Genomic DNA, 913261 nt, shown 5'->3' with positions numbered 1-913261 from the left:
AGTAGGACCATAGTAAACCAAGTACCGTTTTTCTTCAGGTGCAAATTTTGACGTCGATTTTGAAGACGATATGAAAAAAAAACGAAATGGTTCAAAATTTCTCCATGCAACACTCATCCAGGTGCCGTTAACAATACAATACGTAATAACAATAAAACAAAGGAGGGATATCTTGCAAGGACTTGTCCTTACACCAGTCACTGCGCCTTCCTAGAAAACAATCTGTCTTTGGAAGGCAAGACGTCTTCGGATGAGAGATGCGATTTTAATAGATAGGATTCTATCGAAGCCGGTAGGATTGCTCCCAAAATTGATGGATCCAAGGTTTTGGACATAAAATCCTATACCTGATACCCTTCCGGTTTCTGCAAATGATATCGTGCTCTACAAGTGAAATCATCAGATATCCTCAGGGTATGAAGAAGCAGCTAAATCGACCTTGTCTTGATACGGGTCTCATCACCCTTCTCAACTATGTTCTAGTGAGTTTAAGCCGAGAAAAATCGAATGACCTAGATTTGGTTATACATATTTCGGTCTGTTGCATGCCCCGCGCTATTGTGCAAGTAATCAAAATGGACTTGTAAAAATCATTAATTTTCTAAAGATTTTATTTTTCACAAATATAAAAACGTTGCTTGGATCACTATGATTCTACCGTTCCAGTTTTAGTTGTTGTCGATGGTGACAATATTCGTAGTAACAAGGAGTAGTAACAACGGTGAAATACAAAATGTCTCTAGTGAAAAGTGTATATAAATGGATTTGTAAATGAGCAATGGGCATATCCATCTATCTATATACAGTATTTGCTAGTACGCTCAAATCTATACAAAATTGAGCTCATTAGCAAAACTTCCGATTTTGGTTCGTTGCTTTGAGTTGACCGTTGCTTTGTGTTTAGTGTGGTTTGTCATTTCGTAATGAATAGACTCCCGTCAGAGCGACGCTTGCAAATTATTTGAGATGTATTATTTATTATGTAGGTTAAAATTCCCGTAATTGGCCTGTTAATTGACCTCTAAGATCATGCAATCTAGTTTCTTGTTTATTCTGAGAAATCAGAGACGGTTGAACATATTGAAATTGAAATACGACATTCGGCAAGTTATTGGCGAAATTTGACCAGAATTACTGCGAAAAGTGTGTGAAAAATTGGACATCCAGATTGATGCTGCGGCAGCCAAATAATCGAAATCTTATTCCAACTTTAATGGCATAAAACTATCTTTAAAATAAAGCATACCAAACAAGACAACCATGAAAAAAACAGAATGGAGTTTTAATCAATGAAAGTATCACTAATTGCAATCAAATTTTCAATTTGAATGAATCTTATCTTCTATTTATTTACTCTTTTTTTAAGAAATTTGTTCCCTGGGGCATATGTCACCCAGTTTGACTAGTGTTATTTTTCTGGCCATCGCTAATACTTGAGCAAATGTCAAAAGTAATTATTTTTTCCGCTTTGATTAGGCTTAGGATTAGCTTACGATGGTATTAATAGTTTCATAATTCGATTCTTGCTAGCAATGTGTTTTGGATAATGGTATTTTCGAAACGTTTTCTTTCCAACTCAGGACAGTTCGTTTCTTTGAGCAGTAGCGTATATAGGTACGTATACTATCGCGGTGGTATATTATACACGCTCTAATCTGCATCGTCTGCGCTTTCTTTCCCTTGTAACTAACTACATGAAAATACAGATGTATCTATATTCATATTACAACCGTTTTGGGTAGGACAAAAAAAGTGGACCTTTTCAATAATTTCTAAATACACTTTTTGAAGATTCCAACCGTTAGAATGTATTGACCGAATCGATTCGTCTTGTTTCCATTGCCGGAAAGAAACTTCTTTGGTGCGTTGCGGCAGCTAAGCTAAAGAGCAGCTACATATCTCTTTGATAATAATGTTTCTTATCATTACCATAGCGAGAAAGCTAATCAGTTGTCACTTGAACCTTTTCTTTCCCTTGATTTGCTTGTCTAAGTAAGTGTTTATGCCAAAATGTTGTATACATTATGAATTTTTGTTGCGAAAATTTCTAATTTACCCCCATGCTTCTAACCCGTGGAAAAATTACAGGAGAAAGATACTGTAGAGTAACTAGGAAGACTATATAGGTATGAGTAATTCCATGCTCGATCAACAAAGGGATAATATCGGGCCAAGAAAATAAGAAAGACGTATACTTTTCTCCCCAAAGAGATGAAGGATTCACCTATTTTTTATCAGAAACCATAATCTTGTGGCTTCCCGGGTAACGACAATATTATTGAAGACTTTTATAAGACAGTTGATGAGTTCAAGTTTTGTTAAAATATCTCCAGAACCCTTAACGGCATTTTATACTACACGCCTGTAAATTTTCCGTATTAATTCACTTTTCTTCTGCATCGTCATATGATGATAGCATAAACCCATGAATTTTTTTAGGTGAATTCCCTTTCTTCAATTTCTCTCCGTTTTTTTTTTTTTTTTTAAATTTTTTTATCACCTATTATTATGTTCTTGCGGATTGCTAGGCGGGTACGGAATGGGAGAAAAATGTATTACATTATATAGATATGTACCTATGTGTGTTGATAGTCTCATGAAGATTTTTCAAATCTTTTATAATTACAATTTTGCCCTATAGTTGATGTTTTACAAAAATGCTTCTTGTTTTACATTTAACAACAGAAGGCCACTACACTTATGAGTATTCGCACTTGCATCGGGCATAGCAATGAACGGGCTAATGACGGAAACACTTTTATCCACCGATTTCGTCAGTAAAAATGCTTCGGTTTTGTGTTTTTCTTGAGCTTATAGATAACATTACGAAGTTGGGACAATTCAAAAAGTTGCAGCCATTATATACTTCGTAAAGCTTACGGATGTATGAGCATGACAACAATGTTTGATTTAAAGGCTCAAAATTTGTTTGTAGGTAGTCTTTTACTCAAAGAATATGTGGTTAAAATTTCAGCTTAGGTATCCGTGCAAATTTTTAAGAAAAAAGTCATTAAAAATCGATATAAAATACATTGGCTCTTATGGAGGAATCTCAAAAAACGACATATTTTGGAAGTTTTTGATAATTTTCATTTGGAATGAATGAAAACAAATTAAAAAAAAACTTTTTATAGAAAGTAAACATATTAGCAATGAATTAGAAAAGAAAAAACTAAGTGTCACCGTCCATATAAGGGATGTAAGAGCAGGGTAGATTAAGGGTTGAAATTATTTTTATCTTATTTTCATTTTTGATGATGAATTTTGTTATAACTTCATGAATGTAGACGAAAAATAATAATAAAATTTTTCGATATGTGTCTTGGTTTTCGAAATATCGAAAGCTAAATAATTAAACAAAATTTTCAATTTTCGATATTTTGAAAATTAAGCCAGATATCGAAAAATTTTATTCTTACTTTTCGTCTTATATCGTCAAGTAATAATATAAATTTATCATCAAAATTGAAAATATCTATTTTTAAATTTGTGCCCCCACTACCATGCTCATACATCCTTAAAGAGAGTGGAATGAGTATATATTGTAGGTTCACGCATGAAAATCGAAAAAAAGATATCCTGTCTTCGTACCTGCATAGAGTTAGGATAATTACCCAAATTTTTAATTATTCTAGGACAAGAAAGTGCGATTAAACAGCAGTTTTCTACGGTGTCAATTGAAAAAAGCGCTGTGCTAAGAATTAACTCGTCGCAAATCGTATCATAATAAAATGAAGATGTTCAGTAAATATTGTCAAAGGCGTCGTGTAAAAATAGTTAAATACATAGACAAAAACATTTTGTTAAAACCATGTCTATAGCTCCTATTTTTTTCACAATGCAACACGTATTATTAGAAAAAATTAACATTTGATTAGAGTTTTAAAAAGAGAGTAACGTTGTAATACTAATGACGTAAGCACATTGGGGACATTAACATACGATATGGTTCAGGAATGATTCGTTTTGTTAAGGTCGTCGTATATACAGCATGTTTTTTAACTTGAAATTTGTAAAAATAAAAATAAAGTGCCAAAAATATAAAGAAATTGTCAATAATTTTGTAATTATATTTCTTGAATTTTTTTTAAAAACAATAGTTTTTGCATAAGAAATCAATGGAAATATTTGTTATTTTTTTCTCAAACCACAAAAAATATGCATTGTTTTTCAAATAAAATTATTTCTTTTCTTAAAAATATTTTTACCCTTATTACCTACGAATCTTCTTCACAATATAGAGGGTCCCATTTGAGAAAATTAGGATGACCACCATTCAACCTGGAACCGATTCCCCTTAAAGTGAACCTGCGGTCAAGATTGTAGACTTTCAAATGATCAAAATTTTGTTTTAAATAATTTTTTGTATTTGATTTACATGATTTATTTTTTTGCAAATGTCAAGTTGAAAAAAAAAAAACACCCGGTATATATTACCTGTATGAAATTTCCAGAGAAAAAATCTCGTGTTGATTACATAGCCACAATATTAAATTGATGCTTATTAATTTTCCACGCCAATTAAATTTCATTGTACTACATGCTACCATATATACAAATTACCATTTTCATTTTAACCTTCAAGTGGTCGCATAATCATTTATAACCTAGACCAAGATGTTCCTTTAAGATCTTTTGGAATTTTTTTGGGAGATTACTGAAGCTTGTTTGTTGTTGTAAAAAAAAATTATTTTAAAATAAAAATGCATCCTTCTTTTGACTTTACTTATCCGCATATGAAACATTTTAAATTTTATTCTCTTAAGCTCGTTAAAAAATAGGTTTTTCTCTTGAGAAAACAAATTTTATTTGGCTAATTATTTTTTTTGTACTTTTGTAGTAGTTTTAAAAATCAAATTTGCAAAAACTCTGAATTTAATTAAAAGTATAACTTGAATTTTTTTTTATTTCGTTGTTTTGTTTTTTAAATTAAATTTTATTCTACACCTACTCACAAAAAAAGGTAAAGCCTTATGCGATCAAGGAAAGAAAATTGAAAAAATAACATTAATAAAAAAAGGGAAAAATATTCTATTATATAAAAAAAGTGTTTATCAACCTATTTATACTGTATGCATTCTTAATATACAGCGTGTGCAAGGAATTATGTTTCTTTCTATTGTTTTATCCTATAGGGAAAGAAGAGGTTTTAGGCTCCTAAACGTCGTTATAAATACCCCTATTAGAACAGTTTTTTTAAACAGTGTGTCGCATTTAAGATGAAGACACTCTCATATTTTTGTTATTTTTGGGAATATCGATTTGAAATTTTGCACAGTCATACAGAGTGATTGTTCACATTAGTTAAGACAATTAACCGAAATCTGAACTTTAAACTCAGTCTACTACAAATTGACAAATAAAGCCTATTCGTAATATTTTGCCTCATCAAAGATGGTTAGAAATATCGAACAAAATTATTAGAAAAAGTTGCTTAGAATATTTTTTTATACCCATATTTTCAATTTTATTATTATTTTGGTCCTTACTCACAATTATTTCAAGCTTATTGAAATAATTGAATACATAACACTATTAAATTATCAATTTGTCCAGTTTTTACATACCATAGAACGCTAGTTATGAAAGTTTATTTTTTAATTTTACGGAAGAGTATACTTCTTTCTGTCTTTCGGTTCCACAACTACGTTCTTCTCTCCATTTAATATTCACTTTTCTAAGGATTGTTTGCTGTTCTCAAAACGTACACCTAAATTTTCAAAGAGTTGATTGTCTTTGCAAATCTTTCTAATGATCCAGTACCCCATCATCGTAGAACATTGATTAAGGAATTTAACGTTGCCTTAGGCTCCAAAAGTAAATCAATATCCATACTCGTTCGTGTAAAAATCTCATTTATTCAGATAACTCGATAACAAACATCTCGTGGTAAAGTAACTTCGGTTGAACTTAGTTACATAGCTTTTATCCCTACTAATCAAATTCTTTGCACATACTGTATATTAAAATACACTTTGATATTTTTCTTTGCATTGTATTTTCTCAACTTTAATATTTTACTTCCATATAAACAACTTATATTGTCAACAGAGCAATAAAATTATTATGATTTGAAATTGCCTGATGGTTACAGTTTACGATGCCATATTTTATCGGTTCTAGCTCAAACAATACTGAAAATATATTCCATGTTGGTTTAAGTGAGCGGAAACGGCGAATTTATCTCACTACTATTTCTATTAACACTTGGTAGAAAGTTTTAAAACACAAAAAATTTACTCGCATCTTTACAAAGACCTGTTATCATTTTAGCCTTTGTGTCTGTGCTATTGGCACAAAAGATGTAAAACTTATTTCTCGATATGTTATTTGGATTCACTTTAGTCATCACTGAAATCTTTTATAAGTGAATATTTCACAGTCGAAAGCAATGGTTCCTCAGTTGTTGTATACATATAGGGGTCGCGTGAGTAATAGAATCCATTTTTGATTATATCAAATAAAATAAAAGTACCTAGACGTAATATATTTTCCATATTTTAGCTATTGATAATAATAATGTCAATTTATATTTTAAGTAACTTTATAAAATATGTAAATAAAAAATGATAATACATTTTTTTTTTATAAAATTGAGGGTGCAGCATTCAGTCAGAGACTTTAAACGTTTAACGTAAGATAAACACTAAGAAAATCTTCTAACGGAAGCTACAAATGTTTGTTTTACCTTTCAACGGATGTTGAAGAGTTTATTTCATCAAATATGGGAGTAAGCTTATTAAATTCGGTGGTAGGCAATATTTTAGGAGGTTTCCTTCAAATTTATTAAGCTTATGGAAAAATGTTTCGAACAAAAGTTGTTAATTATTTTATTTAAAAAAAAACATATAAAGTTTCATCTTACTTACATTAGTAACAATCATATACTTTTTTAGCCGCCTTCGCCCTGGTTACGCGATGTATTCCTTATTCCTTTATCAAATGCCATGATTGAGCCTTCATTTTGACGATACTCGTACTGGCTAATGAAGGCATATCTAAACTTACGGTCTAAAAATGTAACGCTCAGCAAAAACAGACTACAGAAATGATATTAACATTTGATGTCGGTCGTTTATTATGTAATTTGTATATCAAATCTGTAATGACATTGCCTATAAACAAAAAGAAAGTAAATTACCATTGATATTTTGTATCATTTATATATTATTTATCGAAGCTGTTTTAAGCACTGAATTTCGCTAGAATCGAGCTAGTTCAATGAATGACAGTCGGGTACAATTTTTGAAGAAAGAAAGAAGAAAGCTGTTAAGAAAGAAAGGATCAAACAATGTTTCATGAATGAAATTTTTAAATTTTTTCCTCCAATTCCCTAGATGCATTTTGTATTATATAAATGCGTATTACGACTACCATGTAGCCATCATCGGTCTGCATCTTCACTTAATTAACAACGAGTAACATACACTATTTATAATAATTTCATGATCAAAACTAATTAAAAAAAAAATTTATTATGCCCTTTTAATAAAATTATTTAGAATTTGTTTTTTTATGGGTAATTTTTAAAGTTTTCTGATATCAACAATTCGCATGAACCAATCATGGAAATTAATTTATATCAACAAAAAATTAATTTCCGAATACGATAATTTTATTAAAAACATATTACATTATTAAAATTTTTCCACAAAAGGTCTTCAGTTATAAATTTTCAACGAAAAGTTTGATATGGGTTCATTTACGAATACATTTTTACAATTTACAGGTTGAATTTTTAAGTACTGAGTTTAGACATCATCCATTACATTAGGAAAGTTATTTTTTTTGGAATAAGCCCTTAAATGTTCGCCTGTTTGATCTAAAAATAGTTTGAAAACAGGGAGAATATAAGGATAAGTTTTCATGGGGAAGAATATGTTTAATGGTTATTATTTTCGTGGTTTTTATTTAAAAATGCATCCATTGCACACAAAAGTATATACATAGTTCGAAAAATTACAGCCTGTATAATATAAAATTACAAATTACACCAGTTGTGTGTTATCTTTAGGTTGGCAACAAATATTATATACAAATGTTGTGTAGGAATTTTATTTTTTTTAATATATGTGAAACGGGGGTACCAACGGAATTATTTGGCACACTTTTATAAACCACTTTTCGAGTTGCTTATCGCAGTTTGTGTGTTTATACTCTTTGTGTTATTATATAAATATTTTTTCGTTAAAAGTATAATAATATTAGATATAATTTTTTTTTCTGCTTTAAAATACAGGCAATTATGAAATTTTATGGGAAGAATTAAATATGTTCTACGTCATGTAAACCATTATTCCTTATTCGAATGCGGCTTTTCTATTCCTAGATCATTATACCATGTATATATGAAATATACATAGTACATTAACTTTAGTCCCAAGTTTGTAACGCTTAAAAATAATGATGAAAAAAAATTTTGTCATAGGTGTTCATAAAATCACCTAATTAGTCCATTTTCGGTTGTCCGTCCGCCTGTGGACACGATAAATAAAAAACGTAAAGGCTCAGGACGTAAAAAGTGAGATCAAGTTCGTAAATGAGCATCATAGGTCAATTGGGTCTTGGGTCCGTAGGACCCATCTTGTAAACCGTTAGAGATAGAACAAAAGTTTAAATGTAAAAAAAGTTTCTTATCAAAAATTTAGCAACTTTTGTTTGAAACATTTTTTCGTAAACATCACTGTTTACCCGTGAGGGCGCCAATTAGGCGGAAATTTTCTAATATGTACTATACTTGATTATCAGTTATGTATGTGTCACATGTTTGTATGTGTAATGTGATAAAGAAATCAACACTGACTATGCATGGTATTTCAACAATTAACTCAGTCAATTGTTTGTTTTCACTTGTTTTTTTTAAAATTTCATCAAACGCATAACCCCAGCGATCTTATATTAAACTGCCTCCCTGATTTTTGTTACTAATTGAAATACAATTCCAATTTTTGTAGCGCTTGTGAATAGTTTCATAGATAATATTAATTGAGAATCAAAAATTTTGGCCTAAAAATAATTTTCGGTTCGGTTTTGCTGAATTTCATTTATTCATAACTAGCTTCATTTTGAAATGGCAATCGAAACTAAACCCAAAAAAACCGCTTGTTGTCAAATCGTTTATCAAACAAAAACGTGTTGCCAACTCAAAGATGTAAAATAAATAAAATTATATGAAAGCAAAAAAGTTGCAACTCTATTCTTTTCAAAAATTTTTTGTACTTTTTTAAATTCATATTTTATTAAAAGTGTGTTTAGTTAATTTTTTCATTCATTTGCATAAATTCTTCAAAAAGCTGTCTTTCCCACGTTTTTAAAGTAACACCCTATACACTTAACCAATTCGTTCTTTCATATATACGACCACTTTAAACAAACAATATGCATAATTTACATGTACATTATGAGATTTTGCGGTTTGTATATAGTACGATGGGGTGTTTTACTGCACCCCAATTTTTTATAAAAATGATTAAATTGATGATGAAATTTATTTAGATAACGTTTAAAAAAAAAAAATTTAATCCATAATTAATTGTTTTTATTTAGCAACTGAAAGTCTGTCTTTGTTTGTTTAGACGCGCAAGTGGAATGAATCAGGCTAGAATGGTGTTATAACAGAAGGACTTCTCAAATGTTTGATAAGGTTAAAATATAGACAATTTCTCAATATACTTTTAGCTGGGAAAGCAAATCATTCTTTTCTAGAAATTTGTTAAAATACTGACAATTTCTTAATACATTTCGATCCGGAAAAGCGTCCTTTAAAAGGAATTTTTTGTCTTAAAATATTAGAAAAGAAGGATATTATTATGAATATAAAAAAACGGTTGTTTAGAAAAGTCCGAAATTTAATTATTTTTGGTAAAAACTCTTCATAATATAAGACTGATATATAACAAAAACCAGCGGTAGAGGTACAGGTGTGCCATCAACCTGTTTCAAGAAAAAAACTTCTAGCGCCTATTTCTTTACTGCTAATACACTAGCATGTGCCAAATTTTCAATTTTTCTAAACAGCCGTTTTCGATATCATATTCACAATATCATCTAAAATTTTAACACACTGTATCTCGAAGGAGACCTTTTTCCGAATATAAGTGCATTAGCCCACCTGCAGTCCGTTAAGAGCATTTTGCTCACACTCGATTTAAAACATAAATAACTTTTACTTTTCGAACGGGCCACGTGGTTGAAACTTTTATCTTCATATAATTTTATCTATTTTCAAATTATCCATTTTCTGATTTTTTTCAAGCTAATTACAGTATTAAAAAATACCCCTAAAAAAATTACGAAAATGCCCTCACCGCGAGAGTAAAAGTGTAAGAAAAAAAAAAATACTTCAGAAATTTTCGGACCTGCTCGTGTACATCCGTTAGTTTAATATAAGTCGTACTAAGTAAATTAAAAAAAACTTGTGATTGATATTAGTTAAAATGAATTTAATCCTTTAGATTATTTCTCTTCTCTAAGTTGTTTACAATCAAGTAATCAAAACTATTTTTAATTAACAAGAACATTAAAAAATAAATGTATATAAAATTATGTAGAGGCTATGATTTACTAACTTAAAGAATATTAACACTCGAAATATTGGACGCAAGTGCAATATGAGTGAGCAAATCTATCATTACGCGACTAAATATAACCGAGAACGCTTAACGCAAGGACTGACAGGTTAATATATTGCATTCACGGAGCCACTTTCTAAAAAAAATTGTCATTATTGAAACGTTATCGTACCCTTTTAATGAAGATCTGTTGTTGTTAGAACCTGATCCACTCTGTACCTATACAACATGAATAATATGTAATATGATGTAATAATTATACATTCAAATAATTACATAAAGCCATTTGATTGTTGTCACATATGTAGAAGCTGCCAGAAACAATTATAACCAATTCCAAATATTTAGTTGTTATATAAAAATATAAAATTACATATAATATAAATTAAACAAATATATATATTTTAACAATTCATTCTATACGAATTATTTATTATTTATGCTAACTGAACTATATATTGTTTGTAATTCTGTAAATTGAAAAAACACAAAAAAAAATATACTGGAACTTAGGGGTAGGTGTAGTACCTATAATGAAAATTTGCATTTATATACTTTTAAAATTTCACAAAGGAAATTATCTCTTTTTATATATCTGTTTTTTATCAAAACTAACAATAACAAGTGAGAACAAACAATTGACTGAGTTAATTGTTGAAATACCATGCATAGTCAGTGTTGATTTCTGTATCACATTACACATACAAACATGTGACACATACATAACTGATAATCAAGTATAGTACATATTATAAAATTTCCGCCTAATTGGCGCCCTCACGGGTAAACAGTGATGTTTACGAAAAAATGTTTCAAACAAAAGTTGTTTAATTTTTGATAAGGAACATTTTTTATTCTATTTTTTGTTTTATTTCTAACTTTTGTTCTATCTCTAACGGTTTACAAGATGGGTCCTACGTCCCCTAGGTCAAGACCCAATTCACCTTTGTTGCTCTTTTACGAACTTGACCTGACTTTTTACGTTCTGAGTACGCTGTAAAAATTTCAGCTCGATATCTTTTTTCGTTTTTGAGTTATCGTGTCCACAGACGGACGGACAGCCGGAAATGGACTAATTAGGTGATTTTATGATCACCTATGATAAAATTTTTTTCCTAGCATCATTATTTTTAAGCGTTACAAACTTGGGACTAAACTTAATATACTATGTATATTTCATATATGCATGGTATAAAAAGGTGTTATCCATGGTAGATGAAAAGTAATTTAGAATTCAATACCATACCTTGGGTCATACTTTAGTGTACCTAGAATCATACCCATCGATTGTACGTGATTCGATTCTTTATTATATAATCTTAACACTTTACTCTAAAGCAAGTAACGAAACGGGTCCTATACGAGCGAAAATTTTGTTACTAATATCTTCTAGTCCTTAATTGGCAAAATTAGTCATGATTAAAAAAAAAGAAAGTAGTTACACTTATTTTCGTGAAAAATAAAGCTTTTTTGATAAAAAATTGATATAAACAATCCAAATTTTGGAAATAAAATTAAACACTTTTTTTCAGACAAATTTTAGATATTTGGGGCTAGTTTCAGAAATTTTCCAGAAGTTATACAAAGCTTTAAGTTTATAGGCTAAACAGTTTTTGCAGATTCGTGGAAACGAAACGTTTCGTAAAACCATATTTCAAGTGATACGCGTTTAAAGTTTATGTAATTTCAATATATTTACCTATCATGAATTAGCGATTCCTGGACCACGTAATAAACCAAATTATTCCTCATTAAGTTCTTTCTCTTCCATAATTTGCTGACAAATGACACTCTAAATATTGGTAATTTTTAATTTTATTCTAATACACTTATGTAAAATTATGCTTTACAATTTTTTCAGTGTATTTGGTAACCTATATAAAAAAGAAAACAATTTTTAAACTTAGAGTGTATCTATTGTCATGTTTTCGTGGTAAAAGAAGTTGCTTGGTCCGAGGAATATCAAGGATTGTTCAAACCTTACCTGCTATTTAACGTTATGTTTAAAAATGGAAATATCACATAAAAACATTCCGTACAATTGTCCACTTGAAATAAATGAATACTTAAAGCACAATTTTGTTATTGGCACTTAACTTAACCCTGTAATAAAAAATTTAAAAATAAAACACAAAAAGTTACTAAAATGTTGAAGGTGCATTTATCGACGTATAAAATTAAGTAAAGAAACATTAATGTTTGATTTACAAATAGATTTTTGAAATTAAAACATATCCCCAGTACTTGTTTTTTTTATAATTTTTTTTTCAATTGCCCTGTTTTCTCCTTTTAATTATGATTTGTAAATTAGGATCAGTGACTTCCTTGCCTCCAATGCATTCTGAGTTAAAATTCTTCTTCTCCAAGAGCTCTATAAACTAAAATTGTTACATATGCCGGTAAGAATTTTTAAGTAACGGATTTGGAAATCGTTTGCTATAATCTTTAATAATAATTTATTTGATCAATTTTTTACAAACCCTCTGTAGGTAATAAAAAAATTTTACAATATGTAAACATGTTATTTTCAATTTCATATGAATTCATTCTTTCAAACCAATTTACAAAAATTAATATGAAAAACTTTATTACGAAAATTAAATTAAATGCTTGCAAATATTTCTATTCACAATATTATAAAATTCACGTCAATTGTGACGGACGAAATCTGTTAGGAAATTTAAAACTTTCATTGTAATCTAGATAGCCTTTCATCCAATTTTATTGACATAATATAAGGGAAAAGTCGTGTCAGTGCTTTGAGTAGAGATTTTATCCATTTTTATCGAAATACACTGTTACATTTGAAGCTACGTTCCTTACCGAAATATTTGTAACTTCTTTTTTTTTTAAATTCTACTTCTGATTCTGATCTTTGGTAGCTTCTAATTACTATCCATAGATGGCTTTTTGACACGATTAAGTTTAAAATTTTTTTATATTTTTAAGATAATAAATAAATAATAATAAAATGTCAATTTTCATAAATGGAAAAAAATTACTAAATACAACTTTATTACCATTCTCTAACTGTACTTGTAACTCAATAATACATAATTTATAAAAAAAAGAAACATAGTTCCTACCGGTGGCCAAAGAAACCACTAACTTTTGATTTTATGACAATTAAATGGAAATTCGGTCAAATTTTACCGGAAAAGATAGTTTTTAAAAAAATTACTCAAAATAATGTTAGCCGTTAGGATGATAGCGCGTGTACCGTTTGGAAAAATAATTTACCTTACGTAAACCAGTGCTTAAACTGGGTTTCAGCAGGCGTTGAATGGATAGAAAATTTTTAATAAACCATAACCACTTAAGGTAGTACCAGCATGAAATCACTTTTCGACAGATTTGGCCGATTTTTTTTTCTCGGGCTTATAATAGCTTTATTTATGAATTCCTAAAATTTCATAATTTTTGACCGTTTAGATCGCGAGATATTTAAAGACAAAGTTCGCGATTTTGAGGGTCATGTCCCATTTAAAGCATGTAAAATGTCCGGTCTCTCCAACTATTTTTTATGATATTATTATATATTGAAGAAAAAGTAGAAAAAAATGTTTATACAATACAATTCTAAAAAAAAAATTTAGAAATTAATTTTCACTTTCGAGATATTAATTTTGACGTAAATTGATCGAAATTGGGACGTTGGCATAATTATTTCCCATTTTAAACGGTCAAAATTTCTGAAACTTTGGGAATTAATAGTAAGCATTATTAAATTCTTAAATTTAATTTTTCGTTAAATTCTGTCGAAAAAAAAATTGTACCATTGCTTTAACATAGAAACTGCAAATACCATGCTGGAACATCGTTAAAACAATACTGTTCAAATGTATGAATAAACTGTCCAATAAAAAACAGCCCAATCTTTAAATGACCATTGCAAAGGCCACTGCTGTTTTTTCAGATTAACGATCTACCTAAAGGTAGGTCGTCTGCATTTCCTTTTACCCGAAGTTCCATAAAAATGAATAAATAAAATAAACAACTGGTGACTTAAATAAATTTAACCCATATTTATTTGATATCATATAAAGTTTTTTTTTCCAACATGAAAAAATAAAAAGTTGTTGTATTATGTCAATGGTTGAATAACTATATAGATAGCTGAAGCAAGTCAAGAACATTCTAAGAGCCCACCAGCGTAAACTATATACATATACATCGTTGTGTAGTTCTTCAAGAACACAAAGTATTTCAAAAGAATAGAAAAGGTATTGGGGTATGTTTGAGACAGTTGGAGAGATGTTCCGTGTTCTTATGCTGCTTGTGATGACGATGATGAAATAGCAATGTTATCTTTATTCATTGTCTAAACCTACTGTCAGATTCCGAAATTCGAAAGAAATAACGCATTCAATTTTAAGCCATTGACTTGAATGCCCTGATAATTTATTTTCCGGAAGAATTTTTCTACAGTTTTTCGTTAGAGAGATGTTTTATGGTTGGTCTTTTTTGCAATTTTTTTGAGGATTACTCTTAGTGATTTTCTGGTAATAGTGTCTAAAGAAAAATATTTGTCATTTTTGGTTTTCGTTTCGGGAAAATCACTAGTGACACCAAGCAGTCAATATGGCAGTCATAATCAAGTACCTATAATCGGAAAAGAAGCAGGCCCAGGACTAACTAGACTGTTAATGTAGTGGACTTTTTTTTATAAAACAATTCATTCATACATTTTAGCAGTGTTGTTATAAATAACTATGGTTTCTTAATATCCTTTTCAATCAAGTTTGAGCTTATTATCGTAGTTCTTCTATTAAGCTAGTTCTATTACTAGCTCGATCGGTGCGAAATTCCGCTCCCATGGCTACACGTGCATACCCTATACCCGCCCGTGTCTTAAAAAACAATAAATTTCGTAGAAAAGTGGTGAAAAAATCAGAAATTCTTTAATAAGGAGTTATTAAAATTTGAAATTCATACCGAAATTCATGATTATTAAAGGTCGTGCAAATGATATATTATAGAAGTGACCCTAGATGAAAAACTTGAAATGGGATCTACTCTAGAAAAAAAGACTGAGGTCGTGGGACCCCCGTTTGGAACGAATGTTCTTACGAAACCTGTACAAAAACAAATGTAAAAAACGTTAAATAAATACTAATATACAATTATATTAGCTTTACTTTCCAAATCTGCATTATACATACCTGTTTTTGATTGATCACCTAAATAAAGATTTAAACTAATTAGTTATAATAATTTATTAAATAATTAACTTGAGACTTATTAAATAATAAATAGTCGTTCATTTGACAAATAACAGAATAGTAATGAATTATATTAGTGTCAATTAGGTGAACATGCAGTGGTTTCCATGGATATGGCCTACACACACACACACACACAGTATATCTTACATGCTTACGTGACGATTTCTACCAGTTTTCTCACCATTGCAAGCCGTGTAAATGAACCTCGTTCCAAAAATTCAAAAATTAAAATTTACTGTTATTCGGACTTTGATCAGTTTTCTCTTCCAACTGACGAAGTCTGACGACTGAATGCCACTTGAACATTTTATTTGTTTTATACAGATCTTTTATCTTTATCGTTGTATTCATACGATCTTTGTATATAAAATAATACACTTAAAGCGAAGAATGACAAAGAAAACCAACCATCTCTCTATACCATCTTCTGGGCCCATACCCTATTGGCACATCACAAACTATAAGACGATATAGAAAGGCTCCACTGTACACACAACACAGCCACTTGTATGTTTGAAATCTTCTCACTATTTATAAAATACTAGAGTGATACCCACCCGCTTCGCTGGGTTTAAAAGTAAATATTTCTCTCGCTTATCCCCTTTCTATAACACTTGAAATAATGGTAAGGATTGTTTTACACAGGTAAAATATATGTATGGTTTTCAATTTTTTTAAATGTATAATAGTCGTAACTATTCATTGAGTATATCAGACAAGATGGCCGTGAAATATTTTTTATTGACTATTTTTACAGAAATCTGTAATTTATGGTTATGTCAAATTAAATTTTTTTTTATTTTTTTATTAATATATTTTTATAAATTATATCTTATGTGTTATTCTGAAGTATGAGCTATATTGCTGTACAGTTTCATTAAAAACTATTCGCTAGTTTTAACGTGAAAGCGTAACAAACAAACATGGTTACTTTCGCATTTATAATATATAGAGAAGTATAAAATGCATTTTAAATCATAAAGATAAATTCTTCTAGCTTCTCGTACTTTTTCAAACGTATTTGTTTGAAAAAATCCACTTCATTCAATTTAACATCGTTCATTTTTTTTCTAAATACGTAATTTAAATACGATTCTGTTGAAGAGTTTTTGTTTTTTTTTTTTGTTCTCAAAAATTATAACTCGCCTAGTAAGAAAATAGAGTATTACTTTCATACCTACTCGAATTTAAATGTTATATTTAATTTGTCTCTTGTTTTTCTCTTCAAAAGAATTTAATTAAGAGTCTTAGAATTTCTTTAACGTTCATTCCAGAAGAACTTCTTTTACGACGTGCGATATTACGAAGAAGTTTTCAAAATATCTCCATAATTACTTTTAAATATCTACTTTGGAAGAAGGCATCCCAGGAAAAGGTTAATAGAAGATATAAAATCTATGGCAAGAAATTGATTCCGTTCAATTGAAAACTTTTACATTTAATAAAAATGCATGTAGTAATTATTTTTAGATTTGAAATAAATGGTCTTTATTATTATTATTATTAATATCTACTTTTTTACTCGATATTTTAAAGACTCAATCATTAAATGACCCGGGTTTCAACAACTTTTATTTTATTGCCTGGAATTTTTTAATCTGGAAAATTATTTTGTTGTCAACTTGCATGAAACAAAATGGCCCAAAAAAAATCTTACACGTTAGACGAATAGTTGAATAGTTTCTAAAATCTCAGCAAAAATCGTATACGAAAAGAGATAGTCCGGAGCAATTTTTGCCAGTATCACTTAAAATTCTCCTTTTAGCCCAAAAATCGTAAAAATCTATTCCTTTGCATGATAAAAATTGACATTTGTTTAGTTTTCAAAAATTTCGAAAAAAATTGGTTCAACCAATAGTTAAAGCTACCTGCAAATTTACAATGCTCTCTCCTTTATAGTTTTCGAGAAAATAACACCAAAGATTTGTTCTTTTGTACGCCCTCGCGAGTAAACAGTGATTTTAAATAAAAAATATTACGAAAAAAAGTTGTTTATTTTGTTATAAGGAAAATATTTTTATAATTAAGCTTTAGTTTTACCTCTAACGATTTAAAGAGAAGGGTACTACGAACCCAAGACCTTATTTTTTAAAGTTGCGCATTTAGGAACTCAAACTCACTTTTTACGGCGTGAGCACCCTATAAAAATTTCAGCTTGATATTTTCGTTTTTGAGTTATCGTGTCGATGGACGGACGGGAAGCTTGCGGATAATCAATCACACAAATTACTTATGTGTTTTATGGACACCAAAATTTTGCGACTATAGCTAGAACTAATTGGCTTGATATATATTTCATATACAGGGTATAGGAACTATTAAAAACTGAAAAATGATGCTCCAAAAAAAATTCCAAAAAATTTTGATAGATTTGCAATTGTATTTCTTCAAAGGAAACGAATTTACATTGTTATGAATTGAATTCTTTTCAATAATACGACATTTTTTTTCTTTATTTCGTTTAAAACTAAATTAAATTTAATAGAAAAAAATAACTTCAAAGACTAATTCAAAAACTTTAATAATTTAGTTCATAAAAATTACAATAAAAATATACAACAAAAAAAAGCCATGTTTCGTTTCTAGATTCTTTCTCCGTGTGAAATCTTTTTTCTTTTTTTTCAACAAGAACTAAACTTTCACAAAAGTATAATTAATTTAATTACTAATAATGTGCTACTTCAGTGATTCTTGTTTGGTACAATCATTTATTTATATTATTGTATAGAAGTAGGTAGAAGTCGAGTTATAATAAGTTCCAGAAAGGCAGAAAACATTCATTTACTAAATGCCAGTAAAATAGTATGAGTCGTTCTAGAAAGAAAATATTTAAATAAGTCTATAAATAGAATGTCTCAACATTCAACATCATCATTAAAACAAAAAAAAAAATTTACAAAAACCGACGTATATTAGGAATTATATCAGGTTGTCTTCTTTCGATTCTCCCCAAACTAAAAGGTCTTCGAGTACAGTAAGTACAGTTAACTAGAGGATTAAACCTCTAAATTCGTTCCTATAGCTCCGATTGACTTGGAAAATTGACGATAAGTAGATCAAATTCCAAGAAACAAAAGTTGACAACGAGAATCAAAACAGAGATAAATTCTGAGCAAAAGTGTCGGTCAATTGTATTATGAAACTCGGAGTATTTTACGTCAAATAACTGAAGAATTTGACGTTCTTTGAAAAAATATATCGTACACTTTTTGAAGTACTATGAAAAAACCTTGAAAATGAAAAAATTTCAAGTCATGTGCATCAAAATTTACGAAGTTATAACGAAAAGAAAGTTGCTCGTATCCTTTTTTTATGTTTATTTAGCACAAAACTGATTTCTCGCTAGCTACAGGAAAATTCTTAGCCAAAGGTTGTCAAGGTTGTAAATTTACATGAACATTTGCCTGTGTCCATGACCTGAAATTCAAGTTTCAAGATTATTTGACCTTGATCTTCAAATAATTAAAAAATTTAACTGGACCCAAAAGTTATTAAAACAAAAGCTTGGCCTTTATTTTTCTTGATAACTTATGTCAAAATTTTTTTTTTCAATACATGCCATATTAATATAAGTTTAAGTCGCATTTCCTCCAAAAACTAACGACTTTCGAAAAAAGGTTTTAGATAAAGAAATGTAAGTTTTTTTATATGCATCAACTTTCTTATATTAAGTATTATTCTATCTCTGAATTGACTATTTAAGCAATCCGGAGAACTCTCCCCCCCCCCCATTACACTATGCAACTTTTGTTGAAGTTATTTTTTGATTGGCTAACTACAAAATGGGCTATTAGTCATAATATATTAAACTGGTCCACGCTGTATATAATCGGAACCTCCGTGAATTGAACTTTCTCTTGATATAATATGTCGTGTAAGGAAAGGCCTAAAAAAATTTAATCGTTTGAAAAATTGTCCACGCTAATAGTTGGGAAGAACAATTCATTGCTGATGAGTTTCATCTTAGTTAGTTTTATACTTTTATAAAAAATATTTGAAGAAACATTCATAATGAAATAGTATACGTTTTGTATGTAAATTTTTCTTCCATATTTGTAAACCATAACCTTATTTCATTTTTTTATTTCTTTGCGTCTGTTTTTAACCCCCAAATTAAAAAAGGGGTGTTATAAGTTTGACCGCTATGTGTGTTTGTCTGTCTGTGGCATCATAGCAACTAAACGGTTGAACCAATTTTAATTTTTTTGTTTCATTTGAAAGGTAATTTAACGGGAAGTGTTCTTAGCTATGTTCAAGTGCGGGCTTAGAGTTCCTTTTATGAAAAAAAATTAAAAAATTGGCGATGATCTTCAAAATCGATTTAGTTTGGAAAAGGCATGACGTATAATTTTAACATATAAATAATTACTATGGAATTGAATGGTCAAATAAAACATTTTGAAAAATGAAATGGTAAAATAATTATTTAAGTTAAAAGAACAAACTCAACTCAAATATTACAATTTCAATAAAAATACTTGTCCCAAAAAATGATAGCTCTCTAAGTATCCTTTTCATCTCATATGTCCTTGACCATCACTTTGATATTGATTAAAGAAGAACTGTTTTAAGTTTAAAGTGTTTAGCTGTACGTCTGTGTGTTTCTCAGTGGCATCGTAGCACCTAAAGGTTCGAACCGCCTTGATTGAGAACATTTCATAGCTAAGTTTCCAAAAATCGGTTTTCAAGGAATAAATCGCATTTGTCGGGGGTTTTTTAAATTTTGTAAATTTCACTTGTTCACTCATAAACTTGTTATATGAAATTAATATATACTCGCAAATTAAATTAAAAAGTTTCAAGCGGACAACCAAAAATTCCCACTCCTTTATTCTCGCACTATAAACGTCGATAGTGTGTAATTTACACAATTCATATATCGCACATTGATAACTGAAATATGATACATTCAAATTTTTGGTACAAATAAATTTGCATATAATTTTGAGAATATTAGAAAAGGGTGATTTTTTTTTTGAAATGGTAATCATGATAATCTTAATAATGCTTGTTTAATAAGTCAAAGGGATGTTAATTATCTAGAAAGGGTAGAAATAATGTTCATTAAAATTGATGCAATCAGAAGTTATTATGAAAATTGAAAGATTTATGGTTTATATTTTATTTTGATGAGAGAATGAAATTGGATACAAATTTTTAGATTCGTAACGAGCGTGTTGATATCCCGTAGGCATAAAACCCCCGGGATATGTACTTCAAAAAGTTTCCTTGGTATATATTGACAGTGGCTAGTTGGATCAAATTATTCCCACGGCAAAAAATCCTCCTAAATTTTTGTACATTATTGTACATTTGCTAAAGGATTGTACCACTTCTAATATGTGTTTAAGATACTTTTCTCAGAAACTGCATCGAGGCTTTGTAACAAAGCACCCGCGTATTGTAAAGTGGTTTTAAAAAATAACAAATGGGATATATGAACTGAAACAGGAACAGTTCAAGTGAAACTGAATAACCCTGTTTGGTTGTGGGAACTTAATTTTCAATTCGCGTCTATATGTAGCCATTTCCGTCTCATTTATTCTATAATAATTCGTATTAATTTATAAACTTGATAAATCAGTAAATTGATGAAAAATGTTTCCCATTTTCATTTTTTTATTCAATTAATCTTCTTTTATTCGAAATACTTAGTGAAATGAAATAATCAAATATGTCCTTGTTTAGGTTATACGATTTTGACAAAATTCAGAGGGATCTGAAGTGATTTTTAAAAAGATACATTTTCAAGTAAAAATGAAGTGAATTATAAACTGTAACAAGTGAAATTTACAAAATTTAAGAAACCTCCGACAAATTTTTCGGCTACGGAAGCCTTAACTCGCATTTGAAACAAATCTAAGAACACTCTTCATTAAGTTGACTTTTTCCTTTAAACCTTTTCCAAACTTAGCCGATTTGGATGATCGCCAAATTTTTTGGGGTGCGAAATTCTTAATTCGCACTTGAATTATAACTAAGAACCCTCTCCATTAAATTATCTTTCAAACAAAACCAAAAAAAATCAAAATCGGTTTACCCGTTTAAGGGCTATGATGCCACAGGCAGACAGACACACACACATAGTAGTCAAACTTATAACACCCCTTTTTTTAGTTCGTCGGTTAAAAATCTACTTTGTCGATCTGAGCCCAAAAATTGAATGGAGCGCATTCTTTCAAAAGATCAAGTAATTAATTCATCATATTGTGCAAGTTTTGAACGGCCTAGCGTCAGTTTCTTTTTTTCGAATGCTTTAACTGTTTACCTTTTTCTGGTACAGCTTCTCTCTCAGGTACTCTTTTTTTTATAAACTGGCAAGATAAACTCGAAAGTTGCTATATCCAAATAATTTTTAAGTTAATTAATTTAGTTAAAAATATAATTTACAATTAACTTACAAATACAATTAACATATTTTTCTTAAATACTTTTTATATATTTTAAGATCGAAAAAAAAAAATAAAGAAACCTTAGGGCTTTTTGTTTTACCCTGTAAGGTGGAATATCGGAAGTTTGATACCATTTTTAACAAAACTCATACAATTTTCATCCACTTTTAAAGCAAAAAATTTGGATACTCTGGGTCGGTGTTCTTAAAATCTTGTTAATTAAAAATTATATTCAACAAGTGAAAACAAACAATTGACTGAGTTAATTGTTGAAATACTATGCATAGTCAGTGTTGATTTCTTTATCACATTACACATACAAACATGTGACACATACATAACTGATAATCAAGTACAGTACATATTATAAAATTTCCGCCTAATTAGCGCCCTCACGGGTAAACAGTGATGTTTACGAAAAAATGTTTCAAACAAAAGTTGTTTAATTTTTGATAAGTTTACTTTTAAACTTTTGTTCTATCTCTAACGGTTTACAAGATGGGTCCTACGGACTCAAGACCCAATTGACCTATGATGCTCATTTACGAACTGGACCTCACTTTTTACGTCCTGAGTACGCTGTAAAAATTTCAGCTCGATATCTTTTTTCGTTTTTGAGTTGTCGTGTCCACAGACGGACGGATGGACGGATGGACGGACGAACGGACGGACGGACAACCGGAAATGGACTAATTAGGTGATTTTACGAACACCTATGACAAAATTTTTTTCTTGGCATCAATATTTTTAAGCGTTACAAACTTGGGACTAAACTTAATATACTTTGTATATTTCATATATACATGGTATAAAAATCAAACTTTTAATAAATCTGCTGATTTTAGATTTACATTAATTGGACTACAATACGTAATAGCATATAAAAAAGCAATAATAATGTAGGTATATTTGTTAATAATTTAATGAACATACAATGTACAACGGTGGTACTACAATGTGTAACGTAAAAACTAGATAATTATAAAAAATTTATTTTTAACAAAAGGCTAAGTCTACAAAAGCAGCTATAAACCAATAGCTTGCTATGTACTTCTTACTCATTTATTCCAATTTATCTTAATAACACTTGAAACGCTATTTAACTGTATAAATTCAAATGAAATACACTAGATTATTGTATATTGTACAGTGTGTTTCAGTTAAAACAAATTGCCAATTTTTTAATAGTATGATGAATAATGTTATCATAATCAGAGGACATCATGTTCTGATATCAGATTGTACCTAGATCTTCGGGTTTCTTTAATAGCCAATTTAGATCCTTAACGGTAAGAGATAGAATAACACTTTAAGTTTGAAAGTTGATCCCCATAAATAAACTTACCATTTTTGTACAAATCATTTTTTCGAAAAATATAAGGTTTTGGAGCAAATATGACTTAAAAATATGTCATTATTGCATTTAATCGAGAAAAAAAAATACGCTAACTACGGAAAAATGCTTTAGCCAAAAGTTTTCAGTGGCAACAGAGGACATTTGCTTGTGTCCATCTGTGTCCATGACTTTGACTTACAATTATTGATAAACTCTAAGCGTATTTTCTATCGACTAAATGCATTTATGACATATTTTAAGTCGCATTTCCTCCGAAAGCAAACGTTTTTCGAAAAAATGTTTTGAACAAAAATTGTTAGTCTTTTTATAAGGATCAACTAATAAGTGTTACTCTATCTCTTACCGTTTAGAATCTCTAAAATGACTATTAAAGCAACCCTGAAGAAATAGGTCCAATCTGATTTCAGACCATGATGTCCCCCATCAAACTCTACAATTTCTGTTTCCGTTATTTTTTGATTGGTTAACTGCAAAACGAGCTGTTAGCCATTATTAAATAATATGACCAACCCGTTATACTAAACTAATAAAAGCGTGTTAAAAAGTAAATGTTTTTTATGGGCTCTATAAATATTTTCTAATAATCTGAGTTGTTGTCCAGAAACGTTGCCAAATCACTGGTGGACAACGGTTACTCTTGAGAGCAACTCAGCCCTGCAGTTAGAAGCAGACTCTTAAGGAGTATCATCTATCGCACTTCGTCATATACATACAGTACATCACCCAGCTAATTTCGGAACATACCTCTCCTGCTCTCAGAGCACAAAAAAGTCAAAGTCTGCCCATCAGTGAGTCCAATAGGCTACTGTTTTTTTTTTTTTTTTACAATTTGTTGTTGAACACTCTGCATCGCTAATATTTTATTGCAATATGAAATAAAATACAGTTTATTTGTATTAACCTAACCCCCACCCCTCCCCCCAAAGCCCTCTATGCCAGTGTATTTGCACTCATTCTTCAATAATATTTGTTACGTATTATATAATCACTATTATATAATACACTAGTACCCAACTCCATATACCTCCACAAATACAATAGTATACAATTTATTTTTTATCGATGTTGTTGATAATAATCCTGTAATCTTGTTAATGTACTCTTGTGTTTCTCATTCATTTGTAGCATTCGAACTCTGTATATATAGACCCCCGCATATCTATAACATATTTGTGGTACGTTTTCACTTTGGGTGATTATGCTTAGGTTAGGTTAAGGTGTGATGAATGCCCGGTTGGGAAACGCTTGTGGATACCCTAAAAATGGTTGATTAGTCTAAAACCACTTCTCTATTAATAATTTCAAGCTGTATAAAGCCTTGAATAAAAACTAGAAGCAAGTCTTGAAAGATTTTATACATCGTATTGTTAAACTCTGCAAAAATTAAGATGCACTTGTATTGACTCAAATGTTTGCTTCCTAGCCTGGGCTCTGGTTTAACTGCAATGAGATCGCTTATAGAGATTGTTTTAAAGGAGATAATGTCTTTAGAACGCCTCAATTATACGTTAACGTATCAGTCTTTTTCTTTGCTGCAAGTAGTCAACTACAGTTCTCATTCTACTTTATATGAACCTTTTTTAAAAACTTGCACAGTTCCAAAAAAGTGAATTTAAGTTGAGAACCACGTGAGTAGTTCTCGTAATATTTACGAGAGACTGTTCAAAGTTTTATACTTCTAAAGGAACTTTGAGCAATATCCGAAGCCTTCTCTACACTCGCGAAAAAGCACGAAAGTTGGCGAGGAACGACAATGTGGAGGTAATACTTGCGGTGTCACGCCTTGCCTTCTCCAACTTTAAAAAAAAAAAAAAAAAAAAAACATTTACGTGAGTACATTCACTTTAATGTCAGCTACGGCAATAAAATACTTGCATAGATAGACGAGAGTGTATTGATGATTGCTTCACTTCGGCTTACTTTAGCGCGTATGCTTTACGAGGCGTTAGAGCATAGATGGAGAGTAATTAGCTAGTTGCCTCGTTTGTCAGTAAGCCAGACAGCGTTTATCAAACTCCAAAACAACAAAGTTTTGACGGGAAAGAAGAGAAAATGTCAATAATTTTAAGTTTTGATAAAGCCCAATATTTTTGGTAATCGAAATCAAAAAATACCAAATGTGCTTTTCTTTATTGACGTAGTTTGTCGAATACTACTTAAAATAGCATTCAAATCAAATTCAAATATCTTGGAAATCAGTCTTAAAAAGTAAAAATAAACTGGAATAATGTGATTCTTGGGTCCAATTTTCCCTTTAAGACTCGATACAAATAAACTTTTTGAATTCTAAGAACTCATTATTTAGGGCATTAAATATATCAAAAAAACAAATAAATTCAAAGCAATAAAAATTAAAAACTCGAAAAGAAATCTTCCCCCGTGATTCACACCAAATTTTTAAATAAAGCTTAAAACTGAATTCAATTTCTAAACCAAGTGAAAACAAACTTGATGAATCGTTATGAATGAATTCATACCCTCTGTGCGTCACCCCCTTTTTATATTAAAACGCATTCCTCTAAATATATTTCTATAGATATAGATATACTACATACATAATATTTAGTACTTAGTACATTTTCATTATGTATATTCCACCAAAACACCCTTGAATACAAATAATATCCAATATTATTTTGTATAAACCGCGTTACGATTAAAATGTGAATATTATTTGTGGTTATATAATAAATTTATTTTAGGGTGTTTTATGGTTTATAACATTGCTATGGTAGTAAGTACTAATATACAGATTGGGAATTTTTTTTTTGTCGAGATGATTGGTTTGAGAGCCAGACATGTAAATAAATGTATATAATGAACACAAGTGAAATTTAAAATACCACCGATATAAATTTTCGGGTATGGAACTCTTGAAGACGTAAAGCAACCATGAAGATGCAAATTCGTTATGTATTAATCGAACTATTCTTTTTGTGTAAAGTCTGATGAAGATTGTTTTTGGCTTTTTTTTGTCTATGTCAAAATTCCTAATTTTCTATGAAAATCGACCATGGATAATCAATTTAAAGACAGTATGGAAGACTTTATGGTTATCAAGGAAAATTTTAATTTAAGTTTGGTTGCGAATTATTTAGGTCGTTTTATTTTTTACAACCTCCAGTCCGAAATATGAAAGGGAAAATTGTTCTAATCATCACTCATTTCAATTTTTGGAATTCAATCAGTGATTCTAGACCTTCCACGGTAATTTTTTGCACTTTTATCTCGAGATACTTAAGATTCTTAAAATAGAATGGTTTTGTATATAAATGACGCATGCATTTTGCCTTGAATTTATTTTATGGACTTGAATAAGGGCTGGAAGTTGGATCTACTCTATTTTTAACAGCCTTAACCCTGCTAAAAATTTTAGATTTCAGTTTTCAATCAATCTTGGTCGTTAAATGGCAAGAGTAATTTTTGAAAGAAATGTGAATAAAAATCATTGGATGAAACTGATTAGTGTTACAATTCATTTTTTGCACTTAATATCATTGTAGTGAGTATTTTGTATACCTGGCTCTTGGATTAACAATGGATATAAAGATATTTTTATAGAGCATTTCAAATTATCTTAAATATTTGTTTAAATGTCTTTTTATAAATATTTAAATGGCATATTTCGACAATAAATTGATATTAAAATATATAATAATATATTTATCAATGCCACATTTTTTATCTTTTATCAACGGAAATTGTAAATTTTTAAACAAAATCACTAGTCTATGTATTAGTATATGTCTGGTTGAAACTTATTTTCCAAAATTTTTCATTAAATATTTCGATGAATTCATGTACATGAAGAAAAATAAACAATAATCATTTGTGTAAATACTCTGTATGTAAAATATCATTCTTAGTTTAAGTCACAGTACTCAAGAAAACATCTCATACCTGGCAATAAAATACAAAAATATTGTTTTGCTTCCCAATTTTCTTCTATCACGTTATTATTCGATTCTCTCTATCTTTGCCCAGTTCTTACCATTATAAACTTATAATTAAACCTGCTTTGCTGAGTGAAGTGGAACCGATTCTACATAAAAGCTGATCTAATTGGGGTTTCATTCATTACTTAATTTTTTTTAAACACACAAAATGTAATACATATTAAATTTATATTTTTATTAATCCAATCATGAGTAAGTATGCTCTATTTATCGCTGGATCTTTTGTGGTAGTTTATTCGTTCGAGATAATTTTCTATGACTTTCCGCAAATTGGGTAGGGGTTATTTTGAAGGTGGGGAGATTATAATTTGAATATTCATGGTATATTGAACTTGCTGCTTTTAATTAAAGAATTTATTGATGAAGATCAGGCCAAATTTATCCACTATTAATTGGTTCGCTACCATAGATATTTTTGGAATTATGAAAAATCTATGAAATCAAAAAATAGATAAATTAAAGACAATTGGTAATTTAGCCGATGTTCTGCGAAAATAATTCTATTTTGAATAATGCTACAACATATTTTAAAGGACATTAAAAATTATATTATCTTTAAAATACAAAAATGAATTAAAACAACTAGTTAGATATTTTTGCTAACATTTTTAATATTTTTAAAAGTTAATTAAATTAAACATGGTTTGATGATTATAATGCACAGGATATGAACGTTGAATGTGATGATATGTTTTTACATTATTTATAAAACATAAAATAAATATTTAAAAAAATCTGTGTATGTAATCTTTATATAAATATTATATTATTTATTTATTTTAGTGAAATATATATTTGCATATATTTATATTTACACGTTGTTCCAAAAGTATAGACACATTGTGTTCATCTAGCATTTCTTCCAGGGAAAACGTGACACCATCATTTTATCGAAAAGCTTTCGTGGATTGAAAAAACTTATCCTAACGTAACTAGTATATAAAAAAATTTACCTAGTTCCATCCCGTGATGAAAAGGTTTCTCTCAACCTCCTCCTCTACGTAAATCACCCCTACTTCTTCATAGGCGAGAATAGTCTTCACTACTCTCACCATCTCCTTTATCGTCACCTCATTTGCCCATCCACCAAACCACTTCAGTCGCCAATAGTTTGATATATACAAATGCTCCCTCGCTTCTCCATTCACATATACCAACACTTCCTTGATTTTGTAATTTAAAATGATCAATTTCAAGGAAATTTTCACCATTTTTAAATTTTACAAATAAATCTTGAGAAAAAATTTTAACTTTAGTTAAAGATGGATATGTTGTAAAAGTATTCAAGCTTATATACCGAGCCTATTCGAGAATGAATACATTTTTTCACAAATAAAAAATCTTTAATTTATTCTATTCTTTTTTCAATAGATTGATAAACTTTCCACCTAAAAAAAATATTAGATGTGAATATCATTGTGAAAATCACTCATAGACTAATTAAAAGAAAAAGAAAAAATGAACAAATTTGAGAAAAAAAAATATTTTAAAACACTTACATTTTTCGTTCCATAGACCATTGTTAATCTTCGTTCACCTTTAGACTTGTGCTAAGTAAAATATAAAAACAAAATGATTTTTATGGCTTTATATACCCAAAAAATTTTTGATTATAGCTAAATATTCGTATTTGAAAAACTAGTTTTTATTTTTAATTACCCTGATGAACTTTAAATAATAAAACCAGTATAAATAAGGTACATATTATTATCATTAAGAAATAAACAAAACAAGTGAAAACAAACAATTGACTGAGTTAATTGTTGAAATACCATGCATAGTCAGTGTTGATTTCTTTATCACATAACACATACAAACAGCTCGATATCTTTTTTCGTTTTTGAGTTATCGTGTCCACAGACGGACGGACGGACAACCGGAAATGGATTTATTAGGTGATTCTATGAACACCTATGACAAAATTTTTTTCCTAGTATCATTATTTTTAAGCGTTACAAACTTGGGACTAAACTTAATATACCATGTATATTTCATATATACATGGTATAAAATGTGATAAAAATATATCTTCCTATTAAAAAAAAATAACTATGTAAATTAAAAATTTTTTTCAATAACCTTCACATTTAATATTTTATATGAAGAGTTTATCAACCTATTAAAAATATATATATATTTTTAATATATATATATATATATATATATATATATATATATATATATATATATATATATATATATATATATATATATATATATACATATTTATATACATATATATATAAGATTTTTTTAAAATGAGCTTAACATCAAATATTTTTTTTAGGTTGTAGAACTTTTAAGGATGTCTAGTTTAGAGAAGTATTTGCATGATGGATTAATTACTGCTATACAGTATGGACGTGTTAAAGCATTGGAATGTCTTATTAATGTATGTAAAACGAGAAATATAAAATTGAAATTTCATCCATTTTCGAAAAATCTTGAGACTTGGAAATGAGCAATTGATATTAAATATTATACAGTGAAATAAATTTGTATACTATTAAAAATAAAATATCTATATAAATTAAAAGATTTTTTTCACAATGATATTCTCATCTAATATTTTTTTTGGGTGGAAAGTTTATCAATCTATTGAATTAATGCACTAGCTGTGAACTACCCGCTTTGCTGGGCAACATCCCCACTTGAACCCCTCCCTCCACATTTCCTTGCGTGGGATAACAGTTTTGTAATGTACACGTCATGCTCTTTTATTTGATACCCCACTTAGGTTTATTTGTAAATATTCGATAATTCCTTCCCACTTTCTCGCAACACCTTTCTACCCTCCGAAGGTTAAAAGTAGATAAAAACAATAGATCTTTTAAGCTGATTGTATATCGTGTCAATATTTGAGCTTAATCGATGCACAACTTTTTTAGTTTTTGAAGCATATCCTTTTCAACCCCTATTTCAACCCCTTACTCTACTATAATATGGATGTATTATTATACATAAAAACCTTCCTTTTGAATCACTCTATCTAATAAAAAAAACCGCATTAAAATCCGTTGCGTAGTTTCAAAGATTTAAGCATACAAAGGGGCATAGGGACAGAGAAAGCGACTTTGTTTTATACTATGTATTGATGTAAAGCAAGAAATATAAACTTAAAATTTTATCCATTTTCAAAAAATTTAGATACTTGGAGGTGGTTGATGAAGAAAATTAAGTCTCCTACAAATAATAATGGTGAATTTATACAAATAGATCAAACTGGAGAAGATGTTTGCGAGATTGAAAATTGGTCAGCAGGCAATAATATTAGTGATTATCTAAAAATAAAGGAAATGTTATTGAATTTGATTAATATTAGACAGTAAAATAAACATTTTTATACTCTGTAAAAAATATTAACATATGCTTTTTCAATATCACAATAAGATGTTTGAATATTAATTATGTAACGAAAGAAATATTTTTTTATCAAACAGGTTTTTTTATTTCATGGTATATCCTATTTTCAGGTTAACATATTATATGTTATTAATATCATGATGATGACTTTTTTTTCAACTATACAATTATTTTGTATCTATCATAAGAATGATTTGAAAAAATAAACGTAAATATTTACATAATAAGTATTTTTTTTTAAAAACCTGCTTTGAATAGTAATATGTAAATTTGTTAATATTAGCATTTCAAAATTTTTCCATTATCCCACTGCTATCTTTTGTTTTTTTTAAAAAAGTATATTTCTATACCAGCATCTTCACTTCATACTTCAATTTATTGGACAGCGACTACCGAGTGAGATGGTTCTCATTGTGGAAGTACATCCATTGTTGAAACAATACGTCATCAGAGTTGCAGTTCAATGATCTCAAAATTGCATTCCTAAAAGTGCATCTCCCAAAAAAAATGCATTCAAAAAAGTACATCCCAAAAAAAAAATGCATTCCCAGAAAGTGCATCCAAAAGTAGGTTAATGACCTCTCTCTTACCAGACATTCACCAGACAATGCAGTTCAATGACCTGAAAGTCGTTCATTTCTAGGTCATATAAGAAAACTACGTCACAGTCCAAAGTCCAAAATGTTTTTGAAACCGCAATTTACCCCTACTCATGGAGATGTAAAGTTTATGTCTGAATAATAGCAAATTAAAAATTTAAAGAAATCCTTGACATAAAATCAAATCTGGTCGATTCGTTTGTGGAATTGTAATTTGAATTTGTGAAAGGTAATTTAATCGAGAATGTTGATTGAAGATAATCGTTTCTGATCCAGTTTGTTCAGGTACACACCCTCAACTCGTCCTAAGCATAGCTAAGAGCACTGTCGATCAAATTACTTTTCTAAAAAACAAATGAACTAAATCACTTCATCGTCTAAATCAAAGCTACGATGCCACAGAGTACTGAAATATACAGGCACGGTAACCTTATAACACTTCTCTTTTGAGTCGGGGGTTATTTTTCACAAAAATTGTACGTGAAAAAAGTTGCATCTGGTATTATTCTGTGATTCAATTTGAATCTTGTTTTTGGAATACTCTGAATAAAATAATAATTATTTATTTGTAACATTATATCTAAATATTTTGTTTACAGACAAATACAAGTTATCATTTTAATTATATGTGATGAGTTTGATGAATATGTATTTGTATGAATAAATAGCGGAAAGCTGCACAACTGTCACCAAATAAAAAAGTGGACAAAGATTGCAAGAAATTGATGAATAGACAATGCAGAAATTACTTTAAAATTGTCAAGAAAAGTCGTTCGAATTATTATGCGTACTCGAAATGAGAATTAATTTTAAACAAATAAGGGAAACAACAAATTTTTCCCAGTTCATGTAGGATATATGAATGTACTCTTTTTGATATATCATTATCGATGCGACAAATTGTTGACTTACGTTCGTCAAATACACATAAGTATATTTCATTCAGTGGATAATTTGTTATTTACCGTTGCTGGAATTAAAAAAAAATTATATAAAATTATGTAGAGGTCATGATTTATTTGCAAAGTTAAAGAATATTTAACGGGTGAAATATTCGACGCATATGCAGAACTCGTTAGTAAATCTCTCATTACGCGATCATCGAACGATTTACACAAGTGTTGACGGGTTAACATTTTTTACAAGGCTATTTGGAAAGTATACATAAATTTTTTTGTATATATTGTTTTATTTGGACATTTACGAAATTGGAATTAATCGATGAAGAAGAATAATCCAAATTTGATATAACATGATCATTTAAATTTATAATTCATCAAAAATTCAATTACTTCCGTCTTGGGAACAGTATTTTTTTTAAATAAGTCTTTATATCAATTCATCATTATTAAAAACGAAATATTGTTTTATGAGGTACTAGCGACCCGCCCCCGCTTCGCACGGGTGCAATGCTGATACTAAATACACTACAGAAAAAATGTGAACGTTGTATATAAAAACATAGCGGCCCGCTCTGGCTTCGCACGGGTATAAAATATATAGCCTATGTGATTAAAATCGATCCAGTAGTTTTGATTTATTCATTACTGCCCGTGGCCCGCACGCGTTAAATTTGGAGTAAAACAATCCCCCTTTCCCTATACCATGAAGATTTCCTGCTATCTTTGGAATATCTAAATTCATACACTACATTTTTACTTATTTACTTTTTACATTTTTAACTATTAACCTCAAAAATAGCAGTACTTCTCCACTATTTAATGGATGTTATTATACATATAAACCTTCCTCTTGAATCACTCTATCTATTAAAAAAACCGCATCAAAATCCGTTACGTAGTTTCAAAGATTTAAACATACAAAGGGACATAGGGACATAGGGAAAGAGAAAGCGACTTTGTTTTATACTATGTAGTGAAGATGTATAGTGTATTATTTAGGAATGTTTTTTTTGTACCTTAAGAACGATTAAAAAAAATCCAAGGCCTAATAGAATCAATCCTCAAAATTTGAAACGTAAGTTTCAAATATTTTCATACACTATTGTTTTTTTTTTAGTATCATCTTTAATGTATCCATTATCTAAAATGAGTGTAAGTAGCCTTGTATAACCTCGTTATACCGTAATATCAGCATCTTTAATAGAGTTATGTACCTGAATGATAACCCACAGAACCCTGTTACTAGATTCCGCTATCTGTTTTTCTGGCAACGGGCTATATCTCATAAACCTCAATAGTTAAATATCTAAAATTTCGAGTAAGCATTACTTTTGCTGTTATAACAAAAAACAAGTGAAAACAAACAATTGACTGGGTTAATTGTTGAAATACCATGTATAGTCGGTGTTGATTTCTTTATCACATAACACATACAAACATGTGACACATACATAACTGATAATCAAGTATAGTACATATTATAAAATTTCCGCCTAATTAGCGCCCTCACGGGTAAAGAGTGATGTTTACGAAAAAATGTTTCAAACAAAAGTTGTTTAATTTTTGATAAGGAACATTTTTTACATTTAAACTTTTGTTCTATCTCTAACGGTTTACAAGATGGGTCCTACGGACCCAAGACCCAATTGACCCATGATGCTCATTTACGAACTTGACCTCACTTTACGTCCTGAGTACGCTGTAAAAATTTCAGCTCGATATCTTTTTTCGTTTTTGAGTTATCGTGTCCACAGACGGACGGACGGACAACCGGAAATGGACTAATTAGGTGATTTTATGAACACCTATGAAAAAATTTTTTTTCTAGCATCATTATTTTTAAGCGTTACAAACTTGGGACTAAACTTAATATACTATGTATATTTCATATATACATGGTATAATAATAAAATTCAAGAAGACGTCTTCCTAAATGGCCGCCATGCAAATTAAAATAAAAAAAATTTGGATTTTGCTGGTATTGAGCATGCTGGATCAGTCTTCTATAGTAATGCCTTGCACAATGATACGAAACCTTTCGTGTGCGAGTCCAAATTACTCTTTGTCGGTTTTATTTATCTACACTTAGTGTACTACACTTAACCAAAAGAACCAACTAGTATAAATTAAATCCTTATGGGTAAACCTACCATAAATCTATTATCCGTATTCAACAACGTATTGTGATGTACTTCAGTTTGGGTGTGTTCCAATAAAAAAAGAAAACTTCTTATTTTTTTGTGTTCAATAAAAATACAATCTTTTTTTGCTTCTTCTTAGCTTTGCTGATAAATGTAACCAATTTATGTTATTAAAACTTTTTGTAGAACTTAATCGTTCGATAAAAATTTGTTATTATTTGACTTTAATATAACATTGTATAGATATAGAATAATATGTAGTAACGTGTGTACAGTATTGAGCCTAGTATATCATGGTTGATATAATTGTGTTGAATGTACGATGTTTGAATATGTAGGTTCACTTTTGAAATGTTAAGCCTAAGATTTCTTAAGTTTTTGCTAAAGTTGCAAAAATCGTGCAGAAAGCTTTTAGAGTTCTAGAAAACCTAAAAAATCTATGGAAATTCAAATTATTTCTAGAATCAGATTTATGTTGCATTTACTAACAAAAAGGAGTTTTATAAACATAAAATGGCTGAGTATCTTTGTATCTGTGCGTCCGACTATGACATCGTAGCTCCTAAATGGATAAATCTATTTTAATTTTTGATCGAGACTGTTCTAAGCTATAGTTCGAGTGTTCTTAGCTATAGTTTCGTACCAGATTTCAACTAGAAAAGAGGTAATTATAGCTACAAACACTCTTGACCAAATTATTAAAAAAAAAAATCAAAATCCTTTCATCCGTTTGGGAGCAACGATGCCACAAATTAATTGATCAGATTTGACTTTATGGAAGGCTTTCTTTTTTTTTTTTATTTGTAATGTTGAAATTGAATTTATATTAGGTTTTTGGTAGTAAGTTTTGGTAGAATAATAAATAATTAAAATAAACAAAAATTTTATTATTAGTGTATGACTACAAGTTTTATTTTTCGCACTTTCATTCGAGCGTTCATTCTCAAGAGATTCAATTTAATTTTATCTTGCTTTTATTGTTAGGTTTTTATAAACAAATCTGAGGTGCACCACTTAAATTTTTTGTACTATGCGCACTGGTCAAAATTGATTCATAGATAGTCCAATCGGATATTTATGAGAGAATCCGAAAAAACGCATTAGAACTTTCGAGAAGGGAGACGTAAAATTAAATGTTATTCAACAGCCAAGAGTTTTTTAGTTATACGAGTTAAAAATTCTTTTAGTATAAAAATTTTGTGATTTTTCAGAAAATTAAAAATTAAAAATTTTCATACAACTGAAAAGAGTAAGCTTTTAATTTTCAAATGAGCATGGAACAGGAATTGATTATGGAGTCCGCCAGAAGAACAAAGTTATATTCGATGCTTCATCTCTTCTTTAAACCTAAAATTTTTGTTTTACGTTTTTTTGAGATTGTGGATTTCCTTGTTAAGAAATGAAATTTTATTGTTTTTACAACTTTTGACTTCGTTTCCTATTATACACTCATGTTGATTTACTTAACAAGACAATGATTTCCGTTGTGTTTACAACAGGTCTTCTGTCATATAAGTTCATATTATTATTATTATTATTATGTGAATTTCAACTTATTGTGTTGGTTGGCTTTATTCAAGATAGGAAGGTTTCAAGGTAGAAGGTAAGCATAAGTTTTGGTTTGGTATGGATTTAGGAATAAAAGAATTGTCAACTCCATACATAATTTAAAAGTTTTCATACTTCACTGATATAAATAGAAACCAATTTTTTCCTTATATCAAATTTACAAGAACTAAATTTGATTTGGATCGTTATGAAATGTTATTTTAACCTCCAAACTGAAAAAAGGAGTTTTATAAGTTTGATAGCGCTATGTTTGTGTGTCTGTCTGTGACATCGATTTTGATTTTTTTTTTGTTTCGTTTGGAAGGCAATTTAATGAAGAGTGTTCTTAGCTATGTTTCAAGTGCGAGTTTAGGGTTCTTTATCTGAAAAATTTGTCAGGCTTTTTTTAAATTTCGTAATTTTCACTTATTATTACTATAAGAAACAGTATTACTATAAGAAACTCTTTCTGATACGTCTAAATCCAGGCGCAATATTTGATGATCACTGAAAGTTTGAGCGACAAGAAAACAACTGATAGTTCATTCGAGAACATAAATTACAATAAAAATTACAAAAGCTTTATTTTGACACTAAATGTACATTTATTACAAACTTTGTGAACTTTATATAAATCAAAGTCCCTCATACATGATTTTTTTAAATAGCTTTTACCAAATTAACACATTATAACATCGATTCGGGCCTATTGTGTCCGGCTGTGTCCGACATTTACGCCTGAAACGAAATTTTCGTTTTGCCTTCAGTTACTAAAATTGTACATACATTTTATATTAAATTAATCAAATATTTTTTCACTTATGTCAATAAATATTATGACATTCCAACCACTTCCGCTTTAAATTAAAAATTTTTCGATTGCCCACTATATAATAAAATTTATTAAAATACTAAAAAGAATATTATATTCTTCAATAGAAATTGATTGTTTGTGAAGTTAAGAAAAGAGTATTTAAAAAAAAAAAAAGAAATATCTACTTCCCCGATAAAAAACTATATTTTTTAAAAAGTCCTCAATTTTATAATATAATAAATTTATTTGAGGTAGACCATTGTACTAATATATAAATTCTTTACGATTATTATTATAAAATATATTATTTCTATGATATTAATAATTCAATTTTAATAATAAAACACATCAAATAATAATAATCATTTTATAATTTAATTAAAAACTTTTATTAATTTTGTTATTATTATTATTATTATTATTATTTTTTTTTTGGTGTAGAATATTCAATTAAAATTACAAATCATTGTGTATGCGACCTTTAGGTGTACTATTAATAAGTTTTTAACCCCCGAACCGAAAAAAGGGTTGTTATAAGTTTGACAGCTATGTGTGTGTGTTTGTCTGTCTGCCTGTCTGTGGCATCGTAGCGCTTAAACGTATGAACCGATTTTTTTTATTTTTATTTCGTTTGAAAGAAGTTTTAACATCTTTTGGAGTAGAAACCTTATCATCTGCAAAAAATTGCATACTGACTGGATACTTGTATAGATAATCACCTGTTCCAAACATTTTTAGCCGACTTCAAACAAAAACGGAGGAGGTTATCAATTCGACTGTATTTTTTTTTTTATGTTTCTTACCTCAGAACTTTTGACTGGGTGAACCGATTTTGATGATTCTTTATCTGTTTGAAAGCTAGTGCTTCCCATTTGGTCTCATTTCATTTTGGTCCAGTTCTGACAACGGCATACATGAGAAAATCATAAAAGTCTTAAATTTGCATTAAGTATGCCCGACAAGAGGACGAATAACTCAATATCACTTCGATGATTCTTTTTTTAGTTAATGTACTTCAGATTCACTAAAAATCACTAAATAAAAAAAACTTTTAACAAAAAGAAAACCGGCTTCAAAAGAAAACCTTTTCCAAAATAAATTAAAATGCACTAAAAAGTAAAAAAATAACGATAATATAATGTAGTTAAAATTATATTATCGTTATTTTTTACTTTTTTAGTGCATATTAATTTATTTTGGAAAAGTTTTTCTTTTGAAATCGGTTTTCTTTTTGTTAAAAGTTTTTTTATCGTGATTTTTAGTGAATCTGAACTACACTAACTAATTCGTCACTAAAAAAAGAATAATCGAAATCGGTTGGCTTGATATTGAGTTATTCGTCCTCTTGTCGTGCATACTTAGTGCAAATAGTGTCAGGAAACAACTCTGACAGAACAATTTTCTACATTAGCTTGGCTGACACCGCCTCCAAAAATAACAATAATTTTAACTACATTATATTATCGTTATTTTTTTACTTTTTAGTGCATTTTAATATATTTTGGAAAGGTTTTCCCTTTGAAGTCGGTTTTCTTTTTGTTAAAAGTTTTTTTTATAAAACAGTGTAGATACTTCATAATTTAAAGCTATTTGTGTTTTGATTTTGGAGAGTGAAAATAACATCTTTCGTTCAGAATTTTAATTATAAAACCAACCATTGATGATGATCATCATAGTTTCAATTATTATTGTTATAACAATTCATATTATTATATAAATGTGTCTATTGGGTATAATACTAACAAATTATATTTTATTGTTAATTCAAACTCTTTCTCCCAACTTTCCCACATACAAAATTCAAATAAATTGATAATTTAAAAAAATTTTATAATAGTAGACATTTTTTGAGACTGTTGTAATACCGTGTGAATACGCAATATACATGGTATATCAGAAAAAATGTGCCACTTTTAAAACCTAAATTATATCAAAGAATATGAAGTTTAGTCTCAAGCTTGTAACGCTTAGAAAGATCGATGTTACAAACAAAATTTTGATGTATGTGATCATAAAAACACCTATAATTAGTCCATTTCCGTTTCTCCTATTGTCGTCTGACTGTAAGCAACATAACTAATAAACGAAATGAGATATTAGGCTGAATTTTTTGTACTCAAGACGTTAAAAGTGAGTTTGAGCTAAATAAGCCATATTGGTCAATTTGGTGATGTAAACCGTAATAAATTAACAAAATATTCAAAGTAAAGAATATTTCTTATGTATTCCTTATGAAAAAATATACAACTGTGTCCAAATTAGGACGAAATTTAAGTTTCCATTTTCTCAAAAACTATAAAAGACAGACTGTTTGAAAATTTGTAAGTAGTTCAAATAATGAGTCCATTTGATGTTAATTTCATATTAAATCTAAATTTTGCAAGAATCTTTTTGTTTTTGTGAGATTTATTTATTTTTACCTTTCTTATGCTGGGCCTCTTCCAAATTACAATCTTTTGATGTGGCTATAATTTCAAATTATTTATTTTAATTTCTGGTAGTAAAAATTTTAAGTCCATAAAAACGAAGTGGGTTTTTAATAAGTTTGGGAAAATCTTGATATCAAGATGATTTCATTTATTGTTTTATCGCAAATTTTTTCCGAAGTATTATATCATGGAAACAAGCCATATAACATGACTCTTACATACCGCTATTTTCATGGGTTCTTTAATGAAGTGTTTCACAAACTTTAGGAATATCTCCTGAAGCTTTGATTTTAAATCAATGACTACTGAAAGTGCTACGCATTGAGAATGCTTCAGAGAATGGTTTTGTTCGGATTCAAATAGAAGAATCACAATGTATTCTTTTAAGCTTACCAACTATTGTCACCATTCTACGCTGAAGCACATTTTTACTTATTCTATTACACTTAAAAGAAAACAATTGAATATACGCCACACAGACTTTCCGATACTTTTAAAATAATAAAGAAAAATTCCCCAACTTAATTTCTCCTTTCATTTGATTACATTTCGATTTTATTACTAATGGATTTTTTGTTGTTATTTAAGTCAGACAGACACTCAGACCAAGCGTCGTCAGCCTTTACACTCCTTATTCCTTATTGTGCATTGTGCATTGGTTGATATAACCTTTAAAAGTATAAAGTGATCGCCTATTTAATACAATATGTACGTACTATATTTTATTAGTTAATTGCCTTAGGCAATTGTATAGTCATTTTCATTTAATAATATAAAAGGGCTTATATTAGCGAATTTCTGTCTCGAAAAAAATGAGCAATTCTATTAGTACTATATTGCAGAAATTATTATTATTTTTATAGTGATGCTATCTTTGGTGAAGAAAAACTAATTTCGTTTACGGGAAAAATTGAAGCGTATACATGAGATTCGGAGAGAAGTTAAAACGCAATTTTTTTCTATTTTCCGACTAACATGTAATTTTCAGTTTACAAACATGTTCGTAGAACATAAAGTGGGAAAATGAAAAAGCACTCTTTTAAGTTTGAAATAGTGAAAATAGTGAATAGTCACTACAAAATAGTGATTTTTTTATACTTTTCACTATTTAGTTTTTAGAGAGCAAACCGAAAAGCAAGCTCCAAGGAAAAAGCAAGCTGATTGGCATTGGGACTATGGCTTTTTAAGGAGGTTCTATATTGTCAACAAATTTTGGATTAAATTATTCTATATCACGATAGGGTATATTAGCTTGTAGTGAAATGAGGTATAATTTTTGTTTTACGATACCAACGGAGGTTTCACAGACACAATACTCAGCGTGTGATTAGTTGTTTACAATACTCTACTATAGTTGTTTCTCTTCAATCATGAAATTGTTAAACTTTGCGTGTGTATATCTCAATAATGAAAAGATCAATAATTTTTTTTAGTTTTTTTTTTTTTTTTTTTTTTTTTTTTTTTTTTTTTTTTTTTTTATTATTTTATTTAAGGTCGCTTTTAACGTCTAGGTCATTAGCGACCGCAGAGACTTATACATTATTTACATGTGTTATTATTAATACAAAATGGGTTCATATAATTAAGTCTTTGTCCTTAATAAACTTGAAGAGACTCGGGAAATATTTGGGATCATTGAGGATATCCTTGGCTTCCGAGGGTAATCCATTTTTATTTCTTTGATGCTGGTATCCCTGACATTGTGAAAGACCGTGATTCACCGATATTATTGCGTTGCAGTGTTGGCATCGGTTTGGGTTACTCTTGGTTATGAGATGAATGTGGCTCATGTTCGTGTGTCCAATCCGTAATCTAATGATTGTACAATATTTTTGGCGGTCAAGGGTTGGTAGCTTGTCGAAAATATTATCGCGTATTGCATGGAGCTTAGTCGGTAAAAGTTGTAGCCATTTTTGGTTCCAGTGTTGCATTATTACATTTTTTATGTGTTTCTTAGCTTCACAATGTGTTACTGTTGTATTTGTGATACCTTCATTTCGTGTGGCTTCCTTAGCTGATTGGTCGGCTAATTCGTTGCCTTGTATTCCTTGGTGTGCTGAAATCCATGCTAGTACAACACTGGAACCTTGATTTGTTGTTTCGTCTATGACTTGCTGAGCTATATGTACTAGTGAATGGGTACTATTCTGATTGCTGATAGCTTTCAGTGCGGGGTTTTTTAGTTTTATAACCTTCAGAAAATGTGAATATTTTTTTCATCACGAGAGTAAACTTGTAAGCAAAAAATATTAACTTTGGAAATTTTCGGGTCTGTTTGTGTACTTTTCGTTAGTTTATTGTAAGTCATACTCAGTAAATAAAAAAATATTGTGATAAAAATATGGTGAAATTAATAAACATGAATTTAATTATTTAGATTATTTCTCTGCTCTAATATTTTAACTATCAAAAGCATAATTGCGCAATCAAACTATTTTTAAAAATTCTGATGCTAGTTTTTTCTCTTGTTTTAAAAAACTTGTTAAAAAAATAACATTCTCCAATGTTTTCCCTGTTAATCATGAGAACTTCAGTTTGTTTCAAGTTAGAGACGGTCAATCGATTTCAAATTTTTAATACCATCAAATTGAGAAATTTTTGATACTATGCCCATATTTATAACGGGTTTTCCTTTCTCGTTTTTTTGAATCTTATATAGCCAGTTATAAAAACTAATTTTGAAGAGATTTTAAACAAGTGAAAACAAACAATAGACTGAATTGTTTGTTGAAATACCATGCATAGTCAGTGTTGATTTTTTTATCACATAACACATTCATACATGTGACACATACATAACTGATATTCAAGTATGGTACATACTATAAAATTTCCGCCTAATTGGCGCCCTCAAGGGTAAACAGTGATGTTTACGAGAAAATGTTTCAAGCAAAAGTTGTTTATTTTTTGATAAGAAACATTTTTTACATTTAAACTTTTATTCTATCTCTAACGGTTTACAAGATGGATCCTACGGACCCAAAACCCAATTGACCTATGATGCTCATTTACGAACTTGACCTCACTTTTTACATCCTATAAAAAGTACCCTATAAAAATTTCAGCTCGATATCTTTTTTCATTTTTGAGTTATTGTGTCCACAGACGGACGGACGGACGGACAACTGGAAATGGACTAATTAGGTGATTCTATGAACACCTATAGCAAAATTTTGTGCGTGGCATCAATATTTTTAAGCGTTACAAACTTGGGACTAAACTTAGCATAGCTTGCATATTACATATATGCATGGTATAAAAAGGGAATTCAACGAGCTTACGCAGTTTCTGAATTGATGAATTTTATATATATATATATATATATATATATATATATATATATATATATATTATGATGGCTTTTACAATGTATCAATTTATATACATATTATCTTATTGTTTCTATTGTTATAACAAACGTCATTCGATTCACAATCCCCTATTGATTGTTCCATATCCATATACCCATGATGATGGTTTAGTTTATGTGATTGAAGTTAAGAAAGTCTATACCTACCAATCTATACCACTACTACTATTAATAACTAATAATAATACGGTTGCCATTTAATCAATTGAAATCGTCTACAAAGTTATATTAGTTACGATTTTCATTCAATAATATTACTTACCTATATTAATATTATTATTAGTTGTTGAAACTCGTTAAAAAGTCAATGATACAATCAAACTAGAATAAAACATTACTTTTAATTTCCGAAGCAGATATCGTCTACAAAGTTATTGGCTTTTATATGGGTGTCGGACCGGCACAGTATCCAAGCGAGTTAAGATCTTTTTAATTGCTTTGACTACTAGCTAGGATGTTGCGGATAGGAAGCCGAAAAGTACAATCGGATTCATTTAATGACTGGGCGATTATGTTTTGAGTGAATATTGCAATATCTCAGAAGCTATGTATCCTATCGTCAAATAAACCCGATTTTAAAATCTTTGGGTTCAAATGACCCTATTAACTAAGTTTTATCAAATTCTAAAACAAATTATTTTACCCAATTTTTTCTAAGAGGTACGTACCCCTTAAAAAAATTGCAAAAAATCGGGTAAAATAATTTGTTTTCGATTTCGATAAAACTTACTTTATAAGGCAATTTTGACCTAAAAAGTTTAAAAATTGGGTTCATTTGATAACTGGACCCTTAGATTTTGAGATATCGACCCGAAATCGCCCCGGATATTGCAATATTTCAGAAGATATGTATCCAATTGGCAAGTGATTTTTGTAATCTTTGGGTTCAAATGACCCTATAAACTAAGTTTTACCCCTTAGAAAAAATGATGATCCATAAGAGAATTGTGATCCAAACAGACTAAAAACCAGGTTTATTTGATGAATGGGCGATTAAATTTTGAGATTTCGACCAAAGTCACCCCGGATAATGTTTCAGGTATAGGTAGCTCTAAATGCATGCTTGTAACGGAACATGACTTATAAAAAACGATTTAAAGTACATGACTACAAAAATCTTTTTAACCATTTTTAACTACTTGTACCATCATTGTTATAATAATAATAATAATATGTTGGGACTACATGGATGGAGCAGGATAAAAATGTTAAACGGAAGAAAGAAAAAAACATATGAAGAGGTTAAATCACCATGTTTCCTTCCTCTAGCAGCCAGCCACAATCTACATGCATTCATACAAGAATGTTGTCAAGGGCGGCCATACTATTTTAACTAGAGAGAATTGAGAAAATCCAATCTTGTGGTTCATAAGGTCTGAGAAAAAGGTGTATTTTCTAAATATTGCAAATAGATTAATCTGTGAAAAGAAATAAAAGACATTCAAAGTTCCTTAATTACAAATTGAATGTATTATGCTAATGGTAGACGAGAGCTGGCAAAGATTTCGAGAGTTTAAAACCCTTAATGAGTTTGGATAGAGTTGGAAGTCTTGTACTGATAGCGGTTGGATTAAAGAACGAGGCAAATGTGTTTTAAAACAACCTAATTTTTGTCTTGCAATTTGAAATTGCATTCATTGATTATGCAATTAAATAACATTAAAATTACAGCTCACTTAATTAAAATGAAGTAGAACTAAAAAATAATTCGAAAATTCACAGAATCAACTAGAGACAAAAATCTTTCAACCACATACACCGTTTGAAAAATAAAATTCGCTGCTTTTTCCGGAATTGAGTGCTAATGAACGTCTGACACCGCTCTCATGTGCCAGGCGTACTTCTTGGAAAAGAAATGTCCCAAGTACAGCCTTCTTAAAATCAACCGTTTTCTGGACGGTGTATCTCTTATTTTATAAGACAGAATGAAAAAGAAATCTGTATAAAGAAAAAGTTAATGTCCTTAAGAAAAAAACAAATTTCGTATTTGTTTTAAAAACTTAACAATAACGTATCTAGACAGAAAGCTGTCCTAGACAACTCTCCCCTATATGTAGGCTTAAAAATAATATGTTTTCATATTATTATTATTCATAATATGATTCATTCAAACAACTTAATATACCAACATTAAAAAAAAAACTGTTATTTATAGAATGGTTTAAAAATAATTCTATTAATGCAAATTACTTTACACGTTTTTCACAGCAAATTTTTATACTACATAGATATTAACGTAAGCTTTCGAAAATGTTGGGGATAGGTTTCGATTTATCACATCGAATAAGACTGAGGGTCCTTGAGTACAATCGACGATAGAGCTTTGATGTTAGCTAGATTTTAAATCTTTGATACAGAAATATAAAATTTTTGAAAATATAATATTTTCATACAGTTTATATGTCTGTATCGGGAAAATCATTTTGTCATGCGATAGAACAGCGATAACAAGCTTAAACTGGGTTTCAGCAGGCGTTGAGTAAATAGACGGGTATTAAGAAACCAAAGTAACTTATAACAATACTGTTAAACAAAAATAAGCCACTATTTTAATATTCGATAGTAATTTCATAGACAGTAGTTTTTTAAAAATTTAAGCCTGCTTATGACTAGCATATTGACTATTTGACATCATTTGTGATTTCCCAAATAAAAGGGTAATTGATGAAAAGGTTTTTTTCCCATAACATTCACTGTTATTGAATAATTTAAGCGCTCTGCTTTCACAAATTTTTGACATATTGCAAATAATTAAAGAGAACTGAAAAACTATATTCATATCAGGAGTTAAACCCGGGTCTTTGGGATTAGGCTAAGCGCATTAATCAACGAGGCCATGTGTGCTCTAAGCAAAATTTTGTAATTTTTTCAACGATTAAATCAACGATTTTTTATTTGTTTTATTAGTATAAATTTATTATTTTTTTGTACTTACTAAATTTTGTATACAAATTTAAACTTCAAAGTCTTTCGATTAATATTGATGTTTTATATGGCGCAATACCGTAACTATAAAAACTTGTCGTCGAGCCACTCCTAATTATTACAAAATTAATTGAAAATAGTTTAAAAAGTGCGTCTGAACAATAAAATGCAAGTCAAATCCAATAAAATTATCCGAAAATGTGGGTCGAATATTAATAATAAAAAAACCCTTAAGGCAAGGCTTGTTGATCCGATCTATAATATAATATAATAAAACTCATAATCGACTTGGAACGATAAACTCTTCATACGTGCGTTTTTTTTATTCGAATACATATTTTAACGCCAAAAATAACATTCTTACAATATAAACAAGTGAAAACAAACATTTGACTGAGTTAATTTTTGAAGTACCATGCATAGTCAGTGTTGATTTCTTTATCACATTACACATACAAACATGTGACACATACATAACTGATAATCAAGTATAGTACATATTATAAAATTCCCGCCTAATTGGCGCCCTCACGGGTAAACAGTGATGTTTACGAAAAAATGTTTCAAACAAAAGTTGTTTAATTTTTGGTAAGGAACATTTTTTACATTTAACGGACCCTACGGACCCAACACCCAGTTGACCTTTGATGCTCATTTACGAACTCGGCCTCACTTTTTACGTCCTGAGTACGCTGTAAAAATTTCATCTCGATATCTTTTTGCGTTTTTGAGTTATCGTGTCCACAGACGGGCGGCCGGACGGACGGACGGACAACCGGAAATGGACTAATTAGGTGATTTTATGAACACCTATGACAAAATTTCATAGCATATTTCCTAGCAACATTACTTTTAACCGTTACAAACCTGGGACTAAACTTAATATACTATGCATATTTCATATATACATGGTATAAAAACAACTCAATTGAGTTCGTTTTTAGTATTACTTTTCACAGCACACTAGTATTTTTTACCTACATATAGAAAGGGATTTTACTACCAAAAGAAAAATGTGCAAAATCCCTAAGGCATACATATTTCTTACTTTAATTTCTTTTATTACCTACCTAAAGTTGGTTGGTTGTGTGTTGTATACGTAACACTGATAGTACTTATTATTATACGTTAGGCAACCAACATAGCATTGTAGGGCATATTTTCATATTATCGGATAAATTAAAACAGGTTATAAGAAACCAAAACAGATACTTATAGTAACCGAATACTCCAGTTATTTGGAACAAAAAATTGATAATATTGTAACACGTATGGAATCTATCGTGGCGAAAAGAAGGACCGAAAAGTCTAGGATCTAGGATCTAAGATGGCCGTGCAAATAACAAAAATAATTCTTAGCAGAAAAAACAAATTAGTCGATATGGAGCGCTCAGTATGAACAGTCTATGTCAAGCATTCTCTACGGTCAGTGTATCAAACAATAAAGTATACCAAAGTTTTCAAAGAATTCATTTAGTGGTGTTTTTTGTATGAAATTTACGAACTTTGCAATATCGGTGTCATAATTTGTGCATTCTTGTTTTCTGATAACATCAAGTACTCTCAGTTTTTAGAAATAAGATAATTACCATTTTAATTGTCTACGATTAAAAATTTGTACAGTTCCTAAATTGAAAATAGTATATTACGATGCCCAGAAGAAGAGAGAAGTGAAATTTTTTGGACTTCAACCCACGTCCGGAATGTGAGATTTAAATCCACAAAAGTCACTCTTCCCTCTTTTGGCTAGGGAATAATTACAAATTGAATAAAATCCACGGCAAACGTTATTTGTTCTTTTTCTGGATGCCTTGTTTATTTGACATTATAGCAGGTGATTTTTAGTTCAGTTCTATCTGATACGATTTTGCCTGAGGAAAAGGGGCTTAGAGGGAGTGTTGATAAAAATTATTACCATTATATCAACATTTTTTCTATGCTTAAGAATTGATTCAATAACAGGTAAATTCAGAAAATATGGCAGAAGTGTTTCGAAAAATCGACGAAAAAACGAAAATTATTTGATTTTTTGGCCACACGGAAATTTTCCTTTCTTACAGCTAAAACCGATACTTATTTCAGCCTTCAGGGGCAACAGGGAGAAGGGAACATTACCGTACGGAATACTTACTAATCTTAGTATTCATATTTTCCATGCGAAAATCCCGTATTTTGACTGGCCTAAAAATCAAAGCTTTATATAAAGATATGCATTTTTCCTACATTAGACACAATATTTAGATATGAATTATAGGTAGCAGAAGAAGGAAATTAAAACTAAACATTAAACCTTTGTCGTAACAAAGTAACATAACCAGGAAAAAAGTTGTTAGATTTATATCTTAGAAAATAATAATATTGCATTAAGTTTGCGTTGGTTTGTCTTCTTGTTAAAGTAAAAAAAAAAAAAAACGATCATATCATTTTTAATAAATTCATTATATTAGATTTTTTTTCTTGTAATATAGTTTTTAGCTTGTTTGTTAAAAGTATACATATTGTTTTTTATACAGAGTGTTCAACGGGTCTTTGCCGATTTTATTCGCTTTTTTGTATCATTTAATGTGCTTAGAATACACTGCTAAAATTATAAAATAAATTTTGAATTATTTTTGAAGTTATAAATAATATAAGTTAATAAGTAAATAAAAAAACAAGTAAATTTTTAGCTTCATATTTAACCCGCGTAATCCTTATTCTAAACTAATAGTTAAAAAAAGCTTAGGAGGTATTATTTGGCTTTTTATATGGTCCGGAAATCAATGACTAACAAGAGTTTAGTATATTGATAATGTATTTTGAAAAAAAGCTTTAATATGTTTTCCTCGAAATATGGTTTTACAAAACGCTTTCTAAGATTGTTAACAAGTAAAATTTACAAAATTTAAAACAGGCCCGATACATTTTTCGGGTACGGAAAACTCTTTTAAATTAGCTTTCTCCTTAAAGCGCTCTCCTTGCTGAACCCATTTTAAATATCATCGACTATTTTTTAGTTGTTTCGAATACGGAACCGTAAACTATCGCTTGAAACATAGCTAAGAACACTCCCTATTAAATTACCTATCAAACGAAACAAAATCGGTTCATTCGCTTTGGCGCTCCGATGCCACAGATAGACAGACGGACACACTGATACACATAACGGTTAAACTTATAACACACCACCTTTTTGGTACGGGGGTTAACAATAGTTAAAACCAGTTCTGAATTGCCATTTTTTTATCAATTTTTGCCCAAATTTTTTTTTTTTTGAATTTTCACAAATCTTTTTCAAGCAATTTCTTTTATTTTTCTTTTAAATTTTAACATAGTTTGAAATTTAAGGACTAGAGTGCGATATTATTAACAAAATTTTGTTTTTTGTTCTTGTTTCCGACCACTGAAAGTGGTGCTAGTGTGAGAACTTATTTACAATCTCTTTCCAAAACTATCAACGCCAGCCCCTTGTAAGCATTACCATAATCAAGTTTCTAAAACAGAAATCCAAAAAAATACAAAGTTTACCTCAATTCACCACAAGCTCATATACACTTACCATGCATATAGTCCATTACTTTTTGACAATATTATAGCGGCGCGCCGCTATAATATTGTGGCGTAACATTCTTAATTGGATTGTTAGATAGAGAAACACAAGGTATATAGTTTAATAAACATTTTTTCATCATAAATTTATACTAACAGGGTTTTTTATATCACATAATATTTAAATATCATATTACACAACAATTTATACAACAATATGTGTTGGTTTTATATGGTTGCAATGGAAGAAGTCATTCATACAGAACTGTTTAGTGCTGCTATGTTACTGATAACTAGAAAAAGAGAACAGTAACCGGTATTAAGCATGTAAAGGCACTGCGAACAGAAATTTTTATTTTGTTGCTTTAGGATGATGTACGAGGGCCAGAAAAACTATGTAAAAAAGGCTTGATTTTATTATATAAACATGGACTCAGTCTAAATTAATTCTAAAACTTGGGGGAGGAGGTGGTTGGTCTTATAGAAAAACGATAGATAGAAAGACAGAAGATCTGTAGAAATCGAAATCATAACCTCTCTATCACAGGACAACTGTTGTAGAGGAAATTATTCTCTTAGTAACCAAATTCAATTTTGGTGCCGTTCTATTTTATTATTAATTCTACCTGATAAGAACATTAGCCAAGAAAAATAGATTTGATTCCGTGTCAACAGCCATGATGTTCTCTTTGCCCCACCGGTTTTCGAATACTCTATACCGATTAGCATCATGCCTTCTACGTGTATTTGTTAGAGCAATAATGATGTTGCTCTTGTTATTGTTGTTGTTCGTTATTATTTATCTCTCTTCTTCTTTTTTATTATTATAAATTTAATGTGACAGATTTGTCAAGATTAGAACGTGAAAACAATTTACGATAATTATTTCGTAGACGATAAAAACATATGTCACAGTTAAATAAATGTTAGAATTATGCAAAATCTGACACCGAAATTAATGGAATATACAAAAATTTGGCCAGTAACATTGCTTGAAACTTTTTTTTTATAAATCAGAAATAAATGAAAGTATGCATATGAAAAAAAACAACTTCGTTCAAGATTAGATCTGATAATCGTGCAGATTTGGTAAAACATTATAAGTATTCCTAGTGTTATTACAAAGTTTGTGTATATTTTAGTGCAACTCACTGTTATCTCCGAATACTTATAAAATTATCAGTTTTTTGCTTTTAAGATCTCAAAGATAAATTTTTAAAATATAGAAAATTTCGCTTTTTTTTAAATGTAAATCATATAAATTGTCCCCAAACAATAGGAGTACGCAAAGGACACTGCTTCTTTTCCCTTTGTTCTTAGTCGTTGTTGGGCTGTTTCAGAAACAAATAAGGATCATAGCCTTCATAAACATTATCCTTATATCTAATTTTTCCAGCATGTTTTTTTCTCTCCATACCATATTTTCATGCTTATAATAATACTGGCTTTTGGCGAAAAGTAGGTTCATTGAAAAAAGGCCAAACAATAATAATTTAAACGCGAAAGTATATTTAAATAAGTGTATTAGGCAAACATGTTTCGAATGTAACAGTTTTTATAGATACTCTCCTTATACTGAAGACATATCATAAAGGAAACTGTAGAGATATTTCAAATTAAACCATTTATTATCATGTTCTCCTAATACTAATTTAAGCTAACATTTGAGTTTTTTCACCACTTTTCTTCGAAAAATGTTTGTTGTTGATCTTAGCTACGGGTATAAACACATAAATTTAAAATTTAAACAAATACCCGACACAAAATCGAGTCTGATCGATTTATCGGGGCATCGTATAGCTCCCAAACGGATGAACTGATTTTGATTTCTGCTCAACCTGAGAAAATTCATTCAGCCGTTTGAAGATCATTAACTCTTTTTTAGTTGCTTCGGGTACGGAATCCCCTGTCGATCAAATTTCCTTGATCAAGATCGATAGAGACAACGAGTACGTTATATGTGTTGTGACATATAGCGTTTTTTAGTATATTGATATTCTTTTCTCTTCACCGAATGATCCAAATAAGTGATTTGCCATAATAAACTAATTTCACTATACCACATAAAATGTTTTTATAAATGTGAATTTTTCAAATAAGTTTTCTTAATGTTTTTTACAAAGCTCCAACTAACGCTTTTTATCATATGAAATGTTTTTATTGTTTTTAATGCAACACAAACATATATATAACGAACGCTTAGCTTGTCTCTCTCATTAATGAAATGATTAAAAACATTTTCCTAAACTATTTCTACACAGTTTTAGTTTAGTTTAGCTTGACATGATAAAAAACTTTGATATATGACGTTTTATAATCATATTGTTTAATGCGCATAGTAAGTTTTAAATGATAAATGATTTAAAATAATTATATGTCTATTTGGAAAATGTTCCCTATTTGCATATGATTTTTAACAAGCCTTTTTCCATTCTGATTGTTTCCACTTGCTTTTCTAATAAACTTTTAATCGATTTTTTTTGACATATTTTATTACATCAAGTTGAAATTTTTCCCAATGTCTTTTAACCACAGTAAAATAAACTACCATTTGTAAAGAATAGGTTTTTGTTTGAAGAAAATATGTTTTAAACATGGAAGCAAGTAGATATGCCCGTTTTTCAAATACGGAAATTGGTTGTTTCCGGAAATCAGTTACTTCTAGTAGTTCTAATTTTTTACGTAGCCATTACTATACCTTTATTCTTAAGGACGTTTAAAAAAATGATTGTATGGAAATATTTAATATTTTACTTTTAAATTTTGAGAGGGAATCCTCAAAGTGTGGACTTTGAAAGGGGACTAAGACGAAAACTAAGAGTAAAATTGTTCGATATTTACCATATTCTTGAAATTTTGCTGCCTACAGATTTAGAGAAAATCACTTCCAGAAGAAATTAAAAATAATTTTATATCGAAACTGAACCATATATTTTGCACATTTTAGTCCATTTTATTAGAGCTGATGACACAATTAAAGCAATAATTTCATTGCTTGATCAAGTCAAAGTAAATTGACGAAACTTCTCAAACTCGATGACTATCGATAATGGATGTTTACAATTAAAACATATATGTTTTAATTGTAAACATCCATTATCGATTTTTCCGGGATCAAATTCCTAATGTTTTGTTTAAGTAATTAGCTCCTGACTAACACAGAGGGTTGTTTTAAGTATAAGGCGTCTTTGCATCTATGTATCCGTTTGTTTGTCTGTGACATCGTAGCTTCTAAACTGATGAACCAATTTTGATTTATTATTTATTTGAAAGGTAATTTAATCGATATTGTTCTTGGTTTGTTTCAAATTCAAGCTTGAGGTTCCATCCTCGATAACAACTAGAAAACAGGTGACGATCTTTAACAGGCTGAGCATTTCCTTGAAAGATAGCTAAGAACATTTTTGATCAAATTACCTTTCAAAAAAATAATAAACTCGGCGTTTAGGAGCTATGATGCCATAAACGAATAAATCATACCTGCTTTTGTGTCGGGGTTTTGTTTTTAAATTTTTTAATTAATATTGTAACTTATATATTTCTACGTATTCTAGTTTCTTCATATATTTATTGTATTACAGTTTCTTTCTAAGAATTACTATAATTATTTGCAGTAAATTAAATTCTAACATAATATCTTTTTAGAATTTCCATGTAATTGATCAATTTGTTGCATTTTTATAATGCACTAAAATAAAAATAATAAAAAAACTTAATAATATAAAAAGTTGTCAAACTTTTTTATTCGTGCATTTTCTTGGTATCTTGATAAAAAAAACCATTCGGTTTTCACATTGGTGTTTCCACTGTACAATATTCAATCCATTTATCAATTGTTTTATTAATATTGTTCAGTGGAGCATACTATTTAACAAGGACTATTATTATTATTACTTATTATCACAGTTTATTTTACTTATTTTATACTTCAGGACTGTGTGTTTCAGGATTTTTGTGAATGAAGAGAAGGAGAAATCCATAACCAATTTTGACTGTACTTGTAAAGAGGCGATGCTGGAATATGTTTATTTAAATGAATATTTGTTATTTGATCATAAAATTTCAGACAATATCTTTAAAAAGGTTCGATAAGGATGTTTATGCAAGTTACAAATTCAAGTTATATTCTACACATAAATGACGTCGTTTATTCGTCTTGAATAAAATTGATTTTAATTGTGTTATTTTTTACTCATTGCCACGTGTTTGCGAACATTAATCAGAGCGCGACGATGTCACTGACCCAAGTTAAGGTATCTGTTATAATCATAGAATAATATAGCCTGTGATAACATAATTTCTTTCGATAACTTGTTACAACAACGTAATATCTACAATTTTTATCAGAATGGAGACTGGATTAATAAAAGTAATGATAGTACCGAGTTTTTTTGCTAGAAACTGGGATTTTTGTGCGGCGGAGCCTAGAAAGGTAAATCATAAATCATTTTAAGTACCCATAATTTTACTTGTAGTAAATGTTTTATCACAAAATTCACATGGAAAAGAATTTTTTCTATACTATGAGTTTTTTTTGGTTGAAATAAACTACTTCTGCCGGTTTAGTCATAAATATCACATGAAAATAATTCTTTTCCAATATGAAATCGTTTATTTTGAATTAGAGTGATTTTCCAAGTAACTGTTTTATCAACTCTTGCAATTTTATTGAAGGTGTGATTGTGGCACTATTAACTTTCTATAATTGAAACCTAGTACTTCTTTTTCCGAACATTCTGTATATCGGAACCAAATACATTTTATAACAATAAATATAATGATCAATGTATTTTAAGTATTATATTATATGTAATACAATTTTTACCACTACCCCTATTTCCCCTATTATTTTTTCTATATTGCTACAAAAAAAAAAGACAAAAAGTTTCGATGATGGTCTTTTGCAATCAAACTTCAATACGAGGGTGACTCCACTATTTGCCATAATGCAATGTTAGTATAACCATTGCACAATAATACTGTCATCATTTCTTTTTTTCCACCATTTTTATTGCACTGATGATGTACTTAAATATAATTGGGGTAAGGGGAGTAAATATTTACCTAATAGTTGTAATAAAATAAATACAGTAGGGTAAAAAAGATAAAGAGTACTTGAAATAATTTCAAATGTGACTATTTCGAATACAATATAAATATTAGATATACTTTACTTCAGTTGCACAATTAAAGGACGTTCCAAAAAGAAGGATTCTGTTAGAACTTGGCAAAATAAAGAATAGAATTTTTCGAAATATATCATCGTTTCTGAAATATTGATGTTATCATAGTTCGGCAGAAATTGAATGTAAATGTTTTTTTACTCCTAAATAATGTAAAATAACAGCAATTCCATTCCCGATTTGCTCGAGTGTGTTTTGAAACGTATATTTTTTGTGTCCTAATGAAAAACATATCTTTTTTCTGTAAAATTTTTGTTTTAAAAATGATAATTTATTCCATAAAAAATAATAAATTTACAATTTACAATTTACATATGGAAATGTTATAAAAAAAAATGAAGAAAATTAAAGTAAACTCAGCGGTACGCACAGAAACAGGTTGGTGTTATTACTATTCCCACAGGTATGTAAATTTTTAAAAAATGTTCTTGTTAACGCCACAAAACTTCTATGTTCTGGTTAAAATAACTCCAATATTATCTTACATTTGATTTTTAAATGGGCTAGACCTAAAAAATTCTCTAGTTAAGGAAAAATTTTAGCTTTACATTTTCTGAAGTTTTAGCGAATTGCGGAAGAAAATAGAGCTATTGCTTTTGTACTGATGTTGAAACTTTGAAAAAATTTCATCAAATGTTCATCGATCCTACCCAATAGATGTCGAAAATGACTATCGTAAAAATTTATATATATATATACATATGTATCTTTACATTTACATGTGTGTACCTTCTCTAGCGGTCGCAATTTAAGCCCGATTTGTTAAAAGCCCTAATAAAAGTTCATATCACGAAGGGTTTTGGTATTTGAAAGGTCAGGTTCGTTAATTAGAAAGATAAACAAGAGGTGGGGAGGTGTGAAAGCACCAAATTTTAAATTTTTTCAAAATTAAATTGTAATTGATCTTTTTTTATCATTTTTAAGCAAAAAAGTACTTTTGTGATTTTTTCTCTAGACGCTTAGTTTTTGAAATAAAATTCTTAAAAAACTAAACATGTAATAATATTCGATTTTAAAAAAAATTTTTTTTTCAATGTTCGAGGGAATTTACTAAGCTAACGCTGCTCCTACGCTACGAATTTTTTTGAATGAAAAAATTTTTTATATGAATCCTTAAATTCCTGATAAAGAAAAGCAGTTAAAGTCATCATCTTGGAGTGTTTTTTGCCTACAATTCAACATTTTTGAAATACATTTAATTTCTGCCCATTCGAAAAGTGGATCAGATTTTCCCTACTAGACTGTAGTTCGTTTTTAGCTATCGAAAATACCTTTAGAATTTATTGCATCGCTTACCTGATACGAAATTCATGACTTTGAATTATTAAATTTACTTGAGAAATATCTAAAATCATTTATCCTTGAATAGAGAAGTTCACGTAAATTTTTTAAGTGTCTTGAAACACTTATAAGGTTACGTTATCGGATGAACTAAAAAATTTTTCCTTTTTGCTTCTTTTTTGCTGTGTTCGTTTCAGAGCTTTCTTTTTGTCTAAACATGGGCGTAAAAATATACATATTATAAACAGCCATACCAATGTAAATATAAATTTTTTTTATATATCAATAACCACGAATTTTGAATGCTAAAAAAAAAAATACATATTTACACATAAATACATAATTTGTATAAAAAATAAAATCTATTTTTGTTCGTAACGTGTGGGTTAAAAAAAATTTAATTTATTCAGAAAAACAGAAATAAATTTCCCAGAACAGAAAATATATTCTCAGCTAAGAAGATGTTTACAAGTAAATATACAGAATTGAAGCTGACAATTCTGTATGAAGGTCAAGGAAAACTCCTACAGAAATCTGTCTTGACTGACAATAACGAAATTATGAAAAGAAAATGATACAAATATGTAGTTCAAATATTATTTTAACCGGCTTATATTTTTTTTGCTAAAAATGTGTAAAAAAAAATTGCCCTTATTTAAAATGTTTCGAACAAAAAATGTTACTTTTTTAATCAATTACAACTTTCTTATTTAAAGTCTTCATCAATCGATTAGCAGTTATGGAGTAGAGCGAGCTTTCCATTGAGATTGAAAACCTAGGGAAAGTTTATTGGCTAGGTCTAGGCGTAAAATATGCGCCTACAAACCCAATATTTTTTCTTTAACATTTCTATGGATAAAACTTATTTTTCGACGTTCAAGCAAATGTCAACTTAAAAAAGCATCCTGTTTGTATAAAAATGTATGATTTTTAGGGGCCCTGAGAGTACAGGAACCGAAAATACTTAAAAAAAACTAAAAATCTACAACTTTATGTAGAGAAGCTCTTCGTTTCAGAATTAAAGTAACCAAATGTCTTATTTGCTGTGCAAATTATGGAAAAAAGTCTCAAAATATCTTTTGAGAATACAAAATATATTTTTCACCTTTCCTGTAAAGTCTGAGAATTGTAAATAGTAAACATAATATTTATAACATAACAATACAATTACTAAAATCACTTTTATGTCTGCAGGAAAATGCCAAATGAAAATTATCCAACAGTATTAACATATACATATCTCTTTCTTTTCAATATATCATCATTCTTACTTTCATACTTATTATACACGGAGAAATTTTTCTTGTACCTTGTACGATATGTATCTAAAAAGAATCCAATAACTACTGGTATTGATGAACCAAAAAATTAGGAACATATTGTAAAGATAACAACAACAAGTGAAAACAAACAATTGACTGAATTAATGGTTGAAATACCATGCATAGTCAGTGTTGTTTTCTTTATCACATTACACATACATACATGTCACACATACATAACTGATATTCAAGTATGGTATATATATTCTATAAAATTTCCGCCTAATTGGCGCCCTCACGGGTAAACAGTGATGTTTACGAAAAAATGTTTCAAGCAAAAGTTGTTTATTTTTTGATAAGGAACATTTTTTACAATTAAACTTTTGTTCTATCTTTAACGGTTTACAAGATGGATTCTACGGACCGAAGACCCAATTGACCTATGATGTTCTTTTTTTACGTCCCTTACTTTTTACGTCCTAAGTACGCTGTAAGAATTTCAGCTAGATATCTTTTTTCGTTTTTGAGTTATCGTGTCCACAGACGGACGGACAACCGGAAATGGACTAATTAGGTGATTCTATGAACACCTATAGCAAAATTTTGTGCGTGGCATCAATATTTTTAAGCGTTACAAACTTGGGGCTAAACTTAGTATACCTTGCATATTACATATATGCATGGTATAAAACACAGGAATTTGCCAGCATTTTCAATTTTATGCAAAATCTTGTATATAAAGTAAAATGATTTATGGTCAGTTCTTTTGTGAAATTGAAATTGATGCTTCTAATAAAACACATGAGGAACCGTGTAGACGGGTGCAATTCTAAACTCCTTTGCCGTTCTTAGATTCGATGTATCATTTCTAGTCAGTTCCCACCGCTCCTCTTGAAACACATGGTATGTCCTCCATCCATTTTTTCTATCTTGGGCCAGGTTTTTATCTTTATTACATGATTTTCCTGTTTCTTCCAGTTCTTTTTCAGTTATCACCTTTCCGCTTTTCTTGAACCGTTCTCTCTTCCTCATCCCTCAAGGATTGCAGTCTAGTACAGATTTTTTTTAGTTCTTGTCTAGCTTTGTTAGTGTATGGCTGATCCATCTGTTCTCTCTTTCTTTCATATCTGCTTTTACGGTAAATTGTTCGGTTCTCTCCTATAGGCGATCATTTTTGATACCTTCTTTGCAGCAAAGGCATCGATTAACAAAAATATGTACCTGGTTTTCTATCTGTGTATTCCTTTCATTTTTCTTACCCTTTTTTATGACATATTCTGTACAATATTTGTATTGTTTAAAAAAATCAATAAATGATTGAATTTTCAATGTTTCACAACCGTATATTAGGACCGCTTGGATGTTTTTGTTACTCCAGATCTATGTCCAATATTGTTAATGATCAAAACAACTCAAAGGGTCAATTTGCTCTCCTTTTTATACCATGTATATATGAAATATACATAGTATATTAAGTTTAGTCCCAAGTTTGTAACGCTTAAAAATAATGATGCTAGGAAAAAAATTTTGTCATAGGTGTTCACTAAATCACCTAATTAGTCCATTTCCGGTTGTCCGTCCGTCCGTCCGTCCGTCTGTGGACACGATAACTCAAAAACGAAAAAATGAAATTTTTACAGCGTACTCAGGACGTAAAAAGTGAGGTTAAGTCCGTAAATGAGCATCATAGGTCAATTGGGTCTTGGGCCCGTAGGACCCATCTTGTAAACCGTTAGAGATAGAACAAAAGTTTAAATATAAAAAATGTTCCTCATCAAAAATTAAAACATTTTTTCGTAAACATCACTGTTTACCCGTGAGGGCGCTAACTAGGCGGAAACTTTATAATATGTACTATACTTGATTATCAGTTATGTATATGTCACATGTTTGTATGTGTAATGTGATAAAGAAATCAACACTGACTATGCATGGTATTTCAACAATTAACTCAGTCAATTGTTTGTTTTCACTTGTTATATAGTAAGAAGGTTTTCTAGTAAAAATGCACCGTGTATAGTAATAATAATAATAATAATAATAATATGTACAATTATTAGGGAAATGATATATCTTTAACATCCGTATGGAAAATATCACTCAGTATAGTCATCAAGTATGGTAGTTGAACATATGATATCAACCATAGTACAGAGTTTCCTTTCTTGGACCATCTTAGAACGAACTTGCATTATTTTATTCTCAATTTTTGCAATTCATAACTCACTTTCATTGTTTCTCTCTGATATGACAATTAAATCTATCGCAGAGCTATTCCATTATGAAATTTGAGATATTTTGAAAATTGCGCCAGATATCAAAAAAATTATATTTTTACTTTTCGTCTTATCTTGTCAAGTTATAACATAATTCACTATCAAAATTTAAAAAAAATTATATTTTTTTATTTGCTTACCTGAAATTACTTGATCATAGAGGCTCATACATCCTTAAGCTGTTTTTAAACAAAATTTGTAAAAAAGCTCTTAATATTTGACTCAAAAAGATTCAGTTTAAGTTTTTTTTTTTTTTTTTGGTTTCCTAATATTCTATTATCAGTTCCTAAAGGAACTATAAATAGGTCTGATGAATAGATAACATGAACGGCAACTACCCAGTGATAGTCACCTAATAGAGTTTATAGTATGTGAACTATAATTAAAACTATTTACGTAAATCTAAATCTTAAATCTAGAACACTTTGTCTATTTAGCCTATTTACTCTTTCACTATTGTCTAAGAGATTGATTACTTCAACATTGGGGTGCCTTTCAAGGCGAGTCAAGTAACTTTCACTGAACCGCGTAATTTCTTCGCGCACTGTGGGCACTTCAAGACTACGGTGAATGTCGTCATTACGCACGTACTAGGGAGCTTCACTAATTGTTCGTAACACTTTTGATTGAAACCGTTGAATAATTTCGATGTTACTGTTGCTAGCAGTTCCCCATACTTGAATCCCATAAGTCCACGCAGGTTTTAAAATTGTTTTATACACTAGCACTTTATTATCTAATGATAACTTAGATTTATGACCTAACAGCCAGTAAAGTTTCGAAAATTTTAAATTTAATTGTTTTCTCTTGGACCAGATGTGTTTGCGCCAAGTTAGCCTTCTGTCTAAGTGAATTCCCAAGTATTTCACTTCGTTTGCCTGTGGAAAACTGACATTGTTCATTTTTACAGCTGGACAAGTTTCCCTTCTTAAAGAGAATGTTACTTGAACTGATTTTTGTTCATTTAATTGAATACGCCACTTTTGTAACCAGTTTTGTATTTTATTTATACTATTTTGTAGTCTTTGTGAAGCTACATTTGGGTCCACGTCTGTGGATAATATTGCAGTATCATCTGCAAAAGTAGCTATGGTATTTTTTCCGTCGGCTGGTAAGTCCGCGGTATATATCAAGTAGAGAGTTGGGCCCAGAACGCTGCCCTGTGGTACGCCAGATTTAATAGGAAACAAGCCAGATAACTCTTCTTGAACTTTGACCTGAAAATGCCGATCTTCTAGATAAGATTTCAAAATACAATAATATGTACTCGGAAGATGTTGTTTTAATTTGTAAAGTAAGCCAGGGTGCCATACTTTATCGAACGCCTTGCTGACGTCAAGAAGTGAAGCTGTACAATATTTTTTTTCTTGAAAGCTTTTGTTTATTGTGTTAACTATTCGATGCACTCAGTTTAAGTCAACGGGTACATTTAACCCATATTCAAGTTTGATCGCGAATATCTAATTTCATTTAAGGGTAAACATATCTTAATGGGGCGATTTTTCTAAATATCTACTGAAAATTATATTCAATTCTGTGAAAAAAGTGGGTACGGACATTCTATCTTAAATAACCACTTTGTAAGTATATAATTGTTAAGAGTACCACAACAAAACATATATTTTACTTAGAGTACCAACTTGTATTACAAATGATATCTATACAACAATACACAACCTTTAAAATTTAACATTAAATTATTTACATTATTATTGTTATTATTATTAAGTATAACGAAGGGTGAACAAAAACATTTTATTTATGAGCCAAGTAGTAAGCAAGTGTACTGAAGTCTGACTCTTTATATAAAAGCCTTCAATTTTAAACATTTATTTCATGTAAATAATACAATTTTTTTATTGTATGTACAGAAAAATTAAAATGGTATTTCTTTCTTAATAAAAAAAATATCTTAAAAAGAATTGTAAAATAATTTTTTGTCTAATTATTTATTTATAAAAAAAAATATGTACAGAATGATTTTGAACAAGCTTTTATTAGCTTCACTTGTAACTAACTTACAAGGTAAGAAAATCTTAGAAGTCAATTTTAGCCTACTTGTAATTGTCTGATTAAGAATGAAAAAACAATAATTTATTAACTTTATCCCAGTACCCTGTGTAGGATCACCGGAATAAACGATCGATAATCTAATAATATGACCTTGAAATACTAAGAGTAATCTCATCAATTATGTGGTGTAGCGGCTAAAGTACCCGCTTTTGATGTGAATGGTTGCGAAGACGAAACCAACTCACGTTATTCGAATGTTATTGTTATAACTTATTTCTCAAAAAGTATACAAACTTTAACTTAGCGACCATTCATGAGACTTGAGTATGATAAGACAAAAGCTCAAATGATTTTGAATGATTTCAGAAAGAAAAAAATATAGTGCTAACAATTCATTTCGTTGGATTTTAAGTTTAGCTAGTGAAAACAAACCATTGACTGCGTTAATTGTTGAAATACCATTTATAGACAGTGTTGATTCCATAATCGTTCGTTTTTTTACGTCATGTAAGTAAACAAACATAGTCACTCTTAAATAGTCTGTGGTGTCACACACACATAACTGATATTCCCATATGGTACGTATTAATGTTATAACCTAATTTTTACCTTCACAGTAAACAGTGATGTTTACGAAAATGGAACAAAAGGATGTTTACGTTAAGGAACATTTTTTGGAATTAAACTCTTGTTCTATCTTTAACGGTTTACAAGATGGTTCTTACATATTCGAGACCCAGTAAATTTATATAGCTCATTTACGAAGTCAGCCTCATTTTATACGTCCCGATAACGCTATAAGTATTTCGATTTTTTGTTCGATTTCTTTTTGTTTTTCATTTATCGTGTTTACGGATGAACAGACGGACAACAGGAATACCAACATTTTGTTCGTAACATCAATATTTTTAAGAATTTCAAACTTGGGATTAAACTTAGTATACCTTGATATATTTCATATATACATGGCATAAAAAATGGCAAGAGTCAAGGTTATAAATGGGACTAACCCCTCAATATAAATCGATATTTCTCAAAAATAACTTCATCAACTATACTTGACAAAAGTTAAAAATTATTGATGTAAATTATTTAAAACTAGCTGTGAACTACCCGCTTTGCTGGGCAACATCCCCACTTGCACCCCTCCCTACACATTTCCTTGCGTGGGATAACAGTTTTGTAATGTACACGTCATGCTCTTTTATTTGATACCCCACTTAGGTATATTTGTAAATATTCGATAATTCCTTCCCACTTTCTCGCTACACCTTTCTACCCTTCGAAGGTTAAAAGTAGATAAAAACAATAGATCTTTGAAGCTGGTTGTATATCGTGTCAATATTTTAGCTTAATCGATGCACAACTTTTTTAGTTTTTGAAGCATATCCCTTTCAACCCCTATTTCAACCCCTTACTCTACTATAATATGGATGTATTATACATAAAAACCTTTCTCTTGAATCACTCTATCTATTTAAAAAAAACCGCATCAAAATCCGTTGCGTAGTTTCAAAGATTTAAGCGTACATAGGGACATAGGAACAGAAAAAGCGACTTTGTTTTATAATATGTAGTGATTTACAAACTGTTACCTGATGAACGCACATAGCACAACAGGCTGGTAAAAGAACGTTCTCAAGTCCAATCTCATAGTTTTTAGGCTCTAAGCAAAAATTTTCATTAATAAGTTTATACAATATAGTTTTTGTTATCCAACATCAAACAATAATTGATAAAATAAATTTTTCGAAACTAAACAATTGTTTAACAAAATTATAATTTATTTCTCAATATCTCAATAATACAACTTATGTGTTGTATGTTATATAGTATGAAACTTAACCAACCGTAACAAGTTATATTGTTGTTCTGAAACTTGTTGGTTATGAAACAGAGTACCAACATATCAGTTCAAATTAACCATAGTCACTACACTGTTCTTTATATATTATCATGTGATCAACCATACTGATTTTCATTTGATCAAAGATAATCTAGAATTTCAAAACTCGTAAAAAAATTAGAATAAAATTGTAAAATTTAATGCATACATACATGTAACAATATTACCATGGTATAGTAAGTTGTTAGATTCAAGGTACATCACGTATAATTGAAACGTTGCCTCCTCAAAGTTAACCTAGTCTACCAGCATAAAATACAATCAATATAAAATCATATCAATATCAATGCGGCATTGTCCAATTATCCGATCAACCTTAACCTATAAGCACTCGCCACCAACCGTACGGTAATCTTTTGTCCCATGATTATTACTCACTTCTTAATTATTCTTTAATTCACTGAGTTCAAATGAATAAGTTAATAGTTTCAAGAACAAAAATCGACACAATCATAATCATATTCATTAATTATTCTGTCAATATTTAGAAAGGACGATTTTATATAGAAAATAAATATACTTAGCTTATATACCAGTAAGAATGCTTTCAATAAAAATTATACTTTTAGCCGAGTGCAATTTGTCATTATAAATAAAAAATGACAGAACCCAGTTATAGTGAATGGATATTGATTTTTCTGGTTTTTTTGATTTTTTTATAGTAATAAAGTGAAATGTTTACCTATTGAAACCTTCGACTGCCGTATTTATACCCTGTGTATATGATATATTTATCAAGGTATACAAATTTTAATGACAAGTTCGTACCACGTACCAGAAATATTGATGATACGATACTTTGTTAAAGGTGTTCACAGAATCACCCATTAAGCCAATTTTCGGTTGCCCGTCTGTCCGTCTACCAGTCTGTCTGTCGGTTATCACGATAATTCAGAAACGAATGGAGATATCAAGAGCGAATTTTTATAGTGTGCTCAGGACGTAAAAAGTGAATTTGAGGTCGTAAATGAGAAACATAGGTCAATTAGGTCTTGGGTCTACAGGACCCATCTTGTAAACCGATAGACATAGAACAAAAGTTCTATCTCTATCCACAACCGCATATACTATTTTGAAAATGAAAATTATTTATGTTTTAAATCGAGCATGATCAAAATGCTGATAACGGGAGTGCTGGCGGGTTAATGTGTATAAAAACTCTCCTAGCAAAAGACTAAGACAGTTATATTTAACAAACATTGTTACACAAATATGGTTAATTATATGTTAGAGATACATAAAATAAGTTTGATAAAATTTTATAGTAAAAAGGATATTTTCCATTACAGAATTAAAATTTTCTAATATGATCCGTATATAAAAGTGTCTTTATTAAATAAATAATTTTGTATACACTATGATTAATAATGTATGAGTTATCACATCTTGTCTTCATACATATACATATTATTATTAATAAAGGCTTTATTATACTTCGACATTATATTATCCTTTGTAAAACAATATTGTTTTGAACAAAACAACAGTTTTGTACTTGAGTACTTTATCCTAGTTACTATCCTTCCTAGTAGTTCTAGCACTTACTATCTAAAGTTATACTTGCTAGTAATACATATTGCAATAACGCTTGCTTCTATTTTGTTAAACATGTCAATAAATTACTATATTTAGTTTTTGGAATTATTGATATTATAAATATTCATACTTCAATAAGTGCTGAAGAAAAAGTAAATTTGAGTGGAATGATTTCGGATAAAAAAATGACCTTAGTTGTGAATAATATTAAATTAAAAATTTTAAGAAATTGCAGCTCCTAGACAGATGAACCGATTTTGATTTTTTTATTTTAAAGGTTATTTGATTGAGAGTGTTCTTAACTATAATGGCTTATTATAAAGTTGTTTTGGATTTGGAACCCTAAACAAACACTTGAAACATATCTAAGAACACTTTCGATCAAATTGCCTTTCAAACAAACAAAAATCAAAATCCGTTAATTCGTGTAGAAGCTACGATGCTACAGGCAGACACACAGACGCACAGATACACAGATATATAGATTAACTAACACGTTAAATTTATATCATCCCTCTTTTTTCTCTAACCCCCTCTTTTAGGTGGTAAAGTGTAAGATTTTTCTGTAGTAAATATTTTCATATTAGACTTCAGAAGTGAAACTTCACTCATTTCAAATTATAAATTTTTATGATTGATTATGCAGAAAGTCAATACTTGCCATCTCTGAATGGTAAATAGAACTATTGTTAAATTTTCGTACACGAGCGCCATCTATCAATGGAATATAGAAATATTATTAATTTTAGTATATGAGCGCCATTTTTGAATGGGATTGAGGAGATATTTCTCCTGTGTTTTTTACTGATTCGCTGTGTTTGTGAGTTTAGTAGAAGAGTACTTCAGTTACGACACCGAGAACGGTTTCAAAAAAAATCAAAATTGATGTTTGCGTTGAGTTTTCAACGAATTCATCTCCGAATTTTTCCACTTTGTACAAGGAAGAGGAAACAAAAAATTACAAAACAGTGAACAAATTTCCTTTTTTTATCATTTCTATTTCAATATACCGAATAAATTTGTGGAAGTGCGAAAGACGAAGATATTATGGTTTTTAATTCTGAATGTTTATGGATGTGGTATATGTGCAAAAGAAGAACAATGTATTTTTGCGCCTTATTTTATATGATGTGTTTATCATCAAATATTCATAAAGCTGTATTAACTTCCACCATTGTATTCCCTTTTTATATTTTCAGGTACAGGTTGAATGCCGAATCATCCATAACTATACTTACATAATATTTACAGGAATCACATGTATCCTCGATGAAAATCGATTATTTTTAAAAACCGAAATGTCAAACTTCATAAATGAAGGTTATTGTTTCATCCAGAAGTGTAAAAATGAAAAGTATAAAATAGTTTTCACACGCTTTTATAACCAGCTGAACTAAAACGTAGAAAATATTTTCTATAAGTTAAACAGTTAAAGAACCAAATAAGATTGAAATCTTTTCTCTCATTTTAATCAAGTCTTTAATACTTCAGTAAATGTAAGTATGTGAAGCACCTAAATCTTTCAATATTTTACGGTATATCGGTATACGGTATATACTATTAAGACAATTTATTAACTCATTCCTTTGACTATACCCCATGATTTATTTCACATCCTGTAAAAAAATATTATAGAATCTCTTTGTAGTGTTAGATAAATGTTTTTTTGAATCTTCATTTTTTGATAATGTGTTTTTTTTTTTGTTCTGTTCGGTTCAAGAACACTTTTAAAAAGTTAATGTTATTTTAAGTAAGAATGTTGATGATAATTTCTTATTTATATGTTCAAATACGTTCATTTTTAAGATTATTAAAGATGGTGTTTACAGTAATCCTCGGTCCTTTGCTTAATTTTAAATAGTTATTATATAATTTTAAATAGTATTCGCTATGTTTTTTCAAAAACTTAAAATATGTTTGTATCTCTGGAAATAATAAATAAAATCTACCTCAATTATTATGATCAGAATCCATTTACATCTCCATCTCTTATATTATAAATGCGAAAGTAAGCATGTTTGTTTGTTTGTTACGCTTTCACGCTAAAACTAGCGAATGGTTTTTTAATGAAACTGTAGAGTAATATAGCTGATATATCAGAATAACACTTGAGATATAATTTATAAAGATATATTAATAAAAAAATTAAAAAAATTGAAAAATTATTTAAATTTGACATTACCATAAATTACAGATTTTTGTAAAAGTAGTCATTTGACATTAATATAAATTACAGATTTCTGTAAAAATAGTCAATATAAAATATTTCACGGCCATCTACTCTGGTATACTCAATGAATAATTACTATTATACATTTAAAAAAATAGAAAACCATACATATATTTTACCTGTGTAAAACAATCCTTACCATTATTTCAAGTGTTATAGAAAGGAGATAAGCGAGAGCAATCTTTATCAATCTTTACTTTTAAACCCAGCGAAGCTGCAGGTGGGTATCACTCTAGTTTAGGATATATCTCTGATTTTTTCGAAGATTGTCCATCATTTGTAATTTTTTTTCAATGCATTTTTATTTGTGTATTTTTCAGCAACTGATTTGCTCAAATCAAAAATACTAAAAATTTGGCCACTCAATGTAATTGAGGATAGAGTGAAGTTATAAATGCTTTTACAATAACACGTTTATATCGGATCTACGAATCTATTTTCTACAGGTTTATCTTGCTATAATATCAATTAAATTAATTTTATATTTATATAATATATAACTTATATAGCTTTCGAGTACATAAATAAATAAAATAAATAAATCAGACTTGAGATAGAAAGTCTTTTCCAGGCTTTTCTGATAGTAATAGTAATAATGTATAGAAGTATAGACATATAATTGAAAATTTAATATATAAGTGAAATCCAATTGAATACGACCTTCAAAATCCATAGATTATCTTGTTCGAAACTAATATCATTATTTCTAGTTAAATAGTTACTATACCTAGAATGAGTTACTGCTAGACAAAATTATATAATTCAGGTCTGTTTTTCATTATTCAAAAATCTTTCAAATTTTAATTAAGAGAAACTTCGGTGTGCGAATTGTGTAAGTTTGATTCACATACTTTTCCAAATAAAATCTGTAACTCCGAAAGAGAATGTTTTTGGTATCTTTGTATGTTTCTTGGATAAAATATCTTTTAAATATTGTTAATGAATGTTTCCAAATAAAAAAACAGTTTCAGACTGAATGTAAAAAATTATTAAATTTTTAGATTGTGCAATTTTAAAATCTCCTAAGCTCTTTATTGTTTTATAGCCTGTATATATGTAACATATATCAAGGTATACTAAGTTTAGTTCCAAGTTTATAGCTCTAAAAAGTATTGATGCTACGAACAAAATTTTGGTACAGATGTTCCTAAAATCACCTAAAGAGTCCATTTTCGGTTGTCTGTTTGTGGACACCATAGCTCAAAAACAAAAAGAGATATCACGCTGAAATATTTATAGCGTGTTCAGGACGTAAAACTTGAGGGATTTCTTAAATGAGCAACATAGATTAATTGGGTCGTGGGTCCGTAGACCCATCTTGTAAACCTAAAGACACAGACCAATAGTTTAAAATGTTATATAAATAAACAATTTTTGACTGAAATATTTTTTCGTAATTATCACTGCGTAGGGAGAGTAGAGTTTCTCCAAAACTACCAAATAAATGGCGGCCGAAAAGCCATAAGTAGGTTGGTTTTGTTAACTCTTGAAATTTATAAAAATAATACAAGCACTGATTTCCAACAATTTCTATACCAGGTGTTTCTACAATTAATTTCGTCAATTATAGTACTTGATCATTGAAATTTTGTATCAACTTTTAATGAACCTCATAAACGCTAAGGCGAGGCATGATATAGTTAACTTGTCGATTTAATTAATTGCTTCTAAGCTTTTTTCGATTTTTAAACATCAACAGAAATATTTTTCTGAAATAAAATAAAAAAATGATTAACGTTTTCGTATTTAAAAAGTCATTTATTTGAAAAAGGGATCACATGAAAATGTCTTAGGAAATTGTAAAAAGCTGTTAAAAATGCAAAAATGTTTACCAAAACTTGCAAAACACAATTTGTTTACAGAATGGAATTATATTTTTAGTAGGTAGATGTTAAGAATAACCGCTTCCTTGAAAATTGCTAAATTCATAATTGTTTACCCGTCAATTGAAATAGATATTCGCTACTAAAGTCGGAATTTTGTTCACAGGTTGAACGTATCAAGTAACTAAAACTGACTCATTTTCATTCATTAATCTTAAAAATTTTTTCTACAGATCTTGTTTAGCTCGTATTGGTATAAAGGTAACTACAAAAATATATTATAAATATACTGTTATGTGTGTATAATTTGTATATGTTTACATACGATGTATAAGTATTAAGTACAATAACACTTCTCATGTGACAAATAGTGAGCATATTTTTATGGAATTGAACGCAAGTCACGTTACGTATTAGGAATGGGTATTTAAATATCAACTTTAAAGTCACATAACACTTTAAAAAAGTAAAAACATACCTAATTTAAAATTCTGTATAATATTATTATACCACTAACAATATAATATCCATTGATTGTCTGTTTGTCTGTCTACATCGCTTCGCTTGGATAAAGAATCTGACTACTGTCTGTATGTCTGTGTACCTCAGTCTCTACCATGTAACCACCATATCATACATACAATGTAACATAAACTAATATATCTAGATATATCGTATTGTATTACTAGGATAATATCACAAGTATATCACTTCAATTTGTAGTATTGAATTAACAAACAAATGATTTCTATTGATTTAATTATTAATATACATACAAATATAATTCATGTTATAATACAATAATATTGATTTATTTAAATTAATAATCCAATTTCATTCATTATTTGTATGTCTTATAATTACTTTAATATTAATTTGATCATCTATATATATAAAAAGAGAGTGTTTGTTTGTATGTCCCCGATTTTCCCTAAAACTAACCATTGACCTTCGGTAGGGGATTATGTCATTGGGTAGCCCTTAGGCTCCCATTGTGAATAAGGGAGTTTGGTGGGGGTGCATTGTGAATAAGGGAGTTTGGTGGGGGTGGAATTAAAAATGATCTAGGAATTCATAGAAAATAGATTAAAAAAATACTTCTAATAATTTTCAATAGATGGCGCCACTGCCAATAGTACAATTTTCACTAGATGGCGCTACTGGCGCAAATGTCTTTCGATTTTTTAGTTCTAATAATTTTCAATAGATGGCGCCACTGTCAATAGTACAATTTTCACTAGATGGCGCAAGTGTCTTTTTTCTCGAAAATTCTGGAATGTTCCATGGATTTCTATCGAATTTTCTAGAATTTTCTCGAACATTCTGGAATGTTCTATGGATTTCTATCGAATTTTCTAGAACTTTCTCGAATATTCTCGAATGTTGTATGGATTTTTATTGAATTTTATCAAACTTTCTTGAACAATCTGGAATGTTCCATGGGTTTCTGACGAATTTTCTAGAATTTTCTCGAACATTCTGGAATGTTCTATGGATTTCTATCGAATTTTCTAGAATTTTCTCGAACATTCTGGAATGTTCTATGGATTTCTATCGAATTTTCTAGAACTTTCTCGAATATTCTGGAATGTTCCATGGGTTTCTATCGATCTTTCCCTTACTTTTCCGTACACACAGAGAGTGTAGACATAATATTGGGATCGGCCAAAAAAATCTTACTGTTCCGTACACACAGAGAGAATTAAAAAAAAAAGTTTAATTTAAATGTGCAAAAACAACCCAGCGAAGCGGGTTTAACAGCTAGTATTATAAAAATATGGAATACTAGGTCGACCCGTGCGGAATTTTGCAGTTTGGTGACTAGGCAACAGGATAGAGAAATAATTTAATATAACAAGTGAAAACAAACAACTGACTGAGTATATTGTATATATTCCCATATAATACGAACCATATAATTTACTCCCTCAATGGTAAACAGTCAGGCTTACAAAATTTCGAACAAAAGATTTTTGAACTTTGGTTCTAGCTCAAACAGTTTACAAGCCGGGTCCTACGGACCCAAGGCCCACTTGACTGACCTAGGCTGCTCATTTGCGAACTCTACCTCACTTTTTATGTCCTGAGCACGCTATAAAAATCCAGCTGGATATGCCATTTCGTTTTTGAGTTATCGTGCTAACAGACAGACATACAATCGGAAATGGACCCATTTAGGTGATTTTATGAACACCCATACCAAAATTTTGTTGGTAGCATCAATATTATTAAGCGTTAAAACTTTCGACAAAACTTAGATATACTTCAAATTTACATGGTATAATAGCTATTTAATTATTATTTATAGTCAATTTTATTACAGATATGACATACAAATTACATAATGAACAAAATTAAATCATAATATTATTTCTGCAGCATATTTTTTCCTTAGCTATACATTTTTGACCGTAAGAGTTTTCGTCATTAGCCAGCACTATAAGCTTTAAAATGAGGTAATTTGATTAAGGAATATGGAAATTATCGTGTACCCAGGAAAAATTAGACTAGAGAAATTCATCAGATAAAGGAAAAAAAATGAAAATTTCGTACTACACTTTAATTCGGAAAAGTATGTTTCACTAGATGTCGAGGTATTGAAATTTTAGATTAAAAAAAAAATTAATATCAAAAATACTTTTTAAGGAGCAAACTTTTATTTTACTAAAATGTAAAAAATAATTTTTTCTAAGAGTCACATACTTTTAAAATTGGAGGTGCTTTATTTAAAATATCAAGGACGATACAAAGTATAACCTCAAGGAAAACGATGTTGCCAAAATATTCACTGGCATAAATAGTACTTACATGTAATTATAAATGTGGGTACAAAAGAAACCATTTGCACACCCACAATTATCTTTTTATATTTCTTCATTTATATCAAAGAAAATTTTCATTTTCTTATTTTTGTAGCGTTTATTAAATTTATCCTTTAAAGAAGTTTATTTTCTTATATTTTTTTTTTGCTTCCTATTCTTAGATATTACAAATAATACATTTTCTTATTCTTTTCACTGGATTTTAAATATATGGAGCAGAAAATCTCTTAAGAAATTGAAATATGATTGAATAATATAATTTTCATACATATGCTACATACAAATAATATATATTGGAATAAAAGATAAATATTGTTAAGGTAGTTAAGGTAGCTATTCGAACAATACTGCTATTGATATTTACAGAGAAATTTGCATTCAAAATTATAAAAAATAAAGTTTTTTTCTCTTTTTAAATATTAAAAGATGAAGCTTTAATATATTCATTTAAATACCACGGTTATCATAAATGAATCTTATCTATATGTTGTTCATAAATATGGGCTGACTGACCAGCCCTGTTCTTACGTTTAACTGCCAGATTGTTATAACTATTATCTATATACAAAATACAGCTGTAAAATAATTTTCAGCTTTAATTAATTCATTTAAATACCACTAAAATCATATATCAATTTTATTTATTGATTGTTCATAAAAAAGGTCCGACTGACCAGCCCTGTTCTAACATTTAACTGACTGACAATCATAACTGTTATTTATATGCAATATACAATCTGTATTACAATTTTCAGCTTTAGTAAATTCATCTTAGTACCACGTAAAATTTAACCATTTCGATAGCATTTATCTGGCCCCCATTGCAGCGTTTGCTGATTGACCGCAGTATGTTTGTGTACACAACTACTATAATCAAACCTCAAATGGTTTAGTAAATACAACAATTTTTTTTTTGATCTCGCTCTTCCATTATTGGTGAGACAAGTAAACGTTTGGTAAAAGAAATACAGGTGTTTAATCGAAGATGGATAGTTGATATTTGTGACATCCTGACGCTGAAACTACCTAAATAAAACATACACAAGTGAATGTATACGTTTACTAGTGTATACAATATATTAGATATTTATTATTTATATGTAAACATTGACTATATGTTTCTACCTAATAAAATATTGTAAATCATCATTTTTACCTATAATATGATTAGACATCTTTATAAAGGTAAACATACTGTGTATACATACATTACCTACATCATTTTGTATACCAACTAGCTGTTACACGCCCGCTTCACTGGACAATTCAAAGTTTATTGATTATCGCCACAAATTATTCCCATTTGCCACCTTGAAAATAGTTTGGTACTCTCTCGCTTTATCTTTAACTTTGCGCTGACTATTTTCTTTCACATCACTGGAAGTCATTTCACTCTCAATAAAGAAACCATAGATTTTTTCTTTAGTGAACAAATAGCTTCCAGAGATCGCAATATGTTTATAATTGTATGTATGAATATTGCGACTACACCTTTCGGGCTTTCGTACCGAAATCATGATCAAACAGACTCTAAAGCACACTAATAAATTGTCTTTAAGCTTTAATTTGGCCTTAACCTTCAGTGTTAGAGCTTTCTTCCTCGAAAATTAAGGTAATATTGAGGGGTAAACAAAGTAACAAAGACTGACCTGACACTTCGTCACGAAACAAGAAAATTCATTATAAGAATTTAGTTTTGTTGGGGCAAGTGTTACAGAAGTCATACGATCACATACAAACGCACCAATGTAATGGTTTTATACGTAATGGATAAATTTTTAAAGTGTATTTATTCAATTTTACAAATAAAAAAATAATGTATTTATTTTAATAAATGTATTTATGTATACAGTGTGTACAATTAAGTTGGTCTTATATGGAAAACTTTTCTATTATTTGTTTTATGTAAAAAAGTTATTCTTGATAAAAAGCAAGGCCTTTGCCTTGGTCTAGTCGAAAAATGTAGATTTTACACAAGAATAAGATATCCAATATTATCCATCTACCATGACGAATCAGATTTAATTATTTTTAATAACTCCTTTAAATTAGAATTTTAATGTATGCTGAAAATTAGAATTTTAATGTATGCTGACGACATAGTGTTGATCTCAAACTCAATTGGGGGAATGCGAAATGCGTTAAAAGGAATGGAAAACTACTGCAATAAATGGGAATTAACTGTTAATGTGGAGAAAACAAAAATGCTTATCGTGAGTAATGGATGCAAAAAGCATAAAAATGAAAAATGGAGCATGGGTGGAAAAGAGATTGAATGCGTTAAAGACTTCAAATACCTGGGAGTTTACATTACTCATAATGGTAGCTGGAAAATGCACCAAGAGAATATGATTCGAAAGGCGAAAGGTGTTTGGGCGAACATTCGACTAAGCCTATGTAAGCATCCAAATTTTCCTGTTGAAGTTATTAAAAAAATGATCAAAGCTTTAGTTATGCCAATCTTGACATATGGTGCACAAATATGGGGAATGGAAAAAATAGATAAAAATGTAAAGTCTTTTGTGTGCAGTATGTGGAAAGACGTATTGGGTGTGGCTAAAGCAGCTTCGAGCGATGCAGCACTGATAGAGTTAGGAGAAGTTCCCATAGACGCGTATATAGTGCAGCACTGTTTGACATACTTTTGCAGAGTTAAGATGGGAGAAAATGAAAAAAAGCTTCAACAGGATTGTTTCGATCATGGATTTAAAGACAGAATCTTAGAAATTGTTCAAGAGTTCGGACTTGATATTAATGAATTAATAGATACTAATAAATCATATAATAGTAAAAAAAATTATATAAAAGAACTCTTACATGTGTGGCACAGAAAAAACATGTTTGAAAATATAAAAGATATGCCGTCTTTGGACATTTTCAATAAAATTGGCCACTTTGTATACGGGGCACCTTACCTAGCAGTAGCGCAGAAGAGCACGAGGAGAGTTCTGGCTAACTTCCGATTGGGACGATACATGTGGGAAAACAAAAATAAATTAAATAATCAAAGAATATGTCCACTATGTGGTGGAGGTGAATCTGGCTACCATCTAATCTTTGACTGTCCAGGAGTCAATGAGGGTAAAAGACTTGATTTGATGAGAGGTGGGTTATCGTGCTTAGAAAGTGTTTTGAATGTTAGAGATGAAGAAACTGTCTTGAAAGTGGGCAACTTTTTGAAAGAAATACTGAACAACAGAGCAGCAAGATTAACGGGGAAAATAATTTATGATTAATAAAACGGGGAAATAACTTGACACTCTTTCCCCAACGTTTCATTTCATTTAGTTTAATATAAATCCGAAATCCATTGTTTAGATATTTATAGTAGTGTTTATTAATTAATTGGTTCAAGAATTTGAAGTTTTCTTTTTTGTGATGTAAATATACTTTTTTATTGTTTTACCAGAGCTTATGTACTTATGTATGGATTGATTAGCCCAATAGGGCATATCAAATAAATAAATTAAAAAAAAAATAACTCCTACTCTTCTCTGTATTATCGTTGATAATTTATGTCTACAGATCGATATTTAATCTGGGATGTACTGACAAATTCTATGTCATATGAATTTGTCTACATCTACCAATATGTGAAAAAATAATAAAATATGTTTTGTGATGAAAGATGAATAATAATATTCGATATTTAACTGTAGTTTTCAATTAGAATCAACTTTTCCCAATAAATAATACTCTCAATATTGTAAAAAATAGATACTTAACTTTTGGGCAATATTTACAATTTTCAACACATGCAAAAAACACAAAAAATTGATATCTGGTTATTTCTTATTGCGTTCTAATCTTTGCAGGGCTCTAATAAATAACTTTTTTCATAAAAAAAAATAATAAAGTTTTTCATATGATGCCGAGATAATTGACATACTGTATATATCATATTGGTTGAAAAACTTCGATACAGTTGTATACATGTCAGAAACAAGGTTAAAGAATATGGTGGAAGCGCAAATAAGAACATGTAACATAGTAAGAATTGATATACTCTTTATTTAATTGCGTTTCCACCATTTATTTACTCTATTCATACAATATATTTTTATTTGTAAATTTTTATCAAACTTTGAAGAAATGATAAATTGACAATACTAACTCGCGGAAAGTTCATTTTTTAAATTTTTTCACTCACAATGAATATGAAAAAAAACTTGAGCCATAAACATCAACTAATAAAAAAAAAAACTAAATTAATTGAGACGAAAAGTACATAGCGAGTTATCATTTATGTTGACGCCAAATGAAATCCTGAAAAATGTTCACCTCTGGCCTGGCCTGGCTTGTAAGCTACGTCAAATATAAAACCTATTTTGTACAGAATTTTTAAAATTATGTTTATCTCCATAAAAAATGCATATTAAAAAAAGTGTTGAATTTAAATTTTGTATGCATTAACGATTTAGTGACAAAATTTCAAAATGAATGCACATAATTGAAATGAAAAATAAACATGCTTGCAGCAGTATTCACGTGTTTTTTGTTATTGGATGATAATTAAAAAAATTTCCACCATTCTTAACATAATACAATATTTTCTCTAGTGCCAATGAATGAAATCATTCATCACGTTAATATAGTTTTATTCCATTTATGAAATAATGTCAAATTAATAGTTTCTTAGTTTTGAGTTTGCCATTTCATAAAGAACAGACTCGCGCCAGAGCAACACTTGTGAATTGTTGAGATTTTTATTGGAATTTTGTTCCATATCGCACGTTATTGTTCTGAATGGTTTTCGGGTTGGAAGGTAAAATCAAGAAAAGTGTGACGTAATAATCGACACCAAAACTCGATCATTTCCAATTGGGTCACCTAGGAAACTAAAACTTTTTCGATCGTTTCATTTAAAAAAATGAGTTGTGAAAATATCAGAACACATTGAGATGACGAAATCTGAATAATGTTTTTTTAAACTAATTTTACAATTAATTCATAAAGTAAAAAGTAAAAACTAAAAAAACTTTATTTCTTTAAAGAATAAAACAAGTATTAGTTATCTAAAATGACTATTTTAAATTTTCATAAAATTATCGTGTAAATAAAAAAGTAAGCGCTGCATTGATAATGTACGAAGGTACCAAAGGTACATAGTTCCTACCGGATACCCACGACACCTAAGCTTTTTTAAATGTAATTTTTTAAAATTTTAACCATTGTGCCTGTTAGTTGAATTCCTAGTTAGTTGAAAATGCTTTCCTTCGTTATGCAGTAATTTTAAATTTTGTCCGGTTCTTGAATGAGGATGTAAGATTATCGATCGCTTTCGTACAAGCTTTACGTTTAATTTACTTGTAAATGAAATGACAAAACGTTACAATCAAGCTCATATTATCATCGTTCTATTATCAACACAATATGGTTAATAAAATTCAGTGAACTGTATGTTATTTTAGTAAAGTAGATATCCGGTAATCAACTGTGCTGTATATACATGTATGTATGTAGGTCCTTAACATTGTACATGTATTTGTTTAATGTTTACTTTTATAGAGGGTTGTTAAATTTTAACGTCCAAATTATGTTTCCACAAACCTTTGCTGCGCAAAACATACTCTAATGCTAGGTAAAGAGAATTGAAAAATATACTCGAAACAGGAGAACCCGTTGATATTGAATTCCTGCCAAGCGCTTTAGTCAATACGACCATATGAGGTCTAGCCACTGAGTATTTTTTGACCTCATTGATTATTTCCCTTTGTTTATTTGCCAAAATTAACTTATTTATTTATTGTCTTTGTTTTGCTTACTAACCTTACTGTACATATCTATAGACCAAATACATGCTTTATATTCAAATAAGGTGTTATTTTGAGCCTTATACCACGCAGCTATATACAATATATTGTGTGCAAGTGCTGCTTATAAATTTGATAATATAGATATCTCTCTTCAACCATAAATACTCTAACTATAGTCGTCTCTGTTCATAAAATGATGAATCTTCAATGAACTACTATTTAATCTATAATTAAATTAAAATTTTGTTTTTAAATCATAGACAATCTTATATTTTTATGATATTATTATAAACTACAAGATTGTCTAAAAATTCTAGATATTTTTTTTATCACACTCTCTAGATTTTTTGATATAGAAATATCCACTTTTAAAGTATGATCTATATGATTCTTCATTTTTTCAACCAACCTTGAACAATAAAATAATAATAAAAAGCCCGATGACCTGGTAATTTTTTATGATTTTTGTAAACTTTGGTATTCAAAAAATGTATTTATAAAATTTTATTGGAATCCCAAGTATTATTCAATCCTTGCATCTCTCCTTATTGATGTGCAACATTTTACTTATTCGCTCCGTGCGTGAGTTTCGTTTCCATGGTAACGAAACACTATTTTTTTTTTCTTCTAAATATGATACTGCGTGTTTAACTACTATGGTCATATACGCAATACACTACTTTAATTATAGAATTGTATGGATGCATATATAATTGTATGGATTGAATTTAAGACTTACATTGAAAATTTAATATTATTGTCTCACAAATTTAAATAAATAATTATGATAATTTATATTTGAAAAATAATATTTGTTCAATTTGATTTCTTATTTCACAATTTTTAATGCATTAAGTTTAATTAATTAGTGTTTTACAATAATTTTAATTTGACATTTCTATAACATTAACATGTAAAGAACTGCAAATTAGTAATTACAGCCCCCTTTAACGCCTAAATTTTTCACTGGAAGCGCTGGCATCAATTTTATTGTCCCTACCATGACTACGCACACAACGAATAGGATACAAGGCATCTATTGTTCGAAACTGGCAATGATTTGACGGATACAGCAAACTATAAATTTATTTTAAAGGTTATTATTGTGAATCATTAATATTAAAAAATTATATTCATATATAGCGAAGTGAGTTAATTTCAATCGTTTTTAGTAATATTTTATTGATATTTCACAAACTCTTCGTAATAGTGTTATGATAGTAAGATATATTCTCATATTATTCTAAGGTAACAAGAATAACATTCAATGTATTGTTATTGTGTTTATTTAAATATTAACACTGAGATTGTGTTTACCAACGAATAAACAACGACTACAACAATCTGGATACTCTGTAATATAAGATATAAGGTATATGATAATGCATTACTGGGAAGGAAATGTAACAGGTGTTACAAGGTAAATTACAGTCCGAATATTATATTTTAGATATCTAGAAAACTTTAAAACAAAATGAAATAAAGTAAAATATTTTTAAAATCAATAAAAATGACTTCAATAGTAAGCTAATTTTATGCCCTTCATATTTGAATATCGGTCATGTGGCCGCTTTAACCCAAAGAAAATAATTCAATGGAGCTCGTATAGTATGATTTTGAAGATCAAATAACGGGTTCATTAATATACATAGGAAACATAAATAGGAAACAAGTGCAAACAAACAATTGACTGAGTTAATTGTTGAAATACCATGCATAAATAGTGTTGATCACATTGCACATACATATACAATTTATATAATACATACTATACAATTTACGCCTAATTTTGCGCCCTCACGGGTAAACAGTGATGTTTACGATAAAATGTTTCAAGCAAAAGTTGTTTATTTTTTTATAAGGAACATTTTTTTTAATTAAGCTTTTGTTCTATCTCTAACGGTTTACAAGATGGGTCCTACTGATCCATAGGTCAAGACCCAATTGACCTATGTTGCTCATTTACGAACTCGACCTCACTTTTTACGTCCTGAGTATGCTGTAAAAATTTCAGCTTGATATCTTTTTTCGTTATTGAGTTATCGTGCTCACAAACGGACGGACGGGCAACCGGAAATGGACTAATTAGGTGATTTTATGAACACCTATACCAAAATTTTGTTGGTAGCATCAATATTTTAAAGCGTTACAAACTTGGGACTAAACTTAGTATACCTTGCATATTACATGTATGCATGGTATAATAAATAGTATGTTTATAAATATTATTTTTGTTATACCCGCGTTATTAATTTCAATTTCAAAATTAGGAAATTGTAATTATTCATACTATAATTACTGCAAAAATTAATAAAAACACAGTTTTTCCAAAGAAAATTTCTTACGAATAGTAGTTTGATTTAATAAATTTCTTGGCACATTCTGTGCATACCAGTAAATTTGTACTTGCTATAGAAATTGTTTAAGTTCTCAATATATTTACTTAAATATAAGTAGTGTATAAACGTATTGTGTGTTTACTGTCAGTAACGATAATAAATATATATCAAGTGTTATAATGTATGACAATGAATTTGATATAGTTTTGGTGTATTAGTTTGATTTGAATCTATAGGGGTTGAAAATTAATGGACATGATACAATAATTATATAATTTTATAACCAACCATATACACGGTGTTAAAAAAGTATCATTGGCTATAAACAATTCGAAATTTTACATATTTTTATGGTACCAACTTCGAAGTATCTTCGCTACCAACTTGATCGCTATCAATTTAATGATCAAATAAAATTTTCCAAAATATTAAAATTGCAGGCGTTATACATAAATGAATTTAGCTGAATCTTGATTACAACAGTTCGTGAATTCTTCAAGTCTCCAATTCTTTGTTACTGACTTTCTGTCAAAAATACGACACACTTTGTGAGGATCATTTATTTCCGGAAATTTTACGTTTCTTAAATTAATTACCTGTAATTTTGTTCATATTTAGTATATATTTTGGAGATATTTTGAGGTACTTGAATTTTAGGTCATATTTAATCACAGCTTACATTAAATTGCTTATCATTATTACCTAGTAAGTTCAGCTCGATATCACCTGTATGCTTACGTGTATAATTCATAGTGATCTCGAATGCTTACTTGAGAGAAACTTTTCACATTTAATTAATAACTAGGAAAACAAGAAATTAACAACTGGTAACTTAAAATTAAGGTTGAAATTAACTCCTGTTTTCAGATCATAAGAATGTATCGTATTCTAACAATTATTACAAAGGCCGATATTTTAAATCCCGCTTTTTTTTCTTCTCAAAAACTCTCCCTGTGGCATGCTTTTTGAACACAGTGTACTACATATACAGTTAGTTATGTCTAATTGATTATTATAATTATTACCCATCATGTGATAACTGTAGGCAGTCCATCCCTATATAATTGCTATTAGCCATATATATATTTATCAAAGTATTAATTTATATGGCAATTATCTTTTTCCTTCCTTTTCCAATTCATTCAATAAACCTATTTTGATACTTTATTTCTTTCAATTGCTTTTAGATTCGTTTTCAAGTGTTGGACAAATAATGAAATAATTTAAGTGGCTTGATTGCTTTTATTTAAAATTTTGTCAATTATCTGAAAAAGTTCTCCAGGACAACGTTGTTACAATATTTTTTTTCTTGCAGCCCAATTGAAGAAGTAAATAAAGACATAAAAAACTTTTAATAAAAAATACTTTTTTAGGGACAAGCTTTTATTTCTACTAAAAATTAGAAAATAATTTTATCTATAAGTCACTCATACACGACTATTTGTAAAAGCTTGAGGCGGTTAATTTAAAATATAAAAAATGAATCGGAACGCTAATCTACTCCACATGCCTAGTTACTTTTCGATTCATCCTTGATATAAGTGCCTCAAGCTTTAACAAACAGTCGTGTATGAGTGACTTATAGATAAAATTATTTTCTACTTTTTGATACAGTAAAAGCTTGTCCCTTAAAAAGTATTTTTTATTAAAATTTTTAATTTAACACTAAAAAAATGTATTTATGTAAAATATGGTGGAAGTGATGGGAAAATCAGACTGGCGCAACGTTAACATGCATTGTTATCCAAACTAAATGTGCATGCAAAATTTCAGCTCAATCGGTTGAAGATATCTACTTCAAAATTGAGTTCAAAGAATCCACCGTAACATACATACATACATTGCAAGTTAAATAAAAGCTTTTAAAAACAAAGGCATATCAATAAATGTAAATAAATTCCAATAAAAGATTAATTTTGGTATCTTATTATGGACCTAATTATAACAAAATTATTTAAATCAGATCTAATTATAACAAATACAAAGCAAATAAAAGCATATACAAAAATATAGTTCAAAGAACGCTTTATTGCACTAAAACGTTGATAATAATTTTAATTGTAATGTAAAATTCAAAGCCTGAGGTGCTCTCTACTTTCGTTTTTTAAATTAGCTGATTGGAGAAATAGTAAGCATCCTACACTTTGAAGCAATAAACCGTTTTTTAAACTATACTTTTCTCTGTTGTTTTTTTGCTTCATTAAGTGTTTGTGTTTTTATGCATTTTTCCTAATGCGAATTTTAATTCGAATAACTTATGGTAAAACTATGAAGCTACATATTGTTTTCAAAGTATAACGTCCAATTTTTGCAAACCAACGATAAATTTCACAGATTATTAACTTAAAAATATTTGATCTAATAAAAAATTGAAACAAATTTTATCCAGAAAAATTTTATATTAAATTCGAAATGAAACACTAAACCCTACATATTATATGTGGTATACGTATCGATATGATCTGTCTTCGAATACATATATATACATTTCTAAGTCTTGAACATGTTCATTTTCTATGCAGATATTATTCTGTATGAATGTAGGTAGGTATATATTTTTTATTATTTTTGTTGTTATTTGATATATACAGAACATATAGAAATATGTTAAAATATTATAAATCATGAAGTTATCCATGAGCTTCTAGTTGTTTTTCTTTACTTGTTTTGTTTTAAAAATTTTCCTTCGAAGTCAATGCATACCGAGCGTAACAGAAAACTGAAGAAAAAAATACAATTACTAAAGTCTTATTTCCCCCTCATTTAATATTTCTAACACTTTTTTTAAACAGTAATAAGTAACCATCCACAAAAACAACATCCGTGACACCGACTCTGTAATTGTATGTTCATTCCAATTTTTTTTTTAATCTCTGAGGGAATTCGCTTAGCTAACACAGCTCCTGCGCTACGAATTCTTTTTAATACTGAAAAGTCCTTTATATAATTTTTTATTGTATTAAAAAGAAGAAAATATTTGTTTCTATGAGTCACCCATCATACTATTTGTTAAAGCCGGAAATGCTCATTTTAAAATATCTAGAATTTTACAAACACAGCAGGAAACTTTCTAGCTTAAGATCGTAATATACTATTTCATAGTAATAACCAACGTAATATACTTGTTTCTTTCGTGCTCCATCCTTTTTGTTACACTCTGTATATGTGCTATATGGTATGATTTTTCTACTATAACTTTCAATAAATCATCATAGACTTGACGCCGTATATTCCTATATACATATCTACTGCACTACTATAGTATTCAATTCAACCATAAACCATGATATTAAATTTAAGGATATATAAAGTTTTCAACCACATATTTATATATTTTAGGAGGAAGAAAAAACCTAAAGCGTAAAAAAAACGAGCATGTCTTAGAAAAACTTGTCAACACATCTTATTTAAATTTAAATTTTTTAAATCATTTATCAAAATATACTTGTTAAAAGGTTTTTTTTTATTTGAAACCTGGAAAAGTTATAGCTTCACTATGAGACGTCTATGCTGTGGAGGAACTTGAAATGTGGAAACCATAAATGGGTAAATTTAGGTTTGATTGGCTTTCCTGGAGTGAGACGACACCTTCAAAATGTTAAGTGGGTTGGCCTATCTCCGCCTACTGCTTCCTGAACCATTGAGAGCTGTATAAAAACAACAAGAGTCGCCAACGAACTTCGACGAAAACGAGAATTAGTTCATCTCCTAATGACAAGACCTGGGTAAAAAACAGTGAAGAGTAGAAATCCTAAAACGGTTTGCTTTCGTTCTCTTAAAGTCAGATAATTTAAGAGATTGCTCGATTATTGACATAAATAAATGACTTTAAAAGTACGCATGTTTAACATTGGTTTTCTGGTAAAACGGTAGATAAGCGATATGTTTTCATAGATTTCTCCAAAAGTCTTAAAATGATAAAAAAGTCGGGGAAACTAAAAGTAAAAACTTTAATAAATTATTGAAAACATAAAAAAATTCGTTGTGTCCGACTTATTAAGGATTTATGAGCACGATAGTGGGGGTACAAAATTAAAACAATATACATTTTGAAAACCAAGGCAGATACCGATAAATTTTATGCATATTTTTCGTCTACATTCATGAATTTATAACAAAATTCATAATAATTCAAAATTCAATAATTTCAACAATAAATCTATACTTGGCTTGGTATTCGTACTACCTGAAAAAGAGCATCCAAAATGATAGTTTTGGCTTCGGTTGGGCTTATTTTCCTTGTTTGTGTTCGTTCAGGTGTATACTTTTGAATATTACCCTTAAATTATATGTTCCAGTAAAGAAATACCTTTGTATTGTGCCTTCGCCGTAGGCAGCAAAGACGACAATATTCATTCTGTATATTTTCTAAGAATATTATGTGCATATATTCTTTTAGCTTGGTAGCATTATAAAGGTTTGCTTGCAATGTCTTGCATCAGTAAATATTCTACATGAGAGGTGCAAAGACTACAACTCTACATTTTTTTTATAAGAAGAGAAAAACTTTTTTAAAATAGCTTACAATGTTCTTACTCGAGTGAAACCATATTTGAAAAGGATCTGAATTACATTTGAATAAATCTGGAGCACTTACAGATTGGCATCCAGATCACAGACTTAACCCACTTTTCAGATTAAATACCAGTTTATAATAGTTTTCAAGATTATGCAAATCAAAGTTGCAATCAATTTTTCAATTCTTACATTTGGATTTGATATGATTTGTACCTTATTTTCAACTTTGATGATGAATTTTGTTACTTCATGAATGTGGATGAAAAAAAAAGTAAAATTTTTCGAAATCTGCCTTGGTTTTTGAAATATCGAAAGCTATATAATTAAAAAGTAATTTCAATTTTCGAGATTTGGAAAATTACTCCAGATATCGGAAAAGTTTTATTGGCACTTTTCGTCTTGAATTGTCAAGTTATAACATAATTCACCATCAAAATTGAATATATATACATATTTTTTAACTTGTGTCCCACTACCGTGCCCTTAAACCCTTAATTATTCGGGCACAATGAGTTTATTTCGTTTTCAATAATTTATTAAGGTTTAAACTTTAATTTGAATATTTTTTTTTTTAAAACTAGGAGAAATCTATGAAAACATATCTTCTTTCTATCATTTTACCATAAAACCAGTGTTTAATTTGCTTACTTTTGAAGGCAAATAAAAAATCAAGCTTTTTATTTACAGAAAGCTTCGTGCATTGCTTTATTTTCCGGTCAAACTTAATGTTTGAAATGATTATTTTATTAAGAAATCCAGACTTAAATTGTATTTTTTAGGAAGTATTTCCGCTCGCCTACATTGTACTATACGGTACATAATACGATAGTTGTAGACACCTATATGACTAGTTGCCTTTGTAAGTAATTTTTATTCTTGCACATTTATTATGTAGAAAAAAAAAACAAACAACGTCGAATATGGGTGGATTGTTACATAGATTTTCTCTATTTTCTTTCGACATTCCTTACACTAGAAATACAGAAAACATTTCTAGAAATAATATTCAGCATTTTTATTGTACTTTTTAATTATTTTGCGTTTGTATTCTTCAACATCGTAGAATTGGAACTCTCTCAAAACTTCTTTAAGATTTTTTGTCGAATGAAAAAATATAGAAAACTAAAAAAAAAAAAGTTATACGGGTACCAAATGACTTCCTTTACAACTGCAAGCTCAGATACAGAAAGAGGGGCAATTGGAGTTTTATCACTCCTCAGAATATTGAAGTCGATAGCTACTCTATCAGCAAGTTGCTCGCAAAACCTAGCCATTATGCATATTAATTTCTGACTCATACATAAGAAAAAATTTGAAGGGCGTATGTAAAAAGCAAAAAACTTTTATAAATTTAATCTCGTGGAATTTTTTTTATATTTGACGAAGAATTATGTAAATATTTTCATTAAAATAAAGATCAGAATGTAGTATAAAATTGAAAGCAACCGATCCACCTTAAATGAAATTCTGAAACATATTTTTTGGAAATATTCCCAAGTTTTTAGCAAATTGGGAAAACCAAGAATAAAGTTTTTCTCGAATATATTTTAGTTGAACTTTTTTGTTTATTTTAAGCAAGAAAACACACACTTTAAATAATACTGTGCAGTTTTCAAACATCCTTTATACGGGTAATTTTAAAATCAGCAACTCCAAAAGTATGATAATTTTTAATACCCGACGCGACAAAAAAGACTGGCTGGTTCGTTTTATGTTATTTTTTTTTTTTTGTCAATTTTAGTAGTTAGTTTAAAAAAAAAAAATTGCTACGTTAGAAAGTATTAGCAAAATGAAAAAAATTTTTATATATTATAAACCAAAGTTATAAATAATAATAATTTAGAGAGTATTTGGTCACTAATTCAAAACCAGATATAAAAAAAAAAAAAAAAAAACGTAGCCAACCAGCCTCGGTAATATGAATTTATTTGTTACCCTTTTTAAAAAATATGTTTGGTTGTCCAGAGAGCATCAGGTAATACACAAACGTAACAACATGTCTAATATGAAAATAAAATGTTGAAAACTATGGAAAAAAATAACTAATCGGAAAGTGATGAGATAGTTCCGTATCACTAAAGGGTTCATAGCCGGGATACATGTATAATTAAAAAAATGTTTTAGGATATAACAGGGAGAAAACATCTATTTTGTTAATAAAACTTGGAACAATTTTCATTCCAATGACAAAAATTAAACGAAGCCTCCATTGTGCTGAATGGCGGCCAATTGATTTTTTTCCATTAATTACTGGTAAAACATAAAGGATAATTTATATTAGATTGCAATTTCTTATAATAGAACAAATAATTTTATTTTGAACCTTTTTTTTAACCCCCGGGGCAGAAAGCGGGGTAAAATTTTGACCTCTGTATGTATGTGCGTCTTTCTGTCTGCCTGTCTGTGTGTGGCATTGTACCTGTGGATGAACCGCTTTTGATTTTTATATCAAAACTAATTTAATGAAAAGTGTTCTTAGCTATGTTTCAAGAAAATCAGATCAGTTTAGAGATAGTTACATGGAAAAACCGGTTTTTTGTCGGTTTTTTACAATTTTGTAGATTTCACTTGGTTATAAACCTAATAACATCGGCAATTTCAAACGTATAGAGAAAAAATGATGATCTTACAAGGAATATTGCAGATTTTGTAATTGTGAACCATGGGGCTGTCAAGTTTCTAGGCAGTATCTGTATCCAAACTGACGAAAGATGAGGGATTGTACTCTAAAGATTGGAGTTCGCAGAGCCCGTCGATCCTTGAAAATTATGCACATTTCTATGTACTTATTTTTCTAAGCATGTTTTGGTTAAGCGACAGACACGCTGAACATCTGGGCCTACAGTATATCATGATTATTCCATATGAGCTGCCACGGTGAAAAGGAGGAGACGATATTCCATTTTGTCTGCCATTGTCCAGCCATGAGGTTGAGTCCAAAGAATTCCTGGTGTGCTGAAATAGCTCTAAATGGTTCCTCATGTACTGACAGAGGATGGGCCAACACTCATTCCTTATCACAATGGACCCAATGGTCTACTTCTTCTTACCTCATGACAGCCACTCTTACCTAAGCTTCCTGTACTTCATGTGTTTACTCCGATAAATCAAATTTCTATGTTTATTCCCAGAAATCACATTACTATATCTATTCCGAGAAAAGTATTTTGTAAATACATTTCATACGGTATCCTTTATATATATCAGTTATTTCGAGTACAATCTCGTTGACTATTATGTATAGCATCATCACAGAACTGCATGGTTACAGAGTAGATGTTACGTACGTACCCACTCATTGACTGAATGATGCTATAATACAGATTGGTCCACTGATTTTTCTATGGTCGATCCACCTGAAACTATTATTTGTTTTAAATTTTTTGCAATAGCTTCAAGATCACGAAAGTTCAATCTCATCAGATACAATTTATTTCATTGCAACCTTTTGGTTGTTTAATATGGTATGAGAGCTGGCAACGATTCGAGAGTAGTTTTAAGACCACTGAATCGAATATTTGTTTCTTTATTGAATTCGATAAGGATGAAATACGTCTTCCCCAGAAAGTGATGCGCTTTAACTTACGTTAAAGTTAAAGTACTAAAATCTGCCTTTGTTTTCGAAACATCGAAAGCTAAATAAACAAAATTTTCAATTTTCGCTATTTTGAAAATTACACCAGGCATCGTAAAATTGTATTCTTATTTTTTGTCTTATATTGTCAAGTTATAATTCGATATAATAATTGAAAAGATATATTTTTTTTAATTTATGCCCTCTCGCCCGTGCTCATACATCCTCAATTAGTCGGGCACAACAATTTTTGTCTTGTTTTCAATAATTTATGAAGGTTTTTATTTAAAATAGTTTTTTTTTTTTAATTTCCACCGGCTAGTTTTGGAGAAATCTATGAAAACATATCATACATCTACCGTTTTCCCATAAGGTTTAATATGCTTACTTTTGAAGATATTTATTTATTTAATAAATCAGGCACCCCTCTCCCTTAAGTTTTCAGAATTGATTTAGCCTTAGTCCAACTTTATATAAAAAAAATCAAGTCTTTAATTGACCTAGCACTCGTACATCCTTAAATGGAAAATATAATAAAAACCCATGAAATACACTGTTCCATGTTGTTAGAGTATTAAGGTAGTTCCTCCGCGACAGTCCAGTCAAAAAGTTTTGGACTAATACTATCATTCAGTGCATTAACTGTGCTATGACTATTATACATATACCATATATTATTTTCACAAGACTGTAGTTACACACTAATTTATCTCCTATACGTATACAGACACACACTATGATATATACGTTTACCATTAGTTTCTATATCCTCTCTACAAAAAAACATCGCTAAAACGAGTTATTTATTTAAGTTTTTTATCGAAACTATATGGTAAATAATTTTTATTTTTTTTTATATATTTTCTAAATATAGTATTCTACATTATATTAGTTTTTCATAGAGATGGTGAACGTCATTCATTGATAAATAAATATAATATTTGTAAATTTGTGTATTTTTATACGCTTCTCCCATGTACACGTACAAATTGCGTCACTTTTAATTGCTAATATCTCATGTATGGCATGGTAAATCATCTTCTAATTTTAACAGCATGTGTATTATGAATTAAATATTTTGTATTCTGAGTTTTGAGAAATTCTTGAAATATCACTTTCGTGTAGGTACTACCTTAAATAGCCACCCTATATACAAGTATAATATAGATGCTATTACTTCACTGTTGTACAGTGCAAATAGTACTCTACTACACCCATCAACATCAACAATATTTTGATGATTATCTCTCATCTCTCATCTCTCGTATAAGTGGGTAATATCTCTTCATACAAACATATAATATTACCCATCTCTTTCTACTTACAGAGGTACACTTATAGCACCATACAGGCTGACAAAAAATTTAAGCACACACTTCTCTTTTTATCGCAATAAGATGCAAGATACCATCAGATAATAATCAGGACAACTTTCTCAAGCTCTTGCTCATTTTTCCAAATATTGAGTATTCTACGCCTTACCAAATTTTTCACTTGTTTCAAATAAGTCAAAGATTTGCACGCTAGCCTTTACTAAGCATTTTTTTCCTTATTGTTTCATATGATTTGTTCTAAGTTGCTGTAAAACACTGGGTATGTACGCAGGTGTTTCAAAATTGCCCATCATCATTGTTGTTGTTAGCCTACCCAAGAACTACGACCCTAAAATGTTTGAGACGTTGAACCTGTGGCCAAAAATTCACGCAAGCTTATACCCAAGTAAAAAAACAATGCTGTATAGTCTAAAATTCAGTAATGTAATGTTAGATTAGAGGGGCTGTCCTGGGATGGAAAACACTTTGTCCTTAGGATCCACGGTGATACCGAAAAGAGGGTTACCCTCTCCTTAGCAACTAGTCTAGGCAATATTTAGAGCTATTTAAGAACTTCAAGAGTGATTTGATGTCAAGGACTTGAGTGGTCGTCAAAAAAGACTGACTCAATTCGGTCCATCTTCTTTTGGCAAGAGCTGGACATTAACTGAAAAGATGAGGTAGCATTTCCTCGACCTTGCCACCGTGATAGATTCTACAATAGTAGACCTAGTTTTTCAGCGTGTCTGCCATCTAGCAAGTGCCGTTTGACAGCCGCAAAGAAGCCTTTTGAAGCGATTATGGAAGCTTTTTGAAGTGATATAAGATCATCGAAACGTTTATGATTGTACTCCGATCATATCTATTTTGTAGTACCAGAAATTTTTCAACCATTCCTATAATAAGAACTTGATGACGTCAAAATATTTGAAAAAATTGGTTTGAAGGAAAGTTATTCTAATTTTTAACATGTTGAAAATTTTGCATCACCTTGTAATATACTATATAAAATAGTACGTTTTTGTATATATTTTTATTGTAATATTCCGTCATAAAATTTATTTATAATTAAAAACAATTTTAATTATATTGAAAAACACAAAATACAAAATACAAAAACATAAAAACACAAAACTGAAAATAAAAAACTGAAAAACTCATTGAACACTCTTGAAAAATAATTATAATTAAAAATGGTATCTATCTACTCTCTATAAATAAATGAATGTTATTATTTTATTATTATCATTTTATTAATTGTTTAGAAAATTGTTTTGAAATTTATATTTTTATTTTAGTTTAATTTAAATTTTAATCTTATTAAAATACAATGATCTTTTGAAGTTTGATGTCTTTCTAGTGAGATTTTTAACCCTCGGTTAACAAAATAGGGATATTGTAATTTTAATGTGTTTGTGTACTTATCTGTGTGTTTATGTCTGGCATCGTAGCTCCTGAACGGATTTTGATTCTTTTTTTGCAAGGTAATATGATGGAAATGGTTTCTAGCTATGTTTCCACTTTGAGTTTATGGCTCCGACAAATAGGGATATTGTAACTTTAATGTATCTGTGTACCTATCTGTGTGTTTATGTCTGGCATCGTAGCTCCTATACGGATGAACCGATTTTGATGTTTTTTTTTGCAAGATAATATAATGGAAAACGTTTCTAGCTATGTTTCCATTTTGAGTTTATAGCTACGTATCCGTTACAACTAGAAAAGAGGAGATGACCTTCAAACGACTATAACATAGCTAAAAACTTTGTCTTGAAACATATATTCTAGGATATGGCACGTAAAAAAATTCATGAACCCTAATTTTCTGTCACGTGGAAAAGAAGCATCTGAGTCAATGTGGAGCATTTTCTCTCATAGAACATATAAATGATAGAGCGGTCATATTCGAAATAAAGGGGAAAGGGAAACGAAATTAGTAGAAATTTTCGACACTGTCGGCCCCCTTCTTACACTTGTCAACCGTTTTTAGTTTTTAAGCCTTTATTGCAATTCATATTTGATTCTTGACCAACATTTGAGCCACTTTGAACATTTTTAGTCCAGATTAAACATAATTGAGCATAAAATTGCCTATTTAAAAAAAAAAAATGTATATTTGCTTTCACAGTTTTAAGTAACCAAATGTTTCATTTACTTTAACTACTCCGTTTGTTCTATAAATACGCCAGAAAAATCTCTTTTTGGTTAAAGACTGCTTTATTTGGAATCCTGAGGGATATAAAACTACATTTTGCAAGCAAAACAAAGTTGTGCTACCTCCGTAATAGGTTAAAAACTGGAAAAAGTGCGACAATCTGGAGCACAACTTTTTTTTGCTTGCAAAATGTAGTTTCCCATTCTCTAATTCCAAACAAAATGAAGGAAGTTATAAATCGAGTTTTGAGATTTTAATATAGAATTATTTTTAATGTTAGAATTACTTTTGACTGGCGTAAAAAGTATTTTTTTTTAATACGGAAAGTAGAATTTTTCAAAATGAACTTTATAAAACCATACGTGTGTACACAGTAACTAGCATTAATAATACTCTTTTAAAAAAATTTTTACAAGTATTTACATGTCCGTGTTCGCCAACAACATATATTGATACTGGTAAAAAACATATCGAAAAAAACAAGAAGATACATTCAAACAACATACAACAGCCAACAAAAAAACAGGTCAAATTCTATATTTATATTTGCACAGAGGTCTGAATATATGTATTGGTTGTATTCTAAAATAAAAAGGGCGAAGTAATTACCGGTCCCCAGATTTTAGAAATTATTTGCCCAAAAAATGCAGTTATTTGTCCCAGAAAATTATGTCCAGCAAAAGAAAGGCTCGATTTTTTAATGAATCGAAGCTTTCCAATAGTTTTTGTATGCGTGTTTTAAAGTTTTTCTGCTTCTCGTGAAATAAAAATAATTTTTTTTTTACTTTCAGGGAAGAAGAAAAATGTTGATTGTGTTTCTCTCCCAAAAATTTACTCGTAAATTACTCAAAATTTCTCTACCAACAGTTTTTACTCACGATTTTTACTTTATGCATGTTCGTGCTTAAATTGTTCCATTCACGTTGTAAAATTTTAAAAATCTAAGAAATAGATAAAAAACCACAAAGAATATGTTTAAAGACTTGTTGTAAAGTTTCATTAAAATCGGTTCAATAGTTTTTTCGTGAAAGCGTTGCAAACAAACAAGGATACACACTTTCACATTTATAATATATTAGGAAAGGGTATGTGCATTCGAATTGAAGTCACCTATTTGCATAAAATCTGCTGCAAAATCCTTTTTTTTAACACTCAATACAAAAAATAAAAATTCTATATTGTCGAGTAGGTACATATAATGAACTTTTTTCGTTGTACAATAGTCTTTTATTCACTAATTTTGAAACGCTTGATATTAAATTTTCAAGGAAATGAACACAGTCATATAGTCAATATAAAATTTTTAAAAATCGATTTTTTTATTATTTAAAAAAAATGCAATTAAACAATGCATTAACTATGAGAGCACACGGCTACCCAATACCTCACAGGAAATCTTTCTGTGAATTTAACACCCGATATGAACTTTATCTGTAACAAAAAGGCAATCAATCAATATGTGGGCTAGATATACAAAGTTCTAAATCTTTAGAGAAATCGTTTGTTTCTAAAAAATAGTGGTGTGTTTTCTAATCTTGACAATAGTTTTAAAAAACCGCTTTCGAATTCTTCATCCCTGCCCCATTTCAATAAGAAAAAAAAAATGGCAACAAAAATATGAAATAATTAAAGTAAACTTTTCGTGACATGGTTAGCTCCAACATGGTTGTTCAAAAATGCAATATTTAATGAACTGTATCCGTCCGTTTTTTAAGAATGTAATCATTAATATATTCTGTTTTTTTTTTTTTTTTTTTTTTAAATTAGGTCTTCGTTTCCATTTTCGCCGTCTTCACTCATAAAATGAATAATAAATGAATAAGAACAAACGCACTTTAAATCAAAATTCAATTAAGTTAATGAAACTAATTTAAAATTACAATCAATTAATAAAAAAATATATATATATATAAAAAAACAACAACAAAAAAAAAAAAACAAGATGTTTATTCTCTTCATCGGCATAAAGTACTCGGTTTTTTTTAACCGACTTCAAAACTGGAATATCTATTTAAATATTATAAGTGAAATTTTCAAATTTTAAAAAACCCCGACAAATTTTTACGCAACCCTAAACTTGCACTTGAAACATATCTAAGAATTCTCTCCATTAAATTACCTTTTTCCTAACTGAGCCGAGAATAATGGCCAATTTTTTAGTTTATTCGGGTACAGAACTCTAAACTCGCACTTAAAGCTTAGCACTAGAACAGACTCCATTAAATTACTTTTCATACGAACCCAAAAAAATCAAAATCGGTTAAATTCAAAACCATCCGTTTAGGAGCTACGATTCCACAAACAGACAGGTAGACAGACAGGCATACAGACACATAGCGGTCAAACTTATAACACCCCTTTCTTTAGTTCGTGGGTTATAAAATATACACTTCATTCTAACAATAACGATTTAGTGCTCTTATAGTAACTGGGATCCAAAAACAATTAGCATCAAGCAATTTTTCTATGTTTCGAGTCAAAATTACATTAAAGAATAAGTTTCGACAAATTTCGAAACAAATTTTTTGTGGTTTTTCCGATTTTTATAAGGAGTAAAAAAGTTAGGAAAATCAATAAAAATACTTTGTTCTATTTGGGGATAGATTATTTTCTAGAGTAATTTTGACACAAATAATACCAAAATCGGTTCCCTCTGATAATTGGTCGATATTTTGATATCTCCAAAACTATAAAAGATAGGTAGTTAAAAATTTGCAGGTAGCTTCAACGAACTAGTGGTCTTGTAAAATTTTCAAACGACGATATAAAATTTTAGTAAATACGACAAATAAATGACGACCGAAAGGTAGCCATAATTGTGTTGGTTTTTTAAATTCTTCTAATTTATTAAAAAAAAAATTATGCTCAACACTTTCTATACAGGGTGTTTTAACAGTTAACTCAGTCGTTTGTTTCTTTTCACTTGAAAGTTTTTAATTAAGGACAAGCTTTTTTTGTTCTAAAGAGTATAGAAAATAATTATTTATATGAATGACTCATAAATGACAATTTGTAAAAGCTTGAGGAAGTCGAAGCGAATCATCCTTGATATTTTACATTGAGCGCTTCAAGCTTTTACCTGTGATGTATGAGTGACTCCTAGAAAAAATTATTTGTTACTTTTTAGTTCCTTTAAAATATATTTTTATGAAAAATTTTTGAATCCGTTTCTATTTTCTACATTTTTTCTTTACATTTTTGTAATAAATAAATATTAAACGCTTGTTTTAATTTGTATCGTGTTGTTTTTTTTTTAAATTTTATTTTATGCAGCATAAATTTTGTGTTTTATTTTAACGAGTACAAGTAAGGGCTTTAAAATGACTGTAAGGCGTATGGATAGCTCTAGCTATACGTTAAAATATATATATATATATATATATATATATATATATATATATATATATATATATATATATATATATATATATATATATATATACATACATTCTTTATGGTAATAATTTAGGTATCTGGTGGATACTTGTGTTTTATTAGATTTTTATTTAAAACAGACAATGAAGATGAATATACGAAACAGAAAAATATCTACCACCTAACGATTACGATTATATGCAGATGGGGCACTATAGACAAAAAACGTTCACCATCGAAAACTTCAGCTTTTTGAAAGTGTTCAAAAGTACAAACAATATCATAAAAGATAGCAATATCTTGTAACTTCATTCAAAATCGTTTCGTAAAAATCAAAAATTGAAATTTTAACAAATTGTGAATACCAAATGTTTACGAAAGGCATACATTTTTGATAATGTTGCTCTAAATCTTGTAGATTAAAAAGTAAAAAAATCTTCTACTTTTAAAAATTAAATCTCCATTTCGGTAAATTACATCTCCTAAATATCTTAATTTAAACAATTGAAAACAAACAATTGACTGAGTTCATTGTTGAAATACCATGCATAGTCAGTGTTGATTTCTTTATCACATAACACATACAAACATGTGACACATACATAACTGATATCAAGTATAGTACATATTATAAAATTTCCGACTAATTGGCGCCCTCACGGGTAAACAGTGATGTTTACGAAAAAATGTTTCAAACAAAAGTTGTTTAATTTTTGATAAGGAACATTTTTTACATTTAAACTTTTGTTCTATCTCTAACGGTTTACAAGATGGGTCCTACGGACACAAGACCCAATTGACCTATGATGCTCATTTACGAACTTGACCTCACTTTTTACGTCCTGAGTACGCTGTAAAAATTTCAGCTAGATATCTTTTTTCGTTTTTGAGTTATCGTGTCCACAGACGAACGGACGGACGGACGGACAACCGGAAATGGACTAATTAGGTGGTTTAGTGAACACCTATGACAAAATTTTTTTCCTAGCATCATTATTTTTAAGCGTTACAAACTTGGGACTAAACTTAATATACTATGTATATTTCATATATACATGGTATAAAAATGGGTTAGATAACTAAACGGTGGCTTAAAAAAAGTTATGAAATTCCTCAGGCATGAGACATTGATATTCATCACCTAAGCGTTAAATTATAAGAGATACTTAGCTCATACTATCATCTTTTCAAGTTTTCTGGACATATATTTTGTCAATATTCACAATACACCGTTTTTCTACCGAAATTTCTACACCATGTATCCAGAAAAAGCCTTTTCCGATATTTAGTTTCAGTGATTATTTTAACATTATCTTCTGTTTGATATGAAGTCGTGTATTTTAACTTGGACCACCCTGTATAGATGTTTAAAATTGTATCTTCACAACTAAATTCTAAACGATATGATACACGTTCATACTTTATCAAGAACGTTTTTCTGTTAATGTTTTTAAAGACATTACGATAATTTTTATTACTGTTTTACGCTAGTGAATTATGTCACGCCATTAAAGTTTTTTTTTTTATATTTTAAATGACTCAGGCGTTTCTTCTTGTATCATCATCATTATATTTAAATATTTTTTTACAATAATTATTTTCCGTCTACAACAAAACAAAAGGCATTTATTTAATTTGTGTGATAATTAATGTTAAATTGATTTTTTATTTACTAAAACTACCTCCTGATTTTATTAGGTACATACTTTAAGAATTGGGTAATGATGTTTTGTCATATTTATTGTTTTCACGGTAGTTATATGATGTTTTTAACCTGTATTAATTTATTTTTACTTCCGTGTGCATAATAAAGTTAGTGCAGATACAAATAAATTTCGAGTTTTGAGAACTGTTCCTCTCTTGCACGAATGCATTAAAAATCCTCGATTTTTAGAATGGAATAAAAATATATGACTACCATCGATTTCAATAATAATATAGAAGAGACCCTCAACATAAAATCAGGTACCATACCTCCTAAACAGGCGAACCGATTTTTACTTGTTTATTTGTTTGAAAGATTATTTCATCAAAAGTGTTTCTAGGTATTTTTTTGTGAAAATCTGCTTATCCGTTAGAAGATAAATACCTCGTTTTTAGTTTTAATTGGGTACGTAGCCCTAAACTTGCACTTGAGACATAGGTAAAAACACTTTCGGTAAAATTACGTTTCCAGCAAAAAAATACTTTCCTAGGTCAAAAGACAGCTACGCCCCTGAATAACTCCTTTTTTCAAATCTCAAAAGAAAGATATTTTTAATTATAATTAAATTAGAGCGTTTCTTCATCTAGAGATGTAGAAGTTATTTGATGTTTTGTGAATTTTTTGTTAGCAATGGTAGTCATATGATGTTTTAAAACAAAACCTACATTAATTTGTTATTTATATTTTACACAATTATTTGTGTACATATATGTATACGAATTTTTGGTTTTTGGTCGGTTTTTACCTTAAAGGTGTTATATTAATATTTACATATTAAAATGTATAATAATTCGATTTTTTTTTTAATCCAATGTTGTCAACAATTTACATGCAAATTAGATTTGTAACGCTATATAGCAGAATATTCTCTTTATAGGTATGGAATGGTTTGTAAAAAAAAAGGATTACGAATAGGAAAAGTAATTCATAAAAAAAAAAATATCCCTTCATGAAAATCAAATTTCATATTAAATTCATTGCGAAAAATAAAATTTTTTCTAAAATTTTCAAACAATCTTCGTTTGAAAAGCATTTTGTGCCATGTATTTTCTTCCCTTAAATTTTCAGAATTTATTTAGACTTTGTCAAATTTCATATAAACAAAATCCAGCCTTTTATCCAAAATGGCCCTGGAGCTCGTATTTCATTAACCAAAATACTACTTTTTTTAAGTTATAAAAGATTAAAGGAAAGATTTTTTTTTTTAATTCCTAATTTTCTATTATCAGTTCTTAAAAGAACTATAAATAGATCTAGTGACTAAAAGGTTAACTTGAACGGTAATCTACCCACTGGTGATCACCTTAATATGCTTAAACTAAGTATATGAAGAATAGCCTTAATCTAGTGATAATGTTAAATAAAACTAAATTTTAAATCTAGCACATTTTGACTGTTTAGTCTGTTCACAATGACTGTTAAAACCTAAATTTTAAATCTAGCACGTTTTGTCTCTTTAGTCTGTTCACACTGTCACACTTGTCCAAGAGTTTGATCACTTCAGAGTTTGGATGCTGCTCAATGCGTGTCAGGTATCTATCACTGAAACGCGCAATTTCTTCACGCACTGTGGTCACTTCGAGACTTCGGTGAATATCGTCATTACGTACATACCACGGGGAATCACTAATTGTTCGTAACACTTTTGATTGAAATCTTTGCAGGATTTCGATATTACTATTGCTAGCACATCCCCATAGCTGAATGCCATAGGTCCACATAGGTTTAAGTATTGTTTTATACACTAACACTTTATTGTTCAATGATAGCTTAGAATTTTGACCCAAGAGCCAGTACAAATTAGAAAATTTCAAGTTTAGCTGTTTTCTTTTCGACCAGATGTGTTTACGCCAAGTAAGTCTTCTATCAAGGTGTATACCTAGATATTTGACTTCATTTGACTGTGGAAAACAGACACCGTTCATTATAACAGCTGGACACGTTCCTTTCCTCAAAGTGAACGTTACTTGAACGGATTTCATCTCATTAACTTGAATACGCCACTTATTCAACCAATGTTGTATTTTATCGATACTTGTCTGCAGTTTTTGAGTAGCTGAATTTGAATCTACATCAATCGATAGGAAAGGAAAGATGAAAACAAATTTTTCGTTTTAGTCATCAACATTAATTTGAAACTTCTTTCAACCTTTGGTAAGGGAAATTCAATTTCATATGAAAGCTATGCATGTTTTGAAGACCTACATGATAGTTAAAGGGGTAATGTTTATTAAAATTTACCTCAATATAAAAGAAGTGTCTAACTAAGCCGTATTGAAACGATAAGCATTTTTATAAATTAGAATTAGGTTTTATAGAATTGCATATTTTATTTGTATCCATATAAGTATATGATTATGTAAATACGTATTCTATAATATGATATGATTTTACTAATTATTATATAAAAATATAGATTATTCTAATAACAATTTAAATATAATTATTATACAATGCACTGCACTTGTATAAAATAATAATATTAAACTTTATTTTTAACTATCTTTTAGAAAATGATTGATCTTTCAACCTGAAAAACGAAATAAAAAATTTTTTAGCTCGCGCTGAAATTGGCTAGGCTAACAAAAAATTGGGCTGTATAGGAATCGTATATCAAGAAAGTTACAAAACCTATTTTGTCAATATTCGCTTAAATAATTAATATAGTGACACACTTGGATGCTTTATTTTTTCGCTCTCTTCTTGGAAAGGTCAGAAATGTCTTTTACGATTATGTGAAAAAATTTTCGGCAGAAAGGTTAATAGTAGGTAAAATGCTAGTCGATAAAAGAAAAATCGAAGATGGTTAATGACCAATTCGATAAAATTCAATTTTTTTTTTACTTGTAAATTTTGTTTTACCTTTCGTGAGGTTTCTTTTGCCATTCGTAGACAGGGCATATTTTTATCTGAGTATCACGGCTCGAACTTGCATTTTCTCACGTTTCAGATTTTCTGTGTGTCCTTACAAAATCGTAGTTGCCTCAAAAAGTGGAAATCGAATTTTCCTTTATTCACAATGAAACTTTCCAATGCGGCACATTTGCGGGAAACCAGGTAAAGACATCTTCACCTGTCTAACGGTATATGATAGGATAATCTCAAACTTCCTCCACACTCCCGCGATATAACATAAGATTGGGAAAGGCTCAGAATGTGGATGTGATACTTGTGTGTCATCGCCTTGCTTTACTTTGCTTAAAAGTAGGTTATTTATATCCTAGTCAAGGACAACCCGAGGAACCCAGACGAGTACAGGAGAGCTGCATCTCCGTATTCGCGTGATTATTTGTGCAGTTTAGTTCAAAAGTTTGATTATAGCAGCATATGCCACTCCAATGTCAGCCATTGCAATGCGATTTTTGCGAAGTAAGACGAGTGAGGTAGTTGGTGGTGCACGTTAGCTTATTTAGGAGAATATATATTTGGAGGGAAGCTGTGCAAGAGTATGGATTAGAGGTTATGATATATTTAGGTGTATGTTTCTAGCATTTTTGAATCTTTGCAATCAATACCATAGTTTTTCTGGAAAAATTGGTCTGACTCGTAAAGATGGTATTCACTACAGCTTTGTAATAATATGAATATCCTATGTATATATAAAATAAAACATTATTTAAACTATTAGTTTTATTAAACCATTAACTTTGAATATATCCAGATGTGTTCTGTATATATTCCGTTGGATATATTCAAGTTAACTTAGAACTGGAATGAATTTACTACAGACTTACAGTTCAATAACTCTTACTAACCAACCACAACATACATATACAAGTTAAAAAGGTGTACGAGTTTTATAATAACAACTAGTCATGTTTATATTAGGTAGAATTTTTATTATAATTACAATTTTAAAATAGTACTGGAAAAACTGTTTTTCAAGTTACCTCTGTGTAGTGGATACAGTGAAAAATCTATCTCTTGTGGTAACGCAGCGAGAAACAATTTAATAAACCAAGGGTGGTCACATTGAATGTTGACGATAGGATTATGTTTTTCTGCAAATTCCTTATGCCCCTATGGCTTCCCATGGAGTAGCAAAAAGGTGAGTGAGCAACGAGAATGTTGAGTTCATACCTATGGTCTTTCGTCTGTTTTCGCCCCGCCTTGTCCAGCCTCGCTAAAAATGCGGTTTTTGTACTCGAGTCAGACGCAATACGAGGAGTACATGCGAGTTCAGACGAGTATCATCTCCCCTTTCCCGTGATGACTTTTGTATGTCAGTAGCTATTTGGCTTGTATACCCTTATTGAGAGTATATATGTCCTTGTATGAATGTATGCTCAGAGAGCTACCGTACCTGTTGTCGCCGCTTTGATATCAGTCTGAGTAATGAAATACTTGCAAAGTAAGACGATAGAATGATGGAACGTGCTTCTCTTCGATTTTGTCATGGCAAAAGAACGACTGAATCAGAGATTGAGTCAGGCAGGAGAGATTGCAATCAATCAGACTATGAAGTTTATTTCCGTGCGAACGCTTAATTCTCAAGAACCGAACCTCTGATCTTTTGTAGGCTACAGTTTATATCTATTTATAAATTTTAAACTATACTCAGAGGTTATGTGGAGTTTGTATCAGATTTTTCATTTTGACTTTAAAAATATTCTTTATGAAAAATTACTATTACAAAAATAACATAAACTTTCTTCTTTCGCAATCTAAAACGTTTAGATAAGTAAATTTTTATGAAAGAAAATAAAGGTATTTTCTCTCTTGAGAGTTTTAAATATATTCTACAAAACGTTACTTAAGTTTAATAATACTCACTAATTGTTCTCACAAATTTACTGCAATTTTCATAAATATCTCGAAATTATTTGTAAAAGACAATATACAATTTTTCCAAAAACTTTAATGTGTATAAGAAATTTAAATGTTAAATAAAACTTACTAAGAAATAATCAACTTTTGTCATAACTATGGATCTTACGCTAATATTTTATTACGAGTATTTTCAGACACTTTAAGAGACTCTGTCTCTATACCATACTAGCATTGTAATAAGCGCCATTCATTACTTTTTTACTTAAAATGAATGCATATAAGGAAACCATAGTAATTTACAACAATGTTGTTCAAATACATGAGTGAACTTAGTTATCGTTCATTAATTTTTCAATCATTAAATTATTCATGAAATAACGCGATGTAGAAGAATTCATAAACTCGTCATGTCATAATTCTTCATTTTAAGATTTTGAGATGGACGATACTTATCATTATTAGAAAGTTTCACCGAAAGGGTGCTTTATAAAATGCTTGGCTCATACTAGCAACTTCGTGAGTAGCTTCCTTCTTGCGAGACTACCAAACTTCTCTCTACGACTTCCTTCGGGAGTTTTCAAATGAACATGATAACGGCATATTTAAGCTATAGCCCTGAAAAAACGGAACAAGGAATTTGTCGGACACTATGACCAAAAATACTACAGGACGGCATGTTTGAGGTGGTAGGCAAGCCTATCTGTGCAGTATTTTTACCAGACAAATTATTTTATTTTTTAATAACTTTTAATGTTATCAGGTGGTTATAGTGTCCGACAAATTCCCTGCGTTTTTCAGATCGATAGCTTAAATATGACGTCATCATGCCCATTTAAAAAAAACTCAGCACTTTCGAAAAAAGTCATACAGATTAGTTCGGTAGACTTGGAAAAAGGAAACCACTAACGAAGTCTGAAGCATGTATTAATCATTTAACAAAGCATCCTTTTTGTCCCATGGCCATGGTCTCATCATGATTCTAAGTGCTCATAATCAGTCTATCATCAATTTAGCTGAAACTTATATCTTCGAAAATTCAATTCGACTATGAAAAGAAAATTGTCAAGGAAGTATCGAAATTCTAATATGAGTAATTGACTTTTCATTATAACTTTTTGATCGACTATTGATGAACATATAAACACTTGATTTAGCGAATAATAAATTATCTTAATTATTTTTGTTTTAAACAAAAACTGCATGTTATTTCAATTTATTTATTCAACGAGAGTCGATACGCATATAATCAATGATAAACATTAAATTTAAAAGATAAAAAGTAAACTTTTAAGCCCCCGTTTGTCTTCTATTTTTCATATTTTTGTGTAAATATATTTACATTCGCTAAGATTATGAACTTTTTGATAAAACAGAAGGGGTGGTTTATTACATAGATAATATGTACCCTTATATAAAATCTATTCATCCATATTTATTTACATAGATAACGGTTGAATAAAATACATATAGTATTCTTTTTTTTTTCTACTTTGATCATTTAATTCTCATGACAATATCTGGTATAAAAATTTATCTGTGTATAAAATTGTATTTTTATATTGTCTTGTATATTCCCTGATGGCTGTCCTGGGGTGTCTGGCATTCTGGTAGCCACAGGACGACAATAATGGTGAGAAATTTTATGTGGATATGACTATGTTAGTATCAGTGTGGACGCCATACTGATTTGACCATTGAGGTTACAGTAACATTGGCAATAGGTATGGCGGGTGAGTTAACCAGTATGGGTGACTGGCCCATATTGGTTGATATCACAATACTTCTGGTGGATAGCCGTATTCAATACAGTTATATTTTTTAACTAGAATATATGTAACAACTAAAACCAATTAGAAATACTTTCTGCTTAGGCTTAAGAAACAACAATAAATGAAGATTACTTTTCGTAATCGAATATTTAATCTAATCCAGAAGTAAATTGTACAACCGGCAACGTTGAACAATGTACTACTGTAATGTGGCCTTGTACTGATTACTATGCCGTATCAGCAGATGGGATGCATCGTAGCGTTGTCAAATTTACTGCACTAATACAACTACTATTTGGATAACTCTATTTTCTCTCTTTCTTCTCAGGTATCACGTTCGCTCTCACTCAAATAGAAATATCTTAAAATAAAAGGGTACGATTATGGTTACTCTCTGCTGTCTTCCTAAAATTTAAAAAGATGTGCGTAAAACGAAAACGTCAAGTAGTTTTCGAAACGTTCTCATATTAATTCAATAGAGGATAATCCTGATGTCAAATTTGCCATATTACCCATAAAAATGTAAAACTAGACTTGATACCATGACAAAATTTGAAAGTGAAATGAAAAATGGTTAAAAACGAAGAAACTATAAGCATTTAAAGATTGCATTTGAAGGTTGCCCATCTCACTTTAGCAAAAAAAAGTTTTATATGTAATCTCTATGGCAATACCCACGTATAACGTCACTAGTGGGAAGATTCTTACCTTGTTTAATTAGGAATTTTAAACGTTCATATGTTGCATACATATAATTATAGTTATTAATGCTACATGTGGGATAAGTAGCAAATAATCTGACAGTCGTGGTGTTGCGGCGTGAGCGTAAGGTTATGGGACATTCTTATGAAGACGAGTGTGGTAGATGTCGCTACGAGCCGTAGGCGAATTGCGACATCCACACGAATCTTCATAAGAATGTCTCATAACCTTAGAGCGAATGCCGTAATCACGACTGTCATATTTGCTACTTATTCCGCAAGTAGCATTCAATACTTTTTACAACAATCGCTCGGGAAGTTGACTTTGAGAGAAATTTATCAATTTGAGAAATGATTTATTTACTTATTTTAAATGTAAATTATGTTAAAATATTAACATAAATTATTTAGTATATTATGATTTTCATGTTATTATCGCGGCGTCAGATGGCGTGTCAGTAGTTTCTAGTAAAGTGAGAAACGTAATACAGACAGTATCCGTGAGGTTATATTTTATAGTAGTATAGTGTATTAGGAATCTGTGCAGTTATGTAGTCTATAACCGAACATGTGCGTTTATGAAACACATATAGTTAAGTATGCGATTATTGTGTATTTTGAAGGTGACATACAGCGCTCGAAAAGTCTACTTCTCGAGCGGGCGTTGTAAAAAAGATTTTTAAAATACAATTTAATTTGTATGCACGTCCAGTTAGAATTCTTTTCCTGAAGTGATACAAAAAATGTAGTCCGATCTCCTACTATATTGAGAGAAGTACCATTGAACCGTCAATACACCTGTTCTTTTTCAACGTGTTTCAGCAAGAACACACACGTAACAGATTGGAATATATAGAAAATAGATATGTAAAATAAAAAGTATATAAAGACACAAAACAAAAAACAACACAATATCAAATAAAAGCCATTAAACTGATAAAAATCTATTAACCAAATATTAAATTTCGGTATATATCAAACATAGAATAGTTATGCAATAAATATAGATTCACTTCATTCTGTGATACAGTGATACAGTGATAGATAGCTTTATTGATATTTATATAACTTTTTTTTATTTTATATAATATGTGTATGTATGTATTATTTACCAGCAAATAATAGGAAAAAGACTGTATGTACTATAATAATGATAAAACTTTTTGTTTAAGAGGGTGGGGTTGAATTGATATGGTACTTTGAATTTAACAAATAATACGCTATTAAGCGAAAACCTGTTGAAAACTGAAACCAATGTGCATTTTCTGAAACAAAATGATCCGAACAAAAATGAAATTATGGAAGAAAATGATACAAATATGAAATTCAAGTATTGTTATAACCACAAAATACCATTAAAACCCTCAAGTCTTTTAAATCCTTATTGCAGTTTTTACTTTTTTTCCCTTAAAAATTTGAGCAATTAAAATTTTTTTAGACTATATTTAACATATTTTTGTAAAAAATTGTCAATATTTTTCAATTTATAGGCTTTATTGATGGTTTTACTGGCATTTTGTGATTAAATAATTGAATGAAATATTTATATTATTTTCTGTCCACAATTTTATTTTTGTATTCGATATTTTCAATATAAACAACAAAATACTTTAAAAATCAGCAAAAATCGATACATATGTGTATATATAGGAATTATAATATACTGGGTGGTCCATTTTAATCAATATTCCTAAATATCTCGTTTTGTAGATAACCAATCAAATGTAACTTAAACAAAAGTTGCACAGTTTGATGGGGGACATAATGTTCTGACATCGGATTGGACCCAGTTCTTCGGGTATCTTTAATAGTCAATTTACATACTAAACGATTAGATATAAAATAGTTCTTTAGATTAAAAAATTGATCTTCATAAAAAACTGCCAATTTTTGTTTAAAATATTTTGCGAAAAACGTTAAAAATATATTATTATTGCATTTATTCGAAAGAAAATACACTTAAAGTTTATTGATAATTGTAGGTCAAAGACATGGACACACGCAAATGTCCCCTATTGCTCTTAACAACTTTTGACGAGTGTGTTTTCTTTGGCAATAACAATTTTTCTAGACAGAAAAGGCACAAAGTTTTGAATTAATCCTCATGTCAGGGATGTATAATCTGTTTTTATTGGATAATACTCAACCAACTCTACATAACATATTACTTAAAAGTTTACTTGGTTTATAAAAAATTAGATGTTGGTGGAATAATCTGAATAAAACACTTTGATCAAAAGGTCATAAGATATCAAAATTCGAATCGACTTTAGCGCATAAGTCATATATCAATGAAACCAGCAAAAATTGGAAAATTTTCCAAAACGTTCACACACCTTATATTTTGCAACAGTAAACTAAACATTGATTGAGAAGTTCCTTCGATTACAGACTCTAATAGACATCCATCACCCACAAAAAGTAGTACATATTAATTTTCAGCCTAAAAATTGGGATAGAAATTTAAAAGAGAGATTACACAACGGATATTCAATAAAATGATGTACATATGATATATACATTGAGAAGTATTTAGTGACACAGATGTCACAAAGTATATAATACGAATATACCTACAATCCACTTCGACATCTGTTTTCATCTCTATACGTTGTTGCGTTATATAAATGAGATAGGGATAGGGTGGCTTCTTCTTTCATATAAGTTTTTGATTATTCCAACATGGGAATACCGGGATAAAATTAGGAAATTTAAAAAGTTGTTTTGTTTTAGATATTGTTATTACCGATGATTCATATTTTCAATAACATTCTGTGTTCTTTGTTACCACAAATTTATATCCATTGTTTTTGTTCACATTTTACCGGACAGTAAATTATTTTAAAAAAATACTTCCTAAGCAGCAGAAAATAATTTTTTTAAATATCAATCATAATTCAGAGACTCTCAGGCTTTAACAAATATTCATGTATAAGTAATTCATAAGAAAAATTATTTTCTTCATTTTAATAAAATTTAGTGGGTTTCAAAAAAAAATCCAATAAGATCGCACCAAATTTGCCTGTGTTATCAAAAAATCCAATTTTTGAACTTTACGACGTCATCAGAATCCAAAAATTTTTAATTCTGCTCTATCACATCCAAATTTTATCCAATTTTGAAAAACTAAGTATGTAATCCTACTAAATTTGGACCATACTTTTCAATCTAGTGATCAAAATTAACCTAGCTTAAGCCGGTTTTGATAATGTGAAGTCCTGGTCCTGGAATAAAGCATATTAGTGATAACTAGCTAAAAACTGACATCATAGCTGAAAAGAATGACCCAAAATTAGTGGGTTTCAAAAAAAAATCCAATAAAATCGCAACAAATTTGCCTGTGTTATCAAAAAAATCCAATTTTTTAACTTTATGACGTCATGAGAATCCAAAAATTTTTAATTCTGCTCTATCACATCCAAATTTTATCCAATTTTGAAAAACTAAGTATGTAATCCTACTAAATTTGGACCATACTTTTCAATTATGTGATCAAAATTAACCTAGCTTAAGCTGGTTTTGATAATGTGAAGTCCTGGTCCTGGAATAAAGCATATTAGTGATAACTAGCTAAAAACTGACATCATAGCTGAAAAGAATGACCCAAAATTAGTGGGTTTCAAAAAAAAATCCAATAAAATCGCAACAAATTTGCCTGTAATATCAAAAAAATCCAATTTTTTAACTTTATGACGTCATGAGAATCCAAAAATTTTTAATTCTGCTCTATCACATCCAAATTTTATCCAATTTTGAAAAACTAAGTATGTAATCCTACTAAATTTGGACCATACTTTTCAATTTTGTGATCAAAATTAACCTAGCTTAAGTCGGTTTTGATAATGCGAAGTCCTGGTCCTGGAAGAAAGCATATTAGTGATAACTAGCTAAAAACTGAAAACAATGGCCCAAAATTAGTGGGTTTCAAAAAAAATTCCAATAAGATCGGATCAAATTTGCCTGTGTTATCAAAACAAATAATTGTAAATTGTTCCAGGAAGATCTTTGCCCGAAGGAGATTCTGTATTTGATTTATATAATAATGCATATGGGTGGATTATCTTACACCCATACTGAAGTTGTTAAATCAAAGTAATTTATTTCAGTGAAGATAATATCCTTACGGCTATTTCGATTTGTTGTTAATTGATTTTCCAGCCAAATGCTGTAACATTTTTTTTTTAATTTCCAAATTATTTTTACAATTGAGTCTTATTAATATCATTAAATCGAATCTAAATTAATTTTGGAGTATTTCGTAAAGTAAACTAGTTCGTTTCGCGTTATTGAAACGACCGTTATTGAGTCGACCAAAAATGAATACAAATGATTCTCACATAAAAATTTATTTTGTTAAAAATGAAGCATTCCCGAAAATTGAAACTTCCATTTTTTTCAATATACGTTTTTCTAAAAAATTATATTTTTCTGAGCTTAAAAATTCGCATATAACACTTCAATGCATGTTCAAGGTATACAAACAATTAACTATTCTAGTTGTTAAATATCTTGTTATTTAACAAGTATATTCTATATCGTGTCGTAGTTCGGGACAAGGCCGGAAAAATTCCGCCGCATAGTAATGACTATATGTGAATCCTGTGCCGGATATTTCTTGTATTAAGTTTTCACTTTATTTGAAAGTAAAATATGAGCTAATGTATTTTATTATAAAACAATAAATGACAGGGAAATGGTAAAGAAAAGTGGTGGAGAGACGGACGGGACGATATAGGAACAATTCAGGATTTGGAATGGGATATATACAATATTTCTGACACTATACCACTGTATACAGTTTACAGAGAGTCGCAAAAATAGATTGTAGATTTTCTACATTTTGAACAATACAGGAAATTTCTAAAAGGAGTCTTTCTCAAAGGAGTCTAAAGGTAGCGGAAAAAAGGAATGATAATTATTTACATTCAAAATTTCTATGTTTTAAAAGTTTGGAAAAGTTTAATTTTATTTTTTACGAAATTTAAACTAATAAAAATTGGCTTGGTAACGCTATGTTTTTTTTTCCCAGGCATTTAAAAGAAATTTTGGGTCACGGTCAATACAACAATTTTCGATATTGTCGTATTTGTCTTTATCAGCCTATTTTGCGGGAAGCAAAAGGTATCGATTGTCAAATGTATCGAGTCTGTAGTTTAACTTTGAGGATAGAATCGGTACCTGTTCTTCAGTACTGCAAATGTCATAAAATGGAAATCTATTTTTATTATAAGTATTACAGGTAAATAAATTATAGTTTAAGAAAACTAAAACAACACGCTTTATTGCACTAAAAAGTACATAGTAATTTCAATTATAATGTAAAATTTAAAGCGTGGGGTGGTCATTATCCGTCAAATCAGTTCTTTTAAAGAATAGCTGTCCAGAGAATCTCACGCTTTGCATTTAACATTACAATTAAAATAACAATTCACTTTTAAGCGCAATGAAGTTGGTTTTTTTAGTCTTTGCGCTAAATTGAAGATTGTGTACTCTTTGAGTACAAAAAAGATAGAATTTGAGTAGAATAAAATAAAATTCTAACAACGTGAATGAGTTTCGATCTGATGACTTTCCGCATGAAGAGCGGGCAACGTAGCCATTAAACCATCTCATTGTTGAGATTAATAGTAATATTTCCAGGTAATATTATGAAAGTAATAATGATAAGTCTGTCTACAGTTTATTCTGGTAATTTTCGTCGTGATAAAACGATAAACTTATTTATTGTATTGTCATATTGACACCTTGATGAGGCTTCAAATTTTCAAGTTAATCGGATAATTATAAGTAGATTAAAATTAAGCTCTAAGAGTTAATACAGCTTGAAAGTGTAGATTTAGATAATTTAGTGAGACCGCAGTTTTCTTTTTGCTCACACTTTGTATCTTTTATACATGCAAAAATAATATTCTAGCTGTTAGGATATATCTTTTCAACTACAGGATAACAGTGAACCTGGTCTCCTCCACAACACCTTATTGCTGTTAGGTATGTATGTACGTCGTCGCATTGAATATTATATTGTTAGGCAGGTAAAAACGGAAATATCACATTTTCTTTATAACAATGTTTTCTTCATTATTAATACACAGCGTGTTTCAAAGTAGAAAAAAGTTTTTTTTTTTGAGGTTCACATCTTTAAGTTGGCAACACTTTTTTGTTTGATGTCTGATTTGACAACAGGCAATTACTAATAATCGCATGCTAAATTGCTGAAAATTTTTCTTTTATAGAATATTTCCATAAAAATGTATGCATTTTTTTTCTTAATGGACCTAATGGTCTGTAATTAGCCTCCAAGATGCAACCCTTATATTCTTTGGGAATATAAGGGTTCTCCGCGTCGATAAATCAAAGACGGTTAAACATTTGCAATGCACATTTGGTGTGCTATTGGCGAAATACAATCGCAATTTCTGCGAAAACAGTTTGTACCATCTACGGACCAGCCTTAAGCCGAAATCTTAAAATTATCTTTCCAATATTTCATTGATATTAAAAATATTTTTCCTTCTGACACGTTTCTTCTAATTGAGGCGATGAGGCAATGCACATCTCTAAAAGCTGCAAATGGAAACACAAATAATTTCCAATATAAGAAGATGCAAGAAATTCTATAAAGATATACTTACAGTTCCCTGAATAGGGATTGTTTGGGGTAGGTACTGTTTCCAAAAATTCATTCAGCCTGCTAAAGAAAACCGATTATTCAAGTAGTATCTGCTATATGTATAAGGTTGAACATATATGCCAATCTTTTCCCGATTACCGTACGACTTAAAAGACCATAGGAAATTTTTTCATAAGGAATAAGTCTGAAAGCCATTTTCTGAAAAGTCAGGCTTTCAAGGGCAAAGAAGGGCACGGCACTTGTAAAAGAGCCTTGAATACTGTTATAGAAAATTTCTGATGCTCAAAAAAATAATGACATGTTCTCTGATGTATTAAAAATTTTGAAGTAGCCACACAGGCTGGTTATAGTAAAGGGATCCTTTAAAACTGTGCAAATATCGTCCGTGGACACTTGGATTAAAGAAAAGTCTGCCTCAGTTAACTTTAAAGTCTCTCAAAGGTAGCACAGGAACCTTTCAGGGAATTGTGAAGTCGGGGACCTCGCTAGAAAAGGCACAACGTTGTCAAGCACAAGCATCATTAAACATCCGTGAGCTCCCTTTGCGAAGTGCAAGTTCCTTTTGAATGAGGAAACCTTCAAAAAGGTAAATCTAAGATGGAGGGAGATACGAACTTCTGGTAGAAGAACAAGATAAAGTTGGAGTACAATTATAAACTTTTCAAAAATATTATCTCACTTCACTCTATAAGCAGAATTGTTCGAGCTTTTACAAGAAATTGGCTAGGCGGCAGGCACACTAAAGAATGAGCCTTACAGTGCATCATGGCTCTAGCAAGAGCTGCCGTAGAAGGGAGGAGGAGGAAATGATGTTGCATCTTCTCTATCAATGTCTAAGTTTTATCATAAGGGCATGGTCTCTTTTGTATCAGGCTTTCTTTGGTGACCGCTCCAATCTCAAGGCCGTTGACACCAAAACACTCCTGCTGTACTTAAACCTAACCTAAGCTAGCTTTGAAATGGTAAAGTATTCAACTGAAATTCTTCATTTGGGAAATACAACACCAGGATAACTTTTAAGTAAACGCCTGGTTTATATTTTAATATGAAAAATTCTTTCATTACTATTTAGTCTCGTAAGAATAGTTTTGTTCACAATGACAGACAGGTGAGTCACTGATTTCCATTGTATTTTCAACGTATTCATTAATTGAAAAAAAAAATTTCCTATTCAATTTTCATTTTAATTTTAAATTCTCAATACAATGTATTTAATGGATAACATCGCAATATACACTTTCGAGAGAAAAAAAAGTATTTGCAATCTTTGATGAAGAAAATTTTTATGTCAAGGATGTACGGAATTTAATTATCGATGTCAAACATGGATGTCTGTTAAAAAGAAATCAAAGATGAGAACAACGTGTGTGCAATTTTGAAAAGGCTGTTAAAAGAAATCTTGTTAATTTTCCCGTATTAGATTTTACAACACATAGCAAATTGTAAAATACATTAAAAAAATAAAAGATAAAATTGCTCTACGATTGCAATATGGAAAGTTTACAAATTTTAATCAATTAAGGAGATATGCAAGGATTGAATAATAGTAGGGATTTCAATAAAACTTTATAAATACATTTTTTGATTAACAAGTTTACAAAAATCACAAAAAGTTCCTAGGTCTTCGGGCTTTATTATTATTATTATTTTATCGTTCAAAGTTGGCTGAAAAAATGATGAATCATATACGTTATCCTTTTCAATTGGATATTTCTATATCAAAAAATCTAGAGAGTGATATAAGAAACCTATCTCAAACATTTAGACAATCTTGTAGTTTATAATAATACCATAAAAATATAAGGTTGTCGATGAAATAAAAACAAAATTTTAATCGAGTTCATCGAAGATCCATTATTTGATGGAGACGACTAAAGTTAGAGTATTGATGATTGAAAATAGGTATCCCCATTCTTAAATATATAAGCAGAACTTGCACACAATATATTATATATTTTTGTAGTTGCGTGGTATTGTAAAGCTAAAAATAACACATACAAAGCATGTATTTGGTTTATATGTATGGACCGTGCAATAATCCAAAACTTTTTTACAATATTGTAGAGAAGCAATCAATCTTTTCTAATCTACCTTTTATTTGAAAGATTAACAATTTATGACCACAAATCGGATATTGTTGTGGAATGTCTTTTCTGCGAATTTTTTAATGAGAAAATATTAATGAAATAGTTTTACAAAAGAAGTACTAGGAAAATTCTCACAAAGCAAATTCTAATGAATGGTTTCTATATTAAACTCGAAAAAGTTGCTTTAAGTTGTGTTTATTCAATCATTCTGACTAAATGAACTAAATATTTTATAAAAAGCAGATACATCAATTAATTACTTAGAATTTTAATGAATATATGATTGTTGACTTTTAAATCTATTCCAATAGTATGGAGCTTCCACGATAAGCTTCAGCTTTTTTGTGCCGATGAAATTGATTTATATAGAAAGTTTTATTTCTAGAGAAAATCGATTGACGAAAGAGGAAAAACAACATGAACGAGTACTGTTAATAAACTTTTCTTCATTATTAACAAAATTTAATATTAAGAGTGAAATAAAAGTAAAGAAGGAAACCAGGTATGAAATTGAGAAAATTTGTGGTATGAGATCTTGTACACATACAAGAGTAGAAAAAGGTCAGTATACGCTTGTGTAAAGTTGTTATCATTAAGCTCAGCATGTAGAAAATATATCATACCAGGAGCACTTTGTTTTATACGAACGTTCATATTATCAAAAAATATGTACAGGATGTTTTTTGAAAAATACAGAATGGGGCAGTACAAGTGTACAATTTTGGAAACGCTATAAAACAAAAATACTTCAAATTTTCCCTCATTATTTTGTCTATCTAAAAATACAAATAACGTTGTTGCCAGTAACTTTTTTTATGATTTATGAATATTATAATTTTTATTGTAAGCATTCTGACTGGTACATAACCTATAAGTAAATTTATTTTCTATATAAAATAGTCATTTCTAATATTCAAGAAATCAGTTCAATAAAATGAAAGAAAATTTAACGCGTGAATAAATCTCATCATCGCGTGAATGATTGCCAAATGATTTTTTTGTGTGATTTCCTTCAATAACTTCTTATGTAATTTAAGACGAAACATATCCAGAGGTGTCATGGGATACCCGGTAGGAAGAATGTTCTTTTCGTACATGGAAAATTTAAAGTATTAATTTTAGAAGTCAAATACTCGTTTGATTCTCGTTCGAGAATTTAATTTAATAGCTACTTCTAGTTTTAACTGAATGAAATAATTGTAATATTATTTTAAAAAAGACATACCTATGAATTAGTAGTCAATCCAATATGTGAGTACATCACGTTTGGTTTGATCAGGATATTTATTATGACGTAACATAAAAATTGCATTGTACTTACTTTAAATTATCTCTGATTTCTTTAACTTTTGATAACTTTCCCTAATCAATTTTTCTATTTATATTTTAATAAAACTTTGACAAAAAGTACAAATTGACAGTTGTAAAAAGATATTTCATTTTCTAAAAATTCATGGAAACGGAAATCGATTGAAAAAGTTTTAGTTTCCTAGGTAATAATTTTTTTCTAATATTTGGGAAAATTTATGGATGTTTGTTTTACAATGTTCTTAAAATCGTACTTCTTTTTTATTCCACCCTGTATGCCATATTTAATATAAACACTATATATACAAAAATATACAATAATTTGTAACACAGAGAAAATTAGTTTAGTGATGGTGTCTCAGGTCTAGACTACACCAGTGGACGACTTAGAACAGCTTGAAAAAGCTTTCTATATTAGTTATATGTAAAACGGTATATGTTGTTTTTGATATGAACGTATTGCCTTGTTGTAGTAATAGTTACACACGTTACACGTTATACGTTCCGTGTAGCCTAGTGTAAAGTATGTTAGTACCTACGTTAGTTTGTAAGCAAAAATAACAGTGAACAGCTGGTGTTTTGTTGTTTTTCCTGTTCCTCTCTCTTTACATCGTCACACATATTGTGGATTAAAATCTACGTTTGTGTTTGCATTGAGTTTGCCTTGCTTGTGCTATGTCATATTCGTTTGTGGTGAATATTTTAGATTTTCATAATTAGATATTCTTTTCATATTTCATAAAGTCACGATCTTTTATGTTAAGTTTTTGAGTTGAGAAAGGAAGTTCAGGTTTTTCCATGGAACTGTAGCTCGAAATGTGTACTTCTAGAACGATTCACACCGAAATAACTATAAAACATGATGCTATAGCATTATTTTGTAAAAACCAGGCTCATGCAGTGCTTCTCATTAAAAGCTATTGCTATTTTGTAAAGGGAAGCTCCAAGATTGCTTCAAGATTTTATTCCAAGCCTCTCATTCGTTCGAATAGGCACGACCCATATTCTAAAATAATAGCAGTTTTTATAGGCTAACGATAAAGGCACAAAGCAATCACATAACTGCTGATAATATTTTAAAACGATGCGGAACATTCGAAATGCAAATCGAATTTAGCTTTTAGAAAATTTCTTAGATTTAATAACTACCTGGCTCTTTGAGATTTGAATGATTTATAAGAAGGGAAGGCTTTCTTTTGCTCTCTATTTCAATATCTCAAATAAATTATTAGTCAGATTTCAAATAAAAGCTCAAAAATGGCCCGATAATCGACAAAGACATATTAGTGAAGAATTTTCGATGAACCTGTTGTTTTGCTGGAAGTGCTTTTAAAGCAGGAGGACGGACTTGTGGTGGTAGACGCTTAGCTTTACAATCTAGAAGTATATTTTCAAACGAAATTTGATAATCGACCATTACACTATTAAACAAACACAGTTTGGAAAATGGATCCCCAAATTACAGGTTTAACAAAATATAATTTTGTTTGTTCCGTAATTATTTTTTCTTGCATTGAATAATAAAAATATCGTAATAAAATTACAAATAAATATGTCAGAACAGTAAAAAACTGTTCAAGAATAAGACAAAAGGTGAAAAAAATACTTAGAAAAAAGTTATTAAAACCTTATCCGATTCATTCGAATGAAAGTTTTTATAATACATTCTTCAAAATTGTAAAGCAAATTAAATATTCTATAACCGGTACGCGCTTATATAATAAAAGTACCTATGATGTACAATGTGTTCGTATATTATTTGTGTTATATAACCGTGACAAAAAATTATCCTTTTATCCGACAATTTTTGGTTTCAATTACTCTTATCATTTAATTGATTCTTAAAAACAAGTGAAAGGAAGCGAAATCAAAATTATATGATAAACCTCTTAAGGTAATTTTGACCCAAAAAGTACAAAAATCGGGTGCATTTGATGACTGGTCGAATAGTTTTTGAGATACGGACTAAAATCGATTCAAATATTGTGATATCTCAGAATATCTGCATCCAATCATTAAATAAACGTGATTTTTGGATCAAAATTACTCCATCTACCGAGTTTTATCAAATTCCAAAACAAAATTTTTTTCCGATTTTCTCAATTTTTTCAAAAGTGTACACCTAAAAAAAAATGGCCTCTCCAATTTCGATAAAACTCAATATATAAGGTAATTTTGACCCAAAGCGTACAAAAATCGGGTGCATTTTATGACTAGTCGAATAGTTTCTGATATACGGACTAAAATAGATCAAAATATTGCGATATCTCAGAAACTCTGCATCCAATCATTTGAATACTTTGGCATTATAAGCTTCAATATATTTTATTAAAGTCTGTCTATATTATATTTAATTCATTTTCAGTGTAGAAACTAATATATGTAAATTCAGTTTTATTCCAAACATCATACTAAAGATAAGACGAAAGCAAAATGTTATGATGTTTGTTGAACAAATTTTCCAAAAAAGAAAGAAAAAAAAAAAAACAAAAGAAACACAAAAACAAAAAAAGAAAGTACATAGCGAGAAGTTTTCTAACATTTTACAAACAGAGTAAGTAGGTTGTGTAGGTTTTAGTATAAAACAAAGCAATACTTGTATATGCATTTGTACTTGTACTTATTATTATGATTATATGATAAGCAAATAAAAATAATAAGGAATAAAAAAAACAAGTAAAATAATAAAGAATAAAAACAATGAAAATAAATAAATATGAATAATAAAAAATGAATACAAAAAAAAAAAAAAAACTGCTTGTATTTACTTTTAAGTAAAAGGAAATAATAACAAGTGAAAACAATGGGTTGAGTTAATTGTTGAAATACCCTGTATAGACAGTATTGATTACGGAATCGTTTTTTTTTTACGTCATGTAAGTTGATAGCCTGTTAGAACTGATATTCCCATATAATACATACCATATAATTTGCAGATGATTTGCGCCCCAAAGGGTAAAGAGTGATGTTTAAGAAAAAATGTTTCAAACAAAAGTTGTTAATTTTTTTATAAGGAACTTTTTTTATATTTAAATTTTGTTCTATCTCAAACGGTTTACAAGATGTGTAAACAAATTTCAGCTTGATACCTTCTTTCGCTTTTGAGTTATCGTGTTGACAAACAGACAAGACAGACGGACAGACAACCGAAAATGGACCAATTAGATGATATGGTGAACACCTATACCAAAATTTTGTTCGTAGCATCAATATTTTTAGGCGTTATAAACTTGGGACTAAACTTAGTATATATATAAATGGTATAAAAATCATAAAGGAAGAACCATCAGATTCTTGATAGACATTATTTTAAAATTTTACTTAAAATTATGGTAAAATCTTTGTTTTTGCCGAAGATCACATTGCTTAATAGTTACCAATGGTTCTTGGAGTTTTAGCAGTAGTGGTCTACGTAAAGACCATTAAATGCTTAATTATTTATTATAAAGCATAACATTCATACATTTAAGCAATATTGTTCTAAATTACTATGACTGCTTAATATAAATCTATATATTTTTAACGCCTGCTGAGTCCCTATATAATTTAGGCCTCTTATCGCTGTCCAAATAAAAATAATAACGAAAAAAAGATCAAATTTGAAAGGTATTGTCCACTCTATCCTTATGCAAAATGGTTATTTTTTCATGTTTTTGTAAGGTAACAGGATGTTTTCTTACGAAGAAAATTAATCAAACAAATTGATTATGGCATTTAAACAATATTATCTTATTAAATAAATATAGAAATATCCAAGTATAAAGAAATACGAAAAATGGCTTTGATTGGCTTAATATTTACTACCAACACAAACCCAGAGCTTAAGCATGTTATCAATCGGTGTCGTAAGAATAATCAATACACGTAACTTTGAAAAAAAAACTGATCGATAGCGACAGGTATTAATATATCATCTTATACAATAATATTTTATCCGGTTCTGGTAAGATAACAGAATATTGCCTTTCCAAGAAAAATAATCAAACAAACTTATAATAACATTTAAATAATGTTGTTTTATTAAATAAATATTGAAATGTCTAAATCCAAAGAAATAAATTTGTCAGGTAGTTCGACAAATAAAATCTTTAACTTCAGACAGTATCAAGTAACCGGAGAAAGATTGAGCTCGGGCAATGTTTATACTGACACTGCTTTGCTGGACAATTTCTCCTTTAAAAACAAAGACTGATCCTCCCTTTTGTTCACAATTTTATGGATTTTATGGATCTCAGAAACTCTGCATCCTATCATTAAACTAACCGGATTTTTATACTTTTTGGATCAAAATTACCCCCCCCCCCCCATCCACCGAGTTTTATTAAATTCCAAAACAAAAATTTTTTGCGATTTTCTCGATTTTTTCAAAGAGATAACCCCTAAAAGAAATTGCAAAAAATCGAGAAATTTTGTTTATCTCCAATTTCGATGAAACTCAGTATATAAAATAATTTAAACCCAAAAAGTACAAAAATCGGGTGCATTTGATGACTGATCGAATAGTTTTTGAGATACGGACTAAAATCGATCAAAATATTGCGATATCTCAGCAACTCTACATCCAGTCATTAAGCTAACCGGATTTTTATATTTTTTTTATCAAAATTACCCCATCCACCGAGTTTTATCCAAAACAATTCCAAAACAAAAAATTTTTTGCGATTTGCTCGATTTTTTCAAAGGGCTACGTACCCCTTAAAAAAAGTATAAGGTGTTTTTGCCTGCCCGATTCCATCGTAAACAGAAACCTACGATCCAAAAAATTATTTTTATTTCGAAGGACAATTTTTAATTTCGATAGAAAGAAAGAAAGTGCAACTTTGCAGCTTTTTTTCAGATATTACATATTAAAACGGATTTTCATCTTTATTGCTTGACAAAGGTAAGTTCATTGCACATTATTATGATTCTTGTTGGAAAAACTTTTTATTCAATGTATTTTTATATTTTTTATTACCTACTTCTCTACTTTTATACTATATCTATCTCTGTCTGGTAATAATATTATTACTTATAAAAATGTATTGTATAATACTTTTTTCTGTCTTTATACAAAACATAAGTATTATTTTTATTATTATTATTATTATTATTATTAGAATCGTAGAACAAAGTTTTATGAAATGTATAAAAATTATAAACTACATAGGTACAAGATGTTGTTTATAACACACTTACATAGAGTTTAAAAAATAAAAAAAGTAGAAGATCGAAGATAATGAGACCAATTTGGCCAATTGACTTAAATCTTCTAAAACTTGTAGTAAATAGCTAAAACCAATTCCCAAATATTCAAAATCTGTCAAATGATTCAGTCAATATAGACGAAAAAAAGGCCGGACCTGGAAAAAATTACAATAGTGACTCTGAGATTATAGATCGTTAGGGGGGCATGTAAATAACTTTAAAAAATTTTTTCTTAATGAAAACCGTGGAAAACCTTTTTTTTGATACTTTAAAATTATAATTATTATTTTTTAAAATTCTCTTAATTTTTTTTAAAGTTATTTACATGCCCCCCTAACGATCTATAACCTCAGAGTCACTATTGTAATTTTTTCCAGTCAAAATGCCAGATTTACTGTACCAAAATAAATAAATAACTTTTTTTATTGCTGCTTTTATATCAATTTTTGACCCAAAAATTCTTTTTTCTGTTTTGTTTATTTGTTTCTGCTTACCGAAAGATACGCGTTCTAATTTGTAACCTATCACCGTTATAGTTTTTTGGCCATAAATAATAAACTTTCTTAAAAAAAAAAAATAAATAAATAAATAAAGAAAATAAATGAAAACTTCCTTCATTTTTAATAAAATAAAAAAGCTTAAGAAAATTATACAAATGGCGACCTTTCGGGAGTCATTTGCATGATCACTAGTTGAAGCTACAAATTTTCCTCCCAAACTCCAAACTCCCTATCTTTTACAGGATTGGAGAAAATGGACACCAAACCTTTTGTTCTAATTTGTACTGTCATGGATAAACAATGAGGATTACGAAAAAAAGTTTCAAAAGAAAGTTGTTTATTTTTTTTAATAAGAAAACATTTTTAATTTAAAGTTTTGTTTTATCTCTAACGGTTTACAAGATGACCCAATTGACCAATGTTTCTCATTTACGAACTCAAACTCACTTTTTACTTCCTGAGTACGCTTTAAAAAATTCAGCTTGATATGTCTTTTCGCTTTTGAATTATCGTGTTCACAGACAGACGGACAGCTGAAAATGGACTTCTTACCGCTACAATCTTGGGACTAAAATTTGTATACCTTGGTTTATATTTCACAAATACAAAGTACAAAAATATGAAAAATGCCAGTCTAAAAAATTCCTGTCTAAAATACTGAAAACACTCTTTATTTGTAACATCAGGCATGTAATAAATGGCTACTGTTGATGGTAACATGGTGTATATGAAATCAATAAATCTTACATGAACTATATTGATGCATCTGGTAAATGCATTCTCTAATAATGTATGAAGAAAGATTCTTCTTGCATTGATTTTCGATAAGCTTTCTGTCAGTTTACCTATATACTCTATATTTGATAAAATACATACACATTTATCAACCGGGTGTTCAATTATTCTTGGCCTTCAACGCACTTGAAGGCCAAGATTTCAAAGACAAAATTTTGAAGAAATCGAAAAGATCAAATTTTGCAGAAATATCAGTTTCAAAACAGTAATTTCAACGTAAACCGTTTTTTTTTTACTGATTTCTTTTCTAAAATAAATCCCTAATATTAATTCTGCGTCTATGGGCGAAAAGACACGCAGCAATTTTCTATCGGTGCAACATTTTGCGAGAAATATCACCATCTTTATGGAAAAACTGATATTTACTAGAATTATATTTTCAGAATAAATCTAAGAAAATTGAATTTTTTTTTCACCACATAGGTACAATGAAAAGTAAAAATAATAACACATTTGGACAATAATTTTCAGTGGAGGGGATACGGAAATAATAATGTAGGCAACTACTTAAAGAACACGTTTGAAGTTCATTTTCCAACGATCTTATTGTTAAATTAAGCGTCACTCATTTTGAACCTTATGACTTTCTGACCATTGACCTTATAACTTTCTCACCATTTTTTGTTTGACAATTTGGCGAAATATTACGATCTGTTATCTAATATCGTAGGGGATAGATAACAATGGCACAACCGGTGTAAATACAAAATACACTGACTGACATATGAATACAATAAAATCTGATATTCATCCGATTTCTCAATAAGCATAGCAGTTGATTGAACATATTGAGAACACTAATCATGCAAATACTATAAATTCAAAGTCGTAATTTTAGCACGATTAGGTATATCACAAAAGAAATCTTTTAATAAATCCATGTTATTTATTAACTATGAAGTTTTTAACATAACTTTTTTTCACTAATATGTTAATGTACCTTATTTTCAACTTTGATGATGAATTTTATTATAACTTCATGAATGTAGACGAAAAATAATAATAAAAGGTAGTAAGGTTTTAACTTCAATTTTTTCTATTTTCACCGACTAGTTTTCGAGAAACCTGTGAAAACACATCATCCATTAAAAAACGAGCTTAAAAAACACTATTGGAGGTTTTATTGGCACTTCGTGGTTAAAATATTACTTCAACTGCATATTCGTATCATTTTCTTTCTATAATTTCATTTTTGTAACCGTTATTTAAGATATATAATTTTCAAAATCCCAAAAGAAAGCAAAATTATATTTTTTTTTTTGTAAATTAAGATAATAAATTCCGAGAATCTTTTTTATAAATTAAAAATCTACTTGACTCGTTTCAGAAAAAGTAGATTTACTCGAATATTTTTTGTATGAATATCGGTAAAAATAAAATAACTACATAACATTACCGACAACAAATGCGATTTAAACCTACTTTTCTGGGAAAACAAGTAAATATCTTCGAACACAACTCGAGAGGAATAACACGAAAATCTAATGGATTTATGATAATATTTTATCGTGTATGTTCTTCTGTGTATGTTTTCTACAGAAAACTTTTACCTTAGAACAGAAAAAAATTAATGGTTGTATTTTATAATATTTCAGATGTAAACTTTCATGTCATTAATGTTTGAATGTAATTTTGATAATGTGGCAATCGTGGCTGGACGTGTAGATGGCGCATTTTGGATACTAAAAGCCCGAGAAAAATTGCCATCCAAGTGTTTAAGTGTCTCTAGTTTATCGGCGTAGACCAGTACTGACTTTACATGTTTCCAAAGAAAATAATCTAATAGGGTTAGATCGCACGATCTTGGAGGTCTTTTAACAGATCCATTACGTCAAATTAACAAAAAAATTCATTCAATTTGCAAGATTATGATGAAATTATAGCTAAACTAAAAATACAAAGCAACAGTCTGCTGTCAAATGAGTAAACAAACGAAAGTTTGTTGCAAACTCAAAGATGTGAGCCTCGAAAAACACACACTTTATAATATCTTGTTGAAATTTTATAGTTGTCGCTTACAAATATGCTCATATCGCGAAAACAAGAAATAAACGGCACACATCAAATTGGAGCTAGAAAATGGGGATTTTCAAGGACGCCAAAACAAAAATTGAACCTATTTTTCCTTTTATAAACGGCCTTTTGCATTGCGGTGACAACACTTCAAGTTTTAAGGTATACTGGAATAGGTATATATTTTAAAGCTTACTTTATGATTGCAAATACCGTATTTTTAATTTTTTTTTTTTTAAAACTCCTTTTTTTTAAAGTATAGCTTTGACTTCATTGTCTTCTATATTGAGAAAAGTTCACGGCATCTCAAAAAAATAAAAAATAAAAAACTTGGATTGAGCGGACCTACCTAGAAAAAATTTTCGCCAATTCACGATAACATGACGTATTTATCAAATGCTTCTTCTGTGAACTTATGTTATTTAACACACAAAGTTTATCTTACAACACAAAACATTCTAATGGCTATATTTAATAAATACACAGATGTAAAATTTTCACCAGAATTGCCAACAAGAATATACATTTACTTTTTTTTTATAAAGATATGTATTTCAAGGAAGGTGGAACCTTTATGTCGGTAAATTAGGGTACTATATACGTACATAACCATACATAATATACATTTGTAATTAAAAGTAGGATTATATTACATTACATGATAGTTTCCACGCTTATCTAAAATTATTATGTTAATAAATATATTTTAAAGAATAATAGTCGAGTGATTATCTACGATTAAATAATTTAGGATGGTAATATTTGGGTTAAATATTTTTGGTTTTTCATATCTCCTTATTATCTTTAAGGAGATATGCAAGGGTTGAATAATTTTAGGGTTTTCAATAAAATTTTATAAATACATTTTTTGATTGACAAAGTTTCCAAAAATCACAAAATATTCCTAGGTCATCGGGCTTTTTATTATTATTTTATCGTTCAAAGTTGGCTGAAATAATCACATAGGTTATGCTTTTCAATTGGATATTTCTATATCAAAAAATCTAGAGAGTGTGATAAAAAACTATCTAAAACATTAAGGCATTCTTGTAGATTATAATAATACCATAGAAATAAATGGTTGTCGATAATATAAAAACAAAATTTTAATTTAATTGTGAGTCGAAGATCCATCATTTAATGAACAGAGACGACGATAGTTAAAGTATTGATGATCGAAGAGCGATATCTATATTATCAAATGTATATGCAGCACTTACACACAATATATTACATATTTTTGTAGTTGCGTGGTAAGCTAAAAATAATTCATTATGTTTATATACCGTGCAATAAATCAAAACTTTTTTACAATACAAAGGTTTACAATCACCTGTATTCAAACAAATTCGAAAAAAAAAAATTTTCTTGACCAGATATTTGTGACATTAGGCTCTAAAATCGTAATTGTAAAACCAAATACAGTGTATCAATTTGAAGATAATTATATTTTTAATGAGAAGAATGTGAAGAAAACTTACACGTTATTTTCAAAACAAGCCACTCGACTATATTATATGTTTGTGGAAATGCATGGAAGACTAATTTTCTTATTTAAATTTTCTCATTTAATACTTGTAGATAGAGAAATAGCGCTAGGAAGTTGTTGCGTAAGATGGTTTATTGTTTCTTTTGCCTCTTTTAATAACAAGGAATAATTACCAAATTAAATTCGGTCTCTAGATAGTCGTTACTTTTATTATTCGTTCGATATAAGAAAGGTATAATGTTTTTAATTTCAACATCATGTTTTTATGTTAAAAGATATCTATCTACAGGTAAATTAATTTTTAGTCGTAAAATATTGAAGATTGAATTTATACAGACCTTCTAGCCGTTCTAAACGTTACCATGTAAAAAAATTTTTCTTCATATTAAACTAGTACTAGTATGGTACATATAGGATGGTTGTACAAAAAATTTTCACTCATGATATTAGAGTAGAAAATTTTTCAATTGTTATGGTTAAAAGCTAGAGGCAAGATACTTCATGTTTTGCGACGTTGGAACGTTTTTTTTTGTCAACTCAATACCATTGAATTAGTTCGTTTTTCTTTATTATCAATCTATGTCCAATTTTCCGAATTTTTGATTATCCGAATCGACCTTCGTCCCAATTAAATCGGATAACCGGCGTTATACTGTAATCAAATAATTAATAGAGAATTCTTTCACCTGCCCGTCGCATGTTTTTAAGAGATATCTTTTAAACAATGTTCGCATTCAAAAGTTCGGACTCTTTCGAATAAATAAATATATGTTTATACCAAAAATATATAACAAAATATATTTAAAAAAAAAAAAGAGTTGAAAAGTTGAATGATATCTTTATTTGTGTAACATATCTACTATCTTAGAGTTTATATCACATCAATATTTATCATAGAAAACCTTTTTTTTAAACATGCAAAAACACCTCCCTACTTACACGACTGGCACACCCACACAGAGATCGGTTAAGATTAGTTATGACAGATAAAAATATATACACGTTTGAATATTTTATTCTTAAATTATAATTTTTTATAATATTAAGAATAAGGGATGTTTGGAAACTGGGCAGTTGAATATCTGAGTTTAAAATTTGTTTGATGAGAATTATTCGAACGAAATTTTCATGAAATATTACAAAAACTACTCCCGTAATTATAAAATCAACCCATTTTTATAATTTCCGAGCTGTGGCCCAAAATCACAAGAATAGGATTCGACTGACGATTAGATTCTTAGATCCTGAGATATCGATGAAAATCCTATACAATGGTATCAATTTCTTGATATAATACCCCAGAAACTGTAGTAGAATTACAAAATTGGTCGAATTTTAAGACCCTAAAACTAAGAAGATCTATCTTGCTCGGAGATAAAATGAGTATTGTGATGAGCTATCTCCAGAATTTTTCAGAAATAATAGCTTTTTGTACAGAATTTTGGACGAAATTGAAAAACAATTCCTCCAAGTGAACCCGATTTTTGTACTTAATTTGTGAAAATTACCCTAAATCAAGTTTCATCAAATTCTTATACAAAAAATGTTCCTGGTTTTCTTTTTTTTCAAAGGGGTACTACCCCTTCAGAAAATTGCAAAAATCGAGAAAATTTTTTTGTATCCGATTTGACTAAAAAAAATTTCCTCTAATTTCGTATATGAAGGGTTCTGAAGCAATTCAGTCGATATTGCAGAGATTTGTCGCCCGATCACAAAGACAACACAATTTGTTTGTTTAAGAAGGTTTAGGTCCAAAAGACTAGTGTCAGAAATCACAATAGACTTTGCTTTAACCCATCAGCACTTACGTTATGAAAATTTTACTAACGCTTGATTTTAAACATAACAAGTGAAAACAAACAATTGACTGAGTTAATTGTTGAAATACCATGCATAGTCAGTGTTGATTTCTTTATCACATAACACATACAAACATGTGACACATACATAACTAATAAAGTATAGTACATATGTAAATTTCCGCCTAATTGGCGCCCTCACGGGTAAACAGTGATGTTTACGAAAAAATGTTTCAAACAAAAGTTGTTTAATTTTTGATAAGGAACATTTTTTACATTTAAACTTTTGTTCTATCTCTAACGGTTTATAAGATGGGTCCTACGGACCCAAGACCCAATTGACCTATGATGCTCGTTTACGAACTTGACCTCACTTTTTACGTCCTGAGTACGCTGTAAAAATTTCAGCTCGATATCTTTTTTCGTTTTTGAGTTATCGTGACCACAGACGGACGGACGGACGGACGGACAACCGGAAATGGACTAATTAGGTGATTCTATAAACACCTATGACAAAATTTTTTTCCTAGAGTCATTATTTTTAAGCGTTACAAACTTGGGACTAAACTTAATATACTATGTATATTTCATATATGCATGGTATAAAAACCTTCCAAATGGTATTTGTGGTTGAAACTTTTTCTATCTTCAAATAATTTTATCGATTTCCGAATTACGAATTTAGATTTTTCAACTCATCTACAGTTGTACAGTAAAGTCTCGCAGCTCCATTAACCACTAAAAATTATTGCCCACATTCGAAATTCCCCTTTTATTGAGTCAGTAGGTTTTTCTTACATACATTTTCTATATTTGAATGTATTTTTGTATTCTTGTGTATAGTTTTATTTTTTTTAATGTTTATAAATTGAAGATCATGATAACATATATAATACACAATTGAGCAATAAATTTATGGTGTTTTATTTAGACTTTATACACAACTATATATGTATGTATGCATGTTTGTATGTATGTAGTAAGTGTTTTGGTATTATATGTATACGAAAATATTATTTGCCCATATATAGATTCTCAAAACCAGAATCGATCTCTTGGGAATCTTGAATGATTCGAACGAAACGTATGTGTTTGGTTTAGATATTTACCTATATATACCTTTTGGTTGCCTATTTTATTGAGTGTTTCAGGATATTTAATAGATATTAGAATTGCTTCAAACATGGTGCCAAAATTATTCCAGTTTAATGGTTATATTAAAATTCAACACGCTCTTATGCCAATTTTTTTTTCATTATTTTGATTTTACTGATATTCACCGTGCCTTGGCTTTAAATTTATTTCGTCGTTTACCTGACCACAGCCGTGATTGCACAGGATTAGTTTATGAAATCGCTCTATTTGGCTCGTTTTTTTTTCAGTCCCCAAAGTGACCCGATTTTTTTAATTTTTTTAATCAATCAGTATAGAAGAACAATCACTTTCTTAGAACACTCAGTACACATTATGCTGTGGTTGCTATAATACAACGTTTATTCTAGTCTGGGGTACTTCAAACTCAGTAGGTACTACCGGTAGAATGTGGTTCTATTCCTGTATATATAAAATCTATAATTGTATTTATACTTTGTTCTTTTAGTCTCGGTGTATAAGTGTTCGTAGAAAAGAATGACACCATTTCAATGGATACGGACTTACTCTGCGGGCATGGTTAGACCAATCATTGATCACGGTCTTCTAAACTGATGGATATAAACTAAAAGTGGATTATGGCGTCAATTCTAAAAATCAAAATCTTAGCTTATCGTGTATCCAGCAAAAGTGATAGCTATTAACGAAGTGTATGATTAGTTGAATAATGAATATGAATAGCGATTCTCAACGGTGAAAAAATCTTTGAACTTCGTTTACCTATGCTATTCTCAAAGTTAGAATTCGACTGCCGAACTATCGACAAATGACAATGTATATCCGATATGAGTACCGGACCAGAGGGACATTCCAGAGAATCTTGATCATCCGATGAAATTGACAGGAATAAAAACAAACAAAATACAAACTACTCCCCATTGAAAACATCTTTAGTAAGGCTTATATGAAGTGAGTGGAGGAACGTACTGGTGATACCTACTACAATAAGTATATGGTCAGAGTAAAAACGGAGGTGTCCTGAAGATAGTTTCTCACTTTCAAAGTTTCAATAAGCAAATCCGTTCCAGGTTTCACTGGGCACAGGGCTCGTAAGACGACACGTGAGAAGAAAGAAGAGACGACTCCCACCTTCTTTATCACTGTTTCGCTCTGGCCATATGAAGATGACGTCACTTGGGTTGGCCTTTCTTCGGCTATCTACCGATTCCAAGTTCACTGACATCAAAACACCTTCACTTTTCTTACCTACTGATTATCACAGCGGACCCTATGATCGTAGTGTTTTGCAGCCTGAGACAGTTATCACTTACGTTACACTTACTTTACCTTACACTTAGTGTAAATAGTGCATACACTGTGATATAAAAAGAACATAATTATTTATGTTTGTATATCTATCAGCCAGAGAGAATTATAAGAGTCAGTCGGTAGACTAGGCCGACCAGTTAGGGAATCCAGGTAGGCACATCATTTTATTTCCATGTGGTATTAATGTAACTGTTATGTGGTTTTAGTATTGTATAGTTTGTATTGTGGATTTGTGGTTTACCGCATATTGAATACACTTTTGGATAATCTTTCATTTGTTTTGGTATTTATTATTGTAGGATTCAAACATAGAAATATTTATATAGCTTTGCTTCAAACAGCAATGCCGCCAGAGAGAAGAGAAACAAGACGATACGAGAAAGCAGCTAAGAGAGACGAAACGATAATAAGAATCCTTATTCGATAATTATTGGATAGACAGACTACAAATATTCGAGAGGTAGACTATATATTTTTCCATCTATCTTAGAAAATGTACAAGAATAGGGGATGGGACTAAATTTTTTTTATCACTTCAAATGAAGAATTTCCACTTCACGAATAGAAAAGTGAAGTTGGTTTTTAAAATATTTACTAGTGTGCAAGATATAAACGATTAAAATTCTTTATTAAACAAAGAGAAAGACACCAACTAGTGACGTCACACGTGGATATTGCCGTAGAGTTTACACATAAAACTTTGTTTTGCTAGAAGAAGATGGACAACCTTTGAATGCAATCCTTGAATGCTTTTAACTTTTTCGTTTATTAATCAATTTTAATTTCACTTTCAAATTTTGTCATGATATCAAGTCTAGTTTTACATTTCAATGGGTAATATTGCTAATTTGACAGGATTATCCTCTATTGTATCAGAAACCGAGAAACTTTTTCTGAATCTTAAAGCTCCAAAAGATTGATTTCAGTTATTAGTTATAATTATTTTTATTTGAAAATACCAAAAAGACGAGAATGATAGAAGTGAAACAAGGTGTTAGAAAACTTGAACAAGCCGAGAAAATACAAGAGACGTGCTAATCACGTCTTGCCTCGTCTCGCGGCAACACTAGCTTCAACAAAGGTTTTGTTATAGTTATATAATGCTTTAATTTATCACTTCATATTGAACGCGGAATTGAAACGGGGAACAGGGAGAAGCTAACTCTTGTGTTCACTCACTTTGCATTTTAAATTATTATATCAAAATTCAATTTATACCTTTATTCCGATCAGAAGTTTTTATTCTTATATATGTTATGCTATAAAGACGGTAGTAAATTTTATAAGCTACCTAGAAATGTCGATTATTATATTTCTTTAACCTTTTTATTTCATGTGGGATATGTTAAAAAGAGATCAGGAAAATGTTCTGTAAAAAAGTCTTCAAATGTTTTTATTATGTTAAACAAAACGAAAATTTAACCCTTAATTACATAGATAAATTTTTTTTCCTCCCAGACGACCAGTCTAATCGGCCCAGAAGTAGGTCTTACATAGTTCTTTTTGTATGAAGTTTTTGTTCTTCACTAAAAACTAATTTTTTTTGGTATCGTGGATGGTTGTGAAGGCCGTTTCTGGAAGAAAACAATTAAGTATGACTTCTAAGTGGCGAATAACATAAATAGTACATGATTTCTAAGGAAACGACTTATATGTAAAAGTGTAGTAATGGATACAGTAAAATAACAAGTTAGTCGATATGAAGATTTCTCTACGGACAGTCATGGTGGATAGCTGAAACAGCAGTACAATGTGAACGGTGGTTTTTGAATTATTGTTAAATATATTGATTCCAAATTGATTTTGTTTGGAAGAATTAATATATTTCTGTGTTAAACATTAAAGGATAGCAAAATTTTCAAAAAATTCACCTATTGTTGTTTTATTGTATTGAACCTATGTAGGGTTTCAACAATTCAATATTTTACGCAAACGACGTTTTTGCTGTAACACAAGAGAGTCGGATAAAGTAACAGAATACACGATAAAACAAAGTACAATGGTCCATATTATTAACATTCATTTTTTTAGTTTGAACAAAGAATAAGAGAATAATAAGACTGATATTAGAAAGAAATTTAACCAGTTATATACAATTAGGCGATATCCAATTGTAATTAAGTGACTTTTAAAGTTAGTGAAATATTCTGAAACAATGTTGTATACAGAATTTTCTTAAGCAATTATAATACGGTAGGTATAAATTGATATTTGTAATCAGATTTTGCATTGGGAACTTAAAACCCTTCTGTGATTAATACCTGCGGTGAAAAGTTGAAAAATAGTGTCCATCATCATCATCTTTTACAACAACTTTATGGTGGTATTAATAGCAGACAGACACTAGCTTATAAAAAATTAAAGACATGTGCCGCTTTCTTAATACCCTTATGAAAATAGTCCTTGAGCAAATTTTATTTTAAATCGTAACATTAGTTTTTACATTTTCTTGTAGTTTGATATAATATTGAAAAAAAACAAGATTGATTTGAGAGTACTAATAAAAGACCAAAAAGATTTTCCATGTAGAACCAGACAGTCTAATTATAATATGGTCTACTGATTCGTACACTTCATACTTGAGTACCTGGGTTTCATTGAAAGTAAAATAGTTATATTGTATAGTGATATTTTTATTTTGTTATATGAAATGTAGGTTCAAGGTTGTGTTATAGCTATATAATGCTTGAATTTATTACTTTATATTAACAGCGGGGTGGAAGGGAGGAACAGGGAGAAACTAACTCCCATTGTTTATCCTATCAGGGTATATTAAATTGAATCTCAAGTTTGTAACGCTTGGAAATATTGATGCTACAAACAAAATTTTGGTATTCGTTGTGTGCGTAGTCATGGTAGGGACAATAAAATCGATGCCAGCGCTTTAAGTGAAAAATTTTGGAGTTAAGGGGGGCTGTTATGACTAATTTGCAATTCTTTACATGTTAATGTTATAGAAATGTCAAATTTAAATTATCGAAAAACATGAATTAATTAAACTTAATGCATTAAAAATTGTGAAAATAAGAAATCAAATTGCACAAATATTATTTTTAAAAAGTAAATTATCATAATTATTTATTTAAATTTGTGAGACAAAAATATTAAATTTTCAATGTAAATCGTACATGCACTCCATACAATTATATATGCATCCATACAATTCTATAATTAAAGTAGTGTATCGTTACCATGGAAACGAAACTCACGCACGGAGCGAATTACTATATAATGCTTGAATTTATTACTTTATATTAACAGCGGGGTGGAAGCGAGGAACAGGGAGAAGCTAACTCCCATTGTTTATCCTATCAGATTATATTCAATTGAATCCCAAGTTAGTAACGCTTGGAAATATTGATGCTACAAACAAAATTTTGGTATAGCATTTCATAAAATCGCATTTTCATAGAAACGAAATCTCAAATCAACAGTAGCTCAACTGGGTTTTCCGTAGAACCCATCTTGTAAACCGTAACAGGTAAAAAGTTGAAAATGTTTACGTATTCAAATATTAAGTCTACTTTCATATTAAACTCATCCGATAATAGGAAGTATAGGGATCAATATTAGAAGAAAATTTGTTCTGTTTAAAAAATCCTATCAAAGCTTGTAGATTCCACAAAACATAATAAGAATCCTAGAATAGTTTTCGACATGAATATTTATGTTTGTTTAAACTTATTTCTAAAATAATTCAAGCCTGAGTCTATACATTTACTCGATGCAAATACAAAACTGCATATTTATAAATTTTTTGTTTGTTTATTTTTTCAAAAAAATCGATAAAAATAAATTTATCATTTCTAAATTTACTTAATTTTTTGTTTAATTAGTTTTCATTTTCATCGTTCCATGTTAATTATGTACATTTTAATTATTAAGTATCTCGTTTCACAATTGATTGAAATATTTAATAAAATTTCTAAGTAATGTAGATTTACGGTCAAACTACCTGAAATGAATTTTACCTGACTTGTTTGAGATAACAAAGATTAGGACTGTAACAAAATAGTTTGGATAGAAATATAATTTGAACTTTAAACTTATTTAGAATACTTACATGCTCTAAAATATGGAAGATTATCAATGAATAATATTTCCATAAAATCACTTCTATTATTTAAAATATGTTTTTCTAAGTATATAAAATATTCGCAAATCCTTACCCACATTTATATGATCATGAATTACCAGCGTATAAAATTGTAATTCCCTAAAAAATAATGTATGTAATATTTTGAGTATGCAAATTAATCTTATGTCAATAATAATTCTATTAATAAAATATGTTATTATCTTTGCATAACATTTATATTAGACCCGGTACCTATCAGCATATATTATTATTTATAGACTGGTATGTAGCCCGAAAAATGGGCCACGACTCGCATTAATTGTTTAGGTCCCTCAAAAAAAAAAAAAAAAAAAAACATTTATTGCCTTCTACGACCATTCTCAATCATGTTTTCTTTGAAATACAATGATTGAAAGATTGTTTTTTGAAATGAAATTAATACAGATAGTGAATCGGGAACAAAACGTTACGTTATCATCTAGGAATATTACGAAACATGTGCCAAGTTATATGGGATAACTATAGAATTATAAACAAATCGAATTGAAGAGGTACGGCTTATGAAATCTCGAACGCTTTAATTAAAATGGCAGGGATTTATACGGCTCACATACATTACCATTCTTGTGAGATTAATACACGTGTTATCCGTCCATTAAAATATTGTAAATGAAAATTTATCAATATGACTGGTAGAGGATAAGTTGGAAAAGGCCTTGGAAAATGAGGTGCAAAATTTCATTCTACATAGGAAAGATTAGGTTAGAGTGGCATTTCTGGGGTGGAACACACTTAAACCATGGGGTCCGTTGTGATACCGAAAAGTGTTGGTCCATCCCCGACCACTACTCCATGAACCATTTTCAGCTTTTTAAGAACAGCAGGTGTACTTTGACGTCAATGGACTTTAGCTCAGAGAGTTCGTCAAAGAGAGGCTGGCTCAAATAAGTAGTTGTCCTCAAGGCAAGAGCTGGATAGTGACAGAGAATATGAGACATCATCTCCTTCTCGTCCACCTTGTGGCAGCTCCTGCAATAGCCGTGTTTGAGTGGTGCGCGTAAATATGTTCCACTTCGAAAAAAAGTAGCAGTAAAGACAATGTTTTCTGATTGGTATCCAGACTATATACCCTATACATTATACATTAATATGCGTCTAATATTATCTTTCTAATGTTTGTATAGGAAGAAAAAGCATTCCTAATATCTGGTAAAAACATTGTTATAAATATTATCTCCAAAAATAGATATTCGTATAAATAAATCTATTTCTATTTCTTCATAAACTGTAAATTTATGTATATAATTTTTATCCCTATATATAAGGTGTCAAAAAATGAACGCACACTAATGATACAGTATTCATGAATAACACTCTAATTTTAAGCAATATTCTAAAGCGTGTTATCGTGAAATCGCATAATTAACAAGATTTCCCTGTCTATGAATTATAGAACGTATTTTCGATCCAAAAACATATGGATTCAGCTAACTTGATGATCAGATGAGTATTTTGATTAAAAAAGATCCAACCAACCAACACTTTATTATTTTCAAATATTGTTCGTATTCTCAATGAATAGTATTCCGACCCTCATGCGGAAGTTCGGCAGGTCGAACTACAAATAGTTTTTTTTTTTTAATTAAAACATTTTTCAAATTGAAAAAACATAAATTGTAGCGAAATGACCATACTTCCCACCGGGTGTCCACGACATTTCTAGCTCTTTTAGGAAATATTTTAAAACTATAGACCCACCCAAGTAGCTAAAACTATACAATAATTCTTGGACACTTTCGAAACAAATTTTGACCCAAAATTAAGGAAATCGGAAACTCTTTGAGGACTGTACCGGTAGTTAGTAATAATAAAGAAAATAAATTCAAAAACCCCGATTGCGTTAAATAAACACTGAAAAGAGACAAAATAGGGCCAGTAGTTTATATAGCGACTTTAAAAATCGGGACGCGCACTTGCAATGATGTGATCCATTCTACATTTTAATGGATCCCCACTGATAAAGTCGCTATGTAAACTACTGGATTTGTTTTTTCTTTCTTTTCAGTTTTAATTAAACGTAGTCGTGTTTTCTGACATTCATGTTTTCATTTTAGACTTTTGGTTAAGACTTTCAAATATCTACTGCGTACTCACATCGACTGTGTAAGAATCAAAATCAGCCAACACGTCTGTTCTCGAAAGTGCTGCAAAGGAGCAAACATACCTATGTTTACATTGACTGATCAGTACATAACCACTTATTTGCGTCGTGCAGTCGGGTAAAAATTCAGTTCATTTGACGATTACATAGGAGCCACTCTATAAATTTGGTTACAATAAGGCTCTGTGACACGGAAGTGTGTCTTTATATTATACTGATATACTAAACCTAAATATGTTTTTTCAGTTATATAATTTTACGGTATGACAATTTTATTATTTATGTCAGTGACACTTGCGTATGAATATTTATAATATCAAAAAATTATATTTTGTAAATTTATAACAATCGAACCAAAAAAAAAAGGATTTCTATCCTTTAAAACGAAAACATTGAGATATCCCAATTTTTTTCTCTTTTTAACAAACATTAACAGTAAATAACAATATTTCAACAAAAACGTTAACCTAAAACAAATTAAAAATTTACAAATTTATTTTTCATTTTGACGTTGCACAAAAAAGCCTCAATCAAAGAAAAAGGTTGACTTTTTGTAAGGAAAGCAACACAATCCTGGGAGACTCGTGATTTTCCTACGAAATGTACTCGATATGCTTTCTGAAATTGTTAAGCACAAGCGATCAGCTTCGGGAAAATTCAGCAAATAATCAAATGTGATGAAAAGGTACGGTTAATTTACTATTAGGATGAGAAATTTACGACAGACGGAACGCAATTCATCTCGATAAACCTTAAATTACGAATAATTTTTGGATAATGCAGCCAAATTTTCAATTTTTCTATGCAACTATTTTGGCTAAAATAATACCTAGTTTTCTTCAAAAGCCTGTATCTTGAAAATGACACTTTCCTGGCTAAGGGTGCAGATATTCAGAAGTTGTGATTATTTTAACGTTTTCTACCATTTGGTGCAGTTCTGCTATTGCAACTTGGATCATCCTGTATAACAAGTTTGCATAATTTTCTGAAGTACCTACATGATTTTTATGGCTAGCGCTTGCCAGACATACGTTAAAGTATAAAAGCTGAAATTTTTTTTGCGTTCTGAAATGCGTTTGAGCTGAAATTTTTTTAACGGTTCCTTCGGTAGGTAGCAGGTAATCAGGGCGCAGTACCCAAGCTCTCTCACGTTAAAGTATAAAAGCTGAAATTCACACAGAGTGTCCAAAAGACCATTTTAAGTCAATATTGAAAAAGACAGACCAATCTGAAGGGGCTAACACTCCCCCAGACGTGGTAGAAGGTCAAATGCAAAAATACACATTTATTTATTTATTTATATTTTATCATTTTTATCTACATTTTCTTCCATGATTATGAACTTATTTCACTGCAAGAGTTATTTTATTATTTAAATATGTTCAGTATCACGTACTGAATGTAAAAGCACAAAATCCTTACAAAAATAAGCGAGGGAAGTGCGTCCATTTTAAGGAAAACCGTTTTAGGCTATATCTCCATAACCGTGTGCTTTAGACCAAAAATGGTAATAACTTTTATTGTAGATAATTAAATTACCTACTTTTTTGTAAACTAATTTTTTTTTTATCCTTAACCGTTTATGACTTATACAACTATGACGATTTACTTATTGAATATTTGACCGATATGTCTTCTAATGTTAGTTGGATGGATTGATATGTCTTTTTCAATATTGACTTAAAATGGTCATTTGAACACTCTGTGTGAATTTCAGCTTTTATACTTTAACGTGAGACAGCTCGGGTACTGCGCCCCTGATTACCTGCTACCTACCGAAGGAACCGTTAGTCAAGGTTTGTAGCCCCCTAAGATTGGTCCCTACACCAGTGAGAATACGCAAAAAAAATTTCAGCTTTTATACTTTAACGTATGTCTGGCAGGCGCTGGCTCTTACTCTATTAAGAAAACAACAACATCTCAAGTTCTTGGTACTCTTTATACAATCTTAAGCTCAAGTATTCAGCAAAATGAATACATTTTTGTATTTTATTCCTTTCATAAATATTATACTTTTTCCATTAAGTAACATTCATTATATACCTGCGTAATTATTGGACGACAAGAATACTTATAGGTATGTGGACGTTATCTATAAAACAAAAACTAATTAAAATGTAATTAAGAAAATAATAATTTAATTTTAATATAAAAGCGATGGTAGTGTGTACACCATGTTGTTCTATTTATGTGGTGTTTGTTTGACTATTGTTTATGTTATATTAATAAATAAAGACAATCATACATTATACATAGTAAAAAACAAGTGAAAACAAACAATTGACTGAGTTAATTGTTGAAATACCATGCATAGTCAGTGTTGATTTGTTTATCACATTACACATACAAACATGTGACACATACATAACTGATAATCAAGTATAGTACATATTATAATATTTCCGCCTAATTGGCGCCCTCACGGGTAAACAGTGATGTTAACAAAAAAATGTTTCAAACAAAAGTTGTTTAATTTTTGATAAGGAACATTTTTTGCATTTAAACTTTTGTTCTATCTCTAACGTTTTACAAGATGGGTCCTACGGACCCAAGACCCAATTGACCTATGATGCTCATTTACGAACTTGACCTCACTTTTTACGTCCTGAGTACGCTGTAAAAATTTCAACTCGATATCTTTTTTCGTTTTTTAGTTATCGTGTCCACAGACGGGCGGACGGACAACCGGAAACGGACTAATTAGGTGATTTAGTGAACACCTATGACAAAAATTTTTTCCTAGCATCATTATATTTGAGCGTTACAAACTTGGGACTAAACTTAATATACTATGTATATTTCATATATGCATGGTATAAAAAAAGTAAAAAATAATGAAATTAATAAAACTTTTTTAGGGGCAAGCTTTATTTTATGAAAAAGTAGAAAATATGTATTTCAATGAGACACCTCGGGGAGTTAATAATCATGTATGAGTGATTACAAGAATCTATTATTTTCTACTTTTTAATGCAATAAAAGCTTTTGCTTTTTAAAAATTTAAATAAAAAATATTTTTTATTCAAATTTTTTATTTAGAACTAAAAAAGTATGCATATCAAATATCGTGGAAGCGATAGGAAAATCAGGTCATGCTTACCATTTCATTGTTTATCAAGATAAGATTTTCGATCGTTTATCCTGGTGATCCTGATCAAGATACAAAAATAAATTGTTCCAACAAGGATTGTATTGTCATTAGGGCTTAATACGTATGCAAATTTTCTAGTTAATCGAATAATTAAAAGTGCTACTGGTAAACAGAAAGGACTCCGCACACAATACATTGATGTTTAGTTTCGTGTCATTTTTTTAAAACTGTGAATTAAGGTAGTTTTGATCATGCTGATCAAAAGTTCTTATGGATTCAACCCTCAAAAACCCTTTCCTTCCGAGCAACGACCCTTCGAGTATTATGTCTACATTGCATATTGATTTTTGGTTTTGGCTAAAATTTTAGATTAGGGTAGTCTTAACCATGCAAACTATCGATTAGGGTAGTTCGAAACCCTCGAAACCTTCCCTTTCCGAGCTACCTTAATCCACAGTTTTCTTAAAATTTTAACCAAAACTATAAATAAATATATTGTTTGCCGGATCCTTTATAAATAATCATTAAAGGTCTAAAAGCTTACCGGATTAATATCGTGATCTGGGATATGCATGGGAAAAAAACTGTCCAAAATGGCTCAATCGAGATTTTGATTCCGGTCATAAACATTGATCAGAGAGAAGCTTTAAACCTTGAAATTAAAATAATTTCGATAATACCTTTTCGATAAGGCTTCATGGTTAAACATTAACAGAAAAGTACCGATGGATACATCTGCGGCCTTGCACCCAAGTTTGTCCTCCTATCTTCGATCGGAAGAAAAATTTGTCCAAAGTTTACCAAAAAATAATTAGTTTTTTAAGGTAAATGCATGAAGTTTTGTGACAAAAGTTGCATATAGATTCATCGATTAGTTGTTGTCCATGTTTTGTGAGGCCTTTTTGAAAAAGCCTCTCCAAGTTTTTTTAAGGTTTTTTAATCTCCCCACTAATTGAGGCTAGGGCATGTGATTATAGGGACTCTACTATATGTCATACGTTTTTTTTTTATTAAAATTAATATAATAATAAATTTAATGAATTTTTAAATTCAAATTAAATTATGAATATACAACAGTGAATAAAAATCTTTTTTTTATGCATATTTAGGTATTTTATTATTTTATTTATAAATGTTATTAAACTAAATAAAATAGTAATTTTATTACATTATTATTTAATAATAATTACATAATATAATATAAAATTATTAAATATTTATAATATTATATAAATATAATATAATATATTCTATATAAAGTATAATTTGAAAATAATTGTTAATAAATTTATTTTAAATATCGTTTTACCTACGGTAATAAATTTATTAGTTTTATGTAAAAAAGTGTGTAGTTATGTTATCAGTAAGGTATAATTATAGCCAATTAATTTCTCACCTTCTTAGTTACAGTTTAACCAATTGTAAAATTTGTTGTCTAGTTCCTAAAATATTTGTTCACCCGAAAAACTATTCCACTACACAATTTTTCTAATTAAACAGAACTAATTTTAAATAGTTAGTTCTACGTTTAAATATTTCGAATTGAATATGTTTTTACTTTTTAATTATACTTTATTGAGATATGCTAGGATTGCATAATACTAGGGATTTCAATAAAACTTTATAAATACATCTTTGATTAACAAAGTTTCCAAAAATCACAAAAAATTCCTACGTCAACAGCTTTTTATTATATTTTTAATATATTATATATCAAAATTAGTCGAAAACACCATGATGTAAATATTGTGTGCATTATTAAAATGTAAACAACAATAATAAGTAATAATAATAAATAAATAAGTGGATAAACAAATTAAAAAATTCATTGAGTTGAAAAAATTGCATTCGTGTCTAGAACTCGAATAGCCTAATTGGTAGGGCACTTGACATGAATCCAAGAGGTCCGGGTTCGAGTCCTGGTTCGAGTGTATTTTTTTCAATTCGCTTTAACTAAGATTACTAGGCAAGATATTTGTCAATTTAGTTTACGAATGTGTAACATATTATATATCAAAATTAGTCGAAAAGACCATGATGTAAATATTGTGTGCATGATTAAAATGTAAACAACAATAATAAGTAATAATAATATTTTATCGTTCAAAGTTGGATGAAAAAATTATGAATCATATAGGTTATCTTTTTCAATTGGATATTTCTATATCAAAAAAACTAGAGAGTGTGATAAAAAACTATTTAAAATATTTAGATAATCTTGTAGTTTATAATAATACCATAAAAATATAAGGTTGTCAAATCATATAAAAAAAAAAATTTTAATTTAATTATGAGTTCATCGACGATCCATCATTTGATGAACAGAGACGGCTATAGTTAGAGTAGGTATTGATGATTGAATAGCGATACCTATATTATCAAATTTATAAGCCTCATTTGCACACAATATATTATAAATTTTTGTAGTTGCATGGTATTGTAAAGCTAAAAATAACTCATTACTTGACTACAAAGCAGTTATATGTATGTACCGTGCAATAAACCAAAACTTTTTTACAACACTGTAGGTTAGGTTTAAAATCACCTTAAAAGACCATACTATGGAAAAATCTGCAAATCTTTTTCGTTCTATATTGTTCAATTGTTTTCTATTTTTCTACGTCAAAATTCATTAAAGTTTACTTTTAGGTATTTCTACTTTTAAAGATTTATGCTTTTACACAGTTCTACCTTCAAAGGACAATACTCTTGTCAAATTGGATTCGACAATGTGTCACCAAAGAAAAATAAAAATAGATTTATAAAAACAGCCTTATTTTTTTATATTTTTTTTTTTAAATATTATACTGCGTGTTTAACTACTATGGTCATATACGCAGGGTCAGTAGGTAATATATTGTCAAATTATATTTATTGTTATTATTGATATAGTTTTCTTAAGATCTATAGCTGTAAATTTTCCATTTGCTGTTGAGAAGTGGGTAAGTTTGCCAGTGTTCAAGAGAGTTTGCGATGCCAGAGGAGTGGAGATGTTTGTTTGGTGGTATATATATATATATTACGTAAGCCATTTAAATTTCGTTGAAGGGTCGAAATATTATTTTGAATTGGATTATTTTTGGTGTTCATTGTTTTTCTTTTTGGTTTATTTAAGTTAATCAGTTGTGATTTCGGAGTTCGTGGAGACTGTTTCTGCTTCTAATTTGTGCATTAAATTGGTTAATTGCGTTTTTGCAATTCTGCCTGAGGACATGGAGTGGATAGTTTGTATCATTTCTGATAGATGATCTGGCTGGGTTGAATATTTGGTTAGTAGATGTGAAATCTTTGCATTTCCTTTTGAGTCCGAAATGAAATTTTGTAGTTGATCAAAGCTTAGTGGGTAACTATCTGGATCATTTTCAATATATATTCTTAGAGGCTCAATTAATTCGTTAAGGCTCTTCTTAGTATTTCCCACTTTTGTTTTTTTGGTTTTAAGAGAAGTAGTTTTGATGGTGGTTTTTTGGTGCTGGTTCTATGGTTATTGACTGGGATGGTATAATTTTATCGTGAGTGACTTGTTGAGTTTTTTTTTTTGAACTGGGGAAGGATCAGAGTCGGCTTCTTGAGAACTAGCTGATAATTGACTTTTTTGTTTAGAGTTTGCAATTGAAGTTGTTAAATCCATTTCTAATGATATTAATGAAGCGTCGTTTGTATTGGTTTGTTTTGAAGGAATAGTTTCTTCTGATTCATTAATGTTGCTTGCTTTGAATATTGGGTTTGAGAGAGGTGTTGGAATCTGAGCTGTGGTATCAGTCAGAACAGCCTTATTTAATAGTAGATATATTTTGGAGTAAAAAAATATTAAAGAAAGTTTTTGTTTAGTTGTTTTATTTAGGAGTAGGAATTTAATTAAAAAGTAGACATATATTGAAATAAAATTTTTCCAATCGTCCCGTTTGTGTTATCATGTCTTTGTTGTCTAGACCCTTTTCACCATGTATTTTAGGTTGAGGTTCGTTGTGATACAGATCAATGATATAATAATTGTATAGTTTTTATTTGAACCCATAACTTCCAATTAAAATTCCATATGCGTATAATATTAAATATCTAATTGTACAAATGTTCAAATAGTCTATAAATTTTAACATTTATAGGAGATTTTAATTAAAGTATTTTAATAAAATTATTATAATACGAGATTATAATACGAAAACACTTTGAAAAACCACAGGTAAGTTTTTAGATTAGGTACCTTAAGGGCTTCGACTTTTGTGTGTGTGTAAAAAAACTAAAAAACATCAACTTGGAGAATAAGAAGATGCTTATGAGGAATTGTGCTTGGCTTATTATATGAAAATATTGATAATATTAAAAAATAAAAAATTTTACACGCGTATTCCTCGAAAAAAAAAATAAACTGAAAAAAGTCTCAAAACATTAACCACTTTGTTTCCTTAAGAAAATAATTATGAATAAACCGTCTTTACTACGAATAGAAATAAAAAAAACATATCTTGTGTTCATTTCATACCCGAGCCGCTTTTAGGGTAAATTTCAAAGGTGTGGTCATTTACAGTCATTTTGCGTAGTGAACATCGGACGTCGGATATATATCGAAATTATTTATAAATGGCTTTCAGTTATTTGATAATTTGTGTTACAAAATGTTTTTAGACAAATTATAAAATACGACGAGAATAATTCAGAGTTATAGTTTTTATACTGTTTTTGTTTTGAGGGTAAAATTTACAAAATAATTTAATGATTACTATTTTACCTTAAAACTAAATTATTTTCTATTTTTTAGTACAATTTTTAGTAAAATAAAAGCTTGTCCTCCGAACCGCATTCTTTATAAAAAATTTTAATTTAAAGCCAAAAAAATATATATGCTCATCAAATATGGTAAAAGCGATGGGAAAATAGGTCATACTTACCATAAACAGGCATTGTCTTCCGATATACATATGCTATTCGAATTTTTTTTGCGGAAAACTCTTTCATTTGACACCCATATCATGTGAGTGCATAAATAATAACTAGTCTATCATTTTATGCGCTAGTTTAGTTTTTATATAGAGTTTTCAATAGCATTTCCCAATGTTTGTATATATTATAGCATGAAAATGAATTGGCTAGCTCTGAAACCAACGAATAAATTGGACGCAGAACAAGCTAGGATTTTCATCACCCACATACTGGTTATGTAGTTCCTGTATAGCTATAACCTTCTGCAATCCACATGTATATGGGCGTAATACAAAAAAGGAAAATTAGAAAAGTATTTCATGTATGAAATAGGTAAAAAGGTTATAAATAAATATTTGTTTTATTACCAAAAAGATTTCCCTTCATTTACTACTCACTGTTTCAACATTACATTCGTACATTTTCTTTATTTAATACGTATTTGTATAAACAGTATGATTCAGAAGTCTTTAGCCAACATTTATTAAGAAACTTGCAAGACAAACTTAGATACATAACAAATATATGAAACAAAAGCTGGGTCAAAAATGAAATAACTCAACAATGCCTACCCTAAACTTCAAGGTCAACCAGAGTTCGTAACTGCTAAGAGATAGACGACTACATTAAATATGAAAGTTGTTCCTTATAAAATAATTAATTTGTGTTTTTATTTGAATTATTTTTTTAAAATATGTCTCATAACCTTATAAAAAAATTATATATGAAAAAAATTGATTTTTTGCTCGAAAATTGATGTAAAAATAGCAATTAAAAAATTTAGTTTTTTTTTTTTTTTTGGACAAATTTTGGACATTTGGAAACTGGTTTAAACTATTTTCAAGAAGTTGCACAAAGGTTTTAGTTAAGTAAGCTCGAATAGTATCTTTCGAATAATATCATTGTTAGCGTTATCTGGACCATATAATAAGCCAAATAGTTTCTTAAAAGCTTCTACCTGATCCCGAATTTGCTGTTTTAAAGATTTAAGTGTTTTAGAAGTGCTAAAAATTGATATTTTTTGTATCAAATAATTTTATTTTATTTATAACTAAAAATTATACGAATGATTTTGCGAATTTTTCAGTATAATTTTTGAAGTTTATTTTAAATACAATAAATAATACAAAAAGTAAAAGAGAGAAGACCCATTTAAAGAACCTACAATATAACTTCTTCCCATTATAGGTGGTTAAGAACTTCTGGAATACACTGTATATATAGTTTTATATGTTTAAAAATAGAATCAGAAACTTAATGTTGACTTAAGATAAACAAGAATAAAAACTTTGGGTAAAGTAAAGTAAACCTATTTTGCAAAGTAAAGTAAGTCAGTTGTTGTATCTTAAAACTTTATTATTATTGTATTGAAACAAATGGTTGTTATGTTAAAAACTTTCCAATTTTATACAGGTTGTACTTTTTGCAAGCGTAACTACACGTTTAAAAAGATCGGATGTGTGTAAATATCGCGTAGCGTACACAGGGTCAAGTGTACAAAGGGCCGCTGGCAGTCATTTAGTTTGCGATTTATATATATATAGGTATGGGCTGTAACAATTTTAATGAAAATTCGTATACTGATAGAATAAGATCGGATCAAATTTGCTTGTGTTATAAAAAAAACTGAATTTTTTAACTTTATGACGTCATCAGAATCCAAAACTTTAATTTTGATCTATCACATATAAATTTTATCCCATTTTGATAAACCAAGTATGTAATTCTACTAAATTTGGGTAATATTTTTGAACAAAATTAACCTAGCTCTATTAGATTTCAAGAATGTGGAGGGCTGGTCCCGAAATTAATCACAAAAGTGTTAGCTAATGAAAAACTGACACTAACTCACAGCTGATAAGAATGTCCCAAAATTAGTGGGTTTCAAAAAAAATTCCAATTAGATCGGATAAAAATAGCCTGATTTATCAAAAAAGTCGAATTTTTGAACTTTATGACGTCATCAAAATCCAAAAAATTTAATTTTGCTCAATCATATCCAAATTATATCCATTTTTGATGAACCAAGTATGTAATTCTACTAAATTTCGGTCAAATTTTTCAGATTTTTGAACAAAATTAACCTAGCTCTATTAGATTTCAAGAATGTGGAGGCCTGGTCCCGGAATTGAGCACAAAAGTGATAGCTAACGAAAAACTGACCTCACAGCCGAAACGAATGACCCAAAATTAGTGGGTTTCAAAAAAATTCAAATAAGATCGGATAAAAATAGCCTGATTTATCACAAAAGTCGAATTTTCTAACTTTATGACGTCATCAAAACCCAAAAAATTTAATTTTGCTCTATCATATCCAAATTATATCCAATTTTGATGAACCAAGTATGTAATTCTTCTAAGTTTGGGTCATATTTTTCAAATTTTTGAACCAAATTCTAGCTCTATTAGATTTCAAGAATGTGGTGGCCTGATCCCGGAAATAAACACATTAGTGGTACCAAACGAAAAGCTGACACCACAGAATGCCTTAAAAGTAGTAGATTTGGACCCAAACCCAATTTACCTTTGTTGCTCATTTACGAACTAAAACTGGCTTTTTACGTCCAAACACGCTTTAGGAATTTAAGTTTGATATCTCTTTTCGTATTACAGTTATCGTATTCGCGAACGGACGTACAACAGAAAATGGACTATTTAAATGTTTTTATGAACACCTATACCAATTTTGTCCGTACAATCAATATTTTTAAGCGTTACAAACTTGGGACTAAAATTAGTAAACCTTCATTTATACAGGGTATTAAAATAGCTCTTATTTCAAGTTTCGCCTCTATTTCCTACTTTGGCTTCTAAGTTCAGAGAAAAGTTGTAACACTTCGGAAAACTAAAGCATTTATAAAATATCTATCCACTACTTAAAAATACAACCTGAATTAATATGTCCATTCTTTGCTACATCAAATCGATATTTATTTATATTGAATAAGAATAGAAGATTGTTGTTGTTTGGAGAATATTTGATTTGTAATCAATTGTTAGTTGTATTGTTACTTTTTAACTTTAAGCCTCTTTAAATTGCTAAATCTTTTTGCAATACTTATTTAATTGTATAGAAAAATAAATGATTTTTTTTTCTTTACTTTTTCTTCATTTTCTTCATAGTTGCTTTAATTATTCCTGACTTTAAGAGAATTTATTTTCAACATTTAATCATTAAAACGGAGAAAAAAAAGATTTAACACTTACCTGCTTTTAACGAAATGAGAAATTACATTCTTAAAGTTGACTTTTTTGTTGGAACTCTTCAAAATTAGTATTTAATTACACCTGTTTTTATAGGAATAATAATAATACTATATCATTAATGTAGGAATTTCGATGACATCTCGGAAATTTCATGTCCAATCGTCAACTGGTCCAATTTTTGTCTTTTATGAAAATGTCAAAATGACTAAAAAATAATTTTTAACTATATCAAAAAGAAACAAATTTTCACAATTTTTAAAAAAGACGAAAAAAATTTTAATAATTAGTGGTAAAAACTTGGTATTTTGAATAAGTTAGAAAAAAAAAATGGTGATGTGTCGTGAGACACAGGGTAGGAACTATATTTCGTTCGTACCTTGATACATTCAAATGTAGCGCTTACTTTATTTATTTACAAGATATTTTATAGCTACTTTTAGTTTTCACGGTATGAAATAATTGTAGTATTAGTTTAAAAACAACATACTTTTGATTTAGTAGTCAACCCAATATATGAGTACATAACGTTTGGTTTGATCAGGATATTTATTATGTCATAACATAAAAATTGCATTGTACTTACTTTGATTTATCTCTGTTTTCTTTAACTTCTGATAACTTTCACAACTCAATTTTTTTTAAATGATAAAACATAAAGTTTTGACAAAAAATACAAATTGACAGATAAGAAAAGATTTTTGCATTTTCTCAAAATTCATGGCGACCTGAATCGATTTTAAAAGTTTTAGTTTCCTAGGTAAAACAAGATGCCAGTTTTTGGTGTTTGTTGCAGTTTTTGTAGTTTTAACTTCCAACCAGCAAACAAATATCGTGCGATAAGGAACATAGTTCCAAAAAATGAAAAATCGAAATGCTTTAACGACTGGATGTGTTGTCTTTGAAGTACCATCTAAAATACTGTAAGGAAAGCATTCATTTTGGAGCGATTTTGTAGATATTTAGAAAATAATTAAGCTAATCTTCAAAGAAGGTGGATTGTTTGCAATCGGCGAAGGTAAGATTTGAAGTAAATAAATAAAAACACAAATTATTTTTTTATTAAATATACGACAATTTTTTTATTTAATTAAATATTATTTTTAAATACATAATAAGTTTTAATAGTCTTAGTTAATGAGTAAAATAGTACACAAATTACATTTAGACTTTTGATTTTCTTTTTTCTTTTTTACTTAAAATATTTATGTATTTACCCTTAAAAAAATAATATAATAATATATGGTAACTGTCAAATATCATAGACCTTTTCATTTTAAAAAGTGATTACCTTTTGTTTCGGATAGTTTGTTAAAAAACTAATATGATAAAATGAATAACAAATATCTTGTATCTTTGCCCAACTTATTACTGTCTGTTCGAAACAATAATGACTCTTAATTGAAATGAAAAGGTCTAGTAAGAATATTGAGAAGTGTCAAATGGGTGAATGACATCTGGTTTTAAATTCTTTATTCTGTCTTTTTACTTTCGTAGAAAATAAATGAAAAGAAATGAAATTATACAAATATTATTTGCTTAAAATTTTAAATATCGATATAAATAAATTGTATTTGTCAAACACTGAAATGTATTGAGTTATTGAATTAATAATATTATAAAAATATGGTTTTTCGTCTACAAAGCGAGAAAAAAAAAGGAATATCATTGATTATGTGAATCATAGTAGAGTAAGACAAGCTATGCTCTTCCGACAGTAGGAGTAGGATTGAACCACTCTCTCACTTTCGGTAATCTCTCTCCAACAGTACCCAATCACCGGCGAATTAGTTATTTGCTTACGTTCGAGCTTTCAAATTGGTTAAAAACATTTTTTACAATACTTGAATCAGGAAGTGGGAACAAGCTGAGATGTCGTCGACTGGGTACGTGCGCGAACTGAACCAAAACTCATTCTCCATCGAACATACTTTGTCTAAGTCTACTATGATGTGAAAAAAAATTTCCCTTGTTTTTTAAGTTCCACCCATTTGACATAACTCAATAATTTTAAGAGAATAATCTTGTGTAGCCATAGAACCTATAATAAATGAAATGGGAAAAAGAGATTTTTTTCGGAACGTAAGAGTTTCATTTTTCCAAGTTACAATTTACGATACAAAAATTAAAGTTAAGTGAATTGAATTCCTAGATATATTTATTAACTATCAATTATATATAGTCTCGGTTCAAACGCGATAATTTCCAAAATTTCAACTCTGAAAATAGTAGTTGTGTATTTAGGAGAAAAAGCAATATATTTCCTTAAGACTATAGACGACTTTGACAGCAAACATAGCAGCCCGGAAATGTATTTTTCCTACGAAATGCACACGATATTTCTTCTGAAATTCAGATAAATAATCAAATATGGTGAAGCCTTACGAAAAATTTTGTGTTTTCCTTTTGCACACTTATTACAAGTTCAATGTGTTACACATAATATTTTCCATTTTGGTGTAAGGTTAGAGTTCGTTCTTTTTTAGGTTGAAACAAAACAAATAACGTATGATGTTTGATGTTTGAATATTAAGCTACGGCCAAACCCGAAGGTGAACTCTAAACAATAACGGAAATAGGCCAGTACCAAACAGTACATAAACATCACAAAGTGGATTTCTCATTTAAATACTCACATATTTTCCTTCTTGTTTAGTGTTCACCTTTGCGGCGCCTGGTCGAAGCAATTTAGGGTTAAATTCATTTTCACTAAATTTTTTTTTAGATTATATTAAGTACAAAAAAAACAAAAGAAAGGGAAATAATGTTCTTGAATTTTTCTATCTCAATTATATCTCATTATTTAACTATTTTCACTATTTTGTTTTTAATACCATACTTTGCTCATTATTATTCGATATAGAAATGTGTACAAAAGATATAGAAAGAAATTATATTGAAATGTCTATATAGATGTTTGAAATATGTGTGTGGGTACAGGGTCTACCAGAGAAATTATCGTAATCTTGAGTTTAGACGGTTATTATCATCATGTTTAATGAAAATTTATTCGACATCTGGCAAAGATTTCGAGATTTTTTTTTTCAAGAGGGCTGAATTTCGGATATATCTTTTCTAACCGAAATTTAGTAGGAATTGAGCTAGAAAATTACCTTCTTTATTTAACAAAATAAATTATATTTAAATAACGGGCCCACTAAAGGAATTTGAATCAATTTTTTTTTAATTAATAGAACATTTAGAGATGAAAGCAACGCCAAAACGTTCCGTCATAAAAAATTTATAAAAAAATTTTGATAATTACCTTAAAATGATTTTCATGTGCCAAATATGCTTTTTCCCTGTCTGATATCAAAAGAAGCAGATTAAAAAAACTTTGCTTTTTCGTGAAGATACCAGCATTTGTGCCATAATTCATAGATTTTTCTGGTATTCCTTATACACATTCCATTTCATTTCAACTAATTGAGAAAGACAGAGTGAAGTATGGTATATCTATTTTTTTCCAAAGTATAATATGTATATTTATGAGGACAAAACAGTGTATGGCTGACTATAGAAATAAAAAAGATAAAAAGATAAAAATGAAAAAAGAATTGAATTCATTCTCCTAATATATAAAAAGTTTTATCGTTATTATAAAAAAAAACAAACGGACTTTTATTTTAAGACGCTGCACACAATGTTAGGCAACAGCACACACAAGTTTTTATGGACCAGCAGCTAATTTTACTCAAAAATACAAACTAATGTCTGCAATTAAGGTTGATCGGACATTAGGCAATATAAAAATAAAAATGTAAAATTTTGGTTGCTAATGTATAAAATATATTTTGAAAAAAATCTGACGACGTATTTTGACATGTTTTGAAATTCAAACATTCAGGATGTATGAGCATGACAACAATGTTTGATTTAAAGGCTCAAAATTTGTTTGTAGGTAGTCTTTTACTCAAAGAATATGTGGTTAAAATTTCTGCATAGGTAACCGGGCAAATTTTTAAGAAAAAAGTCATTAAAAATCGATATAAAATACATTGCTCTTATGGAGGAATCTCAAATAAACGACATATTTTGGAAGTTTTTGATAATTTTCATTTGGAATGAATGAAAACAAATTAAAAAAAAACTTTTTAATAGAAAGTAAACATATTAGCAATGAATTAGAAAAGAAAAAAACTAAGTGTCACCGTCCATATAAGGGATGTAAGAGCAGGGTAGATTAAGGGTTGAAATTATTTTTATCTTATTTTCAACTTTGATGATGAATTTTGTTATAACTTCATGAATGTAGACGAAAAATAAGAATAAAATTTTTCGATATGTGTCTTGGTTTTCGAAATATCGAAAGCTAAAATAATTAAACAAAATTTTCAATTTTCGATATTTTGAAAATTAAGCCAGATATCGAAAAATTTTATTCTTACTTTTCGTCGTATATCGTCAAGTAATAATATAAATTTATCATCAAAATTGAAAATATCTATTTTTAAATTTTTATCCCCACGCCCTCGCTCATACATCCTTAAAGAAATGCATACATTTTAGATAATGTCCCTCCATCTTTTATATATTAAAAAGTAAAGAACTTCTACTTTTATAAATTATTTTATATAATTTTTTTAATATATTAATTAAAAGAATGAAAAATTCACGAAAATTTTCATCCGCCAAGACGGACAGAGTCAAAAGTTTTATTATTTTTAGAAAAAAAATAATTACATACATTTGATTAGCAGATGTTAGATGCTACCTAGGTTAGGTTATGGTTAGGTTATGTTATATTGGCTGTCCACGAAGGACACACTTAGGCTATAGAGCCCATTTCAATGCTTCCTTTTCAACAATTAATTATAGATTAGAACTTTTAAGTCCTATAAAAAAATTTAGAGTGGACTATAAAATTGCAGTGCACTGTCCAATCTACCTTAATAAAATGTCAATAACTTGTGTCCAAGGCAAACATTAGTTTATAAAGTATTATAAGCTGCCGGTCTACTTACAGAATATACAAGTTTTTGCGTTATTGAAATTAATATTTTAGGTGAAAAAAAAAAGTTTTGTAATAAATTATAATAATTTTTTTTTCTGTGCGCCATTCATTTAAAAGAATAATTTTTTTTTCGAGCTAGTGTCAAATACACTTTAAAATTCGAACTAAATGAAAAAAAAAGAAAATTTAATTAACTTCTTATATCGTTTGCCAAGCTCGTTTGGGTGGTATTTGCTCTATAAAAACAGAACTGGATTAATCAATTAGGACCATCTTCTTGTAAGGATTCGAAGCTTAAAATGGAAAATATTTCTTTTGAGAAAAGAAATTCCGTAGGATCATCAAACAGTAAAAAAAGTTACTGAGTTGAAGTGAAGATTTCTGGAGTCAAAGATTGCAATACTTAATTCAAGAAAATAACTAAAATACTTACTGCCTACATGAAAATATTTACTTGCCACGAAACGAGTTGAATAAAACATAGCAAATTTTAGCCTGTATTTCAAATAATACGGATTTTACGACTTAATGAAAAGTTTTATGAGATTGAAGGATACAAAAACTTTTCTTTCCATTCGCAAAATGAGCTAAATTTTTTTGGTGACTCTTATTGACAAAGAAGATGAATTGTATTCAAATTAAAGCCACATAACGGATTGAAAAATATTTGATACAATTTTTCTAAAATCTAAATAGAAAATTTTTATATACCTACTATCTTTTGGTTTTCGCCATTTTCTTCACCCATTTGACTGATAAACTACGAAAGTCAAACTAACCTGACGACTAGAAATAAAAGCAAAAAATAAATTTATTTATATTTACTTCTTAGTTTTAGAGATTGGCCTAATCAGAAACCAAATCCAGTCCTGTTTTTAATGGTAGAATAACAGTCTTTCAGCGTCGTTATATATTTTTTTTAAATAAAGATATTTTTCTTTGGTCATCAATTATTAAAAATTGTTTGTGTTTTTTTATTCTCTTTATACATATAAATTTTTTTTGACGACATTTATATTTAAATTATTTTAGTTTAACTGTGGAAAATGTCAAAGCTATTTTTTTTTATTTGTGCGAAAATTTTTTAAGATGATGAAAACAACTCGTATTTAAATTATAAGAATTTTTATTTTTTTTTGTATTAATTAAGTAGTATACGCTTTAGGTAATTTATGTCAAACTAATATGCGATTATGCCACATGTTATGAAACGTGCCGCAAGACGCCGTACTTTTGAAATCTCTAGACAAAATTTTTACACTTTGGTAATATTAATCTTTGCGTATTAGTTTTCGCGCTTTTTGGAACTAAAGTTACAATTATTTCGGCTTTACCGTAGAATCAATGCCTTCGATTTTTTGGGATGTTAGAACATTAAAATTTGTTCGTTGATTTCATTTTATTTTCAATTAATTTGGACAATTGTTCCATATTAGCTTGGCATAAAGATCTAAATATCTAAATCAATAGGCTACGACAAACTATTTTTGTTGGAAAATCAAATTCGTAGAATGTTTTAAATTCAAAAATAATCTGTCGTTTTTATATTTTTCGGAAAAGATACAAGGTGATCCAGTGAATATGATACAAAATATGGACAAATGGTCGTTAGAAAAATCATCATTCACAGTATCTCAATACTTTTCCATTTTTATTTGGGTGATCCCACCAAAAAAAGTTTTCTTTTTATCGGAAAAAAAAAAGAGAATTTAACCTTTTTTGAAACTTAATACTCCCTGCTCTATTCATTGAGTACAGAGCCATTTTTAACGCCGCTTGTGGAATATAGAAAATTCTACATCGTGTTTAATTAATTTGAGTTTTCACGCAAATATTTTATCAATTATGTAATTATATTGCCTATTTCTTTGAATAAATGAAGTTATTTAATAATAAAAAAAACTTTTAACCGACAACGAAAACCGACCTCAAAAGAAAACTTTTCCAAAACAAATTAATATGCACTAAAAGTTAAAAAAATAACGATAATATAATGTTTTCAAAATAATTGTTATTTTTGGAGTCGGTGTAATTATTGTTATTTTTGAAATCGGTTGGCGTGATATTGAGTTATTCGTCCTCTTGTCGTCCATACTTAATTCAAATTTTAGACTTTTATGGTTTTTTCATGGATTCCGTTGCCAGAATGATCAAAATGAAATGGAACCACACGGGAAGTACCAGCTTTCAAATAGATAAATCGGAATCATCAAAATCGGTTCACCCAGCCGAAAATTCTAAGGTAGCAGATATAAAAAAAATACAGTCGAATTGATAACCTCTTCTTTTTTTGTTTGAAGTCGTTTAAAAATACCAGCAATATAATTACATTAAGGACAAAAAATAATGGATTAAAACTCAAATTAATAATATAATAGTTATTGGATATAGAACTTATAAATATTTTAGCGGCACTTAATTCAATTCTACACGCAACGAATTATATTTTGTATAATGGTCAACTTCTCGTATTAAAAACGAATACAAGAGATTTTCATTAAAAGACAGAGGACCTCGCAAACAGAAATTTTTTGAATTAATAATAGTAGTTTATTTATTTTTCCATAAATTTTACACTAAATTCGTTAAAAATTTTTGGTGGGACACCCTACTCAAAAATCACTAAATTCTAAATCTAAACTTAGCACTCTAAAAATATGTACAATAAACTTAAAAATTAGACAAAAGAAAACAAAGCGAAAAATTGAAACAAATTTACAAGAAAATTTCAAAATCATATTACGAAATCACATCTCAATCCAAAAACAAAAAATGATGTCTTTTTATATTAAAATGTTTTCAAAAATCTTTTTTTTTTAACTATTTCTTTTCCACGCCGCGCAGTAATTATAAATTTTTGTTTAAAACACTTTTTTTTCAATTTTTTATTTTATTTTATTTTAAATATGTGCACTGTTTTAATTATTTCCATTTTTTTTTATAAAGTAATTTTTTTTTTTTAATATATATTATTATTTTAAATGTTCTTTTTATTTACAAGGTGTGACAGAATCATCATAAAAAAGAGTTACCTAGTAATTACTTGATTAATAAAACACAAGAATGGAAATAAAATCAATACAATATATTGATTGATATTAATTTTTAATGTGGTCACTGCAGCATTTGTATTTGCACGCGCTATTAATTCCATATCAGCAAGTTCTGGTTCGGAGCCGCGGGTGAAGAATTGATGTAAATCGCTTACCTCATTCCAGCCATAACGATTTTTTGCTTGTACGACAGCTTCAAACACAGCGGCAGGTTGTAAGCCGCGTATTGTGTATGACATTGTATGTGTGGATCCATCAATTGAACCACCCGGTGGTAACATAACATCATGCCAATTGCCAGGGGTTTGATGTGTATCGTTGATCTGTAAAAGACAAAAAATAATTATAATAGCCTAAAAATTATCAAGGCCTAAACATTTCAAAATATCCTATTCACAAATTGCTACTGATTTCTCGAAAATCGCTATTCAAATATCCAAAAATTGAATTTTTCAACTTTTTTAACCTAATAAATACATTATTTTGAAGAAATTTTGGAGCCGTCTAAAATTTTTGCATAATTCGCTTACGTCGTGGAAAACAGGGTGGACCATTTTAATTTATTAAGAGCTCGTTTTACAGCCAACCAATCAAAAAATATATTGAAAAAAAATTGCAGAGTTAGATGGGGGGAAGGCGAGGAGGATCATGTTCTAACATCAGAAGGACCCAGTTCTCCCCGTTGCTTGAGTAGTCAGTTAAGGAACTAAAAAGGTAAGAGATAGAATAACACTTTAAACTAGAAACTTGATCCGCATAAAAAAAACATCATAAATTTTTCAAAAATCGAAAGCTTTCGGAAAATTATGTCAATGTTGCATTTAATCAAAATAAAGCATGCTAGAGTTATAGAAAAATGCTTAATCCAAAAAATGCTAAGGACAATCAATAGAGAACATTCCCCAGTGCCTATGAAATTCTAGTTTGAAGGTCATTTGACCTTGATCTTCAAATGATTTTGAAAATTTATCTGGCCTTAAAAGTTATTAAGACAGAACGAATTTTAACCGATATTTCGAACGTATTAAAATTTAGTATTTCAACAAATATTTTTTTCATGATTTTATACCATGTATATGAAATATACCAAGGTATACTAAGTTTAGTCCCAAGTTTGTAACGCTCAAAAATATTGATGCTATGAACAAAATTTTGGTATAGGTGGTCATAAAATCACCTAATTAGTCCATTTCCGGTTGTCTGTCTGTCTGTCGTCTGTCGTCTGTCCGTCTGTCCGTCTGTCATCACGATAATTCAAAAAAGAAAAGAGATATCAAGCTGAAATTTGTATAGCGTGCTTAGGACGTAAAAAGTGAGATCAAGTTCGTAAGTGAGCAACATAGGTCAATTGAGTATTGGGTAGGATCCAAGTAGGACCCATCTTGTAAACCAATAGGGATGTTCCTTATAAAAAAACAAACAACTTTTGTTTGAAACATTTTTTCGTAAACATCATTGTTTACCCGTGAGAGCGCAAATTATGCGCAATCCGTATAGTATGTATTATATGGGAATATCAGTTATGTATGTGTGACATGTATGTAAGTATAATTTGATCGAGTAATCAACACTGTCTATATGCATGGTATTTTAACAATTAACTCAGTCAATTCTTTTGTTTCAAATTATATTTTCGTATTTTACGGATTCAATTAATATTGTCTAGTAAGTTTGACTTTCAAAAATATTCCCCAGGCATCAATATTCTTTTATTATTGTCTGTAAATTTTAAATCAAGTTGAAATAGTTTCAATTATATCTCTAACAAAACAATATTTTTAATTTAAATTTGAATAAAAGAACCGAAAATTAATCAAATTTTTCATTATCTTCCATATTTTTTCTCTACATATAAAGCAAATAAAATATTCTCGAAATGTTTGCTTGAGTAATTTTGTGTTTATTTTTACATAAATTATTTTTTAGTTTTTAATAACAATAATAATATTTATAATACAAATGAAAATATACTTGTGAACAATGAAAATGAGTCAATCAACCAAGCCAATAATTAAAAATTACAAAAGATTGAACTTAAATGAATTTCAAATAACTAACTTTTAATTAAAATAACTCAAAAAAGAACTAATCACTTAGATAGCTCCTTAGAGATAATTGGGCCTATCTTTTCCAATTTTTATAATAGATTCTATATCATTAATACATGAGTTAACACGATATATAATAAATTTTAAAATGTTACATTCTGTTGTTAAATTAGAAGGTACTTTGCCCATTCGAAAATTTATCTCCTCAAAATTAAGTTTAAACTGATTATTATTACGCGATAGTAAGGATATCTAATTGGCCATATTACCCATAAAAATGTAAAACGGCTTAATACCTTGACCAAATTTGAAAGTTAAATCAAAATTGATTAAAAAAAGAAGGTAGAGGCAATCAAAGTAATCTCTATGGCGATATCCACGTATGACGTCACAAGTGGGTATCTTCCTCTTTGTATAATTAGGAATTTTGAACCTTCATATCTTACCTACTAGTAAAGATTTTTAAAAACCAGCTTCACTTTTCTATTCGTGGAGTGAGAATTCTTCATCTGAAGTGAAAAATTTAGTTCGATCCCCTATTTATAATACAACATGCAATGGTCAGCTTGTAAACTTTTACTCAGACTTTTTCAACAGAATTTTTGTTTATTTGAAAGCGAAACTATATTGACAACCAATCTTCAGCCTACCTGAATTCTAATAAAAAAACTATTCCATAAAAATTGTGTCCTGTTAATACGAGTATTTGCCGTGAAACTACAGAATGATTGCCTTACTCTATAAAAAATATCTACTATTACTAACGCTACTCTATAAAATATCGAATTCATATTATTTTTCGTGACCCGACTTCTTTGCCCACATATGTCTGATGATGATTATTCTTTGACTTTTATCGAAATATTATTTTCATTTATATTATTTATAAGTACAGTGTGTCCAGTTAAGTCGGCACCTTATTCAAAACTTTATATTTATTATTTGTTTTAGGAGAAAAAGTAATTGGTGATAAAAAGTTCTGCAGTAAGTACCTTTATATTTTAAAATTTCGATAATTTTGATTGAGAATAGTTGATTCTAAATGAAAATTACGATCAGATATCCAATATTATCTATTATCTATCATGACAAAACAGATTTTGTTATTTTTACTTACTCTTCGCTGTATTACGCTTGATAATTTATGTCTAGTTTTGTCAATGCATGTTAGATTAAATTTCAATCTTTAGACATCAATTATCAATGCTAATGCAGAGAAGGGTTAGCAAAAATAATAAAATCTTTTCTGATGGATAATATTGACAACAAAAGTATTTTACTCCTGAGCAAAATTGACATGTTTCGACCAATCTCGTATACGAACACAAAAAATTGACATATGTTTATTTCAGTTTCCGTTCGAAGGCATGTAGAATTTTTTTATCAGGAACGCTTTTTTTTCATAAAACAAATAATAAAAAACATTTCCATATGGTACCGACTTAACTGGACACACTGTATATAATAATATAGGGGTTACAGATAGAAAACTATTAAATTTATAAGCTTCACAATAATATAGAAATATAGAACAAAATATAAACTGCCTTTGGCAATTCAATGTATTATGATTATTATGATTATTATCACATAAAATATTTTATCAAACATAAGTATGAACCAACATAAAACATCAAATACAAAATTTTGTCTTTTACCACCATAATCTACCAAGTGTTTAAGAGCAGCTGTACAAGCTCACTAAAATCCAAAATATGGCGTTGAATATATAGCAATATAAATTTTTGTAATTTTGGGTTTTTTGTAATCCTCGTTTCAAAATGAAGGATGTATAAGTTTAACATATCTGTGTCTGTGTGTCCGCCTGTGGCGTTGTAGCGAGTAAAATGATAAACTTTTGTAAATTTTTTATTTTCGGACCTGTTCGTGTACTTTCGTTTGTACGCTAAGTCGTACTCAGTAAATTAAGTCGTTCTCAGTAAATTAAAAAAAACTTGTGATAGAAATATGTTAAAACTAGTTAAAATAAATTTAATTATTTAGATTATTTCTCTGCTCTAATATTTTCAGTCTCAAACATCATTAAATAAAAACTATGTAGAGGTTATGATTTACAAAGTTAAAGAATATTCAACGCGCGAAATATTTGACGCATTTGTAGAACGTTTGAGCCAATCTCTTATCACACAACTTAAGATTGCCGAACATTTGACTGGTTAAAAGTGACCAACAGTTTAATTTAAAGCATTCTTCTATCTATTTCCAAGTTTAGGACGAAATCGGAATTTACTACGAGAATTTGAAAATATGTTCATGACATGCGGATTGGTTGATTTATTTTCATTACCCCTTGACTTCAAGTTCCACATTCAACGACATTTTTTTTATTTTAAAAGTGAGTGTATGGTTGGTTTAAACACCCGGTATAACATAATATAAAATTATTTTAATCTTATCCTTTTCACAACAAGCGTAGCATTATTATTGTGAAAATCATAAGATTTCTTTGATGTTTATTTCGTAATTAATAATTTATTATGATTTGTTTGATAACTATAACGAAACTTTTTGGTTGGGAATTAGGATCAAAAATATGTTCTTTTCTATAGTGTTGAACGTAACACTAACTCCAAAAAGGTTTGATATCATGCTCGCTTAATGATAATTAACAAATATTAAGTTTGAATAAACAGTAACAATTTTATTTGTCTAAATGTGGGACTTCAATATGAACTGTGCCTTTTTGGATGTAAATTAAGTTGTTTGATGACAATTTTATTTGACGTCTCTAAATTTTATAGCTGTATTTCTTCGAGAACGGGTTTCTAGATCTAAGGATCCTGTTTCTGGTTTATTATTTCCCTGATAGCAGATTCAATTAATAGATATTGTTATAAGATCTTGGGAAACTCTAATATTGCGTTGGGTCAATCAAAACATCCACCATTGGCTAGAGACGAACCCTCGTTAATCTTAACTGGTCATAATTTATAAGGCCCAGTCACGAAATCTGGATTATTTCATGCCCTTAATTTGTTTCAGATCCCCGTACATGACCTGAAAGTGGGATTTTCTGCGATCGTTAAATTTTGGAAGGTACACTGAAATTGGCAATGTCCGGGCAAAAATATACTATCCACTTTGTTTTCACTCTTACTATTTGGCGAATCTTGATAATTAAGACAAACTCGCTACTTTCTCAATTGAACCATCGCGGAAGATCTTAGTTTGAATATCACGAGCAAGAACATTTTTAAGCTAGCAAAGTTCAGCATCCGAATCAATTTTATAGTTGTCATAGTGTAAACATTGCTTTACAATTTGTCATAGTGTAAACATTGCTTTACAATACAACTGACAAGTGAACACAGAAATAACTCTACTGATCAAGTTCTAGAATTGGTAACAAAAAAGCAATCTGTATCAGAGTTTTGAATAAATGGCTTTAATTAACATCATGTATAATTTTATTTAAACCGTTTATGCCTAAACGATTACATGGCGCAGTCGAAAAAACGAAAAGTAGAAAATTGGTGTTCGTCGCACAAATAATAACACAAAGTGTGTAAAGTGTAAAAAACAAAAATTTTAAAACAAAATAAAACTGTTAACACGTGGTTGAGAAAACTAACCAAAAACAGTGCAGTGAAAATGGATTCATTATTGCAACAACCAAAACCACTCCAACATGAGGGTGATATGGCTTCCAACTGGAAAAAATTTAGAAAATCATTCAGTATATATATGATTGCCTCAAATGCAGAAAATCTCACAGCATCCAGAAAGGTTAACTTGCTTTTACATATCATTGGTGAGGAAGCTCAAGATTTATTTGAAAACCTTGGCTTAACAAACGATGAAATGACAAATGTAGAGACTGTACTGGACAAGTTTGAAAATTATTATGTTCCGAAAACAAATGTAAGTGTTGAACGTCACAAATTCAACTCACGTGTGCAACAACAAGGTGAAACATTTGATTCATTTTACGCTGACTTAGTTAAATTGGCAGCGTCCTGCAATTATGGTGATATTAAGGATGATTTGATCAAAGACAGAATTATTTGTGGACTGAGTGACAAAACAGTAAAAAACAGACTACTTCTGGAAGAAAATTTAACGTTGGAAAGAACTATAAAAGTGTGTCGTGCAGCAGTAGAAGCACAAGGTCAATTAAAAGAACTAAACATGGACCTACCAACAACCTCAAGTAGCGTCGCACTAGTTAAACAAAAACCAAGAGACAAGAATAATTACAAGTCAAACAAACAAGGAAACAAAAATTACAGCTGTTTTAAATGTGGATACTCGCACAATTTTGGAAGATGTCCAGCGTCGGGTAAAGTATGCAAGAAATGTGGTAAACAAAATCATTTTTCGCAAGTTTGTCGTTCTGGGAAAGCATCCATCAAAGAAGTTACGGAAACAAGTGATTACGAAGAGGACCAAGATGATGTTCAGGAATTCCGGGTAAATTCAATGACATTCAACCAAACTCGAAACACATGGACCAAGGACTTATATGTAAGAAACCTTAATAAAATAATTAAATTTAAAATAGATTCAGGCGCGCAAAAGAATGTAATTCCGTTACACTACCTTGGTAAAAATACCCAAATTAATAAAACTAGGGTCAAGCTTTTGAATTATTCGGGCCAAACAATAAAAGTACAGGGATCGATTAGTTTTGATATTGATTATATGAACAAAGTACATAAACTCGAATTCATAGTTGTAAATGAAGCAAAGGCTTGTCCGATTCTAGGCTTAGATGCTTCCATAGGATTGCAAATAATTGCACGTATAGACACTATAAATAACGATATGATAAAGGCATACGCGCACTTGTTCAGGGGTATTGGCGAAATAAAAAATATTAGATATAAAATCAAACTAAAAAAGGACTATGAGCCAGCCATTGCGACATGTAGAAAGGTTCCTTTCCATTTAATGCCCAAATTAAAAGCAGAATTAGAAAAACTTAAAAAGCTGGGAATCATAGAAGCGGTGAACGAACCAACAGAATTTGTAAATCCTATTGTCCTCGTAAAAAAACCTAACAACGAAATACGAATCTGTTTGGATCCAGCTAAATTAAATGATGCTTGTGTCTTAGATAAAAATCACATTCCTACATTTGATGAACTAACGAACGATATCGCGGGGGCAACTCACTTCAGCACTTTAGATGCAAATAGAGGGTTTTGGCAAATAAAATTAGATAAAGAAAGCTCCTTACTTACGACATTCATAACCCCTTTGGGTAAATTCAAATTTAATCGTTTATGTTTCGGTTTGGCAATAGCACCAGAAGTCTTCCAAAACGTGTTCAATGCTATATTCGGTGACATACCTAATGTTAAAATTTATATTGACGATATTCTCATACACGCGAAAAGTCAAATAGAACATGACGAAATTCTACTCAAAGTGCTAGAAAGAGCCGAGCGTTACGGAGTGCGATTTAACAAAGAAAAATGTAAAATTAATACGAAAGAAATAAGATACGTGGGTCACATCATATCTTCAGACGGGGTTCGGATTGATCCATTACGAATTAAGGCAATTAGTGAAATAAACCCTCCAAAAAATGTAAAAGAACTAAGCAGATTCTTAGGTATGATCAATTTTGTCAACAAATACATTCCGAATATGGCTAGTCAAACCGCAAATCTAAGACAACTATTAAAAAAAGACACACATTTCGTTTGGTCGGAACATCACCAAATAGAATTTAATAACCTAAAGTTATTACTCGTAAATTCACCGATATTAAAACATTTTAACGAAAAAGAGATGCTGACGCTTTCGGTAGACAGCTCCAAGGACGGGTTAGGAGCCGTAATCTTACAGGGAAACAGACCAATAGCGTACGGGTCTAAAACCCTAACGCAATCCCAACAAAACTATGCGCAGATAGAAAAAGAAATGCTGGCGATAGTTTTTGGGTGCCAGAAATTCCATCAGTATCTCTATGCGAAGCGTTTTTTAGTCGAAACGGACCATAAGCCTCTTGTTGCAATTTTTAAAAACCCACTGGATAAATGTCCACTTCGGATACAACGTCTCAAAATTACGCTTGAAAATTACGATTTTGAAGTTTATTACAAACCGGGTAAAAAACTGTTTTTCGCTGATACTCTCTCAAGAGCGAGTCTGCCGGACACTGAGTTCAAAATTAATGAACAAGATTTAAATGCTCATATCAGCATAATCTCTGACATATCAGAACTTAGTAAAGATAAATTAACCGAAATTAAAGACGCATCCAAGACTGACAAAACACTTATAGAGCTAGGGAAAACGGTTCGGAATGGATGGCCAGAGTTAAAAAAAAATCTTAAACTTGAACTCACTGCGTATTGGCCATTCCGTGACGAAATTGTATTTATGAATGACTTATTATACAAAGGTAATCAAATTATTATACCTACAGCTTTACGCAAAGAAACCTTAAAACAGTTACACTATCCACACTTAGGCGTTGATAAGACTGTTTGGAGAGCCAGAGATTTAGTTTTCTGGCCAAATATATATAACGATATCAAAAACACTTGCAACACATGCGAAACATGTCTTAAATTTAGTAAAGCGAACACAAGAGAACCATTCCTTACAACAGAGACACCGGAAGGTCCATGGCAGCTATTAGCCTGCGATCTGTTTAGCTTAAATGGTAAAGAGTATCTTCTACTGGCTGATAAATACTCTAAATATATTGAAATCGCTTCCTTAAATAATTCCACTAATAGCAAAACAGTAATTGAAAAACTCAAATGCTGGTTTTCAAAATTTGGCAAGCCACTAAAACTGTACACCGATAATGGCCCACAATTCGATTGTTGGGAATTTAATAATTTTATGAAAGACTGGGACATTCGACATGTTACATCATCTCCTCGATACCCCCAGTCAAACGGATTCATAGAAAGACAAGTGCAAATTGCTAAAAAACTACTTAAAAAATCAATTGATGACAATCAAGATATATACATGATGCTATTAGATTACAGATCTACTCCCATTGGCAGAGACATGCCCTCTCCTGCTGAAATAATGTTTGGCAGGAAAATCCGAGCCAGTATTCCAATTAGTGTAGAAAAACTAAAGCCCTGTTATAACACAAAAAAGTTAGACAGCTTTTTATCCACAAACAAAAATAAACAAATGAATTATTATAACAAAAAAGCCCATGAGAAATGCGAACTCAAAGTCGGAAATGAAGTTATGTTAAACGAATGTGGTAAATGGCACAGAGGCTATATTGTAGGAATTTCCCCTGTCAGACCTAGGTCTTACGTTGTGAAGCTTGGTAATGGTTCGGAACTAGTAAGAAATAGAAAATTTATTAAACAAATTTCAATAAATAAGTCCATGAAGGAACAGCATGATCAGTTGTATGAAAAACTGCTTGATGAATTAATTCCCAAAAATACGGAAACCTCTGTTAGGCCCAAACCTATTGAAAATAAAGTAATAGAAAACCCACAAAACAATGTTATAACTTTACAAAATAATGAACCGAGGGAAAGACCTCAAAATAGTGGGGTAACATTACAAAATAATGAACCGGGCGGAAGACCTCAACGCCAAAAAAGAATACCGTCTTATCTAAAAGATTATCTGAGATGAGTAGGAAAATTCAATTAGATTTCACATTGCTACTTTGTGAGAAAGGTAGTATTAAAAGTGTTCGCAGAATTGCGAGTTTTGTTTATAGAATTTTTATTTATTTAATTAGTGATATTTCAAATAAAATTAATTTTAAAATTGTAAGAGTATTAAGTAATTTAAATGTAAACAACTTTAGAGCTTGAAAAGGGAGATGTCATAGTGTAAACATTGCTTTACAATTTGTCATAGTGTAAACATTGCTTTACAATACAACTGACAAGTGAACACAGAAATAACTCTACTGATCAAGTTCTAGAATTGGTAACAAAAAAGCAATCTGTATCAGAGTTTTGAATAAATGGCTTTAATTAACATCATGTATAATTTTATTTAAACCGTTTATGCCTAAACGATTACAATAGTATGCATCGTCTCTACCGAACGCTTCTGGTTTTCAAAGAATTTGTAAGATACTTACATTAATTTTACGGTATAATAGGCGTACTTCTTCCAATGGTAAATAACTATGAACAATCCATGTTAAATTGTATGAATCGCGTGCTCGACTGTACGGCTCACTACGAAATTCCGCTGGTCCAGGTCTTCCGGATAATTCAATATATTTTTTAGCACGTCCTAATGAATTATCTGCTACACAGCTGTAAAAAAAATAATTATTTTAATATATAAAAATTTAAAAAAATTAATTTGTTTTATTACCTATAATTTCCAAAATCTGAACTTTGTAAATTTTTGATTGTTAATGTATGTCGGTTTCCACGATTTTCCATTATACGACGTTCGGATGGATCTAACGGGAAGGAGTCTTGGTGCCAATCCACCTAAACAATAAAAAGAAAATTGTATAATAAATAAATTGTATTTTTGTTTAATGGTTTATAATTACAAAATGTTTCAGGTATATGGGGCAAAAAACTTTTGGTAATAATTTTTCACCTTCAAACTACATGATGTGATTTTCGTCTTTATTTATGAAATTTTTTAAAACTACTAATTTTTTTAAATACACAATTATCAAAGATAAGCGAGCGACTACCTTCATGAAATAAAATTTCAAATTCGCCCTCATATAGGAACAAATTTGTTATAACCAATATGTGGATAATGGATTTTTGTACGTACCATGTTCTAGAAATCTAGAATAATAACAGTTATACATTTTTAAATTGGAATAAAAACAAAACGGTATGAGTTAAACAAAACATAATACCAATTTGAACATTATAAATTTTATTAGCTTACTAACTTTATTTTGGAACTTATAAACTCATATTATGTCAACCAATTGTGTTTGAAATTAGTCAGCAATGACGATTTACATGTACGCATATGGACATACTTTCACTTTAATATAAAAATGGTCATATCGCTTATAACGATTATCGGTTATAACGTGCACAATTGCTGATCCCTTGAATGTCGTTATAAACGATTTTGACTATATATTGATATATTATCCCAAATTGCTGTTATTTTAAATTAAAAATGTACAAACCTAATTAAATTATCCTTTAGAATGCAAATCGATTAAGTGTGAGTATCCTTCATAATCTTAGGGTTCCGTAGCGTAATATGTAATTTCAAGATGGTTGTTTTTTCAGATCTTTTTACTACTTTTTTAACTGTCTTGAACACTATGTACTATAAACCAAAACTATATGTTTTATGTTTGTAGATATATGTATGTTTATATATAAAATATACTAATAAAACATATTTATGGGTCAATTGGATTTTACCATTTTATATATGCAATAATATTATATATATATATATATATACTATAGAACAATATTTTTTGTTTGTATTCCGTATGTATATATGTGTTTGTTGTATTTGTTTTTGAATATTAGATGTGCGTTTTATGTAAATGAGTAGATTGAAAATGTAAATTTTATCAGTTATTTTGAATATATCACACATACATACCAACCAACCATGTATTTATTAACATACACTAAAAGTTCGTAAAATATTAAAAAGATTGGAATTCATAAGTAAAACTTGCTAAAGGAGCATGATCCTTCAAGGTAAAATAAACCCTAGTTGTTTTAAGTGATCCATTATCTATTATATTTATCGATAGGTGGCTTTCACAACTTAACCGTAAAAGCTATTTGGTTTTTTACCGAAAAATATTAATTTTACTACTTTTAATCAATAGTAAGAAAATTTCAACGTAAAAAATGTCGTTACGGGGTACATGATCCCCTTTATATTAGTTAAAATGATCCCAATTCTGTCTGTAAAATTATAATGGAAAAAATAGTCCTTCATGTGGCGGGTTTTTTTTTTTCATTTTTGAAATTAAAATTTTTTTTTTCTTTGCTACGTATGCAAAGTTGATTTTTTCTTTTACGGTAAAAGTAAACACTTTCGTCGCAAATCATTTCACCCTCAAAAATCGATTAATTTGGTTTTTGATTTGGTATTTATTTGCGTTTTTAAACTTCAAAGACTACTTTTTCCTGTGATGTGCGACTAAGGCCATCGGTAAAGATCATGTTTACGTATATTTGCAAGCATCTTTCCGGGGGCGAAGGTCATCTTCCTTATTGTCCAAGGTATAGAAGTAAATCTGGTTTTAAGAGTGCAGGCTGGAGCAACTCAAGTACAAATCATACAAAAGTACAAAGTACAAAAATAGATTTTATTTAAAATAACTTACTAATTTTAAGTTATAATTTTTATTCTCTATATATTAAAGTACTTGGATGTCATAATTGCGCAAACTCTCTGTACCTATATCCCATGTTTACATGTGGAAGAGTATTGTTTGTAGTAATATAAATGGTATTTTACAACACCAGTTATAGAGTTACAAGCAACTATGGACTGATTGTACAACGGGATTCCGACTGGACTATATCAAAATATATTTATTTACATGGCGTAATATATTTGATATGATTGTAAATTAATTAATTCCACAAAAGTTAAAATACACGTACCTACATGTAGATATCGAATTTTGGGGGAAACCATACACAAAAAAAACACCTTTAGTAACGGAGATTGCATACACACAAGTATTATTGTTGTTTTCCATAATTAACATGTTACTTTTATAGACTTGGAGACAGTGACACAAAATTTACAAACCTTTTTTATCTTTAGCATGAACCGGTTGGAGCCGGCTTATATTATATTTATCTATATATTATATTTATCTATAGCATGATGTGGACGAGTGATCAAAGGTGCATTCACTAATTCTTACTATGGGCGTTCTTATGTATAAAACAAAGAAAACAACACAGTAGTGTTGTGCAGCAATCACATAGCCAGGCAAGTTTTATGTTTCTATTGACAGCGATCATACCATATAGGAGATAGTGCGTAGAATAAAACATGATCACTGTCAATAGACACACCGAATCTGCTTGGCTATGTGCTAGTTATACAACATTACTGTGTTCTTTTCTTTGATTTATGCATAAGAACATAAAAACTCTTATTAACTCCATATACTATAAATGGCTTACAAGACGGCTGCTAAATTGTATAAGTGATAAATATCAACAGTACATATTTTACTTTCTTTTTATCTACAGGCAATTTTATTACAGATATGTTATACAAATTACATAGTGAACAAAATTGAATGTAAATATTATTTCTTTTGCCTATTTTTTTAAATTGATAATCTCTCGATGAATAACTATATAATTTGATAAATTACTTTTCTTTCCATAACTATATAATTTTTATATATTTACGATAATAAATATGGTTCGAAAATTTTTGTCAGTATCCCCATGTTTAGTTTTCTCATATCATGATTTTTGTAGAGCAAAGTACTACATAACAAATTTCAATTTTAATAGACCCCCAGCGGTTACATTTGAAAACAATCATAATTTATTTGATTTCATAGATTAAGAAACAAGCACGAATAAAATTTTAATTTAATCCTGGTCAATATAGTTTAATTTAGGTCTAGAGTTTAAAGGGCTTAAATGTTTGACTTATAGTGCCCACGTAAATGTAGTCAACTTTTATCGAAATTTTCAACAATAACCTTTAACAAATTCGAGAAAACTTCATGTTATTCCAAAATAAGATATATTAAAACCCGTAAAATAAACTACTATGCATGGAAACGTAAATTTATCTACAAAAATACCAGTCAAATGCGTAGGTTTCCGAACCATCGTATAACAATGCACCGTACACTTTTATAAAAAAAAAAAAAAAAAGTATGCTACACTTCGTATGAGAGTCCTCTGAGATATACACATCCTTGGTTTCTTCTTTGCTGTTATAGCGGTAATAGAAATACAAACTCTTTTAGTTTAATACAAAATTTCAGCTGTTTCGGAGTCTTAGGTTCCCGTGGGTAACCCTTCGTGTACGGAAACTTAAGAACTTAAAAAATTTGGCATGTTAAAGCAATCGTTTTACAGTTACAAAATACAAAAACATTTCAAACAAGTGAAAACAAACAATTGACTGAGTTAATTGTTGAAATACCATGTATAGACAGTGTTGATGCGCAATCGTTTGTTTTTTTGACGTCACGTAAATAACAAAAGATATTCACTTTTAAATAGACACACACACAACTGATATTCCTATATTAATACATACTATAAAATTTGCACCTAATTAACGCCCTCGTGGGTAAACAGTGATGTTTACAAAAAAATGTTTCAAACAAAAGTTTTTTATTCTTTTATAAGGAACATTTTTTACATTTAAACTTTTGTTCTATCTCTAACGGTTTACAAGACCCAATTGACCTATGATGCCCATTTACGAACTTGACCTCACTTTTTACGTCCTGAGTACGCTGTAAAAATTTCAGCTCGATATCTTTTTTCCTTTTTGAGTTATCGTTTCCACAGACGGACGGACGGACGGACGGACGGACAGCCGGAAATGGATTAATTAGGTGATTCTATGAACACCTATACCAAAATTTTTTTCGTAGCATCATTATTTTTAAGCGTTACAAACTTGGGACGAAACTTAATATACTATGTATATTTCATATATACATGGTATAAAAAGAAATAGTATATTTATACAGTGACTTATTGGCAACAAAATAATTAACTTGTATAAACATGAAATTTGTTTTTTACACATTCCAATGAACAAATATTTTTAATGATAAAAAACGCCTAAGACTGGCTATACTGAAAAACACTTTGTAGCACAATGTTTTTATGAGTTAGACTAAAACGGACATTATACCTTAAGTGTATAGTCTGTGTTTACTTTAGTTGCTCTGTAAGTATTAACTAGAGCAACAAGTTCAATCCCTCCCACGATCAAAATTTGGCAAGCTTTGCTTTAAATAGATAAAGCTTTGTTATCAATACTCATAATTTTCTACTATTTATGTATAAATCCATTTATTGTTTACATATATAGATAACAACAATAGTGATATCATCCAAAACAAAACAATATTTTAGTAATCCATATTTTATTGTTGTCTCTTTACGTTTAAAATTATTATCATTGGTGTTATCAATACAAATGATAATGCTTAGATATGGTTGTATTATTATTACAATGGGAAATACCGATATTAAAAATATGTATTTACGAATTTACTATCGAATTATCAATTTGTGTTCCTTATTGTTTTTTAAATCTTCTATGTACAGACTGTTACTATTAAAGTTAGCCATTCATCGTATACAGTTCATGAACTTCAGATTTTGAGCTCATAGATATCTCAAAATATTAAAAAGTTATGTCAAAATATGCTGTCACGTTGAGCTGTTTAAAAAAAAAATTGGTTAAGGGAAATTAAAATAAAAAAGTCGATTTTACAATTTGAAAGCACATAGGTGAAGATTGAACAAATGAGTTGTTGAACAAATTTGGATCAAAATTATCCCATCCACTCAGTTTCATCAAATTGGAAAACAAAAATTTTTTATTGCTATTTTTTCCAAGGGGTAGTACCCCTTAAAAAGATGCAAAAAAACAGAGAATTTTTTTTAATTTCCAATTTCGATAAAACACAGTATATAAGGTAAGTTTGACCCAAAAAATCGATCCAAATATTGCGATATCTCAGAAACTCTCCATTCAATCATTAAATTAACCTGACCTTTATACTTTTTGGATCAAAATAACCCCATCCACCGAGTTTCATCAAATTCCAAAACAAAATTTTTTTTTCGATTTTCTCGATTTTTTTAAAGGGGTACGTACCCCTTAAAAAAATTGGAAAAAATCGAGAATTTTTTTTACCTCCAATTTCAATAAAACTCAGTATATAAAGTAATTTTGAACCAAAAAATACAAAAATCGGGTTCATTTGATGGCTGGTCGAATAGTTTTTGAGATACGGACTAAAATCGATCCAAATATTGCGATATCTCAGAAACTCTGCTTCCAACCATTAAATTAACCTGATTTTCATACTTTTTGGATCAATATTACCACATCCATCAAATATCATCAAATTTTAAAACAAAAATTTTTTTTTTTTCGATGTTTTCAAAAATGATTTTTTTTTATTCAAAAAAAAAAATTTAGACCATGTGCACATAAAAATCTACATTTTTGATATAATATTAATTAATAAATGTTATTTTGCATTCTTTTTAAATACTTATAAACGAATTTTCAGAAAGTTCCAAAATTTTTTGATCTTAAAATTTGCATTGCTTGTACATACTGAAAAAGGTGTGTTATTCACACCGTACTTTTTATGCTTCCAGAGATCTTATATGGATGACATCTTTAAAACAATAAGGGACGTATTAGGTAAATAATAAAATGTTTATAATTCTTATTAGAATAACAATTTTGAACCATTTTATATAAATGAATGTGTTATATTATTAAAAAAAAAAAAAAAACAGTGCGACGGCTTTTTTTAGTGTAATCAATAAAAACACTATGAAATATTAAATATTTTTGATATTTTGATACACATAATTTATATGGCTAAAATTTTATAAAATATATACCTTCATTATTTATTTGTGTAAAATAATGTAGGTAGCGATAGATACCGAATGTTTCAAAAAGTCTGAAGTCATAGAATGTTTATGAGAATGGCTATGCTCATACTTTTTCAACCTGTTTCTGATAAAACTTTTTAAATTTATTTCTTTTATGATTTTAGGTAAGAATAATGTATTCCTCATAAAAATTTGTTTCACTTAAGCCAAGATTTTGAAAATCTTTCGAATTTCACCCTCGTCTAAAATGATACTTACTGATTTTTTCGGAAAATGGAGAAATATACTAAAATCAGAAGAGTACATACTGGCAGAACATTTTCCACTGAACAACTTATGAATTTTCTTTAAAAAAAATGATTTTTGAAAAATTCGTTGATTTCGAGAACTAGGGTTTTAAGTTTTCAAAAATCCATCCTGAGTCCTCACTAACAGGAGGAATATCAGTTATTCTTTTATATTTATGTAGATTGATATTTAATTTATATAAACAAGTGAAAAGAAACAATTGACTGAGGTAATTGTTGAAATACCATGCATAGTCAGTGTTGATTTCTTTATCACATTACACATACAAAAATGTATAGACAGTGTTGATGCGCAATCGTTTGTTTTTTTGACGTTACGTAAATAACAAAAGATATTCACTTTTAAATAGACACACACACAACTGATATTCCTATATTAATACATACTATAAAATTTGCTCCTAATTAACGCCCTCGTGGGTAAACAGTGATGTTTACAAAAAAATGTTTCAAACAAAAGTTTTTTATTTTTTTATAAGGAAGATATTTCATTTAAACTTTTGTTCTATCTCTAACGGTTTACAAGATGGGTCCTACGGACCCAAGACCCAATTGACCTATGATGCTCATTTACGAACTTGACCTGACTTTTTACGTCCTGAGTACGCTGTAAAAATTTCAGCTGGATATCTTTTTTCGTTTTTGAGTTATCGTGTCCACGGACGGACGGACGGACAACCGGAAATAGACTAATTAGGTGATTTTATAAACAGCTATGACAAAATTTTTTTCCTAGCATCATTATTTTTAAGCGTTACAAACTTGTGACTAAACTTAATATACTATGTATATTTCATATATGCATGGTATAAAAACATACTAAATATGCCAATATTCTCGAAAACTTCAAATTATTCAAAATTCATTTTCAAAACTATTATAGGAGACCAACTTCAGAACATATTAATTTTGTTTTTTGTTTTTAACCATTTTCAAAAAATGTTATATTATTATTGAGTTGTTTTCGACACAAAAAAGTGCCAAAAAGTAAGTTTATTGAGGATTAAAATTGAAAATATTTTTTCGAAAATATACGAATACTAGCTGTTAAACCCGCTTCGCTGGGTTGTTTTTGCACATTTAAATATCAAAATTGTTAAATGAAAGACTTTTTTTTTAATTCTCTCTGTGTGTACGGAACAGTAAGATTTTTTTGGCCGATCCCAATATTATGTCTACACTCTCTGTGTGTACGGAAAAGTAAGGGAAAGATCGATAGAAACCCATGGAACATTCCAGAATTTTCGAGAAAGTTGTAGAAAATTCGATAGAAATCCATAGAACATTCCAGAATGTTCGAGAAAATTCTAGAAAATTCGATAGAAATCCATAGAACATTCCAGAATGTTCGAGAAAATTCTAGAAAATTCGACAGAAACCCATGGAACATTCCAGATTGTTCGAGAAAGTTTGATAAAATTCAATAAAAATCCATACAATATTCGAGAATATTCGAGAAAGTTCTAGAAAATTCGATAGAAATCCATAGAACATTCCAGAATGTTCGAGAAAAATTCGATAGAAATCCATGGAACATTCCAGAATTTTCGAGAAAAATCGAAAGACATTTGCGCCAGTAGCGCCATCTAGTGAAAATTGTACTATTGACAGTGGGGCCTATTGTACTATTAGAACTATTTTTTTAATCTATTTTCTATGAATTCCTAGAAGAATCATTTTTAATTCCACCCCCACCAAACTCCCTTATTCACAATGGGAGCCAAAGGGCTACCCAATGACATAATCCCCTACCGAAGGTCAATGGTTAGTTTTAGGGAAAATCGGGGACATACAAACAAACACTCTCTTTTTATATATATAGATTCTTGCAAAGGCTGGCGAAAAGAAAAATTTTGCATCATACGAGAAAAATGTGTACACGACAAGAAATGTATACTACTGCCTTCACTAAAATGCTGGTATGGTATTGGGACGTATTCTTTAATATCTAAGTTGGTATAAGTAATATTGAAGTATTGAATATAGCTATTCAATTGTGGGCAAATAGTATGAACTTGACGCCCACACATAGCATTGACTCGCCCGCCATAACTATTGCTAATGTTACTTTTTCTCAAAGGTCAAATCACTGTAGAGATTACACCGATACAGGCATAGTGATATCCACAAAAAATTTCTTACCGTGTAATGAGTGGGGAACTTCTGTCTGTGTTACAATTAAAACATATTTTGTTTTTTTTAACCAATTTTACTTTATCTTGAAATTGAAAATAATATTTAGAGAATTTTAATTAAATGATAATACGCTCTGAAATCTCAATTTGGTGGAAGCGAGGCGAAAATTTATAGCAAAACATATTTTAGAGTTTATTTCAATAACAACACGTTAAAATTTTTGTTTTATACCAACTATTAAATATTTTTTTTGTATGTGTGTTGGTTTAATGTCAATAATATATCATATGCTCGTTATTTAAGTGCAAAAACCGGTTGATGTTATTAATTATTTACAAAAAAATAATCATAAATATTGAAACAATTTTTTTTTGGAACATAATTGAAAATTATTAATTAATATGCTTTTATAAAAAGTCTGTTTTGTGTATGTTATAGTAAAATAATGTAAATATTGGATACAATTTTTAATATTTTCTACAAAAAATAAATTGATTTATTTTTTGTATAAAGGTCTTTTAATTAACTAAAACAATAGTTTTTTACAGCCTGTATAGACATAGAATGTGTGTAAAGATATTGGACGTTAAATCCAGAATTTTTAGCCGTTAGAAATAGCAATCATAGGAATATCAACGGAAAGATAAGTTTCTTAAAAAAACAATAGTTCTCGTACAAGAAATCAATGAAAATATCTGTTATTTTCAAATAAACTTGCATTTGGATTTGATCGAGACTTTCAAATGATAAAACTTTTGTTTGAAACAATTTTTTAAATTTGATTGATTTCTTTTTTTATTATTTTTGTGCAAGTTTCCTTAAATATAGGCAATTTTTTACACATATATATGAATGATAGCATAAAAATATATAGTAGCGTGGTCAGAACGTAATAAACATTTTATTTATATTCATATAATTTTAAAATAAAATAAAATATCTTAATTATTTTCTTAATATATACAAATTTAACTAAACATTAATTTTATTTGTTCAATTTACAAATATGGATGAAAATAAAACATACATTACATACTATTACATGCAAAAATGTATTTTGTTCTTTTTGTACCCAAGTGTATAGTACACTACGGAGTCTATGTAATGTAGAAGAAGCATATCTTATTAACCTTTAACAGCAGTAGCTTTTTCTAATTAGATTAGGTGTACTACACTGGCTTAAGGTAGTTAGATCACGTATGAAAAATCTTCAAAATTTTAAGTAAAGTTATTAAAAGCCTGTTACACACGCTGTTCAAATATGAAAACAATTTACCACGCTTAACATGAGTCACTTCTAATTGAAAATGACTTTTTTCACGCGTGTCATGGGAGAAACATGGCAATCTTTTTAATTTTTACAATTTACCACCTTTCTTATGATCAAAAGCTACATGTTTTTCCGAAATTTCAACTCAATTCCTTCATTTTTTTTCTAAAGCTATTTCTGCTCGTTTCTTCATTCTATTTGAACAAAAAGGTATTTATAGAAAACTAAACCAATTTAATTGGAAAATTCTTTTCGAAAAGAAAGTTTCATTCAGCTGGAAAACCTAGGTGAAGTTTTATGTCTGCGTAAGATGTACGTCTATACACCCAATATTTTTTGCATTTATTTTCAAGCATATGTAAACTTAAAAATCACGCCATATATAGGTATAGCATGGGTCATAAGCCAACAATGTTTGTTAGGACTGCAAGGATAGCACTACCTTAAATAGAACAAACTTGCAAATAACTTCTGTGTGTATGTGTACTAGATATAGGGTCACTTCTGGTTTTATATGTTTCTACTTTTCTGTTAATGAGAGATTTAGTATATTTATAGAGTGGATAATAATTGAAGTTTTTATCAGAACACTCTAGATTACTCGTTACAAGTTTAAAAAATGAAAAAATCTCAAATAGACATTTGTCTCTATCTCTTACCAGAAAAACTCAGCGACGAAATCAGCTAATTTTTACACCCTAAATAACTTCGGATATAAGATCGTAGTTGAATCAATCAGAGATTACAAAAAAATTCCCGAAAGGAGATATCCAGAAAAATGTTTTGAAATACGAAATACTTAAAAATGCGCTAAAAAGTTTCTTGTAAAAAAAATTCCGATAAAAAGGAAGATCCCTGCGAAAATATTTTGTATTTTATCTTAATTTATTAACAAAGATACTGTGGGAACTACGAGTTTTTTAAAGGATAATTACATACTTCATACTTTGGTACAGGTTTTCTTTTGACGAGTCTACCAAACTTTACTCCACTAATTTTTCGAAAAGGCTTCGTTCTCAAATAAGCATGATAACATCATATTTAAGTTATAGCGTTCTGAAAAACGCAGCAAGGTATTTTTCGGACCCAATGAACACTTGATAACATTAATAATTATTAAACAATACTTGTATACCTCCTCAAACATCCCGTACTTAAGTGTTTTTGTTTTGATTACGTACACGATTCTATTTTGCTGAATTGCTTAGTAATTATAAATGTCATGGTATCAGACAAATTTCCAGCTGCGTTTTTTCAAACCTATAACTCAAATATAACGTCAACATACTCATTTGAAAACTCAGCGTTTTCGAAAAAAAAATGTAGAGGAAAAATTGGTAGACTTGTCAAAAGGAAGCCACTCACAAGTCCTTTGGTCTAAAAGCTAACATGGTCACATATAAATGTAGGCAGTGTTATGCGAATTTGGAAGTTTGCCTGTCTAGTTTTTATTAAACTCAAACTTTTCTTTAAACTCTAGTTCATTTAAGTTTTGACCTTGGGACCTCTTTATCAGAATGTTTTCCAGGAATCTGTATCATTCACCCTGTATATTTCTTGACATAGAAACCACATTTCTACATTCATACTACCTTATAGTAAAATAAGTTCCAACCATTTTCATACATTGTAGATATATTATAACATAGTTTAAAGGATGTTGCCATACAAAAGTAGACCATGGAGAGGTTAACGACAGACTAACCACGAAGGTTATTTAATATAAATTAAAACATAAAAGATGTATTTATTACAAAATTTGTCCCATCGTATTATAAATTATTGTTGGATAAATTTTAATCAAAATTGTGGAATCATTTGGTGTATAGACTTCTTGGATTTTGTGGCCTATTTAAGAAATTATCAATCATCATCAAGATTTATCTCTTCTTCTACATCTCTTGTAAATCGATCAGACCTGATTTTATGTATTACAATTTTTATCTCATATTATCTGATATAATATATTTATTCGTGAAAGTTTGTGAGGATGTCTGGCTTTCTGAATGTCTCTTACTCTTTCATGCAAAAACTACTGAACGGATTGGGATGAAACTTGAAACAAAGCAAATCTTGATTTTTTCGGATTTTTGTTTGTAATGTTTTGGCTCATAATCAGGTTTTCAAAAAATATCGTACGCACTATACGAAAGTTAATAAAAAAAACCTGGGTAAACTGTACGAACTGTTTTAATTTTTCAAAAAAATTCGTTTTCTCAAAATTGAAGTTTAGTATCGAGCTAAAATTTACCACACTTTTTTATGATTAAAGGCTAAATCTTTTTCCAAAATTTTAACTCAATTCCTTCTGTTTTTGTCAAGTTATCAGAGAAAGTTAAAAATGTGAAGTTACAGCGGTTTTCTTGAGATTTTGAGGTTATTTTGCTATATTCGTTGTTCAATAGCAAACAAAGTCGATGCAGAAATTCTTAAAAAGCAATTCTTTTTTTTTTGTTCATCTCAATCCGATGTATTAAAGAAGAAATGTTCAAGAAAACGTCACCAAAGAAAACAATGTAGATATAAAAGATAAAAATCGCGTGCAAAAGGTCCCACCAAAAACTAATTTTCTGTAATTTTTCTAATTTTTTTCCAAAATCTGGAAGGTTACGCCAACTAATTCAGCAAATATATTCTCATACTTTCATAGGGAATTGATTTTATTAAAAAAATTGACATGACCTTGAAGTGGCCTTCATCGTCAAAGTTAAGGTGTAATCCAAGGCCATCATTAAATTATACGATTTGCTCGATTTATTTTCAGATTTAAATAGAATTATACATTTTCTCTTTTCCTCGGACAATTACAATATATACAATTGAATCTCTTTTAGGACCTATTTTTATACAATCAAAATTTGAAACAAGGCACAGTTTTTTTACTACATTCTGTATAAAAAGAACTATGAAAAATTGTAATATATTATTTTGAGAACGGATGTAGTAAATTTAAAAATTTCTCCTGTAGGATTTTAAGATATAATCTACTCCATATAACATATCTGTTATCCTATGAGAGGAGAGTAAGTGTATCACACGGTTTTTTACTGGAATTACGAACCATATAATTCTACAATGAAGTGTGTATATATTGTGTGTGTATATATAATCAAGTCGCCCATAGACCATTGGTGGTATGTCGAGTGGACACAAAATTATATAAAAATGAAAAATATAAATCTTTTATAATGAAATTAACCCTTTTTACCCTATTTGTGTAGATGTATGTAGTATGTTAACTGGTAAAAGAGCTGGTATCATCAAGAAAAAATTAATTTTAAAGACAGCTTGATTTGAGATATTTCGGTTTTTTTTTTTTTTGAAACTAGGTAGAGATAACGTACGTCTGGCCCTTGGTTACGTTAACTGCGTTTGCTAGTTTGCTGCGAAAATACTTTTTACTCGTTCGCACACCCCCATATTTATAAATTGTTTTTTGCGTTTATATTTTTAACAAGACAAACCTGATCGCTATATTGATACCAAAAAATTCGTCATAAATTAAGAACTTATTTAGTTGTTTTCGAACAAAATCAAAGTTTTTAAGATTTGATTTAGAATGTGACAGTTTTAGTCAACCGGTTCATTAAACTCATGCAGAAATTTCCTAATTTGATAGCGGATATCTTTTTTAATTGATAGGCAAAAATTCTGAATTCAACAACTCTCTAAGGAGCGGTTATTTTTAACAACTACTCAAAATCTGATTTCATTCTCTAAAAAAATGGGTTTACGGACCTACTAGAATGTAATTTTAATATGGCAGCCAGAAATTTGATTACTTTCTAGTGTACATTCTGCGTTAATTCTTAAATCAACTCTCGAAAACGTTGCCATCTCTAGTACCAAACAATTTTGGATTCAATATTATATAAAAATATTTTTATTTTATACATTTCTTTATGCTATATTTTTTTTTATATTCATGTAAATGTTAAAATTAAATTGTCATTATTACTTCCAATATAATCTATACACTTCTTTTAACTTCACAAGTGAATCACAAACTATCAAAGTGTATCGTAAAGATCCTACTTATATATTTTATTCGAATTCTTCTCAGAAAATCATTTTATTTGATACCAATATCATGGGAGTAAATAAAAATTACAAGTTCGCCATCTTGACGTGAATAACGTGACTATGCTAACCACGCATTGTCATCCAAACAAACCTTGTGTGCAAAATTTCAGCTCAATTGGTTGATGATAACTGATACATACATACAAACATTGCAAGTTAAATCGAAGATTGTAAAAAGAAAAGTAGGGGCAACATAAATCTTTTGAAAGAAATTTTCTTTCTCAAATCTCGATTAAAAGCTCCAATTCTTCAACATATGATAAATTTCGAATATCAGAAGTATTTTACGACGAAGTGAAAATATTTTTGTAGCCATATTTTCATATACATATTGTGTTTAAACATTATTCAAAGAATTAATAATATTTTTAATTTGTTTCTAGTATAAATAAATATATATATTTTTTTTGTTAATTATAAATAAATTTTCCCAAAAAAGCCCGATATACATATCCGTCCCATAAATAAATTAAAAAAGTATTAAAAATAAAAAATGTATATTTCACTACATAAAATATGTATAATGTATTAAAATGCGCAAAATGCGAACACTACTTCATTCACAGTGTGTACTAATAATACTAGTCGATAACTTCAATAAGATACATTTTTTTGTTACATCTTGTACTTCTTGATCTGTTGATTCGTTTTCCTTTTAAGAAATTGGAACGAAAAAGACTATTTAAGTTTGAGAGCTATAAAATCACGTGCATAATCATACAGTGAGTCACTTTTATGGTTTGACTCATACTATTGTAATCCAGGCTAAAATTCTACATAAAAATCACAAAATTGAAAATATTTCTTCATATTTGCATTGATTTAACCAAATTAAAAATTATTTAGACAATACTACTGCAAGTCAAAGCAAATATTCGCAAGTCACCTCCATTGGCAGAATCTTCCTCTGAAGTATTTACTAACCATGGATCGATAAACGTTCTGCTAGGTTTGATTATAGCGACTGTTCAGATAAAAACACAGGTAAACCATAGTCGCGTTACGATTACTGAAATCATGACATGAAATGATCGCCCCACAAATATTTGATGCTTTTTTAGAACAACAGGTTTGAAATGAGATTTGAAGTTAAAAATTAAGTGTGTCAGTCTTTTTTAATCAAGAGCTGAGTGGAAATCAAGGAGATGACTCATGGCCAGACGTTTTTTTTCGTTATAGTAAAAATTTGTTTGTCCATTATAAATGTAAATGTTGTTCTGTAATAATATATGCTAAGCGTTCCTTTTTGTACAACTTGTATTTTATGGTAATATTAAAATATTTTTATGTAATTTAGGGATTTGCTTATCTAAATATATAAAAATACAATACTTTTTTTTTGCCAATAAAATATTGGAAACACTGACGGCCATTGATTGGTGGCAAAAAATTGACTTTGTGTAATTTAATTTGTGGATCATATAGCCACTTTGAAACAAATTGAACCGTAACCGTTTAAATTTTCATCGTTATTTAGTTGAAATATTTAAAAAAGCAGGAAAATACTTATGGGAAGAAATATGATCACGTAGTCCTCTGACCAATTATTATGTAGACCCAAGAAATTGAAATCAAATCGTTGTGTATTTTGAGAAAAAAAGGTATATTAAACAAAGAAAAAAAAACAAATTAAAATTGTATTATATAGAAATCTTCCAATCTCGTTTGGGTTACGCAAAATTATGTTTAAAAGTTTTTTTGTGTGTTAATAAACATTGGAAAACTTCCATTATTCAATATTAATTCTCATAGTTTTCGATCTTTGGAGTTTTGATTGATGATCATTCCGTAAACAATATACAAAATATTTTAAGTTTTCTTTCAAATTTTGAGGAGGGAATTCTAACGTTCCCTATGATAAGCATGGTTAGATTTTAACCAGCAAGCATCAAAAAGTCTGGATTCCGGGACCAACTTTAGTTTTTTACTGTGTTTTGTTAGCTTCCAAAGTCAAATTTGAGCTCCTCCCGTCAATAAAAGTCGAGGTATGTCATTTTATCGAGGTATGTCGATAGAACATAAGTCGAGTAACATATGTCAGAAAGACTTAAAAATAGATTTGAAAGTAAGCCTAACTCAAATAAAAATAACAAGTGAAATTCACAAAATTTTTAACTACGGAACACCTCGCATTTAAGAAAAACATCTAAGAATAACTGTGACGATTTTAACGATTATGGCCAAGTTTTTAGTTTTTTGCAGATACAAAACCCAAGACCCATACTTGAAACACTTTTCATTAAATTACCTTTCAAACGAAGAAAAAAAATCAAAATCGGTTCATCCGTTTAGGCGTTATGATGCCACAGATAGACACACACACATATCAGTCATACTTATAACACCTCTTTTTTTGTTCGAGGGTTAAAAGCAGAGAAATTGCAACAGCTGACACATATCACTTGTTTTGGAGCGGTGGAAACCTCTGTGCTATAATGCAAGTTTAAAGTATGTTGTGATCTATAATCTCGCCACCTGTGAGTGAATTCAATGAAGATTTCAGAAATCTTACTTAGTTGGTAAAGTAAGTAAAAATAAATGATAATGCATGGTTTATTCACATTTATAAATAAATGTGTATATGAAATAAATATTTTTGTGTTTGAGTGTTTTCTTAATTTTTTAACTTTATTACATTCATTTTCGGTAACCAAACGCAAGAAGATTTTTTCCTCTTAAGCAGTTTTATTAAATAAAAATCTATCATTATTTAAAATGTGTAGTGTTAATATTTGGCTTGGTCTGAAATCCTCATGAACGACAAACAGTAAATATTTTCTAATATCAACGAAGTAACAACAACAAAAGATAGTAAAATACCGATAAGCTTTCGTCTATTGACTTAATCTACTTTAAATTACTTCTCAAGAATGAATAGAATATAAGTGTGGTCAATCAATGGTTGGACAGTAAAACGTGTCTTGTAACGATTATCTTATCTCATAGCAACAACAACAAAAAAAGACAAGGATTACTTTTAAAGTGATTAAAACTTGAACATACCGACAACATGTGACAAAAAAAAAGTAAACCAATAACTCGAACCACTCTCAATTATTATAACAACTAAGATAATGGAAGTATAAAAGGGATATTAAATCTATATACTACTACATTTAGAGTTTAGTTTTGTTATCGATGAAAGATTGGATACAGTATTGGAAAAACAGTTCAATATCGATTGTAAATAAGTAAATATCTTTCTATTCTAACAATTTTCCCTATTGCATGCACACAATACCTCTTAACGCAAGACAGGATGTTACGAAAACAGTGAATCATAGCTTAAAGGTAGGCAATACATTCCTGAATGCCCCAAAAGAGTTTTTCTCATAATAATCAAGATAATATACTAAAAGTACATGAGTTAGCGCTGGGACTGCAACCAAAGACCAACAGCCACACGAAAAAGAATCAATTCGACTTAAACTAACCTGAGGTTTCCTCGGGTCTTATGTAATATAAAGAAGTTATATCCTTAGAAATTTTAGCACAATATATATTGCGGACAATTGTCCTATTTTGAGACAGTCCAGTTATATACTTAGAAATTATCCATTTATACAATTTTCCTATTTGTCTTTAAAAATTGTGAAGAAAAATAGAAATTTGAATGTAAAAAATTAGGATTAATCACCATCTCAATCACGGTTTCAGTAAACAAAGATGTAAAAACTAATCCGGGAAGATATTCCAAGCTTTCTGCGAACCTCTAACTGATTTTTTTTTCGTTAACTTCAAAGTTTTTTAAGAAGCTGGGATTAGACATTACTCCAATCGTTTGTTGGACACCCAGGGCTGTGCATTTTACTACGCATCTCTCTTCACAGTCATTTCAGAAAAACACAAAAAATAACATCCCTGGATGGTTATGCTGTATTTGCATTCAGATGAACTGTCAAGGTTAGAAGCATCGTAATTTTCGATAACGCTGAAAGATTTGTGTTAATTCGGACCTTTCATCTATAGACCGTAGGACAGAAATGGTAATTTATAACATGATTAACGCATACTTGAAACTTCGTGAGTGGCTTCATTTTGGAGAATCTACCTAACTTCTCTCTATGAATGTTTTAGTCGTAGTCGTTTAGTCACGAAGTCGCAATGAGTAGTTTGGTAGACTCGCCAAAAGGAAGCCACTCACGAAGTTTCAAGTATGTATCAATCGTTTAACAAAGCCCCTTTTCTGTCCCTGGTTCGACGACTGAAAAGAGTTCAGGAAAGAAAATTAAAAAACAATATTATTTCCTTAAAAAGCAAACTTTTTTCCAGACCAGATTTGACTAAAAAGTCTTAGAAATTTAAGCTGAAGAATTCAAAATAGGCGATCAGCCTAACTCGCTAGAGACTTTTAGTATTTTATCCCAGGGAATATCCGAAATAAGGATAGGATCCCAAGGAACAACACCTCAACTGTATATTTTGCAAAGATGCTCAGGGAATCACAAAACAAGGGCCGATCCCTGACAAAAAAGAGGATCAAATGCCAGGTCTGCAACATTTGAGCGTATTAGCTACAAGTATCACTTTGACCTTCATCAGATACAGCAAACAATTTAGTATCTTTGCTTGTGACACATAGTTGATAGATATATAAAATAAGATATCTACATGAAATCCCTTTGGGTTTTTCTCCCAACAAACATAGAAAGATATGTATGTATACAGCCAGAAGGTAGCCATAACCATTGATAAATATAACAGTATTGAAGTATGAGAGAAGATAGTTTCTTATTGTACGGTTGGGTAGCTCAGGCAATAGCTCTCTATAGCTTGTAGTAGTAGATGTTGTTGCTGTTGGATATTATGTTGTTGGCTTGGCTAGCTTGGGTACTTGGTAGGTAACTACAGTTAGTGGACAAACTGAATAATTAAGTTTCTTGGGAATTCATTCATGCTTATATTAAACTTCATATGTATACTTTATACAGAATGATTCATCAATCGTAAGTCAGTCAATAAATGATCAATGTTATACCGAAATATTCTATGTGTCCTGATTATTAATATCTGTGTATCTGTAAGGAAAGTAGCCTGTCGCATACCAATGCTTAAATCATACCATGCGGTTTTCTTATATATGGTGATTTGAAAATTTGACAATTAATTCATTAGTAAAATAATAAATCGATAATGTAGACAAAAAATTATATAATGTTGCGGGCGTGCCTCAAGGCAAGCTTAGATTTGTGGTTGAAATTATTTGTATGTTATTTTCAACTTTGATGGTGGACTTATATAGACGAAAAATAACAAAAAAATTTGTCGTATCTGCCTTGGTTTTCGAAATATCGAAAGCTAAATAATAACACAAAATTTGCAACTTTCAATAATTTGAAAATTACTTCAGTTATAGAAAAATTTTATTCTTACTTTTCATCTGATATTTTCTCAACTAATTCACCATCAAAATTTAAAATATAGGTATATTTTTTTAACCCAATTTTTATATTTTGTTTCGAATTTTTGTGTACTTTATAACGTGTAAGTTTAAGTTAATCAAAAATGATACTTTTCATAGCTTTCGTCATCTAAGCACCATAACATATGAAGGCATTGTCTGTGTTTCACACGCGGTTTCTATGCAATTTTTATTTCTTGTTTAAATGAAAATTAGTCTACGGTAATCCATGTGGTAAAAGATCTATTTTTAACTTCAATAAATAACTATTATGATCAATTTTAAATCATCCAGTAACATGTAAAATTGAGTATACATAGTTGGGTTTTGATATAACTTGGAATCGATTCTTATCGTCTTGTTGATATTAACTTGGTGTAAAATGTATATTAAGAAGTTTGTTTGTAATTCATGAATAAATGAGGTTCAACTTTACATGTAGTATCTAAAACGTGTATGTATGTAACATACCTATGTATGTAAAATTATACATCAAGAGCCAAGTCTGTCAAATTTTAATTGTGTAGAAGACCTTGTAAAAGCTTAAAAGCTTCTACGAAGAAAACTTTTTACCGACAAATACTCAAAATAAGAATTTGTATACTCTGTCTAAATGATATATATAACAAGGCATATTAAGTTTAGTCGCAAGTTTGAAAGACTTAAAAATATTAATGCTACGAACAAAATTTTTGTATAGGTTTCATAAAATCACGAAAGCTCAAAAATGAAAAGAGATTTCAAGCTGAAATGTTTATAGCGTGCTCAGGACGTAAAAAGTGAGGCAAAGTAAATAAATGAGCAACATAGGTCAACTAGATCTTGTAAACCGTAAGAGATAGAACAAAATTTTAAGTGTTAAAAATGTCCCTTTAAAAAAATAAACAACTTTTGTTTGAAGTATTTTTTCATGAACGTCACTGTTTTACCTGTGAAGGCCCAAATTAGGACAAAATTTTGTGTTAAGACAAATTAAGACGAAAAAAATTCTAGAAAATACTTAAAGTTCTAGAAAACCAATTCAGTGTTGGTCTTTTAAACTCTATTAATTTATAAAAAAAATACTGCAAGCACTGTCTTCTTCAACCGTTTCTATACAGGGTATTTCAATAATTAACTCAGTCAATTGTTTACTTTCACTTTTTTTTTTATAGATTTTAATTTTTTATCAAAAATTTTTTTTTGTATACTATTTTGCGTACGAAAAAATGAAATCTAGCAAAAAAGTTCCTTTTCCCTACGGCAAGAAGAAGTAATTGACACGTATTTAACCGCGAAGATGTCCACGTACAAGAAAACTTGATACTATGTTTTCAATTCCCTTAAAAATGATATGTGTATTTGGGTTTTCTGATTCTCCAGTTCGTATTCGAAAGATTAAAAAAATTTTATTAATTCAAAAACTTCTTATACCTTCGATGTATCGCTGGTCATTTCCTTCCACTCTAATTTTCCTCTAGAAATGGCCTAGCTCCTGGTGTCTCTATATATGTTTCTTAGACATATTTTGTAAAGGTATTATGTTTAGTTATATTTTTCGTCTGTCTGTATCTACCCCTAAAATTCGATTCAATTATATTCGTACATAACTTTTTTGATATCGTAAATATTATCGCTATATACATGAATGTTGTATATCCCTTTTTAATATGTGACATTTTAATTTCAAGAGACATAATGTTGTTAGAGATACGAACAATTATTATTATTTGTAAGGGCGAAGAAGAAAAAACACATCGTAATATGTTGCTTCGTTTTAAGTTATTTACGATAAACTTTTTTATGTTTTTTACGAATGTCTTTACCTCTGTACTCAGAAAAAAATTGAAAACAATATATTTGATCTTAGAACCAACATTGTTAATTGATTAAGCACTCCATGTATTAATATATTTAAGAACTTCCAGGGGAGAAGTTCATGGAATCGGTCCGAAAATCGACATCTAAATTTTCGCCATATCTTTACGTTTGCATATTTTGGCTAAGTAATAACATCTCTTTCAAATTTTTGCCTGTGTTTACGCATATGTGTGTATTCGTTTATCCGCTTATTGGTTACAATTTCTGAATGAAAAGTGATAACGATAAGTTATTTGCACCAATTGTTACTTAATAATATCAAGACAGGGAAGAAAATCAAACTTATTTTCCCGCAAATATTAAGATATTGGAAATTTTGTTAATATGGGATCGGATTAAATTTATTTTTAACACTTCAGATGAAAAATTCTCACTTCACGATAAGAAAATTGAAGTTTTTAAAAATCTTTACTACTATGCAAGATGAACGTTTAAAATTCCTAATTAAACAAAGAGTAAGTTATTCACTAGTTACTACAGTAAATAAGCCGGAAAATACCATCAAATGTGGAAAAGTGGTGGAACAGCTCCGATTTCAAAAATTTTTTGTGTACTTGTTCCTTAGACCTCTAGGAACATTCAGCCGCACTAAGCTTGGCATTGGAAAAACTGAAAACTGAGACAGTTAGGGTAGTTTTCCCATCCCCAAATAGTAACAGTGAAAACAAATCAATATTTCACCTCAAAAATCTTCCGAGGGTTTTCGAGGTCACTGATCATGAATTCAAGGTTTAAAAACAACTGAAAATGGTTGCAACTCCATTAAAACTACCCCTAGAAGTGTCAATATTTAAAAAATTTTGAAAATTTTGAATTTGACCTCAGAAATTGTCTTTCTGCGGTTTTTGAAGTCGTTGATAATGAATTTGAGGGTAAGAAGCAACTGAATGTAGTTCCAAGCCACCCCTAAAAGCCACCCCTAGAAGAAACAGAGATAAAGTTTTAAATTTTTTATCGAATATCGTCTTTCGGGGGATTTTTGGCATCGCTGATCACGAATTCAAGGTCAAAAAGTAACTTGGATGGTTGCAACCCTATTAAAACTACCCCTAGAAGTGTAAATGATTAAAAAAATTTGAAAACTTTGAATTTTATTTTAGAAATTGTCTTTCTGTGGTCTTTGAAGTCGTTGATAATGAATCTGATGGCAAGAAGCAACTGAATGTAGTTCCAAGCCACCCCTAAAAGCCACCCCTAGAAGTAACAGAGTAAATATTTAAAATTTTTCCTCGAATATCGTCTTTCGGTTGGTTTTTGGCGTCGCTGAATCACGAATCCAAAGTCAAAAAGTAACTTGGATGGTTGCAACCCCATAAAACAACCCGATGAAGTGTCAATGATAAACAAGTTTAGAAAATTCTGAATTTCACCTCAGAAATGGCCTCTTTGTGGTTTTCGTAGTCGCTGATCATGAATTTGAGTCAAAAAGCTACCGAATGTCGCTCCATCCCCATTAAAACCACCCCTATAAGTGAAAGAAAAAAAAAATTAAATTTAAAATTTCTCTTCGGTTATCGTTTTTTGAGGGATTTTTGGCGTCGCTGATCACGAATTCGGGGATAAAAAGTAATTGAAGAGGGTTGCAACTTCATTGAGACCAACCCTAGAAGCGACAATGAATTTATTTTAGAAAATTCTAAATTTCATCTCGAAAATCGTGTCTTGCTGGTTTTCGGGGCCGTTGAATCAAAACACTACATTGAATCAAAAAATCTCACGCAAATCATATTGGACGTTGAAATTTTTCTAATTATACCCCGGATTCGTGATCAGCGACCCCGAAAACCCTCAAGAGACGCTTTTCAAGGCGAAATTTTAAATTTTTTTAAATGTTTAACATTTTCACATCTGGGGGTAGTTTTTTGGGGTTGCAACCCTCTTCAGCTACTTTTTGACCTTGGATTCGTAATCAGCGCCCCCAAAATTACCCGAAAGTCGATATTCGAGGAGAGAATTCAAATTTAAAATTTTATCTCTGTCACTTCTAGGGGAGGTTTTAATAAGGATGCTGTGACATTCAGTTACTTTTTGACCTCAAATTCATGATCAGCGACTCTTAAAACCGCAGAGAGGCAATTTCTGTGGTGAAATTCAGTATTTTCAAAATTTATTTATCATTGACATTTCTAGGGGTAGTAATTAATGGGGTTGCAACCATCCAAGTTACTTCTTGACCTTGGATTCGCGATCAGCGGCCCCAAAAACCCCCCGAAAGACGATATTCGGGGAACAATTTTAAATTTTTTCTCTGTCACTTCTAGGGATGGCCTTTAGGGGTGGCTTGGGACTACATTCAGTTGCTTCTTGCCCTCAAATTCATTATCAATGACTTCTAAAACCAGAGAGAGACAATTTCTGAGGTGAAATTCAGAATTTTCAATTTTTTTTTATCATTGACACTTCTAAGGGTACTTTTGATGGGGTTGAAACAATCCTCAATTGCTTTTTGACCTTAAATTTTTGAACACCTTACCTAAAAACTCCACGAGACACGATTTCTGAGGCAAAATTTTGTATTTAATAAAGTTTTTGTCTCTATCACTTTAAGGGTAATTTTAATGGGGTTGAAACCATATTCAGTTGCTTTTTAACCTTGAATTCATGATCAACGACCTCAAAAACCCTCGGAAGACGATTTTTGAGTTAAAATATTGATTTGTTTTCACTGCTACTATTTAGAGAGTTTTGGGGATGGGAAAACTACCCTAACTTTCTCAGTTTTTTTTCCAATGCCAAGGTTAGTGCGGCTGAATGTTCCTAGAGGTCTAAGGAATACGTACACAAAAAATTTTTGAAATCGGAGCTGTTCCACCACTTTTCCACATTTTCCGGCTTATTTATTGCACTAAGTGACATCATATGGGTATCGGCATAGAGATTACATATAAAACTTTGTTTTACTAAAAGGAGATGGGCAACCTTGGAATGCAATCCTTGATTGCTTTTAACTTCTTTGTTTTTTAAACAATTTTAATTACACTTTCAAATTTGGTCGTTGGCCAATTCGACATCAGAATTATGGCCATTATCCAACGGAGGTTGAATTCAGATCGACTTTCAGAGTTTAGTTTCGACCGTCACGAAGCTAAGTTCTTTTTCCCCATTCTAAGATTTTCCCACGCACTTCAAAAAGTTTTCACTTCAAAAAAGGAAATTGACATTGGGAACCAAAAGAGTCGCATTCACATGAACCACCATGTTTGAACCGTAGTGACTGCAGGCAAGAATGCGTCTTTTTTTACCTTTTTAACTTAATATTATTTCCGTGTTTATTTGAAGAAAAATTTGAGAGTGATTTGCGTGGTAAGCATACGTTTTCTTGAATATCAAGGGCGTTTACATATACAAATAAATAAAAAAACTTTTAACAAAAAGGAAACCGACTTCAAAAGAAAAACTTTTCCAAAACATATTAATATGCACTAAAAAGTAAAAAATGACGATAATATAATGTAGTTAAAATTTTTGTTATTTTTGGAGCCGGTGTCAGCCAAGCTAATGTAGCAAAATGTTCTGTCAGAGTTGTTTCCTTGGCTGAAACCGACTCCAAAAATAACAATAATTTTAACCACATTATATTATCGTTATTTTTTACTTTTTAGTGCATATTCATTTATTTTGAAAAAGTTTTTCTTTTGAAGTCGGTTTCCTTTTTGTTAAAAGTTTTTTTATTTTGTGATTTTTAGTGAATCTGAAGTACACTAACTAATTCGTCATTAAAAAAAGAATCAACGAAATCGGTTGGCGTGTTATTGAGTTATTCGTCCTCTTGTCGTGCATACTTGCTGCAAATTTAAGACTTTTATGGTTTTTTCATAGATGTCGCTGTCAGAACTGGACCAAAATGAAATGGGACCACACGGGAAATACCAGTTTTCAAATAGTTAAAGAATTATAAAAATCGGTTCACCCAGTCAAAAGTTCTGAGGTAACAAACATAAAAATAAAAAAAAATTAAAAAATAAAAAATATACAGTCGAATTGATAACTTACTCCTTTTTTGTTTGAAGCCGGTTAACAAATTGTTAACAGAATGATCTCCATTCAAATGAAAATTGAAATATGTTTTACCTTCATCCGTGGCAGAATAGAACTCTCTTGATAGGGAATAACCTAGGGAAGGGGAATTTTAATAGTGGAAATCGGAAAATTGTAGAGGTGGTCAGAGAAACGTTAAATGGCAAACAATGAATTTAAAAATCGATTAGAAAAATAAAGGTGACCTTCAAAAAGTTATAGGGATGGTTTGAGAAATGTAAGAGACGGTAAACAAAGAAATAGGTAATACGATTAGAAAAATAGAAAAGGTCAAATTATTAATTGTATATAGAGGTCGTTTGAGGATCAGACACAACGTAACGTTGCATATTATAAGCAATTCGAATTGTAATAAAAAAAATTAAGTTATGTATTTCAATTATGTATGAAGCAAAAAGTATGCCTATATACCTAAAGTATTCTCCTTGGATAATATTTTTTTGGTATATTTGTCCACAAGGATCTATTTGGTGTATACGTGAGAGAATTAATTTTGTGACAAGCAATTCAAAATAAGGTAATTTATTGTTAGGATATAAAAACTATTATCGTAAATATGGTTTTTCTTTTCTTCGAATATATTTTTCGGAAAAAGGGAATGACGATTAATAGAAGTAATTTTAGTTTAATGACTATTTGTACTGATTATGTTTCGATTTTTTACTGCCAGTTATCTGTTCACATACCTTTGGTTGAAGTACGGAATAACTTTCAACTATTAATTTAGATGAGGAAAAATTGCATAGTTTCTGTTGTGGATAAATGGATAATAGATCGAAAAGTATGCTACTCTAAAGCAAGATCATTCGCGGATCAAATGACCTTTTCTGTGGTCCTAATGGCTTTTATGCTTTCCTTGATCAGAAATTTTTTAAACGTAGGAAAGCCAGATGACGATTATGTTTCCTTCTCAAAATAGATTCTTATTTTAAATTTTTTGTCATTTGTAGTGCTTAAACTTTCTGTTTTTTTGATGCTCCAGGTTCAAAGACCTCATTCATTAAATATAACAGTGCTCTAGAAATCGGATCTATCTCCAAAAAGTCAAAATTGAAGTAATTTTTGAGCCATTCCGAAACAGAAACCTAATTACAATATTAAGATGTCCATCATCCAATCCTATTCTGTCCAAGTCACTGTGACTCCTTTGATTTAACCACAACTACTTAACAATTTAGCGTGAGATTTTAAAGCTTTTCAATGACGCCAAAGATTTAAAAGGTCTAAAATACGTTTGATTGCTAGGTTGTTGACAAGTATAGTTGTATGAACTTTATGGTGATACTAAAGTCCTTTGTTTATGGCTACAATAATGTATTTTTCAAGCTTTTAACCCGTGATTCCTCCCTGTATGTTTTCAAATAATATTTTTAATTTACATTTCTATTTTAGATTGTATTGTTTACTTAATATAATACACGAAAACTATTTTGATACAAAACAATGCTATATATTTCACTTTTTTTCGCAAACTATACAGGTTGATTCATTAGTTTGGTGCAAAAATTTCGCCGTTACAGAATGTTATGTTAATGATTTAATCACAAAGAATATTTTATAGTTCTTATAATCATGATTTACACAATATTTCTTTGGATAAAAAGCTATCTCAAGTCATTACTTGGTTTAACCTATGAAAAAATATGTTTGTATTCCAAATAACTTATCCATCATTTTCAAATGTGATGATTCTGATCCTGAAATCACTCACATCACGCATTATTTGAATTCTTTAAAACACCATTTCTGGTCAAGCCCAACAGTTGATGTGAGTGAGGTTGGTATCCAAATACCGACCTATTTTTAACATGCTTTTATTAGCTTCACCTATATGTATGTAGCTCTCTAACATCATACCCATGCATGGACATTATCAGTTATATATATTTATTTTACTAACGATAACCATACTATACATATATACTTAGAACAAGCAACAAGCATGTTTTTATACCATGTATATATGAAATATACATAGTATATTAAGTTTAGTCCCAAGTTTGTAACGCTTAAAAATATTGATGCTACGAAAAAAATTTTGGTATAGGTGTTCATAGAATCACCTAATTAATCCATTTCCGGTTGTCCGTCCGTCTGTGGACACGATAACTCAAAAACGAAAAAAGATATCGAACTGAAATTTTTACAGCGTACTCAGGACGTAAAAAGTGAGGTCAAGTTCGTAAATGAGCATCATAGGTCAATTGTGTCTTGGGTCCGTAGGACCCATCTTGTAAACCGTTAGAGATAGAACAAAAGTTTAAAAGTAAAAAATGTTCCTTATCAAAAATAAAACAACTTTTGTTTGAACATTTTTTTGTAAACATCACTGTTTACCCACGAGGGCGTTAAATAGGTGCAAATTTTATAGTATGTATTAATATAGGAATATCAGTTGTGTGTGTGTTGTGTATTTAAAAGTGAATATCTTTTGTTATTTACGTGACGTCAAAAAAACAAACGATTGCGCATCAACACTGTCTATACGATTGCGCATCAACACTGTCTATACATGGTATTTCAACAATTAACTCAGTCAATTGTTTGTTTTCACTTGTTTAGTTTTTAAAATCTATTTATTATTCTGAGTTAATGTAGATATGTAAGTTTCGAAGATGACAAATCACTTTGTATTCTAAGAATAAACATATTATTCTAAAAAAACTAAGCAGTTTATTGTTTTAATGTTTGCTTATTATATGTTTAACTAAATAAAGTTTGATTTTGAATTTAGATTTCTAACTAAAGCTATATGTATTTTTTCAGAGAAGGTATATGTTTTACAATAATAATAAATAAACACAGTTTTGGATTTATATTTAGATTTCTATTGCTGATGTTTGCGTCAAATTTATGGATAATTTTTTTTAGAGAAAATAATATCTTGAATAAAAAAAGGACATAATATCTGTTTATTCATCTTCATATCATATTTATAAATTTATTTTTGTTTTTGTTTACAGTAGATATGTTGACTTTATTTTCTAAAATAAACTATGGGTTAGGTAACTTATTTTTTGTTTACATTATAAAGATAAGCTTTAGTCTATTTATAATCACGTTTTTAATAAGACGCATTCTTGCCTGTTTATCACACTTTACAATCTCAGCACACTTACATTTTCAATCTCTACGATCTGATATTTCGAAAACAGGGATTTTGAATTAAGATTTTATCCACAAAATTTCCAAATATTAACACCATCATTAGACTTGTTTTTGTTTACAAAATTTTATGCTTTTTGCCAAGTAAATCAATTTTAAAACTTTTTGATTCTCGCAAAAACGCTGCTATTCATTGTGGTGTCGTAATATTGGTAAACACAACAATCGTCTATGTAATTATTATCTTTACAAATGAAATTAATGGTAACATAACCTAAAATTACTCTGAAAGCCATAACAAATTAGTAGTTTATACATATTATTTTTGCCTATATGGTGTCACATCATGGCGGTTCGTGTTTTTGGTCATGTGATATAGAGATTAAATATTACGACTTTTAATTTTAATATAATAAAACGATAATGTGCTTTTATGATTTAAAATCAGATTATTTAAGTATATTTATTTCTACATAAATTTTAATTTCTATAAAATTTTATGATTAAGTTTTAGTCAACAAAAGTTTCCTTTTATTTGAAAAATATTTAGAAAAAAATAAAAATTAAATTTTGATTTCCTTGGAACAAAAAATAACCAATATTATAAATTAATCACGAAGTGTTAAATAAATTACGGATGTGTATTGATTTTTTTGTGAGGATGAAGTTTTTTATCGACGATGTGGATTTTTATTTTAAAAAGGACGATATGGATATCTCTAAGCTGGAAAACTCAGTACAAAGAATATTTTGCTTAAGTAGATATATTATCATAAATTCACTTTTTAAATTACCGTTAATTTTCGCCCTGTGGATGTTGTGAATTGTCATTTTATGTAGTTCGATATCTAATATAATTTGGTTAAACATGGAGAAATAAATGTTTCAATACATTTTGTATTGACAATTAATCAATCATATGCTCCATTAATCCTCAATATACAAATTGCTAGACTATATGTTAAACAAATCAAGCGTTAAAAAAAATATACGTTTTAAACGTAAAGTGTAGAAAACTAATTTATTAAATTATGATTGAACTTGAAAATAAACTTTTTTTTGAACTTCCATTATACCTACAATAAAAATATTTATCATGATTTTGGAAATATAATCTATATTAAGTATTAGAAGAAAATAATCAAAATCATACGATTTTTGTGTCATGCTTCGTTCGTAAATTTGACAATAAATAGGAAAGTTTATAAATTCCAGAAATATGAGTCGTTTTTCCATTAATCAATACACAAGGTTGCAGAGGATACCCTAGCATTGCCCCTAAATGTGATAAATTAAAATAATATTGAAGCAACGTAAGAGTGGAACCGACTAGATGTATATTTAATTCAATTAAGAAAGCTGCGGGAGATGGTCAATATCTTCGAGCCTCACCGATAAAAATATCTACGTCGAGACTAAGGCATCTACGTGGAATTGACTGAATTGACTTACCACGTTATATTAACAAAATTTAAAAAGCCCCCGCCAAAATTTTGGGAAACAGATCTAAGAACACTCTTGATTACATTGCTTTTTTTTAAAAACCTTATCCAAACTGAACCGATTTTGAAGATTATCGCCAATTTTTTAGTTTTTCGGGTTCAGTAATCTAATCTCGCATTTGAAACTTAGCTAAGAACACTTTTCATTAAATTACCTTCCACCCGTTTAGGCGCTACGATGCCACAGGCTGACGTATAGCACCTCTATTTTGAGTTCGTTTAATTGCTCATTTTTTATGTAGGTCAAAACTTAATTCTGTATAATTAGTCTATTCGAATAGAATAGAAATTTTTTTCCTACAATTTAAGTTATTTGACAAATATATTGGCATCATTTTTGGGAGTTAATAATACAGCAGAAAATAATATAATCACATTTTGGACCCCATGCAATTTTGTTGTAGTGGCAATAGAAGTTATGTGATTTAATTGACATAACTATTTTAATAATGAAAGTACATACATACATGCATACATACATACATGGTGTACCGACGACTGTAATGTTTATTTTATGGCGTACAAACATGTAAAAACATATTTACGCTTTATGAACACACAAATGAAAAGGGAATATTTGTAGTAATATTATATACAGGATGAACGTTAAGTCTATATATCGCAAATGACAAGGTGAGTCATAGATAGAAAAGTAAGAGTTGTGCGATTTTGAAATAGCTGTTAATCGAAATCCCATCAATTTTTCAAATTTAATTCAACTAAAAACAACAATAAGAATACAGCTATAAGTAAATAAACAAATTAATGATGCAGAAGCTAAAAAAAAAGATAGTTAGTCATAGGGACTGTCGACGGAAGTGAAAACTTATAACTTAGAAATAACTGGACTTTGCCCTGGCCTGCGGTAATGGAGTTTGCTCGCTCGCATATAGCTGTAATAATTACCGATTCAAAACACTTGAATAATAATAAATAATACTTCAATACTATTCAAATAGGTGTTCACAATTATTCTAGATAAATATAGTCGAAGCGCAAATAAATACATTTGAATAGTAAGATGTATTGTAATATATTATTTACTAGCTGTTTCCCGCCCGCTTTGCGTGGCGTAAAATGTACCCGCTTTTCTGGGCAACATCCCCACTTGCACCCCTCCCTCCACATTTCCTTGCGTTGGATAACAGTTTTGTAATGTACACGTCATGCTCTTTTATTTGATACCCCACTTAGGTATATTTGTAAATATTCGATATTTCCTTCCCACTTTCTCGCTACACATTTCTACCCTCCGAAGGTTAAAAAAATTTCTAAATGTAATTTAAAACATTCTGACCAAGTTTTGAACTATTAAAAGCCATAATTTAAAAATATGAATTTTTTATTCATGAACACCCCCGCAACCCCTCTTGTGGGTGGAATTTCGTAAAATCCGCTGACCTCTACTTGGCAAAAGGAATATTCCCGCCAAATTTCAAGTCTCTAGGTCTTATAGTTCCAGAGATATCGTGATGAGTGACTATCTATATAGATCTATAGAAAGTCTCCTATATATATATAGATATACGCTTCCACCACTTATTTCATTAGTTTTAAAGTTGCGGAACCCTTATTAGCATTTCGAAATAGATCGAATTACGAATCTAAACCATCCTCGCATCCACTTGAAAACACACAAATATTTCATCAAAATAGGTCCATCCGTTAAGGACGAGTTAAAAACACGCCAGGACACGAGATTTTTGTTCACCCAAAAAAATGTTTAACGTGCCAAAGAAAGTTTGCACTTCAACAAAGAGTGTATCGTGATGAATACTTAGTCTAATCGAGAAATTTATTGCACGCTAACGCTGTACAATTTAATTCTGTGCTGTGGCCATGTGCTGAATACGATTGCGTGTGCACAGAGGAGCAATATATGAGAGTGTACTTTGCAACTTTGCCAGATTTACTACCTTGATACAACTACCATTTTGAGAACCAGAATTATCTCTTTTTGTAAGTACCTTCGATAAAAATATCTCCAAAAGAAAACTTTTTCACGACTCAGCTTTTTAAATGATTTTCATGTAGTTTAAGATGGTAAAAGGATAATTTGAAAAAATTGATGTGATTTCTTATTTTCAACGATTTCACTTCACCTGTGTCTGATTTGAAAAAAAGAGCAGAAAAGAAAAAAGCATTCTTAAAAGGAAAATTTCCCGAAATATTTCAAAGTTGCTTGGCACTAAGCACACTCTGTATATCCATGACTATCGATCATATTATATGTATGAAAGCTACCATATTCTATGCAGACATTGGAAAAACTCAAAGGAATAATAACTCCTTTTTTTTTCTTTTTTAATAAAATTATATTTTGTCAACAATAATACAAATATACCTAGCAGAGACTAACTAAATTAAATGTGTTTAGAGAGGCGAAACATCATATGGGACAACTTACATAAATATTCTACCCTAATTTATTGCTGTGAATTTAGTGTATATTGAAGGTAGACACAAATCAAATACACCAAGTTCGGGATATCTTCTACTAGACTAACATTATGGGCGAGGAGCCACCAATCCTGAAAGCTCCGTGACACGGATTCTAATATTTTTAATAAAAAATAAAAGTTAACGTTTACACGAACAAGATTTGCTTGGTCGGCGTGGATTTGATTGGCCGGAAATATTTTAATTAAATTATTTATTATTAAATTTCCATAATTTTTTCCGTCATCACGGATTTTGATCAATCTTATATAGAATTTTGTGTAAATTTAAGTTCAACAAGAAAAAATCTGGCCGACCAATGATTTTTAGCCGGAAAGGTCACGCATATCTATTTGAATGGTGTGATAAGGGGTAAAATTTATCCATTATCACGGAAACCTTTTGTTTTTTTTTTAATTCACGCGTTTTAATGTCACATTTATAATTATCTTGGTATGCGTGCTTACAAACTGCCGAAAGCAAATCTTGTTCGTGTAAACGTTAACTTTTATTTTTTATTAAAAATATTAGAATCCGTGATCACGAAGCTTTCAGGATTGGTGGCTCCTGGACTATTATAATAATGTAAGGAGTAGCACCCACACATCAATGTAAAAGATATTTATTGAAATAAATACCACGATACTCGAAATAAAATTTTATTATATTTATAGAATTTTATTTCGAGTATCGAGGTATTTATTTCAATAACTATATCTCAACTCGAAGTCAACAAAAATTCCACCTTAAATGTAAAAGATGTTTTTTTAAAGGTTCCCATCTTTGAGTTGGCAACACTTGACAGCAGGGAGTGATAATTTTGCGAAAAACATTGCAAACGACATATCAAAAAAACAAAAATGTCTGATTTGATGCAAGGTTCAATGTTTAATTTGATTGGCCTATGTAAATTGGAAATTAATTTAGAAACTAATAATACAAATTAATAATTTTCAATATTTGCAATATTTTTGGTGTTAAAAATATATTTTGATAAAACTGCTTTATGATGTTTAATCAAACAAATTCGATAAAAATAATGTACCTGACCTGACGAAAAAAATTCACAAACAAAAAACATTATGGGGCTGACATATTAATTCAAAAACCTAATATCATTATGTAAATTTTTTATTTAAAAATTCCAACGTATGATCAAAATTAGGCACGAAGGATTATTCCAACCTTTGCTGTTTTTTAAACATTCAATAGATCAGCTTTTAATTTGATTGAAAGTTTTTTTCTTTAATTTGTTATTGAACTATTCAACTTTCTATGCAAATAATGAAACTTTTTTATTGTCGAATTTTAAAAGATTTATTTTTTGCTTTTTATTATGAATTATTGACAGATAGTCAATAAATTTATCTGGCATTTGTACCTTAGTACATAGTAGGTGTAATAATAATTAAACCGCCGGTACAAAATTTTCGAGGTAGAAATACACATTCTGAAATAGTTTGTGCATGGTCGTCTTCATACAGTAACCATCAGAAACAAACATTTGTAAAGCATTTGACAGACCTTTGCTTATTTATTCGAAACTCAGTCTTGAAAGTCAAATATTATTCCATGTAAACGACTTCAGATTATTATGTTTCTAATTGTCATGCCGACTCGTTCCGGAAGGGTATCTTGGTAGTTCTTTACAATTAATGTTTCAGTTGCTTTTTTAACAACCGATTTTTGGGCTAAGTCGCCTATTTTTCATAAACGTTAGGGCTATCTAAAAATAATTAATGTAGTCGGTTGCAAAGTTGTTTAAAAAAATTAAATCGTTATCCAAATTTTATTCAATTCTGGAATAAGCTTTTGCTCAATATAAAGTTACAGGTTTTTAATATATGCAATTTTCTTACACAAATATGTTATATGTGGTATAAAAATATCTAAAAATGATCAAAGTTGCACACATTTTTAGCAAACATAATCTGCAATAAGGATTTGAAAATCCTTGTTGAGCGATTTTATGTGACCTTTCTATGGGTGTTAAAAATGAAAGTATGGTAAATTTTCAGCTGATTTATTTTCCGAGGTTCTACGTTTTGACTTTTTTAATCACCGCCCGACTAACAAAAAGGGGTGTTATAAGTTTAACGTGTATGTGTTTCTGTGTTTTTCGGTGGCAACGTGCAAGAAAGGTGAACCGATATTGATTTTTGTTTTGGTTTGAAAGATTATTTGATCGTGAGTGTTCTTTGTTATGTTTCAAGCTAAGAACAGGACAACTAAGGGTTCCGTACTTCATAATAACTATAATAGGGTGATGATCTTGAAACACAGCTGAGATCATTCTTGATCAAATAACCACTCAATGAAACAAAAGTTAAAAATGGTTCATCAGGAGCTACGATGTCGAAACATATATCATTTCTTATTTAATATTATTTACCTATTGTATAGAAAACCATTATTTTCTTTTAGCACTATAAGAGAAAAACTTTTTAAAGCATGAAAAAAATGAATACCCCAATTGTATAACTTTCTTTCGCAGATAATTTCCCATGATTTTTCATAGCTTCCAAATGAAAAGTTGCATACACGTTTTTGACATATTCAAATGCCAATAATATAAAACCCTTATTATATTTAGTATAACATCAAAGTATAAGTAATTTAATTAATTTTTTAGCCCCTCATCACACACAAACAAATTAAATAAACTCATCCCTTTATTGTAAACTTAATATTAAAAAACAATACAACCACACGTGCTGTCACGTGCTTAAAACATAATACATCATTACATAATTTAATTTTGTAATGTTTGTTAAAATGTTATTGTCTGTAAAAAAAAAAGGAACTTACCTCTGGTGGTGGATCACCATATACAATACACACTAAATGGCCTTCAAAACCTTCACCAGAATGTACCCATGATCTTTCAACACTTATTTCGGGTGGATCTGTAACAAAACAATAAAATTATATAATTTATAAACAAAATTATAAATAATTTAATTTGGAAAACCACAAAAATATATTTATTTCCATTTTATTTTATAGAAAAAGGTATAAAATTTTAAAAAGAGTCCGTTATTAGTTATCCTTTATTTTCTTTGTAGTGTACCTATATGTCTACTACTTTTGCATTATCATAATTTGGGAGCCGAACTAATGATCCATGGCGACCTTAGGTTTATTTTTATTTTTTTCCCGACTAAACAAAAAATGAGGGCTCAGTGTTAATATCAAAACTGATACCAATAAGAATAAAGGACTTATGGCAATTAATTTAATACCCTTATTCAGAATAAGTAATATTAGTAAAATGGATATGTCAGTTTCATATGCAAAGTTACAGAAAATATGTTGTAACGTTCTTGCTCCCGTAGATTCGATTCAATAAAACATCACCAGGTGAATTCTTTGAAAACTTTGATATATTTTAATCAAATCAATACAAAGTTAAATTAATTTTTCCTAATAAAATCAAATTAAAAACTTGATTTCAAAAAATAATCACAACCAATGTTTTTACAATATTTTCATAACTACTATTAGCATTATACTGTTCTGTCATCCATCCACAATGGCTGTCCGTAGAGAACTATTCAAATAGACGATTCATACGGAACTCGCCATCAAATGGCATGTTATTTTACAGTACTCAAAGCTGTCGGGTCTACAAATGGCCAATTAAATGTCTAAGCCCGAAATATGCAATTGATTTTTCGATAGATATTCCAAATCAGTTTACAATACTACCAGCCCTTGTTAAGGATAGAAGCAAGAAAATGAGCTTCCCCATATAACTTTTTGGAACTATGTTCCTTATCGCGCTTTCGGCGGATGAAGTGTAAAAATTGCCCTACGACGACCATAATAATAATAACCATAAAAATACATAAATTATGGCTTTAAAGAACATAGTTCCTTCCGGGTATCCTACGACACATTTTTTTATATTTTTAAATTATAATGATAATTATCAAAACCTACTCAGGTAAAAAAGTGACTGGATTGAAGTAAGAGCGTTTATACTTGGCTGTTGATGTTCTTATAACAAGTAAATATCTCTTGAGTCAACGATCCCAATACTTAATTCAAGAAAAAAGTATTTGACTACTCAAAAATTTCGAAAACCAAGAAAATACCTTCTTATCATTTTTTCTTACAACAAGTACTTTTTTTTACAGTGTAGCATTCTTATAAGACATTGAAATTGGAAAATTAATGCGTCTACAATCGTCTTGACAGACTTATTCAGTTATCCAGGAAATAATTTGTCAAACATTTCATCGTTATTGAACTATAAATCGCATGTAATTTGCAAAACATACAGATAAAAAAAATTATTTTGATTAAATTTAGTCAATTGACCAAACATTTTATCAATCTCTGCCACACGCACAAAAAATTGAAAACAATTTGTATCAATATTATTCAATAGATAGATACAAGCATACACGTTTTGTAAACGCTTTGAATTTAATCAATGAAAAAAGAGGGTGAAAAAAACGTAGAACATACTAATGTAGGGTTCATTTGAATCAAACCAACCATGAATAATATCACTTTACAACCAGACAACCAGATTCAATGAATCTTATCTAATGAAATTTACAATACATTTTAAATCTAATTATTTTTATATCCCTTTCTCTGTGCTTTATAAAATTTAATCTAATTGAAAAGTTTGTCTCTGCTCAGAAATATTAATTTTGAAAAAATTAAACTTTTGACAACATGTCAAAAATGAGGTTTATGTAGAATTGAGAATTCGATTTGATATTAGTGAAATCTGTCTGTTTAGACAAAAAAAAAAAAGAACTAAAATTATGAGAAGTCATACATAGGAGTTTCGTGATTTTTATATCATGTATATGAAATATACCAAAGTATACTAGGTTTAGTCCCAAGTTTGTAACGCTTAAAACTATTGATGCTATTAACAAAATTTTGGTAAAGGTGATCATAAAATCACCTAAATAGTTCATTACCGGTTGTCTGTCTGTCTATCGTCTGTCTGTTGTCTCTCGTCTGTCTGTCTGTCATCACGATAACTTAAAAACGAAAAGAGATATCCAGCAATTTGTATAGCGTGCAGAGGACGTAAAAAGTGAGGTCGAGTTCGTAAATGAGCCACATAGGTCAATTGGGTCTTGGGTCCGTAGGACCCATCTTGAACACTGTTAGAGATAGAACAAAAGATTAAATATAAAAAATGTTTCTTACAAAAAAATAAACAACTTTCGCTTGAAACATTTTTTAGTAAATATCACTGTTTACCCGTGAGAGCGCAAATTATGAGCAAATTTTATAGTATGTAATAGAGTAATCAACACTGTCTATATCTACATGGTATTTCAACAATTAACTCAGTCAATCGTTTGTTTTCGCTTGTAAATATTGTTATTTTTGAAATCGGTGTCAGCCAAGTTAATGTAGCAAACTATTTTGTCACAGTTGTTTCCATGGCTGACACCGACTCCAAAAATAAAAATAATTATTAACTACATTATATTATCGTTATTTTTTTACTTTTTACAGAAAAACTATGGCCCAAAAAATTTTTTATTTTCTACGTTTTAGACAGAGCTATAATAAAACACGACCATCAAAACTCTATACACAAAGAGAAACTAAAAAAAATAATATGTTAATTATTTCTTAAAATTATTCATTGAACATAAAACATTGAACAAAAACAAAAGTTTTTGTTTTTTATAGTGACGCGCCAACAAGGCACTAATAGAACAATAAATTACTACATCTCTAAAATATCTTAAGACAATTTTTTCTGTTAAGAATTATGGCATAATCAGAATAAGGAAAACAAAAAAACAGAACACCATATATATCTAGGGGAAATTTCCATTGAGCCAAAAATAATAATTCTCTCATATCTCACAAATTCAAAAACAGAAATCATGTATATATAATCTTGTTAAATGTTCCTTGTACAATATAAAATGTGTATAAGTATCGCAAAAAAAGATATTTGAAAGTTTTATAACGATCAATCTCACTATCTTAAAGAGGCCATAGATTTGTTTTTAATGGCCAAATTATATAAAAGCAAAGTATGGTTTTTTAGGAAGATATAGAGAATTTCGTAGTTTTTTGCTATTTTCGTATTTTGTAAATGTAGCATTTCAAGCTCAAGCCTTCAATCGATGAAAATATCAGTTGCGGTCATGCAAGACTGACCAAGAGTTCTACTAAGGTTTCGCTTTCATAGTCAGTGGACTATCGCTCTTGGACGTGGTTTTGTTGAATTTTTTTTCTATCTGGCTTAGCATAAAATTTTAAAAGTGTTGTCCAATTTAGATTATAATTTTTGTTAAAGTTGGCAACATTTAAATTTGAAAAAAAAATCCGCTCCTAGGGGCAGAAAAATATGGATTAATTCATGGCTCACCCACTGAATTTTTGACTGTCATTCAATTTTTATGTATGTTTACCAATTTCTCCACCAATTATGAACTGATTTTGAAAATTTCTTGTTTAAATGGACATACCCTGCATGGGTTTCGTAATTTCATCAAAATATTTTCAGTATTTTTTAAGATGGGGACTGTTACACGTAATTTTGTTAATTACATAAGAAGGTTAATGTCCTTAATTCTCTGAAAAGTACAAAATAACAACTTTTTTTTAAAAATAGAACCGACGAAAATGCAAAAACAAATAATAAGAAATAACTTTACCAACTCCAATCAATAATTATTTTGTGAGGAATTACGCTTTCAATTCGACGCTTACAATGTCCTTAGCTACAAAAGGATTCACTAAAATTCTTTCAGCACCTGCGTTAATCTGCATTGTGCATCTTTAATTTCGTACTTTATTAGTGTTTTCGTATGAGTAAGCATACCCAAATTGTTGACTTTTCAACGGGTTATGTGTGTACATATCTCACATAAAAAGCACATTGAATAAATAATAAATTTGAATATTCAAAGCCCCTCTAACAACATCATAACATATCATATTATTATAAAATAACAAATTATTACACTAATCTGATTAAGAAGAATAAAGGCGACATGTGTAAGTAACAAAATACATATACTACAAATTTTACATTTGCATCCCCACACACACACAAAACCATTCCATTTTTGTCGTATAGCTTCTAGAAATATATAACTTAAGTGAGTCATATTTGTAAGAGGTTATTACCAACTTAATTCACAAGTTTTTGTTTTTTTTTACTTGTTCTTCGTCTTCTGTTCTGATATACATTATTATTATTATTATGTTAATAAAAGTTGGAACATAGTATTATAGCAGCGTACACACAAAAAATATTCTTTATAATATTTCGAAGTCTAGAAAATGTGAACTGAACCATATCGTTTAAATAGTTTGTGTTTTATGTAAAGTTTAAAAGTTGTATGTGTACAGATTGTGTATTGAAATGGTTTCCATATATATCTTTAATAGCTTTGATTCAAATTACTATTCATACAGACAGCCTTTTACCAAGATAGGTACCATGCTATTCGTTGTGTGCGTAGTCATGGTAGGGACAATAAAATCGATGCCAGCGCTTTAAGTGAAAAATTTTGGAGTTAAAGGGGGCTGTTATGACTAATTTGCAATTTTTTACATGTTAATGTAATAGAAATGTCAAATTAAAATTATTGAAAAACACGAATTAATTAAACTTAATGCATTAAAAATTGTGAAAATAAGAAATTAAATTGAACAAATATTCTTTTTCAAATATAAATTATCATAATTATTTATTTAAATTTATGAGACAAGAATATTAAATTTTAAATGTAAGTCTTAAATGCAACCCATACAATTATATATGCATCCATACATTTCTATAATTAGAGTAGTGTATCGTTACCATGGAAACGAAACTCACGCACGGAGCGAATAGGCACGGCGGAGAAAAATATTATTCTGTTTTTGAAGCGCATATAATCAAAAACGTAGTCAATATTGAAGTGGCAATTTTTCCGATTTTTTACCCTCGAATCAAAAAAAAGAGCTTTATAAGTTTGACCGCTATGTGTGTCTGTCTACTTGTCTGTCTGTGGCAGCGTAGCGCCTAAAAACGATTTTTTTTGAAAGGTAATTTAATTAATAATGTTCTTAGCTATGTTTCAAGTGTGAATTTAGGGTTCCGTACCCGAAAAAACTAAAAATTGGCGAAGATCTTCCAAATCGGCTCAGTTTGGAAAAACCCTTGAGGTAATAGGCAATTTAATGGAGAGTGTTCTTAGATATATTTCAAATGCGAGTCTAGGTTTCCGATTTGTCAGGGGTTTTTTAAATTTTGTAAATTTCACTTGTTTATTTATTATTGAAAAGAGATATTAAACCTTGTCAAAAAAATATTCGATTTCACAAAGTGTAAACAAATGTAATAATAATAATGCAAAATTATGTAATTTTAGAAAGACAAGGATAAAGAAATGCAAAAAAGAGATGTATAATATTTAAAATATGAATGAAAATATACAGTTTTCCGGTTTTCGTTCTAGATTTACCACCTAAGTTGCGAAGCATGAAGTGAATGATATTTCGTTTTATCATTCATTTTATATAGAAAGCCAGTCTTTCAATATAGGCCGGAGACTAAGAAAAAGTTTTGGATTCAATATTATATTTTTGCTCCATTTTCTGTTTTATGCATCTTCAAAATCAATAGTTAGCAGAAGAAAATCGCAGGTGCATTGCCAAAGACCGGCCCTGCTCGTGTACTTTCGTTAGTTTAATATAAGTCATACTCAGTAAATTAAAAAAAAAAACTTGTGTAATAGAAATATAATGAAATTAGTTAAAATGAATTTAATTATTTATATTATTTATACATAATCAAACAATTTTTAATTAGCTAGCGCATTGAAAAATCATTTTATATAAAATTATGTAGAGATTATGATTTACAAAGTAAAAGAACATTTACTCACTCGCGTTAGTAAATCTCTCGTCACACGACCAAAGATTACCGAACGCTTGGCGCGAGTGCTGATTAGCAAAAAAAAAAATCGAAAATGTAAAGTAGTCTATTTTTCATGAGTAAAAATAATAATAGTTGAAATATCGTTCATTGACACACGCTAGTTATATAAAAGTTTTAACAAAGTTTTCTATTTTTGTTTTTCACTTCATAAAAAGAAAATTCACTAAGAATATATAACCATTATGTGACGAATTTTTTCATTTCCTGTATAGACTGAAGTAATTATTTTTTGAAGACGATAAAAAAACATCTTGTAAATCTTATTGAAAAAGACCCTCTCTCTAAACACAGATTACATAAGCTAACACTCTCTCTACTTTATAAGTTACTATTCGTATAGTAAATGTAGTAAAACTACCCTTTTCAATTCATAATTTCTATCATAACATTTAGGGGAGAACGGTGGGGGCGACATGGTGTTTTTGAAAATGTTTTGATAATGAGAATATTATAACCATATAGAATAGAATCATAGTATATATCCAACTGTTTAATTATCCAAAAGTTATTTAGCTGTAGTAACATTTAGTATAGTAATTTAAAACAAGTTATCATTGGCCATATAGCCTTCATGAATCAGACCAATAGTTTTCAGAAAACAAATTATAATATGTATTTTACACATCAATAATAATAATGGGGTTTAACCTCCGTTTCTCCGACATATACGCCTAACAGAGGCCACCCACATCATTATTTGTTAATCTTTATTTATTTAATTACAAACATATTTTACAATTACATTTTGATGTGGGTGGAGTCGGTTACTTCGTTCTTATCCAAGCGACGACAATGTGATCATTTCTGCACTCCACTTAATTATAAATTGTTCACACTGCCGCTGCCTGGATTCGAACCCGCAACCGAAGTCTAAATGGACAAACAGTCAAAGACAAACGCCTTAGACCGCTCGGACATTTTGGCTCAAACCATCAACACTCACGTTATGAACATTTTGTTCTAGCAAGTGTTTTTTCTGCCTTACCCTTATCTTCTTTATTCCTTCATCAAATTCTATGATTCACATCTCATTTAACTCAAGGTAAAATGATTCCTCGTTGTTTTAAGTGAACCATTAAAGCCATCTTTTATGTTTTTCAATAGATGACTTCCGCGTGATCCAATTAATCGTTCAAGAAAAACCTATGGCTATGTATAAGCTAATTTGTGTTTTATACCAAAATTCTAAATTTTTCTGCTTACGATCAATATGGTAAGAGAAATTTCAACGTAAAATTTATTTTTTGTGTTAGTTTTTGCCGGCTGGTTATTTTACTGTTGGCTTCTGTTGACTTTAAATAATATTATAACACATTTTGATAAACGTATTTTATGACGATACTCAAATATGTCGTTACCGGTAAAATGATCCCCTTTATATAAGTTAAAATGATCCCTATTTAGTGTGTAAAATTACTATAGATAAACTAATCCCCCATGATGTTGCGGGTTTTGAATGTGTTAATTTAGATGATTTTACCAGTGATTTTTGTTTTCATACTCTTCGTTGATGCAATGTAAAAGAACAGTTAATATTTTATATGAACTGTTTAGTAAAAAATGCAATGGGATCATTTTACCCACAATTCTCTTACATACAGAACGCTTTAGCAAATCCCTCATCACGCGGCTAAAGATTACAGACCATTAGACGCGATTGCTGAGGAGTTAAAAATTTGCAATTCTCTTCATTTAATTATAATTTATACATTTGACTCATCGATGCGAAACTAATAAACTTTCTAACAGAAAACTAATATAACAAGTCGTTTCGTATATGTTACTTGTTTTAATTCAATAATAATAATTTTCATAATTCATAATTCCCCTATGTGTATGTGTGAGTATACAAAAATATTTGTGTTATTATTTATTTATTTAATAATGGGTAACAAATGATGATTTAGCAGCAATGCGCCACACACATAAGTTCTATGCCACGTGTTATATTATTAAACAGTGGCGTTGCGCGTACTTCACGGTTCGTAAACACGATTTAAAATTTTTAATATACATTGTAGCTATTATAATAGATTTTTTGTATGAAAAATAGTTCTTGAATGTGGAGAAAGAAACGAAAAAGTTTCAAAGGGGTTGAGACTTTAATCCAGGTTGTTTGGCGTAGTATTCATATAATTTTATCTTTTTTCGAATTATATTGTTTATGAATTAATTGTAATATTACTTTAAAAAAGACATACTTCTGATTTAGTATTCAACCCAATATGTGGGTGCATTACCCACAATTTAATTGATCAGGATATTTAGTATGACATAACATAACATTTTATTATCTCTATTAGATTTTAATTTCTGATAACTCACAACTCATTTTTTTGAATGAAAAAACATAAATTTTAGACAAAAAATACATTGACAGAATGAAATTGATTTTGCATATTCTCAAAATTCATGGCAAGCTGAATCGATTAAAAATGTTTCAGTTTCCTAGGTAACCGACACGTCGGTTTCTGGTGTCATCTTGCACATTTGTTTTTGATTTACCTCTCACAACCAGAAAACAAATCAAAACATGCGATAAGGCTTTAAGGTTAAGGCGTTTTCACCTAGAAAATTACCCTCAAGATCAAATCCTTGGCATCACTGATATATATAGAGACTGGGACGCTCACTGCCTCTAGCGCCCAACGAGCGGTAAACGAGGACGGTGCAGCATGATTCGGCCGGGTATACGTGTTTCTTTCTAACTCTTCTGCTCATACTCATCTGTCACATATCTGTACAATCATACAACTTTATAGTCAGGCACTTTCAAACCAGACTGTTTTACAAGAAAGACATGTATACCCGTCATTTTCTTTTGCTGTCTCTTCGCTGCCAGGAGGCTAGAGAGTGCTTCAGTCTCTCTATATTTCAGTGCTTGGCATCCTTGTTATGAATTACAATATCCACGACTATCTATAAAAATCATTTTCCGATTATGTTGACAATTTTATCAGCTACATCTATTACTACACGATACCCTGTAAAATAATCATTATACCATGTATATGAAATATACCAAGGTATACTAAGTTTAGTCCTGAGTTTTTAAAGCTTAAAAATATTGATGCTATGAATCAAATTGTGGTATAGGTGGTCATCAAATCACCTAATTAGTCCATTACCGGTTGTCTGTCTGTTTGTCTGTCGTCTGTCGTCTGCCATCACGATAACTCAAAAACGAAAAGATATATAAAGCTGAAATTTTTATAGCGTGCTAAGGACGTAAAAAGTGAGGTCAAGTTCGTAAATGAGCAACATAGGTTAATTGGGTCTTGGGTCCGTAGAACCCATCTTGAAAACCGTTAGAGATAGAACCAAAGAATGATATAAAAAAATAAACAAGTTTTGTTTGAAACATTTTTTCTTGAACATCACTGTTTACCCGTGAGACCGCAAATCGTGTAGTATGTATTATATGGGAATATCAGTTATGTTTGTGTGACATGTATGAGTATATGTGTAATGTGACAGAGTAATCAACACTTTCTATGCATGGTATTTCTACAACTAACTCAGTCAATTGTTTGTTTTCACTTGGCATAAAGGTTGGTTTATATTCTTCCCGTACACTGTTTATAGTTAATATAGCCTTTATATAAATAATAATATCGTATCGTATTTATGTATGTATGTTAAGTCTGTCCTTTATTAACGGTTCTTTTATGTTATAATTAAAATTCCTTTGCTTTCATTTCATTTTGAAATTGATTAAGAAAGATGTTCTCTCATTTATTTCTATAACAATTTTATATATTTTATGATATTCACTGTTTATTATTAAAGCATGATTTTTACCGGATGATTTTATATCAACGACAGTATTTAATATCCATTTCATGTACTTGTATTGCTTTTTACCCGACTGCACGACAAAAAAGACTGATAATGTGTTTATGTATGAATGTATTTATTTAGATGTGTTCTTTTGTAACACTATACAGATAACGCTTGGGACAGTTTTAGAGATCATATCTCAACTGAGGAAATTCCTGTAATTAAAATTTAATATCGCGACAATTCGACGTCATATTGTGAAATGATAAAAATTGAATGTCAGCGGAACTATGTTAATTGCGGTTTCATGAAACAAGTATTTTAAAATCCTTACTAAAATGAGTAAACAGAAAAATCTAAATGAAGAAAATCAGCAAACCCGATTGCAACTAAAAGAAAAAAACCACTGTTCTAGTCTACCTTGTGGGATGATACCGATGCAGTGTAGAGTGGCATAACTCTAAATATAGGTTGTTTCAAAAATGCAAAAAAGTAAAATCTTTTGCATCTATTTTCCTTATTGCACATTATTGTTCTGATTTGTTTGCTGATTGGAAGGTAAAACAACACCAAAAACTGACTATTTTTACCTAGGTTACCAAGGAAACCAAAATTTTTTTCAATCGATTCAGCTTGCCATGAATTTTGAAAAAGGTAAAAAATATTATTATAACTGTCAATTTGTATTTTTTTTAAATTTCATGTTTAATCATTTAAAAAAAATTGAGTTTTGAAAGTTATCAGAAGTTAAAGATAACAGAGATAATTTAAAGTAAAACAAAAAAATTTTTAATGTATGACATAATTTTTTATTCTGTAAAAGTGGAAAAATTTGAAGTGACTGCCAAAAAATCAAGCCTCCTCCACAATATCGCGAAGTAGCATAGAGTTGGCCACGGTCTGAGAATGTGGATGTAATACTTGAGGTGTCTCGCCTGCCCTTGTCTCGCTGGTTTGACAAAAACAATACGAAGAAAATTTTGAACAGTCTCCTAAAGGCTTTTTAAACCACGAATAAAAATTTATATGAACTTTTTTGTTTATTTTATGCCTTTGAGCACGCACCTAAAATTGTACCCTTAAACTTGGAACACCGTATTTATACCATCAAGATAATAGCATAGGGATGTATAGACAAACAAAACGCACTAAGTGAATTCCTGACCACAGTGAGATAGGTAGAAAAACACAGAAATTGTATATGCACCTATTTTATTTGTCTTTATCTGCCTCTTTACAACTATACGCTACTACTATATTTGGTCTCTCTCTACTGCGATCAATCATTTGGCAGCAACCTTTCAGCTCTATGATTTTATCTCGATGATTTATACAGTATAATCCATTTTAGATAATATGAATTAAATCAACTAGTACAAATTTAATCGGTGATCGTGTTTAATGAAGTACAAATTTCATATTTTATTAATTATAAAACTCTCTCTTTCTCTCTCTCAAAAAGATCATTCACAAATAAGTTTGAGAGTTGAGATGTTTCATGTTATTTTCAAAATTGTTAGTTATTAAATGTTATGTTATTATGTTACACACATTTCAATGGACAATTATTATTTAAAATTGGATGTTTTAATGTTCAAATTAAAATTTTCTAAATTAATTTTAGAATTTAAGGCCGTGTTTATAGTTTTATATTGGTCTGTTTATTGTTTATATAAATACCCTAAAAATGAAATACTAATAAATGTGTTAAGTGGTAAATACTTTATCGGTAAATGGGTCTTTTTTTAAGTTAACAAATGCTTGAATAAATAAATTTAATCGAGAAAAATGCTTCAAACGAAAAATGTTGGATTCAAAGGCACACATCTTATACAGGCATCAAATTCGATCTAATTTTTTTGGTTCAAATAAAACCTCATTCTGAAAAATGAAGTGGATGAGGTTATTTTGATCCAAAAAGTCTAAAATCAGGTTAATTTAATGATTGGATGCAGAGTGTTTGAGATATAGCAATATTTGGATCGATTTTACCCGTATCTCAAAAACTATTCGACCAGTCATCAAATGCACCCGATTTTTGTCCTTTTTGGGTCAAAATTACCTTATAAACTGAGTTTTATCGAAATTGGGGATTAAAAACAATTCTCGATTTTTTGCAATTTTTTAAGGGGTATCCCTTTAAAAAAATCGAGAAAATTGCAAAGAAATTTGTGTTTTGGGATTTGATGAAAGTTGGTGGATGGGGTAATTTGATCCAAAAAGTATAAAAATCAGGGTAATTTAATGATTGGAGGCTGAGTGCCTGAGATATCGCAATATTTGGATCGATTTTAGGCCGTATCTCAAAAACTATTCGACCAGTCATTAAACACACCCGATTTTTGAACTTTTTGGGTCAAAATTACCTTATATACTGAGTTTTATCGAAATTGGAGATTAAAAAAATTTCTCGATTTTTTGAAATTTTTTTAAGGGGGTACGTACCCTTTAAAAAAATCGAGAAAATCGGAAAAAAATTTTGTTTTGGAATTTGATGAAACTCGGTGGATGGGGTAATTTTGATCCATAAAGTACAAAAATCATATCATGGGCAAAACTTCATTTTCAAAAAAATAAAATTCCATAAAATTGTGAACAAAAGGGAGTATAAGTGAGGGCTATAACGTGATATTCTTTGTTTTTAAAGGAGAAATTGAGCGGGCATCTGCCAGTTACATATCTAACAGGGTATAAAAAGTAATCGATCGTTTATGAAAACGAATGAAATATATTATTTATACAAAAGTAATTATCGCTTAAACACGTTTTTGTTCACCTAGATAAACTGTTTGGTGCCTCTACGTAAGAAGTATTTTGTCTTTCGTCCTCTATAACTAGATGTAGATAAATGTATTGAACGTGTAGTTCATATCGTCACAGAGAGTTCATATTGCTTCTAGCTATTTGACACGAACAGCCAACCAGCTTGTTGGAAGGTGTAATTGACGGAAAAAAAATAGATATAAGAAAATGATTTTGGCATCACATTATATTTTGATTCGAATCACAAAATCCATAAATAAATAAAATTCATCACGTAGAAGTATCGTAAACTAAACAAATTTCGTTCTTAGGGAAAAAAAAAGATTAGTTGAGAAATTACACCTCAGGGTGATCGCACAATTGAGCAATGTATAGCTAAAAATTTGTATTTTTAATATGTTACTAGCAGCCAAACCCGGCGTTGCTCGGGTTAAAAATACATCACATGTTTAGTGGTATAAATAATATTTAAGGATCCATTTTTAACGTAAACATTATTGATTTCTATCTTAGATATTGCGAGACTTATTCGACCATTAAATACTCTAGAATATTCAAATAGTTTGTTATTTTTCACTTGTCAAAATCACTTGAATTTGTTTCATTAATGTTCACTCCTAATTTCAATTAATCTTCGCTCGACTGTAAACAAGATCAGACTGACGGAAAGTCACTGGATTTTACACATATTTTTATTTTCGGGCAATTTCCAGTCATTATCAACAAGGGTTACGAGTAAATTAAATATTTAATAAATTTTTAACAGATATTTTTGCTATTAGTTAAATAGTATTTTCTCATATTTTTTAATCTAAAATACTTGTAGCCTAAAAATATCATCACGAACTTATTTAGATAGAGTAATCGAGATTAATCGAATTTTCCTTTTTTTTTTTTTTGCTACAATTTCAATAAGCCCATATGAAAAAATAATCAATGGTTTTTTTTTCGCCCAATATTTTCATCAATTATAAAAACTAAGCCTGTGGTTATGTATGTCGGTATAAAAGATAGTGTATATGGATAATATTTCGAATGAAATAGTTATATCATGCAAATAAATTAACTAAATCTCTACGGATACTTTATACATATGTGTCACACGTAAATGCTGTAAAACAGGAGCGTAACTTAGATTTTTCTACTGAAAAAAATATTTTTTTTCTCTTTAGGATGTATGAGCATGACAACAGTATTTGATTTAAAAGCTCAAAATTTTTGTATTCGTTGTGTGCGTAGTCATGGTAAGGACAATAAGATCGATGATAGCGCTTCCAGTGAAAAATTTTGGTGTTAAAGGACACTGTTATGGCTAATTTGCAATTCTTTACATGTTAATGTTATAGAAAATGTCAAATTAAAATTATTGAAAAACACTAATTAATTAAACTTAATGCATTAAAAATTGTGAAAATAAGAAATCAAATTGCACAAATATTATTTTTCAAATGTAAATTATCATAATTATTTATTAAAATTTGTGAGACAATAATATTAAATTTTCAATGTAAGTCATAAATACAATCCATACAATTATATATGCATCCATACAATTCTATAATTAAAGTAGTGTATCGTTACCATGGAAACGCCTTCAAAAAACTCACGCACGGTGCGAATAGATAAACTTTTACTTAAAGAATATGGGGTTAAAATTTCAACTTGGGTATCCATTGAATTGCTTATTTCTCGGTGGCTGGTACATTCTGTTTTTTTTTTTTTTTTTTTTTAAGAAAAGTTAGAATTATTCACAAAATAATGCACTTCAATCCTTTAAAAGATAGAATAATGCTAGCCCCCCCCCCTCATGATCTATTGTAACCACGATTCTGATTCCATATATTCCATCATCGAAAAGTATACAAACATAGTAACAATAATCATATTAAAAATATGAATATTTAAAAAAAAAAAAAATGAACACTTTACTGATAGGTATCGATGAAAGCCAATAATTTTTAATTAAATTATTGAAATTTTTTTTAAAGGATATACTTGTCCACGGATATTTTAAAAAATATGAACTATAATAGTTATTCATTGTGCATGTGTACCCCAATTTAATTTTATGCCTTGGAGGGCTGCAAGCTAAACAAACTCATGATTGATCAGAGTATTAAAATTTTTTTGAGATATTTCGTTTACAACTGGTTGACTATAAAAATATATCATAAAATAAGACTAATGACACATAAATGTTAAAAATATCTATATTTATTTTTGTATTCGGCTTAAGGTAGTACGACCGCTAAGGCAAGTTTAGACTTGTGGTTGAAAATATTTGTACCTTATTTCTACTTTAATGATGAATTTTGATATAAATTTATGAATGTAGACGAAAAATGTGAATAAAATTTTTTGATATCTGCCTTGATTTTCAAAATATTGAAAGCTAAATAATTAAACAATATTTTCAATTCTCGATATTTTGAAAATTACTCCAGATATCGAAAATTTTTACTCTTACTTTTCGTCTCATATTGTCAAGTAAGAACATAATTCACCATCAAAATTGAAAATATATTTGATTTTTTAATTTGTGTCCCACTACCGTGATCATACATCCTTAATTAGTCGGGCACAACGGGATTTTTAGTTTTAATAATTTATTACGCTTTTAACTTTAATTTAAATAGTTTTTTTTTCAATTTCCATAGACTAGTTTTGGAGAAATCTATGAAAACATATCATCCATCTACTGTTTTCCCATCATACCAATGTTCAATATTCCTACTTTTGAAGACATTTATTTATTTAAACTTAATCCAACTTCATATACAAAAAATTAATCCTTTTATCCAAAATTGCCCTGGTTTTCGTACATCCTTAATAAATGATTGAAGAATTTTCGACTTTTTGTTCGAGTCAGACTACTCGATTAGGTAATTTAAGGAAAGTGAATTATTTTACGAGCTATTGAAAAGGTTGTAAGTGAGCTTTTAAAAGTGTTTGCAGAAGAACCTTATTACTATGCATGTCTGGGAAATGTATTTAAAAAATGTGATGTAGTCCCTTGATAAAATATTTTCACTTTACATTTATAAGTTTGTCTAACGGGAACATCATTTAATATTTAGTTAGACAATGTCGACGACATCAAGGTAGAAAAATGCAATATCCCCTAGTACCTCCATATAAAGCGATTTTAAGTATGAATGGCTTTTTAAACGTATAAAAAAATTGTTGTTTAAAATATCTGAAGCATGAATAGTTCTGAAAATCTTTAATGGAGATTTATTTTTGAGATATCGAATTTGCATTCAATTGGGCTATAAGTAGGTACACTAAATAAAATTACCGATTTACTGGTAGTCAAATCAGAGCTCGGACTTTCTAACTAAATACTCTATGGTTTTCTAAGAATGTTCCCATTAAAAATGTTCCAAATATAGATCGCTATCGGAGATTAATTTGTAAGTCTAGGAGACTGCCTATCAGCCGAATCTGTTCTAATATGCAGACAAAAAAAAATTTGGCGAGTTCACACCATAAGACGATTTTAAGTTAAAATCTGCAGCTTTTAAGTCCTGCCTCTTTATTCGTAGCTTTCTCATCTCACTTGTTATAGATCTTCAAGGGAGAAAGTGCTAAAATATTTTTCGAGAAAAGTCAATGTGATCTTTTTCATGCCTGTTTCAAGTGAAAAACAAGAAAGCAATTTTTCGAACTTTCATTTTTCGAGATATCGACGAATAGAAATGAATATTTTTCTGAATTTTAAAAATTACTTCGGCTGTTTAATTGTCACGCATTATATATTCTTAAGAGTTTTCAATTTTTTCAATTGCAAGCTAACAATTTTTTAACTAAAATCTTCCACTACCACTGTCGTACTGTATGATTAATAATTTGTGAGTTTAATAAAAAATTAACTTCTATAGGTGTTTTCTCAAAGAGTTCCTAGTCAGCCCGATCACGTTGTTAATAGAGATGCTTCAGACGAAATGTTGTCACAAGTCGTCACAAATAGGCAAATACTCCATTTTATTACATGTAGGTTAAAAAAATGTATACTAATATAGAATGTGCATTTTTATAAATAATAAATTGTGTTACCCGATGCACTATTATATAATACAACTTGAATAATACATTTTATATAAAAACAACAATAACACTATTATAGCGATACAACAACAAACAAAAATAACAACAACAATAATCACAAAATGTCCATTTGTTAAGTTTATCCACACCATACAGGGTGTCCCAAAAGTAGAGAATCATACAAGAAATCATATAATCAACTATTAGTTAGTATAATAATAAAAAAAAAGACCTGTATAAAAGTTCTTGTGAATATTATAACCCCTGATCCAAAGAGTATACGATAGAGGAGAAGGTTCCATTACTGGCAATGTCTTAAAAAATATACGAGTTTCAACGCCTCCAGTGAATGTGTCCAATCATAAAAATGTAAAACGCGCCGAATAATCCATTAAATTGAATCTAGGCGGAGGAACCCTAAGACTAAAACATGGAAGTTCACTATCAGAGTCCTTTTCAAAATGACAAGCAAGTAAATTTTTTTTTTTGATGTGGAAATTGCTTTTAATACCAGATATATTTCCTTTTGTTAAAAATTTAAAAACAAAAGTGCAATAAAAGATTAAAAGAAAATAAATATTAAAAAAATTTATATGCATATCAAATCCAGGATCTTGCTATTCCCTATAATATTCACGACCACTTTAAAGCGTGAAACGGGAGCTTGCAACGTTTACCATGTTAGTTTATTTTATGATGGCTAAATTTCGGATAAATATTTCCTTATTGAAATTGAACAATAATTATTCTTTAATTGTAAAACAAAATCGAATTAATGTGAAAGCTGTCTTGCTTTTCTTAAACAGCTCTAAATGGGTCATGAAATAGTGATCAGCGATTGGTCAACCCTCTTTTCGCTTTAACAACGGATCTTATGGTCTGGTAGTGTATCCCTATCCAGAAGAGCCTATCTTATCCTAGGGCAAACGGGCAAAACTATCTGGCTGCTATTACTACAAGGGCATAAAAAATGATTGGATTATTTTAAAATCATCAATTTTCATATCGTTATTTCCACAAAATCATTATCTTATTTCATCAAGAAAGGACATATTCAAACTCCAAGCCAATTTTTGTGACCTTACTAGCTATTATACCAACAGATTGACAACCTAACAAGTTGTTTAACTGTATCCACACTTCTAGCCTCCCTGTATTTGCCTGTCAGTCTATCTAACTATATAATGTTGACGACAACATGTCATCGTTACCAACATAACACATGAAGGTAACTAACAATGTCAAACTAACTCCCTCTAGCTCTTACATATTACGTAAGTATAATGTAGATGGATGCATGAGACAACCAAAAAACAATGATATCGTTTATACGTTCAGTTTTAGTTTTAGTCTGTCTGTGTGTCTGTCTGTCTGTCAGCGCAATCGTCGGTCTATGTTGTATGTCGTATCAAGAACGTGGACGACAAATAATGCTAATGGCTTTAGTAACAAACTCAAATGCTAAATGTGAATTACTGATTGTAGAGTATTTACTTTTGATTAGGGTAAATATGGTATTTAATAAACAGTTTTCTTACATATGAACATGTTGAGGACCGAAATCATGTCTAGGATTTAGGTCAGTGAATTCAAATATCACCCCTCTGGTGTGAACTGATATGTAGGCCTTACTATTAATTGCTAAAACTTGCTACATATTGCTGAGATCAGACAAACTACAATGATTTGTAAATATAGCATCCCTATTGGCCTACAATAATGGATTTCTTCTTGATTGCCAGTTTATCGAAAACAGGTATGCAATTTCCCCCAACATCTTAAGGTGTTTCGATACCAAAACGGAAGTGTTACCAAAATACTGAAATTTTGAGTCAATTCATGAGTATTTAATACGCCTCCTGTCTAAATTTCAAGTCGATTGTCTGTACGGTTTACGATAAATTATTTATTAAAAATAGCTCTTTTTTGATGGTGCTATTCGAAGAATTCGTAATAAATGTTGGTTTCGTACCCATATTAAGAACTGTGAATTAAAATGAAAAACTTTCTTGGCAAAAACATTGACATTGAAATTTCTCCTAAGCCGTAGAGAGAATCGATATTAATTTTTCAGAAAAGACGTATAAAAGGATGATTAATTGATTTTTAATATTATGTAACATTTTTAAGTAACGGTATCGAAATACCTTACAGACTTGAAATGAAAATGATAACAACTAATTGAAAATTTTATTTATCAACTAGCTGTTACCCGCCCGCTTTGCTGGGCAACATCCCCACTTGCACCCCTCCCTCCACATTTCCTTGCGTTGGATAACAGTTTTGTAATGTACACGTCATGCTCTTTTATTTGATACCCCACTTAGGTATATTTGTAAATATTCGATATTTCCTTCCCACTTTCTCGCTACACCTTTCGACCCTCCGAAGGTTAAAAAAATTTCTAAATGTAATTTAAAACATTCTGACCAAGTTTTGAACTATTAAAAGCCATAATTGAAAAATATGAATTTTTTATTCATGAACACCCCCGCAACCCCCCTTGTGGGTGGAATTTCGTAAAATCCGTTCTTAGCTGACCTCTACTTGGCAAAAGGAATATTCCTCCCAAATTTCAAGTCTCTAGGTCTTATAGTTCCAGAGATATCGTGATGAGTGACTATCTATCTATCTATCTATCTATCTATATCTATAGAAAGTCTCCTATATATTTATAGATTAATCATCCTTGTATCATCAGGTCATCGATTCTCTGTACGGTTTATGAAAACTGTACCTTTTTGGTAAAAAAAGCTGACTTTGATAGTTGATTTCTCATAAACCTTTCAGAGAATCGAAATCTTAACTTACTGCGAAAGTCAAGGAATTCCTAACGCTTAACTTTCGATCTTAGAGCTTAATCAGTAGTCCAAATGTTCTTGTTCGTTGATATCCGAAGAAGTATTCTTATGGAAATTTAAAAAATCAATCGAAAAAATCTAAGGGCCTTATTCGAACCTAATTAAAAACATTCTCAGTACTCGTATACTTAAAGTCAAAATTTTAAACCTTCGTCCAATCAACTCTTAATGCTGAATAACAAGTATAACCCAAAATACCATCGGTACCCATATTAATACACAAATGTAGGAATGGGAGAGTATATAATGTTGACGGTGGGGTTTCATGTATTTATTATTTTTTTAAACATTATCTCTAGACAACATTTTGTTTATTTAAACATATAGTTTTTATTTCCTTATTCCTTTGTTTAAAATTTTTAGACTGACTGATATCAAATTCTCCTAGATCATTAAATGTCTGCGTTTAAGGAAGTTTCCAGAGAAATAATTGTATGAAAATACATGAAACATACGCTTAAAATTGTTAGGATGGATTCTGTTAGAACTTGGAAAAATTAGGCGAAAATTAAGAGTCACAATTTATCGATATATACGAAAGTTTTTGAAATGTTGATGAATTGAACAAATATCTATTTTCTGAACACAAATGCCATTCATATCAATACTTTAAATATTTTATGGAAAATCGAGTGCCACTTGCTGTAATTTTCTTTCTAGGAAAATATTTGTCATGCTTTTTAGCTAACTCGTATCATTTTTTCAAATTTATTTTATGAAAATTAGTCTTGTTAGAAATCCACAAAATTGTAGTACCATAAGGGGTGTTAAACCAATTACCTACTTATAAAGGCCATGAATGAGAATGGATGTACACGATTTAAAAATGAATATAAGGAAACGTGATTTTTTGGAAATGTCCTTAAGCAAGTGTTAGTTCGCATAGGAAGTATCAAAATATCCATTGGAAGTACCATACCCCTTGAAAAATTAGTTACTATTACAAATAATTTGAACCATTAAATGTTTTAATTCAGTTTGATGAAATTTAGTTAATGTATTCTTTACGATTTTTGATAAAATGTTCGTTTTTTTTATGAGGATCAATATTTTTAATTAAAGTGCTATTCTATCTCTTGCTTTTTAGAATCTAAATTGAATATTAAAGCAATCCGGCGAACTAGGTCCAATCTGCTGTCAGAATATGTTGTGCCCATCAAATTCTGAAACTTGTTTTATTTTTACATTTTAAAGTTATTTTTTGAGTGGTTAATTACAAAAAGAGCTATTAGCCATGTGACTGTGATTTAAGTGATATTTGGAATACCCAAGAACAAAACAATCTGCGAAATACTATGCCTCAGCTATTAGAAGATTACAGCCAAGCATTGATACAACGGGATTTACACAAAATATATAATGTCCACAGTTGCCCCCTATACAAACTAATAATTGCAGACAACATATCTGAAGTAATATTCAATAGCAACACAGCCATGGACAGACAAAGGGTAATATTCCAATTAAGGGCAGCGTCTGTAACCAAATCGACCATTTATAGCAACAAATTAAAAATAACTTTAAATCCAGCCAGCGTCTGTCCAATCTGTAACACTGGTAGACCAGGCGATTTATTCCACACGTTTTTTGAATGTCCACTATATACGGGAATACGAAACCGCTTCATTACTAACTATATTAAGGGACTGAATCATACTGATTTCTTCTTACTTTTCATTATCAATAGTAAAGATCAATTGAATAATATATATTTCTTTCTTCGAGAAGCATCAAAAATTAAAAATTTTATACTTAAACAATTAAAACGAATATTTATGTGAAACTTTTATGTTTATGTACATGAACCTTTGTAAAATTCTTTGAATTGAAACAAATAAATTATTATTATTATTATTATTAGCCATAATATAACATTTTAAAGTTATTTTTTGACTGGTTAACTACAAAAAGAGCTATTAGCCATAATATATTTTCATTCTCGATGAGGTGCTTGCCTAGAGCGATCTCGTCATTGAACTCGCCTCTGGTACATATCAAAAGCTTTGAGTTAGTATAGGTTATTTTTATCATGTTTATTTTTTCAGAACAATCAAAACAGAATATCATTTAAATTTTAACGAGTTGAAACTAGAACATAAATAATTATGCCAATAATAATTATTTATATACAATATCATTACATAACCAAATTTACATTTAAATCCGTTTATTATAGAATAAATAATTATTATTCATTCAGTGAAAGAGATAAGACAGGTATGGAAAATTTTAGATAAATTTTAACACAGAGTGATGAGATTTTGTTGAAAATTTTATATATTTACTTTAATTTCCGTTGAAATAATTCTCTTATAAGAAAACTGTCAGGGAAGTGTTCCCATTCATTGGACCCAGAGTATTTTCATATCTCCCAACAGCTTCAAATTGATGGATATCCGTTTTTTTTGGTTACTCTAGCAAGAAGATAATCCCAAATAGTAGATTAAACAATCATTTCATTCGAAGTCTACAAAACGGGTTATTCCTTGATCGACATTATAAAATTAAATGTTTTTAAGGAGAGAACTCAATTTGAAAAATACTTTTAACCGACTTCAAACAAAAACGGAGGAGGTTATCAATTCGACTATATTTTGTTTTTTTTTTTTTTTTTAATGTTTGTTACCTCAGAACTTTTGACTGGGTGAACCGATTTTGATGATTCTTTATCTGTTTGAAAGCTGGTGCTTCCCGTTTGGTCCCATTTCATTTTGGTCTAGTTCTGACAACGGCATTCATGAGAAAATCATAAAAGTCTTAAATTTGCATTACAAGAGGACTAATAACTCAATATCACTTCGATGATTCTTTTTTTAGTGAAAAATTAGTTAGTGTACTTCAGATTCACTAAAAGAAATTAAAATGCACTAAAAAGTCAACAAATAATGATAATATAATGGAGTTAAAATTATTGTTATTTTTGGAGTCGGTGGCAGCCAAGGAAACAACTCTGACAGAACAGTTTGTTACATTAGCTTGGCTGACACCGACTTCAAAAATAACAATAACTTTTGCACTATACAATAAAATGTACAAACAATGCAGGAAAGTAAATTTTGTCTTCTTAATTCGCATTATATGCTTTTTATAGCGTTGCTAATTTCGGTGAATAATAAATGCCGCAAGTATCTTATAAAATTTCGTTAATTATAACTTGGGACATCCTATATAAAGAGGTTGAGTAATAAAATTGTATTTTGTGGGAACATTTGGAATATCTTTGTGTGTGGTTTATTGATAAAAATATTTGATATTACTCATAAATTTGGAAATGACGCACAATTCTCAAAAAAAAAGGATATTTGAATATCAAATTATGCGGTAAGGAAAAACCAATTTGTTTAATTTCTTGTTCACATCAAAGTACCTACTTCAAACTACAGAGGGAAGTGCCGCCTTTTTTAGAAAAATCGTTACTGCCTATAGCACCGTAACCGTGCGTTTTGAGTCAATTTTTTTTTTAAATCTTAAAAAAAAAATTTGAAGGGTGATCGCTGCTTTTGCAGTTAAGAAGGCAGATTATTTATTGCTAATTATGTCACCGCCATCAACATTTTTTTATATTTTTATTGAATTTTTATCTATTACGCTATGTATACTTCTTTTTTTTATTAATCTTGCACTCGGTGGTCGCAGCATTAAACGCGTTATAACATCATAAATATTAATTTTAGAAAATAAAGTTTAAAGTAAAAGTATTAGGAAATTTGAAGATTTAAAAGTTAAGTTATTATCATTTTCTTGTTTAAACAAATATTAGAAGAGATATCGGTCACATAGCCAATAAGTAAATTGTCATTATCGTATATAAGTCGTAAACGGTTAGTGATACAAAAAAAATTGTTTTACAAAAAAAGGTAGGTAATTTAATTATCATCACTACATATTATAAAACAAAGTCGCTTTTTCTGTCCCTATGTCCCTATGTCCTTATGTACGCTTAAATCTTTGAAATCCATATTATAGTAGAGTAAGGGGTTGAAATAGGGGTTGAAAGGGATATGCTTCAAAAACTAAAAAAGTTGTGCATCGATTAAGCTCAAATATTGACACAATATACAACCAACTTCAAAGATCTATTGTTTTTATCTACTTTTAACCGTCGGAGGGTAAAAAGGTGAAGCGAGAAAGAGGGAAGGAATTATCGAATATTTACAAATATACCTAAGTGGGGTATCAAATAAAAGAGCATGACGTGTACATTACAAAAATGTTATCCCACGCAAGGAAATGTGGAGGGAGGGGTGCAAGTGGGGATGTTGCCCAGTAAAGCGGGTAGTTCACAGCTAGTCTACAATAAAAGTTTTAATGCAGAAAAATATTCTCTATATTCTGAAGTATTTGACAGTGAATAACCTAGCCAAAAAAGCTCGTACGAGGTTGAATTGCAACGAGTTTTAAAGAGGAAGAAACAAGCTTTTGAGTGAATTTATTGAAAAAACTTTTATGGCCCCATGCACCCGCTCAAAGTTTATTAGAAAACAATTACAAAAATGTCTTCCCAATTGATCCCCGATACAAAGCGATAATGGATTATATAAATTTTTTAGTTTCTGTTTCAAAAACAGAAAGATTTCAGTTTTGTCCGATTTCAATTGCAATATCTATTTTGACATACTTTAAAGTCACTTTAAGTACAGTTTAGATGTCTTAATTTTACAAGGAAGTGATGCAAGTATCATATTTTTTGATTATCAATTGTTGTGGTGCAGAATAATTTGATAAATATTTAATCATTTTAGAATATTTAAAATTAATATTTATTTGGTTTTGAGCTACTAAACAACTCAAAGGGATTGAAATTTAAACTTAATTTCAGTTAAAGTGATTCAAATAGAAAATATACTTAAATTGAAGTGATTGAATTTTAAAATGTAAGTTTTAATTAAATTAAACTTCTTTCCTTGAACTATTATTTTTGTTGTTTGTCAGTTTATCTAAATAAATTTTTATACCATGTGTATGTAATATACAAGGTATACTAAGTTTAGTCCCAAGTTTGTAACACTTAAAAATATTGATGCTACGAACAAAATTTTAGTATAGGAGTTCATAAAATCACCTAAGTAGTCCATTTTCGGATGTCCGTGCGTCCGTCTGTGAATATGATAACTCAAAAACGAAAAAACATATCAAGCTGAAATTTTACCACAAATTTTAAACATAGGTCAATTGGGTCTTCGGGCCGTAGGACCCATCTTGTTAACCGTTAGAGAAGGAACAAAAATTTACATGTAAAAAATGTTCCTTATAAAAAAATAAACATAAACTTTTGTTTGAAACATTTTTTCGTAAACATCAGTGTTTACCCGTGAGGGTGCAAATTAGGCGCAGATTGTATAGTATGTATTATATGGAATATCAGTTATCTATATGTAACATGTATGTATGTGTAATGTGATAGAGTCATCAACACTGTCTATACATGGTATTTTAACAATTAACTCAGTCAATTTTCACTTGTTTACAGTGTAAATTAACTGAAAGAAATCTGTGATTGTACGAGATTAAATTTTCTTTCTGAAATATAAAATTATTAAAAATGAGTGATCTAAAAGTCGTACGTAAACAAAATGATTTACAAAGACTTATTAACATGTTTACACAAATTAGTGAGTTAAAAGTGGACGCATCGCACACTCAGTTAATACAAATATTAATAAATATTGGTGAGCAATCTGGAGGAATCTCCTTCAATAACCACGACTCTGAATGCATAAGAAACAAATATGGATACGAGCAGAGAATCCAAGTCGAAGGAACAACTGGAACAAAATTGAAAATAAATAATGATGGTATAGATTTCAAAAAATTATATTACTTGAAACAAACATTACCAACAATAAATGATGGCGAGAAGGAATTAATTTTTATTGAAAGTGATAAAAAACAAATACTGATAACTGAACTATTTCATTTGCAAATGAAAATAGCTCAAGTGATCTGGGAAGAAAATGCTATACCATCAGATTTTGATTTAGAAACTCAAATAAAATCATTGAAATCAGAATATGATCCAAATTAACTTCATAAAGTTTTAAATATTTTCCAATTGTCTGGTGATCTTTATAAACAAATGGCGTTAAAGAAAATTCATGAAGAATTTTCGTCTTTCGATAATGTTGATTTATCCAGTAGTGATGATTTATATTACTTGGGAAGAATTTTTACAATAACTGGTGAGTTAATTCATGAGATTAGAGATGAAAAATCAATTGATAAGAATAAAGATTTGAAGAGTGCGTTTAAGAATTTAAATAACACTAGGGATTTATTAATCCATCACCACAGGCCAGTGGAAGATTACGAAGAATATAAACAAGAAATGGAAGAATGTATTTCTAACATAAAAATAAATTTATTAAAAATTATTAAAATTGATGACAACAGAATTTTTTATATAAGTAATGAGGGCTTGGAACACACAACGTTATTGAAACTTTATTCGGAAAAATTAAATGAAATTATTGGAAATAAATCTATTTTTTCTAAATCAACTGTTGCAAAAGTTATCAAAACTAAAAATTGTATTATTAAAACCATAAAACTTCTAATAAATAAATTAAAATATGTTAATTCTGAAGATCGCGATAAATTATGGAAAACATTAAGTATAAATTATCAAAAAATTATAAACCTATCAGTTATAGAGCCTGAACCTTATTCTCAAGAAAATGTGGGAAAATTAATAGAAGGACTTAAAACTTATTTTAATGAAAGTGAGAAAAAATTAATTAAAGAAAGAGAAAATAATAATGATGTAACCTTAGCAAAACTGGCAACTTTAGTAATACCATTGGCAAATACGTTAAAATCGCATAACTTTCAAGATTCTGATTTATTAAAAATAAGTATTAAGAATGATGAAGATAATAATTTGATTTTCATGAATAATGAATATGGAGATGAATTCACATTTAAAATTTATACCAGACATTTGAATCAAATTCATAAAAGTAAATCTATAGTCAGTGAAGGCATTACCAAATCAATAAAGATTTTAATTAACTTAATAATATTTCTGGCAAACACTTTAAAATCTGAAAATTCTCAAGTTGGAGGTGAAAAAACATGGAAATTATTGAGTTTAAATTTCCAGAAAATAAATAATCCATCAGTTAAGAAGCCAGAGCCATATTCTGAAAAAAATATGGAGAAATTAATTAAAGGCTTAGAAACTTATTATGAAGAAATTGAAAAAAAATTAATTCATGAACAAGAAAATATTGATGAAGATTATTTACAAAAATTAATGACAGAACTAAAAAGTTTAGATTTTGTTAAAACTTTGTCAAAGAATGATAAAGAAACAATAATTAAATTGGGTGATGATTTGAAAACAAAACGAGAACAAGAAGCTTCTGATAGAAAAATAAAAATTGATGAAGAAACGAAGAATCGAGAAATAAAAAAAATACGTTCTAAAATAAATGATCTTTTAAATAAAATTAATTATGAAATGGAATATCTAAAAGAATTTGAACAACAAGAAGTTATGAATAAAAAGCAAGAATACGTAACGTATCATATTATTGCAGTCATTGGTCAACACCAAAGGGATATAGATGAAGGTTATCATAAATTATTGAATCTTGGAGATGATTTCATTTCACCAAGATCCACACATATTACTTATAAAGCCAGTTGTTCATCGAAAAGAGCAAGATCTTCAGAATTAGTTCACGATGTGTTTAATTTCAATCGAAAATCTTTATCACAAAGAATTAAAAATGATATATTACCTTCGTGGATACATTTTGAGTCAATATCTAATATATATAGTTATAAGTGTCATTATTTTAATTTCATTATGACTAATTATGTATTAGGATTCAGTTGTTTTAAATTAAAAATGTATCATGAAGGTGTAAAGTACTTTGAACGATGTTTGAAACTTATTAAGCAGAATCAAAATGATTTTAATTTATTTAATTATTTAATTTGTAAAAATGATCAAATTAATTGTATTCATTTTAATACAAAAACTAATTTGAATGAAAAAAATAATATAAATGATTTATATTTACGATTAATATATTTGTTATCATCATCTTATTTTCATATTAATGAAAATGAGAAATTTTATAAATTGATAAAATCAATTTATAAACAATTTGAATCAATACGAATAAATGATATTAATAATTTATGTAAATATTGTTATGAATTTATTCATTATAAATGTTATTTTATTATAAAATATTTCAATAATAAACAAGATAATGATTGTAAAGAAGCTTTAAAATTATTTGAAAAGATAATAAAAATTCATGTAGATGATTTTAAAGATACTGATAAAGTACTTGATTTAATTGAAATTTATATTGAATTAAAAAAATTTAATGAAGCAAAAGACTTAATTTTTATGTTAAATGATTCAAATTTAGATTTTAATCAAAAGGTAAAAGTTTCATATTTTAAATATAAAACAATAAAAATGTTATCAAATGATGATTTTGAAATTGTGAATGAATTAAAGGAAATTATAGCAGAATTAAATTATTTAAAAGAAAATGAATATTTATTAGAACAATCAGATCTTGATCAGTATATATTCCTTGATTTTCATTTTAATGTTGAATTAATCTATAAATGTATTAAATCAAAAGAAAAACAGCTCAATTGTGAAATAAATATAAAATCAATTTTAATTGAAATAGAAAATCAAATGAATCAATTAATTAATTCTTATAAATTAAAAATAATAATACATTACATGAATATTGTATTATTTGATATGGTAAATGTTTATTATTGTATTATTATTGAAAGTAAAATAATTCATTGTGAAAATGATTTTATAGAATTATTTAAAAAAATGAATTATTATTTAAATAAAATTAATAATAATGATTTATTAACATATGATGGTGCATTAATGTTATTGAGTGCTTGTGTGTTTTTTGCTAATAATTATGTATCAGATAATGAACATGAAATATCAATAAAATATTTAAAACAAGCACTAAATTTAAGAAACCAATACAAATTAAATATAAATGATATTAATTTTAAGAAATTGAACTTACATTTAGAGCATTTTAATATTGGTTTTAATTTTATATTTATATTATTAGCTGATCGATATTTCCTTTTATATCAAAAAAAAGAATCTATAGAATATTTTAATGAATCAATAAATTATTTAAATGATTCTAATAATATAGAAATTAATCATAAACATCAATTTTACAAATGCTTAGCTGATTGTTATACAAAAAAAGCACTTTTAGAACAAGATTTAAAATTAATACAAGAAGCATTATTTTATTTAAATATATCTATAGAATTAATAAACATACAAATACAAGAATTAAATAATAATGATGAAATTAAAAAATTAGAAAAACAAAAAGAAGAAAATGAAATTTGTAAAGAAGAATGGCGACGATTACAATTACGTGATACTTTAGAATTTGAATATGAATCATTTTTAATCGAATATTATATTAAATACAATAAATTTAAAGAAGCAAACAATTTAATTGAAATTATTTTAATGAATTCCAATAAATCATTAATTATATATCGTACTTATAAGTTATTAATAAAAACAAATAAATATTCAAATATAATTAATATTCTTCATGAAATGTTAATAAAATTAAATAATTTAAAAGAAAGTAAATTAAAAATTAAAAATATGAATGATAAAGGTTTTATTTTCATTAATTTATTTATTATTCAATTAAAACTTAATTTGTTTCATAACAATATAGAAGTAATTATTAATACTGGCAATAAAATGAATTGTAATGTAAAGAAATTAAAATTTGAATTAATTGAAATTGAAAATGAATTTAATAAAATTAATTACGTAAGAATTATCAAAGATTTACAAAATAATATTTATGAAAGTTTTACTATTTGCTATTCTTTGATAGCTACATTTATAAATTGTGAAAATGATTTTATAGAATTAATTAAAAAAGCAAACAATTATTTAAATAAAATAAATAATGGTTTAGATAAACATAAATGTGTATATTGGTTAGCATATGCTTTTTTGGATTATGCCACAAAGCACGAATCAGAAAATGGACCAGAAAAATCAATTAAATATTTAAAACAAGGATTAGATTTAATAAAACAATACAAATTAAATTTAAACGATACTATTAATAAGGACTTAAATTTTGATATTTTAAAAAATTTAGGTGTGGCACATACTCAATTAGGTAATAAATATTTTTTTCTTAAAAAGATAAAAGAAGCTTTAGAATTTTATAATGAATCAATAAATTATTTTAAACAAATTGAATTAAATGATTCAAATTTAGAATTTATTAAAAAAAGTCAACTCTACATGACTTTAGGTGATTGTTATAAAATTAAAGGATTTTTAATACTAGATTTAGATTTACTGCAAAAAGCATTACTTTACTTTAAGAAAATGAATGAATTAATAAACATACAAATAAATGAATTAAATAAAGATATAAATAAAGATAATGAAATAAAAAAATTAGAAGAACAAAAAATAGATAATGAATTTCGTGAAAAAAATTGTTTACAAATTTTGATAAAAATTGTAAAAAAATCTGTAGATCATTGGTTTTTTTTACGAAAACTTGTTATTCACAAGTAAAATTTACAAAATTAAAAACAAAAACCCGACCAACTTTTCGGGTATGGAACTCTAAATTCGCATTTGAAACATATCTAAGAACACTTTCTATTAAACAAAACCTTTCAAACAAAACCAAAAAAAATCAAGATCGGTAGATCCATTTATGCGCTATGACAACGGTCAAACTTAAAACATCCTTTTTTTTAAGTTGGGGAGTTAAAAATATGTAAACCGAACTATTGGTATGAACTCCTCATAAAAATAAATTTTTTTGAGTTTTAGATAGATTTCAACTTTTGATTGCATTTGTCGATTACAGTCTAGCCATGGAATAAAAAGTATCAACAAGCGAGATTAAATTTTTGGGACAAGAAGGTTTATTATCCCTATTATAAACGAAAACATAAACGTATTTTTGGCAAAAAACGAAAATATATAATATTCTTGGGGCGTACCCCAAAAATATAAATGGAATCGATTAATGGAAATTTGTTGTAAATTAACATTTATTATTACTATACAGGTCAGACCATTAAAATTAACCTACAGATTTGGGAGAGACAATGGGTGAAGTTTGGATCTACTTTGAAAAAGCCTAAAGCAGCGGTGGCAAGGAAGATCCTAGATTGGAATCCATAGGAGCCAGAAGAAAATGAAGACAATTGAGCGAGAAATGAACAAGACTTGGGGCGAGCTGAAGGCGCTGGAGCTGAAGGCAGAGACTGGTACGGGTGGAGAGCTTTTCTGGATGCCTTATGCTCCCGCAGGAGATAAAAGAAATAAATCAAGTTTTCGTTTAAAATTCGAAAGTAAAATTTTCAAATTTTCTGTTTAAGAATGTTCAAACTCAAACACATTCGTAGCCATTTAATTAGACAAAAAAAATATAGCCAATCATTGGGATTGTCAATCGAAGTTAAAAACATAAAACTATGGAATTGGAAATTTTTTTAAGGTAGTACGAGCGCCAAGACAAGTGTAGACTTGTGGTCGAAATTATTTGTACCATATTTTCAACTTTGATGATGAATTTTGTTATAACTTCATGAATGTAGACGACAAAAAATAGAATTTATTTATTTGAATAATCGGGCAACCCCCCCCCCATCTAAAATTTTCAGAATTGATTTGAACTTGGTCCAACTTCATATAAAAAAAAAACAAGTCTTTTGTCCTGGCGATCAACCTTAACTAATTAGATTTAATAAGATTATTTTAAAAATAATTATTATAATAATTTTGCAATATTTGTTGAATCATTGTAAGCACATCACATAACATGACTATAAATAAATCAATATTATATGCCATACCAATAAAATAATGACATTAGTTTTATTTTAATTTAATTCAACAAATTCTGTTCTCTCAGCATGAATTACAATTTCAATATAATTTTTCTATTTACAGTCAGCTACAAAAATTATATAAAAAAATTTAATTAAAAATTTGTTTTCAAAAGATCACGCGCAAAGCTTCACTGAAAAAACAAATTCTTAATACCAACCGATATGAGGCTGTCTCAACCTCATCACGAGATCAAATATGACGAATGGTGCTACGAATGTGATACAACTAGCGTATGGGGTTGAGTGGTGAAGTTGACACAAACGCATGAGGTGTTTATATGAAAGTAATATACTGTATAAAAATTACAAATAGTTTTGTTTTGAAATGCAACATAGTTTTAAACAAACATTTGTGATTGTCACAACTACATGATAAGGTAAAAAAATATATTACTACCCAAAACATATTAATATGCACTAAAAAGTAAAAAAATAACGATAATATAATGTAGTTAAAATTATTGTTATTTTTGGAGTCGGTGTCAGCCAAGGGAACAACTCTGATAGGACAGTTTGCTGCATTAGCTTGGCTGACACCGACTCCAAAAATACCAATAATTTTAACTACATTATATTATCATTATGTTTTTACTTTTTAGTGCATATTAATTTGTTTTGGAAAAATTTTCCTTTTGAAGTCGGTTTTCTCTTTTTAGAAGTTTTTTTTTATTTAAGTTGACATATGCTTGAAACTCGATAAATAAATTAAATATCGAGAAAGATGCTTCAAACGAAAAATGTTAGTTTCAAAGGTACACATTTAAAATCTTCCTGTGATTCATAACTGACAAACATTAAATGAACGCTTTAAATTAGAAAGTTGTGCTTTATAAATACGTTAATTTTTTTTGTAAACCGAATAGTTTAGACAGTAATTTATTGCAAGCGTATAGCCTTTTGTGCATTTGTTCACTCAATTTGAACAAATATTGTCTTTATAATAAAACAAACCACTTTTAAAAGATATTGGAAAAAGGTTTTAGAAGAGTGCTTAAATTTCGCAGAAACAATTATACGAAATAACAATTTTGAAAAGAAAAATAATTTTGGGTAGTCCGTTTTTGCCTAAACTGTACGGTTTGCGAAAAAATGTTTCGAACAAAAGTTGTTACTTTTTTAATCAATTTTCAACTTTCTAATTTAAAGTGTTCATCTATCGATAACCAGTTATTGAGTAGAGTGAGCTTTTCATTGAGCTAGAAAAACTAAGCCATGCCCACCCAAAATTTTTCGCTTGAAGCATTTTTGCATATAAAAAAAACAAATAATAAACAATAGTGTGTTATGGTTGAACTTTGTTATAGAAATTAACCTATTAAATTATAGAAAAAATATTATTTTGAAGCCTTTTTATTTTCTTATTATCTTATCTCTATCAAAACGCAAATATGTCAAATAACTTTTTATTTCAATTTTCGGTTAGAAAACATAACTTTCTATTATAAAGTTAATAAATTTTATTTCTGTGAATATGAATAGATACAGCCTGGTATAAAGCTTTGGTTAGAAAACGATTGAATAAAAACAAAAATAAAAGTTAATAAAAAAAATTTAAAAATATTTAATACAACAGATTTAAAAAAAACTTTTAACAAAACGAAACCCGACTTCAAAAGAAAAATTGTTCCAAAACAAATTAAAATGCACTAAAAAGTAAACAAATAATGATAATATAATGGAGTTAAAATTATTGTTATTTTTGGAGTCGGTGGCAGCCAAGCTAATGTAGCAAACTATTCTGTCAGAGTTGTTTCCTTGGCTGCCACCGACTCCAAAAATAACAATAATTTTAACTCCATTATATTATCATTATTTGTTTACTTTTTAGTGCATTTTAATTTGTTTTGGAAAAATTTTTCTTTTGAAGTCGGATTTCGTTTTGTTAAAAGTTTTTTTATATAATAAAGATGGCTTCATATTAAAAAAAAAAAAAAAAAACCTACTTCAAAAGAAAATCTTTTCCAAAACATAAAATAAATTTGAACTAAAAACGAAAAAAATTATTCGATAATAGAATGTAGTTAAAATTATTGTTATTTTTGGAGTCGGTTTCAGCCTAGGAAACAACTCAAGTTTGCTACATTAGCTTGACTGACACCGACTCCAAAAATAACAATTATTTTAACTACATTATATTATCGTTATTTTTTTATTATTAGTGCATATTAATTTGTCTTTTTGTTAGAAGTTCTTTTGTGATTTTTAGTGAATCTGAAGAACACTATCTAATTTGTCACTAAAAAAAGAATCATCGAAATCTGTTGGCGTGATATTGAGTTATTCGTCCTCTTGTCGTGCATACTTAATGCAAAATCCACTTTTGTGGTTTTCTCATGGATGGTTCACCCAGTCGAAAGTTCTGAGGCAACACACACATAAAAAAAACAAAAAAAAAACAGTCGAATTGATAACCTCCTCCATTTTTGTTTGAAGTCGGTTAAAAATTGAATTAACTGTCAGCTATTATTTTGTAATAAAGTAACCTTGGTTTTGTTTAAATATGTTTATTATGCCGATGCCTACATTCCAATAAAAACCATTACAAATACTAGCTTGATACCCGCCCGCTTCGCTGGGTTGAAAAGTAAAGACTGGTAAAATCCACCGCATTCTAGCCTCCGTCTCCCTTACTCTCTTTTATGCCCCTTCCGTAACGCTTGAAATAGGTATAGGGATTGTTTTACACAGGTAAAATATATATACAGTTTTCAACATTTTAAAGTAAAATGGTCATAATTCATTGAATATATAAGAAAAGATAGACATGAATTGTATTTAGTTTCTATTTTTACAGAAATCTTTAATTTTTGGTCCAAATTGAGGGTACAGTAAAATGCCAGTTTAAATTTAATTTTTTTTAATGTATACTTTTAAATTATTCTTCATGTATTATAGTGATGTATGGCCTTTATTATTGTAGAGTTTCAATCAAATCCATTCAGTAGTTTTTACGTACAAGCGTAACAAGCAAGCAAACAGTCTTTCTTTTACATTTATAATATTATATAGCAATGAATATCTGTGTCAATATAATACTGAGAATTTTCTACATACATTTTGTTCATGATATACTGAAAAAATTTTTCTGTTAATCATATTTTTGAGAAAATATTTTATTAGCGCGAAAATAATTTATATACATTTATTTATTTAATTATTGGAAATGAGGATTTGATCCCGTTTACTTGGAATCGAAACCAGCAAAACGATATAATTGGCGTCAATTTCAAAAGGTGATTTACTTACAATGAATTAATTGACTCAGGTCCTAGTTCAGATCCCAGTTTTCAAACTACAGTTTCAGGTTGGGATTGTGCATTTGCATAGTTTTAGGGAGCACATTATTTAAGTGAAAAGTTTTATGTAAATTTTTGGGTGAAACAATTAAATTTGTTACAGCCTTCGGGGGAAAAATCTCATAGAACATACTTGGGGAATTAATGTAATTGAAGTCTGGTTACTTTGTTATTTTTTGCATGCAGAACCGTTTTAACGCCGCTCAAATAAATAACTCCCACATTGTTTCTTTACCGTATCAATTTGAGTTTTCACACAATATCTGTATCACTCATGTAATAATTTTGCCTAAACCTGCAAATAAATAATTATTTAAAAACATAGGCAATATTATGACACTAATAATTCAAACATTGTGTAAATTGAAAATATAATAAAACGATTTATATAAGTTACAAATATTTTCACAATTGGCGTTGATTCTAATCTACAAGCATCGAAAAGAGATAAAATTATCCTTGCTTTGTAAACGAGATAACAAACCTACAATAATACAGAACGCAAGAAAGAGCTTCGCATCCTTTTGATGCCCGCAAGAGTCAAAACCTTAAAACTAAATATTTTTTACGTATTAGTAAAACAAAATTAATACAAATAGTCAAGCATTATAAATTAACTATTAGATAGTTTAAATCAACCTGTAACTATATTTTACATATTTATTCCAAACAAATACACAAATTCGTAGTATGAGAGTGTATGAAATCGAATCTTCTCAGAGATTCGAACGTTATCATTATTGTTATTATTATTTATTTCGATGATGGTTAAAGGTTGCTATGAGTGTTTGGGATACCTTCAAGGGTTGCATATATTTCTATGGTCGGTCCATTATTATAATATTTTAGTATGTGTGGTATTTTGTTATATAACAATTTTGTACTACAAATAAGAAATGAAATAAATGGACTATTAGTTGTAAATTAACCAGAAGAAATTTAGGGTATACAGGATGCTAACCAACTCTTTTTAAGGAATAAATTATTTAGTGAGTATTCAATACAATTTTGCGAATTACGTGATCCACCATTAGTAAACAAAGACTCCTTATTTTATAGTCATAAGGGTTTAAACTTTTAAAAAATTCAAGGTCAATACCATGTAAGATCTGGCTCCATGAATTACTTGTCACTTGTCTGGTGTGCAAACCCTGATGGTTTCGTCTATAGGTTGAGTCCCATTATGGCATTTTAAGTAAAATTCTCTGCTCTTTAACTAAAATATTTCCCAACCTTAGAGAAAAAACCCTTCAATTGTATGCCAGGGTGTTTGCTTCGATTCAAAACAAAAAAACAGAAAGGGTTGGAAACAATTAAATATTTAAGGTACTTGTAAAGCTGCAGTATCGAATTTTGAAAGGCCAGAATAGAAAATATATACGACTATTTTTAGCATTTCTTAATAAAATATGAAATTAGCAAAATATTTTACGGAAGCAAAAGAAAAAAAAAACGATATTCCCTATTGAAACAGCAAGAAAAATTCATTGTACGCTACGAATTTCTTTCGGTTAAAAAATGAAGCTGCAACAATTTGAATTTTGGACCACCAGAATTGAAATTTAAAGAAAAATTCCAAGAAACGCTGTCAGCCCTATTGAAAAGTGTTAAAAAATAATTCAACTACTTTCTAATCTCCAGTTCTAAGTACTTATAAACTTTAGTAGCTTAATTAACTTAAGAAATATTAAATTAAAAATCAAGATTCGTATAATACCATTTTTTGTATAAACTTTTACAACTGGTATTATGAAAACTGCATACAAAACCCGTATAGTAAAGTATCTAATTTTATATTCTAGTCATTAATAAAAGGGTTTAACTAATAACTACGATATTAAGAAGAAATTTTTATATATATTGGTGATTTAAAAGTACTTTAGCACTTTTTTTTATTGAAAAGTGCTGAGAAAGAAAATTTGATAAACAATTAATTTCGTTAATAGGGAATATTGATGAATTTTTGTTTTTGCTTTAGTAAAGCTCCTTCATGTAGGTTAGGTTAGGTTATATTGGCTGTCCACGAAGGACACATTTATTCTATATGCCCATTGTGATACCATATATGTGTTTTATCACATTTCCGCTGATAATTTCATTTATCAGCTCTTCAATTTCAGAGACTGAGTGCACCTCCTTCATGCATATACCATGTACTAGACCAGCCCATCACTACTATTAATTAAATTAATTTTGTTTCGACGGCGGGAATTACGCCTTAACCAACTGAACTAATAGGGCGACATAAGCAGCCGAAAAAAATTATTTTTCGAAAAAATATCAAAACAACCAAATTAAAGCCATGAAGGAATCTCTTTCTAGCAAAACAAAATTTATAAACCGCATTTCTTGGCAGACTCTTTTTGTCATTTCTTGTAAGGTAGAAAATCCTTATTGATTTATAAGCGTATAAAGAAATAATTTGGTGTCCACAACTCAACTTCATAAAAATGATAGATGTTGTTTTTTCCCACAGCCTATTTAGCTTGTACAAAATACCAAAGTAGCGCTTTTTTAAAAAAAGCTATCTATATAAATAAAATAAAATAAAAACAGAATAATACATTGACTTGAAAAATAGTAAAACAAGCAAAGAGAAATGCACATTTAAATCGCACAAAACAACATTTGGGATTAGATGAGAATTGTTTTATCTAAAATGTTTTTTTATTATATTCTATATCCTTTTCTATATGTTCCCTGTTTGTGTGTTTTTTTTACTCCTTTTTTAGAGATTTTCTATTTATTATTTTTTTAAAGCTGTTATATGTTGTGTAGTTTTTTCTCGAAATATTCCCTTTTGTTTTTTCTTTTTTTTTTCGCTTATTTTTCGGAATTTATTCTTTTAATATATTTTTTTTATTAGGATTCGACAAAGGAAAGTAGTTGAAATAATATAATATTTATAGAAATTTACCGAACACATTTGATCAGAGAAAATTCAAACGAAACACCTACATTAATTACTTGTTTCTTGGAATTGATTTTTTTTACCTGAAGTGATACTACTGACTTGTGGGCACTGATTACTGTTTTTACTCAGTAAGCTCTCAGGTATTTTTTGTATCCTCCAATGAGAGTAAGTAAGAGAGGTTTTTTCTGAGGTGAGACTCAGGTGTAAATATAGAGTATCCTACCATTAATTTTTTTTATCTGGGAAAAAATATACTAATGTAATATAAATTTAATTATTTTTATAGATTGAAAAGCAATGGCCTTTTCCATTATTAAAATCACTTACAAAAAAAAAATTACTTTTTCAATTCAAAGTAGGTAAGGTTTGGCTATAGAGCCCATTGTGACACCATATATGTTTGAACCACCTTTCAGCTGATAATTTCAATTATCAGCTCTTCAATGTCAGAGGCTGAGTGCTCTTCCATCATGCATATACCATACACTACACCACCCCATCACAACCATTAATTAAATTAATTTTGTTGCGGCGGCGGGAATCGAACCTGCTACCCTAAGCAAACCGCGGACGGAATTGGTTACGCTTTAACCAACTGAGCTTAACCAATAGGGCGAACCTTCGAAGAAATTCAGAGATGAATAAATAACCAAACAAAACTATCCCAACCCCAAATCTTATCATTGACATGTGTATAGTAAATTAAAATTCCTCTTGTAATCTTTTTAACAATAGTAAATTACTTTTTGTTTAGTTTATAAACAGGTAGACACTCTGTATTTAAACTATTTTTAACACTTCGGAACATACCTATCTTCTTAAAAGTCATAAAGAGTAAACCAGCCCAGCTTTGAATTACAGAGGTAATATATCCATCTTTTGGGATAGATTTTATAACCTGTTGCTTTAATTTGAAGGGCCTTTTTAAAGGTTTTATTAAACTTGCAATGTTTGTATGATTGTATGTATGTATGCTCATCTATTAATGCATGTAATGCAGTTATCATTTTTCGGACTTAATAACTGTCTTAAGCGATACAGAAAATAAAATAAAGTGCATACTGTTTTTTCATTCTAAAACACTCTTCGTAATTTCTTTTTCGTCTTTTGTTCAAATGGGAAAAAATTTCCAACTAAACAGCAAAAATAAATAAAAATAAAAACGCGAAAAAACTAAAAATCGTTTGGTTGTTCCTAAATACATTTTGTTTATAAACAACAGGCAAGCAAGCAAGTAAACTGTTCGTACATAAAAACACAATTTATATAAAATGTATGTAGAGAGTATGTTTTAAACTACCTACAAAACATGTATATGTGTATTATCTGTAGGGTAAAGTGTAGTGTCCTGGTGTTATGAAATTTTTGTTAGCTGAACAAACAAAAAGTTCATACCCAATCTTGTTATTGGAACAGACCTAAATATGTTATATATTTTTAGTTACTGACCAGTGGCGTTGTAATCGCCCTAGCTATGGTCATGTTTGTGGTATAGATACGTAATCCTTCTAACGTTAGTGCTTATACAGTTAAGTCACTTATTAACTGGACAAACACATCGAGCATACATACTGAATGGAAAAAACATACTTCACTGAGAAATATATATTTTAAATTAGATTCACTGAAATCGTCGTGACAATATTGTGTTACCATTAATCCGGTGAGCTATAATTTATTTGTTTAATATAATTAATCTAACATTTTGGTTTATTCGTAACCTCAAAATGTTCGCACGTGTTATTCTAAAGCCAATCATACTTTAATTATTTTTGGTTATAATTTTTGTAACTATCACTAGTAGTAAGATTATTATTTGGTTTGAAAGATTTTTACATATTTGTAAATTGTTTTTCTGATTTGTATATAGATGTATATAGAAACCTTTATAGAAATTGTAAATACTTTTCTATAGAATCGAAACCTTTGGTTTGGTAATAAGTTTTGTATATACCTTTTTCTTATTTATAAATTGTACATACTTAACTTTGGTTGATAAATAAATTATCTCTTGTACATAGTAAAACAATCTTTCATTAATATTTCTTACAGCGCCAAAACAGAGTATGGGATTTCGGTGAAGCCGATTCCTATTTTCACACGGCTACGTCCGCATACCATGTGGAAGTTCTACTTTCCTCTGGGGGTATGTGTTAACTCCGATTAGCACATGCCTTATGGGCCCACACACACTTTTTATTGACAATTTTATCTTACAATATAGATATCTAAATCTTTGGAAATTTTGATTACAATCAAAATTTCATTTTTAGCAGATTTAACCCCAATAAGGGTTAGTTTTTTTTTCTGCTACACTGGATGCAATATACCTTGGATCATCCTGTAGTTTCTATACAGGTTTTGATATTTAGTGGAATTTTGGAAGAATGTTCCTTATCACAAAATCAAAAAAAAACTGCAACAGTCATCAAAAACAGACATCTAGGTCTTTTTGTCGAAATTTTTTGTTTTATCGTCCAAAAAGATTGAGCTTTGAAAGTAATCAGAAGTTAAAGAAAACAAAGATAATTTAAAGTAAGTACAATGCAATTTTTATGTTATGAAGAAGTATATCTATAAAATTAAATTCTTTAAAGCTATAGTATAAAATTCAAGTCTAGCTATATAATTAAATTCTTTAAAGAATCGAACAATTTGACTTCTAAAATTACTACCTTAAATTTTCAGAAAAAATATCTTGTAAATAAAAAAAGTAAGCGCTACATTTATAATACAAAAGAATATAGTTCTTACCGAGTGTCCCACGACATTTCTCAATCTTTTTTATGATGCTATTTCTTTGATTGAAGTGTAAAGTGACCATGGGTCACACAATACTAATATCAAGCTTTCATCGTTATCAATTTAAAGTTCAAATTCTCAAAAACATGTTTCGTGTGTGAAGATAAAAGTGCTACTAACAGAGACTGTTCAAATTGTCCTACTTCAAAGAGCGTCTGAAGAGCACATTTTGATGGTAAATTTGGTCCTGGGTACTTGACTTTTCCCCGACTATAAAGGAATGAACAGACGGTACGAAGGAAGATGGACGTAGTCTACTTAGAATCAGTTGTATATATTAGTCCAGCTTAAAGTACATTCATATATGTATAGAAGCTTTTATACCGACATATATCTCAGCCAACGAAACTAGAAACGTATATAATTGAAGTTACTTTATACAGTATGAGCCAAGAACTTTGTAATATATTTATAAAATACAGAGACAACTACCCTAACTCGTCCACGTTGTGAGCATTCGGCTTACGCTCGATTTAAAACATAAACCTGATATCTGATATATATTATAATCGTGAAAGTTTGGATGGATGGATGCGGGGCTGAATGGATGAATGGATCGCGCCAGAACGGCAGAGCGGATCGGGATAAATTTGGCTCAGAAATAGATTATAGTCTGAAAAAACACATAGGTATTTATTTCGGTAAAATGTACGATTCCCTTGGGATAACCTTGTTTTTCATAGAGCAAAGAATAGACATGATTTTTTGCATTGGGGTCAGAAAATGACAAAGTCTTATTTTTATACGGAAAAATGCACGTTTCCAAGGGGATAGCTTAATTGATAGATTTTAATTGCATTTTTCTCTCTTGGAAGCTTGATTAATTTACGCAGTAACGATAAAACCTCACAAAATTAATTTTAATCGCGGGTAACACCACTGTGTTTTAATTGCGGGTAACACCGCAGGGCGCAGCTAGTAACTTTTGGTTTTCAAATGGTATATATGTGGTTGAAACCTTTTCCATTTTCATATAATTTTATCTATTTTCGAAGTATGAATTTTTCAGTTTTTTTCCACCTATCTACTGTTTTATTAAAATATACCTTTTGAAGTCGCGTGAGAAATTGTGAGAATTTCTCTCATCAAGAGAGTAAAGGTGTTAACAAAAAACTTTCTGGGCCTGTTCGCGTACTTAAGTTAGTTTAATCTAAGTCATACTCAGTTAATTAAAATAACTTGTCATAGTAATATGGTGAAATTACCGGAAATGAATTCTAAGGGTGTTGAGGGTTAAGATATTGTTTTGAAATTTAAAAAACATTAATTTAATTACATATGTCCTGTCACATTCTGTAAAAGACATTTATGAGTTTTGGTAATACAACATTTAGTTTAGATGGAATGGTTTTGGTGTACAGAATAAAGTATTCAAATAGGGTGAATGTAGATTATCACAACTATCTGGAACAATTAAGGACACATATTTACTAATAATATAAACTTATACATATACATACAAACATACACCAATATAGTGCTTTACTTGTGCTTTAATATCAAAATCATTTATACAGAGTCAAACAAAACAAAGTGAGATCACGTACTACTTTTTAAGATTTTTTTTTTAAACAAAATTGAAGCACAAATTGAAAAAAAATAAGTTCAAATTCCTATTTCTTTGGTCGATAGTTGGTATGCATATAACTTTTCGTAGTTAATTAAAAAAGCAAGCAAATATGAGGTCAGAAAAATTAAAAAAAAAAAATCTCTTAAAGTCATGAAAATTAACGAAAAATTACTTTGAAAGACAAACTAGTTGCTTGAACTTCTTGTAACCGGGCACTTTTCCATCGGATACTTTCCTTCCTGCCCTCAAACATTTTATTCTTTTCATCCGTTGTTCCATTCTACCGATTAAGTAAGTGCCTACACGATTTAATGACACATTATGCTAATACTAAGATCAAATAAGGATCACCGCGTTATAGCATCCGCCTGTCTTGCTCTCGATTAACCCTCTTCCATGACACTCGAAGTAGAGGTAGGGATTGTTTTACGCAGGTAAAATATATGTGCATATTTCAATTTCAATTTTTTTTTTAACTGACTGAATTCAATTTTTATACCATGCATATATGTAATATGCAAGGTATACTAAGTTTAGTCCCAAGTTTGTAACGCTTAAAAATATTGATGCTAAGCAAAAATTTTGCTATTGGTGTTCATAGAGTCACCTAATTAGTCCATTTCCGGTTGTCCGTCCGTCTGTGGACATAATAACTCAAAAACGAAAAAAGATATCGAGCTGAAATTTTTACAGCGTACTCAGGACGTAAAAAGTGAGGTCGAGATCGTAAATGAGCGTCATAGGTCAATTAAGTCTTGGGTCCGTAGGATCCATCTTGTAAACCGTTAGAGATAGAACAAAAGTTTAAATGTAAAAAATATTCCTTATCAAAAAATAAAAACATTTTTTCGTAAATGTACCATACCTGAATATCAGTTATGTATGTGTCACATGTATGTTTGTGTTGTGATAAAGAAATCAACACTGACTATGGATGGTATTTCAACAATTAATTCAGGCAATTGTTTGTTTTCACTTGTTTTTAAAATATATATTTGTAAATTATAGCTTAAGTGTTACTCTGAGCTATATTATTGTAAAGTTTTATTCAAATCCATCATTAGTTTTTGCGTGAGAGCGTAACAAACAAACAAACAAACATCCTTCGTTTCACATTTATAATATACAGACATTTTGTATTTTGTGACAGAAAAATGAAGTTTTTTTAATAAACTCTGACACAAAAATTGAGCCTGCCTTTTTTCTCTATGTCAGTAATTACGTGAAAAAGGCATAGAAAATTGGTACGTTCTTGATATAGCTGTTAAAATAAGTTTTAAAAAAAAAATGGTTCCGTGACATTTAAGTGCACAGGACCTCCAAAAGATTCAGGACGACCCAGCTAGTAAATGTATCATTCTCAAAAATTTGACAATTATATTTTTAAACTTCACACTATTATCTAAAACAGATCCTTGTTAATTTTTTCTCTAGAAATTAACCATAATCGTCTAGAGCCAACGGTCTAAATAGGTCTAGTAGTTTAATAATAATTAATAATAATAATAATAATAATTCTTTATTAATTCTCTTTTTTTACAATAGTCATTGTACAGAATAAGTCAAAAATAATAGGATGGGGCATGTGTAAGGAATGGGAAGGTTGTGCAGCTATGGCTGACTAAGTTAGGAACTATCCCAGTATTCACCTATGTGCAAGCCAATGGAAAACCATAGAAAACCATTGGCAAGGATAGCCGGCATCCGATAAACAAATGCCTACCGAATATCATAAGTGATTCGGTTGAGGATAAGGAGTACAATTATACTCTGATGGAGTACGCATACAATAAAAAATGAAATAATAAAAAAAAAAAAAAATCTGCAAAATTACAGACGTCAACGAATTATATTCCCAGCTGAATAGATACAAGATCAAAGAGCAAAAATTCATTTAATAATAAATGAAACCAGCTCAATATCAATTAAGAAACTAATGTAATACTACGATGAATATAAAACTAAGTATCATTCAACTGAGATGTCAAATCCGTAGGAAAAGAAAAAAAATTCCCACAGATTGTTTACAATATAAATATAAATGAGATAAATACAATCTGTTTATAGAATGTAAGTCACAAATAATACGTGCTTACTAACGGATACCGTGCTCCAGGCTCAGGAAAAAAAAACCTCATCCATAGAGTATGGACAGCTGTTCAACAAATACTTTTTTACTGCAGTCGATCCATCTTTTACCATTATATTATTAATGATTTTACAATTCATGAACTTATTGTAGATTTTTATGGCCTGATTACGCGGCCCAAAATCGACACATTTGTAACCACAGTATGGAGGTAAATAGCCATGCTTTTGCCTTGTAGGACGATTTGAAATTACTCTATTTTCGAGTAAGTAGTTTTTATTTTTAATTATAAATTTGATCATTTCAAGTACATACAGACCATGAAATGTCAGGATTTTTTTGTTTTTAAAAATAGGTTTACAACTATCTACTTTCTTCAGACCAAAAATAATTTTAAGTACTTTTTTTTTGTAAAATAAGGACTTTTTTAGCATAGCAATTTGACCCCCATATTATAATCCCAAACGACATGATCGAGCAAAAGTTTGTATAATATATAAGTAATAAGGAATTTACATCAACTCGTTTTTTCATTACTCTAAGTTGATAGCATACTTTGTTTAATTTTGCACACAACAAGTCTATGTGAGCTTTCCATTTAACATTATAATCAAAAGTGATTCCCAAAAACTTTACTGACTTAGTAAGACCTGGAATAACATCCAGCTCACTCTTGTTATTAATTTTAAATTTTTGAACTTTGGTTTTACTTAAATTTAATGACAAACCATTAGCTCTACACCAATCATTTACTGAGCTAAGAGCATACTCAACCATGTCGCCTAGTACCATTTCATCCAAATCATGAACAATCAAAGTGATATCATCCGCATAAAGGAAGACATCACACTTAAGATTTATAAAGTTCATGATGAAAGCCGGCAGATCGTTTATGAAGAGTTGAAACAGTTTTGGGCCTAAAATACTACCTTGCGGCACACCCTTTGTTATTTTATTCCAATCGGAATTATAAAAATGTCCATTACTACTCATTTCAACTCTTTGAAATCTATTATTTAAGTAGTCTGACAAGAGGTCGCTCGCACCACCTCTAAAGCCAATTTTATAGAGTTTTCGAAGTAGCAAAGAGTTTAGGTCAATAAGAAAATAAATTAAGGCACTAATTGTTTTACGACTTCCTGTATGTCGCATACTTATTAACTGTACTCTATGATAGTGGACAACATTACTCCAAGCTTTTAAATATAATGTCTATTTTAACTATTTCTCATGAATATGCTGGTACTTGCTTAGTGCTTCTACTGATTACTATACTGAAACTTAACTCGTTTATATGTTGTTAAACCTTATTTACGAAATATTATAAAATTTTTATGTTCTGCCATTTAATTAGTACGATATTGTCATAATAAGCGTAAAAAAGATTCGTCGTTGCATATATTTGCAATTCAAAAATGACATTTACAAAAATTTGTTTTTTAATTTAATATCTATCCTTAATGAAATTGTCCTTGAGTACCGCATTTTCGGTGCCTAATTCAGAAAGACTGAATGATTCAGATTATGAATTTAAGTTTCCACACAATGATTTCATAATTTCTATATTTTTGCCTATATTTATTAGTAAATAATACCATTATTTAAAAATATAGGCAATATAATAACATTCATGATACAAACATAGTGTGGAACCTCAAGGTAATAATATAATTAAATGATATAGTAATAAATAAACATTTTTTGCCAACTGAAGTCCCGTTTTTTAATGAAGTACTACAAAAAATTCAGTTTATAGCCAAGATTTCGTAATTTGAATAACTGGAAAAAAAATTTCTCCACAATTAAATCACAAAATTTTTTGCTGTTCAAAACATCCTAATTTAGCTTTCATATCGGGCTTATTGTCTCAATAAGAAGAGTACACGGTAAGAAATGCATGGAGTTTACTACAATGCTGGTATGGTACGGAGACATATAGGTACATATAGTATCTATGTAAGCAAAAGTATTTTTTGCAATAGAGCTATCCACCAGAAGTATTGCAGGTATCACCAACCAGTATAGGCCTGGCGTCCATACTGGATTGACTCGTCCGTCATAACTTTTGGTTGTGTTACTTTTGGCTCAAAATAGTACACAGTATAGCGTTCACTTAGTGATATCCACAAAAAATTTCTTACTGTGTAAAAATGCTAAATATGGGAAAATTTTGAAGCACGTCTAGACTGTAATAACAATACAATTTAAAGCTCCTTATTAGTTAAAACTAAACAATAATATTCATGAAGTTACTTACTACCATGTGTGTTTGTACCATCTAGGCATATACATATCTGTAGTATGACAGAATACATCCGTTTAGTAATGCATCTAAGCGAAAGGTATTATATACATGTGTTGTAAGACTACATATACGATACGACAGATCTTCTGTTGTATGCATGCAGAGAGTGGGAGTTTTGTTGCATACTTACTAGTTATCTGTAACTAAAAAACTCCCACTCTCCAAGCGTCTTCCAACTAATGTTCAATACATGTATATAATACCTCTCGCTTAGATGCATTACTAAACGGATGTATTTTGCCATACTACAGATATGTATATGCCTAGATGGTACAAACACACATGGTATATGCAAAAAGTAAATACTGTAGTAACTTTATTATTAGGATCACATTTTCATACGCTTAAAACTATCCTTTTTAAATAGAAGGTTATTATCCTTACTGGCACAATAACTATAACTAAATATTCATGAGTATTCGTGCGTGTTTGGATAACTTTAATTTAAACTATATATACAGAAAACTATACTTTCAAACATATACGGGATGTATTTCTTTGAATTGAATATATAAACACTTCATTAAAAGCAACCAAATGTGTAATATTGCTATGTTCTCCGATTGATCATATTCAACTAAGACCATAAGATTAAGATATTTGTTCTCAGGTGGACCTGAAAGGTTTTTCAGTGTTCCATATAGAGAATTGAAAAAAATATACACATACCCAGAGTCTAGACTATTAGCGCTCTAGAGGCCAAGTGTAGCTTTTTCAATTCAACGAATTTTATTTTTATTTTTTTGTCAACATTGACTTATTTTTTTATTACCGGCTGATCCGACAGACGTTGTTCTGTCTAAACTATGCATATTGAATTCGGTATCGATACCTCTAGATGATCCGCTGAACTTCGTTTGACCTGATATTTATTTAATTTTAACTATTGATCAGCGATTATTAGTCTTCATTAAGCGGTAGCTCCAATGCATTAATATCTATACTATGCTTAGCCCATCCGCTGAGTCCGTAAAGCCCAGCTGCCTCTGCTTAGTCCCCTGCTAAACATAAGTTTCTTATTATCACTTGGGCAGGCCTATAGCTCTCATAAATACCTATTCCCAATATCTGAACAATAATAAATAAAACCTTATTACTGTTCAAATACCCGTTCACAATTCTAAATAAATATGGTGGGAGCTAATAAGTACATAATAAGGAAATATAATAAATGATTTGATGAACAGAAGTAATAGTTCAGATGAACAGAGTTCATTTTTGTCTATATACTGGAGTAAATCTAAGCAAAAAAAGGCTGTTATATGGATTAAAAGTTCGAGCAGCGAAACTTTGGGGTTTTTCGTTTCACATCAAAATAAGTATTTTTTGAAATTTTTTACTTTCCCGGAGTGGTGCAACATGTTTAAAAAACAAAATGGCGTCAAAAATGAAATTTTTTTCAGAAATTTTATCATTTTTATTTTATATTCGCAAAAGGAGACATCGGTGCATATCCAAATTTGGTAGGTTTTTAGTCCATGTTAAGAACTACTCCTCATAATTTTTTGGTGGGGTTTCGTCCCTTCCCCTTCCAGTTATATATATATGTATACATTCATATGGTAAAACAGTTCATTTGACTATAACTTGAAAAACATTCGATTGATTTTAATGAAACTAATATCAATAGTAGGTTTTATTACTTACAACTTTCGGTTAAAATTTTAGCAAAATCCGTTAAATAGTTCGGCCAAAATTTCCAATTTAGGGAATTGTTTAAAATGGCTGCCATTTTATGCCATTTTGTCCTACGAGGTTAAATTTTTTTTTTAAATTGTAGCATTTTTTATTATCTTTCGATTTTATAATAAGTGACTTACCCGTAAAATGACTCCTTGATCCATATTTTTGCGAAAAACGGAAAATTTAGCATTTTCTGGAAATAATTGTTTGGGGGGTGCATGGACTGGCTTTGGGGGGTGTTTTTTGCTTTGGCATGAGAAAACTATTTTTAAAAGAGGTCTATATGGTTTAAAGCTAAATTTTTAAGATTTAACCCCCGCGCTGTAAGGGGGAAGGGGTGTATGAAATAAATGTATCTTAAAAGATTTTAAAAAGAGGTCAAAATAGTTTAAAATGCTAAAGTAACCCAAAATTTTAGATGCTCTTTTTAATATAGCACTTTTAACAACATCCACCCCTTCCCCTCCCGCTTTCATATATTTTGCAAATTCAAAATTTTTATGACGTATAAAGGGGTTTTGGGGGTCGCTGATCTCGAACTTTTGGCCCAAATAAGTAAACCACCTAAAAATATTACAATTGTTTTTGATAATCTATTGCAAAATTCGAGATCAGCGACCCCAAAAACCCCTTTATACGTCATAAAAATTTTGAATTTGCAAAATATATGAAAGCGGGAGGGGAAGGGGTGGATGTTGTTAAAAGTGCTATATTAAAAAGAGCATCTAAAATTTTGGGTTACTTTAGCATTTTAAACTATTTTGACCTCTTTTTAAAATCTTTTAAGATACATTTATTTCATACACCCCTTCCCCCTTACAGCGCGGGGGTTAAATCTTAAAAATTTAGCTTTAAACCATATAGACCTCTTTTAAAAATAGTTTTCTCATGCCAAAGCAAAAAACACCCCCCAAAGCCAGTCCATGCACCCCCCAAACAATTATTTCCAGAAAATGCTAAATTTTCCGTTTTTCGCAAAAATATGGATCAAGGAGTCATTTTACGGGTAAGTCACTTATTATAAAATCGAAAGATAATAAAAAATGCTACAATTTAAAAAAAAAATTTAACCTCGTAGGACAAAATGGCATAAAATGGCAGCCATTTTAAACAATTCCCTAAATTGGAAATTTTGGCCGAACTATTTAACGGATTTTGCTAAAATTTTAACCGAAAGTTGTAAGTAATAAAACCTACTATTGATATTAGTTTCATTAAAATCAATCGAATATTTTTCAAGTTATAGTCAAATGAACTGTTTTACCATATGAATGTATACATATATATATAACTGGAAGGGGAAGGGACGAAACCCCACCAAAAAATTATGAGGAGTAGTTCTTAACATGGACTACAAACCTACCAAATTTGGATATGCACCGATGTCTCCTTTTGCGAATATAAAATAAAAATGATAAAATTTCTGAAAAAAATTTCATTTTTGACGCCATTTTGTTTTTTAAACATGTTGCACCACTCCGGGAAAGTAAAAAATTTCAAAAAATACTTATTTTGATGTGAAAAGAAAAACCCCAAAGTTTCACTGCTCGAACTTTTAATCCATACACAAGGCGTAATTTCACTCTACTAATATAGATTTATATTTGTTTAATAAATTTTGTAAACTTTAAATGCCAAAGTCTTTCGATTATTATTGACAGGATGAAAAATTACACATTGTGCTTAGAGCACATATTTCCCAGTGGGAAAAGCGCGTGTATTATTCAATTATCTTTTATTTAGTTTTTTAATTAACTCGACAAATGATTTGTCTTTAAGGTTTATAATAATAAAAAAACTACGTTTAAATTTCTAATAAATTTAGTAAACAAGCATAAAAATAAATATTCTAGTTTGGACTAAAATGTCAAGAAATTTTTTTATGAATCATTACCAAACTTTATTTCAATAATTTTTGTGAACCACTTTTATGCTAGTCATTGTTAGACACTTTTTCAAAGGCAGAAAATTCCTATTCTTGCCTCCTGAAAATATAATTCTTATTTAAACTTTTTGCCTTCTGTTTTCCGACTGTCAAACGAAAAATGAATTTTGCGATATATTAGCTCCACAGAGACAAAATCGTGAAAGTATCTTACTTTTGAATATCTTTATAGTTTCACAAATAATTGTAAAACGTATTCATAGTTATAAAAAATACAGGCTTGTTTTCAAAACTATAACACTAACACATGTACAATTCACTTGGACTGTATGTATGAGTTGGCCTATCCATGTATGCGGATAAAGAATCATTTAATATGGTTTAGATAAATGTAGTTGAAAATGGTTTTGTTAAATGTAAAAACCTTATTATACTTAATCTTATTTATTTATTATAGTCGCACTTTATTTTTATATAAAGTTTGGAAAAAAAGAAAATATATACCCGTTGCTTAAATAACGACCCACTTACACTCAATCTACAAAAAAAGTACACTTAAATTCATAAAAAAGACAAAATAAGTTGGTTAGAGTGTTTTCCCAGAGTAATAATGTTTGACCGAATTTAAGGAAGTTTTCGTGCTACAATATCGTCAAAAAGTTTTGGATTATATGCGCTTTAACAGTATATGAGCTTGTAGTGAAATGTGCCATAACGTTTGTCATGGACTATACAAATGGAGGCTCAACACAACCTTGCCAATTTTCTTTGTGTTAATGATCTGATCTTTAGTTAAGTTTATCTCGAGTAAGAGACAGTTAATCGACTTGAAATTTTGATTTAATTGTATGATAATATCTTGAATAAACAAAGATTTAGAATTTTCTAAAGCAATGCCTATTGCAAGACAATTATCTAAAAAACTACGAGACTCTTAATAATTGTCAAATAAATAAGCACAGTCATATCTGTCGATTTGTGCTTGATCTGGAAATCATTTACTAGCAACGAATACGTAGACGTAATCGTAATATTAATTATAATAGCTGGGTTTCACCTCCGTTTCTCTGACATATACGTCTAAAACAGAGGCCATCCATTATTATTTTGTAACCTTTATTAATTAAGCTAAAACCGTATAAAATTGAATTTATTATGTGGGTGGAGTCGCTTATTTCGTTTTCATCCAAGCGATGTCAGTGTGATCAATATCCATTGTTCACACTGTCGCTGCCTATATTCGAATCTACAATCTAAGACAAAAACAAACGGTTAAACGGCTAAAGAAAATAAACGATTAAATTAGATTGCAATCATACCCGCTCGGCTATTTAGCCTCTAGGTAGGCGTAATCATATAATTTTACATGCTGGCATGCCTCTAAGATGATTTTTTATGTGAATTATCAATTATCCAGAATGTACAATGAATTACAGGGCTACATTTGCTGACTATTATGGTAAAAAGTAGAGAGTAGCCTTATTATTAGGATGGAAATATGAACACATATTTTATATTACTGCACAGTTCCTAAAATAGTTGATCAACTTTTTATATTTTGTAAAATATCTGCATGTAAAATATATAATAACATTAAATGTTTATATTATAGTTTTATATCAGGAAAACTACAAGTGGTCACATTTCCTCTATATACACAATCTCTTGATGTTATCTTTATAAAGCGTGTCTCGAAAAATAAGTTTTATTCATAGGATGCACCAACACAATTATGACACCTCGTTGAAGTCACCTGCAAATTTTCAAGGACTTTTCTTTTATAGTTTGGGAGAAAATGGACACTAAATGTTTGCCCTAATAAGCAAATTGACGGGTAAGCCATGACTTACCGAAAAAATAGTTTCTTACCTAAAATGTTTTTTTTTTTTTTAAATAGAACATTTTTTTATTTGTATACTTTTGTTCTACCTGCAATGATTTACAAGATGGATCCTACGGACCCAAGATCCAATTGACTATGTTGCTCATTTGCGATCTTAAACTCACTCTTTACGTCCTCAGCATGCTTTCAAATTATCAACTTGATATCGGTTTTCGTAATCGTGTTGACGGATGGACAAACGGAAATTAACCAAAAAAGGTGATTTTATGAACACCTATACCCGAATTTTTCTCGTACCATCAATATTCATAAGCCTTACAAACTTGAGACTAGTATAAGTGTACCTTGATATATATTTCATATACACTGCCACCTCGATATAAGAATACTAATGGGGTTTAACCTCCGTTTCTCTGACATATACGCCTATAACAGAGGCCATCCACACCATTATTTGTTAATCTTTATTTATTTAATTACAAACATATTTACAATTACATTTTGATGTGGGTGAAGTCGGTTATTTCGTTCTTATCCAAGCGACGACAATGTGATCAATTCTGCAATCCCATTAATTATAAATTGTTCACACTGCCGCTGCCTATATTCGAACCCGCAACCTAAGTCTTAGACCGCTCGGCCATTTAGGCTCTACCTCGATATAACAAATCAGAAGGGAACAAGTAAATATTCGTTATATCAAGTGATTTTTTAAACTGAAGTTTGTTATATTCAGGTTAGGTTTGTCTAAAATTTATTATAAAGAGGTAATTATTGATGTTTCGCTTTTCTCCGACTGATAAGTAACATAACGTTCCTGAGCCATGACGAGCAGCAGTTTACATAAATTTCCATCAAACAACAATGATTGTTTTACGAAAGAAACTTATGGGAACCTGCCGCGACGTGAATCACTATGAGATTGAGGTCATACATTGGTGGGAACGTTATATAAAGGTTTTGGGTTGACAAAATTCGATAATTAGAGGTATTTGCACTTTTCATAGAAGAAATTCGTTATAAAGAGGTTGTACGCAAAAAATTATCGCAATGATAAAGTATATTTTACAATGACTCTTATTCAAGGATATAACGAATAATTTGTAAAATCGAGGAAATCGTTATATTGATGTAAGTTATATTAAGGTTGCACTGTATACAGGTTTAAGAATTTGATGATTAACTATCAAAATGCACCATGACGTGAGAAGGGAAAAGAAACTATCGACATCTCTAACTCATATTTTGTTTACTTCTTAGAAATGAAAGCTTTATTTTTTTATTTATATAATCTAGACAGCCTCTGAAGCCTAACCTGTGTATAGAGGTAAAAATGTAACGGGTATAGTTTTTCACATAATTATTAAAAAAAGTTCATTTAATGTACTCTTTACTAAGCATAGAGCAGTTACTGAGTTTTATATAATTTTAGTTAATGCATCTCGCATGTTATCTCAATATTATCTGAAATAATGTAATAATTTTTAGTTTAATGTTGTTGGTTTTCGTTAGTTAGTTTATAAATTGAAGTTTTTGATTTCATAATTTCATAATATTAAATAATTTGATGTTTTTATATATAAAATAACAAAATATGTCTGCAAAGTTATTCTTGTAATTACAAAATTAAAGTCATTATTTTTTAAATAAAATGTAAAAATTGAATTAATAACTTCATAATTAAGAAAATTGTTTACAGTATTGGTTTAAAATATACAGAGTGGTCCAAGTAATAATAGCAAACAATATCATCAGTAAAATAATGACAATTATTGGTCAACACGCTTAACACCGGAAAAGTGTGTGATTTCTTCTATATATAGGGTATAAAGTATATTTCTGCTTATACAAGCTTGAGGCACCCCGAATCATTCTTTATATTTTAAATTGAGAGCCTCCAAAATTTTACATGAGTCATGTATGAATGACAAATAGAATTATTTAAATGCGTTTCCACCATTTATTTCATTAATTTAATTTTTTGGTGCGGAACCCTCAAATACATTTTGTAGTGCACTCAAGTGAACCCAAAACATCCTCGCATTCATTAGAACAAACACAAAAACTGTGATCAAAATTGGTCCATCCGCTTAGGAGGGATTCAATTACAAACACGCGCGGTAACGATGACGGTGACGCTGACGCGAGTTCCATGACTTTTGTTCACACCAAAAGTGGTCAACGTGCCAAAAGAAGTTTTCACTTCAGTAATTTTCTACCTTTAGTACAATTAATGCTTATACAAAGGTTTTTTTTGTGTCTTGAATGGTGATAATTTTACCTTTTTATACCATGTATATATGAAATATACATAGTATATTAAGTTTAGTCCCAAGTTTGTAACGCTTAAAAATATTGATGCCATGCACAAAATTTTGCTATAGGTGTTCATAGAATCACCTATAATTAGTCCATTTCCGGTTGCCCGTCCGTCCGCCCGTCCGTCTGTGGACACGATAGCTCAAAAACGAAAAAAGATATCGAGCTGAAATTTTTACAGCGTACTCAGGACGTAAAAAGTGAGGTCGAATTCGTAAGTGAGCATCATAGGTCAATTGGGTCTTGGGTCCGTAGGACCCATCTTGTAAACCGTTGGAGATAGAACAAAAGTTTAAATGTAAAAAATGTTCCTTATCAAAAATTAAATAAACTTTTGTTTGAAACATTTTTTCATAAACATCACTGTTTACCCGTGAGGGTGCCAATTAGGCGGAAATTTTATAATATGTACTATACTTGATTATCAGTTATGTATGTGTCACATGTTTGTATGTGTTATGTGATAAAAAAGTCAACACTGACTATGCATGGTATTTCAACAATTAACTCAGTCAATTGTTTGTTTTCACTTGTTATTTTTTTATTAACACTATTCTATGCACATTTTTCATTGATCTGAAATCATTCTTTGATTGGCGTGAAACTTTATAATTTTTTAAGAATCTTCTTAAATATTAATTGGTGGAAAAAAATTATGAAGAAGAGCAATTTTCCAGATAAGAATGGTTAAAGTTACACTTGAATTTTAAGCACTACGATTATACTTTTATTCTGGGTCGATTCTACCTGCTGTGGCTGTTTTTATTTTTCGAAAAACCTGTAAATTTTAACAATTTCCATTGTTTAAACCTAAGTATTTTTTCGTTATTCGACTGTACCTGGTTTTAAACAATGAACATTTGAAAATTAACAGAATTATCGAAAAATAAAAGCACCCAGGTCGGGTAGAATATGAATACCTATAACATATCAAAATTTCAAATCGATAGAGTAAAGGGTATAATCGTAGTGATTTAAATTCTGCTTTTATTTTTAAATTTCTCTTTCCACCAATGAATATTTCAGAGAATTTTTAAAAAAAACTATAAAGTTTCACGCCAACCAAAGCATGATTTTACGCCAATGAAAAATGTGTATAAAATAGCCTTAAATCTTTGTCAAAGGAGCATAATTACTTTTAAAACTCTCTTATTCAAAGATATTTATTAAAATCTGTTTGACTACTACTTTTTCATTTACTTTGTGATTGCACATCAGTAGTAATAATCGTTCCAGATATTATATATTATATATTATATATATATATATGTAATAATAATAACATCATTAATAATAATATTGCATTCATGTCTGTGTGTATTCACTATAAACTAACCACAACATATTATGACCCAGTTATTAAACTTTGTCGTTAATGCAATGTGGTACTACCCTACCATATACCGTGGTACTATACCAGCTATACCAGCTATACCAGGCTAGGCCAGCTTTGCAACTATATTTTGGACATATACAATACATATAATATTTAGATGCTTCAATGCTCTTTAATACACAGAATGTTTCTTATAAATGATCAAAGATTTTCGTAGCCAGTAAAATTGTTCATTTACGAATTCAAATTCTATTTTGTTATTATTGTATAATTACAAATAGTAATATTTGCACTCATGAGCCATATCCATCTTATAACAAAAACTAATCCAAACCGATGCCCACACTGCAACTCAATAATGTCGGTGAATCACGTACTTTAATAATGTCAAGGATACCAACATCAAAGAAATAAAATGGTCTACCCTCAGAAGCCAAAGATATTTGAACTACTAACTCATGCCTTTCTTATGATATTTGACACCTAAGAAACGCATTCCATGAGGTTTTAGCAAAATGTATGCGAATTCTTTCATTATCCTTTATTAGCCGATTTTTGTAACATCTGTTCTTGTGTTAATAATAACATTGGTTTATTGTATATCTATCTATCTATTCTTATCTTCTATATATATATAGGAGACTTTCTATAGATCTATATAGATAGTCACTCATCACGATATCTCTGGAACTATAAGACCTAGAGACTTGAAATTTGGCAGGAATATTCCTTTTGCCAAGTAGAGGTCAGCTAAGAACGGATTTTACGAAATTCCACCCACAAGGGGGGTTGCGGGGGTGTTCATGAATAAAAAATTCATATTTTTAAATTATGGCTTTTAATAGTTCAAAACTTGGTCAGAATGTTTTAAATTACATTTAGAAATTTTTTTAACCTTCGGAGGGTAGAAAGGTGTAGCGAGAAAGTGGGAAGGAAATATCGAATATTTACAAATATACCTAAGTGGGGTATCAAATAAAAGAGCATGACGTGTACATTACAAAAATGTTATCCAACGTGAGGAAATGTGGAGGGAGGGGTGCAAGTGGGGATGTTGCCCAGCAAAGCGGGTAGTTCCCAGCTAGTTCTTAATAAAAAAGAAACATTTTTAGAAAACAACGCCCACTAAAAAACTTAAAATATTCAATTAAAAATTGTATAAAGTTCATGATCAATTTGATTCTTTACTTATAATTATTTAAAAGTTTTTTGTTGGGCATTATTTAATAGAATTTTTTATGAGTAACATAAAAGCAAATAGTTACTATTAAAGTTACTATAAGTCAGCAGGTCGTTTTAAATGCACTTCTAATAAAATGCAGATAATGATAGACTTACGTGCCTCATTGACATGCCTTCTTTATCCTCTGAAAAGTAGCCTCGCCTTGCCTAACTTCGAATTTAGTACCCGTAAGCGGTTTTTTTAGGACCTAAGTCACGGGCGGCACGAAGCATACATTTCAATGTAAGCCATTAAAATGAAATTCTTGCGAATCGATACTCATCGATTCGAGGATACTCCCAGAGAGTGTTTGAATGGCAGGTACTACCGTGAAGGAAAGCGAACAGTTATTATAGTTTGACTAAAATGAAAGAATATTTGAAAGTAATTGTTTTAATAGTATAAAGAGATATTGGTTTTCCATTTTTTGGGGCCGTAATCTTACTTGGCCACACACAGAGTATATTTTGGTGGTTCCCTAAAAAAAGCAGATCGTTACTCAACGTTGTACTTATATAGCTCTTATACATGTATTTTCCAAGCTAGGTTTTATTACAGGACCAAAATAAAATCGATATCGAATAGAAAAATGTGGCTATTGTTAAGGTTTCCACGCTGAAAGCTGGAAATTGCCGCTTTCTGCACATTTTCAGCAGGAGTAAGAAGATGAGAAACTTTAATCTGCCATCATCTTACAGTTTAAATTAACCGTTCAAAACCCTTTCAGAAACTCCCGGTTACAAACATACTACTATACCATACATATTATATATACGTACATGGTAACGTAATATATTATATATTAATATTTCGTCATAGTTGGAAATATCCTCGGTCATCATAATCGTTATACAAAACCATTCACCTATTCATGTTTACTCCCTTACACACCCACATCCAAGCTCCAACATGCTCTTTTATTCTTACTCCTTTTTTTTTGTGAACATATTAATTATTAAACAAATATAAACCCGTGAACCAATTTTCATAATTTTGTTTTGTCAACCTTTTTGGGAATTTATGAACGTAAGTTTGGTTTAAATGTATTGGTAGGTTTAATCGTAACTCGTGTTTCTTTTTTCAGTGATAGAAATGGAATATTTCAATTTTCATGTTTCTACGATTGTTTGTTTTTCTAGATGTGCTTGAAAATGGCAGACAGTTTACCACTGCCGAAAGGGTTGAAAAACTGACAAATATTCGTCAGTTGCAAACTGTCAGGCCTTTTTTCACAATTCAATTCAATTCAATTTTTTATTGATACTTTTATTTAACAACACATACATCATAGTACAGAACATGTTATAAAATTGGATAGGGCAAGTGAAGCAAAAGGGAAAATTATGTTGTACGACTTTTTTATAAATATAAACCATCATTAGACAATTAGTTAAACGTTGTGGCTCAGTTGGTTTAAGCGTAATCAATGGCCTACGCAGCATGCCCATTGTAGCGGGTTCGATTCCCACCGTCACAAATAATTAGTGTAATTAATAGCTGTGATGGGTTGGTGTAGGAGGTGTACTCAGCCGTTTAAAATATATGGTATCACATAACCTACGCTAACAAAAAAAAAAAATTGTTGATAAATATGACTAACAAAAATTGTTCAAAAACTTAAGAATAATGGCAATTTTCCTTTGTAATAGGCTTACGGTCCAATAGAAACATTACGTATACAACATTAACTGTTATGCTAAATTATTAATTATCAACAGAGAAAAAAAAGTTTATTTTTTAGCGAAAAAAAAAAACTTTTTTTTCTCTCCACTCTCAATTACTTATTAAAATTGTACTTACAAACTCATTATGTATTTCATTTACTACTGCCAGTTTGCCGCTTTTCGTTTCGTATAATTTAATAAAAAATTGAATTTACTTGCTTATTATATTTTATATCAAATAACTTCCACAATTATATTTTTGATATTTTTATTATGACACAAAATTTACATTTTTTTTAAATTTTTGTGTACTCTATATGAGTCAAAGTCTTTCATAAATGATATATTTAATAACTTTTTCCATATTAAAATATTATACCACTTAACATACTGTTTGTAAACCATGCCATTATATAGTCGTTAGCCATTATATTATTTGATGTAAGAAGAGTTCTTACGGACGTTCTTATGTATAAAACAAAGAGGGATTTTACATATGTACCCATGAACCCATCCGGTGAGACTCATCACTTGAAATTGTGCACAGACAATACCAATCAAAAACAGGAAGCCATTACCCTAATACACCCTACAAACAGTACATATGCTCTCTTTGTTTTATACGTAAGAACGACCAAATAAACTCGTCTTACTTCACATATATTTTATATGGCTAACGAGATAGCTTACAATCGGTATAAGGGCGCAACACTGTATACACTTCGATGGATGAACGCACATTACGTGTTTTATTTAAAAAAAAAGAAAGAAACGAACCGCGAAATCTGCGTATCATTTTTGGTGAAATGATTTTTTCGGTTTTGTACCAATGAAAGGTTTTTCCAAACGCGAATCGGACTCTCTATGGTGGTATTTAAACTAGATTAATTTCCTCAGAGTTTACATTTGTTACTTTTGATGTCGAAAGTTAAGCGGTAGATTCTTCTGGTTGTTAGTTATTACTTAGTTATTCTAAAGGAATTATCTTCAAAAATCTCTCCAAAATATGGAGATGCGTCAAATATTATTATTATTATTATTAGGTAATACACATATTTTTAACCCCCGAACTAACCAAAAAGGGGTTTTATAAGTTTGACCGATATGTGTGTGTGTCTGTCTGTGTGTTTTTCTGTCTGTCTGTTTGTGACATTGTAGCGTCTAAACGGATGAACCGATTTTGATTATTTTTGTTTCGTTTGAAAGATACTTTAATGGAGAGTGTTCTTAGCTATATTCAAGCGCAAATTAAAGGTTCCGTACCCGAAAAAACTAAAATTGGCAATGATCTTCCAAATCGGCTCAGTTTAGAAAAGGCGAAAAAGGCAATTTATTGAAGGAATTTCTTAGATATGTTTCAAATGCGAGTTTAGGGTTCCGAAAAATTTTTCAGGGGATATTAAATTTTGTAAATTTCACTTGTATTACTTATTTACGCAATCGCTATCATGGAAGTCACATTGTAAGTATATATGCTTAGGGGAGAAAAAGTTTTACATTTTTTCTTTTTTTTTTTTTAAGAAAGTTCTTTGAATTTTTCTTAGTACATTTTTATACAATATTTACCGACAAGCCTTTTGCGTATAGTAATTTTATGTTAAAATACTGAAAAATTAGTTATTAATAAAAAGGAGGGTAATAAAAGAACGTATTTTGTTTTATATTATTATTTTTTTCCCCGTTTTTCTATTCAATTTGATGGGATTTGATGTTTTAAGAATTAAATCAAAGAGACATGTTTCCTTGTTAAAAATATTTTTTATTTTTAATGTGATATAAATAATAAGAATATAAAATTCGAAGAAGTGATTAAAATTTTATCCAGAAATTTGTTTTGATTTCTAAGGTAAATTAAGGTAATGTGTAGGGAAATTCCATAAGTGACTGACACTACATTAAACCCAAAATGCGTTTTATTTTACGTCATATTATAAATACCATTATGTTAAACGTTTCAGTCTAGTTTTTATGGTTGATTCTACTGCTGTAGTAAAGAATATGATCATAAAACTTTATGATTGATATAAGATTTATTTAACAAAATACAAATGTGACTGACACTATATGCCATAAAAAGTCGTGTTCGAGAGTGTTTTTAAACTTCGAATATGTTGCTCAAAGCAGGATTTATGATTTCAAATTGTATCTGGGGCTCAATTACCTTAAACAAGTTATTAGAAAATAGTACAATAAAGAACCTTTGTATTTAAGAATCAAATTTATTAGCAAAAAAATAATTGTGACTGACACTACAGAACAAAACGTATCTGATACTTCTTTGGATTGCAAAATAGTTGTTTTTTCAGTTGTATTTTAAAAGAATCTTAGAAAGTGTAATTACAGGACACAATCTAGGACCTTCAAAACTATTTTAAAGTATAAAAATGTACCATAAGGCTATTTTTGAGTACCAATAATAAGAACGAAAAAGTCACTAATAATGTAAAACAATTGGAATTTTCAAACCGCTCCCAAAATGTTCGTCGGATTGTTCTGACCAGAAGTTCTCACGCCACAAAATTTTTTTGGGTAGTTTTCGAGCTACGGGCTATGTAGCTATAATGTATATATAGACTATATATAGGCTCTGATCGCCCGTGAGAACTTTTGATCAGAATGACCTGAAAATCATTTTAATCATTTGTGGTGGTTTGAAAAAGTTTCACGGAAAGCCATTTTCCCAGTCATATAGGTACTATACTTAAATATATTACATGCGGCTTTGAACGCCTGTAGCTCGAAAACTATTCGTTAAAAAGATTTGTGGCCGTGAGAGATTTTTGATCAGAAGAATCTGAAGAATATTTGGGGGGTGGTTTGAAAAAGTTTGACAGAAAGCCATTTTCCTAGTCATATACTAAAACTAAAATATATTTCGTATTTTGATCACCCGTAGCTCGAAAACTACTCGCCAAAAATTTTTGTGTTCGTGAGAACTTTTGATCAGAATGATGCAAATAATATTTTAGGGTGGATTAGATATTTTTTCACAGTAAGCCATTCTCCAATCTAATCTTACGGAGTCCTTTATTTATATATATATATAACATAATTTATAATACTTATTTCCACATAATGGGAGTAATTATATTCTAATTTATACTTTAAATAAAAAAATTTAAAAAAAAAAATAACTGGAAAAGACGAAAACTTAAGGGATACAGTTAAAATTATAATTATTTTCATATTTTTTCTCATCATCGTCTAACACCACCACCACCCGTATCCAACAACCCCAAAACGTTATTATTTGTTGAATAAACAATTTTTTCACAAATAATTTATTTTATAAATTGTAGAAAAAACACAAATTTTTTTTTTTTTTTATTCATAAAAAAAAAACGAGAGACCATTTATTTTAGAAACTTTTGTTGTAGATTTTTATTTTTAAATTAAAAATATACTCAAATACATAGAGACAAATATAAAAAAAATAACGGTCTGAACACTCCACAACCTCTAAATACATAGCATTTTATATAATGGTGATTGTAAACGTACAGTATTGTAAAAATGTTTTGGTTTATTACATAGTACATACATATAAACCAAATACATACAAAGTAATGAGTTATTTTTAGCTTTACAATACCATGCAACTACAAAAATATATAATATATTTTGTATTAGTGGTGCTTAAATAAATTTCATAATATAGATATCGCTCTTCAATCATCAATACTTTAACTATAGTCGTCTCTGTTTATCAAATGATGGATCTTCGATGGACTCATAATTAAATAAAAATATTGAGTTTATATCATCGACAAACTTATATTTTGATGGTATTTTTATGAACTACAAGATTGTCTAAATATTCTAAATAGTTTTTAATCACACTTTCTAAATTTTTTTGATATTGAAATATCCAATTGAAAAGGATAACCTATATGATTCATCATTATCAACGATAAAATAATAATAAAAAGCCCGATGATCTAGAAATTTTTTGTGATTTTTGGAAACTTTGTTAATCAAAAAATGTATTTATAAAGTTTTATTGAAATCCCTGGCATTATTGAATCAGTGCAATCCTTGGACTTGTTAAAATCTTACTACTCGTAAAATTGTTGATTTTGGGTCAAAATTAATATCAATTCAAAATTTTATTTGTCGATTTTTAATTTTTTAAAAGTGGGCATGTCAAGAAAATAAAAGGAAATTTTCATGCCTGAATTAAGGATTTGAAACGAAATTTCCTGCATAATATTTGAAGAAAAAGCAAAAGCGAGCAAAAACTACTCCACGATATACAAAAACAAACACGGCTGCTTTTTTGGAATTAGCAACACGTTCATAAAATCGGTGTAGAAGACTCATAGCATTCCGTTAAAGCTTGAACATAGAGGTTAAATTCACGGACACACACTCACAGACATTAGCATTAACAAAAAAAAAAAAAAAAATTATAAATTAAACATTAAAATAAAAAAATAAATAATAAAAGTTTTCGGTGAAAACAGATGTAACAAATTATCATCAACTGTGGAGAAAATATATAAAAAAAGGAGCACAAAACACTTTTACCCACTTTATACAATAATAATGTAGAGTAGTGATGCAGAGGAGAGTAAAATGATAATTGAAATATAAACACAATTAACATAATTTTAATGATTTGTATATGGTTTGTCTTTGGGTTATGTACATACTTCTGTAACATTGGTCCGTACGTTAAAAATAAGTACCTTCAATATCACTTAATATTATAAATGTGAAAGTAAGGAGGTTTGTTTGTTTGTTTGTTTGTTTGTTAATTATGCTTTCACCCAAAAACTACCGAATGGATATGAATGAAATTGTACAACAATATACCTCTTACATCAGAATAACACATGAGCTATAATTTATAAAGATATACTTTAAAAAACAAAATTTAAAATTAATCTCACATTTTACTGCTCTATCTATTATCACTATTTAAACCATAAATTAAAGATTTCTGTAAAAATTTAAAATAGTAAATGTAAAACAAAACAATAATTCATGGCCATCTATTCTGATATACTCAAGAAATTACGACTTTTTTATACTTAAAAAAAATTGAAAACTGTACATATATTTTATGCCTTCTAGTCTTATGGAAGTGGGATAAGTGAGATAAAGAGAGGTGGAGGCAAACAAGCGGTGGTTTTTACTCCAAAGCTCCGTGAAGCGAGCAGATATCAAGGTAGTTTGAAATTATAAATTTGAAAGTGTGCTTGTATGTCTGTTAGTCACTTTATTATATGAAAACGAAGAAAATCATTAACTTTTTTTATCACAAATCAAATCCTATACAATTTTCTCACCCAATTTCTGAGTAAAAATGGGGTAAATTTAACTATAGGAACTTTGGAAATAAATCGATGCCGTGTATAATATAAATCCATTCTTCCGAAAACCTTACCCTAAGAGATTTCCCATGTTGAACCAACCTCATTATATTCCTGTGTTTGCAACTTTTGCTTAGAAGACCTTGTCTCAAAATACTAAAGCATTGGTTTTAAAGAGTGATGCATCGAATTGGTAAATGATCTACTGTCTCTTCCTCTTGCATTATGTCCAGTATTGGTCACTGAAAATCTAATTATATCATAAAGTTTTCTTTTGAGTACTACTGTGCTACTTAGGAGATAATCGTCTTGACACGTCATCTTTTCTACCATTAAACATTTTTTTATTTTGTGATTACTATTTTTGACAGATTAAAAATCAATATTCTTTGCAGAGACGTTTTTAGCACGACTTACGGAAATTATCTTATTTTTAGCTTTTACACACTGATTTCAACATTTATGCAATAAATAGTGCCCATATCTATTAACAAATAATGTAATTATTTAAAAAATACAGGCAATGTTATTACATTAATGATAAAAACGTTGCATGAAAGTTCAAATTAATAATATAATTAAACGAAATAGAAGTTGTATTTTCGCTAGTGGCGCTAAACTAGGTTTTTTCACAAATTTCACAAAGCTAGCTTTAGAACATATATTTTGGTTTTTTCGATTTTATTTTATGAAAGATTATTTGTTAACAATTATTATATTTTTGTATGTGAAATCAACAGTTGTATCAATCTATCAATAGCAACAAAAACAGAAATAACAAAACTTCTGAGTTTGATAGTTAAATATAAAATCAGATAAAAATAATAATTCTTCAATGAAATTATTTTACCCTTTATCGATACATCCGTAAAATTATTAACAATGAGTTTATAAATTGTTTTTTATTTTTATTTTTTATATTGTAGAGTTTTTTTTGTAACGACAAGAAGGAAACTGAAGAAATATTTCCTGGTTGTTAGTCAACATGAGTAATCAATAAATTTATTAAATTTACACAGTAAAAAGGTATTTACATATCCAAGATAATGCTAAGGATATATTGGATATTAAATATTCCCGAAAATTATACACCCCAGCCTCGAAACAAATGACCGTCGCTGAAGTATAATTTTCCTTTAATTATTGTTTACTTCGAAAAATAATAAATTGAATAAGATTTGTCATAAAAAATGCATTATCATTTAACAAAAAAAAATACAGGAAAACAGTCATTACTATCAGTCATTGATACATTGACATCATTACTAAAATAAATTATACCTACATCGACATTTTGTACAGGGAGTCACTCAACGACGAAAAATAAATAGGTAAACCTTCAAATAAAGGCTGATTTCAATTGAGTTTCCTAAATTTCATTTTCTATTAAGCACACAAAATGTTATTTTATGTTAGTTATATTTTTATTAACCGAATATAAAGTATACTGTGCAGCATTTATTCCGAAAAAGGATATCAGCCAAACGGTCACTCCTAGCTCTTAATAGCTTTTTTGTTTGAGGTAATTTTCAAGGAGTTTCCACAAGTTTTGTGGAGAGATTTCGGCTATAACTTGGTGGATATGAGCTTTTTGGTGCTTCAACGTTGCAGGTTTGCTGTAATAGACGCAAATCTTACGAAAACCCTCACAAAAAGAAATCCAATGACGTATTCTTGGCTGAACGGTCGCTAAGATAACATACGCACCTTCGCCTATCTCGAATGCTAACAGCTTTCCTGGAACTTTTGCAAAAGTAATGAAAATCGTTCACTCATTAGTACGATTGAATTGGTCATAGTCTTTCCGTAAAAGTTTATACACAGTTCTTATAGAATTGTTATTTTTCTAGAACAAGAGAACAATTTGAGTTTTAAGCGTCATTTAAACGATCCATACCGTAAATGAAATGTTTCTAATATTTGACGTTTGAAACAAGTAAAAGTATGCACTGCATTTTAATTTAGAGAGTTCCAAACATGGGGAACTAAAATTGAATAACCTTTTACTAATCAAATACCATACAATTTAACTTAGCTTTTTTTTTTGGTTCAACTATTACCATTAACCTCATACTTTTCACAAGATTTGAAAAAAAAAGAAAAATCGGTTACAAAAGAATTTCTCTGTCTTCTAATCTAGTTCACATGTACGATTTTTTCTAACTTTTTTGTATATTCTCCGAAAATTACGAAACAGGTGTAATTCGATTCGTAATTTTATGTAGAAAGTTTACTGAAAAATCGGCGCTGAAAAAAATTGCAAAAGTTATAAACAATAAAGTGAAAAATGAAATAGAGGGCTCAGTTTTTTTTGAATAACTCAAAAAATATTGAAAATTTTCAAAATTTGAAAAAAGATCCAAAAAGATGAAGACATTTTCTAAAATAAAGTTCCGACTGCCAAAATTGTATCTCTAATATTTATAATTTTTACAGAGCCTTGAAAATAGCGCAAAATACGGCAAGTCTGGCTCTCGCGCGCGTTCTGTCTCTGAGACCTACTAACAAAAAAATTATTTAAACCTATAAAATATGAATATTAATAAATAAAAAAATTAATGTAGTTTTGAGATAAAATTTAAAAAAACGGTAATTTATTTGTAAGCCTAATAAGAATAACTTCACGGAGGGAAAAAAATTCTGGGGTTTTAATTTAATAATTATCGGAGATTTTATGTTAACATTCTATATAGAAAAAATTGTTAGTTAACAATTACATAACTAATGGAAAAATTGGGAAAAAAATTTTTAAACCACGGATTATTGTTTATTCATGTATCTCCAAACTACATTAATTTTTTTATTTATTAATATTCATATTTTATAGGTTTAAATAATTTTTTTGTTAGTAGGTCTCAGAGACAGAACGCGCGCGAGAGCCAGATTTGCCGTATTTTGCGCTATTTTCAAGGCTCTGTAAAAATTATAAATATTAGAGATACAATTTTGGCAGTCGGAACTTTATTTTAGAAAATGTCTTCATCTTTTTGGATCTTTTTTCAAATTTTGAAAATTTTCAATATTTTTTGAGTTATTCAAAAAAACTGAGCCCCCTATTTTATTTTTCACTTAATTGTTTTTAACTTTTGCAATTTTTTTCAGCGCCATTTCGGATTTTTCAGTAAACTTTCTACATAAAATTACGAATCGAATGACACCTGTTTCGTAATTTTCGGAGAATATACAAAAAAGTTAGAAAAAATCGTACATGTGAACTAGACTATTCATGATGACACCAACATTGCATAGTTTATAAAAAATGCCCAATCTTCAATGCTGGTATAGTGCAACCTGTATATAAGATGGCCATTTTGAATTTTTGGATAATTTTGATTACAAATTAAATATTAAGAAAATTTTTGAATCCTTAAAGTATTGTTATCATGACTTCTTTAAGAATTTTGAAAGGGCAGGTTTCTTGAATCGTTTAACGGATACTAAAACAAATGAATTGTATGTACAAAATTTTTAAAACAATAAAATAAATGGTTTTTTTACCTCGAAATTTATACACCTTAAAAAAAAAGTAATTTTCTGACCAAGAATATATAAATGAAAATCTTTCAGAAAAAAAATTATCTCCAAACACGCAATTCCATTAAAATCTCGATCAAATTTTAAAGGTTTTCCATTCTAATAATAATTTATAAATATATTCCAGTTTTATGATCGAAAATATTTGTATAATAAAAAACAATATTCTTCGAACAAATAAAAAAAAACCTTTTTAAAAAAAAAATTATTATCTTTATATCGTTGTGTCGGTAAGTTAGATAGCACATAAAAATTATTATTATTTTCTTCGACACAACACAGGAAAAAATTTCTTTTTGAAAAAACAACACGACAGTGGTACAGCAAGTTAATTACGATGCTGTTAAAAATCATGAGTCAGTCAAGAAGCGAAATTTCTATGGTTTTTTTTTTTCTCCGATATTTGATGGCTGTGCGAATAAAAAAAATTGTACATGGTTTCCGATATACATGAAGTTACGAGTGCTGTCCATGGAGAAGACAATTCTCCATGGACAGTCATTGTGAACGGATGCTATTACAGTTACAGTTTGGAATAAATAATGTACCTTGGCAATAAACATATCAAAGTGTTCAAAGAATTCACCAAGTGATGTTTTATCGAATCAATTCAATTTGTCTCCTTGTTTTATTTAAAATCTTTCTTTCAGTGTCGTTGTAATGAATTCTTGACTCCAAACACAAGGTTCAAAATTAAATTGACATTCTATATACTGGCACATATTTTTTTTTTTTGGAAAGTGTTCTTTATATTTTTTAATGAAAAATCCATTTTTATGTCTTTTGTGTTATAATATAAATATACATATGATTATAGTTTTATTGGCATTTCAAATATTTTATATTATCTTCTGTTTTGGATTATTCATAAAAGATGTTTTTATAAAATCGAGATAATATAAAAAGTACCCGTTGAAAGATCCATAATACAAAGAGATGTAGCCCTACAAGTACTTTTTCTTGACCCAAATAGTATATGAAGTAGATTTTTGGTTAGGCATTTGTATGAATTTCCTATTCTTATATGTAGTTCTAATCAACTTCGTGATAAAAGCCGGTAAAAGTTGAGTATTTCTCGAAATACCGAAGAAAATCTCCCCAAATTTTAATGATTTATATCGGATATCAGGCGACATATTTTTTATTCTTTAGGTATAGGATTTTCTCTTTATACAAACATTTATCAAATTCTAAATTTTATTAAAATATTAAAAGAGATTTTCTGACCCCCATAGGAGGAGATGCTTTCATTCATGAATGGAGAGATGACCTCAATAGTATATTACTTACAACTCTAAACTAGTAAGTTGGATATAAAGATCTAAGCGAAGTCGAACCATTATATAACATACGTCAGGCTATAAAATTATGGCCATGGGTTGAATCCTTTTTTTCTTGCTCTTTTCGCTACAGCTACGGTTTTCGGTCGAATTTTTCTTTGGAAAGAGCGACTTGATAGTGTGTCACTATGCTACCGAGCCATAAAAATTTACGCGACAAAAATCACTCTTCCTGAAATTGAATGTATCCGGAATGTTCCTTCTTCCAGCTAGAGGATTAAGAAAAAGGTTTCGTTGTCCAAAACTATTTATTTTACCCAAATAATTCAAATTCCAAATATTTAAAAAACAAAAATATCATCCACTTACATAAAACATGTAACTGCATGTCAACGGTAACCGGTTGACCCACACCATTATCAGCTGTACACTGATAAACACCAGCTTGATGACGATCAACATGATCTAATGTGATACTAAACCCATCACGAACACGTTGTCCACCAGAACCGATCGGTGCACCATCCTAAAAAAAACAAACAAACGAAAAGATATGATGTTTGTGTTTATTCCATTTCTATTTTAAATGACAACACATATTATTTTGGATAAAAATCATTCACACTTTTTCATGCCACCCACCACATCATTTTAAACATCATTTAATAAGCCTGAATGTCAAATACGCCGGAATCCCTGCTCATAGTTCAACTTCTATTGGATTAAAACTCCGTCTTGGATTACTCTTGGGTTACTGTTTTCACTAAGTGCACTTTACCACTGGCTAGACGGCAGGGACGTTGAACGATTGGGCCTACTAGGGTATCATGATTATTGCAAGAACTGTATCCTTGAGGATAAGGAGAAAACTATGTCACATCTTGTCTATCACTCTCCAGATCTTGTCATTGGCTCATTTAAGTCAGCCTTTCTTTGGCAACCTTTTGCTGACGTTAAAGTGCTTTTGCTGTTTTTGAACAGCTACAGATGGTTCATAGAATAGTGTTCAGGAATACGCCAAATCACTCTTTTCGGTATCACAATCAATCCTATGATCTTAGGGTGTCATATCTTAGGACAGCCAATCTAACCTCACCTAATTTGGTCACTTTTGAGTAAAAATAGCTTAGTAAAAGTAGTTTTTCTATAAGTGTGAATTTTTTTACGCCTTCTCCCAGACCATGTTACTAATGATAAGGCAATTTATAGACAAAAATTTAAGGAAACCATTTCTATTGGTTATATTATTAGAGTCAAAGAGCGAGGCTGGTAGAATACTAGTTTCTCAGGAGAGTTTTTACGAGAAGCAAAAAGTGTTTTTTGACTGTTGCATTGTTCTGTCATCTATCCAATTGGACAATCAGACAAAGATTTCATGTGTGCGTAATCTACGAAGGGTGAACAATGATCCAATCATCTAGGAAGAAGTACCGCCAAAAAAAATTGAGTATTGAAGCCACGAAACAATAACTTGTCATTAGTGACTATTTCTTGAGTACAATTACGGCACTACCCATTTTATTTTGGAAAATCATTTTTCCCTGCGAACATCACAACTTTATTTCTACACATATTTTCAAATTCTACTCAGAAAAAATAAATTATTCTTGCTCTATGAAAATTTTTGTTTTCTATTCAAAAAATACAAAACATGGAAATTTCTTGGGTCAAGATATTTCATTTTTTGTGTTTAGACGGTCGACATAATTACAAAGTTGTTTTTTAATTGGAACCCATCGACATTTTGATTAAAATAAGAAGCGCATTGGAAAACGTTGATTTGATAGTTTATTATAGAAACCTTTCAACGTGTTTCGCATTTTTATTTGGTAATATTTACTCAAATAAAAAATATAATATTCATTCCCTTTTGTTCCTAAACACAATTTTTTTATTTTTTCATAAATTTCACACAATATGCTGTCATTTTGACTGGGGAAAAAAAGTAAGTATATAACACAAAAACACACAGAGAGTAAAACCCTTGTCAGTCAACTTACTTTACTCAGTTCTCTCTCTAGTCAATCATTCAAATGATCAAAAAAAAAAAAGTAATAATAATATTTATTTTGCTTGAAAACATAAAAAAATAAAAATAACTAAACTCCTCTGATAAATTTGGTAGCTTATATTTATTCTCATTGGAAATAAAAGGGAGTGAGAGCAAATGGCATGAACAAGTTAAATTTTTATTTATTGTGTTAAATTAAAATATGAAAAATTATTTTATTCTGGATTATTATGTCTTTGTAAGAAGTGAAGTATTTAAGTACAAAATATACTTAGGTTAGGTTAGTTTAGGTTATATTGGCTGTCCACGAAGGACACACTTAGGCTATTGAGCCCACTGTGATACCATCTGTGTTTTACGAACTTTCCGCTGACAATTTCATTTATCAACTCCTCAATTTCAGAAGCTGAGTGCACCTCCTTCATGCATATACCATGCACTATACTAGCCCATTACAACTATTAATGAATTTAGCCCACCACTTAAAACATGTATAATATTCGAAAGATTCAATTAGAAAACAAATTATGATTTTTTGAAAATTATGGTTCTTATCAAATTTTTAAGTGGTTTTTCGTGTTCTACGGACCAAAATGGTCTTAAAATATGAGTTTCATCAAAAGTGATGACAAAACATTTTTTTCGATATTCTTGATTTTTTTGAAGGGGTGAACCCCTTAAAAAAATTCCGAAAAATCGAATAAAATTATTTGTCTCCAAATTCAGTAAAAACTAGTTCAAAGGGTAATTTTGATCCATGGAAAAAGAAAATTCATTCGAAATTAAAGCCAAACATTTAGTTTTTGAGATCCAGCGTATAGTACCCCTCCCGAATTCGAAGGTTCGAATCGAAAACAAATATAGCTGATTTTGGAAAAATCATAATTCCAATCATATTTTTTAATGGATTTTCGTGTTCTACGGATCAAAATGGTCTAAAAATATAAGTTTCATCAACAATGATGACAAAATAGTTTTTTCGATTTTCTCGATTTTTTTGAAGGGGTACTACCCCTTAGAAAAATTCCAAAAAATCGGAAAAAATTATTTGCCTCCAAATTCAGTTTAAAGGGTAATTTTGATCTATGGAAAAAGAAAATTCAGTCGAAATTAATGTCAAACATTAAGTTTTTGAGATCAAGCGCATAGTACCGCTCCCGAATCCGAATTCGAAAGGTTCGATTCGAAGACAAATGTAGCTTATTGTTAAAAAATCATACTTCTAATCATATTTTAAAGTGAATTTTCGTGTTCTACGGAAACAAAATAATCAAAAAACATTAGTTTCATAAAAAACGACGTGAGAAGTGAATTTTTTTTGGGGGCCATTATTTTTAATACTTTAACGATATCATAAATAATGTAAAATCGCATTTCTCTGGAAACTTATTAGTTTATGGTTCATCAAAATCATAAACTTTGTCATCAAAATCAATTTTGCGCGTCCTTGCGTGTGTAATTGTGTGTAATTGCTAAAAATTTCATACTTGTTGCTCAATATACGAATTCAAAATAACGAATCGAAAACAAAAATAATCGAAATTACATAAAAAACATAAAAAATAAACATAATGACGTAACAAAGAAAACAAAACAATAACATAAAAATATCATATTAATTATTATGTACGAACATAATTTTCATAATAATATTATTATTATGTATAAAACATTAAAAATAATTTTTGATGTCACACATACCAATTTTAAATTATTTAATATTATATGAATGTGTAGTAGCTAGATTGCAAGTTATAAAGGGTTTTCCACTACGAGTATCCAAACTTTGATCAAATTGTATTGGTAAATAACCATTTGGTAGCTGATTTAGTCCAATTTCATATAAAAACAAATAATTGACTGAGTTAGTTATTGAAATACCATGTATAGACAGTGTTGATTACACTGTCATATAACACAAACATAAATAATATTCCAATATAATAATGCATGCCATACAATTTACGCTCTCACGAGTAAACAGCGATGTTTACGAAAAAAAAGTTTCAAACAAAAATTGATCACTTTTTTATAAGGTACATCTTACATTTAAACTTCTGTTCTATCTCTAATGGTATACAAGATGGGTCCTACGGACCAAAGACCCAAATGATCTATGTTGCTCATTTATGAAGCTGACCTCACTTTTTACGTCCTTAGCACGTTATAAAAATTTCAATTTGATATCTCTTTTCGTTTATGAGTTATAGTAATGACCGGCAAACAGACAGACGACAGGCAGACAACAGACAGACGACAGACAGACGAAAGACAGACAACATACAGACGACAGACAGACGAAAGACAGACGGCAGACAGACGACAGACAGACGACAGATAGACAACAGACAGACGACAGGTAGACACCATACAGACAACATACAGACGACATACAGGCGACAGACAGTCGACAGACAGACGACAGACAGACAACATACAGACGACAGACAGACGACAAATAGGCGACCGAGAGGCGGCAGGCGGACAACCGGAAATGGACTAATTAGATGATTTTATGATCACCTTTACCAAAGTTTTGTTCTTAGCATCAATATTTGTAAGCGTTTCAAACTTGGGACTAAACTTAATATATTATGATATATATTACATATATATACATGGTATAAAAATCAAGCCTTTTAACCATAATTGCCCTTGCGATCGTACATCCTTAAATTAAACTTTCAATCTCTGACAGTCTTGAAGGAAAACCCATTATATAAAGCCCCCTTAGTATTGCTATGGTAGTCATAATAATAATAATAATAATTGAACATATGTTGAAAATTGTTTGTGTGACACATTCAAAATGTGCTTACAAGTACTAAATACTATAGAGCTCTGTATGTATAGTACAGTAGACAATGCATGGTAACACGTTCTATTAATGAACCTAGTACTACTAAGCTCTGGTAGTACTTTACTATACTGTGTAGCATTGTGTTTGCAATGTAATTGTATTATCAAATGTTAAACACATTTTATACTAAACAATAATTTGTGTTTTACCTACCTACAGAGTGTTCTAATATTAAACATGTATTTTTTTAAGATTAATGGTGTGGGAAACGAAAAAAAAAACGATTTGTGAGTGGGAAAAAGTAGACAAGCCTTTTCGAGTGTATTAATGAAAGTTTTCAATAAGAAATGTTATTTTGTTCTAACTTTTAAAATCTTGGCTCAAAAAAGTTTTGAAATTCGAAATATTTGCAAATTTCTGATCTATCCACACCTTCAAATTCTTGCTCTTGTGTCAGGCGTCTCTTAATTCGATCCCAGGGATCTATAGACAATTATTTTTTCTATATACAGTTTGAAGTTTAAAGGCAGATTATTTGGCGAGACACCTCCAGAATCACTCAGAAATAAAGGTTCTGCATGCATAATTTTATCAATAAATGGGGTTCATCTTATTACAGTTGACTCAAAGTTTCTTTTAAATCAAGTTTTTTGTAGGCATATTGGCACATTGGTTTTATGGTAAAAAAGAAGATGGATTATATGATTATATGTTTTCATAGATTTCTCCAAAAATGGTTAGTGGAAATTAAAAAAAACTGTTCAAAATAAAATAAAAACCTTAATGAATTATTGAAAAAAACCCGTTGTGTCGCACTAATTTAGAATGTTTGAACATGGTAGTGGGGACACAAATGAAGAAAAATATATTTTTTCAATTTTGATGTTGAATTATGTTATAACTTGACAATATAAGACGAAAAGTAAGAATACAATTTTTCGATATCTGGAGTAAATTTTAAAATATCGAAAATTCAGAATTTCGAAGGCAGATATCGAAAATTTGTATTCTTATTTTTCGTCTTCATTCATGAAATTATAACAAAATTTAAAATTTAAATTTAAAATAAGATAAGACAAGGCAGATATGAAATAATTTCAACCCTTAGTCTAAAATTTTACTTGGGGCTCGTACTACCTTAAGAAATACTAAAGTTGTTGAAAAATTTGCTGTCTCCGTTCCAGTCAAAGTTAATTTTGATATAATATAAATGCAATACTTTTTATGGAAATGCAAGACCGAGGACACGAAATAATCTGAAAAGCCTATTGACACGTGATCAGGGACCTACTAGGATTCTATTTCTTCGCAATTTTTAGCACCCATTTCAAGCCTTGGGCTCCTATAAATTATTCTCAAAGAAAACATGAAATGCTTTATATTTTCTTAATAATTAAATCGAAGATATCTAAGTATATTGTTTTAGTAAATCCAACATTTTGAGACACCTCATAAACCAGAATATTATTTTTCCAGACAATAATATTATCACAGGTAGCTAGCTGGTAGCTGTAGTGTAAGCATATAACATATTTAAACAATATTTATTAATCATAACTGATAATTCAGTGGTATATTTATTATATAAATATTTTATACTCTAGGTATCTATACAAAAGTCAGCTATAAATCTAGGGTAAGTGAAAAGTCAGTAAAACTGGAAATTGAAGAGTCAAGAAACTTTTCTCTGAGTAAATCAAAGTCGGGCACTTCTATCAGGAACATGATATTGGGCTTTCCAATGAAGATTTCAACGCCATAATGTCACAAATATAGCTGTCACAAATATATTTTTAACACCATAGAAACAAAATAACAAAAATTGAAAATTTGTATCAATCTATATCAAATACGTTTTTATTAAAATTTGTGCCATCTTAGGGGGTTACAAGATCCGAATCACATTCAAACATAATCGGCATAAAATTGCCATTCCTATGAAGTCAGTTTCATTGATACTAAAAATAGGTCTCTTTGTTATACCTTACATATATTTAATTTGCAAGGTATACTAAGTTTAGTCCCAAGTTTGTAACGCTTAAAAATATTAATGCTATGAACAAAATTTTGGTATAGGTGTTCATAAAATCACCTAATTAGTCAATTTCCGGTTGTCCGTTCGTCCGTCTGTGAACACGATAACTCAAAAACGAAAAAAGATATCAAGCTGAAATTTTTCAGCGTACTGAGGACGTAAAAAGTGAGGTCGAGTTCGTAAATGAGCAACATAGGTCAATTGGGCCTTGGGTCCGTAGGATCCATCTTGTAAACCGTTAGAGATGGAACAAAAGTTTAAATGTAAAAAATATTTCTTATAAAAAAATAACCAATTTTTGTTTGAAACATTTTTTCGTAAACATCACTGTTTACCTTAGAGGACGCTAATTAGGCGTAAATTATTTAGTATGTATTATATGAGAATATCAGTTATATATGTGTGACATGTATGTATGTGTTATCAACACTATCTATACATGGTATTTCAACAATTAACTCAGTCAATTGTTTGTTTTCTCTTGTTTTATTTTCATTTAAAGTTGTAAACCTCAAAAAAAAACACCTTTACACACACACATCATAAAAAAGGGATTGGCTCTAACTTTTAAGGCTGTTAATTTGGAGTAAAAATAGACGTCAGTTAGGAAACAATTTACGAGTATTTGGTCTTAATATTACACATACATTTTTATAAATTTCTTCGCATCTGCATCACAAAAATGGGATTTGTACGACTTAAATAAAATATCCATCAAGTTCACAAATCTTGCTTTATTCGTGTCTGATGACTGTCACCCTTACTACATTTGGCTTTAGGTCTAAATAATCAGGTAGCAATACAGGTGCAACGGTAGGCCAAATAAAATATACTACATAGTCAGAGTTGGTAGAGTACATATTTTATGCATTTAATTAACACTATATAAAATCACTAAAATATATATTAACGTATTTATATTAAATTATTTATATTCATAATTATATATTCTATACAGGAATATTCTATTATTTTATAGAATACATATATATATATATATATATTCTGAATGTTCTGGATGAGAATTATAAATATTTAATAAATTTAAATAAATAATATAATTAGTGGGATACACAACAATAGGTTTTCTTTTTGAATTAGTATTCTTAACAACGTGAATCTTATGTAGAGAAAAGGGTTTTTAGATGGTTATTTAAGTATTTTATATGTACAGAGTGATCCAAGCGATTTTACCAAAGAGAAGATTATTTTAAAATAATGACAATAACCTTAATAAACTCGCGTCTTGTTTCGGGAAACGAATCACACCACGTAAATTTGATTGAAAATAAAGTAATGTTTTGAAATATTCCATGCTTTGGGCAATCTAGAAAATCCATAACACTAAAGAGAACTTTGGTGCTCATTTATAGCCTTTGATCCTGGCTGATGACGAAAAATAGACTCACGGTCTAAAATTGTACCGCTTAGGAAAAAACCAAGCTAGAGAAGTAATATTAATATTTAATTTTGTTCAGTATGTAATTTGTATGTCATATATGTAATAAAGTTGCCTATTCTAATTTTTTTTAATCACTTTTCTATTATTTCCTTAGTCTGTTTTTAGAAACGGCTGCCGCATTGCGGAATTCCTAACGGTTCGAACTAGTAACTACATATATTCTACAGAAATTTTAGGTTTTTTGTACTTCTTTTTAAGTAAGAAAAAAAAACACATTTACACTAAAACTTATTTCTAGTTATAGAAATTGGCGACACTGTTTTTTTACCGTTAAAAACAGAAATCAAATAAAAATATTTTAGAAAACTTTTTATGATAGAATCAATAATAATATCCCAAAAAAAAAAAGCAGAAGAAGAAGATCGTAATTCCGGATTTAAAACCAAACTTATTGAGAACAAACACACTATAAACATAAATAACAAAACCGATTTTATTGGCAATGTTACAAACTGTATTTTGTCTTCGTATCAACATTATAAACTTACTTATACAAATACTCGCGGGCATATAAACCGGGATACTAAGGATACTAAATAGTTAGCATTTTATAACATATCAAAAATACATAAATTTTTATCTTTATGTAAACTTATTCAATAGACGCTGTCCTGTATTAACTAAGAATATTTAATTCGATATTTATTCGCACCGTGTGTGAGTTTTATTGGAGGCGTTTCCATGGTAACGATACACTACTTTAATTATAGAATTGTATGGATGCATATATAATTGTATGGATTGCATTTATGACTTATATTGAAAATTTAATATTATTGTCTCACAAATTTAAATCAATAATTATGATAATTTACATTTGAAAAATAATATTTGTGCAATTTGATTTCTTATTTTCACAAATTTTAAATAAAGTTTAATTAATTAGTGTTTTCCAATAATTTTAATTTGACATTTTCTATGAAATTAAAATGTAAAGAAATTAGTAATAACAGCCTCCTTTATCGCTAAAATTAATCACTGGCAGCGCTGGCATCGATTTTATGGTCCCTACCATGACTACGCACACAACGAATACCTCTAGGCCACCCGGTGAACTTCGTTTCACCAACAATTTATTTAATTCTAACCATTGATCAGCGATTATTAATTTTCATTAACCTGCAGTTCTAATTAATTAATAGCTATGCTATGCTTAGTCCGCCCGCTAAGAACCTTAAACTTACCCATAAGACCGCCCCCGCTAATCCCGCCCGCTAAACACAAATTTTACTATCTGATGGACTGAAATAAATATATGTTTATACATATATATCTACACAGTTATGTGTCTGTAAACTCTGTAGCGGTCGCAATTTAAGCCCGATTTGAAGAAACTTTGGTATTAAGAAGAGTTTCGGTATTTGAAAGGTTAAGTTCGTCAATGAGAAAAATCGACCGATAAACAAGGGTGGATGCGCAAAGTACAAAATTTTTTAAGATAAAATTTTTGTTTGTAGTTTTTGATCAGTTTTAAGCAAAAAAGAACTCTCATGATTTTGTCCCTAAGCGCTTAGTTTTCGAAATAAAAATTCTTGATAAATTAAAAATGCAATATTCGGTTTTAAGAAAAATATGTTATTTTTTCAATATCTGAGGGAACTCGCTACTTAACGCAGCTCCTGCGATACGAATTTTTTTCCTTAAATTTTCTAATGTTTCCATAATTTTGCCTTTCACAAAGTCCTTTTCCTGACAATAGGTAACACAACAAAAAAAGAATTAGCAAAATTGTTCGATCCGTTCAAGTGTGATTCGATGGCCAGAAGAAATATTTTTCATTTTTATATATAAAGAAATAGATTACTTTAATGATCGATCAATTTTTTTCGGAATTTGATAAAACATTGAATGGATTATTCTCGAATTTAGTTGATCTCTTACAAACAAATCGATATCAATGTAAAATAATTATCACAACAGTTTTCAATATATTTGTTTTCATTACCTGTTAGTGTAGTTTGTTTGAGAGTGCGAATGAGGTTACCAAGAGTTATCGAAATGTTTTACTTGGATGATTATAAATGCAATCCAAAGCTATGACGATATCCAGAGAGAAGTTATTATGTAACAACTCCTAGATAGAAGTGTTTAGAATTTGAATTTACATTAAATGGTGTAAGTACATCAAGATATACAATTAAATTGACTCAATGAAATTATATATATGTATATTGATTGCAAAATACAATTGAACTACATCAAATCTGAAAACAATGTTATATAAAGTTCCTTATCAATGTAAATAAAGGATATGTTTTACATTAATTAGTTCTAGGACGTAAAGTAATCCATAGCGATCGATTAACTTAGATATTTCTGATGATTTTGACTTTCCTATTTGTTCGGTATAAATCTAGTATTAGTAAATTAAGTTTTAGTCGATGCAATATACAGATTAAAATCGCAGGACATATATAGCAATAGATTCATAATTAAATCAAATAATTAGGTACTTTTTTCTCAAATGAGCAGTTGTTGGTTTTTAATCGGCCGTCAGCTCGATTTATTACAAAAAAGACTTCTATTTTTCAAGCGGTTTATGAGGTTGAAACTTTTCCTATTCTTTAGAAAATTTGATATATTTTCGAATTTTTCTTCCTTCATTTTTCTTCAGAAGTTTTGAGAATTGCTCTCATCACGAGAGTAAAAGTGTAAGCAAAAAAAAAATATGTATTAACTTCGAAAATTTTCGAACATACTCGTGTACTTTTTTAATATATGTACTCAGCAAACTATAAAAAACTAGTGATAGAAACATGGTGAGTCAAAATGAATTTAATTATTTCGATTATTTCTTTGTTCTATTATTTTCACTCTCAAACATCATTCAATCATCACGTAATCAATCAGTTTTTAATCAGCTAGGGCATTAAAAAATAAATTTATATAAAATTATGTAGAGATTATGATTTACAAAGTTAAAGAATATTTAAACCGCAAAATATTTGACGCATGTGCAGAACACTTGGGAAATTTCTCATCACGCGATTAAAGATTGTCGAACGGTAGACGTGAGTGCTGACTCAACAACTACAAAATGCTACTAAAACCTTCAACAGGGCCTATAAAACTTGTATAAAGAGAAGTTGTGTCTTTCAAATAGTTTGTAAATTTAGGCAATTTCCTAACACAAATATGTTCAATAGAGATTAAAATATCTAAAAAGGGTAATAATTTATAAACATCTTAACAAAAAAAAAAGTTGCATTTTTGTATTCATTATTTGAGATATAAACGTCAAAATCCTAAAAATCAGTGAAACTCAAAATAAGAATTTTGATGGTCGGATCCGATTTTCTTTTGTGATGAGAAAAGCCTAGACTTGATGAGCAAATGCAAGAATGAAGTTTTGTCAAACGTTTTTAAAATGTTATTTAAGAGCATACTTTGTCACAAGCACACCGAACCCCCCAAATAAAAAATTAAAATAATAATTCAGTTTTTCACACTTACTTTTCGTGTCCATCGTATAGATGGTACCGGATTTCCTGATGCTTTACATTCCAATGTTACAGAACCACCTTTACGAGCTGTAACTTGACCACTAGCTGGACTGGTACGGACACTTGGAGGTACTGAAACAAACGAAATAGAAAAATAGAAATTATTTATACTCTTTTATTTTACTGAAAATGTTGAAATATATTTGCCTAATTACAAATTCAAGAAAACCCTTCGAAAATAATGGTGATTAGAAAAAATGCTTCAAATAAACTCAACCTCAAAGGCAATCAGTATAGGCCCATACATACCGCCTAGCCAGTGTTCTGTAATAACAATGATTTTGTTAACAGAGGTACTTTGAAGCGATATGAGATCTTCGAAGCGCATACGATTGTACTTGGACCATATCTAATAAGGTGTTATAAGATAGTGTTTTAACGATATATAATTTCACTATTTCAACAAAATCGAATTGTGCTTAGCCTCATGTAGCCTTGAACTAAATCATAAAAAGTATACCACAAAAATAAATATGCTTTACTTTCACCTAATAAACAGTTAAAATCAATTTTACTTTTTCACTTTCTCTGTTCATAAAAACATTCTAGTAGTAGTAGTAAAATTCATTTTATTTATATTTTTTAAACATGATACATTTTCAATATGCCAATCATTTTTGACCTTACATTTATATCAAAATATAAAATAAAAAAATTGTTAATAATCAAAACGAACTCATTTTTAAATTCGTTTCACGTCTAACTTAAAAAAAATTATTCTTTTATAGGTATTTGATATATGAAAACCAATCATTGTACTTCCATAATTTTAAATAAGAATTGATGTATTGAAGGAACAAGCAACAAAGACAAATTAAGAAGTTTAAATTAGTATTTAAGTAGTATTTGATCGTCAACTTATTAACCAATTATTTAACTAATCTTTCTATTTCTAGATAATAATGAAAACAATGGAAATTTTTCAATCGCCAAACGGGAATATTTTCTGATTAACAAAGACATAATCAAATGTAATAGTCTCAGCGGAAGTTTTTCTGATAGAAAACTGCGTATTCATTACATAAATGGGAATTTAAAAATTGTCCAGAATTTCCGACAACTTACAGAAAATCGTCAGTTCCAAATTGTCGGGCAACGAGCATTCCCTATAATTTAATTTTTGAATTTGTGTTAAATTATCGTTCCATTAGCATAGCATAAAAATTGACATTCAACAAATTAAAGTTTGCCCTCCTCGTAATCAAAAACTTTCCGAGTTCATTGTTTTCGGTGTAAGAATAACAAAAGCAAGTTGAGTCCTCGCCACAAAACATGATTAGAAAAGAAGAAAACAAAACAGTATTTTGTCCTGCTATCGTCTCATATTATAATAAGGTTTTTTTTCTGTTCAAATATTTTACTTACACCTTTTGCAAATGTTTACATCTAAATTATCAATAAAACACACACTATTTGAATCGTGTTGTAAGTAGCTACAGTTTTACCCTTACACAATTTAGACCGTGATCATATCATGTAAGCGAAATTTCGTGACTTTGAGTATTAATAAAAATAAGTTTGGCAATCAATGGAGGTTCAAAGCGTAGCCGCAAGTTATTCGGCAGTTTTCTTTGTCTGCCATATATGTTAAGGCAAAGGTATTGATAACAGGGAAAAATTGCTGGAAAGGTTAGCGAAAAGGTTGGAAAATAATTTTCACAACGTCAATTTTTCAATGTTTACATTTTCGGTTATGCAAACCTCCTGACATTTTCTTCGACGATTTCTGTTATTATTACATTTTTCTTTGCATAAGTGGCAGACAAAAAAAAATTTTCTTAGGCTCGATTAAATCCTAAGTTTATATACAAAATTTATCAAACTTTCCTTTAACAATTCTCAAAAAAGCAGACAAAACCCATCATAGAAATAGCGTTTTTGTGCTCACGATCTCATTCATCCCTACAACAGCAGTAGCTTTTGTAAACATCAATTTATTCGGTACATATTTATTCTTAACAGACAAGATAAATTTTGTCTTAAAATACGATGTTACAGTTTTTTTACCTCTTTATTCATTTCTAAATATATGTATGTATGTGCATAAAATTTGTTGACAGTAGACAATGAAATTTATTAGATCAGAGAAAGTCTAAAAATTTTTTATCTTTGTAAGAATTCTATTTCCAATCCCTTTTTACCCGCTTGCTTTATTTAAGAACGTTTGTTCTTCTTAAAAGGATTCTAGTTTTTTTCCCCTTTAATTTTTAAAAATATTCTTCTCTCGTCAGAAATTAATAACCTTTTGACTTTCATGCTTCGGCGAGTTTTTCGATTCAACTGTTCAAAATGCTTTGCCTAAATTCAAAGAAATTGATATTATGACAATTGATATTATGGTATATTAATACCCACTATGTGCCAAAAAACGTTCGATATCAGTTTTTCGCTTTGTACATTATTCTATTCTATTTTTCCAGCCACTCAGTTAAATCGAAAGATCGACGACATTTTATTTGCAAGGAACGATATAAGGATCGTCCAAGATAGCGCCACATGCATGCTTCACATATCAATTAAAGTATAGTGCCGATTATAGGAATCGAATTCGCAGTTTAGGGTTCTGTACTCGAAAAATTTGTCGGCGGGTTTTTTAGTTTTTGTACATTTCATTTGTTGGTACATCTATTTTGCTACAATGGCAATTAATTAAAATTTTCACGTTGCCCTATCTATAAGCTTAGATTTTTTGGTCAGATCTGAAAGTCAGAATACAGTTGATTCTATCGCTCTTCTTCACAACCTAAAAAGTTAATAAATTTCGATATGTATGAATAATCCGTGACAGTCATTTTGTTGATGGACATATTTCACACATCAATCCACTTTAGACACCTATTTCTCGAATCTCTCCTAACATTCTAAAGTACTACATATATACAGTTCTAGTGTAATGCCAGTATAGTACACTTCTATCAGCCAGGCAGCCGTGCTAGAACTAACATCGCCTGCCTCTTCTATGATAAAAACAAATTACGTGTTTTCTTTCTATTTCGCATTTTGAATGATGTATGAGATCTATACATTACTTTCTACGTAGAATATAAACATAATATTTATTATATACATGTAAAGGTTTCTACGAACCTTATACGTAAAGAGCCGGGACTGTCAGGTGTTAATTGTGTGTGCGCTGTACTTCTTGGTTTTGGAAAGGGATTCTCAAATTTTACGCCAAAAATAATGATTTGAGGAGATATGCAAGGTTTGAATAATATTAAAAAAAAATTAAGAGAATTTTTCGTTCCGCTATTTTTGAGAAAATCCAAAAAAATGGGAAAAAAAAATTTGGAATGCGTTTTTCTCGGAATCTATTGATTTAAGGGAAAAGTTTTTCAAATAAAAAATGTAGAAGACACTGTCAGCTACATTTTATGTCATTCGAGCAACGTCATACGAGTTAAATTACAAAAAGTAGGTGGCGTTAAAGTATCAAAAAAAGGGTTTTCCACGGTTTTCATTAAGAAAAAATGATTTTTTTGTAAAAGTGTAAATGAAAAAGTTGTTTGACTCAAAATTAACTTCAACTTTCATTCAAACAATTTTTTTGTAAAACTTACCGTTTTTGAAATACAGCTTGCTAAAAAATCTGAAAGTTTTTTTTAAAATTTTGAAAAGGAGTACTTGATTTCTTTTTTATTTTCTTGGTTTATTTTAAACATACATTGTTTTACTATAGCTCGGAAACGGTAAGTTTTTCATAAAAATTGTTCAAATAAAAGTTGAAGCTAATTTTGAGTCAAACAACTTTCTCATTTACACTTTTACAAAAACATCATTTTTTCTTAATGAAAGTCGTGAAAAACCCCTTTTTTGATACTTTAACGCCACCTACTTTTTGTAATTTAACTCGTATGATGTTGCTCCAATGACATAAAATGTAGCTGACAATGTCTTCTACATTTTTTATTTGAAAAACTTTTCCCTTAAACCAATAGATTCCGAGAAAAACGCATTCCAAATTTTTTTTTCCCCCATTTATTTTGATTTTCTCAAAAACAGCGGAACGAAAAATTCTCTTATTTACATGCCCCCCTAACGATCTATAACCTCAGAGTCACTATTGTAATTTTTTCCAGGTCCGGCTTTTTTTCGTCTATATTGACTGAATCAATAATACCATAAAAATTTAAGGTTATCGATGATGATGCAAGACATATTTCATCCCTAACATAACTTCAATTTAGAAAATTAATACTTAGTTCAATATCCGACATTTAGCTGTCATATATAAACTCTTAAAAACGTTACCAGCTGTTGTACCATTGACAGGCCTAGCTCTTGGGGTATTTGTAAGATATAGATTTTCCTTGTACAGTAGGTGGAACAAATTTAAATCTATTTCAAAACATATTCTCTTAAAGGTGTGCAATATCTTTACTTACCTAGTTCAAACGTATTTTTAAAAGATTTTGTTTGGATTTATTATTGTGAGTGAAATTTTATGTTAAGGATGGAATTTTTATGTGGATACAAGTTTTTTTTTTTGGTAGGTACGTTTTTATCTTCTTTCAATATGGAAAACGATGTTTTCTTAATTCTAGACTACTGAAGCCATCATTTTCCATTCAATAATTACTCGACCCGTATAAATCGATTTACATCTTGGACCTTATGATTTGAAATTTCGAAACAATGTCTCAAAGTTTATTTATTCTTCTTATAACTTATTTTAACTTATTTGATTACTCCAAAACAATTTTTTTTTTTTTTTAAATAAATACGAGAGATGATTTTATCTCAAATCTGCTATGTGATGGATATGCCATTTCACAAAAAAGCTTAAAAAGGAAAAGCTAAAAAAATTTTTTTTTTCATTTATATATTTTTTCACTAATTAAAATAAATATCTTAGTCCACAGTACGTAAACAATTTTTTTTCTATGTCTTACCCATAATATTTTTTGAATACATCGTATAACGGTTTCTTTTTTGCCGGATATCTTAAATGTCTTGAATCACATGAAAATTTTGCTTTTAGGGTCTTATTACGAGTACTAAAACTTTTATGACAGGCATTTTCCATACCCAAAACGATCAGGTTCTCTTCAGATTTGACCACATACTTCTTCACTGTGGAAGTCGAACTGTTTAGGAGGTTTATAAAAAAAATTCATCATCTGTGTAGGTGTTAAAAAATTGATGGGTGCTTTTTAAGAATTTGACAGCTTTAATTTAAAATCAATTAACGAAAAATATTTACGCTATCATTGAAACTGGCTTTATTGGAAATATACTTTTATGCCATTCAAGTTTACATATGACTTTGGTCTTTTTGTACACACTTTTCGCAGGGATTTGGATCCCTTTTCAAATAATTAAAAATTTCACAAATTTGCATAAAAATAAAAGAATTCAACGATATGAACGCGATAGTCAAGTTTGATTCTATTCGTAATGAAATGACAAACTAGACCTTACACAAAGAAACAGTCTTATCAAATCATTTATCAAAAATAAAAGAATGTTGCCGCCTCAAAGATGTGAACCTCCAAAAAAAAAAAATAAAAATACCTTAAAATACACCAGTATCTACTGTGGACTATATTTTATATATGTGAAAGATATTTAAATTCTTCTTTAAAATAACAAGCTATTTCCTCCTACGATATGAGTGCAAAAAGTTTTTCTTTTTTTAAGTATATTCTATTTGTATACAAAAGTCGTGAGAAGCTTTTTTTAATGACTTTAAATAAATAAAAACAATTAACTCTATTCGTACATAATATGAAAATTTAAAATACATAAGAGATAATAAAAATAAAATATCAAAGCCATTTTTATTTTCACAAAAAAAAATTTGTAATTCTTTTTTTAAACAAAGCACGAAAAAAAATATAATTTTTTTTTTATTCAATTGTTTTAAATACAAATAAAATGAATATTTGCCATTAAAAAAAATATTTGATACATGACAAAACTGTTTAACTCAAATGAATATAAGTCAATTTAATATTTAATATTGTTTAGTGATGTCGACAAAAGTTATGTTGACATGAATTTGTTAAAAAATTATTTGAATATCAAATAATTTGTCTAGTTCTAAAATTTAACAAACGCCTTAATCCGGATATTTTTGCTCTCTTTGACAATATTACCTGAATTTTTGATATCATTTTAGTTACTAACTCATGCGTAGAAAATACAAAAATCTGACGAAGGATTTCCATTTTAAGTTTAGCAATCTGCGAATAACAAATGTGGAATGAAATCTTACATTTTCGTTTATGCATCTACTTCTGTGGAATAAAAAGTAAAAAATTTATACTTTCATAAATTAAATCTCGCCCATTTTTTTTTAAATTAAAAAAAAGATTGCCTGACGAAAAGTTTTGATCAAAAATTCACGAAATTTTTTGCTTTACAGTTGAAAAATACAACAATCAAGTACAATCGTGCTTTGTCCTTGAAAAATACAAAGCCCGATTATTTATTATTCTTAGTAATTTAATCGTTTCATCAATCGAAATACTACTGATGAATCCGACAGTTATGGCTTGTAGGGTACTGTCCTCGCACTTGAAACATAGCCAAAAACACTCTCCATTGAATTACCTTTCAAACGAAATAAAAAAAACCAAAATCGGTTCATTAAATTCGTTTAGACGCTAGGATGCCACAGGCAGACAGACAGACACACACACGTGGCAGTCCAACTTATAATACCCCTTTTTTCGGTTCGGGGTTCAATTTAAATGGTTTATCATCCATTTCCATGGATATATCTTATGAATTTACAAAAAAATTGAACTGGCTAAAATATCTGACTAGGAATTAATGTTGAATTCTATTATTTTAGAAATTATGTCTAACGATATCAAAATTTTAGTATTTGGGGCTTGACTTACCTTGACAATTAAGTAGACGCTTATAAGAATATTAATTTCCTAATCATAGTATTGATCTTTGAAAGTAGAATCGGGAGTATTGATCTTTGAAAGTAGAAATATTTTTAAAGTATTAATACTAAAAGAAGAAATATATTTTATTTTAGTTTATATTTTTGGGAGTAGAATAATTTTGGAGTGGAAAAATATTAAAGGATATTTTTTTATTAATATGGACTCATTTAAGACTCAATTAAAGTATAATTAATTCCTAGCAAGTAGAAAAATATAGAAATAAAAATATTTTAAAGTAGATCTATTTTAAGGTGAAATTTTATTAAAGTTGGAAAATTGTGAAGTAAAAATATTTTGATGTAGAAAAATAAAAAGTACAATTCTTTTTACCGATGACACCACTATGTATACAAATGAAAAATACGACAAAAGGGTGAAAACCAGAAAATAGAACACAGTGAGTCTGTCAAAGATGGAAATGCACGCATTGATGCGTCCTCATAATCATTGTTCAGATTATTACTAACTATTTTCTCGTTCACATATTCTATCATGTGGATAACCAACGTCTAACTTGTTGTGTCGTCATATGATGATGATGATGATGATGGTGCAACGTCACGTTGTCGACAGGCGTCAGTTCCGGTTGACGCCGGTTTTGCACTCACACACACACACATAACACAAGGACAATTCATATATGCCGATCAAATAATTTATCGTTTTTATATACATTTAAACAATACGGTTTGATTTTTTTTTTTTTTTTTTCATATGGTTTTCTATTTTTTTTTTTCGGTACGTTCGTTACTTATTATGATATTCTGTGTGTGGTGAACTGGTATTTTGAAGCTCAAGTCAATTTTTTTATTCGATATTTGCATTGGTGCATACACATGAGTAAAAAACTGATCCACTAAAGCCTAGAAATAATTGAGTAGGACACATTTTTTTTCGCTGAAAAAGTTTTTCGTAATTGTCATGATTGACTTTTATATGGAGGTAAAAATACACCAAATTAAAGACGATCCCTTAAAAAATGAGTGTATGAAAATATTTGAGACTTACTTTTCTCACTTTGGGGTGAATTCTGTTCAAATTTAGGAAAATTAGGCGAAAATTATGAGTAAAATTTTTCGAAATTTACCACAGATTTGAGAGAGAGAAGCATGAGGGGCATCAAGAAATAAGACAGGAACACTTTTATAAGAGCCAAGACAAGAGTTATGGATGTACTTACGAAGATAGACCAAAATAGAGATGGGCGCAGGCCACATGATAAGGAATACTCAAGAAAATTGGAGTAAAATTGTGACAGACTGGTATCCCCGAGGTGGAAAAAGGAAACGGGGAAGACAACTTAAGAGATGGGAAGATGAGTTGAGCTCACAGCGGGCCCTTATTGGAGAAGGGTGCCAAAGATAGAATACACTGAAAAATGTTCGAGGAGGCCTTTACCAAAAGGCACACTGAACTTAGAGCTAAAAGAGGACAACAAACACTTCAAAACAGACGGAAGTTTAAGATAGAGGGCTTATTGATTCATTAACTGATTGAAAAAAGTTTTGATACCAAAATGTGACTTTTCGGAAACTTTTGATAACAATTTTGTTTTGAGTCAAATATTAACGCTACTATATGGTCTATCAGTTAAGCAACACAAGTGATATAAATTTTGAAATTTTGTTCACCTACGTCTTCTTTCGGTTTATTAAATACAAATAATAGCTCAAAAATTTTGTACTAGTTTTTGAATTGTAATGTCATTTAGCTCTGCTCCGTAGATTATAGTTAATAAAAACATGCTGCTAGATGCACGTACACTATTTGTGATAACAGACGCGTAACTGCACATAATACTTATACATCGTATGTATACATATACAAATTATACACACACAGCTGTATATTTATAAATTATTTCAAAACGGTCTAAAACCAGTTTCTTTGTAACAAAAAAATTCGACATAAATTAAGGTATTAATCGGAAATTTTTTGTATGTCATAAATAATTTAGTAATCCAATTTTTGAATTTTTGTTCCGATTTATTCAATAAGAATTGTTCCGGAGATCAAATACCTACACCTTTCACTCCAAACTACTTCTGTGTAGAAATAATATTTATAAATATTACAATTTTATACAATTATACAATTAAATATACAATTTTAATTTGTTACAAAATTCATCGATCGAAAACTTTCGGTTTGATTTACATTTTTGCCAGAAAATAAATCTTTTCGGAGGAAGGATGTAGTATCATGACCTCTTTTGCTAAATATATTGAAGTCAATATCAAGCAATTGATTTGTAAAAAACAAAAAAAAAAAAAAAAAAAACATAAAAAACAAAATGTCAAATGAATATTTAAAATGTTTTTAATTATTTCATGTCGATATGATATTTATAGTCTGCATCCATGTAGTCACATGATTTGGTTGGTGATGGATATTTATAAATATCTGTTTGATATCATGATGGATAGATATATACAGATATTTTTTTTTAATGAATTCTTTTTTGTTCGAAAAAATTTTATCAATTTATTTGTTACATTTTATTCAGTTGAAATGGGGTCACATAAATTAACACATTCGCATATTTTCGGTAGGGTAGAGAAGCGTGTGATTTTGAAAACGCTATAAAAATGAAATTCCATTTATGATTTCCAAATTGCAAATGATATTTTGTCTTTTCCTTTGAGTAAAGTTTGTAAGCCTTAACCTATCGTGCTAAATTAAAATAAAATAATTGATTTTAAAGTGAAATTAATATTTTTTTATTTAATTAAAATTTCCACACCATTTCCCATAGTTTATAAGTAAATTTTGTAGATAAGGTAAATTTTATTGAAAAAAAAGGCTGTGTTAGGTTAAGACGATTTAATCAGTTAAATAAAGCTGTTCAAGGAGGGAACCTAAGCATTTTGCTTATGGTATGAGACAATTTTTAAGCACTGAAAGAGAGAATCCGGCAAGAAATTATTCTAATCTCACTAGCAATGCTGCAGCATGTAGTGAATAATTTCAAGAATTGCCCATAAAAATGTTGATGGCTAAATGGACCTTATATTATTAAAGTTAACATTTATAAGGAATAAAGCGTGCGGAAGTCAGCAGTGGGGCACAAGTGGATACAAACACGATAAATATCAGCAGTGATTTACTTTGTTTTAATTACAGGCAATTTTATTACAGATATGATATACAAATTACATAATGAACACAATTAAATGTTAATATAATTTCAGCAACCTGTCAGTAGTCAGGACGATAAGCTTGAAAATTAGGGAGAAATCATAGAATTTGATAAAGGATTAAGGAAGGTATCGCTTGGATGGGAAAACTCATACTAGAAAAATAAAATATTTTAAGATTTACTAAAGTGAATTTACTTAAAATTCAAAGATTCTTACTCAATCATATTGAGGATGTTTAAACAATTTAGTTGATCTGCTCAATATAGGTTAGGTTAGATTAGGTTATATTGGCTGTCTACGAAGGACACACTTAGACAGTAGAGCCCATGGTGATACCATGTATATGTTTTACCAACTTTCCGCTGATAATTTCATTTATCAGCTCCTCAATTTCAGAGGCTTAGTGCACCTTCTTCATGCATATACCATGCACTACACCACCCCATCACAACTATTAAATCTGCTCAATATAATTGTTGAGAATAATAAAAAATTGTTGATGAAATTTCCGAAATCGGATTTTTCAGGCTATGCATGGCTTAATTATAAACACATTTTTAGAAGACCAAGTTGCTTCATAAAAAAGTTTTCATACTTATTTTGTTATGTGCATACCCTATATAAAAAGAATTGTATGATAATTATAATAATAAAGGTAATAGATAATACCATTCGATATACCATCAAAAACCATTATGAAAATTATCTATTATATTATATTTTAAATTATCTTTTAAATGAAGATAAATTTGATATTTCCATTCATCAAAATATTATCATCAAAAGAGGCACATTTAATAATATATTGTTTATATAATGTGGGAGTAGGCACGTTAGTGTGTGTACAGTGTCAAGTAAGTATCGAGGCGGCTAGAGAACATTTTAGGGAAACAGTGTTTTGCGAAATATTTAAATAAAAATTTCAATTTTTTATTATGAAACTAAATATTTACATTAAGTTCAAATTTTTGTGTTCTATATATAAGTCAAAGTTCTTCATACATGTTACTTTTAATAGCTTTTTCTATCTTAACACATTATACCAATTATCATATGAGGGCGTGGCTGCACACTCCCATCTAAAACGCACATTACGTATTTTCGTTTGAATAAATAGAAAGAAAAAAAAATTACAGCCCTAAGTCCAAGGTTTAAAGAGTCAAAAAATATCTTTTGGCTGTCGAATTAAAGGGAAACTCCCAGTTTTAACTGTCGATTCTCATTTTTGAACCCCGAACCAAAACAAGGGGTGTTATAAGTCTTACCGCTATGTGTGTCTGTCTGTGGCATCGTAGTACCTAAACGGATGAAGCGAATTAAATTTTTTGGTTTCGTTTGAAAATTATTCAAATGTGAGTTAAGTGTTCCGTATCCAGAACAACTACAAATTGGCGATGATCCTCGAAATCGGTTCAGTTTGGAGAAGACTTTATGGAAATAGGTAATTTAATAGAGAGTGTTCTCAAATAATTCACTAATAAATTTCACTTGTTAACTGTTGAAAAAAATAAATAGTTAATTTTGGATTTGATTCTCAGAAGACAACTTTCGTTTCCAAAAGTGCATTTTTAAAACAAATGTCCATATAGAAGGTTCTTAAATCGTATCGTTACTTTTGTGGCACTCAATATAATGCCTACTTACTATAATATAGCTATCTACTATAGTAGGCTTTATTGTCTGTGTCTGCTTTTTGTAAATGATACCCTTTTAATCAAAATGTTTTGATTAAGTGATATCTTAATACATGAAAATGATATTTAAAGAGATTTATAATAAAGTTTTTACCTTGAAAAATTGGTCTTTAGAAAAAATTTCTTGTAGAAAAAACCTAATGTTTGAACAGCAATACGTTTGTATGGAAGTTTATTTTTATAGGCTTGTTTGGTATTGGGTTTTAATAGCAAATGAAAATTATTCTAATTAAAAAGAATTGAAAATGCCAAGCATCTTAAGCAACCGGGCGGTCCCTTGACGTTTAAAATTTGTATACAAAATTCAGTAAACATTACTTTTGTTAACAAACAAACAAAAAAGTTCGTTGATTTGAAAAACGTTTGACTTTTTGTCCGGAGCATGTATGGCCCAGTTGTTTAAGGCTGATGGCTGAAGAACAAAATTTTGGAATAGGTGTTCATAAAATCACTTAATTAGCCCATTTCTCGTTGTCTGCCCGCCAGTCCTGTGAACACGATAACTCAAAAACAAAAAGAGATATCAAGCTGCAATTTTTCAAGCGTGCTAAGGACTTAAAATGTGAGGTCAAGTTCGTAAATGATCAACATAGTTCAGTCGAGTCTTCGGTCTGTAGAACCCACCTTGCAAATCGTTATAGACAGAATTGTTCACACTGCCGCTACCTGGATTCGAACCCGAAACCTTAGCCTAGATAGACAAACAGTCAAAGGCAAACGCCTTAGACCGCTCGGTCATTTAGGCTCTATACATACATCGCGTTAAAAAAAACGACTGTGTAATCAACGCCGTCTATACCTGGTATTTTAATAAATAACTCGGTTAATTGTTTATTTTTTCACTAGATTTTAAATCACTTCAATTAAGATTGACTCGTCAAGATATTTTTCTTTTTTTGACGCTTATATTTCTCTAAATATATTATATTTACTTTCAAAATATACAAAATAAATACTTTATACGTGTACCTATTCTATACTATTTCAAATAATTTACAATTTAAATAATTTTCCAAGAATTCCGTCTGCGTTTTGTAAATATTTTATGAAATATCTAGCTCGGAGAAAAGTTAAATGTAATTTATGTCAATAATATTATTAAGTCTAAAAATTTTTTTTTACCTCGATAGTGAAAATTAATTTGCCGTGATCACTACATAGACGACTTGAGAATCAACCTGCGCAATAAAATCTGCGTACAGAACAAACTGTTAAGACAGTGTATTAACAGTGAAATGGTGTTCGTTTGAATTCGTCTATCACAAATAAGGTAAAGCATTCTTTTTAGTGCTCCTTCACTAACGCCTCGGTGACACGGTAGCTTTCTAATGTCGAATTTGCCATACTACGCATAAAAATATAAAACCAGGCTTGATACCATGACATAATTTGAATGTGAAATTAAAATTGATTAAAAAACGAAGAAGTTATAAGGCTTCAAAGATTGTTGCCCATCTCTTTTTAGCATATCATAGTGTGCATTTTATATGTATCTCTATGGTGATATCGGACAATGACGTCATTCTATACCTTCCTCTTTGTTTTATTAGGAATTTTAAACTTTCACATTTTTCGTACTTCTAACGATACTTTTCTGCCCGTGTAGTGATAATTCAATGGGCAAATCTGAAGTGATAAAAAAATTAAGTCAACATTCCTATTATGTACTTCGACTTATTAACGGTTAATCATACTATAATGAATCAACTAGAAATTTTGTGCCAATATTTTAAGCCAAAAATGTACAAGAATTGAAAGTTTATAGTATTTATTTTTTTAATGTAATACATGACAACGTCATAAAAAAGTTGATTTTAAGATGGATGGGTTTTGGATATTTCTCCTTTTATTGAAATTCGACGGGAATGGAGTACTTCTGAGAGCTGAGAATCTTGGCGCTTATTGCGTTTTCTAGTGTGCCTTCCTAAAAGAAGCTTCGATGTCCCTTTAACAATATCAATTAAAATTTCTAGGTAAAATTCATCATTTAAATTTGGCTGTAATTGTAATATAATTTAGTTTTTAATTAAGGAATGTAATTTCAATTTTCCAGCCTGAAATCTCTCTCAAAAAAGGTGCAAGCTTTCGTAACATTAAATATATTCAAGCCAATATCAATTGTTTGTTTTTTAATGCCATCACAGCTTTTATATTTAAAAAAAAAAAATAAAACCATCTTATATTTTCCACCATCATGTCATAGCATATCATATAGAATTATGGTAATACTCTGGGGAACAAGATAATAATTTAGTGAATTATATATATCTCATGTGTGTAAAAGAAAATTGAACCTTTTAAAATATACGCATAAAATTATAATTTATAATTCATTATAATAATAACATTATTTTTGATATTTTACGAGAAAAGATTTTTGAGTATCATATTATTATCATATCAAATGTTGATATCAAACATAGTATTCCGTAAAACTGTCTAATGGCCAAATGATAAATTTATTGTTGTTATAAGTATTATCAAAAATCTATCAATTTAGGATGTTTCGAATTAAATTTTGATTTTTTCTCTATTATATGTGTCAAATCATTGGTCTAAAAGGATCGCGTAATCCCCGCTCATTGATAAAAGAATAACATAATTCACGCTGATTGGTCAACGTCACAATTCGATAGATACTTGGAAGGTATAAATTGTGAACACACCAAAACATCAGTGTGTTATGATGTCGATTACGATTATTACTTATTCGGTGTAATCGAAATTGTAAACATTTTTCTTTCTAGATCTAGTTTTTGGGACGGCTCATCCGCCCAACTTACTTAATTTTAGATATTAATGGTTTTTATATAAGATTTTTCCATTTAAGAAACAATGTATAATGTTTATATATTTCGATGTATTTAATTAATAAGATGATGTATTATAGGTAAAGCTTAATCTAAGAACTATAGATTCTAAGACGTTGGTCAATGTAATTGAACATTGTAAACTGACGATATTAATCAATAATTTTCAACTTCAACCTCAACAACAGTGTGTAGAACGTCATCAAATTAGCAACGAGTAACATACACTGTTTATAAAATGACCAACGATTAGCTAATTCATATTAATGATGACTACATTGTAGTCGAAATACATATTTATATAATACTAAATTGATCTAGGATATTGGAAAAAAAAACCCCATTTAACGACTAAATAATTATGATAAAAAAGTAAACGATCTATTTGCTTCTCAATTTTAAATTTTTAAACTTTTAACGAGCTAAGACACTCAACACTCACGATCAAATTACCTCTCAAATAACTTTTTTTTTTAAACTCAAATTATATTGCGTTTAAAACTTCTAGGTCATTGCGCAGTGTAAATAAAATTGCAATGCCTTAGAATAGGTATTTTAGATTTTAGATACTAATTCAAAAAGATTATTTAGTTTCTTTTTGGTCGTTTTCTAGGCCAATTTGAATGTCTAGTGAAATTTGCAGTATATTTTTAACGGCTTCAAATTTTTTGCAAGAGAGTAGATGTTTATTGTTAGTGGTACTATGCAGAAAAAACAGGTCGGTGGTCTTGATTTGTCAATTAAGTACGAATGGGTTGTTTTATAGTGACCAATGCGAAGCTTAACTAGGGCTAGTTGAAATGAGCGATTTGCTTCATGTGCAGTTTCCCATTTTCAAATCATTTTATTCGTTAGATTTACTACTTTTACTAGACATTCTAAAAATTTACAAATTTCACAACACCTATGTTGTAACAGCATAAATAATATACAATATACATAATAGAACACAACAATATAATTATTGAAATATAACCACACACTAATTGAATATAAAATATTATCAAATAAAGTGTATGATATGAGAGAAAGTAGCATAACATTTGTATCTACTTGTTATTATTGTTGTATCATATAATACGAATATAATGGTTTGTATTATATTTTTGTTGTTGTTTTATAAACATATACCTACCAACTAGTGTACATTAATTATTTAAAACATTTTATATTCCAGTTATTTAAAAATTAACACTTTTATTATATATTTAAGTATCACTAATTATTATTTTATGTTTTATACATTTTGTATTATAATAGGGTTAGATGTAGTAACTCGATTCATTCTGTAGCTTAAATACAGATATTCAAAGCCATTGGAAACGGTCTACTCAATTAATATTTAAAACTTAGCTAAATATATTTAGTATGGATCCTGATGAGTATAAATTTTAATAAAATGCTCTGAGATGTTGATTTTTATTGTACAACGTTTGTATTTAAATGAGGGTACTTATCAGAATGTGGGTAGGTAGGCTATAGACTGCTTGTCAATATAGCTTTGTTTTCGAATAAACCTAAATTAAAATTTTTTGCTAATAAAACAAAAAACTTTGATTCTTCCAATTGTCTTTTTATAAGCTGACCATGTGTATATTCTTCATCACTACATAGTATAAAACAAAGTCGCTTTTTCTGTCCCTATGTCCCTATGTCCCTTTGTACGCTTAAATCTTTGAAACTACGCAACGGATTTTGATGCGGTTTTTTTAAATAGATAGAGTGATTCAAGAGGAAGGTTTTTATGTATAATACATCCATATTATAGTAGAGTAAGGGGTTGAAATAGGGGTTGAAAGGGATATGCTTCAAAAACTAAAAAAGTTGTGCATCGATTAAGCTCAAATATTGACACGATATACAACCAGCTTCAAAGATCTATTGTTTTTATCTACTTTTAACCTTCGGAAGGTAGAAAGGTGCAGCGACAAAGTGGGAAGGAATTATCGAATATTTACAAATATACCTAAGTGGGGTATCAAATAAAAGAGCATGACGTGTACATTACAAAACTGTTATCCCACGCAAGGAAATGTGGAGGGAGGAATGCAAGTGGGGATGCTGCCCAGCAAAGCGGATAGTTCACAGATAGTAATTATTATAAATGATTCATTACTAGTGAGAAAGTTCTTTTACAATATTCCAATTTTGAGAATTGAAAAGTTTCAAATACGCAAACAAAGCTCTGTTCCTTGAATCTAATATCATAATGTACCATTGATATATGGTAATATGTTTGCAATAAATTTAAACAACTGTCTCTTGTTTTTTAGGGATCGAGAAGAATAAATAAGCGATGTATAAGTTTGAAAAGCAAGTTTCATCTACTACAAGTTGAAGCTGTTACTAGACGCTGTGAGTTGTTGATGCCTGTACGAAAAACTTGAAGGGTTTTTAATGTTTCAAGCACATTCATTTTCAAATACCGTTCCCTAGAGATACTGAACCATGGATCAGACTTAATGTACTATGGTCCACATATTTTTATCGATAGTTGTTTAATATTAAAATATTTGGAAACAAAAATACAAAATGTAAAGGAATAATAGAGTGCTATAAATAAAGGCAATTTCCATTTTTCATATATTAAAAAATGATTTCAAAAAACACAAATATATAAATTTTGTTTATAGATACAACAACTTTCCATTTTCTTTTAAATACATAATATAATGTATTCTAAGCGGTTACCAAACCAAAGAAGGTTAGAAACCAAATAGGTATTTTCATAGAGCAAGGAATCATTATTTTGACAAAACTAATATATTGTAATCACACATATACGCACCAACGTCTAAATAATGATAATAATTATAATAATAATGATAAAGATGTAATGAGTAAAATAGAATAAATTTGTTCAAAAAAATTTTCCCATAAGTTTAATAAATTATTTTCAAAGTTGGTAATAATAAACTAAATATTTATTTTACTTTCGTATCGATTGCCCATTCTTTATATATTTAAAAAATATTTCTTTAATAATTGATTAATTAAATCAATTTCCTGTCATAAGAAAGCTATAATAATATATAAGGGGCGTTTCATATCAATCCACTCCATCTATTAAACATGCTTCCGTATCATTTGATATATCATAACATATTAAATAATAAAAAGGTTGAAAATTTTCTATAAAATAACATAATATAGGAAGGATAATGTTAAGTACCTTGGATTCAAAGTACGTTGAACTACTTTTGAGACAGCCAACTAAAGGCTGATCCAATTTCAGTGTCCTTTGATGACCAATTTAATCGATCAAAAATTGTTTGCTTTTTTTAAGAGAATCAACTTTTTAATTTAAAGTGTTATTCTATCTCTTATCGTTTAAAATCTAAATTGGCTACTACAGCAACGCAAAAAACTAGGTCCAATCTGAGGTCAGAACATGTTGTCCCCCATCAAACTCACCAATTTTTTTTGTGATTGTTTAACTACAAAACAAGCTGTTAGCCATAATATTGGGAACTGACAAATCGAGGCACGCAGTCTGGTAGTAGAAATATAAACTATTAGTGGGTTACAATTGTCGAGTAAATACATACTGTTTATATTAGCAATAAATTGTTTATAATAAATTATCGATAAATAAAATTTAAATGGAAGTTGGAATTTTTACAGAACGTGTTAAAACAAAAAATAGAGTAACTTGTGCAGTTAGATTGTAAGAGTAAAGCAAATACAAATTTATACGTAGTTTTCCATAAATTTCCAAAAGTAAGCGATCGTACAGTGTTATTAGAAAATTTTTTTAATAACAATTTTTTATTACTACAAATATTATAATAATTATTTTGAAGTTAAATTTGTATAATAATAATAATAATAATAATAAATTAATTAAATATTTTATCGACATTGTAATACTTTGGGCATTAGTAAGATCTATAAAAATCTTTGTTTTTCCAGTTTCCAGACTGCAAACACTTTGGTTTATATTTTATTTCGCAACTAATTCTGTCTGCCGCTTACATAGCATTCAATGTAACTGCCAGGTATTATCTGGTTATTATAATTATTCTGAAATTGATGGATTTTTGTTTTTGAGTAAACATGCCTCATGTAATAATCGTTCAAAAAACGCCAACTTTAAAGCTTTGAGCATAATTTTTACGTAATTTTCATTAAAGTCTATATTAATTATAAATAAATTTTCATCAACAAACGACGAATAGAAAACGAAAAAGGTTTTTTTTAACGTTTTTTGACTATCACATGGGTTAAACATTTAAAAGTGTAAGTTACTTTCCGACATTTTTTTAAGCCACGCCTCCATGTCAGTTCCCAATATTAAAATAGCGTATCTCGTATTAGATCTATGAAACCTAATGCTATAATGAATACAATATCTTTATATAAGGTACAATATATTGCATATAGGTAATTCTAGGTTTTGATATGATGATGAACCTTGTAGGTTCTAACGATACTGATGTAAAATCAGCTTTGCTTGTAATGAATTATTCAACTTCAAAGCTCAACTATATCCTTTCATCGTAACACAGAAAATACTACAATTATAATATACATGATGCTTCAAAATCATTGGCCCCACCATAAAGCAACAGCGTAATGAGTAATGAACAATGAATATATACAGTGTGTTCCAAGTTATAACAGCAGGATTCCATCAAACGTTAGGTAAAGTTAGGTAAATTTAGGTTAGGTTAAAGTATCCTGGGGTGGGACATACTTAGATCTTAGGATCCATTATGATACCGAAAAGAAGGTTGGCCCATCACCGAACACAACTCTATGAACCATTTGGAGCTACTTAATAACTTTAAGAGTGCTTTCATTTCAACGGATTTCAGGTCGGAGAGGTTGTCAAGAAAAGGCTTACTCGATTGAATCTATCTCGTCATGGCAATAACTGGACAATGATAAGGAAGATGAGACCTCGTTTATGAGACCTCGTTTTTTCCACCTCCACACAGCTTCTGCAATCGTTTTGATGCTCTGTGGTTGTTCTGAGTACCTGTCAACTCGGCTTTTTGAAGCGACATAGCATCTTCGGTACGTCTACGATGGTATTCGATCATATCTGTCTTGCAGTACTACAATAGTAAAAAAAAATTTGGAAAACGGTTGACCCTGCAGGTCATCCCTGTAACTTCCCGCTAAGTATTGACTCATAACGTGTAAAAATTTTTATCTATTCTGATGTTATATCCACTCGCATTTTATTGTAATTAGATGTGATCTTAGACTAAAATCTGATTAAATTTTTACAATCATAATAAAATTTTTGAACGGAGTATTGGAAATAGAGGGAATAAGATAATAAAACTTGTGTAGAAATGTGATAGATTACTGTTTTATTAAATTTTATTAAATGATGCTTTTGAGCTTCTAGCTCAAAAATTTCATAGACGTTTGATAAAACACTATTTTTTAAATTTTCAAATCGCGATAACTTTAGAATGAATAAACCGATTTTCACGCGGTTGGTAACATTCGACGCAGTTTTTGAAGCTTCATGAATTTTTAAGTTTCAATTGATAGAACAAAAAATTTTGAGTTTATTCCGAAAAAACGCTTTTTTGGGTTTTCTTTCGTCAACGATAACTCACGAACGAATCAACCGATTTTGACCGGACTGGTGGTGATTGACGTGCGTTTTTGATGTTGAGAGCTGATTAGGAATTGATCGATACAGCCGTTTAAAAGTTATTCAAAAAAAAGCACTTAAAAAAATTTTTTTTTGCAGTTTTTTTGAGATTTCTCGAAATCTATCGGTTCGAATCGGTCCATAATCAAAATCTAAGTTTGGTCATGTCCTTTCGAATGGCACCAACCGCGATCAAATCGGACAAGCCGTTCAAAAGCTATGAGAGGTTTACATACATCCACACACACACACACACACACACACACACACACACACACACACACACACACACACACACACACACACACACACACACACACACACACACATACATACATACAGCCATACAGACACCCTCGCGGAAGTAGTCAGGGAAGCTTCCTGACACCTTAAAACGTCGAGATCTGATGAAAACTCGATTTTGGCAAAACGGGGTGAAAACAATAACTTCTCTATTTTCTTAGCGGGAAGTCAAAAAATATCTTCAACACTTCGGCAGCTTAAGTTATCGGCCAATTGGGACATATTTTTGAAATGTATGAAAGTTCAATGAATTTTGAATCACCATTTAATATTTAATATTCCTTTATATATTCTTTGATTAATATGTATAATATTTAATACTTGATTTGGGGATTTATTTGTAGTAATGTCTGTGACAAAATAATACACATTCAAACAGCTAAATTAAAATAATGTAAGTAAAATCCTGCTTAAAACCATTGATCCAACATGAAATGTCTTAGTCTCTCTGTTTATTATCAAAGTTTAATAAACGGGATCGTTCAGGTAATGTGAGTCAGTGATTATATTGTGTCGATACAAGCTTATTAAAGTGAGAGAAAGTTCTTGGAACTCCTCCAATTGTATTCTGGCAAGATTTGTGTTACTATATCAGGACTGTGATACTAATATGGTTCAAATGATTACCGTTCATTTTTAACCACCAATTAAGAAAGAGAGGTTTTATAAGTGTAACGTATTTTGGGTATCTGTGTGTCTGGCGGTGGCATAATAGCTCTTTAAACTGATTAACTGATTTTTATCTTATTTGATCGAAATTTTTTTCAGCTATGTTTCAAGTTTTCGTTTAGGGTTTCGTTCCCAAACGAATGAGCAAATCCTCTTGAAACCTTGTTAAGAACACTTTTGATGAATTCATAGTCCGCGGAACATCACCCTGTTTAATAACTGTTCAAAACAGAATTCAAACTTCGTGGCTTTGCTTTGGCGAGTCCACAAAAACATCCCTCTAGGACTTTTTTCGAAACTATTAATTTCAAATGAGCTTGAAATCGTCATATTTAAGCCATTGGTCTGACAAAATTGAAAAACAAAGTTTTCGCGATGTTAGACAAGCTCATCGGTGCAGTATTTTTATCGGACAAAATATTTTATTGTTCGATAATTTCTCGTATTAATTCAAAAATCCGTATTTTTAGAAATATCTACCTATAGAGACATTTGATATACTTAGAAATGTATATCCAATATTTTAGTTTCAAAAAGTTTGATCCAATTTCATTTTCTATAAAGATTGTGCAACTTTAAATATTATAATTTTTCTTGGGTATTTCGACAACTAAAATAATCTAGGTGTTATGTTTCAAATATTTGTTGGCCTTTATTTCCAACTTCGTCAAGCAAGTTTTGAGATTACATCCTTAAAATAAAATCTTTGGTTCATTTAATAAGATGCCCATTTTGATTCTTTTTGTTCATCTTATTAAATTAACCAAAGATTCAATTTTAATGGTGTAATCCCAAAACTAGCTTGACAAAGTTGGAAAGGAAGGTCAACGAAACGTTGCAATATTTGAAACATAACACCTAGATTATTTTAAGGTAGTACTATCGGTAATAGACTTTGCATTCAGAATTTAATGAAACTTGGCATAGTTGTCCATTATTATATCATAATTAACCAGTTAACCATAAGGATCAATGTTAAAATATCTTTAAAATATCTTTTTTTCAATTCTCTGAAGGCCTATAAAAATTTAACTGGTTAATTATGATATATTAATGGACAACTATGCCAAGTTTCATTAAATTCTGAATGCAAAGTCTATTGCCGATAGTACTACCTTAATTGTCCAAGTATCCAAGAATAATTATAATATTTATTGTTTATAACATCGATGAGACTCCAAATATGGATTGTGCAACTTTTTTTAACACGAGTGTATAAACATGCTATCATTATTACACATTTAAGTGCTCATTTACCTAAAAATCACTGTGTTTGTATGTGTATTTTCATCCTTATATAAATAATAATAATAATAATAACAATAATAATATATTTCATAACATCATACTTTGACTAATTTGTATAAAATATGTTATGTATGTAAATTGCTGATAAGACATAGACAAAAGAATCATATATTTGTCAAAGACTGTCAAAGACTATCATTAAAATATATATACATGATATCTGTGTGTATAGAAAAAGACTTTGTAAAATGTTGAAGATTAAATTAAGTTGATGTTACATCTAATTTTTACAACACATTGAATAAGTTAATTGATTAAACATGATTTCTTCAACATTTCTACAACATTAAGAAAACTAATGCACATCGCAATCAAAATAGATTATCGTCATAATTTATAGTGTTATCTTATTTAATACAAGCAGATACCCGTCCGCTTAGCTGGACAATTTCTCTTTTAAAAACATAGACTATGACATTATAGTCCTCACTTATCCTCCCTTTTGTTCACAATTTTATGGATTTTAATTTTTTGGTCGGGAACTCTATCTTTTTTGAAAATGAAGTTTTACCCATGATGTTCGCGGTCATTGTAACTTTCTATAGGCCCAATCATTACATTAACCTGATTTTTATACTTTATAGATCAAAATTACTCCATCCACCGAGTTTCATCAAATTCCAAAACAAAATTGTTTTTCCGATTTTCTCGATTTTTTCAAAGGGGCACCCCTTAAAAAAATTGCAAAATATCGAAAAAAATTTTTACTCTCCAATTTCGATAAAACTAAGTATATAAGGCAATTTTGACCCAAAAAAGTACAAAAATCGGGTGCATTTGATGACTGGTCGAATAGTTTTTGAGATACGGACTAAAATCGATCAAAATATTGCGATATCTCAGAAACTCTGGATCCAATCATTAAATTAACCGGATTTTTATACTTTTTGGTTTAAAATTACCCCATACACCGAAATCATCAAATTCCAATACAAAATTTTTTTTGCGTTTTTCTCGATTATTTCAAAGGGGTACGCAAGGGATGAAATTTTGTATGAAAATCGGTCATTTGAATCCACTAATTAACAGATTTTAACGATTCCTTCACCTATGGAATTCTACATTGTCAGAAAATAACAAGGACTATATTTTATTTTCTAAAAAATAAAAAAAATTAGGGTTCGGGACAAAAAAAATTAAAACCGATGGAATTGTGAACAAAAGGAAAACAAGTGAAAGTAGGTAAAGTGAAGGCTATTAAAGTTGAAATTACCTAGCAAATACGACATTTATTGGCTGTTAGAGGCACAAAGTTCGACGGGTCAGTTACTTTAAAATATTTAGAAACGATTTACGATTTTTTCAAGTAGAAAGCATTTTCTGGTTCACTCAACAATATTTTACGAACTCTGTTTGTAACTGATTCTTACGAAACCTACGCACATAAAGTAATTAAATCGTATTAAATTCCGAAAATATACTTTAAACGGTATATAAATAATAAATCAATAATAATTTTTCCCTCAGTGATTAAAAAGCCAGAAATTTACTGTGGGTTGAGCTGCAGTATATAAATAAACATTACGTAGGCGATTATTTAACAAAACAATGTCAGTATTACTAAGTATTGACTTTATTAGTAAGATTGGTTCCCAGAACACTGAGCTTGTTTATCAAAGCTTTGATGTTTCTCTAATAATACTGTTCTTTTGTAAGATTTTTAGAATATAAAAGTTGATATTCTATAACTATTTTCTGTGAATGTATTTAATGGTACCATGAAAAAAGCTCTGATTCCCAATTTGTGAATGAGTTATCTCTGAAGTCAAATTAAATATTAATAAGTTGTGATTGGCAGTGCGATTAAGTTCGTAATATGCCTTTCGTCGCCCTATTCGCTCACTGGATTAAGGCGTAACCAATTCCGTCCGCGGTATGCTTAGGGTAGCGGGTTCGATTCCCACCGTCGCAACAAAATTAATTTAATTAATAGTTGTGATGGGCTGGTGTAGTGCATGGTATATACATGAAGAAGGTGCACTCAGCCTCTGAAATTGAGGAGTTGATAAATGAAATTATCAACGGAAAGGTGATAAAACACATATATGGTATCACAATGGGCTCTATAGCCTAAGTGTGTCCTTCGTGGACATCCAATATAACTTAACCTAACCTAACCTAATATGCCTTTTAGTTTGGGCGATGCACAGGAGATTTAAAAATCAAAAATCGTCCCAACTGCCGTTTATCACCAATACTCATTTCGTAACCTAAATCAGGATGAGGGAGATATTTCCAGCATTTTAACACACCTTCAAATTTCTGCCAAAAATCTAATCACAAAAAATAAAAACAGAATAAACAATTGACTACTATTCATAGTAGGCCGACGAAATTTCAAGTCACAGATAAGGCCAAAGTTAGCTTCTAACCGATCTTTCGCCATAAAAGTTTGCCGAAAAAGATTCCTCGGAGTTGATTAATTTTTAGAAGATTAGGACGGTAATTTTTAGAGGTTAAAGTTGTTGTTTAATTTAAAAACTCAAGATACAAACTTCTATGCACTTACAAGCATCATAATAGTAATTCGAGAAAGACAATAAATTCGATTCGAATTCCTTTACCAAAAGTATTTTCTTCATATTTGAACTCTAATATTAAAATTTACGATAACCAATTTTTGTACAGAAATGATAAATCTACATTTTAAATTCCTTTCATGTTTTCCTGAAGGTGTTTTCATTTCTAATTGAATAAATACCCTTTACATTTATTTTTGAAAGGGTTCTATTTCATTTTCTAATGAAGTCACTTTTCTACATATCTCACCAATTATATTCAAACAGCTTCTTTGAACTCTCAATTAAGCTCATGTACAAATCTTATTATATGTACCAAAATATATACTTTTTCTAATTCTATACAATTAATAGTGATAACAATTCAATCCCAAATTGTTAACGCTTAAGGGAATTCTTTTACAACCATCCCCCCAATTTATTTTCTATACCAATAAATTTTAAAACTTTCAAAACAAAAAAAACAAAAAACACAATGAATTTAATTTATTGTTTTCTATAATAGAAATAGTAAATAGAAAATAATTCTTAGACACATATTATTTTAAAATTTATAGGGAGGATTTAGAGAAGGTAATGTGTAATACCTATACCGGTTAGAGTGTACCTTGAATCATTGTACGATCAGTTTCTCAAGAAATATTACTGTTTATGAGATGGCAACTGAATGATAACAAAGTTTACTTACCAGAAGGCAAGCAATCGAGGGAATGTTTGTTCATAATTTGCATTTGTTCCCAAGTAAAACAGAAAAACTTTTTATTGTGTTTCAAGGAAAGAAATTTTGCTTTTCTTGTTCGTGTATTTACAAGTTGATTAGTTTTGTTTCTATGCCATATTTAAGCTTTAAACAGAGATTAAATTACTGACAAAGTAGTGAAAGTTTGAAAAGACGTATAGTCATTTAATTTGAATCAAACAACCTCCGATTCCACTGATACGTTGTAGTTATAATTTTATCGTATCACAAGTAAAAAAACTGATCAACCCTTAATGAGCAGAAAAATCCAATTCAGATCCTCCGGAGAAATGGTGTTCTCGGGAATGAACTGTACACAGTTTGTATGGTAAAAAAGACGAAATCTGCTTTAATTGGTGGAGATTATTCCATTTTTCTTTGGATCTAGTCCATACGTACTATATAATTTTGAATCATGGATCATAGGTTATTGTTGATAGCTGTTTGAAATTTCAATTCAAGAAAATAACGCCTATTTTTTTACCCTTGAACTAAAAAAAGGGGTGTAATAAGTTTGATCGCTATGTGTGAGTGTGTCTGTCTGTCTGTCTGTGGGATCGTAGCACCTAAGAGGATGAAGGATTTTGATTTTTTTGTTTAGTTTGAAAGGTAATTTAATGTGGAATGTTCCTAGCTATGTTTTAAATGCAAGTTTACGATTTCGTACCCGAAAGAACTAATAAAGTAGGCGATGATCCTCAAAAACGGTTCAAATAGAGAACGCTCTATGGAAAAAGGTTATGTAATGGAGAGTGTCCTTAGGGTTCCATACCCGAAAAATTTGTCGGGGGTTTTTTAAATTTTGTAAATTTCACTTGTAGGAAAATATTTTTTCATTTTTATCTACATTTCAAAAAATACTTAAAAAATACAGAAATGTAGATTTTATTCCTTGGTACTACACTAGCCCCAAAATTTTTTCAAACAAAAAAATTATTGTATTTCTTATAACACTCTTTGAAAATCTTCTGCACAACTAGAATTTATATATGGCTGAATTTAAGGGATAATTCTATCACAATTGTTGTTATATTCCGTGTATTCCTATGTATGCCTGTGGGTTTATATGGTTCAGTTATCTCTGATATATTTATACATTACATTATCAAATAGGAAATTATTTTCTAGAAAATTCTACAATGAAGAAGAGAAATCATCAAAACAACATATTTGTATGAAATACTCACATTACTTCAATACAATAGACAATAATAATTCTATAGTTCAATATAATTAGAAGAGATTAAATCGTCTCGGATTCTACAGACAAATTTCCTAGAAATTAATGTGGTTTCATAGTAATTTAAAATTAGTGTGGTATAAATATGTAATTGCTGAAATCCTAAAAAATTTATTTCAATTTTTCTCTAATTGCCATTCATTAATACACAGTGTATCGCATTTAAGATGAATATACCCTCATACAGTATTGTAAAAAAGGTTTGGTTTATTGTACGTTACATACATATAAACCAAATACATACTTTTGTAGTCAAATTAAGTGCTATTTTTAGCTTTACAATACTACGAATTACAAAAATATATAACATATTGTGTGTAAGTGCTCCTTATATATTTACTAATATAGATATCGCTCTTCAATCATCAATACTCTAATTATAGTCGTCTCTGTTCATTATTAAATGATGGATCTTCGATGAACTCATAATTAAATTGAAATTTTGTTTTTATATCATCGACAATCTTATATTTTTATGGTATTATTATAAACTACAAGATTCTTTAAATATTTTAGATAGTTTTTATCACACTCTCTAGATTTTTTGATAAAAAAATATACAATTGAAAAGGATAACCTGTATGATTCATTCATCATTATTGCAACCATTTTTGAACGATTAAATAATAAGAAAAAGCCCCATGACCTAGGGATTTTTTTTTTTTTTTTGGAAACTTTGCTAAATAAAAAATGTATTTATAAAGTTTTATTGAAATCCCTAGTATTATTCCATCCTTGCATATCTCCTTATAAGTGCATTACATGAATGTGATAATAAGGTATTTATTTATACAAAGATCATGAATGAAATAGCTATCATCATCGGCGGTATCGTTCATGTAGTTATGTAATTTTTTTTTTGTTTTGTTTCGTTCATCTTATGTTCTTCGCTTTGTCTCACCTCACGTCTGTATAAGCTGTGTGTATTTGTTGTATTTCACATTCTTCTTCCTATTGTACATATTTATAAAGGTAATGGGGTGTAAAGCAGTTATATAGCTTACAATCATCAACCCTTAAAATCCTCACCATATATCATCAACAATAAGCTGTATTTCTTTATATATATATATATTTTATTTTTTCTTCTCCTTTGAAGATGAATGAAGAACGCCCATTTAAGAATATACCAATTCTCTACTGTTTACTAAATATGTTGTTTGTCGGAAAAACTTTTTAGGATTCTGCATCTTGTGTAGGCTAATTTTGTACAAGAAAACTCTTATCTATGAAATAAAATGTGGCTCGATAAGTCAACGGGAAAGCATATAATAGGGGATAGGACTAAAAAATTTTTATCACTTCAGGTGAAGGATTCTAACTTCACGAATAGAGAAGTGAAGTTGGTTTTTGAAAAGTTTTACTAGTAGGTAAGATAGGCACGTTTAAAATTCCTAACATTTTCGTTTTTTAATCAATTTTAATTTCACTTCCAAATTTTGTCGTGATATCAAGTCTAGTTTTACGTTTATATGGATAATATGGCCAATTCGACATCAGGATTATACCCAATTGTACACTTAAGAAATTTTCAAACGAGCATGAATTGGGAACAAGAACGTATAAGTATTAAAGTTTGGTAAGGGCTGTTTTTTCTTACTAGAATAAATGTAGTCTTCTATATCTGCGTAGAGTTGTGTAGGTTTACAAAACGCAATTAACGCGCAACATTTCATCGCAGAATATTGACCTTCAAAGCTTAGTTGAAATTTTGGAAGACACATTATTTATCCATGATATATTGCGGCTCGTCTACTTTCATGCATTCCGTTAAGTGAATCAATTTACAAAATAAAACACTTATAGAAAAAAATACCGTTTTTTCAAACTACTCACCAACACTTAGGAAGACCAACAGCAAACATTAAACAGTCAGAGCTGGAAATCGTGTGATTTATTCTTCATTCTGACTGGTAACTACTCATAGTAGCTTAATACGTTTTTCGCAGTTTTTAATTTGATGATTTGTCTCTCAATTGTCCCTATCTGCACTAATTTCTTGTTGGAGGGCAGAATAAGTAAGCCAGAGAGAAGACTATAATATCTTTATATTACACGCCAATCACTAATTCGGAGTCTCTATTTTGTAAGTGTAAAAGATCACGTCTAATGTGTAAGAGGAAAGCCGAAATAAAAGAACAAGAAGTTCATCTATTGATGATTACTATACCCAGTGCCCATTTTCAAAGTCTCGCAATATTTTTTTATCTAGCATACCTCACAACTTTTCAGTATGTATGGAACCGACCCGTTAAGTCTCACCGCTCGTATTACACATTAAAATATTCAATTCTTCATATTCGGCCTAATTAACCAGAACATAATAATGATAGGTCATGATTGGATATTTGAAGTGTTGAATTTTCTTATTTTATACAAATCTCTGTGCGTCACAATCCAACTCAGACTTGATCGACTTTCTACTTTTTCTTTTTGTATAGTTTATTTTCTTTATATATTTATATATTTTTTCTTTATTCTTTTTATGTACTTAATTTTTGTTGTTCTTTAAATATTTCTATAAAACATTAAAATTATTTGTATTGTCTTTATCCTACACCCATAAAAGATTCCTTATATTATGTTTTGCAGTAATTAAGTTAATTAACTCAGTTAAATAGGTGGTAATCAATAAATACACAAACATACGAATTTAGAGTCAGTCGTAATATTTGATGAGTCAAATTTTTTTACTTCATTCTTATACCATGTATATGTGAAATATATCAAGGTATACTAAGTTTAGTCCCAAGTTTGTAACGCTTAAAAATATTGATACTATGAACAAAATTTTGGTTCATAAAATAACTTAATTAGTCCATTCCTGATTGTCTTTCCGTCTGGAAGTACGATAACTCAAAAACGGGAAGAGATATTCAGCCGAAGTTTTTAATGAGTGCTCAGGACGTAAAAGTAGTTTCAGTTCGAAAATGATCAACATAGGTAAATTGGGTTCTAGGTCCGCCGGACCCATTCCTGATATAAAAACAAACAACTTATATATTTTTTCCTAAACATCACTGTTTATACGTGAGGGACCAAATCTGGTTAGTACACAGCAGTAAACACTGCTAACACTTTTTAGTTTGTTTCTAATTTCAAAATTAACAAACACCACCCGCCTTGAAATAAATTTTTTCCTGAAGTATCTCTTCTACCAAAACCTTCTTAAATTTCCAAATAACTGTCAAATGCTACGACTGACCCTAGACTAACCGGTTAAATAGCTGGTAATTAATAAATACACAAACAACATCATCTTGAGGTAACAAAATTATAAGTGAATCAAAGACATAAGTACATAAATAGAATGTAGATAACATATTTGTTGGATAACGATTTCCTGCTGTTAAGCTTATTGAATAGCTTTTAAGAAGTAGATAGTATTCCAGGAAATACTAAGAATTTAAATGTAGTATTATTGTACCTTCTGGGAATTGATTAATAATTAATTGATTTCTAATGTAGGTATGTTATATACAGAATGGCTCAAGAAAGTATGATCCAATCTCTAATGGATCCAATCAAAGAAATAGTTTGTAAGGAATTCTATGTTGAAAGTCTTTAAAGGAGCTGGCGAAACTAATGAATGTCAACACAGGGATATTCCATGAATTATAAAGCCGGCAAGCTCGCTAGAAATTTCTGAAGGTGCTGGACACAAACATCTTTTACATCCGTGAGCTTCCTTTGCAAGCTTCAAACTTGAGGAAAAATTTCCTCCTGAATTAGGAAATCTTAAGAAAGGCCAATCTTAGATGGAGGGAGAAATACATCTGTGGCAGTGTAGGCAGATATTACAGATTGCTTTGCTTCAAAGGAGCTCTATAAGCAAAATCCTTTCGGCTATTACAGGGCACTGGCAAGGCAGCAGGCACAATAAACGACTGGGTCGGTGGAAAGGAGAAGGTGATTATGTCATATCTTCTACATCACTGTCCAGCTATTGCCCTTAAGTAAATCAGCTTTTCTTTGAGTATCTCTCCCATCTGAAGTCCGTTGACAGCAAAGCACTCTTGCTGTTATTAAACAGCTCCAAATAGTGTATGAAGTAGTGATCAATGATTGGCCTACTTTCTTTTCGGTATCACAACGGGTCGTATAATCTAAGTGTGTTCCACTCAAGGAAAGTCATTCCAACCTAACCTAACTTAAATATTATGAAATCCCTTTTGTATGTCTTTACATTCTTTTTCAACTAGAAAAAGTTTCCATAAAATTGACACACACAGTAAAAACGGATAAAGACAAAATCGTGCATTAAATAATGATGAGACAGAGTATAGAAACAAAACAAAAAAACAAACAGGAAAAACGTAATGATGATCTTTGACAGGTTAAGTTACTCTTTTTAAAATTATGATCCCTTTCTAATTTATGAGATTGTTACAAAAAAAGGCACACACATATCACCCAGCAAAACGTCCGTACAAAAGAGGACAAGGTAAGATGTAATACCTCGGCTCATTTATACCTTGAATCAATCTTAGTGGTACAAGAGATGTAGCAAGACAGTTGAATTTCAGTAAAATTTTTCATTTAAATTGGATAAGAATGGAGTAATTCTTACGGAATGGGCGCTAGTAAACAAAAAAGCCTTTGGACCTTCTGTAGCAGTAGTATATTCGTTCAAGTTTATTTTGTATGACTTTTTGCAAGTGGGGTTATTTTGACTATTACTTGGAGAATGTGAGCTTTTAGGTATTTCAACGTTTCAGATTTGTTGACTCTTAAGAAACCCTCGTTTCCTCGAACTTTTTCACATTGATGCGAATTATTCTCTCAGTGGGAAGATGAAATTGGTTTATCTTGGCGTTGAGCGGTATTGAGCGGCAAATGATTCAAATACTAAATGGAAAATTTAAAAAAATGGAACATTTGACGTTTGAAAAACAATTTGGTGATACCCTGGTAATATACTCTCCCCTATCACACAACAAATAGTCCGTACAAAGGAGGTTATAGAAAAAACAAAAGCTTTTTTTCTTCTCTCTTGATGATAAATAAAAAAAGCTTGATATGGTCATTTTCAGTTAGTAAGTGAGGCGACAACAAAACACTCCCATATGCTTTTCTTTATGCCATATCACGCACTAAAGAAGTCTATGATTGTTTAAAACAAAAAAAATAGTAAATAGTTTTTTCTCTTGAGTTGTATTGTTGCAGCTAAGCGGTTCCGTTGTTCCGTCGTTCCCGTATGACCTGATTTTCCCATTGCTTCCACCATGTTTGATAGACATACCTTTTCAGTATTTAATTTTTTTAAAATAATGCTTTAAAAAATTTCAAAGGGGAAGTTTTTATTGTACTAAAAAGTAGAAAATGTTTATTTTCTCGGAAGCACTCATGTATGAGTATTTGCTGATGTTTCGAATCATCTTTCGATATTTTAATTTGGGTGCCTGCAGCTTTTACAAAAAGTTATGCGGGATTAACTCGTAGAAATAATTATTATTTTTTACTTTTTAGTACAGCCAAAGCTTTTCCTTTAAAATGTACTCCTTTTTAAAAAATTTTTGAACCCCTCTCCGAAGTAACATCAGAGCTATTCTAATTTTTAGGAGAACAGACAAAATTACTACTTGGTCACTTTAATAGTTGTTAGTTTTTTATCTACAGCCCTGATACAAACCATACAATCACATGTATCGTCACAATGACAAATGGTTAACGACACTAAAAGAAAATGATTTCAAGTGCGTAAACACGTTATAACTCTTTTACCATCTATATATGTCATTTTAGGAGTGATGTCACGGGAATAGACATAAATATATATAGAGTAGAAGGTACCCAAGATGATAAAATAAAAATGAATGTGATAGCCCTCTCTTTTTCTTATTTTATTCTATATTTTTTCCCGTCGAGACACATCAACAACTAGTTAAGAGTCTATAAAAGTTGGTTCACAACACAAAACCAAATTACGTTAAGAACGAGAAAAACTTATAAATCCAACCATCTGATTTGATGATTTTTATACAGGGAGCTTCGAAAAATTTCATGTTGGATTATTGGTTTTCTTTTGAACTTTTATTGTCATCTTTTAAAGATCAAAGCCCGATTAATTAGAAAGACAGAATTAAACGTATAATTAGAGCCTTCCGGATTTTTTTACGGAACAATCCGCTCTTGAATAACCAATGATCGATGTTGAGACTCTACACATATGATACTCTTGTTAGTAGAGAAACATTTTCAGCGAAGCATACCGATGGTATTCATTCACGCAGTATTCATTCGCTGCCGATAAAAGTTTTGAATGTTAAGGACTCTTGCTTGTAATATTTAGCGATGCCAAATGGAATTGCCTGTGTGAATTAAGAAGTGAAGTCGTTTATTTCAATTTTACACAACGTAGTAATATTTAAGATTGTTGTCTTGCTATGGGCATATCGACAGAAAATTTTAAATTTATGTATACTTATTAGGAATATAATAGAAGAGAATATAACTCGAGTTAAATACAATTAAGGTTCGGATAATTAACATGGAGAGCATTGGAAAGGTTGCGTTTTGTTGTGTTTTTAACAAGTTTTTTAATTCTAGAAAAAAACCAGATTTAAGATATTTTCAAAAAACTAACTGAACTCAAAGTTATTTAAATTTTTTGTACCACAGAAACAATTATATTTAGAGTATAAGTAGTGTCAGAGAGATGTCTATTATATACAGAATTACAGATTTTTATTATCCTGCTATTATCATACAGAATACGTGATAAATGGACAGTTGAGTTAAAAGCATGTTAAAAATTAATACTTATTTGAGTGTGCTAAGCATATCTATACGTACATACCACTGCTGTATAATGTAGTACACTATTTTTACAATATTGTACAAAGACAGCCACCTTAACCCATCAAAATCTGGAAAATGCATAATTCGAAAAAAGAAAACATTATATGAAGATACAAAAAGTTTCAACTTGTAAGAGGTTGCTCTTACATCTGAAAATGTAGAAATATAAAATACGAAATAAAACCAAAAGAACTATGTTTCAGAATTTATTCCGCAATTATGTGGAGTACAAACAACAAAGCAAAGTCGCATCTATCGAATGTACATACATTCGATTTAGAAACGCAATTACAATGTCGCTACAAACTATAGATATACCATTAGCAAAATAAAAGTTATTTATATTTTAAATCGATTGTAAGCAAAATGGTCTACCTTCATTATTATAGAATGTTTTTGTAGATGGGTTTATTATATAAGTTCAGGTTCCCAAAAAGTGGTTTTCTTACTATGATCACTCATATCAGTTGGGGAATATTTCATTTTATTTTTTTTGTAATAAAAATATTTACTTTTACAGTGATTTTTTTTTAAGTAGGTCAGAGTTTCTTTTTTTTTTTGATATTTTTTGTTACCAAACCAGCTGTGAAATTTATGAAAAAAATACAAAATTAAATTTATTTTTTTATTTTCTGGAGTTTATTTTCATTGAATATTAAATTGATAAAATATAATTTTTAATGTCTTTTTTTTTCTCCTTGAAAAATAAATAATTTTATTTCGATTTGACATTACTTATTGTAATATTTTTATTAAAATTTGATATTTCTATAGTACATTTGTAATATATTTGTTCCAGGGCAGGGTTGTATTAGCTTTAAGCGATAATATAAAGGCAAATAATTAAGGTTTTTTGTTTTTCGGGTATTTAGAGTCCACAAAGCTTTTAATTAGTTCAAGGTTAGAAAGTGCATATGACTATAGAGCGTTGTAACATTTCAATTTCAGAGATTTTAGATACTGTTTTTTTCTTTCAAAAATGGATTCCAAAATGGGATAATAATAAATTTATTTTATAAAATAATGGGGTTAAGGATGAATGAGCATGGTAGTGGGGGCACAAATTTAAAAAATTGATATTTTCAATCTTGATTGTGACTTATGTCATAACTTGACGATATAAGACGAAAAGTAAGAATACAATTTTTTGATATTTGGCGTATTTTTCAAAATCGAAAATTGAAAGTTTTGTTTAATCATTCAGCTCTTGATATTTGGTAAAGCAAAGCAAGTATCGAAAAATGTTATTCTTATTTTTCATAAGGATACATTCATAAGGATATACTAAAATCCATCATCAAAGTTGAAAATAAGATAAAAATAATTCAACCCTAAATTTACCCTGCTCGTACATCCCTTATATGAATGGAGACTAATAATGCTAATACGTTTACTTTCCATTAAAAAGGTTTTTTTATTTATTAATTTGTTTTCATTCGTTCCAAGTGAAAATTATCAAAAACTTTCAAAATAGGTCGTTTTTTGAGCTTTCTCCATAAGAGAAATGTATTTTATATCAATTTCCAAATATATTTTTCTTAAAAATTTGCATGGATACCTAAGCTGAACTTTTATCCACATATTTTTTAAGAAAAAGTCTACATATAAAAAATTTCGTGCCTTTAAATCAATTATTGTTGCCATGCTCATATTAAAAGAAGGTAGTTTGAGTTTTCCAATGATATGAGACCGATTTCAATGTGATGATTATTTCAGACGATACAAGATTCTAAATGCATAAGGGTCAATTTTGCTTGGAAAGTGCATATCTTGATCCATAAAGATCGTACGTATTATAGTTCAAGAAAAATTAACAAACTTGTAAGTGGTTGCAACAGACTTGTTGTAAAATAATTTCTTAAATTTTTGTAATATTCTAAACTACATATAAAATTTAAAGATAACATAAGTACAAAGCGGCAGGGGGTGGTAGAAATTTCGAGTAATAGACTCCAAAACAAAAAAGTACAAGTATTCAAATCAGCTATTGTGAGTTCAAGTTCGATAATTTTTCGCAGATTTATCGAAAGCTGTTTGAATTTTTGTTAAAAAATTTTTGATGAGTATGTACTCAAAAAATTTGGAAAATGGGTATTGACAATCAATTTAAAATATAATAATAATAATAATAAATATAAATAAAATAAACAATTTTGAAAACGGTTACATACAATAGAGGTTGTGAATATATATAAAATAATATGTAATTGAATGTTTATTGTTATTACAGATAACAATAACCTAACTGTTCTCTCACTGTACCACCACACTGTACCCTATATAATAATAATATATACAATAACCTATCATATGTGTATGATAATAATATAATAATAATAACAATACTGTGTACAACAATAGAGGAAATAGGGGTTGAATTTTACAGCAGTGATGTTCACAATATCATATTATATAAAGATACAAATAATGTATATATAATACATGCGTGTGTATTGTTATTGTATTGTATTTTAATAGACTTGGAAACGGTGACAAAACCCTCTCAAGTTTCTAGCCGTTGGAATAATTTTTAAAGAAGTAATGGGGTATTATCGTTAGTCAAAAATAAATCATGAAATTTGAAAAAAGTTACAATTTATGTAAAAATATACTTAAATATTCTGATTTCAAGTCATAAAAGCACAGTTTTCTTTTAAAATATTAAAATTAAAAATCATAATTTTTAAACTGTATATCACGTGACAAAAACAGGCGGGTAAGCCCTGCTGTTATGTCATATCGGTATGAACCATAAACCATCAGTTAGTTCAGTGTAGACAACTGGGTATAATATTTACATAGACAATAAGTATTTATATTTCTTATAATCAAATGTCTATGAATATATCTCTCAAACTTTTCTGTGTTATTTCGTATAGTGATTGAAGTACTTTTTCAAAAGTAGTGGAATACCCTATTCTACTCCTGTAATAAATAGCTGATAGTAAGGGTAGCTAGTCACAGAACGATTAAGGATGGCAGCACAATTTCAAAAAACCTCACGTTTTCTTAGGATCATCTTGAAATCATGTACTTGCATTGCCCTTTATAAGCAGGTAAATTTCTTTAATAGCGGTGTTACATTTTTAAATATGAGCTGTTGAAGTTTTAACCCCGAACCATCAAAAAAGGCTGTTATAAATTTGACCTTTATTTGTGTGTGTGTGTGTGTTTGTGTCTGTCTGTCAGTCTGTCTGTCTGTGCCATCGCTAAACAGATGAACCGATTTTTTTCGTTTCGTTTGAAAGGTAATTTAATGGAGATTGTTCTTAGCTATGTTTCAAGTGCGAGTTTAGAGTTCCTTAACCGGAACAACTTAAAAGGTCGACAATGATCGTCAACATCGCTTCAGTTTGGGGATGGCTCAATGGAAAAAGGTAATGTAAAGGAGAGTGTTCTTAAATATACTTCAAGGGCCAGTTTAGGGTTCCATACACGAAAAATTTGTCGGGGGTTTTTTTATATTTTGTAAATTTCCCTTGTCTTAAGATTAATTTGAGAAAGTAATATTAATTTGTGACAAGCAAGAAAAATATTTTCCCACAAAGAAAATTGTAACAAGCGATACTCGTTTTTCTATAAAATACATTTAAAATGAAGAATTGGATGGCATTTGTAAGTTATTTCTATAAATGACGTTCTCAAAATCTTCAGATATTTTTTATATTACAAAAATTATGGTTTATATCAATAAATTTCCTTAATTTTTGTCTAATTTTTTCAAGTTTTAACAGAATCCACCCTCGAAATTTGAAACGATAGTCTCAGATATTTTGCACTGTAGACTCAAATTGTTAGTTACAAAATATTTGCCTGTAACGAAATCAGTTAAGGAAGTTCCCTCGGCAGTAATAGAAAAAAATAAATTAGTAGATAAGGATCCGAATTTTTAATACGTTATAGTTAACGAAATATATTATTGTATAAAACAAAAATTTGGGTATCTTAATTGATCGGTAAGATACCCAAATTTTTGTTTTATACAATAATATATTTCGTTAACTATAACATACTAAAAATTCGGATCCTTATCTACTAATTTATTTTTTCTATTATTGCCGAGGGAACTTCCTTAATTGTCTTGAATTTACATCCCATTGACCAGTTCTGTAATCGCTCTTGTATCAATAATAACGTAAATCACTTACATAATTTAATGTCTTTAACTCCATGTCTATAATTTATGTACTATATTATCCATAATTTATTCATCCTATTATTATTTAACTGTATCAACTATAAAATGATAATAAAATACACAATTGAATATCGTTGTGTTGATTCATTAATGAAAATTACCTTTATTTTAATAATTATTTATTTATTCATGATAATTAATGATTATGTATGAGAATAATTTTGTTTTTTAATTAGCTAAACGATCAATTTGATCTGAAAATTCACTGCACAGTTATTATAAAAAACTTACAATAGATTTTTCGGAAACTCACCTGAAACGGAAATCAATGATAAATTACTTTAGTTTTACATTTCCAAAATTATATAATTGATATCAAAATTTCAATAAACAATTTCTGTATTTTTTGGACTAATTTTGGAAATTTGGGGTCTGATCATAGCTATTTTATACTATTTGCAAATAGATTTTATCTCATAGTTGAAATAATTATTTCAAAATCTTGAGAACTGTTTTTAGGACACAATTGTGGTATAGGTGTTTATAAAATCACCTATTTAGTTCATTTTCGATTGTTTGCCCGCCTGTCTCTTTGCTCGTCTATCTGTCTGACAACACGATAACTCAAAAGTTTAAATGTAAAAAATTTTGTTAAAAATAAACAAGTTTTGTCTGAAACATTTTTTCGTAAACATCATTTCTGACCCGGGAGATTGCGAATATAAACTAAGAAACATTCAGTGGTTTCTATTCTGAGGAAGTGAGAGGAAAGATACTCTTATAACTTTGTGTGTAAGAGTGACTATCTATCTTTACTTACTTATCGAAAAAAACATCATTGCATAATCAACATTGTCTATACATGGTATTGTAACAATTATCTCAGTAAATTGTATACTTTCTCTTGTGAAAAATTACATTTCGAGGAAAAACCTTTTAAATTTTTTATATCTTTCACGGTTAAAACTTTTAAAACCATTAGTTAACGATTCCTGGAGCATATATTAAGCCAAATAATTCCTATGATTCTTCCTGTTCCGCAAGTTGCTATTTTGTAATTTTTAGATTTTTTTTAGGATTGATTATTACGCGCGTTAAATAACTGTCTAATTTATAGTTTTTGTTTTGTAATTAATAATAAAAAATAATACGAACTTTGCTTTATAATTTTATGGAGTGTTTTCTAAACAATTTAAAACACAAAAACTTATAATGTTCAGTGAATTAGACATATTTAAAAATAATCGGTATGCGTTCATGAAAATTATAAAATTGATATAATTTGGAAGAATGAAATTGAGAGATAATATATTACTAGCCAGGATAATAAATAAGTCACCCTATAAATAAAATTATTATATATTAATATTCACAAATATTATAGAATGTCATTTGTTATTTTTTAACATGTATAAAACGTCAGTTAATAAGAGGAGGAATCTGGGAAGAAGATTATTTTACATTCTATATCCCCTTCAAAAAATATACCATACTTACTTCTTTAAGCATCATCATACAACAATATCACTCACTACTAAAACCAGAGACATTGTATGATGGAGAGACGAATACCAATCCTTATACATCTCATGGAAATGACTTCCTACATAACTCATCTCCATAGCTGCATATACAAAGTGGTCCAAGTTATAATCGATGGATTTCGTCAAAAGGACAAATTTTAATCAAAATTTCGTTAGTACAGTTAAAGATTTTCGCTCGCAGTTTGCTAAAATCTCATGGAATGTGTCTCTTCGGTGGCAAATATCACTAATAATAAATGGTGGCACAAATGTTTGTTAATTTATTGAAATGGTTAATGCTAAAGTTGACTTGACAAAATTAATAAATAGGCAACTTGAATTACGTATACGTTTAACTTAATACTAATTACGTATACGTTTAACGTAATGCTAATTTTTTAAGTGAACTTTAACATTGATCGTTCCCTTAGATTAACAATTTAATGTTTATTTACAAATAGAAACATTTTCACAACTAACCTACTGGAGTAAATCTAAGCAAAAAAAGGCTGTTATATGGATTAAAAGTTCGAGCAGCGAAACTTTGGGGTTTTTCTTTTCACATCAAAATAAGTATTTTTTGAAATTTTTTACTTTCCCGGAGTGGTGCAACATGTTTAAAAAACAAAATGGCGTCAAAAATGAAATTTTTTTCAGAAATTTTATCATTTTTATTTTATATTCGCAAAAGGAGACATCGGTGCATATCCAAATTTGGTAGGTTTGTAGCCCATGTTAAGAACTACTCCTCATAATTTTTTGGTGGGGTTTGGTCCCTTCCCCTCCCAGTTATATATATATGTATACATACATATGGTAAAACAGTTCATTTGACTATAACTTGAAAAATATTCGATTGATTTTAATGAAACTAATATCAATAGTAGGTTTTATTACTTACAACTTTCGGTTAAAATTTTAGCGAAATCCGTTAAATAGTTCGGCCAAAATTTCCAATTTAGGGAATTGTTTAAAATGGCTGCCATTTTATGCCATTTTGTCCTACGAGGTTAAATTTTTTTTTAAATTGTAGCATTTTTTATTATCTTTCGATTTTATAATAAATGGCTTACCCGTAAAATGACTCCTTGATCCATATTTTTGCGAAAAACGGAAAATTTAACATTTTCTGGAAATAATTGTTTGGGGGGTGTATGGACTGGCTTTGGGGGGTGTTTTTTGCTTTGGCATGAGAAAACTATTTTTAAAAGAGGTCTATATGGTTTAAAGCAAAATTTTTAAGTTTTAACCCCCGCGCTGTAAGGGGGAAGGGGTGTATGAAATAAATGTATCTTAAAAAATTTTAAAAAGAGGTCAAAATAGTTTAAAATGCCAAAGTAACCCAAAATTTTGGATGCTTTTATTAATATAGCACTTTTTACAACATCCACCCCTTCCCCTCCCGCTTTCATATATTTTGCAAATTCAAAATTTTTATGACGTATAAAGGGGTTTTGGGGGTCGCTGATCTCGAACTTTTGGCCCAAATAAGTACACCCCCTAAAAATATTACAATTGTTTTTGATAATCTATTGAAAAATTCGAGATCAGCGACCCCCAAAACCCCTTTATACGTCATAAAAATTTTGAATTTGCAAAATATATGAAAGCGGGAGGGGAAGGGGTGGATGTTGTAAAAAGTGCTATATTAATAAAAGCATCCAAAATTTTGGGTTACTTTGGCATTTTAAACTATTTTGACCTCTTTTTAAAATCTTTTAAGATACATTTATTTCATACACCCCTTCCCCCTTACAGCGCGGGGGTTAAAACTTAAAAATTTTGCTTTAAACCATATAGACCTCTTTTAAAAATAGTTTTCTCATGCCAAAGCAAAAAACACCCCCCAAAGCCAGTCCATACACCCCCCAAACAATTATTTCCAGAAAATGTAAAATTTTCCGTTTTTCGCAAAAATATGGATCAAGGAGTCATTTGACGGGTAAACCACTTATTATAAAATCGAAAGATAATATAAAATGCTACAATTTAAAAAAAAATTTAACCTCGTAGGACAAAATGGCATAAAATGGCAGCCATTTTAAACAATTCCCTAAATTGGAAATTTTGGCCGAACTATTTAACGGATTTCGCTAAAATTTTAACCGAAAGTTGTAAGTAATAAAACCTACTATTGATATTAGTTTCATTAAAATCAATCGAATATTTTTCAAGTTATAGTCAAATGAACTGTTTTACCATATGTATGTATACATATATATATAACTGGGAGGGGAAGGGACCAAACCCCACCAAAAAATTATGAGGAGTAGTTCTTAACATGGACTACAAACCTACCAAATTTGGATATGCACCGATGTCTCCTTTTGCGAATATAAAATAAAAATGATAAAATTTCTGAAAAAAATTTCATTTTTGACGCCATTTTGTTTTTTAAACATGTTGCACCACTCCGGGAAAGTAAAAAATTTCAAAAAATACTTATTTTGATGTGAAAAGAAAAACCCCAAAGTTTCACTGCTCGAACTTTTAATCCATACACAAGGCGTAATTTCACTCTACTAACCCATGGCTTACTAATGATATTTGACGCCTGAGAAATACATTCCATGAGTTTTTAACAAGCGGCTTCTTTCATTTTCCTATATTAGCCGATTTTTGTTTTAACATATTTTACTGTACTAGGAAGATAATAAAAGTATGACAATTTTTCAAAAAACTTATAGTCGAGAACTTGAAGCATTCTGTATTTTATATGAAGTTTTATTCCAAAGTCTTTCAATAAATATACCTAGGGGTTGGAAATATTATGTATGTGTGTTTTCCTAGAGAAGCTTAGCTTTATAACAAAATATTCCTTCTCATATATTGTTAGTTAACATTCATATTTTCATATTTTGGATTTATTAGTATAATCAATTTTGATAATAAACTTTTGAAATCATTAATAGAAAGGTAGCAAATTGGCTGAAAACGCTCCATGGCTTTTACAAAATACACATTAGCCGATAAGAGTTGGGTACAGACGAAAAAAGAAAAATATCATCCTCTTAAAAGTGTCTGTAAGGATTGACATAATCCTAAAATCGTTTAACGTTTGAAAATTTCCTTATATAATTGACTTACTCCAATGACTATTTTCGTAATGTCAGTTTGAAATTCGACGGCAACTCGAATGTTGGTTGACAGACTTAGTCGGCCTGGTACATAAAATATGCCTATAATGACAGAAAGACAGAAAGTTTACCTACTTTTTTCTGAAAGTATGTATTTTTGCTTAGGTCAAATCTTGCAACTGAATTTCAAAGCAGTTATCCTCAACCAATTGAGCAGAAATTTTACATTAACGTTAAGTTTGGATGAGAAATTATCGTTATCTAAGTGAGGTCCTTCGAATATGATGAATGTGATAAATGGATTTGCTGAGAATGATATGAATAACATATGTAAATCGGAGGGCTATGGAATTTAATGCGAGGCCTAACATAATTTTCCCACCATACTTGATATACATACTTTTTATACCATGTACATATATAACATATACATAGTATATTAAGTTTAGTCCCAAGTTTGTAAAGCTTAAAAATATTGATACTTTGAAAAAAAGAGGTATAGGTGTTCATAGAATCATCTAATTAGTCCATTTTCGGTTGTCTGTCCGTCCGTCCGTCCGTCTGTGAACACGAAAACTCAAAAACGAAAAAATATATCAGGCTGACAATTCGTACAGCGCACTCAGGACGTAAAAAGCGAGGTCGAGTTCGTAAATGAGCAACATAGGTCAATTGGGTCTTGGGTCCGTAGGAGCCATCTTGTAAACCGTTAGAGATAGGACAAAAGATTAGGTGAAAAAAATGTTCCTTATCAAAAAATAAACAACTTTTGTTTGAAACATTTTTTCGTAAAAAACACTGTTTACTCACGAGGGCACACATTAGATGCAAATTTTATGTGTAATGTGACAGAGAAATCAACCCTGTCTATACATGGTATTTCAACAATTAACTCAGTTAATGGTTTGTTTTCACTTGTTTTAGTTTGAAGTTAAACATATAAATAAAAAATAATTTTTAATGGACAAGATTTTATTGTACTAAAAAGTACAAAATAATTGTTTCTATGGGTGACTGAATATATACTTTTATATTTGTAATAGCTTAAGGAGCTCAGAACCATCGAGGATATTTTAAACTATGCGCCTCCAGCTTTTAAAAAATGTGGTTTAAGAGATACTTTAAAATTTTGTTAATCTCTTAGCTAATCTTTATTTTTATATTCATCAAAATCGAAAAAAAAAAGAATTATCGAATTTTCCCATTATAAATAATTGCGTCTGTATAATAATTAACCCTTGTGCTAGTACTTGTGAAACTTTTTTTTTTTTTTTGTATGACGAATAAATTGGTTTTTATTATACTTAGAGGTTGGAGTATACATTTTTTTTTTTGTATGGCCTTACACTGATAAAGATGTTAATAAAATTCATTGAAAATAAAAAGCCAATTCAGAATATGATTTTAAAATTCAGTTCATTATTTTTTTCTAATACTTACATTGTCAATCTTTTTTTTTTATCCTTAACAATAATTTTAATTCTACTTATTAAACGAAAAAAGAGATAATAGATATTGGGTAATCTTTTTATCCCCAATAAAAACAGGGGTGTTAAAATTTGCGTCAATAGTTAGTAACGAAAATGATTGGAATAAAACGTTATTATTCAAATTATTACGACCTTTGTTTTTCATATTTGTATTAGGGAAGAGCACCCAAATATCCGACGGTTGTCTTCCACAAAAAATAAAAAAAAAAATGACTAAAAATTAGTACGTTTAAAAAAAATTATTCAAATATGATAAAATTTGGCCAAAATATCTAAGAAAAGTTGATTTTTTTTATCCTCATGACGTCATAAAAATCAAAAAATTTGATTTGAAAATCCACATGTAGTATAAAGGTTAACAAAATAACTACTACGAAAAATGAAAAATATCGCCCAAAATTAGCAAAAATATTTCATTCAAATACGATTAAATTATGCCAAAATATCAAGAAAGCTAATGTTTTGAACTTTAAGAGGCCATAAAATTCTAAAAATTCAATTTTGCTCTGCCACACTCAAAGCTTTTCCAGTTTTGATCATCCAAGTATGTAATCTTACTAATTTTGGTAATTAATACTTCCCAATACAATTAGATTAAAATTTGTTTATTATAGTTCGGTTATTATAAAAATGGCTTTTCGGACTAAAGACTACGTTAATTTTCTTCAAACTCATAGAATATAAAATTACAAAAAGGAGTATTTTCAAAAGCAAAAAAAAATATTTACTTTTGAGAGAATTTTTTTACTTTCAGATTCAGAACTAATAATTAAAATTTTAATAGAAACTACAATAGCATCAATTAATATTATATAATATTCGTCTACTAATAGTAACAGATAAATTACAAAAACCAGAAGCGGATAAAAATATTTATTATAGGCGAAATATTATTACTATTTGAGGTAATAGGTGTCTAAAAATTGGATTAAAAAAAAGATAATTTTCTTAGGAATATATATTACAATCCAAAGTTTTTTTATGTCTATTGGACTTACTAACTAATCAAGTACGTTAGTTAAGTTTATTTAAATTAGTTTTGTTTGTATTATATTTTCGAAGAAACAATTTTTTTCGAAAAAAAAAATATGACGAAGAAAGTTAACTTTATTGTATCCCCGAAATACTGTAGTCCTTCCTTCAAAATTTTTATTGAAACATTTATTTCCGGTCTTTTTTTCACGCAGCCTCTAACTATTTTTATTAAGCATCCAAGGGAACAAAATAAAATTCAATAAAGGAGGAAATATTCAAAATTATTTCGTCTTAACATAAACTTTCGAAAATATTGCCACATCTCGTACCAATATGTTGAAAAAGGTAATTTCATACTTTAATTTCCTAGACTCTTACTCCTATTAACAACCATAAGAAAATGAGATTGTAGGAAGAATAGTCTGAAACGAACAAACAAGACATTACCAAAATTTAAGTCGTATTTTTTTACTCATCTTATAAATACATATATTGAAATTAAGGATGTATGAGCATGGTAGTGGGGGCACAAATTTAAAAATAGATATTTTCAATTTTGATGATAAATTTATATTATTACTTGACGATATAAGACGAAAAGTAAGAATAAAATTTTTCGATATCTGGCTTAATTTTCAAAATATCGAAAATTGAAAATTTTGTTTAATTATTTAGCTTTCGATATTTCGAAAACCAAGACACATATCGAAAAATTTTATTCTTATTTTTCGTCTACATTCATGAAGTTATAACAAAATTCATCATCAAAGTTGAAAATAAGATAAAAATAATTTCAACCCTTAATCTACCCTGCTCTTACATCCCTTATATGGACGGTGACACTTAGTGTTTTTCTTTTCTAATTCTTTGCTAATATGTTTACTTTCTATTAAAAAGTTTTTTTAAAATTTGTTTTCATTCATTCCAAATGAAAATTATCAAAAACATCCAAAATATGTCGTTTTTTGAGATTCCTCCATAAGAGTCAATGTATTTTATATCGATTTTTAATGACTTTTTTCTTAAAAATTTGCACGGATACCTAAGCTGAAATTTTAACCACATATTCTTTGAGTAAAAGACTACCTACAAACAAATTTTGAGCCTTTAAATCAAACATTGTTGTCATGCTCATACATCCTTAAAATATTGAAATAGATAATAAAACTAGCCTTCATGTTGTTGTTATTATTCTTGCTCCCTGTTGCAGAGCTAAGATCTTTTTCAACAATATTATTCTAGTCTCCAGTTAGTGAATTGTTGTTCACTGTGATTTGTATTTGTCATTTTTATATATGATATGAAAATGTAAAATTTTATATTTTAAAATCTATATGATATTAAGAAATAAAGAATATTGTTTTAACAGAGCTGGTTTTATTAGAATTTCGGACTGATCAAAACTTAAGATGGAAGCAAGTAAATAATTTCTTTGAATTATTTACTTTGCAGATCATTGCCTTAATCCGCCAAAAAATTAAATAAAATTTTCTGGTTCTTTAAGAAATTGTGAAGATTTTTTCATCAATTTTCGGGCCGGTAAAATAATTTCGCTAGATTAGTATTAGTCGTACTCAGTAAATTTAAAAAAACTTGTGATAGAAATATATTAGATTTACCCTCTTGATTAGAAAAATTCTCTCTTGAGAAGAAAACATTTTTTTAAATTGTGGATAAATTGAAAAAATCTGAAAAATTCATAATTCGAAAATAAATGAATTTATATGAAGATGGAAAAACTTCCAACCACATATGCTATTTGAAAAATAAAAGTTATTTATGTTACAATACCCATTACGCGAGTGCTTACAGGTTAAAAAGATTTCATGTCCTCAGATACAACTCTAAGTCCATCCACATCAATTTGTAATTGTAAACATGTATGGAGTTAAATAAATAAAGATTAACAAATAATGATGTGGGTGGCTTCTGTTATAGGCGCATATGTCAGAGAAACGGAGGTTAAACCCCATTATTATAAAACTCTAAGTATGTAAACAAAAAATACCTTTTATTTTAATTCCGTGAAACTCTCCCTCGTAACCAATCCTAACTTTACATATGTGAGTGGGTTTGTTATATCAAAAAAACTTTTTAATTAATGTCAAAACGTATTAATATTTACAGCGCATCTTAAAACTTATTTTTGTATGCTATAAATATTCAAAAATCACTCGTCAACTTTTCAGAATTGGTTTTGAAAATAATACAGGTGATATCTTTTTACATTATTTGTGAATTAGAAATACATAATACCTTAAATTTGGTATTCATATTAACCTTGAATTGATAATAAAGCCAGCTCTGGCCTCGCATTACATATTTTCTCTGGGGCAGGTGCTTTATCTGTGTGTAGTAGCATGTACACAAGATAATGTTTTAATACCATCAGCAGCAGTATAGAATAGAATTCTGACTTGTATTTCCTTAAGGTTTTCTTTGTATTATAATATTTACATGATATACATAGCATTATACAGGGTGATTAAAAATAAGCGGCTATTACTTTAAAGAACCGCTTGATTTTCCGATAGAAATTCGATATTTTTGTGCATTTTTTTTCCCCGAGAAATAAAAAAAAAAATAAACATGCAATTTCCAAATCAAATAGCTCCCAAAAATTGGTTCTCACTCTAGCTTCCCAATCGCTTTCATTGACTAGAAACATAAAAATCATACAAAATTGTACTAATATCCTTTTTAAGCTCTTAAATGTCAAAAGTAAGTCATAGTTAAAGAAACGGAAAAATGGTTATGAAAAAAAAAACACAATAAGTTATTTTTTTGCCAGAATTTTGACATTTGGGGACTTTAATTATTTGCAACAAGACAAACATTTTAGTCTATCGGTCTAAGTCGAACAGTCTTTTCGCAGAATCGTGGAAACCGTTTTGTCGAATCGAACAAAAGCTGGGAGGGAGTATTTTTATGAGAAACGTTGCGCAAAGATTTTGATGTCCGTTACTGCAAGTGGTGCAGTTTTCAAAAACCATGTTCATATGATTTTTTATAAACTTAAGATATCTAGAACAAACTCATAAAATTATGGACACGTTTTTGTAAACACCTTATATTTATTAACAAATATGTAATATAATAAAATATATTTGTTGTTATTTAAAATAATTTTGTTTATTTGTATTATTCAAGATTATCGCTGAAATTTTACACAGGAAGCATAAAAGTTTGAGTATGTTATTTTAAACTTAGTAAATTTTTTTATTTTTAATCTGATGTAAATCATACCTAGATACAGATATATAATTATAATAAACGTTAGTCACTTCCGTTAGTAAAGGTGTAATCTTATAGAAACCATTAACCAAAAACAGATGTGTAGAAAGAAACGAAAGAACTATTCTACATTTGAGTAAAAGCTTGACCTTTAAAGAGTATTTTTAATATAAAACTAAGTACTATAATAGCTATTAGCTCGTATTATAGTGAACTATTCAAAAGATTGGAGCTGTTGCAAAAGATTGGACCTAGTCCTTCGGGTTGAGTTAATGGTCAATTTAGATTCTTTAAGGTAAGGGATAGAATAATACTTTAAATTAGAAAGATGATCATCATAAATTCATCGTTTCATACTCATTTTAAACATTTTTTCGAAAAACGATTGGCTCCAGAAAAGTTATTATTCAATTTATCCGAAAGAAAAATCGATGGTTACAGAAAAATGCCTTAACCAAAAGTTGTCAAGAGCAATAAAAGATAAAATAATCTCTTACCTTTTAGGATCTAAATTAACTAAAAGCAATCCAAAGAACTAGGTTCAATCTGATGTCAGAATATGATGTCCCTCTTCAAACTTTGAAACATTTGTACAAGGTATTTTTAGATTGGTTAACTACAAAAGAAGCTACTAGCCATAATAGATTAAAATGGTTCACCCTGTTTATCCAATATTGAGAAACCTATGCGAAATTCCGGTTGTTACTTAGCTAATCATGGATTGTAGAAGGAAATTTACATGGAAAAATTCAGCCCACTCGGTATTCCGATGAGAATAACTACTTTAAAATTCAATTACAATATTAGATCCAATTCAAGTTGAATTAAATCTTGTAAATAACAAGTGAAAACAAACAATTACCTGAGTTAATTGTTAAAATACCATGCATAGACAGTGTTGATTACTTATACATACATGTCACACATACATAATTGATATTCCTATATAATACATACTATACAATTTACGTCTAATTTTTCGCCCCCACGGGTAAACAGTGTTTACGAAAAAATGTTTCAAACAAAAGTTGTTTATTTTTAGATAAGGAACATTTTTTACATTTAAATTTTTGTTCTATCTCTAACGGTTTACAAGATGGGTCCTACGAACGCAAGACACAATTGACCTATATATATTGCTCATTTACGAACTCGACCTCACTTTTTACGTTCTGAGTACCCTGTGAAAATTTCAGCTTGATATCATTTTTCGATTTTTAGTTATCGTGTCCACAGACGGACGGACGGACGAACGGACAACCAAAAATGGACTAATTAGGTGATTTTATGAACACCTATACCAAAATTCAATATTTTTAAGTGTTGCAAACTTAGTGACTAAACTTAGTATACCTTGCATATTACATATATGCATGGTATAAAAACGTCTGCAACTTATTTAAGTATTGCTGCAATTTCTATAAGATTTAGTTGTATATACTTAAATAATGAAATTTTCAAAATTCAACCATCTTAAAATAAAATCTCAAAATGTTGCCAGTTCTCGTACCATTACAACAAACACTTGAATTATTATTACCAACAAGAAAATTTTAAAACTAGAGATAGAATAAATAAATAGCAAAATACATACAACAAGAATACATTTACCATTTTATACTTGATAATATTAAATACGACTTATGTAAAATATTACAAACTTACAGCTACTAAGTTGTGGTATAAATAATATTATTTGTGGTAACTTTATATAGAAATATATATATTATTATAGTTTGTATTATTACTATATTTCTAATATTATATTTTAGAGAATTAAAATGAGTTTAGTGAAGCTTGTAGGGAATGTATACACGGGAAGGAGTCGATAATGGGATAATCATTTTGCCACTGGTGGCTTAAAATAGAAAGATCAGTCTCAGTAATTGTTGAATAAATTTATATCTTTTAAAAAACTGTAGTAATTTTTAACAATAATGTTCGAATATAAGAATAACTACCAACTCTTTTAATGGTCCACTCTGCTTGACGTCATTAGTGGTTTTCCCAATGTTTTTGGAGAATTGAAATAACTTTATTTATATACTAGCTAAAAGTATAACTTTGTAATGGCTCGCGAATGGTATCATATAAAATGTATATTTCTAAAATAAAATTGTACTGCAATTATTGACAAATATTATTTATTTAATTGTTCCTCAACAAACGTTAATTTCTTTAAAACATCAGGTTGTAAACCAGGATCCATGTTATTATCCGCTGTGAAAATATTCAATTCATTTTTTATTTTAAATTTATGACAAATACAACAAAACTCATTTTTTTTGAATTTGTAAACCAACCAACGACCATGACATACATTACATACTTCAAAATTCAAATTTTTTTGAGCAATCTCAAAATTTTCTGCATACATTTTAAAATTAATATCATCTCGATAGAGATATAATTCTTCTTGATCTTGTTTTCGTCCTTTCCGATCATCACCCATTAATGATCAATTACGATCACGCTCTTTACGACCCGTCAACGTACGACGTCGTTTCATTTTATTGCTTTAATAACAATTTTGATATCTTTAAAATTATAATAACAATAATTAAAATTTTTTCATTTCTTGTATTAATATCACTCAATTTTTTTAGTTATTCTACTGTAGAACTACAAAAATTAATTGTTTATGTTTTGTTATCACGTTTTTTGTATTTTTCATTATGACGTTTTTTAATATTTGAAAGAATCTACAGATGGCCACTCAATTAAAATGAATATTAAATGTAGCCAATTATATATTGGTATTAGATGTAGCTCACAGATGGTGCCACTGTCTCTGCATATATATAGATTGTATACATACATGTAATAAATAAAAAATACTGTTGTTTTTTATTATTTATTATTTATACAATTTTTTCTAAAAATAATGATTGATAACACTTCTAGACATAAATATGGAACTACAACATTTCATTTCATGTCTAAATCTTTTGTATTTTTTTTGTAAAGTTTACGACCACAAAGTTACATTTTAACCTAGTAGAGGCTCGCTTCGCTCGCCTGATAAATTTTAAACAATTGAAGGTTTTTCGATACCAAAAAAAGAAAATGATCCAAAAAAATTGAAATTTTATTTAACAATTAATCATCATTTTGTACGTGTTTTGTGAAAAATTTATATCAAACCTCTGAACGGTTTAGGAGAAATTAACTATAAAAGTAAGTTTTTTTTATCAAAACAAGGGCACTTTTCTCACATACCGTACCGAAAGTACATTAATATTTCACAAAAGACCCTCTATGAGGGTGATTAATTGATAAATAAAATTTTTAATTTTTGTTATCCTTTTCATTTCAACTCTTTAAAGTATTTCGATACCGTAAATTGAAAATGATACCATATATTTGAAATTTTATTTATTAATTAATCATCTTTTTGAGAAAAATTCATATCGATTCTTTGAACGGTTTAGAAGAAACAAACTATCAATTCATTGTTTTTATTCATGCACAATTCTTCATTTTGGTTTGAATTTAAAGGTAAAAACTTAAGGAATATATTGAGGATTTAACTTATAAAAGCCGCACATTTGTTGATTTTTAATACCTCTCAGTGTATATGTAATTATTATTTAACGGAACGCGATGGAATTGTTTGACTATAAAACAATATTGCGTTTATGATTTTAAATGTGTCGTAGGGTAATTTTCTGCTATACAAAATTAAGAATCATGATCTGGTAAAATTGTAAGAAGATCTTAATGAACTACAATAACAATAAAGCATAAATATGCGGTCGAAGCGAAAATCATTTAGTTAATGAAAACGATCCATCAAAATTGTAATTTTGTTTAAAACCCAGCAATTTTGGGTCATTCTTTTTAGCTGTGATGTCGGTTTTTTCGCTAGCTATCAATTATGTGCTGAATTTCGGGACCAGGACTCCACATTCTTGGAATATATTAGAGCTAGGTTAATTTTGATCACAAATTTGAAAAGTATGACCCAAATTTAGTAGAATTACATACTTAATTTATCAAAATTGGTTAAAATTTGGTTGTTCTAGAGCAAAATTAAATTTTTTGGATTCTGATGATGTCATAAAGTTCAAAAATTTCATTTTTTTTGATAACACAGGCAATTTTGATCCGATCTTATTGGAATTATTTTTGAAACCTACTAAACTTGAGTCATCCTTTTCAGCTGTCATGTCAAGTTTTCGCTAGCTATCACTAATGTGCTTAATTCCGGGACCAGGTCTCCACATTCTTGAAACCCATTGTAGCTAGGTTAATTTTGATCACAAATTCAAAAAGTATGACCCAAATTTAGTAGGATTACACACTTGATTTATCAAAATTGGATAAAATTTGGATGTGATTGAGCAAAATTAAAATTTTTGGATTCTGATGACGTCATAAAGTAAAAAAATTCCATTTTTTGATAACACAGGCAATCTTGAACCGTTCTTATTGGAATTTTTTTAGAAACCCACTAATTTTGGGTCATTCTTTTCAGCGGTCATGCCATTTTTTCGCTAGCTATCACTAATGTGCTTAATTCCGGGACCAGGTCTCCACATTCTTGAAACCCATTGTAGCTAATTTAATTTTGATCACAAATTCAAAAAGTATGGCCCAAATTTAGTAGGATTACACATTTGATTTATCAAAATTGGATAAAATTTGGATGTGATTGAGCAAAATTAAAAATTTTGGATTCTGATGAGGTCATAGTAAAAAAATTCCATTTTTTGATAACACAGGCAATTTTGATCCTATCATATTATAATTTTTTTGTAACCCACTAATTTTGGGTCATTCTTTTCAGCTGTGATGTCATTTTTTCGCTAGCTATCACTTATGTGTTGAATTCCGAGACCAGGACTCCACATTCTTGAAACCTATTAGAGCTAGGTTAATTTTGATCACAAATTTTAAAAGTATGACCCAAATTTAGTTACTTGATTTATTAAAATTGGATAAAATTTGGTTTTGATAGAACAAAGTTAAATTTTTTGGTTTTGGATGACGTCATGACAAGCTAAAAAATTTGATTTCTTTGATAACACAGGCAAATTTGATCCGATCTTACTGGAATTTTTTTTGAAGCTCACTGTCGATTTTTCATTAGCTATTACTAATGTGGTTAATTCGGAGACCAGGACTTCACAAGGTTTGACAAGGTTAAAAAATCATCTTTTTATTTTTTACGTAATTTAAAATTTATTTAAAATAATTTATAAATGTACAATATGATAAACCAGTCAAAATTTTTCTTAAAATGAGAAAATTTTTGGTCTTTATTCAAATATTCGAGTTTATAAAATATATATTTCTTGATTCCCGTTGATTTTGGTTTCTGCCTACAATAAATTAATTTAATTCACTCTATGCAAGATTCAATGAATCTTTAACAGCTTGAATCAATTAATAAAATATCATCTATAGTTTGTTTTGAGGTTTTGACACAGATAATTATTCTATGACAGAAAGTTAAACAATAAATAAATGCATAAATAAATAATTGTGTTAAATCTAACTCCTTAATTGCAATACGTATGATATAAATAAATAAATTAATATATTCCAGGATATTATTTCTCTGGATGGATGATGGCACGTTTAAAATGGACTTTATGAGTGTTGTTGGTATTCTGGTATTGTGCATTGAAGAGAACAATTTTGTAATTTAGTTATTAATATTCAATCAGAAATTTAAATTACTTGATTTAATTAAAATATTTATATATATATATATATATATATATATATATATATATATATATATATATATATATATATATATATATATATATAAAGAGATGTGTATATATATTACACTTCTCCGTATAACTTTATCAAGTACATACTGGGTCTGCAAGAAGTCTGCGCTCATTGGCGAGAATTTTTTTATCTAGTGTGTATGTATGTTTTTTTTTGGGGTTAAATCTTGTGACTTTTAACAAAGACATCCACAACCGATTGAGCTTAAAGTTTCAATTTCACTTAATTTTGAATGACAATGCATGGTTAGCTTAGTGACGTCATTCTAAATCCAATATGGTGGACTGCCCAAGATGACAGACTATTTTTTTTAATGCAATTACATAACATGGGTATCAAATGAAAGTATTTTCAGAGAAAAACAAGATTAACATATATAAGTCGGATGATAAAGCATTTTATTATAAGCAAGATCTGTCTTTCCAATGGATATCGTCATATTTGATTGGCATACAATGTTTGTGTTTTAAATAAAAATACTTATAAATGGAAAAACGTTTATTTTAATAAAAGTAGAAAATGATTTTTAATCAAATTAAAGACAAAAAAGTTTTTCTGAATTTTTCCCAATTTCTACAGGGATACCCTTGTATTTCGAGAAATCGAAAAATATTTAGTACCTTTTATACCATGTATAAGAAATATACCAAGATATACTAAGTTTAGTCCCAATTTTGTTACGCTTAAAAATATTGATACTATGAACAAAATTTGGTATAGGTGTTCAGAAAATCACCTAATAACTCCATTTCCGGTTGTCTGTCTGTCTGTCCGTCCGTCATTACGATTTATCAACAAAAACGAAAAGAGATATCAAGCTGAAATTTTTATATCGTGCTGAGGACGTAAAAAGTGACGACGAGTTCGAAAATGAGCAACATAGGCCAATTCTGTCTAGGAAACCGTTAGAGATAGAAAAAAAGTTTAAATATAAAAAATGTTCCTTATGAAAAAATAAACTTTTGTTTGAAATTTTTTTTCGTATAGTATGTTATATGGGAATTTCAGTTACATATGTGAAACATGTATGTATGTGTAATGTGTGTAATCAATACTGTCTATACATGAATTTTCAACAATTAACTCAGCCAATTGTTTGTTGTCACTTGTTTTTGTTGATATTTGATGAAACTGTATTAATATGGTCATTTTGAGAAGGCAAAAGTAATGGAAAATTTAACGATTGAACGTTGCTTTGAAAAATAATTTTTTCGAATAAATATTAAAATGTCATCAAGAATTTGTGTTTGTATCTCTCTCTAACAAACAAAATTTACCATGGATATCTTATATCAAATACCGTATATGACGTCAAATACTATGTTCGACCTCTTTGTCTTATCTGCTTTATAAGTAGTTTAAAAAACTAACATTAACAGTCTTTCTTAGTCGATTTTAAATTTAACTTCACTTTTCGTAATCTTTTTTATGTTATTCTCATATTTTGTAAAGAAATGAGAAAAAAAGTTCTATTCTCACTTTTTTTCGATTAATTTTTGAAATTTAATCCAGATAATTTAACGGGAATTCATTAAGGAATTGTAAACAAAACTGAAACATTTTGTAGAATACCTACATAATACTATATTGAAATATTTTGTTTGTATTGTATTTTATCTGCATATACCAGTCAACTTGAACTCTCTTCATCATGTATTCCTATACAACATACACCCGATACGAGCACAGCAGAGTAACTACCTATAAAGTAAGTTATATAACGTAGTGGAGTACTATATTACCATGCTTGTAATATCTAGTTAACCAGCACAGCCAACGAAATAGGTGTAGAAGCGGGAGTAGGATTTGACAGTCAAAGTTTCAGGGAACGGTTGAAAATTGGTAATACTGTCGTCATTTTTCTTCCAAGAGGTCTGAACAGTTTTTAGTTGTAGAACAAGCTTAAAATTGATGAATAGAAAAAAAAATGAATTGATTCAAAATTGAGTACGATATTATAAATAGTTCAATAATATTTGTCAAAACCGTAGAAATCTATGCCATAAAATTGTATATTCTCAGTTGTTCCTTGGGGTAATAAGAGTTATATATGACTTACGCACGGAAGGAGTGTTAGACTCTTTTTAAGAGTTGTTATATTTAATTATCTATGTATGTAGTACCAACACGATAAGAAAAGTATGGCGTTTACTACAATGCTGGTATGGTATAGATACAGATACTTTAGTATCTATGCTAGCCTAATTTATATTACAGTATTGAATAAGCCTACCTACCAGAAGTATTGTGCGAATCGCCAACCAGTAGGGCCCATACTGCATTGACTCGTCCACCATAGCTTTTGCTAATGCTTACTATTCTCTCATTGTTCCAATTAGTATGACGTTGACCCCGCTGCTGACATAGTGATATTCAGCAAAAATTTTTTACCTTGTAGTCTTCTTTACAATCATTAATTGAAGCTAGAACGTTCGAAAGGTACGTATAGCTGAGCACTCTTCTGCGTGAAACCCTTATTTAGTTTTGTTAGAAACAGCTTTGACAAAAGTCAGTTTGAAATAATTATCAAACACCACATCCAGCACTAGACTTTGTACGTACGTGCAAACGAATCAACCAACAAAATGGAGGGGATGATTGTGTAATATCATTCATTTTCATTTTCTCTCTCTTAAAATATTCGCCTATTTAACCACAGCACACACACAAACACACACACACACCAACAAACCAAACCGAACACGAAAAAATAAATAAAAAAAACCTTTCTCTATAGAATTCAACTTTTTTTTTTAATGAATTTTTGTTAGTTGTAGATATTTAATGATCCGTAGGTCAAAAATGTATAGTAATAAATCTTTTTTGTTGATAGATTGCTTATCGAAAAGGCAAATTTTAACGGAATTACAGATGATTAGATAGATATAAAAAAATAGAGGGCTTATTTATAAACAGAATAAATAGTTTTTGCATAAAATGATATCAGACGGTGATTGGTGACAAAAAAAAGACAACATTGAAACTGTAGCGGAGTTAATTGTTTAAATATCCTGCATATAATGAATTTTTGATTATAGATATTTTCCTTGCGATTTTTATAGCCCAAGGTATAAAATATATCAGAGTTTATTAAGTTTAGTATTGATGCTTCAAACAATTTTTTTATAAAAGTAGTTTGTCCGTTCGTCCATCATGACGAAAACTCACCACGGAAAAGTTGTTAAGCGTGTTCAGGACGCAAATAATAAGTGTGAGTTTATGTCACTCACGAGGTTCCTTCGCAAATTTTTGCTCATTTCGATCACCTCCGAGACAATATCGAGAAATTGATTCTTTTGATGATTACTCAACTTTTTAAATAATAGTGAACTCAGGACTAGTCCAATGTGTCCAATTTTGTTTTTCGTTTCAATTAAATAACCTTCCTATTAATTAAATTTTAACAATTTAATAAAAATCATTATTCAAACTCCACAATAAATTATTCAACAGTAATAAAAGTGCCTAAAGTATATCGAATATAAATTATGGACTAAAATAAATAAAACGGAAACATTATTTTGCATTAATTATAAATATTTTAATTTTTGTATGCATTATTCGATAAAAAAATTTCATTAAAAAAGCAAAATGAAAAAGTTTTGTTCGGTTCATTGAACTTTCTTATAAAATTTCTGTTTAAGTCTGTAGTCGCATCAATGAATGTTTTTACTCGGAAGTACTCAATAGCAGCTCCGATTTTGATGTGTTTTTTTTAATGTTTCTTTTTTATATTATTTAGGATCAGAAACCTTTTACCGGGAAAAATGATCTGAGGGGGGAGAGGCAAATACTCCGATTGATATAGAAACGCTTGTCCTATTTCGAGAGGATATTGATTTTATATAGTAAGTGTCATTTAAGAAAGGATTTTTTGAAATTCATGCCCTGAAAGGATAAAATAGAGGATGAAAGTTAGTATGATAAAAAAAACTTTTAACAGAAAGAAAACCGACTTCAAAAGAAAAAATTTTCCAAAACAAATTAAAATGCACTAAACAAATAATGATAATATAATGGAGTTAAAATTATTGTTATTTTTGGAGTCGGTGTCAGCCAAGCTAATGTAGCAAACTGTTCTGTCAGAGTTGTTTCCTTGGCTGCCACCGACTCCAAAAATAACGATAATTTTAACTCCATTATATTATCATTATTTGTTTACTTTTTAGTGCATTTTAATTTGTTTTGGAAAAATTTTTCTTTTGAAGTCGGTTTTCTTTTTTCTTCTGAAGTTTTTTTTATTTTGTGATTTTTAGTGAATCTAAAGTACATTAACTAATTTTTCACTAAAAAAAGAATCATCGAAGTGATATTGAGTTATTCGTCCTCTTGTCGTGCATACTTAATGCAAATTTAAGACTTTTATGATTTTCTCATAGATGCCGTTGTCAGAACTAGACCAAAATGAAATGGGACCAAACGGAAAGTACCAGCTTTCAAACAGATAAAGAATCATCAAAATCAGTTCATCCAGTCAAAAGTTCTGAGGTAACAAACATAAAAAAAAAAAAATACAGTCGAATTGATAACCTCCTCTGTTTTTGCTTGAAGTCGGTTAAAAATATATACAAACCGTCGATTTTATACTGTTTCCTCTTTTACAATAATTTTTGCTTTGAGGATCTTGAAAATGATTCGCGATAGAGAAAAAAAATTATTAAAATTATATAATGAACCAATCACAAAAACTAAAGATCAAATAAGTAACTTTTATGTCACTCTTTGATGAGTAAAGATACAAAAGCCCGGCTTATACTCATTAAATTTTTCAAACTCATAGCTATTTTTTTTTTTCAAAAATACTTTATATTGATTTTAAAAAAACTTTTTAGTATTTTTTGTTTTTGAAATGAAATTAACTATTAACTTTTAAAAAATAAAATTCCTAATATACATGATTCTGAATGAAGATTTATTATTTTTCCAAAAAATAAAATAAAATTTCAAAACATTCTTATTAGAAGCTGAGTTTAATAAAAAGAAAACATTTTATAAATTTGACAATAACCATTATCCGTAACAATTCATTGTGATAATAAAATATGAATATTAAAAAATATCATCATTATTATATATGTAACTAGAATGAATGTCCTTAGTACAATGTTTGATGTCGCCCATCGAATGACTTTTTGTGGATCCCAAAATTTTTTAGAATACTGGTGTAATTACCAGGATTTAAGAAAAGGTCTGTGAAAATATACTATTCCAGTCCGTCGCTAATTTAGGATTGTGCATAATCGCCATTATTAATCAAAATGTGTCAAAACTAAAAAATAAATTGATAATTTTAAATATCAAGAAAAGGAAAAAAAATTTGTTCAACATAACGTATTTCGGTATCTTCTATTTGCTTACCTTAGAATTTTAAACCTTTTGAATACCATCATTTTCCAAATTGGGTTATATAGAAGAATATGTTTCCACAAATAAATTTCGATTTTTGCCCTTATTTCATCAATTTTTGTGTAAATACGTACTTTGACGACCAAGTAGTTATCATCGGTATGAGTTGACTAGTGCTTGGCCAAATAGCATGATTATTATAGGCCAATGATGTTTGAGTATTTTACCATATGATTCTGATATTTAAATAAAAAATACAAATCAAAATTAAAAATTACAAATCAAAAACACATCATGCAAGTAAATAATTTTTCACTTTCAAAATATATTATTAATTCAATAATTCAACCTTGTCTTGGCAATTTTTATTAAATCCGAATTTGGAATAGGTCCCTCATCCAAGTTCATTTTTTCATTACCCAGTTTTTTAATGTATATGTATTTCATAAGCATCTAATTCGCTAGGATTGGGTACTGATTTATTTCGAAATATCCTAGAGAACTCGCTTATTATCTTTAATAAAATTGATATTTATACAAACTTCAAATCAATTGCAGCAAAAAGTCCAGAACACTTTATCATCTACCAATTTCTTTCTACCAATAATTTACGTTAATTACGCAGCTAAGTAACCTACCAAAAATTAAAACCAATTATAGTGTAAATTTTTGTAGTTTTAATGTCAAATTACTCAAAAATAGACTTAATAGGTTCCGAGTAAACTGGCTTTGGCTGGTATCGCTTATTCAACGAGTTTTTTTTTTTGCTGTGATAATAATATAAAGACGAAATAAAAATATTATCATTTATGTTATAAAATTTTAACACATTTTTACAATACGAATATGTGAACATATATAACATATAATATGATACGTATATATATTATATAATACATATATAATATATAATATAGTTTTGCTTGTATGTTTTTTTAAACTTTTTTAAGTCTTTTTTTGGACATAAAGTTGTTAACATCTTTATCGTTAGGTTAGGTTATGTGATTTTTATGACTTGTGTATGATATTATATATTGTATTATATGTGTTATTATATATGTTAGAATTCATTCTCCAACACTAAAGTTATATTTTTCTAGAATTGTCACTATAAAATGTTTGTAATATTTTATAGTTAAACTTCTTATAGTTCCTCTAGAAATATTTATAGTAGAATTTTCTTAAATTATCGTAATGCATTAAGGTTCGGGAAATATATGGAAAAAATTCTTCGAAGATGATAACATAGAGATAATCCCTATTATGTCGAATTTGAATTTATGGCTCCCAATTGCTGCAGTATAAGCCATCAAATTAAATACAACTAACCAGTCCCCTTCCTAAAATAATATTTTGCTCCAAGCTCTTCTCGAATTTGTAGATAATTTTTGAAAATGTTACGAAATGTTAATTCATTTTTCGTGATTTTTCAGAGATTGTGAGTGCTTACCATTTTTATTGATTCAACTATCTTAGTTTACCAGCTGAGTCATCGACCACGGAAGCACAAATTGAAAAATTGTGTCCTTTTAATTGTGAAGGTAAATAAGCGTATAGAAAAGAAGCACATAGAAGTGCGTACAGTCGAGACTTAAGAGGCTAATACCAGTCAAAGATATCCTATTTTTACAGCAAGACTCGATATAAACAGCCCAATCATAGGCAGAAGGCTGGAGTGATAAACGCACAAAATTGGAATTATTCCGGGGCGACTTTCTCGATATAGTTGTATCCTGAAATATGGACAGAGAGATAGCGATTGATGAATTTACATCATTACACCCAATTAATTTCATACACCTATCTTCAATCGGAGATAATAGATCTGCACCCTAAAAGTTTCCTCATAATTTGTTAAGTGCAAAAAATTTGATGAAAAGTTGCAGATGTTTCACGATACAGCCATATCGAAAAAACCTTCTCTGGAATGATTTTAATTTTCAGGAGTTAAATTTCCCGTCTGATTGTAGCTATACGAGATTGAGCAAGGATCACGGGATAGTTAAATTTCGATGTACTCATCTCGCATAGATTTTCCCGTGCATCTCCCGAATTATAATGAAACGAAAATAGGATTGGATTTTTAAATCTTCTTATTGATTTTACTCGTTGTTAAGTAATCGAAGTAATAATAATTATTTTTACTTACGTCTTACTTCGATTATTTCTTGGAATTCTAAATGAATGAACTCACCTGAAACAAAAAAAGAGTTGTTATTTAATTACGAAACAAATATGTTGTTTAAAAACAATAAATATCACGTTATAGCCCTCAATTATCCTCCCTTATGTTCAAAATTTTATGGATTTAAATTATATGGACCGAGTTTCATCAAAATTCAAAACAATTTTTTTTTTTTTTTAGTTTTCTTCGATTTTTTTAAAGGGATACCCCTAAAACAAATTGCAATAAATCGAAAAAATTTTTAAATCCCCAATTTCGATAAAACTCAGTATATAAAGTAATTTTGACCCCAAAAGTACAAAAATTTGGTGCATTTGATGACTGGTCGAATAGTTTTTGAGATTCGGACTAAAATCGATCCAAATATTGCGATATTTGAGAAACTCTGCATCCAATCATTAAATTAACCTGATTTTTACACTTTTTGGATCAAAATTACCTCATCCACCGAGTTTCATCAAATTTCAAAACAAAATTTTTTTTGCCTTCCTCGAATAATGAGAATAGTTTTTGGTAAATCAATTTTTGTGTTAAAATTATTTCATTCCAATTTTTAAAATATCACGTTTATCAAGATTCTATTAGTTAGATATTTTGATACGTTTTATTAAACAACATTTTCAATTAAACCATCTTTCCAGAATAGCTATATCAAAATCCACATTCACGTCAACATATCATAATATCCCAGTACTCCCGCCACTGGTGTCAAATCTAATGACAGTGATCTGATCGTTTTTAAAGTGCTTCTTATTTTATGATACAATAAAATATTACATTATTTTGTATATAAAATGTATAATGTCTTATCACAATACTATTATTGATTGATATAAAATAATAGCATGTATGCTTGCCATGCATGCATGTTGCTAGCGTTACATGCTCTTATGCTCTCACATGCTCTTAAATTTTGCTCTCACAAAACTAAAACCTTCAATTTCTACTTTAGTAGTATAGTTGTGTTATATTCTTTATTTTTACGTTTCAACGATAAAATAAAATAATTTCTAGTTTTATGATGATCTACACACTACACATATTGTGTTCTGTTCAAAAAATATTACGGTACAAGAACACTCAAAAGTAGTTGTTCTCAAAAATTGTATTCCTGTTAGTTTCAATGGTTCATCATTTGTTTCCATAAATACATATTACAAAAATTGATAGGTACTAAAATATTCTGACAGCAAACAAACCTAAAACTATATTTTTTTGAAAATTCTATGTGCTTTAGTTTCTTTGTACCATATTGGATAATTGAATTTGATAGGAGTAATGTTCTTTCAAAGTAGAATTATTTAAAAAAAGTAGAAATATTTTAAGGAATACATTTTTGAGAGTATAATTATTTTGGAGTAGAAAAATATTTAAGCTGGTTTTGTTTAGTGGTAAAGTATAATCCTCAGGAAGAAGAAATATATCGAAGTAGAATTATTTTGGCGTTGAATTATTTAAAAGTAACTTTACTTAAGAAAGAAAATTGTGCTGTAGACATATTTTGACGTAAAAAAATAAAGCATATTATTACGCCAGTGAAATCTTATAAAAAAATTTAGATCGCAAAACGCGATGGGAAGCTGCTTTTTGGTATATTATTTGGAAGAAAACCAGAAAAATTTTTCACAGTTCAATTATAAAAACTAAGCTTTTGACATTAGTCTCTACTATTATTTTGAATTTATATTAAACTTGAAACAATTGAAGCCAACCCGCAGCTCCCTATGTCTAATAGTTTTTGCGATATGACGCTTGCAAAATTTGCATGACTTTAAGAAATGTTAAAGTTTGAGTTTTGCTTATGTTAAACTGTTAGAGATAGAAAAAAAGTTTAAATTCAAAAATGTTCTTTATAAAAAAATAAATAACTTCTGTTTGAAATTTTTCATTTTTCATAAACATCATTGCTTTCTCGTCAAGGGTAAATTAGGGCACCACTTTGTTGTATATTATCTCCAAAATGTAAAAGATAGAGATGGAAATTTGTTGATAGCTTTAACTAGCGAGCCTCGTAAAGTTGTTTTTTTGGTATGCTATTTGGACCCCTAGGGGGGGGGGGTGTGAAATTATGTCTTGCAAGAAAAAAATGTGCTATCTGAGTAATACGTGAAAAACTCCTAATTTTGTAGTTTTATTAGCACAACTTTTTTTTTTGCAAAACTTAGTTCTACACTCCCCTAAGGGGTACAAATAACACATCAAAAAGCGCTTTACATATCGCTTTGCGAATTTGATGTAGAATTAACTACTAAAATAAAAGCAATAAATATTTGATAAAAGTTCAGCACTTTTGAAAACTCTTGTAGCCACCTATATCTAAATGATGTGATAGAACACTCATAAAAGGTTTTACTTTATATACTACTACTTGGTGATATGAGATTTATCTTATCAAAATACAATTCCACATGACAACTATAACCAAGAATAAAGGTATAGATATAAATAGGATGGAGTTGGATGGTGTAACCTAGTTGTCTGTCTATCTCATATAAGTAGTGTTGTAATCGGTATAAAAATGTTCTGTATAAAAATTGACATGGATAAGAAAATTTATTATCGGAAAATAGAGAGTACAACATGTGTCAAGGACAATATTAAACATGTAGAAAGGACAATGAAATGAGGCATGCAAAACTATAAATTAAATAAATAGAAGGTTGATCTCTTTTGAATTTATTGGTATAAAGAAAGTTATACTTTTCACTATCGGTTCATTAAAACCTCTTTTTAATCGTTCATAAAGAATTACGAAACGCAGTTCAAAAATGGATTTTAGAGAATTTTAGGTTTCATCCTTTCCTTATTTGAAAAGGCATCAGGTCAAAAGTTGTTAAGGGCTGATACTTTTATAATGAACACACTGAAAGTCAAGGTATTCTTTAATTTATACCCAAGTTTTTAACGCTTAAAAATATTGAGGCTACGCACAAAATTTTGGTATAGGTGTTCATAAATTCATCTATTTTGGCCATTTCGGGTTGTTTTTCCATCTGTCTGTGGACACGATAACTCAAAAACGAAAAGAGATATCAATAGTAAATAATAGTGTATTCAGAACAAAACAAGTGAGGTTGTGTTCGTAAATGAGCAATATAAGTCAATTAGGTCTTGCGCCCGTATGACGTATCCTGTCATTTTGAAAAAAGTTTATTATCTTTTTTTTTGTGACAAAAATGAAAAGATTTTACATGGATTTTATAAGAAAACTGTTTTTAATTTTATTTTTTCATGATTATTTTAAAGTTAAAAGCAGTTTTAAAAGAACTTTTCAAAAGAGAATCGAAAATACCCGACAAAAAATGTTCGTAAAAGATCGTGTAACGTCATAATGTTAACTAATAATTGTATATAGTGTATACTATTCTAATTGTATATAGTGTATACTATTCATTTAACATTATTACGTCACAACGATTTTTTACGAACTTTATTTTTGCCTTTATTTTAAAACCGTCTGTAACTTCAAATTATCATGGAAAAATAAAAATTAAAATCAGTTTTGTTATAAAACTTATATATGATCTTTCCCTTTTTGTCAAAAAAAATTTTGGTTCAAAATTTAAAAAAAAAAATAAGAAAGAAAACGCTAAGTACCTTATAATTATAAATATTTTACAAAATGTAGATTAAAGAAGTAGACAGACAGAGGACAGTTCAAGAACAAAAACTATGCTAAACTTTGAACAAGAATTAAAATAGAAAATCCAACACAAAAAGCATTAATAAATTATAATGTTTAAGCCTGAGAGTATTAAATTTTACAAAACAAAAGAAATTTTCCAGACACATAAAAAAGTCACCAAAAGCAATGTCATAAGTAATGATTGATGTTTACTAAGTAAATAAAATGTACAATAAAGTTTAATTTTGATAACACGTCTCAAAAAATTTATGGATAACTAAAGTTTTTATTTTTTTGGCTTATATTATTATAGATAGACATCATTATATTATTTGTTTGGATATAAAACTGTTACTACTTGTCATAAATCCAATTATTGAATTCCATTATAATTCCAAAATTTCCTTTACTCTTAAGTTGGTTAAGGCGTAACCAATTCCGTCCGCGGAATGCCCTGGGTAGCGATCGATTTTTGCCATCACATCGTCGCAAAATTAATTTAATTAATAGTTTTGATGGGCTGGTGTTGTGCATGGTATATGCATGAAGGAGGTGTACTCAGCCTCTGAAATTGAGGGGATGATAAATGAAATTATCAGCGGAAAAGGTGGTAAAACACATACATGGTATCACAATGGGCTATATAGCTTAAGTTTGTCTTTCGTGGAGAGCCAATATAACCTTACCTAACCTATAATCAGCGTGATGGAAGAAAAAGGTTTTTCTTCATGCTATTTCAGCGTATCAAAATCAAATTTTTGTTTCCATTCGTCACGCCCCTTAGTTAGTAATCAATGTTTGTTATCAAGTTAGATATAAATTCGGGTAATTAATCAATGTAATGGATTTTACGGTTAAATAGAGGCTTTCAGATTCCTCATTGATTGTAATTTTAGCTTCCCAGTATAGGAAAGCGAAATTTTCAGCATATCTTTTCATTTCATATCTAGGACGATGTATAACACTTTGTGATTGATACAATTTTCTCGTAAATGCGTGGTAGTAGCAAAATCGCGTATTCACGCAAATCGTTGCGTTAAATCATCAAAGCTGGAAGGTTTCAGGGGAAAAGAAAAGAAAAATTAAATCTGATTTTTTTCTGTTAATATTCAGAACATGAAAGGTTGGATAATTAGTATAGTTGTAGAAAATGACTTAAACAATAATTTATCATGTGAGACTTTTTCAGTAAAACTAATTTTTTCACAAATATTTACGACTGTTGATTTTATGAATTTTATAAGATTTTTCCTGTACGAAGTTTTGCTTTTAAAATCTCTTGCATAGAGCACGCTTACTCAACTTCTAGGCTATGTTTAAATAAAATAAATAATTAATGTTTCAGTGGTTAAGGCAGTTAGGGAAAGTTGTTTTCATCATTCAAGAAGTTGAATGTATGAACCATAAGTGATTGCATTCTCATTAACAGCTAAACTGTTAAACTAAATCACCCGATATGTAGTACAAAAAAAAAAAATAAATAAATAAAGTCAGTAAAAATATGAGCTATAAAATATTGTACTTTCAACTTTAGAGCTGTTATTTTGTACAGTAGGGAGTGGATGGATGATCATACATTGTATAGGCTGAGTGAGAACAACTTTTAAACATATAACTTATAGTTGTTAAATCAGTCATCCGTTATAACGGAAAAATAAAAAATAAAATAAAACAACATACCGGTGGTCCTATCAAAAATTTCAGAAAACAAATCGTATAAAAATTTATTTAAAAAAATTAAGATTGCGGTCCTAGGATGTCCGCCAGAAACAATGGTACTTTCACATACACAATGACTTTACTTTTATTACTTTTAAGTTAACGACTGCGGGGACCAATACCGTAACGTTTACTGCGACTAAGTACTTGTGCGCATTAAGAGTGAAGTGTGATAACATGTTTTTACCACGAAATTTTAAAATGGGAGCTTTGTTCCTTCCATAACTTCGCTAAACTGTTTGAAAATCCAGCTAGAAAATTTGCATCAATGTCTCCAAGTCTATGAGGATTCAATTCGAAAAATGATCATGTTAGATATTTTTTATTGAAGTGAAACTTCTGTACATGCACTACTCAAGAAAGAAATAGGTAGAGAATCCGTAAAAAACGTAACGTCAGAACATTGGAATGTGACGAAAGTATAAATCCCTCGCTATTCACAGATATCGCGCATTACTTAAACGAAAAAATAGTTCTATTTCCCATTCAAAGATGTCATTAATGCAAATTAACTATAAATAAATATAGCAGCCGAGGTCTCATATCTATTCTGAATTCCCCGACCCAGTCTGTTTTTGGAGTGTATTGGATTTTATTATTATTGAACCCGGTATGAAGAGAAAAATTTAGTTATCGAATGACCTCGGTACGTTTTTTTGTGCGCAACCTATCATGCGCGCCTTTTACATTTTATTAATGCGTGCGGATAACTTGTAGTTACATACTTGATGTGACACATTTTACGTATAACACATACAAAGCATCGTTTGTTCGAAACTAACAATAACTCGACCAGCACAGCACACTATATAACGCACACAAGCTTCGTACAAGTAAATGTGTAGTTGTTATCCACCAATACTCAGCCAAACAACGACTTATGTCGAAAGCTTCGGGTTTATTGGAGTTACCATATATAAATTATACTATATAGCACGTATATACACAGACAAAAAATATATTGCTTGAAACTGGCAATAACCTGATGGACACATCACACTATCAAACAATTAAGGAGTAAACTGCAGCTTTTCGTCGGACCTGACACAAACTATTTTAACTTTGTATTTTGGGTGGTAGGACGCTCTGTATAACGACATTGAATCTGAACGAATACTCTCAACTCAACAACTAGATTTATTTATCGTACGAACGTATATGGATGATATACTCATGTCGTTACATGATGATGCTAATCATGATACAAAAAAATACCTACCTAGTCTAAATGAAATACTTTTCATATGAAAAAAATATTTATTTTATTTTTTATATATTTAACAAATTTATTACATTTTGGATGGTAAAATTTGTTTAGTGTACACGGGATTTTTACGAATTATGAGTGTTTCAATTTTAGTTATTTCAAAATTAATGACCAAACAAGACATATAAATTAAAAATTAGTCATGCGTTTGTAAAATAAACCAACCGAAATACTTAAAGCTTTTGATAGTTTTTAGGTAAAAACAAATTCTAATATTTCAACGAATATTTTGTAGAATGGGAAGAACTAAAAATACCAGTTTTGTTTTATGAATTCAAATTTACTGAACTTTGGTTGAAACTTTCAATATTGTAATGTTGAAATGTAGCTTTAATCGGTAATAACAAAATTGATGGGACAACAAGTTTCGTCGCTATAACCGATAAAAGTTATAAAGATATGTAAATTTTCAACATAAAGTGAAAGTATGTGTATTTTGGTCGTTATTCCTAACTATTACCAATGAAAATTGGTTGCTTGAATCGATGTATGAATTAATATTAGCCCAAAATAAAGATATTAAGACTCAAAAGGAAGTTTGAATAGTTCCAAATAGCAAAATTGCTGGTCTTTGGTCACTATAACCCGTATGTTGTTATAACCGATGTTTTTATAGCCGATTCATTAATATATTTGTTTATGTAGCCTAAAAAAGCTTGAATGAATGGCTATATTATCGTGATATTCAATCAAGTTAAATAATATAACCACGTTGTCATTATTACCGATTTTGACGGTACAATTCTCTCTTAAGTATTGTATTACGTATTCATTTAAGAAAACCTTTAGTGAAAAAACTCTAAAAAACAGCATAAAATTTTAAAAAAGTCCACACTTTCTGCTATCTCAATAAAGTTATCACGAATAAATGGTGGGAACGCAAATAAATAAATTGTGTATGGATAGAGTGGATACATTCAAGGTTTAACTGCGCTTCCACCATTAATTTAGTGAAAGCAAGATTATTAAAAAACAAGTGAAAACAAACAATTGACTGAGTTATTTGTTGAAATACCATGCATAAATAGTGCTGATTACTCTATCACATTGCACATACATATACAATTTATATATTAAACAAACTATTCAATTTACGCCTAATTTGCGCCCTCACGGGTTAACAATGATGTTCACGAAAAAATGTTTCAAACAAAAGTTGTTTATTTTTTGATAAGGAACATTTTTTATATTTAAACTTTTGTTCTATCTCTAACAGTTTACAAGATGGGTCATACGGACCCATAGGTCAAGACCCAATTGACCTATGTTGCTCATTTACGAACTCGACCTCACTTTTTACGTCCTGAGTACGGTGTAAAAATTTCACCTTGATATTTTCTTTTGTTTTTGAGTTATCGTGCCCACAGACGGACGGACAACCGGAATTGGACTAATTAGGTGATTTTATGAACGCCTATACCAAAATTTGTTCGTAGCATCAATATTTTTAAGCGTTACAAAGTTTGGACTAAACTTAGTATACCTTTCATATTACATATGTGCATGGTATAAAAACTTAGTATACCATGCATATTACATATATATATCTTTATTTGACATAAATCAAAATAAACTACACAAATTGCACAAATTATTAGATCAAAAATTACTATAAATGTTGACTGAAGATTAAACAAAAAATAAGAATAATCCTAATTATTACAACCATAGAAAATAAAAAATAAGAAATAAAAACATAATAAAATTATAAAATTTCAATAAAAATATTACATATAAGCATGGTATAAAAATTTGCTTGCATTATGGATTTCAGTCAGATTGAAATTTTGAGCAAATCTGTAAATTTACAGTTCATTATAGAAAAACAATTTTATCAGCCAATAAAATAGATCAAGAAAAAAAGTCATTTTCAATGTCGAAAATTAAATATTTGGTTCTAATTTGAATAAAAAAAAATTACATCACTCGTTTCACATTCACCAGACATACATGCTATACAAACACACCTATACCCTCAGCTGTAGTAGAATTTTTACATAAAATAATGAAAATTGTGTTCGATAATACATATATTTTATCGACTTGTTCATTCGTTATAACGTAATCGATGTTTCAGAAATGCCGTATTAGTTTAAACAAATAAATGTACTTAGCAGGTAAATATTTTCTTGGGTAAGGGAAATATTTAATTGCTATTCTTTATGTATAAGCCAACAAATATTAATTGTCTAGAATTAAGTATTGAGATCGTTGACTGAAGAAATATTTACTTGTTATAAGAACATCAACCGCCAAGTAAACATGTTTACCTAAATCCAATAGTTTTTTTGAAGTTAAAATTTCTTTAAGAATGTTGGACACCTTTTCAAATGGAGAAAGAACTTTTTGAAACTAAACCCAGTCAAAATATTTTTTTTATAAAAGTTTTTTATACCCACGTTAATAATTTTGATTTACAAATTATGAAATTTTAATTTTTAAACTATTGATAGCTAGAATTTTTAACTCCGCCAACTGGCGATAATAATTCGTCCTTATTAAAAGAGAAAATGGACCCAATTTCAGTAGTTCCAACTGAGACTACCAGAATACTTCAGATAAACTCCGCTAACTGGCGATAATGCGATAATAATTCGTACAAATTAAAACAGAAAGTGGACCCATTTGCAGTAGCAGTTTTAACGACCCACAGGTAAAAGTTTATACAAATTTTTTGTTTTGTTTATTTTATGCTAGGGCACTTAGTCCAAATTGTTCTATGCAATTCTAAAACACTCTGTACAGAATGTACATTGTAAAACCAATAATAACATGGTAAATAGATTCGATTCGCACACAAATATACAACATTTTATATATGTATGTAAGACTTTAAAGTCAGAAAGAGATGCAAATTATTACAATGTTACAGTTTTGAATTGGATACAAAGTATTTGAAAAGTTTATTTTATCGTTTAAATAGTAAACAAACTTACTATGCTATGAATAAATTGAAACTAATTTCAATTAAACTTATTCAAATTCGAAAGAAAGATAAACTTTTCTAGGAAAACACGTTGTCCTGCTCGGTCGCTCTGCAATTTGACTGATTACATTAATATCCATCATGAAAATTATTTTTTCTACTGATATTGGAGTGTTTCCATGGTGCCAGAGCTGACAACATTTACGAGGGTTTATTGGACATTATTATTTTTCAAATGGTAAATGTGGTTCAAACTTTTTCTATCTGCATATAATTTGATCTTTTTTCGAATTATGAATTTTTAGATATTTCTTTCGATTCAATACAATAATGACATGATATGATATTTTTAATTCGCGTTTCCTGCGAAAGCTTTTTTCCAAAAAATATTTTTTAAAAATTTTTCTTTATTTTTAAGGGTAAACTTTCTAACTGAAAGTGTTATTCTATCTCTTACCGTTTAGGATCTTAAATGAAAGAAATCCGAAGAACAAGGTCCAATGTGATGTCAGAACACGATGTCCCCAATCAAACTCTTCAACTTTTGCTTAAGTTATTTTCTGGTTGGTTAACTACAAAATGAGAAATTTAGGTGTATAGATGAAATTGACCCACCTAGTATATTACACTTTATAACCTCTACCTTATTAAAAAAAAATATACAAAGCCTAGCCAGAAATCTTTTTTTAGGGCCATTTCCAGCCATTTGGTGATGTTACTCATGTGAGAAAACTCATTTCTACGAAATTGATAATAACATAGTAATGAGTTTTTTTTTCGAAAACATTGTATTCCAAACATACTTTATCACACTTTATGAATAGGAATAAACATGGGAATCTTTCTAAACGAATGTGTGAACGGTACATAGGAAAAAAGAAGAAAGTAGTACAATTTGAATACATAGAAGTAGTGTCTACAAGTTTTCTGGTGTTAAAAAGAACCTCCTATACAAATATATACTCTTATGTAACTGCAAATTGAAAGGGTTGATCTATTACTTTTCTTAAAACATCGTAAAGAGAAATTCTCTAGGATAAGAGTATAGGGATGTAGTACGTCTTTCATCTCAGAGAGATTTTGTGAACTAACTCTGGTTGAATACAAGCAAATTTTGGTATGTCAAATTAAAATAATATTCATTAAAATTATAAGACCAAATCATATTAAAATTAATTTTTATTAATTATTTTTGTTCGTTCGTTGTAATTTGTCTTTCATATCTGTATTAAAATTGCCTATAGATAAAAAGAAAGCCAATTACTCACTTATATGTTATTTCTCTAGCCTGAATTTACCCACGGGGACCGTACTGCGGAATTCTGCATGGGACGAGCTAGTATCCCTAAATTAGTACCATGCATAAATGAAATATAACAAGATATACTAAGTTTAGTCCTAAGTTTGTAATGCTTCAAAATATTGATGCTACGAGCAAAATTTTATATATAGGTGTTCAAAAAATCCATTTCTGATTGTCTCATTGAATGTGTGTTCGTCTATCCGTCTGTCTGACAACACGATAACTCAAAAATGGAAAAAGATATCAAGCTGAATTTTTACAGCGTGCTCAGGACGTTAAAAGTAAGGTCGAGTTCGAAAATGAGCAACATAGGTCCATTGGGTCTTGGTTCCGTAGGACCCATCTTGTTGACCGTTAGAGATAGAACAGAAGTTTAAATAAAAAAATAAACAACTTTGTTTGAAACATTTTTTCGTAAACACCACTGTTTTCTCGAGAGGGCACGAATCAGGCGGAAAATAAAAAGTATGCATCGGCTATGTGTGCGTGACATGTATGTATACGTGGTGGCTATCTAAGCGTGGTTATCTTTCTTTACTGCCATTGTATATACATGGTATTTCAACAATTAATTCGGTCAATTGTTTGATATTACTTGTTTTTATCTATATTTTGTGAAGACACTAATATATTTTATCTATTTTTGTGTTTTTAGCCCCCGATTTAAAAAAAACAGGTGGTATTATAAGTTTGACTGCTATGTATGTGTCTGTCTGTCTGTATTTATATTCTTCCTATATGTCCTTCATATCACCCCTTCTAATAGGGTCTTCCACTATTTTCGAAAAAGTATTTCAAAATGTTGATTTTGCTAATATAAAGCCACAAAAAATTTATTTCGGAAAAATACACACGCTATTTTGCCAAAAACATAAATTTAATTTTAAACCTTTTTTAAACTGTCAAAAACGCGGGCATCCAATTTGATGACGTAATATGGGTATCACTATTCGAAATAACACAACTAAGTTTGAAAGAAATATTCATAGACATCTGATTATAATAAATATAAATACTTATTATCTATGGATATATTATACCAACTGTCTACACTGAACTAACTGATGGTCTATGACTCGTACCGCTATGACATCAGCAGGGCTTACCCGCGTTTTAGGTCACGTGATATACAGTTAAAAAATTACGATTTTTAATATTAATATTTTAAAAGAAATATGTGCTTTTATGACTCGAAATCAGAATATTTAAGTATATTTTTACATAAATTTTAACTTTTTTCAAATTTCATGATTTATTTTTGACTAACGATAATACCCTATTCATTAGGTCAATCAATCAACTTGTAATTTTACATACATATATGCTTTACATATTATAATATTGTAAATTTAGTATAAACTATAAACGAATAAGTATCGTTGTGTAGTATGTAGAACAAGTAAGTACAAGTATCTTTAAGTATCTAAAGTAAAGTAAGCAACCAATTTGTCTGTAGTGTTGTTGGTATACGTGTAAACGTGTATGAATAAAGAAGAAACCCAATCATCTTACAACTGAAACGGAGTATTGAGCATTGAGTATACATACACAAATATGTATAGATAGGTATGTAAAGATATGAAACGAACTCTTACAAAATATAGGTGTAGGTCTTACACTCCTTCAGGTTATTTAAATAAATAGTACAAACGCTTTGGTAAAATTATTGAGAAAAATAAAAACTTGGGGGCAAGCTTTAATTGTAATAAAAAGTAGAAAATAATTATTTTATAGTCATTCTAACATTTGTAAAAGGTTTTGGAACTGAATTTCAAATAACAAGAATGTTTCGGAGCGCCTCAAGCTTTTACGATGCATGAGTAACTCATAGAAATAATTATTTTCTACTTTTTTAGTACAATAAAAGCTTGTACATTAAAAAATCTTTTTTATTTTAAAACTAAAAAAAGTCGGTGTATCAAATATGATAGAACTGAACGGAAAAATCGAACCATGTTTATTATAAAAATGCATCATCGTCTAATTTATAAATATTCTTCGTACTCTTCTCAACAAACTATTTTTAAAGAACGACAAGCAAAAAAACGTGTGGTAAAATCGAGCCAAAAAAGGTGTTATAAGTTTGACCGCAATGTGTGCCTGTCTGCCCAAGGCACGAATCGATTGGGATTTTTATACCATGTATATATGAAATATACATAGTATATTAAGTTTAGTCCCAAGTTTGTAACGCTTAAAAATAATGATGCTAGGAAAAAAATTTTGTCATAGGTGTTCATAAAATCACCTAATTAGTCCATTTCCGGTTGTCCGTCCGTCCGCCCGTCCGTCCGCCCGTCCGTCCGTCTGTGGACACGATAACTCAAAAACGAAAAAAGATATCAAGCTGAAATTTTTACAGCGTACTCAGAACGTACAAAGTGAGGTCAAGTTCGTAAATGAGCATCATAGGTCAATTGGGCCTTGGGTCCGTAGGACCCATCTTGTAAACCGTTAGAGATAGAACAAAAGTTTAAATATAAAAAATGATCCATATCAAAAATTAAACAACTTTTGTTTGAAACATTTTTTCGTAAACATCACTGTTTAGCCGTGAGGGCGCCAATTAGGCGAAAATTTTATAATATGTACTATACTTTATTATCAGTTATGTATGAGTCACATGTTCGTATGTGTAATGTGATAAAGAAATCAACACTGACTATGCATGGTATTTCAACAAATAACTCAGTCAATTGTTTGTTTTCACTTGTTTTTGTTTCGTTTTAAAGGTGCAATTTAATGAAGAGCGTTCTAAGCTATGCTTCAAGTGCGAGTTTAGCGATCCGTAACCGGAACAACTAAAAAAATAGGCGATGATCCTCAAAATCGATGGCGATGAAGTTTTTTAAATTATGTAAATTTTATTTGTATTTGATACCCATTTCATGGAAGCGCTAAAAAAATAGCTTGTCCGCGTAATTCTTGGGCGGCCTGCCACATTTGATTAAGGATGACCTCACTGAGTTTACCAATCGCAAAATTCCAGCAAAATTTTATCATCACCGCTTAGACTAAAAGATACAATTGTTCTTTTTATACAATGATACTAAGAAAGAACCTTATGATCTACTCTAAAATACACATAGATGGTAACCACCCTCATCGGTGAATTCCAAAAGAACTCAAAGACTTACAATCTCAACCTTTTACTCAGAATTTTTTTCTTTTAAATATACCAGGTGTCCTATTTTAAACAAGACATCTGAAAATTTTTTTAATGCATTGTTGTTATAAAAAATTATCCAAGTAAACGTTATTATACTCAGAATTTCATAAAAACCTTCATCCCTCAGGACTTGCATCAACCGTTCGGTCATCTTTAGCGCTTACTTTTTCTATTTACAAAATATTTTTCTGTAAATTGAAGTTATTAATTTTAGCCAAATACTTGTTTGATTCTTTTTTATTTTATACCTACTTTTAGTTTTAACTGTACATGAATTAATTGTAATATTAATTTCAAAAAGACATCCTTCTGATTTATTAGTCAACCCAATATGTGAGTACATTACTTTTAGTTTGATCGTTTACTTCTGATAACTTTCACAACTCAATTTTTAAATGAAAAAACATAAAATTTTGACAAAAAATACAAATTGACAATTATAAAAAGAGTTTTACATTTTCTCTAAATTCATAGCAACGTGAATCGATTGAAAGCGTTTTAGTTTCCTAGGTAACCTAGATGTCGGTTTTTGGTGTCTCCAGTTTTTTAGGTTTTAACTCCCAACCAGCAAACAAATATCGTACGATAAGGAACATAATTCTAAAAATGAAAAGAAATTTTCGCCCGGATAGCTTAAAATGAAACGCTCGGTATATATCGCAAACTATTTATCTCAATTGATGAGATATATGTGTTACATAGAGTGAACTGATCAGATTCGAATTTTTTTTTTTTTTTTTTTTTTTAAATTGATGATTACATTTAAAAATAATATCATTTACATAATAGGTGTATCATTATCAGGTGATATGTATCGAAAAGATACTAAGAATGTTTTCTCTTCGATAGATACACTTAAATGAATACGTTCTCCTTCGGGGTATTCGAAGAATATCTTCTATATCTACCTACCTCTATGTAGTTTGTAATAATTTATTTAAGGTTTATTTATAAGGTTTTAAATTTGATTTTCTGTTCAACCGAATGTTGTAACTCTAATACTTTATTTTATGTTATCAGATTGATACATTTTTATTGGAAATAATCGAGTTCAATTAGGCAGAATAAATAGAAAGATCTAGTAAATTTAAAAAAAGAAAAGTCCTGAGATATGTGAATATGACTCCACCGAATGTTAAGAAATTCTCGTTACGAAATGGGTTCAGCAGTTTCAAAGATACGGACTAATACCTTGAAAGATACTTTATTTCGTACAAAGGCTCGAAGGCCTACTCAAAAAAAAAAATCGAATTAAAATGAACCTAAGCTGATTTTAAGCTTAGGGTCTAGTAAAGATATCGACTTCAAAGTGTGTCAAAAAAGGGAGGGTCGGAATTTTAAAATTATTAGGTTCTATTTTTTGCAACACATTTATAGGGTATTCCCAAAAAGTCCCGTTTCCTTAAAATTATCTTTTAATCGTGTGTATGTATTCTCATTGATGCCCTTTATTAGTAGATAAATTTTTTATTGCCTCTTACGGGGTGTTATTTTCATATCTGAGCTGTAAAAGTTTGCGTTTTTCACATATAAATCCTAAATTGAAGTGTTTTTAATGATATCTTTATTAAGTAACAAGGCTAATTTCCTTAAGATTGATTTGCAAAACTAATATTATAATCATTAGCTAAAAGCATGACAAATATTTTCCTATAAAAGAAAATTAAACACAATTAAAGTGATGAAATGAATGGCATTTTTGTGTTATTTCTTCTATAAGTGATTTTCTGTAAATCTTTAAGAATCATTATTTCAAAAACTATACATCAAAACATTTTACTCTTAAGTTTCGACGAATTTTTCCAAATTCTAATAGAATTTACACAAAAAATTTGAAATGTTTGTCTCAAATATTTCCATACAATCAATTTTTTTGATATTACGAAAAATTACCCAAGTTCGTTCATTTATACTTGATCAATTATTTTCTGTTCAAGAAACTCATATTTTGAACAAAGCGTGACAATAAGAATTATTTTCTGAACTATTCCCCTATAAATAACGAATAAACACAACCTTTCAAAACCCACTTAAACGAGTTTTTCTTTTTCGATTCACACACAAAAAATGTAATCGGTACACCCACCCATCTAAATAAAGCACCTATTCAACACCCTCACTGCAGTGTGAATGTCTGTCAATAATGTACTTACACGATTATAGATCTCTAATTCGCTTTCTCAATGACAATATCACACAAAACACAAAGACACCACACCAAAATGTATACAGTGTGTCCACTTGAGTGGACACCCTACGGAAAACTTTTTTTTTTATTTGTTTCGTAGAGAAAAGTTATTCTTGGTAAAAAGTTTTACATAGTCTTACTAAATATGAAATAATCAGATAACATTTTTTTTACATTCATATACAAGGTTTGTCCAAAAATGAAAATTCTGTCCAAGGGTAACGTATCTCAAAAAATGTGCGCAGGTTTTACAATTTTAAGTGATATTACTCTAAGATATGTTACAGTTATATCACTTAGAATGGAAAAAATTTTATTTTTAGAAATTCTTCCCTATATTAATATAGATAATTTATATATTTACATTAATTAATAATAATAATCTAATAATCTAGCATGCACTGACAAATTCTGTGTAGCATCAACTTCTCTTGTTCATCGACATAACTGATCAAAGTTAATACAGAGAAAAGATAGTAAAAGTATAAAAATCTGTTTTGCCATGGTAGGTGGCTAATATTGGATATCTGACCGTAGTTTTCAATAAGGTTGTCTATAAATATTGTCGATTGATTAAAAAATAAAGGTACTTTACTCTTGATTACTAATGCAAAAATTATTACTCCATTTTACATTTAGACCAAAGCTTTTCATACATTTTTGTCACAAACCAAATAATAAACAAGTGAAAACAAACAATTGACTGAGTTAATTGTTGAAATACCATGTATAGACAGTGTTGATTACTCTGTCACATTACACAAACATACATGTCACACATATATAACTGATAATCCCATATTAATACATAGGTACTATAATACATAAAATTTGCACCTAATTAACGCCCTCGTGGGTAAACAGTGATGTCTACAAAAAAATGTTTCAAACAAAAGTTTTTTATTTTTTTATAAGGAACATTTTTTACATTTAAACTTTTGTTCTATCTCTAACGGTTTACAAGATGGGTCCTACGGACCCAAGACTCAATTGACCTATGATGCTCATTTACGAACTTGACCTCTCTTATTACGTCCTGAGTACGCTGTAAAAATTTCAGCTCGATATCTTTTTTCGTTTTTGAGTTATCGTGTCCACAGACGGACGGACGGACGTACGGACAACCGGAAATGGATTAATTAGGTGATTCTATGATTCTATGAACACCTATACCAAAATGTTTTTCGTAGCATCAATATTTTTAAGCGTTACAAACTTGGGACGAAACTTAATATACTATGTATATTTCATATATACATGGTATAAAAAGTTTTCCATATTGGACCAACTTAGTTGGACACACTGTATATATTATCAATGAGAAGACCGGATGTTATATTATTTAACTGTTTTCCATTCCACTGAATCCATTTTATTTACGTTTTTTCCTTTTTTTTTTACTATTTCGTAATATCAAAAGCGATTATCTGACAGATAAAAAACATATAATACAGTAGTGAATATAACTTTTAAAATAATCAGTATCTTTCTGATATTGCTAATTCTTGTTTTAATACAAAAACATTTCTAGTATTATTCGATAATTTGCGAAATATAACAATTTAAAATTTATTCGAAAGGTGGTTTACTCGTTACAGGTTCATAAAAATATGCTCTTATATTCGTGCACAATACTTAGACATTATTTCTATGCATATGTACCATACATACACATAATTCAAAAGTTATAGGTTGCTTCTGAGTATATATTTAGGACAAGAACCGTTTTCTTAGTACCAAAAAATTCATAAATTTATACTTCACAACTTTTTCGAGATATATAAAAAAGTACCTAATTTTTTAAGACACAGACGGTGAAAAAAGTTCAAGTTTTATTCAATACAGATAACTTTTATTAATTTTATATTTCAATTTTAAGGAATTCCTAAGGAAAGTGATTTCACAAGTTACCTTCCTTTAGTGCCCTTTATATCAACACAAAATTGAAAAAGCTTGATAAATCGAATATGAATTAGTTATTATTGAACTTATATTTAAAACAATTTGCCTTGTCCTAAAATATGTATTTCATGACGCCATTTTATCTTTAAACGATTCTATAAACGACGTCAAAATCTAATTTGCGTACTTTCGATATTTTCCACTCCCCCTTTTGAACGGAAAGCAATTTCATACGCAGGGAAGAAAACAGAGTGCATTGCAGACATACCAAACCGTAAAGAAATCATAAAAATATTGCTTTCGATTTTCGAAAACTACCTACTATGAGAAAGTTGATAAAAACGATAGGCGATAATGACGTGTCATCTGGTATTTATTCCCCAAATTGTGTATTGTTAACGTTATGTCATGTAAAAAAAATCTAAAAAATATTATTGCACTGCTCAGCCGTTCTAAACATTTTAATTAATTCTCATACAGGGTGCAAAAAAATCAACACAAGGTTAGAATTTTTTCCTATTTTTGCGGGAAAGTGTTGAAATGAAAAAGTAAACACAGTTCGCGGTTTTTGTACAAACTAGAGTTGAAATAGTGACTTAACTTCATCAAATATAAACAAATAAATTTTACAAAATTCAGAGAAATTAAACCATGATGAACCGTCCAAAACATGTGTTTTAACATTATTGGATTTTTTTTCATGGTGTTTTCGAAGTCTGAGGTTTTCGACAACGACTACTCACTACAATTACGTAAAATGGTTAAGAAAAATTTAGACCAAAAAGTTCAATGTGCAATCAAGATCTTGGAATTTTACCTTATATACTATAAATTTTATTGGATATGATATTCTATGCAAAACCCGAAACTGTCTGAATTAATAAAAAAATATCTGGATGGCCGAGCTTTGCTCGGTATTCTTAAAAAGACACAAATTTTATCACTAATAGAAGACCGTTTTAAATGTCTCCACACAAATACCAATTTGAATGTCCCGGTAATGTATTTTATTTCACCATATAGATATACACCAATAGATGTCAGGAAGAGTTATAATTTGCGATGTATGTTTCATTTTTTCATGAAAAAACGAATAAAACGACGTTTTTTTAAAATGAAACCTTGTTAGATCGACTTATCGCCCCAAAAAACCCCTACATACTCATTTTCATGAAAATCGTTTTAGCCATTTCCAAGATCGTTGATATATATATATACAAGAATTGCTCGTTTAAATATATAAGATTTAATCTAAATTATAAAACTGTCTTTTCTATAAAAATTACTTCTTGCATTAATTTTAGACACCCCTAACAAAATAAGGTACGAATTCATTCACACAATATGCTGTTGAGAATCACTGGCACTTTTTTTTATCGGCATTATATTTATTTTACCGTTAAAATATCACATCATTTAAACAATACTTCATTGCTGTTAGCTAACAATGGAAGAAGGAATATCTTCTCGTTTTAAGGAATAACAACAACTAGTGTCGTAATGATAAAACGTTTCAATTAATCATTAAAAAAGGGATCTTTGTGTTAAAATGAGGATCTCTTAAAGGTTTTTCTTTAAGATATGTTTTAGTGAGTATTTATTGAGAGAAAATATCTTAATTAAGCTGGAGTATTTTGTAAGTTTATATATTATATATTATATCAGATGTGTCATTTGCAGGGATGGTTAATGAATTACATAAAATGTTTTTGGATATGAAATTATACAGGATGTACGGTAAATAGCAGTATGGAAAAATATATTATTAGTGTATGGTAATGAAGCAGAAACTACAGGTAGCATACTCAATTCACCATACGCTTCTTTGCGATAAAACTCTCTGCTTTGACAAACTTTAACTTTCAATATGGCTAAGAAATAATACGAGCAGATACTCGTGGTATTGACCAGAAATGGTCACTACTTCCAGGCTGTAACAGTTGCCTATAAGGGCCGTACGAAGAGAGTTTAAGCAGTCAAATGGTCTCTGAAAATTTTAATTAAAATAATTTTTCAGCCATTTTTCAGGAAGATGATTTTTCCATCACTTTGTATTGTGGGTAAAATGTGTTTGTTCAACAGAAATTACTTTCTGACTAAATCGTCGTTCTTAGAATTCCCGGAAGTATATTAGGAGGGTGATAGAAAGAACGGTAAAAGCTCACTAAATTTGAGTTGAAAAATTATTAACCCGAAAAAGTTTCAAAAACTATCCTAGGTAAGGACAAAGTTCTTCGTAAACCTGCGACCTTTTCATCAATTTTTATTCTAGTACATTCTTTTTCTACCCACAGAAACTAAAAACTTAACCTTTCACTATTACCTTGAGATTTTAGAAAAATGCGTGCTGTTTCTTTCATTTTCCTTTATTTGTAACATTTTTTACGATACTGTTAACTCCTCAGTTAAACCAAGCTTAAGGCCCACTCTTTCCTAGAAAGTATTCTAACAAAGAACGTAATTTTAAAATTGGCACGCAATCAACAAATCTCAGCAGTATACTGACATCTTCGAAAACATTATTATGACTACTCTCGAAACTTAAGTCTCTTTCCATAACGAAATTATTTTTCAGTTTTTCAAATTGAATTGTTTGATTTTGTAATTTATGATTTTATCTAAGTAGATAAAATAAATTATTCCAAAAGATTTTATTTAGAAGATTAATTAACAAATCTGTTCCTAATTAAAGTGTATTAAAATGTTATACGTTAAATATATCATAAATAATATTATATCTTTTAAATATATATTTGTTTTTATAATATAAAATAATTAAATTTTATGTTATATATATAATACAAAATATATATTCATTTTATATTATAGAAAGCTATTGTATTCACCCTGAAAATCGAAAAAAAAAAATTAAGTTACGTTTGAATGTTAGTTACCATAAATAAAACTTAAAATCATAACCGGGTGAGCAGTTTTTAATTAGATTGAAGAAAATCTACATAGCATTTTGAAGATTCATCACCTCTTTTCCAACTTTTTCAGTTACGGAACCCCTTAACTTGCAATTGAAATCCAGCATTCGATCAATACCGATTCATTCCTTTACGAGATGCGATGCCACAAAGTCACGCCTGGTAGCCGATCTGTTTTTGGCATTGTTGCTCCTAAACTGGTTTGGAAGGTAATTTGATCAAGAGTGTTCTCAACTCTTACAAGTCTCAAGAAAATAACGAGCTTAATCATAAAGCTATTGATTTGAACCTTGAAGATCATACTCGTCATAGCTTGTTTTTAAATAAATATAAATTGAAAATAACAAACAGTGATAAATTAAACTAATCTTCAGCATTCAGCAGCAACTTAACATTTACGTGTGTTTACTTAAAATAGTTTTGTTACTTTTTGTTAGTATGACAAATAACAGCAAGCAGCACATCTTACTTATACTAACAAAATAGTAAGTTACTACTTGCTAAAGCTAGAGCTATACTTTTGATGGTAGGTATATAGTAACAGTAAAGTACTATTAAATTTTACTATTAAAGTTTTTATATGTGAGTTGTATACAATTTAGAAAATTATACATCAAGATTTCGTAACACATAAAATTTTATATTAATTTCAAACATCATCCAAATTTATTTTGAAATTTCTTTGAAAATTCTATGTCCGGCTTCCGATATTCAATATCCAAATTTTTCAAAAAGAAGCTGATAATATTCCTTCGACCTTCCGTCGACCATTTGGTAAACTTTAGTCCCATGATGAGAGATTTTATCACGCATTTTGCGTATATATCAATATGCAATTATCTGCAAATTTCGTTTTCAAATCAATTTTATAGGGTGTTTGTGAAGTTATATTGCTGGTTTTTCAATGAGTTTCATCTTGTTTGTTTCGAATATTTGAATAAATATGGCAAAACTTTTTTATTACATCAAATTTTGTCTTATTTTGTATAACCAAAATGAATAAATATATTTTCTTGAAATCCATAACGGCTTTATCCAACAATAATACAAACCGAAAAGGTTTTTATTATTATGGAAAGCTTGTGTGGTTAATATCGATATGAGGGAAAAAGATATTCAAAGATACATGATGATTCGATCAAAACAAACTAACATAATTTCACTCAAATGAAAGATACACTGGCATTCAAATATTACAATAGTTCTTGTCACTAGATCTAACAGAGTTCCAAAACAGGCAAAGAAACATGAATAAACGCACATTTACGAAATTGGTACTAATAAAGTCGACAAGAATGATTTCTTATATACTGCGTTTTAAATTTTACGAAAAACCTTTTTTTTCCAACACGAAAACTTTTATATGTAAGATTCTTCAAAAATATTTCTGTCTAAGCTCTGTTATCCTTAAATTGAAAAATAGAATTGAAAAGAAAAATACACGTACCGGAGGGCGAACTGCGACCTCTTCCATTCATGCCAAGTGCTTTTACTAACTGGGCCATATGTGCTCAAGGATGTGTATTTTTTTTAACAAAACGAATTTTATTTTTGTTTATTGTTAATATTAACTTATTTTTTATTTGTTTACTAAATTTTGTATACAAATTTAAACGTCGAAGTCTTTCGATTATTATTAATGAAACAATGTCGTATACTATAAAGATAAATAACTAATCGAATTAATTTTAATAAAAGCGAATGATTATTCTTATATGTTAATAAATTAAAAAAGATTTGATTTTAACTTTACAAGCCAAAATTTGTTTGCATAAATTCATAACTCTCTGACACATTGATTTGTTTTAGGTAAAAAAAAAAAAGATAAATATTCACACAAAAAAACTTTTTAATAAATTCCAACTACATAAATTTCTGAACATAAACGTATGTATAAGAAATAATGAACCAGAAGTTTGACGAAAACAAATTTTCAAAAAAAAAAACAGACCTTACGAAATACTTTATAATTATTTCATAGTAATATTTTCCATCTTTGCTAAGTTTCAATGTAAATTATTTCTGTCTACGGAATGTATTTTTAAGAACTGTAAATATACTTAAACGTATGTTGTACTTGTTATTCCGAATTTGTCTTACAAAAAAAGCAAAATGATATTCAGAGCATTAAAAAAGTATGTCAAAATCAATTACTGGCAGTTGGCTCAGGCAAAGGTCAACCTCAAAATGTTAAATGAAAGCCTGATTTATTAATACAGATTCAGATACTTATTTGATTATTCTTTCGATTTTCATTCTCATGATCTTCGACAGATTCCAAACTTATGAATAGTCTGTAGATGATATAATTCTCTAAAATAGCCTAAAAAGATATATTTCTTTAGAATGTTTTGAATCAGCCGTAGGTACTATTAACATCTCATAACTAAGCCAGTAGAATAGAGGTTGCTAGCTATAGTAAAATCTCTTGTCGTTTCTATATCTATTTCAAAAGAATACAGCCTGCCTGAATCAGTGAGTTTAACTGTAAGTGTTTGTATGCAGATAAAAAGTTAAGATATATATTTCTTGAATACTTTCATTATCTTTTCTTACCTTAATCATGTTATATTTATGATACAAGAAAACTTGTAATTATTTATGTTCAAATACATAAATAGACTTTAATTAAAAAAAAAAAGTAGGTACGTAACGAAATGGTATGCACGAATGGTACCAAGCGATGGAAAAGATTTAAGTATGGGAAAAAAAATTTTGATGATAAATTCCATACAACATCTATGTACAGGGTATGTAATTAAGTAAGGGGATATTGTTGATTGTAGGTCTCAGAAAAATCACTACTGACGTCAACAAACAAACTTAATTCTTACAAAACTGCAGTCTATGGAATGACTGATAGCACGAAGTGCCCTCGCGAAATAGTGTACTCGGACAGGAGCACAAAGTCGAGCCAATTAACAAACGATTTTTTTTTACCCGATTCAAAGGTAAGTCGAGGTATCCAAGAGTTTACAGGCATGATTCAATAACACATTCTCGTGTTTACTTTTGTGGTTCAGTTACTACGATCCTGACCTGCTAAAGACTTTGGTAGTCAAGACGGAATACACATAGAAAGTTTTGGTGCGTAACTGGGCGTATCCCAGTGGACTGCCCCATCATAGAGGGGTCTTGTTGGGCGGTTCATGGCCCTGCCTAAAGTGTATCCAATGAATTTAAGGTATCTCACGTACGACAAATACCAAATACTTGTAGTTCAGTAGCTGATGTAGCTTGTATGCAACATTGTTTTTCAAAAGTTTGTAATAAGGCACAGATAGCTACGACAGAAGCTGTTGCCACTTCAATGCCACTTCAATGCCACAGTAATGAAATATTTGCGAATTAAGACGAGAGTAGTTAATGCGTCATTTTGGCTCACTTTGGCGAGTATACTCGGAGAAGACGGCCCGCGATAGTCTAGATGAGGAATGTTACATTCGTAAAAACCTAATTTTGAATACAAAACCTCTGTGTGTCACGTTGTTTCTTTACATGGAGGTAAAGATAAATTAGTGTTATTCACAATAATTTCTTTAATCATTTTAACAGCTAAGGTGTATTCGTAATTAAAAAAAAGCAAACTAAAGAAGGGAATAGGTTTTGTTAATTAGATATATAGAGGATTAAAACGCGTTTACACGTATTTACCAAAAAAAAAAAATCTTTTAAATTTATTTTGTATAAAAAGAGAATGAAAATTTCAAAATTCTGGAGAGAAAAGTGTCGTATCTCAGGAGAAAAATTGCGACTAGTTAATTCACTCTGATGATATCTTCAATGTAGTCGAAATACATATTAAAAATCAAAATAATTTATCTAGGCATTGGAACGAATTTGAAACTTTTTTTCAAATACTAGAGTTCTAAATAATTATCTAATTCCGTGCACTTAGGAAATAAGACAATTATATCTTCGAGGTTTCGACCAAACAAGTTTGTGTTAGCTCGGATAATTAGCTAGCCTTCTAATATCCGAGTTACACCCGGAGGGTGTAAAGTGATAAAGTTGGCTCCGTCGAGCAGAAAAATAGTATACTCACCAAGGGAGGAAATAAAGAATATCTCAGATCTCATTTGCCACTTTCGGTTTCCTTTCGAGAGACATTCTTTACCTTTGCTTCCTACATGTGTAGTATACTATTCCACTGAGAAAAAATAAAATACTTTGGCCTTTGGATTGTCACAACTTTTATTACTTTTAGGGGGGGGGGGCGTTATTTCAGGTTACATATTACCAAGATTCTTTTTTACACATCTTAGTCGTAATTTCCAGTGTCCTAGAAGAGCACAGTTTTTGAACACGCGGTAGAAATAAGATGAAATATCAAAACGTATTGTTCCACATCTGTTTAAATTAACGTTACTTTTTGAGATATTACGTTGATTAAAAAACGTAAACATTGATGTTAACAACAGTTTTTCTTTAATACTTATTTAAATAAATAAATAAAAAAATGCGAAAGCTTTTCATTAAAAGTTTTCTGGCTTTACAAAAATTTTCTGTGTAAACATTCAATAGAAAATTGTGAAAAGTTATATATATCAAATCTTTAAATTCTCATCGAAATGTTGTTTTTAATTAAAATAGCCATTTAAACCATTTTTAAATCAATACTATTTTCATCATTTTGGAATAGAATAACAGTCCATTGCAATTTTCACTTCGTTACATAACGATAAAAACTAATTTTTAATCTCAATGTCATATTGTCGATACAAAACTTGATAAATCGAATATGGATTAATTATAAAACTGATTAAATTTTAAAAAAAAATCGACTTTTTATACCATGTATATGAAATATACCAAAGTGTACTATTAAGTTTAGTCCCAAGTTTGTAGCGCTTAAAAATATTGATGCTATGAACGAATTTTGGTATAGGTGCTCATAAAAACACCTAATTAGTCTATTTCCGGCTGTCTGTCTGTCTGTCTGTCTGTCATCAGTCGTCTGTCGTCTGTCGTCTGTCGTCTGTCGTCTGTCGTCTGCCAGTCTGTCATCACGATTACTCAAAAACGAAAATAGGTATCAAGATGAAATTTTTATACCGTGCTGAGATCGTAAAAAGTGAAGTCGAGTTCGTAAATGAGCAACATAGGTCAAATAGGTCTTGGGTCCGTAAGACCCATCTTTTAAACCGTTAGAGATAGAGCAAAAGTTTAAATGTAAAAAATGTACCTAATCAAAAAATAATCCTCTTTTGTATGGAACCTTTTTCGTAAACATCACTGTTTACCCGTGAGAGCGCAAATTATACGCAAATTAAATAGTATGTTTTATATATATAGTATGTATTATTTAATAGTATGTGACATATATGTATGAATAATGTGACATAGTAATCAACACTGTCCGTACATGCTATTTCAACAACTAACTCAGTCAATTGTTTATTTTTACTTGTTCTTAAATGAAATTTAATAATATTTAAATCATTTCCATGAATTTTTCTCTGCAAATCAGAAATTTTTTTTAACTTCTCCAAGTAAAAAATAAAATCCAAGCTTAAATCTATAATAAGGTTTAGATATTATTATTTTCTTTAATACATAGATAATTTTTCTGCCTATTTGCGCATAAAAATAATTTAAATTAAACAAAGAGAATTTTAAATGTTTTGAAAAAAATATGCGAGAAAAAAAGCTTTCTCTCTACAATGATATAATTTTTTTTTTTTTTTTTGTAAATTTGTACAACGTGTCCCAAGATAATAAAGAATCATTAGGAACAAATTTATATTAATATTATAAAATAATATCTTTGCTGAAAGTATATAAATCTTTCTAGTGAAATACCTGAGAGAATTTCAATTTGTTTTAATATAAAATATATTAAATATTTTGATATTTAAATAAAGAAATTTTAATATTACTTATATTTTAAATTGTAGACTCTTTTTTGTAGGTTTATTTAATATGGGTAAACACCTGTTTTTACAATTAAAAATATGTCCCTTTGGAATCACTTTTAATTCGGTATAGTTAATTGGAATATACGCATTAATTTTCGAAAAGAATTTAATTTTACAAGGTAGCTGGATCATCGAATAATTTAGAAGAGAAAAACCATATTCATACCATTAAACTTTATAGAGCGTTTGACTCATGATTATTTTCCCATGCGGTTGGTATTCCTGTATTGTACACAAACAACTCATTTGCCTCTAAAACAAGAATTTTTCTTGTTGATAATAAAATGAAGTTATCCCCTCATTACAACTATGAGCATTTTGTTCACGCTCGACTTAAAATATAAATCAATTTTATTTTTCAAATGGCAAATGCCGTTGAAACTTTACCTTAAAGGTAGCATAGGACTGCCGTGCGTACTGAACTGAGCTGGCGGAACAAATGTAAACCTGGTATGGGTACTGGGACACAGAGACATTGCCGGAAATTGTGAAGCCGACGAGCTTGCCAGAAATGGCACAATAGAGACTAAAGATATAAGAAAAAAAAACATTAATTTCAGATATTTTCAGGGCTGTTCGTGTACTTCTTTAGTTTACGGATTCACCTCTGTACGGTATGAATCGTTGAAATGTCAAAAATATAGCAGTGTCCAAATATTGAATTAGTTTAATAAATGCAGATTACGTTTTAAGTAAATTTTTATGATTTATTTATAATTTTTCTATATAAAATCATTTTTATTATGCAAAGAATTAATTAAAATTTTGAACTTTGACTTGGAAGTGAAGCCTGAGTTTTGGCTTGGAAGTGAAACTTCCAGTTTAATCTTTTATGACATCCTGTACATTTTTTCCCTGGAATAATAATAAAGAGTAAAAAAAAAATAAAGAGTTAGTAATAATATTCAAATGTAGTTAGTTACTTTATACTCCTCACACACAAAGAAGATAGACAACAATCTCTCTTTTTGTCTCCCTTCACTTACATTTACACGGCTCTGACATTTTACTAAATAGATATTTAAATTTTAAAATATATATTAAAGAGATTTTTCTGTAAACTTTATTCAAATGTGGAAAATTTTTATTTTCTGTTGTTTTTTTTAGCTTTGTTTTGTGAGTGCATTTACTTACTCACAAGGAAGTTACGTACGGAACAAATGTTGAATGAAACAAAAACACAAAGTGTGTATGTTTAACAGAAGAAAAAAAAAAATAGAGAAAATTCTTTAAGGGTGAACACTCATGATACGATATGGGTAGAGGTAAAGCTAAAGTATATATCAGATTTCATAATTTCAACTAGACGCGTAAGAAGACTTCAACATTCTATACAAAATTATATCAATGTATAATATGTTTTGGATGCATAATGTATAATTTGTGTTTTTAATTTTTCCTTGCCGAAATTATCTCATTTAACGAGGTTCATCAAGATCCAAAACAAAAAATTTTTTGAGTTTTTCTCGATTTTTTCAAAGAGGTAACACTCAGTATATGAGGTAATTTTAACTCAAAAAGGTACAAAAATCTGGTGCATTTGATGACTGGTCGAATAGTTTTTGAGATACGGACTGAAATAAATCCAAATATTGTGATATCTCAGAAAATCTGCATCCAATCATTAAACTGACTTACTTTTTATACTTTTTGGATCAAAATACCCCTTCCACCGAGTTTCATCAAATTCCAAAACAAAATTTTGGTACCCCTTAAAAAAATTGCAGAAAATCGAAAAATTTTTTTTATCTCCAATATCGATCAAACTTAGTATATAAGGTGATTATGACCCAAAAAGTACAAAAATTGGGTGCATTTGATGACTGGTCGAATAGTTTTTGTGAAACGGACTAAAATCAATTCAATTATTGCGATATCTCCGAAACTCTGCATTTAATCATTAAATTAATATGATTTTAATACTTTTTGGATCAAAAACACCCTAGCCACCGAATTTCATCAAAATCCAAAACCATTTATTTTTTGCTTTTTTCTCGATTTTTTCAATGGGGTACTTCCTTAAGAAATTGCAAAGAATCAATTTTTTTTATACCTCCAATTTCGATAAAACTCAGTATATGAGGTAATTTTGACACAGAAAGTACAAAAATCGGGTGCATTTGATGACTGGTCGAATATTTTTTGAGATACGGACTAAAATCGATCCAAATTTAACGATATCTCAGAAAATCTGGATCCAATCATTAAATTAACTTGATTTTTATACTTTTGGGACCAAAATGGTGGTCTTCATGAGTTGTGTCCTCCTACTGTTCCCCTTAAATAGTTTCCTACAATTTAATATAACAAGAACCTTAGCAACGCGTGGCCCTGGTCTGCTAGTCATATATAAGTATCATTTTCGATGATATTCTGTAATATTTTTTTTATTCACACAGCCACCTTAGAACGACCTACACCACCACCCATGATATCAAACTCGTTACATTATTACAATTACCAAAACATACTTTAGTAATGTACCGTGATCGTAGAACCTTAAAAACATATATTTTAGAATGTTTATCCGTCTTCTGTTTGTATACTAAAGAACAATTGTGTAACAAACTGAATTTCAATATTTGATGTTTTTATACTACTGTTTTTTTTCCACTATACCTTGGTAGTGTAGTCATCTCATATGTATAAAGAAAACTTGTGATTTATCATTCAAAAAGTTCATATATACAGTACGTAGTAAGAAGATTCTCAGGTAGTTTTCAAAAGTCAAAAGAATGACTTTTGTGAAAAATAGAATTTTTACAACAAGAACTTTTATTATAAGTTTTCATCATCATCATCATCTTCATATTGAATTATTTTATATTTCGTAAGAAAAGTTTTTAATGGATTCAAGTTTTAATGAAAATTATAAATTATGATTTTCTAATAATACATTTATATCTATCTGTTATTGTTACCTATATATTTTTAAAATCTTTATAAAATCTTGTTTTATAGATTTTCTTAGAAAGAGTTAAGCTGTCAGCACTCGCGTTATGAACATTTTATTAGCTTCATACGTTTGTATATATGTTGGTATGTTAGTAGGCTAGTATGTAACGGAATCTTTGAACATGATTTTGATCCTCTTAAAAAGGTTGGATTAACTCGAAATTTGGCATACTTATTAGGAACTGATGATAATACAATAATTTAATCAGTTTATTTGAAAATCCTGAATTTTCAGGATTAACGATTTCCATACCTGAAAATATATATATTTATTTGCGCTTCCACCATGTTTAGCTACTATCTGAACTAAAAGATAGAAAATAATATCTTTAAATTCAAAAAAATTATTTAATCGTAAAAAAGGGTGGGATGGTTTTTAAGTAATTTGATAATGTCTTTACTTTTATCAATATCCATCTGTTTATAAAATATATACAATATTTGAAATTTAGCACCCTACGCTTTTTTACGATAAAATGATTTTTTTGAATTTTAATATATTATTTTCTATCTCTTTGTTCAGCTAGTAACAAAAGCGTGTTTTTTAGTTTTTTTAAACTATTATTTATTTTTAATCTATCTACAGTTAAAAAAATTTTTTTTCATATCCTTATGAAAATTTTCTCTCATCACAGTAAGTGTGTGAGTAAAGGTGTGAGCAAAAAAATATTAGCTTCGAAAATTTTCGGGCCAGTTCGTACTGGCCCGAACATCAATGATCACTCAATGATCATGAAATCAAAGTATTTCTAATTAGCTATTAAAAATTAAATTGATGATTTACAAAGTTAAAAATATTTAGCTCACAAAATATTTGACGAATGTGCAGAATGCGTGAGGAAATTTCTCATCGAGCGACTAAAGATTACCAAACGGTTGACGTGAGTGCTGAAAATCCAATTTTTATAAAAAAAAGAATAATTTTAAAACATAAAAATTTAAATTAGAAAGACTAATTAAATCAAACAAGGAAAAAAAATAAAAACAAATCACTCAAATAATGTTTGATATCTATCTTCAACTAATTTATATTTATTTAGTATAATAAGCATAGAAATCGCCACACAGGACGTGCGAAAACTTATTGAATTTTTCCCTCCAGGGTAATTTTAAAAAAGAAATCATTAAGTGCACAGAAAAATTATTAATTGTAATTAACCTTTGTTTTTATAAGACACTAGCTGCGAACAATTCGCTTTGCTGGAAGCTTTTAAATACAAAGATTATTGTGTTATAACCTTCACTTTATATGCCGTCACATATCGTTCTTTTATTCACAATTTCTAATAACCTCAAAAATTATCTGTGCTTCTCTATTATATTATGCATGTTTTATACTTAAAAGCCTTCCTCTTGAATCACTCTATATATTAGAAAAAACCGCATCGAAATCCGTTGCGTAGTTTTAATGATCTAAGCATACATAAGAACATAGGGACGTATGGGCAGACAGCGGGAAGAGACTTTGTTTTATACGATGTATTGACAAAAAGTTTATAACTTTCTTTGGAAACATTTTTCGAAAACTTAATAAACTTGGCAGCTAAGAAATGTAAAAATAATGAAAGTTTGAAAAGAAAGAGTATTGGACTCGATCGAATTTATAAAAAAACTGATTTCAAGAAGAGTTGTTTTGTGGCATTTTATAAAGAACAACTTTCTTACTTAAACAATTCTTCTATCACCTATAATTTACATGAATTGAATTTTCAATGATTCAGAAAATCAAAATCAAAATATTATATGATGTTTCCCTTCAACAAATTTTACTCAACTGAGTTAATTTTTTTTCAAAACAATTTGTCTACAAAAATTCAACAAGAGAGACAAAAATTCAATAGTGAACATTCGTAGAAATTATTGCAAACTTATATAAAGATACAAAACAATTACTCATTAGCCTTGAAGACGAAATTCGGTAAAAATAAAACCGTACCAAAATATCCAATGAGTAGATTAGTAATGAGAAAAAGCAATAAGGCCTTTTCTTTTTTCTTTTTAGTATTTTTTATGATATATATAAAAAGACAAAAGAAGTTTTTAATTTATTTTTATTGTTGCGTCACTGGTGTATGTTCACGGAAGTAGGGATAGGATATTTAGGTGTATGGCTGGTGTAGAGAGCGTATTGTATGCAATACTGGAACATGTGACTGACTCTAACTCTTTGTTAATAAAAGCAGGGCGTATACCGGCTAAAGCAATGAGTTATCGTCCATTTATAAAGTAACGGAGGTTGGGAAGAGTTAAGGGTCTAAATTTTTTAATTGGAAAAAACAAAATTGTATAATAAAGTACAAACCCATGCTAGAATTTTTCGGGTGAAATGACCCACCAGGAAACTTGTTGAAAAATATGCTCCTATATGTAAAAATAATGGTGTTAAGCACCATGGCGTCAGTTTTGCGCGGTACAGGAGAGTACAGGTGCAAATATGAATGTCACACCTTTTGGTGTATTACCTCTACACCAGCAAAATATGTTCGGAGTTACTAAATGTTAGCTCTGCATAATGATTCGAAGCAAATTACATAAATGGCGTATAGAAATAAGTCACGTAAGGCTTCGGAAATTGACGAGAGATCATAAAACTTTTTTCCCCTCAGGGTACCGAACTTAATGGATTTCTCTACGACATTTATGTAATTCGTTTCGAAGCCCTTGTACCATAAGACGAGCCAGTAAATTCATCACATTATTTTATACTAAAAATAAAGCAAGGCAGTTGGTGCGCTAAAATATGCCTTGAATGCCCAGTCACCTTTTGTCAATGGATAAATGTACACGTGAGCCTGAACCAGTGAAAAATGTATGTATAGAGTACTAGTCGTCAGTCACCATATAAACTTCCCCTGCTCTTCTCTTACCTACTTTCATTGCCTCCCTTTTCAATTCTCATCCCCTCGATTTCTTTATACATCACTACTAACTAATATAATACAATTCTTTATTGAATGAGTGCCAAAGTAAAGGAATGATGGCGTTCATAAAAGTTTTTCTTTGCAATGTGGTATGATGAAAAGTGTATGTGTTGTATAAAGATGAATAGACACACACACACATACACCGATATTTTCCACATTCAGTCAGAAAAACAGTAAAGTGAATGGGGAAAGACAAATATATTGTAGATCAGGAGTTCTATTGGTCGAAAAAATGCAATAGTTTTATGCAAACCAAAGGAAGCGTTGGACTGCCGAACGACCTTAATTGATGTGGTACGGGTGCCTCGAAACAGGGTCATTCAGGGAAATTGTGTAGCCGACGAGTTTCCTAGAAATGGCAAAGTCTTGCCGGACACAAGCATCAATAGACATCCGAGATTTATATTTGCGAACTATAAGTTTCTCCTCAAAGAGGATATCTTAAAAAATGCCAATCTTAGATGGAAGGATGATGATATCTTAAAAAAGGGCAATCGTAGGCGAATTCTACAAGACACTCGCTTAGTGGCAGGTCATGGGCCTAACAGTGTATCATGATTATTGCAGAAGCTGTCACAGTGAGAAGGAGGAAGAAACGAAAACTTCTCTGTCACTGGCCAGTTCTTGGCACAAGGAGGTTAACTTACTTGAGCCAGCCTTTCTTTGACAAACTCTCCGACTTGAAGTCCGCTGACATCAAAGCCCTTCTGCTGTTCTTAAACAGCTTCAAATAATTCATGGCGTAGTAGGCGGAGATGGGCCGACTCTTTTTCGGTATCACAACGGATCCTACGGTCTAAGTATGTCCCACTCGGGACAGTCTCTCTAACCTAGCCTAACCTATATGCAAACTTGATTTGAAAACATCATTCACCTTTATTTCTGAAGGTCATGGTTGTAGCTTCAAAGATTCAAGGCGTCAATTTTGAAATTGAATTTCGAATGGATATGACTACATTCCGAGCCGTAAAGTATATTTAAGTGGCACATCATCGAGTTCTTTTTTCCCCTATTATTACATGCCTGCAAAAAATGTTGTATCTTTGATGAAAAAAGTGACGCGTTTAATTTTTTGCTTTATATTTCTACTGCATTTTTAGTTAAAACCCTCTGTTGTTTGTCTTCGTGCTCTTTAGATAAATACTCTAAAAGAGCACTATCTAATGATACATTTTTCGATACAATGAACTCCTGCTCTAGTACATACATGGCTATATACATATTTTTTTAAATATAAAGAGTGTTTCATTGGTAATAAAATGTAAAACAATGGATTTTAACTTTTGAAATGTATATTTAAATAATAAAATGATGGGGGAAGTAGTGTGTGCCGTTTGACGTGCAATAATGATGAGGTTTTAATCTCTCTGTGTGTTTGAAGAATAATTAAGTGAATAAAATACCATTTTTCTTATTTTTCTTATGTAATGCTATCCACATAGTTAAATACGACGGCACACTATAAAGCAAGTACTTTTGATTAAATTTTTTTATCTGAGAAAATGAAGAAAAACGGGAAATAACTGTAAAAGAAATGTTTATTATGGAAATTAAAACTTTAGCCATGCGAGAATATTTGGGGCTATACATTTGTAAAAATGTTTTGCCAATGTTCTATCAAAATTAAGTCTTCAGTCATCTGTTCTTGACCAAATATAAAATACCTACTAGTAGTCTAGTTAACATCCACGATTTTTTCTATCTTTTTTGTATATAATTTTAAAAAATTTTTAAAAATTCTGGGGTTTTAATTTAATAATTATCGGAGATTTTATGTTAACATTCTATATAGAAAAAATTGTTAGTTAACAATTACATAACTAATGCAAAAATTAGGAAAAAAATTTTTCAACCACGGATTATTGTTTATTCATGTATCTCAAAACTACATTAATTTTTTTATTTATTAATATTCATATTTTATATGTTAAAATTTTTTTTTTTTGTTAGTAGGTCTCAAAGACAGAACGCGCGCGAGAGCCAAACTTGTCATATTTTGCGCTATTTTCAAGGCTCTGTAAAAACTATAAATATTAGAGATACAATTTCGGCAGTAGAAACTTTATTTTAGGAAATTTCTTCATCTTTTTGGATCTTTTTTCAGATTTCGAAAATTTTCAATATTTTTTGAGTTATTCAAAAAAAACTGAACCCAGTATTTTATTTTTCACTTAATTGTTTATAACTTTTACAATTTTTTTTAGCGCCATTTCATTTTTTTCAGTAAACTTTCTACATAAAATTACGAATCGAATGACACCTATTTCGTAATTTTCGGAGAATATACAAAAAAGTTAGAAAAAATCGTGGATGTTAACTAGACTATAGGCTTAAGAGGCTTCTTTGACTTTCACATTTCTTGCTTCTCACGATTTCATTGATGTACGGTATTTTATTTAAATCAATATGCCTTCAATCAAATCAATCCTAGCCTGAAATTGCTGAAGATACTCCAAAATAATTTATACTTTCAAAGATTTATACTTTTAAACGTTTCTACTTTCAAATAATGTTGATCTTTTGTTTTCATGATATATCTCAGAAAAAAATCGAGTGATGAGTGATTTCATTAATTTTATGTTTCCCGTTGAAATTTCAGCCTAAAATATTAAAATTTGAGTATTGACTTATCTGAGAAATTGACGGGAAAATACCGCCGTGCTATTTTTTTGGTAGTGGGGTGAATTTGACAGGAGGGTGATTCCATGAAGAAGTGTATTATGAATGGAAAAAATAATATTACTGTTTTTATTGGTAAAAATACTTAAGCATGGAGCCAACACTATTATGCCTTCAGCTTTCAGTATCTTAAATACCAAAATGATATTTTTTCTTCGTAAATGTTAAGATTTCCTTTCATACATTCATTTCATCATTTATGTTTATAAGAACGTTAAAGTTCCAATTATTTTAATTTTTATGCGTGACTTTTTGATTCTTATTAATTGTACTCAAAAATTAGAATTTTGTACTTTTTATATACTTTTAAAAGGTTTTGAAGTTCCTTTATTGTGTCCTGTAATATTAATTTGTAAGACATCTTTAAAAATACTACTCAAAATACAACTGTTTTACAATCCAAACGCAGTGTCAGTCCCGTTTTATCCTGTATTGCCAGTCATGATTTATTTTTTTAATAAATTTGATTCTAATTCCAAATTTGATTCCATTTTCAAGTAAGTTATTTTATTTAATTTTGCCCCAGACACAATATAAAATCATAAATTCTTTATAGGGAAAAATATTCGAAGTTTAAAAACACTCTCGAACATGACTTCCTTTTGCAGGTAGTGTCAGTCACATTTGCAATTTGTTAAATAAATCATATATCATAAAGTTTATTGAGCAGTTTATTTAGGATAAAATGTAGCATCAACTATACTAAAACTAGAACCGTTAACAAAATAAAACGCATTTTGGGTCCAATGTAGTTTCAATCACAAATAAAATAACCAAGGAGGTATTTTTAAAAGTCAAATCTAAGGAGTTTATTTTAATTAAAGTATAATTCTTTAAAAGTAGAATTATGATAATATATTTTTCTATGTAAACATTGTCAGTTTAAAATAAATATTTAAACAAACTGTACACACAAATACTAAAAATAAGTATAAAGATTTAAAAATGAAGTATTTTACTTCAGAAACCACTGAACAAACAAACAAACAAACAAACATTCATACAAACAACAAACAACCATTCAGACAAAACCTATCTTTCTTTCTATATAGATATTTTTATAATAATAACGGAATTCATTTATTGTAATTGAATGTTATTACATTATCGTTAAAATAAATTGTTTTTTATATTCCTTCAATCCAGAGCAAAACCAGGAGCAAGCAGGAGGAATAAAAAAGTATATATATATATATAAAAAAAGACATTAAAAAACAAACTTTTATTTTTTTATGATAATATTCTCAATTCAATATTTTTATAATTTTGAAAGGAATATAATAATTTTTTGTTGTTGTTGTAATATGTGAGTAAGTAACTATATTATTTTTAATGAGAAAAATTTATTGAGTAAAGTTTACACACCGTATGACAAGTAATTGATTTTCGTTTTAGAAAACAAATTTCTTTTTAAGTGTCATCGTATATTTACTTCCATATTAAGTAGTCGACTAGGTTGTTTCAGATTAAGAAAGATAATATCACATTGCAAATAAATTGATAAGGAAAAAAATGACAGTTTATTTTCACTTCGGGATTGGTATGAAATTCAACTGTATAATTATTCTGAGGACAAGATAACTGGAGTGTATTAATATGCGTAATGTGTTATTTTTAGCTTTACGCAACTACAAAAATATATAATATTTTGTCTGCAATTGCTGCTTTTAAATTGGATAATATAAATATCTCTCTTCAATCACCAATACTCTAACTATAGTCGTCTCTGTTCATCAAATGATGGATCTTCAATGAACTCATAATTAAATTAAAATTTTGTTTTTATATCATCGACAACCTTATATTTTTATGGTATTATTATAAACTACAAGATTATCTAAATATTTAAGATAGTTTTTTATCACACTCTCTAGATTTTTTGATATAGAAATATCCAATTGAAAAGGATAACCTATATAATAAAGTTTTATTGAAATCCCTAGTATTTTTCAATCCTTACATATCTCCTAAAAGAGCTGGTAATCACAAGTGGATAGAAATGACATATGGAAGTGAAAATTGTGTGACTACAATATGAATGTATGTCACAATTCCTATCATTTAATAATAATATAATGAAACAAACACGCTCTCACAAGCATTGAGCATAGAATAGCATGAATGGCTTGGCTTGTGCACGTTGTAAGCTGTTATTTTATATGACGATGACACAGGTGTTGGTTATGAGTTCCACTCTTTAAAATTTTAAACGATAAATCTTTGTATGTGTGTTATACACAAACTACTGTTACTATACGTATATACGTTACTACGGACGTTATTGTTATACATCTGAGAGAAAATATCACGTTACTCTCTTACAGTTCATCATTGTATTGCTATCATAAAGATCAGTTCATATCATAACAATCTTTGTAAATCATAACAATGTACATAGTTTTATATAAATTTAATTTTTAACGCACTAGCTAATAATAAATAGTTTTATTACGTGATTATCGAATGATGTTTGAGAGTGAAAATATTAGGGCAGAGAAGTCATCAAAATAATTAAATTAATTTTAACTAATTTCACTATATTTCTATCACAATTTTTTTTTCTCTCACAATTTACCGAGTATGACTTATATTTGTCTTAAAAAAGGGGTACACGAATTGAACCGAAGTTAGTATTTGTTGCATACGCCTATACTGTACACTCGTGATTAGAGAAATTCTCAAATTCTCAATATTTCTGAAAGACTTGAAAATAACATATTTATAAAAATCTGAAAAAGTCATTAATCGAGAAAATTTTATGAAGATAGAAAAAAAATCGATCGTGTGCTTTCGACCGCTAATTGCACGACTGAAATAAAGCTTCTTTAGTTTCATCTTTTGGTGTAAATACATGTTACATATATAATAAATAGTATTTATAAGATAATTGACTAATAATAAAAAAAAAAATTTCATGTACATGAACAATGGTTCTGCCACTAAGCTACTGGGTCTCTGTATAAATTCTTATCGAAACGTAACTCTCTCTCTTTTTGTCTTGAATAACTTATATCTCCCTCTCATCTTGATCACACTTTTCGAATCTTGATCACACTTTTCGAAACAAGCTTGATCTCTTTCTATCCCCACTAACTTATATCTCCCTTTCAACTTAACCACACTTTCCGTAACAAGCTTGATCAAACATTATCGTATAACATTCTGATCATACATTCTCGAGTTTACTCCTCAAGTCAAGCGTTCCTACAGAAGTTTTACTTCGACAAGTTATTTATATTTTAAATCAAGCGTGAACAAAATGGTCACAACGCGAGTTCTAACGGGTTAAAATTGTTTTATATTGCAAAATGATCAATTTATTAAAACAGAAAAATACCAGGGATGCTGTCTGGCGAATGACATTTCTGATGAGAACATTTGCTCCACTAAATTAAACGAATAAGACAAATGATTTTACAGGATAGTTCAAATCCTGATAAGCATAAGATTTGAAGCAGTGTGAACGTACCTTTATACGTTTTTTTTTTGTGTTACATTTGAAAGATGAACTAGGTTTGCAATGGCAGTCCATCATTGGCAGTCTATCATAACACTATCATGAAATTTGTATATTTTTAGCTTATGTGTATGAAAATTTTTCCGTAATTTTGTTATTAAGGTAATAAACAATATTTTCTGCACATTCAGTTAAAAATTTTCATTCGTTTTATTCCGAAAATTTATAGTAAAATTCATAAATCATATTTTTTTGCTCGTCTGTTGTTCTCGATCTGTTCATAGCTTTGTATTATTCGTTCGGATTCGGAGAAAATAAAATACTATAAAAATAAATCTGGACTATGTAAAATAGAAGAATTTGCTTATCAGCAATCTCAAAATGAAAATTTTATCAATCTTAAATATATTTGTTCCGTACAGAACCGACCTTACACTAGAGTAGCATAATTTTTCCAGTTTAAATTAACTATATTTCTTTAATAAAAAACATGATTATATAAAAATATAGACAATGTAATTACATAAATAATGAAACGATTGCTTGAAAAAAAAATTAATTTACCTTACACCAAAATTTACTAACATGCACTTCGAAATAATTGAAACTCACCTGTAACAAAGAAAACAATTATATTAATAGGTTTGAGTAAAGACAGTATTAAAACGAAAACATGTACAATTTAAAGAGATTATTTTTCTGCATATTACGATGCAGTTTTTCAACAGGTATATCCATTTAAGGACTTTTCCAAAAAAGCATGTTTTCTTAGGATCATATTTAAATCTGTAAGGTGTTAAATTTATAGATTTGAGCTGTTGCAGTTTGAGTTTTTAACATATAAATCCTATGTTGAAGTATTTATAAAGATTTATTATGTTACAAGGCTAATTTTCTTAAGAATAAATTGGAAAACCAATATTCATTTGTTAAAAGCATGAAAAATATTTTCATATAAAGAAAAGAAACAACTGGAACTCGTTTTTCCATAAAATACATTCAAAGCTATGAAATGAATGGCTTTTTTGTTAAGAAAATAAGTATTTTTTCCATAAGTAATTTTCTCTAAATCCCTAGGCATCGATATTTCAAAAACTGGGGTATATACCAAAAAATTTCACTCGTAATTTTCGTCTAATTTTCCCAAGCTCTAATAGAATTCACCCTCAAAATTTGAAACATAAGTATCAAATATTTTTATTCACTCTAATTTTGAAAACTTCCTTAATTATCCGCGAATCTAGTTTAACGTAACGTGTCGTACGTACTCAGAAACTATGAAGTGGAAAATTTTAAATTTGCTAAGGACTGCTTTAACATACAGCTGTGGGCCTGCCTTTTTATACTTCGAAGTTTTTGTGTAGCGAAGAAAAAATATTAAAATTATTTTGTATTTTTTTTTCATGTTTCATTCAACATGTACACTCTACTTCACATGCTTCCTATTAACAATTCATTTCCATCGTGACGATTTTCACACATGAGCTTTTTTCATTAAATTTTATTTTGAAATTAAATCAATAGAAAAAAAAAGTTGATAATTCTTTGTGTCAATCATCATTTTAGAAATTATCGTTAACGAAATTTCTTTGTACGATATGGATTTGTACTACTCTTTTTGGGTTTTTTTTTTCTGTTTTAAATTTGAAATCAATGCTAAAAACTCGTATCGTTTGACAAAAAAATAATTGAGATTGCTTTTAGGATGTTGGATATCAACTATTCTCGTCACCCATTATCAATCACGTTAATTTGTACTCTTTGATATTATATTACGTTTTTAACGTCAAAAATGTATATGGTATATTGTAAAGGGTTTCTGATTTATGTAAATTAAAAATACGTTTTTACCTGTATATGCAGCAAGTCTTGTTTAAAAACAATAGATTAAGGGGGAGGGGGATTCAATAATCATGAAGGGCCAACCATAGACAATAAATTATAATATAAATAATATTTATATATAAATATTTATATTTTTATTTATATTTATATTTATAGTAAGTATAATATAAATATTTATTATCTATGGGACCAACCATCACAGGTTGAATAAATTTTCTGATCATATTTTGAACAATATTTTGATAAAAAATATAACAAAAGAATACACATAAAACATAACACAGTTTTCTAAAATAGTACTTCGAGTTTTGTGTTGTTGAAGACATTGTTGTTGATTTCTCTGAACCACTTTTAATAACTTATTTTTGGGTTTTTATTCTAACAGCTGATATTTTATTTAATTTTCATGAATTTGCTATAAAAAGGTTCAGTATTTACTTTATGAATCAAGATGTATACGTTTCCCAAACAAAGTTATCATTGCTGGCTTTAAGGCCTGTATATTCCAGAATAATCATTGTACTAAAAATTATCTCACATCATTCGAAAATTTAAATTACATTTTACCCCCTTGCCAGTTGTTTCAAAATTAGAATTAATCACTCTCCCATTTTTCGATTTTAAAAGATGTCAAAAGAAAAACTTATCGCCGCTTTTCTCAGCTATTCATATCCCCAAAATCTATGCAAATTTGTAGGTATTTCTCCTTTTTTCTTGATAGTATAAAAGCTCTCCAAATTTCAATTTCATCAAAAAGTAACTTGTTTTTATTAATTTTAGAGAAATTGATTCCCTAAATTGCAAGTTTACAAATGAGCCGTTGAGGTTCCAAGCTCGATGAGAGTTTTTGCAGGGATACAACTGTTTGGAATGTTGGTAAAATTTTATGTTTTTTTAAATTTTACTGCAATACTTTTGACGAGTATATGTTTATATTATTATCTATATGCCGGAGCTATATGAAAAAACAAATTTCAATTGGAAAGGTAATGTCCGAATACAAGGTCAAACAAACCGTGAATGAGTACTTGTTTTATACTTTTGTAAAAAATAAAAAATGAAAAAAATGCGTTTCAAGTGTTATGATAAGTAGATAATATATAAACTAGAGTCTGATATAATTCAATGATTTGTTTTTATAATAAAAAAAACTCGCTATTTTAAACCGACTTCGAAAGAAAAGGAAGTTCCAAATGTCTCTCATGTCCGCATCAATTGCGTATGGCGAGAATAAACCTTTGGAGGTTTAACCTTTCTTTTGAACAAGTTTTGATATAATGGCGTGATTTTAGAAAGCATCGAAACAAAATTTTCCGCCAATTGAAGTTATAAATGTGATCATCGTGCATTCCACAGCATATCTGCATTATGATTTCCTCGAAAATTTTTTGATTACTTTAAAAAACCAGATAATAAAGCTTTCTGATTTGTCTCTAGACTTAGATAAAGAAGTGTTTTTAGATTTAATTTGCCAATCTGAAAGATTTGAACTAAGCAATGTCTTTTCCATGCATATACCCAGCTTTTTGAAGGACCAAAAGGAAGATAAAACTGAAATTTTTTGCCTAGAAATGGGCAAATCAGAAGATTTTTGGTGGAATTTCATAAATTCAGCAAGCAAAACCAGTAGTTGCAGATGCCTGGACTTGTTCCCGGATCGGTAGCCTACGTTCTTATCTCTTTTGTTTTATAAACAGCTTGTTTTAAATGCAAACAAATATTAGTATATACAAAGTATTAAAGCAATTAAAAACGTTAATGGTTATACTTGTTGTTGAAGTTTGTTCAATATTTTGCAATTTTTAATGATTTTAAATCGGTTTTTGTAAATTATTTTTTAATTTTTTTTCGTATTTTTTTATTTTTACTTTCAGCGAATTTCTTCCTACAACAAAAGTGAACTATTGGTTGGCTATCGAATAATTATTATAGAATTTTATATGTCACAACACTACTTAAGCCTGATGGGATTAGAATTTGAAATCTAAACCGCTTTTGATATAAGAACAGCAGCATCAATATACATATTTTGAACTCAAAACAAATATATTAATAAACAGTGAGTTTTTTGAAAATTTCTGATTGTTAGTCTGAAAAACACAACCTATTCAATGCACCCGCAATCGACTTCAAATATCTTTAATAAGTACACAAAAAAAATAGAATTTTCTGACACTATGGGACATAACAACTACCTTAATATTATTAGAATTTGGATATTAAAACTGTCGATTATTTGTATTCATTCTCTAACGATAATTGGCTTAGTTTACGCAACTCCTGCATCCCAAATTTTTTCTTTTATATTATTTTATTTTCATACACTTCTCATTCATAATGAATGACATTATTTGATAGGTAAAAAGCGACTTTATTAGATTTGTGAACATAAAAGGAAAGTTTTTTTTAAATATTTCACTTCACGTATTTAGTAGCTGACTATGTAGATGACTAGTCTAAGAGCCCATCATCAGTTTTTATGACCTGCCCATGTACTTTCGTTAGTTTAAGATAAGTCGTACTTAGTTAATTAAAAAAGAACTGGTGATTGAAATTTGGTAAATTTTCTGAAAACGTATTTAAATTATTTTGGTTAATTTTCTGCTCTAATATGTTCACTCTCAAGCAACGTTCAATAACCACGTAATCAAACTATTTTTCGTTAGATAGTGTGTTAAAAAATAAACCTATTTAAATATATGTAGAGGTTATGATTGATTTACAAAGTTAAAGAATATTTGACGCATGCGCAGAGCACTGACGGGCAACGTAAGCAAAAGACAAACAAAGACATAATTTGAAAATTATCGATTTTTAACCCCCGAACTAAAAATAGGGGTGTTATAAGTTTGACCGCTATGTGTGTGTGTATGCTGTCTGTCTGTCTGTGCAATCGTAGCGTCTAATTAGAGGATGAACCGATTTCTATTTTTCTGGTTTTGTTTGAAAGGAAGGTTATTTAATAGAGAGTGTTTTCAGCTATGTTTCAAGTGTGAATTTAGGGTTCCGTACCTGAAAAACGAAAAATTGTCAATGATATTCCAAATTGGCTCAGTTTGGAAAAGGCTTTAAGGAAAAAGGCCATTTAATGGAGAGTATTCGTAGATATGTTTCAAATGCAAGTTTAGGGTTCCGTAGATCAAAAATTTGTCGGGAGTTTTTTTAATTTTGTATATTCCATTTGTTGTAGTTGTTTTCGGGAATGCACACTTATTTCGATTAGAAAAGAAATATCCAAAATAAATCATGATTCGTGACGATTATCAATGCCAATATATACCACCGTGTTCCTGTACTAGAATATGTGGGGGTACATACGCTACAGGTAGATAGGGTAAATAAGGTAGATAGGTAGATCTAGATAGATACTTCCTTTGATATACTAAAATAAATAATTGAAATTCTATTGTGTAAAAAATAAAAACGAAACGCATACAATAACACAAGTAAAAGTAATGAAATAATATTAAGCAAGTGTCATCTTTGTGTCTCTATTTAAGTCCATTATTAAAAAAAATATATAAGAAAATAAAAAGATAATAGGCATTTCAAAGATGTTGCGAAACCAACGAATGGAAAAATGGACTACAAAGAGCAATAAATAATTATTTCTTTAATAGTATCTTTATAAGCTCTGAGAAGATTTTAAAGTAAACTTCTGGAAAAAATAATGATGTTAGAAATATATAAAAAAACACACATTAAATATAATTTTTGGAATGCATGTGTCCAGAGGGAGAATGGCAATTATTCACTTAGCAAGGCCACGAGTTTATCAAATTATAGCTTCCACTTTATTCTCCCTTTTTTTCACCATTTTATGAATTTTAATTTTTCGGTTTTAACTCAAAATTTTTTGAAAATGAAGTTTTGCCCATGATACTCGCTGACATTGTAACTTTCTATGGGTCCAATCATTCAATTGAATCCTAATTTTTATACTTTACCCCTTAAAAAAATTGGAAAAAATCGAAATTTTTTTTTATCTTCAATTTTGATAAGTATATAAGATAATTTCGACCCAAAAAGTACAAAAATCGGGTGCATTTGTTGACTGGTCGAATACTTTTAGAGATACGGACTAAAATCGATCCAAATATTGCGATATCTCAGAAACTCTGCATTCAATCATTAAATTAACTGATTTTTATACTTTTAGGATCAAAATTACTCCCTCCACCAAGTTTCATCAAAATCCAAAACAAATTTGTTTCCCGTTTTTCTCGATTTTTACAAAGCCTTAAAAAAATTGCAAAAAATCGAAAATTTTTTGTTCTCTCCAATTTCGATAAAATTGAGTATATAAGGTAATTTCGCTCCAAAAAGTACAAAAATCTGGTGCAGTTGTTGACTGGTTGAATAGTTTTTGAAATACGGACTAAAATCGATCCTAACATTGCTATAACTCAGAAACTCTACCCACACACTTAAAGACTATTTTGTTATAAACTTCATTTCATTTGCCATCACATATTTTCCGTTTCGAGCACAATTTCGTTGTTCCTAATTTTTTGTTTCAACAAAATACACTTGGTCTTTGTTATTTGCTGATAATTTTACTTTTTTTCTATAAGTGAAATAAAATTTTTAAAATCGTTTACTTGAGTGGTATATTATCCTAACACATTTTTAAAATACAAGTGAAAACAAACAATTGACTGAGTTAATGTTGCTAAGTGTTGATTTCTTTATCACATAACACATACAAACATGTGACACATACATAACTAATAAAGTATAGTACATATTATGTAAATGACTTTATAGGTTTCTGCATTACCGACCGACATTTAGTGTATAGTTTGTACACATATTATAAAATTTCCGCCTAATTGGCGCCCTCACGGGTAAACAGTGATGTTTACGAAAAAATGAAAAAATGTTTCAAACAAAAGTTGTTTAATTTTTGATAAGGAACATTTTTTACATTTAAACTTTTGTTCTATCTCTAACGGTTTATAAGATGGGTCCTACGGATGGGTCCTACGCATTTACGAACTTGACCTCACTTTTTACGTCCTGAGTACGCTGTAAAAATTTCAGCTCGATATCTTTTTTCGTTTTTGAGTTATCGTGTCCACAGACGGACGGACGGACGGACGGACAACCGGAAATGGACTAATTAGGTGATTCTATGAACACCTATGACAAAATTTTTTTCCTAGCATCATTATTTTTAAGCGTTACAAACTTGGGACTAAACTTAATATACTATGTACCCGACTAGAAATTTTCACGTGTTCCCACTTGGGACCCAGCTTGGTTGCCCAATTGGGACCCCAAATTGGGCTGTAACGCAGAAACTTATTTGGGACCCGATGGGGCGATCCCCATTGGTTCCCGATTGGGCAGTCCCTATAGGTTCCCGATGTGCAAGCCCTATGGGTTCCCAATCGAATAATCCCGGTCTGTTCCCGCTTAATTTACCTTATTGTAAATCATTTGCCCCTTGTTAATTAATACAATCATGATGTAGCCTATAGCTGCAAATTAAAAATAAACTGGAAATTACCAAGCAAATTTTTTTATTTATAAATTTATAAAAATACAATAGATCCAGTCAATAGAATGATCATTTTTTTAAACGAAGAAGACGACGGCCATCCCAATCTCGAGCACCTTGTATCACTGCTGTCATTGCCTTCAAAATTTCTTTATCGTCTAGTGGGTTTTCGGGACTGGAAGCTAGTTTTTTAATAAAGACATCTATAATAATTTTTAAAAAAAATTAATAATGAAAGAACTATTTTTTTTAATAATTACAATATAACTTGTGATCGAAATTTTTACCTTGTATACTTGAATAAAAACTAGTGCGTTTCACATCTTCTGATCCGTAAACGTCAAGTTCACATTTTACATAACCTCAATTTCCAAACTCCAATTGACATTTAAAATTACTCTTAAAATGTTCGTTACACATATGTCAAAATAATAAAATTCAATTAAACGTAAATGCACTTAAAAAATTTTATGATATAGTATGATGCTGAATTTTTATAAATTAAAATACCAAAAAAAAACTATAAAAAAATCACTTATTTTCGATTCAAACTCGACCGTGTGTCTCGATGTGTTTTTATTATGACAAATAAAAAACTTCTCGTAGCGCCATCTGGTGAAATGTTTTAAATAAATAAAACGCGGAAAATTCAAAAATGAACAACTGATACTTTTGATGCAAATAGAAGGAAAATAGGAATAACAGAAAAATATTAAGAGAAAAAAATAGATTATGTAAAAAGTTTATAAAAAGTACAAAATTAAAAGTGAAGTAAAGCGTTTTGAATTAAAACTTTTTTAGGGAAATTATTTTTTTTCTAAATTTATAACTATTTACTTACTATAAAAAAACAACTTAAACAAAAAAAATTAATTGAAAAATTATGATTTTTTTTAATAAAGTAGGAAATTTTTTAAATCAATTAACTGTACTAAGATTAAGAACATATATATTTGCTTTATTCAAAGCAATCAAATTTTTCAAAATCCGGTAAAAATAGAGTAAAGATTATTTAATTTTTACATCGGGCTATCCCAACGTGTTCCCAACCAGGTCCCACTAAAACAATTAAACCGTTGTGTTTATCATTTAATTTAATTTGGGCTTTCCCAATAAGTTACCAAATAGGCCCCAGTTGGGAAAAACTATTTAAAATCGCTTATTTTTACATTGGGCTATCCCAAAAGGTTCCCAATTGGATCCCAATTGGGATAGACCTATTTTAATTTAATTTGGGCTTTCCCAATAAGTAACCAAATAGGCCCCAGTTGGGAAAAACTATTATAAAATCGCCAATTTTTACATTGGGCTATCCCAAAAGGTTCCCAATTGGATCCCAATTGGGATAGACCTATTTTAATTTAATTTGGGCTTTCCCAATAAGTAATCAAATAGGCCCCAGTTGGGAAAAACTATTATAAAATCGCCAATTTTTACATTGGGCTATCCCAAAAGGTTCCCAATCGGATCCCAATTGGGATAGACCTATTGGGCCATGCCCCAACAAATCCCAAGCGGGCCCCAATATAAGTACTGGGACAATTTCTAGTCGGGTATATTTCATATATGCATGGTATAAAAATCATATAGGAAGACAATCACCTAAAACTAGAGTTTAACGATTCGATACCCGAAGGATAATCAACACTTATAAAGTTCCATAAATTCCATTTTAAATAATGGTATTTTACCATTACTGTTACCGTTATAAATTTTATATACAATTCTACAACAACTTTTAATTAAATTAAGATATAACATTATCATTGTCATACGTTAGTTTTGAAATGGAAATTTTCAAAACAAGTAAAATATGTATGTATGGAGCGTTCAGCACACTGACTGCGTGGCTATGCTCTGTGGTTGTCGGTATTGTCATTGTCATTGTCAGATACAAAGAGTATATTACGGAGTGTATTCAAATCATCGTCATATTCCAAATACTTTAGAGTTTTTTACAAATATCATCGCAAAAAGCATTCAAGATGATGACATCGATACAATCGCTCCAAATTGTATCGTTAAAATAAAACAGGATAAGGCATGATTTTCTGGAACTATTTTCAGTTATTTTAATCAAATTTTGTATTATTTATATTCAAATAAAATGCTAAGACGAAAAGTTTTTTCCCATTTATAATGAATTATTTCCCACAATAATGAATGTGAAGGTAGACACTCGCTTCTCCATCAGAGCAAAAAATGGAAGAGGAATTTATTTTCTACTAGAACCAACATGGGCGTTCGTTACTCCTGGGATAACTGTACACTCAAGCTGGCAATAGTTTCAAGCTGGCATGAAATGAATGCACTTACTGTAAGGCAAATAAATTTTAATCTATTCGCTTCGAGTGTGACTGCAGCGCCACACAAAACATGAACTACGGGAGGCTGTCAGAGTATGTTTTTATATGTATGCCTATAGCAAGAGACAAAAATATAAATAAATATTATATGTAATAATAAAAAAAATTTACATAAAAATATGTGACAATTTTACAGTGATTGTGTCATTTTTTTCACTAGTTAAATGAACCAAAAACAAGTAAGTGTAATGCTAGAAAATAAAGAATGTAGTAAACAGTAGGTTAAGTTGCTTGAAATTTATGTCAAAGTCTAAAAATAATACTAAAATTTAAATTGAAAATTTAATATTATTGTTTCACAAATTTAAATAAATAATTATGATAATTTACATTTGAAAAATAATATTTATTCAATTTAATTTCTTATTTTCACAATTTTTAATGCATTAAGTTTAATTAATTAGTGTTTTTCAATAATTTTAATTTGACATTTTCTATAAAATTAACATGTAAAGAATTGCAAATTAGTCATAACAGCCCCCTTTAACTCCAAAATTGTTCACTGGTAGCGCTGGCATCGATTTTATTGTCCCTACCATGACTACGCACATAACGAATAATCTATTTAAACATTAATCTGTTTCAGCCTACTTTGAGAAAATTTTGTACCAACTTAAGGAACGTAAAAAAAAGAGTCATCTGAATATTAAAATTTCACTTAGTTCTCGCAGAAATTTCGATCGTATCCCGGCAATAACCAGGCAAATGTTATATTCAAAGTGTTCAACCTTCTCGTCGTTATTGGAGTACACAGTTGGCTTTATTTAATCCCCCAAAAACAAACAAAACAAGACAAATTAGTAGGTCTATTGTGTAAAATTTATAAAAAATTTCAACAATTTCCACGTTTGCTCCGAACACGAAGCAATTGCCTGCTATCAAATTGGTTATCAAACAATAGAATTTAACCAACTCAAAGATGTGAACCTCTTAAAAAACATAATATCTATTACATCTCTGCAGAGTATAAGCGATTCGATGTAAACAAACAGCCTAAAAATTAAGATTAATGTATCTCGCCCATAATTATTGGGACATCTTATACACACGATAACGTATAATAAGTAGTATCTTTACCTAGCCTGATGATACCTCCCACATATACAGAACACATTTAACATTAAACAGTGTGTGATAAATGCTTTAAACTATTTACTCGAACATCCTTCTCTCATTCCTACTGCTTCTATCTCCTTATCCCAGTATTACCATATACGGTAGTAGAGTAGACATAACCAATCAACCAGCACACATTTACACTCTTGATGATACAAAACACAAACCAATTATTAGATGATGAGTGTTGTATAGTAGTTGATAGTTAGTTATAGTTTATAGAAGTCAAAACTATTAGAATACTACTAGAATTCTGGATAGAATTGGATGGAACTGTTATTAGTGAAAGTAGTTTGTGTTGTATAGTGGGAAATCATTCCCAAATGGGTAAAATAACTATTATCAACTCATTCTACTATGTATACAGTGTGTCGCATTTAAGATGAAGACATCCTCATATTTTCGTTATTTATAGAAATATCAATTTGAAATTTTACACATTCAGGACGATTGGTCACATTTTTTTAAGATACTTAGCCGAAATCAGAACTTTAAACCCTCACTGGAAAAAATTGACAAATAGAGCCGATTCTTAATATTTTGTCTATAGCGCCAGAGTTAGTTAGAGATGTCGAAAAAAACAACTATTTTCGAAAAATTTTCTTAGAATATTTTTGTATACACATATACCGATATTTTGGCCCACAATCATAACTTAGTCGTCAAGATCAGGATCAAGATCAAGATAACTATGTCCTGGTCGTAATCTTAGTCTCGTTCATCATTATATTACATAAATAATAAAAAGTTTTCCATATGGTACCGACTTAATTTTACATACTGTATATATTATATTTCATGCCTAATATCAATGATGTGTTTATCTTCAGTCTAACTTAACTTTAAACACACTAAAAGGATGATCTTTAATTTTGTTTGTTAAGTATTATTTTGTTACATTCTAATTTTGAGCCCTGGTATCAGGAATTAAAGGATCACGAATAAATTCTTAAGTTGGTAACGCTGTTTTGTTTGTTAATGGATTAGACGGAAGTTGATTTGTATTCAGTTTGAATTGCCATTCCATAATGAATAGACACTCTCCAGGGCAACGTTAATAAATTCATTATTTTTACGAATTATTTTTTTGAAATTTTATGAAATTTTTTATGAATTTCACTATAAACCACAGACGGTTGAACACTTGGAAAACCACATTAGGCGAGTTATTAGCGAAAATGATGTGAAAATTGACCATCCAGATGGCGTAGACATACAACGCAGCAGCGGTTGCTACACGGTCGAGAAATAGAACTTTTCTTTTCAATTACGATTCATTATTGTTTCGGATGGACAGTAATAAGTTGGACAAAGATACAAGATTTTTCACTTTATCAGATTAGTTTTTTAATAAACTGTACGAAACTAAAGGTAATCACTTCTTAAAATGAAAAGGTCTATTATACTCAAAAACTAATGGCATACAGTTTTATTCTAGTAAAGTTACTTTCTGACCAAGATGTCTTAGTATTAAAAAGATTGTATTTTTTTATTCGCCATAAAAATGAACTGATTCTACATTTTCCATTTCATTTTAGAAATAAAGGATTGAAAACTTTATAACAGATCATCCTGTATATAAAAAATAGTCAGCAATATTATTTGTGTCATTTAAATTTAGCATTAAATCGTAATAGAACACAACACAACCTATTAATGTTACAAGTAAAATGATAAATGAGAAATTTAACACAGTTCTCATTAAATAATTTGAAACTCCATTTGCTTACCTTAATAAAATATAAATAATACATTAATACACAGTGAAATTTGTTTATTGGGAAAATCATTAACGAAGTCAAGTAGGTAAATATGGCACTCTTAAGCAAGCTTAAATGTTAAAAATATCAATATACGCCAGTATAATTATGCATTAAAATCGTAAAGCTGCTTTATGGTATGCTATTTGGACCTTTTAGAAGATTGTGAAACTGCGTTTTGCAAGCAAAAGAAAAATTGTACTCTAAATTTTCAGACTTATTTTAGAAGTTTCTTTACCTATTACGCAGGAAGCACAATTATTTTTGCTTGCAAAACGTAGATTGACAGTCCCCCCCCCCCTTTTCCTAATCTACTACGAAATTTTTTTCGTTTTTTTTTTCAAAAGCATTTTCACAAAAGCTCACTACCGAAAGCTACATACAAATTTTCAACTCTCTATCTTTTATATTTTTGGAGAACATAGATCTCAAAATTTTGCTCTAATTTGCCTCCTCATGAGAAAACAATGATTGAAAAATTGTTACAAACAAAAGTTGTTTATTTTTTTATAAGGAAACTTTTGTTCTATCTCTAACGGTTTAACATAAGCAAAACTCGAAATTTAAACATTTCTAAGAGCCATAAAAATTTTTCAACCTCGGATCTCAAAAACTATTTGATATACGGACCTATTGTTTGGCTTCAATTATTTCAAATTCAATATACTTTCAAAATGATATAATCAACTAATGTCAAAAGCTCATAGCTTTTGAATTGAACCGCAAAAACTGAAAAAGTCCGTTTCAGGCAAAGCTTTTCACGGATAACGCAGGTTGTACAACTTTTTTTTGCCTGCAAAGCATACCTTATACTCCCTAAAAGGGTTCGAATAACATACCCAGCAGCTTTACATCGCGATTTTCGATTTTAGTTTTTTTTTTTTAATTTGTAGAGTTTTACTGATCTAAATGCATTGTTAACGTAAAGATGATTTTGACGATTTTTAACTCCCCTTTCCCCACGTAAGCATACATAAGATTTCTTTAACTCCCCCTACCTCTTCTCACGTAAGATTCAATCTCGTTTTGCCGCATAATTACACATTGTTAGAAAAGGATCAGTTACATTTAAACTCACAGTTTGACGTAAAATAAAGATTGTTATTCTTTAGCACAGAGACTGCAGTTTGCAATGTACATACATTATTTCTAATATTAAATTTCAACTCATAAAATCTTACGTAAGAATGAGTTTAACCTCAATAGCTTCCCTCATAAGCACATGAATAGATTTTTAAAATTTCAGCTCAGCCCCAAAATGCTGACGTAATTAATAAATGGCTAATTGGATTTGATTTATTTTAATTTGCTGTCTGAATGCTTTGTAAGATCCACATAACTACTACCTTAATTGTGATTTCATTTTGATCTCACAATAAATGAATTCTACTATAACTAATTTTCTAGAACTAATCAGTGAATGAATGAATATTATTATTGAACGTAGTAAAGTCTTGTTTAATATTTACAAATATTTAGATATATTGTTAACTAAAAGTTTGTCTTATGCCTTTTAATTGGTTTATGATATCTATACTCTAATGACTATATGACCTGTACAATGTATGTATGTCTCGATATCTACAAACTTTAAGAGTATTGATTTCATGATATGACTATAGAAAATGTAATGGAAAATGATGAAAGGTATGATTTAATTCAAAGTCATTCAAAGGAGTATAATATGGACTATCAATTCAATGAATACAGAAATTTCTCAAAGCTAGCTTTGTTTCAGGTAGTACGAGCGCCAAGACAAGTTTAGATTTGTAGTTGAAATTATTTTCATTTTGACGATGAATTTTGCTATAACTTCATGAATGAAGAAAAATTCGAAAATTTTTCGAAATCTGCCTTGGTTTTCGAAATGTGGAAATCTAGATAATAAAACAAGATTTTCGATATTTTGTAAAATAATACAGGTATCGAAAAATTTTATTCTTAATTTTCGTCTTATATTGTCAAGTTATAGAAATATCCACCATCACAATTAAAAATATATAATTTTTTGAAATTTGTGTCCTCACTACCGATCTCATACATGCTTCATTAGTCAGACACGAGTCTTTTTGTTTTCAATAATTTATTAAGGTGTTAAATTTAATTTAAATAGAGTTTTCTTAATATCCACCGAGTAGTTTTGGAGAAATCTATAAAAACATATCATCCATCTACCATTTTCTCATATAACCAACGTTAAATATGTCTACCTATTGAATTCATTTATTTATTTTAATAATTGGGCAACCTCCCCTTAAATTTTCAGAATTGATTAAGACTTAGTCGAACTTCATATTATAAAAAATCAAGCCTTATCCAAAATTTGCCAGGCCCTCGAACATCCTTAACAACAACTTTATGAAGTTGTCATCATAACGAGAGATAATTGAGAAAAATGTACAAACATTAGAAGTTGAACCCAAGAAGTTGAACCGGATGAAAGGATTATGATTTTTGTTTTTTTATTTTAAAGGAAATTTGAAGTGAAGTAACTGTTATTAGCTAGTTTCAAAAAATTCTGCTCCAAGATTATTAGAAATCATCCCTTATTTTCTAATTGTTATCGGGAACGTAATCCTAAATTCGAACTTAAGACATAGCTGTGAACTCTGTCGATCACATAGCCAATCGGTTCATTTGCAGAAGAGCTATGATACTACAAGCAAGCCGTCCTTTTAGTCGGGGGGTTGAAAAGGTAAAGGAATTTGTAACACTTTTAATCGTATTATGTAATTTCGTGTAGAGTTTGTATAAACCGTCAGCCTTACCATTAACTAAGCACTAAAAGCTCCATCGATTAAATTTTGGTAAGTCAGGGACTTTGTGCTTTATGTATACCTAAGTAGAATTTGAACGAATAACATTTAATCAAACATTTTCTATCTAAATTTCTACTTTATGAATACGTACTAAAGCTTCGGCTGCATTTTGTGATTTAAAGTTTTATTTGTTAAAGTATCCTAAGGTCATAGTTTATCCAAATGAATTTTTTGAGTTTAAAAATTTAATTAAAAATTATTTATTAAAATTAAAAACTACATAAAAAGCTGAATTTTGTAAATAAACAAGGTTAGTTTCAGGAAATGTTAATTATTATAATATCTGCTAAATCTCTATACTTTTTTCTACAACCTAAATGTTCCAGTCAGCAAATAGGAGAGCTAATTATGGAACCTTTAAAAATATAAATTATGAGCTTATATAATCATAATAATTTTACTAACATCCATATGCTTTTCTCTCGCATGATGCATATATGATAAAGTTTTCTATAAATTTCATATAAAATTTGCATTTTAAAGTATAAAATATACTAATTACCTAAAAACTGAAAATTATTTCAAAACTTTATATATAAAACATACGAGTGTATGTATGTATGTATGTATGTATGTGTATAGTGCTTTCGAATAACTTTCTAACTTTTCTGTATCCTATATCTTGTGGGTATAATATATTCTAATAAGCATGTAAATGTGTTGTGTATATCTGTTGATTATTTCAGAAATAAAATTGAAATTTGTTTAGTTTTGTAGATGAATTGATGAAAAATATGTTTAAAGTGAAATTTCAGTTGAAAAAATTACACTTTGTGTCTAGAATTCGAATAGCCTAATTGATAAGGCGCTTGACATGAATCCAAGAAGTCCGCGTTCGAGTCCTGGTTCGAGTGTATTTTTATTCAATTCTCTTTAATTAAGATTACTAAACAAGATATTCGTCAATATTTAGTTTACGCTGTATGTATCATATAAAAACATCAATTATAATCGAGAGACCATGATGTAAATAAATATCGTATACATGATTAAAGTAAACAATAACAAATAGTAATAAAGTACAAACTCTAAAATTAGCTATTGAGGCTCAAAAATTGATGTTTTTTCCCAAAAAGATAAAGCCATTTGTTTAAAATTTTGTGTTTATAAAATTTTTCTTTAATATTTTTGATGAGAATGTTTGGGAAAAAATATAAAGAGATTATATGAAAATTTTAAAAATATACCCAGATAATTAGATGAATAATTTATATTAAAAAAAAAAAAAAAATAAATATTTATTTTCATTTGAATTGTTATTTAAATCTTCCTTGAAAAGTCCTGTTTTTAATAATGTGAGATAAATTCCGAGAAATGAAAATAATGATTAATAAAATGAAAAAAAAAAATGCTTTGAAATGATAATAAAATTCGGTGAAATAAAAAAAATAATTCGCCTACAGAGGTATTCTCAAAATCACACTCATTATATCACGTTTAAATAAATAAATTGTTATATATTTTAGGTATACTAATTAAACTAAGTGAAAACTTTTGAAAATGGATCAACATCGAAATATGTATATATAATAAAGCTTGATATCCACCGGCTTCAATGGGCTTAAAAATAAAGACTATCGCGTTAAAGCCTCCACCTTCCTTCCTTTCATCTATCTCCTTTCTATAATACTGGAAATAGGGATTGTTTTACACAAGTAAAATAAATGTACAGTTTTCAATTTCTTTTTTAAAAGTAAAATAGTCCTAAGTATATTAGAACAGATAAGATAAATTGTACATTTACAGAAACATGGCGCGGGTAACGTCAAAGACAAACTTAATTTTTGTTTTTTTAAACATACTTTTATAAATGATAGCTCATGTGTTATTCTGATGTATGAGCTATATTATTATAAAGTTTCATTTAAATCCATTCAGTTAGTTTTGCGTGAAAGCATAACAAACAAATAAACAAACAAACAGCCTTACTTTTACATTTATAATATTGATAATACAAATGATAGAAATATGCAGTTCAAGTATTATTTTAACCACAAAATGCCAATAAAACTCTCGACAAAAACTTAAAAAAACTTATAGATTAATATTTATACCATGTATTCGTTGTGTGCGTAGTCATGGTAGGGACAATAAAATCGATGCCAGCGCTTTAAGTGAAAAATTTTGGAGTTAAAGGGGGCTGTTATGACTAATTTGCAATTCTTTACATGTTAATGTAATAGAAATGTCAAATTAAAATTATTGAAAAACACGAATTAATTAAACTTAATGCATTAAAAATTGTGAAAATAAGAAATCAAATTGAACAAATATTATTTTTCAAATGAAAATTATCATAATTATTTATTTAAATTTGTGAGACAAGAATATTAAATTTTAAATGTAAGTCTTAAATGCAATCCATACAATTATATATGCATCCATACAATTCTATAATTAAAGTAGTGTATCGTTACCATGGAAACGAAACTCATGCACGGAGCGAATACTTATATGAAATATATCAAGGTAGGACTAAGTTTAGTCCCAAATTTTTGTGTAATTTGTTCATAAAATAACCTTAACTGCTCATAAAGTATCCATTTTAGGTTGTCTGTCTGTCTGTCTGTTTCCGTGATAATTCGAAAAATAAAAGAGATATGTTTGATATGCTGTTGTCCAAGAAAGCCCGTTATATATAGCAAATAGTGTAAAATTATCATTTGATAAATCGTATTCCGTAATAGTTTTTACGTATTGTAATGGTTTTTACGATACTTTTAACGTATTTTTTGTAAATATGGGCTATCATAGGAACCGAGCCATCATTGGTTCCAATACCTGTAACAAATTTTAAAGGTTGAGGGTCTCTGTAACATTTTTAGGCTACAATAATACTTGTACATTGTTGCCAATAACATTTTTTTTCATAATTTCATTTTCCTATTCGATATTTAAGATAAAAATATACCGATATTCGCCAATTTTTTTTTTTTTATGGGATTTTAATGTTTATACCTCAAAATAAATTATATTTCGTCACAATAGTAGCGTTAACTATTACGCTATCATTGTAACAGAATAATCGAAATGTGTATTTCGATGGTATGTGAATAGGTAAGTATTTAGTGGATAGTATGTTTGGCGAAAGCTTTTGGATAAAAACATCCCGGATTAATTTTATTTTGAAAACTTTACTTATGTTTATCTCAATTTTCATGGCTTTTAGCATACATTATATATTATATTATTATTATCACCATCAACTTTGTGTTTCTATTCCTTTTTGATGAGCACAACACAAAAAAGCCGTATTTTATTTTATTTGCCACAGGCACACATTGTATTGTGTGTTGGGTTACTTGTATTAAAATAAAATAAAATTTTCTACCTCGCCTTTACTTTGATAAAAGTTTACAAATGGAGACACTGACAAAAAAATTTCAGTTATTTGTCACAAGTATTTGACATCTTTCGAACGAAAAATTATGAACAAAGCGCTGGTGGGCAGAGTCTTATCATAGGACAATTGAAATTACTTGTTATTGAGTTTATTTTTATTTGTATAAGTCTAGTTTTCTCTTTAACTAATCATTTTCGAGTAACCACGCAAGATAAAACAGCATGCCATACAGTTCAGCTTCAAATCGACCAAACTATATTTAAAAATTTCTAAATAATTCTAAACCCAAGACAAATTTTTCGGGTACGGAACAGTAAGGTGACTTTTCACATCGCCAATTTTTTAGTGTTTTCGGGTACGGAACATTAAAATCGCTCTTGAAACATAGCTAAGAACACTCACCATTAAATAACCTTTCAAACGAAACAAAAAATCAAAATCGGTTCATCCTTTTAGACGCTACGATGCCACAGACAGACAGACAGACAGACACACACACACATTGCGGTTAAACTTATAACACTTTTTTTTTTTTAGTTCGGGGACTAAAAAACAAGATCGCTTATCTCTACTTTTATTTTTTGTCAACCATATGAGTGTCTTGTTTGATACTGAAGAGAGAAATACGTAAATAAATCATGAAATAATTTGATAGAAATATGACAAAATATGACATATTTGAAGGGTAATGATTATCATACTTATTAACAAATGATTTGCAATTTTGTGTCATTGTTTCCAAGTCTATCTTGTATTTTAAAATAATAAATATTAACGAAATTTGTTTTACAAATATTTAATTTACATATAGATTCATAGTCATTTAAAATTGTATTTTTACACGTTTTTACAATTCATTTAATAAATTATATTGACACAAAAAAAACGATAAGGTTTAACTTCTTTTTAGCTTCCAATTATTGCTATTTTTTACTGTATTTCTTTTTTTTTTCTGTTTTACTTTCGTATTCAATTCAAATTATCCACAGAAAAACTGTTTCTATAAAAGAATAAATATAAATAGTAGCCAATAAATATTTTTCAGGGCTTATTTTGACAACTCATTCAAGGGCAGGTATTTTAGATGCTGTTATTGCGGATTCTTCTCACAAATTTGACTTGAAAAAGTCACAAATTTGAATATGGTTCAGTAAACATTTTTGAATCACATATTGAAATAATTAATAATAATAATGGGGTTTAACCTACGTTTCTCTGACATATACGCCTATAACAGAGGCCACCCACATCATTATTTGTTAATCTTTATTTATTTAATGACAAACATATTTACAATTACATTGGATGTGGGTGGAGTCGGTTACTTCGTTGTTATCCAAGCGACGACAATGTGATCAATTCTGCAACCTTAGTCTAAATCGACAAACAGTCAAAGGCAAACGCCTTAGACCGTTCGGCCATTTGGGCTATCTATAATCCGCGGTAGCATCGCGTCAATGTTTATTCGTTTATACTCATGCCTCATTTTAAGGTCGATCATACACCTGTTTTGCTAACTGCGTTCATAGGCAACCAATATGTAAATTTAAAATTTTTTTAAATTAATAGATAATTGAAAAGTTTTTTGAAATTCTGTTAAAATTATTATAAACTTAAGAAAGTTCCAAGTATAATTATCAATATTAATTTTCAAATAATTTCAACCCAAAACCAAAGTTGCCTCTCGTACAAGTCCAATTTTTATAGTTCAATTTATATAAAATTCAAAACATATATTTTATACATAGAAAAATTTATGAAAAAATACAATAATTAACTTCTCCATTGAATTATAAATTGGATTTAATCAGAAAACCTGATTCAAAGCCTGACATTTAATTTCCAAGAGATGCTCATAAAACTTCTTCAAAAGATTAAAATTAAAAGATATTCGTGTACGTAATTTAACCAGATGTGTCACAATGATATTAGAAAATACATATTATAGACCACAAGCCCATGCTGAAATTTTTTCGGGTGAAATGACTCACCAGGAAACATGTTGTCAAAGATTCTCTATCTTAGATAAGTAAAAGTAAGTTTAAGCACCATAGCGTCAGTTTTGCGCAGTACAAGTGAGTTCAGGTGAGAATATGGATGTCACACCCCTTGGTATCTCACCCTTGCACCAACAAATATGTACGGCGTTGATGGATACTAACTCTGCCTTAGTATTCGAAGCGAATATCATAAATGCCGTACAGACATAAACACGAGAAAGATCAAAAGTTTATTTTCATTTCCGGTACCGAAGCTACTGCATTTATTTCAATTCGGCATTTATGTGTTTCGAATACCTATGCAGAGCTTGTATTCACAAACATCGTACATATTTGCTGGTGTTGGAGTGAGATACCAAAAGGTGTGACATTCATATTCTCACCTGTACCGTGCAAAACTTACGCCATCGTGCTCAAACTTACTTTTACATATACGAGGATCTTTATCAACAGGGTTCCTGGTGGCTCATTTTACCCGAAAAATTTCAGCATGGGCTTATGGTCTATTACACTTATAAAAGTAATATGTGTAGAAAATGGATGTGAATACTCATCCAGACTTATCCCCACACACACCAGCATACCCATTTCCTCCACATATAACTATAGTGGACATTTACAGTTTTAGTTTAATGTTTTGTCAAGTTAACTAAAACTCCCAATACGATTTTCATAGTTTCAACGATAATTATTTTATGAGTTAAACATGTTCCTTTGGTGTACTAAATTTATGTAATATCTAACAGCTATATTAGGTTTGCTATGACTTTGTGAAAAATTATACTTTCATTCACTATTTTCCCCAATTGAAAACCTTGAAACTAGGCTTTATTTGATTAAACTATATCTAATTAAATAAACATTTTCAAACGATTTTCATAATATTTAATTGTTTTGGACAAATATTTCCCGGTTGGCAAATTCAATCGAGATTAGTATATTAAATTTATATTTAAGGCAAAATTTTAGGTAGATTTCCCAATTTTATTTATTACATTCCTTATTTATGTCAAGAAAACCAAACTCCACAAAAAAACTGTTCTTTTGACGTCAAATAGGATTCCATACTTGGTTTATTAAAATTGATTATTATTTGGATGAGACAGAGAAAAATTAAATTTTTTATTTATTTTGATGACGTCATTATGTTCAAAAAATCGATCTTATCAATAACACAGCCAAATTTGATCCTATCTGAATGGAATCTTTTTGAAACCCACTAATTTTTGGTTAAATTTTTCAGCTAAGTTGTTAGTTTTTTGCTATCGTTCACCTTTGTGCTAAATTTCCGATTCAGGGCCACACTTCTTTGAATTTTGTAACACTAGGTTTAATTTAACCACAAATTTGAAAAATATGACCCAAATTTAGTAGGATTTCATTCCAAGTTTATCAAAATTGGACATGATTTGGATGTGATAGAGCAAAATTAATTTTTTTTTATTTTGATGACGTCATTAAGTTCAAAAAATCGATTTTATTAATAACACAGTCAAATTTTATCCGATCTGAATGGAATATTTTTTGAAACCCACTAATTTTGGTTCAAATTTTTCATCTGTGTTGTCGGTCTTTCGCTATCGTTCACCTTTGTGTTAAATTTCGGATCCAGAGCCTCACTTTCTGGAAGCTTGTTACAGATAGGTTTAATTTAACAACAAATTTAAAAAATATGACCCAAATTCAGTAGGATTTCATTCCAGGTTTATCAAAATTGGACCTTATTTGAATGTGATAGACCAAAATTAAATTTTTTGGATTTTTATGACGTCATTAAGTTCAAAAAACTTCAAATTAAGTTCAGCTGTGTTGTCAGTCTTTCGCTATCATACACCTTTGTGTTAAATTTCGAATTCAGGCGATCACTTTCTTGAAGCCTGTAAAACAGATACGTTTAATTTAACCATCAATTTGAAAAGTTTAACCCAAATTTAGTCAGATTCAAATTTTCTGGATTTATGACGTCATTAAGTTCAAACAATCGATTTTATTGATAACACAGCCAAAGGTTATACAATTTGGGTTAAACTTTTTATCTGAGTTGTTAAGTTTTCGAGAATGTCATCTTCAGTTTGACATTAAGTAAAAGTTTCTAGAGTTTAAACTCAAGATTTTCATGACATTTAAATGTATTTGGAGTAAAAACAGTCCCAAAATAGTTGGAAAGTGTTATTTGTGAACATGAAAGTCACACCAACTGTATAATTATGGGTTATGTTGAAAATGTTATATATATATATATATATATATATATATATATATATATATATATATATATATATATATATATATATGCACTACACATAATATCTAAAATACTCAGCTTTTGAGACATATAATAAGGAAAAAGCATGGCAAGGCCTGTAGAAGAGTGGTTGATTTTCAAATGAGCTAATATCCAAATTGTGAAAAGGGGATAATAACAACCAACACCCAATTTTCTTCACCTACTGTAGATTGAGTATTGTTGTCAACACACTACATATATAAGGCTTACACATATGTGTATAGGGTCTTTAACGAACAGACTAATATTTCCAAGAAATTTGGTGATACATCTGCTGAAGGTCTATTTCTAATTTTATCTATTTTCAAATTATGAATTTTTCAGACTTTTTCAGACCTATCAGAAATTGTGTGAATTTCTCTCATCACGATCGTAAATGTGTAAACAACAAAATATAAACTTCGGAAATTTTCGGACCTCCTCCTGTACTCTCGTTAGTTTAATACCAGTCGTACTCAGTCAGTTAAAAAAAAAAAAACACTTGTGATATAATATCGTGGAATAAGTTGAAAGGAATTTAATTATTTAGATTATTTCTCTGCTTCGATAGTTTTACTCTCAAACATCAGGCAATAATCACGTAATCAAACCATATTTAAATAGTTGTTAATGAATTTTTTTCAATTCTCTTTAATTAAGATTACTAGACAAGATATTTGTCAATATTTAGTTTACGCCTGCATGTAACATATTACATCAAAATATAGTCGAATAGACCATGATGTAAATATCGTGTGCATGATTAAATGTAAACAACAATAATAAGTAATAATAATAAATAAGTGGATGAACAAATTAAAAAAATTCATTGAGTTGAAAAAATTGCATTCGTGTCTAGAACTCGAATAGCCTAATTGGTAGGGCGCTTGACATGAATCCAAGAAGTCCGGGTTCGAATCCTGGTTCGAGTGTATTTTTTGCAATTCTCTTTAATTAAGATTACTAGACAAGATATTTGTCAATATTTAGTTTACGAATGTGTAACATATTATATATCAAAATTAGTCGAATAGACCATGATGTAAATATCGTGTGCATGATTAAATGTAAGCAACAACAATAAGTAAGAATTAAAAAGGATTTGACTGACGCGTTAATTAAAAAATATATTTTAATAGCGTGGTATCCAAGGTTACAGTAAAATCAAGAAAAAAATTAAATTTTTCTTTTTGATTTTTCTGTGGGATAGATATTTTTCTTGGAAATAACCTTTATATTTGATGTTTATATGAGCTATTCTTTCTTATTTCTGTGCAAGGAATCGATCTTTTATGTTTTTTTACAATATTCGTGATATACCCTGTCTGTTCTCACTTTTATCACTTTCTCAATTTTCGTTGGTCTCATCAAATAGTGTTATATTTTCGGCTTTTATTATGAGATCAGGTAACTTATTGTTGCATACGACCATAAGCTTCAGCAAGACCCTTTATATAATAAATATATGGTCATTAACATTTACATACTTACTTAAATATATATGGGGGAGAGTGTAGTGCCTGAGATCAAAATATAAGTAATTTTTTCTTTAAACATAACAAGAGAATTAGTTTTTCATTATAGATCTATGGTACAAGGTTTGTGAGTATAAGTAACTTTGATCATTACCGCCAATGAAACTTTAAGGTGCTTCTTTCAACCTACCACTAAGCATTACAGTTCGTTCTAGGGAACAGCATCACAGAAGGTTGATAAATTGACTACCCTACAGGATTCTCAACTGTATATTTTGTTCTTGGAGGTGAATGCGACTTCTTTTTTCCCCACTAGAATCATACTAACCCGTAGAGAAAATTAATTTTAAGACGGTGACATAGGACGTTCAATATTTTGTTACGAACTGTTACATAGGGGGGGGGGAGAGGTTTAAAATTCGTTCTAAATGCGCTAGGTAATTTTAATATGAAGGGAAGGATAAGCAACTTAGAGAATAATTTTTATCTAATTGCATTTATTTTCAAGTAAAATGGGAATAATAATTTTCAGTATCTCAAAGTAAAAAAGTTTCTCTTGTACTTTAAATCAAAATTTTTTCTTTATCAGTAATTATTGGTGAGCTTTTTGTTATGTTACGTTTCTATTTTAACTTGTCACAACTTGGGTTTCTGCATTTTGCTGACTCTCGACTTTAAACCTAAATAATTCTTATTTTTCAAAATATTATTGGTATTGTTTTTGAAAGATTGTTACATTCATAACTTTTTATTTATTTTCGGATTTTGAATTTTTAGATTATTTCAGCCTATCTACAGTTTTCAAAAATATATTTTTTTCAAGACCTTCAGACAAGATTGTACTTTTTTTTTACTTGGAAGACATTTTTAAGGTACTCTGTGGTACTACACTTTACCTTACAGTTAACATAAACGTTTGACAACATAGTCCTTCCTTTCAGTTTGCATAATTTAATGTAAATTATTTGTGTAATATAGCAAAAGGTTTGTTATAGGAATCGAGTAGAGAGTCGTCAGTCCATTGCTTCAAGATATTAGTGAGAATTCATATTATATTCTATATGTATATAAACTATCCTCTATATCTGTGTTTGAGTAGAACTCTAAATTCTAAACTAGATGTTTCAAACAAAACTAAGTATATAGTTTGTAATGTCAGAATCATCATTTACACTGTATGCTTCAGGTGAAATGCAAAATGACATTAAAGAAAAATAAAAGTTGTTGTTGATATTTAAATTATTTAAACAAATCCATTATTTTATTTGTAAATATGTTACAACAGTTGTATAGTATTAAAAATTTTTTTAGACTTGTGGCCACTGGCAAGAAATAAACAAGTTTGGCAGTATATTGAACTGTTTACAGGTAAAATAATGCTAACATGAACACGAAGAAGAAAATTATTCAGTCTTACTAATGATTTTTCTTCTGTCATTCCCGATAATTGACTTACCGTACTTTTTCGACGGTTTTACAATGCTGTTGTACCACCACAAAGGTGTCAATATTGACGCGTTTGACAGCTATTTGCAAAATGGAAAGACTTGAAAGGAAAATTGTAATTATTATTAGTTGATTGAATTTTTATTTAAAAAATATTTAACGTGATTCAATGACGTGTGAGTTTATAGAACAGAAGAACGGTGGGGAAGTTTATGGCGGGTTTTATGAATTTCAAGCAGATGTATGGAAAAAGTTAAGCTATTAGTTAAATAAATCTGAGAATAATCAAATTTTAACTTTAAAGTTACTATTGCTGTTCATTAAGCTTGTTTACATCCACTAAATTAACAGTTTGGAAGTGTATATGAGCTATATATATTTATAAAAGAAATCACCCTTGTTGTTAACTCTTAGAGACGTTTATTTACATATAAGCATTTTTAAATTGAATGCCATCTCGTTTCCCTAGAACACACTGTACATATTCACTTACATATGTAATATACAGTTACAATAATGTGGTATCCATTTCTCTACACTGTCATATATCGGAACAATAAGAGAGTTGTGTATATGCCATGATGGTATATGGTTTTATCCATAACGTCCTAACTATATATATATATTGTATCCTATATGTATACTGGTGTGTTGTATGACTGCCATATAATACCATAGGGTTTTTGATACTTTGATCATTAATTGCAAACACCAACAACATTTCTATGTAGTTTAACGTCATCAAACTACTACTACATATTCGTAGAACTACGATATACAGGGTCCGTCACCATATGTGGTACATTGAGTATTTTAAGGCGGTATCAATTTAATTTAATTTAGTATTTCATTGGATATATATATATATAGATAGATATGGACACACACACAATATTTTTTATTTTTAAGTAGTGGGAGATTTTGGTACATAACAAAAAATAATAGTTTTTATTTTTTGTTATGTACCAAAATCTCCCACTACTTAAAAATAAAAAATATTGTGTGTGTGTGTCCATATCTATCTATATATATATATATCCAATGAAATACTAGTTTTTATTTTTTGTTATGTACCAAAATCTCCCACTACTTAAAAATAAAAAATATTGTGTGTGTGTCCATATCTATCTATATATATATATATATATATATATATATATATATATATATCCAATGAAATACTAAATTAAATTAAATTGATACCGCCTTAAAATACTCAATGTACCACATATGGTGACGGACCCTGTATATGTAGTGCTACATTATATATATATTTATATTATATATTGTAGAGTTTAAAATTTTGTACAAAAACCAAATGTTATTTCAACTTTATAATATTAATATACACACAATTCTGTATAAATAAATATCGTGATAGAATACGCTTGTTTAGGATTCTTTGCTTCTGTCAAATCCTAGTCAGCTTCGAATACCTAGAAAGGATTTAAAAATTCGTTCTGTATTCACTAAATGAGGAATAATTTATTAAGTTTTCATTCGGATTAATTATCGAAACGTTTGTTTTTCGCTTTTCTGGTCTTCATTCTTTCATGATCATTCACATAGGAAGTCGCCCTATTAGCTCAGTTGATTAAGGCGTAACCAATTCCGTCCACGGTATGCTTACGGTAGCGGGTTCGATTCCCGCCGTCGCAACAAAATTAATTTAATTAATGGTTGTAATGGGCTGGTGTAGTGCATGGTATATGCATGAACGAGGTGCACTCAGTCTCTGAAATTGAGGAGCTGATAAATGAAATTATCATCGGGAAGGTGGTAAAACACGTATATGGTATCAAAATGGGCTCTATTACCTAATTGGGTCCTTCGTGGACAGCCAATATAACCTAACCTAACCTATTCACATGGTATTTCGTCTCGAACGTAGCTTGGTTCTGTATGTTTTGGTTTTCCCTCTTTTATGGCGTTATATAATTTTGAATTGAAGAAAGAATGGGAGCTATTATGCGTTCTAACATTTTCCAATAGGAGATAATCCTGATTACAAATTGGCCATATAACCCCTAAAAATGTCAAACAAGACTTGATGCTATGACAAAATTTGAAAGTAAAATTAAAATTGATTAAAAAGTTATAAGCAATCAAAAATTGCATTCAACGATTGCCCATCTCCTTTTAGCAAAACAAAATTTTATATGTATTCTCTAGGGCGATATCCACGTATAACGTCACAGTAGGTATCTTCCTTTTGGTTTAATTAGGAATTATATCTTGCGTACTATTAAAGATTTTTAAAAACCAACTTCACTGTTCTATTAGTGAAGTGAAAATTATGTATCTGTGGATCTGTATATCTATGTGTCTCGTTGTGGCATTGTAGTGCTTAAGCGTAATGAATAGATTTTGATTTTGTTCATTTGTTTGAAGGGGGATTAAGGTTCCGTACGAGATTTTAAATAGAAAAGAAGACGAACTTAAAACGGCAGACCTTTTTGGACATAAAGCTGAGAACACTCTCAATCAAATTACTTTTTAACAAATATAAAGAAATTAAAATTGGTTCATCAATTTAGAATCCACGAACGAATCATATCAGCAGTTTCTTTAAATTTTTAATTTAATATTAACAGTAATATAAGAGTACCCTATTCAAAACAAATTTTTTACCAAAAGCATGCATGCGTTTACATATTGAATAGTTTTTGACGTGTTGCATATGTATCTGAGCGCAAAATTGCTTCGGCACGTTCAAATTTTAATCGGCCAGTGCTATGTAAAATTCAATCATTTTCTCACACACATTAAATGAATTTAGATATCGTTGTTATACACACAAACACTTTTAATATATGAATAAATGTGCTTTGAGAATAAATCAAAAAGCTCTTTAATACAAGAAAGCTCCTTTTTAGATATAATATAACGTATACATACATACGTAACTTTAGTGTTTTTATTGAAGATTATTATCAACATAAAAATGAAAATGTTAAAAGAGAAAAGTTGTTTTTATGATATCACAAACATGATAATATAACTTCTTGACTTATTAAGACACTAAATTAGTTAGTTTATTAGTGTATGTTTGTGTGCTATGTGACCATTAAATAATTTTGATTCATTAAAAACTAATTTGATATTTAATTGTTTTATTTGAGTTATAAATTAGTTGGCCAATAATTTCCATGATTTTTCGTTATATCTTGATTATTTTTTATGGTTCAAAAAGAATATAATTGTATCAAATTTTCCTTCTGTTTTCATCTAAATTTAACTTTTTAGTGTCCAGAGACGGTATAACGAGGAGTTTTCGAGCCACAAATTGCGTAAAAAAAGATATAGATAAAAAAACTACAAAAATATGCCCTTAAAAAAATTGCAAAAAATCGAGACATTTTTTATTTCCAATATCGATTAAACTCAGTATATAGGGTAATTACGACCCAAAAAGTACAAGAATCCTGTACATTTGATGACTTGTCGAATAGTTTTTGAGATACGCACTAAAATCGATCCAAATATTGCGATATCTCACAAAATCTGCATTCACTCATTAAATTAATTAAAAAAAAAAGCAAAAAAATCGAAAAAATCGAAAAAAATTGTTTCCCTCGATTTCGATAAAACACAGTTTATAAGGTAATTTTGACCCAAAAATTACAAAAATCGGGTGCATTTGATGACTGGTCGAATAGTTTTTGAGATACGGACTAAAATCGATCCTAATTTTGCGATATCTCAGAAACTCTGCATCCACTCATTAAATTAACCTGATTTTTATAATTTTTGGATCAAAACTACCCCATCCACCGAGTTTAATCAAATACAAAAATTTGTTTTGCGTTTTCCTCGATTTTTTCAAAGGGGTGCTCTTTAAAAAAATTGCAAAAAGTCGAAAAAAAATTGTTTTCCTCAATTTCGATAAAACTCAGTAATTTTGACAAAAAAAAATAAAAATCGGGTGCATTTGATGACTGACACTCTGCATCCAATTATTTAATTAACCTGATTTTTATAATTTTTGTATCAAAATTACCCCATCCACCGAGACATTATTTATAACTTTATAAATGCTTATTATTTGATTTGGTTAATCACCTCGGAAATTAAGCCTCAGATCGAAATTTGGTAAAAAGACTTTTCATTCGTCTTTCTAAGCTTGCTTATTAAGGAATTAAAGAATTTTGCAGTTAATTACGGGACACCTTGTATAATCTAAGACATTTGGTTTAAGTCTCTCAAAGATGTTTTTTTTTTTTGACTCAATAGATGACAGAAATATTATATCAATTTATATAGTGATTCTAGTAACTTTGTAATATTATTCGAAATTAAAACATTCCTCTTAGAAATACAACGAAAATATTTTACAAACATTTTCTCAAAGAGTTTATTATTTATAGCTTTAATAACGAGCTATAATATTTCAAACGAACAACATAAATTATGTTAAAACTTAAACTATAATTTTTTATTATCGAAATAATTAATTAATCAAAAGAACATTTAATCAAAATGCATACAACATTCTTAACTTACAAAACAGTAATTAAAACAAACTGACGATAACGTTAGTTTCAATATCATATTATATATACTCATAGTGGGAGTGATGGAAAGAAGAAGAATTTTATTCAAACATATAAAATTTGATTATATTAAAAGCATAATAATAATAATAATAATAATACTAATAATAATAATGTAAAATGTAAGACAATAAATATAAAACTGTTGTAAGAAATTTTCTATCATAAAATAAATTTTGATAAACTAAAATCATTATTTTAGAGAGATATTTTAATGAAGACATAATGAAAAGTTTTCTATGAAGAATCTATTCTATGAAGAAAAGTTGCGTATGGAGAGAAAAACTTTCTCATATATAAAATATATGTATATGCTTTTGTATACTGGGTGTTATAAATAGATGTGGATGCAAATAACGTTCTGGGATCATATGTGTGTTATTGCTTTTTTATTGTTTATAATAGTTTTTTATTCCAATATAATTGAATCAATAAAAACTCAAAAAAAAAATACTTCTAAGTTTCCAGTGTTTGCTTCTGTCGACAATCCCGAAAAAAGTACATAAAAGTACATATTTCCGAATTATGTACATAATTAAACAAGAGAAAACAAACAATTGACTGAGTTAATTAATGAAATACCCTGTACAGAAAGTGTTGAATATAAGTGCTTATAAATTAGAAGAATTCGGCAGCCATTTATTCATTTTCGAAAATTTAGAACATTCTTAAAAATATTTTCTAGAATTTTTTATCGTTTTTCGGGGGTGTTTCGGGACAAGGCTACTAGCTGAAGCTTCCTGAATATTTCTAACTCTCTATATTTTGTAGTTTTGGATAAAATGGACACCAAAGTTTTGTCTTAAGTTGCGCCCTCAAAAAAAAAAAAACATTTTTTAAATTTAAACTTTTGTTCTATTTCTAACGGTTTTCAAGATGGGTCCTACGGGCCCAAGACTCAAGACCCAATTGACCTATATTGATCATTTACGAACTTAGCTTTAATGTTTTCGTCTTGAGCACGCTATAATAACTTCAATTTTATATTTCTTTTCGTTTTGAGTTACCGAAATTTGGTTCTTAGTATCAATATTTTTAGTCTTAGCCAAATTGGGACTAAACTTAGTATACCTTGATTTATATTACATATATACAGGGTATAAAGAGAGAATATAAATAAATAAATATTAAGCTATAACACTCCCTGGCCCAAGTAATGTTTTAAGGTTGGTGTGTCACTATAGGCATGAAAATATTATGAAAGAGCAGAACGAAGACTTTTTTTGATACACTCGTGAATTTTTGATCAAAATCAAATTATATTACTTAGCCTTCGAAAGTTTTACTATTCTTCAAAATTTTACCAGTTATGAAATGTTCAAGTAATCTTAGCTAATTGATCATGAAGATCACAAAGAAGTAAGGATATAAAACTGGGATAAGATGGGTCCATCTAAGAAGGATTCCCTTTTACCGTAACTGCAAAAATATTGGCGGGGATTGTCAAAAATGAGACACTCGGTAAACATATCGTTATAGAATACATTTATTATTTCATATTATTAAATTTTCGTTTCAAAGTAATATTTCTTTATATGAAAAGAGTTCGCTCTCTCAAAAGGATGTTCAAAAACTATTTTCTCTCTGAGAGAATGAAAAACTGGTACGCGCGCTACTAATATAATAATGAGTATAAAATATATTATAAATCACACAGTTGTGGATAGAAAAAAACAACTATCTCCATACAGAAGAAAAACCCCAAAAATGTTTTTGTGAATGCAAGACGAAAAGACGAAAAGATGAAAAAAAATTTAATTCTTAACCACATAATATATATAAAATAATTTTGTCCTATGCAATAAATTTTCATGTGAAAAACATATATATATTGTGTTCGGTTTTAATAATGACTTTTCCGTCGAATAATAGTGGAATTATTATCGATAGTTATTCGTTTTTCGGGTGAATTGTTTGTTTGAGAGTATAATAATATAATAATGCATGATCGTAAATTAATTGGAACTGTATGGACGCTAGCTTATATGTAAGACAATATATTGAGGATATTTGTCCGATTACATTAAAAAAACAGCTTATTTACACGTTGAAACTTTTGTTCAGAAAAATGCCCCGATATGATTTACTTAACGGCTTACGTTAAACGATTTGTAAATCTGCGGGTCTAGTACAATATGCAGTTGAAGTCATGGCCATATATATGTCATTAAAAAAAACTGTATGCAGTAAACTGAATTATATTTTGCGTTTTTATGGATTTGATAATTCTAAACAATAGATTTTCTCTTTATTGAAAATATAATTTTGTGATTCTAATGGTTTTACAATTAGGCAATTTTTATGGTTTAATCGATAATATACAAAATATGGTATACACTTTTATTGAATATCTGATCAATAGCCTCTGTGATACATTTAAAGTCCGAAAGGGTACTATACAAATGAACCATATTTCTGTATTATTAATGTCTATATGTTGAAATTTTTAAATATTATTTTGTAATTCGGTAAACTTTAAACTTTCCGAGATTTTCAAAAATTGCATGTAATATTTCTCTGCTTGTTTTCAGTTGATATCTTAGAAACTATTCATTGCACTAAACTTAAGTTTTCAATCCGAATCAACTTTTTCTAAAACATATTTTACACATTTTTGAGTTTATCCATTAAATATCATTAAATACAATTTTACGAAGTCATTTGACAAGTCATTATTATTACTGTAAACATGTAAGTCTCGACCTCAAAGAGAATGAGCCAAAAAATAAATTTAAGAGAATGAGCCAAAAAAATAAAGAAGCGCATTTTGAGAAAAATTTCAATATAATTTTTATGAAAGTCTACTGGCTAAAGTTTCAATTATTACAAACTTCTCAACGAATTTTAAAAAGTCAAAAATTTTTACATATTTTAGAAAATGAAAACTTTAAACAAAATAATTTTCGAATAATTTACCTTCTCCGAAATTTATTGATCAGATATAAAACGATTTTATGTTTCACAGACCAATTTTTGTACCAAAATTGAGGACCCTGATCTGGACGCCAAGTTGTTAGAATCCCTCCTAAAACGATATTATCCTATTCCAACAATTTTCAATCACGTTTACTTCGAAAAAAAAAACGATTTAACGATTCTCAAATTGAATCGTTACCATCAGGAATTTTACATATTTTAGGGCAAGATAGAGGCTATTAATGAAAACCCTATGAATATTAAATTCTAGGCCCTTTTTCGAATTGGCTTGAAATTGATTTTAAATAAAAATATTAATTAAAAATACTCTTTGCAAGACAACAAAAAATTATTTCCCAGTATCTCAGCTTTTACAAATAGTGATTCATAAGAATGGAAAGTATATCAAATATGGTGGAAGTGATGGAAAAATCAAGCCATGTTTACCATAAAAATACATTGTCCTTCAATTAAGGTATGTTATTCTCAGCAAACTTATTGATTTGGGTACCATGAGAGTACATACATCAAAAATAACTATTCCATCATCTTGAGTGGTCCACCATATTGGATTTAGAATAACGCTACTTATCTAATAACCATGCATTGTCATCCAAACAAAAGTTGTCATGCAACGGCCCGAACGAACACACATTTAAGCATCAGATTCCAACGTGAATGAAAATTTTCGTAGTTAACTATAAATATTTTTAAAGGATACGTGTTAGCATGTAAATAAACCCACTTAATATAAGATAATTTGTGTGTGCTCATATGTGTTTTCATTGTTCTCATTCACAATATGTGAACAATTCTTGAGCTCCATCTCGACTTCTCGTACGATATATCCATATAATATGTTCACATATTTTATTATTCTATTTATTTTTCGATGTATGTTATACATCTAACCATATACTGTTTTCTACTTTACTTCGAACTGGACAAAAAACTTATTTGCATATAAATTATAATAGTTATGTGAAATAGTAGAGAAGTTTGAAGTTTTAATAATATTGGGATATATATATATATATATATTCTTTTTACCAAGTATAAGTATATGAAATTCCTTATATACCTTGTTAGGAATTCTGCAATATGTATAGTACTTATAACGAACGCTTGCCAAGAAATAAAAATTAGGATACAATACTGTTTCCGTATTGTCTATTTTTGGGGGGTGAAATAAAATTGATGTTTTATGGGGGTTGAGATAATGTAAAATAGTTTTGTTAAGTATTAAAGTTGAAATTTTACATCAACGGTGTTAAAAATGCATTTTTGTCGTTATTTAAAAGGCATTTTTCTTAAATTAAGGGTGATCGGACAGTATACAGCAATTTTACTGTATAATTTAAATTATATTAAAACAAATTCAAAACTTTATTTTGTAAATTAATTAATTGAATTTGGATAGCATATACTAGTATTCAGATTTATGAAATTACTAGCTGTGAGCTACCCGCTTTGGGACAACATCCCCACTTTCACGCTCCTCCTACCATTTCCCCTCGCTTTCCCACTTTCTTGCTCCACCTTAAACCATTTTTCATGATCATCAGATCATTTTTTACCCGAACAATCAATTTCTGATGATTTTCCTCAAAATCAAAAATATACATGTCTTGTTAATCGAGTGAAATAAAAAGTCTGCTAGTCGTTAAGAAAGTTCGGCTGGACTAAATAATAGAATAAAATGAATTTTGATCTTTAATTCATACATAATAAATTATCTTTTAATTAATTGAAAATATATACAACGCCTCTTTTTTTCATCCCATAAATTACCCAACAAATACATACACACACACCATTAACTGATACATTTCATTAATTTTAATTGGATGTACAAAGTGTTTCAGTAAAATATAACGAATTAATCATTAAAATTTTAAGACTATAAACTACTTCCAGAAATCTTTGTAGAGTATATCTGTCACTCATGGTACACTATTAGAAAAATGCTAACAATCATATTACTTTCATTTTGTTAAAGCGGATTTCAGGATGGGTCTTTTTCTAATTATTTTCAGAGAGCTAAGTATGTTTCTTGAAAGCTTTGTTCTCAAGCACTAAATAAGGCTCTTAGGGTCAAAAAAATTTATATGGTGAAGGCATTTTTATTTTGTAGTTAAATACGAATGGTGTTGATGGATTATATCAATTTGAGTCTACTAGAAGATTGCCCATTAATTTTTTCACGTAGGTGAATATTCGAATCTCTCAAAAACTATAGAATTTCGATATTTTTCTAAAAAATCATACCCATTGAAATTTATAAAACCTCTGAGAATGGTATCATAAAAGTGCTATAACTTTAATGTAATCATTGAATTTATGTAAAAAAATTTGGAAAACGGTTGACCCTGCAGGTCATCCCTGTAACTTCCCGCTAAGTATTGACTCATAACGTGTAAAAAATTTTATCTATTTTTTGGGTTTTCTTTCGTCAACGATAACTCACGAACGAATCAACCGATTTTGACTGGACTGGTGGTGATCGACGTGATTTTTTGATGTTGAGAGCTGAGTTTAGTTTTTGGAATTGATCGATACAGCCGTTTAAAAGTTATTCAAAAAAAAACCACTTTAAAAAAAATTTTTTTTTGCAGTTTTTTTGAGATTTCTCGAAATATATCGGTCCAAATAGGCCTCAAAATCTAAGTTTGGTCAAGCCCTTTCGAATGGCACTGACCGCGATCAAATCGGACAAGCCGTTCAAAAGTTATGAGAGGTTTACATACAGACACCCTCGCGGAAGTAGTCAGGGAAGCTTCCTGACACCTTAAAACGCCGAGATCTGATGAAAACTCGATTTTGGCAAAACGGGGTGAAAACAATAACTTCCCTATTTTCTTAGCGGGAAGTTAAAAATATGTCTACAGGTAACTCACTTTTTGGAATGTTTACAATTATTGCGACAAAATCGATAATTTTGGATATATTCGTTAATAACAAATCGAATCTGTAAAGAAAATTTCCACTCAGATACAAAAATAATTTTTCGTTACTGTTGATTGTGATTCATAGTTTCTTTTTTTTTTTAAGCCCAAAATTTACGATCATTTATTAGATCGTTAAAATCGGGGAGAGAAGATGTAACAAAAGTATATGTAATGATTACACAAAACAACAAATTATATACCTACTTAACAATACACATTTACAACCGCATTTATCATCATTGAAAAGAAATGACAAAAGGAACAGCGACAGGTAGAAGGGAGAAAAATGGTAAATATTTCCTTGAAAAAAAAAATATTTTTTCTGTTTTGTTTTAATATTTTTGTTGACATTTAATTAAATTTTTTTTTTCTAAAATTATACAAAAGATAACACACACAAATTACATGCAAACTTGGACGTAGATAAAAGAGAGGGGAATAATGGGAAGAACGGTAAAAAAGGATAATAATTGTGGTGGAAAAAAAAAAACAAACAATTTCATTTATCAGTAACAAAAATATAGGATATTCAATTTATAAAAAAAATTTTTCTTGTTAATCTTCTTTCATAAATAAATTCTGTGTTTCAAAAATTTAGGTCATTGGGTTTTCTAACAGACATCAAAATTGGAGAATGGCTCTCAATATCATATGAAATTGATAGCAAATCGAATCGAAGTCAACCACCGTCTAGTATTCTTTAGACGCGAAATGAAAGATTTGAATTGACATTAAAGTACATAGACTGAGCATCGCCTATCTTTCCGTACAGTTAAAGGCGTACCAACATCTGAGGTAATTGCGTGAGTCAGCTAGGAATGTTTATCCAAAAAACTATATTTATCGAGAGAAAATAGGGATATTAATTAAAACATACATTGAGTGTCAAGTTTTCATATCGATAGCGATAGTGCGAACGGGTTAAGAAGAACTTGCCATATGTAAGACGAACATCTTTGTTTTTTTCGGCACCCCATTTCAAGACTAGACTTTCATTGACGAAGGAATCATCTCATCAATTTTTAGAGTTATTATAAACGAAATTGTTACCAAGAAAATCTCATACTATTTGACTTTATGATTAGTTTTTTGAAGTTGGTTATATTTTTTGTTTGCAAAAGACATCAGAAACTCTTTAGATCATAGTAATTGTGTTTGCGTGAGTGAAACAGAGTTCGGTGAATTTATGGGTTAATGTTTAGGGAAAAAAAGTAATATATGTGTTATGTATTTCTGTGTAACAATACTCAACAGACAAATATATTTTTCGAAGGAAATAATTGCCTTTTACGAACAAAAAAAAAAAAAAAGATGACTTAGTAGTTTTTTTTTCATTTTGATTTTTTTTTTATTGGTTTGAATACTTATGGTAAATAAAGATAAATACCAACCCCATGATGACTTTTGTATACCACACGTGTAGGAGAAATAATCAAGTGTTTTCAAAGTTTTACGATTACAAAAAAAGAACATGAAACATACTATTTTGCCTCGGGATTTTATAAGTTTACTATCTGTGGAATCTATCAGTGGTGAAGAAAATAATTTACGTGACAGATTTTTATTTTTGCAAAATCGATTGTATCGCAAGACGATTTCAGCTCTCTTTGTATTAAAAATTTGATGCTTTCCTAAAGAAGTTCATCAGCTAGAGTGATTGGTAGAGAGTGATGTGAAAACTGTGGGAGGGTGAAAAATGTTCCGATTATGTTACGTTTCTGATTATCGATTTGGAAGCTTATATTTTAAGAAAAATAGATGTAATGACTTAAGGGCATGTATTGTAGGGATAATACTAGAATTTGTAATATTTTGACGGTTTCGTTGTCCCGATATTTAGAAACATGATAGTGAAAATAATAAAATTCGTATTCAGTTGCGATGTAAGTGTAAGTGAAGAATGGCTTAAAAATTTTTTTACAAGTGATTCTCATTCTAATTCTATGTATTATTTTTTATATCGCCTACGTCTTATAATCTTCGACATAAATAATAATATCGAATATTTGAATCTACTTAATGTGCTTTATTATTTCTAAATAAAAAGTCACATGAACTTTTATAGGCTTTTAATCGAATAAATTAAATGAAGTCATTGATTTACATTTGATATATCTATAGGACGTCTATAAAATATTTACTCAAGTGGAAAAAATTTTCAAATAACAAACGATGTTGAGTCTATATTAGTCTGAAACCATCAAAAAGCGATTCTACAGACGAAAAAATGTGCGATAACTAGCAATATTGTTGAGACCTTAATTTAAGACGTCTAAATTTCGAATATTTGCCTTTAGGTAGAGATGAAATTCTTATTGCATCTTTAATAAAGCAACGGAATTTTCCATCTGGTAAATTAAATTACTATTATTTAACTATAAAACTAAGTCATTTTAAAGTTACAGTGACTTAATTATTCTAAAAGAATTGTTTTTTGTGAATATATTAGAATAATACCTGGCGTGGTGTTAACAATGGCAAAACTGTCTGGAAAATTTAATTTATTAATTATATTTAAACATTAAGAATGGTTCTGCTTCTTTCAGGAATTCACACTTTTAAACACTGTTAACGTAATCTCTTTCAGGTGCTAGACGCACATCATCTTTATCTAATTTCAACAAAAATGTCAAAAAGCAAATTTTCCGTGACATTACCCCAGTATGTTTGTTATACCAGTACGATTTAATTGGCCTCCCAGTATATATGTTATTACCTTCGTATAGTGATGCTACATATGTCGCAGATGGATTGCGAAATTGAATATTTTCCAAAAACGTTAGTTGTTTTATAAAAGAGTTCGGTTATGCATAACAACTAAATAATGTTCAGCTACCCTTGTTTAGACATGGGTAGAATGGCTTAAGGTAGTACAAGCGTCAAGGCAAATTTAGACTTGTGGTTGAAATTATTTGAATCTTATTTTCAATTAATGATGATGAATTTTGTTAGAACTGAATTTAGATGAAAAAAATGAATAAAATTTTTCGATATCTACCTTGGTTTTTGAATTATCGAAATTAAACAAAATTTTCAATTTTTGGATATTTTGAAAATAACTCAATATATCGAAAAATTTTATTCACACTTTTCGTCTGATATTGTCAAGTTATATCATAATTCACCATCAAAATTGAAAAAAAAAATATATTTTTATTTGTATCCCCACTATCGTGCTCATACATCCTAAATTATTCTGTTTCATGACTAGTTTTGGAGAAATCTATGAAAACGTATCATCCATCTATCGTTTTTTCATAAGGCCAATGCTAAATATGCCTACTTTTGAAGTCAATAATTTCATGAAACATTAAGACAACCACCCCCCTTCCTATTCGAGCAAGCCGCCCTCTTTAAATCTTCAGAATTGATTTAGACTTAGTTTTAACTTTATATAAAAAAAAATCAACCTTTTGCTCCAAAATTGCCTTGGCGCTGGTATATCCTGACACAAAAATTAACTGTCATTTCATTTCTCGTTGTCTTACATAACCTCTTATCTAACCTCGTATGGTTTTAAATGCTTAAACCTCTAATTTTTGACCCACTGCATCGATTGTATACAAAACTTTTTTTTTCATTTTTGCGGGTTCAAATTTCAATAGCTATGAAAAAGCGCTAAACGTCGTTAAACTAAGACAGCTGATTCGAGAATCCATCTGTAACATATATATATTATTTATTTTGTTGCTGGTTTTCCCAGGCACATTCATTTCACTCATCATAATCATCTCGTTTATATCTATTTACATTTTTACTTTGCCCGTGTATTTATTTATTTGTGTGTGTGTGTGTGTGTGTTTGTATATTTATATAACGACTCCTAACGTTATTCCTAACGTTTACTTTCCTATTCTATGTAGATGAGGATGATATCTACGTATGTATGTCTACGTATAATCATTGTCGTACAGATTGTTGTTTACATATTCCTAAGAGAAATTTTTATTTCCATTTCTCGCAATAATAATAATTCTACTTTTCTTGGTTAAGGTTTATATATAAATAAAAATGTCATTGAAATATACAAGATGTTTTAAGATTGGATGGCACTACTTTAAGTGTGGTTTTCTTTACCTCAAAATGAGAAAGAAAGATTTATATTGTTAACCTATCAGTACTCGCGTCCATCGCTCGATAATCTTTAAGCACCCGTTTCTGCAGCCAAAAAAATATATTTAAAAAAAACTGTAGATTGGTTGAAAAAATTTGAAATTCATAATTCGAACACATTAAGGTAGAAAAAGTTTCAATCACATTTACCATTTGAAAGTTTAAAGTCAAATGTTAGTCAAGTTCGAAATCTAGTAATCGTAGCTTTAGGCAGCATAAAATTTTGCACTTTTTAAAAAACAAATGGACATGGTTTTTAACCTATGGGGCGAAACAAGGAAATGGGGAAATAGGACTCTTCGAAGATACTGTGACAAAATTTTTGAAATAAGCTTTTGGAATCTACTAACTTTACCAAGAATCCTGATGCTGTCAATAAAACTTGGATTCGTCGTTCTGAAAGCTTGATATCACCAAAAATGGTGGCTACTTTTTGTAATTTTCTTTGAAAATTGCATTGTCAAGAAATATATTTTTGCTGTAATATCTCGGTAGTTATTAATACAATTAATTATGTACTGAAAATTCCTGCTTATTTTGATCTTGGGAATTCCCTAACAATGGAAACACCTAAAATAATTTTGCCGCACAATTTTGAAACACCAAATTGGTAAGTACGTGGTGTTTAGTTAAAACTGTAGGTGGAAGGGACCGGTCTATTAATTGCCCACCACAATAATGTCTTACTTATGTGGAAAAATTGTCATTGGTTAGTAATCTATGAATTTTATAAATTCTCTTTTACGGAAAAATTTGGGTCAATATTATAATTTTGTGAATTTTGTTCCAATATATTGTGCTTTCTGCCTCTTATACGCATCGTGACCTTTCGAGGAAATCATCTCTCTGGTATTAAAAAATTTTTACTAGCGAGAATTGAAATCTAAATTAATTTTTTTATAATGGGGTTTAACCTCCGTTTCTCTGACATATACGCCTATAACAGAGGCCACCCACATCATTATTTGTTAATCTTTATTTATTTAATTACAACAATATTTACAATTACATTTTGATGTGGGTGGAGTCGGTTACTTCGTTGTTATCCAAGCGACGACAATGTGATCAATTCTGCACTCCCATTAATTATAAATTGTTCACACTGCCGCTGCCTGGATTCGAACCCGCAACCTAAGTCTAAATGGACAAACAGACAAAGACAAACGCCTTAGGCCGCTTGGCCATTTAGGCTCTTTCTAAATTAATTCATAGTCAAAATTAACTTATTTATTATTTAATTCGATTATTCATAAGGTTTATGATACAAATGGCGTACACTATGAAGACATAGAAGAAAACTGGATTAAAAAAATTCTTCCCTTGGATTTATGCAAAGCTTACTAGATTTACCAATTGCCCATTCGTATATGGGCTAAGTGGGCTTTATATACGATTTTTAGGGTTTCCATTGAAAATACTCAATCAACCGCCAGATAAATCCAATTTTTGAATTGTCAAAGTCAAAATTTTTTTTAAATTTTGTGACATTTTCAAAAAGGTTTAAATTTCGATAAAACACGTAGTCCAAAACGTAGTTAAAAACAAGTGAAAACAAAAAATTGACTGAGTTAATTGTTGAAATACCATGCATAGTCAGTGTTGATTTCTTTATCACATTACACATACAAACATGTGACACATACATAACTGATAATCAAGTATAGTACATATTATAAAATTTCCGCCTTATTGGCGACCTCACGGGTAAACAGTGATGTTTACGAAAAAATGTTTCAATTTTTTACATTTAAACTTTTGTTCTATCTCTAACAAGGTTTACAAGATGGGTCCTACGGACCCAAGACCCAATTGACCTATGATGCTCATTACGAACTCGACCTCACTTTTTACGTCCTGAGTACGCTGTAAAAATTTCAGCTCGATATCTTTTTTCGTTTTTGAGCTATCGTGTCCACAGACGGACAGACAGCCGGAAATGGACTAATCAGGTGATTTTATGAACACCTATGACAAAATTTTTTTCCTAGCATCATTATTTTTAAGCGTTACAAACTTGGGACTAAACTTAATATACTATGTATATTTCATATATACATGGTATAAAAACTAAATTTTCGTAATATCTAAGTTCTTTAGTTAGTAAATTAAACTGAGATAAAAGTAAGTTTTGAATATTTGCATTTTTAACTGCGGTTCTGATAATCTCTACAATCAACTCAAACTAGCAAAACTAGTGAATAGTGATTATTCAATTTCTTCTTGATATCTTAATGAACACTTTGGTTTAGCTCCGCTGAATCGCTGACAGCAATACTAAACCTAATCTTAGTCCGAATAATAATCGAAGTAAAAGTATGATGTGTTTTTTTCATTTAAATTTATTTTAAATAAAAACGTAACATTTTATATACAGAATAAGAAGAAAAAAAAAAAGAAAGTATTTCTCGCCTACTTTCTCAACATCTTTAATCTCAATCTCGTAACGATACAATCAAACATAGAAAGAAGTGTATAAAAAAGATAAAAACCTTAAAATAAATAATTCATAACTGTTGCTTTTGAATAAAAAACATTTAATTTTGAATTTAGTTTGAAATCATTCATTTTTTTTCTTCCTATTTTATCCTTTTTAAACGTTGGTTTGTTATATCTGAAGGATGTGTTCTTTGTATTATATATGATACTTAATGGTAATCAGAGCAAAAAAATTGATAAATTTAAGGGCACAAATAAAGGTGGATATTATTCAATGTGTATGAAATTTCCTTGAATATCCTCTGTCTGATTGCACACATAAGGTTTTGGTAGCTTTGAAAAGGTAATCTGAGGTACAAGGTAATACAATTTCACGTTTCCTATGTTTGCAACTCTGTAAATTATAATGCCGCGAATACTTTCGCTTGTTTCCAACTTTCGCTCAATAACGTTCACCGTTTAAATTGTTCACTTATTCTACAGAAATATCGATTCTGTAAAAACTCTGTAAAAAAAAACGAAAAGATTATGGTCAATTTAATCGTCCTAGTGAGCGAACAATTCGTATCATTTGTGTTCACAAACAAAAAACCTGCAACGTTCGAGTTATAGTCGAAACAATCGCTTGAAATTTGCGAAAAGTTATAAAAAATTACCTCGAACAAAGAAACTACTGCAGAAAATCCAGAAGCGGCTATTTGGCTGATACCATTTTTCATATTAAATGTAGTATACCTTCTTAAAATTCGATAGAAACGACATTTTTGCGACATAATTTGCATTCTCTCTTATGGTAGTTTTCTCTAAAAGTATTTTCGCAAAGTTCCTATATAAGTCAAGTTTCTTTTGAGAAAATTATGAGCAATAAGTAGTTTAAACGTACAACATAATTTTAGTAAACTATACGAATAAATCAACAAACTTTTCGTTTATTTACTATGTATTAGTAGTAGCAATGACAAAATTTTGTTGGTTTGATACGGTAAAGGTTGTATCATTTATTTTTCAACAAGTTTCATGCAGCAAAAATATATATAAATTTTTTTATGATATCCAATTTACATTAAATCATGTAGAACAATTGTATTAGGGAATGTTTTTTTTGTTCTGGGTAATGTATCACTTTTTCCATACTATTTGAATTACGTTTATGACTATGCAGTCCAAATGATTCTCGCAAGGAAATTTTGGTATCTTTCTTGCAATTTAATGATTTTTCTGTTGACTTTTTTCTGTACAAGAAATAAGTTTAAGCAATTTCATAGGCTATTGGATCGTTTCTATTTAATAAAAATTCCATCTAAGATAGAAAATTATCCTTGGATTTTGCAGGTCATTCTTGTATAGTAAAAAAATTACTGGATAGAAGTAAACACGTTTGCTTAGGTCTTGATGTTGGCTGTTCTTACAACAAGATCATTTTTCCTATTCCAGTAGTTTACAAAGCGGCTGTAACAGTCGGGGCCCATTAAAATCTAGATGAATGCCCATGAAATTCGCCTCAAACCTTCGCTATTCATTCTTTTAATTATTTATTTTATTTTAGATTTTTTTCGTGTCCCCCAAAATCGAACTGTTCAAATCAAACAGTGACGACTTCGTATGTATAGCCAAAAGCATATAAAGGTTAATCTAGTGAAAAATAAATCAAGTTTTTTTTGTATAAAAATGATTTTCTGTCCAGATATCCTTAATCTCAAAAAAAGATACAATTTTTATAATCACACTACATACAAGTTTTTACCCAAGATGTTTGGAACAGATGTGCTTGAAGGCATATAATACTTAGTGTGTAAACTATAGAAAGACGATATACACAGCACATACAGAGAGGTTCAATACTCCTACCAATTTTTACCCATATTATCCCAAAGAAGAGACCTTGTCTATGAAGAAGAAACTCATCGTCATGTACCAAGCAACAGAAATGTGATGGAGTAGTGTTATTTTGCCGTAGGTTTAAAAGAAAATGAATTTGTATGTGATATTATTCCTTTAGAAGGAAGATTTTATGTGAGAGCTTTAAGACACATACAAACAAGCACAGACTTTTAGATTCTATATACACAATCTTACTTATTACGTTGTTTTGTTTCTTGTTTGCTAAAACAAGACTTAAGTATTGGATAAAATACTAAGGGATTTATTGCAACCAGTAGGTGTTAGTATCAAAAGGTCTGTTTTATTTTCAATGTAAACAAAAGTGATTTTCTTTAATCGGTTTGTTTTCAATATAAAAATGTGTACCGGTGCTATTTAATTTATTTTTTAAAATTATAAACGTAAAGAATACCTACTTGCATTATGGCCTAAGCAGTGGGCCCTAGATCAATTGTAAAGCCTCGTCAATATTCGCGCCAGTACAAAGTTGGGCGTAGAAGGAGAATATGAAGGTGATACTTGTGGTATCTTGCCTTCTATTTGATAAAAAAAACGGATTTTCGAACTTCAGTTAAACACTACGGGAGGCACCTCGACGAGATCAATAAAAAAATAAAAAAATAAAAAAATAACAAACAAAAGTTATGGAATTTGATGGAAAATATGTTCTGACATCAGATATGGACCTTCTTCTTCGGATTCCTTTCATAGTCAATTTAGATCCTAAAAGGTAAGAGATTGAATAACACTTTAAATAAGAGAAAGTTCATCCTCATAAAAATTCTAACCATTTTTATTTAAAACATTCTTTCGAAAATCGATAGCTTTCGAAAGTAATGCGACTTAAAAATATGCCATTATTCAATTTCACTAGCTACAGAAAAATGTTTTAGCCAAAAGTAGTCAGGATGCACAGCACATTTACCTTTGCTCGTGACATTGACCTGTAATTTTAGTTTCAAGGTAATTTGATCTTGATCTTCAAATGATCATGGAACTTTCTTATTTAAAGCATTTTCTATCTCTTACCTTTTAGGATCTAAATTAACTAAATTACTCAAAAGGTTTTTGTTAATGATACCGGTAAATTTCTTAATAACTTTTTTTTTCCATAAAATGGTAGTTGCTGTTAATTTCATAAAAGAATTGTTGTAATTAACATGAAAATAATTTATTTACTAGCTATATGTACACAAAGCTACCGCAACATCTGCTGCCACGTCGATGTCAGCCATAACTATGAGGTTCTTGCGAAGTCAAAAGTATGTTTGTCAGTGTTGCACTTCTGCTAACTTTGGCAAGTATACTAGAATGTGTATCAGGAGTAAAGAAATTCATTAAAAAAAACTTTGTAAACAGTTTTCGAAAATATTATTCAATATACTATCGTAAGTTATTAAATTTTTTGTGGAAGTGAAAACATACTTAAAAATTGTAAGGATAAATATATTGAAGATAGATGTTTATAAAATACAATCTCTCTCAGATACAAATACATAAGACATACACATGACAGGGTGTCTTAGACAACACGGTAGTTGTCTCATATCGAATTTTCCATATTACGCATATGGAACATAATGTGAAACTAGACATGATACTATGACCAAATTTGTGAAGTGAAATTAAAATTGATTAAAAAACCGAAGAAGTTCTAAGCATTCCAAGATTGTTGTCTATCTCTTTTTAGCAAAACAAAGTTTTATATGTATCTTTATGGTGATATCGGACCATGACGTCACTAATCTAAATTTCCTCTTTGTTTCATTAGAAATATTTAACGTTTATACTTTGCGGACTTCGAAAGATTAAAAAAGCAACTTCACTTTTTTGCCCGTGTGCAGTGAATTCTTCACCTGAAGTGATAACAAAAATCAAGGCAACAAGCCTATTCTACAACAAGTTCGACCGGAAATGAAGTCCATCAATTTCCAATTATTGACTTCGTCAGTTATGCTTTTGAGAGATTGTCCAGTAATTTCAAATTGAAATTCAGTTAACAAGCATAATTGTAGAGCATGAAATATTGAACAATTTATTACCCAAGCATTCTTCTCTATAATTTTCTACATTTGCAGCTCTGGTAGTAAAAGAATATAAATAATATGGACCTCTGGCCTGCAAAAGAGGATAATCCTGAATTGTCCATATTATCCAAAAAAATTGTAAAACTAGACTTGATACCATGACAAAATTTGTGAAGTGAAATTAAAATTGATTAAAAAACGAAGAAGCTATAAACAATCAAAGATCGAATTCAAAGGTTGCCCATCTCCTTTTAGTCAAACAAAGTTTTATATGTAATCTTTATAGCGATATTCACGTTTGACGTCACTGGTGGGTATCTTTCTCTTTGTTTAACTAGGAATTTTAAACGTTCATGTCTTGCATACTAGAAAGGTCTTTAAAAACCAACTTCACTTTTCTGCACGTCCAGTGAGTAATTTTTTTATCACTTCACCTGAAGTGATAAAAAAATTTAGTCCATTCCGCCAATTTAGTGTCAACACAACCAAATTTGCTTTTCAACCTACCTACCTGTGACACCCTGTATATTCATCTCACATACATATAAACTGTAAAGATTTGCTATCGTAAATATGTCTTGTATATCAGAAATAATTTTAAACTCATATCAAACTCTATAATACACATACAAACATATATACCCATTCATACGTTGTGTATGTATATGGAAGTAAGTTTGTAATGCTTATAACTTCTTCGAGTAAACTTTATCTCAGTTTTCAATTAAGAACATGATTAGGATTTGACATGTTGAAGGGAAAAATTTTAGTTACATGAAAAAAAAACGAAATGTTTTAATTTAAAATTATAAAAATAAGTTTTTTGTTTTTTTTTTTTTTTTTTTGGTATAAATTCGAAAGTTAACTAGTCTGGAGTTTTGTTTTTAATGAACTGGTCTAAAATTTTGTTTTTACTTAAGAATGTTGCTCCACAACCATTTAGTAAAAAGGTTTAGGATTATATGTACGGGAAGAGTATTTGAGCTTTTAGTGAAATGAGTTATTATTTTTGTTGCTTAAAATACTTCTACTATGGTTGTTTCTGTTACAATCACAATACTTTACTGTCTTGTTCAAACAATTATGTCCTCCACTATAAATTGTCGTCTAAATGTAAATGTGCTTATTTTTAATTTTTCGTTGAAATTGTGAGGTTACTTTTCTTCCAAGTTTTGAATGAATAGGGAATATTTATGTATTTTTTTATATTTTAATTCATTGTTTATACCGTTAAAACATAGTAAAAAATATAAATTCTGTTTAAAAATGCTGTAATTAAGTGTAAAAAACATTTAAAATAGAGAATAATTTGTAGATGTTTAAACGCAGTCCTGGCGGTGTCTGTTGATGACGTATTAATATGTGATCTGTCAATTGATGACAATTCAATGTATAATTTACACTTTAGCAAGTGAAAACAAGCAATTGACTGAGTTAATTGTTGAAATACCATGCATAGACAGTGTTGTTGATTATGAGATTAGTACTATAAAATTTACGCCTAATTTGCGCCCTCACGGGTAAACAGTGACGTTTACGAGAAAATGTATCAAACAAAAGTTGTTTTGTTTTTTATAAGGAACATTTTTTATATGTAAGCTTTTGTTCTATCTCTAACGGTTAACAAGTTGGGTCCTACAGATCCAAGACCCAACTGATCTATGTTGCTCATTTATGAACTTGATATCACTTTTAACGTCCTGAGTACGCTATAAAAATTTCATCTTGATATCTCTTTTCGTTTTTGAGTAATCGTGTTGGCAGAAAGACGGACAGACAACCGGAAATGGACTAATTATGTGATTCTATGAACACCTATACCAAAATTTTTTTCGTAGCATCAATATTTTTAAGCGATACAAACTTGGGACTAAACTTAGTATACCTTGCATATTACATATATGCATGGTATAAAACAATGAATTTACAACACAGAATTTACACACATTATTAAGTTTTCTAATATAAAACCATAGAATAATATAATTCAATGAAATACCATACAAAATATAAGTAATTAATATTATACAGTATGTCACCAAATATGACAAGCCACATACTATGACGACATTTCCGTATTCAAATTTGCATTTCCGTTTTAGAAATTTGAATTTCTCTCACTGAATTTGTACTTTTATTAATTAATTTTATGTAATAAAAAAGAAATTAATTTCTAAAATAATGGTATAGTTTAAATGTCCAACAAATAAAGTTAGGGAAAAAAAATTTGATCCTTTAAATTTCATGAATATTCCCTATTATTGACCGAAATACATACGAAAATTTACTTTGTTTATCCTGGAAACATAAATTCACACCAATATAGCTTTTCACGATCATGGAAAGCTGCTTTAATATTTTTATACCATACATATATGAAATATACATAGTATATTAAGTTTCGTCCCAAGTTTGTAACGCTTAAAAATAATGATGCTAGGAAAAAAATTTTGTCATAGCTGTTCATAAAATCACCTAATTAGTCCATTTCCGGTTGTCCGTCCGTCCGTCCGTCCGTCCGTCTGTGGACACGATAACTCAAAAACGAAAAAGGTTTCGAGCTAAAATTTTTACAGCGTACTCAGGACGTAAAAAGTGAGGTCAAGTTCGTAAATGAGCATCATAGGTCAATTGGGTCTATGGTCCGTAGGACCCATCTTGTAAACCGTTAGAGATAGAAGAAAGTTTAAATGTAAAAAATGTTCCTTATAAAAAAATAAAAAACTTTTGATTGAAACATTTTTTTGTAAACATCACTGTTTACCCACGAGGGCGTTAATTAGGTGCAAATTTTATAGTATGTATTAATATAGGAATATCAGTTGTGTGTGTGTGTCTATTTAAAAGTGAATATCTTTTGTTATTTGCGTGACGTCAAAAAAACAAACGATTGCGCATCAACACTGTCCATACATTTTTGTATGTGTTATGTGATAAAGAAATCAACACTGACTATGCATGGTATTTCAACAATTAACTCAGTCAATTGTTTCTTTTCACTTGTTTAATCTTAAAAATGGCATGCATATCCTAATTTCTATTCTCTCTAGCTTCTGCAGTCAAAAACAATGAGATCACATAAATGCTAACATATGATTTGCATTCATGATATAATTTATATTTCGATGAAGATATCGAATATGAAAAGGTTTTTCGAACTATTTCTTTATAGAATGGAAAATAACAATCGATTAAGTGTGATCACGCAATATGAGGTTTTGAAGTACATTCGAAGAAAAACGGCTAAATTTACACTTCTGCAACAAGCTCTGAAGTGTTGTAATGGTGTCTCAAGACATGTTGTATTAAAATATTTCCATTCTTAGGTGAAAAATTTATAAATTTATCAAGAATTTCTACCAACTGCCATTCAAGTGTTTGTGAACAAAATTATTTCATGTTTGCAAGACATTCTTTATCTTTCCTTAATTTTAATAAGAAAAGAAATATCGAAAATCCAGCCGTCCTGAAATCAAATTTTTTCTTATATTGCGATCTTTATCACCATATAATCGGCCAATCAAACAATTGAAAAATGTAGAGAATAAATTGTAATTCGACCTGTTGCAATAAAATCATAGAAAAATCTATTAAATAGAAATACGGAACGCTTAAATAATATCCGATAAAGAATGAAAATATATAAAATAAAAAAAATATAAAAAAAACTATAAGAATTTTTATCCAAGGAGAAAAAAAAAGGTATAAACTACTTACAAAGGCTTACCGTACAATAGTATTGGGACTATAAATAAATATTAGTTGCTGTGAGAGGAAAGGAATAACACGAGGACACGAGCAACGCGCGTTTCTTCACGTAAAATACTTCATTTAATATGTCAGTTCGTCGAAGAATCGATTTTAATTTGTTCGAAGTTGACTTTTTATTATTGTTCTCACCGTGATAAAGAAAGAAAATCTTATATATCGTGTGCAACCTCGTACGATCATAGAAAAAAAAATTATTCACAAAACATCATATTTCACTTCCATAATATTAACTTTTACTTCAAATAAAACTTGCATTATTTCTCAATAAACATTTTTGTCTTTATAAAACAAAACTTATCGTCACCCAGTGATCTAAAACATATCGTCACCCAGTTAATTTCGAAAAAATAATTCAAGTTTTAATGCAAATCGAAAATGACCACCATACTTTCAAACTAAACAATCAAAAATTAATATAATGGGAGTAAAGTCGAAATCGGACCGATTTATATAAAACACTTCACTTAGGTATTATAAGATTTTCTATAAACCATTCTCTATTCTTTACAATTTTCCGTCTGTACAGCGAGTTTCATACTAGGGGAATGAAATACAGTTATTATCTATATGAGAATTTCTAAACAACAAATATATCATAGTTTAGGAAAGTGCTAAAATAAAACACGAAATTGAACAGAATTTTTTGCGTTCAGGAGAAAATAAAATTAAGTCTGTTTCTATCTTTGGCAATTTTGATCCACATGCAGACCAATGACAACAAAAAGTAGTTTTGATTTGGAATTACTTCCAATGTTGACTTGATCAAACCCTGTTTCTTCAACGGAGCACTCGAAAGGTCAACTATCTTCCAGGGACAATTCTCATGATATTTGTGTTACAGAAATTCAAATCTCATAGCTGGTCATTTTGAGGTTCTAGGTGGTTCATGCAAACATATTCGATGAAAATAATTTCCTAAAAATGAAAAGTTTCAAAAGATGGTTAAGATCTGAACTGGCATAGATAGATTCATATCTTGTTTAGTTGTAAGTTAAATATTTGAATAAAAAATACTTTTTGAGGGCAATACTTTTTATTGTACTTCAAAGTAGAAATTAATTTTTATTTAAATTTTTTTAATGTTTTAATTCGCTCCACGTGTAAGTAAAATGAAACCCTCTGTATACCTTTCCAATATATAGGTTTCTATCTCAAACAAGTGTATAGTGAACGGACTGAACCGATCAACTTTATTGAGTAGAAGTACAATATAGTAGGTACATACACACAGTTTGATATAAGTATGTGCTAGCAAGCTGCTTGCTATACATAGGTATAGTATATTGTATGTAGTAAAATAGTATAAAAGACTATTGGTTTTATTAGTACCAATACTAAACCTTACTATATTACTACTATAACTTCACACAATAATAGTAAAAGCATGTTCAAACAAAACTATGGTGAATATGAACTTTACATATCATGAAATATTTTTATAATGCATACACGTTTTTATACCACGCATATATGTAATATGCAAGGTATACTAAGTTTAGTCCCAAGTTTGTAACGCTTAAAAATATTGATGCTACGAACAGAATTTTGGTATAGGTGTTCATTAAATCACCTAATTAGTCCAATTCCGGCTGTCCGTCCGTCCGTCTGTGGGCACGATAGCTCAAAAACGAAAGAAGATATCAAGCTGAGCAACATAGGTCAATTGGGTCTTGGGTCCGTAAGACCCATCTTATAAACCGTTAGTGATAAAACAAAAGTTTAACTATAAAAAGTGTTCCTTATCAAAAAATAAACAATTTTTGTTTGAATCATTTTTTCGTAAACATCACTGTTTACCCGCGAGGGCGCAAATTAGGCGTAAATTGTATAGTATTTAATATATAAATTGTATACAAAATTTAATATATAAATATATAAATTGTATGTATTTGCAATGTGATAGAGTAATCAGCACTATTTATGCATGGTATTTCAACAATTAACTCAGTCAATTGTTTGTTTTCATTTGTTTTGGTTTTTATTTTCATTACTAGATAGCGGACATGACCACTTAATAAAGTAGGTAAATTAATAAATGTACAATTTTTTCAATAAACTATAGTTTTGGAAATGTCAAAATAAGTTGGAACAATTTCAAGAAAACTGCATTTATAGTTTTATTTTTAAATTATTTATTTTTTACGAGTATGCATGATAATAAAATATCAATTTCTAATATTTAATCGAAGATACATGGTTTGAAACCTTTCGTCGAAAAATTAAATTTGAAACTTTTAAGTTCATAAAAATATGCTCATAAATATTATAGACCATTTTATTCTATAATGGTTAATAGCTCGTTTTATAGTTAACCAATCCAAAAATAACTTGAAAAAAGTTGTAGAGTTTGATGGGGGACATTCTGTGATATCAGCTTCAACCAAGTTTTCTCGATTGCTTTAACAGTCAAATTTGCTCTGAAAAAGTTAAAAGATAGAAAAAAACTTTAACCTAGAAAGTGGATCCTTATAAAAAAACTAACATCTTTTTTATAAGCATTTTTTCGAAAATCGTTATCTTTCAGAGGAAATGCGAGTTAAAAATATGTCATTTTAGACAATTTTTTTAGACAAAAGTTATCAAGGTCACTGCGCTCATAACTTTAAAGTTCAGACAATTTTTTGAAGATTATTTGAACATCAAGGTTGTAAGGACAAGCCCTTACACTTTTAAGAAAAATAACCTTAAAACTTGAATTTCAGGTCAAACTCAAGGGTACAGGCTAATATCCTCTCTTACCTTTCACAATTTTTGAAGAATGAAAACATTTTTCAGTAATTAGTCTTCTTTCGATTAAATGCAATAATGACATTTTTTTATGTCGCATTTCCTAAAAAAGCTAATCGAAAAAAATCTTAAAGATAAAAATATGTTGTAGTTAGCCGGTTGAATTCTTGGCGATATTCTTGCACAGAGGTAGAGTTTTTGGTGTTCATATTGAGGGTAAAATTTATTTCCGAAACTTAATCAATCCAGTGAGAAATGAAAATTGTATTTTGGGATGGAATTACATCTTCTTTAATATTTGTTGGTAGATCTAAGGACGTTAGAAATTTTGCATATAGGTTAGTCAACGGTTTAGGTAGGTGTTTTTTCTTTTCTATCTGGTTTTGGAATAGATTAAGGGTGATTTTGTGCATTGTAGATTTTGGATTTTGAAGTATCCTATTTATGTATTTTGAAGTCAAATAGTTGCGTCGTTCACTAAACATTAGTTCATCCATTTCAGCACTTTGGCTGACTAAAAGGCTTGTACGGTATGCACTGGTTATGATTATGTATTGAATTTAAGTTTTTTAGAAATGCCGATTTGCTACTGCTTCCAACTTTGATAGTGAATATCTTTATTAGTTAACGAGCATAAAGAATTCAAACAGATTTTCGATTTAAATACGATAACTTTCTAACAGATTATCAAAACAAAGAATAGCTCTCTCGTATTAGCATGTGCATGCTTCTCTATTCTAGTAGCATAGCACAGTAGTAGTAGAGTGGTAGCATGAATATTATTATTATTTCAGCATATAAATATTTTATTTCGATCTATTGTGAATTGTTTAACAATTTGCATTTAATTTAATGATCCATACAAAACCAATACAATCACATTATAATTCAGTTCTATTATACATTTCTATATGTTTTATATTATTATAATGTTTTATTACAATTGAAAATAAATTAATTATTATACCATGTATATATGAAATATACATAGTATTATAAGTTTAGTCCCAAGTTTGTAACGCTTAAAAATATTGATGCTACAAAAAAAAAATTGGTATAGGTGTTCATTTCCGGTTGTCCGTCCGTCCGTCCGTCCGTCCGTCCGGCCGTCCGGCCGTCCGTCTGTGGTCACGATTACTCAAAAACGAAAAGAGATATCAAGCTGAAATTTTTACAGCGTGCTTAGGACGTAAAAAGTGAGGTCAAGTTCGTAAATGAGCAACATGGGTCAATTGGGTCATGGGTCCGTAATACCCATCTTGTAAACCGTTAGAGATAGAATAAAAGGTTAAATGTAAAAACTGTTCCTTACAAAAAAATAAACAACTTTTGTTTGAAACATTTTTTTGTAAACATCACTGTTTACCCACGAGGGCGTTAATTAGGTACAAATTTTATAGTATGTATTAATATAGGAATATGAAAGTGAATATCTTTTGTTATTTACATGACGTCAAAAAAAAACAAACGATTGAGAATATCAGTTAAATATGTCAGATATGTATGTATGTGAAATGTGACAGAGTTATCAACACTGCCTATACATGGTATTTCAACAATTAACTCAGTCAATTGTTTGTTTTCACTTGTTTATTATTAAATTTTATTGGTTCATTGAATAAAGAGCTGTTTGTATCTATTAAAATATGTGGTTTTGTGGTAATTCTAAAAAAAAAAATCTTACATGTAAATTTTACGCAGAACTTCTGAATTTGAAACTCGTTATGTTTTAATACACTTCAAATGGTATATATGTGGTTGAAACTTTTTATACCATACATATATGTAATATGCAAGGTATATTAAGTTTAGTCTCAAGTTTGTAATGCTTAAAACTATTGATGCTACGAACAAAATTTTGGTACAGGTGTTCATAAAATTACCTAATTAGTCCATTTCCGGTTGTCCGTCCGTCTGTGGGCACAATAACTCAAAAACGAAAAATGATATCAAACTGAAATTTTTACAGCGTACACAGAACGTAAAAAGTGAGGTCGAGTTAGTAAATGAGCAACATAGGTCAATTGGATCTTGACCTATGGGTCCGTAGGACACATCTTGTAAACCGTTAGAGATAGAATAAAAGTTTAAATGTAAAAATGTTCCTTATCAAAAAATAAACAACTTTTGTTTGAAACATTTTTTCGTAAACATCACTGTTTACCCGTGAGGGCGCAAATTAGGCGTAAATTGTATATTATAATATGTCTTATACAAATTGTATATGTTTGTGCAATGTGATAGAGTAATCAACACTATTTATGAATGGAATTTCAACAATTACCTCAGTCAATTGTTTGTTTTCACTTGTTCTATTCTTCAAATAGTTTTATCTATTTTGGAACTATGAATTTTTCAAATTTTTTCATCCTATCTACAGTTTTTAATAAGTGAAATTTACAAAATCTAAAAAACCGCCAACAAATTTTTCGAGTACGGAACCCTAAACTCGCATTTGAAACATATCTAAGCACACTATTTTTAAATTACCTTTTTTCTTAGAACTTTATCCAAACTGAACCGATTTGGAGGATCATGGTCTATTTTTTAGTTGTTCCGGTTACGGAACCCTAAATTCGCACTTGAAACATAGCCAAAAACATTCTCCATTAAATTACTTAAAAACTGGGTTCATCCGTTTAGGCGCAGATGCCACAGACAGACAGACAAGCAGACACACATACATAGCGGTTAAAATTATAACACCCCTTTTTTGGTTCGGGGTTAAAAATAAACTTTTTCAAGTCCTTCAGAAATTAGGAGAATATCACACATCACGACAGCAACGATGTAAGCAAAAAACATTAACTTCGGACTTTTTCGGGTATTTTCGTTAGTTTATAGTCGTACTCAGTAAATTAAAAATCCTTGTGATAATTAGATTATTTCTTTCTATACTCTAATCTTTCACTCTCAAACATCATTCAATAATCACGTATTCGAACTGTTTTTTAACCCCCGAACAAAAGAAGGGCAGTTATAATTTTGCCTGCTTTTTTGTGTCTGTTTGTCTGTAGCGTCGTAGCGGATATACGGATGAACCGATTTTGATTTTTTTGTTTCGTTTGAAAGGTTATGATAAGGATTAAGGGACAGTTATTTTTAACATCTACTCAAAATATTATTTCATTCTCTGAAAAAATGAGTTTACGAACGTACCCTGAATTTATTTTTTCTATAATAGATATAAAATTAATTAAACAATAATAGATTTTATATTATAATAATAGAGAGTTCAACCCAATAAATGATACTTAATAATAAAAAGAATAAAAAAAAAAAAAAAAAAATGATTAAAATTACAAAACGATGATTATATGAATAATATGATTTATTCAATTTGGTTTTATTACATTTGTAATAAAATATATCCATAATTCAATCAATATTTGTATTATGATATTATTTCAAAATCGATCATTTATTTTTTCTATAATAGATATAAAATTAATTAAACAATAATAGATTTTATATTATAATAATAGAGAGTTCAACCCAATAAATGATACTTAATAATAAAAAGAATAAAAAAAAAAAAAAAAAAATGATTAAAATTACAAAACGATGATTATATGAATAATTCAATATTTTATGTTTGTAAAATAAAGTAAAAAAATAGATTTATATAACAATAATAATATATTACTTTAATATTAAATCTAATAGTATATCAATATCTAGAAAAATAAAGTCAATTATATATAATACAGAATTTAGAACTAACAGAATAACTTTTAGTTCTAATATACCGATATGTGGACTAAAAATGGTCCATGATCCGACTGACAGAGCTCATATGAATTTAAAAGCCGAGTGATATAAGGGAATAATCATGGGTATGGGATATGGGTATGGAGGTTGGCGGGCCATGCTCGAGCATCGGGCCTCGAAGCAGTGGTTCAGAGCACCTAGCCAAATAGACCCTTGTAGTCTATCCCCGCTACGCTTTTCAGTGGCTATTATAACCAACTGATGTACTGAAACCCAGGATATGCCTAGCGCTGAGTTTCCTAATTTCTTCTGGTTCGACTATGGCCGGACCAAACCATTTCCTTCGCTGCTGCCGGGCAGTAACAGAGAAAGTGGATCGATGGTTCTTCTGAATTTTTTCCGCATCTGTCACACGCGGGAGATTGCCTTTTTCCAATCTCATGTTGGAACTTGTTCAGGTTATCATGCCCTGTAAGTAACTCTACGATGACTATAATATTAGCTCTGTTTGTTCTTCAACAGGCTTTAGGGTACAATCATACTTCCACCCTTTTTGCACCTGCTGGTTCTTTTAGACTCTTGTAGTTTGTATAAAAATTTCATTACGATACAATTTAAATTGACAATAATTAATAAGTGTCGTCTAAATCGGAATAGGGACCTATTTTTTTCGCCTAGATACCGATCTATATGAATTGATTTTTTTTTCTTTTTAATATTTTTTTATTTGTGGTTTAAGTAATAATGATATTGATGGCAAAAGATCGTCTACTATTTTATATATGGCAGCAAAAAACAAGAAAACCGCCCATATTTTTATCTGTCTATTATCGTTTTTTCATTTTATGGCAACACACACAAAAAAAAACTGCTTTTCTCACAATGTGTTTCAAAACATCAATTCTATTTCGTAAAAAAATAATGGTTTAGTAAACTTAATTGCATTATCACGGAACTTCTTTCATACAGTTTTATAATGATTATGTCGACCAAAACATGTCATTTAGACCAGTCTCTAGCCCAAAAAAATAGGCCAAAACTCCAAGAGCTGTACCTTAAGATTACTTAAGTTATAAAAAACAAAATCATATTTATCGATCTAATAATTTTACAGAATCTTAAAAAGAGTGTCTGTTCTAAGGACTCTCGGAAGCAAGCATGTTCAGGCGTAATTCTAACAAAAGAATTAGAAACAAGTACATTTTCAAGGTAGAAATAAGTCCTTGTTGCAAATTTCTAGAGTATTTTCGATTTAAATTTATTGAATCATACAATACATTTAGGCATAATAAATTGTCCCAAATACTCACTAAACTTTCTTTTATGCCAAATTTAATATCAAAATATTCTATTAAATTGGATATATTTTGTGACATCAAACAGTGATTCAATAAAAGAGGAAAAAATGTAGAGATAACGCTCCATAACCTCCATATACAAAATAATACCACACAGAAATTCACAATTCACTAGAGGACTCTTTATTTTTCAGAAAGAGTTTTACTATGATATTTCATCGGCTTTGTAAGGAAAACTAAAAAAAAAATCAAGTCCTCGTTTCTTTAACAACATTTGAAACTAAAAGTAAGGTTCAGTCTCATTTCTGACCAGATTCTTAACTAAGGTGAGTTTCATTGTTCACGTTATACCATTCTAAAGTTCTAGCAAAATCATGGACACCGCGAATGTCCTCTATTGCCTTTGACAACTTTTATCTAAAACATTTTTCCATAGTTAGTATGTTTTCTTTGAATTTAATGCAATAACGACATATTTTGGAGTCGCATATCCTCCGAAAGCTGACGTACGTTTTGAAAAAAAAAAGGGTTTTAAACAAAATTTGTTAGTTCTTTTATGAGGTTCAACTTTCTACTTTAAAGTGTTACTATTTCTCCCACTTCTGAGTTAACTATTAAAGGATCTAAAAGACGCAGATCAAATCTGACGCTAAAATATGATGTCCCACTTATGGTGCAAGTATTTTAGAAGATATTTGGGTCCATTGATTAAAATGGGGGTCACCCAGTATGTGAGGAATTAGATAACCGAATTATCAGGGAAGAATTGCCCTTAAATTAAAAACAGGTCGAATCATGCAAATTGAGCACAATAGTAATCGCTCTTTGATTCGGTCACGAAAACTTGTAGTGCTTTGAAACTACTAAAAATTGAAAACTCACTACATGCTAGCTCCTTCTGCTCCCACAGGTGTGAGCGAACAATTGTCTAATAAATCGATAACAAAAAAACTTTCATCTTTGCTAATTGTATACAGAGGTACGAATACTATGATATTGGAGAAAAAAATGAAAAAATTTTTTTCTTCATCTTACTAAACATTTCCTAGTTTTATATACTCTCTCTTCATTTTTCGCTAGTCTCTGTTTTTTTCCTTCTTTTTAATACAATCACATACAGAGAGCAAAAAGAAAAAAAAAACTTTTTTAATTTTAGTATTTACAAAAGTTATAATATATTTAATATTATTAGAATATTATTATTTAAATCATATTTTTGCAAAAATATTATATATTTGAAAAATTTCTTCAGAGAAAATTAACAAAATAAAAAATAAAAAAAAGAACCGAAGTAAGAGTAGTAGATAAATGGAGAAAAAAATAAAGTATTATAAAGAAGTTTAACAAAACCACATTTATGGTACGTCCAATGTCGACATTGCTGGTTAGTTGAGTTGGTTTGGCGTTTAGTCTCGGTACCAGTAAACATGCATTGTCGTTAATAAATATTTCTCTCCAAACCAGTACTTGGCTTATTTATGGTTATAGTCCGCGAATTAGCAAAACCTGAGCTTTCAATACAAATTGTAGAAATATCTTGTCCAATCTGCCATACTATAGGCGAGGGATCTAAAAACCCAAAATTGAAATATTTCCGTGGAGGCTTTTCGACAGACCTACATCGTGAAACATGTACCGTTAACTGTTTATTTGCAAAAATTCTTACAAGACATGTGTTTCCTTTGACGCTGCTCAAAAAGATTTGGTATTCTATTAGAAGTTTAACAAGTACACGAAGTGGCGGGACTCTTGAGGTCTACACGAAGAACTTCCCGGTATAATAACAAGTTAAGAAATTTAAATTTTTCCGATTATATTGCTGTTAATACGCTTCGATTGACATCTCAACGAAGCCGATATCATTTTTTGTTCGCGTGATATCGACGACGAAAAAAATGTTTGCAGACGTACATACATACACACACACATATTTCCTCTTCCAAAATAGTATGAATGCCTAATCCTAACCATGTAACGTAATGAGATGTTGAAATTTTCGATTTCGAAAATCGGACCTATTTCAATAACTCCCTGTAGTTGAAAGTTAATAATATTGTTTGATACAGAATTAAAATAGATCTCTGTTGCGAAAATTTGAAAACGAAAAAACTCAAAAGTAGCACAGGACTGCCGAACGTCCTTAAATGAGCAGGCGGAAGCTGGTTGAACGTTCTACTGTTCTAAAACAGTTCCAAATCTTTCATGAAGTAGTGTTAGAAAATAAGCTAATCCTCCTTTCGGAAACACAACGGACCCTATGGTCTAAGTCTGTTCCACCCCAAGATAATCACTCAAACCTAGCCTTACCTAATCAAAAAAACCTATTTCAATTGTCAAAAACTTTCCGAACTGTGTGAAAGAGAATAGCGTCACCTACAAGTATTATCTCAAATTAATAAGTTGAAGGCCAAGCATCAATGACAATTGATGTTGACGAGCACCTGGAGTATTTGGTTTGGTTGGTAAGGTAGAAAACCGTATTATAATATTATCATATAATATATAGTTATATATTTCCTCTTAACTTCTGTAACTGACATTTGAAAAATGTATGTATGTTTGTATGTACCGTTTTTAAAGAATGAACTGTATGGATAAAAATGTTGAAATGATGAAAAATAAAAAGTATATTTTATTTTATATATAGTGCTTACTATGAAATAATAGGCTCAATAATGCCCTATTAAAAATGAAAAAAATTATACTGAACGCTACTAAGATCAAATAAAGTTCCTTCAAAAAACATTTCTAGCTGATACCTTTAATTTTCTTTCACGCTTCAATATCAGCAACATTTTTATCAATTCAAAACTGAAAGTGCATGATAAATTGCATGTGGGTTACTTAATTGACTTTCATTTGAAAAAATCCGAAAATTTCATATAAATATACTTTTGCTTGAGCTGGCAAGCCATAAAAATCAATTTCATTTTCGTTATGCATTTTTTATCGACAGTATTGTAACTTTCTACCCTCATCCCATAGGCTTGATACAATAAAACGCAGCTAGATGAATTCTTTGAAAACTTTGCTACCTTTAATATTTAACACAAACATTCATTAATTATTTTACAATCTTGATTTCCAAATATATTTGCAGTCAATATATTTAACAATAATTCAACAACTACTATTCACACTGCACTGTAAGTTCGTTCATCCACAATGACTGCCCAGTGCCCATAGAGTAATTATTTATTATTTCTTTAGCACTTATATCTACACCTTTTTATATGAGCCATTTCCATGGAAACCATGTAATATCTTGTTATTCGCACAACCATCTTAGATGAAACACGTAATTCTGTTGTTCTAGAAGAGATCTTCACTGATTCCACGATACCAGACTAGTTCAATTATCGTAACAAAAGAACAATTTTAAATCGTTATATTTCGAGGTGGTCGTGAACGAGACTCATTTCAAATAATAAAGACATGTGATATAAGCTGGCGGACACGTGACAAATGTTCCTCAGAAAGTGATACTAAAAAGTACCACCAGTTTGGAAAGCGTGGAAGTACAGACGAAAAAGAATAAAGAAAACCAATAGACTAGAGACATTGTAAACTTGGCGCATTTTAAATAAAACATCCGGTGTATATATTATTTTTAAAAAGATCTACCCAATTCGTTTAGTTCAATGCAATAGAAAATTACATTTGTTGGATAGGTTATACATACGATGTATTTCAGGTCATTCAGTTAATTACATGTGATGTTTTATACATCATATACATACTATTTATTTTGGAAAACTTCACGTTTACTTTACCTTTACTTCTTCTCTCAGAAACAAACCTTCATGTACAAACAACCACATATGAATTTAATTTGAAAAAACTTTTTATATTATTTGTTTGTTATTTTGATAATTCAAATAATATTTTTCGGAAATGATATTTTAAATTTATTTTTTTTTTCTACCCAAAAAACTCAAAATTTGTATTAACGTATGTCAAACTTCTTACGAAAAAGGTTTGAAATTAATTAAAAGTTTCCAAAAATGATTATAATTTTATTCGTATTAAGCTTTAGGCTTGTTCCTATCTTTTATTTTCGTTTATTTGGTCAAAATCTGTAATCGAGTTCTATCCAACATGTTTTTTTACGATTTATTGACTTAATAATTCTTAATTTTCTACAAAGTTATCCATTTTCTACCTTTCTCAGCAGCCTTTTGTCTGTTTTTTTCCATCTGCTACCAAATTTCATTCTGATCGGACTAAAATAATTGATAAATTTTTCTAAAAAATTTTCTAAAGTTAGCGTATTTTTTTTATACACTGTGTAAAAGTTAGTTAGTTTTTTTTTATTTTCTGGCATTTATATGATTTCTGTTTTTCCTTATTTTGCTACAAAATATTCCTGCATTTCTCGAAATTTTTAATATTCTACTTGGCATCAATCCCATTTAATATGATTGTAGAATAAATTTTAAGACATATTTCGAAACTTTTTTTCTTTTTGTATGTGTAAATATTTTGCATAATAATGACAGTAATTTTTAAGATTCAGTACCAAAATAGTAAAAGTCAAAACCTTTCCGGTGGTTTTTAAATTCACTGCTAAATATTTATCCGAATGAAGTTCCAAAGTTTGAAAACTTACTTTGAAACAAATAGTTGCGGATGGGAAGTCCTGAAATTCGGAAACTTTAAAAGTAAGATGGATTTGAATTCGGTTTTCTATGTAAGATTTGTTCGAGCGTCAGGAAATTTTGTGACCTAAATTGGCTTTTAAGAAATTAAAATTGATTGCATTTTAAATTGACATACTAACTTCACAGTTCGGTTAATGATGATGAAAACGATTCCAAACTTGTTCCACGGGGGCTTTTGAGATCGCTGAGGATGAATATCGCCACAGAAATGATCTCCGAGGTACCTGGCGCCCACGGTGAACGGTATCCCCATCTTAATTATCTCATAAGCGTTGTGATAAATATCATTCAACATTTTATATGATGAGTAGTGTTCATTTCAATCGCACAGCAACTACCTTAAATTGATAAAATAAAGACTAAACCTTAAGAAGATTTGCAAGGATTGAATAATACTAGGCATTTCAATAAAACTTTATAAATATATTTTTTGATTTACAAAGTTTCCAAAAATCACAAAAAATTCTTAGGTAACGGGTTATTTATTATTATTTTATCGTTCAAAGTTGGCTGAAAAAATGATGAATCACATAGGTTATCGTTTTCAATTGGATATTTCTATATCAAAAAATCTAGAGAGTGTGATAAAAAATTATCTAAAATATTGTAGTTTATCATAATACCATAAAAGTATAAGGTTCCCGATGATATAACAACAAAATTTTAATTTAATTATTAGTTCATCGAACATCCATCATTTGATGAACAGAGACAACTATAGTTAGAGTATTGATGAATGAAGAGCGATATCTATATTATCAAATTTATAAGCAGCACTTGTACACAATATATTGTATATTTTTTTAGTTGCATGGTACTGTAAAGCTAAAAATAACTCATTATTTGACTACAAAGCATGTATTTGGTTTATATGTATGTATCGTGCAATAAACCAAAACTTTTTACAATACTGTAAGTTTACAATCATCTTAAGAAACAAATGGTATTGACTCTGATGTGGATTTGTTTGGATTTGATGATATCACAAACATTATTTTATTATGTTTATAGAGTTGGTTAAAAAACAAAACAAAAAAAGAAAACTTGGTTTAGGCATATCATTTTCTTTTGTCGATAGATAAAATAGTATACTATTTTGGGTATTTTCACATTATCAACTTGACTACGATATTTGTTAGTTTTGCTTCTATTCCACAATCGGCTTTATCTCTATTACAATGTTGTTTTTTGATGTTGTTTATGTTTTTGGTATACATTTATTTTTGTTCGAAATATAGATAAAACACGAATTTGTAGAAAACCGAATTTAAATGATCTAACACAAAATATATCTAGATATTATACCGGGTGGTCCATTTTAATATATCATTGCAAGATAATATAAAAAAAAATTTGGAAAACAGTTGACCCTGCAGGTCATCCCTGTAACTTCCCGCTAAGTATTGACTCATAACGTGTAAAAAATTTTATCTATTCTGATGTTATACTCGCATTTTATTGTAATTAGATGTGATCTTAGACTAAAATCAGTCTAAGATCACATCTAATGTGATCTTAGACGATCTTAGGCGATCGATGTAGTTTTTACACGTTGAGAGTTGATTAGTTTTTGAAATCGATCGGTAGTTCTCTGAGCTCAAAAATGAAGATGTTCGATGCTTTTGAGCTTCTAGCTCAAAAATTTCATAGACGTTTGATAAAACACTATTTTATAAATTTTGAAATCGCGATAACTTTAGAATGAATAAACCGATTTTCACGCGGTTGGTGACATTCGACGCAGTTTTTGAAGCTTCATGAAGAATCTTTAAATTGATAGAACAAAAAATTTTGAGGTTATTCCGAAAAAACGCTTTTTTGGGTTTTCTTTCGTCAACGATAACTCACGAACGAATCAACCGAATTAACTGGACTGGTGGTGATCGACGTGGTTTTTTGATGTTGAGAGCTGATTAGTTTTTGGAATTGATCGATACAGCCGTTTAAAAGCTATTAAAAAAAAACCACTTAAACAAATTTTTTTTGCAGTTTTTTTGAGATTTCTCGAAATCTATCGGTCCAAATAGGCCTCAAAATCTAAGTTTGGTCAAGCCCTTTCGAATGGCACCAACCGCAATCAAATCGGACAAGCCGTTCAAAAGTTATGAGAGGTTTACATACATCCACACACACACACACACACACACACACACTCATACATACATACAGCCATACAGGCGCCCTCGCGGAAGTAGTCAGGGAAGCTTCCTGACACCTTAAAACGTCGAGATCTGATGAAAACTCGATTTTGGCAAAACGGGTTGAAAACAATAACTTCCCTATTTTCTTAGCGGGAAGTTAAAAATTCAAAATAATTTAAACAAAAGTTACAACGTTTGATGGGGGACATCATATCAGATTTGAACTAGCCCTACGATTTGCTTTAATGGTCAATTTAAATTTAAAAAGGTAAGAAATAGAATAACACTTTAAATTCGAAAGTTGTTTCTCAAAAAAAAAAAAATTACATTCTTTATTTAAAACATTTTTTCGAAAATCGTTAGCTTTGGGAGGAAATGTGACTTAAAAATATGTCATTTTTGCATTTAATGGAGAGAAAAGACGCTAGCTATAGAAAAATTTTATCAAAAGTTAGCAAGGACAAGGAAGTTCATTCGCCTGTGTTAATAACTTTTAGGTCCAAGTAAATTTTCAAGATCATTTGAAGATCAACGCCAAATGACCCTAAAACTAGAGTTTCAGATCAGAGTTATGAACAAAGGCGAATGTCTTCTATTGCCCTTGACTACTTGTGACTAAAGCATTTGTCTGTAGCTAAGCCAAATGTGAAAATACTTCAAGAAATTTTTACATTTGATGTCAATTACAATCAGAAAGCCTAAATAGCCGAGCAGTCTAAGGCGTTTGTCTTTGACTGTTTGTCCATTTAGACTTAGGTTGCGGGTACGAATCCAGTCAGCGGAAGTGTGAACATTTATGATTAATGAGGACGGTAGAATTGATCACATTGTCGTCGCTTGGATAAGAACGAATTAACCGACTCCACCCACATCAAAATTTAATTGTCAATATATTTGTAATTAAATAAATAAAGATAAACAAATAATGATGTGGGTGGCCTCTGTTATAGGCGTATATGTCAGAGAAACGGAGGTTAAGCCTCATTATTATTATTACAATCAAATGAAATTCCCGACCCCTTTTTCGAACTAGCGACCAGTCAGTCTGTTAATCAAAATAGTCGAATTCATGTTTTAGTTCGAAATTTATGAACTAATTATTTCAATCTAAAATTTTTCTCAGAAACAAAATAAAATAACTTATTCTTCTTATAAAAATAATAATAATAAAATTTCTAAAAAGATAATTTTTATTATACTGTAAAACATTTAAAGATTAACCAGCTCAACTCAAGTGAAGTATACCTCCCCCAACCACCGTCGATTTTTCGTATTATATTACTTCGAATAAAATACGAAAGGAAAAATTAAAGCTTCATATACATATATTCTAAGAACAAAGAATATTTTTACTTTTTTATAGTGATTTGTCATTTTAATTAAAGTTATAATTTTTTTATGGATAAATGTAGAAGGAAATGGAAATGAAAAAAATACGAAAGTTCGTATTTTTATTACTTTGATGCAACTTGTGATAAGTTTTATAGTTACAGTTTTATATGTATGTATACACTTATCGATATAGAAATTGGGTCACCAAATAAAATATATTCTTTCGAGATATGTCATATATGTAATGAGATGCAGATTTTCAATATAAATTGTATTTCTATATTAAAATTTTTCATTAGTTTGCTGCAAAAAACAATTTTTGCCAGCACTTTTAAGTATAAGAGCTGACAACGTCACAAAAAAGAGCGTATTCTCAAAAAAAAGCTTTGAAAATTGCAAAATAAGTCGAAATATCTAGTGTCGGAAATTTAACCGTTAAAATAACATTCGAAAAGTTACCAGCTTTTGTACTCTTTCAACGTTCTTGTTGTCCAAGGATAGCTTCAACTTTAGAAAAGTTTGCTTTTTTAACCGACTTCAAACAAAAACGGAGTAGGTTATCAATTCGACTGTATTTTGTTTTTGTTTGTTTGTTTGTTACCGCATAACTTTTGACTGGGTGAACCGATTTGGATAATTTTTTATTTTTTTGAAAGCCAGTTTTCGTCCAGTTCTGACAACGTCATCCACGAGAAAACCATAAAAAACTTGCATTAAGTATGCAACAACGTCATCTTTGAGAAAATCATAAAAGTCTTAAATTTGTATTAAGTATGCACGACAAGAGGACGAATAACTCAATATCAAGCCAACCGATTTCGATGATTCTTTTTTTAGTGACAAATTAGTTAGTGTACTTCAGATTCACTAAAAATCAGAAAATAAAAAAAACTTTTACCAAAAAGAAAACCGACTTCAAAAGAAAAACTTTTCCAAAACAAATTAATATGCACTAAAAAGTAAAAAAATAACGATAATATAATGTAGTTAAAATTATTGTTATTTTTGGAGTCGGTGTCAGCCAAGGAAACAACTCTGACAGAACAGTTTGCTACATTAGTTTGACTGACACCGACTCCAAAAATAACAATTTTAACTACTAACTACATTAAATTATCGTTATTTTTTTACTTTTTAGTGCATATTAATTTGTTTTGGAAAAGTTTTTCTTTTGAAGTCGGTTTTCTTTTTGTTAAAAGTTTTTTTTTTATCTAAAAATCTATACCAAAATATTGGGATACACCAATTGTCACATTATTATGGCAACTGCCTGAAATAAAACTCATAATCGGAGCGAATACTAAGACACATCTACATACAATTCTCTCCAAAAGGAATTGCGTGATTCTGACATAGTTTTGATTTTGAAGATAATTCTCTAACAGCGATAGTTTTAAATTATTTTGTAATCCGATTTCTTTGACCGTTCAATATACACAAGGAAAAAAACAGAACGTATATAATAATTACTACGAAATAATTTGATGACGCAAAAAAAGAATAAATTTACGAGTGAACTTTGTGAAATATTGGAATGGTTACCATATGTGATATTTTATTTGCAGAAAAATACCTAATATCGGGTATCTCAAAAGTTTACTGGACCTCAAGGCTAATAAATTAAATATTGGTTTTCCAAACTTTTTCGAAGGCTCAACCAAATCTAGTCAAGATTTAAAAATTTTGATCCAAGTTTGGCTTTAAGCTCGACCAATTTAATAAATAAATCGTTGGGGTGACAATTTAAAAAAAAAAAAAATTCAAAAATCTATGTCTTGGAAGAAGGTCTGAGATTCGTACTGGACAGGGTTGGGCAAGATATGAATCGTAAATTTGACCCAATCCACAATTTCTTAGACCAATAGACTAAGTAACCAACATTGGCCAAATTCTTAAGTCCCATATGCTTAAACGTTCGTTCCAAAAACCAAGCACCAAGGCGCTTTTTTAGATCTTTTACCAGCTTGAGTTTTTAAAGAGCACTAACAGCCGTGATAAAAACAGGAAACTAAACTTTAGTGGGATCAGTGGGAGTTTATCAGGACGAACATTGTTATCATGTCAATGTCAATAGATTGACGTAGACAGCGTTAAAATAATGTATGCAGTATAGTTAGCAGTTATTGGTTGGGTGCATCATATCAATAAACAAAATATATTATTCGGATAAATAATTTAAAATAATACATCGCAACGTACCTCAAACCTCACCCCCTACTCATCTCACCTCCATATATACAGAATGTCACAATTAAGTTGAGACTTGGCTACAACTAAAGATACAAATTACAAAATAAACCTCTTAAAAAATCGTATATACCTTCAAAAATTAAGTCAACACTGTGAAAATGACCAAGACTTTTGAGTTTTTTGAAATTATTAGTCATTAATGATTAGAGGTACGAGTTAAGTTAGAAAGTTGTTCTTTATAACAAAATCTACACTCTTTTTACCTTATTTTTTTTTATCTTTTTGCTTAAAATTTTTTTTCCTTTGTATCATGCGAAATCAGACATCCCTTCTTTGTCTGGGTTAAGAGAGCCGGAAAAATTATAGAAAACGTTGATATATCGACAATCTTTCTGATACACTGAGGCCGGGAAAAGAAAGAAAACGAAAAGATTATTTAGTATTTTTCTAAAATGGAGGTTTTTCAATGACCCTAGAAGATTTTTACGGAAACGGAATGAAGGCACACCCATCTTTCTACCGCCTATTTACGATATTTATCGCTATAAGCCTTAAATCATGAAGGATCAAAATAAAAAAATTATGCAGAAACTTAAAAAAAAAACTCCTGTTTGTGAAATTGTTAAACAATATTGACTTTTCTTAAACCTTTTGTCACCAGAAAATATGTTTCAAATGGATACCGGGCAATGAAACAAAACACAGTACGGGAAAGTAATTACACGGTAACCGTTAAAAAACAATAAAAACGGATTTTGTGTCAAAACGCTACTTCAGCTAGCGTGTGAATTTCGAAAGAAGAAAACATTCCCGGACTTCTATGGTATAATTCTGTAGTCTGTAGGAATGTATTGCTTTTCCTACTAAATACAAAAACTACTATTTATTTTTTTGCAAAATTTCAGCTCTATTTATATAGAAAAGGCTGCCTTTTGCTCACTATAATTGTATTGAGAAATTGTCATTATTTTAATTTCATGTGAAGTTTGCTGTAGAAATTTTGATCACGCTGTATATGTAAAAGTTATACCCATAAATAATAATAAAATTGATGTTGCATGCTGTATGTTTGTTGTTTGCATTTTATGGAAGCGTTCAACTTATTGACACGTATGAAAATTTTCATATCACTAAACATTGTATGCACATAGGTATAATTTATAACATAAAAAAATGAATCAGCTAGAAAGATAAGCGATTTTCTATTTTTCGAATATTATACTATTTACTGCTAAGACACGTTTTCAACAAGAACTTAGGATAAATCGAATACGGGCGGTATAAAATCGTAAATTTAAATCATACTCTTGCTGGCTTTCAAGTGTAAATTAAAAAAATAATGCGAGAGTCCTTAATCGCAATATTATGGAAAAATTTCGATATCCCACAGAATCAAATAATCAAAATAAAGTATAAATTTTGAACTAAGAATTATTGTGTCTTCAAGTTGTGCATGTATCTCCCATTTTTAACGCCTTGTAAGTAGCGAAACTCGCCACAACTGATTTGAGTGTCCGATTTCCTCTAGATTTTATTCGATAAATCGATTGCAATGACTTTGATTGTTCTTTCTACTTAAAAGTTCGCTTATCGAAAATTTCAATTAGTTCATTTTTTTAATAATCAAAGTGTACTTATGGAGTACATCATGGAATCATAAATCAAGTAAATTCCTTTAAAATTAAATTTAATAAAATTTTTGTTCGTGTTTTCCTAAACTTTGGAATTTTATTAGCACCTAATAAATTTGTTAAGTTTATGTTTGTAAAATAAAAAGTACGATAAATTTAAAGTTTTTGACAAAAAAATCAACATTGTTGATTTTGCAGGAAAGAGTGAACAAGTCAACATTATTTTGTCGTTTCATTTATTTAATCGAAAAAAATTTCTTTGTATAAGCAATATTCGTTGGGACCAAGATCGCATGCGAGCAGTAGAAACCACCTATTAAACCAGTCTGAAAAATTGATCAGGACGCCACTTATACGAATTGTTAGACTGCCTATAAAAAAATATTAAAAGCAATAAATTTTGTATAAATATAAAGCAATTTTTTTTAATAGTTTTTTCGATATTTCCAACCATTTCAGACGCTAGACAAAATATTAAGTACGGTCCTATTTGTGAATTTGTAATAGGCTGAGTATAAAGTTCTGATTTCAGTTAAGCATCTTAAAAAGTGGCCCACCACCCAGTATGAATGTGCAAAATTTCAAATCGCAATTCCTTTAAATAACGAAAATATGAGGGTGTCTTCATCTTAAATGCGACACCGTATATAAAAATAAATAACGCCTGAAAGCGGATAATAAATATTTTTTTTTTACATATTGTTAATATATTATTTTAAATATTCAAACATAAATAATATTGAAAATTAATTTTTAATTTTTAATACTAAAATAAATATTTTTCTTTTTTTTACAAAAATAAATAATAATATACCTATTTGATATTATTAAACGTTCAAAAATAAAAAAACTTTTAACAAAAAGAAAACCGACTTCAAAAGAAAAACTATTCCAAAATAAATTTAATATGCACTAAAAAGTAAAAAATAACGATAATATAATGTAGTTAAAATTATTGTTATTTTTGGAGTCGGTGTCAGCAAAGCTAATGTAGCAAACTGTTCTGTCAGAGTTGTTTTCTTGGCTGACACCGACTCCAAAAATAACAATAATTTTAACTCCATTATATTATCGTTATTTTTTACTTTTTAGTGCATATTAATTTATTTTGGAAAAGTTTTTCTTTTGAAGTCGGTTTTCTTTTTGTTAAAAGTTTTTTTATTTTGTGATTTTTAGTGAATCTGAAGTACACTAACTAATTCGTCACTAAAAAAGGAATCATCGAAATCGGTTGGCTTGATATTGAGTTATTCGTTCTCTTGTCGTGCATACTTGCTGCAAATTTAATACTTTTATGGTTTTTTCATAGATACCGTTGTCAGAACTGGACCAAAATGAAATTGGACCACACGGGAAACACCAGCTTTCAAACATTTAAAGAATTATAAAAATCGGTTCACCCAGTCAAAAGTTCTGAGATAACAAACATAAAAAAAAAAATACTGTCGAATTGATAACCTCCTCCGTTTTTGTTTGAAGTCGGTTAAAAAGTTATTATAATTTGAATAATAATAATTTATGAAAAAAAAATTTCTGGAAAGTACAATGTTTTCTTTCAAATGTCTCTACTGAAATGAAATTTTAGGGCTGCAACAACTCGAAGATCTAAGTATTGAACGGGGGACATCATGTTCAAAGTTGTTAAGGTTATTTTTTGATTGGTAAACAAGCTAGTAGCCATAATAGATTAAAATGATCCATCCCGAATTCTGTAGAAAGTGATGTAAAAGAGTCATTTTATACAATAGAAAATAAAATAAATCGTCGTTTGGACATTGTAAAGTTGATTTTTCGACAGGTTTCATTTACTTGTAATAATATTATTACTTAACAAAAATTTTTAATAAATTGTTACTTTAGGCTATGTTATAAATTTATATTGTTATTATTTTATCATAAGTTATTATTTTATCATATCAAAAAATTTATGATATGTTCATAAATAATAAATAACATTTCGTTGACAATATTTTGATCTAAAAAGCATTCGATATTTCGTTTGGATTTACAGATTTTCCCAGAAATGTATAGAATTAGTTTTCATTTTCCCACTTGAATCGTTCGATTCCTGAATAATTTTAGTCCTATATTCATCAATTTTGTTAGACTTTTTGGAATAATTATTTGTTTTCAAGATATTTCTAAATTAATTTTTACGATCAAATCATGTAGGTAATAAAAAACCTAAAATTCGTAGGCTACTCCATACATGCAACAAACAGGAATCTTTTTCAAACATTAATCGTTAAATTTTGAAGAGTAAACAATTTTTCAATCGTTTATAAAAGCTTTCAACTTTTATATATTGGTAAAATTAAAAAGTGAAATCAATGAAAAAATTAAGATCCTACTATTTTTTTAAATGGTTACATACCAAGGAACCACCTTAAGGTTGATCAAATAGTACTCTGCTACTTTACATTACATATACCTAATGATTTATTTTATTGCATGAAAACAATACTTCAATCTCGAAATCTAACGGAATAAGCTGATTGTTTATATAAAACTTTAGTTTGATAGCACAAATGTCGTCTCAAAAGTAACATATTCACAATCAAAGGTCGCAAAAATCTGCAATTTTCAGAATATATCTCTACCGACTTCAAACAAAAACGGAGGAGGTTATCAATTCGACTGTATGTTTTTTTTTTTTTATGTTTGTTACCTCAGAAATTTCGACTGGGTGAACCGATTTTGATGATTCTTTATCTATTTGAAAGCTCGTGCTTCCCGTGTGGTCCTATTTTATTTTGGTCCAGTTCTGACAACGGCATCCATGATAAAATCGTAATAGAAACCGAAAAATCTTAAATTTGCATTAAGTATGCACGACAAGAAGACGAATAACTCAATATCACGCCAACCGATTTCGATGATTCCGAAATGACACCGACTCCAAAAATAACAATAATTTTAACTACATTATATTATAAATTATTTTTTTACTTTTTAGTGCATTTTAATTTATTTTGGAAAAGTTTTTCTTTTGAAGTCGGTTTTCTTTTTGTTAAAAGTTTTTTTTATAGTTATTTTAAAAGTATTGAAAAAAAAGGTTTCCGGCAAAATTTGTAGAGAATTTGATCCTCTACAACTTTCATATTAAATTTAAACACGATTGAAGGCAGGGGAAACGAGATATTTTCTGATTTTCTGTTACCTTTGACCTTGAATATCTAATATCGCTGACACATGATTGCATGCGACTTTTCAGATAACATTTGTACTCATATCAAAATAAAAGTTTGTTCATGAATTCGGCTTATTTCGAGGTGAAATCTAAAAATGATTCGACTATTATGAGTTATAGAAGTTAACAATATATTAAAAATCCACATTTTTATTCATACATTACTTTAATGTCCGATTAACCTTAATAACAAGTAAAATTTCCTTATAAACAAATAAATATCGATTCGTTTTAATAATATTTACTGTAAGAAGATAGAAAATACTACAGAAACACAAATATTTATTAAATATAAACTTGTTCATTTAAGTTCACTGTATTAAGGATGTATGAGCATGACAACAATGTTTGATTTAAAGGCTCAAAATTTGTTTGTAGGCAGTCTTTTACTCAAAGAATATGTGGTTAAAATTTCAGCTTAGGTAACCGTGCAAATTTTTAAGAAAAAAGTCATTAAAAATCGATATAAAATACATTGGCTCTTATGGAGGAATCTCAAAAAACGACATATTTTGGAAGTTTTTGATAATTTTCATTTGGAATGAATGAAAACAAATTTAAAAAAAAACTTTTTAATAGAAAGTAAACATATTAGCAATGAATTAGAAAAGAAAAAAAACTAAGTGTCACCGTCCATATAAGGGATGTAAGAGCAGGGTAGATTAAGGGTTGAAATTATTTTTATCTTATTTTCAACTTTGATGATGAATTTTGTTATAACTTCATGAATGTAGACGAAAAATAAGAATAAAATTTTTCGATATGTGTCTTAGTTTTCGAAATATCGAAAGCTAAATAATTAAACAAAATTTTCAATTTTCGATATTTTGAAAATTAAGCCAAATATCGAAAAATTTTATTCTTACTTTTCTTATATCGTCAAGTAATAATATAAATTTATCATCAAAATTGAAAATATCTATTTTTAAATTTGTGCCCCCACTACCATGCTCATACATCCTTAACTTTAAGTGTAAGTTGATAAAGAGAGTCTTATTACACTTCAATAAACTTACTTCTCGCTTACACTGTTCTAAAAAGAACAGGTGAGTAAATATTTAAATAAAAGTTTCGTATTTATATTATAACGATCAAGAATTTAATAGTATTAATAATTCATTATTATTTACCCCTAAAACTTGTTTTTTTGATAAATAGACAAAGGTCAATGATGAGCTTTTAATGACTACGTACATCCATCTGTAGGATATCATTTTATTTGTGTTGGTCATAAAATAAATATATATCGGTATTATTTATTGATAAATATTACCTTTATTATATTTTTTTTTTTGGTGATTGATTAGTAAATGGATTGGATGGTAAATGGTAATGGAATATGGGCTCTGTTTCATTAGAGCTAAAATTTGTTATAATGTTTCAAGATAGGCTAGCCGGATATTTTTTATTAAGCCTCCATCCCGATAAGTTAGGTTAGGCTAAAGTAGCTATCCAGGGGTAGGACACACTTAGACTATGGGGTCCGATGTGATACCGAAAAAGGGTTGGCTCATCCCCAGCAACTGATCCATTAACCATTTGGAGCTGTTTAAGAACAGCAGGAGGGCTTTGACGTAAACGGACCTCAGGGGAGAGAGGTCGTCAAAGAAGCGGCCGTCTCAGGAAGATACCAATTCGAGATTTTGATCTGGACACCACTCACATTATTTGTTAAAATCTAGCCAAAAAAAAAATTTAACTTATATTGATAATTTTCAGATTTTTGTTTTAGTCCATTGAAATGTTACATTGACTGAAAATTTTTGGGAGGACGTGATTTTATTTGTGGAACATGTAGGGGAGGTCAATACAACCTTATCCCCAAGTTTGTGGGGTTGGCGCCCTTGTCCCCCGCCCGCCATCTTGAAAAAAGGGGTGGAAACATATTTTTAGCTGTATTTTGTAAACTATTGATTTCTCCAAAAATTTGTCAAGGCAGAATTTGTAACAAATTGTCGTGGCTACAATTTTGTTTATGTGATTTTTTGTAATAAACTTAAAATTTAAATAGTTATGAGCAAAAAAGTGACAAAATTTTTTCAAAAATTTTTTTATTAATAACTTTTTTTCTTGTCATTATACCATGTATATATGAAATATACATAGTATATTAAGTTTCGTCCCAAGTTTGTAACGCTTAAAAATATTGATGCTACGAAAAAAATTTTGGTATAGGTGTTCATAGAATCACCTAATTAATACATTTCCGGTTGTCCGTCCGTCCGTCTGTGGACACGATAACTCAAAAACGAAAAAAGATATCGAGCTGAAATTTTTACAGCGTACTCAGGACGTAAAAAGTGAGGTCAAGTTCGTAAATGAGCATCATAGGTCAATTGGGTCTTGGGTCCGTAGGACCCATCTTGTAAACCGTTAGAGATAGAACAAAAGTTTAAATGTAAAAATGTTCCTTATCAAAAAATAAAAAACTTTTGTTTGAAACATTTTTTCGTAAACATCACTGTTTACCCACGAGGGCGTTAAATAGGTGCAAATTTTATAGTATGTATTAATATAGCAATATCAGTTGTGTGTGTGTTGTGTATTTAAAAGTGAATATCTTTTGTTATTTACGTGACGTCAAAAAACAAACGATTGCGCTTCAACACTGTCTATACGATTGCGCTTCAACACTGTCTATACGATTGCGCATCAACACTGTCTATACATGGTATTTCAACAATTAACTCAGTCAATTGTTTGTTTTCACTTGTTTTATCATAAAATTAGGTCAGAGCAATATTATAGAGAATACGTTTATGAACATTTCCCCGCAAATTTTTTTAATAACATATTTAATAAGCTGTTTCTTCTTCGTCATGCTATTCTTTTAGTTGTGCTACATAGTTTGCCACATGTAGACGTATTGAAAATTGTGAATATTATTTTCAGTTTAATCAATAATATTTTTACACACATACGAGAAAGGGAGCTCATGAGAAGATAAGTAGAATGGAGTAGCTAGCTATTATATTTTAATAATTGATTAATAATATGATTAAGCCGAAGATATTGGAGCGCTGTTCGCCAGACGAGAAAACGTTCGCCAACTAGACTGAGCAAAGACGGATCTACTAATCTAATTTTTATAATTAGATCTAATTTTTCCAAATTTCTAATCCATCCAAAACGTTCATGAGTTCCCTTTCTCGCATGTGTGTAAAAATATTATTGATTAAACTGAAAATAATATTCACAATTTTCAATACGTCTACATGTGGCAAACTATGTAGCACAACTAAAAGAATAGCATGACGAAGAAGAAACAGCTTATTAAATATGTTATTAAAAAACTAGAATAAGGTAAACATGTTGTTTTAGCAGAGTTATCATGCGCATTGATAAACCCGGTCAACTTTGGAGCGCTATAACTACGTTAAAAATTAACAAAAATTAATAAAATGCGGGGAAATGTTCATAAACGTATTCTCTATAATATTGCTCTGACCTAATTTTATGATAAAATGACAAGAAAAAAAGTTATTAAACAAAAAATATTTTGTCACTTTCTTGCTCATAACTTTTTAAATTTTAAGTTTATTGCAAAAAATCACATAAACAAAATTGTAGCCACGAAAATTTGTTACAAATTATGCCTTTACAAATTTTTGGAGAAATCAATAGTTTACAAAATACAGCTAAAAATATGTTTCAACTCCTTTTCAAGATGGCGGGCGGGGGACAAGGGCGAAAACCCCACAAACTTGGGGTTAAGGTTGTATTGACCCCCCCCCTACATGTTCCACAAATAAAATCGCGTCTTCCCAAAAATGTTCAGTTTGGCTCTAAAATTGTAACATTTCAATGGACTATTTGCGTTTACTTCGAAATATCAGTCGTTTTCGTTTACTTTGAAGTTGACATGCATAGACTTTTGCTTCACAGTCCGTCTCACACTAAAATGTGTAAAAAACCTAATGTCATTCATATTTTTGTGTTAGTTTTGCATTCTTTATCGAAATTTCACCAAAAATAATTATGAAAATATTGATTTGCTCTCAAATAGAAAAGTTTATTTCATTTTATATACCCTATATATATGAAATATACATCAAGGAATACTACGATAACTCAAAAATGAAATGAGATATCAAGATGAAATTTTTATAGCGTGTCCATGACGCAAAAAATGAGTTTGAGTTTGTAAATGAGCTAGGTGGGTTAATTGGGACATTTTGTAAATCGTTTAAATGTTAAAAATGTTCCTCTAAATAATGAAAAACTTTTGTTTGATACTTTTTTTTTGTAAAGATCACTGTTTACCCATTTTCACAACTATCAAAGGCAAGGGAGTTGATATGCAGGTAGCTTCAACTAGTGATCTTGTGAAACATTCTTGAAAAACGCAAAAAAAATTCTAGAAAATACTTTCGAAAATAATGCATACACTGACATTCAATTGATTGTTTTCTTTTTTTCTTTACTTTTTTATGCAATTTTCGTCGATATACTTTTGTGTTTTTACAGAAAAAAGATAAATCAAAAGTTTAATTTCAAAAATAACAGTTACTCATCAATTTTAGTCGTTGCAATAGTGCTCTTGGTCAGTCCAATTAATGTGAGACTTTGTCAAGTATTCAAGTACATAATATGTATATATATCGCTATCGAGTTTTTACGTATATGCACAAGAGACTCCTGATTGGTGGATATTTCCATTAAAAAATATTCTCAAAAGATTTATATTTTGGTGTAAAACCCCGTACAAATCTCTCCATCTATATAAATATTCATTACCCTATAGGCTGAATACCATATGTATATTAAAACAGTTTTCGTTCAAAAAAAAACTTTTAAAAAAAAGAAAACCGACTTCAAAAGAAAAACTTTTCCAAATCAAATTAAAATGCACTAAAAAGTAAAAAAATAACGATAGTTTAATGTAGTTAAAATTATTGTTATTTTTGGAGTCGGTGTCAGCCAAGCTAATGTAGCAAACTGTTCTGTCAGAGTTGTTTCCTTGGCTGACACCGACTCCAAAAATAACAATAATTTTAACTACATTAAACTATCGTTATTTTTTTAGTTTTTAGTGCATTTTAATTTAATTTGGAAAAGTTTTTCTTTTGAAGTCGGTTTTCTTTATGTTAAAAGTTTTTTTTATTTTGTTACTTTTAGTGAATATGAAGTACAATAACTAATTTTTCACTAAAAAAAGAATAATCGAAATCGGTTGGCGTGATATTGAGTTAGTCGTCCTCTTGTCGAGCATACTCAATGCAAATTTTAGACTTCAATGGTTTTCTCATGGATGCCGTTGTCAGAACTGGACCAAAATGAAACGGGACCACACGGGAAGCATCAGTTTTCAAACAGTTAAAAAATCATCAAAATCGGTTCACCCAGTCGAAAGTTCTGAGGTAACAAACATAAAAAAAAAAAATACAGTCGAATTGATAACCTCCTCCTTTTTTGTTTGAAGTCGATTAATAAAATATACAATAAAGGTGTCCTAAAAGTAAGGCAAGAAGTAATTTTAATAGAAACCAAAGTTTTTTAATTATAAGTTGTACATTTTGTATAAACGCAAGAAAGTTTGCAGTATAGGGTTATGTGTAGAATTATTTATTGCCACATAAATGTGCAAACATTCAAATCTTACGTACATTTTTGGACACCATGTATATCTTTAAATGAATTATTTACAGAAAGATAACAAATTAATTTGATTGCTATGGGAGAATAATTTTGTCACTCGACAAACAAAATACAGCATTCATTTTTATCTGCCTTTGTATATTTTTTGCGTGTACTGATTTTTATTCTCCCAATTTGGGTATTTGGTATTTTGAATTAAATTGGTCCTAAGGGTTTAAGGTGAGATATATGTGACAAACAAAAAGTAATGTGGATATCCTCTTTTAGTACAGTCGAAATGTTACAAAAATCGGCTTATAAGGGAAACTGAGATAAACCTTCCCCTTTTTGCTAAAACCTGGTGGAATTTTGTTTTCTTCAGGTGTCAAATAACATTCGTCTACCATGATCTAGTTACGGTAATGTTTCTATTTGTTAATAAACAATAAATTGTAAATGAATGAAATAGCTCATACAGGGTGGACCATTATCTATTATTACAACTCGTTTTGCAGTTAACCAATCCAAAACTTCAACAAAAGTTATAGAGTTTAATGGGGGGCACCATATTCTAAAATCATATTATATTATCCTAGTTCTTCGGGTTACTTTAATAATCAATTTAGATCCTTAAAGGTAATAAAAAGAATAACACTTTGAGTTAAAAAGTTGATATACTCATATAAAAACTATCATTTTTAATATAAACATTTATTTGACAATTTTTAAGCCGAGGTAAATTTTCAAGATCATTGGAAGATCAATGATCTTGAAACTAAAATTGTAGGTCAAAGTCATGAACACAGGCGAATGTCCTCTTTGCCCTTCGAGAAATTTTGGCCAAACAATTTTTCAGAAGCTAGCGTGTTTTCTTTCGATAAAATGCCATAATGACATATTTTTAAGTGACATTTTCAAATCTCAACTTTCTAATTTAAAGCGTTATTCTATCTCTTACCTTCTAGGATCTAAATTGAAGCAAGCCGAAGAATTAGGTTCAAAATGATGTCAAAACATAGTGTCCCTCATCAAACTCTACAACTTTTGTTCAAGTAATTTTTTCATTGGTTAACTACACAATGAGCTATTAGCCATTATAGATTCAAATATATAATAATGGGGGTTTAACCTCCGTTTTTGCGATGCATGTCTAATCACAGAGGCCACCCACATCATTATTTGTTAATCTTTATTTCTTAAATTACAATTATATTTACAATTACATTTATGATGTGGGTGGAGTCGGTTACTTCGTTCTTATCCAAGCGATGACAATGTGATCAATTCTGCACTCACATTAATTATAAATTGTTCACACTGCCGCTGCCTGGATTCGAACCCGCAACCTAAGTCTAAATAGTCAAACGTTCTAAAACTAGCGCCTTAGACCGCTCGGCCATTTAAGCTCTCCCTCTATCCTGTATATAAAGATTTCTTTGTCGACCATTGCACGTGATTTCCCTCGAATAGATTTCATTATCTAGAAACAAAATAATGATTTGTAAATATACAAAGCATTTTTATTTTTGATGTATTTGATTAAAACTTTTTATTTTATTTTTTGGTTTAAAAACATTTGGTACCACTGATAAGTATCTGTAACATATAACATGTATATATATATATATATATATATATATATATATATATAAATAAATTATTTCGTGTACAAATATTTATTTTGATTATATTATTTTTATGATTATTGATATGTAAAACATAACTCATGTTATGTTTACATACCAAAAATTAATTTAAAATAAAAATTTATATATAAAAAGAGAAACAAAATAGTCTGGTGTAATCCGGGCTATAAGACCTCTATATACGAAATAATGGTCAACAAACCTTAAAAAATCCTGTGTCATGTTTTCTTGTTTTCGAAGAAAAAAACTTGCAGTTTAAAAGTGTCTTTTTCTTCATAGTAAACACTTTAGAAGTCTCCAGAGTCTTCTCTTACAGGACTTATCTTCACTTTACAGCCCATTAGCCCATTCCCGGACACTACTTCATGAACGGTTTGGAGCTGTTTAGGAACAGCAGGAGTGCTTTGACGTGAATTCACCTCTTTGAGGCAAGAGCTGGACAATGACAGCAAAAAAGAGATATCGTTTCTTCCTCCTCCTCATTACGACACCTCCTGCTGTAGTCATGTAATAGTCGCAACAATTTTGCTAATAGACATCCTTTGAAGTGATATAAGATCTTCGGAACTCGTACGATTATACTCAGACCATATACCAACTGTTTTTGTACCATCTAGGCATATACATGTCTGTGGTATGATTGAATACATCCGTTTAGTAATGCATCTAAGCGAGATGTATTATATACATATATTGTAAGGCTACAGATACGATACACAAGACTTTTGTTGTATGCATGCAGAGAGTGGGAGTTTTGTTGCATACAAATATTATTAATTATCTAAAAAACTTCCACTCTCCAAGCGTCTCCCAACTAATGTTAAATACATGTATATAATACATCTCGCTTAGATGCATTACTAAACGGATGTATTCAGTCATACTACAGACATGTATATGCCTAGATGGTACAAAAACAGTTGGTATGTCCTGTAGTACCACACTCACGTTCCTCGCTTCATCTAAGATTGGCCTTTTTAAGGTATCCTCTTTGAGGAGTAACTTGCAGTTCACTTAACTTTTTGTTACGGAACCCTAATTTTTAGAAAATAAAATATAGCCCATGTTATTGCTGATAATATAGCATTCTATATATGGCAGAATTTTTAAGCCAAATAGGATAAATATCAATGAGTAAAATAATCAAAACTCAAAATATTCCTGGATAAGATATTAGGTGAATGGTATCAAACCTTTACAGAAAATACCACTCCAAGAAGATTTTATTTTATCTATCGATATGCAAGAAGAGGATCATATTTTGGAGTTCAATGATCACGAAAGAATCACATCGTGCATGTCGTTATCTGTACATGGAAGTGTCAAAATAGGACCAATACACATATCAGCTACTAACGCACAGTAACTAAAAAAAAAACTTTGTCAAGCATATGTTTATATTAATTTATATAAGGGGTTGTGTTGGTATCAACCAACACGAATAATAATAAATATCCATTTTAAGCTAGGGCAAATCGATTCATTCGTCACGAAAAATTTTCAGCAAAAACAGGGTTATTCCCTTAGACATAGCACGGAAGTATCCAAGTGTATTCTCTGTTGCAAAAGCTATACTTCTAGTTTTTATACCATGTATATATGAAATATACACAGTATATTAAGTTTAGTCCCAAGTTTGTAACGCTTAAAAATATTGATGCTACGAAAAAAATTTTGGTAGAGGTGTTCATAGAATCATCTAATTAGTCCATTTTCGGTTGTCTGTCTGTCTGTCTGTCGTCTGTCGTCTGTTCGTTTGTCATCACGATTACTCAAAAACGAAAAGAAATATCAAGCTGAAATTTTTATAGCGTGCTGAGGACGTAAAAAGTGAGGTCAAGTTCGTAAATGAGCAACATAGGTCAATTGGGTCTTGAGTCCGTAGGACCTATCTTGTAAACCGTTAGAGATAAAACAAAAGTTTAAATGTGAAAAATGTTTCTTATAAAAAAATAAACAACTTTTGTTTGAAACAATATTTCGTAAACGTGACTGTTCACCCGTGAGAGCGCAAATTATGGCAAATTGTATAGTATTATATGGGTAAATCAGTTACATGTATTTGTGTGGCATGAATATGTAATGTGACAGTGTAATCAACACAGTATATACATATATGGTATTTCAACAATTAACTCAGTCAATTGTTTGTTTTCACTTGTTGATTTTCGTTTCTCCTTATTTCCCATTCATAGGTGGCACTCGTGCTCTTAAATTAACAATAGTTCTATTCCTCATTCATAGTGAGCACTCGTGTACGAAAAGTTAACAATATTTTTCCTTTCACAGATTGTAATTTAATGCCCTTTTTTCACTTTTATAGTGTGTTCAGGTGAAGAGTTACACAAGATACAAGGAAAACCGTCAAGGTGACATATGTCTTTTGTAATAATCTGCAATTGGATCGATCCAAAACTTTTAGAAATAACTTATATGTATTCAAAATTCTTTCATAGGACATATAATGCTACGATTGCACATTCGAAAAGCTAAAACCAGCAATAGAAAACTTTTTTAGAACCAACGAAATTCCTTACTGAAAAATAATTTCATAGCTTCTATGCCACTTTATCCTATACTAAATAATAAATATCCAATGAGACTGAATGTTATTTTACATTTTATAGCATGAAAAAAATAAATAAATAATTCAAATTCAAATTCAAATTCAATACGCTATTTCCTTTTTTTTTAAATTTCAAATACAATAAATTTCAATCAATCTTGCAATTTTTTTCAATATTCGTTTTCTTAAAATTTATTCAATAATTCATTCCGGAGTAGTTCAAAAAATTAAAAAAAATTTTCCTACTAAAAAAAAAAAAGACGAAAGAAGGAGGTATAAATTTTCGAAGTTGTCGATATTATTTCTATGTACTGTGTACACAGATAAGCAATATATGAGAGTATACGTTATAGCGTTGACAGATTTACTGCACTAATGCAGCTGCTATTAAGATAACTATTATTTTCTCATTCTAAGAACTTGTTATAAATTCATGATATTTGCACATAATATTTAAAGAACTATTTTAAAACACGATTAAATAAATTTATTATTTTAAAATAATAATTATAAAAAATGAAATAAACACATGAAATAATAGTATTTATTATATAATAAGTCAACTTTTATACAGCTCCATGACTAACGACTAAAGTGACCAACTGCTGTGTATAGTGCCCATATAGGAAAGAATCGTGTTTCTTTATGATGGGAAATTTTTGTGCCTTAGAAGCATTCCACCATGAATCATTCTTCAGTTAGATCCAAGGTCATTATCCCTTTGACGAGACAGTAATTACAAGTAGACTTCTTTTTATTGTGTTTTAAATCGCTGTTTATTGATGGGTATTTTCTGATGTTATATTTTAATTTTAAATAAAGCGTAAAATGTTGAGGAGTTAAAGTAAGAACAAATTCATAGTCCGGTAGCTAGTTCAACATTGCATACTTTTCCATTAATCCATTATAGGTTGGTAGTATCCATTTTATAAATGATCATGCAACTGCTAGCGTACAACAATGAAAAACTACGAATGGAAGACTACGTGGTACGTTACAATGTACGGCCTGCTAAGAGGATAGCAATAATGCAAAATTAGGAATGTGTTAATCCGTTAATCAAGACGCCTTCAGGTACAGTCGATACGAGTGATCCATAGTACACAGTGAGAGCTTTAAATATAACGTATTGAAGAGAGCGAATTCAAGAACAATCAATGGAGTTAATCAAACATACGTACGGATGTGATTCCTTGTACATTTTAGTCTTGAACCATGAATCACACATTCTAATAAAAAAAAAGTTCATATTATTTTTATTGAACCGTTTGAAGTCTTTGAAGTCTTCATAAATACAATCAGTTGCGGTGATCGAAGATAGATTGGGATGTGATCCATTGTACATTTAGTCTTCTTCTAAGGATCACATAATCTAATAAATTATAAATTTTGTTTTTATAATAAACTAGCTATGAATTACCCGCTTTGCTGGGCAACATCCCCACTTGCACCCCTCCCTCCACATTTCCTTTCGTTGGATAACAGTTTTGTAATGTACACGTCATGCTCTTTTATTTGATACCCCACTTAGGTATATTTGTAAATATTCGATAATTCCTTCCCACTTTCTCGCTACACCTTTCTACCCTCCGAAGGTTAAAAGTAGATAAAAACAATAGATCTTTGAAGCTGGTTGTATATCGTGTCAATATTTGAGCTTAATCGATGCACAACTTTTTTAGTTTTTGAAGCATATCCCTTTCAACCCCTATTTCAACCCCTTACTCTACTATAATATGGATGTATTATACATCAAACCTTCCTCTTGAATCACTCTATCTATTAAAAAAAATCGCATCAAAATCCGTTGCGTAGTTTCAAAGATTTAAGCGTACATAGGGACATAGGGACAGAAAAAGCGACTTTGTTTTATAATATGTAGTGAAGCTGTTTAATATTTAAATTCACTTCACTTCCTCACATCTGGAAGTTGAAATAGTGATCCAAGGTACACGACTCTTCCGTACTATAAATGTACACAGCTAGTAACTTGTGCTTTGGGTATTAAAAGAATAATTTATGGTTATTATTCTAGTAGTAAAAGTGTAAAAAAAAAAAAAAAAAAAAAAAACTTGTGTTTTTTTATATATATTTTTATTTATAATTTATTAATGGTAGACATATAAATTATTTTAATTAATTACTTAACTCATTTTAACTCATGTAGGTACGTACTATAGCTCTAAATTATCCAATTATCTACATTGTTTAAGTCCAAATTTGTTTCTTTTTATTCGTCATTAAATATTCATTTTAATACTTTTTTATAAAATGGATGATAATATGTGCAGTTGAAAGCTTTCTTTCATCCAAAGACTAGGTTGATGACAATGCATGGATAAAAATCTGAATTTTTGATTTGTAATTAATTGTTAACTCATACGTATTTAAAATAATTTTTTTGGAAAAAACTTACGAAGGCCTTTCATACAAGAATTTTAACTGTGAATAGCAAATGTTGCACGCATATATTTTCGACAATGTTGCCCCACCTTCCATAGATTTCAATGTCAAAAAAATGTTACTTTTATTAGCTAAATCTCGTTCATTACCTGGGGACATTAACTAAGACCTGAGGAAAACGCCATGGCGCCATTTGTTGATTCAAAACTCCCTGGGATGTCTCTGTGTACCGTTAGTCATATCAGGTTGACATTCAGTTGTTTCCCAAGTTCATTTAAGGACGTTTGAACGTCCAGTGCTACTTTTGAGATTAGATTGACCGATTCTGATTATTTTAGTACTCAGCAACATGGTTATCACTGAGGATAGAAATGTCGCTACAAGTGAAATTGTCCACTCTTCCATTCTAATTACGTCCTTCAATGAGCTGGCGAAGCAAATGAGTATAAATATGATATGGTTACCGGTACACAGGAACATTCCAGGAAATTGAGAAGCGAACGAGCTTGCCAGAAATGGCACAATGCTACAGAACACATACAACAAGAGACATCCAGGAAATCCATTTGCGAACTGCAAGTTGTTCAAAGGGGATACCTTAAAAAAGGCCAATTTTAGACGGAGAAAGGAACGTACTTGTGGTACTACAAGACATATTGGTCTGAGTACAATCGCAGGCAAGTATGCTGGCTAGACGGCAAGTATGCTGAACGCCTCGACCTAACAGTGGATCATGACTATTGCAGGATCTGTCACAGTGGGGAGGAGACTAACTTGAGCCAACCTTTTTTTGACAACCTCTCACACCTTAAGTCTGTTGACGTCAAAGCCCTCCTGAAGTTCCTAAACAGCTCCAAATGGTTCAAGGAGTAGTCTTCGGAGATGGTCCAACTCTTTTTTCGTATCAAAATGGACCCTATGGTCTTAGTATGTACTACTCCAGGACAGCCACTCTAACTTATCCATTCAAATTGAGTAACAAAATAATTTTTTTTCAAAGTAACATAATATAAACAAGTGAAAACAAACAATTGACTGAGTTAATTGTTGAAATACCATGCATAGTCAGTGTTGATTTCTTCATCACATTACACATATACAAACATGTGACACATACATAACTGATAATCAAGCCATAGTACATATTATAAAATTTCCGCCTAATTGGCGCCCTCACGGATAAACAGTGATGTTTACGAAAAAATGTTTCAAACAAAAGTTGTTTAATTTTTGATAAGGAACATTTTTTATTTTTAAACTTTTGTTCTATCTCTAACGGTTTACAAGATGGGTCCTACGGACCCATGACCCACTTGACCTATGATGCTCATTTACGAACTTGACCTCACTTTTTACGTCCTGAGTACGCTGTGAAAATTTCACCTTGATATCGTTTTTCGTTTTTGAGTTATCGTGTCCACAGACGGACGGACGGACGGACAACCGGAAATGGACTATTAGGTGATTTTATGAACACCTATGAAAAATTTTTTTCCTAGCATCATTATTTTTAAGCGTTACAAACTTGGGGACTAAACTTAATATACTATGTATATTTCATATATACATGGTATAAATATATTTAATTTAAGTTCAAATTTTCTAGAATTTTATTTAACATATTATTTTATTTATATACTTAAAAATATCACACAATTTTCCAAATGACAATTGAAAATATACTTAAAAGGTTTGCGTGTTTCATATATTATTTTCTTTACAGTAATTTATATACCAAAACAACTGTGTAGTTGCAATTATAAATCAAAGTTTTTAGATTTTATCAAAAATGTTCAGTGATTAGCACAGTAAAAGTTTTCTGTTTTTTTTTTATACAAGGTTTTGTAAAGTGAATGTACCTACTTTTAATTTATGTGTTCAAGACAGGATGTATAAATGAAACTAAATAAGGCTTAGTGGGTTGTCTGTGACATGCCCTTTAATGAAACATTAATTAGAATAATTATATACAATTATATGTCAGATAAAAAAAAACTACATGAAATACTTTTAAACAAATCGAAATAGAAAAACGAAGTAGTTATTGTTTTCATGCAACTAATTACAATTGATTTTGAATTATTGAAAAAATCGCATGATTTCCAATTGTTTAATAAAAGTTGAACAAACTGAATTGTACCAAATTTAAAATACAAACAGGTGTTTTCTTTAATTTCTGCTACTGGAAATTTTAATCGATGTACATTTAACCCGTCAGCACTCTCGTTATGAGCATTATACTAACGTTCGATTTAAAATATAAATAACTTTTGTTTTTCAAATAGTATATGCGGTTGACACTTTTTTCACTTTTTAAAGAGTCTTACATTCTCAAAATCTGGTCGAAAATCGGTAAAACAGTATTATATCCCGCGAGTTATGCTATTTATTTTATTAATTTTTAACCGACTTCAAACAATAAAAGGAGGAGGTTATCAATTCGACTGTATTTTTTTGTGTTACCTCAGACCGTTGTGTTACCGATTTTGATGATTCTTGATCTATTTGAAAGCTGGTGTTTTCCGTGTGGTTCCATTTCATTTTGGTCCAGTTCTGCCAACGTCATCCATGAGAAAACCATAAAAGTCTTAAATTTTCATTAAGCATACGCAACAAGATGACAAATAACTCAGTATATCACGCCAACCGATTTCGATGATTCTTTTTTTAGTAAAAAATTAGTTAGTGTACTTCAGGTTCACAAAAAATCACAAAATAAAAAAAACTTTTAACAAAAAGAAAACCAACTTCAAAAGAAAAACTTTTCCAAAACAAATTAATATGCACTAAAAAGTAAAAAATAACGATAACTTTATGTAGTTAGTAGTTAAAATTGTTATTTTTGGAGTCGATGTCAGCCAAGGTAATGTAGCAAACTGTACTGTCAGGGTTGTTTCCTTGGCTGACACCGACTCCAAAAATAGCAATAATTTTAACTACATTATATTATCGTTATTTTTTTACTTTTTAGTGATCTGCGATTTTAGTTATCGGTTTTCTTTCTGTTAAAAGTTTTTTAATTGAGAGTAAAAACTTTATATACATCTTTATGACATACTAACTAATCAGCTCTAATAATAAAACAATTAAACTAAACAGAAGCTATGAGAATGGGGTAAACTACATAAACAACGAGGAGGGCGGGAGTGGCGTCGAAAAAATTGCACCCTTAGCTAAGATATTTTGCTCAAATCGGTAAGGAGTTATGAGTATTTTCAACAGAATTGTGAGGATGAGTAAAATCTTTAAATGTATTAAACTATTTTTTCCGAACAACCTGTATAAAACAGATCATATTTACAAAGTGTTAACAAACACGTGATACATTACTCTTCTTGTAAAGCCTAATTTATAAAATAGATTTTATAAAAGCAATTTATAGATAAAATAAATGATCATGATAATCCGAATATGTTCACAGATGTTCATTTATAAAAATAAAAAATTTACGGTAATTTACAATAAAAAAAAAAAAAACAAAACAAAACAAAACAAAATTTATTATTTATATGGAAAATACTTGTAAACAAGGAAACACAACGAAACGATATAAAAATATCAAACAAAGAAAAATATATACAACATAACAACATAAAAATATTAAAAACATAAACAAAAAATTATATAAATAAAATAAAATACATAATTTTAAATAAGTAAAAAATAAACAATGTAGTACCAAAAAAAAAGAAAAAGAAAAAACAAGTAAAAACATTAAACAAACAATATAACACAAACGGATACAAATAAATACTCTTCTCTTTTACTCATAGAGCAAAATATGAGAGTAAAATATAAATAAATGAAATTGAAACCTGTGGAAAATTAAAAGCAGGAAAATAGGAATTGTGCGAAGTAATCATAAATATTACATTTTCTGCGTTTAGGTATGGATTAGTCATTCAGTATTGCTTAGCGAGTATCCGAAAAGTAGTTCGATTATAGAGGCACTAATGTAAAGAGAATAAACTCATGTTAATCCGTCAGTACTCGTGTAAACCATCTTTAGTGCCGTGCTGAGAGATTGGTTCATGCATTCTGCACATGCGTCAAATATTTCGAGCGTTAAATATTCTTCAGCTTTATTGATAAATCGTAACCTCTTATTGTCGGGAGAAAGTTTGTAGAAGTTGAACAGAACATTAGAAAATTAAAGAAAAATTATTAAATGCATTAAATGGTGGAAGCGCACACAAATAATGCATTACATTACATTTTCCTATGTGCTTTGTATTTATTTGCGCTCTCACCATATTTATCTAGAATTGGGAACAGGATTTTCAATAGTTTTATTGTATTATTTTATAATTATTCAGGTATTAGGTTATGTTATATTGGCTGTCCACGAAGGACACACTTAGGCTATAGAGCTCATTGTGATACCATATATATGTTTTACCACCTTTCCGCTGATAATTTCATTTATCAGCTCCTCAATTTCAGAGGCTGAGTGCACCTCCTTCATGCATATAACATGCACTACACCAGCTCATCAAAAATATTAATGAAATAAATTTACCGCTACCCTAAGCATACCGCGGACGGCATTGGTTACGCCTTAACCAACTGAGCTAATAGAGCGATGATTGGGTGTGAATAGATATTTATTAGAGCTATATGGGAGCGAAACGAGTACCACTGCGGAAGGCTTCAGCCAGGCCGAATGCCGAAGGCCTGCCCAAGAGATATAAGTCAAATTTTTGTTTAGCGGGAGACTTAACGGACTTAGCGGGCGGGCTAAGCATGGTATAGCTATTAATGTATTGAAGCTGCAGGTTAATTATGATTAATAATCGTTGATCAATAGATACAGTTAAATAAATTGTAGGAGAAACGGAGTTCAGAGGGTTTTGTATCACAAGTTTTTTTAATTTACTGAGTACGGCTTATATTAAAGTGTCGAAAGTACACGAACAAGCCCGAAAATTTCCGAAGTTAATATTTTTAGCTTACACCATTACTCTCGTGATGAGACATTCTCAAAATTTCTCATAGGACTTGAAAAAAAAAATTTTTTTAAACTGTAGATTTGTTGAAATAATTTAAAAATTCATATTTTATAACTAAATAAGGATAAAAAAGTTGCAAAAAAGTTTTTTCACATATTCCATTTGAAAAATAAAAGTTATTTATGTTTTAAACTAAGCGTGAGAAAAATGCTCATAACGCGAGTGCTTACGGGTTAAGAAATCTAATTCTATTAAAAATATAAACTATAAACAGGAATAGAGTACATAAGTCATGGAATATTCTTGAAAATTATGTTTAATTTTTAATATAATATAAAATTTATATTTTTGTTTTAAGTTGTTTAAAGAATAAATGAATATGTAAGGTGGTTGAGTTTGGTTGGATTGTAATACTTACAACAAACATATAGACACACAATATATATATATATTGTTGTATTTATATTGTTGGTAGTAGTGATGTGGTTTGCCGGTAAAGTCGGTAACATTATTATTGTTATAATAAAGTTAACTTAATCTAATTTATAGTTTATTTTAATTTATAAAATAATTTATATTATAAATTGTATAACGTATGTATGTATTATATAAGTGTATAATTGGTCTAGAGTCAAGCATAGTATTTGAAGACCATTTCTAAATGGCTGCAAGACTTGTGAGACTTTTTTAAGATCGTATCCAAATACAATTTCTGATCAGCCATATCGGAATAATGAATACTTAGGTATATGTATCAATCAGGCAATGCAATCAAGATAACCAGATCTTTATGGTCAGTCATAGTATTTGATTGTTTTTTTCAAAAGTGCTAAAAATTGAGGAAGTTGTTGTCAAGGGCGTATTTTATAACTTTTCTCTCTTAGGATTAGTTTTAAGACCGGGAGCTTCACGAAAGAAAGCCTTTAAGTTTGCTACAAAAGTAATGTTGAACACTCATAATCAACTATATTGAATATCTGATAATATGCATCAGGCCATATAACCAGGGGATTCAGGTAATATGGCGAAAAGTGGGAGTAGTAATCTAAAATTGATCCGCGTATTTAATACACCATGGTTTTCTTATACCATGGTCTGATTTTTTTTTCAGTTTGCCTTGAACTACATGGTAATCTTAAAATTAATGAATTTTTGTTGAAGACGCAATTCAAAGAAAAGAATTTAATAAAAAAAAGTGCAAAAGCATATTGTTCGATACATAATAAACAGGTTTCGCCGCCCGAGACCTTGAAAAAAGTATACGTTGGCGGACACTGAATATACTATAATCGCGAGTGTAAGATAAAATGATTTTAGAAGTTTTTATTCATTTGTCTTCTGATCGTCCATAAGGATGTTGCTCCGGTACAATTTTTTATAAAAGTTTTGGATTTTATGGACGGTAAGAGTGTATGAGCTTGTAGTGAAATGAGGTATAATTTTTTTCTTATACTGTACCAGCAATGAATATCGACACACACAATACTTAGTATGTGATTAGTTGTTTACAAAACGCATACTATAGTTGTTTCTGTTATAACCACAAAACTCTAATATAGTTGGCTTGCCCTCAAAATCCATTCCGTATCTTTTCGGCAAAAAATGTTTGTCTAAATGTGTGACTATCTTAAAAATTTTCTTTGAAACTATGTGGTATATAATTTAGAATTTTTTGGACAAATTTTCACACTTCTCTCATGCTGTACGTGTCTAATAACTCAATTTTAATCGCGGTTTTCCTATAAACAGTGTGGTAACTCGCCATCAAATTTTAGCATATTGTTGTTAGCACATTGTTCATTTAAGTACTTGTTTTCCAAGTTTTCTAATTTTCAACATTTAGAATCAACAATCTTGTTGAAAATTTTTAAGGCTGGTTAAGAAATTATAAAATATCATATGCCTTCTGAAAAAAACATCTCCGGATAGACAAACTTTCGTACAGTAAAATTTGTTTGTCATCTTGACAAGGTCCACTCAAATTTCTATGCATATTGAAATAACTGACACATACTACACTTATAGCCCTAGGCCGATTCCTTCGTTACCTGAACGGAACATGATTACATAAATTTTATTTACTTTTATTTTGTATATGTCTGCTGAAGTGTAGATATGGGTGTTGAAAATATAATAATTTTCACATATTTGTGTGTTTTTCATATAGTTTAATTAGAATGTTGAAAATGCATTAGTTTTTAATAAAATTTTTAATAAAAAAAAAAAAAAAAACAGGTAGAAAGAGGAACAGAATGATTATACATTCCAATAATGTTATAGAGTTAACCGAAATACGTCAAAACCAGACAGATTATATTCATATAAAACACATTTTTGAAACGAAATATATTTCTAGTGAATATGCCACAAAAAAGTTTTGTGGAATTATTTTAATGTTGATCGGACAGTACATTGTAATTTTAAAATACACAAAAAATTTTCAACAGAAATTTTCATCTGTAAATTAATTTTATAAATTATATAACCAATACATGTATAAAATCTGAAATTTTCCGTTGTCAATGAACTATTTTTTGTAATAAACTGACATTAAGGAATCACAAACAAAATGACAGCAAAAGTTGTGAGAAGCGGTATATTTATTTAATTTTATTTACATAAGATTTGGTATTTACCAAAAACGAAAAAATATACCAAACTGAAATTCTAGTGAGGTTGAGGCTTGGTCCATCTTGTAAACTTTTAGAGATAGAGCAAAAGTTCAAAAGTACAAAATGTTTTTTATAAAAAAATAAATAACTTTTGATTCAAACATTTTTTCGTTAACGTCACTGTTTACCCGTACAGGCGCAAATTGTATGGTATGTATTAAAAAGGAATATCAGTCATGTATGAGTGACATGTATGTATGCCTGGCTATCTAAGAGTGGCTTTCTTTCTTTATTTACTTTATGTGAAAAAACAAACAATTTCGTAATCAACACTGTCAATACTTGGTATTTCAACAACTTACTCAGCCAATTGTTAGTTTCCACTTGTTCTTTTTATATTCCAATGACTCAAAAACCCGTACGTTTTTATAAACGTTTCTACTTTTTAAATTTTCTTAAATAATTGCCGTAATCTGCGCGGTTATTGCGCGCTTCATTAGTTGATTGGTATAATATGCGAAATATCTGGTGGTTATAATATTTGTGAAATCGAAAGAAAAATTTGTTTGAGAAGAAAGCACAAAAATTTGATAAATTCCAGCATTTCTGGACTAACACCCTACTCCCCCCCCGCGCCCCGATACAAAAAATAACTCAACAAATGCTATTAACTAATTACTCTTGCTATTAAAGTATTAATAATAATTTTTTCCGAACATTTCAATTAAAATAATTATCAGAGATACTTTTTTTTTAAATAAATGTTTAATATAATATAATTTTTGTTGTTATTACATTTTACAGAAAACAAATTGTAATAATTAGGATAGCGGTTGGTTTGTCATTATGTAGTTGTATGGATGTTGTTTTAGTATATTTACAACAAAAACATATCAACACACAATAATAATATTGCAACCACAAAACAGTAAAAGTTATTTTATTTTTAGGTAGCACTAACTAACTGTATACAAATGTAGCAGAGCCGTAGACGTTACATGATGGCTTTTTATATGATAATGACAGAGTGTTGAAAAACCTCTGGATCAAATCGAAACTTTTGACTATTTCCAAAATTCTTTGATGTTTTTCAACCAGACGTTGACGATGAAGATCTCCAATTATAGATTCTTATTTTAAGAACTTCTCGGAGAGATTATTTTAAGAACAAATATTAGAAGAATGTAAATTTTTGTAAAGCTGCAGCAAATAAATTTCGTGAACGAAGAAATCTGTCAAGAAAATTGAAATTATTTTGGAGAATTGAATGAAAGTGTATTAGATTTCCTTTGATTTCTTTAACAATCCATAGTCAAGAAAATCTGATTAATTAACTGAAAAAATAGACTCCCATAGAATCTGATTTTTGTATTTTTTGGGTCAATATTACTCCATACAAGTGAAATTTAAAAACGGAACTCTCTTTGCTTAAAGCTTTTTCTAAATCGAGCCGATTTTGGAGATCATTGCCAATATTTTAGTTTTTTTGGGTATGGAACCCTTATATATCACTCAAAATAATGCTCTGAACACTTTCCATAAAATTACCTTTCAAACGAAACAAAAATTCAAAATCGGTTTATCCGTTTAGGCGCTACGATGCCACAAACAGACAAACATACAGACGAACACAGCGGTCAAACTTATAGCATCCTCTTTTTTTTAGTTCGAGGGTTAAAAATAATTTCTACTGAAATCAGAAGCAAACAAATTTTCTACATTTTCCCCTTTAACAGATTCTCCCATATATGTTTCTTAAGGTAATTTAGACTCCAAAAGAAATACAAAAATCATGTTCAATTGGCGTTAGTGATGATTTTTTCTTGAAATATCGCCTTAAATCAAGCCGATAACATTTTCGTCTGAAACACCTATCGGAAGGTTTTCTTAGTGGACAAAGGCTTCTATCGTGATTTTATTCGGTTTTAGTCGATATCCCACCCAGTCATCATTGGGATCTGATTTTTGTATTTATATATGTAAGAAATAATTTTAAAATACATTTTTTCCCAAAAAAAGCACAAAAAAATGCTGCCGATTTTGTTAAAAATTTTTTGGATTGTTAAAACTACTTTTAACTAGTACGAAGTAAACAAACAAAATTTAACTAATTTTGATATATAATATGTTACACATTCGTAAACTAAATATTGACAAATATCTTGTCTAGTAATCTTAATTAAAGAGAATTGAAAAAAATACACTCGAACCAGGACTCGAACCCGGACTTCTTGGATTCATGTCAAGCGCCTACCAATGATTCATACCTACCAATGAGGCTATTCGAGTTCTAGACACGAATGCAATTTTTTCAACTCAATGAATTTTTTTTATTTGTTTATCCACTTATTTATTATTATTACTTACTGTTGTTGTTTACATTTAATCATGCACACAATATTTACATCATGGTCTACTCGACTAATTTTGATATATAATATGTTACACATTCGTAAACTTAATATTGACAAATATCTTGTCTAGTAATCTTAATCAAAGAGAATTGAAAAAAATACACTCGAACCCGGACTTCTTGGATTCATGTCCACAAAATTTAACATAATTTTTAATTGACATCACTAACTGGGGGTATTCTTGGCCGCAAATCACAATTCCAATCACGAAAGCATTTAGAAGGTAGACTTTGACCTATACGAATTGCCTACCAAACTGCGTGATTTCAAACTAAATACTCAACACCAAAGAATTATTTCAAGATTGTTTTCACAAAACTAAATATTCACAATGTTAAAGTGAAGTTGGGGAACATCAAAAACTCTCTGTATGCTCCGGTAATAGACTTTTCACACACAGGTAGACAACAGTGGTATTGGGTAGATGGTTAACGAGAACAGGGCTTGCGTTCGTTACTAGTTATTTAGTTATTGTTTTTAGGTACATTTTATTTTATAATATTTTATATTTATATATAGGTACATACAAGTTGGTATATATAATATTTTAACAACTATGTGGATGATGAAAAACAACATTGTGGTCTGTTGGATACATAATTTTAACAAAATGTATTAACTCAAATACAAAAACAAAAACATTATATACATGAAAATGCATCATACAGGGCGTAATTTTAACGACTGTTATGACTTTGGTATTTGCACTGTACGCGAGTTTTATTGGATGCGTTTCCATGGTAACGATACACTACTTTAATTATAGAATTGTATATGGATGCATATATAATATTGTATGGATTGTATTTATGACTTACATTGAAAATTTAATATTATTATCTCACAAATTTAAATAAATAATTATGATAATTTACATTTGAAAAATAAAATTTGTGCAATTTGATTTCTTATTTTCAAAATTTTTAATGCATTCAATTAATTTGTGTTTTTCAATAATTTTAATTTGACATTTTCTATAACATTAACATGTAAAGAACTGCAAATTAGTCGCAACAGCCTCCTTTATCGCCAAAATTTTTCACTGGAAGCGCTAGCATCGATTTCATTGTCCCTACCATGACTACGCACACAACGAATATCAAAATATCTTTGGACAAATATCAAAAATATTTCATGATTTTACATGGAAACAGCTTATATATAAAATTGTAATTTTGGATTCTATAAAATTAGTACAGTTAAAGATGTTACAAATAAAGGCAAATGAAAGAAACCGCTCGAATTTTGCAAAATATCTCAAGGAATGTGTTTCTTAGATGTCAGGTATCATTAGTAACGCATAAGCTAGTGGCGCAAATATTTATATTTGTCTATAAACATTGAAACTATCAATATTATAGTCCACTTAAAAAATTAATAAATAGGCAACTTGTGTGATGTAAATGATAAATGTTTGTCAAATTATCGAAAACTATTATTAATGTATAACGTATACGTAATTCAAGTAGCCTAGTTACTAATTTTTTAAGTGAACATTAACATTGATCGTTTCATTGAATTAACAATTTATTGTTTATTAACAGATAGAAAAATTTGCACCGTTAATTCATGCCTTACGAATGATTTTTGATACCGAAGAAACGCATTCCATGGGGTTTTAGCAAAATACGAGAGGTGTCTTTCATTTTCCTTTATTTGTAATACTAGGTTACAAAAACAACTTAAGCAACATTCTGTATATTTCATTCATGAATGTGGGGGAGGTCTGTTATATAGATTTTTCTCGTATAACATAGGTATAATGTTTTGCATGATATTTTTATATTAACGAAATATTTCCAACAGTTTTTAATGTAAATGAATACTTCCATATAACTTCCACTGCTGGAAATACCTTTAGGCATATTTCAAATATCTTCATCAAGTTAATGAGAAACAAGTCTATGGAAAATAAAAATTTTTGATATATATATTAGAGCAAGAGCCCGCTTCGGCCAGACGCACATCATTTCATAAAACCCTAAAGTTTATCTGCGCACGTCACCAACACAGGTAAGAACGATGAGCGACTATGTAGTTTAGGTAGTGGTTACCTTGGCAGGTAACAGGTAACAAAGGTGTAAAAAACAGCACCTCAAGTACATTAAGACATAAAGCTCTATTTTTTTACATTTTCTTCAGAATAATATTTAAAATGACGTCATCCATTGCCAGACACTTAGTATAGTTTCAACCCCCTGCCGGACACCCCCAAACTCTAAAAAATTGTGATAACACTTACATTATAGTATAAAAGCTGAATTTTATATATGTTTCTTGGGGGGCTATGAAAAGAAGTTACCCCAGTAGCCGGACAGTTTTCAAGGTTTTTTCCATCTTGCTAGAGGCCTTGAGAGTCCGCCGTCGGTGCGAGCGCGAGGCAATATATATTCAGGCGGGTTTGAGTGAAATTTCTCAAAAATATTAACAAAACTCGAAAAATTTATGGATTACTTTTTATACCATGTATGAAATATACATAGTATATTAAGTTTAGTCCCAAGTTTGTAACGCTTAAAAATAATGATGTTAGGAAAAAAATTTTGTCATAGGTATTCATAGAATCACCTAATTAGTCCATTTCCGGTTGTCCGTCCGTCCGTCTGTGGACACGATAACTCAAAAACGAAAAAAGACATCGAGCTGAAATTTTTACAGCGTACTCAGGACGTAAAAAGTGAGGTCAAGTTCGTAAATGAGCATCATAGGTCAATTGGGTCTTGGGTCCGTAGGACCCATCTTGTAAACCGTTAGAGATAGAACAAAAGTTTAAAAGTAAAAAATGTTCCTTATCAAAAATTAAACAACTTTTGTTTGAAACATTTTTTCGTAAACATCACTGTTTACCCGTGAGGGCGCCAATTAGGCGGAAATTTTATAATATGTACTATACTTGATTATCAGTTATGTATGTGTCACATGTTTGTATGTGTAATGTGATAAAGAAATCAACACTGACTATGCATGGTATTTCAACAATTTACTCAGTCAATTGTTTGTTTTCACTTGTTTAGATTTGTTTTTTTATTAAACTCACCATCTCACTTAAACCCGCCTGAATATATATTGCCTCGCGCTCGCACCGACGGCGGACTCTCAAGGCCTCTGGCAAGATGGAAAAAACCTTGAAAACTGTCCGGCTACTGGGGTAACTTCTTTTCATAGCCCCCCAAGAAACATATATAAAATTCAGCTTTTATACTATAATGTAAGTGTAATCACAATTTTTTAGAGTTTGGGGGTGTCCGGCAGGGGGTTGAAACTATACTAAGTGTCTGGCAATGGATGACGTCATTTTAAATATTATTCTGAAGAAAATGTAAAAAAAACGAGCTTTATATCTTAATGTACTTGAGGTACTGCTCGCACCGACGGCGGACTCTCAAGGCCTCTGGCAAGATGGAAAAAACCTTGAAAACTGCCCGGCTACTGGGGTAACTTCTTTTCATAGCCCCCCAAGAAACATATATAAAATTCAGCTTTTATACTATAATGTAAGTGTTATCACAATTTTTTAGAGTTTGGGGGTGTCCGGCAGGGGGTTGAAACTATACTAAGTGTCTGGCAATGGATGACGTCATTTTAAATATTATTCTGAAGAAAATGTAAAAAAATAGAGCTTTATGTCTTAATGTACTTGAGGTGCTGTTTTTTACACCTTTGTTACCTGTTACCTGCCAAGGTAACCACTACCTAAACTACATAGTCGCTCATCGTTCTTACCTGTGTTGGTGACGTGCGCAGATAAACTTTAGGGTTTTATGAAATGATGTGCGTCTGGCCGAAGCGGGCTCTTGGACTATATATTTCTTAAAACCGTGAATAAATCGAAACTTTTTCAACTATTTATTTTCTAAGTTTCTTATCGGTACAATAAAAACTTTATTAGTTACAAAAAAAAATCCTAGTTGTGACATTCGACAACGAATCAAGTATATTCCCAAGCGGAACTATATTTTATACACAGCTTAGGAAATATGGACAGAAATTATCTGATAGCACTTTAACTGAAAATTGTCATCTGAAGAATCATTTACATAATTGGATTTGGAGCTTAATGATAGTTTTGATTGCATGTATTGGGAATGAAAAAAAAAAGCTGTTTTGTAATATAAAACGTCAAATTTCAAAACCCTAGACGAATGCTATAATGAAATTCGAGGTCGTGTTAAGTATTCTCATTTACCTGACAGAATTTCAATGCTTTTTCTAGAAGAAATCAAAAATCTATTGTAGTAGAAAATAGAAGACCTACATGACTATAAGGAACAAGAACGCACTAGGGCCTAACCCGTCCGCACTCGCGTTATGACCACTTTGCTCATACTCCATTGTTTTGAAACTTTCTCTACCTTCATTTAATTTTATTTAATTTCGAATTATTAATTTTTCAGCCTATCTACAGTCTTTCAATTTACATTTTTTTCAAGTTCTTCAAAAATTATGAGAATTTCTCTCATCACGAGTATAAAGGACAAAGGTGCAAGCCAAAAATGTTAACATCGGAAATTTTCGGGATTAATGGTCAGTTTAATATTAGTCGTACATAGACAATAAAAAAATTTGCGGTAGAAATATAGTGAAATTAGTTGAAATGATATAAATATTATCGAAGATAATAAATGAGAACTCTAGGATATGTCGAAATAAATTTCGATTTTTGCCCCAATTCCTAGATCAGTTTTTTGTATTTTTAAAATACTGCAGTCCGCCACCAAATTAGCAAAGAGTAACATTCACTAGCTAATTCTTACTGATGATGACTACTTGGTAGTCGAAAATACGTATTTTAAAAATACAAAAAACTGATCTAGGAATTGGGGCAAAAATCGAAATTTATTTAGTTGAAATGAATTTAATTATTTAAATTGTTTCTGTGCTTTAATATTTTCACTCTCAAACATCATTCAATAATTACGTAATCAAACTATTTTTCATTAGCCAGTTCATAAAAAAATAAATTTAACTAAAATGTAGAGGTTACGATTTACAAAGTTAAAGAATATTTAACGCCTGAAATATTTGACGCATGTGCAAAATGGGTGAGAAAATCCCTCGTGACACGACTCTAAGATTACCGATCGGTTGACGTGAGTGCTAACAAGTTAAGCCTGGGGTAAAATGGCATGGGTTTGAATTAATGATTGGATTACATCCTAATCATTTTACAAGCTTTATTTTAAATGGAAGTTGGTATGTAGGTGCCTAATATGAACCATGTTATTTTCCTTTTCTGCACACAAATATAAATAACCTTAACATATGTTGTACTTTTTTTTAGGTACACTGCCTTACTTGCTTGCTTATGTTTATATCCAAATAATGTTCATAAATTTATTTTTATTTTATGGTAAAGAAAATAATTATACATAAAAATGTTACCACAAAACCATATCGCTCAACTCATAGAGGTATACAAAAAATAACTGAAAGAAATTGGATATTTGGAGCATATTTTAACCAAATTTATCTTTTTTAGAATTTTATTTTTTATATTAGCAAAGCTCATGAAATTACATTCAAAATTTAAGCAAACCTCAAAGTAACTTACTCCACAGCAAGAGCATAATTTAACCAAAGTTACCTTTTATAGAAAAGTTTTTATATTTGCAAAACTCATAAAATTACCTTCAAAATTTGAAGAAAACCCAAAGTAAGTAACTCCAATTTTAATCTTCGTTTTTGTCTTGTATTGCCAAGTAAAAAGCTTCAAGACTTACCAATCAACTTTCCCAATTTGTAATGAGAAATTTAATAATTATCTCTTATTATCGAACATTCATTCGTTAATGGTTTTTGACGCATATCATTAAGTGCTACATTAGGAAAATAAATAAATAGTATATTGCAGTAAATAATTTTTATTTTATCTAAAGCAGAGGAAATGAGCTTATTATTCAAGCTTTCAAACGGGAATTGAAAAAAAAGTGAATGCTATTTTTTTAATGCAGATCCTAAAGGAAGCTTATTAAAATTACTGAATCTTTTTGTTTTTTTTAAAGTAACTTTGTTATAGAAAATTATAGGTGTTATCCTGAAAAAGAAATTACAAATTGTATTTATTATACCATGCATATATGTAATATGCAAGGTATACTAACTTTAGTCCCAAGTTTGTAACGCTTAAAAATATTGATGCTACCAACAAAATTTTGATATAGGTGTTCATAAAATCACCTAATTAGTCCATTTCCGGTTGTCCGTCCGTCCGTCTGTGGGCACGATAACTCAAAAACGAAAAAAGATATCAAGCTGAAATTTTTACAGCGTACTCAGGACGTAAAAAGTGAGGTCGAGTTCGTAAATGAGCAACATAGGTCAATTGGGTCTGGACCTATGGGTTCGTAGCACCCATCTTGTAAACCGTTAGCGATAGAACAAAAGTTTACATATAAAAAATGTTCCTTATGAAAAAATAAACAACTTTTGTTTGAAGCATTTTTTCTTAAACATGTTTACCCGTTAGGGCGCAAATTGTATAGTATGTATTATATAAATTGTATATGTATGTGCAATGTGATAGAGTAATCAACACTATTTATGCATGGTATTTGAACAATTAACTCAGTCAATTGTTTGTTTTTGTTTTTACTTATTTTTAAATAATTACACTTTTCAAGAGAATGAAAGAATCTAATAAATGTATATGCGTCTTTCGTTTTTATTCGCAAAATTCGCATTATCTTTTGAGTGAAAAATTTTCAGTTCTTAAGGATAACATGAATTTGTACTAATTCTAAGTCAATTCGGAAAAGTTAAGGAGTGGGGGGTTGTCAAATTATGGAAATAAATAGATGACTTTTTAAAGTAGGCATATTTAAAATTGGTTTTATGGTAAAAAGGTTGACGGAAGATAACGGAAGATATGTTTTCATAGATTTCTTCAAAACTATTCGGTGAAAATTAAAAAAAAAAAAAAAAACTATTTAAATTAATGTTAAAACCTTAATAAATTATTGAAAACAAAAAAAAACCCGTTGTGCCTAATTAAGGATAAATGAGCACGGTAATGGGGATACAAATGTTAAAAGTATATATTTTCAATTTTGATGATTAATTATGTTGTAACTTGAAAATATAAGACGAAAATTAAGATTAAATTTTTCGATATCTGGAGTAAATTTCAAAATTTCGAAAATTGAAAAAATTGTTTAATTATGTAGCTTTCGATATTTCGAAAATCAAGGCAGATATCGAAAGATTTTATTCTAATTTTTCGTCCAAAATTCATGAAGTTATATCAAAATTCATCATCGATAAAGTACAAATAATAAAGTACAAATAATTTAGTCAGTAATTGATGGTCTGATATCTAAGAGGCACGCTCAGAACCATTTTCTAAATTATTCATACATTATGTGCTCACGGAATATGCATGATATATTATGTGCATTCGAAACAGAGGAATAATTTTTTTTTTCGCTTATTTATATCTAAAGGCTTTGTTTTGTAAAATACAAAAATTTTATTATTATATAATATTATTATATATCTGTTTGTGTCAATGGAAAAAAATGATGCATCCATCACTGATGATGACAAAAAAAAATATATACGAAAAAAATGCAGCTTCAAAGTTATGCAATTAAAATTATTAAAATTTACTGTACTGAAAAATAAAATAATAATATGATTGTGTGTATAAAAATGCTTTAAAAATAACTAGCTGTACACGCAGCTTCATCGCTATCAATCATGTAAAATAATACAGGATGAGCCAATTTGAGTTAACCAATCAAAAAATAACTGACACAAAAGTTGCAGTATTTGATGGGGGGCATCATGTTATGACATCAGGTTGACGAACACTTTAAAATTGAAAGTTGATCCTCATAAAAACACAAACATTTTTTATCCATAACATTTTTTTGGAAAGGAAATGCGATCCCGAACTAAAAAAAAAGGGTGTTATAAGTTTGACCGCTATGTGTCTGTCTGTCTGTGTGTGTGTCTGCCTGTCTGTCTGTGGCTCAAAGAGCCCGATTATGGCAACTCTCCTCTGTTTTTGATATCATTGATGTTGTTATATAAGAGAGCAAATTTAAACATACTGCTAAGCAAACTGTTGATATTTTTGCAATTAGCAGAAATATGATTATACAAAACATTACAATTATAGATTTTCATTGCATTCAAGTGCTCATATTATGTATATGTACTTATTACATTTCGAAAACAAACAACAGACTTGAAGACACTAGGTCGAATAACGCAAGTGATAGAGGATAATCCTGATGTCGAATTGGCCATATTACCCATAAAAATGTAAGACTAGACTTTTTAACTAATTATTTTTAGAATATCGACTGTATAACAAGTTCTTTTAAAGGAATTCAAGGATTGAATAATACTAGGGAATTAAATAATACTTTATAAATACATTTTTTGATTAACAAAGTTTCCAAAAATTCCTAAGTCATCGAGCTTTTTATTATTATTATTATATCGTTCAAAGTTGGCTGAAAAAATGATGAATCATATAGGTTTTTTCAATTGGATATTTCTTTGCCAAAAAATCTAGATAGTGTGATAAAAAACTAGCTTAAATATTTAGACAATTTTGAAATTTATAATAATACCATATGAATTTAAGGTTGTCGATGGTATAAAAACAAAATTTTAATTTAATTATGAATTCATCGAAGATCCATCATTTGATGAACATAGACGACTATATTTAGAGTATTGATGATTGAAGAGCGATATCTATATTATCAAATTTATAAGCAGCACTTGCACACAATATATTGTATATTTTTGTAGTTGCATGGTACTGTAAAGCTAAAAATAACTCATTACTTGACTACAAAGCATGTATTTGTTTTAAATACTGTGATCTTTTATTACGCCCCGACAACCAGTGACTATCATTTTCCTTTTGATGATTACATAATTATGTTTATGTCTCGTCAAATTATAAGAAATGGGCTCGTTTTTGTCATTATCTCCAAGTCTACAATTTTAATGATATAAATAAAACAATTAAAACATTATCTTCTTCTAAATAGAAAATAAGAACAAGTTTTAAAAATCATTTTCTAAAATGAACAAATCATGTATTTCTCTTCATAAAACAAAAACAATGCAGATTGTAGTAAGGTACGAACGTACGTATAAAGGACTTGCAAGTGGTATAAGACAAACTATAATACTCTTAACTTCACCTAAAAAGGATATTTCTTTCCTACAATATGTATGTAGTTAGTTTATCAACTTCTACAATCTGCCTTCAACATACTCATACAATGAAAAAGGTATTCAGTTTGCTAGCACATACTCTAAACAAACATTTAAGTTTCATTTTGTTGAAGGACTGATGCTCAGTAGAGTATTTTATATAAAACAAGATTGATACTCGCCCGCGCTTCACTAAAAACCATCGCTGTATAGCCTCCACCCTTTCTTGATATACACAGTTTTCAATTTTGTTAAATGTAAAATAGTCATAATTCATGGAGTATATCAGAATAGTTTGCCATGATTTGTTTGACATTTACTATTTTAAATTTTTACAGAATTCCTTAATTTATGGTTCAAAATAATGATCATAGATCTGTTCCATCCATAATCATCATTTTGAACCATAAATTAAATATTTCTGTAAAAATTTTAAAAAGGGTAAATGTCAAATTAAATTAAGTTTTTTTATTTTATTTTATTTTTTTTTTATTATATCTTTTTAAATTATAGTTCATGTGTTATTCTGATATGTCAGCTATATTGCTGTACAGTTTCATTAAAAACCATTCGTAAGTTTAAGCGTGAAAGCGTAACAAACAAACAAACAAACAAACATGTTTACTTTTACATTTTTATATATAGGGACGATAGGGAGGATTTCTGGTCAAAAATCAGAGAAGTCAACTCTTTTCTTTTGCATTGAAAGTTGTTTTTTGGTGTAGTTAGTTAACCACTCCATCACAAACAGGTCACTTGAGTTACCTTTCACTCTCACAGGTCACTCTCATCTGTTTTGTAAGCCACAATCTACCTGCTATTACGGATGCATGTTATTATTGTTGTTGATCTCGATTTACCATGTCATTCAATTTACATTTACTTGAAGACGAAGGATTGTGCTTCATTTATTAGTATTTCATGTTAATTTTTAAGTATAATTAAATATTTGTGATTGATATTTGCTGTTAAAAAAGATAACTTTTTTCATTAAATTTATCAAGCTCAAGGCTTTTTGTTTATGTGCCCCTTTTTCTTTTAAAATTTTTTATAATAGGGAAAAGTTTAAGTATTCTATAACATGTTTATGAAAAAATATCTTACACCTTTTCAAGATTAGGATAGAGATTAAGATAGCTTAAGGCAAAAGTAAAAAAAAGAGCAAGGACTCCTTCAGGGAAAATTTGTCTGAAAACTTATAATTCCAAAATTATCTTACGTGAAAACAAAAGCAAGCATAGATAAGAAAAAAAAGGCACAGAAGCAAAAAAAAATTGAAGAAAAAAATAAAATAATTGGGTTTGAAGACGAATATGATGAAATCTCTATAATTATAAATGCGAAAGTAAGCATGTTTGTTTGTTTGTTTGTTTGTTTGTTTGTTTGTTTGTTTGTTTGTCTGTTTGTTTGTTTGTTTGTTTGTTACGCTTTCACGCTTAAACTAGCGAATGGTTTTTAATGAAACTGTACAGCAATAAAGCTCATACTTCAGAATAACACATGAGATATAATTTATAAAGATATATTAATAAAAAAAAATTTTTTTTAATTAAGTTAATTTGCCATAAATTACAGTTTTCTGTAAAAGTAGTCATTTCACATTACCATAAATTACAGATTTCTGTAAAAAAAGTCAATATAAAATATTTCACGGCCATCTTATCTAATATACTCAATGAATAATTAAAACTATTATACATTTAAAATAATAGAAAACCATACATATATTTTACCTGTGTAAAACAATCCCTACCATTATTTCGAGTGTTATAGAAAGGGGATAAGCGATAACAATCTTTATCAATCTAAACTTTTAAACTCAGTGAAGCGGGTGGGTATCACACTAGTTTTTCTTATAATTGCCTAATAAACAGTACTTTTGAAACCATCTATTTTTCGACGAGCTTTCTCCTCTCATATAAGTATAATAATTATTATCCTAACAACATATAGAATATAATAGGAAAAATGTTATGATATGAAGAGAACTCTTGTCTAGAATTTTCTTTCATTTTCATTTTGAAAAACAATATGTGAAGTTTTCATCTTGTTTTCAAAACAAACAAACATATTTATTATAAGATTTTTAAAATTAAAAACAAAGTAAAAAAACAAGAAATTTTATAAAATGTTTTCAACAAATATTTGTTATTATCATAACTGCCAGGATAATATTTGAGAAGTGGCATTTTTCCATTCGTGCTTTGTCAGATTATTTTTGTTTTGTTTTTGAGAAAATTTAATTATTTTTTCATTAATTGAATTGTTATTCAATAATTGAAAACTGAGTTTTCTGTTCTAAAAGTATAATTTTTTTATATTCGTAATTATGTATTATTAAATACAAAATAAGAGCGTATAGTTTAAATGATAAACTCAACAAATTATAATAAAAATGGATCCTATTTTCAAAAGTACTTTCTGAAAATTGAGAAAAAATGGAGTTTTTTTTTACCCCCCGAACTAAAAAAAAGGGTGTTACAAGTTTGACCGCTATGTGTGTGTGAGTCTGTGGAATTGTAGCGTCTAAACGGATGAACCGATTTGAATTTTTTTGGTTTCATTTGAAAGGTAATTTAACGGAAAGTATTCTTAGCTATCAAGTGCGAGATTAGGGTTACATACTCGAAAAAACTAAAAAATATACGATGATCTTCAAAATCAATTCAGTTTGGAAACGGCATGACATATTATTTTAACATATAAATTACTATGGGAAGGAATGGTCAAATAAACCTGGCTTCATTCATTTTGAAAAGTGAAATGGTAAAATAATTAAGTAATTCACAACAATAATTCAAAAGAACAAACTCAACTAAATTATTTCAATTTCAGTTAAAATATTTCCAAAAATTTGTCCCAAAAAATCACAGCTCTCTAAGTATCCTTTTCATCTCATCTGATGTCCTTGATCATCACTTTGATATTGATTTAAGAAGGAGTTGTATAAGTTTAAAATGTTTATCTGTGCGTCTGTGTGTTTCTCATTGGCATCGTAGGCCCTAAACAGCCGATCCGACTCGATTGAGATCATTTTATAGCTAAGTTTCCAAAAATCGGTTTGCAAGAAATAAATCGCATTTGTCGGGGGTTTTTTAAATTTTGAAAATTTCACTTGTTAATATTTATAGCTGCTTTTGAAAACTTTAAAATATTTCGTTTTATAAGATAAACTAGGCAATATGCGAGTTAAGGCATTTATTAGTACCAAATTAAGCTTTGTAACTTCTTCTAATGAAAAAATATTGGTTTTCTTTTTTCGTATTTAAAAGAAATTATATTCTTATGTAACAAGTTAAGATTAATTGCCTTAATTAAGAACACAATACTTCGAGATATTAAAATACTTAAAAAAGCTACAAATTTTCAAATACTAGCAAAAGCTGTTTTATAAAGTCACACCAAAAGATATTTATTTATATTCAAATCTAGAACACGGTTTATTTTTGTTAAAAGATTCAAAGATTTACTAAACATTACTAGGTGAATATGTGTAGTATAAGAAGTGCATGAAATCAAGTCAATTTAGCTTTATTTATTGGTCTAAAAATATATATTTACTATCATGATGTTATGTACCTTTTTTTTTTATTAGCTCAAGTATCTAGGATATAGTATCAACTATTTATAGTTAGAAGTTGAAATAACTTTAAATTTACATATATTATACCTGGATACTACACCAGATGTGTCACGCTATTCACACTGGAAAAAATTCACACAAAGAAAATAATGCATTAAGTTTATTTTGAAAATGCATTTATTTAAGGTTGATTCGAATGTAGGTGGAGATACTTCTTTTGCTCAAACTTATTATACCATGTATATATGAAATATACATAGTATAATAAGTTTAGTCCCAAGTTTGTAACGCTTAAAAATAATGATGCTAGGAAAAAAATTTTGTCATAGGTGTTCATAAAATTACCTAATTAGTCCATTTCCGGTTGTCCGTCCGTCCGTCTGTGGACACGATAACTCAAAAACGAAAAAAGATATCGAGCTGAAATTTTTACAGCGTACTCAGGACGTAAAAAGTGAGGTAAAGTTCGTAAATGAGCATCATAGGTCAATTGGGTCTTGGGTCCGTAGGACCCATCTTGTAAACCGTTAGAGATAGAACAAAAGTTTAAATGTAAAAAATGTTTCTTATAAAAAAATAAAAAACTTTTGTTTGAAACATTTTTTTGTAAACATCACTGTTTACCCACGAGGGCGTTAATTAGGTGCAAATTTTATAGTATGTATTAATATAGGAATATCAGTTGTGTGTGTGTCTATTTAAAAGTGAATATCTTTTGTTATTTACGTGACGTCAAAAAAACAAACGATTGCGCATCAACACTGTCTATACATGGTATTTCAACAATTAACTCAACAAGTTAATTGTTTGTTTTCACTTATTTTTCTTTAATTTATTGTCTTAATTATTACGGAAGCCTGAATGGCTCACAATCAATTTATGAGAAAGTGTCGCTACACTAGCTTATTTTTTAAATGTGTATTACCCACAAGTATAAAACCAACTTTTAAAAAGCCACTAATTCACTTTCAACAAATACACTTGTGACTTGTGGTATTATGTAAACGAAATTTTTGAAGATGTCAGTCGGTGATGGTTATCCTTTAATTTGACACTACCGAAACTGTCTGAAATTATTTAGTATTATTTAAAAAATATTATGCTTTAATTGTTGATCTGTACATTTCTAATTTCTAACCTTTAAAAGTATTATTAAATGTTTATTATGACGTTATAATTAGAAATTTGCACATGACAAAATACCGACATCTTCAAAAAGGTTCGTTTCCATAATACCACAAGTCACAAGTGCACTTGTTGAAAGTGAACTAGTGGCTTTTTAACAGTTGGTTGTTTTATGCTTGTGGGTAGTGCATATTTAAAAAATAAGCTAGTGTAGCGCCACTTTCTCATAAATTGATTGTGAGCTATTCAGGCTTCCGTAAATTATTGCCAGGATAAGATTCTTATGAAATAATTTAAATGGAACGAGACATTAGAAAATTTAATACAACATAATAAATTCAATAAATGGTGGAAACGCATATAAATAAGGCATTATATTATCTCACTATATACTTATACAATTATTTGCGCTTCCACCATATTTTTAAATATTATTGTCAGATATTTGAATAGTATTGAAGAATTATTCAGGTAGCGTGAATAGATATTTATTAGAGCTGTTCATCAATAGTTACAATTTATTAAATTGTAGGTGAAACAAAGTTCACCGTGTCATTTAGTTTTTATATAAAAATCGTGAAGGTGTCTGGAAATATTGATACCAGATAAATAAATACTTGAATACATTCTTCCCAATTCCTTTCACATTTTTCTATTTATTTCAAATCTTCCATTTGTTTCATTTCTATTTTTCTTTTGTGAACAATTATTGTTATTGTAGTGACTTCAAACAAAGTGCGTTTTTTTAACTTCCCGCTAAGAAAATAGGGAAGTTATTGTTTTCACCCCGTTTTGCCAAAATCGAGTTTTCATCAGACTCGACGTTTTAAGGTGTCAGGAAGCTTCCCTGACTACTTTCGCGAGGGTGTCTGTATGGCTGTATGTATGTATGAGTGTGTGTGTGTGTGTGTGGATGTATGTAAACCTCTCATAACTTTTGAACGGCTTGTTCGATTTGATCGCGGTTGGTGCCGTTCGAAAGGGCTTGACCAAACTTAGATATTTGGACCGACTCGAACCGATAGATTTCGAGAAATCTCAAAAAAACTGCAAAAAAAAATTTTTTTTTAAGTGTTTTTTTTTAATAACTTTTAAACGGCTGTATCGATCAATTCCAAAAACTAATCAGCTCTCAACATCAAAAAACCACGTCGATCACTACCAGTCCGGTCAAAATCGGTTGATTCGTTCGTGAGTTATCGTTGACGAAAGAAAACCCAAAAAAGCATTTTTTCGGAATAACCTCAAAGTTTTTTGTTCTATCAATTGAAACTTAAAGATTCTTCATGAAGCTTCAAAATCTGCGTCGAATGTCACCAACCACGTGAAAATCGGTTTATTCATTCTAAAGTTATCGCGATTTGAAAATTTAAAAAATAGTGTTTTATCAAACGTCTATAATTTTTAGACGTCAATTACTTATGAGTCAATACTTAGCGGGAAGTTACAGGGATGACCTGCAGGGTCAACCGTTTTCTAATTTTTTTTTTTTTTAAATTTTATATATTTGTAGACACAAAAGTATATGTGGATAATCTTTTAAATCACTTGTCTTAATATTATAAAGAAGGACATTTTATGATATTATAAACATATATAATTTAGTTTAAACAACTTAAAAGTAATATCTTTTACTAGAAAACACATTTATAGAAATTGTGAAAGAGAAGTTTTAGCCTTATTATAAACATGTATGAGAAAACGCTTCTGTGTTTCAAAAACACATAGCGTCCACTATCTAGAGACGTGTAGTAACTCGAATCAGAAATTATCGAATAAAATGCGTGAATCATAGTACACAAAGTGTGTTCCAGGGTACAATAATATGTTGTACTAGAAAATTTACTATCATATACCTATTGACAACCAGACCCTTAATAAGTTACAATGCAGAGTTTCTGAGATATAACAATGTTTGGATCGATTTACGTCTGTACCTGAAAAACTATTCTACCAGTCATTAATCAATGCACCTGATTTTTGTACATTTTGGGTCAAAATTACCTTATATACTGAGTTTTATCGAAATTGGAGCGTAAAAAAATTTTTCGATTTTTTGCAATTTTTTTAAGGGGTACCCCTTTGAAAAAAACGAGAAAATCGGAAAAAAACAAATTTTGTTTTGGAATTTGATGAAACTCGGTGGATGGGGTAATTTTGATTCAAAAAGTTTAAAAATCAGGTTAATTTAATGATTACAATTACAATTACAATGTCGTCACAGGATGATGCAGAGTTTCTAAGATATCGCAATATTTGGATCGATTTTAGTCCGTATCTCAAAAACTATTCGACCAATCATCAAATACACCCGATTTTTGCACTTTTTAGGTCAAAATTACCTTATATACTGAGTTTTATCGAAATTGGAAATAAACAAAAATTTTCGATTTTTTGCAATTTTTTTAAGGGAATTTGATGAAACTCGGTGGATGGGGTAATTTTGATCCAAAAAGTATGAAAATCTGGTTAGTTTAATGAATGGATGCAGAGTTTCGGAGATATCGCAATATTTGGATCGATTTTAGTCCGTATCTCAAAAACTATTCGACCAGTCATCAAATGCACCCGATTTTTCTATTTTTTAGGTCAAAATTACCTTATATACTGAGTTCTATCAAAATTGGATATAAAAAATTTCTCGATTTTATGCAATTTTCTATACCCTTTAAAATAATCGAAAAAAACGCAAAAACATTTTTGTTTTGGAATTTGATAAAACTCGATGGATACGGTAATTTTTATTTTTTGCAGAAAGTTTCATTTGCGTACCATATCCTAGAATATATTCAACAACGATTAAGAAACATGCAAGCAAATTCTCACTCTTTATACTACATTCTATAAAAACAATGTATGTAAGGTTATGTTCACAATATAATAATAATAATAATAATAATAATAGAGGAGAGTTGGGTGGCAGGGTTAATGTGAGTATTAAAGTTAATTCTTCAAGACAATAATAATAATAATAATAATAATAGTACAAGTTTAACAAGTCTAAAAAAGCCCATTAAAAGTACAATATAATTATGATGAAGTATATTTGTATGTAGATGTATTATTATGATATTAACGATTTAATTAAGAAGAAATATATAATAATTTTATTCAAAATAATTATATTAAAATAAAAAATTATAACTGTTAAAAATATATTATTATCTGTCTATATACTTTTATTACAATTATAGACAACTTTAAAGATTAGCGATGAAATATATTCAAGTCTTTTTATATTCGCTGCGTGCAGAAACGATTTAAAAGCCGTCTGCGAAAATATTAATATTTTCTTTATCATTGCATTATATTATCCATTTTTATACCATGTATATATGAAATATACATAGTATTTTAAGTTTAGTCCAAAGTTTGTAACGCCTAAAAATATTCATGCTACGAAAAAAATTTTGGTATAGGTGTTCATAGAATCACCTAATTAGTCCATTTCCGGTTGTCCGTCCGTCCGTCCGTCTGTGGACACGATAACTCAAAAACGAAAAGAGATATCAAGATGAAATTTTTATAGCGTACTCAGGACCTAAAAACTGAGGTCAAGTTCGTAAATGAGCAATATGGGTCAATTGGGTCTTGGGTCCGTAGGACCCATCTTGTAAACCATTAGAGATAGAACAAAAGTTTAAATGTAAAAAATGTTCTTTATAAAAAAATAAACAACTTTTGTTTGAAAAATTTTTTTGTAAACTTCACTGTTTACCCACGAGGGCGCTTATTAGGTGCAAATTTTATAGTATGCATTAATATGGGAATATCAGTGTGTGTGTAGCTATTTAAAGTGGATATCTTTTTTTATTAACGTGACGTCAAAAAACAAAGGATTGCTTCATCAACACTGTCTATACATGGTATTTCAACAATTAACTCAGTCAATTGTTTGTTTTCACTTGTTACATAATGATTTCAACTTTTATGTAATAATGTTGCCTATAACTATAAATAAATAGGTAATATCATTATTTAAAATTACAACAAATATTCGATATTCTTAGCTATCTTTCAAGGAAAACTGATTGGGCGTTTAACGATCATCACTTTTTTTCTGGTTGTTATCGGGTAACAAACCCTTAACTCGAATATGAAACATAGGCTAGAACAATCTCGTTAAAAGTACCTTTCAAATAAACAAAAAATCAAAATCGGTTCATCTATTTAGGAGCCACGATGCCACAGACAGACATACAGATACACAGATACGTTAAACTTATAACACTCCTCTTTGTAAGTAACGGGTTAGAAAGTCAGGATTATGAAGTGATAAGGTGACTAATTTTTGAGAAATCACTTAAAATAATGTAAGAAAAACTTTTATTATTCATACTGTACTAAATCATAAGTAATAATAATAAGTTCCTCATTAAATGCTTTTTAATTATAATATTTTATTGACATATAATGTTAAAATGGAATAAATATAAGAAGATAATTTTAACAACTCAATAAACTTTAGCTTCGACTTTATTATACTCTTCAATACTAGAAAAATTTAGTTTTTTTAATAAAGACAGTAGTTAAATTTGTGAATTAATATCTATTTTCATCTTATTAAGACCTTAGACAATATTTCTTTAGTAGAAAAGGTCGAAATCGATAAAATTTCCTTACTTAAGGTTGTGTGAGTCGCCCTATTAGCTCAGTTGGTTAAGGCGTAAGCAATTCCGTCTGCGGTATGCTTAGGGTAGCGGGTTCGATTCCCGCCGTCGCAACAAAATTAATTTAATTAATAGTTGTGATGGGCTGATGTAGGCCATGGTATATGCATGAAGGAGGTGCACTCGGCCTCTGAAATTGAAGAGCTGATAACTGACTTATCAGCGAAAAGGTGGTAAAACACATATATGGTGTCACAATGGGCTCTATAGCCTAAGTGTGTCCTTATAGCCTAAGAGCGAGAATCCATCCTTTTGCTTTATTAATGCACCTTTGCTACTGTATTTTTAATTCTTCCATCATGGAGCCTTGTTAGCAAATGTGATATCATCTGCAAAAAGTGAAATTGCTGTGGCGGCAGGACGCTTGCTAGATCACTAACAAATATAATGAACAGAATCGGACCAAGAATCGAACATTGTGGTGCCCCGAGTAATTATATTACGCATCTTTGAAATTCTACCAATTATATATAGATTATCATCTATTTTCAATGATCATCACATATTATCCTTGTTTTAAGGGTATTAATAATAATGAATTAAATTCTAAGAATTTAATACAAACTGGATTCAATTTTCATTTGTAATTCATATAAATAATAATATATGTACGATATATTTTGATAGATATTAAACACATCAAAGCCGATATAATATAATGAAAACAATAGTAATGATCAGAAGTATTATATTATATTAAAATATTTCGAATCAATAGACAATAAACAATAATATTTATCTATATCATCAAAGTAATATAATAATATACCTACAGTGTGATCATTTCAAAAGTATCCACCCTTCATAACTCTTGGCCTGATGTGATTATTGTGAAAACACGTAGATTTAGATATGGAGGGAGAAGTTCAAAAGTGGTACCTAGAGAATTTAAGGTTTCATCTCTTGGCCCCCAGTTACCCTAACTTTGAAATTTCAAAAAGCACCCCCTACGTTGTTATACCTCTTTTGAAAGTGCAGAAAATTCTACATTCAGCCATGGTAAAAAAAGGTCAAGAAAAACTGAAAACAATGGTCATATCAGGTCAAGAGTTATTAAGGATGGATAAATTCCATCTTTTGTTGTAGTCTATCTCAAGAGCCAATCGATCGATTTAATTTTTTTATCATGGTTGAATAGAGAATTTTATGCTCTTTCAAATGAGGTAGAGGTTGTCATTTGAAATTTCAAAGTTCGGGTAGGTGGGAATCAAGGAGTGAAACCTATAATCCTCTAGGTAAAATTTTTAAATTTCTCTCTCGATATCTAAATCGACATGTTTTTACACAAAACAATAATCGCATCAGGTCAAGAGTAAAGGGTGGATACTTTTGAAATATCACACAGTATAATGCAATAATAATAGTTGGTATAAAATAAACTAAATTATTATTGAAAATTTTGATAAATAAACCGCATAATAACAAGGTATTTTAGCCCTTTTTCGATGCTATCTATCTGTTTATGGATCGAATGTTTCAAAAGATATTTCCAGTGTTTCAATTATTATAAAATTAAGATTTTATGAAAAGGAGCTTTAAAAAATTTTTAAAAATTTATTAAAGATTGTATTTTCCGTTTGCATTTGAAAACTATTCCTATATTGGTAAATGGTGATACAGTGGTAGTCTAGAATTGGAACTACTGAAAATGGGTCCACTTTCTTTTTTTATAAGTACGAATTATTATCGGCAGTTGGCGGGGTTGTAACTTCCGGTTATCAATAATGTTGAGCTATTCGCAATTTTATATTGATAACTGCTATTTAGCTCTACTATTAGCTCCTGAAAATATTCGGGCTTCTAACATTTGAAAATGTTCCAACATTATTCCGTATTCTGTTAATAAAAGACCCATACAGAAAGTGTCAATAATTTCAAGGTCAATAAATATCTTGTTTTATTATTTTACCGGTATATAACAATTTTTTTCATAACCTCGTAAACCAGGATTGTTCAGCAAACACTGTTAAGCAAAATTTCATATGCTTTTATTTATATTTGGATTATTTATCTAAGTATCGAAGACACGCACTTTTATCTCTAATATTTTGGTTCTGAGAAATCTTTCCTAGCCGCGAAAAATGAACCAAAATATGCCCTACTCTTTGATACAGAGTTGTTCAATAAGAGGTGACTCATATGGGACCGCTTGCATGAGTGAGGCATGTAGTTTAGGAAAATTCATTTCAAAATCTTTTTGAACAAAATTGCTGCCGTGTTAACATCTTATTGAACAATCCTGTATATAAGTGAAATGTTGTTCGTTGCCAAACCTATAACTGGAGAAAGTTTGGCCGAATTTGACAATTTTATGATTTAAAACAACTAAACTATCAAATCTTAACCGAAATATTCAGGAATTTTTTTGATAGGGCTTTTAGTGAAGCGGGTAGGTAACGGCTAGCTATAAATAAAGAGAATTGGGACTTGTATCCATGCTAATATTATAAATGCGAAAGTAACTCTGTCTGTATGTCTGTCTGTCTGTCTGTTACTCTTTCACGCCTAAACGGCTGAACGGATTTTGATGAAAGTTGGTATGGTGATAGATGGTTACCTGAAAACGGATATAAGATATAAATGATCACGTCATCGTACTTAGGGGGTAGGAAGTAGGCAGAAAACTGAATTGAGTTAGTGATTTTTTTATGGTTTTTGCTGGGAGTTTTGCTCTATCATGCCTATACGGCTGAACGGATTTTGATGAAATTTAGTTAGGTGATAGAAAGTAACCTAGAAAAGGATATGGAATATGGGGGGAGGGGTGAAAGTGGGAATGTTGCCCAGCAAAGCGGGTAGTTCACAGCTAGTAATATATAATGTAATGTAATAATAAATTATTAATAACAAAATAATTGTTCAATTCAGTAAAATAGATAGAGTATGAATTATTTTATGGTTTTCAATTAATATCAGTATATTTAGGTGACAAAAATAATTAGCGACCAATTCACCCTTTGATATGTGACACGGGTTAATTAATGCATTTACACAAAGTAATAAAACCAATTTAACAAAACATATTTTAATTAAATTTCAACCGACTGACTTTAATTTAAACAATTATAATAATTACCAAGCTAGACTTGTGCGAAATTTGGCGGGCTGGAAAAATAATATGATGATATGATTTTTTTAACTGAATGGCGTCATCAAAGTCTAAAAAATTTAATTTTGCTCTATCAGATCCAAAAGATATCCAATTTTTATCAACCGAGTATGGAATTCTACTAAATTTTGGTAAAACTTTTCAAATTTGTGGTCAAATTAAACCTCTTTAGCAGATATTAAGGAAGTATGGCACGGGATCCGAAATTGAGCATAACGGTGAACAGCAGCGAAAAACTAACAGCACAGGTGAAAATTTTGACCCAATCTTAGTGAAATTCAAAAAAAATTTCATCCAGATCCGCCAAAATTTGGCTGTGCTATCAATAAAATCATTTTTTTAAACTTAGTGACGTCATCAAAATAAAAAAAAAAAAAATTTTGCTATATCAAATTCAAAATATATCCAAGTTTGATCAATTAAGAGTGGAATTTTACTAAATTTGGGTCATACTTTTCAAATTTGTGGTCAAATTAAACCTATCTTTAACAAGTTTCGAGAAAGAATGACCATGGATACGAAATCTAGCACAAAGGTGAACAGTAGCGAAAAACTAACAACATAGATGAAAATTTTGACCCAATCTTAGTGGAATTCAAAAAAAATTCCATCCAGATCCGTTAAAATTTGGTTGTGCTATCAACAAAATTAATTTTAGGGAATTTCTGAAGGAAATGGAGGTAATGAAGATATCTTCTAATCTAGGTAATTAAGGTATCTTGATTCTAATATCAAACGTTTCCTAAAAAATACAAATACTTAATTATTTTCGAAAACTGAAAACTGTCTATACAGGGTATTCTAACAATTAGCGCAGTCAGTTGTTATTTTCACTTGTCATATCTGAGAAAAATATTGTTAATAATGAAATAATATTTTTTTTATGATTATTATTATTACATTCATAATAATGTTATGAAATATTTAAAACGATGGTTTTATTTCAAAAATTGTCTGTGCATCAAATATTAAAAATGTTTGGCACATATACAAACATGATGCATACCATACATACACAAAGTGAACAGTTAGACAGCTCTATAAAAGGGTTCTCCATTAGGAGTGTTCCAACTTTTATCTTAAAAAGGTTCATGATTTTTAAATTTCCATAGAGATACAGGACGGATCATTTGCAGTTAACCAATCACAAAATGATTGGTGAAATGTTTGATTTTGCAGGAATTTCTGATTTAAAAGTATGTCACTATTGTATATAATCCAAAGAAAATACGCTAGCTTTAGAAAAATTTTTAAGACAATAGTTATTAAGGACAATTCATTCGCCTGAGTAATAAACTTTGAAGTAGAGGAATATTTTCAAAATAAGTTGAAGGTCAAGATCAAATGACTTAAAAACTAGAATTTCATGTCAAAGTTATGGACAAAGCGGATGCGGATGCCTTTTATTGTCCTTGACAACTTTTGGTTTAAGCATTTTTTCTTAGCAAGCGTGTTTTCTTTCGATTAAATGAAATAATGGTTTCTTTTTAGGTCGTGTTTCCTCCGAAAGCTAACGATTTTCAAAATAATGATTTCAAAAAAAAAAGTTAATCTTTTTATGAGGACCAACTTTCTTATTTTAAAGTGTTATCCTATCTCTAACCTTTTACGATCTAATTTAACTTTTTAAGCAACCTTGGGACTAGATCCAATTTTATATCGGAACTTGATATCCCCCATCAAACTCTGCAACTTTTGTTAGTGTTATTTTGTGATTGGTTAGCTACAAAACGGACTATTGGCTATAATAATTTAACATGGCCACCCGGTATGATATCATCCAAATGGCAAACAAAAACTTTTCTTCTGGGAATCATTGCTTTAATAAAACCACAATTTTAATAACATTGATCATCCCTGTGTATCGAATTCTAGCTCATTTGAACAAAAGAAGTAAGAAAAATAGATAAAACGTGTTCTAAGGATTATAAAACGAATTATAACATCCTCCCATTCTAGTTCGCTGACCTTCAATCATTAGTGATATACCCAATAAGATCTTGTTTAATTTAAGTTTTAAGTTCGGACAGCCTCATTGGAAAACCTCTTATATAGCTGTAGTAATATCGATACCTTTTTCCAATATGGTTATGAATAATAAATAATAGTCCTTTCATGTTACCATAGACTGAGTGAGTACTCTAGACCCAGATATATGAATGTATGCTTTAGCTGTATATAACATGAGATCGATACCCTCGATAATATGCTGTGGAGATAATATTAGATATTATATATGTATCATATAAATAATTTTAATGTTTTTTATTTGCTCCTTTTTTTCTGCTTCTGGTTGCAAATAAACAACCTCAAAATGAAAGAATCTTTATTTTAATGTTGTAGAAAAATATATATATATCTTTTTATGAATATTTCTTATCATAAAAAATTCAGGAATATTAAGAAATTGGTAAGGAAGTTTGATTTGAATTTTTTAGAGAAAAACGTTTTCTTTAAAAAGAAAATTTTACTTTTTTTTTTTCGAAGACAATGTGAATTTCTGCTATAGTCTATATATAAAGAAATATGGAATTGGTGGATGGGGTGATTTTGATCCAAAAAGTATAAAAATATGATTGGGTGCAGAGTTTCTGAGATATCGCAATATTTGGATCGATTTTAGTCCGTATCTCAAAAAATATTCAACAAGTCAGCAAATGTCCCCAATTTTTGTACTTTTTGGGTCAAAATTACCTTATATACTGGGTTTTATCGAAATTGGAGATAACAAAATTATCTCGATTTTTTGCAATTTTTTTAAAGGGTACGTACCCCTTTGAAAAAATCGAGAAAAACCCAATAAAATTTTTGTTTTGGAATTTGATGAAGCTCGGTGAATGGGGTAATTTTGATCCAAAAAGTATAAAAATCAGGTTAATTTAATGATTGGATGCTGAGTTTCTGAGATATCGCAATTTTTGTATCGATTTTAGCCCGTATTTCAAAAACTATTCGACTAATCAGTAAATGCACCCGATTTTTGTACTTTTTGGGTCAAAATTACTTTATATACTGACTTTTGAAACATTCTGTTTCAAAACGGAATGCGGAAAACGAATGCTGCTGACATGGGTAGAACTAGAGTGATCCAAGTATCATTTTTCCAAACGTCAAAATTTTGGCATTTCGACACGAAAAAACATAATTCCTCATAAATACGTCAATGCCATTTATAATCATTTTTGATTAAATAAGATTTATTTTTAAAATATTAACCAGTAAAAACTATTAGTTTTCTTAAGACTTAAAAACACATTTTTTTTTCTTCACAAATATAAAATTTGTTACTTGGTTCACTATGATTCTACCGTATTCTAGTTTAAAAAAGAAACATTATACATGTCTCGAATATTTTTACTTTATAAAAATTAATTAAATATTTCCATCACACGTAACTTAAACCCTAATTAAAAGAGTTGTCTTTAATTATGAGAAAAATAAAGTGAAAAATTATTTCTTTTAATTTTATCTTTAAAACAAATAAAAAATAACAAATTCACTCAGAAGGAACTGACTTACCCATAATTTCCACGGTATGAATTTGATCACGATTATCACGATCACCAATTTGACATACATAATCACCAGCATCTTGTGGACCAACTTCACTTACTTCTAAATTATAACCATTTAATAATTTAAAACGTTTATCACGTGTCACCATTAATGCACCAGCTGTTAATACAGAACTACCTCGACGCCATAATAACACAAATGAACCTGTAAGTAAAACAGAAAAAGTCAAATTAATTAAAAATATTTGTTTAATAGGTTTTTTACCTCGTCTAAGAAAAAATGGGAAACGAGTTAATTTTTTGGTGGAACTAGCGGAGAAGCTACAATAGAGCATGATCTTATGTCCTCATATTAACCTCTGAAGATTATCCTCAAGTCAAGAAGATAGAAAAATGTCCTTGTAATTGACTTAGAAACAAATAAAATGTGCAGAATGTTTTTGTGGGTGTCTTGGTAATAACCTGAAGATGTCGACCTTTCGATAAAAGGGGAATAGTGGGACGAAAAGAGCTTCGTGAGTGGCTTCTTTTTCCTTTTCCTTTTTCTACGAAGCTTCTCTCTACGATTTTTTTCGAAATGAGCATAATAACGGCATATTTAAGCTATCGAAAAAACTGTGGCATGGAATTTGCCGGACACTAACCACTTGATAACATTAATAATTATTTAAAAAATCAGCAAAAGTGGACTATTTATGTATGACTCGCCAAAAGGAAGCCACTCACGATGTTTCAAGTATGTATTAATAATTTAACAAAGCACCCGTCCCGTCCCATGGTCTATTAAAATAGAAAAACTGCTGTGTCGATGGTCGAAAAAGTAAAGCCAGCGTACCAAAATATTATTGCGAAATTGACTAAACCGTCAGGAGATATCGGTGGAAATGGACATGGACTTTGTGAAAATAATAAACCAGGGTAAGGATTGGAAATGCTTCAAAGCAAAAATTGAAGAGCGATCAGTTCTCCATATTAACCAACAAAGTTTTACCTTAATTTACCCTCTCACGAGAAAACAATGATGTTTGCGAAAAGTTGTTTATTTTGTTATAAAGAACTTTTTTTACATTTTTTTACTATTGTTCTATCTCTAGCGGATTACAAAACAAACACTATTACAGATACGAAGCTGTAAGTTGGCTTCAGTTGTTTCAAATTTAATACACTTTCAAAATGGTAGTGGCAACTAATGTGAACAAGCTCATATATTTTGAATTAAAATGCAAAAACTGAAAAAGATTCGAAAGTTTTGCAGTTTTTCACGTATTACGGACAAGGTACCACTATTTTTTTTGCTTGTAAAACGAAGTTTCACACTATCCTAAGGAGTCCAAATAGCATCCCAAAAAAAGCAGCTTTACAGCGCTTTTTCTGATTTCAGTTTTTATTTTATTTTGTGATATTTTACTGGCATATTGATCTTTATGGATGAAAAACTTTAAATGAACTTACAGGATTGATTAAACATAAACCATCTCGACTTAATATAATTTAATAAATATACAAATGTCAGTAACAAAATAATCGGTTTTACGGTATAAATTAAATATAAACATTTTAAGTGAGTTTTTGTTTTTCCGTTTTCTTTTTTGTAGTATATTTTCGCAGTTAGTTATATAAATATCCCATACAAGATATTATTATTTTGTTTCAATTAGTTAAATACTAAAAAGATATTATTTTCATTAAGATGGCATCAGCATTTTAATCCTTACTACTAAAATAAAAACAATACAAAAAAATTATTATAACAGTTACACGAAAGTTTATTAAAAACTGTAATTAAAAACTGTGAAAGTAAAACTGAAATGAGATCAGTTGTTACTATAGCGTTTAAAATTAAAAATAAATAAGTAAAAAAAAAAACTGAAACATGTATTCAAACTCAAACCAGCAGAAAAAGTCCGTCTGAACGAGAGTCAAAAAGCCACCGGACCACCAGGTTAAAGAACAAAGTCAACGAAATCATTCTAATGCGATTATTAACACTTTCGCTCAATGCTTCTTAAATTCTATTTTTTTTTAAATCGCCGAACGTATATGACTCCGAGTGACAAATAAAGTCAAACATTTGTAATTATTTTAATCAATTTTCAAATAATCGAAACTTCAAAAACCCGCCAAGTTTGGTAATTGGAATAATAGTCCCGATTATTGCGTTTATGAAAACCGAATTTTGAGTTTTTAGACACTTTTTTTCGTTATATGTATCTTTATTTCTTAGTTTCTTTAACTGGAAACACAATACGAGCTTTACAAATATCGAAAGCTGATTGAAGTGAAATCTATTTCTTTTTGGATTTTATGGATTTTTTTAAAACCATATACTGCAAGAAAAAAATCTAATTTCTTATTTCTACCAACATAACATTCAAGCAACGATAAAATCCTGAACTTTCAATATTATCAAACTTTACCATTCCTTCAAAGAATAAAAGAAGGACAAAAATTTAATTTCGTGGTCGGTTTTGAGCCTTAATTTACGAGAAACTTAATTAGTACAGAAAAAAAAAATTAAATTGTACCAAAAATGAATTATCATTTATAGCAAATTTTGTTAAAATGGGCCGGATTGACAACCAGTAGGCTAAAGGAAATCTACGATTAGTGACTGGAATTGAGTTTCAGACGTTGAATAAATAGATAGATATTAACAAACCACAGTAATTTACAATACTGCTGATTTTTTAAAAATATTTGAGCGTTCTTTTGAATGCAATATGAACTGCTTGACGCCATCAATGATTTTCCCATCAATACAACAGTTTCTTATTATAATCATCATAGGTACAAGCAAATTATAATAGTAAAGCAAAAAACAACAAAACAACTAAACCATTAATTTTATTTTTCTTTTACTTTTGTTGATGTGCGAATTTTGTTTTTGGGCCCTTTGGTCTCTCTTTCTTCTCTCCTACGTCACTACTACTGTTTCATAGTCCATTTATTCCTTTTTGTTTTAATATACGATATACATAGACATTCACTTCCGAATATAATAGATGTGCGTACTACAATGAGCAGTTACCACAAAGTAAATATATTATTCAATACATGTTTACTTAATGTTTTTTTTTTCTAGATTCCGTATCAATATTATCGATCGATCAGATGAGAAATTATATAAATAAGAGCCGTAAATTAAGCCTTTGGAATGTATTTAAAATAATAGGTTTTGATCAAAGTTTCCAATAATAATATTAAATTAAAAATTTAAAGAAACCTCTGACATAAAATCGGGTCTGATCGATTCGTTTGTGGCAACGCAGCTCCTAAGGGATGAATCGATTTTGATATTTCTTTTCTGTTCTTTTGAAACGTTATTTGATCGAGAATGTTCATAGATATGTTTCAAAAAATTTACTCAGCCGTTTAAAGAATATTAAATCTTTTCTGGTTGTTTCGGGTACGGAAGCCTAAAATCGGATCACCGGTATAGGAGCTATGATTCAACTTATTGCACCCTTCCTTGTTACTCGAAGGTTGAAAAAGTAATAATTTCGTCGAAATGAATTACCACATGTTCTTTCAAAGATGGCACGTTTAGAACTGGAAATTTACGAGCTTCAATCTTAACAATGTCGCTGCTAAGAAATACTAAAACGACAGCTATAACCAAACATTATCTGCATCAGTTATACTACAACTACAATTGTTTACATCAATTACTTCGGCAGCAACTCTTTTGTGACTTGCAATCAACTCACAAGCATTTTTGTGGTTCTAAATAAGAATAGAATGTCGAGAAGCTTAAAATTAAGCGAAGTCGGGTATTTATATTGAAAACGTCACCAAAACAGGAAATCTTGAGTTCATCCTTACATAAAGAGAAAATCAAACGAGATTAATTTTTAAGAATGCCTAGAGAATAAACCGAAAATCTGTAACCAAAACTAACAAATAATACACTCCAATTGGGCTAGTTTCAATAGATATTGGGCTAGTCTCAGGATGAGTTTAGTGATAATTAAGTGAATATTGCTTTTGGGACGTTTGGGAAGTTTGTTGCAGTTACGTTATGCAAGTGGACGAAAAGCGACAAATTCAGGAAAAATGATCGGAAAATTCACTACCAAAGACTAAGTAACTTAGGAGATTAAATTCAGACTTATCAAATATTAATATTATTAAATTTTTACACTCAAAGAACTATTTATAGAACTATTTTAGACATGACATGAGTCTATAAAGCTATTTGTACTCAATTCCATATCATTTTCTTTTCCAAATCAATACTATTTTTAAGTATTTTTAGTATAACTTAAAAAGAAAATTACATTTTACATGTGGAAAATTAATGATCGGAAAAATTGATCATCCATTTTGGATAGTAAAAAAAAATTAGAATGATTGAATGATATTATTAATTGGTATTTCTCAGGTTAACTAATGGATTATACTTTAAATGTGTTCTGTTTTGTTTCGACATCATACAAGACAAATGATTATTTCTTTTTTGTAGACTGCGTAAAGTATATTTAAAAGGTTTTACAAAGAATGTTCTAGTTCATAGTTCAAGGATGATCCAATATATCATCTAACATGAAAAATCATGCCAGCCAAATTTTAGTGTTCTTTAAATTAAGTTTCAGTGGGTTATTTTGAACTTGTTAGCTTTTAGATGCTTTAACGTTGCAGGTTTGTGGATATAAGCATGACTTTTAAGAATAATTTACAAAATGAAACCCGGCCTGTCTCCAATGTAGACAAATTCCTTGATTTGTAAAATGATGCGAATTGTTCGCTCACTAGGATGATTAAATTGGCCATAGCCTTATCGTAAAAGACTATAAACACTTCTTACAGGTTCATATCTATAAATAGAATGTTTCAAACAAACGTTTGACGTTTGAAATAAGTGAAAGTGTGAAACTGAAATTAGATCACCCTTTATTTCGTATATAATCATTTATTACTTTACCTTTAATCATTAGGAACTTTGTAATTTGTAATCTTTTATACACTAATTTTGTTCGATTTTGATTATCTCTTTGATTCTTTCTTGCCTGTTCAGCGTATATTTTTCGAAATTATCTCTTCATGGTCAACCATTTTTGGAATTATTCAAGGAGTAGTTATGTTGAAAGGCCTGCACTATTTGATTTTTATTTTAACAGGAAAAAAATCAAAGCTATTGTAGAGTTTGGTCTGACCTTCAACAAAACATCGTGTCTGTAGTCGCAATTTTCGGGTAAGGAAACCCCAAATCGTACTTGAAACATAGCTAAGAACTCTCCCCATTAATTTGGCGTTACGATGCCACAGGCAGACAGAGACACTAAGCGGTTCAAATGATAACACCCCGCGGTTCAAGTGATTTTTGGTTCAGAGGTTAAAAACAAATAAAACAGATAGAAATTTGGCAATACAACTTCTTAATGAAACTACAAAATTCGTTAGTCTGCCTTGGGAAATATTTTTAATTTCATGTAGAGTTTGTACAGTCTACCTATCACCTCATACTTAGGCAAGAAACCACCAGCAAATGATCAAAATTTGGTAAGACTGGTTGTTTGATATGTAGAATAGGTAAGGTTGTATTGTTCACGAAGGACTCGCTAAGGCTATAGAGCCGTTCATGATACCATATATGTGTTTTGCCACCTTTTCTACTGATAATTTCATTTATCCGTTCCTCAATTATTTCCAGAGGCTGAGTACACCTCCTTCATGCATATACCATGCACTACACCAGCCGATCACAAATATTAATTAAAAATTTTTTTGTTGCAGCGGTGGGAATCGAACCCACTACCCTAGGCATACCGCGAACAGATTTGGTCACGCCTTAACCAACTAAGCTACTAGGATTGACTGTTTAATATGTAAGATGAAAAACATTGGACAGAAGACACACGTACATTGTATATGCAAGTAAATTTTCTTGTATGAAGATAATACAAATAAATTTCGTACAAAACTATCCCATTTAAAAAAAGATAGTAAATGATTATAAAGAATATCATCGTATTAAATAGAACGTATAAACGGTTGGAGATATATGATGTAAGTAATACCATCCAGAACTGTAGCATTGGAGAGTAAAGCTCTAGCTAGCTATAGTTTGAACCAATTTTTACTTATTTGATGTGACAGAGATATAATACATTAAATTTTTATATTATATAATAGGTAGAGTATATTTATAAAAACTGACTTTTACATTTCCGATGTCAGTAATTCCCTAGACTGTAACTGATATTCATATATTAACATGACCTCATTCAAACGATGGCGACGACACATTTAACCGAGCATTTACTTTTTAAATTTGTATTAAAAATCTATACAGTTTGTTCTAGGAGTCCTTATTTGATGAGGTCTTTTCGATCACAGTGTGTCAAATATAGAAAAATGTTAAAGCAAAAATGGTTTATAAGGATCAAATCAAAACATCTTATAGCCACCTTCAAGATTAAGGCTCATTGAGATTCCTTACTCTGATACGAAAAATTTTTATACATGGTAGACTATCTTAATCTATTATGGCTAAAAGCTTATTTGGTTACTAACCAATCAATAATTTACTTCAACAAAAGTTGCAGAGATTGTAGGAGGCATCAGGTTCTTTCTGGCATCAGATTGGTCCTAGTTCTCCGGATTACTCTACTAGTCAATTTAGATCCTAGAAAGTAAGAGATAGAATAACACTTTAAATTTAATTAAAATGTAGATCATCATAAAAAAACTACCAATTTTTACTTAAACCATTTTTTTGAAAAATGTTCGCTTTCGGAGGAAATACGGAAACACAGACGAATGTCTTCAATTGCCCTTGATACCTTTTGGATAAATAATTTTTCTATAGCTGGCGTATTTTCTTGGCAATTAAAGCCAACCGGAGAACTATGTCCAATCTGATGTCGGAACATGTCACCCATTAAACTTTTTTTTTTTTTTTTTGGTTAACTACAAAACGAGCTATTAGCCATAATAAGTTAAAACGTTCCACCCTGTATACCTGACTGTTAGATAAGTCAGATATACAGGGGATGCATCAAAGAATAACTGAGGACTTCGGAAACATACTGTGTACCTTATGTATATCCTGGACGAAGATATTTTTGGGGCTCACAAATCGGGCCGATCTAATATAACTCATTTCTTGATGATGGTTGGTGGAATTTTCTTGGTAACGGTGGCTTATTGATATAATAATAATAATAATAATAATGGGATTTAACCGTTTTTCAGATATCTATCTATCTGTCTATAACAGAAACCACCCACATCATTATTTAAAATCTTTATATATGATTAACTACATCCATATATACATTTAAGTTTCTGATGTGGGTGGAGTCAGTTGCTTCGTTCTTATCCAAGTGATCAATTTAGCGCCCCATTAATAAAATTATAATTGATCACTCTGCCGCTGCCTGGATTCGAATCTGCAACCTCCCAGTCAGTAGCCTAACGAATCAAATCCATTGTGACTCAGCTAGCACGTCTACTGTGCCGGTAATTACCATTGCCCTGTTATTGGTAACATAATTTCTCAATTTAATCAAACAATCTGTATTTATCAAATAATATTGTCCTAAACTTATTTAATACTTCTAAAAATATGTGCTACAAACGAACATTGTGTTTTTTATCATTTGAAAATTAACTAAAAAAAACGAATTGTTTTTTACGATGATATTAACTGATTTTGTAATTCCCTAAAATGTATGTATATATACATATTTAATTTCCTGTTCAACATACAACGACGTACTCCACAATTTTAAAAAAGTTTGTCTTTTTTTTTGTTTGAACATTTCATTTTATAGCACAATTACATGCTACAATATTTTTAACGCTACATAAAAATTTGTGTTTTTATATTCATTCACTTAAACACCCAACAAATTTTTCATGCTTCATTTAATTTTATCTACAGGTAATTTTTAAGGTAAACACTCGATATATCATTGAAAAATGGATACATGTACAGGTTGAAATTTTTAGAACTGTCAATATACTTTAATAATTAATAGCCTTTATAAATTTGGTATACACGTGTTTTATTGGACTGTTAAGTTAGTACGAGCACCAAGACAATTTTAAATAAAAAGCTTGATGTTTTTTTTATGAAGTTGGGCAAAGTCTTAATAAATTCTGGAAATTTTAGGAGAAGGGTTTGCCCCGTTGTATAAATAAATAGATGACTTCAAAAGTAAACATATTAAACATTGGTTTTAGGGTAAAACTGTAGATGGATGATATGTTTTCATAGATTTCTCCAAGATGGGTGGAAATTAAAAGAAAAATATCTAAATTAAAGTTAAAATCTTAATAAATTATTGTACACAAAAAGAAAAACCCGTTCTGCTAGACTTATTAAGGATGAATGAGCACGGTAGTGAGGGCAGAAATTAACAAAAATAGGTATACATTTTCTATTTTAATGGTGAATTATAACTGACAATAAAAGACGAAAAGTATTAATACAATTTTTCCTTATCTGGTGTAATTGTCAAAATATCGAAATTTTGTTTAATTATTTAGCCTTCAATATTTCGAAAACCAAGGCAGATATCGAAAAAATTGTATTCGTATTTTTCGTCTACATTCATGAAGCTATAACGAAATTCATCATCAAAGTTGAAAATAGAAATACAAATAATTTCAGTCCTAAATCTACCCTGCTCGTACATCCTTAAGCATAGGGCAGTAGAAGAGTAATAATGTGTTTTAAGGAAACGCTGCAACGGAAGGACATATGAAACCAAATATTTAATTACATTTGTGTTAGCAATACAAAAAATTTTAATGAATAAAGCATGAAACTTTACTCAACAATAAGAGATCTTTACTTTATTGGTTAAATTCAATGTTTCCCATAATTCCTATTAGGATTTGGACAAAGTCACAGGACCTTCTGTATATATTTCTGTGAATAAATTTCTCAAAACTGTACTTCTAGTCCAGTCACATTGTCATCTGGTTAAAATTGTTCTTTTTTTTAAATTCTGATACGAATAGTTTCTCAACATAATTTTCAATACACTTGGAATACATGTACAATTTTGAGAAATACAGCCTGTATAAAAGAGCAAAGTGTTTATAAAGATAATAATATTATAACGCTACTTGCGTCTTTAAAACACACTCGAGACATTTTTTTTTTCTTCGTCTTATTGACTGATGTGTGGAAAAGTATAAAACTTTATCGATAATGTTTATTTCATTACCACATCAAAATGAATGTGTGAAAAAATTTATAAATTTTCGAAGAATACTATTTACATGATAACGTTAAAAAAAATCTCAAATTTTACTTACTTTCGAAGAAACGGCAGCACCCTGAGCAAAATGTTGTTTATTATCTTTAACGGCAGACGTAAGTACGTTTTTCTACAAATAATTTGCACCGAATAGCAGCAGTTTTGGATATTACAAAATATCATCTGTGGAAAAGTAGCAATCTTTGCATAGTATAAGGCATTCTTGTATCTAAACCAAAAACTTTTAGAGACCCGTCTGGTTGAAAATAAACGTCTAGATTTGATATCAAATAAATGTACATAAAGAATATTTATTAAACATATCACCAGTCAGTCTCTTCAATAAAATTATTGTTAAAAATTTGCACGTGTGTAAATAAGGTACAAAAATAATTTCTGTTTGTTATCGTAAAAATAAAAACTTATTTTTTCGTGTATGAATATTTGATGTAGGGTTATAAGTTTGAAGTATCAAACGTAATTGGTGAAAATATTATTTAATATTTAATTTTCTTTTTGGATAAATTATGACATTTTGTCATTTTTTTGAATTTTAACGTTTGTAACAAATTAATGATAAAATATAATTGGCTCGAAAGAATTATATCCATTTATTTTTACACCAAATGTAATTTACAGTTGTATTAAAAAGCTTCAAATTTTCGTATGACCGTCTGCTTCAAATTTTATTCTTTGAACACTTTTTGGCTTTCTCTGCCACATACCCTTGCGATTCACTTTTAGATCTGTCCTTCGTTTAAAAAGTAACTGCTAGCAAAAAATTTTTTCCATTCATGAGATTTTTGCAGTTTTTGTTAGTTACTTTAATGTCTTTTCTACTTTTAAGATGGGTGATCGGCAGATGGTGTCGATTTTCCAGTACTTCAGGAAGTTTCATTTTTTTTCCGAAACATTACAGCGATAGACAACTGTTTTCGAGGCAGTGCTTCGCCATAGATCAAGTGGGTGGTACAAAAATAAAGTTTTTTTTCATATTTTTTTAAAGTTGTGGTTAACTATACTTGTTGTACTCAGATTAGAATCGCAAATCATTTTTGGCGATACATTCCAGACTAAAACATAAACCCGTCAGCCCTGGAGTCTACCACTCTCTTTAAGTCGTGTGATGATAAATTTGCTCATAAGTTTTGCACATGCGTCAAATATTGCGATCATAACCTCTACATTATTTTATATAAATTTACTTTTTAATGCATTATCTAATTAAAAATAGTTTGATTACGTGAATTTTGAATGATATTGGAGAGTAAAAATATTAGAGCTGAGAAATAATCTAAATAATTAAATTCATTTTAACTAATTTTACCATAATTCTATCACAAATTTGGTTTTTAATTTACTGAGTACGACTTATATTAAACTAAAGAAAATACACGAACAGGAAAATGTCCGAGGTTAATATTTTTTTTGCTTACACCTTTACTCTCGTGATGAGAGAAATTATCGTAATATCAGAAGGACTTGAAAAAAAACATATTTAGAAAAACTAAAGATCTGAAAAAACCTAAAAAATTCATAATTCGAAAATAAATAAAATTATAAGAAGATAAAAAAAGTTTTAACAACATTTATCGTTTGAAAAATAAATGTATGTTTTAAATCAGGCGTGAGCAAAATGCTCATAACGCGAGTGCTAACGGGTAAATCGAAATCACTGTGATATATTAACATCGACAAAGAAATTTTGTAGAAATTCACTATACCAAAATAGCCAGTTGGGAAAAAATAAATAAGATTTAATGCAATATTTACGAAAAAATTTATAAACATATACAAACTGAAGTTGTTTTATTCTTTTTTTTCGTTTTTGTGGAAAATGGTATTGCATTTGATATCTACGTGACAGTCATTTTTCAGTGATCACTGTATTATTCGTTCTAGTAGATTTCATTCAGTTGTGTTTTCTGAATAGACTGACTAAACTAAATTCTAGATGATAAATTGGACGAAGAAAGATTGCACACACATATCTCATCCAAACAGTAACATTGTGTACATATAATGTTGTGAATTTAACACTATTGGGGATTTTTCAACTAGTTTTGAATACAAATGAACTAATAAAATATATAGTGAAAATATAATATATATATATTGGTTGAACTAGTTTTGATAACTCCGTTTCAATGATTCTTATCAAACTTTTCTGACAACAGTTTTACCCAATGACAATAAAATATATGTTATTTTCAAGAAGAGCGACTGTAAAAACCAATTGGAAAAGTTGTAGATTTAATACTGAAGCATAGTGACTCAATTAATTAAACAGGATTTCTTAAAAAACTTAACAAGTGAAAACAAACAATTGACTGAGTTAATTGTTCAAATACCATGCATAAATAGTGTTGATTACTCTATCACATTGCACATTCATATACAATTTATGTAATACATACTATACAATTTACGCCCTCACGGGTAAACAGTGATATTTACGAAAAAATGTTTCAAACAAAAGTTGTTTACTTTTTGATAAGGAACATTTTTTACATTTAAACTTTTGTTCTATCTCTAACGGTTTACTAGATGGGTCCTTCGGACCCATAGGTCAAGACCCAATTGACCTATGTTGCTCAATTTCGAACTCGACCTGACTTTTTCAGCTTCATATCTTTTTTCGTTTTTGAGTTATCGTGCCCACAGACGGACGAACGGACGGACAACCGGAAATGAACTAATTAAGTAATTTTATGAACACCTATACCAAAATTTTGTTGGTAGCATCAATATTTTAAGCGTTAAAAACTTGGGACTAAACTTAGTATACCTTGCATATTACATATATGCATGGTATAAAAATGAATTTTTCTCTATAACATTCAAATCATTTCTAATTTTGATCGACCACTTATATCGGGTTTTTCATCATGTCTTAAGCGCAAGCGCAGACTTCGTTTTTTTAACAAACAGTAATGAGTTAGACAATGATAGAAGATGATCTTCGATATTTTTAATTCATTTTATCACATTATGGTTATCAATCCTTGTGTACGAAACAAAAGTGAATCGTAATGAGCTATCTTTAGTAGAATGTGGAGTCCTAGTCCTAACATTAGTCCTAGTACTAAGGGTAATGGTACCCGCAAACTAACATCGAAAATAAAAAGTTTGATTAAAATGATTTCAAAAAAAATTTCATAAAGACCGGATAAAATTTCGCTGTGTTTTCTAAGATTATAAGATAATCGATTTTTAGAAATTATATCCAATTTTGATAAGCCAAATGTGGTCAAATTTGACATACCCTAATAAGTGTCAAGAATGTCTTGACCCCGTCAATAACCTCAAAAGTAAATGATGCCGATTATCGTAGATGAAATGTTTGACCCAAGAGAAATGAATTATGCTCTATCACATCCAAATTATATCCAATTTTGATAAACTGTGTGTACGTTATCCTACTAAATCGGGACCATACTTGTCTTATTTGAGATCAAATTCAATCTAGTTTGAGTATATTTCAAAAATGTGAGGTCTGGGACAATTGCTACAATGATAAACGGATGAACCGATTTTAATTTTTTTTCCATTTGAAAGGTAATTTAATGGAAAGTGTTCTTATCTATGTTTTAAGTGCGAGTTAAGGGTTCCATACCCGAAAAATTACAAATTAGTTTTCTTAAAATTTATAAATTCCACTTGCTTTCAAATAAGTAGTGATCTTAAATCTCAGTAATTATTCATCCAATAGTTAAACGACTATCATTTTTGTAAAGTTTAAGCGATATAAGTCAAAACTACAATTTCTTGTTCGTCCTTCCTTGATCCTCGTACTTTTGTAAAATCCATGTATGTAAAGAAATTTGAGCCTAAGGATTCTGAAATATGAAAATAATATATTCCAAGAAAAAAATCGCTCTCACTTTCTTGAACAATCCATATATACTCGAAGGTTTTTTTTTTCTAACTATAAATTTTCAATGAAGGTATAAATACGGTTCTAACGTTATTTAGAGGATTGCATTATTCAAATTTAGTTTTTCAACAACAACAGAAAAGAAAACACTAACACACTCCAACACCCATCTTATTTACATGCACACTAATACCTTCAAACACAATACGATAAAATTTAATATATGTATAAATGTATGTATGTCATGAAAGAAGATGTAAATATTGTTGAAAACTTTTTAAGATTTGTATATATTGAAATAATATTACGTTCATAATAGGATTTTGGAAAACGAAAACTTTATATTTTATATGCTCAACTTTTGACCAATTGATCGATGAGAATTCGATTTTTTAAACTTCCTAGTGTAGGAAATACATTTACTTCAATTTTCAGAGACTGGTTGGCGCTCCCTTAATTATAAACCAATAAATTTTCAAAATAAGGCCAATCAAATTAAGCATAGTAAACATAAACATGATTAACATATAATACTGTGTCCAAAAATTAAGGTGACATTTGAATTTAAACTGCGCGCGTTTGTTGTACGTTATGAATTCCTTCCGTCCGGCCAAACAGTCAACAAGGAATATTATTTGAACGTTATGCGTCATTTGCGTAACGCTATTCGCCTAAAAAGGCCATAATTGTGGAAAGACAATTCATGGTTTTTACACCACAATAATGCACCATTTTAATAAACTAAGTATGTAATCCAATTAATTTTTGGCCATACTTTTCAAATTTCTGGTCAAATTTAACGTTTCTGAAATATTTTTCAAAATATTACCATCATGGTTTCCACATTTGGCCCAAGGACTGGTATAAGCGACTTACTTACACGAAAAATGGAAAGTAAAATTCAAATTTAGTATGTTTCAAAAAAAATTTTATTCAAATCGGACAAAATTTAGCCAAGATATCCCAAAAATTGATTTTTTTATACTTTATGACGTCATTAAAATTCAAAAAAATTGATTTTTCTCTATCACAGCCAAATTTTGTCCTATTTTAATAATCCAACTATGTAATCCAACTAATTTTCGTCCATAGTTTTCAAATTTCGTCAAATTTAACTTTACTGCATTATTTTTCAAAATTTAAATATCATGGTTTCCACATTTGTCCCAAGAATATGCCATTTCTTCAAGAGTCTATAAATGTTTCAAACAAAAGTTGTTTATTTTTGTATAAGGAACATTTTTTATATTTACACATTTGTTCTATCTCTAACTGTATCTCCGAAACTCTTGGCCCTATAACAGATTTCAATTTATATCAAATTGTTGAAAATTTACCCTTCTTTAAAAATTAATACGACAATTCTAAAGTCCTTCCGGGTCAAAATCTACACAAAATGAAATAAGGTAAAAATGTTCGGTGTTTTTCTTATTTTTCGGCTTGATCCGAGGTCGAAAACTTAGATTTAACCAAACAACATATCAAAAAACCAAAATACCTAATTTGATGCAAAGCTCACCCTCTTTTCATGCATAATATGGTTGAATCAAATAAAAAATTAAAAAAAGTTCTCATTGCCGATAGGGGTTTCGATCCTGGTACCTCTGGTATACAAATCAATCGAATTATTAACAAGGCTACATATCTCTACTGCAATAATTTGGTAACAATATTTCATAATATTAAATATGCAAATCATTAAACAAATATTGATATATATCTGTAACAAAGATTTAAACTAACAAGTTATATTTAAATAATAATAATTCAAAATTTGTATCTATCTTAATTAGATTTAAATAAACATAAAACAAAATAGATAGATATATCTAGATAATTAAATTTTGAATTTTATCAGATAATGAATGAATGATAATGAATTTATATAAAGAACTCAAACATATAATATGAGATTAAACTATTCATTAAAATATTGTTTTGTATTCACAAAATTATAATAAATTTTATAGTGCTTAATAATCTCTATATATTATAAATGCGAAAGTAAGCATGTTTGTTTGTGTGTTTGTTTCTTTGTTACGCTTTCACGCTAAAACTAGCGAATGGTTTTTAATAAAACTATACAGCAATATAGCTAATACTTCAGAATAACACATGAGATATATTAATAAAAATGAAAAAAAGAAATTTAAAAATTAATTTAACATTACCATAAATTACAGATTTCTGTAAAAATAGTCAATATAAAATATTTCATGGTCATCTTTTCTGATATACTCAATGAATAATTACGACTATTATACATTTAAAAAAATAGAAAACAATACATATAGTTTACCTGTGTAAAACAATCCTTACCATTATTTCGAGTGTTATAGAAAGGGGATAAGCGAGAGAAATCTTTATCAATCTTTACTTTTGAACCCAGCGAAGCGGGTGGGTATCACTCTAGTATTATATATAGATGTGATATGAGCACGCATAGAATACATAATTTTGTAAATATAGCAGGTAGAATTAATTTTCATAAAACAATATCCATTTAATTATAAAATTAACTAGTTAAATAGGGGGGCAAGTCGAATTAGATTATGATAAAAGTGTTGAGCTACAGTTAATATTCTATATTTATAGTTCACTAGCTGTGAACTATCCGCTCCAATGAGCATCTTCAATTTAAATACAAAGATTCTTGTGTTATAACCTTCACTTCATGTCCTCATTTTGTTCACAATTTCGTCTATTTTATTATTTTGGCACGGAACCCTAATTACAAATGTACTTTGCCATGCTGTTCGACATTGTGGTTGCACAGGAATAAATGAAAAGTATCTTATAAATTTTATGAAATTTGATAAACCATCGGTAAAATAGTTCACAACTATGAAACGGCTGAACTGACTTTCATGTAACTTACAGTTTTTAAGTGCACATCATGCCCTTTTATTTCATATCAGACACGGGTACCTATATTCGATCGTCATCCTCACTCATACTACCTTTCGCCATACACGCCATGCTCTTTTAATTGATACCCCACTGGGTTAAATTAAAGAAAATTTGACTCACCTAAGATAAAAGACGCCCCAACACCACGCCCACCTAGAGTTGCATATCGTGTCAAAATTTGAGATAAATCGATGCAGAAATTTTTAAGTTTTTGAAGCACACCTACTTCTAACCTTTAAAGCTCTTTTTTCCCCCATTCAAAAGTAGCTTTCGTCTTTCCCAGACTATAGGTTACTTCTAGACATCTTCAGCGTTTTCTGACTCTATCTAGGTTCTATCATATAAATAATTCAATAAAAAAAGGTTAACGAAAAAATTGCAAATGTTTTGCAAAATGAAATTGAATTTTTGTAATGCTTGGCATAGCCTTTACAAATTTCCCCACTTTTTTATCATAATTAATATACTTTTCGTTTCCTTTCACAGGACAAAGCGAGACCATTGGGTACTTTAAGCTGTCATAACTTTATGATGAATAAAATTTACTTTCAAATTTATCACTTATTCTTAACGGTTTTCTAAGCGATTGAAAAATAAAAATTTGTTTCTCAACGGTTTTTTTGGCATACTATCTACCGACTAGAATCATTTGTATACATACATAAATACAATATTTAACAAATTAATTGTATTTATATATCAAACTATTGCAATTTCGAAATAGACATTCGAGACAAATTATTAATAATTCTACACCATTAATAACTGGTGTCATGTTTTGGTTTGGATTAGAAATCAACTTAACAATGTAATATTTTACACATATATTTTATACATATGTGTATTATTTTGGTACAGGACTATTCACTTCTATACATAACAGTCGTTTAATAACCAAGTCTTTCATAATTTTGAAAGTAAATTTGATTTTTATAGCATGCATATATGTAATATGCAAGGTGTACTAAGTTTAGTCCCAAGTTTGTAACGCTTAAAAATATTGATGCAATGAACAAAATTTTGGTATAGGTGTTTATAGAATCAATTAATTAGTCCATTTTCGGTTGTCTGTCCGTCTGTCCGTCTGTCTGCCAACACGATAACTCAAAAACGAAAAACGATATCAAGCTGAAATTTTACAGCGTACTCAGGACGTGAAAAGTGAGATCGAGTTCGTAAATGAGCAACATAGGTCTATTGGGTCTTGACCTATGGGTCCGTAGGATCCATCTTGTAAACCGTTAGAGATAGAACAAAAGTTTATACGTAAAAAATCTTTCTTATCAAAAAATAAACAACTTTTGTTTGAAACATTTTTTCGTAAACATCACTGCTTACCCGTGAGGGCGTAAATTAGGCGTAAATTGTATAGTATGTAGCATTATATGGGAATATAGTTATGTATGTGTGACATTTATGTATGTGTAATGTGATAGAGTAATCAACACTGTCTTTGCATGGTATTGCAACAATTAACTCAGTCAATGGTTTATTTTCACTTGTCTTTTATAATTTTGTTTTGTTAGAGATACAACAGATATCATGGTAAAATTTGAAAGTGATTTACCCCTCCGTTAATGACAAAATAGCGATTAACATTCAAATATTTTACAGGCACAGCATTAAGAATATTCGTGGAAAAATAAAAGTTAAAATTGTTTTTGCTCGGTATAAAAACTCTCTCAATGAAAAATTAAAATCAATATTTTTAGTGAAGGGCATACGGAAAAATTGTGTTTGTCATAAATCCATGGTGACTAGTTTCCTCGTAACGTATATTCACGTAAAATGTGCACGGGATATAATTATATAATATGTTATAGCACTATCACTTAAAATGTTAAAAAGACGTGCACATTTTGTGGCGTAGAGGATACATAAGTAATAGTAATACCACTGTATTTTACAGAACCCAAAAGTGTTAGTCGAAGAATATTTATGTTTCTGCGAAATGAAACTGACGATGAGCCTCGGATATTCACATTTTCTAATATCAACGATGTGGTCGCGACCTAGTTTTGATAGTTCTCGGCAACGTGACAAAGTATACAAGAGACGATTAAAGTCACAATCTCACGTGAAGCCCTAATCAGTACTTCATCAATTACCATAAATCAACCTGTACAACATATTAAATATAAAATGACATTTATATTTGTGTGTTATGTCATTTAAAATAAATAGCATTAGATTCCGTTGAGTTTACTACAACCATTTACACATACAAAACTGCTAACTAACCGCATATGAAGTACATTGTAAATACATCTATACATTGGTCTAGGATCAGTCCCATATGATTTTTTAAAAAAGTGCGCGAGGTATCGTGGGACACTCAGTTGGAACTTGGTTCCTTTTGCTATGTATTATTAAATAACAAGCGCAATGATGGAATGGTTACAAAAAAAAACTTATTAAATGGTATTTCTACTCCATTGTAAAAGCTTTAGACGCTCTAAATCATGCTTGAAACTATAAGTTGAGTGCGTTCAGCTTAAAAAATAGTCTTGTACGAGTTACCAATATAAAAAATTATTTTTTACTTTTAAGTACAACTAAAGCTTGCCTCTAAACAAGTTCTTTTAAATAAAATTTTTGTGTTATAAAAATATAAATAATAAAGTATGTTTTCAAATTTTCCGTTAAAAGCCTTTTATGAACAGTATTCAGAAGTTACCAAATATCAAAATCAGAAGTTATTTAAGGACGTTCATGCGTGTACCTGTTTTGCTATGTGCGTTCATAGGGAAACAGTATGTAAATTTTAAAGAATTTTAAATTAGTAGAAAATAGAAATTTTTTTTGAAATTCTATTAAAAGTTTAAATAATAGTTAACTGGTAAAAGTTTCAAGTATGGTTATCGATATAATTTTTGAAAAATATCGATTTATATTTTCCATTTAGTCTCATGTTAAACCTTACTTTTAGTCACTTTTAAAACTTAAAATTTAATGAAATTAATTCGATAACAGGATATTTTTCCTGTTTTAAATCATAGAAAATCATTTAAACTATCGCTTTATCAAATTGTTTTTAATTTCTCTACTAATATCGTTGGCGCATGAACGTCCTTAACAAAGTAGAGTTAATAACAAGTGAAAAGAAACAATTGACTGAGTTAATTGTTGAAATACCATGCATAGTCAGTGTTGATTTGTTTATCACATAACACATACAAAAATGTATAGACAGTGTTCATGCGCAATCGTTTGTTTTTTTGACGTCACGTAAATAACAAAAGATATACACACAACTGATATTCCTATATTAATACATACTATAAAATTTGCACCTAATAAGCGCCCTCGTGGGTAAACAGTGAAGTTTACAAAAAAATTTTTCAAACAAAAGTTGTTTATTTTTTTATAAAGAACATTTTTTACATTTAAACTTTTGTTCTATCTCTAATGGTTTACAAGATGGGTCCTACGGACCCAAGACCCAATTGACCCATATTGCTCATTTACGAACTTGACCTCAGTTTTTAGGTCCTGAGTACGCTATAAAAATTTCATCTTGATATCTCTTTTCGTTTTTGAGTTATCGTGTCCACAGACGGACGGACGGACGGACGGACGGACGGACAACCGGAAATGGACTAATTAGGTGATTTTATGAACAGCTATGACAAAATTTTTTTCCTAGCATCATTATTTTTAAGCGTTACAAACTTGGGACTAAACTTAATATATATATATATGCATGGTATAAAAAGCCACGGTAAGATCACCTACAAAGAGAATACAAATAATATTTTGAGACTGTAAAAAAAGTGTCTGCTGTACAATTTTTTTATCTAGTTCCAATTTTTCCAGATTTTTTTTTTCAAATTTTCAGCTGTTATAATATGATACGTCAAATACCACGATTGAACCTACACTAACAAAAAGCACATATACATATTTATAACTAATTATTTGTGTTTGATTTAAACATTAGATATGTAAATTATTTAACTGAAAATAATAATATTTACTATTTCTAGTATGGTAAGTTTACTTATGTTTGCAGTGAATTTAAGCTTGACTTTGTATCATCATGTTAAATGTTAAATAACGTTAAATTTGTTGTGTATATTTTAGTTGTTTAGTTCAATATTTTATAATTTGTACTTATTTAATTCAATTGATTCCTTGTGTGTAGTAAAATCAATATTATAAACTTATTTATTTTATTATGGAAGAAAATCGAACACTATGACTCCGGCGAGCAATTAATGCAATATCGTACCAACTGCCATTTTCCAAAAGAAACTTGTTTTTCCATAAAAACAACGAATTTGTAAAAAAATTATTACTTTGAGGATTTGCTGATTCAAAATTTTGAAATTTCTAGGAAACATTTTTCAACTATATATACAAAAATTGTTTGCGATAAAGAATAAGAATCTGCCACAAAAATATGTAATTCCATATATGTAATAACACACTTCGAATCCCTCCAAAAATGAGTCGATAAATGATTTTTAAGAATTATTGTGTTCTTGATGTAGTTTTGACTATTTTCACCCGCCAGCACTCTCAAGACCCGTTCGGTTATCTTTGATGACTGATTTGATTTGCATTGTGATGACTGATTTGCTCACCCGTAATGCACATGCTTCAAATAATTCGCGCGTTTAAATATTCTTTAATTTTCGAGTACGAATTTGATTAAGTGAATATTTTAGAATTATTTTTGCATATTAAAAATGACTATTTTATATAGAAAATAAATATACTTATTGATTATGCACCAGTAAGAATACTTTCAATAAAAATTATTATTAAAAGTAATGAATAATTATTAACCATTTTCACAATTACATATTAGACAACTATATATTGACATTGCAATATTTTTATCAAAAAAACTTCAACGACTTACTCCGTACAGAGCTAAATATCCGTAAACTAACGAAAGTACACGAACAAGTCAGAAAATTGCCGAATTTTTTTTGTTTACACTTTTAGTCTTATGATGAGAGAAATTCTCACAATTCAAAAGAGCTTGAAAAAAAGTGTTATTAAAATACTGTAGATAGGTTGAAAATATCTGAAATATTCATAATTTGAAAAAAGTTTTTATGGAGATAGGAAAAAGTTCCAACCTCTTTGAAAAATAAAAGTTATTTATGTTTTTAATCGAGCATGAGCAAAATGCTCCAAGCAAGAGTGCTGCCATCTGAAAACCAACTTTTCCGTGACGTTGCCAGCTCTAATAACATATTTGTAGATTGACATTGAAAATTATAATGATTTTTAAAATAATGACCTGTATCCAAAAATGAAATTAATTGAAAAGAAAGCTTTTATATGTTTCACAATGAATTATTAAAACTTATTGATCTGTATAAAGTTCACTGGTCCACTGATTATAATACATACATGAAACCTTTTTGGTTTTTGGATGACTGTATAGAAATTATAGAAACCAGAAAATTCATATAAACATATTTATATCTCTATACAATTTATATTTTATCAGATATTATGAAAAATATGTTTTAACCATGATATCATATAAATTTAATGAAAAATTAAATATTTTCCATTAAATTATGTAAAATATATTTTATGATTAATATCTGATTTTAAAATGATTATTATTTTATATAAAATAACAATTTCATTTAGTAGAAATAAATTTTACATTAAAAACTAAATAGCCCGTTGGAGAAAATATACGCACAGCTGCATATTTATTAATTGTTTTTTTGTACCTATTAATCTTTTTAACAAAACAGGAAACAAATTCAAGAAAAATTTTGAATTTAGCAATTCTAAAGGGAAGAGTTATTCTCAACATCAACTCAAAATTATATTGCATTTTCTAAAAAAATTTATTTACGGAAAATTTTATGCGGAAATTCATGTCATCACATCAATTTGAGTAATTTCTCAATAAGAAGTAGTTAGTTTTTTATTTGTTTCCAAAATTCAAATAAAAACAAGTGAAATTTAGAAAATCCTGAGAACACTCTAAGAACATCTAAGAACACTCTCAATCATACATTTTCGTTAAAAACTTTTCCAAACTGAGCTGATTTTGTTAAGAACACTCTCCATTAAATTACCTTTCCAACGAAACAAAAATATCAAAATCGGTTCTTCCGCTTAGGCGCTATGATGCCACAGACAAACAGACACACACACATAGCGGGCAAACTTATAACACCTCCTTTTTTTTGAGCTCGGAGGTTAATGCTATAATTTTGTTTTGATATTTAAACATAAGGATTGATGGCGTTGGCAAGAGTAAACAATTTTTTTACGTTTGATTTCTTTTTACTGTATCCATAAAAATTTATTATATTTAACAATAAATGAAATCGAAGGGATTAGTAATTTTAATGAGTATTTAATCGTTCCAAGGGACTGCTCCCAATATTTGTAGCTAAATGAAATAAATCTGTTGAGCATTTTCAGTGATAACTTCCAAAATATAATCTGTTGGGCTGAACTTTACTGAAAACTAAAGAGGGACTCAATAATGAAGAGAAATGAATAAGTACATAGCCTGCTTCACTCAAAATACTTGGAATGCCTTCAGTTTTTTTGAAACTAATTGCAGAATTGAATTGGATAGGAGTGATAATCTTTGAAAGTAGAATTATTTAAAAACAGAAATATTTAAAAGTATAAATCTTTGAGAGTATAAGTAGTTTGGAGTAGAAAAATGTTAAAACAGGTTTTTCTGTGCAGAAGTATTTTTTTAGAGGGTATTTTTATTAAAGTATAATTCCTAAAAGTAGGAAATTATTGAAATAGAATTATTTTACCCTAGAGATATTTTGTTTATTTACCGATTTGTAATTTAACATATCGTGGATGTACATGCAAATTATGAATAAGAGATGGTATTATTTCATATTTTGAAATAAATATACATTTTATCAATTGTTAAAATCATTTGATAACAACTAAAAACGCAATAAATATTTCGCGTAAATATAATATATGTTCACGCGGTTATACATTTATAAATATAAATAGACTTCCGTTAAAATAAATAAATTTTTTATATTTCTTGAACGAAACGGAGCGCAACCCCGCTTCATTTGGTTCACTCGGACAACACAGAATTTATTTTATTATTCGCCGTCGGTTTAATATTGTGTGGATACAGATTTCTTTTTTATAAATATAAATAGACTTTTAAAATAAATAAAATTTTTTTATTTCTTGAACGAAACGTTGCGTTTTCCCTCTTCGTTTCGTACGCTTGGACAACACAGATTTTATTTTATTATTCGTCGTCGGTTCAATATTGTGTACATACAGATTTCTTTTTTATTTTAGAGTACCGGAACCTATTAAAAAAAAACAAAAACAAAATATGTATATAACAATAATAAACATATAAGCAAAAATATTGCTTTGCTGCTTTTATATATAATATTATATAATAGCAAATATTAAAATTTACGACCTATGAATGTTTCCTGATCGTAAATATTTTTATGGCAACATGTCGCATTATATTGATGTTCGTTTTTTTTTTTTTTGTTTTTGATAGAAAATTGCCTATAAAAAAAATATCTTTTTCATTTAATATATTGTAATATTATTTATTTGTATCTACATACTGTTTACATTGTAAAAGTTGCTCATCGTTTTGTAAAATATCTACAGAAATTAACACGACAGCACTCACGTCTATCGTTCGGTAATCCATAGAAAAATTTTCACGTTCTACACATCCTTCAAATTTTTTTTTTGAGCGCTAAATATTCTTTAATTTAATAAATCATAACCTCTACATAATTTTAAATAAATTTATTTTTTACTAGCTAATTAAAAATAGTTTGACTACGCGCTTATTGAATGATGTTTAAGAGTGGAAATATTAGAGCGGAGAAATATTCTAAATAATTAAATTCATTTTAATTAATTCCTGTATATGTTTAGCAGAATAGTTTTAATTTACTGAGAACGACTTATAATCTAGCGAAAGTACACAAATGGGCACGAAAATTTATAAAGTAAATATTTTTTGCTTGCAATTTTTGAAGATAGTGAAGTTCAACCACACATACCATTTGAAAAATAATAGTTATTTATATTTTATATCAATCGTGAACAAAATGCTCATAATTGCGAATGCTGACGGGTAAACAAAACTGGGAAAATAAGTAATGAAATGCATACACACACCATGTTAAAATTTGAAGGTGATTAGCCTCATTGATTATCAGATAATTGCAATTATATTGACGTTATATTGGTAAAAACAACAGTCGTGTATGTAATTATTATATGTATAAATAAAGTTGATGGTAACATAATCTACAATTACTATGAAAGTCATCACCAAATTAGTAATTAATGCATATAATATTTGCCTATATGATGTCACATCATAGCGGTTCGAGTTTTAGGTCACGTGGTATGCAGATCAAAAATTACGACCTTTAATTTTTAATGTGCTTTTATAACTCAAAATCAGAATATTTAAGTATATGTCTACATAAATTTTTATTTTTATCAAATTTCATAATTGAAAACCCTATTGAAAATTATTCACGCGATAGTTTCAATGAAAAACTAAAAATAATAGATAAGACAATAATTTCGAGTGGGAAGGAATACAGAATAATCACAAATGTCTAACAAATTAATAAAGTACCAAAAACTCCAAACGCATTCTCAATAAAACAGATTGTACCTGTAATTTTAATATTAAAATCAATCAATATAAAATTGATACTTTTTATGTTTGAACATCCACTAACTAAGTCTATAACCATCCGCCAGTACGTCCGTATTGTTGCTTAATTAAACATTAAATTTTACATCACTTGATTTTATTCAGTTAGAACCTACAGTTTTTATATATCTATACAATACATGTTCATAAAATATTGTATAAAGTTCAATTTTAATGTTAATTTAAATATTAAACATTTTAATTATTTTTACATAATTCAATTGATTGACTATACATAAAATTTAATAGTTTAAATTGATTAAGTATGTTTCTTTTATTTTAAAAAAGAATTTCCTTATAATTTCTTCATTCACTTTCTATTTATTTTATATTTTAATTGTTTCAAAAATTTTCTTGAATTTTTTCAAAATCTATTTTTGGGTGAAATTGTTTTTTTATAAGCTCATACTAACCAATTTTGGAAAAGTCTCAAAAGTGAAATGTTACTTTATCAAAGTTAACTCTCAAAAGGGTTTATTAATTAAGTGTAGAACGGTTTATAATATACTCCAGAAAGTCCTGTAAGTTTTCATAAAAATAGGATAAATCACCGCAATATCTTTTAATACCATGGAATTGACTTCATCTGAAATTGTTTACAAAAAAAGTTGACTTTCTATTACCTAATAAAATAAAACTCAAAAAAACATTCACATTAATAATGTTGTAACGGCTCTCGTATCGTGGGAGGCTGTGAAGGCCATTGTTAGAAAAATACGTGTGAAATTTACAAAATTTACAATACCCCCGATAAATTGTTCGGGTTCGGAAGTCTAAACTTACTTTTGAAACGTATCTTAAAACACTCTCCATTAAATTACTTTTTCCTCAAGAGTCTTCTCCAAACTGAATCGATTTCAAGGATCCTCGCCTATTTTTCAGTTGTTCTGTGTACGAAACCCTAAACTCGCATTTGAAACATAGCTAAATCCAAATCAGTTAATCCGTTTAGGAGCTACCATGCCACAGACAGACACACATCGTTCCAACTTATAATACACCTTTTTTGGTTCGGGGGTTAATAATTAATACCAACATCTAAGTTGGCTGAACGAATTATAAAAATAGTACATGGTTTCCATCAAAAAACTTATATGTCAAAGTGAAGTTATGGAAACAGAAAGATAACAAGTCAGTCGATATAGAGAGCTTCCTACGGACAGTCAATGTGAACGGTGGGTACTACAATGAAGTGCTGAGAATAGTTGTTGAATTATTGTTTAAATTTATTGGTTGTAAATATATTTGGAAATCAAGATTGTAAATTAATTTAGTGTGGAATAATTAATGTATCTTTGGATTAAACAATAAAGTATATCGAAGTTTTCAAAGAATTTAAATCGTGGTGTTTTATTGTGTCGAACCTACGGGGAGTAGAACGTTACAATATATTAAAGCAGGTTAATATTTCTCGTCTTTGTTTATTTCTTATATAAAATTTGTTAGAAGTCAATGAAACCGATTTAAATACTTTACCATAAAAGACAAGGATATAAAATGTTTAAGGATTACGCAACATTTTATCTTTTTCTCACACTCGTTAAACTAAACCTTTTTTATGTTAAAACATTTACTCTAATCGAAAATAATCTATATTACAAAAAAAAAAAAAAATCTAATTAAATTTTTATTCACTTTATTTTTAAAATATAAATTTTATTGTAAAGATGAAATGAAAACATAAAATAAACCCATCTCCTTTTTTACATTTCTAGCATTGCCATTCAATACAAAAAAAAAGGTATTAGGAGGGAGGGTGCAAGGTTTCATCACGTGGTCTGATGCATTACTTATATACAGTAAGTTTACTTCTGGATTATCCATCTATAAGAGTTTATTTAAAAGAGATGTTAAAATTAGAAAATCCACAATCCGTTTTATGCAAACAGTAATGGGCAAAGATAGAATAATATACAAATGACAAATTGAAGATAATTTTATTTGAGAGAGTAGAAATAATCTTTTGACTTCCCCTAAAAGATTCTTTTGAAGAAGGAAGTTTCCATTTTTATTAATAAAATTGGTCTTATCGTTTTTGTTTGTTTTTTTTTTTTTTTGATAGAATAAGGGAATGGTATAAATAGGGGATAAAAAATATACCAATAGTTCATTTTATAGAATGTAGATGGACAATTTTTTATTAGTTTCTTCATAAACACTTGTTGCTAAGATATAAAATATATTACCTACTAGCGCAATATATGAGAAGATATAGAAATATGGTCTAAGATATGAATTATGATGTCGCTTGTACTCGAATTTTAAAATACCATAAATCAATCATTTTTTAAGGTGATTGTAAACCTACAGTATTGTAAAAAAGGTTTGGTTTATGGCACGGTACATATGCATATAAACCAAATACATACTTTGTAGTTAAGTAATGTATTATTTTTCAGCTTTACAATCCCACGCAACTACAAAAATATATAATTTATTTTGAACAAGTGCTGCTTATAAATTTGATAATATAGATATCGCTCTTTAATCATCAATACTCTAACTATAGTCGTTTCTGTTCATCAAATGATGGATCTTTTATGAACTCATAATTAAATTAATATTTGGTTGTGATATCATCGACAATTTTATATTTTTATGGTATTATGATAAACTACAAGATTGTCTAAATATTTTAGATAGTGTTTTATCACAATCTCTACATATTTTGATATATAAATATCCAATTGAAAAGGATAACCTTTATGATTCATCATTTTTTCAGCCAACTTTGAACGATAAAATAAAAAGTCCAATGACCAAGGAATTGAGATTTGAGATTTTTGGAAACTTTGTTAATCAAAAAATGAATTTATAAAATTATATTAAAATCCCTAGTATTGCTCAATCCTTGCATATCTCCTAAAGGCAGTTAAAAAATATAATAAAGTCGTGCTGTTATAACCTGAATCACCCTGTTATGGTTTTAGCACTGTTTCTACGTTTTTAATCAGCTTATTAAATTCCCATTCCTTCCACCAGTTGAACAAAGAAATTCCCATAGATCACCTGGAATGAAACTTACTGTCTACGTGTATACATAGCTACTTTATTTAAAGGTGGAGAGTTACATTTTTTTTTATCGTATGAATAATTTTTCCATTATATTTTTGTGAGAGTGTAGTAAAGAAAAGTAAAGTAAAAAAAAAAGACGTTGTGTTATTAAGTATATAAGTCAATCAACCAACCAGAAAAAAAGACTTAATTTTATTCGACTCTCTTTTCTGTTTGTAATTGATTTTAATAAATCATACTTGATTGTCACGAATACATAAAATATTCAGTCTCTAAAAAAAAAATGTTACTACATAAAAGAGAAAATAAATTGAAAAATGTGAGTAAGTGTATGTGTTTGAAATACATCATGCATTTACTACCATTATGTTTTTATACTTGCATACTCTTGCATACCCTTCGGTTATTCAATTAAGAACTCAGCGCCATAATAATCACAAATATCAACATCATCTTCGATAAAGTTTTTTTTATCAAAAAAGGTATTTATAATACCATAAAAACAAAATATAACAAAAATAGGAAATTATTATTAATTTATGCCAATCAATAATTTTATAATTTTTTTATTTTTGAAATTTGTTGACAAATATTTATGAAATATCTAGGCTTTTGTCCACTAAGAATAAATCTGTTCGGTAAAAGTTCCTAATGATTAACCATGATATGTAGATAACAAAACACAAAATTATTTTTCATAAATAATAAGGATTAGTGTTATTTTTTTTAAATAATTTTAGTAAAATCAGGCATTCAGTCACGTGACCAATGAGAAAGTATTACGTCATACCATGACAAACGCGTGACGCAATAAGAAAGTATCATGGTGTGAGGTATTATAAAAGTATTACGTCACGTCATGTAAACAACATTATATTTTAATTGAAAGAAGTAGGTTACGTGATTACATCTGCCAAAACTTGTATAAGCAAAAAAGACTGTATGCCAAGTCGTGGTGTCATTCAAGATGCCATGATATTCTACATTGTTTTCGAAATAAATTTGAATTGGTTTTTGAAAATGCAAAATACCTACATAATGTAAATAGTTTTTTTTTTTTTTTTTTTTTTTTTTTTAATTTTAAATAAAACTTCTTTTGGTGTAAATCAGATACTAATGTAACGTATAAACCAATTTTTCTTTAGGATAAAATCCTATTAAAAAACAAGACAATTTGGATTCCTTGGAAACAAAAAATAACAATAATTAAAAATTTTTTTTAATCGAACTAAACCATTGTCGGTGTGTTTTGATGTTGTTTTGAACAACAGATTTAAATCGTTAGACAGATTATCTCTTAGCTGGAAACAATTGTATAGAGAAAGTCATAAATGAAATGAACAAGTCGATATGGCAATCATAAGCAGGCTTAATCTTAGAAGAAAACAGCTAGAATATTATAAAAGGCCATTATTTTTTTCAAATAGATCATTTACAACGTTTTAACAGTATTTTTGTTAATTAGTATGGTTTCACAATATCCATCTATTTATTCGGTAATCGGAAAAAACAGACCCGGAAAAATGAACCGAAAAAATAAACCTAAAATTTTCTAGACCCTGAGTATTGTTGTAATTACGAGTTGATTGGGTTAAGTTTGTCGACTATAGAAGAGTTGGTTAGATTCTGAAGTTTTGTACCCTTGCGTTCAAAAATGGGACACTAGTACCGTAATTTTTTACGGATCTATTTTTCCAGTCTATTTTTCCTAAATCCATTTATTCAATGTTAAGCCAATTAAATTAGATCTATTTCAAGGCAAAAATTACCCAAAGGAAACTTATTTTCCCAATAGCGACAAAAATCATTAGTACGTCAAGGTGATGTACAGTTTTCACTTTCCAGAATAGGTCTTCGCTAAGTCTAGGCTCTTCTGATGGATGGCATAGATAGAAAGATTAGAAAGTCTAGAAACGGAAGATATTATAATACTCAGCAGTACCGCAGTCACTAAAAGACAATATCGAAGAAATCATCCAACAAAGAGAAGATAAAATTTTTCGGAACTTCTTGTTTCATCTTACGTCGTAACTATATCTAAAGATTGGAAATACCAAGAACTATAATCGTATGTCAAACTTCACTTTGACACAAAAAAGAAAACAAATAGCTGCGAGGTGAAACATGAAAGGGATTAGATATTCAAGAAATTGATTTTGGTTTGAAAACGGAAGTAGGTACAAACATAACAGAAAAAAAAAATTAATAGGAAAAAGTCAGAATAAGAGAATGTTCAAGTTTTTACATTTCATTGATTCAAACAACGTGTTTGTTTAAAAAGGAATTGTATTTTTATTCCATACCATTCCATACAATAAATATACATATATATCGCAAAGGTACTTTATTTAGTCCAAAAGTAACATTATTATAATAAATATACCTACTATACAGGGTGTTTTAAAAGTGTGTACACAGCTGAAAAACTCCCCTGTAGATAAATGTCTCGAAAGATGATCTGTATATAGAAGGGGATATGAAAATTATAAGACACACGATGGAGGTCCAAGATTTAGTCATTTTCAAGGTGAAACGAAAGTTCACTTTCTTTTTTACAGATTGATTTTCTTGAACAAAAAAGCTTTTTAAATGAGAAGAATAATAAATAATGTCTTCAAATAAACTCTTCAAAGACAATGATGAGATGATAGAAAACGCGATATCGTAGAAATAAGAAAAATATAGTAATATAAATAGTAGTTGTATTAGTGCTATAAATCCGTCAACGCTGCAACGAATGATAACATACATTACTTATCTGAGAACACAGAATAGCATGCGGTACAATGGTCACAGTAAGCAGATAAAAATAAAGAACTCACTTCGCGATTAGACTAAATATTCATCAACCAGTGACATTTACAGAATTAAAAAGTAAATGCCGAGAAATTTCTCGGGTACGAAACCCTAAACTCACATAAGAACACTCTCCATCAAATTATCTTTCAAACGAAACCAAAAAAAAAACAGACATAGCAGCAGTAAAACTTATAACACCCCTCTTTTGGTTCGGTGGTTAAAAATGCCAAATTTGCTTATTTACTTCTATTTTTGATACTTTTTATAACAAAAATGCGAACTAAAAAAATGTCTTCTAAACGGTCTGATCTTTAAATTTTATAGCAGCGCATTGAGAGACGGTCAATGGTCCTAAAATTTTGTTTATAACTTTAAGTCATTGAAAACAACATCTTTGGAATTTTTCGTGCAAAACTACTTCTAATCGCCCGTTCGAAGTACCTTAAAAGAATATGAAAAAATTGATATTGGAGAAAAAAGTATTTCACACAATTAGTTTCATATTTGTTGTCGATAAAATTGATTTCCATTAAGAACAGTTTTGTCGATGTTCGTTTCTCCTTGAAACTAATCTTCATGGTCAAATTCTGAGTCTGCTTTACACATTTGAGAGCCTAAATGGCCGAGCGGTCTAAGGCGTTAGACTCTGACCGTTCGTCTACCTAGACTTAGGTTGCGGGTTCGAATCCAGGCAGCGGCAATGTGAACAATTATAATTAATGGGAGTGCAGAATTGATCACATTGTCGTCGCTTGGATAAGAAGTTAATATTAATAAAAGTTAACAAATAACTATGTGGGTGGCCTCTGTTATAGGCGTATATTCCAGAGAAACGGAGGTTAAACCCCATTATTATATATTATATTATATTACTATATTAATATTCACATCAAATTTTATACAAATTTTTTTTGATTTTATTTATATCCTTATTAGTTCTTCAACTGCATCCACAGTTTTGAGAACCCTGTTACAATAGTTAGTTGCATAAAAAAAATGGAATTCTATGTCTTTCTAGTAACATAATAAAGAATAGAATTTTCGAGGACATTTGTTACGGCATGCTTAGTGATTGTGTATTATGCATTATTAGTATACATTGTTGTCGTCTGTATAACAAATGATTTTGCTAATGTTATATAAATTGAATTTTTTTTCAACCCTCTTTATATTTATATAGAATGTTTACTGATAAATACGATTCTATTGTGATATTTGAATTAACGATAGAAAAAGAATTCTGCTTTTTAATTTTCTACTATTAAATATTTAAATTGCATAATTTTCCTACTAAAATGGAACTACTTTAAAGTAATTTTCTATGTTAAGGTTGATCGGACAGTCCACTATAATTTTACAGTACTATCTAAATTATTTTTCACAGAAATTATAAATTTGAATCTGTAAATCTATTATTTTAATTTAGATAGCATCGAGTAATAAATAATCGTCTTTTAACTCTGCCCGTTTGGCCAACGGAAATTTTCGTGATTTGTTTCTTTTTAATAAACCCTCGAACTAAAAAAAGGGGTGTTATAAGTTTGACTGCTATGTGTGTCCGTCTGTCTGTGTGTCTGAGTGTCCTGTCTGTCTATATGTCTGTGGTATCGTAGCGCCTAAACGGGTGAACCGATTTTCATGTTTTTGGTTTTGTTTGAAATGTAATTTAATGGAGAGTGTTCTAAGCTATTTAAGTGCGAATTTAGGCTTTCATACCCGAAATAAACTAAAAATTGGCGATGATCTAACAAATCAGCTCAGATTGGAAAAGGCTTCAAAGAAAAAGGCAATTGAATGGAAAGTGTTCTTTGGTATGTTTCGAATATGTTAAGGGTTCCGTACCTGAAAAATTTGTGGGGGATTTTTTTAATTTTGTAAATTTAACTTGTCAAGTTTATTTAAAAAACTCTTCACCAAACTGTTTTTATTAAATTTTAACGTAAAGAACGAGATTTAATTTATAAAAGAAGAAGTTTGTGTTTACGATTTCTTTTTCTAATAAATTTGATTCTAAAAATACTAAGATTTTTTTCAAAACATTTTCCAATTTGTTTTATGTTATTGTACCCCAGATACAATTTAAAATCATAAATTCTTCACAGAGGAAGATATTCAAAGTTTAAAAACAATCTCGAACACGACATTCTTTCGCGTGTAGTGTCAGTCACGTTTGCATTTTGCTAAATAAATCATATATCATAAAGTTTTATGAGCACATTTTTTACTATAGAAGGATAAATGTAAAATCGCTCATAAAACTATTCTAAAACTAAATCTGTTAACATAACAGTATTCATAATGTGACGCAAAATAAATCGCATTTTCCGTCAAATGTAGTGTCAGTCACATAAAAATAAAAATATAGAGATCACCAGACATAATTTTCTGAAGTAAAAGAATTGAATGTTCGTTCCCATAGCATCTTCCATGGAAGCAAATGATAAACTGTTGTAAAAGTGGAAGAAGAAATGCATATATCTTTAAAAGCAAATCAAATTCATTGCATAAATCTTAGAAAGCAATGAAGCAATCTGTATAACAGAAACATGAAAGATTACATTGCATAAAGACATAAAGTTCCTCTTTATAAATATCAAGTAAACTCCTCGAACAAAATATGATAAATATACCTTCGGGTGATATTTTAAAAAATGTTTTACAATAAAACATTTTATGAACATTTACACCATTTTACTCTACTCTACTCTACTCTACTTTAATGTACCCGTGTTAAATAGAAAATTGATGACATCATCGAAATTTATGTCATTAGTTCTTTTATCATTTTTTATTTTATTTTATTTTTTTTTTTTAAATAGGTAACTTTATACATGTTATATATTAATAGATTTGTAGATTTAGATATTTATTGGAAAATTTAACCCAAATACATAGAAAAGTGACGACATATTTGATGAATTTTTCAATCATCCTTCATAGTTTAGTAAAAGATGTTACAAAAATCGGCTAATAAACGAAAATGAAAGAAACCGCCCGCATTTTGTTAAAACCTCATGGAATATGTTTCTTAGGTGTCAAATATCATTAGAACGTATGATTTAGTGGCGTGAATGTTTCATTTTGATCATAAACGATAAATTGTGAATTCAATGCAACCTAGTAAATGTTAAAATTCATTAAAAAAATTAGTAGTTGGGCAACTAGTATGGCGTAAATGTAATGTTTTGTACGTCAACTTTTAACAATTTATTGTTTATTAATAAATAGAAACATTTGCGCCACTAACTCATGCGTTACTAATGATATTTAACACCTAAAAAACACATTCCAAGTGGTTTTACCAAAATACGAGCAGTTTCTTTCATTTTCCCTGTACATGCAAGTGAAAATAGAAAATTATAATTTAATTGATTGACTTTTTGTTATTATTTTGCAATTTTTATCTAATTTCTCGAATGATATTTTATCAATCAAAACAAGTGTTACGGTGCGAAACCAAAATTTTGAGATTAGGCTAGAGAACATCGTCTAGAATTGAAACGACAGCTTCTATGTTTGATTTGCTACATCGGCAATCGTTAATCTCAACAAAAACTCTTATTATGGTATTACAAACTGTCATTTTATCAGCTTTAAATTCTTTAGAACAAGTGAACAATTGGCTGAGTTAATTGTTGAAATACCATGTAAAGAAAGTGAATGTCAGTGCTTAAGAGAAGATGTTCATTAATTATAAGAAGAATAACCAACACAATTACGGCGACTTTTCTGGGGCCATTTAATTGGTTTTCGAAAGTTTTTTCTAGAATTTTTTTGTTTTTCAAGAATGTTTCACAAGTTGAAGTTACTTGCAAATTTTCAATTCCCTATCTTTTAGAGTTTTGAAGAAAATGATCATCAAAGTTTTGCATAGTTTGCGCCATCACGGGTAAACATTAATGCTTACGAAAAAATGAAAAAATGTTTGAAACAAAACTTGATTATTTTTGATTTTGAACAAAATAGGAAAAACGTTTCAAACGAGATATAATTCAAATGTGTCAATTTGAGTCAACTTGTACATTCAAACCACGCAAAAAGTTTCAACTTTGATAGTGAATATCTTTTTTAATTGACGGACTATATTTTATTTCTTCCAGTAAAAAAATTGGGATACGCACAATTTACCATAATATGTTAATGTAAATAAAATTAATTCCAAAACTTCTTATTAATTATACATTTTTCGAATACAAATAAACAGTTAACCACACAAAAATTGGATGGCAATAATGGTATTAATTATTCAAATTTTACTCTCAACTAAAGTAAGATATATTTTAAGTACCCATCTGTAAATTTCTAAAGCCAGGTTTATATTATAAAGGCTGTTCATAAACTCATCTGGCCACACAATTGAATATTCTATATGTATAATATAATATATTTTCATTGTAAATTGTTTTCAAATTATTCTCCAAAAACTTTAACATCAAAAACATTTAAGTGTGTAAAACGGTTAAATAATAAGCGATGTATAGTCTTTTACAACCCTCAATATAGTGATGTTCCAAATATGGTTAGGTTAGGTTAGAGTGGCTGTCCTGGTGTGGGAGACACTTAGACCATGGGGTACGTTGGCATACCGAAAAAAGGTTGGCCTAACTACGGCCACTACTCCATGATCCATTTTGAGCTTTTTAAGAACAGCAAGAGTGTTTTGACGTCAATGGATTTTAGATTATGTTCGGAATATGCTTAGAAATGTTTACACAGTGAAACATTTCGAAATAATACCGCCACGAAGAGCTTCCCAATTAATATTCGACCTGAGAGCAGGGAATATTCTGTTAGAACTATCGCTAAGCGTTCGATAATATTTAGCCCCTTGATGAGAGATTTACTTTCTTTTCGCGTTCTGCATATGCGTCAAATATTTCCAAGGTTGAAATTATTTTTATCTTATTTTTAACTGTATTGATGAATTTTGTCACTTCATGATTCTAGATAAATAATAATAAAACTTTTCGATACCTGCCTTCGTTTTCGAAATATCGAAAGCTGAATATTTAAATAAACATTTCAATTTTCAATATTTTGAAAACCACGCCAGATATCGAAAAATTTCTCTCTTACTTTTCCTCTTAGATCGTCAAGGTACAACATAATTCATCATCAAAATTTAAAACATACGTTTTTCAAATTTGTGGACTAGTAAGATTTTTAGAGAACAGATGTCGTGATTAAAGTGAATGTGAAGTGTTCTCTGGAACATAAATTATAGAGTAAAGATTTTTCTGAAATGACAAGGGCAGAGAATTTTATGTACATAGACTTTTATAGACCTTAGTAGTATATCTCGTCAAAATATATCAACAATTCTAACGACATTTATGGATCTTGCAACTTTTATCGATAGAATATACAATGTTAAGTTCCAAATTGTGTAAAAAAAAACAATCCTCAAGTCGTTATTTTTCAAAGTATTTCTTACCTTTTTTTGGCAAGAAACTGTAGAATTAATTCGAAAATAGTTAGATGAATAAAATAAAACTGTAATAATTTCATATCTGATGTAATAAAACACTTGTTACATTCATATAAACACCAATAAAGTCAGTGGTTAAACACAGACAGGAAGTATTCTGCATTGCTAATATTTTGCCCAGAATCCGGTACTTCACTTTATTATATAAATGTATATATAATTGTTTGATTATGTAAAATTTAATACATATATAATGATTAAATTTAAACGAAAAGTTATTAAACTTGGAAATAAACGTGTGTTGTTGTATCAAGTTAAACTTCTGTACAGGGAGCTCCCCGAAAATATTTAGAGTCCCACGTAGTTGCACGAGGTCAGCCGGGAAACGTGAAGGTGCATGTAAGACTTTTAGTATCTCGCCTCTCCACGCCTTGCCTTGCTTTGATTGATTTCACTTAGATAGAGGTTTTTTGGTACCCAAATGAAAGACAACGCGAAGCAGCCAGGCAAGTACTGGCGATCTTCATCTCTACATTATTTCGATTATTTGAGTAATTTAGTATTCTGTTTTGTGTAAAGCATTGTTATTCAAAAGTTCTTGTTATTCATAACGTTTTTAAAAAAAGAGAATCGAAAACGCCCGAAGAAAGAATTTTCGTTAAACATCGTGTGATGTAATAGCTTTACTTATTAATGTTTATACAATACATAAATATATCAAGGCATACTAGGTTTAGTCCTAAGTTTGTAATGGTTAAAAGTATTGACGCCATGAACAAAATTTTGGTATTGGTGTTCATAAAATCATCTAATTAGTACATTTCCGGTGATTGCTTCAACTCTGCTCTCTTGGACATATATACTCGATGAAGGTTTATCAGGGGTAATGTTACATCTGATTTAAGAACTGCAATGGAATTTTTTGCTTATAATTGTATCTTCTTTATTGTTCTGCTTTTCTTAAGTGTTTTGGGACATTCTGTCTATAATTTTATACACTAATTTTGTATAATAATGAATTTGACCAACCGTAGATCATGTGGTTTTTGGTTTGTTATTTACATTTTATTTATCCTCTCTATTCCAAGTTGTTTTAAATGAGAATATTATTTAAATAATGTTCTAAAGACTTTATATGCTGAGAATATATAGGATGCTTCGTTTGAGTTAAGTTCCTGTTACTCCAAGCAAATAAGCAAATGATTATTCATGTATTTTCTTTAAATTCGGAAACGAATAATTTCTCAGCGTAAAGTTGTACGTTTTTTAATTTAATAAATATTTCGATTTTTGATGATTTTTTAGGATTTTGATATCGAATTCAAAAATAAAATTATGAAAAGAAAATGAAACAAATAAAAGCTCAAGTATTATTTTAACCAGCTTTTTTTAAGCTCGTTCTTCATAAATAATAGATTTTTTTTAAAAATAAATATCATATTTTTGGACCATTTTTAACAAATTTGTGTAAAAAAATTGCCTTTATTAAAAGAAAATTGCAAAAAAATATAATAATATATATAAATGGATCCCATCCAATAAGAATATTGTTTACAGCTACTTTGAAATTTTATAGGTAAATGTTCCTACTCCTTTTGAAAACGTGGCTATTTCCCATGGACGTGCTATGGTAAACTGGAACTATTGGATTTATTAATGTCTAATTTGCATGGACTATGCATAAAATTATTATTGTAAAAAGAGTATCTGATATGGATACAAACTCTTTATACCCATGACATGTATCTTCCCACTTATAAAATGTATTTTAAAGGAAGCACAAAAAAAAATAAATTTAAATAAAAACTACACAGTTGAATTGGGAATCGAACCCTCAACCACTGTTCCAATTCTTGACTCTGCATGAAATAACATTTTTATCTGCAACTAATACAACATAATATGCAATTTTCTTTAGTACACCTCGACTAAAAATGGGGGGAGGTTAGTTTATAGGTGTTCATAAAATCACGTTACAAGCCCATTTTCGGTTTTCCATTTTTACGTGTTTACTCGTTTTCGTAAACGTCACTATTTACCCGTGAGGGCAGAAATAAGGACAAAACTATAATATATTCGTTGTGTGCGTAGTCATGGTAGGGACAATAAATGCGCTTCCAGTGAAAAATTTAACGCGTTATAGAAAATTTCAAATTAAAATTATTGAAAAACACTAATTAATTAAACTTAATGCATTAAAAATTGTGAAAGTAAGAAATCAAATTGCACAAATATTATTTTTCAAATTATCATAATTATTTATTTAAATTTGTGAGACAATAATATTAAATTTTCAATGTAAGTCATAAATGCAATTCATACAATTATATATGCATCTATACAATTCTATAATTAAAGTAGTGTATGGTTACCATGGAAACGCCTCCAATAAAACTCACACACGGTGCGAATAGATAGTTGATAATTTGCTGCTAGCTTCAACTAGTGGTCTTTTGAAACATTCTTGAAAAACAAAAGAAAAAATCTGGAAAAACTCTTGAATATTTTCGAAATTTCCGAAAACAAAATAAATAGCGACCAAAAAGCCGCCATCATTGTTGTGAACTCTTCTAATTCAAAAAAATTTATTTTAATTCTAATTCATTGTAAAAAAATAATGCAAGCACTGATATTCAGCACTTTCTATACAGGGTATTTCAACAATTAACTCAGTCAATAATTTGTTTCGACTTGTTTTTTTAAATATTTTTATTAAAGTATTATACTTATCGAATAACAAAAGAGGCCAAAAAGATACCGTCGAATTTGGAGCCTGTGGGGGACATCTTTCCAAGTCGCTTGAAAGAGAACAATGCCTCTCTTACAAGAAATACTACCCACAAAGAAGTTTAAGCCACGCCCGATTTCTGAAAATTAATAATCAATAACAATTCATACTAATTGACACCGTGGAACTTCGCAAAAATTGTCAATTTTATTCTCAACCATTTTTTCTCACCCATAAAATAAGTTGTTTCATTTCTCTGAATAGAATAATTGTAATAATTACATTCCATACTACATGTGTATACATATAGTATTGGAATGCTTATTAATTACCGAGGGCTTTTATTTAATTAGCTAACGTAATAATGCCAAACGTAATTAGTTTTGTATTTACCATATATATTATATACGTTCATGTAGTATAGACTTTAAATAATATACGTTGTTTGATCTCTTAGTTCAACCAACGACAATAAATATCAAAGTAATAAACACAATTTGTTTCAGTAATTATATAATTTAGATATAAATTTAAATTGAACAACGTAACTTTTAAGTGATAATATCGCCGGTATGTTTTTTGGTACTGCACTTTTGCGTGCAATTTTGCGAAACTATAAAATGAAATTTCACCTAAAATGAGCCACCATTTTTGCCGGTTCGGTATTTCGGTGAATCGAATAACGTGTGATGACTTCTTTTTCTGAAAATATTGAATAATTTTCGAAAAAGTGGAACAATCCAACATCCGTCCATAGCAAATCGTCTACAACATCCTCTATAGAGATCTTAGGCCAAACTATGGCTCAGATCGGAGTTTTATTTTAGTAACTCACAATTGTCGATGATGTCTGGTTGTCTGGATATTTGTTGCTCTTTCAAGCAAAAATTAGTGGACAAAATTAGATGAAATTTAGAACACACATAGTTTATAGCCTGTAAAAATACATGGTTTATTTTAATATGTTAGTATGTTCCCGCTAAGTAAGTTTTTTCCGTTAGCATGTTCCCAGACAATTTTTGCTGACCTTTTTTGGTACTTTATAATACCTAACAGCTTCTTGCAATAATTCCACGACGCCTTAGAATTATTTCACCTATAGAAAGTTACATTATCAGCGAGTATCATGGGAATTTGTAAATCAGCATCAGCATTTTCACTTGTTGAGAAGAGATGCGTACTTATTAATGATCTTAGTTCATATCTACCTAATTTCTATAACGAAAGAGTAATATTCATAATCCAAGCGATCTGAAATCAACATTTTCGTAACGTAACTAGCTGAGCACTTATACTATAATAGAAGTAATTCAGCACTTCGCTACACATTTTGATAGCACGTATTGCACTACAAATTTTGCAACATCTAATTAATAAAATGTAAAATTAAAGCGTTTATAATCAATCAATTAAATTGATTATTCCATAGATAATCAATAAATCGTTTTGAATTTGAATTTAGAAAATTATTTGTAGTCAAGAAATATTAATTGTCGAAATGTTACTGCAACTTTTCATTCCAATATTTTATGCAGTAATTTTTATTTACGCAGATGCGCAAGAGAATAGTGAAACTGTAAGCACAGAAAAAAACAACGAAACTGTAAACGTAGAAGAAAACAGCGAAAATGTAAGCGCAGAAGAAAACAAGGAAACTGCAAGCGCAAATGAAAACATCGAAACTATAAACGCAGAAAAAAACAGCGAAAATGTTAGCGCCGAAGAAAACAAGGAAACTGCAAGCGCAAATGAAAACACCGCAGAAGAAAACAGCGAAAATGTGAGCGCAGAAGAAAAGAAGGAAGATGTTAGCGCAAATTTAAGCGACAGCAGTGACAGCAATGTAGAAACATACTCAAAAGCTGTAGTGAGCAAATATGGAACTGAAGGTATTTATTTATGCTCTGGTCATCATTTTCGGTCAAAAAGGGTCGATTGCACGAGAAGAAGTACTAGATACTGATTTTACTAACTTATATGCATAAGAAGCGAAAGGGCACAGGTCAAAGTCATGCTAAGACACATTTGCTTTAATAAAAATCTCATTCTAGAGTAAAAAATTAAAAAAGTGCTACGGCGAAATTATTTTTGGTGTAACAATTATCTCATAGAATTCAATATCATGCTAAGCCCAATACAGACACGATAAAGACATTCTAAAAACAACATGTTTTGTTCTTTTATAGTGATTGGTCACAATGGTAATCGTATCGAAGGCGAATCATCATCTGAAGAGGAAATAATGACAGGCGGCCGAAAGAGTAATAGTACGTCAATAGTGTCCTTGCGAAATGGCACTGAGGATGTCAATACACATTATTGTGCTGGATCAATTATATCGGCAACAACAATTTTAACAGCTGCTCATTGTATCGGAGGGTAAAAAATATTGCAATGATAAATTAGACTGTCAGAGTATCAGAAAAAAATTTACGTTATTACCGTCCAAACTTTAACAAAGCAATATTAGTTTTGTTAAACTTTGTCCATGAGAAAACCGCCTGCTAATTAATTTTTAGTGATTTTAACAGTCTTGTCATTTATTCAAATGAATGACAGCCTGTACAAAATTGCTTATTTTTTCTTTTTCTTTTTTTTTCACGATCTGACAATCTATAAGTTCTAATTCTGACCAACTATCCAAAGTTTTACAATGTTTCGTAGATATTATGATTAACAAGTCGCAATTTGTGACCTTCTACATCTGAAAGGCATGTATTCCAGTATGATATTTGCCTTTGCAATTGCACAAAATTTTCTCAACAGAGGACTGCCAGCAAACAAGTGGTAGCAATTCGTGTTTTTTTATACATTTTCTGTATTTTAGCAAGAAAAAAAATCATATATGGGTTGTACCAGGAGTTGAATATATTGATGACAAGAATACACAGTATAAAGTTCAAAAACTTATTATTCATCCATTTTTTTATCTTAATCGAGAGCTTTTCGACGTTGGTTTAATTATATTAGCAGAACCATTGCCGAGTAAAATGACTCCACTCGAATTGGCAGACTTCTCCTTGGAATCATATAATGACGTTCGAGTACAGGGATGGGGTCGATTGACGGTATTTTAAATTTATTTTGTTTTCTTTAATATTTTGATTAAACTCCCAAGGTAAAGTTTAAATTCAAGGTCACTAAAAGATTATATTTTTGGTATATTTAAGGTTGACACTGCAGCTGGATTGGAACCCCGAAGTAGATTCTTGCGTGAGATAACAATGCGCACTGTAGGAAAAGGACATTGTGAGAGACTATTACATTTTGTAAAAATTATTCATGAGACAGAAATGTGCGCTGGATCACCATTTTATGATGAGTGTGTGGTAAGAATTATTTGTATAAAAGTTCGAAAATAGATTCACCCAAACGTTTCCACTTATACCTACTTGGAAGTCAATCTTGGCATAGCTTTTTTGAGGCAAACACCGTTCAGTTCTTAAGAATCTTTCAATTATACCAATTCCATTGTCATTACTCAATAATTTTACTATTGAGAAATTTTTACGAAGAATTTGTCTTGGATACTTCTATCAATGTGGTATTAATGCCACTGTTTGCTACTTTCCTGGATTTTCTTATCAAAAATATTATTTTAGGCTGAATCTGGTGGTCCTGTCATCTATAATTACAACAAACTGGTAGGGCTTGTATCATACGGTGTGCACGTTTGTGTGAGATGGATGCCAGATGTATACCTTCAAGTTAAACCTTTTGTGCAATGGATAAAGAAAAATATGCAATAATATTGAAAATTGTTTGAAAATTAATAAAAAAAAATAAGTTATTAAAATAAAAACTTATTCATTAATTTTTTTTATTTTACAAAAGTAAAACAAATTTTGTGGGCCGAAATATCACTCCAAAAAAGCAACAGATGTATGATCGCCTGAGATTTTATACAGTGTGTTTATTTCAAAAGTATCCACCCTCAATAACCCTTGATCTAATGTGGTTATTGTTTTGAGTGAAAACACGTCGATTTATATATAGAGAGGAAATTTTAGGTGAGCACGCAAATACTCCAAACATGAGTACCACTTCTTGTAATTCAATATCACCAAAATCTTCCATATTGTATTATCATAGCTTCGATAACTTTTGTTACAGTCGAGAGAAATATGATTAAAAACTGCAACACTAAAGCTTTATATTTTAATGTTCATTTTAGAAGTGTCGATGCACAAACATGACTCTTAAAGCACGTTTAAAATCAATAAAACTTATCTAACAAGATCGTTTTGTTTCAATACATGTTAGAATATTAAAACACAAGCAAGCATAGTGTAGCTATTAGTTAAACATTACTATGTTGTTTTATTAAAGTAGTTTGTTTCACTAGTGTGTAAAGTTAAGTTTTTCCTGCGCCATAAGAATAATGACGTATAATGATTAAAATAAGAATAACAGCACAAATTTTAATTTCTTTAAACTTTTGAGAAAGTTATACACAAACTTTTGTGATTTTAGAAAAAAAAACAAAAACTAAATAATAGCAACTGTCACAAAAAAAATTGTGTGTATCAGGCCAGTCGAACGACTGGAGTTTACTTCTTAAGTGTTTTATAGTGTGCTGTGTTCGTCAGGTTATTTTCAGTTATAAACAATTGATGCCTTTCTATTATACGTCCTGTGTAGTATAATTAATATATATGGTAACCCGAAAAAAAGGCGAAGACGTACGATGTTTCAGTTTCAAACAATAGAAGCTTTGTCGTTAGCATACAAGTAAACCAGTTATGCACACGCATTACTAAAAAGTGAAACGTGCGTCCGATAGGTTGCGCACCAGAAACATAACGAGGTCAAGAAGTGCCCAATATGTGTTGCGAATTTTAAATGAACATATTAATACGTTCTCTAGCTAACGAAATCTGGTAGTGATTTGTTTAGAAGGATATAGACTCTGTGTCACAAAAAATGCACGTGTGAATGATTCAATTTTTGCGTTTATTTTGACTTAGAGTGTATGTGCTATTTAAAAATTAACTTTGCACTTTAGTACGAAAAGTATTTCATTGTGCTGTAAAAAAATACTATACCTCATAATATTATTATTCGTAAGATTTACTCGTGTGTAATTCATCATTATGCAAACGCTCTACAACGCTCAAAAAATAAACTTACGGTCTAGGTATGACAAAAAAAGTGTAAAAGAAAAACGATCACTTAATCTTGTTAAATAGATAAGAACTTTGGAGAACTTTTACATTTTAATAGGATTTAAATATACATCAGTTGTTGGTGTAGTTAAACTATATGTATACATATTTATTGGTTTAACTTTTCCTTCGTTATTTTACATCTAGAACATAATTGCATTCGGCGCGTTGTTTTAAGCTCTGAAAACGAATGATTTATCCACTAACCTGAATGTTTTGAAACTTTTGAACTCTGAAAAATGGCTCAAATAAACGAACAATACTTTAAAATCCTTCGTGAATTTGCACGAGAAAAATTTGTGTGAAATGATTGCGGTGTTTGTAGCCCCAATTAAAGAGGAAATGTAAGCTCCCAAAACTAAAATAATCCTGACGAGGCTTTTTTGACAGAGCTGCATCTTGAAACATGTGCTCTTAAATAGAAGTGAATTTATTCTGTGCCACTAATTAAGGTTAAAAGTGCGAATGTCGATGCAAAATGGTAGATAAGACAATACCTTTGAAGGGCATTAAAATCTCTACTCAACCTCTCTTGGATTATAGAAAAATGGTTTAGACAGTTTTGGAAATATTAACAAAGTGAAATTTGCAAAATTAAAAAAAAACCCCGACAAATTTTTCAGGTACAGAACCCTAAACTCGCACTAGAAACACATCTTAGAACACTCGCTTTTAAATTATCTTTTTCCTTGAAGCCTTTCCAAACTGACCCGATTTTGAATATCATCTGCAATTTTTTAGTTTTTTCGGGTACGGAACTCAAAATTCGCAGTTGAAACATAGCTAAGAACACTCTCCATTAAAATACCTTTCAAACGAAATAAAAAAAATCAGTTCATCCGTACAGACAGCCAGGCACACACAGCGGTGAAACTTATTAAACACCCCTTTTTTTAGTTGGGGAGTTAAAAAAATAGATTAAATTTTTAAGAGGTAATCCAAGCAAACTCGGGTAACATCGGACATTACAGCAAATTCTTAATAAACTAATGGCTTTAAACAAATATACCCTACTTAAATATGTATTTTTACTTAATTAGTACATCTTGTTTATATGTTAAATGAATCCAATAAATTCTTTCTTTCTCAACAATAATAATTTATTTTATTTTTTATTTTTTTCTTTAAATTATTTTTTATTTCATTAATTTCTTTTATTTTATTCCTTTTTATTTTTTGTTTTGTTTTATCTTATTCTCATTCTGTTTTCATTTTTGTATTATACGTAACATTTATACATCTATATATATATATATATTTTATTAAATCCGTTAGTTAATTTCATCAAATGAATAAAACATTTAAAAGTGTCCTCAATCTGCCTTCAACTTTATTCCACTAAATACATTCATATAGATAGATATACAGAGTGTACGGTAACTAGAAACTTTTAGATCGTAATCCCTTAACAATTTTTTGTTGAAAGCATGTAGTTTACTTATTATTATTATTATTATTAAATAATAATAATGTAGTTTACTTTAAACAAGAAAGACAAAAATGCATATAATAATGTAATGTTAAAGATGTTACAAAAAAATTAAAATCAAAAATATCGCTCGCATTTTACTAAAACCTCATGGAAGGTGTCAAATATCCTTAGTAAGGCACGAGTTAGAGGCGCCAATGTTTCTATTTACAGTGCAACCTCGATATAACGAATCTGAAGGGAACCAGTAAATATTCGTTATATCAAGTAATTCGTTAAACTGAGGTTTGTTATATTGAGGTTAAGTTGGTCTAAAATTCGTTATAAAGAGGAAAAAAGTGTCGGAACCTCTCGCGACATGAATTACATACTATGGAGCATACTAACTGTCATATATTGGTGGGACTTTATACGTTATATAAAGGTTTTGAATTGACGAATTTCGTTATTTAGAGGTATTTAAATTTTTTATGTAGTTGAAAATTCGTTATAAAGAGACTGTTCGCAAAAAATATTCGTAATGTAGAGGTATATTTTATATTGACTCTTATGGACAATTCAAGGGGATTGCGAAAAATTTGTTAAATCGAGGAATTCGTTATACTGAGGTTCGTTATATTAAGGTTGCACTGTATTAATATGCAATAAATTGTTAATTAAATAAAACGGTTTATGTTAAAGTTGAATTACAAAATTAATAAATGCGCAACTTGAATTACGTATACGTTATACATGTTTTCGATTATTTGACAAGTTTCCTATTGACTAATTGTTTAAGTGAACTTTAACATTGATCGTTTTCATTGAATTAAAAATTTATTTGACACCTAAGAAACACATTCCATCAGGTTGTTTCTAAGTAAGATTGTTTCTAGCTCGAAAATTCAATAGATCTTCACATGTTAACGTTGTCCGTTATTTCATAAATATAATTTTTTCCTTATCAATAGAGTTATAAAATGTTATCCTCAAAACCTTATTTAAAACATTTTTTTCGCAAAGAATTTTGTTTTCCCGTGAGGGTCAAATTAGAGCAAAGTAAAGTTTCTATTTTCTCAAAAAAGTATAAAAAATAGAGATGAAAAATTTTGAAGGTAGGTTTTTAAATAGTAAGTCTATAGATTCTCAATTCATGTTAAACACATCCAATAGATTTGTTTAAAATTTTATTGGAATTTTTTTTTTAACCTTTTTTTTAACTGGAATTCAAGACTGTGTATGCAGAGTACTTCAATAATTAACTTAGTCAATTGTTTATTTCCACTTGTTAGCTAAGAATTATTTTAACTCGTTGTATATTTTGTAATTACATCCTGTAGATATATACCATTAGTACTAACTAGTACATTGAAATAAAATATCGTACACAGAAAAATGAAAAATAAAAAGAGAATAAATTTATCGCATCTTAGATTCTCTTCTTACTTGAGCGCGATGAGTTGTTTCTTGTAAAATAAAACGACTGAATGATACGAGGTAATTTTACTCTAAAAATATTATAAATACAGTGGCGGCTAAAAACATCTTTGAAATAGAATGGATTCCTATCCTTTGCATGTTAAATATCGAGCATTTTAAAATAACTTTACAAAAAAATAACTTTGCAGTTGTGTGTGTCCATTGACTATATATACAGGGTGCACCATTTTAATATATTATGGGTAATAGCTCGTTTTATACTTAACCAATAAAAAAAAAATTTGAAGAGTTTGATGTAGGTCAACATGTTCTGACATCAAATTAGGTCAAGTTTTCTGAATGTTGGATCCTAAAAAGTAAGACATATAATAACTATGATAACAGTTTAAATTTATAAGTTGAGCCTCTTAAAAAACTAACATTTTTTCGAAAATCTTTAGCTTTCGGAAGAAATGTGGATTAAAAATAAGTTGTTTTTTCATTTTATTTTTTCTATAAGCCAGCTACAGAAAAATGCTTTAGCCAAATGTAGTCAGGGGCATTAGAGGACATTTTAAATTAAAAAAAAAAATGTTAGCTTTTTTATAAGGATCAACTTTCTAATTTAAAGTGTAATTCTATTTCTTACCTTTTAGAATCTAAATTGACTAGTAAAGCAATCCGGACAACTAGGTTCAATCTGATTTCAGAAACTGATATTCCTATGAAAGTTGTATAAGAGATTCTTTGATTGGATAGCAACAAAACAATATTTTAGCTATAATAAATTAAAATGGGCCACTATGTATATATAGATACAATGTCTTAGTATTATGTACTGTACACTGTTGTGTACATTAATGCAGTACAGTAATGAATCTGATAAATTCGGTACCGGAAGTTAAACAAAAATTTTGATTTCCCATCAATTTCTGTAACCTTACGTGATTTATTTCTGTACGGCAATCATTTAATTCGCTTCAAATACTTATGCAGAATTAGAATCCAGCATATCGATTATATTTGCTGGTGCAGAGGGAGACATCTATGGGTATGATATTCATATTCTCAACTGTACTCATCTTGTTATACCATGTATATATGAAATATACATAGTATATTAAGTTTAGTCCCAAGTTTGTAACGCTTAAAAATAATGATGCTAGGAAAAAAATTTTGTCATAAGTGTTCATAAAATCACCTAATTAGTCCATTTCCGGTTGTCCATCCGTCCGTCCGTCTGTGGACACGATAACTCAAAAACGAAAAAAGATATCGAGCCGAAATATTTACAGCGTACTCAGGACGTAAAAAGTGAGGTCAAGTTCTTAAATGAGCATCATAGGTCAATTGGGTCTTGAGTCCGTAGGACCCATCTTGTAAACCGTTAGAGATAGAACAAAAGTTTAAACGTAAAAAATGTTCCTTATCAAAAAATAAACAACTTTTGTTTGAAACATTTTTTCGTAAACATCACTGTTTACCCGTGAGGACGCCAATTAAGCGGAAATTTTATAATATGTACTATACTTGATTATCAGTTATGTATGTGTCACATGTTTGTATGTGTAATGTGATAAAGAAATCAACACTGACTATGCATGGTATTTCAACAATTAACTCAGTCAATTTTTTGTTTTCACTTGTTCAATATGATTCCTGATGATCATTTTAAAAATTTTAGCTTGGGCTTGTGGTTTACCATCCATTTGAAAATTTTAAAGCAAAAACCTACTTGTTTAAAATTAATAGGTTAAACTATTAACTAGTCAACTGTGTATTTAAACAATTAACTTTGTTACTTGTCCAATATATTTCTTATTTATTTTCCAAATTAACAAAACCAAAAATATATATAAATTAAGTTATCTCAAGTATTGAATTTATTGGACAAATCTATACAAACATGGTACACAACAAAAAAAAAAAAAGAAAAAAAAGTTGTATAAAACAGAAATTAAAGAAAATTTAATTAAAAGCTTTAACAGCCGTCACTGAACGAACGTACTACGTTCATCTACGTCTCTCAGTGCTCTACGATTGTAACATTATAGTATGTAGTAGTCAGTCATCATCTAATAATTGAATTGAAGAGTTCGTGTAACGTACACAGCTTCCGTGTATTCGTAACACACAGCATTTTGAAATACAATTATTTATAACGAAACAATGCAAAGCAATCATGTGTTTGTTACGGAAGCCTGAATGGCGCACTGTCAATTTATAAGAAAGTAGGCGCTACACTAGCTTATTTTTTAATATGTACTACCCACAAGTATAAAACCAACTTTTATAAAAGTCACTAGTTCACTTTCTATAAGTGCACTCGTGACTTGTGGTATTATGGAAACGAACCCTTTTGAAGATGTTAAACGTATTTTGTCATGTGCAGATTTCTAATTACAACGTCATTATAAACTGTAGAAATGTACAGATGCAAAAGAAAAACATCAACCATTAAAGCATTATATTTTTTTAATAATACTAAAGAAAATTTTGAACGAACTACATAAGACAAATTATAAACATTATCATATTATTATTAAATCCGGACATATAATTATTAATAATTCCAGACAGTTTCGGTAGTGTCGTAGTGTCTAATTGAAGGATAGTGATCACCTACTGAGATCTTCAAAAAGGTTCGTTTCCATAATGCCACAAGTCACAAGTGCACTTGTTGAAAGTGAACTAGTGAGTTTTTCAACAGTTGCAAACCTAAGCTAGTGTAGTGTAATATTCTCATAAATTGACAGTGAGCCATTCAGACTTCCATAGTTTGTGTGTACTACTGCTACTATGTTGAAACGTAGTATATAAAGTACCTAAAAGAAAAAAAAAAGTATGGTTAAGTGTGGTGATAAACCATATTGTACGAGATCCCAATCGTTTCACGTAGTACGAGCGCCCAAACAATTTTCGACTTAGAGTTAAGGTTGTTTGTATCTTACTAGCAGATACCCGCCCGCTTTGCTGGGAAATTTCTCCTTTAAAAGCAAAGACTATCACGTTAAATCCCTCACTTATCCTCCCTTTTTGTTCACAATTTTATGGATTTAAATTTTTTGAAAATTTTGAAGTTTTGCTCATGATTTTGATTATTTCGATTGTTTCAAAGGGGTACCCGTTAAAAAAACTGCAAAAAATCGCGAAATTTTTTATCTCCGATTTCGATGAAACTCAGTATATAAGGTAGTTTTGACCCAAAAAGTGCAAAAATCATTATGATGACTGGTCATTATGGGCAGAAATTACTGTGCAAAAGAAAATATATTTATAAACATTAATTATACATAGTATGTTACATTTTACATTTACTGTACCTGGGCTTAAAATTGATAAGATATTTTGTAAAACCGTAACTATTAGTTACAATTACACTCCTCGTAGAAATTAATTGAGGTACCTGCTATTTATTCAACGGACCTTATAAGAATTTTCTAACATGCTTCCAGTATTTATACGTGTCTTCCGTTCTTCATCGCGTCTTCACCTCTTTTTACGGCCCATCTATATGTATTATATCTGTAATGTATTTGTAAAATTTTATATTTATTCATTTACATTTTAAAAAACAAACGATCAACCTATCTAAACTGTACAGATCTGTTGATCGATTTTATTAAATGAGTACAACTCCATACTAACTACTTACTAGCACCTCCTCCTTTACTCGTTACTCTAGAATAATTTCGAATCATTCCAGCTTTTTATTCCTTTCGTCACTTATAGGAATATTTATAAATATTAAATTGAATATTATTTAAATATATTAAATAACATAAATTTAAATGTTACAGGATGTTTTAATCCAATTAAAATCTCTCATTCGTATGGTATAGGGAAATAGTATGTAAATTTTAAACCGTCAACACTCGCGCCAACCCGTTAAACGTTTGTGATGAGAAATTTGCTCACGCGTTCTACACATGCGTCAAATATTTCGCGTGTTAAATATTCGTTAACTTTGTAAATCATAATCTCTGCAATATTTTATATAAATTTATTTTTTATTGCATTAGCTAATTAAAAATAGTTTGATTGCGTAATTATTGAACGATATTTGAGAGTGAAAATATTAGAGCAGTAAATAATTAAATTCATTTTTACTAATTTCACCATATTTTTATCACAAGTTTAGTCTAAGTAGCTTCATCAAATGGTCCCCTTTTTTCGTCCTGAGCACGTTATAAAAATTTCAGATCAATATCTCAATTCGTTTTGTATTAATGGACGGACAGACAGACAGCCGGAAATGGACTAATGAGATGATTTTATGCACACCTCTACCAAAATTTTGTTCGTAGCATCAATATTTTTAGGTATTACAAACTTGGGACTAAACTTAATATACCTTGATATATTTCATATATACCTGGTATAAAAATTGCGTTTTCTATCAGAATTACATCTGGCATACATTTTGGAACACTTTTAATAAAGATTCATTTTTCTTTTGAAGAAATTCGGGATCATTCAACGAAACGAGCGAGAATTGGCTCCAGTCATAACTGCTAGTATGAATTACATTAAATCACCAAGTACCTATGCATATTATTTTGAAGTGGTAGTATATTCAAATTGTGTTTAAGTACAAATGGATTAAGAAAGTTCAAATAATAAAAATGATTTAAAATTTAAAATATCCATCCATTTTATTTTTCATTTTATTGATGTTTATAGAACCTCTCAAGTCCATATATATCAAGTCCATCCTATTATATTTTTACAAATATCTTTTATTCATTTTAATGATTTCAATCGGTTTTTTGAATACTGATTTTATATTTGTAAATATTTATTTAAATTACATCGAATTTATAGAAATACAAGAATGTTTATTCAAAATAAATCAAACAGGTGAATAACCTATTTATACACTGAAAATCTATTGAATTTACGAAAAAATTCAAAATAAAATTCACATATTTCTAGAAACACATACCTTTACAATCTTGTAAAATATATTTCTTCTTTTTTAAGCAAGTCCTTAGATCGAAAAATACGTCGAAATTATGATCTAGGCGTCACTTTCCATAGGTTTATCGAGAAGGGATGAGATCAGAGATGGTCATCCCCCTTGGACCTGGACTTACAGACTTATTGTCTGAGGTTGAGTTTTTCACAAATACTGTTGCAATCATTAAATTTTGAGGTCGAAGATATCTCTTTGCCCGCTTCAAAATTACTGTTTTGTCCCTCCTCTTTGGACCGAAAGTTATAAAAAAAGTACTCTTTTTTCCATCGAGTATTATTTTTTCTCTTTTTTTTAATTAGGGATGATCGTTAACTAAAGCAATGTAATAGTCAAAAAACTAAATTTTTGAGATATATTATTAATTGCTAGTTCATACGAATTAAAATAATTTTTTTTAAATCTGACTTAGGATTTTCATGCAATTAAAAATTGGAATTTTAACTTGCTGTGAATAGCAATTGTTGAATCAAGTCATACTTTTTCGATAATGTTGCTCCATCTTCTAAAGACTAAAAACTACTAAAAAAACCTCTAATTTTATAAATTTAATCCCGTACATTACGTTAAAATAGAAATAAAATAAAAGTAAGACCAAAAGCTTTGTAAATATCTTCAATAACAAGTGAAATTTACAAAATGAAAAAAACCTCGACCAATTATTCGAGTACGGAACCCTAAACTCGCACTGGAGACATATCTAAGAACACTCTCCATTAAATTACCTTTCAAACGAAACAAAAAAAGTCAAAATCGATTAATATGTTTAGGCGCTACGATGCCACAGATAGACAAACAGACAGGCAGACAAGCTCACACATAGCGGTCAAATTTATAAAACCCCGTTTTTTTAGTTCGAGAGTTGGGTATGGGTATGGGTATGGTGGTTAGAGGCCATGCTCGAGCATCGGGCCTCGAAGCAATGGTTCAGAGCACCTAGCCAAATAGACCTTGGCACTCTATCCCCGCTACGCTTTTCAGTGGCTATTATAACCAACTGATGCATGATGTACTGAAACCCAGGATCTGCCTAGCGCTGAGTTTCCTAATTTCTTCTGGTTCGACTATGAGCGCCGGACAGTAACAGAGAAAGTGGAGCTATGTTTCTTCTGAATTTTCTCCGCATCTGTCACACTCGGGAGATTGTCTTTTTCCAATCTGATGTTGGAACTTGTTCAGGTTATCATGCCCTGTGAGTTACTCTACGATGACTCTGATATCAGCTCCTTCACCCAACAGGCTTTTGGCGATTCGCCCTCCCTTGTAGCTGGTCAATGCCTTTAATTGTTGGTTTTTTGGATTATCTCCTAATCTGTTAAGACCTTCTTGGTATGGCATCCTCGCAAGCTTTTCTTGGTAGTTCGAGAGTTAAAAATATAAAAAATTCATGCAAATTTTAGTCCACCAAGATAATGATGTTATTGGCTATCTAAATGTAAATCAATAATTTACAGATTTCTGTTAAATTTTCTAAAATTTCTGTTAAATAAAAAAACACAAAGTTTACTGTAAAATTGCAGTCTTCTTTCCGATCAACCTTAATTAGCGTATAGATTATAACTTAATACCTAATTTAATTAAATAAAATTTTAATTTATTCAGTAAGAAAAACAATTCAGAAATAGTATTATGCAAAAAAAAAAAAAAAAATACATAATTATCTTCTTTGCCTTCCATTGATATTGATACTTACAACATAATTTGTCATAAATATGTATTTCAGGTATCTAAAATATTACAACATTATCTTTAAATTCAAGAAGAGAAAAGAGAATTTGAAAATGCTTATTATCTTTTTTTTTTCGTACCAACTTGACATCATAAAAATATCTATCTGATTGAACATGCACGTTGTGTAGGTGTGCTTTAAGGATTTTATGTTATTGTACAGACTGTTTCCGTTTAGATTACCATTACCCCCCACCAAAATGAACATTTTTCAACTGCAATGGATTGCACCTTTAACCATTTAGACAATTGTGAAATCGGCGATTGGCAAACCATATTTAAAACAATTACAAACACAAATAAAGATGCTATAGCGATAGCATTTGGCACTTTTACAAAACTCGAAATTAAAATTAAAATAAGCACGGGACAACATTTAACAGGAAACGGGACACAGGAAACACTAAGTGGACTGTATAAGGTTACGGAAGGACAGGGAGTATCAACAATTTACGAACGGGTCGGGTGAGATGGCCGGAACTAGTTCGCAACTTAACGATGCGAACTACTCCATCTTTCGCCGGCAACAGGGCAGTAATTCTTGCCAATGGCCATTTGATCGGGGGCTGGTTTTCGACCATGATAACCACGACATCACCCACTTTTACATTCTCAACGTGATCCCACCACTTTTGTCGTTGAATTAAAGTGTGCAGATATTCACGGGACCACCGTTTCCAGAAATGTTGGGACACTTGACGCAATAGGTCCCACCTTGGGATACGATTGGAGGGTACATTAGTAATGTCTGGTTCAGGGCGGGACAATAACGGGGCTCCGATCAAAAAATGACCAGGAGTTAGGCAAGAAATATCGTCAATGGGACAAGAGGCAGAAATACCTAACGGACGTGAGTTCAAGATGGCCTCGATGCGCGCAAGAAGGGTACACAATTCTTCGTATAGCAAGGCTCTATCAGATAAGAGACGTTTTAAGTGGTGTTTAACCGACTTTACCCCGGCTTCCCACAAACCACCGGCTGACGGGTTGGCTGGAGCATTAAAAACCCACTCGATTTCCCGTCCCAAAAGGTAATCCGAAAAAATCTTACTATTTTCTCTGACAAATTGAAAAGTTTCTTCCAGAACTCGAGACGCACCTACAAAGTTCGTACCTCGATCCGAAAACATAGTTTTGGGCAAACCTCTTCTCGCAATAAAACGATCCAGAGCGGCAAGAAAACAGTCAGTAGAGAGAGATGATAATAGCTCAAGGTGAATAGCTTTCGTTGAGAAGCACACAAAAAGGGCAAAATAACACTTATTAATTGGACTATTTCGTCGAGATCCATCTTTTATGGGATATGGACCGGCTAGATTTACCCCAGTATGAACAAAGGGTCGACCTTGAACGAAACGTGACGCAGGCAAACTGGACATAAATGGCTGATTAGGCTTGGCAATAAAACGGACACAACGAGTACATTTGAAAATGATTTTACGAACAAGTTCACGCACCCGAGGGATATAATACGATTGTTGGATAAGACACTGGGCAATTTTATTACCACCATGTAGGCTGGTAATATGAAAATGTTCCACAATGAGCTTAGAAAGATGACATTTGGCAGGTAATATAAAGGGATGGCGAGCATCATATGACACTGGAGCTTCGGCTAAACGACCCCCCACCCTGAGGAGATCATTATCGAGAAAAGGTGTTAAAGAGGGAAACGATTTAGATCGAACTCCTTGACGGACAGAATCTATTTCGTGTGGCAAATAAAAATGTTGAGTGATTTTTATTAATACTATTTCGGCGTTTCGAAGCTCGGCGACAGATAAACACTGGAAATTACGTTGTTCCTTGGGAAGCGAAGTGTTTTTCTTAAATCTCAATATCCATGCTATAACTCGCTTGGCTCTAACAAGAGATGAGAAACGTTCTAGAAGAAGAACAACACCATCATCTCCACCTGTAACATGGCCTATCAATGATGGACCAACCTCTTTTAGGTCGGGCAGGTCAGGAACCGAGGCTACTTCTTGGCTTGGCCATAAAGAAAAATCTCCGCGCAAAAAATCGGGACCTGACCACCACAACTTATGATTTACAAGCTGACTTGGCATACAGCCACGACTGGCAATATCGGCAGGGTTATCAGCTGTTGGAACATGGAACCATTGAGATGGTAAAGTCCGATCTAAAATGTTAACAACACGATTAGCAACGAAAACCTTGAGTAGATGAGCAGGGGTTCGTAGCCATGACAAAACTACCATTGAATCTGTAAAGAGGTAAAGCTTTTCTATATGAAGACGAGTGCGGAGTGGCAATAAAGATTCTATAATCTTAGCAAGCATGCAGCTGGCATTTAACTCAAGGCGGGGAATAGTGACTGGTTTTACTGGAGCGACTTTAGTTTTAGCACGGATCAAGCTTATCAACACGCGTTGATCCGAACAAACGACTCGCAAATAGACAGCAGCAGCCATTGCAGAGCTAGAGGCATCAGAAAACCCAACAAGCTCGGGTGGATGAATGTAAGTGTCGAGAATATCACGTGGAATTTTGATGGTTTGAAGGCAAGGCATTTCTTTGGCAAACTGACTCCATTGATCAATCATACGAGACGGTAAAGGATCATCCCAGTCGATTCCTTGTAGCCAGATTTTTTGCATTAATATCTTCATCCAGATAACTACAGGTCCCAAAAATCCTGGTAAATCATAGGTACGGGCAATTTGTGATAAAACTTGGCGTTTAGTGGTGCAATTAGGGATGGTTTCAATTCGATAGCAAAATACATCATCCTCAGATATCCATTGAATTCCAAGAACTTGAATAGTTTCAATGTCACCAAATTTGTGAGGCTTTTCCTTATATTCGTGAGGTAGGTCACTTAGAACGACGGCATGAGAGCTTGCCCATTTTCTTAACTCAAACCCAGCCGTCGATAACAAAGCAGATAAGTCGGCACGTAGCTGACGGGCTTCAGCAATGGAGGAAGCTCCGGTACACACATCATCGATATACATGTCAGTTTCTAGAACTTTAGCAGCAGTCGGATATTTAAATCCTTCGTCTTGAATTAATTGTTTCATCACACGGAGGGCATGGTAAGGCGAGCTAGTAATGCCAAAACAAACACGGGTTATCTCATACTGTTGTACAGGTTGAGAGGGATCGAAACGCCACAATATCTGCTGAAATTTACTATCTCTTGCATCCAATTTGATGGCTCTATACATTTGTTTTACATCTCCTGTGATAGCAACTCGGTGCAAGCGGAAATTCAAAATAATATCGTTAATACTGTTTTGAAGCTTAGGACCGGCTAATAAAGTCTCATTTAAAGAAGGGAAGGTGGCGTTGGTTTTCTCAGCAGGGTTAAATACAACTCTAACTTTAGTTGTGGAGCTATCTTTCGTAACTCCATGATGGGTCAAAACATAAGACGAGTTCTTCTCGGCAAGTACCATGTGACCAGAACTGAGGTAATCTTGAAGATTTGCATGGTACAAATCTTTAAACGTAGGCTGTTTTTCTAAACGTTTTTCTAATTTAGTTAGACGATTTAGTGCAGAGACACGGTTATCACCTAGCTCCGGAGCTTCACCATTACGAAATGGCAATCGTACAATATAAGCTCCATCGGAATCACGGCGATGAGTTTTGACAAAGTGTTCCTCACATTTAACATCTTCTGGGTTCAACGGAGTTTTGACAGGCAATTCTTCAACTTCCCAAAACTTCTGTAACTGGTACGAAAGGTCTGTGTCAGAGTGCATTATCCAATATGATTGATACTCATTCGATGACATCGATGGACATTCACCCATAACAAGTGTTCCGAACATGGATGGAACCAGAGAAGGGTGACCTGGAACTACAGGTTCCGAAGTCAGAAGGTTGGCGTAATGTTGTGCTCCGATGAGCATCTCAACCGAAGCAGGGCTATAGAACTGAGGATCGGCAAGTTGTAGCTGAGAAAGTTTATTGACAATATTTTGTACAACTGGGACGGCAGGAATTTTAGTTGCTATGGTTGGTAACACAGCCGCTTCAACGGTGATAGAGAACGGACTATGTTTTGAGTTGACAGTACAAACAACAGTACCTTTGGCTGGTTGGGGTTTCCCGGATCCTATACCCGAGATGCGAATGTTAGACGCTGTCATTGGTAAAGTAAGGCGATCCTTTAGTGATTGAGAAATAATATTGATCATACTTCCTGGATCGATTAAAACTCGGACATCATGATGATGACCAAATACATCAGGAATACTAACTATAGCAGTTCCCAATAGAATTTGCTTATGCTGATGTACAGACGGCGAAGGCATAATATTACCTGACAGTGCAACGGTAGGCTCACTGGCAGATGATATAGGAGGAATATTGGCTTTACTATCATTATGAAGCATGGTATGATGGGCTTTGGAACCACAATGTCTGCATGAAAATTTAGAAGAACATGTCGATCGAGCGTGTGGTCCAAAACAGGAAAAGCATAAAAGTTTTTTACGTAAAACTTCATAGCGTTGCGAAATAGTCATATTACCAAACTGATTGCATTCTATGACTCGGTGAGATTTAGCACAACATGGACAGGTGTGACTCAAATCTGCAGGCTTGGAAGAGGTTGATTGCACACTAGGCTTCAGTGGAGGAGAAGCATGAGCAACCATGGCTCTTTTAACTGGAACTTTCATAGAACCCATCGGCTTAGGGTAATTTGTCTTTGCTGACGAATAGTTAATTACCTCACATGTAGCAATACGCCCTTCTACAAATTTACGGATATCGGCATAAGTTGGTACAGTAGGATCGTTAGCTCTTGTATCCTCAAAAGCTTGACGTGTTTGAGGATCAAGCAGCCTAAGAGCCATGAACGAAATAAGAAAATCCGAAACACTAGTTAAAGCAAGGTTGTTTAAAGCTTCCACTTGAACATTAAAATCTTCTAAAAATCCTTTAAGTTGACTTTCTTGCGTAAAAGGTTTCACAGAAAATAGCTTCTGACACACATTAGATGCAATAACTCTTTTGTTTGTGAATCTAGTGACTAAAGTTTTGTAGGCAGTTTCATAGGAATTTTCCGCAAATGGTAGACCTTGTATGGCAGTCAGAGCACTGCCGGAGACGGAAGAACGTAGATAGCTATACTTTTCAATTGTTGAGAGATGGCGTTGATTATGAATCAATGTATCAAATAATGATTTAAATGAATCAAACTTTTCATAAGTCCCATCAAATGTCGGTAGAGTGATATGAGGCAATTTTGGTTTGATTGTTGGGGCGGCCGGGGTTGAAACGGTTTGTGGTTCAGACCAAGAAGCTTCCGCAGCTCTAACAGCATAGAACAAATTGTCAAATGCCTGTGAGGATGCTAAAACGTCTGATATTCGATGTTCTACAGCTGCTAAGGCGTTTGTTTCTAATATTTTATTCTGAACGGCATCGAATTCGGAATACGCTTTGTCCAACGTTTTACATCTTGCTTTAAATTGCCTGCATATGTTTAAATCATTCAAACGTGGAATTAAATCGAACGCTTGTTGTATACTTTGAAAATATCGTTCCCGCCTGGCAATTAAAACCTGGAGATCGGAAGCCGCTTTTTCCTGACTAGTAGGCATTTTGATGATAAAAAGGGAAAAAAAAAACAAAACAATTTGGAAAACAAAGTTTAAACAAGAATAATTTAATCAAACCACCTATTTATCAAAAATCGATCAATTAAACAAGCAAATCCATCAAATAAATAAATCACAAATATAAATTAATAAATTACTCATTCAATCGATCAATTGTTAACAAGTTTGGAAAACAAAGGGTTTATCCAAAAGTGATTTAATAAAACTACCACTTATTCAAATGAAAATTAATCAATCAATCAGGCCAATTTATAAAATATCAAAATCAATTAATTAATTAATAAGGCAAATTTATGAAATATCGAAAATCAATTAATTGATTAATCAGGCAAATCCGTAAAATATCAAAAATCAATTAATTGATTAATCAGGCAAATTCACAAAATATCAAAAATCAATCAATTAATTAACCCATCAATTTGTTAAAAAAACAAATGAAATTCATTTCGACATGATTGTGCAATAAAATGATATCAAAACAACACAGCAATTGTATAACATATTTTGAGTCAACAAATCCCATAAGTTTTATAATGTTTGTATTTTGTTTTTGTTTCAAATAAACTTAAAAATTAAATATTCAATTTCAATTTCAAACTAAATAATGGTAATTAATGGCAACCAAACAATTAAGTAAATGTTCACTCTGGCATGGCAATAATGTATCCCAGGGAATAACAATAAAATGGGAACGGGATTCGGCTCAGACAGGACCAAATAATGTTGGGTACGAAAATCAAATTAGGAAAATTAGCTGGTGCTTACCTTATTATTATTCCTTGGAAAACATAACTTTATTTAAATTATTATATTGGCGCGATATCGTCCATAAAAACACATAAAAAACTTTATATAACACGTATATTGTTTAAACTGGTTTTTAACTCAACGATCAAAAACGTATATTGATTAAACTGGCCTTTTAACACACCACAACGATCAATAATGTATATTGATTAAAGGTGTGTCTAGATCACGCACATAATTTTGCGCATTGTGCGTTTGTGTAGGCACCAGTGTAAAAGGAATGGTTAAGGGATCCGTACCATAAGGAAGGTCCATACAGCTACTGTAATACATTTTAGATGATATTAACCAATACGTCTTATTCATCGACTTTAAACAAGCACTTTATAGTGTGAGACGCTGTAAAATATCGCCAAAACTAATCAATCTTGCAATGATGACAATGGAAAACTCAAAGGCAAAGGTCAAAATTAACAACAAATTGAGCGATCCCTTTAACATAACAACCTGTGTAAAACAAGAAGATGGACTATCCACTACCTTCTTCATAATAGCGCTACACAAAGCTATTAAAGACCCTGATCAGAGAGGAATAATATTCCATAAGTACTATGCGCTAACACTGATGGCGTTGGTATCTTCACTTGCACCGATAACAAGCTAATTGAAGTCTTTAGACAGATAAGAGAGAACGTTGCAGAATTGAGACTGGTAATAAACGAAGAAAAGACTGTATTCATGAGGATCTCAGCCTCACAATACTGAAGGATAACGGAAGATCTAGTCATAGATGATGTAGTTTATAAGGCGGTAGCTCAATTCAAATATCTTGGAAAACAGATGAACAACGAGGGAAAAATGAGTGCCGCCATCAGAGAAAGGTTTATTTATGGTTTAAAATTTATGGCTCCTGACGAACAAACTAGTTTCACGTAAGACCAAACTGACCATTTTCGATACCCTGATTCGATCCATCATAACATATGGCAGTGAAAGTTGAACCCTGACAAAAGAAGACCAGGAGAAAATAAGAAGATTTGTAATGAAGAAGAATGGCGCATCCGAACCAACAGAGAAATCCAGGAAGAATCCAAACAAATCCAGAGCTTACGTTATTTTATTTCCCTCCTACAATAAAGTTAATTTTCTAAAGCTTACTCAATACGTATTATAAATATAAATTTTATTAATTTCCCCTTGTGTTTAAATGATTCAAATCAATTAAAATAATTTAAATTTTTATAGACTTTTATAGATTAATTACGATAATTTATCCAATCAAAGCAGATTATCTCAATATTTTTTTCAATTTAAAATAAATCCGATTAAAAAGCTTCCTTCTTCATTACAAAAAAAGCTTTTCATTGATAAAAAAAATATAATTTGTTTCATCAATTACGACTTAAAAATATCTATGTAAAATATAGCATATTTTATTTATAAGACACAGGTAAGCGTTTTTAATGCGTGAATTATGTTACAACTAGATTGATACCCGCCCGCTTCACTAGGCTTAAAGGTAAAAACCACCGCTTTATAGCATCCACCCTCTCTTGATAAACACAGTTTTCAATTTTGTTAAATGTAAAATAGTCATAATTCATTGAGTATATCAGAATAGTTGGCCATGATTTGTTTGACATTTACTATTTTAAATTTTTACAGACTTCTTTAATTTATGGTTAAAAATGGTGATAATAGATCTGCTCCATCTATAATCATCATTTTGAACCATAAATTAAAAATATCTTTAAAAAATGATAAATGTCAAATTAAATTAAATTTTTTTATTTTTTTTAAATATATCTTTATAATTTATAGCTCATGTGTTATTCTGATATATAAGCTATATTGCTGTATATTAGCGTACAAGCGTTACAAACAAACAAACAAATATGCTTGTTTTTTTATTTTCCTTGAATTAAGTATTGAGATAGTTGACTCAAAAGAATATTATTTCGTTATAAGAACATGAACAGCCAAATTAATGAGCTTACTTCAATCTAGTAATTTTTTACTATCTTCATTTTTGGATATCTCCCGGCGTAAAACAGATCTTATTAAAATAATATAATCAATTTTTTAAACAAAGGAACCTCGTGAGTATTCCTTTACCCAACGTAATCCAAAATGGTCTTAAAAAAAAAACAAACAATAGAGGAAAAAACACAAAACATAGTAATTTGAATTCTCAAGACATTTGAATGCCTAAAGTCAAGACAGAGACACTTCAAATGCGTTCAAACACAGGTTGAAAACGACGTACAATAAAAACGCTTCAGGTCAAACTATTGAATATATTTAAAGATATAAAGAAAGAATTTGGTTGGATAGGTATGCGACACCTTTTTATTGCCGATATAGAAAAGAGAAAAAGTCGTATACTGTGTGTTAAATTGTAAAAAAGTGTATTAAGTCGACAAAACATGATCATTAAAGAGAAAAGCTATAGAGAAAATAGTTTTTGATTCTTTACATTTCATTCATCGCTGATGTGAAGGTGTTCGTTGTCGTTCATCTAATATATTCGTCAATAGTGATACTGAATGGGTACGATATGGAGCAAATCAAACTGTCGATATTCTATTTTGAACATCCATATACGAACTTTTCAGAAAATGTCAAAGTTGAGCTTACATCAAATCTTTACTTTTTCTGTAGAAGCAGTCAAAGTTTCGTTATTTCTATAATTTTTTGTGCACAATAAATTTTCGATATTTATTTTCATATTGACATTAGATAAGGATAACTATGTGTATCGTACTGCTTTTATTTATCACTTTACAGGTGAAATAGATCAAAGAAAGGGCTCTTTCACCATTTGCTGAAGTCTTACTAAGGCAACAAAATTTGACTTCTTTTTCCAGAATTGCAACTCAATTCCTTTATTTTTCGAAAGTTAATCAGAGGAAGTTGAAAATAGGTGATTACTGAGGTTTCCTTGCAATTTTGAGGTTATTTTGCACATGTTCGGGATTCGATAGCAAGCGAGGTTGATGTAGAAATTCTGAACAAACAATTCTTAATTTTATTCGTCTCAATCCGATCTATAGAAGCAAAGATATTCAAGAAAACTTCATCAAAGAAAACAATGTAGAGATAAAAACCGTATGCAGAAAGTCGCGCAGATCGTTCTATAACCGGAAAATCTCTTTTTCTGCATTTTTTACAGCGACAGAAACCTATTTAAAAAAATAGCCTTTTCCAAAAATTGTTCCATATCAAAATCCGGTAGAGATTTATTTGATATACGTGAGTTAATTCAATTTTTAAACAGTTATCAGTTTGACCGCTATTTGTTTCTGTCTGTCTGTGGCATTGTAGCTCCTAAACCAATGAATCGATTTTGTTTTTTACTTTATTATATTATAAATATAATAAAGTATTGTGATCGAAAAAAAAAAACTCGATAGCGGGGTTTCAACGGAAATACACGTTTTGAGGGTCCCTGATTCCAAAAAAGTGGTTTTTAAAAAATGTTGCGTCCGTCGATATGTCGGTATGTCGGTATGTCGGTATGCTTGTTACCAAGCTGGAGCCTTCAATTTTCAACCGATGTTTGTCAAACTCGGTACATAGGCTCAGTTTGGTCATAATTCCAGACGATTTTTTCATTTTTTTCCCAGGCCTTTTTTAAGGGTACTTCCGTCTAGGCCAAAACAGGATTTTTGGGTTTTTCTCAAAAACGGCTCTAACGATTTCGATTAAACTAGGCACAAGGCTAGACCTTAAGGTGTTCCTAGGATTGGTATAATCCACATATCCGGGAAAATTCGAGAAGACCCACACTCTTCGGAAAAACTTTTTTTTGGGTTTTCTCAAAGACGGCTCTAACGATTTCGATTAAACTGGGCACAAGGCTAGACCTTAAGGTGTTCCTAGGATTGGTATAACCCACATATCCGGGAAAATTCGAGAAGGCCCACACCCTTATGAAAACCTTTTTTTTTTTTTTGGTCAATTTTATAATAAGTCTTGTCCGATGTTTCGGACCGTTTATTTTATTTTTGTTTGACAGGTAATTAAGTGGAGAGTGTTCTAAGTCATGTTTCAAAAGCAAAGAAATTTGGTTCTCAATCAACCAGTTTGGAGACAGCTACAAATAAAAAATCGCTTGTACCTATTGTTATGTACCTATTGTAAGTTTGTTTTTCCGAAAAAATTTCTTGGAAATTGATCGTCAATATCCTCGTTTCCCTTTTTTTGTGATCCGTCGTGACCTTCTTATAATATCTTCTCGTTAACTCCTTGTGTCCAGTGATCTATATCGACAACTGTGGAACGATATTGACCATTTCGACAATGACTGCTTTAATATGGAGGATGAGTGAGCTTTCATACGAGATTTTTCTTCATCTACATATGTGATACATTTTCTTTTTAGAAACCATATATGAAAAATATCTGAATAGTAGAGATGGCATCTGGGATCTTTTTATTAGATAAGCTATTTATACAGTTATACATATATAATATTTTAGTATAGATATACTTCAAAACCTGAAGGTGATATGAAAATTGAATACTACTTTTCTTTTTCATTTTGGTTTTTGAATTGTGCCAATGGAAACTACTAACCAGCCAATGTCACATATTTTAATGATATATATATATATATATATTCTCCTCATTCACGATAATATGTGTCAGATAAAGATAGATAATATTATGAAAAATCGAATAAAAAATATATTTCACAATCAAATATTTTATCCATTTAACTTCCATCAAAAAGATTTATAAATGTCTTTTTTTGTGCTTGGTTCAAAATGTAAATTATCTAAGTGATATTAATGTAAACTAGCTCGACTCCAAGTCCACAGTGCGGTACCCGTGGCTAAAAGAGGCTAGTAATATAATATATAAGTATAGTAATTTAATTTCTTTTTATTTATAGGCAATTTTATTACAGGTATGATAATCTAATTACACAATGAACAAAATTAAATCGTAATATTATTTTCCTAGCCAGTTTTTTCCTTAGCGTACTCTTTTAGAACTTTTTTCTTTAATGTTATTTTTCTTTACTAGCCACCACGATAAGCTTTCAAGTGAGGGATAACTTATGAAATTTTATAAAGAAATAAAGAAGATACCACATGGGCGGAGAAAAGCAGGCTAGGGAAAATATATTAAAAAATGGTACAAGGCAAGATGTAGCACTTGAATAATTTTGTAATATCTCGGAATATATTGCTATATACTCAACAACTTTTGTATTGAAATGAGCGCGTATTTTATAAGAATGCAGGTAGCCTATAGACTGGTTGTCAATGTGATTTTGTTTTTGAGTAAACTTTAAAAATAAAAAAATTTTGCGAAAAATAAAAAAATTTTTATTGTTTTTTAATTTTCAAAGTGACTATTTTTTATAAATCAACACAACGTTCTTCTTTGGTTTTTGGACAGTAAGTTTTTGAAACATATTCGAGTGCTAAATTTTGATAGGGTAACGTTTCAAATAAAACAAAGTGGTGTTCTTTGAATCGTACGACATATTATACTATTGAAACGTTGTTATATGAATGCATTCAATTTTACAGTTATATTCTTGTGTTTCATAATTTCCAAGCATAGGTATGCGAATAATAGTTGGGAAAGAGCATCTTGGAGCTGTTGCTCAGCGGTCTGGGTGGTACCGATGAAGTAATAGATCTTCGAGTTGCCAGATTTGAGACAAAGTATTTCTCGCTATGATATCATCGCGATTAACTCTCAAATATTTGGACTCTTTATATGTCTTAGGTCTTAATATTTTACTACTTTCTCAATACGTCACAATATCTTTATATGCATCGTAAAATATAAGGTCGCCAGTAACTACCATATTCGTAGAGTATGAAATTCGAAGCAGAAAATAATCCAAAAAAATTTTTAGCAATTAGATATCTTGGATAGTAAAAATCTTTAACTAATTGGGCTGATTCGTTATAATTTACTCTTTATTAATGAAGTATATAATCCGTTGATAATACTTCCAATCTTCATTCTTCTTGAGACCTTTCTGTATCAAATTGCACCTTTATCTAACTATTGTAATCGTATCATAACGAGTCATTCAGTATATGACATGTCGTACATTTCTAATTGGACAATAAGTCCTTCAAAAAGAATTGGGTTGTTGACAATGAAAACTGTATCAATTCTTTTTACATCACTTAGCAAAATTCATTTCATAATAAATTCTTAAATTTTCTATAGTATAAAATATGTGACCCAAATATCGAAAAAAAAAGATTCATTTATCCGAATGAATTTTATAACAATACAGATTGCTTGTTTTCAAAACGAAAATAATGTCGATTTTTATCAAAATGGAAGTAATTTGACGTATAACCACATAGTAGCTCGTTATTTTAACATAATAAATTTCTCTTGTATATATTTTTTCCTCATGCGTTAAGAGAACATTGTTGTTTATTGTTCATATCGGGATATATTTACGCAATATATATGTACGTGTGTGTGCGTCATATTCTCGAATTGTTCATAGGGAATAAATTTATCAAAAAATTGTGTCATATCAATATATATTTGATATTGAAAATGGAACAAAAAGATAGAGAGATAATATCTAACAAGGAATAACAAAAGAAATCAATATAGTTACTATAAAATATCGTTATAAAAAAGAAGCTCACAGATATTTTGTTGTGGCCATGTTGATTGAACTTTATGGCCCAAATACAGAAAAGGAGTATTCCGGTTCCGGAACGATTCGCACTACCTTCTGCACGCGGTTTTGGAACAAATTATCTCTGCATTGTTTTCTTTGATGACTTTTTGTATACGCGGTTTAGAAAGATGCACGCGGTTTTGGAACAAATTATCTCTGCATTTTTTTCTTTAATGACTATTTATACATCGATCATGCCTGCTATCGATCCCTGAGCTTAGCAAAATAACCTCAAAATCTCAAGAGAACCACAGCAACCTCATATTTTCCAATTCTCTGATAACTTTAATAAAGGAATTTAGTTCAAATTCCGAAAAAAAGATGTAACTTATGATCATAAAAAAAGGTGGTAAATCCAAGCCATAATTTTCAATTTCTATATTTTTCGAAAATATTGCGGTTTTCTTGACATTTTAGAAATATTGCGGTTATTTTGCTATGTTTTGATTAGATAGCGAGCAAGGTCGATGCACAAATTAATAGCAGTTTTTGTACCATGTATATATGAAATATATCATAGTATATTAAGTTTAGTATCAAGTTTGTAACGCTTACGATGTTACGAGCAAAATTTTGGTATAGGTGTTCATAAAATCACCTAATTAGTCCATTTTTGGTTGCCTGTCCGTCTGTCTGTCAACACGATAACTCAGGTCATAAAAGTGAGGTTGAGTTAGTAAATTAGCTACATAGGTCAATTGGGTCTTTAATCCGCAGAACCCATCTTGTAAACCGTTAAAGATAGAACAAAATTTGTAAAAAGTGTTTCTTATAAAAAAATAAACACCTTTTTGTTGAAACATTTTTTTGTAAACATAACTGTTTACCCACGAGGGTGCAAATTAGGTTCAAATTTTGTAGGGTGTATTATATAGGAATATCAGTTACATGTGTGTGGCTATCTACGAGTGGATATCTTTCGTTACGTATGAGTCATCACATTTTAATAATTAAATCAGTCATTTATTTGTTTTTACTGAAAGAAAACATAACCAAAGAAGGAATTCCCCAAATTCTCCGAATTGATTATCATAGCTCGGTAGATTTATCCAACTACACAAACGCATAAAAAATTGTAAACTTAATAATACCAATAAAAATTATAAAAATTATTAAAATTAAAACGTCGAGTTTTCTATTCTGGAAGTATATTACGAGGAAATCAATTGTATAAGAATATTTTCTACTGACAAGTAATCGTATTTTAAAAACACCGTCGATTTTTTTTTCTAATGAGTAAAAAATTGTATTAAAAATTGTTGAAACAAGATTAAATAAATAGAAAAAAAAATTTTACTATAGAAAATCTATTCAGGTATTAAATTTATAAACTCATTGAAACGTAGATATATTGAAAAAATAAATAAAGAGTATTTTCTGTATTTTCTATCGATGTGTGTCTGTCAGAGTATGCGTTTATAGACTTTTCTAACTTGAAAATACTTAGTTTCTACCCTCACATATCCACTTAAAAGGTGTTTGTAAAATGTGGGTGTAATCATTACTTTTATATGATTCTTATAGAATGATCCAGAGATTAGAAAAAATAATTTTTATTGTACCATATTTTTATAACGGACTAAAAAGTATAAAATAATTAATATATATATTAAAATACTTATAAAAATGGAAACGAAAAACATGGAATGCATAACTATAAAAAGTTAATGTGCCCCATGTTTTTCTTTGTTACTCACATGCATACAAATGCATTGTCATCCACTTCTGAGCTATGGCCCAGATTTCAACGCTCTAACTCATCGGGAAATTTAAAATCAATTACAAAATTGCACCCGGACATACAAGAAGCAAATTAATAAAAAATATGTTAAAAAAGGGATATTTAAGAAATAATGTTATAATTTTAATAAATATGGTGGGAACGCAATTAAATGGCTTGTATATTGCATATAACAATACTTTTGATAATTTATTTGCGCTTCCACCATTTTTTTGTTGCACGTATGACGTTATAAAAATCGTTATGACGATGCTCCTTAGAATTTCCAAAATAAAACAAAATTTTCCTACCTTTTTTCTAACACACAAAATTGAATATTAGCTTGGTTATAGTATATACCAAGATACCAGCCAATTGGTCACTTCTGCATCAGTTTATTCGTTCGAGGTAATTTTCTTAAACCTTTTGCGTTTCGGAAGGTTTTTTCAGCTATAACTTGGTGTATATTAGTTTTAAGATGTTCCAAAATTATTTGTTGATATAGACGCGGCTCTTAAGAAGAGAAATTAAATGGCGTATTCTTGACTGAACCCACGCTACGATGACACATTCGCCTTACTCTATGTCCAAAGCAAACATCTTCCTCGAACTTTTGCATAATAATGCAAATGGTTCGCTTACTAGGACGATTAAATGGACCATAATGTTCCCGTAAAAGTCCATGCACAGTTCTTACCGAATGGTAATTTCTGCTATAACAAATGAACAAATTAAGCGTTGAGCGTTAGTTAAACAATTCATATCAAAAATTCAAGTTCCGAACAAACATTTAACGTTTGAAATACGGGAAAGTGAATTTTAAGTTCTTTAAATTAATTATTGTTATTATACAAACTCATCGAGGTTAACTTACTTCACTGATACATTCTGTACTAGAGCAAATATTACCTTACTATTGGAAAATATGTGTATCATAAGAAACACACTTTTGAATGCAATTCGGTTGAATTGAGCTTCATTCAAGCATTTATTTTATAGTGAGAATACAATATATGATGTACCTATATATACATTATAGGCGAGCGGTTCATCGAAGTATTGTTTATTCTTTTGCAGAATCTATCACGAACGGAAACGGGAGAAAAAGTTATCAGGTTAATAGTTGAGCCACTAAATATATAGCTATATACTGAAGGCCATCATTGGGAATATATATTTTTATAGAAAAAGAGATCTTTGAAAAAGTTCCATTTTTCTCCAAACATCAGAGCCCATCTGGATTATAAGGAAATAAAACAAATATAATCCGCTCGTCTATATATCTGGATATTGGTTTGATAGTAAAGCTTTTAATATTTCTCGATTTTACAATCGTATTATTAAACTGAAAATATACTTCATTTTATAAGTAGGTAAATTCGGGATTGGATTCTTCAAAAGCTTTATTTGTGATTAGAAAAAACGTTGAAAGTTTTTCATTAAGAAAACGATGATATACGTTTCTTAAGGATCATTTAATTTTTTTTAAATCCTCTTTTTGCATTTTTGTATTACCTAATATATTTTCCTTTCAATGCATTTTCCTGGAAATGTTTTACAAAACTGTTCCATCAATTCAAAAAAGACTTCTATTTGACTTCTATCGATAAATTTTTGCGAAACCTTTCATTAAACTAAAACTAATCCCAAAATATTAAAAATCTGTCAATAAAAGCAATTATTTTATTTTATTGTCATTCTTGTATCAAATTTTGATCAAAAAACACTTTTTTTTCGAAATTTTTGAAATTTTTTTTGTTATTGCCATTATGACTTTTGTAATTGACAATTCGGGGTTAGAAGTAGATGTAATTAACTCTGAAAACGCCGCTAGATTGGAAACCGATTCGAATTCTATATTAGAGCTATTATCGTCCATATGTGGTTTTATTCGAAAAAAAAGCAAATAATTTTTGTTATATTATTAATACTTACGTAATATTTTTGTTTATTGTTATAAATAAAAAAACTTCCCCAAAAAACAATCGTCGGTTTTTGTCCAAAAAAAACTTAAGATGTACATAAAAGGGACAATTAACCATTATATACCCTACAAAATCACACGAAAGGAGACAGCTATGAGTAACCAAGTTTTTGTGTATTCTAACTGGCTAAATTAGATTCCCATATATCGACTTTACAAATGGTACTTCGGTACATTTCACATAACAAATTCGTTCAAAATTATTCGGCACAATTTCTATAAAATTTTAGGGGTTCAAAATAAGTTCTTTCATATACGTTTTGTTCCAACGAGTATAATTGCGACCTAATACTTCACTCTCTGACACTTCTGACTTTTGTCCAGCACTGAACAAAGCCACATATCCGTTGTTCAACTCTTTAAAAATTTTTTCAAAATATCGGTCAATTCTCAATTTTAAGCTGGATTTATAATTTTATGGGTCTAAAACACTTGCAGCTGACTCAATAACATCCTTTCTCAGTATGTTTACTTCCACATAAATTTTTGACTTGTTACAAAGTACAAAAAATAAACGGTAGCCTTATTCCTATAATAAAATCGTAACTAACGGACTTATAAATTATAAAAAAAAAAGAAACAGCTTTTATTTGTATCATTAACTATTTTATTATTTCTAGAGCAAATAAATTCGTTCAGTAATAGTAAAATGCATCTTCACACACATATAAACGATCACCAACATCAAACCACAATATTGTCTAACCACCAAAACCAAAAGAACCCATACACTGCAACAATAAACCCATTCTCTTGCTACTGAAAGCTGATCAGAATAAAGTACATAAACATTTATTTTGATAATGTCTTGCAATTTAGTTTCATAAGCGCTATGTACGTCTGTACAGAATGTCCCATTATAATTATTATCTTTGGACATTATGAGATAATAAGACAAAGGTTTTACATCAAGATCTCCGGACAATTTATGATTAGGCAGTATTTGTTTCGTCCTCTGATTGCGAAGTATGTGAAAGAGCAATTAATTCTCCAGGTATCAAAGGCAAGCTCTGAGTGCACAGTTGCAATAAATCTTGGTCACTTAAAACATTCTACTTTTTATACTATGTATATATGAAATATACATAGTAATATAAATATTAAGTTTAGTCTCAAGTTTGTAACGCTTAAAAATATCGATACTACGAAAAAAATTTTGATATATGTGTTCATAAAATCATCTAGTCAGTCTATTTTCGGTTGTCTGCCCGTCAGTCTGTCTGTCAACCCGATACTTCAAAAACGAAAAATGATATCAAGCAGGCCATAAAAAGTGAGATCGAGCTCGTAAATGGGCAACAAAGGTCAAATGGGTCTTGGGTCCGTAGGACCCGTTTTCTAAACCGTTAGAGATAGAACAAAAGTTTAAATGTAAAAAATGTTCCTTATAAAAAATAAACAACTTTTGTGTGAAACATTTTTTCGTAGACAGCAGTGTTTACCCATGAGAGCGCAAATTATGTGCAACTTATATAATATGTATTATATGGGAATATCAGTTATGTATGTGTGATATGTATGTATGTGTAATGTGACAGTGTAATAAAGACAGTCTTTAAATATTTTGACAATTAACTCAGTCAATTGTTTGTTTCACTTGTTTCTTTTAACATGAGTTTAATTCCGACGTTTGTTAATTACGCCATTGTGGGACTTCTTGTATAATGCAGCACCTTATATTGACTTTATTTTTATCAAGAGTGTTATTAAGATAAATATTTATTTTGTGTTATAATACACTGTGGCACTGTATCTTCTTTATGTATGTAATAATGGAACCTCCTTTTTTTATTATATTTTGTCGTTTGTCCTTAATAGAAATTAATTCATTGGTAATTTCCGACCAATTGTTTTTTTTAACCAACGTTGGGGGTATTATGTAGTGATCGAATTTATATCGATATAAATTAATTATTACTTTCCATAAGTCACAAATTGTACCTACAGGAAGGAACACTTTCTCCATTCAAGATATATGACTTTATTTTATATCCGTCCAATAATCTATCAAAAGTTGATTTATTGATAATTTCCAATTACAAAACAGTTAAAAAGACAAAGCTGCTTCGAATATAGAACAAAAATAGGGAAAATATTTTTGATGCTATTATTTAAAAGCACACCTTTAAAAACCTTTACAGTACAGAGAAGGGGTATAGTTTGGTGATTAACATTTTTACATAATTTTGTGAGTGGCTTTATTTCATTGTAACCTACAACGTTTATAGTTACGGAAAATTTTAAACATGTCATTTAAACGGCCTATTAAAAAATATGAACATTCATTTGCTTTTTTCTTGAATGCAACATAAATGAATATAATAAGAGAGAATAATAGTGGCCTGCAAAAATATTGGGCCGTTTGACGTAACTTCCACCCCCAACATGCCGGAAAAACGAGGGTACGAAAATTTATCAACAACCGGCCAATTTTTATAGAAATGTTTCAAAAAAAAATTAGTATAAAATTGAATGCTCATACTCGCCTACAGATTTCATGAGCCGTTTTCTCAGACCATCACCTTAAATATATCAGTTTAACGACTATATGTTTCATTATGAATACTCTGAAACGGAGAATGTAATAAAGTATGTAGCCCAAAACATAATTGGGCCATATAAGAAAAATATACATAATAAATTTTTATAACAACCGGCTAACTTTTTCACAAATGCTAATTGAATATTAGTAAAATAAAATGCTTTTACTGGCCTACAACTTACATGAGCCGTTTTCTGAGACCTATGCCTTTAGCATGTCAATTTAACGACTATATGTTTTATTATAAACTCTCGTAGGTCACGAAGAGCACATGAAAGTTGAGCTATTTTATAAGCAAAAAATTTAGTAGCCTACAAACTAGCAAATATTAAAAGAAAATTAATTAATTTCAATTTAACCGAATAACATTTCAAATAAATCGTCAAGTCCAACATCTTAGTTTTACTGTTCAATTTTTACAGAAGTAGTGTTCTATGAAAGTAGAGCTATTTAAATGTATACCTTTTTAATAACAGAAAATTTAAAATTATGAATTATTGAGAGGAAAATGGTTTTGCAGCATAAAATATTAAAGCCAGTTTCTCATGGAGAACTTTTAAATTTAGACTAAATCGTAATGAAAGTATAATTCTTAGAAAGTAACCGTAAGTTGAAATGGAAATATTTTAAGAATGAATTATTTAGAAGTAAGGTAAATATACCATATTACCGGATGTTTAGGCATAATGCACTTTGAAGCTGATAGTTGAAATAAATATAAATATTTCCACTATAAAAATTGGTTTGTCGTATAAAATGATTTATTGAGAATTAGTTTTGATCATTTTTTTCACACCAAAGTCTTTAATTTATAGTATTAATCGTTATTTTCTGGACTTTGAATTTGTCTCTAATTCCGTGATAAAATTTGGCTTGGAACCTGATTCCGGGAATGAAAGTTCATAATTCCGGGATACACACTTAACATAGGTAAATTAAAAAATTGTTCTGTTTAATGTAATTAAGATTATTGAGTATTATCATATAAAATTTGATTGAAACATAAAAATTTTAAATTTTTAATTAATTTTTTTTTAAATCATAACATATTGCGGAATACTAATGACAATAAATCATTGGTATTATAAATATTATCGTTATTAAATTAATGAAGATAATAGAATTGTTATTTTTTTAAATTCTTTTAATAATAGTAAAAGTTATTTTAACAATAATAATCATCAAAAATTAATTTAAATAACAAAATAAAATCAAGTTTCAATTTTCTCCTTTACAATGGTGATACTCCCGGAATTGTATACATAAGTAAAAACTCTGCTCATTATTCCGGGAGTTAAAAACACATTATATACTTATCATAAAAAGCAAGTATTTAAGCATAAATTAGCCAAATTTAAAAAAAAAAAGCATATCCCGTAATTACCTCACAAAAATCTACGGTATCTACTGCTTCAATCAGTATAAAATATTTTAATAATTATAACACCAATTTAAAATGAGAATTAAAAATAATTACTTCTCAATTTCCCTAATTACGGTAGACTCCCGTAATATGGTTCACTATTACTGATTTAAGAACATAATTCCGGGAATCATAATTTAAAGAAAATAATTAATTAAAATAATTTGAAAAAGCTTTAAAACGATTTATTTATTCATTCTAATCAATATTTTTACATATTCAAAAATGATAAACTTACCAGTAAACTAAAAAAAGCTTAACAATCTAACACTGTCATCTTACGTTTATAGACAACATATTTGTTATAAAACCAGATTTTAACCGATCGATCACTTTTTCGTGTGATTTGATTTGTTCAAAAGTCGATTTTTTTTGTTCATATTTTAGTGCTAGAGGCTCTGTTATTTTTTAAAATTAAAAATTTATTTAGTGTTTCTTATTTTTTGATCAAAATAAAAAACTCCCGGAATAACGTACTAACCCGTAATAATGTGCACTTACCTTATATTCATTTGAGTAGGAAATGAAAATTTCTTAGAAATTGTGACTTTTTTAACGCACACTGTACTAAAATATTTAATAATATGTGACATTATATGCATATGAATGACTAGAATTCAATTTTGAAATAAGTCATAATTCATTAAATGTATTAAACAACATATATATATTTAAGATATATATGTTACAATTTAAATGTATTATAGCTGCCATATTATTAAATATTATCCATATCTATAAAATGAAGTAGAACATTATATAGGTATCGTATATACCATACGTACATACTTAAAATGATTCCCATAACATAGTTACTCTAAATATCTCACTGATTATTTGACACGAAATATAATAATAGTTAGTTCTAACACATATCATGTCTTTAATTCCAATTATATTTGATAGTCATAGACATATTATAGTTATAGTCATAGAACGTATGTAATAAGTTACATCTATCTGACTGATACACATTTAATGCATGATAATAAAATATTTCTTATAATCATAGTCCGAATATCTGAAAGTTGTCGCTGTCTAGGTAAAGCTCGGATATATAGGGAAAAATGTAGCATCGAGAGTCTAATGTACCTTGAATCAGCATGTAGCTTAAATCTAGACAGGGAAATTTTGGACTTTTATATGAAGTTGGACTAAGTCTAAATCAATTCTTAAACTTTCAGAGGGGGATTGCCTGAATATTTAAATAAATAATGACTTCAAAAGTAGGATGAATTAAGACTGGTCTTATGGGGAAGCGGTAGATGGACGATATATTTTCATATATTTGCCCAATTTTTTAAGAGGGTGCCTACTTAAAAATAGAGGAAAACGAAAAAAATATTTTGTTTTGGAATTTGATGAAACTCCTTTGAATGAGGTAATTTTGATCCAAAAAGTATAAAAATTCGGTTAATTTAATGATTGGATGCAGAGTTTCTGAGATATCGCAATATTTGGATCGATTTCAGTCCGTATCCCAAAAACTATTCAACCAGTCATAAAATGCACCCGATATTTGTACTTTTTGGGTCAAAATTACCTTATGTACTGAGTTTTATCGAAATTGGAGATCCAAAAAATTTCTCGATTTTTTGCAATTTTTTAAGGGGTACCCCTTTGAAAAAATCGAGAAAAACGAAAAAAAGATTTTGTTTTGGAATTTGATGAAACTCAGTAGATGAAGTAATTTTGATCCAAAAAGTATAAAAATCCGGTTAATTTAATGATTGGATGCAGAGTTTCTAAGATATCGCACTGTTTGGATCGATTTTTTCTCGTGGCGCTGACATCTTAGCGTTATATTGAATTTGAGTTACCATTCAGAAATCAACCAAAATTGGACTTAAACAATAACTTCGTACCAAATGGTTCGTACTTTGATCAAAAGTGATTAATTAATACTAAAATTCGATTTATTACCATAACATGTATGCTTCTATAGTTGAACCCAATAATATATCGTACAAATAAATATAAACGAACTAAACACCACAAGCACCCATGATAGAACTAAGCAGCAGCACCATGTACCAAACGAACATAGCAGCTCAGTCAGCTAGCAGGTCCGTAGTTTAATAATATAATAGTAAATCGACTGACTACATAAATATTGATAAATGTACCAAAGACGTGTTTTAATTAATATAATTGAATCAAATGATATTGAATGATAAAAATGATTTATATGCAATATTTCATGCTAGTGGTTGGTTGTACGAGGTTTAGGTATGTACCAATATTATTTATTTGGGGGTAACATAGAGACATTGTGTGTGTAATTGAATATTTACCGCATCGTTTGTACCATTATGATTATTATGTGTGTATATGGTTTACTTTAAACAAACACGTGACATAGTCCAGTCATTACAGAAAAAAAAGTTTTTTTTTGAATCTCCTAGCCAAAAGCATGATATTCTCGATCGCATTTAGCTCCGAGCAAATGCACAAGCACTATTGTACCTTGGTTTGGTAGCATAGTAACAGTCTAGCAAATCAAAAAAGCTGTTCTTTCCGAAGTGAAATGTGAACGAGAAGAAGAAAGATAGTCACGGCCAGAATTTTGTATACCCCCACGTATGTTATATCAGTCTCGACTTCTTTCTGGCCTAAGGTAGTAATACTAATAATAAATTAAATTATGTGCACAAGAAATACATGTAACAATGGAACAGCGATTGAATCGTTAAATAATAATCGTAAAATTGGTTGTAACACATTTTCTTGCATTCTGGCAAGAAACTAACGGACTGAAAGTCTTTAAAAAAAGATATCCACTTTTAAATAGCTACACACACACTGATATTCCCATATTAATGCATACTATAAAATTTGCACCTAATAAGCGCCCTCGTGGGTAAACAGTGATGTTTACGAAAAAGAGTTTCAAACAAAAGTTGTTTAATTTTTTATAAGGAACATTTTTTACATTTAAACTTTTGCTCTATCTCTAACGGTTTACAAGATGGGTCCTACGGACCCAAGACCCAATTGACCCATATTGCTCATTTACGAACTTGACCTCAGTTTTTAGGTCCTGAGTACGCTATAAAAATTTCATCTTGAAATCTCTTTTCGTTTTTGAGTTATCGTGTCCACAGACGGACGGACGGACAACCGGAAATGGACTAATTAGGTGATTCTATGAACACCTATACCAAAATTTTTTTCGTAGCATGAATATTTTTAGGCGTTACAAACTTTGGACTAAACTTAATATACTATGTATATTTCATATATACATGGTATAAAAATTAGTAATAACGCAAATGTCAAAAAATCGAAAACTATTATACATGTATAACGTATACGTAATTCAAGTTGCCTATATATTCATTTTGTAAGTCAACTTTAACATTAACCGTTCTCTTGAAATAACAATTTATTGTTTATTAACTCATGCGTTACGAATGATATCTGACACCTAAGAAACACATTCCATGATGCTTTAACAAAATGGTAGCTGTTTCTTTCATTTTTCTTTACTTGTAACATATTTAACTGTACTATTATTTGTATTATTTTGATTTTCGAATTTCGATTATTTACGATTGTCGAATAATGAAGCAAAAACTTTTTAGACTCTCTGTACCTACATTTTGGATGGTTGCTTTTAAGTTTAGGATAGAAATTGAAGTTTTATATTAAAAAATTTTTATGATATCTTCAATTTTCAGATTTATTAATGCTCTGATTGTCTTAATAATTTTTATACAAAATAAAATTAGTAAAAAACTAGGAAAAATAGTATTTCTACCAAACTGACTTTTCCATTAAGTTCCACTCATGCCTGCAAAACTGCGCTTATATGTCATGTCTTTAATTACGTAAAACGCTTTGATGACTGGACTAATACTTCATTTTACCTGCATATCGAAATGTGTCTACATACAGTAGGATACGAAGCAATTACATTATCTTTAATTATTTCGTTTCTAATTAATTTAGAATACATCTAATATTTATAAAACAGAAAATAAACTGAAAGTGAAAATACACAAACAAAAAATTTCTCGGGGAATATATTTTCTATTAGTAACCGGATAATTATTTTCGGAATCTGTATACAGTGTTTTGAAAAAGAAAACCTCCAAACTAATCCCAGCTTACAATGTTCTCAGACTCAAAATCAAACCAATTAAACGTCATTCCTGGCAAAAAAAAAGATCGCGGATCGTCAAAAGATTATGAAAAATTTTAATGATAATTACTTTTAAATACTACTGGCACAAGTTTCAAGTATAATTATCGAAGTTACTTTGAAGAAATATCGATCCCTTAAAGTTTGCGCAAAAATCTAATACTTTCATACTACGAAAAAGATTGAATTTAAGGAGGATCCCTCACCAGTAAAAGAAAAAAATAAATTAGTAGAAAATGATCCAAATTTTTAGTATGTTGTAGTTAACGATACATATTATTAAATCAAAAAAAAATTTGGGTATCTTATCGATCAATTAAGAGAGTAATTAATTAATTAAAAATACACTAAATAACATGAAATGAGGATGATTATGTTATTTAGTGTATTTTTAATTAAGAATTACTCTCTTAATTGATCGATAAGATACCCAAATTTTTTTTGGATTTAATAATATGTATCGTTAACTACAACATACTAAAAATTTGGATCATTTTCTACTAATTTATTTTTTTCTATTACTGGTGAGGGATCCTCCTTAAGTTAGTTAAGACAAAAAGTAATAGAATTATTAAAGACAAACTTTTTTTTCTACCAGATTATTCCACACTTTCGAATCATCATACCCTCAATTGTTTTTCGTTGTTGTTTAAATATAACACAAATATTCATTGTAAATAATATTATTTATTTTTTATTTTGGAAAATAAATATTTGTTAATAATTAATAATAACCATTTGTTATAATTCTCATGGATACTCTCACCCATTGTGCATACCCATAACAAAAACATTGGGTACACATAGACGCGTTTAATAATAAAATATTTTTACAGGAAGGCCAACACCCAGAGACAAATCATACGCAATTTTTTGAATATGTTCCGTCGGGATTTTAAATGACAAATACTTCAGACTACAGAGAATTTTTTTCTGCATTAAATTAAAGGAGTTATTTTTTTATTTGCTTCACGTACTGAATGTAAATGCACAAAATCCTTACGAAAATGGTGGGGGATGCGCCTCTATTTTAAGGAAAAGTGTTTTGGGCTATATCTCCATAACCGTGCACTTGAGGTTAGGTTAGGTTATATTGGCTGTCCACGAAGGACTCACTTAGGCTATAGAGCCCATTGTGATACCATATATGTGTTTTACCACCTTGCCGCTGATAATTTCATTTATCAGCTCCTCAATTTCAGATGCTGAATGCACCTCCTTCATGCATATACTATGCACTACACCAGCCCATCACAACTATTAATTGAATTAATTTTGTTGCGACGACGGGAATGTACCCTAAGCTAAGTTCGTCGTAGAACGGAATTGGTTACACCTTAACCAACTGAGCTAATAGGACGACAACCGTGCACTTTAGACTAAGCCAAAAATGCTAATAGACTTTATTGTAGATAATTAAATTTCCTATCTTTTTTGCACAATAATTTTTTTGTGTCACTGAACCTTTATGACTTATACAACTATGACGATTTACTTTTTGATTATTTGACCAATATTTCTTCTAACATTTGTTTAAACAATAAAATGCTTAAAGAAATTTTAAATCTACAAATTTTCTAAAACTATTAATTTAAACTTTTCTTCTTGAAATCAACATTTATGAAGTTATATATGCCAGACAAAATATTGTTTTGTATAAAGACGAAATGGTTAATCAGTGTTCGATGACATCGAGCAAACATTTTCGAATAAAGACGTTTGGTAGAAGGTTTTAATACATAAAGGTGTATTAAACAAAAATCGAATTTTTGTGAAAATTTTTTTTATTTTTACATGAAGTTTGGAAAAGCCATTTTACATTTAATTTATGAAACTACTGGTCAATGAAAATACCAATTGTAAATTATTTTTTCATTAAGAATTAACCAATGAGTATGAGTTTGTTTTTCAAGGAAGACATTCTGTATTTGTATGAGTAAATAAAATAATGAAAATTAATTAAATTTTTAAAACAATTTGTGATGCTTAAATAATAAATTTTGAAGTAGAATGAGTTTTTTTTTTATATAATAACGGTAGAGGGGGGGGGTTTGGTTGAGAACGAGGTGAAGAATAATAGTAACATGGTGTTATAGTTAAGCTATAAAATACTTTTTATTTATTTATTCTAAAATAAATAAAAAAATTTATAATTAGCGTGGTTTTTTATTGTTTTCGTTCAATTTTTCAGTATTAAAATACTTCCAATATTAAATTATGTCTCAATCTGTTTGATGGCAAATTAAAACAAGTGAAAACAAACAATTGACTGAGTTAATTGTTGAAATACCATGCATAAATAGTGTTGTTTACTTTATCACATTGCACATACATATACAATTTATATAATACATACTATACAAATTACGCCTAATTTGCGCCCTCACGGGTAAACAGTGACGTTTACGAAAAAATGTTTCAAACAAAAGTTGTTTAGTTTTTGATAAGGAACATTTTTTACATTTAAACTTTTGTTTTTTCTCTAACGGCTTACAAGATGGGTCCTACTGACCCATAGGTCAAGACCCAATTGACCTATGTAGCTCATTTACGAACTCGACCTCACTTTTTACGCCCTGAGTACGCTGTAAAAATTTCAGCTTGATATCTTTTTTCGTTTTTGAGTTATCGTGCCCACAGACGGACGGACAGCCGGAAATGAACTAATTAGGTGATTTTATGAACACCTATACCCAAATTTTGTTGATAGCATAAATATTTTTAGGCGTTACACACTTGGGACTAAACTCAGTATACCTTGCATATTACATATATGCATGGTATAATTAAGTACTTTAGTACTTCAACACTAAACAATATTTTAGTTTTTTAAATATACCTAGAGTGCTTACTCAAAGTATAAAATAAAATATAATTTAAAAACTAAAACAAACCCCCAACAAAAAATCAGATCTATTTGGGTGTCGTAGCTTTTACTCTTAAATGGTTGAATCGATTTTTGTTTGTTTTGATCGACAGTTTTCTTAGCTTTTTTTCAAGAAGACCTACTCAGTCATTGAAGATCGTCTCTTCATCTAGTTGCTATGGGTTACGGAATCCTACTTGATACCGAACATTCTCGATCAAATAACCTTTAAAAGACAAATAAATAGAAATCGGACCATCCGTTAAGAAGCTATGATGCCAAATATAGACACGCATAATACAAATACACGATAAGCTCTACTTTTTATTAATCGGGGAGTAAAAATTTTAGCGTTAAGACAGAGATAATTAAATAATAATTAGATAATTTTTGTTTACTTAGCTTTTAATATACAATAAATATCGATAAACTTTTCTATTAAATAATTAATATTTTTAATTAATTGTAAAGGTTATCTTGATATTTTTTAATTTGTATCATATTTCCTCGGGAACATATATAGTCAATAAACTATGATTCGATTTTTTAAATTTAAAAACTGTGAGACACTCTCTTTTTAAAGTTAGGTGGTAAGATTGTGCCTAATCAAGGATTTCTCTTTTTAGTATCCATTTTTTCCTCTACACATGTTGCTCGTTTTATTCAATCAGGTACACAAGCGAAGCCATTATTACCCAGTTTAGATAAACATGTATGGTAGAATCATTATTGAATCCCTGAATAATATACGATGTAGGAAATATTTTCTTTGTTTTGTAAATAAACAATTTATTACCCATTCCCGACATTCCTCCGACTACACTAAACATTCACCCATCAGCAATTTTTGTTTTTGTTGTTGTTGAAAGTGATACAAACACCGTCATTTAAAAATAATACAAGGATTAAATATAGAAAAAGTTGCGTTTAGCCGTAATTTTTGACTAACTTAATTCAGCAAGAGGAGACTATAGGAAATCAGCTTCCGACTTGGATATGATTCTAGTAGTCGCTTAGAATAAATGACTGGAATTCATTAAATAGTATTAGCGATACATTTTCGACAAAAATGTCCTCAAAATCTTCCGTCCAAATTATTGTCTTGAAATTTTGCATCAATTTTTTAAATCAAATTCAATCCTTCAGGGTGTAAGATTACCATCACCCTTAATGAATGGAGAAAGCAACAGTTTGATTTCGACAGAAACAATTCTGTTCGTTTTAACTGTTCCAAAGCCAATCAACTTAGAAAACTGATCGAAAAAAAGCTCCTCCGTAATATTATTTCTATTTAATGTTTTATCCTATGCCAATATTTAATAAAAAAACTTTTAACAAAAAGAAAACCGACTTCAAAAGAAAAACTTTTCCAAAATAAATTAAAATGCACTAAAAAGTAAAAAAATAACGATAATATAATGTAGTTAAAATTATTGTTATTTTTGGAGTCGGTATCTGCCAAGCTAATGTAGAAAACTGTTCTGTCAGAGTTGTTTCCTTGGCTGACACCGACTCCAAAAATAACAATAATTTTAACTACATTATATCATCGTTATTTTTTACTTTTTAGTGCATTTTAATTTATTTTGGAAAAGTTTTTGTTTTGAAGTCGGTTTGATATTGAGTTATTCGTCCTCTTGTCGTGCATACTTAATGCAAAATTAAGACTTTTGTGGTTTTCTCATGGATGCCGTTTTCAGAACTGTACCAAAAAGAAATCGGACCAAACGGGAAGCAAGAGCTTTCAAACAGATAAAGAATCATCTAAATCGGTTCACCCAGTCAAAAGTTCTGAGGTAACAAACATCATCGAAAAAAAAAAGAGTGTGTGTACTTATGTACACGCGTTAGAAGTTATACTTCTTTCATTCAAAATTAATTATTCATATGAATACTATATTTCACAACCATCGACTTGAACTGGCTCAGGGATATAAGTACTATGTAGTGTATAGTATGAACACTCAGTACTGTAACTATATTCAGTGTTGAAAATATATTTTTTTATTATTTCAATTCTGTGGCTAACTTCATCATGTCGTTCGTGCGCGCGCAGCTCACAAATTCACTCTCATCCAAACGCGCCAAAAGAAGTATAACTTCAAAAAATCAGTCGAATTGATAACCTCCTCCGCTTTTGTTTGAAGACGGTTAAAAAACAAGGCTTTCTTACTAATTGATTTAGTATTGGAAGAGAAATATTTACCATCATAAGTCATGAAACCTTTTTATTTTTGTTAAAAATTAAATCCTTGCCAGCACTCTCTGGGAAAGCATTTTCAAAATGCTCCTAGTAAAAATCTTCTAGTATGAATGACAAAAGATAGAATTGACACTCTGTATAGAGGTAATAACAAATGAAAGAACACTTTAATCTATAACATTATCCTAATGCATTGATGATGTTTGGATTTTTATAGCATAGAGAAAACCAAGCAAGTTTAAATAACGTTACACCACAAACTGTAAATCTATCTATTTATCCTCAATCTTGTGGTTTCAACAAAACATCTATTCGAGCTAACATAACAGAAATAGTTTACGAATAGATATCCAATAGGAAGGCGCGTGTAGTACCAGAGATCAAAATTTACATTCATGTGTTTTTTAAATAACATATTTTGTAATAGACCAAAATAGTTAGACGTCGTCATGTATATTTGTCCTTGAGTCTGTTGTCGGGTTCCTCACATTATAACACAAATATAAACTCCATATTAAAAGTATGTGAAAGGCAAGGAATCTGCCAAAAAAACAAGGGCAGTCATAAATGATGAAGGAAGAACTATTTTGGCCCATGTCTAAAAACTTATCGGCCAAAACTTATGTGATTAAAATAATAAAGGCTCTACAAATGTTTCTCACATGCATCGTTTTCCCTGGGACCAACGAACCGGTTTTTAACCCCCGAACCAAAAACAAGGGGTGATTAAGTTTGACCGCTATTTCTGTCTGCCTGTCTATATGTGTGTCTGTTTTTCTGTCTGTGGCAACGTAGCGCCCAAACGGATGAACCGATTTGGATTTTTTTTCTATCGTTTAAAAGGAAATTTAATGGAAAGTGTTCTTAGCTCAGTTATAAGTGCAAGTTTAGGGTTCCGTACCCGGGAAAAAACAAAAAAATATGTGATAATCCTCAAAATCGGTTCAGTTTGGAGAAAGCATTAAGGAAAAAGATAATTTAATGGAGAGAATTCTTAGATACGTTTCAAGTGTGAGTAAAAGATTCCGTACCCGAAAAATGTCTGGGGGGGGGGTTGTATTTTGTAAATTTCACTTGTTTTATAGAATTGGAGTGAATGGAACATTTTTTTAACTTTTACTACTCTAATCTACTTATGAGTATCTAGAAAAGAGGGGAAAAAATGTAAAATTACATGCGTACCTTTTATCATGTATCAGTGGTACAATAGGTTGTTTGATTCTTGATAAATGACAGACTACAAGGTAACAAAATAACCACCACGTAAAGCACTGACGTAGAATGTGATTTTAAACACATAAAAAGTAGTCAGCCTTTTAAGAAAAGAAAAGTAAAAGTACTTGAAAATAAAAAAACACCGGCCAGTCAAATTTTTTCCTCATTTGAAAGTCATTTCATTGGTAGCAATAACTATAACATATATCACTGGTACAATAGATTGTTCGATTCATGGTAAATAAATGTGCAATATTTATCGTTATACTAACTATAGAGGGATTAAAAGTATATTATATCCGGGGTACTGTACTTTACCTTCTACGTATGTATTCCTTACTGTATAGCTATTTAGACAAATCTACTTTGTTACTATAAATAGTAAATAAAAGCTTCTTTCTATTTGTCAATAAAATTTATTGTTTTTAAAGTAATCCATGATGAATACAAAAATTCATGATTTAATGTCTTAATACAAAAATTCGAGTTTTCACCTCAAAAATTAAATCGATTACGATTTAAAACATCTATATAATGTCACAAATCATTTTAAGAAAAACATTTTTTCTCAGCTGCTATTATTAAAATGAAAATATTTAAGAAAAGTTGGTAAGAAAAATTTGAATGTAATAATATACCATCAATGATAATAATTTAATTAATCTGGGGGTAAATCATGTAGCTTTAAGGGTCATATCCATCACGACACTGAATCGCATTTCAAACTCTATTTTTTACGTTTCTTTTCCAACAGCAATTTATCTGTCAATATTTTTCACACGTTTGAATTTGGATAGAATATTATGGCCTTATTTTCTATCTTATTGGGTAGCCGGTAACAGCGAACAGTAAAGCTATGGCTAAATCAAAAATTCTCTAAATGAAGGACTAAATTTAAATGCACGAGCCCTATCTGTAAATGGAAAAAAGAAAAAGGACAGGGGAAGAGTTTGAAGTTTCGTCATCCACGTCACGTTTCCTTTCCAAAAAAAAGTTTTTTCGATTTCTCATACACAAATTGGGATGTTGACTAAATATTTGTAATCACTTCAGGTGAAGAATTTTACTGGGCGAGCAAGAAAGTGAAGCAAGTTTTTGAAAATATTCATTAGTATGCAGCAACATATGAACGATTAAATTTCCTAATTAAACAAGAAGGGAAATATAGTTTAGTGACATCATTGCGCGGTATCACCATAGAGATTACATATAAAACTTCGTTTTACTGAAAGGAGTGCTGATTACTTCTTCGTTCTTTAATCACTTTTAATTTCAGTTTCAGATTTTGTTATGGTATCAAGTCTAGTTTTACATTTTTATGGGTAATATGGCAAAGTTAACATCAGGCACCTACCGTATTGTTTAATTTAAGTTAAAAATTTTATCATTTTAAACAGAACCCCCTTGGATAATTTATGATAGAAAAAATAATAATTTTTTGGCCATTAATTACTCAAATCGAACGCAAAAAAACAATCATTTAAATGATTTATTTCTTTTCACTTTTTTTTTTTAATATTTAAAATAATATCAATTTTGTTGTTGTTTTTGAATTTATTATTTTATTGAACAGAAAAAATAATACATACAATATATAGACATAAATCATAACAGAATTGTGGAAAATTAAATACGAAATAACATAAAAAATGTATAGAAAAATGTAAAGGAATATTTATTGATTAGAATAACAAATATAAAAAAAAAAATATCTATAAAAAAAAAATTATTTTGATATTTTAAATTGGAATAATATACACAACATACAAAGGTTAATCACTATGAAAGATTAAAATACCATGATTTAAAAAAAAAGGATATGGTTAAATTGGTTTTGATTTTATGGATGTATATGATGTTATGTATATTCAAATTTATTTATATAGTGTGTTAATTATGTTTTTGTTCCAAAAATTTTCATGTATTTCTTGCAAGGTCGTTTTTAACATACTAAGATGAAATTACAACCATATATCGACCAAGTCAAAGCAATATAGAAAGATAGCCGACTTTGCGATAAAAAAAGATGGAGAGGTGTCACGAGACACCCGGTTTCAGTTTCGTACCTTGGTATTTTATAGATGTAGCGCTTACTTTTTTTATTTACAGGATATTTATCTGAAAATTTAAGGTATTAAATTTAAAAGTCACATACTTGTTTGATTCTTTAAAGAATTTAATTTTATAGCTAGATTAGGTTAGGTTAGGTCACCCCATTAGCTCAGTTGGTTAAGACGTAACCAATCCTTTCCGCGGTATGCTTATGGTAGCGGATTCGATTCCCGCCGTCGCAACAAAATTAATTCAATTAATAGTTGTGATGGGCTGTTGTAGTGCATGGTATATGCATGAAGGAGGTGCACTCACCCTCTGAAATTGAGGAGCTGATAAATGAAATTACCAGCGAAGAGGTGGTAAAACACATATATGGTATCACTATGGTATCTTCAGCTTAAGTGTCTCCTTCGTGGACAGTCAATATAACCTAACCTAACATATATGTTTAAAAAAGACATTCTTCTGTTTTAGTAGTCAACCCAATATGTGACGTATATTACGTTTGGTTTGATTAGGATATTAATTATGACATAACGTAAAAATTGCATTGTACTTACTTTAAATTATCTCTGTTTTCTTTAAATTCTGATAACTTTCACAATTCAATTTTTTTAAATGATAAAACATAAAATTTCGACAAAAAATACAAATTGACGGCTATAAAAATATTTTTGCATTTTCTCGAAATTCATGACAACCTGAATCGATTAAAAAAAATTTAGTTTCTTAGGTAACCTAGATGTCAGTTCTGGTATTTTTTTTGTACGCTTTCTGATTGCCTTTTTAACGGGTGGTATAAAAGACAGGTTATCTGCACACATACGGTGCAAATTAAAGGCGACAAACATCAGAATTAGACTATTTATTTTTTATCTAACTCAATTTGTGTCTCAAAATTCAATCTTGGCGCTAGAAGCTATGAACTGAACTTCAGGAAACTCATCATAATACTTGGGTGTATTCAATTGTCGTACTTTATACTCAAATATGCATATTTGTATTTTATAGAAAAAAAAAAGTATATCTGTAGTCGGGGGCTATGCTCTGTGCGATATACATTCACTAATATCAGTTATCCTTCGGCAAACAAAAACCGCCCCCATATATACTTACAAATGAAGCTCGCTCTACATGTAAATGAATATACGTGTAACAAATGAAATGAAGTACGTATGCAGAGTCAATGATCATTATGAAATGATATTGACTTCAATAATACTAACGTTAGAGTATATAGGAGAAATATACCTTTATTATTGTAATACAGGTACTGAGTTCCACAAAACTAAGCTCCCCTAAACTAAACTTATGTCAGGAATTTCTATCAGAGTGAGAGAGGACGCAATATCTTAGGAAGAGAAAAAAGTATAGTTTTCTAACTAGTAGTTCTTGATATTGGTAAGTAATCAGGTGGTCTAAAATTTTAATCGCCAGTTGGCGGGATTTTACTGATTTAAATTTGACTATTTTTATTGGCTTTACAAGATGGTAAGTATTGCCATCTGGTAGGCGAAATTGTAGCTACTGAATGCGGGTCTCCTTCTGATTTTAATTAGAACGAATTATTATCGCCTGTTGGCGAGTTGCAACTCCCAGTTATCATCAGTAGATCTCGAATACTGTCATATATTACTCATCTGTGGTCAAAAAGTCAATCGCGTCCTATTTCCATCACTCTCACAAAGTTGCATGAAGTCGGCCAAGGGATAATATGACTTTCATACTTGTGGTGTCTCGTCTTTTCTGATCTCACCTTGTCCGACTTTGCTGAAAAATAGGTTTTTATAAACCCAAGATTAAGAAAAAGACGAAGCACCCAGACGAGTATAGGCGATCTTTATCTCCAAATTCTTGTCTATTCAAGGTTGACTCAGTTATCCCGAAATTAGTAGTGTTTTTTCATTTTTTGTTAGCATGGTTTATATTTATAAAATAAATTGAACAGTTTCCTAGTGTTTGAATGATCATCCAGACTCGATACATGAATGCTAGGGGGATGATATCATGAATAAAGTTATAGATGGGACTCAAAGTGTTCGCATGTAGTATTGGTAGATTGTTTGGAACATGTAAAGTACAATGTTCACACATAGATACATACAAATACAGAGTGAATCGATTTAATCGATAGAAATATCATGAAAAGTAACCAAATTCACGAAGAAACAACAAATTTTGGCCACAAAGGAGGAAACATTTTAGATACTTTGAATTTGACTCGACCTTTCTGTGTCATATTCTACATTTGAATGTTACTCCTTAATAATCCACGTAGGAAAATATTTATACCTTTTACATATTTTTATAAAATTGTGACGTTCTATCCACGTGAATCCTTTGAAAACTTTGCTATTCGCTCCGTGCGTTAGTTTCGTTTCCATGGTAACGATACACTACTCTAATTATAGAATTGTATGGATGCGTATATAATTGTATGGATTGCATTTAAGACTTACATTTAAAATTTAATATTCTTGTTTCACAAATTTAAATAAATAATTATGATAATTTACATTTGAAAAATAATATTTGTTCAATTTGATTTCTTATTTTCACAATTTTTAATGCATTAAGTTTAATTAATTCGTTTTTTTCAATAATTTTAATTTGACATTTCTATTACATTAACATGTAAAGAATTGCAAATTAGTCATAACAGCCCCCTTTTACTCCAAAATTTTTCACTTAAAGCGCTGGTATCGATTTTATTGTCCCCTACCATGACTACGCACACAACGAATACTTTAATGTTTAATCCAAAGTTCAAAACGAATTTTCTACTATTCATGTTGTATTGCTATATCAGCTCTCCAAAATGACTGCTCGTAGAATTTTTCATTAAGACTCAACTCTCCATCTCTCATAGATTATTTGTATTTTTCTAGAAACAATCTTCAAAGTCAATCTCATACAAGATTGTATTTTTCTAGAAACAATATTCAAAGTCAATCTCATACAAGACTCACAACACCATTTCACCATTTATGTAATGATATTGCCCATATGTTTCAATAAATGAGATTTTTTTAAACATAGACAATGTATATTATAGAAGTTAAAACATTTCCGCCTAGGATGCTAAATTTGGTTCTGCACAAAACGTCTAAGCCCCTCTTCTCATGATTGCTGTCCTCGCTTACAAAAAACATAAATTCAATCCAAAAATATGTTTTCAAATTAGATTTTTACGTTTAATTTTTTTTAAGTTGAACCTAAAAGTCAAGATCCATTTCAAAATGTCTAAAAGATACCCCCTTTTGAGCCAGAATTCTTCATTTGAACAATGAGCCTGTGTTTTAGTTACCCTACAATAATGTTCATATTATCAATTTAAATGGTTCACCCTGTAATGCAGATACAAACTCGTAGTTTGTTATGAGAATTATTGGACCAAGAGAGAGTGTTTGTTCGTGTAATTAGTTTACTATCTAAAGAGCCGATCTTTAGAATGCGCTTCGCGTACGTCCAGTTGAATTATTGCAAATAGTAGTTACTGTTATTATTTTATGTTACAACAAGTATTAGTAAAAGAGATTGGCTATTGTACAGAATGATTCATGGGAAGAGGAGCTTCCCTATTTGACGATTATACAAAATCGAATCGCAACGAAATTAGGGCTTTTTTACACGATTTCTGGTGGTATCCCAAAAAAATATTTGCCAAATCGTTAAAATAAACCAATTTTGTATTTTTTGGGTCAAAATTATCCTATATCTGAAAAAAAAAACTATGACTTTTTCGAATTGTTTCAAAAATTGCAAGAAATCGTAAAATTTATTTATCCTCAATTTGGATAGAAATAATTTGAGTAAAAGCTCAAAAAAATAAAATCAGATCTTTTGGTCGATTGCACAGGTATTTTCTAAAATGTCGACTAAAATACGAGAGCCAGATACAAGGGCTGGTATTCTGGAGCAATTTCTTCAGAAGATACCTCAAATAACTCGTTCAATCGCAAAATCATTTTATTTCCATCTTTTTGGATTACTTGGGAAATTGAGTATAATTATTTGAAGTAATTAAGCTGCCAAAAGGAGTATCCAACTCATTTGACTATAAAATAAGAACTAATCGAAATTTCTCCGAAATCTGCTACATAATAAAGGCTTTTTGTTAAGGAACTCAGACGATGTCTACATTTACGTTGGCAAATTTACTAACACACTCAGTTCCAGGGCCGATTAGTCATAGTATTTTAGAATGATTATTATTAACTATCAAATGTAACAAACTATTATAAACCTCTTCATTATAAATTTATTTGACTAAATCTAGTTTCATTTCAATTGTATCTAGATATCTGTTTGAAATTATAAATATATATAGATACACAGAGAGGGGTTTAAATGGATATACAGTTGTATTAAGCGTTTCAAGCTTCTAGAAATAGTTTTAATAGTATTTTTATTTAAAATTTTGATTTGAAACTAAAAAAGGAATGTATAGCAACGGTATGTATTCTTCTCAGTAAACCCTTTCATTTGTTACCCATATCATGTGAGTGCATAAAAATTAACTAACCTGTCATCATTTAGCTTTTCCATTCTTTGTCATCCAAATTAAGCTTTTTGGCAAGATTTCTACTCAATCTGTTGAAAATAACTGCTTTAAAATTCAGTAGCAAGATTTAACCCGAACAAGCACGTATACATAAATACAATTGAATCACATATCTATTACGTGCCTGTATATCTACTCATGCCTCTCTCTGTATACATACAGACACCTACATACATTTTAGGGGAGAAATTTACATAATTTAAATCTAAAAGGTACTCAGTTATTATTTATATAAGCTTACTTTGAGGCTTTATTACCTTGATGTAAATGTCTGATATATACCGGGTGTTCAAGACAATCCGTTTCCTTTCGATTCTCTAAAATACAAAATAATATCCTTGAATGTGACATAGAGTCTCGTAATGGTAAATCAGCAAAGATGGATCCATTGGACTGATTGTCTGTTTCCACTTCCATTTGAGAAAGAGATGGAAAATCATTTCAAATTAGAAATTTGTTTCTTATAAACCAGGAACTTTGGTTAAAGCGACGAACCTATACGATAATATGTTTTTACGTTTAATTTCTGTTGAATATACTTTAGACTCAAACTATTTCTATGAACTAATACGAGAATTCAAGCTTCATATTCAACGCAACGACATATTTTGTACTTTAAGTAGGGTGTACGGTTTTTCTGAGACACTGGGTATACATAGGCATATACAGACAAATGTTTCCAATACCAATAAATCATATACATTCAATTGATTTTATTATCTACGTTAAAATTTAATTGTTTGTTTGGAGTTAAATTTATAGTCCAAGAGACGACTACCCTGAGTAAACCATGCATCGAATTTTGATGGTATCTGAGCCAGACTTATTATAAAAACAAAGCTTCAATTAAATATCTTTTTTTATCTACATATTAAATCCTTTTTCCATTCCCGTAATGTCATTCTCATTTTTTTTAACAATTTTTAATCTGAACTATACCTGCAAAAATAATCTTTTTACTAGATCTTAAACTGACTCAGTCAGTTATTGTAGTCCTATTTTAAGGCCCTGGTTGTTGTCCGGTGAAATGATTTTCCCAATACCTACAAAGTACCAGTACAAAATTTTTAATTGTATTTTTTAATAATTGTGAAATTGAATGTGTGTTCAACAAATCATTCGGAAAAGAACAATTTCCTTTAGCTGATAATAATAAACAAAATGAATAATTAAACAAAAAAATTAAAACATTTACAAACAAAAAATAATACAATTCTCTCCATTTTTCCATTTAATTTTTTATCACCAAAATGAAATAACAAGTAACAATTTATCACAATCAAATCACACCACCCGAAAAAAAAGAACAGTGTCACGAAAGTAAAGTTAATATATTTATTTATATATAAGTTAAACAAAATAGTTTGACATTACACTTAACCAAAGTTTTATTTTGCTAGACTAGGATATATCTGAGTATCCGCTTGGATAGATACTTAAAACTAGATTTTTGTGGTGTGCTTTTTCTAAAAAGATCATTAAAGTTCGCTCTAAAACGAATGTTGCTAATGAGTAATAACAGGTTACAACACATCCTGGTAGTTTGGGGTACATGTCCCCCTAACAGCTTCTCTCTCGAAAATTGTTATCGTCAGAAATGTCTAAGATGAACACAGTTGTTTTCATTCCCAAAATTTTTTCAGGCCAAGATTATGAATTGAGATTAAGATTATGGATGTACGAGTTTCAAGGCAATTTTGGATAAAAGCCCTCATTTTTTTCTATATGAAGTTGGTCTAAGTCGAAATCAATTCTGAAAATCAATTTTCGGGATAGTTGCTCGATTATTTAAATAAATAAATGACTTCAAAAGTAGACGTATTTAATATAACGGTAGATGGATGATATGTTTTCATAGACTTCTCCAAAACTACTCGGTGAAAATTAAAAAAAAAAAACTATTTTAATTAAAGTTAAAATCTTAATAAATTATTGAAAACAAGAAAGCCTCGTTGTGTCAAAGAATTAGGAGAACGGTAATGGTTACACAAATTTAAAAAATATATTTTCAATTTTGATGGTGAATTATGTTATAACTTGGCAATATTAGACGAAAAGTACGAATAAAATATCAGGTATAATTTTCAAAATGTCTAAAATTGAAAATATTTTGTTTAAATATTTCGCATATTTCGAAAACCAAGGCAGATATCGAAAAATTGTATTCTTAATTTTCGTCTACATTCATCAAAGTTTAAAACAAGATACAAATAATTTCAACCACTAGTCTTAGCTTGCTTCGGCGCTCGTACCACCAATAAGATTGTCTATTTGGATTCCATGAACCGGGAGAGATTATGTTGGCGAATTTGTCGATCGAGAATCAATAAAATATGAGTGATTGTTCTAGAAAGGCACTCTTAAAAATAAGCTTACGGGCTGTATCGTAACGGAAGTATAGGAAGGAAGGAAGTATGTGGCGAAACAATAGTTTTCAATCCAAAATTTCGAAAAATTTGCGGTCTATAATATAGAAATCCCCATCATTTTAAATCAACAGCGCAGTCTTACGAATGCTTCTAGCAATAGTTAATTGGAAATCCTATCCTACATATTTCATTCGTTTCCCCAAAAACAAATCACTCATTTATTTCTAAAATAATTAAAACGCTTAACAAAAAAACTCTTTTATTTTAACATTGTGTTGATATAAATTTAAAAAAGTTGACTTTGATATAAACTCAAGTAATAAAATACATTTTGTAATATAAAATTATTATACATTTAGTAACAAGAGATAGGTATCATTGTGCCGGAAACAGGAAGTTATATACAACGCACCAAAAGTAATGCATCATATGTTATGTTGACAATCTTGATGTTGAAAATAAGCTTTAGTTTAGCGTACAGAAACGTTATATGTCATATAATATGTCGTTTGAATATTACTACATATATGTTATTTAGTAATATGGTTGAAAGCGTAGGTAAAATACGTTTAGAAGCTTTATGACTGCCTAATATTACATATAATTTCTCTACCCTGATTTTTCCTGGATACGTGATATCTTCCTTACCCCTCATTTTGAAGCTTATTGTGACGGCTAATGATGAATAGACTCACGGTCTGAAATTGCCTCTTCAAAAATTAGGCTGGAGAAATAATATTAAGCTTTAATTATGTTCTTTATATAATTTGTATATCTTATCTGTAATAAGATTGCCTATAAATCTTAAGAAATGAGATGAAGCTTCTTTCCAAGATTTAGCATATATTTGTTGACCTTATTTGACACAAATCAAAAATTTTTCGATTTTCTGATATGGTTGACTTTTGTCAATAAAGCTGCTTGTCCGCAGTCTGACATTTTGTTTGAAACGTTTAAAGTGATGGACCCTTTCTTGAGTATTGAGATCTAGTTATCTTCATGTTAGAGTAAGGAAAGAATTTTCATAAAATAACAGTACATTTACAGAAACAACAAATTTAATATTTTTCTGACTTCATATATACATACACATAAATCTTATGTAATAAATGTCACTATGAAAACCCGAAAATGTGGAATAATTTGATAAAAGCACGAAATATTATTAAATATAATAGTTTAAATGAAATGAGTCCATTAGAAGTTCCTAGTTTTTTGATTTTACATTATAGCAAAGCATAATACAAAATGTTGCCTTAGAACTGTTAAAAGTAAAAAATAATACAGTATTTCAGATCCTGTTTACTTCTAAAATACAAATTGATGAAAATTAATTTAGGGTTTATCCCACTTTTTTGATTGGCGGATAATTTTTATTTTGCATTTTTTATTCAATAATCTTCTTTTTTGAATATTCATTATTTTTAAGCATTCCACCAAATAAACGAATTTTCCAAGCCCTATGGTAAAAAATCTCCAGCTGTGCAATTTTTATAGAAGAAAAAGATATAACGCTATGACTTTCACATACCAGCCGTACCAAGCCTTTCAACCACCAGACGTATAAATCGCCCCTTATATATTATATATAAAAATTTAGCTCCCGTTCGTTTGTGACCTCGAAAAGTAGTCGATAGATTGACTTGGACGGGAAATCGATAAAAATTTTAACTGAAAACAGGATGGAAGCCATATTAATGTCAAATAGTTTCTTTTAGTATTCATAGGTGACGCTATATGTGTATAATCATAATTCAAATTATTGGTTTCGTCTAGTTTCGTTTAGTATTCATAGATAACATGTATTGGTTCATATCTTTGATAATAGTCTCGTTAAATATTCATAGGTGTCGTTATATCTGTATGTATATTTTGCTTCCGTGTGTTTGTAGCCGAAAAACTCGAAAAGTTCTAGATTAATTAACTTGCAATTTCAATACCTCGTTGCATTTATACCTGAGAATGTTTAACCATGCTTTGTATTCCTATCCGTTAGAAACGCGAAATATTTTTAAAAAATGGAAAAAAGTCTTACATTAATTTTAATATCAAATATGTTTCCTCGGTAAATCTACCATTTTTACTTACTCTTCTAATAACTAATATCAGACAAAGAAACAGCAACGCGTGGCCGGGTTTTGCTAGTATCCAATATAGTTATGTTTATAAAATGTGAAACATGTTTTGTAATTTTGTAACTTAATTGCTTAATAAATGTTAAATGTTTTTTGATCCTTCTAAAACATTTTACGGACTTTTACAGTAAACAGAACACTTGTATAATAAATAATTCGTGTTGGTTTTAGGTCCTTCGTCAACATACTATTATTATATTCCAGGCTCTAACATTTAAATAGTACATTAATACCTTAATTTCGTCATTCAACATATTGTTCTAAGCATAAGGTACAACAACTATATACTGCATAAACATTTATATCTAGACACTAAAACTGTAATACTAAACGATAGATAGAGAGATGAAATTTTCTAGGTAGATTCAACTAGTGACCTTTATGCAAATTTTTTTTTCGAAAACTAGTACAGATAGCGTCCGAAGGGCGATGCACAGCTGTTTTTTTGTTTGTATGTTATTTGATCCCTTAGGGGAGTGTGAAACCCCTTTTTCCATACCCGTATATCCCAAATTAGGCCTCAGATCCAAATTTGGAAAAGAGTTTTTGTTGTTGTTCTGGATGAGCTTATTTTGGCAAGTCGGGTTTCAGCAGACAATAACAGAACACGGTGTATTTTTCAGAAATGCTCATTACGTCCTCTCATTTGCTACTTAACACGGAATCATTAAACTGAAATTTGTTTTTAGTTTATGGCTTTATGTCCTCTAGAGGGCGGTCACACATATAGCCCTAGGACAACAAAATTGAAAGCTAAAACTTTCTTTTTAAGGATGAAATTGTTCAGCAAAGCAGGCGGAAAGCCGCTAATAAATATATTAATACGAAAAAGCTTATGTGGACCATATCGTTAAACATATAACTTTATTAAATGTTTACTTAAAATATATAGCTCACACAGCATGTGAGAACGAAGCTTTGTTGTTATAATAGCAACATAGTAGCTTCATAGCAACAGCAGCTTTCTATAGCCTCTCAGTTCCAAGCTTGATATTAGTTAGTAGGTATAAGTAAACCACGAACCGAGTTAAATATTTTGAGTATACCTAAATTATATTATTAAATCTTTCCTTTGAAATATTATTGTATGTTTATTTGGCGTTATTACGGTGAAATATTATAGCTGATATTTATAACAATTTTATATAAAATGGTTAAAAAAAGTTGTTGGGAAATTTTTTTAATAGCCATCGCCATTTCTAGTTTGTCTACCAAGTCTATACAAGTCAAGGTTGGTGAAGAGTGGAGCTATAAATTGGGAAACGTTAAGGAGATATGCAATAATTGAATAATACTAGATATTTCAATAAACTTTTATAAATACATTTTTTGATTAACAAAGTTTCCAAAAATTAACAATAAATTTCTAGGTCATCGGGCTTTTTATTATTATTTAATCGTTCAAAGTTGGCTGAAAAAAACATTAAGGTTATCCTTTTCAATTGGATATTTATATATCAAAAAATCTAGAGAATGTGATAAAAAACTATCTTAAATATTTTGACAATATTGTAGTTTATAATAATACCATAAAAGTATAAGGTTGTAGATGACATAATAACAAAATTTTATATTATTATGTGATTTAGAGTATTGATGATTGAAGAGAGATATCTAACTATCAAATTTATGAGCAGCACTTGCACATAATATATTATATATTTTTGTAGTTGCATGTTATTGTAAAGCTAAAAATAACACATTATTTGACTAAATTTTTTCGACTTCAGATTTTGTATATTTCTCTTTTTGCTTGTATTATATAACTTAATAACTTTTATTAGGCATATTATACACACTCGTTATAATAATATCATACAAATTTGAGAATACATTTTATTTTCAAGTGTAATAATATGCTATGCAGAAGCATGAAAGCATAAATATATAAGCATAATCATATATTATACAGGATGTTTTTTATTTTTTCATGTCTTTAAGGATGTATGAGCATGACAACAATGTTTGATTTAAAGGCTCAAAATTTGTTTGTAGGTAGTCTTTTACTCAAAGAATATGTGGTTAAAATTTCAGCTTAGGTATCCGTGCAAATTTTTAAGAAAAAAGTCATTAAAAATCGATATAAAATACATTGGCTCTTATGGAGGAATCTCAAAAAACGACATATTTTGGAAGTTTTTGATAATTTTCATTTGGAATGAATGAAAACAAATTAAAAAAAAAACTTTTTAATAGAAAGTAAACATATTAGCAATGAATTAGAAAAGAAAAAAACTAAGTGTCACCGTCCATATAAGGGATGTAAGAACAAGGTAGATTAAGGGTTGAAATTATTTTTATCTTATTTTCAACTTTGATGATGAATTTTGTTATAACTTCATGAATGTAGACGAAAAATAAGAATAAAATTTTTCGACATGTGTCTTGGTTTTCGAAATATCGAAAGCTAAATAATTAAACCAAATTTTCAATTTTCGATATTTTGAAAATTAAGCCAGATATCGAAAAATTTTATTCTTACTTTTCGTCTTATATCGTCAAGTAATAATATAAATTTATCATCAAAATTGAAAATATCTATTTTTAAATTTGTGCCCCCACTACCATGCACATACATCCTTAAGATGGTAGAACTATTTCTTAGTGATCTGTCATTCTTTTTCATTGGTTCTGTCGCTTTCAAATTGTTGAAATTTTGTATTTTTATTAAATATTTCTAATTGACCACCAAGATCGCTCGTTCTTTGGGGGATATGTTAAGTCACTTGTATACGACGATAAACCGTAGGCAGTTGGAATAGAACATTATTCGCTGTGAAAATTGTGTGAAAATTGGACATCCAGATTGCGCCATCTACGCGCTAGCTAAGATGGTAACATGACTGAAATCATATTCAAACATTAATTTTATTTTAAAGTTGTGAACATGTAAAAAAAACACCCGCTATACACATACGTAGGTATATTACGCTATGAATGTTATAATGAATAATATATTAATTTAAAGGTGTAACTTAACTAACTATATTATATTTTATTATATATGTTTTATAATAAAAGGGTTTCCATTAAGAATATCCGAACATTTAATGTTAATTAAGTTCAGACCTATACTTAAAATCTTAAAATTCTTATTTTTTGGACAAAATGTGAGATTTGTAAATATTATGATTGTCCAATTTTTGAAAATCATACAGTTACAATTTAAAAGATCTAGTTTGTCTTTCGTGGATAAAAAGTACTTTCATTATTCATTATCATATCTTATGGAATCCCAATGTAGTTTTAGTGATTTTTCAGAGCTTTAAAGCAATTGTGTGTTTGCAAGTTTCATTAATTTTAAAATGATTTATCAGGACTAAAGTATTAAAAAGAAATTATAAAATGATTTCTTTCTCAATATTAGTTACTTCAAACTATCTAGGAAATCAAAGGCAGTCATTTTGTTAAACAGCGAAATAATTTACTTTAATACAACCTTTTTATACCATGTATATATGAAATATACATAGTATTATAAGTTTAGTCCCAAGTTTGTAACGCCTAAAAATATTGATGCTACAAAAAAAAAATTGGTATAGGTGTTCATAAAATCACCTAATTAATCCATTTCCGGTTGTCCGTCCGTCCGTCCGTCCGTCCGTCCGTCCGTCCGTCCGGCCGTCCGGCCGTCTGTGGTCACGATTACTCAAAAACGAAAAGAGATATCAAGCTGAAATTTTTACAGCGTGCTTAGGACGTAAAAAGTGAGGTCAAGTTCGTAAATGAGCAACATGGGTCAATTGGGTCATGGGTCCGTAGTACCCATCTTGTAAACCGTTAGAGATAGAATAAAAGTTTAAATGTAAAAAATGTTCCTTACAAAAAAATAAACAACTTTTGTTTGAAACATTTTTTTGTAAACATCACTGTTTACCCACGAGGGCGTTAATTAGGTACAAATTTTATAGTATGTATTAATATAGGAATATCAAAGTGAATATCTTTTGTTATTTACATGACGTCAAAAAAAACAAACGATTGCGCATCAACACTTGCGCATTATATGAGAATATCAGTTAAATATGTCAGATATGTATGTATGTGAAATGTGACAGAGTTATCAACACTGCCTATACATGGTATTTCAACAATTAACTCAGTCAATTGTTTGTTTTCACTTGTTATTAACTTTAGTTTAAAGCTGAAAAGATCTGAATGGAAAACCTTTTATATTTTATTTGTGTTTAAATATAATAATTATTGTATATATAATATTCAACAAATACATATCTTTTTCATTATTTATAAAACCTTTATATAGATCCTTAATTTTATCTTCAATTAGTTCTAACAAACCACACTTTATACATTTTATATGAATTATTATTCTAATAATAATATGTAGGGAAAAGTTGCCTGTTGTGTACCGATGCTGTTAAAGGAAATCTGATCAAACGAATAAATGATAATTCGGTAATATAGATTATTAATTTTCGATTCGGATATGCTTAAAATAAGCCTTTTCATTCAAAAGTCCACACCGAATTATTTCGCGATTAATTAACTTCCTTTCGAATATATTATTAAATTGAAAATGTTTTTATCAAAATATATATTGCTTACGATATTTGTCTAATATTAATGATAGCTAGAGGGCTCATTATAAACACATTTGATCTTTGGATGAATTAATTCAATTGATGATTACAACTAAACATTGCCCCCACGGCATTGAGAGTGATCATCTATAAGTAATTTCATCAATTATGGCCACTGATCAAAACAACAGGGGTAATACTTCAAAGAAAATCATTCTTGATTTTTGAATAATTTGGAAATGATCCAACAAAATACATTAGTCGTTCGACCTTTGAATAATAATATATAATTAGTTTAGCAACGAAATTTCTCGTTCTATCGCAAAACGGATGATATTTTCGTGCCTTGGGATAGTTCACAGTAAATAGGTTCCAAAAACGTAAAAATTCATCTCATATGACGATTTTTTTAGAAATTTCCAGAACCAATTCGACATAAATGCTTTTCCTTTAGGATTTTTCGTGACATCTAAAAAAATATTGACCCAATCGTTAAATACATCCAATTTATTTATTTTTAGAGTCAAAATTTAAAAAAAAAAACATCAAGTTATAGTTCCGAGTTTTTTTTGCAAATTTTCTTGATTTATTCAATTTGCCCCTTCAACGTTTTTATCGCCACTCTCGGATATACTTATAATATACTTATAACTTCTATGCTGACTCATTATATTATTAATTTGAGGTTTCATAATTTTTTCAATAATATTGTGTAAAAAGTTGCTAGTGAAGTAGGTGTAGCTGGAGTAGGTTCTACACTCAACGAATAATGGACTTAATCTGTCAATCAGATTTCAAATGAGATAAATTTTATTATACATTTAACGAACAAAATTGCACACATTTTTACACAATTTTTTGAGTGAAAATTTGATACAATGTTAATGACATTCATGAAGCAAATACATATGTCATAAGAATATTTACATAAAATATGTATTTATCGTCCAAAGCTAATACAAACAAATCTAGGGCCGTGTGTAATATTTGACACAATCAATTGACAGACAGTCTTATGGTAAAAGAGATATGCAAGGATTAACAAACTTTATAAATACATTTTTTGATTAACAAATTTTTCAAAAATCACAAAAAAACTCCCAGGTCATCGGGCTTTTTATTATTACTTTATCGTTCAAGGTTGGCTGAAAAAATGATGGATCATATAGTTTATCCTTTTCAATTGGATATTTCTATATCAAAAAATCTTGAGAGTGGGATAAAAAACTATCTAAAATATTTTGACAATCTTTTAGTATATAATAATACCATAAAAATATAAGGTTGCCGATGATATAAAAACAAAATTTTAATTTAATTATGAGTTCATCATTTGATGAACAGAAACGACTATAGTTAGATTATTGATGATTGAAGAGCGATATCTATATTATCAAATTTATAAGCCTTACTTGCACACAATATATTATATATTTTTGTAGTTGCGTGGTGTTGTAAAGCCAAAAACAACTTATTACGTGACTACAAAGCATATGTTTGGTTTATATGTGTGTACCGTGCAATAAACCAAAACTTTTTTTACAATACTGTAGGTTTACAATCACCTTCAGCCTGACAATTTTTTCAAAAACCTTGGAAACTGCGCGGTTAGATTCAAAATGCTGTATTTTCCTTGAGGACGATAAACATAGAAACAAAATAGTAAAAATAGAAAAGTTAAAAAGTGTGTCATCTAAAATGGAATCAATAAACAAACCGAATCATGGCCATTTGTGAAGTAAAAATACTAAATCGTCACTTTTGCAATTTCGAGCCGTCTAAAATGACTGTAAAACACTACGTCTGATCGTAGACCTAATATCGAACAATACCCGTTCATATATAAAATAGAAATTGTAGAGAGAGCATAACCTCAACTTTGTCTATCTCTAATCGATAATGACAAATCATTGAATCGATATGTTTGTTAGATATTATTGATGTGTGTTGTGGTTTGATTTGGTTGATTTGACATATATTATTTTATAATAATTCATTCATATCATCATGACGTTGTTGTTTTCGAAAATCATCATTCTATTCTGACTGAATATTGTAAAATCATTTTAGAAACAACATATGTACAGGAAGTTTAATATTGACGAACAAAACTTACTATAACCACCAACTTTGATAAAACAATTGTTTTTCGTTTACGAAATTTTTGCGTATGGCTGAGTAAATCATTTTTATCGAATTAATTTGATTTAAAGTCAACTAGCAGTTTTTTTTAAATTCCTATCTCTATCCCTATATATTATAAATGTGAAAGTAAGGATGTTTGTTTGTTTGTAACGCTTTCACGCAAAAAAAAACCGAATGGATTTAAACGAAACTGAACAATAATATAGCTTATACAACAGAGCTTATATAACACATGAGCTATAATTTATAAAGATATATATTTATTTTTTTAATTTTATCTGACATTTTACTGCTCCAACTATGATCAACATTTTGAAAAATATAAAAAGGTAAATGCTTGGTAGAACTAGACAATGTATAACAACAATTCATGGCCATCTTTTCTGATATACTCAATGAATTATCACTATTTTACACTAAATAAAAAAAAAAAATTGTTCTTATATTTAAGCTGTGTAAAACAATCCCTTCGAATGTTAGGGAATGGGGGTAAGCAAGATCCAGAAAGGTTAATTTTTATAATTTTACCTTGAGTATTTGATGAATTCCCTGTGAATTTTGATAATTATAACGATTTTAATATTATTAATACGAATGAAGATGCAATAATTTAATTCATTGAAATTATTATATGTAGATATAGTATTAAATATTATTATATTTAGTTCTATGAATTAATACAATCAAGTCTGATTTAGACATTTGAGAATAATTGAGAGCTTTGGTCATAATGATTTCCAACGACAATGAATCTAGTGCAGACGTAAAGTTAGAATATACAAATGTTTAAAGGGTATTAATACTGCGAAATTCATTAATTCACTGTTTTTCAATCTATCTACAGTTTTTTTAAATATATTTTCTCAAGTCTTTCAGAGAGTGTGAGAATTTTTTTCATCACGGAAGAGACAGGCTGTAAGCAAAAAAAATATTAAGTTCGGAAATTTGGGCCTGTTTCTTTAGTTTAATATAAATCGTGCTCAGTAAATTAAGAAAACTTGTGATGGAATATAAAATTAATTTAATTAATTAGATTATTTCTCTGCTCTAATAAAATCACCATTTTCCTTAAACTGAGCCGATTTTGATTCACATTGCCCATTTTTTAGTTTTTTAGGTACGGAAACCCAAAACTCGCACTTGAAACATAGCTAAGAACACTCTTCATTAAATTACCTTTCAAACGAAACAAAAAAATCAAAATTGATTCACCCGTTTGGGCAATACGATGCCACAGACAGACAGACACATACAGATAGCGGTAAAACTGATAACACCCCTTTTTAGGGGTTTAGTTCAGGGGTAGTTTAGATCAGGAGTTAAAAATAAAGTCATTTTACGAGACAAGTATAAAGCTTGTCATGCAAAAATAGATCCTTATCTACATTTAGTATAAGGGCTTAGTTCCAATATTAAATTTCATTTGCCAATTTGTTTCTTCACTTGTATATTCAAAGATACGAACTAAGATTATTTATTAGTGTTGAAAAAGAGAACAGTGTTAATGCATAACTAACATAAAATTCATACTACTTTGTAGTCAGAAAATGCAACAAAGGTAAAAATATACACAAAACAATGTATATTGTTGAATATTTAAAATGTATACATAAGACAATAAATAACAACATTGTTGTTTAAACTTTGATACAAAGAAGTACGTACCTACATATAGTTAGATGTATGCAACAATGTACCTACATAACATTGTAAAATTAACAGTTACATATATTTGGAAAAAGGTTTCATGAAAAGTAAAATAAATATTTATACAGGTTGCATTTTTCATAGCTATACATGGACCAAAATAATGAGTGTAATTTTTTTTCATTGATTATTAACGAGTGTAAATGTTTGTAAACTATAGCGTACGTTGAATCATCACTATCGAAAATATCTGGGGGTTTTCTATTCGATATTTACAGTTTAATCTAGGGAATAGTTTCCTCGGTATTAGTGATTAAAAACAAAGGAACTTACAAGAACCACCCTCTTATCTGAATTCTTAACGAATCACCCTCTTATCTGAAAGGATGTAATCATCCGGTAATAGCTTTCACTGATTGTCCTTCCAAGTCCTTTAACAACTGGTTAATGGACTTCTTTTCCTTTAGTGATACTAACAACTCAAAATACTGTAACATCATGTACCTATGCTCATTGATCAGTTGTACAATACGTTGTATCAACGTACATGATAATGTATTTTTCTGAGTTTTGCTTCCTCAATATTCTACACTTTCTTGAAAATAAAGATGTTGCGTGTTTTCTTTTTATTTTATGTTAATTTTAATGCCACCGTACGACAGAGATCTTTTTTCCAATGTTTTAATGCCATACTCCCCTTACTTTACAAAGCCTTTTCTTGGCAGACAAAGCCACACAAATGGCCTTCATATTGTAACGAGTTTGGTGGCTGTATAGAACTAACGAAGTTTTCTAGAAGAAGGCAATTAAGTCTGACATCTAAGGTGGCTGTCAACTACAAAAATTGCACATGGTTTCGATGGAAACAGCTCTGTATAAAAGTGTAATTATAGACACTGTTAAATAACATGCCAATCGATATGGAGAGTTCATTATGAATAGTCTGTATGAAGAGGTCTCTACGGACAGTCATTGTGGATAGTAACAGTGAATTGTAAACAGTTGAATTATTGTAAAATATACTGTTTTAAATATATTTGGAAATCAAGATTGTAAATTGATTTAGTCTAGAATTGTTAATGTACCTTTGGGTGTTTTGTCAACGAGAGGTTTGTCTTATTTGTATTGAATTATTTACAAATATTTGTACCAAAATATTATAATTCTATAGTATGTAAATGCATTGCCTATTTGCTACCAAATAGTGTAAAAGTATAATAATGGTTATTATATCACATGATGTAGGATATAGGTTGTTGCATTATAGAATTGGAAACTAGCAACGACTGCTATAATATTGGTAGCAATTGTATTGTAGCTACCAAGTCATGTTATAAACATTTTGTTGGTAAATTTTCAAAACGAAATAACAATATATAAATTTTATTCAAATGAGTAGCCAATGTTTTGTAAACATCATGGCTGATAATGCACGAAAACTGGTGGTATTTTTTTGAACTGTATATACGCTTTGAAGACCGTTATTTCAACCTAAAGTATATTAAGTATATCGGGATGGTAACATAACCTGCAATTACTATGAAGCTCAAATTTAAATTCAATTTATTCATTCTTTTTTTAAACAATACAATATTGTTCAGAACATGTCATTAAAAGGGATAGGGAAAAGGAAAGGTAAGGTATGTAGCTTCATTGGTAATCAATACATATTATTTTTGCCTATATGATGTCACATCATGGCAGCTAGTGTTTTAGGTCACGTGATATACAGATCAGAAATTACGACTTTTAATTTTAATATAATAAAACAATAATGTGCTTTTATGACTCAAAATGAGAATATTTTAGTACATTTCTATATAAATTTTAATTTTTTACAAATTTTCTTTATTTATTTTGCACTACTGCAAGTATCCAATAATTATTTTCGTGTAGGTAATATATAAAAAATTCAGATTTTTATCTATAATGTCCAATCAACCTTAATGAACTAACGGCTGAAAAGTCGTACTATTGGTATAAATTTTTTTGTATTGCATAGCAGAAAGCTTAAGGCTCTGGACTTATAAGGGAATTTCAAAAGAGTGATTCAATAGAAACCTAATTAATATCGAATTTCATAATGCCTTAAAGAATTTAATCCCGGATGAAAAACTATTCTGTAATTTATAAAAACCTGACTGTCACTTAATACAAGTTTTTTGTTAAGGCTTTGTTACCTTTTCACTTCCAAGAATTTTCTACAGAACTTTTCCTGCTGAAAAGAATAATATATTTCCACTGGAATATCAAAAGAATGCCTTCGAAATATTTATGTATACAGTACTCAATAAATATGTTCAAATATGATATTCGAATTAAAGTTTTATTCTTGTGTTTTTGACTTTTCTACATAAATTGTGACCTATCATTCATTCCCTTTTATCATTTGGAGATATAATATAAAGTGCACATTTCGAATGATCTCATATATATGCTTGAAATAATTCACTGCATATACAAAATAACTCTGTTCACTATAGATATATCTAGACCTAGAGATATAATGTAGATACACACATAATGTGTTATTTGTATTTATATCTATCTGCATGTAGATACATATTATATTGTAGATAAGGTCGACTAGATCTTTCGATCCTCTGTCTGAGCACAATAATATCATTCAACTATAACATTCAAAAAACACAATGTCACAAAAATAACTATTTAGAAATATTTTTTAACTGTCTTTTAACCTCTCATTCAAATTCTTCTGGCGTATCCTTACCAAAGGTAGACGAAGTGAAGCACTCATCATCACAATCTCGCTTTACTTCGCAAATACCTCGCTGAGAATTATAACAAAAGTTTTGAAATGAGCTACACCAATAATCATGAGAATGTGGAAATGATACTCTGATACAAAAAACCATTATCTTAGCGAAGTCAGGTAAGAAAAGATAAAACATCATAACTATCACTTCCACAACCTCGTTCACGTCTGACTCTGTGCTGCTTCACGCGAGTTTTGAGGAGTCTTGGAAATATACTCTGAGCGATCAAGATCGAACTTGGTAAAACTAATTGTCAAGCTTGGTAAATACGCCTCGATAATCCAAAATGAAGTGCTTGCCATAAATAAATTTGTAGCCAAAAATCTTCAACAACACCACAAAACAAAAAATATTTTCTAAAAACTTTAAATTCGCCTGAAATAGACTACATAGCTTTGTTGACGTGCATCAGAATACTACAAAATCTGGGTAAACCTACAATCATTGTTCACTAAATAGTTCAGAAACATTTCTTGGAGAACCAAAAATTACACTAAAACCTAAAATAGAAGAATGGATGGCTCGATTCCAACCACTCTTCAGCAAAAAAAGATGTCCAAGGCCATGTAAAATTTCATATAAAAGCATTTTCATGAGAAACGCAACCTAGCACGTCCCAGGTTTAAACGAGGTTCAAAGGTATATTTTTTTTTTAAGATACCTTGTACAATCGGATAAAATGGTGGTAAATAGTAGGAGAGCAACAACTGGAAATAGTTTTTAGTTATACCCATATAGTACCCTAAAATGTTCCACATTGTGTGCAAGTTAAGTGCATTTACTCACAAATAATAGCCATTTTCTACAATCGTAGTACTATAAACTAGTATAATACAGGATGAGAGGACGTATGCGATTTTGAAAATACTGTAAAATAAATATTGTATATCAATTGTGTTTTCAAGTAAAATATCAATTGTGTTTTCATGTGCGTTAAAAATTGTTAAACTACACAAAAATGTATTCAAGAAAGTTAACGTAATGTAACTGAGGTCAAATTACAATTCCAGTAAGAGATTCCGCAGAACTTGAATCCTATTGGCAGTTCCGTTTTTTCAAAATTGTTGGTGGTAGGCATTTGGTAGAGAAGCTGATAAATGAATTAAAAATTGTTGAATTACACAAAAAACTATTCAAGAAAGTTAACGAATTCAAAATTATAATTTGAGTAAGAGATAACGCCCATTCAGGCAAGCGCATTTTTCCAGCCAACGATGTCATTCATTTATATCCGCAGAATTGGAATCCTCCTATTGTCAGTTCCGTTCTTGCAATGATTGAACTTGTTGGTGGTAGGCATTTCTCAGCATCTCTGTAATTGAGAAGCTGATAAATGAAATTATCAGCGGAAAAGGTGGTAAAATACATGATATGATATATCACAATGGACTTTATAGCCTAAGTGTGTCTTTCATGCCCAGCCAATATACCCTAAGCAATATAATCTTTTAAAGACGACCATGCTATTCCCCACATTCCGGAGAATTGGAACCACCTTATGTCAGTCCCGCTCTTTCAGTCATTCAACTGGTAGTGGTAAGTTATCCTGATATATCTTCTTTCCCCTGATACCCTTCGTTTAGGTAAACTCACAAGAAAAGTAGGAAGTAATTAGATCCGATTAATTTATTAGCCCCCAGAGCAAAAATTGGGGTATTATAAGTTTGATCGATATGTGTGTATGTGTGTCTGTCTTTGGAACCGTTACTCCTAAACGGATGAGCCGATTTTTATTTTGTTTGTTTGTTTAAAAGTTATAGAGAGTGTTCTTAGCTATGTTTCAAGAAAATCGGTTCAGTTTTGAGAGAGCTACAAGAAAAAAAATTCATTTGTCGGGGAGTCTTTTAATTTTGTAAATTTTATTTATAACTTACATAATTAACCTTTTATTAAAAATACAATTTATAATTTGCTTGATAGTCCATTGAAATGTTACATTGACTGAACATTTTCTGGAGGAGGCGATTTTATTTGTGGAACATGTAGAGGGGGGTCAATACAACCTTAACCCCAAGTTTGTGGGGTTGGCGCACTTGTCCCCCGCCCGCCATCTTGAAAAAAGGGGTGGAAACATATTTTGCTGTATCTTGTAAAATATTGATTTCTCAAATAATTTGTAAAAACATAATTTGTATAATATTGCTCTCACCTAAATTTATGATAAAATGACAGGAAACAAAGTTATTAAGCAAAAAAAGAAATTTTTGATTTTGTTACTTTTTTCTCATAACTTATTAAATTTTAAGTTTATCGCAAAAAGTCACATAGACAAAATTGTAGCCACGACAATTTGCTACAAATTATGTCTTTAAAAATTTTTTGAGAAATCAATATTTTACAAGATACAGCAAAATATGTTTCCACCCCTTTTTTCAAGATGGTGGGCGGGGGACATGGGCGCCAATCCCACAAACTTGGGGTTAAGGTTGTATTGACCCCCCCCCTACATGTCCCACAAATAAAATCGCGTCCTCCAGAAAATGTTCCGTTTGGCCCTAAAATTGTAACATTTCAATGGACTATGAAAATACAATTCGATTTAATTTTGACTGGTTTTAGTATTACATCGTTTTCAAAATCGCACACTTCTTCCCATTCTCCATACATACATAGTTACAGTACCTACGAACATTTACATACATATGTATGTAGTACGTATATACATTGATATAGATTTCATGTATTCATTTACATAAATATTACATGTCTTTATTATAACAGTGAATGGTTATGGGATAGCATGCAAATAACAAATATCATTTACAAAATTTATTTTAATCACTGATATGTTAGAGTAGAGTAGAATAGTAAAGTGAAGTAAAACTTTACGTAGAGACTAGTTTAGAGATCTGAAACCATACTCAACTTTAATATAACACATATTAGAGTGGTATTGCTGTTTCATTCAGAGCGAGTTAAATTATCTCAATGAAATATTTAATTGTAATAAAATGCATTATCTATTTAACAGAATTATATTATTCTTATTGGTACAAAATATATGGTTATGGTTTATTTTACTTCTATCAGAAAACAAATGAAAAATTTTGAGGTCTGAGAAAATAATTCACTCTCAAATATCATCACACCAGTTGATTAAATACTGCTGCAAAAGAATCAAATATGATGTTTATAAGCAATATCAGAAAATATGGGTCAATTAAAAAAGAAATTCAGCTGCTTTGACCATTTGGCTACTGACTGGCAGGTTGCGGGTTCGAATCCAGGCAGTGTGATCAAGCTATAATTAATGGTATTAATGGTTTTAATGGTAGAATTGATCACATTGTCGTCGCTTGGATAAGAACAAAGTAGCCGATTCCACCTACATCATAAAATTTAATTGTATATAAACGGATGTAGTTAAATAAATAAAGATTAACAAATCATGATGTGGGTGGCCTTTGTAATAGACATATGTCAGAGAAACGGGGGTTAAACTCCATTATAAAAAAGAAACTGATGTTGACTCTGTCATTTTAGAATGTTGGCCACACAAAAATTAGGAGCATCCTGGAAGAGTCTGGAATCAGCATCAGATAACTTGTTGAGAAAAAAAAGAATTGTTGTGTTAACATTACCATCTCGGCTTAAATCTGATTGGAATTTAAAAGTTTTTAGTTTAGTTATATTAAAGATAGAGAACTTTGAAAATCAAACACATAGCATTTGAGCGGGCAGTCAATAAATCCTTTTAAGCCAGTTTGATGGTTTTATAAAGCGATGTTTATAGGAAATATTACCTACCCTAGATTCTTCCAGAAAAACCTGCGTATTTTAACATATAAACCAAATGCATGCTTTGTAGTCAAATAATGTGTTAGTTTTAGCTTTACAATATCACGCAACTACAAAAATACAAAATACATTGTGTGCAAATGCTTCTTATAAATTTGATAATATAGATATCTCTCTTCAATCATCAATAATATTACTATAGTCGTGTCTGTTCATCAAATTATGGATCTTCGTAATTCGTAAAATAATAAATTTAAAATTTTGTTTTTATATCATCGACAACCTTATATTTTTATGGTATTATTATAAACTACAATATTTTCGATAGTTTTTTATCACACGCTCTAGATTTTTTGATATAGAAATATCCAATTGAAAAGGATAACCTATATGATTCATCATTTTTATACCATGTATATATGAAATATACATAGCATATTAAGTTTAGTCCCAAGTTTGTAACGCTTAAAAATAATGATGCTAGAAAAAAAATTTTGTCATAGGTGTTCATAAAATCACCTAATTAGTCCATTTCCGGTTGTCCGTCCGTCCGTCCGTCCGTCTGTGGACACGATAACTCAAAAACGAAAAAAGATATCGAGCTGAAATTTTTACAGCGTACTCAGGGCGTAAAAAGTGAGGTCAAGTTCGTAAATGAGCATCATAGGTCAATTGGGTCTTGGGTCCGTAGGACCCATCTTGTAAACCGTTAGACATAGAACAAAAGTTTAAATGTAAAAAATGTTCCTTATCAAAAATTAAACAACTTTTGTTTGAAACATTTTTTCGTAAACATCACTGTTTACCCGTGAGGGCGCCAATTAGGCGGAAATTTTATAATATGTACTATACTTGATTATCAGTTATGTATGTGTCACATGTTTGTATGTGTTATGTGATAAAGAAATCAACACTGACTATGCATGGTATTTTAACAATTGACTCAGTCAATTGTTTGTTTTCAGTTGTTTCAGATAACTTTGAACGATAAAATAATAATAAAAAGCCCCATAACCTAATTTTTTCAAAATTGCATTCATTGCATAATACAAATGAAACACATTTCAGTTAATAAGGTATATTTATTCTAGTGAATAAGGAACAAAAATTTGTTTTAAACCTTGTATCATCATATTGCATATCCCAGTTTTTAAAATCATTAAAAATATTTTTAATTATAATAGATATAATTTTTAATGAATTAAAAAAGATATTATTAGATTATGAAAAAAGACTTTTTTTATTATTTAAAACTCATATTACATACATTTAACGTAATGTAATGTTATAAAAACTTTTAAGTTTAACGATCTAAAAGTATATATATATATATATATAATTTTATTTATTATGATAATTATGACATCTATAAAAATTAATAGAGCGAATTAAATTATATAAAATAGTGAAGAAACGAAAATTACAGTTTAAAAAGTTTTTTCACATCACTATCTATATAAATTGTTGAATCTAAAAAGATTATTTTCTATGCATTACACTATGTAACAGAAAAATTTGTAAATCTATCTCTGTTTTGTAAATAGTAGTCGTTAATAACCTCGACATTGAAACGCGACTTAAAATAAATAAATAATAAATCAATCAATAATTTCAAGAATTTCTTTTATTTTTTCACTCGTTACATTGGTAATATGTGACATGTTTCAGACTATGAATGTATTTTTAACTGTGACACAATTTTTGTTTCTTCCAATTTAATTCAACAAAAAGTTTTTGTTGCTGTCAATGTATAAAATCCCGATTACAAATTTCAGTCAGGTATTGAATCGGCCGACATAAGGCATACCGATTGTCTAAACTTGTGGTAAGTGAGGCATTTAAATCAGGCCCACATTTGGAAGATGACGCAGTTGCGAGATCCTCCCGAATTTGACTTCTTGATGTGATAGCAGTTCGAAAGTCAAATTCGAGAGGACGCAACTGCGTCATCTTCCAAACGTATTAAAATTGCTATCTTGGAGGTATTTTTGGTCATTGAATACGAATTCGATGTCAAAGTAGACGGATTTTGTCACGTATTCCAAAAATCGAACCATTTTGGACTGAAAATTTTACTCTTGCCACAAACGGCAAACTAAGTATATATCGTTCAAACTATCAAATATACCCCATTTGATCGCTGATTACGAATCCGATGTGGGAGAGCACAAATTCTGCCACGTTTTTCTAAAATCGTGTCATTTTTGGCCAAGAATTTCACCTTTTTTTTTACAAAATCAGCAAACTAAGTCGGTACTTATAGTCAAAGCTATACTTTAGGGGGTATTTTTGGTCGCTGATTTCGTATCCGATGTCAGACTACACGTCTACCGGAAATCGCGTCCTTTTTGCCAGTAAAATCAAATTTTTTTTTCTGAACATAGTGTCTAGAAACTACTTTTACCTCGAGATATTTAAGTAAATGTAAAAATTAAATATTTTTTTGTCCAAAAAATTATCGTGTATGACTTTCTAGTGCCAAAAAACTGAAGTTTTTGCCAAAAATGGCACGTTTTTCGGGCGTCGCGAATAAATCCGTGTTATTTGACAGTGAGTCCAAATTATCTGTAGAGTCTTGTAGAATATTCTACCTGCTAGAAGTGCACGACCGACTTTTACGTTCCACATTAAACAAGTTAGGCTCTTTTTACCCTTATATTCCTTTAATCCATAATTATATCAGTTTAATACTAAACTGTTAGGAAATGGATTAATTATAGTGTATTTATTTACAGATAAATCAAAACATTGAGTTTTTAACGCTATTTCCGTTACACCCTATCAATAATTAATTTTGGCATCAACTATAAATACCATTTTTTTTTCTAAGTAATCTTTAAGAAATTATTTTCAAAGATAAAAAATTTTCTCTCGATTAATTATTTTGAAATGCGGTAATTTAATTTCACAAGTGAAAAACTTTTTTCTAAATGAAGTTCGATATCAATTATTTACCCAACGAAAAAGCCAGCTAAAAAGTATATTTTTTGGACTTGGGCTAACGATGAGAAGATACTCAATTTAAAATCAATATGCAAAGTAATAACATATTGTTAAAGAAACTTTATATTTTTTCTATGCATCCTTCGAAAAATAATATTTTTTACAAACCTAAAGAAAATTTTTTTACAAAATAAACAAGTATGCAGATTTGTATACAAGAGAAATGAAAATATCGCTCGCCTGATGAAGAAAATATTTTTCTTGTTAAGAAAAATAAAAAAAAGTTGTATGAAAGAAGAAAATGCTCGTGAAAAAGCTAGCAAGTAAAAAGAGTTTTATATACACGTTAAAAACTCTCTTCTCATATGGCTACGTCATACAATATAAGTAGCGCAAAATAAACCAAGCATCAGTGATTAATGATATAATATTTTCTTTCCACATTTTTTTTTCAGTTTTCCGGGTACATGAATCAGCTATAAATCTTAACCATAATTTGATGATGCTATATATGAAATTTCTGTCAATAAATCATACACATATTTTATTTTATATTGTTATTAGTATTACTAGATGAAACCCATTGAAAAATTAATTGTAAAATCAAAGCTTCAACTTGAAGTACTTCGATGCCATAAAAATGAAAATGTTACCAAAAAATTTTAATCTTATTAATCAACTATTCACCATTTTATCCATCTTTTCTGAAAAATTCATAATGATTTTCTGTACGATCTATCAAAATCAGTGTTTTTTCCAAAAAATGAGCATATTTCTCTAACCGTACAGAGAATCGATATGAATTTATCAGAAAAGACGTAAAAAAGAGTGATAAATAAAATTTTTAATGTTGCTGTGTTTTTTTTTAATATAAGAGTAATATATGAATCACATGGAATGTTATAGTAATAACACTTAGAATATTTCAAGTTTTGCGTTTATATTTGAGTATATATCAGTTTTTCATTTTTGTAGATGGTAACATTTTTAAAAGCACTTATTGACTAAAAATCAACTCTCATTACAATTTCTCCATGTACCACCATTAAAAAGGGTTGTTTTAATTATAAGTTTCTCGTAAAACGTTCAGAGAATTGACTTGAAATTTATACAGGTGACGTATTAAATACTTATCAATTGACACGCAAAATTTCAGATTTTTGGTAACACTATCGTTTAGAAAACGAAACGCTTCAATAAAAGTCGGTGATAAATACTTCAGTGTGTTTTCTGGTTAAAATAAAGAGCATTCGCGAGTCAATTCACTCGTAGATATTTTATCGAAAAATTAGTTTTTCTTGCCAATACTTTTTTAGTCCAATACATTAACTCTTATGATTGGCAGAAACTTATTAAACACAGAAAATAGACAATCCTTATACAAGCAGATTCTAATTTAAGCCATTTTTCTAGCCTTATTCTAGACTCTTGTATAGAATTCATTCTGGAAATAAACAGAAGTCGATAAAGTCATAGCTATTTCCAAAAATTGAAAGAGAAGTTTTTGATACCATAGCCACGCTGAACTGTCATAAATTTTCACTCATTCTGGTAAAAACTGATATCTCTTCTCTTCAGCTCTCTCCAATAAACAAGCAAGAAAGCCCCAAATCAGTCAAAATCATACGACCTATGAATGAAGAAATTAGTTAATTAGTTTGAACATAGATAAATTTTGTAAGTATCATTTTCTCTTGAATTTCTGGTTCCTACAAATTTTACTTAAAATAAAAGACAAAGAATTTTTGTTCCATACCTTTGGATCCTGAAAAGTTGTTGAGGTCTGGGTATTCAGCTAACAAAAGAACTGTTCCAAACAAAACGTATGTCAAGCCGTAAACTTTTTTGTATATTATTGGTTATGAAAGATGATTAATGCAATTTTCATTGAATGTATGAACAAATGGACAGAGGATATTCATTTAAATTTTATAATAATGCAGTTATTACATTGAAAAATTGAAAAGTTTAGTTACAAATAAAAATTGAAAAATTTTAAAATGCAATAAATTGCAATTATTTTCATATCAATCAAAAATTTTTTGATATTTTTAATAATTTTTACAAATTGTTTAATTGAAATGCTTTTCAAATATAAAACAAAAACTTAGCTATTTTATTGTAATCCAGGATTGAATTGGTCATCGTTATAAACCAATTGTTTCATCCAATACAGCCGTCCCATTAAAATTCGCTTTGGTCAAGGAGAATCGTAAATGCACTAATTTTTTATAAATGTTTTTTCTTCCATCACATACCACTTTTAGAAGATGAATTCATTGCAATTGGTTAGTAAAATTAATAGAAGTGCATGCTCGAAGCCGATACATCTACTCGAAATTTTTGTGTGGTACAGGAACTGGTAACATTATTTGAGGATGAACGTCTTTCATCGGATAGCGCCAACTATAATTAACGTAAAATGTACTAAACAGACTGAAAGAGTTACTGTCGTGAAAAATTTTATTCTTTAATTATAATTAAATCATATTAAAATTACTGCCCTGATAAAAATGATTTGAAAACATTTGTTAAACTATCAGAATAACAACTGGCACAACGTTAGTAACATCAAAATTAATTATTATTGTCTAAAAATGTATTTTAAAATCAACAATTTTCGCAGCCTTTTTTCGAGAATGCGCTCTACTTATACTTCATCCCAACTTAATTTTATTATGGAAAGAAATATCCTCAATCCAGCCGTCTTTAAATCAGCTTTTTCTTGATATTGAAATCTATAGTCGCTTGTAAAGACTAAAGAGTTTCATGAACAACTTTCATTTGGGATGTGGTTACAGATTTCTCAATAGTATCTTATAAACATATACACCATCTGTAAATGTAATTTGTAACTATTATTAGAGTGAAGCAGCAGAGGATAAAACATGACATATAAACATCAAACAAAACATAAAACGATTGTTTATATCACACTCAAACATCTTTGAATTACTAAAACATAGTAAGAACATTGAACGTATATACAACAACATGATGCTATAATATTACAGGTTGTATGTTTTAGAACTGTTTATACATTTAAAACAGTTTTTGTCAGTACAAGAGTATTACATTCCATACAAACAATCACAAAAAAAGGAAACATAAAAATATACATTTAGCCGTAAACAAATTAGATCAATTTTTTTCCGAAAATTAAAACAGTTTTTCTTAGTTATTAACTGTAAAACTTATCGAGAAATGATTAAATCTGAATCAAGCTTATTTCATCCGAAATATTGCACTTTCATGTTTTCGAAAGCTGGTTCTTTCCTACGAAAATGTGCTCTTATGCATAGGTTTCTTTTTATCGAGATATTCACTTTCCTTGCAAAATTGATCCTATTGAATTTAATTTCCTGTTTCTCCCGAATTAGTAGTGATAGAAAAGTAGTTTTTCTATTCGAAATTTTTTTCCGGTTAAATCACTTATCAACGACGATAAATCAGAAACTGTTGAACTCTTCGAATAAAAGATTCGGCAAGTTGTGGGGGAAAACACCGAAGTTGCTGCGAAAAGTGGGTCAGCCGATTATGCTTAGACGAAGCTTAGACGAATATGTATCTTCGTCCAATATCCATTGCTAAAGAATCTCTTTTCTATACACACAAGTATAAAGAATACAGCCTGTTTAAAATATATAATAATACTATTCTCTAGTATGACTGTTGCTGAAATTGTACCCACTTTATTTTCAAAATAATCAAGAACAATGAATTTTGCACTCTGATAAACTTCAAATACATTGTTGTTTGTTTGTACCAAAGTATTTATTATATGAAGCAGCAGGATCACAACATCATGCCGTATGGATGTTGGTTGAACAGTGGAGTATTTAGATCAAATTTCTGGCCAAAATATATTGACGTGATTTTTATGCTCAAAATTGATTAACAAGTGAAATTTACAAAATTTAAAAAACCCCCGACAAATTCTTGTAAACCGATTTTTGAACTGGGAACCACCATGCTTCCCACTCAAGAAAAAGCTTGCGTGGATGCCATACCAAGAAGGTCTTGACAGATTAGGAGATAATCCGAAAAACCAACAATTAAAGGCATGGACCAGCTACGAAGGAGGGCGAATCGCCAAAAACCTGTTGGGTGAAGGAAACTCGCTCGGTAACAGAGCCGAGGAGATCTTGAAACTAAACATAGCTGATAATAGAGTCATCGTAGAGTTACTCACAGGGCATGATAACCTGAACAAGTTCCAACATCAGATTGGAAAAAGACAATCTCCCGCGTGTGATAGATGCGGAGAAAATTCAGAAGAAACATCGATCCACTTTCTCTGTTACTGCCCGGCGCTCATACAGCAGCGAAGGAATTGGTTTGGTCCGGCCATAGTCGAACCAGAAGAAATTAGGAAACTCGGCGCTAGGCAAATCCTGGGTTTCAGTACATCAGTTGGTTATAATAGCCACTGAAAAGCGTAGCGGGGATAGAGTACAAGGGTCTATTTCGCTAAGTGCTCTGAACCATTGCTTCGAGGCGCGATGCTCGAGCATGGTCCGCTAACCTCCATACCATACCAAACCATACCAAACCGATTCTTAGTTATAAAACGCTCTCTATCAAGTCGGTTCGACCGTTTAGGGGCTACGATGTCACTGAGAAATACACAAACGCACAGATCAACACTTTAGACTTATAACACTCTTTCTTTAATGAATATCAAAGTGATGGTCAAGGACATCAAGATTATTGAATTTGAATTATTAATATGAAAAGTATATTTAGAGAGCTATCAATTTTTGGAAAAATTCCTTAAGCTATCTTAATCTATCCTTTTCTTAGTTTTAAAAGAAAAGGCGCAAGATCGCGCAAGATTTTTTTTCATAAACTTATTATAGAATACTTAAACTATGCCCTATTACAAAAAAATTTATCCGACGAAACCTGACACATAAATAAAAAGCTTTGAGTATGATAAATTTAATGAAAAAAAATTTCTTAAACCTTCATTTTCAATATTGAATACAAATCTTTACTTAACTGCACTAACAAACAACAGTAAACATAAATTGAATGACACGGTAAATCGAGAGTGCCGACAATTATAATATGTATCCATAAGAGCAAGTAGATGGCGGTTTACAAAATAGGTGGACGGTGAGGTTGAGGTACCTCAAGGCGTCTGTTTATGATGGGGTAGTTATCTAACTACACCAAAATACATCTTTCAATGCAAAAGAAAAGAGAAGAATTTTCTGACTCTTGATCAGAAATTTGAAATAAATACTCCACTGTGTGTTGGTTGTGTGTGTGTGAACTGCAGAATACTCTTGAATAGTGTTTTTACTCGTTTGGTGTTTGGTAGAAATTATTGTTATTATTTTGGTGTTGAGGTATATATAGAAAATAACCAGGGAACTTTATTTAAAGAGGGTTTCTTTTTATTTTCTTTTGTCTTTGAATATTTTTGACATAAGCAGAAATAAAATTCTAGTATATAGTATTTCGTATATTTTCGATGAATGCAGATGAATTTACAGTATAATCTTCAAAAAAGTATTGCTTGTAGAAAAAAAATATTGCCATAGAACAAGTGCCTCTTTTGTACTGGATACACCGGGCAAGTGTGTCCTCGCCATTGACAAGATTCTCAGCCCGTCCCCAAAAAAAATATAGATTGCAGCCATTGTTCCATTTTACGAATTAAGGATACGATTCAATGACAAAGTAATTGATTTTCTTTGTGATTTTCGAAGTTTCTATCCTCAAACTTATGAAGTATTAGTATTATGTTTCTTTTACTGATTTTAAATTGAACATTCAAAGAAATTCGATTCGCGAACTATCTAAATACATAAAATTTGAATTATTGAAAACTCGCTTGGTAAAACAATTTCAACAAGGAAATGGAAGGATTCTCTGTTTTGGACAAAAATAATTAATAGTTTCTGAGATATTGATTAAAATCTGTGCAAAAACTTATGCTCGGAGGAATTAAAGGCGATATCATCATCGAAGCTATTCCAATCGTTAAATGGAATGGATTTATGAATTTTTGCTCCTGTTGATAAACCTAGATTAAAACTCTGTTGATGCGATTATTTTAACCCAAAATTTTAAAAATGGGCGATTTAGAGCTTAGTTTTGAAGACAGTCCTCTACTAAGAATCATTCCGGAGCGATATCTCGAAAACTCCACGTCTTCTAAGCGTTAAAAAAATTTATAAACACTAAAAAGCATTATTTCGGCAATTTTTTTAAGGGCAGAGAATTTTTCACAGAAAACCCCAAACAAAGGACCGATACTATCACTGATTATGTTTTAGCGTGGGTGGATAAATTGTCATTTGAACCTATGATTCGGAAACGTGATTCATATAAATGTATCGTAAAGTATAAATGCATGTATTATTATTTCTTACAATGTTTACTCGAGCTAAGATCGTTTATACAAAGCGTTTGTGGATCTGAGATCTCTATATACCGTATGACGTTGGTGTAGCTACATATGTAAGGATATTATATCCTTTCATTATTGAATATCTGTTGAAATAGTATTCGGTAGAAATATGGTGTTGCAAAAATTCCCAACTACTGAAGTTAAGGTTGATCAGACCTTAAAGAAATTCATTACTCATACATATACAGGGTGGACCATTTTAATGTATGATGGTTAATAGCTAATTTTGTATTTAACCAATCAAAAAAATATCTTCTACAAAAGTTGCAGAATTTGATAAGGAGCATCATGTTCTGACATCAGATTGTACCTGGTTCTCCGGGTTGCTTTAATATTTAATAGTGTCCGACCGAAGCTTCGACTTCGGCTTCGGCCACCTTCGGCCAAAAAAACCACCTTCGGTCAAACATTCGGCTTCGGCCTGAATTCAGGCCGAAGCCGAAGCTTTGGCCGAAGGTTCCTCGTAAACGTCGGAATTGAATGAATTGTTCTAAATGTTATTATTTTGAAATAAATTTCAATAAAATTTTTTTAATCATCTTTAGATTGAACTTCTAGTTCAACTTCTGGAGATCAACTTTAATATTAAAGTTTTAAAATCATGTTTTTAAACCTTCGGCTTCGGCCGAAGGTTGTGGTGATAGCCGATTAATCGGCTTCGCTTCGGCTTCGGCCAAAAATCGACCTTCGGTCGGACACTAATATTTAATTTAGATCCTTAAAGGTAAAAGATAGTATAACACTTTAAATTAGACAGTTGACCATCAAAAGGTAGTCAGTCATGAGGACTGTCGATGGAAGTAAAAACTTTGGAATAACTGTTTTTTTTTTTTTTTTAATTTTTAGTTAATTTTAGTATAAACAGGCAGATATCCGCCCGCTTTGCTGGGCTATTTCTCCTTTAAAAACAAAGACTCTCACGTTATGGCCCTCACTTATCCTTCTTTTTGTTCACAATTTTATGGATTTTAATTTTTTGGTGGAGAACTCTATCCATGATACTCGCTGACATTGTAAATTTCTATACCTATGTCCAATCATTAAATTAACCTGATTTTGATACTTTTTGGATCAAAATTATCCCCTCCACCGAGTTTCTTCAAATTCCAAAACAAAAATTTTATGACCCCTTAAAAAATTGCAAAAAATCGAAAAATTTTTTTAATCTCTAATTTCGATAAAACTCAGTATATAAGGTAATTTTGATCCAAAAAGAACAAAAATCGGGTTCATTTGATTACTGGTTGAATAGTTTTTGAGATACGGACTAAAATCAATCCAAATATTGCAATATCCCAGAAACTCTGCATCCAATCATTAAACTTTGACTGACTATATTGTACCCTGACAAGTACATTAATTAATACTTGTGATTTTACGGATCTTGTTTGCTCTTGTAATTTTCCCTAAATTTGAAATATTTTATGCATGTCAGAGCTAAGATATTGACCATACAAACACAAACTACATTGGAAAATTTTTGCCTTTTTATTTATATTATGATTGTGTGGAAAAATAACAGAAGTAAACAGTGGTACGTGGTAGTAGACCATCGGAAGCTTTAGGGGGTTAAAGTTTATCATATTTTTGAATTTTTAAGTCACATCTCGTACCATAAAATAGAATCTTTATTTTTAAATGGTATTATTATACGTTATATTATGTTTAGATACCTCTAGCTAGATGTCAGATATGCATCCATATGTCCTTCTAAGCATGAACACGGAGGCACTAATAACAAACACTATGGCAATATAACCCGATCATCTTAGTCAAAAACAGAGTTCAACCTCGGAATCTAACGAAATAAGCTGAATGTTTTTACAAACGTTTATTTTGACAGTACAAATATTGTCTCAAAAGTCACATATGGTTTCGTATGCGCATCCTTCGATATCCAAGGTCAAAGGTCGTAAAAATCAGTTTTTTGAAAATATCCCATTTTTTTTCCTTCACTCTTGTTAATATTTATTATAAAAGTTTTAGGGGATAAAATTAACTACAAATTTTGTATGAATCCTTTTTTTATACGTTCGACCGTTTTTTAAATAAAGAGCATAGAAGATGGAGCACTCGACTATACGTTCCTTAATTCTGGGTCAGTATATATAATATACTGACCCAGAATAGACTGAGATTCACGATTGACCCTGCCTTCTTATACGGCCTTTTTACTTAATTATTCATTAAATACTACTTAAATAATTATTCAATACCTTATATATATAAACATTGACCCAGTACTAAAGAACGGTAAACTGTGCGCTCTCTATTTCAAAAACAGTTCAACGTACAAAAAAAGTTTCAGCCAAAATCTGTAAAAAATTTTATCCTCTACAACTTTTACAATTAATGTAAATACGATTGAAGGAAAAGGTAACGATATTACCAAAAAATTGATTTTTTCGACCTTTGACCTTGAATAACTAAGAACGCACACACGTGACCATGAAGGTTATAAAGAAGGAAAACGATCGCTACGTGCATGAAGGTTATAAGAAGGAGAACGATCGCTATAGAAAATATTGTCCCCGAAATATGGATAAAATAAGTGAGGCGCTGCGACCGCTAAGTAGTATCAATAAAAGCCGGGCTGTTGTGCGCTAATTTGAAATGATATATCAATTTGTACATTATGCAACTAACTTCATCTACTTGTACTCATAAACAGCTAACTTCGCAGATACTACTTCTTGATGACAGCGTGGCTGGTGGCTGAAAAATGAACTATAAATTCTACAAATTTTCAGGGACAGGCGGGCTAATGCTTTAACACGTATAGATCGTTCTCCTTCTTTATAACCTTCATGGCTACGTGTTAAAGCATAAGCGCGTCTGTCCCTGAAAATTTGTAGAATTTATAGTTCATTTATCAGCCACCAGCCGCGCTGTCATCAAGAAGTAGTATCTGTTAGTTGCATAATGTACAAATTGATATATCATTTCAAATTAGCGCACAACAGCCCGCTTTTATGGATACTACTTAGCGGTCGCAGCCCCTCACTTATTTTATCCATATTTCGGGGACAATATTTTCTATAGCGATCGTTCTCCTTCTTATAACCTTCATGCACGTGACCATATGTGACTTTTAAGACGATATTTGTACTATCAAAATAAACGTTTATACAAAAATTCAACTTATTTCGCTATATTCCGAGGTGAAACCCTAAAATGATTGGAGTAATACTACTATACTTGAATTAATGATATATGTATAATTTATAGAGCGAATAACTACGAATACTAATTACATCTATACATACATAGCACAACGCCAGTTATAAATGTCTGTAATTAACCTAACAAAAAGGTTAATAAATTATTATTATTATTATAGAACTTCTAATATGTAATTATGTTTTATAATCATAATGTATTTAGTATTTGATCTTTTAAATTTGTTGTTTAGAACAATTATTTTACTATGGGACTAGAGTAGATATATTAGAAAGTTGGATTTTCTGTCGTTTGTTATATCTATGGAGTGTAGAGAAGAAGGAGAATCATCTCTTATGACTGTTTGACCAAAAAAGTGTCCACAAAAAGCTGTTAGATTATAGTTCCAAAACCAACTAAAAAGGCGCTGATGACCACTGATGACTTAATATATATATTTCAATTAATATATATATATATATATATATATATATATATATATATATATATATATATATATATATATATCATATATATCATATATATATATATATATATATTAGGGTGTCCCTTATATGACATATTTTTTTATTTTTTCAAAATTTGAAATGCATACCCTCTATATTTTTTATAAATGCTAAAACATACTCAAATATGAAATTGCATCTTTGTAGCATGATCGCAACCCGTGCCGACCGAGCTACAAAGTTTATTAAAAATTATGTTCTGTCCGGATATTTCGGTCTGCTGTAAAACTAATATAAATGTAACAAATTGAGTGAATAAAAGTTAAAATATAATAAGATAAACATTAATCTTTATTTAAAAACATAAAATAATAAAAATCAGCTAGGGTAACTTCTCTTTAGTGTAGATTTTTTACAGTCCGGATACAAATTTCTATGTTCCTGGACACAGCGCAACAAGAATTGTTTTTGCTCTTCTTCATCGGTGATAAGTCCATTAAAATCTTGCATTAATTTGACAGCCCTTTCGGCAGTGTCATTTACAACCTTCAAACGACTTATTCTTTTTTTTGCTTCCAGAAAAGCAGCATTATCATGCCAGGAAGATACATCTTCCTGAAGAAAACTGTCGTCGATCTGCAGTCGGGATAGTAATTGTTTGCTCTTTTCTGATACAAAATCATCCAGCGTTTTATGTGAAAGAAAAAAAAAACAAGTTAAATAACAAAAAACTCTTCTCTTTCTAAAGTCTGCTCCAAAACAGCACAAGCTCCATTGAAACGGCCAGTATTCGAAGCTGTTGTGTCGCAGCACATTATTTGTACTTTATTATGAAGGTTCCAATCAAAGAGAGCAGTTAATACAGCTTTAGCTTGATGTTTTCTAGAAGAACTCTCTAGTTTTGGCACTGCAAGAACCTGTTCTCTATCGTCAATTGAAGCAATAATTGGCAAACGTTCTTCTTTTGAACTTCGTACATCCATTCCGGGTAATAGTTTTCCATCCCAATGGACAGTGACTACGTCAGGTATATTGTTTTGAAAGTCAGTTTTTATTGCTTCTGCCCTGGATTTTCTCGTCTGAGTACGAATTCGCTGAATCGAAGATTTATTAATAGGGAAATCATCGCTGCTCAGACCAAGCGCTTCTATGACCGCATGAAGAATGTAAACGGAATCTCTTATGCTTAACTGGCATCGATCTAAAGCTGCGACAAGTTTAAGTGTTATGAGATTCTTTCTACCTCTTTTTGAACTTTTTTCAGGGCAGGGAACGTCTGGCAAGTTGAGTTCAGAAATCGAAATATGTTCTTCGTCCGAATCTTTTAGACATTCCAAGTTATTGGTAGCGGAAGTAGATGCCACATCTAATAACTCTCTTTGTCTTACACTCCCTTCCTCTTCTCCTAATTGTTTTTGCCTGGCTCTTTCTTCTTTATTCGCCAATTTTTTGTCTATACCACCTAAACATCCCGGTCGACCTGGCTCTCTTTGTTTCTTTAAAAATACTTTGTCTTCCTCTATTTTTATTCTCTCAAAAGCATCAGCATGTGCAAAATCAAATAAGTTCTCGAGGTCAATTTTAAAATTATTTTCACGGCTTTTGAACGTAATTTGAGTTTTCTTACAATTTTTTTGCAGTTCTCTCCAAACATGATCTAAATCAACAAGTTTCTTCACACAGTTTAGAAAAGCCTTTGTAGGAATTCTTGCTTTTTCCCAAAATATAATACACTCCCTAATCACAAGATTTGCACTTTCACTGACAGTTAGTTTGACTTCGCGAATATTGTACAATAAGACAGCGAGAACTTGTCGATTAGATGGTAATTTTGCACCATTTATTTGATGGCAAGGCAGTCCGATAAGGAAAATATTTTGTTTATCACTCCGTAATTCAACCGACATCTTTATGCAATAAACAAGAGCGCTCTACTAATCTTAAAAATCACTGATGAAATGGCAAAATAAACACGTATATACAGGTCACATCGCATTACCAGTGTAACTTGTATGGACAAGTTTCAATCGCAAGTCGGCACGGGTTACCGTTTATAAAACTGACTAATATTTTTTTCTAGGCAATAATGGGTCATTTCTAAAGTTTTAAGAGGGTATGCGTAAAAATATTTCGAACTTGAAATTTAAGGGACACCCTAATATATATATATATATATATATATATATATATATATATATATATATATATATATATGATATATATGATATATATATATATATATATATATATATATATATATATATATATATATATATATATATATTAATTCAAATGCCGTCATCAGCTTACGACAGCGCCACCAATTTCACATGACTTTATGGACACTTTTTATATACAGAGATCATTCTCCTTTTACTCTACACTCAATAGTTATATCAAACACGCTAGAGCATCCAAAATTCTGACCATGGGTTATCCCCTAACTTTTTTTTTATCCCCTAGCCGAGAGTACGGTCTAACAATCGTCTAAATAAAGATTGAAAGTTTAAGAAGAATTCTAGAAAATACTTTCGGAAAGATACCATTTGAAAAATAAAAGTTATTTTTAAACCGAGCGTAAGCAAAATGCTCATAAACTTTAGATATCTTTCACCGTTTTGTTTTTATTTCAATTAAAGAATGTATTACCCTTATCCGACCCCTTATAATTGCTTGTGTAATAGATCGATCCTAAGATCAAAAAACAATTTAAAACTTTTTTATTTACGAAAAACATATTTATTTTTTAACAATATTTATTTTTTATTAAATTTTAAAATATAATAATTTTATACAAAGTAAAAAAACAGAAAAGATAAACAATAAAATTATAATTATTTTATTAATAACATACAAAAAACAATTAAAAATTTTTAATTGAAAATGACGATTCAATTTAATAATGAAAAAACATTTTACAAAATTCATTGAATAATATAAAATAAAAACAAGTGAAAACAAACAATTCACTGAGTTAATTGTTGAAATACCATGTTTCGATTGTGTTGATTACTCTATCACATTATATATCCATACATGTCACACATATATAACTGATATTCCCATATAATACATACTACATAATTTGCGTATAATTTGCACTCTCACGGGTAAATGTTTGAAACAAAATTTGTTTAATTTCTTATAGGAAACATTTTTTACATTTAAACTTTCGTTCTATCTCTAACGGTTTACAAGACTAATTTGACCTATGTTGCTCATTTACAAACTCGACCTCACTTTTTACGTCCTAAGCATGCTATAAAAATTTTAGCTTCATATCTCTTTTCGTTTTTGAGTAATCGTATGACAGACGGACAGACGTTAGACGAGAGACGAGAGACGACAGACAGACAACCGGAAATGGACTAATTAGGTGATTTTATGAACACCTACACCAAAATTTATTTCGTAGCATCAATATTTTTAAGCGTTACAAACTTGGGACTAAACTTAGTATACCTTGCATATTACATATATGCATGGTATAAAAAAATGATTATCATAATTCAATTATGTATTTAGGTGTGGGTAAGTATTCGATATGCTGATGATGGATTGTTTTTTATTTACGCTGTAATGTTGGTTTTAGAAAGTTTTGGAAACCGATTAAAAGAAAACTTTCTTATTATCTTTTTATGTCAAGTTTAATTTTATATATAAAATTTTATAAATGATTATATAAAATGTTAAACAATATGAATATTTATAATATATGAATTAAAGGTATAATCGGTAAAAAGTGTACAAAAAAAGACCAAGTACATTTACAGATTTAAGCCCGAAGAATATACATAGTGGGTCATTTTATTTGACAAGTTGACAAATGTTAAAAAGTAACTAAAAAACAGGAAAATTAGGTTTTTTCTTTGAGATTTCAGGATCAGAAGAGAAGTTTAATTTAGAAAATGGTGTTTTATAAAAAAAACAAACGTTTTTTGTTAGAAAATTTTTTTTGAGTTTAAAATAGTGACGAAAATTATTTAATGTGATTGGGATAAATTTCGCTATAAAATAAAAGATATTAGAAGCCATTGGCCATGAAATAATTCCAATAACTATTATAATTTTTTTTCTAAATAAAGATCTCTAGTTTTAGTACTCAAAGGCTCTCTGCATCTCTTGCTAGTACCAGAAATTATTGGCTAATCTATTCGATTTATGAAAAAATGTTTCGAACAAAAAATGTTTGCTTTTTTATAAGGAGCAACTTTCTAATTTATAATATTCTTCCTTGGTGACCTTCATTTTACCCTAAAGTTGAAGATCAAAGTCAAGGTTTGTGACAAGATGCTGCTTTTTAAGCTAAGATTTGGTTTGAAAAAATTTCTTTTATTTAGCCAAGAGATTTTAAACTTATCGATTAAAATCGTAAAAACTATTAAGTTAAATTTCATAAAGAGAACTTTATTCCGATTACCGGCATGGAAAAACATTTAGTGGAACATTTAAGGTCAAAAACATTACAAAAGCAAACAATTTTAGCTATCGAACAAATTTGCATGGTAGAAGCGCAAATAATAGTAAATTGTTGTACTTTAGCTTGGGTATAAGATACCGGAATAAATGAAATGGAACATCTTGGAAAACTTCAAATTCGATGCTTGTACAATAAGACCGTTATTCCTTGAAAAGAAATCATTTTTAAAAAGACATAAAAAAATATTAGTGTACTATTCCGATTTTTGAGACGTGGAAACGAATTTGGTTGAATATGTTCAGAATTATTTTGCCGACTGGAATACCCACGGTTGAAATCGCAAAATAATTATGCTTGCATTTTCACGATTGCGTATCAGCGTGTTTATTCCATAAACTTTGAAAGATTTAACATGTAGTTCGAGTACCGTTATAGACTTTTTCATCGATTTGCTTTTGTTCCGGACAGTTATCAAAAAACTATTCAACCTGAGAAAGTATAAAATATATTTTATCTTTTTTAAGCAGCGCTTTTTGACAGGGATAGAAGACATAAGATATGTCTTTACTTGATTGAAAACAGTCCGAAAGAAAGAAGAATCATTTTGTAAGTAAAAAGCCCTATTGTGCCTAAAAAAGGCCACATTGATTTTTGCTTACTGACAACCGATGACAACTTTGTGTGAAATTTTTACACTACCAATTTATGGAAAACATGATAAAATATTTTCCTAAATAAAATAATAATTATAAACAAAAAGAACTTCAATCAATTTGATCAAGACTTTTGTTTTGATTATTAATTGACAATTATAAATGTAAACATACGCGAGAAATATTGTAAATAAGAAATTTTTTTGTATGTACTATAAATACATACTGGAAAATCTTTTTGTTTCAACTGTTTTTCTTCCGGTCGTGTTTCAAGAGTGGAAAAACTTCCGAATATATAAACATAAATATTTTTCTTATAGACGTTATTTGAATAAACTATTTGAACTCTATATATTTTGTACAAAGTGTTTGGGAATTATTTCAGGAAAACATTCGACTGGACGAAATTTCTAGTGAAACAAAATTAATCTCTAAATATTATAAATGCGAAAGAAGCATGTTTGTTTGTGTGTTTGTTTGTTACGCTTTCACGCTAAAACTAGCAAATGATTTTTAATGAATCTGTACAGCAATATCGCTGATATATCAGAATAACACATGAGATATAATTTATAAAGATACATTAATAAAAAAATTTAAAAATAAATTTAATTTGACATTACCATATATTACAGATTTCTGTAAAAGTAATCATTAGACATTACCTTAAATTACAGATTTCTGTAAAAGTGGTGAATATAAAATATTTCACCGCCAACTTTTCTGACATACTCAATGAATAATTACGACAATTATACATTTAAAAAAATAGAAAACCATACATATATTTTACCTGTGTAAAACAATCTACCATTATTTCGAGTGTTATATAAAGGGGATAAGCGAGAGCAATCTGTATCAATCGTTACTTTTAAGCCCAGCGAAGTAGGTGGATATCACTCTAGTAATAAAATATTTTTCTACATAATCTGTTACGGCAGGAAGGCCGCAAAGAAGGGAATTAGCATTTTCTCATTTAACTTATAAACTATATGTATCTGAGAAATTATGGCATTAGGTTAATTTGAGGAGGCATCCAAAAAAATGAGTGTATAGAAGAAAATATAATAGATAGATGTTTGGAGGGTGCATTTTATTATAACTTGGGAAAATCAGACGCTAATTAAGAGTATAGTTTTTCGATATATACTTAGCATAGTTTTAGAAATATAAATGTCTAAAGATTTAGAGAATATCTCTTAACAATTTTCTGAATTCCAAAAACCCATCCATTCATGATGCTAGGAAAGGATAAAATGTTTTCTGTCTCAGGCAAAATATCCCTTTCGATATTTATTTAAAAAGTTTCTTATAAGTCTAACATCCATAATTTAAATTAAATTATGGATGTTAGAAATTTTATTAAGTATTGTATAATCAAATGACAGACGATTTTATTATTTTTTTATATTTCAAACACCATTTTTAAACTTATCTGTGGTACAGGATTCCAACTGTAATTCAGACAGTGAGTTAATATAAACATCATGCTTTAATGTCCACTTAAATAAGATAGTTTACAACATACTACATGTGCGAACTTGAAATATTTTATTCTTTCATAAGAATCAGTATTATAAATTAATTAACTATTCGCACCATGCGTGAGCGTTATTGGAGGCGTTTCCATGGTAACGATACACTACTTTAATTATAAAATTGTATGGATGCATACATACAGGATATAAAAATGAACAAGTGAAAACACACAATTTACTGAGTTAATTGTTGAAATACCATGCATAGTCAGTGTTGATTTCTTTATCACATTACACATACAAACATGTGACACATACATAACTGATAATCAAGTATAGTACATATTTCCGCCTAATTGACGCCCTCACGGGTAAACAGTGATGTTTACGAAAAAATGTTTCAAACTAAAGTTGTTTAATTTTTGATAAGGAACATTTTTTACATTTAAACTTTTGTTCTATGTCTAACGGTTTACAAGATGAGTCCTACGGACCCAAGACCCAATTGACCTATGATGCTCATTTACGAACTTGACCTCACTTTTTACGTCCTGAGTACGCTGTAAAAATTTCAGCTCGATATCTTTTTTCGTTTTTGAGTTATCGTGTCCACAGACGGACGGACGGACAACCGGAAATGGACTAATTAGGTGATTTTATAAACACCTATGACATGGTATAAAAAGTATAAATGGTTGGAAATTTTGTATTGATACCTTCGAGTCTATTAATGTAACATCTTGTCCCGTAAAATAAAAAAATATTTAAAAATTGTACATAATAATTTACGAAACAAAAATATTATTCTTGTATGTATTTTTGTGAGTGGATATTTGCCAAAACAAATTCAAAACAATGACTCGAAAAAGAAATGAAATGTGCTCTCTCAAAAATTTTGTGTGTATTTATATATATAAATATTACATAAATATATATGGGGTAGTTTATTTAGTTCAAGATGGTTGTTTCTATTTATCTTTACAAAGATGATTTTAAAGAATGTTTTTTTGTTTTATCTTTAATATTTACTTTTTTTTAAAAATATCTAAATCATTATCAATTATAAAGGTTGTATGCATTTTAGAAAATACAGCCAACGGTTATAAAAATTGTACGAATTTTTATATGTCTTGAAAATTTATTACAAAATGATATTAACACATTTTTTTGGTTCATTTACACTTTCAAAAATTGCTGCGTTTACTTAGATCTAGCTGTTGATTTTTTTTATAACAAGTAAATATTTCTTGAGTCAAAGATCACAATGATTAATAACGAAAATAAGGACTTAAGGAGTCCTTAAAAAAGAGGGCTTGAAAATATTTGAAACTTTGGATTGATTCTGTTAGAATTTCAAAAAAGGGAAAGTGAAAATTGGACGAACATTAAGAGTACCAGTTTTTTCTGAAAATGAGATAATTTTTTGTATAACCAATATATAATTAATCGCCCATTTAAGGGTAGGAGGGTTCGATTCCCGCCGTCGCTACAAAATTAATTTAATTAATAGTTGTGATGGGCTGGTGTAGTGCATGGAATATGCATGGAGGAGGTGTACTCAGCCTCTAAAATTGAGGAGCTGATTATTAAATTATCAACGGAAAGGTGGTAAAGCACGTATATTATATCACAATAGGGTCTATAGCCTAAGCGTTTCCTTCGTAAATTTCTTAAAATCCATTTTTTTTTTGAGATTACGAACAAACAACCTTAATTTTAATATTTACTTTTTAATAAAATAATAAATCCCTTTCATCAGTTTTGAAAGATAAGAGAAAAGCTTTACGCATCATGTTTATCTTTCACAAACGATAAATACACAAAAGATAAATACTTGAAACAAATTCTAAGAAAAAAGAATTTATTATTTATATTTTTTAAATATCTCTTAAAAAAAACATATATTATTAACTTGGTAATAAGGGAAAATTTTTTTAGAAACCATACGAATGTTGACTAAATGATGACTTTCTCATTTTAGTATTGTGTCTCTCGATTTAAGTGCACAAAAACAACTCGGTGTGGCGAGGAATTTATTAGAATAAAACCAGTACTTTTGTGAAGCGAAAATATGGACAATTTTGATAATTTTTGGACTATATTTGACATGTTTGTGTACAAAAATTGCCTATGTTAAGAAAAATTTTTTGATGAAAAAGAAACACTTTTTTTACTGGCATTTTGTGCTTAAAATAATATTTTAACAATATTTTTATTTTATTTCTTTTCCATAATTTCATTTTTGTATTTGATATCTAAAAAATATATTTGTATAAATATTTGCAGATCCATTAATTTTGAACAAAAGTCTGCGGGTTTGGGTCAACGATTTTGATACCAATCTCGAAAGTACAATAGAAAAGGAGAAATATCTGAAAATTTTGGCACAATTTATCCAAATGGGGCCCCACTTTAGAATTTATCCCTTTTTTTTTTTTTAATATTCTATTACAAAATTGAATTTTTTAGGGTTATTTGAGGGATAAAATCAAGTACAGTGGGTATAAAAAGTGAATAGATTCTCCAGAGTATATCTGAACAAAAAATACCCAGCTGCTGACCAACCCTCTACTTCGAATGACATTTTAAAAATACGTAAGATTTCTCCGAAACATTGGTTAAGATAGCAGCTCGCTTTGAAGCCGGAATTGAGTGTAAGGCAATGACCAGTTTTTTTTCGTAAAAGAAGAGGGTTTACAGAGAATAACGCTGCCTCAAACAAGTCTGTAAACTATAAAGAAGCTGAGATATAAACTTTTGGAAATGACTAAAAAATCGACTTTTTACATGATTCAAAATATTATTCGGCCTCATTTGAACGAATTGGGCTCAAATTTTCAGGATCATCTCTTATTCTGGTGTAACTTCGAGGAAAAATCGATACCAAAATTGGTGGCCCACCTCCGTACATTTTTGTCGAAAAGTATTGAATCCGAAAATCCATTTTTAAAATCTACAACTTTCAGTTGAGAAACTGCTCGTTTATGTTTTTAAGTAACTAAAAATTTATTTGCATGGAGTATACAATAACTGATATATCGGTAAAATCAGCCTGTACAAATAGTGAATAAAAACAAAATATATTAATAATTTTTTTTTCTGTTGTTCAATCCTTATATGATATGATATGTATAAAATACACAAACTTGGCGCAAAGAAGAAGAAGATGAGAGAAAATTTGAAGAAAGTGAGTATGAAAGTTTTTTGGGGACGAAGGATATATAGTGATGTGGTTGTAAGTTTATATGTTGTAATGAAAGATGATCTGTGTTCACTTCACATATATAAAGAAACGATTAAATATGTACATACCTAAATGTTCAACTTCACAAGGAAGAACCAGAGTGTCCCCAATGACAGCCCGGAACGTCTGACTGTGCGAGACAAACCGCGGCGCCATAGTTGTCTCTTCTCCGTCAAACTTTGTAGCACCAGTCCCTTTAACAGAACAAAAGAAAAAAATAGAAATAAGATAAACTATATTTATATATTATTTATATTTATATATTATAGTATAACAGGATGAACAAGGATAAAAAATTTCACCTTTGATCTTTTTTTACTATATATTTCTTATACCTAACTTTTAACCAGTTTACGAATAAAAAAGTTTTTAACCAGAATCTAGATTAACAATTTGCTTGCTTATACAAGACTAATCAATGCATTGCTTGACGAGGGATCGATTAACTTTAGTCCATTGAAATGTTACATTGACTGAACATTTTCGGGAGGACGCGATTTTATTTGTGGGACATGTAGGGGAGGTCAATACAACCTTAACCCCAAGTTTGTGGGATTGGCGCCCTTGTCCCCCGCCCGCCATCTTGAAAAAAGGGGTGGAAACATATTTTACTGTATCTCGTAAAATATTGATTTCTCAAAAAATTTGCAAAGACATAATTTGTAGCAAATTGTCGTGGCTACAATTGCGTATGTGACTTTTTGCGATAAACTTAAAAGTTATGAGCAAAAAAGTAACAAAATCAAAAATTTCTTTTTTTGCTTAATAACTTTTTTTCTTGTCATTTTATCATAAATTTAGGTGAGAGCAATATTATAGAGAATACGTTTATGAACATTTTATTAATTTTTGTTAATTTTTAACGTAGTAACAGCGCTCAAAAGTTGACCGAGTTTATCAATGCGCATGATAACTCGGCCAAAACAACATGTTTACCTTACTCTCGTTTTTTAATAACATACTAGCTGTTAAGCCCGCTTCGCTGGGTTGTTTTTGCACATTTAAATATCAAAACTGTTAAATGAAAGACTTTTTTTTTAATTCTCTCTGTGTGTACGGAACAGTAAGATTTTTTTGGCCGATCCCAATATTATGTCTACACTCTTTGTGTGTACGGAAAAGTAAGGGAAAGATCGATAGAAATCCATGGAACATTCCAGAATATTCGAGAAAGTTCTAGAAAATTCGATAGAAATCCATAGAACATTCCAGAATGTTCGAGAAAATTCGATAGAAATCCATGGAACATTCCAGAATTTTCGAGAAAAATCGAAAGACATTTGCGCCAGTAGCGCCATCTAGTGAAAATGGTACTATTGACAGTGGCGCCATCTATTGAAAATTATTAGAACTATTTTTTTAATCTATTTTCTATGAATTCCTAGATCATTTTTAATTCCACCCCCACCAAACTCCCTTATTCACAATGGGAGCCTAAGGGCTACCCAATGACATAATCTCCTACCGAAGGTCAATGGTTATTTTTAGGGAAAATCGGGGACATACAAACAAACACTCCCTTTTTATATATATAGATTTAATAAGCTGTTTCTTCTTCCTCATGCTATTCTTTTAGTTGTGCTACATATAGTTGTGATACAAACGATTCTCCAAAACAGTAACAAAAATTTCATTCAGTTTATCATCACTTCCGCCAACACAGGATGTAGCCCGTTTCCACAGTCTCCGAGTGTATCACCAGGTCGAATCATGGCTTGGAAAATACAATAATCCTGAATATCGGGGCTGGAAAAAGCATGGAAACATTAGGATGCCAATCCAAAGTTCGAAGTGCTCCACAGTGTGCCTCTATTGCTCTGGAGAAACCTGTACCAACATTATGGAAGTAACAAAATTAATGGAAGAAAATGAATTTGAAGAAGAATTACCAACGATGACTCCAACTTTAACTCCTGTCATTCCTCAAACCTTCACATTCGATGTTGAATTACAATCTGAGCCACAGCCTGGAGAATCTAAGCCACAACTTGGAGAATCTGAACGACAACCTGGACCATCGAAGAAGAGTAGAATGGGATAGCTAGCTATTCTATTTTAATTACTGATTAATAATATGATTAAGTCGGAGATATTGGAGCGCTGTAACTACGTTAAAAATTAACAAAAATTAATAAAATTTGCGAAAAAATGTTCATAAACGTATTCTCTATAATATTGGCAAGGGCGCCAACCCCACAAACTTGGGGTTAAGGTTGTATTGACCTCCCCTACATGTCCCACAAATAAAATCGCGCCCTCCCCGAAAATGTTCAGTTCGGCCCTAAAATTGTAACATTTCAATGGACTAAAGATTTGAGAGTTTTGGCCTTATGAACAGCAGGTGAAACTTTTTGGAATTTTGGCTCTATAAGCACACGATTCTCAAACCTAATTATTTTGTATTTTTCATAGTTTTTACTTAAAACAACTTACAAAATAAAACTTAACTTTAATTTCCTTGTTGAGGAAATAACTTTAAAACACAATTCACGTCTCGAATTAGAATTTCGAATGAATATGATGTCTTCATATTTAAATAAACAATTTAATAAAGATTATGACTTTTATTAAATGTAAATATGAATTGTATAAAGTTCTTGTTATTACATGAGTGCATAAAAATGAATTAATTGTCAGAGATATTATTTTCTAATAAAGTAACCTAGGTTTTGCTTAAATATATTTATTATGTAGATGATTAGATTCCAATAAAAAAAACTTTTAACAAAAAGAAAACCGACTTCAAAAGAAAAACTTTTCCAAAACAAATTAAAATGCACTAAGAAGTAAAAAAATAACGATAATATAATGTAGTTAAAATTATTGTTATTTTTTAGTCGGTGTCAGCCATGGAAACAACTCTGAGAGAACAGTTTGCTACATTAGCTTGGCTAACACCGACTCCAGAAATAACAATAATTTTAACTACATTATATTATCGTTATTTTTTTACTTTTTAGTGCATTTTAATTTGTTTTGGAAAAGTTTTTCTATTGAAGTCGGTTTTCTTTTTGTTAAAAGTTTTTTTTTATTTTGTGATTTTTAGTGAAATTAAAGTGCAGTAACTAATTTATCACTAAAAAAGAATCATCGAAATCGGTTGGCGTGATTTTGAGTTATTCGTCCTCTTGTCGTGCAAACTTAATTCAAGTTTAAGACTTTTATGATTTTCTCATGGATGTCGTTATCAGAACTCAATCAAAATGAAATGAGACCACACGGGAAGCACTAGCTTTGAAATAGATAAAGAATCATCAAAATCAGTTCACTCAGTCGAAAGTTCTGAGGTAACAAACATAAAAAAAAAATACAGTCGAATTGATAACCTCCTCCTTTTTTGTTTGAAGTCGGTAAATAAATACCATTACAAACTCCATAAGTGATATAATAATCCATTAGATAAATAAAAATCTGCAATCCAAGTCCATTAGATAAATAAAAGCTTCTTCTGATCATAAGTTTTCCACATTTTCATAAATTTTACCCGTTTTTTACTAGGACGGTAGCAAAACAATAATTTTTAGAACCCTGGATTATGAAACATTCTGTATTTTTTCTATATTGTGTTATATTTTTCTACCTATGAAACCTGTTGAAACATAAATGGTACAATCACAAAATTTAACAAGGTAATCATGTTTTCATCAAAATGTGGGTGGTTTAGCGAACCGTCAAATTTTTGAAATTTAATTTAAAAAAAAGCTTACTCAAAAACCTTTTATAAATCAAATTTGCTCGTAGGTCTGGAATAATTTCATCAACTACAGAAATCACTATGTTTAATCAGCTTTTGGTACGTATTTTGCTACGCAAACTAACATAAAGAATAGGAGGAAACTCCAATAACAATAAAATTAAAAATCAGCACTATTTAAAATACCCTTAACATTGATTTCTTTCGTGAAAACCTTTCGTAGTTCTAATATGAAACCAAAAAGATTCCATGATACCCATATTGAAATATTTCTTTGGTCACGTTAAAAGCCAAGAACTATTTCTATTTGGCTTTCTATTTGTCAATATTTTTGGTCGATTAACGTTACAAGGCCTACAGGGCCTTAAATAATTAATTAGGTTCATTAGTCGAGAATATAACTCAGATCTTTGAGATGAGAGCCACGTGTGGAAGATAGAATCTACCATTTTATTGAATCTACCATTCAATTATTTTTTAAATAATTGAATACAAGTTTTTACTCCCTAAATTTAGTAAACTTTCAGGACAGAGGATACAAATATTGGATATTCAACATCAGAATATATCCTTATAATATGATTATCTATAACAAATATTACAGTTGATTTAAACAATATGTTTGTCTGTCATGAAGAATCACTGTATTAATATATATAAATTATATATAAACAAACCACAGTATTTCTGAAAAGCCGAAAAATATGTAATAAATTTTCATATTTTTATTCAATTATGTCAACATTTATATATAATATACTATAAAACTCTTGTTCTATTTATTTATTTTCAAAGTTAATGTGCACCGAATATTTTCTGTTTCGAATAAATAAATCTTTTGACATTTTTAAAATAAGTTTAAACATAGTTTTCGTGAATCATTCAAGATGAAAATATTTTTAAATACCTGAAAGAGTTTAAGTTAAAAGTAGAAGTCTACAATCAGAAAAATTCTCAGTTAAAGTTCAGATCGATCTCTTTGAGAAAGTATACGAAAAAAACAAGCGGGAAGGACCTCGGGAATCTTGTAATTATCAAAAATTCTTATGATCTAAGAGGCGTGGCCGATCTTCACCCATCTGATAACCAGATGAGACATATTTTCAATGAAATTTATGGATTTTAAACACTCCTATCACAGTTTTTCTACCGAAAAGTGTTCCTGGCTATGTTTAGTTAAATTAATTTTAATACATTTTTTCCATGAACAGTTTATTTTTTCAGGCCAGCCTTTACCATTATTTTCTTGATTAAATTATCTATCTTCTGATACCAATTTCGATTGCTTACCAGATAGATGTAGATCTGTTCATACCATATGAATAGGTAAGTCAATATAGGTAATTATATCGATCAGTTAACCAACGGAAATTTTTATCAGAAGACAGATAATTTAAGTACGAAAATAATTGTATAGGCTTGCCTTCAAAACACTGTTCATGGAAAAAACTGATTAAAATTGATTTAATTAAAAATGACATGATAGGAGTGTTTAAAAATCAAGAAACAAATTTGTCTCATCTGGATTGATGAAGATCGACCGTATGCCACCTCTTGTACTTATACGCTTTCAACTGACTTTTCTAGTTTGCTAACCTTGTTTTCTGCGGATACCTCTTCGAACTTATCTCGTTTACGGTTCCCATTAAGTAAATTCATCAGTAACTTATAAATGCCTAGTCTTGCTGTCTTTATTTTCTTCACGTCAAAACTACCGAGGAAATTTTTCTCCAATTTGCTGGTTCTTTATCAATCCTCTCGTTTTTCTCTTAGCTTTCCTCCTTCTTCAGTTATTTTCGGTTGACAAGATTTCAAAAGATTCAGACCTACGTGATGGGATGATGATTTTTTTTCTTAAGATTACCGTAGATAAGATTAAGATACTACCGTAGATCTTTACACCCAAAAGAGTTATTTTTGTGATAAATTAAGTTATTGAAATATTTTCATTTTGCCATGAGCGTATTCTCTTCCTGCCTTGCAAGACTGCAAACTGGGATTTAATAACTAGGTCAAAGTGAGATAAGTCACTTAGATTCTTCATTTCGCTGGTGGCATATATCACATGTCAAGTAAGCTTTTGTTTTATTAATTTTAAAATGGTACATTTTTAGACGGTTTAGTTTTAAAAATTTTGTGAATGAAATCCGAAATCGAATGATACCCAATTTTCAGATGAAAGATTCGAAAACTTACATGCTCATAACTTAAATATTTTCGTCGGAAGGCTGAAAAAATATTTAACGTTTTTTTATTGACGTTTTTCGTAGATTTTCGATTTCCCAACAAATTATTTTGTAACAAACATTCAATTTTGAGGTTTGGAAATATAATAGTTATTTTTTCAACTTTATAATGTCGGTCAATAGTTTGTCAACATCTATTTTGGTTTGTGGATAATGTTTTTTCGATAAAAAAAAATCGTTGGCATGATTTTAAATACGTTTAACCACAAAAACCTAATGAAAAATTTATGATTATACAAAAAAAAATAAAAAATGGAAATGATTAAAATGAAAATAAAAACAGTGTATTTAAATTTAAAAGTAATTACTTAAATTTGAGTTAGCTAGTCATATTTTGATAATACATATATATGTATATATATTTATATACGGTTGGTCTTCGTGGTTTCAATGTCCATCCGGTAATAAAGGGAACCGCACTGCGGTTTACACATAATTTGAATAGAACATTCACACAAATAGGAGAGAACGTCACACAAATGTTATGAACCGCTATATACTGTCCATATAAAGAGATAGAAGAATATACTGGTTGGCAAAGAAAATAGGTCACTAAAATAGGTTGGATTCGAATTGAATACGTTTCCTTTCCATTACAATTTATATTATCAATACATAGTCAAATGGTAAAATATGAAATCGATATCATTTTTTGTTCGCGCGATATCGATGACAAAAAAATTACCGCGGATGTGCGTACATACACACCCACATACTTCTTCTAAAAATTGGTGATAATGCCGTGTCTTGACAAGGCATTAACACTATGAAACGTAAAGGCATGTGTAAAATTTCGCCTTATAAAATGGGATTCAATACAATAACTTTCTATACTGGTAAGTTAAAAACTAACGAGTTATTTCGCGATAAATCGACAAGTATCTTAGGTTTCGACTGAAGAAATTACTCTGGGAGATATCACAGACTAAAATCGATCGGAAAGATGCGGAAATACGAGAAAATCATTCCGGATTTTAGGTGACATCTCAGATTTTTTGGGTTAAAATTAGCTTATGTACTGAGCTTTATGGAAATTGAAGAAGACAAATTTTTCTCAGTTTTTTGCAATTATATTAAGGATTACGCCTTGAAATTATCTTAAGGATTACGTCTTGCAATTATCTTAAGGATTACGCCATCAATAACCGAATAAATAGGGAAAAGAACGAACATTTGATATAGTTAGGTAATTCCAACACCTTAAATGTCCTGAAAACTTTGAATTATTTAGTATTCCGGTTTTCTTTGCCCATCAGTTTATATGAATGGTCAACAATACTGACCATGGGTTGTACTAGTGACTAAACCATTGGTATATATTACATAGGTGGCATTTGGTTTATCCCGTACTATTATGGTAGGTATACAACATTTTCGCTTAGTGTTTTAGTATAGTAATAATAATGGACATTTAGTGGTACCTTTTGCAATGTAATGTTATTATTTACAAGGGGACAATAATTGATTGTTTGCGTGTTGCAGAACCATGCAAAATGAGACCACTATGTACAATAATAATCTATTTTCAACATAATACTACACCGTGAGCGGTTATATAGTGTGTTCACCAGGTTTCAATTTTGCTGAAACAAGCATATACTTGTTACCTGGTTACCGGTGTAAGATTAGATTTGGCGAAAAGGATCAGTATAAGTTGTGTCTCAGTTTCATTATCTAGCCTCATATAATAACAAGAAATGGCATAAGTATGTACTTGCAAATTCCCGTACCCATAGTACTCCGCGACCTAAAAGTATTGTGGAAGTTGTAAGTTGATTAAGACCAGCGTAACATTTGCCACTGATCTTGAACTGTTTATTCCATGAAGTATGAAACATACTGAAAAGTCAACTGACCAAAGAATGTTTCTTAATAAGATAGGCGATGATGTCTGTAATGCAACTGGCCTTAGCAAGGGCAAACCAAAGTATATACTTGGAAGTTCCCGCATCCAAAATATTCTACAAGCCGTCTTTATTCTTAGGGCCATCTTTTTAAAATTTTATTCTTAGTTTTCGTCTACATTCATGAAATTTAAGAAGTTCACAAAATTCATCATCAAAGTAAAAAATACCTAGGGTACAGATAATTTCAACCACATGTCTAAACTCATTTAGTTTACTCCTTTAGTAAGTCCAAAACTACGGTTTTGGACTTACTTAGAGTGTTAATTACGAATTCTTCATTTCGTCTCCTTTTACGTATTCTATCGGGTTGGCCGAGGTACCGTCAATTTTGAGTCCATCGAATCCTACCCAGATTGCCCAGTGGAAAAGATGCGACTAGTTTATTTCCGACTTTAGTGACCAACGGTAGTTAACGAGTCTAATGAACACCTCGTATAATAAAGTAATATTTCGTCTCATGCTACAACAATTTATTACTAATATTTCAATACAAACTCGTAATAAAATTTACGTTTATTGTTTAAAATGATAATCTATGCTACAATATATTACGTGTATTGTAATGCTAAGCCACGACAGCGGCCACCATTTTACACAACAAAATTATAAAAAGTTTTTATAATATTTTTATCATGGATTTTGTTGATATGTTGTTTGTTTAAATTGTTTATAATAATTTTTTACTGAAATAAAAAAAAAAAAATTAAATCATTGATTTACAATTATTTATTTCATGTTTATTTTCGCAGACAATGTTTACCAAAAAGAGACTTCATCTTTTGAAAATGCTTAGAATTCATTAAAACCAGAAGAAAGTTAGGCAGAAGAAAAGATTTTGTAGAAATTAAGTGAATTTTTGTGTTTTGGAAACTTCAATAGAATCGTGCCTTAAGGTTGATCTGAAATTAAGGCAATAAGACAAATTTTGGATAAAAACTTCTACTTTTAAAAATCAAATCTCGTACTTGATGAGAAATTTTTATAATATTTTTTGTAATTACATGAACTAAAATGAGAAAAATTCACGAAAATTTTCATCCCCCACTTACTAGTGATGTAACATGCTATCTAAATTTAAATAATTAATTAAATTAATAAAAAATTTAGAGTCAACTACTATCAAAATCCAGTGTACAGCTCGATCAACCTTAAGGAAAGTCTAACATTGCTCCTACGAAAATTGGTTTTCAAAAATATCCAATAAAATGTGGTGAAAATCTTTTTAGTTTACAGTTCATTGATCTGTTATTGTTTCTATAACAATTCAATGAACAGTCCAGAAATGTCACAGTAGAAGTAGATCGGGGATCGATCCCTGATCATGCCACTATCGAATCGAATGTTTTACATTCCTCCCCAATGACAGTACAAAAAACCTTTCAACACAATTGCAACAACAGTAACCAAAATCAGTACATTTTGAAAATAGTTTTACTGAGCCCATGAATTGATGAGAAAATTTACGAAGTTTTTTTATTTGGTTGCGTTGCCTTTTGAGACACGTTGTAAAATAATTTTAAAATTTGTTATTTTTTATATTTTTACTGCAAACATTAGCACACTAAAATGATTTATTAGTGCTAATTACACATGGAAAAAACAATTTTACATTTGCTCTGGATAAATAAATAAATATTTTTGCAACTTAGATGATTTGAAAGATTATTAATGATGTATAAAAATTGATTGATATTAAAAGTTTTTTATTTAACCGATCAGTTTTTGTACTTTTGCTGTCTTTGTATCCCGGATACGACCGGACGATAATATGTGTTTAGCGAATTTCGCCATCCAAATGTCACATAGACTGATGAATTGTGCGCAATAAGAGAGACAATCGTAACCAAGCTGATAAGCTATTATTGCCAGATAACCGAGGTACGTTATAATTAACACTGACAACCCTTCAATTAAATTCATAGAGTCACAGGTTGAAATCAGAAATGATAACTTTTTGCCCATGGTCGGAACCATGTAGGTGTCGTAGGATTTCTTAATAGTTTGGCGACGTGGTAGGAAGAAGCATCGAGCTTCAAATAAGACTTGCTAAAAGTGAAGGTTTTCAGGTCTCTTAGTGAGTGGCACCACTGCTGACTGTCCTTTCTAACCAAATCCAATCTAACTATAATTCAACCTTGTACATTTTTGCATGAGATATTAACGATTTAAAATAATTATCACATTTTCAGCATTTTGCTTCGAAGAAAGATATCGACGCTTTTTGTCTCAAACATTACTTTGTGATCGTACGTAAAGCGGTTTTTTATACTTCATGGCTATTTTCGATTTTAGATTGATCATAACTGACCGTCGTGAATCACCCTTAATTAGTTTGATTTTTCCAAATTAGTACCAAATTAAAACTTCATCGGAAAAAATTGTATATTTATTTTTTAATTAACTCACATCATCAAAGGGTTGTAAAAAAATCAATAAATGCACAATATTCAATTAATTAAAGAATAATAAACATGAAAATCATGTATCACATAATCTCACCCCACTTATGATCTGATATAAATCATTAGTCGTATCCCACATATAGACAGATAGGTAGGTATTTTATACCCAATCAAGTAACATGCAAAAGTTTTAAAATAAATTCACCCTCTTATTCAAGTTCTCATCCCTTAGCTTATATATAATAGGGATGAATGTGATATGTATAAAATTTTCCTATGTTAATTTATAATAGTAACTTTTATGAAAACATAACATATTGTCAAGTTTTTTAATGAGCTTAAAAAGCTGTATAGTTCTTATCCTGATGCATGATGCCTGCTGCCTGAGCAAAATCATGTCACTTTATATAAATTGTAAATAATATATGTGAAATAAAGGCATTTACATTTTTTTTTTAAATAATACAGTGTGATCTCTTTTGTTGGAAACCCAACAGTAGACAAGGGACCAAAAAAAAACAATTGACTGAGTTAACTGTTGAAATACCCTCTAAGAAAAGTGTTGAATGTCAGTGCTTGCCGCATTATTAATAAATTAGAAGAGTTCAAAAACTAACACAATTAGGCTGTGTTGCTTTTCGAAAATTTCAATAACAATCAAAAATATTTTCTAGTTTATTTTTTGGCTTTCGATAATGTTTCACAAGATCACTAGTTGAAGCTACTTGAAAATTTTCAACTCCCTGTTTTTATAGTTTTGGAGCAAATGAACACCAAAGTTTTGTCCAAATTTGCGCATTCATGGGCTTACGCATACAATGTGCCTACGAAAAAATGTTTGAAGCAAAAGTTGTTTTTTTTTTTTTTCTTAAGAAACATTTGTTACATTTAAACTGTCTATGAAGGATTACAAGATGGGTCCTACGGATGCAAGTTTGTTCTTCATATACGAACTTAAACTTACTTTTTACATATTTAGCACGCCATAAAAATTTCAGCTTGATATCTCTTTTCGAGTTATCGTTTTGACAGACAGTCAGACAAATGGATGAACAAACGGAAATGGACTAATTAGGTGATTTTATGAACAAAAGTCTATTTTATTTCCTCTTCTGGGCTCATAACCTGTAGTATTTATTTCATTTTAAACAAGTTCGGCTATATATATATTCAAATACTTAGTTAAAATAATATGAACTAAACGTATTATACCGTACATGTAAAAGTTTAGCATTATTTCCTCCTTTGTAATCGTTATCTGTTTTAATATAAACTCCACACACGAACGGTTTTTTTTTTAAATGAACCATTGTATACACAAAAGTACATGTTTTGCTTTCATAATGTTGTGTATGAATACAAAAAAAAATTGTATGCATAATTGATATTCAATATTTATTTATGTATTTATGCTTTTTTTTTGTTATAAATTGTTGTTTTGAATAAATTGAATCACTTAAAGCATTTCCTACCTTTACAAAAAATAAAATGAAAACTGAATTTCAATTCTTTCATTTGAATAATAAAATTATTTCTTTTCATTTAAAATTTTTAGGACAAATCGGAATAAATTTTATTTAAATTCTCTCTCACTACAAAAATTTGAATTTTCCAAGTGTTCAATGAGATTTTAGATCAGTAACATACAAGGCCACGTCAACCACTGAGTTTTATCTCTTGCAAAACCGAATTCAGTCCGCTAAATATGTATAACTTCCATATCGATTCATTTTATTCTTCATTTTTTTAATTGAGTTTACACACAATGTTTGTATCATTAATGTATTAATATTGCCTATATTTTTAAACAATGATATTCTATATTTAAACCTTTATGCAGTTTTATTACATAAGTGATGAAATCATTGCATAAAAACACAAATTACTAACATAACAAGTGAAACTTACAAAATTTAGAAAACCTTTGATCCCCCGTTCCTTGAAACACGCCAACACTTCTTCGCGCAACGAATAAGATTAATACTTTTAAACTCTTGAGTAAGCTTAATCCGGCCCTGTGTGTCACACTTTTATGCATAACTTTGTCAAAATAATATTCAACAAAAAAGTTTTATAGATATTATAATTTTTAGCATAAACAAGTTGCTAATGATTTAACGCATAATTTTCTTATTTAAAAACTTAGTAAAACAAAACTTTTCTGATTAAAAAGAGTTTTTCCCATAGAAAACACACAAAAGTGATTCTTCTTTCTTAACAATGTTAATCTATCCATCAAAAAATAACTTCCACCATCTTATGAACATTTTATGAAGTTCTTTTCACTTTACACTACATTATAACAAAAACATTTGCTGTGAATTCTCACATAACTTCTGTGTAAAAACTAATTTTTACTGGTAGACATATTTCTTACTCGAAACAGAATTTTAGATTATCCTTTATAACCCTCTACAACAAGTTTCTTGAAAGTTCAGAACAAAACTATTTGTTAATTTTCTTTTTGGAATTTGAAAAAATCGTGAAAAAAGTTGTCATTGATTTGTATATAGATAATTTTCAAGACTAAATTTAACCCAAAAATTACCAAGATTGAGCCCCTCTGAAGATTTTGCTAATCGTTTTTGGAATATCGACCAAAATTATATCTAGAAACAACTTCTGACGAAGAGTATTTCAAATGGCTACCATTCATTGATTTCGAATGCATCTTTTCATATCTATTTTCATGGCTATGGACTATTTAGTGTAATTAGGAGTCAAAAATATAAAATTGCAACTAAATTGACGATTATGCGACAATTTTTTAAGATATCAAAAATCGGTCCGAAATAGAAACTTATGGTAAGTTAATATCTTAAAAAATATTCACCTAATCGTTAAATGAACCCGATTTTTGCAGTTTTTATACTAACATTTCCCTGTGTATCAAATTTCATCACGTTCCACGACAAAAATTTATTCCTGATTTTTTCACAAAAAAACACAGAAAATTTCGTCTCCGATTTGAATAAGAACCATTGTTCAGACTAATTTTTTTTCAGAAATATCGATCAAAATCAAATATGTAGGGCAATATCACGATCGAAACTTTCTTTTTGAATATTTGTTCTTGAACTAAAAAGGGTAAACCTATGTTATCCAATCATAAAAGCTCTAAACAATCTGGGCCCATAACCTGTGAACACTTTTAAACTTATATATACTGAAGTAAAATATATGAATATTACATAAGTATAATAACAATACATACATGAGTTATATTGTATACATTGATGATGAGTGACTTGATGCAACCAAAACTTATGGTTGGTTTTATATAACAGTACAATATTATTTTCCAATTAAAACTTTTTGAAAACTGATATTATTTCTGTTATTAAATATTCATATTACATTATATTTCTATAGGGTTGCTCTGACAATGATCTCTATAATGTTTTTACAACATAAAATGTAACTCCATTTAGCTAAACACTTCAATGGTAATACTTCAATATCAAGTATTCCGTATAGAAGCGCTATACGAGCAATTTAGAAGAAAAAAATTAGCTCGAACAAAAACATTCATATGATAATATCACTTCATTGGCGAAAAATGTTGTAAGTACAGCCTCATGAATTAAATCGCCTATATTTTCAAAGCCAGGAAGCTGAGGACTGGAGTCTCTGAGTGGTTATTTCAACTATCATTTGACGGATGTTACCTTTTAGCTACTCCAACATAACCAGTTTGTTTATACAGACGCGACTATTGTCGCTTTGATGATATACTTGCCCTAATCAGATCCTACAGAATTGTTATTTCTGTACAGCAAGTGCACGATTTGATTCATATCGTAGATGAAATGTTTCAAACAAACAGTTGACGTTTGAAACAAGCAAAAATGTAATGGTTGCAACTCTACATCATTCTAATTTATAGAGTTGCAACCATAAGAAACGAAATTTTTTAAACCTATACTTGAGTTGTTTTATCGTGGCCAATTTTTTGAACTTTAAAATGTGTTTTCGAGTCTAATATCCACAGCATTCTAATTTATAGAGTTGTAACCATAAGAAACGAAATTTTTTAGACCTATACTTGAGTTGTTTTATCGTGGCCAACTTTTTGAACTTTAAAATGTGTTTTCGAGTCTAATAGCACAATTTTATTGGTTCGAATTTATATTTTTGCTAAATGTAAGTTATTTTAAATCAGAATCAAAAGATCGACATACTTAAATTAAACTGTGTGCTTTAAAAATGTCCTATGTATTTTGGAATGTTGGCCTCAATAAAACAACTCAAGTATAAATCGAGCGTTCTAAAGTTCACCCTGTTTATATTTTATCGGTAGGAGAGTATACGTATAAAAACTATATTTAAAATTTAAAAAATATTCTAGCTCAAACAAAATAATAGATTAAATATTCACATGTCAAAAGCAATTAAAATGTCAAAAATTAAAACAAAAACTGTGTTGGTAATGAATTGTCTGTTATAGACTACATAACAGACAAAAATTAAACTCATTTTCTAGAGGCGACTTTGCAGCTTGACGAATCAACGACCAATGATTAATACCTTAGAAAGCACATCTTAAGTATTACCTAAAAGCTTCAATTTCCAGAAACTAAATAAATGGTAAAATTTGAAATCAAGAAAAGTTTCGAAAAAATATTTATAAAATAATTTTAGACATTTGAACTCACAAACGAAGACATTCGAAAATATTCTCAAGAATTTATAAAGTAAAGTAAAGACTAGTAAAGACCACCGTGTTATAGCTTTCACTCCCTGGCTCTCACTTTTCTCCCTTCCATAACACTTGAAATGGGGATAAGGATTTTTCTTACACAGGTAAAATTTATGTACAGTTTTCAATTTTTCTTAAATGTGAAATAGTTATAACTCATTGAGCATATCAGAGAAACTTTTAATTATGGTTCAAAATGATTGGCAAAGAGAGTGCGGAAGTTAAATGACTAAATTTAATTTTTAAATTTTATTTTTTGAATATATATCTTTATAAATTATGGATCATGTGTTAGTTCGATTTATGAGCTATATTATCGTTAAGTTTCATTCAAATCTATTCATTAGTTTTTGCGTAAAAGCGTTACAAACACGCAAGCAAACAAACAAACATTCTTACTTTAACATTTATAATATGTAAGGATAAAAGCCACCTTTGTTTATATAGTCCATTGAAATGTTACAATTTTAGGGCCAAACTGAACATTTTTGGGGAGGACGCGATTTTATTTGTGGAACATGTAGGGGGGGTCAGTACAACCTTAACCCCAAGTTTGTGGGGTTGGCGCCCTTGTCCCCCGCCCGCCATCTTGAAAAAGGGGTGGAAACATATTTTTGGCTGTATCTTGTAAACTATTGATTTCTCCAAAAATTTGTAAAGGCATAATTTGTAGCAAATCTTCGTGGCTACAATTTTGTTTATGTGACTTTTTGTGATAAACTTAAAATTTAAAAAGTTATGAGCAAAGAAGTGACAAAATTTTGTCAAAAATTTCTTTTTATGATTAATAACTTTTTTTCCTGTCATTTTATCATAAAATTAGGTCAGAACAATATTATAGAGAATACGTTTATGAACATTTCCCCGCAAATATTATTAATTTTTGTTAATTTTTAACATAGTTACAGCGCTCCAATATCTTCTACTTAAACATATTATTAATAAGATTTTAAAATAGAATAGCTAGCTATCCCATTCTACTCTTCTTCGATGGTCCAGGTTGTCGTTCAGATTCTCGAAGTTGTGGCTTAGATTCTCCAGGCCGTGGCTCAGATTATAATTCAACATCGAATGTGAATGTTTGAGGAATGACAGGAGTTAAAGTTGGAGTCATCGTTGGTAATTCTTCTTCAAATTCATTTTCTTTCATTAATTTTGTTAATTCCATAATATTTGTACACGTTTCTCCAGAGCAATGGAGGCACACTGCGGAGCATTTGAGCCCTGCTTTTCTGCAGCCGCACATGCTTCCACAGTTTCCTTTGCATCTGCAGAAAATTAATTTCATAAGTTCCGGGGGCGCTGGAGGCTTCGAACTTTGGACTGGAATCCAAATGTTTCCATGCTTTTTTCCAGCCCCAATCTTCAGGATTATTGTATTTTCCAAGCCATGATTGGACCTGGTGATACACTCGGAGACTGTGGAAACGGGCTGCATCCTGTGTTGGCGGAAGCGATGATAAACTAAATGAATTTTTTGCTACTGTTTTGGAGAATCGTTTGTATCTCATGGTTGTCTAGAGAATCGTCCTTGTTGCCACCGTATAAAGAAACGAGAAAACGTTCGCCAACTACACTGAGCAAAGCCGGATCTACTTTGTCATTGAGGAATAGCGCTGTTTGCCCATATTATAGGCGGCTGATGTTGTGTCACATCCTGAAAAAGCATGGAGAAACAGTAAATTGTCTGCTATGATATCTCTATACATAAAGGCTGAAGGACTGTATAACTGGTCAGATGAACGGCCTTTTGAAGGTTTTAAATGGAAGATATTTGACCTTTTCCTCCCTAATGCCGTGAGCAACACAAGGATGTCGATGTCCTCTGCTACGATTGTTACCAAATCGCAAGATTGAGATGCAGCAAGTGCAGTAGAGACAATGACACTATCTGCATCTGCTTCAGCCTGGTCAATATTAAAACCCACCTCTGTCAGAGTACTCTTTAATGGGTCTATGAAATTTGCATTGATTTGCATTTGTTGTTTTAGCTGAGTTATCATATGCATTGATAAACCCGGTCAACTTTGGAGCGCTGTAACTACGTTAAAAATTAACAAAAATTAATAAAATTTGCGGGGAAATGTTCATAAACGTATTCTCTATAATATTGCTCTGATCTAATTTTATGATAAAATGGCAAGAAAAAAAGTTATTAAACAAAAAAATTTTTGACAAAATTTTGTCACTTTTTTGCTCATAACTTTTTAAATTTTAAGTTTATTGCAAAAAATTACGTAAACAAAATTGTAGCCACGACAATTTGCTACAAATTATGCCTTTACAAATTTTTGGAGAAATCAATAGTTTACAAGATACAGCTAAAAATATGTTTCCACCCCTTTTTTCAAGATGGCGGGCGGGGGACAAGGGCGCCCACCCCACAAACTTGGGGTTAAGGTTGCATTGACCCCCCCTACATGTTCCACAAATAAAATCGCGTCCTCCCAAAAATGTTCAGTCAATGTAACATTTCAATGGACTAATAGGTTTTTATATTAAGGCATTACAAAAAAACCTAACCAAAAAAATAAGACTATATTGATTCAACAACACACACACAAAAGAACACGTAGATACAAACTCAAACAAAAACTACGCGCGTTGCAACCAACCAACAATAATACCAATAACAAAGAATGTTAGTTAATGTTAAACGATATCTTTGTATTGTTTCAATATTATTACACACATAGAGTTAAAAAGGTTACAGCTACGAAGTTACAGGGCTCCTACTACATTACAGCTAATATAATATCTGAGATGAGCGAGGAAATAAAACGAGACATGAATGATGGATAATCGTGATATAGAATACTAATTGGTTTGTTCGTCATTATTATTATCAATGAGTGTATAGGGTGTGTATTTTGGTTTAATACAGGATGCTTTACAGAAAATGTGGAGAAAAATATTTCACTGTTCTGTAAATTTTGAACACAACAAAATTTAAAACAAGTAAATACAAACGATTGACTGAATTAATTGTTGAAATACCATGCATAGTCAGTGTTGATTTCTTTATCACATAACACATACATACATGTGACACATACATAACCGATATTCAAGTATGGTACATACTATAAAATTTCCGCCTAATTGGCGCCCTCACGGGTAAACAGTGATGTTTACGAAAAAATGTTTCAAGCAAAAGTTGTTTATTTTTTGATAAGAAATATTTTTTACATTTGAACTTTTGTTCTATCTCTAACGGTATACAAGATGGATCCAACGGACCCAAGCCTAAATTGACCTATGTTGACCATTTTTCAGCTCGATACCTTTTTTTTGAGTTATCGTGTCCACAGACGGACGGACGGACGGAAAACCGGAAATGGACTAATTAGGTGATTCTATGAACACCTATAACAAAATTTTGTGCGTGGCATCAATATTTTTAAGCGTTACAAACTTGGGACTAAACTTAGTATACCTTGCATATTACATATGTGCATGGTATAACAAGCAAAAACAAACAATTGACTGAATTAATTGTAGAAATGCCATGTATAGATAATTTTGATAACGTTATCGTTTGTTTTTTCACATCATGTAAGTAAAAAAGAGATAGCCACTCTTAGATAGCCAGGCAAACATACATGTCACATACACATGACTGATATTCCCATAAAATTTGCGACTAGTTTACACCCTCACGGTTAAACAGTGATGTTTACGAAAAAATTTTGATTAATTTTTTACAAGGAACATTTTTTACATTAAAGCTTTTGTTCTATCTCTAACGGTTTATCAAATGAGTCCTACGGCCCCAAGATCCAATTGGCCTCTATTGCTTCTTTATGATCTCGACTTCACTTTTTACGTCCTGAGCACGCTGTAAAAGTTTCAGCTTGATATATTTTTTGATTTTTCAGTAATCGTGGTCAGACAGACGGATAGACGGCCAGACAACTGAGAATGGAATAATTAGTTGATTTTATGAGCACCTATATCATAATTTTGATAGTAGCATCAATATTTTTAAGCGTTACAAACTTGGGACTAAACTTAGTATATCCTTTGATATATTTCATATCTTTAAAAATAATAATTAATAATTTTCAATTTTTGTTATTTCGTTTCTATAAAGTTAAAAGTAAAACTGCTATTTAATCCTATATCAAATTTATTCGATAAAGGTAATTTACGAGGCCGGGCAAAAAAAAAATTGGTAAAACAAAAACAACTTGTTTTATCAACATTTTGAAATCATATTTGAAAAACTTAATCATTTGAGGAAAAAAAGGGTGTCCTTTGTGTATTCTTATGGAGAATAACTCCTGAAGACGAGAGCATATTTAGATGAAAGATGCTATTATATGCAAATAAATCTACAAATGTTAACCGAGACCAGTGTCAAGAAGCTCCTAGGATTCATATGTCGAAATTTGTCAATATCTAACATCCAGTTTCATCGTTCTCCATACAAGCCTTACAAGTGGGATCATTAAAGGTCCTAAAATTATAAGATGTCATTTTCACCAACTGTTTCTTGTCACAGGAGCCACTTTATTACTACCGTTATTCATTTCCACCGAGTTCAGTCGAATGGCCTAGTTGCGGTTGTGCACAATTCAGCCTGGAACACACCACTAACAGAAGAACCCATACACTTACGATATTAAGCATTTACTCTCTTATACCTGCCACTTATGATAAGAGAAATCCTTCAGTACTGAGCACAATAACCAACTGATAGATAGAAAAAAAAACGGTAACACACTGTAGTCAACAAAAATTCTTAACTTTTTCTTAAATAAATCCTTTAAAAACTCAACTTGTTTACAATTCAATTCATCTTCCACTCTTTTTTTTTTCTTTCCAAACGAAAAAATCTTTTTTCGAGTTTCATCATCATCATCATCTTCATGGAGAACATCAACAAATACGACACCGAAATCACAGAGTCTTTGTCGTATTTCATCCTTACCCTCCCTTCGTCCTTTCCTCACTTCTACCTTTCTAATACAATGCATATATCCACACATATATATAGACCGGCATTTAATCTGAAAAATAAGGCATAACTTCATCTAGATGCCACTTAAATCATTTTTTGGAATACATTCAGGAGTCCAGGAGTCCAACCGCGCTTTGACAAACATTATTGACCAAGACAATGCAAAAACTCTTATGATTGTTTTCAGAGCTTTTGCAATTGGAGAAAAATCACATCATGATGTTTACTGACCTGTTTTCTGACCAATGTAAACACTGGAAACAATTCCTCTTAAATCCATGCAGAAAACTGGAATACACATTCTGTCTTTCAGTCTGTCTTCTCTCAAACGAAACCATCACTTACAATTAGTATCGCTTGATCACCACACAAGTGAAATCAATTAAGTGTATCTCAGGGATAAGCTTTAGACTTTCTGGAGTACCTTTGAAGCAAAAGAGGCACAACATATCAAACTAGCCGCAGTACAAAAGATCATCACTTACTCCTAATTCAAACCTCATATAATTTGAATCAAACTTTGAAAAATCAATATTATCTTATCGCGATATGACCACTTGAATTTATTTTCGTCTTTTATGCAATATTAACAAGCTATAAACTGAAAATTCACTTGATTATTGACGGAAGGACGGATAACACAGGACCTTAATTACCAAGATTTTTTTCGCTATGAAATTATAAAGTATAAAAGCGAGAAGAAAAAACTTCAAACAAAAAACAGCAGTTTATTCGGAATATCTCGTAGAAAATTATCGCAATATGAATAAATTATTGCCATTTATATAATTTCCAACCATTGAGAAGAGTGGTACTTTAATCGGAGCTAAAGTCCATTTATTGGACCAGATATTGGTCTAATATATTAAATAACAAACACAAATATAAACGAAGTAAATATCGTAGAAAGAAAGTTTTCATCATTCTTCAAAAAGTAACAGTTTTGAAGATGAAGATGAAGTAGAAAATGAATAAACTCATACCGTGGTGGGGGGTAGGAGTGGGGAGCGGGCAGAGTAGTGATGGTAATGGTAACCGTCAGTCAGTGGTAGTTGGATGAACACTGAACAACAGTATACTCACACATAATAAAGCAACTATTACAGACAAATATCAGGGGTAATTTGATATTAGCCCTGAGAAAATTACAAATATCAAAAAATTACCAATATGGCAGTCATAAGCAAGCTAGAATCTTTGAAAAACCATTGTGATCTATGGAACGGCGAGATCGTTAAAAGACCATTTCATTCATATATTTGAACAGTATTGTTGTAAATTACCAGAGTTTCCTAATGTGCATGTTTTTATTCAACGCCAACTAAAAATCAATTTGAGTCCCTTATCGTAGTTAGTTCTATAACTAATATCGTGGTTTCTGTAAATTTTCTGTAAACATCGGGATTAAAAGTGTTGATAGTATAGTTCATTAGACAAATATTTCCTTTGAAATTGTATAAAATCGATTCGAAAAATCGAGTCTTCGTATATGATTTTTATCTCGAAAAGTACGCATCCTATCAATCTTAGAACCCGAGTTTTGTTCAAAATTACTTCACAAAACTTTGAATTGCAAGACGGTCTTTCGTATTGTTACGAGTCAGGTATAGTGGGTAATCGTGAAAGACGTTTTTAGAAGAAGACAATTAAATTTGATATCATCTATGGTAGCCGTGGATAACAAATATAGTACATGGTATCCATGGAAACTGCTTATATGTAAAAGTATAGTTATATAGACACTGTAAAATAACAAGTCAGTCGCTATGGAGAGTTCAGTATGAAGAGCTCTCTACGGACAATCAAGTAAGATTGCCAATTGATTTTGCCTGAAACAATTAATTGTATAAATAATTAAAGTATAGCAAAGTATTCAAATAATTCACCAAGTGGTGTTTTATTGTATCTACGGGGTGTAGAACGTTACAGTATCATAAATAAATCATTTAGATGTGATCATTCACTATAGTGAATGAAACATAAATATATTTATGTTTGTGTTTTTTGTTTTATGTGGGAAATACTCATCGATTAAAAAACAAGTATGAGCGATTTTGTTACAATACGAGCCTTAACTTATACGGAATCTCGAGTCGGTAACAGCTACTATAAAGCATGAATTCCACCAGAAATTTAATATTACGCGAAATGAGTTTGCGTTAATAACCATCAATTATTAACCATTAATTAGTTATTGAACCAACGATTATTAAACCAACGTGATACAAGATTATGTTTCGGGCGAAAACCGTGTCACGCAAGGTACGAATTACAACATCCGTTCGTATTCTAATGACCGAGTACCTTCAAATCAAACAACACTGAATTATTAACCCCCCCCCCACCCTGTATTATCCATGTTATTTGTCTTGTATAATACACACTTCATAGTATATGTATATACTCTGATGAAATGTAAGATAAACTTCTAGTGTAAAAGTTAGCTGATATATTCAATGTTTATTCCATGAACACACAAATTTCATCAACATGGGTATAATTTCTTAATTGAATAAATAATTACCTGAATAGTTTACATTATCTTTTTATATATTTTATATACATTATATTATTATTCTAGATAGAATTGAGCTCTAGATAGAACGAACGTATTATCTAGGAAAAACAACATTTTATAACTGGTAATTAAATGTTTTTATATATATAAATACGATCATGATTCTTAACATGTTTACATCACAGAGTTTGTTGAGCTGTGCTGTATGTATCTATCAAAACATGTTTTATTTTTTATGTTTTATGTTTACTACTACAATGTTTATGTATGGTTCTGAATAAGTATTTTATATCCGCTTCGATTACGGATGTACAAAAAAAATTATGTTGCATACTGTTTTGAATGTAACATAGATTTTTAATAGTTAAGAGTACTTTTTAATTAATGCAAAAGTTGATTATATTTTTAAAAAAATATTAAAATCGTTTAAATAAAACGAAAATCGTGAAAATTGTCCAATACTTTATAATAAAATTGACATTCACAGTTTCAAAATTAGACAATTATAGATAAAATTATTTAGTACTAGCTAAGACTAGTCAAAACTACAACCTTCAGCTCAATTTCTCCCACTTATCTCCCTTCCATAACACTCGAGAAAGGGGGTGGAAATTGTTTAACACAGATAAAATTACAGTATTTAATTTTTTTATTATAAATGTCAAATAGTCATAATTCATTGAGTATATCAGAATAGATGGCCTTGAATTGAATTTTTATTATTTTTATATATCTTCGTTTACCTTTTTTACAGAAATCTTTAATTTATGGTTCAAACTGGTGCCCATGGATGGCGCAGTAAAATGTCCCACTAAATTTAATTTTTTAATTTTTTTTTAAATGTTTATAAATTATAGCTTATGTGTTCCTCTGACGTATGAGCTCCATTATTGTAGAGTTTCAATCAAATTCATTTAGTAGTTTTTGCGTGAAAGCGTCACAAACAAACAAACAACACTACTTTCACAATTATAAAATATAGAGATAGAGATAAAAAAGGATTCAAATTGAATTTCCTAAGTTTTTAAAGACACTCAAAATGTAACATTATCTTATATATTATTTCTTTAGCCTGTTTATCTGACACTCTGCGAGATCTTCCTTATTCCTTCTTCAATTTCCATTATTAACCCCTTTTTTTAAGCTTAGTGGGCTGGCAAACGACGGAAACAAAACCCACGGTCTAAAAATGTATCGTGCCGATTGATTGGGCATCGATTGGGTTTTTAAGATATAATTTTATTCAGTATGTAATTTGTGTATCATATGTGTAATAAAATTGCCTCTTATAATAAAACAGTAAAGCCTCTTTTAGCAAACTGCGATTCCGTACGGGTCGATTAGTCTTAGTTATTCTGCAACAGTTTTTTCATTTGAGGTCATTTCCTATGACTTTACACAAGGGCCAGAGTGTTTTTTGACTATCACTTGACGGATGTTAGCTTTTATCTTAGCTCTAACCTTAGTTTTGTAGATATAAGCGCGACTCTTAAGAAATCCCCTCAAAAAGATATCCAATGTCTCAAATGATAACAGTTTCACCAAACTTTTGCACGAATTGTTAGCCCACTAGGACTATTAAATTGGTCATATTTTACCATAAATTCTTAATCTTATATCATTTGTATTTCTGTAGAACAAGTGAACAATTGGAGCGTTATTGAGCATTAGTTAAACGCTTCATATCATAAATGGAATGTTTCAAACTAAGATAAACTTTTTATTTAATTGTATAAAGAAACATAGATAAAAATATTTAATATACATTCGAAATAACCGAATCATTTAATCCAATCAAATTGCAACAACTGAAAATAAATAACAAATGAACGAAAATAGAATGGAAAAAATATGTGTTGAGAAATTATTTCGACATAACCACATATCTTCCTTTTGAAATGAGTACAAACAGTAACGTAAACAAGGGGTTATACGCATTATGGTTCAAGGGTGAACACACACACACACACATGGAAAAAAAGAAAACATCCCAATTGTGAAGAAGAAAAAACATGTTTAATACACATATACTGACTCTATTATAATTTTGTACGAACTGAAAATCTATGGAAAACGCATTGAAAAATACACACAAACATAAATAAAAAAAAGAAGTTAGAAAACCGATGTCAAAAAAATGTTATTGAAAATTAAAGTCTTTATTTAAGAGGTTCACAATTTGAGTTGAAAACCCACTGTGTTTGATAACCGATTTTACAGCAGGCAATTGCTTTGTGTTTAGTTTGGTTTACCATTTCATGATGAATAGACTCATGCCAGAGCAAAGCTTGCAAATTATTGAAATTTCTTTATCAAAATAATGATTCTGTTCGGACCTACAACCGAAATCATGTATAAAAATTAATTAATGGCTTCCAATTATGGAGAACCTCAAAAAAAAAACACCTTTTATTAGCTTAGTAGCTGCTAGTAAGAATTGGAATGAAAATTAGTGTTTCGATTATAAATTTTTCGATTCTTTTTGTTTTTAAGACTCGATTTTCTACGAATAACAAATGTACCTTATTTACGTAGTTCGTCTTTCAAAGGTTGTATTTTAGAATACATTTTTCCATTAGCTGCACCAAAAGGCAGTATTAACAAAGACAGAACCAAGAGAGCAGTTGCTTTTCACCGTTTACTAGTGTAAATTTCCGAAAAAACAGAGAGAATTGCTCAGTTCATGTTTCATTTATTCTAAAACAATTTTTTAAAACCACTTTTAAATTTAAATTAAAATTGCCAGACAGTTTTACCGTCGATGACGTTGCGCCAGATGCTATTCTGATAAGTTGAATTACGTTTAAAATTATAGAATGCAATTTTAATTGGCAGAATTTAAGCAGAAATTCGGTTGATTTCAAGACTTCATCTGCACCTGAGTTCAGCAGGAAATATTGTGATTGTTTGAATATCTCTTAGTTTTTGGGTTAAACTTGTAGCAAATTTGTTGAGCTTTGGATACTAGAATATATATAGTAAAACCTCCACTCTTTCAATTATCGATCCACACAATATTTTCAATGCACCATGAGGTCAAAGTTTTTTATTATTCTACGAATTGTAGAAGATAATTTATTTACAAATACAACAAATTCTTTCTCGGCAAAACAGTTTTGTTTTTCAAGTTAAGATGTGAATTTCTGTGGGCTGTCCCGAGTAGAAATGCAAATCAAGCAGGCCGCTGTCCCGGGCCGGGTCCGGTGGCAATACGGCAGTTCCTACAAGGAAAATTGGATTTGGGACGGATCAGGATTTAGGATTTTAAGGTCAGGATCGGATCAAAATAACCTTAGTGGAATCCTAGTAAGAAGATCTTGATTTGAATTCATCCGGGCCGGATCTATTTGACTGAATGAAGCCTTAAATGTGCAATTCTGATCAATTTTTAATCAGGCTAGACTGAGTAAAGTCGGAATAAGAAAAACCTTACATGGTTTTATCCGGCCCTAGTCATGTAGTTGTATTAGAGCCTTAACTAGATTATTATTTTCCGAATTTGATCAGGACGGCCTGAGTATGATCTTAATAAGAAAATCCTGATTTCAATTTATCCGGGTCGGATCTATTTGACTGAATGAAGCCTTAAATGTGCAATTCTGATCAATTTTTGGTCAGGCTAGACTGAGTAAAGTCGGAATAAGAAAAACCTTACATGGTTTTATCCGGCCCTGGTCATGTAGTTGTATTAGAGCCTTAACTAGATTATTCTTTTCCGAATTTGATCAGGACGGCCTGAGTATGATCTTAATAAGAAAATCCTGATTTCAATTTATCCGGGTCGGATCTATTTGACTGAATGAAGCCTTAAATGTGCAATTCTGATCAATTTTTGGTCAAGCTAGCCTGAGTAAAGTCGGAATAAGAAAAACTTGACATGGTTTTATCCGACCCTGGTCATGTAGTTGTATTAGAGCCTTAACTAGATTATTCTTTTCCGAATTTGATCAAGACGGCCTGAGTATGATCTTAATAAGAAAATCCTGATTTCAATTTATCCGGGTCGGATAAATTTGACTGAATGAAGCCTTAAATGTGCAATTCTGATCAATTTTTGGTCAGGCTAGACTGAGTAAAGTCGGATTAAGAAAAACCTTACATGGTTTTAGCCGGCCCTGATCATGTAGTTGTATTAGAGCCTTAACTAGATTATTCTTTTCCGAATTTGATCAGGACGTCCTATAAGCGAAAAACTGTAAGAAGTCCGAAAATTTTGGTGTTTTTGCCCCTCCCCCTCAAGTTAGCACAGGGTTCTCATGGTCGAAAATTTATTATATAATACGTATTATGTGTTTTGGTAAAATATATCCACTGAATACATCTTGACGCGTATATCTTTTAGCAAACAAACAATTGAGATACGAACATTCCACTTTTTTATGACGTAAGGTAAATGTACCATATTACGGGATGTTTAGGCATAATCCACTTTGAAGCTGATTATTGAAATAAATATAAATATTTCCACTATAAAAATTGATTTGTTGTATAAAATGATTTATTGAGAATTAGTTTTGATCATTTTTTCATCCCAAAGTCTTTAATTTATAGTATTAAACGTTAATTTTCTGGACTTCAAGTTTGTCTCTAATTCCGTGATAAAATTTGGCTTTGAACCTTATTCCGGGAATGAAAGTACATAATTCCGGGATACACACTTAACATAGGTAAATTAAAAAATTGTTTTGGTTAATGTAAATAATATTATTGAGTATTATCATATAAAATTTGATTGAAAAATAAAAATTTTTAATTTTTAATTAATTTAAAAAAAAAATCATAACATATTGCGAAATAGTAATGACAATAAATCACTGGTATTATAAATATTATCGTTATTAAATTAATGAAGTTAATAGAATTGTTATTTTTTTAAATTCTTTTAATAATAGTAAAAGTTATTTTGGCATTAATAATCATCAATAATTAATTTAAATAACAAAATAAAATCAAGTTTCAATTTTCTCCTTTATAATGTGATACTCTCGGAATTGTATACATAAGTAAAAACTCTGCACATTATTCCGGGAGTTGAAAACACTTATATACTTATCATAAAAAGTAAGTATTTAAGCATAAATTATGCCAAATTTAAAAAAAAAAAACATATCCCGTAATTACCTCACAAAAATCTACGGTATCTACTGCTTCAATCAGTAAAAAATATTTTAATAATTATAACACCAATTTTAAATGAGAGTTAAAAATAATTACTTCTTATTTTCCCTAATTACGGTAGACTCCCGTAATATGGTTCACTATCACTGATTTAAGAACATAATTCCGGGATTCATAATTTAAAGAAAATAATTAATTAAAATAATTTGAAAGTACTTTAAAACGATTTATTTATTCATTCTAATCAATATTTTTACATATTCAAAAATGATAAACTTACCAGTAAACTAAACAAAGCTTAACAATCTGACACTGTCATCTTACGTTCAAAGACAACATATTGGTTATAAGACCAGATGTTAACCGATTGATCACTTTTTCGATTGATATGAGTATTTAAGAGTGATTTGATTTGTTCAAAAGTCGATTTTTTTTGTTCATATTTTAGTGCTATAGGCTCTGTTATTTTTTAAAATCAAAAATTTATTTAGTGTTTCTTATTTTTTGATTAAAAGAAAAAACTCCCGGAATAACGTACTAACCCGTAATATTGTACATTTACCTTATGTGAAAAAATAATAAGTTCTGTTTATTTTTTTTTTGAATAGTCATCGCACACACATACGTCTCTCCCGTATTCAGTATAATTTTGATATACTACTAAACCAGAAAAATTTATAAAAGTAATATATAAAAATTGTAAAATAAATATGAAAGAAATTGGATGAGAAAAAAAGAATTTTTGTTAAGAAAAAAAGAAGAAAGTCGTTTGTCTAAAAACATAGTGGATTTGTGGATATACTTTTGACAGAACATATATCCCCTTTGTATAGTCTTTTCCAATATAAGTTTGAAAACAAGTTTAATTCAATTGTGTTTTGGGGAAATATTATTTTAAATACAATGTGTTCAATTAATTTGGCGACATATGGAAATTTTTGTATTATTTATTTTATGAACATAATTTTTGCATTCGTATACGAGGTTTGTAAGCGCTATCAAACTGTTCAGTGTCATCGCGACTCGTCAAGGAGACTAGAAACAGTCTAAACAACTTGGCGAGGCACAATAAAGTCAATATTACCTGGATCCCCGGACACTCTGGTTGGAACGGTAATGAGAGAGCAGACAAACTGGCCAAACTGGGAACCACCATTGCTCCCACTCAAGAAAAGTTTGCAAGGATGCCATACCAAGAAGGTCTTAACAGATTAGGAGATAATCTGAAAAATCAACAATTAAAGGCATGGACCAGCTACGAGGGAAGGCGAATCGCCAAAAGCCTGTTGGGTGAAGCGAACTCGCTCGGTAACAGAGCCGAGGAGATCTTGAAACTAAACAGATCTGATATTAGAGTCATCATAGAGTTACTCACAGGGCATGATAACCTGAACAAGTTCCAACATCAGATTGGAAAAAGACAATCTCCCGTGTGTGACAGATGGGGAGAAAATTCCGAAGAAACATCGATCCACTTTCTCTGTTACTGCCCGGCGCTCATACAGCAGCGAAGGAAATGTGGTTTGGTCCGGCCATAGTCGAACCAGAAAAATTAGGAAACTCAGCGCTAGGCAAATCCTGGGTTTCAGTATATCAGTTGGTTATAATAGCCACTGAAAAGCGTAGCGGGGATAGAGCACAAGGGTCTATTTGGCTAGGTGCTCTGAACCATTGCTTCGAGGCGCGATGCTAGAGCATGGCCCGCTATTAACCTCCACACCCATACCCCCCATACCCATACGAGGTTTGTCGACAAGTGTAAATTTTGTTCATAAGTAAAGTACCTTTTGACAATATCGACAATTAAGAAAAGTCGATATTAAATATGATCCATCTATCATGACAAAACAGATTTTGTTATTTTACTAATTCTTCTCTGAATTTGCATTGATAATTTGTGTCTACAGGTCAACATTTAATCTAGACTGCATTTACATATTCTTTGTTGTAGATATTAATTTAGCTGGACGTCGATCTAATACAGCGGAGAGTAAGTAAAAAACATAAAATCCTTTTTTCATGATAGTTGGATAATATAAGATAATTGAGCGTAGATATCAATCAACTTTTCTAAAAAATTATTGACGAAAGTATAAAAAATAAAGGTACTTTACTATCGAACAAAATTTAGATATTTCGGCAAATTTCGAATACGAATGCGAAACATTGATATCTGAATTATTACATTTTGCGTTTTAGGCCATGGGGAACTTATTATCGGAATAATTTTTTTTCATAAAGCAAATAATCAAAAGTTTTCGGTATGGTGTTGACTTAATTGGACATATTGTATATCCGTTTAGAAGTACCAAAATTTTGATATTTTTTTAAAATAAATTTGTTTTAGAACCATTACTAACATTATTCATTTGACCACACACCATATTCTTACATAAATTACAGCGTCAAACTTTTCGAATTCGTAGCTGTAGTTGATTTCACTTGGTTTGATTTTCAAAATTACCCCAACTTGTATTGCATTTTGGTTAACATAATTAACATCTTTACAATGCCGTCTTTACAAGGGCGTTATTAGCGCCGTTTTCGCCAATGCGCTTTCTTAGTACCATATAAAATTCAAAATCAAGAATTTGAGAATTGAAATTATTGATTTTAATGAAAGTTCAGTCATCAAACCCTTTCTGACACACTTTCTGTGTAGGACCAAACTTCTGACACACGATAGCAAATAGAAAAAGGATGACATCGTTCTGAAGTTTTAACAAGCTTGAGACATCGACTTGAAAAAATTTTCTGCCAAAGAGAAATCTCAAATAGTTTAAGCGAAGCTAGAAATAAACACATTAAACAGTCTCGACTCATGTAAACAAAAGGGAAGTATTTCTCACATGCAAAGCGATAGAAATTAAATTTCTAATTTTTTTTTTTTGTTGATCACGTCTAATATTAACAAAAATATTTACGATTTTAATGTTTCTTTATCAAATTATATTGAAGGTTTCGATTTGCATTAATCAAATAGAAATGTTTATTATAAGTACAGTAAAAAAAATAAAATTTATTCTCATTTATCGATGAATACAATAATGTATTTAATCGGGGAAAGGATTTGACTGCCCTGTACTCAATCTTACCCAAGGTGACTTGTTCATTTTTTATTTCTTTTTAATCTTGTAAATGAATATCAAATATAAAATTAATGTAGAATAAAAATTTGTTCATTTTTAAGCTTACAAAACAAAAAAAAAAATTGTAGCCTTGTAATACGCATATAACCGAATTATTTAACAATTGTTTTGATACGAACATAACGAAACGACAACACAACATGAGAAAAAAATCTATTCTTTTTCAAAATTTTTATTTTTTTATGTCAAGTAAAATTTACAAAAAAATATTTCAATAGCTTGGAAAAATAAAAAACAACACATTCAAACTAAAAAAAATATATGTAAATATTATTATTGTTAAGTTTAAGGTGGTTTACTCGTAAATTTAATAATTTTCCAATGAATCTGATATAACAATCATAGATCGCAAATATTTTTGTCTTTCTCGAAGGGAGCTCAAACAAATATTTAGCTAGAAACGAAGTTTTGACAATTTTCGTGCAAGCTATTTTTTGCTCGATTAACTACAAAATGAGCTCTTCGGCACAATATATCAAAATGATCCACTCTGCATGTCTAAGTTATATGTACAATTTTGAGCATACCGCTGCTCCCATCATTTGAACCTTAAAATAGCTATTCACACAACCACTGACTGATATACCCAGTTGGAATAGTTGATCAGAGTGTCTTGTATAAAAGGAACACTTAGGGGCGTTTTAATCTGAGAAAAAAAAGGTAGCATCAAAAATTTTTTTGCTTCGATTACCTTTAAGAATGCAAAAAAGATATTTATGTATGTTTTATAGACTACAAAAAGGCGTTTGATAGCATCAACCAGGATAAACTATTTAAAATGCTTCAGGATTTTGAAATCGAGAACAATATAACCAACATAATCATGCAACTCTATAAAAAACAGGAAGCGGCTGTAATCACAAAGGGAGGTAGCACGAATTGGATAAAAAAGGTATTAGGCAAGGATGTATATTATCTCCTCTTTTATACAATATTTATAGTGAAGTGATTATGAATGAGGCTTTAAAGGACTGTGATATCGGAGTGAAAATTCATGGACACGTGCTAAACAACATACGTTATGCTGATGATACAGTGTCGATGGCAGTAAATCCCCAGAATCTCCAAATATTAGTGGATAAAGTAGTAAATGCAAGTGAAGAGTGGAACCTTAAAATTAACGAAAAGAAAACTAAAGTAATGGTATTTACACGGAAAAAAGTGACAGAAAATATTAAAATAAAGTGAAACGGTGTTGTTTCCCCAGATACCTGGGGAAACTCTTTCACAACAATAATAAGAATAGTGTTGAAATAAAATCAAGGATAGTTCAAGCAAAGAATGCATTTTTGAAGCTAAAAAAGTTCTTAACGGACAAAAAAATAAACAAAAGTATACGCGTGTGGTTTCTAAAATGTTACGTTTGGGCAGTTTTTCTTTATGGTTGTGAAACGTGGACCTTGTCAACAAATATAATAAAAACAATAAATTCATTTGAAATGTGGTGCTATAGAAAGATTCAAAAAATTTCATGGGACACATACACAACAAATAGTAAAGTGCTTAAAATTATTGGACTTTCAGCAGAACTGAGCAAGACCGTCAAAAAAAGACAATTAAGCTACTTTGGGCATATTATTAGATCGAACAAATATAATATGATTAAGGTGGCCTTATTTGGTAAAATTCCAGCTAAACGAGCAGTTGGAAGGAAAAAAATTAGCTGGATGGTTAATCTAAAAGCTTGGACTGGAATGACATTAGAAAAAATATGCAGAGCCCCAGAAAAGCGAAAAATATGGACTAAAGTAGTCTCTAACATCCCTTAAAGGGATATGGAACCATACATACATACCTTTAAGGGAAACTACCTTAAGAAAATATTATGATTATTTTAAAACGAAATACAGTTGTGTAAATATGTAGTGACGTTCATTTTTTTTCCTTCTTCTATTTTTTTTTTCGGTACAATTGTTTGGGTTATTTTTTATAATATTATTCAAATGATACACGAACATAATAACAGAAAATGGCTTGGGAAAACAACATACACAAAGTCTAAAACATTTACAAGATGACATCAAATTTACAACATTAAATTTTCTGGTATTAATATTATGTTATGATACCCATGTTGTTGAGGGCTTTATTATTATGTTTATTAATAAATGTATTCGTTGATCGATCAAATCTGTTAAAGGATACTCGCTTATTTTTGCTGCTAGATCATAAAATTGTGAAAGATTTTGATTTTGGCTATGAAAGATTGTTTATTAGAGCCTAAATGGCCGAGCGGCTAAAGGCGTTTGTCTTGTCTGTTTGTCCATTTAGACTTAGGTTGCGGGTTCGAATCCAGGCAGCGGCAGTGTGAACAATTTATAATTAATGGGAGTGCAGAAATGATCACATTGTCGTCGCTTGGATAAGAGCGAAGTAACCGACTCCACCCACATCAAAATGTAATTGTAAATATGTTTGTAATTAAATAAATAAAGATTAACAAATAATTATGTGGGTGGCCTCTGTTATAGACGTATATGTCAGAGAAACGGAGGTTAAACCCCATTATTATTATTATTATTATTATTATTTTGTTTATTAATAAATGTATTCGTTGATCGACCAAATCTGTTAAACTCGCTTATTTTTGCTGCTGGATCATAAAATTGTGAAAGATTTTGATACCTTGTTATCCCGCTTCTGTCTAAAAGAAGATTGAAATACATTTAAGCATTAAAAAAACGAAATCGTTTCAAATTCACGAGTGAATTGTGTGCGTAAAATCTAAAAAAATAAATAATCTGTTTTACCGGCTTTTAATATTGTTTATACAATCGCAAATGTTATGTAAATGCCTTTAGGGACTCCTGATATTCATTTTTTTTACTTTTTTATTGGCAAAACATTTCTCAAAATTTATAAAAAGCGAAACATTTGTTTGGCTTTTTTTTAAAATCAGGTCCTTATTTGGACCTTGATTAAAATCAGGTCCTTATTTGGACCACATGAAACTCTTTTTGTCCAACCGATTTCTTACATTATAAGGTAGGTATTGTCACGTGCAAACGAACGCCCCCCAATTTCTTATAGTTCAAATCTTGACTAGTTGTCTCTGTGGCACTTCTCTAGACACTGTTTAAGTTTAAATATTCCTGAAGATAAAGTCAAATTGTATGAAATTTTCCTATTTATTTCCCTGACGTCATAACATACAACGAGGAACTGGAAAAATTTGGCATTCAGGCAGAAAATTATGAATTTGGATTGTTATTTAGAACTTGCAGCCTATTGAATTAAATACGCTACTACACATTGAATAATTTCTTATGGTTTAAGCTGTTCGAGGTCAACAATCGCTACGTTATTCAGACCAATTTCAAATTATATGCTCTAAAATCGTATTAAAATCATACCAATCACCCTGTACATATATTAATATGCATAAAATATATGGTACGTTCCTTGGTACGTTACTCATTCATTGGTTTTTATAGTATAGGAATTGGTTAAGACAGTTTTCTGTTTAAAACATTTTAGCTACAAAATACTACATCTAGTTTGTTATAGTATGTGCTAACTGCTGCTGTGAAGAAACCAAAAACGATTCATTCGATGTTTAATACCGTACGTTTATTTTTAGTACAGGGCATACAAGAGACTATTTTTCATGTTTCAGTCAAGTTCTTCTCGAAGTATTCGAAAACGAAGGAGTATTTTATTTAACTAATACATGATTACTTTTCACGGTCTTTTTTTTAAATGAAAACTTCTTTATTCACAGTTTTATTAGGACAAAACTTATGGATTCGCATCAGCAACATGTTAATGTGACAGTTAGTTAAAAACATCGATTTTCGTTAGATCACTGAAGCTAGGGCAAAGTCAACACTTGGATGGGTGACCGCACACAGTGTGCTGTTGTCTTGTTAATTTAATAGTTTCTTATATTTTAATTATTCATACTTTATTTAATATCAACGAAAAATACAGTTATTCCAAAGTTTTAAAATTTCATTTTTGTTGGCAGTCCTCATGTCTAAATACAGAGCCTAGAGCTTGCGTAGAATATAGCAATATCATCGATCAGCCCAAGAAAATGAACAGTTGTTATCATATTTCCCAAGTCGAGGTAAATTAACGCCGATCATTTCACTCAATTATCGACAGATTTACAAGGAGAAAGCATGAAATTACATAGCAGAAATAAGATGATTTTGCCATTGCTAAGAACCATAAGAAAGAAGTCACTGGAACAATCACATGGAACTATGCAGTCGGAATTATCGTCAACAAATCACAATGGATAAATATTACCGGGAATGCGGTGAAGATCAGGAAGCAATATAGCAGAACAGGATACATTCACAGTATCTTTGTCTCTGGCATTAAAAAACTGGTATCCTAAAACTATGGGTCAAATTTTACTAAACTGCTTGAAAAGAGAGTCGAAAATGGAGAAAACATACTTCAGAGTAACAGCGCTGGTTGACAAATTATCACTAGACTTAATTCCTGTATATTTCTAATATAAAAAATACGTTTCCAAATACTAAACCACCTAGAAAAACTTGTAGAAAAGTTTTTACTAACAAGTATACCCACATACCTTCTACTATACATCCTTCGACCATCTCTATACCCATATTACCATTCTACTCAATATATGTATACATACATATTCGTCATCTCACCATCTAAAATCTAACCAAAACTAAAACCCAACCCAACCCAAACCATCCCATATAACAATAATTCTGTTATGATTTATAATTCTCAAGAACATGTTTAACAGATGGTGACTTGGTATATATTTCTTTATGAATGTATGTATGTATGTTGACTTGTACATGATATTGTTGTTGTAATCAGAGATTTACAATGTGTTCCAGGTGGCAACAGTTTAGTGTTAATAACAAAGCACAGGTGCAAGAAATGGTGTGGATCGAAATAATTACATCGTCAAAAAAAGAGACTCACATTAATCAAAGTATGTAAAAATACTAATGGAAGTCCAAAACACTGCTTAGTTATGTTTTGAATTTCAAAAGTGATGCCCAAAATTTGAAATATTATCAGCTTCAAACTAATTATCTTGCTTAGTTTTGAAGAAAAAGTTTTTCTTACTTTTTTATTTGAGACTTTTTCAAATTTTGTTTAAGGCAGTTGCTCTACGATTAGAATATATTAAAAATTTGGGACCACTTGGAGAATCAGTAATCAAAAACACAACACATCATGTTTACGTACAGCTTGAAAAAGGGGTGGGAAAATATATTTTTTTGATAGAAGGGGATGCAGAAAGAATTAGAAACAAAGCGTAGAAAAGACAACATATAGTAAAGTATTGTGGCTGTAACCGAAACAACTATAATCGAAGTATTAAGAACAACCGTCTTGATATGAACTTTTTCGTGACGTTTCTTATGTCACCTGTGTTAAGATGAACTTCAAACGTTATACGACGAACGTCTTACACTCAATTGATACTCAATTTAGTATATATCGGGTATTAAATCCATCAGCACTCTCGTTATGAATATTTTGCTCGATTTAAAACAAAAATAACTTTTTCTAACTTTTTCGTAACTGTTTAAAGTCCTTCAAAAAACTGGGAGAATATCTCTCATCGCGACACTAAAAATGTAAGGAGAAAATATAAACTTTGGAAATTTTCAGACCCGTTCGTGTACTCTCGTTAGTTTAATATATACTCACTAAATTAAAAAAAAACTTGTGATAGAAATATGGCGAAATTAATTAGGTTAGGTTAGGTTGGGTTATATTGGGTATCCATGAGGGACACACTTAGGCCATAATAGAGCTCATTGTGATACCATTATGTATTTTACCACCTTTCCGCTGATAATATCATTTATCAGCTCCTCAATTATTTTCAGAGGCTGATCGCACCTCTTTCAGGCACATACCCTGCACTACAGCAGCTCATCACAACTATTAATTAAATTAATTTTTTTGTGATGGCGAGAATCGATCCCCTTACCCTAAGAATACCACGAACAGAATTGGCTACCCTTTAACCAATTGAGCCACTAGGGTTGAAATTAATTAAAATTGACGCGAGTGCTGACGGGTAAAATAATCTACTCTAGAATTATTCAACTTTGTTTTTGTTAAAAATTGCATACTATATAAAATTTCATTTTGTTTTGCTTACTAAGGACCCAACCCGACCCAATTCATATAAATGTACATATTTGATACCAATTTCATTATATATATATATATATATATACACTTACATACTTATGTGCTATTGCAGTTACATTTAACGACTGACGACTTAATAGAAGCCAACATTGGTTTACTTATACCATTACAGGGAATAGAACAGGAGTATAATGTATGTATATGCTACGACCGTACTCTAACTACGATATGCCTGGTTACGAAATTGTAAGGAATTGTAATGGAATGGGTTGGAGGTTGGTTTGAGGGAGACAACCTATATATTATAACCAGGAATATAGTTTACTTGTGTATAGAGAGGCCCACCATAAACCATATTAGATTAAACTAGCATAAAAATAATACAAAGTAGCTGAAAAAGAAGTGACAACATCGAGTATTATGAGAGACTTTTGGAGATAAAAAGTAACGCAATGTTTCACTAAAACCTTTTACTACAAAAAAATTATGTATATCAAATAAACTTTCCAAAAGATGTTTAATATAAGGCAATTATAAATCCGTTGCTATCATTACAAATAGTCACGTGTAGATAAAATTGTCAACATTGATTCATTCATCCTCAAAGATTACCCTAACTTGTTAGCACTCGCGTTATGATCATTTTGTTCATGCCCGATTAAGGATGTATGAGCATGACAACAATAGTCTTTTACTCAAAGAATATGTGGTTAAAATTTCAGCTTAGGTAACCGTGCAAATTTTTAAGAAAAAAGTCATTGAAAATCGGTATAAAATACATTGGCTCTTATGGAGGAATCTCAAAAAACGACAAATTTTGGAAGTTTTTGATAATTTTCATTTGGAATGAATGAAAACAAATTTAAAAAAAACTTTTTAATAGAAAGTAAACATATTAGCAATGAATTAGAAAAGAAAAAAACTAAGTGTCACCGTCCATATAAGGGATGTAAGAGCAGGGTAGATTAAGGGTTGAAATTATTTTTATCTTATTTTCAACTTTGATGATGAATTTTGTTATAACTTCATGAATGTAGACGAAAAATAAGAATAAAATTTTTCGATATGTGTCTTGGTTTTCGAAATATCGAAAGCTAAATAATCAAACAAAATTTTCAATTTTCGATATTTTGAAAATTAAGCCAGATATCGAAAAATTTTATTCTTACTTTTCGTCTTATATCGTCAAGTAATAATATTAATTTATCATCAAAATTGAAAATATCTATTTTTAAATTCGTGCTCCCACTACCATGCTCATACATCCTTAAAAACATAAATATCTATAATTTTTTCGAATGGTATATGTCGCAGAAATTTTGTCTATCTTCATAAAATTTTATCTCTTTTCGAACTATGAATTTTTTTTTTAATTTTTTCTTCAGAATTGTGAGAAATGTGTAAACAAAAATATATTAAGTTCTGAAATTTTCGGGCCTGTTCGTTTACTTTCGTTAGACTAATTTCAGTCGGTTTCATTGAATTAAGAAAAACGTGTGATAGAAACATGGTGAAATTTTCTGGTCAAATATTTACACACTCAAATTTCATTCAATTAAACAGTATTTTCCGCGCGAAATAATTCACGTAAGTGTAGAACGGATGCGAAAATCTCCCATTGCGCGACTTAAGATTATTTTTCGAAAATGGGTGCCACCGCAGCGTTATGGATATTTGAGAAAATTGTAAATCCACCTAGCTACGTGCCTTTGAAGACTACTTAATTTCTAGAAGTGCTTTTTGAAAACTGCATCGATCAAGAAAGATATACTATTTTAAGAAATTCAAATTCAAAGATCAAACGAAAGTTATTCTAGTGATTTTGTGAGATACGTGTGGCTACAGTCTCAGTTGTCTCATTAATGTTAATAACGTGCCATCCTGTATTATAGTTTCGTTTAGATATTATAATAAGTTGATGAACACATAAATATACGTATATTTATGATGTTATGTTATTAATGTGTGCATGAAACATTTCTATGTAGAAGGTTTTTTGGCTCTACAAACTATAAACAGTTTTATTTTTTATTTACCCCCCTATAATATAATTGAGATGTTTAAATTTAAATAAAAAAATATTATACATTATACAATATTATTTATTGTAAATTTTGTTGAAAACTATTTATTATATTTCTTATATAATTATATTTCACTTTAACCATAGTTCAAGTTCTACTTGACTTCGAAGCGAATACAATTGGAGTGATTCTCAGAAATAAAATAAAATTCTTGGGTTTCAAATAATATTCCTTGAAATAATACTGAAAAGTTTCTTTCAATTTTGTTTAATTTTGAAAAATACATTATTTCCGATACACTGAGTAAAGGGACTTGCTCGCCTGTAGAAGAAGTGCTTTCACCGTCCTATGCCAGATGACAGAACATTCAAATTTCTGGTCTGAGGTCCCAAAATAGTAAACACTCCTCGGCCCGAATTTTGGATGTCCTAGCGTGTATGATAACAAGCCTCAACTTTGCACCGGTCATTATATCAAATGCGTATACTGGAGTAAATCTAAGCAAAAAAAGGCTGTTATATGGATTAAAAGTTCGAGCAGTGAAACTTTGGGGTTTTTCTTTTCACATCAAAATAAGTATTTTTTGAAATTTTTTACTTTCCCGGAGTGGTGCAACATGTTTAAAAAACAAAATGGCGTCAAAAATGGAATTTTTTTCAGAAATTTTATCATTTTTATTTTATATTCGCCAAAGGGGACATCGGTGGATATCCAAATTTGGTAGGTTTGTAGTCCATGTTAAGAACTACTACTCATAATTTTTTGGTGGGGTTTTGTCCCTTCCCCTCCCAGTTATATATATATGTATACATACATATGGTAAAACAGTTCATTTGACTATAACTTGAAAAATATTCGATTGATTTTAATGAAACTAATATCAATAGTAGGTTTTATTACTTAAAACTTTCGGTTAAAATTTTAGCGAAATTCGTTAAATAGTTCGGCCAAGATTTCCAATTTAGGGAATTGTTTAAAATGGCTGCCATTTTATGCCATTTTGTCCTACGAGGTTAATTTTTTTTTTAAATTGTAGCATTTTTTATTATCTTTCGATTTTATAATGAGTGGCTTACCCGTAAAATGACTCCTTGATCCATATTTTTGCGAAAAACGGAAAATTTAACACTTTCTGGAAATAATTGTTTGGGGGGTGTATGGACTGGCTTTGGGGGGTGTTTTTTGCTTTGGCATGAGAAAACTATTTTTAAAAGAGGTCTATATGGTTTAAAGCAAAATTTTTAAGTTTTAACCCCCGCGCTGTAAGGGGGAAGAGGTGTATGAAATAAATGTATCTCAAAAGATTTTAAAAAGAGGTCAAAATAGTTTAAAATGCTAAAGTAACCCAAAATTTTAGATGCTTTTATTAATATAGCACTTTTTACAACATCCACAACTTCCCCTCTCGCTTTCATATTTTTTGCAAATTCAAAATTTTTATGACGTATAAAGGGGTTTTGGGGGTCGCTGATCTCGAACTTTTGGCCCAAATAAGTACACCCCCTAAAAATATTACAATTGTTTTTGATAATCTATTGCAAAATTCGAGATCAATAACCCCAATAACCCCTTTATACGTCATAAAAATTTTGAATTTGCAAAAAATATGAAAGCGAGAGGGACTACAACATTCTTAACATGGACTACAAACCTACCAAATTTGGATATCCACCGATGTCCCCTTTGGCGAATATAAAATAAAAATGATAAAATTTCTGAAAAAAATTCCATTTTTGACGCCATTTTGTTTTTTAAACATGTTGCACCACTCCGGGAAAGTAAAAAATTTCAAAAAATACTTATTTTGATGTGAAAAGAAAAACCCCAAAGTTTCACTGCTCGAACCTTTAATCCATACACAAGGCGTAATTTCACTCTACTAGTAAGGGAATTTAACTCTCTGTCCTAGGGTCGCAAAATACTACTTCAGGTTAGCACAATTTTAAAAAACATTTCTTAATTTAAATCTGTACCATGTATCACTCAGGCTAGGCATAAATTGAGACGTATCTTGATGAATTTCTACGCCGTGACTACATAAAAATTCACGTCTAATAACTAAAATATTTAGATGTACAAATTTTAAAATTTTCCAAAATGAAAAAAAAAATAGAAAAGATGCGAACCCAACACTAAAGTCATAAAAGTATTGTAGACATTTCTTTAATGGGTTCAAAAAACCTTAAATTTAACAATATTGTACACGCAGAATACACATATAATATTAATATTTTATTTTATAAGGTCACATCGACGAAATAACTTTAAACATATGTAGATATTAGGCTTAGGGCCTGGGTTCAGTATAGATGTTGTCAACTCATTTATTTACAGGGGAAAAATAAAAGAAGCTGTTGTCTAGATTGCGTCTAAAAACTTTTTCCGTTACGAAAAACTTTAAAGCCGATGATTTCCCTCTCAGAAAAATGTTTTAGCTTCACGGGAAGTTTAAAATTGATAAGACGATGATTTCCTAAATAAAAAATGCATTCTTTTGTTCGACATTTAACAAAAAAAGCCCTGGACACTAAGTGCCAGGCAAGGGATACCTAATTTGTTCTTTCGAGAGTCGCACACAATAATTTTTGCATTGTTTGATTTAATTATCGAGATGTTTGGATATTGTCTTCGACAAATATTCATCAATTGAGGTGATCAATGAAATAAAAGCGTAAGTTCGCAAAGTTTATTTTGAGAAAAAAATAAATTTATAAAAGATAGTTTGAGCAAACTTATGGTTTTTAAGAATATCTTATTCTTAAATTCCCTAACTTCAAATATTCAACTTTTCCAAGATTGTTTATTATTTGCAAGACTGCCGTCTTACACAAATTTAAACACATAGACGTATTTATATTTTAAAACATAAAACTGATAAATTTATTTAAAAAAAGAACGAGAGATGTCATGGGACACCCGGTAGGAACTATGTCGCTTTCGATATAAATCATGTATTATTAAATACCTAGCACAAGGAAGGAATGGTAATGAAATTGTATTTAATATTTTTTTTGTCCCAGTTTTTGTTTATCAAGTAATGAAAATGGACATTTTCTTATTAATTATTATTATAAAAATATAAAGAAATCAATTTTATGATCATGTTTTTTAAATAATAAATAAAACTTCATCATATGAACAATAATTAAAAATTACCAAAGATCAAAATCAATTAATTGTACAACTTTAATTATTTTTACAGGTGTCATAGGATATAATATATATTTGTTACTCAAAAAACGATTTTTTTAGTCTAGGCAGACTGCAAACAAATCAGAAACGTGCGATAAGAAACATAGTTCCTAAGATGTGATTTATGAGAATATGAACCAAGTTCTTATATTGAAAAACTTTAATCTTATAAGTGGTCATACAAAGAATCTACGGAAGAAGTGTAAAACTTCTCAATTTTAGTCGTATGGTAATGAAATTTTTCGGTAAGTAAATAACACTACGCAAGCATTTGATAAAACCGATCGTTGCGAAAAGGGCGTAAAGACATTATTAAAAAATCTTCCCGACCCTCTTTAGGCATACTAAAATTAACTCTGATTCTAGACCTATATATTTTACGCATTATATTATTATCTTTTCCTTCCCTGCACACACATTTATATATAATATATATAAAAGGTTAAACTTTTGTTGTAAGTTTTAATTATAAAATATGTATCATTGTGATGATATTCAAATGAATTTTACTTGTTTTCATGCATACAAACTTAACTTAACTCTTGTTTCTTCACTAATTTTTAGTTAGTTAATGAATGTTTTCATTTTACATGTTCTTTTTGTAACAATAGTGTATACATTATTTACACGAAGTGTAAGAAGAAAAGGATAGTCTTATAAGTGCGGCTATAACAATATAATCATACTATCCTTTTCGATTTCCTTTCAGTGTATTACAGAGAGCTACAAAAGAACAAATGCAATTTTGTTGTATGAGGTTGTGTGTCTCTCTTAATAATTGTATTTATGTGAGCAAACTACAAAAAGATATGGTTTATATAAAATTTATCTCAGTTAAGGGATTTTCTTTGATTTAATATGTACAGAGGAAATCTGGCACTTGAGTACTTAATCGTGTTTAATTCACAAGTAGGGCAGTTATTCATAGACGTGTTTTATTATACCCTGTGTGTATATATAATATTTACATGATGTTAATAATCCTAGAATTTCTAAAAACGGTTTAATAACAGTCGCGTCTTAATAATCGCGACTAAATAAAAATCAAGGATGTTTTGAATATTGGTTTTGTTAAATTAAATCATTGGCACGAATGAAAACTCGTCAGCACTCCTGTCAACCGTAAAATAATCTTTAGTCCCGTGATGACATATTTGCTCACGCGTTTTACACATGGGTCAAATTTTTCGCGCGTTAAATATTATTTACTTGATATGATAATCATATTCATTAATTATACTTTACAAATTTCTACCTATTAAAAATTGCGCTTTTAAACAAAAAATAAATTTAAGTAAGAGTGCTTTCAATAAAAATTGCAACATGAATAAACTATAAAAAGTTACTTACAACAACGTCATCTGCATTTAGTAAACTTATTATTCAAATTAATAAATAATTATAAATTATGCAATGTTTTTGACAAATACCACTATGGTGCAATCTAAGCAAAAGAAGAGAGAAATCTTTTCAGCTGATTGTTTTTTAATTGCAAAAAACTGTATGTCGAAATATTTCTCCATAAACCGATACGTTTGCAATTTAACTCAAAAGTCGACGACTTCCCTAAATAAAAGAACTATGTGTGGGAAGTTCGAAAATGATCATCAAACTATTAAACATATCTGCTTTGTCACAACAAAATCATGAGGACATTTACTCCACTCTATTCAGCCAAAAGTTTGGGCAATTAGAGCAAAGCTTTATTTAATTTTAATAAAACTTTTCAATTAACCATTTTCCGGTAAATACTATATTCACAGAGTTATTAAGGATTTTACTGTTGTACTATAATACCGATTAAAACTATTGCCGCAATAGTTGTCATGAAGATCATTGGTCATAAATAATATGGAATAACTATAGAACGTGGTTTTTATTAGGAGCTCAGAATCACGTGAATCCTATATAAATTGATTTTGAGTTAATAAGACGCGAATCGAAAAAGAAATTAAAACATGTTGAGACATTTCAATTCTAACCTATCCGAAAAATATTCACAATAAAGAAAATTCAAGAAAACTCAAAAATGGTGTAAATTCTGGAATCGTCTTCGCAATCTAAAGCTGATTATTATTTTTTGGGATTTCATCGCCAAGATTATATTTTCGAAGTTATACAAAAAACATTTCTGCTTGTGAATTAAAAATTGAATTCAACATAAGCAGTTTATCAGCTTCGTTAGTTAATATATACAAACACCTGTCTTAGAAAAACAATACATTTTAACAAAATTTTGTATTGTTTCGTAGTAGAGAAAAATAAATCAGGAAATAAAAATGTGACCAAGAAAACTAATTCAATTTTTTCGAATACTTTCTTACCTTCATAAATTCCAAATATAAATTAAACAAATACAACAATCACAAATACAATTTTAGAAAAAATCAAAAACTTTTTGTTTTTGGAAATGGATCGAAATATTTCATTTACAGACACCACAAAATAGAAATGTTTTCAAGCGTAACAAATTGGTTTTTTTTTCTCGTTTGATTCATTCCCAGAGAAAAAAGAAAGTAAAAAAGAAATCTAAATTTAATAAGCACCGCGGAATAAAAAATATCAACAAAATAAAAAAATATATATAACACAAAATTATATATTTATATATAGAAATGTATTGATATGCTATGGAAGTTTGCACCAGCAAAATCAGGAACAAAACTATATAATACCTTTCGGAAAACATATACAGGATGAGCCATTTTGATCTATACACCTAAATATCTCTTTTTGTAACTAACCAATCAAAAAATAACTTAAACATAGGTTGCAGAGTTTGATGGAGGGGGGGGGGGGGGCATCATGTTCTGATATCAGATTGAACCTAGTTCTTCGGGTTTGTTTAATATATAATTTAAAATAACACTTTGAATCAAAATGTTGATCCTTATAAAAAAACTAACAATTTTTGTTGTAAACATATTTTCGAAGAATGTTAGCTTTCGGAGGAAATGTGACTTAAAAATATGTCATTGAGCACTATTCATCGTCACTTTTCCAACACTATTCATCGTCAATGCCCAGCACTACCGTCAACCCTTTGCTAATCTGTAGTCCCGTGATGAGAGATTTTCTCAAGCGTTCTACACACGCGTTCAATATCCCTTAATATACTGAGTACGAAATTGAATAAGTCAATAATTTTAGACCAAAAATCAAAATAATCATACCATATTCATACTGTAAATATTTTTTGAATTATTTCTTTGTATATTAAAAATGACGATCATATATAAAAATAATATAAACTTATGGGTTATGTACCAATAAGAATGCTTTCAATAAAAATAATGATATAAATTAACCATAAAAATATATTTATTAAGTATCACTAAAATTTTTACACAATTAAAAATTTTTACATTGCAATATTTTTGTCAAATTAATTTCATCGATTTTTACCGTACAGAGACGAATATCCATAAACTAACGAAAGTACATGGCCAGGTCCAAAAATTTCCTAAGGTAAAATTTTTATGCTTACATCTTGAGTCTCTTGATGAACAAAATTCTCACAATTTCTAAAGAAAGAAAAAGTTTCAATCACATATACCATTTGAAAAATAAAAGTTATATTTACGTATTGAATGGAGCTTGAGCAAAATGCTCATAACGGGAGTGCTGATGGGTTAAAAAAAAAAAGCGTAAATGTTGAGGTAAAACAACAAACAATAACAATATACTCCTCAAATATTACGTGACCTATCCTGTGTATGGTTACTTTCTTAATAGTGTAGAAAACTTGCTGCTCATTCACATTTCATTCAACTGTATTAGATGTATGAGATGAGATAGAACTTTGATATAAACAGACAGAACTCCAGAACGAGAATTGAGAAGAATATCAAAGGAAGAAGGAAGGTTCTGTTTTTGGGAGATATATATAAAAAGATGATAACACGATCGAATCATACAACGTGATTTTCTTTTGTTTTTTCATGTGTGTATGTATTTACCACATTCACTGCATAGGTAAGGTATCAACGATAGCAAACAAACAAAAAAAAGGAAAGAATTTTCACTAGTCAGCTTTTTTTCTATTTAGTTAGTTTGTATGTGGATGTATACCGTAAGTAATGTGTGTTTTAGGGTAGTTTGGCCGTAAACCGACTTTTCTAAAGAAGGTCTTATATATTTTTTCCTCTATCCAGTTTTTCCTTGGGTATGCGATATCTTCCTAATTGCTTCATTTACCCCTAATTTTGACCCCTAATTTTTAAACCATGTATATATGAAATATACATAGTATATTAAGTTTAGTCCCGCTTGTAACGCTTGTAACGCTTAAAAATAATGATGCTAGGAAAAAAATTTTGTCATAGGTGTTCATAAAATCAGCTAATTAGTCCATTTCCGGTTGTCCGTCCGTCTGTCCGTCCGTCTGTGGACACGATAACTCAAAAACGAAAAAATATATCGAGCTGAAATTTTTACAGCGTACTCAGGACGTAAAAAGTGAGGTCTAGTTCGTAAATGAGCATCATAGGTCAATTGGGTCTTGGGTCCGTAGGACCCATCTTGTAAACCGTTAGAGATAGAACAAAAGTTTAAATGTAAAAAATATTTCTTATCAAAAATTAAACAACTTTTGTTTGAAACATTTTTTCGTAAACATCACTGTTTACCCGTGAGGGCGCTAATTAGGCGGAAATTTTATAATATGTACTATACTTCATTATCAGTTATGTATGTGTCACATGTTTGTATGTTTTATGTGATAAAGAAATCAACACTGACTATACATGGTATTTCAATAATTAACTCAGTCAATTGTTTGTTTTATTTTAAGTTTGAGTTTATCGTGCTGAGTATGACGACAAATAGACTTACAATCAAATAATTTACCGGTCAAGAAAGGCTAGAGAAATAGTATTAAGATTTATTATTACTTTTTGTTTTTGTTTACTTTAATCATGTATACGATATTTATTTACATCATGGTCTCTTGATTATAAATATGATACATACCGCGTAAACTAAATATTGACAAATATCTTGTCTAGTAATATTAATTAAAGAGAATTAAAGAAAATACTCTCGAACCAGGTCTCGAACCCGGACTTTTTGGATTCATATCAAGCGCCCTACCAATTAGGCCATGCGAGTTCTAGACACAGAGTGTAATTTTTACAACTCATTGAATTTTATTTTTACTTTGTTTATTCACTTATTTATTATTATTACTTTTTGTTTTTGTTTACTTTAATCATGTATACAATATTTATTTACATCATGGTCTCTCGATTATAAAAATAAAAATAAGATGTATTTGTATATGCATTATGTGTACTAGACAGTATATTACTATTGACATTTTGTATCACATTATTTCTCTAGCTACATCATTTTCATAAATACATCTTTCTTCCGATACCAATTTCGATTGATTAACAGATCGGAGTAGTTACCTATACATTGATTTACCAATTCATATACCGTAATGCAATATAGGTAACTATACCGATCTGTTAGCCACTAAAAATTACACATTATAAATATTTGGCGTTTTCTTTGGACACGCAGTATATTATATGTGCCGCTTAACTAAATATATTTTTGTTACCTAAATTGTGTGGTTTTTTTTTTATAGAAAATAGTTTGTCTATGTACTTTTCATATCTCATGTCTTAAAAACAGAAAAACAGTTCTAGATAGGAAAAAAAAAGAAAACTAATAAAATTTTTACCCGTATCAATAATCAAATATGTCAATTCGAAAAATTGATCAAAAGATATAACTAAGGTGTACAAAGTCTTCCAAAGAAAATGTTAGTTTTACAAAGATTCATACCGTGACTCAAATTTTCAACTGATAAACTTGATATACATTGTAAAAATTTATAATTAAGTACTGAGCAATTTTTAGAAGAATACACTGAAAATGATATACAATGATAGAAAAGACATTGGAAATCGAAATACAAATACCCAGAAATTCGAATAGGCCCAAAAGCTACGTTTACACGATTGGGATTTATAAAAACGGTTCGATTGACAGAAAATTTCTGGTAGTTGCTGTTGGTCTTTAAAAATCGTATTATTTTGAATATTATTTGAGTAATGTAAGAGAATTTTTACAATTCTTTACGAACATAAAATTCCTTTTTTAACCGAAAAGATTGGAAATTTTTTTGTTTATTTTAAAGTTAAAGTATATCCTAGAAAATTTGAAATGAAGGAAACATAAATATTTTAGGTTTTTTCTCATTTTATAGTCGGAAAATAAAGCTTTCTCGAATTATTTCTACCGTTGGTTATTATTTGAAGCAAATTAAACGTAATACTAAATTTAATTAAGTTTTACATGGCGAAGAATTATATCTGTTAAAGTTCGTCGATTTCTCTATTTCAAGGAAACATATTATAAGGGGTGAATTGCATTAATATGTAAGAAAGTTTATAAATTAATCCAAATGTACATACAAGAAATACATCGAATTCTATGTAGAAAGTTACTGACATATATGATAATTGTTTGGATAGAGTAAATATAGAATCGTTATTCTATTTAAACTCATAAAGATCTAGGACCAGTCATAGAATTTGACAATCTTTTTAGAACTGATTAAAATTTGAGAGACTCTGTCAAGGTCGTGCCTCCATTTGCTTTACGAAAATTTTCATATATGTACACTTTCCTGGATATTCTGTACACCCTGGGTAAAAGGGTATTTGACTGGTATCTACATGAAGGTTATAAGAAGGAGAACGATCGCTATAGAAAATATTGTCCCCAAAATATGGATAAAATAAGTGAGGCGCTGCGACCGCTAAGTAGTATCAATAAAAGTGGGCTGTTGTGCGCTAATTTGAAATGATATATCAATTTGTGCATTATGCAACTAACTTCATCTACTTGTACTCATAAACAGCTAACTTCGCAGATACTACTTCTTGATGACAGCGCGACTGGTGGCTGAAAAATGAACTATAAAATCTACAAATTTTCAGGGACAGACGCGCTAATGCCTTAACACGTAGCGATCGTTCTCCTTCTTTATAACCTTCATGGGTACCTAGAAGTCATCTCAAATTATTAGTTGATATTTATAGAGCCAGCAAAAAATGAATTATAATATTAACTCATGTTAAGAGCCTGCTCATGCTCGATTTAAGGAGATATGCAAGGATTGGATAATACTGGGGATTTCAATAAAACTTGATAAATACATTTTTTGATTAACAAAGTTTCCAAAAATCACAAAAAATTCCTACGTCATCTGGCTTTTAATTATTATTTTATCGTTCAAAGTTGGCTGAAAAAATGATCTAAAATATTTAGACAATCTTGTAGTTTATAATAAAACCATAAAAATACAAGGTTGCCGATGATATAAAAACAAAATTTTAATTTCATTATTAAAATTCGAAGAGCCATCATTCGATGAACAGAGACAACTGTAATTAGAGTATTGATGATTGAAGAGCGATATCTATATTATCAAATTTATAAGTATCACTTGCACGATATTCGGCTCTGTATGATTATAGAAATCCACCGATTCTGTAAATTTCCATATTTTAAAAAGTATTTTAATACACAACAGGGACAACAGCCGTTCAAACTTTCATCAGATTGTCAAATACTACCACTGACACTTGTCCCGATAGAACTTAATATGGGCAATTTATTTATATTGTGGTTGTAACGTATAACATGTTAAACGTGAAACGATAATTATTTATCTAATTGCATAATAATAGCAAGAGTAAATTGTGTCTGTTGATAGAATTTAGTGTAAATATTTGTAGTTAAATTAAACATAAATAAATATCGGCAGTCTATTCATCAAATATACAAAAAAGTTTTCTAATGTTGAGTTATAAAAGTTTTCAATTTTCTATTATTTTAAAATTATTTAAAATTTACATTTTCTAGCCCTAACGTCCTTTCACATAAAAGTTATTTGGAAAATTTTCGTTATTAAATTCTTTCTAAAATTATGGTAAAATAATAAAATTCCCTTTTACTTATCTTTTTTTGAACGCCTGGTCCTAGAAGTGTATCACGATTATTGCAAAAGCTGTCACAGTGGTGAGAAGTAGGGGACAATGTCTCATCTTCTCTGTCACTGTCCAGCTTTTGCCCTGAGAAGATGGACTTACTTGAGCCAGCCTCTCTTTGACGACCTCTCCGACCTAAAATCCGTCGACGTCAAAGCACTCCTGCTGCTCTTAAACAGCTCCAAATGGTTCATGGAGTAGTGTTCGGGGATGGACCAACCCTTTTTCGGTATCACAACGGTGTGACACCCCAGGTGTACTATGTGTGTCCCACCCCGAGACAGCCACTCTAACCTCACCTAACCTACCTTTCTTTGGAAATAATTCCCGACTTTTCATTGACTTTTTCAGTTTTCTGAAAGAAATTCTCTTACAACTTTGCGTTTCTCAATAATGTGCCCAGTCACCATGAAAATGGAAATGTTTTAGAGGCTGAGAATTTCACTTGTTTTAAGGGTTCAGAATGAAAAAAACCTTTTTAACTTCCCGCTAAGAAAATAGGGAAGTTATTGTTTTCGCCCCGTTTTGCCAAAATCGAGTTTTCATCAGATCTCGACGTTTTAAGGTGTCAGGAAGCTTCCCTGACTACTTCCGCGAGGGTGTCTGTATGGATGTATGTATGTATGAGTGTGTTTGTGTGTGTGTGTGTGTGTGTGGATGTATGTAAACCTCTCATAACTTTTGAACGGCTTGTCCGATTTGATCGCGGTTGGTGCCCTTCGAAAGGACTTAACCAAACTTAGATTTTGAGGCCTATTTGGACCGATAGATTTCGAGAAATCTCAAAAAACTGCAAAAAAAAATTTTTTTTAAGTGGTTTTTTTTGAATAACTTTTAAACGGCTGTATCGATCAATTCCAAAAACTAATGAGCTCTCAACATCAAAAAACCACGTCGATCACCACCGTCCGGTTAAAATCGGTTGATTCGTTCGTGAGTTATCGTTGACCAAAGAAAACCCAAAAAAAGCGTTTTTTCGGAATAACCTCAAAATTTTTTGTTCTATCAATTGAAAACTTAAAGATTCTTCATGAAGCTTCAAAAACTGCGTCGAATGTCACCAACCGCGTGAAAATCGGTTTATTGATTCTAAAGTTATTAAAGTTTTATTATCTTATTCCCTTATTTCCAATACTCCGTTCAAAAATTTTAGTATGATTGTAAAAATTTAATCAGATTTTAGTCTAAGATCACATCTAATTACAATAAAATGCGAGTGGATATAACATCAGAATAGATAAAATTTTTTACACGTTATGAGTCAATACTTAGCGGGAAGTTACAGGGATGACCTGCAGGGTCAACCGTTTTTCAAATTTTTTTTTAGTTTTTCTCAAAAACTGCAGCAAATTTTTCATAGCAAATGACAAATTTTTCTAAACGAGTCTTAAACATTCCTGAAAATAGATTTTCATGCATTTTTATTTCTTGCATCGAGAGATACCTAGTGAAGTATGCACGTCATATACCAAAGAAATACGATATATCCTTTTTAAGAAACAAGTTCTATAAATTAAAAATGTTAATACATTTAAACAGTATAAATATTGATTGCCAATTCAGCAAGTACAGGGTATTTAAACAATTAACTCTCAAAGTTGTTAATTTTACTTGTTTTTCTGTTCCATGCTGTAGATATTATCGGTACCTTTATTGCAGATATATAAAAAAACAAATATCACTTTATTGAATTACACTTTTATCGAAATAATGAAAATGTCAAAAAAGAACTTGTGTTTTATTTGAAACACGTTCGCGTGGCTTTTTTTTATTCTTCATATACCTATTTTAGAAACACTCTAAATTATTCCACAAAAACTTTTATCTCAATTTTTGTATATTTTTCTAAGCGGGGATAGATCGTGGAACAGAAAGATTGCTTTGTAAAATGATTAATTCATACTTGAAATTTCGTGAGTGGCTTCCTTTCGGGGAGTCGTTCAAATTTCTGCGACTTTTTTTCGAAAGTGCTGCGTTCTCAAATGAACATGATGACATCGTATTTAAGCTATCGATCTGAGAAAACGTAGCAGGGAATTTGTCGGACACTTGACAACATTAACCTATCTGCTTCCAATGATGAGTCTGGATTGTCTATCGGTCCTAGCCATTCAGTATAAAACTTACTTTGCAACAGATTTTAATGAGCTAATAAATTATTTTGCACAACCGAAAATGGCGTGTACAATCTTCCAGATCAGAGATGAAAATATGCCTGGTCCTAAAGATTAAGGAAATGGCTTGAGTGTCAGTTGTTTTGAAATTATTAACATATATCAGCAATCTCGGAAACGTCTCCAACGTTTTTCATGAAAATTAGTATGCAGGGTGGCTTTGAGGAAATCGATCTAGCTAATTTTCAGTTTTTGAAAATTTCGTTTTACCCGTGATCTTCCTGGCATCTATTGGTGTTTATCGTAGTTAACCAAATAAAGTATATTACCGGGATATTAAAATTGGTATTTGTGTGAAGACATTTTAATCGGTTCTTATATTAGTGGTAAAATTTGTGTCTTTTTAACTCAGAAAAATTCCGAGAAAAGCACAATCATCCAGGTACCATATATTAAAGAGTGCTAATTTATTAAACGGTTTTTATTTTCCCACAGAAATGCAACCCATTATTATATTTTTAGGTTTTCTTTTACATTTTATCACAAATTCTGGAGTAAACGGGTGACATTATTAAATTATTGTCCCTGGTTTAAAAAAAAAACGTAAATCCTGTGCTCATGATAACAATATTTTCTATACTTTTATACTTTTTTCCGAGAATGAACATAGAAGTTACAAACACACCCAATAATTCGACTACTTGTTTTTCCACTCACTTGTTTAAAACAATATATGTGATTGAATTTTTATATATGGTTATGGAATCAGGTTAAAAATTGTATGTTTTGCCAATTCAAATCCTAAACGCAACATTTTCTTCTTAAGGAATTTAAAATACAAATGTATTTTTAAAGACTTTTATTGTAGATACATCAGTCCAATAAATTCTGTAATATGTCGAAAAAAATTTGATTTTAGTGTTGTTTTTTATCTCTCTAACTTAAGGCGTTTTCTTAAAAATTGTTTAGAAAATGGTCAAATTGAATTCACTTTGTGTTGTTTTCAAATATATTTTCTCGGTTTTTGCAGCAAATCACTTTGAAAAATAGCTCGTTTTATGGAATTTTGGACAATGGATTTGGATCTTAGACATAAAATCTTTGGATTGTTTTTTTTTTTTTGGAGAATCTTGTTGGATTTTTTATTCCAAAAAATTTACCCGTTCTCTTTCATTGGCCAAAAACACAAAAAATAAAAACAAATAATTGTTTTTAAGTATTATTTTCTTCTAGTGTCTAAATATTAAAATGCATCATAAGATTAAAAAAACAAAAAAAAATTCAAATGTTTTTGTGAAAAACAAAAATGCACCTGAAAAACTGGGTTTTTGGTTAAAATTTATATAAAAGGCCAAAAAGGCAATAAAATAAATTCTTGATTTTAATAACAAATTTTGGACATTTTGGAACTGGTTTTAGCTATTTGCAACCACTAGTGGGAATCGTTTTGCAAAACCATATTTCGAGGACAACGTGTTTAAAGTTTCTTTTTCTTCTAAAGAATAATCGAATATTATGTTTTTGAAATAATTTCAAAAAAAAAATTTTTTGATTTTTGATTTTGATTAGTTGAGTAGTTTCAATAACTTTGCTTCAAAATAAATAACTGGCTTATATGACTTATAAAAAAACATTAAATGTTTATCACAGCTTCTCTGAAATAATAATTGAAGCTATTAAAATTCGGCTTTGTATAGTTGTAAGGTCGTAATAAACAGAAAATTATGAAAGCTTTTAATAAAATATAAATTTTAAAAACTTACTAATTATACAGAAAACCTTATTTTAAGTTCTTTACTTTTGTAGCTTTAGAAAGCAAAAATGGTTTTTACATAATTATTAAAAAGCTTTAATTAAAATGAAAAAAAAAAAAAACTTTAATTCACTTTTTCTGTTTATGCTTTTTGATAGAAAAATAACAGTTTTAATAAGTGGAAAATTATGAATCGTACATGTTGACTAAAAGATTAAAGTAATTAAATTTTTTTTATTTTTTAGTCGCAGAAAATATTTACTAATTTTCTCTAAAAAAGTGTATTAAACGTTATTAATGTTAAAAATATTCCTGTATTTGGCACAAATTTTGTAAAGGCCAAGATTCCGTCAAAATATTCTGTATTTATTAGAAAAATAGCATGTATAAAAGGTTGCTTTTTTGAAAGAAACTAATTATACCATGTACATATGAAATATACATAGTATATTAAGCTTAGTCCCAAGTTTGTAACGCTCAAAAATAATGATGCTAGGAAAAAAATTTTGTCATAGGTGTTCATAAAATCACCTAATTAGTCCATTTCCGGTTGTCCGTCCGTCCGTCCAACTGTGGACACGATAACTCAAAAACGAAAAAAGATATCGAGCTGAAATTTTTACAGCATACTCAGGACGTAAAAAGTGAGGTCAAATTCGTAAATGAGCATCACAGGTCAATTGGGTCTTGGGTCCGTAGAACCCATCTTGTAAACCGTTAGAGATAGAACAAAAGTTTAAATGTAAAAAATGTTCCTTATCGAAAATTAAACAACTTTTGTTTGAAACATTTTTTCGTAAACATCACTGTTTACCTACACGTGAGGGCGCCAATTAGGCGGAAATTTTATAATATGTACTATACTTGATTATCAGTTATGTATGTGTCACATGTTTGTATGTGTTATGTGATAAAGAAATCAACACTGACTATGCATGGTATTTCAACAATTTATTCAGTCAATTGTTTGTTTTCACTTGTTTTTCACTTGATTTTTCTTGAAATTCAACTTTTAACATAGTTAGCTGCTTAAATTTTAGAAAAATATTTCGTTTTTGTGATTGACAATAAATTTTTACAGCCGACAATAACAAACAGTAAATTTTTCGATATCTCGCTTCTTGATATCGAAATACACTATGAGCTAGAAAAAATCGATTATGAAAAACGAATTCATTTTTAGAATAGTGTATAGAAAAACAATTGCAGTTTGCTATAATTTGGCGACAAATAATTGTTAAAATTTTGGTCATCAAAAAATGAATTTTAATTTCCAAATAACCGCTGACGGTAATTTAAAGTTTAATTAAAGTATAAAACAGAACGAGAGGTGTCGTTTGATACCCGGTAGGAACTATGTCCCTCTCGTACAAATAACTGTATTAGTAATTAATTATAAATATTAGTTTTGTGGTACGCTACCTTGCAGGTTTATTGTAATTAGTTTCTTTTAATTGTTATTTTTTCTCTCTCGATACTGTTTGCATGTCTGTGCGTTGGCAAATTTAGGTTTAATTTGTTTTTTATTACATTTTTACTTGCACGATACTGTTTGCATATCTGTGTATTGGTAATTCTGAAAATTTTAAGTATTAATTTAAGAAGTCAAGTACTTGTTTTATTGTTTAAAGAATCAAATATTAAAGCTACTTTAACTCTATACTTTATGAATTAATTGTAATATTATTTTAAAAAAGACATACTTCTGATTTAGTTGCCAACTCAATATTGTGGGTAATAATTTATTTGATCAGGATATTAATTATGATTTAACATAAAATTGTACTTATTTTAAATTATTTCTATTATGTTTAACTTCTGATAACTCACAACTCAATCTTTTAAATGAGAAACATAAATTTTGGACAAAAAATACAAATTGGCAGATGGTAAAATGTTTTTCAAAATTGATGGCAAGCTAGTTTCTTAGGTAATCTACATGTCGGATTTTGGAGTCTGTTGCACTTTTTGTGGTTTTACTTCCCAATCAGCAAACAAATTATTACGTGCGATAAGGAAGATAGTTCCAATATTTGATTGGAATTGAAATATTTTAAAGTAAAACTATTTACAAGTAGTTTTATTATAGAAAAATTGTTTTATAGTAGAATATAGAGTATAATTATTTTTATGTCAAATGATTCAGTAAATATTTTGACATATTAATTCCAGAAACTCAGTGCTTAAAGAGTAAAACTTATTTTTATGGTGGATTGTTTCTGGAGCATACAATATTAAAAGAAAACCACGTATTTGAAGCGGCAAGTACTACTTAGTACTAACTATCTACTTTAACTGTAATAATTTCTTAATGATCATTTATTATAAGTATATAAACTTTACTTAGTTTTTGAACTTTTGAACAACGGTGTGTGTATTTTCAAGTAATTCTTACAAATTTTTAATGGTTTATTTATTCTGTAGAATAAAACGTTAAATATTATTTTTTTTCATTTATTTTTTTTTTTATATATATATATATAACTTTTATTAATGATAAGAAAGATTTTTTTCCGAATGAAAGAATCAGGAAATGGTTTTCGTACATCATTTTTAAATTCTTTTTTTATTTTTTTTATTTTACTCAAGCTTTCAATGAATTACAAAATTCCTTTCTTTCTTTTTATCGAATCCAACGAATTACAGTTTTTTTAAGTAGAATTTTCCTAGTCGATCTTCAATTTCTTAATATTACCTCATGAATTTTATCGAGAAAAAAAATTGATTTTAAAATATTGGCTAGAGTAAAATGGCTACGCGACAAGAGATTCCTGGAAAATTCCGAAAGATCCGTAGAAAATGCATTAAATTCCAAACAAAATATTAAAGAAAATATGACTTTTCAATTTGATAAAATATCAGTTGAATGTATCACATTGTTCTAAGCGATTTATCAAGAAAATTAAGAGACCTTCCTTGTCAAGGAAATGTAGCTTTTGTAAAGCAATAAAATGAAATGAATTTTGTAAGTGATACATTGGTGATGGTTGTATTTTGAAAGGTTTGAAAATTCAAAAAAACATTATTTCGAAATAATATCCAAAAATAAGGAAAATATGTCTCTTGAGTGTATGAAAATATTGCAGACTTACGTTTAAAATTTTAAGGGTGAATCCTGTTTGAGGGTGGAACTTGGGAAAATAAGCCGAAAATTAAAAGAAAAATTTTTCGATTTGTAGCATAATTTTTGAAATATTCATGCCTAAAGATTTAGAGAAAATCACTTTATAGAAGAATAATGTTAATTTTCAAATTAACACAAAAATTTCATTCATTTCATCATTTTAAGTGTATTTTAAGGAAAAACGAGTGCTGCTTGTTATAATTTTCTTTATATGAAAACTTTTTTCAAGCTTTTAACTAATGAATATTTCTTTTCCAAATATAATCTTACGAAAATTAGCTTTGTGGCATAATAAATCATACCTTTAAAAATATTTTAATATTGGATTTATATGTTAAAAACATAAACTTTATTAGCTCAAATCTATGAATTTAACACCGTAAAGGGTAATAAAAAATGATTTTAAAGGGCATTAATACACGATTTAAAGATGATTCTAAGAAACTATGATTTTTTGGAAACGTCCTTAAACAAATAGCTTGAAATAATATTTCAAAAAAAAATATTATTAATGCTTCAATATTATATTTTAGCAAAACAAAAAGATAATTAGGAATTTTGATAAACTGAGTATGTAAATAGTCTCAAAGGTCAAATATTGCTGTAAATAATTATTATTTGACCTTCAAATTTATACATATGACCTGACCTTATTTACAAATTTTTATTTTCATAAGTTTTGGAATTTTTATTTTCATAAGTTTGGTGCAAAACCAAATATTTTTAGATTCAAATAATATTTTTTTTTTAATTTTTAGATCTAGAATCTGGTTTAGAGAAAAAAACTAATTAATGAATCTGGATCTGGTTAAAATGTTATTTCTCCAAAGATTTACCCAGAATTTTACATATTTTAGTAAAAAACCTTGAAAAATAATTATATTTGAATAAGGTCAAATATTTGAATGTTTAATTATAAAAAAAATAATTAATGAAATCTCTTTGATGAGGTATTTGAAATAAAATTTCAAATTTTCCCAAATTTCTAGATCAAATTTTTTTACATTAAATAAACATATTTCCACTACATGTAGTCATAATCAGCATGAATAAATGTATAACATTATTCGAAATAGAGTCGAGTAACATTTCTCCGGAGAATAAACACGATTAGCTAATTCATACTGAAGATGATCACATTGCTGTTGAAATACCTACTTGTAATACAAAATCTAGGCCTTAAAGAAACTTTGAAATATAAATGGGTAAACATGGGTTCGATTACCAACCGTCCAAACTAACAACATTTTTGGGGAAAAAAAGCAAAAAACGCCTACCTCCGCGAGACAAGGTAATTGCAGCATACACTCCTGGTGACATCGTAGTCAATTGTTGTACGAACAAAACGATAAAAAACACTACAAAATTTTTCGATATTAACAAACTCATCATGATAAAAAATTTGAAAAGGTTATTATTCACGAAACAAAAAGATCACTTCAAAAATAATTTTTTTTTACACAATCCACCCACAAAATAAAGAAAAACACACTGCGTCGATTGCAACGAACGAACGCACCACGTAACAAAACAAAAAAGAAAAACGAAAACTTAACTCGACGTTATCTCTTAACAAAAAAATCTTATTGTTCTGCACGAATCGAAAACCACTTCATCCTCTTTTGAGACAATAACCCTTTTCATGAAAAGAACAACAGATTTTTTTATAAAGAACTCTTGAGACGGAGATTTTTTCTTTAGCTATGCGCGTACCTTAAACACTGATACTTCACTTGAAACAAAACGCCGGGGGGAAAACAGTTCACAGGGAAGTTTGCTGATTAGCAAATATATAATTTTTTTTCCTCTCTTAATCTTAAAATCATGACATGCGAAAAATCACTTTTTAATAAAAGACGGAATAGGAGTTAAAAAACTTTTACGAACAGGAATAAAAATATGATATATAAACACGTGCTTTGATGTACGTTAAGGATTCCCCTTATGCGATGTGCGCTCAGACGCTTTTGATTATAAACTGATTCGGTGTTGTAATATCTGTTTAGTTTCGTTGATAGTGACGTCGTCGTGCGTCCGACGCTTAACGAATGTTATTACCCGATATATGAGTGTGTTATAGTTGAAATTTATATTCAACGGCTCTTATTCATTTCAAAATAGTATAATTTATTCAATTTTGTTTGTATTCAACTTTTAAAAGTTTTGAGAGATTTTCTTTTTTTTTGAAAAAAGTTTGTTTTGAGTGGATCATTGATAAGCTAATTACTTTTTTTGTCAAGTTTAGTAAAGTTAGTATTTTTTATGCTAATTTTAGAAAACTTGGCTAAGTATTTAATTCAATATATCTTGAAACTTTGGATTTATATCTCATCTTTCAAAAGTTGTTTCGTGATTCAAAAGTTTGTTTGGATTAAATCTTGAAACTGAATTTTAAAGCTGTTATACTCGGCCGATTGAGCTGAAATTTTGCATACACATTTAGTTTGGATGAAGGGGTATGGCTAGCTAAGTGACGTATTTTTAGCCAATACGTCACTTAGCTAAAAATGATACCCAAAATGACGGACTTTTAATTTTTTATGCACTCCTCTGAAATGGGTATCAAATGGAAATGAGAAGTTTTTGCTGAGAAGGATACTACAAGCATATGTAAATTTAATGGAATTTTTAATAGTGGTCAATAGTGGTCATGGTCTGATTTTACCGTCGCTTCCACCATATTAGATAAACATACATTTTTTAGTTATAAACTAAAAATCAAAGAAAAAATTCTCATTATTGGACAAGCTTTTGCTGTGCTTAAAAGTAAAAAATAATTATTCCTATTTCATTTTTGATATTATAAATTGATGATTTTTTGTAGGAATTCTAACAGTTCATGATAGTTCTGACTCATTTGTCTGACTAGAGATGTGTCTTATAAGTACGATACTCAACTACATTCTTAAAATAGCATCCTAGTATATTGTTAAAAATCTGAAAACCATTTGATTAGATTAATTTCATGTCTAAATTATAATTAATTTTTTAATTTGAAACTGATTAAAATCATGACTTTTTTTATAAAGATTCATACGAATACAGTATCAAATTTAATCTATCCAGAGGCACTTCAAAAGTTAAACCGCACATATGATACTCCAAGCAAATAAGACATTTGGCTACTGAAATTCTGAAACGAATAGTTTCTCAACGTAAAGTTTTAGGTTTTCAATTTTTAGGAAGGATTTTTGAGATCCGCATTCTCGCAGTGATTTATATATATATATATATATATATATATATATTGTTGGATTCCCGTCGTTAGGTTTCCAAACTAGACTGCTTGGGCAGGGCTGTCACCAGGTCAACCGTTTGAAGTACGATTCCGAAACTTGTATACCAATAATTAGGGAACTTATCCTTGGATGTAGGTCCTTGGTTAATTATCCTTGTATTGGCAGGCACGTCCTTTTCTGATATAACTAGGCTACTAGTATATTATCTAGTTACGAAGTTGACTTACGATTGTTGATTAATTACTTATTTCTTGAATACTAATTATCGACGTTAGGCAACTTGTTTGCCTAGAATGTTGATTAATTACTATATCTTTGAATATTAATTATCGACGTTAGGCAACTTGTTTGACTAGAATGTTGATTGCACTGACTCTAATTAATGAACTTGAATATTTTTAATAATTAAACTTTATTAATTAAAATATTAACAATTAATTAAAATATTAACAATTAAACTTTATTAATTATCGATATTATAACAATGCAAAATATTGAAAAAGACTGAACAAAAATTGATTGAATTGATTTGCTTATATATTAATTTATTGCAATTCATCGATTTTGGAAGCAACGTGACATGTGTTGCTCGTGGAGAGGATGATTTTGTATTATTGATGACTAATTTCCTCCGTTTCCTGTCTTGATGTTTAAACCAGTGGTTCCCAACACACCTCCCAGGGTTGAAGATTGGAATTACGGGTTGAAATTTCAATCTAAGTCGTTGTTGAGTGTGGGATGAGTTTTCTTATGTGGACGGATTTGATCTGAAGATGAAGTTGATCGTCTGGAGCTAATTTTGTTTGTGACATAATATGGTGGTGGATTTGAAACTGGTGGTGCTGATACTAATTGTTCATCTGAAGCGTTGTATTTTACGTTATACAATGTAGTTTGCGGTTGATCTTCTTTGCTTGAATAACATTGGTTGAATATTTTGATACAAGGTGAGCTTTGATTATTCCGAGGTGCCTTAGTACAGCAGAGAATGTTTGATGCTAATTTGAATAGACCACACCATTTGGATACATTATATAGGATTGTGAGAAGTATTATTCCAGTGGTTATTGATATTGCCGTTGTGAACCAGGATGAATGCTTGATGATGAATGGTTTCGATAATTGCTCTTGTAGTATGTCATCAAATTGCTGAAGTCGATGTTGGGCGAATTTTAATTCATTAAGATCCATGTGAGCGAATTTTATGGGTTGTAGATGAAGAGTATTGAGTGTTGTATTGATTTCATGTTTGATACAACAATCATCTTGAGTGATATCTGTTATTGGAATTTTTATTGTAGTTGATTTATTGTTTAAAAGAGTTTCTGGTTCCAGTGTATTTGTATCGGTGTATGCTTTACAGTTTGAATTCAATGTGAGGATTCCCATTTTATCGATGATTTCTTCATGGTCTGGTGTTTTTCCATTATAACACAAAATGTTCAATGCAGTTGGTTTTGAAGTAACGAATAACCATTGCGTTGGATTTATATTTTGCCAAATTTCGATGTCCGCATGCATTGTTTTTATTTGACATGAGGATGGAATGTTCTTCGTGATTTTTGAAAATAATTGAATTTCGCAATTGTGTTGATCATTCTTGTGAAATATTGAGATTGATTTACATAACCATTGTAGATTGTAGACTTCTTCACATTTTTCTAAAGTTTTTAACATAGCATACTGTGTTCTGGGTTTGGATAGTAGTATGTATGGATTTTCTGGTTGAATATATGAGAAAATAAAGGAGTTATTTGAATGTGGGGTTGGTAATGGATAAACTTGGAATAAATCGTATTCGTTTATGGAACTAATGGGGATATTTAGTTTGATGACTAAGTTCTTGTCTTGAAGGAAAGCTTTAATATCTATTATTTTATAATAGCGTTCTATATTTTCTGGCGATAGTGGTATTGGAAGAGAATATTTATAAGAAATTAATTTTAATTCATCATATAAGGTTTGAGGGTTGACTGTGTTATAGTCGATAATACCGTGTCTGATTAATGCAAGATCTAAAAGATATTTTTCAATTTGTAAAAGTAATTCGTTTGCGATATTTGAAAGTAATGTTATGTGTTCAACGATTTGAACTCCGTGTCTTTCCTTATTTATTAGATTAGTTGTAATTTTTGAGAAATTATTGAATTGTTCTAAATTTGAGTTTAGAATGTATTCATTATTTTTTAGATTCATTAATGTATTGTTGAAATTTTGAATTGTTGAAGAGATTATTCTTATTTGTTGTTGCATTAACGTGTGTGTTTGTTTTTGATCATCAATTAACGAGTTTATAGAGTCAGAATAAAACATTGCGTCGTCTGCGTCAGGTGTTCCGAATAACCATTTGAGTCCATATGATATTCCGTTAATGAGTCCTCGTTTTTGTCTTGTATGTTTTTCGAGAATGTCTATTTTATTTTGAATTTTTATTAAGGTATTATGAATGAGTTTGATTTGGTTAGTGCAATAAAAGACGTTGTAGTTTTCCTCATCTGTTATATGACATAATGATACGGCTTTTGTGTAATGATATTTAACTAATTCTAATTGATTATCTAAGAGAGTTAAATTGTAAAATAATACTAGAGAGAATTTTTGGTTACTAATTTTAGCGTTACCTAGATTTTTATAGAATAGCCCGGCTGAAGAATTGATGGGTTCTATTTTATGAGTGGCTAGTGCTAGGACCTGGATCGATAGGATTGTCAGCAGAAGGATCGATCTCATTGTCGCTTTCGTTAGATGTTTCTGAGTCTGAAACAAAGGGTTTAAGTTGGTTAAGATGAAAAGTTCGACGTTTTTCTTTTGATATTTCTATTGTTGCGGTATTATTGTTGTGGAGTTGAATGATTTTATAGGGTCCACGATATTCGGGATTCAGTTTTTGATTTCGCGCTTTGGCTAAATTGTCCTTTAGTAAAACCAACTGATTTTCTGCGAATGGCAGAGTTCGATTATGTGTTTTGTCGTAGTATTGTTTTGTATTACTTTTCGTTTTTATTAATTGTTCTTTAGCTGTGTCACGTATTACTTTTAGTTTATTCGTTACATCTTGAGCTAAATTAGAGTAAGTTGGTTTGTTGGTTGGCTTTTCAATTTGTGATGGAATCTTAGGCTTTTCTCCAAACACGAGAGTATACGGAATTTCGTGAGTGGATTTGTGTTTGTGGGTATTATAAGAGTGAGTGGCTAATGTTAGCAGCTCGTCCCAGTTGTCTTTACTTTTATCGACGTAACATCGTATGAAATCGCGTAGGGTAAGATGGGTACGTTCTAAACTTCCGTTCGATTGTGGTCGGTATGGCGTTGTTTGTTTGTGTTTGATTTCGAGTAGTTTGGAGATCTCTTTAAATAGTTTGGATGTGAATTCCGTTCCTTGGTCTGTTAGGATGTATGTAGGAAATCCAAAAATTGAACAGTATTTAAGGAGATGGATGGCTACTATTTCAGCATTGTGACTAGATAGAGGGTATGCTTGAATGAACTTGGTTAAATCGTCTTGTATGGTGAGGACGAAACGATTTCCATTTGGCGTTTCGGGATAGGGTCCCATAATATCTAACGCAATTTGTTCATTGAATGAACTAGAGGTTGATGTAATTATCATAGGGGACTTGTTGGGTTTGAAATTTGTTTTTGTTGTTTGACAAATTTTACATTTTTTTATATAATTTTGTACGTCTTGTTTGATAGTGTCCCAAGAATAATTTTCTCGAATCGCGTCGTACATTCGATTGAAGCCTGGATGGCCTGCTAATGGATGATCGTGATGTTCTTTCAATACCGTTTCTATATTTTCGGGTGTAGTGACTTTAATTTTCACGTGCTGAAGAATTCTTACGATTTTGTCTTCGAATAAGTATTGGATCATTGAATAGAACGTTTCTAGTTTAATGATAGGGTTATTGAACGAAATATTTGTTATTGTAATGTTGTCCAAATTTTGTAAATGCATAATGCACCTAAGATTTAACATACAATTAAATAAGGTTTTGTAGACGATTATGTCGTTATAAAATTGTTTTACGAACAAGAGAATTATTCTTTGTTTCTCTTGGTTTGAATTTATGATTGCTACTTCTCCTGGTCTGTGATTCGTGAAGTTTCTATGAAGGGTTGGACAGTTTTTTTCTAGATAGTATGAATAATTATTGTTTTCAGATAGGTCGCAAGAATAAGGTACGACTAGGTTTCGAATGTTTTCTAGTGTAGATATTTCTCTACTAGGAACTTTTACATCGAGGTTTTCTTGATGAAAACGTTGAAAATTTTTAAAATTTTTATTTGTTAGGCTATTTATTGTAACGTTGTTATTGGTTATGCTGTGTATTGGTCTGCTGAGTGCATCGGCATTTGAATTAACTTTTCCCGGCTTGTATATTATTTTATAAGTATATTCCATTAATTTTAGCCTCCAGCGGACTAGTCGTGAAGAGGGGTCTTTACACGAAAAGAGGTACGTAAGGGGGCGGTGATCTGTAACAATGGTAAATTCTTGACCGAATAAGTAGGGTCTGAAATGTTTTACAGAATCAACGATCGCGAGTAACTCTTTTTCTGTTGTCGAATAGTTTCTTTCAGCGGCATTTAATGTTCGAGAATAATATGCAATGGGTAAATCTTTACCGATTTCTCCTTGAGATAATACACTACCTAATGCTTCGTTCGAACAATCAGTTGTAAGGATGAACGGTTTATTGAAATCCGGATATTGGAGAATAGGTTCTGTTGTAAGGATTGTTTTTAATTTTTCGAAAGCGGATTGACATTTTTCTGACCAATTGAAAGGAACATCCTTTTTTAAAAGACATGTTAGTGGCTTAGAAATGTTCGCGAAATGCGGAATAAATTTTCTATAATAACCGATTAAACCGAGAAAGGATTTTATGTCCTTGGGATTTTTGGGTTGCTTTATTTTTGTGATTGCGTCAATCTTATCGCTATTGGGACGGACTCCGTCGTTTGTAATAATATGCCCAAGATACGCTACTTCTTTTCGAAGAAATTCGCACTTGTCTGGCTGAAGTTTTAAATTATGTTCGCTTAATTTATCAAATACTAAACACAATTTTTCGTTATGATCTTCTAATGAAGTCCCGTAGATCACAATATCGTCGAGATATACGAAACATTTGATGCCCTGAAGTCCGCTAAGCACGGTATTCATTAACCTTTGGAAGGTTCCAGGAGCATTCTTTAATCCGAATGGCATACGATTAAAAGAATAGTGGCCCGCAGATTTTCCCGAGGGAATGGTGAAGCCAGTCTTATCTTTGTCCTTTTCAGCCATTTTGATCTGATGAAATCCTTGACAGAGATCAATCGTCGTAAAGTAGACTGATTGGCCTAGTTGATCGAGGATTTCTTCGATATTGGGGATCGGGTATGGATCAGAGATAGTTACGTCATTCAACTTTCGATAATCGACAACTAATCTCCATTTCTTTTCTTTTGAAGCGTCCTGTTTCTTAGGAACGATCCAGATTGGACTAGAGTATGGAGATGAGGAGGGTTGAATGATGCCTTGATCGAGCATTTTCTCGATTTGTTTATTCACTTCTTGTTCGTGTACTTTTGGGTATCGATACGTTTTCGTGAATATTGGAGTCGGATCTGTGGTGATTATTTCATGTTGTACAGTTTTTGTATAAGTTAATTGATCACCAGGCAAATGAAAGAGATCCTTATAATTTTTGCAAATTTGTAAAATTGATTCTTTTTCTTCGCGGTTTAAATGATCCGTTCGAAGATTTTGATTTAAAAGAGATAGGCGATCGGCCTTATTGATTTTAGAGCTATTTTCTTTGGATAGCGAGAGGATTTGTTCCTGTGGAATTATTTCCATTTCTATTAGATTTATTTGGGGAATCGGTATTTTGATTTCTTGTTCAGAAATATTGATAATAGGATAGTATTTTGTATTTTTGTCAATAAGGAAGTTATCTGATATTATTATCGATTCAGGTAGATTTAATTTTGATTTATCTATGACACCAGTAGAATTACTGATTACATTAATTGGTATGTTTTGGTGGATACGAGGTTTAATAATTATTTCACTTGGAGTGTGAGATAAAGTTAAAGTGTTTGTTGAATAATTAATGTTCGCATTAAATTTTGAAAGAAAATCGTGTCCGATTATTCCATCAAATTCTAAATTGACTTTTCCTGCATCAACAAAGTAAAAATTATGTTTACATTCAAAAGATGTGTTTGCAGTTAGCGTTAATTGAACTTTACCTAACGTATTTACTGTGTTGTCTGATGTTCCGATACCGTTTAATGTAATTTCGTGTCTAGGATCGAATGGAGTTTCTTTTGTAACGTTAGTATGTTTTACTAAAGAAACTGTAGCTCCTGTATCGATAAGGAAGATAAATTCTTTATTTTTTGAATTGTTTGAGTAGAATTTTAATTTTTTTAATCTAGCATTTGGAGTGTTAGTTGTGTCGGTTTGGCTGAGTTGTCCGATTCTACGACACTCAGGTCGGACATTCTTGAGTTTAAATGATTTATTTTTGGATTGTGAGGGTTTTGTGCATTTCGTCTTTCGTCACTTTGTTTCTTTTTTATACATTCTGATATTTCATGTCCTTTGTGTTTACAATATCTACAGAATTTTGAATTGTTGTCTGAAATTGAATTGTTGTCGTGATGGTTTGAACGATTTTTTGAACGACAATCTTTTGTATTATGAGATTTTGTTTTACAATTTTTACAGTATTTTGATTCAGAAGAATTGTTAGATGATTTTTTGTACATCTGAAGTGCTTTTTCTTCTGATATCGCAATACTGTATGCTTCGTTTAAGTTATCTAGTTTTGTATGAATTCTTAATACGCGTGAAATATCAGGATGTGAATGAAAGATAAATCGTCTTAATGCAGTGTCTTTGATAAATGCTAATTTACCGCATAATAGATTCGGATTATCATTTTTCGTTTTTAAAGCAGATATACATCTACTTGTTAATTTGTCGAGACGAGTGTAATATTCTGTAATGGTTTCGTTAGATTTTTGTTTTATCGTATCTAAATCTTCCATTAATTGTGTATAGTGAGTGTGATCGACGAATAATCTCCTCAATGCAATTTTTAATGCTTCGAAATTTGTTATTTCAGATAAATTCAATTTATTTTTTACTGAACTTGAGATTTGGGCAAGAGTGTACGCGAATAAAGGTACGATTTGATCTTGCTGTGCGAATTCGTGTGCGTGTTTTGCGTTGAGTAAAAAGTTTTCTACTTCTTCGCGATCACCATTGAATGGGGTGATTAATTTGCACAAGAATGAAATAGGCATTTTTAAATGACTATCGATTTGATTGTCGATTTCATCTTCTGAAATATTTTGACCGTCAGGAGAAGATGAACGTGACATTTTGTTTTTGATTTAAATTGAATATTTTATATGAATTTAAAATATTGTTAAAGGGATATTTAAATATTTGGATTTGAGGATGAACACAAATATGTTAAAATAAAAACTTACGATTGAGAGTGAAGGGCTACTTTTCGTAGGCTCGCAACGAAGTTGAGTCGGAAGGCAGTCCAAAAGGAGGTTTGCTTCGTTAAAATACAACCAAATCACTACTGTGAACCATTGAATGTTGAAATTTTCCTTTTCCAATGTGATGTATTCCACCGCTGTTCACCAATTTATGTTGGATTCCCGTCGTTAGGTTTCCAAACTAGACTGCTTGGGCAGGGCTGTCACCAGGTCAACCGTTTGAAGTACGATTCCGAAACTTGTATACCAATAATTAGGGAACTTATCCTTGGATGTAGGTCCTTGGTTAATTATCCTTGTATTGGCAGGCACGTCCTTTTCTGATATAACTAGGCTACTAGTATATTATCTAGTTACGAAGTTGACTTACGATTGTTGATTAATTACTTATTTCTTGAATACTAATTATCGACGTTAGGCAACTTGTTTGCCTAGAATGTTGATTAATTACTATATCTTTGAATATTAATTATCGACGTTAGGCAACTTGTTTGACTAGAATGTTGATTGCACTGACTCTAATTAATGAACTTGAATATTTTTAATAATTAAACTTTATTAATTAAAATATTAACAATTAATTAAAATATTAACAATTAAACTTTATTAATTATCGATATTATAACAATGCAAAATATTGAAAAAGACTGAACAAAAATTGATTGAATTGATTTGCTTATATATTAATTTATTGCAATTCATCGATTTTGGAAGCAACGTGACATGTGTTGCTCGTGGAGAGGATGATTTTGTATTATTGATGACTAATTTCCTCCGTTTCCTGTCTTGATGTTTAAACCAGTGGTTCCCAACAATATATATATATATATATATATATATATATATATATATATATATATATATATATATATATATATATATATATATATATATATATATATTTATACATGTTGGTATCGATTTTCGCTGATTTTTAACGGTGTTAATGTTTATATCTTAACAATTGGATACAAAAATACAATTATAGAAAGAAAATTTGGAAATCAAGTAATATTTCAACCACAAAATGCCAGTAAAGCCCTCAACACGACCTAGAAATTTTCTATGTACAGAGGAGTTTTTTCATCTAAAAAGTTTATATTATATACATTTTGAAGCATAAATTAAAGATTTCTGTAAAAATTGGTAAATGTAAAACAATTCATGGCCATCTTTCCTGATATACTAAATGAATTATGACTATTTTAGAATTTAAAAAAAAATTGAAAACTGTCCATATATTTTACCTGTGTAAAACAATCCCTACCATTATTTCGAGTGTGATAAAACCGGGAAAAGTGAGAGCAAGTGTTTTCTAATCTTTACTTTAAACTTACTTTAACTTAAGTATGCCGTCATCATGATCATTAGAAAACTTTTTTTTTATCGTAGAGGAAAGTTTGGTAGACTCGTCAAAAGGAAGCCACTCACGTACTCTCAAGTCTGTATTCATCATTTAAAGATATCCTAAGTATCCCACGGGCTATTGTTCGTTTCAGAATTTAAAGAAAACACACTAATATCAAATTTCCAATTTTCTTGGACTACATCTACAGAAACGAAGAAACTCGATACCGTATACGATTCTCAATAAGCTCTATCAGCGTATAAAACATATACAGAACATATATACGTATAGTTACACATATATAGTTATTTCATTTCCAGATGTTATCAGAGACACCACTCAGCAAGCATTCAACAGGAAATTAACCCCTTTATCATCCAACAATTCCACGTGACATTATCTACCCAACCAAACTCATTCCATCATTATGGTATTCGTAAAATGGTAAACCCACTATACCCATATCTGTGTAATATGTATTATATATGTATATATGTTATTTGAAATGCCAAGCTAACATCACTTCAAATGTGGAGAAATATTTTAACACATGCAAACAATTGTAGTCAGTCAGCAAACTCCACGTAGTTAAGGAGCTGACATAAATTTTCTTGTGAAAATCGTAACAGTAAATATAACATTTTGTTTTCTCTTCACTTAATTGAGAAACCCGGCATCTTCAAGATATAACGATCTTAGGCTGTTCAAAAGGGTTAAATTTGAAAAAATAGACTTTAATGTGTTGAAATTAACCCGCCAGCACTCTCATCAACTGTACGATAATTTTTAGTCCCGTGATAAGAGATTAGCTCACGCATTTTGCACCGGTGTCAAATATTTTAAGCGTTAAAAATTCTTTAATTTACCAAGCACGAATTTGAATAAGTGAATAACTTTAGAACAAAAAATAATTATACTTAGAGGTAATGTACCAGTAATATTCTCTCAATAAAAATTATAATGTAAATAACTAATAAAGAAAGTTACAACAACGCCATCCATTTATTAAGCTAATTATTATCACAGTTATTAACCGACTTCAAACCAAAAAAAAGGAGGTTCTCAATTCGACTATATTTTTTTTTTTAATGTTTGTTACCTCAGAACTTTTGACTGGGTGAACCGATTTTAATGATTTTTTGTCTATTTGAAAGCTGGTGCTTCTCGTGTGGTCCCATTTCATTTTGTCTAGTTCTGACAACGCCATCCATGAGAAAACCATAAAAGTCTTAAATTTACATTCGTTATGCACGACAAGAGGACGAATAACTCAATATCACGTCAACCGATTTCGATGATTCATTATCTATTTGAAAGCTGGTGCTTCCCGTGTGGTCCCATTTCATTTTGGTCTAGTTCTGACAACGCTATCCATGATCAAACCATAAAAGTCTTAAATTTGCATTGGTTATGCACGACAAGACGACGAATAACTCAATATCACGTCAACCGATTTCGATGATTCTTTTTTAGTGAAAAATTAGTTAGTGAACTTCAGATTCACTAAAAATCACGAAATAAAAAAAACTTTTAACAAAAAGAAAACCGACTTAAAAAGAAAATATTTTCCAAAACAAATTAATATGCACTAAAAAGTGAAAAAATAACGATAATATAATGCAGTTAAAATTATTGTTTTTTTTTGGAGTCGGTGTCAGCCAAGCTAATGTAGCAAACGGTTCTGTCAGAGCTGTTTCCTTAGCTGACACCGATTCCAAAAAAAACAATAATTTTAACTGCATTATATTATTGTTATTTTTTTACTTTTTGTGCATATTAATTTGTTTTGGAAAAGATTTTCTTTTGAAGTCGGTTTTCTTTTTGTTAAAAGTTTTTTTTATTATAACTAAAATTATTACACAATTAAGTATTATGAAATTGCAATATTAATGACTAATAAATTTCAACGATTTATACCGTACTAAGCCAAATATCCTTACGAACTAACGAACGTACTCTAACAGACCTGAAAATTGCAGAAAGTAAAAATTTTTTACTTTCTTGATAAGCGATATTATCGCAATTTCTGAAGGACTTGAAAGGAATATATACTTAAAACCTGTAGATATCTTGGAATTATATAAAACATTCAGAAAATAGATAAAATTATATGACGATAGAAAAAGTTTCAAACACCATTTGAAAAATAAAAATTTATTTATGTTTTATATCGAGCGTTAGCATAATGCTCATAACGGAAGTGCTGACGTCCTTTTTGTTTGAATATCGTGATTTGAATCTATTTTATTTGGTACACGATCATAATACTCGTTTTGAACATCAGAGAGAATTAACTCCTTCCAACAACTCAAGGTTCAGTACTTCGAAAAAACTGGATTTCTCCTCCTAAGTGTAAAGGAAATTAACAGCCAGTTCTCATTAAAAAAATGCTTGTCAGCTCCTTAATATGTCTACCACATTTCAAATAAATGTTATGGTTATTTTTTTACGTTTAGGATGCGATAAAGAAAATTTCGTTATTCGTAATTTTTTTAAGGATATTGTTTTACTGCAATATTGTCAAAAAGTTTTGAGTTATATGCACGGAAAGAGTATATGAGCTTGACGAAATATTTTATCGAAAAAATGGTTTTTGCATTTATTACTTAATATTTTTAGAATAACAAAAAAAAACGAACATTCTTCAATGGGCACAATAGTAGACTTCTCGGACTACAAAAATAAAGATCTAATTTAATTTTTAAAGAGCTAAGAGACGCCTGCTAGACTGAATCTCATACTTTATTTTCATTTCTTATCCATGTGTTTATTTTGCTCATGACTACAAAAAAACTTTGTGAAAATACATGACAATAATTTCCACGTCTAAACAAAAAAATATTTCAGTCTGTCTAATTCGGATATAAATTCATCAAAAGTTGATCAAGTTAAACATTCGAAAAGTAAAAGTAGTAGTTTTTACAAAAACAGCTTTCTTATCAAAATATTACAATCTGAAAGTGAAATGATTTACGATACGAAACCATTATTTGAGTTTCTTCTACACACTTTACTACCTACATAATTTTTTGTTTTAATAATAAATATTGTTTTATTAAAAATATTATTAATTTATAATCGAAAATATAAAATATTAAAAGAAAAATAAAATAAAGTTTTACGGATTCATGAGTCAATGCCCTTAAAAAATAAATCATTACATTCCATTTCTTTAATTTTTCAATTTTTTTATATACTTTGTTAAACTTTTTTTTCCAGAATTGAAAATTTAGCTGCTATCTAAATTTAAATAATTAATTAACCCTTGCTAATTATTTTTTGTTTAAAACAAAATTTCAGTGTACTATTCTCTATATTCTCATAATTACACCCTTTCTGAAATCGGCGCCACAAAAAAAAAAAACCTGTTAACCGATTATATTTTATCATAGTTCTTCTATCTTAGTTACAATATTTACCTGGTTTAATGGAAAATACTAAAATTATCTTTCTCATTAAAGCCTTCAAAGTAATTTCTGATTTTCGGATTTTTTATAAATAAATTAAAAAAAAAAAAAAAATTAAATCAGAAATATCACATCATGATTAATTTAAATAGGAAAAAAAAACACATCTTTTTTAATAATTACTAACAAAACTCAAGGAAGAATAAGTTATTATTCAGGATTAAAGCTTAAAAAACCGTACTGACCTTTTGCATTGAGAGCAAATAGAGGTAATTATTTCATATAAATATATGTATATATGTGTAAAAAAGAAAAGTTTTTAATGGAAGGGAAATCAAGGGAGTGAAAATGAAAATTTTGTTTATAAATTAAAAATATGTTTATGTAAAATACAAAAATACAGGCTGTTCGGAAAATTTTTTTCATACCCTGAAGGGCTTAGACCACGATTAAGAAGCATTTCATGTTCATTAACATAAGGTAGAATGTTCATAAATCCACTTTCCCACCCTTTTGTAAAGTCAAGAGTCCCACTACCCTTCTCAACCATGTTCTAGTGAAGTTCAGCAGAGCACACACAAATGGCCGACCCACAGTCAAATTTGGCCTTGCGACAGGCCAAAGTATTCAAAATGGACTTGTTTTCTAGATTCGGAAAATTACGGATAATCTTGGTATAGAAATGATTGGTTCATATGAAAGGAGCGTTTGAGACAATCTCTCTCGTGTCGACGAGTCCGCTGCTGTGGTCCCTTTAACGCCAGATTGGCTCATTACCCAGATCAATCTGATTGTGTTATTCAGTGACATCCGGTTCAGTTTATCGAAGCATTTATAGACTTTTCTCGAATACAATTTACCGAACACAATTTGTACATGCTCTTATATGGTCTATTTCTATATTTTCATTTTCTGGTCTGTTATGATCTAGTATATTAATTCTCCAAGGAATAACTTTTGAATTTCAGGACACCCTGTATACGTTCTACATTACATAATAATGTAGGTCATACTTCTTATATTCATAAATAGAATATTTAGAGTAGAACTTTGACTCCAATAGAAACGAACTCTTTTCTCTTTTAATGCAAATAGGCAGGTGCCTAGTATGAAAAATGGGTTGCAACTCTGATTTAGACGCCACTAACTTATTTCTAAACAGATTTATAATCTACTCCGATAATTTTAATTCACGTTTTTCGAAACAAAACCATTTAAATTTGTTTTCCTTAAATCTGGGCACTATTTCAACAACACTGAAAGGCCTTGATAAATTGCACAATGGCTTAGTTATTTAACTTATTTTGAGAATGAAATCGAAAACAGACGGAAATTTGATATGATCTGACTTTTGCCTAATACTCTTTCTCGTCCTAAAATATGTGAAAATCCGGTCGATATTTATCAGTATTTTTTCAATTATAAATCTTTCATAAAAAGCTACTGGGTTTTTTCAATAAAATTTCAGTGCCCTAATGTCCAAAATTTTGACCGTCATCTTCGAAAAAACAGCTTTTTTTTTTGTTAAACAAATTTTTTCGTCTGGCCAAATTTAGAAACGAAATAATAATATTGAAAATTATTATTTATGTCAAATAACTATCTTTTTCTAATTCTTGACCATTGAAAACGTCACCTTTTTTATTTTTGAAATTTTTTGACTATTATACCATGTATATATGAAATATACATAGTATATTAAGTTTAGTCCAAAGTTTGTAACGCCTAAAAATATTCATGCTACGAAAAAAAATTTGGTATGGGTGTTCATAGAATCACCTAATTAGTCCATTTCCGGTTGTCTGTCTGTCGTCTGTCGTCCGTCTGTCATCACGATTACTCAAAAACGAAAAGAGATATCAAGATGAAATTTTTATAGCGTACTCAGGACCTAAAAACTGAGGTCAAGTTCGTAAATGAGCAATATGGGTCAATTGGGTCTTGGGTCCGTAGGACCCATCTTGTAAACCGTTAGAGATAGAACAAAAGTTTAAATGTAAAAAATGTTCTTTATAAAAAAATAAACAACTTTTGTTTGAATACTTTTTTTGTAAACATCACTGTTTACCCACGAGGGCGCTTATTAGGTGCAAATTTTATAGTATGCATTAATATGGGAATATCAGTGTGTGCGTAGCTATTTAAAAGTGGTTATCTTTTTTTATTAACGTGACGTCAAAAAACAAACGATTGCTTCATCAACACTGTCTATACATGGTAATTCAACAATTAACTCAGTCAATTGTTTGTTTTCACTTGTTTTTATGTAAATTAAAAACTATTAAAACTTATGATGTGTATTCTAACGTTGTTGTGAACAACAGATTGTTTATCGAAGATGTGTGTTCTTATTAGGAACGCTAGATAGAGTATCTCTTAACTAGAAAACCCAGTAAAACAGATCTTGAAAGGAGTTTTACTGAGTTGATCTGAGTGGCGTCTAGATAACCGACCAATTTTTCAGGCTACATACCAGTCTAAATACCTACATACAAAACAGAGATATATTGAAACGAAAAACTCCATAGAGAATTTTGTAAACATATACACATATAATTATTAATTTGAAAACAAAATAATATTTACAAAATGTGAAGAAAACATTTTATGGTAGAACATATAATTATGATTTAAATGGAATGACCAACGAACCGACCGAACCGAACCGCTTTATTAAGGAACAAAATACTTTATACTTATATTTTACAACAAATAGGTTAGATTCCATTAGCGCAGATATAAATACAATAAATTAAATTCCTTTAAAAAAGTGCTTTTCATACAATCTATATAAACATTTTCAGCTGTAATAAATTCATTTTAATACCACGGATATCTTACCTTAATATTACTTATTTATTGAACATACATAAGGGCTCACTTACCAGCCCTGTTCTAACATTTAACGGACTGACAGTCATAACTGTTATTTATATGAAATATACAATCTGAATAAAATTTTCAGCTTTATTAAATTCATTTAAATACCACGGCCATCATTTCCTATTTATTTTATTTACATGCATTACGGCTGACTGACCAGCCCTGTTCTAATATTTAACTGACTGAGAGTTATAACTGTTATTTGTATGCAATATACAATCTGATATCGTTTTGATAGCATATATCTGACCCCTGTTCTATCGTTCACTTGACTGACCGCAGTATGTGTGTGTTCATAACTACTATAACCGATCCTCAAATGACCAGATTTAGTTAATTCAAAGAATTTTTTTTGGGCTGGGTCTAAATCCATTTGTTTCATAATTCTTGAAGTGTATTTAAAAAACATTTAATAACACAAAAATCGACTTTTTTTAAATTAAAAATACCTCTTAAAATTCTGTACAACAAATTTTACAATTTTTCATTTTTTTTGGCTTCAGATATATCCTGCAAATATAAACCAAACTATCCTCTCACGGAATACATATATATGAAGAAAAAAGAGAGCTTCCCTCATTAAAATATTTCCCATAGATTCATACAAACATATATACACTTATTATAAATATGTGCAAGGATATTTTAATAATCCTTTTTAAGTAATAAAACATTGTTAACTTTTAATAATACAAATAATATTCCATACCTATAGTACGTTGGTTCAATCAAAACTTTACACCGACTGTATCTAAAAAAGGAACAAAAATTTAATATTGCTCTTTCGGCTGTTCCATTTTAGGGGCCTAAGCACCTCAACAAATTTCAAAATAAAGAGGTCCCTTAAAGTCTGTAGCAATGGATAAGACTCCCCAAAAAAAGCGAATATTCTGATAGTGACCCCGTAATCCTTATCACGTTCTAACGCTGTGGAACCCAAAACACCATAACCGGCTTCAACAAATGTATTGTGGCAAGAAACAAGGAGACATACTCAGGAATATATATATAACAAGTGAAAACAAACAATTGACTGAGTTAATTGTTGAAATACCATGCATAGTCAGTGTTGATTTCTTTATCACATTACACATACATACATGTGACACATACATAACTGATAATCAAGTATGGTACATATTATAAAATTTCCGCCTTATCGGCGCCCTCACGGGTAAACGAAACGGGTTTACGAAAAAATGTTTCAAACAAAAGTTGTTTAATTTTTGATAAGGAACATTTTTTGTTCTATCTCTAACGGTTTACAAGATGGGTCCTACGGACCCAAGACCCAATTGACCTATGATGCTCATTTACGAACTTGACCTCACTTTTTACGCCCTGAGTACGCTGTAAAAGCTCGATATCTTTTTTCGTTTTTGAGCTATCGTGTCCACGGACGGACGGACAACCGGAAATGGACTAAATAGGTGATTTTATGAACACCTATGACAATTTTTTTTTTCCTAGCATCATTATTTTTAAGTGTTACAAACTTGGGACTAAACTTAATATACTATGTATATTTCATATATACATGGTATAATAATATCTTAATCTTCAGGAATATTGCGAATGTTAGCGATCATAATATCCGTCATAATTGGTATACTAATTATTTTACAAGGTACTTCTAAAGTGATTATGATTTTAATGACATAGGCTTAATGACATGACAAAATAAACATGCAATGAAGCGGCAGTAAATCGTCCAATTCAAAAATATTCAATGCTGTAAAAATCCCTCAGCAAAAACCATAAGGCAAAGTAGACCTAAGAGCCCCTAAGGGTGCGTGGTTACAAAGGAGCACGCCTAGTGCTAGTGCTAGTTTTTAACAATTATTTCAGTAAGTATGCAAAAAATTACAGTCCATTGAAAATGAAATTTGTACAGTTATTCAAATGTCTGAGAGTCAAAATCAGAAAATTTTAATAAAAATGAACAGCAAGCATTTGAACTCCCAATAGTGAACATAGGAAAAGGGCACAAAGATGATACGGAAGATAGAACTTGCTGCAAATGAATCTACCGAAGATATTACTTCTTGTCGGTAAACATTCATAGTGACAGTCTATCCAGTAGTTATTGACAGACGTCTGGTTGAACTTGACCACGAGAGAAAAGCGTACAGCAATTTTTTCAGTGAATTTTCGTTTCTAAGCAGTTTGATCAATTTTAACACTGAAGAAGATCAAAATACAGCAAGTGTGTTTGTAATGATGTATTTTGGGGATTTATAAAAGTGCTTTTTGGATGAATGTATCCATCTACGTTCTTATTTAGTAACGATAGCTTGAGGCAGAGAACTGCCACGAACACTTAAAGCAATTTTTCAGGTTCTAAGAAATAAAAAACTTTAAATTTAAAAATTTTTAAAAAGTCTGTATTGATAGATTTTTACTTGGGGAGACGCTAATTTGTGCACCCGCCTACGGTTGCAAAGGTTTTTAAAATCAATTTTTTATCGGAAATGAAGAATAATAAAACTAAAATAAAGAAATTTCTCTTAGTCTATCAAGCTAAGAACCAATCTCGTTAGTGAAACAATAATCTGTCGATTTCCACCGGCCTAGTTTGTAAAGTACTCAAACATACATATGTTTAAGGAGTACTATACCAACATGTTAAAAAACAATGTTTTAAAACCGCGCCGCATACATGTATGTATTATACGTATGAAGTAACACTTTATTCGCATAGTAAAGTTAAAGCTGACATAATGCTCTTGTGTATAACAAGTTCACTGCCAAGTTAGAAGAACTAAAAGCGAAAAGTATTTACCTTATAAAACGATATATACCTACCTACAATATATATATATAAGGTGTCCCCCATTTTAAACAAACCAGCTGAAAATAACGTACCTTTTTTGGCACAAACTAAAGTTGTTCTACTTGAAGGAGGATATCTTTCAAAAACCTTGAATTTGATCATAATTTTTGGCATTGTTTAAAATTCAAATCACGTTCATAAATTCAATACAAACAGACGGACTTGGTTCGCAAAGCTATAAAATATATTGAAATATTTTCAGATCGGAGAGTTCGTAAGAGAAAGGCTGGTTTAAATGAATGCATCTCTTAGGCAATAGCTGGACAGTGACAGAGAAAATGAGATATAATTTTTTTCCCCTTTTCACTCGCTTGTTGAAAAAAGATTAGAGATTTAAGTTTTTGAGAGACTAGTCAGACGTAGTTCTTGACATTTCAGAAAGACTGCAAATTTGAAAGAATTGTGCCTGTTGTCAAGGTCGTATTTTACACTTTTTTCCTCTATGAAAATTTTCGTAGCCAGGCACTTTTCTATTAAAGACCTGAATTTTTCCAATACCCACCCTCTTATTTCTCTAATCTCTTATATATATTTCTTGTGTTAGTCATTGAATCCCTTCTAAACGGATGCACAAAAGGTGTTTTTAGGGCTCCGAACCAAAAAATTAAAATCCATGAAATAAATGGTGGAAACGCATATAAATAAAAGATTACATATATCTTACTATGTGCTTTGTGTTTATTTGCACTCCCACCATATTTATCTACACTTGTGAACGCCTATTTGAATATTATTAAGGTATTATTTATTATTATTCAGGTATTGCGAATAGGTATTTATTAGAGCTATATGCAAGCGGAGCGAGCTCCAATACCGAAGACTCCAGCCAAGCCATAGGCCAAATCGAGGGCTGAAGATCACGCTGTGGTCTAGTCATAGGATAAGACTAAAATTTGTGGTTAGCGGGCGGGCTCAGCGGGCAGGTTAAGCATAATATAGGTATTAATGAATTGGAGAAACGTTTGGGCAGAGTAACGTCTGTTGGGTCCGCTAGTAAGAATATAAAGATTTGTATGCCAGAACTCGGTTAAATGAAAATTTTTATATAAATATGGTACGAACAAACTGTTTAGTCTTTGTCACTCCATCTTGTTTTTCTGTTTTTTTATCGGCTGCTTTTTTATTCGGCGAAATTTTTATCTTTTAGCAAATTTTGCGTTGTAAGCTCAAGTAAATCAATTTTATAATGCTGTACAGTTATATTAATGCTCCAATTTAGAATTTTTTTGCAACTTTTAAACTTAATGTTCCTCCCTGTATATATAAATATATACCTACTTCGTATAAAATGTGCGGAGTTTGTTTAAAGAGAGCGTAGAAAAGCGTTTTGTGTGTGAATATTGTTGTTAGAAGCAGCTATGTGTGTGCAATTGTTAGAACTTTGTGTGCATGATTCCTTCATGTTTTTTGTTCGTTCGTTGAGTTTTCTTCTGCTTCTTCCTCGCCATCATGTTCTCTTTAGACATCTTTAAATATTCACACAATTTAAAGAGCATCATTTTCAACAAAATTTCATCGTATTAATGAAGCTACCTAGCTGGTACTGTGAAGGTTACTTTGTTTTGTAACTGTGTAGACAGTGAGATTTGAGATGCTTTTGTTGTTAATTTTAGACATATAAAAGGTATTGTTCGTAGTTTAGATTTTTAGTGACTTTCTTCTTGGAAAGGAAAACGTGCTTTTGATTTTGTACCGATAATGAAACTTCCTCGAATACTTTCTAAAGAGAATCGATCATTACTTATTTAAATAGTAGGGGAAGGTTGTTTCTGCTCAAAGCTCTGTTAAGGATCATAACTATATCTTTATTTTATAATTTTAATCTATGAAAACCATTGATGGTACATATATGAACAATGATACAAGATCATAATGGACCACGGTTCACACTTCAATGAACCTAGCAAATTCTTCTACCGAAGGTGTTCTCTTCAACATGAAATCGTTACAGTTTACTTTATGGAACAAAATCATAAAAATTATGTGCTTGAACCATTGAAAACTCTACACATTTCTTTTACTATCATCCGCTATTCTGAGCTTCTCTAGCAACAGTTTAACTAGTATTTTTAATAGTGTGATTGGGACTTCTTTCCTCCAGTTATATTTCGCTTAGTTATACTTGGAACCTATTAAAAACAGGAATAAACCTGTTAAATTTAATACATACATATTATCATATTTCAATGGTGCATTATGTTGTTTGATTCAAGGTACACCAAGTTTCGTTAACAAACAGAAATATTAATTAATGTGTTATATTCTCAGAAAACTTCTAAGAAAATATATTTTTAGAGAAATTTCGACTGATTTTATTAAAAATTTCTATAATTTTCTATTATAAAATCAAATAAATAGGTATTCACAGAATTAACATGAAATATGAACGAAAACCATATATCATCTTATACCAAAATCATTTCAAGTAAATGTTTCTATGATTCATATACGCACGATTTGTTAAAATCATTGATTTGAAATATTATAATATTCCTTAGAAAATTTATGTAAATGGTGATTATTAAAAACTGAGAACGAGAATATTTATATTGTTTTTAATCAGCATTAGGAATGAGGTAATTTCCTAAAAGTAGTAAGAATTCGATATTTCGAAAACCAAGGCAGATATCGAAAATTGTATACTTATTTTTTGTCCTTCATGAAGTTATAACAAAGTTCATCATCAAAACTTGAAAATTAGGTACGAATAATTTCAACCACAAGTCTAAACTTGCCTTGGCACCTTTAGAAAATAAAAATTGTAATTTTTTTATGTATTGAATTAGCCACTACATGTGCTTTTGTTTAATACGCTGTTCAATTTTGTGCCGAAATTGTTTAAAGTAAAAAACAATGTCGTTGATTGTTAAAGCCGAAATATTTTCTTATATAGCTATAGCCGATATATTGTTAAAACCAATTTACCAATATATAAAGGGATACTGCCGTGACCTTTCATTTTTGTCATTATAAGCGGTTCGTCATTATAACCGATATCATTTTAACCAATTTTGACTGATTTTAAAGATTTAATTTAAACTGAACAATCTATACATTCATAATCTTCAAAATTATAAAGGATATTTTGGTTATATAATTGATAGCATATATAATGAATATAATAATCTCTACTCCTATATATTATAAATGTGAAAGTAAGGATGTGTGTTTGTTTGTTTGTTACGCTTTCACGCAAAAAAAAATAGCGAATGGATTTGAATGAAACTGTAAACAATATAGCTCATACATCAGAATAACACATGAGCTATAATTAATAAAAACATTTTTTTTTTAAATTTAAACTTATTCTGACATTTTACTGCTCTATCTATGATCATCATTTTGAACCATAAATTAAAGATTTTGTGAAAAAATTTAAAAAAGTAAATGTAAAACAATTTATGGCCATCTTTCCTAAAATACTCAATGGAATATTACTATTTTATACTTAAAAAATTTTGAATATATTTTAGCTGTGATTGAAAATTGTGAATATATTTTAGCTGTGTAAAACAACCCCATCGCGTGTTATGGAAGGGGAATAAGTGAGATCAAGAGAGGTGGAGGCTATATAAAGCGATGATTTTTACATTTAAGCCCAGTGAAGTGGACGGGTATCAAACTAGTATAGATATAAAGGTATATAAATTATGACGTAACTTAAAATAAGGTATCACTGTCTACCTGAACTGACTGCTTTACGTATTCTGAAATTAAATTCCATTTTCTATGATTATCAATTTACTTAAAGCATTTATCATCATCTTAGAACAGTTACTACTGACTGGTTAGTTATATCTTTTATAGGTCGTTTACAAAATTATAATTACTTTCATCATAATTCAAGCATATATCGAACTATCTATTATATCTCTTGTTATTTAAATTGAATTTCAAATTCAATGTTATTTCAAGTTTCAAACAAATAATTGATATTTCTTGATAAATATGTGATTGTTATCTCTAATTTCTAAGTATATTTTGACCCAAGAAGTACAAAAATCGGGTGCATTTGATTACTGGTCGGTTAGTTTTTGAGATACGGACTAAAATCGATCCAAATATTGCGATATCTCAGAAACTCTGCATCCAATCAATAATTAACCGGATTTTTATACGTTTTGGGTCAAAATTACCCCTTCCATCGAGATTCATCAAATACCAAAAAAAAATTTTTTTTCGTTTTTCTCGATTTTTTCAAAGGGGTACCCCTTAAAAAATTGCAAAAAATCGAGAATATTTTTTTTATCTCCAATTCCGATAAAACCCAGTATATAAGGTTATTTTGACCCAAAAAGTACAAAAATCGGATGCATTTGATGACTGGTCGAATAGTTTTTGAGATGCAGACTAAAATCGATCCAAATATTGCGATATCTCAGAAACTCTGCATCCAATCATTGAGAAAAAAATCAAAAATTTAAAAACTTACTATCCTAACTTGTTATTAGTTTAAATTTTGACAATAATTTGGAGTGTGGTAATTAATTCATTACGATACAAGTGCGGTAATGTACTACTACCCACGCATAATGAATGAGAAAAATACTCCTTATCTCACGGACGTAAAACATCTAATATAACTTATTCTATAACTAAATAAGAATATAAATAAATTTTCACAAATATAATCCTTTCCTTCATACATATTATTTTATTTATATTTTATTAAAATATTACTTGTAAAACTAAAACTGCTTGCTAAAATAAAATATTGTCCCCTCGCTTTTAACTAAAACTACATCCACAGATATTTAGGTGTATAAAATATGTTAAATATTTTATACAAATAATAAAATTATAAATGACATAAATAATAATGTTATGTAAGTATTATGTATAATCAAGATGATTGTATGTAGGTATTTACTACATAGTTATGTTTATGTACGGTTATGTTGTATGTTCGTAGACAATTTAAAGTACTAAATACAAATTAGGATCGTAAATATGACAACAAAAAAATATTTTCACCAAATACATGTTTAAATATTTTATGTTATATATTATATAACGGATGATTTATTACAACAAGAAAAATTACAAGAGTCGTTTGAGTTGAATAAGTTCCTGCATTTCTCCAAATTTAAATTGGCATTATTTAATTTTGTTATTAACCAAATCTATACATGTTATTTTACAAAAACAATCTCCAAAATATCCAAAATGTTACAGATTTTTCTGAAAAATAATTTTTCTTAAACCTCAAGTCGAAAATACAGCCTTTCTGGTCGCATTTATACCGTATGCGCAGGCAATTCATATTACTAGCTTAGAGTGGTAAAATTTGTTTAATTTTTGGAATCGAACCGTATTTGAAAACGAATTGGTAGTAAATAACACAGGTAAGTTTGATCCTATATTATTGGAATTTTTTGAATGAATTTAAATTTAGTAGGATAACATACTTGGTTTATCAAAATTGGATAAAATTTGGATGTGCTAGAGCAAAATTAAATTTTTTGGATTCTGATGACGTCATAAAGTTAAAAAATTCGATTTTTTGTTAACACAGGCAAATTTGATCCGATCTTATTGGAATTTTTTATGTACCCCACTAGTTTTTTGGGTCATTCTTTTCAGCTGTGATATGAGTTTTTCGCTAGCTATCACACATGTGCTTAATTCCGATACCAGGGCTCTACATTCTTGAAACCAATTATAACTAGGTTAATTTTGATTACAAATATGAAAAGTATGACCCAAATTTAGTAGGATTACATATTTAGTTTATAAAAATTGGATAAAATTTGGATGTGATAGAGTAAAATTAAATTTTTTGGATTCTGATGCCGTCATAAAGTCAAAATTTGATTTTTTTTTGATAACATAGGTAAATTTGATCCGATCTTATTGGAATTTTTTTTTGAAACCCAGTACTTTGGGGTCATTCTTTTCAGCTGTGATGTCAGTTTTACGCTAGCTTTCACTTATTTGCTTAAATTCGGAACCAGGACTCCAAATTCATGAAACCTATTAGAGCTAGGTTAATTCTGATCACAAATATGAAAAGTATGACCCAAAATTAGAAGAATTACACATACTTGGTTTATTAAAATTGCCAATATGGTACTTTTTGATACATTTTAGTGAATAGCGAATATATTAATAACAATTTTAACCCAATTTTGTTTTTATCACTCTGTATTATTTACTTTATTTATTGTCAACAAAATTTCGATTTTGGAGATTAATCAGTTTCTTATGCAAAGTATCCCAGTCACATTGAGGAGAGTAATGAGTTCCTTATTTTACTCGGAAGCGTAGAGAGAAATCAATACTTTAATTTGATAGATATAAGGCGCAACATAAATACTTGCCACCGGTGCTATGTACCCTCGTTACGGCCCTAATATTCATTGATGCATATCTCTCGCAAATTTCCTCTCATTTCTTCTGAAACAAAAGCCATAAAATGAAGCATCCAAATCTTTACAACTTTATACTTACATCGAAAAGATGACATACGACACAAACTTCCACTATGAAAAACTTTCTATACTTAAATAGTTTAAAAACTTTTTAATAGACATTGATAAATACGTCAACCTTTGATGGATTAAAAATTCTTCAACATATAGAAGAATTCAAGCCTCTTGTATAAAGTTTTTTTTTTCCTAACATATTTCTTTCATTTTTTGTTGTTTTCTATATTTCATGTATTTCAACATCATAATAAATCACTCTGTTCATATGTTAAACGTTATATTATGTAGTAAATTGTATATAAAAGGCTTATTTAAAAATATATACAATTCAAAGTGTTATATATTATTGTATAGGAGGAATAAGAAGGAATAATATATATGGGAAAGTTTTGTACCTTTTCTTAAAATATCAAATATAGCAATTGAGTAATGGTGGTGGATTAAGGTTGTTAATTTCCTTTCGCCGTTTTTGCTCTTATCGGTTCTCTTAAGACTCTTTCAGTGTACCTACCATAAAAATGATAAATCTTAGTTAGTGAACCAGATTTTTCATTATCTACCAGTGATTTTAATGAATTCATCAACTTCAAATAGTAAAAATATTTCAATCCAAATAATATTTCAATATAAGGACTTGGTTCGTACACTGATGATCCCATAAATCAGCAAAAATCCGATGATGCGCGAATTACAGATTAGAGAATTGTATTTTTTTGTAGAAAATTGATTTCGTTTTTTATTATAAAATATAAATTTTACCTACAAATGGTTATTTTGTAAGTACGCTTATGTATTAAAAACAGCTCGACTTTTATATTCAAGTCTATAAAAAACATGCTCTTATATTCGTGCACTATTTGTTTATAAATCTTATATTTCAATTTTATTGAATTCCTAAGAAAAGACATTCCACGAGTGTGGTATCTTTAAGTTTTAAGAATGGGAGTTTGAATAATATTATTTTGAAGTCATATCTTTATTAAAGTTCTTCTCAACATACACTTTACGAATTTACGGCCTTATTACATCCATCTCCCCATTTCCAATGAAAATAATTGCTTCTTATCACAAATATTACCTTTAGTTGCTATCTTTTCACAAATATCCCTACAAGTACTACGCCGCTCGGAAAAATACAAAACAAAATGTATTCTCTTGGCCCTTCTGATAAGTAATTTTGCCTCCATATAGTTTGGTGTCTGATAGATAGCAATATCTTTCAATGATTCAAGGTACAACACTTTCAACTACAGGAATATAAGCAAAGAACTTGTATAGGAACAAACAAAAAACTGAAATGAAAAAAAGAGAATAAAATATAGAAATATATAAATAAATAAAACAGGATAACAACTGTAGTAAGTAGTGAAGCAGCAACAAAAAAATAGAAGAAGAACCTAATACATGTATAAAATATTAGGTTTTTGGAGGAGGTAGGAGAAACGACGGCCGGGATCTGTACAAATTGTAAAAATATAAAATAGACAAAGATATAAAATATACTTACAATATAGAATGAATTGCTTATAGAAAGAAGAAATAGAAGGTAGACTAAGACTAGTGTTAATATATTGTTAAATCGAAAGCTGATTTTAAAAACCATTATCAAAAGTTTTCGTATTCGTGGAATTCATTTCCTAAATAGTACCAAGACAGAATTGCTGAAAACATATATTAAAATATATATACTAAACATACGGAAAAAGTCCATAGTACCAAATAGGGATTGGTGAGCAGGTACTATTTATGAAGAGGGTTACCAAAATGATACGACGGTTGCCAAGTTCTTTAAAGATAAGTGGTAAGATTATGAATACTCTCCCCTATATCTTACATGGCATATTATGCCTTATATACATATCATACGAATTGGCCTAGATCAATTAAATTTCAGATTTGAGAGATGCAAAATGCTGCTATGTAGAAAATCATATGACTTTTATCGCTCAGTCAGAAAAATACCTACCATTTTCCGTTTTTGTTTTTCTAAGACATTAATTTTTCTTTTAAATGTAGCGGTTTGTAATTCAAAAGTTGTTTAATCAGGAATGATGTAGTCTAGAAAACGAAACTGCATTTTATATTATCCAAATTCACTTATTCGCGACTCGAAGAAGCTCTTGAAACTAGAAACTCGAAAAGATGATACTGTTATGGCAATTGAAGAGGAGAGAAAGTTAGAGTACTTTTGTTAGTTTAATAAAAGCCGTACTCAGTAAATTAAAAAAATCTGTAATAGAAATATGATAAAATTCGTTGAAATGAATTTAATTATTTAAATTATTTCTGCTGTAATATTTTTACTCTCAAACATCATTCAATAATCACATAATCAAACTATTTTTAATTCGCTTGTGCATTAAAAAACAAATTTATATAAAATTATGTAGAGGTTATGATTTACAAAGTTAGAATAATTGAAGATATATTTGACGCAAGTGCAAAACGCGAGAGCAAATCTCTCATCACGTGACTAAAGATTAACAGTTAACACGAGTGCTAACGGGTTAAATCAGGTGTAATATACTCAATTGACAGACCACAATACCTAATTAGATATATTAAAACGCCCCTTCCTGTAAATCTATTTGAATACGGAATGCTTATAAATTAATTATTGATTTATTAATTTCTGTAATGAAGGTGAGATATAGCTACCAAACAGTGTCAAAACATATACATTATCACATATTGGTCCCTTTGAAACCTAACTTCTAATATACAAATTACTTGAAAGAGGTCATACCCTGTATAAATGATCATAAGGTTATGTATGGTAACTAGACTTACTTATACCATCCGCCAAGTACACCTTTAACTCTTACCGTAGGTACCTCTAACTATCCTAGCTCTAACATTTCAAACAAGCAGTGTCAAACAAACCCATTAGAGAATAGACCAATATCTTTACGATAACATAGAGAAAAATCAATCTTGAATCATTACGTAGGTTCTTGAAAGATATTGAACATTCACTGCAATTACTTTGAAACGACGGTCTTTTATGAAATTGAATGTAGGCTGAAGACTGGATGACAGTGTGTTTTTGTTTTCGAATAAACTAAAAATATATTATACCATATTCCATTTTCAAACAAAACGTTGTACCTTGTAATAAGTGATTTACTTTGAATCGATCAATATAATGTACCATTGATACTTGGTAATATGTATAAATTAAATTTTACAATTATATCCACTTGTTTTTATAGGGAATGAAATATAGATAAGCGAATTGTAGGAATGTCTTAAGTGGAAAGAGTAGTCTTATGTGCGTAAGTCATTAAAAATACCATTTGAAGTTATTACTGGACGCTGAGAGTAATGGATGCCTGTAAGATATACATGTGGGAATGTCTATGTTTCAATCACGTCAATATGCTGGTTTTCCACTAGACGAACAAACAAAACTCAAACTGCAACAAAAATAAAAACAAAAGAGAAACAGTAATAGCCAGTGGCTAGTTCACTGCCAGTTTCCAAAAAATGTGGATAAAGTTGCAGTTTTGTCTTTATCGATTCGAGTTACAGTTTTGTTTTTGTTTGTCCGTTTAGTGGAAAACCGGCATAAGGCTCTAGATACTGTACTCTAGAGTGAACTGTAACGGTTATATGTTGAAAAAAGCGTCCCCAGACACAATCGGTGAAAGTGATTTTAGGGATATTAGTTATTATTATTGTTCTTCAAATAAAGTGAAATACTTTTCTTTAAAATTAAATTTAAAAAATTCATCTGTTATGTATGCCCCACAAAAATGAGTCTATAAACCCTCATCAAGTTAGTCTAGGACTCATTAGAGGATCGCGTTTTGTAAATAGATTATTGTCCAGAAAGCTAAAAAATTCAGTTTTCGCCTCCTTTTTAATCCTTTTTGGAGTTTTTTCAAACATTAAACTGTTGATATCTCGAAAACGGGTATGAAAAGATCACAAAGAATCTTTTTTACCTGAAATGACCCAAAGAAGCATTATTAATTGTTTAAAAAATTAGCAATTGACTGGTTTCTGGCAAGATAGATTCGGAATAAAAATCTATAAGCTTCTCTGAACAAGAATCTATTGGCAAAATGTTGTCCTGCCATTTTGTAAACTCAAATACTTGTAAATTAGAATATTGAAAGTCGACAGTTCCTTGTATTATGCACCAATTAATTAATTGGTTTTATTTCGAACCTAACATTTCTAGACATTAATTTTACATTTTTTCGATTATCCTGGCGAAAACCATAACCTTCTCCCAGAAAGTTAATAACAACTAAACAACACATACATACATATATGAACTACGATAACTAACGTTTGTTTTACACGCGAACACCCGGACTTGGAACAGACATGTTTTGTATGTGCATGTACATGTACGTAAGTATGTATGTACGTCGGTAGTGAGAACTCCTACTTCGTACACTTCATAAATCTTCAAGACATCTTCAAGTAATACTTATCGCTCGTTATATGTATGTGAATGTATGTATGTATTCCTCACAATATTCTCGGTATAGGTTAGCAACCAAATAAAACACCTCTTAAGACAATCTACCCCACATTAACTCATATCCTTATATTATTTTATCACTAGGTATATACGTAAAAATTTTCCAACCATCATGTTAAAGTATATGGGTAAAAACCCTTCATTCATTTCATTCATATACGAATATATATCTATCTATTTGTGAGATAAGCAACAGACCATTTTATTTGGATGTAGGGTACTTGGGCCAGAATATGGACAGTTTGTTTACAATATGTTACAAAATTCCTTCTCCACCGTGCAATGAAATCATTTAATACAGGAGTGGAGATTGATTTTCACCCATCTTATAACCACATGAGTCATAATACGATGATCACGATCTGGACTTGCTTCCATTCAAACTGGAAAAATATGGTATTCGAGGTTTACCACTAAAATAGGACCCAATAGGTTTCTACAAGCAATAAAATTGTTTCATATTGTCTACAAATCAAATTTGGTGTACCCCAAGGTTCGAATCTGGGTCCCTTATTATTCATTATCTCTATAAATCCTACCCACAATAACAAAGTATACGACTGTATTGTTTGCGGACGGAACGTCACTCATATTTGAGATTTCCAAATGACATCGTGTTCTAACATCAGATTGGATCTAGTTCTTCGGATTTTTTAATAGCCAATTTATACCCTAAACGTTAAGAGATAGCATAACACTTTAAATTAGAAATGTGATCCTCATAAAAAAAAAACTACAAATTTTTGAAAATATGCTTAAAGTTTATCGATAATTGTAGGTCAAAGTCATGGACTCATTCGAATGTCCTCAATTGCCCTTGGCAATCTTTGGCTAAAGCATTTTTCTGTAGTGTGTTTTCTTTTGATTAAATGCAATTATAACATATTCTTAGTCGCATTTCCTCCGAAACCTACAGATTTTCGAAAAAATGTTTTCAACAAAAATTGCAAGGTTTTCTATGAGGATCAATTTTCTAATTTAAAGTGTTATTCTATCTCTTACCTTTAGGAACTGACTTGGCTATTAAAGAAACCAGAAGAATTAGATTCAACCTGATTCAATTTTTGCCCACAAGTTTTGCTCATCTTTTCAACAAATCGAGCGAGAATCGTTTTCTTGATGTTGCTTTTGAATTAGTATAGATTTGCGATAGTATAGATGAAGATCCCTCTTTCAAGTTCAATATGAAAAAATCGAAATAATTCCAACATTATTGAAAAAATTTAGAGCCTTTTTGCAGGATCATATGAAAGCTTTATAATGATTCTTATATCATCAAGATATCGAAATACATAACATAGTTATGACCGAAGTAGAACAGTTATGGCAGAGAAAGTTTTTACTAATGGTTGTCCTGGGAAAATGACTCATCAACAACTCTTGCATTCCCGTTGAAGAGATAATTAAGAGTCCTTTTGCATCGTGCTTCATCATATCTGCATTTCCAAACAGCTCCAACTTGTGATATATTTTTGAAAAATTAAAGCTAATTTGTTTTTATTATTTAATAGCATCAAAAATAATGCTAATTAAAACCACGGCAAAAGAAAATGACGAACACATTGTTATTTCCAAGAATATTTCAAGACAACTTCAATTATAACCATTTATAAAATATCCATTTAATAGGTCAATCACCCTAGATACACTTACTACACATGTATGTAGAAAACTTTATTATTTTCTAGTTGGTATTGCCCATAATATTAGACACACTTCATTCAAAGTCCGATAAAACAAAAGAGATATTCTATTGGCTGTTTTTTTTTACTTACTTGTTCTATTCTCTTTTATGTCAATTATCATTATTATAATCTTTCAAACTTTTTGTTGTTGTACCATTTCTACTTACTTCTCTAGATAGATATTGACCTATTTATTTTCTAGATTATCTTCGCGTCGGAGAAGTTTGAAAATATCTTGTCTGTTGTTTTAAGTGGGTTTTGTATTTACATGGATGGAAAAGATTATTTTTTTTTTAATGAGGAATGTCTAGACTTTTTTCCAAAAAATTATAAATTTGATGAAAATATACTAGCCGTTACTCGACGGCACGGCTGGTCAATTTTCGTAAATTCGTTGATCCCTCTTTGACCCTCCTTTACTCAGTTAATGCTTCTTAATCTTTTTAATTCTCTTTTAAAGTTTTCAGAATGAATTGTTAGTTTTTTTTCTTCTTCATAGCGCACTTAATTTCCTTAGAAACTCAATCCAATATCTAACTCAGTAGCCACTATTTTGTGCAAAAAAAAAAGACATTAGCATGCGATGACAGCCTGAGACATATATTCAGCCAAATTAGTCCAGTAGTTTCAAAGATTACTCCCTACATACAAATAAAATCAAACAAAATAACAAATTACTCTTTATAATATTAGTATAGATATTAATATAGATATTTTTTTTTTTGACCAGATAAAAATTTCATCAAATAAAGTAATTTTTTTCATTACTTCGTTTGATTCGAGTTTTACTTTTATTTGGTTACGGAAACATCGTAGTACTCGTTGAAAATCATGAATTAGAAATATTTTATGCAACATTAAATAGGGTGTCCAAATTTCTTATATTCTTTGTCGAAAAATAAGGACAAGCGATTTTGAAATTGATTGAACTCATCGAAAAGCTTTGAACATAAAAAGTAAACCCAATGTAATGTGTTTTTCCTTCATAGAAATAAGAAAAAAGTTTATATGAACAAATGAGACAAAAATTTTTATTCTTGGGGTAAAATTTTGAAACGTTCGTCTTATCTCGAAAATTTAAAGTGTCTGATCAAATAGTTAATATAATTGGTATTTTTGTTCGGTGCTTTTAAATCTCGAAAATAAAAACTATAGGACCATATCTCCGTAGTAAAAAATTTCACCATTCATCTTTCTACAATATTAATGATAGACCCTGTTTTAAGAAAATCATTTTAAAATACAACTACGATGTTGCCAAAATACGGTAGTTGTCCGATGTCAAATTTGCCATATTACGTATAGACATGTAAAACTAGACTTGATATTATGGCATTTGAAAGTGAAATTAAAATTGATTAAAAAGCGAAGAAGTTATAAGCATTCAAAGATTATTGCCCGTCTCTTTTTAGCAAAACATAGTTTTATATGTATTTCATATTCATCCCTATGGTGGTATCAGACGATGACGTCACTAACCTATATCTTCCTCTTTGTTTCATAAGGAATTTTAAAAGTTCATATTTTGTGTACTTCTATAGATTTTCAAAAACCAACTTCACTTTTCTGCCCGTGCAGTGAGCATTCTTTACCTGAAGTGATAAAAAAAATTAAGTCAACATAGTTTATTAAAAATAATACAAACTCTGTCATTCAACATTTTCTATACGGGGTATTTTAACAATTAACTCAATCAATTGTTTATTTTAATTTGTTTTAATTAAATATAAATGTTGTTCTTTGATGATCGGACTTTGATTATAAATTTTTCATAATAATAAATTGTATCAAAATAAATGAAAGCTCGTACAAAAAAGTTATATAAGTTATAACATTTTTAATAGAAAAATATTTGAAATTTTTAAGTATGTTTACATTTACACATTGCCAGTGTTTCTACTAATATTAAATTGTTCACTGAATCGTGACTAAATGTAATCTTTAATATGTAATATTTTTTTTATTAAATACTACAACTTGTATTTTTTTGTACTGAATAGAGCAAATTTTGGAGGCTTTTCTTATGTGAAAATGTTTTGTCACTTTCTCGAGATCCTAAAGCCTGAAGTCTTAACTATACACCAGAAGCCTTAAAAATTTAAGGTTTATGATATTAATAGTTGTTAAAGTTTGAATCCAAATTTGAAATGCACTCCATTTTAGTAGGAGGTCTAAATTACATATCTCGTTTATAAAATTGGATAAAATTTGAATGTGATAGAGCAAATTACAATTTTTTGGATGTTTATGACGTGATTCAGTTCAAACTTCATATTTTTGATAACACAGCCTAATTTAATCTTCGTAAAATTATTTTTGACCCGCTAAATCTTTGATATTAATTTTGCGCTACCATTTAACGTTATACTGAATGCCGGAGACAAATTTAGCAAATCATTAAACCGTATTTCAAAGGGAACCTACATATTATGCATGGGTAAAAAAAAGGCATTAGGTTTACCAGAAGAGAGATACATTATCTAGCCTGTTTAAAGTAAACAAATTTTCCATGTTTGTTATTTTTTGTTTCCAAGACATTAAAGTTATATTACTTTTTTTGTGTGTCAAAAAATTATTTGTTAAAAAATTTCAAAAATTGACGTAAACTGTCGATTTTTGTTATTTCGTTTTTATGGTGTAAAAATATCAATGTATAGTATAAAATAGAGTCGCTTCCCGCTGTCTGTCCCTATGTTTCTAGGTTTGCTTAGATCTTTAAAACTACGCAACGGATTTTGATGCGCTTTTTTAATAGATAGAGTGATTTAAAAGGAAGATTTTTATATATAATACATGCATTGTAAAGAAACACTGATAATTTTAAAGGTTCAACGGAATTGTGAAGAAAAGGACGGTAAGTGGCGCATATGAAGTGAAGGTTATAACACAATAATCTCATTTAAAATTCAAGTTGCCCAGCAATGCGGGTAGTTCGTTGACTGCTTTTTAATCTTAAATCAAATGGATTCGATAAAAATGATCTTTTTTTACTTGACCAGACGCAAAAATTTCCTTAACAAAAAAAAGGTTATTTTATCGAAAGTGACGTTAATATTTGTGACGTTATGGTGTTGAAATCTTAATTTAAAAACCCAATGTACAACTTCTAAAACTACAGCCTGAATTCAAAGTGTATGTTTTTCTTCATTTATAGTTTTCTTTTATAAAAAGTGGGTATATACATTTATACATTGTATATTTGTTTTTATTATAAAATTATTCATTTTTATATTTATTGTGTTAATAAATAAATGTAATTAACACATTTTATTTATGCAAAAAACAAATGCTTTTCTTTGGTATGCTAGTTAAGGCAAGAACAAAAAAATGAAAAAAGAAATGCTATTTATTTGTAAAATATAAATAAATATTATTATGCAATCGTGTTTATATATCTTTTAATAAAATAAGTCTTAATTATCGCGGCTTTATTTTTAGAAGTCCATAATCAACTGAAATTTCTTTGATTCTTATCGGTCTGTATTTTGTAGGATTGATAAACATTAATCCATACTAATATTATAAATGCGAAAGTAACTCTGTCTGTCTGTCTGTTACTCTTTCGCGCCTGAACGGCTGAACGGATTTTGATGAAATTTGGTATGGTGATAGATGATAACCTAGAAATGGTCATAGGCTATAAATAATCACGTCATCGTACTTAGGGGGTAGGAAGTAGGCAGAAAACTGAATTGAGTTAGTGATTTTTTTATGGTTTTTGCTGGGAGTTTTGCTCTATCATGCCTAAACGGCTGAACGGATTTTGATGAAATTTAGTTAGGTGATAGATAGTAACCTAGAAAAGGATATGGAATATGGGGGAGGAGTGAAAGTGGGAATGTTGCCCAGCAAAGCGGGTAGTTCACAGCTAGTTTGTTTTTAAACAAAATTTAATCAAGTTTTAATGTTGTCGTTTGTCTGTGAACATAATTTTTTAATTTTCTTATACTTATCAAGGATATTATAACACAATTTCCATGAAAATTTGAAGTCGATTGACTATCTTTTACTCGAGAAAAACTTAATTAAAGTTCGAATAGTTAACATGGAGAGAATAGGAGAGGTTGTGCTTTTAACAAGTCTTTTTCATTCTGGAAAAAAACTAACTATCAGATATAAATATTATCGAAGATAATAAATGAGAACTCTAGGATATATCGAAATAAATTTCGATTTTTGCCCCAATTTCCTAAATCAGTTTTTTGTATTTTTAAAATACGTATTTTCGACTACCAAGTAGTCATCATCAGTATGAATTAGCTAGTGATTACTCTTATTATGAATGTTACTCTTTGCTAATTTGGTGGCGGACTGCACCAATGTCAGCCACCAAATTGGCAAAGTCCGCCACCAAATTAGCAAAGAGTAACATTCATAATAAGAGTAATCACTAGCTAATTCTTACTGATGATGACTACTTGGTAGTCAAAAATACGTATTTTAAACATACAAAAAATTGATCTAAGAAATTAGGGCAAAAATCGAAATTTATTTAACTATCAGATATTTTCAGATATAATTCAAAAATCGAATTTATTCGGCAACCACATAAGTTACCGAGATTAATCAGAGAAATTACTCATGGAAAATTCATATTGGAATTTAAATATATTTGATTTATATAAAACTGGATGCAATGAACTGTTAATTTTGTGCGTTTTTTGTGAAAAATTCATACCAGAGAAATTATTCAGAGAAATTAACTATCAAAATCAGTTTTTTTTTTACCACAAAAGGGCATATTTTTCATAAACCGTGCAGAGAATCGATATGAATTTTTCACAAAAGACGCGTAAAAGGATGATTAATTGATAAATAAAAAGTTTTTAATCATTTTCATTTCAACTCTTGAAGGTATCTTGATACCGTAAATTTCTTTTAAAATAAATCTTTTAAATCTTTCTTATACGCCTTTTGTGAAATATTCAAATCAATTCTCTGTAACGTTTAAGAGAAATTAACAATCAAAGTCAGTGTTTTCACCAAATGATAAAACATGTTTAAAAGCACTTATTGGCTAAAATACCTACCAACATTTATTACGATTTACGACAGCACTTTCGCTTTTGTATCGAAGCACCTTAAACTAATAAACAATTCATTCATTCAACTGATCCACTCTAACTCCTTCTTATGGGAAAATTCAACAAATTTTTGTTATTTAAAAAACACTGTATTAAATTAGAAGTTTATAAGAGTATTAATTTTTTTATTATTACAAAAAATTTCTATATAAAAATATAATTTGTTATAATCTACAAGATTTGTCTTAGTGAGATATATTTTTTGTTGGCTAATTTTTCCGGAAATTATACTTTAATAATTAATAATATATGAACAAAAAAGCCTAAAATCACGGTATAACATATTTACGATGAAAATACATATGCAAAGCATGACAGAGAAAAATTTTTTTTTGTAAACAGAGAAAAAAAACCGTGGTAAAAACCCTTTCTCAAAAAAAAAATTATTATTTTTTTAATCATATAACATAGACGAACAAAAAAACCTTTTTTTAGTCATTAATATTTACGACTTTTTAAAAATCTCTTTAATAAATGAACATCACAGATAACAAATTTAACACATATTTAGAGTAACATGAACTTAGGAGAATGAAATATAAAACAGGAAGGCCTGCTGCTAATAAACTAAAAACCCATGCCTAAATTTTTCGAATGAAATGACCCAGCAGGAATCATGTTGAAAAAGATGCTCCTATATGTAAAAGTTTAAGTGTCGTCGGGCATCAGTTTTGCGCGGTACAGGTGAGAATTTCGCGGTCAAAGGTACAAATGGAAAGTTTCCATGAAGTGTTTTTGAATGGCGTTCTTCCGTATGTTAAAACCTAGTGCCGTACAAAAGCAGAAATACCAGAAATTTTTGTTTTGAAAGTTTTTGAGCTCCCTTCAATTATACTTAAACGTTCCAACCAACCCTGTGTAGGTCTGTGAACGTACTAGTTCTTTTAACTCCAGTTGTTTTTCAAAAAAATGGTTATTTTTCTGAATTTTCTAATTAAGTTCTCTTCAAAAACATTATTTATTTTAAGGATATCAATTAATTACAAAACATATCAAAAATTTTCTCAATTTTTTTAATTCATAATTTGTATGTTCCATGCACATCATACATTTACATATAGGGTAAGGTGATGTACCTTAGATTATTCTTCAATTACCTGTAAGATATAACGTATATCAGATGTTAATCAAAAATGAAATCAAGGTGGTTTCAGAAGCTTTAAAACAATAGCTGAATATTGTTACTTATTTGTATTCAGGTCATGGTTTTCGTATTATTCTCAGCAAATACTTTTAACTGATACCCATATCATGGTAGTGCATAAAAAATAACTAGCCCCCCCCCCATATTGAATTTAGAGGGACGTCACTAAGCTAACCATACATTGTATTTAAAGCAAAACATGGATGCGAAATTTCAGCTCAATCGGTTGAGAATAACAGTGGCAAGATTTAATCCGTACATATTATAAATCCCTATTTACTATGTGAAAGTTCGTATGTTTGTTTGTTTGTCACGAAAAAACTAGCAAATGAATTCAAATGAGCTCATACATCAGACTAATACATGAGCTATAATTTATAAAGATATAATTAAATTTAGTCTGTGGAATATCACAATGCTATCTATGAGTATCACTTTGAACAATAACTTAAAGATTTCAGTAAAATTGTGAACGATATACAATTCTTGGCCACCTGTTCTGATACACTCAATGAATAAAGACTATATACCTTTTTTTTTAAAATAAATCTGTGCATATATTCTACTTGTGTAAAACAATCCCTACTCCTATTACGAGTGTTTTGGAGGGGGGATAAGCGAGAAGTGGAAGCAAAAACGCGGTGATCATTACTTGAAGCCCAGCGAAGTAGATGTGTGTCAAGCTAGTATATACATATTTACAAACATTGCAAGTTAAATAAAAGCTTGTGAAAAGCATACCCATATAAATATAGATTGAGTTCCAAGGCACAATACCTTACCCTGTATATAATAACTAAAACTCGTTAAGTTTTCTATGAAAATGAATGAATTAATTCATATTATATCCATCTATCTATTATATAAAATAAGACGTAAAAACTTTTTGACTAATTAACTTACAATATTATATACATATACATTTACATTATATATAATATTATAATATATTATATATATTGAAAGTATGATCTAAAAACTTTTCCATGTTAAAATTGATAAATTAAACTTTAAAGAACTCAACATATTATCTATCTATGACTATGATAGTAAATGAAAATTAACACAGATATTTACTATGTCAGCACTGTGTTACAATGTATTAGTTAAGATATATTATATAGTTTAACTAGATATATAAGGAGATGGTTTATATACAGTGTGTCGCATTTAAGATGAAGACACCGTCATATTTTCGTTATTTACAGGAATATTGATGTTAAAGTTTTCACACTCACATAGGTTGATGGGTTGCATTTTTTAAGATACTTAACCGAAATCAAAATTTTAAACTCGGTGTATTATAATAATAATAATAATTAGCCACTGGACCCACTAAGTGGGTATGGGCCTCTCCTCCATTTTTAAGGAAAAGTAATTTTAAATTTTTTATGTTTTTAGATTGCTGGCAAGATTTTTATGGCATTTTTCCACGCATGTCTGTCCCTTGCAAATCTGGTCCACTCGTTACCAGCATAGCGTTTAAATTCGTCCATCCATCTTATATTCTGCCTTCCTTGCCTTCTTTTGCAGTAATTAGGTGTCCAATATATTAGTTTTTTAGTCCATCGGTCATCTTGCGTTCTTAGAATGTGACCGGCCCAAGACCACTTGAGTTTTTTTGCCATGAAGACCGCATCTTTAAGATCTGTTTTACGACGGATACTGTTGTTTGTTATTTTATCGCGTAGTCGTATATTTAGTATTGCTCTTTCCATTTTTCTTTGACACACTCCTATTGCTGTGTTTGTTGTGTCTTTCCTAGACCAAGTTTGACATCCGTAGAGCATTACCGGTAAGATGCATGTATCCATGACTTTCTGCTTAATTGTCCAATGAAAGTTTCCTTTTAAAATTTCTTTTAAGGACCAGAATTTCTTCCAAGCTGTAATACATCTTCTTTGCACCTCTTTTGTTTCCTTGTTGACGAAACTAACTAGCTGTCCTAAGTAAATGTAATCTTCGGTGTATTTCAATTCATACCCTTCAATTGATATTTTTCTGTGTGTACCGTTGGTAATGATTGCAGTTTTATTATAATTGATGGATAGCCCCGCTTTTTTAATCTCTGTAGCTAGTTCCATTAACATAGTCTCCAGCTTTTCAGCTGATTCAGCAAAGATTACTACATCATCTGCAAACCTGAGATTGGATAGATACTCTCCATTTATATTTAAGCCATAACTATCCCATTCCATATGTCTGAATATAGTTTCTAGGATGCAGTTGAAAATATCAGCGGACAGGGGATCACCCTGTCTCACACCTCTATTTTGCTCAAAAGTTGGTCCTGATATTTCTGTTTCTACATACATCTTATTATTGGTGTACATTTCTTTGATCAGATTTATATATTTGAAGTGTAATCCGCTGTTATATAACGCATATATCATATATTTATGAAATACAGAGTCAAATGCTTTATTGAAGTCTATAAAGGCCATATATATTGTTCTTTGGTACTCTGTTGTTTTTTCAATAATTTGATTTATAGTTAAGATGTTGTCCAATGTTGAAAATTTTTTTCTGAATCCAACTTGGTTTGGAGATTGGTATTCATTTAGTATTGGAGAAATTCGTATTTGTATAGCCTTGCTAAAGACTCTGTAAACAGCTGATGCGAGGCTAATTGGCCTATAATTACAAATATTATTTTTTTCATCTTTTTTATGAATTAGTGTAATTTTTGTCAACCGCCATTCTTCAGGAATTTTACCAGTTATTAATATTTTATTAAATAGAATTTTCAGCGGCTCACATAACACATCTTTGGCAAACTTTAAATGTTCATTTGTAATTCCATCTGGCCCTGCTGCTCTTTCTAATTTTAAATTTTCCAATACAAATTCTATCTCATCATTTAAAATTGGGGGTATTTCTTCATCAGTAATATTAAGATCAAACTTTGTTTCTAGTATTTCTGACTCCCTTTCATGGCTGTATAGATTTTTATAGAATTCTGTGGCTATAAGATTTATTTCTGTGCGATTGAATTGTTCTTGGTCATTGGAATCTTTAAGCGATTTTATCCACGAGCGTTTATAGTTGAGTTCTTTGTTAACTTTTTTAGTTGACGAATTGCACTTTTCTAGAATATCGTTAATAATTTTTTCACGATAGGCCTTAATGTCTTTACGTATAGCCTTTTTAGCAAGCTTTTTGGTTTCACGATATTCCTTTTCTAGCTCGGATGTTCTCGGATTAATATTTTTCATTTCTTCTCGTTTGGCAATGATATGGAGAGTTTTTTCCGTTAACTTATTTGTTTTGATGTTTTTTTGCATACATTTGTTTGATTCTTTAGCACTGTTGATAATGCCGTTTTTTATCAGATCATAATATTGGTTTGTAGGAATATGTTTTTCATCCGTTGGTATATCCAGATTTTTTCTTATCTCTGCGGTATACTCATCTTTATTTATATTATTTACAAACAAACTTTGTTTCTGTTTATGCATTTCTTTTCTGGTATGTTTAGAATTCATCGCCAAAGATGCTCTCAACATTCTATGATCAGTGTCAAATTCAACACGATTCAACACTTCAATGTTATTTATAATTTTTAGATCTTTTATCAAAATGTAGTCTAACTCAAACTTGTCTTTATTTGGAGATAACCAAGTCCATTTTTTATTCTGCCTACTTTGGTAGAAGGTATTGCCAATTTTTAAATTATGACTAGACGCGAAGTTTAATAAATTTTCACCACGATCATTTCTTTCGCCAAAATGATATTTCCCTATCAAGTGTTCTTCTCCTGGATTAGCTCTCCCCACTCTGCTATTAAAATCTCCCATGATTATAAAATAATATATTCTTTTCTTATATATTTTAATAGTTTCTTCCAATTTGTTATAAAATTCTTCTATTTCTTCGTTTGGAGATACAGCTGTTGGGGCATGTACTTGAATAATTAATATTACCATTTTGTTAATTCTTATTTTTAGCGTAACTATTCTTTCATTAATTGGTATAAATTCTTCAATGTCATTTTTACATTTCTTATTTACCAGGAAACCAACACCATATTGCCCATTTATCGCAGATGAGTGTAGAAATAGGTTACCATTTTCAGTTTCTTCTATTTTTGTAAAATTTCTTCTTATTTCTGATATACCTAATACATCCCATTTTAATTTATTTAACGCGTTTTCCAACTCGATCATTCTATCTTCCGTTTTTAAAGTACGTACGTTAAGTGTGCATATATATGTTTTTGGTTCTACTCTTCGTGTGTTTTCAGCATTTTGCTTTACCTTTATATTGGGAGGAGGTATTTGGTTATGATCTCTCACGGTTACCAGTCGTCTTGAGAGATTGTTAAATTGTTTATATCTATTTTTTGTTATCCAGTCCATGTGCTTATCCGTTTGACAAATTCTTTTCGTCTTATTTTCAATATCGGGAACCTCGGATGGTGGCTATGTATCTTTTTGTAGTTTATTTGATTTTTCATTTTCTTTTTCATTACTTAGATTATTTGCTGTTGAAGAACCCATGGAATTAGATCGTATTCTTGCGAAGTTCGAAATAGATGTTTGTGAAAGAGATCCGGTTTGTGGTTTTTTTTTGGACTCTCGTGCAATTGTTTTTACTGTAAAACTTTTTTCGGGGCTATTTTCATTAGGCCTCTTTTTATCATTTATGATATGTGATTTGATTTTATCATTTTCTTGATATTTAAAATTGTTTTCATTCCATTTAATCCCATCTATCCACAAATCATCTTTTTTGAAAATGGCTTTTTTGCCCTCGTTTCGGAATTTTTCTAAAATTGGCCTTAATTCTCTACGTCTTTGTAATGTTTTTTGTGACATGTCTTCTGTTATAAAGATATCGGTTCCATTGAGGTATTTTTTTCTTTGTAATATTGTGTATTAAACTCGGTGTATTACAAACTGACAAATGGGTTGTGATTCTTAGTATTTTGCTTGGCGTCAGAGATGGTTAGAAATATTGAAAAAAAATTATTAGAAAAAGTTGCTTAAAATATATTTTTATACTCATATATACCGTTTTTCATGATAAACTTCGCATGACAAAGTTTATTGAAATATTTGAATACATAACACTATTAATTTATCAATTTGTCCAGTTTTTTACATTCTATAGCACATATAATTAAAAAATTAACTTGTATAACTAGTGTGTTATAGAATGTAAAAACTGGAAAAATTGATAATTTTATAGTGTTATCTATTCAAATATTTCCAAAAATTTGTAATAATTTTGAGTAAAGACCAAAATAATAAAAGAATTAAAAATGCTAATTTTGTCATGAAAATCGATATGTGGGTATAAAAAAATATTCTAAGCCACTTTTCTCCTAACATTTTTCGATATATCTAACCATCTCTGAAGTCAGGCAAAATTCGATTTGGATAAAACTCATTTTATAAGGTAATTTTGACCCAAAAAATTGTATGCGTAGGTTTTGAATATCATCCCAAATTCCACCCAAAAAAGGATTTTCTCAGAAACGACGCATCCAATGAGCAAATGAACCCGATTTTTGAATATTTTGGGTTAAAATTACCTTATAAATTGAGTTTAAGCGAAATTGGACACCCAAAATTTTTCTCGATTTTTTCGATTTTTTTCAAGGGGTACCCCTTAAGAAAATTACGAAAAATCGAAAAATTTATTTTATCAAAAAAAAAAAACAAAAATCGTTTTTGTTCGATGATTGTTTGCGTATGTTTTAGAATATCATCCAAAATTCCACACTAAAAGAGATTTTCTCAGAAACGTCGCATCCAATGAGCAAATGAACCCGATTTTTGAATATTTTGGGTTAAAATAACCTTATAAATTGAGTTTTACCGAAATCATTTATAATGTACGATGATACGATAGGAACATACTTTCTACCAGGTGTTCCACGACATTTCATGTATTTTGTATCCCATTTAATTGCTAACCTCTTTTTGAAAAAAGTGTCTCCCATTTACGTGGTAACATCTTATTGTACAACACAATATAATGTAAAGTATAGGTAGGACACAAATTCCTCTATTCACAATATTTTGAGCAGCAGATGGATTAAAATATTATGTATCTACTATCATATAATAATAATGTATATACATATTTATCTCATCTCTACTTTAAATGAGCTTGTTCAAAATTCAAAACACGAATTTACGTCAATTGGTCAAACTTCAAAAAAATTTATCAAAAGTATACAAGCTGTAACGTAGACACATACAGAAAACTTGAACAGCTTATTGAACTGAACTGCTAACAAGCTTTTATCTTCAATCGATTGAGCTGAAATTTTCCATACAGGCTGGTGGATGACAATGCTTAGTTAGCTAAGTGACGTCGTTCTAAATCCAATATGATGGAACACCCAAGATGGCGGACTAGTTATGTTTTATTCACTCACATGACATGGGTATCAAGTTAAAAAATTGGTTCAGAAGAGTACGGATAACATTTGTAAATCGGATAACAATAAGTTTTTATAGACATGACCAAAATTTTCCAGCGCCTCCACCATATTTGATATATGTACTTTTTTTGCTCTTTAAAAGCTTTATTAAAAAATTAAATAAAGCTTTTATTGAACGTCATAGAAACAAAATAACAAAAATTGAAAATTATTATGAATTAACTTATAACTAATTAGTATTATTATTTTCTAATTTTTGACTATTCAAAACGTCATTTTGGTTATACTTGATTCCATGGAAACAAAGGCATTGAAAATTTTGTTTAATTGAATCATAATAGTGTCAGAAAACTACTCATGTGTATCGATGTTGATGTAAAAAACAAACTTCGTACTTTTTAATAATATTAATAGATTTTGACTGAATTGGGACTGTGAAAACATTAATATGTATACATTGAAATTTATTGAAAAGATGTAGGCACATCTTTTAGTCAGTCATTTAATGTCGAAAGAAGAAAATCACAAATTTAATTCACTCTATATGTATGTTATATACTTTAACTACAAGCTCCACTTCAACAAAAACTTTTATCCATACTTTTAATCTTAAAGAATCAGTTGCTGTTTCTTCTCCGTTCATATTCTTATAAAATCAAAAGATTCTTGTTTTCAAACCACAATTCAATATGACTGAATGATTTTGTGTTATTTACATAACGATTTTCGTAGTTTTAAATTTTAATCAAAAACGAAATAACTTGTTAATAATTTCATTGAGTTTTAAGGCAATCAAAATTTTTTGACTTGAATTTATCACTTTTTATTTGGCACAAATATATCTTAATTTTGGGTAAAATGCCTTTTACAATAATTGCAAATTTTACACAGGCATAGTCTTCTTTCAACCGTAGACCGTAATTTTACACAGAAAATTAGCCAGTGCAGCTAACTGCACGGATAACATGTTTTATTCGAAAATATATTTTCCATTTCTTAGGTACCTAATCTTACTTCCACCATTCTCAAACCTAAACCAATTTTTTTCACGGAATTCACTTGCATACCTTCGATTGGTAGCATACTCCCAAAATATTTCGAAAATGCCAGAAAATGGTCAAGTTTCTTTAGAAAATCAAGTCTTCATTTCAAAACTTTCTTAGCTGGCTATGGTACAAGTGCGAGCTTAGGGTTCCGTAACCGATAACAACTACAAAAAACTTATGGCGATGTATAAGCTATTATGTATCAGGTAGCAAAAAAATGATCCCTTTTATATACGTTAAAATGATCCCTATTTTGTGTGTAAAATTATAAAAGATAAAACGATCCCCATCACGTGGTGGGTCTTAAATGTGTTGATTTAGATGATTTTATGTACCAGTGATTTTTGTTTTCATACTAATCGTTGATGCAATGTAAAAAAACAATTAATATTTTATGTGAATTGTTTGGTAAAAAATGCAATGAGATGATTTTACCCCCTCACTCTTATTAGGTCGATAAAACGATCCCTTTTGAGTAATATTAAACAGTCAAAAGAAATTGGGTCGCCAATATTGCACCACTTGAATAACGAAACCAAAAATATTTCGACGTTCTACATATCTGGAATAGTTTGGCTATAAATTATATTTTTTCTTAGAAAGATCATTAAAGGACACCTTCCCATACTACCACAACATCAACGCTGATGTTGTTAGACAGTATGTACAATAATATTAAGTCTCGTTAAAGAGCTTTTATTTTGACCCCATTCCAGATTCAGATTCATGTAGCCTCTTTTACAACTGAATAAAGGGCTACGAAGATTGTATATACACACCTGGTGAATGTCGAGTAATACAGATAAGGATTGTAAGGAATTTGATAAGTATATTGTTTTCTCTTATCATCACAAACTAACAAACTATAATAAATTTTGAAATAACATAACAGAACTTTAAGACAACATTATATATTTTATTATATGTATATATTATATGTGATACATTTATAAGAATGTTAAAACATATAAATAAATTCAAATTATTTAAATACAACAAAGTCCTATTTTATTACATCTATATTAAAATATAAAACTATAAAACATCCTACAAAACTTCATTAAGTTACCAAAAAAATTATGGAAACTTCGTATCTTTGAACGCTTGAAAAACTCAAAAAATATTATTTCGATGGTATTGTTATAAATATTATCAAAGATCATAAATGAAAACTCTAGGATAATAAATAATAAATTTCGATTTTTGCCTCAATTTCCTAGATCAATATTTTGTATTATATAAATACGTATTTCGACTACCAAGTAGTCATCATCAGTATGAATTAGCTAATCGTAATTACTCTTATTGTGTATGTTACTCGTTGCTAATTTGGTGGCGAACTGCACCAGTTTTTTTTTCATAATTTAAAAAAAATCAACCCAATTGTAGTGTAATTTTAGCGCTAAAATGAGCCAGCTATAAACCAATTGAGTAAAAATCAAATTTACATTATATATTTTTGTTGTCATTTCCAACGGTGGTCGTGGTAGACTTGGTAGAGTGTTGGACTTCTAATCCATAGGTTTAGGGTTCAAAGCTCATGCAAGTCGGTCACTTTCAATTGTTCAATCAATACACAATGTGATCTTGGAAGTGGTTATCTGAGGAACGCATTACTAAAGGCACTGATGGCACAGTTCCGATTCGTCTCGACGGTGGTACTAGTACGTTAAGAATAACACGGATCAGATCATTCTGTGGCCAGATTGAACAGCTGAATTGAAGAACAATTGAAGAGCCGTTTAAGCGACTGTCTGATGTTGATAACCTCAACATCACATACATTTTTTTTTTTAAATTTAACAAATGAGCCAGATAGGTGTCAGTTGTTTTCGCTTCTGACTATGGATACAAAATACCCTAGTTCGTATCTTCGTATCAAAAGCGGGGTCTACTATAATGGGTTCATATTGGAAAAGGTAATTTAATGGAGAGTGTTATTTGATATATTTCAAGTGCGAGTTTAGGATTCCGTACCCAAAAAATTTGCCGCAGGATTTTTAAAATTTTGTAAATTTCCTTATTAAATATTATATAAAATTATGTAGAGGTTATGATTTACAAAGTTAAAGAATATTTGACGCGCATGTACAGAACGAGTGAGCAAATCTTTCATCATGCGAGTAAAGATTACCAAACGTTCCACGCGAGTGCTAACGGGTTAATAATAGTCCAGTGTATAACCGAACCACAAGAAAATCATCAAATCACTAATATACTTTTAATGGAAGTGATTCTTCATAATATACACGTTTTATACATGCTATTCTTATGTAAATAAAAGAGTTTGCTATATAGCTACAACAAACGCATACATATAAACAATTGTTAGTTAATTTAACATACAGAAATATTAAGTTAAGCTACACTTATATATACTTCTTTTAGTTATATTTTCACGCTGAATTCTAATAAATCACACGGTATACATCCGACATGAACGACTTCACTTCACCACTACTACGTTTACTTATTTTATTATTAAACACACTTAAAACACATTCATTTAAAAGGGCGGTAGTTTTAAGAATTGATTATGGATAATCTCATCCATTCGTTGATGGTTTTCGTAGTTCTTAAACGGATTAAGCGATTTTGAATTTTTAATTTGTTTGTTCTGCAGATAATAAACTTTAAGATACTTCTGGGCTACATTTTATTTAATGCACTGTAGAGATCAATCAATTCCAATAAATCCACACTCATCCAATTTTACAGCCGAAGACTGCCATTTTCAAATCAATAAAGTATATAAACTCAATAAATAGCAACCAGTTCGTGATCATCACAGATTCGCTGAGTGTTTTAAGGGCACTCGAAAGCAAACAAACTGGCTCCACTATCTTAAAAAAAATTCAAAGATGTGTCTATGAACTCCTCGATAAAAACATCAAAATAGCATTCCTATGGGTACCTGGACACGCGAATATAGAAGGTAACGAACTGACAGATAAAGCAGTACCTCACACTACTGGACAAGAGTACCAAGTACCAAAAATGACATTATAAACCATATAAATGAATTATTTATAAAGAAACGCACTGACGAATGGCAAAACGTACATCATAACAAACTCAAAGAAATAAAAGATGACACACAAATATGACAAACCTCATTAAACACCAACAGATGAGACCAAGTGATAATAACGAGACTGAGAATAGGACACTCAAAATTAACCCACAAGTATCTGCTTACAAAATCCCCTCAACCAATGTGTCAAACATGCAATACTCCCTTAACCATAAAACACCTACTACTTACTTGCAAAATTTACTCAAAGTTGAGAATCGAACTAAACCTAAACACAAACAACTTAAAATATATATTAAGTGACAGTGAATCAAATAATATCAGTGTGATTAATTTCTTTAAAAAAATCAAAGTGTATAACTCTATTTAACTCCTTTCCTTGTTCAACACATAAACTACAAACTTAACAAAACAAAAAATCTAACCTTTTAACACACAGTTTAATCTCAAGAAACAAAAACAAAAAATATAAAAATATAACCAACAAGTGATTTAACCTTCTCACACTGTATATATGACATTATTAGTTAAACATACAGTATAAAAAAACCAAAAACAAAAAAATCAATTCCAAGTGAGTGTGTAGTTTCAAAGGGAGAGAAGCTTTCGAATTTACACAGAAAATGTATTCCAGTTTCCATTTTATCACAAAATTTGATCGATCGTTTTATCAAAGAATCTATTTTTTTAACTTAATGACGTCATTAAAATCCAAAAAAAATGAATTTTGCTATATCACATTCAAATTTAATCCAATTTTTATAAGTTAAGTATATAATTCTACTAAACTTGACCTACCCTGAATAGATTTCGAGATTTTGGGTACCTGTTCCCTAATTTATCCTAACGGTGACTGACAGCGAAAAAATTACATCAAAACTAAATAGTTTGGAAAATTAGTGGATTTCAAAAAAAATTCCGTTCAAATCGGATAACGTTTAGCTGTTTGATCAAAAAATCGATTTTTTTAACTTAATGACGTCATTAAAATCCAAAAAAAATTGAATTTTGCTATATCACATCCAAATTTAATCCAATTTTTATAAGTAAAGTATGTAATTCTACTAAATTTGGGGCGTATTTTTCAAATTTTTTGCCAAATTTAACCTATCTGGAATAAATTTCAAGATTGTGAGGTCTTGCTCCCGATATTACATACAAAACAGCGAATGATAGCGAAAAAATAACATCGAAGGGGAATTTCAAAAAAATTTCACTCGATTCGGATAAAGTTTGGCTGTTTTATCCAAAAAATCGATTTATTTAACTTAATAACGTCATTAAAATCCAAAAAATTGTCAACTTTAACAAGGACCTTTTCATTTATTTAGCAATTTATAGTTTGACAGACAATTTTAGAGTTTACATTTCCGAAACTAACAAATGGTTAACTAATGATATTTGACACCTAAAAAACACTTTCCACCAGGTTTTAGTAAAGAATTGAGCGCTTATTTCCTTTCCCATAACCTGTTACATCTTTCACAGTATCTACAAATAATATATGTATAATTATAAAAAATACGACCTGTTTACGAACAATATATATGCTGGTCTAATTTACAAGAAAAAAAAATTTCTTTTCAAATAATAAACGAATCTCTTCCTTTAACTCATAGAAAATATCCCATTTTCCATCTTTATCACCATAATGACTGAACATTTTTTTTTCATGCCATTTAAAATGTATTAATAGAAAGACGGTATATAAATGTATTTGATAAACGATTCTACGTCTCGCGATTATAAATCAACGATTAAGTGCGTATATAGAATTAACTTTTTTAACACAAGAATGGTTCAAATGATTTAATGAGATTTATTTCGAATTAGATAATGTGGTGTTTGCATGAATTTTTATACATTTATAAGTTTGTATAAATGTAAAATATAAGGGTTTTATAAGTTTAGTCTTTGGCTGTTGTTGTTTCTATAACAAGTAAATATTTCTTGAGTAAACGATTTCTTTAATTAATTTAAGAAAGCAATTAAATTATTTCACTTAAAACTTAGAGCAATAACTAAAAAGTTCTTTTTCAGCTCGAAATAAACAAAACCAGTCAGTGCCGATAAAAAAATACCGATTTAAAAGTTAAAATTTTCCGTAATCGGAAAAAAGAATACAACTTCGTGGTGGAATTTTCTGCAAAATCGTACTAAGCAACGCATGTTTAAAAATAAACTTTGGCTGTACTGTATCTACAAAATCCTAAAATTAAATCGATACACCTTGCCAATATCATATGTAGACACTTTTTACCTTTTTTTCACCTACAGTTTATTACACACTATTTGTAAAACCAGGAGCGGATCTTAAAATTTTAATTTTTTTGCAGTTTAAAGTAGTTTAAAAGCTGGAGGTTTCCATGGTTATTTTTAAGTACCATTTTGTTTCAACTTGGTGATAATTTCAAATCTACCTCCACATTTGTGCAACTTTTGTGCGTTACCCGTCAGATTATTGCCAGTTTCAAAAATTAGATGCTTTGTCTGTTATGCTATGTAGTATAAGTTATATGTGAGTAGCTATGTAGTCATTCTGTATCGGTGGATAACATCTACACAGTGGTCTGTATCCGTCAGGTTATTGTCAGTTTCAAACAATTGATGCTTTCTCGACACCACATAAGTATACAAGTTATGCACACGATTGTCTGCACCCCAAAAACAAAACGAAGTCATTCGATCACTACTACTCATATTTTTCTCATATCAAACTCCAAAAATTAGCATCCGTGTGCAGTAGCGCTTAAACTAACAGATTTATATACAACGCATTAATAATCTTTCTGGGCGACCTCCTATAATTTTAATATCTAAACTGTCCCGGCACCATTAAAAATACCTCTCAGTAAATCCACCTCTGTTAAGAACGTAAAAATAAATCCTGTAGTAGAATGGAAGGCCTCTTTGATTGTATACCAGGTAAATACTACATAACATTTTGTTATTCCCAGTTTGATTAAATTAAGTCATCTATTTTTCAAATGTTTTTAATAGTGGTGAATGGAATTGGTTCTATTTATCAGTGTTTCAACAAGATTTCCGTACAAATACTGTTTGTAGGAATGTGTACATCTATCTAGGTGTCATTCTATACAGCAATAAACTAAGTAAGAAAAAGAGATACATAGAACACAACTTGTATATATGCATAATTGATTTTTTAGATATTCATTTATATCCCTTTGCTTACCACACTGGGTCCAGAGAATCCAGACCTTTCTTGCAACTCAATTTTAAGTACTTAACCACCAACTACTACACCATTTCCCAATATTTGAAGAGTTTACCATTTCAGACCGTTGTAGTAGTTCACAAAATGTAAGCTAAACCCTCTACAAAACTTTTTTTATGCCTTCATTATAACTTGCGGTTTTTTGTTAAAATGTGATCAACTTGGATCACTTTTAAACATTTTTGTACAATGTTTAACATATTTGTGTAAAAAAATTGCCTATATTTAGCAAATTGTTGGATGAAAAACTTCCTCTGAATATACAAGATTTATAGGCTTTATTGAGGTTTTTTATTGTTAAAATAATTTTGACATCACTCCGTGTTTATGGTACGAACTTTAATTAATTTTACCTTGGATTACAGACGATCAATCGACTTCAACTTTTGATGGTGATAGTATTATAATATCCTTAGGTTAGGTTAGATTATATTGTCTGTCCACGGAGAACACACTTAGGCTATAGAGCCCATTGTGATACCATATATGTGTTTTACCACCTTTCCGCTGATAATTTCACCAGCTTCACCAGAGGCTGAGAAATTAATTATGTTGCGACGGCGGGAATCGAACCCGCTACCCAAGGCATACCGCGCGAACGAAATTGGTTATGTTTATAAGTATAGAAAAATTTACAATTTCTTGACACTACTCATAGAAAGACAACAAATTTATGTAAAATTATAATGTTTTAATACGTACGTTGTGGCGAACAAACCCACTGTCGAAATATATCTGATAATTAAAGGGTTAAATGTTTTATGCTTTTGTAGAACAACCCATAGATGATATATTTTTTGTTTGAAATTTTATTTTATTGTTGAACATTGTTGTTATATACCATTTTGATATATTTATCTTTATAGTTTGTTTTTCAATTGATTTATGAGATTTTTTTTTATATTCGTAACGTAAATATTTTATTGTGTTTTAACAACAATCATAATCGTTTGATAACACACATAAAAAATAGTTTGATAACAATCTCTATACATAACAAAAATTGTCGGTGTCTGCCAGGTTCACACAGGTCATTGTGCTCTTTTCAATAATGATCAATTAAAATTATAAAGTTTTATAAAATTTTTCTGTGAAATTGAAATTTCGAAATGACGAAAGTTCTTTGGATGCAAGTAAAATTATTTCTCTTTATTTTAGATTTACTCGAAAGCTATTGACATAAATCTAAAAGATCAGAAATCCATTAATTTTTTTTTTTTTTTTTAATTTAAAGTCATATGATTCCGTTTGCGGTAAGTCTAGGATATCGGATTCGATTCCCACCGTCACAACAAAAATTATTTCAATTAATGGTTGTGATGGGCTAGTGTAGTACATGGTGCACACAGCCTCTGAAAATAATTGAGGAGCTGATAAATGAAATTATCAGTGGAAAAGGTGGTAAAACACATAAATGGTATCGCAATTCTCTAGCCTAAGTGTGTCCTTCCTGGACAGCCAATATGACCTAACCTAACCTAACCTAACCTAACCTAACCTAACCTAACCTAACCTAACCTAACCTAACCTAACCTAACCTAACCTAACCTAACCTAAGGGTATATGACTAAGAGTTTAAGAAAGCCTTAGTTAAACGAAATAACATTTTTTTCTCCTTTCAAAACCATAGTCATACTAAATTATCTCAATTCCTTATCCAAATTCCTTATCCTACTACAATTATCTCAATTCCTTATCCAAATATATTATTCTGATATTATGAACATCCAAAAGTATCATCAATCTATTCTCTTTCTATTTGTGAGACAGATTAACTAAAATATAGCTGCCCTAATGCTATGAACCTAAGCTGAATTCCGGCTTTTAAAAGTACAAATATATAAAATTATAAATCTTTGAGAGTATAATTATTTTGAAGTAAAAGGTATGTTTTTTGTTAAGTAGTATTTTTAAGAGTATTTTTTTTATTAAAGTATAATTCCTAGAAAGAAGAAATATATCGTAGTAGAAATATTTTAACGTAGAACTATTTAAAAGTAGTTTTATGTGAGTAGAAAAACTTTGGAGTAGAAATATTTTGGTCTAGAAAATTTAAGAGTGGAATTTTACTGCAATACGCACTATTTCAATGTGTAATTTTCGCATTTATTTCATTGAAAAACTTACTTTAATCATTAAACTTTCGTAAAAAAAAATGAAACTGAAAGAAAAGTACATTAAACATTATGACGTTATATTGCGTGAAAGGTAAACATTTATAAAACTACACTAACTATATTTAGTTAAATATTTATAACCGTTTTTTTCATTGCCATTATATGTATGCAGTAAAATAGTAGCAAAAAAGAGAAACATTTTAAAGACTTTGGATTTACTTTTTTTTATGACTTTTACTATTATATACTTCCTAGGTATTAGCTTTACCTACACTGAGTGCAAAACCAAAATTAGCGCCACCTCACAGAATGATTAACTTCATACTATGCAAATTTTTAATATTCTTATTTAACGTCAAATGTCCATACGCTCCGTTTAATAAAGAATAAAATGAGATAACCACTCCAAGAGAGAGTTAAATTCCAAATTGTTCGCCCCACAATTAAAACAAAAATATTAACTAGCTATGAAAGCTGGAGCTTTTTTCATGGGTTAAATGTAAGTCCCTGTTAACTAAAACTGGTATATTTCAAATCATATTTAAAGCACATATATGGTATCACAATAGGTCTAAGTCAATAGCCTAACTTAGAAAACAAATAAGTGGCAATCGATAAAATTTTGAAAGAAATGAAAAAACCTCTATAAGATTCAGAGCACTGTAAAGAACATGTTGTATATCCAAGACTCAGAGCTAGTTAAAGATAATTATTGTTTACTAGTTTGATACCTGCCCGCTTCACTAAGCTTAAAAGTAAAAACCAACGCTTAATAGCCTCCACCTCTCTTGATCTCACTTATCCCCCTTCCATAACACTCGCAGGAATTGTTTTACATAGCTAAAATATATCCACAGTTTTAAATTTTGTTAAATGTAAAGTAGTCATAATTCATTGAGTATATTAGAAAAGATGGCCATGAATTGTTTGGCATTTACTATTTTACATTTTGACAGAAATCTTGAATTTATGGTTCAAAATGATGCTCATAGATGAAGCAGTAAAATTTCAAATTCAATTTAATTTTTTTTTTAAATATATCTTTATAAATTATACCTCATGTGTTATTCTGATGTAAGAGCTAAATTGTTGTATAGTTTCATTCAAATCCATTCGGTAGTTTTTGCGTGAAAGCATAACTAACAAATAAACAAACAAACAAACATCTTAACTTTCACATTTATAATATATAGGGATAGTATAAAATTAGTAAATTTACTATCAAACTGGCGCTTGATCTGTTTTGCACCCAACAAATAGTTACTACTAAATAATAAATAAAATAAAGTTTTTTTTTGTTATGAATAAAAAAAATTAAATAAAATATTTATATACCTTTTAATAATAATAATTTTCTATTATTAATACTATTTATGACTAGAATTACAAAGAAAATATATACGAAAATTAAAAGTTGTGTATACAAACGTGTTTAAAGGTAATTTACAAATATTAATAACTATAATATTTTTTTTACCTAAATATATAAATGCGAATAAAATCTATATTTTTAACTGCGTTAATCTCGACCAATGCATAAAATGAAGACCTTGGTAGACAAATTACCCCAATTCTTTAACTTATGAGTGGCATCATTTTATTTCACTTGGCATGTTTGTATGTATTTTCGGATGAAATTTTACAATTGAATTTTAAAGCAGTTATTCTCAATCGATTTAACTAAAATTTTGCTTAAACGTTTAGATTGGATGACAATGCGTTTTTCACCATCTGATATAAATACCATTTTTAGTTTGAATATAAATAAAAAATACTTTTTAAAGGATGTTGTTATCGTGCTAAAAGGTATAAAATAATTATTTCTATGAGCGACTCATACATGACTACTTGTAAATACCGTAGACGCTCGGAATCAGCCTTTGCATCTAAATTGAGCGTCTCCAACTTTTATTTCTCTTCTGGTAACTTCCTCTTCCTGTAAAATTTTATAGACGTTGAAACCCAATGTTTTCTGTATTTGCGAGAGTTCGCGGGTTTTCATTTAAAGTTTAAATCTGAAATATATCCTAACAGTAAGACTATTTCTTCCCAAAGAAGAATCCTAACAGTAAGACTATTTCTTCCCAAAGAATAAAGTTCTTTCATAAGCCTCCCGTTATTAATGATTCCACATTCACGACACAAAATAAAAATAAAACAAAAATTTGTTAATTTTCGTTTTAAATATCACATTGGATCGGTACTGATAACATTACACACAATAATCGTGCGAAATTGGAAATAGTTAACATTGACATAACATGCCGCCAGCCAATACAAGCTAACACAACTTTGCTAAAACTACCAGCCAGCTTTAATATGGAGATTCTTTAGAAATCTCGAAAAGTAGTCATCTTATCTGATAAATTTCTATGATTGAAGAAATCGCCCCGGGAAATCATTCCCCGACAAGGAACAAAATTACATCGATTGGATCCGCTTTAGCAAAAATTTTGTTTTATAACAAGAACACTAAAAATTATATTGGAATTTGAAAATTTCGTAAAATTTTTCGATAGATAGGACAACTTGTATGCACAATAGAACACAAAATAAAATTGTAATTTCCCAAATGAAAGTTTATAAATAAATAGATGAAGCCGGTTAAAGTAAAAATTTATAGAAGAGATAAATACAAATATATCTATCTATTTGTGTCAGTGGCGGTTGCTCCTTGAGAAAACTCGTTCTTGGAACTACCAGATTTTAATAGATTGAGAAAAAAAACATAATATTTAATACATATCTGATTACATATCTATTCAATATTAACGAAATAATGACGGAACAATTTAAGCTTAAACTATTAAGACTTGTTTTCTCTATAAATAAAATTCCTCGATCGATAAGCAGAAGCCCAAACTTGGCTCTTTCATAACACATAGGCATTGAAAGAGCCGACCAAAGTTTTGAAAGAACCAAGTTCTTATTAACGGACTAGAATCGTAAATTATCAAAAATATTTATTATTATATTAAACTCCCAAACTTTGGAAGTATTTACTTAAATCTAAGATTTATTAAATAGAAATCAATTTGAGATCAGTCATTGTGATATTTTTAACAACTAATAGAATGATCACTTGAAATAAGCAAATGGTACCACTTTGAGGTTAATATGTGACTGCGATTGTCTATTATGATCAACGCAAAATTTTCTTTTGAGGGCTTCACATGCATCACAAAATGTTCAAGAGCATTAATAAAACACTATTCAGTGAGATTATCGTCAATTAATAATTTATGTTCTGATACGGAAGAAAAGCAATGAAATATATTTTTGTATCAGTAATATTTTAATTTACCCGGTTAATTCTTTTTTTTTTTTTTTTTTTGCAATCAGTTCTAAAAAAATTTAATTATTTAATTAAAAATTAATAATAGTTAAGAATTATTAAATATACTTTGAAGCTATTTAAAGAATAATAATAAAACATTTCAAACAAATCAAATATAATCGAAATTTTAGTGAGCTAGTAAAGTGCATTACCAGTTCTACAAATCTTCAACCGCCACTGTGTTTATGTATTGGCTTCTATCTACCTTCAAGAAATCTACCTCCAACTACCAACTACGAGGAGTCAGTAATAGTCATCATCCAGATCGCACAGTAGGATATGAACGATGGCATTATATACATAGAGATTATTAAACTGTGCAAAATATACAGAATGTTCATCCACAAAGATAAAATTTCCCCAAAGATGCCCCAAGGTCTATCAATTTTTGTTCAACAGTAAAAATAATTTTCCCAATTTTCTATTAGCTTAATTTTTCATCGTCGACTGAAAAGACGAATATCATAAGATTAACGTACCTGTGTATCTGTGTGTCTGTCTGCGGCATCGTAGCTCCTAAACAAAGGCACCTGTTTTGATTTGTTTTTTGTTTCAAGTACGAGGTTAGGGTTCAATTCTTTGACGATCTATCCTCTTTGAAGTGCGTTGACGTCAAAACACTTCTGGTGTTTTTAAATAGCTCCATGTAGTAGTGGCTGAGAATGAGCCAACTATCTTTCCGGTATCAAAACGGACTCTTTGGTCTTAGTGTATCCCATCTCAGGACAGTTACTCTTAGTTACCTAACCTAACCTAGTCCAAATACCAATATTATAGGATTGTTTTAAAGGTTCTTAAATCGCTGTTTGATTTCTCACTTGATTAACAACTTACCAACTTAAGAAAAATAAATCTTTACTCTTCTGTATCTCGGTAATAAATTCTTTTTTGACATATGTTTACATGAACTTTTATGCTTATTTTGAGCTGAGAAACAAGCACTTAAAATAGTGCCCTGCAGTTTTGAAACACCCCGTATATATTTCTATGTTATTGTATTGTATATTGGCTGTAGCCTGTAGGTGTATTGAAGGAATCGTTTTAACTTCAAGTGAAAGAATAAAATGAAATTCTTCTTGTAAGTTCACTTGTCTTCATATGTTATATCAGTGTGTATTTATATACATCACTACATTGGTGGAAACTATACCTATCTATACATACACCTTTTTTTTATTCTTTACCACTTTACTATCACCTCACAGAAAATTCTTTTTTTTTGTCTTCTTTCTCTTATTCTTATTTCATACCGAATTATTCCAACTGCGTAACAAATCGCCCAATTCACACGCAAATTTCATCTCGGGCAAATCGAATCTCGAGCCCTTTAGAGAGATGTCTAACACGTGGATCGGCGAGTTCGATCGGCTCGTATATCCCTGCTTACTCGATCCCATTTCCACCGACTTCCATGTGTGTTTTTATCTGATGACTTGTGATGAATTCCGATTAGTACGAAATACCAAATCGAAATTATTAATCGCGGTAAATTTTTTATAATGAACGTTATAATAGTTAGTATATCCTCTTTTCCGCTTTGAGGAGTCAAATCTCGAGAAGGTTTAAGTTGTTTTCGCCCCCTGATAAGAATAAACAGAGCAAAAAAGGCCTGCAGAAATTTTGTATTGAACGGTTTCAGATAAATTAACTACACTTATTGATTGGTTTGGGGTTTTGTTGATTATATTTAAGAATGAATAGAAAATACAGAGAGTCTGTTATACCTTGAATATTGAACTAAAAATTGCTAAGTTATTCAAACAATTACTTCAACTCCTCTTGCGTTGGTTGAAAGTAAGCATTAATTATCGCCCCTACCATTGGATCAAATTTCGATAGTCCTACCTAAAATGTAACATTTGGAATGAGTACTACTTATACCGAAAATTTCACTCGATCTTAGTCTACACAGCGTTCTTGTTAATTTTTAACCGACTTCAAAAAGGAGGAGAAATCGGTGATCATACATAGAGTTGAACATTGATTATATATCTGTATTTTTTTATGTATTTACACCGATTTCAGTTGTGGACCAATTTTGTTTTTTTGAAAAGGTATACTCTGGAAATGGTCTCCTAATTGTTTCATCAAAATCGTTACACTAAGTTTTTAAGATATGGACAAATACGTAAAATTATTTTGTTTATTATATACATAAGTAGACAGATCTTAACTCTCTGAAAAAAGTAAAAAATAATTTTAAAGAATCGACAACAATCAATAATTTCCTTGAGAGCAATCACAACCATATCAATCACAACCAAGAAAATAATTGATCGGAGTCGTTACTAGAGAACACAGGAATTGTTAGAGAACACAGGAATTGTATAACTGTGTACAGAACTATGTTTTGTTTTAACGTTCAAACGATTAATATTGTTAGATAATTTTGTGTTAATTCTATGAAAAAAAAATTTAAAAATGGTAAAATGGTAATTTTTTCAAAATATACTGTTTTAACTTTATTTAAAAGTGATATAATCTTATTTTAAATACGCGCCAGGATATTATGTTGTATATTAAGACATGCGTATTATGACCAGGCCTCGACATTTACTATCCTTGTCAATCTACTTTGAGACGTGGTACCACTCTGTTGACAATTCCAGTAGTGAATTTTCAAAGGTTCTAGCCCATGTAGGACTTATTATCAAGAATTACTTTTTGCCATAAAACAAATAATAAAAAAGTTTTCCATATGATGTTTTGCTTGAAACAAATTTTGCTTGAAAAGTTTTTTCTGTTTCTGATTTATCTTCTAAAAATTGTATAACTGTGTACAGAACTTGGTGTTATACTCAGTAAACCAAGCAGAAATTCTCTTATAACACTCCAATCGAATGTTTCTAGTTATCTACTTGTGACTACTGGAAAATGTGACAGAAAACAAATCATTTTTATTTAAAAATAATTTTAACTTGATTGCATTGGAGAAATTGGTTGAATAATTAGAAGGTAAATTTCATCGACATTGAACAAACTACCATTAAATTTAAGTGTTAGAAAATGTTATATGATCAAATGTTCTGCGTTTCATCTGTTCAATTGAATGGGAGCAATATTAGTCAAGGTGTAGATCACAGAGAGATAAGTTAGTAGATTTCTTACAATAAAGAGATAGAAAGACATCTTACACAGTGTAAAAAATAAATAAATAAATGAAAAATTCTATGTGAAATTCAATTGAAAACTTCGTTCGTACTACACCAACCTCATTCGATCTTCTCACATTGATAGAAACCATACAAATACATCGTTCTTTTTGTACCCTGGTGTATACACTATTTACAATAAGTTTAAGTAGAAACGAATAATTTTATAACATTGTAATAATACCGTCTTTGTTTAATTAAACTGAGTGTAGTACACCAAGGGGGAAAAAGAACAAGAGATGTGTTCAACGGAAAATACATCAAGCAAAACATCAACATATAAAACGTTCAAACAACATTTGAAACGTTTCAACACTATAGAAGCGAATCGAATGTGAGTAGAAAAAGATTCTAGTATGAACAGTCACGTAACCTCTGTGTTAGTGATATGATTGAGTCCTGTTTTTACACGAGTAATTCGATTGTCAAACTTGTACTCGAATGGAAAAGAATTTGACTCGAATTCGTTTACACTCGAGTTATCGAATCATTTCGGTACGACTGAGGGTGACACAAATAAATAATGTTTAACTAATTTTATTAGATATTGAATTGGTAGCAATTTCTTCCTAATTTTCTTTTTCCTACTCCTCCGCGTATAGGAATGATAGGAAATCAAATCTTGCTCAAATTGCAAAGAGTAAAAAAAGTAAGCTCGGGTTACTTGAAAACTCAAGTACGACTCGAGTGATTCGAGTTCTAGGTGTCCTAGGCTATATCTACCACCTATTATTCGATTATATTTTGACTCAAAACCAGGAAGAGAGGATTAAAATTTCAATATATCCCTGTTCTGCCAGCAACAAGTATAATGTCAAGATTCTGCTCACAAAAATATGAGACTATTGTCCTAAAAACTTTTTCGAAAACCAAATTAATTGTGTAGAAATTGTGAGAATTAACACAAGTATTCCCTATTTAAAAGCTAGAAAAGCGTATATATTTTGACGCACTTGGACCTTCTAAATGCGCACCTGGTTTTTACAGTAGTTTCTATATAGAGGTCAGAGTTTTATTTTATTGGTAAAAAACTTGCGTATAAAGAAAATGAGAACATCAATTACTTGTAAAAGAAAAATTACATTTGTGAAAAAAATCAATATATTGGAATAAAATGAATTAAAGTTTAATTAAAATTTATTTCATTCACAAAAATAATTTTCACGAAAAAAATTTTTCAAAATTTTTGAACCGCTTACAAATATTATATTTTCACTAAAATTTATTATTGATGAAGTTTTTATTTAGTTTCACCTGTACCGATGTCTGTAATAAAATCTTGAAAAAGAAATTTCACCGGTTTCCAATTGAGCTGAATTTTATATGCATATGTAAATCGGAGTACTAAACACATTTATGGTAAGTTCTGACCTGATTTTCAATTCGCTTCCACCATATTAGACATACATACGTTTTTTAGTTTTAAATGAAAAATTTAAATAAAAAAATACTTTTTATAGACAAACTTTTATTGTACTAAAAAGTAGAAAAAAAGTCACTCATACACGACGTTTATTAATTTTTATTCGAATAATAAATTTCTGGCCCAACTTTATAAACTTTTATCGTTAACATTCTAAATAGTGTACCCATTGATTTTCTGACATTGAAAAATTGAATAATTTTCGCAAAAATAAAAAACTAGAACGGAAACTGAAATAAAAAACCGATATGATTGAATTATCTTGCATTTCGATGTTGTCTGACGTCTGTATCATAGAAAAGTATTTATTTTGCATCGAGAACAGGTGAAAATTTTGATTGTGCATCGAGAAATAGTAAAAATTTCTGAAAGCATAATTAGGAAATTTAATGGCTTGAAAGTTTCTGAAACAATACGAGATAAAAGTTTTCGAGTTGGCAAATACCCGGATGATATAAAGAGGTTAAAAAGGCGGTTAAGGATTCTTAGAATTTCCCAGTTTATTAATTTAGACATTATTGATGGACAACTTGAAGCTATATCAATTTTCAAGTTTCTATCTCTTCGTTTCCGAAAAAAGCTCTAGGAATCTACGTTTCCTGATATGATAACTCCAAAATTTGAGGAGGCTTAAAATCTTTCCCTCTTATGTTTAGTTTTTAGGTATAAATTCAATAGACATTCATATGATTATTTTGTCAGAAACATTTTTGAGTATACTTGATTTTTCAACAAGTTTCATAATGCACATAAAAATAAAATCAAATATATCAAAAATGATAAATACTATTAAAAAGAAAGCATATAACGATATAATTATTGTGCTTATCATTTTTAAATAGTTCAATATCCGGTAACACTATGCGATGGAAAAATATGGAATTTTTCATGTTATAACACAACATTTCCGGTTAATTACAGGTGTACAACTTCGCTCTCTCTATATATAAAGACATCCCGTTGAGTACATACGTATAGTCAGCATTCAATACAATTTTTATATAACTTCCTTGTATAAAGTAAAGCATTCTAATCGCAAATAAAAGTGGCATCAAAGGAAATATTTTGTGAAACCCTAAATTCGTTTTGATTTGTTTTAGCATTTAGCCTGTATATATAGGGAAGAAACTAAATGGGAAATCGATTATCTAGACCAAAAAAATTCAATTTTATATGACGTCCATATGGAAAAAATGGAACTTTTCTAAACGTTTCCACAATTATTTATATTTTAGAAAGTTTTCTATATGGTACCAATACAGAGTCGCCGAAAACTGAAATCACTTTTATCATGACGCCTGGTTGTTAAAATTAAAACAATTAATTATTCTCAAGCTAAAATAGGAATTGTCCAAGTTCATTTCATAGTTAGATATATCTGTGCTTTAAGGTTCTGTGACAGTAAATAACATAAAAATTTTTATCTTATTTTTCATACTTTCACCAAGTTTGGTGACAGTGTTGGGCAAGTTGCAAATTGTCATTTTTGAAAAATTAGATAAATTAAAAAGATAAAAACGATTTTGGAAATTAAAGGTAGTGTTTCAGAATGAAAGCTTGCTCTTTGCACTTCAATGAAAGTGGCTATATATTTTCAAGTAAGTAACCACACTCTAACCCCAAAAAAAGAATGCAACAGGTATCTAACAATTGAAGAACTTTCAGATTTAAGTCAATAAAAAACTATCTTTAAAATAAGTCTTTTTTTCCAACTGATAGTTCATCTGAAAATGAATATATTTTATAGATGTAGCTACAAAAAACATTAAAAAACAGATCAAACATCGCGTAATGAAATAGTAAAAGCTGGCGACAAAGAAAAATTATTTGATGTATCAAAAAAATTGTAAATAATAGCATACCTTATATAAAACACAAGTATTATTTTTAAATTTGCAACCTTAAGTCAGCCATATTTATTAAACCACGCCTCTATGTCAGTTGTCAAAACTAAACAAATATGTTTTTTATATGTTTGCATGTTTTTTAATGTTCTTTAAAGTTAAGGAGTATGATTCCATTACAGAAAATATCCGTTTTTGTCAATTTTTTTAAGTGAACAAGGTAGTTATGTAATATTTATATTAGATTTTTTATTTTCATCTTGTCATTATAATATTTATTTATTTATATTATATTTGTATTTATATAATTTTTTTTTTCATCATTTTATTTATTTCTTATCATTTCCTCTTCCGTTTCATACCAATCTTTTTATACTTGTCAGGTAGTATATTCACAAAACAAAATAAAATATATATAACAACATACTCAAAATTATAATCGCATATCAAAAAAAAAAAAAAAAATTATACAATTTAATAACTTTCACGCCATGCGAAGTGAATTATAATAAATAATTTATAATACAAAAAAAAAATGTTTTTTTTCACTTTCATATAATGTAAAAATGTACTGTGATTCCATTTAAGGAGGATCCCTCACCAGTAATAGAAAAAAATAAATTAGTAGAAAATGATCCAAATTTTTAGTATGTTGTAGTTAACGATACATATTATTAAATCAAAAAAAAATGTGGGTATCTTATCGATCAATTAAGAGAGTAATTAATTAATTAAAAATACACTAAATAACATAGCATGATATGAGGATGATTATGTTATTTAGTGTATTTTTAATTAAGAATTACTCTCTTAATTGATCGATAAGATACCCAAATTTTTTTTTATTTAATAATATGTATCGTTAACTACAACAACATACTAAAAATTTGGATCATTTTCTACTAATTTATTTTTTTCTATTACTGGTGAGGGATCCTCCTTAACAAACTAAATTTCAGGTTTGAAATAAATAAAAAGCTCAGACAGCAATCGCTGTTAGCAGATCACCTGTTGTATATAAAATTGTAATAATACATATTTATAATTATTGATTAAGTAGAATGGCAATAAATTGCCATCTGTTGATGGAAAATAGAACTATTGTTAAATTTGAGAATGAACTGTAGCTCGACAAAAGTTTGCATACAAAAAAATCACCGCTATGAAGCTGATCCAGAATTAACAAGGTCATTTATAAGTCAAACCTTGCTCATTACTGGGATTCTGGGATTCATTCTTTTACAATTCGTACTGTTTTTCGAAAAACGAATATATTCAGCAAAAATTTTATGTGTTGATCCACAAGTAGATCCCTGTAATAATTCAATATGCAAGTACCGTGACTATTTTTGTTATCAGATTTTTACGATGGTGTCACGATGACGTAGGCATCATAATATAAATAAAATTCTTCTTCTATATAATATATATTATATACAGTGGGTCCAACTACCATAACCATCCATCCATAACCATATGGATATTATTGGCACCATATCCGATCATAGTTTTCAATTACAATCAACTTTTCTCAATAAATCTTGTCGAAATTGTAAAAAATAAAGGTATTTTACGCTTGGCCAAAGTTAACATTTTTCACAAACTTCATAAACAAATGCAAACAAGTGAAAACAAACAATTGTCTGAGTTAATTGTGGAAATACCATGTATATACAGTGTGGATTACTCTGTCACATTACACATACATACATGTGACACATATATAACTGATATACCCATATAATACATACTATACAATTTGCGCATAATTAGAACTTTCACGGGTAAACAGTGATGTTTACGGAAAAATGTTTCAAACAAAAGTTATTTATTTTTTATAAGGAACATTTTTTACGCTTAAACTTTTGTTCTATCTCTAACGGTTTACAAGATGGGTTCTATAGAGCCAAGACCCAATTGACCTATGTTGCTCATTTACGAACTTGACCCAACTTTTTACGTCCTAAGCACGCTATAAAAATTTTAGCTTGATATCTCTTTTCGTTTTTGAGTAAACGTGATGACAGGCGGACAGACAGGCGATAGACAGATAGACGATAGACAGACAGACAGACAACCGGGAATGGACTAATTAGACGGTTTTATGAACACCAATACCAAAATTGTGTTCCTAGTATTAATATTTTTAAACGTTACAAACTTGGGACTAAACTTCATATACTATGTATATTTCATATACATGGTATAAAAATTGACGTCTGATTATTTCATATTGCGTTCTAGCCCATGTAGGACTTATTATCAAGAATTACTTTTTGCCATAAAACAAATAATAAAAAAGTTTTCCATATGATGTTTTGCTTGAAACAAATTTTGCTTGATAAGTTTTTCCTGTTTCTGATTTATCTTCTGAATATTTTCATTAAAGAGTGGCCATGGACTTATGAACATTCTGTATATATGATGTATATATATATATAATATTTTCTTCTTTTTAAAACTTTATTAAATTAATATCATAAATAATGTAAAAATAAAATCACTACAAGTTACTTTCGTTTTATTTTTTGTTTTTTGTTATGTTGTTTTATAAAAAAAAAAGAAAAAAAAAAAAACTTATTTTGCAAGTTAGTCATGTAGTTTATTTTTTTCGTTTACCACTTTTCTGTTTACTACACCATTTACATGATCTATTTTTTTTCCTTTAATATACATGACGATTCATTCAAAATTGTATGGGCAGCAAATTATAATAACTATTGCTGTGGTATGTAAGTTGCCGTGGTGCTTTAAACCCCACTTTTTTTTAAACACTTTTTAAAATTTAAACTTATATGTATGTTCTCCTGATAAATCATACTAATTATGTTTGAAAAGACATTTTTTGAATTTAATGGAAATTTATAAAATTTTATGCCAAGCTTGAGAATGGGATCGCGTTTGCGATTGGCATTGTTTTGCCAATATTTGGGTTTCCAGCCCTTTCGCTGGTCATATTCAAGTCTGATTATTAAGTTTGCTAGTCCTTGATAAAGAAAAATGTACCAAATTTGTTGCTAATTTATATTTACGTTTTTTTCTGTTATGGTAGCAGAAAAGAGAGAGTGGTAAAAACCCAACATGACAAGAGGGAATGATAAAAACGAACTGGGCATGAGTGAGGATAAAACAAGCTAGGGAAATAATATCTGAGACCCAAACTTGAAACAGTATTATTACAAAAACGGACCAATCTTGGTTTCCATGTCCAAAGCTCAAAAATCTTAGCTCAGGCATGAAAAATATTGGCTTGATTGTTATGTTTTCTGTGATGACGTGCCACGGATCTCATAAATGAAGAAATCACCCTGTCTACTAAAACATATTTCCCAAACAATATATAATATTATGGTGACAAGAATAATTTTTTTCTTGTTTTCTTTAAAAACATCTATGAATATTTTAAAATGTATGGTTTTTTAATTTTTGTTTTACAATTTATATACATATATATTCTTTTTTTTTTTCTTTTTCTTTGCATTACAAACATCATTTTCGCTTCAACCTTATGTTGTTACACTTCATAGTTTCAGGATAATTTAATTTGTATGACGACATAAACTTTATCAGATTTGAGTTTACTTTTTTTTAAAGAAAAATAATAATAAAGAAACAAAATACTTATGTGTCAGTACATTTTATACCTCCATATATATGTTTCAATTTAAGGAAATGGAAACTTCCTAATCCTAACTTAGTATTATAAATGTGAAAATATACCGCTTTCACGCATATACCGCTGAACCAATTATTGCTGATTTCCGTCTTAGAGATACATAAGACTTTGGGAAAGGGCACAGAGAACTTTTTTCGCGAAAATAAAAATGATAGGGATGAAAAAGGAGACGAAAAGTTTATATGGAGAGCCAATCACTTCTCAAGTTAGGGTTAGGTTATTCACAATATTTAAGGCATAGACTAAAATTTATTTTTTTAAATTTTAATATCTAAACGATAACTGAGCGAAAAAAACACCCAAAACTATCCTTTTTACTTCTTTTCCCGCTAAAATGATTGTTTTTTTATATTCAACGCTTAATAAAGTCAAATTTCCAGAAAATTTTGTACCATTTTAAGTTATACATACCGAAAATAGCTTACGAGAATAGATTGCCTGCCTTTTTGCCCAAAGGATGGAAATAAAGTTGGTGATAAAGGGTCAGCTTAGCGGGGGACAAATGTGATTTAGGATAGCATGTGATAGATTTGTCCTTAAAATTGGCATTTTCTATATTGTACGCTCGGTACGTTTTCAAAATGAATCAGTGATTCACTAAATGAATCATATAGTGAATTAAATGAATTGAGTTGTTAAGTTTATAATTTTTTTAAATATTTTCTAGACGCATTTCAATATTTTTTATGATTAAAAACTTCTTCAAAGAGAAAAAAATTATACTTTTTACTTGTCAACCCCAAAATATTTCTACGGCACCATTTTCTTCTATTAAACAAAACTACTTTTAAATATATTATTTATAAGATCTTAAACAAGTGAAATTTACAAAATATAGAAGACCCTCGAAATATATATAAGCTTGCTCTTGAAACATATCTAAGAACACTTTCCATTAAATTACCTTTACAACGAAAGAAAGAAAATCAAAACTGTTTCATCCATTTAGGCACTACGATGCCACAAACAGACAGACATCGGTCCGACTTATAACACCCTTTTTCGGTTCGGGTGTCAAAAATATACATAATTTTTCGGTAGTAAAATGAAGAATAAAATCATTTTAATACTTCTAATTTATATTTCCAAATGCGATATATTCTAGTCTGTATACAGATGTCATATGACGACCTACTACTTCCCTTCATATTTTCTACATAAAGTTCCGATGTTATTTTTTTTTCTTTCCCTTCTAATAGCATGCATATTTTTAACGGTAAAATTAAGTTAACTACATGTTAGCAACTCAATCTAAGTACTACTAACTTCATATACATATAGATGCTACCGCTTTAGTATATTATAAAAGTTCATTATCGGTGTATAATATTATATTTATAATATTAATTTATCATCATATCGAAACTTATAGAAACTTTTGAACTTTTTTATATTGATGATAATAAATGATAATAATGATAAATATATTATGATATTTCCTTTTAACGGTTGTTTTTATTTTATTTTTTTTAAAGAAAATATTAATTAAGTTATTTTATTTGAATTAACGTTGAACTGAATTATTTAGTTGAGGATAGTAACCATAAACTTACTCCTAATTTTTAAAGAACCAGTGCATCAATCTCATTTACTTTTTATACCATGCATATATGTAATATGCAAGGTTTACTAAGTTTAGTTCCAAGTTTGTAACGCTTAAAAATATTGATGCTACCAACAAAATTTTGGTATAGGTGTTCATAGAATCATCTAATTAGTCCATTTCCGGTTGTCCGTCCGTCCGTCTGTGGACACGATAACTCAAAAACGAAAAAAGATATCGAGCTGAAATTTTTACAGTGTACTCAGGACGTAAAAAGTGAGGTCAAGTTCGTAAATGAGCATCATAGGTCAATAGGGTCTTGTAGACCGTTAGAGATAGAACAAAAGTTCAAATGTGAAAAATGTTCCTTATCCAAAAATAAACAACTTTTTTTTCGTAAACATCACTGTGTTATATATGTGTCACATGTATATATGTGTTATGTGATAAAGAAATCCACACTGACTATGCATGGTATTTGAACAATTAACTGATTCAATTGTTTGTTTCACTTGTTTTTAAGTTTGTTTAAGGTAGTATGAGCGCAAAAACAAGTTTAAACTTGTGATTGAAATTATTTGTTCCTTATTTTCAATTTTGATGCTGAATTTTGTTATAAATTTATGAATGTAGACGAAAAATCCCTTGATTTTCGAAATATCGAAAGATAAATATCGAAAAATTGTATTCCTACTTTTCGTCTTATATTTTCAAGTTATAACATAATTCACCACCAAAATTGAAATTATATATTTTTTTAATTTTAAGTTATAATATCTATCCCTATATATTATAAATGCGGAAGTAAGCATGTTTGTTTGTTTGTTTGTTACGCTTTCACGCTAAAACTAGGGAATGGTTTTTAATGTAACTGTACATCAATATAGCTCATACTTTAGAATAACACATGAGGTATAATTTATAAAGATATATTAATAAAAAAAATAATTAAAAATTAATTAAATTTGACGTTACCATAAATTACAGATTTTTGTAAAAATAGTCAATATAAAATATTTCACGACCATCTTTCCTGATATACTCAATTAATAATTACGACTATTATACATATAAAAACAAATTAAAAGAAACAATTGACTGAGTTAATTGTTGAAATACCATGCATAGTCAGTGTTGATTTCTTTATCACATAACACATACAAAAATGTATAGACAGTGTTGATGCGCAATCGTTTGTTTTTTTGACGTCACGTAAATAACAAAAGATATTCACTTTTAAATAGACACACACACAACTGATATTCCTATATTAATACATACTATAAAATTTGCACCTAATTAACGCCCTCGTGGGTAAACAGTGATGTTTACAAAAAAATGTTTCAAACAAAAGTTTTTTATTTTTTTATTCTTTTTAACTTTTGTTCTATCTCTAACGGTTTACAAGATGGGTCCTACGGACCCAAGACCCAATTGACCTATCATGCTCATTTACGAACTTGACCTCACTTTTTATCGTGTCCACAGACGGACGGACGGACAACCGGAAATGGACTAATTAGGTGATTTTATGAACAGCTATGACAAAATTTTTTTCCTAGCATCATTATTTTTAGGCGTTACAAACTTGGGACTAAACTTAATATACTATGTATATTTCATATATGCATGGTATAAAAAATAGATAACCATACATATATTTTACCTGTGTAAAACAATCCTTACCATTATTTCGAGTGTTATAGAAAGGGAATAAGCGAGAGCAATCTTTATCTTTCTTTACTTTTAAACCCAAGGAAGTGGGTGGGTATCACTCTAGTAACGTCTAAATAAAAAAAATCAAGCCCTTTTTTCCAAAATTGCCCAGTTGCTCGTACATCCTTAATAATAAAATTAATTGTTTATTTGATAAATATTGAACAAAAAATTAATATCTCTAAATAAATATAAATTGTATGTTTAGTATAAAAATTGAATAGTACCTTTTCAGCAACTCTGTATTGGTACCATTTAGGAAACATGTAACAATTTAAAAATACCAAAATAATTTACTGATTGAAATTTGTATAATGAGTTTCAGATAATAAAATTTACCTAAAGCCTAAGAGCCTAAATGGCCGAGCGGTCTAAGGCGCTAGTTTTAGAACGTTAGACTGTTTAGACTTAGGTTGCGGGCTCGAATCCTGGCTGCGGCAGTGTGAACAATGTATAATCAATGGGAGTGCAGAATTGATCACATTGTCGTCGCTTGGATAAGAACGAAGTAACCGACTCCACCCACATCAAAAATGTAATTGTAAATATGTTTGTAATTTAATAAATAAAGATTAACAAATAATGATGTGGGTGGCCTCTGTGATTAGACATGCGTCGCAAAAACGGAGGTTAAACCCCCATTATTATATTATTATAATAAAATTTACTATACAATTTACGTAAAAAGTACAAAGTTCTAAATTGAAGAAAACAAATTGCCGTAAGTTGAAAAAAACGCAATCAAATAAGAGCATATGAGCTTTTATTAAACATTATTTTCCTGTACAAAATCCACTCCTAGAGTAACGAAATTTCCTCCCAAGTCACTCTGTATAGTAACCATGATAAAATTAATAAAATTTGTAATACATGATCAATAAAATAGATGGATATCTCGTGCAGAATGTAATTTTCCAATCGAACAGATAAACATTTTGTAATATATTATTTTATTATAAACTCAATAAATAAGAATATTTAATATTAAATAAATAATAATCATATAATATTTGACATGAATTGATTATCTAATTAATAAATATATATATATATAGGGTGTGTTTTTTTTACAAGCTTTAACTTGCAATGTTCGTACATTACAAGAAACTTTAGAGCAAATAATTGTAGTAACAATTGACTAATTGATTCCTAAAGACAGTGTTACTTGAATCAACTATCAAATGAAAATAAATAATTACTATGATAGAGTTAGTTCAAAATCATACAAACAATTTGGTAGAGTTCGTTCAAAACCAAATTGGTACATAACAAAAGAGAGTGCAGATATGAGTACATCATACACTCTCTCCTGCTCGGCGCCAACCCCAGAACGAATTTAAAGTGATGGATTTAAACTCCCTTTAATACTGTATCGACCTCAAATCAAAATATTAAACAACACATCACAAAACTGCCAATGTCAAAAAATATTAACAGGCAATAAAATCTAATAGATCTTAAAATAATTGAAATATAAATTACATTATTCGTACTTAAAGAAATCATACTCTCATGACTACGTATTTGCACCGTGCGGTGCGTGAGTTTTATAGGAGGCGTTTCCATGGTACCGATACACTACTTTAATTATAGGATTGTATGGATTGCAGTTATGAATTACATTGAAAATTTAATATTATTGTCTCACAAATTTAAATAAATAATTATGATAATTTATATTTGAAAAATAATATTTGTTCAATTTGATTTCTTATTTTCACAATTTTTAATGCATTAAGTTTCATTAATTAGTGTTTTTCAATCATTTTAATTTGACATTTTCTATAACATTAACATGTAAAGAATTGCAAATTAGTCATAACAGCCTCCTTTATCGCCAAAATTTTTCACTGGAAGCGCTGACATCGAGTTTATTGTCCCTACCATGACTACGCACACAACGAAAAGCCCTGTTGAAGAATCCTTCGCGACTCCTAATTTCTGGCTCACTGGATGGTTAGATTTAGTTTAAAGTTCTGTACACTAAAACATCCAAGAAAGGGAGTCGCCCTGTATATGTGCTGTATAGATTAAACTAGTTGTACCTACATATATATTATTATAATAATATAAACAATATTAATATTTTAAAATTAAATTAGCTTATATTATTATAAATATATTATTTATTATGTATATAACTATTGGTATTGATATTCTAGTCCAAGCAACTCATATTCTAGTTTCAACTCATAATCAATTGCTTATTGGTCTATTTTCTTTTAATTCCGAAACGAGCATTTTCTAATGTAAAAATAATGTAGGTTTTCATTTAGAAACAAGATTTGGAGATTTATACAGGATGTCTCGTGACTTGATGGACATAGCTTAAGAGATTTTATGAACACGTATACCAAAATTAAGTTCATATCATCAATATTTCTACGTGTGAACCAAAATAATAAAAAAATTAAAAATGCGAATTTTGCTATGAAAATCGGTATATGGAAACTTTTTCTTAGAATTTTTCTCTAGCCATCTCTGACGCTTGACAAAATTTTGAGAATCGGCCCTGTTTGTCAGTTTTGTAGTAGGGTGAGTTTAAAGTTCAAATTACGGTTAAGTATCTTAAAAAATGCAACCCATCATGCTTGTATGAATGTGCAAAAATTCAAATCGATATTCCTATACATAACGAAAGTATGAGTGTGTCTTCATCTTAAATGCGATATATACTACAGTAAATAAGCCGGAAAATAGCATCAAATGTGGAAAAGTGGTGGAACATTTTTTGTGTACGTATTCCTTAGACCTCTAGGAACATTCAGCCGCACTAACCTTGGCATAAGAAAAAAACTGAGAAAGTTAGGGTAGTTTTCCCAAATTGTAACAGTGAAAACAAATCAATATTTCACCTCAAAAATCATCTTCCGAGGGTTTTCGAGGTCGCTGATCATGAATTCAAGGTTTAAAAACAACTGAAAATGGTTGCAAACCCATTAAAACTACCCCTAGAAGTGTCAATAATTAAAAAATTTTGAAAATTTTGAATTTGACCTCAGAAATTGTCTTTCTGCGGTTTTTGAAGTCGTTGATAATGAATTTGAGAGTAAGAAGCAACTGAATGTAGTTCTAAGCCACCCCTAAAAGCCACCCCTAGAAGATACAGAGATAAAATTTTAATTTTTTAATCGAATATCGTCTTTCGGGGGGTTTTTGGCATCGCTGATCACGAATTCAAGGTCAAAAGGTAACTTGGATGGTTGCAACCCTATTAAAACTACCCCTAGAAGTGTGAATGATTAAAAAATTTTGAATTTTTTTAAATGTTTTTGTGTGTTGTTTTTTTTTTTCATTTTTACATCTGGGGGTAGTTTTTTGGTGTTGCAACCCTCATCAGCTACTTTTTGACCTTGGATTCGTAATCAGCCCCCCCAAAATTACCCGAAAGATATTCGAAAGAATTCAAATTTAAAATTTTATCTCTGTCACTTCTAGGGGAGGTTTTAATAAGGATGCTGTGACATTCAGTTACTTTTTTTCCTCAAATTCATGATCAGCGACTCCTAAAACCGCAGAGAGATAATTTCTGTGGTGAAATTCAGTATTTTCAAAATTAATTTATCATTGACATTTCTAGGGGTAGTTTTAATGGGGTTGCAACCATCCAAGTTACTTTTTGACTTTGGATTCGTGATCAGTGGCCCCAAAAACCCCCCGAAAGACGATATTCTAGGAACAATTTTAAATTTTTTCTCTGTCACTTCTAGGGGTGGCCTTTGGGGTGGCTTGGGACTACATTCAGTTGCTTCTTGCCCTCAAATTCATTATCAATGACTTCTAAAACCAGAGAGAGACAATTTCTGAGGTGAAATTCAGAATTTTCAAATTTTTTTTATCATTGACACTTCTAGGGGTAGTTTTAATGGGGTTGAAACAATCCTCAATTGCTTTTTGACCTTAAATTTGTGAACACCGAACCTAAAAGCTCCACGAGACACAATTTCTGAGGCAAAATTTTGAATTTAATAAAGTTTTTGTCTCTATCACTTTAAGGGTAGTTTTATTGGGGTTGCAACCATATTCAGTTGCTTTTTAACCTTAAATTCATGATCAACGACCACGACAAGGTTAGTGTGGCTGAATGTTCCTAGAGTTCTAAGGAATACGTACACAAAAAATTTTTGAAATCGGAGCTGTTCCACCACTTTACCACATTTTCCGGCTTATTTATTGCACTAATATTGTATATTTACTTCATAGATTTATTAATAAATTTTTACTAAATCCATTTTTCTTCGTACTGTAAACTTTTGATGTGTAGTGTATATCAATAAAATAAAGCTAATAACTACATATTTATTTGTATTATACAATTTAAATGCAAAATAGATGATTGTATTTGGCTACTGATTATTTGCTCATACTCAATCATTTATACTTTTACAATGTAAATTTATTGAACATTCTATCTGCAATGTAAAATGTCCAAAAGAATATCTCACGGCCAAGGGAGTTGTTTTTGGTTATTTAAAACAACTACTCATTTCTTTCTCTCGCTTATTAGCTAAGAGCTCATACAAGAAAGAAATAACATCCAGGTCATATCGGTTCAAGTATGGCTGAAGATTGTTGAACATTAGGATAATCATTAGAAACCAAAACTGATCCAATCTTATATCAGCATCGAATGATTACATCGTTTCAACGTTGGGCGTCAGATATTGGACCAGTTCAAGCAAGTTTTCATGAATTATAGTTATTTTTCAATAATTTTCCCGCAGAGAGAGAGGTAAAAAGAAACAGAAATTGTAAGTGTATAAGAGAGACGAAGACAGCAATATGTTTCTATTTTATCTCTCTCTCTTCACCTATACGCGCCTACTTAATATGTTCTCTCTTTACTGCGATCAACCGTTTCGCAGCGACTTTGCAGGAATAGCATTATCTCTATGGTTTAAAAGTCATGAACATGACTGTGTACTAAAAATAAATTAGATCAATATTTCGACTTCATCCAACTTGGGGCCAAAAGTTGTGAGTGTAAAAAAAGTTCGAAATCACCCTAGAAACTCGGTTACCAAGGGCGATTTAAAGTGCGATGCTATTTACGCACCGTTGCTTAAACTATATAATTAGTATGTCACATTTGTAATGAAATTGCCTATACACAATAAAATGATTTTGTATCACTTGCATTTCATTTCTCTAATCTGTTTTAGACACGGATATGGCACAAACAGAATTTCGCGCGGGTCAACTAAATTCAATTATTGTGAAAAATCTAGTCGGCTAAGATCTTTTACGGTGATGACAAAAATCATGAAATATTGATTTTTCAACACGATTCATCATACAAATTAAATTTTACTCTTATCCATATTTGATGATATAAAATCGTATTGTTTATTAATCGATAAAATAACCAATCAAAGTATTACACATTACATCTCTACTCTACAAACAATACAACTAGACCAACTGAATTGCATTTTTTTAAGGAAAAAATTAGTTGCAGGATCGGACCCATTTTTTTGTGTAGGACTAAATGTGTATAACTGAGGAAAAATATTTAAAACAGCTGAATTTAGCCGGAAAGGGGTGCGCCGGGGGTGCAAATAGGGAGCAAGTGGTTTTTAGCGATTTGTGGCTAAAGTATTAATTATACAGAAAAAAGTTAAATAGGAAAGTTCTTGGCCATCAAAAAATACATAACTTTTGTGCTTACCATTTTTCCACATAACCTCAAATTTAACGAGTAAAATGTAAAAAAACAATTTTTTTGTTTTTAGCCTTTCTTTTTTAGAAAAAAAAATCGGAAAAACTGGATATATTGAGGAAACGTTCTGTTTTTTATTGCCAGCAAATTGTTTTTTGATTTAAAAAAAAAAGTTAAATAGTTTTTGAGATATTCAATTTTTTGGCAAAAACCACCCCTTTTTTCAGCTGGATGAACAATCTATTTTTTTTCATCGTACAGTGTTGACCATGGTCTCATTTTCTTTGTTAGTATGTATATTTTCATTTAAAATAGTAAAAACATATCGTTGCAATGGAAAAACATTGTTGAAATCGCCAAAAACTAAAAATTCAATTTTTTCATCTATGCATTTTTTCAATGTCTATGATAATTATACAATTAAAAATTAAAAAAGTTATAATTAATATTTTTGCTATCTGTCATTTTATATATACATATTAAAAAAATTTTCATTATCATTGCTGGGAATATTAGCTTTTTAAAAATAATTGAAAGAAAAAAAGTAAAAATTTTAGAATTTGGAACAGTTTTATATTTTTAATATTATACAAACTTAACAAACTCCTCAAATTATTTTCTCGCCGTTAATTTTCTTCGTTTTTCTTCGGGTTCTTCTTCTTTTTATTTCTCTTCCTGGTCGATTATTGACGCAGTTTTCTAAATCGTGACAGTTAGTGCATAAATTAGTACATTTTAAAGCATGTTTTCTGCAACTACATTTGGAGGTTGTACATCCTTTTTCACACTTGCAAGAAATTCTGTCCAATAGATTTTCAGGAATCATTCTCTCTTCCGAATAGTTTGGCAATAAAATTCCATCTTTTGATATTTTCCAACCCCAGTCTGTTGGATTCATTTCATTTCCAAGCCACGCTTGAAGTTGATGGTATGTTCTAAATGTGTGTTGCGTGGCAGCTCCTTCAGTCGGGGGTAAATTTTCTAATTGGAATGAACATTTTTCAGAAACTTTTTGATAAAGTTCAAATCTCAAATTATTTAATTTTGTGGTTATCTTCCGACTATAAAGATAAGCGATCAATTGCTGGCCATTACTTGCAAGTAATTTTTTATTAGCATCTTTACTGTAAAAAATATCAATCAGATCGCTCAAAGTTTTAATTTCTTGCAATAATTTTACTGTTGATCTTTTTCCTCTTCTAGCAAAACCAGACGTTGTATCGCATCCAGAAAAACAGTGCAGGAATGCGAGATATTTTTTATATAAATTATTTTTATAGCAATTGGATGAGTAGTATGTATCTCTTATATTACCTGACCCTGGTTTGAATAAATAAATGTCTAAATATTCTGAATTTAATTGGTGCAACAAAACAAGAAGATCGATGTCTTGTCCAACAACAACAACAGTTTTATCATCGTCGGCGATTTGAATTGCAGTATTAATTATTAATGAATCTGCGTCTTCCTTTGCTTGAATACATATAAATCCTGCAGATTCAAATTCCGTTGATAAAATTTTAACTAATTTATTTTTATTTTTTTCATTAGATAAAAATTGATCTGGTCTGAAAGGTATTTTTGTATGGTTCTGAAATTCATGAACATCGGGTATAATTTCTGTTGTTTTAGACTTCAATCTTCGTGTTCGCTCTAATTCTTTAGTACTATTTGAAGCTGTTTGGTCTGTGTTAGAGGAAGAAACTTCAGCATTAGGATAACCATCGAAGATTATGTAACTATTGCAAGCATAATTTTTGCTTACGTACTTCATATATTTCTTTTTTATTTCATCAACACTATCGTTTTTTTGCCAAACTACTTTGCGTAATAAGAAGCCACCGTCAACTACATGGACCTTAGTTTTTAACGTTGCCAATGAATTTTTACCAGAAAAATCTTTGTATAACTCAGCTTTATCATTTTTTTTAAAACCATGTTCGTTAAAAAGTGACAGCGGATATGGAGTTAATTCGTAACATAAATAATCTTTCATTTCATTTTTATGTTGTATCTGCAACACGATTCTTTGGAATATTAATAAAGGATTAACTACAATTTTTTCATTATTCAATTTAATGGATGATCCAATAGCTTTCAGATTCAACACCCTATTTTTTCGTTGCAATTTCACAGTTTTAAAATCTTGACCTACTATTTTATCAATAGCCTCTCTTCCAACTTCGTAAGCATTGTGGCAATTAATTGACTTTCCACCCACTACTTTAGAAAAAATTGACATAATTTTTTCCGTAACAGGAAAGGGATCGTATATCTTGAAAAATTTGCTCAATTCTTCTAAATCTTTTACGTCTCGTCTTATGCGAGATTCTTTGGCATCAACGTGCTGTTCGGATGTTGTAGACGAAACATTACAAAATTTTTCTACGTCGTTGCATACTTCAACAAGAATTATCATTGTTGAAACAAATTGTGTTAAAAGACTCTCCGTTAATCCACGGCCGTGAGTTAATCCGCCTTGGGTCTTCATAGATCTCATCAACACTTGCTCAATAACCATATCTGACCATACGCCACACCAAAATTTATCGCTGCGTCTTATTGTAAAATATCCTTCTTTGGTAAAACGTTCAAACTCAAATTCAGTCATTGCGCTCTTCAAACTACGCATGTCTTGAAGGTATAAGTGAGCGCATCTTGCGTATAAAAAGTGGCCACTTGCATGAAAATACGGTATCATTTTTTCAACACATTTTAAATGGAGATTCCAATCTCCTGATCGCTCAGCTTTTATATAATTTTTAACTATATAAATCATGTTCCAATATTGGATCCACAGTTGTGATGTACTGCCACGAGCATTTATTTCTTGAAATTGCTCTAAAAATTTTTTTTGAAGATTGATAACTTCCTTTTTTTTCATATTAACAAAAAATTCTGGTTCACCCAAAGTATCCAAAAGCAAATCTAATTCTAATTTTTCGGCCTCGCTTAATTCCAATGAAACGAAAATTATATTTGAAAGCACTAAATGAATTAGAAAATGTCCTCTAATTGCTCTACTGTAAGCATGTCCTGTAAGCGCTTTTTCAGCAGAATTTTCAGCATAAATGGTTGTAAAAGCTTCCTTGAGTCCACTGCCATTCATAATATATCCAACACTTCCAAGAAAGGACATTAATAAATGAAAACCACCAAGTCTAACTTTTACTGAAGCCAAATGATTATTTTCAAAATCTTCTGCACAAGCCAATATTTCACGAGCTTTTATATACAGCGGCTGGTCGAAGGTAACGAAGAAGACACATTGTTGAGGAAATTTTTCCTTGCCATCGAGAGCTGCATTTTGCAACACGGTAAAAATTGTATTATAATCACTTGGTGAATTGTTTATAAAAGGTAATGGAATAATTTTTGAAGTACTGTAGCCTGTATTTTTTGTGTAAAAATCTTGCATAAAACTATACCACCCCTTTGCATTAGCATTTGAATATTTTGAATAATGCCACAATAAATCCATTATAGATACATCAAGCGATCCAGTACTTTTACTTTCAAAAATATTTTGGATTATTATTTTTTTTAATCCATCTGAATTTCCTCTTTCAAAGCTTTGCAGCTTTACAAATCTAGATTTACCTATTGAATCAGCACTGGGAATCTTCTGTAATCGAGGAATACTTTTTTTTGTAATGACAGTAGATGATGGTGTTACGATCAAAAGACGGCCCATTGCATGAAATGTATTCTTTCCGTCTATGGTGCAAGTATTGTGGTCAGCGTTGTCACCAACGTACTGACCATAGCTGTTTTCTAAAATTGTATGATTTTGAGGATCATTTATAATAGAAGCTTCAAAACGTTTTGTTTCTTCGTAGCTCACACATAATCCTAAATATGATAGTTCATCGAGTAATTCCTTCGAAGCGTATTTTTTATGTATCGTTGCGGATAATTTTAATAAAATTGGCGGTAAATACGATCGTGGTCTCGCTGCCGATACTAAACACTGCGCCATCGTTGCTACTTTTTTCTTCAATTTTGATTTATTGTATTCGCTTTGCTTTTTATTTAATTGAATAACTATTTCTAAAATTCTAATTAATGTCTCTGGTAAGTCGTCAAATAAATTTTCCTCCAATGGCGCATTATTATATTTGCTTTTATCAAATAATTTAGAACAAATATCTTCGTAAATTATACTTCCAGCCATATCTACGATCCTCATTCTTTCTTCTGCTGAATTTTTTAATCGTTCGTCATACCATTTATCATTGAGCTTTTTTCCAACGCTTTTTTTAATAAGAATTATTAAGTCTCCTTTTATACTTGAAAAAACAAGACTATCTTCAAAATGCTCAATCAACTTAGTTTTTATTGTTTTTAAATTCGGGATATCTCCTGCAAAATTTTCTTTGATTTCATTCAAGGAAAATTGGCAATCATTACAATTTGCTTCGATATAATCGATACAATAATCAATAAAAGTGATTGTATCTTTACTCAGAGGACGTCCAACAGCTTCGGTACTATTTCGATAGAATTTTGTTATACATTTATTATGTTAACAAGCTTTCGCTTGAACTAAATCAACATTTTCAATACGAGCTAACAAAGATTTATAGAAATCTGTCTTATCTTTTAACTTCAATTTTGTAATAATATGGTTTTTCGTATTCTCACGTTCTACATGTCTAATGTCTTTAAAAGTCTTTTCATCGGCACTTTCCCCACAAAAAAAACAATTGGAAGTAAAGTCAAATGCACTTGCTTTCTGTACAATTTTTTTCCCTAAACTGACTCTTGTACCTGCCTCTACAGCAGCTGATTCAATAGCACTGGGTCTGTTGTACTTTGTTTTGCATGAATTATGAACAAAAGATTTTTCCAATTTTTGGAAGGTTTTATACCTTAAATCATTCCTTGCTTTGCCAGATGAAACTAGAGTGGCTATTGCAGAACTTTGGATCAACACTAAATTAATATCGTCTTTTTCGCAAATTAAACAACGTTGCATTTTGAAAAATGTTATTAAAATTGTACGAAAGTTACTAAACTGTTTACATAAATAATATTAGGTATTAATAAGTTTATGTATTATTTGAAATTAAAATAATTTAAGAAAAAACCAATATTTTTTAACTGAAACACAGCACAAATTTAAAAAATCTTCCTTCAGAGACTGTTCAAACACAAATGACAAAGTCAATTAATAGTTAAAATCGACAATTAAAAAAATTTCAAAAGCAACAATTAACAACCAAAAAAAAAAAACATAAAACAACAATTAGAATACCAAAATAACAATTAGAAGGACATACAGCAGCTGCTACTTGTGATAGAGTTTTATTTTTGTTTAATATTTTGAAAAAAATTTTAAACTAAATAGAAAAATCGAAAACATTAATTATGAACGCGGTTTTAATTTTTAATTGTATTTATCATAGACATTGAAAAAATGCATAGACGAAAAAATTGAATTTTTAGTTTTTGGCGATTTCAACAATGTTTTTCCATTGCAACGATATGTTTTTACTATTTTAAATGAAAATATACATCCTAACAAAGAAAATGAGACCATGGTCAACACTGTACGATGAAAAAAAATAGATTGTTCATCCAGCTGAAAAAAGGGGTGGTTTTTGCCAAAAAATTGAATATCTCAAAAACTATTTAACTTTTTTTTAAAAATCAAAAAACAATTTGTTGGCAATAAAAAACAGAACGTTTCCTCAACATATCCAGTTTTTCCGATTTTTTTTTCTAAAAAAGAAAGCCTAAAAACAAAAAAATTAGTTTTTTACATTTTACTCGTTAAATTTGAGGTTATGTGGAAAAATGGTAAGCACAAAAGTTATGTATTTTTTTATTGCCAAGAACTTTCCTATTTAACTTTTTTCTGTATAGTTAATACTTTAGTCACAAATCGCTAAAAACCACTTGCTCCCTATTTGCACCCCCGGCGCACCCCTTTCCGGCTAAATTCAGCTGTTTTAAATATTTTTCCTCAGTTATACACATTTAGTCCTACACAAAAAAATGGGTCCGATCCTGCAACTAATTTTTTCCAAAAATTATTAATATCAGATGTATTTAGCCTGGTCTAAACAAGCAATATAATATAAAAAAAAATCATCATCATGAAATCGAATCGAATTATTTCAAGTTTTTAAAGTTGGTAGAATTGTTTAAAATGAATCTCTAATGTGTATATGTTGCCTATACAAAAAAAAAATCATGTAAATTGCATCCAATTGAAAATTTAATGTATGTAAAAATTGCATCAAATGCTATCAAAAAGAGTAAATACACACAGTTTTTTAAATGGTCCGTTTATCGATATGTAAATATATAGTTAAAGAGCAACTGTATCGAATTAGCCCTTGGTAATGAATATTACATAAAATGGGTGATCGGAGAAAAATTTGCATGTTCAACGTGATATGGTCGTTTTTTTCTTAGCCATTTAGAGCCTAAATGACCGAGCGGTCTAAGGCGTTAGCCTGTGATCGTTCGTCTACCTAAGCTTAGGTTGCGGGTTCGAATCCAGGCAGCGGTAGTGTGAACAATTAGAAATTAATAAGGGCGGTAAAATTGATCACATTGTCGTCGCTTGGGTAAGAACGAAGTAACCGAATTCACCCACATCTAATTGTAATTGTAAATATGTATGTAGTTAAATAAATAAAGATTAACAAATAATGATGTGGGCGGCCTCTGTTATAGGCGTATATGTCAGAGAAACGGAGGTTAAACCCCATTATTATTATTATTATTATTATTACATAAAATGGGAATACAGAAATCGATTATTTTCGATTATCAAACCGCTCGCATTTTGTTAAAACGTCATAGAAAGTGTTTCTTAGATGTCAAATATCATAAGTAACGCATGAGTTAGTGTCGGAAATGCTTCTATTTGTTAATAAACAATTAATTGTCAATTCAATGGAACGATCAATGTTAAAGTTCACTTAAAAAATTAGTAATTAGGCAACTTGTATGACGTAAATGTTTAAGTGTTTGTCAAATAATCGAAAACTATTATACATGTATAACTTATACGTAATTCAAGTTGGCTATTTATTAATTTTGTAAATCAACTTTAACATTAACCGTTCCATTGAATTAACAATTTATTGTTTTTTAAAAATTGCAACATTTCCGTCACTAACTCATGATATTTGTCGCCTAAGAAACACATTTCCTGAGGTTTTAGCAAAATGCGAGCGCTTTCTTTCTTTTTCCTTTATTTGTAACATCTTTAACTGTACTATGCCTTCATTTTTTTGTCATCACTGTATACAATTTTAGCCTACTAGATTTTTCACAATAATTGAAACTTGCTGAACCGTGTAAACTTGAAAAAGTGACAGAAAGTTTGCATATGTTAAAAGGATAATTTCAACACTCGAATTTCAATTGAAATATTCATTGCGCTTCGTTGAGAGCTATTTGTCCTCTCAGATAAAAAGTTGAAGTTTAAAACTAGAAAAACTTTTTTGTTAACTACAAGAAATTTTGAAAATAACAAAGCTTTTGTTCTTATTTTTTGTGAAATAATTTGGTATTTTTCTTAAAGGTACCAATCTTTTAGTCTTTGTTTTTTATACTAGTTTGCTTTTTTGAGTTTATTAATTATAAAGAAATGAAAAAAGAAAACTTTGAATCTTCGACTATAAATTAAAAAAAAATGTTCTGTACTTGAAAATTCAATAATAGACAAATATTTCACAAATTGGTTTAAAATTCCTATAAATAGAAACTAATAGCCTCTAAATATTTTAATATGAATTTCGGGAATAAAAATAAACTTGGGAATTAATATTGATTTCCAAAAACATGAGATCAATGACCGACATATAGAAACTTTTGGGTGATCTATTTCATCGTCGATAAACTAAAGCTGAGAATTTTATAAGCCATTGAAAATTTTATTGATAAAGTCATTTTTTCATACGAGAACCGGTGACTTAAAATAGAACAACGATAACATAGATTAATCTGGGTTTCAGCAAGCGTTGAAAAAGATAAATATTAAGGAAATCATAGTTACTTACAACAATACTGCTCAAACGTATGAATCGCGCAATCTTTTCGTAATCTAGTCATTCCATAAACCAATGCTGTTGTTAAATGTGAAACTTCTTTACTACTATTCAAAAAATAAATACAGAGAGTGGATTGATAAAAAAACGTGACATCATCACCTAGGAATGTTACGCAACTTGAAACTCCGTCCAATTTTTCTTCTTCCTTCAATTCATAGATAGTGCTCGTGTACTAATATTTAATAATAGTTCTATTTCCCATTCATAGAAAGCGCTCGTGTTCTAAATGAAGAAAAATTTAATTTTGATAAATAATTACATATAGAACTAATTCATACTGACTGCTCGACATCATTAGTGATCTTCCCAATAGCAATTATAAATTTTCCATCACTACTGAAAAACTATAAAAGAAAACAGCTTTATTAGAGCATCCATAAGCGCTTAGTTTGACATTTTAAATGAGTTTTAATAAAATTTATGTAAAAGTGACCACCAATGTGGTCACACACACCGACACACAATGTGAAGGATTAACAGCCGCAAATAATATTCGCACACAAATATTTTATTACGCTAATAAATTTTCATAAGCCTGTTAATTATTTTCACAGCTTATAATATATATATATATATATATATATATATATATATGTGTGTGTGTGTGTGTGTGTGTATGCATATCAAATATAATATGTGCCATATCTATACCCAGAATAGAGAGAGTGTACCAATAAACCCAACCAAATGGTGTATCCCCTCGATACCTTCACTCACACCTAAACCCTAAAACGACACTATTAAATCCACACAAAATAACGTACGTGATGCATGTTTTAATAATGAAATCATGCAACATTTACAAATCAATTTATAATACAGGGTGTCCCAAGCATGGTACAAATAAAAACAAACAATCAATGGGTCTAGCCTATTTCGTACCGGGTGTTTTTTCTCATAGCTTATGGTTTTTATATGAAATCCGACGATCAATCCATTAACAAAATACCGAATCGGTAATCTAGACGAAAATTGCAGTTTTATATGGCGGTCATATATATATTTTTTAAATTCGTAGCGCAGGGGCTGCGGTAACTAAGCGAATTCTCCCAGAGATTGATAAAATAACACATTCTTCTTAAAATCGATTATTGCATTTTAATTGTTAAACAAGAATTTTTATTTTCAAAACTAAACGTCTAAAGAAAAAGTCATAAGAGTAATTTTTGGATAGGTACTGATCAAAAATGGTAGCAAAAACCAGTATTTTGAGAATACGTCGTTTCTTTTGCCTTCAATCGTATTAACAATATTTATAAAAGTTGTAGAAGATAAAATTTCGCCTGAAATACTCAAATTTTAATTTTTTTTAATTGTACATATACTTTTACCTATGTAAAACAATCCCTACCCCTGTTTCGAGTTATGGAAAGGGAATAAATGAGAGAAAAGGAAGTTAAGGCTATAACACGATGGTCTTTACTTTTTAACCCAGCGAAGCGAGTGGACATCATGCTAGTTGCTTAATTACAAGTCTTTGCTTGGGAACATATAAAGAAATTAATACTCTATCAATTTTTGATATCCTGACTCTTTAAAGTTAAGGAGAGTCATTATGTTTTACTCTCCGCTGAATATTTTTGGGTTTCTTGTGATCTTCATTAGTGGACACACTGTCTACGTACATCTACATAACGTAGACCTACAACCATTCTAAACTGATTGCTTATGTAATGTTCAATTTTGTACATTCATTTCCTTCAATACAAATGAATTTAACCATCCAACACTCAAACTATTTATATGCAATTTAATTGGACTTGGACAATATATTATTTGAAAGTAGGATGGTCCACAATCGTCATTAAAGAATACAAACTTTGTTTGATGGTAGTTGTCGTACTATGGGCAGTGTCAGAAAATTCTCAATTTTTTTATACTTATTAAGGATATTATAATAAAACAAGTGAAAACAAACAATTGACTGAGTTAATTGTTGAAATACCATGCATAGTCAGTGTTGATTTCTTTATCACATAGCACATACATACATGTGACACATACATAACTGATATTCAAGTATGGTACATACTATAAAATTTCCGCCTAATTGGCGCCCTCACGGGTAAACAGTGATGTTTACGAAAAAATTTTTCAAGCAAAAGTTGTTTATTTTTTTATAAGGAACATTTTTTACATTTAAACTTTTGTTCTATCTCTAACGGTTTACAAGATCGATCCTACGGACCCAACACTCAATTGACCTATGATGCTCATTTACGAACTCGACCTCACTTTTTACGTCCTGAGTACGCTGTAAAAATTTCAGCTCGATATCTTTTTTCGTTTTTGAGTTATCGTGTCCACAGACGGACGGGCGGACGGGCGGACAACCGGAAATGGGCTAATTAGGTGATTCTATGAACAACTATTGCAAAATTTTGTGCGTGGCATCAATATTTTTAAGCGTTACAAACTTGAGACTAAACTTAGTATACCTTGCATATTACATATATGCATGGTATAATTACCATTAGAATGTAAAGTCGATTGATTAACAAGAAGAGCTTAGTGTTGTATTTGAACAAATTTTTTAATTCTAGAAAACTAAAACTGCCTGAAATATTCAATACAACTAATTGTTTATTGATGTATTTGTTCTTAGTTCGAATAAGAAGAAAATTATTGAGCTTTCCATTGTTAAGTTAAAATAACATAGAGTTAAACAATTTATGAAAAATGTACCAGAAACAAGTGAAAACAAACAATTGACTGAGTAAATTGTTGAAATACCATGTATAGGCAGTGTTGATAACTCTGTCACATTTCACATACATACATATCTGACATATTTAACTGATATTCTCATATAATGCGCAAGTGTTGATGCGCAATCGTTTGTTTTTTTGACGTCACGTAAATAACAAAAGATATTCACTTTGATATTCCTATATTAATACATACTATAAAATTGGCACCTAATTAACGCCCTCGTGGGTAAACAGTGATGTTTACAAAAAAATGTTTCAAACAAAAGTTTTATATTTTTTTATAAGCAACATTTTTTACATTTAAACTTTTGTTCTATCTCTAACGGTTTACAAGATGGGTCCTACGGACCCAAGACCCAATTGACCTATGATGCTCATTTACGAACTCGACCTCACTTTTTACGTCCTGAGTACGCTGTAAAAATTTCAGCTCGATATCTTTTTTCGTTTTTGAGTTATCGTGTCCACAGACGGACGGGCGGACGGACGGACAACCGGAAATGGGCTAATTAGGTGATTCTATGAACAACTATTGCAAAATTTTGTGCGTGGCATCAATATTTTTAAGCGTTACAAACTTGGGACGAAACTTAATATACTATGTATATTTCATATATACATGGTATAATATGTATATTTCATATATACATGGTATAAAAACTACGAAAGTCTGGAACTTGAACAGAAACAATTGTATACATGTACTATATATGAATATTGTGTTTGTGGAGCCTCCGCGAGTACAGTGTGAGCCAAAAATTAAAGCTCATTTCACTATAAATTCATTTATTCTTAACCTGAATATACGTTAAGCTCCATCATTTCTCGAGCAAGGCTCAAAACAGCCATAAACATAGAAAAGTGCACACTTTGAGGTAGCTTTATGAAGACTATAAAAGTTTTTGAATTAAATTCAAAGTATTTCTCACTTTATAATTAATGAAAGCCACTCTTCTGTGCCATGCAGTCCACAATGATATTTTTTCCAAAAAATGACGAAAAATAACCTGTTTAAAACAAAAACGAACGAATAGAAACGGAGAAAATAGTAATTGTCTAATTTTGTGTAGAGGTTTATGTTAAATGGTTTTGTGAATATTGGCAACCCTATTTTTAATGCTATTTTTAAACAAAAATATATCAGTCAATCTAATTTTCATTTATAATTCGAATTTAGTTACAAACGATTTAATTGTAGAAATTTATGTATAATTATTATTTTGGTTTCATTTCAAATTTTTTATTACAAAATTACGCTATAAAACGTAACAAAATTTAGTTGCGTAAAATAAGAACATTGGTATTTAGGGCTTGCAAACTTATTTTGTCCATAAATTTTTTATCTATTTTTCATGGAAATGACAGCCTTTGAAGTTAACCAATATTATTCAAAGGAAGAGTAAAATATATGAATTTAAACCTACTTATACCTATTCAAATTAAGATGAGCATTTCTGTGGGCTGAATTATGCATTTTGTTAAAATATATCCCCTTAAGGACCCACAATAAAAATATTTAGCTAGATTATAAAATTATTAATTAGCTAGACCGGTTTCGATTGCTTTGGCAATCCTCTTCAGTAGCCTAAACCTCTTAAAATTAAAAAGTCTTAAAATTAAAAAATATTTACAAATCCGAAAAAAGAACCGCATCAACCTGAAACAAATAATAATAAAATATTACCCTTAAAATTAAAATAAAATTATTTACCCGATTATAATAATAATAAATCTTTATGTTACACCCTCTAAAATAATGTAACTGCCTGCTTTCACCTAAAACACAATAAAATATTAAGTTTTAATCCTAAGATAGGATTATCGTTATGAATATATCAAAAAACCAAGGGATTAAGCCTGAAAATAAAATATAAGATAAGAAAAGTTGTAAATATAAAATAAAAAACACAGAAATAAAAATAAAAATAAAGAGAAAATTAGATTACCAACAAATTAAAAATTTTTATCCTCGGTATACCTAAAACAGAATAAATAATTAGAATTTAGAAAAACCTGTAACAAACCAAAATAAAATTAAATGAAAATAAGCAAATTAAAAACAAAAATTAAAAAATAAAAAAAATTAAAAAATTAAAATAGAATTAATTAAAGAACAATAGAATAAGTATTACCAAATGAAGTAAAATGGTGTACCTAAAACAGAAGAAATTATTAATTAGCGTACCTAAAACAGAAGAAATTATTAATTAGTGTACCTAAAACAGAAGAAAATATTAGTTAGTGTACCTAAAACAGAAGAAGTTATTAGTTAGTGTACCTAAAACAGAATAAAATATAAAATAAATAAAAAAATGAAAGTGAGCAAAATTATAAAGAAAAAATATATAACAAATAAAAATACAAGAAAATAAGTTGAAAAAATAAAAAAATTTTTACCAAATGACAAACTGAAACAAACAAAAAATCAAATTAAGTAAAAATGATAAGCAAAAATAAAAAATAAATCAAAAAATAATAATAGGAAAGATAAATAAAAAAGATGAAAAATAGCATAAAATATCGATTCTCGAGACAACACAAATGAAACAGGTAACTAAAAAAAACCCTGCCCAAATTGTGTTTTTTCTCTTTATTTTTATTTCTGTGTTTTTTATTTTATATTTACAACTTTTCTTATCTTATATTTTATTTTCAGGCTTAATCCCTTGGTTTTTTGATATATTCATAACGATAATCCTATCTTAGGATTAAAACTTAATATTTTATTGTGTTTTAGGTGAAAGCAGGCAGTTACATTATTTTAGAGGGTGTAACATAAAGATTTATTATTATTATAATCGGGTAAATAATTTTATTTTAATTTTAAGGCTAATATTTTATTATTATTTGTTTCAGGTTGATGCGGTTCTTTTTTCGGATTTGTAAATATTTTTTAATTTTAAGACTTTTTAATTTTAAGAGGTTTAGGCTACTGAAGAGGATTGCCAAAGCAATCGAAACCGGTCTAGCTAATTAATAATTTTATAATCTAGCTAAATATTTTTATTGTGGGTCCTTAAGGGGATATATTTTAACAAAATGCGTACTTATACCTATGTTATAACATGCTTTTTCCTTAAAAAAAACCCGATACAAAATACCCCGATGAAACCAAACATTAAAAATAAATCAATTGACGTGAATGAGTTTCGAACCGACAATCTCCCACTTGACACCACTTGACACCATAGCCACAAGACCATTTCACCCTTAACTTTACTAGAATGATTACTTGTATCACTATTTATCTTTTTGAATAATTTCGTGAAAAGCTTTTCACTTTTATTAAATCGAGCCAAAAAACATAATAATTAATTTTCGTATTCAAAAATATACAAAACATACATTAAAATAATCTTTTAAAAACAAAACAAACATAATTTTCATTTAAATCGTTCATTTAAAATATTTTAAGCATTAGAAGAAAAAAAATTTCGTTGACAAACCTTCTAAAGGATTAAGTTACGTCACAAAATTGTATAAAAATAAAATCGTTTTCATGAGATACACTGCAGGTACAGTTTATAAATACTCTGAGCTAAATAATAATAAAAAACGTTGCTGACATCAATCCACCTCCATACACACTGTGTGTCAAATTTCTAACTATTCTAAGAAACTGTTTTAGCAATATTCACAAAAATATCCTTTCTCTTCCAAAACTTCAACAAACTATATCTAGAAAAGGCACTTCCCCGACAATAAGTCTAATCAGAAGTTGTCATTAATTTAACGTTGTCTACCTGCTGTTATAACTTGGACTACTATGTATAGCTCAAGATCCATTTACCATAGAAGGTAATAGTTTATATTGGTAGCTAGAACATTTCTAGAATATTTCTTAAACTTGGAAGATTCAAAAATTTTCTTAAAATTTGGATTATAGAATGAATTTGGTAGACAAGGCACTACTGACAAAATTGTGGCTGTTTCAAAAAAGAAAATAACCTTCCGAGGTAGTTAGATATCAAGTTGTCTACCTTCCGAGGCAACCATTAGGCAACTTGATCTGTTTTCATCTTATGGTCTAGAATCGTTGAAATATTTAATGTAGATGACTCTTTGCATGGAAACGTCACAAAAAAATTGATTTTAAGTGAATATGATTATTTTCATTGCCAGACAGTTTTGCCATTAAGAACACTGCGCAGGATACGTTCCAGTAATTTAAAAAAAAAATCTTTTTAGGGCGGCTGCAATTTGCCAGACAGAAATTAGTTTGCTTTATTAGAACACATCCCAGGTTATTGAACGCAACCACTCTCAGATGTAAGGCGTACTTCATCCCTCTCTAAATACAATAAGAAAATAAATACCCGAAATTCTAAAAACATTGCCACCTCTCGTACCAATACATGGAGGATAAAACATTTTATTTAAACGTTACTCATTTGACTAAAATATAAAAGTGAATAAAGAAAGCCTTATTAAAACGATTTTAAGGTATATTTTAATAACTCGAAACACTTTTTCATTTAGAAACCTGTTTATCTTAATTAAAATTATACTAATTTATATGAGAGAATATTGAAGATTTTGTTTTTTGCATTCATGGCAAGCTTTTATTTTAATATTTTGTAAAGTGTTTTTTTTTTTCTTTCATGGGTGAAAACGTTTTTTGTGTGGTAATTTTCAATAAATAGCAATCAAATTATACAAAGGTTTTTATAAATTTAAATATATATTAAAAAATTTTAATTGCTTGAATTTCTATTTTAATTTTTTGAATTTAGGATTCTTTAAGAAACCATAAAAAAAAACTTCGATATCAAGGAGAGACCGTTAGCAAAGAATAAAGCGAAACTCCTAAGTCTGCTTATCTGGCATTAATGGATTGATAAAAGTAAGAGTACCTAATAGAAATAAAATTAAACGTTTTTTTTTTTAACTTAATTTTTTAATTTTTATTACATTTTTGTCTCCTTAAAAAATTACTCGAAAATTTCTTATTCCAATCGATCAATCTTAGTAATCAAGTGTTTTAAAATGAAAATAAACTTTTGCTTAAGGTAAACATTCATATTTGGAGATAATTTTCTAGAGGTGCATATAGCAATCATTTTTCGGTATCGAAAGTAAAAGAAAATACTGTTTTGACCCACACAAGTGTAGATACAGATGAAATTAATTCTGCGACGCCCATGATGACATAAATATATAGCTTAATATAATTATAAAAATCAGTGCTGGATTACCTATTAGGCCGGACTAGGCCATGGCCTAGGGCCCCCGACGGGCAGGGGCCCCCACGAAAATCTGATATGATTATTTTTGAGCAAAAATTTTCAATTTCAAGTTGTTTTTTTTTCAAATTTCGAAATGAGGCTTATTATAAAGTTTATGATTCAATATTTTGTTCATTTTATTTCGTTTATAACCTTGGAATGATATGAATAGGCTGTACGAATGCTATGAATACACAAATAACGATAAATTTTACAATTATTCAAAAAAGGGGGGCCCCAAAATTTTATTGGCCTTGGGCCCCCGATGGGCTTAATCCGGCACTGTAATAAATATATAAATTAATTTAATTATAATAATTTTACAAAATGTTAACAGAATAATTATTATGTAATACCTTTTAGTTTTTAACTATTTTAAATGACGGTAGAGTTAAATTATTTTGAAAATATTTAAAAATATTTAATTATGTTAAATTGGTTTTATTATGTAGATATTTCCGAATAGTTTAAAATATTTAGAAGTTTTGCTAACATACGTGGTACCAATTAAACATATAGTTATTTATCATCAAAACGATGATTCATTCTAGAATGTTTTAATATTTCTAAAACAATTTATTTTCTAAAAGGAATGCTATTTATATTGTACTAAGTATGACATATCGTAAAAAATATTACAAAATTTAGCCATAATTTAACTAAGATATATAAAATTTAATATTCAATCCTGATCAGAAAATTAAAATAACTTCGTTCATTTTTGTTGCACTCTAACAGAAATAGTGTTCTTTTGAAATGGAATTATTTAAAAGTATAAATCTTTGAAAGTGGAATTGTTATTGAGTAAAAAAATTAAAAAGCAGGTTATTTATTAGATAGTATAGTTTAATTCAAGTATAATTCTTTAAAAGTAGAAATATATTGGAATAGAAATATTTTAACGTAAAACTATTTAAAAGTAGTTTTATTTAAGGATGTATGAGCATGACAACAATGTTTCATTTATAGGCTCAAAATTTGTTTGTAGGTAGTCTTTTACTCAAAGAATATGTGGTTAAAATTTCAGCTTAGGTATCCGTGCAAATTTTTAAGAAAAAAGTCATTAAAAATCGATATAAAATAAATTGGCTCTTATGGAGGAATCTCAAAAAACGACATATTTTGGAAGTTTTTGATAATTTTCATTTGGAATGAATGAAAACAAATTTAAAAAAAACTTTTTAATAGAAAGTAAACATATTAGCAATGAATTATAAAAGAAAAAAACTAAGTGCCACCGTCCATATAAGGGATGTAAGAGCAGGGTAGATTAAAGGTTGAAATTATTTTTATCTTATTTTCAACTTTGATGATGAATTTTGTTATAACTTCATGAATGTAGACGAAAAATAAGAATAAAATTTTTCAATATGTGTCTTGGTTTTCGAAATATCGAAAGCTAAATAATTAAACAAAATTTTCAATTTTCGATATTTTGAAAATTAAGCCAGATATCGAAAAATTTTATTCTTACTTTTCGTCTTATATCGTCAAGTAATAATATAAATTTATCATCAAAATTGAAAATATCTATTTTTAAATTTGTGCTCCCACTACCATGCTCATACATCCTTAACGTAAAACTATTTAAAAGTAGTTTTATTTAAGTAGTAATAGTTTGCAGTAGTAGTAAATTAAAGAGTATGTTTTTTTTTTTTTTTAATTCCAAATCTTTTATAATATTTACTAGACTGTGAACAATCAGATTTTACCGTCTTCTTGTTAAATAAATAAATTTTATAATACGTCTGTTAATTTATTAAAATTATTAAAATTTCTTATAATTTTATAAATAAACAAAATACGATAAACATACCCATAATAGGGTAAGTTGTAATGCCAAGAATTAACTATACTTACTTAGAGTTAACTATAAGAATTAGGTATAACGTTACATTATGACATTGCACATGTTGCACACATCATGACCCATGGGTCACACTTTTTTATCGATGACGATGTTTATCGATGACGATGATTATCGGTGAATAATGGTGGTACTAGGTTTTCCAGCTAAGAGATACTTACATGGTATACACTCCATTATGAATCGATTAAAAACAAATTTCAATGTTTGCTATATTTTGTTTCTAAGGAATCAAAATTGCATTGATTTTTAATTTTTAACGTCCGGACCAAATCGTAGCGACTAAACGGATGAACCGCTTTGGATTCTTTTGTTTCGTTTGAAAGGTAATTTCATGGGGAGTAGTCTTAGCTATGTTTCAAGTTTGTTTTTAGGGTTCCGTACTCGAAAAAGCTGAAAAAAAGCGATGATCTTCAAAATCGGTCCAGTTTGGAGAAGGCTCTAAGGAAAGGGTAATTTAATAGATTACCCTTTTCATTTACAAAATGATTCTTTTTTGTTTCGGACTGTTTTCAATCAAGTAAAGACATATCCTATATCTTCTATCCCTGTCCGAAACAAAAGCAAATCGATGAAAAGGTCTATGGAGCGTGTTCTTAGATACGTTTCAAGTGGAATCTTAGGGTTCCGTACCCGAAAAATTTCTCTGGGGTATTTAAAATATTGTAAATTTCACTTGTCTAAATAATTGTTAAAACATTTCTAAAATAAAAAAAAGTCGTTTTGAACTTTTAAAGGTTATGGTGTTAAAAATATGTTTTAATAAAATAATAGCTATTTGATCTTAAATCAAGTGAAATGATTACTTCAAAATCATTATGGCGCTGAAATCTTAATTCAAACACCTAACCAGGAAAGACTAGAAAGACTTTCTGCAGTTATTTAAAAAAAAAAGGCATAAATGAAAATTTTGATTCATGATACCTATTACACTTTCCCCAATAAATATACTAGTATGTTGTATGTCTGTTTAGTCTGCTAATAAGCTTTGTATTTATTAGAAGTATAACTTTTTAAACTAAAAATATTAGTTTCATAATAAATAATATAATTATATAGTTATGTTATCTACATAAATGGATGTTGTTATGTTACCTTAGAAAGAACATGTAGGTAATATTTACCATGAAAGTTGAATTAAGCAGACTACCACCCTATTACAGAAATGCAAAAGTAACGCCTGCATTATTATTTATCTATTAAATAAAATACTTTACAAGTCTCTATAATTATGTAAATACAACAAAACTGAAAAGCATGTTGAAAAAATTTATGTATCCAGAAAACCAAGTATTTTTTGGAACAAATATATTCGCAGATTTATTCATAACTAGCAGATACTCGAACGCTTTGCTGGGCAATTTCTCCTTTAAAAACAAAGAATATCACGTTTTAGCCCTCACTTATCACACATTCAAAATTTTATGGATTTTAATTTTTTGGTGGGAAACTCTTACTTTTTTGAAAATGCTTGGCCTATGATACTCGCTGACATTGTAACTTTCTATAAGGTCCATCCAATCATTAAATTTACCTGATTTTTATACTTTTTGGATCAAAATTACACCATCCACCGAGTTTCATCAAATTCCAAAACAAAATTATTTTTTGTGTTTTTCTCAACTTTTCCAAAAGAGTAGTAGGAGCGGAGGGTAATGCCGTACACCTAACTTTAAACGTGTATTTCTTCGAACCTACTTAATAGAATACAATGCTTTATGAATCAAGCCATCATAAATTTAGTCTAGTTTTATATAAATAATCCATAATTGACAGTGTCCAATATGACAGTGTCAATATCAAATTATTCTATAAAGTTATTTGTACGGAATTACCCGAGACTTGCGTCTAATTCCGTACATAATTTTAAGAACCTAAAAAGCCTGAAAAAAGGTATTTTTTCACAAATAAAAATTTTTAATTAACTGTGGGTAATCTTTTATTTATTCACAAAATACACAGATATGCTTTTTTTTACTGTCTGTTAATGGAGAAATTCGGTGAGCTTAGAATCACTGCTTTTTCTTGTGATATTTCTGATTCTAAATTAACTGCTTCTCCTGGTGAAATGAGTTCATGTGATATCTCTGATTCTGCATTTACTGCTGCTTCTGGAGAAATAATTTCATGCAATGCTTCATTGCGGGTAATACCGTACAGTGTACGGAAATTCCCGAAACCGAATTCAAATTTCAAGAATGAGAATTTACCTAAAAAAATTCAATAAAGGGATTCTTTGATCAATATCTTATTATAAAGATATTTATAGTCCGAAATATAATAATTTCATTATAAAATTTAATAAAAATAGGTACTTTTTCTAATCTTTAATAATCTTTTTTTTTATGTTTAAAAGTTGTAAAAACGAGCGCCAAATCACATAACATCTATTTATACCAAAATTATTACCCTTAATAACACAGTAATTTAAGAGGCTACACTAACACTACTGCGCTAATGATTGACACCAAGCAAACGCACGCAGCTCAATTCCTTCAGTATAAACAGTGATGTACGGAATTAGCCGCTGTACGGTGTTAGCCTCCGCTCCCCTACCCCTTAAAAAAATTGCAAAAAATCGAGAAATTTTTTTATCTCCAATTTCGATAAAATTCAGTATATAAGGTAATTTTGACTTAAAAAGTATAAAAATGGGGTGCATTTGATGACTGGTCGAATAGTTTTTGAGATACGGACTAAAATCGAACCAAACATTGCGATATCTCAGAAACTTTGCATTGTAACTTATTATAGGTGAAATAAAGGAACGTGTGTTACTTAAGGAACGTGTGAACAAAATTTCGGGCTTCTAGAAACAGCGGTTTCAGCTGTGCGTAGAAGCGAAAGTATTTACAGTATTCTAATTTACAATCTAATTTATAAGTTAAAGTCTATCATGCATATTGGTTAGTTGTTTAACTCAAATTTAAAAACGAATCAAAAAACAGTCCAGAACTTTATATGTAAATCGTTATGTTTCGAAGTAAACATTATTGGAGTAAGCTATAAATGCTTTTTTGTATGAATTGCTATTATTTTTGTTCCGACATATTTTTCGGAACTGGCCTATTCCAGGAATTAATTTAAATAATCAGTCCCTGAATAATTATAATGCAAAATAGTCTTAGAAAAACATTTTTCACCGTTATGGATAAATAATTAATTTTTCTCATAAACTTTCTTGGATATCAAAAACAATACCTACATAATATTATTGTTGTAATAATAATTACTGAAGTAATAAAACTTTTACAATTTAAAATTCATGCCAAAAGGTATATAAATAAACTTTAAAAGGACGTCAAAGGTATAATATGAATAGTTTTAATGTTTAAGTAACAATACTATCAACTACAGTGAAACCTATATTGGTGAATCCATCACCTAAGATAATTACTTTTTCGATATCAGAATTGAGTATACTTGAAAATATTCGATCATTCATCCCCACTTTTTAACCCCCCCCCCATTACATGGGACATGCAAAGTACACGTCCCATCTTTCCAACCCCCTAAGGTAAAAAATACGTAAAAACATCCCTTGTAGCTTGGTTGTAAATCGTGTTAAAATTTGAACTTAATCGATGAGTTTTAGAAGTAGAACTAAAATTAGCTTATGTCCTTCCTCAGAGTGTAGACTATTTCTGCAATATCATTTAAATCGGTTCAGTAGTTATCGTACAGATAGAGTTACTTTCGCATTTATAATATAAAGTAAGGATTGATCTTCAAATTATGCATAAAAATCACCTGTAAACTAGTTTCCTCTAGAATTGTTCCGGAAATGTATCTAATTCTAGCATTACCATGTTCACGAGTGATCCAAACTTTTATGTCACACTTTGTATTAAAACTATAGTTTTCAAATAAACACCAGGTATATGATGACGGTGTAGGTACAAAGATAAAGTTTTATTTGTAAAGTGTTATACTAGAAACGGAATTGAATGAATTTACTTGAGTGTTGAGGTTGTCTACTTATTAGTAAACATGTTGCACATTGTAACTATAGGTACAATAATCATAATAATAATAGTCATCATCAAATTTCACTAGGAAAATGTTATTTATTTATATATATCTTCATCAGAAGCAGTACTAGCACCAGGTTAGATCGGTGGATAGATAGATATACATATGAGAAGTATGTTAGAGAGGGCTGTAGGTACTTTTGATTAAACCACCGATAATTTTCGTTTAAGAAAGAAGTTAGGATTAGGAAATACTGGTGCAATGTTAGTATCAAGTTTTCGACCTCAGAAAACGGCCGAATCATGTCGGAAATAAGAAAAAAGTCGAAAATTTGGTCCTTATTTCAATTTTTGCCGGTTCTGACCTGGAAAGGCTGATTTTTCATCAAACTAGTGGTCTTTTAAATCATTCTGGAAAAAAATAATTCTGGAAACTAATATTTAGAAAATTTTTCAAAGCCGATGTTTACGAAAAAATGTTCCAAACCAAAGTTCTTTATTATTTTTTTATAAGAAACATTTTTTACATTTAAACTTTTGTTCTATCTATAACGGTTTACAGGATGAAATTTTGCTTAAAATCGCGTAGCTTAACAAAACAGACAAACTTTAAAATGTTGTATCTCCGAAACTATCGGTCCTATAAAATTTCGGCACTATCCGGTCAAAATCCGGTTAAATCAAAAATTTGGATTTAACATTGCCTTTAAATTGCAAACAACACATCAAAAAAAAACAAAAATATCAAGGTTCACGATTTGATGCAATGTTAACCCCCTTTTCAAAAGAAGTGTGGTGTTAACAATTAACCCGACAATATAATTAATCCGTCGTTATAAACAACCCGACGATATATTCATAACTATCTTAAAAACAAATGTAATCTAGACAATTCTAAAAAGAAATAAACAATATCGTTTTATATTACTTAAACAAAGATAGAAACCATATACAAGTAAAATATATAATAGAACATACGTGACAGTTCTAGAATTTGCTAGACTGTATGGTAACAATTGATTGTAACTACATAAACAGGGCACAGTGTGCGATACCAGCAGATTTCAATACAGGCTCTTCAAGTTAACTACAGTCAAGTTTTATCATCTATTGTGAACTATATTTGGATGTAGTAAAAATAAACTTAATAATAAAAAGTCGTATAAGTATTTGAGAATAGAAAGTTTTTTCATTAAACAAATTTGATTACGTTAAGCTCGCTACAGAAGAACTCAAAAAAAAGCGGTGGGTCAACACAAGGAAAGAGTCGATCTAGACAACTTTCCCCTTCATACATATATTATTTATTGTTGTTAACAATCTTAAAACATAAAATACAAAGGAAATAGTTGCTACAGGAAACATAACAACTGTCCATTACATTTGGAGCTGCTTATGTTTAGTTGTGTTGAGAACCAAATTGTTTTACAACCAAACATATCCAACACAATTCATTATTCTTTAGCATTACATGTACAGCTGTATAGCTAGCTCCTCGATATGTTTATTAAGAGTTGAATTTATCGTCTGTTTTCATTGTAAACAAAATTTTATGTTTACAATAACGTTCAAAGTTTAGGGAGAATTCATTCAACAATAGTGTATTTCTTTTACAATAACATTGGACAAACTATCCTTTGAGATGGTATAGAAGTTTAGAAATCTTGTTTGATATCGAAATGCTTAACTATTTAAAATCGATCAAATGTATTGTCATTAAGGAGGATCCCTCACCAGTAATAGAAAAAAATAAATTAGTAAAAAATGATCCAAATTTTTAGTATGTTGTAGTTAACGATACATATTATGAAATCAAAAAAAAATTTGGGTATCTTATCGATCAATTAAGAGAGTAATTAATTAATTAAAAATACACTGAATAACATAGCATGATATGAGGATGAATGTTATTTAATTGTTATTTAATTAATTAATTACTCTCTTAATTGATCGATAAGTTACCCAAATTTTTTTTTGATTTAATAATATGTATCGTTAACTACAACATACTAAAAATTTGGATCATTTTCTACTAATTTATTTTTTCTATTACTGGTGAGGGATCCTCCTTAAGATAGGTATACAAATCGAATAAAATTTAGTACTTGGATCACCGAGCTTTACTCGGTATTTTTTGAGTTAAAAAGACACACTAATACCAATTTAAATGTCCCGGTAATGTACTTTATTTCGTCGCCAATAGATGTCAGAAAGAGTCATATTTTGCAGTCAATGTTTCAGTTTTTCATGAAAACGCAGATAAAACGACATTTTTTTTAAATGAAACCAAGTTAAGTCAATTTTTTGCCCCAAAAACCCCCTGCATACTAACTTTAGGGAAAATCGTTTGAGCCGTTTCCGAGATTGTTGACTTTAAATGTCTCGAATCACTTTGCGGGTTAAATTACCAGTCAATAATGTCTTATTAAATGGTAGAAAAAGTTTCAGTAGCAGAAGATAAATATTTTCCGAAAGTCTCAATGTTCATAGCAATTTTCAACTATAAATGCTGTTTACTCAATTCATTGGTCTTCAATCCGGATAAATTCACAAACAATCCAGATAAATATATAACTTTCGAACGAAAAATGCTTTAGAAGACTTCAGAAACATCTTCATAACCGTGAGCGAAATGCTCGTATGCACACAGACTGATTCAGTTGAAGATTATTTTCGGATTACAATCTCCATACCCTATATGGGTTAGTTGCTCACACATTTACAGGATTTATTTTTTAACCATCGTAATATGTTATCAAATTATGCTTGTCTCTTTCCCAACAAAAAAAAATTTACGGAAAAACGTATTGCCGGACATGATGTCAAAAATTCGTTCCCAAATGTCTACCGAATGCTTCATGTTCTGAATTTTTTACCCGAGACAACATTGACGCTACATTCCAATGTCTGAAGGTCGGCTTAACGGTTCAGCCTCGCTCAATATACATCGCGATGTAGAGATCAATGCGTACAGAGTTTTCGAAACGTTTCTTTCTGTTTCCATGAGTAAAAGTCTTGAAACGCCTTGTTTTAAATGTCATTATCATGTTTAACAAAACAGAAGAACAATTTTCATGTTTATGGATGAAATTTTCAGTAGTTATAAGTTCGTTCTAAGGGTCAGCCTTTACTTTTTGTTTCAATATAATATTATGGTATGTAAACAGAATGTTCGAAAAAATTGTATCGAACTATTGACACAAAATCAGGTTTGATTGATTCGCCTGTAATTTCTAAACGGGTGAACCGATTTTATTTATTTTTAATTTGCATCAACATCACCACCTTATATCACCTCTTTTTTAGTTGTTATCGGGTACGAAATCCTAAACTTGCACTTGAAAAATACCTAAGAACACTCTAATCAAATCACTTTTCAAATTTAAAAAAAAAATCAAAATCGGTTCATCTGTTTAGAAGCTACGATGCCACAAAATCAGGTGTGACCGATTTGTTTGTAGAATCGTTAAGTGGCTTAACTGATTTTATTTATTTTTCTAATTAAATTTTTTAAAGTTGATCGTTAGTATTCCTAGCCATGCTTTAACCATTTATGCTCAGCGGTTTGATCGAGTAAAGAACTCTAAAATCACACTTAATACACAGCTAAAAACACTCTCTATCAAATTAACTTCCAAACAAAGAAACAATAAAAAAAACTTTTAACAAAAAAAAAACCGACTTCAAAAGAAAAACTTTTCCAAAATAAATTAAAATGCACTAAAAAGTAAAAAAAAAACGATAATATAATGTAGTTAAAATTATTGTTATTTTTGGAGTCGGTGTCACCCAAGCTAATGTAGAAAATTGTTCTGTCAGAGTTGTTTCCTTGGCTGACACCGACTCCAAAAATAACAATAATTTTAACTACATTATATTATCGTTATTTTTTTACTTTTTAGTGCATTTTAATTTATTTTGGAAAAGTTTTTCTTTTGAAGTTGGTTTTCTTTTTGTTAAAAGTTTGTTTTATTTTGTGATTTTTAGTGAATCTGAAGTACACTAACTAATTTGTCACTAAAACAAGAATCATCGAAGTGATATTGAGTTATTCGTCCTCTTGTCGTGCATACTTTCTCATGGATACCGTTATCAGAACTCGATCAAAATGAAATGGGACCACACGGGAAGCACTAGCTTTCAAATAGATAAAGAATCATCAAAATCGGTTCACCCAGTCAAAAGTTCTGAGGTAACAAACATAAAAAAAAAAATACAGTCGAATTGATAACCTCCTCCGTTTTTGTTTGAAGTCGGTTAAAAAATCAAAATCGGTTCCATCATGAAAAACTAATATTTTTATCAAGATAATTGACTCAACCTTTAAATTTCAAAGTGGCTGCCAGTACTCCATACTTATTATATTTATTACACCCATTTTTCCTAAACTTGCTGTATATATAAGAGTATATTTTATCGCCGATCATTCTACATCATTAGTGTTAGTTGATTTGAATTTACACTATAAACATAAACATATTTTAATAACTTATAGGCTATTGTTTATAATATCAGGCTTTTCAATCAAGATTTTGTTACAAATTATGGTTGATTTACTTGTCAACACATATACATAGATATATTATAAATTAATGTGTGATTTTGACTAGCTTTTTACTATGGCTTACAGGACCGTACATTAATAGTGTTGTTGTATCTAAAATTTGAATTAAAAATTTACATATCATATTTCCTCTATCTCAAATTTGCTCGATCTTTAATCTGTAAAAGAGGAAATCAATAATAGTCTATGAATTGTAATACGTTAATACTCTTATAATATTTCCAACAAAATATTATAACAGCATTATGAATGAATTATATAATAATTTGGTCCTTCAAGCCGGATAAGCTTTTATCTCACTGCAATCTTATACATCATTTTCAATATGTTCATCAAAAATGTAACTAAGCCGTAACTAAGCCTTAATTTTGATATAATAGCTAGAAAGAAAAAAAGATCATAAAATAATTTTTGAGAAAAAAAATTGTCATTACAAGATTTTTTTAACTAGTAAATTGTCGTTACAAGGTTGTAATTAGTAATATTGGTTCAATAGGGAAGTTGTTTAACAAATTTTTCGGAGTTAATCCATTTATTTTGGTATACCAGCCAGCAACACAGGACACTCAAGTTGAAGCTACAAATTTTCATCTCTCTATCTATCGAAGTTTTGCCTTAATTTGCGCCGTCGCGGTTAAATAATGATGTTTTTGAAATATGTTTCAAACAAAAGTTGTTTATTTTTGCATAAAAACATTTTTTCACCTAAACTTTTGTTCTGTCTATTAAGATTTACAAGATGGGTCTCACGGATCCAAGTTAGAATAGAACTATGTTGCTCATTTACGAACTCTAACCTACTTTACGTCCTAAGCATGCTTTGATATCTTTGATATCAGCTTTCGATATTTGGTAAACCAAGGCAGTTATCGAAAAATTTTATTCTTATTTTTCGTGTACATTCATAAAGATATACTAAAATTCACCATCAAAGTTGAAAATCAGATAAAAATAATTTCAACCCTAAATCTACCCTGCTTTTACATTCCTTATATGGATGTAGATACTTGGTTTTTTTTCTTTTCTATGTCATTGCTAATATGTTTGGGTGTGGGAGTATGGGTATGGAGGTTAGCGGGCCATGCTCGAGCATCGGGCCTCGAAGCAATGGTTTAGAGCAGCTAACCAAATAGACCCTTGTACTCTATCCCCGCTACGCTTTTCAGTGGCTATTATAACCTACTGATGTACTGAAACCCAGGATCTGCCTAGCGCTGAGTTTCCTAATTTCTTCTGCTTCGACTATGGCCGGACCAAACCATTTCCTTCGCTGCTGTATGAGCGCCACACGTGGGAGATTGTCTTTTTCCAATGTGATGCTGATTTTGTTCAGGTTATCATGCCCTGTGAGTAACTCTACGATGACTCTAATATCAGCTCTGTTTACTTTCAAGATCTCCTCGGCTCTGTTACCGAGCGAGTTTCCTTCACCCAACAGGCTTTTGGCGATTCGCCCTCCCTCGTAGCTGATCCATGCTTAATTGTTGGTTTTTTCGATTATCTCCTAATCTGTTAAGACCTTCTTGGTATGGCATCCTCGCAAGCTTTTCTTGAGTGGGAGCCATGGTGGTTCCCAGTTTGGCCAACTTGTCTGCTCTCTCATTACCGTTCCAACCAGAGTTGCTTATATGTTTACTTTCTCATAAAGTTTTTTTTTAATTTGTTTTCATTCGTTCTAAGTGAAAATTATCAAAAACTTTCAAAATATGTCGTTTTTTGACATTTCTCCATAAAAGCATTGTATTTTACATCGATTTTCAATGATATTTTTCTTAAAAATTTGCATGGATACCTAAGCTTCAATTTTAACCACATATTCTTTGAGTAAAAGTCTACCTATGAAAAAACTTTGAGCCTTTAAATCATATCTTATTACCATGTTCATATATCCTTAAAGAACTTAAAAACCTAATTTTAAGAATAGTTCAGACCTGTTTACAAATTTCTAATTATAACAAGTGAAAACATACAATTGACTGAATTAATTGTTGAAATACCATGCATAGACAGTGTTGATTTCTTTATCACATAACACATACATACATGTGACACATACATAACTGATATTCAAGTATGGTACATACTATAAAATTTCCGCCTAATTGGCACCCTTACGGGTAAACAGTGATGTTTACGAAAAAATGTTTCAAGCAAAAGTTGTTTATTTTTTGATAAGGAACATTTAAACTTTTATTCTATCTCTAACGGTTTACAAGATGGATCCTATGGACCCAAGACCCAATTGACTTATGATGCTCATTTACGAACTCGACCTCACTTTTTACGTCCTGAGTACACTGTAAAAATTTCAGCTCGATATCTTTTTTCGTTTTTGAGTTATCGTGTCCACAGACGGACGGACGGACGGACGGACAACCGGAAATGGACTAATTAGGTGATTCTCTATGAACACCTATAGCAAAATTTTGTGCGTGGCATCAATATTTTTAAGCGTTACAAACTTGGGACTAAACTTAGTATACCTTGCATATTACGTATATGCATGGTATAAAAACGATAAATGAAAAAATTAATTTTCACAATGTATGTTTTCACCAAATGTAGCACAGGTTAATTTGTGAAACCTACCAAATAAATTGTTTTATTAACCTTAAAAATTGAATACATAAAATGTAGTAAAACTACCTTCTAACCATTGTGTACCTACTACCTACCTATGTATTAATAATTTTGTTTACATAATAATTTCATTTTAAAAATATTTGTGATTCAAAAACGGATGATAAAGGCTTCCGTATCCGGAATATGTATACAGCATCCGTACCTTTATTCTAATATAACAACATAATATTACTCCAGGACTTCAGGTAATATATAAATATACATGTTTTTAATATATGCAGGTTTATGTTTTTAATGGTTACAAAAACCAACCAGCCGATACTGTGTTTTAAACTAATAAATATACATAAGATAACACTCATTATATTTACTTAAGGTAGTACAAGCGTCAAGGCAATTTTAGATTTAGGGTTGAAATTATTTGTACCTTATTTTCAACTTTGATGATGAATTTTGTTATAACTTCCTGAATGAAGACGAAAAATAAGAATAAAATTTTTTGAAATCTGCCTTGGTTTTCGAAATATCGAAAGCTAAATAAGTAAACATAGTTTATTAAAATTTTAACTTTAATTTAAATAGTTTTTTTTTTTTTTTAATTTCCACGGACTTATTTTGGAGAAATCTATGATAACATATCATCCATCTGCCGTTTTCCCATAAAACCAATGTTAAATATACCTGCTTTTGAAGTCATTTATTGATTTAAATAAACGAGCAACCCCCCCCCCTAAAATTTTCAGAATTGATTCAGAGTTAGTCCAACTTCATAAAAAAAACAACCTTCTTATTAAAAATTGTCCTGGTGTTTGTACAACCTTAAGGCAGTTGGAACTAAAAAACGTTTTTTTTTTATTTCTGAAAAAGATCCATAGCTTTGAGGAAATTATTGTATTCATTCCGAAACAATTTCGCAAGAACTGCCCAGTGCATTAGAAATAATTCCAGGTACCTGATCGGGTTTCGTACAATTTGATCGGTTTGATATTAGGGTCCGGGAAATCAACCCAACTGTTAACCCGACGAGAATGTAATGTTTGTCAAACATTCGAAGACCCGACCTGGTGGTTTTTCTGTTGCATGATCGAAAATGAAAAACGAAGCCCGACTGTAATGCGTCAAATTTTTCTAATCGAAATTTTCAACATATATTTACGTTTCATGGTCAGTTCAAGACACCAATTTGGAGAAGAAGTATGTGTATGTATGTGTACGTTTGTACATACGTTCGCGGTCATTTTGTTCGTCATCGATATCGCGCGAACAAAGAATGATATCAACTTTGTTGAGGTGTCGATTAAAGCGTATTAATGGCATTATGATCCGAAAAGATTTCATAAAGGTCGAGTCTTTATATTTATTTATTTTATTTTTTTAAATTATTAATTATGCTGGAAACTTATTTGTATGGCGCTCAAATGTCCATGAACCCCAAATGTGTTTTAAAGTAATTCTCACGCAGAGTTTGTTAAAAGCATATGCATTAGAAATAAGGATTTTTGTATTTCTGAAAAAGATCAATCTAAGCACGCTATAATAATTTTTGAGCTATGGTGTTGACAGACAAATATGAAATAGGTGAATTTATGAATACCTATACCAAAATTTTGTTCGTAGTATCAATATGTTTAAGCGTTACAAACTTGGGACTAAACTTAGTATACCTTGATATATTTAATATATCTATGGTATAAAAAGCGGCATGATTTGGTATTTTTGACCATTCCTAAAATGAATTCAATTAAAAAAAGTTTCGTGAATAAAAATCGTATAGATTGTGTTCTAGCACACATTGTACTTCGATCTAATAATAAAAAAGAAAAAAAAGTAATGAAATAAAAATAAAAAATAACCGTATACTATATATATATACATATATAGTAAATATAATATGATTTGAAAATTGAAACTTCATACCTAATGCAATGACACTCTTCTTCTCTCTTGATACCTAAACTAATAAATTTGAAAAACAATGATGTGTTCAAAGTGAACAAGTCAATCAATCAGTCGTTCTTTTTACCTCTACCGATACCTACAGCTACCAATAATAATAAAAATAAAAATAAAAACACGGGAAATAATAAATAAATGTACCACTAGTCTATGTACACATAGTCTATATATAGATTCTATTTTGTTATCCTGTGTGGTTGATGAAATCAGCTGAATACACATTGGAAAAATTATTGAAAGGGGAAAATTGAAAAGCAATGACAGAAAGTGTTTTACTAGTCAAATTTACAATAAAACAATCTGTCCATATGAGTGTAACCCTTACGATCCACACATTCAACCTCACAAACGATGATTATTATATTGGCATAGAAATGTGTGGCTATAGGTTAAACAGTCGCTTCTTATGTCAGAGGTACTGAGTTCAAATCCCGACACTTGGAAGTAAAATCTTTTTTAAATGTTATACAAATTCTTATTAAAATTCTTTGAATATAAGTATTTTTTAAGTGATTTTCAACAACTTATTTTTTTTCCTGCGCCAAACGCCTCAATTTCTACGAATTAAGTGATTTTATACTAATTATCAAAATTTCTATTTTCTTACTGTTAAAAGATAAATTTCAAGTTTTATTTTTTCAAAATGCCCCGATTTCTACGTGTCACAATTTATGGCTAAAATTCAGCACATCTTGATGTTATTAAGCAACGATAAGCGCAAATACAAGATCGCTATAAACTTTAATTAAAAAGAAATCGTGGACGAAAAAATATTCCTGAACAGCACACAAATACGTACTCGCTGACATTAATCTAAAAGCGAGGCTAATACATTGTCCTAGCCATAAAACGTAGCCGGTTACAAGAACTTCTCTTGCAGAATTCGAATTGCGGAAGGGAAACATTGGAAGTAACTGCCTTTTAAACAATGTACCTATAGAAAATTTGGTTTGCCTGGATATAAGCAGTTTTACTTTTCTTGAAGCACTCAAAGATTTCAATGCTTTTGAGCATAAGTTTTGGAGCCGCTTAACCAGTTTAGAAATAGAAGATGGATTTTTTTCAGACTAGAGTGAGGTAAGAAGTTTTTGATACGAAGCTAGATACATATCGAAAGAATTTACTAAATATAAATTACAAAATATGTCTGTTAAGATATCAAAAGCGTCTTTGAGGTAATATTTTCACCAATGAAAATTTTCTAATACTTATTGAATAAGTAAAGTAATTCAATTAACTTTTTAAATTAGAACTTCAAATAATCCTAAATTTTATACTTTATGGTACCAAAACTAGAAACTAGTTTTTCGACTTACTCGACAAACAAGAGTGATGAGTTCATTTTTTAAGTTTTATCAAAGAACGAAATGAACTTTGACGAATTGAAAATATTAATTTATAAATTGTAGTTTCCAGATCTGAAAAAGCAATTATTTCCATGTGTACCTGAAAGCAATCAGGTTAATTTCGTCAACACGGAAGGAAAAAGTGTAAAACAAAGCAAAATTTAGTAATAGATAATTAATGGGAATTGAAAATTAAGAGAATTCAGATATTGTAAAATAGAAGTTTGGATAGGTAAATTTTCTTGAACATAATTTGCATGTTGAGCGTATCTCGAGAACGTCTTTTTGAGTGTATAGATCAAAAAGAATTCAATGATTCAATCCCAGGACATTCCATATATAACTGAAGAATAAAACTTACTTTATTTCATTCTTAACGATTTTCCTTCCGCAAAAAAAAATGGGAAAATGTATAACATACTTTAAACATTTGACTCTATACCACAATGACTGTTTCATTTCTACTATCTACTAAATAACGTAACTCTGAATATGTGGTTAGCGTTTATAGAGAAAATTCCAGTAGCGTCAAGCTAAATAAATTAAAAGGTTTTCTGTATATGTAGAATTTCTCATCATTATCATTTACTCAACGAGATGGACTCTGTATGTATCATATAATTTATTACAACATATTTCTATAAACCCTTTCTACATGTATACATATTTTATGTATTTCAACTAGAAATGTTTTGAGGAAAATACTAAATACGTTTGTGGAAATTTTACTTCACCCAATCATATATTATAATATAGTTAACATCTAGGAGAAAATAGCATACATTATGTACGGATACTTCAATCGTACCACACGGTTTCCTCATAACTAGTGGCTTTTATGCGATTATCGACGATCTACGAAAAATTGTTGCTGTTTTATGACGCTTTTAATCGTTAAAAAATACTATACAATCAAAAAATTGTGCTGTTAGGAATATCACGCTGATATTTTTCTAAACGTCTTGTAAAAATTTCGATTAGAATTTCATTTGATAAGATCAATTTCGAACAATAACTATTTGTAATTAATTATAAAGGTTTTCTTGATTTTTTTTGTACCAAGTTTCCTAATTCGCACCAATACAGAGTTGCTGAAAGTTTTTATTCAGTTTTTGTGCAATTTTATGAAATAAGCAATGAAATGTATTATTAACAGATATAATTAACGTAATATCTGAAGGAAACACGTCCCTGTCCATGGCAGAATTCATTTACTTCTAATTAAACTAAAATAAATTTCTCCATCGGAAGAAATCAACAATACATCCTTCAAAAGAAGGCTTATACTAAAAGAAGACAAACAGACACGGAAGATCAACTTGCAGGCCCCTCGTTTCCACTGCGCACTTTGGGCCAGTGCTCAAGGCCCTACGATCGACAGGGGCTCAGCCTACCCTCAAAAAAATCATTATTTGTCGCCGTTGCCCCCTTGCACGCATTTAGTACACGATTCAATGACAAAACAATTGATCGTTAATTCGGTTTTCGAAGTTTCTTGCCCTAAACTTATGATTTTCCTATCTTGAAAACTAGAAGGGTACAATAATCAATGTGAAGAAATAAAAACAATGGTTAAATAATTTTAGAATATTGCTTATCTACTCTTATCTACACAAGGGCGCCGTAATCCTTGTATGCTCAGGGCTTTCGAAAGGTTAAAGACGGTGGTCCACTAAACTCGATTATAGTTTTCTTAGAAGTTTTCATGAAGATTAATAGTCCACACCCCCCCCCCCTCATGAGGAAAAATAAAAAACATTTACGCTACTGATCAAATCTAACTCCACAGATTTTTATCCACATACGAACTCTAAATAAAAATACCTTGGCATTTGTTAACTATGTGGTATATGGTATACGATTTCTCGCGATATAGTGTGGTATATTATGCTAGGCTCTATCAACTACCACTTACATAATACTCCCTAACAACCCTCCCTGCTCCCCGTATATAAAGCAATCTGTCACATAGACTGAATTATCACTACGGTTCTGATCGTGTCGATCCCCTGTATGGCATACAGAGTATCTACAAAAAAAAAGAAATATATTTTTATAAATAACAAAAAACAAAGTAACACCAAATCGGCTTCTCCATGTATTGTTAGTGCCAACTTAACTCGAAACAATTGTAATATTGTTAATATATGAACAAAAGAGATAGAAAATTGAGATACAATTCGATAATATACCAGGTGTCCCCCCACTTTAGCAATGTAGCTATAAATGAAGGATCAATACAGGAAAAAATGTCCCAAATAAATGTTGTTATACTCGAAGGAAGGTATCTAAGAAAGATGTTAAAAAGGTATCTAAATTTGTCCTTATCTTGCAAGATTATGAAAAGGCAACTCATGCTTAAATTTGCTTCTTGCAAGTCCAGGTCAAATTTAAGTTCTGTAAGATTTCCCCCTCTGAGAACCGAAACTTCTTTCTCGGGAAATAATTCACGTTGGCAATTTGGGAAATCGTAAACTAACTAGGTTTTTCAATTCTCTTTCCAGTTATTTTTTGTTTCAGGTCACACCGGGTGAAATTTTGCAGGTGGTATATTAAAAGGAGAATGTTGATATGGGTGGAAAAAAGGACCAGATCTCCGCAAGAGGTTACTAACAAGAAAGCAAAAGGTAAAAATTCATGAAGTAATTGATGCTATCTTGATCTCCTATATTGTTTAAGATGTGATAATTTAAAACACCCGGTAAGTCTTTCAAATTGGAAGATCCAATACATCGTTACATACTCAGAAATGGTTGTATTTGCAGGCTTTTTATTAATTTATAGTAAATGTATTTGTTTGTACCTAAATTATTATTTGTAAAATTTTATTACTATTCGTTGCGTGCAGATCAGAATTTAGTGCCACGCACGGAAATATTATGTCATTGGTCATTTCAAACCTTGAACTTTTTTTAATTCTACAAAATGATCTGGAAATTCTGATTGCCATGACAACATTTAAAGATTTAAACTACATTGGAGTTGCGTATCTTCAATTTCAGTTCTTTACCCTTAAAATGAATCCTGATAAAGCCCAAAATGGGCCAAGGATAACAAAGTAACATGCCTTCAAATATTGTGTATTTTTCACGAACTCATAAGTGTCGCATTTCATTTATGTAATACTATTCCCTTTATTTTTTTAATAAAGAACATTTTATATTATAATATAGGCAATATTATTACAAGCAATATTACATAAATGATTGAATCATTGTGTGAAAATTATATTAATTATACAATAAAAAAAGTAAATATAAAACTTAAAAAATATTTCCGCACATGATACTAAATTCAGTTCTGTATGCAACGAATAACCAATTTCAAATCAATTTCGTTTAAATTAAAACCACAAATTCACTTACAAACTAACGAAACTTACTTGTACTTTATTCAATTAACTATATTATCGAATTTATTTCATGTGTTCCTTCATTGACTCTGTTTTGGGAATTCGATAAGGAACTTTATCAATAAGGTACTCAAAAAGATAGGAATTTATAGGAAAATACCTCTCAAAAAAGCTTGAAAATATTTCAAATTTTTTTAAAGAGTTATAAACAAATAAAATTATTATTCACTTTATAGTGCAATAATGCTTGTTTTTTTACCATATTTTATTTTCTTATTTTTTTAGTCTCGCTTAGTAAAAGAGTGTGTACCCTTTTGGATAAGAAAATAGAATAAATCAAATATGGGTTTCGACTTAGGAACACAAATTTTCATAAGAGTGCAAATTTTTAAGTCCATCGGACGTCTGCAAGTTCTACAAGTGTAAAAAAGGAAACTTAGGAGTAATAATTTAAATTGTAGGAATTAATTTTTACTATAATTTATATTCTGATCATTTTTCTGTAGGAATTTCATAGAAAACCTTCATGCCATACAATTTAATGTTATTGTCTCTACTTTGCATCAACTTTGAAAACTCAATATAACTACATTAGCTCTTGCGTGGCAAAAATTTTTAAAAATGTATTTTAGAAAAATAAAACTTAAAGAATAACCTAAGATACGGAATAAACATTACTAAAAAGAAATGAGATAAAAAATTAAATAATACAAAATACCAATTTTAACTTTTTATTAGAAAAAAAAACCTGTTACCCAAAACAAACTTTTATTATATTACAAGCATTGGCATCGATAAAAATTGAATGTGTGATATAGGTAAAGAATAAAAATTTTTCTGATTTTTATTTCTTTTATTTACCTGCCATTTTCCACATTCTAGAAATGAAAATACACTTTGTCACAAATGAGAATTACCCAGATTTTATTTAGTGATAAACATCTTAGTTCTATTTTGTTAAAAATAATAAAATATTTACTTTTCGTAAAATTATATCTGATTTTCCAGTTCAACGATTATGAAGGTATTAGTTTGAGCAAATGGTACTGGACTGGCTTTATAACTCCTTGCTGTGTAACTTTTGGTTAGTAAAAAGTGCTGAACAAAAATGGGCTAGTTTTTTTCTTTTCCACATTTGACCATTTTGACCTCTTTTCAAGCTAGACGGGAAAAAAATAGGAAACGGGAAAAAATAACTGCTTAACAGTTTAATCTTTCGGTTATTGTGAAAGAAGAGATAAAAGTGTTGACGATTTAGAAGAGTTTCAGTCTTCTAGCCAAATCAGTTTTCAGCAAAAAAGTTGTGTTCTTAGCCTTTTGTTTATCAATGAAAGATACGAATTCCTTGTTTTTTTAAACCTTTGTTCCCTGTGGTACAACGACATCTGAAACTACTATCCTTCTTAGAAATTCGGTAATATGTATCATGATATAACCGATAATATATCGTGTAACCGATATGACCATATAAATTTAAATAATAAATTCTGTTTATAATTAGATTCTTCGACCAAGCATACAGAGTGTATTAGAACAAATGGTCAATAATCAAGAAGGGTAATAGCGCTTCCCCTTCAAAGCTATAGGTAATAGAAGCGGTTTTAAGAGAAACGATTTTGCTAAAGTTTTGTTCTATCTTTATTCGTTTGTGATAAATACAAAAAAATTGCTCATAAACTATTAGAGATTGAGCAAACCTTGCTTTGAATATGACTTGCTGTTCGAGATAGAGCAAAACTTCAAATATCAAAAGTATTTCTCACAGAAACAACAATAAATTTTGTTTGAAACATTATTTCGAAAACACGATGAACTCGGTAGAAATTCGGCGTGCAACTAGTTAAGGAGCTGACATACATTTATGTAACCATATGATGGTCGGAAAAGCAAGATTTTCTTTTCTTCTACGTTTGTCTACCTATGGACCCTATGGTCTAAGGATGTCCCACCCCAAGACAGCCACTCTAACCTAACCTAACCTACGTTTGTCTAGGAATTCGAGGTTTTCGATATAATAGGTTTTGATCTGCTGGAAAATGTTAATTTAAATAATTTTGAACCTCCTTACTGGTCGTTTTCGAGTATGAAATGAACCTGTAACCGCGTGATTGGATGAGAATTTTGTATCCCTTTTTTGTGGTTAGAAATCAAAACTGAAAAATGGACACACACCTAGAAGCAGTTAAAATTAATATTTTTTCTAACCATGTAGATATTAATTCATTTAGCAAATCTACTCGATAACACTCAGTTAGGAAGTCAGCCAACAAGTTTCATATTATTTCCTTCCGGCAAGTTTATAGGAAATAAAAGTGTCAACTTACTAACCATCGGACACCCAGGTTTTTTACACAAAGATGCATATATCAGCTCCTTAACTAAATGTTCTGATTTTTTTAAAAGAGACATTTTTTACATTTAAACTTTTGTTCTATTTCTAATGGTATGACATGAGCAAATCCTCAAATTTTAACATTTCTGAAAAACCATGTAAATTTTTCATATCTCATGTCTCAATCATATCTCAAAAATTATAAGGACCTGTTGGTTGGCTTCCATTGTTTCAAATTTCAATATACTTTCAAAATGATAGTAGAAACTAATGTCAAAAGCTCATAGTTTTTGAATTGAACTGCAAAAACTGAAAATTTATGAAAACGATTGCCAAAATGTTTCTCTTTGGCCATTTCATAAAAAATTAATTATTTGATTAAAAAAATACTTTTTTAAATGTAAATCGCATTGATGCGTTGGTTCTCAAAAGGTAAGGAGTATGATTATAGCTACTTTCCCTTACGTCAACCTAGTTTGCCACTATATATGGCTAACTAGTTTTTAAAAAATATCTTATCAATCTTTAATAAATACACTAAAGGGATATTAAAATTTGTTTCCGCAATTCACGACAGGTAATTAACATCTCAGCAGCAAAAACTACACTCAGACTAAATGTGCTGTACCAATCTGTGAAGGGAGACGCTTCCAAACACATGTCACTTGTGGACACCGCATTCATTATTGACAATTTATTCAGATACACACTGTAAAAACCCACATATATCGTTTCATCGTCCCTTCTTATAATTTTAATTCAATTTTATTTTTGTTTTAAGTTTGGTTATGTTGTTATTGTTAATCTAAAGCATATTATTAGCGTGATTATAGCCATGCATGCGTGTTTAAATCTTTTAAACATGCATGCATCATGCACATACATTATATGTATTAAATATTGCATATACTTCTACATAAGTAGAATTTTCATTCAAATGCCTCGCTTGTTTCTATTTTCTATTTTCTTTATTGTTTTTTTCTCTGTTTTTACACTTTTATCGATGAAATTTAATACCATACACTTTGTTTTTATTTTCTTAAAAAAATAGTATTTTTTTTATTTTTAAAATAGTATCGTGAAATTATAATTTTTTTAAATGTGGTCACGCGGTAGTTGCGTAATTTTGATGAATTTTCTTCACCAAAATGTAAGTACTATCTTATAAATTATTTTTATAGCCTTTTTTAGTCACATGGCGATATCTTCTCCGTATTCTTTTATTAAATTCCATGATTTTAACCTCTTATTTTCAAGCTTATGGAGCTGGCTAATGACAAAAAATAGACTCACAGTCTAAAAATGTACCAATTCTCTTAAATTTGATATTTTAAAATTCAAATCCACCATAATATAAAACCAAGAATAACAAAATTAAGAGTGATTTTGAACATAAAAAAACTTTTAACAAAAATAAAACCGACTTCAAAAGAAATATTTTCCAAAACAAATTAATATGCACTAAAAAGTAAAAAAATAACGATAATATAATGTAGTTAAAATTCTTGTTATTTTTGGAGTCGGTGTCAGCCAAGGGAACAACTCTAACAGAACAGTTTGCTACCTTAGGTTGGCTGACACCGACTCCAAAAATAACAAGAATTTTAACTACATTATATTATCGTTATTTTTTTACTTTTTAGTGCATATTAATTTGTTTTGGAAAATATTTCTTTTGAAGTTGGTTTTCTCTTTGTTCAAATGAAATGGGACCACACGGGAAACACCAGCTTTCAAATAGATAAAGATTCATCAAAATCGGTTCACCCAGTCGAAAGTTATGAGGTAACAAACATAAAAAAAAACAATTCAGTCGAATTGATAACTTCCTCCGTTTTTGTTTGAAGTCGGTTAAAAATTAAGTGAAAATTTGTTTGAAACAGTTTTTATAGATGTTCTCCTAATACTGAATGCAAAATAAAAAGTAATTACGAGAATATATTATTATTTCAAAATTGAACTATTTAAAAAAAATGTTCTTCTAATAGTTATGCATACAACTTCAGCTACGGGTTATCCACGAATACCTTGCTGTAGATTTCGCCACGGGTCGAGCTTGAAGTCACTGTCATAAAATGAGAAAAAGTTTAGAAAAAGAACTCATTGGTCTCCAAAATCAAGACTCAATTTTTTCTTTTTGATAATAAAAATTTGCACAAACTCTAAATAAACATAATTTGTATGTTTGGTACAAAAAAAAATGAACGTTTTCAGCAACTTTGTATTGGTACCATTTAGGAAACTTGGTGCAATTTAAAAAAAAATCAAATTAACGTCTATAATTGTGTACAAAGATATAAATATATTTTTATGTTTATGTCATAAACCTACATAAATTTTAACTATGGTCATTTTCAACAGGTGCTAGGTAAGATGGGTATTTTATACAAATTTTGGGAAGTTTATTCATAAAGTATACACTACAATAGCTACATTTCCTTTTAGAAAAATCATTTAAAATTGCATGGTGGTATTTCGTTTGAAAGTGTTTAATTGTTTACCATATAATTTTTTTTACTTTTTTCTACTTTTTAATTGACGTGTATTAATTGTTGCTGCAAATTTTTTTTATTTTAATTTTTTTGCTGCTGAGATGTTAATTACCTGTCGTGAATTGCGGAAACAAATTTTAATATCCCTTTAGTTTATTTATTAAAGATTGATAAGATATTTTTTTTAAACTAGTTAGCCATATAGTAGCAAACTAGGTTGACGTAAGGGAAACTGTAGCTATAATCATACTCCTTACCTTTTGAGAACCAACGCCATCAATGCGATTTACATTTAAAAAAGTATTTTTTTAATCAAATAATTAATTTTTTATGAAATGGCCAAGGAGAAACATTTTGGCAATCGGTTTCATAAATTTTCAGTTTTTGCAGTTCAATTCAAAAATTATGAGCTTTTGACATTAGTTTCTACTATATCATTTTGAAAGTATATTGAAATTTGAAACAATGGAAGCCAACCAATAGGTCCTTATAATTTTTGAGATATGAAAAATTTACATGGTTTTCAGAAATGTTAAAATTTAAGGATTTGCTCAAGTCATACCATTAGAAATAGAACAAAACTTTAAATGAAAAAAATGTCTCTTTTAAAAAAATAAACAACTTTTATTTGAAACAATTTTTCGTTAACATATATTTCTCGTGAGGGGACAAATTTGGGGGAAAGTATCCATTTTCTCCAAAAAAAATAAAATATAGAAAAATAAAAATATGTTGGCAGCTTTAGCTAGTGAGCCTTACGAAAAATTTTTGAGAAAACGAAAAAAAAAAAGAATTCTAGAAAATACTTTTTCAGAATTTTCGAAAACTATTTCGAAAATGGCGGCCAGAAGGTGATGTAAAGCTGATATTTTGGTATGTCATTTGGACGCCTTAGGAGAGTGTAAAACTACGTTTTGCGAGCAAAAAAAAGTTGTGTCTACACGTAACAGGTTAAACACAGAAAAAGTCCAAAATTTAGAGCATATCTTTTTTTTTGGTTGCAAGACGTAGTTCCACACTCCCCCAATGGGTCCATATAACAACCGAAAAAAGCAGCTCTACATCGCGTTTTCCAATTTTAATATAGAATTAGACTGGCGTACGTCCCAAACACGCATTTATAAATTCATCTTATAACAAATTCAACATGATGTCATACAGACAATCTACACACATACTTAACTCACTAATGTTAATAACATAGCTCTTCACACATTTAAAACATAGAACTAACATACATAAAGCTCAAGCTCAATGAAAAACCAGATGGTTTTGTTTGTTGGTTTGGTTTGCTTGTTCTATGGTATGTTCTATAATATGATTTCTCTACCCAATATAAAGCACTCACTATGTGTGTATGTATTCATTGCCTGTCTACTTTAGTTCCACAAACCATCTCCTGTATCAGAGTGCTAGCTAGAGTGAGCTTCTCTCTAATCGTATCACAAAACCATAACATATATAACAAGCTATAGAGCTCCCTACACATTTCCCCTTCTCCTATCACCATTTGAATATCTATCATATTAAATATAACATGTAATAACATAACATAACATAACATATTTAATATGATGCGTGACTTTTAAATCACGTGGGATATGAGTACGATGTGCACTTGTTACAAATGTTATTATATAATACCCTATTATTCATAATATAGGTGTACATAGGCATACATAGTATAATGAGTACAGGATGTTTACATCATTCATTATAGGAATAGTATGTTTGGTCTAATTGTTAAGTCACTTGACTCAAAAACCAAAGGTCCAGGGTTCGATTCCCGGTGGGTACGAATATACTTTTTTTTTAGTAATATACAAATGATTGTTTAGTATGTTAGGATAATTTTGGTAGAACAATGCTTATATTAAAAATTCTCATCTTTTATTCGTTTGTTTTTCACGATAAAAGGAGAAAATAATGAACGTGATTTGTTCCAAAGAGAGAGCGTGGGACAGTGGAATGACGCTATTTCTTTAGACAAATCTTTATTGGATTTGAAAATCTTTTTTTTCCAGCCAATATCAACTTTTTTATGTTTACTTAAGACTTAACTTAACTTCCTCTAGAACCAGTCACGTGACGGCCGAACCACTTTAAGAAAAAATGATAAGATACTTAATTCTCTTATTATCTAGCATAATCAGTCTGATCTGGATAATGGGCTACTCTGGTGCTAAAGGAAACGAGGCAGTGGACTCATTGGCACGAAAATAATCGTCTCAAACACCCCTTTTACCTGAGCCTGTCATTTTCCGAAGCAAGAAGATTCGTTTTTTACCGAATTAAAAAGTGGCTACGCTAAGCTTTGATAACTAGAATTTTGTACAGGGCATGCAACTAGCCAAGCTGTGGAGAGTCAGAAACCTGCAGGGAGTCAGATATAGATTGCTTGAGTCCTAAACCTTGAATCCATTAAATCTGGGAGCAATCTTGGCGAAGACTCTGTAGACTTTCCGCGTGACCTCTGGTTTTGACAGAATCATTCACCTGCTTAAAATAGCACCTCTTACCTAGAAATATTTCACTTTCCGTCAAGTTTTAAGGATGCGTTGTACCCAATATACAATGACTTTGAAGCTTTAACTGTGAAAAATCTCTTACGTTGGTGCCATTTGCGAAAAACTGAGTGTTTACCGTTTGAGTGCCGCCCTTTCACATAAATAATAATATACATAAATGTTTTCGAGTTAACTTAGTAATGGTAATGGTATGTAGTGTGAACGCAAAGGGAAACGACCACACTGATTTTATTTTTATTAATTGATTTTTGAAACCACCCATCTAATAACCAGCAACAACGTTTCAAAAAGAGGTAACATACAACGATAACAAAGTTTATAATAATAATAGTAATTCCTATATAATTATATTACCTACATTATAAGCTCTATAAAGCTTTAAGTAAAAAAAAAAACATATAATGATTATTTTTTTACACACATAATAAATTTTTTAATAATTTTATACGGAAACTTGCATGATTTAAAAAATTATAAAATTTTTGTATTGAATAAGATTACTTTTTTATTTAATTTTATTTTTGGGGGAGATGTTGTACCAGGGATTTAAATTTACTACCTATTATATGTTTTATAAAGCATTTCATTTAATTGAAATTGTCTTGTTTTATAGGACTATTACTCCTGCACACTTAGTAATTTTTTAAGAATTTAAATATTAAATAACTATCGACAAAAACTTGTGATCTATAGCTTTGTGGTTCTGTTCAAAATGTCAGGAGACAAAGAAAAAAGCATTTTTTCTTAGAAAATCTTTTAATTTTTATTAACATCAGATTTTACACACATATATTCTGGTAAACCCTTTAATTGTATTTTAATATTGTTTGTTTGTAAAAAAAAGTATTTTTGGATCTGAGGGCCCACGACAGAAACTTTACACTGCATGAACGCACTTGTAGTCAGATTTGGCCTATTTTTTTCACAGGCTCAAAATTAAGATGGCGAGATAATCACCTGGAAACTTCCCGATTTCGAGGGTCAAAAAGATTAGTCACTGTCCTCCCAGTCATCTGGTAAATAACATGTAGAGCAAATAATTTTTCTTTGAAACACTAAAAAATGTTATTTCTATTTTACTTGAAAATAAATTATTTTGCTTTCAAGTAAGTAAACTGTGATTTCATATTGTTGTTTTCTCATAATCTTTCAAAAAAAACTATAAATGAGTCAAGGTACAAATCACCTGAGGGATGAGGTACTACTTATTACCCTGTTAAATAGAAAAACTACAAAACAAATTATTTCTTAATTTATTTATGGCGAAACGATATAAAAATATCTAATTTTTCTTGTTTGCTTGCGATAAGTTTGACACGTTTAATGTGTGTGTGATTTAGTTTTTTAATTGTTTTTCTTTGTAGGTTGCATAAAAGACCGATATCGATGGTAAATTAAAATTGTTTTTTTTTATTCCAGAGACTTTAAAACAATTTATTCCATCATTTCGCGCAAAGAAAATATAATAAAGCCACTTCAATCGTGCAAAAATTTGGGAAACAGACTGTAACAGGGATCAAAAATTACTTATCGTTAAAAACTTATGATTATGGATCAGACCCTAATGATAGTCGATTTAATGCCTGAATTATTTCCCAACAATCTTAATGACTTTTTCTTAGTTGACAAGATTATTTAAACCTAAAAAATCATAAAAATTCCAAAAATCTAAAAATATGCTCTACTATACCTAAAAAAAGGGATTTTATTGTCGAATTTTTTCTAAAACTAAACTTTCAATGTTGAATGCAAAAACTTAAACTGTATAAATAGGGATTTTAAACCTTAATCTATAATTTATTATCAAAAACAAGTGACTACCGACTGTAAATACAAATGCAAAATTGGTGGTAAGTAAATTCACCTTATTTTATCACTAATACTAACGAAGCAAAAGACTCGATGATAAAGAAGAGTAGATTCATTAACCTGGCTTGATTTAGGAAATTATTAACAAATACTGTGAAACATCTCTGCGTCCAATCAATCTTTGCCTCAAGATGAAGGGCTGCATTCCGGGCTACGAAAGGCTACAAAGAAAAGAAAATGAAGTTGAAAATGAATGTGTTTCTTAAGTATCAAATATCATTATTAAGGTATGAGTTAGTGGTGCAAATTTTTCTATTTCAATTCAATGATACGGTTAATGTTAAATAAATAGGCAACTTGAATTACGTTTACGTTATACATGTATAATAGTTTTCGATTATCTGACAAATACTTAACATTTACGGCATACAAGTTGCCTCTTTAATAGTTTTTTAAGTGAACTTTAACATTGATCGTTTCATTGAATTAAAAATTTATTGATTATTAACAAATAGAAACAATTTCACCTCTAACTCATGCCTTACTAATGATATTTGACACCTAGAAAAACACATTCCAGGAGGTTTTAGCACAAATGCGAGCGGTTTCTTTCATTTTCCTCTATTAGCCGATTTTTATAACATCTTTTACTGTGATAAGTATATTGCAGTCGCGGACTACTGGTCTTTAATAATGGCCATTTAAAAAAATCGATGTATTTACGTACGATTTATACACAATTATAAATAGGTAGAAGGTACAATACCAAAGTTATGATTATGAAAATTTGTGTGGTGTAGCATATGGTTTACATATTATAATACACAGCTAAAACTAATATATTATACCTCTATAATATGTACAATCACTACATAGGTATAGTGAGAGTTATTTTGTGTATGTATTACATATTTGGTATGTTTTTAAGGGTGTTCGTGGCTATTTTAAATGCGACAACACAACAATGACATGCGATTATGTGCTAAACAACAATATGAAATTATAATTAATTACAAGATAACAAGCCTTTTAGGGACACAAAACCATGATTCATTGTTTGACTAAATGTTTAAATTTATTGTATACATAAATATTATTATATAATTTAAATTATAAAATCACTAATTAACATAAAAAGTGATATTATTTTATTTTAGTTTAGTTTTTTTTTTATCAAGATTTTATTTTTATTTTGAATTTTATTACACAAAAATATTAAATTTAAAATTATTTAAGGGATTTCAGTTTTTTTTAGAAAAAAGAACTAGATATGACATGGGCCACCTGGTAGGAGCTATGTTCCTATCGTATTTTCATATATTATAAATGTAGCGATTAGTTTTTTATTCAGATTTGCTTTGGTTTTTTTGCTGATTTGAATGATTAATAATGCACATGTTCAATTTTATAAGATCACTTTGTGCTTTTTTGTTCTATTTTTATTTTTTTAAATATACAGTCGATTTGCTTTAAAAAAAAAAACACAATTAAAAAAAAAATGAAAAATATACAACAAGATAAAAATTACAGTAGAATCTCGATAACTTAAACCTCGGTAACATAAAAACCTCTGTTACTTCAAAAAATACTATGTTCCCTTCCCATCAGAGCCCAAAACCTCTAAAACTTAAAATACGCAACCTCTATAACTTAAATAAATAATCTCTGTATAGGCCCTCAGTAACTACATAGAAACATGTACATACCTCTATATTAACTAGCGTACATAGAAACATGTACATACCTCTATATTAACCTTTACCTAACATAGACACTTGATAACTTAAAACCTCTATAACTTAAAATATTTTGTGTTTCCCTTGGACTTTAACTTATCGAGATTCTACTGTATTTGAAAATACAAATAATTGTATTAGAATTAATATTATATAAATGTTAGCTTTGTGGTACGCTACCTTGCAAATAGCTTTTGCTAATTTCTCTCTCACGATAGTGTTTGCCTTTCTGTGCATTGGTAATTTTAAGTTTAATTTAAGTAATACAGTGCAACCTCGATATAGCAAATCTGAAGGGAATCAGTAAATATTCGTTATATCAAGTAATTCATTAAACTGAGGTTCGTAATATTGAGGTTAAGTTGGTCTAAAATTCGTTATAAAGAGGAAAAAAGTGTCGGAACCTCTCGCGACATGAATTACATACTATGGACCATACTAACTGTCATATATTGGTGGGACTTTATACGTTATATAAAGGTTTTGAATTGACGAATTTCGTTATTTAGAGGTATTTAAATTTTTTATTATAGTTGAAATTCGTTATAAAGAGGCTGTTCGCAAAAAATATTCGTAATGTAGAGGTATATTTTATATTGACTCTTATGGACAATTCAAGGGGATTGCGAAAAATTTGTTAAATCGAGGAATTCGTTATATTGAGGTTCGTTATATTAAGGTTGCACTGTATTAGTTTAAAAAATAAGCTATACTTCTGATTTAGTAGTCAACCCAATATGTGCGTACATTACTGATTACCTTCACTTGGTTTGATCAAGATATCTACTATGACATAACCAAAAATTTCCTTGTACTTACTTTAAATTATCTCTATTATCTTTAACTTCTGATAACTCACAACTCATTTTCTTTTAATGAAACATAAATTTTGAACAAAAAATACTAATTGTAAAATATTTTTGCATATTCTCAAAATTCATAGCAAGCTGAATCGATTAAAATAGCTTCAATTCCCCAAAGGTAGTTTATATGTCGGTTTTTGCGGTCGTTTTTATTTATTGCATTTTTTTTTTTGGTTTTACCTCCCAAACAGCAAACAAATTAGCACGTGCGATAAGGAACATAATTCCAAAAAAATTGACGTTTTTTTTTATTGTATTTTCGGAGAAACCTAATTATTTTCAGATTGATTTAAAATTAAGGAGTATATAAAATAAAAATACTATTCATATCAGTTTAGAATTTAGATCATATGGGAGTATGTGAATAGTTTTAATATAGTTTTTCATCAAAAACACATACATAACTGCATCCTTGCTGTCATAGACAAAATAAACAAAAATAATTTTATAATATTTATATTTACTACTACAAAATATCTGAATCTGAAATAAACTTTTTACTATTCTGCAATGGAATTGGCACATATACTTATATAAACTTTCAAAAAAATAAATAAATATACAGGGTATCTACGAAATTAGTTCACATAGACTTGTTTTTCCAAATAGAAGATTTGATGTGGCTTCCTTTTTAACTTCCCAGTACAGGGAAGCTATTATAATAGGTCCAAAAAATCAAATCGAAATTTTTAACATACTAATCTATCGTTTACCGTTCATTCGTACATATTTTTCGTACTCGATTGATCGTAAATGATAGATGATAACGATCTGGATTTTACGCCATTCGTTGTGTTATAATATCAAGATGTACTGAAAAGACTAGGCCTATATTGAAAAATGGTAAGTAACCAGGTAGTCTAAATTGGAAATCAGTTAAAAGTTACTGAAATCAACTAAAATATTCAAGATTTCTTCCCGCTTGCAAAATACATGTAACTTCTATATCGTTTCATTATAGTACTAATTTGAGTTTTCATACAATGCTTTAATCATTTATGTAATAATATTGCCTATACATCTATGAATAAATAATATCATTATTTAAAAACACCGGTAATATTAGTGAAAATTCAAATAAATAAGATAATGAAGCCACATAGAAGTTTTACGCTAGCAACGCTGAATTAACCTTTTGTTGATTTCTGAGATCGTTCGCTTTCAAGAGAATCGCGATTATCTTTGTTAGTAAATTAGAAACAACACCCTGTTTAATGCATATCTTTTTCATAATATACATAAAAGTTTTCCTTATACAAACTTACTTTTGATCCAAAAAAATACATATATATAAAATATATATCATAATATATTATTTCAGGAAAATTATCACGCGTGAAATTTTTATTTATTAATTTTTATGGGCCATTAAAGTCATCTATGAATGGTTCATGAAAGCACAAAACATGTGAAGGATGAGTTCGAATTGAAGTTGTCGTTAAGTATCACTAGAGGGTACCTTTAAAAAGTACCGCTTTCAAATATTGTTATTATTTCTATGATGTTTATTAATAATTCTTTATCTGAATCCCTGTTCTGTATCATATTTGCTCTTACAATCTCTAAATGTTCCTACTTCAACTGAACCACTTTGGCGTGCATGTAGAAAATTTACAGAGATAAGGTTTAAATCTAGACTAATAATTTTGAATTTTTTTATGTAAAAGAAATCATTATAACCGGACGATATATAATAAAACTTTAATAAAACTAAGAACTGAAAAAATAAACCAGCACACTTTACTAAATACCAAACAGCCATCTGTTAGTTTTTTCTATAACTTAAAAATATCCTGGTAGATACTTTTGGTTTGAAAGTTCACTCGATAATTGTCTTTGTAATGAAAAAACTCAAAAACTACTGGTCCGATTTAAAAAAAATTAAGCTGTATTTTATATTTTTAAATAGGGCTCCACAAAAAAAAATTAAAGCCTATGAAATTGATTACAAAATATCTTATTTTAATTTTATAGTTGTAATTGATTTGGCTTGATTGGTTCTAGTTTTTGGCGCACAAAATATAGAGATTTAGTAGGATTAAAGAGTGATAACTAACTTGGCTGGATTGGTGATAATTTATTGTGCCTATTATCAATGTCGGAAAGATGGATTATTGATTAAGATTAAATGATGGTGATCGATTAGAATTTAATAACGGTGATTGATTTCGATTGAAAGATGGAGATTGGTTGAGATTTAATGTTGGTAATTGATTGAGATTTAACTATGGTGATTGATTAGAATTATATTGTGGTAATTTCTAAAAGTTAAATTGTGGTGATTGATTAGGATTGAAAGATGGTGTTTGATTAGGGTTTAATGTTGCTGATTGATTAGGATTAAAAGATGAAGGTTGATAGCGATTTAATAACGGTGGTTGGGATTGGTGGGGATTTAACGAAGGTGATTGATTAGAAATATATTGTGGTAATTTCAAAGAGATAAATTGTGGTGATTGAATAGGATTGAAAGATGGTGTTTGATTAGGGTTTAATGTTGGTGATTGATTAGGATTAAAAGATGGAGGTTGATAGCGATTTAATAACGGTGGTTGGGATTGGTGGGAATTTAACGATGATGATTGATTAGAAGTATATGTTGGTAATTTCAAAGAGATAAATTGTGGTGATTGAATAGGATTAAAAGATGGTGTTCGAAAAAGATTTGATGATGGTGATATATTGGAGTTAAATGTTGGTGATTGATTAGGATTAAAAGATGGAGATTGGTTGCTATTTACTGATGGTGATTGGAATTGGTGGGGATTTAAAGATGGTGATTGATTAGAATTATATGGTGGTAATTTCAAAGAATTAAATTGTGGTGATTGAATAGGATTAAAAGATTGTGTTTGATAAGGATTTAATGTTGGTGATTGATTAGGATTAAAGGATGGAGCTTGATTGCGATTTAATAACATTGGTTGAGATTGATGGTGATTTAACGACGGTAATTGGTTAGAATTATTTGGTGGTAATTTCAAAGAGTTAAATTGTGGTGATTGAATAATATTGAAAGATTGTGTTTGATAAGTATTTAACGTTGGTGATTGATTAGGATTAAAAGGTGGAGCTTGATTGTGATTTAATAACGGTGGCTGAGATTGATGGATATTTAACGATGGTAATTGGTTAGAATTATTTGGTGTTAATTTCAAAGAATTAAATTGTGGTGATTGAATAGGATTAAAAGATTGTGTTTGATAAGGATTTAATGTTGGTGATTGATTAGGATTAAAGGATGGAGCTTGATTGCGATTTAATAACATTGGTTGAGATTGATGGTGATTTAACGACGGTAATTGGTTAGAATTATTCGGTGGTAATTTCAAAGAGTTAAATTGTGGTGATTGAATAATATTGAAAGATTGTGTTTGATAAGTATTTAACGTTGGTGATTGATTAGGATTAAAAGGTGGAGCTTGATTGTGATTTAATAACGGTGGCTGAGATTGATGGATATTTAACGATGGTAATTGGTTAGAATTATTTGGTGTTAATTTCAAAGAATTAAATTGTGGTGATTGAATAGGATTGAAAGATTGTGTTTGATAAGGATTTAATGTTGGTGATTGATTAGGATTAAAGGATGGAGCTTGATTGCGATTTAATAACATTGGTTGAGATTGATGGTGATTTAACGACGGTAATTGGTTAGAATTATTTGGTGGTAATTTCAAAGAGTTAAATTGTGGTGATTGAATAATATTGAAAGATTGTGTTTGATAAGTATTTAACGTTGGTGATTGATTAGGATTAAAAGGTGGAGCTTGATTGTGATTTAATAACGGTGGCTGAGATTGATGGATATTTAACGATGGTAATTGGTTAGAATTATTTGGTGTTAATTTCAAAGAATTAAATTGTGGTGATTGAATAGGATTAAAAGATTGTGTTTGATAAGGATTTAATGTTGGTGATTGATTAGGATTAAAGGATGGAGCTTGATTGCGATTTAATAACATTGGTTGAGATTGATGGTGATTTAACGACGGTAATTGGTTAGAATTATTCGGTGGTAATTTCAAAGAGTTAAATTGTGGTGATTGAATAATATTGAAAGATTGTGTTTGATAAGTATTTAACGTTGGTGATTGATTAGGATTAAAAGGTGGAGCTTGATTGTGATTTAATAACGGTGGCTGAGATTGATGGATATTTAACGATGGTAATTGGTTAGAATTATTTGGTGTTAATTTCAAAGAATTAAATTGTGGTGATTGAATAGGATTGAAAGATTGTGTTTGATAAGGATTTAATGTTGGTGATTGATTAGGATTAAAGAATGGAGCTTGATTGTGATTTAATAACATTGGTTGAGATTGATGGTGATTTAACGATGGTAATTGATTAGAATTATATTGTGGTAATTTCAAAGAGTTAAATTGTGGTGATTGATTAGGATTAAAAGATGGACGTTGATTGCTTTTTAATAACGGTGATTGGAATTGATGGGGATTTAACGGTGGTAATTGATTAGAATTGTATGGTGGTAATTTCAAAGAGTTAAATTGTGGTGATTGATTAGGATTAAAAGATGGACGTTGATTGCTTTTTAATAACGGTGATTGGAATTGATGGGGATTTAACGGTGGTAATTGATTAGAATTATATGGTGGTAATTTAAAAGAGTTAAATTGTGGTGATTGAATGGGATTGGAAAATTGTGTGTGATATTGATTTAATAATGTTGGTTTATTGGAGTTGAATGTTGGATTAAAAGACGAAGATTGATTGCTATTTAATAACGGTGATTGCGATTGATGGGGATTTAACGATGGTGATTGAATGGGATTGAAAGATTGTGTTTGATATGGATTTAATAATGGTGGTTTATTAGAATTGAATATTGGATTAAAAGACGGAGATTGATTGATATTTAATAACGGTGATTGGGATTGATAAGAGTTAATTGAGGATAATTCATTGGGATTCAATAGTAGTAATTCACTAGTGTTGAATTGTGAGGTATCATCTCGAATATCTTGTAGTGATTCATTGGATTTGAATTGTAGTGATTCATTAAATTTGAATGCTTTTGAGTCATAGGAATTTAATTGAGCTGAATCATTAATATTAAATTTTAGTGATTCGTTAGGTATTGGAGATAATTCCTTGGTATTCCATTTCAGCAATTCATTGGGACTGAATTGTGATGATTCACTGTGATCTATTTGTAGCGATTCATTTGTGTTCGCTGGTAACGATTCAATGCGATCGATTGAAGATGGTTCATTGAGGTTTAATTGTGATGATCCATTGGAACTGATTTGTGTTGCTGCTTTGGCGTTTAATTTTGTAGATTCAGTGAGTTTACTTGGTGATAGTTCATTGGGATTTAATGGTAGCGATTCACTAGAGTTGAATTGTGAGGTGCCATCATGAATGCCTGATTCAATGTGTTGTGGCGACTCTTTGGTACTGATTGAGATTAACTCATTGGAATTTATTGATGATGATTCATTGCGATTTAAGTGTGAAATTCCATCAGACTTCACGTTTTGTAATTCATTGGAGCTAAATCGTGATGATTCAACAGAATCGAATTGAGATTCGTTAATATTAAATGATTGTGATTGATTGAAATTTGACTTTAAATTGATGTTATACGATGAGCAAGGATTATAGTCTCGTTGTTGATAGGATTTCTTTTCTACTAAAACTTCTGGGTCGATAAGCGCACCTATATCTTTGTTAACATTAATTTCTGGTTGTTTACATAAACCCCATTTACCAAATGGGTCTAACCAACAGTTAAGGGCTAAACGCCGATCAATTTCCTTATTTTTCCCTAAAGTTATTCGATTGGGGTTAAGTACTGGTGGTGCTCCATAGGTATGACAGGGGTCGTTTGATAGGAATGATAGAGGTTGTTCTTGCTGTCGATATTGTTTGTTGTCGATGAGTACATCAATGTTTTGGCTAATTTTAATTTCTGGTCGCTTACATAAACCCAAAATTCCAAATAAGTCTAACCAACATTTAAGTGGTAAATAACCTCGATGAATTTTTCCATTTTTATAGATTTGACTTTGAATTGGATGACATACAGTCTTGACTGATACATAATTAAGCACTATGATCTAGAATCAAATTAATATCCATAAGTTTTGAAAAAATTTTACCACTTCATACACTATCACATAATTTGTAATTCATCCGAAAATTCAAATCGTTCTTTTAGGTTAATTTTGATAACAAATTTGAAAAGTATGACCCAAATTTAGTAGGATTACATATTTGGTTTATCAAAATAGGATAAAATTTGGATGTGATAGAGCAAAATTAAATTTTTTGGATTCTGATTACGTCATTGAGTTAAAAAATTTGATTATTTTGTTAACACAGGCAAATTTGATTCGATTTTATTGAAATTTTTTTTGAAACCAACTAATTTTGAGTCATTTTTTTCAGCTGTGATGTCAGTTTTTCGTTAGCTATCTTTTATGTGTGTAATTCCGGGACCAGGACTCCACATTCTTGAAACCTATTAGACCTAGGTTAATTTTGATTACAATAGATATATCTCTTTTTGTTTTTGAGTTATCGTGTTGACAAATTGGCGGACTAACGGAAATGGACTAATTCCAAAATTCTGCCTTACAATAGCCTTACAAAATAAAATTTAACTAAATACATATTTAAACCAATATATTCACCAAAATGAATAATAACCGTCCCAATTGTTCCATTTTTAAAAGAAATTTCATGAATTTTTACTCAATCATATAACGCCACGAACTGAATTTAAACAATCAAAACATTCAATGATTTTTAATTAACTAACAGTAACGATTTATGAACCACCAATTATGATGAATTTCTGCAGTTGCCAAAACTTCGAACTCTCTTATCAAGTTTTTTTTTAAATGTTGATAAACAATAATCAAACATTAAAAACAAAAATCTAATTAAAGCCTGTGTACAAACTTTAGGTAATTGCAACGAGCAGTACCGTCTTATAGAATAGTTTCGAAATACAAAAGGATCCTAATTTAAATTGAAAAAGTCTTTTGCATGCTCCATAGACCTTTTTATTTAAAACAGCCGCGTTTGCGCTGTGAACGCTTAATCGAACGCACCCTCGCTGTATCCATGGCAGCCGGCGCCGGCGTCAGGCGACAGTTCGACAATCCTGCTAAGGAAGACTATCTACTGATTTTAATAGACCTTACAGTCGCATTCAAATTAAATAAATAAGTGTTTAAATCTACAAGTATTTTTAAATTTATCAACATATAACTCATTTAGGTTAAAATAACCATTAAGTACATCCGATTGGTGTTTGCTGTCACGTGACATGGATGCATAGTTTTACGAAAATTATTATCTAAAAATATTAATAATCCTTACATTTTATAAAAATTAATTTAGTGTTTTTTATCTACATATTATGATTTATCATTAGAAACTTGTATCCAATCGATTTATTCTTATTGGACGAAAGCCTGTTGTGGCTTAACTTAAATTAAAAATGAATTCTTCGAATTGGAAGAACTGTATAGTGCCACAGTGTAAAAGTACAACTCTAAAAACGCCAAACAAATTATTTATTTATGTTCCTCAGAATGAACAAATACGAAAAAAGTGGCTAAAACTTGCAAAGGGGGTTGATTTTAATAGTTTATCAACAGTTTCAAGAATGTATTTTTGTGAAGATCATTTCGATGTAAGTATATTTCACACACCACAATCTTTGTATTTTATAAGTTTCAACAAAACTGATGAAATTGGCTGTATCAGAATTTTTCAAGTATATTGATAAAATAATCATGCATGAGTTGAGGTTATGTTGTTTTTGTTTTATGATTTAGAATTGCTTTTTAGTGTTATTATTTATTGTAATAGACACACTTTTATTTGTTTTTTTAGTTGCCAAATGATATGGAAAATTATATCGAGTACATTGCTATGGGAAAAGTATCAAAAGTGTGTTTGAAACCAGGTTGTGCTCCAAGTAAATTTGAATGCCAAGAAGATGGACGAAAACGACCATGCAGCAGTACAGAACAGTCGGATACATTAAAAGAAAAAAGAATGATGGTGATGGCAGAGGGTCTGATTAAACCAGAAGGAAATGGTACACCAAGTTCATCTCTCAAAGATACTTCTGATAAAAGTTCGAGTATGTATTAAGCAATACAAATGATTTCAAGTTTTAAACAATATATCTCAAATTTTTTATCGTTTTTAATATTCCAGTGCACTTACGGACTGACCCAAACGTTATTATACTAAATTTTTTTATTAATTCATTTAATAAAGGGTTTTTTGAAGATCCTAAATCTGATAATGCGTATTTGAGAAATTACCCTTTCTCCGTCATCTTAGAAAATAACTTTTTTTTACAATTTGGCCCACGTTCTAATCATTCAAAAATGATGATTTTGATGTCGTTGAACTTGTCTACGTTTTATCTTCAAACCCATTTATGTCAAAGTGCACACTACGATTGATAGAAAAAAAAGTCATCCGTTTTCAAAATTAACAAATTTTTCGTGGGTTTGAACAGTTCGTAACAGTTTTTTGAAAATAATTTTTTAATAGTACATCTAAAAACTTCTGTACGAATAACTTTTTTCTATCAATCATAGCGTGTAGTTTGTAATAAATGGGTTTGAAGATACAACGCAGACAAGCCCAACGACATCAAAATCATGAAATTTTAATTAATAAAACGTAAGATAAGAGCCAAAACGTAAAAAAAAGTCATTTTCCTAGATGGCGGCGAAAAGGTTAATTTCTCAGATATGCAAAATCAGATTTAAGGTCATCTAACAACCCCCTATTGAACAAATGAATAAAACAAGTGAAAACTAACATTTGACTGAGTTTAATAGACCTTTTTCATGAAAAACAGAAATGTTTTTTGTTAATTTTTTATGAAAATATAGGTCGAGTAGAGCCTGTAACTCGAAAATTACGCATTTTTATCAATAAAAACATTATGAAAAAAATTGTAAAAATGTCATGTAGCATCAATATTTTTAAGCGTTACAAACTTGGGACTAAACTTAGTATACCTTGATTTATTTCATATTTACATACTTGTATTAATTTTTCCGATTTTCAAACAGATGGAGCAAATGTGCCAGAAATTTTTTGTGAAGTGAAATCAAGAGACGAGACATTATCACCTTTGAAACCGTCACTAATATCTGTTGCCACATCCCCATCAAATGCTGAAAATATTTTAAAATCAAGTCCTACTGTGTCCGACCTAAGAAAAATTAATGGAAATATATTGATTGAAGAAAAGCACTCTGAAATTATTATTAAAAATGAAAAATTTGATGAAAGTAATTCAATCGAACATATAACAATTAAAGAAGAAAATAATATAATGGAGGATCATGAACCAATTAAAAAGGAAATACAAGAAGAAAATGTTACAACAAAACACGAAAGGATTGATTTGAATGAAGAGTTTTCCATGGATAAATATAAAACAGTTAAAGTTGAAAATCAATTAAATGCAGAAGTTATAATAAAGAAGGAAACATTTGATGAAACTGTTTTTGATCATCAATCAATTCAAAGTGAAGACGAGAATACTTCATGTAACGTTTGTGATAAAAAATTTACTGATCAAAGCACTTTAATTGTACATAAACGAATTCATAGCGAAGAAAAATCTTTTTCATGTACAATTTGTGATAAAACCTTTACTGTAAAACATGATTTAATTCGACATGAACAAATCCATACTGGAGAAAAACGTTTTTCATGTTCAATTTGTGATAAAGCATTTAATTTCAAACACAATTTAGTTATACATGAACGAACTCATAGTGGCGAAAAACCTTTTTCCTGTGAATTTTGTGATAAATCATTTAGTCAGAAACTCAATTTGGATAATCACAAATGGACTCATTCTGAAGAAAAACCTTTTTCCTGTAAAATTTGTAATAAAACATTTACAACGAAAAATAATTTAATTGTGCATAAACGAATTCATAGTGGTGAAAAACCTTTTTCCTGTGAATTTTGTGATAAATCATATTCTCAGAGAAGCAGTTTTGATTATCATAAACGGACTCATACTGGAGAAAAACTTTTTTCCTGTGAAGTTTGTGATAAATCATTTACTCAGAAACTCAGTTTGGATAATCATAAATGGACTCATATTGAAGGAAAACCTTTTTCCTGTGAAATTTGTGATAAAGCATTTACTTCCAAAAACAATTTAATTGTGCATGAACGAATTCATAGTGGTGAAAAACCTTTTTCTTGTGAGTTTTGTGATAAATCATTTACTCAGAAAATCAGTTTGGATTATCATAAACGGACTCATACTGGAGAAAAACCTTACTCTTGTGACATTTGTGGTAAATCATATACACAGCAAAACAGTTTAGTTGTACATAAATGGACACACACTGGGGAAAAACCATTTTCCTGTAACATTTGCGATAAATCATTTACTCAGAAAACCATTTTAGATAGTCATACACGGACTCATACTGGCGAAAAACATTTTGTCTGTGAAATTTGTAATAAAGTATTTACTTACAAACCCAATTTACTTAGACATGAACGAATTCATAGTGGAAGAAAACCTTTTTCCTGTGACGTTTGTGATAAAACATTTACTATTCGAGACAATTTAATTACACACAAACGAATGCATACTGGAGAAAAACCATTTTCCTGTGACATTTGTGATAAATCATTTACTACGCGAAGCAGTGTAATTACACACAAACGAATTCATAGTGGAAGAAAACCATATTCCTGTGAGGTTTGTGATAAATCGTTTACTCAGAAAAGCAATTTAGATAATCATAAACGGACGCATACTGGAGAAAAACCTTATTCCTGTGAGGTTTGTGATAAATCGTTTACTCAGAAAATCAGTTTAGATAATCATAAACGGACTCATACTCAAGAAAAACCATTTTCTTTAACAGACTCTTATTGAAGAAAAGCGTTTGTTATAAAAAATTTACTCGCACAAAAATTTAATGTTACCTACTTAATACATAAATATTTAAAAATATTATTTTATTGAATATATTTTTATAATTTTTGTATAATTTTAACATATTTAATAATAAATAAGGTAAATAAAAACATATGTTTAATTAACTTAACCCATATATTCCATTTTAGGCTTGAAATATAACTTGTATTAACCAAGAAAATTCATATTTTCAAAAAGCATATTTTCCTGAATTAAAGAAAAACTGTAAGTTTTTCGGTATCTCCGCATACGAATTCGTAATTTACGTAAAAAATGCTTGAAAATGTTTTTTTTTTCCTGATGTTCTAGGATGATTTTTAAGAAAAAGTGCTTAAACTGAACTTTTACCTAATTTATGTATTGAATTATGTACCCGTGATTCTAATCTTAATTTAAGTAAGTCAAGTTTTATTTTTATTATTTTACGAATTATTTACGATATATTCTTTAGGTAATGAGTCGGACATAGGAATATTAAAGGTATATTTCTTCATCCAAGGGTAATTAGTTAAAAATATTATATTTGTAATTAATTTCTAAATTGTATTTAAAAAAAATACATTTTTTTCGTTAGGGTAAAAGATTTTACTTTAAATAGAAAGATTTTTTGCTCGGACTAATCTACAACACACAATTAACTCCAAAAACTACTAGTCCGATTTAAAAAAAATTAAGCTGTATTTTATATTTTTAAATAGGGTTCCGCAAAAAAAAAATTAAAGCCTATGAAATTGATTACAAAATATTTTATTTTAATTTTATAGTTGTAACTGATTTGGCTTGATTGGTGGTAGCTTTTGGCGCACAAAGTATATGGAGATTTAGTAGGATTAAAGAGTGGTAACTAATTTGGCTTGATTGGTGATAATTTATTGTGCCTATTATCAATGTCAGAAAGATGGATTATTGATTAAGATTAAATGATGGTGATCGATTTGAATTTAATAACGGTGATTGATTTCGATTGAAAGATGGTGATTGGTTGAGATTTAATGTTGGTAATTGATTGAGATTTAACGATGGTGATTGATTAGAATTATATTGTGGTAATTTCAAAGAGTTAAATTGTGGTGATTGAATAGGATTGAAAGATGGTGTTTGATTAGGGTTTAATGTTGGTGATTGATTAGGATTAAAAGATGGAGGTTGATAGCGATTTAATAACGGTGGTTGGGATTGGTGGGGATTTAACGAGGGTGATTGATTAGAATTATATTGTGGTAATTTCAAAGAGTTAAATTGTGGTGATTGAATAGGATTGAAAGATGGTGTTTGATTAGGGTTTAATGTTGGTGATTGATTAGGATTAAAAGATGGAGGTTGATAGCGATTTAATAACGGTGGTTGGGATTGGTGGGGATTTAACGAGGGTGATTGATTAGAATTATATTGTGGTAATTTCAAAGAGTTAAATTGTGGTGATTGATTAGGATTGAAAGATGGTGTTTGATTAGGGTTTAATGTTGGTGATTGATTAGGATTAAAAGATGGAGGTTGATAGCGATTTAATAACGGTGGTTGGGATTGGTGGGAATTTAACGATGGTGATGTTAAATTTATTAATATCTTTTGCAGAGAACGATTAAAAATAACACGTGTATCTATATTGAGAATACGGAAACAACTGTTTCTTTTTGTTTATTATATATATATATTACAGTATTGTACACATAGTAACCGACACTTATTACACATATATGGCGCAACATTTTAAATAAATCCAACAGGTGATTGATTAGAAGTATATGTTGGTAATTTCAAAGAGTTAAATTGTGGTGATTGAATAGGATTAAAAGATGGTGTTCGAAAAAGATTTGATGATGGTGATATATTGGAGTTGAATGTTGGTGATTGATTAGGATTAAAAGATGGAGATTGGTTGCTATTTACTGATGGTGATTGGAATTGGTGGGGATTTAAAGATGGTGATTGATTAGAATTATATGGTGGTAATTTCAAAGAATTAAATTGTGGTGATTGAATAGGATTAAAAGATTGTGTTTGATAAGGATTTAATGTTGGTGATTGATTAGGATTAAAGGATGGAGCTTGATTGCGATTTAATAACATTGGTTGAGATTGATGGTGATTTAACGACGGTAATTGGTTAGAATTATATGGTGGTAATTTCAATGAGTTAAATTGTGGCGATTGAATAAGATTGAAAGATTGTGTCTGATAAGTATTTAACGTTGGTGATTGATTAGGATTAAAAGATGGAGCTTGATTGCGATTTAATAACGGTGGTTGAGATTGATGGGGATTTAAAGATGGTAATTGGTTAGAATTATATGGTGATAATTTCAAGGAGTTAAATTGTGGTGATTGAATAGGATTGATAGATTGTCTTTGATAAGGATTTAACGTTTGTGATTGATTAGGATTGAAAGATGGGCGTTGATTGCTTTTTAATAACGGTGATTGGAATTGATGGGGATTTAACGATGGCGATGGTATTTGGTTAGAATTATATGGTGATAATTTCAAAGAGTTAAATTGTGGTGATTGAATAGGATTGGAAGATAGAGGTTGATTGCTATTTAATAACGTTGGTTGGGATTGGTGGGAATTTAACGATGGTAATTGATTAGAATTATATGGTGGTAATTTAAAAGAGTTAAGTTGTGGTGATTGAATGGGATTGGAAAATTGTGTGTGATATTGATTTAATAATGTTGGTTTATTAGAATTGAATATTGGATTAAAAGACGGAGATTGATTGATATTTAATAACGGTGATTGGGATTGATAAGAGTTAATTGAGGATAATTCATTGGGATTCAATAGTAATGATTCATAAGTGTTGAATTGTGATGTATCATCGCGAATATTTTGTAGTGATTCATTGGATTTGAATTGTAGAGATTCATTAAATTTGAATGTTTTTGATTCATGGGAATTTAATTGAGCTGAATCACTAATATTAAATTTTAGTGATTCCTTAGGTATTGGAGATAATTCCTTGGTATTCAATTTTAACAATTCATTGGGACTGAATTGTGATGATTCACTGTGATTTACTTCTAGCGATTCATTACTGTTCGCTCTTACTGATTCAATGCGATCGATTGAAGATGGTTCATTGTGGTTTAATTGTGATGATCCATTGGAACTGATTTGTGTTGCTGCTTTGGCGTTTAATTTTGTGGATTCAGTGATATTACTTGGTGGTAGTTTATTGGGATTTAATGGTAGCGATTCAGTAGAATTGTGAGGTGCCATCATGAATGTCTGATTCATTGTGTTTGAATTGTGATGATTCTTTAGTACTGATTGAGATTAACTCATTGGAATGTATTGATGATGAATCATTGCGATTGAAGTGTGAAATTCCATCAGGCTTTACGTTTTGTAATTCATTGGAGCTAAATCGTGATGATTCAACAGAATCGAATTCAGATTCGTTGGTATGGAAAGATTGTGATTGATTGAAATTTGACTTTAAATTGGTGTTGTATGATGGGCAAGGATTATAGTCTCGTTGTTGATATGATTTCTTTTCAACTAAAACTTCTGGGTCGATAAGCGCACCTATATCTTTGTTAACATTAATTTCTGGTTGTTTACATAAGCCCCATTTACCAAATGGGTCTAACCAACAGTTAAGGGCTAAACCCCGGTCAATTTCCTCATTTTTCCCTAAAGTTATTCGATTGGGCTTAAATGGTGGCGTTGCTCCATAGGTATGGCATGGATCGTATGATGAGAATGATAGGGGTTGTTCCTGTTGTCGATATTGTTTGTTTTCTGTTAATTCTTTTGTGTCGATGAGTACATCAATGTTTTGGCTAATTTTAATTTCTGGTCGCTTACATAAACCCAAAATTCCAAATAAGTCTAACCAACATTTAAGTGGTAAATAACCTCGATGAATTTTTCCATTTTTTAGATTTGATTTTGAATTGGATGACATACAGTCTTGACTGATACATAATTAAGCACTATGATCTAGAATCAAATTAATATCCATAAGTTTTGAAAAAATTTTACCACTTCATACACTATCACATAATTTGTAATTCATCCGAAAATTCAAATCGTTCTTTTAGGTTAATTTTGATAACAAATTTGAAAGTATGACCCAAATTTAGTAGGATTACATATTTGGTTTGTCAAAATAGGATAAAATTTGGATGTGATAGAGCAATATTAAATTTTTTGAATTCTGATGACGTCATAGAGTAAAAAAATTCGATTTTTTGTTAACACAGGCAAATTTGATCCAATCTTATTGGAATTTTTTTTGAAACCCACTAGCTTTGAGTCATTCTTTTCAGCTGTGTTGTCAGTTTTTCGCTAGCTATCATAATGTGCTTAATTCCGGGACCAGGACTCCACATTCTTGAAACCTATTAGACCTAGGTTAATTTTCATAACAAATTTGAAAAGAATGACCCAAATATAGTAGGATTACATATTTGGTTTATCAAAATAGGATAAAATTTGGATGTGATAGAGCAAAATTAAATTTTTTGGATTCTGATGACGTCATAGAGTTAAAAAATTCGATTTTTTATTAACACAGGCAAATTTGATCCAATCTTATTGGAATTTTTTTTGAAACCCACTAGCTTTGAGTCATTCTTTTCAGCTGTGTTGTCAGTTTTTCGCTAGCTATCATAATGTGCTTAATTCCGGGACCAGGACTCCACATTCTTGAAACCTATTAGACCTAGGTTAATTTTCATAACAAATTTGAAAAGTATGACCCAAATTTAGTAGGATTACACATTTGGTTTATCAAAATAGGATAAAATTTGGATGTGATAGAGCAAAATTAAATTTTTTGGATTCTGATGACGTCATAGAGTTAAAAAATTCGATTTTTTATTAACACAGGCAAATTTGATCCAATCTTATTGGAATTTTTTTTGAAACCCACTAGCTTTGAGTCATTCTTTTCAGCTGTGTTGTCAGTTTTTCGCTAGCTATCATAATGTGCTTAATTCCGGGACCAGGACTCCACATTCTTGAAACCTATTAGACCTAGGTTAATTTTCATAACAAATTTGAAAAGAATGACCCAAATTTAGTAGGATTACATATTTGGTTTATCAAAATAGGATAAAATTTGGATGTGATAGAGCAAAATTAAATTTTTTGGATTCTGATGACGTCATAGAGTTAAAAAATTCGATTTTTTATTAACACAGGCAAATTTGATCCAATCTTATTGGAATTTTTTTTGAAACCCACTAGCTTTGAGTCATTCTTTTCAGCTGTGTTGTCAGTTTTTCGCTAGCTATCATAATGTGCTTAATTCCGGGACCAGGACTCCACATTCTTGAAACCTATTAGACCTAGGTTAATTTTCATAACAAATTTGAAAAGTATGACCCAAATTTAGTAGGATTACACATTTGGTTTATCAAAATAGGATAAAATTTGGATGTGATAGAGCAAAATTAAATTTTTTGGATTCTGATGACGAAATAAAGAGTTAAAAAATTCGATTTTTTATTAACACAGGCAAATTTGATCCAATCTTATTGGAATTTTTTTTGAAACCCACTAGCTTTGAGTCATTCTTTTCAGCTGTGTTGTCAGTTTTTCGCTAGCTATCATAATGTGCTTAATTCCGGGACCAGGACTCCACATTCTTGAAACCTATTAGACCTAGGTTAATTTTCATAACAAATTTGAAAAGAATGACCCAAATTTAGTAGGATTACATATTTAATAGGATAAGATTTCGATGTGATAGAGCAAAATTAAATTTTTTGGATTCTGATGACGTCATTGAGTTAAAAAAAATTTGATTATTTTGTTAACACAGGCAAATTTGATTCGATTTTATTGAAATTTTTTTTGAAACCAACTAATTTTGAGTCATTCTTTTCAGCTGTGATGTCAGTTTTTCGTTAGCTATCTTTTATGTGTGTAATTCTGGGATCAGGACTCCACATTCTTGAAACCTATCAGACCTAGGTTAATTTTGATTATAATAGGTATATCTCTTTTTGTTTTTGAGTTATCGTGTTGACAAATTGGCGGACAGGCGGACTAACGGAAATGGACTAATTGTAGGTGATTTGTTGAACATCCATTCCAAAATTTTCCCTTACAAAAGCCTTACAAAATAAATTTTAACTAAATACATATTTAAACCAATATATTCATCAATATATTGTTCCATTCTTAAAAGAAATTTCATGAATTTTTACTCAATCATATAACGCCACGAACTGAATTTAAATAATCAAAACATTCGATGATTTTTAATTAACTAACAGTAACGATTTACCAAAAACTTCGAACTCTCTTATCAAGTTTTTTTTAAATGTTGATAAACAATAATCAAACATTAAAAAACAAAAATCTAATTAAAGCCTGTGTACAAACTTTAGGTAATTGCAACGAGCAGTACCGACTTATAGAATAGTTTTTAAGTACAAAAGGATCCTAATTTAAAATGAAAAAGTCTTTTGCATGCTCCATAGACCTTTTTATTTAAAACAGCCGCGTTTGCGCTGTGAACGCTTAATGGAACGCACCCTCGCTGTATCCATGGCATCCGGCGCCAGCGTCAGGCGACAGTTCGACAATCCTGCTAAGGAAGACTATCTACTGATTTTAATAGACCTTACAGTCGCATTCTAAAATAGTATACGAGTAAATTAAATAAATAAATGTGTTAATAAGTGTTTAAATCTACAAGTATTTTTTAATTTATCAACATATAACTCATTTAGGTTAAAATAACCATTAAGTACATCTGATTGGTGTTTGCTGTCACGTGACCGGATGCATAGTTTTACGAAAATTATTATCTAAAAATATTAATAATCCTTACATTTTATAAAAATTAATTTTGTGTTTTGTTATTTACATATGATGATTAATCATTAGAAACTTGTATCCAATCGATTTATTCTTAGTGGACAAAAGCGTGTTGTAGCTTAACTTTAATTAAAAATGAATTCTTCGTATTAGAAGAACTGTATAGTGCCCCAGTGTAAAAGTACAACTCTAAACACGCCAAACAAATTATTTATTTATGTTCCTCAGAATGAACAAATACGGAAAAAGTGGCTAAAGCTTGCAAAGAGGGTTGATTTTAATAGTTTATCCACAATTTCAAGAATATATTTTTGTGAAGACCATTTCGATGTAAGTATTTCACACACCACAATCTTTGTATTTTAATTAGTTTCAAGCAAAACTGATGATATTGGCAGTATCAGAATTTTTCAAGTTTATTGATAAAACAATCATGCATGAGTTGAGGTTATGTTATTTTTGTTTTATGATTTAGAATTGCTTTTTAGTGTTATTATTTATTGTAATAGACACACTTTTATTTGTTTTTTTAGTTGCCAAATGATATGGAAAATTATATCGAGTACATTGCTATGGGAAAAGTATCAAAAGTGTGTTTGAAACCAGGTTGTGCTCCAAGTAACTTTGAATGTCAAGAAGATGGACGAAAACGACCATGCAACAGTACAGAACAGTCGGATACATTAAAAGAAAAAAGAATGATGGTAATGGCAGAGGGTCTGATTAAACCAGAAGAAAGTTGTACACCAAGTTCATCTTTCAAAGATACTTCTGATAAAAGTTCGAGTATGTGTTAAGCAATACAAATGATTTCAAGTTTTAAACAATATATCTCAAATTTTTTATCGTTTTTAATATTCCGGTGCACTTACTGACTGGCCCAAAAGTTTTTATACTAGATTTTTTTATTCATTCATTCAATAGAGGGTTTTTTGAAGATCCTAAATCTGATAATGCGTATTTGGGAAATTACCCTTTCACCGTCATCTTAGAAAATAACTTTTTTTTTACAATTTGGCCCACGTTCTAATCATTCAAAAATGATGATTTTGATGTCGTTGAACTTGTCTACGTTTTATCTTCAAACCCATTTATGTCAAAGTGCACACTACGATTGATAGAAAAAAAGTCATCCGTATTCAAAATTAACAAAGTTTTCGTGAGTTTGAACAGTTTGTAACAGTTTTTTGCAAATATTTTTTTAACAGTACATCTAAAAACTTCTGTACGAATAACTTTTTTCTATCAATCATAGCGTGTAGTTTGAAATAAATGGGTTTGAAGATACAACGCAGACAAGCCCAACGACATCAAAATCATGAAATTTTAATTAATAAAACGTAAGATAAGAGCCAAAACGTAAAAAAAAGTCATTTTCCTAGATGGCGGCGAAAGGGTTAATTTCTCAGATATGCAAAATCAGATTCAAGGTCATCTAACAACCTCCTATTGAATGAATGAATAAAACGAGTGAAAACTAACATTTGACTGAGTTAATAGACCTTTTTCATGAAAAACAGAAATGCTTTTAGTAAATTTTTTATGAAAATATAGGTCGAGTAGAGCCTGTAACTCGAAAATTACGCATTTTTATCAATAAAAGCACTATGAAAAAAATTGTAAAAAAGACACAATATTTGAAATAATTTTAAACGATTTTTTTTGGCTCCACCGCACACGTGATCTATTATGCCAATCCGACAAGCAATGACAATAAAACAGTGTCAACAGTTGTATTAATATATCATTATTATCAACTTTAAATGACGTCAAACCGACCTTCGTATAACTTCGTGTGTTTCCGTATCGTTTTCGCCAATTTGAATTTTAATGATTTTCATTGTCTGTTTTCTCGGTCATATGGCTCCAAAAAAATCGGGGAAAAAAATTAGCCTATTTATCAAGACATTCATAAATACTTTCATTTAAAAAAATGTGAAAAAGGTCTATTGTTGAAATATCATGTATAGGAAGTGTTAATGACGCAATCGTAAGTTTTTTTTTACGTCGTTTAAGTACAGAAAGATATTCACCTAATTTGCGCCCTCACGAGTAAACAGTAATGTTTGTGAAAATATATTTCAACCAAAAGTTGTTTATTTTTTTATAAGGAACATTTTTTACATTCAAATCTTCGTTCTATTTCTAACGGTTTTCAACATGGATCGTACGGATTCAAGACCCAATTGACCTATGTTGTTAACTTTCGAATTCGACGTCATTTTTTACGCCCTAAGCCCGTTATAAAAATTTCAGGTGATATATCTTCGTCGATTGTTTTTGAGTTATCGTGTCGACAGAAAGATAGGCAGAAATTTTGTTCGTAGTATATTTTTAAGCGTTACAAACTTGGGACTAAACTTAGTATACCTTGATATATTTCATATTTACATACTTGTATTAATTTTTCCGATTTTCAAACAGATGGAGCAAATGTGCCAGAAATTTTTTGTGAAGTGAAATCAAGAGACGAGACATTATTACCTTTGAAACCGTCACTAATATCTGTTGCCACATCCTCATCAAAGGCTGAAACTATTTTAAAATCAAGTCCTACTGTGTCCGACCTAAGAAAAATTAATGGAAATATATTGATTGAAGAAAAGCACTCTGAAATTATTATTAAAAAAGAAAAATTTGATGAAAGTAATTCAATCGAACATATAACAATTAAAGAAGAAAATAATATAATGGAGGATCATGAACCAATTAAAAAGGAAATACAAGAAGAAAATGTTACAACAAAACACGAAAGGATTGATTTGAATGAAGAGTTTTCCCAGGATAAAAATAAAACAGTTGAAGTTGAGAATCAATTAAATACAGAAATTATAATAAAGGAGGAAATATTTGATGAAACTGTTTTTGATCATCAATCAATTCAAAATGAAGACAAAAATATTTCATGTGACGTTTCTGATAAAAATTTTGCTGATCAAAGCACTTTAATTGAACATAAACGAATTCATAGCGAAGAAAAATCTTTTTCATGTGAATTTTGTGATAAATCATTTTCTCAGAGAAGCAGTTTTGATAATCATAAACGGACTCATACTGGAGAAAAACTTTTTTCCTGTGAAGTTTGTGATAAATCATTTACTCAGAAACTCAGTTTGGATAATCATAAATGGACTCATATTGAAGGAAAACCTTTTTCCTGTGAAATTTGTGATAAAGCATTTACTTCCAAAAACAATTTAATTGTGCATGAACGAATTCATAGTGGTGAAAAACCTTTTTCTTGTGAGTTTTGTGATAAATCATTTACTCAGAAAATCAGTTTGGATTATCATAAACGGACTCATACTGGAGAAAAACCTTACTCTTGTGACGTTTGTGGTAAATCATATACACAGCAAAACAGTTTAGTTGTACATAAATGGACGCATACTGGAGAAAAACCATTTTCCTGTGAAATTTGTGATAAAGTATTTACTTCCAAAAACAATTTAATTGTACATGAACGAATTCACAGTGGTAAAAAACCTTTTTTCTGTGAATTTTGTGATAAATCATTTTCTCAGAAAATCAGTTTGGATTATCATAAACGGACTCATACTGGAGAAAAACCTTACTCTTGTGACGTTTGTGGTAAATCATATACACAGCAAAACAGTTTAGTTGTACATAAATGGACGCATACTGGAGAAAAACCATTTTCCTGTGAAATTTGTGATAAAGCATTTACTTCCAAAAACAATTTAATTGTACATGAACGAATTCACAGTGGTGAAAAACCTTTTTTCTGTGAATTTTGTGATAAATCATTTTCTCAGAGAAGCAATTTTGATTATCATAAACGGACGCATACTGGAGAAAAACCATTTTCTTGTAACATTTGCGATAAATCATTTACTCAGAAAACCATTTTAGATAGTCATACACGGACTCATACTGGCGAAAAACATTTTGTCTGTGAAATTTGTGATAAAGTATTTACTTACAAACCCAATTTACTTAGACATGAACGAATTCATAGTGGAAGAAAACCTTTTTCCTGTGACGTTTGTGATAAAACATTTACTATTCGAGACAATTTAATTACACACAAACGAATGCATACTAGAGAAAAACCATTTTCCTGTGACGTTTGTGATAAATCATTTACTACGCGAAGCAGTGTAATTACACACAAACGAATTCATAGTGGAAGAAAACCTTATTCCTGTGAGGTTTGTGATAAATCGTTTACTCAGAAAATCAGTTTAGATAATCATAAACGGACTCATACTCAAGAAAAACCATTTTCTTTAACAGACTCTTATTGAAGAAAAGCGTTTGTTATAAAAAATTTACTCGCACAAAAATTTAATGTTACCTACTTAATACATAAATATTTAAAAATATTATTTTATTGAATATATTTTTATAATTTTTGTATAATTTTAACATATTTAATAATAAATAAGGTAAATAAAAACATATGTTTAATTAATTTAGCCCATATATTCCATTTTAGGCTTGAAATATAACTTGTATTAACCAAGAAAATTCATATTTTCAAAAAGCATATTTTCCTGAATTAAAGAAAAACTGTAAGTTTTTCGGTATCTCCGCATACGGATTCGTAATCTACGTAAAAAATGCTTGAAAATGTTTATTTTTCCTGATGTTCTAGGATGATTTTTAAGAAAAAGTGCTTAAACTGAACTTTTACCTAATTTATGACTTGAATTATGTACCCGTGATTCTAATCTTAATTTAAATACGTGAAGTTTTATTTTTAAATTTTTACGATATATTTACGATGTATTCTTTAGGTAATTAGTCGGTCATAGGAATATTAAAGTTATATTCCTTCATCCAAGGGTAATTAGTTAAAAATATTATATTTGTAATTAATTTCTAAATTGTATTTAAAAAAAAAAATACATTTTTTTCTTTAGGGTAAAAGATTTTACTTTAAATAGAAAGATTTTTTGCTCGGACCAATCTACAACACACGCAGAATTCGCTACTCATTTAAATTTTCCCGCAATTGAGAGTGCGAACAACCGCAGCCAATCAAAAGTAGGTATATTGCTTGAGGCAATCTAAAACCATAGATATAGAAATATTAAAATCTAAAACACACGAAATATTATCGTTCTATTAGAATTTCCCGCAAATGAGAGCCGCAGCCAATCAAAAGTAGGCACATTGCTTCCCCCCCTAAGTGATACGCTCCCCTCGTCTAAAGTAGGACTTTATAATACATCCCTACTATAATTACTAGATCCGTGGTTGTAGTTTATAGGTCTATTATATTTACTTCAAAAATGTATTTTGTAAGTCTATGATCAACTTACATATGAACACCTATGAATACAGGTACGATATGAAGATTGATATAAATTAGTAAATAAAAAAATCCCTGTTTGTTGAATGTACACCAAAGTACCACCGGCTGATCGTAATAATGGAGTTGTCACGGTGGCGATTAAAAGGAAATAATTTTAGTTTTATGACAGACTTACAATTTTTTCAATATTTATTTATATTATTTGGATTATTTAATTTATCTGTGTGTTTGTTTGAGGATCAAATTGGAAAATTTGATTGGTGAGCATGATTAATTAACAATTCTGTTTTATTACCAACCTATCTTTTTTTTTTACATACATTACCCAAAATAAATATCCAAAATGTAAATAAAAATTATATTTTTAAATTTTCAGGAAACAAAATTATGTTGGAAAATTAAAATTATCACAATTTGATACAGTTTCAACAGCGAAACGTATTATTGTTGTTACCGAGGAAAATGTAGTCGCTGCATTGCACTTGAAAACAGGTACCTAAAAATAATTAACTTAAATTTTTAAATGGGTCAAACTAGGAAATTATGATTTTTTGTACGCTTAGTTTTTGTTCGGAGCCTCTCTGCCCTCGGTGATATACAATTTTCGAGGAATGTTTTGTTTTTTTTAAGATAACGGGAAGTTTATAAAATCAAGGTGAGATTTAATTAGCGAAATGCGTTCAAAAATTTTTGCGGATTTGTTAAAATGATGGCAACTAGGGTTCGGTAGTTCTGTTTAAAGGAGCGATGAATTACCTGTTGTAGACACATCTCTTTATATTTTTGGGCAAATTAATTTTGTACAGGCCTAAGTAGTTTTGTAGAAACAAATTCACATAAAAGTACAAAAACCTAATCACAAATTTTCGAAAACTGGATGTTTGGATTGAATTTCCTGGGGAAATTTTTTAACAAGTAAAATTTACAAAATTAAAAAAACCTTCGACAATTTTTTCGGGTACGGAACCCTAAACTTGTATTTGATACATAGCTTAGAACACTTTCCATTAAATTATTTTTTACTTTACTCCAAACTGAACCGATTTTGATGATAATCGCCTCTTTTTTAGTTGTTTTGGGTACGGAACCCTAAACTCGCTCTTAAAACATAGTTGAGAACACTCTCCATTAAATTAACTTTCAAACAAAAGAAAAAAAAATCAAATAGGTTCATTCGTTTAGGAGTTACGATGCCGCAGGCAGACAGACAGACACACACGTATAGTGGTCAAAGTTATAACAGCCCTCTTTTTGATTCGTTGGTTAAAAAAAAGGAGAAAAAAATTGTTTTTTAAAAATTCAAAACTTAATGTTCTGTTTTTAGGTCAAATAATCTGGCGACAAGTATTAGAAAGTGCAAATCGAAGTCAAATTGATTTCTTGCATGTAGATAGTGAAGTTATTACCATATCCGCATTCTCACTATCCGGTCCGTATCTAGTACGAGGATGGGAACCAATTTCCGGTGGTTTATTATGGGAATGGACATTCACGTTAGCAAAAAGTACGGATGTGAAACAAGTTGATTGGTTAATTTCACATGGACGTCTTTATCAAGTTGTTGCAAAAACAACGGGTCAAGATTCATATTTGGAAGTAACATCGTATAATACACGAACAGGACAGAATCGTGGTAGTTCAGCCCGAATACAAGCACCATGGATATCAGATTCATCAAAGTAAGCATTTGAAAATTGAACTTTTTCAAGAGAGAAGAATAATTAATTCATTCCATTCTCAAAAATTCATAAATTTGATTTGATATCAAGGAATTTTTAGATTCTGGAAAAGTCAGAGAATTTTTATGCTAAAAAATACTGGGTCTCTAATTTTATTTTGAAGATCTGAGTCTTTATCGATATATTCTGTATCAATTTTAACTAGAAAATCTTTGATTTTGGTCAGAATAGGGAATATTCATGAAATTTAAATTTGGTTGAAATATTTTTCTTCCATAACTTTGATGACTGGACATTTCAACTAAACCATTATTTTCGTAATTAATATCTTTTTAATTACTTAAAATTAATTAATAAAAGTACAAATTCAGTGAGGGCATTTAAAAATTTCTAAAATGGAAATTCAAATTTTTATACGGACGTGACATCATAGTACGGACTTGTCAAATTTGTTGACGTACTGTATGATATTAATTACCTACATTTTATATGGTATTTCATTAAATTATACTATTCTATGGCTTTTTATTAGAAAACTTAATATTAACGAGTGTAAATTCTGTGTTGTAAATTCATTTTTTTAAAGTGTAAATTATACATTGAACTGTCACCAATTGACAGATCACGTACTTATACGTCATCAACAGAGAGCACCAAAAAACTGCGTTTAAATATCTCAAAATTATAATGTATTTTAAATATTTTTTTACACTTCAATACAGCATTTTTAAGCAGTATTTATATTTTTTACTTTGTTATAACGGTGTAAACAATGAATTAAAAATATAAAAAAATACATGAATATTCCCTATTGACCTATTCACCTATGTAAAGCCCCTCATATGTTAATCTGACGCGCTCGAGTTACTACAGAAATCTCCTCTTGGGCTCCCCTATTATAATCACAGAAGATTTTATAGTAATAAATTGATTTGTTTCTAGATGCATTTTATCAAATCCACACTACATTTGTCTAAACTCCCAAAAAATAATATCCGTGGATGTTGTATCCGAATCCAATCTAGTATACACATTCCCCTTGGTGGATGCATTCGAAAATACCGAAAATGTGGAGTTAATCAGCGTGAATGGTCCATTACCAATTGTTATATTAAAACAAGGACCCGTACATAAATTTATTAAAATCACCGAACAACGGATTCAACTATTAAATGATGAAATTCATGGTCATCAAAATTTCTTAGTTATGCCATACGGTGATGATTATTGCTTGTTACAAGCGAATTTACGAACACCAGAATTATTGGAAATTAGTGGAACTCTGTTGAGTGATTTTTCACCGATTGATGAATTGAGTAGTAAAATTGCATATCCAAAAACACAAGGTGTGCCAATATTATCTTCGTCGTTTTGTAGTACACGTAAAGATAAGGGAGTTGTGTGTCGATTTTTCTTAAGTACAGAAGATGAAGCTATGGTTTTGTTACAAAATGGAGGTAAGATATTTTTCAATTCAAAAAGTCTGCTTTGTTGTATGTATAATAATAATAATAATACATAAGAAGGTTACCGAAAATGGGTCCCTAGTACCTAGACCCAGGAGTTATTGCCTTTCTTGAGAACAACCTATCACCCGAAAGCAAGACGTCTCCGGGTAAGAAATGCTATTTTAAGCAGATGAAGCTATAGAATTCTGCCGATGTCGCGAAGAAAGCCCACTTTTTGCCGAGATTGCTCCCAGAACCGATGGATCCAAGGTGTCAAACATAAACATTTATAACATGACGCTCTGCTAGTTTCTACAGGTTCAATTAACATGAATAGAAGTTTCATCGTCCTCCATACAGACTGTACAAGTGAGATCATCAGAGATCCCCATTCCCCATGTTATGGAGGTGTTAGTTCATTCAACAGTGTCCTGTCAAGAGTCGTATCACCCTTCTACTCTAGTGAGTTTCAGGCGGGCACAGTCGAATGGTCAAGCTGTGGTTTGGCCTGTCGCGTGTCCTGCGCAATTTCCTAGTAATTAAGATTAGCTTATCGTAGCCATTCCTTGATTCGGTAAATTATAGAGCATCTTGCTATGGGAATGACAGTGACGCGATACATAGGTTAGCCTGACTGTGTTATTCAGTACAAAACGGCTAAGTTCCTCGAAGCATAGACTATAATAGATTGCAATTTTGACGCCACATGGACCCGAAGTGCGGCCTTGTCGTATATTTAAAATCATCTAATTCATTACTCTTTAGAAAATTTTTGAAACAGTAATGCTCCATAGCTCAGGTCACACTTTCCCAGCCATAAAAGGGAATTTTTTTAAACAGTATGTCATAAACATGGACCCTAAAATAGTTCGATGTTTAATTTTGATTTTGCAACTTTGATTTAAACATACGATGGATTGACGAGTAAAGGGATTAATTTTGTAAATTTTCTTCTTATTGATTTGTTTTTATTTTAGGTAAAATAATATGGACTCGAGAAGAATCCTTAGCTAATATTATTTCTGTGGATCTATTAGATTTGCCTGTTTCTGATCTAGATGCTTCTATTGAAAAGGAATTCGATAATAAAGCCAATAGTAAGTAATTTTTTTTCTCTAATATATTTAATACAAGATGATCCAAGTTTTAAAAAAAATAAACATGTAATTTTTATTTCTGTTTTTATAGCAAATAGTTTAGGATTAATTTCAAGTAAGTTATAATGCTTGTGAAAATGAATGCTAAATTTGAGACCAAGTTTAATTTTGTTTCTTAGATTATTTATACTTTCTTTTTTTTTTCTTTTTTTTTTTGTAAATAACTTTTTCGTGTGCATTTTTTGATATTGGCATGGTTTTTTTTTTATAAGATCTTAAGAGTCCATTGGTAGAAAATATTTAAAACCTTGACTATTTCATGCGCGCCAAGAATTATTATTTAAATTTTTTTCTAATAAATAAATTCTTTGACTAATTTTACCCAGGAGTTGTGGCGGATTTAAGCTTAGCACCGTGAGGTCTATGCCTAGGCGACAACATTTAAATGACATCCCGTAAATATTTCAAAAATATCATATTTTTGTCGTAATTGAAGTATCATTCATACATTCAAACTGTTGATTTTGACTTTAAAAATCGTTATTGAAACTCGTCGATGTATATATATTTATATTTCTATATAAAAAGGCGGCTTAGAATGTCTAGGGCCTTATGCCTCTAGCTATACAACTATAGCAAGAAAAGAACTCCAAAAAACATAAAGGATTATTACAGTCTGTCTAAAGTTTATACTCTAAACTCTGGTTTCGTATAGTCTATTTCTTTGTATTGTATCATTTGCACTTTTGTGATTTTGTTTCATGTGGCCAGAAATAACCATAGCATAAATTTTTATAAAATTTTCGTTATTTTTTTTAGCAAATATTTTTGACATGTTACAAAGACGTTTGACAAGCCAAATCAGTCAATTACAAGCACTACTGTTGACGGTATTTGGAATTACTGCACCACAATCCAAAAATCAAGCTGCTGGTCTAGTGCGTGATGAATTTGGTTTGCATAAAATGATTGTTGTAGCTACACGTATCGGAAAAGTAAGTGTTTCTGTTAAACTGTTAACAAGTCAATGCTTCATAATTTTATACGAACAATAGTTAGGTCTAAAGTGATCAAACTTATCATAGATTATTATATCGTAGGTATTTGGAATAGATAATAAAAATGGTGACATTATTTGGCAACAACGGTTGGAGAATATTAAACCGTTTACGTTAGGTGATAAACAAAGTTATCCATTATTTGTTCAGCGTACAACAAGACATTTTCCACATCCAGCTCAATGCACGTTACTCGCCAGAGATCAAGTAAGTTATAAAAATACTTCATATTCAGTTATTACCAGGCTCTTAGCTAGGTTAGGTTAGAGTGGTTGTGTTGGGGTGAGACAAACTTAGACCATAGGGGGGTTTATTAGTTTATATTTAGAAGAAAATTCATCAGCTATAGATCAAATAGAAATTTAAAATAATTCATTTTCCATTTTTCTAGGCAACAAATGAAGGTGTTATTTTTACATTTAATCCAATAACAGGATTACCAATAAATGGTATTGGTCCAATAAGATTAGGCTATCGTCTAAAACAATTAATGTTGTTACCAGAAGGTGACAATAATGCGTTACGTGGTATTTTATTATTGGATGAAAATAATAATGTTCATATAACACCAGAGTCAGCCATACCAGTGGTTCGAAAAATGTTAAAACAAATTTATTTGTTTAGTGCTGATTATTCTACTGGTTTAGTTTCAGGATATTCTGTAGCATTTAATTCTTTAAATGTAAGTATAATTCCTAATTAGGAATTGTCAGAGGATTGTTTCCTTAGGGAAATTCCTTCTATTGTGTCATTTTATTGGAAGTAAAAAAAAAGGGTTTATTTTCAGGAATTAAAAGCAACACAAACATGGAGATTAAAACTAAGTGGACGTGGTCAACAAATAATTGATGTAGTAGTTAAAAATCCATTGGAACGGGTACATTCGCAAGGTCGTGTTTTAGCTGATCGTTCTGTATTATTTAAATATATTAATCCCAATTTAGTGGCGATTGCAACACAAGCTATGGATCCAGTTCATAGACGTAAGTATTTAATAATTTTAAAGCCCAAAAACTACAAATATCTAGTACGCGGTTTTTGCGAGTCATTAAGGTAATACGAGTGCCAAGGCAAGTTTAGACTTGTAAATAGATTTTTTAAATTTTCATTAACTAGTTTTGGAGAAATCTATGAAAACATATCATCCATCTACCGTTTTCCCATAAGACCAATGTTAAATATACCAACTTTTGAAGTCATTTATTTATTTAAATAATTCGGCAACAACCCCCCCCCCAACCCCTAAAATTTTCAGAATTGATATAAACTGCCCTGACGCTTGTACATCCTTAAAAGATGTCAACGTCTAGAAAAGGGGTTATAAATAAGCTTTTGGTTTTGTTTTTTTGCAGAAATATTAAGCATCTATTTAATTGATGTTGTATCCGGTTCAGTGATATTTTCGGTAACACATAAACGTGCCCGTGGACCAATTCATATTGTACATTCAGAGAATTGGTTAACATATTGTTATTTTAATGATAAATGGCGACGTACTGAAATCGCAACATTAGAATTGTACGAGGGTAAAGTACAAAGTAACAGCACAGCGTTTAGTTCATTGAATTCACCAAAGTTACCAATGATTGAGCGACAAGCGTACATAATGCCAGCAACTATTTTAACAATGAAAGAAACAATTACAGAAAAGGGAATTACAAGTAAACATATATTAAGTAAGTATCATTCAATATTATTAATAGTTGACTTATTTTTGTCGTGTTTACTGATTAGCTGCCTTATAAAAATTGGCTACATGGTTATAATTTACTAACTAATGTGTTAATTATTGTGTTTTAGTGGCTTTAAGTAATGGTGGTATATTGGAGATGCCATGGATGTTTTTAGATCCACGGCGACCGGTATCAACACCGCCTGAAGAAGGTGTTGTACCATATATACCAGAATTACCAGTCCCATCAGAAGCAATGCTTAATTATAACCAAAGTTTATCATCAATACGTGGAATACAAACAGTGCCTAGTGGTCTTGAATCAACATCACTTGTTTTTGCATATGGTTTAGGTAAGTCATGAACGAAATTTATATTCGTACAGGGTTCGCCATTTAAGACGCGAGGAAAATAAGCACCGATTCAACAGATTCCATATTTCTTACCTATTATCAATGTCATTTTGAATTTCTTGATTATAGCAAGTCGTCACAACCTCTAAAGTTAGAGCCTTGTTAGCAAGCTCTGTAGGGTAAGATTTTAATGATGGCGTACTACGTAATTTTAGAAGTTAATATTTCTTTAGCGAGAAGTCTGAAGGAAATTTTATGTTTTCCTGCATATGACAAATGCATTAAGTGTTACAAATAATTGAGTATACTACCTTCACACATGCATCTAAAGGATGTCCCAGGAGCAACGGACGCCCTTGCTGCATTATAAAGGAAGTACAATTCTAAAATGAAAAGTGCTCTTCCATTTTTCAAAACTCTTTTTTCTCATTTTACTTGGTCATTTGTTCACATTTTTATTAATTAAAAAATTTTGTTTTTTCATTTGTTTTAGATATTTTCTATACAAGAGTTGCCCCATCAAAAACATTTGATGTATTAAAAGACGATTTTGATTATTATTTAATAACATTAGTATTATTAGGTTTAACGGCCGCATCATATATAACAAGATATTTAGCGTCACGCAAAGCACTTAAACAAGCATGGAAATGATCCTAATTTTTATTTTAGGTATCAATCAAAAAAAACACTTTAAACAATTTAAATAATATTATTAATTAATTAAATAAAATAAATAAAATTAAAAAAAAAAAAAAAACATATTTCTAGTCCGATTTTTGTTATATCTATATGATTATATAATAATTATATAAAAAAATATTGTAATTTGAATTTTGTTTTTATATTTTATATATTATTAAGTACAATTTATCAACGGGTACCAAGGTTGTTGTTTTTATTTTAAGTGTTAATAATTTACAGTTTAATTATTTCAAACAATTGATTACGATTTTTAAATACAAGAAAAAATACTTTGCGTTTATTTGGGTTCGTAAATCAAACTGCTTAGAATCGAATTAAACTTTAACAATTATGTGAAACAGATTTAGAAGGTTGATAATTAAAAAGACATTCTAACCACAAAAATCACTTCCAAATAATTTAAATTTCTAATCGAGCTCCAATATTTGTAAGTTCGCTGTGCCCCTAAATTTAACTAATGCCCTATATCGAAGAATTATATTAAAGAAGGATAAATGGAATGATAGAATTCGATTAAGACAAAGTCTCTTTAAGATTTCTCTAACTCGATGGAACCAAATGTTGTAAAAGATTATACCTGGTTTAAAAACGACTTTCTTTTTAACGCATCCATGAATCTTGATACTTAAAAAACTAGACAAACAAGAAATTTCTATCAGTTTTTATTTAAGTCACCCTGAAGTTCAGTATTTTTTATTAGCCTCTTTCTAAAAATTAACTTTCTTTTTATTAAATCATTTCATCAGCAGGGGTGCATCTGGTTTTATTTTTAGTAACATATTATTAATTGAACTTTTTCACTTCGAATCGAAATGATGAAATGTGCTCCCAATAATATACTTTATTTTCCAAACTATTGGCAATATTTTCTTATAAAAAGAATTCAGCATATCCTCTATCTAAACAAATAATTTTGTAAATATAAAAACAAAATTTCAAAACAATATCGGTTAGAATTTAATTTATGTTATGACTCAATTTAAAAAAATTTGTTTTTTACAGCTTCAGCCATTTTGGTATAGAAAAATTATCTGGGAGTCAGTGATGAATACTTGATGGTTTTGAGTAATAGTTAGTCTATGTGGGGAGACAACCAAATATTTGAGTATTTGGCTTTAATCTCAAATATAATTTTATTAGTTTTATTTGGTTAATCAAACGTCAATGTGTAGTTGGGCAAGGTTAGGTTAGTGTATCTCTCCTGGGGTGGGTGACACTTAGACCAAAGGGTTCGTTGTGTTTCCTGAAAAAGATTGGCTCATCCCGGACTACTATTCCATGAATCATTTCTAGCTGTTTAAGAGTAGCAGGGTGGCGTCAACGGGCTTAAGGTCGGAGAGGACGTCAAATAAAGGCTGGCCTGTAATAGCCGCAACAATTTTTCTTATAGGGCCCCTTTGAAGCGATATAAGGTCGCCTTTTTTTGACCCAGATGGTATTTATAAGTCTGCATATCTTTAGTTACATTTTATTTTATATTATGCAATCAAATTATTCTAATATATGACTGACTCCCGGACTAAAATTTGTTGCAATATATTTTAATTAAAATTCAGATAATTTAAATAATTTTTTGTGTTATTTCAAAATGCAACGATCAATTTATTTCACAATTGCAATAAATACATTCCAACAGGATTATCAATATTTCCTTCCTCTTCCCCTACTCTTAAAAACAATTTTATACGTTAAGATAGTATAATCAAAAAGCGTGCTTTTTTGTTTCAAAATATCATTTCTCGATCTTAGCCCAGTAATTCCAAGTATCATTTAAACGTCCGTAATGTTTCGAGTTTTTTTAAAAAATTCGCGTTGCGTTAAAAACCAACCGACTTTAAATAGAAAGAATCAAAAGTGTAATATTAGCACAGATAATTCATAAAATTGACAACATTTTGCCTAAGAAATTATACATTCGCAATAATATTCACGTTTAGGATTACTTGGCTACATAATATTGAGAAACATTTTTTATAAGGTTGTTTTAAAAACAAAATATTTTATCAGATTCTTAGAATTGTGTTCAATTATATGTTTTCTTTTAATTGTGAAAACCGTTAGATAGTACAAAATCGGGAACATAATGTATAAACAAAAACAAATAAAAACAGTATGCGCAAGCGCTCGAAATACAAGTGATTTTAAATATGTTGAATTATTTGGAAAAATAATATCAACCTTTTAAAGGACTTAAAGACTCTTCACAAAATAATTGGATAAGTAATTTCATCTTCTTCTGTATATCGCTTTTCTTTTCTAATACGATAGTTTTGAGACACTCCATATATAAAAAATCAGATTCCATTTATATGCTTTTCCATTTTATTTTGCGAAGGGTCCTTTATTAAATGATACGGTGGCCAAAAATTTCATTTATTGATGAGTTCATAAACATTTGCCAATTTAATGAAACACTGTATAGTGTACATATTTTAATTTTAACTTTTCCAAACATACTTCCAATTCAATTCAACAATTTTAAAATAATACCAAATATTTCAAAATTTAAATTACAATAATATTATTTCTTTTCTTGTTACAGTTACAAGATATTTTAAAACCAAATTATATTTATGAAACCAAAAATATTTAGACACAGAGTTACTGTTACTCCATCTATTTTATTTTAGCTGATTTATTTTTAGTTGCATATTATTTTTAAAATTCGTTCTCGTCGATTTTCTTTTCGGTAATATGTACGATAAAAAGAAATAAAATTTTTGAAACTGATAATTATTTTTTATTCAAAAATGTAAATGTTTCTAGTGGAAAACTCACTATTTTTCTGTAGCTGCATAAATGATTAAACTGATTATTTTAATTGAGAATACACCAATATTTTAAAATATCAACTAAAATTAATTTTTTTGTTAAATTTTTCTATACAATTCTAAAAGTTATTACGTCACACGATTTGTTACAAAATTTTATTCTTTGGACGTTTTTCGTTACTCTTTTTAAAAATTTAATGAACTGTAACTGAGCCTTTCAAGTACAAGAAATAAAGAAATAATGTTGTAAAATAAATTTTGAGGTAGCTCGGTGGATAAATCGCTAGATTTAGTTAGGTGTACATCAAAAGAGACAAAAAAAACTTTGTTAATAGTTAAATTTTTCTATTATAAAAATTGTAATTGTATTGTAAAAATAAAACTTTAAAAAAAATTTGAAAATGAATTAGCAAAGTAATTCTACCATTTGTAATACCTACTTATTTATTTACTTTATTTGCTCAGTTCCTTTTGTTGTTCATTCAAAGTTAATAAAAATCGTTTACCAAATTATCTAATTTTCATTTTTGAAACCTATTTTCCCTTAACGGTTCTATGTCGATTTATTCTTGTATATTTCATTCCGGACATTTCGTCTTCGGAAATTCATGTTCCAATCGTTCTATTCTTGAGTAACCTATCTACAGAAAAAAATACCCCCAAAAAAAGACTCGTAGAACGCCAATATTAAACCCAAATGCCTGCGTATTTCAATCACAAAGCTAACGCAAGGTACCAAAAACTCATAGGCCCGTGCTAATTCGACCACATTACATTGGCTCACTAATAGAATGCCTGGGTATTTTAATCAGACGGTTAATCGAAGTATTCCAGTCACAATATTTAAATAAATTTGCCTCCATTAGAGGCATAGCTAACCCCTAGAATGCCTGATCAGGAGCTAAATGACTTTAAAAACTTGATTAGCTTAAATAATAAATAATAGCATTTGGAGTTCTCCATATGCATTTATTGTGCATATGGAGAACTCGGCACGACATTTCAAAACGTTTTGAACTGACTGTCAATGAGCGTCAAATACTTCGTCTGCTCCTAAAACATTACGTGCAGTTCAGAGGACTCAAAATGGCGTATACGAATACTTAGTCTTACGGTACGGAGCCCTTAATATGTAATTCAAGCTCAGTTCACACTTAACCGAATTACATGTAAATATTTTTTAACACAAATAGAAAATTTCAAATCAAAAAAAGTAAATAAATAATAAAGAATTTTTTAAATAAGAACACAAGTGAACTTGAATCATTAAAAACATTAAAAGTTCAATGACAATATGGTTTTAATTGTTGTGCCACCCCATTCATGTTTGAAATTATGATTGACAGTAATGTTATTGTATTATTAAAATGGATCAACCAGAATTTAAATTTCAAAATATATGCCGTGCATGTAAAATAGAAAATAGTGAAATGTGTTCAATTTATGAACAGGATTTAATTGATAACAACATATCGACATCATTAACAATAACACCTGCAGACATGTTAATGGCATGTACATCTGTCAAAGTAAATATCCAAAATTTATTTACATTTTTAATTACAACTTTACAATACTTTGATAATATCAAACTGGGGGTACTGTTATGAATTTTTATTTTTCAAATCGGGAAACACCATCAGTGTGTAACCCCAAAATAGAATAATACATATTTTATTTCATTTTTTATCTGCGGTCATTGTAAACAAAATTTTCCTTAGGTATTGGCAATATTTAATTTTATAGAAATAACTCTGTATAAAGAAATAACTATCTAAAATTCGCCGGGAAACACTCAGGACTACTCCTCCTGACTAAGCTCAGGTTCTATTATCCTTGTGAATCATTTTTACGTAAAAACAATACCGAGATAATTGATTAAGATTTCACGATGTGCCGATTTCACCCTTAAATTTTGAGGCGACAATCCCTTATACTCTTTATAGCATCCGATAGGGAAACCTAATTATTATTTCTTACCCAACTAAAAATTTCTACATCATATTGAAACCCATTCATATCAAACATTTTTACTCGGGTAATATTTCTAGAAAATTTGAATGTAGAATGATTTTTGCAGGTCACCCAAAATGATGGAATGCCCCGTAAAATTTGTATAAATTGTATAAATAAATTAAAATCAGCATTTATATTTAAAAAACAATGTGAAGAAACCGATACATTCCTACGACAGTGTTTAGTATCCGGTACAGTTATTAAAACGGAAGAATGGAATCAAAATCATTTGTTTAATGAATTGTTAACGGATACGGAAGGACAACCTCAAAATAATAATGATATTAAGTTAGAACCATTAGATAATAGTTTTGAAAGTAGTTTATTGAAACGGAAACGTGGACGACCAAAGAAACATGATGAGACAACGGATTCTGATTTTAAGGTAACATTTATGTTTTTACAGAATTTGATAATTTTACAACACTTGTTATGAAAATGGAAGGAGGTTCTGCGCGTCGATTAACGTAGAAAATATCGTAGATTTTCTCCAATCCCACATAAATTGCCCAGTAGCGATTAGTCGGGAGATCGTGAAGAAAGTGACATGAACTTTTTTGCTTGTTTTATGCTAGAGAACACATATGCGGTGCCAGATTAACCCATATCTGGGCCCATAGGCAATGAAATTCTTCAGAGTCCCCACGCAATATTAAAAACAGAAAGCGCCGTTTTTTTTCCAGTTTTCGAAAATCATCAACTTGGAACTCTTTCCCTTGTGTGGGGTCCTTCTCATAAAATTTTGGCTTTCCTTTTTTTACTCCTCCTAAATTAAATTGACGCCCCCTTGTTAAATTGACACGCCCTTAGACAATTGCCTAGTCCGCCTAATAGTTAATCCATCACTGCGCATATACCTACGATAAAAACTTTAAAAATCGAGACAAAAAATCAATTTTTTGATTTTATCGAATTAATTTGTGTAGATTATCAATAAAAATTTGTTTGTGTTGCTTTTTTAGGGTATATTAGATAATATTAGCAAGGAAGATCCAGATAATCCAAAAATTGAGACAAGCAAACGTGGCCGTTCACGAAAATCCATGGTAAAATATGAAGAAGACAATTTTAGTGATTCACATTACGATTTTGGTGATGTTGTCGATCCAACAGATCTATTGAACAGCACACTTAGCGGTAGTGATAATGATCCAGAATGGACTGTTTCAGATAACGAAATAATCGTAAAGAAAAATGAATCAGATGAAGAAGAACCCACCATAGCATCCACAAACGAACGGAAAAAACGTGGCCGTCCAAAGAGTGAACAGAAAATCTATGAATGTACCCAATGTGACATGAAATTCAAGAGCAAAACATATTTACGACAACATGAAACTAGTACGCACGACGATACGTTACCATTTATGTGTGAAATATGCCCGGAGAAATTCGCACGACGCGATTATTTAATTGATCACACAAAAGGTCATTTAAATGATTTAAGTTGTGATATTTGTGAAGAAAAATGCGAAACAGTGGAACAATTAACGAAGCATAAACTCACCAAACATTCGATAACAGAATCGACAACGTTAAAGATTCGTAATAAAAGCGATAAAGAAAAATATAAATGTGATACATGTGAGAAATTATTTAGTTCACCGAAACATCGAGATAATCATATCTATTTGGCGCATAATAAAATTTATTATTGTAAAACGTGTACGGTACCGTTTCGGGGTCGTGAAGCATTTTATATACATAATACACGGAGTAATGAGTGCTCGAAAAAACATTTATGTCCGGATTGTGGTGCACGATTTTCAGCTACGTCTGCATTAAAAGTACATATACGCCGTCATCGTGGCGAAAAACCTTTTAAGTGTCAATATTGTGAAAAAGGTAACACTTTTATATACTTATGTATTTTATGGAATTGTACAGTTGGGGTAAGACAGGGAACCATTTAATTAAGTAATTTAACCCCAAAGAGTTACTCGGACCAATAACCAATGACTAGATAGACATACTAAGGACATAATAATTCCTATGCCGAGCAATAAGCGCTCTAGCCATCGGTCGTTACGTACTTTGTACAGCGCATCAGGCTGTCTAAGTGATTGAAAACATGTTTTCACGACTGAGAGGGCTATAACTCACCCAGATAGGCGCCTTTTTTCCTGCTTCCTTCATCACTCGAGTTTTACGTCCTTATTACATACGTTGTTAACTGGGACTTTGCTCAGAGCATGCGACAGGCCAAGCTGTATATAACCACAGGTAGGCCATTCGATTGTGCTCGTCTGAAACTAACTGGAGCACATTTGGGAAGGGTGGCGGGACTCTAGACAGGACACTATTGATTGAACTACCACCTTCATAACTTTTAGGGTTTGTATGGCGGACGATAAAATCTCCATACATATTATTTGCACCTGCAGAGCTTCACGTTTAAAATGTTTGGGTCCGAAATTTTAGATTCATCAATCTTGCAGAAATCCCGACGGAGAAGGGGCTTTCTTTGGGGCGTCTGACCTCGACAGAATGCTAAAGCTTCATCTGCTTAAAATAGTATCTCTTACCCGAAGACTTTTCGCCTTCGGTTGACAGACTATTCTCAAGGAGACCACAGAGAACCCTTTGGTCTAAGTGCTGGGAACCCATTTGCGATATCCCTTTTATGTTTTATTTATTTATTTATTCTCATAGAGTTTGAAAAAAAATCAACTCCTTACCTGGATTTATTTTGTTCTCTGTTTATGATCTGATATTTTGTAAATGATCTAGAAAAATTAAATTTTTTAGATTTTTGCCACGAAAGGACTTCCCCAGCAGTGTATATAGATATATAAATAGAATAGGCCGTAGTTAAATAATTTTTGAGATAACTTGTGCTTAGTAATTTTTTTTTATATGTTAAATTTAGGTTTTTCACGGAAATTTGATTTAATCACACATGAAACAAGACATCGAGGTGAAAAAAATCATTTATGCACGATATGTGGAAAGGGCTTTAATAGGTAAGTGAAGTTCAAGCTTTAATAGGTATTTTTTTCAGCGAATAATAAATTTCAGTATTTTTTTCATAACAATGTTTTACTGGTGCTTTCTTTCAAATTTAGAACTTTTGCTACAGTAACGCCATCTTAATTCACACGATTTCTCGGACACAGTCCTCCTTACACTCTACACTCCATATAAATCAGTTACAGGGTGGCTTTTGTAAGTTGACATATGCTTGGAACTCGAAAAATAACTTTTATCGATAAAAAAAGCTTCATGCAAAAAATGTTAGGTGTATATGCATATATTTTCCCTGGGTATTAAACTTGACCTAGCTTTTCAGGCTCAATGAAAAGCTCACTCTATTCATCAACTGGCACTTGATTAACGCACTTGACCCATTTATTTGATAGTAATAAAGTTTTATTTTGCTTTGTTTCAGACGTCATATGTTAACAATACATATGCGCACCCATACTGGTGAAAAACCTTATAAATGTAGTTATTGTGATGCAGCATTTACACAAAATAATGATTTAAAGACACACATACGACGCCATACTGGTGAACGTTTTATTTGTGACATTTGTAATGAAAAGTTTTTAATGCATTATCTACTATCGAAACATAAACGTGTTGTGCATGGTATCAACATACCACCAGCGAAACCAATACTAGAACGTGTTCCTGTCCAACAATCACCAACTGATAGTAATCAAACATAAATATTTATTTAAGACACATCAAAATCTGATTTATATTTTTTGGTACGAGAGCTGTAGAGAGATGTTTTTTAAGAGTGAATTTTAAAATGCCTGAATTTTGGATAATACTTATTGAAATTTGACAGAGATGGAATACGTCTTGAACCTGTAAGCGGTTGTGTTTTCTAACGTGTAATGCTCGTTACTGTTCCACAAAGATTTGAATACGTTTTTTTTTTCAAATTAATTTAACAATATATAGCGCGATGTTAGCTGTCTGGAAATTATAATTTATATTGCTACAAGGGCATGAAAAATATGTCTTTAGGGGATGTGAACTCGTAAACGCAACCGCTGTTAGATGACAAACTTCATCATTACCTATTTTCAATAAGACAAAAAAATATCCAAAATCCAGTCGATCTGAAATCAACTTTTTCGTGACGTTGCCAGCCAAAAGCCGATCGTGGCAAACACTCCCTATTAACACCAAAGCTTGCTGACAAATTCTGGATAATTTACATCACAATTTTATAAAATACATTACAAGACGACGAGTTTTGTTTTATTTACATCACTTATTTGCCCAGTAAAAACTTTAAAGAAAATTTTATGTTTGTCAGATGTCACTGGAAAGAGGATATCGCATCTAATTTTACCACAAGTGATATGAATAATTTACTTCAATAGGAAAAGAAAATTGAAGAAGAGGGTGTGGAAGTTTGACTGAAGTATGTTTTGTGATTTACGTTCATCTAAACAAAAATTTGGCTTCTAAAATATTAAGAGCTAAAACTGTCAAATTTTTATCGTGTCTTAGTTTTGCTAAATCGCTATCGTAACGTTTCCACCCTTGAGGATCACCACCCTTCATAGAAATTGTAGGTTATGTTACCATCAACTTTATATATATAATAATTACATACACGACTGTTGTTTTTACCAATATTACGTCACCAAAATGGCGTTTTTGCGTGTTTATTTTGCCGAAATATATTTTTTTGTGACTTTTGATTAGGAAAATAAACATTTTGAAGTAATTTTTCACACATAGAATATTCTATTATTAATGCAAAAAATCCAAGCTACGACGAAAATTTGACAGATCAGACTCTTGGGTGTTTAGACTCAGTTTGACTGAAAATTTTATTCTATATTTTTGGGAATTTTGTACCAATTGAGAATAGTTTTTGAATTTGTAAATTCTGAATGTTGCGTTGATATCCATTTCCAGGATTTCTATTGCAAACATTCAATTCTCAATTGTTTTACAATCAATTCATTAGCATTTAAATTGATTTTAATTAAAAATTTTTAATTAAATCGGTAGCTGATATTTATTGCGATATTTGACTAATTAATAAATACTTTAACATCAGTGGATGTATATTTCTTCTTTTCTCTTGCATTAAATTTCAAAAAAAGAGGAAGTAAAAACTCATGCTTTTAGGATCTTCATTTTATTAGTTCCTAAATTCATTCCAGTAGATATTTTGACCAATACAGTATAATTTTTTAACATACATACAAAATATAACGCCAAGATTGAATTTTAGGAACACATTCTTCAGTTAAATGAGTCCATATTCTGAAGGATATATAGTTTTCGAGTTTTCGACTATTATGAGTGATGATATCGCAATGCAAAGAAAGCTTTACAGGTTGAACATAACCTAATTATTCTGTATATACGTTCCGTTTTGTTAAATACATTTAATTTTTATAGATTTAAATAAAATTTATTAAAAATAAATATAATATTTATATTGTTATGTATATCATTAAGATTTCAATTGTTTTTATAGAAATTTTGTAAAGTTAAGCCTAAGTTTTTTTGTTTTAATAAAGTATTATTATCATTTTATTGAGACGGCTTTTTATGATTATATTTACTCTCTCCTTCAAGTCCGTGCGCAGAAATCCCTTGTTGAAATAAATCTGTTCAGGAATTCAGAAGATTCAATAAAACTATTTCCGAAAAAGTCAGAAAACTTTTTCAGAGATAGTTTTACTTAAGGTAGTTCCTCCGCGACCGTCCAGTCAAAAAGTTTTGGACTAATACTATCATTCAGTGCATTAACTGTGATATGACTATTATACATATACCATATATTATTTTCACAAGACTGTAGTTCCTCACTACTGTTTCTAGTATACATATAAACACACACACTATGACATATGCCTTTAACATTAGTTATTATATCCTCTCCATAAAAAAATATCGCTAAAACGAGTTATTTATTTAAGTTTTTTATCGAAACTATATGGTAAATAATTTTTATTTTTATTTATATATTTTCTAAATATAGTATTCTACATTATATTAGTTTTTCATAGAGATGGTGGACGTCATTCATTGGTAAATAAATATAATATTTGTAAATTTGTGTATTTTTATACACTTCTCCCATGTACACGTACAAATTGCGTCACTTTTAATTGCTAATATCTCATGTATGGCATGGTAAATCATCTTCTAATTTTAACAGCAAGTGTATTATGAATTAAATATTTTATATTCTGAGTTTTGAGAAATTCTTGGAATATCACTTTCGTGTAGGTACTACCTTAACATATTCTTTTTCTGAATTTTAAATTAAGTATTCTGAGTTCCAGAATAGATTTATCTCCCCAAGGGATCATTTAAAAGTTGAATATCAGCGTTCATTCGTAGCTGTTGTCACAGGTAAAACTGCTAGAACGTGAAGCATTTATTAGACATTTTGAAATACATCTTCAGTGCTCTGATCGAATGCTTCGATTGAATTTTTGACGTCTTGCCCGGCAATGTCACGGGAATCATCGTGCAAAATTGAAAATAATGACATTTTACAGAAAACAATTTATTTTTGCTCATATTTGTTTCTTAACAATTTTTTTTAAACTATCATAAAACGAATCGTATTTTTTTTCATAATATTTGCAATTTTTACCATCAAAGAATCGTGATTGAGACACAACTTCTTTAAAATTTTGTCGTAACCAAAATTCGAATAATTTCTCTAACTTAGGTGACATTAATTCAATTGAATTCGAATCGAATTCTAATTTGGATTCAGCTATCATTAATTCTTTATTTTGATCCATGAAAAATTCTGGAGTGTCTGTAACAAAAAAAAAAAAAAAAGATTCGCTATTAATCATAATTAATGTACGGGTGTCTAGAAAGCATAGATACGGCCGAGGAACTCATTAGCAAATTAAAAGGAATAATTAAAAATCATGGAGCCTTCGAAAGATACGGATTAACTCATGCCCCTAGGGAATGTAAAAATCAGGGGACTTCGATCTGTTTTTAAGTCTTCGATAATCATCTTGAGACACTTCCCCTTGTGTAGGACCCTTCTCATAAAAATTTATCTTCCCTTCTTATTTTTTAGCCTTTTTCTCTTTTGAACTTTCACGAGAGTCTCTTAGCCGATAGGAGCCCCTAGACGGTTGCCTACTCTGCCTAATAGTTAATCCGATTCTGCTTTTAATGAGTTGTACGCCTGATAACACTGCCCTCTGATGTTTTATTCTGGAGCAGATCAAGTAAATTCTTGGTTAGATCTCTTTCCAGATGAGCAGTCTCCTTTAAAAAGACATCTGGAAATTAACTAGACCTTTGTTTTGGGCAGCAGCGCACGCTGTTTGTCAAAATGTGTTGCGGAATTTCCTAATCTTTTCGTAGGGTTTACACTGTTTCAAAACGAAGTTCGTCAATAGCAGTATTCTTTTTTTCGTCCAGGTTAACGAAAACTCTACGATCCTTTTTTCTTTTAAAATTCTCGAGGATTTTTTTTTTTTTTTGATACCTTAATTGAATAAAAGACATCTAAAGTTTCCGAAATTTAAAATCAACTTACATAAATCATTAAAATCTTCAAATGGTGTCGTTTCGTTTGTAGTTTCATGAGATCCATTCAACTTTTTCGCCAATAGTCTAATTAAAATAATTTCTGGCCGTGTATCTGGCGTATTTAATATATCCAACAAAATTTGGTTTAAATTTTCTAATTCTGATGAATTTAGAAGAACTTTCCAACAATTCTTGATATTCTGATATCTAAAACAATAATTATTAACATAATTTTGAAAACAAGATATAATTCCCATTAAAATGTACAACTTACTCATTTATGGAAAATTGTAATGGAAAATCAATAAATTTCATAGTTTCCACATGATTTTGAAAATTATCATTCGATAAATTCGTAAATGCGTTTTCGACATTAAATTTGAACGTAGAATATCGTTTGTTCAATGCTTGTTGGGTTTCAAAACAGGATTCAAAGTATGGTCGAATTTCTGCATAATATTTTTCAATAAGTTCTTTTTTTACGTCCTAAAAATAGAAACAAACTTATCCGATTGATCGAAAGTTTCTTTAAGTATTTAAAAAAAAAATGGAATTTTTAAGCCAAAAAGTCAATAGTCCTTGTTAAGGGTATAATGGGTTATTAGCGATTCGAGTTAAACTTCGTCATTCTTAGAGATTCCCAGATCTGTAACAAGAAAGGTTACAGTGGGGTACATATCAGCATCTTCTCATATAACAAGACCGCTTTTCAGATCCTTGAGGTGTCAAGATTCCAATCGAGCCTGTCATTTTCATAGCATTCACCAGAGCCTGTCATTCCCATAAAAATCTAGAATACGACAAGCCCATTTTGAATACTGGGTCTTTGCGCAGGGCATGTGACAAACCAAACTTTGTACAACCACAGCTAGGTCATTCGTCAAAAAATCGAGAAATTTGAAAGCATACACGGCTGAGAAGCTGTAGGCTTTCGGTGCGATGTCTGGTATCAACAGAATCCTATAACTTCAACTGCTTAAATTAGCACCTCTTTCCCGGAGACGCCTCGCCTTCGGATGATGCGTTGTTCTCAAGAAAGGCAGAAACAATCCCTTGGTCCTCTACCTCTCGAAGAAAAACTCTTTTGTATTATTATTATAATTATTAAAGACAGAAAATACATTCCATCGATTCCGAGATTTTGTAATTTGAAAATCCCACATAGATTTAGAGAAGTTTCTTACAATATCAGATTGAATTTCCACCAATCTTTTCGTTAACGTTTCCAGTTGAATTGAATGTTCATCGTTTACAATACCCAGTTGTTTTGCCTCAATTTGAAAACATTTTATTGCAGCCATGTTACCAATTTCAGTACATTTTAGTGTCAAATATTCATACTGTTTACTATTCTATAATCAAAAAAAATTCCTAAGATTAATTTCAAAACTTCCATAGCAAAAAAATTGTAATTTTTTTTTTGGATTAGAGAGTCAGTACCTTATTTCAATTTATCATTTCAAGTTGTGAAAAACTAAATTTTGATTACGGAACTTTACAGAATTACTAAGAAGGAGAGAAACATAAAACAAATTATTAACAAAAAGAGAACCGACTTCAAAAGAAAGACTTTTCCAAAACAAATTAATAGGCACTAAAAAGTAAAAAAATAACGATAATATAATGTAGTTAAAATTATTGTTATTTTTGGAGTCGGTGTCAGCCAAGGAAACAAGTATGACAGAACAGTTTGCTACATTAGTGTGACTGACACCGACTCCAAAAATAACAATAATTTTAACTACATTATATTATCGTTATTTTTTTACTTTTTAGTGCCTATTAATTTGTTTTGAAAAAGTTCTTCTTTTGAAGTCGGTTTTCTTTTTGTTAATAGTTTTTTTTTATTTTGTATTTTTTAGTGAATCTGAAGTACACTAACTAATTTCTCATTAAAAAAAGAATTATCGAAATCGGTTGACGTGATATTGAGTTATCACCCTCTTGTCGTGCACACTTAATGAAAATTTAAGACTTTTATGGTTTTCTCATGGATGCCGTTGTCAGAACTGGATCAAAATGAAATGGGACCACACGGAAAGCACCAGCTTTCATATAGATACAGAATCATTAAAATCGGTTCACCCAGTCGAAAGTTCTGAGGTAACAAACATAAAAAAAAAAAATACAGTCGAATTGATAAACTCTTCCGTTTTTGTTTGAAGTCGGTTAAAAATCACATTTGCCAGAGCGTAAAACGTCTCCATGTTAATAATTTTAGAACATTTTTAGAGCGTGTACACCAGGCTAAATTTTCACGGGTGTTCAAATGACAAATTGAAATCCATAGCTGACTCTTTCCATAGATACCTGATCGATATTTGCAAAAATTTCCTCTTTAATTAAGTCCTCGTATCTTTCCGCTTCCGTTTGATTGTGTACTGTTTTAAAATGAATTTCATTTATAAACGTACATAATTTTAGTAGTTCCATGTCAGTGTTAAAATGTTGCGTTCTAGAAAAATTAGTACATCTTTAATAAAAATTACTATTTAGAAATTGAATTTTTAATGTAGAATCATTTGTTGCGAATAGACTCGTGATAGTGGAGGTTACTAGCATCCGAGCTAAAGCTTGTAAATGATTTCTTAATAAGATGCCCTTGCAGACCCGTGCTCACGTCGAGGGGGGGAGTTGGGGTCCATTGAGAATCTCTCTACATAAATTTGAACAAACAATATAGTCCTGTAAATGCAGCCATTTATGAAACGCAAATAGAAAGTTCACGATTTTAGATACCAGTGAAAGAATGTGATACAATCAGTTGTGATTTTTTTATCAGCCTTATAAACTTACCCACTTTCTTTAGACAAAAAATTCAATTCTGAGAGTTCTTGAACAGAACTCTTTTGCAATTCCAGTAGTACATTAAGCACCGGAGTATTCATCCATGTAAAATGTTCTTTTAGTAATGGCATTAATTTTTTCCCATTTCCATTAATTTGTGATTGAATAAAAAAATCATTCATCGTTAAAAATGATAAATCATTGGTAACTTCTTTCTAGAAAATTAAAAAATTTAATTTTTAACCACCGAACCAAAAAAAGGGGTGTTATAAGTTTGACCACTATATGTGTGTGTCTGTTTGTCTGTCTTTGGCATCGTAGCACCTAAACGGGTGAACCGATTTTGATTTTTTTGTTTTGTTTGAAAGATAATTTAATGAAGAGTAGGGCAAAATCGGTTCAGTTTGGAGAAGGCTCTAAGGAAAAAGAGGGTTTTTTCGGAGGTTTTTAAAATTTTACTAAATGTCGTAGTAAGTTTCAAGTATGTATTAATCATTTGACAAGGCACCCTTTCTGTGCCACGGTCTACTACATCGTTGCCACTTTATTGGAGCCATCCCGCTTTGAGAAAGATGAATAGCGTTACGATTGAGGGTGTGGCACCTAAACGTGGACGTAATATCTATAAAATTGTCATCCTTTCTGAAATGACTCGCTGGAACTACGCTTGACCGCAAACCTAAAATAATTTTATACTGAATTATGAAAATTACCTTCTCCTTTGTATTATTGGTTGAATCGTCTGTATTTAAAGATGATAAAATCAACTGGACTCTTTTCTAAAAAAAAAATCGCTATTTTTTAATGTAATCGTACTATTTTTAATAATTTTTCAAAATTTTCCAAACCTTTAATTCATCAGCACTTAAATGACTGTTTAAAAATTTTTGAATATTATCTGTTTTATTTGTATATTTCTCAATTTCTTTACGAATCCCGTCATATTTTTTCTTTGATAAAAGTATTCGTTGTTTTAATTCATTATTTTTCAGTTCTAAATTAGTTTTTTTAATTACTATAAAAAAAAAATTTGCTAATTATTTTTATATACACAATCAAAAAATTAAAGAAACAACAATTTTTTACACAAAATTATACCAAAATTTCAAACAGCTGTATCTCTCTGCGAAAAATCATCGAATTTGGACCTGAAAAAGCATGGATTCTAAAACTAGAAAGAACAAGTTTTCAAATGAGATACAGCTGTTTGAAATTTAGGTAAATTTTGTTCCTTTAATTATTTGGTTGTGTATATAATTAGCTTAATGAATAAATAAAATTTCGTAGTTGATAATTATGCAAAACCTTGACTCTATTCAATTTTATGGATGCAAGCTCAGATCCAGAAAGGGTACGTACCCTAAAAGACATATGCAAAAAATCGTAAAAATTCCTTTGTCTCCGGTTTGAATAAAAAAAATTAGTTACGTTTTAACTGTAATATGCACTAAAATGAGGAAAAAAATCGGCTCTTAAAGTTTTTTTTTCCAAGAAAATAAAAAATCCACTGTCATAAGGCATCGAAACACACAAAAAATGTTTATATTCCTCTTATCCAAACAATTTTCGGGATCTACGCGAAATATATCTACTTTTAGCGTTCTTATAATAGATCTTTTTCATGAAAAACAGAAATGCTTTTTGATAGTTTTTTATGAAAATATAGGTCGAGTAGAGCCTGTAACTCGAAAATTACGTATTTTTAACAATAAAAACACTGAAAAAAATTGTAAAAGTCACAATATTTGAAATAATTTTAAACGATTTTTTTTGGCTCCACCGCACACGTGATCTGTTACGTCAATCCGACAAGCAATGACAATAAAACAGTGTCAACAGTCCTATTAATATATCATTATTATCAATTTTACAAATGACGTCAAACCGACCTTCGTATAACATCGTGTGTTTCCGTATCGTTTTCGTCAATTTGAATTTTAATCATTTTCATTGTCGGTTTTCTCGGTCATATGGCTCCAAAAAAAATCGGGGGGAAAAATTAGCTCATTTATCAAGACTTTTACTTTCATTTAAAAAAAAGAAAAAAAAATGTGAAAAAGGTCTATTTATTAGCATACTAACATTTTAATTTTCCATTATGCACTTCAGCATTTAATCGTTTTTCAGTTTCTTTAATTTTTTGTTTAATTTCATATAAATTTCCTTCTAATTCTATTTTTCTATTCCATAATTCTACTTGTTTGGGTTTCAAATCCGTACTCTTTAAATAAACAAGAAAAATTTTAATCTTTTTTTCGACATCTTTTTTCTTTTTAATTGAGAATTACTTACCTTTAAATTATTTTTTAAGCCATGATATATAAGATTTAATCTAATTTTATCCACTTTTTTACGACTTTCGAAAACATTGATTACTTCTTGCCATATTGGACCGATTTTTCCTTGACAAAGACTAGATTAAAAAATATATATATATAAATTGAATTTTGAATAAAAATGTACTTAAAATACTTACAATTTGAATTTATCATCCGTTGGTATTTTATATGGATTATAATTAATATTTAAAAACCATTCTTTTAATATATTTCCTTCCATTTTACGATTTTTCTGATAAGTTAAAACATGGTTAAAACTTTAAAAGTACGTTAAATGTCAAATAAGTTAATAAGTTGCAAAATGTAAACAAAATTTAAATCAAATTTTAGTTATCTGCCGCAATGCATGGTGGCGCTCCTAGTGCTTTGTTTTAAAGGCGAGTTCACTTAGAGAACGACAAGCGACGGAGCGATGGGGCTTTTCATTTAACAAATGATTCTTTTTTTGTTTCGGGCAGTTTCAATCAAGTAAAGACATATCACATATTTTCTATCTTCGTCAAAAAGCGCTGTTTGATAAACGTAAAATATATTAGATTTTCTTTAATTGAATAGTTTTTTGACATCTGTCCGAAACAAAAGCAAATCGATGAAAAGGCCTATTAATGGTGAATTTACATATAAAGCGATGGGTGATTAAAGGTACGCGATTAGTAACTTAGCTGTATGAATAATAACTAATCGCGTGCGACATACTTTATCTGCCTTATGTCTATCAGCTACCTATACTAAAGAACTAGGGAATAACTCTATACTAGCATCTCTGCTTTATAAGGGAAATACTTGGCTAGAGTAGATGGCTCCTTAGGGGTTGACTACATTCGTGTCATGTTACCATCGTGTCATGAACGGCCACTATCAAGATTTCTGATTGATTAATATCATCGATAAAATAATAGTATTTGATTAACATCAACGAAGCATTGTGTTGGTCATGTCAATAAAATAATATTCAAATTTTTACGTTACGTTAAAATTTTTGATATACGTTTTTTTGACTTATGCGGAAAACATACGCTTTGGGTTATGGAAACAGAAGACATATTAATTTCCGTCCATGGAGATAAGACATCCAAATGTAGCTTCTTTAAAGTTTGCCGTCACCCAAAACTAACATTTGTCATTGACGTGATAGTGGAACTTAACCTTTATTATGCCACAAGCGTTTATTATACGAATTTCGGATTACAACAATGATAAGCACCAACCTTTATACATTTTAATTCTAATCATATCCATCGAAAATTCGATAATTTATTAATAAAAGTCATAGTAAATTTGTTAAAAGGGTTCTCAGATTAAGAATCTGATTGAAATCGTCGTATCATGAGCAATGAAAACTTCTTATTTCTATTTCATAAACAATTTCCCTTTTACGGAAAGTAAAGACGATTTTTTGGAAGGAACATAACCTATATTCAGATGTTTTTAAATATTAACAGGTAATTTTGGAATAAAGTACAGTTTTGGATTAAATATTTATCAATCGTACATTTAATTTACAGGCTAAATCGTTAAGATAAAAATGGTGCTCGAAACAGTAGATCGTTATGGTGTTCGAATCGCAACAATGCACAGTTCGTTCACTTGTATTTGTATACCGTTAATATTAATAACTCTCGTTTACACGGATAATTTATATAATATTGGAAAATATAAATCGTTTAGTGTTTTAGCCGCATTAGTATTTTCGGAGTGTGTAAAATTAGCATGGTGTTACACGATCAAAGATGAAACAACCCTGCATAAAGATGTGAAACGTTCAAAAAAATATGGCAGTAAAATCAAATTAAAGGAAATATTTAAATTTATTTCGGTTATAATTGGTATGACTGGTGTATATTTTGTATTTGCAATATTTTTCGGAGCGTCAATATTCTCTCATCACGAGGAAACTTTAATGTTGTCCGCGTTAATAACAATACTCACCGTGTTCCCCGGCTGTATCCATTGTGGTGTTGATGTAACAATCTCACTGTTGGCTGGTATGAAACCATTACCGGGGGATTTATTAGCTGAAATTATACAACGTAATATTCAGTGTACAATTTTTGGTGCATGGTAAGTACAGTAAAAGTAAACGTTTCAGGGTAGTGATCGAATTGGGAAACCCTGGAAATTCAAAAACCGTTCTCAAAGCGGAACTTTAGCCTCAATAGACTGTCAAAGATATAGCATCTATCTAGTTTGAACTGATTCCTGAAAGGATAGAACCAATTTTAATCGATAGATATTCCAAATAAAGAGAGTCGATGTGAGATCGTCCACAGTGGTTGTGGGGGGAGGGGAATTAGCGTTGCGAACCAACTCCCCCCCCTACTTGTAGATGATCTCACATCGATTATCTTTCTTTGGAATATTTGTCGATTAAAACCGGTTCTACCCTTTCTAGAATCATTTCAAACTTGAGATAGACTCTACATCTTTGACACTCTTTTGGGACCAAAGTCCCCTGCTTTGAGAACGCGGAATATGCTTAAGATTGAGGACACAGGACTGTCTCTTACACTTATGAAATTCTCAGCCTTTCTGAAATGCTTCACTAAATCTACGCTTGGCCAAAGACCTACTAGACTTAGACGAATTTTAACCACAAGTTGTATTTATCGAATAGAATGATTTTAAATTATGAGACTCCAAAGGAAATCAATAAATTTTTGCTATTATGATGGTAAATTCATTAGGAAATTTCATAAGAACAATTCGATTACCACCTTGAACTGTTTATTAAGTCTATGAAGGAATAATTTGTACAGAATTGGATGTAGGCGGAAACAGTGTATTTTGTTATCTAAAAAAGAAAATCGATTGGGGTTCGTCATAAATTCCTTTCATAACACTACGGGATTTTAGGGATGTCTGTTTATTAATTTGTTAAGCATCTACATGGGTCCCCTTAAGTTGAAATTCGTTATGTAGGGATATATAATATGCGGAATTTGGATGGTATTTCCATGGAAAAAATTGTATCCTTCTTCGATACAGTGCTTAAATCGATTTTTTCAGGTGAAAAAAGATTAAAGAAGCACATCTCAAAAGTAATGCGATTTATACTGCTGGACATACTGAAAAAAAAAAATGAAGGCAACTTACCTTAGGTTCGAATAAAAGATTCTGCGAAAGGTCCAGTATTGATCCAAAGTCATTGAGTCTACCTTAAACTAAAAAAAACTAGCGTCCACAGTTATTCAAATTTTTATTCATTGTACTTTTTTGTAAGGTATTTTATTTTTATTTGTTTTCTTACATTGCAGAATCCTTTATTCGAGCCTACGGTAAGTTGCCTTAAGGTTTTTTGCCAAGCAGACTTTCTGATACAGAGATACGTGTTGTTTTTTAGGCGTTCCTTTAAATCTGTCCAGCAATGTATTTTGTTTTTCAATAACGAAATGCACTATTTTCATCTACAACCAAACCTGTAGGAATTATCACACGTATACATTTTATTTTAATTCGTCTAGGTTTGGTGCCGTTGTTATACCATTGGATTGGAATCGACCGTGGCAACAATGGCCGATACCATGTGTTTTAGGTGCTATTATTGGATACACTGTTGCACATATATTTACGTTACTTAGATTAGTACCTACAATAGCGAGATTTTTTACAAAAAAGAAATATGTTGTTTAAAAAGAATACTTTAATTCTTATTTTAGCCAAAAATAATATTAATATTTAATCTGTTTCATTAATTATATGTTTTATTTATTAAAAAAAACGATTTGTTAAAAATTAAAACTTATTTAAAATTATTACCTATATTTTTCCTTAAAAACCAGGCCCGTATGCAGGAATCATCCAAGGGGCAAGGGAGTTAAAACTTTTGTTCATCATGTTAGAATCCTAAAGTGTATATACAGTAGAACGCCGATTAACCGAATCGCCAATTATCCAAATCAGCGTAATATAAAAAATTAAAACCAAATATGTATGTATTTTTTGTTTTGTTTTGTTGTAACCAGTTAGAACTCGTTTGAGTCCAGATATATTTCAATTGTTATGGTTGGAAGCTGCCTCTAGACACTACATGTTTTGTAGAACTGTGTTTGTTAAACTTTATTAATAAAGTTTATTCTATGTGTGATAGTTCGTTTTTCTTTATTATCAGTCTATGTCTGATTATCCGAATCGACCCCGGTCCCAATTAATTTGGATAATCGGCGTTCTACTGTATTATAAATAAAAATTTGTGTAACGATAAATGCAAGTAACGAGATAATTTTAGTATTCGGTTCATAGAGTTTGTTACAACTCTAGTCAAAATCACAACCATTTAGAACTTTTAAATGGTAGTCTAAATTGGAATTACTGAAAACAGACGCCATTTTCTGTTATAAAGCTTAGGCCGGGTCGAAATCAAAATTACAGCTGGAACCGAATCTTCAATCGAACACTTAAATTTTAATATAATGAAAATTGGGAACGTTTATTTGTGGAAATGTATGAACAAACATTAATAAATGTACACATTTTATATTTACAACTTAACTTTGTGTCATAAAATAATATATTTCGCTTGCCTTATAAATTGAATAACAATTCAACAATTTATTTTTTATAAACTTATTCTTTTGATTTAACTTTGTAAGCCTTGATCTCTCGTTTTTAATTAAAACAAAATAATTTACTTTTAAGTGGAATTAATATTTAATTTAATTCAAATTTCCACACCATATCCCAACATTTTCATTTAAAATGACGCATTTAATCATTAAAAAAAAAATTAAATTTTTATTAGTATAAGTTTCGTTTACGATCAATTAAATTGGTTCGGCGAGTAAATTTTTAATTAAAAAACGTTTTTCTCCAGTATGAGTCTGTTCATGAATATCTAAACTGTTTTTCTGGGTAAACGATTTATCACAAACTTCACAGGAAAAGGGTTTTTCCCCAGTATGAGTCCGTTTATGATTATCTAAATTGTTTTTCTGAGTGAACGATTTATCACAAACGTCACAGGAAAATGGTTTTTCTCCACTATGAATTCGTTTGTGTGTAATCAAATTGTCTCGAATAGTAAATGATTTGTCACAAACGTCACAGGAAAAAAGTTTTCTTCCACTATGCATTCGTTCATGTAAAACTAAATTGTGTTTGTAAGTAAATACTTTATCACAAATTTCACAGGAAAAATGTTTTTCTCCAGTATGAGTCCGTTTATGATTATCTAAACGGTTTTTATGAGTAAATGATTTATCGCAAATTTTACAGGAAAATAGTTTTTCTTGAGTATGAGTCCGTTTATGATTATCTAAACTGATTTTCTGAGTAAACGATTTATCGCATATTTCACAGGAAAAAGGTTTTTCTCCAGTATGAATCCGTTTATGAATATCTAAATTATTTTTCTGATTAAAAGATTTATCACAAACCTCACAGGAGTAAGGTTTTTTTCCACTATGGGTTCGCTTGTGTGTAATTAAAATGCTTCGCGTAGTAAATGATTTATCACAAACGTCACAGGAGAAAGGTTTTTCTCCACTATGAATTCGTTTGTGTATAATTAAATGTTCTCGCATAGTAAATGTTTTATCACAAACGTCACAGGAAAAAGGTTTTCTTCCACTATGATTTCGTTCATGTCTAAGTAAATTCTGTTTGTAAGTAAATACTTTATTACATATTTCACAGAAAAAAAGGTTTTCGCCAGTATGAGCCCGTTTATGATTATCTAAACCGTTTTTCTGAATAAATGATTTATCGCAAATGTTACAGGAAAATGGTTTTTCTCCTGTATGAGCCCGTTTATGATAATCTAAACTGTTTTGCTGTGTAAATGATTTACCACAAACGTCACAAGAAAAAGGTTTTTCTCCTGTATGAGCCCGTTTATGAATATCTAAACTGTTTTTCTGAGTAAATGATTTATCACAAAATTCACAGAAAAAAGGTTTTTCACCACTATGAATTCGTTCATGTACAATTAAATTGTGGTTGGAAGTAAATGCTTTATCACAAATTGTACACGAAAAACCTTTTTTTCCAGTATGAGTCCGTTTATGATTATCAAAACTGAGTTTCTGAGTAAAAGATTTTTCACAAACTCCACAGGAAAAAGGTTTTTCGCCACTATGAGTTCGTTCATGTATAATTAAATTGTGTTTGAAATTAAATGCTTTATCACAAATGGTACATGAAAAACGTTTTTCTCCAGTATGGATTCGTTCATGTCGAATTAAATCATGTTTTACAGTAAAGGTTTTACCACAAATTGCACATGAAAAAGATTTTTCTTCGCTATGAATTCGTTTATGTACAATTAAAGTGCTTTGATCAGCAAAATTTTTATCAGAAGCGTCAGATGAAGTATTCTTGTCTTCATTTTGAATTGATTGATGATCAAAAACATTTTCATCAAATATTTCCTCCTTTACTATAACTTCTGCATTTAATTGATTCTCAACTTTAACTGTTTTATGTTTATCCATGGAAAACTCTTCATTCAAATCTATCCCTTCGTGTTTTGTTGTAACATTTTCTTCTTGTATTTCCTTTTTAATTGGTTCATGGTCCTCCATTATATTATTTTCTTCTTTAATTGTTATATGTTCCATCGTATCGCTTTCATCAAATATTTCATTTTTAATAATAACTTCACTATGTAATTCTTTTTTAAAGTTTTCTTCATCGATTAAAAAATGATTATTTACATCATCATGAGATAAATTATTTTCCATTTTTTTATTCGGTTCACTTTTATTTAAACAGAATAATGAATTGGGAATATTATTCCCATCTTTCCTTATATCAATTAAGTAGTAACAATTTTGTGGAACACCAATATACAATTGAGGCTTTTTCTCAATTTTTCTAAATGTATTTAATATGGTCTCGATTGTTTCTGTTTTTCTGCTTTCTGCAATTAATTCATTACAGTTAGAAGAAGTTTTCTGACTGTCAGAGTGCTTTTCTTCAATCAATATATTTCCATTAATTTTTCTTAGGTCGGACACAGTAGGACTTGATTTTAAAATAGTTTCAGCATTTGATGGGGATGTTGCAACAGATATGAGTGACGGTTTCAAAGGTGATAATGTCTCGTCTCTTGATTTCATTTCACAAAAAATTTCTGGCACATTTGGTCCATCTGTTTGAAAACCAGAAAAATAAATACAAGTAAACTTATGGTCCAGTGCAATTAACGTAAATCGTAGAGAAGTGACCCAAAAGTTTTGATACTAGATTTTTATATTTCATGTATGTATGAAATATATCAAGGTATACTAAGTTTAGTCCCAAGTTTATATATAACGCTTAAAAATATCTCACCAAAAACATTCTGTAAAAAACTAACCAAGTCTCGATATAGCTGCTTGTTTACCCCTAAAAAGTAATGAAATCTAGACAAAGTCGTGCCAAGTAAAGTTCCTTACTACGATTTCTTTATAAATTTCGATTTTTGCCCCAATTTCCTAGATCAGTTTTTTGTATTCTCAAATAAGGGCTTGAAAATGCGGAGAAATGGATCCAATAAAGGATGGTACGACAGTGTTTGCTTCGCACTCGACTTGGCGGGGATACTCCCGTGCCCCCTGATTGATGCTATGAACAAAATTTTGGAACAGATGTCTATATAATCACCTAATTAATCCATTTTCGGTGTCTGTCCGCCTGTCTGTCTACAAGATAACTCAGAAATGAAAAGAGTTATCAAGCTGAAATTTTTCGTAAATGAACAACTAGGACCAAGACCCAATTGACCGTTAGATAGAACAAAAGTTTAAACGTAGAAGAATAAACAACTTTTGGTTGAAACACATTTTCGAAAAACATTACTGTTTACCCGTGAGGGTGCAAATTATTTGCAAATTTTATAGCAAGTATGTTATTTTCCATGATGGTGGAGGAATGGTTAATTTCCCGAATATGCAAAATCAGATTTAAGGTCTTCAAAAACCCTCTATTGAATAAATGAATAAAAAAATCTAGTAACAAAACTTTTGGGTCAGTTCGTAAGGGCACTGGAATATTAATAATAAGAAATTGGGATACTCATTGTTTAAAACTTCAAACCGTTTGTGTTGCTTATTACATACCTGAACTTTTATTAGAAGTATCTTTGAAAGATGAACTTGGTGTACAACTTTCTTCTGGTTTATTCAGACCCTCTGCCATTACCATCATTCTTTTTTCTTTTAATGTATCCGACTGTTCTGTACTGCTGCATGGTCGTTTTCGTCCATCTTCTTGACATTCAAATTTACTTGGAGCACAACCTGGTTTCATACGTACTTTTGATACTTTTCCCATAACAATATACTCGATATAATTTTCCATATCATTTGGCAACTAGAAAAACAAATAAAAGTGTGTCTATTACAATAAATAATAACACTAAACAGCAATTTTAAATCATAAAACAAAAGCAACATAACCTCAACTCATACATGATTATTTTATCAATATGCTTGAAAAATTCTGATTCTGTCAATTTCATCAGTTTTGCTTGAAACTTATAAAATACAAAGATTGTGGGGTGTGAAATATACTTACATCGAAATGATCTTCACAAAAATACATTCTTGAGATTGTTGATAAACTATTAAAATCAACCCTCTTTGCAAGTTTTAGCCACTTTTTTCGTATTTGTTCATTCTGAGGAACATAAATAAATAATTTGTTTGGCGTTTTTAGAGTTGTACTTTTACACTGGGGCACTATACAGTTCTTCCAATACGAAGAATTCATTTTTAATTAAAGTTAAGCTACAACAGGCTTTTTTCCACTAAGAATAAATCGATTGGATACAATTTTCTAATGTTTAATCATAATTTGTAGATAAAAAAACACTAAATTAATTTTTATAAAATATAAGGATTATTAATATTTTTAGATAATATTATCGTAAAACTATCCATCCGGTCACGTGACAGCAAACACCAATCAGATATACTTAATGGTTATTTTAACCTAAATGAGTTATGTTGATAAATTTAAAAACATTTGAAGATTAAAACACTTATTAACACATTTATTTATTTGATTTACTGGTATGCTATTTTAGAATGTAACTGTAAAGTCTATTAAAATCGGTAGACGCCGGCTGTCATGGATACAGCGAGGGTGCGTTCGATTAAGCGTTCATCTCGCAAACGCGGCTTGTTTTAAATAAAAAGGTCTATGGATCATGCAAGACTTTTTAATTTTAAATTAGGATTTTTTTGTACTTTGAAGAAGTACATAAAATTCCTAGGTATATAAAAATTGGTTTTCAAAGACGTCACAAAGTAAAAACAGTTGATTTTTTACTTTCATACAATGTAAGTTGAGTAACGGATTCAAAGGGAAAAAAAGAAAAACTGAATATTTTGCATAAATATTTTATTTTACGTATGAAAATATATAAAAATATAATTTAAACTTGATATTTTTTTAAAGTATAAACTTTAAACATAATTTTTTTTTTATATCTTTGATAAGGTAAGATGCATATACTAGGGTTGTGTTCCGTAATATTTACCAGTATACTGGCTAGTACTGATGACGTCATAAACCGACGCCATACTGGTGAATCGTTCCGAAATATACTGGCCAATGCGTGTATACATAACAGGTTGGCTGATAAGTCCCCGGTCTGACACATAGATGGCGTCGCTAGTATTAAATGCATATTATTTTTATATAGTACCAACCTTCAAATGATTCGTGTCAAAATTTGACGTCTGTAAGTCAATTAGTTTGTGAGATAGAGCGTCTTTTGTGAAGCAACTTTTGTTATTGTGAAAAAAATGGAAAAAATGGAATTTCGTGTTTTGATAAAATACTGTTTTCTGAAGGGAAAAAATACAGAGTCCGGAAACTCATTATCAAGCCAAGTTTTTGCTTCCACTGTATTTTTTCCCTTCAGAAAACAGTATTTTATCAAAACACGAAATTCCTTTTTTTCCATTTTTTTCACAATAACAAAAGTTGCTTCACAAAAGACGCTCTATCTCACAAACTAATTGACTTACAGACGTCAAATTTTGACACGAATCATTTGAAGGTTGGTACTATATAAAAATAATATGCATTTAATACTAGCGACGCCATCTATGTGTCAGACCGGAGACTTATCAGCCAACCTATTATATACTTAAATATACAGTAGAATCTCGATAAGTTAAAGTCCAAGGGAAACACAAAATATTTTAAGTTATAGAGGTTTTAAGTTATCAAGTGTCTATGTTAGCTAAAGGTTAATATAGAGGTATGTACATGTTTCTATGTACCCTAGTTAATATAGAGGTATGTACATGTTTCTATGTAGTTACTGAGGGCCTATACAGAGATTATTTATTTAAGTTATAGAGGTTGCGTATTTTAAGTTATAGAGGTTTTGGGCTCTGATGGGAAGGGAACATAGTATTTTTTGAAGTAACAGAGGTTTTTATGTTACCGAGGTTTAAGTTATCGAGATTCTACTGTATAATCTTATTGTAGTCGTCAATAGGGAATATTCATGTATTTTTTTTATATTTTTAATTCATTGTTTACACCATTATAACAAAGTAAAAAATATAAATACTGCTTAAAAATACTGTATTTAAGTATAAGAAAATATTTAAAATACATTATAATTTTAAGATATTTAAACCCAGTTTTTTGGCGCTCTCTGTTGATGACGTATAAGTACGTGATCTGTCAATTCATGACAGTTCAATGTATAATTTACACTTTAAAAAAATGAATTTACAAGACAGAATTTACACTCGTTATTATTAAGTTTTCTAATAAAAAGCTGTAGAATAGTATAATTTAATGAAATACCATATAAAATGTAAGTAATTAATATCATACAGTATGTCAACAAATTTGACAAGCCCGTACTATGATGTCACGTCCGTATACAAATTTGAATTTCCGTTTTAGAAATTTTTAAATACCCTCACTGAATTTGTACTTTTATTAATTAATTTTAAGTAATTAATAATTAAAAAGATATTAATTACTAAAATAATGGTTTAGTTGAAATATCCAGTCATTCAAGTTACAGAAGAAAAATATTTGAACCAAATTTAAATTTCATGAATATTCCCTATTACGAGTAAGTCTTTTTCTGACTCCAATATTCTTTCTTAATGAACAACCTTTTTTTAATTAGAAAAATGATGAAATTTTCTTAAATGCAAGCACCTTCCCCATTCAAATAACTGCAAATAAAAAACGTTAAATCTTTCCGAAAACTGACTGATGGCCTGATTTTGAAAACAATTAGTTGATCACTCACGCTCGTCGAAAATAATAGGGGCACCTTATACAGTTTAATTTTATCTCTTTACTAGATGCTGTAATCAAAATCATCAGTTCTCAGTATGTAGCCTTTAAAAATGTGAGATCAAACATCTATAAGACTGTTTATGTCGAAGGATCTAAAACTACATTATCAGTTTCTGTATCAACCGATGAATGGGATATATCATTATCACTCGTACAATTATCAAATAAATCACTTAATTTTGCTAAAGTTACATCTTTTCGCTCCCAATCAGAACTATTCGTTGCTACAGCATTATGTAAACTTTCTTCAATTGTTTCTCTAATTAAAAAACGATGTACAAATGTTGGCCTAAAATAAAACAAATTACGTAAATAATACATAAATTTAAAATTTAATGACACAAAATCAGATCTGATCGATTCGTCTGTGACTTCTAAACGAATTAACTGATGGATTATTATTATTTTTTTTTTTGAAGGTAATTGATCGAGAGTGCACTTAGTTACAAGAAAATCTGCTTAGCCACCGTTAAGTGGAAGGGTTAGCTTATGATTTCTAGAAACTTAGCATCTTTGTACTACATATCAGAGCAAATCTAAGTTTAGTTTTAGTTATGGGTTAAAGACTGAAATTTATCCAAGACTCTACATAAAAACAATAATATTCAGTCTTGGGAGTCATTCAAGGGTCAATCACCCCCGCTCCTAAATCCCCGTTTGATTATAAACATCTAAAATTTAATGCAGTGCCGGATTAACCATGTCGAAGCGCCTAGACAATGAAACTATCGTCGGGATGCGAAAATCAGTTCGACTTGTCACATGGGCGACATTCTCGTATCAATTTGTCATTTTCTGTTTTGACTTTTCCCTTCGGGATTCTTAGACAGTTGCTTAATCTGCCTAATGGTTAATCCGCTCCTAATTGAATATAAAAGAAAAGCAACTTTAATTATAAAAAAAAGATTTATTTACTTTGTTTGACCAATACGATGAACACGTCCAATTGCTTGTAACTCTTCACTTGGATTCATGAGTGGTTCTACTAAAAATACATGAGTTGCCTCAATTAAATTCAAACCTTTAGCACCTTGACTAATTGGCAGTAGTAAAGCAGTGATTTGTTCATCTTTATCCTAGAATTCAAAACGTACGTGTTAAATATTTTGCATTTATTTTTAAACGATTATTTTTTTGTTTTAAATTGTTGGCATTGCCGAGCTCCGATACAATAGCTAATGTCACCAGGAAATTTGAAAGCGGTGATAGATTTCATTACTATTCTGTTTTCTATAAATTAAACTTGAGAGTAGACAGGTCCGTGCGCAGGAATCATCGAGGAAGTCAATAAAAACAAGAAATAAGAAATTGGAAAATGCGCTTTGTGACAACTTCCCAGCTTTCATTCTGCCCTTCTATGTAGGTATTTCGATTTTTCAAAATCATGAAATACACTTCGAATAAGAAGCAAAATTTGACCTTGCGAAACTCGACAAATCGAAAAACAAACAAAAAATACCTTAAATTTTTCAAAAATAATTGGATTTGGTGTAACTAGTTGTAAAAATTTAATATGATTTTTAGTGAATGCATCATTAACGACATCCAAAACGGTTGACCAAGTTGAAAATATCAATACTTTCACTTGATTATCTTCTTTATATAAATCAAGCAGACATTTTGTAATTGCTTCAATTTTTGTTGAAAACGATCCTTTTATTATTAATTCACCAGGCTTTGTCAAATTTGACGTTTCGTCGCCTTCTTTTTTGACATACGATATATCCGCTATCGGTTGTTGTCGTCGACATACCGAACACGTTAAATCAGTTCCGCTACAATATTTCGAGAGTAAATGATGGATACATTCTAGACAAAATGAATGACCGCATTGCAAAATACTCCACTGAAAAATCAACAAAAAAATAATCAAAATTAATCAGTTTTTAAGAACACGCCGAATGTGTCCTAAATTAAACTTACATTGTCTTGAAGTGGATTCGTACATATTGGACATGGATCTGGTGCTTTTTTGGTATCTTGTTCTTTGCGTAACGTTTTAAGATACGCAAGTGTACCTAATTTTTTAGCAAACTCTGCTTCAGCTATTAATTTATCTCTTTTAATTGAAGCAAAATGAGCATCAATCTAAAACCAATAGAAAACAAACAATAAATTTTAAAATATCAGCGTAATTATTAATTAGTAAGGATTAAATTAAGGAAAAATGAAAATCATGACTAGATACGTAAAAGAAGAGTAAATTATCCATTAAATAGGGGGGGGGGCTTTAATAAAATAGAATATTTTACGAAATATAAGCTCGAAGGTTGTTATGTAAGTAGAAGGGAATAAAATAAAATAAGTTCGATAAATTTTCAAATTACCATTCCAATTTCAATAACATTAATATGATCTAATTTATTTTCAACGTTATAATCCAATAATTTTAAAATATTATGTTTACGATCCAACTTTGTACTTGACTTTGGTAACTCTTCATTGCCTAAACGTATTCGTAAACGTTCTTTACACATACTAATCTCATCTTGGGATGCGATTAAATCACCATAATATGTCCATAGACGACGCATGTCACGAAATTCTTTTTTTAATACCTCACATAATTCTAAATGTAATTCACCTTCTCGAATTATGGCATCAGCTATTCGTTTATTACGTCCAAAAGATAATGCACCTAAAAAATAACAATAATTTCTATTAAGAAAAATTGTATCCTTCGTGATATTCTCGAAGCATGGTAATGAATTGTCGACAAAAGCTGTATTGGATACGCAAAAATTACGGAATCTATAGGCGATTTAGAGAAAGTAATATCCTTTAATATCCTCAAAGTTAAAGAATAGAATTCCATGTTCATTGAGTTTACAGCGCCTCAAGATATCTGTCAGGAGCCGTAACTTAAATTAATGCATACTTACTTTTCAAAATAATTTCTTGTTCACTTGCTTTCCAAGTTCCTTCCATTTTATTTTCATCATCGTCCACACTTTTCTTTCGTTTTGTATTAATTTTTTTCGTATTCATTAAAAATATTAAACATTCATAATTCAACATTTCCATTTCAATTTTACACATAAAACATTTTTTCTTGGTATTGGAACCTTTTGTTTGTTTAACAGGTCGTAAATGACAAACTACAGCATCGCTTACACAATCTTCTGAAAATGATACTAAATTGGTAGCATTTTCTGTGGATGATAATGCTTTTAACGATTTAAAGCTATCACGTAAATTACGTATGCTTTTATCTACTTTTTGCCACCATCGATAAATTTCTAAGGTTAACACACGTGAACTTCTTAGTTGAGTCACTAGTTCCGATTGTTGCGAATAATCCTGCGAAACAAAAATTTAAAATTTATTAGTAAAAGTTAATTTTCGATAGCACAGATCTATCGTAATTTCATTGCAGATGGAGAAGTTGAGTGGAAATGATTGCCCGGGAGTGGGGCACACTGTGATAGAATAGTCCCGCCTCCCTTCTCAACTGTGCTTTCTTCGGTTTCATTCGAGGACAGTCGAATGGCCTAGTTGTAGGTAAACATAGTCCCAGAAATCAAGATTGGCTAAGGTTCAGTTGAAAGGGGTGTTTAAGACGACCGATCTCGTGTCAACCAGTAAGCTGCTTCATTCCAGACTAGCACCAGATTAATCTTAACATTATACCTGTAAACTGGATTCAATCCTTGACAACAGATCATCCGAAACATCTTCACTATCCATCCAATCAACCAATTCCGTAAACCATCCACAAACCGGCTGTGAAAAATCATTTTCCACTTGAGTAACACGTTCAATACAATTTAAATAATCCGTCATCGATTCATTGACACCAACAACATGTTTATGAATATATTTTTCCTCCAAATTCTTCGCCTCGTTCAATAATTGATCGTCACGTAACGTTGGTGGAAGATGTACTCTTGGATTCGATAATATTTCACTTAAATTATAGAGCGTATGTAAATGAGGTAAAGTATCAACATGGACTTCATTTTTATGTTGATCGATAAGTCGTAAAACATCACGATAACATTCACCAGCCTCGTTGTATCGATGCTCAATAATATGAATCCCAGCTAAACCGTTTAGTGCAGCGATTTGTGCGCGTAGAACATCTGAACATTCTTGTTCATTCTTATTAATTAGCGCCTCCAAAAGATCTTCCATGTTCATAACATTATTCTTTGTTGTTAAATATTTACCACGTACAACTTTTGGATGGGTACAAGCTTGTCGAATCGATAGCAATGGTTTCAATAATTTCTGTAACGTATGTCGATCTAATTGACTTAGCTTATCGTTTATATTGCAATTTCGTAAACGATCACGAAAACTATCTTGACACATTTCATGTTCACGTTTGTAGAAGAATTCTTCGACAGCGGAGAATTTTAACCAATGTATGATTTCTGTTTGTTTTGGGATGTTGATTTGATTGAGAATATCTTTCTTACATGTACGCCACATTATTTTGGATAAAAATTTATGTAAGGGTTCTTTAATACCTTTACAGTAGGGATTGTAGAGGGCGTATTTCCATATATCGAAATCGTTGTACGGTTGAATTCCCAAAAATATTATTAAACCATATAAATCTGGGAAAAAAAGATAATAAAAATAGAAAATCAAAAGAGAATTTCTAAAAATAACAAAATATTAACTACTTTCGTTAAAGTTTCCTTAACGTCTTTAATCATTTCTGGCAACGAATCTTCTACTATTTGCAATGGCGTTACTAAGTGGGCAAGGTGCATAGAGAAAAAAGCGGGCCCTCACCCCCTCTTTCTATGTTTCAAACAATGATGTGCATCACAATCTGGAAGGGTGGATGGACAATCAGATGGAAGGATGGATGTTTGTTACTCAATCCGCCAGAACGGCTGAACGGATCTGGATGAAATTTGGCACATAAATAGATTATAGTCTATCCCTTTTATCCCGGTAAATTATATGGTTCTCGTGGAAAAAATTTGTTTTAATTTTTCATAGAGCAAAGGATTGTTATGGTTTTTTCCATAGTTAGTGGTAGTTTAGGGTACAAAAAATGTCATTTTCATTTTTTTGCTTACAAAATGTAGTTTCATACTCTCCTAAGGGGTCCAAATAACATAAAGGCAGCTTTACATCGCGTTTATCGATTTTAGTTGTGTTTTTTTTTTTTTTTTTTTTAGATTTTAGCGGCGTAATACAAAATTCTTCGAAGTAAGCATTCATATAAGTAATTTGATTGGAGCATTGGGAAAACCAACATTAAACAAATCGCAGTGGATATCTCCTTTATTAATTGTATAGAAGAGTGTTCTATCTAGCATCAAAATTTAATTACATGTTTCTTTTAATCAATTTTTGAAAATATAACAATAGAAATAGACTTCTTTAGGAAAAATTAATTAGTAAACATGAAAAATGATAATTGGAAGCTTTAGAATCATTTGCAGTTTTTTTTTAAATCAGCACCTTCCAGCGACTACACTACATATATTTTAACTGAATGATATTTTGGCAAGGTCAGCGTCATCGCCAATATTAGTGAAGTTGTTCAACATTCAGCAGTCAGTACTGTCAGCAGTTGTTATTAATTATACGTAGAATAAAGATTTTATGTTGTTTTCATTACAATTGTTTGATTATAAATTTTGAAATTGAGCGAAAATTAAAGTTTGGACCCAATTTTTTGTTGTTTTTGATTCGACAATACTTATTGATGGTGTGATAATACAATCGTAAGTGCCAAAAAAAAATTTTTCGGGTTTTTTTTCCCCGAAATAAGTTAAATAGCTTAAAATTATAGAGATGTCCGATTAATTTTCAAATACAATATTTTTATTTACCAAAAATATACGAAGTATCACTAGTTGAGCTATCAGACGCCTTTAAAATTTACCTTACGATAATCTTTTAATTTATACATTTAATTTCAGTTAAAATAAAAACTACGGTGGGCCCTGCCTTTCTATTAAAAAATAAAAATGGTTAGCCAAAGTGCAATAATTACTACGGCGAAGAAAAATAGTAATAATGGAGACACAACAATGTAAATATTTAAATTACCAAATGATTTGATTTGATGATTCAATTAAAATTTTTATTTTCAGACATAATTTCCCAAGTTCAAATCCACCAAGTTTACCGTTTTATCAAATTAGTAAAAGATATACATTAGCGATTTTATCACATATTGGTTTAATATTAACAATTTCGATATTTTCGTACTCTCCCAAAGTCGTAAGTAAATATTCGTACAAAGTTTAGCATATTTTTCATAACAATCAAAGAATTTTAAGATTAAAAATATTTAGACCAGAGTTCTTATTTTAGGTTTTTACTTAGAATTATGAGAATTTATAATTTTTTTAGTTCCAAACTGATTATGGTATGGTATATAACGATTTGAGATATTGGTACATGATGATCTCTATTCTTGTACAAATACCTGCAGCTATTTTTAGTTATAAATATTCAGCTACACATTTGTTTGGAATCTGTATTTTGGGTAATTCGATGCTAACTATGATATTTCCAATTATATCACAATGGGATGACCCACCAGTTATATTAATGGGACTATTACATGGTCTTTTTATGGTAATTGTTTTAATTTTCACTTTGTTATACTGAGTGTATCAGAATAAAAAGTTAATAGTCTATGAGGTGCACCAAAACAAGCATTTTGGCATGAGGAACATGTGTCTAAAGAAATTTTGCATACCGAATTATCTTCGATAATTTTTACGATAAACATTTTTGTTATTTAAAGTTTTGCTCTATCAATGATTGTCGAAGAATAAGAGCTATGACACTCTGAAGAGGAGCGTTTCCGGGTACAATATTCTTCATGCCAAAAAGCTCGTTTAGGTTTACCTTATCACGCCCGTTTTTATGGCTAGAATGAAAAAAGACCGTACTCTCGACTCCTCTGAAAATGGGGAAAAATTACCTCCAAAATAATCATTCTTATTTCTATACATGCTAGAAGGATGCTTTCTTTTTATTCGACGTCATTTAAGTCCGACATTAAGAATAAATCTAAATAATGCAATTTTTTAATCGCGATCTCTGAAATTAGATTAAACTTCCCCTCAAAAATATTCCCTTTATTTCTATGTATGTAAGAAATTTGAGATATTTTTCATTTTGTTCACCTTCCTAGCATGTACAAAAGTAAAGAATATAATTTTGGGGATATTTGCCTGATTTTTTGAGGGATTACACTAATCTTGTCATTTTACACATTCAAAAGGTACTTTTTTACCCAATAAATATTTTCAGAACTCTTTTCTCGAAATAAAATAAGTCTAATTTGCATGGAATAAGAGTTACAAATTAATTTCTCTCTCATGGATTTGCAGGGAGCAGCAAGCCCGTCATTTTATTCAATATGGCGATATTGGGCACCACCATTAGAACGTTCAACATTAGTGGCAATAGGATGTACGGGATTAGTTTCAAGTGGGGTGATTTTTAATTTAATATCAACAAGTGGTTTATTTAATTTGGAAAATATTTTACATGTTTATGGTTTTTTGGGAATAATCTGGTTTTTTACATGGCATTGGGTTGCATTCGAACATCCATCTCAACATCCAAGTATAACCGAGCAAGAATTAACATATTTACAACAAAATATTACCATAAAACATAAAACACCAATGCCATCTATACCTTGGAAAAAAATTTTGTTCAACATGCCAATATTTACGTTGATTCTTGTTAATTTTGTGCATAGCTTAACAAGACCATTGTTATCGGAAGTAGGGCATTTGATGTTTTATATTAACTTTTACTATATCAATAAGTTAATAATAATTCTTGTAACCAGTTACGTGGCTGATTTACTTTTACGAAAAAAATCAATTTCAACAACAAATTTAAGAAAAATTTATATATGCGGTGGTTTGATACTGAGTGTCCTCGTAATTTTAATAGTTCCTAAATTTGTTTGGGATCCAGCGACGGGAGACAACATAATATCGTATATCGCACTAATTATTTATTGTTTACCATTTGTTGGATTATTTGCAAATCATTTGGATGTAGCTGGAAAATATGCTGGAATTACAATTGCTTTGAGGAACATGATTATAGAAGTGGACATGGTTTATATGTTGGAACATTATTTTAAAAATATTAAAATTTTTAGATTTATAGATGATGTAAGTATACAAATTCATGGACAAAGTGTAAAACACTTAAAAGTGACATTCACGCTACCTCGGGGAATATTATTTCTAAAAAAAAAATTATTCAGCGCCTTGATGGCTGTTAGTATGTGAATATATAGTTCATGGAGGTTAGAGAGAAGGAGAACGATCGCTACGCGCTTAAGCATTTGCCTGTCCCTGAAAATTTGTAGAATTTATAGTTCATTTTTCAGCCACCAGCCGCGCTGTCGTCGGTAAGTATCTGCGAAGTTAGCTGTTTATGAGTACAACTAGTACCATTCAAATTTATAAAGTAGTATAAATAAATTTATAAAGTAGAATAGATAATTTATAATTTATTCATTAGTAAATAATAATAATAATAATTTCATTATTTGCTTTTTTTCCTTTGAATGATATTATATACACGTATATTAAACGTTGATAGATCATTTGAAATTAGCGCACAACAGCCCGCTTTTAATGAGACAACTTAGCGATCCCAGCGCCTCACTTATTTTGTCCATATTTTGGGGACAATATTTTCTATAGCGATCGTTCTCCTTCTTTATAACCTTCTTTATAGGTGAATAATATTATCCCTAGAAATTTTATACATCAAAGTTTTTATAAATTTTTTTTTTTAATTTCAGTACACTTGTTACAACTTCTCTTACATGCTAATATTTTTGGGTGGAGCATTATTGTATTACATGTATGGAACTAGTAAACAACAAGATTTGGACAAAGAAGAGAAGAAAGAGGAATGTGCCTATTAGTACCATAATTATGGGAGTAAACACGGAAGTTGGATCTCCTCTCCTCGAAGCTCCAGGAATTAAATATTAACAATTTAGTTTGGATATCTCTAAATTAAATTAAATTGTTACTTAATTTCATAAATATTCAAATTTAATATTTTTATAATAAATAAAAAATAATAATTTTCTAAATTAAAAAAAAAAAATGTTTCGACTTGATATCTTGTTTATTATTTCTCTAGCCTGTTTTGTCCTGTCCACGCAAGATCTTCCTTTAAATTAACCAAACCTATCGAGTAGGGTAGAGCAACCTTTTGTAGTAGTAAACAGTTAAATTCATTTAAATTAATTATTAATTCATTTTGATACTTAAAATCCTTTACCTCTATGGACGTTAAAATTTTGGGGAGTTTTAGCTACCAAAAACCTTACATTTTACGCCCATGAATTGAAATTACTTATAAGGTTGATATGAGTTGTTTTGTTTGAAAAACAGTATCACCAAACCAAATTTTATCAAAATCGCGCTATCTGTTCTAAAGTTATAGAAGAAAAACGATTTCAAACTTCAAGAGTGTATAATGCCAAAACGGAGCAATTTTACTAGAGCATTTTTTATAGAACACTCATTCCTCGAAATAAGCATTCGTAACTGTAATTTGCTTGAAGCATTGGGAAAACCAACATTAAACAAGTCGCAGTGGACATCTCCTTTACTAATTGTATAGAAGAGTGTTCTATCTAGCATCACAATTTAATTTCATGTTATTTTTAATCAATTTTTGAAAATATAACAATGGAAATAGCCTCCATTGGAAAGGAGCCTTCGTTAAGAAAAATGGTATAATTAGAAAACATATAAAATAATAATTGGAAGCTTTAGAATCATTCGCAGTTTTTTAATAATTAGCATCTCCTAGCGCCTACACTAGATATATTTTCACTGGATGATATTTTTGCAAGGTCAGTGTCACAGCCAATATTAGTGAAGTTGTTCAACACTCAGCAGTCAGTACTGTCAGCAGTTGTTATTAATTATACGTAGAAAAAAGATTTTATGTTGTTTTTATTACAATTGTGTACTTGTCAATTTTGAAATTGACCGAAAATTAAAGTTTAAACACACGTTTTTGTTGTTTTTGATTCAACAATCCTTATCGATGCTGTAATAATACAATCGTAAGTGACAAAAAAAAAATTTTCCGGGTTTTTTTCCCCGAAATAAGTTAAATAGCTTAAAACTATAGAAATGTCCGATTAATGTTCAAATACAATATTTGTATTTACCAAAAATACGAAGTTATATTAATTTTTTACTTCGTTTCAAGCCTAGTTTTAAGCTATCAGCTTTCGAAAAAACATACGATACGATCTTCTTTTAATTTCAGTTAAAATAAAAACAACGGTGGGCCTTGTCCCTCTGGTAAAAAATGGTTAGCCAAACTGCAATAATTACTACGGAGAAGAAACTCAGTAATAATGGAGACACAACAATGTAAATATTTAAATTACCGAATGAGTTTATTTGACGATTAAATTAAAATTTTTATTTTCAGACATAATTTACCAAATTCAAATCCACCAAGTTTACCGTTTTATCAATTTAGCAAAAGATACACATTAGCGATTTTTTCACATATTGGTTTAATATTAACTATTTCGATATTTTCGTATTCTCAAGATGTGGTAAGTAACTTAAAATTTATTTTTACATGTTGCCAAGCGTAATATAATTATACAAAATTTCATAAATTATGTATGATAATTTTTGTTAGTTATCTCAAAAATTTAAAACCGGAATGTTTTGTAAATGGGTACAGTTTTGGTACAATGTTTCGACTTTTTTTAGCTCCAATCTAATTATGGTACGATATATAATATGAGATATTGGTACAAGATAATGTACGTTCTTATACAAATACCTGCAGCTATTTTTAGTTATAAATATTCAGCTACACATTTATTTGGAATCTGTATTTTGGGTAATTCGATGCTAACTATGATATTTCCAATTATATCACAATGGGATGAGCCACCAGTTATATTAGTTGGACTATTTCATGGTCTTTTTATGGTAATTGTTTTAATATTCATTTAGTTATACCGGGTGTATCAGAATAAACTGTCAATAGTCTATGGGGGTAGGTTACACCAAAACAAGCATTTGGGTGTAAGCAAAATGTGTCTAAAGAAATTTTTCATACCGTGTCATCTGCTTAATCCGGTGCCAAACTTGTTTTTATTTTTACGAGAAACATTTTTGTTATTTAAAGTTTTGCTCTAAAACAGATTGTCGGAGATAAGAAGAAGAAGAAGAAGAATATAGCTCTGGCAGCGTTTCAGGGTACAATGTTCTTCATGCCTACGTGTACCTTATCACCCCCTAAATTATTGAACATTTATTCTGATATCCCCGGTATAATTCAAACTAAATATAATTTTATCAAGAAATCAGAGTTGTGAAGTGTGCCTTTTTAAAATCTAGAATGAAAAACAAAAAAACCGTACTCTCGACTCCTCTGAAAATAAGGAGAGATTACCCCCAAAGTTATCCTTCTTATTTCTATACATGCTAGCAAGATGCGGCCTTTTTATTCGACATCACTTAAGTCCGACATTAAGAAAGTTATCTAAATAATGTAATTTTTAAATCGCGTCCTGAAATTAGATAAAACTTCCCGTCAAAAATACTCATTTTATTTCTATGTATGTAAGAAGTATGAGGTATTTTAAATTTTGTTCTATCTTTTTAGCATACACAAAAGTAAGGAAGATAATTTTGGGGATCTTTTCCTAATTTTTTGAAAGATTGCACTAATCTTGTCATTCTACACGTTCAAAAGGTACTTTTTTAGCAATAAATATTTTCAGAACTCTTTTCTCGAAATAAAATAAGCCTAATTTGCATAGAGTAAGAGTTACAAATTAATTCCTCTCTCATGGATTTGCAGGGAGCAGCAAGCCCGTCATTTTATTCAATATGGCGATATTGGACACCACCGTTAGAACGTTCAACATTAATGGCAATAGGATGCACAGGATTAATTTCAAGTGGGGTTATTTTTAATTTAATATCAACAAGTGGTTTATTTAATTTGGAAAATATTTTAAATGTTTATGGTTTTTTGGGAATATTTTGGTTTTTTGCATGGCATTGGGTTGCATTCGAACATCCCTCTCAACATCCAAGTATAACCGAGCAAGAATTAACATATTTACAACAAAATATTACCATAAAACATGAAACAACAATGCCATCTATACCTTGGAAAAAAATATTTTTCAACATGCCAATATTTACGCTGATTCTTGTTAATTTTGTGCATAGCTTAACAAGACCAATGTTATCGCATGTAGGGCATTTAATTTTTTTTGTTAACTCTTATTTTTTCAATAAGTTGTTAATAATTCTTGTAATCAGTTACGTGGCTGATTTACTTTTACGAAAAAAATCAATTTCAACAACAAATTTAAGAAAAATTTATATATGCGGTGGTTTGATACTGAGTGTCCTCGTAATTTTAATAGAACCATATTTTGGCTGGGGTCCATCGATATGGGACTCGATAATATCGTATAGCGCACTAATTATTTATTGTTTACCATTTGTTGGATTATTTGCAAATCATTTGGACATCGCTGGACAATATGCTGGAATTACAATTGCTTTGACGAACATGCTAATAGAAGTGGACATGGTTTATATGTTGGATCATTATTTGAATATTGAAATTTATCAAATTATACATTTTATAAATAGAGTAAGTATACAAATTCGAGGACTAAGTGTAGAACACTTAAAAGTAATGCACACACAACCCTAGGGATTATTATTTCTAAAAAAAAATTCTGTACAAGGCCTGATAGCCTTCACCTCCCTTGCTGTCACTTATCTCCCTGCCATAACACTTAGTACACAATTTAATTTTATATTTCAAGTTCTAATCAATTTTCTTTTTAATTTCAGTACACTTTTAATAAATTTTCATACACGATATTTGTTGGGGTAGCATTATTGTATTACATGTATGGAACTAGTAAACAACAAGATTTGGACAAAGAAGAGAAGAAAGAGGAATTTACTATCAGTACCATAATTATGGGAGTAAACATGGAAGTCAGATCTCCCCTCCTCGAAGCTCCAGGAATTAAACATTAAAAATTTAGATCATTAAATTAAATTGTTACTTAATTTTATAAATATTTAAATTGTATATTTTTATAATAAATAAAATATAATAATTTTCTAGCCCCAATTTATTAGTACAAGTCTCATAAGCAGCATTTTCTCTATAAGGGAGTTTGGAAAATCTTTAATGCTTAAAATTGACGAATAGGGTCATTGAAGCCATTATTAAAATTATAATATAATTAATTAATTAAAAGAATGTACGAAAGAATGAGTGTTTTTTGCAAAGTTTCGTGAATACGTCTATGTTTTCGTTTTTATAAGGGATCATCTCGTGAACAGTAAGGCATGCATAAATGTCATCTGTTGGTGCATAATTGAATGAAGTCGGTAAGTATGAGATTTACTTTATTGACAATTATTTGTGAGTGAAAAAGGATTAAGCAATCAATGTAATCACAGCAAATGGGATATAACGTAACCAGCACACAATGATCTTTACGAAAAAATGTTTCAAACAAAAGTTGTTTATTTTTTTTCACTTAAATTTTTATTCTATCTTTTTCGGTTTCAAGATGGGTCCTACGGAAATAAGACCCAATGGAATTATGTTGCTCATTTATGAACTCAAACTCACTTTTTACGTCCTGCGCACGCTGTATAAATTTCAGTTTGATATCTCTTATTGTTTTTTAGCTATCGTGTTGACAGACAGACGTACGGACGGACATACGGAAATGGACTAATTCGGTAATTTTATTAACACCTATACTTAATTTTGTTCGTATCATCAATATTTCTAATCGTTAAAAACTTGAAACTAAAATTAATATACCTTGATATATATTTCATAAATACAGGGTATAAAAATTGTTGATAAATATTTTTATTTTCAATGTAAAATTTTACCTCTTGCGGAAAACAGAAATTTAATAACATTTAATAAAAAAAAACCCAGAACAAATTTTCCTTAGTGCATTTTTAAAATTTTAATATCAAATATTGCGTATTTATAATTTCAAAAGTTGCGTCACATTTAAATTTGAGATATTATTTAATTTCCTGAGAGCAAATTACTTGTATTTGCTGCTTCATTTTCGGTGATTCACAGTTTCTACAAATAAGGTACCGTTAGAAATGGAGCATTGGTCCGCTTAAAACAAGATAAGCCCCCCCCCCATTCCAGGCCCAGTTATACCTATCACGTTATTACACCGAGAAGTAAAAACATTTCAACCGATTTCCGGAAATGAGGTATCGTTAAAAACGTGGAGACGTTAGAAAAGTCGGGTAAAATAGAATAGATTAACCCTAAAAAACAATATTTCGGACGTTAGCGACCATAATAATTAGCGAGCATTAAGGTACCGTTACACTCCCGATGACAGAAAGGAATAACTATTCTAATTTATCTGCAATATTGGGAAAACCAACATTAAACAAGTCGCAGTGGGATCACAATTCACATATAAATGTTCTTTTTAAATTTAGTTTTTTAAATATAACATTGGAAATACATTCTATTTATAGCACCATAATTCCCACACACTATGTGTTTTTTAAAGAATTTAAATTTTAATCATTTTCTGATAAAAAATAAATTTATATTTTATTAATATGATATATAGGGTACAAAACTACAATGCACCATGGGCTAGACCCTAATGTACTTTGGATCACTACCACCGATTGTACCCGGGGTAGTTTTCGATACTGGTAATTTTTACAGTTCACGCAAGGGAACACTTCTTCTTTTAATTGCTCTTTTGATGAAAAAAACGTTTTTTCTACTTGTACTAACACTATCAAACTCGAAAAAATATCATTGATCAGTGGTACAGTAGTATGTTTTGATCTAAGGTACATGACGATGTATATTTCATTTCATTTTTTTATTTGTTTTTTGGTTAATAAATTATGTTTTCGCATATTTTACTAACTCAATATTTTTCAAGAAACTGAAGAATGATCTAAGATACGTTTATCGCTCCAGTGGGCACTGGACTAGATTTAGCAGATAAATGAATTTTGGTATCCAGAAAAGCGGAGTAGAGGAGTCACAGGAAGTTGTTTTTTGTAGAGATTTGGTATAAGTTATAATAGTTCAACTTTGATAGCGTTTTCCCAGGGTAGTTATATTTTCCCAAAAAAAATTAAGTACAGTTTTTTTATATTCTGAATAATTTGAGAAAAATTACTCCGTCACATTTTCTCAGGAAAAAGTCATTAATAAACATGCAAAATGAGAATTGGAAGCTCTTGTAGAATCATTTACAGGATATTTTCAAAAATAAGCCTCTTCTAGCGCCTACACTATGCACAGATTTTACAAGGTCAACGTCGCTGCCAATGTGTTTGATCAAATTCTTCAGTACTTAGCAGTTGTTATTAAATATACGCAGACTAAAGTTGTTTAATTTTGACATTGTTTTCATAACAATAACGTGGGGTTTGAAATTGACCCAAAATTACAATTTGAACCCAATTTTTGTTTGTTTGGGATAAGACAATCCTAATCGATGCTAATAATACAATTGCATTAAAAAATTTTGCAGATTTTTTTCCTGAAATGATTTTAATCGCTTAAGAATTATGGATTTCCGATTAATGTTTAATGAATATTTGAATTTTACAATAATACTAACACATCAAATTATTCGAATTAAAAAAAGAAAACTAGTAACTTGATCAGTTTTTAAGCAATTACATATCTTTCGAAAAAACTTACGATACGATCATTTTTAAAAGATTTGTTTACAAGTTTAAAGTTAAAATAATAACAACGGTGGACCCTGTCTCTCTGTTAAAAAATAAAAATGGAAAGTCAAGCTGAGGTAATTCCTACGACGCAGGAAAACAATAATAATGGGGACACAACAATGTAAATATTTAAATTATCTAAATTAAAGAGAATTGAAAAGAATACACTCGAACCAGGACTCGAACCCGGACTTTTTGGATTCATGTCAAGCGCCCTACCAATTAGGCTATTCGAGTTCTTGATACGAATGCAATTTTTTATTTTAAATTATCGAATGATTTGACTTGATGATTATGTTAATATTTTTATTTTTAGAAATAATTTACCAAGTTCAAATCCATCAAGTTTACCGTTTTATCAAATTAGTAAAAGATATACATTAGCGATTTTATCACATATTGGTTTAATATTAACGATTTCGATATTTTCGTACTATCACAAAATCGTAAGTAAATTAAAATTTATTTTAGGATTCATGCAAGTAAGGATAAAAAGAAGGATTATATGACGATAGTTTCGGTTGCGGTCGAAAATAAGACTCATCCGAGACTTGAAAAAACATTCAAGTAACGATATGTAATAATATAAATATTTTCGATTTTTTCGAACAACTTTTTACAGTCCGATTTTTTTCAAAGCAATTTCTCTTAAAAACTGCTATTTTTAAACCCCCGAACAAAAAAAAGAGATATTGTAAATTTGACCGCTATGTGTGTGTGTGCGTGCCTGTCTGTCTGTTTGTGGCATCGTAGCGCATAAACGGATGAATCGATTATGTTTTTTTTTTGTTTTGTTTGAAAGGTAATTTAATGGAAAGTGTTCTTAGCTATGTTTCATAATTTTTTTTAGCTTGATTTAAACAAGTATACCGATAATGATGAATCTATGAAATTTTGGTACAAGATGATGTATATTCTTGTACAAATACCTGCAGCTATTTTTAGTTATAAATATTCAGCTACACATTTATTTGGAATCTGTATTTTGGGTAACTCGATAGTAACTTTTCTATTTCCAATTATATCAAAATGGAATGATCCAGCACTCCTGATAGTTACATTATTTCATGGTCTTTTTATGGTAATTATTTAAATATTCATTTTTTTATACAGTGTGTATCAGAATACACAAATAAAAAATATATATATTTTCAATTTTGATGGTGGATTATGTTATAACTTGACAATATAATACGAAAAGTAAGAATAACATTTTTCGATTTCTGGAATAATTTTCAAAATATCGAAAATTTTGCTTAATTCCACCAAAGTTCAAAATAAAGTACAAAAAATTTCAATCACAAATCTAAACTTGCCTTGGCTCGTACTACCTTAATAGACTGTTTCATTTTTTTTTCAGGCAGTATGTTAAAAAAATTTTGTAGTGAGTAGATACGACATATCTTCCATCTTTGTTTAACAATGCTGTTTTACAAAGAGGTAAAATCTTTGATTTGGACCTTACTTGGAAATTTTTTAACAACTGCCCGAAACAAAAGCGAAACGGTGAAAAAGGTCTATTTCGTTGTTATGAATTTGCAGGGAGCAACATTTCCTTCATTTTATTCAATATGGCGATATTGGGCACCACCATTAGAACGTTCAACATTACTGGCAATAGGATGTACAGGATTAGTTTCAAATTGGGTGATTTTTAATTTTATTGCAACACGTGGTTATCAAGGTATATCAACAGATTTTATATCAACTGGTCCACTTAAATTGCAAAATATTTTATATTTTTATGGTATTTTGGGAATTCTTTGGTATTTTGCATGGCATTGGCATGCATTTGAGCATCCCTCTCAACATCCAAGAATAATCCAGCAAGAATTAACATATTTACAACAAAATATTACAATAAAACATGAAACACCAATGCCATCTATAACTTGGAAAAAAATCTTGATCAACATGCCAATACTTACATTGATCCTTGTTAATTTTTCGCATAATTTAACACATCCACAGTCATTGAAAATCGATTTATATAATTATAATTTTTATATGAACTTTTATTCTCTGAATAAGTTAATAATAATTCTTGTAACCAGTTATGTGGCTGATTTACTTTTACGAAAAACATCAATTTCAACAACAAATTTAAGAAAAATTTATATAAGCGGTGGTTTAACATTGAGTGTCCTCGTAATTTTATTTGTTCCTAATTTTATGTGGGATCCTAGTACGGGGCACATAATAGCATGGTATGTGGAACTAATTATTTATTGTTTACCATATGTTGCGTTATTTGCAAATCATTTGGACATTGCTGGACAATATGCTGGAATTACAATTGCTTTGACGAACATGATTATAGAAGTGTATTCAATGTTGAAAGATGATTTTAAGATTGAAATTTTTGAAATTGAAATTATAGATAGTGTAAGTATACAAATTTATGGAGGATAAAACACTTAAAAGTGATGCACATACGGGGATCAAAAAATAACTTAAACTAAAGTTGTAGAGTTTGATGGGGGATATAATGTTCTAACATCAGATTGGGAGATAGCTTTAATATTCAATTTAGAATAAGAGATAGAATAACGTAAGAGATAGAATATCACTTTAAATTAGAAAATTAAGTGAAATTTACAAAATTTAAAAAACCCCCGAAAAATTTTTCGGGTACGAAATCCTAAACTCGCATTTGAAACATATCTAAGAAGATTTTCCATTAAATTTCCTTTTTCCTTTAAGCCTTTTCCAATCTGAGCCGATTTTGATTATCATCACCAATTTTTTAGTTTTTTTGGGGTACGGAACTCTAAACTCGCACTTAAAACATAGTTAAGAACACTCGCCATTGAATTACCTTTCAAACAAAACAGAAAAAATCAAAATCGGTTCATCCGTTTAGGCGCTACAATGCCACAGACTGACAGACACACACACATAGCGGTCAAACTTATAATACCACTATTTTTTTAATTCGGGGATTAAAAAGCTAACATTTTTTTATTTAAAACATTTTTTCAAAATTCGATAGCTTTCGGAGACAATGCGACTTAAAAATATGTCATTATTGCAGTTAATCGGAAGAAAAAAATTCGACTATTTGACGGAACGGAATGAAATTTTATCCATTTGATTCATTTGTGGGCTATTAAAAAATTATCTGATATTAGAGAGCTGATTAATTAAGAGGGGTGGGAGTGCATTATAAATTCGTTTTATAACCCCTAGAACACGATTCAAGTTTGTATATCAAATTTAATCAATCTTCTTATTAATTTCAGCACACTTTTAACAAATTTTTATACATAGTTTTATTTTTGGTTGGCGCATTATTGTATTGTATTTTTGGAACAAGTGAACAACAAGATTTGGACAACGAAAAGAAGCAAGAGGAAAGTACTATCAGTAGATTATAATTATGGAAGTCGAAAATTTATTTCATAAATGTCTAAAATAAATTGTTGTTGATTTCATAAATTTTATATTTTTATAAAAAACAATAAATAATGATTTTCCAAATAAAAGACATTATTTTTATTTGATATATCTTTAATGGAAACCCCAAATTTTTAGTCATATTTCATCCGAAAAATTTTTTTTAAATTCGGAAAACTGAAAATTAATAATATTAAAAAAACCCGAAATAATTTTCCTTAAAGGAGTTTTTACCTCTTAAAGATAACAAAAATTGCGCCCAATTGAAGTTTGAAATATTTTTTAATTTTCTGACAGTAAATAATTATTATTTGTTCCGAAAATTGAAACAGAAACGGCATCTCTTTCTTTAGAAGAATCTCTCTCTTTCTACACTTAGATACGCTTAGGTTTAAGGCTATAGTAAAGTTGGTTTGTCATTTCATAATGAATAGATTCATGTCAGAGCAATACTTGTTAATTGTTGAAAATTTTAAAATTGTATTGAATTAGGTTAGATTTTTTGCTACAATAGTTGAAATTTCACGTAATGGCCTGTTAATTAGCCTGCAACATCTGGAATTTGTTAATTGGCCTGCAAAATTGTGCCATATAATCCCTTTAGATTATTTTCACTTGGAATACAACATTCAGCGAATTATTGGCGAAAAGTGAGTGAAAATCGGACATCCAGATTACGTCATCTACGCGCCAGCCGCGTCGGACACGAGAGTCGAAAACATATTCAGAAATGAAAAGAACAACGATAAACATTCATTTTGAGTTTGTTCGCGCTTATACAATCTATAACCAAAAATTGATAATTTATTATTATTTTTGACCCTCCGCGCGGACCTTTATTGATACAAGTAAGATAAGACTTATTTACTCATACAAGCTTGAAGCCATAAGTAAATATTGTTTAGTATTAAACAAAAAATTAATGTAATGGATAACAATGGAGTTGTAACAGTTACTACAATGAGAAACACCAATAATGGAGATACAACAATGTAAATACTGAAATTAGTAAATTTATTTGTATGTAAATTTAATAAATAAATAAGATTAATTTTGTAGGAATAATTTACCAATATCAAAAAGAATTTCACGCGTTCGGTTTTTACGCTACATAGTGGCAATTTAATGTCATATTGGTTTTGCAGTTGGAACTTCATTGTTTACATACGCACCTTATTTAGTAAGTAACACAGTTATTCCAAAGTTTTAAGTTTTCACTTCTACCGACAGTCCGCATGATACAAGATTAAAAGGTAAAAAATGATGAGGATGGCTTTATTATTTGCATCTAGAATCAGGCCTAAATTTTGATCATACGCTAAACTTGCATTCTAATTACATGCGACTATAAATGATTTTGCACAAAAAATTCAAAATATTTAGTTTTCAACGATATAAAAGATCTAACAAAATTGAGAAAGCCAGATCAAAAAAGTTATCTGAATTTACTAAAGCTATTATACAGATTGTGTATACCATATAAATAACAGTAATGTCAGTCAGTCAGTTAAATGTTAGAACAGAACTGGTCAGTCAGCCTTAATGTATGTATATTAAATAACTAAGATGCAATTTTTTTAATGAAAATATGTAATTAACAAAACGATTTTGTTTTCTAGGTTGATAATAGACATGCTGTAAACGCAAATATTTCGTACGCACTCGCCTTCATTCTTGTACAAATACCTGCAGCTATATTTAGTTACAAATATTCAGCTACACGTTTATTTGGAATTTGCATTTCGATTACTTCGATGACGACATTTATATTTCCAATGATAATACGCTACGGCTGGCATGAATCAGGAATTGTAATAGTTGCATTTTTTCAAGGTCTTTTTCTGGTAAGTGTTTTAATGCCGTTTTTCTTGATCAAGAGTGGTCAACAAATTGAGACTATAAATTAACTTGAAGAGGCGTTATTTCTAAGCAAAAAATGACATTCAAGTATATTTCGAAAAGTCAATACTTGTCGAGTTATTGGCGATTGAAATTCGGAGTATTTAACGTCAAATAAGTGAATTTGACGTCAAATAAGTACAATTTTTGTACTAAAAAAAACTTTGAAAATGAAAAAAATTTCAAGTCATTTGCACGAAAATTAACCGAGTTATAATGAAAAGAAAGTTAATCGTATCTTTTTTTTATGTTTTATTTACTTTATTTAGGTACTGACAACATGCTCAAAAAGTTTTAGCATGCTCTTTTATTTGATATCATATTTGGGTATATTTGAAAATATTCTATCGTTCATCCTCACTTTCATCCCTACCCCCATATCCCCTTGCGTCGGGTTTACAGTTTTGTAATGTACATGCCATCCTCTTTTATTTGATACGCCACTTGGATATATTTGAAAATATTCGAATGTTCATTCCCACTTTCACGTCCCGCCTTCCACTCCCCATGAAGGTTAAAAATAGATAAAAACAATCCTGGAAGCTGGTAGTATATTGTGTCAAAATTTGAGTTTAATCAATACAGAACTTTTTAATTTTTTAAAGCACGTCTCTTTCAATCCCTATTTCAACATTTCACAGCCCTTTTTCCCCATTAAAAAGTAGTTAGACTATCTCTGTATCAAATTTCATCTAAATCGGTTTAGTAGTTTTGGCGTGATTTCGTATCATACATACAGACAGACAGGCAGAGTTTACTTTCACATTTATTCCATAAGCAAGGAGGTAAGACAGTCACTCTTTAATTTAATAATTATTATTTTTCCAGGGAGCTGCATTGCCTGCATTTTATTCAATATGGCGATATTGGGCTCCACCATCAGAACGTACAACATTAGTTGCAATAGGATATACAGGAATACTTTCTGGTCGGCTAATATTTAATCTAATATCAACATGTAGCTTTAAGCTGGAAAATATTTTACATATGTATGGTTTGATAGGAATATTATGGCATTTTACGTGGCGTCGATTTGCATTTGAACATCCGTCTCAACATCCAAGTATAATGGAACAAGAATTAACATATTTACAAAAAACTATAACCATAACCCACGAAATTCCGGTACCGTCAATTCCTTGGAAAAAAATCTTGAAGAACACGCCAATAGCTACGTTAATCATAGTTGATTATTTATACAATTTATCAATACCGCTAATATCGGTGTCAATGGACAAAAAACAATTATTAATCAATAATTCCGTTCGCTTAATTTCAATTCTTGTAACCAGTTATGCAATTGATTTACTTTTACAAAAAACGTCAATTCGAAAAATAATTTTAAGAAAAATTCATATAAGTGGTGGTTTGATAACAAATGTACTTCTATCTTGGATCGCATGGATCCTATTTTTGACATTTGGAATTGGTTATGTGGATGATTTATCTCCAGTTTGGTACAATATAGCATCGTATCTTACAACGATTGTTTTTTATTTACCGTTTATTGGATTGTATGTAAATTATTTAGAAATTTCGGGAAAATATGCTGGAATTACAATTGCAATGAGGAACATGATGTTAATGTCAAATTATTTGTTTATGTTGTTATCAGATTACATGGATTTTCATATTTTCAGAATTATAGACAATGTAAGTATAAACCAATGAAAAAGCAACTATAATCAATCAAAAAATAACTCTGTAACAAGAGTTGCAGCGTATTCTTGTAAACCGTTAGAGATAGAACAAAAGTTTAAAAAAATCTTCCTTATCAAAAAATAAACAATTTTTTTTCGTAAACATCACTGTTTACCCGCGAGGGCGCAAATTAGGCGAAAATTTATAGTATGTATTATAGTATTATATATATCAGTTACGTATGTGTGACATGTATGTATGTGTAATGTGATAGAGTAATCAACACTGTCTATGCATGGTATTTCAACAATTAACTCAGTCAATTGTTTGTTTTCACTTGTGTTAAAATTATTTTCTAATTTAACTACTTATTACTAACTACTTTACTTTAATTTCAGATTTTCTTTCGTCAATTTTCATATATGTTCCTATTTATTTGTGGAGCATTGTTTTATGGTATTTTTGGAAAAAGTGAACAGCAGGATTTAGATAATGCGCAGGGGCTACGATTTAATAGATTTACATATAATCCAAGCCCTAGAGATGAAGATTTTAATGCACAATAATTTTGAAAATCTATACCCAAAACAAAGATTCCAACGAAAATGTAAAGTTAGGATCAATTTTACCGTCTAATATTTTAAAATTTGTGTTGTTTTTTTTTTACGCTTTTGAAATGAATATAATTTTTTTGTATAGAATTTAAAAGTTGAAACATTAAATTTTTACAGAATTTAAAATCCTTACCTGGTATTCCCCTTTGAGCTGGTGTACCAGAAACTGCCCACTTATGAACAGCATTCAATTTTCTTGCCATGTTAGCTACATTACTCGTTGCACCTTCTACAAGTTGTGCTTCATCCAAACAAATACGCCACCATTCCAATGATAGTAATGGGGATGTTCCCACATGATATTTCTTCTCAAATCGCATACTGAAAATTTTTTATTTATTTATTTAAAAAATTAAAAATATTTTTAATGACAAATAGTCGTATTTTAAAAATACGAAAATTTTCATCACCGGGAATTTTAACTTTCAGGGATTCTCAAAAGAACGAGATGATCGTTGTACGAAGCCTTAATAAGTAAACATCGAAAATAATTTTTTTTTTTTAGAGAAACCAGTTAGTAAGCATGACCTTGACAACAGCTTTTATAAATTTCCAGCCATGCATAAACGATTCTAAAGACCAGTGGCGGCCTTGTAGGTCATACAACTAGTGATGAACTTTACTAACTCAAGTTCCACTCTGTAATAATTCCATGAATTTCATAGAATTAAAACTGAATATTGTTTAGTTTAAAGTATTTCATAAATTGAAATATGTGCCATGACTTACCTCCTAGATGAATCAATATCCACATATCGAATTTCACTTTGTAGGACTGAATATGTTGTTAATACAATATCATATTCGGCAATACTTTCTGGATACAAGTATCCAGTTGTACTGAGGCCTTTATAAACTAAGACACGTAAACCGTTACGTGTTACGTGCCGTTTTATTTCGGTAATCCATTGTTTGCTTAGTGGCGACGGAGTTATTATAAGAGTTGCAGCAGTTTTAATTAAAGGCTGAAAAAAAAATACATTTAATAATTTGTCCAGTGAATTGTTTAAACATCCTACATATATTGAGTTCTGTTTAGAAAAAGCTTTATTTTGGTAAATTTACAAAATCTTACATGAGTTTACCACAAAAATTTGTATTTTAAATCGAAAGAATTAGATGAAAATTTCGAAGAAAAAGTTAAACGATATGCAGAATATTTAAATAGTTTGCTTTTTTTTTAAATTATAACTACGTACCCTTTTCTCCCAACATTGTGGACAGCAATACTTCGAAGGATCACCAGAATAACTAACACACAGTCGATGTTGTTTCTTACCGCAATCCTGACAAATAACTTCATCACCGAAACATTGAAAATCACCACATAAACATTGAACGGCTAAAACTTCTGTTGGCCGTTCACGAAGAGCATTCACTTTGACTTCGGCTAATTTTGATTCGTACCAAAGATTACAGAATTGTTTTATTGAGCTAGCAGGTTTTTTAGCAACTTTTTCAGTGGTTAATTTTTCTTTTTTAACCTTTTTTTTAGTAGGAATATCATCACTGGGGGTTACATTTTCGGTAGAATGTGGACTATCATTTTCTTGTTTAGGAGGAATTAATTGAGCGAGTGGGACATCATCGTTTTCCTGCCAAAAAAAAAGGTGTTGCATAAAAAAACGAAATTAGCATATTTATTACACATCTAGGGAGCAAAAAAAATCGGCTTCGCCTCAGGTGACAATGAACATGAGGATCTGAAGAATTGACACGTTTCGTCCGGAGGGGAGAAAAAGCATCATGAGATTTAATTACCTCAGAAGAAGATTGCTGCGAATGTGGAATATCATCTTCGTTGGCTTCATCCTCACTAGACGAGACAATCATTCTAGACGTTTTCTTTCTTTTATCATTATTTTTTGTTTCGCAAGCCTCCAGATCGGATGATTGTCTACTTTCTGGTACTGATTCATCATTTTCCGAATCGTCCGAAACAATATTCGTCTTAATACGTTTCCTTTCTGTTTTCTTGTTAAAAATTTTATTTTTCCAAACTTTACGTTTTCGCCATATTTTACGTTTTTTATTAACTTTATTACTATTATCCTTAATTTTTGGAACATAATCGTGATCCATTTCGATTGATTTACGAATTTTTTTAAATCCATTTAAATTATCCTGTTGATTTCGAACTTTATTTTTATTTTTAGGAATTTTCTTTTTGTCTTGTGTATCAATCAATATCTCATCGGTTTCCATTTTATCATCGTCACGTTTCGTATCCAATTTCCTTGGATTACATAAAATACAGGCTAACACTTCAACGGTTTTTCCTAATCCCATTTCATCAGCTAGAATTCCACCAGTTAGTTCAGATTGAATTAATGGTGGGGTATTGGTAATATGCATGGTAATAGCATTAACATATAAAATTTCATTGTTTGGTAAATTAAGTTTATGGTAAGCTGGATGAATTTCGCCTGGAAAATTAATTTTCATTCTGTAATTCTCTGTTTAAAAGATCCTGTAGAAAAGTAAAATTCTAAATTTCCGAATTCACCTGCGCCTGTAACTTCACTAGCAAGATACTCCGTAATTTACCGAATCAAGGAATGGCTACGACAAGCCAATCCCGATTACTGGGACTTTGCGCACGGCATGCGACCGGCTAAACTGTGTATAACCACAGCTAGGCCATTCGACTGTGATCGCCTCTTTCTGAGTCTCTTACCCGAAGACGTCTTGCCTTCGGGTGATAGGTTGTTCTCAAGGAGGGGACGGAGGATCCCTTGGCCTAGGTGCTAAAAATCCCTAGCGGTCTCTTGCTTATGTTTTATTATTATTATCTTTGACTGAAAACTTACCATCAATACATAATGCATTATGTTCACGATTTAACATCCATTGAACAGCTTGTGCTTGGTATGGTCGTAACGTGGGCTTTAAATTTGGATGTTGAACATCATATGAATAATTTTTATTTTCAATATTTGCGTATAAACGTATTGCTTTGTACAATTCATCAATATCGTGTTTCTTTTTCCAATTTTTCTCATCGAATTCGAAAACTGTAAAACAAAACAACATGATTCATTTAAAATAAAGAATACTGAGGAAAGAACTGATAGAAAAGAAAACACAAAAAAAAAGTCTAAGCTCATTTAAACTTACCACAATCATCACGAAAAAATAAAATTAAAATTCGTTTCAATAATTTTTTATACTTTAATTTAACCGGTTCAGTTTCGTCCAATAACTTTAAACTTAATTCAAGAATTACATTTTCTCCATCAATTTTTATTTTAAAATATAAATTAGGGGACGATATTAAATCTAAAAGGAATAAAGTATTATCAGTCAGAATAATTCTAATCAGGCGAGCGAAGCGAGCCTCTACTAGGTTAAAATGTAACTTTTTGGTGGTAAACTTTACAAAAAAAATACAAAAGATTTAGACATGAAATGAAATGTTGTAGTTCCATATTTATGTCTAGATGTGTTATCAATATTATTTTTAGAAAAAATTATATAAATAATAAATAATAAAAAACAACAGTATTTTTTATTTATTACAATGTATATATCAATAAATATGCAGAGACAGTGGCGCCATCTATGAGCTACATCTAATACTAATATATAATTGGCTACATTTAATATTAATTTTAATTGAGTGGCCATCTGTAGATTCTTTCAAGCATTAAAAAACGTCATAATGAAAAATACAAAAAACGTGATAACAAAACATAAACAATTAATTTTTGCAGTTCTACAGTAGAATAACTAAAAAAATTAAGTGATATTAATACAAGAAATGAAAAAATTTTAATTATAGTTATTATAATTTTAAAGTTATTTATTAATTAATTGTAATTTTAGCAATAAAATACAACGACGTCGTACGGTGACGGGTCGTAAAGAGAGTGATCGTAATCGATCATTAATGCGTGATCATCGGAAACGACGAAAACAAGATCAAAAAGAATTATATCTTTATCGAGAGGATATTAATTTTAAAATGTATGCAGAAAATTTTGAGATTGCTCAAAAGAATTTGAATTTTGAAGTATATAATGTATGACATCGTTGTTGGTTTGATTTAAAAATTAATAAAGATTACCGGATTTTGTTGTATTTGTCATAAATTTAAAATAAAAAATGAATATTTCACAGCGGATAATAACATGGATCCTGGTTTACAACCTGATGTTTTAAAGAAATTAACGTTTGTTGAGGAACAATTAAATAAAAAATATTTGTCAATAATGTAATGAAGTATAATTTTATGGTATTTTAGAAATATCTATTTTATGTGATACCATTCGCGAGCCATTACAAAGTTATACTTTTAAATAGTTAAATAGATGTGCAAAACGAACCTTGAAAAAAATCAACCGGAAAATAACTTTCGACTATAATCGAATCGGAATTTATTTTTACAATAATATGTTTCGAACGATCCCATTTCTTTGGTTGAATAACATCATCGAAAGATATTGTTCCGATACATAAATTTCCTAAATAATACAATTTTTCATTTTCTTCGTTCGGTTGTTTATGTGTGATTTCCAATGCTAGGCTTAATTTTTTTGGTTTTTCATTGATGATAGCTTTCGAATTAACGAAACTCCAGTTTTCTAGTTTTTTGTCTAACTTTTTCGGTGATATTTTCTTTTCACGCACCATTATAAAGTTTTGTATTTTTCACAAAATAGTTTTTAACACAATGCCTTTGCACATTCGTCTATTGATTTTGAAATGTAAACACGATATGACGATAAACAACTAAACAAATGATAAACACTTCAAGAATCATTTGTCAAAAATATTATTGGTATTGAAAACCCAGATGACACTACTATCGCTACAATTAGCGCTTTATTCAAATATTATTAGAAATACAAATACGTAGATGTAAGAAAATTATCCAGTCAAATTACACTTTGAAGGTAACAAAAATTCCCATAGAGCTAAAAATTGGTATGAATGTTCAGAATACTATTATAAATGAATTGTGAAAAGTCTTACAATGATTACCCCATCCACCGAGTTTCATCAAATTTCAAAATAATTTTTTTTATCGTTTTCTTGATTTTTTCAAAGGGGTTGCAAATTGCAAAAAAATCGGTAAATTTTTTTAATCTCCAATTTCGATAAAACTCAGTATATAAGGTAATTTTAATCCAAAAAGTACAAAAATCGGATAAATTTGATGACTGGTCGAATAGTTTTTGAAATACGGCCTAAAATCGATCCAAATATTGCGATATCTCAGAAACTCTGCAACCAATCATTAAATTAACTGGATTTTTTTACTTTTTGGATCAAAATTATTTTTAGATTTTCGATTTATAAAGAAGCATTCATATCATATCGCTTGGGAGAAGAATGATTATTTTTTTAATATTGTAAATATTGTATATTAAAAAAAACTTGGTAACATTATAACATAGGTTGATCTAAATTTGTCTATACAATTATTAACATGCAGTTCCCATATACTAAATTCATATCCCCCTTTTGAGCCCCTAAGAGGATGAATTTCCGAAAATCCCTTCTTAGTGCTCACTTAAGTTGCTTAAAGAACGTGTGTACAAAATTTCAGGCTTCGATTTAGCTGTGCGTTGATCGATCAGTAGAAGATTTAAACAATTAGTTATTTAATTGTTATTTTTACTTGTTATATATTCAAAACATTTACATTCTATTCAAAACTATCAAAATTTAAGATAATATAATTAAACATTATGCATGAAGAAAAGAAAATGAAGAAATTGAAACAAAATTATAATTATAAATTATTATGTAAATATTTAATTATTTAATGTAATAAAAAATTGTTAATTAATAAAAAACAAATTAAATATAAAATTAAAAAACTGACTCATCTAATGTTGCGCATGCTTATTACATAAAAATCCACTGAAGTGTATGAATATACAAATGTGAATTAAAAAAAAAACTTTTCATGTAGAAAACTGTTTTTTGTGAGTTTCTTGTAAATATATGTGATTAGGAATTAAAAAAGAAAACATAAATTAAAGAAAAACAGGTGAATTTTCATTATTAATAAAGTTCATGAATTGTAATCAATTTCAATAAAATTTTCATACAAGTTAAATGAAATTAGTGCCCAGCCCAGTGTTAGCTTACTTAACCAAAACAAATAATAACCTTACTCCCAAAAAAGGAGAATACCAAAAATGTTTTAAGTAGAATTTTAATAATTTTACAGACATAATGTCTTCCGGGCGGCCTATTAAATGTGTTGTCGTTGGAGATGGTACCGTTGGAAAAACATGTATGTTAATTTCGTATACGACAGACAGTTTTCCTGGTGAATATGTTCCTACTGTGTAAGTAAAATCATTTTTCTTTTTGTTTTAATCTTTAAATATATACCAAGAGAAAGTTTACTTGTTTGAAATTTCTAATTTTCATTGGCAACTTTTTTTTCTTTAATTGTTTTTAATAAGTACAAACAGGGTGTTAAAAGCCGAAACCGGGAATTTAAGGATTTTGAACTCGTAGGATAAAATAGGGATGTTGGGAATATTTTTATTTTTTATTTATATTAAGTTTTAATGGGTGATTTTTTTAAGGAGGGTCAAAATGGGCAAATCATTAAGAATAAAAAATTCATATTCATATAGGGCTAATCAGGAAAATCAGAGTTTTATTACCGTACATAATGGGTTTTATTCTAATCGCAAATAGACTTTTTTGGTTGTCTCTGTTTTTGGAATATACATGGACTCAGTGACTCAAAAAAATCCTAAATATCAATTTTCTGCAATTATCTTTCAATTTTTAGCTATTTTAGCCAACGTTTAGCTTTAGATTGTATCCTCCTTTCATTTTTAGATTGTATACCAAGAAACTTAAAATTAACCTTATATTTAGGTTTAAAGATCCAAAAAAACTCCTAAATACCAATCCAAATTACTCCTAGATTTAAAATCGTAATTGTGCGTCCAATTTTCTAGGTTATTTGATCTTCTTGACTTGAAAATGTTACATTTCTTCTTTTTTTTGCTAGGTTTGATAATTATAGGTGATTCATTTAAGTTGGGAAAAATGAGCAAAACTTTAGGAATATAAAGTTCGAGCATATTCATATTCATTGGGCTATTGTAACTAAGATAATAGAGAATTATCAGGAAATATCAAGCGAGAATTCTTATAAAAATCACGAGTTTTATTACCGTAGACAAAGGCTTTTATTCTAACTGCAAATAGACTTTTTATGATTTTATCGATTTTCTCTGTTTTTTGATTTTTGGAATTTTATCGATAGGGCGTTTTATCCTAAATGAGAAATTTAAAATTTTGCTTGTCTCTGTTTTTGGAATATATCTACGATAAAGAAGTCTAAAAAATTTAGTTCATTTGCGACTGGATGAGTAGTTTTCGAGATACCGCCGTAAAGGAATTCGCACGATTAGATAGGAAAATGACCTTTGAAATTATAGAAATAAGTTTCTACTTTTAGTTCAGCTAGTTACAAAAGCGTGTTTTTTTTAATTTTTGTAAACTATTACTTATTTAAAGACAAACAACTTTTGTCAGAAACTCAACAAATTCCGGTTTACCGATGACCTGTGTTAAATTGTGGGCTTAAAACTTCGATTTGCATGTTTCTTATTTAAATAATCCTTCACTTCACTCTTTAATTTCGGGATTAGGCATATTTGGAGTAGGGAAGGGGGCAAAAGCAGTCAAAATTGGTATATAGCGGTTTTTTGATCCGCTTAATGCCACCGTTTGGAGGGTATCTTCCTTAAATAACAAAAAAATTAAAAATAACCTTAGATTTGGATATAAATATCAAAAAAAAACTCCTAGATACCGATCCAAATTAACTCCTAGATTTAAAATCGTAATTGTGCGTCCATTTTTCCAGATTATTTGACCTTTTTGACTCGAAAGTGTTATATTTCTTGTTTTTTTTTTGTTGCTAGGTTTGATAATTATTCAGCACCAATGGTTGTTGATGGTATACCAGTAAGTTTAGGATTATGGGATACAGCTGGCCAAGAAGATTACGATCGATTACGACCATTATCGTATCCACAAACAGACGTCTTTCTAATATGTTTTAGTGTAACGAGTCCATCATCTTTTGAAAATGTTACATCTAAATGGTATCCAGAAATAAAACATCACTGTCCTGATGCCCCAATGATATTAGTTGGTAAGTATATTTTACAATCCTGATTTTTAGTTTACTTTAGATTTTTAGTACCTAGGCCAAAGAGTCCTCTGTGTCCTACTTGAGAAAAACCTATCACCTGAAGGCGAGACGTCTCTGGGTAAGAAGTGCTATTTTTAAGCAGATTATACTCTACAGGCAACCAGTATTTAACGCCCCCTTCTTTTTTTTTCTTAGGATGCGAAATTTATTTTGAAAAATGTATTTAAACATTTTTAATCTAGTTTGTTTTATGACAATTTTAAATATGAAAATAATATTCAAACTAATTCAGTTTAATGTCAAAATTATCGTTTAAGCTCCATCCACGCTTAGGTCTGGACTACCACGTTATCAAAACTTCTTCATTTTTTTTTTAGAAAGACATTGCGTATCTGGCTTTGATACAGTATTTTCAATTACTTTCAGGCACAAAAATAGATCTTCGAGATGATCGTGAAACATTAACAGCATTAGCCGAACAAGGTCTATCGCCAATAAAACGTGAGCAAGGCCAAAAATTAGCAAATAAAATTCGTGCTGTTAAATATATGGAATGTTCAGCATTAACACAACGTGGTTTAAAGCAAGTATTCGACGAAGCTGTTCGGGCTGTACTTAGACCGGAACCTCAAAAACGTCGTCAGCGTAAATGCACGCTTATTTAGATATTATATTATTTTATTACATCACCGTCCTAATCAATAACAAAACAAAAACAACCCTCCCTTAACCTCGTTTACCCTTCTATACAACAGCCCATGAAATCGATATTTTCTCAGGATTTCTATTTGAAAATAGTTCTCATTCGCACTGTACTTGAAGTATTCAAAACGGTTCTTAATCGCTTTCTTGTTTTACTTACATTTTTTAATTCTCCCCCGTAAATATTCAAAACTACAGCTAACATCCACCATTTTATGTCCTTGGGATACACAGAGTAAGTGTTTTAAGCCAGCACAGCCAAATATTCGTTTACGTAAAACTGTCATATTGACTCCAAGCAATTCAAATTATATTTTACAATATAATAATCATAATAAAACATAAGAGAGGTCCGAAAATGGTTCCTATACCAAGGAATTCTTTGTGTCTTCTTTGAGAAAAACTTGCCATCCGAAGGCAAGATATCTCTACATAAAAAAAGATGCTATTTTAAGCAGATGAAGCTATGAAATTCTGTCGAGGCCAAATGCTACGCAGAAATTTTACGGCTTCTCCGTCAGGATTTCTCCCGGAATTGATGGATTTAAGATTTCGGAAACAAACATTCTAAACCTGAAGCCCTGTAAGTTTATGGAAGTTTCATCGCCATTCATTCAAATAGAATCATCAGAGGTTCCCGTGTTAAGAATGTGATAGTTCAATCGACAGTGTCTTGTCAAGAGTCCTACCAACCTTCTCAACTGGGCTCTGACTCCAGAGGACCCAAAATGGTGGATTGTGATGTCTGTAGTGCGCATCTAAACAGGTAAACGTTGTTTTCAACGACGTCTCAGGTTAAAACTAATTTTAAAATTTTACTAATTGACTAATTCATAAAGTTTTACTCAAATTTCTAAACATTGAGCACATTTAATTTTCGTAACGAATACACGAATATTAATTGTACAATTTGAGGAATTTTATCGCATATTTATCATATCCATTTTATTAAACAGGGTGTTCAAAGATTTTTTTTTTATAAAAAGAATTCTCATTTAATTCAATAAAAGTTTGTATTCCATTTGAACACTCTGTATACCATTGTTTTTTCTCGAATATTGAACAAACCAAAACTTTTGATAATACTCTTAGAGAATATTTAAGGTGCTAGATTTTAGAAATAATTTTTAAGGTAGTTATCGTCCTATGGGCATAGTTTCCGAAAATTCTAAATGTTTATATATTTATTCAGTTCAGTTCAGTCAGTTGATCGTCTTTGAAATTTTCAAAAAAGTTTTGTGTGTGTGAATAATCCGCGGGTACAGTCTTAGACAAAAATTGTTGCTCATTTCACTACAAGCTTATTTACTCTATATCGCGCATATAATCCAAAATTTTTTGACAAAATTGTAGGACGACAACTATCTTAGATTCCCTATTTGTTTTAATACGTAACTTTTTTTAAATATTGCAACAGCATCCTGATAAAAAATCATGCGACTGTCAAGAAATAAAACTATCTTAATTAATGCACACATCTGTATAACGAGTGTAAAAGCAAATGACGTTGGTATAGGTCGCTCAAAACGAAATGAGACTGAGAGAGAGTATAGATTTGTGTGCATATATTTACACGTATATATACATCTGCACTCTCTCTTATTCGGTCTAATTTCGTTTTGAATGACCTATGGGACTTCAATGCTAAGAAAAACTATCTGGCGATAGAAAAAAAAAGTTTTTACAATTAGTAATAATACCCGCCTACTTTTTCTTACCCCCCCCCCTCTAGTACCAACGTCATATGCTAGAACATCCAGTATAAAATATTTTAATTAATGTTATTTATAAATTATGTGCCATTGTTATAATTTATAGGACCGATTTGTTTACATTAAAAAAAGACATTGAACAATTTCTTAAAAATCTATATAAATTATTTTTTTATATGATAGCTTAAACTGTGGGCTATTCTATTCATAGTTTTGAATAATATAAAGGTCCAAATACTACGTTTACGCAATACGTAAAATGATTTCGGTTTTAAAATTGGATTTGAGTTAGAGTTAAAGAGCCATAGTTTGGATCTGAGTACTGCAACTCTTGCCGTGAAACCAGTTTTTATTAGTACGATACTTAGTTCCAGTTTTTTATCACTATACTCTTCCATTTTACTTTTTTTTTTTCATAAATGCATTCGAACTGTGAGAAACACCAACAATATTGTTGCTTGCCGACGCCATGTTGACAGTGTGTGAGGTTCAGCGTCAGATGGAACTTTGGAAAGTGAAATTTAAATGACTAGGCTAGACAAGTAGTTACTTTTAACTAAATGGCTAGTTGACAGTACGGAATTTTGTTAATCTAATCGAAATCACTTTTACAGATTGCGTGAATAAAAGTAAATTTCATAGACTTACAAATAAATAAAAGATATAGGACATATAAAACACACTTCTCTTTCTAATACAACGATAATTTCTAATTTTGTCTGTAAATTTGATATCTATTTGTAAGTGATTCCTCACCAAAAAAACAAAAAAAACTTTAAATGGCGTAAACTTTGAACATTTGACTGTATAAAAATATTTTTAGACATTAAGTTAGAGATGAAAAAAAAGCTCTATAATTTTTTTTTAGATGTTTTTATCAATATGACTTGATACATTTTTTTATAAAAAAAAAAAATCTTTTTAAACAAAAAAAAAAATATTATAAATAATATTGCAGTTCGTTTTTTATTAGGTTTAGTAAAAACAACATTTAAAGAAAAAAAAAAAAAACAATAATATTGCTTATTAGATTTTTAGATCCGAATATAGAAGTTGTATATAATAGCTTAGTTACCACCGTTCATCAAACATCATTATTATCATAGCTTTATTTTTTTATTTTAATTATTGACTGTTTAAAATCGAAAATGAAAAAGAATGATTGATCTTGAAGTTGAACAGTTTTCAAAACCTCAAAATTTATCTCCTTATTTTATGTTAACGATATTCATGAACATTGGATCAAAGAAAGCTGTATTTCCTTCTATTTGAAACAATTACCTTTCAAAAATTTTTTTTTTTTTCTAAGATATAATTCATAAAATTTTAATTAAGGAGGGTCCCTCACCAGTAATAGAAAAAATAAATTAGTAGAAAATGATCCAAATTTTTAGTATGTTGCAGTTAACGATACATATTATTAAATCAAAAAAAAATTTGGGTATCTTATCGATCAATTAAGAGAGTAATTAATTAATTAAAAATACACTAAATAACATAGCTAACATAATCATCCTCATATCATGCTATGTTATTTAGTATATTTTTAATTAATTAATTACTCTCTTAATTGATCGATAAGATACCCAAATTTTTTTTTATTTAATAATATGTATCGTTAACTACATACTAAAAATTTGGATCATTTTCTACTAATTTATTTTTTTCTATTACTGGTGAGGGAACTTCCTTAAATAGCTGATATGTTTTCATTTTAACGTTAATAAACGAAAAATAAATCTTTTGTATACCATTTATGTTTTTGGTAACTATTGAAATGATGTTTTTATCTCGGCAACGGCAAAATTGATTAGTAATATTTAATAATACTGTGTCTATTACTCGTTAATTTTGCAAATGTCAGCTTAAAGGAAATGTAACATTTTTGTTATTGTATATTTTGTAATTATTTCTCTCAAAAGCTCACAATTCCGTCCCCAAACCTGAGCAAAATTGAATAAATTTTTGTTACTCCTGGCGCAATAGTTGTTGTAAAATGACTAACCTACCAGCTCGAAAAGGAAAATTGTTAAATATTATTTACTATAGTAACCATCCGTACATACGCAGAGTAGGGTGTTCTACTATGTTTGAAAACATACATTGGCCTGGGCTTGGCAGTGTATTATGGTTATAGCAGGAGTTGTCACAGTGAGGAGGAGGAGGAAATGGTGTCTCATCTTCTTTGTCACTGTCCAGCTTTTGCCTCGAGGAGTCAAGGAGGTGGGCTCACTAGAACCAGCCTTTCTTTGACGATATCTCCGACCTGAAGTCCGTTGATGTCAAAGCACTCCTACTGTTCTTAAACAGATCCAAAAGGTTCATAGAGTAGTGGTCGGGGACGTGCCAATTATTTTTCGGTATAGCAACCGACTCTATGGTCTAAGTGTGTCCCACCTCAGAACAGCCACTGTAACCTAACCTAACCTAACAACATACATCACAAGCCTATAGCCAGATGTAAATGTATGTATAGTTTAATAGTAAATAATATTTAACGTTGATTCTCTATTAGAAATGCTTTTTAACACTAACTGTATTATAAGACCATGTTATTTGTCTGTTTTTAATATCTTGCCGAAAAATGATGTTTAACCGATTTTACAGGATTTATAATAACAAATATGTTTCATTTCTTTGGACATCATTGTAAAATTTCAAATTTTATATGGATGTAATAGCAAATGCTGTAAATCGTGACTTGTTCCATCATATGCTAATGCATCCAGTTGTATTTTCAAAAATCTAAGTAACGAATTTATATACATAAAAAAAAATGTTTAAACACCAAAATTTTGAATATTTTGTAGGATTATTTTTATACTTTACGATAGAAATATTTTCATCTATATTTTTTACACGAAACCCCATAAAGTTTTTTCTCAAAAAAAAAAAAAAACAAATAACTTTTAAAATAAATGTTGTCTTTTGTATATTTCCTATTGGGCATTTAAAACTGTCGAAATATTTTTATTTTATTTTCGTTGTATAAAATGATTCACACGAACGATGCCATGACGGAAACTGAAAGTTCTTATGGTCGCGATATTTAGACCGTACGGAAAAGTAGCCTAACAAAATACAACAGTTTTTTAAAACCTTTTATCCTAAATCCTATAGATTTACGGCACTTACGAATATTCTATCCACTACCATAAATGTCGTGTCCATGAGAACTTCCATTGCTCTTGGAAAATGAAAACAAATTTGATTAAATTCAAAGAGCAATGTATAATGAGCGTCGTGTCAACCTTTTTAATTTGAGAATTCGTGAACCGAACGCGAGGATTGGTTAGATATCAACGTTCAATTTGAATACAATGACATCTTCCAATGACTTCGAATGATTCGAATTCTTTGATTGCTACAAATATGTGCATGTTTATGAAAACTAAATACACCAAAATATAAGACTTAGAAATAATAATAAATTGTTTCAAAACTTTAAAACTCATTTAAAAACTAATTTTAACCAAAAGCTGAAAATTTTGTGAATCATTTTACAAAAATATTTTAATAGAAAATTTGTTTTGTTTGATTTTATTCTTATTTATTTTTTAATATTACTTTTTTTTTTTT

At 29.7% G+C, this 913261-nt stretch overlaps 18 protein-coding genes and 1 long non-coding RNA gene across 23 annotated transcripts; 11 read left to right on the top strand and 8 right to left on the bottom strand.

Moving 5' to 3' along the window:
* Positions 1–27650: 27650 nt before the first annotated feature.
* Positions 27651–28717, bottom strand: LOC123305799. The gene is made up of 2 exons (XR_006536858.1): positions 28455–28717; positions 27651–27933 (listed from the first exon to the last, which is right to left on the bottom strand). It is a non-coding gene; the product is annotated as an uncharacterized LOC123305799 (long non-coding RNA).
* Positions 28718–153077: 124360 nt separating this feature from the next.
* On the bottom strand, positions 153078–692427 carry LOC123305921 (lachesin-like). 2 transcript variants are annotated; one of them, XM_044887758.1, is made up of 9 exons: positions 691752–692427; positions 633526–633651; positions 500233–500433; positions 278954–279075; positions 267562–267718; positions 198645–198742; positions 163462–163583; positions 163220–163400; positions 153078–153441 (listed from the first exon to the last, which is right to left on the bottom strand). In XM_044887758.1, the coding sequence occupies exons 1-9, from the start codon at positions 691864–691866 to the stop codon at positions 153094–153096; spliced, it is 1470 nt and encodes a 489-aa protein (XP_044743693.1). In that variant the 5' UTR covers positions 691867–692427; the 3' UTR covers positions 153078–153093. The 2 variants fall into 2 exon arrangements, with proteins under 2 accessions (XP_044743693.1, XP_044743694.1); XM_044887759.1 differs by lacking the exon at positions 691752–692427 and adding an exon at positions 633760–633860.
* Positions 158420–163115, top strand: LOC123305920 (uncharacterized protein K02A2.6-like). Its single transcript, XM_044887756.1, has one exon. The coding sequence runs from the start codon at positions 158779–158781 to the stop codon at positions 162757–162759; it is 3981 nt and encodes a 1326-aa protein (XP_044743691.1). The 5' UTR covers positions 158420–158778; the 3' UTR covers positions 162760–163115.
* Positions 540382–541284, top strand: LOC123305922 (ring-infected erythrocyte surface antigen-like). The gene is made up of 2 exons (XM_044887760.1): positions 540382–540775; positions 541073–541284. Exons 1-2 carry the CDS (start codon positions 540385–540387, stop codon positions 541267–541269), a joined length of 588 nt encoding a protein of 195 aa, XP_044743695.1. The 5' UTR covers positions 540382–540384; the 3' UTR covers positions 541270–541284.
* Positions 692428–818379: 125952 nt separating the features above from the next.
* LOC123295150 (proline-rich extensin-like protein EPR1) lies at positions 818380–823215 on the bottom strand. The gene is made up of 2 exons (XM_044876386.1): positions 823201–823215; positions 818380–822201 (listed from the first exon to the last, which is right to left on the bottom strand). Exons 1-2 carry the CDS (start codon positions 823213–823215, stop codon positions 818380–818382), a joined length of 3837 nt encoding a protein of 1278 aa, XP_044732321.1.
* A 186-nt stretch (positions 823216–823401) lies between these two features.
* On the top strand, positions 823402–827085 carry LOC123295141 (oocyte zinc finger protein XlCOF6-like). The gene is made up of 3 exons (XM_044876375.1): positions 823402–823787; positions 823991–824243; positions 825196–827085. The coding sequence occupies exons 1-3, from the start codon at positions 823593–823595 to the stop codon at positions 827037–827039; spliced, it is 2292 nt and encodes a 763-aa protein (XP_044732310.1). The 5' UTR covers positions 823402–823592; the 3' UTR covers positions 827040–827085.
* Positions 827086–827984: 899 nt separating this feature from the next.
* Positions 827985–830994, bottom strand: LOC123295132 (proline-rich extensin-like protein EPR1). Its single transcript, XM_044876363.1, has 3 exons — positions 830428–830994; positions 828807–830312; positions 827985–828647 (listed from the first exon to the last, which is right to left on the bottom strand). The coding sequence occupies exons 1-3, from the start codon at positions 830992–830994 to the stop codon at positions 827985–827987; spliced, it is 2736 nt and encodes a 911-aa protein (XP_044732298.1).
* A 2922-nt stretch (positions 830995–833916) lies between these two features.
* Positions 833917–838129, top strand: LOC123295123 (zinc finger protein OZF-like). The gene is made up of 4 exons (XM_044876351.1): positions 833917–834191; positions 834395–834647; positions 836286–836791; positions 837470–838129. Exons 2-4 carry the CDS (start codon positions 834407–834409, stop codon positions 838127–838129), a joined length of 1407 nt encoding a protein of 468 aa, XP_044732286.1. The 5' UTR covers positions 833917–834191; positions 834395–834406.
* A 1093-nt stretch (positions 838130–839222) lies between these two features.
* On the top strand, positions 839223–847133 carry LOC123301060 (ER membrane protein complex subunit 1). 2 transcript variants are annotated; one of them, XM_044883791.1, is made up of 13 exons: positions 839223–839402; positions 839519–839634; positions 840467–840821; positions 841764–842278; positions 843247–843366; positions 843458–843481; positions 844186–844361; positions 844467–844631; positions 844816–845106; positions 845212–845407; positions 845777–846100; positions 846225–846449; positions 846943–847133. In XM_044883791.1, the coding sequence occupies exons 1-13, from the start codon at positions 839260–839262 to the stop codon at positions 847101–847103; spliced, it is 2811 nt and encodes a 936-aa protein (XP_044739726.1). In that variant the 5' UTR covers positions 839223–839259; the 3' UTR covers positions 847104–847133. The 2 variants fall into 2 exon arrangements, with proteins under 2 accessions (XP_044739726.1, XP_044739734.1); XM_044883799.1 differs by lacking the exon at positions 843458–843481.
* A 4097-nt stretch (positions 847134–851230) lies between these two features.
* On the top strand, positions 851231–856849 carry LOC123301555 (zinc finger protein 570-like). The gene is made up of 5 exons (XM_044884355.1): positions 851231–851454; positions 852006–852326; positions 852904–853786; positions 854811–854904; positions 855330–856849. The coding sequence occupies exons 1-5, from the start codon at positions 851293–851295 to the stop codon at positions 855610–855612; spliced, it is 1743 nt and encodes a 580-aa protein (XP_044740290.1). The 5' UTR covers positions 851231–851292; the 3' UTR covers positions 855613–856849.
* A 603-nt stretch (positions 856850–857452) lies between these two features.
* LOC123295112 lies at positions 857453–863178 on the bottom strand. Its single transcript, XM_044876339.1, has 9 exons — positions 863071–863178; positions 862936–863001; positions 862232–862437; positions 861746–861890; positions 860620–860787; positions 859710–859921; positions 859443–859642; positions 858528–858698; positions 857453–857529 (listed from the first exon to the last, which is right to left on the bottom strand). The coding sequence occupies exons 3-9, from the start codon at positions 862402–862404 to the stop codon at positions 857453–857455; spliced, it is 1146 nt and encodes a 381-aa protein (XP_044732274.1). The 5' UTR covers positions 862405–862437; positions 862936–863001; positions 863071–863178.
* Positions 863179–864299: 1121 nt separating this feature from the next.
* Positions 864300–864846, bottom strand: LOC123295105. The gene is made up of 3 exons (XM_044876327.1): positions 864699–864846; positions 864515–864635; positions 864300–864443 (listed from the first exon to the last, which is right to left on the bottom strand). Exons 1-3 carry the CDS (start codon positions 864779–864781, stop codon positions 864300–864302), a joined length of 348 nt encoding a protein of 115 aa, XP_044732262.1. The 5' UTR covers positions 864782–864846.
* A 939-nt stretch (positions 864847–865785) lies between these two features.
* Positions 865786–868212, top strand: LOC123305231 (glycosylphosphatidylinositol anchor biosynthesis protein 11). The gene is made up of 3 exons (XM_044886890.1): positions 865786–866003; positions 866067–866622; positions 868023–868212. Exons 2-3 carry the CDS (start codon positions 866087–866089, stop codon positions 868189–868191), a joined length of 705 nt encoding a protein of 234 aa, XP_044742825.1. The 5' UTR covers positions 865786–866003; positions 866067–866086; the 3' UTR covers positions 868192–868212.
* Positions 868213–869290: 1078 nt separating this feature from the next.
* On the bottom strand, positions 869291–873283 carry LOC123295097 (zinc finger protein 271-like). Its single transcript, XM_044876316.1, has 4 exons — positions 873055–873283; positions 872598–872850; positions 871256–871648; positions 869291–871093 (listed from the first exon to the last, which is right to left on the bottom strand). The coding sequence occupies exons 1-4, from the start codon at positions 873247–873249 to the stop codon at positions 869322–869324; spliced, it is 2613 nt and encodes an 870-aa protein (XP_044732251.1). The 5' UTR covers positions 873250–873283; the 3' UTR covers positions 869291–869321.
* Positions 873284–875582: 2299 nt separating this feature from the next.
* Positions 875583–903844, bottom strand: LOC123295088 (E3 ubiquitin-protein ligase SHPRH). The gene is made up of 14 exons (XM_044876307.1): positions 903454–903844; positions 902246–902407; positions 901939–902142; positions 900890–901554; positions 900328–900723; positions 899858–900093; positions 899262–899449; positions 879451–880382; positions 878703–879120; positions 878148–878458; positions 877744–877908; positions 877280–877666; positions 876736–876896; positions 875583–876109 (listed from the first exon to the last, which is right to left on the bottom strand). Exons 1-14 carry the CDS (start codon positions 903758–903760, stop codon positions 875899–875901), a joined length of 4743 nt encoding a protein of 1580 aa, XP_044732242.1. The 5' UTR covers positions 903761–903844; the 3' UTR covers positions 875583–875898.
* On the top strand, positions 881346–884806 carry LOC123306153 (vesicular glutamate transporter 1-like). The gene is made up of 6 exons (XM_044888051.1): positions 881346–881510; positions 881709–881821; positions 881883–882012; positions 882145–882372; positions 883137–883940; positions 884582–884806. Exons 2-6 carry the CDS (start codon positions 881757–881759, stop codon positions 884705–884707), a joined length of 1353 nt encoding a protein of 450 aa, XP_044743986.1. The 5' UTR covers positions 881346–881510; positions 881709–881756; the 3' UTR covers positions 884708–884806.
* On the top strand, positions 885696–888936 carry LOC123306151 (vesicular glutamate transporter 1-like). The gene is made up of 6 exons (XM_044888047.1): positions 885696–885868; positions 886078–886184; positions 886246–886375; positions 886539–886763; positions 887641–888450; positions 888657–888936. Exons 2-6 carry the CDS (start codon positions 886120–886122, stop codon positions 888846–888848), a joined length of 1422 nt encoding a protein of 473 aa, XP_044743982.1. The 5' UTR covers positions 885696–885868; positions 886078–886119; the 3' UTR covers positions 888849–888936.
* On the top strand, positions 891227–899172 carry LOC123306152 (vesicular glutamate transporter 2-like). Of its 3 annotated transcripts, XM_044888048.1 has the most exons (6): positions 891227–891699; positions 891895–892024; positions 892429–892659; positions 893121–893136; positions 897718–898526; positions 898913–899172. In XM_044888048.1, the coding sequence occupies exons 1-6, from the start codon at positions 891635–891637 to the stop codon at positions 899078–899080; spliced, it is 1419 nt and encodes a 472-aa protein (XP_044743983.1). In that variant the 5' UTR covers positions 891227–891634; the 3' UTR covers positions 899081–899172. The 3 variants fall into 3 exon arrangements, with proteins under 3 accessions (XP_044743983.1, XP_044743984.1, XP_044743985.1); XM_044888049.1 differs by lacking the exons at positions 897718–898526; positions 898913–899172 and adding an exon at positions 894821–894977 and having other exon boundaries at positions 893121–893963; XM_044888050.1 differs by lacking the exons at positions 892429–892659; positions 897718–898526; positions 898913–899172 and adding an exon at positions 894821–894977 and having other exon boundaries at positions 893121–893963.
* Positions 903845–905003: 1159 nt separating the features above from the next.
* Positions 905004–908944, top strand: LOC123305226 (ras-related C3 botulinum toxin substrate 1). The gene is made up of 4 exons (XM_044886885.1): positions 905004–905126; positions 905310–905430; positions 907036–907268; positions 907695–908944. Exons 2-4 carry the CDS (start codon positions 905315–905317, stop codon positions 907931–907933), a joined length of 588 nt encoding a protein of 195 aa, XP_044742820.1. The 5' UTR covers positions 905004–905126; positions 905310–905314; the 3' UTR covers positions 907934–908944.
* Positions 908945–913261: the final 4317 nt, after the last annotated feature.

The sequence above is a fragment of the Chrysoperla carnea genome, chromosome 1, assembly GCF_905475395.1.
Source record: "Chrysoperla carnea chromosome 1, inChrCarn1.1, whole genome shotgun sequence".
Taxonomy (NCBI): Eukaryota; Metazoa; Arthropoda; class Insecta; order Neuroptera; family Chrysopidae; genus Chrysoperla; species Chrysoperla carnea.
Note: the sequence above shows the minus strand (reverse complement) of the source record. Positions and strands in the feature narration are given on the sequence as shown.

Bases quoted from the DNA above. Each gene is read 5' to 3' on its own strand.
- LOC123305920 (XM_044887756.1), top strand. From the start codon at position 158,779: ATGGATTCATTATTGCAACAACCAAAACCACTCCAACATGAGGGTGAT.
- LOC123305922 (XM_044887760.1), top strand. From the start codon at position 540,385: ATGTTACTGCAACTTTTCATTCCAATATTTTATGCAGTAATTTTTATT. The intron at 540,776-541,072 runs GTATTTATTTAT...GTTCTTTTATAG, and splicing joins GAGCAAATATGGAACTGAAG to TGATTGGTCACAATGGTAAT.
- LOC123305921 (XM_044887758.1), bottom strand. From the start codon at position 691,866: ATGATGAGTTTGTTAATATCGAAAAATTTTGTAGTGTTTTTTATCGTT. The intron at 500,434-633,525 runs GTATGTACATAT...TTTTACTTACAG, and splicing joins TTGTGAAGTTGAACATTTAG to GTTCATTTGTGTTATTATGG. The intron at 153,442-163,219 runs GTAAGTATCTTA...TGTCTTTTACAG, and splicing joins TATTATACCGTAAAATTAAT to ATCAACGATACACATCAAAC.
- LOC123295141 (XM_044876375.1), top strand. From the start codon at position 823,593: ATGAATTCTTCGAATTGGAAGAACTGTATAGTGCCACAGTGTAAAAGT. The intron at 823,788-823,990 runs GTAAGTATATTT...TTGTTTTTTTAG, and splicing joins TTTGTGAAGATCATTTCGAT to TTGCCAAATGATATGGAAAA. The intron at 824,244-825,195 runs GTATGTATTAAG...ATTTTCAAACAG, and splicing joins TACTTCTGATAAAAGTTCGA to ATGGAGCAAATGTGCCAGAA.
- LOC123295132 (XM_044876363.1), bottom strand. From the start codon at position 830,994: ATGTCATCCAATTCAAAATCAAATCTAAAAAATGGAAAAATTCATCGA. The intron at 830,313-830,427 runs GTAAAGCCTGAT...ACAATGAATCAG, and splicing joins GCTCCAATGAATTACAAAAC to ACATTCATGATGGCACCTCA. The intron at 828,648-828,806 runs GTTGGATTTATT...TCTCTGCAAAAG, and splicing joins ATACTTCTAATCAATCACCT to ATATTAATAAATTTAACATC.
- LOC123295123 (XM_044876351.1), top strand. From the start codon at position 834,407: ATGGAAAATTATATCGAGTACATTGCTATGGGAAAAGTATCAAAAGTG. The intron at 834,648-836,285 runs GTATGTGTTAAG...ATTTTCAAACAG, and splicing joins TACTTCTGATAAAAGTTCGA to ATGGAGCAAATGTGCCAGAA. The intron at 836,792-837,469 runs GCTGATCAAAGC...TCATATACACAG, and splicing joins ACGTTTCTGATAAAAATTTT to CAAAACAGTTTAGTTGTACA.
- LOC123301060 (XM_044883791.1), top strand. From the start codon at position 839,260: ATGGAGTTGTCACGGTGGCGATTAAAAGGAAATAATTTTAGTTTTATG. The intron at 843,367-843,457 runs GTAAGTAATTTT...CTGTTTTTATAG, and splicing joins ATTCGATAATAAAGCCAATA to CAAATAGTTTAGGATTAATT. The intron at 846,101-846,224 runs GTAAGTATCATT...ATTGTGTTTTAG, and splicing joins TACAAGTAAACATATATTAA to TGGCTTTAAGTAATGGTGGT.
- LOC123301555 (XM_044884355.1), top strand. From the start codon at position 851,293: ATGGATCAACCAGAATTTAAATTTCAAAATATATGCCGTGCATGTAAA. The intron at 851,455-852,005 runs GTAAATATCCAA...TGATTTTTGCAG, and splicing joins TGGCATGTACATCTGTCAAA to GTCACCCAAAATGATGGAAT. The intron at 852,327-852,903 runs GTAACATTTATG...TTGCTTTTTTAG, and splicing joins CAACGGATTCTGATTTTAAG to GGTATATTAGATAATATTAG.
- LOC123295112 (XM_044876339.1), bottom strand. From the start codon at position 862,404: ATGAATGATTTTTTTATTCAATCACAAATTAATGGAAATGGGAAAAAA. The intron at 860,788-861,745 runs GTATCTATGGAA...TTTTGATTATAG, and splicing joins TTTTTGCAAATATCGATCAG to AATAGTAAACAGTATGAATA. The intron at 857,530-858,527 runs GTAAAAATTGCA...ATTCCTGAACAG, and splicing joins TCAATCACGATTCTTTGATG to ATTTATTTCAACAAGGGATT.
- LOC123295105 (XM_044876327.1), bottom strand. From the start codon at position 864,781: ATGGAAGGAAATATATTAAAAGAATGGTTTTTAAATATTAATTATAAT. The intron at 864,636-864,698 runs GTAAGTATTTTA...TTTTTAATCTAG, and splicing joins ACGGATGATAAATTCAAATT to TCTTTGTCAAGGAAAAATCG. The intron at 864,444-864,514 runs GTAAGTAATTCT...GTTTATTTAAAG, and splicing joins GCTTAAAAAATAATTTAAAG to AGTACGGATTTGAAACCCAA.
- LOC123305231 (XM_044886890.1), top strand. From the start codon at position 866,087: ATGGTGCTCGAAACAGTAGATCGTTATGGTGTTCGAATCGCAACAATG. The intron at 866,623-868,022 runs GTAAGTACAGTA...TAATTCGTCTAG, and splicing joins TGTACAATTTTTGGTGCATG to GTTTGGTGCCGTTGTTATAC.
- LOC123295097 (XM_044876316.1), bottom strand. From the start codon at position 873,249: ATGAATTCTTCGTATTGGAAGAACTGTATAGTGCCCCAGTGTAAAAGT. The intron at 872,851-873,054 runs GTAAGTATATTT...TTGTTTTTCTAG, and splicing joins TTTGTGAAGATCATTTCGAT to TTGCCAAATGATATGGAAAA. The intron at 871,094-871,255 runs GTGAACCGAATA...TAACAATTAAAG, and splicing joins ATTATTCTGTTTAAATAAAA to AAGAAAATAATATAATGGAG.
- LOC123306153 (XM_044888051.1), top strand. From the start codon at position 881,757: ATGGTTAGCCAAAGTGCAATAATTACTACGGCGAAGAAAAATAGTAAT. The intron at 881,822-881,882 runs GTAAATATTTAA...TTTTATTTTCAG, and splicing joins AATAATGGAGACACAACAAT to ACATAATTTCCCAAGTTCAA. The intron at 882,013-882,144 runs GTAAGTAAATAT...TAATTTTTTTAG, and splicing joins TTTCGTACTCTCCCAAAGTC to TTCCAAACTGATTATGGTAT.
- LOC123306151 (XM_044888047.1), top strand. From the start codon at position 886,120: ATGGTTAGCCAAACTGCAATAATTACTACGGAGAAGAAACTCAGTAAT. The intron at 886,185-886,245 runs GTAAATATTTAA...TTTTATTTTCAG, and splicing joins AATAATGGAGACACAACAAT to ACATAATTTACCAAATTCAA. The intron at 886,764-887,640 runs GTAATTGTTTTA...ATGGATTTGCAG, and splicing joins TATTTCATGGTCTTTTTATG to GGAGCAGCAAGCCCGTCATT.
- LOC123306152 (XM_044888048.1), top strand. From the start codon at position 891,635: ATGGAAAGTCAAGCTGAGGTAATTCCTACGACGCAGGAAAACAATAAT. The intron at 891,700-891,894 runs GTAAATATTTAA...TTTTATTTTTAG, and splicing joins AATAATGGGGACACAACAAT to AAATAATTTACCAAGTTCAA. The intron at 892,025-892,428 runs GTAAGTAAATTA...AATTTTTTTTAG, and splicing joins TTTCGTACTATCACAAAATC to CTTGATTTAAACAAGTATAC.
- LOC123295088 (XM_044876307.1), bottom strand. From the start codon at position 903,760: ATGGTGCGTGAAAAGAAAATATCACCGAAAAAGTTAGACAAAAAACTA. The intron at 880,383-899,261 runs GTAAGGATTTTA...TTTTTTTCCCAG, and splicing joins AGCTCAAAGGGGAATACCAG to ATTTATATGGTTTAATAATA. The intron at 877,909-878,147 runs GTAATTTGAAAA...TATTGGTTTTAG, and splicing joins ATGTTATTGAAATTGGAATG to ATTGATGCTCATTTTGCTTC.
- LOC123305226 (XM_044886885.1), top strand. From the start codon at position 905,315: ATGTCTTCCGGGCGGCCTATTAAATGTGTTGTCGTTGGAGATGGTACC. The intron at 905,431-907,035 runs GTAAGTAAAATC...TTTTGTTGCTAG, and splicing joins GGTGAATATGTTCCTACTGT to GTTTGATAATTATTCAGCAC. The intron at 907,269-907,694 runs GTAAGTATATTT...AATTACTTTCAG, and splicing joins TGCCCCAATGATATTAGTTG to GCACAAAAATAGATCTTCGA.